Source organism: Aegilops tauschii, chromosome 6 (assembly GCF_002575655.3).
Source record: "Aegilops tauschii subsp. strangulata cultivar AL8/78 chromosome 6, Aet v6.0, whole genome shotgun sequence".
NCBI lineage: Eukaryota > Viridiplantae > Streptophyta > Magnoliopsida > Poales > Poaceae > Aegilops > Aegilops tauschii.
In genome coordinates this window covers 241,049,216-242,202,648 of record NC_053040.3, presented here as the reverse complement: position 1 = coordinate 242,202,648, position 1,153,433 = coordinate 241,049,216, and the positions used below count along the sequence as shown (strand labels likewise).

The window sequence follows — 1,153,433 nt, the reverse complement described above, 5'->3', positions numbered from 1 at the left end:
ACCTGTTCAGTCATCATTTGCTGAAACTTATCATGAAGCTCTTTGTTCGTTAAGTTCTCCCAGTCAATCTCGTCGGCTTGTGATCCTGGCATGGTTAGCAGCAATAGAAACACACAAGAATATGATCCTATAGACTACTAACAAGTGGTGGTGGTGGGTGTCACAAATCCGTCAAGAAAATCTCAAATTCTTACCAGTTCTTACCCAGCAGCAGGCGGTGATCGGCTACCGATGTAGTCAAAACTCTCAAAGCTTGGATAGAGCGATTACCAGGGAGAGTCAAACGCACGATGTAGATGTATGTGGAGCTGGGAAGGCTTATAATATGGTAGCAAAAAGGGTCAGCAATAATCAATTCAAAGATGCAAAGTTGAATAAACGCTCAACGCCGGTACGGTGATGGTCCTAGGCTAGACCGTACTAGAGACGCGACCCTAGAACACTAATAAAATCACGGCGCTGCACGTAAACAAGGGAGGAGCACACTCTGAATTTTTTTTCTTTTTTTCACTTTTTTTTGCTCCGCAACAATTTTTTTCGAAAAAGTCTACAAATGTCCTAAAAACTGCCTAGCCAGAATTTTTTTTTCACTTTTTTTTCTCTTTTTTTTGCTCCGCAACAATTTTTTTTCGAAAAAGTCTACAAATGTCCTAAAAACTGCCCAGCCAGAATTTCTTTTGAAACTGGAACTATTTTTCTTCTGCGGATGGCTCGGAAGTTGGGGAGTCCTATTCTGTCACGACTCGGAGTATCGCGTGATCTGGAAATCGAGAACAAAGCAATAATTACTGGACTCGGACTAGGACTGGTGGCGGAGATGAATCTGGTGGAAACTCGGACTGGTGGCGGATATTTGCAGGGCGATGGAACACGGACTGGTGGCGAATCTGTGATGGAGGTTGACTCGGATTAGCGTGATGGCGGTGGATATGTGGTATATGGTAGCAGCGATGTCGATGGTGGTTTATGGCAGCGGTGATGACGATGGTGGTATATGGCAGCGGTGATGACGATGGTGGTATATGGCAGCGGTGATGATGATGGTGGTATATGGCAACGGTGATGACCATGGTGGTATATGGCAGCGGTGATGACGATGGTGCGGCGGCGGCGTGACAACTTGTGAACAGAACTCGAAACTCTGAAGTACTAGATGCTAGGACCAGCAACTTGACACGACGACAACCTCAAATTCAACAAAGCAAATACAGAAAAGATTATGCAAAGGCTCAGATTGGTTCGGATAAGATGAACTAACCCTAATATTTTTTTTGGCTTTTTTCGTGGACTATAGATATGAAGAACAGACTCGATCTAAACTGCAAAAAACTGTAAAATCTCACCGAGCAACCTGGGAATCTGATACCACTTGATAGAGGCAAAATTGTCCTGATGTTTCGATGAGATAGCAATCGTTTTCTGTGGGAGTCGACTTTGACGATCCGACTACGAACGTGCGAACACATCGCGCCTTAGCAATCGGTAAACCAACTTCCGAGGGGTTATTGAACATGCCGGAGCACGATCAACCTGACCACGAGGGTCTATTTCCTGCGAGCAAACGAAGAACAAGCAAGAAACTGAGATCGCAATTTGGATATTGCGAATAAAAGAGGAAAGCTTTATTAATGAAGGTGGGGTTCTGTGACGCCTTTGTCTGGTCGTTGAACACAAACGAAGTACGCGAAGTTGCAACTATGGCGAACTTTTAATCTAAACAAAACCCAAAGTCTAAACGATGCCCTAGGGGCTGTATATATGGAGGAAGAGGGGGAATTTCGTGGCCCTTGGAGGAGGGGTCCGAAACCCCCCCCTATCTCTTGTTTCCCCACACATACGGATTCTAAAAACAGCCTATATTGATGTATTTCGAAATTACATGGGCCTGGCCCAAAAATAAGGTGACGCAACACCTAGAATATCCTCTGGATGAAAATTATGAAGTGGCATCTTGTATATTTCGTCCAAGGCTTCATGCACTCATTATGGTGGATTCAAAGTCCTGAAATCATCACTTGAAACTCTGTTTTTGTCTCCCTTGCGCATGCCATCAACTCCATGCTTGTTCTTGCTCCAATGTTCATCCTTCTCCAAGCTAGGCCCTTCATTTGTAAGCAAAACAAATGTATCCAATTTAGGCAGCATCATATTCTCATGAACATTAGAATCATTACCAAGAAACGAAAGTACCTGGTAATTTAATTGGCGTGCGCGAGCTCTAGTAATCGGTCCAGTATGTATAGTAGCAGGGGTTGTGGGTGTAACAATGGTATTGATGTCCTCATCATTTCCATATTGGTGCAACGAGACCAAGACCAGCAGGACGGCAGAATGGAGGTCACCATGGAGCCCAAGGCGGCGTCAATGCAGAGCCTTTTGCAGGCGAAGACTGCTTTTGTCAGGATAGCTTGTACTAGTTGTCCCCTTTCAAATTGGCCGTTGTTGGCTCCCTTCCCGCTCAATATTTGGGGAGAGGACCAGGGCCTCTATAAATAGGACTAGCCACCATAGTAGGAGGCATCTCAGCTTGAGTAATCCTCACCCACACAAGTTCACCAAGCACAAGAACACCTCGCCCCAGGAGGCTGTTCTTCCCCTTGTACTGTTCATCCTCAGCCCAAGAGGCAATCCACCGCCACACACTGGAGTAGGGTATTACACCACAATGGTGGCCCGAACCAGTATAAATCTTGTGTCTCTTGTGTTGCGAGTTCGCCAAGCTAGCCTTAGAGATCGTAGCGAGGTTAAGGGCGTGGTTCGGTAGGGGGAGATCTTCGTGCGCACCCCAGTGTTCAAACCTTGAGGGTTTTGCCAGAACCCGGGATCCAACATTTGGCGCGCCAGGTAGGGGTGCGCCGTAGCTTTCCTTCCGTCGATCTGCACTCCGCCACCACCGCGCTTCGCCCTCATGGCAGGCGTCTCGCTCCCGGCTCCGACGACTGATGCCGACGACGGGGTCAGGGGGCTCCGAGCCTTGGCCCTCGCCCTACAGCAGGTGCAGTGGCCGCCCAAGTTCAAGCCGGAGATGCCGGCGCGGCGGACCCGTCAGCTTTTCTACTGGCGTACGAGGAGGCCGTCCTCAAGGCTGGGGGCGACGACAAGGTCATGGCCAACTGGTTTCCCATGGCTCTCACTGGCGCACCGCGCGCTTAGCTGCTCAACCTCCCCGGATCCACGGTGGCATCTTGGGAGGAGCTGCACAGCCTCTTCACTGCGCGCTACGCGGCACCGGCGCATCACGCTGTCGCGGCCCTCCTAGGCGGCTCACAAGCATTGCCTTCAGATTGCCATATCAAGCCGTTCCTTCGCCAGATTGGCGCCGCTTCCAAGCGCTCGGGGGCTCCACCGGGCTGGGCCGCGCCCGAGGCCGACCTCACCTTCGACGCAGGGGATCACCCCGTCTCTACCGTCGGCTCAGGGACGCTCCCAATGCTTTGCACACCCACCAACTGCAACGTGTCCGTCACCAAGAGGCTCATCGCGGCGGCGCTGGCCTCAACGTGCTCTCAACTGAGGCCTTCAGCCTTCTTCACATACCACTCGAGCGGCTCCTCCCTAGCAAGCCTTTCTCAGGGGTTGGTGGAGGCTCCGCCCACTCCCTGGGGCGGATCCGCCTCCTCGTAACCTTCGGTACGCGCGACAATTACCGCACCGAGCTGGTCGACTTCGACATCACCCACATCGGCCTCCCGTACAACGCCATCCTCGGGTACTCGGCTCTAGCTCAGTTCATTGCGGCGACCCATCCGACCTACAACCTCATGAAGATGCCCGGGAGCAAGGGCGTCCTCACAGTAGTTGGGGACACCAAGGAAGCCTTGATGACGCTCAAGCTCGCCCTCAAGACCACCGCGACAGCACAGCCCACCGACGGGGATACCGCCAAGGCCAAGGGAGGCGCACCAACCAAGAAGAAGCAGTTTTTCACTCAAGACAAGGCGGAAACAAAGCAAGTGCCAGTCGAGGAGGACGGATCCTCGGGGGCAAGCTGATGAGGACATGGCTACCACAGTTACACCCATACCCCCTGCTGTTTTACCTCTTGGAACAGTTGCTAGAGATCAGATACACCAATTAGATTATCAGGTACTTTCGTTTCTTCGTAATGTTTCTAGTGTTCAGGAGAATATGATGCTGCCTAACTTAGATACATTTGTGTTGCTTGCAACTGAAGGGCCTAGCACGGATAAGAAGGTTGAGCATTGGAGCATGGTCAAGCACGGAGATGAAGGTGCGTGCGAAGAGAACAAGAACGGAGGTTCAAGTGGAGATTTCCGGACTTTGAAGCCACCATGATGACATACAAGAAGATGGACGAAATATACAAGATGGCCTTTTATAAATTTCGTCCATATCTTACTATTGGTGTTGCGCCACCTTATTTTGGGCCAGGCCCATGTAATCTATTTTTAGAGTCCATATTGTAGGGGAAACGACTTAGGAGGTGTTTTAGTCCCACCTTGCCAAGGGTGGACAAAATCCCCTCTCTTTTCCCTATAAATATAGCCCTTAAGGCATCGTTTAGACTTGGGATTTGTTTAGTTAAAAGAGCTATTGCAACTTCGTGTACTTCGTTTGTGTCCAACGACCAGACCAAGACCGCTTACGGATCCCCACCATTATCAATACTTCATATATATTTTCAATATTCAGATTGCTTTATCATATTCTTGCTTGTTCTTCGATTGCGTGCAGGAATAGACCTTCGTGGTCAGGTTGATCGTGCTCCGGCGTGGTCAATAACCTCTCGAAGTTGGTTTAGCGATTGCTAAGGCGCAATGTCATGCACGTTTGTAGTCGAATCGTCAAAGTCGACTCCACCAAATCGATAGTTATCATCTCATCGAAAGATCAGGACACCCTCGCCTCTAGCAAGTGGTATCAGTTTTCAGGTTACTCGGTGAGATTTTTAAGGTTTTCATAGTCTAGATTGCATATGTTCTTCATACCTAGAGTCCAAGAAAAGGCCACAAGAAAAAGTTAGATTAGTTCATCCGTGTCCCAGACAGTCTGAGCCTTTCGCTTTTATCACTTAGTTTTTGCATTGTTGAATTTTTGGTTGCATCGTGTGTCGAGTTGCTGGTTTAGGTCTAGTCTTTTAGAGTATCGAGTTCTGAGCACGTTTTGCTGACGCCGCATCCACATACACCATCATCCACTTCATTGTCATCATCCGCTGCCACTCTTTTGTTCACCGCCATCAACACCATCCAGTCACTTTTGTCATTTGTTGCCATCCTCGTCTTTTGGTTCATGATGGAGAGAGAGATAATGAAAATTTCCTAATCGGTTGTGCATGCATATTTGGAAGTTGAGATCGCAGTAGAAAAAGAGTAAAAAAAGGGGGTTTGGCCGAATCTGTGCTGGGTTTGTTTTTGTTGGAAACCGTGAGGTGTACTACTACCAGATTCGGTTTTGGCAAGTTTTGGTCAGACAAAAAAAAGTGCAGCTCCGAATCTGGTCTGTGAAAGGAAATAACGTTAGTTGTTACACGAGTAAAAATAAAAAGGAAGAGATCCCTTTGATGTTTGGAAAGAGGAGAAGAATATAGGGCGCTGATTTCGTTTCCTACAGATCTACGATTCTGTGATCCACCCCAGATTGGTTGTTTGACTTTGGAAGGGAATCAAAGGGAGAGATATAAAGGGGAACTCTGATCGGTCAGAAAAAGGGAAAGAAATTGCACGTGGATTTGTTGCCTTCGATCCTCACGTTGGAGATAAAAAAGGAAGTTACTTGGCTGATTCGGTTTGGGATTCTTTAAAAAAAATGACCGGTCATTGGTTTTGGAATTATCCGAATAGCATTAAACTGGTGCAATACTAGTTGTCTCGAAGTTGTGTCCTGTTTGACACGTTCGGTTTTGAAGAAAATAAAGTGCTGCCTAGATTTAAGTTGGATCTGAACCGAAATAGAAAGAAAAAAAGGCATAGGGCGTTTGGCAACTACCAGATTCGTGGCAAGATCTGATCGGCCAAAAAAACATGAAAAAAAATGTTGTCACGTGAGTACTAGTAGACCAGATCCAAGTTGTTTCCTTAATTTCATTTTCGTGCATATATGGTGCAGCAAGGAAACTACTAGTATTTGGTACTTTTGGAAGTAATCCCACGCTAGTTGTTTGCTTTTGGAAGGAGATAAACAGTTAGAAACAAATCTGCACGTCAATTAAGGATAGTTGGCTATTTCCACGTTTGGACTTCGGATAAAATAAAGAAATAGACATACAGTTTGGAAATAATCTTTAAGGAGAAAGAAAGGAAAGTGTTGATCTGTTGTTGGTTCCTACCACGTTTGGAGGCCGAGGGTTTTTGACAGCGTGTGGTCAGCAAAAAAAAGATTTGTTTCCCATGGATTGGAGCAGTATTTGATTCGGTTTCCAAGGCATATATATTATTTGATTCTTTCCTAGTCTGTCGCGTTGAACTTGGGATAGAGAAAAAAAGAGCAGGTGTTTGGAAGGGAACAGTGCTGATATTTTTGGTTCGGTTGGAGAGTGGAATTTGAGAAGAAAAAAAAGAACAAGTGGCTAATGGTGCTACTACTTGGATCGTTGTGAGGCAAAAAGGAGAGAGAGAAAAACAATTAAAGTGGCTTGCTAGCACTACTTGTTTGTATATCCTCTTTTGATCTAACACTCAGTATTTCCACTTTTGTTAGGGCCGTGAATTCGTCTGTGTTTTAGGCTCGTGTCTCTAATCTAGTCTAGCCTAGGACCAGCACTCGACTACTTTGAACAAATTTTCAGCTTGCATTAATTAACGTGGTTGTAGCATTTTTTTTCCACATATATAAAGCCAACCCAGCTCCACATATTTCTACATCGTGCATACATACGTTCACCTGGCAATCGCTTTACCCAACTCTTGGAGTTATTTGACACCGCTGGTTGCCGGTCACCACCTGCTGCATGGTAAGAACTTGTAAGATTTTGATTTGCTATACTGTGAGCGTTTTACCATCACTTCCCAGTAGTTCATAGGAACATTATTTTTGGATTTGTTTCTTGTTTCTTCTAATCATGACAGGATCTAGAGTCAATTCATGGGGTTTGTCGATCGTGGGAGACGTGCCATCACCTATGCAAATACCACAACTGTCACGGGAGGTGCACAAACATCCAAATGCACATGATCAGGTTAATGTTTCTATACCACCATTTAATGGCCGTTTTAGACCTGCTTTATATATTGAATGGGAGTTTGACATAAATAATATATTTGCTTCCAATAATTTTGATGAACGTAAAAAAATTAAGGTTGCGGTTGGTTCTTTAACTGGTTATGCTATAGTTTGGTGGAGTGAATATTGCCGGTTACACCCTAATGATATACCTACTACTTGGGATGATTTGAAACTTGCCATGCGACATACATTCGTTCCCGCTTATTATACTCGTGACATGATTAAAAAGTTGCAACATTTAAAACAAGGTAGTGACACCGTAACGACATATTATGATAGTTTACAAACTACTTTGCTGCATTCCTCTTTAGTAGAAAGTGAAGAAGATTTTATGGATAGATTTTGGGGAGGATTAAATCGTGACATTCAGGAGATACTAATTCATGAAGAGTGTTATCCTATGGACCATTTGTTTCATCTTGCTCGCAAAGCTGAACAGGAAATAAAATGACGTGTTGCCCACAAGGAGAACAAGCGCGAGATGCACATTCCAAGAGTTGATACGGTTGTCCCTTCAACTACTAGGCATACTATGACAACCACATCCGTTGTTGTGAGGACTACATCACCTCTACCATGTGACACATCATCACCGAGAGCGCCTACATCATCTGAGTTGATCATAAGAGGTAATGACAAAGGTACTAACCTTCCCCCTCCACATGAGTATGATGAATGTCTTGTCAATTTAAATGCACCATGCGGAGAGGTACCCACTACTTTGATCACACCAGCTATTTTAGAGGACTATGTAGATGATTTGACTTTGCCATGTGATCAAACAATTTTGAGTGAACCCATTGAATTAACTATTGATGCAAAAGAATCAAGTGAATCGGGGAATAAATCAGATTTGGATCAAATGCGTTTGAAAATAATTGTGCCAATGTTTGATCATTTTGATATGACCTCTAATCTTGGTGATGGTTCATCAATGTTGGGATGGTTTAATGATAAGCATTGTAAATCTTTTGATATGAATAAGAGCTTCACTTATATGTGCAAACTGAGTTGCAATATTTTCATGCCTTTGACTTCTTGTGATAATATATTGGATTTATATTTCACGACTTTTGAAGGGTGCTCTTGTATAACTGTGTCACATGTGCCCCAACTGGGATCAGTAAAAATGGATGATATATACATATACAACGTGTACACCATGTCTCTTCGGTTAGCCAGATTTCATATTAAGCAACGCCGAGGACGGCTTTGTTTTCAAGAAGGGGAGGATGATGAGGACATGGCTACCACAGTTACACCCAAACCCCCTGCTGTTTTACCTCTTGGAACAGTCGCTAGAGCTCAGATACGCCAATTAGATTATCAGGTACTTTCGTTTCTTGGTAATGTTTCTAGTGTTCATGAGAATATGATGCTGCCTAACTTAGATACATTTGTGTTGCTTGCAATTGAAGGGCCTAGCACGGATAAGAAGGTTGAGCATTGGAGCATGGTCAAGCACGGAGATGAAGGTGCGTGCGAAGAGAACAAGAACGGAGGTTCAAGTGGAGATTTCCGGACTTTGAAGCCACCATGATGACATACAAGAAGATGGACGAAATACACAAGATGGCCTTTTATAAATTTCGTCCATAGCTTATTATTGGTGTTGCGCCACCTTATTTTGGGCCAGACCATGTAATCTATTTTTAGAGTCCATATTGTAGGGGAAATGACTTAGGAGGTGTTTTAGTCCCACCTTGCCAAGGGTGGACAAAATCCCCTCTCTTTTCCCTATAAATATAGCCCTTAAGGCATCGTTTAGACTTGGGATTTGTTTAGTTAAAAGTTAGCTATTGCAACTTCGTGTACTTTGTTTGTGTCCAACGACCAGACCAAGACCGCTTACGGATCCCCACCGTTATCAATACTTCATATATATTCGCAATATTCAGATTGCTTTATCATATTCTTGCTTGTCTTCGATTGCGTGCAGGAATAGACCTTCGTGGTCAGGTTGATCGTGCTCCGGCGTGGTCAATAACCTCTCGAAGTTGGTTTAGCGATTGCTAAGGCGCAACGTTGTGCATGGTTGTAGTCGGATCGTCAAAGTCGACTCCACCAAATCGATAGTTATCATCTCATCGAAAGATCAGGACACCCTCGTCTCTAGCACAACCTTTTACCATAGGCGCCAACCTCGAGCCTGACCAGGAGGAGGCGCTGGTGAAGTTCCTGCGTGCAAACAAGGAGGTGTTCGCTTGGGAGCCCAACAAGCTAGTAGGGGTCCCGAGAGGGGTGATAGAGCACCATCTGAAGGTGTGCCCCAACGTACGCCCCGTGAAGCAGAGGGCGAGGCGGCAGTCCACGGAGAAGCAAGCTTTCATCGTCCAAGAAACCCGTAAGTTGGAGGCGGCAGGTGTCATTCGCGAGGTTCGATACCCCGAGTGGCTGGCAGACCCCGTCGCCATGCCCAAGAAAGGCGGAAAGGAGCGAATGTGCGTCGACTTCACCAACCTCAACAAGGCCTGCCCCCAAGATCCGTTCCCGCTTCCACGCATCGACCAGATCGTCGACTCCACCGCCGAGTGCGACCTGCTGTGCTTCCTGGATGCATTCTCAGGGTATCACCAGATCAAGATGGCGGTAGAAGATGTGGAGAAGGCAGCCTTCCTGACCCCGTGTGGGGTGTACTGCTACACTTGCATGCCTTTCGGCTGCGCAACGCAGGCGCAATCTTCCAGCGACTCATGCACATCGCCTTGGGCTGGCAGCTCGGGAGAAACGTTGAAGCCTACGTTGACGACATCGTGGTGAAGTCTCGAGAAGCGAGGACCTTAATCCAGGACCTGGAGGAAACCTTTGAAAGCCTCCGCCAGGTGGACGTGCGGCTCAACCCGGAGAAGTACGTGTTTGGCGTCCCTTCCGGCAAGCTGCTGGGCTTCCTTGCTCACAGGGGGATCGAGGCCAACCCAGAGAAGGTCAAGGCCATTGAAGACATGAGCCCACCGCAAACCCTCAGGGAAATGCAGAAGCTGGCTGGTCGGGTGACTGCATTGGGGCGCTTCATTTCCAAGCTGGGAGAGCGCGCCCTACCCTTCTTCAAGCTGATGAAGAAGAAGGGCCCATTCGAGTGGACCCAGGAGGCCGGCCGAGCATTTCAAGACCTCAAGAGATACCTGACCAGCCCTCCAGTGATGGTGGCGCCACGACCTCTTGAGCCCCTGGTGCTTTATCTTGCCGCCACCCCGTACTCCGCCAGCGCGGCTCTAGTGGCGGTTCGGGAAGAGCACCAAACCAAAGGAGCCTCGCGCCGAGCTATGCCACCAGCCGAGACGATGCAAGATCAGGAAGGTGCCGCAAGGGCCTTAGCAGCATCAGTAGAGGGTCAAGCTCAGCAGGACGACGCCGCCGAGACCCGACGAGCGATCAAGCGTTGGGGGTTCCACTACCTCAGGAGACGCCCCAACTTTCGCAAGACACGAGCCTCTTCAGCGCGCCAGCCGTCGTCGAGCACCCGGTGTATTTCGTCAGCACGGTGTTGCGGGATGCAAGGGCACGATATCCCATGCCTCAGAAGCTCTTGCTCGCGTTCTTGGTGGCCTCGCGTAAGTTTCGGCACTACTTCGAGGGCCACCCCATCAAGGTCGTCTCAGCCTACCCATTGAAGAGAGTGCTCAGGAGCCCCAACTCCGCCGGAAGGGTCGCTGAGTGGAACATCGAGCTGCAGGCATTCCAGTTGGAGTTCAGCACCACCAGGGTCAACAAGGGAGCCGCACTCGCTGATTTCATAGCAGAATGGACGGACGCCCCGGCGCTTCAAATAGGCAAGGATTAGTCCATCTCGCCGGGAGGTGAGGTGCCTGACGGCTGGGTCATGTATTTCGATGGTGCCTTCGCACACCAGGGCGTGGGGGCTGGAGCAGTGCTCATCTCGCCCACTCAGGACAAGCTCTACTACGCCGGGCAGCTCTGCTTTCAGCAGGGCGAGAAGGTCCCCAACAACATCGCAGAGTACGAAGGCCTCATAGCTGGCTTGAAAGCTGCGGCAGCCCTGGGGTTGAAGCGCCTCACCGTTAGGGGCGACTCGCAGCTCCTCATCAACTTTTCCAACAAGGTATACGAGCCGAAGGACGAGCACATGGAGGCATACATCACGGAGGTGCGCAAGATGGAGAAGCAGTTTCTGGGCCTGGAGTTGCAGCACGTGCCCCGTGGCACCAACAAGGAAGCTGACGACATCGCTAGAAGGGCATCCCAACGGCAGCCCCAAGAGCCTGGCGTCCTCGAGGAGTGGCTCTTCAAGCCATCGGCAACACCACCGCTTTCAAGGACAGCTCCGCCTCGAGAGGAACTCCCGCAGCCGCCCGCCAAAGGGGGCCCAACCTCGGGAGCGCGCCTACTCTTGGCGCTCGAGCCCCAGGATGATAGAGGCAAAGGTGTCCCGTCTTTCGATGAGAGGGTGGCTATCGTTTTCGAGGAAGTCGACTTTGACGATCCGACTACGAACGTGCGAGGACGTCGCGCCTTAGCAATCGCTAAACCAACTCCGAGAGGTTATTGACCACGCCGGAGCACGATCAACCTGACCACGAAGGTCTGTTTCCTGCAGGGAAACGAAGAACAAGCAAGAAAGTAAGATTGCAATCTGGATATTGCGAATATAAGAGGAAAGCTTTATTGATCAAGGTGGGGTTTTGTGACGCCTTTGTCTGGTCGTTGAACACAAACGAAGTACGCGAAGTTGCGGCTATGGTGAACTTTTAATCTAAACAAAACCCAAAGTCTAAACGATGCCCTAGGGGCTGTATATATGGAGGAAGAGGGGGGGAATTTCGTGGCCCTTGGAGGAGGGGTCCGAAACCCACCCTAACTCTTGTTTCCCCACACATACGGACTCTAAAAACAGCCTATATTGAAGTATTTCGAAATTACATGGGCCTGGCCCAAAATAAGGTGACGCAGCACCTAGAATAGCCTCTGGACGAAAATTATGAAGTGGCATCTTGTATATTTCGTCCAAGGCTTCATGCACTCATTATGGTGGCTTCAAAGTCCTGAAATCATCACTTGAAACTCTGTTCTTGTCTCCCTTGCGCATGCCATCAACTCCATGCTTGTTCTTGCTCCAATGTTCATCCTTCTCCAAGCTAGGCCCTTCATTTGTAAGCAAAACAAATGTATCCAATTCAGGCAGCATCATATTCTCATGAACATTAGAATCATTACCAAGAAACGAAAGTACCTGGTAATTTAATTGGCGTGCGCGAGCTCTAGTAATCGGTCCAGTATGTATAGTAGCAGGGGTTGTGGGTGTAACAATGGTATTGATGTCCTCATCACAGGAGGGATGCTGGACCAAGGAATTCAAGGAATACCTAATGCAAGGGACGCTGCCGGAGAAGGAGGAGGACGCGGAGCGTGTGGCCCGGCAAGCCACGGCATACTGCATCCGGGACGGTGAGTTATACAGGAAGCGACCAAATGACATTTCACTACGTTGTATCTCCAGAGAACAGGGGAAAGAGCTACTAGCCGACATACACGGCGAGGACTGCGGGCACCACTCGTCGTCGCGAACCCTCGTCGCCAAGGCATTCCGCAGCGGATTCTACTGGCCTACGGCGCTCAATGACGCAGCTGAGCTGGTGAGGTCATGCGAGGCCTACCAATTCCACGCCAAGCAAATCCATCAGCCAGCTCAGGGCCTCCAGACCATCCCACTCTCATGGCCGTTCGCAGTCTGGGGCGCTGGACATCCTGGGCCCGTTCCCTCGAGCGCCAAGGGGCTACCGATATCTCTACGTTGCCATCGACAAGATCACCAAGTGGGCGGAGGTGGAAGCCGTCCGCACCATCCCAGCCGGCTCTGCGGTCAAGGTCATCAAGGGTCTCGTGAGCCGTTTCGGGGTCCCCAACCGCATCATCACCGACAATGGCTCGCAGTTCACCAGTAATCTCTTCAAAACATATTGTGCTGACCTTGGAACGCAGATCTGCTACGCTTCGGTGGCGCACCCCCGGAGCAATGGTCAAGCTGAACGCGCCAACGCGGAGGTCCTGAGAGGCCTCAAGACCAGGACCTTCAAGAAGAAGCTCGAAGCCTGCAGCAGGGGCTGGCACGACGAGCTCCAGTCCGTGCTGTGGTCAATCTGCACCACCGCCACCAAGCCAACGGGCGAGACCCCGTTCTTTCTCGTCTACGGAGCGGAAGCGGTTCTCCCTCACGAGGTCAAGCATCGCTCTGCACGGGTCCTGGCGTTTGATGAGACGCAGCAGGACGCCACGCGGGGGATGGACCTCGTGCTGGGGGAGGAACGCCGCCGCGAAGCTGCACTACGGGCAGCAAGATACCAGCAGGCGCTACGGCGGTACCACTGTCGCAGCGTCCGCTCCAGGACTCTCAAGGTTGGTGACCTCGTCCTAAGGCGGGTGCTCTCCAGGGAAGGGCTGCATAAGCTCTCACCCATGTGGGAGGGCCCGTTCAAGGTCGCCCACGTCTCCAAGCCTGGCGCCGCGCGCCTGGAGACGCAGGACGGGGTACCCATCCAAAACGCCTGGAACATCCAGCACCTCCGGAAGTTCTACCCATGAAGAAAGGCCCACTGCTTGTGAAGAAGGCCCAGTGCCTGTGAAGGTCTCCGCTCGTGACACTCTCACGTAATAATGAGTGGGGCTGTACACGCCCCGGAGTCTCAGGAGTGCCGCCCTCGGGCCTCGAGGGCTCCCTCCCACGTCCAAGTGGCAGCACTTAGCTCCGCGCTGGTGAGAAGACTTGAAGACTAGACTAGGTGTCGGACGCAGCTTTTCATTTGCTTTCCGTAGTTGGCTCGCCCTCTTTCTATTGAAGTTTGCTTCTGGAGTTCTTTGCTGATTTGGTGATGTCGCCTTTTACCGCTGTTTCCAACTCCAGTTTAGCCTGCACTCTCTCTCGCATACCTCACGAGGGGGCTAGGCAGGCGCCCTTGTGAGCGTTTTTCCTTTCTCTGCCTTTCGTCTACTTTTTCGCGAGGCACCCTCGTTCGAGCCCACAAGCTGGTTCACCTCTCCTAATCCGTACCCCTCGGGTACCACGATATGAAGCGCTGGGTCAAGGCTCGGGTGAACGATAAGCCTCCTAGCGAGCCTCCTAACGAATTTCTTGCAGTTCCTAAGCGCCCATCAAGTCAAGGAAGGCCTTGACAGGCACCAGGAAACAAGTGCCTCGTGAAGAGCACAGTGATTGAGAAATCATAGTTCGATACACGCCCCTCCAGGGCCCATATTGGTTTCTTTCTCGATACAGGAAGGAAAGGGAGAACAACAAAAAAGCGGCGCCTGCCCCTACAGCGGTCCACGGGGGCGGGCTCTTGGCGCCGTCCTGAGCTTAGCCAGACCCCTCCTCGCACTTCACGGAGGCGCGGCGACGAGACGACCCGTTGCCGCCTTCGAAGCGGGCGCGGCGGCGTGGCGGCTCGTCGTCGCCACCACTACTGGAGCTGTCGCCGGGGGAAGAGCCGTCGTAGCTGGACGAGACGCGGTCGGCACCAAGGGCGGGTTCGCCCTCATCCTCGTCACAACCGTCGCCAAGGCTGAGCACCTCCTCGCCGTCGTTCACCTCGGGGTAGCACCCGGTGCGGCGACCATCTTCCCCAAACACCCTCATGTAGAGGGTCGCATCACCGTCATACTTGAAATGGAGGGCGCACCGCCTGCCCAGGCCGCGCGCGCGGGCGAACGTCTGCCAACCGCAGGCCAGAACTATGTTGCCCGCGGCGGAGACCTCGACCGCAACCCAAGAACCCTGCTGCAGCAACCGTCCGCCTGCAGCCAGAGCCCGCCTGGACAAGAGGCTGGCAGCTCGTCGGCGAAAAGCGCGGGAGCTGAAGCCAGTTGCCGTCCGGGTTCTCCAACCAGACGACGAACTCCGCCAGCACCTCCGCTGAGTGAAAACGCGGTCGAGGAGGCCGTGCAACCACAACACGTCTCCCTTCATCGACAGGGCTACCACGACCGGAGCGACCCCTTCCACGCGCAGCTGCGCCACTGTGGGAACGGGGGCCGCGGTGTGCTTGCGGGGACGGCCGCGTCCACGCTTGGGCGCCGGAGAGCAGGGCCCCTCGCGAGGGGCCTTCCCCTTCTCCGCGGCAGAGAACCTCCTCGATGACGCCATTAGCGTCGCTGCTGGCAATGGAGCAAGGAGGAAGAAGCAAGCGGAATGGGAAGAGATGGGCAATAGGGGCTCTGCCCCCTCCCCATTTATAGCAGGAGAAAGCCAACCAGTGCCCCCCACGACCACAGGTAATGATGGTTTTTCCTTGTGATAGAGGCAAAGGTGTCCCGTCTTTCGGTGAGATGATGAATATCGCTTTGATGGAAGTCGACTTTGACGATCCGACTACGAACGTGCGAGGACGTCGCGCCTTAGCAATCGCTAAACCAACTCCGAGAGGTTATCGACCACGCCGGAGCACGATCAACCTGACCACGAGGGTCTGTTTCCTGCGAGCAAACGAAGAACAGGCAAGAAACTGAGATTGCAATCTGGATATTGCGAATATAAGATGAAAGCTTTATTGATCAAGGTGGGGTTCTGTGACGCCTTTGTCTGGTCGCTGAACACAAACGAAGTACGCGAAGTTGCAGCTATGGCGAACTTTTAATCTAAACAAAACCCAAAGTCTAAACGACGCCCTAAGGGCTGTATATATGGAGGAAGAAGGGGGGAATTTCGTGGCCCTTGAGGAAGGGATCCGAAACCAACCCTATCTCTTGTTTCCCCACACATACGGACTCTAAAAACAGCCTATACTTATGTATTTCGAAATTACATGGGCCTGGCCCAATAATAAGGTGACGCAGCACCTAGAATAGCCTCTGGACGAAAGTTATGAAGTAGCATCTTGTATATTTCGTCCAAGGCTTCATGCACGCATTATGGTGGCTTCAACGTCCTGAAATCATCACTTGTAACTCCGTTCTTGTTCCCCATGCGCATGCCATCATCTCCATGCTTGTTCTTGCTCCAATGTTCATCCTTCTCAAAGCTAGGCCCTTCATTTGTAAGCAAAACAAATGTATCCAATTTAGGCAGCATCATATTCTCATGAACATTAGAATCATTAGCAAGAAACGAAAGTACCTGGTAATTTAATTGGCGTGCGCGAGCTCTAGTAATTGGTCCAGTATGTATAGCAGCAGGGCCTGTGGGTGTAATAATTGTAGTGATGTCCTCATCATCCTCCCCTTCTTGAAATGAAGTCGTCCTCGACGGAAGCTCATCTTCCTCACCCAAATAAGGCTTCAAATCTGCAATATTAAAAGTGGGACTAACCCCAAAATCTGCAGGCAGCTCAAGTTTATATGCATTATCATTTATTTTCTCTAACACCTTAAAAGGACCATCAGCACGTGGCATTAGCTTTGATTTGCGCAAATCAGGAAATCTATCCTTACGCAAATGTAACCAAACAAGATCTCCAGGTGCAAACACAACATGTTTTCTACCCTTATCTCCAGCAAGTTTATATTTAGCATTCATACGCTCAATGTTTTCCTTAGTTAACTCATGCATTTTTAAGATCAATTCAGCACGTTGTTTAGCATCAAAATTAACCTTCTCCGAAGATGGAAGAGGCAACAAATCAATAGGTGCACGAGGTAGGAAACCATACACAATTTCAAAAGGGCACATCTTAGTAGTAGAATGCAATGAACGATTATAAGCAAACTCAATATGAGGCAAGCATTCTTCCCACATTTTCTTATTATTCTTCAAAACAGCCCTAAGCATAGTAGACAATGTTCTATTGACTACTTCAGTTTGTCCATCAGTTTGGGGGTGACAAGTAGTACAAAAAAGCAGTTTAGTCCCCAACTTAGCCCATAAACATCTCCAAAAGTGGCTAAGAAATTTAGTATCACGATCTGAAACAATAGTATTTGGCACACCATGCAAGCGAATAATTTCACGAAAGAACAAATCAGCAACATTAACAGCATCATCGCTTTTATGACATGGTATAAAGTGCGCCATTTTCGAGAATCTATCCACGACAACAAATATGCTATCCCTCCCCTTCTTTGTTCGAGGTAAACCTAAAACAAAGTCCATAGATATATCCTCCCAAGGAACACTAGGTACAGGCAAAGGCATATATAAACCATGAGGATTGAGTCGTGACTTAGCTTTTTGACATGTAGTGCAGCGAGCAACAAAACGCTCAACATCCCGTCTCATCTTTGGCCAAAAGAAATGTGTAGCAAGTACGTCCTCCGTCTTCTTCACGCCAAAGTGTCCCATTAATCCTCCTCCATGCGCCTCCTGCAACAACAAAAGACGAAGAGAGCTAGCTGGAATGCATAGCTTGTGAGCACGGAACACAAATCCATCATTAACGACAAACTTGTTCCAGGTTCTTCCTTCTTTACAATTCTGCAATACATCTTTAAAATCAGCATCATGCACATATTGATCTTTGATGGTCTCCAAACCAAATATTTTGAAGTCAAGTTGTGAAAGCATAGTATAGCGACGAGACAATGCATCAGCAATAACATTTTCTTTACCCTTCTTGTGTTTAATGACATAAGGGAAAGTTTCAATGAATTCAACCCATTTAGCATGTCTACGATTCAGTTTAGCTTGACTTTTAATATGTTTCAAAGATTCATGATCAGAATGTATAACAAATTCTTGGGGCCATAAATAATGTTGCCATGTTTCTAAAGTCCGAACAAGAGCATATAGTTCTTTATCATAAGTAGAATAATTCAGACTAGGCCCACTCAATTTTTCAGAAAAGTATGCAACAGGTTTGCCATCTTGTAATAACACACCTCCTAATCCAATGCCACTAGCATCACATTCAAGCTCAAAAGTCTTATTAAAATCAGGAAGTTGGAGTAAAGGAGCATGTGTCAACTTATCTTTCAATACCGTGAAGGCTTCTTCCTGTGCGGTACCCCAAACAAAAGGCACATCCTTCTTTGTAAGCTCGTTGAGAGGTGCAGCAATGGTGCTAAAATCTCTCACAAAACGCCTATAGAAACCAGCGAGTCCAAGAAAACTCCGCACTTGTGTGACCGTTTTGGGCTGCGGCCAACTCTCAATAGCTTCAATCTTGGCTTTATCAACTTCAATTCCCTGTGGAGTAACAACATAGCCAAGAAAAGATACTCGGTCGGTGCAAAAGGTGCACTTCCCAAGGTTACCAAACAAACGTGCATCACGTAGAGCAATAAAAACAACACGTAAATGTTCCAAATGTTCTTCCAAAGATTTGCTATAAATTAGTATATCATCAAAATAGACCACCACAAATCGTCCAATGAAAGCACGTAAAACTTCGTTCATTAGTCTCATGAAAGTACTAGGTGCATTAGTTAACCCAAAAGGCATGACTAACCACTCATATAAACCAAACTCAGTTTTAAATGCAGTTTTCCATTCATCTCCCAATTTCATACGAATTTGATGGTATCCACTACGCAAATCAACTTTGGAGAATATTGTAGAGCCACTCAATTCATCAAGCATATCATCGAGCCTAGGAATAGGATGACGATAACGAATAGTAATATTATTAATGCCTCTACAATCAACACACATACGCGACGTACCATCCTTTTTAGGCACGAGTATAATAGGAACAGCACAAGGACTAAGAGATTCGCGTATATAACCTTTGTCGAGCAGCTCCTGTACTTGACGCATAATCTCCTTCGTCTCCTCTGGATTGGTACGGTATGGTGCACGGTTGGGTAGCGATGCACCGGGAATTAAGTCAATTTGATGCTCAATCCCTCGAATAGGTGGTAATCCCGGTGGCACGTCTTGTGGGAAGACGTCAGCAAACTCCTGCAAAATGTGAGTGACAGCAGGGGGCAAAGAGGAAGGCACGTCCTCGAATGAAAATAATGCCTCTTTGCACACAAAAGCATAGCAAACAGATTTGCTGAAATCTAGTTCATCAATATCAGATTTTGTGGCAAGTAAACATGCACTTTTCAATTTAATTTCAGAAACAACACTAGATGGTTTATTATTAGGTTTCATTTGTTGCTCAAATTCCTTTGCCACAATCTGATTTTCACTCTTATTTTTCTCCTGTTTTGCTTTATTAGCTCTATTAATGTCATCTTTCAAAATGGAATCAGGAGTCATAGGAAGCAAAGTAATATTTTTATCCTTATGAACAAGAGTATACTGATTGTTTCTACCATGGTGTACAGAATTTTTATCAAATTGCCATGGTCTACCTAGTAATAAGGAACATGCTTGCATGGGTACCACATCACAATCAACATAATCAGCATATGTAGAGATACTAAAATGCACACGAACAGTACGTGTTACCTTAACCTTGCCGCTGTTGTTGAACCATTGGATGTAGTAAGGATGTGGATGTGGTCTTGTGGTGAGAGATAGCTTCTCCACCATCTCCATGCTAGCCAAGTTGTTACAGCTCCCTCCATCTATGATGACGCGAACAGAACGTTCCTTCACAACTCCCTTTGTATGGAACAAATTATGCCTCTGATTTTGCTCTGCTTGTGTGACCTGCACACTCAAAACACGTTGAGCAACTAAACATTCATACCTGTCAGCGTCTTCAGGAGCCATGTATTGCGTCTCATTTTCAGAATCATCTCCACCATGTTCTTCACGTGTAATAAGAGCCAAAGTCTCCTCATCATAGTCACTAGCGGACTCATACCCACCATCCTCAGTAGCAATCATGACACGCTGAGATTTGCATTCTCTCGCAAAATGTCCTCTTCCCTTACAACGACGACAAATAATATCACTTGTGTGCCCTGTCGATGCCATGGAAGAAGAAGAGCTCTGCACAGGCCCGGCAGGTGTGCTCTTGGCAGAGAGTGGTGGTTGTGCCTGCTTTCTTGTATCACGGCTGGAGGTGGCACCTGATGGAGGTGATGGTGAAGTGGAAGTAGAAGATGCACGCGGTGTCCATGATGAAGGTCGACCTGCAGAAAAGTTAGTTCGCGCCAATGGCTGTCGATCCTGCACTTCACGTTCAGCTTTACAAGCAAGATGGAATAAACGAGTGATATTATTATAATCCTTATACTCTAGAATGGTCTGAATCTCTTTATTTAATCCACCCATAAAACGTGCAAGCATAGCTTCATTCTCCTCAACAATACCACATCTAATCATGCCAGTTTGTAATTCCTGATAATATTCTTCTACAGAATTTTTTCCTTGTCTTAAACGCTGCAATTTTTGAAGTAATTCACGTTGATAATATGGTGGAACCCAACGAGTACGCATAGCAGTTTTCAAAGCAGCCCAAGTAGCTGGAACAGGATATAATCTACAATGTTCAGACCACCAAACACATGCAAAGCTAGTGAAAGCACAAACAGCAGCAGGAACACGTCTCTCCTCAGGATATTGTAAACATGTAAATCGTTGTTCAGTTTCTAACTCCCAAGTAAGATATATATCAGGAACATATCTACCCTCAAATGGTGGAATATTCAATTTCAGTTTAGGGAGATGGTCATGATCTCGTACCTGAGGTGGTGGTGCCGGCCTACCGTTGCGAATATATACCTGAGGTCGACCTGCTGGTGGTGGTGCTGGTGGCTGCACGTAGTTCTGATTTTGATCAACCTCATCCTCATAATCGCCCGCATAATCGTCATCCTCCTCAGCCGCCGCAGGAGCAGGAGCCAAAGAAGCATCAACAGTAGGGACAGCAGCACCCGAATTTTGACCAATCTCAATTGGAACGCGCTGTGCCCGTCCCACTTGATTTGGAAGGCGGCGTTGGAGATGTGGTTGTTGTTGTTGTAGAGGTGCGACATGTGCAGCCGGTGGTGGTTGGGGAAGACGCTTTAGTAATTCAGTAAACTTGTTATCCAGCTTTGTCTCAAACGACTTCTCCACGGCATCTATCTTCTCCATAGCCTCTTCAAATCTGTTTAGCACATCTCCCACCTGGCCACTCATCATTTGCTGAAATTTATCATGCAACTCCTTGTTCGTCATGTTCGCCCAATCAGCCTCATCGGCTTGTGAACCTGCCATGGTTAGCAGCAATAGAAACACAAAAGAATATGATCCTGCAGACTACTAGAAGTGGTGGGATGGTGGTGTGTCACAAAACCTTCAGGCGAATCTCAAATTCTTACCAGTTCTTACCCAGCAGCAGGTGGTGATCGGCAACCGTTGTAGTCAAAAACTCTCAAAGCTTGGATATAGCGATTACCAGGGAGAGTCAAACGCACGATGTAGACTTATGTGGAGCTGGGAAGGCTTATAATATGGTAGCAAAATGGTAAGCAATAATCAATTCAGAGATGCAAAGTTGAATAAACGCTCAACGACGGTACTGTGCTGGTCCTAGGCTAGACCGTGCTAGAGACGCGAGCCTAGAACACTAACAAAATCACGGCGCTGCACGTAAACAAGGGAAAAGCACACTCAGGAATTTTTTTTTCGCTCTTTTTTTTTTTTTGCGCTCTTTTTTTTTTTTTGCGCTCCTCTTTTTTTTTTTTTTTTTTTTGCGAAAAAATCACTATAATGGCGAGTGTCTCAAAACTCTTCCCAGGTCAAACTGACAGGATGGGCACAAAATTTTTTGACTATTTTATTTTTTCGGAAATCAGGGCAGCGACGACGAAAAAGTGCGACAAAAAATCACTATGATGGCGAGTGTCTCAAAACACTACCCGGGGCCTAAAAATAGGATAGGGAAAAAAATATTTTTGGTTGCCGAAATTTTGGCCTAAAAACTGCCCGGGGGTCTCCAGACTCTTTTTTTTTTTTTTTTTTTTTCGAGACCTACTCAGGCAAGGAAACACGAAACGGAAAATATATGGATCTCTAAAACAAACCGACTATGAAAAGAACTCGGATTGGTGGTGGATATATGGCGGTAGTATATGGCAGCGGTGGTGGTATATGGATACGGATTCAAAGCGGTGGCGGATAAGCAATGGTGGTAGATGGCAAGGCGATGATGATGGTGCGGCGGCGGCGTGACAACTTATGACCAGAACTCGAAACTCTAAAAGACTAGACTCTAAGACCAGCAACTTGACACGACGATGCAACCGCAAATTCAACAAAGCAAAAACCCTAAAAAGATTATGCAAAGGCTCAGATTGGTTCGGATATGATGAACTAACCCTAATTTTTTTTTTGTGGCTGTTTCGTGGACTGTAGGTATGAAGAACAGACTCGATCTAAACTACGAAAAACTGTAAAATCTCACCGAGCAACCTGGAAATCTGATACCACTTGATAGAGGCAAAGGTGTCCCGTCTTTCGGTGAGATGATGAATATCGCTTTGATGGAAGTCGACTTTGACGATCCGACTACGAACGTGCGAGGACGTCGCGCCTTAGCAATCGCTAAACCAACTCCGAGAGGTTATCGACCACGCCGGAGCACGATCAACCTGACCACGAGGGTCTGTTTCCTGCGAGCAAACGAAGAACAGGCAAGAAACTGAGATTGCAATCTGGATATTGCGAATATAAGATGAAAGCTTTATTGATCAAGGTGGGGTTCTGTGACGCCTTTGTCTGGTCGCTGAACACAAACGAAGTACGCGAAGTTGCAGCTATGGCGAACTTTTAATCTAAACAAAACCCAAAGTCTAAACGACGCCCTAAGGGCTGTATATATGGAGGAAGAAGGGGGGAATTTCGTGGCCCTTGAGGAAGGGATCCGAAACCAACCCTATCTCTTGTTTCCCCACACATACGGACTCTAAAAACAGCCTATACTTATGTATTTCGAAATTACATGGGCCTGGCCCAATAATAAGGTGACGCAGCACCTAGAATAGCCTCTGGACGAAAGTTATGAAGTAGCATCTTGTATATTTCGTCCAAGGCTTCATGCACGCATTATGGTGGCTTCAACGTCCTGAAATCATCACTTGTAACTCCGTTCTTGTTCCCCATGCGCATGCCATCATCTCCATGCTTGTTCTTGCTCCAATGTTCATCCTTCTCAAAGCTAGGCCCTTCATTTGTAAGCAAAACAAATGTATCCAATTTAGGCAGCATCATATTCTCATGAACATTAGAATCATTAGCAAGAAACGAAAGTACCTGGTAATTTAATTGGCGTGCGCGAGCTCTAGTAATTGGTCCAGTATGTATAGCAGCAGGGCCTGTGGGTGTAATAATTGTAGTGATGTCCTCATCACCTTGCATGCAGCAGTGACTCGTCAAGTCGGGCAGTTGCCGAGGCAGCGTCGGGAAGCGGAGACGCCCACGTCCAATCAACCGCCACGTGTCGACCAAGGCCGCAGGCTATTGGGGCCCGCGATGCTCCGCACTTGACCTTTGGCTTCGCCTCGAAGCCAAGCCCGAGCGCGCCTTGGGCCCGGGGGCTACTGTCGGCGTTCTGGGAACGGGGGTCCCCAGACTTGCCTGCATGCGGCCAATGGCGTGGCTCTGCAAGTGGGCCCGTACGGCCCATCTTCACCAACAAGCACTCAAGACCCTCGCGAGGGGCCAAGCCTCGCGAGGCGGACGACGCAAGACCTCCTCGGGAGCGGCCTCACCAGGCTAGCTCGCGAGGGGCAGAGAGATCAAGGCAAGCCAAACCTCACGAGGTTCCAGTGACGTGAGCCGTGACGATCGAGACCAGGCGGGCACCAGCGTGCAGTGTCCTTGTTTCCTCTTTGGTGCTAAGGAGGCAAGCGCATGCGAGGAGTACCGAGGCGTCAAGCAAAGGTTTCCATATCGATGCAACGAGACCAATACCAGCAGGACGGCAGGACGGCAGGACGGAGGTCACCATGGAGCCCAAGGCGGCGTCACCGCCAAAGCCTTTTGCAGGTGAAGACTGCTTTTGTCAGGATAGCTTGTACTAGCTGTCCCCTTTCAAATTGGCCGTTGTTGGCTCCCTTCCCACTCAATATTTGGGGAGAGGACCAGGGCCTCTATTAATAGGACTAGCCACCATAGTAGGAGGCATCTCAGCTTGAGTAATCCTCACCCACACAAGTTCAGCAAGCACAAGAACGCCTCGCCCCAGGAGGCTGTTCTTCCCCTTGTACTGTTCATCGTCTGCCCAAGAGGCAATCCACCACCACCCATTGGAGTAGGGTATTACACCACAACGGTGGCCTGAACCAGTATAAATCTTGTGTCTCCTGTGTTGCGAGTTCGCCGAGCTAGCCTTAGAGATCGTAGCGAGATTAAGGGCGTGGTTCCGTAGGGGGAGATCTTCGTGCGCATGCCAGTGTTCGAACCTTGAGGGTTTTGCCGAAACCCGGGATCCAACACTTTTGCTGGAGTGCAGGTCCTGTGTGGTGGGGCTAGTGGTGTGGCCAGTGAAGTATGGGTACAGTCTGTTGGAGTCGGTCCTACATTTTGTGTCACTAGTTGTACAGCCAATATAAGTGGGGTGCTGTCTGATTTCTCCGGCACCAGCACGTTTTTCAAGGACTTTGCTGGTGCTCCTTCAGGTTCGGCAATCACCCTCTTCCTTTTTGATGTCTGATGCACAAGAATGACATTTGAGTGAAAAAACATGGTATGATGATAGATGGAATATGTATTGATAATGGATGGGCATGGAATCTCGACATATATGATGGGTAAACTAAGCAGATGGCGGTGCAACAAAGTAGAAGAAATGCAAGACAACATATGCAAGATACGCGCAATCAATAAAACCTTGCAAATTAGAACAGGCACCTTGATGGGTGAACAGGAGAGGCCATCTGCCTTTGACTCCTCGAGGTTAGAATAGTCATTAGGATCATATTCTGAACAAGAATCAACAGGTGGGGAGCGTATGAGTTTCATTGCATCCAGAATGGCACTCAATGCCTTGGTGCCAATTTTGTAAGTCATTGCGGTGTTTAGCTTCAAGAGTGGACTGCTGCTAGTGCGACACAAAGTAGCTACATAGATCATAGTGTAGATATAACGGGAAAACCGTAAGCATCAGAGTAAAATCAGCAAAGTGGAACTTGCTGGAATATATGTGCTAGTATTGCCGGTACGGCTAGAAAGGCTTCGGATACCAGCTCTCTTCAACTGAAGGTGCGGTACTGTTAATATCAGTGTAACTCTCAAAGGCGACACAGCTCCCCGCATTTCCTTACTATTCTTATAGGATTCAAGTGGGCAGGCCACTACAAATCCTATTCCCATGTTTACAAAATCCTATGAATCAAAGAGGCCCGAAGAGTTCAAAGTGTCCATCACAACCGTATAGACCTCTACACTGCAAATGTCCCTACTCATCTTGATGTAGGGCAGAACCCTAGGTGGCCGATCTTTCACGAAAGGAGCGGATCCCAAAGAGGAACTCGAAGAACATGAGGGGGAACACGAGGGAAAACACGAGAGAATCACTCTACCAACAAGAATAGATCACACATGCGCTAGATCGATGAACACAAAGGTAAGATACAAGATCCAAATCCAACAAAGGACGATACAAAGGTAACCGGTTCTTCTCCGTAAGGAGGTCTTGATGGGGGTCTTCTCCGTGAGGAGGTCTTGAATCCAAGGTGGATCTTCTCCATAGAGGGGCCGCGGTCTCTCTCGTGGAGTAGATCCGTAATGGATGAGCAAAGCTCTATCTCACATATGAGCTAATCCTTTGCTAACCCTAGAAAGAGGAAGGGGATGGAGTATATATAGTCTAGGGGCGAAGAGGTACATGGGCTTCGGCCCTTCACTGTGCGCAGACAGGCGGAGCCGGATGTCCGGGCGTCGGGCCGGATGTCCGGGCTAGGGGGCCGGATGTCCGGGCTGACGGTGAAAACTTCTGTAGGTTCTGGTGCGTGGCGCCGGATTTCCGGGCTTCTGGCCGGATTTCCGGGCTCGGGCCGGATGTCCGGGCTGGACGCCGGATGTCCGGACCCTGTAGACTTGGGCGGCTGGGCTTCGGCTGCTGTGGTTGCTCCAGGGGCCGGATTTCCGGGGCCTGGAAGGTGAACTTGCCCGTTTCCGTTGGTTCTCTTCATCCATGGACTTGGCGGCTTGTCCGTCTTCACGTGCATCCTCGGGAGGTTCCTCTTGACACCTAATCATGCATAGCATATCGGACTTAGGTAGTAGCCATGTCTCGAGTGGATCATATGTGATATCACTAAGGAAGGAAGTCACCTCGTTCTCGAGAGCTGTAGCTCGTGCTCGTGTCATAGGTCCTCTTGGCTCTTGATGAGACGATGGTAGGTCCATGTGGATGATCGTAGGATGCTCCGCATCATCTCCCCTCCCTTGGGAAAGATCCGACCTCGGATCAAAATCCTCATCACCATGGTACGGGGAGAGATCTTGATGAGGACATCAATACCATTGTTACACCCACAACCCCTGCTGCTATACATACTGGACCAATTACTAGAGCTCGCGCACGCCAATTAAATTACCAGGTACTTCCGTTTCTTGGTAATGATTCTAATGTTCATGAGAATATGATGCTGCCTAAATTGGATACATTTGTTTTGCTTACAAATGAAGGGCCTAGCTTTGAGAAGGATGAACATTGGAGCAAGAACAAGCATGGAGATGATGGCATGCGCATGGGGGACAAGAACGGAGTTACAAGTTATGATTTCAGGACATTGAAGCCACCATAATGCGTGCATGAAGCCTTGGACGAAATATACAAGATGCTACTTCATAACTTTCGTCCAGAGGCTATTCTAGGTGCTGCGTCACCTTATTATTGGGCCAGGCCCATGTAATTTCGAAATACTTGAGTATAGGCTATTTTTAGAGTCCGTATGTGTGGGGAAACAAGAGATAGGGTTCGTTTCTTGTGTGGAGGAAGAGGGGGGGATGTCGTGGCCCTTGGGGAAGGGGTCCGAGACCAACCCTATCTCTTGTTTCCCCACACATACGGACTCTAAAAATAGCCTATACTCAAGTATTTCGAAATTACATGGGCCTGGCCCAATAATAAGGTGACGCAGCACCTAGAATAGCCTCTGGACGAAAGTTATGAAGTAGCATCTTGTATATTTCGTCCAAGGCTTCATGCACGCATTATGGTGGCTTCAACGTCCTGAAATCATCACTTGTAACTCCGTTCTTGTTCCCCATGCGCATGCCAGATCTTTGATGTTGAAGATGTCGCTCACGGAGTACTTGTCGCATGGGATGTCGATCTTGTATGCGTTGTTGTTGTAGCGTGCAAGCACCTTGAAGGGTCCATCCGCTCGGGGTAGTAGCTTGGACTTGCGTTCATTGGGGAAGCGATCCTTGCGAAGGTGTAGCCACACAAGATCTCCAACATTGAACATCATGGGTTGCTTGTTGACGTTGAGCTTGGTCGCGAGTCGTTGTACTTGGTGCTCGATGGTGTTCCTTGTATCTTCATGCATCTTCTTAAGGAAGTTGACTCGGGCACTTGCGTCCATGTTTGTGCGCTCTTGTTGCGGTAGAGGTAGAATGTCCAGTGGTGACAATGGGTTGAAGCCATAGACGACCTCGAAGGGGGACTTGCCGGTAGTCGAATGTCTTGCACGGTTGTAGGCGTACTCGGCGATAGGTAGGCACTCCTCCCACTCCTTGATGTTCTTCTTTATCAACACGCGTAGTAGAGTGGAGAGCGTGCGGTTCGTCACCTCCGTTTGGCCGTCGGTTTGTGGATGGTATGCCGAAGAGAACAAAAGCTTGTTTCTGAGCTTGGCGCACAAGGTCTTCCAAAAGTAACTCAAGAACTTGATGTCGCGGTCCGAGACAATCGTCTTTGGCACTCCATGAAGTCGCAAGATTTCCCTACAAAACAAATTTGCAACATGTGAAGCATCGTCTAGCTTGTTGCAAGGAATGAAATGGGCCATTTTGGAGAATCGGTCCACAACAACAAAAACGGAATCCTTGCCATTTCTAGTTCTAGGCAAACCAAGCACAAAGTCCATGCTAATATCTTCCCATGGGTGATATGGAATTGGAAGTGGCATATAGAGGCCATGAGATTTGGCTTTAGACTTGGCTTTGCGACATGTAGAGCATCGGTTGGTGAAGCGATTGACGTCGCGAAACATCTTAGGCTAAAAGTAGTTCTTGGAGAGCGTAGCAAATGTCTTGTCGCGTCCAAAGTGTCCCATGAGTCCGCCTCCATGAGATTCCTGCAAAAGCAACAAGCGAAGAGAGGACTCGGGAATGCAAAGTTTGTTAGCTCTCATAAGATATCCATCTTTGATGTAGTATCAATCCCAAAAAGTATGCGTCAAACACTTGGCATAAGGAATAGCAAATGTAGGATCATGCTCATACAAGTCTTTTATATGCTCAAAGCCAATGACATTTAACTCGAGTTGAGTAACAAGCATGCAAATACGGGAAAGCGCATCCGCCACAACATTTTCCTTACCTTTAATATACTTGATGACATAAGGAAAAGACTCAATAAACTCACTCCACTTAGCATGACGCTTGTTCAACTTAGTTTGACCCCTAAGATATTTAAGCGTTTCATGGTCGGTATGGATGATGAACTCATGAGGGCGTAGGTAATGTTCCCATTCATGCAAAACTCGCACTAAAGCATATAGCTCTTTGTCATAGATGGGGTAATTGAGTTGCACTCCGGAGAGTTTCTCACTAAAGTATGCAATGGGGCGCTTCTCTTGTGTTAACACACCTCCTATGCCATTACCACTAGCATCGCAATGAATTTCAAAAGGTTTTTCAAAGTTGGGTAATGCAAGCACGGGGGCATGAGTAAGCAAATTCTTAAGCTCATTGAAAGCGATATCTTGGGATGGTCCCCAAACAAACGGTGCATTTTTCTTACTCAAAGCATGCAAAGGTGAAGCAATGGTGCTAAAATCCTTCACAAATCTACGGTAGAAACCGGCTAAACCTAGAAAACTACACACTTGTTGCAAATTGGTTGGTTGGGGCCAAGTTTTAATATCATTGATCTTAGATTCATCAACATGAACACCCTTAGAAGATACTACAAAACCCAAGAAAACAAGCTTATCAACACCAAAAAGGCATTTTTCCATATTAGCAAAGTTGCTCTTTTCGAAGAGTTTGTAGCACGGTGCGAAGGTGGGCGACATGTTCTTTGAGAGATTTGCTAAACACAAGGATATCATCAAAGTAGACAACAACAAATTCACCAATGTAAGGGCGAAACACATAATGCATAAGGCGCATGAAGGTACCGGGTGCTTCCGATAAACCCATAGGCATGACTAACCACTCATATAGACCAAACTTTGTTTTGAAAGCGGTTTTCCATTCATCACCCTCTTGTATGCGGATTTGATAGTAACCACTTTTAAGATCAATTTTGGAAAAAATAGTGGCACCGCTAAGTTCATCAAGCATATCATCAAGGCATGGAATGGGGTACCTATATCGAACGGTGATAGCATTGATAGGTCTACAATCAGAGCACATGCGAAAGCTACCGTCTCGTTTTGGCACAAGTATGACCGGTACGGCACAAGGACTCAAACTTTCACGCACATGTCCATGATCTATGAGATGCTTTACTTGCCTTTGTATTTCTTTGGTTTCTTCGGGGTTGACGCGGTAGGGAGCTTTGTTTGGAAGCGGCGCTACGGGGATGAGATCGATTCGGTGCTCAATGACTCGTATTGGAGGTAGACCCGGAGGTAGCTCATCGGGGAAAACATCTTGGAATTCCTGCAATAAAGAAGATAACACCACAGGTAGATTGTGAGAGTTGTTAGTTTTTGGTGCCTCGTCCTTGCACAATAGGACATAGTGTAGGACACTGGATGGGTTCTCACACACTTCTCTCATCTCACGTTTGGTGGCAAAGAGAACTAAGTTTTTCTTGTCGCTCATCGTGGAGGCACTCAATTTGGGCTTGTGGCGCTCACTCTCTTTTTGGTGGTTCGCTCTCTCACTATTCCCTCCATGATGGGTGTTTTGCTTGTCGGTGAGCACTTGGCTTGGAGACATAGGACGTAGCACAAACTCTTTCCCTTTCATCTTGAAGCTATAGTGATTTGTACGCCCATTGTGAATGACATCTCGGTCAAATTGCCATGGTTGTCCAAGAAGGAGGTGCCAAACGGTCATCGGAAGGACATCACACTCCAAAGTGTCTTCATAGGCGCCGATCTTGAAAGAGACTTGTACTCTATGCTCGACTTGTATGGTGCCGGTGTCGCTTAACCATTGAACCTTGTAGGGGTGCGGGTGCTTCATCTTGACCAATTGGAGTTTGGAGCATAGTTCTTCACTTGCTAAGTTATGGCAACTCCCTCCATCGATGATGACCTTGACGGACCGTCCATTGATGTCGGCCTTTGTGTGGAAGATATGGCATCTTTGATCTTCATCTTGTTGATGTTGAAGAGTCAAGACCTTGGAGACAACAAGAGCGGGACTTGAGTCTTCGTCACAAAAGATGTGATCATCTTCTTCTTCATTGTTCACTTGTCGGTGCATGGCCACTTGCTCAAGGGCTTCCATTTCTCCTTCACTCATGGAGTCATAGGTTCCGTCGTCGTTGAGGATCATGGTGCGCTTGTTTGTGCACTCGAAGGACTTGTGGCCTCGGCCTCCGCATGTGAAACATTTGATGGAACTTGTCTTGATGGTCTCATCGGTTGGAGTAGATGATGATGAAGCTTTCGGCTTGAAGTTGCTTGTAGTAGGAGGACGACTTGAGCTTGTCGAAGCTTTCTTGTAACTTGACTTGTCGCCGTTGCTCGTAGTGGGAGTCATCGAAGCTTGACTGTTGGAGAGGCCATAGGACTTGGATGAGAACTTGGCATACTTGAAGTCATCTTGTACTTGCCGTTCCGCTTTGGTAGCTTGATGCACTAGCTCGATGAGGTTCGAGTATGGTTGGAAGTCGGCAATCTTCTTGATAGGGTGATTGAGTCCATTCAAGAAACGCGCCATAGTTTGCTCATCATCTTCTTTGACATTGGCTCGTATCATGGCAATCTCCATTTCCTTGTAGTACTCTTCAACGCTCTTGGTTCCTTGCTTGAGTTGTTGGAGTTTCTTGAAGAGGTCGCGGTTGTAGTAGTTTGGCACGAATCGTGTTCTCATGACATCCTTCATTTGTGCCCAATTGGTGATGGGTGGTTCACCTCTTGCCGCTCGGCGCTCAATGACTTGTTCCCACCAAATGAGGACGTGGTCTTGGAATTCGAGGGATGCCATTGCGATCTTCTTCTCTTCTTCGTAATTGTGCAAGCGGAAGATTTTGTCAACCTTCAATGCCTATGATATGTACTCTTCGGGGTCATTGCTTCCGGTAAACTTGGGCATGGTGAACTTTAGCTTGCCATATCGTTGCTCTTCATTGTGTTGGGGTCGGGGATGATGACGCCCATGTCGTTGAGGATTGACAATCTCATGTTGCTCTTGGCGAGGAGGGTTGTCTTCCTCATGTTGCTCTTGGCGAGGAGGGTCGTCGACCTCATGTTGCTCTTGGCGAGGAGGGGGTCCATTGTCTTCTTGCTCTCGATGGACTTGACATTCTTGTCTCGCTTGAGGAGGAGCTTGTCGATCTTGACGAGGAACTTGTCGATCTTGTCGAGGAGCTTGTCGATCTTGTCAAGGAGCTTGTCGATGCACACGTGCTTTGTAAATCCTTTCTTGAGCTTCGTCGCGAAGTGCTTCTTGATGTAGTCGATCTTGTCGGCCTCGATTGGCTACGGCACGACTTGAATCTTGAAGGGCACATTGCGCCTCAAGTGCTTGAGCTTCACGTAGTTGTTGTTCTTGCCGTTGTGCCTCGGCGTCTTGTGCATCTTGATGTTGTCGCGCTCGCTCCTCTTGTTCTTGTTGGCGTTGGCGTTGCCGTTCTTGTGCTTGTGCGAAAGCAGCTTGGTTTTGACGATGTCGATGCTCTTGAGAGTCTGATGAGGACATCAATACCATTGTTACACCCACAGCCCCTGCTGCTATACATACTGGACCAATTACTAGAGCTCGCGCACGCCAATTAAATTATCAGGTACTTTCGTTTCTTGGTAATGATTCTAATGTTCATGAGAATATGATGCTGCCTAAATTGGATACATTTGTTTTGCTTACAAATGAAGGGCCTAGCTTTGAGAAGGATGAACATTGGAGCAAGAACAAGCATGGAGATGATGGCACGCGCATGGGGGACAAGAACGGAGTTACAAGTGATGATTTCAGGACATTGAAGCCACCATAATGCGTGCATGAAGCCTCGAACGAAATATACAAGATGCTACTTCATAACTTTCGTCCAGAGGCTATTCTAGGTGCAGCGTCACCTTATTATTGGGCCAGGCCCTTGTAATTTCGAAATACTTGAGTATAGGCTATTTTTAGAGTCCGTATGTGTGGGGAAACAAGAGATAGGGTTCGTTTCTTGTGTGGAGGAAGAGGGGGGAATTTCGTGGCCCTTGGGGAAGGGGTCCGAAACCAACCCTATCTCTTGTTTCCCCACACATACGGACTCTAAAAATAGCCTATACTCAAGTATTTCGAAATTACATGGGCCTGGCCCAATAATAAGGTGACGCAGCACCTAGAATAGCCTCTGGACGAAAGTTATGAAGTAGCATCTTGTATATTTCATCCAAGGCTTCATGCACGCATTATGGTGGCTTCAATGTCCTGAAATCATCACTTGTAACTCCGTTCTTGTCCCCCATGCGCATGCCATCATCTCCATGCTTGTTCTTGCTCCAATGTTCATCCTTCTCAAAGCTAGGCTGATAGAGGCAAAGGTGTCCCGTCTTTCGATGAGATGATGAATATCGCTTTGATGGAAGTCGACTTTGACGATCCGACTACGAACGTGCGAGGACGTCGCGCCTTAGCAATCGCTAAACCAACTCCGAGAGGTTATCAACCACGCCGGAGCACGATCAACCTGACCACGAGGGTCTGTTTCCTGCGAGAAAACGAAGAACAAGCAAGAAACTGAGATTGCAATCTGGATATTGCGAATATAAGATGAAAGCTTTATTGATCAAGGTGGAGTTCTGTGACGCCTTTGTCTGGTCGCTGAACACAAACGAAGTACGCGAAGTTGCAGCTATGGCGAACTTTTAATCTAATCAAAACCCAAAGTCTAAACGACGCCCTAAGGGCTGTATATATGAAGGAAGAGGGGGGAATTTCGTGGCCCTTGAGGAAGGGGTCCGAAACCAACCCTATCTCTTGTTTCCCCACACATACGGACTCTAAAAACAGCCTATACTTATGTATTTCGAAATTACATGGGCCTGGCCCAATAATAAGGTGACGCAGCACCTAGAATAGCCTCTGGACGAATGTTATGAAGTAGCATCTTGTATATTTCGTCCAAGGCGTCATGCACGCATTATGGTGGCTTCAACGTCCTGAAATCATCACTTGTAACTCCTTTCTTGTTCCCCATGCGCATGCCATCATCTCCATGCTTGTTCTTGCTCCAATGTTCATCCTTCTCAAAGCTAGGCCCTTCATTTGTAAGCAAAACAAATGTATCCAATTTAGGCAGCATCATATTCTCTTGAACATTAGAATCATTACCAAGAAACGAAAGTACCTGGTAATTTAATTGGCGTGCGCGAGCTCTAGTAATTGGTCCAGTATGTATAGCAGCAGGGGCTGTGGGTGTAACAATGGTATTGATGTCCTCATCATAGGCCCTTCATTTGTAAGCAAAACAAATGTATCCAGTTTAGGCAGCATCATATTCTCATGAACATTAGAATCATTACCAAGAAACGAAAGTACCTGGTAATTTAATTGGCGTGCGCGAGCTCTAGTAATTGGTCCAGTATGTATAGCAGCAGGGGCTGTGGGTGTAACAATGGTATTGATGTCCTCATCATCCTCCCCTTCTTGAAATGAAGTCGTCCTCGACGGAAGCTCATCTCCCTCACCCAAATAAGGCTTCAAATCTGCAATGTTAAAAGTGGGACTAACCCCAAAATCTGCAGGCAGCTCAAGTTTATATGCATTATATTTATTTTCTCTAACACCTTAAAAGGACCATCAGCACGTGGCATTAGCTTTGATTTGCGCAAATCAGGAAATCTATCCTTACGCAAATGTAACCAAACAAGATCTCCAGGTGCAAACACAACATGTTTTCTACCCTTATCTCCAGCAAGTTTATATTTAGCATTCATACGCTCAATGTTTTCCTTAGTTAACTCATGCATTTTTAAGATCAATTCAGCACGTTGTTTAGCATCAAAATTAACCTTCTCCGAAGATGGAAGAGGCAACAAATCAATAGGTGCACGAGGTAGGCAACCATACACAATTTCAAAAGGGCACATCTTAGTAGTAGAATGCAATGAACGATTATAAGCAAACTCAATATGAGGCAAGCATTCTTCCCACATTTTCTTATTATTCTTCAAAACAGCCCTAAGCATAGTAGACAATGTTCTATTGACTACTTCAGTTTGTCCATCAGTTTGGGGGTGACAAGTAGTACTAAAAAGCAGTTTAGTCCCCAACTTAGCCCATAAACATCTCCAAAAGTGGCTAAGAAATTTAGTATCACGATCTGAAACAATAGTATTTGGCACACCATGCAAACGAATAATTTCACGGAAGAACAAATCAGCAACATTAACAGCATCATCGCTTTTATGACATGGTATAAAGTGTGCCATTTTTGAGAATCTATCCACGACAACAAATATGCTATCCCTCCCCTTCTTTGTTCGAGGTAAACCTAAAACAAAGTCCATAGATATATCCTCCCAAGGAACACTAGGTACAGGCAAAGGCATATATAAACCATGAGGATTGAGTCGTGACTTAGCTTTTTGACATGTAGTGCAGCGAGCAACAAAACGCTCAACATCCCGTCTCATCTTTGGCCAAAAGAAATGTGTAGCAAGTACGTCCTCCGTCTTCTTCACGCCAAAGTGTCCCATTAATCCTCCTCCATGCGCCTTCTGCAACAACAAAAGACGAAGAGAGCTAGCTGGAATGCATAGCTTGTTAGCACGGAACACAAATCCATCATTAACGACAAACTTGTTCCAGGTTCTTCCTTCTTTACAATTCTGCAAAACATCTTTAAAATCAGCATCATGCACATATTGATCTTTGATGGTCTCCAAACCAAATATTTTGAAGTCAAGTTGTGAAAGCATAGTATAGCGACGAGACAATGCATCAGCAATAACATTTTCTTTACCCTTCTTGTGTTTAATGACATAAGGGAAAGTTTCAATGAATTCAACCCATTTAGCATGTCTACGATTCAGTTTAGCTTGACTTTTAATATGTTTCAAAGATTCATGATCAGAATGTATAACAAATTCTTCGGGCCATAAATAATGTTGCCATGTTTCTAAAGTCCGAACAAGAGCATATAGTTCTTTATCATAAGTAGAATAATTCAGACTAGGCCCACTCAATTTTTCAGAAAAGTATGCAACAGGTTTACCATCTTGTAATAACACACCTCCTAATCCAATTCCACTAGCATCACATTCAAGCTCAAAAGTCTTATTAAAATCAGGAAGTTGGAGTAAAGGAGCATGTGTCAACTTATCTTTCAATACCGTGAAGGCTTCTTCCTGTGCGGTACCCCAAACAAAAGGCACATCCTTCTTTGTAAGCTCGTTGAGAGGTGCAGCAATGGTGCTAAAATCTCTCACAAAACGCCTATAGAAACCAGCGAGTCCAAGAAAACTCCGCACTTGTGTGACCGTTTTGGGCTGCGGCCAACTCTCAATAGCTTCAATCTTGGCTTTATCAACTTCAATTCCCTGTGGAGTAACAACATAGCCAAGAAAAGATACTCGGTCGGTGCAAAAGGTGCACTTCCCAAGGTTACCAAACAAACATGCATCACAGGGAATTGGGAACAAGTCACGTGACTTTTGTCATTTAGGAACGGAGAGAGTACTTGTTAAAGAAGAACGGAAGAGGAAATAAGAACGGAAGAGGAACATGCTAAAGAAGAGCAAGCAGATTTTGGATAATAAAATGTTCGTTGCGTAGTGCCCACACATGATGAACCAGAGCGCATTAACAAAGCAACTCCCTGCTGTCTCTCTATATGTGGTGCACGTGCTTTTTCGAAAGTAAAGTAGGAACATTAGCTGACCAATTAAATGTTATCTGTTTTAGTAATATCAGCATCATATCTGATTCGTACTTGAGCAACAAGTTTGCAATTATGAGTGGCACGTTGTTTAGCTTGATGGATTCAGGAGCAGTGCTAAGCAGGTACGATGGTGGTACTGAATATAAAGGCATGTCTGCATGCAAGTCACGTGACTTTTGTCATTTGGGTCAGTCGACCATTTCAGGCGGTTGGATGAAGATCCTACGTTTCCTAACCCTTCTTCTTCCTCGTCTCCGATTCTTCCCATACAGAACACTGCACGGGCCGCCGGCCAGACCACCGGCCCCCACCGCCTGTGTTCCTGTGCCACCCCCACCCCCGCCCACCCGCGTCGAGTTTTCTTCGTTGGGCAAGGCTGATGCAGAGCATCCCAAGGTCATCCCCACGGACCTACCATCGTCTCACCAAGTGCCTAGTGGACCCATGACTCGATCACGTGTAAGAGCTCTCGAGACCGAGGTCACATCTCTCCTCTCACAATTCCACTTCGATGAACATGAGACATGGCAACTACCTCAAACGGAGACATTGTGCATACTCAGGTCTCAAGGAGTTAGCCATGGAGACGTCAAGGAGCAAGGAGAATCCGAAGACGAAGATGGACGTGAAGACGGAGAAGGAAAAGGGCTAAGTCAGCAGAAGCCCGGACGATCCGGCCCCAGCCTGGACGATCCGGACCCCGGCCCGGACGATCCGGCTACAAGGCCCAACGACACCCGAAGCTTCAACCTGAAGCCGGATCATCCGGACCCAGACCCGGATCATCCGGCCACACCCGGACGTTCGGACCAGGACCCGGACATCCGGACCTCCCACAGCTGCTCCAACACTGCCGGATCATCCGGACGCCGACCCGGATCATCCGGACCCCCGAAGCCCGGATCATCCGGCCACACCCGGACGTCCGGACCAGGACCCAGACATCTGGCCCTTCCGCAGCTGCTCCAACACTGTCGGATCATCCAGACGCCGACCCAGATCATCCGGACCCCCGAAGCCCGGATCATCCGGACTAACTCCCGGATCATCTGGCCACCGCCTACGTGCGTGACTTGGGCCGAGGCCCGTGTACCCGTTTCGTCCCCTCACTTACCCCTTCGCCCCTTGGGCTATAAATAGACCTCCTCCTCCCCATTTTTAGTGTTAGCAAAGTAGTAGCTCATATGTGAGGATAGCTTTTGGTCATCCATACGGATCATCTCCTCGAGAGTGACCGCGGCCCCTCTACGGAGAAGATCCCCTTGGATTCAAGACCCCCTCTTGGGTGGCCCCATCAAGACCTCCTTACGGAAAAGAACCGGTTACCGTTTGTATCGTCCGTTGTTGACTTTGGATCTTGTATCTTACCTTTGTGTTCATCGATCTAGCGCATGTGTGATCTATTCTTGTTGGTTGAGTGATTCTCTCGTGTTTCGTCTTGTGTTTTCCCTCGTTTACCCCTCGTGTTCTTCGTGTTCATCGTCGGGATCCGCTCCTTTCGTGAAAGATCGGCCATCTAGGGTTCCACCCTACATCATCTTGGTATCATGAGCCATGTTGATCACAATTTCGGAGCCTCCCCTCTTCGTTTTCTAGCTTGATTTTGTTGTTTTTCATCCTAATCCGAAAATCCCCACAAAAATAGCCCAAAAAAATTTCTTGTGATTTGTGAGTTTTGATGATATTTTGTTGGTTTTGATCCGTGAGTTTGTTGTGTTGCAAGTGGATCTAGCCTTCCCCCACCATCTCCACCTCGCAATCCCTCCAAAATCCGCGAAATAACCGAATTTGTGGCCGTTTTCAAGTTCATCCCGAGCCATCCCCGAGCGAGATTGACCCGCCCGGATCATCCGGCTGTTGACCCGGATCATCCGGATCCGCCCGGATCATCCGGCTCCTGGCCCGGATCATCCGGCTTCCCCTGACCAAACTGCATTTCCTGCAGTTTTTGACCACCGCCGCCTACGCCTCCGCATACCCACTTCGACCACCAACACCTAACTTCCGCAAACTCCTCCGCAAACCCTTCCAATACCCCAAACCATACCACCAATTGACCGCTAGCTACTCCGACACTTTTGTCGCGTTTGGTTTTGAGAATTTGAGTTGTGGCTCACCGTTTCCTATCGTGTTTCGGCTACCTAGGGACGGTTCGACATCAACATCACCACCGCTCATCTTCGCCAAGGACTACTACGAACGACTACACCCTTGTGGTATCAACTTCACATTGGTATCATCTTGGTATCGTGATCTCGTCATACTCTCTTGCATTTGCATTGATAACCCCATAGCCTTACTTTTGCGTAGCTTACCCATCGAGACTAGCCTTTGAGTATTGCCGGCAACGTGACTTGTGCACATTAGTGATCATACTTTCCATAGCATACATACTATCATCGTGTTGCATATCTTGGAATCATCTCTTGTGTCACAAAGTTGTCGTTGCATACACAATTGCTATCTTGGTTCGTGAAGCATTGCATGAGAAAAGAGCTCAAACAACAAAGCCAAACAAGCTTTTAAGCAAAAGGGAAAGATAAGCAACGAGCTTATAAGCAAGAACCATAGCATCATACAACATTAAGATTGTCATACTCGATCATCTTGGATCATATCTCCGGAACATCATACATAGAGCATACTTGGGATAGAAGTCGTTGCATTTTTGCTTAGTAGGTTGTGCACAAGTCCGTATCCGCCTATTGTGCAATCGTGCTAGCGTCTCTCTAGTGTTGTGCAACAAGAGCATTTTCGTGGATTCCACATTTTGGCTCACCCTTGGTTGCACGACCCCATTTATCTTTCCGTGTGTTTATGTTTCCGTGTACCATATCTTGCTATTGGTCTACTTGTTGCATTTACAAGTTGCGAATCTTCTCCAACATTATTGAATCTTGCTTACATTCACATCAAAAATTGTGCCACCATCCTAACCAAGCTCCACCATAAGCTTTTACTTGTGTAGGTGTGAGGAACCGACAAGAATTGGTACCAATTGTGCTATTTCCTTGTTACACATTGGAGTGATCTTTGATCCATCTTCAACATCGGTCAAGGTACATTTGGTATTGGTTCTTCCTTTTCTCCCACTCACATATCTTTGTTTGGAATGATGGATAGGCCAAGTACTTCTACCAACCCACTCTTATTGGAGCAAGACGACGACATGTCATCCTATGTCACCAAAACACAACTATTTGGCGCACACCGAGCTTTGCATCAAGAACAACTTGCTTTGGGCGACCGCATCGGCAACCTCGCCACCGACCTACGACAATCCGAGCAACGTACAAGAGACTACTTCGACACATCCATGAGTTCCCTCAAAGAAGATATCCGAACCATGATGGTCCGCTCTTCTACAACTTCGTTCTCTTCAAGACGGAGCCGCTCAAGTCGACACTCCGAGTACACCATCTCCGGTTCAAGTACACCGACATCGAACACTCTTCGTCGTGCCGCGCGTCAAGACCGTCAAGCTAACCGTAATCCTCTACACAACACCGACTCTCAAGAGCTTCCACATCGTCAAAACCAAGCTACATTCGCGGAAGCACAAGAACGGCAACGCCAATGACAACAAGAACAAGAGGAGTGAGCGCGACAACATCAAGATGCACAAGACGCCGAGGCGCAACGTCAAGAACAACAACTTCGTGAAGCTCAAGCACTTGAGGCGCAACGTTCCCTCCGAGATTCAAGTCGAGCCATAGCCAACCGAGGCCGACAAGCTCGTCTCCATCAAGAAGCACTTCGCGACGAAGCTCACGAAAGGATTTACCAAGCACGTGTGCATCGACAAGCTCCTCCTCAAGATCGACAAGCTCCTACTAAAGCTCGACAAGTTCCTCGACAAGCTCGCCAAGACCATAAGGTTCATCGAGAGCATGAAGACAATGGAAATCCTCCGCGCCAAGAGCAACATGAGGAAGACAACCCTCCTCGTCAAGATCAACATGAGGAAGACAACCCTCCTCGCCAAGAGCAACATGAGATCGTCAATCCTCAACGACATGGGCGTCATCATCCCCGACCCCAACACAATGAAGAGCAACGATACGGCAAGCTAAAGTTCACCATGCCCAAGTTCACCGGTAGCAACGACCCCAAAGAGTACATCTCATGGGCATTGAAGGTTGACAAAATCTTCCGCTTGCACAACTACGACGAAGAGAAGAAGATCGCAATGGCATCCTTTGAATTCCAAGACTACGTCCTCATTTGGTGGGAACAAGTCATTGAGCGCCAAGCGGCAAGAGGTGAACCACCCATCACTACTTGGGCGCAAATGAAGGATGTCATGAGAGCACGATTCGTGCCAAACTACTACAACCGCGACCTCTTCAAGAAACTCCAACAACTCAAGCAAGGAACCAAGAGCGTTGAAGAGTACTACAAGGAAATGGAGATTGCCATGATACGAGCCAATGTCAAAGAAGATGATGAGCAAACTATGGCACGTTTCTTGAATGGACTCAATCACCCTATCAAGAAGATTGCCGACTTCCAACCATACTCGAACCTCATCGAGCTAGTGCATCAAGCTACCAAAGCGGAACGCCAAGTGCAAGACGATTTCAAGTATGCCAAGTTCTCATCCAAGTCCTACGGCTTCTCCAACACCCAAGCTTCAACGACTCCAACACCTTCTACCTCAACCAAGCCATCTACAAGCAACGGCGACAAGTCAAATTACAAGAAAACTCCGACAAGCTCAAGTCGTCCTCCTACTAGAAGCAACTTCAAGAAAGCTTCATCATCATCTACCCCAACCGATGAGACCATCAAGACAAGTTCCTTCAAATGCTTCACATGCGGCGGCCGAGGCCACAAGTCTTTCGAGTGCACCAACAAGCGCACCATGATCCTCAACGACGACGGAACCTATGACTCCATAAGTGAAGGAGAAATGGAAGCCCTTGAGCAAGTGGCCATGCACCGACAAGTGAACAACGAAGATGAAGATGATCAAGTCTTTTGTGACGAAGATTCAAGCCCCGCTCTTGTTGTGTCCAAGGTCTTGACTCTTCAACATCAACAAGAAGAAGACCAAAGATGACATATCTTCCACACAAAGGCCGGAATCAATGGAAGGTCCGTCAAGGTCATCATCGATGGAGGGAGCTGCCATAACCTTGCAAGTGAAGAACTATGCTCCAAACTCCAATTGGTCAAGATGAAGCACCCGCACCCCTACAAGGTTCAATGGCTAAGCGACACCGGCACCATCCAAGTCGAGCATAGGGTACAAGTCTCTTTCAAGATCGGAGCTTACGAAGACACATTGGAGTGTGATGTCCTTCCGATGACCGTTTGCCATCTCCTTCTTGGACGGCCATGGCAATTTGACCGAAGTGTCAGCCACAATGGGCGTACAAACCACTATAGCTTCAAGATGAAAGGGAAGGAGTTTGTGCTACGACCTATGTCTCCAAGCCAAGTGCTCGCCGACAAGCAAAACACCCATCGTGGAGAGAATAGTGAGAGAGCGAACCACCAAAAAGAGAGTGAGCGCCACAAGCCCAAATTGAGTGCCTCCACGATGAGCGACAAGAAAAACTTAGTTCTCTTTGCCACCAAACGTGAGATGCGAGAAGTGTGTGAGAATTCATCAAGTGTCCTACACTACGTCCTATTGTGCAAGGACGAAGCACCAAAAACTAACACCTCTCACAATCTACCCTTGGTGTTATCTTCTTTATTGCTGGAATTCCAAGATGTTTTCCCCGATGAGCTACCTCCGGGTCTACCTGCACTATGAGGCATTGAGCACCGAGTCGACCTCATCCCCGGAGCACCTCTACCTAACAAAGCACCATACCGCGTCAACCCGAAGAAACCAAAGAAATACAAAGGCAAGTAAAGCATCTCATAGACCATGGACATGTGCGCGAAAGTTTGAGTCCTTGTGCCGTACCGGTCATCCTTGTACCAAAACGAGACAGTAGCTTTCGCATGTGTTCCGATTGTATACCCATCAATGCTATCACCGTTAGATATAGGTACCCCATTCCACGCCTTGATGATATGCTTGATGAACTTAGTTGTGCCACTATCTTTTCAAAAATTGATCTTAAAAGTGGTTACTATCAAATACGCATACAAGAGGGTGATGAATGGAAAACCGCTTTCAAAACAAAATTTGGGTTGTATGAGTGGTTAGTCATGCCTATGGGTTTATCGGAAGCACCTGGTACTTTCATGCGTCTCATGCATTATGTGTTTCGCCCTTACATTGGTGAATTTGTTGTTGTCTACTTTGATGATATCCTTGTTTTTAGCAAATCTCTCAAAGAGCATGTCACCCACCTTCGCACCGTGCTACAAACTCTTCGAAAAGAGCAAATTTATGCTAATATGGAAAAATGCCTCTTTGGTGTTGATAAGCTAGTTTTCTTGGGTTTCGTAGTATCTTCTAAGGGTGTTCATGTTGATGAATCTAAGATCAATGCTATTAAAACTTGGCCCCAACCAACCAATTTACAACAAGTGCGTAGTTTTCTTGGTTTAGCCGGTTTCTACCGTAGATTTGTGAAGGATTTTAGCACCATTGCTTCACCTTTACATGCTTTGAGTAAGAAAAATGCACCGTTTGTTTGGAGAACATCCCAAGATATCGCTTTCAATGAGCTTAAGAACTTGCTTACTCATGCTCTCGTACTTGCATAACCCAACTTTGACAAACCTTTTGAAATTCATTGCGATGCTAGTGGGAATGGCATAGGAGGTGTGTTAGCGCAAGGGAAGCGCCCCATCGCATATTTTAGTGACAAACTTTCCGGAGCGCAACTCAATTATCCCATCTATGACAAAGAGCTATATGCTTTAGTGCGAGTTTTGCGTGAATGGAAACATTACCTTCGCCCTCATGAGTTCATCATCCACACCGATCATGAAACACTTAAATACCTAAAGGGTCAAACTAAGTTGAACAAGCGTCATGCTTAGTGGAGTGAGTTTATTGAGTCTTTTCCTTATGTCATCAAGTATATTAAAGGTAAGGAAAATGTTGTGGCGGATGCACTTTCCCGTATATGCATGCTTGTTACTCAACTTGAATTAAATGTCATTGGCTTTGAGCACATAAAAGACTTGTATGAGCATGATCCTACTTTTGCCGTTCCTTATGCCAAATGTTTGACGCACACATCTTGTGAACGCTATTACATAAAAGATGGATATCTTATGAGAGCTAACAAACTTTGCATTCCCGAGTCTTCTCTTCGTTTGTTACTTTTGCAAGAATCTCATGGAGGAGGCCTAATGGGACATTTTGGACGCGACAAGACCCTTGCTACGCTCTCCAAGAACTACTTTTGGCCAAAGATGTTTCGTGACATCAACCGCTTCACCAACCGATGCTCTACATGTCGCAAAGCTAAGTCTAAAGCTCAATCTCATGGATTATATATGCCTCTTCCAATTCCATTCCAACCATGGGAAGATATTAGCATGGATTTTGTGCTTGGTTTGCCTAGAACTCGAAATGGCAAGGATTCCGTTTTTGTTGTTGTGGACCGATTCTCTAAAATGGCACATTTCATTCCTTGCAACAAGATAGACGATGCTTCACATGTTGCCAATCTCTTTTGTAGGGAAATCTTGCGACTTCATGGAGTGCCAAAGACGATTGTCTCAGACCGCTACATCAAGTTCTTGAGTTACTTTTGGAAGACCTTATGCGCCAAGCTAGGAATCAAGCTACTATTCTCCACGGCATATCATCCGCAAACCGACGGCCAAACGGAGGTGACAAACCGTATGCTCTCCACCCTTCTTGGCGTGCTAATCAAGAAGAACATCAAGGAGTGGGAGGAGTGCCTACCTATCGCCAAGTACGCCTACAACCGAGCAAGACACAAGACTACCGGCAAGTCCCCCTTCGAGGTCGTCTATGGTTTCAACCCGTTGTCCCCATTGGACATCCTACCCCTACCACTCCAAGAGCGCACAAACATGGACGCGAGTGCCCGAGTCAACCACCTCAAGACGATGCATGAAGATACAAGGAACACCATTGAGCGCTAAGTAAAATGACTCGCGACCAAGCTCAACATCAACAAGCAACCCATGATATTCAACATTGGAGATCTTGTGTGGCTACACCTTCGCAAGGAACGCTTCACCAACGAACGGAAGTCCAAGCTTCTACCACGAGCCGATGGACCATTCAAGGTGCTTGCATGCTACAACAACAATGCATACAAGATCGACATCCCACGTGACAAGTACTCCGTGAGCGACATCTTCAACGTCAAAGATCTCTCCCCATACCATGGTGATGAGGATTTTGATCCGAGGTTGGATCTTTCCCAAGGGAGGGGAGATGATGCAGAGCATCCCAAGGTCATCCCCATGGACCTACCATCGTCTCACCAAGTGCCTAGTGGACCCATGACTCAATCACGTGCAAGAGCTCTCGAGACCGAGGTGACATCTCTCCTCTCACAATTCCACTCCGATGGACATGAGACATGGCTACTACCTCAAACGGAGACATTGTGCATACTTAGGTATCAAGGAGTTAGCCATGGAGACGTCAAGGAGCAAGGAGAATCCGAAGACAAAGATGGACGTGAAGACGGAGAAGGAAAAGGGCTAAGTCAGCAGAAGCCCGGACGATCCGGCCCCAGCCCGGACGATCCGGCTACAAGGCCCAACGACACCCGAAGCTTCAACCTGAAGCCGGATCATCCGGACCCAGACCTGGATCATCCGGCCACACCCGGACGTCCGGACCAGGACCCGGACATCCAGCCCTTCCGCAGCTGCTCCAACACTGCCGGATCATCCGGACGCCGAGCCGGATCATCCGGACCCCCGAAGCCCGGATCATCCGGCCACCGCCTGCGTGCGTGACTTGGGCCGAGGCCCGTGTACCCGTTTCGTCCCCTCACTTACCCCTTCGCCCCTTGGGCTATAAATAGTCCTCCTCCTCCCCATTTTTAGGGTTAGCAAAGTAGTAGCTCATATGTGAGGATAGCTTTTGCTCATCCATACGGATCGTGTCCTCGAGAGTGACCGTGGCCCTCTACGGAGAAGATCCCCTTGGATTCAAGACCCCCTCTTGGGTGGCCCCATCAAGACCTCCTTACGGAGAAGAACAGGTTACCGTTTGTATCGTCCGTTGTTGACTTTGGATCTTGTATCTTACCTTTGTGTTCATCGATCTAGCGCATGTGTGATCTATTCTTGTAGGTTGAGTGATTCTCTCGTGTTTCCTCTTGTGTTTTCCCTCATTTACCCCTCGTGTTCTTCGTGTTCATCGTCGGGATCCGCTCCTTTCATGAAAGATTGGCCATCTAGGGTTCCACCCTAAATCAAAGGCCCCACCACCGCCCCCCACAACCACCGTCCCCACCCGAGCCCCTTCGTTTGCACCGGCGAACTCCGGCGAGCTCTGAAAAATCGACTGACCCAATTTTGAAATTTAGTCTACTGTGATTTAAGTAGTGTGGAATATAAAAGGGGAAAACCATAAGCATTGGGAGTATAGTGTTGAGCGTGCCATGGCGGATCTGAAGCTGCAAACCGGACAAAGGCAACTTCGCAACCAATGTTTGCTTTCAACTAGTAAGTAAGTGATGGAGAAGAAATCAGAGTAAAGCAGTGGCGATCTATTTTCTTGCTGCGATAAATAAGTTGAGCAGATACGAAAGAGTACCGCCTCTGGTGCGGCGCCGTGTATGCATCTGCTGAGAATTTGACGGTGCTGCGGTAGCGATGGCTGTCGGCGGCTTGGACACACTGTGTTTTGGCGCCCACCGTGTATGAATCGGGGAGGGAGTCGATTTCGACCTAGGACACACTGTGTTTTGGCGCCCACCGTGTATGAATCCGGGTGAGAGGCGGTTATGTCACGTTTGAGTGAAATTACAAACCTACCCATATCGAAACCTATAGAAATCGAGCAGATAGGCTTTGCGTGGCAGGGATAGGCAGTAGTAATTTCCATCTCGCAGATTTTGGTTTCGGGCGGTTACTGCGACTTTCCCCACTTCGTCAAAGTTTGCAGAGTGCACGTTTACCGTGCCAACTCAATTCGAATCCCGTTTGTCTTCTATTTTTTTCGGGCGGGATCCATTTTCGATTGGAATAAAATTCTATATACATCATTTTTTTTATATATACTTTCAAAAGCACAACAAAGAATTCTGCTCCTTTATATGTACAATATGATTTACAAATACAATGATCTCAAAATCATAAGGTTGAATTCAAAAAATTAAACCAAATTATGTTCTACTAAAATGTATGGATCAGTAATATCTACATATTAAATAACATAGATGCGCGTGAATTTATATGAGTATGCATGTTTGATAGATCAATTTTGGTTCGAGTATGGATTACATGTATCATCATCTCGAATTCAAATATTTGAATCCCTTTTATGTTCACTCCTTTCACGCCGATCTCTCTCGCATGCATGCTCCTTCATGTAGCTATCACTCTCTTTTCTCCAGCTCACCCGCATGCTCACTTCATGTTTCTCCTATCCTCGCAAACATGGTCTCTCGACGTCTCCCTTGAGAAGTGTAACACTCTCCCTATGATTATACATTACACGGTTTTCATTATCTCTCACGTCTCTACCGTTCTCTCGTATCATTAGGTACCTAAGCTTTCTTTTTCACCGCCACACACACAGTCTCCACTCGTCTTTCACTTTGTCTTTCTCTCTATGGGATTCTCTCACACACCCTATATGTCTCTAGATATGAATCATACCACTGAAATTACTCTCTCTCTCTCCTGTAGACACAACATTTGTTGCGGTCTCCTTTTCGTCTCCATCCCAGACTGACATTATTCATTTGTTTACCGATCAGACAAACTCCCCCCTCTCTCTCACACACGCACACAACTCCTACTTCAGCTCCCCTTCCCGACTACCATCTCTCTCTCACACACACAAAACTCTCGCTTTCGCACCCCCGACTCGTATTTCTCTCACAAACATTTATCGACTAGCCTCTAGATAGGTTTATACACCCGCACACTCGTGCTTACACTATCGCATACATGTCTCTCTCCCGCTCCTTGTATCTATGTAGATTTTTCTTCCCTTCTTGAGACACGCCCTCTCGATCGTGCACACACACACTATCGCCTCATTTTAAGCTGATACCTCTCGCACACACACTCTTTGTGTCTTTGTCACACACTCCGTCCTCCTCCTCTCTCCCTCTCTCTCTCACACACACACATGGGCTTTTTGCAACAACTAGCAAGATGCCCATGCGTTGCACGGAACATCAAGATGCATTTGTACGAGTAGTTTATCTTGTGGGAGAAAAGGATGAACAAGGGAAAGCCTTATTTGCAAGCGTGGAGAGAGGTGTGGGTATCTTTTTGCAAATTTGCCATAGTTTCCTTCCTATCCGTCAGATATAGATCGGACGGCCTATATTGCAGGATGGCAGGCACACGATCATCACCGACTATCCTTTTTATAAGAGTAGGGATAAAAAACAGAGTTGGTGATGATGGTGGGCCTGCCATCCTGCTATATAGGCCATCCGATTTATATCTGACGGATAGGAACGAAACTATGACAATTTACCCGCACTCCTCTCCACATTTGCAGATAAGGCCTTCCCTCATTCATCATTTTCTCCCACAAGATCTTGATGTTCGGTGCAACGCACGGGCATCTTGCTAGTAAGAGTAGAAATTAGGCATATACCACTTCTCGAATCTTGAAACCAACAACATTCCTCCCTTATCTGATCAAAACCGCCAAAGGAATATATTTTGAGTGAAACATAACATATTTTCAGTGATATACGTATTTCAAAACTAGACTTTTTTTCTATCAAATCGGTGAATATGTATTAATCTACTCTGATCGTGTGGCAACGCATTGGCACATTGCTAGTAGTTATTATAATTTTTTGGACACCAGACAAACGGTGGAGTACATATACGAAGAGAAGAGGCGCACGCACGTAGTCGGTCTCTCGCTGTCTCGCACACATGAGTGTTACATAAAGGCAACGTTAACAAATAAACCCTAAAACCCTAGGTGCACAATTGTTGCATTCGCGGGTACGGGGTACGTGGTGGAGCGCACCTTTGTAGGAATAGTCAGCTCGCGTGATAATTTGATCCGTAGGAGTTGATGGTCGGGACCACAGGTGAACGACTTGGAGGCGGTGGCTCGCCAGTTGCCACAGATCGAGTAGCCACGTTTAAAATATCATTTTTTAGCGGGGTTAAGAGTTCCAATTTTCAATGGCGCGTTATAAGTACTAAGTAGTTTTTAGAACGATTGGTATGGAGCGAAAATGGAATTCATAGTACTACGTACCTCCTTGGCGTATGGTTGTATGAGTTTATGTTGCGAGATGTTGAACCTGGTAGTTCTACGGAAAATACTATGGTTTCGATTTAGATGTTGGTTTTCAGTAATGAAAATCGGAAGGGGGAAACCCTTCTTTGATTAAAAAAACTACTACCTCCGTTCTGGTTTACTAGTCCCCATCGTATTTTGGGTCAAAGTTTGTCCATGAATTTTACTTGTAAAATGTGAATGGAAAACGAGATTTTGTTATACCCAAACAAAAAAGGACTGGAGGGAGTGATTGCTCTGACACGGACGCGACCTCTCATAGCGCAGGCATTGAACCGGCGCGCCGGCCAAGAGGGCCCCACTCGCTGCAGGCCCGGCTGTACACGCCTCCTCGCCGCATGCAACCGGCTTCAGACTGCCCCGCCTGCCTTCATTGAATCCGTGCGTGTGCCGGCAACACGTCCTTCCGCGAGCCGGCCGGCATTTTAGAACACAAAAAATGACCAAAATATAATTAATTACGCATGGTCTTGACTTGTTGTGCTCGCACTGGTAGCAGGAACTAGAGGTTTTTCTTTATTCATAACTCTCCTCATTTTTTGGCTTTGAAGTGAATCATGGTTGTGGACATTATGTATGAATGTGTAGATATTTGTGAACATGAGTTTGATGTGGAAGTTGAACTTGGAATGTCGGGCTTGCGCGTGAACTATACCATGTCCAATGCTTCGTTTGTTATTGTTTGGAAAGTAATTGCTGTTATTACATGACCGAAAAAATATATTTTGTGCCACATCAGTAGATGCACGAACATCACAACAGGCATGCTGACTGGATAAACATTTGAACCTAGCTACTATGAAGGAAATTTTGTATTGACAACAGTTTTAGATAGCAGGAGACGCCTAGCCTGCTCTGCCTCTGCTAGCTTATTTCCAGCTTCTTCCATCTCTTCTTTGGCATGGGTGAAGAGAGCATCTGATTGCTCTTTTCGCTTCTTCAGGAACTCAGCTACATTCTCAAGGGCTGCTGCACGCTTTCTTTCAGCCTTTACTAGAGCCACGAGGACACGAACAGCTGAGGACTCCACCTGGCTTGTGTGTAATCCAGCATCATCTGGGAATTTGCACCTTGTGTCTAATCAAGCATCATTAGGGAACTGGCACCTTGTGTGTAATCCAGCCTCATTTTGGAAACATGATCTCGAGGTTGACCATACTTCCCTCCTCGTAGGAACTGCATCCTGACATGAAGTTACTTCTTTTTTAGATCAATACTCAGAGCAACCCAGATCCATTTAGTAGAAGCCAGATAAACAGAACTGGGAGAAGTGAATTTAAAAGGAAAATAAAAATAAAAACAGACTACAAGGTGAGAACACCCACTTCCTACATCAAGCTAAAAACGAAAGCATTAGGGCGATTAAGACTCTTCTTATTACACATCGAAGAACACGAGGCTAAACGAAAGTAATTGAAAGGGTGTTACTTACCAAAGCTCGTTTTACAGGTTCGGTGCAGCTCCTCTTTAACTTGCCACGCTCCTTGAAGATGTCCCCAATATCCCGTGTTTGGTCTTCACTGCTCCTCTGCATGTTCGCACTCGTGGTTTTAAAATCTCAACATGGCAAGAAAAATATACTACTAGTAATACTCGCGCATCTTGTGGGCAACATTAAAGCACTCGTCTGCCATGTTAGAGCATCTCCAACAGAATCGCAACGCGCGGCGCTTTAAAAAGCGTTTACACTGCTGAGATCAAGAAGTAGAGATAGAGACTAGAGACTAGAGAGTAGAGGATAGTTCCTAGCATAGATAGATAAAAAATAGATTATTCAACTACTCCTCGTCGTCCGACTCCTCCTCGGTGATGTCCTCCTCCGATGTTTGACTATAGGCGTGAAGATACCAATCATCGTCAGATTCCCAGGGCGACGCTGCTCCTAGCCTCATGTTGAATTGAGCGTCCGCTTTTCGCCTACGCTTGTCCTCGCGATAGGCGGCTCGCTCCGCCCTCCTCTTATCCCTCTCCGCCGTCCTTTGCGCATAGAACTCGCGCTCATTGATGATGTCCTGCGGGAAGCGTTGGCGCCACAGCGCCATGGCTTCCTCGTCCATCTCGGCGATGCCGAGATGGTGCTCCCGCCTCCGGTTGTCCCGACGATCCTCATCGGTGATAAGCCGCGGCAGAGGCACGAGCTCCTATGCCCGCTCCAGCGTCGGCACGTTGGGGAAGTTCAATGTTCTATGAGGCCACCGGAGGCGCCACACCGCCGCGTCGTAAGCGCGGGCGGCCTCATTGGCGGTGTCGAAATTGCCGAGGCCGAGGCGCATCCCGTGGAACCTGATCTCGGCGAAGAAGCCGCCGGAGGGGCATGCGCGGACGCCGCGGCATCCCCAAGTTTTCCGGCGACGCGGCGGCATGGTGGCGCGGTGGCGGCGAGGCGAGAAAGAGCGGGGAGAGAGAGGTGGCGAGGCACAGAGCGGGAAGAGAGCGGTGGCAAGGCACAGAGCGGTGGGAGGGCGTTGGATTTTATAAAGCGCCGGACGCCGCGAGCCAAAACTAGCGCACGCCCGGCCGCTTTTTCCCGCGCGCGCAATGCTTTCCCGATGTCTCTACTAACTCTACTCTCTTCTCTACTGTTATATTTATTTAATATTTAATATTTATCTCTACTTCTCTACTCTCTACTTTTTTTCTCTACTTTTTTTCTACTCTTATAAAAGACCGAGTTGGTGATGATGGTGTGCCTGCCATCCTGCAATATAGGCCATCTGATTTATATCTAACAGATAGGAAGGAAACAATGGCAATTTTGCAAAAACATACCCACACCCCTCTCCAGATTTGCAAATAAGGCCTTCCCTCGTTCATCCTTTTCTCCGACAAGAAAAACTACTCATACAAATGCATCTTGATGCTTGCAATGCATGGGCATCCTGCTAGTTCTTAAAAACTTTCCATCATTTGCCACACTACTGGTTGCAGATGAAAAACCTACCCAAGCACAGCGCGATACAGGAGCGACGCACAATTACAAGCTGATATTCTATTGGACAATTGATACGGGGCTAACCCGGTGTAGGCCAATCTTTCACGATTGGAGTGGGTTCCCTCGAAGAACACGATGAACACGGGGAAGAACGGAGAGAAATCACAAGGGGAAACACTCAAGAACAAGTCCTGATGAGGACATCAATACCATTGTTACACCCACAACCCCTGCTACTATACATACTGGACCGATTACTAGAGCTCGCGCACGCCAATTAAATTACCAGGTACTTTCGTTTCTTGGTAATGATTCTAATGTTCATGAGAATATGATGCTGCCTAAATTGGATACATTTGTTTTGCTTACAAATGAAGGGCCTAGCTTGGAGAAGGATGAACATTGGAGCAAGAACAAGCATGGAGTTGATGGCATGCGCAAGGGAGACAAGAACAGAGTTTCAAGTGATGATTTCAGGACTTTGAAGCCACCATAATGAGTGCATGAAGCCTTGGACGAAATATACAAGATGCCACTTCATAATTTTCGTCCAGAGGCTATTCTAGGTGCTGCGTCACCTTATTTTGGGCCAGGCCCATACTATTCTAGGTGCTGCGTCACCTTATTTTGGGCCAGGCCCGTACTTCAATATAGGCTGTTTTTAGAGTCCGTATGTGTGGGGAAACAAGAGTTAGGGTGGGTTTCGGACCCCTCCTCCAAGGGCCACGAAATTCCCCCCTCTTCCTCCATATATACAGTCCCTAGGGCATCGTTTAGACTTTGGGTTTTGTTTAGATTAAAAGTTCGCCATAGCCGCAACTTCGCGTACTTCGTTTGTGTTCAACGACCAGACAAAGGCGTCACAGAACCCCACCTTGATCAATAAAGCTTTCCTCTTATATTCGCAAAATCCAGATTCCAATCTTAGTTTCTTGCTTGTTCTTCGTTTGCCTGCAGGAAACAGACCTTCGTGGTCAGGTTGATCGTGCTCCGGCGTGGTCAATAACCTCTCGGAGTTGGTTTAGCGATTGCTAAGGCGCGACGTCCTCGCACGTTCGTAGTCGGATCGTCAAAGTCGACTTCCTCCAAAACGATAGCCACCATCTCATCGAAAAACGGGACACCTTTGCCTCTATCAAGTGGTATCAGATTCCCAGGTTGCTCGGTGAGATTTTACAGTTTTTCGTAGTTTAGATCGAGTCTGTTCTTCATCCCTATAGTCCACGAAAAAGCCAAAAAAAATATTTTGGGTTAGTTCATCTTATCCGAACCAATCTGAGCCTTTGCATAATCTTTTGTGTATTTGCTTTGTTGAATTTGCAGTTGCATCGTCGTGTCAAGTTGCTGGTCCTAGCGTCTAGTACTTTAGAGTTTCGAGTTCTGTTCACAAGTTGTCACGCCGCCGCCGCACCATCGTCATCACCGCTGCCATATACCACCATTGTCATCACCGTTGCCATATACCACCATCATCATCACCGCTGCCATATACCACCATCGTCATCACCGCTGCCATATACCACCATCGTCATCGCCGCTACCATATACCACATATCCACTGCCATCACGCTAATCCGAGTCCACCTCCATCATAGATTCGCCACAAGTCCGTGTTCCATTGCCCTGCAAATATCCGCCACCAGTCCGAGTTTCCACCAGATTCATCTCCGCCACCAGTCCTATTCCGAGTCCAGTAATTATTGCTTTGTTCTCGATTTCCAGATCACGCGATACTCCGAGTCATGACAAAGTAGGACTCCCCAACTTCCGAGCCATCCGCAGAAGAAAAATAGTTCCAGTTTCAAAAAAAGAGGAAAAAAAGTGCAAAAAAATTCTGGATAGGCAGTTTTTAGGACATTTGTAGACTTTTTCGAAAAAAAATTGTTGCGGAGCAAAAAAAAAGAGGAAAAAAGTGCAAAACAATGTGAAAAAAGAAAAAAATTCAGAGTGTGCTCCTCCCTTGTTTACGTGCAGCGCCGTGATTTTGTTAGTGTTCTAGGCTCGCGTCTGTAGTACGGTCTAGCCTAGGACCAGCACAGTACCGTCATTGAGCGTTTATTCAACTTTGCATCTCTGAATTGATTATTGCTGACCCTTTTTGCTACCATATTATAAGCCTTCCCAGCTCCACATACATCTACATCGTGCGTTTGACTCTCCCTGGTAATCGCTCTATCCAAGCTTTGAGAGTTTTGACTACATCGATTGCCAATCACCGCCTGCTGCTGGGTAAGGACTGGTAAGAATTTGAGATTTGCTTGACGGATTTGTGACACCCACCACCGCCATTTTCTAGTAGTCTATAGGATCATATTCTTGTGTGTTTCTATTGCTGCTAACCATGCCAGGATCACAAGCCGACGAGATTGATTGGGAGAACTTAACAAACAAGGAGCTTCATGATAAGTTTCAGCAAATGATGACTGAACAGGTGCAAGATGTGCTGAACAATTTTGAAGAGGCCATGGAGAAGATAACTGGCCTTGAGAATACGTTCGAAACAAAGCTCGATAACAGATTTAATGAACTGCTTACGCGTCTTCCGCCACCGGCTGCACCTGCCGCACCTCTGCCACAACAACAACAACGACCTCCACGTCGCGAAACAGCCCTCCGCCGAGCGAGCCGTGTCCTTCTTCGGCCTGGCCAAACTGTTGGTGCTGCTGTTGATACTTCTGTGGCACCTACAGCTGATGCGGAGGATGATTATGCAGGAGATTACGAGGATGAGGTTGATCAAAATCAGAACTACGTGCAACCACCAGCACCACAACCACCAGGTCATCCACACGCAAATAATGGCAATGTTAGGGCTCCCCCTCAGGTACGAGATCATGACCATCTCCCTAAACTGAAATTGAATATTCCACCATTTGAGGGTAGATATGTTCCTGATATATATCTTACTTGGGAGTTAGAAACTGAACAACGATTTACATGTTTACAATATCCTGAGGAGAGACGTGTTCCTGCTCCTGTTTGTGCTTTCACTAGCTTTGCATGTGTTTGGTGGTCTAAACATTGTAGATTATATCCTGTTCCAGCTACTTGGGCTGCTTTGAAAACTGCTATGCGTACTCATTGCGTTCCACCACATTATCAACGTGAATTACTTCAAAAATTGCAGCGCTTAAGACAAGGAAAAAATTCTGTAGAAGAATATTATCAGGAATTACAAACTGGCTTGATTAGATGTGGTATTGTTGAGGAGAATGAAGCTATGCTTGCACGTTTTATGGGTGGATTAAATAGAGAGATTCAGACCATTCTAGAGTATAAGGATTATAATAATATCACTCGTTTATTCCATCTTGCTTGTAAAGCTGAACGTGAAGTGCAGGATCGACAGGCATTGGCGCGAACTAACTTTTCTGCAGGTCGACCTTCATCATGGACACCACGTGCATCATCTACTTCCACTGCACCATCACCTCCTTCAGGTGCCACCTCCAACCGTGATACAAGAAAGCAGGCACAACCACCACTATCTGCCAAGAGCACACCTCCGGGCCTGCATAGAGCTCTTCTTCTTCCATGGCGTCAACAGGGCACACAAGTGATATTATTTGTCGTCGTTGTAAGGGAAGATGACATTTTGCGAGAGAATGCAAATCTCAGCGTGTGATGATTGCTACTGAGGATGGTGGGTATGAGTCCGCTAGTGACTATGATGAGGAGACTTTGGCTCTTATTACACATGGAGAACACGGTGGAGATGATTCTGATCATGAGACGCAATACATGGCTCCTGAAGATGCTGACAGGTATGAATGTTTAGTTGCTCAACGTGTTTTGAGTGTGCAGGTTACACAAGCTGAGCAAAATCAGAGGCATAATTTGTTCCATAAAAAGGAGTTGTTTTGAGTGTGCAGGTTACACAAGCTGAGCAAAATCAGAGGCATAATTTGTTCCATAATCTCTCACCACAAGACCACATCCACATCCTTACTACATCCAATGGCTCAACAACAGCGGCAAGGTTAAGGTAACACGTATTATTCGGGTGCATTTTAGTATCTCTACATATGCTGATTATGTTGATTGTGATGTGGTACCTATGCAAGCATGTTCCTTATTACTTGGTAGACCATGGCAATTTGATAAAAATTCTGTACACCATGGTAGAAACAACCAGTATACTCTTGTTCATAAAAATACAAATATTACTTTGCTGCCTATGACTCCTGATTCCATTTTGAAAGATGATATTCATAGAGCTAATAAAGCAAAACAGGAGAAAAATAAGAGTGAAAATCAGATTGTGGCAAAAGAATTTGAGCAACAAATGAAGCCTAATAATAATCCATCTAGTGTTGCTTCTGAAATTAAATTGAAAAGTGCATGTTTACTTGCCACCAAATCTGATATTGATGAGCTAGTTTTTAGCAAATCTGTTTGCTATGCTTTTGTGTGCAAAGAGGCATTATTTTCATTCGAGGACGCGCCTTCCTCTTTTCCCCCTGCAGTCACTAACATTTTGCAGGAGTTCGCTGACGTCTTCCCACAAGACGTGCCACCGGGATTACCACCTATTCGAGGGATTGAGCATCAAATTGACTTAATTCCCGGTTCATCGCTACCCAACCGTGCACCATACCGTACCAATCCAGAGGAGACGAAGGAGATTATGCGTCAAGTACAGGAGCTGCTCGACAAAGGTTATATACGCGAATCTCTTAGTCCTTGTGCTGTTCCTATTATACTAGTGCCTAAAAAGGATGGTACGTCGCGTATGTGTGTTGATTGTAGAGGCATTAATAATATTACTATTCGTTATCGTCATCCTATTCCTAGGCTAGATGATATGCTTGATGAATTGAGTGGCTCTACAATATTCTCCAAAGTTGATTTGCGTAGTGGATACCATCAAATTCGTATGAAATTGGGAGATGAATGGAAAACTGCATTTAAAACTAAGTTTGGTTTATATGAGTGGTTAGTCATGCCTTTTGGGTTAACTAATGCACCTAGTACTTTCATGAGACTAATGAACGAAGTTTTACGTGCTTTCATTGGACGATTTGTGGTAGTCTATTTTGATGATATACTAATTTATAGCAAATCTTTGGAAGAACATTTGGAACATTTACGTGCTGTTTTTATTGCTCTACGTGATGCACGTTTGTTTGGTAACCTTGGGAAGTGCACCTTTTGCACCGACCGAGTATCTTTTCTTGGCTATGTTGTTATTCCACAGGGAATTGAAGTTGATAAAGCCAAGATTGAAGCTATTGAGAGCTGGCCGCAGCCCAAAACGGTCACACAAGTGCGGAGTTTTCTTGGACTCGCTGGTTTCTATAGGCGTTTTGTGAGAGATTTTAGCACCATTGCTGCACCTCTCAACGAGCTTACAAAGAAGGATGTGCCTTTTGTTTGGGGTACCGCACAGGAAGAAGCCTTCACGGTATTGAAAGATAAGTTGACACATGCTCCTTTACTCCAACTTCCTGATTTTAATAAGACTTTTGAGCTTGAATGTGATGCTAGTGGAATTGGATCAGGAGGTGTGTTATTACAAGATGGTAAACATGTTGCATACTTTTCTAAAAAATTGAGTGGGCCTAGTCTGAATTATTCTACTTATGATAAAGAACTATATGCTCTTGTTCGGACTTTAGAAACATGGCAACATTATTTATGACCCAAAGAATTTGTTATACATTCTGATCATGAATCTTTGAAACATATTAAAAGTCAAGCTAAACTGAATCGTAGACATGCTAAATGGGTTGAATTCATTGAAACTTTCCCTTATGTCATTAAACACAAGAAGGGTAAAGAAAATGTTATTGCTGATGCATTGTCTCGTCGCTATACTATGCTTTCACAACTTGACTTCAAAATATTTGGTTTGGAGACCATCAAAGATCAATATGTGCATGATGCTGATTTTAAAGATGTATTGCAGAATTGTAAAGAAGGAAGAACCTGGAACAAGTTTGTCGTTAATGATGGATTTGTGTTCCGTGCTAACAAGCTATGCATTCCAGCTAGCTCTCTTCGTCTTTTGTTGTTGCAGGAGGCGCATGGAGGAGGATTAATGGGACACTTTGGCGTGAAGAAGACGGAGGACGTACTTGCTACACATTTCTTTTGGCCAAAGATGAGACGGGATGTTGAGCGTTTTGTTGCTCGCTGCACTACATGTCAAAAAGCTAAGTCACGACTCAATCCTCATGGTTTATATATGCCTTTGCCTGTACCTAGTGTTCCTTGGGAGGATATATCTATGGACTTTGTTTCCGTCGAGGACGACTTCATTTCAAGAAGGGGAGGATGATGAGGACATCAATACCATTGTTACACCCACAGCCCCTGCTGCTATACATACTGGACCAATTACTAGAGCTCGCGCACGCCAATTAAATTACCAGGTACTTTCGTTTCTTGGTAATGATTCTAATGTTCATGAGAATATGATGCTGCCTCAATTGGATACATTTGTTTTGCTTACAAATGAAGGGCCTAGCTTTTAGAAGGATGAACATTGGAGCAAGAACAAGCATGGAGATGATGGCATGCGCATGGGGAACAAGAACGGAGTTACAAGTGATGATTTCAGGACGTTGAAGCCACCATAATGCGTGCATGAAGCCTTGGACGAAATATACAAGATGCTACTTCATAACTTTCGTCCAGAGGCTATTCTAGGTGCTGCGTCACCTTATTATTGGGCCAGGCCCATGTAATTTCGAAATACATAAGTATAGGCTGTTTTTAGAGTCCGTATGTGTGGGGAAACAAGAGATAGGGTTGGTTTCGGACCCCTTCCTCAAGGGCCACGAAATTCCCCCCCCCCCCCCCTCTTCCTCCATATATACAGCCCTTAGGGCGTCGTTTAGACTTTGGGTTTTGATTAGATTAAAAGTTCGCCATAGCCGCAACTTTGCGTACTTCGTTTGTGTTCAACAACCAGACAAAGGCGTCACACAACCCCACCTTGATCAATTATGCTTTCCTCTTATATTCGCAAAATCCAGATTGCAATCTTAGTTTCTTGCTTGTTCTTTGTTTGCCTGCAGAAAACAGACCTTCGTGGTCAGGTTGATCGTGCTCCGGCGTGGTCAATAACCTCTCGGAGTTGGTTTAGCGATTGCTAAGGCGCGACGTCCTCGCACGTTGATAGTCGGATCGTCAAAGTCGACTTCCTCCAAAACGATAGCCACCATCTCATCGAAAAACGGGACACCTTTGCCTCTATCAAGTCCAATCACACATCCACTAGACAATCAAACACACGAGATCCACTTGAAACCAAGCAAATCCATGGATCAAAATCAAGAAAACATCATCAAACTAACAAATCACAACAAAATTTGGGGGCTATTTTTGGTGGGGATTTTCGAATTTAGGACGAAATCAAACAAAACAAGGCTAGAAAACGGTGGGAGGGACTCCAAATACGTGATCAACGTGGCTCATGATACCATATGATACGGGGCTAACCCGGTGTAGGCCGATCTTTCACAATTGGAGTGGGTTCCCTCGAAGAACACGATGAACACGGGGAAGAACAGAGAGAAATCACAAGGGGAACACTCAAGAACAAGTCCAATCACACATCCACTAGACAATCAAACACACGAGATCCACAAGGTACATGAACAACAAAGGGAAAGATACAAGGTAAAGTTCATCTCCATGAGGTCTTGAAGGGGGGGCCTCCCAAGAGGGGGTCTTGATGATATATCCCGCAGGATCTTCTCCTAGATGGAGGTCTTGGCCTCCATAAGGAGTAGTAGTCTCTCTCTCTCTCAAGAGTAGAGTGGTACAAGGAGCAAAGCTCTCTATCAAATGAGCTATCACTTTGCTGACCCTAACTAGGAGGAGGGGGAGTAGTATATATAGTCTAAGCCACGAAGGGGTAAGTGGGAAAGAGAGATACATGGGCCTCTGGCCTGGGGCTGCGCGCAGGCGGGCGCCGGATGTCCGGGCTGTGGCCGGATGTCCGTCCGTTCGTGGGGCGCCGGATGTCCGGGGCTCACGCCGGATGTCCGGGCTGAAGTGGCCAAACTTCGGGTGCATTCTATCGTTCGATGCCGGATTTCCGGGAGAGGCGCCGGATGTCCGGGCTTTGGCGAGGCGCCGGATGTCCGGCCGCTGAAGCTTGTTCGGCCTTCTGTTGGTGCAGCTGTTGGGCGGCTGCACAGGTGCCAGATGTCCGGCCCTTGGCCCGGATGTCCGGCCGTTGTAGCTTTAGCAGCTCCGTCTTCTTCCGTCGTCGCTTCCAGGCTTCCCTCGCGGATGGTGTAGTTGTTCCTTGGCACTTGCACTCCTCCTCAACATCCGTGAAGCTCCGACAATACCTATGCATGCACACGGGAGAAGTGTCAAGTAGTATACCATCCTCGAAGGGGTCAAGTGAGCACGTGTAAAGGAGATGATTCACCTTTGTGTATGTGATGTAGATATCACACGTGTCACTTGCCAAACGAACTCTTGACATAGTGATGTCCATAGGATGCTCCGCATCATTTCCCCTCCCTTGGGAAAGATCCGACCTCGGATCGAAAACCAAATCCCCATGGGAAAGAGATGGCTTCGCCATGTAGAAGTGGACGTGATAGAGGCAAAGGTGTCCCGTCTTTTGATGAGATGATGGATATCGCTTTGATGGAAGTCGACTTTGACGATCCGACTATGAACGTGCGAGGACGTCGCGCCTTAGCAATCGCTAAACCAACTCCGAGAGGTTATTGACCACGCCGGAGCACGATCAACCTGACCACGAGGGTCTGTTTCCTGCGAGCAAACGATGAACAAGCAAGAAACCGAGATTGCAATCTGGATATTGCGAATATAAGATGAAAGCTTTATTGATCAAGGTGGGGTTCTGTGACGCCTTTGTCTGGTCGTTGAACACAAACGAAGTACGCGAAGTTGCAGCTATGGCGAACTTTTAATCTAAACAAAACCCAAAGTCTAAACGACGCCCTAAGGGCTGTATATATGGAGGAAGAGGGGGGAATTTCGTGGCCCTTGGGGAAGGGGTCTGAAACCAACCCTATCTCTTGTTACGGACTCTAAAATAGCCTATACTCATGTATTTCGAAATTACATGGGCCTGGCCCAATAATAAGGTGACGCAGCACCTAGAATAGCCTCTGGACGAAAGTTATGAAGTAGCATCTTGTATATTTCGTCCAAGGCTTCATGCACGCATTATGGTGGCTTCAACGTCCTGAAATCATCACTTGTAACTCCGTTCTTGTCCCCCATGCGCATGCCATCATCTCCATGCTTGTTCTTGCTCCAATGTTCATCCTTCTCAAAGCTAGGCCCTTCATTTGTAAGCAAAACAAATGTATCCAATTTAGGCAGCATCATATTCTCATGAGCATTAGAATCATTACCAAGAAACGAAAGTACCTGGTAATTTAATTGGCGTGCGCGAGCTCTAGTAATTGGTCCAGTATGTATAGCAGCAGGGACTGTGGGTGTAACAATGGTATTGATGTCCTCATCAGGACGTTCACCAAGTACTTGTCATGTTGAAGCTCAAAATGGGCACTCTCCAATGTCGCACCGTCTTGTGATTCCTTCAAAAGGAGTAAGGACAACAAACACTTGGAAAAACAAATGTGGTTAGCGTTAGTGCAAAACCAAGCATTCAAGAGGTGATTCACCAAACAAGTGTCGTCATCATGCAAAGCATATGGTTTGACAAAGGATTGTGACATGGCATGTAAGCATATCAATTGATCACAAGCAAAGATATCATGGGGACAAGCATGTAAATGGGAGGTAGATATGCAAATATGTGTGTCAAGAGAATAAGCATCTACCTCAAGTTCATAGCAAGCATTCACAAATTGCTCAATGAAAGGTCTATGGTAGGCATATGAATCATTCACAACACCTAAGAAGATGAGATGTCTAAACACATGGGTTAAGTGCAAGACAATCCAAGCATAATGTGCATAGGGTGTAGTGAACATAGTGTGGCACTCAACACAATAGAAAGAGCAATTATTCATCATGTGTGAGGCAATCAAGTCAATCATGTGACAAGCAATGGGACATGGCATATGTGAAGTGATGACATTGTTGCAACCAAACATATGAGAGGAGCAAATAATCCCAGAATTGGATGCAACACACAAGGCATATATATCATGATGCATGGAATGGTGAAAATGACAAGTTGAAGCAAGATCTCTAACATGTGTGCAATCAAGTGATCTAAGATAAACAATAAGTCTCATGGTGCAAGCAACACAAGTAGTATGATCCGTCATATCCATGCTCAAGAAAGATGTCACCTTGAAGGCGTGTCCTTGTGCGTCCTTCACAATGCTGAAGAACAAGCAAGTGCGATGTAGAATCGTCGTGGTTGAAGGTGGTTCGCTCTCAAGAGCTCGAATGGTCAACTCGCGTGAAGTGGAAGTCGACACAAGGTCCAAGTATCCTACACATGCACACAACAAAAGAAAGAATGTACGCGCATGGTAGATAAACACATCATCCCTCATGATGGTTCTCTTCTCTTGCACATAACCATTAGAAGCATAAGTGCGTGAATAATATGATGCAACAATGGCTATATTCATGGCACTAGGTATATGGTGCAAAGAGGTAAGACAAGCATGCTTCACAAGAAATATGTCAAAATCTCCAATCATATGTGAGAATGCTATGGTTATCCTCCGAAAGGCATAATTGCACTCAATACATGGCAAATCATCTAGCATGAGAGAGGCAACATATGAAGATATATGAGTAGAAGCAATAACATTCATGTGCAAAGCATGGTAATGGTTGTCATCAACCGCATGAAAGGAGCAAGTATGAATCATCGGTGATGCAACAAGGCAAGCAAGCATAGTAATCAAGTCGTGCAAGATAGTGGAGCGAAGATGCAACACACTAGAGTAAATCATGGCAAACATGTCATGTGAGCGAATAATAGGCATAGACAATGCACATGACATATCGCAAGCACGAACACAAAGCAAGATCATAGTATCATCATAGGAATGGGTCACAAAGCAAACATGGCAATAACAAGCACTATCTCCACCAAGCTTGCAAATACACATACAAGTATGAGAATCAATCATCATGTGTAAAGCAAAGCATGGGTCACAAATGCATGGCAAAAGCATAGGAATAAGCATATCATGCAAAGTGAACATGGCAAGATGGGCATATGATATGTAATGGACAATAACCCATAACCATGTGAGGGTCATGTAGAAGAAATGCGCGAAGTGAGCGGTGGGAAAGGCAATCCATGGGATCCCAAGTCATCATTGCTCTCTAGAGCTCGTTTTGTCAACTCATGGGATTGTGAGGTTGACAAGTATTCATGGGTACCTACACAAAAGAGACACAAACCGAAAAAATTGTGTGCGTGGTAAATGTACACATCATCCATCATGATGTGTATGTGCATATGTGAGTTAGCACAAGATAAGAAATGCTCGAAGAAATTTGATGCATGCTATAAGGACATGTCATCCATCATGAAAGAATAGTTGTTATGTATAACACGATGGGCATGCAAATTGAGCATACTAGTATATGGCACAACAATATCATTATGATTCATGGGGAGCATATTGTGCACACAATTAGTGGGATCATGCAATTGATGGGATGGAGCAAAATCTCCTAAAATGTATGAGGAAACTATGGTGGTCTCCTCATGAGCAATATTGGAAACATCATATGGAGAAAATGGACAACATCCAAAACAATGCATATCCGAAACTAGGTGTTCATGGCATGGCATATGAGATAAATGATGCAAAGGGAGCGTATCAATATCATCACAAGAAAAACAAATGCCAACAACCAAGGGCTTGTCATCTATGCCATAAGTGCAAATTGGGTTTATTTTAATGGCAGCATAGTCACTACGAAGAGATTGCAAATATGACATATGATTGATCTCATGCATAGCATATGACAAGTCAAGCGGGTTGTCAAACATGATGTGACCTAAAGAATTGTCACAAGAAATCCTATGTAACATGGCATCACAACTAAGAGACTCCACATGACAATCATCAAACTCATCATAAATGGGTAAATCATCGCATGGGGAAATCATACTAGCATGAAGCATGGTAATAGGTTGATCAACATCATGCAAGCAATCAATGTCAAGAATGTCCACTAGTGGGACTAGAGCATCACCGTCACCTATGTTACCTTTGTCATTCCACTCAAGTGGTGTAGGTGAGGTGGGAATGACCAAATGGTGGTCATCTTCATCTTGATGGAACCATGTGGGGGGTGCATCATATTCCACCATGGCCATCGTCTTGTCCAAAGGAAGGACGTGGTCATCGCGAATCGGCGCGTCATCATATAGACCTAGCACCAAATGAGAAGACATAATAGAGGTAGAGGTTAAGTCGTTAGAAATCATAGTGGCCTCACTCTCTCTTTGTGGTGGCTCACTCACTCCCTCAAGGTAGGTGCACTCAAACTCACATATGGTGGAGTCACTCATCTCACTCAAATGGTGGGGGTTGTGGCTCTCCTCACATGGGAATTGGGGCAACACATCGTATATGGGGCTAGTGGTGAAGACACTCTCACTCTCAATATGGTGGCACAAGTCACTCAAGTCATCATACGTCACCGTGGTCGAACGGAAAATCCCATGCTCAACCATCCCATCGTTGTCACCGTGGATGAAGGCCGAAGATGGCACATCATCACTCTCGCCTCCTAAGATGGAAGCATCATCCTTGCTCGTCACCAAGTCGCTCGCCTCCAAAGCTTGGTCCTTGAAGGTCTCCATAGTCGTACACGTCGCCGCACCATCTTGAAAAAGAGTCGTGGAGGACTCGGCATCATCAATGCCACAAAGAGGGATGGCGGTGAAGTTGAACTTGGGAGCATCGTCTTGGAGCTCATCGGGCTTGGACATCTTGGTGGTACTAGCCTCATGCTCATCGTCTTTGAGTTTGGTCTTCGAGAAGTGTGCTTGGGGTGGAGAAGCCTTGGCCTTCATGAGTTCTTGTTCCGCCTTGAGAGCACCAATGTAGTTGTCATCAAGGGACTTGTAGTTCTCGAGGAAGATAGTCTTGGAGATGTCGTTGTTCAATCCCATCATGAAGTGGAACTTCATTGACATGGGGTCGTCCACGCCGGCTCGTCGCAAGGCTTTCTTCATCTCCTTGAAGTACTCGTCGATGGACTTGGATCCTTGGATGGTGTTCTCCAATTGGCGTAGAAGTTGTTCCGTGTAGGTTGGTGGCACGGACTCTCGCCGCAAAGCTCTCTTCGTCTTGGGCCAACTCATGTCGTAGCTCTGCGAAGGTGTGTGAAACCACCATGTCAAGGCGTAGTCGTGGATGTTTCTTGTGGCGCACTTCACTTGATCTTCGGGAGGAACTTGATGTAGCTTGAGGTAGTCGTCCATTAGGTGCTCCCACTCGAGATACTCCTCGGGTTCTTGAGTCCCATAGAAAGGAATCTCATGGTCGGTGTCGAGGTCGTAGTAGCTCGTGGAAGTCGCAGACTTGAGCTTGGGGAGCTTCTCTTGAGGTGCTTGTTGGCGAAGATGCCCTATGTCCGTAGGCGAAGATGCCTTGAAGTCGCTTGGCGAAGATGCCAAGGGAGATGATGAGGTCGTTGAGCGGTTGTTGGTGTTGAGCTCTTGACCTTCACGTTCGTGGTGGTGATGGTGTCGATGCCCATGTGACCTTGCCGGAGATGGTAGCTCGGAGGCATGTTGATGAGGACATCAATACCATTGTTACACCCACAACCCCTGCTACTATACATACTGGACCGATTACTAGAGCTCGCGCACGCCAATTAAATTACCAGGTACTTTCGTTTCTTGGTAATGATTCTAATGTTCATGAGAATATGATGCTGCCTAAATTGGATACATTTGTTTTGCTTACAAATGAAGGGCCTAGCTTGGAGAAGGATGAACATTGGAGCAAGAACAAGCATGGAGTTGATGGCATGCGCAAGGGAGACAAGAACAGAGTTTCAAATGATGATTTCAGGACTTTGAAGCCACCATAATGAGTGCATGAAGCCTTGGACGAAATATACAAGATGCCACTTCATAATTTTCGTCCAGAGGCTATTCTAGGTGCCGCGTCACCTTATTTTTGGGCCAGGCCCATGTAATTTCGAAATACATCAATATAGGCTGTTTTTAGAGTCCGTATGTGTGGGGAAACAAGAGTTAGGGTGGGTTTCGGACCCCTCCTCCAAGGGGCACGAAATTCCCCCCCTCTTCCTCCATATATACAGCCCCTAGGGCATCGTTTAGACTTTGGGTTTTGTTTAGATTAAAAGTTCGCCATAGCAGCAACTTTGCGTACTTCGTTTGTGTTCAACGACCAGACAAAGGCGTCACAGAACCCCACCTTCATTAATAAAGCTTTCCTCTTTTATTCGCAATATCCAGATTGCAATCTCAGTTTCTTGCTTGTTCTTCATTTGCTCGCAGGAAATAGACCCTCGTGGTCGGCTTGATCGTGCTCCGGCGTGGTCAATAACCCCTCGGAAGTTGGTTTAGCGATTGCTAAGGCGCGACGTCTTCGCACGTTCGTAGTCGGATCATCAAAGTCGACTCCCACAGAAAACGGTTGCTATCTCGTCGAAACATCGGGACACCTTTGCCTCTATCAAGTGGTATCAGAGTTCCAGGTTGCTCGGTGAGATTTTACAGTTTTTCGTAGTTTAGATCGAGTCTGTTCTTCATACCTATAGTCCAAGAAAAAGCCAAAAAAAATATTAAGGTTAGTTCATCTTATCCGAACCAATCTGAGCCTTTGCATAATCTTTTCTGTATTTGCTTTGTTGAATTTGCGGTTGCATCGTCGTGTCAAGTTGCTGGTCCTAGCGTCTAGTACTTTAGAGTTTCGAGTTCTGTTCACAAGTTGTCACGCCGCCGCCGCACCATCGTCATCACCGCTGCCATATACCACCATTGTCATCACCGTTGCCATATACCACCATCATCATCACCGCCGCCATATACCACCATCGTCATCACCGCTGCCATATACCACCATCATCATCGCCGCTACCATATACCACATATCCACCGCCATCACGCTAAGCCGAGTCCACCTCCATCACAGATTCGCCACCAGTCCGTGTTCCATCGCCCTGCAAATATCCGCCACCAGTCCGAGTTTCCACCAGATTCATCTCCGCCACCAGTCCTAGTCCGTGTCCAGTAATTATTGCTTTGTTCTCGATTTCCAGATCACGCGATACTCCGAGTCGTGACAGAATAGGACTCCCCAACTTCCGAGCCATCCGCAAAAGAAAAATAGTTCCAATTTCAAATAAAAATCTGGCTAGGCAGTTTTTAGGACATTTGTAGACTTTTTGGAAAAAAAATTGTTGCGGACCAAAAAAAAAGAGGAAAAAAAGTGCAAAAAAAATTCTGGCTAGGCAGTTTTTAGGACATTTGTAGACTTTTTTGAAAAAAATTTGTTGCGGAGCAAAAAAAGGAAAAAAAGTGCAAAAAAAAGTGAAAAAAGAAAAAAAAATTAGAGTGTGCTCCTCCCTTGTTTACGTGCAGCGCCTTGATTTTGTTAGTGTTCTAGGCTCGCGTCTCTAGTACGGTCTAGCCTAGGACCAGCACAGTACCGTCGTTGAGCGTTTATTCAACTTTGCATCTCTGAATTGATTATTGCTGACCCTTTTTGCTACCATATTATAAGCCTTCCCAGCTCCACATACATCTACATCGTCTGTTTGACTCTCTCTGGTAATCGCTCTATCCATGCTTTGAGAGTTTTGACTACATTGGTTGCCGATCACCGCCTGCTGCTGGGTAAGAACTGGTAAGAATTTGAGATTTGCTTGACGGATTTGTGACACCCACCACCACCACTTGTTAGTAATCTATAGGATCATATTCTTGTGTGTTTCTATTGCTGCTAACCATGCCAGGATCACAAGCCGACGAGATTGACTGGGAGAACTTAACGAACAAGGAGCTTCATGATAAGTTTCAGCAAATGATGACTGAACAGGTGCAAGATGTGCTGAACAATTTTGAAGAGGCCATGGAGAAGATCACTGGCCTTGAGAAGACGTTCGAAACAAAGCTCAATAACAGATTTAATGAACTGCTTGCGCGTCTTCCACCACCGGCCGCACCTGCCGCACCTCTGCAACAACAACAACAACAACAACAACAACAACAACAACAACAACAACAACAACAACAATGACTACCTCCACGTCGGGAAACAGCCCTCTGCCGAGCGAGTCGTGTCCCTCTTCAGCCTCGCCAAACTGCTGGTGCTGCTGTTGATACTTCTGTGGCTCCTGCTGCTGATGTGGAGGAGGATGATTATGCGGGAGATTACGAGGATGAGGTTGATCAAAATCAGAACCACGTGCAACCACCAGCACCACAACCACCAGGTCGTCCACATGCAAATAATGGCAATGTTAGGGCTCCCCCTCAGGTACGAGATCATGACCATCTCCCTAAACTGAAATTGAATATTCCAACATTTGAGGGTAGACATGTTCCTGATATATATCTTACTTGGGAGTTAGAAACTGAACAACGATTTACATGTTTACAATATCCTGAGGAGAGACGGTGGTCTGAACATTGTAGATTATATCCTGTTCCAGCTACTTGGGCTGCTTTGAAAACTGCTATGCGTACTCGTTGGGTTCCACCATATTATCAACGTGAATTACTTCAAAAATTGCAGCGCTTAAGACAAGGAAAAAATTCTGTAGAAGAATATTATCAGGAATTACAAACAGGCTTGATTAGATGTGGTATTGTTGAGGAGAATGAAGCTATGCTTGCACGTTTTATGGGTGGATTATATAGAGAGATTCAGACCATTCTAGAGTATAAGGATTATAATAATATCACTCGTTTATTCCATCTTGCTTGTAAAGCTGAACGTGAAGTGCAGGATCGACAGGCATTGGCGCGAACTAACTTTTCTGCAGGTCGACCTTCATCATGGACACCACGTGCATCATCTACTTCCACTGCACCATCACCTCCTTCAGGTGCCACCTCCAACCGTGATACAAGAAAGCAGGCACAACCACCACTATCTGCCAAGAGCACACCTACCGGGCCTGCACAGAGCTCTTCTTCTTCCATGGTGTCAACAGGGCACACAAGTGATATTATTTGTCGTCGTTGTAAGGGAAGAGGACATTTTGCGAGAGAATGCAAATCTCAGCGTGTGATGATTGCTACTGAGGATGGTGGGTATGAGTCCGCTAGTGACTATGATGAGGAGACTTTGGCTCTTATTACACATGAAGAACACGGTGGAGATGATTCTGATCATGAGACGCAATACATGCCTGCTGAAGATGCTGACAGGTATGAATGTTTAGTTGCTCAACGTGTTTTGAGTGTGTAGGTTACACAAGCTGAGCAAAATCAGAGGCATAATTTGTTCCATACAAAGGGAGTTGTGAAGGAACATTCTATTCGCGTCATCATAGATGGAGGGAGTTGCAACAACTTGGCTAGCATGGAGATGGTGGAGAAGCCATCTCTCACCACAAGACCACATCCACATCCTTACTACATCCAATGGTTCAACAACAGCGGCAAGGTTAAGGTAACACGTACTGTTCGGATGCATTTTAGTGTCTCTACATATGCTGATTATGTTGATTGTGATGTGGTACCTATGCAAGCATGTTCCTTATTACTTGGTAGACCATGGCAATTTGATTAAAATTCTGTACGCCATGGTAGAAACAATCAGTATACTCTTGTTCATAAGGATACAAATATTAATTTGCTTCCTATGACTCCTGATTCCATTTTGAAAGATGATATTCATAGAGCTAATAAAGCAAAATAGGAGAAAAATAAGAGTGAAAATCAGATTGTGGCAAAGGAATTTGAGCGACAAATGAAGCCTAATAATAAACCATCTAGTGTTGCTTCTGAAATTAAATTGAAAAGTGCATGTTTACTTGCCACCAAATCTGATATTGATGAGCTAGTTTTTAGCAAATCTGTTTGCTATGCTTTTGTGTGCAAAGAGGCATTATTTTCATTCGAGGACGCGCCTTCCTCTTTTCCCCCTGCAGTCACTAACATTTTGCAGGAGTTCGCTGACGTCTTCCCACAAGACGTGCCACCGGGATTACCACCTATTCGAGGGATTGAGCATCAAATTGACTTAATTCCCGGTTCATCGCTACCCAACCGTGCACCATACCGTACCAATCCAGAGGAGACGAAGGAGATTATGCGTCAAGTACAGGAGCTGCTCGACAAAGGTTATATACGCGAATCTCTTAGTCCTTGTGCTGTTCCTATTATACTAGTGCCTAAAAAGGATGGTACGTCGCGTATGTGTGTTGATTGTAGAGGCATTAATAATATTACTATTCGTTATCGTCATCCTATTCCTAGGCTAGATGATATGCTTGATGAATTGAGTGGCTCTACAATATTCTCCAAAGTTGATTTGCGTAGTGGATACCATCAAATTCGTATGAAATTGGGAGATGAATGGAAAACTGCATTTAAAACTAAGTTTGGTTTATATGAGTGGTTAGTCATGCCTTTTGGGTTAACTAATGCACCTAGTACTTTCATGAGACTAATGAACGAAGTTTTACGTGCTTTCATTGGACGATTTGTGGTAGTCTATTTTGATGATATACTAATTTATAGCAAATCTTTGGAAGAACATTTGGAACATTTACGTGCTGTTTTTATTGCTCTACGTGATGCACGTTTGTTTGGTAACCTTGGGAAGTGCACCTTTTGCACCGACCGAGTATCTTTTCTTGGCTATGTTGTTACTCCACAGGGAATTGAAGTTGATAAAGCCAAGATTGAAGCTATTGAGAGTTGGCCGCAGCCCAAAACGGTCACACAAGTGAGGAGTTTTCTTGGACTCGCTGGTTTCTATAGGCGTTTTGTGCGAGATTTTAGCACCATAGCTGCACCTTTCAATGAGCTTACAAAGAAGGATGTGCCTTTTGTTTGGGGTACCGCACAGGAAGAAGCCTTCATGATATTGAAAGATAAGTTGACACATGCTCCTTTACTCCAACTTCCTGATTTTAATAAGACTTTTGAGCTTGAATGTGATGCTAGTGGAATTGGATTAGGAGGTGTGTTATTACAAGATGGCAAACCTGTTGAATACTTTTCTGAAAAATTGAGTGGGCCTAGTCTGAACTATTCTACTTATGATAAAGAATTATATGCTCTTGTTCGGACCTTAGAAACATGGCAACATTATTTGTGGCCCAAAGAATTTGTTATACATTCTGATCATGAATCTTTGAAACACATTAAAAGTCAAGCTAAACTGAACCGTAGACATGCTAAATGGGTTGAATTCATTGAGACTTTCCCTTATGTCATTAAACACAAGAAGGGTAAAGAAAATGTTATTGCTGACGCATTGTCTCGTCGTTATACTCTGCTTTCACAACTTGACTTTAAAATATTTGGTTTGGAGACCATCAAAGATCAATATGTGCATGATGCTGAATTTAAAGATATATTGCAGAATTGTAAAGAAGGTAGAACATGGAACAAGTTCATCGTTAACGATGGATTTGTATTTCGTGCTAACAAGCTATGCATTCCAGCTAGCTCCGTTCGTCTTTTGTTGTTGCAGGAGGCGCATGGAGGAGGACTAATGGGACAGTTTGGAGTGAAGAAGACAGAGGATATACTTGCTACACATTTCTTTTGGCCAAAGATGAGACGGGATGTTGAGTGTTTTGTTGCTCGCTGCACTACATGTCAAAAAGCTAAGTCACGACTCAATCCTCATGGTTTATATATGCCTTTGCCTGTACCTAGTGTTCCTTGGGAGGATATATCTATGGACTTTGTTTTAGGTTTACCTCGAACGAAGAAGGGGAGGGATAGCATATTTGTTGTCGTGGATAGGTTCTCGAAAATGGCACACTTTATACCATGTCATAAAAGGGATGATGCTGTTAATGTTGCTGATTTCTTCTTTCGTGAAATTATTCGCTTGCATGGTGTGCCAAATACTTTTGTTTCAGACCGTGATACTAAATTTCTTAGTCACTTTTGCAGATGTTTATGGGCTAAGTTGGGGACTAAACTGCTTCTTAGTACTACTTGTCACCCCCAAACTGATGGTCAAACTGAAGTAGTCAATAGAACATTGTCTACTATGCTTAGGGCTGTTTTGAAGAATAATAAGAAAATGTGGGAAGAATTCTTGCCTCATATTGAATTTGCTTATAATCGTTCGTTGCATTCTACTACTAAGATGTGCCCTGTTGAAATTGTGTATGGTTTCCTACCTCGTGCACCCATTGATTTGTTGCCTCTTCCATCTTCGGAGAACGTTAATTTTGATGCTAAACAACGTGCTGAATTGATCTTAAAAATGCATGAGTTAACTAAGGAAAACATTGAGCATATGAATGCTAAATATAAACTTGCTGGAGATAAGGGTAGAAAACATGTTGCTTTGCACCTGGAGATCTTGTTTGCTTACATTTGCGTAAGGAAAGGTTTCCTAATTTGCGCAAATCAAAGCTAATGCCACGTGCCGATGGTCCTTTTAAGGTGTTAGAGAAAATAAATGATAATGCATATAAACTTGAGCTGCCTGCAGATTTTGGGGTTAGTCCCACTTTTAACATTGCAAATTTGAAGCCTTATTTGGGTGAGGAAGATGAGCTTCCGTCGAGGACGACTTCATTTCAAGAAGGGGAGGATGATGAGGACATCAATACCATTGTTACACCCACAACCCCTGCTACTATACATAGTGGACCGATTACTAGAGCTCGCGCATGCCAATTAAATTACTAGGTACTTTCGTTTCTTGGTAATGATTCTAATGTTCATGAGAATATGATGCTGCCTAAATTGGATACATTTGTTTGGATTACAAATGAAGGGCCTAGCTTGGAGAAGGATGAACATTGGAGCAAGAACAAGCATGGAGTTGATGGCATGCGCAAGGGAGACAAGAACAGAGTTTCAAGTGATGATTTCAGGACTTTGAAGCCACCATAATGAGTGCATGAAGCCTTGGACGAAATATACAAGATGCCACTTCATAATTTTCGTCCAGAGGCTATTCTAGGTGCTGCGTCACCTTATTTTTGGGTCAGGCCCATGTAATTTCGAAATACTTCAATATAGGCTGTTTTTAGAGTCCGTATGTGTGGGGAAACAAGAGTTAGGGTGGGTTTCGGACCCCTCCTCCAAGGGGCACGAAATCCCCCCCCCCTCTTCCTCCATATATACAGCCCCTAGGGCATCGTTTAGACTTTGGGTTTTGTTTAGATTAAAAGTTCGCCATAGATGCAATTTCGCGTACTTCGTTTGTGTTCAACGACCAGACAAAGGCGTCACAGAACCCCACCTTCATTAATAAAGTTTTCCTCTTTTATTCGCAATATCCAGATTGCAATCTCAGTTTCTTGCTTGTTCTTCGTTTGCTCGCAGGAAATAGACCCTCGTGGTCAGGTTGATCGTGCTCCGGCGTGGTCAATAACCCCTCGGAAGTTGGTTTAGCGATTGCTAAGGCGCGACGTCTTCGCACGTTCGTAGTCCGATCGTCAAAGTCGACTCCCACAGAAAACGATTGCTATCTCATCGAAACATCGGGACACCTTTGCCTCTATCACATGTGCTCTTGAGCGTCTTCTCGAAGATGAGGAAGATTGCTTGTAGGACTTGATGAGGGCTTTGATCTCCTCCATTTGAGCTTGCATCTTGGCGTCGATGGAGTTTTTTGTGGCATCGAAATTGTCGTTGTTGTTGTAGACCGAAGGTGAAATGCCTTGCCTATCCATCACAAGACTCGAGTAGAGATGAGTAGGAAATGAGATAAACAATACCAAGTTACCTTTTCCCAAAGTTGAGGATGTATGTCGTTTCACTCAATGTGGGGTGAAAGAATAGTGGAATTGGTACCGGACTTGTTCACTCACACCTATCAAGTAAAGCTTATGGAGTGGCTCGGTGAGGATAGTGGCACAAAAATTTGATGCAAAATGTTAGCAAGAGTCAATAATGTTGAAAGAGATTCACAAATTTGCAAGCGAAACAAGTAGACCAATAGCAATGAATGGCACACGGAAACGCACACACGGATAGATAAATGGGGTCGTGCAGCCAAGGAATGAGCACAAAATGTGGAATCCACGGAAAACGCTCGTGTTGCACAACTCAAGAGAGACGCTAGCATGATTGCTCAATAGGCGGATACGACACTTGTGCACAACCTATAAGATGCAAAATGGATAAACTTTCTATCCCAAGTATGCTATGTATGTATGGTTCCCGGTGTTTCTCACACGATGATCCAAGATGATCAAGTATGATACCATATGATATATTGTGATGCTATGGCTATTGCTTACAAGCTCTTTGTTCACTCTTTTTCTTTGCTTAAAAGCTTATTCTTTTTTTTTTCTTTTTTTCTTTTGGATGGCCACTATGCGAAATGCACAAACCAAGGTAGCAATTGTGTATATGCGGGAACAATCTTGTGACAAAAGAGATGATATGATGATACCGATATGATATGGTATGTATGCAATGGAAGGTGTAGATCACTAATGTGCACAAGTAACGTTGCCGGCAATACTCAAATGGCTAGTCTCGATAGGCAAGTGACGCAAAATGGGCTAGGGGTTAACAATGTAATGGTAAGGGAGAATGTACAATGATGTCATCGAGGTTACCGTCCGTGTCGATCATGAGAGGCGGTGTTGTCGATGTGAACCCGTTCCTAATTAGCCGAAACACTTTAGGAAACGGAAAAACCACAACTCAAAATCTCAAGGACAAAAGTCAAATGGTGGTAGCGGGAATGCGGTGGTGGTTTTGCAGAAGCTCAATGGGATTGCGGAAATGCAATGATGGGTTTAGGAGTACGCAATGCGGAAGTCGAGGGTAAGGTTGATGGACTATACACGGTGTCGGAGTTGGAAGCACGGTCCCTAAATAGCCGAAACACCTTAGGAGACACAACTCACAACACAAACAAAATTGGGTTAAGTTGGGATGGCGGAAGTGTATGGTGGGCGATCCTATGCGGAAGTTATGGTGGTGGTTGATGAAGAAGCAACCGTCCCTAAGTAGCCGAAACACCTTAGGAGACTCGAATCGCAACTCAAACAACCACTAAAGCTATAAGGAACAAAATTGGTTAGGTTGCAGAAGGCTGTGGTGGTTTTGCGGAAGTTATGGTGGAAGCCCTAGGCAAAGATGCCAAAATGCCAAAATTTAGATGGAGTCAAATGGGGATGGAACCTATCTAGATGGATAGAGGATGTCAATAGCTACTCAACAAGCTAAAGAACGCGAAATCGGACTCCGGATGTGAAAGTTATGGACAAAACGGTGAAACACGGGAGGCTGAAATCTACAGGGGTCGGACATCCGGGGTTGGGTCTGGATTTCCGGGGGTCAATGTCCAGAACCGTGCAGATTTGGTTCTCGAGGAGCCGGATGTCCGGCTTGGGGCCCGGATGTCCGGCCCGATGGCCCGGATGTCCGGCCTGAGGCCCGGATGTCCGGCCCGACGATTCCAGATGGGGATTTGGACTTCGAAACTCGATTTGGGGCGGAAATGGATGATTTCGGGGGCAAAATTTGATGGATTTTGTGGATGGAAAGGGGGAAAAGATGGGGGAAAGCTAGATCCACTTGAAACCAAGCAAATCCATGGATAAAAATCAACAAAACATCATCAAACTAACAAATCACAACAAAATTTGGGGGCTATTTTTGGTGGGGATTTTCGAATTTAGGACGAAATCAAACAAAACAAGGCTAGAAAATGGTGGGAGGGACTCCAAATACGTGATCAACGTGGCTCATGATACCATATGATACGGGGCTAACCCGGTGTAGGCCGATCTTTCACAATTGGAGTGGGTTCCCTCGAAGAACACGATGAACACGGGGAAGAACAGAGAGAAATCACAAGGGGAACACTCAAGAACAAGTCCAATCACACATCCACTAGACAATCAAACACACAAGATCCACAAGGTACATGAACAACAAAGGGAAAGATACAAGGTAAAGTTCATCTCCATGAGGAGGTCTTGAAGGGGGGGCCGCCCAAGAGGGGGTCTTGATGATATATCCCGCAGGATCTTCTCCTAGATGGAGGTCTTGGCCTCCATAAGGAGTAGTAGTCTCTCTCTCTCAAGAGTAGAGTGGTACAAGGAGCAAAGCTCTCTATCAAATGAGCTATCACTTTGCTGACCCTAACTAGGAGGAGGGGGAGTAGTATATATAGTCTAAGCCACGAAGGGGTAAGTGGGACAGAGAGATACATAGGCCTCTGGCCCGGGGCTGCGCGCAGGCAGGCGCCGGATGTCCGGGCTGGGGGCCGGATGTCCGGCCATTCGTGGGGCGCTGGATGTCCGGACGTTCGTGGGGCGCCGGATGTCCGGACGTTCGTGGGGCGCCGGATGTCCGGGCTGAAGTGGCCAAACTTTGGGTGCATTCTGTCGTTCGATGCCGGATTTCCGGGAGAGACGCCGGATGTCCGGGCTTTGGCGAGGCGCCGGATGTCCGGGCTGGCGCCGGATGTCCGGCCGCTGAAGCTTGTTCGGCCTTCTGTTGGTGCAGCTGTTGGGCGGCTGCACAGGCGCCGGATGTCCGGCCGCTGTAGCTTCAGCAGCTCCGTCTTCTTCCGTCGTCGCTTCCAGGCTTCCCTCGCGGATGGTGTAGTTGTTCCTTGGCGCTTGCACTCCTCCTCAACATCCGTGAAGCTCCGACAATACCTATGCATGCACACGGGAGAAGTGTCAAGTAGTATACCATCCTCGAAGGGGTCAAGTGAGCACGTGTAAAGGAGATGATTCACCTTTGCGTATGTGAAGTAGATGTCGCACGTGTCACTTGCCAAACGAACTCTTGACATGGTGATGTCCATAAGATGCTCCGCATCAACAATGGAGGCTATAACCAATTACTTTTACGGGAACAATATGTAACACCCTGAGAATCATGCTACAGTAACCCCCTGTGATTAAGCTAGTCATGTTGCTAAACAGGGCTTGATCACATTTGAATCACACCCTTTTCAAGCTCCTAGTTCAAACTTCAAATATAATTAAAGTGGAAAATAAAAGTTTTCAAAAATTCAAACAGAAATGTTCAGTGGGTTCTAAATAATACACTGGTAATTATGGTGGAGAAAACACATTTTTATAAAATGTCTAAATACTTTTAAATGAAATAAAACAGAAAAGGAAATAAACAAATAAAAGAAAAGGCAAAACAAAACAGAAAACAGAACAAAAAAAAAGAACGAAAGCCCCCCCCCACTGGACCTGGCCCAACTGGGCCACCCCAGGCCCAGCCGGCCGGCCCAACCCCCCCTCACCTTATCCCCTGCCCCCCCCCCACCGACAGCCTCACCACCCACTCCTCCCGAAATATCTCCTCTGCCCCCCCGATCGGGATCGAGGAGGAGGAGCTCGACCCCGTCGCCGACCGCCTCGCCGGAGTACTGCCTCGCCGGCCTGCCTCCTCCTCCTCCTCGCCGGCCTGCGCCTCGACACGGCATCGCCGTCGCCCCCGTCTCCCCCTCGACCCCACTGCCGTGACCCTGCATCCCTCGGTGAGGCCACCGGCCTCCGTCGCCCGCCCCTCTCCTCTCGGTCACCGCCGCCCCGCTCGCGCTCCGACGCGCCCAGACGCGCCCCGCCGCGCCTGTCCACGCACGCGCGCCCGCACGGCCTTCGCCCGCGCGCGCCCCGACCGCGCGCCCGCGTCGGCCACGCCCCGCCTGCCCCCCCTCGTCCTCGCGCACCCCGAGCTCCTCCGCCCGCACCGATGGTCCCCGCGTGCTCCTGGCACTCCCAGGACCCCGTAGAGCCCCACGTCTGGCCTTCCCGTGCCTCCCATCGCCGTGCCCGTGCAACCCCGAACTCCGGCCGCCGCTAAGCTCACCGCCGATGCCGTTTCCGGCCATCTCCGGACGAACCACTACCACCATCCGGCGCGGATCGTCTTGGCCGTTCGAACGCGACCAAGCGCGCGTGAAACGGACCCCTGTGGCCGAATTCCGGCCACGGCCGAGGCTCGTCGCCGTGTACGGGCTCGCCGGAGTGCCCTCCCGCCGGCGTCCGACGTGGCACACCTGGGGCCACCCCCTGGGTCACTGCCAGTGGGCCCCCTAGTCACCTGTTGACCAGTTGACCTGGTCAACTGGGCTGACTGGGCAGCCCCAGCCACTGACGTGCGGACCCCACCCCTTAAAATAAATAATTAAAATGATTTTATAATTAAAAGTAATTAGTTTAACTAATTAGTCACTGACATGTGGGACCCAGCTGCTAATTAACCACGTTTAATTAAAATAACCCACTGTTAGCCCTCTCTCTATGACATGTAGGACCCACTGGTCAGTTTGACCTGGTCAGCGAGTCTGTTGACTGCTGACGTCATCAGCACGTCATGCTGACGTCATTTTATTATTTCTGTTAATTAAATAATTCCAGAAATTCAAATAAACTTTGAAAATTCATATCTTTTAAACCGTAACTCGGATGAAAATGATTTCTATATGAAAGTTGCTCAGAACGACGAGACGAATCCGAATACGCAGTCCGTTCATCCACCACACCTCCCTAACCTATCGAACTAGCAACTTTCCCCCTCCGGTCCGTCTGTCCGAAAACGCGAAACATCGGGAATACCTCCCGGATGTTTCCCCCCTTCACCGGTACCACCTACTGTCGCATTAGAACACCCCTAGCACCGCTCATTGTCATGTCACGCATCGTCATGCTTATGTTTGCATTGTATTTACTGTTTCTTCCCCCTCTTCTCTCCGGTAGACTACGAGACCGACACTGCTGCTGCCCAGTTCGACTACGGAGTTGACGACCCCTCCTACTTGCCAGAGCAACCAGGCAAGCCCCCCCCCCTTGATCACCAGATATCTCCTACTCTACTCTCTACTACTTGCATTAGAGTAGTGTAGCATGTTACTACTTTCGATATCCTATTCTGATGCGTAGCCTATCCTTGCTACTACTGTTGTTACCTTTACCTGCAATCCTATCTGCTTAGTCTAGGATGCTAGATTTCCATCAGTGGCCCTACATTCTTGTCCGTCTGCTGTGCTATACTACCGGGCCGTGATCACCTGGGCGGTGATCACGGGCATATACTTATATACTATATACATGACACATGTGATGACTAAAGTCGGGTCGGCTCGTAGGAGTACCCGCAAGTGGATCTTTGTGGCGGAGCGACAGGGCAGGTTGAGACCGCCTAGGTGAGAGGTGGGCCTGGCCCTGGTCGGCGTTCGCGGATACTTAACACGCTTAACGAGATCTTGGTATTTGATCTGAGTCTGGCCATTTGGTCTATACGCACTAACCATCTACGTGGGAGTAGTTATGGGTATCCCGACGTCGTGGTATCAGCCGAAGCTCTTTTGACATCAGCGACTGAGTGGCGCGCGCCATGTTGGACCGCTTTGACGTAACCGCCGTGATCGTGTGGGTTGCTAGGTCTGCTCACGGCCGCGTTCGCAACGTGCAGGTGTGCATAGGGCGATGGGCCCAGACCCCTGCGCGCATAGGTTTAGACCGGCGTGCTGACCTCTCTGTTGAGCCTAGGTGGGGCTGCGACGTGTTGATCTTACGAGGCCGGGCATGACCCAGAAAAGTGTGTCCGGCCAATTGGGATCGAGCGTGTTGGGTTATGTGGTGCACCCCTGCAGGGAAGTTTATCTATTCGAATAGCCGTGTCCCTCGGTAAAAGGACGACCCGGAGTTGTACCTTGAGCTTATGACAACTAGAACTGGATACTGGATAAAATACACCCTTCCAAGTGCCAGATACAACCCGGTGATCGTTCTCTAACAGGGTGACGAGGAGGGGATCGCCGGGTAGGATTATGCTATGCGATGCTACTTGGAGGACTTCAATCTATTCTCTTCTATATGCTGCAAGATGGAGATGACCAGAAGCGTAGTCTTCGACAGGACTAGCTATCCCCCTCTTATTCCGGCATTCTGCAGTTCAGTCCACTGATATGCCTCTTCACACATATACCCATGCATATGTAGTGTAGCTCCTTGCTTGCGAGTACTTTGGATGAGTACTCACGGTTGCTTTTCTCCCTCTTTTCCCCTTTCTATACCGGATTGTCGCAATCAGATGTCGGAGTTCAGGAGCCAGACGCCACCGTCGACGACGACACCTACGGCACTGGAGGTGCCTACTACTACGTGCAGGCCGCTGCCGACGACCAGGAGTAGTTAGGAGGTCCCAGGCAGGAGGCCTTGCCTTTTCGATCGTTGCTACTTTTGTGCTAGCCTTCTTAAGGCAAAACTTGTTTAACTTATGTCTGTACTCAGACATTGTTGCTTCCGCTGACTCGTCTGTGATCGAGCACTTGTATTCGAGCCCTCGAGGCCCCTGGCTTGTATTATGATGCTTGTATGACTTATTTATGTTTTAGAGTTGTGTTGTGATATCTTCCCGTGAGTCCCTGATCTTGGTCGTACACATTTGCGTGCATGATTAGTGTACGGTCAAATCGGGGGCGTCACAAGTTGGTATCAGAGCCGACTGCCTGTAGGAACCCCCCTTCCACACTCCTTGGCCGAAGTCGAGTCTAGTCATTGCAAAAACTTTTACTAACATGGCTGTGCGGCTTATGGGCCCACATCGCCATTGGGTGGTACTAGGATCTTTTACTCCTCGACCTTTACTCTGGGACTCTGAACTCTCTTCTACTCGGGTTAAACGAATTTACTAACTCTAACACTAGGATCCCGTGACCGCGTTCACCCCAAAGATGGATAAACCATAGATGTTTCTTAGAATAGTATTTTGAACCATTCACACACTGTCATTTGACTCCTTTGAAACGTCTTTGCTTTCAGATGGAACCCACGAGGCAGGTTGTTCGCCACACGATGGCCATTGGTGCCTCGGGATCACCTGCGGTGCTAGCTGAGATGATGACCTATCTGGGTTATCGCTGGCACCCTGAGTACACCGTCTACGAGGAGTACCAGGACTTTAACCAGGAGCAGTACCGTGCCATCGTCCACCTCTACTCTCGGGAGTACGACTCCACTACTGTGCTGCACACCGCACATGGTGTTGGTGTGACCATCGATATGGCTGTCCACGATGCAGCCTATGCTGCTCTGACACGTCTTCGTGGAGAGTATCAGGAGTTGGACACCTCCCCTTTCAGGCACATTGCTATCGCCTCTGATGTTGGTGCAGAGGGATACTATACTGCTGCCTACTCCACTGTCACCCGAGAGCCCTTCTACCATCAGCACCTGGTTCTGCATGCTGATGGGCTGGATCGAGCTAACCGAGCTCTTCGCCACGAGATGTACACCACCCGTCAGCACCTTTACCGTGCTCTGACGCTGCTGCACCCCTTTGTCCGGTCTGGACAGGTACCGCGCGCTGCGATCTACCCAGCCAGGACCGTGATGCCCCACGGTGTCGGTTGGCCAGAGGTGGGAGGCTACTCTCCCGCACTTGGTCCTCTTCTGCCACCTGAGCGTCGGGCTCTACACCTGAGTATCCGCGGCCCCCAGTCTGCTGACGTGGAGGGCTATCTGTTGCCTCACTACCAGCTGTCGGGCTACGATTACCTCCACAGTACCTCTTGGGACTGATGTAGGCTTGTTTGTAGTGTTAAAGGCATTCGCCGCGAGCCTGTGTGCCGCCTATGATGTTTTAGTCTATGTACTGAACCCTGTGTACTGAACTCTATGCATGACCCCTTTTGTAAGCTATGCCGACTACTATGTAGTAGCTATCGTGCTCCTTTCGTTATGCATGTTTCATCATGAATGATTCTTGTCATTGCAAATTTTCTAAATGCTGAACTACCCCTGTTATATATTAGCAGGATGGTTAGACCAGGTGGTCGTGGTCGTGGTGGCGATGCCCCACCACCACCTGAGTACATGGCTGGTATGATCCAACAGTTCGAACTGAACCGCCAATTCATGGAAAATATGATGGCTCAGTTTCCTCGCCCCAATATGAACCAGCAGCCAGCCCAAGTGACTCTTCAAGATTTCATACGCCTCAACCCAACCATCTACCGCAGCTCAACTCAGCCTTTGGATGCTGATGACTGGCTCCGTGACATCACCTATGAGATGGAGTCTGCTGATGTAGCCCCTGCCAGCTATGTCAATTTTGCTTCCTTCTTCTTGAAGGGACCCGCAGCTCAATGGTGGGACAGCCACAGGCGTACTCTGCCAGCTGGAACAATCATCACATGGCCAGACTTCCAAGCTGCTTTCCGTGCCCGCTTCATTCCTCAAGGAGTCATGGACCGGAAGAAGCGTGAGTTCCGCAACCTCACCCAAGGCAACAAAACTGTCGAAGCTTATCAGCGGGAGTTTCTGGACTTGTCCCGCTATGCTGAAGAAGACATTGCAACTGATGCACGCAGACAGGAGAAGTTCCGTGATGGCCTTCAAGCTGACATCAAGCTCGCACTTCTAGTGCATGACTTTGCCGATTTCGCCACCTTGGTGAATAAGGCCATCAATGTCGAGACTGGTCTGCAGGAATACCAGAGCTCTCAGAGGCGCAACCGTGACACGGGCTCATCTTCGGGCTCGCCCTCACAGAAGCGTAAGATATGGATCCCGAACAGCATGTATCGTCCAAATGCACCTGCTCCCAGGAAATCTTATGCTGCACCGCGTCTGCCTCCACCACCATCTAAGCAGTCAAAGCTACCAGCTCCCCCACCTGGGGCTCCTGTTCCCACTCCCGATAATGGTCTGTGCTTCAAGTGTGGTCAACCGGGCCACTTTGCCAGGAACTGCTATCAGAACCAGAATCAACTGGCCCTTCCAGCAGCTGGCCGTGGTAACAACCAGCCCCGCAACAACAATGCTAAGTTTCATGGTCGCGCTCATGCCAACCACGTTGATCTCAGCGAAGCTCAAGACCAGCCTGCTACTGTGATGGGTACACTCCTCGTAAATTCAGTACCAGCATCCGTTTTATTTGATACAGGAGCATCCCATTCATTCATTTCAGCAGAATTTGCATTCCTGCATGGTATTAATCACGAGGAGATAAACACTCCGCTAGTGGTACACACCCCTGCGGGCCAATGTCAAACCTCTATGGTTAGTCGCGATGTTACTGTTGAAATCGAAGGACTGGAATTTCTTGTCTCTCCCATCGTACTGAAGTCCTGTAGCATTGATCTCATTCTGGGAATGAATTGGTTAAAAGCGCATACTGCTTCAATAGTTTGCACCACTAAGACCGTCCATCTGCTGCACCCTTCAGATGAGATAGTTACTTACCAAGCCCATCTGGTGCAAAATGCCGAGGCAAGGCTCTATGCATTGAATGCATTGAACGCTGCACCACTCGAGGGCATTGAAAACATTCCCGTCGTGCGTGAATTCCTCGACGTCTTTCCTGAAGAACTTCCGGGGATTCCCCCTGCTAGAGCTGTCGAATTCATCATCGACTTGAAACCAGGCACCACTCCTATAGCCAAGCGACCTTACAAAATGCCGCCGCATGAACTCCTTGAGCTTAAGGAGGAAATCGACAAGTCTCTTCGCAAAGGATTCATTCGCCCAAGTTGCTCTCCTTGGGGAGCACCTTCTCTCTTTGTCAAGAAGAAGGATGGGACAAACCGATTAGTTCAAGACTACCGTCCTATAAACCAAGCTACCATTCAGAATAAATACCCTCTTCCTCGGATCAATGATCTGTATGATCAACTGGCGGGTTCGTCAGTGTTCTCTAAGCTCGACTTGAGGTTGGGCTACCACCAGATCCGTGTTCGCGAAGAGGATATCCCAAAGACCGCCTTCGTGACTCGCTATGGTTCATACGAGTACACCGTCATGTCTTTCGGTTTAACCAATGCTCCAGCCACCTTCTCTCGTCTGATGAACTACATATTCATGGATTACCTCGACAAGTTCGTCGTGGTTTATCTGGATGATATCCTGATATTTTCCAAGAACGAAGAAGAACATGCTGAACATCTTCGACTTGTGCTGGAGAAACTACGAGAACATCAACTATATGCCAAGTTCTCTAAATGTGAATTCTGGCTACCGGAAGTAACCTATCTGGGGCATGTCATCTCTAAGGATGGTATTGCCGTCAACCCCGAGCGAGTTCAGGCTATTCTTGATTGGACTCCTCCCAAGAACGTTAAGCAAGTCAGAAGTTTTCTCGGTCTCGCCAGCTATTGCCGGCGATTCGTCGAGAACTTCTCTAAGATCGCCAGGCCTCTGACTAACCTGTTACATAAGGGCGTCAAGTTCCAATGGACAGACAAATGTCAGGAAAGTTTCCAAGCACTCAAAGACAAGTTGACTTCTGCTCCAGTTCTAGCTCCACCTGATACTAAGAAGGACTTTGTCATTTACTGCGACGCTTCCCGTCAAGGATTAGGCTGTGTCCTAATGCAAGACCGCAGAGTGATTGCTTATGCCTCTCGACAATTGCGCCCTCACGAAGAGAACTACCCAGTTCACGACCTCGAACTTGCTGCCGTCATTCAGGCGCTGAAGCAGTGGCGACATTACCTTCTCGGTAATCGTTGCGAGATCTTCACTGACCACCAAAGTCTGAAGTATCTGTTTACTCAGCCAGATCTGAACCTCCGTCAACAGAGATGGATGGAGCTTGTTGCAGACTTTGACTTGGGTATCTCCTATACGCCAGGCAAGGCTAATGTAATGGCTGATGCCTTGGGCCGCAAGTCTTACTGCAACCACCTCCAGGTTCATAAAGTTCAGCCCTCGCTTGTTGAAGAATTCAGGAAGCTGAACCTCCATATTGTTCCTCCGGGTGCACTCGCTCCCCCTCCTAAACAATTTGGCAAGGTGAACCTCCACGTTGTTACCCAGGGTTCCCTCAATACCCTAGTTGCTAAACCAGATCTCGAGGACAGCATCAAAAGGCTACAGAAGTATGACTCTGAAGCCTACAAGATTAAGCGCTACCTCGCAGGAGGAAAGCCCTCATTCTTCACCATTTCTGAAGATGGCACCCTATACTTCAAGGGCCGCCTAGTGGTGCCATGTGCAGAGAAAAACCTGGATATGACACAGGAAGTTATGAAAGAAGCTCATGATACGCCTCTAAGTATCCATCCGGGTAGTACAAAGATGTACCAAGATATCCGCCAGAGATTCTGGTGGACTAATATGAAGCAAGACATTGCTCGTTATGTTGCTGAGTGTGACGTTTGCCGTCGCATCAAAGCAGAACATCAAAGGCCTGCTGGAACTCTGCAACCTATCTCTATTCCTGAATGGAAATGGGACCATGTTGAGATGGACTTCGTCACTGGATTTCCCAAATCGCAGAAAGGTAATGATGCTATTCTTGTCGTCATTGACCGGCTTTCCAAAGTTGCACATTTTCTGGCGGTCAAAGAAACGATCACTGCTAGCCAGTTGGCAACGCTCTATATGTCCAGGATTGTTTCACTCCACGGTATTCCATTGGTTATCAGCTCAGACCGTGGCAGCTTATTCACTTCAAGATTCTGGGCAAGTTTCCAAGAAGCAATGGGAACTCATCTGTCATTCAGTACTGCGTTTCATCCTCAATCGCAAGGACAAGTTGAACGCGTCAATCAAGTTCTCGAAGACATGCTTCGAGCTTGCGTTATTTCCTTCGGCAAGAAATGGGAGGAATCTCTCCCGTATGCTGAGTTCTCTTATAATAATAGCTATCAAGCTAGTCTGAAGATGGCCCCCTTCGAAGTGTTATATGGACGAAAGTGCCGAACCCCCCTGAACTGGTCAGAAACTGGGGAACGTCCACTCTTCGGTCCGGATATTATCCAAGATGCCGAAGAACAAGTCCGCATTATTCGCGAGAATCTCAAGACTGCTCAGTCACGTCAGAAGAGTCAGTATGACCGTCATCATAAAGACATGGTCTATCAACCTGGCGAAAAGGCTTATCTTCGAGTCACACCTATGAAGGGTGCTCACCGCTTCGGGATCAAGGGCAAACTAGCTCCTCGCTATATTGGCCCATTCACTATTCTCGAAAGGCGTGGAAAAGTGGCATACCAACTGGAACTACCGCCGAACCTTTCGCAGGTTCACGATGTGTTCCATGTGTCACAGCTCCGCCGTTGCTTCAAGGATCCAATCCGAGCTGTGGATCATGAAGTGCTCGAATTGCAGCAAGACCTCTCCTATAAGGAGCATCCGGTCCGCATTCTCGACCAAGCTGAACGCCGCACACGTCAGAAGGCGATCAAGTTTCTCAAAGTCCAGTGGTCGCACCATTCTGAAGATGAGGCCACTTGGGAACGAGAGGATCGTCTGCGCGAAGAATACCCCGCACTGTTTCCTTCTACCTCCTAAATCTCGGGACGAGATTTCTTGTAGTGGAGGAGATTTGTAACACCCTGAGAATCATGCTACAGTAACCCCCTGTGATTAAGCTAGTCATGTTGCTAAACAGGGCTTGATCACATTTGAATCACACCCTTTTCAAGCTCCTAGTTCAAACTTCAAATATAATTAAAGTGGAAAATAAAAGTTTTCAAAAATTCAAACAGAAATGTTCAGTGGGTTCTAAATAATACACTGGTAATTATGGTGGAGAAAACACATTTTTATAAAATGTCTAAATACTTTTAAATGAAATAAAACAGAAAAGGAAATAAACAAATAAAAGAAAAGGCAAAACAAAACAGAAAACAGAACAAAAAAAAAAGAACGAAAGCCCCCCCCCCACTGGACCTGGCCCAACTGGGCCACCCCAGGCCCAGCCGGCCGGCCCAACCCCCCCTCACCTTATCCCCTGCCCCCCCCACCGACAGCCTCACCACCCACTCCTCCCAAAATATCTCCTCTGCCCCCCCCGATCGGGATCGAGGAGGAGGAGCTCGACCCCGTCGCCGACCGCCTCGCCGGAGTACTGCCTCGCCGGCCTGCCTCCTCCTCCTCCTCGCCGGCCTGCGCCTCGACACGGCATCGCCGTCGCCCCCGTCTACCCCTCGACCCCACTGCCGTGACCCTGCATCCCTCGGTGAGGCCACCGGCCTCCGTCGCCCGCCCCTCTCCTCTCGGTCACCGCCGCCCCGCTCGCGCTCCGACGCGCCCAGACGCGCCCCGCCGCGCCTGTCCACGCACGCGCGCCCGCACGGCCTTCGCCCGCGCGCGCCCCGACCGCGCGCCCGCGTCGGCCACGCCCCGCCTGCCCCCCCCCTCGTCCTCGCGCACCCCGAGCTCCTCCGCCCGCACCGATGGTCCCCGCGTGCTCCTGGCACTCCCAGGACCCCGTAGAGCCCCACGTCTGGCCTTCCCGTGCCTCCCATCGCCGTGCCCGTGCAACCCCGAACTCCGGCCGCCGCTAAGCTCACCGCCGATGCCGTTTCCGGCCATCTCCGGACGAACCACTACCACCATCCGGCGCGGATCGTCTTGGCCGTTCGAACGCGACCAAGCGCGCGTGAAACGGACCCCTGTGGCCGAATTCCGGCCACGGCCGAGGCTCGTCGCCGTGTACGGGCTCGCCGGAGTGCCCTCCCGCCGGCGTCCGACGTGGCACACCTGGGGCCACCCCCTGGGTCACTGCCAGTGGGCCCCCTAGTCACCTGTTGACCAGTTGACCTGGTCAACTGGGCTGACTGGGCAGCCCCAGCCACTGACGTGCGGACCCCACCCCTTAAAATAAATAATTAAAATGATTTTATAATTAAAAGTAATTAGTTTAACTAATTAGTCACTGACATGTGGGACCCAGCTGCTAATTAACCACGTTTAATTAAAATAACCCACTGTTAGCCCTCTCTCTATGACATGTAGGACCCACTGGTCAGTTTGACCTGGTCAGCGAGTCTGTTGACTGCTGACGTCATCAGCACGTCATGCTGACGTCATTTTATTCTTTCTGTTAATTAAATAATTCCAGAAATTCAAATAAACTTTGAAAATTCATATCTTTTAAACCGTAACTCGGATGAAAATGATTTCTATATGAAAGTTGCTCAGAACGACGAGACGAATCCGAATACGCAGTCCGTTCATCCACCACACCTCCCTAACCTATCGAACTAGCAACTTTCCCCCTCCGTTCCGTCTGTCCGAAAACGCGAAACATCGGGAATACCTCCCGGATGTTTCCCCCCTTCACCGGTACCACCTACTGTCGCATTAGGACACCCCTAGCACCGCTCATTGTCATGTCACGCATCGTCATGCTTATGTTTGCATTGTATTTACTGTTTCTTCCCCCTCTTCTCTCCGGTAGACTACGAGACCGACACTGCTGCTGCCCAGTTCGACTACGGAGTTGACGACCCCTCCTACTTGCCAGAGCAACCAGGCAAGCCCCCCCCCCTTGATCACCAGATATCTCCTACTCTACTCTCTACTACTTGCATTAGAGTAGTGTAGCATGTTACTACTTTCGATATCCTATTCTGATGCGTAGCCTATCCTTGCTACTACTGTTGTTACCTTTACCTGCAATCCTATCTGCTTAGTCTAGGATGCTAGATTTCCATCAGTGGCCCTACATTCTTGTCCGTCTGCTGTGCTATACTACCGGGCCGTGATCACCTGGGCGGTGATCACGGGCATATACTTATATACTATATACATGACACATGTGATGACTAAAGTCGGGTCGGCTCGTAGGAGTACCCGCAAGTGGATCTTTGTGGCGGAGCGACAGGGCAGGTTGAGACCGCCTAGGTGAGAGGTGGGCCTGGCCCTGGTCGGCGTTCGCGGATACTTAACACGCTTAACGAGATCTTGGTATTTGATCTGAGTCTGGCCATTTGGTCTATACGCACTAACCATCTACGTGGGAGTAGTTATGGGTATCCCGACGTCGTGGTATCAGCCGAAGCTCTTTTGACGTCAGCGACTGAGTGGCGCGCGCCATGTTGGACCGCTTTGACGTAACCGCCGTGATCGTGTGGGTTGCTAGGTCTGCTCACGGCCGCGTTCGCAACGTGCAGGTGTGCATAGGGCGATGGGCCCAGACCCCTGCGCGCATAGGTTTAGACCGGCGTGCTGACCTCTCTGTTGAGCCTAGGTGGGGCTGCGACGTGTTGATCTTACGAGGCCGGGCATGACCCAGAAAAGTGTGTCCGGCCAATTGGGATCGAGCGTGTTGGGTTATGTGGTGCACCCCTGCAGGGAAGTTTATCTATTCGAATAGCCGTGTCCCTCGGTAAAAGGACGACCCGGAGTTGTACCTTGAGCTTATGACAACTAGAACTGGATACTGGATAAAATACACCCTTCCAAGTGCCAGATACAACCCGGTGATCGTTCTCTAACAGGGTGACGAGGAGGGGATCGCCGGGTAGGATTATGCTATGCGATGCTACTTGGAGGACTTCAATCTATTCTCTTCTATATGCTGCAAGATGGAGATGACCAGAAGCGTAGTCTTCGACAGGACTAGCTATCCCCCTCTTATTCCGGCATTCTGCAGTTCAGTCCACTGATATGCCTCTTCACACATATACCCATGCATATGTAGTGTAGCTCCTTGCTCGCGAGTACTTTGGATGAGTACTCACGGTTGCTTTTCTCCCTCTTTTCCCCTTTCTATACCGGATTGTCGCAATCAGATGTCGGAGTTCAGGAGCCAGACGCCACCGTCGACGACGACACCTACGGCACTGGAGGTGCCTACTACTACGTGCAGGCCGCTGCCGACGACCAGGAGTAGTTAGGAGGTCCCAGGCAGGAGGCCTTGCCTTTTCGATCGTTGCTACTTTTGTGCTAGCCTTCTTAAGGCAAAACTTGTTTAACTTATGTCTGTACTCAGACATTGTTGCTTCCGCTGACTCGTCTGTGATCGAGCACTTGTATTCGAGCCCTCGAGGCCCCTGGCTTGTATTATGATGCTTGTATGACTTATTTATGTTTTAGAGTTGTGTTGTGATATCTTCCCGTGAGTCCCTGATCTTGGTCGTACACATTTGCGTGCATGATTAGTGTACGGTCAAATCGGGGGCGTCACACAATAGCACCCAGGAAATTTGAAGGGTAGGTATGAACAAAATTGGAACCGCACATGTACTGCTAAGTGATTCAATACACACATTACCAATCGAGGAGGAGAACGATGGTCGCGGCGGCCTCTGTGAGTCATGGTCGGCAACGGGAGTCAGTTCATTGTCCATGACGGTGGTGCTTCTGCGCTTGGCATCGGCTTCCGGGAAGCAGATCCGAGACCGTGGAAGACGGTGCCGGGGAAGAGGCTCCGTGGACGACAACGACGATGGTGGACCGGCTCCAGTTCGGCGTACGAGGTCGTCGATGAGGCAGATGCGCTGCGGTGGACGAGTGCGCCGATGTAGAAGGGGAGGAGCACGAAGGCTGCGGTGCCGTGGAGAAGTGTATTTTGCGGTGGGGATAGAAAATGGGGAGTATTCATGTGTGCTACTCTGGGTGCCGGGGTTGGGTTGGCTGGGTAGGGTGAACCTGAAGTTACGTAAACAGCCCCATACCAACCGTCATCCGTAGGCCTGTTCCGAAGGCTATGATGGTAACTTCCCACTGCTCGAATCAGGGTCGCGGGAGATTTTTCCGCCGACCTAAAAAATTTGTGACAGTGAACTCCCCGTGTGGCGTGTTGGGTGATTCGGCTAAGAAACTAGCGAATAGTACTAGTAAACTCTGCATATAAGGTTTGACCGAAGTCAAACTTCCTAAAGTTTGACCAAGTTTATAGAAAAATATAAACATTTACCATAACAGATATGTATGATGTGAAAGTACATTCAATAATGAATCTAATGGTATTTATTTGTTATTGTATATGTTAATATTTTTTGTTATTAACTATCCGAGAGTTTACAAAACTTGACTTTGACCAATGCTAATACACGGACTTAAATAAAAACGGAGGGTGTACACATTTGTTTTCTTATATGTAGTGAATTAATCATTTGTTGAAATTGTGAAATAAATATATTAGGCTACTGACTTCGAATGTAATGGTCTATACAATTCAATAGTTATAATCATTGTCGAATTCCAAGATGTATACGAGATCTATAGTACTTCACAACATGCTCAAACTCACATAATCCCAGTCAAATGACAATCAAAATGCATTTCATAGTTATTACTTTGTAGGATGCAACAAAACCAACAATAACTCTACATCAGCCATTATAAAAACAACATTTTGAACATATCCCAATGTGTGAATGAAACGTGCAGAGAGAGCTTGTGAAGATGGAGCAGATAGGGCGGGAAAGATTGTATATATGTGGACGAGAGAGTAGGAGACAAACCTAACGAAACAGAGAGAGAGAGAGAGATAGAGAGAGAAAGAGACGGGAAGAAGTTAGTGTTGGGGAACTAGCAGAAATTCAAAATTTTCTACGCATCAGCAAGATCAATCTATGGAGTTTACTAGCAACGAGAGGGAAGGAGTGCATCTACATACCCTTGTAGATCGCGAGCGGAAGCGTTCAAGAGAACAGGGTTGATGGAGTCGTATTCGTCGTGATCCAAATCACCGATGATCCTAGCGCCGAACGGACGGCACCTCCGCGTTCAACACACGTACGGAGCAGCGACGTCTCCTCCTTCTTGATCCAGCAAGGGGGAGGAGAGGTTGATGGAGATCTAGCAGCACGACGACGTGGTGGTGGAAGTAGCGGGATTCCAACAGGGCTTCGCCAAGCGCTGCGGGAGGAGGGAGATGTGTCACGGGAGGGAGAGGGAGGCGCCAGGGCTTAGGTATTGCTGCCCTCCCTTCCTCCCACTATATATAGGGCCAAGGGAGAGGGGGGGCGCAGCCTTGGCCCTTCCTCCAAGGAAGGGTGCGGCCAGGGAGGAGTCCTTCCCCCCCAAGGCACCTCGGAGGTGCCTTCCCCCTTTAGGACTCTCCCTTTTCCTTATCTCTTGGCGCATGGGCCTCTTGGGGCTGGTGCCCTTGGCCCATATAGGCCAAGGCGCACCCCCTACAGCCCATGTTGGCCCCCCGGGCTGGTGGACCCCTTTGGTGGACCCCCGGACCCCTTTCGGCACTCCCGGTACAATACCGATAAAGTGCGAAACTTTTTCGGCGACCAAAATAAGACTTCCCATATATAAATCTTTACCTCCGGACCATTCCGGAACTCCTCGTGACGTCCGGGATCTCATCCGGGACTCCGAAAACCTTTCGGTTACCGCATACTAATATCTCTATAACCCTAGCGTCACCGAACCTTAAGTGTGTAGACCCTACGGGTTCGGGAGACATGCACACATGACCGAGACGACTCTCCGGTCAATAACCAACAGCGGGATCTGGATACCCATGTTGGCTCCCACATGCTCCTCGATGATCTCATCGGATGAACCACGATGTCGAGGATTCAATCAATCCCGTATACAATTCCCTTTGTCTATCGGTATGTTACTTGCCCGAGATTCGATCGTCGGTATCCCGATACCTTGTTCAATCTCGTTACCGGCAAGTCTCTTTACTCGTTCCGTAACACATCATCCCGTGATCAACTCCTTGGTCACATTGTGCACATAATGATGATGTCCTACCGAGTGGGCCCAGAGATACCTCTCCGTTTACATGGAGTGACAAATCCCAGTCTCGATTCGTGCCAACCCAACAGACACTTTCGGAGATACCTGTAGTGCACCTTTATAGCCACCCAGTTACGTTGTGACGTTTGGTACACCCAAAGCATTCCTACGGTATCCGAGAGTTGCACAATCTCATGGTCTAAGGAAATGATACTTGACATTAGAAAAGCTCGGAGCAAACGAACTACACGATCTTGTGCTAGGCTTAGGATTGGGTCTTGTCCATCACATCATTCTCCTAATGATGTGATCCCGTTATCAACGACATCCAATGTCCATGGTCAGGAAACCGTAACCATCTATTGATCAACGAGCTAGTCAACTAGAGGCTTACTAGGGACATGGTGTTGTCTATGTATCCACACATGTATTTGAGTTTCCTATCAATACAATTCTAGCATGGATAATAAACGATTATCATGAACAAGGAAATATAATAATAACCTATTTATTATTGCCTCTAGGGCATATTTCCAACAGTTAGGTCTGTGAGAAAGATGGAGACATGTAATATTCGGGGATTGTTTCACACGCACAAAAAGGTTCGGTGGATGTCCTTCGAGCGCCACACGATGACGCACCGTTCGATCGACCGCGCGGCCGCGGTTCACGCGCTTGCACAGGATTCCATATCGTGGCTGTGGTAACTAATAAAAGCGCTACCTAAGTCTAATGTTTAAGTGTACTAGTACGATTTTCTTTTAAGTTTGACCAGCCCTATATAAAACTAAACTAAGCTCCCATACGCGAACTCATCAATATGCCGCCGCCGCCGTTGCGCATGCCGGCACCTGCCTGCTCCGGCCAACAATTTCTCGCCCATCACCGCCGTGTTGCCGCCATCCCTGTGCCATGAAGCCGAAGGCTCGCCCGCTCACGTCGTCTGTAGTCCCACCTCGCGATGCCGCCGTGCTGGCAAGCACGCGAGCAGCTGGTGGAGCCGCGTCTATGCACGCAGCGTACGAAGAGGAGGACGAGCGCGTGCTCCAGCACGCCGGCGAGAAGGAACTAGCGTGTCATTGTCGTCTCCGCCCGCGTGGAGGAGGCGCGCATGGTGGCTGTCGCAGTGGAAGCCGGTCGCGCGCGCGTCGAGCCCGCAAACCGGGTGCGGACGCATAATCTACCTTCGAGACCTTGAATGCCACGTGGATCCTGCAATCTGAAGGAGCAATTTGGGTCAGTCGACTCTTGTGAGCCGTTTGATGCAACATGGATGGCTAGAAGGGCTTCTTCAACTTCCAAAATTGATGCACGGTTCATCTTCTCAGCCCGCCACACGCCTAACCGCCTGCCGCCGCCGCCGCGCCCTCCCCTAAACCGCCTGCCACCGCAATGCTCCCTCCCACCCCCGCCATCCGTTTAACCCCGTGATAGAGGCGAAGGTGTCCCGATGTTTCGATGAGATAGCAATCGTTTTCTGTGGGAGTCGACTTTGTCGATCCGACTACGAACGTGCGAAGACGTCGCGCCTTAGCAATCGCTAAACCAACTTCCGAGGGGTTATTGACCATGCCGGAGCACGATCAACCTGACCACGAGGGTCTATTTCCTGCGAGCAAACGAAGAACAAGGAAGAAACCGAGATTGCAATCTGGATATTGCGAATAAAAGAGGAAAGCTTTATTAATGAAGGTAGGGTTCTCTGACGCCTTTGTCTGGTCGTTGAACACAAACGAAGTACACAAAGTTGCAGCTATGACGAACTTTTAATCTAAACAAAACCCAAAGTCAAAACGACGCCCTAAGGGCTGTATATATGGAGGAAGAGGGGGAATTTCGTTGCCCTTGAGGGAGGGGTCCGAAACCAACCCTAACTCTTGTTTCGCCACACATACGGACTCTAAAAACAGCCTATACTCAAGTATTTCGAAATTACATGGGCCTGGCCCAATAATAAGGTGACGCAGCACCTAGAATAGCCTCTGGACAAAATTTATGAAGTGGCATCTTGTATATTTCGTCCAAGGCTTCATGCACTCCTTATGGTGGCTCCAAAGTCCCGAAATCATCACTTATAACTCCGCTCTTGTTCCCCTTGTGCATGCCATCATCTCCAGGCTTGGTCTTGCTCCAGTGTTCATCCCTATTCTCCATGCCAGGCCCTTCATTTGTAAGCAAAACAAATGTTTCCAATTTAGGTAGCATCATATTCTCATGAACATTAGAATCATTACCAAGAAACGAAAGTACCTGATAATTTAATTGGCGTGCGCGAGCTCTAGTAATTGGTCCAGTATATGTAGCAGTAGGGGTTGTGGGTGTAACAATGGTATTGATGTCCTCATCATCCTCCCCTTCTTGAAATGAACTCGTCCTCGACGGAAGCTCATCTTCCTCACCCAAATAAGGCTTCAAATATGCAATGTTAAAAGTGGGACTAACCCCAAAATCTGCAAGCAGCTCAAGTTTATATGCATTATCATTTATTTTCTCTAACACCTTAAAAGGACCATCAGCACGTGGCATTAGCTTTGATTTGCGCAAATTAGGAAATCTATCCTTACGCAAATGTAACCAAACAAGATCTCCAGGTGCAAACACAACATGTTTTCTACCCTTATCTCCAGCAAGTTTATATTTAGCATTCATACGCTCAATGTTTTCCTTAGTTAACTCATGAATTTTTAAAATCAATTCAGCACGTTCTTTAGCATCAAAATTAACCTTCTCCGAAGATGGAAGATGCAACAAATCAATAGGTGCACGAGGTAGGAAACCATACACAATTTCAAAAGGGCACATCTTAGTAATAGAATGCAATGAATGATTATAAGCAAATGCAATATGAGGCAAGCATTCTTCCCACATTTTCTTATTATTCTTCAAAACAGCCCTAAGCATAGTAGTCAATGTTCTATTGACTACTTCAGTTTGTCCATCAGTTTGGGGGTGACAAGTAGTACTAAAAAGTAGTTTAGTCCCCAACTTAGCACATAAACATCTCCAAAACTGGCTATGAAATTTAGTATCACGATCTGAAACAATAGTATTTGGCACACCATGCAAGCGAATAATTTCACGAAAGAACAAATCAGCAACATTAACAGCATCATCGCTTTTATGACATGGTATAAAGTGTGCCATTTTCGAGAACCTATCCACGACAACAAATATGCTATCCCTCCCCTTCTTTGTTCGAGGTAAACCTAAAACAAAGTCCATAGATATATCCTCCCAAGGAACCCTAGATACAGGCAAAGGCATATATAAACCATGAGGATTGAGTCGTGACTTAGCTTTTTGACATGTAGTGCAGCGAGCAAAAAAACGTTCAACATCCCGTCTCATCGTTGGCCAAAAGAAATGTGTAGCAAGTATAGCCTCTGTCTTCTTCACGCCAAAATGTCCCATTAATCCTCCTCCATGCGCCTCCTGCAACAACAAAAGACGAACGGAGCTAGCTGGAATGCATAGCTTGTTAGCACGAAACACAAATCCATCGTTAAGGACGAACTTGTTCCATGTTCTCCCTTCTTTACAATTCTGCAATACATCTTTAAATTTAGCATCATGCACATATTGATCTTTGATGGTCTCCAACCCAAATATTTTAAAGTCAAGTTGTGAAAGCATAGTATAACGATGAGACAAAGCATCAGCAATAACATTTTCTTTACCCTTCTTGTGTTTAATGACATAAGGGAAAGTCTCAACGAATTCAACCCATTTAGCATGTCTACGATTCAGTTTAGCTTGACTTTTAATATGTTTCAAAGATTCATGATAAGAATGTATAACAAATTCTTTGGGCCATAAATAATGTTGTCATGTCTCTAAAGTCCAAACAAGAGCATATAATTCTTTATCATAAGTAGAATAATTCAGACTAGGCCCACTCAGTTTTTCAGAAAAGTATGCAACGGTTTGCCATCTTGTAATAACACACCTCTTAATCCAATTCCACTAGCATCACATTGAAGCTCAAAAGTCTTATTAAAATTAGGAAGTTGGAGTAAAGGAGCATGTGTCAACTTATCTTTCAATACCGTGAAGGCTTCTTCCTGTGCGGTACCCCAAACAAAAGGCACATCCTTTGATGTAGAGTGGAACTCCGTACGGCCGATCTTTCATGTTTGGAGAGGATCCCTACGAGGAACACGAAGAACGCGCGGAAGAACACGAGGGAAATCACGGGGGAAAACAAGAGAAACACTCAACCAACAAGAATAGATCACACATGCGCTAGATCGATGAACACAAAGGTGAGATACAAGATCCAAGTCCAACAAAGGACGATACAAAGGTAACCGGTTCTTCTCCGTAAGGAGGTCTTGATGGGGGTCTTCTCCGTGAGGAGGTCTTGAATCCAAGGGGATCTTCTCCGTAGAGGGGCCGTGGTCTCTCTCGTGGAGTAGATCCGTAATGGATGAGCAATGCTTTATCTCAAGTATGAGCAATGCTTTATCTCAAGTATGAGCTAAACCAATGATAACGCTAACTAGGAGGAGGGGTGGTCTATTTATAGTCCAAGCCACGAAGGGGTAAGTGGGAAAGGGATACATGGGCTTCGGCCTGAGTCTTTGCACGCAGGCAGGCTGGAAGTTCCGGGCAGGGCCGGAAGTTCCGGGCTCCGGAAGTTCCGGGCTGGTTCCGGCCGGGTTCCGTGCTATCCAGAGAGGCGCGCTCGGGGCTGGTCTGGACTCCGGGGGCCGGAGGTTCCGGGCAGGCCGGAAGGTCCGGGGGCCGGAAGTTCCGGGCTTTCCAGAAGCTTGTCCTAGCTTCTTCTTCCTTCTCCTCTTCCATGCTTGGCCTTGGTCCTTGGATCCTCCATGGTCGTCTCGGTTGTACCTGAGTATATGCAGGGTCCATGCATGAGGTAGTAACCATGTCTCATATGTGGAAAGTGGTGGTTCGAAGAGGAGTGAGTTCACCTTGTGTCCAATGGCGTATGGTCGAGGTCTCATCGTATGTCCTCTTGGGGCTTGGGGAGTAGTCGAAGTGTACATGGGGATGACCGTAGGATGCTCTGCATCATCTCCCCTCCCTTGGGAAAGATCCGACCTCGGATCGTGATCCTCATCACCATGGAAACGGTTGTCGTGGACGGACTTGTAGTTGGACGGAGTTGAAGGCATGACGCAATCCAAGTACTCCAAGGTGTCTCCGGTATGTGGTACATGCAAAATGAGCAAACACAAGCGACACTCGGAAATACAATGGTTAGCGCACACAAAATGTCCATCAATTAAGCGTGAGTCCGTGCGAAGGGATAGTGCGTGACAAAGCGCATGAAGCTTATCAAGATGATATAGAATGATATGCAAAGCATTCATGGGAGCAAAATCATTCATTGCGCACGCAAATGTGTTGTGAATATGGTCAACGCAACCACGGTGCAAAATGATGTCATAGTGAGACGGTTTGTCGATAGCATGAATATGACAATGGATGCTCAATATGATTATGTTATCATGCAATTGATGATAGGCAATATGATCATGATGTATGAATATGCCATCAGGAAAGATCACAACAAATTTTCTAAGGAAGTGTACAAGCTCATATATCATGGATGACATGGGAATATAAGATGCAACAAGGCAATCATAATGTGAGTCAATCCATGCATAGGGTGCAAACTTGTGGTGAGTATGATATGTCCATCGAGCATGACATGTGTGAGCACAATCAACAAATATGGAGGTGTTGGTGCAATGTGTCAAAGGAGTGTTGATGTACCAATGCTCGATGTCGAGGCATGAGTGGAGTTCCGAAGGTGCATCCGATAAGTGCGAGCGCTCCTCAATGTGAAGGTCCATAGAGACAATCTCCAATGTCGCTCCTCCGTTCACGAGATGTATCATGTAGACAACAAGAAGGAAACAACAATGAAAGAATGACCCATCCAATATGCGTAAATGAGGATGGCTCAAAGGGAAGGAGTTCACCTTTATGAGGATGTCGAAAATGTTGGTGTCGCGCGTCATGTATGCCTTCACATAACCAAGTTGTCTCATGACGGTATCACCTTGTGAATCCTTCATAATGAAAGAACATGACAAACACTCGGAAAGACAAATGAGGTTAGCGAAAGTGCAAAACCTATCATTCGTGTGGTAAAATACCCAACAAGTGTATGCATCATGCTCATCATAAGAAAGGACAAGGGAGCATTTCATAGTATGGAGGCATACGATGCAAGAACAACGAAATACAAGAGGCTCAAGTAAACAAGCATGCATCACAAGTAAAGTGTCAAAGTCTCCAAGATCAATAAGCATAGTATGGTTGCACTCAATATAAGTGGATATGAGAGAGGCAACTAATGGACACAAGAGACAATGATCAAGATATATCATGTGAGAGGCATGAACATATATGTCATCAACCCAAGAAAGCGAGTAATAGTGGAACATGGGTGATGCAACATAGCAAGCAATCATAGCGATCAAGTCAAGCAAGCTAGTAGTGCGAAGATGCAACATACTAGAGGGAATCATGGCAATCATGTCATGTGTGCAAATAGTGGGCATGAGTAATTCACATGACATAGCACAAACATGAAAGCAAGATATGAGGACAATAGCATGAATGTATTGGTGAGAAGCCATATGTAGGTAGCAACGGGACATGATGACTCTCCCAACACAACAAGCATCAATAGCATGGGGCACAAAGAAATCATGGCAATAGCTACAAGGATCTCCACCAAGCATGCAAATACACATAGGAGTAGTAGAATGATGAATCATGCGTAAGTGCAAGCAAGGGTCACAATTGCATGGCAAAAGCATATAAGCAAGCATAATATGCAAAGTGAACACGGAAAAATGAGCATAAGGTAACAAGTGATATATAGCCCATAGCCGTGTGAGAGCGAAGTAGAAGAGATGCGCGGAGGGAATGGTGGTAAGGATAGTCCACGGGATCCCAAGTCATCGTTGCTCTCAAGAGCTCGTTTCGTCAACTCTTGGGATTGAGAGGTTGACGAGTATACATGAGTACCTACACAAGACAAAGACAAAGGAAAAATTGTGTGTGCGTGGTAGATGTACACATCATCCATCATGATGCGCACATGCATGTGTTGGTTAGCACAAAATAGCCAATGCTCAAATAAATGAGATGCATGATATAGAAACATGCCATCCATCATGAGAGGTTTGTTATTATGTATAGCATAATGGAGACTCAAATTATGTAATGCATCATGGGAAATATGTAGAGCATTGTTATGCGTGGAATGCATATGGTACAAGCAATCATGGGAATCATGTAAAGTATGGAATGCATCAAAATCTCCTAATATGTATGAGGAAACTATGGGGGTCTCCTCATGATCATTAGTAGAAACATCACATGGAGAATATTGACAACATCCAAAACAAAGCATATGCAATATCATCACATAAAAACAAAAGCCAATGACCATCATCTCGTCATCTATGCCATAAGTGCAAATGGAATTTATCTTAATGGGGCATGCATAGTTACTATGTTGAGATTGAAATGATGCAATATGGGAGATCTCACTCATAGCATATGACAAGTTCAAAGGATTGTCGAACATGATGTGACCAAAAGAATTTTCACATGATATCCTATGGAGCATAGCATCACGACTAGGCAATTCAACATGCTCGTCATCATATAAATCATAAATGGGTAAGTCATGACATGAGGAAGTCGCACTAGCATGAAGCATGGGAATAGGTGGATCAACATCATGCAAGCAATCATTGGTAAGATAGTCCACTAGTGGGACAAGAGAAGCACCATCACCTATGTTACCTTTGGAGCATCGCTCATTTGTTGTAGATGAGGTGTTGAAGACCAAGTCGTGGTCAACTTCATCTTGATGGAACCATGTGGGGGGTGCATCATCGTCCACCATGGCCATCGGTGTCTCCATCGGAGGTATGGACTCATCGAGTGTAGGCATGTCGTCATGTAGGAGACCTAGAACCAAAGAAAACACACTAGTAGTGGAGGGTAAGTCGTTAGAAATCATAGTGGTCTCACATGCCGTGTCAACTACCTCGCTCACTAAGTGTTGTGGCTCACTCACTCCCTCTTGGATGCTCTCACTCATATGGTTGGTGGAGTCACTCAAATGGCTCTCAACCTCACATAGGATGTGTGGCATGCTCTCATGTGTGGGGTTAGTGGTGGTCACACTCATCCTCTTATAGGAAATGCACTCAATGTCATATAGGGTGGAGTCACTCATCTCACTCATGGGTTCGTGGCTCTCCTCACATGGCAATTGGGTCATCTCATGATATGTGGGTGTCGGAGAGATGTTGGTGCAAATGTCTCCATGCTCAACTCCTATCGCCGCCTTGGTTGAAGGGATAATCCCATGCTCAACCTTCTTGTCGTCATCTTGTTGTTGGAGGCCCATATGATGTGGCACCTCGTAGCTCGTCTCCATGACCGAAGGGGATTTCCCATGCTCGGCCATCTTCCTTGAGGGGCTTCCAAAGATGGAAGTGTCGCCCTCGCTCGTAGGTGGTCGCCTTGTTGTTGAAGATGTCGATGTAGGCGAACTCGTGGGAAGTAGGGGAAGATGCCGTACGTCCAAAGGCAAAGATGCCTTGATAGCACTTGGCGAAGATGCCGAAGTGGTTGGTGTAGCCGTAGCTCCGTCGTGGTGGTGCTCGTCTCGCGGTCTTCTCTTTTGCTCATGAAGCTTGGACTTGGCGTGAAGTAGGGCTTGTTGGGACTTGTACGTTTGTGCTTGTGGAGCATCTTCATGATGATAGAGTTGTTGTCGCGCTTGAGCTCGTAGTAGATGTCGTTCGTCGTCGTCGTGCACATGATGCTTGGAGGTGACTTGCCCTTCATGACGATGTAGATCACGAACGTGATGGTGGTCGCCATGGAGATGTGGACGTGGACGACTTGCGCTTGCATCTTGTTTGCGCTCCGAAGATGATCGACTTGCTCGCCGCCGCCTTGAAGATGACGAAGGGGAAGTAGACTTGATCAAGGCCCGAATCTCCTCCATCCTTGCATCATTCTCCTCCTTTTGTGCGGACAGCTTATTGTCAAAGTAGTCTCGTGTACGTAGCTCGGAGTGTCCTATGTCGATGGTGAGGTTGTCGATGCGCTCTTGCAATCTTGATTGTGCACCTTGCATTTGTCGTTATAGATCGAAGATGGACGCTTTGGTGATGTAGTTGTTCACGCCGTCGGTGCTGTCGAAGACCAGAGATGAAATGCCTTGCCTATCCATCACAAGACTCAAGCAAATATGAGTGGGAGAAAGAGAAGAACTTATACCAAATGTACCTTGACCGATGTTGAAAATGGATCAATGATCACTCAATGTGTAACAAGGAAATAGCACAATTGGTACCAATTCTTGTCGGTTTCTCACACCTACACAAATAAGGCTTATGGTGGAGCTCGGTGAGGATAGTTGATGTGGAGCATCCTACGGACATCACCATGTCAGGAGTCCATTTGGCAAGTGACACGTGCGACATCTACTTCACATACACAAAGGTGAATCATCTCCTTTACACGTGCTCACTTGACCCTCTCGAGGATGGTATACTACTTGACACTCCTTCCGTGTGCATGCATAGGTATTATCAGAACATCACGGATGTCGAGGAGGAGTGCGAGCGCAAGTGTACATCTACACCATCCGCGAGGGAAGCATGGAGGAGAAGACGGAAGAAAGGAGAAGAAGACGGAGCGGCTGCTGAGCTAGAGCCGGACATCCGGACGCCGAGCCGGATCATCCGGGCCGACCCCCGGATTGTCCGGATAACTGCGCCGAAGACACCCGAAGGCTTCACCTGAAGCCGGATCATACGGGACTCCGTCCGGATCATCCGGATCCCCCACGCCCGGATCATCCGGGACCCCGTCCGGATCATCCGGCCTTGCCTGCGCGCATGACTCGGGCCGAGGTCCATGTAACCATTCCGCCCCCTCACTTACCCCTTCGTGGCTTAGACTATAAATAGACCTCCTCCACCTCCTTTCTACGGTTAACAAAGTGATAGCTCATTTGATAGAGAGCTTTGCTCCTTGTACCACTCTACTCTTGAGAGAGAGACCACCACTCCCATGGAGTTCAAGACCTCCATGTGAGAAGATCCTGCGGGATATATCGATCAAGACCCCCTCTTGGGCGGCCCCCTTCAAGACCTCCTCATGGAGATGAACCTTACCTTGTATCTTTCCCTTTGTTATTCATGTACCTTGTGGATCTTGTGTGTTTGATTGTCTAGTGGATGTGTGATTGGACTTGTTCTTGAGTGTTTCCCCTTGTGATTTCTCTCCGTTCTTCCCCGTGTTCTTCGTGTTCTTCGAGGGATCTCGCTCCTTTCATGAAAGATCGGCCATCTAGGGTTCCACCCTACATCATCTTGGTATCAGAGCCAGGTTGATCACGATTTCGGAGCCTCCCCCACCGTTTTCTAGCCTTCTTTTGCTTGATTTCATCCTAAATTCGAAAATCCCCACTAAAAATAGCCCCAATGTTTTTGCGATTTGTTGGTTTTATGATGTTTTGTTGATTTTGATCCATGGATTTGCTTGGTTTCGAGTGGATCTAGCATCTCCCCAAGTTTCCCCACCTTCCATCCACAAAATCTCCTCAATTTTGCCCCGAAAATCCCCCATTTCCGCCCAAAAATTCGTCCCCGACAGGAAATCCCGAGCAGTTTGACCTGCCCGGATCATCCGGACCTTCTCCCGGATCATCCGGACATCCCCCGGATCAGCTGGACGCCCCCCCGGACGTCCAGATAACCCACGCACCCGAATACCCGAACCGGAGCTGACGAACCCGGATCATCCGGACCATGCCCGGATCATCCGGACCTTCTCCCAGATGTCCGGTTAACCCTGACACTGACTCGGCTGAAATTTGTTTTGGCCATATCTAATTCATCCGAACTCCGTTTTTGACGTTCTTTAGCTCGTTTTGAAGCTATTGACATCCCCCTTCCCACAAAAATACCACCAACGTCATTTGAATCCATCAAATTTTCTGAATTTTGGCATCTTTGCCTAGGGCCACCACAATATCATCCGCATTACCACCATAGCCTTTCGCAACCTAACCCATTTTGATTCCCATCGCATACGTGGTTGCTTGAGTAGTGATTCGGGTCTCCTAAGGTGTTTCGGCTACTTAGGGACGGTTGCTTATTCATCAACCACCACCAATACTTCCGCATAGGCTTGCCCACCATATACTTCCACCACATCAACTTAACCCAATTTTGTTTGTGTTGTGAGTTGTGTCTCCTAAGGTGTTTCGGCTACTTAGGGACCGTGCTTTCAACTCCGACACCGTGTATAGTCCACCACCATAACCTCCACTTCCGCATTGCCTAGTGTAACACCACCGCTTTCCGCTACCACCATTTGACTTTTGTCTTTGAGATTTTGAGTTCGCGGTTTTTTTCGTTTCCTAAGGTGTTTCGGCTACTTAGGGACGAGTCTCCATCATCTTAGTATCTACATCAAGAACACCGCCACTCATCATCGCAAAGGACGGTAACATCGACAACACCATTGTATATTCCCCTTGCAATTGCATTGATAACCCCTAGCCCATTTTGCGTCACTTGCCTATCGAGACTAGCCATTTGAGTATTGCGTGACAACGTTACTTGTGCACATTAGTGATCCACCCTTCCATTGCATACATACCATATCATATTGGTATCATCATATCATCCCTTGCGTCACAAGATTGTTCCCACATATACACAATTGCTATCTTGGTTTGTGCATTTCGCAAAGTGCCATACAAAAAAAGAGAATAAGCTTTTAAGCAAAAGAAAAAGAGAGAGCAAAGAAGCTTGTAAGCAAGTGCCATAGTATCATACCGCATTGCACATAAGATTGTCATATCCGATCATCTTGGATCATCTTGAGAGAAACACCAGGAACCATACATATAGCATACTTGGGATAGAAAGTTGCTACATTTTGCATCTTAGGTTGTGCACAAGTGTCGTATCCGCCTATTGAGCAAGCGTGCTAGCGTCTCTCTTGAGTTGTGCAACACGAGCGTTTTCCGTGGATTCCACATTTTGTGCTCACTCTTTGGTTGCACGACCCCAATTGTCTATCCGCGTGTGCGTTTCCGTGTGCCATTCTTTGCTATTGGTCTACTTGTTTCACTTGCGAATTTGTGAATCTCTTTCAACATTATTGACTCTTGCTAACATTTTGCATTAAATTTTTGTGCCACTATCCTCACCGAGCTACACCATAAGCTTTACTTGATAGGTGTGAGTGAACAAGTCTGGTACCAATTCCACAATTCTTTCATCTCACATTGAGTGAAACGGGATACATCCTCAACATTGGGAAAAGGTAACTTGGTATTGTTTATCTCATTTCCTACTCACCTCTACTCGAGTCTTGTGATGGATAGGCAAGGCATTTCACCTTCGGTCCACAACAATGACGAGTTCGATGCCACGAACAACAACTTCGACGCCAAGATGCAAGCTCAAATGGAGGACATCAAAGCCCCCATCAAGTCCTACAAGCGATCTTCCTCATCTTCGAGAAGACGCTCAAGTGCACGTGCTTCCGAGCTACCATCTCCGGCAAGATCACATCGGCATCGACACCAACACCACCAAGAACGTGAAGGTCAAGAGCTCAACACCAACAACCGCTCAACGACTTCACCATCACCCTTGGCATCTTCGCCAAGCGACTTCAAGGCATCTTCGCCTACGGACATACGGCATCTTCGCCAACAAGCACCTCAAGACTACGCTCAAGAGAAGCTCCCCAAGCTCAAGTCCGCGACTTCCACGAGCTACTACGACCTCGACACCGACCACGAGATTCCTTTCTATGGGACTCTAGAACCCGAGGAGTATCTCGAATGGGAGCGCCTCATGGACGACTACCTCAAGCTACATCAAGTTCCTCCCGAAGATCAAGTGAAGTGCGCCTCAAGAAACTTCCACGACTATGCGTCGACATGGTGGCTTCACACACCTTTGGAGACCTCCGATATGAGTTGGCCCAAGACGAAGAGAGCTTTGCGGCGAGAGTTTGTGCCTCCAACCTATACGGAACAACTGCTACGCCAATTGGAGAACACCATCCAAGGATCCAAGTCCATCGACGAGTACTTCAAGGAGATGAAGATTACCTTGCGACGAGCAGGCGTGGACGACCCCATGTCGATGAAGTTCCACTTCATGATGGGATTGAACAACGACATCTCCAAGACGATCTTCCTCAAGAACTACAAGTCCCTCGACGACAACTACATTGGTGCTCTCAAGGCGGAACAAGAACTCATGAAGGCCAAGGCTTCTTCACCCCAAGCTCACTTCGCGACGACCAAGCTCCATCAGGACGAGCATGAGGCTAGTACCACCAAGATGTCCAAGCCCGACGAGCTCCAAGACGATGCTCCCAAGTTCGACTTCACCGCCATCCCTCTTTGTGGCATTGATGGTGCCGAGTCTACTTTGACTCTTTTTCAAGATGGTGCGGCGACGAGTACGACTACGGAGAACCTCAAGGACCAAGCTTTGGAGGCGAGCGACAAGGTGGCGAGCAAGGATGATGCTTCCATCTTAGGAGGCAAGAGTGATGATGTGCCATCTTCGGCCTTCATCCACGGCGATGATCACGAGATGGTTGAGTATTTCACCTCGACCACGGTGATGTATGATGACTTGAGTGAGTTGTGCCACCATATTGAGAGTGAGAGTGACTTCACCACTAGCCCCACATATGATGTGTTGTCCCAATTCCCATGTGAGGAGAGCCACAACCCCCACCACTTGAGTGAGATGAGTGACTCCACCATACGTGAGATTGAGTGCACCTACATTGAGGGAGTGAGTGAACCACCACATAGAGAGAGTGTGATAGTTGATAGGGCATGTGAGGCCACTTCGATTTCTAACGACTTAACCTCTACCTCTATTGTGTCTTCTCATTTGGTGCTAGGTCCCATATATGACGACGCGCCGTTTCGCAACGACTTCGTCCTTTCTTTGGACAAGACGATGGCCATGGTGGAATATGATGCACCCCCCACATGGTTCCATCAAGATGAAGATGACCACCATTTGGTCTTTCCCACCTCACCTACACCACTTGAGTGGAATGAACAAGGTAACATAGGTGAAGGTGATGCTCTAGTCCCACTAGTGGACATTCTTGACATTGATTGCTTGCATGATGTTGATCAACCTATTTCCATGCTTCATGCTAGTGCGACTTCCTCATTTGATGATTTCTTGCCCATTTACGATGAGTATGATGATTCTCATGTCGAGTCTATTAGTTGTGATGCCATGTTACATAGGATTTCTTGTGATAATTCTTTAGGTCATATCATGTTTGACAATCCGCTTGACTTGTCATATGCTACGCATGAGATCAATCATATGTCATATTTGCAATCTCATCGTAGTGACTATGCATATGCCATTAAAATAAACCCAATTTGCACATATGGCATAGATGACAAGCCCATGGTTATTGGCATTTGTTTTTCTTGTGATGATATTGATATGCTCCCTTTGCATCATTTATCTCATATGCCATGCCATGACCAACTAGCTTCGGATATGCATTGTTTTGCATGTTGTCCATTTTCTCCATATGATGTTTCCAATATTGCTCATGAGGAGACCCCCATAGTTTCCTCATACATTTTAGGAGATTTTGATTCATCCTGTCCATTGCATGATCCCAATACTTGTGTGCACAATATGCTTCCCATGAATGAAAATGCTATTGATGTGCCATATAATTGTATGCTCAATTTGCATCCCCATCGTGTTATACACAATAACTATTCTTTCATGATGGATGACATGTTCTTATACCATGCATCAAATTTCTTTGAGCGATGCTTATCTTGTGCTAACTCACACGTGCACATACACATCATGATGGATGATGTGTACATTTACCACGCGCACAATTTCTTTGGTTTGTGTCTCTTTTGTGTAGGTACCCATGATTACTTGTCAACCCCAGAATCCCACGAGTTGACAAAACGAGCTCTAGAGAGCAATGATGACTTGGGATCCCATGGATTGCCTTTCCCACCACTCTCTTCACGTGAAGTCTTCGCGCATTTCTTCTACATGTCCCTCACTTGGCTATGGGTTATTGTCTATTACATATTATATGCCCATCTTTCCATGTTCACTTTGCATGATATGCTCATTCCTATGCCTTTGAAATGCATTTGTGACCCATGCTTTGCATTACACATGATGATTGATTCTAGTACTTGTATGTGTATTTGCAAGCTTGGTGGAGACATCACTTGTTATTGCCATGTTTGCTTTGTGCCCCATGCCTATGATGATACTATGATCTTGCTTCGTGTTCGTGCTTGCGATATGTCATGTGCATTGCCTATGCCTATTATTTGCTCACATGACATGATTGCCATGATTTCACCTAGTGTGTTGCATCTTCGCTCTACTAGTTTGCACGACATGATTTCTATGATTGCTTGCCTTGTTGCATCACCAATGATTCATACTTGCTTATTTCATGTGGTTGATGACAACCACCTACATGCTTTGCACATGATTATTATTACTTGTCATATATCTCCATGTGTTGCCTCTCTCATGCTAGATGATTTGCCATGTATTGAGTGCAATTATGCCTTTCGTCTTGATAATGAGTTTGCACCCATAGCATTCTCGCATATGATTGGAGATTTTGACATATTCCTTGTGAAGCATGCTTGTCTTACCTCTTTGCACCATATACCTAGTGCCATGAATATAGCCATTATCGCATCATATTGTTCATGCACTTGTGCTTCTAATGGTTATGTGCAAGAGAAGAGAACCATCATGATGGATGATGTGTTTATCTACCATGCGCAGACGTTCTTTGTTTTATTGTGTGCATGTGTAGGATACTTGGACTTTGTGTCGACTTCCACTTCACGTGAGTTGACCATTCGAGCTCTTGAGAGCGAACCCATTGCGACCAAACCACTTCTACGTCGCACTTGCTTGTGCTTCGGCATTGTGAAGGACGCACAAGGACATGCTTTCAAGGTGATATCCTTCTCTTTTGAGAACCCCCAAACCATGATCATGGATATTATGGATCATACTACTTGTGTTGCTTGCCACATGAGACTTATTGTTCATCTTGGACCACTTGATTGCACACATGTTAGAGATCTTGCTTCGACTTGTCATTTTCACCATTCCATGCATCATGATATATATGCCTTGTGTCTTGCATCCAATTCTTGGATTACTTGTTCCTCTCACATGTTTGGTTGCAACAATGTCATCACTTCACATATGCCATGTCCCATTGAGTGCTTTATGCATGATTGCTATGACCATGAGGTAGATGCTTCTTCTCTTGTTACACATATTTGCATCACTACCTCACATTTACATGCTTGTTTCCATGAAGTCCTTCTTTGTGCTCAATTTATGTGCTTACATGCCATGTCACAATCCTTTGTCACACCATATGCTATGCTTGATGACGACACTTGTTTGGTGCATCACCTCTTGAATGCTTGGTTTTGCACTAACGCTAACCACATTTGTTTTTCCAAGTGTTTGTTGTCTTTGCTCCTTTGGAAGGAATCCCAAGACGGTGCGACATTGGAGAGTGCCCATTTGGAGCTTAAAGATGACGAGAACTTGGTGATCGACCACTTCTACACGGCGACGCCATCTCTTTCCCATGATGATTTGGATTTCGATCCGAGGACGGCTCTTTCCCAAGGGGGAGGGGATGATGCGGAGCATCCTACGGACATCACCATGTCAAGAGTCCATTTGGCAAGTGACACGTGCGACATCTACTTCACATACACAAAGGTGAATCATCTCCTTTCCACGTGCTCACTTGACCCTCTCGAGGATGGTATACTACTTGACACTCCTTCTGTGTGCATGCATAGGTATTGTCGGAACATCACGGATGTCGAGGAGGAGTGCGAGAGCAAGTGTACGTCTACACCATCCGCAAGGGAAGCATGGAAGAGAAGACGGAAGAAAGGAGAAGAAGACGGAGCGGCTGCTAAGCTGGAGCCGGACATCCGGACGCCGAGCCGGATCATCCCGGCTCAACCGGATCATCCGGGCCGACCCCCGGATCGTCCGGATAACTGCGCCGAAGACACCTGAAGCCGGATCATCCGGGACTCCGTCCGGATCATACGGATCCACGATGCCCGGATCATCTGGGACCCCGTTCGGATCATCCGGCCTTGCCTGCGCGCATGACTCGGGCCGAGGTCCATGTACCCATTCCGCCCCCTCACTTACCCCTTCGTGGCTTAGACTATAAATAGACCTCCTCCACCTCCTTTCTAGGGTTAGCAAAGTGATAGCTCATTTGATAGAGAGCTTTGCTCCTTGTACCACTCTACTCTTGAGAGAGAGACCACCACTCCCATGGAGTTCAAGACCTCCATGTGAGAAGATCCTGCGGGATATATCGATCAAGACCCCCTCTTGGGCGGCCCCCTTCAAGACCTCCTCATGGAGATGAACCTTACCTTATATCTTTCCCTTTGTTGTTCATGTACCTTGTGGATCTTGTGTGTTTGATTGTCTAGTGGATGTGTGATTGGACTTGTTCTTGAGTGTTTCCCCTTGTGATTTCTCTCCGTTCTTCCCCGTGTTCTTCGTGTTCTTCGAGGGATCTCGCTCCTTTCATGAAAGATCGGCCATCTAGGGTTCCACCCTACATCAATAGTGGCACAAAAATTTGATGCAAAAATGTTAGCAAGAGTCAATAATGTTGAAAGAGATTCACAAATTCGCAAATGTAACAAGTAGACCAATAGCAATATGTGGCACACGGAAACACACATACGGATAGATAAATGGGGTCGTGCAACCAAGGAATGAGCACAAAATGTGGAGTCCACGGAAAACGCTCATGTTGCACAACTCAAGAGAGACGCTAGCACGATTGCTCAATAGGCGGATACGACACTTGTGCACAACCTATAAGATGCAAAATGGATAAACTTTCTATCCCAAGTACGCTATGTATGTATGGTTTCCCGGTGTTTCTCAATATGATCCAAGATGATCGGATATGACAATCTTATGTGCAATGTGGTATGATGCTATGGCTATTGCTTACAAGCTTCTTTGCTCTCTCTTTTTTGCTTAAAAGCTTTTTTTTTGATATGGTCACTTTGCGAAATGCACAAACCAAGATAGTAATTGTGTATATGCGGGAACAATCTTGTGACACAAGGGATGATATGATGATACCAATATGATATGGTATGTATGCAATGGAAGGGTGGATCACTAATGTGCACAAGTAACGTTGCCGGCAATACTCAAATGGCTAGTCTCGATAGGCAAGTAACGCAAAATGGGCTAGGGGTTATCAATACAATTGCAAGGGAATATACAATGGAGGGATACCACTATAACAAGATGATATAGAGGTTACCGTCAATGGCGATGATGAGTGGTGGTGTTCTTCATGTAGATACCAAGATGATGGAGACTCGTCCCAAAGTAGCCGAAACACCTTAAGAAACGGAAAATCCACAACTCAAAATCTCAAGGACAAAAGTCAAATGGTGGTAGCGGAAAGCGGTGGTAGTGTGCACTTGGCGATGCGGAAGTGGAATGATGGGCTATACACGGTGTCGGAGTTGGTAGCACGGTCCCGAAGTAGCCGAAACACCTTAGGAGACACAACTCTCAACACAACAAGATTGGGTTAAGTTTGGGTGGCGGAAGTGTATGGTGGGCAAGCCTATGCGAAAGTTATGGTGGTGGTTGATGAAGAAGCAACCGTCCCTAAGTAGCCTAAACACCTTAGGAGACTCAGGTCACTACTCAAACAACCTCAAATGCTAAGGGGAACAAAAAGGGTTAGGTTGCGGAAGGCTTGTAGCGACCCGACCCGAACGGATCAAGTCTCTGTGCTTAAGTGTCATCCCTGGATCGGTATGCTGACACACACAGTACTCGAGGATTTATAACAGAGGTAAATCACATGTATAAAATAACGTAAATACTATTACCTCAATCCAAATAGCCGAAGTAACAAGGTTGTGGATTCCCATCAACACCAACGGCAAAGTTGAGTGTAGAAATCGTAACCCTAACGTATCACTTACTCGTCGTAAGATCCTGCAACATGAGACGTTGCAGCCACAAAGGGTCAGTACATTGAATGTACTGGCAAATTCACACCATAGAGAAATGATGAACAAAGGCTATCACTACATGCATATATGGCTGGTGGAAAAGCTCTATGGTTACAGTTTTGCGAAAAGCCAATTTTTCCCTACTGCAAAGGAATAAATTTTATTTGACTATCATGGTGGTTGTTAAACATTGAGATGGTTGACAACATCTCAATCCCAATTAAGAACGTGATTAAACCCAAATCAAATTTAAATTAAGTAACATGATGAGATACACATGATAATCCAGGAACTAGATACTCAAGATGTCCATAACCGGGGACACGACTAATCATGATTAGTTTGTACACTCTGCAGAGGTTTGCGCACTTTTCCCCACAAGACTCGATCTTCTCCGTTGGATTTCTCACACTACTTGGTGTTTGAGAAACGGATGATCGAGACACAGTCTTTCAGAAGCATTTACTCTCTACTCCGGGCAGACCGTTACACCTACAATCCCCCTACATCTGCTAGTCCACCTCTTCAAGAGCTCACACAACTTACTCCACTATGCCAGAGCCCATAATGGCTTGTGGCCGCACACGGAAGTTTCTAGCAAGAATAATCTTATGATCCCTTTGAGTCTGGGTGGCGGTCCATAGGATGATCACACGGGTACTCCGGGATATCCAAAAATACAGGCAACACTGGGTTCTCCAGGTGCCTCAATCCACCCAGATGTTTATTTAAGTACCCACCTGATGAGGACATCACTACAATTATTACACCCACAGGCCCTGCTGCTATACATACTGGACCAATTACTAGAGCTCGCGCACGCCAATTAAATTACCAGGTACTTTCGTTTCTTGCTAATGATTCTAATGTTGATGAGAATATGATGCTGCCTAAATTGGATACATTTGTTTTGCTTACAAATGAAGGGCCTAGCTTTGAGAAGGATGAACATTGGAGTAAGAACAAGCATGGAGATGATGGCATGCGCATGGGGAACAAGAACGGAGTTACAAGTGATGATTTCAGGACGTTGAAGCCACCATAATGCGTGCATGAAGCCTTGGACGAAATATACAAGATGCTACTTCATAACTTTCGTCCAGAGGCTATTCTAGGTGCTGCGTCACCTTATTATTGGGCCAGGCCCATGTAATTTCGAAATACATAAGTATAGGCTGTTTTTAGAGTCCGTATGTGTGGGGAAACAAGAGATAGGGTTGGTTTCGGACCCCTTCCTCAAGGGCCACGAAATTCCCCCTTCTTCCTCCATATATACAGCCCTTAGGGCGTCGTTTAGACTTTGGGTTTTGTTTAGATTAAAAGTTCGCCATAGCTGCAACTTCGCGTACTTCGTTTGTGTTCAGCGACCAGACAAAGGCGTCACAGAACCCCACCTTGATCAATAAAGCTTTCATCTTATATTCGCAATATCCAGATTGCAATCTCAGTTTCTTGCCTGTTCTTCGTTTGCTCGCAGGAAACAGACCCTCGTGGTCAGGTTGATCGTGCTCCGGCGTGGTCGATAACCTCTCGGAGTTGGTTTAGCGATTGCTAAGGCGCGACGTCCTCGCACGTTCGTAGTCGGATCGTCAAAGTCGACTTCCATCAAAGCGATATTCATCATCTCACCGAAAGACGGGACACCTTTGCCTCTATCACCACCTTAAGTTGAACCATTAATTAACAATCTCACATCTGTCATGGAAATTCACTCAAACCCAATCCACGTCTACGAGCATAGCATAGCAATATAAGCAAACGTAGAAGTAACTCCCAAAGGTTTGATAATAAACAGGGCAATAGGTACTACCTCATCTACTTCCCAGAACCCACAATTTAATTAGATCCTAATCATGCAATGTTTGAGGGTTGATCTAATGCAATAAAACTGGGTAGTCAAAGAGGTATGATCGAAGTGTGAACTTGCCTGCAATGTTGATGAAGATGATTCGCACTCATAACTCTTGATAGTTCTACTCGTCACACTCCGATCAATCTATCGTGAGCAAGCAATAGTAACCACACATAAGCAATCACTCAAAAGAATCAAAGAAAAGATCACGGAAAACTTCGAAAACAAGCAAATAACTCTTGCAACATAAAACAATTTCTAACAGTACCAAAATTAGGTGGATTTGGCCTTATCAGAAAGTTTAGGTCAAGAGCTTCGCTTTGCTAAAAGAATCAACTAAATCGGAGTTACAGAACTCAAGTTATGTTCAACAGAAGTTTCAAATTCAAATCTGATCTAATTCAAATTTTAAAATTTCAAAAACATGTTTGAGTTGGATTACTGGATAGAGGAGATCATAACGAAGAAGTGGGCGTTGGTTTCGTTGGATTTGGATAAACGAGTAAAAAGTTGTGACCGTTTGAAGAACAGGGACTAAACTATAAATAAAATCATCACAGATAGGTCCCTGGCAAAAACTAAAATAAAAGAAAAGGACTATATAGTGAACGTTCGCTACAGAAACTTACGCGACGAAAACCGTTCACTACAGAGGCTAAACCAGCAAACGTCCATTAAATAAAACAAAACGTTCAGAGAAAAAAAACACCTCGATCTGGACTGTTTGATCCAGATCGGACGGACGAGGGCAGGTGACGGTTACCGCGGTGGCTGACGACGTCGGCGGCGAGGAAAATGGCAGCGACGGCGGCTCGGCTCGAACGGGACGGCGGCTCCAGGGCTCGGCGGCGCCGGCGAAGTAGATGGGGAGGAGCGGCTCGGCGAGGCGAGTCCGAAGGGGGTGGTGGCGTCAGGCGTAGGCGGCGGTGGAGCGAGGTGCAACGGCGGCGGATCTCGCCGGAGCTCGCAACTCCGGCGGCAAAGTGCGGCGGCTAGGGAGGAGGAGAGAAAAGGGGGTCGGGGTCCCGGGGCCCGGCTTATAAAGGGGAGGGCCGGCGGCGGGGTGCGGTGTCCGCGAAGGACACGGCGGCGGCGGCGATGCCGTGCGGCGGCGGGAGTCCCGCGGGAGCTCGGAGACAGGCGCGAGCGCGCTGGGCTGGGCTGGCTTGGCCCGGTTGGAGCTGGGCCGGCCCAGTCGGCGGAAGTGAGATTTTTTTTTAAACACAGACAAACACAATAAAAACAAAGGAAAATTAAAGTAAAATATTATATAGGTATATAATATATCAAAATCTTCAGAAAAAGATTTTCTACAACGTGGACATTTTTGTGAAGTCAAATAAAATCGAGAAAAATTCAAATAATTCAAAGAGTGCTACTGCCCTACTAAAATCCAATAAAAATCATTTTAAAAAAATACCAAATTGATGTCAAATTTATTTATCTCTAATTTTCTATTGTAGGGAATCATGTTACCCTATTTTCCATATATTTTATTTTTGGAGAAAAATAATTTGAATAAAAATCAAATAAATCCAGATTGAAAATAATTTCAAAAGGATTTAAAATTTGATCCTTTTAAACGTCCAACTCATATTCATATGTTTTGAAGAAGTCATTTTATCTTCTCTCATGAAAATCATTGTGTTGCTTAAAGTTTTCTGAATTGAAAATATTTCCAAATAAAATTCAAATCCTTTCAAATCCCTTTTCATTTATTTAAATGGAAGAAGTCATGTCATCTTCTCTCTAGGGTTTTGTATTTGAAAAGAAGTTGAATTCACGAAGATCATAAATGCAAAATGAAAGTTTGGGAAAGTCCTTTTATTCCCTCTCATTTAACTTTCAGAAGTTTCGAATTTCACTCACTTTCAGTCAATCAATCACACAACAACCAAACAATAAATCAAATCTATCTATTTATTCTAACATTCCAAAGTTTAGAATTTTGGGATGTTACAAACCTACCACCCTTAAAATGAATCTCGTCCTCGAGATTCGGAGAGGCTAGAAAGAAATAGGTTAGGTTTGGGGTCTTCTCAAAATCCATCGTTCATCACGGGGGGGGGGGGTCTGGGGTGCTACCACCCTTAGAAACATCGTTACGGTCCCATCAATACTCATATACTCCATCCTTATTCTTGACAGGGCCGGTCTTCTCAGATTCTCGAGATAATTCCTTCTCTAGGCTCTTCCGGTAGTGGCATAACCTTTACCACAATTCTTCTGTCCTTTCATCTTGGTAAGGTTCTTCCATGACTGGGTCTTCTTAGCTGACGGGTCTGGCGCCAAAACTAAACAACTATCGATATCTCATGGTGGTTAACGATTTATGGTTTCTCCTGCAGGAAATGGGTATGGGTTGAACCTCACCGTATAACCTACGATTCACAATAGTTCTCTTGTATAAGGGAAAAATACTTATACCTTTCTAAGGTTAAAACAAGGTTTAATATCGTCGTCTCTCTACTATAGGTAAGTCACTCAGATTTACCCTCCCATATAGCAAGGTGAATAATAAGAGTAAGTCGGTATGGTGATCAATCCATCCCGCACCCAAATCATTACCCTGTATATGGTTTAGTGAATCTCGCATTCTAACACTCGGTCATCCTCACAAGCATTGCAGAATTTCTCTTGTCAACGAACCAAGTTCGGATAATACGTGAATTCTGCAAGCCAAACAAACATCTATTGTTCCTTCACAACTCTCAGGTTTTGCGTTACTCCTATGAAATCGTCTGCTGATAAAATCGTAACTTCTTCCAGGGTTTTTCCTTCAGCAAGAATGTGCTTGCTTCTTGGCAGGTCCTGGGGCCTGTGGGTTATGGCCCATCTCATCACTGGTAAACCATGAACTCATCATCGAGGAAACTGATCCTTAATCCAACATCCAACTTCCTAGTATTCTTAAATCCATCCAATTGTACTGTCTTCCTTCCTTCTATTGGCACCAAACTAGGACATGATTACTCAGACTCATCATGGAATTTCCATTGATACATATTTCCAACATCATACCTCCTTTATATCCAATAGTACTTCATCTCTTCATCCTCGGGGGATATCCCACATACCTAGATAAAAAACTTATACTTATGAAGTCCATACTCCACTTCGTGGAACATCATTATCCTTTCCAGGGTCAAGCGTCCTTACAGGGGAATATTGGCCATCTCTGCATGGCACTTCTTCAACTGGGAAACATGAAACACATCATGAACTCCTGACAGTCCTTCGGGTGACTCCAACTTGTAGGCCACTTCTCTCATACGCTCCAAAACTCGGTATGGTCCTACAAATTTCGGGGCTAACTTTCCCTTAACTCCATATCGTTTAACTCCTCGCAGAGGGAACACACGAAGACATGCTCTGTCTCCAATTTCATAGACTACCTCCTTGTGTTTTTAAGTCTGCATAACTCTTCTGCCAGGACTGAGCTACCTTCAATCTATCTCGAATCAACTTAACATTCTCTTCTGACTCCTTGATCACATTTGGTCCAAACAACTGACGGTCTCTAACTTCATCCCACATCAACTGTGTCTGGCTCCTTCTCCCATACAAAGCTTCAAAAGGGGCCATCTTCAAACTGGCTTGGTAACTGTTGTTGTATGAGAACTCCGCGTAAGGTAGATTATCATCCCTACTAGATCCATAATCTAGCGCACACGCTCTCAACATGTCCTCCAGAATCTGATTGACTCTCTCGGTCTATCCATCTGTCTGCGGATGAAAGGCTGCACTGAACTCTAGCCTAATACCCAAAGTGTGGTGCAGCTGATTCCAAAACTTTGAGGTAACCTATGTTCCTCTATCTGATACGATGGTCCTTGGAACTCCATGCAGACATACGATCCTGGTCGTAAATATCTTGGCCAACTTCGAACTTGTGTAGGTGGTTTTTTACTGGGATAAAGTGAGCCACTTTGCTCAAGCGAATCAATTACTATCCAGATAGAATCATATCCCGTTCGGGTTCTGGGAAATCAGATAATGAAATCCATGCCAAGCTTATCCTACTTCCATTCGGGTATCGGCATAGGCTGTAGTAACCCTGCTGGCTTCTGATGCTCTGCTTTTACTCTCTGGCATACATCACATACTGCTACGTACTCGGCAATATCCCTCTTCATACCTGTCCACCAGAAACACTCCTTCAATCTGAATACATCTTGTTGTTTCCGGGGTGAATCGAGTATGGCGAATCGTGGGCCTCCTGGAGTATTAACTTCCTGATCTCTGCATTATTGGGTATATGTACACTGTCCTCAAACCATAAGGTGTCGTGCTCACCTCACGAAAACCTTTGGCCTTTCCTTTGCTCATCCTCTCTTTTATCTCAGCAATCTCTTTGTCATCCTTCTGAGCTTCACGGATCCTTCCCAACAATGTAGACTGAACTTCCATTGCTGCAACAAAACCCTTGGGAACAATCTCCAACCGAAGTTCCCTGAGATCCTCGGCTCACTCCTTTGGCAATCCTCCGCTTATGAGGGTATTCGTCCTTGTTTTCTTTATGGTTGTGTCCTATTTCTCCACAAAGCTTGTATGCACAAGGTTTCTTCATATCCTTTCCATAAGGCCTCAATTTTTGGGACACAAGCCAAGACTTTGGCAAAGTCAACTTAAATTCTTTCCAAGTGGTTACTCCTTGCCATCCATTGATGGTTTGGTACATCCTCTACCAGGTAGTGGCACCTCTTTCAAAGCACTCAAGAGCATGCTGGGTCATATCCTTCCCGGCTATAGGGTTATTCTCCATGTGATCCACCATGTTCTGAATCCATCAGTCCGTCTCCAATTGAGTCATTGGTCCAGAAAATATAAGCTCATCTCCATTCATCCTCTATTGGGTCCCTGGGTTTGGGGTGGGATAAGAGAGATAGAGAGAGATACACACAATACAAACAATAGTTTTGAAAAGACAGGTTTTATTTGTGGCTGTCAGAAAAACATCAAACAAATGACAGCTCACAATCGTCGCATCTAACGTAGGTATATAACAGGGGTTTGGTCTTCTAAAGGTCAATAAATCTTCAAAATAATCAAACTCTTCAAGTCTTGTTCATGTCTCCGATGGCTTCTTCCGATCATGCTTGTCTTTCTCAAGTTCTTTTGCCAGATCATCTCTGTTGACGCGAAGTCTCTCGTGACGTCCTTTAATATTTTGGAGTTGCGTTCCAAACTTCCGGGTTTCAACATCCTTGGCATGAACCATGGTCCTACTGTCCTTCAGTTCCTGACGAATCTCCGGTATCTCGAAATTTTGCTCCTCCAGCTTGGCTACTTTCAGCTTCTAGGTCCTGAGTTCTTCATGAAATGCTTCCTTTCAAATACGGCTTCTTGTAGCTCCATCTTAACTTCTTGATGTAACACTCTAGATCCTGGTGATACACCGGCTAAGGTTAAAACTTCATCTTGCTGATAGGTGCTCCATCAGCCTTCTACCATCCAATCCTTCCATGCATATGCATGCTTAACTCAGCACGGTGACAATAGCATAAGCGGGTGATAACATCATGGATAGCCGTGTTTCTGCTCTTGTCATTTCCATGAGCTATCTCTCCATAGTTGATATCTCCTGCCTTAGGGTTTTCCTTGACAGAACTTTGAGTATTTTTAACTCTCCATGCTCCGGTCTTTCTCCGATACACCTTGATCTCGGGTATTGACAACTTCCATAGTCTGCCAAGTTCCATAAGGGTAGCCTTCCTAGGTCATAAAAAATCTGGGAATTCTTCAGAGCCTTCAAATTCTCCTAGTCTTCAGAGTCTTCAACCGTTGTAGTTTCCATTTACACGGTAAAATCTTCTTCATTCCAAAGTGGTCTTAGTTGTCCGATATCTTGTACTTCTTGAAGTGGTCTCATCCGTCGAATCTTCGAGTGGTCCAAAGGGAAAAAGGGGTATAGTCTCACTTAAAGGGAATGTTTGAATAAGCTCAGAAGAGAAAAGAGGTAAAAGATCTTTTTGAAAAAGAAGGTTTTAGAGAAAATCCTTCCTATGGGCTTGCCAGTTTCTAGGGTCACGTCCTACAGTCAACATGTGCTCTGATACCATCTTGTAGCGACCCGACCCGAATGGATCAAGTCTTTGCGCTTAAGTGTCATCCCTGGATCGGTATGCTGACACACATAGTACTCGAGGAATTATAACAGAGGTAAATCACATGTATAAAATAACGTAAATACTATTACCTCAATCCAAATAGCGGAAGTAACAAGGTTGTGGATTCCCATCAACACCAACGGCAAAGTTGAGTGTAGAAATCGTAACCCTAACGTATCACTTACTCGTCGTAAGATCCTGCAACATGAGACGTTGCAGCCACAAAGGGTCAGTACATTGAATGTACTGGCAAATTCACACCATAGAGAAATGATGAACAAAGGCTATCACTACATGCATATATGGCTGGTGGAAAAGCTCTATGGTTATAGTTTTGCGAAAAGCCAATTTTTCCCTATTGCAAAGGAATAAATTTTATTTGACTATCATGGTGGTTGTTAAACATTGAGATGGTTGACAGCATCTCAATCCCAATTAAGAACGTGATTAAACCCAAATCAAATTTAAATTAAGTAACATGATGAGATACACATGATAATCCAGGAACTAGATACTCAAGATGTCCATAACCGGGGACACGGCTAATCATGATTAGTTTGTACACTCTGCAGAGTTTTGCGCACTTTTCCCCACAAGACTCGATCTTCTCCGTTGGATTTCCCGCACTACTTGGTGTTTGAGAAACGGATGATCGAGACACAATCTTTCAGAAGCATTTACTCTCTACTCCGGGCAGACCGTTACACCTACAATCCCCCTACATCTGCTAGTCCACCTCTTCAAGAGCTCACACAACTTACTCCACTATGCCAGATCCCATAATGGCTTGTGGCTGCACACGGAAGTTTCTAGCATGAATAATCTTATGATCCCTTTGAGTCTGGGTGGCGGTCCATAGGATGATCACACGGGTACTCCGGGATATCCAAAAATACAGGCAACACTGGGTTCTCCAGGTGCCTCAATCCACCCAGATGTTTATTTAAGTAGCCACCTTAAGTTGAACCATTAATTAACAATCTCACATCTGTCATGGAAATTCACTCAAACCCAATCCACGTCTACGAGCATAGCATAGCAATATAAGCAAACGTAGAAGTAACTCCCAAAGGTTTGATAATAAACAGGGCAATAGGTACTACCTCATCTACTTCCCAGAACCCACAATTTAATTAGATCCTAGTCATGCAATGTTTGAGGGTTGATCTAATGCAATAAAACTGGGTAGTAAAAGAGGTATGATCAAAGTGTGAACTTGCCGGCAATGTTGATGAAGATGATTCACACTCATAACTCTTGATAGTTCTACTCATCACACTCCGTTCAATCTATCGTGAGCAAGCAATAGTAACCAAACATAAGCAATCACTCAAAAGATCGGGAAGAACGAAGAATACAGTTCAGAAAACATCAAAACCAAGCAAATAACTCTTGCAACATAAAACAATTTCTAACAGTACCAAAATTATATGAATTTGGCCTTATCAGAAAGTTTAGTTCAAGAGCTTCGATTTGCAAAAAGAATCAACTAAATCGGAGTTACGGAACTCAAGTTATGTTCAACAGAAGTTTCAAATTCAAATCTGATCTAATTCAAATTTTAAAATTTCAAAAACATGTTTGAGTTGGATTACTGGATAGAGGAGATCATAACGAAGAAGTGGGCGTTGGTTTCGTTGGATTTGGATAAACGAGTAAAAAGTTGTGACCGTTTGAAGAACAGGGACTAAACTATAAATAAAATCATCACAGATAGGTCCCTGGCGAAAAACTAAAATAAAAGAAAAAGACTAAATAGCGAACGTTCTCTACAGAAACTTACGCGACGAAAACCGTTCACTACAGGAGCGGCTCGGCGAGGCGAGTCCGAAGGGGGTGGTGGCGTCAGGCGTAGGCGGCGGTGGAGCGAGGCGCAACGACGGCGGATCTCGCCGGAGCTCGCAACTCCGGCGGCGAAGTGCGGCGGCTAGGGAGGAGGAGAGAAAAGGGGGTCGGGGTCCCGGGGCCCGGCTTATAAAGGGGAGGGCCGGCGGTGGCTTGGGCAAGGGGCAAGAGCAAGGCGGCGGGGTGCGGTGTCCGCGAAGGACATGGCGGCGGCGGCGATGTCATGCGGCGGCGGGAGTCTTGCGGGAGCTCGAAGACGGGCGCGAGCACGCTGGGCTGGGCTGGCTTGGCCCGGTAGGAGCTGGGCCGGCCCAGTCGGCGGAAGTGAGATATTTTTTTTAAACCACAGACAAACACAGTAAAAACAAAGGAAAATTAAAGTAAAATATTATATAGGTATATAATATATCAAAATCTTCAGAAAAAGATTTTCTACAATGTGGACATTTTTGTGAAGTCAAATAAAATCGAGAAAAATTCAAATAATTCAAAGAGTGCTACTGCCCTACTAAAATCCAGTAAATATCATTTTAAAAAAATACCAAAATAATGTCAAATTTATTTATCTCCAATTTTCTATTGTAGGGAATCATGTTACCCTATTTTCCATATATTTTATTTTTGGAGAAAAATAATTTGAATAAAAATGAAATAAATCCAGATTGAAAATAATTTCAAAAGGAATTAAAATTTGATCCTTTTAAACTTCCAACTCATATTTCATATGTTTTGAAGAAGTCATTTTATCTTCTCTCATGAAAATCATTGAGTTGCTTAAAGTTTTCTGAATTAAAAATATTTCCAAATAAAATTCAAATCCCTTTTCATTTATTTAAATGGAAGAAGTCATGTCATCTTCTCTCTAGGGTTTTGTATTTGAAAAGAAGTTGAATTCACGAAGATCATAAATGCAAAATGAAAGTTTGGGAAAGTCCTTTTATTCCTTCTCATTTAACTTTCAAAAGTTTTGAATTTCACTCACTTTCAGTCAATCAATCACACAACAACCAAACAATCAATCAAATCTATCTATTTATTCTAACATTCCAAAATTTAGAATTTTGGGATGTTACAAGGCTATGGTGGTATTGCGGATGATGTGGTGGAAGCCCTAGGCAAAGATGCCAAAGTACCAAAAAATTTATGATGGCAAAAGGTGGTGAAACCAAGGTGAGGACCTCGGGCACGTCGATAGCTTCAAAACGAGCCAAAGAACACTCAAATCGGAGTTCGGAGTGAAAAGTTGTGATGAAAACGGTGAAAGAGACTGATGCTGAAATTTCGGGGAAAGTTTCTGGTTAGGCCGGAAGTTCCGGGGTTAGGGCCGGAAGTTCCGGGCTCCGGAAGTTTTCGGGGGTGGCCGGAAGTTCCGGGGGTCGTGGAGAAAGTCTCGGGGAAGCCGGGGGATTTTGGGTAAACTCTCTGTTTAGCCCGGGAGTTCCGGGGTAAGGACGGAAGTTCCGGGGGACGGAAGTTCCGGGGGAGTCTGGAAGTTCCGGGGGTCGTGGAATTTCTTCCGGGACGAACCCTAAATTCCATATCTGAGAACGGGGGCGGAAAAACTCGATTTCCAAGGTCAAAATTAGGGAGATTTCGTGGATGGAAAGTGATAGAGGCGAGGGTGTCCCGATCTTTCGATGAGATGATAACTATCGATTTGGTGGAGCCGACTTTGACGATCCGACTACAAACGTGCATGACGTTGCGCCTTAGCAATCGCTAAACCAATCTCCCGAGGTTACTGACGATGCTGGAAGCACAATCAGCCTGACCACGAAGGTCTATTCCTGCACGCAATCGAAGAACAAGCAAGAATATGATAATGCAATCTGAATATTGTGAATATAGATGAAGTATTGATAAAGGTGGGGATCCGAAAGCGGTCTTGGTCTGGTCATTGGACACAAACTAAGTACACGAAGTTGCAATGGCTAACTTTTAACTAAACAAATCCCCAGCCAAAAGCTACTAGATGGATCTACTTATATAGGAGCAAGGGGTGGCGGCCAAGGAGGTGGGAGGACATCCCAAGGCAACCTAAAACCAACCCTAGGTCGTACAAGGCTCATGGGCCCAAGTGGAGGTGATGCAACACCTTTGGACTTGTTGTTTGACTCGGATTCTGCTGCAGCGTCAGATTGTTTCGTCCATATCTCAACGCTCCGGACGAATTTCAAGGTGAATCCAACTGGGTTGGAAAGAAGACGAAATCTACTTTCCAACAAAAAAAGAATCACCCAATTCGGAGTCCGTATGAAAAAGTTGTTGGCGTTTTGAGTCAGGTATGTCTGTGCAGTCCGAATCTGAATCCAGAACGTGAGAGACTTGGACTCTATCTTCTCTTGGCCCAAAAGTGACGTGAGAGGACTTTTTGAACAGAGCCTAAACTTCTCCTTTTCCCCTATCTTCATATGTGGATTGTACAAATGTCCCATACACCTATAATTAGACAAAACACAAAAGTGTGTGAAGTATTTTTTGTTCTGAATAACATAAATAGACTATTGAATAGTTTGCACTAGAAATCACCTGACAAATATGCATGTATGCAATATTTTTGGTCGTATCCAAGGTAGTCATGTCCTCATCATCCTCCCTTCTTGAAAATAAAGCCGTCCTCGGCGTTGCTTAATCTGAAATGTGGCTAACAAAAGAGACAAGGTGTACATGTTGTATATGTATATGTCATCCATTTTTACTTCCCGTGGATTTTGCACATATGACACATGTATACATGAGTAACTTTCATAGTTAATAAAATATAAAGCCAAAATATTATCACAAGAAGTAGAAGGCATGAAAGTATTGCAACTCAGTTTGCACATATAAGTGAAGCTCTTATTCGTATGAAAAGATTGACAATATTCATCATTAAACCATCCCAACATTGATGAACCATCACCAAGATTAGAGGTCATATCAAAATGTTTAAACATTGGCACAATTATTTTAAAATGTATTTGATCCAAATCTGATTTATTTCCTGATTCACATGGTTCTTTGACATCAACAGATTCAATGGGCGCACTCAAAATTGTTGGTATTTCAGTTGTTTGATCACATGATGCATTCATGACAGTAACAAGATTCTCTAAAATAGGTGGCGTGCTCAAATCAACAGGTAACTCAACACATGATGTATTTAAGTTAATTAGGCATGCATCATTGTCATGTGAAGTTATATTATCAATACCTTTACTATTACCTTGTCGCAAAGACGTAGCTGATGTAGGTATGAACGATGACAATGTACCATACTCTTGAGATGATGTCGCCGCGCTCATAATCTGAGGTGGGGCTGCTCTAGTAGGTGCAACGGTGGAGGAACCAACCGGTGGTGGTGAGCATGAACTGGAATAGTTGTTGTTGTAGTCACCCAATGCATCCTCCTGTATCTGTCTCTCAAAGGTACAAGCGCGAACATACATACCAGTAATGCAATGAGGAATATACAGAAATCTTGCACGAATATCATGGTTTAAACCACCAAAAAATCTATTCATTGTATCATCCTCGGATTCTTCTATGTCACACTGATGCATATAAAATTTGAACTCTTGGTAGTAAGCATGAACAGTGTTACCGCCTTGTTTTAATTGTTCCAATTTGCGAAGAAATTCACGACGATAGTAACCAGGAAAAAATTGTTGTCTCATTACAGCTTTCAAATCTTTCCAAGTTGTGGGTTGGTTACCAATGTTTTTCTTACAATGTACACTCCACCAAACAGAAGCAAAACCAGTAAATGTTCTAGTGGTAGCTTGTACTCTCTCAAGTTCAGAAAAATCATGGTGACTAAAAACTTGTTCTACTTCGAGCTCCCAAGCTAGATAAATAGCAGGATTAAATCTACCCTCAAATGACGGTAAAGAGATAACCTGACCATGTGCTTGTGTGTGTTGTCCCAACTCTCGTGATGGTGAAGATGTGTCCGTCGTCCAAGAACTTCTATCTCCGGAACCTGTCATGATTAGTAGAAACAAGAAACAAAATTCGAGAATAATGTTCCTATGAACTACTAGGATGTGGTTGTAAAGTGCTCATAGTAAAGCAAATATCAATATCTTACAAGTTCTTACCATGCGGCAGGTGGTGACAGGCAACCAACAGTGTCAAATAACTCCGAAGATTGTGTAAAGCGATTGCCGGGGGAACGTACGTATACACGGTGTAGAAATATGTGGAGCTGGGTTGGCTATATATGGTAGCAAAAGATTAGCAATAATCAATTCAGAGATGCAATGTTGAATAAACGCTCAACGACGGTACTTTGCTGGTCCTAGGCTAGACCGGACTAGAGACGCGAGCCTAGAACACTAATGAGGTCACGGCGTAGCACAACTAGCATCAATGAAGGATACTAAGTAGCTCTGGACAGCAAGATATAAGTGAAGATCACACCGGCAGTAAAGATAATGATGAAAAACAACTGCCAAGCAGGATATACAACAACTCTCTCTCCAACTTTCCTCTTGAAAAAGTTTGAGCCAATTGTCTGATAACTTTTTTTCAAAGAATGCTACTAACTCAAGCTTTCCAATGCAAAAAGAATCACTCAATTCCGAATTGATATGAGGAGTCAAAGAATTCTAAAACTGGCCTGAAAAACTAGAATAAGCTGTGTCCAAGAACTTCAGAGGGCAAAAAGACCTATTTAGAAGACGATTTTGAGGTGCCAAATATTGAACTAGCCTTTGCAACTATTTAGATGCGGCTCATCGCTAGCTTTCATTTGAGTACTCGCGGAGCCAAAACGGACTTCGTATGAGGAAGTTATGCATGTTCGACTGAACAGTGCAGAAAACAGATTCCAATCCAAATTCAACTACGAGATTGAGTCTAGATAGATCCGAATTTTGTTTTTTTCTTCTCTCTTTTTTTTCCTTGCACTTTTTTTCTTTTTCTTTCTCTCTTTTTTTTCTCTGACTTTTTCTTTTTTTCTCTTTTTTTTTTCTCTGTCATTTTTTCTCTCTCTCTTTCCAAGACAAACTAGATAAGATGCAAGTTGGATCAAGCGAAGATGTGAATGACCTCAACTATGGTTGTGACAATGAACTATGGGTAGCACGTGGTGGAAATTGATGAATGGGATGGTGGACAGCGGAAGGAATAATGATGCAGCGGCGGCGTGACTAATGTGAACAGAACTCCAAACTTTAAACGAACTAGACACTAAGATCTGCAACTCGACACGGCGATGCAACCGATAATTCAATAATGCAAACAATGAAAAAAAATTGCAAAGGCTCAGACTGGCTAGGATAAAGGATGAATAGATCTAACTTTTTTTGTGGCTTTCTTGGACAGTAGGTAAGATATAAATCTAATCTAGGGATAACTAGAAATTCTCACCGAGCAACCTGAAAACTGATACCACTTGATAGAGGCGAGGGTGTCCCGATCTTTCGATGAGATGATAACTATCGATTTGGTGGAGCCGACTTTGACGATCCGACTACAAACGTGCACGACGTTGCGCCTTAGCAATCGCTAAACCAATCTCCCGAGGTTACTGACGATGCTGGAAGCACAATCAGCCTGACCACGAAGGTCTATTCCTGCACGCAATCGAAGAACAAGCAAGAATATGATAATGCAATCTGAATATTGCGAATATAGATGAAGTATTGATAAAGGTGGGGATCCGAAAGCGGTCTTGGTCTGGTCGTTGGACACAAACGAAGTACACGAAGTTGCAATGGCTAACTTTTAACTAAACAAATCCCCAGCCAAAAGCTACTGGATGGACCTACTTATATAGGAGCAAGGGGTGGCGGCCAAGGAGGTGGGAGGACGTCCCAAGGCAGCCTAAAACCAACCCTAGGTCGTACAAGGCTCATGGGCCCAAGTGGAGGTGATGCAACACCTTTGGACTTGTTGTTTGACTCGGATTCTGCTGCAGCGTCAGATTGTTTCGTCCATATCTCAACGCTCCGGATGAATTTAAAGGCGAATCCAATTGGATTGGAAAGAGGACGAAATCTACTTTCCAACAAAAAAAGAATCACCCAATTCGGAGTCCGTATGAAAAAGTTGTTGGCGTTTTGAGTCAGGTATGTCTGTGTAGTCCGAATTTGAATCGAGAACGAGAGAGACTTGGACTCTATCTTCTCTTGGCCCAAAAGTGACGTGAGAGGACTTTTTGAACAGAGCCTAAACTTCTCCTTTTCCCCTATCTTCATATGTGGATTGTACAAATGTCCCATACACCTGCAATTAGACAAAACACAAAAGTGTGTGAAGTATTTTTTGTTCTGGATAACATAAATAGATTATTGAATAGTTTGCACTAGAAATCACCTAACAAATATGCATGTATGCAATATTTTTGGTCGTATCCAAGGTAGTCATGTCCTCATCAGAAAGGGGGAAAAGATGGGGAAGGCTAGATCCACTTGAAACACAACGAATCCATGGATCAAAATCAACAAAACATCATCAAAACCAACAAATCACAAAAAAAATTGGGGGCTATTTTTGGTGGGGATTTTCGGATTTAGGACGAAATCAACAAAATCAAGCTAGAAAACAAAGGGTAGGGGCTCCAAAAACGTGATCAACGTGGCTCATGATACCAAGATGATGTGGAGTGGAACTTCGTACGGCCGATCTTTCACGTTTGGAGAGGATCCCTACGAGGAACACGAAGAACGCGCGGAAGAACACGAGGGAAATCACGGGGGAAAACAAGAGAAACACTCAACCAACAAGAATAGATCACACATGCGCTAGATCGATGAACGCAAAGGTGAGATACGAGATCCAAGTCCAATAAAGGACGCTACAAAGGTAACCGGTTCTTCTCCGTAAGGAGGTCTTGATGGGGGTCTTCTCCGTGAGGAGGTCTTGAATCCAAGGGGATCTTCTCCGTAGAGGGGCCACGGTCTCTCTCGTGGAGTAGATCCGTAATGGATGAGCAATGCTCTATCTCAAGTATGACCTAAACCAATTCTAACCCTAACTAGGAGGAGGGGGTGGTCTATTTATAGTCCAAGCCACGAAGGGGTAAGTGGGAAAGGGATACATGGGCTTCGGCCCGAGTCTTTGCACGCAAGCAGGCCGGAAGTTCCGGGCAGGGCAGGAAGTTCCGGGCTCCAGAAGTTCCGGGCTGGTTCCGGCCGGGTTCCGTGCTATCCAGAGAGTTGGCGCGCTCGGGGCTGCTCTGGACTCCGGGGGCCGGAGGTTCCGGGCAGACCGGAAGGTCCGGGGGCTGGAAGTTCCGGGCAGAGGCCGGAAGTTCCAGGCTTTCCAGAAGCTTGTCCCAGCTTCTTCTTCCTTCTCCTCTTCCATGCTTGGCCTTGGTCCTTGGATCCTTCATGGTCGTCTCGGTTGTACCTGAGTATATGCAGGATCCATGCATGGAGGTAGTAACCATGTCTCATATGTGGAAAGTGGCGGTTCGAAGAGGAGTGAGTTCACCTTGTGTCCAATGGCGTATGGTCGAGGTCTCATCGTATGGCCTCTTGGGGCTTGGGGAGTAGTCGAAGTGTACATGGGGATGACCGTAGGATGCTCCGCATCATCGTTCTTTGTAAGCTCGTTGAGAGGTGCAGCAATGGTGCTAAAATCTCCCACAAAACGTCGATAGAAACCAGCGAGTCCAAGAAAACTCCTCACTTGTGTGACCATTTTGGGCTGCGGCCAACTCTCAATAGCTTCAATCTTGACTTTATCAACATCAATTCCCTGTGGAGTAACAACATAGCCAAGAAAAGATACTCCGTCGGTGCAAAAGGTGCACTTCCCAAGGTTACCAAACAAACGTGCATCACGTAGAGCAATAAAAACAACACGTAAATGTTCCAAATGTTCTTCCAAAGATTTGCTATAAATCAGTATATCATCAAAATAGACTACCACAAATCGTCCAATGAAAGCACGTAAAACTTTGTTCATTAGTCTCATGAAAGTACTAGGTGCATTAGTTAACCCAAAAGGCATGACTAACCACTCATATAAACCAAACTTAGTTTTAAATGCTGTTTTCCATTCATCTCCCAATTTCATACGAATTTGATGGTATCCACTACGCAAATCAACTTTGGAGAATATTGTAGAGCCACTCAATTCATCAAGCATATCATCTAGCCTAGGAATAGGATGACGATAACGAATAGTAATATTATTAATGCCTCTACAATCAACACACATACGCGACGTACCATCCTTTTTAGGCACTAGTATAATAGGAACAGCACAAGGACTAAGAGATTCGCGTAAACCTTTGTCGAGCAGCTCCTGTACTTGACGCATAATCTCCTTCGTCTCCTCTGGATTGGTACGGTATGGTGCACGGTTGGGTAGCGATGCACCAGGAATTAAGTCAATTTGATGCTCAATCCCTCGAATAGGTGGTAATCCCGGTGGCACGTCTTGTGGAAAGACGTCAGCGAACTCCTGCAAAATGTTAGTGACAACAGGGGGCAAAGAGGAAGGCACGTCCTCGAATGAAAATAATGCCTCTTTGCACACAAAAGCATAGCAAACAGATTTGCTAAAATCTAGCTCATCAATATCAGATTTGGTGGCAAGTAAACATGCACTTTTCAATTTAATTTCAGAAGCAACACTAGATGGTTTATTATTTGGCTTCATTTGTTGCTCAAATTCTTTTGCCACAATCTGATTTTCACTCTTATTTTTCTCCTGTTTGCTTTATTAGCTCTATTAATATCATCTTTCAAAATGGAATCAGGAGTCATAGGAAGCAAAGTAATATTTTTATCCTTATGAACAAGAGTATACTGATTGTTTCTACCATGGTGTACAGAAATTTTATCAAATTGCCATGGTCTACCAAGTAATAAGGAACATCCTTGCATAGGTACCACATCACAATCAACATAATCAACATATGTAGAGAAACTAAAATGCACACGAACAGTACGTGTTACCTTAACCTTGACGCTGTTGTTGAACCATTGGATGTAGTAAGGATGTGGATGTGGTCTTGTGGTGAGAGATAGCTTCTCCACCATCTCCATGCTAGCCAAGTTGTTGCAACTCCCTCCATCTATGATGACGCGAACAGAACGTTCCTTCACAACTCCCTTTGTATGGAACAAATTATGCCTCTGATTTTGCTCAGCTTGTGTAACCTGCACACTCAAAACACGTTGAGCAACTAAACATTCATACATGTCAGCATCTTCAGGAGCCATGTATTGCGTCTCATGATCAGAATCGTCTCCACCGTGTTCTTCACGTGTAATAAGAGCCAAAGTCTCCTCATCATAGTCACTAGCGGACTCATACCCACCATCCTCAGTAGCAATCGTCACACGCTGAGATTTGCATTCTCTCGCAAAATGTCCTCTTCCCTTACAACGACGACAAATAATATCACTTGTGTGCCCTCTTGATGCCATGGAAGAAGAAGAACTCTGTGCAGGCCTGATGATGTAGGGTGGAACCCTATATAGCCGATCTTTCACGAAAGGAGCGGATCCCAACTAAGAACACGAAGAACACGAGGGGAAACACGAGGGGAAGACACAAGAGAATCACTCAAACCAACAAGAACAATCACACATGTGCTAGATCCTCGAAACACAAAGAGATACACGATCCAAATCCAACAAGGGACGATACATAGGTAACCGGTTCTTCTCCGAAAGGAGGTCTTGAGGGGGGGCCACCCAAGAGGGGGTCTTGAATGCAACGTGGATCGTCTCCGAAGAGGGGCCGCAGTCTCTCTCGAGGAGGAGATCCGTATGGATGAGCAATGCTCTATCTCACATATGAGCTAAACCAATGCTAACCCTAGAAAGATGGAGGGGAAGAGTATATATAGTCTAGGGGGTCGAAGGGGGTACACGGGCCTCGGCCCTTACTGTGCGCAGACAGGGGTGGCCGGATGTCCGGGCTACGGGCCGGATGTCCGGGGCTTCAGGAGGGGCCGGATGTCCGGGCTGGGGGGCCGGATGTCCGGGCTGGAGGGCAAAACTTCTGGATGTTCTGTAGCGTGGCGCCAGATGTCCGGGCTTTTGGCCGGATTTCCGGGCTGGGGCCGGATGTCCGGGCTGGACTCCGAATGTCCGGGCCCTGTAGGCTTGGGCGTCTGGGCTGCTGCTGCTGTGGTTGCTCCAGGGGCCGGATGTCCGGGGACTTGGCCGGATGTCCGGGGCCTGGAAGGTGAACTTGCCCGTTTCCGTTGGTTCTCTTCATCCGTGAACTTGGCGGCTTGTCCGTCTTCACGTGCATTCTCGGGAGGCTCCTCTTGACACCTAATCATGCATAGCATATCGGACTTAGGTAGTAGCCATGTCTCGAGTGGATCATATGTGATATCACTAAGGAAGGAAGTCACCTCATTCTCGAGAGCTCTAGCTCGTGCTCGTGTCATAGGTCCTCTTGGCTCTTGATGAGATGATGGTAGGTCCATGGGGATGACCGTAGGATGCTCCGCATCATCTCCCCTCCCTTGGGAAAGATCCGACCTCGGATCGAAATCCTCATCACCATGGTAGGGGGATAGATCTTTGATGTTGAAGATGTCGCTCACGGAGTACTTGTCGCGTGGGATGTCGATCTTGTATGCGTTGTTGTTGTAGCGTGCAAGCACCTTGAAGGGTCCATCCGCTCGGGGTAGTAGCTTGGACTTGCGTTCCTTGGGGAAGCGATCCTTGCGAAGGTGTAGCCACACAAGATCTCGAACATTGAACATCATGGGTTGCTTGTTGATGCTGAGCTTGGTCGTGAGTCGTTGTACTTGGCGCTCGATGGTGTTTCTTGTATCTTCGTGCATCTTCTTGAGGAAGTTGACTCGGGCACTCGCGTCCATGTTTGTGCGCTCTTGTAGCGGTAGAGGTAGAATGTCCAATGGAGACAATGGGTTGAAGCCATAAACGACCTCGAAGGGGGACTTGCCGGTAGTCGAATGTCTTGCACGATTGTAGGCGTACTCGGCGATGGGTAGGCACTCCTCCCACTCCTTGATGTTCTTCTTTATCAACACGCATAGTAGAGTGGAGAGCGTGCGGTTGGTCACCTCCGTTTGGCCGTCGGTTTGTGGATGGTATGCCGAAGAGAACAAAAGCTTGATTCTGAGCTTGGCGCACAATGTCTTCCAAAAGTAACTCAAGAACTTGACGTCGCGGTCCGAGACAATCGTCCTTGGCACTCCATGAAGGCGCGAGATTTCCCTACAAAACAAATTTGCAACATGTGAAGCATCGTCTTTCTTGTTGCAAGGAATGAAATGTGCCATTTTGGAGAATCGGTCCACAACAACAAAAACGGAATCCTTGCCATTTCGAGTTCTAGGCAAACCAAGCACAAAGTCCATGCTAATGTCTTCCCATGGGTGATATGTAATTGGAAGTGGCATATAGAGGCCATGAGATTGAGCTTTGGACTTAGCTTTGCGACATGTAGAGCATCGATTGGTGAAGCGATTGACGTCGCGGAACATCTTGGGCCAAAAGTTGTTCTTGGAGAGCGTAGCAAATGTCTTGTCGCGTCCAAAGTGTCCCATGAGTCCGCCTCCATGAGATTCCTACAAAAGCAACAAGCGAAGAGAGGACTCGGGGATGCAAAGTTTGTTAGCTCTCATAAGATATCCATCTTTGATGTAGTATCGATCCCAAGAAGTATGCGTCAAACACTTGGCATAAGGAATAGAAAATGTAGGATCATGCTCATACAAGTCTTTTATATGCTCAAAGCCAATGACATTTAACTCAAGTTGATTAACAAGCATGCATATACGGGAAAGTGCATCCGCCACAACATTTTCCTTACCTTTAATATACTTGATGACATAAGGAAACGACTCAATGAACTCACTCCATTTAGCATGACGCTTGTTCAACTTAGTTTGACCCTTAAGGTATTTAAGCGTTTCATGGTCGGTATGGATGATGAACTCATGAGGGCGTAGGTAATGTTCCCATTCATGCAAAACTCGCACCAAAGCATATAGCTCTTTGTCATAGATAGGGTAATTGAGTTGCGCTCCGGAGAGTTTCTCACTAAAATAATCATTTGGGCGCTTCTCTTGCGTTAACACACCTCCTATGCCATTACCATTAGCATCGCAATGAATTTCGAAAGGTTTGTCAAAGTTGGGTAATGCAAGCACGGGAGCATGAGTAAGCAAATTCTTAAGCTCATTGAAAGCGATATCTTGAGATGTTCCCCAAACAAACGGTGCATTTTTCTTACTCAAAGCATGCAAAGGTGAAGCAATGGTGCTAAAATCCTTCACAAATCTGCGATAGAAACCGGCTAAACCAAGAAAACTATGCACTTGTTGCAAATTGGTTGGTTGGGGCCAAGTTTTAATAGCATTGATCTTAGATTCATCAACATGAACACCCTTAGAAGATACTACGAAACCCAAGAAAACAAGCTTATCAACACCAAATAGGCATTTTTCCAGATTAGCATAAAGTTGCTCTTTTCGAAGAGTTTGTAGCACGGTGCGAAGGTGGGTGACATGCTCTTTGAGAGATTTGCTAAACACAAGGATATCATCAAAGTAGACAACAACAAATTCACCAATGTAAGGGCAAAACACGTAATGCATAAGACGCATGAAAGTATTGGGTGCTTCCGGTAAACCCATAGGCATGACTAACCACTCATATAGACCAAACTTTGTTTTGAAAGCGGTTTTCCATTCATCACCCTCTTGTATGCGGATTTGATAGTAACCACTTTTAGGATCAATTTTGGAAAAGATAGTGGCACCGCAAAGTTCATCAAGCATATCATCAAGGCGTGGAATGGGATACCTATAACGAATGGTGATAGCATTGATAGGTCTACAATCGGAACACATGCGAAAGCTACTGTCTTGTTTTGGCACAAGAATGACCGGTACGGCACAAGGACTCAAACTTTCATGCACATGTCCATGGTCTATGAGATGCTTTACTTGACTTTGAATTTCTTTGGTTTCTTCGGGGTTGACGCGGTAGGGCGCTTTGTTTGGAAGTGGCGCTCCGGGGATGAGATTAATTCGGTGCTCAATGCCTCGTAGTGGAGGTAGACCCGGAGGTAGCTCATCGGGGAAAACATCTTGGAATTCCTGCAATAAAGAAGATAACACCAAAAGTAGATCGTGAGAGTTGTTAGTTTTCGGTGCCTCATCCTTGCACAATAGGACATAGTGTAGGACACTTGATGGGTTCTCACACACTTCTCTCATCTCACGTTGGTGGCAGATAGGACTAAGTTTTTCTTGTCGCTCATCGTGGAGGCACTCAATTTGGGCTTGTGACCCTCACTCTCTTTTTGGTGGTTCACTCTCTCACTATTCTCTCCACGATGGGTGTTTTGCTTGTCGGCGAGCACTTGGCTTGGAGACATAGGACGTAGCACAAACTCTTTCCCTTTCATCTTGAAGCTATAGTGATTTGTACGCCCATTGTGAATGACACCTCGGTCAAATTGCCATGGCCGTCCAAGAAGGAGGTGGCACACGGTCATCGGAAGGACATCACACTCCAAAGTGTCTTCATAGGCGCCGATCTTGAAAGAGACTCGTACTCTCTGCTCGACTTGTATGGTGCCGGTGTCGCTTAGCCATTGAACCTTGTAGGGGTGCGGGTGCTTCATCTTGACCAATTGGAGTTTGGAGCATAGTTCTTCACTTGCCAAGTTATGGCAACTCCCTCCATCGATGATGACCTTGACGGACCGTCCATTGATGCCGGCCTTTGTGTGGAAGATATGGCATCTTTGATCTTCGTCTTGTTGATGTTGAAGAGTTAAGACCTTGGAGACAACAAGAGCGGGACTTGAGTCTTCGTCACAAAAGATGTGATCATCTTCTTCGTCATTGTTCACTTGTCGGTGCATGGCCACTTGCTCAAGAGCTTCCATTTCTCCTTCACTCATGGAGTCGTAGGTGCCGTCGCCGTTGAGGATCATGGTGCGCTTGTTTGTGCACTCGAAGGACTTGTGGCCTCGGCCTCCGCATGTGAAACATTTGATGGAACTTGTCTTGATGGTCTCATCGTTTGGAGTAGATGATGATGAAGCTTTCGGCTTGAAGTTGCTTGTAGTAGGAGGACGACTTGAGCTTGTCGAAGCTTTCTTATAACTTGACTTGTCGCCATTGCTCGTGGTGGGAGTCGTCGAAGCTTGATTGTTGGAGAGGCCATAGGACTTGGATGAGAACTTGGCATACTTGAATTCGTCTTGTACTTGCCGTTCCGCTTTGGTAACTTGATGCACTAGCTCGATGAGGTTCGAGTATGGTTGGAAGTCGGCAATCTTCTTGATAGGGTGATTGAGTCCATTCAAGAAACGTGCCATAGTTTGCTCATCATCTTCTTTGACATTGGCTCATATCATGGCAATCTCCATTTCCTTGTAGTACTCTTCAACGCTCTTGGTTCCTTGCTTGAGTTGTTGGAGTTTCTTGAAGAGGTCGCGGTTGTAGTAGTTTGGCACGAATCGTGCTCTCATGACATCCTTCATTTGTGCCCAAGTGGTGATGGGTGGTTCACCTCTTGCCGCATGGCGCTCAATGACTTGTTCCCACCAAATGAGGACGTAGTCTTGGAATTCGAGGGATGCCATTGTGATCTTCTTCTCTTCTTCGTAGTTGTGCAAGCGGAAGATTTTGTCAACCTTCAATGCCCATGATATATACACTTCGGGGTCATTGCTTCCGGTAAACTTGGGCATGGTGAACTTTAGCTTGCCATATCGTTGCTCTTCATTGTGTTGGGGTCGGGGATGATGACGCCCATGTCGGTGAGGATTGGGCAATGTCATGTCGCTCTTGGCGAGGAGGGTTGTCTTCCTCATGTTGCTCTTGGTGAGGAGGGTTGTCTTCCTCATGATGCTCTTGGCGAGGAGGTGGTCCATTGTCTTCTTGCTCTCGATGGACTTGACGTTCTTGTCTCGCATGAGGAGGAGCTTGTCGATCTTGACGAGGAACTTGTCAATCATGTCGAGGAGCTTGTCGATGCACACGTGCTTCGAAAATCCTTTCTTGAGCTTCGTCGCGAAGTGCTTCTTGATGTAGTCGAGCTTGTCGGCCTCGATTGGCTATGGCACGACTTGAGTCTTGAAGAGCACGTTGCGCCTCAAGTGCTTGAGCTTCACGTAGTTGTCGTTCTTGACGTTGCGCCTCGGCGTCTTGTGCATCTTGATGTTGTCGCGCTCGCTCCTCTTGTTCTTGTTGTAGTTGGCGTTGCCGTTCTTGTGCTTGTGTGAAAGCAGCTTGGTTGTGACGATGTCGATGCTCTTGAGAGTCGGTGTCATGTAGAGGATTGCGGTTAGCTTGACGGTGTTGACGCGCGGCACGACGAAGAGTGTTCGATGTCGGTGTACTTGAACCAGAGATGGTGTCGTCGTAGTGTCGACTTGAGTGGCTCCGTCTTGACGAGGACGAAGTTGTAGAAGAGCAGACCATCATGGTTCGGATATCTTCTTTGAGGGAACTCATGGATGTGTCGAAGTAGTCTCTTGTACGTTGCTCAGATTGTCGTAGATCGGTGGCGAGGTTGTCGATGCGATCGCCCAAAGCAAGTTGTTCTTGATGCAAAGCTTGGTGTGCACCAAATAGTTGAGTCTTGGTGACGTAGGATGACATGTCGTCGTCTTGCTCCAAGAAGAGTGGATTGGTAGAAGTACTTGGCCTATCCATCATTCCAAACAAAGATATGTGAGTGGGAGAAAGAGAAGAAGCAATACCAAATGTACCTTGACCGATGTTGAAAATGGATCAAAGATCACTCCAATGTGTAGCAAGGAAATAGCACAATTGGTAACAATTCTTGTCGGTTCTCGCACCTACACAAGTAAAAGCTTATGGTGGAGCTTGGTTAGGATGGTGGCACAAAATTTGATGCAATTGTAAGTGAGACTCAATAATGTTGGAAAAGATTCACAAATTTGCAAATGCGATAAGTAGACCAATAGCAAGATATGGTACACGGAAACACACACGCAAATAGATAAGTGGGGTTGGGCAACCAAGGGTGAGCCAAAATGTGGAATCCACCAAGATGCTCATGTTGCACAACACTAGAGAGACGCTAGCACAATTGCACAATAGGCGGATACGAACTTGTGCGCAACCTACTAAGCAAAAATGCAACGACTTCTATCCCAAGTATGCTATATGTATGATGTTTCTATGCTTTGATCCAAGATGATCGAGTATGACAATCTTAATGTTGTATGATGCTATGGTTCTTGCTTAAGCTCTTTGCTTATCTTTCTCCTTTTTGCTTAAAAGCTTGTTTGGCTCCTTGTTGTTTGAGCTCTTTTCTCATGCAATGCTTCACGAACCAAGATAGCAATTGTGTATGCGAAGACAACTTTTGTGACACAAGAGATGATACCAAGATATGCAACTCAATGATGGTATGTATGCTATGTGAAGTATGAACACTAATGTGCACAAGTCACGTTGCCGGCAATACTCAAAGGCTAGTCTCGATGGGTAAGCTACGCAAAAGTAAGGCCATGGGTTTATCAATGCAAATGCAAGAGAGTATGATGATATCGCTATACCAAGATGATATGAAGGTGAAGGTGATACCAATGTAGCCGTTCGTAGTAGTCCTTGTCGAAGATGAGCGGTGGTGATGTTGTTGTCGAACCGTACCTAGATAGCCGAAACACAATAGGATACGGAAACCACAACTCAAATTCTCAAAACAAAATGGGTCAAAATTGTCGGAGTTGGTAGCGGGAAAGGCTATGGTGGTGCTATGCGGAAATGGTGGTGGTATTCGGAAGTGTATGTGGGCTCCTTAACAAAATTGGACGAAAGTTAGGCGGTAAACGGAGTGGAGGATGGAGTTGATGCTGTCAAGGGCCGGATGTCCGGGCTGATGGCCGGATGTCCGGGCCGGGCCGGATGTCCGGGCTCGGGATCCGTGGGTGAGCATCGCGTGGAGAGGTCAAATCCGGGGCAAAATTCAGAAGATTTTGTTGATGGAAATTGGGCAAAAGATGGGGAAAAGCTAGATCTACCAGCAACACACGAAATCCGCGGAGCAAATCCAACAAAACTTCATCACACCAACAAATCACAAAAAACAATTGGGGCTATTTTTGTGGGGCAATTTTCGGGTTAGGACAAAAACAACAAAATCAAGCTAGAAAACAAAGAGAGGGGGCTCCGAAATCGTGATCAACATGGCTCTGATACCAAGATGATGTAGGGTGGAACCCTATATAGCCGATCTTTCACGAAAGGAGCGGATCCCAACTAAGAACACGAAGAACACGAGGGAAAACACGAGCGGAAGACACGAGAGAATCACTCAAACCAATAAGAACAATCACACATGTGCTAGATCCTCGAAACACAAAGAGATACACGATCCAAATCCAACAAGGGACGATACATAGGTAACCGGTTCTTCTCCGAAAGGAGGTCTTGAGGGGGCCACCCAAGAGGGGGTCTTGAATCCAACGTGGATCGTCTCCGAAGAGGGGCCGCCGTCTCTCTCGAGGAGGAGATCCGTATGGATGAGCAATGCTCTATCTCACATATGAGCTAAACCAATGCTAACCCTAGAAAGATGGAGGAGAAAGAGTATATATAGTCTAGGGGGTCGAAGGGGGTACACGGGCCTCGGCCCTTACTGTGCGCAGACAGGGGTGGCCGGATGTCCGGGCGACGGGCCGGATGTCCGGGGCTTCAGGAGGGGCCGGATGTCCGGGCTGGGGGGCTGGATGTCCGGGCTGGAGGGCAAAACTTCTGGATGTTCTGTAGCGTGGCGCCGGATGTCCGGGCTTTTGGCCGGATTTCCGGGCTGGGGCCGGATGTCCGGGCTAGACTCCGGATGTCCAGGCCCTGTAGGCTTGGGCATCTAGGCTGCTGCTGCTGTGGTTGCTCCAGGGGCCGGATGTCCGGGGACTTGGCCGGATGTCCGGGGCCTCGAAGGTGAACTTGCCCGTTTCCGTTGGTTCTCTTCATCCGTGAACTGGGCGGCTTGTCCGTCTTCACGTGCATCCTCGGGAGGCTCCTCTTGACACCTAATCATCCATAGCATATCGGACTTAGGTAGTAGCCATGTCTCGAGTGGATCATATGTGATATCACTAATGAAGGAAGTCACCTCGTTCTCGAGAGCTCTAGCTCGTGCTCGTGTCATAGGTCCTCTTGGCTCTTGATGAGGCGATGGTAGGTCCATGGGGATGACCGTAGGATGCTCCGCATCACCCGATAGGTGTGCTCTTGGCAGATAATGGTGGTTGTGCCAGCTTCCTTGTATCACGGCTGGAGGTAACAGCTGATGGAGGTGTCGGTGCAGTAGAATGTGTGGAAGTAGAGGATGCACGCGGTGTCCATGATGAAGGTCGACCTGCAGAAAAGTTAGTCCGCGCCAATGCCTGTCGATCCTACACTTCACGTTCAGCTTTACAAGCAAGATGGAATAAACGAGTGATATTATTATAATCCTTATACTCTAGAATGGTCTGAATCTCTGATGAGGACATGACTACCTTGGATACGACCAAAAATATTGCATACATGCATATTTGTCAGGTGATTTCTAGTGCAAACTATTCAATAATCTATTTATGTTATCCAGAACAAAAATACTTCACACACTTTTGTGTTTTGTCTAATTGCAAGTGTATGGGACATTTGTACAATCCACATATGAAGATAGGGGAAAGGAGAACTTTAGGTTCTGTTCAAAAAGTCATCTCACGTCACTTTTGGGCCAAGAGAAGATAGAGTCCAAGTCTCTCACGTTCTGGATTCAGATTCGGACTGCACAGACATAGCTGACTCAAAACACCAACAACTTTTTCATACGGGCTCCGAATTGGGTGATTCTGTTTTTTGTTGGAAAGTAGATTTCGTCCTCTTTCCAACCCAATTGGATTCACCTTTAAATTCATCCGGAGCGTTGAGATATGGACGAAACAATTTGACGCTGCAGCAGAATCTGAGTCAAACAATAAGTCCAAAGGTGTTGCATCACCTCCACTTGGGCCCATGAGCCTTGTACGACCTAGGGTTGGTTTTAGGCTGCCTTGGGACGTCCTCCCACCTCCTTGGCCGCCAGCCCTTGCTCCTATATAAGTAGATCCATCTAGTTGCTTTTTCCTTGGGATTTGTTTAGTTAAAAGTTAGCCATTGCAACTTCGTGTATTTCATTTGTGTCCAACGACCAGACCAAGACCGCTTATGGATCCCCACCATTATCAATACTTCATATATATATATTCGCAATATTCAGATTGCTTTATCATATTCTTGCTTGTTCTTTGATTGCTTGCAGAAATAGACCTTCGTGGTCAGGTTGATCGTGCTCCGGCGTGGTCAATAACCTCTCGGAGTTGGTTTAGCGATTGCTAAGGCGTAACGTCGTGCACGTTTGTAGTCGGATCGTCAAAGTCGTCTCCACCAAATCAATAGTTATCATCTCATCGAAAGATCGGGACACCCTCGCCTCTATCAATCTCTCTATTTAATCCACCCATAAAATGTGCAAGCATAGCTTCATTCTCCTCAACAATACCACATCTAATCATGCCAGTTTGTAATTCCTGATAATATTCTTCTACAGAATTTTTTCCTTGTCTTAAGCGCTGCAATTTTTGAAGTAATTCACGTTGATAATATGGTGGAACCCAACGAGTACGCATAGCAGTTTTCAAAGCAGCCCAAGTAGCTGGAATAGGATATAATCTACAATGTTCAGACCACCATACACATGCAAAACTAGTGAAAGCACAAACAGCAGCAGGAACACGTCTCTCCTCGGGATATTGTAAACATGTAAAACGTTGTTCAGTTTCTAACTCCCAAGTAAGATATATATCAGGAACATATCTACCCTCAAATGGTGGAATATTCAATTTCAGTTTAGGAAGATTGATAGAGGCAAAGGTGTTCCGATGTTTCGATGAGATAGATACCGTTTTCTGTGGGAGTCGACTTTGACGATCCGACTACGAACGTGCGAAGACGTCGTGCCTTAGCAATCGCTAAACCAACTTCCGAGGGGTTATTGACCACGCCGGAGCACGATCAACCTGACCATGAAGGTCTATTTCCTGCGAGCAAACGAAGAACAAGCAAGAAACTGAGATTGCAATCTGGATATTGCGAGTAAAAGAGGAAAGCTTTATTAATGAAGGTGGGGTTCTGTGACGCCTTTGTCTGGTCGTTGAACACAAACGAAGTACGCGAAGTTGCAGCTATGGCGAACTTTTAATCCAAACAAAACCCAAAGTCTAACGATGCCCTAGGGGTTGTATATATGGAGGAAGAGGGGGGAATTTCGTGTCCCTTGGAGGAGGGGTCCGAAACCCACCCTAACTCTTGTTTCCCCACACATAGGGACTCTAAAAACAGCCTATATTGAAGTATTTCGAAAGTACATGGGCCTGACCCAAAAATAAGGTGACGCAGCACCTAGAATAGCCTCTGGACGAAAATTATGAAGTAGCATCTTGTATATTTCGTCCAAGGCTTCATGCACTGATTATGGTGGCTTCAAAGTCCTGCAATCATCACTTGAAACTCTGTTCTTGTCTCCCTTGCGCATGCCATCAACTCCATGCTTGTTCTTGCTCCAATGTTCATCCTTCTCCAAGCTAGGCCCTTCATTTGTAAGCAAAACAAATGTATCCAATTTAGGCAGTATCATATTCTCATGAACATTAGAATCATTACCAAGAAACGAAAGTACCTGGTAATTTAATTGGCGTGCGCGAGCTCTCTAGTAATCGGTCCAGTATGTATAGTAGCAGGTGTTGTGGGTGTAACAATGGTATTGATGTCCTCATCATCCTCCCCTTCTTGAAATGAAGTCGTCCTCGACGGAAGCTCATCTTCCTCACCCAAATAAGGCTTCAAATCTGCAATGTTAAAAGTGGGACTAACCCCAAAATCTGTAGGCAGCTCAAGTTTATATGCATTATCATTTACTTTCTCTAACACCTTAAAAGGACCATCAGCACGTGGCATTAGCTTTGATTTGCGCAAATTAGGAAACCTATCCTTACGCAATGTAACCAAACAAGATCTCCAGGTGCAAAGACAACATGTTTTCTACCATTATCTCCACCAAGTTTATATTTAGCATTCATACGCTCAATGTTTTCCTTAGTTAACTCATGCATTTTTAAGATCAATTCAGCACGTTGTTTAGCATCAAAATTAACCTTCTCCGAAGATGGAAGAGGCAACAAATCAATGGGTGCACGAGGTAGGAAACCATACACAATTTCAAAAGGGCACATCTTAGTAGTAGAATGCAACGAACGATTATAAGCAAATTCAATATGAGGCAAGCATTCTTCCCACATTTTCTTATTATTCTTCAAAACAGCCCTAAGCATAGTACACAATGTTCTATTGACTACTTCAGTTTGACCATCAGTTTGGGGGTGACAAGTAGTACTAAAAAGCAGTTTAGTCCCCAACTTAGCCCATAAACATCTCCAAAAGTGGCTAAGAAATTTAGTATCACGATATGAAACAATAGTATTTGGAACACCATGCAAGCGAATAATTTCACGAAAGAACAAATCAGCAACATTAACAACATCATCACTTTTATGACATGGTATAAAGTGTGCCATTGTCGAGAACCTATCCACGACAACAAATATGCTATCCCTCCCCTTCTTTGTTCGAGGTAAACCTAAAACGAAGTCCATAGATATATCCTCCCAAGGACCACTAGGTACAGGCAAAGGCATATATAAACCATGAGGATTGAGTCGTGACTTAGCTTTTTAACATGTAGTGCAGCGAGCAACAAAACGCTCAACATCCCGTCTCATCTTTGGCCAAAAGAAATGTGTAGCAAGTATATCCTCCGTCTTCTTCACGCCAAAGTGTCCCATTAGTCCTCCTCCATGCGCCTCCTGCAACAACAAAAGACGAACGGAGAATGCATAGCTTGTTAGCACGAAACACAAATCCATCATTAACGACGAACTTGTTCAATGTTCTACCTTCTTTACAATTCTGCAATACATCTTTAAATTCAGCATCATGCACATATTGATCTTTGATGGTCTCCAAACCAAATATTTTAAAGTCAAGTTGTGAAAGCATAGTATAACGACGAGACAATGCATCAGCAATAACATTTTCTTTACCCTTCTTGTGTTTAATGACATAAGGGAAAGTCTCAATGAATTCAACCCATTTAGCATGTCTACGGTTCAGTTTAGCTTGACTTTTAATGTGTTTCTGATGAGGACATCAATACCATTGTTACACCCACAGCCCCTGCTGCTATACATACTGGACCAATTACTAGAGCTCGCGCACGCCAATTAAATTACAAGGTACTTTTGTTTCTTGGTAATGATTCTAATGTTCATGAGAATATGATGCTGCCTAAATTGGATAGATTTGTTTTGCTTACAAATGAAGGGCCTAGCTTTGAGAAGGATGAACATTGGAGCAACAACAAGCATGGAGATGATGGCATGCGCATGGGGGACAAGAACGGAGTTACAAGTGATGATTTCAGGGCGTTGAAGCCACCATAATGCGTGCATGAAGCCTTGGACGAAATATACAAGATGCTACTTCATAACTTTCGTCCAGAGGCTATTTTAGGTGCTGCGTCACCTTATTATTGGGCCAGGCCCATGTAATTTCGAAATACTTGAGTATAGGCTATTTTTAGAGTCCGTATGTGTGGGGAAACAAGAGATAGGGTTGGTTTCGGACCCCTTCCCCAAGGGCCACGAAATTCCCCCTCTTCCTCCATATATACAGCCCTTAGGGCGTCATTTAGACTTTGGGTTTTGTTTAGATTAAAAGTTCGCCATAGCTGCAACTTCCCGTACTTCGTTTGTGTTCAACGACCAGACAAAGGCGTCACAGAACCCCACCTTGATCAATAAAGCTTTCATCTTATATTCGCAATATCCAGATTGCAATCTCAGTTTCTTGCTTGTTCTTCGTTTGCTCGCAGGAAACAGACCCTCGTGGTCAGGTTGATCGTGCTCCGGCGTGGTCAGCAACCTCTCAGAGTTGGTTTAGCGATTGCTAAGGCGCGACGTCATCGCACGTTCGTAGTCGGATCGTCAAAGTCGACTTCCACCAAAGCGATATCCATCATCTCATCGAAAGACGGGACACCTTTGCCTCTATCAAGTGGTATCAGATTTCCAGGTTGCTTGGTGAGATTTTACAGTTTTTCGTAGTTTAGATCGAGTCTGTTCTTCATACCTACAGTCCACGAAAAAGCCACACAAAAAAAATTAGGGGTAGTTCAATATATCCGAACCAATCTGAGCCTTTGCATAATCTTTTTAGGGTTTTTGCTTTGTTGAATTTGCGGTTGCATCGTCGTGTCAAGTTGCTAGTCTTAGAGTCTAGTCTTTTAGAGTTTCGAGTTCTGGTCATAAGTTGTCACGCCGCCGCCGCACCATCATCATCGCCTTGCCATCTACCACTATTGCTTATCCGCCACTGCTCTGAATCCGTATCCATATACCACCACCAATCCGTATCCATATACCACCACCGATCCGTATCCATATACCACCATCGCTGCCATATCCTACCACCATATATCCACCACCAATCCGAGTTCTTTTCATATTCGGTTTGTTTTAGAGATTCATCTATTTTCCGTTTCGTGTTTCCTTGCCTGAGTAGGTCTCGGAAAAAAAATTGTCGCACTTTTTCGGCAACCAAAAATATTTTTCCCTATCCTATTTTTAGGTCCCGGGGAGTGTTTTGAGACACTCGCCATCATAGTGCTTTTTTGTTGCACTTTTTCGTCGTCGCTGCCCTGATTTCCGAAAAAAAATAGTCAAAAAAATTTTGTGCCCATCCTGTCAGTTTGACCTGGGAAGAGTTTTGAGACACTCGCCATTATAGTGATTTTTCACAAAAAAAAGAGGAGCGCAAAAAAAAGAGAGCGAAAAAAAGAGAAAAAAAAAGAAAAAAAATCCAGAGTGTGCTTTTCCCTTGTTTACGTGCAGCGCCGTGATTTTGTTAGTGTTCTAGGCTCGCGTCTCTAGCACGGTCTAGCCTAGGACCAGCACAGTTCCGTCGTTGAGCGTTTATTCAACTTTGCATCTCTGAATTGATTATTGCTGACCCTTTTTGCTACCATATTATAAACCTTCCCAGCTCCACATACATCTAACATCGTGCGTTTGACTCTCCCTGGTAATCGCTCTATCCAAGCTTTGAGAGTTTTGACTACAACGGTTGCCGATCACCACCTGCTGCTGGGTAAGAACTGGTAAGAATTTGAGATTCACTTGAAGGTTTTGTGACACACCACCATCACCACCACTTCCTAGTAGTCTGCAGGATCATATTCTTTTGTGTTTCTATTGCTGCTAACTATGGCAGGATCACAAGCCGATGAGACTGATTGGGAGAACATGACGAACAAGGAGTTGCATGATAAATTTCAGCAAATGATGAGTGGCCAGGTGGGAGATGTGCCAAACAGATTTGAAGAGGCTATGGAGAAGATAGATGCCGTGGAGAAGTCGTTCGAGACAAAACTGGATAACAAGTTTACTGAATTACTCAAGCGTCTTCCCCAACCAGCACCGGCTGCACATGTCGCACCTCTACAACAACAACAACCACATCTCCAACGCCGCCTTCCAAATCAAGTGGGACGAGTACAGCGTGTTCCAATTGAGACTGGTCAAAATTCGGGTGCTGCTGGACCTACTGTTGATGCTTCTTTGGCTCCTGCTACTGCGGCGGCTGAGGAGGAGGACGATTATGCGGGCGATTATGAGGATGAGGTTGATCAAAATTAGAACTACGTGCAACCACCAGCACCACCACCAGCAGGTCGACCTCAGGTATATATTCGCAACGGTAGGCCGGCACCACCACCAATAGGCCGGCACCACCACCAGAGGAGACGAAGGAGATTATGCGTCAAGTACAGGAGCTGCTCGACAAAGGTTATATACGCGAATCTCTTAATCCTTGTGCTGTTCCTATTATACTAGTGCCTAAAAAGGATGGTACGTCGCGTATGTGTGTTGATTGTAGAGGCATTAATAATATTACTATTCGTTATCGTCATCCTATTCCTAGGCTAGATGATATGCTTGATGACTTGAGTGGCTCTACAATATTCTCCAAAGTTGATTTGCGTAGTGGATACCATCAAATTCGTATGAAATTGGGAGATGAATGGAAAACTGCATTTTAAACAAGTTTGGTTTATATAAGTGGTTAGTCATGCCTTTTGGGTTAACTAATGCACCTAATACTTTCATGAGACTAATGCTGCGTCACCTTATTATTGGGCCAGGCCCATGTAATTTTGAAATACTTGAATATAGGCTGTTTTTAGAGTCCGTATGTGTGGGGAAACAAGAGATAGGGTTGGTTTCGGACCCCTTCCCCAAGGGCCAGGAAATTCCCCCCTCTTCCTCCATATATACAGCCCTTAGGGCGTCGTTTAGACTTTGGGTTTTGTTTAGATTAAAAGTTCGCCATAGCTGCAACTTCGCGTACTTCGTTTGTGTTCAACGACCAGACAAAGGCGTCACAGAACCCCACCTTGATCAATAAAGCTTTCCTCTTATATTCGCAATATCCAGATTGCAATCTCAGTTTCTTGCTTGTTCTTCGTTTGCTCGCAGGAAACAGACCCTCATGGTCAGGTTGATTGTGCTCCGGCGTGGTCAATAACCTCTCGGAGTTGGTTTAGCGATTGCTAAGGCGCGACGTCATCGCACGTTCGTAGTCGGATCGTCAAAGTCGACTTCCACCAAAGCGATATCCATCATCTCATCGAAAGACGGGACACCTTTGCCTCTATCAAGTGCTATCAGATTTCCAGGTTGCTTGGTGAGATTTTACAGTTTTTAGTAGTTTAGATCGAGTTTGTTCTTCATACCTATAGTCCACGAAAAAGCCAAAAAAAATTAGGGTTAGTTCATCCTATCTGAACCAATCTGAGCCTTTGCATAATCTTTTCTGTGTTTGCTTTGTTGAATTTGTGGTTGCATCGTCGTGTCAAGTTGCTGGTCTTAGCGTCTAGTCCTTTAGAGTTTTGAGTTCTGTTCACAGGTTGTCACGTCGCCGCTGCCATATATCACCACCGCATCATCATCATCGCTGCTGCCATATACCACCACCGCACCAACTTCATCGCCGCTGCCATATACCACCACCACATATTCACCGCCAATCCGAGTCCATATACGCCACCACATATCCGCCGCCATCACGCCAATCCGAGTACACCTGCAACATATATCCGCCACCAGTCCGAGTTCCACCAGATTTTTCTTCGCCACCAGTCCGAGTTCCACCAGATTCATCTCCGCCACCAGTCCTAGTCCAAGTCCAGTATTTTGTTACTCTGTTTTGGATTTCCAGATCACGCCATACTCCGAGTCGTGACAGAGAAGGACTCCCAAACTTTTGTGTTACCCGCAGTAGAAAAATAGTTCCAGTTTAAAAAAAAAACTAAGTCTAAAAATTTTGGCTAGGCAGTTTTTAGACCATTTGTAGACTTTTTCGAAAAAAAATTGTTGCGGAGCAAAAAAAAAGTGCAAAAAAAAGTGCAAAAAAAGTGATTTTTTTTCAGAGTGTGCTCCTCCCTTGTTTAAGTGCAGCGCCGTGATTTTGTTAGTGTTCTAGGCTCGCGTCTCTAGCACGGTCTAGCCTAGGACCAGCACAGTACCGTCGTTGAGCGTTTATTCAACTTTGCATATCTGAATTTATTATTGCTGACCCTTTTTGCTACCATATTATAAGCCTTCCCAGCTCCACATACATCTACGTCGTGCGTTTGACTCTCCCTGGTAATCGCTCTATCCAAGCTTTGAGAGTTTTGACTACAACGGTTGCCGATCACCACCTGCTGCTGGGTAAGAACTGGTAAGAATTTGAGATTCGCTTGAAGGATTTGTGACACACCACCATCACCACCACTTCCTAGTAGTCTGTAGGATCATATTCTTTTGTGTTTCTATTGCTGCTAACCATGGCAGGATCACAAGCCGATGAGACTGATTGGGAGAACAAGGCGAACAAGGGGTTGCATGATAAATTTCAGCAAATGATGGTGGGTATGAGTCCGCTAGTGACTATGATGAGGAGACTTTGGCTCTTATTACACGTGAAGAACATGGTGGAGATGATTCTGAATATGAGACGCAATACATGGCTCCTGAAGACGCTGACAGGTATGAATGTTTAGTTGCTGGTGTTTTGAGTGTGCAGGTCACACAAGCAGAGCAAAATCAGAGGCATAATTTGTTCCATACAAAGGGAGTTGTGAAGGAACGTTCTGTTCGCGTCATCATAGATGGAGGGAGCTGTAACAACTTGGCTAGCATGGAGATGGTGGAGAAGCTATCTCTCACCATAAGACCACATCCACATCCTTACTACATCCAATGGTTCAACAACAGCGGCAAGGTTAAGGTAACACGTACTGTTCGTGTGCATTTTAGTATCTCTACATATGCTGATTATGTTGATTGTGATGTGGTACCCATGCAAGCATGTTCCTTATTACTAGGTAGACCATGGCAATTTGATAAAAATTCTGTACACCATGGTAGAAACAATCAGTATACTCTTGTTCATAAGGATAAAAATATTACTTTGCTTCCTATGACTCCTGATTCCATTTTGAAAGATGACATTAATAGAGCTAATAAAGCAAAACAGGAGAAAAATAAGAGTGAAAATCAGATTGTGGCAAATGAATTTGAGCAACAAATGAAACCTAATAATAAACCATCTAGTGTTGTTTCTGAAATTAAATTGAAAAGTGCATGTTTACTTGCCACAAAATCTGATATTGATGAGCTAGATTTCAGCAAAATCTATTTGCTATGCTTTTGTGTGCAAAGAGGCATTATTTTCATTCGGGGACGTGCCTTCCTCTTTGCCCCCTGCTGTCACTAACATTACCACCTATTCGAGGGATTGAGCATCAAATTGACTTAATTCCCGGTGCATCGCTACCCAACTGTGCACCATACCGTACCAATCCAGAGGAGACGAAGGAGATTATGCGTCAAGTACAGGAGCTGCTCGACAAAGGTTATATACGCGAATCTCTTAGTCCCTGTGCTGTTCCTACTATACTAGTGCCTAAAAAGGATGGTACGTCGCGTATGTGTGTTGATTGTAGAGGCATTAATAATATTACTATTCGTTATCGTCATCCTATTCCTAGGCTAGATGATATGCTTGATGAATTGAGTGGCTCTACAATATTCTCCAAAGTTGATTTGCGTAGTGGATACCATCAAATTCGTGTGAAATTGGGAGATGAATGGAAAACTGCATTTAAAACTAAGTTTGGTTTATATGAGTGGTTAGTCATGCCTTTTGGGTTAACTAATGCACCTAGTACTTTCATGAGACTAATGAACGAAGTTTTACGTGCTTTCATTGGACGATTTGTGGTAGTCTATTTTGATGATATACTGATTTATAGCAAATCTTTGAAGAACATTTGGAACATTTACGTGCTGTTTTTATTGCTCTACGTGATGCACGTTTGTTTGGTAACCTTGGGAAGTGCACCTTTTGCACCGACCGAGTATCTTTTCTTGGCTATGTTGTTACTCCACAGGGAATTGAAGTTGATAAAGCTAAGATTGAAGCTATTGAGAGTTGGCCGCAGCCCAAAACAGTCACACAAGTGCGGAGTTTTCTTGGACTCGCTGGTTTCTATAGGCGTTTTGTGAGAGATTTTAGCACCATTGCTGCACCTCTCAACGAGCTTACAAAGAAGGATGTGCCTTTTGTTTGGGGTACCGCACAGGAAGAAGCCTTCACGGTATTGAAAGATAAGTTGACACATGCTCCTTTACTCCAACTTCCTGATTTTAATAAGACTTTTGAGCTTGAATGTGATGCTAGTGGAATTGGATTAGGAGGTGTGTTATTACAAGATGGCAAACCTGTTGCATACTTTTCTGAAAAATTGAGTGGGCCTAGTCTGAATTATTCTACTTATGATAAAGAACTATATGCTCTTGTTCGGACTTTAGAAACATGGCAACATTATTTATGGCCCAAAGAATTTGTTATACATTCTGATCATGAAACTTTGAAACATATTAAAAGTCAAGCTAAACTGAATCGTAGACATGCTAAATGGGTTGAATTCATTGAAACTTTCCCTTATGTCATTAAACACAAGAAGGGTAAAGAAAATGTTATTGATGATGCATTGTCTCGTCGCTATACTATGCTTTCACAACTTGACTTCAAAATATTTGGTTTGGAGACCATCAAAGATCAATATGTGCATGATGCTGATTTTAAAGATGTATTGCAGAATTGTAAAGAAGGAAGAACCTGGAACAAGTTTGTCGTTAATGATGGATTTGTGTTCCGTGCTAACAAGCTATGCATTCCAGCTAGCTCTCTTCGTCTTTTGTTGTTGCAGGAGGCGCATGGAGGAGGATTAATGGGACACTTTGGCGTGAAGAAGACGGAGGACGTACTTGCTACACATTTCTTTTGGCCAAAGATGAGACGGGATGTTGAGCATTTTGTTGCTCGCTGCACTACATGTCAAAAAGCTAAGTCACGACTCAATCCTCATGGTTTATATATGCCTTTGCCTGTACCTAGTGTTCCTTGGGAGGATATTTCTATGGACTTTGTTTTAGGTTTACCTCGAACAAAGAAGGGGAGGGATAGCATATTTGTTGTCGTGGATAGATTCTCGAAAATGGCACACTTTATACCATGTCATAAAAGCGATGATGCTGTTAATGTTGCTGATTTGTTCTTTCGTGAAATTATTCGCTTGCATGGTGTGCCAAATACTATTGTTTCAGATCGTGATACTAAATTTCTTAGCCACTTTTGGAGATGTTTATGGGCTAAGTTGGGGACTAAACTTCTTTTTAGTACTACTTGTCACCCCCAAACTGATGGACAAACTGAAGTAGTCAATAGAACATTGTCTACTATGCTTAGGGCTGTTTTGAAGAATAATGAGAAAATGTGGGAAGAATGCTTGCCTCATATTGAGTTTGCTTATAATCGTTCATTGCATTCTACTACTAAGATGTGCCCTTTTGAAATTGTGTATGGTTTCCTACCTCGTGCACCTATTGATTTGTTGCCTCTTCCATCTTCGGAGAAGGTTAATTTTGATGCTAAACAACGTGCTGAATTGATCTTAAAAATGCATGAGTTAACTAAGGAAAACATTGAGCGTATGAATGCTAAATATAAACTTGCTGGAGAGAAGGGTAGAAAACATGTTGTGTTTGCACCTGGAGATCTTGTTTGGTTACATTTGCGTAAGGATAGGTTTCCTGATTTGCGCAAATCAAAGCTAATGCCACGTGCTGATGGTCCTTTTAAGGTGTTAGAGAAAATAAATGATAATGCATATAAACTTGAGCTGCCTGCAGATTTTGGGGTTAGTCCCACTTTTAACATTGCAGATTTGAAGCCTTATTTGGGTGAGGAAGATGAGCTTCCGTCGAGGACGACTTCATTTCAAGAAGGGGAGGATGATGAGGACATCAATACCATTGTTACACCCACAGGCCCTGCTGCTATACATACTGGACCAATTACTAGAGCTCGCGCACGCCAATTAAATTACCAGGTACTTTCGTTTCTTGGTAATGATTCTAATGTTCATGAGAATATGATGCTGCCTAAATTGGATAGATTTGTTTTGCTTACAAATGAAGGGCCTAGCTTGGAGAAGGATGAACATTGGAGCAAGAACAAGCATGGAGATGATGGCATGCGCATGGGGAACAAGAACGGAGTTACAAGTGATGATTTCAGGACGTTGAAGCCACCATAATGCATGCATGAAGCCTTGGACGAAATATACAAGATGCTACTTCATAACTTTCGTCCAGAGGCTATTCTAGGTGCTGCGTCACCTTATTATTGGGCCAGGCCCATGTAATTTCGAAATACATAAGTATAGGCTGTTTTTAGAGTCCGTATGTGTGGGGAAACAAGAGATAGGGTTGGTTTCGGACCCCTTCCTCAAGGGCCACGAAATTCCCCCCTCTTCCTCCATATATACAGCCCTTAGGGCGTCGTTTAGACTTTGGGTTTTGTTTAGATTAAAAGTTCGCCATAGCTGCAACTTCGCGTACTTCGTTTGTGTTCAGCGACCAGACAAAGGCGTCACAGAACTCCACCTTGATCAATAAAGCTTTCATCTTATATTCGCAATATCCAGATTGCAATCTCAGTTTCCTGCTTGTTCTTCATTTGCTCGCAGGAAACAGACCCTCGTGGTCAGGTTGATTGTGCTCCGGCGTGGTCGATAACCTGTCGGAGTTGGTTTAGCGATTGCTAAGGCGCGACGTCCTCGCACGTTCGTAGTCGGATTGTCAAAGTCGACTTCCATCAAAGCGATATTCATCATCTCATCGAAAGACGGGACACCTTTGCCTCTATCAAGTAGCTGGAATAGGATATAATCTACAATGTTCAGACCACCATACACATGCAAAACTAGTGAAAGCACAAACAGCAGCAGCAACCCGTCTCTCCTCGGGATATTGTAAACATGTAAAACGTTGTTCAGTTTCTAACTCCCAAGTAAGATATACATCAGGAATGTATCTACCCTGAAACGGTGGAATATTCAATTTCAGTTCAGGAACATGGTCATGATCTCGTACCTGAGGTGGTGGTGCAGGCCTACCGTTGCGAATATATACCTGAGGTCGACCTGCTGGAGGTGGTGCTGGTGGCTGCACGTAGTTTTGATTTTGATCAACCTCATCCTCATAATCGCCCGCATAATCGTCATCCTCCTCAGCCGCCGCAGTAGCAGGAGCCAAAGAAGAATCAACAGTAGGTGCAGCGGCACCCGAATTTTGACCAGTCTCAATTGGAACGCGCTGTGCTCGTCCCACTTGATTTGGAGGGCGGCGTTGGAGATGTGGTTGTTGTTGTTGTAGAGGTGCGACAGGTGCAGCCGGTGGTGGTTGGGGAAGACGCTTGAGCAATTCATTAAACCTGTTATCCAGCTTTGTCTCAAACGACTTCTCCACGGCATCTATCTTCTCCATAGCCTCTTCAAATCTGTTTAGCACATCTCCCACCTGGCCACTCATCATTTGCTGAAATTTATCATGCAACCCCTTGTTCGTCATATTCTCCCAATCAGTCTCATCGGCTTGTGATCCTGCCATGGTTAGCAGCAATAGAAACACAAAAGAATATGATCCTACAGATTACAAAGAAGTGGTGGTGATGGTGGTGTGTCACAAATCCTTCAAGCGAATCTCAAATTCTTACCAGTTTTTACCCAGCAGCAGGTGGTGATCGGCAACCGTTGTAGTCAAAACTCTCAAAGCTTGGATAGAGTGATTACCAGGGAGAGTCAAACGCACGACGTAGATGTATGTGGAGCTGGGAAGGCTTATAATATGGTAGCAAAAAGGGTCAGCAATAATCAATTCAGATATGCAAAGTTGAATAAACGCTCAACGACGGTACTGTGCTGGTCCTAGGCTAGACCGTGCTAGAGACGCGAGCCTAGAACACTAACAAAATCACGGCGCTGCACGTAAACAAGGGAGGAGGACACTCTGAATTTTTTTTCACTTTTTTTGCACTTTTTTTCCTCTTTATTTTTGCTCCGCAACAATTTTTTTTCGAAAAAGTCTACAAATGGTCTAAAAACTGCCTAGCCAGAATTTTCCAGACTTAGTTTTTTATTGAAACTGGAACTATTTTTCTACTGCGGGTAACACAAAAGTTTGGGAGTCCTTCTCTGTCACGACTCAGAGTATGGCGTGATCTGGAAATCCCAAACAGAGTAACAAAATACTGGACTTGGACTAGGATTGGTGGCGGAGATGAATCTGGTGGAACTCGGATTGGTGGCGGAGATGAATCTGGTGGAACTCGGACTGGTGGCGGATATATGTTGCGGGTGTACTCGGATTGGCGTGATGGCGGCGGATATGTGGTGGCGTATATGGACTCGGATTGGCGGTGAAGTTGGTGCGATGGTGGTATATGGCAGCAGCGATGATGATGATGCGGTGGTGATATATGGCAGCGGCGACGTGACAACCTGTGAACAGAACTCGAAACTTTAAAGGACTAGACGCTAAGACCATCAACTCGACACGACGATGCAACCGCAATTTCAACAAAGCAAACACAGAAAAGATTATGCAAAGGCTCAGATTGGTTCGGATAGGGTGAACTAACCCTAAATTTTTTTTTTGGCTTTTTCGTGGACTATAGGTATGAAGAACAGACTCGATCTAAACTACGAAAAACTGCAAAATCTCACCGAGCAACCTGGAAATCTGATACCACTTGATAGAGGCAAAGGTGTCCCGTCTTTCGATGAGATGATGGATATCGCTTTGGTGGAAGTCGACTTTGACGATCCGACTACGAACGTGCGATGACGTCGCGCCTTAGCAATCGCTAAACCAACTCCGAGAGGTTATTGACCACGCCGGAGCACGATCAACCTGACCACGAGGGTCTGTTTCCTGCGAGCAAACGAAGAACAAGCAAGAAACTGAGATTGCAATCTGGATATTGCGAATATAAGATGAAAGCTTTATTGATCAACGTGGGGTTCTGTGACGCCTTTGTCTGGTCGTTGAACACAAACGAAGTCCGCGAAGTTGCAGCTATGGCGAACTTTTAATCTAAACAAAACCCAAAGTCTAAACGACGCCCTATGGGCTGTATATATGGAGGAAGAGGGGGCAATTTCGTGGCCCTTGGGGAAGGGGTCCGAAACCAACCCTATCTCTTGTTTCCCCACACATACGGACTCTAAAAACAGCCTATACTCAAGTATTTCGAAATTACATGGGCCTGGCCCAATAATAAGGTGACGCAGCACCTAGAATAGCCTCTGGACGAAAGTTATGAAGTAGCATCTTGTATATTTCGTCCAAGGCTTCATGCACGCATTATGGTGGCTTCAACGTCCTGAAATCATCACTTGTAACTCCGTTCTTGTTCTCCATGCGCATGCCATCATCTCCATGCTTGTTCTTGCTCCAATGTTCATCCTTCTCAAAGCTAGGCCCTTCATTTGTAAGCAAAGCAAATGTATCCAATTTAGGCAGCATCATATTCTCATGAACATTAGAATAATTACCAAGAAACGAAAGTACCTGGTAATTTAATTGGGGTGCACGAGCTCTAGTAATTGGTCCAGTATGTATAGCAGCAGGGGCTGTGGGTGGAACAATGGTATTGATGTCCTCATCAAGGCGTGTATGTTTTTAATGACTTGAGACTATACCTAGCCCGGCATGCAAGATGACTTATTATGCACCGTTCCCCATACCTGTAGGAAGCCCGTTCGTCTCCAAATCTTTTCCTCTCCATGTGTGAAAACAATATGCCTGCTTGACTCTCCTTCTCCCTCCGGCGGTCCCACCACTCCACCCCATGTGGAAAAAATCTGCATGCATGACTCTCCTCCCCCCGCGCTCGTCCAATCTGTTGTGACCAGCAATATTTCCACCCCTTCCCTCCCCCGTAATTTACTCCAACAAATATGCCCACGTAGCTATTACGTTAATCACGCAACATATCTTACGGGACAGTGCTTCAGTTACTTAACTGCAGGTGCATTGGGTCACTAACATATGGGCCCAACAGGGGTCTGGCCCACATGTCAGTGACGCAACTGGACCTGCAGTTAAGTCAGTGCAGCTCAGTCCATATCTTACGTAGGTGTGCCATTGCTCGCTATAAATACTGCGCCTCCCATGAAATTCGGAAGAACGCTCACGTTCATCGCTATCTCCTCCCCCTCCCTCTCACGTCGACCAGCCTGGCATCGCCCCTCCCAAGCCCTTGGTGCCCCTCGCTGCACCGCGCAGACGGTCACGCGTCGCCTTCTGTTCCTCGCCGCCACTAGTCGAGGAGGACGCGTTGGTGATCCGCTCCTCGCCACGACGCGTCGAGGTGGACGCGTCGGCGTTCCCAATCTCGCCAGCACGCGCGTCGGACGACGCGTCGGCTCCTCGCTACGAGGAAAACGCCGCGCCGCCCGCCGAGCCCCCCCAGCCTTGAGGAGCTTTGGAAAGAAATGGATGACGCCTTGTGGGAGGCTTTGCCTCCAGCAGAGCGCGCCAAAATAGAGGCGGAGAAGAAGGCCGGGGAAGAGAAGCGCATCACGGGACAAGCTGCCTGGCACGCCTATGTCGCGTCCGAGAGAGTCAGGCAATTGGCTCTTTGGCAGAAGGCTCGTGCGAGGGCCGTGAGGGTGGCGGAGGACGCCCGTGCCAAAGCCCTGAGTGCAGTCGGGCCCAAGCGCCTCATCTACGCTTGGCGGTACGTGGACCGGGTGCACGCTTCCAGCGAGGAGGAGTACCTGTTGGCGCCGGATCACCACACCGGTGAGATCGCGCTCGCCCGCCCGCAAGCCGCCAATCAGCACCTCGCGAGTTGGGAGGCTGAGGAAGAGGCGTTGTGTCGGCGCGCTGGGAAACGGCCGCGCACCAGGGCACTCATGGCGCGCCGCAAGCGCTCCTGCGAGTGACGTGGCTTTTAGTAGGTGTATAATTTTTGTTTCGTAAGGCGATCTCATTAGTTTTGGGACGCAAATGATAAATCCCGAACGTTCATGAATTATTAGCGTCCTTAATTAAGTATGTAAAAGGGAAAGTTTGGAAATCTTGTGTATTCGTACGCATTTTGTAAGTACGTGCATATAGCACAAACTTTACTATATACTATCGCACTACACGTCTCTCTCTATATATGCTTGCAGACTGTGCTACTCCCTCCGTCCAGGTCAATAAGTCATCTTTGGTTGTGCACCGTGACCAAGAAGGAGGGAAGACTTATACACCTAGACGGAGGGAGTACTACTATTACTTATGTACGTGCAAATCCACGTTTTAACATTACGATGCGGTTTTTGTAAAAGTAGAAAAACAACACTAGTCAAGCTTGTGAAACGATTCAATGCAAAACAAATGCAAAATGCTCGTTTGATTGTTTACTTTTAGCTTCCTTCTCTGTGGTTATTTCTCTGTCGTACTTTGTACGGAGTATCTCACTGGTCGGAAAGGCATGCAAATTTCTGATGAGGACATCAATACCATTGTTACACCCACAACCCCTGCTACTATACATACTGGACCGATTACTAGAGCTCGCGCACGCCAATTAAATTACCAGGTACTTTCGTTTCTTGGTAATGATTCTAATGTTCATGAGAATATGATGCTGCCTAAATTGGATACATTTGTTTTCCTTACAAATGAAGGGCCTAGCTTGGAGAAGGATGAACATTCGAGCAAGAACAAGCATGGAGTTGATGGCATGCGCAAGGGAGACAAGAACAGAGTTTCAAGTGATGATTTCAGGACTTTGAAGCCACCATAATGAGTGCATGAAGCCTTGGACGAAATATACAAGATGCCACTTCATAATTTTCGTCCAGAGGCTATTCTAGGTGCTGCGACACCTTATTTTTGGGCCAGGCCCATGTAATTTCGAAATACTTCAATATAGGCTGTTTTTAGAGTCCGTATGTGTGGGGAAACAAGAGTTAGGGTGGGTTTCGGACCCCTCCTCCAAGGGCCACGAAATCCCCCCCTCTTCCTCCATATATACAGCCCCTAGGGCATCGTTTAGACTTTGGGTTTTGTTTAGATTAAAAGTTCGCCATAGCTGCAACTTCGCGTACTTCGTTTGTGTTCAACGACCAGACAAAGGCGTCACAGAACCCCACCTTCATTAATAAAGCTTTCCTCTTTTATTCGCAATATCCAGATTGCAATCTCAGTTTCTTGCTTGTTCTTCGTTTGCTCGCAGGAAATAGACCCTCGTGGTCAGGTTGATCGTGCTCCGGCGTGGTCAATAACCCCTTGGAAGTTGGTTTAGCGATTGCTAAGGTGCGACGTCTTCGCACGTTCGTAGTCGGATCGTCAAAGTCGACTCCCACAGAAAACGATTGCTATCTCATCGAAACATCGGGACACCTTTGCCTCTATCAAGTGGTATCAGATTTCCAGGTTGCTCGGTGAGATTTTACAGTTTTCGTAGTTTAGATTGAGTTTGTTCTTCATACCTATAGTCCACGAAAAAGCAAAAAAAAAAATAGGGTTAGTTAATCTTATCCGAACCAATCTGAGCCTTTGCATAATCTTTTCTGTATTTGCTTTGTTGAATTTGCGGTTGCATCGTCGTGTCAAGTTGCTGGTCCTAGCGTCTAGTACTTTAGAGTTTCGAGTTCTGTTCACAAGTTGTCACGCCGCCACCGCACCATCGTCATCACCGCTGCCATATACCACCATTGTCATCACCGTTCCCATATACCACCATCATCATCACCGCTGCCATATACCACCATCGTCATCACCGCTGCCATATACCACCATCGTCATCGCCGCTACCATATACCACATATCCACCGCCATCACGCAAATCCGAGTTCACCTCCATCACTGATTCGCCACCAGTCCGTGTTCCATCGCCCTGCAAATATCCACCACCAGTCCAAGTTTCCACCAGAATCATCTCCGCCACCAGTCCGAGTCCAGTAATTATTGCTTTGTTCTTGATTTCCAGATCACGCGATACTCCGAGTCGTGACAGAGTAGGACTCCCCAACTTCCGAGCCATCCGCAGAAGAAAAATAGTTCCAGTTTCAAAAAAAACGAAGACTGGGAAATTCTGGCTAGGCAGTTTTTAGGACATTTGTAGACTTTTTCGAAAAAAAATTGTTGCGGAGCGAAAAAAGAGAGGAAAAAAAGTGCAAAAAAACTGAAAAAAGAAAAAAGAAATTCAGAGTGTGCTCCTCCCTTGTTTACGTGGAGAGCCGTGATTTTGTTAGTGTTCTAGGCTCGCGTCTCTAGTACGGTCTAGCCGAGGACCAGCACAGTACCGTCGTTGAGCGTTTATTCAACTTTGCATCTCTGAATTGATTATTGCTGACCCTTTTTGCTACCATATTATAAGCCTTCTCAGCTCCACATACATCTACATCGTGCGTTTGACTCTCCCTGGTAATCGCTCTATCCAAGCTTTAAGAGTTTTGACTACATCGGTTGCCGATCACCGCCTGCTGCTGTGTAAGAACTGGTAGGAATTTGAGATTTGCTTGACGGATTTGTGACACCCACCACCACCACTATGTTTGCTGTTTAAGAGGACATCAATATCATTGTTACACCCACAACCCCTGCTACTATACATACTGGACCGATTACTAGAGCTCGCGCACGCCAATTAAATTACCAGGTACTTTCGTTTCTTGGTAATGATTCTAATGTTCATGAGAATATGATGCTGCCTAAATTGGATACATTTGTTTTGCTTACAAATGAAGGGCCTAGCTTGGAGAAAGATGAACATTGGAGCAAATACAAGCATGGAGTTGATGGCATGCACAAGGGAGACAAGAACAGAGTTTCAAGTGATGATTTCAGGACTTTGAAGCCACCATAATGAGTGCATGAAGCCTTGGACAAAATATACAAGATGCCACTTCCTAATTTACGTCCAGAGGCTATTCTAGGTGCTGCGTCACCTTATTTTTGGGCCAGGCCCATGTAATTTCGAAATACTTCAATATAGGTTGTTTTTAGAGTCCGTATGTGTGGGGAAACAAGATTAGGGTGGGTTTCGGACCCCTCCTCCAAGGGCCACGAAATCCTCCCCCTCTTCCTCCATATATATAGCCCCTAGGGCATCGTTTAGACTTTGGGTTCTATTTAGATTAAAAGTTCGCCATAGCTGCAACTTCTCGTACTTCGTTTGTGTTCAACGACCAGACAAAGGCGTCACAGAACCCCACCTTCATTAATAAAGCTTTCCTCTTTTATTCGCAATATCCAGATTGCAATCTCAGTTTCTTGCTTGTTCTTCGTTTGCTCGCAGGAAATAGACCCTCGTGGTCAGGTTGATCGTGCTCCGGCGTGGTCAATAACCCCTCGGAAGTTGGTTTAGCGATTGCTAAGGCGTCACGTCTTCGCACGTTCGTAGTCGGATCGTCAAAGTCGACTCCCACAGAAAACGATTGCTATCTCATCGAAACATCGGACACCTTTTCCTCTATCAAGTGGTATCAGATTTCCAGGTTGCTCGGTGAGATTTTACAGTTTTTCGTAGTTTAGATTGAGTCTGTTCTTCATACCTATAGTCCACGAAAAAGCCGAAAAAAATATATTAGGGTTAGTTAATCTTATCCGAACCAATCTGAGCCTTTGCATAATCTTTTTTGTATTTGCTTCGTTGAATTTGTGGTTGCATCGTCGTGTCAAGTTGCTGGTCCTAGCGTCTAGTACTTTAGAGTTTCGAGTTCTGTTCACAAGTTGTCACGCCGCCGCCACACCATCGTCATCACCGCTGCCATATTCCACCATTGTCATCACCGTTCCCATATACCACCATCATCATCACCGCTACCATATACCACCATCGTCATCGCCGCTACCATATACCACATATCCATCGCCATCACGCTAATCCGAGTCCACCTCCATCACAGATTCGCCACCAGTCTGTGTTCCATTGCCCTGCAAATATCCGCCACCAGTCCGAGTTTCCACCAGAATCATCTCCGCCACCAGTCCTAGTCCGAGTCCAGTAATTATTGCTTTGTTCTCGATTTCCAGATCACGCGATACTCCGAGTCATGACAGAGTAGGACTCCCCAACTTCCGAACCATCAGCAGAAGAAAAATAGTTCTAGTTTCAAAAAAAAAACTAAGTCTGGAAAATTCTGGCTAGGCAGTTTTTAGGACATTTGTAGACTTTTTCGAAAAAAATTGTTGCGGAGCAAAAAAGAGAGGAAAAAAGTGCAAAAAAAAGTGAAAAAAGAAAAAAAATCAGAGTGTGTTCCTCACTTGTTTACGTGCAGCACCGTGATTTGGTTAGTGTTCTAGGCTCGCGTCTCTAGTACGGTTTAGCCGAGGACCAACACAGTACCGTCGTTGTGCGTTTATTCAACTTTGCATCTCTGAATTGATTATTGCTGACCCTTTTTGCTACCATATTATAAGCTTTCCCAGCTCCACATACATTTACGTCGTGCGTTTGACTCTCCCTGGTAATCGCTCTATCCAAGCTTTGAGAGTTTTGACTACATCGGTTGCCGATCACCGCCTGCTGCTGGGTCAGAACTGGTAAGAATTTGAGATTTGCTTAACGGATTTGTGACACCCACCACCACCACTATGTTTGCTATTTAAGAGGACATCAATACCATTGTTACACCCACAACCCCTGCTACTATACATAATGGACCGATTACTACAGCTCGCGCACGCCAATTAAATTACCAGGTACTTTCGTTTCTTGTTAATGATTCTAATGTTCATGAGAATATGATGCTGCCTAAATTGGATACATTTGTTTTGCTTACAAATGAAGGGCCTAGCTTGGAGAAGGATGAACATTGGAGCAAGAACAAGCATGGAGTTGATGGCATGCGCAAGGGAGACAAGAACAGAGTTTCAAGTGATGATTTCAGGACTTTGAAGCCACCATAATGACTGCATGAAGCCTTGGACGAAATATACAAGATGCCACTTGATAATTTTCGTCCAGAGGCTATTCTAGGTGCTGCGTCACCTTATTTTTGAGCCAGGCCCATGTAATTTCGAAATACTGTATAGGTTGGTTTTAGAGTCCGTATGTGTGGGGAAACAAGAGTTAGGGTGGGTTTCGAAACCCTCCTCCAAGGGCCACGAAATCCCCCCCCCTCTTCCTCCATATATACAGCCCCTAGGGCATCGTTTAGACTTTGGGTTTTGTTTAGATTAAAAGTTCGCCATAGCTGCAACTTCGCGTACTTCGTTTGTGTTCAACGACCAGACAAAGGCGTCACAGAACCCCACCTTCATTAATAAAGCTTTCCTCTTTTATTCGCAATATCCAGATTGCAATCTCAGTTTCTTGCTTGTTCGTCGTTTGCTCGCAGGAAATAGACCCTCGTGGTCAGGTTGATCGTGCTCCGGCGTGGTCAATAACCCCTCGGAAGTTGGTTTAGCGATTGCTAAGGTGCGACGTCTTCGCACGTTCGTAGTCGGATCGTCAAAGTCGACTCCCACAGAAAACGATTGCTATCTCATCGAAACATCGGGACACCTTTGCCTCTATCAAGTGGTATCAGATATCCAGGTTGCTCGGTGAGATTTTACAGTTTTTCGTAGTTTAGATTGAGTTTGTTCTTCATACCTATAGTCCACGAAAAAGCCAAAAAAAATATTAGGGTTAGTTAATCTTATCCGAACCAATCTGAGCCTTTGCATAATCTTTTCTGTATTTGCTTTGTTGAATTTGCGGTTGCATCATCGTGTCAAGTTGCTGGTCCTAGCGTCTAGTACTTTAGAGTTTTGAGTTCTGTTCACAAGTTGTCACGCCGCCACCGCACCATCGTCATCACCGCTGCCATATACCACCATTGTCATCACCGTTCCCATATACCACCATCATCATCACCGCTGCCATATACCACCATCGTCATCACCGCTGCCATATACCACCATCGTCATCGCCGCTACCATATACCACATATCCACCGCCATCACGCAAATCCGAGTCCACCTCCATCACAGATTCGCCACCAGTCCGTGTTCCATCGCCCTGCAAATATCCGCCACCAGTCCAAGTTTCCACCAGAATCATCTCCGCCACCAGTCCTAGTCCGAGTCCAGTAATTATTGCTTTGTTCTTGATTTCCAGATCACGCGATACTCCGAGTCGTGACAGAGTAGGACTCCCCAACTTCCGAGCCATCCGCAGAAGAAAAATAGTTCCAGTTTAAAAAAAAAACGAAGACTGGGAAATTCTGGCTAGGCAGTTTTTAGGACATTTGTAGACTTTTTCGAAAAAAAATTGTTGCGGAGCGAAAAAAAGAGGAGAAAAAGTGCAAAAAAAAGTGCAAAAAGAAAAAAGAAATTCAGAGTGTGCTCCTCCCTTGTTTACGTGGAGAGCCGTGATTTTGTTAGTGTTCTAGGCTCGCGTCTCTAGTACGGTCTAGCCGAGGACCAGCACAGTACCGTCGTTGAGCGTTTATTCAACTTTGCATCTCTGAATTAATTATTGCTGACCCTTTTTGCTACCATATTATAAGCCTTCCCAGCTCCACATACATCTACATCGTGCGTTTGACTCTCCCTGGTAATCGCTCTATCCAAGCTTTAAGAGTTTTGACTACATCGGTTGCCGATCACCGCCTGCTGCTGTGTAAGAACTGGTAGGAATTTGAGATTTGCTTGACGGATTTGTGACACCCACTACCACCACTATGTTTTCTTTTTAAGAGGACATCAATACCATTGTTACACCCACAACCCCTGCTACTATACATACTGGACCGATTACTAGAGCTCGCGCACGCCAATTAAATTACCAGGTACTTTCGTTTCTTGGTAATGATTCTAATGTTCATGAGAATATGATGTTGCCTAAATTGGATACATTTGTTTTGCTTACAAATGAAGGGCCTAGCTTGGAGAAGGATGAACATTGGAGCAAGAACAAGCATGGAGTTGATGGCATGCACAAGGGAGACAAGAACAGAGTTTCAAGTGATGATTTCAGGACTTTGAAGCCACCATAATGAGTGCATGAAGCCTTGGACGAAATATACAAGATGCCACTTCATAATTTTCGTCCATAGGCTATTCTAGGTGCTGCGTCACCTTATTTTTGGGCCAGGCCCATGTAATTTCGAAATACTTCAATATAGGTTGTTTTTAGAGTCCGTATGTGTGGGGAAACAAGAGTTAGGGTGGGTTTCGGACCCCCCTCCAAGGCCACGAAATCCTCCCCCTCTTCCTCCATATATACAGCCCCTAGGGCATCGTTTAGACTTTGGGTTTTGTTTAGATTAAAAGTTCGCCATAGCTGCCACTTCGCGTACTTCGTTTGTGTTCAACGACCAGACAAAGGCGTCACAGAACCCCACCTTCATTAATAAAGCTTTCCTCTTTTATTCGCAATATCCAGATTGCAATCTCAGTTTCTTGCTTGTTCTTCGTTTGCTCGCAGGAAATAGACCCTCGTGGTCAGGTTGATCGTGCTCCGGCGTGGTCAATAACCCCTCGGAAGTTGGTTTAGCGATTGCTAAGGCGCGACGTCTTCGCACGTTCGTAGTCGGATCGTCAAAGTCGACTCCCACAGAAAACGATTGCTATCTCATCGAAACATCGGGACACCTTTGCCTCTATCAAGTGGTATCAGAGTTCCAGGTTGCTCGGTGAGATTTTATAGTTTTTCGTAGTTTAGATAGAGTCTGTTCTTCATACCTATAGTCCATGAAAAAGCCAAAAAAATATTAGGGTTAGTTCATATTATCCGATCCAATCTGAGCCTTTGCATAATCTTTTCTGTATTTGCTTTGTTGAATTTGCGGTTGCATCGTCGTGTCAAGTTGCTGGTCCTAGCGTCTAGTACTTTAGAGTTTCGAGTTCTGTTCACAAGTTGTCACGCCGCCGCCGCACCATCGTCATCACCGCTGCCTTATACCACCATTGTCATCACCGTTGCCATATACCATCATCATCATCAACGCTGCCATATACCACCATCATCATTACCGCTGCCATATACCACCATCGTTGTCGCCGCTACCATATACCACATATCCACCGCCATCACGCAAATCCGAGTGCACCTCCATCACAGATTCGCCACCAGTCCGTGTTCCATCGCCCTGCAAATATCCGCCACCGGTCCAAGTTTCCACCAGAATCATCTCCGCCACCAGTCCGAGTCCAGTAATTATTGCTTTGTTCTTGATTTCCAGATCACGCGATACTCCGAGTCGTGACAGAGTAGGACTCCCCAACTTCCGAGCCATCCGCAGAAGAAAAATAGTTCCAGTTTCAAAAAAAAACTAAGACTGGAAAATTCTGGCTAGGCAGTTTTGAGGACATTTGTAGACTTTTTTGAAAAAAAATTGTTGCGGAGCGAAAAAAATGAGGAAAAAAAGTGCAAAAAAAGTGAAAAAAGAAAAAAAAAATCAGAGTTTGCTCCTCCCTTGTTTACGTGGAGAGCCATGATTTTGTTAGTGTTCTAGGCTCGCGTCTCTAGTACGGTCTAGCCGAGGACCAGCACAGTACCGTCGTTGAGCGTTTATTCAACTTTTCATCTCTGAATTGATTATTGCTGACCCTTTTTGCTACCATATTATAAGCCTTCCCAGCTCACATACATCTACATCGTGCGTTTGACTCTCCCTGGTAATCGCTCTATCCATGCTTTGAGAGTTTTGACTACATCGGTTGCCGATCACCGCCTGCTGCTGGGTAAGAACTGGTAAGAATTTGAGATTTGCTTGACGGATTTGTGACACCCACCACCACCACTATGTTTGCTGTTTAAGAGGACATCAATACCATTGTTACACCCACAACCCCTGCTACTATACATACTGGACAGATTACTAGAGCTCGCGCACGCCAATTAGATTACCAAGTACTTTCGTTTCTTGGTAATGATTCTAATGTTCATGAGAATATGATGCTGCCTAAATTGGATACATTTGTTTTGCTTACAAATGAAGGGCCTAGCTTGGAGAAGGATGAACATTCGAGCAAGAACAAGCATGGAGTTGATGGCATGCGCAAGGGAGACAAGAACAGAGTTTCAAGTGATGATTTCAGGACTTTGAAGCCACCATAATGAGTGCATGAAGCCTTGGATGAAATATACAAGATGCCACTTCATAATTTTCGTCCAGAGGCTATTCTAGGTGCTGCGTCACCTTATTTTTGGGCCAGGCCCATGTAATTTCGAAATACTTCAATATAGGCTGTTTTTAGAGTCCGTATGTGTGGGGAAACAAGAGTTATGGTGGGTTTTGGACCCCTCCTCCAAGGGCCACGAAATCCCCCCCCCCTCTTCCTCCATATATACACCCCTAGGGCATCGTTTAGACTTTGGGTTTTGATTAGATTAAAAGTTCGCCATAGCTGCAACTTCGCGTACTTCGTTTGTGTTCAACAACCAGACAAAGGCGTCATAGAACCCCACCTTCATTAATAAAGCTTTCCTCTTTTATTCGCAATATCTAGATTGCAATATCAGTTTCTTGCTTGTTCTTCATTTGCTCGCAGGAAATAGACCCTCGTGGTCGGCTTGATCGTGCTCCGGCGTGGTCAATAACCCCTCGGAAGTTGGTTTAGCGATTGCTAAGGCGCGACGTCTTCGCACGTTCGTAGTCGGATCATCAAAGTCGACTCCCACTGAAAACGGTTGCTATCTCGTCGAAACATCGGGACACCTTTGCCTCTATCAAGTGGTATCAGAGTTCCAGGTTGCTCGGTGAGATTTTACAGTTTTTCGTAGTTTAGATCGAGTCTGTTCTTCATACCTATAGTCCAAGAAAAAGCCAAAAAAAATATTAAGGTTAGTTCATCTTATTCGAACCAATCTGAGCCTTTGCATAATCTTTTCTGTATTTGCTTTGTTGAATTTGCGGTTGCATCGTCGTGTCAAGTTGCTGGTCCTAGCGTCTAGTACTTTAGAGTTTCGAGTTCTGTTCACAAGTTGTCACGCCGCCGCCGCACCATCGTCATCTCCGCTGCCATATACCACCATTGTCATCACCGTTGCCATATACCACCATCATCATCACCGCCGCCATATACCACCATCGTCATCACCGCTGCCATATACCACCATCATCATCGCCGCTACCATATACCACATATCCACCGCCATCACGCTAATCCGAGTCCACCTCCATCACAGATTCGCCACCAGTACGTGTTCCATCGCCCTGCAAATATCCGCCACCAGTCCGAGTTTCCACCAGAATCAGCTCCGCCACCAGTCCGAGTCCAGTAATTATTGCTTTGTTCTCAATTTCCAGATCACGCGATACTCCGAGTCATGACAGAGTAGGATTTCCCAACTTCCGAGCCATCCGCAGAAGAAAAATAGTTCCAGTTTAAAAAAAACTAAGTCTGGAAAATTCTGGCTAAGCAGTTTTTAGGACATTTGTAGACTTTTTCGAAAAAAAATTGTTGCCGAGCAAAAAAAAAGAGGAAAAAAAGTGCAAAAAAAAGTGAAAAAAGAACAAAAATTCAGAGTGTGCTCCTCCCTTGTTTACATGCAATGCCGTGATTTTGTTAGTGTGCTAGGCTCGCGTCTCTAGTACGGTCTAGCCGAGGACCAGCACAGTACCGTCATTGAGCGTTTATTCACTTTGCATCTCTGAATTGATTATTGCTGACCGTTTTTGCTACCATATTATAAGCCTTCCCAGCTCCACATACATCTACATCGTGCGTTTGACTCTCCCTGGTAATCGCTCTATCCAAGCTTTGAGAGTTTTGACTACATCGGTTGCCGATCACCGCCTGCTGCTGGGTAAGAATTTGAGATTTGCTTGACGGATTTGTGACACCCACCACCACCACTTGTTAGTAGTCTATAGGATCATATTCTTGTGTGTTTGTATTGCTGCTAACCATGCCAGGATCACAAGCCGACGAGATTGACTGGGAGAACTTAACGAACAAGGAGCTTCATGATAAGTTTCAGCAAATGATGACTGAATAGGTGCAAGATGTGCTAAACAATTTTGCAGAGGCCATGGAGAAGATCACTAGCCTTGAGAAGACATTCGAAACAAAGCTCGATAACAGATTTAATGAACTACTTGCACGTCTTCCACCACCGGCTGCACCTGCCGCACCTCTGCAACAACAACAACAACAACAACAACAACAACGACTACCTCCACGTCGGGAAGCAGCCCTCCGCCGAGCGAGTCGTGTCCCTCTTCAGCCTGGCCAAACTGCTGGTGCTGCTGTTGATACTTCTGTGGCTCCTGCTGCTGATGTGGAGGAGGATGATTATGCAGGAGAATACGAGGATGAGGTTGATCAAAATCAGAACTACGTGCAACCACCAGCACCACAACCACCAGGTCGTCCACATGCAAATAATGGCAATGTTAGGGCTCCCCCTCAGGTACGAGATCATGACCATCTCCCTAAACTGAAATTGAATATTCCACCATTTGAGGGTAGATATGTTCCTGATATATATCTTACTTGGGAGTTAGAAATTGAACACCGATTTACATGTTTACAATATCCTGAGGAGAGACGTGTTCCAGCTGCTATTTGTGCTTTCACTAGCTTTGCATGTGTTTGGTGGTCTGAACATTGTAAATTATATCCTGTTCCAGCTACTTGGGCTGCTTTGAAAACTGCTATGCGTACTCGTTGGGTTCCACCATATTATCAACGTGAATTACTTCAAAAATTGCAGCGCTTGAGACAAGGAAAAAATTCTGTAGAAGAATATTATCAGGAATTACAAACTGGCTTGATTAGATGTGGTATTGTTAAGGAGAATGAAGCTATGCTTGCACGTTTTATGGGTGGATTAAATAGAGAGATTCAGACCATTCTAGAGTATAAGGATTATAATAATATCACTCGTTTATTCCATCTTGCTTGTAAAGCTGAACGTGAAGTGCAGGATCGACAGGCATTGGCGCGAACTAACTTTTCTGCAGGTCGACCTTCATCATGGACACCACGTGCATCATCTACTTCCACTGCACCATCACCTCCTTCAGGTGTCACCTCCAACCGTGATACAAGAAAGCAGGCACAACCACCACTATCTGCCAAGAGCACACCTGCCGGGCCTGCACAGAGCTCTTCTTCTTCCATGGCGTCAATAGGGCACACAAGTGATATTATTTGTCGTCGTTGTAAGGGAAGAGGACATTTTGCGAGAGAATGCAAATCTCAGCGTGTGATGATTGCTACTGAGGATGGTGGGTATGCGTCCGCTAGTGACTATGATGAGGAGACTTTGGCTCTTATTACACATGAAGAACACGGCGGAGATGATTCTGATCATGAGACGCTGATGAGGACATGGCTACCTTGGATACGACCAAAAATATTGCATACATGCATATTTATTAGGTGATTTCTAGTGCAAACTATTCAATAATCTATTTATGTTATCCAGAACAACAATACTTCACACACTTTTATGTTTTGTCTAATTGCAGGTGTATGGGACATTTGTACAATCCACATATGAAGATAGGGGAAAAGGAGAAGTTTAGGTTCTGTTCAAAAAGACCTCTCACGTCACTTTTGGGCCAAGAGAAGATAGAGTCCAAGTCTCTCACGTTCTGGATTCAGATTCGGGCTGCACAGACATACCTGACTCAAAATGCCAACAACTTTTTCATACGGACTCCGAATTGGGTGATTCTTTTTTTGTTGGAAAGTAGATTTCGTCCTCTTTCCAACCCAATTGGATTCATTTTTAAATTCATCCGGAGCGTTGAGATATGGACGAAACAATCTGACGCTGTAGCAGAATCTGAGTCAAACAACAAGTCCAAAGGTGTTGCATCACCTCCACTTGGGCCCATGAGCCTTGTACGACCTAGGGTTGGTTTAGGCTGCCTTGGGACGTCCTCCCACCTCCTTGGCCGCCACCCCTTGCTCCTATATAAGTAGATCCATCTAGTAGCTTTTTCCTTGGGATTTGTTTAGTTAAAAGTTAGCCATTGCAACTTCGTGTACTTCGTTTGTGTCCAACGACCAGACCAAGACCGCTTCCGGATCCCCACCTTTATCAATACTTCATCTATATTCGCAATATTCAGATTGCATTATCATATTATTGCTTGTTCTTCGACTGCGTGCAGGAATAGACCTTCGTGGTCAGGTTGATCGTGCTCCGGCGTGGTCAATAACCTCTCGGAGTTGGTTTAGCGATTGCTAAGGCGCAACGTCGTGCACGTTTGTAGTCGGATCGTCAAAGTCGTCTCCACCGAATCGATAGTTATCATCTCATCGAAAGATCGGGACACCCTCGCCTCTATCAAGTGGTATCAGTTTTCAGGTTGCTCGGTGAGAATTTCCAGTTTCCCCTAGATTAGATTTATTTTCTTACCTATTGTCCAAGAAAAAGCCACAAAAAAGTTAGATCTATTCATTTTTTGTCCAAGCCAGTCTAAGCCTTTGCAATTTTCTTTTCATTGTTTGCATTATTGAATTATCGGTTGCATCGTCGTGTCGAGTTGCTGGTCTTAGGGTCTAGTTCGTTTAGAGTTTAGAGTTTTGTTCACATTAGTCACGTCGCCGCTGCATCGTTATCCCTTCCGCTGTCCACCACACCATCCATCAATTTCCACCACGTGCTACCCATAGTTCATTGTCACAATCATAGTTGAGGTCGTTCACATCTTCGCTTGATCCAATCTGCATCTTATCTAGTTTGTCTTGGAAAAAGGGAGAGAAAAAAAGACAGAGAAAAAAAGAGAGAGAGAAAAAAGAAAAAGAAGTCAGAGAAAAAAAAGAGAGAAAGAAAAAGAAAAAAAAGTGTGAAGAAAAAAGAAAGAAAGAAAAAAAAACAAAATTTGGATCTATCTAGACTCAATCTCGTAGTTGAATTCGGATTGGAATGTGTTTTGTGCACTGTTCAGTAAAACAGGCATAACTTCCTTATACGAAGTCCGTTTTGGCTCCGCGAGTACTCAAATGAAAGCTAGCGACGAGCCGGATCTAAATAGTTGCAGAGACTAGGTCAATATTTGACACCTCAAAATCGTCTTCTAAATAGGTCTTTTTGCCCTCCGAAGTTCGCGGACACAGCTTATTCCAGTTTTTCAAGCCAGTTTCAAAAAATTTTGACTCCTCATATCAACTCGGAATTGAGTGATTCTTTTTGCATTAGAAAGCTTGAGTTAGTAGCATTCTTTGAAAAAAAGAATCAGAAAATTGGCTCAAACTTTTCAAGAGGAAAGTTGGAGAGAGAGTTGTTGTATATCCTGCTTGGCAGTTGTTTTTCATCATTATCTTTACTGTCGTTGTGATCTTCACTTATATCTTGCTGTCCGGAGCTACTTAGTATCCTTCATTGATGCTAGTTGTGCTACGCCGTGACCTCATTAGTGTTCTAGGCTCGCGTCTCTAGTCCGGTCTAGCCTAGGACCGGCACAGTACCGTCGTTGAACGTTTATTCAACATTGCATCTTTGAATTGATTATTGCTAATCTTTTGCTACCATATATAGCCAACCCAGCTCCACATATTTCTACACTGTGTATATGTACGTTCCCCTGACAATCGCTTTACACAATCTTCGGAGTTATTTGACACCGCTGGTTGCCTGTCACCACCTGCCGCATGATAAGAACTTGTAAGATATTGATATTTGCTTTACTGTGAGCACTTTACAACCACATCCTAGTAGTTCATAGGAACATTATTCTCGAATTTTGTTTCTTGTTTCTACTAATCATGATAGGTTTCGGAGATAGAAGTTCTTGGACGACAGACACATCATCACCATCACGAGAGTTAGGACAACACACACAAGCACATGGTCAGGTTATCTCTTTACCATCATTTGAGGGTAGATTTAATCCTGCTATTTATCTAGCTTGGGAGCTTGAAGTAGAACAAGTTTTTAGTCACCATGACTTTTCTGAACTTGAGCGAGTACGAGCTGCCACTAGAGCATTTACTGGTTTTGCTTCTGTTTGGTGGAGTGTGCATTGTAAGAAAAACATTGATAACCAACCCACAACTTGGAAAGATTTGAAAGCTGTAATGAGACAACAATTTTTTCCTCCTTACTATCGCAGTGAATTGCTTCGCAAATTTGAACAATTTAAACAAGGCAACAACACTGTTCATGCTTACTACCAAGAGTTCAAATCTTACATGCATCATTGTGACATAGAAGAATCTGAGGATGATACAATGAAAAGATTTTTTGGTGGTTTGAACCATGATATTCAGGCACGATTTCAGTATATTCCTCGTTGCATTACTGATATGTATGTTCGTGCTTGTACCTTTGAGAGACAGTTACAGGAGGAAGCATTGGGTGACTACAACAACTACTATTCTAGTTCATGCTCACCACCACCGCTTGGTTCCTCCACTGTTGCACCTACTAGAGCAGCCACACCTCAGATTGTGAGCGCGACATCATCTCAAGAGTATGGTACATTGCCATCATCCGTACCTACATCAGCTACATCTTTGCGACAAGGTAACTGTAAAGGTATTGATGATATAACTTCACATGGGAATGATGCATGCCTAGTTAACTTGAATACATCATGTGTTGAGTTACCTGTTGATTTGAGCGCATCACCTATTTTAGAGAATCATGTTACTGTCATGAATGCGTCATGTGATCAAACAACTGAAATACCAACAATTTTGAGTGCACCCTGATGAGGACATCAATACCATTGTTACACCCACAACCCCTGCTGCTATACATACTGGACCAATTACTAGAGCTCGCGCACGCCAATTAAATTACCAGGTACTTTCGTTTCTTGGTAATTATTCTAATGTTCATGAGAATATGATGCTGCCTAAATTGCATACATTTGTTTTGCTTACAAATGAAGGGCCTAGCTTTGAGAAGGATGAACATTGGAGTAAGAACAAGCATGGAGATGATGGCATGCGCATGGGGAACAAGAACGGAGTTACAAGTGATGATTTCAGGACGTTGAAGCCACCATAATGCGTGCATGAAGCCTTGGACGAAATATACAAGATGCTACTTCATAACTTTCGTCCAGAGGCTATTCTAGGTGCTGCGTCACCTTATTATTGGGCCAGGCCCATGTAATTTCGAAATACTTGAGTATAGGCTATTTTTAGAGTCCGTATGTGTGGGGAAACAAGAGATAGGGTTGGTTTCGGACCCCTTCCCCAAGGGCCACGAAATTCCCCCCTCTTCCTCCATATATACAACCCTTAGGGCATCGTTTAGACTTTGGGTTTTGTTTAGATTAAAAGTTCGCCATAGCTGCAACTTCGCGTACTTCGTTTGTGTTCAATGACCAGACAAAGGCGTCACAGAACCCCACCTTGATCAATAAAGCTTTCATCTTATATTCGCAATATCCAGATTGCAATATCAGTTTCTTGCTTGTTCTTCGTTTGCTCGCAGGAAACAGACCCTCGTGGTCAGGTTGATCGTGCTCCGGCGTGGTCAATAACCTCTCGGAGTTGGTTTAGCGATTGCTAAGGCGCGACGTCATCGCACGTTCATAGTCGGATCGTCAAAGTCGACTTCCACCAAAGCGATATCCATCATCTCATCGAAAGACGGGACACCTTTGCCTCTATCAAGTGGTATCAGATTTCCAGGTTGCTCGGTGAGATTTTACAGTTTTTCGTAGTTTAGATCGAGTTTGTTCTTCATACCTATAGTCCACGAAAAAGCCAAAAAAAATATTTAGGGTTAGTTCATCCTATCCGAACCAATCTGAGCCTTTGCATAATCTTTTCTGTGTTTGCTTTGTTGAATTTGCGGTTGCATCGTCGTGTCAAGTTGCTGGTCTTAGCGTCTAGTCCTTTAGAGTTTCGAGTTCTGTTCACAGGTTGTCACGTCGCCGCTGCCATATATCACCACCGCATCACCATCATCGCTGCTGCCATATACCACCACCGCACCAACTTCATCGCCGCTGCCATATACCACCACCACATATTCACCGCCAATCCGATTCCATATACGCCACCACATATCCGCCGCCATCACGCCAATCCGAGTACACCTGCAACATATATCCGCCACTAGTCCGAGTTCCACCAGATTCATCTCCGCCACTAGTCCGAGTTCCACCAGATTCATCTCCGCCACCAGTCCTAGTCCAAGTCCAGTATTTTGTTACTCTGTTTTGGATTTCCAGATCACGCCATACTGCGAGTCGTGACAGAGAAGGACTCCCAAACTTTTGTGTTACCCGCAGTAGAAAAATAGTTCCAGTTTAAAAAAAAACTAAGTCTAGAAAATTCTGACTAGGCAGTTTTTAGACAATTTGTAGACTTTTTCGAAAAAAAATTGTTGCGGAGGAAAAAAAAAAGAGGAAAAAAAGTGCAAAAAAAAGTGAAAAAAACATTCAGAGTGTGCTCCTCCCTTGTTTACGTGCAGCGCCGTGATTTTGTTAGTGTTCTAGGCTCGCGTCTCTAGCACGGTCTAGCCTAGGACCAGCACAGTATCGTCGTTGAGCGTTTATTCAACTTTGCATATCTGAATTGATTATTGCTAACCCTTTTTGCTACCATATTATAAGCCTTCCCAGCTCCACATACATCTACATCGTGCGTTTGACTCTCCCTAGTAATCGCTCTATCCAAGCTTTGAGAGTTTTGACTACAACGGTTGCCGATCACCACCTGCTGCTGGGTAAGAACTGGTAAGAATTTGAGATTCGCTTGAAGGATTTGTGACACACCACCATCACCACCACTTCCTAGTAGTCTGTAGGATCATATTCTTTTGTGTTTCTATTGCTGCTAACCATGGCAGGATCACAAGCCGATGAGACTGATTGGGAGAACATGACGAACAAGGGGTTGCATGATAAATTTCAGCAAATGATGAGTGGCCAGGTGGGAGATGTGCTAAACAGATTTGAAGAGGCTATGGAGAAGATAGATGCCGTGGAGAAGTCGTTTGAGACAAAGCTGGATAACAGGTTTAATGAATTGCTCAAGCGTCTTCCCCAACCACCACCGTCTGCACCTGTCGCACCTATACAACAACAACAACCACATCTCCAACGCCGCCTTCCAAATCAAGTGGGACGAGCACAGCGCGTTCCAATTGAGACTGGTCAAAATTCGGGTGCCGCTGCACCTACTGTTGATGCTTCTTTGGCTCCTGCTACTGCGGCGGCTGAGGAGGATGACGATTATGCGGGCGATTATGAGGATGAGGTTGATCAAAATCAGAACTACGTGCAGCCACCAGCACCACCTCCAGCAGGTCGACCTCAGGTATATATTCGCAACGGTAGGCCTGCACCACCACCTTAGGTACGAGACCATGACCATGTTTCTAAACTGAAATTGAATATTCCACCGTTTGAGGGTAGATACATTCCTGATGTATATCTTACTTGGGAGTTAGAAACTGAACAACGTTTTACATGCTTACAATATCCCGAGGAGAGACGGGTTGCTGCTGCTGTTTGTGCTTTCACTAGTTTTGCATGTGTATGGTGGTCTGAACATTGTAGATTATATCCTATTCCAGCTACTTGGGCTGCTTTGAAAACTGCTATGCGTACTCATTGGGTTCCACCATATTATCAACGTGAATTGCTTCAAAAACTGCAGCGTTTACGACAAGGGAAAAATTCTGTAGAAGAATATTATCAGGAATTACAAACTTGCATGATTAGATGTGGTATTGTTGAGGAGAATGAAGCTATGCTTGCACGTTTTATAGGTGGTTTAAATAGAGATATTCAGACCATTCTAGAGTATAAGGAGTATACTAATATCACTCATTTATTCCATCTTGCTTGTAAAGCTGAACGTGAAGTGCAGGATCGACAAGCATTGGCGCGAACTAACTTTTCTGCAGGTCGACCTTCATCATGGACACCGCGTGCATCTTCTACTTCCACTTCACCAGCACCTCCATCAGGTTCCACCTCCAGCCGTGATACAAGAAAGCAGGCACAACCACCACTATCTGCCAAGAGCGTACCTACCGGGCCTGCACAGAGCTCTTCTTCTTCCATGGCATCAACAGGGCACACAAGTGATATTATTTGTCGTCGTTGTAAGGGAAGAGCACATTATGCGCGAGAATGCAAATCTCAGCGTGTAATGATTGCTACTGAGGATGGTGGGTATGAGTCCGCTAGTGACTATGATGAGGAGACTTTGGCTCTTATTACACGTGAAGAACATGGTGGAGATGATTCTGAAAATGAGACGCAATACATGGCTCCTGAAGACGCTGACAGGTATGAATGTTTAGTTGCTCAATGTGTTTTGAGTGTGCAGGTCACACAAGCAGAGCAAAATCAGAGGCATAATTTGTTCCATACAAAGGGAGTTGTGAAGGAACGTTCTGTTCGCGTCATCATAGATGGAGGGAGCTGTAACAACTTGGCTAGCATGGAGATGGTGGAGAAACTATCTCTCACCACAAGACCACATCCACATCCTTACTACATCCAATGGTTCAACAACAGCGGCAAGGTTAAGGTAACACGTACTGTTCGTGTGCATTTTAGTATCTCTACATATGCTGATTATGTTGATTGTGATGTGGTACCCATGCAAGCATGTTCCTTATTACTTGGTAGACCAAGGCAATTTGATAAAAACTCTGTACACCATGGTAGAAACAATCAGTATACTCTTGTTCATAAGCATAAAAATATTACTTTGCTTCCTATGACTCCTGATTCCATTTTGAAAGATGACATTAATAGAGCTAATAAAGCAAAACAGGAGAAAAATAAGAAAGAAAATCAGATTGTGGCAAAATAATTTGAGCAACAAATGAAACCTAATAATAAACCAACTAGTGTTGTTTCTGAAATTAAATTGAAAAGTGCATGTTTACTTGCCACAAAATCTGATATTGATGAGCTAGATTTCAACAAATCTGTTTGCTATGCTTTTGTGTGCAAAGAGGCATTATTTTCATTCGAGGACGTGCCTTCCTCTTTGCCCCCTGCTGTCACTAACATTTTACAGGAGTTCGCTGACGTCTTTCCACAAGACGTGCCACCGGGATTATCACCTATTCGAGGGATTGAGCATCAAATTGACTTAATTCCCGGTGCATCGCTACCCAACCGTGCACCATACCATACCAATCTAGAGGAGACGAAGGAGATTATGCGTCAAGTACAGGAGCTGCTCGACAAAGGTTATATGCGCGAATCTCTTAGTCCTTGTGCTGTTCCTATTATACTTGTGCCTAAAAAGGATGGTACATCGCGTATGTGTGTTGATTGTAGAGGCATTAATAACATTACTATTCGTTATCGTCATCCTATTCCTAGGCTAGATGATATGCTTGATGAATTGAGTGGCTCTACAATATTTTCCAAAGTTGATTTGCGTAGTGGATACCATCAAATTCGTATGAAACTGGGAGATGAATGGAAAACAGCATTTAAAACTAAGTTTGGGTTAACTAATGCACCTAGTACTTTCATGAGACTAATGGACGAAGTTTTACCTGCTTTTATTGGACGATTTGTGGTAGTCTATTTTGATGATATACTGATTTTTAACAAATCTTTGGAAGAACATTTGGAACGTTATCGTGCTGTTTTTATTGCTCTACGTGATGCACGTTTGTTTGGTAACCTTCGGAAGTGCACCTTTTGCACCGACCGAGTATCTTTTCTTGGCTATGTTGTTACTCCACAGGGAATTGAAGTTGATAAAGCCAAGATTGAAGCTATTCAGAGTTGGCCGCAGCCCAAAACGGTCACACAAGTGAGGAGTTTCCTTGGCCTCGCTGGTTTCTATAGGCGTTTTGTGAGAGATTTCAGCACCATTGCTGCACCTCTCAACGAGCTTACAAAGAAGGATGTGCCTTTTGTTTGGGGTACCGCACAGGAAGAAGCCTTCACGGTATTGAAAGATAAGTTGACACATGCTCCTTTACTCCAACTTCTTGATTTTAATAAGACTTTTGAGCTTGAATGTGATGCTAGTGGAATTGGATTAGGAGGTGTGTTATTACAAGATGGTAAACCTGTTGCATACTTTTCTGGAAAAATTGAGTGGGCCTAGTCTAAATTATTCTACTTATGATAAAGAACTATATGCTCTTGTTCGGACATTAGAAACATGGCAACATTATTTATGGCCCAAAGAATTTGTTATACATTCTGATCATGAATCTTTGAAACATATTAAAAGTCAAGCTAAACTGAATCGTAGACATGCTAAATGGGTTGAATTCATTGAAACTTTCCCTTATGTCATTAAACACAGGAAGGGTAAAGAAAATGTTATTGCTGATGCATTGTCTCGTCGCTATACTATGCTGTCACAACTTGACTTCAAAATATTTGGTTTGGAGACCATCAAAGATCAATATGTGCATGATGTTGATTTTAAAGATGTTTTGCAGAATTGTAAAGAAGGAAGAACCTGGAACAAGTTTGTCGTTAATGATGGATTTGTGTTCCGTGCTAACAAGCTATGCATTCCAGCTAGCTCTCTTCGTCTTTTGTTGTTGCAGGAGGCGCATGGAGGAGGATTAATGGGTCACTTTGGCGTGAAGAAGACGGAGCACGTACTTGCTACACCTATTGATTTGTTGCCTCTTCCATCTTCGGAGAAGGTTAATTTTGATGCTAAACAACGTCCTGAATTGATCTTAAAAATGCATGAGTTAACTAAGGAAAACATTGAGCGTATGAATGCTAAATATAAACTTGCTGGAGATAAGGGTAGAAAACATGTTGTCTTTGCACCTGGAGATCTTGTTTGGTTACATTTGCGTAAGGATAGAGTTCCTGATTTGCGAAATCAAAGCTAATGCCACGTGCTGATGGTCCTTTTAAGGTGTTAGAGAAAATAAATGATAATGCATATAAACTTGAGCTGCCTGCAGATTTTGGGGTTAGTCCCACTTTTAACATTGCAGATTTGAAGCCTTATTTGGGTGAGGGAGATGAGCTTCCATCGAGGACGACTTCATTTCAAGAAGGGGAGGATGATGAGGACATCAATACCATTGTTACACCCACAGCCCCTGCTGCTATACATACTGGACCAATTACTAGAGCTCGCGCACGCCAATTAAATTACCAGGTACTTTCGTTTCTTGGTAATGATTCTAATGTTCATGAGAATATGATGCTGCCTAAATTGGATACATTTGTTTTGCTTACAAAGGAAGGGCCTAGCTTTGAGAAGGATGAACATTGGAGCAAGAACAGGCATGGAGATGATGGCATGCGCATGGGGAACAAGAACGGAGTTACAAGTGATGATCTCAGGACGTTGAAGCCACCATAATGCGTGCATGAAGCCTTGGACGAAATATACACGATGCCACTTCATAAATTTCGTCCAGAGGCTATTCTAGGTGCTGCGTCACCTTATTATTGGGCCAGGCCCATGTAATTTCGAAATACTCTAGTATAGGCTGTTTTTAGAGTCCGTATGTGTGGGGAAACAAGAGATAGGGTTGGTTTCGGACCCCTTCCCCAAGGGCCACGAAATTCCCCCCTCTTCCTCCATATATACAGCCCTTAGGGCGTCGTTTTGACTTCGGGTTTTGTTTAGACTAAAAGTTCGCCATAGCTGCAACTTCGCGTACTTCGTTTGTGTTCAACGACCAGACAAAGGCGTCATAGAACCCCACCTTGATCAATAAAGCTTTTATCTTATATTCGCAATATCCAGATTGCAATCTCAGTTTCTTGCTTGTTCTTCGTTTGCTCGCAGGAAACAGACCCTCGTGGTCAGGTTGATCGTGCTCCGGCGTGGTCAATAACCTCTCGAAGTTGGTTTAGCGATTGCTAAGGCGCGACGTCATCGCACGTTCGTAGTCGGATCGTCAAAGTCGTCTTCCACCAAAGCGATATCCATCATCTCATCGAAAGACGGGACACCTTTGCCTCTATCACACTCTCTGTCGAACACGCCCACCCCTTTAGTTCCGCCCACCCACAGCCACTAATGTCTCAAAGTATAATAATGTCTCTCACACATATGCCTAAGGTTAACTTGAGTTCCAGAACCATATGAATACATACAATGGGATTCCAACAGAGCACCTTTTGTTTTGAGATTTCGCTCTCTCTCTCTCTCTCCCTCTCTCTCTCTCACACACACACACGCGCGCGCGCACACACACACATTGTTTCTCGCTTCATTTTTTTGGCACTTGCATGCACACAATTTTGTTTATCTTCGTGATGCTTTAAGTATGCCCCGCACAAATGCTATCTACCTATCCCTTAATATAGCTAGATATGTGTCACACAAACTCCTTCTCCCTACTAGCAAGATGCCCATGCTTTGCACCGAACATCAAGATGCATTTGTATGAGTAGTTTATCTTGTGGGAGAAAATGATGAACGAGGGAATGCCTTATTTGCAAATGCGGAGAGGGGTGTGGGTATCTTTTTGCAAAATTGCCACAGTTTCCTTCCTATCCGTCGGGTATAAATCGGATGGCCTATATTGCAGGATGGCAGGAACACCATCATCACCAACTCAGTTTTTTATAAGAGTAGGGATATGTAAGTGTCACTGCCCCCCCCCCCCCCCCGACACACACACCCACACCCACACAACCACACACACACACTTCCCAACACCGAAGGAGTAGGGTGACACCTCGATCTTGATACTAATCTATCGACTGGATTCTCTCTCAAACACACACACACGGACACACACTACCCGACACGAAGGAGTAGGGCGGCACCTCGATCTTGATAGTAATCTATCTACTCCTCTTTCAAACACACACACACACATACACACACACTCGCTAGTTGTGCCTCTTTGCCTACCGCGCACACTCTCGATACGTCTTTCTCTCCCTCCCCCTCCCCCCCACCCCAACAATGATAGCAGAAGGGTGACAACTCAATCTGATCGTAATCTGTCAATTGGTTTCTCTCTCGAACATTGTGTCTCTGTGCCTCGCTTAGTAGCCCCCTCGATATGTAGACTTCTCACGCGCGCACAGCTGTAGTGACGATGACGCTGAACCTAGTGTGCCTCGTTTTTACCGGCCTCATGTGATAGTTTTCACCTTGTTTTCTTTTAGTTAACAAGGCAACCTTTTCTTTGTTACTACTAGTGAATCTGAAATCATTCGGGGCAAACATAAAAGATATCACTTCAACCCAATTATCGCAGTAACTATTTTAAAATAAACTAGCTAGATGCCCGTGCGTTGCACGGAACATCAAGATGCATTTGTATGAGTAGTTTAGCTTGTGAGAGAAAAGGATGAACGAGGGAAGGCCGTATTTGCGAACGTGGAGAGGGGTGTGGATATATTTTTGCAAAATTGCCATAGTTTTCTTCCTATCCGTTAGATATAAATCCGATGGCCTATATTGCAGGATGGCACGCACACCATCATCACCAACTCTATTTTCTACTCCCTCCGTTGCTAAATATTTGTCTTTTTAGAGATTTCAACAAGTGACTACATATGGAGCAAAATGAGTGAATCTACACTCTAAAATATGTCTACATACACATCCGTATGTGGTAGTCCATTTGAAATCTGAAAAAGACAAATATTTGGGAACGGATGGAGTATAAGAGTATACATGGAGATATATCTCCAGCATGGTCTACAACAAAAATGTGCTGGACTGGTTAGCGCCGGATGCTCGCAACGCGATGACATGAGTTCGAATTCTGTCTTTAACTTTAGATCTTTATATTATATATTACTTATTTAATATATACTTCTTTCGCTATTATACTGACAGTGGAACCCACAGAGTACTTAGAATACAAGATTAAGGATGGACTTATTTCTTTTTAACTTTCTGTACGAAGCTGTAGCCACCCTGCAAGTCACGTGTACACTGTACATGCAATTAACTTTTTATAGAGGGACAATCATACACGCAATTAACTCAAATGGATTGGATGTCACTCTATTATTTCCAGCATAAGAGCATCTCCAACGGCAGCCGGCAAATTTCCTCCCGCTTCCTTCCGCGGAGGACGACATCAAACGCCAGCGGCATACATTTTCACAACTCTAACCAACCAGATGAAATTCGTGCAAACACGGACTGATTTCATATAAGCATGAAGGATTTCGTATAAAAAAGCCGGATCTTCATATAAACATGGTGGATTTCATTACATTTACATGAACTAAGCGGTGCCAATCTGGCTCTCTTGGTATAATTAATACTCCCTCCTTCCGGAAATACTTGTCCTAGAAATGGATGTATCTAGACTTATTTTAGTTATAGATACATACAATTTATCCATTCTTAGAACAAAAATTTCCCGCCGGCTGGAGAGGGAGTACATAATCTAAATGGCCGCCCGCGGATCCCTTTGTCTTCCTCATGTCCGGCAGACACTTTGCGGGGTCGACGAAGGTCCTCGGAAGAGACGAAGAAGCAAAGAAACCACCTGAATGCGCAGTCGTCGCCTCGGCGGTGGCCTTCATGGGACCCAAGTGGCGGCGGCCTCCCGTGTTCTACTTCTCCTCGATGAAGGCGGCGGACACGGAGAAGCTGGCCACCGACTCGTCACTGTCCACGCACCTGTCCTCGTTCTCTGCCTGCATGGCGCTGCCGCAGGCACGGGAGGCACGCCCATAGACACGGGAGGCCCGGTACGACGCGGCAGCGACGACGCCCATACCGGTGTGCTCGCCGCCGTGCCGGCGTGGAGCAACTCGCCACTCCTCATATGAAGGCCACGCGGCGAGTTGCTGAACCACGCGCCTGCTTGGGGCGGCAACTGGCTCCATCGGGCCAAGCGAGGTTGGTGAAGCACCGAGCGGCCTCGCCCGTATCCGGAGGGCTCGGCGAGCCACCAAGCCGGGTAATATGCCGGAGAACGGCTCCTCGGAAGCCATCAGAAGAGTGGAGAAAATGGTGAAGGAGGAGATGGGGGAGCGGCGGAGGGGTGCGATTCTTGCCCGCTGTCCGTTTGGCCTCGTGTAAATAGAGGGCGGACGGTAGGAGCTTGGCCGGCGTCTGGCCTCGTTTAAACTGAGGGCGGACGGGAGGAGCTCGGCCGGTGTTGCGTTTAATTCCAGCCCGCTCATGAACAGACGTGTGGCTGGAGTAGGTTTCTCGGTTTGCATGCGGGTTTAACGGAGGGGTTTGATGGAGGCGAGGAGGCGTGTTCAGCCGGGCGTGCAGCGGGCGGCGCAGTTCTCGATACGGCTTTAATGCAGACGAGCGAGGGAGTAGCGATTCCCGAAATGTTGAACGGCCAATGCATCCTCCTTCAATCCATGCATGAGGGAAGTAATGGGAGGACGACCGAGAAAAGAGGCTGCACAATGTGAATGCAATGCAGTTTGCCCTCATATAAAGGCGCCCCTCCATTCCAATGCATCTACCACATCGTACGCACCTAAGCATTTGCCTAAGAACCTACACTAAGCGCAAAAGAGCTCACTCCAGACCCATGGCGGCGATGCGCGCGAGCGGCCAACGGCTATGCCAGATGGTCCACGACGTCGGCCTGCGGCATGGCGCCAAGGATCGTCTCCAGACGGTGTTGGAGACCGGCTGGTGGATGGCCGTCGTCGACGCCAACTACGACTCTCAGTTGGACCAGATGATCGTTGCCACCACCAACAAGTTCACCGTCCTCAAGAAGCTCGCGGACGACATAGCCGTACTCCTCCAGCCCGCGAGCCCGGGCTCCTCATTGCCTGGCACCCTAATCGGCCTCCATGGCCGGAACCTCTTTCAAGCACTTGTGGCCCTGCGACAGCCCGCCGACGCCACGAAGAATGTCCACCTGGAGGTCACGCTCGCCGCGAGGCGCCTCGCCCTGCAAGAATTCGTCGACCTACACATCCACGTGTACTAGCAAATCGTGTACATAGGTATCTACAAGGCCAGTGAGGACGCTACGACGTTGGCCTTCTTCAACCGGCCGGAATCCTTGGATGCCTTTGCTGAGAAGCACCTCGACCTCACCACAAAAGCCGCCGCTCCTTAGCCGCCGGTCGGTGGCCCGACGCACTAAGTTGAGGAGGAGGAGGTCGTACGTTGATGGATACATCTTTCTTCTTGCCTTCTGTAACCACCACTGCGATCGCATCATCATCATGGCCTTAATTCTTATTGTGCTGTTGCATTCTCGTTCCAATCAATACCGACATGTGCGATCCCTTTGCTTAATTATATGCATCACTGTAACTAGTACTCCATCCGTCAATTTATAAGTTGTGCTTACCTTTTCCATCAACTTCGTGCAACAGGCGGGCATCTTGCTAGAAACACTAGAAGATGTCGGACCGTGTGTGACCAAACCGACGATGCGCCAACCTAGCTACTACGTACCCTGTTTATCTGGCGGAAATAGCCCCGCCCTAGCATTTCCAATCATTATTTCTATCTATCGATCGTGCCGAGGAGCAGAACCAAAATGTTACAATTTATACATGTTTCTCTACTCCTACTCCTATAAAAGACTCAGTTGGTGATGGTGGTGTGTCTGCCATCCGTTGTTTCTGACCATTAGATCTGCATCTAACGGCTGTGAGGTAAGTTGTGGCATTTCTGCAACAATAGCCCACTTCTCTACTCCAATTTGCAAAAAAACCCTTATTATCTTGAAAGCAACCACATCCCTCCCTCACCTCATCAAAACAACCTGAGAAATATATAGTCCTATAAAAGACTGAGTTGGTGATGGTGGTGTGTCTGCCATCCGTCGTTTCTGACCATTAGATCTGCATCTAATGGCTGTGAGGTAAGTTGTGGCATTTTTGCAACAATAGCCCACTTCTCTGGTCCAATTTGCAGAAGACCCCTTATTAACTTGAAAGCAACCACATCCCTCCCTCACCTCATCAAAACAGCCTGAGAAATATATTTTTGAGTGAAAAGTACTCCCTCCGTTCCTAAATATTTGTCTTTCTAGAGATTTCAATAAGTGACTACATACGGAGCAAAATGAGTGAATCTACACTTCAAAATATGTCTATATAATTCCTATGTGATAGTCCATTTGAAATCTCTAAAAAGACAAATATTTAGGAACAGAGGGAGTAATATATTAGGAGTATATCAAAACAAGAGTGATTTCTTTCAAGTTTGTGAACAAGTACTACTATTCTACTACTTTGGATCCGTTGCAACGCACGGGCACATTGCTAGTAAAAGGAAAAGGCCTGTCGCGTTCGCGTCGCACTCCCCCCACACACGCCCGGGAATCGGGAGTACTCCACGGCCCGTCCGGCACGACACATAGCTTAGGGAAGGCGTGTTGCCTAGCATTTTCACTTTCATGTGGGACCGCCGTTGAGCAAACCGACTATTGGCAAACCGCACCCCGCCCGCCGCCAGGTTGGAAAACAGAAACGAGGGGAAGATCTAGCTGTAGCACGGAAGCCAAGAAATTTGGTGTCAGATGGGGCTCGTTGATAGAGTAGGAGCATTCTGTACTACTCTACTCCTACTAGAACCAAGTTTGTACTATACAACTAGTACTACCACTATTCAACTAGTAGGTACGTGCACGACACAACATCGTAGGAACAAAAAAGGGAAGATCTTGTTTTGGGTGATTTATCTTTTTTTCTGTCAACGTAGTATGAATAATATGATGTGGGGGGCACCCATGAAGCTTATGTGGCTTGTTTGCATGGCTACGAAAGGTTAGAGAAAAATAAATAGATAATGTGTTTAGAGTGCACTCCACTAAACAGATATACTTTGGATCCATTGCAACCGGCCGACACATCTATATCTATACCCCCTATATAGTGTGTGAATAACTTTGAAAGTTTGTCGTTGGATGAAGCCAATCTGACTGTACAAAGATGGCAAATCCGAGCACTACTGGTCGTTGGATATCATCTACATTCCACCAGATTCTGCCACATGTAGAATCTAGAAGACTCCATGGTTGAACTTCATTCATGACTAACTTTGCCACAACTAAGCTTAGGCAAAGTGTGTCTGAAACAAAAAATGTGGCTAACAAAATGGCCACCACAAGTGTGGCAAGATTTGGCAAGAAGTTGAGTCTATGACATGTGGACCATGTGGCTAGAAAAGTGTGGCAAGCCACAAGTGTAGTAATGAACCAAACACATGCCTGGTGTGTTTGGTAGGGTGTATGAAGGGTGCATGATCCCAAGAGTTCCCTTCTCGACCCATTTTTGGGTGTTTGGTAGAGTGTATGGAGGGTGCATGAGTCCACACTAGATTAGCACAAATACACTAGAAGCATGCATGAAGAGAGCATACATGAAGAGAGCATACATGAAGAGGGGTGTTGAGTTGAGCATGCATGAAGAGGGAACAACTATGCTGAGACGAGAACGCAACCAAACACACTTGTGGCACGCCTAAGCTTAGGCGTGGCAACCTTAGGCTGCAAACCAAACCATAACTTTGAAAGTTGGTCGTTGGATGAAGCCAATCCGACGGTACAAAGATGGCAAATCCGAGCACTACTGGCTGTTGGATATCATCTACATTCCACCAGATTCTGCCGCATGTAGAATCTAGAAGACTCCATGGTTGAACTTCATTCATGACTAACTTTGCCACAACTAAGCTTAGGCAAAGTGTGTCTGCCACAAAAAATGTGGCTAACAAAATGGCCACCACAAGTGTGGCAAGATTTGGCAAGAAGTTGAGTCTATGACATGTGGACCATGTAGCTAGAAAAGTGTGGCAAGCCACAAGTGTAGCGATGAACCAAACACATGCCGGCACGCCTAAGCTTAGGCGTGGCAACCTTAGGCTGCAAACCAAACCATAACTTTCAAAGTTGGTCGTTGGATGAAGCCAATCCGACGGTACAAAGATGGCAAATCCGAGCACTACTGGCTGTTGGATATCATCTACATTCCACCAGATTTTGCCACATGTAGAATCTAGAAGACTCCACATGTAGAAGCATAATGCACAAACCACTAGAATCTCATGCGTGCAATGCACGTGTACCTTACTAGTAGTTGGTAGTAGTAAGAAACAAATTCCGGGTTTGGCACGAGCTCGTACTGCGGGAGCACCACAAGGCCTGCCGCAGGAGTTACATTTCCCTCTCGGGGCCCACGGGAACGAACTTCAGTGGCTTAGTGCCCGGCCTATGAGTCAATGACATGCGGACCTTAAATGCGGCTGGCCCACATGTCATTCTCATGGTGGTGGTGTGGTTCACGACTCACTCGTTCGAGATGAACCGGCCGGTGGTGGCGTGGCCGTGGCGAGGGTGCCACAGCTGGGCGTCAGGGCGTTACGAGGCGTAGATGGCCACACCGGCGGGTACTACCTGTAGTAAAGAAGTACTCCAGCTGAGGATTGATGCCCGGGACGAAATGTGTCACAACCGCTGGATGAAAATTCGATGGTGCGGGACGTGTGGTGTCATGGGTTCGTGCGGCGTCATGGGAATCGCGTGTGGCTGTGGTAGAAACTTGATGCTCGCCGCATTTAAGGTGGCCCACATGTCATGCACACAAAGGCAGAGGGGCGGTGTGGCCGAGAGGGGTGAGGCGCACGTCGGGGGACGTGGTGTCGTGGGTTGGAGCGGCGTCGTGGGAATCGCGAGTGGCAGTGGATGAAACGTGATGGTCGCCGTAGTTGAACTTCCATGGACAAGCTGTCATGTCTACGGACACATGCATTGCATGCCGATCACTTGAAGGAGTAGTAGAGAAAGCTAGGCGGATAAATAGTTCCTTATAGTCAAGCGGACCCACGCTACTACTTGCTCCAAAGACATGCACACCATCGAAATAGTCCATCTATATCAATATACATAGAGAGGGAATATTTTTTTACAAGAGAGGAAATAGTTCATCCATCCATAATGCCCTGTTGCTGGTGCAGCATCTTCTTCTTGTTGTTCTCATTTTCTGTGGGAGACGGCTTCGCAACAAGCTCTCTGGACCTTGCAGCTATCTCAAAACTCACACGGGCATCAAGGGCAACATATTTTATCCGCTCGTACATCAAGGGATAATTTACCCATCCAGACGACCTTAATGCCAGCGTCTCGTCACCCTTCTGAAGATTTGTTCCTAGCACAAAATTTGCTACGTCGAATAGGGATGGTGTCGGTTTATCACAATCTTCTACAGGAATTTTTATTCTGGTTTGTAGGTCAGCGGTGCTTTTCAAATCAAGGTTGTACGGCTCCAACTTCTGTTTGTCCCCTGCGATGGCTGCCCCACAGAAGTATATGTCCTCCCGAGACAAGAAATCGTGAAGCTCACCTGGTATGGAGGGCGCATCTATGATCTGGTACACCAAAACATCATCTTCGAGGCACAACTGAAGGACAGCGGCACGTTGGATCTTCCCAGTGGCACGCTCCGTGTACTCTGTGTCGAGAGCGATGACATTCATCTCCACCTTTTGGAGGGAGTTGGATACATTGTTGATCCACTTCCGAACAACCCTTGGGTGGTCGGTGACTGTGGCAACTATGCTCAACGAGCCTTCGACGAGGACATGTTGGACGCTAAAAACCTGCATCTCGATCTCTTTCACCATTTGGAACCGCTAGACCGGAGGTCTATGGTTTGGAGAATTAGGATTAGATGGCTAGTCTAACTAAATAAGATGATTATTTATAGGGGCTTTGGAATTACTCCAGGAGGATGTGAAGAGGTTAAAACAATGTGAATGCAGTGTGGTTTGGATGCAAGTGAAGATCAAGGAGTAGTGAAAAAGCCGAGGAAAATCGGTTCCCGATGGAGAAGTAAATGGGAGCAGTTATGCGCATGCATGAGGAGAGGTGCGGTGGTTTGACTGCTGCATGCAATGGATTGGACGGGCTCTTCGGTTGCCTTTTCTCTCTCCCACGCGCACAGAGTGGCCCACTTGCATGCTGTAGTTTATTGGCTGGAGTCGGGCTGCAGCTGCTCATGCGTACGCTAATTAATGCTGTGAATGCGGGGCATGGAGGGAAATGGGCGCATGCAAAAGGGTATATACGCAGACTAATTAGAGAAATACTGAAAAAGTTATGCGCAGACAAAAGAGGACCGGAGGGAGTACTACTCATGTTCCTACTACGGTTAAGGAATATGCAGTTATCCTCAAAAAAGAAAAGTCCTTCTTCGCGCTTCTGCATGCACGAGAATTTGGTTCTGCTTGCAATATGGATGATAGCTGGAGGATGAAGTGAACCCAGAGACATGCTAGCACGGGAGTGTACTCATGTTCCTACTACTCCTACTAGTAGTAGTAGTACAACTGTGGTACACTTGATGGTCAAAATACTATTATTCATCCGGTCCTCACAGTGAAGTGACAAGACCCTGCGCCCGAGGTGACACCAGTCCACGCGGCGTTTCCGGGTTACCAAAGTCAGCCTCACCTTGTTCACTGTGCAGTCACTGTCACCGCCGTTGTATAGCATGCCTCGCCTCGTCTCCCTCTCCCCTAGCACCACCCCATCTCCATCTCCGTCTCGCCGGAGATCCTGAGGTCACTCTTCATTATCTCACTGTGCCCCCTCATACCCTCGCTCGCCTCCCCCAGTACCACTATTCCCTCGCTAGCCGCTCCAGCACCGACAACCTTCTCCCCCGTAAATCAAGCCCCCCAAAACCCCACCTTCCAAACTCCACCATGGACGAACGCGAACCGCGCAGGATCCATATGAGCCGCGATTGGAGCAATCTCCCCAGTGACGTCCTCGACCTCTGTTGTTCGTGTATGGATATGTTGAGTGCCCTGTGGCTGGCTGCATGCTCGAGGGGCATGCACACGGCCATCATCGAAGCGAGGCCAAAGCTTTTCAAGACACCCTGCTTGCTGCTATCTGGTCTTGCGAGATTGGCTCACCATGATACGGAGGCGTACATGATGCCCCTCGACTTCAATCCGATCTCCATTAGCCGAAACTTCTTTGCAGGTATGTAGTGGGTCGCCGTACATCATTTCCCTCGACTTTGATCCGATCACCATCGCCCGAAACTTCTTGGCAGGTATGTACTAGGTCGGCATGAACTCCCACTGGATGCCTGCCTTCAGAGAAGACGGTTAAAAGTTGGTGCTCGTGAACTTCCAGACCTCCCATGAGATTATCCTTCCTCCGTTGGATTATATAGAGTTTTACCATCGCGGTCCTAGTCATCTAGATTACCACGTCAGTTGGACGTACCTTGTTTTGTCGAAGATTGTAATCTGCCAAGTGCCCACATGACATGCAGATACGCATACTTCAAGCTAATTGCCTTGTTCGACCGCGGACTCGCCTATCTTTACGCCGGTGCCTTCTTTAGCTGGAGACAACTCAGCTCGCAGTGGATCATCGTCAAAGCTGATACACACTTCTGTGATGCTATTGAACACAATGGCATCATCTATGCGATCGACAAAGCAGATGGCACCACGTATTGCTGGGACGGCGCGTGTAAGCTGTTTCCATCTCATGTTAATGATGACGCCATGACACTGTTTGAACTTTTTGTGATGATTGGCATATCCCTGTTTGAGCAGAATTTGAGTAGAACTATGGCAATGTATTAGAGACGCCGTAAATCAGCTATATTTGGAATGAGTTAATTCATGCGATTGTGATCATGTCCTTACAGCCAATTTGTACCCCTAAATAATGAGTGTGTATCAATGGCCATGTTAGTTTCCTCATTTTCATGATGTAGAAACATGCGCCACACTGTTGGTTGCATCTAACCATACATTAGGGAAGTAAATGTGCATATGGAGAACTCTATATTTGGAAGTAGTGAAATCCTGTAATGCTTACCATGTGTACATACCTGTATTCGCCCGTCAGCAATCAATGGCTAGAATAATATCCTCACAAAAAATTTGCCCACAGAACACGAGTATATAACAATGCATGGTCTGTTAGTTACCTTGAAGAATTTGTTTGTGAGGACAGAACATGATTCCATAACATGCATGACATGGTAGTTTCCCGTGAAGAATCGATTGCGAGATAACATGAGTATAACCATGCATGGCACTTCTATATTTTCGAACCCAGTATACATTTCCCTGTATTTTCCTCCCAGTTCCACAGGGACATATCAATGCTGTTTCTTGCATTATCCTACTCATACTCTGAACAATGCTGATCTTATATTAACAATGCCTGTCCTTTTTTATATGATGCAGTGTCCCTACAGTTACTGCGCTTTGTAATCACACCACCTTTGCCAAAAACAGGGAAGCACAACAGGTTCCTCGCTCGATCAGACGACGGCAAAAGACTGATGATCATTCGGACACATGAGCCGGAAAAGTTATATTGCAAAAACCCACTGTATACAAGCACCGTGGAATACGTGAGTATCCGGACAGTGGCTGTTACGTCTATGAGCAGGATACCAGCTTGTTGGGGCCTTCAGAATTTTTTAGTTGGAGACGGGTGAACAGCCTTGGTTCACACTCTCTGTTTCTCGGATTCAATTATCCGATTAACCAGGAGATCATCGTCGGCAAGGACCTTGATGGCAGAGAGGCTCTGTTTGCTATGGAAAATGTGTCTACACGGCGAGCCCTAGGAGTTCGGGAGCAAACTCCCCTAATTGTCAACAATACAGCCTGCAGCCAAAAGAAGGTGAGAATGACAAAGGCATCCGGATTAACTTTGATCCTTGGATGTCTCAATTATGACAGGCAGTGATGTGGTTCAAGCCTTTAGGTTATTGGGCTGTTGCGTCGAAAGGGTGGAGTACTGGTGTCTCCGGATCATTGGTCGCTGAAGCGGGGCTGCAAATTATGATAGTGTTGGGTCATCTCTTCGAATGACTTTGTTGTCTTTGCTGCTTGTTCTGGATGGGTAGTTCTTTCTTTTGTTATGCATATTCCTTGTCATTTGGTCATCCTCGTCTATGTCACTCTTACAATGTAATAGTTGCCTCTGTTTAGAATGTCATTCTCGTCTGGATCACGAGAGTCTGAGCGCTGCAGATGGGTGCATTTTGGTGGTGTAGCAAGACTTCTTATGAACTATCATGTCTTGCTGTTTATGTCAGTAGTAGTCACTAGTCAGTGTTTGAATGTTGTATATATCGTTGTTTCGAACTGTTTATTGTCTCGAACTACTAGTGGGCTAAATGAGGGCATCACCATTCTCAAGTGTTCAGAGTGTATCTCCTTTTTTCAAGTTATATAATTTGAGGTCAGTGTCTTTTCGATGATGTACACTTGTTTGCCAGTGAGGTGTCGTTGAATATGGGCCGAGTAGTAACGCAATGCCAAACAGGTCAATTATGATTCTCAGGCCGGGCTCTCAAAAGATCCTCAAAAAAAAGGCCGGGCTCTCCAAAAAAGAAAGAATAAGGACTCTTAGGCCAACATGTGGGCGCCATCGGTGTTTTCGTGTGCTTGCACGCCGAGAGCATATTGGCGCGTGTTCGAAATTCAAGCTACCTTTTCATCCCCAATCTCACGCCCCTCCCCCACCTCTGGAATCTCGATTCCTACTCCAGTTCCCCCAAATCCCCCTCCTGTACTCCTTGTACTCAAGCTCACTATTGATGAGGACATCAATACAATTATTACACCCACAGTCCCTGCTGCTATACATACTGGACCAATTACTAGAGCTCGCGCACGCCAATTAAATTACCAGGTACTTTCGTTTCTTGCTAATGATTCTAATGTTCATGAGAATATGATGCTGCCTAAATTGGATACATTTGTTTTGCTTACAAATGAAGGGCCTAGCTTTGAGAAGGATGAACATTGGAGCAAGAACAAGCATGGAGATGATGGCATGCGCATGGGGAACAAGAACGGAGTTACAAGTGATGATTTCAGGACGTTGAAGCCACCATAATGCGTGCATGAAGCCTTGGACGAAATATACAAGATGCTACTTCATAACTTTCGTCCAGAGGCTATTCTAGGTGCTGCGTCACCTTATTATTGGGCCAGGCCCATGTAATTTCGAAATACATAAGTATAGGCTGTTTTTAGAGTCCGTATGTGTGGGGAAACAAGAGATAGGGTTGGTTTCGGACCCCTTCCTCAAGGGCCACGAAATTCCCCCCCTCTTCCTCCATATATACAGCCCTTAGGGCGTCGTTTAGACTTTGGGTTTTGTTTAGATTAAAAGTTCGCCATAGCTGCAACTTCGCGTACTTCGTTTGTGTTCAGCGACCAGACAAAGGCGTCACAGAACCCCACCTTGATCAATAAAGCTTTCATCTTATATTCGCAATATCCAGATTGCAATCTCAGTTTCTTGCCTGTTCTTCGTTTGCTCGCAGGAAACAGACCCTCGTGGTCAGGTTGATCGTGCTCCGGCGTGGTCGATAACCTCTCGGAGTTGGTTTAGCGATTGCTAAGGCGCGACGTCCTCGCACGTTCGTAGTCGGATCGTCAAAGTCGACTTCCATCAAAGCGATATTCATCATCTCATCGAAAGACGGGACACCTTTGCCTCTATCAAGTGGTATCAGATTTCCAGGTTGCTCGGTGAGATTTTACAGTTTTTCGTAGTTTAGATCGAGTCTGTTCTTCATACCTACAGTCCACGAAAAAGCCACAAAAAAAAAATTAGGGTTAGTTCATCATATCCGAACCAATCTGAGCCTTTGCATAATCTTTTTAGGGTTTTTGCTTTGTTGAATTTGCGGTTGCATCGTCGTGTCAAGTTGCTGGTCTTAGAGTCTAGTCTTTTAGAGTTTCGAGTTCTGGTCATAAGTTGTCACGCCGCCGCCGCACCATCATCATCGCCTTGCCATCTACCACCATTGCTTATCCGCCACCGCTTTGAATCCGTATCCATATACCACCACCGCTGCCATATACTACCGCCATATATCCACCACCAATCCGAGTTCTTTTCATAGTCGGTTTGTTTTAGAGATCCATATATTTTCCGTTTCGTGTTTCCTTGCCTGAGTAGGTCTCGAAAAAAAAAAAAAAAAAAAGAGTCTAGAGACCCCCGGGCAGTTTTTAGGCCAAAATTTCGGCAACCAAAAATATTTTTTTCCCTATCCTATTTTTAGGCCCCGGGTAGTGTTTTGAGACACTCGCCATCATAGTGATTTTTTGTCGCACTTTTTCGTCGTCGCTGCCCTGATTTCCGAAAAAAAAATAGTCAAAAAATTTTGTGCCCATCCTGTCAGTTTGACCTGGGAAGAGTTTTGAGACACTCGCCATTATAGTGATTTTTTCGCAAAAAAAAAAAAAAAAAAAGGAGGAGCGCAAAAAAAAAAAGAGCGCAAAAAAAAAAAAAAAAAAAGAGCGAAAAAAAAATTCCTGAGTGTGCTTTTCCCTTGTTTACGTGCAGCGCCGTGATTTTGTTAGTGTTCTAGGCTCGCGTCTCTAGCACGGTCTAGCCTAGGACCAGCACAGTACCGTCGTTGAGCGTTTATTCAACTTTGCATCTCTGAATTGATTATTGCTTACCATTTTGCTACCATATTATAAGCCTTCCCAGCTCCACATAAGTCTACATCGTGCGTTTGACTCTCCCTGGTAATCGCTATATCCAAGCTTTGAGAGTTTTTGACTACAACGGTTGCCGATCACCACCTGCTGCTGGGTAAGAACTGGTAAGAATTTGAGATTCGCTTGAAGGTTTTGTGACACACCACCATCCCACCACTTCTAGTAGTCTGCAGGATCATATTCTTTTGTGTTTCTATTGCTGCTAACCATGGCAGGTTCACAAGCCGATGAGACTGATTGGGCGAACATGACGAACAAGGAGTTGCATGATAAATTTCAGCAAATGATGAGTGGCCAGGTGGGAGATGTGCTAAACAGATTTGAAGAGGCTATGGAGAAGATAGATGCCGTGGAGAAGTCGTTTGAGACAAAGCTGGATAACAAGTTTACTGAATTACTAAAGCGTCTTCCCCAACTACCACCGGCTGCACATGTCGCACCTCTACAACAACAACAACCACATCTCCAACGCCGCCTTCCAAATCAAGTGGGACGGGCACAGCGCGTTCCAATTGAGATTGGTCAAAATTCGGGTGCTGCTGTCCCTACTGTTGATGCTTCTTTGGCTCCTGCTCCTGCGGCGGCTGAGGAGGATGACGATTATGCGGGCGATTATGAGGATGAGGTTGATCAAAATCAGAACTACGTGCAGCCACCAGCACCACCACCAGCAGGTCGACCTCAGGTATATATTCGCAACGGTAGGCCGGCACCACCACCTCAGGTACGAGATCATGACCATCTCCCTAAACTGAAATTGAATATTCCACCATTTGAGGGTAGATATGTTCCTGATATATATCTTACTTGGGAGTTAGAAACTGAACAACGATTTACATGTTTACAATATCCTGAGGAGAGACGTGTTCCTGCTGCTGTTTGTGCTTTCACTAGCTTTGCATGTGTTTGGTGGTCTGAACATTGTAGATTATATCCTGTTCCAGCTACTTGGGCTGCTTTGAAAACTGCTATGCGTACTCGTTGGGTTCCACCATATTATCAACGTGAATTACTTCAAAAATTGCAGCGTTTAAGACAAGGAAAAAATTCTGTAGAAGAATATTATCAGGAATTACAAACTGGCATGATTAGATGTGGTATTGTTGAGGAGAATGAAGCTATGCTTGCACGTTTTATGGGTGGATTAAATAAAGAGATTCAGACCATTCTAGAGTATAAGGATTATAATAATATCACTCGTTTATTCCATCTTGCTTGTAAAGCTGAACGTGAAGTGCAGGATCGACAGCCATTGGCGCGAACTAACTTTTCTGCAGGTCGACCTTCATCATGGACACCGCGTGCATCTTCTACTTCCACTTCACCATCACCTCCATCAGGTGCCACCTCCAGCCGTGATACAAGAAAGCAGGCACAACCACCACTCTCTGCCAAGAGCACACCTGCCGGGCCTGTGCAGAGCTCTTCTTCTTCCATGGCATCGACAGGGCACACAAGTGATATTATTTGTCGTCGTTGTAAGGGAAGAGGACATTTTGCGAGAGAATGCAAATCTCAGCGTGTCATGATTGCTACTGAGGATGGTGGGTATGAGTCCGCTAGTGACTATGATGAGGAGACTTTGGCTCTTATTACACGTGAAGAACATGGTGGAGATGATTCTGAAAATGAGACGCAATACATGGCTCCTGAAGACGCTGACAGGTATGAATGTTTAGTTGCTCAACGTGTTTTGAGTGTGCAGGTCACACAAGCAGAGCAAAATCAGAGGCATAATTTGTTCCATACAAAGGGAGTTGTGAAGGAACGTTCTGTTCGCGTCATCATAGATGGAGGGAACTGTAACAACTTGGCTAGCATGGAGATGGTGGAGAAGCTATCTCTCACCACAAGACCACATCCACATCCTTACTACATCCAATGGTTCAACAACAGCGGCAAGGTTAAGGTAACACGTACTGTTCGTGTGCATTTTAGTATCTCTACATATGCTGATTATGTTGATTGTGATGTGGTACCCATGCAAGCATGTTCCTTATTACTAGGTAGACCATGGCAATTTGATAAAAATTCTGTACACCATGGTAGAAACAATCAGTATACTCTTGTTCATAAGGATAAAAATATTACTTTGCTTCCTATGACTCCTGATTCCATTTTGAAAGATGACATTAATAGAGCTAATAAAGCAAAACAGGAGAAAAATAAGAGTGAAAATCAGATTGTGGCAAAGGAATTTGAGCAACAAATGAAACCTAATAATAAACCATCTAGTGTTGTTTCTGAAATTAAATTGAAAAGTGCATGTTTACTTGCCACAAAATCTGATATTGATGAACTAGATTTCAGCAAATCTGTTTGCTATGCTTTTGTGTGCAAAGAGGCATTATTTTCATTCGAGGACGTGCCTTCCTCTTTGCCCCCTGCTGTCACTCACATTTTGCAGGAGTTCGCTGACGTCTTCCCACAAGACGTGCCACCGGGATTACCACCTATTCGAGGGATTGAGCATCAAATTGACTTAATTCCCGGTGCATCGCTACCCAACCGTGCACCATACCGTACCAATCCAGAGGAGACGAAGGAGATTATGCGTCAAGTACAGGAGCTGCTCGACAAAGGTTATATACGCGAATCTCTTAGTCCTTGTGCTGTTCCTATTATACTCGTGCCTAAAAAGGATGGTACGTCGCGTATGTGTGTTGATTGTAGAGGCATTAATAATATTACTATTCGTTATCGTCATCCTATTCCTAGGCTCGATGATATGCTTGATGAATTGAGTGGCTCTACAATATTCTCCAAAGTTGATTTGCGTAGTGGATACCATCAAATTCGTATGAAATTGGGAGATGAATGGAAAACTGCATTTAAAACTAAGTTTGGTTTATATGAGTGGTTAGTCATGCCTTTTGGGTTAACTAATGCACCTAGTACTTTCATGAGACTAATGAACGAAGTTTTACGTGCTTTCATTGGACGATTTGTGGTGGTCTATTTTGATGATATACTGATTTATAGCAAATCTTTGGAAGAACATTTGGAACATTTACGTGCTGTTTTTATTGCTCTACGTGATGCACGTTTGTTTGGTAACCTTGGGAAGTGCACCTTTTGCACCGACCGAGTATCTTTTCTTGGCTATGTTGTTACTCCACAGGGAATTGAAGTTGATAAAGCCAAGATTGAAGCTATTGAGAGTTGGCCGCAGCCCAAAACGGTCACACAAGTGCGGAGTTTTCTTGGACTCGCTGGTTTCTATAGGCGTTTTGTGAGAGATTTTAGCACCATTGCTGCACCTCTCAACGAGCTTACAAAGAAGGATGTGCCTTTTGTTTGGGGTACCGCACAGGAAGAAGCCTTCACGGTATTGAAAGATAAGTTGACACATGCTCCTTTACTCCAACTTCCTGATTTTAATAAGACTTTTGAGCTTGAATGTGATGCTAGTGGCATTGGATTAGGAGGTGTGTTATTACAAGATGGCAAACCTGTTGCATACTTTTCTGAAAAATTGAGTGGGCCTAGTCTGAATTATTCTACTTATGATAAAGAACTATATGCTCTTGTTCGGACTTTAGAAACATGGCAACATTATTTATGGCCCAAAGAATTTGTTATACATTCTGATCATGAATCTTTGAAACATATTAAAAGTCAAGCTAAACTGAATCGTAGACATGCTAAATGGGTTGAATTCATTGAAACTTTCCCTTATGTCATTAAACACAAGAAGGGTAAAGAAAATGTTATTGCTGATGCATTGTCTCGTCGCTATACTATGCTTTCACAACTTGACTTCAAAATATTTGGTTTGGAGACCATCAAAGATCAATATGTGCATGATGCTGATTTTAAAGATGTATTGCAGAATTGTAAAGAAGGAAGAACCTGGAACAAGTTTGTCGTTAATGATGGATTTGTGTTCCGTGCTAACAAGCTATGCATTCCAGCTAGCTCTCTTCGTCTTTTGTTGTTGCAGGAGGCGCATGGAGGAGGATTAATGGGACACTTTGGCGTGAAGAAGACGGAGGACGTACTTGCTACACATTTCTTTTGGCCAAAGATGAGACGGGATGTTGAGCGTTTTGTTGCTCGCTGCACTACATGTCAAAAAGCTAAGTCACGACTCAATCCTCATGGTTTATATATGCCTTTGCCTGTACCTAGTGTTCCTTGGGAGGATATATCTATGGACTTTGTTTTAGGTTTACCTCGAACAAAGAAGGGGAGGGATAGCATATTTGTTGTCGTGGATAGATTCTCGAAAATGGCGCACTTTATACCATGTCATAAAAGCGATGATGCTGTTAATGTTGCTGATTTGTTCTTTCGTGAAATTATTCGCTTGCATGGTGTGCCAAATACTATTGTTTCAGATCGTGATACTAAATTTCTTAGCCACTTTTGGAGATGTTTATGGGCTAAGTTGGGGACTAAACTGCTTTTTAGTACTACTTGTCACCCCCAAACTGATGGACAAACTGAAGTAGTCAATAGAACATTGTCTACTATGCTTAGGGCTGTTTTGAAGAATAATAAGAAAATGTGGGAAGACTGCTTGCCTCATATTGAGTTTGCTTATAATCGTTCATTGCATTCTACTACTAAGATGTGCCCTTTTGAAATTGTGTATGGTTTCCTACCTCGTGCACCTATTGATTTGTTGCCTCTTCCATCTTCGGAGAAGGTTAATTTTGATGCTAAACAACGTGCTGAATTGATCTTAAAAATGCATGAGTTAACTAAGGAAAACATTGAGCGTATGAATGCTAAATATAAACTTGCTGGAGATAAGGGTAGAAAACATGTTGTGTTTGCACCTGGAGATCTTGTTTGGTTACATTTGCGTAAGGATAGATTTCCTGATTTGCGCAAATCAAAGCTAATGCCACGTGCTGATGGTCCTTTTAAGGTGTTAGAGAAAATAAATGATAATGCATATAAACTTGAGCTGCCTGCAGATTTTGGGGTTAGTCCCACTTTTAATATTGCAGATTTGAAGCCTTATTTGGGTGAGGAAGATGAGCTTCCGTCGAGGACGGCTTCATTTCAAGAAGGGGAGGATGATGAGGACATCAATACAATTATTACACCCACAGTCCCTGCTGCTATACATACTGGACCAATTACTAGAGCTCGCGCACGCCAATTAAATTACCAGGTACTTTCGTTTCTTGCTAATGATTCTAATGTTCATGAGAATATGATGCTGCCTAAATTGGATACATTTGTTTTGCTTACAAATGAAGGGCCTAGCTTTGAGAAGGATGAACATTGGAGCAAGAACAAGCATGGAGATGATGGCATGCGCATGGGGAACAAGAACGGAGTTACAAGTGATGATTTCAGGACGTTGAAGCCACCATAATGCGTGCATGAAGCCTTGGACGAAATATACAAGATGCTACTTCATAACTTTCGTCCAGAGGCTATTCTAGGTGCTGCGTCACCTTATTATTGGGCCAGGCCCATGTAATTTCGAAATACATAAGTATAGGCTGTTTTTAGAGTCCGTATGTGTGGGGAAACAAGAGATAGGGTTGGTTTCGGACCCCTTCCTCAAGGGCCACGAAATTCCCCCCCTCTTCCTCCATATATACAGCCCTTAGGGCGTCGTTTAGACTTTGGGTTTTGTTTAGATTAAAAGTTCGCCATAGCTGCAACTTCGCGTACTTCGTTTGTGTTCAGCGACCAGACAAAGGCGTCACAGAACCCCACCTTGATCAATAAAGCTTTCATCTTATATTCGCAATATCCAGATTGCAATCTCAGTTTCTTGCCTGTTCTTCGTTTGCTCGCAGGAAACAGACCCTCGTGGTCAGGTTGATCGTGCTCCGGCGTGGTCGATAACCTCTCGGAGTTGGTTTAGCGATTGCTAAGGCGCGACGTCCTCGCACGTTCGTAGTCGGATCGTCAAAGTCGACTTCCATCAAAGCGATATTCATCATCTCATCGAAAGACGGGACACCTTTGCCTCTATCAACTATCATGTCGCCGGTCAACGCGGATCTCCGAGCCGGAGATCCTGAGGTCCGTCCTGCCTTCGGTCGCTGCGTGCTGTCTGATAAAGGCAAAGGTGTCCCGATGTTTCGATGAGATAGCAATCGTTTTCTGTGGGAGTCGACTTTGACGATCCGACTACGAACGTGCGAAGACGTCGAGCCTTAGCAATCGCTAAACCAACTTCTGAGGGGATATTGACCACGCCGGAGCACGATCAACCTGACCACGAGGGTCTATTTCCTGCGAGCAAACAAAGAACAAGCAAGAAACTGAGATTGCAATCTGGATATTGCGAGTAAAAGAGGAAAGCTTTATTAATGAAGGTGGGGTTTTGTGACGCCTTTGTCTGGTCCTTGAACACAAACGAAGTACGCGAAGTTGCAGCTATGCTGAACTTTTAATCTAAACAAAACCCCCAAAGTCTAAACGATGCCCTAGGGGTTATATATATGGAGGAAGAGGGGGGTAATTTCGTGGCCCTTGAAGGAGGGGTCCGAAACCCACCCTAACTCTTGTTTCCCCACACATACGGACTCTAAAAACAACCTATATTTGAAGTATTTCGAAATTACATGGGCCTGACCCAAAAATAAGGTGACGCAGCACCTAGAATAGCCTCTGGACGAAAATTATGAAGTAGCATCTTGTATATTTCGTCCAAGGCTTCATGCACTCATTATGGTGGCTTCAAAGTACTGAAATCATCACTTGAAACCCTGTTCTTGTCTCCCTTGCGCATGCCATCAACTCCATGCTTGTTTTTGCTCCAATGTTCATCCTTCTCCAAGCTAGGCCCTTCATTTGTAAGCAAAACAAATGTATCCAATTTAGGCAGCATCATATTCTCATGAACATTAGAATCATTACGAAGAAACAAAAGTACTTGGTAATTTAATTGGCGTGCGCGAGCTCTAGTAATCGGTCCAGTATGTATAGTAGCAGGGGCTGTGGGTGTAACAATGGTATTGATGTCCTCATCATCCTCCCCTTCTTGAAATGAAGTCATCCTCGACGGAAGCTCATCTTCCTCACCCAAATAAGGCTTCAAATCTGCAATGTTAAAAGTGGGACTAACCCCAAAATCTGCAGGCAGCTCAAGTTTATATGCATTATCATTTATTTTCTCTAACACCTTGAAAGGACCATCAGCACGTCGTATTAGCTTTGATTTGCGCAAATTAGGAAACCTATCCTTATGCAAATGTAACCAAACAAGATCTCCAGGTGCAAAGACAACATGTTTTCTACCCTTATCTCCAGCAAGTTTTAATTTAGCATTCATACGTTCAATGTTTTCCTTAGTTAACTCATGCATTTTTAAGATCAATTCAGCACGTTGTTTAGCATCAAAATTAACCTTCTCCGAAAATGGAAGAGGCAACAAATCAATGGGTGCACGAGGTAGGAAGCCATACACAATTTCGAAAGGGCACATCTTAATAGTAGAATGCAACGAACGATTATAAGCAAATTCAATATGAGGCAAGCATTCTTCCCACATTTTCTTATTATTCTTCAAAACAGCCCTAAGCATAGTAGACAATGTTCTATTGACTACTTCAGTTTGATCATCAGTTTGGGGTGACAAGTAGTACTAAAAAGCAGTTTAGTCCCCAACTTAGCCCATAAACATCTCCAAAAGTGGCTAAGAAATTTAGTATCACGATCTGAAACAATAGTATTTGGCACACCATGCAAGCGAATAATGTCACGAAAGAACAAATCAGCAACATTAACAGCATCATCGCTTTTATGACATGGTATAAAATGTGCCATTTTTGAGAACCTATCCACGACAACAAATATGCTATCCCTTCCCTTCTTTGTTCGAGGTAAACCTAAAACAAAGTCCATAGATATATCCTCCCAAGGAACACTAGGTACAGGCAAAGGCATATATAAACCATGAGGATTGAGTCGTGACTTAGCTTTTTGACATGTAGTGCAGCGAGCAACAAAACGTTCAACATCCTGTCTCATCTTTGGCCAAAAGAAATGTTTAGCAAGTATATCCTCCGTCTTCTTCACGCCAAAGTGTCCCATTAGTCGTCCTCCATGCGCCTCCTGCAACAACAAAAGACGAACGGAGCTAGCTGGAATGCATAGCTTGTTAGCACGAAACACAAATCCATCGTTAACGACGAACTTGTTCCATGTTCTACCTTCTTTACAATTCTGCAATACATCTTTAAATTCAGCATCATGCACATATTGATCTTTGATGGTCTCCAAACCAAATATTTTAAAGTCAAGTTGTGAAAGCATAGTATAACGACGAGACAATGCATCAGCAATAACATTTTCTTTACCCTTCTTGTGTTTAATGACATAAGGGAAAGTCTCAATGAATTCAACCCATTTAGCATGTCTACGGTTCAGTTTAGCTTGACTTTTAATGTGTTACAAAGATTCATGATCAGAATGTATAACAAATTCTTTGGGCCATAAATAATGTTGCCATGTTTCTAAGGTCCGAACAAGAGCATATAATTCTTTATCATAAGTAGAATAGTTCAGACTAGGCCCACTCAATTTTTCAGAAAAGTATGCAACAGTTTTGCCATCTTGTAATGACACACCTCCTAATCCAATTCCACTAGCATCACATTCAAGCTCAAAGGTCTTATTAAAATCAGGAAGTTGGAGTAAAGGAGCATGTGTCAACTTATCTTTCAATATCGTGAAGGCTTCTTCCTGTGCTGTACCCCAAACAAAAGGCACATCCTTCTTTGTAAGCTCATTGAGAGGTGCAACAATGGTGCTAAAATCTCGCACAAAACGCCTATAGAAACCAGCGAGTCCAAGAAAACTCCTCACTTGTGTGACCGTTTTGGGCTGCGGCCAATTCTCAATAGCTTCAATCTTGGCTTTATCAACTTCAATTCCCTGTGAAGTAACGACATAGCCAAGAAAAGATACTCGGTCGGTACAAAAGGTGCACTTCCCAAGGTTACAAAACAAACGTGCATCACGTAGAGTAATAAAAACAACACGTAAATGTTCCAAATGTTCTTCCAAAGATTTGCTATAAATCAGTATATCATCAAAATAGACTACCACAAATCGTCCAATGAAAGCACGTAAAACTTCGTTCATTAGTCTCATGAAAGTACTAGGTGCATTAGTTAACCCAAAAGGCATGACTAACCACTCATATAAACCAAACTTAGTTTTAAAAGATGTTTTCCATTCATCTCCCAATTTCATACGAATTTGATGGTATCCACTACGCAAATCAACTTTGGAGAATATTGTAGAGCCACTCAATTCATCAAGCATATCATCTAGCCAAGGAATAGGATGACGATAACGAATAGTAATATTATTAATGCCTCTACAATCAACACACATACGCGACGTACCATCCTTTTTCGGCACTAGAAAAATAGGAACAACACAAGGAATAAGGGATTCGCGAATATAACCTTTGTCGAGCAGCTCCTGTACTTGACGCATAATCTCCTTCGTCTCCTCTGGATTGGTACGGTATGGTGCACGGTTGGGTAGCGATGCACCAGGAATAAAGTCAATTTGATGCTCAATCCCTCGAATAGGTGGTAATCCCGGTGGCACGTCTTGTGGGAAGACGTCAGCGAACTCCTGCAAAATGTTAGTGACTGCAGGGGGCAAAGAGGAAGGCACGTCCTCGAATGAAAATAATGCCTCTTTGCACACAAAAGCATAGCAAACATATTTGCTAAAAACTAGCTCATCAATATCAGATTTGGTGGCAAGTAAACATGCACTTTTCAATTTAATTTCAGAAGCAACACTAGATGGTTTATTATTAGGCTTCCTTTGTTGCTCAAATTCTTTTGCCACAATCTGATTTTCACTCTTATTTTTCTCCTATTTTGCTTTATTATCTCTATGAATATCGTCTTTCAAAATGGAATCAGGAGTCATAGGAAGCAAAGTAATATTTGTATCCTTATGAACAAGAGTATACTGATTGTTTCTACCATGGTGTACAGAATTTTTATCAAATTGCCATGGTCTACCAAGTAATAAGGAACATGCTTGCATAGGTACCACATCACAATCAACATAATCAACATATGTAGAGATACTAAAATGCACCAGAACAGTACGTGTTACCTTAACCTTGCCGCTGTTGTTGAACCATTGGATGTAGTAAGGATGTGGATGTGGTCTTGTGGTGAGAGATAGCTTCTCCACCATCTCCATGCAAGCCAAGTTGTTGCAGCTCCCTCCATCTATGATGATGCGAATAGAACGTTCCTTCACAACTCCCTTTGTATGGAACAAATTATGCCTCTGATTTTGCTCAGCTTGTGTAACCTGCACACTCAAAACACGTTGAGCAACTAAACATTCCTACATGTCAGCATCATCAGCAGCCATGTATTGCGTCTCATGATCAGAATCATCTCCACCGTGTTCTTCATTTGTAATAAGGGCCAAAGTCTCCTCATCATAGTCACTAGCGAACTCATACCCACCATCCTCAGTAGCAATCATCACACGCTGAGATTTGCATTCTCTCGCAAAATGTCCTCTTCCCTTACAACGACGACAAATAATATCACTTGTGTGCCCTGTTGACACCATGGAAGAAGAAAAGCTGTGTGCAGGCCCGGCAGGTGTGCTCTTGGCAGATAGTGGTGGTTGTGCCTGCTTTCTTGTATCACGGTTGGAGGTGGCACCTGAAGGAGGTGATGGTGTAGTGGAAGTAAGATGATGCACGTGGTGTCCATGATGAAGGTCGACCTGCAGAAAAGTTAGTTTGCGCCAATGCCTGTCGATCCTGCACTTCACGTTCAGCTTTACAAGCAAGATGGAATAAACGAGTGATATTATTATAATCCTTATACTCTAGAATGGTCTGAATCTCTCTATGTAATCCACCCATAAAACGTGCAAGCATAGCTTCATTCTCCTCAACAATACCACATCTAATCAAGCTAGTTTGTAATTCCTGATAATATTCTTCTACAGAATTTTTTCCTTGTCTTAAGCGCTGCAATTTTTGAAGTAATTCACGTTGATAATATGGTGGAACCCAACGAGTACGCATAGCAGTTTTCAAAGCAGCCCAAGTAGCTGGAACGGGATATAATCTACAATGTTCAGACCACCAAACACATGCAAAGCTAGTGAAAGCACAAACAGCAGCAGGAACACGTCTCTCCTCAGGATATTGTAAACATGTAAATCGTTGTTCAGTTTCTAATTCCCAAGTAAGATATATATCAGGAACATGTCTACCCTCAAATGGTGGAATATTCAATTTCAGTTTAGGGAGATGGTCATGATCTCGTACCTGAGGGGGAGCCCTAACATTGCCATTATTTGCATGTGGACGACCTGGTGGTTGTGGTGCTGGTGGTTGCACGTAGTTCTGTTTTTGATCAACCTCATCCCCGTAATCTCCCACATAATCATCCTCCTCCACATCAGCAGCAGGAGCCACAGAAGTATCAACAGCAACACCAGCAGTTTGGCCAAGTTGAAGAGGGACACGGCTCGCTCGGCGGAGGGCTGTTTCCCGACGTGGAGGTAGTCGTTGTTGTTGTTGTTGTTGTTGTGGCAGAGGTGCGGTAGGTGCAGCCGGTGGTGGAAGACGCGCAAGCAGTTCATTAAATCTGTTATCGAGCTTTGTTTTGAACGTCTTCTCAAGGCCAGTGATCTTCTCCATGGCCTCTTCAAAATTGTTCAGCACATCTTGCACCTGTTCAGTCATCATTTGCTGAAACTTATCATGAATCTCCTTGTTCGTTAAGTTCTCCCAGTCAATCTCGTCGGGTTGTGATCCTGACATGGTTAGCAGCAATAGAAACACACAAAAATATGATCCTATAGACTACTAACAAGTGGTGGTGGTGGTGGGTGTCACAAATCCGTTAAGCAAATCTCAAATTCTTACTAGTTCTTACCCAGCAGCAGGCGGTGATCGGCAACCGATGTAGTCAAAACTCTCAAAGCTTGGATAGAGCGATTACCAGGGAGAGTCAAACGCACGATGTAGATGTATGTGGAGCTGGGAAGGCTTATAATATGGTAGCAAAAATGGTCAGCAATAATCAATTCAGAGATGCAAAGTTGAATAAACGCTCAACGACGGTACTGTGCTGGTCCTAGGCTAGACCGTGCTAGAGATGCGAGCCTAGAACACTAACAAAATCACGGCGCTGCACGTAAACAAGGGAAAAGCACACTCTAGAATTTTTTTTGCGCTCTGTTTTTTTGCGCTCCTCTTTTTTTTGCGAAAAATCACTATAATGGCAAGTGTCTCAAAACTCTTCCCAGGTCAAACTAGGATGGGTACAAATTTTTTTTTGACTTTTTTTTCGGAAATCAGGGCAGCGACGACGAAAAAGTGCGACAAAAAATCACTATGATGGCGAGTGTCTCAAAACAGTCCCTGGGACCTAAAAATAGGATAGGGAAAGAATATTTTTGGTCGCCGATTTTTTTTTCCGAGACCTACTCAGGCAAGGAAACACGAAACAGAAAATAGATGGATCTTGAAAACAAACCTAATATGAAAAGAACTCGGATTGGTGGTGGATATATGGTGGTAGGATATGGCAGCGGTGGTGGTATATGGTAGCGGTGGTGGTATATGGATACGGATCGGTGGTGGTATATGGATACGGATTGGTGGTGGTATATGGATACGGATTCAAAGCGGTGGCGGATAAGCAATGGTGGTAGATGGCAAGGCGATGATGATGGTGCGGCGGCGGCGTGACAACTTATGACCAGAACTCGAAACTCTAAAAGACTAGACTCTAAGACGAGCAACTTGACACGACGATGCAACCGCAAATTCAACAAAGCAAAAACCCTAAAAAGATTATGCAAAGGCTCAGATTGGTTCGGACATGATGAACTAACCCTAATTTTTTTGTGGCTTTTTCATGGACTGTAGGTATGAAGAACAGACTCGATCTAAACTACGAAAAACTGTAAAATCTCATCGGGCAACCTGGAAATCTGATACCACTTGATAGAGGCAAAGGTGTCCCGATGTTTCGATGAGATAGCAATCGTTTTCTGTGGGAGTCGACTTTGACGATCCGACTACGAACGTGCGAAGACGTCGCGCCTTAGCAATTGCTAAATCAACTTCCGAGGGGTTATTGACCACGCCGGAGCACGATCAACCTGACCACGAGGGTCTATTTCCTGCGAGCAAACGAAGAACAAGCAAGAAACTGAGATTGCAATCTGGATATTGCGAGTAAAAGAGGAAAGCTTTATTAATGAAGGTGGGGTTCTGTGACGCCTTTGTCTGGTCGTTGAACACAAACGAAGTACGCGAAGTTGCAGCTATGGCGAACTTTTAATCTAAACAAAACCCCCAAAGTCTAAACGATGCCCTAGGGGCTGTATATATGGAGGAAGAGGGGGGGGGGGATTTCGTGGCCCTTGGAGGAGGGGTCCGAAACCCACCCTAACTCTTGTTTCCCCACACATACGGACTCTAAAAACAGCCTATAGTGAAGTATTTCGAAATTACATGGGCCTGACCCAAAAATAAGGTGACGCAGCACCTAGAATAGCCTCTGGACGAAAATTGTGAAGTAGCATCTTGTATATTTCGTCCAAGGCTTCATGCACTCATTATGGTGGCTTCAAAGTCCTGAAATCATCACTTGAAACTCTGTTCTTGTCTCCCTTGCGCATGCCATCAACTCCATGCTTGTTCTTGCTCCAATGTTCATCCTTCTCCAAGCTAGGCCCTTCATTTGTAAGCAAAACAAATGTATCCAATTTAGGCAGCATCATATTCTCATGAACATTAGAATCATTACCAAGAAACGAAAGTACCTGGTAATTTAATTGGCGTGCGCGAGCTCTAGTGATCGGTCCAGTATGTATAGTAGCAGGGGTTGTGGGTGTAACAATGGTATTGATTTCCTCATCACTGTCGCTCAACAGTGGCATGGCGGCGCTTGACGACCAGTTTGCCGGCAAAGTGCTGATGGAAACCATCAACGGCGACCGGCTTCCCGTCTCGCCGGACGACCTTGTCAAAGCTCTTGGCATTGCGCACGGCATCCAAATAAGTGACTTGCTCGTCGAAGTCTGTCCGCCACCGGCTGATTTCTTCGTCAGGTTCCGGACAACTTTCGACTACAGTCGTGTGTTCGAATCTTCCCGGCGTTTGTTCTGCGATGGCGCGCTGGTGAGCTTTGATCGGTGGCACCCAAGATGGGGCTCGGTGCCCTCTGAGCTTGAGTTTTTAACAAAGCTTACCTTCCACGGCATGCCTCGACGTGCTTGGAACAGCAAGTCCATGAATGAGCTGATCAACGACCTTGGAGGTGAGCTCGTAAGTATGTTCGTTCCTCCAGACAGCTGGGCTCTGACGGTTATGGCATGGATGAAGAAGCCGGTGTTGAGATACTGGTGCAGGAACCGGGGTTGTACTATTCGTCGCCACCAAGGCCGCCGCGGACCATGTTAGGGATGTACCTGTATCGAGTGTTCGTGCATGTCGAAGAAGTGGTCAATCCATCAATCGAAGTCCTGCCGCCGCCGCTGGTGCTAGGGTCCGTCGACGACGTCCATTACAGGAGTCAACGTCAGACTTTCCCCGTGTTGCTCGGAACGATGGATGGCACATGGCCTACTCCATCGCGCGGCGGAGGCCACTGCTTCTTTGGGAGAAGAGGCAGGGCTGGCTGCCTGGATGTGCTCTAATTTGAGGTAACAACTCAATCTTGTCATATACTAGTTAAATCCGAGCTATGGGTGTGAAGCACTGATGTGCGAGTACATTTGATTGTGACCTTTTCTAATTTTGTACCTGAACTTTTTTTAGAAAGGGCTGTACGTCAACTTAATGTGCTAGCAGAACTTATTGTGTTGTCTGTCTGTTTTCTTTGCACAACATTCAAGATATTTCCCTGTCATTGATAAAGACGATGAACCGTTATGTACGAGTTCGTTGGTTTCAACATAGCCCTACCCATAGCGATCCACTGCTTCCACCCTGATTGTGCCGCCTGCGTGAAATTTTTGTATGCAAGTTCAGTGTGCTATGATGTTCTATATGATTGTGTCAACTATATAAGTTTTTACTGAGCATCAGCAATGCATATGGCTGAAAGATGTATTTACGAGCATCGACCGATGGGTCTCTCTCTCTCTCTCTCTCTCTCTCACACACACACACACACACACACACACAAGCACACACGCACAACTGGGACCCGTTGAATTATTTCTTTGCTCGTGACAGCTTTTAATTAGGTTCCACTGTAATCTAACTTTTTGCTTAAGTTATTAATTGAGCTCAGTGACTTCAAAAAGTTGTATAGAAGCCTTGTTTGGGCCTTTCCGGCGTCGCTGAATGTGGGCTGAGTAGCCATGTTAGGTTGTACTGTACTACACAGGCCTTTTTTCAACATCAGCAATGCAACTGGGCCGACAGTTGTACACAATATCCGGGTCAACTTGTTATACTCCGCCCCGCTGGGCTGCAAACTTTCCTAGGAAGTATGCATTAGGCTTAACAAGAAAACGGACTTTAAGAAATAATAAATGGGATGTAATTATAATAACTGGGCAGTAACTATAAAAAATGCACCAAACGCGTAATTAGTTTAAAAAATATATTATTTTCGGAATTCAAAATTTTTAATTTCATTACTTGTTGCGCGCGCAATATTTCTTTGGATTTTAACATAATACAACTTTATTTTGAAATTATATTTAATCTGCCTAGAAATTTCGGATAAAAATATTTCGGATCTCATAAAAATGTGGGAATTTTTTTTGAATTCTGTTTTGAGCGGTTGGTTGAAATTATTAATCGTTGTCCTAGATAGAAAATGGGCTGTACTTTTAACAAACTGTAAATGGGATGTAGTAAATTCCATTAGAATAAAAAATGGGCTGTACATTCTTACAAATCGCAAATGGGCTATATGTTCTCTGCCACACACTTGTGGGCCTTCTAAGTTGACGCGTCCCCTAAAAAACTAACTTGACGCGTATGCAAGGCTTTGTCAACAACACACGGTTCTGGCAGCTGTGGCCGTTGGATGTCCATCCAACGGATATCGTGCTTCTTCTTCAATCTCGGATATTCTTGCTTCAGCCGCCCAAAAAATGGTTCCTCCCCCTGACATCTGGGGCGCACCGTTTCGGAGGCTGACCTGTGGGCCTACTAAGTTGACGCGTACCAAGGGCTTTGTCAACTTAGTCAATATAAACGATTCTAGCTGCAGTGACCGTACGATGTCCATCCAACGGCCGTAGTGCTTCTTCAACCTCCGGTCTTCTTGCTCCAGCCGCCCAAAGCAGCGTCGGTCGTGCCGCGTGCTCCTGCCTCCCGTGGCTAGCTGTGATGCCGCGAAGGCCTCACCGCCCCCTACTACTCCCATCGCTGGCCAGGCCATCCCTCTACTCACCCACACCCCCTGTTATTCCGCAGCGATGGCAGCCTCACACCGCAGCCGAACCAGTGAACCCTCGTACTCCTCTCCGTGCGGGCTTCCACTGCCTCGTCTTCCCCGGCTCCACGTCGTCCCCTTCCTAGGCCTTGCCGTCGTCCACCGCCCTGGTGTTCTCGGCGCGGCGTGGTCAACGTGGTCAAGGAACGGCTTCCATCGGACGTGGACTGTACGTGGAGAGGTTGACAGCTGGGTCCACGACGGCAGCAAGGAAGTGCCTCCTTATTACGCGGAAAATAATGATTCCTCCACCTGACAGCAGGGACCCACCGGACGGGCCACCGTATTTCGCGAAAAAACGTTTCCCCCTGACTGCTTGGACCCACCGGACGGGCCACCGTATTGCGCGAAAAAAACGTTCCCCCCGTTGTCAGCTCGGACCCACCGGAAGTGCTCCTTATTACGCACAAAAAAATGAATACTCCCCCTGCTGGTTGGAACCCATCTTGGTGGGAGGCTGACTTGTGGGCCTACTAAGTTGACGGGGACGGAGTGCTTTGTCAACTTAGTCAATATGAACGATTCTAGCTCCAGTGACCGTACGATGTCCATCCAACGGCCGTAGTGCTTCTTCAACCTCTGGTCTTGTTGCTCCGGCCGCCCAAAGCAGCGCCGGTTGTGCCGCATGCCCCTGCCTCCCGTGGACGGCTGTGCTGCCGCGGAAGCCTCACCGCCCCTACTATTCCCACCGTTGGCCAGGCCATCCCTCTACTCACCCACACCCCCTGTTATTCTGCGGTGACCGCAGCGAACCAGTGAACCCTCATACTCCTCTACGCGTGGGCATCCACTGCTGCGTCTTCCCTGGCTCCACGTCGTCCCCTTCCTAGGCCTCATCGTCGTCCACCGCCCTGGTGCTCTCGGCGCGGCGTGGTCAACGTGGTCAAGGAACGGCTTCCCTCGGACATGGACTGTACGTGGAGAGGCTGACAGCTGGGTCCACGGCCGCAGCAAGGAAGTGCCTTCTTATTACGCGCAAAATAATTATTCCTCCACCTGACAGCGGGGACCCACCGGACGGACCACCGTATTTCATGAAAAAAACGTTTCCCCCTGACTGCTGGGACCCACCAGCTACATCTTCGCACACAAGGAAGTGCGTCCGGGCAAAAAAAGAAAAAATGATTCGCCCCCCTAACTGCTGGGACCCACCAGCTACATCTTCGCAGGCAAGGAAGTGCCTGACAGTCGGGACCCACCTGGTCGAAGCGTACGTAGCGTTGTCATTCTGTTCGCGAACGTGTAAGTACATACTGGTCGATGTAGAGGCGCGCACGTGTCGTAGTAGAGGCGTGCACGTAGCATGTACATGTACGTACAACGACCAGGGTACAAGAAAGTAAATACGGCCACGTACGTACATACGGGCGGGGTCTCGAACGCCTACTCGCGCGTACGTACGGCCAGGGCTCGTGTACATGGCTGGGTCGGAACGGAGAAACTGCATCGTCGTCGTGTTCATGGGGAGGCAACGGAATGCGTCGTGTTCACCGGGAGGCAACGGAACGCGTGGGAGCCAACCGGCTTGGACGGAACAGCCGATGGAAACGAGGCCTGGCGTACCGCAGAACGGAGGAAACAGCCTTGTGTTCGACCGGCCACGTTCGAAACGGGATCCTGTTCATCAGGAGGGGTCTGGCGTACCGCAAAACGGAGCAAACGGACCTCCTACGGTCGAAACGGGGGTCCTGTTGACCGGGAGGGGTCTGGCGTACCGCAAAATGGAGGAAACGGACTTGTGTTGGAGCGCTACGGTCGAAACGGGGTCCTGTTCATCGGGAGGGGTGTGGCGTACCGCAAAACGGGACTCCACGGGATACTGTTCATCTCCACCGTCGACCCCCTCCAGCCTCCATGGGCTATAGGTCATCCACCGTCGACCTCCTCCAGCCTCCACCTGCGGCTGTTCATCCACGCGCTCCTGTTCATCCAGTCTCCACCGCGCGCTACTCCACCGGCTACTGTTCAACCAGCCCTCTCCACGGGCTCCTGTTCAACCACCCCTCTACGGGCTACTGTTCATCCAGCCCTCCACCGTCTACTGTTCATCCAGCCCTCCACGGGGTGGTCTTGTTCATCCTGCCCTCCACGGGGTCCTGTTCATCCAGCCCAACCGGCTCGACCGATCGGGGTCCTGTTCATCTAGAGGCAACACCACAAGGTCCTGTTCATCCTCCGCCACCGGGAACTGTTCATCCAAACCCCCCCAGCAACGCTCACTGTTCATCCAGAGGCAACATCGATCGGCTTCAGTTAGCAGCAGTAGCAAAGGAATCGCTCGATCGGGTTTAGTTAACAGCCATCGATCGATCGCTCGGGTTCAGTAACGCGTAGCCTGCAGTGCAATCGCTCGGGTTCAGTTAGAGCCCAACGCCTCGCTCGGGTTCAGTTAGAGCCCAACGCCTCGCACCCACGCGCGTTTGTGTACGAGAGAAACGCGCATCGCTCGGCCCCGACCACCCACCGTAACTGGGAACACCCCGATATTTTCCTCGCCCTCACTTCTACCATGGTTTTTTCCGTCATGGACGGCCCAAAGAATGTCATGCAGCTGCGTCTCCGGCCCGCCCAGGACGAAAAGCCCATTTTCTGTCATGCTTTTTTGTCATAGAAGTAGGACCCCACCACATCTATGATGATACCGGGTTTTGTCACAATTATCGTCATAGAAGTGTCATAAGTATGACAAAAAATTTCATTCGGCCCAAAATGTCACGGATGTGTCTTTTTTTGTAGTGACTACTCTTCTTTGTATTTTATAATATACTAGTTGTAGTTGTCAAATCGAATAGTACTGCACCGTCCACTGCACGCCCGGCTGAACACGCCTCCTCGCCTCCATCAAACCCCTCTGTTAAACCTGCATGCAAACCGAGAAACCTACTCCGGCCCGCGGGAGGAAATTTTCCGGTTGCCGTTGGAGAATAATAGAGTCACGTCCAATCCATTTGAGTTAATTGCGTGTATGATTCTCCCTCTATAAAAAGTTAATTGCATCCTTAATCTTGTATTCTAAGTACTCTGTGGGTTCCACTGTCAGTACAGTGTACATGACTTGTAGGCTGGCTACAGATTCGTACAGAAAGTTAAAAAGAAACAAATCCATCCTTAATCTTGTATTCTAAGTACTCTGTGGGTTCCACTGCCAGTACAGTAGCGAAAGAAGTATATATTAAAAAAATATAAAAAGCTAAAGTTTAGGACACAATTCGAACTCTGGTCATCGCGCTGCGAGCATCCGGCCCGGACTAGTACACTAGGTGTTGGTTGCGGAGAATGCAAGAGATAAACCTTTATAACAATGAGCCCGTCCGTTGCAATGGATCCAAAGTAGAATAACACATATTCACAAGTTTGAAAGAAAATAGTTTACTTTTGATATACATATCACTAAAAATATCTTATTTTCACTCCAAATATATTCTTTGGGCTGTTTTGATGAAGTAAGGGAGGAATGTGGTTGGTTTTAAGATATTAAGGGGTTTTGTGTAAACTGGAGCAGAGAAGTGGGAATTGTTGCAAAAGGCCACAACTTACATCACAGTCGTTGGATGCAGATCTAATGGTCAGAAATGGCGGATGGCAGACACACTATCATCACCAACTGAGTCTTTTATAGGAGTAGGAGTAGAGAAAAAACCGAGTTGGTGATGATGGTGTGCCTGCCATCTTATAATATAGACTGTCTGATCTATATCTGGCGGATAGAAAGCAAACTATGACAATTTTACAAAAGATACCCGCACCTCTCTCCACATTTATAGATAAGGGCTTGCCTCGTTCATCCTTATCTCCCACAACCTCATTGCTGAGCAATTACAAAAGGAAGTCTCTGGAACAATCTGGCATGGTGGCCACTGCCGGCGCCGTCCATCCCCATGCCTCCGCCCAGTCCGACCACCAGTCACCGCCACGCCCCACTCCTCCTCACCTCTATCATCTTTCTCGACATATCATTTTTTGATGAAATGGTCGACATACCATTTTCCGATAAAATTCTCAAGATATCATTAGTTTTTACACATGGGATTACTCCTGCATGGGTCAATCACAACAGGTGTTTTGTAAAAAAAATGCATCTTGATGTTCCATGCAATGCACGGGCATCTTGCTAATTTTTTGCATATAATTCCAAACACCACGTAGACACGGTCTTTGACCATTTTACAACTATGTTAGTATCATTGTTAGTGGTCAGCCGGCGCAAGTTATAGACCCGGGTGTTTTAACCTTTTTTAGTAATGATATCTGGCGATTGTTCGGCACGAGCTCAATCCTGGCGAATCCCACGTAACCGTCAGATTTCCATCCGACCGCGGCATGTTTTTAAGCCATAGTATTTGACAAAACCGCCACCCTTCCACACGTACTGTAACTGCGTCGCGGGCGTTTGCAACTGCCATGTCTCCCAGCGAACGTTTGCTGGGGATTGGAGTTAGAACCGATGGCGGTTCGTAGTCGTTCCACGCTCGGGCATTTAAGTTTGTAACTATTTTAGATTAGAATATACTACTCCGGTGCTAGTAGTAGAGCAGAGTCCGACTCCACTACTACTCTACTCAAGCACGTTAGGGCATAGTAGTAGGTACTGTAGGGAGTACCAGTACTGTGATCACTTGATGAGGACATCAATACCATTGTTACACCCACAGCCCCTGCTGCTATACATACTGGACCAATTACTAGAGCTCGCGCACGCCAATTAAATTACCAGGTACTTTCGTTTCTTGGTAATGATTCTAATGTTCATGAGAATATGATGCTGCCTAAATTGGATACATTTGTTTTGCTTACAAATGAAGGGCCTAGCTTTGAGAAGGATGAACATTGGAGCAAGAACAAGCATGGAGATGATGGCATGCGCATGGGGGACAAGAACGGAGTTACAAGTGATGATTTCAGGACATTGAAGCCACCATAATGCGTGCATGAAGCCTTGGACGAAATATACAAGATGCTACTTCATAACTTTCGTCCAGAGGCTATTCTAGGTGCTGCGTCACCTTATTATCGGGCCAGGCCCATGTAATTTCGAAATACTTGAGTATAGGCTGTTTCGAATTGATTATTGCTGACCATTTTTGCTACCATATTATAAGCCTTCCCAGCTCCACATACATCTACATCGTGCGTTTGACTCTCCCTGGTAATCGCTCTATCCAAGCTTTGAGAGTTTTGACTACAACGGTTGCCGATCACCACCTGCTGCTGGGTAAGAACTGGTAAGAATTTGAGATTCGCTTGAAGGTTTTGTGACACACCACCATCACCACCACTTCCTAGTAGTCTACAGGATCATATTCTTTTGTGTTTCTATTGCTGCTAACCATGGCAGGATCACAAGCCGATGAGACTGATTGGGAGAACATGACGAACAAGGAGTTGCATGATAAATTTCAGCAAATGATGAGTGGCCAGGTGGGAGATGTGCTAAACAGATTTGAAGAGGCTATGGAGAAGATAGATGCCGTGGAGAAGTCGTTCGAGACAAAGCTGGATAACAAGTTTACTGAATTACTCAAGCATCTTCCCCAACCACCACCGGCTGCATATGTCGCACCTCTACAACAACAACAACCACATCTCCAACGCCGCCTTCCAAATCAAGTGGGACGAGCACAGCGCGTTCCCATTGAGACTGGTCAAAATTCGGGTGCCGCTGCACCTACTGTTGATGCTTCTTTGGCTCCTGCTACTGCGGCGGCTGAGGAGGATGACGATTATGCGGGCGATTATGAGGATGAGGTTGATCAAAATCAGAACTACGTGCAGCCACCAGCACCACCACCAGCAGGTCGACCTCAGGTATATATTCGCAACGGTAGGCCGGCACCACCACCTCAGGTATGAGATCATGACCATCTCCCTAAACTGAAATTGAATATTCCACCATTTGAGGGTAGATATGTTCCTGATATATATCTTACTTGGGAGTTAGAAACTGAACAACGATTTACATGTTTACAATATCCTGAGGAGAGACGTGTTCCTGCTGCTGTTTGTGCTTTCACTAGCTTTGCATGTGTTTGGTGGTCTGAACATTGTAGATTATATCCTGTTCCAGCTACTTGGGCTGCTTTGAAAACTGCTATGCGTACTCGTTGGGTTCCACCATATTATCAACGTGAATTACTTCAAAAATTGCAGCGCTTAAGACAAGGGAAAAATTCTGTAGAAGAATATTATTATGAATTACAAACTGGCATGATTAGATGTGGTATTGTTGAGGAGAATGAAGCTATGCTTGCACGTTTTATGGGTGGATTAAATAAAGAGATTCAGACCATTCTAGAGTATAAGGATTATAATAATATCACTCGTTTATTCCATCTTGCTTGTAAAGCTGAACGTGAAGTGCAGGATCGACAGGCATTGGCGAGAACTAACTTTTCTGCAGGTCGACCTTCATCATGGACACCACGTGCATCCTCTACTTCCACTTCACCATCACCTCCATCAGGTGCCACCTCCAGCCGTGATACAAGAAAGCAGGCACAACCACCACTCTCTTCCAAGAGCACACCTGTCGGGCCTGCGCAGAGCTCTTCTTCTTCCATGGCGTCAACAGGGCACACAAGTGAAATTATTTGTCGTCGTTGTAAGGGAAGAGGACATTATGCGAGAGAATGCAAATCTCAGCGTGTGATGATTGCTACTGAGGATGGTGGGTATGAGTCCGCTAGTGACTATGATGAGGAGACTTTGGCTCTTATTACACGTGAAGAACATGGTGGAGATGATTCTGAAAATGAGACGCAATACATGGCTCCTGAAGACGCTGACAGGTATGAATGTTTAGTTGCTTAACGTGTTTTGAGTGTGCAGGTCACACAAGCAGAGCAAAATCAGAGGCATAATTTGTTCCATACAAAGGGAGTTGTGAAGGAACGTTCTGTTCGCGTCATCATAGATGGAGGGAGCTGTAACAACTTGGCTAGAATGGAGATGGTGGAGAAACTATCTCTCACCACAAGACCACATCCACATCCTTACTACATCCAATGGTTCAACAACAGCGGCAAGGTTAAGGTAACACGTACTGTTCGTGTGCATTTTAGTATCTCTGCATATGCTGATTATGTTGATTGTGATGTGGTACCCATGCAAGCATGTTCCTTATTACTTGGTAGACCATGGCAATTTGATAAAAATTCTGTACACCATGGTAGAAACAATCAGTATACTCTTGTTCATAAGGATAAAAATATTACTTTGCTTCCTATGACTCCTGATTCCATTTTGAAAGATGACATTAATAGAGCTAATAAAGCAAAACAGGAGAAAAATAAGAGTGAAAATCAGATTGTGGCAAAAGAATTTGAGCAACAAATGAAACATAATAATAAACCATCTAGTGTTGTTTCTGAAATTAAATTGAAAAGTGCATGTTTACTTGCCACAAAATCTGATATTGATGAGCTAGATTTCAACAAATCTATTTGCTATGCTTTTGTGTGCAAAGAGGCATTATTTTCATTCGAGGACGTGCCTTCCTCTTTGCCCCCTGCTGTCACTAACATTTTGCAGGAGTTCGCTGACGTCTTCCCACAAGACGTGCCACCGGGATTACCACCTATTCGAGGGATTGAGCATCAAATTGATTTAATTCCCGGTGCATCGCTACCCAACCGTGCACCATACCGTACCAATCCAGAGGAGACGAAGGAGATTATGCGTCAAGTACAGGAGCTGCTCGACAAAGGTTATATACGTGAATCTCTTAGTCCTTGTGCTGTTCCTATTATACTAGTGCCTAAATAGGATGGACGTCGCGTATGTGTGTTGATTGTAGAGGCATTAATAATATTACTATTCGTTATCGTCATCCTATTCCTAGGCTAGATGATATGCTTGATGAATTGAGTGGCTCTACAATATTCTCCAAAGTTGATTTGCGTAGTGGATACCATCAAATTCGTATGAAATTGGGAGATGAATGGAAAACTGCATTTAAAACTAAGTTTGGTTTATATGAGTGGTTAGTCATGCCTTTTGGGTTAACTAATGCACCTAGTACTTTCATGAGACTAATGAACGAAGTTTTACGTGCTTTCATTGGACGATTTGTGGTAGTCTATTTTGACGATATACTGATTTATAACAAATCTTTGGAAGAACATTTGGAACATTTACGTGTTGTTTTTATTGCTCTACGTGATGCACGTTTGTTTGGTAACCTTGGGAAGTGCACCTTTTGCACCGACCGAGTATCTTTTCTTGGCTATGTTGTTACTCCACAAGGAATTGAAGTTGATAAAGCCAAGATTGAAGCTATTGAGAGTTGGCCGCAGCCCAAAATGGTCACACAAGTGCGGAGTTTTCTTGGACTCGCTGGTTTCTATAGGCGTTTTGTGAGAGATTTTAGCACCATTGCTGCACCTCTCAACGAGCTTACAAAGAAGGATGTGCCTTTTTTGGGGTACCGCACAGGAAGAAGCCTTCGCGGTATTGAAAGATAAGTTGACACATGCTCCTTTACTCCAACTTCCTGATTTTAATAAGACTTTTGAGCTTGAATGTGATGCTAGTGGAATTGGATTAGGAGGTGTGTTATTACAAGATGGTAAACCTGTTGCATACTTTTCTGAAAAATTGAGTGGGCCTAGTCTGGATTATTCTACTTATGATAAAGAACTATATGCTCTTGTTCGGACTTTAGAAACATGGCAACATTATTTATGGCCAAAAGAATTTGTTATACCTTATGATCATGAATCTTTGAAACATATTAAAAGTCAAGCTAAACTGAATCGTAGACATGCTAAATGGGTTGAATTCATTGAAACTTTCCCTTATGTCATTAAACACAAGAAGGGTAAAGAAAATGTTATTGCTGATGCATTGTCTCGTCGCTATACTATGCTTTCACAACTTGACTTCAAAATATTTGGTTTGGAGACCATCAAAGATCAATATGTGCATGATGCTGATTTTAAAGATGTTTTGCAGAATTGTAAAGAAGGAAGAACCTGGAACAAGTTTGTCGTTAATGATGGATTTGTGTTCCGTGCTAACAAGCTATGCATTCCAGCTAGCTCTCTTCGTCTTTTGTTGTTGTAGGAGGCGCATGGAGGAGGATTAATGGGACACTTTGGCGTGAAGAAGACGGAGGACGTACTTGCTACACATTTCTTTTGGCCAAAGATGAGACAGGATGTTGAGCGTTTTGTTGCTCGCTGCACTACATGTCAAAAAGCTAAGTCACGACTCAATCCTCATGGTTTATATATGCCTTTGTCTGTACCTAGTGTTCCTCGGGAGGATATATCTATGGACTTTGTTTGAGGTTTACCTCGAACAAAGAAGGGGAGGGATAGCATATTTGTTGTCGTGGATAGATTCTCAAAAATGGCACACTTTATACCATGTCATAAAAGCGATGATGCTGTTAATGTTGCTGATTTGTTCTTCCGTGAAATTATTCGTTTGCATGGTGTGCCAAATACTATTGTTTCAGATCGTGATACTAAAGTTCTTAGCCACTTTTGGAGATGTTTATGGGCTAAGTTGGGGACTAAACTGCTTTTTAGTACTACTTGTCACCCCCAAACTGATGGACAAACTGAAGTAGTCAATAGAACATTGTCTACTATGCTTAGGGCTGTTTTGAAGAATAATAAGAAAATGTGGGAAGAATGCTTGCCTCATATTGAGTTTGCTTATAATCGTTCATTGCATTCTACTACTAAGATGTGCCCTTTTGAAATTGTGTATGGTTTCCTACCTCGTGCTCCTATTGATTTGTTGCCTCTTCCATCTTCGGAGAAGGTTAATTTTGATGCTAAACAACGTGCTGAATTGATCTTAAAAATGCATGAGTTAACTAAGGAAAACATTGAGCGTATGAATGCTAAATATAAACTTGCTGGAGATAAGGGTAGAAAACATGTTGTGTTTGCACCTAGAGATCTTGTTTGGTTACATTTGCGTAAGGATAGATTTCCTGATTTGCGCAAATCAAAGCTAATGCCAAGTGCTGATGGTCCTTTTAAGGTGTTAGAGAAAATAAATGATAATGCATATAAACTTGAGCTGCCTGCAGATTTTGGGGTTAGTCCCACTTTTAACATTGCAGATTTGAAGCCTTATTTGGGTGAGGGAGATGAGCTTCCGTCGAGGACGACTTCATTTCAAGAAGGGGAGGATGATGAGGACATCAATACCATTGTTACACCCACAGCCCCTGCTGCTATACATACTGGACCAATTACTAGAGCTCGCGCACGCCAAATAAATTACCAGGTACTTTCGTTTCTTGGTAATGATTATAATGTTCATGAGAATATGATGCTGCCTAAATTGGATACATTTGTTTGTCTTACAATGAAGGGCCTAGCTTTGAGAAGGATGAACATTGGAGCAAGAACAAGCATGGAGATGATGGCATGCGCATGGGGGACAAGAACGGAGTTACAAGTGATGATTTCAGGACATTGAAGCCACCATAATGCGTGCGTGAAGCCTTGGACGAAATATACAAGATGCTACTTCATAACTTTCGTCCAGAGGCTATTCTAGGTGCCGCGTCACCTTATTATTGGGCCAGGCCCATGTAATTTCGAAATACTTGAGTATAGGCTATTTTTAGAGTCCGTATGTGTGGGGAAACAAGAGATAGGGTTGGTTTCGGACCCCTTCCCCAAGGGCCACGAAATTCCCCCCTCTTCCTCCATATATACAGCCCTTAGGGCGTCGTTTAGACTTTGGGTTTTGTTTAGATTAAAAGTTCGCCATAGCTGCAACTTCGTGTACTTCGTTTGTGTTCAACGACCAGACAAAGGCGTCACAGAACCCCACCTTGATCAATAAAGCTTTCATCTTATATTCGCAATATCCAGATTGCAATCTCAGTTTCTTGCTTGTTCTTCGTTTGCTCGCAGGAAACAGACCCTCGTGGTCAGGTTGATCGTGCTCCGGCTTGGTCAATAATCTCTCGGAGTTGGTTTAGCGATTGCTAAGGCGCGACGGCATCGCACGTTCGTAGTCGGATCGTCAAAGTCGACTTCCACCAAAGCGATATCCATCATCTCATCGAAAGACGGGACACCTTTGCCTCTATCATCACTCAAGCAAGTTGTCTGACTTCGATATGACCCTACGCTGCTGGTATGTGTCTCGTAAGTCAAGCGGCGTGCTGTAGTCATCATCACCTGTCCACTTCCCGCAGCAAATATTCGCTTCTCCATCTTTGTCCGCTCTTCCATCCCCGCTAAGGCGCCTCCCCCCTCGTCCAATCTTCCATCCCCGCTAAGGCGCCTCCCCCCTCGTCCGAAACCCAAGCACTAACAATGGCAGAACCGAGTAGCTGTAATTCGCTCCCCACAGAGGTAATCAAGCTCATTGTTTCGCGTGTGGACAATCTCAGTACCATGCCGCTCGCCGCGTGCTCGTCGGGGCTGTACCGTTTACTCAAAGCCCTCAGGCTGGAGCTTTTTAAGCCAGCTCCTTGCTTGCTGATGCCGCCTGATCTTCAAAAACGGCGTGTCACGCAGCATAACGATCGTAGGGTGGTGAGCATCAACCCCCTTGACTGTGATCCGATCCCCGTAACCCTCAACTACATTAACGGTATGTACTGGGTCGGCATGAACACGTCTTGGATGGTGCTCGTCGACGGTCGCGGCAGCTGGATGCTCGTGGAGGTCTACACCCGGCGATTGATCCCCCTTCCTTCGATTAACACTGCACTGCTTTGGCACCGTGACCCAGAATACTCGGAATCTTACAGTAGCCAACATGATACCAAGTTTGATTTGCTCAAGGTTGTAATCCGCCAAGTGCCCACAAGATCTGCGAATTATAAAGACTTCAAGCTAATTGCGTTCTTCAACCGCGGTCTCGCCTATCTGACAGGTCACTGCGGTAAGTGGATAAATCTGCACGTCCATCGCAGGATCATACACCCTCCATGGTTCTCTGATGCCATTGAACACAAGGGCTTCATTTACGCTGTCGACTCCTTCTATGGTTGGACGTATTGCTGGCCTACTCCAGTCATCGCTACAAACGGCTGTTACAGCAGTATGTTACTTTCCTATGATATCATGATGGCTTGCTTATATTACTGTCAACATTTACTGAAAAAATATTCATGCTCATAACATGTTGTTCTTAAGATTGACTACATCAAGAGCCCTTTTTTATTTGACTCCAACTTTTTTTTGGGTTATTTGACTCCAACTTGATATGATGTTGTAGGCCACCTGGTGTCCCTGCCCTGCCTAATCCCAGAACCTTTCAAAGAAAAGCGGCATGGTAGTTGCAGGTGGTTCCTGGCTCGATCAGACGACGGCGAACAATTGATGATCGTTCGCACGTACCGGACGTGTTGTTTCGCGGAATACAATCACAGTCACTGCAAGGTCTTTGAGCAGGATCCCAGCTTCTCTGGGCCTTCAGGAATTTTTGACTGGAGGTTGGTAAGTAGCCTTGGTACACGCTCTCTGTTTGTCGGACTGAATTATCCAATTAACCAGGAGATAACCGACGGCAAGGATCATGATGGCAACGCGGTTTCGTTCATCAGGCAAAACTGTGTGTACACAGTGTACCATACGTCTCTGCATGCACCATACCCTGATATGTGCCGCCACGCTCTGCAGCCCAATGTAGGAGAGAGGGTCGCAAGTATCAGACTTCGACCTGCTGGCTGTAGTTTCCCCCGTAGGCACCCATCTGGTTCAAGCCGTCAGCCAATCTCCATAGCTTAATAAATAGTAACGTCTAACTGAGCCAGTTAGTTAGATGCGTACACTTGGTGTAGTAGGATCTTTATTTAGTTTGATGCATACACTTGTTCTTTTTTGGTAGCCCTTTTGTAATGATGGCTGATGTTTGGTTCGGAAGAGAGAGCTGCGTCTTCAGTCTTCTGGCCTGCTTACTGCTTCTGTTGCACCCCCAGCCCTGGTTGCTGTTGCTGTTGTTTTCAATGTACAATCAGTAGTATATTTGTCTGTTGGTTGAATAAATGTGTTGTTAGAACGACAAGCACAATGTTTTGGAAGTCGTTGCACGGTTCGATCCTTTAGTGCCCCGTACCGTACGTAGCGCATACTATTTTTCGTACGGAACACATTTTCCACTTGTTGATAACATGCAGCCAACTGATGAAGGCCGAATAGAGATGCCCATAATTAACTGGAAGGGAGGCTCTCACATGAATCCGGCCCAGGTACATGCTCATGGTCCCCTAAACATAAATAAGTAAATAAATAAAGCTAAATGCTCATGCACCAGTTCTTTAAATTCACGATTTAACACGAGGATATGATTTCCTATGATAGTGTCGTTACATTCAGTCGATATTATTCTTAGGCAAAGATAGCGACCAGTCTTCTTTCTCCCAGCATTTTCTTCCTGCAACCAGCAGACCCATGCAAATCGGGAGGGGTGTGGCGTACCGCAAAACGAGACTCCACGGGATACTGTTCATCTCCACCGTCGCCCCCCTCCAGCCTCCACGGGCTACTGTTGATCCACCGTCGACCTCCTCCAACCTCCACCTGCGACTGTTCATCCACGGGCTCCTGTTCATCCAGCCTCCACCGCGCGCTACTCCACCGGCTACTGTTCAACCAACCCTCTACACGGGCTCCTGTTCAACCACCCCTCCACGGGCTACTGTTCATCCAGCCCTCCACCGTCTACTGTTCATCCACCCCTCCACGGGCTACTGTTCATCCAGCCCTCCACCGTCTACTGTTCATCCAGCCCTCCACGGGGTGGTCCTGTTCATCCAGCCCTCCACGGGGTCCTGTTCATCCAGCCCCAAACGGCTCGATCGATTGGGGTGCTGTTCATCGAGAGGCAACACCACGGGGTCCTGTTCATCCACCCCCACCGGGAACTGTTCATCCAAACCCCCCCAGCAACGCTCACTGTTCATCCAGAGGCAGCATCGATCGGCTTCATTTAGAAGCAGTAGCGAAGGAATCGCTCGATCGGGTTCAGTTAACAGCCATCGATCGATCGCTCGGGTTCAGTAACGCGTTGCCTGCAGTGCAATCGCTCGGGTTCAGTAAGCGAACGCCTCGCTCGGGTTCAGTAGGCAAACGCCTCTCTCGGGTTCAGTTAGAACCCAACGCCTCGCACCCACGCCCGTGCGTGTACGAGAGAAACGCGCAAACCTCCATGCATCGCTCGGCCCCGACCACCCACCGTAACCGGAAACACCCCGATATTTTGCTCGCCGTCGCTTCTACCACGGTTTTTTCCATCATGGACGGCCCAAAGGATGTCATGCAGCTGCATCTCCGGCCCGCCCAGGACGAAAAGCTCATTTTCTATCATGATTTTTTTGTCATAGAAGTAGGATCCCACCACATTTATGATGATACCGAGTTTTGTCACAATTATCGTCATAGAAGTGTCATAAGTATGACAGAAAACATTTTCGTTCAGCCCAAAATGTCACAGATGTGTCTTTTTTTTGTAGTGCATGGTGCTTCCGCTGGTGCGTGGGTGGGGGCACCCCTCTGAGTGGAACCCCGGGGGCGTGTACAGCCCCGCCCTGACACGTGGCTTGCACGGCAGGGCTAGACGAGGTGTGTCTAGGCACTCGTGAGCCAACGCGGGACTCACGAGGCCCTATGATGAGGACATGGCTACCACAGTTACACCCATACCCCCTGCTGTTTTACCTATTGGAACAGTTGCTAGAGCTCAGATACGCCAATTAGATTATCAGGTACTTTCGTTTCTTGGTAATGTTTCTAGCGTTCATGAGAAATTGATGCTGCCTAACTTAGATACATTTGTGTTGCTTGCAATTGAAGGGCCTAGCACGGATAAGAAGGTTGAGCATTGGAGCATGGCCAAGCACGGAGATGAAGGTGCGTGCGAAGAGAACAAGAACGGAGGTTCAAGTGGAGATTTCCGGACTTTGAAGCCACCATGATGACATACAAGAAGATGGACGAAATATACAACATGGCCTTTTATAAATTTCGTCCATAGCTTATTATTTGTGTTGCGCCACCTTATTTTGGGCCAGGCCCATGTAATCTATTTTTAGAGTCCATATTGTAGGGGAGACGACTTAGGAGGTGTTTTAGTCCCACCTTGCCAAGGGTGGACAAAATCCCCTCTCTTTTCCCTATAAATATAGCCCTTAAGGCATCGTTTAGACTTGGGATTTGTTTAGTTAAAAGTTAGCCATTGCAACTTCGTGTACTTCGTTTGTGCCCAACGACCAGACCAAGACCGCTTACGGATCCCCACCATTATCAATACTTCATATATATTCGCAATATTCAGATTGCTTTATCATATTCTTGCTTGTTCTTTGATTGCGTGCAGGAATAGACCTTCGTGGTCAGGTTGATCGTGCTCCGGCGTGGTCAATAACCTCTCGAAGTTGGTTTAGCGATTGCTAAGGCACAACGTCGTGCACGTTTGTAGTCGGATCGTCAAAGTCGACTCCACCAAATCGATAGTTATCATCTGATCGAAAGATCAGGACACCCTCGCCTCTAGCAAGTGGTATCAGTTTTCAGGTTGCTCGGAGAGATTTTTAAGGTTTTCATAGTCTAGATTGCATATGTTCTTCATACCTAGAGTCCAAGAAAAAGCCACAAAAAAAGTTAGATTAGTTCATCCGTGTCCCAGACAGTCTGAGCCTTTCGCTTTTATCACTTAGTTTTTGCATTGTTGAATTTTCGGTTGCATCGTGTGTCGAGTTGCTGGTTTAGGTCTAGTCTTTTAGAGTTTCGAGTTCTGAGCACGTTTTGTTGACGCCGCATCCACATACACCATCATCCACTTCATTGTCATCATCTGCTGCCACTCTTTTGTTCATCACCATCCAGTCACTTTCGTCGTTTGTTGCCATCCTCGTCTTTTGGTTCATGATGGAGAGAGAGATAATGAAAATTTCCTAATCGGTTGTGCATGCATATTTGGAAGTTGAGATCGCAGTAGAAAAAGAGTAAAAAAAGGGGTTTGGCCGAATCTATGTTGGGTTTGTTTTTGTTGGAAACCGTGAGGTGTACTACTACCAGATTCGGTTTTGGCAAGTTTTGGTCAGCCAAAAAAAAGTGCAGCTCCGAATCTGGTCTGTGGAAGGAAATAACGTGAGTTGTTACACAAGTAAAAATAAAAAAGGAAGAGATCCCTTTGATGTTTAGAAAGAGGAGAAGAATATAGGGTGCTGATTTCGTTTCCTACCGATCCACGATTCTGTGATCCACCCTAGATTGGTTGTTTGACTTTGGAAGGGAATCAAAGGGAGAGATATAAAGGGGAACTCTGATCGGTCAGAAAAAAGGAAAGAAATTGAACGTGGATTTGTTGCCTTGGATCCTCACGTTGGAGATAAAAAAGGAAGTTACTTGGCTTATTCGGTTTGGGATTCTTAAAAAAAACTGATCAGTCATTGGTTTTGGAATTATCCGAATAGCATTGAACTGGTGCAATACTAGTTGTCTCGAAGTTGTGTCCTGTTTGACACGTTCGGTTTTGAAGAAAATAAAGTGCTGCCTAGATTTTAAGTTGGATCTGAACCGAATTAGAAAGAAAAAAAAGGCATAGGGCGTTTGGCAACTACCAGATTCGTGGCAAGATCTGATCGGCCAAAAAAACGTGAAAAAAATGTTGTCACGTGAGTACTAGTAGACCAGATCCAAGTTGTTTCCTTAATTTCATTTTCGTGCATCTATGGTGCAGCAAGGAACCTACTAGTATTTGGTACTTTTGGAAGTAATCCCACGCTAGTTGTTTGATTTTGGAAGGAGATAAACAGTTAGAAACAAGTCTACACGTCAATTAAGGATAGTTGGCTATTTCCACGTTTGGACTACGGATAAAATAAAGAAATAGACATACAGTTTGGAAATAATCTTTAAGGAGAAAGAAAGGAAAGTGTTGATCTGTTGTTGGTTCCTACCACGTTTGGAGGCCGAGGGTTTTTGACAGCGTGTGGTCAGCAAAAAAAAGATTTGTTTCCCACGGATTGGAGCAGTATTTGATTCGGTTTCCAAGGCATATATATTATTTGATTCTTTCCTAGTCTGCCACGTTGGACTTTGGATAGAGAAAAAAAGAGCAGGTGTTTGGAAGGGAACAGTGTTGATATTTTTGGTTCGGTTGGAGAGAGGAATTTGAGAAGAAAAAAAAAGAACAAGTGGCTAGTGGTGCTACTACTTGGATCGTTGTGAGGCAAAAAGGAGAGAGAGAAAAACAATTAAAGTGGCTTGCTAGCACTACTTGTTTGTATATCCTCTTTTGATCTAGCAGTCAGTATTTCCACTTTTGTTACGGCCGTGAATTCGTCTGTGTTTTAGGCTCGCGTCTCTAATCTAGTCTAGCCTAGGACCAGCACTCGACTACTTTGAACAAATTTGCAGCTTGCATTAATAAACGTGGTTGTAGTATTTTTTTCACATATATAAAGCCAACCCACCTCCAGATATTTCTACATCGTGCATACATACGTTCACCTGGCAATCGCTTTACCCAACTCTTGGAGTTATTTGACACCGTTGGTTGCCGGTCACCACCTGCTGCATGGTAAGAACTTGTAAGATTTTGATTTGCTATACTGTGAGCGTTTTACCATCACTTCCCAGTAGTTCATAGGAACATTATTTTTGGATTTTGTTTCTTGTTTCTACTAATCATGACAGGATCTAGAGTCAATTCATGGGGTTTGTCGATCGTGGGAGACGTGCCATCACCTATGCAAATACCACAACCGTCACGAGAGGTGCACAAACATCCAAATGCACATGATCAGGTTAATGTTTCTATACCACCATTTAATGGCCGTTTTAGACCTGCTTTATATATTGAATGGGAGTTTGACATAAATAATATATTTGCTTCCAATAATTTTGATGAACGTAAAAATGTTAAGGTTGTGGTTGGTTCTTTAACTGGTTATGCTATAGTTTGGTGGAGTGAATATTGCCGGTTACACCCTAATGATATACCTACTACTTGGGATGATTTGAAACTTGCCATGCGACATACATTCGTTCCCGCTTATTATACTCGTAACATGATTAAAAAGTTGCAACATTTAAAACAAGGTAGTGACACCGTAACGACATATTATGATACTTTACAAACTACCTTGCTGCATTCCTCTTTAGTAGAAAGTGAAGAAGATTTTATGGATAGATTTTGGGGAGGATTAAATCGTGACATTCAGGAGATACTAATTCATGAAGAGTGTTATCCTATGGACCATTTGTTTCATCTTGCTCGCAAAGTTGAACAGGAAATAAAACGACGTGTTGCCCACAAGGAGAACAAGCGCGAGATGCACATTCCAAGAGTTGATACGGTTGTCCCTTCAACTACTAGGCATACTATGACAACCACATCCGCTGTTGTGAGGACTACATCACCTCCACCATATGACACATCATCACCGGGAGCGCCGACATCATCTGAGCTGATCATAAGAGGTAATGAAAAAGGTACTAATCTTCCCCCTCCACATGAGTATGATGAATGTCTTGTCAATTTAAATGCACCATGCGGTGAGCTACCCACTACTTTGATCACACCAGCTATTTTAGAGGACTATGTTGATGATTTGACTTTGCCATGTGATCAAACATTTTTGAGTGAACCCATTGAATTAACTATTGATGCAAAAGAATCAAGTGAATCAGGGAATAAATCAGATTTGGATCAAATACGTTTGAAAATAATTGTGCCAATGTTTAATCATTTTGATATGACCTCTAATCTTGGTGATGGTTCATCAGTGTTGGGATGGTTTAATGATAAGCATTGTAAATCTTTTGATATGAATAAGAGCTTCACTTATATGTGCAAACTGAGTTGCAATATTTTCATGCCTTTGACTTCTTGTGATAATATATTGGATTTATATTTCACGACTTTTGAAGGGTGCTCTTGTATAACTGTGTCACATGTGCCCCAACTGAGATTAGTAAAAATGGATGATATATACATATACAACATGTACACCTTGTCTCTTTTGTTAGCCAGATTTCATATTAAGCAACGCCAAGGACGGCATTGTTTTCAAGAAGGGGAGGATGATGAGGACATGGTTACCACAGTTACACCCATACCCCCTGCTGTTTTACCTCTTGGAACAGTTGCTAGAGCTCAGATACGCCAAATAGATTATCAGGTACTTTCGTTTCTTGGTAATGTTTCTAGTGTTCATGAGAATATGATGCTGCCTAACTTAGATGCATTTGTGTTGCTTGCAATTGAAGGGCCTAGCACGGATAAGAAGGTTGAGCATTGGAGCATGGTCAAGCACGGAGATGAAGGTGCGTGCGAAGAGAACAAGAATGGAGGTTCAAGTGGAGATTTCCGGACTTTGAAGCCACCATGATGACATACAAGAAGATGGACGAAATATACAAGATGGCCTTTTATAAATTTCGTCCATAGCTTATTATTGGTGTTGCGCCACCTTATTTTGTGCCAGGCCCATGTAATCTATTTTTAGAGTCCATATTGTAGGGGAAACGACTTAGGAGGTGTTTTAGTCCCACCTTGCCAAGGGTGGACAAAATCCCCTCTCTTTTTCCTATAAATATAACCCATAAGGCATCGTTTAGACTTGAGATTTGTTTAGTTAAAAGTTAGCCATTGCAACTTCGTGTACTTCGTTTGTGTCCAACGACTAGACCAGGACCGCTTACGGACCCCTACTATTATCAATACTTCATATATATTCGCAATATTCAGATTGCTTTATCATATTCTTGCTTGTTCTTGGATTGCGTGCAGGAATAGACCTTCGTGGTCAGGTTGATCGTGCTCCGGCGTGGTCAATAACCTCTCGAAGTTGGTTTAGCGATTACTAAGGCGCAACGTCGTGCACGTTTGTAGTCGGATCGTCAAAGTCGACTCCACCAAATCGATAGTTATCATCTCATCGAAAGATCAGGACACCCTCGCCTCTAGCACCCTACCTCAAGGCAGGTTGATCCTGATTTTGATTCTTGATAGCTGAGGTGGCCCTGCGAGATGGTTAGACAACATGCGCCAAATGAATCTCCTGAGGTGACCACGTGAGAAGGCCAAACACCAATGACCCCAGGAGGTGACGTGAATGGGGCCGGCCCGCTAGATAGAGCTCAGTCGTTGGGTTTATCGACGCTGCAGGGACGGACCCGAGCATAGACGCCGTGCCCAGTCTTCTCATGTGAAAAATCCTAAAGAAAGACAACTGGCGTGCGGCTCTCGTGGTGGCGAGGCACTGGGTCGCGCACCCAAGCTCATCCGCCCACGATTAGCTCATGCGAGAACCAAGCACCAAGGACCGTGGGAGGTGACGTACACAGGAGCTTGCCCATGAACCAGAGCTCAGCCTCTTGGATTTAGCGACGCTGCAGGGACGGACCCGAGCACAGACGCCGTGCCGGCCCTTAATCATGAGGCGGTCGTGGGTGGGTTCGTGATGCGGAGCATCCCATGATCATCCCCATGGACCCACCATCGTCTCATCAAGAGCCAAGAGGACCTATGACACGAGCACGAGCTAGAGCTCTCGAGAACGAGGTGACTTCCTTCCTTAGTGATATCACATATGATCCACTCGAGACATGGCTACTACCTAAGTCCGATATGCTATGCATGATTAGGTGTCAAGAAGAACCTCCCGAGGATGCACGTGAAGACGGACAAGCCACCAAGTTCACGGATGAAGAGAACCGGCGGAAGGAGAAGAAGACAGCTCCAGGGCCTGGACATCCGGCCCCAGCCCCGGACATCCGGCCGCTGGAGACATCAACAACAGCAGCAGCCCAGCCAGCGAAGTACTACAGGGCCCGGACATCCGGCCCAATGCCCGGACATCCGGCTCCTCCCGAAAGCCCGGAAATCCGGCCTCTCGCCCGGACATCCGACCCCGCCTATCCAGAGAGCACATAACGCATCCACGCCAGCCCGGACATCCGGCCCGTCGTGAAGCCCCGAACATCCGGCCCGACGCCCGGACATCCGGCTCCGTCTGTCTGTGCACAGTAAAGGGCCGAAGCCCATGTACCTCTTCACCCCCCTAGACTATGTATACTCCATCCCCTTCCTCTTTCTAGGGTTAGCATTGGTTTAGCTCATATGTGAGATAGAGTATTGCTCATCCATTACGGATCTACTCCACGAGAGAGACCGCGGCCCCTCTACGGAGAAGATCACCTTGGATTCAAGACCCCCTCTTGGGTGGCCCCCATCAAGACCTCCTTACGGAGAAGAACCGATTACCCTTTGTATCATCCTTTGTTGGACTTGGATCTTGTATCTCACCTTTGTGTTCATCGATCTAGCGCATGTGTTGATAGAGGCGGGAATGTCCCGATCTTTCGATGAATTGATAACTATCATTTGGTGGAGTCGACTTTGATGATCCGACTACAAACGTGCACGACGTTGCACCTTAGCAATCGCTAAACCAATTTCCTGATGTTACTGACGATGCCGGAAGCACAATCAGCCTGACCACGAAGGTCTATTCCTGCAAGCAATCGAAGAATGAGCAAGAATATGATAAAGCAATCTGAATATTGCGAATATAAATTATGAAGTATTGATAATGGTGGGGATCCGTAAGCGGTCTTGGTCTGGTCGTTGGACACAAACGAAGTACACGAAGTTGCAATGGCTAACTTTTAACTAAACAAATCCCAAGGAAAAAGCTACTAGATGGATCTACTTATATAGGAGCAAGGGGTGGCGGCCAAGGAGGTGGGAGGACGTCCCAAGGCAGCCTAAAACCAACCCTAGGTCGTACAAGGCTCATGGGCCCAAGTGGAGGTGATCCTACACCTTTGAACTTGTTGTTTGACTCGGATTCTGCTGCCGCGTCAGATTGTTTCGTCCATATCTCAACGCTCCGGATGAATTTAAAGGTGAATCCAATTGTGTTGGAAAGAGGACGAAATCTACTTTCCAACAAAAAAAGAATCGCCCAATTCAGAGTCCGTATGAAAAAGTTGTTGGCGTTTTGAGTCAGGTATGTCTGTGCAGTCCGAATCTGAATCCAGAACGTGAGAGACTTGGACTCTATCTTCTCTTGGCCCAAAAGTGACATGAGAGGACTTTTTGAACAGAACCTAAACTTCTCCTTTTCCCCTATCTTCATATGTGGATTGTACAAATGTCCCATACACCTGCAATTAGACAAAACATAAAAGTGTGTGAAGTATTTTTGTTCTGGATAACATAAATAGATTATTGAATAATTTGCACTAGAAATCACCTGACAAATATGCATGTATGCAATATTTTTTGTCGTATCGAAGGTAGTCATGTCCTCATCATCCTCCCGTTCTTGAAAATAAAGCCGTCCTCGGCGTTGCTTAATCTGAAATGTGGCTAACAAAAGAGACAAGGTGTACATGTTGTATATGTATATGTCATCCGTTTTTACTTCCCGTGGATTATGCACATATGACACATGTATACATGAGTAACTTTCATAGTTAATAAAATATAAAGCCAAAATATTATCACAAGAAGTAGAAGGCATGAAAGTATTGCAACTCAGTTTGCACATATAAGTGAAGCTCTTACTCATATGAAAAGATTGACAATATTCATCATTAAACCATCCCAACATTGGTGAATAAACCTTACTTACATCAAATTTACACACTACAACATGCTTAAATAGGGAAACATGCAATAAGTCATTTGACACAGAATCATCACCAAGATTAGAGGTCATATCAAAATGATTAAACATTGGTTCTTTTGCATCAACAGTTAATTCATTGGGTGCACTCAAAATTGTTGGTATTTCAGTTGTTTGATCACATGACGCATTCATGACAGTAACATGATTCTCTAAAATAGGTGATGCACTCAAATCAACAGGTAACTCAACACATGATGTATTCAAGTTAACTAGGCATGTATCATTCTCATGTGAAGTTATATCATCAATACCTTTACAGTTTCCTTGTCGCATAGATGTAGCTGATGTAGGTACGGATGATGGCAATGTACCATACTCTTGAGATGATGTTGCGCTCACAAACTGAGGTGTGGCTGATCTAGTAGGTGCAACGGTGGAGGAACCAAGCGGTGGTGGTGAGCATGAACTAGAATTGTAGTTGTTGTAGTCACCCAATGCATCCTCCTGTAACTGTCTCTCAAAGGTACAAGCACGAACATACATACCAGTAATGCAACGAGGAATATACTGAAATCGTGCCTGAATATCATGGTTCAAACCACCAAAAAATCTATTCATTGTATCATTGACAGATTCTTCTATGTCACAATGATGCATATAAGATTTGAACTCTTGGTAGTAAGCATGAACAGTGTTACTGCCTTGTTTTAATTGTTCCAATTTGCGAAGCAATTCACGACGATAGTAAGGAGGAAAAAATTGTTGTCTCATTACAGCTTGCAAATCTTTCCAAGTTGTGGGTTGGTTATCAATGTTTTTCTTACAATGCACACTCCACCAAACAGAAGCAAAACCAGTAAATGCTCTAGTGGCAGCTCATACTCGCTCAAGTTCAGAAAATTCATGGTGTCTAAAACCTTGTTCTACTTCAAGCTCCCAAGCTAGATAAATAGCAGGATTAAATCTACCCTCAAATGACGGTAAAGAGATAACATGACCATGTGCTTGTGTTTGTTGTCCCAACTCTCGTGATGGTGAAGATGTGTCCGTCGTCCAAGAACGTCTATCTCCGGAACCTGTCATGATTAGTAGAAACAAGAAACAAAATTCGAGAATAATGTTCCTATGAACTACTAGGATGTGGTTGTAAAGTGCTCACAGTAAAGCAAATATCAATATCTTACAAGTTCTTACCAAGCAGCAGGTAGTGACAGGCAACCAGCGGTGTCAAATAACTCTGAAGGTTGTGTAAAGCGATTGCCAGGGGAACGTACGTATACACGGTGCAGAAATATGTGGAGCTGGGTTGGCTATATATGGTAGCAAAATATTAGCAATAATCAATTCAGAGATGCAATGTTGAATAAACGCTCAACGACGGTACTGTGCTGGTCCTAGGCTAGACCGGACTAGAGACGCGAGCCTAGAACACTAATGAGGTCACGGCGTAGCACAACTAGCATCAATGAAGGATACTAAGTAGCTCTGGACAGCAAGATATAAGTGAAGATCACAACGGCAGTAAAGATAATGACGAAAAATAACTGCCAAGCAGGATATACAACAACTCTCTCTCCAACTTTCCTCTTGAAAAGTTTGAGCCAATTTTCTAATAAATTTTTTCAAAGAATGCTACTAACTCAAGCTTTCCAATGCAAAAAGAATCACTCAATTCCGAGTTGATATGAGGAGTCAAAGAATTCTGAAACTAGCTTGAAAAACTGGAATAAGCTGTGTCCGCGAACTTCGGAAGGCAAAAAGACCTATTTAGAAGACGATTTTGAGGTGTCAAATATTGAACTTTTCTCTGCAACTATTTAGATGCGGCTTGTCGCTAGCTTTCATTTGAGTACTCGTGGAGCCAAAACGGACTTCGTATAAGGAAGTTATGCCTGTTTTACTGAACAGTGCACAAAACAGATTCCAATCCGAATTCAACTACGAGATTGAGTCTAGATAGATCCGAATTTTGTTTTTTTTTCTTTTTTTTTCTTCACACTTTTCTTTTTCTTTTTCTTTCTCTCTTTTTTTCTCTGACTTCTTTTTCTTTTCGTTTTCTCTCTTTTTTTCTCTGTCTTTTTTTCTCTCCCTTTTTCCAAGACAAACTAGATAAGATGCAGATTGGATCAAGCGAAGATGTGAACGACCTCAACTATGATTGTGACAATGAACTATGGGTAGCACGTGGTGGAAATTGATGGATGGTGTGGTGGACAGCGGAAGGGATAACGATGCAGCGGCGACGTGACTAATGTGAACAGAACTCGAAACTCTAAACGAACTAGACCCTAAGACCAGCAACTCGACACGACGATGCAACCGATAATTCAATAATGCAAACAATGAAAAGAAAATTGCAAAGGCTCAGACTGGCTTGGACAAAAGGATGAATAGATCTAACTTTTTGTGGCTTTTTCTTGGACAATAGGTAAGAAAATAAATCTAATCTAGGGGAAACTGGAAATTCTCACCGAAAAACCTGAAAACTGATACCACTTGATAGAGGCGGGAGTGTCCCGATCTTTCGATGAGATGATAACTATCGATTTGGTGGAGTCGACTTTGACGATCCGACTACAAACGTGATAGAGGCAAAGGTGTCCCGTCTTTCGATGAGATGATGGATATCGCTTTGGTGGAAGTCGACTTTGATGATCCGACTACGAACGTGCGATGACGTCGCGCCTTAGCAATCGCTAAACCAACTCCGAGAGGTTATTGACCACGCCGGAGCACGATCAACCTGACCACGAGGGTCTGTTTCCTGCGAGCAAACGAAGAACAAGCAAGAAACTGAGATTGCAATCTGGAGATTGCGAATATAAGATGAAAGCTTTATTGATCAAGGTGGGGTTCTGTGACGCCTTTGTCTGGTCGTTGAACACAAACGAAGTACGCGAAGTTGCAGCTATGGCAAACTTTTAATCTAAACAAAACCCAAAGTCTAAACGACGCCCTAAGGGCTGTATATATGGAGGAAGAGGGGGGAATTTCGTGGCCCTTGGGGAAGGGGTCCGAAACCAACCCTATCTCTTGTTTCCCCACACATACGGACTCTAAAAATAGCCTATACTCAAGTATTTCGAAATTACATGGGCCTGGCCCAATAATAAGGTGACGCAGCACCTAGAATAGCCTCTGGACGAAAGTTATGAAGTAGCATCTTGTATATTTCGTCCAAGGCTTCATGCACGCATTATGGTGGCTTCAATGTCCTGAAATCATCACTTGTAACTCCGTTCTTGTCCCCCATGCGCATGCCATCATCTCCATGCTTGTTCTTGCTCCAATGTTCATCCTTCTCAAAGCTAGGCCCTTCATTTGTAAGCAAAACAAATGTATCCAATTTAGGCAGCATCATATTCTCATGAACATTAGAATCATTACCAAGAAACGAAAGTACCTGGTAATTTAATTGGCGTGCGCCAGCTCTAGTAATTGGTCCAGTATGTATAGCAGCAGGGGCTGTGGGTGTAACAATGGTATTGATGTCCTCATCATCCTCCCCTTCTTGAAATGAAGTCGTCCTCGACGGAAGCTCATCTCCCTCACCCAAATAAGGCTTCAAATCTGCAATGTTAAAAGTGGGACTAACCCCAAAATCTGCAGGCAGCTCAAGTTTATATGCATTATCATTTATTTTCTCTAACATTTAAAAGGACCATCAGCACATGGCATTAGCTTTGATTTGCGCAAATCAGGAAATCTATCCTTACGCAAATGTAACCAAACAAGATCTCCAGGTGCAAACACGAACTGTTTTCTACCCTTATCTCCGGCAAGTTTATATTTAGCATTCATACACTCAATGTTTTCCTTAGTTAACTCATGCATTTTTAAGATCAATTCAGCACGTTGTTTAGCATCAAAATTAACCTTCTCCGAAGATGGAAGAGGCAACAAATCAATAGGTGCACGAGGTAGGAAACCATACATAATTTAAAAGGGCACATCTTAGTAGTAGAATGCAATGAACGATTATAAGCAAACTCAATATGAGGCAAGCATTCTTCCCACATTTTCTTATTATTCTTCAAAACAGCCCTAAGCATAGTAGACAATGTTCTATTGACTACTTCAGTTTGTCCATCAGTTTGGGGGTGACATGTAGTACTAAAAAGCAGTTTAGTCCCCAACTTAGCCCATAAACATCTCCAAAAGTGGCTAAGAAATTTAGCATCACGATCTGAAACAATAGTATTTGGCACACCATGCGAACGAATAATTTCACGGAAGAACAAATCAGCAACATTAACAGCATCGTCGCTTTTATGACATGGTATCCCTCCCCTTCTTTGTTCGAGGTAAACCTAAAACAAAGTCCATAGATATATCCTCCCAAGGAACACTAGGTACAGGCAAAGGCATATATAAACCATGAGGATTGAGTCGTGACTTAGCTTTTTGACATGTAGTGCAGCGAGCAACAAAACGCTCAACATCCCGTCTCATCTTTGGCCAAAAGAAATGTGTAGCAAGTACGTCCTCCGTCTTCTTCACGCCAAAGTGTCCCATTAATCCTCCTCCATGCGCCTCCTGCAACAACAAAAGACGAAGAGAGCTAGCTGGAATGCATAGCTTGTTAGCACGGAACACAAATCCATCATTAACGACAAACTTGTTCCAGGTTCTTCCTTCTTTACAATTCTGCAAAACATCTTTAAAATCAGCATCATGCACATATTGATCTTTGATGGTCTCCAAACCAAATATTTTGAAGTCAAGTTGTGAAAGCATAGTATAGCGACGAGACAATGCATCAGCAATAACATTTTCTTTACCCTTCTTGTGTTTAATGACATAAGGGAAAGTCTCAATGAATTCAACCCATTTAGCATGTCTACGATTCAGTTTAGCTTGACTTTTAATATGTTTCAAAGATTCATGATCAGAAAGTATAACAAATTCTTTGGGCCATAAATAATGTTGCCATGTTTCTAAAGTCCGAACAAGAGCATATAGTTCTTTATCATAAGTAGAATAATTCAGACTAGGCCCACTCAATTTTTCAGAAAAGTATGCAACAGGTTTACCATCTTGTAATAACACACCTCCTAATCCAATTCCACTAGCATCACATTCAAGCTCAAAAGTCTTATTAAAATCAGGAAGTTGGAGTAAAGGAGCATGTGTCAACTTATCTTTCAATACCGTGAAGGCTTCTTCCTGTGCGGTACCCCAAACGAAAGGCACATCCTTCTTTGTAAGCTCGTTGAGAGGTGCAGCAATGGTGCTAAAATCTCTCACAAAACGCCTATAGAAACCAGCGAGTCCAAGAAAACTCCACACTTGTGTGACCGTTTTGGGCTGCGGCCAACTCTCAATAGCTTCAATCTTGGCTTTATCAACTTCAATTCCCTATGGAGTAACAACATCGCCAAGAAAAGATACTCGGTCGGTGCAAAAGGTGCACTTCCCAAGGTTACCAAACAAACGTGCATGACGTAGAGCAATAAAAACAGCACGTAAATGTTCCAAATGTTCTTCCAAAGATTTGCTATAAATCAGTATATCATCAAAATAGACTACCACAAATCGTCCAATGAAAGCACGTAAAACTTCGTTCATTAGTCTCATGAAAGTACTAGGTGCATTAGTTAACCCAAAAGGCATGACTAACCACTCATATAAACCAAACTTAGTTTTAAATGCAGTTTTCCATTCATCTCCCAATTTCATACGAATTTGATGGTATCCACTACGCAAATCAACTTTGGAGAATATTGTAGAGCCACTCAATTCATCAAGCATATCATCTAGCCTAGGAATAGGATGACGATAACGAATAGTAATATTATTAATGCCTCTACAATCAACACACATACGCGACGTACCATCCTTTTTAGGCACTAGTATAATAGGAACAGCACAAGGACTAAGAGATTTGCGTATATAACCTTTGTCGAGCAGCTCCTGTACTTGACGCATAATCTCCTTCGTCTCCTCTGGATTGGTACGGTATGGTGCACGGTTGGGTAGCGATGCACCGGGAATTAAATCAATTTGATGCTCAATCCCTCGAATAGGTGGTAATCCTGGTGGCACGTCTTGTGGGAAGACGTCAGTGAACTCCTGCAAAATGTTAGTGACAGCAGGGGGCAAAGAGGAAGGCACGTCCTCGAATGAAAATAATGCCTCTTTGCACACAAAAGCATAGCAAACAGATTTGTTGAAATCTAGCTCATCAATATCAGATTTTGTGGCAAGTAAACATGCACTTTTCAATTTAATTTCAGAAACAACACTAGATGGTTTATTATTAGGTTTCATTTGTTGCTCAAATTCTTTTGCCACAATCTGATTTTCACTCTTATTTTTCTCCTGTTTTGCATTATGAGCTCTATTAATGTCATCTTTCAAAATGGAATCAGGAGTCATAGGAAGCAAAGTAATATTTTTATCCTTATGAACAAGAGTATACTGATTGTTTCTACCATGGTGTACAGAATTTTTATCAAATTGCCATGGTCTACCAAGTAATAAGGAACATGCTTGCATGGGTACCACATCACAATCAACATAATCAGCATATGTAGAGATACTAAAATGCACACGAACAGTACGTGTTACCTTAACCTTGCCGCTGTTGTTGAACCATTGGATGTAGTAAGGATGTGGATGTGGTCTTGTGGTGAGAGATAGTTTCTCCACCATCTCCATGCTAGCCAAGTTGTTACAGCTCCCTCCATCTATGATGACGCGAACAGAACGTTCCTTCACAACTCCCTTTGTATGGAACAAATTATGCCTCTGATTTTGCTCTGCTTGTGTGACCTGCACACTCAAAACACGTTGAGCAACTAAACATTCATACCTGCCAGCGTCTTCAGGAGCCATGTATTGCGTCTCATTTTCAGAATCATCTCCACCATGTTCTTCACGTGTAATAAGAGCCAAAGTCTCCTCATCATAGTCACTAGCGGACTCATACCCACCATCCTTAGTAGCAATCATCACACGCTGAGATTTGCATTCTCTCGCATAATGTCCTCTTCCCTTACAACGACAACAAATAATATCACTTGTGTGCCCTGTTGACGCCATGGAAGAAGAAGAGCTCTGCCCAGGCCCGGCAGGTGTGCTCTTGGCAGAGAGTGGTGGTTGTGCCTGCTTTCTTGTATCACGGTTGGAGGTGGCACCTGATGGAGGTGATGGTGAAGTGGAAGTAGAGGATGCACGTGGTGTCCATGATGAAGGTCGACCTACAGAAAAGTTAGTTCGCGCCAATGCCTGTCGATCCTGCACTTCACGTTCAGCTTTACAAGCAAGATGGAATATACAAGTGATATTATTATAATCCTTATACTCTAGAATGGTCTGAATCTCTTTATTTAATCCACCCATAAAACGTGCATGCATAGCTTCATTCTCCTCAACAATACCACATCTAATCATGCCAGTTTGTAATTCCTGATAATATTCTTCTACAGAATTTTTCCCTTGTCGTAAACGCTGCAGTTTTTGAAGCAATTCACGTTGATAATATGGTGGAACCCAACGAGTACGCATAGCAGTTTTCAAAGCAGCCCAAGTAGCTGGAACAGGATATAATCTACAATGTTCAGACCACCAAACACATGCAAAGCTAGTGAAAGCACAAACAGCAGCAGGAACACGTCTCTCCTCAGGATATTGTAAACATGTAAATCGTTGTTCAGTTTCTAACTCCCAAGTAAGATATATATCAGGAACATATCTACCCTCAAATGGTGGAATATTCAATTTCAATTTAGGGAGATGGTCATGATCTCGTACCTGAGGTGGTGGTGCTGGCCTACCGTTGCGAATATATACCTGAGGTCGACCTGCTGGTGGTGGTGCTGGTGGCTGCACGTAGTTCTGATTTTGATCAACCTCATCCTCATAATCGCCCGCATAATCGTCATCCTCCTCAGCCGCCGCAGTAGCAGGAGCCAAAGAAGCATCAACGGTAGGTGCAGCGGCACCCGAATTTTGACCAGTCTCAATTGGAACGCGCTGTGCTCGTCCCACTTGATTTGGAAGGCGGCGTTGGAGATGTGGTTGTTGTTGTTGTAGAGGAGCGACATATGCAGCCGGTGGTGGTTGGGGAAGACGCTTGAGTAATTCAGTAAACTTGTTATCCAGCTTTGTCTCGAACGACTTCTCCACGACATCTATCTTCTCCATAGCCTCTTCAAATCTGTTTAGCACATCTCCCACCTGGCCACTCATCATTTGCTGAAATTTATCATGCAACTCCTTGTTCGTCATGTTCTCCCAATCAGTCTCATCGGCTTGTGATCCTGCCATGGTTAGCAGCAATAGAAACACAAAAGAATATGATCCTACAGACTACTAGGAAGTGGTGGTGATGGTGGTGTGTCACAAATCCTTCAAGCGAATCTCAAATTCTTACCAGTTCTTACCCAGCAGCAGGTGGTGATAGGCAACCGTTGTAGTCAAAACTCTCAAAGCTTGGATAGAGCGATTACCAGGGAGAGTCAAACGCACGATGTAGATGTATGTGGAGCTGGGAAGGCTTATAATATGGTAGCAAAAATGGTCAGCAATAATCAATTCAGAGATGCAAAGTTGAATAAACGCTCAACGACGATACTATGCTGGTCCTAGGCTAGACCGTGCTAGAGACGCGAGCCTAGAACACTAACAAAATCACGGCGCTGCACGTAAACAAGGGAAAAGCACACTCTGGAATTTTTTTTTGCTCTCTTTTTTTTTTCGCGCTCTTTTTTTTGCGCTCCTCTTTTTTTTTGCGAAAAATCACTATAATGGCGAGTGTCTCAAAACTCTTCCCAGGTCAAACTGACAGGATAGGCACAAAATTTTTTTTGACTATTTTTTCTCGGAAATCAGGGCAGCGACGACGAAAAAGTGCGACAAAAAATCACTATGATGGCGAGTGTCTCAAAACACTCCCCGGGACCTAAAAATAGGATAGGGAAAAAATATTTTTGGTCGCCGAAATTTTGGCCTAAAAACTGCCCGGGGGTCTCCAGACTCTTTTTTTTCCCGAGACCTACTCAGGCAAGGAAACACGAAACGGAAAATAGATGGATCTCTAAAACAAACCGAATATGAAAAGAACTCGGATTGGTGGTGGATATATGGTGGTAGGATATGGCAGCGGTGGTGGTATATGGTAGCGGTGGTGGTATATGGATACGGATCGGTGGTGGTATATGGATACGGATTGGTGGTGGTATATGGATACGGATTCAGAGCGGTGGCGGATAAGCAATAGTGGTAGATGGCAAGGCGATGATGATGGTGCGGCGGCGGCGTGACAACTTATGACCAGAACTCGAAACTCTAAAAGACTAGACTCTAAGACCAGCAACTTGACACGACGATGCAACCGCAAATTCAACAAAGCAAAAACCCTAAAAAATTATGCAAAGGCTCAGATTGGTTCGGATATGATGAACTAACCCTAATTTTTTTGTGTGGCTTTTTCGTGGACTGTAGGTATGAAGAACAGACTCGATCTAAACGACGAAAAACTGTAAAATCTCACCGAGCAACCTGGAAATCTGATACCACTTGATAGAGGTAAAGGTGTCCCGTCTTTCGATGAGATGATGGATATCGCTTTGGTGGAAGTCGACTTTGACGATCCGACTACGAACATGCGATGACGTCGCGCCTTAGCAATCGCTAAACCAACTCCGAGAGGTTATTGACCACGCCGGAGCATGATCAACCTGACCACGAGGGTCTGTTTCCTGCGAGCAAACGAAGAACAAGCAAGAAACTGAGATTGCAATCTGGATATTGCGAATATAAGATGAAAGCTTTATTGATCAAGGTGGGGTTCTGTGACGCCTTTGTCTGGTCGTTGAACACAAACGAAGTACGCGAAGTTGCAGCTATGGCGAACTTTTAACCTAAACAAAACCCAAAGTCTAAACGACGCCCTAAGGGTTGTATATATGGAGGAAGAGGGGGGAATTTCGTGGCCCTTGGGGAAGGGGTCCGAAACCAACCCTATCTCTTGTTTCCCCACACATACGGACTCTAAAAATAGCCTATACTCAAGTATTTCGAAATTACATGGGCCTGGCCCAATAATAAGGTGACGCAACACCTAGAATAGCCTCTGGACGAAAGTTATGAAGTAGCATCTTGTATATTTCGTCCAAGGCTTCATGCACGCATTATGGTGGCTTCAATGTCCTGAAATCATCACTTGTAACTCCGTTCTTGTCCCCCATGCGCATGCCATCATCTCCATGCTTGTTCTTGCTCCAATGTTCATCCTTCTCAAAGCTAGGCCCTTCATTTGTAAGCAAAACAAATGTATCCAATTTAGGCAGCATCATATTCTCATGAACATTAGAATCATTACCAAGAAACAAAAGTACCTGGTAATTTAATTGGCGTGCGCGAGCTCTAGTAATTGGTCCAGTATGTATAGCAGCAGGGGCTGTGGGTGTAACAATGGTATTGATGTCCTCATCAAAACGTGCACGACGTTGCGCCTTAGCAATCGCTAAACCAATCTCCTGAGGTTACTGACGATGCCGGAAGCACGATCAGCCTGACCACGAAGGTCTATTCCTGCAAGCAATCGAAGAACGAGCAAGAATATGATAAAGCAATCTGAATATTACGAATATATATTATGAAGTATCGATAAAGGTGGGGATCCGGAAGCGGTCTTGGTCTGGTCGTTGGACACAAACGAAGTACACGAAGTTGCAGTGGCTAACTTTTAACTAAACAAATCCCAAGGAAAAAGCTACTAGATGGATCTACTTATATAGGAGCAAGGGGTGGCGGCCAAGGAGGTGGGAGGACGTCCCAAGGCAGCCTAAAACCAACCCTAGGTCGTACAAGGCTCATGGGCCCAAGTGGAGGTGATGCAACACCTTTGGACTTGTTGTTTGACTCGGATTCTGCTGCGGCGTCAGATTGTTTCGTCCATATCTCAACGCTCCGGATGAATTTAAAGGTGAATCCAATTGGGTTGGAAAGAGGACGAAATCTACTTTCCAACAAAAAAAGAATCACCCAATTCGGAGTCCGTATGAAAAAGTTGTTGGCGTTTTGAGTCAGATATGTTTGTGTAGTCCGAATCTGAATCCAGAACGTGAGAGACTTGGACTCTATCTTCTCTTGGCCCAAAAGTGACGTGAGAGGACTTTTTGAACAGAACCTAAACTCTAATTTTCCCCTATCTTCATATGTTGATTGTACAAATGTCCCATACACCTGCAATTAGACAAAACACAAAAGTGTGTGAAGTATTTTTGTTCTGAATAACATAAATAGATTATTGAATAATTTGCACTAGAAATCACCTGACAAATATGCATGTATGCAATATTTTTGGTCGTATCCAAGGTAGTCATGTCCTCATCATGTGTGATCTATTCTTGTTGGTTGAGTGATTTCTCTCGTGTTCCTCTCGTGTTTCCCTCGTGTTTCCCCTCGTGTTCATCACGTGCTTCGTAGGGATCCGCTCCTTTCGTGAAAGATCGGCCATCTACGGTTCCACCCTACATCATCTTGGTATCATGAGCCACGGTGATCATGATTTCGGAGCCCCCTCTCTTTGTTTTCTAGCTTGATTTTGTTGTTTTTCGTCCTAATCCGAAAATTACCCCACAAAAATAGCCCCAATTTTTTTTGTGATTTGTTGGTGTGATGAAGTTTTGTTGGATTTGATCCGCGGATTTCGTGTGTTGCAGGTAGATCTAGCTTTTCCCCATCTTTTCCCCAAATTCCATCCACAAAATCTTCCGAATTTTGCCCGGATTTGACCTCTCCACGCAGTGTTCTTCAAGTTCGTCCACGGATCCCGAGCCCGGACATCCGGCCTGACAGCCCGGACATCCGGCCCGGACATCCGGCCATCAGCCCGGACATCCGGCCCCTGACAACATCACTTCCATCCTCCACTCCGTTTACCACCTAACTTTTGTCCAATTTTGTCCCGGTGCCCACATACACTTCCGCATACCACCACCACTTCCGCATAGCACCACCATAGCCTTTCCCGCTACCAACTCCGACAATTTTGACCCGTTTTGCTTTGAGAAGTTGAGTTGTGGTTTCCGTGTCCTATTGTGTTTCGGCTATCTAGGTACGGTTCGGCATCAACATCACCACCGCTCATCTTCGCCAAGGACTACTACGAACGGCTACATCACTTTGGTATCACCTTCACCTTCATATCATCTTGGTATCGTGATATCATCATACTCTCTTGCATTTGCATTGATAACCCCATAGCCTTACTTTTGCATAGCTTACCCATCGAGACTAGCCTTTGAGTATTGCCGGCAATGTGACTTGTGCACATTAGTGTTCATATTTCCCATAGCATACATACCATCATTGAGTTGCATATCTTGGAAACATCTCTTGTGTCACAAAGTTGTCTTCGCATACACAATTGCTATCTTGGTTCGTGAAGCATTGCATGAGAAAAGAGCTCAGACAACAAAGAGCCAAACAAGCTTTTAAGCAAAAGGGAAAGATAAGCAAAGAGCTTATACGCAAGAACCATAGCATCATACAACATTAAGATTGTCATACTCGATCATCTTGGATCAAAGCATAGGAACATCATACATATAGCATACTTGGGATAGAAGTCGTTGCATTTTTGCTTAGTAGGTTGTGCACAAGTTCGTATCCGCCTATTGTGCAATCGTGCTAGCGTCTCCCTAGTGTTGTGCAACAAGAGCATCTTGGTGGATTCCACATTTTGGCTCACCCTTGGTTGCACAACCCCACATTATCTATTTGCGTGTGTGTTTCCGTGTACCATATCTTGCTATTGGTCTACTTGTTGCATTTGCAAATTTGTGAATCTTTTCCAACATTATTGAGTCTCACTTACAATTGCATCAAATTTTGTGCCACCATCCTAACCAAGCTCCACCATAAGCTTTTACTTGTGTAGGTGTGAGAACCGACAAGAATTGGTACCAATTGTGCTATTTCCTTGATACACATTGGAGTGGTCTTTGATCCATTTTCAACATCGGTCAAGGTACATTTGGTATTGGTTCTTCTCTTTCTCCCACTCACATATCTTTGTTTGGAATGATGGATAGGCCAAGTACTTCTACCAACCAACTCTTCTTGGAGCAAGACGATGACATGTCATCCTACGTCACCAAGACTCAACTATTTGGTGCACATCGGGCTTTGCATCAATAACAACTCGCTTTGGGCGACCGCATCGACAATCTCGCCACCGACCTATGACAATCCGAGCAACGTACATGATGAGGACATCAATACCATTGTTACACCCACAGCCCCTACTGTTACATATAATGGACCAATTACTAGAGCTCGCGCACGCCAATTAAATTACCAGGTACTTTCGTTTCTTGGTAATGATTCTAATGTTCATGGGAATATGATGCTGCCTAAATTGGATACTTTTGTTTTCCTTACAAATGAAGGGCCTAGCTTGGAGAAGGATGAACATTGGAGCAAGAACAAGCATGGAGTTGATGGCATGCGCAAGGGGAACAAGAACGGAGTTACAAGTGATGATTTCAGGACTTTGAAGCCACCATAAGGAGTGAATGAAGCCTTGGACGAAATATACAAGATGCCACTTCATAAATTTCGTCCAGAGGCTATTCTAGGTGCTGCATCACCTTATTATTGGGCCAGGCCCATGTAATTTCGAAATACATAAGTATAGGCTGTTTTTAGAGTCCGTATGTGTGGGGAAATAAGAGATAGGGTTGGTTTCGGACCCCTTCCCCAAGGGCCACGAAATTCCCCCCTCTTCCTCCATATATACAGCCCTTAGGGCACCGTTTAGACTTTGGGTTTTGTTTAGATTAAAAGTTCGCCATAGCTGCAACTTCGCATACTTCGTTTGTGTTCAACGACCAGACAAAGGCGTCACAGAACCCCACCTTGATCAATAAAGCTTTCCTCTTATATTCGCAATATCCAGATTGCAATTTTAGTTTCTTGCTTGTTCTTCGTTTGCCTGCAGGAAACAGACCTTCGTGGTCAGGTTGATCGTGCTCCGGCGTGGTCAATAACCTCTCGGAGTTGGATTAGCGATTGCTAAGGCGCGACGTCCTCGCACGTTCGTAGTCGGATCATCAAAGTCGACTTCCTCCAAAACGATAGCCACCATCTCATCGAAAGACGGGACACCTTTGCCTCTATCAGTACAAGAGACTACTTCGACACATCCATGAGTTCCCTCAAAGAAGATATCCGAACCATGATGGTCCGCTCTTCTACAACTTCGTCCTCGTCAAGACGGAGCCGCTCAAGTCGACACTCCGACGACACTATCTCCGGTTCAAGTACACCGACATCGAACACTCTTCGTCGTGCCGCGCGTCAAGACCGTCAAGCTAACCGCAATCCTCTACACGACACCGACTCTCAAGAGCATCGACATCGTCAAAACCAAGCTGCTTTCACACAAGCACAAGAACGGCAACACCAACGACAACAAGAACAAGAGGAGCGAGCGCGACAACATCAAGATGCACAAGACGCCGAGGCGCAACGTCAAGAACAACAACTACGTGAAGCTCAAGCACTTGAGGCGCAACGTGCCCTTCAAGATTCAAGTCGTGCTGTAGCCAATCGAGGCCGACAAGCTCGACTACATCAAGAAGCACTTCGCGACGAAGCCCAAGAAATAATTTACCAAGCACGTGTACATCGACAAGCTCCTCCTCAAGCGAGACAAGAACGTCAAGTCCATCGAGAGCAAGAAGACAATGGACACCGTCCTCGCCAAGAGCATCATGAGGTCAACAACCCTCCTCGCCAAGAGCAACATGAGGAAGCCAACCCTCCTCGCCAAGAGCAACATGAGATTGCCAATCCTCACCGACATGGGCGTCATCATCCCCGACCCCAACACAATGAAGAGCAACGATATGGCAAGCTAAAGTTCACCATGCCCAAGTTTACCTGAAGCAATGACCCCGAAGAGTACATATCATGGGCATTGAAGGTTGACAAAATCTTCCGCTTGCACAACTACGAAGAGAAGAAGATCGCAATGGCATCCCTTGAATTCCAAGACTACGTCCTCATTTGGTGGGAACAAGTCATTGAGCGCCGAACGGCAAGAGGTGAACCACCCATCACCCATTGGGCACAAATGAAGGATGTCATGAGAGCACGATTCGTGCCAAACTACTACAACCGCGACCTCTTCAAGAAACTCCAACAACTCAAGCAAGGAACCAAGAGCGTTGAAGAGTACTACAAGGAAATGGAGATTGCCATGATACGAGCCAATGTCAAAGAAGATGATGAGCAAACTATGGCACGTTTCTTGAATGGACTCAATCACCCTATCAAGAAGATCGCCGACTTCCAACCATACTCGAACCTCATCGAGCTAGTGCATCAAGCTACCAAAGCGGAACGGCAAGTACAAGACGACTTCAAGTATGCCAAGTTCTCATCCAAGTCCTATGGCCTCTCCAACAATCAAGCTTCGACGACTCCAACACCTTCTACCTCAACCCATCTACAAGCAACGGCGACAAGTCAAGTTACAAGAAAGCTTCGACAAACTCAAGTCGTCCTCCTACTACAAGCAACTTCAAGCCGAAAGCTTCATCATCATCTACTCCAACCGATGAGACCATCAAGACAAGTTCCATCAAATGTTTCACATGCGGAGGCCGAGGCCACAAGTCCTTCGAGTGCAAACAAGCGCACCATGATCCTCAACGACGACGGAACCTACGACTCCATGAGTGAAGGAGAAATGGAAGCCCTTGAGCAAGTGGCCATGCACCGACAAGTGAACAACGAAGACGGAGATGATCACATCTTTTGTGACGAAGACTCAAGTCCCGCTCTTGTTGTCTCCAAGGTCTTGACTCTTCAACATCAACAAGACGAGGATCAAAGATGCCATATCTTCCACACAAAGGTCGGCATCAATGGACGGTCCGTCAAGGTCATCATCGATGGAGGAAGTTGCCATAACTTAGCAAGTGAAGAACTATGCTCCAAACTCCAATTGGTCAAGATGAAGCACCCGCACCCCTACAAGGTTCAATGGCTAAGCGACACTGGCACCATCCAAGTCGAGCATAGGGTACAAGTCTCTTTCAAGATCGGCGCCTATGAAGACACTTTGGAGTGTGATGTCCTTCCGATGACCGTGTGCCACATCCTTCTTGCACGGCCATGGCAATTTGACCGAGGTGTCATTCACAATGGACGTACAAATCACTATAGCTTCAGGATGAAAGGGAAAGAGTTTGTGATACGTCCTATGTCTCCAAGCCAAGTGCTCGCCGACAAGCAAAACACCCATCATGGAGAGAATAGTGAGAGAGCGAACCACCAAAAAGAGAGTGAGCGCCACAAGCCCAAATTGAGTGCCTCCACGATGAGCGACAAGAAAAACTTAGTCCTATTTTCCACCAAACGTGAGACGAGAGAAGTGTGTGAGAACCCATCAAGTGTCCTACACTATGTCCTATTGTGCAAGGACGAGGCACCAAAAACTAACAACTCTCACGATCTTCCTTTGGTGTTATCTTCTTTATTGCAAGAATTCCAAGATGTTTTCCCCGATGAGCTACCTCCGGGTCTACCTCCACTACGAGGCATTGAGCACCGAATCGATCTCATCCCCGGAGCGCCGCTTCCAAACAAAGCTCCCTACCGCGTCAACCCCAAAGAAACCAAAGAAATACAAAGGCAAGTAAAGCATCTCATAGATCATGGACATGTGCGTGAAAGTTTGAGTTCTTGTGCCGTACCGGTCATTCTTGTGCCAAAACGAGATGGTAGTTTTCGCATGTGTTCTGATTGTAGACCTATCAATGCTATCACCGTTCGATATAGGTAGCCCATTCCACGCCTTGATGATATGCTTGATGAACTTAGCGGTGCCACTATCTTTTCCAAAATTGATCTTAAAAGTGGTTACTATCAAATCCGCATACAAGAGGGTGATGAATGGAAAACCGCTTTCAAAACCAAGTTTGGTCTATATGAGTGGTTAGTCATGCCTATGGGTTTATCGGAAGCACCCGGTACTTTCATGCGGTACTTTCATGCGTCTTATGCATTACGTGTTTCGCCCTTACATTGGTGAATTTGTTGTTGTCTACTTTGATGATATCCTTGTGTTTAGCAAATCTCTCAAAGAGCATGTCACCCACCTTCGCACCGTGCTACAAACTCTTCGAAAAGAGCAACTTTATGCTAATATGGAAAAATGCCTATTTGGTGTTGATAAGCTTGTTTTCTTGGGTTTCGTAGTATCTTCTAAGGGTGTTCATGTTGATGAATCTAAGATCAATGCTATTAAAACTTGGCCCCAACCAACCAATTTGCAACAAGTGTGTAGTTTTCTTGGTTTAGCCGGTTTCTACCGTAGATTTGTGAAGGATTTTAGCACCATTGCTTCACCTTTGCATGCTTTGAGTAAGAAAAATGCACCGTTTGTTTGGGGAACATCCCAAGATATCGCTTTCAATGAACTTAAGAATTTGCTTACTCATGCTCCCGTGCTTGCATTATCCAACTTTGACAAACCTTTTGAAATTCATTGCGATGCTAGTGGTAATGGCATAGGTGGTGTGTTAACGCAAGAGAAGCGCCCCATTGCATACTTTAGTGAGAAACTCTCCGGAGCGCAACTCAATTACCCCATCTATGACAAAGAGCTATATGCTTTAGTGCGAGTTTTACATGAATGGGAACATTACCTACGCCCTCATGAGTTCATCATCCATACCGACCATGAAACGCTTAAATACCTTAAGGGTCAAACTAAGTTGAACAAGCGTCATGCTAAGTGGAGTGAATTTATTGAGTCATTTCCTTATGTAATCAAGTACATTAAAGGTAAGGAAAATGTTGTGGCGGATGCACTTTCCCGTATATGCATGCTTGTTACTCAACTTGAGTTAAATGTCATTGGCTTTGAGCATATAAAAGACTTGTATGAGCATGATCCTACATTTGCTATTCCTTATGCCAAGTGTTTGACGCATACTTCTTGGGATTGATACTACATCAAAGATGGATATCTTATGAGAGCTAACAAACTTTGCATCCCCGAGTCCTCTCTTCGCTTGTTACTTTTGCAGGAATCTCATGGAGGCGGACTCATGGGACACTTTGGACGCGACAAGACGTTTGCTACGCTCTCCAAGAACTACTTTTGGCCCAAGATGTTTCGCGACGTCAATCGCTTCACCAACCGATGCTCTACATGTCGCAAAGCTAAGTCTAAAGCCCAATCTCATGGCCTCTATATGCCACTTCCAATTCCATATCAACCATGGGAAGATATTAGCATGGACTTTGTGCTTGGTTTGCCTAGAACCCGAAATGGCAAGGATTCCGTTTTTGTTGTTGTGGACCGATTTTCCAAAATGGCTCATTTCATTCCTTGCAACAAGATAGACGATGCTTCACATGTTGCAAATTTGTTTTGTAGGGAAATATTGCGCCTTCATGGAGTGCCAAAGACGATTGTCTCGGACCGCGACGTCAAGTTCTTGAGTTACTTTTGGAAGACCTTGTGCGCCAAGCTCGGAATCAAGCTTTTGTTCTCTTCGGCATACCATCCACAAACCGACGGCCAAACGGAGGTGACGAACCGCATGCTCTCCACTCTACTACGCGTGTTAATAAAGAAGAACATCAAGGAGTGGGAGGAGTGCCTACCCATCGCCGAGTACGCCTACAATCGTGCAAGACATTCGACTACCGGCAAGTCTCCCTTCGAGGTCGTCTATGGTTTCAACCCATTGTCACCTTTGGACATTCTACCTCTACCGCTACAAGAGCGCACAAACATGGACGCGAGTGCCCGAGTCAACTTCCTCAAGAAGATGCGTGAAGATACAAGGAACACCATCAAGCGCCAAGTACAACGACTCGCGACCAAGCTCAACGTCAACAAGCAACCCATGGTGTTCAATGTTGGATATCTTGTGTGGCTACACCTTCGCAAGGATCGCTTCCCCAAGGAACGCAAGTCCAAGCTACTACCCCGAGCAGATGGACCCTTCAAGGTGCTTGCACGCTACAACACCAACGCATACAAGATCGACATCCCACGCGACAAGTACTCTGTGAGCGACATCGTCAACATCAAAGATCTCTCCCCGTACCATGGTGATGAGGATTTCGATCCGAGGTCGGATCTTTCCCAAGGGAGAGGAGATGATGCGGAGCATCCCATGATCATCCCCATGGACCTACCATCGACTCATCAAGAGCCAAGAGGACCTATGACACGAGCACGAGCTAGAGCTCTCGAGAACGAGGTGACTTCCTTCCTTAGTGATATCACATATGATCCACTCGAGACATGGCTACTACCTAAGTCCGATATGCTATGCATGATTAGGTGTCAAGAAGAACCTCCCGAGGATGCACGTGAAGATGGACAAGCCACCAAGTTCACGGATGAAGAGAACCACCGGAAGGAGAAGAAGACAGCTCCAGGGCCCGGACATCCGGCCACAGCCCCGGACATCCGGCCGCTGGAGACATCAAAACAGCAGCAGCCCAGCCAGCGAAGTATTACAGGGCCCGGACATCCGGCCCCATGCCCGGACATCCGGCTCCTCCCGAAAGCCCAGAAATCCGGCCTCTCGCCCGGACATCCGACCCCGCCTATCCAGAGAGCACAGAACGCATCCACGCCAGCCCAGACATCCGGCCCGACGCCCGGACATCCGGCTCCATCTGTCTGCGCACAGTAAAGGGCCGAAGCCCATGTACCTCTTCGCCCCCTACACTATATATACTCCATCCCCTTCCTCTTTCTAGGGTTAGCATTGGTTTAGCTCATATGTGAGATAGAGCATTGCTCATCCATTACGGATCTACTCCACGAGAGAGACCGCGGCCCCTCTATGGAGAAGATCACCTTGGATTCAAGACCCCCTCTTGGGTGGCCCCCATCAAGACCTCCTTACGGAGAAGAACCGATTACCCTTTGTATCGTCCTTTGTTGGACTTGGATCTTGTATCTCACCTTTGTGTTCATCGATCTAGTGCATGTGTGATCTATTCTTGTTGGTTGAGTGATTTCTCTCGTGTTCCTCTCGTGTTTCCCCTCGTGTTCATCACGTTCTTCGTAGGGATCTGCTCCTTTCGTGAAAGATCGGCCATCTAGGGTTCCACCCTACATCAGTTCGCAAGGGCGCACGACGTTCATGGCATCGAAATGCCGGACTGGCAGGTGATAACAATCATAAAGTAATTCATGGGAGGAGGCAAGCTAGCTTGGATAAATGCAAGAACGATACATGGCACGGGGACGTACCCACGCGGCCTGGGGATGATGCAGCCCGAGGGGTGCCCCCAACAGAGTGAGTTAAAGATGCAAAAGGATACACGTCGCAGGGACAGGCCCGTGCGATTTGGGGATAATGCTGCCCGAGGGGCGCCCCCAACTGAATGAATCGAAAAGAGTCACCTGGCACCGTTGCTGGAGGGGTGTTGAAGCAGCTGAAGACGCATGTTGAAGAAGTTGCTCCTCACGATCCGCCTGCGTTCAGATCCTCGGGAGGCTTTGGGGGCCCGGGAGGCTCACGAAGAACCGTCACCATCTCCGCCAGGACTGCGTGATGCCTGCCCTCCTGAGCCACCAGAACGCTCCGCGAGTGGTGCTGGAAGGTGACAGCCGCGTTCGGCAGGCCGACTGACATGCGAACATAGCTGTGAGGTGGACCCTTGCACTGACCAACGCGCGAAGGCCAGAAACGCTCCTGGGATGCGGCCCTATTGAGCACTGGGATGTCGACGCAGACGCGCAGCTCGTCATCGTCACCACTGTTTAGAACTACCGTACGGTGCGTCGACTGCAAATTAAAAAAATTCCTACGCGCAGAACAACAAGAACATGTTACGGGAGATGGATCACATATTGTTACCACTAGACGCGCAGTGCCGTGCAGCGGAAGAAGAGTTGGGGCAGCGCGTCCGCGTGGATCGTATCCTCCTCGTCCGATCTCGCTCGAACAGCCGGTCGTCCGATCCCACGTACAAGTTCGCCGGAGCGGCGCCGGTGCACCGCCTCTAACGGTATCCGCGCTTGCAGGAGGAACACCGTGTGGTGGACTCCTAGGTCCGATCACACAGTCGGCGGCGTGTGGAGGTGTCTATTCGCCACACATGCAAACCCTAGTGACAGTGCTAAAGCGATCAACCGCATGAGTGTGCGGCACCTCCACTTTATATAGGCGTCCGTCGTGGGCTCAACACTTGGGCCTCGCACGGACCCTAAAGCCCATAAGTCTACTCGGCCACAATCCGAATACAGCTCGGATCACATCTGACCAGTGTCCTTGGATCCGACCTCGCAGGTTCCTTCCCTTAAGCGCGCGACCCCTTAGGTTCCAGCCGCCTTGGTCGCAGTTCGGATCGCCTCCAGACTACATGGCTGGTAGCGGCCTCTAGCAAGGCGTGCCGACCACCAAGCAAACGATGAACCTGGTTAGTCTGACCTATACATCACACTTCCATTCCTTTTGCCACACGATATATGTTGTCGGGCTCAAGGCGAGTCTATCATCCTTGTGCTAGCCTGACCTCTTTCTCGTTCCAGTGATGCCGACCACAAACCGGATTATCTCATAATCCTTGTCGTATGGCCATGCTTATCCCGGTCGGATCACACGAGGGGCCCAGAGTACATCTCTCCTGATCGGAGGGGCAAATCCCATCTTGCTCGACTATGTCTTCGCAGCATGGATCTGGACAAGCCCGAAACCTACCTTTGTAACTACCCAATCACGGATTAGCATTTGGTCGGCCCAAAGCAAGTCTGTCACCATCCGGAGTACATGTGCCAGCTCAGGTCTTAGGACATAGAACATATGTTGTACTAGAGACTCACAGATGACATATCGCTGCGTCTCATAGTTGGGTCTGTCCGACTCGGACCTTATCTCGACTCGGATCTGACTACGTCAAATCCGACCAGATCCTTCCAAGTCCATATTATTCGGTTAGCATCCAATGGTCCATGGCTAGTGAGACCAAGCCATCAACCGTGTCATATGCTAGTCTAGTTGGATGCGCGTCCACACAACCCTTTCGACTAGGGACCTTTTATGGCAGCCATCATACAATGCATAGTCCCTCAAACAAGTCACGTACTTGCTGATACACATCATTGATAATGTCCAAGGACTATCTTTATTCATAAACACATAGGAAATATCATCATACATGATTTCCTCTAGGGCATATCTCCAACAGTCTCCCGCTTGCACTAGAGTCAATCAAATAGACATCGAATGCCCATAGCTCTAACCTGCCCCTCATGCTTGGGTTGTGGAAGCGGCTTAGTCAACGGATCTGCAACATTTGCATCTGTGTGAATCTTGCATAACTCTACATCACCATTCTTTACGATCTTTCGTATCAGGTGATATTTCCGATCTATGTGTCTGACCTTGTGGTGATTCCTCGGCTCCTTGGCTTGTGCGATGGCACCATAATTATCGCAATAAAGGTCCAACGGTTTTACCGAGGCTGGGAAAATGCCAAGATCATGCAGAAAGTTTCGGACCCAAAAACCTTCCTTTGCAGCTTCATAAGCCGCAATGTATTCGGCTTTTGTGGTAGAATCAGCCACCATATCTTTCTTGGAACTCATCCCGCTCACTGCCGCTCCGTTCATGACATAGACGAACCCGGACTTTGATCGACAATCATCTATGTCGGTTTGGAAACTAGCATCGGCTTAACCCCTTACGACGAGCTCTTCGTCACCTCCATAAACTAGGAACATCTCTTTAGTCCTTTTCAGGTACTTCAAAATAGTCTTTACCGCTGCCCAGTGACTCTCACCTGGGTTGCCCTGGTATCTTCTTGTTAGGCTTATTGCAAAAGCAACATCAGGCCGTGTACATATCATGGCATACATGATGGATCCGATTGCCGAGGCATACGAAATCCTACTCATCATGCTTCGCTCATCAGATGTCGAAGGACTCGGAGTCTCGCTTAGCCTTATACCATGTGAGAGTGGCAAGAACCCTTTCTTCGCCTCACTCATGTTGAAACGCTTCAACACTTTATCTATGTACGTGCTCTGGCTTAAGCCGAGCAGCCTCCTCGATCTATCTCTATAGATCTTAATGCCTAAAATATACACTGGCTCACCAAGGTCCTTCATCGAAAACTTGCCATTCAATGACTCCTTGACCGAGTTCAGCATCGAAACATCGTTCCTGATCCACAATATGTCATCCACATACAAGATCAAACACTATCGAGATCCCACTTAACTTCTTGTATAAACAAGCGTCCTCTTCGATTTTGATGAAACCGAGACCAGTGACGACCTCGTCAAAATGAATATTCCAGCTCCGAGATGCTTGCCTCAACCCATAAATGGATCTCTTGAGCTTGCATAACCCTTACTAGTGCTAGTTGGATCGACAAAACCCTCGGGCTGTATCATATACACGTCCTCGGTTAAATTCCATGAAGGAAAGCTGTCTTGACATCCATCTGCCATATCTCGTAATTGAAATATGCAACTATAGCTAGTACGATCCTCACCGACTTCAGCATCGCTACCGGCGAGTAAGTCTCGTCGTAGTCAATTCCATGAACTTGTCCATAACCCTTAGTGACAAGACGAGCTTTGTGGATCTGAAAATTTCCATCCACATCGGTTTTCTTCTTAAAGACCCATTTGCAACCAATGGCTGTTACGCCAAGCGGCGGAATAACCAAGTCCCATACTTGATTCTCATCCATGGACTTTAACTCGGATCTCATGGCCTCCAGCCATGCCTCAGAATCTGGGCTCACCATTGCTTCCGCATACGTGGTCGGCTCGTCGCTTTCTAGCAACAATACATCACGCACTCTGCGCAATCTTTCTGACCTCCCTGGTTCCGGTGCCGCTTGCACTACGGGTTCGGTGACTGACTCCAGTATGATCACACCACCAACCGAGCCTTCCCCGAGTGGACCTCGAATTTCTTCGAGTCGAACCGTCCTCCCACTGGCCTCCCGACTGAGAAACTCTTTCTCAAGGAAAGCCCCGTTCCGAGCAACAAACACTTTGTTCTCTTCCCGGCTGTAGAAGCTATATCCCAACGTTTCCCTTGGATATCCCACGAATATGCATTTACCCGACTTGGGTGTAAGCTTGTGTGACATAAGTCGCTTGACAAATGCTTAACAACCCCAAATCTTTAGAAAAGACAAACTGGGACTCTTCCCAGTCCACATCTCATGCGGTGTCTTGTCTACGGATTTTGATGGTACCCTGTTAAGTGTGAAAGCTGCAGTTTCTAGAGCGTATCCCCAGAATGACAAGGGTAAATCCGATTTGCTCATTATTGACCGGACCATGTCCAACAAGGTCCTATTCCTCTGTTCCGACATGCCGTTTCTCTGTGGCGTACCCGGAGGTGTGAGCTGAGGTACTATACCTTGGCTTTTCAGATGATCATCAAACTCCTGGCTCATGTACTCACCCCCACGATCAGATCATAGAAGCTTTATAGTCTTGCCGAGCTGATTCTCAACCTCGTTCTGAAACTCTTGCGGAGCCTCATCAAATAGATATATCCATATCTACTCAAGTCGTCGGGAAAAGTCACGAAGTACTGATAGCCACCTCTGGCAGTTGTGCTCATTCGTCCAAACACATCACTGTGTATCAGTTCCAATAGCTCGGACGCCCTCCCACAACTCTTTGCGAAAGGAGACTTAGTAATCTTGCGGAGCAAGCATGATTTGCATGTCTCGAATGACCCGAAGTCGGACGAAGTTAGGAGCCCATCATCATGGAGCTTCTTCATGCGTTTCAGACTAATGTGTCCAAGCCGGCAATGCCAGAAGTATGTCAGATTTATCTCATTAGGCTTATGCCTCTTGACATTCACGTTATAGACCGATTCCTGTTCCAGATTCAATATAAATAGCCCATCAACAATGGGTGCATAGCTGTGGAACATACCATTCAAATAAAACAAACAACCATTGTCCTTCAAATTGAATTCATATCCCTGACTCATCAAACATGAGGCAGAAATAATGTTCGGACTAAGTGCAGGAATGTAATAAAAATTATTCAATTCCAAAATAAATCCAGAAGGAAGCTGGAGCTGCATCGTGCCGACCTCCAACGCAGCAACTCTTGCTTTGTTGCCGACCGTGATGTCGATCTCCACTTGTGCCACACACCTAGTTCTTACCAGCCCCTGCATCGAGTTGCAAATATGAACAACCGATCCGGTATCAAATACCCAAGAGCTACTAGGTATGTCAGCAAGGTAAATGTCTATAACATATGCAATAAGTGTACCTTTGCCTGAAGAAGCATTTCCGGCCTTCCTGCCATGCTCTGCAAGCCACTTGCTATAGTTCCTCTTCCAGTGACCGGTTTGCTTGCAATGGTAGAAAATGGTCTTTGAGTCCGGTCCAGACTTCGGCGCAGCGGCGGAGGTTACCATCTCCATGCCCTTTGCCTTAACCTTCTTCTTAGACCAACTCTTCTTGTACTTAGCCGAGTTCTGCACCATCAACACTTGATGCGTGCCTTCCTTAATATCCTGCTCTGCCAGCTTAAGCATCCCATGCAATTTAGTGAGCTACTTATCCGTGCATATGATAGTTTGAGATGAACGTCCCATAGCTAGGCGGAAGCGAACCCAGAACTGCATCTGTAGCCAGCTCATCCAAGAGCGGGAAGCCCAACCGATCCAAAGCTTGCACATATCCGATCATTTTGATCACATGCGGGATCAGTGGATCACCTTCCTTCAGCTTACAATCCATCAAGGATCGCTAGACGTTGAACCTTTCGGTCCTAGCATGCACCTGAAACATGCTCTTGAGACTCTCGATCATATCGAAAGCCCCAACATCTTCGAAATGCTGCTACAAATCGGGCTCCATACAAGCCAGCATGAGGCAGCTGATCTCGCTTGATTTATCAACGAGTTTCTGGCAGGCATTCTTGGTTGAGGTATTAGCATTATCGGCAGGTTCCTCTGGAAGTGGATCCTCTAGAACATGTTCCTTTTATCATGCTTGAGAACAATTCTCAGATTTCTATACCAGGTGGAAAAGTTTGTTCCATTCAGTTTATCCTTTTCCAGAATTGATTTCAATGCAAAGTTGGGTTGAGCAGGTGGTGCCATTGATCTACAATAGAAAATATGCAATCACTAAGCAATGTGTTTTTGTAGAGTAATTATAGCCTTAAACAGAAATACTCCCACTGAAGTCAGCATCCCTCCGCAAACTCTCAGTGATTCAGGATCCGACTAGCACATGCGACTAGTGAGCTTTAGCATCACTTCTAGACAACATGCCCATCCATTAAGCAACTCCTTGCTAATCATATCTCTATACGACTCATGTCGGTCGGGAAGGTATCTCATACCGCCGCTCCCAACCTTCTTTGCCACAAGGCCCAAAACCATTTTGATAGCCTTGTCAAGTTAACCTGATGTTGTGCATGTCCGTGTCCAATAGGAACCCTTCAGTTCAAGGACGCCTAGCAGCACCCCAATTTTATGAGCCCACTACTAGATGTACTTGACGTGCGAAGGTGCAACATCGGGGATGGCAATTCTCTTGATATTCATGAGGGATCTTTCTACCATTTTAACATGCATAGAAACAAAGAAGCATAACAATCACAAATAAACACATATTGTGAAATAGTATGGCTCCTTCTTGGACGTTCTTCCAGGTCGGCTCCGACTCCGATGACCATCTAGGAACTCCATCTTTGTTTGTCACGCCGCGACGCCAACCCACCAACCTGATCTCTATAATCCAACTACTACAACTATTAATGAATTTTACATAGAGTCACAAGTCGACACGTAGGTCGTTATACATTATAATGACATCACTTTGGCTCCTGCCGGCTGACAAACATGACACGCAGGCCATGTATAAATTACACACATGCATCACATACACATGAGCCATACTATTCACATCAAACTCGCAAAACAAAGTTACTCGCATTCTACCGGTTTGAGTGATCGTGTATGAAATACAAGGTGCTACGCACACGGTGGTCCCGATCATGTTTCCGGAAATCACAGATCTCATCTGAACTCCGATCACGCCGAATTTTCTGATCTGACCGATCTTATTGATCATCACGAGTCCAATTCGGATTTATGTTTCAGTGTTAACCCCGATGGCGGATACCGACCGGTAGGGGTAGGTTGTGTCACGACCTTAACGACCCCGATCATCAAAAAACATAGCCACATCATTCCCCATGTGCAGTTGATCTCATCGACCGTGCACATAGCCGATCTCATCAACGACAACAGATCTCATATGCCGCCTCCACATATCAAATATGCATACGATCTGAATCCAAATCCTATAGCAGAGGCTCTGATACCACTGTTGGGAACTACCGTAGGGTGCGTCGACTACAAATTAAAAAAATTCCTACGCGCAGAACAACAGGAACATGCTACGGGAGATGGATCACAAATTGTTACCACTAGACGCGCAGTGACGTGCAGTGGAAGAAGAGTTGGGGCAGCGCGTCCGCGTGGATCGTATCCTCATCGTCTGATCTCCCTCGAATAGCCGGTCATCCGATCCCACGTACAAGTTCGCCGGAGCGGCGCAGGTGCACCGCCTCTAACGGTATCCGCGCGTGCAGGAGGAACACCATGTGGCGGACTGCTAGGTACGATCACACAGTCGGCGGCGTGTGGAGGTGTCTATTCGCAACACATGTAAACCCTAGTGACAGCACCGAAGCGATCAACCGCATGAGTGTGCGGCCACCACTTTATATAGGCGTCCGTCACGGGCTCAACACTTGGGCCTCGCACGAACCCTAAAGCCCATAAGTCTACACGGCCACAATCCGAATACAGCTCGGATCACATCCGATCAGTGTCCTCAGATCTGACCTCGCAGGTTCCTTCCCATAAGCACGCGACCCCTTAGGTTCAAGCCGGATTGGTCGCAGTTCGAATCACCTCCGGACTACATGGCTGGTAGCGGCCTCTACCAAGGCGTGCCAACCACCAAGTAGACGATGAAGCTGGTTAGGCGAACCTGTACATCACACTTCCATTCCTTTTGCCACACGATATATGTTGTCGGGCTCAAGGCAAGTCTGTCATCCTTGTGCTAGCCCGACCTCTTTCTCGTTCAAGTGATGCCGACCACAAACCGGATTATCTCATAATCCTTGTCGCTTGGCCATGCTTATCCCGATCGGATCACACGAGGGGCCCAGAGTACATCTCTCCTGATCGGACGGGCAAATCCCATCTTGCTCGACCATGTCTTCGCAGCATGGGTCTAGACAAGCCCGAAACCTACCTTTGTAACTACCCACTCACGGAGTAGCGTTTGGTCGGCCCAAAGCAAGTCTGTGACCCTCCTGAGTACTTGTGCCAGGTCAGGTCTTAGGACATAGAACGTATGTTGTACTAGAGACTCACAGATGACATATCGCTGCGTCTCATAGTTGGGCCTGTCTGACTTGGACCTTATCTCGACTCGGATCCGACTACGTCGAATCCGACCAGATCCTTCCAAGTCCATATTATCCGGTTAGCATCTAATGCTCCATGGCTAGTGAGACCAAACCATCGACCGTGTCATATGCTAGTCTAGTTGGCTGCTCGTCCATATAGCCCTTTCGACTAGGGACCTTTTAGGACAGCCATGATACAATGCATAGTCCCACAAACAAGTCACGTACTTGTTGATACACATCATTGATAATGTCCAAGGACTATCTTTATTCATAAACACATAGGAAATATCATCATACATGATTGCCTCTAGGGCATATCTCCAACAGACAAGGAGCTGCGCCAGGTGGTGGGCGGCGGTCACCGCGTATGGTTCTCGCCTCCTGAAGCTCCTTGGTCGCCTTGGTGATGAACTCCTGAGAACTAGGCACTCCATGCCTTGTGCCCTCATGAGGGAAGCGTGCGGTGGAGCATGCCTCCACGTGGTGCTCGAGCGCCTCCCTCGTGACGTTGGCTAAGTCAGAGGCCCTTCGAAAGAGAGCCCCCGAGCCCAGCCTGAGGAGGGCACCGGGCGCGCCTTCCTATGCGATAGAGGGAGGCGCCCCAGCCATGGGCGCAGGTCCTGAGGTGGTGCCGCTGGAGATACCGCTCTCCTGAGGCTCTTGGAAGCACAGCTGCTTCTTCTTGTTGGGGACAACCTCAGGAGGGTAGGTGTCACCTTCGTCGTCTGGGTCTTCAGCCTCCGCAGCCTGGTGGGCACGCTCGAGAGAGCACACCGCATCCTTCTCCTCGCAAGCGACCGTGATGACGCGGCAGCTCCCTGGCATCTTGAGGACATTACAACCATGATGGGTCGCCGCCATGAACTTGGCCAGGGCCGGATACCCGAGGATGGCGTTATACGGAAGGCGTATGTGGGTGACATCGAAGTCGATGAGCTCAGTGCGGTAGTTGTCGCGCTTGTTGAAGGTGACATGGGGTGGATTTGCCCTATCGGGGTGGTGGAACCGTCGGTCACTCCTAAGAAGGGCTTGGTTGGCTGTAGGTGATCATATGGCACTTGGAGGCGATCGAAAGTCTCGACGGAGAGAACATTGAGCCCTGCTGAAAGCACAAGTGCTCCCTGGGTGGTTTTGCTAATTAATGTCAACATATCTCTTGTTGGACTAATGTTTTCATCTAGTGTATTTCAGACAAGTTCAACAGATGGAGTGGCGTGGACAAGAGGATGTGGAACCCCTTCAAGATGCTAAGGACAAAGGATTGGCTCAAGCTCAAAAGCTCAAGACTCTATATTTTACTTTTAGTGATCCAAGATCACATTGAGTCCATAGGAAAAGCCAATAAATAGGGGATGAGGTGTTTCTTAATGGCTTACTTGCTCAAAGTGCTTAGTGATATGCTCCAAAACCCTCAACCACTTTCTCATATCCACATATGTTCCAAACCAAAATTCAAACTCGGCCCCACCGAAACTTTCTATCCGGCGCAACCGAGTTCATCTCACATAGCCACTGCCACAAACCCTAATCAATTTGGTCTCACCGATGGGATCCCGGTCTCACCGAGATGGGCTTGCAAACTCTCTGGTACCTATTGCATTTATTTTGGTCCCACCGAGTTTGCTTGACCAACTCTCTGGTTAGCTCTTTACCAAAATCGATCCCACCGAGTTTGTGTAATCGGTCAAACCGAGATGAGGTTTTACCCTAACCCTAGCACATCGGTCCCACCGAGCTGATAATATTAGTCCCACTAAAATGCCTAACGGTGATGAGGACATCAATACCATTGTTACACCCACAACCCCTACTGTTACATATAATGGACCAATTACTAGAGCTCGCGCACGCGAATTAAATTACCAGGTACTTCCGTTTCTTGGTAATGATTCTAATGTTCATGAGAATATGATGCTGCCTAAATTGGATACTTTTGTTTTGCTTACAAATGAAGGGCCTAGCTTGGAGAAGGATGAACATTGGAGCAAGAACAAGCATGGAGTTGATGGCATGCGCAACGGGAACAAGAACGGAGTTACAAGTGATGATTTCAGGACTTTGAAGCCACAATAAGGAGTGAATGAAGCCTTGGACGAAATATACAAGATGCCACTTCATAAATTTCGTCTAGAGGCTGATGAGGACATCAATACCATTGTTACACCCACAGCCCCTGCTGCTATACATACTAGACCAATTACTAGAGCTCGCGCACGCCAATTAAATTACCAGGTACTTTCGTTTCTTGGTAATGATTCTAATGTTCATGAGAATATGATGCTGCCTAAATTGGATACATTTGTTTTGCTTACAAATGAAGGGCCTAGCTTTGAGAAGGATGAACATTGGAGCAAGAACAAGCATGGAGATGATGGCATGCGCATGGGGAACAAGAACGGAGTTACAAGTGATGATTTCAGGACGTTGAAGCCACCATAATGCGTGCATGAAGCCTTGGACGATGTAAGATGCTACTTAATAACTTTCGTCCAGAGGCTATTCTAGGTGCTGCGTCACCTTATTATTGGGCCAGGCCCATGTAATTTCGAAATACTTGAGTATAGGCTGTTTTTAGAGTCCGTATGTGTGGGGAAACAAGAGATAGGGTTGGTTTCGGACCCCTTCCCCAAGGGCCACGAAATTCCCCCCTCTTCCTCCATATATACAGCCCTTAGGGCGTCGTTTAGACTTTGGGTTTTGTTTAGATTAAAAGTTCGCCATAGCTGCAACTTCGCGTACTTCGTTTGTGTTCAACGACCAGACAAAGGTGTCACAGAACCCCACCTTGATCAATAAAGCTTTCATCTTATATTCGCAATATCCAGATTGCAATCTCAGTTTCTTGCTTGTTCTTCGTTTGCTCACAGGAAACAGACCCTCGTGGTCAGGTTGATCGTGCTCCGGCGTGGTCAATAACCTCTCGAAGTTGGTTTAGCGATTGCTAAGGCGCGACGTGATGAGGACATCACTACAATTATTACACCCACAGGCCCTGCTGCTATACATACTGGACCAATTACTAGAGCTCGCGCACGCCAATTAAATTACCAGGTACTTTCGTTTCTTGCTAATGATTCTAATGTTCATGAGAATATGATGCTGCCTAAATTGGATACATTTGTTTTGCTTACAAATGAAGGGCCTAGCTTTGAGAAGGATGAACATTGGAGCAAGAACAAGCATGGAGATGATGGCATGCGCATGGGGAACAAGAACGGAGTTACAAGTGATGATTTCAGGACGTTGAAGCCACCATAATGCGTGCATGAAGCCTTGGACGAAATATACAAGATGCTACTTCATAACTTTCGTCCAGAGGCTATTCTAGGTGCTGCGTCACCTTATTATTGGGCCAGGCCCATGTAATTTCGAAATACATAAGTATAGGCTGTTTTTAGAGTCCGTATGTGTGGGGAAACAAGAGATAGGGTTGGTTTCGGATCCCTTCCTCAAGGGCCACGAAATTCCCCCCTTCTTCCTCCATATATACAGCCCTTAGGGCGTCGTTTAGACTTTGGGTTTTGTTTAGATTAAAAGTTCGCCATAGCTGCAACTTCGCGTACTTCGTTTGTGTTCAGCGACCAGACAAAGGCGTCACAGAACCCCACCTTGATCAATAAAGCTTTCATCTTATATTCGCAATATCCAGATTGCAATCTCAGTTTCTTGCCTGTTCTTCGTTTGCTCGCAGGAAACAGACCCTCGTGGTCAGGTTGATCGTGCTCCGGCGTGGTCGATAACCTCTCGGAGTTGGTTTAGCGATTGCTAAGGCGCGACGTCCTCGCACGTTCGTAGTCGGATCGTCAAAGTCGACTTCCATCAAAGCGATATTCATCATCTCACCGAAAGACGGGACACCTTTGCCTCTATCACGACGTCATCGCACGTTCGTAGTCGGATCGTCAAAGTCGTCTTCCACCAAAGCGATATCCATCATCTCATCGAAAGACGGGACACCTTTGCCTCTATCAAGTGGTATCAGATTTCCAGGTTGCTCGGTGGTCAATAACCTCTCGGAGTTGGCTTGTTCTGATTTGATTTGACGATAGCCCATGCTCAAATCAAAGATCGGATAAGACAATAGCACTGACAATTGATCACGAGGATCAATCGATGAAGATATCATCTTTCTTGAACACACACAAACACACAAGAAAAGATATCCCTTTGAAATGAACTAGGCCAGACAAAGCTTTTATCTTCCAACTCTCCAAGTTGTTGTTTAGCTCAACCACCTAGTTCAGGCTATCCAACACAGAATCTTGGAGAATGGGTGGCTTACAAGAAACCAACTTGATCACGAACTCAACATAGCGGTCAGGTGACAACCTGGTAATACTTCCGAGAAGATATTCAGAAAATCACGAACCACCGATATGTTACTAAGCTCGATAACAATCTTGCTTTTCAGGGCAAGACGATATGATCAAAAGAGCAAGGAATTGACACAATCCTAACTCATTGATCGAAGAGTGCACCAGGGAAAAATGGACTAGGTAGCACGATTAATCTTAGAGTGGTGATTCATTAACCAACACGCTAAGGATGAGAATATTTTCCTTTAGCTACCAAGCAATGGAGTTGCTAGGAGTATTGATTTCACGCATCACGCTTCATTTGTCGGTATTCTGGTCGCAACGACGCGGGAACCGAGGAATGAATGACGATGGTGAGGAGTATCGGTACAACAAGAATTCATAAGAGTTGGTGCAGTTCTCATGACAATCATGACATAAAGGGGGTAATACTCCAGGGTAGAACAGAACAAAGGTTGGAGTGGCATTTTGATCTGCGGAATAAAACTACTTTGACCCAATCCTAGAAATGGATAAGGTAATGGAGTTTGTTTCTCCTAGTCATTCCGAAATAGAACGGCTTAATGGACCACAGGAATAATAGGCATCGATGAGTATGCACACATACTCTTGACTATCAACTGATAGACGGAGGTCAGAAGACAACTGAAGAGGGACAACTCAAGGAAAATATGATTTTCTGAGTTGCAAATGCATAGATTAGTATGTCGAGCAAAGCTTAACATTTCTTCCAGATAACCCGTGCAGAAAGGTAGAATTGGCAGAGTCACAATATAGAATGGAGAACTCATCGAGAGCACTCTCGTTCAAATCCTTTGGTTCAGGAGAACTTTTGCCATGATGGTTCATGGTATTGGAAGAATGATATACCACGGACCTTGAGGACTATCACAAAGGTTACTAATATCCTAAAGGAACGAGCAAACACTATCAACAGGAGGTAGGTGGAGTGAATCTTGGGTTCAAGGACCCAGAAATAGAATACCTACTAACTAAATAACATCACGAGATGCTTTCGAGAATGGTGGCCAGAATCATCACACTAGGACACAAAACATGGCTAGATTACTAGGTGGTCCTCTAAGACACCTAGGGTCATAATAATAGCTCCAACATATATGGAGAGGCAACAGAGTACCTCAACTCACCGGTTAGTATGGTTAAGCTGGCCCAAAAGGTCATCGGAAACAGAGGGAAAAGATTTTGCAAATGCATCAGACTATTTAGAAACCTGGGATGACTTGGACAACATAACGGCTGTAAATGCTCAAAATATTTGAGGCATCCTGCAAAATGGTAGCATAACCACTCAACATCACCACAACAAGGTTCTGGGTCCAACTAACAACACATGGTAGTAACAGGGACTGAACTGGGGCTTGAAACCAACAATCCTATAAGTCTACGGATTAGTAACAAATGATCCTGATAGAAAGATGAGAAGCCTAGTTCTTAATCCCCGCAGAAAAGAACAGGGTGACTCAGATCAGAAGGGCATAAGGTAAAGGAGTAAAAAGAGCCTTACGTTCCCTTCCACAATAATTCCCTTATATAACTAAAGCATTTCTAGACTCAACTTCGACCAGTTTGGCTTGGTAATCCTACAGGAAGTCAGGCTCTGATGCCAAAGCTGTTAGTGTCTCTGGGCTGGTTTGGGTGGATGATAGGTGGGACCAGTCAATGCAGACTTTGGCAAAGTCAAAGCTGACACGAGGGGTCCACAAGATTAGCACTAATCTAACAGGAAATTTAGACTAACCTGATTAGGCTGAGGGACTGTAACACCACAAAAAAATTTAATCAAATTTTATTAAAGTAAAATTTGGCCAGAAATTAAAGTTTGAGCTACTCCAGGTCATTTATTAATTCCAGATCCTTTTCCGGTCTGTTTTACAAAATTCTTCCCTCCATAGATGATTATTTTGTAAAATGTTGTGGTCCTTGGTTGTTTTGTGGATCATTTCATTTATATTGTAAATAACAGTAGGAAATATTTTCATAATAAAATTTGCCACAAAATAATTCTTTTACCAGCATTTTCAATCTTTGAAATGCTTTTGTTGCACTACAAATATTTTAAATAATTGTTTTAAAATCCCACAAAAATTATGAGAGGTCAGGTGATGCCTATAAATCACTTTTGTGCAAAAACCTAACTATATCTTTTGGAAATTTTGAGTGAAACATCCTCTTTTAATCTCGGCCCCATTCCTGAGTTATAACTTCAACACTACTTTTACTAGCCCCGTTAATTCTGAAACTCTGCCACCTTGTATTACTTCCAACCAAAACCTTAACTCCAGAAGATCAGCTCCATTAGAATCTTTTAAATCCACCAAATACTCCTCTGAAGTTTCTGTCCAGAACTGAATTCTGGTAAAACTTGCACTAGCAAGTTCCTCATCTTGCCAAACTAACTCCGCCAACATCTCTATCATCTGAAGAGACCCCATCCTGCCGAATTTCAGATCCAGAAGAATCTTCTAGCCAGCCCAAGCATTCTGTGAAACACCTCATGTGCATGACAGAATTATGCAAGTTCATAAACTTGCATTGGGCACCTGATCATCTGGCCAAACTACCATGTCTAATAGCTCTATCATACCCTAATTCAACTATCTGGAAAGTTTCATTAGCATCAGAGGCACCTAGAGCACCAAGGCATTTCATCGAGCACTTTGTGCACGTGCTCTGGGCACGGCCAGAGCGTGTGTTTTGCACGCGTCGGCACCGAGCTCCTGCCGTGTCTCTGCTGCCTCCCCCTCTCATCCTGATCCTCCTCTGGATCAGCCCGACCACCAGGAACCTCGCCGACACCCTCGATTGGCCCCTAGCGCCATCCATCCCTGTCCACGATGACCAAGACCCCCGCCCGACGAGTCCCGCACGGCCACGTCTCTGCCCGACCCGCGTGGCGCGTCCCGAGCAGCCCAGCTCCTCCCAGGAGTAACTGCGGGCGGCCACCGCCCTCACCGTCCACTCTGCCGACCTCAACGGCCTCACCTGCCGCCGTAATGATCGTCGCCGCGGTGCTTATCCTCGGGACACTACGGAGCCGACCCCCTCGCGCTATAAAAGCTCACCGCAAGCTCGCTAGTATCCTCACCACACTCCCCTCCCCCTCTTTGATCCTCCTGTAGCAGCAACATGACCAGAGCGGCCCGTCTTCCCCAACTCCGGCAGCTACAGCCGTCGCCATCTTCCGAATGATTCCGGCGCCACCAGGCCCCCCCTCCTCCACTCTCCTCACCTTCCATCCCCTCATCGCCCCACGACTCCACCCCCACCTCCAATTCGCCTCGGGAGCCGCCGTAGGCGGAGCACCCCTTTCACTCGACGCCGCCGTCCGCCGGAGAGCTCGCCGTCAGAGACTCCGTCCACCACCACGACCGCGAAGGGTACCCACGGGTCCGCCTCGACCCCCTGAACGCATCCAGGTGCTCAGATCCTCGCCGTTCACCCTCGTTCGCCGGCAAGGGCCGCCGGAACGGCGCCTCTGTTCTGCCACAGGACGGAGGGCGCGGTTGGACTGGTCAAACCTGATCGGTGGGCCAGGCGGGCCCACTATCAGTGATCCAGCGCGGTGCCAGCTCGTTTTAAGTGGAGACGTATTGCGCAAAGTACGTATATTCCTCTGGAAAGCGTATTCCCGAGAAGACGCATTCGACGTCGCAACCCTCCCACGCAGCCAAACGACTGGGCTCGGTCCAGTTGCGCTAGGTGGCTATACTGCGCCAGGGCCCGTTTCTGCTCACCCATCACAGGAATCTATGTTTCCTTTTTCTTTTCCAGCAGATTTCAAATAATTCCATAGCAGCTATTACACATCCAAATTTGATGATTCAAACTCCTACCTACTCCTAAAATCATGCTCTGTTAACCTAGCTTGGGTGAACCTTTTTACTCTTGATAGAGGCAAAGGTGTCCTGATGTTTCGATGAGATAGCAATCGTTTTCTGTGGGAGTCGACTTTGACGATCCGACTACGATCGTGCGAAGACGTCGCGCCTTAGCAATCGCTAAACCAACTTCCGAGGGGTTATTGACCACGCCGGAGCTTGATCAACCTGACCACGGGGGTCTATTTCCTGCGAGCAAACGAAGAACAAGCAAAAACTGAGATTGCAATCTGGATATTGCGAATAAAAGAGGAAAGCTTTATTAATGAAGGTGGGGTTCTGTGACGCCTTTGTCTGATTGTTGAACGCAAACGAAGTATGCGAAGTTGCAGCTATGGCAAACTTTTAATCTAAACAAAACCCAAAGTCTAAACGGTGCCCTAAGTGCTGTATATATGGAGGAAGAGGGGGGAATTTCGTGGCCCTTGGGGAAGGGGTCCGAAACCAACCCTATCTCTTGTTTCCCCACACATACGGACTGTAAAAACAGCCTATGTTTATGTATTTCGAAATTACATGGCCCTGGCCCAATAATAAGGTGACGCAGCACCTAGAATAGCTTCTGGACGAAGTTTATGAAGTGGCATCTTGTATATTTCGTCCAAGGCTTCATGCACTCATTATGGTGGCTTCAAAGTCCTGAAATCATCACTTGTAACTCCGTTCTTATTCCCCTTGCGCATGCCATCAACTCCATGCCTGTTCTTGCTCCAATGTTCATCCCTCTCCAAGCTAGGCCCTTCATTTGTAAGCAAAACAAATGTATCCAATTTAGGCAGCATCATATTCTCATGAACATTAGAATCATTACCAAGAAACGAAAGTACCTGGTAATTTAATTGGCGTGCGCGAGCTCTAGTAATCGGTCCAGTATGTATAGTAGCAGGGGTTGTGGGTGTAACAATGGTATTGATGTCCTCATCGTCCTCCCCTTCTTGAAATGAAGTCGTCCTCGATGGAAGCTCATCTTCCTCACCCAAATAAGGCTTCAAATCGTCAATGTTAAAAGTGGGACTAACCCCAAAATCTGCAGGCAGCTCAAGTTTATATGCATTATCATTTATTTTCTCTAACACCTTGAAAGGACCATCAGCACGTGGCATTAGCTTTGATTTGCGCAAATTAGGAAACCTATCCTTACGCAAATGTAACCAAACAAGATCTCCAGGTGCAAACACAACATGTTTTCTACCCTTATCTCCAGCAAGTTTATATTTAGCATTCAAACGCTCAATGTTTTCCTTAGTTAACTCATGCATTTTTAAGATCAATTCAGCATGTTGTTTAGCATCAAAATTAACCTTCTCCGAAGATGGAAGAGGCAACAAATCAATGGGTGCACGAGGTAGGAAACCATACACAATTTCAAAAGGGCACATCTTAGTAGTAGAATGCAACGAACGATTATAAGCAAATTCAATATGAGGCAAGCATTCTTCCCACATTTTCTTATTATTCTTCAAAACAGCCCTAAGCATAGTAGACAATGTTCTATTGACTACTTCAGTTTGACCATCAGTTTGGGGGTGACAAGTAGTACTAAAAAGCAGTTTAGTCCCCAACTTAGCCCATAAACATCTCCAAAAGTGGCTAAGAAATTTAGTATCACGATCTGAAACAATAGTATTTAGCACACCTTGCAAGCGAATAATTTCATGAAAGAACAAATCAGCAACATTAACAGCATCATCGCTTTTATGACATGGTATAAAGTGTGCCATTTTCGAGAACCTATCCACGACAACAAATATGCTATCCCTCCCCTTCTTTGTTCGAGGTAAACCTAAAACAAAGTCCATAGATATATCCCCCCAAGGAAACTAGGTACAGGCAAAGGCATATATAAACGATGAGGATTGAGTCGTGACTTAGCTTTTTGACATGTAGTGCAGCGAGCAACAAAACGCTCAACATCCCGTCTCATCTTTGGCCAAAAGAAATGTGTAGCAAGTATATCCTCCGTCTTCTTCACGCCAAAGTGTCCCATGAGTCCTCCTCCATGCGCCTCCTGCAACAACAAAAGACGAACGGAGCTAGCTGGAATGCATAGCTTGTTAGCACGAAACACAAATCCATAGTTAACGACGAACTTCTTCCATGTTCTGCCTTCTTTACAATTCTGCAATACATCTTTAAAATCAGCATCATGCACATATTGATCTTTGATGGTCTCCAAACCAAATATTTGTAAGTGAAGTTGTGAAAGCATAGTATAGCGACGAGACAATGCATCAGCAATAACATTTTCTTTACCCTTCTTGTGTTTAATGACATAAGGGAAAGTCTCAATGAATTCAACCCATTTAGCATGTCTACGATTCAGTTTAGCTTGACTTTTAATATGTTTCAAAGATTCATGATCAGAATGTATAACAAATTCTTTGGGCCATAAATAATCTTGCCATGTCTCTAAAGTCCGAACAAGAGCATATAATTCTTTATCATAAGTAGAATAATTCAGACTAGGCCCACTCAATTTTTCGGAAAAGTATGCAACAGGTTTGCCATCTTGTAATAACACACCTCCTAATCCAATTCCACTAGCATCACATTCAAGCTCAAAAGTCTTATTAAAATCAGGAAGTTGGAGTAAAGGAGCATGTGTCAACTTATCTTTCAATACCGTGAAGGCTTCTTCCTATGCGGTACCCCAAACAAAAGGCACATCCTTCTTTGTAAGCTCATTGAGAGGTGCAGCAATGGTGCTAAAATCTCTCACAAAACGCCTATAGAAACCAGCGAGTCCAAGAAAACTCCTCACTTGTGTGACCGTTTTGGGTTGCGGCCAACTCTCAATAGCTTCAATCTTGGCTTTATCAACTTCAATTCCCTGTGGAGTAACAACATAGTCAAGAAAAGATACTCGGTCGGTGCAAAAGGTGCACTTCCCAAGGTTACCAAACAAACGTGCATCACGTAGAGCAATAAAAACAGCACGTAAATGTTCCAAATGTCCTTCCAAAGATTTGCTTTAAATCAGTATATCATCAAAATAGACTACCACAAATCGTCCAATGAAAGCACGTAAAACTTCGTTCATTAGTCTCATGAAAGTACTAGGTGCATTAGTTAACCCAAAAGGCATGACTAACCACTCATATAAACCAAACTTAGTTTTAAATGTTGTTTTCCATTCATCTCCCAATTTCATACGAATTTGATGGTATCCACTACGCAAATCAACTTTGGAAAATATTGTCGAGCCACTCAATTCATCAAGCATATCATCTAGCCTAGGAATAGGATGACGATAACGAATAGTAATGTTATTAATGCCTCTACAATCAACACACATACGCGATGTACCATCCTTTTTAGGCACAAGTATAATAGGAACAGCACAAGGACTAAGAGATTCGCGTATATAACCTTTGTCGAGCAGCTCCTGTACTTGGCGCATAATCTCCTTCGTCTCCTCTGGATTGGTACGGTATGGTGCACGGTTGGGTAGCGATGCACCGGGAATTAAGTCAATTTGATGCTCAATCCCTCGAATAGGTGGTAATCCCGGTGGCACGTCTTGTGGAAAGACGTCAGCGAACTCGTGCAAAATGTTAGTGACAGCAGGGGCCAAAGAGGAAGGCACGTCCTCGAACGAAAATAATGCCTCTTTGCACACAAAAGTATAGCAAACGGATTTGTTGAAATCTAGCTCATCAATATCAGATTTTGTGGCAAGTAAGCATGCACTTTTCAATTTAATTTCAGAAACAACACTAGATGGTTTATTATTAGGTTTCATTTCTTGCTCAAATTCTTTTGCCACAATCTGATTTTCACTCTTATTTTTCTCCTGTTTTGCTTTATTAGCTCTATTAATGTCATCTTTCAAAATGGAATCAGGAGTCATAGGAAGCAAAGTAATATTTTTATCCTTATGAACAAGAGTATACTGATTGTTTCTACCATGGTGTACAGAATTTTTATCAAATTGCCATGGTCTAGCAAGTAATAAGGAACATGCTTGCATGGGTACCACATCACAATCAACATAATCAGCATATGTAGAGATACTAAAATGCACACGAACAGTATGTGTTACCTTAACCTTGCCGCTGTTGTTGAACCATTGGATGTAGTAAGGATGTGGATGTGGTCTTGTGGTGAGAGATAGTTTCTCCACCATCTCCATGCTAGCCAAGTTGTTACAGCTCCCTCCATATATGATGACGCGAACAGAATGTTCCTTCACAACTCCCTTTGTATGGAACAAATTATGCCTCTGATTTTGCTCTGCTTGTGTGACCTGCACACTCAAAACACGTTGAGCAACTAAACATTCATACCTGTCAGCGTCTTCAGGAGCCGTGTATTGCGTCTCATTTTCAGAATCATCTCCACCATGTTCTTCACGTGTAAGAAGAGCCAAAGTCTCCTCATCACAGTCACTAGTGGACTCATACCCACCATCCTCACTAGCAATCATGACACGCTGAGATTTGCATTCTCGCGCATAATGTCCTCTTCCCTTACAACGACGACAAATAATATCACTTGTGTGCCCTGTTGATGCCATGGAAGAAGAAGAGCTCTGTGCAGGCCCGGCAGGTGCGCTCTTGGCAGATAGTGGTGGTTGTGCCTGCTTTCTTGTATCACGGCTGGAGGTGGAACCTGATGGAGGTGCTGGTGCAGTGGAAGTAGAAGATGCACGCGGTGTCCATGATGAAGGTCGACCTGCAGAAAAGTTAGTTCGCGCCAATGCTTGTCGATCCTGCACTTCACGTTCAGCTTTACAAGCAAGATGGAATAAACGAGTGATATTAGTATACTCCTTATACTCTAGAATGGTCTGAATCTCTCTATTTAAACCACCCATAAAACGTGCAAGCATAGCTTTATTCTCCTCAACAATACCACATCTAATCATGCCAGTTTGTAATTCCTGATAATATTCTTCTACAGAATTTTTCCCTTGTCGTAAACGCTGCAGTTTTTGAAGCAATTCACGTTGATAATATGGTGGAACCCAACGAGTACGCATAGCAGTTTTCAAAGCAGCCCAAGTAGCTGGAATAGGATATAATCTACAATGTTCAGACCACCATACACATGCAAAACTAGTGAAAGCACAAACAGCAGCAGCAACCCGTCTCTCCTCGGGATATTGTAAACATGTAAAACGTGGTTCAGTTTCTAACTCCCAAGTAAGATATACATCAGGAATGTATCTACCCTCAAACGGTGGAATATTCAATTTCAGTTTAGGAACATGGTCATGATCTCATACCTGAGGTGGTGGTGCAGGCCTACCGTTGCGAATATATACCTAAGGTCGACCTGCTGGAGGTGGTGCTGGTGGCTGCACGTAGTTCTGATTTTGATCAACCTCATCCTCATAATCGCCCGCATAATCGTCAGCCTCCTCAGCCGCCGCAGTAGGAGGAGCCAAACAAGCATCAACAGTAGGTGCAGCGGCACCCGAATTTTGACCAGTCTCAATTGGAATGCGCTGTGCTCGTCCCACTTGATTTGGAAGGCGGCGTTGGAGATGTGGTTGTTGTTGTTGTAGAGGTGCGACAGGTGCAGCCGGTGGTGGTTGGGGAAGACGCTTGAGCAATTCATTAAACCTGTTATCCAGCTTTGTCTCAAACGACTTCTCCACGGCATGTATCTTCTCCATAGCCTCTTCAAATCTGTTTAGCACATCTCCCACCTGGCCACTCATCATTTGCTGAAATTTATCATGCAACCCCTTGTTCGTCATGTTCTCCCAATCAGTCTCATCGGCTTGTGATCTTGCCATGGTTAGCAGCAATAGAAACACAAAAGAATATGATCCTACAGACTACTAGGAAGTGGTGGTGATGGTGGTGTGTCACAAATCCTTCAAGCGAATCTCAAATTCTTACCAGTTCTTACCCAGCAGCAGGTGGTGATCGGCAACCGTTGTAGTCAAAACTCTCAAAGCTTGGATAGAGCGATTACCAGGGAGAGTCAAACGCATGACGTAGATGTATGTGGAGCTAGGAAGGCTTATAATATGGTAGCAAAAAGGGTCATTAATAATCTATTCAGATATGCAAAGTTGAATAAACGCTCAACGACGGTACTGTGATGGTCCTAGGCTAGACCATGCTAGAGACGCGAGTCTAGAACACTAACAAAATCACGACGCTGCACGTAAACAAGGGAGGAGCACACTCTGAATTTTTTTTCACTTTTTTTTGCACTTTTTTTCTTCTTCTTTTTTTGCTCCGCAACAATTTTTTTTCGAAAAAGTCTACAAATAGTCTAAAAACTGCCTAGCCAGAATTTTCCAGACTTAGTTTTTTTTTTGAAACTGGAACTATTTTTCTACTGCGGGTAACACAAAAGTTTGGGAGTCCTTCTCTGTCACGACTCGGAGTATGGCGTGATCTGGAAATCCAAAACAGAGTAACAAAATACTGGACTTGGACTAGGACTGGTGGCGGAGATGAATCTGGTGGAACTCGGACTGGTGGCGGAGATGAATCTGGTGGAACTCGGACTGGTGGCGGATATATGTTGCAGGTGTACTCGGATTGGCGTGATGGCGGCGGATATGTGGTGGCGTATATGGACTCGGATTGGAGGTGAATTGGCGCGGTGGTGGTATATGGCAGCAGCGATGATGATGATGCGGTGGTGATATATGGCAGCGGCGACGTGACAACCTGTGAACAGAACTCGAAACTCTAAAGGACTAGACGCTAAGACCAGCAACTTGACACGACGACGCAACCGCAAATTCAACAAAGCAAACACAGAAAAGATTATGCAAAGGCTCAGATTGGTTCGGATAGGATGAACTAACCCTAAATTTTTTTGGCTTTTTTGTGGACTATAGGTATGAAGAACAAGCTCGATCTAAACTACGAAAAACTGTAAAATCTCACCGAGCAACCTGGAAATCTGATACCACTTGATAGAGGCAAAGGTGTCCTGTCTTTCGATAAGATGATGGATATCGCTTTGGTGGAAGTCGACTTTGACGATCCGACTACGAACGTGCGATGACGTCGCGCCTTAGCAATCGCTAAACCAACTCCGAGAGGTTATTGACCACGCCGGAGCACGATCAACCTGACCACGAGGGTCTGTTTCCTGCGAGCAAACGAAGAACAAGCAAGAAACTGAGATTGCAATCTGGATATTGGGAATATAAGATGAAAGCTTTATTGATCAAGGTGGGGTTCTGTGACGCCTTTGTCTAGTCATTGAACACAAACGAAGTACGCGAAGTTGCAGCTATGGCGAACTTTTATTCTAAACAAAACCCAAAGTCTAAACGACGCCCTAAGGGCTGTATATATGGAGGAAGAGGGGGGAATTTCGTGGCCCTTGGGGAAGGGGTCCGAAACCAACCCTATCTCTTGTTTCCCCACACATACGGACTCTAAAAACAGCCTATACTCAAGTATTTCGAAATTACATGGGCCTGGCCTAATAATAAGGTGACGCAGCAGCTAGAATAGCCTCTGGACGAAAGTTATGAAGTAGCATCTTGTATATTTCGTCCAAGGCTTCATGCACGCATTATGGTGGCTTCAACATCCTGAAATCATCACTTGTAACTCCGTTCTTGTTCCCCATGCGCATGCCATCATCTCCATGCTTGTTCTTGCTCCAATGTTCATCCTTCTCAAAGCTAGGCCCTTCATTTGTAAGCAAAACAAATGTATCCAATTTAGGCAGCATCATATTCTCATGAACATTAGAATCATTACCAAGAAACGAAAGTACCTGGTAATTTAATTGGCGTGCGCGAGCTCTAGTAATTGGTCCAGTATGTATAGCAGCAGGGGATGTGGGTGTAACAATGGTATTGATGTCCTCATCAGGTGTGCTCTTGGCAGATAGTGGTGGTTGTGCCTGCTTTCTTGTATCACGGTTGGAGGTGGCACCTGAAGGAGGTTATGGTGCAGTGGAAGTTGATGATGCACGTGGTGTCCATGATGAAGGTCGACCTGCAGAAAAGTTAGTTCGCGCCAATGCCTGCCGATCCTGCACTTCACATTCAGCTTTACAAGCAAGATGGAATAAACGAGTGATATTATTATAATCCTTATACTCTAGAATGGTCTGAATCTCTCTATTTAATCCACCCAAAAAACGTGCAAGCATAGCTTCATTCTCCTCAACAATACCACATCTAATCAAGCCAGTTTGTAATTCCTGATAATATTCTTCTACAGAATTTTTTCCTTGTCTTAAGCGCTGCAATTTTTGAAGTAATTCACGTTGATAATATGGTGGAACCCAACGAGTACGCATAGCAGTTTTCAAAGCAGCCCAAGTAGCTGGAACATGATATAATCTACAATGTTCAGACCACCAAACGCATGCAAAGCTAGTGAAAGCACAAACAGCAGCAGGAACACGTCTCTCCTCAGGATATTGTAAACATGTAAATCGTTGTTCAGTTTCTAACTCCCAAGTAAGATATATATCAGGAACATATCTACCCTCAAATGGTGGAATATTCAATTTCAGTTTAGGGAGATGGTCATGATCTCGTACCTGAGGGGGAGCCCTAACATTGCCATTATTTGCATGTGGACGACCTGGTGGTTGTGGTGCTAGTGGTTGCACATAGTTCTTATTTTGATCAACCTCATCCTCGTAATCTCCCGCATAATCATCCTCCTCCATATCAGCACCAGGAGCCACGGAAGTATCAACAGCAGCAGCAGCAGTTTGGCCAGGCTGAAGAGGGACACGGCTCGCTCGGCGGAGGGCTGTTTCCCGACGTGGAGGTAGTCGTTGTTGTTGTTGTTGTAGAGGTGCGGCAGGTGCAGTCGGTGGTGGAAGACGCGCAAGCAGTTCATTAAATCTGTTATCGAGCTTTGTTTCGAACGTCTTCTCAAGGCCAGTGATCTTCTCCATGGCCTCTTCAAAATTGTTCAGCACATCTTGCACCTCTTCAGTCATCATTTGCTGAAACTTATCATGAAGCTCCTTGTTCGTTAAGTTCTCCCAGTCAATCTCGTCGGCTTGTGATCCTGGCATGGTTAGCAGCAATAGTAACACACAAAAATATGATCCTATAGACTACTAACAGGTGGTGGTGGTGGTGGGTGTCACAAATCCGTCAAGCAAATCTCAAATTCATACCTGTTCTTACCCATCAGCAGGCGGTGATCGGCAACCGATGTAGTCAAAACTCTCAAAGCTTGGATAGAGCGATTACCAGGGAGAGTCAAACGCACGATGTAGATGTATGTCGAGCTGGAAAGGCTTATAATATGGTAGCAAAAAGGGCCAGCAATAATCAATTCAGAGATGCAAAGTTGAATAAACGCTCAACGACGGTACTGTGCTGGTCCTAGGCTAGACCGTGCTAGAGACGCGAGCCTAGAACACTAACAAAATCACGGCGCTGCACGTAAACAAGGGAGGAGCACACTCTGAATTTTTTACTTTTTTTTCCTTTTTTGCACTTTTTCCTCTCTTTTTTTGCTCTGCAACAATTTTTTTTCGAAAAAGTCTACAAATGGCCTAAAAACTGCCTAGCAAGAATTTTCCAGACTTAGTTTTTTTTGAAACTGGAACTATTTTTCTACTACGGGTAACACGGAAGTTTGGGAGTCCTCCTCTATCACGACTCGGAGTATGGCGTGATCTGGAAATCCAAAACAGAGTAACAAAATACTAGACTCGGAATAGGACTGGTGGCGGAGATGAATCTGGTGGAACTCGGACTGGTGGCCGAGATGAATCTGGTGGGACTCGGACTGGCGTGATGGCGGCGGATATGTGGTGGCGTATATGGACTCGGATTGGCGGTGAAGATGTGGCGGTGGTATATGGCAGCGGTAATGAAGTTGGTGCGGTGGTTGTATATGGCAGCAGCGATGATGATGATGCGGTGGTGATATATGGCAGCGGCAATGTGACAACCTGTGAACAGAACTCGAAACTCTAAAGGACTAGACACTAAGACCAGCAACTTGACACGACGATGCAACCGCAAATTCAACAAAGCAAATACAGAAAAGATTATGCAAAGGCTCGGATTGGTTCGGATAGGATGAACTAACCCTAATTTTTTTGGCTTTTTCGTTGACTATAGGTATGAAGAATAGACCTGGTCTAAACTACAAAAAACTGTAAAATCTCACCGAGCAACCTGGAAATCTGATACCACTTGATAGAGGCAAAGGTGTCCCGATGTTTCGATGAGATAGCAATCGTTTTCTGTGGGAGTCGACTTTGACGATCCGACTACGAACGTGCGAAGACGTCGCGCCTTAGCAATCGCTAAACCAACTTCCGAGGGGTTATTGACCACGCCGGAGCACGATCAACCTGACCACGAGGGTCTATTTCCTGCGAGCAAACGAAGAACAAGCAAGAAACTGAGATTGCAATCTGGATATTGTGAATAAAAGAGGAAAGCTTTATTAATGAAGGTGGGGTTCTGTGACGCCTTTGTCTGGTCGTTGAACACAAACGAAGTACGCGAAGTTGCAACTATGGCGAACTTTTAATCTAAACAAAACCCAAAGTCTAAACGATGCCCTAGGGGTTGTATATATGGAGGAAGAGGGGGGGAAGTTCGTGGCCCTTGGAGGAGGGGTCCGAAACCCACCCTAACTCTTCTTTCCCCACACATACGGACTCTAAAAATAGCCTATATTGAAGTATTTCGAAATTACATGGGCCTGGCCCAAAAATAAGGTGACGCAGCACCTAGAATAGCCTCTGAACGAAAATTATGAAGTGGCATCTTGTATATTTCGTCCAAGGCTTCATGCACTCATTATGGTGGCTTCAAAGCCCTGAAATCATCACTTGAAACTCTGTTCTTGTCTCCCTTGCGCTTGCCATCAACTCCATGCTTGTTCTTGCTCCAATGTTCATCCTTCTCCAAGCTAGGCCCTTCATTTGTAAGCAAAATAAATGTATCCAATTTAGGCAGCATCATATTCTCATGAACATTAGAATCATTAGCAAGAAACGAAAGTACCTGGTAATTTAATTGGCGTGCGCGAGCTCTAGTAATCGGTCCAGTATGTATAGTAGCAGGGGTTGTTGGTGTAACAATGGTATTGATGTCCTCATCAGCTATGCTCTGTTTCTACTGGATCTATTTAATAGTCATATTCTTCATTTGTTCCAGCTTAGAAATCCCCTAGGATAATCATATGAACTCCAAATGACTTGATTCTTTTTCTGTTATTTCTCAACTTTTATCTAGTTTATTTTAGTATTTACTTCGCAAATTTCCAAAGAACTTTTATGTATTGTTTTGGAATTGTGTGGTAATTAAAATATTTTGAAAATAGGAAATGGAGGGGAGATATAATTTTCAAAGTTTTGGAGTGCACCTAATCTTTCTACATGCTCAAGACAAGCATCTTGAACACATGATATGGTGAATGCATAGTGTTTGTTTGCATGTAGAATTGAATTATGAATATGTTGAACTCATATGAAATTCGCATACTATTTGTCATACATGCATGATTCCCCTTTGATGATATTTTATCTTCACTTAAACATGAAGTATAAGTGAGTACGGTTATTTTCATGTGCCATATGTGGCTGTGTTGGTCCAGGCTATTTTGCAGGAAGAACCAGTCACGAGAAAAGTGACCGTGAGACTGAAATCTCGTTGTGACGAGAGTGATCGATGAGGGTATGTTGGAACATACCAGGTGGTGACCCTGTTGGGTACTGCCAAGGAATTATATTGTGCTAACCACTGCAGGCAAACTTAAACCTCCTGAGTTGACCGTAGATCAAGTCTTGTTCCAGTAACCCCCATACTGGTTTCGTGCTACCACTTGTCCCTGCCACAGGCTGGGTACGGTTCAGTAAGTTGTTAACCCCTTTCCCTGCACACACCGCACAAAGAGGCCACGATGAGGGTTTCCAGGTACCGGCTGCAATGCCAGTCATCGGGTCAGGGGGCATGGGTGTATCCGGCTGGGCCGAGAGGGGGGCACCCCTTGTAATCCGCGCGTGTTAATAGTGATCCCATGCTACTCAAGACGATGGTCTCCCTGCCTTAGAGTTTCTCTTGAACGATGCTTCGGGTGATTCCTGGCATCCGGAAAGTTACTCTGGTGTGTGCTGGTCAGGTGTGTTTTCAATCCAAAGGCCATAACAGGAATTAGTCAGCGTCTCGGTGCTGGCTAAAGAAATCCTTTACTTGTGGGTAAAGAGTACACCCTCTGCAGAGTTATATCTATTCGAATAGTCGTGTCCATGGTTAAGGATTACAATCTGGGTTGGTCAAGCGTCGGTCTTAGTGTCAGTCTCCGGAGGAAATATTTAAAGTGATCATGGTTCCTTTTGTAGGATAATGATTGTCACTACTGGTGCTATTATGAATATTATTGTTGATATGAATATTGTTGTGGACTAACCTTTTCCTCTTATGTTTAACCTTGAGTATCTCTTGGGATGGCTAGACTACCCGGGATACTCAAGTTTGTTTTCGTTTCTGAGTATCACTTGGGATGCCTAGTCCACCTGGATACTTGTGTTATTATTTCCTTATAAGCCCTTTTTGAGGCGTCGCTTCAGACACCCGACTGCGGCATGTATTTTCAAGACCTCTCGAGGCGTCGCTTTTAGACACCCGTTTGGCATTTCTTTTCAAGACCTCTCGTAACGTCGCTTGAGTTCTCGGGCGGTCCTGTCTCGCCTGAATCTCTTTTAGACACCCGTTTGGCATTTCTCTTGGAATTTCTCGGGCGGTCCAACGCCCAAAGTTCCATTTCATTTCTTGGATTTACTAATAACATGACTTATTTTCTGTATGAATATTTGTCATGCCATGCTTTAATTCTCAGTCAACACATGCATATAATTTAATTCATCATGAGCATATGCATCCGGTATATCTTTTGTTCTTGATGTTTGCGAGTACATTCAAACGTACTCATTGGCTTGTCCCTGGCTATTGTCTTGGCCAGATCAGACTCAGAGACGAGCACTACGAAGACACCCCGCAACCTAGGATTCGGAGATAGCAGCCACGCGAGATAGGAGTTATCCAGGTCAGCTGTTCCCGTGGGAATGGAGTCCCATCAACATTGAAGATCCACGAGTCACTTCCGTCATCCACACTAGAGACCCTTGTTATATCATTGGACCTTTGTGGTCTTGTATCCAATCTCTTGTAATTGCTTGGAATTCTATATCAATGAAATGTCCACCAGCAACAGTAATCCTGGGGCTGGTGATGACACAAGGGTCGTTTACTGGGATTTATGTCCCTGAAATCCGGCCCCTACAGGGACCCACACGTCAGTTGATGAGGACATCAATACCATGGTTACACCCACAGCCCCCGCCGCTATACATACTGGACCAATTACTAGAGCTCGCGCACGCCAATTAAATTACCAGGTACTTTCGTTTCTTGGTAATGATTCTAATGTTCATGAGAATATGATGCTGCCTAAATTGGATACATTTGTTTTGCTTACAAATGAAGGGCCTAGCTTTGAGAAGGATGAACATTGGAGCAAGAACAAGCATGGAGATGATGGCATGCGCATGGGGGACAAGAACGGAGTTACAAGTGATGATTTCAGGACATTGAAGCCAACATAATGCGTGCATGAAGCCTTGGACGAAATATACAAGATGCTACTTCATAACTTTCGTCCAGAGGCTATTCTAGGTGCTGCGTCACCTTATTATTGGGCCAGGCCCATGTAATTTCGAAATACTTGAGTATAGGCTATTTTTAGAGTCCGTATGTGTGGGGAAACAAGAGATAGGGTTGGTTTCGGACCCCTTCCCCAAGGGCCACGAAATTCCCCCCTCTTCCTCCATATATACAGCCCTTAGGGCATCGTTTAGACTTTGGGTTTTGTTTAGTTTAAAAGTTCGCCATAGCTGCAACTTCGCATACTTCGTTTGTGTTCAATGACCAGACAAAGGCGTCACAGAACCCCACCTTGATCAATAAAGCTTTCATCTTATATTCGCAATATCCAGCTTGCAATCTCAGTTTCTTGCTTGTTCTTCGTTTGCTCGCAGGAAACAGACCCTCGTGGTCAGGTTGATCGTGCTCCGGCGTGGTCAATAACCTCTCGGAGTTGGTTTAGCGATGGCTAAGGCGCGACGTCATCGCACGTTCGTAGTCGGATCGTCAAAGTCGACTTCCACCAAAGCGATATCCATCATCTCATCGAAAGACGGGACACCTTTGCCTCTATCAAGTGGTATCAGATTTCCAGGTTGCTCGGTGAGATTTTATAGTTTTTCGTAGTTTAGATCGAGTCTGTTCTTCATACCTACAGTCCACGAAAAAGCCACAAAAAAATTAGGGTTAGTTCATCATATCTGAACCAATCTGAGCCTTTGCATAATCTTTTTAGGGTTTTTGCTTTGTTGAATTTGTGGTTGCATCGTCGTGTCAAGTTGCCGGTCTTAGAGTCTAGTCTTTTAGAGTTTCAAGTTCTGGTCATAAGTTGTCACGCCGCCGCCGCACCATCATCATCGCCTTGCCATCTACCACCATTGCTTATCCGCCACCGCTCTGAATCCGTATCCATATACCACCACCAATCCGTATCCATATACCACCACCGATCCATATTCATATACCACCACCGCTACCATATACCACCACCGCTGCCATATCCTACCACCATATATCCACCACAAATCCGAGTTCTTGTCATATTCGGTTTGTTTTAGAGATCCATCTCTTTTCCGTTTCGTGTTTTCCTTGCCTGAGTAGGTCTCGGAAAAAAAAATCTGGAGACCCCGGGCAGTTTTTAGGCCAAAATTTCGGCGACCAAAAATATTTTTTCCCTATCCTATTTTTAGGTCACGGGGAGTGTTTTGAGACACTCGCCATCATAGTGATTTTTTTGACGCACTTTTTCGTCGTCGCTGCCTTGATTTCCGAAAAAAATAGTCAAAATTTTTTTATGCCTATCCTGTCAGTTTGACCTGGGAAGAGTTTTGAGACACTCGCCATTATAGTGATTTTTCGCAAAAAAAAAGTGGAGCGCAAAAAAAAAAAAGAGCGCGAAAAAAAAGAGCAAAAAAAATTCCAGAGTGTGCTTTTCCCTTGTTTACGTGCAGCGCCATGATTTTGTTAGTGTTCTAGGCTCGCGTCTCTAGCACGGTCTAGCCTAGGACCAGCACAGTACCATCGTTGAGCGTTTATTCAACTTTGCATCTCTGAATTGATTATTGCTGACCATTTTTGCTACCATATTATAAGCCTTCCCAGCTCCACATACATCTACATCATGCGCTTGACTCTCCCTGGTAATCGCTCTATCCAAGCTTTGAGAGTTTTGACTACAACGGTTGCCGATCACCACCTGCTGCTGGGTAAGAACTAGTAAGAATTTGAGATTCGCTTGAAGGATTTGTGACACACCACCATCACCACCACTTCCTAGTAGTCTGTAGGATCATATTCTTTTGTGTTTCTATTGCTGCTAACCATGGCAGGATCACAAGCCGATGAGACTGATTGGGAGAACATGACGAACAAGGAGTTGCATGATAAATTTCAGCAAATGATGAGTGGCCAGGTGGGAGATGTGCTAAACAGATTTGAAGAGGCTATGGAGAAGATAGATGCCGTGGAGAAGTCGTTCGAGACAAAGCTGGATAACAAGTTTACTGAATTACTCAAGCGTCTTCCCCAACCACCACCGGCTGCATATGTCGCACCTCTACAACAACAACAACCACATCTCCAATGCCGCCTTCCAAATCAAGTGGGACGAGCACAGTGCGTTCCAATTGAGACTGGTCAAAATTCGGGTGCCGCTGCACCTACTGTTGATGCTTCTTTGGCTCCTACTACTGCGGCGGCTGAGGAGGATGACGATTATGCGGGCGATTATGAGGATGAGGTTGATCAAAATCAGAACTACGTGCAGCCACCAGCACCACCACCAGCAGGTCGACCTCAGGTATATATTCGCAACGGTAGGCCGGCACCACCACCTCAGGTACGAGATCATGACCATCTCCCTAAACTGAAATTGAATATTCCACCATTTGAGGGTAGATATGTTCTTGATATATATCTTACTTGGGAGTTAGAAACTGAACAACGATTTACATGTTTACAATATCCTGAGGAGAGACGTGTTCCTGCTGTTGTTTGTGCTTTCACTAGCTTTGCATGTGTTTGGTGGTCTGAACATTGTAGATTATATCCTGTTCCAGCTACTTGGGCTGCTTTGAAAACTGCTATGCGTACTCGTTGGGTTCCACCATATTACCAACGTGAATTACTTCAAAAATTGCAGCGCTTAAGACAAGGGAAAAATTCTATAGAAGAATATTATCAGGAATTACAAACTGGCATGATTAGATGTGGTATTGCTGAGGAGAATGAAGCTATGCTTGCACCTTTTATGGGTGGATTAAATAAAGAGATTCAGACCATTCTAGAGTATAAGGATTATAATAATATCACTCGTTTATTCCATCTTGCTTGTAAAGCTGAACGTGAAGTGCAGGATCGACAGCCATTGGCGCGAACTAACTTTTCTGCAGGTCGACCTTCATCATGGACACCACGTGCATCCTCTACTTCCACTTCACCATCACCTCCATCAGGTGCCACCTCCAGCCGTGATACAAGAAAGCAGGCACAACCACCACTCTCTGCCAAGAGCACACCTGCCGGGCCTGCGCAGAGCTCTTCTTCTTCCATGGCGTCAACAGGGCACACAAGTGATATTATTTGTCGTCGTTGTAAGGGAAGAGGACATTATGCGAGAGAATGCAAATCTCAGCGTGTGATGATTGCTACTGAGGATGGTGGGTATGAGTCCGCTAGTGACTATGATGAGGAGACTTTGGCTCTTATTACACGTGAAGAACATGGTGGAGATGATTCTGAAAATGAGACGCAATACATGGCTCCTGAAGACGCTGACAGGTATGAATGTTTAGTTTCTCAACGTGTTTTGAGTGTGCAGGTCACACAAGCAGAGCAAAATCAGAGGCATAATTTGTTCCATACAAAGGGAGTTGTGAAGGAACGTTCTGTTCGCGTCATCATAGATGGAGGGAGCTGTAACAACTTGGCTAGCATGGAAATGGTGGAGAAGCTATCTCTCACCACAAGACCACATCCACATCCTTACTACATCCAACGGTTCAACAACAGCGGCAAGGTTAAGGTAACACGTACTGTTCGTGTGCATTTTAGTATCTCTACATATGCTGATTATGTTGATTGTGATGTGGTACCCATGCAAGCATGTTCCTTATTACTTGGTAGACCATGGCAATTTGATAAAAATTCTGTACACCATGGTAGAAACAATCAGTATACTCTTGTTCATAAGGATAAAAATATTACTTTGCTTCCTATGACTCCTGATTCCATTTTGAAAGATGACATTAATAGAGCTAATAAAGCAAAACAGGAGAAAAATAAGAGTGAAAATCAGATTGTGGCAAAAGAATTTGAGCAACAAATGAAACCTAATACTAAACCATCTAGTGTTGTTTCTGAAATTAAATTGAAAAGTGCATGTTTACTTGCCACAAAATCTGATATTGATGAGCTAGATTTCAACAAATCTGTTTTCTATGCTTTTGTGTGCAAAGAGGCATTATTTTCATTCGAGGACGTGCCTTCCTCTTTGCCCCCTGCTGTCACTAACATTTTGCAGGAGTTCGCTGACGTCTTCCCACAAGACGTGCCACCGGGATTACCACCTATTCGAGGGATTGAGCATCAAATTGATTTAATTCCCAGTGCATCGCTACCCAACCGTGCACCATACCGTACCAATCCAGAGGAGACGAAGGAGATTATGCGTCAAGTATAGGAGCTGCTCGACAAAGGTTATATACGCGAATCTCTTAGTCCTTGTGCCGTTCCTATTATACTAGTGCCTAAAAAGGATGGTACGTTGCGTATGTGTGTTGATTGTCGAGGCATTAATAATATTACTATTCGTTATCGTCATCCTATTCCTAGGCTAGATGATATGCTTGATGAATTGAGTGGCTCTACAATATTCTCCAAAGTTGATTTGCGTAGTGGATACCATCAAATTCGTATGAAATTGGGAGATGAATGGAAAACTGCATTTAAAACTAAGTTTGGTTTATATGAGTGGTTAGTCATGCCTTTTGGGTTAACTAATGCGCCTAGTACTTTCATGAGACTAATGAACGAAGTTTTACATGCTTTCATTGGACGATTTGTGGTAGTCTATTTTGATGATATACTGATTTATAGCAAATCTTTGGAAGAACATTTGGAGCATTTACGTGTTGTTTTTATTGCTCTACGTGATGCACGTTTGTTTGGTAACCTTGGGAAGTGCACCTTTTGCACCGACCGAGTATCTTTTCTTGGCTATGTTGTTACTCCACAGGGAATTGAAGTTGATAAAGCCAAGATTGAAGCTATTGAGAGTTGGCCGCAGCCCAAAACGGTCACACAAGTGCGGAGTTTTCTTGGACTCGCTGGTTTCTATAGGCGTTTTGTGAGAGATTTTAGCACCATTGCTGCACCTCTCAACGAGCTTACAAAGAAGGATGTGCCTTTTGTTTGGGGTACCGCACAGGAAGAAGCCTTCACGGTATTGAAATATAAGTTGACACATGCTCCTTTACTCCAACTTCCTGATTTTAATAAGACTTTTGAGCTTGAATGTGATGCTAGTGGAATTGGATTAGGAGGTGTGTTATTACAAGATGGCAAACCTGTTGCATACTTCTCTGAAAAATTGAGTGGGCCTAGTCTGAATTATTCTACTTATGATAAAGAACTATATGCTCTTGTTCGGACTTTAGAAACATGGCAACATTATTTATGGCCCAAAGAATTTGTTATACATTCTGATCATGAATCTTTGAAACATATTAAAAGTCAAGCTAAACTGAATCGTAGACATGCTAAATGGGTTGAATTCATTGAAACTTTCCCTTATGTCATTAAACACAAGAAGGGTAAAGAAAATGTTATTGCTGATGCATTGTCTCGTCGCTATACTATGCTTTCACAACTTGACTTCAAAATATTTGGTTTGGAGACCATCAAAGATCAATATGTGCATGATGCTGATTTTAAAGATGTTTTGCAGAATTGTAAAGAAGGAAGAACCTGGAACAAGTTTGTCGTTAATGATGGATTTGTGTTCCGTGCTAACAAGCTATGCATTCCAGCTAGCTCTCTTCGTCTTTTGTTGTTGTAGGAGGCGCATGGAGGAGGATTAATGGGACACTTTGGCGTGAAGAAGACGGAGGACGTACTTGCTACACATTTCTTTTGGCCAAAGATGAGACGGGATGTTGAGCGTTTTGTTGCTCGCTGCACTACATGTCAAAAAGCTAAGTCACGACTCAATCCTCATGGTTTATATATGCCTTTGCCTGTACCTAGTGTTCCTTGGGAGGATATATCTATGGACTTTGTTTTAGGTTTACCTCGAACAAAGAAGGGGAGGGATAGCATATTTGTTGTTGTGGATAGATTCTCAAAAATGGCACACTTTATACCATGTCATAAAAGCGATGATGCTGTTAATGTTGCTTATTTGTTCTTCCATGAAATTATTCGTTTGCATGGTGTGCCAAATACTATTGTTTCAGATCGTGATACTAAATTTCTTAGCCACTTTTGGAGATGTTTATGGGCTAAGTTGGGGACTATACTGCTTTTTAGTACTACTTGTCACCCCCAAACTGATGGACAAACTTAAGTAGTCAATAGAACATTGTCTACTATGCTTAGGGCTGTTTTGAAGAATAATAAGAAAATGTGGGAAGAATGCTTGCCTCATATTGAGTTTGCTTATAATCGTTCATTGCATTCTACTACTAAGATGTGCCCTTTTGAAATTGTGTATGGTTTCCTCCCGCGTGCACCTATTGATTTGTTGCCTCTTCCATCTTCGGAGAAGGTTAATTTTGATGCTAAACAACGTGCTGAATTGATCTTAAAAATGCATGAGTTAACTAAGGAAAACATTGAGCGTATGAATGCTAAATATAAACTTGCTGGAGATAAGGGTAGAAAACATGTTGTGTTTGCACCTGGAGATCTTGTTTGGTTACATTTGCGTAAGGATAGATTTCCTGATTTGCGCAAATCAAAGCTAATTCCACGTGCTGATGGTCCTTTTAAGGTGTTAAAGAAAATAAATGATAATGCATATAAACTTGAGCTGCCTGCAAATTTTGGGGTTAGTCCCACTTTTAACATTGCAGATTTGAAGCCTTATTTGGGTGAGGGAGATGAGCTTCCGTCGAGGACGACTTCATTTCAAGAAGGGGAGGATGATGAGGACATCAATACCATGGTTACACCCACAGCCCCTGCTGCTATACATACTGGACCAATTACTAGAGCTCGCGCACGCCAATTAAATTACCAGGTACTTTTGTTTCTTGGTAATGATTCTAATGTTCATGAGAATATGATGCTGCCTAAATTGGATACATTTGTTTTGCTTACAAATGAAGGGCCTAGCTTTGAGAAGGATGAACATTGGAGCAAGAACAAGCATGGAGATGATGGCATGCGCATGGGGGACAAGAACGGAGTTACAAGTGATGATTTCAGGACATTGAAGCCACCATAATGCGTGCATGAAGCCTTGGACGAAATATACAAGATGCTACTTCATAACTTTCGTCCAGAGGCTATTCTAGGTGTTGCGTCACCTTATTATTGGGCCAGGCCCATGTAATTTCGAAATACTTGAGTATAGGCTATTTTTAGAGTCCGTATGTGTGGGGAAACAAGAGATAGGGTTGGTTTCGGACCCCTTAGGGCGTCGTTTAGACTTTGGGTTTTGTTTAGATTAAAAGTTCGCCATAGCTGCAACTTCGCGTACTTCGTTTGTGTTCAACGACCAGACAAAGGCGTCACAGAACCCCACCTTGATCAATAAAGCTTTCATCTTATATTCGCAATATCCAGATTGCAATCTCAGTTTCTTGCTTGGTCTTCGTTTGCTCGCAGGAAACAGACCCTCGTGGTCAGGTTGATCGTGCTCCGGCGTGGTCAATAACCTCTCGGAGTTGGTTTAGCGATTGCTAAGGCGCAACGTCATCGCACGTTCGTAGTCGGATCGTCAAAGTCGACTTCCACCAAAGCGATATCCATCATCTCATTGAAAGACGGGACACCTTTGCCTCTATCATCAGTGGCTCTAGAGGGGTGATTAGCGGGCTTATTAGCAGCTAATGGCATTGCCACGTTAGCTCGCCGGTGACGGCGGTGACCTAAACGACGATGGCGAGCTTGGGGAAAAGGCTATGGGGCTTGGTTTTGAGCGCGGTTTGCGGCTACGGAAAGCTGGCAGTGCGCTGCATCCAGTGCGGCAAGCATCAGCAGCTGGGGTGGCCGGAATAATGGCCGCCGACGAGGTTTGGCGGCGTCCGGAGATCGGGCTAGGCCGGGTTCGATGCTAGGGTGCACGGGAGGAGGAGCTGGTGGGAGCTACGGCCTCCTGGGAACATGCGGAGCATGCAGGCGTTCTCGGACGAGAGCCACTATGGCTGTGGTCACGGCTATGCCATGGCCGGCGGCGAGAAGCTTTCGGCCTCGATGGTTAACCCAGCTACATCACACGAACGGCAAGGATAACAGGGGCAACGGGCATGAGCTCACTGCGGTTTTGGTGGTGTAGCTGGCGAGCTCGGGGACGGGCTTTGGATGATGAATCGGGGACGGCGATCGGCAGCGCCCGAGGTTGAAGACGATGGCGTGGAGGCGATGCAGAGCTTCCCGGCTCGCGTGGCTCGGCAAGAAGGACGGGGGCATCATGGTGGTTCTTCCGGATGCGTGGAGCAGTCGAGGGGGAGGCGTTGGCTACGCGAATGGCGGCGGCGGTCGGCGGCTGCGCTCGGATGCGAGCGAGGGAGCAGAGGAGGGGGGAAGCCAGAGAGCGAGGGTGATGTAGGGTGGAACCCTAGGTGGCCGATCTTTCACGAAAGGAGCGGATCCCGACGATGAACACGAAGGGTAAACGACAGAAAACACAAGAGGAAACACGAGAGTATCACTCAACCAACAAGAATAGATCACACATGCGCTAGATCGATGAACACAAAGGTAAGATACAAGATCCAAAGTCAACAACGGACGATACAAACGGTAACCGGTTATTCTCCGTAAGGAGGTCTTGATGGGGCCACCCAAGAGGGGGTCTTGAATCCAAGGGGATCTTCTCCGTAGAGGGGCCGCGGTCACTCTCGAGGAGACGATCCGTATGGATGAGCAAAAGCTATCCTCACATATGAGCTACTACTTTGCTAACCCTAAAAATGGGGAGGGGTAAGTGAGGGGACGAAACGGGTACATGGGCCTCGGCCCAGGTCACACACGCAGGCGGTGGCCGGATGATCCGGGAGTTGGTCCGGATGATCCGGGCTTCGGGGGTCCGGATGATCCGGGTCGGCGTCCGGATGATCCGGTTGTGTTGGAGCAGCTGCGGAAGGGCCGGAGGTCTGGATCCGGGTCCGGACGTCCGGATGTGGCCGGATGATCCGGGCCTGGGTCCGGATGATCCGGCTTCGTGTTGAAGCTCCGGGTGTCGTTGGGCATCTTAGCCGGATCGTCCGGGCCGGGGTCCGGATCATCCGGACGACTATCCGGATCGTCCGGGCTTCTGCTGACTTAGCCCTTTTTCTTCTCCGTCTTCATGTCCATCTTCCTCTTCGGATTCTCCTTGCTCCTTGGCGTCTCCATGGCTAACTCCTTGATACCTGAGTATGCACAATGTCTCCGTTTGAGGTAGTAGCCATGTCTCATGGTCATCGAAGTGGAATTGTGAGAGGAGAGATGTCACCTCGGTCTCGAGAGCTCTTGCACGTGATCGAGTCATGGGTCCACTAGGCACTTGATGAGACGATGGTAGGTCCATGGGGATGACCTTGGGATGCTCCGCATCATCTCCTCTCCCTTGGGAAAGATCCGTCCTCGGATCAAAATCCTCATCACCATGGTACGGGGAGAGATCTTTGACGTTGAAGATGTCGCTCACGGAGTACTTGTCACGTGGGATGTCGATCTTGTATGCGTTGTTGTTGTAGCGTGTAAGCACCTTGAATGGTCCATCGGCTCGTGGTAGAAGCTTGGACTTGCGTTCCTTGGGGAAGCGTTCCTTGCGAAGGTGTAGCCACACAAGATCTCCAATGTTGAATATCATGGGTTGCTTGTTGACGTTGATCTTGGTTGCGAGTCGTTGTACTTGGCGCTCAATGGTGTGTCGTGTATCTTCATGCATCTTCTTGAGGTGGTTGACTCGGGCACTCGCGTCCATGTTTGTGCGCTCTTGGAGTGTTAGGGGTAGGATGTCCAATGGGGACAACGGGTTGAAACCATAGACGACCTCGAAGGGGAACTTGCCGATAGTCTTGTGTCTTGCTCGGTTGTAGGAGTACTCGGTGATAGGTAGGCACTCCTCCCACTCCTTGATGTTCTTCTTGATTAGCACGCGAAGAAGGGTGGAGAGCGTATGGTTTGTCACCTCCGTTTGGCCGTCGGTTTGTGGATGATATGTCGTGGAGAATAGTAGCTTGATTCCGAGCTTGGCGCATAAGGTCTTCCAAAAGTAACTCAAGAACTTGACGTCGCGGTCCGAGACAATCATCTTTGGCACTCCATGAAGTCGCAAGATTTCCCTGCAAAAGAGATTGGCAACACGTGAAGCATCGTCTATCTTGTTGCAAGGAATGAAATGTGCCATTTTAGAGAATCGGTCCACAACAACAAAAACGGAATCCTTGCCATTTCGAGTTCTGATGAGGACATGACTACCTTGGATACGACCAAAAATATTGCATACATACATATTTATCAGGTGATTTCTAGTGCAAACTATTCAATAATCTATTTATGTTATCCAGAACAAAAATACTTCACACACTTTTGTGTTTTGTCTAATTGCAGGTGTATGAGACATTTGTACAATCCACATATGAAGATAAGGCAAAAGGAGAAGTTTAGGTTCTGTTCAAAAAGTCCTCTCACGTCACTTTTGGGCCAAGAGAAGATAGAGTCCAAGTCTCTCACGTTCTGGATTCAGATTCGGACTGCACAGACATACCTGACTCAAAATGCCAACAACTTTTTCATACGGACTCCGAATTGGGTGATTCTTTTTTTGTTGGAAACTAGATTTCGTGGTCTTTCCAACCCAATTGGATTCACCTTTAAATTCGTCCGGAGCATTGAGCTATGGTCGAAACAATCTGACGTTGCACTAGAATCCGAGTCAAACTACAAGTCCAAAGGTGTTGCATCACCTCCACTTGGGCCCATGAGCCTTGTACGACCTAGGGTTGGTTTTAGGCTGCCTTGGGACGTCCTCCCACCTCCTTGGTCGCCACCCCTTGCTCCTATATAAGTAGATCCATCTAGTAGCTTTTTCCTTGGAATTTGTTTAGTTAAAAGTTAGCCATTGCAACTTCGTGTACTTCGTTTGTGTCCAACGACCAGACCAAGACCGCTTACGGATTCCCACCATTATCAATACTTCATATATATTCGCAATATTCAGATTGCTTTATCATATTCTTGCTCGTTCTTCGATTGCTTGCAGGAATAGACCTTCGTGGTCAGGCTGATCGTGCTTCCGGCATCGTCAGTAACCTCAGGAGATTGGTTTAGCGATTGCTAAGGCGCAACGTCGTGCATGTTTGTAGTCGGATCGTCAAAGTCGACTCCACCAAATCGATAGTTATCATCTCATCGAAAGATCGGGACACCTTTGCCTCTATCAAGTGGTATCAGTTTTCAGGTTGCTCGGTGAGAATTTCCAGTTTCCCCTAGATTAGATTTATTTTCTTACCTATTGTCCAAGAAATAGCCACAAAAAAGTTAGATCTATTCATCCTTTTGTCCAAGCCAGTCTGAGCCTTTGCAATTTTCTATTCATTGTTTGCATTATTGAATTATCGGTTGCATCGTCGTGTCGAGTTGCTGGTCTTAGGGTCTAGTTCGTTTAGAGTTTCGAGTTCTGTTCACATTAGTCACGTCGCCGCTGCATCGTTATCCCTTCTGCTGTCCACCACACCATCCATCAAATTCCACCATGTGCTACCCATAGTTCATTGTCACAATCATAGTTGAGGTCGTTCACATCTTCGCTTGATCCAATCTGCATCTTATCTAGTTTGTCTTGGAAAGAGGGAGAGAAAAAAAAGACAGAGAAAAAAAAAGAGAAAAAAAAGTCAGAAAAAAAAGAGAAAGAAAAAAGTGTGAGGAAAAAAAAAGAGAAGAAAAAAAAACAAAATTCGGATCTATCTAGACTCGATCTCGTAGTTGAATTCGGATTGGAATCTGTTTTGTGCACTGTTTAGTAAAACAGGCATAACTTCCTCATACGAAGTCCGTTTTGACTCCGCGAGTACTCAAATGAAAGCTAGCGACGAGCCGCATCTAAATAGTTGCAGAGACTAGTTCAATATTTGACACCTCAAAATCGTCTTCTAAATAGGTCTTTTTGCCCTCCGAAGTTCGCGGACACAGCTTATTCCAGTTTTTCAAGCCAGTTTCAGAATTCTTTCACTCCTCATATCAACTCGGAATTGAGTGATTCTTTTTGCATTGGAAAGCTTGAGTTAGTAGCATTCTTTTGAAAAAAATTATCAGAAAATTGGCACAAACTTTTCAAGAGGAAAGTTGGAGAGAGTTGTTGTATATCCTGCTTGGCAGTTGTTTTTCATCATTATCTTTACTGCCGTTGTGATCTTCACTTATATCTTGCTGTCCAGAGCTACTTAGTATCCTTAATTGATGCTAGTTGTGCTACGCCGTGACCTCATTAGTGTTCTAGGCTCGCGTCTCTAGTCCGGTCTAGCCTAGGACCAGCACAGTACCGTCGTTGAGCGTTTATTCAACATTGCATCTCTGAATTGATTATTGCTAATATTTTGCTACCATATATAGCCAACCCAGCTCCACATATTTCTACACCGTGTATACGTACGTTCCCCTGGAAATCGCTTTACTCAATCTTTGGAGTTATTTGACACCGCTGGTTGCCTGTCACCACCTGCTGCTTGGTAAGAACTTGTAAGATATTGATATTTGCTTTACTGTGAGCGCTTTACCACCACATCCTAGTAGTTCATAGGAACATTATTCTTGAATTTTGTTTCTTGTTTCTACTAATCATGACAGGATCTAGAGTCAATTCATGGGGTTTGTCGATCGTGGGAGATGTGCCATCACCTATGCAAATACCACAACCGTCACGAGAGGTGCACAAACATCCAAATGCACATGATCAGGTTAATGTTTCTATACCACCATTTAATGGCCGTTTTAGACCTGCTTTATATATTGAATGGGAGTTTGACCTAAATAATATATTTGCTTCCAATAATTTTGATGTACGTAAAAAAGTGAAGGTTGCGGTTGGTTCTTTCACTGGTTATGCTGTAGTTTGGTGGAGTGAATATTGTCGGTTACACCCTAATGATATACCTACTACTTGGGATGATTTGAAACTTGCCATGCGACATACATTCGTTCCCGCTTATTATACTCGTGACATGATTACAAAGTTGCAACATTTAAAACAAGGTAGTGACACCGTAACGAAATATTATGATACTTTACAAACTACCTTGCTGCATTCCTCTTTAGAAGAAAGTGAAGAAGATTTTATGGATAGATTTTGGGGAGGATTAAATCGTGACATTCAGGAGATACTAATACATGAAGAGTGTTATCCTATGGACCATTTATTTCATCTTGCTTGCAAAGCTGAACAGGAAATAAAACGACGTGTTGCGCATAAGGAGAACAAGCGCGAGATGCACATTCCAAGAGTTGATATGGTTGTCCTTTCAACTACTAAGCATACTATGATGACCACATCCGTTGTTGTGAGGACTACATCACCTCCACCATGTGACACATCATCACCGAGAGTGCCTACCTCATCTGAGTTGATCATAAGAGGTAATGACAAAGGTACTAATCTTCCACTTCCACATGAGTATGATGAATGTCTTGTCAATTTAAGTGCACCATGCGGTGAGCTACCCACTACTTTGATCACACCAGCTACCTTAGAGGACTATGTTGATGATTTGACTTTGCCATGTGATCAAACAATTTTGAGTGAGCCCATTGAATTAACTATCGATGCAAAAGAATCAACTGAATCAGGGAATAAATCAGATTTGGATCAAATATGTTTGAAAATAATTGTGCCAATGTTTAATCATTTTGATATGACCTCTAATCTTGGTGATGGTTCATCAATGTTGGGATGGTTTAATGATGAATATTGTCAATCTTTTCGTATGAATAAGAGCTTCACTTATATGTGCAAACTGAGTTGCAATACTTTCATGCCTTCTACTTCTTGTGATAATATTTTGGCTTTAAATTTTATTAACTATGAAAGTTACTCATGTATACATTTGTCATATGTGCAAAATCCACGGGAAGTAAAAATGGATGACATATACATATACAACATGTACACCTTGTCTCTTTTGTTAGCCACATTTCAGATTAAGCAACGCCGAGGACGGCTTTGTTTTCAAGAAGGGGAGGATGATGAGGACATGACTACCTTGGATACGACCAAAAATATTGCATACATACATATTTATCAGGTGATTTCTAGTGCAAACTATTCAATAATCTATTTATGTTATCCAGAACAAAAATACTTCACACACTTTTGTGTTTTGTCTAATTGCAGGTGTATGAGACATTTGTACAATCCACATATGAAGATAAGGCAAAAGGAGAAGTTTAGGTTCTGTTCAAAAAGTCCTCTCACGTCACTTTTGGGCCAAGAGAAGATAGAGTCCAAGTCTCTCACGTTCTGGATTCAGATTCGGACTGCACAGACATACCTGACTCAAAATGCCAACAACTTTTTCATACGGACTCCGAATTGGGTGATTCTTTTTTTGTTGGAAACTAGATTTCGTGGTCTTTCCAACCCAATTGGATTCACCTTTAAATTCGTCCGGAGCATTGAGCTATGATCGAAACAATCTGACGTTGCACTAGAATCCGAGTCAAACTACAAGTCCAAAGGTGTTGCATCACCTCCACTTGGGCCCATGAGCCTTGTACGACCTAGGGTTGGTTTTAGGCTGCCTTGGGACGTCCTCCCACCTCCTTGGTCGCCACCCCTTGCTCCTATATAAGTAGATCCATCTAGTAGCTTTTTCCTTGGAATTTGTTTAGTTAAAAGTTAGCCATTGCAACTTCGTGTACTTCGTTTGTGTCCAACGACCAGACCAAGACCGCTTACGGATTCCCACCATTATCAATACTTCATATATATTCGCAATATTCAGATTGCTTTATCATATTCTTGCTCGTTCTTCGATTGCTTGCAGGAATAGACCTTCGTGGTCAGGCTGATCGTGCTTCCGGCATCGTCAGTAACCTCAGGAGATTGGTTTAGCGATTGCTAAGGCGCAACGTCGTGCACATTTGTAGTCGGATCGTCAAAGTCGACTCCACCAAATCGATAGTTATCATCTCATCGAAAGATCGGGACACCTTTGCCTCTATCAAGTTCGAGGCAAACCAAGCACAAAATCCATGCTAACATCTTCCCATGGTTGGAATGGAATTGGAAGAGGCATATATAATCCATGAGATTGAGCTTTAGACTTAGCTTTGCGACATGTAGAGCATCGGTTGGTGAAGCGGTTGACGTCACGAAACATCTTTGGCCAAAAGTAGTTCTTGGAGAGCGTAGCAAGGGTCTTGTCGCGTCCAAAATGTCCCATTAGTCCTCCTCCATGAGATTCTTGCAAAAGTAACAAACAAAGAGATGACTCGGGAATGCAAAGTTTGTTAGCTCTCATAAGATATCCATCTTTGATGTAGTATCTATCCCAAGAAGTATGCGTCAAACACTTGGCATAAGGAATAGCAAATGTAGGATCATGCTCGTACAAGTCTTTTATGTGCTCAAAACCAATGACATTTAACTCAAGTTGAGTGACAAGCATGCATATACGGGAAAGTGCATCCGCCACAACATTTTCCTTACCTTTAATATACTTGATGACATAAGGAAATGACTCAATAAATTCACTCCATTTAGCATAACGCTTGTTCAACTTAGTTTGACCCTTAAGGTATTTAAGCGTTTCATGGTCGGTATGGATGATGAACTCATGAGGGCGAAGGTAATGTTCCCATTCATGCAAAACTCGCACTAAAGCATATAGCTCTTTGTCATAGATGGGATAGTTGAGTTGCGCTCCGGAGAGTTTCTCACTAAAGTATGCAATGGGGCGCTTCTCTTGCGTTAACACACCTCCTATGCCATTACCACTAGCATCGCAATGAATTTCAAAAGGTTTGTCAAAATTGGGTAATGCAAGCACGGGAGCATGAGTAAGCAAATTCTTAAGCTCATTGAAAGCTATGTCTTGGGATGTTCCCCAAACAAACGGTGCATTTTTCTTACTCAAAGCATGCATAGGTGAAGCAATGGTGCTAAAATCCTTCACAAATCGACGGTAGAAACCGGCTAAACCAAGAAAACTACGCACTTGTTGCAAATTGGTTGGTTGGGGCCAAGTTTTAATAGCATTGATCTTAGATTCATCAACATGAACACCCTTAGAAGATACTACAAAACCCAAGAAAACAAGCTTATCAACACCAAAAAGGCATTTTTCCATATTAGCATAAAGTTGCTCTTTTCGAAGAGTTTGTAGCATGCTGCGAAGGTGGGTGACATGCTCTTTGAGAGATTTGCTAAAAACGAGGATGTCATCAAAGTAGACAACAACAAATTCACCAATGTAAGGGCGAAACACATAATGCATAAGACGCATGAAGGTACCGGGTGCTTCCGATAAACCCATAGGCATGACTAACCACTCATATAGACCAAACTTTGTTTTGAAAGCGGTTTTCCATTCATCACCCTCTTGTATGCGGATTTGATAGTAACCACTTTTAAGATCAATTTTGGAAAAGATAGTGGCACCGCAAAGTTCATCAAGCATATCATCAAGGCGTGGAATGGGGTACCTATAACGAACGGTGATAGCATTGATAGGTCTACAATCGGAACACATGCGAAAGCTACCATCTCGTTTTGGCACAAGAATGACCGGTACGGCACAAGGACTCAAACTTTCACGCACATGACCATGGTCTATGAGATGCTTTACTTTCCTTTGTATTTCTTTGGTTTCTTCGGGGTTGACGTGGTAGGGAGCTTTGTTTGGAAGCGGCACTCCGGGGATGAGATCGATTCGGTGCTCAATGCCTCGCAGTGGAGGTAGACCCGGAGGTAGCTCATCGGGGAAAACATCATGGAATTCCTGCAATGAAGAGGATAACACTAGAGGAAGATTGTGAGAGTTGTTAGTTGTTGGTTCGTCGTCCTTGCACAATAGGACATAGTGTAGGACACTTGATGGGTTCTCACACACTTCTCTCATCTCATGTTTGGTGGCAAAGAGAACTAAGGTTTCCTTGTCGCTCATCGTGGAGGCACTCAATTTGGGCTTGTGGCGCTCACTCTCTTTTTGGTGGTTCGCTCTCTCACTATTCTCTCCATGATGGGTGTTTTGCTTGTCGGTGAGCACTTGGCTTGGAGACATAGGACGTAGCACAAACTCTTTCCCTTTCATCTTGAAGCTATAGTGATTTGTACGCCCATTGTGAATGACACCTCGGTCAAATTGCCATGGCCGTCCAAGAAGGAGGTGGCACACGGTCATCGGAAGGACATCACACTCCAAAGTGTCTTCATAGGCACCGATCTTGAAAGAGACTTGTACTCTATACTCGACTTGGATGGTGCCGGTGTCGCTTAGCCATTGAACCTTGTAGGGGTGCGGGTGCTTCATCTTGACCAATTGGAGTTTGGAGCATAGTTCTTCACTTGCCAAGTTATGGCAACTCCCTCCATCGATGATGACCTTGACGGACCGTCCATTGATGTCGGCCTTTATGTGGAAGATGTGGCATCTTTGATCTTCGTCTTGTTGATGTTGAAGAGTCAAGACCTTGGAGACAACAAGAGCGGGACTTGAGTCTTCGACACAAAAGATGTGATCATCTTCTTCATCATTGTTCACTTGTCGGTGCATGGCCACTTGCTCATGGGCTTCCATTTCTCCTTCACTCATGGAGTCATAGGTTCCGTCGTCGTTGAGGATCATGGTGCGCTTGTTTGTGCACTCGAAGGACTTGTGGCCTCGACCTCCGCATGTGAAGCATTTGATGGAACTTGTCTTGATGGTCTCATCGGTTGGGGTAGATGATTATGAAGCTGTCTTGTTGTTGCTTGTAGTAGGAGGACGACTTGAGCTTGTCGAAGCTTTCTTGTAACTTGACTTGTCGCCGTTGCTTGTAGTGGGAGTTGTCGAAGCTTGACTGTTGGAGAAGCCGTAGGACTTGGATGAGAACTTGGCATACTTGAAGTCATCTTGGACTTGCCGTTCCGCTTTCGTAGCTTGATGCACTAGCTCGATGAGGTTCGAGTATGGTTGGAAGTCGGCAATCTTCTTGATGGGGTGATTGAGTCCATTCAAGAAACGCGCCATAGTTTGCTCATCATCTTCTTTGACATTGGCTCGTATCATGGCAATCTCCATTTCCCTGTAGTATTCTTCAACGCTCTTGGTTCCTTGCTTGAGATGTTGGAGTTTCTTGAAGAGGTCGCGGTTGTAGTAGTTTGGTACGAATCGTGCTCTCATGACATCCTTCATTTGTGCCCAAGTGGTGATGGGTGGTTCACCTCTTGCCGCTTGGCGCTCAATGACTTGTTCCCACGAAATGAGGACGTAGTCTTGGAATTCGAGGGATGCCATTGCGATCTTCTTCTCTTCTTCGTAGTTGTGCAAGCGGAAGATTTTGTCAACCTTCAATACCCATGATATGTATTCTTCGGGGTCATTGCTTCCGGTAAACTTGGGCATGGTGAACTTTAGCTTGCCATATAGTTGCTCTTCATTGTCTTGGGGTCGGGGATGATGACGCCCATGTCGGTGAGGATTGACAATCTCATGTTGCTCTTGGCGAGGAGGGTTGTCTTCCTCATGTTTCTCTTGGCGAGGAGGGGGTCCATTGTCTTCTTGCTCTCGATGGACTTGACGTTCTTGTCTCGCTTGAGTAGGAGCTTGTCTATCTTGACAAGGAGCTTGTCGATGCACACGTGCTTGGAAAATCCTTTCTTGAGCTTCGTCGCGAAGTGCTTCTTGATGTAGTCGAGCTTGTCGGCCTCGATTGGCTATGGCACGACTTGAATCGTGAAGGGCACGTTGCGCCTCAAGTGCTTGAGCTTCACATAGTTGTTGTTCTTGACGTTGCCGTTCTTGTGCTTGTGCGAAAGCAGCTTGGTTTTGACGATGTCGATGCTCTTGAGAGTCGGTGTCATGTAGAGGATTGCGGTTAGCTTGACGGTCTTGACGCGCGACACGACGAAGAGTGTTCGATGTCGGTGTACTTGAACCAGAGAGGGTGTCGTCGGAGTGTCGACTTGAGCGGCTCCGTCTTGAAGAGGACGAAGTTGTAGAAGAGCGGACCATCATGGTTCGGATATCTTCTTTGAGGGAACTCATGGATGTGTCGAAGTAGTCTCTTGTACGTTGCTCGGATTGTCGTAGGTCGGTGGCGAGATTGTCGATGCGGTCGCCCAAAGCAAGTTGTTCTTGATGCAAAGCCCGATGTGCACCAAATAGTTGAGTCTTGGTGACGTAGGATGACATGTCATTGTCTTGCTCCAATAAGAGTGGGTTGGTAGAAGTACTTGGCCTATCCATCATTCCAAACAAAGATATGTGAGTGGGAGAAAAGGAAGAACCAATACCAAATGTACCTTGACCGATGTTGAAGATGGATCAAAGATCACTCCAATGTGTAACAAGGAAATAGCACAATTGGTACCAATTCTTGTCGGTTCCTCACACCTACACAAGTAAAAGCTTATGGTGGAGCTTGGTTAGGATGGTGGCACAATTTTTGATGCGAATGTAAGCAAGATTCAATAATGTTGGAGAAGATTCGCGACTTGTAAATGCAACAAGTAGACCAATAGCAAGATATGGTACACGGAAACACAACACACGGAAAGATAAATGGGGTCGTGCAACCAAGGGTGAGCCAAAATGTGGAATCCACGAAAATGCTCTTGTTGCACAACACTAGAGAGACGCTAGCACGATTGCACAATAGGCGGATACGAACTTGTGCACAACCTACTAAGCAAAAATGCAACGACTTCTATCCCAAGTATGCTCTATGTATGATGTTCCGGAGATATGATCCAAGATGATCGAGTATGGCAATCTTAATGTTGTATGATGCTATGGTTCTTGCTTATAAGCTCGTTGCTTATCTTTCCCTTTTGCTTAAAAGCTTGTTTGGCTCTTTGTTGTTTGAGCTATTGTTTCATGCAATGACAACTTTGTGACACAAGAGATGATTCCAAGATATGCAACACGATGATAGTATGTATGCTATGGGAAGTATGATCACTAATGTGCACAAGTCACGTTGCCGGCAATACTCAAAGGCTAGTCTCGATGGGAAAGCTACGCAAAAGTAAGGCTATGGGGTTATCAATGCAAATGCAAGAGAGTATGATGAGATCACGATACCAAAATGATACCAATGTGAAGTTGATACCACAAGGGTGTAGTCGTTCGTAGTAGTCCTTGGCGAAGATGAGCGGTGGTGATGTTGATGTCGAACCGTCCCTATGTAGCCGAAACACGAGAGGAAACGGTGAGCCACAACTCAAATTCTCAAAACCAAACGTGACAAAAAGTGTCAAAATAGGTAGCGGTCAATTGGTGGTATGGTTTGGGGTATTGGAAGGGTTTGCGGAGGAGTTTGCGGAAGTTAGGTGGTGGTGGTCGAAGTGGGTATGCGGAGGCGTAGGTGGCGGTGGTCAAAAACTGCAGGAAATGCAGTTTCGACAGAAGAAGCCGGATGATCCGGGCCAGGAGCCGGATGATCCGGGCGGATCCGGATGATCCGAGAAAACAGCCGGATGATCCGGGCGGGTCAATCTCGCTCGGGGATGGCTCGGGATGAACTCGAAAACGGCCACAAATTCGGGGATTTCGCGGATTTTGGAGGATTGCGAGGTGGAGATGGTGAGGGAAGGCTAGATCCACTTGCAACACAACAAACTCACGGATCAAAACCAACAAAACGTCATCAAAACTCACAAATCACAAAAAAATGGGGCTATTTTTGTGGGGATTTTCGGATTAGGATGAAAAACAACAAAATCAAGCTAGAAAACGAAGAGGGGAGGCTCCGAAATCGTGATCAACGTGGCTCATGATACCAAGATGATGTAGGGTGGAACCCTAGATGGCCGATCTTTCACGAAAGGAGCGGATCCCGACGATGAACACGAAGAACACGAGGGGTAAACGAGGGAAAACACAAGAGAAAACACGAGAGAATCACTCAACCAACAAGAATAGATCACAGATGCGCTAGATCGATGAACACAATGGTAAGATACAAGATCCAAAGTCAACAATGGACGATACAAACGGTAACCGGTTCTTCTCCGTAAGGAGGTCTTGATGGGGCCACCCAAGAGGGGGTCTTGAATCCAAGGGGATCTTCTCCGTAGAGGGGCCGCGGTCACTCTCGAGGAGACGATCCGTATGGATGAGCAAAAACTATCCTCACATATGAGCTACTACTTTGCTAACCCTAAAAGTGGGGAGGAGAAGGTTTATTTATAGCCCAAGGGGCGAAGGGGTAAGTGAGGGGACGAAACGGGTACACGGGCCTCGACCCAGGTCACGCACGCAGGCGGTGGCCGGATGATCCGGGAGTTGGTCCGGATGATCCGGGCTTTGGGGGTCCGGATGATCCGGGTCGGCGTCCGGATGATCCGGTTGTGTTGGAGCAGCTGCGGAAGGGCCGGATGTCCGGGTCCGGGTCCGGACGTCCGGGTGTGGCCGGATGATCCGGGCCTGGGTCCGGATGATCCGGCTTCATGTTGAAGCTTCGGGTGTCGTTGGGCATCTTAGCCGGATCGTCCGGGCCGGGGTCCGGATCATCCGGGCTGAGGCCGGATCGTCCGGACGGCGGTCCGGATTGTCTGGGCTTCTGCTGACTTAGCCCTTTTTCTTCTCCGTCTTCACGCCATCTTCCTCTTCAGATTCTCCTTGCTCCTTGGCGTCTCCATGGCTAACTCCTTGATACCTGAGTATGCACAATGTCTCTGTTTGAGGTAGTAGCCATGTCTCATGGTCATCGAAGTGGAATTGTGAGAGAAGAGATGTCACCTCAGTCTCGAGAGCTCTTGCATGTGATCGAGTCATGGGTCCACTAGGCACTTGATGAGACGATGGTAGGTCCATGGGGATGACCTTGGGATGCTCCGCATCAAAGGGGAAAGTGACCAGGGGGTTGCGTGGCGCTCGTAGGCGCGTCGATGCAGCGGCGGCAAGCAGGAGGTGGAGGGCATGTGCCCGTGCACGTCGAACACGCGCCCTCCTACCCACTAGCAGGAGGTGGGAGACGATTGGCAGATGGGCCTGGTGGGCTGCTACTGTCGGATCACGGGTTCCGGCAAAACCCCAAAGGTTTGAACACTGGGGTGCGCGCGAAGCTTTCCTCCCTACCGATCCACTCCCTAGCTCGCTAAGATCTCGCGGACGAATTCCACGAACTCACGACACAAAAGACACAAGATTTATACTGGTTCGGGCCACCGTTGTGGTGTAATACCCTACTCTAGTGTGGCGGTGGTGGATTGCCTCTGGGGCTGATGATGAACAATACAAGGGGAAGAACAGCCTCCTGAGGTTGAGGTGTTCTTGTGCTCGGTGTGTGGCTAGGGGTTGGCTCTAGATCGATCCCCCCTCTACTGTGGTGGCTAGTTCTACTTATATAGGCCCCGGTCCTCTCCCGAATATTGAGCGGGAAAGGAGCCAACAATGGCCAATTTTGGAAGGGGACAGCTAGTACAACTTATCCTGACAAAAGCGGTCTTCGCCTGCAAAAGGCTTTGGCGGTGACGCCGTCTTGGGCTCCATGGCCTCCGTCTTGCTGTCCTGCTGGTCTTGGTCTCGTTGCATCGATATAGAAACCTTTGCTTGATGCCTCAGTACTCCGCGCATGTGCTTGCCTCCTTAGCACCAAAGGGGAAACAAGGACGCTGCGCGCGCTGGCGCCCGCCTGGTCTCGATCGTCATGGGTCACGTCACGAGGACCTCGCGAGGTTTGCCTTGCCTTGATCTCTCCGCTCCTCGCGAGGCAGCCCGGCGAGGCCGCTCACGAGGAGGTCTTGTGTCGTCCGCCTCGCGAGGCTTGGCCCCCTCGCGAGGGTGTTGAATGCCTTATCGATGAAGATGGGTCGTACAGGCCTGCTAGCTTAGCCACGTCGTGGGCCGCAGGCAGGCAATTCTAGGGATCCCCCTTTCCAGAACGCCGACAGTAGCCCCCGGGCCCAAGGTGCGCTCGGGCTTGGCTTCGAGGCGAAGCCAAAGGTCAAGTACGAAGCGCCGCGGGCACCAAAAGCCTGCGGCCTCGGTTGACGCGTGGCGGTTGATTGGACGTGGGCATCACCGCTTCCCCACGCTGCCTCGGCAACTGCCCGACTTGACAAGTCCCTGCGACATGCAAGGAAAACCATCATTACCTGTGATCGTGGGGGCGCTGCTTGGCCTTCTTCCGCTATAAATGGGGAGGGGGGCAGAGCCCCCGTCGCCCATCTCTTCCCGGTCCGCTTGCTTCTTCCTTCTCTGCTCCATCACCGGCTCCAATGGCACCGTCGATGAGGTTCTCCGCCGTAGAGAAAGGAAAGGCCCCTCGCGAGGGGCCCGGCTCCCCGACACCTAAGCGGGGACGCGGCCGTCCCCGCAAGCACACTGCGACTCCCACCGCGGCCCCCCGCTCCCGGGGTGGCCCCGCTGCGCGTGGCGGGGGTCGCTCTGGTCGCGGCAGCCCCGTCGATGAGGGGAGACGTGTCGTGGTTGCGTGGCCTCCACGGCCGCGCTTCCACTCGGCAGAGGTGCTGCCGGAGTTCGTTGTCTGGTCGGAGGATCCGGCCGGCAACTGGCTTCAGCTTCCGCGCTTCTTCGTCGACGAGCTGCCGGCCTCTGGTCCAGGCGGGCTTTGGTTGCAAGCGGACGGCTACTGCAGCAGGGCCTCCTGGGTCGCGGTTGAGGTCTCCGCCGCAGGCAACATAGCTCTGGCCCGCGGTTGGCAGACGTTCGCCCGCGCGCGCGGACTGGGCAGGCGGTGCACCCTCCATTTCAAGTACTACGGTGATGCGACCCTCTACGTGAGGGTGTTTGGGGAAGATGGTCGCCGTGCCGGGTGCTGCCCCGAGACGAACGACAGCGAGGAGGTGCTCGGTCTCGGCGATGGCCGCGACGAGGGCGAGGGTGAGCCCGCCGGCCGCGCCTCGTCCAGCTACGGTGGCTCTTCTCTTGGCGAAAGCTCCAGCAGCGGCGGCTATGACCAGCCGCCACGCTCGCTTCGAAGGTGGTAGCGGGTCGTCTCGTCGCCGCGCCTCCGTGAAGCGCGAGGAGGGATCCGGCTAAGCTCGGGAGGCCGCCAGGGGCCTGCCCCCGTGGATCACTGCAACGCCGCTTTTGTTTTGTTCTTCTTTTCTTTCCTGCATCAAAATGAAACCAGTATGGGCCCGAAGGGGCGTGTATCAAACTGTGGTTCCTCAATCATTACGCTATGGTTGTTATTTCCGTGCTGTGTCGTTATTTTGTGCAGAGATAACTTAGCCTGGCGCGTTCGGGGCAGCCTCCTCTTCACGAGGCACTTGTTTCCTCGTGCCCATGTTGGCTTAGTGGTTGCTCGGGAACTGCAAAAAATTCGTTAGGAAGCTCGCTGGGAGACCTATCGTTCACCCGAGCCTTGACCCAGTGCTTCATATCGCGGTACCCGAGGGGCACGGATTAGGAGAGATGCGCCAGCTTGTGGGCTCGAACAAGGGTGCCTCGCGAGAGAGCAGATCGAAGGCAGAGAGAAGGAGCAACACATAAGGAAAAAACGCTCGCGAGGGCACCTGCCTAGCCCCCTCGCGAGGTATGCGAGAGAGAGAACACAGATGAACTAAAGTCGGGAATAGCGGCAAATGGCAACGGAACCAAATCAGCAAGGAACACTGGAAGCAACTTCGACTAAAAGAAAACGAGCCAACTACGGAAAGCAAATGAAAAGCTGCGTCCAGCACCTAGTCTAGTCTTCAAGTCTTCTCACCAGCGCGGAGCTAAGTGCTGCCACTAGGCGTGGGAGGGAGCCCCCGAGGCCCGAGGGCGGCACTCCGGAGACTCCGGGGCGTGTACATCCCCACTCATTATTACGTGAGAGTGTCACGGGCGGCGATTCTTGACAGGCACCGGGCCTTCTTCACAGGCACTGGGCCTTGCTTCATGGGTAGAACTTCCGGAGGTGCTGGATGTTCCATGCGTTCTGGATGGGCACCCCGTCCTGTGTCTCCAGGCGCGCGGCGCCAGGCCTGGAGACATGGACGACCTTGAACGGGCCTCCCACATGGGTGAGAGCTTATGCAACCCTTCCCTGGAGAGGACCCGCCTCAGGACGAGGTCACCCGTGTCGAGCGTCCTAGAGCGGATGTTGCGGCAGTGGTATCGCCGTAGCGCCTGCTGGTACCTTGCCGCCCTCAGTGCAGCTTCGCGGCGACGTTCCTCCGCCAACACGAGGTCCTCCCCCGCGTGGCGTCCTACTGCGTTTCATCGAACGCCAAGACCCATGCGGAGCGATGCTTGACCTCATGAGGGAGGACCGCTTCAGCTCCGTAGACGAGGAAGAACGGGGTCTCGGCCGTCGGCTTGGTGGCGGTGGTGCGGATGGACCACAACACGGACTGGAGTTCGTCGTGCCAGCCCTTGCCGCAGGCCTCGAGCTTCTTCTTGAAGGTCCTGGTCTTGAGGCCCCTCAGGACCTCTGCGTTGGCGGCCTGGCCATTGCTCCTGGGGTGCGCCACCGAAGCGTAGCAGATCTGCGTTCCAAGGTTAGCACAGTATGTTTTGAAGAGGTTACTAGTGAACTGCGAGCCGTTGTCGGTGATGATGCGGTTGGGAACCCCGAAGCGGCTCACTAGACCCTTGATGAACTTGACTGCGGAGCCAGACGGGATAGTGCGGACGGCTTCCACTTCCGCCCACTTGGTGAACTTGTCAATGGCAACGTAGAGGTAGCGGTAGCCCCCAGGCGCTCGAGGGAACAGGCCAAAGATGTCCAGCCCCCAGACCACGAACGGCCATGTGAGCGGGATGGTCTGGAGGCCTTGAGCTGGCTGATGGATCTGCTTGGCGTGGAACTGGCAGGCTTCGCAGGACTTCACCAGCTCAGCTGGATCATTGAGCGTCGTGGGCCAGTAGAATCCACTGCGGAATACCTTGCCGACGAGGGTCCGCGATGACGAGTGGTGCCCGTAGTCCCCGCCATGTATGTCAATCAGCAACTCCTTCCCCTGGTCCCTGGAAATGCAACGCAACGAAACGTCATTTGGTCGCTTCCTGTACAACTCACCGTCCTGGATGCAGTATGCCGTGGCTTGCCGGGCCACGTGCTCTGCGTCCTCTTCCTTCTCCGGCAGCGCCCCTCGCATCAGATATTCCTTGAATTCCTTGGTCCAGCATTCCTCCTGGGGCTCGAGCGCCAAGAGCAGGCGAGCTCCTGAGGTCGGGCCACAGGCTGGGGCTCCCGTGGCAGGCGGCTGTGGGAGCTCCTCCCGAGGCTGAGCTGTGCTTGAAAGTGGTGGCGTTGCTGACAGCTTGAAGAGCCGCTCCTCGAAGACGCCGGGCTCTTGGGGCTGCCGCTTGGACGTCCTCCTGGCGATGTCGTCGGCCTCCTTGTTGGTGCCACGGGGCGCATGTTGCACCTCCAGGCCCAGGAACTGCTTTTCCATCTTACGCACTTCCGCGAGGTATGCCTCCATGTGCTCGTCCTTTGGCTCGTACACTTTGTTGGAGAAGTTGACGAGGAGCTATGAGTCGCCCCTAACGGTGAGGCGCTTCACCCCCAGAGCTGACGCGGCCTTCAGGCCGGCTATGAGGCCTTCATATTCTGTGATGTTGTTGGAGACCTTCTTGCCCCGCTGAAAGCAGAGCTGCACAGCATAGTAGAGCTTGTCCTGAGTGGGCGAGATGAGCACTGCTCCAGCCCCCGCGCCCTGATGCGCGAAGGCGCCATCGAAATACATGACCCAACCGTCTGGCGCCTCACTTCCTGGTGAGGTGGACCGGTCTTCGCCTACTTCAAGTGTCGGGGAGTCTGTCCATTCTACCACAAAATCAGCGAGCGCGACTCCCTTGATGACCCTGGTAGTGCTGAACTCCAACTGGAATGCCTGCAGCTCGATGTTCCACTCAGCGACCCTTCCAGCAGAGTTGGGGCTCCTGAGCACCCTCTCCAATGGGTAGGCTGAGACGACCTTGATGGGGTGGCCCTGGAAGTAGTGCCGCAACTTGCGCGAGGCCACCAGGAGCGCGAGCAGGAGCTTCTGAGGCATGGGATATCGTGCCCTCGCGTCCCGCAACACCGTGCTGATGAAATACACCGGGTGCTCAACGAGGACAGACGCGTTGGTGAGGCTCGCGTCTTGCGGAAGTTGGGGTGTCTCCTGAGGTGGTGGAGCTCCTGGCGCCTGATCGCTTGCGGGAATCTCTATAACGGCGTCCTGCCGAGCTCGGTCTTCTGTTGATGCCGCTAGGCTCTTGTTGCGCCTTCCTGATCTTGCGTCATCTCGGCTAACGGCACAGCTTGGCGCGGTGCACCCTTGGCTTGGTGTTCCTCCCGAACCGCCACTAGCGCAGCGCTGGCAGAGTATGGGGTGGCGGCAAGATAGAGTACTAGAGGCTCGAGAGGTCGTGGCGCCACCATCACCGGAGGGCTGGTCAGGTATCTCTTGAGGTCTTGAAAAGCTCCGTCGGCCTCCGGGGTCCCCTCGAATGGGCCTTTCTTCTTCATCAGCTTGAAGAAGGGTAAGGCGCGCTCTCCCAGCTTGGAGATGAAGCGCCCCAACACAGTCACCCGAACAGCCAGCTTCTGCATTTCCTTGAGGGTCTGCGGTGGGCTCATGTCCTCAATGGCCTTGATGTTCTCTGGGTTCGCCTCGATCCCTCTGTGGGACACGAGGAATCCCAGCAGCTTGCTGGAAGGGACACCGAACACACACTTCTCCTGGTTAAGCCGCAAGTTCACCTGGCGCAGGCTCGCGAAGGTCTCCTCCAGGTCTTGGATCAAGGATCTCACCTCCCGAGAATTCACCACAATTTCGTCGACGTAGGCCTCCGTGTTTGTCCCGAGCTGCCGCCCTAAGGCGATGTGCATTAGCCGCTGAAAGGTCGCCCGCGTTGCGCAGCCCGAAGGGCATGGAGGTGTAGCAGTACACCCCACACGGGGTCAGAAAGGCTGTCTTCTCTAGGTCCTCCACCGCCATCTTGATTTGGTGATACCCTGAGAACGCATCCAGGAAACACAGCAGGTCGCACTCGGCGGTGGAATCAACAATTTGGTCGATGCGCGGGAGAGGGAACGGATCTTGGGGGCAGGCCTTGTTGAGGTTGGTGAAGTCAACGCACATTCGCTCCTTTCCGCCTTTCTTTGGCACTACGACGGGGTTCGCCAGCCATTCGGGGTACCTAACCTCACGAATGGCACCTGCCACCTCCAACTTGCGGGTCTCTTGGACGATGAAAGCCTGCTTCTTTGTGGACTGCCGCCTCGCCCGCTGCTTCACAGGGCGCACATTGGGGCACACCCTTAAGTGATGCTGAATCACCTCTCTCGGGACTCCCACCAGCTGATTGGGCTCCCATGCGAATATATCCTTGTTTGCGCGCAAGAACTTCACCAATGCTTCCTCTTGGCTTGGGTCGAGGCCGGCACCTATGGTAAAGGTGGCTCCTGAGGGCCCGTCCTCGTTGACTGGCACCTGCTTGGTTTCCGCCTTGTCTTGTGTGAACAACTGCTTCTTCTTGGTTGGTGCGACTCCCTTGGGCTTGGCGGTGCCCGCGTCGGCAGGCTTCGCCGCCGCAGCGGTCTTAAGGGCGAGCTTGAGCGCCGCCAGGGCCTCCTTGGCGTCCCCTTGACGGTGAGGACGCCTTTGCTTCCAGGCATCTTCATGAGGTTGTAGGCCGGATGAGTCGCCGACATGAACTGGGCCAGAGCTGGGTACCCGAGAATGGCGTTGTATGGGAGGCCGATGCGGGCGATGTCGAAGTCGACCAGCTCAGTGCGGTAGTTGTCGCGCATGCCGAAGGTGACGGGGAGGCGGATCTGCCCCATGGAGCGGGCAGCGCCGCCACCAACTCCTGAGAAAGGCTTGCTGAGGCCAAGCCTCTCGAGTGGCACGTGAAGAAGGCTGAACGCCTCCACGGAGAGCAAGTTGAGGCCGGCGCCGCCGTCAATAAGGGTCTTGGTGACGGCCACGTTGCAGATGGTGGGCGTGCAGAGCATCGGAAGCATGCCCGAGCCGGCGGTGGTGACGGGGTGGTCTTCTGAGCTGAAGGTGAGGTCGGCCTCAGGCGCGGCCCAGCCGGGGGAAGCCCCCGAGCGCCTGGAAGCGGCACCAATCTGGCGGAGGAACGGCTTGATGTAGAGATCTGAAGGCGGCGCCTGAGAGCCGCCTAGCAGGGCCGCGACTGCGTGGGGCGTCGGTGCCGCGTAGCGCATAGTGAAGAGGTCGCGCAGCTCCTCCCAAGACGCCATCGTGGATCCGGGGAGGTTGAGCAGCCAGGCGCGCGGCTCACTGGCGAGGGCCATGGGAAGCCAGTTGGCCATGACCGTGTCATCACCTCCGGCCTCGAGGACGGCCTCCTCGTACGCCAGCAGGAAAGCCGACGGGTCCACCGCGCCGTCGCAGCATGGCGGTATCCCCGACTTGAACTTGGGTGGCCACTGCGCCCGCCGCAGGGCGGGGGCCAGGGCTCGGAGCCCCTTGGCCCCATCGTCAATGCCGGCCGTCGGAGTCGGTATTGGGGCGCCTGCCATGAGGGTGGTGTCGGCGTTCTGGGAACGGGGGTCCCCAGACTTGCCTGCCTGCGGCCCACGGCATGGCTATGCTAGCGGGCCTGTACGGCCCATCCTCATCAACAAGGCATTCAAGACCCTCGCGAGGGGCCAAGCCTCGCGAGGCGGACGACGCAAGACCTCCTCAGGAGCGGCCTCTCCAGGCAGGCTCGCGAGGAGCGGAGATATCAAGGCAGGGCAAACCTCGCGAGGCTCTTGTGACGTGAGCCATGACGATCGACACCAGGCGGGCGCCAGCGCGCGCAGCGTCCTTGTATCCTCTTTGGTGCTAAGAAGGCCAATGCAGGCGCGGAGTACCGAGGCATCAGGCAAAGGTTTCCATATCGGTGCAACGAGACCAAGACCAGCAGGACGGCAAGACGGAGGTCACCATGGAGCCCAAGACGGCGTCACCACCAGACGCTTTTGCAAGCGGAGACCACTTTTGTCAGGATAGCTTGTACTAGATGTCCCCTTTCAAATTAGCCCGCCGTTGTTGGCTCCCTTCCCGCTCAATATTTGGGGACAGGACCAGGGCCTATATAAGTAGAACTAGCCACCACAGTAGAGGGCATCTGATAACTCATTCAGAGGCATCTCACCCACACAAGTTAGTCGAGCACAAGAACACCTCAACCTCAGGAGACTGTTCTTCCCCTTGTACCATCCATCATCAGCCCAAGAGGCAATCGACCACCACACACTGGAGTAGGGTATTACACCACAATGGTGGCCTGAACCAGTATAAATCTCGTGTCTTTCTGTGTTGCTAGTTCGTCGAGTTCGTCCATGAGATCTTAGCGAGCTAGGGCGTGGATCGGTAGGAGGGAAAGAACTTCGCGCGCACCCCAGAGTTCGAACCTTAAGGGTTTTGCCGGAACCCCACATCCGACATTTGGCCGTGTATCCACAATGGGTTCACTCAAAACGTATTTTATCTCCTGTTCAGCTTTGCAAGCAAGACGAAACAAACGGTCCATAGGATAACATGTTTCATGAATTAATATATCCTGAATGTCACAGTTTAATCCGCCCCAAAATCTATCCATAAAATCTTCTTCACTTTCTTCTAAAGAGGAATGCAACAAGGTAGTTTGTAAATCATCGTAATATTTTGTTACGGTGTCACTACCTTGTTTTAAATGTTGCAGCACTTTCATCATGTCACGAGTATAGTAAGCGGGGACAAATGTATGTCGCATGGCAAGTTTCAAATCATCCCAAGTAGTAGGTATATAATCAGGGTGTAACCGACAATATTCACTCCACCAAACTAAAGCATAACCGGTGAAAGAACCAACCGCAACCTTAACTTTTTTATGTTCATCAAAATTATGGGAAGCAAATTTATTATTTATATCGAACTCCCATTCAATATATAAAGTAGGTCTAAAATGGCCATTAAATGGTAGTATAGAAACATTAACCTGATCATGTGCATCTAGATGTTTGTGCACCTCTCGTGACGGTTGTGATATTTGCATAGGTGGTGCACGTCTCCCGCGATCGACAAACCCCATGAATTGACTCTAGATCCTGTCATGATTAGTAGAAACAAGAAACAAAATCCAAAAATAGTACTCGTATAACTACTAGGATGTGGTAGTAAAACGCTCACAGTAAAGCAAATATCAATATCTTACAAGTTCTTACCATGCAGCAGGCGGTGATCGGCAACCAGCGGTGTCAAGTAACTCCAAAAGTTGGGTAAAGCGATTGCTAGGTGAACTTATGGATACACGGTGTAGAAATATGTGGAGTTGGGTTGGCTTTATTTATGTGGAAAAAAATGCTACAACCATGTTAATTAATGCAAGCTGAAAATTCGTTCAAAGTGGTCGAGTGCTGGTCCTAGGCTAGACCGTGCTAGAGACGCGAGCCTAAGACACAAATGAATTCACGCGATAGAATCAACTAGAGTAGCAAGTTTGTATGTGAGCAAAAGTCAGCAGACAGGAGAAATATAACATTTGCGAAACAAATCAATTGACACACCTTTTATTTCTGTTCGGTGAAATCCAATGTATCCAAAGGTACGGCACAGTGTACCAATCCAGAAGCTTAATTGTCCACAAGAAATAGTACTAGCCACGTAATCTTTTTTTTTTCTACCAGTTTCCTTTTTGATCGGTCCTTCTTCTCTTTCCTTCTATACAAAAAAAAAACCTTCAGGCAAAACACACGTTGGTGCAATCCTCGTACTATTTCCTTTTTTATTTGAAAAAAACTACAAGGATCTCTTTCCTCACGTGATCAATGGCTGGGTCCCGCAACAATAAATCTCAACCGAAATTATTCCATGCCAAAAACGAATCAAAGATTTAGGCAACCAGCGTGGACTTTCCTTGAGAGAAAAACAAGGCAAATTTTTTTTTATCCAAACCTGCCTTTCTTTTTACTGATCAATTCTTCTAAACGAAGCACCTTCTATTTTTTTCTCCCACAGACAAAACCTTCCAAACTCCTCACGTTATCTCCTTTTTTTTGGCTGATCCGACTTGCCTTCTTAATAGGACCGAACGTGGCCTTCCAAACAACCAGCAGCAAAAAAATCGGATCAATTAATGGCAGAAACTTTCTAGTTCTCTCTCAATTCGTTCCCCTTCCAACTTTTTTTTTCTTTGCGCTGAACACACTTTCCAAAGCAAGCTACGTCCCTCTTTAAATAGAGAGAAACCCAATGCTAGAATTCTCGTACGGGGTAGTACTAAACTTTCCAAACAGATCTGCCCCTAAAACTTGCAAACAATCAGATGGGCACTCCTTTTTTTTACTTCCCTTTCTTTCCTCCAAGAGAACTTTCAGAACGTGAAAAGAGACAACAAGAGAAAAACACAGCTTTCCCAACCGGTTGTACTTCCTTTTTTTTTCAAACGTGGAAACAACCACCTCTCCTTGATTTACGTCCAGATTTATTTCCTCCTTTCCAAATAAAACAACAGATCTCTTTCCCCCTTTAATCTTTCTTGACTTATTCGGATCACCGCTAACAATTCATCGGTCAGTTTTTTTTTACTTCCAACTCCAAACGTGGCAACTATTAGCTTTGTTTTCTTAATTTGTTTTCCTTGTTGGCAACGTCCCAAAAAAGTCAACCGATCTGCTATAATTTCTCTCTTTCTTTTTACCGATCCAAACCTGCTAATTGAAGGACTCGTATCTTTCCAAACGTGGACCTTTTCTTTCCTTCCAACCGTGAGCTTGCCAACTACTCCCTCTGTGTTTTCGGCCACACCAAAACTCGCCCTTATTATTCTGCTGATCCGAACTTACCAAACCAGGAGGATTCGACCTGATCTCTTTTTTTTATACCACGAAAAATGAGGGATTTATAGCAGATCAGCGCTTGCCTTTTCTGTTGCGTACATTCCTTGCTGGCCTTATATCCCTTTCTCTCTTCAAACGTTTTTCTCTCTTAAAAAAACAACTAGGATATGTACGGGGCTACGGGCGAGGGACCAGCAAAATCACGTGACCTACTTCCTTCCTTCGATCAACTCCAATGATCGCTGCTTCTTTCCAAACTTATGTAGTTTCCAACAAACTCTATCCCATATCCTCTCCTTTTTTTTCTTTTTTTTTCAGATTTCTTTCTCTCTCTCTCTGAGATGAGTCAAGCAACAAGATGAACCGAGCGACGAAAGTGGATGGATGGTGGTGACGGCGGTGAACAAAATAAGTGGAAGCGGATGATGACAATGAAGTGGATGATGGTGGTTGTGGAGACAGCGTGAACAAAACGTGACTAGAACCCGAAACTCTAAAAGTCTAGACACTAAAACCAGTAACTCGACACACGATGCAACCGAAAATTCAACAATGCAAAAACTAAGTGATAATAGCGAAAGGCTCACACAGTCTGGGACACGGATGAACTAATCTACAATTTTTTTGTGGCTTTTTCTTGAACTCTAGGTATGAAAAACAGATGCAATCTAGACTATGAAATACTGGAAAATCTCACCGAACAACCTGAAAACTGATACCACTTGATAGAGGCGAGGGTCCCGATCTTTCGATGAGATGATAACTATCGATTTGGTGGAAACGACTTTGACGATCCGACTACAAACGTGCAGGACGTTGCGCCTTAGCAATCGCTAAACCAACTCCGAGAGGTTATTGACCACGCCGGAGCACGATCAACCTGACCACGAAGGTCTATTCCTGCAAGCAATCGAAGAACAAGTAAGAATATGGTTAAGCAATCTGAATATTGCGAATATGGATGAAGTGTTGATAAAGGTGGGGTTTCATAAGCGGTCTTGGTCTGGTCGTTAGACACAAACGAAGTACACGAAGTTGCAGCGATGGCTAACTTTTAACTAAATAAAACCCAAGTCTAAACGATGCCTTAAGGGCTATATTTATAGAGAAAAGAGAGGGGATTTTGTCCACCATTGGCAAGGTGGGACTAAAACACCTCCTAAGTCGTTTCCCCTACAATATGGACTCTAAAAATAGATTACATTGGCCTGGCCCAAAATAAGGTCGCGCAACACCAATAATAAGCTATGGACGAAATTTATGAAAGGCCATCTTGTATATTTCGTCCATCTTCTTGTATGTCATCATGGTGGCTTCAAAGTCCGGAAATCTCCACTTGAACCTCCGTTCTTGTTCTCCTCGCACGCACCTTCATCTCTGTGCTTGACCATGCTCCAATGTTCAACCTTCTTGTCCGTGCTAGGCCCTTCAATTGCAAACAACACAAATGTATCTAAGTTAGGCAGCATCATATTCTCATGAACATTAGAAACATTACCAAGAAACGAAAGTACCTGATAATTTAATTGGCATATCTGAGCTCTAGCAACTGTTCTAAGAGGTAAAACAGCAGGGGATATGGGTGTAACTATGGTGGCCATGTCCTCATCAGCCATCGCCTGTAGAAGGTGCTCCTCCTTGGGTAACGACGTCTTCACCTGCAGCCGCAGGATCGGTGGCACCACCGGACAAGGGTGCGGAGGCAAAGCCATGGAACTTCTTCAGCAGGGCCTCCACCTGACCTTGCACGGCTGCGGAGGCGGCTGCGCAGTGATCATCAGCCACAGGCTCCAGCAGCTCGTCAAGACGAGCGTTGGGGTCGCGAAGGTGCAGATGGGTGAAGACACGGGTCAGTGCAGCTGAAGACAGGACGCGAGCTTCTGCCTCTACCATGGGACCGATACCATCCACGACTTCCTCAAGCGCCTTCACCAAGAGAGGAAGCAGCAGGGCGGGGCCGTCCTCATCAGTGGTCAGCGGCCTCTCCAAGCCGTGCTCGTAGAGCATCTTCAGTGCTGCGCGAGACCTCTTGTCGAGATCGGCAAAAGACACGCGGTCTTCGGCCAGGACCCGCGCCTTGGCATCAAGATCGGCCTCCCTCGCCTTCACCTTCCGCTCTAGCTCTTCCAGTCGGCTGCGCTCGGTGGCCTGCGTCTTCCCCAACTCCTCCAGCTCAGCGTCACGGTTCTTGACGGCGTCCTCCCGGGCCTTCATCTCCTCCTCCTTCACCAGGCGGCCGCATGCTTCTTCGGCGTGCTTGTCGTGCAGGCTCTTCAGCTCATCCTCCAGCTCTTGGCAGCGGTAGCGGGCGGCCTTGGCGTCTTTCAGTGCCGCCTCACGATCGGCTGCAACATTGGTGGCGCTCTGCTTCTCCTTCTCGGAAGACGCCGCGGCCTAGCTCAGTGTCGCGCGGACCGCCGAGTCAGAGTGAAGCCAGCCAGAGGCCAGCTCCAGGCACCCGGCGACAAGACGCGGGTCCGCGCTCAGGAGATCTGCCTACAGCTGGGTCATCTCCAAAAGAGCACGTTCTAGGACGGCAGCAGAGGCAGAAGAACCTGGGAGTGGAGGTCCAGCAGTGGGAGGAGGCGACGCCGTCACCAGGGCTTGGGAGACTGCGGGTTCCGGAGCAGTCGGGACCTCTCCAGCTGAGCCAGACGCCGACACTTCAGGAGCCAGAGGGGCCATGGGGGCTGACTCCTCCCAGTGATGCTCTTCTTGGCCTCGCGAGGGCGACCGGGCTGGGGAGGTGCGAGTGCTGCTGCCTCCTTTCTCTGCGGAGGGAGGCGCGGCCGCCGTATCCCCCTTCCTTTCTTCGCCGAAGGTGTCGGCCTGATCGATCAAGGGTGAACGTCAGGAAATAACAAGTACAGGCAGGGACAAGACGAAGCTCAAGGCACTTACCGATCCACCGCGACGTATTCCACCTTCCGCTTGGGGAGCTTGAAGCCCGAGAGTATCGGAGCCTGGGAGTAGGCGCGCCGGTTCCGGGGGCAGAAGACGGCGCAACAAGAGGGCTGGAGGCATCCCCGGGCAGCGTCAAGGCGGAGGCAGCATCCCGAGGGATCAGTGATGACCTACTCCTTGTCGGGACGACAGGCAGTTCTCCCTCCTCCGGGCGGGCATCGACCTCGGCGTCGTCAGGAAGGGCGCGGAGGATTTCAGCTCTGCTCAAGGGGGAGTTTTCCCCCATCTCTTCGACGGTCACCTCCGAGTCCCCCTCCTCTTCTTTCCCCCCGCGGGACTCGTCAAAAGATAGCTCCACCGGCTTCGGCGCCGCCGGGGCTCCGGAGAGCGCAGGCGGCACCAGCCCGCGTACGTCGAAGGTCGGCCTGGAAACCACAAGTGGCTCCCAGTCGTCGCGAAGGAACAAAGGAGTGAAGGCGCTCGGCGGGTGCTCCTGGTTATCCCCAACCAGGAGGCGCAGGACAACAGCCAGTTCGTCGTCAGGCAGGGCCCCCGGCCTCAGGCGGATCTTGTCTTCTCCATCTCCAAGCTTCCACAAGGGGCGCGATCGCGCCTGGAGCGGGGCGACGCGCAGCATCAAGAATTCCCTCAGGAGCATGGCTCCTGTGATCTTCGCCGCCTTCGCGTTGCCTGGCTTCAGGTCGGTCTGCATCTGCCCCAACACAGACGACGCCCGCTCATTAGCGAGCTTCGCGCAGGGCCACCCTTTGTTGAACTGGGGCGCCTCCATTGGCAAGGCGAAACGCGGATGGGCGCGCTTGGCGTCCATCATGACCCATTTGGCTCGGATATTGTCGGCCCTCTTCCCGGTGCTCGAGATTGAGTTGGCCTTGCCAGATGCGATAAAATTGGCGCACCCGGAGATGTGCCCATCGCTGACGCGAAGGAAGAAGAAGTGGCGTAGAAGCGCCACGGATGGCATCACACCCAGGTACGCCTCACAGTAGTAGGCGAAGATGGACAAGAGAAGGATACAGTTGGGGTGGAGGTGCAACGCCTGCAGCCCATAGTGGTCGAGGACCTCATAAAAGAAATCGGAGAAGGGGGGAACCAACCCGACGGCGATGCTGCTCGAGAAGAAGGGAAAGAAGGTGCTTCCCTCAGGCTCCGGCACATCGGAGGCGAGCCGGAGCTCCGTCTTGCCCCCTTCATTGCTCTCCCCCGCCGTCAGCAGGCGCGCGGAGGAAAGGCTCTTTTCTGTGACGGTGGATGCTTCGAGAGCTGGCTCGTACCAAGCCGGCGCCGAGGAGGACTTGGTCTTGCACGGCGCCATGGGTCGCAGATGCGGAGCAAGATTGGAGCAGATCTGGAGGTATCGATGGCGAGGAGCTAGAAAGGGGATCTGGAGCGAGGCGAGGAAGAAGCAATGAAGGCAAGCGCTGTCTGCGCCAGCCTTTTGTCACGTCAGACAGTTGCCGAGGCAGCGCGGGGAGTGGAGACGCCCACGTCCAATCAACCGCCACGCGTCGACCGAGGCCGCAGGCTTTTGGGGCTCGCGGCGCACCATACTTGACCTTTGGCTTCGTCTCAAAGCCAAGCCCGAGCGCGCCTTGGGCCCGGGGGCTACTGTCGGCGTTCTGGGAATGGAGGTCCCCAGACTTGCCTGCCTGCGGCCCACGGCATGGCTATGCTAACGGGCCTGTACGACCCATCCTCATCAACAAGGCATTCAAGACCCTCGCGAGGCGGCCAACACAAGACCTCCTCAGGAGGGGCCTCTCCAGGCAGGCTCATGAGGAGCGGAGATATCAAGGCGGGGCAAACCTCGCGAGGCTCTTGTGACGTGAGCCATGACAATCGACACCAGGCGGGCGCCAGCGCGCAGCGTCCTTGTTTCCTCTTTGGTGCTAAGAAGGCCAGCGTAGGCGCGGAGCTCTAAGTCATCAGGCAAAGGTTTCCATATCGGTGCAACGAGACCAAGACCAGCAGGACGCCAAGTTGGAGGTCACCGTGGAGCCCAAGACGGCGTCACCACCAGACCCTTTTGCAGGCGAAGACCACTTTTGTCTGGATAGCTTGTACTAGCTGTCCCCTTTCAAATTAGCCCGTTGTTGTTGGCTCCCTTCCCGCTCAATATTTGGGGAGAGGACCAGGGCCTATATAAGTAGAACTAGCCACCACAGTAGAGGGCATCTGATAACTCATTCAGAGGCATCTCACCCACACAAGTTAGTCGAGCACAAGAACACCTCAACCTCAGGAGGCTGTTCTTCCCCTTGTACTGTCCATCATCAGCCCAAGAGGCAATCCACCACCACACACTGGAGTAGGGTATTACACCACAACGGTGGCCCGAACCAGTATAAATCTCGTGTCTTTCTGTGTTTCTAGTTCGTCGAGTTCGTCCGTGAGATCTTATCGAGCTAGGGCGTGGATCGGTAGGAGGGAAAGAACTTCACGCGCACCCTAGAGTTCGAACCTTAAGGGTTTTGTCGGAACCCCACATTCGACAGGCGGGGCACGGTGGCGACGGAGCACATATCGACAGAAGAGAAGCTACGGCGCACCCCTACCTGGCACGCAAAATGTCGGATCACGGGTTCCGGCAAAACCCCCAAGGTTCGAACACTGGGGTGCGCGCAAAGCTTTCCTCCCTACCGATCCATGCCCTAGCTCGCTAAGATCTCGCGGACGAACTCGACGAACTCATGACACAAAAGACACAAGATTTATACTGGTTCGGGCCACCGTTGTGGTGTAATACCCTACTCAAGTGTGGCGGTAGTGGATTGCCTCTTGGGCTGATGATGAATAGTACAAGGGGAAGAACAGCCTCCTGAGGTTGAGGTGTTCTTGTGCTCGGTGTGTGGCTAGGGGTTGGCTCTGGATCGATCCCCCCTCTACTGTGGTGGCTAGTTCTACTTATATAGGTCCCGGTCCTCTCCCCAAACATTGAGCGGGAAGGGAGCCAACAACGGCCAATTTTGAAAGGGGACATCTAGTATAGCTTATCCTGACAAAACCGGTCTTCACGTGCAAAAGGCTCTCGCGGTGGCGCCGTCTTGGGCTCCATGGTGACCTCCGTCTTGCCGTCCTGCTGGTCTTGGTCTCGTTGCACCGATATAGAAACCTTTGCTTGATGCCTCGGTACTCTGCGCCTGCGCTTGCCTCCTTAGCACCAAAGGGGAAACAAGGACGCTGCGCGCGCTGGCGCCCGCTGGCGCCCGCCTGGTCTCGATCGTCATGGCTCACGTCATGAGGACCTCGCGAGGTTTGCCTTGCCTTGATCTCTCCGCTCCTGGCGAGGCAGCCTGGCGAGGCCGCTCCCGAGGAGGTCTTGTGTCGTCCGCCTCGCGAGGCTTGGCCCCCTCGCGAGGGTCTTGAATGCCTTGTCGATGAAGATGGGCCGTACAGGCCTGCTAGCTTAGCCACACCGTGGGCCGCAGGCAGGCAAGTCTGGGGACCCCCGTTCCCAGAACGCCGATAGCTACAGGGCCAGGCCGGCCAGGTAAGCGCCAGGTACAGTTTCTACTTTTACTTATTTTCTTTGTGTTTTCTGTTATTTATTTCTTTTGTCACTGTTTTCAAATAAAATAAATTCAAACCCAGTGACAAAATTCCCCTTAATACTTTTATGTTGCACAATGAAATTATCGAGAGGCACATATATTATTTCAGAGTTATTAGAAAATATATTCAATATATTATGAATATAATTCCAAATTCAAATACAATAATGATTTAAATTCAGTGCCAAAACTAATTCCTTAAAAATGTTCCAGAATTTTGGTTTGATATATAAATCTTGCCAAAATTCTTAAAACTATTTTTAGGGCATTTTGGATTAACTGAATGCAATTTTTAAGGGTGCTTGCCCTTCTTTTAAGATAATTCTTTTGAGGCTTTGGAAATTCCCTCACTTCCAATTTCATTGAAATTTAAACATGATGCATGGATGCTGATGCAACTAATTACAAACAATTCTGGGCTGTGACAGTAGGAAGATTGTTGATGTAGATCGCCGTCAAGATCCTAGCGCCGGCGGCACTCCGGCGCCACCGGGAGAGAGGGGGAGAGAGCCCCCTCCTCCTTCTTCTTCCTTGGCCTCCCCCCTAGATGGGAGGAGAGTCCCCCCTCTGGTACATGGCCTCCATGGTGGCGAAGGGGCGGGAGCCCCTCCGAGATTGGATCTCCCTGTCTGTTCTCTTCTGTTTCACGCTCCCCTGATCTGGCCGAAAACCGTTTCTTATATTCTGGGAGATCCGTAACTCCGATTGCGCTGAGATTTTCACACTTTTTTCCGAATATAAGCTTCCTTGTGCCTGAAGTAGAGCCCCAACCGATGGTCGAGGAGGGCACAACCCAGCACCACGCGCCAGGGGCCTCTGGCGCACCCTGGTGTCTTGTGGGCTGTGTGGGCCTCCGTTTGCGGTGATTCCAAGTCCCAAAAATCACATATATTCCAAAATATGTCTCCATAAAATTTAATTGCATTTGGACTTCGTTTGATATGGATACTCTGCGATAAAAAAAACATGCAGAGAACAGGAACTGGCACTGGGCACTGGATCAATAGGTTAGCCCAATAAATCATATAAAAAGTTGCCAAAAATATGTGAAAGTTGTATAATAATTGCATGAAACAATAAAAATTTATAGATACGATGGAGATGTATCACGCGCGTCACCGTCGAACGATGCCGCGACACCCACCGCCAGTCTGATAGGCGCAATGGCCCTGACATCGACGAGTGCACGCCCGGTGAAGGTGGGTACCTACCTTTCGAGGCTGGGTGCCCCGCCTTCACTCACGACTTGCAGCAACTCCGTTGGCAATCTACTCACACGTTCAAGCCGGAAATACCAGAGAAGTACGATGGGAGACTAAACCCGGCAGAGTTCTTGAGCATCTACACCATCGCTGTTCAAGCTGCCGGGGGAAGAGACGAGAAGGTGTTCTCCAACTACTTCCCTTTGGCACTCAAGGCAAATGTGAGGTCTTGGCTGATGCACCTGCCGGAGAACTCCATTTCGACCGGGGCTGACCTGTGTCGTGAGTTTGTTGGCGCCTTCACGGGCGGCCATCAAGAACAAGGGCATCCCATCGACTTGCAGCTCCTCCCACAGAAGGAAGGAGAAAGTTTGTGGAAGTACATGCAGAGGTTCAGCCGAGTGCATAGGAACATCCCTGACATCCACCCGGCAAGTGTGATAGCTGCATTCCTGTCCAACATGCGCAACCGCCGGATACATTCTAAGATGAATGTTCGGTTGCCCAAGACTATGAAAGAGTTGTACACTCTGGTGGACAAGTGTGCCCGAGTAGAAGAGGGGAGACGGCTCCCCAGTGAATAAGATGGCGTCGATATCGACTCAGAGGGCGACGATGACGCTACCAACTAGAAGAAGAAGAAGAACAACAAGAAGCGCAACAAGAAGCACAAGGATAAAGCAGTGATGACTGTTGAAGGATCGAGCGCACCTAGTACCGGCAAAAAGGCCAAAACCAAGGTTCCCGGCAAGGAAGTTGCCGCGTGCACTGATTGCCGGGAAGCCGCGGCTGCCGAGAAGGCTGGGAAGAGTGCTGGGTTGTACTACAAGATCCATCGGACCAAGGTCCACGATCTTCGGGAGTGTCATCAGGTTGAGCAACTCGTCAAGAAGCAGAGAGTTGTGTACGAGAAGCGTGATAGGGAGAAATACCAAGATGGCGTTAGCGGGAAGGGCTAAGGCGGCAGAGCAGTTCGCCCCAGCAAGGCTCCTCAGCATCAAGGGAAACCTGCCAAGGGTCGTGAGAAGAAGGATTGCAATGACGAGAGTGATGAAGGAGATGAAGAGGAAACCAGCGAGCAGGAGTTCCACAAAGCCACTGACGCCCTATGTTGTGGAGCCAGCGGCAGATTCTCAGAAGCCGCTCAAGTGGTCCCACACGCCCATCATCTTTGATGAAGAGGATCACCCTGACCGCACCTCTGCGGTAGGGTGCTTGCCGTTGTTGGTCTCACCAACAATCCACGATCTCAAAGTCACAAAGATGTTGGTTGACGGTGGGGCCGGGTTAAATTTGATTTCTCCAAAGGTTATCAGCAAACTCCAGATAGAAGAAGAAGAGCTCAAGGTTACCGGTACGTTTCAAGGAATCAACCCCTGCAGGAGTCGTCCTAAGGGGAAGATCACACTGCCGGTGACGTTTGGAGGGGAGTTAAACTACCAGACTGAGAATATCGTGTTTGATGTGGTTGACCTTCGCCTGCCATACAATGGAATCCTTGGTCGCCCAGCGCTGGCCAAATTCATGGCGGCATCCCACTATACCTACAACACTCTCAAGATGCCAGGACCAATATGCATCATTTCCATTCCATCGGACAAGAAAGACACAATCATATGCGTGGGCAAGATGTAACGGGAGGCAGTCGCTGCAGAGGCCACGGAAGGCACTACTCCCACCAAGGAAAGCAAGAAAAAGAAGAGATCTAACAAGGATGCCAACAAAGAATCTGGGAAGCATACCTCTTCGGAGTGCGCTACGCCTGTTGATGACTTGCTGGAGAGTTCCAATAGCAAGAGATTCAAAGCTGCTGCACCCACTGTGAAGAACATCCTGGCAGGGCTGGCTGGCGCTGATGGTACATTTACTATCAGTGCCACCCTCGACGATAAATAGTAAAGCGCGCTCGTTTCCTTTCCGCGGGCGAATATCGATGTGTTTGCTTGGCAACCATCTGACATCCTGGTGTTCCCAGGGAGGTAAACGAGCACCACCTTGCTGTCTACCCACATGCCTGACCCGTCAAGCAAAAGGTTCGGAAGCAAGCTTTAAGCGGCAGCAGTTCATTACCGAGGAGATCAAGAATCTCGAGGCAGCTGGTTTGGTCAGAGGGGTATTGCATCCAACATGGTTAGCAAATCTAGTGGTGGTCCACAAGGCTAATGGGAAATGGAGGTTTTGCATAGATTTCATAGACCTGAACAAAGCATGCCCGAAGGCCCCATTCCCCTTGCCACGCATCGACCTGATTGTGGATTCCACCTCCGGGTGTGACCTGCTTTCCTTCCTGGATGCCTACTCTGGATACCACCAGATCTTTATATCCAAGGAAGACGATGAGAAGACCGCATTCATAACCCCATGTGGCATGTACTGCTTTGTACGGATGCCCTTCGGGTTGAAGAGCGCCGGATCCACTTTCGCAAGAGCAGTACAGATTGGCTTTGAGTCCCAGCTACACCAAAATATTGAAGCTTACATGGATGATATAGTGGTCAAGACCAAGGACAGATCGACTCTTATTCAGGACTTGGAAGAGACCTTTGCAAATCTGCGCAAGATCAACTTGAAGCTGAACCCAGAGAAGTGTGTATTTGGCATTCCTTTTGGCAAGCTACTTGGCTTCTTTGTGTCCCACCGGGGAATAGAGGCCAACCCCGACAAGATCAAGGCTATCGAGCAGATTCAAGCACCCAAGACAGTTAAAGACGTGAGACGTTTGACTGGATGTGTTGCCGCGTTGAGTAGGTTCATTTCCAAGTCTGCCGAGCATGCCTTGCAGTTCTTCAAAATCTTGAAGAAGGCAGGACCCGTGGAGTGGACACCGGAGGTGGATGCTGCGGTACAAGATTTGAAGACCTACCTTTCCTCTGTTCCCACCTTAGTCGCTCCTAAACCACAAGAGCCGTTCCTGCTATACTTAGCAGCGACCAATCAAGTGGTTAGCTAGGCACTGGTGGCACAGCGGGAGGCAGATGAGGCAGTAGCCGACACCGCCAACCCCTCTGCAGAGGAAAGAGAACCCGTCTCGGAAAGGTCAGATGAAGTTCAAGACAAGGAAGAGCAGGGCAGCGGAGGCAGCCCCAAGATCGCGGCACGGACGAAGGTGGTGCAGCGCCGAGTGTACTTTGTCAGCTCCCTGTTGCAGGGGGCTAGGTCGAGGTACTCTGGCATGCAAAAGTTGATTTTTGGCCTCATCATGGCCTCAAGGAAACTGCGCCACTACTTCCAACCCCACGAGATCACGGTTGTCACCCGCTTCCCCTTGCAACACATACTCCGAAACCCCGAGGCCACTGGCAGAATTGTGGAATGGGCTTTGGAGTTATCTAGCTTTGGTTTGAAGTTTGAAAGTATGTCAACTATTCAGAGCAGAGCACTAGGAGAGTTCATTGCAGAGTGGACGCCTACCCCTGATGAAGAAGTGCTGGAGGCAGTCATCCCCAACAAGGAAGCGCCCCAAGAATGGATGATGTATTTTGATAGTGCCTTCTCCCTACAAGGTGCAGGAGCTGGCGTACTTCTCATTGCTCCCACTAGAGAGCACCTCAAGTACGTCGTTCAAATGCATTTTCCCGTGAGAGGGCTACCAACAATACTGCAGAGTATGAAGGGCTCCTTGCTGGGCTCAGAATTGCAACAGAACTTGGAATCAAGAAGTTGATCATCCGTGGAGATTCACAACTTGTGGTGAGACAAGTGAACAAGGATTACCAAAGCAGATTGAGGCATACGTCGAGGAAGTGAGAAAGTTGGAGGAGCACTTTGACGGATTGCAAACAGAGCACGTGCCATGTGCGGAAAACAACATTGTTGATCATCTGTCAAAGTGCGTTGCGCAAAAAGTCCCTGTTGAACCAGGGACTTTTGTTCTCCATCTGACTCAACACTCCGTATCTGTCGGATTTCGGGTTCGGGCAAAACCCTTGAGGTTCGAACACTGGGGTGCGCACGAAGATTTCCCCTACCTAATCACGCCCTCAGCCTCACCGCGATCTCAAAGCTTAGCTCGACAAACTCGCAACACAAGAGACACGAGATTTATACTGCTTCGGGCCACCGTTGTGGTGTAATACCCTACTCTAGTGTGGTGTGGTGGATTGCCACTTGGGCTGAGGATGAACAGTACAAGGGGAAGAACAGCCTCCTCAGGCGAGGTGTTCTTGTGCTTGGTGGGTGTGAGGGTGATCTCAATCAGTTCGAGATGAGTTCGAGACCAGTTCGAGACCAGTTGCCTCCTACTGTGGTGGCTAGTCCTATTTATTGTGGCCCTGGTCCTCTCCCCAAATATTGAGCGGGAAGGGAGCCAACAACGGCCAATTTGAAGGGGGACAGCTAGTACAAGCTATCCTGACTAAAGGTGGTCTTCGCCTGCCAAAGGCTCTGGTGGTGACGCCGTCTTGGGCTCCACAGAGACCTCTGTCTTGCCGTCCTGCTGGTCTTGGTCTCGTTGCACCGATATGGAAACCTTTGTGATAGAGGCAAGGGTCCCGACCTTTCGATGAGATGATAACTATCGATTTGGTGGAGACGACTTTGACGATCCGACTACAAACATGCACGATGTTGCGCCTTAGCAATCGCTAAACCAACTCCAAGAGGTTATTGACCATGCCGGAGCACGATCAACCTGACCACGAAGGTCTATTCCTGCAAGCAATCAAAGAACGAGCAAGAATATGATAAAGCAATCTGAATATTGCGAATATGGATGAAGTATTGATAAAAGTTGGGTTTCATAAGCGGTCTTGGTCTGGTCGTTGGACACAAACGAAGTACACGAAGTTGCAGCGATGGCTAACTTTTAACTAAATAAAACCCAAGTCTAAACGATGCCTTAAGGGCTATATTTATAGGGAAAAGAGAGGGGATTTTGTCCACCCTTGGCAAGGTGGGACTAAAACACCTCCTAAGTCGTTTCCCCTACAATATGGACTCTAAAAATAGATTACATGGGCCTGGCCCAAAATAAGGTCGCGCCACACCAATAATAAGCTATGGACGAAATTTATGAAAGGCCATCTTGTATATTTCGTCCATCTTCTTGTATGTCATCATGGTGGCTTCAAAGTCCGGAAACTTGAACCTCCGTTCTTGTTCTCCTCGCACGCACCTTCATCTCCGTGCTTGACCATGCTCCAATGTTCAACCTTCTTGTCCATGCTAGGCCCTTCAATTGCAAACAACACAAATATATCTAAGTTAGGCAGCATCATATTCTCATGAACACTAGAAACATTACCAAGAAACGAAAGTACCTGATAATTTAATTGGCATATCTGAGCTCTAGCAACTGTTCTAAGAGGTAAAACAGCAGGGGATATGGGTGTAACTATGGTGTCCATGTCCTCATCATCCTCCCCTTCTTGAAAACAAGGCCGTCCTCGGCATTGCTTAATCTGAAATCTGACTAACAAAAGAGACAAGGTGTACACGTTGTATATGTATATGTCATCCATTTTTACTGATCTCAGTTGGCGCACATGTGACACAGTTATACAAAAGCACCCTTCAAAAGTCGGGAAATATAAAGCCAATATATTATCACAAGAAGTCAAAGGCATGAAAATATTGCAACTTAGTTTGCACATATAAGTGAAGCTCTTATTCATATCAAAAGATTGACAATGCTTATCATTAAACCATCCTAACATTGATGAATCATCACCAAGATTAGAGGTCATATCAAAATGATTAAACATTGGCACAATTATTTTCGAACGTATTTGATCCAAATATGATTTATTCCCTGATTCACATGATTCTTTTGCGTCAATTGTTAATTCAATGGGTTCACTCAAAATTGTTTGATCACATGGCAAAGTCAAATCATGAACATAGTCCTCTAAAATAGCTGGTGTGACCAAAGTAGTGGGTAGCTCATCGCATGGTTCATTTAAATTAACAAGGCATTCATCATACTCATGTGGAGGTGGAAGATCGGTACCTTTGGCATTACCTCTTATGATCAACAAAGATGATGTAGGCACTCGAGGTGGCGACACGGCACATGCTGGAGGTGATGTAGTGCTCTCAACAATGGATGTTGTTTTCATAGGAGACGCAGTGGTGGAAGGAACAACCGTCGCCAACTCTTGGGATTTGCACCTTCCGCTTGTTTGTCTTGTGGGCAACACGTCTTGTTATCTCCTGTTCAGCTTTGCAAGCAAGACGAAACAAACGGTCCATAGGATAACATGTTTCATGAATTAGTATATCCTGAATGTCACGGTTTAATCCGCCCCAAAATCTATCCATAAAATCTTCTTCACTTTCTTCTAAAGAGGAATGCAACAAGGTAGTTTGTAAATCATCATAATATTTTGTTACGGTGTCACTACCTTGTTTTAAATGTTGCAACTTTTTCATCATGTCACGAGTATAATAAGCGGGGACAAATGTATGTCGCATGGCAAGTTTCAAATCATCCCAAGTAGTAGGTATATAATCAGGGTGTAACCGACAATATTCACTCCACCAAACTAAAGGATAACCGGTGAAAGAACCAACAACAACCTTAACTTTTTTATGTTCATCAAAATTATGGGAAGCAGATATATTATTTATGTCGAACTCCCATTCAATATATAAAGCGGGTCTAAAACGCCCATTAAATGGTGGTATAGAAACATTAACCTGAACATGTGCATCTGGATGTTTGTGCACCTCTCGTGACGGTTGTGATATTTGCATAGGTGGTGGCACGTCTCCCGCGATCGACAAAGCCCATGAATTGACTCTAGATCCTGTCATGATTAGTAGAAACAAGAAACAAAATCAAAAAATAATGCTCCTATAACGACTAGGATGTGGTGGTAAAACGCTCACAGTAAAGCAAATATCAATGTCTTACAAGTTCTTATCATGCAGCAGGCGGTGATCGGCGACCAGCAGTGTCAAGTAACTCCAAAAGTTGGGTAAAGCGATTGCCAGGTGATCTGTAGATACACAGTGTAGAAATATGTGGAGCTAGGTTGGCTTTATATATGTGGAAAAAAATGCTACAACCACGTTAATTAATGCAAGCTGAAAATTCGTTCAAAGTGGTCGAGTGCTGGTCCTAGGCTAGACAACTAGAGACGCGAGCCTATGACACAAATGAATTCACGATGCTTCACTGAAAAAAAGTGTTTACAATGGTAGACACGACGATATATGTGGCTGAAAATAAAGATCCTCAGAAATAGAGCAATCAAAAACGTGCCTAACGTGAAAAACCAAAGTGGCAGCAGAGAATCTTGTGGCCCTCTCCCTAATCCAAGTCAACTTTTAGGCACAAGTATACTAGTGACGTACCACTCCTTCAATAAGCTAGTCTCTTTTTTTTGGAAGCCAATACCACAAAGGGATAAAGTCAACCGCTGCACTTTTCTCTCTCTCCAAAGAAAAACTGCACGGGCTGTTTTCTTTTTTTTTCATGGGAAAGACAACCGAATCAGCCAAGAGAATTTTTGTTTATCGTGAGGCCCTAGGCAAAAGCACGTGCACTTCCCTTCTCTTACTTCTTCTTTTTTTTCCAGTCAAAACGCCCCAGCAACCGTCCCACAAAATCAGCTAGATGCCAAACGCCAATTGCCTGGTTTTTTTCGTCAAATGCTTCCTTCCAAATAGCACAAAATCCTACGTAAAAAAAACAGATCCGCAGCTTTCCTTATTTTCTTCTTCCAAACGTGGAAACAACCACCTCTCCTTGATTTACGTGCAGATTTATTTCCTCCTTTCCTTTTTTTCACAGAAATTGCCCAATAAAACGGCCACCAACCAAACCGATTAACATTTGCCTTTTTTTTCACTTGTTTCCTTGTGATACGTAACAAACTTTCCGCAACAAACACAAATTTTCGTCCAACTAGGAAGCAGATCAACGCTGGACTTTCCTTTTTTCCAATCTCCTTCCTTATTCTCCTCTACTCTTTCTTATAATTCTTCTTCTCTTTTTTTTCAATAAATGTGCCCGGATCTGATCCGACTTGCCTTTTTTTTCTCCAAGATGGCTGCTCTTTTTCTCCTTTATTTTCGCCAAGGAAATTCCAAAACTTGGAAACCACCAACCGAATCAGCCAACTATAGTACTACTTCCTCTTTTGTTTCCTTTCCTTCCCTTATTTTTTTACTTGGTTTCCAAAAACGTGAATGGCAAGGACTCCAAACCGAACAACTTTTTTTTAATTATCTCAACGTCACAAGTAGAAGGCCTTCCACGTGAAGGACTAGATCTTACTACCCAAGAGGAAAACAAGACACGCTTCACGTGGTTGCCTTAAAATATCTGCATGCGGCCACTCTTTTCTTTATTCCTTCAAAATCTTCTTCCTAAACAAGTCACGTGAGTCGCCTCCTCCTATCAAAAATATTCCGTCCTCAACCACTCAAACCGACAAGATCTGCACAACAGAATCAATATGACGTGATTGAACTATTGTGTTCCCCTCAAAACTACTAGTATATCATAACTTCCAGTAGTATCCGAAGGCTGACTTTCCTTGTAAGGTGAGAAACAAAATTTTATGTACTCCTCCCTTCTTTTTCTACGGAGGTTGATGCAACGGAAAATGATGACGGCAGCAAATGACTCATGATGGCAGCAGTGAGTGCGAAGCGCGAACAATACTGATGTAGGGCGGCAACAACTGAGGTGATGGAGATGACAACGACAACCTCAGTGAATGATGGATGTGGATGCAGTCGGTGCAAGTGGATGCAACATGAACAATGCGTGACTAGAACTCGAAACTCTAAATGACTAGACGCTAAGAAACCAGCAACTCGACACAGATGCAACCGAAAATTCAACAATGCAAAACTATGTGGCAATGGCGAAAAGGCTCGGACTGTCTTGGACATGGATGAACTAATCTAACTTTTTGTTGTGGCTTTTTCTGGGACTCTAGGTATGAAGAATAGATGCAATCTAGACTATGAAAAACTGGAAAATCTCACCGAGCAACCTGAAAACTGATACCACTTGATAGAGGCGAGGGTCCCGATCTTTCGATGAGATGATAACTATCGATTTGGTGGAGACGACTTTGACGATCCGACTACAAACGTGCATGACGTTGCGCCTTAGCAATCGCTAAACCAACTCCAAAAGGTTATTGACCATGCCGGAGCACGATCAACCTGACCACGAAGGTCTATTCCTGCAAGCAATCGAAGAACGAGCAAGAATATGATAAAGCAATCTGAATATGGCGAATATGGATGAAGTATTGATAAAAGTGGGGTTTCATAAGCGGCCTTGGTCTGGTCGTTGGACACAAACGAAGTACACGAAGTTGCAGCGATGGCTAACTTTTAACTAAATAAAACCCAAGTCTAAACGATGCCTTAAGGGCTATATTTATAGGGAAAAGAGAGGGGATTTTGTCCACCCTTGGCAAGGTGGGACTAAAACACCTCCTAAGTCGTTTCCCCTACAATATGGACTCTAAAAATAGATTACATGGGCCTGGCCCAAAATAAGGTCGCGCCACACCAATAATAAGCTATGGACAAAATTTATGAAAGGCCATCTTGTATATTTCGTCCATCTTCTTGTATGTCATCATGGTGGCTTCAAAGTCCGGAAATCTCCACTTGAACCTCCGTTCTTGTTCTCCTCGCACGCACCTTCATCTCCGTGCTTGACCATGCTCCAATGTTCAACCTTCTTGTCCGTGCTAGGCCCTTCAATTGCAAACAACACAAATGTATCTAAGTTAGGCAGCATCATATTCTCATGAACACTAGAAACATTACCAAGAAACGAAAGTACCTGATAATTTAATTGGCATATCTGAGCTCTAGCAACTGTTCTAAGAGGTAAAACAGCAAGGGATATGGGTGTAACTGTGGTGGCCATGTCCGCACCACTTTGCCTGATGCCTCGGTACTCCTCACCTGCGCTTGCCTCCTTAGCACCAAAGAGGAAACGAGGACACTGTGCGTGCTGGCGCCCGCCTGGGCTTGATCGTCATGGCTTACGTCATTACCACATCGCGAGGTTCGCCTTGCCTTGATCTCTCCGCCCCTCGCGAACCAGCCTGGTGAGGCCTTCCCCGAGGAGGTCTTGTGTCGTCCGCCTCGCGAGGGTCTTGAGTGATTGCTGGTGAAGACGGACCGTACTGGGCCGCGACTGGAGCCGCGCCGTGGGCCGCAGCCAGGCAAGTCTGGGGACCCCCGTTCCCAGAACGCCGACAGTAGCCCCCGGGCCCAAGGCGCGCTCGGACTTGGCTTCGAGGCAAAGCCAAAGGGCAAGTGCGGAGCACCGCGGCCCCCAACAGCCTGCGGCCTTAGTCGACGCGTGGCGGTTGATTGGACGTGGGCGTCTCCGCTTCCCCACGCTGCCTCGGCAACTGCCCGACTGACAAAAGGCTGGCGCGGGCTACGCTTGCCTTCATTGCTTTCTTCCGCCTTCGTCCAGATCCCCTTTCTCACCCCTTGCTTCCAAAATCTCCAGATCTGCTCCCATCCCCTTCCGCATCAGCGACCAATGGCGCCCTAGAATGTCAAGGTTTCTTCGCCGCCCGCCTGGTACGAGCCAGCTTTGGATGCGCCCAATGTCTCAGAGAAAAACCTTGCCGTCACGCGCCTACTGACGGCGGGAGAGAGCAACGAGAGGGGGAAGACCAAGCTCTGCGCCGGCTCTGCCGTGCCGGAGCCCGAGGGAAGCACCTTCTTCCCCTTCTTCATGAGCAGCATCGTCGCGGGGCTGGTTCCCCCCTTCTCCGACTTCTTCTATGAGGTCCTTGGCCATTACGGGTTGCAGGCGCTGCATCTTCATCCCAACCCTGTCCTTCTCTTGTCGATCTTCGCCTTCTACTGCGAGGCGTATCTCAGCGTGATGCCGTCTGTGGCTCTGCTACGCCACTTCTTCTTCCTCCGCATCAACGAGGGTCGTACCTCCGGGTGCGCCAACTTCATCGCGGCCGGCAAGGCCAATTCGATCTCGAAGGCCAGGAAGAAGGCCGACGGCTTCAAGAAGAAATGGATCATGATGGACGCCAAGTGCGTCCACCCACACTTGGTGCTGCCAACGGAGATGCCCCAGTCTGACGTGGGGTGGTCTCGTGCGAAGCTCACTGATGATCGGGCGACATCGGTGCTGGAGAAGATGAACGCCGACCTGAAGCCGGGAAACGCGAAGGCGGCGAAGGTGACAGGGGCCATGCTCCTGAGGGATTTCCTGATGCTGCGCGTGGCCCCGCTTCAGGCGCGTATGCGCCCCTTGTGGAGGCTTGGGGGCGAAGAAGCCAAGGTTCGCCTTAGCCCGGAAGCCTTGCCTGACAAAGAGCTGGCTGCGGCTCTCCGCCTACTGGTCGGGGACGACCAGGAATACCCGTCGAGCGCCTTCGTTCCCTTGTTCCGCCACAAGGACGGGGCGCAGGTCGTGGCTGCCAGGCCAACCTTTGATGGGCGCGGGCTGGTGCCGCCAGCGCCTCCTGCGGTCTCGGCTACGACGGTGCCGGTGGAAGTGTCTTCTGACGACTCTCGCAAGGAGGAGGAGGACGAGGACGAGGAGCGCGACTCGGAGGCGACCCCCGAGGGGATGGGGGAGACCTCCACTTGCACAAGGCTGACCTCCTTCGCACCATGCCTGACGACGACGATGAGACCGATGACCTCCGGAGGGGAGAGCCGCCCGTGATCCCGACGAGGGGCAGGTCGGCGTTGGTTTCCCGGGATGACGCTCCTGTTCTGACGCCGCCTGGGGCTGCTTCTTGATAGAGGCAAAGGTGTCACGTCTTTCGATGAGATGGTGGCTATCGTTTTGGAGGAAGTCGACTTTGACGATCCGACTACGAACGTGCGAGGACGTCGCGCCTTAGCAATCGCTAAACCAACTCCGAGAGGTTATTGACCACGCCGGAGCATAGTATAGTATAGCGACGAGACAATGCATCAGCAATAACATTTTCTTTACCCTTCTTGTGTTTAATGACATAAGGGAAAGTCTCAATGAATTCATCCCATTTAGCATGTCTACGATTCAGTTTAGCTTGACTTTTAATATGTTTCAGAGATTCATGATCAGAATGTATAACAAATTCTTTGGGCCATACATAATGTTGCCATGTTTCTAAAGTCCGAACAAGAGCATATAATTCTTTATCATAAGTAGAATAATTCAGACTAGGCCCACTCAATTTTTCAGAAAAGTATGCAACAGGTTTGCCATCTTGTAATAACACACCTCCTAATCCAATTCCACTAGCATCACATTCAAGCTCAAAAGTCTTATTAAAATCAGGAAGTTGGAGTAAAGGAGCATGTGTCAACTTATCTTTCAATACCGTGAAGGCTTCTTCCTGTGTAGTACCCCAAACAAAAGGCACATCCTTCTTTGTAAGCTCATTGAGAGGTGCAGCAATGGTGCTGAAATCTCTCACAAAACGCCTATAGAATCCAGCGAGGCCAAGAAAACTCCGCACTTGTGTGACCGTTTTGGGCTGCGGCCAACTCTCAATAGCTTCAATCTTGGCTTTACCAACTTCAATTCCCTGTGGAGTAACAACATAGCCAAGAAAAGATACTCGGTCGGTGCAAAAGGTGCACTTCCCAAGGTTACCAAACAAACGTGCATCACGTAGAGCAATAAAAATAGCACGTAAATGTTCCAAATGTTCTTCCAAAGATTTGCTATAAATCAGTATATCATCAAAATAGACTATCACAAATCGTCCAATGAAAGCACGTAAAACTTCGTTCATTAGTCTCATGAAAGTACTAGGTGCATTAGTTAACCCAAAAGGCATGACTAACCACTCATATAAACCAAACTTACTTTTAAATGTTGTTTTCCATTCATCTCCCAATTTCATACGAATTGGATGGTATACACTACGCAAATCAACTTTGGAGAATATTGTAGAGCCACTCAATTCATCAAGCATATCATCTAGCCTAGAAATAGGACGAAGATAACGAATAGTAATATTATCAATGCATCTACAATCAACACACATACGTGATGTACCATCCTTTTTAGGCACTAGTATAATAGGAACAACACAAGGACTAAGAGATTCGCGTATATAACCTTTGTCGAGCAGCTCCTGTACTTGACGCATAATCTCCTTCGTCTCCTCTGGATTGGTACGGTATGGTGCACGGTTGGGTAGCGATGCACCGGGAACTAAGTCAATTTGATGCTCAATCCCTCGAATAGGTGGTAATCCCGGTGGCACGTCTTGTGGGAAGACGTCAGCGAACTCCTGCAAAATGTTAGTGACAGCAGGGGGCAAAGAGGAAGGCACGTCCTCGAATGAAAATAATGCCTCTTTGCACACAAAAGCATAGCAAACAGATTTGCTAAAATCTAGCTCATCAATATCAGATTTTGTGGCAAGTAAACATGCACTTTTCAATTTAATTTCAGAAGCAACACTAGATGGTTTATTATTAGGTTTCATTTGTTGCTCAAATTCTTTTGCCACAATCTGATTTTCACTCTTATTTTTCTCCTGTTTTGCTTTATTAGCTCTATTAATATCATCTTTCAAAATGGATTCAGGAGTCATAGGAAGCAAAGTAATATGGCTATCCTTATGAACAAGAGTATACTGATTATTTCTACCATGGTGTACAGAATTTTTATCAAATTGCCATGGTCTACCAAGTAATAAGGAACATGCTTGCATGGGTACCACATCACAATCAACATAATCAGCATAGGTAGAGATACTGAAATGCACACGAACAGTACGTGTTACCTTAACCTTGCCGCTGTTGTTGAACCATTGGATGTAGTAAGGATGTGGATGTGGTCTTGTGGTGAGAGATAGCTTCTCCACCATCTCCATGCTAGCCAAGTTGTTGCAGCTCCCTCCATCTATGATGACACGAACAGAACGTTCCTTCACAAGTCCCTTTGTATGGAACAAATTATGCCTCTGATTTTGCTCAACTTGTGTGACCTGCACACTCAAAACACGTTGAGCAACTAAACATTCATACCTGTCAGCATCTTCAGGAGCCATGTATTGAGTCTCATGATCAGAATCATCTCCACCGTGTTCTTCATGTGTAATAAGAGCGAAAGTCTCCTCGTCATTGTCACTAGCGGACTCATACCCACCATCCTCGGTAGCAATCATCACACGCTGAGATTTGCATTCCCTCGCAAAATGTCCTCTTCCCTTACAACGATGACAAATAATATCACTTGTGTGCCCTGTTGATGCCATGGAAGAAGAAGAACTCTGTGCAGGCCCGGCAGGTGTGCTCTTGGCAGATAATGGTGGTTGTGCCTGCTTTCTTGGATCACGGTTGGAGGTGGCACCTGATGGAGGTGATGGTGCAGTGGAAGTAGAGGATGGACGTGGTGTCCATGATGAAGGTCGACCTGTAGAAAAGATAGTCCGCGCCAATGCCTGTCGATCATGCACTTCACGTTTAGCTTTACAAGCAAGATGGAATAAACGAGTGATATTATTATAATCCTTATACTCTAGAATGGTCTGAATCTCTCTATTTAATCCACCCATAATACGTGCAAGCATAGCTTCATTCTCCTCAACAATACCACATGTAATCATGCCAGTTTGTAATTCCTGATAATATTCTTCTACAGAATATTTTCCTTGTCTTAAACGCTGCAATTTTTGAATTAATTCACGTTGATAATATGGTGGAACCCAACGAGTACGCATAGCAGTTTTCAAAGCAGCCCAAGTAGCTGGAATAGGATATAATCTACAATGTTCAGACCACCAAACACATGCAAAACTAGTGAAAGCACAAACAGCAGCAGGAACACGTCTCTCCTCGGGATATTGTAAACATGTAAAACGTTGTTCAGTTTCTAACTCCCAAGTAAGATATATATCAGGAATATATCTACCCTCAAATGGTGGAATATTCAATTTCAGTTTAGGAAGATGGTCATGATCTCGTACCTCATGTGGTGGTGCATCCCTACCGTTGCGATGATATGCGTCAGGACGACCTGGTGGTGGTGGTGCTGGTGGTTGCACGTAGTTCTGATTTTGATCAACCTCATCCTCGTAATGGTCCTCCACCTCTGCAGTAGCAGCAGGAGCTACAGAAGCATCAACACCAGGTACAACAGCTCCAGAAGTTTGACCATCCTCAAGAGGAACACGCTTCGCTCGTCCGAACTGATTCGGAAGTGGGCGTTGTTGTTGTGTTGTAGAGGTGCGATAGGTGCAGCCGGCGGTGGTGGTGGAAAACGCGAAAGCAATTCAGCAAACTTGTTATCGAGCTTTGTTTTAAACGTCTTCTCCATGCCATCTATCTTCTCCATGGCCTCTTCAAATCTTTTTAGCACATCTTGCACCTGTCCACTCACCATTTGCTGAAACTTATCATGAAGCTCCTTGTTCGTCAAGTTCTCCCAGTCAGTCTCGTCGGCTTGTGATCCTGGCATGGTTAGCAGCAATAGAAACACACAAGAATATGATCCTATAGACTACTAACAAGTGGTGGTGGTGGCGGGTGTCACAAATCCGTCAAGCAAATCTCAAATTCTTACTAGTTCTTACCCAGCAGCAGGCGGTGATCGGCAACCGATGTAGTCAAAACTCTCAAAGCTTGGATAGAGCGATTACCAGGGAGAGACAAACGCATGATGTAGATGTATGTGGAGCCGGGAAGGCTTATAATATGGTAGCAAAAAGGTCAGCAATAATCAATTCAGAGATGCAAAGTTGAATAAACGCTCAACGACGGTACTGTGCTGGTCCTAGGCTAGACCGTGCTAGAGACGCGAGCCTAGAACACTAACAAAATCACGGCGCTGCAAGTAAACAAGGGAAAAGCACACTCTGGAATTTTTTTCGCTCTGTTTTTTTTGCGCTCTTTTTTTTTGCGCTTCTTTTTTTGCAAAAAATCACTATAATGGCGAGTGTCTCAAAACTCTTCCCAGGTCAAACTGACAGGATGGGTACGAATTTTTTTTGACTATTTTTTCGGAAATCAGGGAAAATATTTTTGGTTGCCGAAATTTTGGCCTAAAAACTGCCCGGGGGTCTCCAGACTTTTTTTTTCCGAGACCTACTCAGGCAAGGAAACACGAAACAGAAAATAGATGGATCTAGAAAACAAACCTAATATGAAAAGAACTCGGATTGGTGGTGGATATACGGTGGTAGGATATGGCAGCGGTGGTGGTATATGGTAGCGGTGGTGGTATATGGATACGGATCGGTGGTGGTATATTGATACAGATTGGTGGTGCTATATGGATACAGATTCAGAGCAGTGGTGGTAGATGGCAAGGCGATGATGATGGTGCGGCGGCGGCGTGACAACTTATGACCAGAACTCGAAACTCTAAAAGACTAGACTCTAAGAAAAAATCAAATATGTGTCCGGGGGTGCATGCTTATGTCCCATGCAAGAAATGGGAATGAATTTCAAACACCAGGGCACCGTTGATTGCCGGTAAAACATTGAGATGCCTGGTTTTTAAATTCTAGTAAATCCAAAACTCATCTGAAATTCATGAAACTTGGCATGCTATCATGGAGAGGCATCAACATGCCGTGGTACAAATTTTGTCCCATTTGGGGCAGGTTTGGGTATATGCTTCTCACAAACCAGAGCTTCTCACAACAAGCATGATGGTTTTCGGTAGGAAACGTCCCACCTTTGGGGATGAAACGATATCTGATGAGGACATACTATTGGGCCAGGCCCATGTAATGTCGAAATACTTGAGTATAGGCTATTTTTATGCACTAACTGAGTTTTCAATGCATTTATGTGCATAATTCAAATTTGAACTACATGCACATGCTCCAGTGCATATAAATTGGTCTAAAAATCAAATCTGTGTCCTTGGGTGCATGCTTAGTCCCATGCTAGAAATGGGGATGAAATTCAAACACCAGGGCACCATTGATTGCCAGCAAAACATTGAGATGCCTGGTTTTTAAATTATAGTAAATCCAAAACTCGTCTGAAATTCATTAAACTTGGCATGCTATCATGGAGTGGAATCAACATGTCATCGTACAAATTTTGTCCCATTTGTGGCAGGTTTGGGTATATGCTTCTCACAAACCCGAGCTTCTCACAACAAGCATGATGGTTTTCGGTAGGGAACGTCCCACCTTTGGGGATGAAACGATATCCATTGCCTCTTATTGCTTTCAATTTTTTTCTCGTGTCAACATAGAACAACAGGAGTGTTGTGTGATTTTTTGTGATTTTTCGGGGTTCGTTTGGACATTTTTATGCATTAACTGAGTTTTCAATGCATTTATGTGCATAATTCAAATTTGAACTACATGCACATGCTCCAGTGCATATAAATTGGTCAAAAAATCAAATGTGTCCGGGGGTGCATGCTTAGGTCCCATGCAAGAAATGGGAATGAATTTCAAACACCAGGGCACCGTTGATTGCCGGCAAAACATTGAGATGCCTGGGTTTTAAATTCTAGTAAATCCAAAACTCGTCTGAAATTCTTGAAACTTGGCATGCTATCATGGAGAGGCATCAACATGCTGTGGTACAAATTTTGTCCCATTTGGGGCAGGTTTGGGTATATGCTTCTCACAAACCGGAGCTTCTCACAACAAGCATGATGGTTTTCGGTAGGAAACGTCCCACCTTTGGGGATGAAACGATATCCATTGCCTCTTATTGCTTTCAATTTTTTTTCTTGTGTCAACATAGAACAACATGAGTGTTTTGTGAATTTTTGTGATTTTTCGATGTTTGTTTGGAAATTTTTATGCATTAACTGAGTTTTCAATGCATTTATGTGCATAATTCAAATTTGAACTACATGCACATGCTCCAGTGCATATAAATTGGTCTAAAAATCAAATCTGTGTCCTTGGGTGCATGCTTAGGTCCCATGCTAGAAATGGGGATGAAATTCAAACACCAGGGCACCGTTGATTGCCGGCAAAACATTGAGATGCCTGGTTTTTAAATTATAGTAAATCCAAAACTCGTCTGAAATTCATGAAACTTGGCATGTTATCATGGAGCGGCATCAACATGTCGTCGTACAAAATTTGTCCCATTTGTGGCAGCTTTGGGTATATGCTTCTCACAAACCGGAGCTTCTCACAACAAGCATGATGGTTTTCGGTAGGGAACGTCCCACCTTTGGGGATGAAACGATATCCATTGCCTCTTATTGCTTTCAAATTTTTTTCTCGTGTCAACATAGAACAACAGGAGTGTTGTGTGATTTTTTGTGATTTTTCGGGGTTCGTTTGGACATTTTTATGCATTAACTGAGTTTTCAATGCATTTATGTGCATAATTCGAATTTGAACTACATGCACATGCTCCAGTGCATATAAATTGGTCAAAAAATCAAATATGTGTCCGGGGGTGCATGCTTAGGTCCCATGCAAGAAATGGGAATGAATTTCAAACACCAGGGCACCGTTGATTGCCGGCAAAACATTGAGATGCCTGGTTTTTAAATTCTAGTAAATCCAAAACTCGTCTGAAATTCTTGAAACTTGGCATGCTATCATGGAGAGGCATCAACATGCCGTGGTACAAATTTTGTCCCATTTGGGGCAGGTTTGGGTCCCGTGCAATTGAGCCAGAAGTTTAAGATCATCAAGTTCCTTGCCTGAGGATCTCTAATTCATGAAGAGTCTGGTTTGTGGGAGCATGTCGCAGGAAAGTTTTGATAGAGGCAAAGGTATCCCGTCTTTCGATGAGATGATGAATATCGCTTTGATGGAAGTCGACTTTGACGATCCGACTACGAACGTGCGAGGACGTCGCGCCTTAGCAATCGCTAAACCAACTCCGAGAGGTTATCGACCACGCCGGAGCACGATCAACCTGACCACGAGGGTCTGTTTCCTGCGAGCAAACGAAGAACAGGCAAGAAACTGAGATTGCAATCTGGATATTGCGAATATAAGATGAAAGCTTTATTGATCAAGGTGGGGTTCTGTGACGCCTTTGTCTGGTCGCTGAACACAAACGAAGTACGCGAAGTTGCAGCTATGGCGAACTTTTAATCTAAACAAAACCCAAAGTCTAAACGACGCCCTAAGGGCTGTATATATGGAGGAAGAGGGGGGGGAATTTCGTGGCCCTTGAGGAAGGGGTCCGAAACCAACCCTATCTCTTGTTTCCCCACACATACGGACTCTAAAAACAGCCTATACTTATGTATTTCGAAATTACATGGGCCTGGCCCAATAATAAGGTGACGCAGCACCTAGAATAGCCTCTGGACGAAAGTTATGAAGTAGCATCTTGTATATTTCGTCCAAGGCTTCATGCACGCATTATGGTGGCTTCAACGTCCTGAAATCATCACTTGTAACTCCGTTCTTGTTCCCCATGCGCATGCCATCATCTCCATGCTTGTTCTTGCTCCAATGTTCATCCTTCTCAAAGCTAGGCCCTTCATTTGTAAGCAAAACAAATGTATCCAATTTAGGCAGCATCATATTCTCATGAACATTAGAATCATTAGCAAGAAACGAAAGTACCTGGTAATTTAATTGGCGTGCGCGAGCTCTAGTAATTGGTCCAGTATGTATAGCAGCAGGGACTGTGGGTGTAATAATTGTATTGATGTCCTCATCATCCTCCCCTTCTTGAAATGAAGTCGTCCTCGACGGAAGCTCATCTTCCTCACCCAAATAAAGCTTCAAATCTGCAATATTAAAAGTGGGACTAACCCCAAAATCTGCAGGCAGCTCAAGTTTATATGCATTATCATTTATTTTCTCTAACACCTTAAAAGGACCATCAGCACGTGGCATTAGCTTTGATTTGCGCAAATCAGGAAATCTATCCTTACGCAAATGTAACCAAACAAGATCTCCAGGTGCAAACACAACATGTTTTCTACCCTTATCTCCAGCAAGTTTATATTTAGCATTCATACGCTCAATGTTTTCCTTAGTTAACTCATGCATTTTTAAGATCAATTCAGCACGTTGTTTAGCATCAAAATTAACCTTCTCCGAAGATGGAAGAGGCAACAAATCAATAGGTGCACGAGGTAGGAAACCATACACAATTTCAAAAGGGCACATCTTAGTAGTAGAATGCAATGAACGATTATAAGCAAACTCAATATGAGGCAAGCAGTCTTCCCACATTTTCTTATTATTCTTCAAAACAGCCCTAAGCATAGTAGACAATGTTCTATTGACTACTTCAGTTTGTCCATCAGTTTGGGGGTGACAAGTAGTACTAAAAAGCAGTTTAGTCCCCAACTTAGCCCATAAACATCTCCAAAAGTGGCTAAGAAATTTAGTATCACGATCTGAAACAATAGTATTTGGCACACCATGCAAGCGAATAATTTCACGAAAGAACAAATCAGCAACATTAACAGCATCATCGCTTTTATGACATGGTATAAAGTGCGCCATTTTCGAGAATCTATCCACGACAACAAATATGCTATCCCTCCCCTTCTTTGTTCGAGGTAAACCTAAAACAAAGTCCATAGATATATCCTCCCAAGGAACACTAGGTACAGGCAAAGGCATATATAAACCATGAGGATTGAGTCGTGACTTAGCTTTTTGACATGTAGTGCAGCGAGCAACAAAACGCTCAACATCCCGTCTCATCTTTGGCCAAAAGAAATGTGTAGCAAGTACGTCCTCCGTCTTCTTCACGCCAAAGTGTCCCATTAATCCTCCTCCATGCGCCTCCTGCAACAACAAAAGACGAAGAGAGCTAGCTGGAATGCATAGCTTGTTAGCACGGAACACAAATCCATCATTAACGACAAACTTGTTCCAGGTTCTTCCTTCTTTACAATTCTGCAATACATCTTTAAAATCAGCATCATGCACATATTGATCTTTGATGGTCTCCAAACCAAATATTTTGAAGTCAAGTTGTGAAAGCATAGTATAGCGACGAGACAATGCATCAGCAATAACATTTTCTTTACCCTTCTTGTGTTTAATGACATAAGGGAAAGTTTCAATGAATTCAACCCATTTAGCATGTCTACGATTCAGTTTAGCTTGACTTTTAATATGTTTCAAAGATTCATGATCAGAATGTATAACAAATTCTTTGGGCCATAAATAATGTTGCCATGTTTCTAAAGTCCGAACAAGAGCATATAGTTCTTTATCATAAGTAGAATAATTCAGACTAGGCCCACTCAATTTTTCAGAAAAGTATGCAACAGGTTTGCCATCTTGTAATAACACACCTCCTAATCCAATGCCACTAGCATCACATTCAAGCTCAAAAGTCTTATTAAAATCAGGAAGTTGGAGTAAAGGAGCATGTGTCAACTTATCTTTCAATACCGTGAAGGCTTCTTCCTGTGCGGTACCCCAAACAAAAGGCACATCCTTCTTTGGAAGCTCGTTGAGAGGTGCAGCAATGGTGCTAAAATCTCTCACAAAACGCCTATAGAAACCAGCGAGTCCAAGAAAACTCCGCACTTGTGTGACCGTTTTGGGCTGCGGCCAACTCTCAATAGCTTCAATCTTGGCTTTATCAACTTCAATTCCCTGTGGAGTAACAACATAGCCAAGAAAAGATACTCGGTCGGTGCAAAAGGTGCACTTCCCAAGGTTACCAAACAAACGTGCATCACGTAGAGCAATAAAAACAGCACGTAAATGTTCCAAATGTTCTTCCAAAGATTTGCTATAAATCAGTATATCATCAAAATAGACCACCACAAATCGTCCAATGAAAGCACGTAAAACTTCGTTCATTAGTCTCATGAAAGTACTAGGTGCATTAGTTAACCCAAAAGGCATGACTAACCACTCATATAAACCAAACTTAGTTTTAAATGCAGTTTTCCATTCATCTCCCAATTTCATACGAATTTGATGGTATCCACTACGCAAATCAACTTTGGAGAATATTGTAGAGCCACTCAATTCATCAAGCATATCATCGAGCCTAGGAATAGGATGACGATAACGAATAGTAATATTATTAATGCCTCTACAATCAACACACATACGCGACGTACCATCCTTTTTAGGCACGAGTATAATAGGAACAGCACAAGGACTAAGAGATTCGCGTATATAACCTTTGTCGAGCAGCTCCTGTACTTGACGCATAATCTCCTTCGTCTCCTCTGGATTGGTACGGTATGGTGCACGGTTGGGTAGCGATGCACCGGGAATTAAGTCAATTTGATGCTCAATCCCTCGAATAGGTGGTAATCCCGGTGGCACGTCTTGTGGGAAGACGTCAGCGAACTCCTGCAAAATGTGAGTGACAGCAGGGGGCAAAGAGGAAGGCACGTCCTCGAATGAAAATAATGCCTCTTTGCACACAAAAGCATAGCAAACAGATTTGCTGAAATCTAGTTCATCAATATCAGATTTTGTGGCAAGTAAACATGCACTTTTCAATTTAATTTCAGAAACAACACTAGATGGTTTATTATTAGGTTTCATTTGTTGCTCAAATTCCTTTGCCACAATCTGATTTTCACTCTTATTTTTCTCCTGTTTTGCTTTATTAGCTCTATTAATGTCATCTTTCAAAATGGAATCAGGAGTCATAGGAAGCAAAGTAATATTTTTATCCTTATGAACAAGAGTATACTGATTGTTTCTACCATGGTGTACAGAATTTTTATCAAATTGCCATGGTCTACCTAGTAATAAGGAACATGCTTGCATGGGTACCACATCACAATCAACATAATCAGCATATGTAGAGATACTAAAATGCACACGAACAGTACGTGTTACCTTAACCTTGCCGCTGTTGTTGAACCATTGGATGTAGTAAGGATGTGGATGTGGTCTTGTGGTGAGAGATAGCTTCTCCACCATCTCCATGCTAGCCAAGTTGTTACAGCTCCCTCCATCTATGATGACGCGAACAGAACGTTCCTTCACAACTCCCTTTGTATGGAACAAATTATGCCTCTGATTTTGCTCTGCTTGTGTGACCTGCACACTCAAAACACGTTGAGCAACTAAACATTCATACCTGTCAGCGTCTTCAGGAGCCATGTATTGCGTCTCATTTTCAGAATCATCTCCACCATGTTCTTCACGTGTAATAAGAGCCAAAGTCTCCTCATCATAGTCACTAGCGGACTCATACCCACCATCCTCAGTAGCAATCATGACACGCTGAGATTTGCATTCTCTCGCAAAATGTCCTCTTCCCTTACAACGACGACAAATAATATCACTTGTGTGCCCTGTCGATGCCATGGAAGAAGAAGAGCTCTGCACAGGCCCGGCAGGTGTGCTCTTGGCAGAGAGTGGTGGTTGTGCCTGCTTTCTTGGATCACGGCTGGAGGTGGCACCTGATGGAGGTGATGGTGAAGTGGAAGTAGAAGATGCACGCGGTGTCCATGATGAAGGTCGACCTGCAGAAAAGTTAGTTCGCGCCAATGGCTGTCGATCCTGCACTTCACGTTCAGCTTTACAAGCAAGATGGAATAAACGAGTGATATTATTATAATCCTTATACTCTAGAATGGTCTGAATCTCTTTATTTAATCCACCCATAAAACGTGCAAGCATAGCTTCATTCTCCTCAACAATACCACATCTAATCATGCCAGTTTGTAATTCCTGATAATATTCTTCTACAGAATTTTTTCCTTGTCTTAAACGCTGCAATTTTTGAAGTAATTCACGTTGATAATATGGTGGAACCCAACGAGTACGCATAGCAGTTTTCAAAGCAGCCCAAGTAGCTGGAACAGGATATAATCTACAATGTTCAGACCACCAAACACATGCAAAGCTAGTGAAAGCACAAACAGCAGCAGGAACACGTCTCTCCTCAGGATATTGTAAACATGTAAATCGTTGTTCAGTTTCTAACTCCCAAGTAAGATATATATCAGGAACATATCTACCCTCAAATGGTGGAATATTCAATTTCAGTTTAGGGAGATGGTCATGATCTCGTACCTGAGGTGGTGGTGCCGGCCTACCGTTGCGAATATATACCTGAGGTCGACCTGCTGGTGGTGGTGCTGGTGGCTGCACGTAGTTCTGATTTTGATCAACCTCATCCTCATAATCGCCCGCATAATCGTCATCCTCCTCAGCCGCCGCAGGAGCAGGAGCCAAAGAAGCATCAACAGTAGGGACAGCAGCACCCGAATTTTGACCAATCTCAATTGGAACGCGCTGTGCCCGTCCCACTTGATTTGGAAGGCGGCGTTGGAGATGTGGTTGTTGTTGTTGTAGAGGTGCGACATGTGCAGCCGGTGGTGGTTGGGGAAGACGCTTTAGTAATTCAGTAAACTTGTTATCCAGCTTTGTCTCAAACGACTTCTCCACGGCATCTATCTTCTCCATAGCCTCTTCAAATCTGTTTAGCACATCTCCCACCTGGCCACTCATCATTTGCTGAAATTTATCATGCAACTCCTTGTTCGTCATGTTCGCCCAATCAGTCTCATCGGCTTGTGAACCTGCCATGGTTAGCAGCAATAGAAACACAAAAGAATATGATCCTGCAGACTACTAGAAGTGGTGGGATGGTGGTGTGTCACAAAACCTTCAAGCGAATCTCAAATTCTTACCAGTTCTTACCCAGCAGCAGGTGGTGATCGGCAACCGTTGTAGTCAAAAACTCTCAAAGCTTGGATATAGCGATTACCAGGGAGAGTCAAACGCACGATGTAGACTTATGTGGAGCTGGGAAGGCTTATAATATGGTAGCAAAATGGTAAGCAATAATCAATTCAGAGATGCAAAGTTGAATAAACGCTCAACGACGGTACTGTGCTGGTCCTAGGCTAGACCGTGCTAGAGACGCGAGCCTAGAACACTAACAAAATCACGGCGCTGCACGTAAACAAGGGAAAAGCACACTCAGGAAATTTTTTTTTTCGCTCTTTTTTTTTTTTTTTTTGCGCTCTTTTTTTTTTTGCGCTCCTCCTTTTTTTTTTTGCGAACAAATCACTATAATGGCGAGTGTCTCAAAACTCTTCCCAGGGCAAACTGACAGGATGGGCACAAAATTTTTTGACTATTTTTTTTTTCGGAAATCAGGGCAGCGACGACGAAAAAGTACGACAACAAATCACTATGATGGCGAGTGTCTAAAAACACTACCCGGGGCCTAAAAATAGGATAGGGAAAAAATATTTTGGGTTGCCGAAATTTTGGCCTAAAAACTGCCCGGGGGTCTCCAGACTTTTTTTTTTTTCCGAGACCTACTCAGGCAAGGAAACACGAAACGGAAAATATATGGATCTCTAAAACAAACCGACTATGAAAAGAACTCGGATTGGTGGTGGATATATGGCGGTAGTATATGGCAGCGGTGGTGGTATATGGATACGGATTCAAAGCGGTGGCGGATAAGCAATGGTGGTAGATGGCAAGGCGATGATGATGGTGCGGCGGCGGCGTGACACTTATGACCAGAACTCGAAACTCTAAAAGACTAGACTCTAAGACCAGCAACTTGACACGACGATGCAACCGCAAATTCAACAAAGCAAAAACCCTAAAAAGATTATGCAAAGGCTCAGATTGGTTCGGATATGATGAACTAACCCTAATTTTTTTTTTGTGGCTTTTTCGTGGACTGTAGGTATGAAGAACAGACTCGATCTAAACTACGAAAAACTGTAAAATCTCACCGAGCAACCTGGAAATCTGATACCACTTGATAGAGGCAAAGGTATCCCGTCTTTCGATGAGATGATGAATATCGCTTTGATGGAAGTCGACTTTGACGATCCGACTACGAACGTGCGAGGACGTCGCGCCTTAGCAATCGCTAAACCAACTCCGAGAGGTTATCGACCACGCCGGAGCACGATCAACCTGACCACGAGGGTCTGTTTCCTGCGAGCAAACGAAGAACAGGCAAGAAACTGAGATTGCAATCTGGATATTGCGAATATAAGATGAAAGCTTTATTGATCAAGGTGGGGTTCTGTGACGCCTTTGTCTGGTCGCTGAACACAAACGAAGTACGCGAAGTTGCAGCTATGGCGAACTTTTAATCTAAACAAAACCCAAAGTCTAAACGACGCCCTAAGGGCTGTATATATGGAGGAAGAGGGGGGGAATTTCGTGGCCCTTGAGGAAGGGGTCCGAAACCAACCCTATCTCTTGTTTCCCCACACATACGGACTCTAAAAACAGCCTATACTTATGTATTTCGAAATTACATGGGCCTGGCCCAATAATAAGGTGACGCAGCACCTAGAATAGCCTCTGGACGAAAGTTATGAAGTAGCATCTTGTATATTTCGTCCAAGGCTTCATGCACGCATTATGGTGGCTTCAACGTCCTGAAATCATCACTTGTAACTCCGTTCTTGTTCCCCATGCGCATGCCATCATCTCCATGCTTGTTCTTGCTCCAATGTTCATCCTTCTCAAAGCTAGGCCCTTCATTTGTAAGCAAAACAAATGTATCCAATTTAGGCAGCATCATATTCTCATGAACATTAGAATCATTAGCAAGAAACGAAAGTACCTGGTAATTTAATTGGCGTGCGCGAGCTCTAGTAATTGGTCCAGTATGTATAGCAGCAGGGACTGTGGGTGTAATAATTGTATTGATGTCCTCATCAAGTTTGCAGGAAAGTAAAAATAGGAAGGCCACCATCGTTCACCAGCGAGCCTCCTCTTCAGCCTTGGGCGCCGTCGTCTGGAAGCGCCCGCTCGTCGGCAGCGTTGCCGTCACCCGTGCCGTCGGCCTTGGTCGAGGGATCGGCGGCACCATCAGCTGGAGGCGCGGGGTCGATGGCAAGGAACTTCTTCAGCAAGGCCTCCACCTGGCCCTTCATGGCTTCTACAGCGGCTTCGTAGCGCCCCTCATCCACAGGCTCGAGCAGGACACCAAGGTCAGCGTTGGGGTCCCGAAGGTGAAGGTGGCTGAGGACGTGCGTCAGGGCTGATGAGAAAAGCGCGCGCGCTTCCCCCTCCACCATGGGGCCGATTCCGTCAACGACGTCCTCGAGCGCCGTGACAAGTTAAGGAAGTAGTTGGGTGGGGCCATCATCATCAGTCACCAAAGGCTTCTCCAAACCCTTATCGTAGAGCCCCCGCAGCGCCTTGTGGGACCTCTCATCAAGAGACTTGAAGGCCTCGCGATCCTCGGCAAGAACCTTCGCCTTAATTTCCAGCTGGGCCCTCTCCACTTCCACCTCCTTCTCCAGCTTCTTCAGGCAGTCGCCTTCCGCGGCCTGCGCCTGCACCAGCTGCTCCAGCTCAGCGTCATGGACGGCCACCGCTTCTTCTTGAGCATTCAGCTTCTCCTCCCGTGCCTCGAGCTGGTAAGCCGCGACAGCCCGTTCCTTGCGCAGGTTCTCCAGCTCAACCTCCGCTGCCCGGTACCGCTCCTTGGTGGCCTCGGCATCCTTCAGCGCCACCTCGCGGGCGGCCGCGGCCTGGTCGGCAGCCCGCTTGTCCTCCTCGGAAGCTGCCACGGCATGGCCCAGCGCCGCCCTGATAGACTCGTCGGAGTGCAGCCAACCTGAGATCAGCTCCAGGCACCCCGCCACCAGGCGATGGTCAGCGCCCTGAAGGTCATCCCGGAGCCATGTCAGCGCAGAAAGATCCCCCTCCAGAGCGTCGGGCGAAGCAGAAGGATCATGAGCCAGCGGTGCAACAGGAGGAGGAGGCAGCGTCGTCGCGAAGATCTGCGAATTGATTGCAGCAGAAGAAGAGGCCAGGAACCCCTGGGCCTGTGGGACCTCGGCCGGCGAGCTGAGAGCGCGCGCCTTCGGAGCCAGCTTGCCTGTGGAGGTCGCCTTCTCCTGGGGTTGGTCCTCCGGGCCTCGCGAGGATGACCGGGCCGGAGAAGCGCGCGGGCTGTTGCCGCCCTTCTGTGTCGGAAGAGGTGCGGCCAAGCCAGGCTGCTGGGCCCTCGAAGGAGTGGCCGCTCCCTCCCTCTTCTTCTTCGCCGCCAGCGTCGGCCTGGCGGTGCAAGAGGACAACGTCAGGAAGCAGCGACAGGAGCAGGAGCAAGAACAAAATCAGGACGAGGTGCTTACTGGTCCACGGCGGCGTAGTCCCGCGGCCTCTTCAAAAGCACAGAGCCCGGAGGCCTCCTAGCCTAGGGCACCGGCACACGAGTCCTAGTAGCGGACGAGGCCGCGGCAGCCGGCCCTGCGGCAGCACCGGTCGACGTCAGAACAGGGGCGCCACCTTCGGAGACCAGCGCCGACCTGCTCTTCGTTGGGACCCTGGCCCATGGCTTCTTCGGGGGGGGGGGGGTGCCCCTGGACCTCGTAGTGACTCCGGCGGGGGGCCTGGGACTCCCTCACCGGATGGTTGCCGGCCTCTTCATCGTCGGGGAGGGCGCGGAGGAGGTCCGCCGCAAGGGGAGAAGTCTCCCCTTCCCCCTCCAGGGTCGCCTCTGAGTCAGGCCTCTCCTCCTCGCCGGAATCGCCAGAAGACACCAGTACTAGGGCAACCACCTCCGTGGCCTCGGAAGGCGCTGGCGGCACGAGCCCATGCCCATCGAAGACAAGCATGGCGGCGGCTACATTCGCCCCATATGGGAGGCGGTACAGAGGAAGATGGGAGTCTGGCGGGTACCCCAGATCGTCCCTGACCAGGAGGCGGATGGCCGCGCGCAGCTCCTCTTCGGACAAGGCATCCAGGCGCAGACGGAGGTCGTCCCCCTCGTCCCCAAGCTTCCACAGGGGGTGAGCGCGCCTGGAGCGGGGCTACGCGCTACGCCAGGAACTCCTTCACGAGCACGGCCCCCATAAGCTTCTCTTCCCTCGGGTCATCAGGCTTCAGGTCGGCGGTCATCTTCTCGAGCACCTGCTTCGCCCGGGGGTCGTCGTCTGGAAAGTTTGGTGATGAAGAGCACGATCCGTGGATGGATCTCTCCCAAGGGGGGGAGATGATGCGGATCATCCCTCAACTACCCGCATCGACACTCCATCACCACCGCAAGCACCAAGAGGGCCAATGACAAGAGCACGTGCACGCAACATCGAGAACGAGGTGAACTCTTCCCTATTTGAGTCTCGTTTGGATTCCCATGAGAATTGGATTCTTCCTCAATCAGAAACATTGTTCATTCTTAGGTACGAGGAAGTCGATCGTGAGAAGGAGAAGATGAAGCTTCGAGCATCCATGGAGCAAGAGAAGGAAGGAGAGGTCGAGATGAGCGAAGAAGGAGGAGGGAGGGCGAAACCCCCTGGACACCCCGGGTGCCCGGCACCTGCAGCCCCAGGTGCCGGCCACCCCACCTGGGAGCTACCCCGACTTGGTCCGGGTGCTCGGCTCCTTGGCCCCCGGGTGCCCGGGCCCCTGCCAGCCTCCAGCCGCATCCCCCGGGTGCCCGGGCCTTGGTCGGCCGGGTGCCCGGCCTCCAGACCTCCAGCCGCTGGGCGCTGCACCGGGTGCCCGGGCTTGAGGCCCGGGGTGCCCGACCACTCCTCTGCTGGCCTCCAGCGCACCCCCGGGTGCCCGGGCCTTGGGCCCCCGGGTGCCCGGCCCCCTCCAGCCGCCCCTTGAGCAGGCCGGGTGCCCGGCCCATGGTGCTCGGGTGCCCGGATCCCTCTGGCCCAGCGACGTGTGTTTGGCCTTGTGGCCTTTGTACCCCCCTCTCTCAACTTGTTTCGTCCCCAAACTATATAAGGGCATTTCCTAGGTCATTTGTAAGGTTAGCAAAGTATTTTAGAACACCAAAGAGAGCTTTGATCCTTGTATCCTCCTCCTCTTGGAGATCAAGACCCCTCTTTGGGAAGAATCCTTGGGATTATCAAGCCCTCCTCTTGGAGGAGATCAAGATCAAGACCTCACCTAGTGGGAAGAACTTACCTAGTGCTATTTTCCTTCAATTGTTCATGTGGATCTCTTGTGTGCTACCCTAGTGGATGTGATATTGGGTTGGTTTGAGTGATTTGTGCCTTGTGTTCTTGAGTGTTCTTCCTCCTTTTCCCCCTCCGAGTGTGAAAAGATCCCCTCTAGGGTTTCACCCTACAACAAAAGGGCTCTCCTCCCGATGAGCACGCGCAAGGGTCTGATCGCACGCCTCCCGTACTCAAATAGCTACCCGGCACGACACATCCTAGCCAATAAAAAAGGGGACGCGTGGCGGCACGTAATTGGTAAGTAGAACACCCATGGTTTCAATAATACTTGTGTTTCCGATTTATAATGTTACAACACTTGTTCCAAAATGACTTTATTGATTGTTAATGTGTGCGCCTTCGCAAATCGGACAGAAAATTTACCACAGCATGTTGGTGCCATGTCATGACACCATGCCAAGTTTCATGATTTCCAGCTGTGTTTTAGATTTACAGGAATTAAAAAAGCAAGTTTCTCAATCTTTCCGGCCGAGCCACGACGCCCAGATGTTTGAATTTCATTCCCATTTCTTGCATGGGACCTAGAAATTCACCCAAGGACACACATGTGATTTTTCAACCAACTTTGGTGCACTGGAGCATGTGCTTGTAGTTCAAATTTGAATTATGCACATTAAATGCCCAGAAACTCAATTAATGTATAAAAAAGGCCAAACGAACCTGAAATAATTCCAAAATTTAGCACGATACTTCTATTTGGTCTAATCTGCCTGTGTACAAATTAAGGCGGGAGAAGGCAGTGTACGTATGTCGTTTCGCACACGGAGGTGACACGTTCCCTCTCGGAACCATGAGTCTTCTTGAGGGAAGCTCCGATTTGCAAGAAGCTCACACCAAAGCTTGTCCCAATTCGGCCAAAAAATTACCGCAGCATGTTGGTGCCATGTCATGACACCGTGCCAAGTTTCATGATTTTCAGGTGTGTTTTGGATTTACAGGAATTAAAAAACAAAGTTTCTCAATCTTTACGGCCGAGGCACGACGGCTAGATGTTTGAATTTCATTCCCATTTCTTGCATGGGACCTAGAAATTCATCCCAAGGACACACATGTGATTTTTCAACCAACTTTGGTGCACTGGAGCATGTGCTTGTTGTTCAAATTTGAATTATGCACATTAAATGCCCAGAAACTCAATTAACGCATAAAAAGGGCAAACGAACCCGGAATAATTCCAAAATTTAGCACGATACTTCTATTTGGTATAATCTGCGTGTGTAAAAAAATTAAGGCGGGAGAAGGCAGTGTATGTATGTCGTTTCGCACACGGAGGTGACACGTTCCCTCTCGGAACCATGAGTCTTCTTGAGGGAAGCTCCGATTTGCAAGAAGCTCACACCAAAGCTTGTCCCAATTCGGCCAAAAAATTACGGCAGCATGTTGGTGCCATGTCATGACACCGTGCCAAGTTTCATGATTTTCAGGTGTGTTTTGGATTTACAGGAATTAAAAAACAAAGTTTCTCAATCTTTACGGCCGAGGCACGACGGCTAGATGTTTGAATTTCATTCCCATTTCTTGCATGGGACCTAGAAATTCACCCCAAGGACACACCTGTGATTTTTCAACCAACTTTGGTGCAGTAGAGCATGTGCTTGTAGTTCAAATTTGAATTATGCACATTAAATGCCCAGAAACTCAATTAACGCATAAAAAAGGGCAAACGAACCCGGAATAATTCCAAAATTTAGCACGATACTTCTATTTGGTATAATCTGCGTGTGTGAAAAAATTAAGGCGGGAGAAGGCAGTGTATGTATGTCGTTTCGCACACGGAGGTGACACGTTCCCTCTCGGGACCATGAGTCTTCTTGAGGGAAGCTCCGATTTGCAAGAAGCTCACACCAAAGCTTGTCCCAATTCGGCCAAAAAATTACCGCAGCATGTTGGTGCCATGTCATGACACCGTGCCAAGTTTCATGATTTTCAGGTGTGTTTGGATTTACAGGAATTAAAAAACAAAGTTTCTCAATCTTTACGGCCAAGGCACGATGGCTAGATGTTTGAATTTCATTCCCATTTCTTGCATGGGACCTAGAAATTCATCCCAAGGACACACATGTGATTTTTCAACCAACTTTGGTGCACTGGAGCATGTGCTTGTTGTTCAAATTTGAATTATGCACATTAAATGCCCAGAAACTCAATTAACGCATAAAAAGGGCAAACGAACCCGAAATAATTCCAAAATTTAGCATGATACTTCTATTTGGTATAATCTGCGTGTGTAAAAAAATTAAGGCGGGAGAAGGCAGTGTATGTATGTCGTTTCGCACACGGAGGTGACACGTTCCCTCTCGGAACCATGAGTCTTCTTGAGGGAAGCTCCGATTTGCAAGAAGCTCACACCAAAGCTTGTCCCAATTCGGCCAAAAAATTACGGCAGCATGTTGGTGCCATGTCATGACACCGTGCCAAGTTTCATGATTTTCAGGTGTGTTTTGGATTTACAGGAATTAAAAAACAAAGTTTCTCAATCTTTACGGCCGAGGCACGACGGCTAGATGTTTGAATTTCATTCCCATTTCTTGCATGGGACCTAGAAATTCACCCCAAGGACACACATGTGATTTTTCAACCAACTTTGGTGCAGTAGAGCATGTGCTTGTAGTTCAAATTTGAATTATGCACATTAAATGCCCAGAAACTCAATTAACGCATAAAAAAGGGCAAACGAACCCGGAATAATTCCAAAATTTAGCACGATACTTCTATCTGGTATAATCTGCGTGTGTGAAAAAATTAAGGCGGGAGAAGGCAGTGTATGTATGTCGTTTCGCACACGGAGGTGACACGTTCCCTCTCGGAACCATGAGTCTTCTTGAGGGAAGCTCCGATTTGCAAGAAGCTCAGACCAAAGCTTGTCCCAATTCGGCCAAAAAATTACCGCAGCATGTTGGTGCCATGTCATGACACCGTGCCAAGTTTCATGATTTTCAGGTGTGTTTTGGATTTACAGGAATTAAAAAACAAAGTTTCTCAATCTTTACGGCCGAGGCACGACGGCTAGATGTTTGAATTTCATTCCCATTTCTTGCATGGGACCTAGAAATTCACCCTAAGGACACACATGTGATTTTTCAACCAACTTTGGTGCACTGGAGCATGTGCTTGTTGTTCAAATTTGAATTATGCACATTAAATGCCCAGAAACTCAATTAACACATAAAAAAGGGCAAACGAACCCGGAATAATTCCAAAATTTAGCACGATACTTCTATTTGGTATAATCTGCGTGTGTAAAAAAATTAAGGCGGGAGAAGGCAGTGTATGTATGTCGTTTCGCACACGGAGGTGACACGTTCCCTCTCGGAACCATGAGTCTTCTTGAGGGAAGCTCCGATTTGCAAGAAGCTCACACCAAAGCTTGTCCCAATTCGGCCAAAAAATTACGGCAGCATGTTGGTGCCATGTCATGACACCGTGCCAAGTTTCATGATTTTTAGGTGTGTTTTGGATTTACAGGAATTAAAAAACAAAGTTTCTCAATCTTTACGATCGAGGCACGACGGCTAGATGTTTGAATTTCATTCCCATTTCTTGCATGGGACCTAGAAATTCACCCCAAGGACACACATGTGATTTTTCAACCAACTTTGGTGCACTGGAGCATGTGCTTGTAGTTCAAATTTGAATCCCTATGCTAGTTCTTCCTCAGCCCGAGAGGCAATCCACCACACCACACTGGAGTAGGGTATTACACCACATCGGTGGCCCGAACCAGTATAAACTCCCGTGTCTCTTGTTCTTTGGGTTCGTCGAGCTAGGCCTTTAGATCGTTGCGAGAGCGAGCTAGGGAGAGAGAGATCTTCGTGCACACCCCAGTGTTCGAACCTCAAGGGTTTTGCCGGAACCCGTAATCCGACATTTGGCATGCCTGGTAGGGGTGCGCCGAAGCCTCTCTTCCATCAGCAGACCCGCCAACACTCTGCAGTGCCAATGTCCGGCCATCTGAGGGCTGACGCCAACCACTTGGCAGCTGGGCCAGCCCGGGCGGCGGCGTCCGCCCAAGAAGACCTCAACCCCGCGCTCCAGGCGGCACGCGCACCGCCAAACGCTACGGGGAGCGGGCGGCGCGGTCCGACGCCGTCCACCCTTACTCCGCAGCGCGTGCGGGTTGCCGCAAGGGCCTCAAGCTACGCTGCGACGACGGCGCCGGACACCCGATGGGAACAAGCGAACATGAGGGCTGCCCTCACGGTGGCGCGAAAGCTGCTGCGATGCCGACTGATGGAGAGCGGCTGAGATGCGTTCCTAGAGCGCGTTGCCGAGCTGTTGGACGCCGTGGCCAGGGGTACACCGCCTTTCTGCTTCTTGCATACGCCTCAGGTTGCGGCCGGATCGCACGGCGGGCCTCGTCGCGCCTGCGTGCTCTCGGGCGCACCAGGAGGTTCCGTCGGCATCGACGCGACCAGTGGCGCCGGACACCCAACCGCACATATGCCTTCCCCGATGGGCGCAAGCATGAGCATTGCCACCCACGGCCCCGGCAGGATGCCGCCCTACCATCCTCAGAGCGGTGCGCCGGGCCGGGCGACGTGGAGCGCGGGGCACTTCAGCGAGGTTTCCGGGGCAACGGCTCCAGAGGCCTATGTGCCCCGCATGATGGACCAGGAGTACACGCCGGAAGAGGACCCCGGCACGTTCCTCGAGCCAGGTTGGGAAGAGGAGACGTTGGAAGTTGAGGCCTTCCAGGAGCCACCCGAGAGCCTCGCCGACCATCCCGGCGACAACAGCTATAGGGTACCACTAATCTCTCAGAAGCAGGCTTACGCTAACCATGGGTCGCAAGTTAATTAGGTCACAACGGTGGACGACGACCCCAGCACGGCAGCCCCCCTTCCACTAGGGGAAGCGCACTGGGGGCTGCGTGGGAGGAGCCGGGAACAAGGCCCCTCCCCGCATCGCATGGAGCAAGGCGTCGCTTGGAGGTAGGCCCTCTGCCGGGGAGGCACTGGCGAGCCTTCCCCCCGGCAGAGGGCCCGTGGTCGCCGAGGGCGCCGCTAGCGTCCCCTTTGCCCCTTGGCGTCGTCCTGGTTTCCGGACGCCCCAACGGTGGTCGAGGGTGGCGCAAGGCGGGGCCCTCGTCTGGCGATATGAAGCAAGGCTCACGCCTGTGAAGGTCTCCGCTCGTGACACTCTCACGTAATAATGAGCGGGGCTGTAGACGCCCCGGAGTCTCCGGAGTGCCACCCTCGGGCCTCGGGGGCTCCCGCCCACGTCCTAGTGGAAGCACCATGCTCCGCGCTGGCCGTCGACACTGTCCCCCAATGACTATGCTCATGGCCTGTGAAAGCACTTAGCTCCGCGCTGGTGAGAAGACTCGAAGACAAGAAGACTAGTTAGGTGTCGGGCGCGGCTATTTGCTTCTGGCCTCTCTTTCTTTTTGAAGCTTGAATTTGCAGCCTCTGGTTTTGAATTTGAAGTTGTATTTCCATTGGCAATCATGGGGGCATCCTTTCTCGTTCGTATTGATTTCGTGAGTTTCTGGATTCATGCTTTGTTTTGAGATTTGCGTTCATTGTCTTTCCCCCCTCCAAGCGCCTCGCGAGTGGGGGCTGGCAGCGGCGTACGTGCGCCATGTGCGCGTCCCGCCATCGCGCGTCTCGCCATCATTGGAGTTCGCTTCTCGCGAGGCCCTCTCGGGTGGGCTAGCGGACCCCTCAAGAAAACCAAAACCTCACGAGCTCGCAAGGGGCTCCCCTCAGAAGAAATGCACATCCGCAACTGCCAAATCAGCTTGAAGCCGGCTGGACCAAACTTTTTGCGTGCAGGTTCAAAGTATAGGAGCGCGGGCTCAGTTGGACATGTCGCTCGCCCCATCTCCCGAGTCGCTCCCGGACAGGCTGCTGGCGCCGTTGCTGGAGCTACCTTCACCGTCATCAACCACGCTGCCCTCATCCGCCGCGACCACCACCGCGTTGTCGTCAGAAGCGAAGGCCCTAACCAGAGCATCCACATTGTGGTCCACCCAGCACGCTAGGTTGTCCCGGATGACCTCAGGCACTGGGGCAATGGCGGCGTCAAAATCAAATTCAGGATTGGTGTTCAGGAGATGGTTGTAGACGCGGGAGAATGCGCGCCCGAGGAGGCCTCGGCTCTTTTCATCCATGAGCTCGCGAGCCCTCTCAGCTCGGTCCTCTAGGCGCGTCACGACGTCGGTGAAGAAGCGAAGATGGCCGGCATAGTCTTCGGCGTGTGGGTGGGGAGCGTGCTCATCGCAGATGGTACCGAGTGCCTGGTTGGCCTTCGTCCTGAGGTCCCGGAGCATGGGAGTGTGCTCGCGCAGTAGCGTCTGTCGGCGAAGTGCCTCCTCCCTGCTCTGTTGCACGAAGGACTCGGTGCTGGCAACCCGCTGCTGAAGAGAGAGCAGCTCGGCACGAGCGGAGGCCAGCTCGGCCTGCACAAAGGTCAGGGCGGCCGAGGCAGCCTTCTCGCGCTGTTCCGCTCAGCCAGCGTTGACTTGAGGGCAGTGGTCCTACCTACAGCTTCGGCTTCCACGAGCGCCAGCTTCAGGTCGTACCTGCCCGCGAGGGCCGCGCGAGCCTCGGCCACCTGGCGGTCGACCTCCTCCTGAGCCTTAGCCTCACGCGTACCGACGACATCCTCTGCCTGGTCGACCTGGCGCTCCCTCGTCTCCAACCGCTCGAGCTCGAGGCTGCGCTCCGTGGCCTCGAGCAGCAGTGCTTCTTCGTGCCTCAAGATCTCCTCTTCATCGGACGGTGTGCCCTTCATCGACGCTAAGGCGGCTTGGCGCGCCTCCACCTGCTGCTCCAAGGAGGTGTTCAAGGCCAGGAGCTCCCGCCTGCGCTCCTCGGCGATCGCGCAGAGACAGTCTGCCTCCCTGGCCTCCTCTCAGGCTCGGGCGCTGGCCTCGCGCGAGGTTGCCAGGGATGCCTCGGCCTTCGCATTAGCATGCTCACGCTGAAGGCGCCCAAGGTTGATAGCCACCTTCAGTTGAAGCCACTCCTCCACCAGCCGGAGACCCTCAGCTTCATGGCGCGCGTCAACATCCACGAGTTCTTCGCCGAGCCGACTCATCGCGCCCATTGCCTCCTGAAAGAGTTCGTGGCGGACGACACTCCGCTCATGCGCGAACTTAAGCGCACGACCGGGTCCGTCCTCCACAGCCGGGGTTGCCGACGGGATCTGAAGCGGATCACCCCCTTTCAGCAGAGGGCTGGGGGTCGGCACCTCCCGGGTCATCGACCGGGCTTCGGCAGGGGCCCGGTTGGGTTGAGGCCCGTTGCTCGTAGAAGAAGCCAGGATCGAAGCCATCCAGCCGTCGTCCATAACCAGAGGAGGAGCTTTCAGCACGCTTGCCGCACCCCAGGCGAGGCCACGAAGGAGAGACGGCAAAGGCGCGGGCTCGAGGCGCCAGGCTAGCGAGTTTGCCTCTTCGGCCGACCACGTGCCGGGGGCGGCATGCTGGCGTGGGGCACTCAAGGCCAGCGGGGGATTCGAGGCAGGAGGAGGTTGCTTCCCCGGAGACTTCGCGGCCTTAGTAGAATGGACCCTGAGGAGCCACTGTCAGCAGGGGAAGCAACAGTCGAGAAATTACAAAGATAAGGTACTCACTCATCTATGGCGATACACTTCCTTTGCTTCAATGGCCGGAAGGCATCACTGCTGCCGCTTGGAGACCCTTTCCTCTTACGGAGCGCATCGAAGTCCAGGCGGAGCTGGCCGAAGCGTCGGACGCGGCAACCAGCGCGGGGCGCGGCTGGTGAGGCACCCGAGGAGACGACCTCGGGAGTGCTGAGCTGAGGAGAGCCCCCGGGCTCTGCCTCATGATGACCCACTGAGACCTCGGAGGCTTCGGCCTTAGGAGCAGCGGATTGCGTCGCCCCCTCAGCTGTCACCCCAAGGCAAGAGTCACGGGCTCCCAAGGATGGCACCTCAGGAGCCTCGGGCGGTGTCAACATCTCAGCACCCGCCCCTCCGGGCTCCAGCGGTGCTCGCCCCCTGCATCCACTCTTGGGGTAAGTTCGGCGCTGGCGGCAAGGAGGGGGACCACGGAGAGAGGCTTCTCACGGGGCCCTTCAAGGCCGACTGGACGCAGCCCCCATTCATCGAAGGGGGCATCTGCCTTGCGAACTCCACCCTGTTTGAGCAGCAGTACAAAAGACAGCCCTCCGGTGGCATATCGGCTGGCGAGGGGTCGCACGTCAGGACCTCGAGCACCGTTCTTCGTGCCTCGGGCGGAAGCCCCAACTCCTGAAGCCTCATGCGATCCTGGCCGCCGGACAAGGCCCACATCGGCCGGGAATGGCGCTGGAGCGGGGCGACGCGGCATCGGAGGAACACCTTCATCACCATGGGCGCAGTCACGCCGAGATCTTTCAGCCTCTTCAACCGGAGCCAGACGAAGGCAAGGCGGGGGTCCGCGAGCTTCTCGTGGCCCCAGCCGGAGCTGGGAACGGCGGGCGCCGAGGGAGGCAAGAGCAAGGGGCTGAGCACACCGTCCACAAACACCCACTGTGTCCGAAACTTGCTTGTAGATGCTGGAAGTTCAAAATCCCCGAGCCAGCCGTCGTAGCCACGGCCTGGAAGCTCAAGCATCCCGAGCACTGCCGAGGGCTAGTCAAGTGCAGCGAGAAGAAATGGGGCAATAGGGTCACGAAAGGGGGAATGCCCACCATGGCCTAGCAGACGAAAGCAAAGACGGCAAGAAGGGAGACTGATTGGGGATCCAGGTGCAATATATGGATCTGATAGTGGGAGAGCACGGTGTTGAAGAAGGCAGAGAAGGGAGGAACCAGGCCAGCCCACAGGGCATCGATGAAGAATTGGACCTCGGTGGCTGTCTTGTCAATGGAGGCGCGGGACGCGGGCCAGGCCATCGTGCTCCCCCATTCGTTGAAGTCAGCGGTGAGCACAGGGTGCACCTTGTCCATGGCTTCCTGGTTGAGCACTAACGACCGCCCTATGGCGGGTTCAACGGCCGGGGGTGGCCCGGCTGAAGACCGAGACTTCTTCTTCCCCTTCTCCGTTCGCCGGGGCGCCATGGCAACAATGAGGGCCGAGCTTGGGACATATTGGCAGAGGAGGTTATTGTTTTGGAAGTGCAGGAGAGTTGGAGGGGCACGTCACCAGCAATGGGGGGATAACAGTGTAAGTCACGGTGGCCGCCTAGCCAGGCGGATATCAAGTCTGCGTGGGGAATCGGAGACGCCCACGTCCAATCAATCGCCACGCCTCAGACGGGGCCACATGCTGTTGGGGCCCGCGGCGCTCCGCACTTGCCCCTTGGCTTCGCCTCAAAGCCAAGTCCGAGCGCGCCTTGGGCCCGGGGGCTACTGTCGGTGTCCTGGGAACGGGGGTCCCCAGACTTGCCTACCTGCGGCCCACGGCGTGTCTCCACCAGCGGCCCTGTACGGCCCATCTTCACCAGCAAACACTCAAGACCCTCGCGAGGGACCAAGCCTCGCGAGGCGGATGACGCAAGACCTCCTCAGGGGCGGCCTCACTAGGCAGGCTCGCGAGGGGCGGAGAGATCAAGGCAAGGGGCACCTCGTGAGGTTCCTATGACGCAAGCCATGATGACCGGGGCCAGGCGGGCGCCAGCGCACGCAGTATCCTCGTTTCCTCTTTGGTGCTAAAGAGGCGAGCACAGGCAAGGAGTCCCGAGGCATGAGGCAAAGGTTTCCATATTAGTGCAACGAGACCAAAACCAGCAGGACGGCAGGACGGAGGTCACCGTGGAGCCCAAGACGGCGTCACCACCAGAGCCTTTGGCAGGCGAAGACCACCTTTAGTCAGGATAACTTGTACTAGTTGTCTCCCTTCAAACTTGGCCGTTGTGGGATCCCTTCCCGCCTAACATTTGGGAAGAGGACCCGGGCGTCTATAAATAGGACTAGCCACCACAGTAGGAGGCAACTGATCCTGGGCCATCCAGATCATCCTCAATCACACAAGCTCACCAAGCACAAGAGCACCTCTCCTCAGGAGGCTGTTCTTCCCCTGTACTAGTTCTTCCTCAGCCCGAGAGGCAATCCACCACACCACACTGGAGTAGGTTATTACACCACATCGGTGGCCCGAACCAGTATAAACTCCTGTGTCTCTTGCTCTTTGGGTTCGTCGAGCTAGGCCTTGAGATCCTTGCGAGAGCGAGCTAGGGAGAGAGAGAGAAACTTCGTTCATTAGTCGCATGAAAGTACTAGGTGCATTAGTTAACCCAAGAGGCATGACTAACCACTCATATAAACCAAATTTAGTTTTAAATGCTGTTTTCCATTCATCTCCCAATTTCATACGAATTTGATGGTATCCACTACGCAAATCAACATTGGAGAATATTCTAGAGCCACTCAATTCATCAAGCATATCATCTAGCCTAGGAATAGGATGACGATAACAAATAGTAATATTATTAATGTACAATCAACACACATACGCGACGTACCATCCTTTTTAGGCACTAGTATAATAGGGACAACACAAGGACTAAGAGATTCGCGTATATAACCTTTGTCGAGCAGCTCCTGTACTTGACGCATAATCTCCTTCGTCTCCTCTGGATTGGTACGGTATGGTGCACGGTTGGGTAGCGATGCACCGGGAATTAAGTCAATTTGATGCTCAATCCCTCGAATAGGTGGTAACCCCGGTGGCACGTCTTGTGGGAAGACGTCAGCGAACTCCTGCAAAATGTTAGTGACAGCAGGGGGCAAAGAGCAAGGCACGTCCTCGAATGAAAATAATGCCTCTTTGCACACAAAAGCATAGCAAACAGATTTGCTAAAATCTAGCTCATCAATATCAGATTTTGTGGCAAGTAAACATGCACTTTTCAATTTAATTTCAGAAGCAACACTAGATGGTTTATTATTAGGTTTCATTTGTTGCTCAAATTCTTTTGCCACAATCTGATTTTCACTCTTATTTTTCTCCTGTTTTGCTTTATTAGCTCTATTAATATCATCATTCAAAATGGAATCAGGAGTCATAGGAAGCAAAGTAATATTTTTATCCATAACAAGAGTATACTGATTGTTTCTACCATGGTGTACAGAATTTTTAATCAAATTGCCATGGTCTACCAAGTAATAAGGAACATGCTTGCATAGGTACCACATCACAATCAACATAATCAGCATATGTAGACATACTAAAATGCACACTAACAGTACGTGTTACCTTAACCTTGCCGCTGTAGTTGAACCATTGGATGTAGTAAGGATGTGGATGTGGTCCTGTGGTGAGAGATAGCTTCTCCACCATCTCCATGCTAGCCAAGTTGTTGCAGCTCCCTCCATCTATGATGACGCGAATAGAACATTCCTTCACAACTCCCTTTGTATGGAACAAATTATGCCTCTGATTTTGCTCAGCTTGTGTAACCTGCACACTCAAAACACGTTGAGCAACTAAACATTCATACCTGTCAGCATCTTCAGCAGCCATGTATTGCGTCTCATGATCAGAATCATCTTCACTGTGTTCTTCATGTGTAATAAGAGCCAAAGTCTCCTCATCATAGTCAGTAGCGGACTCATACCCACCATCCTCAGTAACAATCATCACACGCTGAGATTTGCATTCTCTCGCAAAAAGTCCTCTTCCCTTACAACGACGACAAATAATATGACTTGTGTGCCCTGTTGATGCCATGGAAGAAGAAGACCTCTGTGCAGGCCCGGCAGGTGTGCTCTTGGCAGATAGTGGTGGTTGTGCCTGCTTTCTTGTGTCACGGTTGGAGGTGGCACCTGAAGGAGGTGATGGTGCAGTGGAAGTAGATGATGCACGTGGTGTCCATGATGAAGGTCGACGTGCAGAAAAGTTAGTTCGCGCCAATGCCTGTCGATCCTGCACTTCACGTTCAGCTTTATAAGCAAGATGGAATAAACGAGTGATATTATTATACTCCTTATACTCTAGAATGGTCTGAATCTCTCTATTTAATCCACCCATAAAACGTGCAAGCATAGCTTCATTCTCCTCAACAATACCACATCTAATCGTGCCAGTTTGTAATTCCTGATAATATTTTTCTATAGAATTTTTTCCTTGTCTTAAACGCTGCAATTTTTGAATTAATTCACGTTGATAATATGGTGGAACCCAACGAGTACGCATAGCAGTTTTCAAAGCAGCCCAAGTAGCTGGAATAGGATATAATCTACAATGTTCAGACCACCAAACACATGCAAAGCTAGTGAAAGCACAAACAGCAGCAAGAACACGTCTCTCCTCAGGATATTGTAAACATGTAAATCGTTGTTCAGTTTCTAACTCCCAAGTAAGATATATATCAGGAACATATCTACCCTCAAATGGTGGAATATTCAATTTCAGTTTAGGGAGATGGTCATGATCTCGTACCTGAGGGAGAGCCCTACCATTGCCATTATTTGCATGTGGACGACCTGGTGGTTGTGGTGCTAGTGGTTGCACGTAGTTCTGATTTTGATCAACCTCATCCTCGTAATCTCCTGCATAATCATCCTCCTCCCCATCAGCAGCAGGAGTCACAGAATTATCAACAGCAGCACCAACAGTTTGGCCAGGCTGAAGAGGGACACGGCTCGCTCGGCGGAGGGCTGTTTCGCGACGTGGAGGTAGTCGTTGTTGTTGTTGTTGCAGAGGTGCGGCAGGTGCAGCGGTGGTGGAAGACGCGCAAGCAGTTCATTAAATCGGTTATCGAGCTTTGTTTCGAACGTCTTCTCAAGGCCAGTGATCTTCTCCATGGCCTCTTCAAAATTGTTCAGCACATCTTGCACCTGTTCAGTCATCATTTGCTGAAACTTATCATGAAGCTCCTTGTTCGTTAAATTCTCCCAGTCAATCTCGTCGGCTTGTGATCCTGGCATGGTTAGCAGCAATAGAAACACACAAGAATATGATCCTACAGACTACTAACAAGTGGTGGTGGTGGGTGTCACAAATCCGTCAAGCAAATCTCAAATTCTTACCAGTTCTTACCAAGCAGCAGGTGGCGAACGGCAACCGTTGTAGTCAAAACTCTCAAAGCTTGGCTAGAGCGATTACCAGGGAGAGTCAAACGCACGACGTAGATGTATGTGAAGCTGGGAAGGCTTATAATATGGTAGCAAAAAGGGTCAGCAATAATCAATTCAGATATGCAAAGTTGAATAAACGCTCAACGACGGTACTGTGCTGGTCCTAGGCTAGACCGTACTAGAGACGCGAGCCTAGAACACTAACAAAATCACGGCGCTGCACGTAAACAAGGGAGGAGCACACTCTGAATTTTTTTCCTTTTTTTCACTTTTTTTGCACTTTTTTTCCTCTCTTTTTTTGCTCCGCAACAATTTTTTTGAAAAAGTCTACAAATGTCCTAAAAACTGCCTAGCCAGAATTTTCCAGACTTAGTTTTTTTTGAAACTGGAACTATTTTCTTCTGCGGATGGCTCGGAAGTTGGGGAGTCCTACTCTGTCACGACTCGGAGTATCGCGTGATCTGGAAATCGAGAACAAAGCAACAATTACTGGACTCTAACTAGGACTGATGGCGGAGATGAATCTGGTGGAAACTCGGACTGGTGGCGGATATATGCAGGGCAGTGGAACACGGACTGGTGGCGAATCCGTGATGGAGGTGGACTTGGATTAGCATGATGGCGGTGGATATGTGGTATATGGTAGCGGCGATGACGATGGTGGTATATGGCAGCGGTGATGACGATGGTGGTATATGGCAGCGGTGACGAGGATGGTGGTATATGGCAGCGGTGACGACGATGGTGGTATATGGCAGCGGTGATGATGATGGTGGTATATGGCAGCGGTGATGACTATGGTGGTATATGGCAGCGGTGATGACGATGGTGCGGCGGCGGCGTGACAACTTGTGAACAGAACTCGAAACTCTAAAGTACTAGACGGTAGGACCAGCAACTTGACACGACGATGCAACCGCAAATTCAACAAAGCAAATACAGAAAAGATTATGCAAAGGCTCAGATTGCTTCGGATAAGATGAACTAACCCTAATTTTTTTTGGCTTTTTCGTGGACTATAGGTATGAAGAACAAACTCGATCTAAACTACGAAAAACTGTAAAATCTCACCGAGCAACCTGGAAATCTGATACCACTTGATAGAGGCCAAGGTGTCCTGATGTTTCGATGAGATGATGACTATCGTTTTCTGTGGGAGTCGACTTTGACGATCCGACTACGAACGTGCGAGACGTCGTGCCTTAGCAATCGCTAAACCAACTTCCGAGGGGTTATTGACCATGCCGGAGCATGATCAACATGACCACGAGGGTCTGTTTCCTGCGAGCAAACAAAGAACAAGCAAGAAACTGAGATTGCACACCTGGAGATTAATTATCTGCAGCAAAATGATCAGTAGCATAGTAATATGATAGTTTGGCTAATAGTAGCAGCAGTAATGGTAACGGTAATAGTGATAGCAGTAATTTTGTAGCAAGTGTAATAGTGATGATAGCAGTAGTAACTTAGCAGAACAATATAAGATAAATTCATAGGCATTGGATCGGTGACTTGTTGGATGATATTCATCATGAGACAGTTATAACCTAGGGCTACTGTTAGCGTTGTGCTGAAGTCAGCATGCAACAATCTCTCTAATGTTATAATTCCTTTCACCGGTGAGAGCAGTGCGAATGAGGCTTAAGTTTGGAGCACAGAGTGTACTACAGTCTTGCTTGCCTACTATACATTTCCCATTAAATAATGCAAAGTACTGAATTGCAAGAAAAATGAATGCTCTTTATTCTACCTTGTGTCACTCCCCTCATCTCACCGCAGCAAAGACTAGTTAAGAATGTTTGATACTCAGCCCTTGGCAGTTCGTCAAGGAAACGCCAGAACGGGAGTTTGCAGTGGTAAGCAAAATTCTCTAGTGAGATGGTAAATGGATTATCATAAATCATAAACGACACCCTAGACTCACGGGGAAGGAATTTAAATCCTTTAACAAATGATTCAGTGAGAAGGTGGAGTTGTTCGCACTTATCTGAAAGGTAAGGACCGAGACCGGCATTGTGAACATATTGCTCAAATTCCTCTTTAATACCCACACGCATCATATACTCATCGCAAGGCCATAAGCATGTTTTGGTGGCGGCATCTCGAGTAGAACTTTCACTTAGTTCAACATATGACTGGCGAGCGGAGCTGTCACTAGAAGATGCCCCCGAAGATCGCCTCCTCGAAGAACTCCTTCCAAACAAGTTCATCATGTTCGCATACAATTTTCTGAAAATTTTGGGTGACAAAAATTTGTCAACAAAACTTTATGAAATTGATAGTAACTACTCATAGGGATACATAGAGGCCATAGCAAGCATTCAAACTACTTAGAACTCTAAGAATTCAACATGCAAGCTCATCTACAGCAGGTCCAAGAGTATCTAATTATTCAAAATATAAACCACTAAAACAAAAACTAATTGGGCAAATGGTGGAGTCACATACCAAGCAACAATCCCCCGAAACAGTTTCGGAAATGGAGCTTCGAGCAAAGAGATCGAAATCCGCGGGTTTGAGAGCAAGAACACGGGAGAGAGAGCAATGGAGATTTTTTTCTGGGGGTAAGTGATGATGTGGGACGAAGAGATAAGTGAGGGGGGCCACGTGGGGACCACAACCCACCATGGCACCTCACTCTGATATTATTTGCACCAGAAATTCAGAAATATTCAGAAAATTTTGAATTAAATTTTCAGGGCATTCTGAGAACTTTTATTTTTGGGTCATTTTTTTATTGCACTGGAAGTTCAGAAAACAGACAGAACATGGCATTTTATTTTATTTAACTAATAAAAACAGAAAACTAAAAGTAGGGACAGAAGGTAGTGCTTACTAAATTCATCAACTTCATACCGCTCAAAAATGATCCATTAATAAGATTTATCAAGTCTTATTAACAACCACTTTCGATTAGCATGAAGCCGAAGAACTTTCGTAATCACTAAGTTACCTCAATGGGGATATGATTGTCCCCAACAATAAGCATTTCATATTTCTTTTTAACAGTAGGTAGAGGTATTTGAAAACTTCCAATAGTGATTGTTGGAGATTTTTCAATAACATTGATACCATTCAATTGGAATTGTTTCTTCGGAAAGTGCACCGTATGCTCATTACCATTAATATGAAAAGTGACCTTGCTTTTATTGCAATCAATAACAGCCCCTGCAGTATTCAAGAAGGGTCTACCAAGGATAATCGACATGTTGTCGTCCTCGGGCATCTCAAGTATAACAAAGTCAAACAAAATAGTAACATTAGCAACAACAACGGGCACATCCTCACAAATACCAATAGGTATGGTAGTTGATTTGTCAGCCATTTGCAAAGATATTTCAGTAGGTGTGAGTTTATTCAAATAAAGTCTTTTATATAAAGAGAAAGGCATAACACTAACACCAGCTCCTAAATCACACAAAGCAGTTTTCACATAATTCTTTTTGATAGAGCAAGGTATAGTTTCCCGGATCTCCAAGTTTTTTAGGTACTCCATCTTTAAAAGTATAATTAGCATGCATAGTGGAGATTTCAACTTCCGGTATTTTTCTCTTATTTGTGGTGATGTCTTTATATACTTTGCATAAGGAGGCATTTTTAAGATATCAGTCAAGCGAGTACGCAAAAAGACTGGTCTCAGCATTTCAGCAAAGCGTTCAAATTCTTCATCATCTTTCTTTTTAGTTGACTTGGGTGGAAAAGGCATAGGTTTTTGAACCCACGGTTCTCTTCCGTTTGGCCATCCGTTTGAGGATGATACGCCGTGGAGAAGAGTAGCTTGATTCCGAGCTTCGCGCATAGCGTCTTCCAAAAGTAGCTTAAGAACTTGACGTCTCGATCCGACACAATTGTCTTTGGCACACCATGCAACCTCAAGATTTCCCTACAAAAGAGATTGACAACATGTGAAGCATCGTATATCTTATTGCATGGGATAAAATGAGCCATTTTAGAGAAACGGTCCACAACAACAAATATGGAGTCCTTGCCATTTTGAGCCTAGGTAATCCAAGCACAAAATCCATGCTAATATCTTCCCAAGGTTGATGTGGAATAGGTAAAGGCATATGTAAACCATGGGATTGAGATTGTGACTTAGCTTTGCAACATGTAGAGCACCGGTTGGTGAAGCGGGCGACATCGCGAAACATCTTGGGCCAAAAATAGTTCTTGGAGAGCGTGGCATAAGTCTTGTCGCGTCCAAAGTGTCCCATGAGTCCACCTCCATGAGCATCTTGCGAAAGTAACAAACGAAGAGAAGACTCGGGAATGCATAGTTTGTTAGCTCTCATAAGATAACCATCTTTGATATAGTATCGTTCCCAAGAAGTATGCGTCACACACTTAGCATAAGGAGTGGCGAAAGTCACATCATGCTCATATAAATCTTTGATATGATCAAGTCCAACAACATTCAATTCAAGTTGAGTAAGTAACATGCATTTGTGGGAAAGGGCATCCGCCACAACATTCTCTTTGCCCTTAATGTACTTGATCAGATAGGGGAAAGATTCAATAAATTCACTCCATTTAGCATGTCGTTTATTCAACTTGTTTTGGCCTTTAAGGTACTTAAGTGTCTCATGATCGGTATGTATGACAAACTCATGCGGTCTAAGATAATGTTCCCAAGTATGCAAAACACGCACTAAAGCATACAATTCTTTATCATAGATGGGGTAGTTAAGTTGAGCACCGGAGAGTTTTTCACTAAAATATGCAATAGCTCGCTTTTCTTGCATCAAAACTCCACCAATTCCATTACCACTAGCATCACAATGAACCTCAAAAGTTTTGTCAAAGTTGGGCAAAGCAAGAATCGGAGCATGAGTAAGCAAGGATTTGAGCTCATCAAAAGCGGTTGATTGCAAAGGTCCCCAAACAAAGGGTGCATTCTTCTTACTCAAGGCATGCAAAGGTGCGGCAATAGAGCTAAAATCTTTCACAAAGCGACGATAGAAACCCGCAAGGCCAAGAAAACTACGCACTTGTTGCAAATTGGTGGGTTGTGGCCAAGTTTTAATTGCTTCAATTTTAGACTCATCAACATGAACACCCTTTGAGGAAACAACGAAACCCAAGAAAACAAGCTTGTCAACTCCAAAAGTGCACCTTTTCATGTTCGCATAAAGACGTTCTTTGCGAAGAGTTTGCAAAACAGCCCTAACATGCTTTATATGATCTTTGATGGATTTGCTAAAAACAAGTATGTCATCGAAGTAGACCACAACAAACACTCCAATGTAAGGGCGAAGCACAAAATGCATAAGACGCATGAAAGTACCGGGAGCTTCCGATAAACACATAGGCATAACCAACCACTCGTACAAGCCAAATTTAGTTTTCAAAGCGGTTTTCCATTCATCACCTTCTTGTATGCGGATTTGATAGTAGCCACTGTTAAGATCAATTTTTGAGAAAATAGTAGCACCGCTAAGTTCATCTAGCATATCTTCAAGTCGAGGTATGGGATGCCTATAACGAACGGTGATAGCATTGATGGGTCTACAATCGGAGCACATGCGAAAACTACCATCTTGCTTGGGTACAAGTATAACCGGAACGACACAAGGGCTTAAGCTTTCACGTACATGGCCGTTGTCGATGAGTTGTTGGACTTGCCGTTGGATCTCCTTAGTTTCTTCAGGGTTGACGTGGTAGGGAGCCTTGTTCGGAAGAGGTGCTCCGGGGATGAGGTCGATCCTATGTTCAATGCCACGTAGAGGACGAAGACCGGGAGGTAGCTCATCGGGAAAGACATCCTCGAATTCCTGCAACAAGTTAGAAAACACTAGAGTAAGAGGATTAGGAGTGTTAGTTTTTGCCACCTCATCTTTGCATAGGAGAACAAAGTTGTTGACACTCGATGGGTTCTCACACACTTCTCTCATCTCTCTTTTTGTGGCTAGGAGGACTAAGTTTTTCTCTTTTGGCGAAGAGGCGCTCAATTTTGGCTTGTGGCTCTCACTTTCTTTTTGGTGGATCACTCTCTCACTAGGATCTCCACGATGGGTGGATGTTTGCTTATCGGCGATCACTTGGCTTGGTGACATTGGTCGAAGCACATATTCCTTGCCTTTCATCTTGAAGCTATAGTAGTTGGTACGTCCGTTGTGGATGACTCCCCGGTCAAATTGCCAAGGTCGCCCCAAGAGAAGGTGGCACACCGACATAGGAAGTACATCACACTCCAAGGTGTCCTCATAGGCGCCAATCTTGAAAGAAACTTGCACCGTATGCTCCACTTGAATAGTGCCGGAGTCGCTTAGCCATTGCACCTTGTAGGGACGAGGGTTCTTCTTCTTGACCAATTGGAGCTTGGAACATAGCTCTTCACTTGCCAAGTTGTGACAACTTCCTCCATCGATGATGACCTTCACGGAACACCCGTTGATGCCGGCCTTTGTGTGGAAGATGTGGCACCGTTGGTCTTCATCTTGATGGTGTTGGAGCGTCAAGACCTTGGAGACCACGAGAGAGGGACTTGAATCATTGTCACAAAACACTTGATCATCTTCATCTTCGTTGACGCGCCGGTGCATGGCCACGTGCTCAAGGGCTTCCATTTCTTCTTCACTCATCGAGTCATATGTGCCATCATCGTTGAAGATCATGGTTCGCTTGTTGGTGCACTTGCCAAGTTTTGACAACTTCCTCCATCGATGATGACCTTCACGGAACACCCGTTGATGCCGGCCTTTGTGTGGAAGATGTGGCACCGTTGGTCTTCATCTTGATGGTGTGGAGCGTCAAGACCTTGGAGACCACGAGAGAGGGACTTGAATCATTGTCACAAAACACTTGATCATCTTCATCTTCGTTGACGCGTCGGTGCATGGCCACGTGCTCAAGGGCTTCCATTTCTTCTTCACTCATCGAGTCATATGTGCCATCATCGTTGAAGATCATGGTTCGCTTGTTGGTGCACTCGAAGGACTTGTGTCCTCGGCCACCACATGTGAAGCACTTGAAAGAACTTGTCTTGACGGGGTCGTTTGGTGGCGCCAAAGAGGAAGGAGTCTTGGATTTGTAGGTGCTTGCCGGAGGACGAGTCGAGGAGGGCGTAGCTTGCTTGGAACTTGACTTGTCGCCGGTACTTGGTGATGCTCTAGTTGAGGTAGGAAGTGCTGAAGTCGCGGGAGCTTGAGAGTAGGAGCCGCAGGTCTTGGACGAGTACTTGGCGTATTTGAAGTCATCTTGGACTTGTCGCTCAGCCTTGGTCGCTGATGAACTAGCTCGAGAAGGTTTGAGTATGGTTGGAAGTCAGCAATCCGCTTGATTGGGTGGTTGAGGCCGTTCAAGAAGCGTGCCATTGTTTGCTCGTCGTCTTCTTTGACATTGGTTCATATCATGGCAATCTCCATTTCTTGGTAGTATTCTTCCACCGTCTTCGTGCCTTGTTTGAGGAGTTGAAACTTCTTGAAGAGATCACGGGTGTAGTGTGTAGGCATGAAGCGAGCTCTCATGACATCCTTCATTTCCGTCCAAGTTGTGATTGGTGGTTCGCCTCTTGTATGTCGTCGCTCGATCACTTGTTCCCACCAAATGCGACCTTGTAGTCTTGAAACTCGAGGGAGGCCATGGTGATTTTCTTCTCCTCGTCGTAGTTGTGAAGAAGGAATATCTTGTCCACCTTCAAGGCCCATGAGAGACACTCTTCGGGATCATTGCTTCCGGAGAACTTGGGCATGGTGAACTTGAGCTTGCCGTAGCGGAGTTCTTCATCGAAGTAGTGGTTTTGATGTCGCTCTTGCCGTGCAGGAAGGTCCTCAAATGCTCGTTCCTCGAGAAGTCGCTCTTGGCGTGGAGGAGGGTCTTGAAGCACTTGACTCTCTTGATGTCGTTCTTGCCGTGGGGGAGGACAAGGGATATGCGCTTGGTTGCGCCTTTCTTGTTGTTCTTCGCGATGCACGGCTTCTTCTTGTATCTCCCGACGAAGGGCTTCATCTTGCTCACGTGCTTCCCGACCGCGTTGGGCAATGGCCCGTGTGGAATCTCGGAGTGCGTCTAGGGCAGCTTGGGCTTGAACTTCTCGCCGTAGTTGTTGTTGTCGAAGTGCTTCGGCATCTTGCTCCTCTTGGTGTAGGCGCGCTCGTTCCTCTTGTTCTTGACGGATGGCGTGTTCGTCTTGAGGTTGTTGTCGTGGCACTTGTGGAGGCATTTGCTCTTGCTCCCTTGGTAGTTGCGCTTGTTGTCGCGCCCTTTCACATGCTCGAACTCGGTCTTGTAAGCCATTGCCATAGAATGGATTTTCTTGAGCTTGGCGATCTTGAGGTGCGTGACGTCGAGGGACTTGAGCTCGTGGAGGACTTGTATCATAAGATGAGTAGTCCGAAGAGTGTCGACTTGAGCGGTGGCTTGAGTGGCGCTGTCTTGTTGACGAGGATGAGGAAGACGGGCGTCGCACGATCATGTTGCGAAGTTCTTCCATTTGTGTAGTGAACTTGTCGTCGATCGATCGATGAAGGTCGGAGGCGAGTTGCTCCAAGCGTTCAACCAATGCTACGCTTTCTTGATGTAGAGCTCGTTGTGCGATGAAGAAGTGGTTCTTGGTGATGTAGCCGTTATCATCACCTTGCTCCTCGAAAAGTGGGTTCGCCGACGAACTTGGCCTATCCATCATAACCAAGTGGGGTGAGTAGGAAAGTGAGAGAACAATGCCGAAATTACCTTTTCCGAGGATTGAGGATGTAACAAGTGTGACTCAATGTAATGCCACAATAGTAGAATTGGAACCGGGTTTGTTTCTCACACCTACAAGGAAAAGGCTTATGGAGGAGCTCGGTTAGGATGGTGGCAAAAATTTCAAGCAAATGTTAGTCAAGATATCGATAAGGTTGAGAAGGTTCACAAAAATGCAAGTAAAGCAAATAGATCAAAGCCAAGAGTATCACTAGGAACACACACACGGAAGATAGATGGGATCCGCACAACCAAGGGGTGAGCTCAAAATGTGTGACCACGGAAAATGCTCTTGTTGTGCGAATGCTAGAGAGAAGCTAGCTCGATTGCTCAAATGGGCAAGATACGCTTGTGCACCAACCTATGAGAGAAACGTGTCGTCTTCAATCCCAACTATGCTATGTATGCGGTGACCAAGATGATATGCAAAATGGCTTAATGTTATAGCTTATAAGCTCTTTGTTTCTCCTCTTTTGCTTAAAAGCTTTTCTTTCTTTCTTTTTTCTATGCGTGATGCTCGAGCCAAATATGATATGAGACAAGTATGTAAGATATTCACGGGAGAGACTTATGGCACTAAAATGATAACACGATCACTACGGTGCACAATAGTGTGGCCCGGCAATTCTCAACTCGCTAGTCTCGATGGGTAAGCAATGCAAAAGGCTCGGGCTATCAATGCAAAAGCAAAGGTAAGTGTCGTCGAGGTTACCATCCTTTCTTACGGTTAGCGGTGAAGATGACTCCGAGGCGATGATGAATGGCGGTGATGTCGATGTCACACGCTCCTAAGTAGCCGAAACACCTTAGGAAACGGAAACCGCAACTCAAAACTCGGTCAAATGCGGAAGGTGGGTGTTTTTGGGATGATTTTTGGATGGAGGCTAATGGTGGTGGTAATGATATATGTGGATGGGGGTGTCAAGAGCTTCCAAACGAGCTAAAGAACACAAAAACGGACTTGGGAGGTGGAAGTTATGGTCAATTTGGTGTTGTTAGTTGGGCTAATTCGGGGGGGTGCGGGCACCCGGGGGTGGAGGGTGCGGGTGCCCGGGGTGGTCAGGGGAAAGTGGCCCGGGGGTGCGGGTGCCCGGTGGTTCGAGGTGCGGGCACCCGGTGGTCGTCGATTTGGGCGGAAATTTTGGGGGAAATGCAAGATTTCGTGGATTTCGTGGTGGGAAGGGTGGGGATTGTTGGGGAGGGGCTAGATCCACTTGCCAAACATCAAATCCATGGACCAAAACAACCAAATCTCACAAGATCCAACAAATTGCAAGAAAATTTTTTGGGGATATTTTTGTGGGGAATTTTTGAATTTGGACAAAAAACAACAAAATCAAGCCAGCAAATGGGGGGATGGGACTCCAAGATGTGAATCAACCTTGCTCATGATACCAAGATGTTGTAGGGTGAAACCCTAGAGGGGATCTTTTCACACTTGGAGGGGGAAAAGGAGGACGAACACTCAAGAACACAAGGCACAAATCACTCAAACAAACCCAATATCACATCCACTAGGGTAGCACACAAGAGATCCACAAGATTACATGAACAATTCAAGGAAAATAGCACTAGGTAAGTTCTTCCCACTAGGTGAGGTCGTGATCTTGATCTCCTCCAAGAGGAGGGCTTGATAATCCCAAGGATTCTTCCCAAAGAGGGGTCTTGATCTCCAAGAGGAGGAGGATACAAGGAGCAAAGTTCTCTTTGGTGTTCTAAAATAATTTGATAACCTTACAAATTGAAAGTGCGTTATATCGACTAGAGGGGGGGTGAATAGGCGATTTTTATGAATTCTTCACTGAGGAATTTGCGGGTGAGGAAATTCACTAGCGAAGAACTATTTGCAGCGGAATAAGTACTCAGAAGTAAACATAACATGATACAAGCATGGTCATCATGATGAAATGAAGACAGGCACAGAGTACAGAAAGCGTAAACACAGGGTAACACAGGATGAAGACAAACAGACTGAAGAAATTGAACTGAGGAAATTGAGAAAGTCTTCAGTCAAAGTCTTCAAACACAGATATGACAAGCACACAACACAGTGATGAGGACATGAAAGAGTTGAGGAAATAGAACCAGTTGGCTTGGTGAAGACAATGATTTGGTAGACTAGTTCCAACTGCTGTCTCAATTGTACATCTGGTTGGAGCGGCTAGGTATTTAAACCTGAGGACACACAGTCTCGGACACCCTGTCCTGAACACGCAGTCCAGGACACTTAGTCCTCACCATATTCCCCTTCAGCTAAGGTCACACGGACCTCGCCCAATCACTCGTGGTAAGTCTTCAGGTGACTTCCGAACCTTCACAAACTCGGTCACTCGGCGATCCACAATTTCCTCTTGGATGCTCTAGACCTTGACGCCTAACCGTCTGGAAGAAGCACAGTCTTCAAAGGTAACAAGCGTCGGATCCACGCAGGATCAATCTCTTCAGTGATGCTCAATCACTTTGGGTTTGTAGGTGTTTGGGTTTGGGTTTTCCTCACTTGATGATTTTCGCTCAAAGTCCTCGGAGGATGGGGTGCTCTCAAATGACAAATGTCAGTTTCTCTCGGAGCAGCCAACCAGCTAGTGGTTGTAGGGGGCGGCTATTTATAGCCTAGGGAGCAGCCCGACATGATAAGACATAAATGCCCTTCAATGATATGACCGTTAGGTGGGTAGATATTTTGGGACAGTTGGTGCATAGCACAGCAACGGTCGGAAATTTGAGTATCAAATTCCTCAGGGCTATCATGTTCCTCACTGTGTAGGCAATCCGCACTGGCGAATTCCTAACTCCTCAGTCAGAACAAATTCCTCAGAGAACAGAAGAACTTCGTCTCTGTCACTGAAGAATATGACTAAACTGTATGAGATTTCCAATGGCTTCACTCGAAGGGATTGGTAGGTGTAGGATTTTGAGTTGAGCATCACATGGAAATTTTTCCTTAGTATTTCCTCGACCCCCTTTAACAGTACGGTGTTTCCTATGACTCAAGAAAGAGAAAATGAAACTACGAAAACAAAAGTCTTCACGCTTCATGTTCCTCAAATGAATACCATGTCTTCAAGGTCACACCAATTTCTTCACTTTCAAAGTCTTCAGAAAGTCTTCAGAAATCCAAAGTCTTCAGTCGAAGAACTTCATTTTTAGGGGTCGACTTTCTCTGTAAATATCAAACTCCTCACAGACGTCAGAGATTCGATCCCAGATAAGCTTCGCATTGCAAAGATGCATAATGCGCCTGAATTCATCTCTGGATAGGCAGGAACGGATGATATCCTTCGCCATGATGTCAAGTCGAGTGTACTTGCGAATATCATCAGTGTCCGCCATCTTGCATAGATCGGCAAGACCAATCTCAGTGACGGTCCACAGCTCGCTGTTCAGTGCCATGACGCGCTTCCTCATCATGGCCTTCCACTTGGGATAATCATGACCGTCAAAGATGGGGCATGTCACTTTCTTCATACCTGCGGTCGACATAACTAAAACTCCAGGCGGTTAAACAAAAATCACACAGAACAAGGGAGTACCTTGCTCTGATACCAATTGAAAGTGCGTTATATCGACTAGAGGGGGTGAATAGGCGATTTTTATGAATTCTTCACTGAGGAATTTGCGGGTGAGGAAATTCACTAGCGAAGAACTATTTGCAGCGGAATAAGTACTCAGAAGTAAACATAACAGGATACAAGCATGGTCATCATGATGAAATGAAGACAGGCACAGAGTACAGAAAGCGTAAACACAGGGTAACACATGATGAAGACAAACAGACTGAAGAAATTGAACTGAGGAAATTGAGAAAGTCTTCAGTCAAAGTCTTCAAACACAGATATGACAAGCACACAACACAGTAATGAGGAAATGAAAGAGTTGAGGAAATAGAACCAGTTGGCTTGGTGAAGACAATGATTTGGTAGACCAGTTCCAACTGCTGTCTCAGTTGTACATCTGGTTGGAGCGGCTAGGTATTCAAACCTGAGGACACACAGTCCCGGACACACAGTCCTGAACACGCAGTCCAGGACACTTAGTCCTCACCGTATTCCCCTTGAGCTAAGGTCACACAGACCTCGCCCAATCACTCGTGGTAAGTCTTCAGGTGGCTTCCGAACCTTCACAAACTCGGTCATTGGGCGATCCACAATTTGCTCTTGGATGCTCTAGACCATGACGCCTAACCGTCTGGAAGAAGCATAGTCTTCAAAGGTAACAAGCGTCGGATCCACGCAGGATCAATCCCTTCAGTGATGCTCAATCACTTTGGGTTTGTAGGTGTTTGGGTTTGGGTTTTCCTCACTTGATAATTTTCGCTCAAAGTCCTCGGAGGATGGGATGCTCTCAAAGGACAAATGTCAGTTTCTCTCGGAGCAGCCAACCAGCTAGTGGTTGTAGGGGCGGCTATTTATAGCCTAGGGAGCAGCCCGACATGATAAGACATAAATGCCCTTCAATGATATGACCGTTAGGTGGGTAGATATTTTGGGACAGCTGGTGCATAGCACAGCAACGGTTGGAAATTTGAGTATCAAATTCCTCAGGGCTATCATGTTCCTCACTGTGTAGGCAATCCGCACTGGCGAATTCCTAACTCCTCGGTCAGAACAAATTCCTCAGAGACCAGAAGAACTTCGTCTCTGTCACTGAAGAATATGACTGAACTGTATGAGATTTCCAATGGCTTCACTCGAAGGGATTGGTAGGTGTAGGATTTTGAGTTGAGCATCACATGGAAATTTTTCCTTAGTATTTCCTCGACCCCCTTTAACAGTACGGTGTTTCCTATGACTCAAGAAAGATAAAATGAAACTACGAAAACAAAAGTCTTCACGCTTCATGTTCCTCAAATGAATACCAAGTCTTCAAGGTCACACCAATTTCTTCACTTTCAAAGTCTTCAGAAAGTCTTCAGAAATCCAAAGTCTTCAGTCGAAGAACTTCATTTTTAGGGGTCGACTTTCTCTGTAAATATCAAACTCCTCACAGACTTATACACCTGTGTACACTCATAAACACATTAGTCCCTTAACGTATAAGTCTTCAATACACCAAAATCACTAAGGGGCACTAGATGCACTTACAATCTCCCCCTTTTTGGTGATTGATGACAATATAGGTTAAGTTTTCAACGGGGATAAACATATGAAGTGTAAATACTGATATTGAGGAATTTGATTGGAAGATATAGAAGAACTCCCCCTGAAGATGTGCATAGTGAGGAATTTGCTTTTGAAGCAATGCACACTTGAAGAGTTGAATCATGGAGATCTTCCCCTATATCTTGTAATTCATACACGAATTTGACATAATATATGAAGAATTTGAAATGCATGATGAAATATGGTGACTGATGTAATTCAGCATGCGTGCAATAACATTAACGAGGAATAAGCATGCAGAAGAAACAGCAAAAGTATCAGGACACCATAGAGTTTTAAGTTTACAACTCGATCCAACAAAGTCATCAGAAGAACGAGAGTTGTAACATAGAAAGAAACGCCCATAAAAGATAGACCCGCTTGAAGACTAACTCAAATTTCTCCCCCTTTCTCATCGAATGACCAAAAGGTTCGAAAATGAGGACTAACGCCCCTGAAGAATATCAAGTTGATGAAGGAGCGCCAGCGTTGTTGGGGTCGTTAGTTGATGTAGGGCCTGCCGCAGTGTCGTCCAAGTCTTCATGCTCATCAGTGTCACGTGATGAAGAATAGGAGCTGGCCACCAAGGAAGGAACCTTGACCTTCTTGTACTTCTTCGGAGGAGGTGCAGCCCAGTCAAAATCTTCCTTGAGACCCATTTTCTTCAGATCCTTTTCACCATATATGTGTGATAGAATTGCCCATGTACGGTTGAAGGTTTCATGGAGGTAGTAATGGTTTTTCTTCACTGCATTGTGGGTAGCAGTCATGTTGTGAAGAATTGAACCAAACTGACGCTTGACCCATTTGTGATTGCGATTAACCTTCTGGTGAAGACCGAGGAGAAGCTCACGGTCAGTCATCACCCAGGGAGTTGTGCCTTGAGGATTTGGCTTGGTTGCGTTGGCGGCAGAGTCATGGGTGGCAGAGTCATCATTGGTGGAATAACATGCAGCTTTGCGAAATTGACCATGCAATGGACGAATGCCTTCATCAATAACAGCAGCGGCCTTGCCCTTGTCATCAGCTGAGGAAAATGTCCGTTTGAGGACTTCAATCGGGGGCAAGTAGCTGCAATGGTTCAGTGTATCAGCTTTGTAGTTGAGTGAAGACCTGATTCTGATGAATCTCATAATCCACGGAGCATAAGGCTTCAACTCAAACGGTGACATTGCGACATTGGCCAGAGTCCTCATGAAGAAATCATGGAAGTTGACGGGAACGCCATCAATGAGATTGGAAAGCAGATTCTTCATGATGCCAACGACTTCTTCTTCATTCGAGTCGTGGCCCTTGATAGGACTCAATGTCTTCGTCAGAATGCGATAGACAGTCCGAGGCACATATAACAATTCCTTCACAAGGAATTTAGTTCTTGGGGCCTGACCTGGCTTCAATGGCTTCATCAGCACTTGCATATAGTGATCTGTAAGCTCAGGTTCACTGTAGACGCAACGAGAAGCTTCAAGGGAGGACTGAGAGCAAAGCACGAAGCAATTCAGTAGCTGGTGCCTTGTAGTGAGTATTTTCAGACATCCAGTCCAACACCCATGAATTCACATCTTCAGTCTCCGGTGATGTGCAGAGTTGCATAAAATTGAAGAATGAGCTCTTCATTCCAATCACATATATCAGTGCAGAAATTTAACAGCCTAGCGTCGTGAAGAGCACTAAGGACTGGCACGAAGCACGGCAGAGATTCCATATCCACGTGAGGAATCTGCTCATGATCGAAGACTTTGTCTTTGTTGAACAGCACCGAGGAATAAAAATTTGCCTGGCTGGCAGTCCAAAAACGCCTCTTCCTAATGCGAGCAGAGTCATAGGGGTTGTAATCAGTGAAGAATACGTGCTCGCCGAAGAAATCATTAGCCTTGAATTTTTGCTTCCTTGAGAATGGATCCTTTGGTTTGGGCAGAGGAGTGTCAGTCAGTTGCATTACAACCTCAGGAATCGCAAGCTCAGGTTCTTCAGGCTGAGGAATTTCTGGTTCCTCTTCAGTGGCAGCCTGGGTCTTCAATTCTTCATTTTCATTTTCTTCAGCACTAGTGGCTGGAATTTCTTCATGAACAGATGCAGTGGGTTGATGTTCTTCAGAGCCCATTTGAACAGTTTGTGCTGGGGACTGAGGGATTTGTTGCAAGGGCGTGAACAGAGGGGAGTTGGGATGCTGACTATCATCATTCATCAATGGAGTAGTACTCCCAATGTCCACGTCAGAATTTTGATCATCTAATTCCTCAACACTGGCCTCTTCAGCAGTAAACTGAGGCATAGGCGAGGAAACAGCTGGAGTTGAAGGGATTTTCCACTTCAATTTCCTCATCCATCTGCTCTGACGAAGCAGCAGAAGGATTTTCTTCATTAGATCCGCTAGGGATCACATATTGTTCATCAAAAGGAACAAGGTCCTTTGATGGCATGGTTGAGATCGGAACAACATCAATGGGGTTTGCAACTGAGTTGGTCAATTTCTTCATCTTCTTCGGAGCTGAAGAATCTGATGAAGCTGATGCTTTCCTTTTCTTCACTGCTGCACGCTCTGCAGCCTTGGTCTTCTTCACATCTGATGCAGATGGAAGAATTGGAGTTGGGGTAGGCGCAAGAGGAGCAGAGGAATGTGGTTGATTTTCTTCAGGCACAACTGATGCAGTTGCCCTGACCTCTTCATTTTCTTCAGGTGCACCACTTGTGGATGCCCTGGCAATTTCATCAGCGGCTGGAATGCAGTCATCAGCCCTGGAACTCACATTTTCTTCAGCAGCCTGAAAGTCATCAGCGGTGCTGGCATGTTCTTCAGTCGGCTGAGCAGATGCTTCAGTCTGAGGAATTTCTTGTTGCGATGGGGCTGCAACATTGGAGGTGAACTTCTCAGTCAGTTTAACAAACCTGACCTTGGCTACTTGCCAATCAGCATAGTAAGCATTGAAATCATCGCTGAGGACTTTGATTTCATACTGGATCTTCACAAGATCATCAGTTGTCATAGAGACAACGTTGTTCTTCAGGAATTTCTCCTTCCTGTACTGCGCTTTCTTGATCTGCCTGGCCTTCTCAAATTTCCATTTCTCTTCTTGGATGAAGGCAGTCAGCATATGATTTTGGCCAGGAGTCAGCTTGAAGTCAGGCATAGGAGTGCTTGGGTCCTTGTGCCAGAGATCAATGTAATCGAGGATCAACTTTGGATCCAAAAGCAGAGGCACATTTGTGCCCTTGGCTCTAGCGGCCCTGACTTGCCTATCTCTGATGATTTCAGCAAGTTCTTCATCATTAGCTTCATCTTCTTCAGACGGCACTTGGAAGGCGACCTGCTTCTTGTGAGGACTTGGGCGAGAACCTCGTCCAGCAGTGGTCTTTGTCTTCAGCAAAGAGGGTCCTGTTGAAGAATTTGGAGCAGCTGAGGAACTAGCTGAAGCTCCTGAGGCAATAGAGTTGCCTGTAGTCCTTTGGCATGTGGCAAGATGCACATGTGCTGAGGATTTGGTCGGAGCAGCTGAGGACTTATGCGGAGGAGCTGAGGATTTTGGAGGAGCAGGAGCAGCGTGAGGAATTGGCCGCGAGGGCTTTGAGGATTCTGGCCGTGAGGGCATTGCTGAGGAACTTGGCCTTGAGGGCATTAAAGGTGAAGCACTTGGCTTACGCGCAGGCTTCTTTGCCATGGATTTCTTCGGCTTGACAGAGGCCTCAGCGGCAGCAGCAGCAGCAGAGTCTTCATTGAATTCCTCACTGCTTCTCTGGCTTGTCTAGCCAGCTTGGCCTGGCGCTTGGCCCATTCATCAGGATAATCCTCACCACGCTTGAGGCTGGTGAGATCAGCTTCATGTATGATGCGGAGCATCCTATGGACATCACCATGTCAAGAGTTCGTTTGGCAAGTGACACGTGCGACATCTACTTCACATACACAAAGGTGAATCATCTCCTTTACACGTGCTCACTTGACCCCTTCGAGGATGGTATACTACTTGACACTCCACTCGTGTGCATGCATAGGTATTGTCGGAACAATACGGACGACGAGGAGGAGTGCAAGCGCCAAGGAACAACTACACCATCCGCGAGGGAAGCCTGGAAGCGACGACGGAAGAAGACGGAGCTGCTGAAGCTACAGCGGCCGGACATCCGGGCCAAGGGCCGGACATCCGGCGCCTGTGCAGCCGCCAAGGAGCTGCACCAACAGACGGCCAACAGCATCAGCGGCCGGACATCCGGCGCCTCGCTAAAGCCCGGACATCCGGCCCTTCCCCCGGAAATCCGGCATCGACGACAGAACGCACCCGAAGTTTGGCCACTTCAGCCCGGACATCCGGCCGAGCCCCGGACATCCGGCGGCTCGCGAAGCCCCGGACATCCGGCCCCCAGCCCGGACATCCGGCGCCTGCCTGCGCGCAGCGACGGGCCAGAGGCCCATGTATCCCTTTCCCACTTACCCTTTCGTGACTTAGACTATAAATAGACCACCCCCTCCTCCATTCTAGGGTTAGCATTGGTTTAGCTCATAGTTGAGATAGAGCTTTGGTCATCCATATCGGATCTACTCCACGAGAGAGACCGCGACCCCTCTACGGAGAAGATCCCCCTTGGATTCAAGACCTCCTCACGGAGAAGACCCCCATCAAGACCTCCTCACGGAGAAGAACCGGTTACCCTTTGTATCGTCCCTTGTTGATCGTGGATCTTGTATCTCCTCTCGTGTTTCGAGGATCTAGCACATGTGTGATTGATCTTGTTGGTTGAGTGATTTCTCTCGTGTTTCCCCTCGTGTTTTCCCCCGTTTTCCCCTCGTGTTCTTCGTGTTCATCGCGGGATCCGCTCCGTTCGTGAAAGATCGGCCATCTAGGGTTCCACCCTACATCATCTTGGTATCATGAGCCAGGTTGATCACGATTTCGGAGCCTCCCCGTTGTGTTTTCTAGCCTAGTTTTGTTGATTTCTTCCCCAATTTCAAAAATCCCCACCAAAAATAGCCCCAATTTTTTTTGTGATTTGTTGGTGTGATGAAGTTTTGTTGGATTTGATCAGCGGATTTCGTGTGTTGCAGGTAGATCTAGCTTTTCCCCATCTTTTCCCCAATTTGCATCCACAAATCTTCTGAATTTTGCCCCGGATTTGACCTCTCCACGCGGTGTTCATCCACGGATCCCAAGCCCGGACATCCGGCCCGGCCCGGACATCCGGCCATCAGCCCGGACATCCGGCCCCTGACAGCATCACTCCATCCTCCACTCCGTTTACCGCCTAACTTTCGTCCAATTTTGTTCCGGAGCCCACATACACTTCCGCATACCACCACCATAACTTCCGCATAGGCTTACCCACAATACACTTCCGCCAACCCAACTTACCCAATTTTGTTTGTGTTGTGAGTTGTGTCTCCTAAGGTGTTTTGGCTACTTAGGGACGTGCTTCCAACCCCGACATCGTGTATAGTTCACCACCTTAGCCTCCATTTCCGCATTGCGTTTCAAAACCCCATCATTGCATTTCCGCAATCCATTGAGCTTCCGCAAAACCACCACCGCTTTCCACTACCACCGTGTGACTTTTGTCCTTGAGATTTTGAGTTGTGGTTTTTCCGTTTCCTAAGGTGTTTCGGCTACTTAGGGACGAGTCTCCATCATCTTGGTATCTACATCAAGAACACCGCCACTCATCATCACCAAGGACGGTAACCTCGACGACACCATTGTATATTCCCTTGCTTTGCATTGATAACCCCTAGCCCATTTTGCGTCACTTGCCTATCGAGACTAGCCATTTGAGTATTACCGGCAATGTCACTTGTGCACATTAGTGGTCATACTTCCCATAGCATACATACCATACCATATTGGTATCATATCATCTCTTGTGTCACAAGTTTGTTCCCGCATACACACTATTGCTATCTTGGTTTGTGCATTTTGCAAAGTGGCCATACAAAAAAAAGAATAAGCTTTTAAGCAAAAGAGAAGAGCAAATAACTTGTAAGCAAGTGCCATAGCATCATACCACATTGCATATAAGATTGTCATATCCGATCATCTTGGATCATCTTGAGAGAAACACCGGGAACCATACATACATAGCATACTTGGGATAGAAATTTTATCCATTTTGCATATCATAGGTTGTGCACAAGTGTCGTATCCGCCTATTGCGCAATCGTGCTAGCGTCTCTCTTGAGTTGTGCAACACGAGCGTTTTCCGTGGACTCCACATTTTGTGCTCATTCGTTGGTTGCACGACCCCATTTATCTATCCGTGTGTTGTTTCCGTGTGCCATTCTTTGCTATTGGTCTACTTGTTTCACTTGCGAATTTGTGAATCTTTTTCAACATTATTGACTCTTGCTAACATTTTGCATCAAATTTTTTTTGTGCCACTATCCTCACCGAGCTCCACTATAAGCCTTACTTGTGTAGGTGTGAGAAACCGACAAGAATTGGTACCAAATTGTGCTATTTCTTTGTTACACATTGAGTGATCATTGATCCATCTTCAACATCGGTCAAGGTACATTTGGTATCGTTCTTCTCTTTCTCCCACTAATATTTGCTCGAGTCTTGTGATGGATAGGCAAGGTATTTCACCTTCGATCTACAACAACGATGAGTTCGATGCCACGAACAACTCCAACGACGCCAAGATGCAAGCTCAAATGGAGGAGATCAAATCCCTCATCAAGTCATACAAGCGATCTTCCTCATCTTCGAGAAGACGCTCAAGAGCACATGCCTCCGAACTACCATCTTCGGCAAGGTCACATCGGCATCGACACCATCACCACCAAGAACGTGAAGGTCAAGAGCTCTACACCAACAACCACTCAATGACTTCACCATCTCCTTTGGCATCTTCGCCAAGCGACTTCAAGGCATCTTCGCCTTCGGATATACGGCATCTTCGCCAACAAGCACCTCAAGACTACGCTCAAGAGAAGCTCCCCGAGCTCAAGTCCGCGACTTCCACGAGCTACTACGACCTCGACACCGACCATGCGATTCCTTTCTATGGGACTCAAGAACCCGAGGAGTATCTCGAGTGGGAGCACCTAATGGATGACTACCTCAAGCTACATCAAGTTCCTCCCGAAGATCAAGTGAAGTGCGCCACAAGAAACTTCCACGACTACGCCTCAACATGGTGGCTTCACACACCTTCGGAGACCTACGACATGAGTTGGCCCAAGACGAAGAGAGCTTTACGGCGAGAATTTGTGCCTCCAACCTACACGGAACAACTTCTACACCAATTGGAGAACACCAACCAAGGATCCAAGTCCATCGACGCGTACTTCAAGGAGATGAAGATTGCCTTGCGACGAGCCGGCGTGGACGACCCCATGTCAATGAAGTTCCACTTCATGATGGGATTGAACAATGCCATCTCCAAGACTATCTTCCTAGAGAACTACAAGTCCCTCGACGACAACTACATTGGTGCTCTCAAGGCGGAACAACAACTCATGAAGGCCAAGGCTTCTCCACCCCAAGCACACTTCTCGAAGACCAAGCTCAAAGACGACGAGCATGAGGCTAGTACCACCAAGATGTCCAAGCCCGACGAGCTCCAAGACGATGCTCCCAAGTTCGACTTCACCGCCATCCCTCTTTGTGGCATTGATGATGCCGAGTCCTCCATGACTCTTTTTCAAGATGGTGCGGTGACGAGTACGACTACGGAGACCTTCAAGGACCAAGCTTTTGAGGCAAGCGACATGGTGACGAGCAAGGATGATGCTTCCATCTTAGGAGGCGAGAGTGATGATGTGCCATCTTCGGCCTTCATCCACGGCGACGGCGATGAGATGGTTGAGTATTTCACTTCGACCACGGCGACGTATGATGACTTGAGTGACTTGTGCCACCATATTGAGAGTGAGAGTGACTTCACCACTAGCCCCATATCCAATGTGTTGCCCCAATTCCCATGTGAGGAGAGCCACAACCCCCACCACTTGAGTGAGATGAGTGACTCCACCATACGTGCGATTGAGTGCACCTACTTTGAGGGAGTGAGTGAACCACCGCATAGAGAGAGTGAGGAGATTTTGAACTCTAACGACTTAACCTCTACCTCTATTGTGTCTTCTCATTTGGTGCTAGGTCTCATTTATGATGACGCGTCGATTCACGACGACTTCATCCTTCCTATGGACATGACGATGGCCATGGTGGAATATGATGCACCCCCCACATGGTTCCATCAAGATGAAGATGACCACAATTTGGTCTTTCCCACCTCACCTACACCACTTGAGTGGAATGACAAAGGTAACATAGGTGAAGGTGATGCTCTAGTCCCACTAGTGGACATTCTTGACATTGATTGCTTGCATGATGTTGATCAACCTATTACCATGCTTCATGCTAGTATGATTTCCCCATGCGATGATTTAGCCATTTATGATGAGTTTGATGATTTCCATGTGGAGTCTATTAGTTGTGATGCCATGTTACATAGGATTTCTTGTGACAATTCTCTAGGTCACATCATGTTTGACAACCCGCTTGACTTGTCATATGCTATGCATGAGATCAATCATATGTCACATTTTCAATCTCATCTTAGTGACTATGTATATGCCATTAAAATTAACCCAATTTGCACATATGTCATAGATGACAAGCCCATGGTTATTGGCATTTGTTTTTCTTGTGATGATATTGACATGCTCCCTTTGCATCATTTATCTCATATGCCATGCCATGACCACCTACCATCGGATATGCATTGTTTTGGATGTTGTCCATTTTCTCCATATGATGTTTCCAATATTGCTCATGAGGAGACCCCCATAGTTTCCTCATACATTTTAGGAGATTTTGATCCATCCCATCAATTGCATGATCCCAATACTTGTGTGCACAATATGCTCCCCATGAATAAACATGCTATTGATGTGCCATATAATTGTATGCTCAATTTGCATCCCCATCGTGTTATACATAACAACTATTCTTTCATGATGGATGACATGTTCTTATACCATGCATCAAATTTCTTCGAGCGTTGCTTATCTTGTGCTAACTCACACGTGCACATACACATCATGATGGATGATGTGTACATTTACCACACACACAATTTCTTTCGTTTGTGTATTTGTTGTGTAGGTACCCACGAATACTTGTCAACCTCACAATCCCATGAGTTGACAAAACGAGCTCTAGAGAGCAATGATGACTTGGGATACCATGGATTGCCTTTCCCACCTCTCACTTCGCGCAAAAACTTCGCGCATTTCTTCTACATGACCCTCACATGGTTATGGGTTATTGTCCATTACATATCATATGCCCATCTTGCCATGTTCACTTTGCATGATATGCTTATCCCTATGCTTTTGCCATGCATTTGTGACCCATGCTTTGCTTTACACATGATGATTGATTCTCATACTTGTATGTGTATTTGCAAGCTTGGTGGAGATAGTGCTTGTTATTGCCATGTTTGCTTTGTGACCCATGCCTATGATGATACTATGATCTTGATTTGTATTCGTGCTTGCGATATGTCATGTACATTGCCTATGCCTATTCTTTGCTCACATGACATGATTGCCATGATTTCCTCTAGTGTGTTGCATCTTCGCTCCACTAGTTTGCACGACTTGATTATTATTGCTTGCCTTGTTGCATCACCAATGATTTATACTTGCTCACTTCATGCGGTTGATGACAACTATCTACATGCTTTGCACATGATTGTTATTGCTTCTTGTCATATCTCTCCATATGTTGCCTCCCTCATGCTAGATGATTTGCCATGTATTGAGTGGTCTTGCTTATGAGTTTGCCCCCATAGCATTCTCACATATGATTGGAGATTTTGACATATTTCTTGTGAAGCATGCTTGTCTTACCTCTTTGCACCATATACCTCGTGCCATGAATATTGCCATTGTTGCATCATATTATTCATGCACTTGTGCTTCTAATGGTTATGCGCAAGAGAAGAGAACCATCATGATGGATGATGTGTTTATCTACCATGCGCATACGTTCTTTGTTTTGTTTTGTGCATGTGTAGGATTCTTGGACTTTGTGTCGACTTCTGCCTCACGTGAGTTGACCATTCGAGCTCTTGAGAGCGAGCCTCATACATTCTACCACAACTTGCTTCTACACCGCTTTTGCTTGCGTTTCAGCTTTGTGAAGGACGCACAAGGACGCGCCTTCAAGGTGACATCTTTCTTGAGCATGGATATTATGGATCATACTACTTGTGTTGCTTGCACCATGAAACTTATTGTTCATCTTGGACCACTTGATTGCACACATGTTAGGCATCTTGCTTCAACTTGTTATTTTCACGATTCCATGCATCATGATATATATGCCTTGTGTGTTGCATCCGATTCTTGGATTACATGCTTGATGAGGACATCAATACAATTATTACACCCACAGTCCCTGCTGCTATACATACTGGACCAATTACTAGAGCTCGCGCACGCCAATTAAATTACCAGGTACTTTCGTTTCTTGCTAATGATTCTAATGTTCATGAGAATATGATGCTGCCTAAATTGGATACATTTGTTTTGCTTACAAATGAAGGGCCTAGCTTTGAGAAGGATGAACATTGGAGCAAGAACAAGCATGGAGATGATGGCATGCGCATGGGGAACAAGAACGGAGTTACAAGTGATGATTTCAGGACGTTGAAGCCACCATAATGCGTGCATGAAGCCTTGGACGAAATATACAAGATGCTACTTCATAACTTTCGTCCAGAGGCTATTCTAGGTGCTGCGTCACCTTATTATTGGGCCAGGCCCATGTAATTTCGAAATACATAAGTATAGGCTGTTTTTAGAGTCCGTATGTGTGGGGAAACAAGAGATAGGGTTGGTTTCGGACCCCTTCCTCAAGGGCCACGAAATTCCCCCCCCCCTCTTCCTCCATATATACAGCCCTTAGGGCGTCGTTTAGACTTTGGGTTTTGTTTAGATTAAAAGTTCACCATAGCTGCAACTTCGCGTACTTCGTTTGTGTTCAGCGACCAGACAAAGGCGTCACAGAACCCCACCTTGATCAATAAAGCTTTCATCTTATATTCGCAATATCCAGATTGCAATCTCAGTTTCTTGCCTGTTCTTCGTTTGCTCGCAGGAAACAGACCCTCGTGGTCAGGTTGATCGTGCTCCGGCGTGGTCGATAACCTCTCGGAGTTGGTTTAGCGATTGCTAAGGCGCGACGTCCTCGCACGTTCGTAGTCGGATCGTCAAAGTCGACTTCCATCAAAGCGATATTCATCATCTCATCGAAAGACGGGACACCTTTGCCTCTATCAATGCTCCTATCACATGTTTGGTTGCAACAATGTCATCACTTCACATATGCCATGTCTCATTGATTGCTACATGCTTGACTTGATTGCCTCACACATGAGGAACAATTGCTCTTTCTACTGTGTTGAGTGCCACACAATATTCACCACACCCCATGCATGTTACGCTTGGATTGCCTTGCACTTGACCCATATGTTTAGACATCTCATCTTATTTGGTGTTGTGAATGATTCATATGCCTACCATAGACCTTTCATTGAGCAATTTGTGAATGCTTGCTATGAACTTGAGGTAGATGCTTATTCTCTTGACACACATATTTGCATCCCTACTTCCCATTTACATTCTTGTCCCCATGATATCTTTGCTTGTGATCAATTGATATGCTTACAGGCCATGTCACAATCCTTTGTCAAACCATATGCTTTGCATGATGACGACACTTGTTTGGTGAACCACCTCTTGAATGCTTGGTTTTGCACTAACGCTAACCACATTTGTTTTTCCTAGTGTTTGTTGTCCTTACTCCTTTTGAAGGAATCACAAGATGGTGCGACATTGGAGAGTGCTCATTTCGAGCTTCAAGATGACAAGTACTTGGTGAATGTCCACTTCTACATGACGAAGCCATCTCTTTCCCATGGTGATTTGGTTTTCGATCTGAGGTCGGATCTTTCCCAAGGGAGGGGAGATGATGCGGAGCATCCTATGGACATCACCATGTCAAGAGTTCGTTTGGCAAGTGACACGTGCGACATCTACTTCACATACACAAAGGTGAATCATCTCCTTTACACGTGCTCACTTGACCCCTTCGAGGATGGTATACTACTTGACACTCCACTCGTGTGCATGCATAGGTATTGTCGGAACACTACGGACGACGAGGAGGAGTGCAAGCGCCAAGGAACAACTACACCATCCGCGAGGGAAGCCTGGAAGCGACGACGGAAGAAGACGGAGCTGCTGAAGCTACAGCGGCCGGACATCCGGGCCAAGGGCCGGACATCCGGCGCCTGTGCAGCCGCCAAGGAGTTGCACCAACAGACGGCCAACAGCATCAGCGGCCGGACATCCGGCGCCAGCCCCGGACATCCGGCGCCTCGCCAAAGCCCGGACATCCGGCCCTTCCCCCGGAAATCCGGCATCGACGACAGAACGCACCCGAAGTTTGGCCACTTCAGCCCGGACATCCGGCCCGAGCCCCGGACATCCGGCCCCCAGCCCAGACATCCGGCGCCTGCCTACGCGCAGCCACGGGCCAGAGGCCCATGTATCCCTTTCCCACTTACCCTTTCGTGACTTAGACTATAAATACACCACCCCCTCCTCCATTCTAGGGTTAGCATTGGTTTAGCTCATAGTTGAGATAGAGCTTTGGTCATCCATATCAGATCTACTCCACGAGAGAGACCGCGGCCCCTCTACGGAGAAGATCCCCCTTGGATTCAAGACCTCCTCACGGAGAAGACCCCCATTGATGAGGACATCAATACCATTGTTACACCCACAGGCCCTGCTGCTATACATACTGGACCAATTACTAGAGCTCGCGCACGCCAATTAAATTACCAGGTACTTTCGTTTCTTGGTAATGATTCTAATGTTCATGAGAATATGATGCTGCCTAAATTGGATACATTTGTTTTGCTTACAAATGAAGGGCCTAGCTTGGAGAAGGATGAACATTGGAGCAAGAACAAGCATGGAGATGATGGCATGCGCATGGGGAACAAGAACGGAGTTACAAGTGATGATTTCAGGACGTTGAAGCCACCATAATGCGTGCATGAAGCCTTGGACGAAATATACAAGATGCTACTTCATAACTTTCGTCCAGAGGCTATTCTAGGTGCTGCGTCACCTTAATATTGGGCCAGGCCCATGTAATTTCGAAATACATAAGTATAGGCTGTTTTTAGAGTCCGTATGTGTGGAGAAACAAGAGATAGGGTTGGTTTCGGACCCCTTCCTCAAGGGCCACGAAATTCCCCCCTCTTCCTCCATATATACAGCCCTTAGGGCGTCGTTTAGACTTTGGGTTTTGTTTAGATTAAAAGTTCGCCATAGCTGCAACTTCGCGTACTTCGTTTGTGTTCAGCGACCAGACAAAGGCGTCACAGAACTCCACCTTGATCAATAAAGCGTTCATCTTATATTCGCAATATCCAGATTGCAATCTCAGTTTCTTGCTTGTTCTTCGTTTGCTCGCAGGAAACAGACCCTCGTGGTCAGGTTGATCATGCTCCGGCGTGGTTGATAACCTCTCGGAGTTGGTTTAGCGATTGCTAAGGCGCGACGTCCTCGCACGTTCGTAGTCGGATCGTCAAAGTCAACTTCCATCAAAGCGATATTCATTATCTCATCGAAAGACGGGACACCTTTGCCTCTATCAAGTGGTATCAGATTTCCAGGTTGCTCGGTGAGATTTTACAGTTTTTCGTAGTTTAGATCGAGTCTGTTCTTCATACCTACAGTCCACGAAAAAGTCACACAAAAAAATTAGGGTTAGTTCATCATATCCGAACCAATCTGAGCCTTTGCATAATCTTTTTAGGGTTTTTGCTTTGTTGAATTTGCGGTTGCATCGTCGTGTCAAGTTGCTGGTCTTAGAGTCAAGTCTTTTAGAGTTTCGAGTTCTGGTCATAAGTTGTCACGCCGCCGCCGCACCATCATCATCGCCTTGCCATCTACCACCATTGCTTATCCGCCACCGCTCTGAATCCGTATCTATATACCACCACCAATCCGTATCCATATACCACCGATCCGTATCCATATACCACTACCGCTACCATATACCACCACCGCTGCCATATCCTACCGCCATATATCCACCACCAATCCGAGTTCTTTTCATATTCGGTTGGTTTTAGAGATCCATATATTTTCCGTTTCGTGTTTCCTTGCCTGAGTAGGTCTCGGGAAAAAAAAGTCTGGAGACCCCCGGGCAGTTTTTAGGCCAAAATTTCGGCAACCAAAAATATTTTTTCCCTATCCTATTTTTGGGCCCCGGGTAGTGTTTTGAGACACTCGCCATCATAGTGATTTTTTGTCGCACTTTTTCGTCGTCGCTGCCCTGATTTTCGAAAAAAAATAGTCAAAAAATGTTGTGCCCATCCTGTCAGTTTGACCTGGGAAGAGTTTTGAGACACTCGCCATTATAGTGATATTTCGCAAAAAAAAAAGAGGAGCGCAAAAAAAAAGAGAGCGCAAAAAAAAAAGAGCGCAAATTTTTTTTCCAGAGTGTGCTTTTCCCTTGTTTACGTGCAGCGCCGTGATTTTGTTAGTGTTCTAGGCTCGCGTCTCTAGCACGGTCTAGCCTAGGACCAGCACAGTACCGTCGTTGAGCGTTTATTCAACTTTGCATCTCTGAATTGATTATTGCTTACCATTTTGCTACCATATTATAAGCCTTCCCAGCTCCACATAAGTCTACATCGTGCGTTTGACTCTCCCTGGTAATCGCTATATCCAAGCTTTGAGAGTTTTTGACTACAACGGTTGCCGATCACCACCTGCTGCTGGGTAAGAACTGGTAAGAATTTGAGATTCGCTTGAAGGTTTTGTGACACACCACCATCACCACCACTTCTAGTAGTCTGCAGGATTATATTCTTTTGTGTTTCTATTGCTGCTAACCATGGCAGGTTCACAAGCCGATGAGACTGATTGGGAGAACATGACGAACAAGGAGTTGCATGATAAATTTCAGCAAATGATGAGTGGCCAGGTGGGAGATGTGCTAAACAGATTTGAAGAGGCTATGGAGAAGATAGATGCCGTGGAGAAGTCGTTCGAGACAAAGCTGGATAACAAGTTTACTGAATTACTCAAGCGTCTTCCCCAACCACCACCGGCTGCACATGTCGCACCTCTACAACAACAACAACCACATCTCCAACGCCGCCTTCCAAATCAAGTGGGACGGGCACAGCGCGTTCCAATTGAGACTGGTCAAAATTCGGGTGCTGCTGCACCTACTGTTGATGCTTCTTTGGCTCCTGCTCCTGCGGCGGCTGAGGAGGATGACGATTATGCGGGCGATTATGAGGATGAGGTTGATCAAAATCAGAACTACGTGCAGCCACCAGCACCACCACCAGCAGGTCGACCTCAGGTATATATTCGCAACGGTAGGCCGGCACCACCACCTCAGGTACGAGATCATGACCATCTCCCTAAACTGAAATTGAATATTCCACCATTTGAGGGTAGATATGTTCCTGATATATATCTTACTTCGGAGTTAGAAACTGAACAACGATTTACGTGTTTACAATATCCTGAGGACAGACGTGTTCCTGCTGCTGTTTGTGCTTTCACTAGCTTTGCATGTGTTTGGTGGTCTGAACATTGTAGATTATATCCTGTTCCAGCTACTTGGGCTGCTTTGAAAACTGCTATGCGTACTCGTTGGGTTCCACCATATTATCAACGTGAATTACTTCAAAAATTGCAGCGTTTAAGACAAGGGAAAAAATCTGTAGAAGAATGTTATCAGGAATTACAAACTGGCATGATTAGATGTGGTATTGTTGAGGAGAATGAAGCTATGCTTGCACGTTTTATGGGTGGATTAAATAAAGAGATTCAGACCATTCTAGAGTATAAGGATTATAATAATATCACTCTTTTATTCCATCTTGCTTGTAAAGCTGAACGTGAAGTGCAGGATCGACAGCCATTGGCGCGAACTAACTTTTCTGCAGGTCGACCTTCATCATGGACACCGCGTGCATCTTCTACTTCCACTTCACCATCACCTCCATCAGGTGCCACCTCCAGCCGTGATACAAGAAAGCAGGCACAACCACCACTCTCTGCCAAGAGCACACCTGCCGGGCCTGCGCAGAGCTCTTCTTCTTCCATGGCATCGACAGGGCACACAAGTGATATTATTTGTCGTCGTTGTAAGGGAAGAGGACATTTTGCGAGAGAATGCAAATCTCAGCGTGTAATGATTGCTACTGAGGATGGTGGGTATGAGTCCGCTAGTGACTATGATGAGGAGACTTTGGCTCTTATTACCCGTGAAGAACATGGTGGAGATGATTCTGAAAATGAGACGCAATACATGGCTCCTGAAGACGCTGACAGGTATGAATGTTTAGTTGCTCAACGTGTTTTGAGTGTGCAGGTCACACAAGCAGAGCAAAATCAGAGGCATAATTTGTTCCATACAAAGGGAGTTGTGAAGGAACGTTCTGTTCGCGTCATCATAGATGGAGGGAGCTGTAACAACTTGGCTAGCATGGAGATGGTGGAGAAGCTATCTCTCACCACAAGACCACATCCACATCCTTACTACATCCAATGGTTCAACAACAGCGGCAAGGTTAAGGTAACACGTACTGTTCGTGTGCATTTTAGTATCTCTACATATGCTGATTATGTTGATTGTGATGTGGTACCCATGCGAGCATGTTCCTTATTACTAGGTAGACCATGGCAATTTGATAAAAATTCTGTACACCATGGTAGAAACAATCAACATACTCTTGTTCATAAGGATAAACATATTACTTTGCTTCCTATGACTCCTGATTCCATTTTGAAAGATGACATTAATAGAGCTAATAAAGCAAAACAGGAGAAAAATAAGAGTGAAAATCAGATTGTGGCAAATGAATTTGAGCAACAAATGAAACCTAATAATAAACCATCTAGTGTTGTTTCTGAAATTAAATTGAAAAGTGCATGTTTACTTGCCACAAAATCTGATATTGATGAGCTAGATTTCAGCAAATCTGTTTGCTATGCTTTTGTGTGCAAAGAGGCATTATTTTCATTCGAGGACGTGCCTTCCTCTTTGCCCCCTGCTGTCACTAACATTTTGCAGGAGTTCGCTGATGTCTTTCCACAAGACGTGCCACCGGGATTACCACCTATTCGAGGGATTGAGCATCAAATTGACTTAATTCCCGGTGCATCGCTACCCAACCGTGCACCATACCGTACCAATCCAGAGGAGACGAAGGAGATTATGCGTCAAGTACAGGAGCTGCTCGACAAAGGTTATATACGCGAATCTCTTAGTCCTTGTGCTGTTCCTATTATACTAGTGCCTAAAAAGGATGGTACGTCGCATATGTGTGTTGATTGTAGAGGCATTAATAATATTACTATTCGTTATCGTCATCCTATTCCTAGGCTAGATGATATGCTTGATGAATTGAGTGGCTCTACAATATTCTCCAAAGTTGATTTGCGTAGTGGATACCATCAAATTCGTATGAAATTGGGAGATGAATGGAAAACTGCATTTAAAACTAAGTTTGGTTTATATGAGTGGTTAGTCATGCCTTTTGGGTTAACTAATGCACCTAGTACTTTCATGAGACTAATGAACGAAGTTTTACGTGCTTTCATTGGACGATTTGTGGTAGTCTATTTTGATGATATACTGATTTATAGCAAATCTTTGGAAGAACATTTGGAACATTTACGTGTTGTTTTTATTGCTCTACGTGATGCACGTTTGTTTGGTAACCTTGGGAAGTGCACCTTTTGCACCGACCGAGTATCTTTTCTTGGCTATGTTGTTACTCCACAGGGAATTGAAGTTGATAAAGCCAAGATTGAAGCTATTGAGAGTTGGCCGCAGCCCAAAACAGTCACACAAGTGCGGAGTTTTCTTGGACTCGCTGGTTTCTATAGGCGTTTTGTGAGAGATTTTAGCACCATTGCTGCACCTCTCAACGAGCTTACAAAGAAGGATGTGCCTTTTGTTTGGGGTACCGCACAGGAAGAAGCCTTCACGGTATTGAAAGATAAGTTGACACATGCTCCTTTACTCCAACTTCCTGATTTTAATAAGACTTTTCAGCTTGAATGTGATGCTAGTGGAATTGGATTAGGAGGTGTGTTATTACAAGATGGCAAACCTGTTGCATACTTTTCTGAAAAATTGAGTGGGCCTAGTCTGAATTATCCTACTTATGATAAAGAACTATATGCTCTTGTTCGGACTTTAGAAACATGGCAACATTATTTATGGCCCAAAGAATTTGTTATACATTCTGATCATGAATCTTTGAAACATATTAAAAGTCAAGCTAAACTGAATAGTAGACATGCTAAATGGGTTGAATTCATTGAAACTTTCCCTTATGTCATTAAACACAAGAAGGGTAAAGAAAATGTTATTGCTGATGCATTGTCTCGTCGCTATACTATGCTTTCACAACTTGACTTCAAAATATTTGGTTTGGAGACCATCAAAGATCAATATGTGCATGATGCTGATTTTAAAGATGTATTGCAGAATTGTAAAGAAGGAAGAACCTGGAACAAGTTTGTCGTTAATGATGGATTTGTGTTCCGTGCTAACAAGCTATGCATTCCAGCTAGCTCTCTTCGTCTTTTGTTGTTGCAGGAGGCGCATGGACGAGGATTAATGGGACACTTTGGCGTGAAGAAGACGGAGGACGTACTTGCTACACATTTCTTTTGGCCAAAGATGAGACGGGATGTTGAGCGTTTTGTTGCTCGCTGCACTACATGTCAAAAAGCTAAGTCACGACTCAATCCTCATGGTTTATATATGCCTTTGCCTGTACCTAGTGTTCCTTGGGAGGATATATCTATGGACTTTGTTTTAGGTTTACCTCGAACAGGGGAGGGATAGCATATTTGTTGTCGTGGATAGATTCTCGAAAATGGCACACTTTATACCATGTCATAAAAGCGATGATGCTGTTAATGTTGCTGATTTGTTCTTTCGTGAAATTATTCGCTTGCATGGTGTGCCAAATACTATTGTTTCAGATCGTGATACTAAATTTCTTAGCCACTTTTGGAGATGTTTATGGGCTAAGTTGGGGACTAAACTGCTTTTTAGTACTACTTGTCACCCCCAAACTAATGGACAAACTGAAGTAGTCAATAGAACATTGTCTACTATGCTTAGGGCTGTTTTGAAGAATAATAAGAAAATGTGGGAAGAATGCTTGCCTCATATTGAGTTTGCTTATAATCGTTCATTGCATTCTACTACTAAGATGTGCCCTTTTGAAATTGTGTATGGTTTCCTACCTCGTGCACCTATTGATTTGTTGCCTCTTCCATCTTCGGAGAAGGTTAATTTTGATACTAAACAACGTGCTGAATTGATCTTAAAAATGCATGAGTTAACTAAGGAAAACATTGAGCGTATGAATGCTAAATATAAACTTGCTGGAGATAAGGGTAGAAAACATGTTGTGTTTGCACTTGGAGATCTTGTTTGGTTACATTTGCGTAAGGATAGATTTCCTGATTTGCGCAAATCAAAGCTAATGCCACGTGCTGATGGTCCTTTTAAGGTGTTAGAGAAAATAAGTGATAATGCATATAAACTTGAGTTGCCTGCAGATTTTGGGGTTAGTCCCACTTTTAACATTGCATATTTGAAGCCTTATTTGGGTGAGGAAGATGAGCTTCCGTCGAGGACGACTTCATTTCAAGAAGGGGAGGATGATGAGGACATCAATACCATTGTTACACCCACAGGCCCTGCTGCTATACATACTGGACCAATTACTAGAGCTCGCGCACGCCAATTAAATTACCAGGTACTTTCGTTTCTTGGTAATGATTCTAATGTTCATGAGAATATGATGCTGCCTAAATTGGATACATTTGTTTTGCTTACAAATGAAGGGCCTAGCTTGGAGAAGGATGAACATTGGAGCAAGAACAAGCATGGAGATGATGGCATGCGCATGGGGAACAAGAACGGAGTTACAAGTGATGATTTCAGGACGTTGAAGCCACCATAATGCGTGCATGAAGCCTTGGACGAAATATACAAGATGCTACTTCATAACTTTCGTCCAGAGGCTATTCTAGGTGCTGCGTCACCTTAATATTGGGCCAGGCCCATGTAATTTCGAAATACATAAGTATAGGCTGTTTTTAGAGTCCGTATGTGTGGGGAAACAAGAGATAGGGTTGGTTTCGAACCCCTTCCTCAAGGGCCACGAAATTCCCCCCTGTTCCTCCATATATACAGCCCTTAGGGCGTCGTTTAGACTTTGGGTTTTGTTTAGATTAAAAGTTCGCCATAGCTGCAACTTCGCGTACTTCGTTTGTGTTCAGCGACCAGACAAAGGCGTCACAGAACTCCACATTGATCAATAAAGCTTTCATCTTATATTCGCAATATCCAGATTGCAATCTCAGTTTCTTGCTTGTTCTTCGTTTGCTCGCAGGAAACAGACCCTCGTGGTCAGGTTGATCATGCTCCGGCGTGGTCGATAACCTCTCGGAGTTGGTTTAGCGATTGCTAAGGCGCGACGTCCTCGCACGTTCGTAGTCGGATCGTCAAAGTCGACTTCCATCAAAGCGATATTCATCATCTCATCGAAAGACGGGACACCTTTGCCTCTATCACCCATCAAGACCTCCTCACGGAGAAGAACCGGTTACCCTTTGTATCGTCATTTGTTGATCATGGATCTTGTATCTCCTCTCGTGTTTCGAGGATCTAGCGCATGTGTGATTGATCTTGTTGGTTGAGTGATTTCTCTCGTGTTTCCCCTCGTGTTTTCCCCCGTTTTCCCCTGGTGTTCTTCGTGTTCATCGCGGGATCCGCTCCGTTCGTGAAAGATCGGCCATCTAGGGTTCCACCCTACATCAATGTACTTGGGAGTCACATACCTGTACTCCCTCCACTCTCTTTCCCATCTCCTCTCTATCTTCTGAATGCGCACCTTGCGCTGATTTTTTATCTTCCTCAGGGGGTGTGCAGTACCCAGCATAGCTGTCCTCAGGGATTTCAAATGCAGTGTTGACCTCAGGCCTCTTTCCTCCTTTCTGTGGCTTCTTTCCATCAGCCATTTTCTTCAGATGAGGAATTTGAACAATTGAATTCTCTGAAGAAGTATGCAACTTTTCTTCGAGGAACGCTGCAAATGAGTTAAGTTGATGAGAACCTAGAGATTCAGCAGCGGACATGAGTACCTGTGAACAGAGTATAGTTGCGAGGAATTTGGAGAGGTCATATGCGTTCTCAGAAGGTTTTTCAAAAAGAACAAGTTTGAGGAATTTGACCAGATGAGTCTTGAAGAATTTCACTAAGCGTTCTTTGTCTTAGGTTCCAGAGCTGTATAGATCAAAGATCCTCACAATTGAGGAATCTTGAAGAAAAATTATTGCTTAGAGAAACGAATCAAGAATAGATGACATGTGAGGTGTTTAGTGTGTGAACAATTTGAAGAATAAACACCTTTGAAGATTTTGTAGAAATCATTTGAATCAAAGAGGGAAGTAAAAGTAACTTTTAATTACCCTGGACAAAGAACACGACGAACTGTGAGGTAGAGATGAGAAGTTCGTCTGTGCAGATCTTCCACGCCCTAACTCGGCGGAGGAAGACGGCTACGGCGGCGGTGGAGTGAAGATTTCCGCGGCCGGCGCGAGTACGGCGGCGACGAGGTCGAGGCAGTGAAGCTCTTCCTCACCGGCGACGATGAAGTAGCGGCGGCGCTAGGGTTTGAGAAGCTCGAGCTGGAGAGAGGTCAAGCGGAGTAAAGGAAGTGAGGAAGGGGAGAGGGGGTATTTATAGCCACGGTGAAAAATTGTTCGCCCGAAGATTTTGGACGAACGTGCCCCTGACCCTTCTCATTCGCTTGACATGTGTCACCCACGTACTGAGAAGTGGAGATCGTGTTAGATCATGGGTGAATAGATAAGTATTTCGTGGGATGCGGAACGGTTTGAGCGGCAAAGCCGAAAATTTGGATAAGATAAGTTAAAAGTTCCGTTCGCAAATTCTTCAGCTGACAAGGACACAGTGAAGATTTTGAACGAGTTTCAAATAGAACGCACATGAAGAATTTGTGAATAGATTGGGTTGAGTATAGCATAGAGGGGGAAGGGTCCGATCACATTCACTTATCAGAAAAACCAACTTGAAGAATTAGCCATAAGTGAATGCTGTAGAGGACATAAATATATATATAGCCAATGAAGAAAAACGACGGAAACGGTGAAGACAATGCAGAGTTGAAGAAAATGAACAACTGAGGAATTTCAAAAGCTGAGGAAAAACTCAAATTGAAGATTTTCAACTTTTGGGTGGTGGCGTGACCCACCGTATAAGAATGATGATTTCAGACACCGCGTACAATTGTCGTAGGGTTCTGAGAATCAAATTCTTCGTTATTTCTTCACACCTAGAGTGTTATTCTTCATTGATTGAAGAAAAACGTTTCTTCATGTGTTGCACATCTGAGTCATCAATTTTGCATAAGTGTTAGGATGAGTGTGCTTTTCAAAGAACATTCGAAGATTCTAAGATATTTAGCTCACACCGCAACTTGCTAAATCTCTTCTTATCCAAGGGCTTTGTGAAGATATCGGCTAACTGTTCTTCAGTCTTCACATGCTCAATAGAAATGTCGCCCTTCAACACATGATCGCGAAGAAAATGATGACGAATCTGAATGTGCTTTGTCTTCGAGTGCTGAACTGGGTTGTGAGCAATCTTGAGGGCACTCTCATTGTCACAGAAGAGTGGCACATTCTTCACGTTGACGCCATAGTCCTTGAGAGTTTGCTTCATCCACAGCAATTGAGCACAGCAAGAACCGGCAGCAATGTACTCAGCTTCAGCAGTAGACAGTGATACGCAGTTCTGTTTCTTCGAGGACCAACAGACCAAAGATCGTCCGAGGAAATGACATGTACCAGATGTTGACTTGCAGTCCACACGATCACCAGCATAGTCGGAGTCAGAATATCCAATGAGATCAAAAGCCGAGCCCTTGGGGTACCATAATCCAAGCGTTGGTGTGTGAGCTAGATATCGAAGAATATGCTTCACAACCTTATGGTGTGATTCCTTCGGTGTAGCTTGAAATCGGGCACACATGCAAACACTAAGCATAATATCTGGCCTAGATGCACATAAATACAATAAAGAACCAATCATGGAGCGGTATACCTTTTGATCGAAGTCAATACCATTTTCATCAGTGCACAGATGGCCATTTGTGGGCATAGGAATTTTGACGCCTTTGCAATCTTGCATGCCGAATTTCCTCAGTACATCCTTGAGATATTTCTCCTGAGATATGAATATGCCATTGTGTTGTTGACGAATTTGAAGACCTAAGAAGAATTTCAATTCTCCCATGATAGACATTTGATATTCTTCACTCATCATATTGGCAAATTCATCACTATAACGTTGGTCAGTACAGCCAAAGATAATATCATCAACATATATTTGGCACATAAACAATTCGCCAACATAAGATTTAGTGAAAAGAGTAGGGTCGAGTGAACCGGGTTTGAAGCCTTTCTTCATGAGGAATTCCTTCAAAGTATCATACCATGCCCGAGGGGCCTGCTTGAGGCCATAGGGCCTTATTGAGTCTGAAGACTTTGTCAGGATGCTTTGGATCTTCAAAACCTGGGGGTTGAGCAACATATACTTCTTCCTCAAGCTTACCATTGAGGAATGCACTTTTCACATCCATTTGATATAAAGTGGTATCATGATGTACGCATAAGCAAGTAATATGCGAATAGCTTCAAGTCTAGCAACAGGTGCAAAAGTTTCACCGAAATCAATTCCTTCAACCTGTGTGTAGCCTTTAGCTACAAGCCGTGCCTTATTCCTCACCACAAGGCCATTTTCATCTTGCTTGTTGCGGTAGATCCACTTTGTGCCAATGATATTGTGCCTGCGAGGATCTGGACGTTTAACCAGTTCCCAGACGTTGTTGAGTTCGAATTGATGTAATTCTTCTTTCATGGCCTGAATCCACTCAGGCTCCAGAAATGCTTCATCTACCTTAGTGGGCTCTGTGATAGAGACAAAAGCATAGTGCCCACAAAAGTTAGATAAATGTGAAGCTTTTGAGCATGTGAGAGGACTTGGTGCTTCAATGTCATCGATGATCTTTTCAACTTGCACTTCTTTCGCAACGCGAGGATGAGCTGCTTGTCGTCGAGGAATTTGATCAACATTTTCTTCAGGTACATTAGCTCGACGTTCTTCACGTTCTGGAATGAATTCTTCAGCAGATTCTTCGGTAGGAATGACATCCTCGGTAGCCTTGAACTTGATAGTTTCCTCAGGTGCTGGTTCATCTATCACAGAGGGTAGGTGCTCTCTTTGCGAGCCATTAGTTTTATCGAACCGCACATCTATAGTTTCAACAACCTTGTGAAGAACGTTGTTGAAGACTCTATAGGTGTGCGAGTCCTTTCCGTAACCAAGCATAAAACCTTCATGTGCTTTCGGTGCAAATTTAGCATTGTGATGAGGGTCTCTAATCCAACATTTAGCACCGAATGAAATAACTCACATTGGGTTTCTTGTCAGTGAGGAGTTCATAGGCAGTCTTCTTGAAAAATTTGTGAAGATATACCCTGTTGATGATGTGACACGCAGTATAAATTGCCTCAATCCAGAAGTGACGAGGCGTCTTGTACTCATCAAGCATAGTGCGAGCCATCTCAACAAGAGTTCTGTTCTTGCGCTCCATGATGCCATTTTGCTGAGGAGTATAAGGAGCAGATAACTCATGAGTAATACCAAGTTCATCAAGACCAGAATTCCTGAACTCAGTTCCATTGTCACTTCTGATGTGCTTGATCTTCACACCGAAGTTGGTTGAAGCCCTCGAGGAAAATCGTTTGAAGTCTTCCTGCACTTCATGTTTGTAAGTGACAATATGTACCCAAGTGTAACGAGAGTAATCATCAACAATAACAAAGCCATAGAGAGATGCATCATTTGTGACAGCTGAGTAATGATTAGGACCAAAGAGGTCCATGTGAAGCAATTCGAATGGTTGAGTAGTGGTCATGATAGTCTTTGCTCGATGCTTAGCCTTGGTCATCTTTCCAGCTTCACAGGCTCCACATAAGTGATCCTTTAGGAATTTGACATTCTCAATGCCAATGACGTGCTTCTTCTTCGCAAGCGTGTACAAATTCCTCATGCCTGCATGACCAAGTCGTCGATGCCATAGCCAGCCTTCTGAAGCTTTTGCAAGTAGGCACACGGCTGATTGTGGTCCTGTAGAGAAATCAACAATATACAAGTCTCCTCTCCTAAAGCCTTCGAAGACTTTGGAATTGTCAGCTTCCATAGCCACAACACAACGATACTTGCCAAAGACAACAACCATATCAAGATCACAAAGCATTGAGACAGACATAAGGTTGTATCCTAAGGACTCGACAAGCATGACTTTGTCCATGTGTCGATCTTTTGTGATCGCAACCTTACCTAGACCCAATACCCGGCTTTTGCCTTTGTCAGCGAAGATGATATGCTTCAGATGCGATGGTGATAAGGGAGCATCCATCAATAGATTCTTGTCACCAGTCATGTGATTTGTACATCCACTATCGAGGACCCACTCAGTGGCTTTAGGTTGATCATCCTGCAGATGAATTAGTGCAGCTTACGAACTTCATATACTTCATCAGTGAAGAATATGACATCACAATTCATCAGACCAATTTCATCAAGCAATGCAACAGTTAAAACAGTATGAGGACGTGAGAAATGAAAGTTCATTTCTTCATGATTAGCCTGCATCCTTTCACGCACTTTTCAGGTCTCCAGCAAATTCTTCAGACGTTTGAGCACGTCTGGAGACCTGACCCTGCATAAGAGATTAGTTCTTTTTCTTCACCACCCACATCTGAAGGGGTGGCAAAGAGTTCATCACTCTGCGAGCTCCATACGAGAAAGGTGGCATAGAAGCCAATCCATTTCGTTTCACATAAGAGGAGTTAGGGTAAGCATATGAATAAGCAGAGAAATTCTTCGAGGACTTATGAACATAATGATTAGAAGAATGATGCTCATATTCATAGCCCTTAGCTCTTCCCTGCGAAACAGAGTTGTTAGCACGACGATGTTCATATGAGGACTTTGATCCTTTTGAGGAATATGATCCACGTGAGGAATTCGATCCGTATGAGGACTTGGATCCATATGAACAATTTGGTCCATATGAATAATTTGATCTGGGGTTCCTATTCTTCACAGGTGGTGTCATGAGGACATTCACCTGAAGACTTTCAAGGCACCTTTTGGGAACCCAGATTTTCTTCATAGGAGAACCGTTCCTGCAGTTAGTGCCAACATATCTAGCAAATACTTCACCATTCTGATTTTTAAACAGTTTATAGTTGGAGTCAAATGACTCATCAGAAGAATGAGAAGATTCACATGTAAAGCCAGATAAATTAGATGGATCAACTGGAGGTCCCTTTGCAGCAACCCATGAGGTTTTGGGGTACTGCTCAGGCTTCCAATATGTACCATCAGCATTGAGTTTCCCCTCAAAGGCAATACCCTCTTTCCTAGGGTTCCTGTTGAGGATCTGCTTTTTAAGCACATCACAAAGAGTCTGATGCCCTTTGAGGCTTTTGTACATGCCTGTCATGTACAATTCCTTCAGCCCTGCATCGTCAGTGATACTTGCAATGTCCTCAGATGAGGAATTAGTGATAGCAGAGACAGTTGAAGAATTTGTAGCATTAGAAGCATTTGAACATTCAGGTGAAGAATTAGCAGATTCACGTTCAATGCATTTCAAACATGGAGGAACAAATTCTTCCTGAGCAGCGCTGATTTGTTGAGCAAGTAATGAATCGCGCTCCTTCTGAAGATCTTCATAACTCACTCTTAGCTTCTCTAGATCTTGCTTTCTTTGAAGAAATTCATAAGAAAGCTTCTCATGATCAGATAAGAGAGTGTTATGATGACCTTGAAGGTTGTCAAATCTAGACTGAAGTCTCTGAAGATTTTCAGTCAAGGTTTTAGTGCGATCCATTTTGATAGAGGCAAAGGTGTCCCGTTTTTCGATGAGATGATGGATATCGCTTTGGTGGAAGTCGACTTTGACGATCCGACTACGAACGTGCGATGACGTCGCGCCTTAGCAATCGCTAAACCAACTCCGAGAGGTTATTGACCACGCCGGAGCACGATCAACCTGACCACGAGGGTCTGTTTCCTGCGAGCAAACGAAGAACAAGCAAGAAACTGAGATTGCAATCTGGATATTGCGAATATAAGATGAAAGCTTTATTGATCAAGGTGGGGTTCTGTGACGCCTTTGTCTGGTCGTTGAACACAAACGAAGTACGCGAAGTTGCAGCTATGGCGAACTTTTAATCTAAACAAAACCCAAAGTCTAAACGACGCCCTAAGGGCTGTATATATGGAGGAAGAGGGGGGAATTTCGTGGCCCTTGGTGAAGGGTTCCAAAACCAACCCTATCTCTTGTTTCCCCACACATACGGACTCTAAAAATAGCCTATACTCAAGTATTTCGAAATTACATGGGCCTGGCCCAATAATAAGGTGACGCAGCACCTAGAATAGCCTCTGGACGAAAGTTATGAAGTAGCATCTTGTATATTTCGTCCAAGACTTCATGCACGCATTATGGTGGCTTCAACGTCCTGAAATCATCACTTGTAACTCCGTTCTTGTCCCCCATGCGCATGTCATCATCTCCATGCTTGTTCTTGCTCCAATGTTTATCCTTCTCAAAGCTAGGCCCTTCATTTGTAAGCAACACATATGTATCCAATTTAGGCAGCATCATATTCTCATGAACATTAGAATCATTACCAAGAAACGAAAGTACCTGGTAATTTAATTGGCGTGCGCGAGCTCTAGTAATTGGTCCAGTATGTATAGCAGCAGGGGCTGTGGGTGTAACAATGGTATTGATGTCCTCATCATCCTCCCCTTCTTGAAATGAAGTCGTCCTCGACGGAAGCTCATCTCCCTCACCCAAATAAGGCTTCAAATCTGCAATGTTAAAAGTGGGACTAACCCCAAAATCTGCAGGCAGCTCAAGTTTATATGCATTATCATTTATTTTCTCTAACACCTTAAAAGGACCATCAGCACGTGGCATTAGCTTTGATTTGCGCAAATCAGGAAATCTATCCTTACGCAAATGTAACCAAACAAGATCTCCAGGTGCAAACACAACATGTTTTCTACCCTTATCTCCAGCAAGTTTATATTTAGCATTCATACGCTCAATGTTTTCCTTAGTTAGCTCATGCATTTTTAAGATCAATTCAGCACGTTGTTTAGCATCAAAATTAACCTTCTCCGAAGATGGAAGAGGCAACAAATCAATAGGTGCACGAGGTAGGAAACCATACACAATTTCAAAAGGGCACATCTTAGTAGTAGAATGCAATGAACGATTATAAGCAAACTCAATATGAGGCAAGCATTCTTCCCACATTTTCTTATTATTCTTCAAAACAGCCCTAAGCATAGTAGACAATGTTCTATTAACTACTTCAGTTTGTCCATCAGTTTGGGGGTGACAAGTAGTACTAAAAAGCAGTTTAGTCCCCAACTTAGCCCATAAACATCTCCAAAAGTGGCTAAGAAATTTAGTATCACGATATGAAACAATAGTATTTGGCACACCATGCAAACGAATAATTTCACGGAAGAACAAATCAGCAACATTAACAGCATCATCGCTTTTATGACATGGTATAAAGTGTGCCATTTTTGAGAATCTATCCACGACAACAAATATGCTATCCCTCCCCTTCTTTGTTCGAGGTAAACCTAAAACAAAGTCCATAGATATATCCTCCCAAGGAACACTAGGTACAGGCAAAGGCATATATAAACCATGAGGATTGAGTCGTGACTTAGCTTTTTGACATGTAGTGCAGCGAGCAACAAAACGCTCAACATCCCGTCTCATCTTTGGCCAAAAGAAATGTGTAGCAAGTACGTCCTCCGTCTTCTTCACGCCAAAGTGTCCCATTAATCCTCCTCCATGCGCCTCCTGCAACAACAAAAGACGAAGAGAGCTAGCTGGAATGCATAGCTTGTTAGCACGGAACACAAATCCATCATTAACGACAAACTTGTTCCAGGTTCTTCCTTCTTTACAATTCTGCAAAACATCTTTAAAATCAGCATCATGCACATATTGATCTTTGATGGTCTCCAAACCAAATATTTTGAAGTCAAGTTGTGAAAGCATAGTATAGCGACGAGACAATGCATCAGCAATAACATTTTCTTTACCCTTCTTGTGTTTAATGACATAAGGGAAAGTTTCAATGAATTCAACCCATTTAGCATGTCTACGATTCAGTTTAGCTTGACTTTTAATATGTTTCAAAGATTCATGATCAGAATGTATAACAAATTCTTTGGGCCATAAATAATGTTGCCATGTTTCTAAAGTCCGAACAAGAGCATATAGTTCTTTATCATAAGTAGAATAATTCAGACTAGGCTCACTCAATTTTTCAGAAAAGTATGCAACAGGTTTACCATCTTGTAATAACACACCTCCTAATCCAATTCCACTAGCATCACATTCAAGCTCAAAAGTCTTATTAAAATCAGGAAGTTGGAGTAAAGGAGCATGTGTCAACTTATCTTTCAATACCGTGAAGGCTTCTTCCGGTGCGGTACCCCAAACAAAAGGCACATCCTTCTTTGTAAGCTCGTTGAGAGGTGCAGCAATGGTGCTAAAATCTCTCACAAAACGCCTATAGAAACCAGCGAGTCCAAGAAAACTCCGCACTTGTGTGACCGTTTTGGGCTGCGGCCAACTCTCAATAGCTTCAATCTTGGCTTTATCAACTTCAATTCCCTATGGAGTAACAACATAGCCAAGAAAAGATACTCGGTCGGTGCAAAAGGTGCAGTTCCCAAGGTTACCAAACAAACGTGCATCACGTAGAGCAATAAAAACAACACGTAAATGTTCCAAATGTTCTTCCAAAGATTTGCTATAAATCAGTATATCATCAAAATAGACTACCACAAATCGTCCAATGAAAGCACGTAAAACTTCGTTCATTAGTCTCATGAAAGTACTAGGTGCATTAGTTAACCCAAAAGGCATGACTAACCACTCATATAAACCAAACTTAGTTTTAAATGTTGTTTTCCATTCATCTCCCAATTTCATACGAATTTGATGGTATCCACTACGCAAATCAAATTTGGAGAATATTGTAGAGCCACTCAATTCATCAAGCATATCATCTAGCCTAGGAATAGGATGACGATAACGAATAGTAATATTATTAATGCCTCTACAATCAACACACATACGCGATGTACCATCCTTTTTAGGCACTAGTATAATAGGAACAGCACAAGGACTAAGAGATTCGCGTATATAACCTTTGTCGAGCAGCTCCTGTACTTGACGCATAATCTCCTTCGTCTCCTCTGGATTGGTACGGTATGTTGCACGGTTGGGTAGCGATGCACCGGGAATTAAGTCAATTTGATGCTCAATCCCTCGAATAGGTGGTAATCCCGGTGGCACGTCTTGTGGGAAGACATCAGCGAACTCCTGCAAAATGTTAGTGACAGCAGGGGGCAAAGAGGAAGGCATGTCCTTGAATGAAAATAATGCCTCTTTGCACACAAAAGCATAGCAAACAGATTTGTTGAAATCTAGCTCATCAATATCAGATTTTGTGGCAAGTAAACATGCACTTTTCAATTTAATTTCAGAAACAACACTAGATGGTTTATTATTAGGTTTCATTTGTTGCTCAAATTCTTGTGCCACAATCTGATTTTCACTCTTATTTTTCTCCTGTTTTGCTTTATTAGCTCTATTAATGTCATCTTTCAGAATGGAATCAGGAGTCATAGGAAGCAAAGTAATATTTTTATCCTTATGAACAAGAGTATACTGATTGTTTCTACCATGGTGTACATAATTTTTATCAAATTGCCATGGTCTACCAAGTAATAAGGAACATGCTTGCATGGGTACCACATCACAATCAACATAATCAGCATATGTAAAGATACTAAAATGCACACGAACAGTACGTGTTACCTTAACCTTGCCGCTGTTGTTGAACCATTGGATGTAGTAAGGATGTGGATGTGGTCTTGTGGTGAGAGATAGTTTCTCCACCATCTCCATGCTAGCCAAGTTGTTATAGCTCCCTCCATCTATGATGACGCGAATAGAACCTTCCTTCACAACTCCCTTTGTATGAAACAAATTATGCCTCTGATTTTGCTCTGCTTGTGTGACCTGCACACTCAAAACACGTTGAGCAACTAAACATTCATACCTGTCAGCGTCTTCAGGAGCCATGTATTGCGTCTCATTTTCAGAATCATCTCCACCATGTTCTTCACGTGTAATAAGAGCCAAAGTCTCCTCATCATAGTCACTAGCGGACTCATACCCACCATCCTCAGTAGCAATCATCACACGCTGAGATTTGCATTCTCTCGCATAATGTCCTCTTCCCTTACAACGACGACAAATAATATCACTTGTGTGCCCTGTTGACGCCATGGAAGAAGAAGAGCTCTGCGCAGGCCCGGCAGGTGTGCTCTTGGCAGAGAGTGGTGGTTGTGCCTGCTTTCTTGTATCACGGCTGGAGGTGGCACCTGATGGAGGTGATGGTGAAGTGGAAGTAGAGGATGCACGTGGTGTCCATGATGAAGGTCGACCTGCAGAAAAGTTAGTTCGCGCCAATGGCTGTCGATTCTGCACTTCACGTTCAGCTTTACAAGCAAGATGGAATAAACGAGTGATATTATTATAATCCTTATACTCTAGAATGGTCTGAATCTCTTTATTTAATCCACCCATAAAACATGCAAGCATAGTTTCATTCTCCTCAGCGATACCACATCTAATCATGCCAGTTTGTAATTCCTGATAATATTCTTCTACAGAATTTTTCCCTTGTCGTAAACGCTGCAGTTTTTGAAGCAATTCATGTTGATAATATGGTGGAACCCAACGAGTACGCATAGCAGTTTTCAAAGCAGCCCAAGTAGCTGGAACAGGATATAATCTACAATGTTCAGACCACCAAACACATGCAAAGCTAGTGAAAGCACAAACAGCAGCAGGAACACGTCTCTCCTCAGGATATTGTAAACAAGTAAATCGTTGTTCAGTTTCTAACTCCCAAGTAAGATATATATCAGGAACATATCTACCCTCAAATGGTGGAATATTCAATTTCAATTTAGGGAGATGGTCATGATCTCGTACCTGAGGTGGTGGTGCCGGCCTACCGTTGCGAATATATACCTGAGGTCGACCTGCTGCTGGTGGTGCTGGTGGCTACACGTAGTTCTGATTTTGATCAACCTCATCCTCATAATCGCCCGCATAATCGTCATCCTCCTCAGCCGCCGCAGTAGCAGGAGCCAAAGAAGCATCAACAGTAGGTGCAGCGGCACCCGAATTTTGACCAGTCTCAATTGGAACGCGTTGTGCTCGTCCCACTTGATTTGGAAGGCAGCGTTGGAGATGTGGTTGTTGTTGTTGTAGAGGTGCGACATATGCAGCCGGTGGTGGTTGGGGAAGACGCTTGAGTAATTCAGTAAACTTGTTATCCAGCTTTGTCTCGAACGACTTCTCCACGGCATCTATCTTCTCCATAGCCTCTTCAAATCTGTTTAGCACATCTCCCACCTGGCCACTCATCATTTGCTGAAATTTATCATGCAACTCCTTGTTCGTCATGTTCTCCCAATCAGTCTCATCGGCTTGTGATCCTGCCATGGTTAGCAGCAATAGAAACACAAAAGAATATGATCCTACAGACTACTAGGAAGTGGTGGTGATGGTGGCGTGTCACAAATCCTTCAAGCGAATCTCAAATTCTTACCAGTTCTTACCCAGCAGCAGGTGGTGATAGGCAACCGTTGTAGTCAAAACTCTCAAAGCGTGGATAGAGCGATTACCAGGGAGAGTCAAACGCACGATGTAGATGTATGTGGAGCTGGGAAGGCTTATAATATGGTAGCAAAAATGGTCAGCAATAATCAGTTCAGAGATGCAAAATTGAATAAACGCTCAACGACGGTACTGTGCTGGTCCTAGGCTAGACCGTGCTAGAGACGCGGGCCTAGAACACTAACAAAATCACGGCGCTGCACGGAAACAAGGGAAAAGCACACTCTGGAAAAAAATTGCTCTTTTTTTCGCGCTCTTTTTTTTCGCGCTCCTTTTTTTTTGCGAAAAATCACTATAATGGCGAGTGTCTCAAAACTCTTCCCAGGTCAAACTGACAGGATAGGCACAAAAAAATTTTGACTATTTTTTTTCAGAAATCAGGGCAGCGACGACGAAAAAGTGCGACAAAAAATCACTATGATGGCGAGTGTCTCAAAACACTCCCCGGGACCTAAAAATAGGATAGGGAAAAAATATTTTTGGTCGCCGAAATTTTGGCCTAAAAACTGCCCGGGGGTCTCCAGACTCTTTTTTCCGAGACCTACTCAGGCAAGGAAACACGAAACGGAAAATAGATGGATCTCTAAAACAAACCGAATATGAAAAGAACTCGGATTGGTGGTGGATATATGGTGGTAGGATATTGCAGCGGTGGTGGTATATGGTAGCGGTGGTGGTATATGGATACAGATCGGTGTTAGGATATGGATACGGATTGGTGTTGGTATATGGATACGGATTGGTGGTGGTATATGGATACGGATTCAGAGCGGTGGCGGATAAGCAATGGTGGTAGATGGCAAGGCGATGATGATGGTGCGGCGGCGGCGTGACAACTTATGACCAGAACTCGAAACTCTAAAAGACTAGACTCTAAGACCAACAACTTGACACGACGATGCAACCGCAAATTCAACAAAGCAAAAAACCCTAAAAAGATTATGTAAAGGCTCAGATTGGTTCGGATATGATGAACTAACCCTACTTTTTTGTGTGGCTTTTTCGTGGACTGTAGGTATGAAGAACAGACTCGATCTAAACTACGAAAAACTGTAAAATCTCACTGAGCAACCTGGAAATCTGATACCACTTGATAGAGGCAAAGGTGTCCCATTTTTCGATGAGATGATGGATATCGCTTTGGTGCAAGTCGACTTTGACGATCCGACTACGAACGTGCGAGGACGTCGCGCCTTAGCAATCGCTAAACCAACTCCGAGAGGTTATTGACCACGCCGGAGCACGATCAACCTGACCACGAGGGTCTGTTTCCTGCGAGCAAACGAAGAACAAGCAAGAAACTGAGATTGCAATCTGGATATTGCGAATATAAGATGAAAGCTTTATTGATCAAGGTGGGGTTCTGTGACGCCTTTGTCTGGTCGTTGAACACAAACGAAGTACGCGAAGTTGCAGCTATGGCGAACTTTTAATCTAAACAAAACCTAAAGTGTAAACGATGCCCTAAGGGCTGTATATATGGAGGAAGAGGGGGGAATTTCGTGGCCCTTGGGGAAGGGGTCTGAAACCAACCCTATCTCTTGTTTCCCCACACATACGGACTCTAAAAATAGCCTATACTCAAGTATTTCGAAATTACATGGGCCTGGCCAAATAATAAGGTGACACAGCACCTAGAATAGCCTCTGGACGAAAGTTATGAAGTAGCATCTTGTATATTTCGTCCAAGGCTTCATGCACGCATTATGGTGGCTTCAATGTCCTGAAATCATCACTTGTAACTCCGTTCTTGTCCCCCATGCGCATGCCATCATCTCCATGCTTGTTCGTGCTCCAATGTTCATCCTTCTCAAAGCTAGGCCCTTCATTTGTAAGCAAAACAAATGTATCCAATTTAGGCAGCATCATATTCTCATGAACATTAGAATCATTACCAAGAAACGAAAGTACCTGGTAATTTAATTGGCGTGCGCGAGCTCTAGTAATTGGTCTAGTATGTATAGCAGCAGGGGCTGTGGGTGTAACAATGGTATTGATGTCCTCATCACATTTCTTCACCCAACATATCATCACTTTTATCTAGCATGTTTTGAACCTTTTCCAAGGCCTTTTGTTGTTTAGTGGCAATACAAACAAGCTTGGTATAGCTAGGTCCAAAATCATCATCAGATTCATCATCACTAGACTCGTATGAGGAACATTCGGTTACTTTGGCACCTTTCGCCATGAGGCATGGTGCAGAAGATGATGGTTCAGGTTCAAAAGTCATCGTTTTGAGTGATTCCTTGAAATCCTCAAACCAGGGATCATGACAAGTTTGATGACCTTCATAGACGTCAGAGATTCGATCCCAGATAAGCTTCGCATTGCAAAGATGCATAATGCGCCTGAATTCATCTCTGGATAGGCAGGAACGGATGATATCCTTCGCCATGATGTCAAGTCGAGTGTACTTGCGAATATCATCAGTGTCCGCCATCTTGCATAGATCGGTAAGACCAATCTCAGTGACGGCCCACAGCTCGCTGTTCAGTGCCATGAGGCGCTTCCTCATCATGGCCTTCCACTTGGGATAATCATGACCGTCAAAGATGGGGCATGTCACTTTCTTCATACCTGCGGTCGACATAACTAAAACTCCGGGCGGTTAAACAAAAATCACACAGAACAAGGGAGTACCTTGCTCTGATACCAATTGAAAGTGCGTTATATCGACTAGAGGGGGGTGAATAGGCGATTTTTATGAATTCTTCACTGAGGAATTTGCGGGTGAGGAAATTCACTAGCGAAGAACTATTTGCAGCAGAATAAGTACTCAGAAGTAAACATAACAGGATACAAGCATGGTCATCATGATGAAATGAAGACAGGCACAGAGTACAGAAAGCGTAAACACAGGGTAACACATGATGAAGACAAACAGACTGAAGAAATTGAACTGAGGAAATTGAGAAAGTCTTCAGTCAAAGTCTTCAAACACAGATATGACAAGCACACAACACAGTAATGAGGAAATGAAAGAGTTGAGGAAATAGAACCAGTTGGCTTGGTGAAGACAATGATTTGGTAGACCAGTTCCAACTGCTGTCTCAGTTGTACATCTGGTTGGAGCGGCTAGGTATTTAAACCTGAGGACACACAGTCGCGGACACACAGTCCTGAACACGCAGTCCAGGACACTTAGTCCTCACCGTATTCCCCTTGAGCTAAGGTCACACAGACCTCGCCCAATCACTCGTGGTAAGTCTTCAGGTGACTTCCGAACCTTCACAAACTCGGTCATTGGGCGATCCATAATTTCCTCTTGGATGCTCTAGACCATGACGCCTAACCGTCTGGAAGAAGCATAGTCTTCAAAGGTAACAAGCGTCGGATCCACGCAGGATCAATCTCTTCAGTGATGCTCAATCACTTTGGGTTTGTAGGTGTTTGGGTTTGGGTTTTCCTCACTTGATAATTTTCGCTCAAAGTCCTCGGAGGATGGGATGCTCTCAAAGGACAAATGTCAGCTTCTCTCGGAACAGCCAACCAGCTAGTGGTTGTAGGGGCGGCTATTTATAGCCTAGGGAGCAGCCCGACATGATAAGACATAAATGCCCTTCAATGATATGACCGTTAGGTGGGTAGATATTTTGGGACAGCTGGTGCATAGCACAGCAACGGTTGGAAATTTGAGTATCAAATTCCTCAGGGCTATCATGTTCCTCACTGTGTAGGCAATCCGCACTGGCGAATTCCTAACTCCTCAGTCAGAACAAATTCCTCAGAGACCAGAAGAACTTCGTCTCTGTCACTGAAGAATATGACTGAACTGTATGAGATTTCCAATGGCTTCACTCGAAGGGATTGGTAGGTGTAGGATTTTGAGTTGAGCATCACATGGAAATTTTTCCTTAGTATTTCCTCGACCCCCTTTAACAGTACGGTGTTTCCTATGACTCAAGAAAGATAAAATGAAACTACGAAAACAAAAGTCTTCACGCTTCATGTTCCTCAAATGAATACCAAGTCTTCAAGGTCACACCAATTTCTTCACTTTCAAAGTCTTCAAAAAGTCTTCAGAAATCCAAAGTCTTCAGTCGGAGAACTTCATTTTTAGGGGTCGACTTTCTCTGTAAATATCAAACTCCTCACAGACTTATACACCTGTGTACACTCATAAACACATTAGTCCCTTAACCTATAAGTCTTCAATATACCAAAATCACTAAGGGGCACTAGATGCACTTACACAAATGACCTAGGAGACGCCCTTATATAGTTTGGGGACGAAACAAGTTGAGAGAGGGGGGGGGGTACAAAGGCCACAAGGCCAAACACACGTGGCTGGGCCGGAGGGATCCGGGCACCCGAGCACCATGGGCCGGGCACCCGGCCTGCTCAAGGAGCGGCTGGAGGGGTGGCCGGGCACCCGGGGGACCAAGGCCCGGGCACCCGGGGGTGCGCTGGATGCCAGCAGAGGAGTGGCCGGGTACCCGGGGCCTCAAGCCTGGGCACCCGGTGCAGCGCCCAACGGCTGGAGGTGTGGAGGCCAGGCACCCGGTCGGCCAAGGCCCGGGCACCCTGGGGGTGCGGCTGGAGGCTGGCAGGGGCCCGGGCACCTGGGGACCAAGGAGCCGGGCACCCGGACCAAGTCGGGGCAGCTTCCAGGTGGGGTGGCCGGGCACCCGGGGCTGCAGGTGCCGGGCACCCGGGGTGTCCAGGGGGTTTCGCCCTCCCTCCTCCTTCTTCGCTCATCTCGACCTCTCATTCCTTCTCTTGCTCCATGGATGCTCAAAGCTTCATCTTCTCCTTCTCACGATCAACTTCCTCGTACCTAAGAATGAACAATGTTTCCGATTGAGGTAGAATCCAATTCTCACGGGAATCCAAATGAGACTCAAATAAGAAAGAGTTCACCTTGTTCTCGATGTTGCGTGCACGTGCTCTTGTCATTGGCCCTCTTGGTGCTTGCGGTGGTGATGGAGTGTCGATGCGGGTAGTTGAGGGATGCTCCGCATCACCTTTGACCTCTACCCGCCACGCACCTCCCTCCCAACGTCTCCATTAATGGCGCCCGAGCCCCTGTTCTGCGGCGTGGCTATATGTCTCACTGCACTGAGATTTAAGAGAGAAAAATGAAAATCTGAAAAGAAAGTTTTGCATAGATCTTGATGTAAGATCTGACGGACCTATATAGCATCGACTGCGACTTATAGCAAGCATGATGAATATAAGGACGATGACGGTGGATAATAATTGTCTTACATATTTAGGAACATAATTAACAAAAGCCACATGCGGCAACGCCCGAAATACACAACGGCAAAAGAAGAAGGAAGAAAACGATCTGGCTTGCTAATCTCTACTTTCTTGATGCGTTGCTGCAGGTCGCGGGAACTAGTCTCCGTGGCGAGCGACAATGAGCTCGTTCTTGTCCTCAAGATGCTGCTTGAGAGCATCCACGGATTCCTCCACCAGCCTTCTGCGCTCGATGCGCAGCATGGCATTCTCGTCCATAAGTTTCTCGATGATGACGCCGGTCCTCTTCAACAAGGCAGTGGTTTCCTCCTTCTGCTTCGCACTTCCGACGATCTTCGCCCTCAGTACGTCGCTCTCGGCCAGGAGCTTCGCATTGCTCTCATTTAGTTACCGGATGACACCGGTAGCCTGTTCAAAAGAGGCTTTCATGTCGTCCTGCAACCTCGCCCAGCCAGAGATTTGATCCATCTGGCTATGTATGATTGCATGCATGCGCCTGTAAGAGTCCTCGCCTGCCCGCGAGACATTTTCCCGGGCCGCCGCGGCCCGGGAGGACATCTCTGCTGCATTCCCGGCGCGACAGGACATCTCTTCTGCTTCCGTGGCACGGCCGGACCAGTCTGCTGCATCGACGGCGCAGCGGGACCTCCGTGCTACTTCGGCAGCGCGGCGGGACCTCGGTGCTGCTACGGCCGCGCGGCAGGACATGCCGGCTGCGTTCGCGGCGAGGCGGGACATCTCTCGTGCTTCCGCTTCCATGCTCGCATCTCCCTGGTGGCAATCTCTTGACCCAGAACTCACGCTAGCCATGGCAGACGCAAGGGAACGATGATGAATAACTTGTTTGTTTTTGTGGATGAGGAGTTGAGGAGGAATGTGCAGTCATCTTGGGGTAGTAGTATTTATAACCGAGTACTAATATGCTCCTAAGTGGGAAACCGTTTAGGTTTTGATCAGTGTGAATAGGTTTGCAATTTGGAATGTGACAGGACGCAGGCTCAAAATTTATTGACGGTTATAAGTGCGGCACTATTCCTGGAAGGCGTAATGATAGAGGCAAAGGTGTCTCGTCTTTCGATGAGATGATGGATATCGCTTTGGTGGAAGTCGACTTTGACGATCCGACTACGAACGTGCGAGGACGTCGCGCCTTAGCAATCGCTAAACCAACTCCGAGAGGTTATCGACCACGCCGGAGCACGATCAACCTGACCACGAGGGTCTGTTTCCTGCGAGCAAACGAAGAACAAGCAAGAAACTGAGATTGCAATCTGGATATTGCGAATATAAGATGAAAGCTTTATTGATCAAGGTGGAGTTCTGTGACGCCTTTGTCTGGTCGTTGAACACAAACGAAGTACGTGAAGTTGCAGCTATGGCGAACTTTTAATCTAAACAAAACCCAAAGTCTAAACGACGCCCTAAGGGCTGTATATATGGAGGAAGAGGGGGGAATTTCGTGGCCCTTGAGGAAGGGGTCCGAAACCAACCCTATCTCTTGTTTCCCCACACATACGGACTCTAAAAACAGCCTATACTTATGTATTTCGAAATTACATGGGCCTGGCCCAATAATAAGGTGACGCAGCACCTAGAATAGCCTCTGGACGAAAGTTATGAAGTAGCATCTTGTATATTTCGTCCAAGGCTTCATGCACGCATTATGGTGGCTTCAACGTCCTGAAATCATCACTTGTAACTCCGTTCTTGTTCCCCATGCGCATGCCATCATCTCCATGCTTGTTCTTGTTCCAATGTTCATCCTTCTCAAAGCTAGGCCCTTCATTTGTAAGCAAAATAAATGTATCCAATTTAGGCAGCATCATATTCTCATGAACATTAGAATCATTACCAAGAAACGAAAGTACCTGGTAATTTAATTGGCGTGCGCGAGCTCTAGTAATTGGTCCAGTATGTATAGCAGCAGGGGCTGTGGGTGCAACAATGGTATTGATGTCCTCATCACGTAACATGGGCACGTTTGCACCATAGGGTGCACCGCAATAGGCAATGTCAGCACACATCGGGTTCCAACAACCGTGCGCGCTCGCTATTACCATCGCGCACGCTTCTTTTAATTAGAATGTGTGTGCCCGTCTAGCGCACACACGTTGATCTATCTAGCGCACACATGTTGATCTATCTAACTGGCAAGAGCCTTATGGTTGTCGCTTTATTGTATGAAATGCAATCGCCATGTAATTGCTTTACTTTATCACTAAGCGGTAGTGATAGTCGTGGAAGCAATAGTTGGCGAGACGACCACAATGCTACGATGGAGATCAAGGTGTCAAGCCGGTGACGATGGTGATTATGATGGTGCTTTGGAGATGGAGATCAAAGGCACAAGATGATGATGGCCATATCATATCACTTATTTTGATTGCATGTGATGTTTATCCTTTATGCATCTTATTTGCTTAGTACGGCGGTAGCATTATAGGATGATCCCTCACTAAATTTCAAGGTATAAGTGTTCTCCCTGAGTATGCACCGTTGCTACAGTTTGTCGTGCCGAGACACCACGTGATGAACGAGTGTGATAAGCTCTACGTACATATACAACGGGTGCAAGCCAGTTTTGCAGACGCAGAATACTCAGGTTAAACTTGACGAGCCTAGCACATGCAGATATGGCCTCGGAACACTGAGACCGAAAGGTCGAACATGAATCATATAGTAGATATGATCAACATAGTGATGTTTACCATTGAAAACTACTCCCTCTCACGTGATGATCGGACATGGTTTAGTTGATTTGGATCACGTGATCATTTAGATGACTAGAGGGATGTCTATCTAAGTGGGAGTTCTTAAGTAATATGATTAATTGTACTTTAATTTATCATGAACTTAGTACCTGATAGTATTTTGCATGTCTATGTTGTTGTAGATCAATGGCCCATGCTACCGTTCCTTTGAATTTTAATGCGTTCCTAGAGAAAGCTAAGTTGAAAGATGATGGTAGCAACTACACGGACTGGGTCCGTAACTTGAGGATTATCCTCATTGCTGCACAGAAGAATGACGTCCTAGAAGCACCGCTAGGTGCAAGACCCGCTGCAGGAGCTACTCCGGACGTTATGAACGTCTGGCAGAGCAAAGCTGATGACTACTCGATAGTTCAGTGTGCCATGCTTTACGGCTTAGAATCGGTGATGAGGACATCAATACAATTATTACACCCACAGTCCCTGCTGCTATACATACTGGACCAATTACTAGAGCTCGCGCACGCCAATTAAATTACCAGGTACTTTCGTTTCTTGCTAATGATTCTAATGTTCATGAGAATATGATGCTGCCTAAATTGGATACATTTGTTTTGCTTACAAATGAAGGGCCTAGCTTTGAGAAGGATGAACATTGGAGCAAGAACAAGCATGGAGATGATGGCATGCGCATGGGGAACAAGAACGGAGTTACAAGTGATGATTTCAGGACGTTGAAGCCACCATAATGCGTGCATGAAGCCTTGGACGAAATATACAAGATGCTACTTCATAACTTTCGTCCAGAGGCTATTCTAGGTGCTGCGTCACCTTATTATTGGGCCAGGCCCATGTAATTTCGAAATACATAAGTATAGGCTGTTTTTAGAGTCCGTATGTGTGGGGAAACAAGGGATAGGGTTGGTTTCGGACCCCTTCCTCAAGGGCCACGAAATTCCCCCCCTCTTCCTCCATATATACAGCCCTTAGGGCGTCGTTTAGACTTTGGGTTTTGTTTAGATTAAAAGTTCGCCATAGCTGCAACTTCGCGTACTTCGTTTGTGTTCAGCGACCAGACAAAGGCGTCACAGAACCCCACCTTGATCAATAAAGCTTTCATCTTATATTCGCAATATCCAGATTGCAATCTCAGTTTCTTGCCTGTTCTTCGTTTGCTCGCAGGAAACAGACCCTCGTGGTCAGGTTGATCGTGCTCCGGCGTGGTCGATAACCTCTCGGAGTTGGTTTAGCGATTGCTAAGGCGCGACGTCCTCGCACGTTCGTAGTCGGATCGTCAAAGTCGACTTCCATCAAAGCGATATTCATCATCTCATCGAAAGACGGGACACCTTTGCCTCTATCAATCGGGACTACAACGACGTTTTGAACGTCATGGAGCATATGAAATGTTCCAGGAGTTGAAGTTAATATTTCATGCAAATGCCCGAATTGAGAGATATGATGTCTCCAATAAGTTCTATAGTTGCAAGATGGAGGAGAATAGTTTTGTCAGTGAACATATACTCAGAATGTCTGGGTACCACAACCACTTGACTCAACTGGGACTTAATCTTCCTGATGATAGTGTCATTGACAGAGTTCTTCAATCACTGCCACCAAGCTACAAAAGCTTTGTGATGAACTATAATATGCAAGGGATGGATAAGACAATTCCCGAGCTCTTCGTGATGCTAAAGGCTGCGGAGGTAGAAATCATGAAGGAGCATCAAGTGTTGATGGTTAACAAGACCATTAGTTTCAAGAAGAAGGGCAAAGGAAGAAGGGCAAAGGGAAGAAGGGCAAAGGGAAGAAGGGGAACTTCAAGAAGAACGGCAAGCAAGTTGCTGCTCAAGTGAAGAAGCCCAAGTCTGGACCTAAGCCTGAGACGGAGTGCTTCTATGCAAAGGGACTGGTCACTGGAAGTGGAACTGCCCCAAGTATTTGGCGGATAAGAAGGATGGCAAAGTGAAATGTATATTTGATATACATGTTATTGATGTGTACCTTACTAATGCTCGTAGTAGCGCCTGGGTATTTGATACTGGTTCTGTTGCTCATATTTGCAACTCAAAATAGGGGCTACGGATTAAACGAAGATTGGCTAAGGACGAGGTGACGATGCACGTGGGAAATGGTTCCAAAGTCGATGTGATCGCAGTCGGCACGCTACCTCTACATCTACCGTCGGGGTTAGTTTTAGACATGAATAATTGTTATTTGGTGCCAGCGTTGAGCATGAACATTATATTTGGATCTTGTTTGATGCGAGATGATTATTCATTTAAATCAGAGAATAATGGTTGTTCTATTTATATGAGTAATATATTTTATGGTCATGCACCCTTGATGAGTGGTCTATTTTTGTTGAATCTCGATAGTAGTGATACACATATTCATAATATTGAAACCAAAAGATGCAAGGTTAATAATGATAGTTCAACTTATTTGTGGCACTGCTATTTGGGTCATATTGGTGTAAAGCGCATGACACTACTAGGGAAAAGCCTAGCAGCAGCAGGGGTTTTAGGTACATTAGTAGCGCGGGGACCGGCACTACTAATAAGGCGCTACAGCTAACACTTAGTAGCAGCGCGTGGGCGCCCGCGCTGCTGGTACACAAGTGTAGCAGCAGCGTGCTTCGTGCAAGCTCGCTACTCCTAATAGCTCTAGCGTGCTTGGGCTGGACGCGCTACTGCTACTGTCACGCTGCTGCTAACTTTCTCCACTCGCTACTGCTAATTTTAGTAGTTTTTGTTTTTTTCTGCATATTTGTTTTGTATTTGAACAAGCTTTATACAAGAATCTTTAGCAGATATAAATGTCATCATGACACACATTCAAATGGCTGCGAAGCCACAAATGTAATCATAGCATATACATACAAATAGTCTCATCATAATCATCATCCAACACAAAGTGGTATCTCGTCATCATCTCGAAAATAGCGATACAAGTCTCGATTACTTGCAACTACATCGTCATCCATCTAAACAATGATATACGCGAGAAGAGCTATCACTTTGAGTGAGAGCGGAACTATGCAGTACATGAGTTTGTATCCCTCTCTCGCATAGCGTCAACCTAAACTAAGTACTACTGCCTGTCGCTCGGAAACCGGAAACCAGTACACCTGGGCCTGACACTCCGGCCACTCGTCGTATATATACTCCTGGCGTAGCACTTCTTCGCCATCGATGATCTATGCACCTGCATCGTCACATGAGTCGATGATATGCAACCTATATAGTTGAGCAACAGAAAGAGACAGACTTGGCAAAAATAGAAGCAACATATCATAAGCATAAATAACAAAGTTGATCATACCCAAAATGCCCTAACTAGAGTGATCGTCGCTAGTCGAGGAGGACGGTTTAATTACATCACAAATAAAGTTTCGTCGTGCATAACTCAAAGTTTTGTCATACAGAAAGTATGGACTAAACAGACACATTGTCCAACATGTCGTGCCATCCATCCAAGTCAGGGAGATAGTCCCCGAGCCTAGTGAAAGGCTTCAGGTCGAGACGCTGAGAGGCTACCCGTGTTCGGACGTCTTCCCGCGACATTTGTCCTTCTTCGTAGAACATCCCTGTTTTTCCGATGACCTCCTTCATGATGATTTGGCCAAGTTCGCGCTGGATGTGATAGAACTCAGCTCGAAGTCGATGATCCTCGATATCTCCTACGTTCTTTGCCCATTGCAGAATATGGGCATCGCCGGATTTAGCTGACATGCGAAGGTTCTGGTGATCCCGTCTGTACTCCAGCATGTGGTGTAGGACATAGAATCCATCATTAAGAGAATCACTCGGTTGTTGGATGCAGCAGAAGTCGGTCTTATGGCCGAAGGCGGGCCTGTCGTCCCTTCTCTTCTTGTCCTTGACCTCTCCACACCGTACGCCGTAGTGATAGATAGCACTGTCGAGAATATCCTTGATGTGGGTGTAATCCTTTTTGTTAATGTTCTTCGACGAGTCCAAGTAAAGAGCGTGGGAGTATCGGGGGTAGAGGATGATGAGGACGGCGCGCCCGCCGCTGCGCAAAATAAGTGCACCTCAAATTAATTAGCCTCCACCGTGCAAATGAATGATTGAAATCGAAGGAAGGATATCTGCGCGGATGACTTACAGGGGATGGTAAGGCACGAGAATCGCCTCCTAGTCCTTATTGGCGAGCATGAAATTGACTATGTAGTCCCTCGCGTATTCACGGTGCTTTGCGCAAACTCCCAAGAAGCTCTCGTGCATGAAGTACGGGTCAGCGACACAGATATGAGGTATCTGCTCAACCCCGATGATGTAGTTCATGTGCAAGGCATAAAGGCGGACAAACGTAAAATCCAGCTTCTTCACATGAAACATGTCGAATATGTAATCGAATCGAAGGAAGAACTTATCCGCAGGGAAGAAGTCGACGTACGACAATTGCCGCGGAACGTTAACCACGTAGAGTGGGTATCCTGGATCTTTCGAGGCGATGAGGCCTTTCTCTATCCGCAGCACATCGTCATGAAAACTCCTTAGATCGCCGAATCTGGCCTTTAGCGCTGCTGCAAGTAGGATTGGTTGACCGGGGATATGCAATTTATCCGCACCGGTGATATCTATACGGTCTTGAACCCGAGGCTGCTGAGGCGGCTGGATCATAGAATCAGCTTTCTTGCCTTTCCTCGCTCTCTTCCTAGGCTTCTTTGCCGGAAGGTCGTCTATAATAAGTTGAGCCTCCGGAGGTGGCAATTCAGGCACCGACTCATGACGCTCAAACCCTGAGTAGGCGCCAGTATATGTTGAGTGCCATCGTCATCCTCATCCTCATCCATGGCGACGTCATCAACGACTAATGGAGCCTCTTCCTTACCCCGTCCGCCATCACCCAACCCGACACCCGACGCTAATTGGGTAGGTGGGGTGTTGATGTTCATACCTTGCTGAGGCTGCGTGCTCGTGGGTGTGCTCCCGGCCGCCTCCAGACGAAGCAGACTCTTTGGCCACAATAGGACCCACCCATTGCAACAATCACCAAGCCGCCGCGGGGTCTCGTCGTCATCCCCCCTAGTACCAGAGGAGGCAAATTCTTGTGGCCCGGTTTGACACTGGCCACGAAAACCTTGAAGACGTTCGGGGGGATCAGCCGGCTGTGGAACAATGGTTCCTTCGGCTTCATTATCGTCGCCTTCCCCACGTCCAGCTTCTGGTCGCCGATTGTGTACAATATGGTGCACGGGGTTTCGTCGGCCTGCAAAGAAAAGGCTGTGACGTGAGACATCCGAAAGGCAACGAAAACGGGAGATTATACATTTATTCAAGGGGCCGGTGTGACAGATACCGTGAGGGCGTCGAGCTCAGCCAAAGACGAAGCACCGCCGAGCACGTCCGGTGCGGGAGCCGATGCGGGAGCCGGTGCGGGAGCAGGTGCAGCTGCAGGTGTTGGTGCAACGCTAGTCGAGCTGCTCCCCAAGAAGTCAGCAAGGGGAAAGTCCGCTGCATTTTTTTTTGGATTTTGCCTGGTCCAACTGAAAACGGCCGGAACCAAGGAAGTTGACATATCTACAACCATCTGTTTTGCGGCAGCTACCGCTGTTGCGACTATCTGAGATGATTTCTTCTCAACCGCAATCTCAACCTTCTTGTCGATGTTTTCTTCGGTTAACCTCCGTCTTTCCTTTCTCTCCTCCTTGTTCTCACTGTAGTACTTCTTCCACGTGGCGCCGTCTCCGACACCGTGCACGCGTCCATACGACGGTCGAGTATCCACCGGGAATCGTTTCAATATGTTCAACGCCCGGTTGAATGGAGTGTCCCACTTGGGCCTCGCCAACGCCTCAGACGGGGAGTCGCTTTCGGCCGCAATCCTATGCTGCTCTCTCTGCAAAAGGCTCAAGGATCATTTACAAATATGACTAACGTACAGTCGAATTGATCAAAAACTAAAATTACCAGCAATCTGATGAACTCCGTCGTGACCTCGTTCGTCTTGAAAACCTTCTTCACTTGGTCCCAACGGTGCCGGGCCCTGAGGACGCCACGCTCCTGCGGAAGGGTGAACTCCGCCAAGGGGTCTGGTGATGAGGACATGACTACCTTGGATAGGACCAAAAATATTGCATGCATGCATATTTGTCAGGTGATTTCTAGTGCAAACTATTCAATAATCTATTTATGTTATCCAGAACAAAAATACTTCACACACTTTTGTGTTTTGTCTAATTGCAGGTGTATGGGACATTTGTACAATCCACATATGAAGATAAGGCAAAAGGAGAAGTTTAGGTTCTGTTCAAAAAGTCCTCTCACGTCACTTTTGGGCCAAGAGAAGATAGAGTCCAAGTCTCTCACGTTCTGGATTCAGATTCGGACTGCACAGACATACCTGACTCAAAACGCCAATAATTTTTTCATACGGACTCTGAATTGGGTGATTCTTTTTTTGTTGGAAAGTAGATTTCGTCCTCTTTCCAACCAAATTGGACTCACCTTTAAATTCGTCCGGAGCGTTGAGATATGGACGAAACAATCCGACGCTGCAGCAGAATCCGAGTCAAACAACAAGTCCAAAGGTGTTGTATCACCTCCACTTGGGCCCATGAGCCTTGTACGACCTAGGGTTGGTTTTAGGCTGCATTGGGACGTCCTCCCACCTCCTTGGCCGCCACCCCTTGCTCCTATATAAGTAGATCCATCTAGTAGCTTTTTCCTTGGGATTTGTTTAGTTAAAAGTTAGCCATTGCAACTTCGTGTGCTTCGTTTGTGTCCAACGACCAGACCAAGAACGCTTTTGGATCCCCACCTTTATCAATACTTCATCTATATTCGCAATATTCAGATTGCATTATCATATTCTTGCTTGTTCTTCGATTGCGTGCAGGAATAGACCTTCGTGGTCAGGCTGATCATGCTTCCAGCAACGTCAGTAACCTCGGGAGATTGGTTTAGCGATTGCTAAGGCGCAACGTCGTGCATGTTTGTAGTTGAATCGTCAAAGTCGGCTCCACCAAATCGATAGTTATCATCTCATCGAAAGATCGGGACACCCTCGCCTCTATCAAGTGGTATCAGTTTTCAGGTTGCTCGGTGAGAATTTCCAGTTTCCCCTAGATTAGATTTATTTTCTTACCTATTGTCCAAGAAAAAGCCATAAAAAAGTTAGATCTATTCATCCTTTTGTACAAGCCAGTCTGAGCCTTTGCAATTTTCTTTTCATTTTTTGCATTATTGAATTATCGGTTGCATCGTCGTGTCGAGTTGCTGGTCTTAGTGTCTAGTTCGTTTAGAGTTTCGAGTTCTGTTCACATCGTTATCCCTTCCGCTGTCCACCACACCATCCATCAGTTTCCACCACGTGCTACCCATAGTTCATTGTCACAATCATAGTTGAGCTCGTTCACATCTTCGCTTGATCCAATCTGCATCTTATCTAGTTTGTCTTGGAAAGAGGGAGAGAAAAAAGACAAAGAAAAAAAAAGAGAGAGAAAAAAAGAAAAAAAAGTCAGAAAAAAGAGAGAAAGAAAAAGAAAAAAAGTGTGAGGAAAAAAAGAGAGAAGAAAAAAACAAAATTCGAATCTATCTAGACTCAATCTCGTAGTTGAATTCGGATTGGAATCTGTTTTGTGCACTGATCAGTAAAACAGGCGTAACTTCTTCATACGAAGTCCGTTTTAGCTCCGCAAGTACTCAAATGAAAGCTAGCGACAAGCCGCATCTAAATAGTTGCAGAAGCTTGTTCAATATTTGACACCTCAAAATCGGCTTCTAAATAGGTGTTTTTGCCCTCCGAAGTTCGCGAACAAAGCTTGTTTCAGTTTTTCAAGCCAGTTTCAGAATTTTTTTGACTCCTCATATCAGCTCGGAATCGAGTGATTCTTTTTGCATTGGAAAGCTTGAGTTAGTAGCATTCTTTGAAAAAAGTTATCAAAAAATTGGCTCAAACTTTTCAAGAGGAAAGTTGGAGAGAGAGTTGTTGTATATCCTGCTTGGCAGTTGTTTTTCATCATTATCTTTACTGCCGTTGTGATCTTCACTTATATCTTGCTGTCCAGAGCTACTTAGTATCCTTCATTGATGCTAGTTGTGCTACGCCGTGACCTCATTAGCGTTCTAGGCTCGCATCTCTAGTCCGGTCTAGCCTAGGACCAGCACAGTACCGTCGTTGAGCGTTTATTCCACATTGCATCTCTGAATTGATTATTGCTAATCTTTTGCTACCATATATAGCCAACCCAGCTCCACATATTTCTACACCGTGTATACGTACGTTCCCCTGGCAATCGCTTTACACAATCTTCGGAGTTATTTGACACCGCTGGTTGCCTGTCACCACCTGCCGCATGGTAAAAACTTGTAAGATATTGATATTTGCTTTACTGTGAGCGCTTTACCACCACATCCTAGTAGTTCATAGGAACATTATTCTTGAATTTTGTTTCTTGTTTCTCCTAATCATGACAGGATCTAGAGTCAATTCATGGGGTTTGTCGATCGTGGGAGACGTGCCATCACCTATGCAAATACCACAACCGTCACGAGAGGTGCACAAACATCCAAATGCAAATGATCAGGTTAATGTTTCTATACCACCATTTAATGGCCGTTTCAGACCTGCTTTATATATTGAATGGGAGTTTGACATAAATAATATATTTGCTTCCAATAATTTTGATGTACGTAAAAAAGTTAAGGTTGCGGTTGGTTCTTTCACTGGTTATGCTGTAGTTTGGTGGAGTGAATATTGTCGGTTACACCCTAATGATATACCTACTACTTGGGATGATTTGAAACTTGCCATGCGACATACATTCGTTCCCGCTTATTATACTCGTGACATGATTACAAAGTTGCAACATTTAAAACAAGGTAGTGACACCGTAACGAAATATTATGATACTTTACAAACTACCTTGCTGCATTCCTCTTTAGAAGAAAGTGAAGAAGATTTTATGGATAGATTTTGGGGAGGATTAAATCATGACATTCAGGAGATACTAATTCATGAAGAGTGTTATCATATGGACCATTTGTTTCATCTTGCTTGCAAAGCTGAACAGGAAATAAAACGATGTGTTGCCCACAAGGAGAACAAGCGCGAGATGCACATTCCAAGAGTTGATACGGTTGTCCCTTCAACTACTAGGCATACTATGACAACCACATCCGTTGTTGTGAGGACTACATCACCTCCACCATGTGACACATCATCACCGAGAGTGCCTACATCATCTGAGTTGATCATAAGAGGTAATGATAAAGGTACTAATCTTCCACCTCCACATGAGTATGATGAATGTCTTGTCAATTTAAGTGCACCATGCGGTGAGCTACCCACTACTTTGATCACACCAGCTACTTTAGAGGACTACGTTGATGATTTGACTTTGCCATGTGATCAAACAATTTTGAGTGAACCCATTGAATTAACTACCGATGCAAAAGAATCAAGTGAATCAGGGAATAAATCAGATTTGGATCAAATATGTTTGAAAATAATTGTGCCAATGTTTAATCATTTTGATATGACCTCTAATCTTGGTGATGGTTCATCAATGTTGGGATGGTTTAATGATAAGCATTGTCAATCTTTTGATATGAATAAGAGCTTCACTTATATGTGCAAACTGACTTGCAATATTTTCATGCCTTTGACTTCTTGTGATAATATATTGGCTTTACATTTCACGACTTTTGAAGGGTGCTCTTGTATAACTGAGTCACATATGCACCAAACGAGATCAGTAAAAACAGATGACATATACATATACAACGTGTACACCTTGTCTCTTTTGTTAGCCAGATTTCAGATTAAGCAACGCCGAGGACGGCTTTGTTTTCAAGAAGGGGAGGATGATGAGGACATGACTACCTTGGATACGAACAAAAATATTGCATACATGCATATTTGTCAGGTGATTTCTAGTGCAAACTATTCAATAATCTATTTATGTTATCCAAAACAAAAATACTTCACACACTTTTGTGTTTTGTCTAATTGCAGGTGTATGGAACATTTGTACAATCCACATACGAAGATAAGGCAAAAGGAGAAGTTTAGGTTCTGTTCAAAAAGTCCACTCACGTCACTTTTGGGCCAAGAGAAGATAGAGTCCAAGTCTCTCACGTTCTGGATTCAGATTCGGACTGCACAGACATACCTGACTCAAAACGCCAACAACTTTTTCATAGGGACTCCGAATTGGGTGATTCTTTTTTTGTTGGAAAGTAGATTTCGTCCTCTTTCCAACCCAATTGGACTCACCTTTAAATTCGTCCGGAGCGTTGAGATATGGACGAAACAATCCGATGCTACAGTAGAATCCGAGTCAATCAACAAGTCCAAAGGTGTTGCATCACCTCCACTTGGGCCCATGAGCCTTGTACGACCTAGGGTTGGTTTTAGGCTGCCTTGGGACGTCCTCCCACCTCCTTGGCCGCCACCCCTTGCTCCTGTATAAGTAGATCCATCTAGTAGCTTTTTCCTTGGGATTTTTTAGTTAAAAGTTAGCCATTGCAACTTCGTGTACTTCGTTTGTGTCCAACGACCAGACCAAGACCACTTTTGGATCCCCACCTTTATCAATACTTCATCTATATTCGCAATATTCAGATTGCATTATCATATTCTTGTTTGTTCTTCGATTGCGTGCAGGAATAGACCTTCGTGGTCAGGGTGATCGTGCTTCCAGCAACGTCAGTAACCTCGGGAGATTGGTTTAGCGATTGCTAAGGCGCAACGTCGTGCACGTTTGTAGTCGGATCGTCAAAGTCGGCTCCACCAAATCGATAGTTATCATCTCATCGAAAGATCGGGACACCCTCGCCTCTATCTTCTGGGATGCCCAGACTCGCGGCTTTCGCGTCCTCCTTGGCCCATTTGGACCTCTTCCCGCCGTAACCACGACTTCCGAGGTGGTGGCTCCCAATGTTCCTCTGTTGAAGCCCCTTATAGACTTTTTTTGGCAGCTTCGGCCTCGCAAGCCGCCTTGAATATTTGAAACTGCTCTTCCGTGATTGTGGGATTATCCTTTACAATCTCGGAGTAGGGTTCCTTCTTGTCGATGATCCTTGCTTTCACCCTTGTTTTCCAGGCGGCCAACGCGTCGCTAAACTTGGTCATGGCGTGTTTGTTTATCTTCTTCATTGCCGGGTCCTTATCTGGATCTTTATAATCCTTTTCATTCCGGCCCGGGAACAAGAATATCTGGTGAAACTTCTTTAGGAGGGAGGTCCTCATATTATCTATCTTCTGTAGTATCTCATCGTTGATGGTGGCGGTTGTCCGTACGATGCAGCCTATTTGATTGCCGTAGCACGTGCGCGCTTCCTGGGGCGCTTTTGGCTCAAAATTGCCGTCGTCCACCTCCATGACCACCAGTCTAGTAGTCCTGAGCTTGTTAGGAAGCCGTTGCCTCTTTGCTTTCGGTTCTACACCGGCTCCGCTAGTCTCGGCGCCGGTCTCAGTCTGAGCGCCGGTCTCGATGCCGGTCTCAGTCTTAGCGCCGGTCTCAGTCTCAGCGCCGGTCTCAGTCTCGTCGGCAAGGCTCAAAAATTCGTTTGGCGCCCGGTAGATGTCGTCGCAATCACCAGAACCCTGTCCTTCATCGTTGCTAGCCATGTTTCCTACGATTAAATCTAGTCAATTCATTCTAGACTTAATAAAATGAATAATGACATAAAAAAGGCCTATTGTTTTGCAGGAACTTTGACTCCTTCTCGGTGCGGCAAATCCCGGGCACTCGATATGTCCTAGTTTGTAGCACAAGTCATGCCGAAATTCACGAAAAATTTCGGCATGACCTTTGCTAAAAAGTGGACAAATCGAGAACCTGAATTTTGCCGGAACGTCAATGGATCAACATTCCGGCAAAACATAGGCCACTCGGCTTCATTCCCTGGAAACAACAAAAGGCCACTTGGGCACAATCGAACCACTTCAATGTCGATTATGATCAATGAGCAAACACAATTGAGGATTTTTCATATATCATGACCACTTCAAATTTGCATCTCCTAGTGTTCGACACTTCAAGAAAATCTACACAAATCTCATGCTCTGTGAAACTCAATTCAAAAACCAAATATAGATGGAGGCAGATGTGGCGAGGGAGGCAGGGGCGTCTCTGTCAAAGCCCTAGTTAAGCATATACAATTTTTTCCTACGGCGAGGGAGGCAGATGTGGCGAGGGAGGCAGGGGCGTCTCTGTCAAAGCCCTATATCTAAACTCTTTTCCTAACTAAATTAACCTAACTAATTTAGAGAGAGAGAGAGGAGGGGTGGGGGCTTACAGAGGATGGCTCCGGTGGTGGCGCGGGAGGCAGTGGTGGCGAGGGAGGTAGGGGCGTCTTTGGTGACGGCGAGGGAGGCAGTTGTGGCGAGGGAGGATCCGGTGGCGTCGACTGCGGCTCCGGTGGCGTCGACGGCGCGCGGCTCTGGTGTCTCCGGGGGCGTCGATGTCGGCAGGAGACAGCGGCGAAGTGGGGCGACGGCGAAGTGGGGCGACGGCGAATCAGGCTGACGGCGGCAGGGTGGGTCGAGGGATTTGGGGGAGAAGTGGTGGCCGGGGGGAAACGGTATTTTGGTTAAGTCAAACTTAGCGGTAGCGCTTTTCGCGAAACGCGCTATAGCTAAGTTAGCTATAGCGATTTCACAAAACGCGCTACTGCTATAGCTATGTAATTTCCTTCATATTTCTTATTTCCTTTTCTGTTTCTACAGCGGGGGTCTAGGAAACGCACTGCAGCTACGTTAGCTATAGCGCCTCTTACGAACAAACGCTACTGCTACGCCTTTCTCCTTTTTTCGCTTTTTCATTTATTTTCCTCTACATTTTATTTTTTTTCCTTTCTCCTTTTTCTATTTCTTTCTTTTTCATTTACTTTTCCATTTGGTTTTTATTTTATTTTATTTCCATTAGCAGTAGCGCTCTCCGCGCGAAACGCGCTGCTACTTATGTCCTAGCAGTAGCGCGCTTCTCTCAAGACCGCTACTGCTATGCGTAGCCTATCGTTTTAGCAATGGGAATATTAGTGGTAGCGCTTTTTCATGTGCACACACTTCTCTCAAGACCGCTATGCGTAGCCTATCGTTTTAGCAATGGGAATATTAGTGGTAGTGCTTTTTCATGTGCACGCGCTACTGCTACTGTTGTATCTATAGCGCGGTTTCCGCACGCGCGCTTGTGCCATTTAGCACTAGCGCCCATTTTTGACACGCGCTACTGCTAAATTTCTGTGTATAAGGTTTTCCCTAGTAGTGTGAAGAAACTCCATGCTGATGGGCTTTTGGAATCACTTGATTATGAATCACTTGATGCTTGCGAGCCATGCCTCATGGGCAAGATGACTAAGACTCCGTTCTCCAGAACAATGGAGCGAGCAACTGACTTATTGGAAATATTACATACTGATGTATGCGGTCCGATCAGTGTTGAGGCTCGCGGCGGTATCTTTATTTTCTGACCTTCACAGAAGATTTGAGAAGATATGGGTATATCTACTTGATGAAACATAAGTCTGAAACATTTGAAAAGTTCAAAGAATTTCAGAGTGAAGTGGAAAATCATCGTAACAAGAAAATAAAGTTTCTATGATCTGATCGTGGAGGTGAATATTTGAGTTATGAGTTTGTTCTTCATTTGAAACAATGTGGAATATTTTCGCAACTCACGCCACCTGGAACACCACAGCGTAATGGTGTGTACGAACGTCGTAACCGCACTTTATTAGATATGGTGTGATCTATGATGTCTCTTACTGATTTACCGCTATCGTTTTGGGGTTATGTTTTAGAGACGGTTGCATTCACGTTAAATAGGGCACCATCTAAATCCGTTGAGATGACACCATATGAACTATGGTTTGGCAAGAAACCCAAGCTGTCGTTTCTTAAAGTTTGCGGCTGCGATGCTTATGTGAAAAAGCTTCAACCTGATAAGCTCGAACCCAAATCGGAGAAATGTTTCTTCATAGGATACCCAAAGGAAACTGTTGGGTACACCTTCTATCACAGATCCGAAGGCAAGATATTCGTTGCTAAGAATGGATCCTTTCTAGAGAAGGAGTTTCTCTCGAAAGAAGTGAGTGGGAGGAAAGTAGAAGTTGATGAGGTAATTGTACCTTCTCCCGAATTGGAAAGCAGTTCATCAAAGAAATTAGTTCCAGTGATTCCTACACCAATTAGTGAGGAAGCTAATGATGATGATCATGAAACTTCTGATCAAGTTACTACCGAACCTCGTAGGTCAACCAGAGTAAGATCCGCACTAGAGTGGTTTGGTAATCCTGTTCTGGAGGTCATGTTACTTGACCTTGACGAACCTACGAACTACGAGGTAGGGATGATGAGCCCAGATTCCGCTAAATGGCTTGAGGACATGAAATCTGAGATGGGATCCATGTATGAGAACAAAGTGTGGACTTTGGTTGACTTGCCCGATGATCGGCAAGCCATAGAAAATAAATGGATCTTCAAGAAGATGACTGACGCTGACGGTAATGTTACTGTCTACAAAGCTCGACTTGTTGCGAAAGGTTTTCGACAAGTTCAAGGAGTTGACTACGATGAGACCTTCTCACCCGTAGCGATGCTTAAGTCTGTCTGAATCATGTTAGCAATTGCCGCATTTTATGATTATGAAATTTGGCAAATGGATGTCAAAACTGCATTCCTTAATGGATATCTTAAAGAAGAGTTGTATATGATGCAACCAGAAGGTTTTGTCGATCCTAAAGGTGCTAACAAAGTGTGCAAGCTCCGGCGATCCATTTATGGACTGGTGCAAGCCTCTCGGAGTTGGAATATATGCTATGATAGTGTGATCAAAGCATATGGTTTTATACAGACTTTTGGAGAAGCCTGTATTTACAAGAAAGTGAGTGGGATCTCTGTAGCATTTCTAATATTATATGTGGATGACATATTGTTGTTTGGAAATAATACAAATTTTTTGGATAGCATAAAAGGATACTTGAATAAGAATTTTTCAATGAAAGACCTCGATGAAGCTGCTTATATATTGGGCATCAAGATCTATAGAGATAGATCAAGACGCTTAATTGGACTTTCACAAAGCACATAGCTTGATAAAGTCTTGAAGAAGTTCAAAATGGATCAGTCAAAGAAAGGGTTCTTGCCTGTGTTACAAGGTGTGTGATGAGGACATCAATACCATTGTTACACCCACAGCCCCTGCTGCTATACATACTAGACCAATTACTAGAGCTCGCGCACGCCAATTAAATTACCAGGTACTTTCGTTTCTTGGTAATGATTCTAATGTTCATGAGAATATGATGCTGCCTAAATTGGATACATTTGTTTTGCTTACAAATGAAGGGCCTAGCTTTGAGAAGGATGAACATTGGAGCAAGAACAAGCATGGAGATGATGGCATGCGCATGGGGAACAAGAACGGAGTTACAAGTGATGATTTCAGGACGTTGAAGCCACCATAATGCGTGCATGAAGCCTTGGACGAAATATACAAGATGCTACTTCATAACTTTCGTCCAGAGGCTATTCTAGGTGCTGCGTCACCTTATTATTGGGCCAGGCCCATGTAATTTCGAAATACATAAGTATAGGCTGTTTTTAGAGTCCGTATGTGTGGGGAAACAAGAGATAGGGTTGGTTTCGGACACCTTCCTCAAGGGACACGAAATTCCCCCCCTCTTCCTCCATATATACAGCCCTTAGGGCGTCGTTTAGACTTTGGGTTTTGTTTAGATTAAAAGTTCGCCATACTGCAACTTCGCGTACTTCGTTTGTGTTCAGCGACCAGACAAAGGCGTCACAGAACTCCACCTTGATCAATAAAGCTTTCATCTTATATTCGCAATATCCAGATTGCAATCTCAGTTTCTTGCTTGTTCTTCGTTTGCTCGCAGGAAACAGACCCTCGTGGTCAGGTTGATCGTGCTCCGGCGTGGTCGATAACCTCTCGGAGTTGGTTTAGCGATTGCTAAGGCGCGACGTCCTCGCACGTTCGTAGTCGGATCGTCAAAGTCGACTTCCATCAAAGCGATATTCATCATCTCATCGAAAGACGGGACACCTTTGCCTCTATCAAGTGGTATCAGATTTCCAGGTTGCTCGGTGAGATTTTACAGTTTTTCGTAGTTTAGATCGAGTCTGTTCTTCATACCTACAGTCCACGAAAAAGCCACAAAAAAAATTAGGGTTAGTTCATCATATCCGAACCAATCTGAGCCTTTGCATAATCTTTTTAGGGTTTTTGCTTTGTTGAATTTGCGGTTGCATCGTCGTGTCAAGTTGCTGGTCTTAGAGTCTAGTCTTTTAGAGTTTCGAGTTCTGGTCATAAGTTGTCACGCCGCCGCCGCACCATCATCATCGCCTTGCCATCTACCACCATTGCTCATCCGCCACCGCTCTGAATCCGTATCTATATACCACCACCAATCCGTATCCATATACCACCACCGATCCATATCCATATACCACTACCGCTACCATATACCACCACCGCTGCCATATCCTACCGCCATATATCCACCACCAATCCGAGTTCTTTTCATATTCGGTTGGTTTTAGAGATCCATATATTTTCCGTTTCGTGTTTCCTTGCCTGAGTAGGTCTCGGAAAAAAAAAAGAGTCTGGAGACCCCCGGGCAGTTTTTAGGCCAAAATTTCGGCAACCAAAAATATTTTTTCCCTATCCTATTTTTAGGCCCCGGGTAGTGTTTTGAGACACTCGCCATCATAGTGATTTTTTGTCGCACTTTTTCGTCGTCGCTGCCCTGATTTCCGAAAAAAAATAGTCAAAAATTTTGTGCCCGTCCTGTCAGTTTGACCTGGGAAGAGTTTTGAGACACTCGCCATTATAGTGATTTTTCGCAAAAAAAAAAAGAAAAGAGGAGCGCAAAAAAAAAAGAGAGCGCAAAAAAAAAGCGATTTTTTTTCCAGAGTGTGCTTTTCCCTTGTTTACGTGCAGCGCCGTGATTTTGTTAGTGTTCTAGGCTCGCGTCTCTAGCACGGTCTAGCCTAGGACCAGCACAGTACCGTCGTTGAGCGTTTATTCAACTTTGCATCTCTGAATTGATTATTGCTTACCATTTTGCTACCATATTATAAGCCTTCCCAGCTCCACATAAGTCTACATCGTGCGTTTGACTCTCCCTGGTAATCGCTATATCCAAGCTTTGAGAGTTTTTGACTACAACGGTTGCCGATCACCACCTGCTGCTGGGTAAGAACTGGTAAGAATTTGAGATTCGCTTGAAGGTTTTGTGACACACCACCATCACCACCACTTCTAGTAGTGTGCAGGATCATTTTCTTTTGTGTTTCTATTGTTGCTAACCATGGCAGGTTCACAAGCCGATGAGACTGATTGGGAGAACATGACGAACAAGGAGTTGCATGATAAATTTCAGCAAATGATGAGTGGCCAGGTGGGAGATGTGCTAAACAGATTTGAAGAGGCTATGGAGAAGATAGATGCCGTGGAGAAGTCGTTCGAGACAAAGCTGGATAACAAGTTTACTGAATTACTCAAGCGTCTTCCCCAACCACCACCGGCTGCACATGTCGCACCTCTACAACAACAACAACCACATCTCCAATGCCGCTTTCCAAATCAAGTGGGACGGGCACAGCGCGTTCCAATTGAGATTGGTCAAAATTCGGGTGCTGCTGCACCTACTGTTGATGCTTCTTTGGCTCCTGCTCCTGCGGCGGCTGAGGAGGATGACGATTATGCGGGCGATTATGAGGATGAGGTTGATCAAAATCAGAACTACGTGCAGCCACCAGCACCACCACCAGCAGGTCGACCTCAGGTATATATTCGCAACGGTAGGCCGGCACCACCACCTCAGGTACGAGATCATGACCATCTCCCTAAACTAAAATTGAATATTCCACCATTTGAGGGTAGATATGTTCCTGATATATATCTTACTTGGGAGTTAGAAACTGAACAACGATTTACATGTTTACAATATCCTGAGGAGAGACGTGTTCCTGCTGCTGTTTGTGCTTTCACTAGCTTTGCATGTGTTTGGTGGTCTGAACATTGTAGATTATATCCTGTTCCAGCTACTTGGGCTGCTTTGAAAACTGCTATGCGTACTCGTTGGGTTCCACCATATTGTCAACGTGAATTACTTCAAAAATTGCAGCGTTTAAGACAAGGGAAAAATTCTGTAGAAGAATATTATCAGGAATTACAAACTGGCATGATTAGATGTGGTATTGTTGAGGAGAATGAAGCTATGCTTGCACGTTTTATGGGTGGATTAAATAAAGAGATTCAGACCATTCTAGAGTATAAGGATTATAATAATATCACTCGTTTATTCCATCTTGCTTGTAAAGCTGAACGTGAAGTGCAGGATCGACAGCCATTGGCGCGAACTAACTTTTCTGCAGGTCGACCTTCATCATGGACACCGCGTGCATCTTCTACTTCACCTTCACCATCACCTCCATCAGGTGCCACCTCCAGCCGTGATACAAGAAAGCAGGCACAACCACCACTCTCTGCCAAGAGCACACCTGCCGGGCCTGCGCAGAGCTCTTCTTCTTCCATGGCATCGACAGGGCACACAAGTGATATTATTTGTCGTCGTTGTAAGGGAAGAGGACATTTTGCGAGAGAATGCAAATCTCAGCGTGTCATGATTGCTACTGAGGATGGTGGGTATGAGTCCGCTAGTGACTATGATGAGGAGACTTTGGCTCTTATTACACGTGAAGAACATGGTGGAGATGATTCTGAAAATGAGACGCAATACATGGCTCCTGAAGACGCTGACAGGTATGAATGTTTAGTTGCTCAACGTGTTTTGAGTGTGCAGGTCACACAAGCAGAGCAAAATCAGAGGCATAATTTGTTCCATACAAAGGGAGTTGTGAAGGAACGTTCTGTTCGCGTCATCATAGATGGAGGGAGCTGTAACAACTTGGCTAGCATGGAGATGGTGGAGAAGCTATCTCTCACCACAAGACCACATCCACATCCTTACTACATCCAATGCTTTAACAACAGCGGCAAGGTTAAGGTAACACGTACTGTTCGTGTGCATTTTAGTATCTCTACATATGCTGATTATGTTGATTGTGATGTGGTACCCATGCAAGCATGTTCCTTATTACTAGGTAGACCATGGCAATTTGATAAAAATTCTGTACACCATGGTAGAAACAATCAGTATACTCTTGTTCATAAGGATAAAAATATTACTTTGCTTCCTATGACTCCTGATTCCATTTTGAAAGATGACATTAATAGAGCTAATAAAGCAAAACAGGAGAAAAATAAGAGTGAAAATCAGATTGTGGCAAAGGAATTTGAGCAACAAATGAAACCTAATAATAAACCATCTAGTGTTGTTTCTAAAATTAAATTGAAAAGTGCATGTTTACTTGCCACAAAATCTGATATTGATGAACTAGATTTCAGCAAATCTGTTTGCTATGCTTTTGTGTGCAAAGAGGCATTATTTTCATTCGAGGACGTGCCTTCCTCTTTGCCCCCTGCTGTCACTAACATTTTGCAGGAGTTCGCTGACGTCTTCCCACAAGACGTGCCACCGGGATTACCACCTATTCGAGGGATTGAGCATCAAATTGACTTAATTCCCGGTGCATCGCTACCCAACCGTGCACCATACCGTACCAATCCAGAGGAGACGAAGGAGATTATGCGTCAAGTACAGGAGCTGCTCGACAAAGGTTATATACGCGAATCTCTTAGTCCTTGTGCTGTTCCTATTATACTAGTGCCTAAAAAGGATGGTACGTCGCGTATGTGTGTTGATTGTAGAGGCATTAATAATATTACTATTCGTTATCGTCATCCTATTCCTAGGCTAGATGATATGCTTGATGAATTGAGTGGCTCTACAATATTCTCCAAAGTTGATTTGCGTAGTGGATACCATCAAATTCGTATGAAATTGGGAGATGAATGGAAAACTGCATTTAAAACTAAGTTTGGTTTATATGAGTGGTTAGTCATGCCTTTTGGGTTAACTAATGCACCTAGTACTTTCATGAGACTAATGAACGAAGTTTTACGTGCTTTCATTGGACGATTTGTGGTAGTCTATTTTGATGATATACTGATTTATAGCAAATCTTTGGAAGAACATTTGGAACATTTACGTGCTGTTTTTATTGCTCTACGTGATGCACGTTTGTTTGGTAACCTTGGGAAGTGCACCTTTTGCACCAACCGAGTATCTTTTCTTGGCTATGTTGTTACTCCACAGGGAATTGAAGTTGATAAAGCCAAGATTGAAGCTATTGAGAGTTGGCCGCAGCCCAAAACGGTCACACAAGTGCGGAGTTTTCTTGGACTCGCTGGTTTCTATAGGCATTTTGTGAGAGATTTTAGCACCATTGCTGCACCTCTCAACGAGCTTACAAAGAAGGATGTGCCTTTTGTTTGGGGTACCGCACAGGAAGAAGCCTTCACGGTATTGAAAGATAAGTTGACACATGCTCCTTTACTCCTACTTCCTGATTTTAATAAGACTTTTGAGCTTGAATGTGATGCTAGTGGCATTGGATTAGGAGGTGTGTTATTACAAGATGGCAAACCTGTTGCATACTTTTCTGAAAAATTGAGTGGGCCTAGTCTGAATTATTCTACTTATGATAAAGAACTATATGCTCTTGTTCGGACTTTAGAAACATGGCAACATTATTTATGGCCCAAAGAATTTGTTATACATTCTGATCATGAATCTTTGAAACATATTAAAAGTCAAGCTAAACTGAATCGTAGACATGCTAAATGGGTTGAATTCATTGAAACTTTCCCTTATGTCATTAAACACAAGAAGGGTAAAGAAAATGTTATTGCTGATGCATTGTCTCGTCGCTATACTATGCTTTCACAACTTGACTTCAAAATATTTGGTTTGGAGACCATCAAAGATCAATATGTGCACGATGCTGATTTTAAAGATGTCTTGCAGAATTGTAAAGAAGGAAGAACCTGGAACAAGTTTGTCGTTAATGATGGATTTGTGTTCCGTGCTAACAAGCTATGCGTTCCAGCTAGCTCTCTTCGTCTTTTGTTGTTGCAGGAGGCGCATGGAGGAGGATTAATGGGACACTTTGGCGTGAAGAAGACGGAGGACGTACTTGCTACACATTTCTGTTGGCCAAAGATGAGACGGGATGTTGAGCGTTTTGTTGCTCGCTGCACTACATGTCAAAAAGCTAAGTCACGACTCAATCCTCATGGTTTATATATGCCTTTGCCTGTACCTAGTGTTCCTTGGGAGGATATATCTATGGACTTTGTTTTAGGTTTACCTCGAACAAAGAAGGGGAGGGATAGCATATTTGTTGTCGTGGATAGATTCTCAAAAATGGCACACTTTATACCATGTCATAAAAGCGATGATGTTGTTAATGTTGCTGATTTGTTCTTTCGTGAAATTATTCGCTTGCATGGTGTGCCAAATACTATTGTTTCCGATCGTGATACTAAATTTCTTAGCCACTTTTGGAGATGTTTATGGGCTAAGTTGGGGACTAAACTGCTTTTTAGTACTACTTGTCACCCCCAAACTGATGGACAAACTGAAGTAGTCAATAGAACATTGTCTACTATGCTTAGGGCTGTTTTGAAGAATAATAAGAAAATGTGGGAAGAATGCTTGCCTCATATTGAGTTTGCTTATAATCGTTCATTGCATTCTACTACTAAGATGTGCCCTTTTGAAATTGTGTATGGTTTCCTACCTCATGCACCTATTGATTTGTTGCCTCTTCCATCTTCGGAGAAGGTTAATTTTGATGCTAAACAACGTGCTGAATTGATCTTAAAAATGCATGAGTTAACTAAGGAAAACATTGAGCGTATGAATGCTAAATATAAACTTGCTGGAGATAAGGGTAGAAAACATGTTGTGTTTGCACCTGGAGATCTTGTTTGGTTACATTTGCGTAAGGATAGATTTCCTGATTTGCGCAAATCAAAGCTAATGCCACGTGCTGATGGTCCTTTTAAGGTGTTAGAGAAAATAAATGATAATGCATATAAACTTGAGCTGCCTGCAGATTTTGGGGTTAGTTCCACTTTTAACATTGCAGATTTGAAGCCTTATTTGGGTGAGGAAGATGGCTTCCGTCGAGGACGACTTCATTTCAAGAAGGGGAGGATGATGAGGACATCAATACCATTGTTACACCCACAGCCCCTGCTGCTATACATACTGGACCAATTACTAGAGCTCGCGCACGCCAATTAAATTACCAGGTACTTTCGTTTCTTGGTAATGATTCTAATGTTCATGAGAATATGATGCTGCCTAAATTGGATACATTTGTTTTGCTTACAAATGAAGGGCCTAGCTTTGAGAAGGATGAACATTGGAGCAAGAACAAGCATGGAGATGATGGCATGCGCATGGGGAACAAGAACGGAGTTACAAGTGATGATTTCAGGATGTTGAAGCCACCATAATGCGTGCATGAAGCCTTGGACGAAATATACAAGATGCTACTTCATAACTTTCGTCCAGAGGCTATTCTAGGTGCTGCGTCACCTTATTATTGGGCCAGGCCCATGTAATTTCGAAATACATAAGTATAGGCTGTTTTTAGAGTCCGTATGTGTGGGGAAACAAGAGATAGGGTTGGTTTCAGACCCCTTCCTCAAGGGCCACGAAATTCCCCCCCTCTTCCTCCATATATACAGCCCTTAGGGCGTCGTTTAGACTTTGGGTTTTGTTTAGATTAAAAGTTCGCCATAGCTGCAACTTCGCGTACTTCGTTTGTGTTCAGCGACCAGACAAAGGCGTCACAGAACTCCACCTTGATCAATAAAGCTTTCATCTTATATTCGCAATATCCAGATTGCAATCTCAGTTTCTTGCTTGTTCTTTGTTTGCTCGCAGGAAACAGACCCTCGTGGTCAGGTTGATCGTGCTCCGGCGTGGTCGATAACCTCTCGGAGTTGGTTTAGCGATTGCTAAGGCGCGGCGTCCTCGCACGTTCGTAGTCGGATCGTCAAAGTCGACTTCCATCAAAGCGATATTCATCATCTCATCGAAAGACGGGACACCTTTGCCTCTATCAGTGTGAAGTTGAGTCAGACTCAATGCCCGACCACTGCAGAAGATAGAGAGAAAATGAAAGTCATTCCCTATGCCTCAACCATAGGTTCTATCATGTATGCAATGCTGTGTACCAGACCTGATGTGTGCCTTGCTATTAGTCTAGTAGGGAGGTACCAAAGTAATCCAGGGGTGGATCACTGGACAGCGGTCAAGGACATCCTGAAATACCTGAAAAGGACTAAGGATATGTTTCTCGTTTATGGAGGTGACAAACAGCTCGTTGTAAACGGTTACGTCGATGCAAGCTTTGACACTGATCCAGATGACTCTAAGTCACAAACCGGATACGTATTTATATTGAATGGTGGAGCTGTCAGTTGGTGCAGTTCCAGGCAGAGCGTCGTGGCGGGGTCTACGTGTGAAGCGGAGTACATAGCTGCTTCGGAAGCAGCAAATGAAGGAGTCTGGATGAAGGAGTCATATCCCATCTAGGTGTCATACCTAGTGCATCGGGTCCAATGAAAATCTTTTGTGATAATACTGGAGCAATTGCCTTGGCGAAGGAATCCAGATTTCACAAGAGAACCAAGCACATCAAGAGACGATTCAATTCCATCCGCGATCAAGTAAAGGAGGGAGACATGGAGATTTGCAAGATGCATACAGATCTGAATGTTGCAGACGCATTGATGAAGCCTCTCTCACGAGCAAAACATGGTCAGCACCAAGACTCCATGGGTGTTAGAATCATTACTATGTAATCTAGATTATTGACTCTAGTGCAAGTGGGAGACTGAAGGAAATATGCCCTAGAGGCAATAATAAAGTTGTTATTTATATTTCCTTATATATGATAAATGTTTATTATTCATGCTAGAATTGTATTAACCGGAAACTTAGTACATGTGAGAATACATAGACAAATAGTGCGTCCCTAGTATGCCTCCACTTGACTAGCTCGTTAATCAAAGATGGTTAAGTTTCCTGACCATAGACATGTGTTGTCATTTGATGAACGGGATCACATCATTAGAGAATGATGTGATGGACAAGACCCATCTGTTAGCTTAGCATAATGATCGTTTAGTTTTATTGCTATTGCTTTCTTCATCACTTATACATATTCCTCTGACTACGAGATTATGCAACTCCCGAATACCGGAGGAACACCTTGTGTGCTATCAAACGTCACAACGTAACTGGGTGATTATAAAGATGCTCTACAGGTGTCTCCGATGGTGTTTGTTGAGTTGGCATAGATCAAGATTAGGATTTTTCACTCCGTGTATCGAAGAGGTATGTCTGGGCCCTCTCGGTAATGCACATCACTATGAGCCTTGCAAGCAATGTGACTAATGAGTTAGTCACGGGATGATGCATTACGGAACGAGTAAAGAGACTTTCCGGTAACGATATTGAACTAATTATGATGATACCGATGATCGAATCTCGGGCAAGTAACATACCGATGACAAAGGGAACAACGTATGTTGTTATGCAGTTAGACCGATAAAGATCTTCGTATAATATGTAGGAGCCAATATGAGCATCCAGGTTCCGCTATTGGTTATTGACCGGAGATGTGTCTCGGTCATGTCTACATAGTTCTCGAACCCGTAGGGTCCGCACGCTTAACGTTCAATGACGATTTGTATTATGAGTTATGTGATTTGATGACCGAAGTTTGTTCGGAGTCCCAGATGAGATCACGAACATGACGAGGAGTCTCGAAATGGTCGACTTTCTCTGTAAATATCAAACTCCTCATAGACTTATAGACCTGTGTACACTCAAAAACACATTAGTCCCTTAACCTATAAGTCTTCAATACACAAAAATCACTAAGGGGCACTAGATGCACTTACAATCTCCCCCTTTTTGGTGATTGATGACAATATAGGTTAAGTTTTCAACGGGGATAAACATATGAAGTGTAAAAACTGATATTGAGGAATTTGCTTGCAAGATATAGAAGAACTCCCCCTGAAGATGTGCATAGTGAGGAATTTGCTTTTGAAGCAATGCACACTTGAAGAGTAGAATCATGGAGATCTCCCCCTATATCTTGTAATTCATACACGCATTTGACATATAATATGAAGAATTTAAAATGCATGATGAAATATGGTGACTGATGTAATTCAGCATGCGTGCATTAACATTAACGAGGAATAAGCATGCAGAAGAACAGCAAAGGTATCAGGCCACCATAGAGTTTAAGTTTACAACTCGATCCAGCAAAGTCATCAGAAGAACGAGAGTTGTAACTTAGCAAAAAACGCCCATATAGGATAGACCCGCTTGAAGACTAACTCAAATTTCTCCCCCTTTGTTATCGAATGACCAAAAGGATCGAAAATGAGGACTAACACCCCTGAAGAATATCAAGTTGATGAAGGAGCGCCAACGTTGTTGGGGTCGTTTGTTGATGTAGGGCCTGCAGCGGTGTCGTCCAAGTCTTCATACTCATCCGTGTCGCGTGATGAAGAATACGAGCTGGCCACCAAGGAAGGAACCTTGACCTTCTTGTATTTCTTCGGTGGAGGAGTAGACCAGTCAAAATCTTCCTTGAGACCCATTTTCTTCATATCTTCTGTGCTATAAATATTAGACAGAACAGCCCAGGTACGGTTGAAGGTTTCATGAAGGTAGTAATGGTTTTTCTTCACTGCATTATGGGTAGCAGTCATGTTGTGAAGAATTGAACCAAACTGACGCTTGACCCATTTGTGATTGCGATCAACCTTCTGGTGAAGACTGAAGAGAAGCTCACGATCAGTCATCACCCTGGGAGCTGTGCCTTGAGGATTTTGCTTGGATGCGTTGGCGGCAGAATCATGAGTGGCAGAGTCATCATTGGTGGAGTATGATGCAGCTTTGCGAAACTGACCATCCAATGGACGAATGCTTTCATCTATAACAGCAGCGGCCTTGCCCTTGTCATCAGCTCAGGAATATGTCCGTTTGAGGACTTCAATAGGGGGCAAGTAGCTGCAATGGTTCAGTGTATCAGCTTTGTAGTTGAGTGAAGAACTTGTTCTGATGAATCTCATAATCCACGGAGCATAAGGCTTCAACTCAAACAGTGACATTGCGACATTGGCCAGAGTCCTCATGAAGAAATCATGGAAGTTGACGGGAACACCTTGCATGATATTGAAAAGCAGATTCTTCATGATGCCAACGACTTCTTCTTCATTCGAGTCGTGGCCTTTGATAGGACTCAATGTCTTCGTCAAAATGCGATAGACAGTCCGAGGCACATATAGCAGTTCCTTCACGAGGAATTTGGTTCTTGAGGCCTGACCTGGCTTCAATGGCTTCATCAACACTTGCATATAGTGATCTGTAAGCTCAGGCTCACTTTAGATGCAACGAGCAGCTTCATGGGGAGGACTGAGAGGCAAAGCACGAAGCAATTCAGTAGCTGGTGCCTTGTAGTGAGTGTTTCAGACATCCAGTCCAGCACCCAGGGGTTCACATCTTCAGAGTCTCCGGTGATGTGCAGCGTTGCATAAAATTGAAGAATGAGTTCTTCATTCCAATCACATATATCAGTGCAGAAATTTAACAGTCCAGCGTCGTGAAGAACACTGAGGACTGGCATGAAGCACGACAGAGATTCCATATCTACGTGAGGAATGTGCTCATGATCTAAGACTTTGTCTTTGTTGAACAGCACTTAGGAATAGAAATTTGCCTGGCTGGCAGTCCAGAAACGCCTCTTCCTAATGCGAGCAGAGTCATAGGGGTTGTAATCTGTGAAGAATACATGCTCGCCGAAGAAATCATCAGCCTTGAATTTTTGCTTCCTGGAGAATGGATCCTTTGGCTTGGGTTGAGGAGTGCCAGTCAGTTGCATCACAACCTCAGGAATCGCAATCTCAGGTTCTTCAGGCTGAGGAATTTCTGGTTCCTCTTCAGTGGCAGTCTGCGTCTTCAATGATTCAGCAGCAGCAGTTTCTTCAACACTAGTGGCTGGAATTTCTTCATGAACAGATGTAGTGGGGTGATTTTCTTTAGAGCCCATTGGAACAGTATGTGCTGGGGACTGAGGGATTTGCTGCAATGGCGTGAACAGTGGAGGGGTGCTGACTTTCCCAAAAGTCATCATTCATCAATGGAGTAGTACTCCCAATGTCCACGTCAGAGTTGTGTTCATCCAATTCCTCAACGCCGGCCTCTTCAGCAGTGAACTGAGGCATGGGCGAGGAGACAATTGGAGTTGAAGGGATTGCGTCCACTTCAATTTCTTCGTCCATCTGCTCTGAGGAAGCAGCAGAAGGATTCCCTTCATCGGATTCACTAGGAATCACATAATCTTCGTCAAAAGGAACAAGGTCCTTTGATGGCATGGTTGAGATAGGAACAACATCAATTGGGTTTGCAAATGAGCTGGTCAATTTCTTCATCTTCTTCGGAACTGAAGAATCTGATGAAGCTGATGCTTTCCTTTTCCTCACAGATGCACGCTCTGCAGCCTTGGTCTTCTTCACATCTGATGCAGATGGAAGGATCGGAGTTGGGGTAGGCGCAGGAGGAGCAGAGGAATTTGGTTGAATTTCTTCAGGCACAACTGATGCAGTTGCCCTGACTTCTTCATTTTCTTCAGGCGCACCACTAGTGGATGCCCTGGCAATTTCTTCAGCGGCTGGAATGCAGTCATCAGCCCTGGAACTCACATTTTCTTCAGCAGCCTGATTTTCATCAGCGGTGCTGGCGTGCTCTTCTGTCGGTTGAGCAGATGCTTCAGCTTGAGGAATTTCTGGTTGCGATGGAGCTGCAACCTTGGTGGTAAATTTCTCAGTCAGTTTTACAAATCTGACCTTGGCTCCTTGCCAATCAACATAGTAAGCATTGAAATCATCGTTAAGGCTTTTGATTTCAGCCGCGATCTTCACAAGTTCATCAGTGGTCATGGAGACAACATTTTTCTTCAGGAAGCGCTCCTTCCTGTACTGAGCTTTCTTCAGCTGCCTTGCCTTCTCAAACTTCCATTTTTCTTCAGCAATGAAAGCTGACAACATATGACTTTGACCAGGAAAGAGATTCAGTTCTGGCAAGGGAGTGTTGGGATCTTTGTGCCACAAATCAATGTAATCCAGGATCTTCTTCGGATCCAGCAAAAGGGGCACAGAACTACCCTTGGCACTAGCGGCCCTGTGTTGCCTGTCCCTGATGATTTCGGCTAGTTCTTCATCATCAGTCTCATCATCATCAGAGGGCACTTGGAAGGCGACCTGCTTCTTGTGAGGACTTGGTCGAGGATCTCGTCCAGCAGCAGCCTTTTTCTTCAGCACAAAGGGGCCAGCTGAGGAACTTGGAGCAGCCGAGGAACTTGCAGAGGCTCCTAAGGCAATAGATATGCCTGCTGTCCTTTGGCACGTGGCGAGATGCATAGGTGTAGAGGATTTGGTCGGAGCAGCCGAAGACTTTGGCGGAGGAGCTGAGGACTTTGGAGGAGCAGGAGCAGCTTGAGGAATTGGCCGTGAGGGCTTTGAGGAATCTGGCCATGAGGGCATTGCTGAGGAACTTGGCCGTGAGGGCATTGAAGGTGAAGCACTTGGCTTATGCGCAGGCTTCTTTGCCATGGCCTTCTTGGGCTTGCTAGCAGAGGCCTCAGCAGTGGCAGCAGCAGCAGAGTCTTTGTTGAATTTCCTCACTGCTTCTTTTGCCTGTCTGGCCAACTTGGCCTGGCACTTGGCCCATTCTTCAGGATAGTCCTCACCGCGCTTGAGGCTGGTGGGATCTACTTCTCAGCCAGGTGCCAACGGAGGTCTTGGGCATGGAGGATTTAGAGCAAATTTCTTCATGTACTTGGGAGTAACATACCTGTACTCCCTCCACTCTCTTGCCCATCTCCTCTCTATCCTCTGGATGCGCACCTTGCGCTGATTTTTGTCCTCTTTTTCCAAACTTGGCCTCATCAGGGGTGCAGTAATCCTTATATATGTCATCAGGATCTCAAAAGCAGTATTAACCTCAGGCCTCTTTCCTCCCTTTTGTGGCTTCTTTCCATCAGCCATTTTCTTCAGATGAGGAATTTGAACAATGGAATTCTCTAAAGATGTATGAAATTTTCTTCGAGGAACGCTGCAAATGAGTTAAGTTGATGAGAACCTAGTGATTCAGCAGCGGACATGTGTACCTGTGAAGAGAGTATAGTTGCGAGGAATGTGGAGAGGTCATATGCGTTCTCAGAAGGTTTTGCCAAAAAGAACAAGTTTGAGGAATTTGACCAGATTGAGTCTTGAAGAATTTCACTAAGCGTTCTTTGTCTTAGGTTCCAGAGTTGTGCAGATAAAAAATCCACACAATTGAGGAATCATGAAGAAAAACGTAGCTTAGAGAAATGAATCAAGAACAGATGACATGTGTGGTGTTTAGTGTGTGAAGATTTGAAGAGAAACACCTTTGAATATTTTGTAGTAATCACTTGAATCAAAGAGGGTAGTAAAAGTAGCTTTTAATTACCCTGGACGAAGAACACGACGAACTGGGAAGTGTAGATGTGAAGTTCGTGAGTTTAGATCTTCCACGCCCTAACTTGGCTGAGGAAGACAGCTACGGCGGCGGCGGAGGGAAGAAATCCGCGGCCGGCGTGAGTACGGCAACGACGAGGTCGAGGCAGTGAAGCTCTTCCTCACCGGCGACGATGAAGTAGCGGCGGCGCTAGGGTTTGAGAAGCTCGAGCTGGAGTGAGGTCGAGCGGAGTAAAGGAGAAGTGAGGAAGGGGAGGGGTATTTATAGCCAAGGTGAAAAACTGTTCGCCCGAAGAATTTGGACGAACGTGCCCCTGACCCTTCTCATTCGCTTGACATGTGTCGCCCACGTACTGAGAAGTGGAGATCGCGTGAGATCGTGGGTGAATAGATAAGTGTTTTCGTGGGATGCGGAACGGTTTGAGCAGCAAAACGAAAATTTTGGATAAGATAAGTTTTAACGTTGCGTTCGCAAATTCTTCAGCTGAAAGGGACACGGTGAAGATTTTGAACGAGTTTCAAATAGAACGCACATGAAGAATTTGTGAATAGATTTGGTTGAGTATAGCATAGAGGGGTAAGGGTCCGATCACATTCACTTAGCAGAAATAGCAACTTGAAGAAATAGCAATAAGTGAATGATGTAGAGGACATAAACTCATATATGTATAGCCAATGAAGAAAAACGACGGAAATAGTGAGGACAATGCAAAGTTGAAGAATATGAACAACTGAGGAATTTCAAAACTGAGGAAAAACTCAAATTGAAGATTTTCAACTTTTGGTGGTGGCGTGACCCACCGTATAAGAATGATGACTTCAGACACCGCGTACAATTGTCGTAGGGCTCTAAGAATCAAATACTTCGTTAATTTCTTCACATTTAGAGTGTTATTCTTCATTGATTGAAGAAAACTTTTCTTCATGTGTTGCACATCTAAGTCATCAATTTTTTGCAGAAGTTTTAGGATGAGTGTCCTTTTCAAAGAACATTCGAAGATTCTAGGATATTTAGCTCACAACGCAACATGCTAAATCTCTTATCATCCAAGGGCTTTGTGAAGATATCGGCTAGCTGTTCTTCAGTCTTCACATGTTCAATAGAAATGTCGCCCTTCAACACATGATCACGAAGAAAATGATGACGAATCTGAATGTGCTTTGTCTTCGAGTGCTGAACTGGGTTGTGAGCAATCTTGATGGCACTCTCATTGTCACAGAAGAGAGGCACATTCTTCACGTTGACGCCGTAGTCCTTGAGAGTTTGCTTCATCCACAACAATTGAGCACAGCAAGAACCAGCAGCAATGTACTCAGCTTCAGCAGTAGACAATGATACGCAGTTCTGTTTCTTCGAGGACCAACAGACCAAAGATCGTCCGAGGAAATGACATGTGCCAGATGTTGACTTGCGGTCCACATGATCAGCAGCATAGTCAGAGTCAGAATATCCAATGAGATCAAAAGCCGAGCCCTTGGGATACCATAATCCAAGTGTTGGTGTGTGAGCTACATATCGAAGAATATGCTTCACAACCTTATGGTGTGATTCCTTCGGTGTAGCTTGATATCGGGCACACATGCAAACACTAAGCATAATATCTGGCCTAGATGCACATAAGTACAATAAAGAACCAATCATGGAGCGGTATACCTTTTGATCGAAGTCAATACCATTTTCATCAGTGCACAAATGGCCATTTGTGGGCATAGGAATTTTGACGCCTTTGCAATCTTGCATGCCGAATTTCCTCAATACGTCCTTGAGGTATTTCTCCTGAGATATGAATATGCCATTGCGTTGTTGACGAATTTGAAGACCTAAGAAGAATTTCAATTCTCCCATCATAGACATTTGATATTCTTCACTCATCATATAGGCAAATTCATCACTGTAACGTTGCTCAGTACAGCCAAAGATAATATCATCAACATATATTTGGCACACAAACAGTTCACCATCATAAGATTTAGTGAAAAGAGTAGGGTCGAGTGAACCGGGTTTGAAGCCTTTCTTCATGAGGAATTCCTTCAAAGTATCATACCACGCTCGAGGGGCCTGCTTGAGGCCATAGAGTGCCTTATTGAGTCTGAAGACTTTGTCAGGATTCTTTGGACCTTCAAAACCTAGGGGTTGAGCAACATATACTTCTTCCTCAAGCTTACCATTGAGGAATGCACTTTTCACATCCATTTGATATAAAGTGATATCATGATGGTTAGCATAAGCAAGTAATATGCGAATAGCCTCAAATCTAGCCACAGGTTCAAAAGTTTCATCGAAATCAATTCCTTCAACCTGTGTGTAGCCTTGAGTTACAAGCCGAGCCTTATTCCTCACCACAAGGCCATTTTCATCTTGCTTGTTGTGGTAGATCCACTTTGTGCCAATGATATTGTGCTTGCGAGGATCTGGACGTTTGACCAGTTCCCAGACATTGTTGAGCTCAAACTGATGTAATTCTTCTTGCATTGCTTGAATCCACTCAGGCTCCAAAAATGCTTCATCTACCTTAGCGGGCTCTGTGATAGAGACAAAAGCAAACTGCCCACAAAAGTTAGATAAATGCGAAGCTTTTGAGCGTGTGAGAGGACCTGGTGCTTCAATGTCATCGATGATCTTCTCAATTTGCACTTCTCTTGCAACGCGAGGATGAGCTGGTTGTCGTCGAGGAATTTGATCAGCATTTTCTTCAGCACCATGTTCTTCAGGTGCATTAGCTCGACGTTCTTCACGTTCTGGAATGAATTCTCCAGCAGATAATTCGGTAGGAATGACATCCTCAGTAGCCTTGAACTTGATAGATTCCTCAGGTGCTGGTTCATCTATCACAGAAGGTAGGTGCTCTCTTTGCGAGCCATTAGTTTCACCGAACCGCACATCTACAGTTTCAACAACCTTATGAAGAACGGTGTTGAAGACTCTGTAGGTGTGCGAGTCCTTTCCGTAACCAAGCATAAAACCTTCATGTGCTTTCGGTGCAAATTTTGAGTTGTGATGAGGATCTCTAATCCAACATTTAGCACCGAAGACTTTGAAATAACTCACATTGGGTTTCATGTCAATGAGGAGTTCATAGGCAGTCTTCTTGAAGAATTTGTGAAGATATACTCTGTTGATGATGTGGCACGCAGTATCAATTGCATCAATCCAAAAATGACGAGGCGTTTTGTATTCATCAAGCATAATGCGAGCCATCTCAGTAAGAGTCCTGTTCTTGCGCTCCACGACGCCATTCTGCTGAGGAGTATAAGGAGCAGATAACTCATGAGTAATACCAAGTTCATCAAGATAGTCATCAAGACCAGAATTCTTGAACTCAGTTCCATTGTCACTTCTGATGTGCTTGATCTTCACACCAAAGTTGGTTGAAGCCCTCGAGGAGAATCGTTTGAAGACTTCCTGCACTTCATGTTTGTAAGCAACAATGTGTACCCATGTGTAACGAGAATAATCATCAACAGTAATAAAGCCATATTGAGATGCATCATTTGAAACTGCAGAATAATGGTTAGGACCGAAGAGATCCATATGAAGCAATTCAAATGGGCGAGTGGTAGTCATGATTGTCTTCGCTGGATGCTTAGCCTTGGTCATCTTTCCAGCTTCACAGGCTCCGCATAAGTGATCGTTGAGGAATTTGACATTCTCAATGCCAAAGACAACAACCATATCAAGATCACAAAGCATTGAGACACACATGAGGTTGTATCCTAAGGACTCGACAAGCATGACTTTGTCCATGTGTCGATCCTTTGAGATCGCAACCTTACCTAGACCCAATACCTGACTTTTGCCTTTGTCAGCGAAGATGATATGCTTCAGATGTGATGGAGATAAGGGAGCATCCATCAATAGGTTCTTGTCACCAGTCATGTGATTTGTACATCCACTATCGAGGACCCACTCAGTGGCTTTGGGTTGATCATCCTGCAGTTGAATTAGTGCAGCTTACGAACTCATATACTTCATCAGTGAAGAATATGACATCAATTCATCAGATCAATTTCATCAAGCAATAGAACAGATAAAACAGAGTGAGGACATGAGAAATGCAAGTTCATTTCTTCATGATTAGCCTGCGTCCTTTTAGGCAATTTTAGGTCTCCAGCAAATTCTTCAGACGTCTTAAGCACGTTTGGAGACCTGGCCCTGCATAAGAGATTAGTTATTTTTCTTCACCACCCACATCTGAAGGGGTGGCAAAGAGTTCATCACTCTCCGAGCTCCATACTAAAAAGGCGGCATAGGAGCCAGTTCATTTCGTTTCACATAAGAGGAGTTAGGATAGGCATATGAATAAGCAGAGAAATTCTTCGAGGACTTATGAACATAATGGTTTGAAGAATAATGCATATATTCATAGCCCTTAGCTCTTCCCTGCGAAACAGAGGGGTTAGCATGATGATATTCATATGAGGACTTGGATCCTTTTGAGGAATTTGATCCACGTGAGGAATTTGGTCCGTATGAGGACTTGGATCCATATGAAGAATTAGGTCCATATGAAGAATTTGATCTGGGTTCCTATTCTTCACAGGTGGTGTCATGAGGACATTCACCTGAAGACTTTCAAGGCACCTCTTGGGAACCCAGATTTTCTTCATAGGGGAACCGTTCCTGCAGTTAGTGCCAACATATCTAGCAAATACTTCACCATTCTGATTCTTGAACAGTTTATAGTTGGAGTCAAATGACTCATCAGAAGAATGAGGAGATTCACATGTAAAGCCAGATAAATTGGATGGATCAACTGGAGGTCCCTTTGCAGCAACCCATGAGGTTTTGGGGTACTGCTCAGGCTTCCAATATGTACCATCAGCATTGAGTTTCCTCTCAAAGGCAATACCCTCTTTCCTAGGGTTCCTGTTGAGGATCTGCTTTTTAAGCACAAAGAGTCTGATGCCCTTTGAGGCTTTTGTACATGCCTGTCATGTACAATTCCTTCAGCCCTGCATCATCAGTGATACTAGCAATGTCCTCAGATAAGGAATTAGTGATAGCAGAGACAGTTGAAGAATTTTTAGCATTAGCAGCATTTGAGCATTCAGGTGAAGAATTAGCAGATTCACGTTCAATGCACTTCAAGCATGGAGGAACAAATTCTTCCTGAGCGGCGCTGATTTGTTGAGCTAGCAATGAATCGCGCTCCTTCTGAAGATCTTCGTAACTCACTCTTAGCTTCTCAAGATCTTGCTTTCTTTGAAGAAATTCATAAGAAAGCTTCTCATGATCAGATAAGAGAGTGTTATGATGACCTTGAAGGGTGTCAAACCTAGTCTGAAGTCTCTGAAGACTTTCAGCCAAAGCTTTCGACTGATCCATTTCTTCACCCAACATATCATCGCTCTTATTTAGCATGTATTGAACTTTTTCCAAAGCTCTTAGTTGTTTAGTGGCAAGGGAGGCAAGTTTGACATAGCTGGGTCCAAATTCATCACCAGATTCATCATCACTGGATTCAAATAGATAGCATTCAGTTACCTTTGCATCTTTTGCCATAAGGCATGGTGTAGAAGATGATGATTCTGGTTCGAATGACATCGCTTTGAGAGATTCCTTGAAGTCCTCAAACCAAGGATCATGACGGGTTCGATGACCTTCATAGACCTCAGAGAGACGGTCCCAGATAAGCTTCGCATGATCGAGATGCATGATGTTCCTGAACTGATTTTGAGACAGACAGGAGCAGATGACGTCCTTTGCCGTGAGGTTGAGAAGAGTGTACTTGCGAATGTCATCAGCTTCCTCCATCTTGCATAGATCGTTTAGACCAATCTCAGTGACGGTCCACAGCTCGCTGTTCATCGCCATGAGGCGCTTCTTCATCATGGCCTTCCACTTGGGATACTCGTGACCATCAAAGATGGGGCATGACACGGTCTTCATTCCTGTGGTCGACATAACTAAAACTCCAAGCGGTTAAACCAAAATCACACAGAACAAGGGAGTACCTTGCTCTGATACCAATTGAAAGAGCGTTATATCGACTAAAGGGGGGTGAATAGGCGATTTTTATGAATTCTTCACTGAGGAATTTGCGGGTGAGGAAATTCCTTAGCGAAGAACTACTTGCAGCGGAATAAGTACTCAAAAGTAAACATAACAGAGCACAAGCATGGTCATCATGATGAAATGAAGACAAGCACAGAGTACAGAAAGCGTAAACACATGATAACACAGGATGAAGACAAACAGACTAAAGAAATTGAACAGAGGAAATTGAGAAAGTCTTCAGACAAAGTCTTCAAACATAGATATGAACAAGTGCACAACACAGTAATGAGGAAATGAAGAGTTGAGAAAATAGAACCAGTAAGCTTGGTGAAGATAATTATTTGGTAGACCAGTTCCAACTGCTATCTTAGTTGTACGTCTGGTTGGAGCGGCTAGGTATTTAAACCTGAGGACACACAGTCCTCACTGTATGCTCCTTGAGCTCAGGTCACACAGACCTCGCCCAATCACTCGTGATAAGTCTTCAGGTGACTTCCAAACCTTCACAAACTCGGTCACTCGGCGGTCCACAATTCCTCTTGGATGCTCTAGACCATGACGCCTAACCGTCTGGAAGAAGCACAGTCTTCAAAGGTACCAAGCGTCGGATCCACGCATGATCAATCTCTTCAGTGATGCTCAATCACTTTGGGTTTGTAGGTGTTTGGGTTTGGGTTTTCCTCACTCGATGATTTTCGCTCAAAGTCCTCGGAGGATGGGATGCTCTCAAATGACAAGTGTCAGTTTCTCTCGGAGCAGCCAACCAGCTAGTGGTTGTAGGGGGCGGCTATTTATAGCCTAGGGAGCAGCCCGACATGATAAGACATAAATGCCCTTCAATGATATGACCGTTAGGTGGGTAGATATTTTGGGACATCTGGCGCGTAGCACAGCAACGGTCGGAAATTTGAGTATCAAATTCCTCAGGGCTATCATGTTCCTCACTATGTAGGAAATCCGCACTAGCGAATTCCTAACTCTTCAGTCAGAACAAATTCCTCAGAGACCAGAAGAACTTCGTCTCTGTCACTGAAGAATATGACTGAACTGTATGAGATTTCCAATGGCTTCACTCGAAGGGATTGGTAGGTGTAGGATTTTGAGTTGAGCATCACATGGAAAATTTTCCTTAGTATTTCCTCGACCCCCTTTAACAGTACGGTGTTTCCTATGACTCAAGAAAGAGAAAATGAAACTACGAAAACAAAAGTCTTCACGCTTCATGTTCCTCGAATGAATGCCAAGTCTTCAAGGTCACACCAATTTCTTCACTTTCAAAGTCTTCAGAAAGTCTTCAGAAATCCAAAGTCTTCAGTTGAAGAACTTCATTTTTAGGGGTCGACTTTCTCTGTAAATATCAAACTCCTCATAGACTTATAGACCTGTGTACACTCAAAAACACATTAGTCCCTTAACCTATAAGTCTTCAATACACCAAAATCACTAAGGGGCACTAGATGCACTTACACATAGTAATGATTCTAACACCCATGGAGTCTTGGTGTTGATCATGTTTTTCTCGTGGAAGAGGCTTAGTCAACGGGCCTGCAACATTTAGATCTGTATGTGCAGTGACCCGACCTCAGACGGCCAAGCCTCTGTGTATCTGTGCCATCCCTAGATCGGTATGCTGGGACACACGGTACATCAATGTATATATCAAAGTGCAATCACATGTATAAATAACGTAAAACTGATATATACCTCATAAATCTCAGCGGAAACAATCAATCGGGTGTGGAGTCCCATCAACGCCATCGGCAGGTTGAGTGTAGACCATAACCATATGACATAACTCTTACTCGTCGGAGAAAAATCCTGCAACATGATATGTTGCAGCCGTGTAGGTCAGTACACTGAATGTACCGGCCAGATCACAATAAGAGAAAGCATATGATAAAACTATTCTATATGCAACATGGCTTTGTGGCTCTATGTCTGAGTTTTGTTTTGCATAAAAGCTGAATTTCATTTTCCCTACAACAAAGGATAGTCCAGGAAATCTCTACTACAAAGCAGATACCTATACCTGACATGGTTCTGCCAACCGATGTCTCATAACCCATATAATCATACGTTGCATACAATTAAGTTATCAGTCCGGTGTTGAGAGTTCCGAGATAGATCCAAGTCCAGAGGCTCAAATTGTCCATAACCGGGGACACGGCTAATTGATTAGGTTTTAACCCTCTATAGAGGTTTGTACACTTTACCTGCAAGATTTGATCACTCCCTTTTCGTCCTCACACTTCAAATCGTTTGAGAACATGACGATCAAAACATGGTCTTCCGAAGAGTTCCTCTGACCACTGTCCGGTGCTCATCCAATCCTACCGTAGTTCTACATCTGCTAGCACCGTCCTAGCCAGAGCCACCACAAAGTTCAACCAAGCCAGAGCCCATAGTGACTTGCGGTTGCACAGGTAAGCATCAGGGCATGAAGTATTCTTCCCTCTCTTTGAGCCTGGGTGGAGCTTTCCGCATGATATCACGGCGCTTCTCCGGAATCACTGAGTACTGGATGCACCATTGTACCCTTCTTAACCATTCTCCACCCAGAGGTATATTGAATCCTTGTCTCGAGTCTTGAAGTCTTGAGGTCTTGAAGATGCAGTCCTTGCAGATGCCATCATGGAGTTGTCATCATTGACGTAGAGTCCTCCTTCACACCACCCCCGAGCACTCATACCAAACCCCGTCTACAATAGCGCAACATTAAAACTATATACGCCCCGGGCTTAACAACAGGGAGATGGGTTCCTACCTCATGCATTCTACTCAACTACAAGAAGTCAATATAACTATTGGAGGGATTATGAATGGTGACACTAAATGCAGTAAAAACATAGGTATGAAAAGCATGGTCAAAGTGAACTTGCCTGGTAAGTTGATGAAGATAATAACGCTCTCGGAATTAAAGACTTGGTAGAACTATTCGTCACCCCGTTGAAAATCTATATTAAACAGATATAGCATTCACATAAGCAAACATCCTAGCAAAAAATTCTAGCACTCAAAATAACAAAGAAACTCAATAATAAAACTCAAACAAATTACAAAGAACCCTCGAATAAAACTACAAAGAAAACTACTATGGAAAGTCTAAGACTTTACTACAAATAACTAATATAGTTTTGCCCTAACTAAAGCTTAATAGCAATTAAAACACTCAACTAATTAACAGAAAAGAAATATAGTGTTTATTAAAATAACAGAAGGTATTTTCATAAACTCTTACTAGAAAAAAGAAACACATAAAAAGACTATTTTAAAACTCTAGTTATGATTAAAACAAAACTAGTACGAAACAGAAATAAACATTATATTTTTCTGTACATAAAAGTTCACCGTCTATAACTACAGATACTAAACATAAATAAAATAAAACAGAGGTGGAAATAATTTTTAAAGTAATTAAAACAACAGAAATAGCAGCTAGTTAAAATAAACTAAAACAAGATTGTTTTCGTGCTAAACTAATTTTAATAAAATCTATAAATGCCCAAATTAATCCTACTTCTAGGCACGGTCAAAACAAAGCAGTAGCAAAAAGAATCACTAAACAAAATTAATCCTGGCTCACTTTATAGCAGAAATACTAATCTGACTAAAACTTAAATAACATAATTTTTAAAACTACAAACATGGCCGAAATTATTTTATACAGAAACTAGAGGAAATTTTCAAACTAGGAAAAAAATAATCAACTAAAAATATTACGTATTATAGGGAGAATCGAATTTACAAAATCAGAACTTTTCTGTTTATAAAATAGACACGAAAATAAATAAATAAATAAAAACAACGGCGCTATTGGGCCGGAGGGTGCGACCTGAAACTAAACAACGCTCGGTCGTTAACTATCATCCCCGTATAGTGTATAACTAAAAGAAACCGGTGAACCGGTTTAGATCTAAAACCTAAAAACCGTACACTAAAACCAATAAAAACGCTTACTAAACCGATCTTATCTACATAACGGTTCGATCTAAAAGAACAAAACGCAAAGGGGAGCGCTCGCTCGTGCTTACAGAGAAGGAACGGCGTGGCAGGGAAGAAGAGGACAGTGGGCGGTGGGACTCTAGTCGTCGGCGACGTCGGCGAGGATGTCCAGGCGATTCGGAGGTTCGGGGGCGTCCGATTTTCTGTGGATGGTGAGACAAGAGCGCGTCGGGGACGGCGGAGACGACGAGGACGAGGCAGCAGAGCTCGGTGCTCTGATGGAGCGCGCGGAGTTGGGGGCGGCCTCTGTAGATGACGAAGGAGAGAAGCATCATGTCAAAACAGAACGTGGGGGTAGATTAGGCTGTTGGCCGGAGTTGGAGAAGCTCGGAGAGCTCACCGGAGTCAGGATAGGAGGCAGACAGTGGCGATTGTAGTGAGATCTGAACGACGATGGCGGCGGCTGTGGAGGGTTTTAGAGAGAGTTTTCGAAGGGGGTCGCGAGAGGAGGGGTAGGGGTATATATAGGACGTTTTCCTTGGGGAGGAGGTAGGCCATGGGCTAGGTTTTGGCGATCGCGTGCAGGGTAGCGGCGTCGTGCGGATGCTGAGCTCCTCTGTTTCGTGTAGAGGAAGATGAAGACGAGGTGGACCCAGCGATCAAAGGAAAAAAACTGAAAAGAGAAAAAAATGAGGGGGAGAGAGTTACGGAGAGAGAGAATGAGGGAAAGGGGAGGCGGCGGCTCCTAGGAGTTGGGAGCGCTCGCTAGGGCATCACTCGTCCGAGCCTGGGCGCTGACGCTGACTTGGCTCAGCCTGCTGGGCCGCTGGCCTGGCTGGTTGTTTTTTTCAAAAGCGTGAGAAAAAAACAAATAGACCGAATAAAAAATCATATAGGCATATTTTATATCAAAATTTTCAGAAAAAGAAATCCTAAATCATGAACATATTTTCATGTACAAATAAACTACACAAAAATTAAAACAAAGCAAATAGTGCTACTATTGCATTTTAGAATCAGATAAAAAATATATGTTAAAATACCAAAATAATTTCAAATTAATTTCTCTCCATTTTTCTATTGTAGGGAATCATTTTACCCTATTTTCCATATAGTTTATTTTTGGAGAAAAATAATTTGACGAAAAACCTAATAACTCAAAATTGAAAGTGGGTTTCAATATACTTCCAAATGACTTTCAATTTGATTTTTTGTACTTCCAACTCATATTTGACATAATTTGAAGAAGTCATTTTATCTTCTCTCATGAAAATCATTGAGTTGCATAAAGCTTCTGAATTTGAAATATTTCCAAATGGAAGTCAAATCTTTTCAAAACCCTTTTCATTTATTTAAATGGAAGCAGTCATATCATCTTCACTCTAGGGTTTTGTGATGAAATGAATTTGAATTCATGGAGATCAAAATGCAAAGATGAAAGTTTGGGAAAGTCATTTCATTCCCTCTCATTCAACTTTCAAAAAAATTCAGATTCCACTCAATTTCACACAAGCAACCACACCACAAACAAACAGTCAAAACTATTTATTTAATATAACATTCCAAAATTTAGAATTTTGGGATGTTAGAAACCTACCACAGTTAAAATGAATCTCGTCCTCGAGATTCGAAGAGGCTAGCAAGAAAAAGGTTAGGGTTTGGGGGTCTTCTAGCAAATCCATTGATCAGAAACCTCTAGTGTGCTACCACACTTAAAATTAGGGTTATGGTTCCGACCAAGTACTCCATTGCTTTGGTTTGACGGTGTCGGTCTTCAGAGAGCTTCGGGACAAATCCTACTCTGGGGCTGTTCTGGTAGAGGCATAACCTTTTCCTCAATACCCCGTGTCCTTTCATCATGGTAAGGTTCTTCCGAGACTCGGTCTTCTGAGCTGACAGGTCTGTCGCCAATACTAAACAACTATCGAAAATCTCATGGTGGTCAACAATTTATGGTTGCTCCTGCAGAGAATGAGTCTGGGTTGAATCTCACCGTATATCCTACGATTGGCAATGGTTGCCTGTACAGAGTTTCATCGTCCTGCCATTCTATGGTTTCTAGCTTATCGCGTGGACACTCTTCTAAGGTTTTCAAGGCTCTCTGATTTTACATCAACATATGATGGTTCATGATAGAAGTCTCCGGTATGGGGGCCAATCCATCCCGTACTTAAACCATTACAACATATGCAGACATCAAATCATGTATTCTAACACTTGGGCATACTCACAAGCATTGCAGAATTTCTCTTGTCGACGAACTTAGTTCGGATAATTCCATTGATTCTGCAAGCTGAACAAAACATCTATCGTTACTTCACAACTCTCAGGTTTTCGTATCCTCCTAAGAAATGTCTCCTGATTAAATCAGAGTTTTCTTCCAAAATATGTTCCTTCAACAAGAGTGTGCTTGCTTCTTATTAACTCCTGGGCCTGTGGGTTATGGGCCCACTTCAATGCGGATACAACTTCTATTCATCCTGGGAGTTATAATTGTTCCATATTCCAACTTTACACCTCCTTTAAATCCAATGGTACCCCATTCTTTCCTAGCCTTGGGGTAACCTTCATATTAAAATAAGACTTAAACTTATTTTGTCCAAACTCCACTTTGTGGAATACATTTTCCCTTCCATATATCAGGTGTTCTCACAAGATACAACCACCCTTAAAGTGAAATGCACAATTTTATCCATAGACCATATTTCTCATATCCTCGAAAATGGTCAAAATCTTTGTCATAGAGTAACAACTCAAAAAAAAAATCCACGTATGAAATCATGACACATTAACTTTATTGATTTCATGAATTCATTACAATATCCGAGACTTCTATTACATAAATTCAACTCCATATCCTTATGGAAACATTTGCTTCCTACTACAGTTATAACCAATATCAAAATTCCAACTACTCAGCTCCAGCTTTCATCTTGTCAGGATATTTAGTAGCATCATGTCCTGCTACCCTGCAACATAAACAAATAACTTTGGATAAGTCTTTGGGCTTCTTGGGATGGTGTCTGCTCTTCGGGTTCTTGGCTTCTTATCTGGACATTTATTGGCATAGTGTCCTAAGGTCTTGCACTTGAAACATGTGATATAACTCAGGTCCTTCTCTCTAGAAATTGAGTTGTTCTGGGGATGCCTTCGTTTTCTCTTCCTGTATTTCTCCGTAATGATCAGAGCTTCTATTTCCCGAGGGTCAAACTTCACTTCTGTTGTCGGGAAGTCTCTGAGATACTCTTGGCTTCCCTTTGTGTAATACTCTGAAAAATGTCCTTCTTCTCCACATGAATAGCAGGCTTGGGCGAAAAACCTGTTTAGGCCTTCACCATCAGGGTCTTCAATAACTTCCTTCATCACAGATTCTTCTGAATTTTCCCTGAGGGTTTCTTTCACGACTTCTTTTTGCTGCTTGGTAATTTCTTGTACCTTGGGGTAAATGTGACACTGACCAGGGTAGTGTGTAGTTCCTTCACACAGGAAACAAGTAACTTGCCTAGTCGGGCACTCTTCGGCTGGGTGATTCTCCTCACAATGAGGGCATCCATGCTTGTGTTCCTCCTGGGTGTGTCCTATTTCTCCGCATATCTTGCATGCACAAGTTTGCTTCATTTTACTGTCACCAGGCTTCTGCATAAAACGAGATCTCACTAGAATCGTCTTGAATTCTTCCCAAGCATTTGCTTCATTCCATCCTTGTATAGCTTGATGTATCTTTCGCCATATTGCAGCACCTTGTGTGATGCGCCGTAAGGTGTATGGAACCATATACTCTCCTTCAATACGGTGCTCCTTCATGTGATCTTCCATGTTCCGTATCCATTGTGCTACCTCTGTGTGTCATTGATCTCAAAAATACAACTCCATCTTCATTCATCATCTATTGGGTCCAAGTGTTTTGGGGTCAGAGATACAGAAGATAGAGGGAGATACACGCAATACAAACAATAGTTTTGAAGAAACGGGCTTTATTTTGTGGCTGTCGGAAAAACATCAAACAAATGAAAGCTCACAAATCATCGCATCTACGTAAGTATATAATAGGGTTTTTGGTCTTCTAAGGGTCAAATAAATCTTTGGAGTTTTCCAATTCTTCAAGTCTTCGGAGTCTTCTGTTGTTGCAGCTGCAATTCTTCTAATGCATGGTGAAATCCTCTTTACTCTAAAGTGGTCATTCGTTGTCCGATATCTTGTCCTTCTTGGAGTGGCTTCAGTTGATCTTCCATGTGGTCAAAAGGGAAAGGGGTATATTCTAACTATTTGAGATAAGAGGGACTATTAGATAAAATCCGAAAAGATGAGAGGTAAATGATGTTTTTGAGAATAAAGTTTTAGAGATTTTCCTGTCCTAGGGGCTTTCCGATTTCAAGGGTCACGTCCTACAGTCAACATATGCTCTGATACCATATCTGTAGCGACCCGACCTCAGACGGTCAAGCCTCTGTGTATCTGTGCCATCCCTTCATCGGTATGCTGGCACACACAGTACATCAATGTATATATCAAAGTGCAATCACATGTATAAATAACGTAAAATTTATATATACCTCATAAATCTCAGCGGAAACAATCAATCGGGTGTGGAGTCCCATCAACGCCATCGGCAGGTTGAGTGTAGACCATAACCCTATGACATAGCTCTTACTCGTCAAAGAAAAATCTTGCAACATGATACGTTGTAGCCGTGTAGGTCAGTACATTGAATGTACCGGCAAGATCACAATAAGAGAAAGCAGATGATAAAACTATTCTATATGCAATATGGCTTTGTGGCTCTGTTTCTGAGTTTTGTTTTGCATAAAAGTTGAATTTCATTTTTCCCTACAACAAATGATAGTCCAGGAAATCTCTACTACAAAGCAGATACCTATACCTGACATGATTCTGCCAACCGATGTCTCATAACCCATATCATCGTAAGTTGCCCACAATTAAATTATCGGTCCGGTGTTGAGAGTTCCGAGATAGATCCAAGTCTAGAGGCTGAAATTGTCCATAACCAGGGACACGACTAATCGATTAGGTTTTGACCCTCTATAGAGGTTTGGACACTTTACCCACAAGATTCGGTCACTCCCTTTTCGTCCTCGCACTTCAGATCATTTAAGAATAGGACGATCAAAACATGGCCTACCGAAGAGTTCCTCTGACCACTGTCCGGTGCTCATCCAATCCTACCATAGTTCTACATTCGCTAACACCGTCCCAGCCAGAGTCACCACAAAGGTCAACCAAGCCAGAGCCCATAGTGACTTGCAGTTGCACAGGTAAGCTTCCGGGCGTGAAGTATTCTTCCGTCTCTTTGAGCCTCGGTGGAGCTTTCCGCATGATATCATGGCGCTTCTCCGGAATCACTGAGTACTGGACGCACCATTGTATCCTTCTTAACCATTCTCCACCCAGAGGTATGTTGAATTCTTGTCTCGAGTCTTGAAGTCTTGAGGTCTTGAAGATGCAGTCCGTGCAGATGCCATCATGGAGTTGTCGTCATTGACGTAGAGTCCTCCTTCACACCACTCCCGAGCACTCATACCAAACCCCGTCTACAATAGCGCAGCATTAAAACTATATACGCCCCGGGCTTGATAACAGGGAGATGGGTTCCTACCTCATGCATTCTACTCAACTACAAGAAATCAATATAACTATTGGAGGGATTATGAATGGTGACACTAAATGAAGTAGAAACATAGGTATGAAAAGCATGGTCAAAGTGAACTTGCCTGGTAAGTTGATGAAGATAACAACGCTCTCAGAATTAAAGACTTGGTAGAACTATTCATCACTCCGTTGAAAATCTATATTAAACAGACATAGCATTCTTGTAAGCAAACATCCTAGCACTCAGAATAACAATCAAAACAACAAAGAAACTCAATAATAAAACTCAAACAAATTCCAAAGAACCCTTGAATAAAATTACAAAGAAAACTACTAGGGAAAGTCTAAGACTTTACTACAAATAACTAATATAGTTTTGCCCTAAGTAAAACTTAATAGCAATTAAAACACTAGACTAATTAACAGAAAAGAAATATAGTGTTTATTATAATAACATAAGGTATTTTTCATAAACTTTTACTAGCAAAAAGAAACACATAAAAAGACTATTTAAAAACTCTACTTATGATTAAAACAAAACTAGTAAGAAACAGAAATAAACATTATATTTTTCTGTAAATAAAAGTTCACCCTCTATAACTATGGAAACAAAACATAAATAAAATAAAACAGAGGTGGAAATAATTTTTAAAGTAATTAAAACAACAGAAACAACAGGTAGTTAAAATAAACTAAAACATGATTGCTTTCGTGCTAAACTAATTTTAATAAAATCTATAAATGCCCAAATTATCCTACTTTCGGGCAAGGTCAAAACAAAGAAGTAGCAAAAATAATCACAAAAAATTTAATCCTAGCTCACTTTATAGCACAAATACTAATCTGACTAAAACTTAAATAACAAATTTTTTAAAACTACAAGCATGGCCGAAATTATTTTATGCACAAACTAGAGGAAATTTTCAAACTAGGAAAAAATAATCAACTAAAAATATTACTTATTCTAGGGGGAATCAAATTTACAAAATCAGAACTTTTCTGTTTATAAAACAGACACGAAAATAAATAAATAAATAATAATAAAAACAACGGCGCTATTGGGCCTGAGGGTGCGATCTGAAACTAAACTACGCTCGGTCGTTAACTATCATCCGCGTACAGTGTATAACTAAAAAAACCGGTGAACTGGTTTAGATCTGAAACCTAAAAAAACCGTACACTAAAACCAGTAAAAACGCTTACTAAACCGATCTAATCTACATAAAGGTTCAATCTAAAAGAAAAAAATGCAAAGGAGAGTGCTTGCTCGTGCTTACAGAGGAGGAACGACATGGCAGGGAAGAAGAGGACCGTGGGCGGCGGGGCTCTGGTCGTCGGCGACGTCGGCGAGGATGTCCAGGCAATGCGGAGGTTCGGAGGCGTCCGATTTTCTGTGGATGGTGAGACGAGAGCGCGTCGGGGACGGCGGAGATGACGAGGATGTGGCAGCGGAGCTCGGTGCTCCGATGGAGCGCGCGGAGTTGGGGGTGGCCTCTGTAGATGACGAAGGAGAGAAACATCATCTCAAAACAGAACATGGGGGTAGATTAGGCTATTGGCCGGAGTTGGAGAAGCTAGGAGAGCTCACCGGAGTCAGGATAGGCGGCGGACAGTGGCAGCTGTAGTGAGATCTGACAACAATGGCGGCGGCTGTGGAGGGTTTTAGAGAGAGTTTTTGAAGGGGATCGCGAGAGGAGGGGTAGGGGTATATATAGGACGTTTTCCTAGGGGAGGAGGTAGGCCATGGGCTAGGTTTCGGCGATCGCGTGCGCGGTAGCGGCGTCATGCGCGTACTGAGCTCCTCTGTTTCGTGTAGAGGAAGACGAGGTGGACCTAGCGATCAAAGGAAAAAAATAGAAAAGAGAAAAAAAGAGGGGGAGAGGATTACGGAGAGAGAGAACAAGGGAAAGGGGAGGCAGGGGCTCCTGGGAGCTGGGAGCGCTCGCTACGGCAGCACTCGTGCGAGCCTGGGCGTTGACGCTGGCTTGGCTCGGCCTGCTGGGCCGGCTGGCGTGGCGGGTTGTTTTTTTTCAACAGCGTGAGAAAAAAACAAATAGACCGAATAAAAAAATCATATAGGCATATTTTATATCAAATTTTTCAGAAAACGAAATCCTAAATCATGAACATATTTTCATGTACAAATAAACTACACAAAAATTAAAACAAAGCAACGGTGCTACTGTTGCATTTTAAAATCAAATAAAAAATATATGTTAAAATACCAAAATAATTTCAAATTAATTTCTCTCCATTTTTCTATAGTAGGGAATCATTTTACCCTACATATAGATTATTTTTGGAGAAAAATAATTTGATTAAAAACCTAATAAATCAAAATTGAAAGTGGGTTTCAAAATACTTCCAAATGACTTTCAATTTGATTTTTTTACTTCCAACTCATATTTCACATAATTTGAAGAAGTCATTTTATCTTCTCTCATGAAAATCATTGAGTTGCATAAAGCTTCTGAATTTGAAATATTTCCAAATGGAATTCAAATCTTTTCAAAACCCTTTTCATTTATTTAAATGGAAGAAGTCATATCATGTTCACTCTAGGGTTTTGTGATGAAATGAATTTGAATTCATGTAGATCAAAAGGCAAAGATGAAAGTTTGGGAAAGTCATTTCATTCCCTCTAATTCAACTTCCAAAAAAAATTCAAATTCGACTCAATTTCACACAAGCAACCACACCACAATCAAACAAACAGTCAAAACTATTTATTTAATATAACATTCCAAAATTTAGAATTTTGGGATGTTACAGTATGTATCTTACAAATCTCTATGTCTCCCTCCTTGACTTGATCGCGGATGGATTTGAAGCGTCTCTTGATGTGTTTGGTTCTCTTGTGAAATCTGGATTCCTTCGCTAAGGCAATTGCTCCAGTATTGTCACGAAATATTTTCATTAGACCCGATGCACTAGATATTACACCTAGATCGGATATGAACTCCTTCATCCAGACTCCTTCATTTGCTGCTTCCGAAGCAGCTATGTGCTCCGCTTCACACGTAGATCCCGCCACGACGCTCTGCTTGAAACTGACAGCTCCACCATTCAATATAAATACGTATCCGTTTTGTGACTTAGAGTCATCCGGATCAGTGTCAAAGCTTCCATCGACATAACCATTTACGACAAGCTCTTTGTCACCTCCATAAACAAGAAACATATCCTTAGTCCTTTTCAGGTATTTCAGGATGTTCTTAACCGCTGTCTAGTGATCCACTCCTGGATTACTTTGGTACCTCCCTGCTAAACTTATAGCAAGGCACACATCAGGTCTGGTACACAGTATTGCATACATGATAGAACCTATGGCTGAGGCATAGGGAATGACTTGTATTTTCTCTCTATCTTCTAAAGTGGTCGGGCATTGAGTCTGACTCAACTTCACACCTTGTAACACAGGCAAGAACCCTTTCTTTGACTGATCCATTTTGAACTTCTTCAAAACTTTATCAAGGTATGTGCCTTTTGAAAGTCCAATTAAGCGTCTCGATCTATCTCTATAGATCTTGATGCCCAATACATAAGCAGCTTCACCGATGCTATCCAGATATTTTGTATTATCTCCAATCAACAATATGTCATCCACATATAATATTAGAAATGCTACAGAGCTCCCACTCACTTACTTGTAAATACAGGCTTCTCCAAAAGTCTGTATAAAACCATATGCTTTGATCACACTATCAAAGCGTATATTCCAACTCCGAGAGGCTTGCACCAATCCATAAATGGATCGTTGGAGCTTGCACACTTTGTTAGCACCTTTAGGACCGAAAAAACGTTCTGGTCGTATCATATACAACTCTTCTGTAAGAAATCCATTAAGGAATGCAATTTTGACATCCATTTGCAAAATTTCATAAACATAAAATGCGGCAAATGCTAACATGATTCGGACAGACTTAAGCATCGCTATGGGTGAGAAAGTCTCATCGTAGTCAACTCCTTGAACTTGTCGAAAACCTTTCGCAACAAGTCGAGCTTTGTAGACAGTAACATTACCGTCAGCGTCAGTCTTCTTCTTGAAGATCCATTTATTCTCTATGGCTTCCCGATCATCGGGCAAGTCAACCAAAGTCCACACTTTGTTCTCATACATGGATCCCATCTCAGATTTCATGGCTTCAAGCCCTTTTGCGGAATCTGGGCTCATCATCGCTTCCTCATAGTTCCTAGGTTCGTCATGGTCTAGTAACATGACTTCCAGAACAGTATTACCGTTCCACTCTGGTGCGGAACGTACTTTGGTTGACCTACGAGGTTCGGTAGTAACTTGATCTGAAGTTTCATGATCGTCATCATTAACTTCCTCACTAATTGGTGTAGGCTTCACTGGAACTAATTTTTGTGATGAACTACTTTCGAATTTGGGAGACGGTACTATTACCTCATCAAGTTCTACTTTCCTCCCACTCACTTCTTTCGAGAGAAACTCCTTCTCTAGAAAGGATCCATTCTTTGCAATGAATATCTTGCCCTCGGATGGTTGATAGAAGGTGTACCCAACAGTTTCCTTTGGATATCCTATGAAGACGCATTTCTCCGATTTGGGTTCGAGCTTGTCAGGTTGAAGCTTTTTCACAAAGCATCGCAGCCCCAAACTTTAAGAAACGACAGCTTAGGTTTCTTGCGAAACCACAGTTCATATGGTGTCGTCTCAACAGATTTAGATGGTGCCCTATTTTACGTGAATGTACTCGTCTCTAAAGCATAACCCCAAAACGATAGTGGTAAATGGGTAAGAGACATCATAGATCGCACCATATCTAATAAAGTACGGTTACGACATTCAGACACACCATTATGCTGTGGTGTTCCAGGTGGCGTGAGTTGCGAAACTATTCCACATTGTTTCAAATGAAGACCAAACTCGTAACTCAAATATTAACCTCCACGATCAGATCGTAGAAACATTATTTTCTTGTTACGATGATTTTCCACTTCACTCTGAAATTCTTTGAACTTTTCAAATGTTTCAGACTTATGTTTCATTAAGTAGATATACCCATATCTACTCAAATCATCCGTGAAGGTCAGAAAATAACGATACCCTCCGCGAGCCTCAACACTCATCGGACCGCATACATCAGTATGTATTATTTCCAACAAGTCAGTGGCTCGCTCCATTGTTCCGGAGAACAGAGTCTTAGTCATCTTGCCCATGAGGCATGGTTTGCAAGCATCAAATGATTCATAATCAAGTGATTCCAAAAACCCATCAGCATGGAGTTTCTTCATGCGCTTTACACCAATATGACCTAAACGATAGTGCCACAAATAAGTTGCACTATCATTATTAACTTTGCATCTTTTGGCTTCAATATTATGAATATGTGTATGACTACGATCGAGATTCAACAAAAATAGACCACTCATCAAGGGTGCATGACCATAAAAGATATTACGCATATAAATAGAACAACCATTATTCTCTGATTTAAATGAATAACCGTCTCACATCAAACAAGATCCAGATATAATGTTCATGCTCAACGCTGGCACCAAGTAACAATTATTCAGGTCTAAAACTAATCCCGAAGGTAGATGTAGAGGTAGCGTGCCAATGGTGATCACATCGACCTTGGAACCATTTCCGACGCGCATCGTCACCTCGTCCTTAGCCAATCTTCATTTAATCTGTAGCCCCTGTTTTGAGTTGCAAATATGAGCAACAGAACCAGTATCAAATACCCAGGCGCTACTAAGAGTAAGGTACACATCAATAACATGTATATCAAATGTACCTTTCACTTTGCCATCCTTCTTATCCGCCAAATACTTGGAGCAGTTCCGCTTTCAGTGACCAGTCCCTTCGCAGTAGAAGCACTCAGTTTCAGGCTTAGGTCCAGACTTGGGCTTCTTCCCGGGAGCAGCAACTTGCTTGCTATTCTTCTTGAAGTCCCCCTTCTTCCCTTTGCCCTTTTTCCTGAAACTAGTGGTCTTGTTAGCCATCAACACTTGACGCTCCTTCTTGATTTCTACCTCCGCAGCGTTTAGCATTGCGAAGAGCTCGGGAATTGTCTTTTCCATCCCTTGCATATTATAGTTCAGCACGAAGCCTTTATAGCTTGGTGGCAGTGATTGAAGAACTCAGTGACACTATCATCCGAGAGATTAACTCCTAGCTGAGTCAAGTGGTTATGGTACCCAGACATTCTAAGTATGTGTTCACTGACAGAACTGTTCTCCTCCATTTTGCAGCCATAGGACTTGTTGGAGACTTCATATCTCTCAACTCGGGCATTTGCTTGAAATATCAACTTCAACTCTTGGAACATCTCATATGCTCCATGACGTTCAAAACGTCTTTGAAGTCCCAATTCTAAGCCGTAAAGCATGGCACACTGAACTATCGAGTAGTCATCAGCTTTAGTCTGCCAGATGTTCATAACGTCCGGAGTTGCTCCTGCAGCGGGCCTAGCACCTAGCGGTGCTTCCATGACGTAATTCTTCTGTGCAACAATGATGATAATCCTCAAGTTACGGACCCAGTCTGTGTAGTTGCTACCATCATCTTTCAACTTAGCTTTCTCTAGGAACGCATTAAAATTCAAGGGAACGGTAGCACGAGCCATTGATCTACAGCAACATAGATATGCAAAAACTATCAGGACTATGTTCATGGTAAATTTAAGTTCAATTAATCATATTACTTAAGAACTCCCACTTAGATAGACATCCCTCTAGTCATCTAAATGATCACGTGGTCCATATCAACTAAACCATGTCCGATCATCACGTGAGATGGAGTAGTTTTCAATGGTGAACATCTCTATGTTGATCATATCTACTATATGATTCACGTTCGACCTTTCGGTCTCAGTGTTCCGAGGCCATATCTGCATATGCTAGGCTCGTCAAGTTTAACCCGAGTATTCTGCACGTGCAAAACTAGTTTGCACCTGTTGTATGTGAACGTAGAGCTTATCACACCCGATCATCATGTGGTGTCTCGGCACGACGAACTGTAGCAATGATGCATACTCAGGGAGAACACTTATACCTTGAAATTTAGTGAGGGATCATCTTATAATGCTACCGCCGTACTAAGCAAAATAAGATGCATAAAAGATAAACATCACATGCAATCAAAATATGTGACATGATATGGCCATCATCATCTTGTGCCTTTGATCTCCATATCCAAAGGAACGTCATGATCACCATCGTCACTGGCTTGACACCTTGATCTCCATCGTAGCGTCGTTGTCGCCTCGCCAACTATTGCTTCTACGACTATTGCTACCGCTTAGTGATAAAATAAAGCAATTACATGGTGATTGCATTTCATACAATAAAGCGACAACCATAGGGCTCCTGCCAGTTACCGATAACTTTTACAAAACATGATCATCTCATACAACAACTTATATCTCATCACGTCTTGACCATATCATATCACAACTTGCCCTGCAAAAACAAGTTAGACGTCCTCTACTTTGTTGTTGCATGTTTTACGTGGCTGCTACGGGCTTCTAGCAAGAACCATTCTAATCTACGCATCAGAACCACAACAATTTTTCATCAAGTGTGTTGTTTTAACCTTCAACAAGGACCGGCCGTAGTCAAATTCGATTCAACTAAAGTTGGAGAAACAGACACCCGCTAGCCACCTTTATGCAAAACAAGTTGCATGTCTGTCAGTGGAACCGGTCTCATGAACGTGGTCATGTAAGGTTGGTCCGGGCCGCTTCATCCAACAATACCGTCGAATCAAAATAAGACGTTGGTGGTAAGCAGTATGTCTATTATCGCCCACAACTCTTTGTGTTCTACTCGTGCATATCATCTACACATAGACCTTGCTCGGATGCCACTATTGGAGAACGTACCATGCAATTTAAAAAAAAATCCTACGATCACGCAAGATCTATCTAGGAGATGCATGACAACGAGAGGGGGAGAGTGTGTCCACGTACACTCGTAGACCGAAAGAGGAAGCGTTAGGTTAACGCGGGATGATGTAGTTGAACGTCTTCACGATCCAACCGATCTTGTACCGAACTTACGGCATCTCCGAGTTCAGCACACGTTCAGCTCGATGACGTCCTAGAACTCTTGATCCAGTAGAGGGTCGAGGGAGAGTTTCGTCAGCACGACGGCGTGGTGACGGTGATGGTGATGTGATCCGCAGGGCTTCACCTAAGCACTACGACGCTATGACCGGAGGAGTAAACTGTGGAGGGGGCACTGCACACGGCTAAAAGATCAACTGTTGTGCTATGGAGTGCCCCCTGCCCCCGTATATAAAGGAGGGAAGGAGGAGGCGGCCGGCCAGGAGGAGCGTGCCATGGGGAGTCCTACTAGGACTCCACTCCTAGTAGGATTGCCCCCCCCCCTTTTGTCCTTTCTTACCGGAGGGGAAAAGGAAGGAGAGGGACAGGGACAGGGAAAGGGGGGCCGCGCCCCCTCCTCCTTGTCCTATTCGGACTCCCTTGGAGGGGGCGCGCGCCACCCCTCGCGGGCTTCCATCTATCTCCCCTAAGGCCCATGTAGGCCCAATACTTCCCCGGGGGGTTTCGGTAACCCCACGGTACTCCAGTAAAATACCCGAACCACTCGAAACCATTCCGATGTCCGAATACTGCCTTCCAATATATGAATATTTACCGCTCAACCATTTGGAGACTGCTCATCATGTCAGTGATCTCATCCGGGACTCCGAATAAACTTCGGTCACCAAAACACATAACTCATAATACAAATCGTCATTGAACGTTAAGCGTGCGGACCTACGGGTTCGAGAACTATGTAGACATGACCGAGACACATCTCCGGCCAATAACCAATAGCAGAACCTGGATGCTTGTATTGGTTCCTACATATTCTACGAAGATCTTTATCGGTCAAACCGCAATAACAATATACGTTATTCCCTTTGTCATCGGTATGTTACTTGCCCGAGATTTGATCATCGGTATCATCATACCTAGTTCAATCTCGTTACCGGCAAGTCTCTTTACTTGTTCCGTAATGCATCATCCCGTAACTAACTCATTAGTCACATTGCTTGCAAGGCTTATAGTGATGTGCATTACCAAGAGGGCCCAGAGATACCTCTCCGATACTCGGAGTGACAAATCCTAATCTTGATCTATGCCAACCCAACAAACACCTTCGGAGACACCTGTAGAGCATCTTTATAATCACCCAGTTACGTTGTGACGTTTGATAGCACAAAAGGTGTTCCTCCGGTATTCTGGAGTTGCATAATCTCATATTCAGAGGAATATGTATAAGTCATGAAGAAAGCAATAGCAATAAAACTTAACGATCATTATGCTAAGCTAACGGATGGGTCTTGTCCATCACATCATTCTCAAATGATGTGATCCCGTTCATCAAATGACAACACATGTCTATGGTCAGGAAACTTAACCATCTTTGATTAACAAGCTAGTCAAGTAGAGGCATACTAGGGACACTCTGTTTTGCCTATGTATTCACACATGTACTAAGTTTCCGGTTAATACAATTCTAGCATGAATAATAAACATTTATCATGATATAAGGAAATATAAATATCATCTTTGTTATTGCCTCTAGGGCATATTTCCTTCAAACAGGACTGGTCAACTGTCTCTGAATCCTCCTCTGAGGAGCTATCCGTAACCAGGAAGACATGCGCTTCGTCAGGTAGCATTGTCTGCTCTGAAGACCTTGTTTCAACTCCAGATTTTTCCATGACCATGTCGAATGGCTGATGCACAAGAAGAGTAATTGAATGTACTAAAATTGTTGACAAATTTAATACATAATAAAAAATGATGGCATGATATAATTCACATGTAAGATGACCGGCTAACCAGGGTGGCACTGCAAAATTCACATATATGATGCCTGGCTAAACAAGATGGCATTGCATGATTCACATATATGATAAAGAAACTAAACAGATGGCATTCATACAAAGCATGTCTAAACTAAGCAGATGACATATTTGATGTATAAAGTAAGCAATGCAAGGCACCATATGCATGATATTACCAACATCAGCATGCCAAGTTAGAGCGAAGACCTCAGGGAGTAAATAGGAGTGGTCTTCTCCTTCTGAATCCCCCTCAGAACAGTTTTCTTCCTCTTGATTACAATCCGAAATGGGTGGAGGGGGGATGCCTTTGCGCCCACCATGGAGTGACGTCTGCATGAAATTTTATTGCCATGCAAGGCTCGTCTATTTTACTCTACATGTTCAGTTCCATTGTGTACAATAACTGACATGCATAGGAATAAAACATAGTGAGATTATGTAAGGAGTGCATGCACAAATCCAGAGAGAAGGTAGCAAACTGTGCATAGACCCAAAACCAATGATAGCAGGCAGATAATAGCTTAAGTTAAAAAATACAGATAATGGCTCCTTTAGTGTTTGTTTCCACCCAACATGAAACTCATAGTAGACACCCGAGATTAACCAGATAGTAGACAGATAGTATTGATTGCTGCCCCAATATGTACCCCACAACCATTTAAAAACTCAAGTTTGAGCATTAATTTGGACCTGTGATGAGGACATGACTACCTTGGATACGACCAAAAATATTGCATACAAGCATATTTGTCACGTGATTTCTAGCGCAAACTATTCAATAATGTATTTATGTTATCCAGAACAAAAATACTTCACACACTTTTGTGTTTTGTCTAATTACAGGTGTATGGGACATTTGTACAATCCACATATGAAGATAAGGCAACAGGAGAAGTTTAGGTTCTGTTCAAAAAGTCCTCTCACGTCACTTTTGGGCCAAGAGAAGATAGAGTCCAAGTCTCTCACGTTCTGGATTCAGATTCGGACTGCACAGACATACCTCACTCAAATTGGGTGATTCTTTTTTTGTTGGAAAGTAGATTTCGTCCTCTTTCCAACCCAACTGGATTCACCTTTAAATTCGTCCGTTGCGTTGAGATATCGACGAAACAATCTGACGCTACAGCAGAATCCGAGTCGAACAACAAGTCCAAAGGTGTTGCATCACCTCCACTTGGGCCCATGAGCCTTGTACGACCTAGGGTTGTTTTTAGGCTGCCTTGGGACATCCTCCCACCTCCTTGGCCGCCACCCCTTGCTCCTATATAAGTAGATCCATCTAGTAGCTTTTTCCTTGGGTTTTGTTTAGATTAAATGTTCACCATAGCTGCAACTTGCGTACTTCGTTTGTGTTCAACGACCAGACAAAGGCATCACAGAACCCCACCTTGATCAATAAAGCTTTCCTCTTATATTCGCAATATCCAGATTGCAATCTTAGTTTCTTGCTTGTTCTTCGTTTGCCTGCAGGAAATAGACCTTCGTGGTCAGGTTGATCGTGCTCCGGCGTGGTCAATAACCTCTCGGAGTTGGTTTAGCGATTGCTAAGGCGCGACGTCCTCGCACGTTCGTAGTCGGATCGTCAAAGTCGACTTCCTCCAAAACGATAGCCACCATCTCATTGAAAGACGGGACACCTTTGCCTCTATCAACCTGACTCGGTGCCTAATAGGTGAACAGGACGATAAAGTAGCATGTCATCATACTAAGCGATGCATAATGTAAGCAGGCACGGAAGAGTGTGACCTCTCTTGTGGACCCGTGCAGTCCTCAAGGTCATCTGCTCAGTTGATGATGGTAATGCAGTTGTCGTGGCTGCCGGCGGCGGGGAAGAAGATCTGAGGTGGCGAAAGACATTCTGGAGAGCGGACCCCTGCTGTGGTCAACCCTTCCGTCGTTGGAGCACCTGAGCTGGGGTGGAACACAGCGCAGCAGGAGTGGGACAAACAACACAAGGTTTTCTTTGACACATATATGTAACAGAAGTAATTGTGTAAGGGCTTGTTTGAATTTGAGGATTCTAACAATGCAGGGATAGGAAATACACAGGAATAGGATAGGAATGCACGTGCAAAACAGAGAATTTAAAAACACAGGATTTTTGCCAATCTGGGTGTTTGGTTCACAAGAATTGGAAGATCACAGGACGCAAAGAAGCATGGTGAGATTAAGTCAAACCACAAGAAAATGTATGGTTATAATGCTTTTATGCTACTATCTCTTAGTCTTGTGCTTCATGAATAGGAATTTGAAAAGGAGGACAAGTGGATATTAAAATTCCTACGGTTTTTCTTTCAAGGAGATACTAAAGGAACAAATCCTACAGTTTTCCTTTGCGCCATTCCTTTGAACCAAATGCATAAATAGTAGTACCATAGGAAACTTTCCAATTCCTATGTTTTCCTTCACTTTCCCTCTCAAGCACTGGCGATTCTAGTAGGCAGGCTTGATCAGGGAAAAGCCTACACTCAAAAAATGTTTTTGTGCTACTTCTACTACTTTGGACCCAGGCCACTACCCTAAAAGCTCAACTCCAAGGCCCATCTACAAATGCACAGCTCAAACGCACAGAGATAAATAATGATGGCATTCAAGAGAGTCCATCACAGATAGCTAAGTTGCCTGGTACCTCACTGCTTGTCATATAGTAGGAGAAACTAATCGTATTTCACGTTACTACGTGTGCTCAGTGGACAATATATATAACAAACCCTGGGTCCGTTGCCCAGACTGTGCACAGGCACAAGAGCAAGATTGAAGCACCAGCCCAAGCCAGAGTGCAAGAAACCAAGATTTGAAGAACCAACATGCGGCTCAAAGACACCAAGATCAAGCTAGCGAAGCAGAGTATCAGCAAGAGGAGGGCCTCCCTTGCCGGGCAGGCGAGCCTGGTAAGGGGCGAGGCCACCACCTGAAGCAGGCAACCAAGGTACCACGGCAAGGTCTGCCGGGGCTCGCAGAGGCAAAACCACCTCACCAACCACTCAAGTACGACCGACGTCATCAATCAATGCGGTGTCGAGCCACAAGGTGATTAAGTGGCAACCATTCGCCACATGGCAGCCATTTCCTACAGGAGAAACCCGTAGATGACACCCGTCCTACGACGTGTCAAGGGAACGGGCGTGAAGCTGGCAAAATAGTCCGGCAAGCCTTGCCGGGCAACCAATGATGTGACACTAAATGGTGCATTTAATGCACCCTGCCAGCCCGTAGAGTTAGGTATGATAGCACTGTTTGCTATCATATTAGTGGATAATGGCTACTTTGCCATTGTGGTGACACCTTGATCTATAAAAGGAGGCCCATGGCACCAGTAGGAAGGGTTGGAAAGTTGACGAACCCACACCCCATATGCGCGCAGTCGCTGCTGCCCCACGGCAACCCCTGGAGGGCAAGTGTACTGTGTTTCTCCATCCCCATTCCACTATAGATCCACCAAAGCAGGAGTAGGGTCTTACGCCTCGCGGCGGCCCGAACCTGGGTAAATTGCGTGTGTGCCCTCAGCTGTGCTACCGTGCGCTGGTTTGCTCTTTGTGCAACACGGCGTCCCCTTGCCAAACCAGCGAGGGCCCCCCTGGCCTCATAGGTGGCCGTGGATATCCCGCGACATCTTTGGCGTGCCAGGTAGGGGGATCGCTTGCACGAACCTGAAAGTGTGCGCAGTGCATCATGTTCATCACCATCTTCGTCTTTGACGACGCCATCGACCATGGCGCCCAAGAAGAAGAAACCCGGTCCATCGACCCATCCATCTACCTCAAAGGCTCCGCCGCCCGTGGCCTCTAGCGACGCGGGGGATGCGGGGGCAAGCGAGGACATGAACGCTGCTGGGGGTGTGATTGGAGCAAGTGACGCCATCACCACTCCGCCTGCGGCCGACACGGGAGCTGAAGGTACCGGAGGAGAAAAGCATCAACAGCGCCTCGACGGTCACGCCCCGCAAGGTGCGGGCGAGGGGGTCACTTCGTCTGCACCCTCTCCTCCCACCGACGGGCACAACCGCAGCAACGGTGCTCGGTCCGGGGTGAGCCATCATCCTCCGGCCGCCCCCACCAGGGGAGCCTCCGCGGCCAATGCGCCTCCTCCCGGACGAGCCAACCAGACTGCTGCGCTCGACGGAGCCGCTGACCCTCGAGCACCACCGCCCCGCAACCCCGCTGCCCAGGTGGTCATCCCACCGCTGCATGGACGCGGCACCACCGCCGTCGCCGCCGCTGGCACCATTAGGAGCCAGGCGACGGTGCGGTCGATGTCATCAACATTTATGCCAAGCACGGCCATGGAGGCTATGGCGCGAGATCAGTTGCTACTGAGGTTTCTGCCAGCCGCCGCGCAGATGGATGAATGGCGTGCCACCATCCAAAGCCTGCTCGGTTTCGCCGAAGCTGGGGGCTCACGACGAGCTGGCCCGCCACGACCTCCACAAGCGACAGCAACCGCCCGTACTGCTGGCCGAACGGAGGGGGCCGTCCCCACGGTGCAGTCCCCACCACGGCAGTCGATGCGGGCGCAACTGAATCAAGACCCCGACGATGTCTCGATGGCCTCTTCTGACCCTCGAGCGCGTCCAAGCCAACGTCGAGCCCCGGAGGATAGGTGGTGGGGAGACGTGCGCGTCGTCGTAGATCGGCGCCACGACGACCTCCGCCAGACCGACGGGTGCGATGGCCTCAACGTCGACGAGCCTGCGCTCGGTGTTGGCGGATGCCTACCTTACGAGGTCAGCTGCCCTGCCTTTACACGAGAGTTGCGGCAAGTCCGTTGGCCATCCATTCGCACGTTCAAGCCAGAGATACCTGAGAAGTACGATGGGAGGCTGAACCCGGCAGAGTTCTTGAGCATCTACACCATCGCTGTTCAGGCTGCCAGGGGAAGAGATGAGAAGGTGTTCGCCAACTACTTCCCTTCAGCCCTCAAGTCCAACGTGAGCTCTTGGCTGATGCACCTGCCGAAGAACTCCATTTCGTCATGGGCAGACCTATGCCACGAGTTCATCGGTGCCTTCACTGGTGGCCACCAAGGGCCCGGCAGGCCCAGCGACCTGCAACTTCTCCAGCAGAAAGAAGGGGAAACCCTCCGTAAGATTTATAGAGATTCAGCAAAGTTCATAGGATTATTCCAAATATCCAACCGGCAGCCGTTATAGCAGCCTTCCAGTCCAATGTACGCAACCGTCGCATTCGTTCTAAGATGAACGTGCGGTTGCCCAAGACTGTGAAGGAGCTATACACACTAGTGGATAAGTGTGCTCGGATGGAGGAAGGAAGGAAGTTGCCCGGAGAGGAAGATTGCATCAATGTTGATTCAGAGGATGAGGATGAATCAACCAGTCAGAGAAAGGGCAAGAAGCGTTGTAAGAAGCCGAGAGATAAGGCAATGATCACTGTAGAAGGTTCAGGCACACCGAGTACCGGCAAGAAGCCCAAGGCTGAGGCCCCCGGCAGGGAAGTTGCCGCTTGCATAGCCTGCCAGGAAGCCGCTGCCATCGAGAAAGCTGGGAAAGGCGATGGCCCGTACTGCAAGATCCATCGGAACAAGGGCCGTGACCTTCAGGAGTGTTACCAGGTTGAGCAGCTTGTCAAGAAACAGAGGAAAGAATATGATAAGCGTGACAAGGAAAAAGGTCAGAATGCCGCTGGCGGAAAGGGCCGAGGCGGTGAAGCAAATCGCCCCAGAAAACCCTTTTGGAACCAAGGGAAACCCGCTAGGGGTCAAGAGAAGGAAGCCTGTGATGATGTGAGTGATGGAGGGTATGAAGAGGAAACCAGTGAGCAGGAGTTTCGGAAGGCCACTGACGCCCTATGCATTGATGGGGGTGCATCTTTGCACGCCTCTCACCGCCAGCTCAAGCTGTGGGCATGAGAGATCAATGCCGTGGGGCCAGCGTCGGAGGCCCGGAAGCCGCTCAAATGGTCCTGCACGCCCATCATCTTTGATGAGGAGGATCACCCTGGCCGCACCACTGCGGTAGGATGTTTGCCATTGTTGGTCTCCCCGGCAATTCACAACCTCAAGGTCACAAAGATGTTAGTGGATGGCGGGGCCGGGTTGAATCTGATTTCCCCGGCACTTATCAGCAAGCTTCAGATAGGAGAAGAAGAGCTAGAGGTTACCGGCACGTTTCAAGGAGTTAACCCCGGCAGGAGCCATCCTAAAGGGAAGATTACGTTGCCGGTGACATTTCGGGGAGAACTGAACTACCAGACAGAGAAGATTGTGTTTGATGTGGTTGATCTCCCCTTACCGTACAATGGGATTCTTGGCTGCCCGGCCCTGGCCAAATTCATGGCAGCATCCAACTATGCTTACAACACTTTGAAGATGCCCGGGCCACTGGGAGTCATCACTATCCCATCAGATGAGAAGGATGCAATTATTTGCGTGGACAAGATGTACCAGGATGCAGTCGCAGCAGAGGCTGCGGTAGCAACAGCTCCCACCAAGGAAAGCAAAGGAAAGAAGAGGGATTGTAGGGCCTCCGGCAAGGAATCCAGGAAGCGCGGCCCCTGCAAGTGCATGGCACCTGTTGATGATGTGCCGGAGTGTTCCAACAGCAAGAGATCCAAGGTTGCTGCACCCAAGTGAAGAAGGTCCCGACAGGGCTTGCTGGCGTTGATGATACTTTCACCATCAGCGCGACCCTCGATGACAAATAGGAAAGCGCGCTCGTTGCCTTCCTGCGGGCGAATATCGATGTGTTTTCCTGGCAACCATCTAATATCCCCGGTGTTCCCAGGGAGGTAATCAAGCACCACCTTGTTGTCTGCCCACACGTCCGACCTGTCAAGCAAAAAGTCCGAAAGCAGGCCTTGGAGAGGCAGCAGTTCATTGCCGAGGAAATCAAGAAACTGGAGGCAGCTGGTTTGGTCAGAGGGGTACTGCATCCTACATGGTTAGCGAATCCAGTGGTAGTCCGGAAGGCTAACGGGAAATGGAGGCTTTGCATTGATTTCACAGATCTCAACAAGGCTTGCCCGAAGGACCCATTTCTCTTGCCGCGCATCGACCAAATTGCGGATTCCACTTCAGTTTGTGATTTGCTCTTCTTTTTGGACGCGTACTCCGGATATCACCAGATCTTCATGTCCAAAGAAGATGAAGAGAAGACATCATTTATCACTCCATGCGGTACGTACAGCTTTGTCCGCATGCCATTCAGACTAAAGAGTGTCGGGTCCACCTTTTCAAGGGCAGTTTAGATTGGTTTTGAGCCACAGTTACACAGAAATATAGAAGCCTATATGGATGATATCGTGGTCAAAACCAAGGATAAGGCCACCCTTATCCAAGATTTGGAGGAGATATTTGCTAATCTGCGCAAGATCAATTTGAAGCTTAATCCGGAGAAGTGTGTGTTTGGTGTCCCCTCCAGCAAGCTGCTTGGTTTCTTCGTGTCCCATCAGGGGATCGAAGCTAACCCCGACAAGATCAAAGCCATCGAGCAGACCTAGGCGCCGAGGACAGTTAAGGATGTGAGGCGCTTGACGGGGTGCGTTGCCGTGCTAAGTAGATTCATTCCAAGTCTGCCGAGCGTGCCCTAATGTTCTTTAAAATTTTGGAAGGCAGGGCCTATGAAGTGGACCTCAGAAGCAGATGCGGCTCTGCAGGAGTTGATGGCCTACCTATCGTATGTGCCTACCTTGGTTGCATCCAAACCTCAAGAACCATTGTTGCTATACCTGGCAGCAACCAACCAAGTGGTCAGTGCAGCCTTGGTTGCACAGCAAGAAGTGGAGGAGGCAGAAAGCGGGCAGATAATGGCAGATTCAGAAAAGGATCAGAACAGCAATGAGCACGGCAACGAGAGCAACCCCAATGATAGAGGCAAAGGTGTCCCGATGTTTCGATGAGATAGCAATCGTTTTCTGTGGGAGTCGACTTTGACGATCCGACTACGAACGTGCGAAGACGTCACTCCTTAGAAATCGCTAAACCAACTTACGAGGGGTTATTGACCACGCCGGAGCACGATCAACCTGACCACGAGGGTCTATTTCCTGCGAGCAAACGAAGAACAAGCAAGAAACTGAGATTGCAATCTGGATATTGCGAATAAAAGAGGAAAGCTTTATTAATGAAGGTGGGGTTCTGTGACGCCTTTGTCTGGTCGTTGAACACAAACGAAGTACGCGAAGTTGCAGCTATGGCGAACTTTTAATCTAAACAAAACCCAAAGTCTAAACGATGCCCTAGGGGCTGTATATATGGAGGAAGAGGGGGGGGGGATTTCGTGGCCCTTGGAGGAGGGACCCGAAACCCACCCTAACTCTTGTTTCCCCACACATACGGACTCTAAAAACAGCCTATATTGAAGTATTTCAAAATTACATGGGCCTGGCCCAATAATAAGGTGACGCAGCACCTAAAATAGTCTCTGGACGAAAATTATGAAGTGGCATCTTGTATATTTCGTCCAAGGCTTCATGCACTCATTATGGTGGCTTCAAAGTCCTGAAATCATCACTTGAAACTCTGTTCTTGTCTCCCTTGCGCATGCCATCAACTCCATGCTTGTTCTTGCTCTAATGTTCATCCTTCTCCAAGCTAGGCCCTTCATTTGTAAGCAAAACAAATGTATCCAATTTAGGCAGCATCATATTCTCATGAACATTAGAATCATTACCAAGAAATGAAAGTACCTGGTAATTTAATTGGCGTGCACGAGCTCTAGTAATCGGTCCAGTATGTATAGTAGCAGGGGTTGTGGGTGTAACAATGGTATTGATGTCCTCATCATCCTCCCCTTCTTGAAATGAAGTCGTCCTCGACGGAAGCTCATCTTCCTCACCCAAATAAGGCTTCAAATATGCAATGTTAAAAGTGGGACTAACCCCAAAATCTGCAGGCAGCTCAAGTTTATATGCGTTATCATTTATTTTCTCTAACACCTTAAAAGGACCATCAGCACGTGGCATTAGCTTTGATTTGCGCAAATTAGGAAACCTATCCTTACGCAAATGTAACCAAACAAGATCTCCAGGTGCAAAGACAACATGTTTTCTACCCTTATCTCCAGCAAGTTTATATTTAGCATTCATACGCTCAATGTTTTCCTTAGTTAACTCATGCATTTTAAAAATCAATTCAGCACGTTGTTTAGCATCAAAATTAACCTTCTCCGAAGATGGAAGAGGCAACAAATCAATGAGTGCACGAGGTAGGAAACCATACACAATTTCAAAAGGGCACATCTTAGTAGTAGAATGCAACGAACGATTATAAGCAAATTCAATATGAGGCAAGCATTCTTCCCACATTTTCTTATTATTCTTCAAAACAGCCCTAAGCATAGTAGACAATGTTCTATTGACAACTTCAGTTTGACCATCAGTTTGGGGGTGACAAGTAGTACTAAAAAGCAGTTTAGTCCCCAACTTAGCCCATAAACATCTCCAAAAGTGACTAAGAAATTTAGTATCACGATCTGAAACAATAGTATTTGGCACACCATGCAAGCGAATAATTTCACGAAAGAACAAATCAGCAACATTAACAGCATCATCGCTTTTATGACATGGTATAAAGTGTGCCATTTTCGAGAACCTATCCACGACAACAAATATGCTATCCCTCCCCTTCTTTGTTCGAGGTAAACCTAAAACAAAGTCCATAGATATATCCTCCCAAGGAACACTAGGTACAGGCAAAGGCATATATAAACCATGAGGATTGAGTCGTGACTTAGCTTTTTGACATGTAGTGCAGCGAGCAACAAAACGCTCAACATCCCGTCTCATCTTTGGCCAAAAGAAATGTGTAGCAAGTATATCCTCCGTCTTCTTCACGCCAAAGTGTCCCATTAGTCCTCCTCCATGCGCCTCCTGCAACAACAAAAGACGAACGGAGCTAGCTGGAATGCATAGCTTGTTAGCACGAAACACAAATCCATCGTTAACGACGAACTTGTTCCATGTTCTACCTTCTTTACAATTCTGCAATATATCTTTAAATTCAGCATCATGCACATATTGATCTTTGATGGTCTCCAAACCAAATATTTTAAAGTCAAGTTGTGAAAGCATAGTATAACGACGAGACAATGCATAAGCAATAACATTTTCCTTACCCTTCTTGTGTTTAATGACATAAGGGAAAGTCTCAATGAATTCAACCCATTTAGCATGTCTACGGTTCAGTTTAGCTTGAGTTTTAATGTGGTTAAAAGATTCATGATCAGAATGTATAACAAATTCTTTGGGCCACAAGTAATGTTGCCATGTTTCTAAGGTCTGAACAAGAGCATATAATTCTTTATCATAAGTAGAATAGTTCAGACTAGGCCCACTCAATTTTTCAGAAAAGTATGCAACAGGTTTGCCATCTTGTAATAACACACCTCCTAATCCAATTCCACTAGCATCACATTCAAGCTCGAAAGTCTTATTAAAATCAGGAAGTTGGAGTAAAGGAGCATGTGTCAGCTTATCTTTCAATATCATGAAGGCTTCTTCCTGTGTGGTACCCCAAACAAAAGGCACATCCTTCTTTGTAAGCTCATTGAGAGGTGCAGCTATGGTGCTAAAATCTCGCACAAAACGCCTATAGAAACCAGCGAGTCCAAGAAAACTCCTCACTTGTGTGACCGTTTTGGACTGTGGCCAACTCTCAATAGCTTCAATCTTGGCTTTATCAACTTCAATTCCCTGTGGAGTAACAACATAGCCAAGAAAAGATACTCGGTCGGTGCAAAAGGTGCACTTCCCAAGGTTACCAAACAAACGTGCATCACGTAGAGCAATAAAAACAACACATAAATGTTCCAAATATTCTTCCAAAGATTTGCTATAAATCAGTATATCATCAAAATAGACTACCACAAATCGTCCAATGAAAGCACGTAAGACTTCGTTCATTAGTCTCATGAAAGTACTAGGTGCATTAGTTAACCCAAAAGGCATGACTAACCACTCATATAAACCAAACTTAGTTTTAAAAGCTGTTTTCCATTCATCTCCCAATTTCATACGAATTTGATGGTATCCACTACGCAAATCAACTTTGGAGAATATTGTAGAGCCACTCAATTCATCAAGCATATCATCTAGCCTAGGAATAGGATGACGATAACGAATAATAATATTATTAATGCCTCTACAATCAACACACATACGCGACGTACCATCCTTTTTCGGCACTAGAATAATAGGAACGGCACAAGGACTAAGGGATTCGCGAATATAACCTTTGTCGAGCAGCTCTTGTACTTGACGCATAATCTCCTTCGTCTCCTCTGGATTGGTACGGTATGGTGCACGGTTGTGTAGCGATGCACCGGGAATTAAGTCAATTTGATGCTCAATCCCTCGAATAGGTGGTAATCCCGGTGGCACGTCTTGTGGGAAGACGTCAGCAAACTCCTGCAAAGTGTTAGTGGCTGCAGGGGGCAAAGAGGAAGGCACGTCCTCGAATGAAAATAATGCCTCTTTGCACACAAAAGCATAGCAAACAGATTTGCTAAAAACTAGCTCATCAATATCAGATTTGGTGGCAAGTAAACATGCACTTTTAAATTTAATTTCAGAAGCAACACTAGATGGTTTGTTATTAGGCTTCATTTGTTGCTCAAATTCTTTTGCCACAATCTGATTTTTCACTCTTATTTTTCTCCTGTTTTGCTTTAGTAGCTCTATGAATATCATCTTTCAAAATGGAATCAAGAGTCATAGGAAGCAAAGTAATATTTGTATCCTTATGAACAAGAGTATACTGATTGTTTCTACCATGGTGTACAGAATTTTTCTCAAATTGCCATGGTCTACCAAGTAATAAGGAACATGCTTGCATAGGTACCACATCACAATCAACATAATCAGCATATGTAGAGATACTAAAATGCACCCGAACAGTACGTGTTACCTTAACCTTGCCGCTGTTGTTGAACCATTGGATGTAGTACGGATGTGTATGTGGTCTTGTGGTGAGAGATAGCTTCTCCACCATCTCCATGCTAGCCAAGTTGTTGATAGAGGCAACGGTGTCCCGTCTTTCGATGAGATGATGGATATCGCTTTGGTGGAAGTCGACTTTGACGATCCGACTACGAACGTCGATGACGTCGCGCCTTAGCAATCGCTAAACCAACTCCGAGAGGTTATTGACCACGCCGGAGCACGATCAACCTGACCACGAGGGTCTGTTTCCTGCGAGCAAATGAAGAACAAGCAAGAAACTGAGATTGCAATCTGGATATTGCGAATATAACATGAAAGCTTTATTGATCAAGGTGGGGTTCTGTGACGCCTTTGTCTGGTCGTTGAACACAAACGAAGTACGCGAAGTTGCAGCTATGGCGAACTTTTAATCTAAACAAAACCCAAAGTCTAAAAGACGCTCTAAGGGCTGTATATATGGAGGAAGAGGGGGGAATTTCGTGGCCCTTGGGGAAGGGGTCCGAAACCAACCCTATCTCTTGTTTCCCCACACATACGGACCCTAAAAACAGCCTATACTCAAGTATTTCGAAATTACATGGGCCTGGCCCAATAATAAGGTGACGCAGCACCTAGAATAGCCTCTGGACGAAAGTTATGAAGTAGCATCTTGTATATTTGGTCCAAGGCTTCATGCACGCATTATGGTGGCTTCAACGTCCTGAAATCATCACTTGTAACTCCGTTCTTGTTCCCCATGTGCATGCCATCATCTCCATGCTTGTTCTTGCTCCAATGTTCATCCTTCTCAAAGCTAGGCCCTTCATTTGTAAGCAAAACAAATGTATCCAATTTAGGCAGCATCATATTCTCATGAACATTAGAATCATTACCAAGAAACGAAAGTACCTGGTAATTTAATTGGCGTGCGCGAGCTCTAATAATTGGTCCAGTATGTATAGCAGCAGGGGCTGTGGGTGTAACAATGGTATTGATGTCCTCATCAATTGTTGCAGCTCCCTCCATCTATGATGACGCGAATAGAACGTTCCTTCACAACTCCCTTTGTATGGAACAAATTATTCCTCTGATTTTGCTCAGCTTGTGTAACCTGCACACTCAAAACACGTTGAGCAACTAAACATTCATACCTGTCAGCATCTTCAGCAGCCATGTATTGCGTCTCATGATCAGAATCATCTCTACCGTGTTCTTCATGTGTAATAAGAGCCAAAGTCTCCTCATCATAGTCACTAGCGGACTCATACCCACCATCCTCAGTAGCAATCATCACACGCTGAGATTTGCATTCCCTCGCAAAATGTCATCTTCCCTTACAACGACGACAAATAATATCACTTGTGTGCCCTGTTGATGCCATGGAAGAAGAAGAGCTCACTGCAGGCCCGACAGGTGTGCTCTTGGCAGATAGTGGTGGTTGTGCCTGCTTTCTTGTATCACGGTTGGAAGTGGCACCTGAAGGAGGTGATGGTGCAGTGGAAGTAGATGATGCACGTGGTGTCCATGATGAAGGTCGACCTGCAGAAAAGTTAGTTCGCGCCAATGCCTGTCGATCCTACACTTCACGTTCAGCTTTACAAGCAAGATGGAATAAACGAGTGATATTATTAGAATCCTTATACTCTAGAATGGTCTGAATCTCTCTATTTAATCCACCCATAAAACGTGCAAGCATAGCTTCATTCTCCTCAACAATACCACATCTAATCAAGCCAGTTTGTAATTCCTGATAATATTCTTCTACAGAATTTTTTCCTTGTCTTAAGCGCTGCAATTTTTGAAGTAATTCACGTTGATAATATGGTGGAACCCAACGAGTACGCATAGCAGTTTTCAAAGCAGCCCAAGTAGCTGGAACAAGATATAATCTACAATGTTCAGACCACCAAACACATGCAAAGCTAGTGAAAGCACAAACAGCAGCAGGAACACGTCTCTCCTCAGGATATTGTAAACATGTAAATCGTTGTGCAGTTTCTAACTCCCAAGTAAGATATATATCAGGAACATATCTACCCTCAAATGGTGGAATATTCAATTTCAGTTTAGGGAGATGGTCATGATATCGTACCTGAGGGGGAGCCCTAACATTGCCATTATTTGCATGTGGACGACCTGGTGGTTGTGGTGCTGGTGGTTGCACGTAGTTTTGATTTTGATCAACCTCATCCTCATAATCTCCCACATAATCATCCTCCTCCACATCAGCAGCAGGAGCCACAGAAGTATCAACAGCAGCACCAGCAGTTTGGCCAGGCTAAAGAGGGACACGACTCGCTCGGCGGAGGGCTGTTTCCCGACGTGGAGGTAGCCGTTATTGTTGTTGTTGTTGCAGAGGTGCGGCAGGTGCAGCCGGTGGTGGAAGACGCGCAAGCAGTTCATTAAATATGTTATCGAGCTTTGTTTCGAACGTCTTCTCAAGGCCAGTGATCTTCTCCATGGCCTCTTCAAAATTGTTCAGCACATCTTGCACCTGTTCAGTCATCAATTGCTGAAACTTATCATGAAGTTCCTTGTTCGTTAAGTTCTCCCAGTCAATCTCGTCGGCTTGCGATCCTGGCATTGTTAGCAGCACTAGAAACACACAAAAATATGATCCTATCATGGTTAGCAGCAATAGAAACACACAAAAATATGATCCTATAGACTACTAACAAGTGGTGGTGGTGGTGGGTGTCACAAATCCGTCAAGCAAATCTCAAATTCTTACCAGTTCTTACCCAACAGCAGGCGGTGATCGGCAACCGATGTAGTCAAAACTCTAAAAGCTTGGATAGAGCGATTACCAGGGAGAGTCAAACGCACGATGTAGATGTATGTGGAGCTGGGAAGGCTTATAATATGGTAGCAAAAAGGGTCAGCAATAATCAATTCAGAGATGCAAAGTTGAATAAACGCTCAACGACGGTACTGTGCTGGTCCTAGGCTAGACCGTACTAGAGACGCGAGCCTAGAACACTAACAAAATCACGGCGCTGCATGTAAACAAGGGAAGATCACACTCTGATTTTTTTTCTTTTTTCACTTTTTTCCTCTTTTTTTTGCTCCGCAACAATTTTTTTCGAAAAAAGTCTACAAACGTCCTAAAAACTGCCTAGCCAGAATTTTCCAGACTTAGTTTTTTTTTTAAACTGGAACTATTTTTCTTCTGCGGATGGCTCCGAAGTTGGGGAGTCCTACTCTGTCACGACTCAGATTATCGCGTGACCTGGAAATCGAGAACAAAGCAATAATTACTGGATTCGGACTAGGACTGGTGGCGGAGATGAATCTGGTGGAAACTCGGACTGGTGGCGGATATTTGCAGGGCGATGGAACACGGACTGGTGGCGAATCTATGATGGAGGTGGACTCGGATTAGCGTGATGGCGGTGGATATGTGGTATATGGTAGCGGCGATGACGATGGTGGTATATGGCAGCGGTGATGACGATGGTGGTATATGGCAGCGGTGATGATGATGGTGGTATATGGCAACGGTGATGACAATGGTGGTATATGGCAGCGGTGATGACGATGGTGCGGCGGCGGCGTGACAACTTGTGAACAGAACTCGAAACTCTAAAGTACTAGACGCTAGGACCAGCAACTTGACACGACGATGCAACCACAAATCCAACAAAGCAAATACAAAAAAGATTATGCAAAGGCTCAGATTGGTTCGGATAAGATGAACTAACCCTAACATTTTTTTGGCTTTTTCGTGGACTATAGGTATGAAGAACAGACTCGATCTAAACTACGAAAAACTGTAAAATCTCACCGAGCAACCTGGAAATCTGATACCACTTGATAGAGGCAAAGGTGTCCCGATGTTTCGATGAGATAGCAATCGTTTTCTTTGGGAGTCGACTTTGACGATCCGACTACGAACGTGCGAAGACGTCGCGCTTTAGCAATCGCTAAACCAACTTCCGAGGGGTTATTGACCACGCCGGAGCACGATCAACCTGACCACGAGGGTCTATTTCCTGCGAGCAAACGAAGAACAAGCAAGAAACATAGATTACAATCTGGATATTGCGAATAAAAGAGGAAAGCTTTATTAATGAAGGTGGGGTTCTGTGACGCCTTTGTCTGGTCGTTGAACACAAACAAAGTACGCGAAGTTGCAGCTATGGCGAACTTTTAATCTAAACAAAACCCAAAGTCTAAACGATGCCCTAGGGGCTGTATATATGGAGGAAGAGGGGGGTGGATTTCGTGGCCCTTGGAGGAGGGGCCCGAAACCCACCCTAACTCTTGTTTCCCAACACATACGGACTCTAAAAACAGCCTATATTGAAGTATTTCGAAATTACATGGGCCTGGCCCAAAAATAAGGTGACGCAGCACCTAGAATAGCCTGACGAAAATTATGAAGTGGCATCTTGTATATTTCGTCCAAGGCTTCATGCACTCATTATGGTGGCTTTAAAGTCCTGAAATCATCACTTGAAACTCTGTTCTTGTCTCCCTTGCGCATGCCATCAACTCCATGCTTGTTCTTGCTCCAATGTTCATCCTTCTCCAAGCTAGGCCCTTCATTTGTAAGCAAAACAAATGTATCCAATTTAGGCAGCATCATATTCTCATGAACATTAGAATCATTACCAAGAAACGAAAGTACCTGGTAATTTAATTGGCGTGGGCGAGCTCTAGTAATCGGTCCAGTATGTATAGTAGCAGGGGTTGTGGGTGTAACAATGGTATTGATGTCCTCATCACCCAAGGACGCGGCTAGGAAGAAAGTGGTGCAGCGCCCAGTGTACTTCGTCAGTTCCCTGTTACAGGGGGCTAGATCAAGGTACTCTATCGGTGTACAAAAGTAGGGGTCCTTTTTGCACCCCTTTACTTGTGTGCGGGCAGTCGCAGCCACGCACCTGCAGCCGCGCTTGGTGGGACAGAAGAGGAAGCCAAGACACAAGACCACCAGAGCCGTGCTCAAGACCAGAAGCATGAAGAGCAGAGGGGTGAGGTGAAACTCCCTCGGCAAGGCCGTTGCCGGGGCGGCCTTCACAGCCCCGGCAAGAGCCTTGCCGGAGCAACTTACCCAACACCAACGAGCCTGCCACCCCTGAGTCTAAGAGTTCCGGCGCCGTCAACCACATTGGAACCAAGGCTCGGGAGGTGCCTCCATGGTGGCATGCAGATCTTTGTGAAGATAAAAGGCCTGCGAGGCCTAGATAGGAACCAGAGGACAAGACGACAGCGGGGCTCCTTGCCAAGGATACCCACGAGGCCCCGGCAAGGCTCCTGCCAAACATACCCGCGAGGCCCGGCAAGACTCTTGCCGAGGGCACCCACAAGGCCCCGGCAAGACCCTGGCCGGGGATATCAGCAAGGCCGTGGCAAGGCCTTGCCACCCCGTCGCCGCCCCAGCTCAGCTGCCGACCCACCAACTAAGCAGGTACCCATGCATATTTATCAGGTGATTTCTAGTGCAAACTATTCAATAATCTATTTATGTTATCCAGAACAAAAATACTTTACACACTTTTGTGTTTTGTCTAATTGCAGGTGTATGGGACATTTGTACAATCCACATATGAAGATAGGGGAAAAGGAGAAGTTTAGGTTCTGTTCAAAAAGACCTCTCACGTCACTTTTGGGCCAAGAGAAGATAGAGTCCAAGTCTCTCACGTTTTGAATCCAGATTCGGACTGCACAGACATACCTGACTCAAAACGCCAACAACTTTTTCATACGGACTCCGAATTGGGTGATTCTTTTTTTGTTGGAAAGTAGATTTCGTCCTCTTTCCAACCCAATTGGATTCACCTTTAAATTCGTCTGGAGCGTTGAGATATGGACGAAACAATCTGACGTTGCAGCAGAATCCGAGTCAAACAACAAGTCCAAAGGTGTTGCATCACCTCCACTTGGGCCCATGAGCCTTGTACGACCTAGGGTTGGTTTTAGGCTGCCTTGGGACGTCCTCCCACCTCCTTGGCCGCCACCCCTTGCTCCTATATAAGTAGATCCATCTAGTAGCTTTTTCCTTGGGATTTGTTTAGTTAAAAGTTAGCCATTGCAACTTCGTGTACTTCGTTTGTGTCCAACGACCAGACCAAGACCGCTTTCGGATCCCCACCTTTATCAATACTTCATCTATATTCGCAATATTCAGATTGCATTATCATATTCTTGCTTGTTCTTCGATTGCGTGCAGGAATAGACCTTCGTGGTCAGGCTGATTGTGCTTCCAGCATCGTCAGTAACCTCGGGAGATTGGTTTAGCGATTGCTAAGGCGCAACATCGTGCACGTTTGTAGTCGGATCGTCAAAGTCGGCTCCACCAAATCGATAGTTATCATCTCATCGAAAGATCGGGACACCCCGCCTCTATCAAGTGCTATCAGTTTTCAGGTTGCTCGGTGAGAATTTCCAGCTTTCCCTAGATCAGATTTATTTTCTTACCTACTGTCCAAGAAAAAGCCACAAAAAAGTTAGATCTATTCATCCTTTGTCCAAACCAGTCTGAGCCTTTGCAATTTTCTTTTCATTGTTTGCATTATTGAATTATCGGTTGTATCGTCGTGTCGAGTTGCTGGTCTTAGTGTCTAGTTCGTTTAGAGTTTCGAGTTCTGTTCACATTAGTCACGCCGCCGCTGCATCATTATCCTTTCCGCTTCCACCACCCATCCATCAGTTTCCACCACGTGCTACCCGCCATTAATTGTCATAATCATAGTTGAGATCGTTCACATCTTCGCTTGATCCAATCTGCATCTTATCTAGTTTGTTTTGGAAATAGGGAGAGAGAGAGAGAGAAAAAAGAGAATAAAAAAAAGAGAGAAAAAAGTAAAAAAAAAAGTCAAAGAAAAAAAGGAGAGAAAAAAAAGAAAAAGCAAAAGTGTGAGGAAAAAAAGAGAGCAGAAAAAAAACAAAATTCGGATCTATCTAGACTCAGTCTCGTAGTTGAATTCGGATTGGAATCTGTTTTGTGCACTGTTTAGTAAAACAGGCATAACTTCCTCGTACGAAGTCCGTTTTGGCTCCTCGAGTACTCAAACGAAATCTAGCGACGAGCCGCATCTAAATAGTTGCAAACGCTAGTTCAATATTTGGCACCTCAAAATCGGCTTCTAAATAGGTCTTTTTGGCTTCCGAAGTTCACGAACACAGCTTATTCCTGTTTTTCAAGCCAGTTTTAGATTTTTTTTGACTCCTCATATCAACTCGGAATTGAGTTATTCCTTTTGCGTTTGAAAGCTTGAGTCAGTGCCATTTTGAGAAAAATTATTAGAATATTAGCACAAACTTTTCCCGAGAAAAGTTGGGGAGACAGTTGTTGATATATCCTGCTTGGCAGTGGTTTCACATCATTATCTTTACTGCTATTGTGATCTTCACTTATATCTTGCTGTCCAGAGCTACTTCATATCCTTTATTGATGCTAGTTGTGCTACGCCGTGACCTTATTAGTGTTCTAGGCTCGCGTCTCTAGTTCCGGTCTAGCCTAGGACCAGCACAGTACCGTCGTTGAGCGTTTATTCAACATTGCATCTTTGAATTGATTATTGCTAATATTTTGCTACCATATATAGCCAACCCAGCTCCACATATTTCTACACCGTGTATGTGTACGTTCTCCTGGCAATCGCTTTACACAATCTTCGGAGTTATTTGACACCGCTGGTTGCCTGTCACCACCTGCCGCATGGTAAGAACTTGTAAGCTATTGATATTTGCTTTACTGTGAGCACTTTACAACTACATCCTAGTAGTTCATCGTAACATTATTCTCGAATTTTGTTTCTTGTTTCTACTAATCATGACAGGTTCCGGAGATAGAAATTCTTGGACGACGGACAAAGGCAGTTCTCCCCACGAAACTCATATACGGGTCACCTCGAGTGCTCGCTCATGATGAGCTTGAGCAAGAGCAGTTGCGCCAAGACGATGCAACGCTCCTTGAGGAAGAATGTCTTTGGGGCTGCCGTGCGAGCCGCTCGCTACCAGCAGGCCTTGCGCTGCTATCATAGCCGCAAGGTTCATGCCCGAAGCCTTGAAGAAGGCGACCTTGTTCTTTGTACAACGCGACGTCCCCCTGCCGAACCAACAAGGGGCCCCTGGCCCCATAGGTGGCCGTGGATATCCCGCGACAAGATGCAACAAGTGTACGACCTCTTTGGCGAAGCCATGTGGATCTCAGCGTGATTGGTTTGTTCGGTGAGGATGCTCCGGCTGATTTGGTTGTTGCAGGAGGGGAAGAAGATCTTAGGCGTCTAGAGATGGAGCCCGGTGTACTACTCCGCTGTGACGGAGGGTTTCGTTGTTGGAGCAGCTCCGGTGAGTTGTACGATGGTGAGGCTGAAGCGGGACAAGAGAGACAACGTGAACCTGAATGGAATTCTAATAGCATCTTCAATAGATGACGTAAAATACATAACCACAAAGTGCTAGATGTAAAATACATCAGCCGCTCATCTCTGAACTTAACTGTCAAAACTGAATTTAACTGTCGAAACTGAATTTAACTGTCGAAACTGAATTTTGCTGTTGAAACTGAATTTTACTGTCGAAACTGAACGCACTAGTAGCAGAAAAGCAGTAGCAGCAGCAGCGCCCAGAGCAACAGCGCCTAGAGCAGCAGCGCGTGTGAGAGCCGGGGCAGCTGGCCATGTAGCAGCATCTCGGGTAGCAGCTGTAGGGGCTCGAGCGAGAGCAGTATCTGACTTTTTCATCTTTGGTCAATTAATTTTCCAGTTGTTGGATACGAAGTCAAGGGCCTGCAGTTCATCTTCAACCTCCACCCCCCTGAGCCGCCAGCCACCACCGGCCAAACCGCCAGCCCTCGCCGCCCGCGGCCGGCAGCGCTCCCGCGCCGCCTCGTCGCCTCGCCCGCCCCGAAACCACTCCCCACTGTTGGTCCGCCGCCGCCCCGGCCATCCCTCTAGGCCCCCCCACGCCGAGCTTTTTCTCCGGCGATCCCCACGCCACCGCCCCACCATCGCCGGCGACCACCGCCCCCACACTAAACCCTAATATAGATAGTGGGGTACCTCTCCGCTGCGGCTGGTTCTTCCTTAACTCCGGCGAGCCCCCCCCACCCCCTGAAAATCGACTGACCAAAAAGTTGATTCAGTCGACTGAAGTGTAGCTAAATCGGACCAGCAGCACAAGCAAGAGCAAGAGCGAGAGCAGCAGCACGAGCAAGAGCAAGAGCAATAGCAAGAGCAGACCAGGCAGGGCACTGAGAGCAAGAGCAGAGCAGCAGTGAGAGCCAAAGCAGCAGCAACTCCTACTGATGTGGGCGTCGCCGTCGAGGGAGCGACGCCATGGAGGAGGTGGTCGGCAACGCCGCTGTGGATGGAGCCGTGCCATGTCGGCTCGGGACCGAGCGCGGGCGGCACCATGAGATCGAATCAAGAAGAAAATGCGGCGATTAGTGTAGAACCTCTTTGGTGGCGCCGATTAGGCCTCAGCTTCACCTGAGGAAACGACGATGATGATGCTCTTCCGGTGGTGCAGGTGAAGACGGCGGTGTGGGAATGGAGGTGTGTGAAAGACGAGGGGAACGTCAGGGCAGCTCCTTGGAGGTGGAGGACGGGGTGGCTGAACCGGCGGGACGACGAGATCGACGATGGATCCTCATCAGGTGCGGTGGATGAGGGACGTCGAGGTGTTGCTGTGGACGACGTCGTCGGGGAAGAGGCTCCGGCTGGGTGGCGGACGGAGGAGGGTGTGGGGCTTCGCGGGTTTTCGCGACCTCGATGTACGAATGGGTGGGTGGATGGGATGGGAGAGGGGAATCATGGCTTAGGGACGCGCTTGTCTGAAATGTGGGGTAAGTTACGAAAGTACCCCCATCGATTTGAGCTATGCGGTTCTTTCGGTTCAGGGGTATCACGGGCATTTTGGGTGTCGGGATTTCGCAGGAGTTGGGAGTTTTCTCGCGCATTATAATTTTGGGATAGCAAGGCGCTGGTTGAGATGGAGGGAGTTTTCAGAGCACAATGAGACAAAGATATATCTTAAATATTTCGTGTAACAAGGCGCGGGTTGAAGAGGTGGGAGTTTCGCAGCATGATAGACAGAGATGCTAGCTTCAAATTTCAGCATAACAAGGCGCGGCTTGAAATTTCGGGAGAACAAGCTTAACATGTACAAAAAAAGACAATTCGCACCTCATCACTAGAGAGAGCCATCTACCGTTTTACTATATTACTAGAAATGCATTCAAATACAACAACAAAACTAAAAAAATCGGGACAACAAACATAGCGTGTACAGTACCAAATCAATTTGCACTTCCCTCAACAATAAAAAACAATTCGTGTTGTCTAGCATATGGCTAAATTTGAGTACATTTTCCCTGTTTGAATGGGATTTTACTCGGGTTAGTTATACAACCATCTAAATATTATCTTCACAACACATGACATGAATATAGGAGTAGTAAATTCCTATATAAATGCGAACTACATGTACATACGATCTCAAATTCAAATATATGTATCCATTTTATGTTGAATTCAAATCATAGTACATGTATGCTCTAGCTGGATGTTCAGAATCTAAACCATGTATGATACTATGTACAATGTGTTTAACATGCACAAGACACACACAAACACCATTTAGACTAGTAAGGTACACGTGCATTGCACGCATGAGATTTGGCAACAAAATTATGAATAAATACCACATTATAGCATGTAAGCTTTGACTCATATATGGATGATGTAGATGTTCATTTAATTCTTATAGTTCATCTCATTCAAAATCATTAGTTTTTATAAAAAAAGCTCATCTATTTTAAGATTCATGGAATTGTGCGTTGTAAAGCAAAAAAAAAAACAAATAATGGCAGTTCATGTAGAATTTTTTTTGGGCAATTACGATATGGAAGATTCTAGAACAAAGAAGAAGTGCTTGTGTTTTGAGGTTTGTGCATTATGCTTAGGTTCAACCATGGAGTCTTCTAGATTGTACATGTGTCAAAATCTAGTGTGACGTAGATGATATCCAACGCCAGTAGTGCTCGGATTTGCCATCTCTGCACCGTCGGATTGGCTTCATCCAACGACCATCCTTCAAAGTTAAAGTTATTCGCGCACTATATAAAAAATATAAAATATAATATATATAGGGGTATAGATATAGATATGTGATGCGAAAGCCACCCATCGTCTCCAACTAGAATAGTATGTCCATGCACGGATGCAATGTGGCCAAACGACGTCTGCCATCGGTATCTCAAATTCATATCAGTCTGACCTTGTTCAATGTGTATACAGTATAGCATGCTCGTTTCCAAACCACACCGCGCATATCTCAGTTATGTTCATGCATGCATGGGTTTCAAACATCATGATCTCTTATTCAAATATTTGAATTCAACTTTACATTGATTATGACCTCACCTAGTCTTTTACACCCACATAGTCGTCTTCTCTATATAATTGTACCACTAACTTTCTCTTGTGCATGCATGCACACACTCTACCACTCGGCATTATCCATCGCATACATGCAATATTTTTCTTCGGGTCGGTCTCCCATGCATGCACACAGACACACCTCCCCCTCTTCATCATATCGGGCATTCTTTATCTCTCACGTGCATGCGCAACGATCGATGTTCCTCCATGTGTGTGTGTATATAGCTAGGTCTTTCCCAGTCAATCTATATATCTAGTGAGGTCTCACCCTCTTTCCCACGTACACATCGATCAATCTATACCTCTCTATATAGGATTACATAGCTAATACACCCACATTAATTATATATCCAACGCCCCCCTCTCATCAACCATGTCTTCCGCTTCATCTCTCAGACGCACGCACAGTGGCGAAGACAGGGGGCAGCAAGGGCCCTGCCCCCCTAATATCACTATATGTTGAGGCTAATATGAATGTGATCAGTAGATCAATTGCTGGTAAAATGGTTTAAGTCGATGAATTGGCCATCCTCGTAAAGGATTAGCAATGCTTGGCCCCCTAGCTTATTTATTTTTCATCATTCCGCCACTGCGCGCAACAACGCACGTGCTCGCCCCCTCTCTTTAAATATCGATCTCGCACTTGTGCTCTCCTTCATAGTCTCCCTCCACTTGGCCCCTCGCACCATCTTCCAGCCCCCCACCAGATTTTGCCACATGTATAATCTAGAAGACTCCATGGTTGAACTTAAGCATAATGCACAAACCTCAAAACACAAGTGCTTCTCCTTTGTTCTAGAATCTTCCGTATCATAACTGCCCAAACTTTTTTTCTAGTTGAATTGCCATTATTTGTTTTTACTTTATGCTTTACAACGAACAATTCCGTGAATCATAAAATAGATTAACTTTTTTTATTAAAACTAATTGATTTTGAATGAGATGAACTATAAGAATTAAACGAACGTCTACATCATGCATATATGACTCAAAGCTTACATGCTATAGTGTGGTATTTAATCATAATTTGGTTCCCAAATCTGATGCGTGCAATGCACGTGTACCTTACTAGTACTTCCAGTATGTGCAAAACACGTAAATTAGAATTCCAATGGCACGCTCACAGTGTCTCTCTTTCAGCTCATGAAGCCACGTGGCACATGGGGAGGTGTTGTCGCGACCTCCTTGTGTGGATTGATCACAGTGACGAGCTGCTGGTTCTAGAAGAATGTACTCGACCTCTCTCACGCACACTCGCAGCACATGCACGAAGCAAAGATGTGCAGGCACGCACTCATTCCCTCGCACGCACACGCGGGTACACGATGGGACACATTTTTGTACGAAGATCCACCCCATGTGATAATTTGACGCGTGTAAAGTCCTTCACTTCATTGATGGTCAATTAATACAGTGCATGCAAATTGAGTGGACGTGAGGGAGGAACTAGTTGAGAAAGACATTACTACTCCACTGCGTGCATGCGAGTAGTTAAATCATGGGTTGCTACTTCCATTGGTCTCCTTCGTATTTTGTGCCAATTTTTGACCATATTTTTAAGTAACATAATATTTATGCATGTCATAAAAAGTGGCACAACAAAGGGGCCAATAAACAAGGACACGGGCAGCATGATCAAGTTTTGCCAGGGCTACTATTGGTGGTCTCTGTATTTAAGTATGGACGGAGTGGAGTAGTACTATCTTTATCTTAGCCTCGTAGGGCTCTCCCAGCGCTTAGGCTCGCCTCCCCGCGTCACCCACCGGATCCCGCCATGGATAATCCCTTAGATCCCAGGATCCCGCGGGCTGCCCTCTCGCTGCGGCCCACGGCACTGCTGCCCTTGAGGGAAACTCACATGTGTTTTGGAGGGGATACAATGCTCTGGATTCACAGATCGGTGGCGCCGGAGGACATGCCAGGGCTGCATTTTGGGTGGTGGGCGGCAAGGGCAAATCGGATCGAGGAAGCGTCGCATCGGTTGGAGAGAAGTTCAAAGGAGTTGCGCCTGGCGCAACACAAGGCGGAGGCACAAGTCGATCTCAAGGGAGAGATGCTGAGGGATGTCAGCATCTGACAACGTCGCGTTGATTTCGAGCTAGCGCTAATGGCAGAGATCATATTCACGGAGTCAACTATGGAGGAAAGAATGTGCTTGCCTACGGAATGGCATGAGCAGCCGGTGCAACTATTCAAATGGGCGGTAGGAGAAGCCAAATTGCGGTACCAGCTGGGGCAGCGCCGCTGGGCATGCATCATAGGCGAGGTGAGCGGCCCTCCTTCCCCGCCAGCGATGCAGTGACCTACTCGGTTGCTGCTGCAGTGAACTTGCGGCGCCATGGCGGTTTGCAACCGTGACAATCACTCCATCTATATGTATTGTATTCCTGTGAAAATACTTGGTCGTCTGGAAAAAGATGGTAATTGATTTATCACTAGTTTTTGAATGCTTGGTCGTGACAATCACCCGAAGCCACAACCAGAAGTCTCCATCGCGTAATACTTATGGTCGGTCGCACCAATAGACGGTCGGTCGCACCCGCGACACGCATCGGCTTGGTCTGACATGTACGACCACTTACATCACTGACTTGTGCTACCATATTTGAGCAGTAGTATTTGAAATTTGTGTTCCAGGAAACTCATCGGGAGCCGTTTCGGGCCTCGAAACCAAAACCATAAATTAATCTTTAGCTTGCTCCCATCACATTCCAAAGTGTATGGTATAATTAAGTGCAAACCTGCTCACACCTAGTAGTACGTATCAAACCTGAACGTGTTCCCACTATGCAGGTTTTAGTACTAGTGCTAGTACTAGGTTATAAAAAGGGGAATTAGTACCTAACTGAAAATCACTCTACCTCTTCCTCCTCATAAGTCTTTCTTGTTCGTCCGTCGTTGCCATGGCCGGTGTGCAGAGCTCTAGGTCGATAATTATCCAAACTACTTGTAACAAGGGAGCGGCAACCAAGGCCGCGGAAAAAATGAGGGCTCGACGCCTCGCAGAGACCTCGAAAGATCTCTCACGGGCAGGCGAGGGCTCCCAGGAGCGCCCTAGCCATGGAGGTGAGTGCACCCAGGAGTGCCCTAGCCGTGGAGGCAAACATGCCGAGATGGCGGCACTGGAGTCGTTATCCCTCGACGACATGCCCGATCAGCTCCATAAGCAGGAGGAGTTCATCGACGGCTTGGTGGAGCTGCTGAAGGAGAGCCTCGACGATATGCCCACTGAGCTCAATGAGCAGGGGGGGTTGACCGCCGGCTTGGTGGTGCTACTGAAGAAGAGCATTGCCTCGGATAAGAAGGCGACCGGCGAAATCCTGCAACTTCAGGAGGACAAGGCGAAGCTCTGCCACGAGCTCGACCTGCTGAAGGAGGAGAACACCAGCTGGAAGAAGCTGCATGAGAAGAGTAGTTCCTCGATGAAGATGCTGCCGGTCCTCATCACGGAACAGAAGGAGGAGTTGGCGAAGCTCCGCATCGAGCACCCGGCTGCTGTCAAGGTACGTAATGCGGCCGTGGAAGATGAAGGCTCGCGTCGAGAAATCCCGCATCATGGACAGAATTAAGAAGATGGCGGAGGAGATGTGCAAGGAGATTGAGGTCGTGGAGGCGATGAAGAAGCAGTTACGACTCCGCGGCCAGCAACCCTTCATGTAGTAGAGAGCAGCGCCCCAGACTTGTGTGTGCGTCTTCCTTCCTTTTTTGGGGTGATAATCTTCCTTCTTCTTTTTCTCCTGTGTTTCTTCTTTTGCTTCAGGTTTTTCGCCGCGCATGTCACGTTCTGTGCGAGGCATGAATAGAACAATGCTAACGATGAGCGGCGCATGGGATCGATGACTAGCAAATTAGATCATTTTTTATCGCCATATCGCACTAGGTTGCCGTGTTTCGTGCTCCTCCATCGTACAAGTACTCCAATGGAAAACTTGATTATACCGCACGGTTCTTTGCCCCTCCGCGGGTCATCGATAACATTTATACGAGCAGTCAAATCACAAGGCCCCACCTTCCAGCAGTAATGAACCGTCAAATCAGAAAGGCCCTCGCCTCTCGTGAAACCGACCAAGCGAGACTGCCCCGCCCTCTAGCCTTTTAAATGTATACTTTTGTACAGTAGTAGTATCGATGGATTGCGCCATGGAGCAAAACTAACAAGATGTAAGTAAAGAAAAAATGTGGTACATATAGAGAGCGATCGTCGCCAAATATGCATATAGTACTATTAAAAAATCTAGTGCGTGCTTAAATGGGGTGCTAAATTCTATTATAGAAATTAGCATACCTATTTAATTCTTGGTTTCTTATTATTTATGCCACTAGTTGTGTATCACTACTCAGTTTTGCCATTAGAAGTTACAACTGCTCAAAAATGTCATCGATCCGCGAGATGCTTGCTCAAAAATGCAATTAGATATCTCAAAAATGCCATCATTCCGTTAGATGTTTGCTCAAAAATGCCATTAGACATTGTTATTTTCACGTCAAACCCGTTGACCATGTGATATGACAAAAATAAGTCGATTCTCACAATGATAAGTGTGGCCCCGCTTGTCAGGAGTAACCAGGCGAATTATTTTACAGGAAAATAAGAACACTATTGGGATCAAGTAGGCCCCACACTTCATTGTACTGTAGTGAGATAGAGGGAGAGCTGGCATGTTGGTCCATAGGTATTTATGTCATTATAACATGGCAAAAGAGATTGAGTCACAATAATGGTGTCTAGCACAACACGCCCCTCAAATAAAACTAAGCACCCTGAAATTCTTTGACAACTAAACTGCTGGCTATATGATGTTGACCATATATATTGTACGTATATAATGTGAATAAATGAGTGGTAGTACTACCAACTAAAAGATGAACTTAAGAAATACTAGTATGTACGTACTGAAGAGTTAAAGTAAAGAGAAGGAACATAACATTGTTCTACTGGGGGCTCATCACAACACACCCCTCAAATAAAACTAAGCACCCCTGAAATTAAACTAAGCAACTAATCCGGTAGACACTGCATTAGAACCACCATGAGCAACGACGCTGCCACATTACTCGGACTCCTCGTCCACATGCTCGACTTCATCCTTACCCCTCTTCCTCTTGGCCGATACTTCTTTGCTTGAACCGCATACTTGGCTCTTGCTCTTCATCCAACCCTTGTAGATATTGAAACAAAGGTAGGCATCCTTTGCAGCATACTGGATGTGGTCTATATCTAGTACATTCCACTGCCATGCATGACGATGAAACTTGGGCAGAGGTTTCTTCAGTTTATCGTACAAAGGATGAACCGTGGCTAATGCTAGGGTCAGCATTGAAGGCTGATCGCAAGAGGACACCAGCCCATTCTTCTGGGGGTCGAAGGGCTCGCCTACAACAAGGCCTATTCGATCCAAGACTGTTCTGTCGTTCGTAAAGTCTATAGTAACGAATTTGACTAGGCCGCCCGTGAGGAAGTTCTTAAATTCCTCGCACTCAATGTCGGCATGGCATATGTGGTAGACCAAGCACAAGTTATGCACGCAAACCTGGATCACGGCGGGCTTCATCTTCTCTTCCTCCTTTAGTTTCTTCTCTTTCTCCAGGGTTGTGGTGTACTCAACATCTAGCCCAGCGACCCACTCATCATTTGACTTTTCAAACATGCGTCTGAAGCGAGCAAGGCATCCTTTCACCGTCGTGGAAGAACGGGTGTACATGATGTCGAACTCATCACCGGTGATGGTTCTAACCTTGTACTCACCGCCAATCATGGAGATTTGGGACGCCATGGATTTGGAAGGAGAGTTAGTATTAGTGGAACTGCTGTAATGTGAAAGGACGGGGTGACTAGGAGCGAACTACTAGCGGTTTTTCGATTGTAAAAATGCTGAGTGAGGCGTGCGAACGGTAGGGTAGTGGCTTGCCTGGCGCATAAATGGATTCATGCAGAGTACTATGGGGGCCCAATTAGAAGTCATGTCTACTACACGCCCAAATAAATGGCTTCATGCATCTGTGTGTTTGCACGTCAAGCGTCTTGAAAATTACAGGTGATACGAAGCTGTCCATGCTCCCATGATACGGGCTTCCGAGAGCCCTTGGATCTGAGATTGAACGGTTGCATTGCGTGATTCTAGACCTATGGGTGAATATCCTATCCTGGAGGGTTATTATGCAAAGTTTTAGCAACTTAGCATGCGACCGTTCGATCTCAGATCCAAGGGCTGTCATCAGCCCGTATCATGGTCGCGCCTACCACGACGGTCGCGTCGCTCACGCGGTCGCGCCTTTGGAGATTTCAGACGGCTATGAATGAGCATTTTTATTGACTACTTCGCATGCATGAAACTACTTCCTCCGTCTAGGTGCGTTAGGCTATCTGGTGTTGGCATCTCATAAATAGTCATAACTTAGTCACTCATACAACAAGGTTAGCTATAAGGTTGGCTATAAGAGTATTTTTTTTAATTCACTCTATCTCTTTCTTCGTAGTATTTATTGCATTTGCCAAGGAGTGACCTCTTCCAATGAAATGGTGCTTTGACTAGCCACAATGGGGAGTAACTTAGACTAGTAACATGCATATGTTACTAGTCTATGTTACTCTAGTAACATGCATATGTTACTAGTCTATGTTACTACCTCCACAATGGGGAGTAACATATATGTGGTATCATGCAACACTTCATTTATTATGCTATAGACTCATCTTATCTTGGTATGTGTGATGTTACTCATACTAGTAGTAACTAGCTATGTTACCACATGTCTTTCTTTCTTCATTTATTACATGCCACATCATCTATTTTGTCTAGATATGTGTGATGCTACCACCTATGTTACTCCCATTGTGGGTAGTCTTAGATGAGGTGCTAAGGGCATTAAATGGCTTAGCAACTCAAGTCCCCAATGCATAGGTGATTAGTTTTTTGTTGCTGAGCTTGCTTCATTTAATTAGCTATAGACTCAAAATTGTCTTTTCACCTAGGTACACGCGCTTGGCACTGTTTCTTCCTAGGGTCACCAAACTAGTCTCTCTCTTCTTAATTAACTTGCCACATCAGACTTTATGCCTATGTGGCAGGCTTAGCACTTGTATGAGCAAGTACAATAGTGGGCTATAAGCTCGCTTACATGGCATTTTTGCATATGTGGAGGAGAGAAGCAAGGAAAAGTGGAGGAGTGGGCTCTCATGCAAGAGCCAGCCTCTACAGGTGTTCCTAGACAAAAGCATTTAATACAAGGAGAGAGATAGAGAGAAAGTGAGAAAAATTTGTATCCTTATAGCCAACCATATAGCCAACCCTATTGTATGACTAATAAATAATACTACTAACTTTTGATGACATGGCATGTTTATATAGCCAGCAGCTGGCTATACTATTAACCATGCTCTACATGGTGGAGCATTGGGAGAGGCACCTGTATACCATGGAGGTGGTCAGGAATAGGGAGACTCACGCCCGTCGTAGCGCCGCACTTAAAATGATAATGACAAGTCAAATCACAGGGCCCCACCTGTTCAGCAGTAACTCGCTGTCAAATCACACAGCCCTACGTTTGCAGCAGCCTACTCCCTCATCTTCTCGCGTCTCGGTCGAACCGACTAGGCAGAACTGCCCCGCCTACCGCACGGGAAAAGCCCCGCCCTCGACTTTTAAATATAATTTTGTATCCATTGATTGCGCCATGGAGCAAAGCCTCAAGAAAACAGAGGTACACATGTACGGAGTATATAACACGCTCGTCGTGTTCTCGTCGCACCCCAGATGGTCGGTCTTGCCACGCCGCTCTCCGAATGGAACGCTCGTCATATTGCGTTTGCACACACATGTGGGACCGCAAATGAGAACCGACCATAGGAACACTCCCCGGCCCCGCAAGTCGGGTGAGTTAATAGAAGAGAGAGACGAGCGATAGTACTGGAGCAGTGTTGTATAGACGTCGGTGCCTAGACGATCCCTGCATGACACGGAAGATCAGTTCGTCCATGCATGTGACCAGACTCCAGCAGACACGGCTGGATTGGCTATCGTCTACATATCGTGCAGGCTGTGTTGCACAGGGCTGTAGTTCTGATGAGAAATCTAAAAAAAGGTTTCTTGTCATCTCGCAATATTAGGTGTCATGTGCTTCGGATCACTGCGAGGGTTAAACAGCGACAATTGAGTTCCTCCAAGGCGCTGGTCATTGGGGGCACATGCACGAAGACTACTTGGCTGCCATCTAGGTCAAGTTGGCTATGTTAGTTAGGACATCTATTGATGGACCCCTTTTCTACGTGTTAATCTTTAATTTTAGCTTTGATCCTCATCTAGTTTGTCCGTCGGGATTCATGTTGTCTCCTTGGGGCACTGAGGTTATGGTTTCTTGTCATGTGGCATTTTTTTGTGTTATATGTTAATCCAGTGCTTCAGATCAAAATGATGACAACTGCACCTCCGGGGCACGTGCATGAAGACTTCTCGACAGTCATTGACGAGGCCAAGCCGGCTCTGGTAGATAAAAGAAAACTACTCCACTATATAGGCAGGAGCCTCCGCGCTTGCTTGCTAGTGTTGCTCTCTTCACACTATCTCCTCCTCTCCAGATCTCAACACGACAGCGGTGGCCCCACTCTCTCTCTGCTCACCGCTGGTCACAGATCCAGCCGGATCCTCTCCGCCGTGGAAGGTGAGAAGGTGCAACGTTCACGCGGTCGTCCTCGACGACGGCTCTTACCCACTGCTGGCGCGTCCCGATCAGCGTGCCTTACCGTTCTCTCCCACGCACCGCCGGCTAGGGAGGGCCTCCGACCCCTTCTTCCTCATTGCCGTAGTGTGGGCAGATCCGGCCTCCCGCCGCCCACCTAGCGACATCCCGGCGACCCTCAGGTATAACTTCCTTCGAAACCGACCTTGCTCTACTTCCCCAGCTCCTGTTGCATTTGTATCTTTTACTATTTCTCAGGCCCCCTCGTAGATAGGATCGATCACTGTTCGAAAGCCACCTAAATTTTTACTGTTAAGAGGTAAAACTAGTTCATGCACTCGAATCTAGTACTAATTGGTTCAAACAAGGAAGAAAAGGGGTGGGGGCGGGGGAAGATTTGTTACGTGAATCTAGGACCTGGTCGGAAGAGGAAATAATGGGGGCGAAAAGTAGCAGAGACTGGCTATCCAACTGGTCTCTTGGTCTAATAGGGAAATAAAGGGAAACGCAGTACAAACTCAATATAAACCGATCTATTGGTTGAAAAAGAAAAGAAAGTTGGGACTGGGGGACAAGTCAACAGAGTATGTCCAGCACTAGATTTGCTAGCCTCACACAGTATAAGGTGGCTATACCGAACAAAAATGGGACCAACCCAGATATCCTACTCTGATGTTTGTTGCCCCGGGCCCCTCTTATATAATGCTACTGGTAAAATGTAGCAGTCGCACTGTTAAAAGTAAGGACACGTTAAAACAATGTTGTTTTCAATGTAATGCCTCCAGTAATATGAATCAATGGCACTATTTTTCAAGTCCTGCTAAATTTCCCATTAAGATAAGTTGCTTCTTGTCATTAGAAATGCAACTATCCTGGTCCGCCTACTCTCCCGTGCCCAAATACTAACTCTGTAGCAGCTGTTAATGTAATGTTGCTGGTAAAATGAAGCAATGGCACCATTAAAGTAATGTCGTATTTAACGGTTGTCACAGTTAATCCTAATGCCCACACTAATATCTAGCAATGTTGCTACTTTAGAAATTGGTACTACCCTTGTAGGATTGCCATTCAGATAAGGAACATGCTTCTTTTCATTTGATGTATGTTTCATCACTTGTTAGTCACCCGCCTTTCCACCTTTTTGTGCAAACAGAGATATACATTTCACGCTTGATCTTAGTTGAACTACACAAATGATATCCAAATTATAGTTGAACATTCCATGAGCTTCACAACAAACCTTGATGTTGCTCAATTTTATTGCAACTAATGAAGAAGAAGCTGCTAGCTCGTGGGACATTGCTTCATTTTAGGTAAACTGCACAAAAAGGTCCCATGAATTGAATCATCCATGTTGGTGACTGGTGTCATCCCTTCTACGATGGCGTTGACTGCAGATATGGTTCCCATCATGAGGTACGTTCCTTTTTGGTCCGACCGTTGCCAAAGATCCTACATGTTGAGTCTGCTCTTGTGCTACTGTTTTGGCACTGCCATGATAAAGCAGTAATGTTATTATTTTGCACCTTACTCTAGTGGCACTATTAATTTGAGGCAATGTTTTGGCACCGCTAGTGCCACTGATCTTTTTTATATATCGAAAGAGGGGGTTTCCTTCGATTTCATTAAAGAAACCCAACCATAGAGAACCATTATCCAACAACATCTCAGTGTAAACGGGCAGTTATGCAACTACTACTAGAACGGACTGAGTACTAGCAGGAGACAAGTTCGCCACCTAAGCTAGGCTGGTAGGGGGACGCAGCACCAGCTCGACCAAGTTTGGCTTACAACCCAAATGCTACCACAGAAACATCAGGGGGGAGATATGGACTGAAAGAGCCAGCTTCAGCATCCCAGTCTAAGCACCCCCGGCCTCCATCCTTGCGACGCACAGTACACCTCGCTTGCCACCTGCTTGACCCTAGTGCCACTGATAAAATGAAGTAATAATACAGTTAAAATATAGCGAGTGTCCTCTCTATCATTTCATTTCCAATGTAGATAAAGAAAGTGCTTCTCTTTGTTAGTATATGTTTCATCAACTAGTCCCATTGTTAATGTTTAAGCGTTTCTGCAAACTGGGGTGCTTAATTTTAGTTGATCTGTACAAAAGTAGAGATTGGAATGTCTCAAGGCCCCTCCTTGTACTACCGCTCTACACTAATGTTCATCACTTGCAGAAGGTGTATCGGGGAGAATTGGGTCAATTTCCAGTATGAGGCCTGCCGTATGAGGCGTTGCAGGGCCCATCTCGCCCTCGCAGCATGGCATACCATGATACTATCGCAATATTTTCTTCTATTTATTTGTGTAGTTTCATCAACTAGTTTCACTATAATGTAATCACACTTTTTCATTATCTGTGCAAACCGGGTTATTCGGCTGCATTTTGGTGGAATTGCACAAATGTACAGATGGAACCGACATATATGCAGAGTGCGAGGTGTGCCAAGTGAACATTACCGACACCAACCATGCTCCATGCAATCATTGGCATCCAACACCACCAGTGGGATGTGTGGCGCTCTCTGTGGACGGATCTTTCTTGGCAGCAAATTCTCTAACCAAATACTAGTAGCTTATATTGGCAGTTTTCTAGGGAGTACTCTTTTCTGAAAGAAGCACCAATCTATTTTTCTTTATTTGTACACGGTGTCACAACTTTTTTTTGGGTCCAGAGCTATTTTAGGGTGATTGGCGTAGTACTCGGAGACTGATTGTAAGCATGATTTTCATTAGCCGTCACAATGATTGTAAGCATGAACAGATGGAAGATTAGGTTAGTGCGAAGCTTACCTTAAACCCTACCGCCGCCGTTGAAACGAGGCGAGCGTCGAGGGAACCGTGGAGAACGGCGGGGAAGCGACGTCGCGCCATCCGGCCTCCTCTTGCGGTGGGAGAACGAATACTCGTGTGGCTCCGGCTAGCTCTGCACCCTCACAAACGGCACACCGTACTCAATCGATTTGTTATCCTCTGGATGCTCGACCTTCGACCTGTACGCCCACCACCTCCGCCTAACTTTCACCTTGAGGGGGTGGTTTTGCAACGGAGAAGAGGGAGAGGCGAGACGGTGTTCTTGCAATGGAGAAGAGGGAGAGGCGAGACAGTGGTTTTTCAATGGAGAAGATGGAGAGGAGAGGGGGTGGTTTTGCAATGGCGAAGAGGGAGAGGCGACATGGTGGTTTTGGAATGGAGATGATGGAGAGGAGAGGAGGTGATTTTGCAATGGAGAAGAGGGAGAGGAGCATGCAACAGTGATTTAGGATTGGACGAGAGGGCCAGCGCGCTGTGACTGGATCAAAATCAACATCAATTTACCCTTCAATTAAGAAAGTGACCCCACATTAACTACTCTCCCTTATATTCTGGGTCATAATTGACCATGATTTTCACAAATAAAATATATGTTATACGTTGCAAAAATATTATAATTTGAAAGTACCTTCAGATACGAACCAAACGATACAATTTTTGGTGACATGCATTCACATTTTGCTTGTCAAATATAGTATGTGGTCAAACTTTGACCCAAAATACGCAAAACAAAAAAATACTTCCAAGACCAGCGCCGCTCCTCTCCTCTTAAACCACCGCCGCTCCTCTCCTGTTCCAATCTCAATCCAGCGCCGCTCCTTTCCTCTTCTATTTCAAAACCACCGCCCCTCCTCTCCTGTTCCAATCCAAAACCAGCGCCACTCCTCTCCCGTTCTAATCCAAAACCAGCACCGCTCCTCTCCTCTTCCATTCAAAAACCACCGCCGGCGAGTGAAGGTGCTGTGGAGAAGTAGATCGATGGAGGAGTACAACTAATAGGTGAGGATTGCAGATGGCGACCCTATGAAGCTAGCAAGGATGTTGGAGATACAGTCTTGGTTTGACAACAAGGACCAACTAGCGGCGACGGCTACATCCATGGTCAAATATCTGCAACAGAGCGAAAAGGCGGCGATACTCCCGAAGGGAGTGGTGCCGGAGTACATAGAGTTGATCCTCTGTGATGAGGACATGACTACCTTGGATACGACCAAAAATATTGCATACATGCATATTTGTCAGGTGATCTCTAGTGCAAACTATTCAATAATCTATTTATGTTATCCAAAACAAAAATACTTCACACACTTTTGTGTTTTGTCTAATTGCAGGTGTATGGGACATTTGTACAATCCACATATGAAGATAGGGGAAAAAGAGAAGTTTAGGTTCTGTTCAAAAAGTCCTCTCACGTCACTTTTGGGCCAAGAGAAGATAGAGTCCAAGTCTCTCACGTTCTGGATTCAGATTCGGACTGCACAGACATACCTGACTCAAAACGCCAATAACTTTTTCATACGGCCTCCGAGTTGGGTGATTCTTCTATTGTTAGAAAGTAGATTTTGTCTTCTTTCCAACCCAACTGGATTCACCTTTAAATTCGCCCGGAGTGTTGAGATATGGACGAAACAATCTGACGCTGCAGCAAAATTCGAGTCAAACAACAAGTCCAAAGGTGTTGCATCACCTCCACTTGGGCCCATGAGCCTTGTACGACCTAGGGTTGGTTTTAGGCTTCCTTGGGACGTCCTCCCACCTCCTTGGCCGCCACCCCTTGCTCCTATATAAGTAGATCCATCTAGTAGCTTTTTCCTTGGGATTTGTTTAGTTAAAAGTTAGCCATTGCAATTTCGTGTACTTTGTTTGTGTCCAACGACCAGACCAAGACCACTTTCGGATCCCCACCTTTATCAATACTTCATCTATATTCGCAATATTCAGATTGCATTATCATATTCTTGCTTGTTCATCGATTGCATGCAGGAATAGACCTTCATGGTCAGGCTGATTGTGCTTCCAGCATCGTCAGTAACCTCGGGAGATTGGTTTAGCGATCGCCAAGGCGGAACGTCGTGCACACGTTTGTAGTCGGATCGTCAAAGTCGGCTCCACCAAATCGATAGTTATCATCTCATCGAAAGATCGGGACACCCTCGCCTCTATCAAGTGGTATCAGAGCCAGTCTGAGCCTTTGCAATTTTCTTTTCATTGTTTGCATTATTGAATTATCGGTTGCATCGTCGTGTCGAGTTGCTGGTCTTAGTGTCTAGTTCGTTTAGAGTTTCGAGTTCTGTTCACATTAGTCACGTCGCCGCTGCATCGTTATCCCTTCCGCTGTCCACCACACCATCCATCAATTTCCACCACGTGCTACCCATAGTTCATTGTCACAATCATAGTTGAGGTCGTTCACATCTTCGCTTGATCCAATCTGCATCTTATCTAGTTTGTCTTGGAAAGAGGGAGAGAAAAAAAAGACAGAAAAAAAGAAAGAAAAAAGAAAAAAAAGTCAGAGAAAAAAAGAGAGAAAGAAAAAGAAAAAAATTGCGAGGAAAAAAAAGAGAAGAAATAAAAACAAAATTCGGATCTACCTAGACTCAATCTCGTAGTTGAATTCGGATTGGAATCTGTTTTGTGCACTGTTCAGTAAAACAGGCATAACTTCCTCATACGAAGTCCGTTTTGGCTCCGCGAGTACTCAAATGAAAGCTTGCGACGAGCCGCATCTATATAGTTGCAGAGGCTACTTCACTATTTGGCACCTCAAAATCGGCTTCTAAATAGGTCTTTTTGCCCTCCGAAGTTCGTGACACAGTTTATTCTAGTTTTTCAAGCCAGTTTTAGAATTTTTTGACTCCTCATATCAACTCGGAATTGAGGGATTCTTTTTGCGTTTGAAAGCTTGAGTCAGTGCCATTCTTGAGAAAAGTTATCAGAAAACTGGTTCAAACTTTTCAAAAGGTTAGTTGAAGAGAGAGTTGTTGTATATCCTGCTTGGCAGTTGTTTTTCATCATTATCTTTACTGCCATTGTGATCTTCACTTATATCTTGCTGTCCAGAGCTACTTAGTATCCTTCATTGATGCTAGTTGTGCTACGTCGTGACCTCATTATTCTTCTAGGCTCGCGTCTCTAGTCCAATCTAGCCTAGGACCAGCACAGTACCGCCGTTGAGCGTTTATTCAACATTGCATCTTTGAATTGATTATTGCTAATATTTTGCTACCATATATAGCCAACCCAGCTCCACATATTTCTGCACCGTGTATACATACGTTCCCCTGGCAATCGCTTTACACAATCTTCAGAGTTATTTGACACCGCTGGTTGCCTGTCACCACCTGCTGCTTGGTAAGAACTTGTAAGATATTGATATTTTCTTTACTTTGAGCACTTTACCACCACATCCTAGTAGTTCATAGGAACATTATTCTTGAATTTTGTTTCTTGTTTCTACTAATCATGACAGGATCTAGAGTCAATTCATGGGGTTTGTCGATTGTGGGAGACGTGCTATCACCTATGCAAATACCACAACCGTCACGAGAGGTGCACAAACATCCAAATGCACATGATCAGGTTAATGTTTCTATACCACCATTTAATGGCCGTTTTAGACCTGCTTTATATATTGAATGGGAGTTTGACATAAATAATATATTTGCTTCCAATAATTTTGATGTACGTAAAGAAGTTAAGGTTGCGGTTGGTTCTTTCACTGGTTATGCTGTAGTTTGGTGGAGTGAATATTGTCGGTTACACCCTAATGATATACCTACTACTTGGGATGATTTGAAACTTGCCATGCGACATACATTCGTTCCCGCTTATTATACTCGTGACATGATTACAAAGTTGCAACATTTAAAACAAGGTAGTGACACCGCAACGAAATATTATGATACTTTACAAACTACCTTGCTGCATTCCTCTTTAGAAGAAAGTGAAGAAGATTATATGGATAGATTTTGGGGAGGATTAAATCATGACATTCAGGAGATACTAATTCATGAAGAGTGTTATCCTATGGACCATTTGTTTCATCTTGCTTGCAAAGCTGAACAGGAAATAAAACGACGTGTTGCCCACAAGGAGAACAAGCGCGAGATGCACATTCCAAGAGTTGATACGGTTGTCCCTTTAAGTACTAGGCATACTATGACAACCACATCCGTTGTTGTGAGGACTACATCACCTCCACCATGTGACACATCATCGCCGAGAGTGCCTACATCATCTGAGTTGATCATAAGAGGTAATGACAAAGGTACTACTCTTCCACCTCCACATGAGTATGATGAATGTCTTGTCAATTTAAGTGCACCTTGCGGTGAGCTACCCACTACTTTGATCACACCGGCTACTTTAGAGGACTACGTTGATGATTTGACTTTGCCATGTGATCAAACAATTTTGAGTGAACCCATTGAATTAACTATCGATGCAAAAGAATGAAGTGAATCAGGGAATAAATCAGATTTGGATCAAATATGTTTGAAAATAATTGTGCCAATGTTTAATCATTTTGATATGACCTCTAATCTTGGTGATGGTTCATCAATGTTGGGATGGTTTAATGATAAGTATTGTCAATCTTTTGATATGAATAAGAGTTTCACTTATATGTGCAAACTGAGTTGCAATATTTTCATGCCTTTGACTTCTTGTGAAAATATATTGGCTTTACATTTCACGACTTTTGAAGGGTGCTCTTGTATAACTGTGTCACATGTGCACCAAATGAGATCAGTAAAAACGGATGACATATACATATACAACGTGTACACCTTGTCTATTTTGTTAGCTAGATTTCAGATTAAGTAACACCGAGGACGGCTTTGTTTTCAAGAAGGGAAGGATGATGAGGACATGACTACCTTGGATACGACCAAAAATATTGCATACATGCATATTTGTCAGGTGATCTCTAGTGCAAGCTATTCAATAATCTATTTATGTTATCCAAAACAAAAATACTTCAGACACTTTTGTGTTTTGTCTAATTACAGGTGTATGGGACATTTGTACAATCCACATATAAAGATAGGGGAAAAGGAGAAGTTTAGGTTCTGTTCAAAAAGTCCTCTCATGTCACTTTTGGGCCAAGAGAAGATAGAGTCCAAGTCTCTCACGTTCTGGATTCAGATTCGGACTGCACAGACATACCTGACTCAAAACGCCAATAACATTTTCATACGGCCTCCGAATTGGGTGATTCTTTTTTTGTTAGAAAGTAGATTTCGTCTTCTTTCCAACCCAATTAGACTCACCTTTAAATTCGTCCGGAGTGTTGAGATATGGACGAAACAATCTGACGCTGCAGCAGAATCCGAGTCAAACAACAAGTCCAAAGGTGTTGCATCACCTCCACTTGGGCCCATGAGCCTTGTACGACCTAGGGTTGGTTTTAGGCTGCCTTGGGACGTCCTCCCACCTCCTTGGCCGTCACCCCTTGCTCCTATATAAGTAGATCCATCTAGTAGCTTTTTCCTTGGGATTTGTTTAGTTAAAAGTTAGCCATTGCAACTTCGTGTACTTCGTTTGTGTCCAACGACCAGACCAAGACCAGTTTCGGATCCCCACCTCTATCAATACTTCATCTATATTCGCAATATTCAGATTGCATTATCATATTCTTGCTTGTTCTTCGATTGCGTGCAGGAATAGACCTTCGTGGTTAGGCTGATTGTGCTTCCAGCATCGTCAGTAACCTCGGGAGATTGGTTTAGCGATTGCCAAGGCGCAACATCGTGCACGTTTGTAGTCGGATCATCAAAGTCGGCTCCACCTAATCGATAGTTATCATCTCATCGAAAGATCGGGACACCCTCGCCTCTATCACTCTGGGCCATGGAGCAAACAGATTCACCGAATCCGATCGTGAGGCAGCGGTGGTGGGAGTATCGATCCCAGATGGAGCATTCACCAGAGATTGAAGGATCAAGCATCTACAGGGTGCCGTTTGTGAGGGTGTCGTGCTAGAGCGAGCCGATTGAGTCTTTGTCGACCGAACCCAACTGCAAGAGGAGAAAAGCAGTTGGCCTGACGACGCTTCCTCGCCATTCTCTCCCTCGCCGTTCACAGCGTCTCACGGGGCGGCTGTCTACCGCCGAGGAATAGGAGGGGACTGCCCCCAACCCAATAGTCGGGCAGGTTGTGAATTGTCAGGAGGAGCTTAGGGTAACAGTATTTGCAGGTTGTGAATTGTGTTTTGTGTTGTGTATTTTGAGAGTGCTTTCAAATATGAATGTCTTTTGAATTTCAGATTTGCAGTATTGAGCAATACAAAGTATTTTATGAATTCTAGAGATCTAATTTTGGCACTTAAAATGTAGTTTCATAGGAGTATAAAAGTGCAGATGATGTGATTCTCAGAAGAAACTGCAAGTTTCAGTTTCAGGTAAGAAACTGCAAGTTTCAGAGGCAGAGCATTTATATTAACACGCCCTTCTCAAACAGGGATAACATCATGTTAGGAAGTTTTATTGATGGTCAAAAATGGTACTACCAGCCAGTTAGCATCATGCTAATCAACATTCATGCATAGCACATCTTCATATGATGCACAATAAAAAATATATGCTATTTTCAAAATGCCCACACAATGTCGAGTGTGCGAAAAACAGAGAAAACGAGGGACGAAGTTTTGGCAAGTGTTGGAAGTGGTGTGCCTAGATGACAATGGGGACCCACATGTCAATAATGGCAGAGGCAAAATATGTGGAGATATTTTCTTTACATCAGGTAGAATCGAACCCGGGCGGAACAGCGCTCGGGTAGTGTCACTTGGCCACTGGGCTAGTTCAGTAGTTTGGGTAGAAATAAGATACTGTGTCCAGTATGCCTTCGCCAGCTTCGGTGGTTCGTGCTCGTCCTCCGCCTTTGTGCGCTCGCCGCGGCGCCGCTGTCTACCGTTGTGGACATGCCGAACAAATGAGAGGAATCTGGAGAGGACTGTACATGGAGAGGTGGACAGTCGGGACCCACCAGGTTTATGGCCGTACACAAGCAAGTGCCTCATTGAAAAAAAAACTTCATCCTAATGCTATACTGACGTTGGGGCCCACGGGTTTGTCAACATAGTTACATTTTTTAGGTGCTTCAACGTAGTTACTAAAGGAGATAAATTTACAACGAAGCCGGGGAGCTGGCAGGTATCATTTATTATCAGTGGGCCGGCAAGTATCAGCTGGGTTGTGGGCTGCCCCGTCCAGGCTTTGTTTTTTAACATGCGCAGCCCACGACATGCCGGTTTGTATTTTCTTAAGGGCCGTCATGTATCGACCGGCCTATGGATCTCCCATCCTAGGTTTTATTTTTCCTGAAACGTCGGCAGCCCAACTTATGTATTTTTTGAACAAAACGCTAAGTCCAACTTATGTTTCCCTTCTAACTATTATATATATATATATTATTTTATATATTATATATATATATTATTTTATATATTATATATATATATATTATTATACACTGGTATGCGTCGGTCCTAAACAAACGGTTTTTAACCCCTTTCCGCGACGGCATTTGGAACCGTCGCCAAGTGAGTGTGGGCGATAGGGCGGTCCTTCCCACACGACCTAGAAACCATTGGGGATATGCCCTCCTGGCACACACACTCAAATACGTACAGTAGTGCTAAAAAATACAATTATACAGGCGAAATCATTTTCGGTCGTAAGTACATCCCACACAGTCAGTCACCACTAAACGTTTTCGTTCGTATATACATCCCACACAGTCACTACAAGGAAAACGGTTGCGCAAGGTGGCGTAACGCAAACAGTTTTGAAGAGAATGTCGTGTGTGGTTGTTCATTGATCCAACACGGTTTATTCCTAGAAACTGTGTGCGCTGCCTGAGGTCATCGCCCACGGTGTTTACTCATTAACCGTTTGCAATAGGAAAAGCCAATTAGCAAGCTAATTGGCCAATTAGCGGGCTAATTGCCCTATTATTAATAATCCATTTACTAATCTAATTGGCATTCATATTAAGCACATAATATATTCCATTTCCATATTAAGGAAGCAGGATTTCATAATTGAAATACATCAGAGTACAACATGATATAGCTTCAGCACTCAGCTACCCCATTACACAACTGCACCAGCAACAAGTTTCACATGCAACATCTAGAACCTTTCGAAATTAGCTCTATATTGGAAACGGGGCAAACAGATTTAAAATTATCTTCTCTATATTGGAAACGGGGCAAAGGAATAAAAAAGGCAAGGTATAATAGTCAGTACCATCTTGTAAACCTCAGTGCTTCCCATTGTTTCCCTGCAACACATATAAGGTAGTTAGTCATCAGGTTAAGTAAGGGTTCGCATGCTATCAATAAAATATGTTGATGAAAAATAAGCACATTGCAGACTCATCAGATTAATTCAAGCCACATGGAAAACCCATTTATCCAACCCATTTATCCAAACCAAGCATGATTAAGAACTAGGAAATATAGCACTTGTATATGTTTCTCATGTATTAAGTGCCAAATTCGATTTATTCCTCACAAGGTATACAATAACAGAATGCAGCCACAACAATTGAACATCGCATTGCAGAATTGAACCAAGCAGTTAACTAAACACCACAACAAATGAACCAAACATTAAATGAGCACCACATTGCACAATATAACATACTCCTAATAGAAGATCAGACTATTAACCAAACCAAGCATGCTTAAAAACTTGGAAATATAGCAATTGTATTTGTTTCTCATGTATTTAGTACAGCCAAATTCGATTTATTCCTCACATGGTATACAATAACAAAGCCACAGCAATTGAACATCGCATTGCAGAATTGAACCAAGCAGTTAACTAAACACCACAACAAATGAACCAAACGTTAACTGAGCACCACATTGCACAATATAACATACTCCTAATAGAAGATTAGACAGTTAACCAAACCAAGCATGATTAACAACTTGGAAATATAGCAATTGTATTTGTTTCTCATGTATTTAGCACAGCCAAATTCGATTTATTCCTCACACGGTATACAATAACAGAATGCAGCCACAACAATTGAACATCACATTGCAGAATTGAACCAAGCAGGTAACTAAACACCACAACAAGTGAACCAAGCGACAACAAATGAACCAAGCAGTTAACTAAACACCAATTGAACAATATAACATACTCCTAATAGAAGATCAGACAGTTAACCAAACCAAGCATGCTTAACAACTTGGAAATATTGCACCATGAAGAATTGAACATCACATTTGCAGAATTGAACCAAGCAGTTAATTGAACACCACATTGCACGACATATAGAACATATACACTATAGCAGAAGATTGCATGGTAAAAGTAGATAGCACAATTCACTAGAATTTGTTAAGGAAAGGCAGTAGCTAGCAAACTGAACATGGGTCCTTACAGTGAGCTAATAAGACAAGCTACTCCTCATTGTCGGAGATATCGATGACGATTGGCTCCTCGGACATGGAAGAGGGCGAGGCCTCTGCATCGTCGGTGCCCTCGTTGTAGTGGTGAGTTGCCTGAGTCGCTCCGGGCACCAACCTGCTGGCTCTCGAGATGGGGTAAGCAGGTGCACGCTGAGAAAACACCTCGTAGTCTTTGTCGAAGGCACCGACGGTGGCCTCGAGAAAATGCCACGAACTAACGTTTAAAGCAGCCAACCGCGTCGCAGCGTCGGCGCGCGAGGCGTCAACGGTGGCCTCGACGGCGAGGTGCTCCTCCAAGATTTGGGGGTCGGCACAAATGGCAGCCATCGCGACCTCATCCGCACGTGCGGCCGCGATTTGCTTCTCCGCTGCCAAATGCTCCTTGAGGTCCTGGCTATACTGCGTGCACCTGGCTTAGGCCGACGCTTATTTGGTGGAGGGATCGGTGATTTGGGTGGAAGGTGTCGCGCTCGCGCCGGCGGTCGGGGCATGTGGGATGTGGAAGGAGGAGGAGGATAGGGGTCTGGTGTGGATTACCTGCCTGGATAGGCGAGGCCGAGCAGCGTGAAGGAAGGTCGCCGGCGAGGAGGTGCCAGCACTGCAAGCAAGGAGTGAAGGTTTCAACTTGGAAAGGAAGGCGGAAAGGGGGGAAATGTGGCTTTTGGTAAGGGGGAGGGGGCGGGGAGGTAGATATTTCCGCGGAAGCCGAAAATTTGGAATCGCTTAAGCCAAAAAACTAGCGCGCAAAGTGTCATCAGACACGGTCCCTTATTCAGAGCAGGCTGTGGACTGTAGCCGTCGCACCTTCTCACGGTGCTCGCAAGATATTTTGTGTTGCATCTCACACGGTTGGTTATAATAAACTGTGTGGGATCTACTGGATTGTTCGTCTTGATTTGAATTACATAATGGGGACACAGCGGCCATGGACGGTGTTTGAATTGCTAGACCTTTTATCTGCAGTGATCATAAAAGAATTGGAATTATCCAGGGTTCGTTTGGACATTTTTATACATTAAGTGAGTTTTCAATGCATTTATGTGCATGATTCAAATTTGAACTACATGCACATGCTCCAGTGCATATAAATTGGTTGAAAAATCAAATCTATGTCCTTGGTTGCATGCTTAGGTCCCATGCAAGAAATGGGAATGAATTTCAAACACCAGGGCACCGTTGATTGCCGGCAAAACATTGAGATGCCTGGTTTTTAAATTCTGGTAGATCCAAAACTCGTCTGAAATTCATGAAACTTGGCATGCTATCATGGAGCGGCATCAACATGCCGTGGTAAAATTTTTGTCCCATTTGGGGCAGGTTTGGGTATATGCTTCTCACAACAAGCATGTTGGTTTCGGTAGGGAATGCCCCACCTTTGGGGACGAAACGATATCCATTGCCTCTTACTGCTTACAAAATTTTCTCGTGTCAACATAGAACAACAGGAGTGTTGTGTTATTTTTTGTGATTTTTCGGGGTTCGTTTGGACATTTTTATACATTAAGTGAGTTCTCAATGCATTTATGTGCATAATTCAAATTTGAACTACATGCACATGCTCCAGTGCACATAAATTGGTTGAAACATCAAATATGTGACTTTGGGTGCATGCTTAGGTCCCATGCAAGAAATGGGAATGAATTTCAAACACCAGAGCACCGTTGCTTGCCGGCAAAACATTGAGATGCCTGGTTTTTAAATTCTAGTAAATCCAAAACTCGTCTGAAATTCATGAAACTTGGCATGCTATCGTGACGAGGACATCAATACCATTGTTACACCCACAGCCCCTACTACTACATATACTGGACCAATTACTAGAGCTCGCGCACGCCAATTAAATTATTAGGTACTGTCGTTTCTTGGTAATGATTCTAATGTTCATGAGAATATGATGCTGCCTAAATTGGATACATTTGTTTTGCTTACAAATGAAGGGCCTGGCATGGATAAGAGGGATGAACATTGGAGCAAGAACAAGCATGGAGTTGATGGCATGCGCAAGGGGAACAAGAACGGAGTTACAAGTGATGATTTCAGGACTTTGAAGCCACCATAATGAGTGCATGAAGCCTTGGACGAAATATACAAGATGCCACTTCATCAACTTCGTCCAGAGGCTATTCTAGGTGCTGCGTCACCTTATTATTGGGCCAGGCCCATGTAATTTCAAAATACATAAGTATAGGCTATTTTTAGAGTCCGTATGTGTGGGGAAACAAGAGATAGGGTTTGTTTCGGACCCCTTCCCCAAGGGCCACGAAATGCCCCCCTCTTCCTCCATATATACAGCCCTTAGGGCACCGTTTAGACTTTGGGTTTTGTTTAGATCAAAAGTTCGCCATAGTTGCAACTTCGCGTACTTCGTTTGTGTTCAACGACTAGACCAAGACGTCACAGAACGCCACCTTCATTAATAAAGCTTTCCTCTTATATTCGCAATATCCAGATTGCAATCTTAGTTTCTTGCTTGTTCTTTGTTTGCTCGCAGGAAACAGGCCCTCGTGGTCAGATTGATCGTGCTCCGGCGTGGTCAATAACCCTCGGAAGTTGGTTTAGCGATTGCTAAGGCGCGACGTCTCGCACGTTCGTAGTCGGATTGTCAAGCTGACTCCCACAGAAAACGATAGCCACCATCTCATCGAAACATCGGGACACCTTTGCCTCTATCATATCATGGAGCGGCATCAACATGCCGTGGTAAATTTTTTGTCCCATTTGGGGCAGGTTTGGGTATATGCTTCTCAAAAACTAGAGCTTCTCACAACAAGCATGATGGTTTCGGTAGGGAACGCCCCACCTTTGGGGACGAAACAATATCCATGCCACTTATTGCTTTCAAAAAAATTCTCGTGTCAACATAGAACAACAGGAGTGTTGTGTTATTTTTTGTGATTTTTCGAGGTTCGTTCGGACATTTTTATGCATTAACTAAGTTTTCAATGCATTTATGTGCATAATTCAAATTTGAACTACATGCACATGCTCCAGTGCATATAAATTGGTTGAAAAATCAAATCTGTGTCCTTGGGTGCATGCTTAGGTCCCATGCAAGAAATGGGAATGAATTTCAAACACCAGGGCACCGTTGATTGCCGGCAAAATATTGAGATGCCTGGTTTTTAAATTCTAGTAAATCCAGAACTCGTCTGAAATTCATGAAACTTGGCATGCTATCATGGAGCGGCATCAACATGCCGTTGTAAATTTTTTGTCCCATTTGGGGCAGGTTTGGGTATATGCTTCTGACAAACCAGAGCTTCTCACCACAAGCATGATGGTTTCGGTAGGGAACGCCCCACCTTTGGGGACGAAACGATATCCATTGCCTCTTATTGCTTTGAAAAAATTTCTTGTGTCAACATAGAACAACAGGAGTGTTGTGTTATTTTTTGTGATTTTTCGGGGTTCGTTTGGACATTTTTATGCATTAATTGAGTTTTCAATGCATTAATGTGCATAATTCAAATTTGAACTACATGCACATGCTCTAGTGCATATAAATTGGTCGAAAAATCAAATCTGTGTCCTTGGGTGCATGCTTAGGTCCCATGCAAGAAATGGGAATAAATTTCAAACACCAGGGCACCGTTGATTGCTGGCAAAACATTGAGATGCCTGGTTTTTAAATTCTAGTAAATCCAAAACTCGTCTGAAATTCATGAAACTTGGCATCCTATCATGGAAGGGCACCCGACATGCTGTGGTATTTTTCGTGTCCATTTTGAGAGAAGGGGCACTCGAATAATGACAGCCAACAAAGGCATTTTGAAAAAAATAGCTGCCACTTTAATATCTCAAACGTCCATTCACGTGACGCCACATGTCTTTGTTTTAATGGCTATAGGAGGTGCCGTGCGGACAGCTGCTTGACTGAACGGGAGGCGTGCGAGCACAGTCCGGTGCGCAGGCTCACCGGGAAGCGTACAAGCTGTTCAACGCAGGATCTGTGCATCTCATCAACGCAAACGGTTCAGATTACGGTATGCAAATTCAAGCCAGACTTCGGCGCTAAGCCAACAGACACTGCGATTTGTCAAAATATGCAGCTAAAAATCAATAGCACTATCTATATTTTGCAACTAAAATTCAGTAATTAAGCATAGATTTCATTCATACTAGAGATTAAGCAGTCGTCTCACCGGGAAGCGAGACAGCATTGGACCGCCGCCCGCCTCGCTCCCACTGGTCTATATTAATGGAGCCACCGAGCGGCCGCACCCCCCCATCCTCGACACACACACAATTCCTCTCTCTCTCTCCGCCCACATCCTCGACGCCGCTCTGAGTCCTCAAAGCCGTTAGTGTACGAGGATGCCGCCGAAGCGCCCCATCAGAGGGAGTGGCGACGCCGGGGCTGCTGAAGCACCGGAGCACGGCATGAATATGGAGATAGAGGTTTCCGTCCCCGCCGACGAGGTGGAGAACGAGGCTGCCAACAAGCGGAGGCGGGTCGAGAAAGAACCGCAAGCGACTCCAGCAGGCCTAGATTTCATCAACAACCTCCCCGATGATATGTTGATAGTCATCATATCCCTCCTCCCAATCAAATATCGGCGAGGACAGCTGCCATTTCCCGGCGGTGGCGCACCCTATGGCTCCGCACCCCTATGGATCTCCTCGACGCCCACAAGCTCTGCCATGGCTATCGCCAAAGCTTGGATGCGTTCTCCCAGATCCTCGGCAGTCACGATGGCCCAATCAAAGGCCTTATCACAGGCAAGTTCCGTTCCAATGGCAAGGACCGAGCCAAGCTTGACGAGTGGTTCCGATCCCGCGCCATAGATCAGCTCGAGAAGCTAAGTTATAATGATGGGCATATGCACTTGCTGCCAACGTCCATGCTCCGCTTCGCGCCCACGCTGCGCCTCGCCAAGTTCATGAACTGCCATCCCACCCCCTTAATGACGCACCCGCTCTTTTTCTACCACGACTGAAGCACCTCGAGCTCGTCACCGTCCGCATCCCAAAGGATGACATGGAGCGCCTACTCCGCGGCTGTACTGCACTCAAGTTCCTTCGTCTTCAGGCGATGAATTGGTCGAGTACCTTGCACATCACCTCCAGGACTCTCTGGACTATTTATGTGTGTTGCTGGGGCTACAACGAGAGATCGCAAAAGGTGTACCACAATATGGTCATCCAGGACACACCTTCACTTGAGAGATTACTTGTAGTTGATCAACAAGGTCCAACAAGAATCAATGTCATTTCTGCGCCGAAATTGAAAGTGGTGGGCTACTCTTCTGTCAAATACTTCAACTTTCAGGTACAACAGTCACCTTATATACCTCTCCTTCTTCATATCAATGTTATTTCTAGTTTTGAAGATGTATGTTCGTCTGTCATCCAGCGAAGCTTCACCCAGACTCTGGGCACAGTGAAGGTCTTGGCACTAGAATCTGTCGGCCCCAACCTGGACCAAGTTGTCAGTTGCCTGAGATGCTTTCCGTGCCTGAAGAAGCTGTATATCGAGGTGATGTGCCTTTCCTGTTAAATGTTAACCATAAGGGAGTTCAATTTTTTACACCTTTTCCCAAGTTTACAATGACAATGTACTACGATTTCTGAAGGAATTTTGGAGGATTTTAGGACATACACCCCCACCCCATATTGGTTGCTTCATTCATATGGTTACAATCGTCCATAAGCATTTCTCCTTTGGATTCATCTGTACTAGTTTTCTTAGGGAATTTTTCATCCAATCCAACCTCTTGTGAAGAAGGCTACATGTTTCTACCCCCTCCGTCCCATAATGTAAGACATTTTTTAACACTAGTGTAGTGTCAAAAAATGTCTTACATTATGGGACGGAGGGATTAGATTGTAATCAAATGCCCATGTTAAACATGTCAGATCGAAGATGGCACGTTGGTGCATTTTACAAATCCTGCAAACCAAATGGGCGTGTAGCAGTGTTCAAAACTGCATGTAGGCACTAACACGTTCTCTTCTTTTGCGGTGCATATTAGGCCCGGAGGTGGATGATGTTTATAACAACAATCTCAAATGCCTGGAACTGCAACTCTCAAATATTACTTTGAACTCCTACCGAGGGACCCCACCGGAGATTACACTCACCAGGTTCTTTCTTGCCAGAGCAAAGGTGTTGAGGGTACTGAGGTTGAAAATGCATTTAATTAGGAAAGATAAATGGTATGATTATCAGAGTCGGCTGGTACTGTGGAATGGAAGTGCCTCCAAAAATGCCAAACTTAGTATTGGAAGAGCATATGGCAAAGCAATTGGAAATCATTGTGTCAAGCCCATACATGACCTGTCAGCGGCTGATCCCTTTTCAGAATTGACGCGGTTTGCAATGTTTGAATTTGGGCGTTGTAATCTTTGAATTTGAACCTTGCAATATTTATGGTATTTGTTATATTGAACCGTTTCTGTTCTCTTGTCTTAACGCAAACAGTTCATCCGAATGAACCGCATGTCGTATATCGCACACACCTTGATCTGGCTGACAGTTTCTTTTGTGTTGCCTAATCACAAACAGTTCACCCGAGTGAACTGTATGCTGTACATTGCACACACCTTGATCTGGCTGACCGTTTCTTTTGGGTTTCCTAATCACAAACAGTTCATCCGAGTGAACCGTATGTTGTACATCGCACACCTTCATCTGGCTGCCCGTTTCTTTTGTTCCTCCTCATCAAAAACGGTTAATTGAACTGAACCGTATGCCCTGAATCGCACACGCAACTAAAATCTGAACCGTGTTTGATGCATCCGTCATCGCAAATGTTTTGCGCCTTTTTTGACGTTTTTTTACACCACCGTTTGCGATTATTGCATCGCACACAGTGTTGTCGAAGGGCCTCTGATTGTAGTGTCGCGTTAGCAGCATCCTGCAGTAGTGATATATTATTGTTATTGTCATCATATATTTAATAGATACTTACATATATAAGAAAACAATATCCCACGTCTTACTAACTTATAAAAATAATTTTTTAACAATAAAATCCTGGATTTTTTTTACATTAAGGCAACGAAAATCCTGGTGATTGTGTACAAAAGCTTGGTAAGATTAAAGGACCAATCTAATAATAAATCACTTATTATTTAAATATATTTATAACAAAATTCTCAGCCCCTGTTTATTTTTTTGATAACATTACTGCGCCCAACCCAACATTATAATTAGAACCAGCCCAGCAAAATCGTGTATTTCGAGAAAGTGCAAATGGGCTGCATTTTTTAGGAAAAAATAAATGGGCCGCATGGACGCTACATTATTTGTTCAGCCAGCCCAGCAAATTCGTGTATTTTGAGAAAGTGAAAATGGGCTGTAGCTTTAAAAAATGGGCCGCATGGATGCTACATTATTTGTTCACCCAGCCCAGCAAATGGACTGTAATTCTCAAAAAAAAGATCAAACGGACTGTAAATTCTGAAAAAATGGGTCGAATATGTGCCCCATTTTTGGAGCTGAAATGTGGGGCAATAGGTCGAAGCCAACGCAAGTCGTTGTCAACTTAGTCAATAAATGATTCTCACATCGATAGCCGTTGGATTTACATCCAACGACCGGCATCCATCTTCAATCTCTCGTCTTCTTCCTCCAGCGCCGCCGGGACCACCTTCTCCCGCCTACTGCTGCTAGCAGCTCTGCTTAGCACGCTTCGCTGTGAAGCGCTACCCCACCGCCGGTCAGGCCATCCGTCCACCCCTCCACACCTCCTGTTCTTCTCCACCGACTGCCGAACTACACCGCACTAGAACCAGTTAAGCCTCGTACACCTCTTCGTCTACGACTCCACTCCCGCGTCTTCCCATCTCCGACTCGTTGCTGTCTGGGGCCTCATCGTCGTCCACCACGTTGGATGCACTCAGCGGCAAGGTCAACACACAAAAAAATGAATACTCCCCCTGCTAGCTGGGACGCACCATTGTGGGAGGCTGACTTGTCGGCCTACTAAGTTAACGCAGACGGAGGGCTTTGTCAACTTAGTCAATATGAACGATTCTAGCTCCAGTGACCGTACGATGTCCATCCAACAGCCGTAGTGCTTCTTCAAGCTCTGGTCTTCTTGCTCCAGCCACCCAAACTAGCGCCGGTCGTGCCGCCTGCTCCTGCCTCCCGTGGCCGGCTGTGCTGCCGCGGAGGCCTCACCTCCCCCTACTACTCCCACCGCTGGCCAGGCCATCCCTCTACTCACCCACACCCCCTGTTATTCTGCGGTGACGGCAGCCTCACACCGCAGCCGAACCAGTGAATCCTCGTACTCCTCTCCGCGTGGGCATCCACTGCCGCGTCTTCCCCGGCTCTGCGTCGTCCCCTTCCTAGGCCTCGCTGTCGTCCACCGCCTTGGTGCTCTCGGCGTGGCGTGGTCAATGTGGTCAAGGAACGACTTCCATCGGAAGAGTACTGGATGTGGAGAGGTTGACAGCTGGGTCCATGGCCGCAGCAAGGAAGTGCCTCCTTATTACGCGCAAAATAATGATTCCTCCTCCTGACAGCAGGGACCCACCGGACGGGCCACCGTATTTCATGAAAAAATGTTTCCCCCCTGACTGCTGGGACCCACCAGCTACATCTTCGCACGCGAGGAAGTGCCTCCTAATCCTCCCTGACAGTCGGGAGCCACCCGGTCGAAGCGTACATAGCGTTATCATTCTGTCGTGAACGTGTACGTACATACTGGTCGATCGGTCTGTCTGCAGGCTGCAGCGATGAACCGTGGCCGAGTAAGGAAGGGCACGTGTCATAGTAGAGGCGCGCATGTAGCATGTACACGTACGTACAACGAGGGTGCAAGAAAGTAAATATAGCCACGTATGTACATACGGGCGGGGTCTCGAACGCCTACTCGCGCATACGTATGGCCAGGGCTCGTGTACATGGAGAGGCAGCGACGGCGTCCTGTTCATCGGCAGCCAACCGGCTGGGTCAGAACGAAGAAACTGCGTCGTCATGTTCATCGGGAGGCAACGGAATGCGTCGTGTTCATCGGGAGCAAACCGGCTTGGACGGAACAGCCGAAACGAGGCCTGGCGTACCGCGGAACGGAGGAAACGGCCTTGTGTTTGACCACCTACGGTCGAAACGGGATCATGTTCACCGGGAAGGGTGTGGCGTACCACAAAACGGAGGAAACGGACTTCTCTTCGACCTCCTATGGTCGAAACGGGGTCCTGTTGATCGAGAGGGGTGTGGCGTACGCAAAACGGAGGAAACAGACTTGTGTTGAAGAGCTACGGTTGAAACGGGGGTCCTGTTCATCGGGAGGGATGTGGCGTACCACAAAACGGGAATCCACGGGCTACTGTTCATCTCCACCGTCGACCTTGATGACCCACAAGTATAGGGGATCTATCGTAGTCCTTTCGATAAGTAAGAGTGTCGAACCCAACGAGGAGCAGAAGGAAATGACAAGCGGGTTTCAGTAAGGTATTCTCTGCAAGCACTGAAATTATCGGTAACAGATAGTTTTGTGATAAGGTAATTTGTAACGAGTAACAAGTAATTAAAGTAAATAAGGTGCAGCAAGATGGCCCAATCCTTTTTGTAGCAAAGGACAAGCCTGGACAAACTCTTATATGAAGGAAAACGCTCTCGAGGACACATGGGAATTATCGTCAAGCTAGTTTTCATCACGCTCATATGATTCGCGTTCATTACTTTGATAATTTGGTATGTGGGTGGACCGGTGCTTGGGTACTGCCCTTTCTTGGACAAGTATCCCACTTATGATTAACCCCTATTGCAAGCATCCGCAACTACAAAAGAAGTATTAAGGTAAACCTAACCATAGCATGAAACACATGGATCCAAATCAGCCCCTTACGAAGCAACTCATAAACTAGGGTTTAAGCTTCTGTCACTCTAGCAACCCATCATCTACTTATTACTTCCCAATGCTTTCCTCTAGGCCCAAACAATGGTGAAGTGTCATGTAGTCGACGTTCACATAACACCACTAGAGGAAAGACAACATACATCTCATCAAAATATCGAACGAATACCAAATTCACATGACTACTGATAGCAAGACTTCTCCCATGTCCTCGGGAGCAAATGTAACTACTCACAAATCATATTCATGTTCATAATCAGAGGGGTATTAGTATGCAGAAAGGATCTGAACATATGATCTTCCACCAAATAAACCAACTAGCATCAACTACAAGGAGTAATCAACACTACTAGCAACCCAGAGGTACCAATCTGAGGCTTTGGGACAAAGATTGGATACAAGAGATGAACTAGGGTTTTAGAGGAGATGGTGCTGGTGAAGATGTTGATGGAGATTAACCCCCTCCCGATGAGAGGATCGTTGGTGATGTCGACGGTGATGATTTCCCCCTCCCGGAGGGAAGTTTCCCCGGCAGAACAGCTCCGCCGGAGCCCTAGATTGGTTCCGCCAAGGTTCCGCCTCGTGGCGGCGGAATTTCTTCCCGAAAGCTTTCTTTTGATTTTTTCCAGGGTAAAAGACTTCATATAGCAGAAGATAGGCACCGGAGGCCTGCCAGGGGGCCCACGAAGCAGGGGGCGTGCCCCCCACCCTCGTGGATGGTGGGTGGCCCCCCTCTGGTACTTTCTTCACTCAGTATTTTATTAATTCCAAAAATAACTTCCGTCGAGTTTCAGGACTTTTGGAGTTGTGCAGAATAGGTCTCTAATATTTGCTCCTTTTCCAGCCCAGAATTCCAGCTGCCGGCATTCTCCCTCTTCATGTAAACCTTGTAAAATAAGAGAGAATATGCATAAGTATTGTGACATAACAGCCCATAATGCAATAAATATCGATATAAAAGCATGATGCAAATGGACGTATCAACTCCCCCAAGCTTACACCTCGCTTGTCCTCAAGCGGAAGCATCGAAAAATATGTCCACATGTTTAGAGATAGAGGTGTCGATAAAATAAAATACAGACATGAGGGCATCATGATCATTCTTATAACAGTAACATATATGGATATTGTCATATGATTTCTTATGCTCAAGTAATAATCTATTCACAATGTCAAGTATGAATCAGAAACTTCATTGAGAACTAACAAACCATGATGTCGGTCATTGAAGCAATTGCAATTTATCATAACATCAGAAAGAGTCAATGTAAGAGCTTTTCAGCAAGTCCACATACTCAACTATCATTTAGTTTTTCACAATTGCTAACACTCACGCAATACTTATGGGTATGGAGTTTTAATTGGACACAGAGAAAGATAGGGGCTTATAGTGTTGCCTCCCAAGTAATGTATATCTTTCCAACACTTACATCCAATTGGATATATATATATATATATATATATATATATATATATATATATATATATATATATATATATATATATATATATATATATATATATATATAAGGATCTTTCCAACACAATGTGCTTGCCAAAGGATAAAATGTAAAAAGGAAAGGTGAAGATCACCATGACTCTTGTACAAGGTAAAAGACAAAAGTAAAAGATAGGCCCTTCGCAGAGGGAAGCAGAGGTTGTCATGTGCTTTTATGGTTGGATGCACGAAATCTTAATGCAAAAGAACGTCACTCTATATTGCCACTTGTGATATGGACCTTTATTATGCAGTACATCGCTTTTATTGCTTCCATATCACAAGATCGTATAAAGTTTATTTTCTCCACACTAATAAATCATACATATTTAGAGAGCAATTTTTATTGCATGCAGCAAGGACAACTTACTTGAAGGATCTTACTCAATCCATAGGTAGATATGGTGGACTCTCATGGCAAAACTGGGTTTAAGGATATTCGGAAGCACAAGTAGTATCTCTACTTGGTGCAAAGAATTTGGCTAGCATGAGGGGGAAAGGCAAGCTGAACATGTTGGATGATCCATGACAATATACTTTATTTCAGATATAAGAAAACATAACCCATTACGTTGTCTTCCTTGTCCAACATCAACTCTTTAGCATGTCATATTTTAATGAGTGCTCACAATCATAAAAGATGTCCAAGATAGTATATTTATATGTGAAAACCTCTCTTTCTTTATTACTTCCTATTAATTGCAACGATGACCAAAACTATGTTTGTCAACTCTCAACAACTTTTATTCATCATACTCTTTATATGTGAAGTCATTACTCTCCATAAGATCAATATGATCTCTTTACTTCTTTTTATTCTTTCTCTTTCATAGCAAGATAATCAAGCCCTTGACTCAACACTAATATTTATTATATATAGCTCACGGACTCGATTACATAGAAGGATCATAAAGCAAAACTCAAAACTAAATCATACTAAAACTTTATTCTACTAGATCAAGATATTACCAAAAGGATCGAACTAAGAAAAACGGTAAAGATAGGAGTGTGATGGTGATACGATACCGGGGCACCTCCCCCAAGCTTGGCAGTTGCCAAGGGGAGTGCCCATACCCATGTGATTATATCTCTTTTGCTGGTGAAGGAGATGGTGGTGATGATGGATAGTCGCACATCGAGCGTAGGAGATCCTCCAATTTGCAAATAATGCCCTTGAGTGTGGTGATATGCTCCTTCAACAAAATATTTTCACGCGTGAGATACTTATTTTGTATGCGAGCTAACTCGATCATCTTGAAAGCTTCAATCTCTGTTGGGGTAAGAAGATTGTGATGAGGTTGGAGGATGTCTTCATCTTCTGCTGCCGGAACTAGGTCCTCCATGGCCTTCTTGATCCCATCATCCTTGTTGATCTCCCCGGGTTCTTCTCTCTTCAGCTCTATCTTCATTAACCAAGCATCGTTGTCACCATTGTTGGAGGAGGGGGACAACATGATGCCTGGCCTTGACAACTCTGGCAGAAAACAACTCGAAACGAAAACAGAGGATATTTGCGTGGTACGGTGGTCAAAACCTTCGGGAGATTATATAATGAATTTTCACCGACCAAAAGAAGTATCCTACAAGAAAACGGAGTACGGAGAGCACACGAGGTGTCCATGAGGCAGGGGGCGTGCCTAGGGGGGTAGGGCGCGCCCTCCACCCTCGTGGATGCCTCGTGTCCTTCCTAGACTACTTCTTATTTTCCTATTTTCTTAAATATTCCAAAACGGAGAAAAATTGCCACTAGAACTGTTTTGGAGTCGGTTTACTTACCGTACCACATACCTATTCCTTTCCGGAGTCTGAAACATTCTGGAAAGTGTCCCTTATGTATTCCTCCGGGGTTACTGTTTCAATAACATTAGTTTCAACATTTATAGGATTACCTGAGATATTGATTCTTTGACCCTTCACCACCTTCGGTTTTGTGCCTTCGAAGTTGTTGATTTTTATGGCACCGGAACGATAGACCTCCTCGATAACATAAGGACCTTACCATTTAGAGAGAAGTTTTCCTACAAAAAATCTTAAACGAGAGTTGAATATCAACACATAATCACCTACATTAAACTCACTCTTTTGTATCCTTTTGTCATGCCATCTTTTAACTTTTTCTTTAAATAGTTTGTCATTCTCATAGGCTTGAGTTCTCCATTCATCAAGTGAGCCAATGTCAAATAGCCTCTTCTCACCGGCAAGTTTGAAATCATAATTGAGCTCTTTAATGGCCCAATATGCCTTATGTTCTAGTTCGAGAGGTAAGTGACATGCTTTTCCAAAAACCATTTTATACGGAGACATACCCATAGGATTTTTATATGCAGTTCTATAGGCCCATAATGCATCATCAAGTTTCTTGGACCAATTCTTTCTAGATCTATTAACAGTCTTTTGCAAAATTAATTTGAGCTCTCTATTACTCAATTCTACTTGACCACTAGACTGCGGGTGATATGGAGATGCAATTCTATGATTAACATCATACTTAGCAAGCATTTAACAAAAAGCACCATGAATAAAATGTGAACCAGCATCAGTCATTAAATATCTAGGGACTCCAAACCTCGGAAAAATAACTTCTTTAAGCATCTTAATAGAGGTGTTATGATCAGCACTACTAGTTGGAATAGCTTCTACCCACTTAGTAACGTAGTCAACATCACCTAAAATATGTGTATACCCATTAGAAGAAGGAAACGGTCCCATATAATCAAAGCCCCAAACATCAAATGTTTCAATAACGAGTGAGTAATTCATAGGCGTTTCTTGACGTCTACTAATGTTACCAATTCTTTGACATTCATCACAAGACAAGACAAACTTACGGGCATCTTTGAAGAGAGTAGGCCAATAAAAACCGGATTGCAATACCTTATGTGCAGTTCTATCTCCAGCGTGGTGTCCTCCATAAGCTTCGGAGTGACTTGCGTAGGATCTGTTCCTGTTCATGCTCAGGTATACAACGTCTAATAACACCATCTACTCCTTTATAAAGGTGTGGGTCATCCCAGAAGTAATGTCTTAAATCATAGAAAAACCTTTTCTTTTGCTGGTATGTGAAACTAGGTTGTATAAATTTAGCAACAATATAATTAGCATAATCAGCATACCATGGAGCAGTGTGAGAAGCATTTATAACAGCTAATTGTTCATTAGGAAAGCTATCATCAGTAGGTAGTGGGTCATCAAGAACATTCTCTAACCTAGACAAGTTGTCTACAACAGGGTTCTCAGCTCCCTTTCTATCAATAATATGCAAATCAAATTCTTGTAGCAAGAGAACCCATCTAATAAGTCTAGGTTTAGCATCTTTCTTTTCCATAAGGTATTTAATAGCAGCATGATCAGTGTGAACAATTACTTTAGAATCAACAATATAAGGTCTGAACTTATCACAAGCAAATACAACTGCTAAAAATTCCTTTTCAGTAGTAGCATAATTTCTTTGGGCATTTTCTAGAGTTTTACTAGCATATTGGATAACATTTAATTTCTTATCAACTCTTTGTCCTAGAACAACACCTACAGCATAATCGCTAGCATCACACATAATTTCAAAGGGTAAAGTCCAATCAGGTGGCTGAACAATAGGTGCAGAAATCAAAGCTTTCTTAAGTACTTCAAATGCTTCTACACAATCATCATCAAAGATAAAAGGAATATCTTTTTGTAAAAGATTAGTCAGAGGCCTGGAGATTTTAGAGAAGTCCTTAATGAACCTCCTATAAAAACCGCATGACCAAGGAAACTTCTTATACCTTTAATGTCCTTGGGACACGACATCTTTTCAATAGCATCAACTTTAGCTTTGTCAACTTCAATACCTCTTTCAGAAATTTTATGCCCCAAGACAATACCTTCATTAACCATAAAGTGGCACTTCTCCCAATTCAAGACAAGGTTAGTTTCTTCACATCTCTGCAAAACTCAATTAAGGTTGCTCAAGCAATCATCAAAAGAAGTTCCGTAAACGGAGAAATCATCCATGAAAACCTCAACAATCTTTTCACAAAAATTAGAGAATATAGCCATCATGCATCTTTGAAAGGTAGCAGGTGCGTTACATAAACCAAAAGGCATACATCTATAAGCAAAGGTACCGAAAGGGCAAGTAAAAGTGGTCTTTTCTTGATCCTCTTTTGACACAGGTATTTGAGAGAAACCAGAATAACCATCTAGAAAGCAAAAACGCGTATGTTTGGATAATCTTTCTAGCATTTGATCAATAAAAGGTAAAGGGCAATGATCCTTTTTAGTAGCTTTATTTAATTTGCGGAAATCAATTACCATTCTATAACCTGTAATAATTCTTTGTGGGATCAATTCATCTTTATCATTAGGAACAACGGTAATACCTCCTTTCTTAGGGACACAATGGACAGGACTTAGCCACTGACTATCAGCAACGAGATAAATTATACCTGCCTCCAGAAGCTTTAGTATTTCTTTCCTTACCACTTCTTTCATCTTAGGATTTAATCGCCGTTGGTGATCAACAACTGGTTTAGCATCTTTATACAATTTTATTTTGTGTTGGCATAGAGTGGGACTAATGCCCTTAAGATCATCAAGAGTATATCCAATAGCAGCACGGTGCTTCTTCAAAGTTTTCAATAATTTCTTTTCTTCATGCTCTGAAAGGTTAGCACTAATAATAACAGGATATATCTTTTTCTCATCAAGATAAGCATATTTAAGAGTATCAGGCAATGGATTAAGCTCAAACACGGGATCACCCTTGGGTGGAGGAGGATCCCCTAGGATTTCAACAGGCAAGTTGTGTTTCAAAATAGGTCCCTGTTTAAAGAATACTTCATCTATTTCCCTTCTTTCATTCATAAACATATCATTTTCTTGGTCTAGCAAATACTGTTCTAAAGGATCATTAGGAGGCACGGCAATAGAAGCAAGACCAATAATTTCATCTTTACTAGGCAATTCCTCATCACGGGGTTGTCTACAAAATTTAGCAAAGTTAAACTCATGAGACATATCCCCCAAACCAATAGTAACAACATCCTTTTCGCAGTCTATCCTAGCATTAACTGTATTCAAGCAGGGTCTACCAAACATGATGGGACAGAAGTCATCTTGTGGGGAACCAAGAACAAGAAAATCAGCGGGATATTTAACTTTCCCACACAAGACTTCAACATCTCTAACAATCCCAACTGGTGAAATAGTGTCTCTATTGGCAAGCTTAATTGTAACATCAATTTCTTCTATCTCAGCAGGTGCAATATCATGCATAATTTCTTTGTATAAGGAATGAGGTATTGCACTTGCACTAGCACCTATATCACATAAGCCATGATAACAATGATCTCCTATTTTTACAGAAATAACAGGCATGCCTACAACAGGTCTGTGTTTATTTTTAGTATGAGGTCTAGCAATTCTAGCAGCTTCATTACAGAAGTAAATAACATGCACATCAATATTATCAGCAAAGAGATCTTTAACCATAGCAATACTAGGTTCAACTTTAATTTGCTTGGGGGGTTTGGGTGTCCTAATATTACTTTTGTTGACCACAGTTGAAGCTTTAGCATGATCCTTTATTGTAACAGGGAAAGGTGGTTTCTCAATATAAGCTATAGGAACGACAGGATCATTATAAGTGATAGTCTTTTCTTCAACTTTAATAGGTGCAACTACTTTTACTTCAATGGGAGGATTATATTTAAACCATTTCTCCTTAGGGAGATCAACATGAGTAGCAAAGGATTCACAAAAAGAAGCTACTATCTCAGAGTCAAGTCCATATTTAGTGCTAAATTCACGGAAAACATCGGTATCCATAAAAGATTTAACACAATCAAACTTAGGTGTTATACCTGACTCCTTACCTTCGTCAAGATCCCAATTTTCAGAGTTGCGTTTAATTCTTTCCAATAAATCCCATTTGAATTCAATAGTCTTCGTCATAAAAGAGCCAGTACAAGAAGTATCGAGCATGGAGCGATTATTGAGAGAAAGTCGAGCATAAAATTTTTGAATAATAATTTCTCTTGAGAGCTCATGATTGCGGCATGAATATAACATTGACTTAAGCCTCCCCCAAGCTTGAGCGATGCTTTCTCCTTCGCGAGGCCAAAAATTATATATATAATTACGATCACGATGAACAAGATGCATAGGATAAAACTTCTGATGAAATTCCAATTTCAATCGGTTGTAGTTCCATGATCCCATATCATCACATAGCCTAAACCATGTCAATGCCTTTCCCTTCAAAGATAAAGGGAATACCTTCTTCTTGATAACATCCTCGGGCATACCTGCAAGCTTAAATAATCCACAAACTTCATCCACATAGATTAGGTGCAAATCGAGATGTAATGTTCCATCACCTGTGAAAGGATTAGCTAGCAGTTTCTCTATCATACCCGAAGGAATTTCAAAGTAAACATTTTCAGTAGGTTCAGTAGGTTGAGGAGAAACTCTTTGCTCTACTGGTCGGGGTGAAGATACCCCGAACAAGCCCCTCAAAGGATTACTTTCCATAGTAACAAGTGACAGTAAATTTCAGCACACTATATAAATTTTTCCTTACCAAATTCCATCTACCAAAGGCGCTTCACTCCCCGGCAACGGCGCCAAAAAAGAGTCTTGATGACCCACAAGTATAGGGGATCTATCGTAGTCCTTTTGATAAGTAAGAGTGTCGAACCCAACGAGGAGCAGAAGGACATGACAAGCGGTTTTCAGTAAGGTATTCTCTGCAAGCACTGAAATTATCGGTAACAGATAGTTTTGTGATAAGGTGATTTGTAACGAGTAACAAGTAATGAAAGTAAATAAGGTGCAGCAAGATGGCCTAATCCTTTTTGTAGCAAAGGACAAGCTTGGACAAACTCTTATATGAAGGAAAATGCTCCCGAGGACACATGGGAATTATCGTCAAGCTAGTTTTCATCACGCTCATATGATTCGCGTTCGTTACTTTGATAATTTGTTATGTGGGTGGACCGGTGCTTGGGTACTTCCCTTTCTTGGACAAGTATCCCACTTATGATTAACCCCTATTGCAAGCATCCGCAACTACAAAAGAAGTATTAAGGTAAACCTAACCATAGCATGAAACATATGGATCCAAATCAGCCCCTTACGAAGCAACTCATAAACTAGGGTTTAAGCTTCTGTCACTCTAGCAACCCATCATCTACTTATTACTTCCCAATGCCTTCCTCTAGGCCGAGTGTCATGTAGTCGACGTTCACATACTAGAGGAAAGACAACATACATCTCATCAAAATATCGAACGAATACCAAATTCACATGACTACTGATAGCGAGACTTCTCCCATGTCCTCAGGAACAAACGTAACTACTCACAAATCATATTCATGTTCACAATCAGAGGGGTATTAATATGCATAAAGGATCTGAACATATGATCTTCCACCAAATAAACCAACTAGCATCAACTACAAGGAGTAATCAACACTACTAGCAACCCACAGGTACCAATCTGAGGCTTTGGGACAAAGATTGGATACAAGAGATGAACTAGGGTTTTAGAGGAGATGGTGCTGGTGAAGATGTTGATGGAGATTGACCCCCTCCCGATGAGAGGATCGTTGGTGATGACAATGGCGATGATTTCCCTCTCCCGAAGGGAAGTTTCCCCAGCAGAACAGCTCCGCCAGAGCCCTAGATTGGTTCCGCCAAGGTTCCGCCTCGTGGCGGCGGAGTTTCTTCCCGAAAGCTTGCTTATGATTTTTTCCAGGGTAAAAGACTTCATATAGCAGAAGATAGGTACCGGAGGCCTGCCTGGGGGCCCACGAGGCAGGGGGCGCGCCCAGGGGGGTAGGGCGCGCCCCCCACCCTCGTGGATGGTGGGTGGCCCCCCTCTGGTACTTTCTTCGCTCAGTATTTTTGATTAATTCCAAAAATAACTTCCGTGGTGTTTCAGGACTTTTGGAGTTGTGCAGAATATGTCTCTAATATTTGCTCCTTTTCCAGCCCAGAATTTCAGCTGCCGGCATTCTCCCTCTTCATGTAAACCTTGTAAAATAAGAGAGAATAGGCATAAGTATTGTGACATAACGTGTAATAACAGCCCATAATGCAATAAATATCGATATAAAAGCATGATGCAAAATGGACGTATCAGACCTCCTCCAGCCTCCTCCTGCGACTGTTCATCCACGGCGTCTCCCTCCTGCCTCCACCAGCTACTGTTCATCCATGGGCTCCTGTTCATCCAGCCTCCACCGCTCCTCCACCGGCTACTATTCAACCAACCCTCTCCACGGGGTCCTGTTCAACCACCCCTCCACGGGCTACTGTTCATCTAGCCCACCACCGGCTACAGTTCAACCAGCCCTCGACGGGGTCCTGTTCATCCAGCCCTCCACGCGGTCCTGTTCATCCACCCCCAACCGGCTCGATCGGGGTCCTGTTCATCCAGCGGCAACGGCCTCTACTACCATGGTGTCCTGTTCATCCAACCCCCACCGAGAACTGTTCATCCAACCCCCGAACAACGTTCACTGTTCATGAAGAGGCAGCAGGTTCGATCGGCTTCAGTTAGCAGCAGTAGCGAAGGAATCGCTCGATCGGGTGCAGTTAATAGCCAGATTGATCGATCGCTCGGGTTCAGTAACGCGTAGCATGTAGTGCAATCGCTCGGGTTCTATAGGCGAACGCCTCGCTCGGGTTTGGTTAGAGCCCAACGCCTCACACCCACGCGCGTACGTGTAGGAGAGAAACGTGCATCGCTCGGCCCCGACCAGCCATCGTGACCGGGAACTCCCCGATATTTTCCTCGCCCTCGCTTCTACCATGGTTTTTTCCGTCATGGATGGCCCAAAGAATGTCATGCAGCCGCGTCTCCGGCCCGCCCAGGACGAAAAGCCCATTTTCTATCATGATTTTTTGTCATAGAAGTAGGAGCCCACCACATCTATGATGATACCGGGTTTTGTCACAATTATCATCATAGAAGTGTCATAAGCATGACAGAACAAAATTCGTTCGGCCCAAAATGTCACGGATGTGTCTTTTTTTGTAGTGGCATTCAGTGACTTCAGACTACTTAGCATAACATGCATTTGTCAATTCTCTAAATGCAATGGTATTGATTGGCAAATACACATCAAGTTCTCTCTTTTCCCCTCCTAGGTCGTTGTACGGAAGGAGTAAGAAAAATGTTTCATATTTGGATGCTCCAACACGTGTGCGTAATTATCACATTGAGAACTGCACAACCCCGAGAATTTGGAGCGACTGGGTACAAATAATTGCGGTTGATTATATCAGTATTCTAACCGCCTGCTAAGCGGTTAGATAATACGTCAATCCCCCGCTTCAATTGACTATTCCTCTTCTCTACATACCCCGCTTAAGTATCCACCATCTTCATCGTCCCGACCGGCCGCGCTACACACTTGCACACACTCTGTAATCTCACTTTCTCTTGGTTTGTATACGTAACGCAGCCATGTCGAGCGACAGCGAGGACGGTAGTTCCACCAGCAGTCTGGCGCCCAATGATAGGTGAACGTCGGAATCATCCCGCTCATCTTCCATGAGTCTGGCGTCGAGCCCAGACCTCCATTTTATCCGGATCATGGAAGGGGCGCCGCCTCCCAAGTCGTCAGACGACAACCAGACAGATGAGGAGCCGTCGTAGGATGAAGAAGAGGATGACAATGATGATGAGGAGGAGGAATGGTCGAACGAGGACGACAACGACAACGACAGCAATGGCGACGACGATGGCGGCGATGATGAAAAGCCAACGGTCAGCGGAAAGAAGCATCCTCGCCAAGACGATGTCGCAAGGCCATCCACCAATAAGCGAGAAGAAGAAGGACTAAATTAAGCATACTGTATATATCTCTGTTTTCGTTCCCTCATATTAATTCAGTATCTCTGTTTCCTCTATCAATATCATCGCTGACGGTTGATACCTCTCCAATGTATCTATAATTTAAGAAGTATTCATGCCATGTTTACAAAAAAATTATATGATTTTGGTATGATTTGAATGTAACTAACCCGGGCTGACGTTGTTTTCAGCAGAACTACCGTGGTGCTTTTTTTGTGCAGAAATAGAAGTTCTCCAAATGTAGCGAAACTTTTTGATGATTTTTTTTGGAACAAAAGAGACACTAGAAGCTTTGTGGGAGTACGAGAAGGGGAAGGAGGTGGCCTGATGAGGACATCAATACCATTGTTACACCCACATCCCCTGCTGTTATACATACTGGACCAATTACTAGAGCTCGCGCACGCCAATTAAATTACCAGGTACTTTCGTTTCTTGGTAATGATTCTAATGTTCATGAGAATATGATGCTGCCTAAATTGGATACATTTGTTTTGCTTACAAATGAAGGGCCTAGCTTTGAGAAGGATGAACATTGGAGCAAGAACAAGCATGGAGATGATGGCATGCGCATGGGGGACAAGAACGGAGTTACAAGTGATGATTTCAGGACGTTGAAGCCACCATAATGCGTGCATGAGGCCTTGGACGAAATATACAAGATGCTACTTCATAACTTTCGTCCAGAGGCTATTCTAGGTGCTGCGTCACCTTATTATTGGGCCAGGCCCATGTAATTTCGAAATACTTGAGTATAGGCTATTTTTAGAGTCCGTATGTGTGGGGAAACAAGAGATAGGGTTGGTTTCGGACCCCTTCCCCAAGGGCCACGAAATTCCCCCCTCTTCCTCCATATATACAGCCCTTAGGGCGTCGTTTAGACTTTGAGTTTTGTTTAGATTAAAAGTTCGCCATAGCTGCAACTTCGCGTACTTCGTTTGTGTTCAACGACCAGACAAAGGCGTCACAGAACCCCACCTTGATCAATAAAGCTTTCATCTTATATTCGCAATATCCAGATTGCAATCTCAGTTTCTTGCTTGTTCTTCGTTTGCTCGCAGGAAACAGACCCTCGTGGTCAGGTTGATCGTGCTCCGGCGTGGTCAATAACCTCTCGGAGTTGGTTTAGCGATTGCTAAGGCGCGACGTCATCGCACGTTCGTAGTCGGATCGTCAAAGTCGACTTCCACCAAAGCGATATCCATCATCTCATCGAAAGACGGGACACCTTTGCCTCTATCAAGTGGTATCAGATTTCCAGGTTGCTCGGTGAGATTTTACAGTTTTTCGTAGTTTAGATCGAGTCTGTTCTTCATACCTACAGTCCACGAAAAAGCCACACAAAAAATTAGGGTTAGTTCAGTATATCCGAACCAATCTGAGCCTTTGCATAATCTTTTTAGGGTTTTTGCTTTGTTGAATTTGCGGTTGCTTCGCCGTGTCAAGTTGCTGGTCTTAGAGTCTAGTCTTTTAGAGTTTCGAGTTCTGGTCATAAGTTGTCACGCCGCCGCCGCACCATCATCATCGCCTTGCCATCTACCACTATTGCTTATCCGCCACCGCTCAGAATCCGTATCCATATACCACCACCGATCCGTATCCATATACCACCACCGCTACCATATACCACCACCGCTGCCATATCCTACCACCATATATCCACCACCAATCCGAGTTCTTTTCATATTCGGTTTGTTTTAGAGATCCATCTATTTTCCGTTTCGTGTTTCCTTGCCTGAGTAGGTCTCGGAAAAAAAAAGAGTCTGGAGACCCCCGGGCAGTTTTTAGGCCAAAATTTCGGCAACCAAAAATATTTTTTCCCTATCCTATTTTTAGGTCCCGGGGAGTGTTTTGAGACACTCGCCATCATAGTGATTTTTTGTCGCACTTTTTCGTCGTCGCTGCCCTGATTTCCGAAAAAAAATAGTCAAAAATTTTTTGTGCCCATCCTGTCAGTTTGACCTGGGAAGAGTTTTGAGACACTCGCCATTATAGTGATTTTTCGCAAAAAAAAAGAGGAGCGCAAAAAAAAAAGAGCGAAAAAAAGCAAAAAAAATCCAGAGTGTGCTTTTCCCTTGTTTACGTGCAGCGCCGTGATTTTGTTAGTGTTCTAGGCTCGCGTCTCTAGCACGGTCTAGCCTAGGACCAGCACAGTACCGTCGTTGAGCGTTTCTTCAACTTTGCATCTCTGAATTGATTATTGCTGACCATTTTTGCTACCATATTATAAGCCTTCCCAGCTCCACATACATCAACATCATGCGTTTGACTCTCCCTGGTAATCGCTCTATCCAAGCTTTGATAGTTTTGACTACAACGGTTGCCGATCACCACCTGCTGCTGGGTAAGAACTGGTAAGAATTTGAGATTCGCTTGAAGGTTTTGTGACACACCACCATCACCACCACTTCCTAGTACTCTGCAGGATCATATTCTTTTGTGTTTCTATTGCTGCTAACTATGGCAGGATCACAAGCCGATGAGACTGATTGGGAGAACATGACGAACAAGGAGTTACATGATAAATTTCAGCAAATGATGAGTGGCCAGGTGGGAGATGTGCTAAACAGATTTGAAGAGGCTATGGAGAAGATAGATGCCGTGGAGAAGTCGTTCGAGACAAAGCTGGATAACAAGTTTACTGAATTACTCAAGCGTCTTCCCCAACCACCACCGGCTGCACATGTCGCACCTCTACAACAACAACAACCACATCTCCCACGCCGCCTTCCAAATCAAGTGGGACGAGCACAGCGCGTTCCAATTGAGACTGGTCAAAATTCGGGTGCCGCTGCACCTACTGTTGATGCTTCTTTGGCTCCTGCTACTGCGGCGGCTGAGGAGGATGACGATTATGCGGGCGATTATGAGGATGAGGTTGATCAAAATCAGAACTACGTGCAGCCACCAGCACCACCACCAGCAGGTCGACCTCAGGTATATATTCGCAACGGTAGGCCGGCACCACCACCTCAGGTACAAGATCATGACCATCTCCCTAAACTGAAATTGAATATTCCACCATTTGAGGGTAGATATGTTCCTGATATATATCTTACTTGGGAGTTAGAAACTGAACAATGATTTACATGTTTACAATATCCTGAGGACAGACGTGTTCCTGCTGCTGTTTGTGCTTTCACTAGCTTTGCATGTGTTTGGTGGTCTGAACATTGTAGATTATATCCTGTTCCGGCTACTTGGGCTACTTTGAAAACTGCTATGCGTACTCGTTGGGTTCCACCATATTATCAACGCGAGTTACTTCAAAAATTGCAGCGCTTAAGACAAGGGAAAAATTCTGTAGAAGAATATTATCAGGAATTACAAACTGGCATGATTAGATGTGGTATTGTTGAGGAGAATGAAGCTATGCTTGCACGTTTTATGGGTGGATTAAATAAAGAGATTCAGACCATTCTAGAGTATAAGGATTATAATAATATCACTCGTTTATTCCATCTTGCTTGTAAAGCTGAACGTGAAGTGCAGGATCGACAGCCATTGGCGCGAACTAACTTTTCTGCAGGTCGACCTTCATCATGGACACCGCGTGCATCTTCTACTTCCACTGCACCAGCACCTCCATTAGGTTCCACCTCCAGCCGTGATACAAGAAAGCAGGCACAACCACCACTATCTGCCAAGAGCGCACCTGCCGGGCCTGCACAGAGCTCTTCTTCTTCCATGGCATCGACAGGGCACACAAGTGATATTATTTGTCGTCGTTGTAAGGGAAGAGGACATTATGCGAGAGAATGCAAATCTCAGCGTGTAATGATTGCTACTGAGGATGGTGGGTATGAGTCCGCTAGTGACTATGATGAGGAGACTTTGGCTCTTATTACACGTGAAGAACATGGTGGAGATGATTCTGAAAATGAGACGCAATACATGGCTCCTGAAGACGCTGACAGGTATGAATGTTTAGTTGCTCAACGTGTTTTGAGTGTGCAGGTCACACAAGCAGAGCAAAATCAGAGGCATAATTTGTTCCATACAAAGGGAGTTGTGAAGGAACGTTATGTTCGCGTCATCATAGATGGAGGGAGCTGTAACAACTTGGCTAGCATGGAGATGGTGGAGAAGCTATCTCTCACCACAAGACCACATCCACATCCTTACTACATCCAATGGTTCAACAACAGCGGCAAGGTTAAGGTAACACATACTGTTCGTGTGCATTTTAGTATCTCTACATATGCTGATTATGTTGATTGTGATGTGGTACCCATGCAAGCATGTTCCTTATTACTTGGTAGACCATGGCAATTTGATAAAAATTCTATACACCATGGTAGAAACAATCAGTATACTCTTGTTCATAAGGGTAAAAATATTACTTTGCTTCCTATGACTCCTGATTCCATTTTGAAAGATGACATTAGTAGAGCTAATAAAGCAAAACAAGAGAAAAATAAGAGTGAAAATCAGATTGTGGCAAAAGAATTTGAGCAACAAATGAAACCTAATAATAAACCATCTAGTGTTGTTTCTGAAATTAAATTGAAAAGTGCATGTTTACTTGCCACGAAATCTGATATTGATGAGCTAGATTTCAGCAAATCTGTTTGCTATGCTTTTGTGTGCAAAGAGGCATTATTTTCATTCGAGGACGTGCCTTCCTCTTTGCCCCCTGCTGTCACTAACATTTTGCAGGAGTTCGCTGACGTCTTCCCACAAGACGTGCCACCGGGATTACCACCTATTCGAGGGATTGAGCATCAAATTGACTTAATTCCCGGTGCATCGCTACCCAACCGTGCACCATACCGTACCAATCCAGAGGAGACGAAGGAGATTATGCGTCAAGTACAGGAGCTGCTCGACAAAGGTTATATACGCGAATCTCTTAGTCCTTGTGCTGTTCCTATTATACTAGTGCCTAAAAAGGATGGTACGTCGCGTATGTGTGTTGATTGTAGAGGCATTAATAATATTACTATTCGTTATCGTCATCCTATTCCTAGGCTAGATGATATGCTTGATGAATTGAGTGGCTCTACAATATTCTCCAAAGTTGATTTGCGTAGTGGATACCATCAAATTCGTATGAAATTGGGAGATGAATGGAAAACTGCATTTAAAACTAAGTTTGGTTTATATGACTGGTTAGTCATGCCTTTTGGGTTAACTAATGCACCTAGTACTTTCATGAGACAAATGAACGAAGTTTTACGTGCTTTCATTGGACGATTTGTGGTAGTCTATTTTGATGATATACTGATTTATAGCAAATCTTTGGAAGAACATTTGGAACATTTACGTGTTGTTTTTATTGCTCTACGTGATGCACGTTTGTTTGGTAACCTTGCGAAGTGCACCTTTTGCACCGACCGAGTATCTTTTCTTGGCTATATTGTTACTCCACAGGGAATTGAAGTTGATAAAGCCAAGATTGAAACTATTGAGAGTTGGCCGCAGCCCAAAACGGTCACACATGTGCGGAGTTTTCTTGGACTCGCTGGTTTCTATAGGCGTTTTGTGAGAGATTTTAGCACCATTGCTGCACCTCTCAACGAGCTTACAAAGAAGGATGTGCCTTTTGTTTGGGGTACCGCACAGGAAGAAGCCTTCACGGTATTGAAAGATAAGTTGACACATGCTCCTTTACTCCAACTTCCTGATTTTAATAAGACTTTTGAGCTTGAATGTGATGCTAGTGGAATTGGATTAGGAGGTGTGTTATTACAAGATGGTAAACCTGTTGCATACTTTTCTGGAAAATTGAGTGGGCCTAGTCTGAATTATTCTACTTATGATAAAGAACTATATGCTCTTGTTCGGACTTTAGAAACATGGCAACATTATTTATGGCCCAAAGAATTTGTTATACATTCTGATCATGAATCTTTGAAACATATTAAAAGTCAAGCTAAACTGAATCGTAGACATGCTAAATGGGTTGAATTCATTGAAACTTTCCCTTATGTCATTAAACACAAGAAGGGTAAAGAAAATGTTATTGCTGATGCATTGTCTCGTCGCTATACTATGCTTTCACAACTTGACTTCAAAATATTTGGTTTGGAGACCATCAAAGATCAATATGTGCATGATGCTGATTTTAAAGATGTTTTGCAGAATTGTAAACAAGGAAGAACCTGGAACAAGTTTGTCGTTAATGATGGATTTGTGTTCCGTGCTAACAAGCTATGCATTCCAGCTAGCTCTCTTCGTCTTTTGTTGTTGCAGGAGGCGCATGGAGGAGGATTAATGGGACACTTTGGCGTGAAGAAGACGGAGGATGTACTTGCTACACATTTCTTTTGGCCAAAGATGAGACGGGATGTTGAGCGTTTTGTTGCTCGCTGCACTACATGTCAAAAAGCTAAGTCACGAATCAATCCTCATGGTTTATATATGCCTTTGCCTGTACCTAGTGTTCCTTGGGAGGATATATCTATGGACTTTGTTTTAGGTTTACCTCGAACAAAGAAGGGGAGGGATAGCATATTTGTTGTCGTGGATTGATTCTCAAAAATGGCACACTTTATACCATGTCATAAAAGCGATGATGCTGTTAATGTTGCTGATTTGTTCTTCTGTGAAATTATTCGTTTGCATGGTGTGCCAAATACTATTGTTTCAGATCGTGATACTAAATTTCTTAGCCACTATTGGAGATGTTTATGGGCTAAGTTGGGGACTAAACTGCTTTTTAGTACTACTTGTCACCCCCAAACTGATGGACAAACTGAAGTAGTCAATAGAACATTGTCTACTATGCTTAGGGCTGTTTTGAAGAATAATAAGAAAATGTGGGAAGAATGCTTGCCTCATATTGAGTTTGCTTATAATCGTTCATTGCATTCTACTACTAAGATGTGCCCTTTTGAAATTGTGTATGGTTTCCTACCTCGTGCACCTATTGATTTGTTGCCTCTTCCATCTTCGGAGAAGGTTAATTTTGATGCTAAACAACGTGTTGAATTGATCTTAAAAATGCATGAGTTAACTAAGGAAAACATTGAGCGTATGAATGCTAAATATAAACTTACTGGAGATAAGGGTAGAAAACATGTTGTGTTTGCACCTGGAGATCTTGTTTGGTTACATTTGCCTAAGGATAGATTTCCTGATTTGCGCAAATCAAAGCTAATGCCACGTGTTGATGGTCCTTTTAAGGTGTTAGAGAAAATAAATGATAATGCATATAAACTTGAGCTGCCTGCAGATTTTGGGGTTAGTCCCACTTTTAACATTGCAGATTTGAAGCCTTATTTGGGTGAGGGAGATGAGCTTCCGTCGAGGACGACTTCATTTCAAGAAGGGGAGGATGATGAGGACATCAATACCATTGTTACACCCACAGCCCCTGCTGCTATACATACTGGACCAATGACTAGAGCTCGCGCACGCCAATTAAATTACCAGGTACTTTCGTTTCTTGGTAATGATTCTAATGTTCATGAGAATATGATGCTGCCTAAATTGGATACATTTGTTTTGCTTACAAATGAAGGGCCTAGCTTTGAGAAGGATGAACATTGGAGCAAGAACAAGCATGGAGATGATGGCATGCGCATGGGGGACAAGAACGGAGTTACAAGTGATGATTTCAGGACGTTGAAGCAACCATAATGCGTGCATGAGGCCTTGGACGAAATATACAAGATGCTACTTCATAACTTTCGTCCAGAGGCTATTCTAGGTGCTGCGTCACCTTATTATTGGGCCAGGCCCATGTAATTTCGAAATACTTGAGTATAGGCTATTTTTAGAGTCCGTATGTGTGGGGAAACAAGAGATAGGGTTGGTTTCGGACCCCTTCCCCAAGGGCCACGAAATTCCCCCCTCTTCCTCCATATATACAGCCCTTAGGGCGTCGTTTAGACTTTGGGTTTTGTTTAGATTAAAAGTTCGCCATAGCTGCAACTTCGCGTACTTCGTTTGTGTTCAACGACCAGACAAAGGCGTCATAGAACCCCACCTTGATCAATAAAGCTTTCATCTTATATTCACAATATCCAGATTGCAATCTCAGTTTCTTGCTTGTTCTTCGTTTGCTCGCAGGAAACAGACCCTCGTGGTCAGGTTGATCGTGCTCCGGCGTGGTCAATAACCTCTCGGAGTTGGTTTAGCGATTGCTAAGGCGCGACGTCATCGCACGTTCGTAGTCGGATCGTCAAAGTCGACTTCCACCAAAGCGATATCCATCATCTCATCGAAAGACGGGACACCTTTGGCTCTCTCATGGCCACTAGGCACCAGGGAACGCCACCCCCCTCTGGCGTGCCTTGGTGGGTAGTGGGACCCCTCAGGCCCATCTTCACGTGAAACCAACGCCAAAAAATCTTATAAATACAGAAACCCCTAGAAATAACCTTAGATCGAAAGTTCCACCATAGCAGGCCTCTGTATCCACGAAAAACAAACCTGGACCATGTTCCGGCACCCTGCCGGAGGGGTAAATCATCACCGGAGGCCATCTTCATCATCCTTGTGGCCACCATGATGTGGAGGGAGTTGTGACTCTTTGTGTTTAATCATCCCGGCAGCTATGTGTTTAATCTCTCTCTCTCGTGTTCTTGAGTTAGCACAATATTGATGTATCACGAGCTTTGTTAATATAGTTGGAACATATGGTGTTTGCCCCTCTCTTTCTTGTTGTGATGAATTGAATTTTCCCTTTGAGATTTCGTTATTATCGGATTGAATACTTTTATGGATTTGAGAACACTTGATGTATGTCTTGCTATGAATACCTGTGATGACAATGGGGTATCATATTGATCCACTTGATGTATGTTTTGGCACACAACTCGTGGATTCCCGAGGTGACATTGGGGTAATCTATGCATAGGGGTTGATGCCCGTTTTTGTATTTGTTTCTCCTGTAGAAATCTTGGGGCGCTCTTTGAAGTTCTTTGTGTTGGATTGAGTATTATGAATCTGAAGTTATTTTGGTGTTATTTTAGTACGAGCTCTAGGGTTGTTTGTGGCACTTATAGGAATAGCTCAATGGATTGATCAGAAAGAATAGCTTTGAGGTGGTTTTGTATCCTACAAACTATTTCATCTTATGTTCTCCGCTAGATAAGAACTTTGGAGTGACTCTTTGTCGCACGTTGAGGGAATTTTTATATGATCGAATTATGTTAGCATTGTTGAGAGAGTGCACTAGTGAAAGTATGAACACTAGGCCTTGTTTTCAAGCATTGCAATACCATTTGTGCTCTGTTTTATCATTTCTACCTTGCTGTTTTTATAATTTCATATTACAAAAACCTATATCTACTATCCATATTACACTTGTATCACCATCTCTTCACCGAACTAGTGCACCTATACAATTTACCATTGTATTTGGTGTGTTGGGGACACAAGAGACTCTTTGTTATTTGGTTGCAAGGTTGTTTGAGAGAGAATATCTTCATCCTATGCCTCCCACGAATTGATAAACCTTAGGTCATCCACTTGAGGGAAAATTTTCTACTTTCCTACAAAACTCTGTGATTGGAGGCCCAACATGAGTCTATAAGAATAAATTTGCATAGTAGACATCAAGCTCTTTTCTAGAGCCGTTGCCGGGGATGTGAGTGCTTGAAGGTATATCTTTAGATCTTGCATTTGAATCTTTTAGTTTCTTGTTTTATCATTAGTTTGGTCTATGAAAGAAAACTACAAAAAATGGAATTGAGGTTGCCTCATACTATTCGTCTTTATCATGTATTTATTGAAAATGATGGAAAGGAAAATTGTGCTCAATTGATAGAAGAAGAATTCAATAAAATGCTTGGCATAAAATCTTCGAACGATGAGCATGATTGCGATGTTGCTAGTATGAATTCTTTGAATATCCATGATGTTAATGATATGAAAAGCCATAAGCTCGGGGATGCTATGTTTGATGAAAATGATAGTTTTAGTCCCCCAAGTTTTGATGAGATAATTTATTATGATGATTGCATGCACTGGTACAGCGAGGCCCTATACAAACGGTTTTTAACCCCTTTCCGCGACGGCATTCTAAACCGGCGCCGAGTGAGTGTGTGCGATAGGGGGTGTCTTTCCCACACAACCCAGAAACCGTGCGGGATAGGCCCTCCTGGCACACACGCTCAGAAAAATGAGGTCGTTGCGACGGGCGAGGGATCAAATACGGTTATATGTACAGTTGTGCTAAAAAAATACAATTATATAGGCCAAATAATTTCCGGTCGTAAGTATATCCCACACAGTCAATCCCGGCTAAATGTTTCTGTTCGTATGTACATTCCACACTGTCAATCCAAGGAATACATTTCCATTAGTATGTACATCCCACACAGATAATCCAAGAAGTACGTTTCCATTCGTATATACATCCCACACAGTCACTCCAAGGAAAATGTTTCCGTTCGCAGGTACATCACACACAATTTTCCCCATTAAATTGTTTGTGATAGTGTTGCCATTGCAGACGATATTAACAATTTTATCGTTTGTGTTATTAAATACAGCAGACACGGTGCGTAGAAGAAACTGTGTGGCAAAGGCTGTCCATGACACACACTTTTTATGTGGTAAACGTTTGCGCAAGGTGGTCTAATGCAAACAGTTTTCAAGAGGATGTCGGGTGTGATTGTTCATTGATCCAACACGTTTTATTCCTACGAATTGTATGCGTTGCCTGAGGTCATCGCCCATGGTGTTTTATCAATAACCGTTTGCAATAGAAAACCCAATTAGCAGGCTAATTGTCCTATTATTAATAATACATTTATTAATATAATTGACATTTCATATTAAGCACACAATATATTTCAATTTCATATTAAGGAAGTAGGATTTCATAATTGGAATACATCAGAGTACAACATCGCACTCAGCTACCCCATTACACAATTGGACCAGCACCAAATTTCACATGCAACATCTATAAACTTTCAAAATTAGCATCATAGATAGTACATAGACAGATGAATCTCATCTAGAAAACTGCTGAAGCGGAAGGCAAATATTGAGCCTTCATTGATGTTGAAGGTCTTTGCAACTTTATGCCAGTGCCTGTGGATGATTGACCGTCCATCCTTCGTTCTCTTCAGGAACACTTCAATACTGAATCATGGGTGTTGTATGAATACCTTCCTCGCCTCCTGACCATACAGGTGGTTTGAGAGGTAATCATCAGTGAACTGCTTTGGAAAGGCGTGAAAACAAGGATGTGCATAAATATCTTCTCTATATTCGAAATGGGGCAAAGGAATAAAAAAAGCAAGGTATAATAGTTAGTACCATGCTGTAGTGAACTGATGTCTTCTTCATTGTGCAGACAAAGATCTTGTTGTTTTTTGTCACTAATTTCTTTATCCTAACAATCTTTCTGAGTTTCTTGACTTGACTGATAATCACGGACAACTCATTTCCCCATATGCAAAAGTGAGAATTCCTTATTTGGCCCTTTCTTAAAGTTTCGTTCCCTATTTGGCCCAAATAAACATTTCTTCCCTATTTGACTACAAAAGTAATTTTTGTTCCTTATATGACACTTTTGTCCATTTTAGACACTAACTGTGTTCAGTGTGAGGTGAAAAGACCATGTTGCCCCTAGTGCATTCTGTAACTATCCTGGATGTAATAAGAAAGCAAATAGTTCACTCATATTTTATGGATGTTGTGCATGTATATGTATGCTCCAGTATTTTGTTTCGTGCGTATCTAGTATGTGTGTGTGCAATATGCGCAATCGGAAACCACGCGCTTGCCCAGTCTAGGGCCGCCGGCTGCGGCGTCGTTCGGCCCTCACAACTAACCTCCGACTCCTCTCTCTAACTGTGCACGTCGACGCCTGCAGCCTGAGCCTCCTCTGTTGGAATTAAGCACGATGAAGAGTCTATGTCCGACCCGGACTGGAACAATGATAGATTCGTGTTATGGGAGGTGAGCTCTTATATATACTCGTGTATCTTGTAATATTTTTGTACCGGCAGGTATGTGGCTGTGGCCACTAGATCTCAGCGTGTTGTGTGACTCGTGTTCTCGCATGTGTTAGCCGGCGGCTTCATACGTAATTACTGTACCTGTGTACCGCAGATCATGTATACATCCATGTACTAGGTTCACGTGGAATCAATCCACATGGGTGTCTGCCTGCTTGGTGTGCAAGTGCACCTCAACTCCGGCGAAATCATCTAGCTCGTCTTGGCCGAACCAAGTTACGTACCTGTAGATGATGACGCCCATGGCCGCTCCGTCCAAGGCCTCGCCCGTGAGCTCGGGCATCACTGTGCTATGTCCGACTACCACAGGCGCATCTTTAATCGTGACCCAGGTGGGTTTAGGGTTAGTTTTGGGTTAGTCATTGTTGAGTATCATTGTTATTTAGGAAACGTAGGATAGCATAGGATTTATTCTACCTTAACTTATACTCCAAGATTACCATGTACTCCTATATATATGTCCACGAGGCTCAAGCAATACAATCATCTATTCCACCAATCTCTCTCTCTACCTTTTAACTGTCATGAGCTAGAAACTAACTCTAACCTCTAGCTAAGTTAGAGTATCCAAACAGTGTCATTGTTTAATCAAATGGAAAGGCGTGTTAAATACTCCCTCTGGTCCTTTTACCCTGCATATAAGAATTGTCTGAAGTCAAACTTCATAAAGTTTGACCTTATTTATATGAAAAAATATCAACATCTACCCTACTAAAGTTATACAATACGAAAATTTAAGTCATGAAACATCTACTCATATTGATTTCATATTGTGAATGTTAGTATTTTTTTCTATAAAGTTGGTCAAACTTTACGAGGCTTGACTTTAGACAAATCTTATATGCGAACTAAAAAGATTCGGAGGGAGTACAACATGCTTAACATCAACCAAATATAGTCATTCATAGAGCTATTATTAAAATTGGTATTGATGAAATTGAACTGCACAGTTCATACTAGCACATATAGAACATCACACTGTGAATAGCTGAAATAAATAAGGCATACTACGAACAACCAAAGATGGCAACTGAAACTGGACATATGCTAACTCAAACAACCGAACAACCATAACCCTAGAAATAAACAAGGCGTAATGCAAACAACCAGATATAGCAATAAATATTAGACAGGTTCTCGCTACAAAAGGGGCTCGAGAAAAGAAATCATGGGTTTCCTCACTTGTCACAGATTGGCTCCTCCTCATGGTCGTCGTCGATGAGGTCTGACTTGCCAGCTGAGGATCCCAAGCCAGCATCGCAGAACGTGTCCTTCAGAACTGAAAAAAGGGGCTCCATGGCGATGAAGGATGGCTAATTGTTCGTAACGAGCCACAGGAGATCAGTGGCAGGGCCATCGATGAGATCGACGGCTGTCGAACCCGAAGGGTTGGGGGTGCGCAACATAACCTGTGACATAGCTTGCGTCAAGCCATCGTTGTCAATGACCTCATGTCGTAGCCGGCGTCCGCGACATGCCAGAATACTCTAGCCCGCTGATAGAAAGGCTCAATCTAGGTCCAATCATCGTCGTCAGCTTCCTCGGAGGCCAACTCGCCGACGTCGGGCGAAGAGGCCGCGGTAAAGCTCTTCTGGGACATTCGCTCCTCGAGCTCCCCAGGAAGCATAGCCGGGCTTAGGTTGTAACGCTCTGGAGTGGGGGAGGGGTGGGGATGGGGATCTCTGGGAAAGGGAGCATTTTGCATGCGTCATCTAAGAAACTCAGGGTGGCGAGGGTATGTATACCGGTGGGTAAACTACATGGGCAGACTGGCAGAGGTTGACAATGGAGGCGGCACGGCGGCGGCGGTGGCGACCTAGATAGGTTTGGAGCGAGGGAGGGGTGGTGTGTATGTGTGTGAGCGGGGGATTTGGGGTGAGTGAAGGATTTGGGGTGTGTGTGTGATAGAGGCAAAGGTGTCCCGTCTTTCGATGACATGATGAATATCGCTTTGATGGAAGTCGACTTTGACGATCCGACTACGAACGTGCGAGGACGTCGCGCCTTAGCAATCGCTAAACCAACTCCGAGAGGTTATCGACCACGCCGGAGCACGATCAACCTAACCACGAGGGTCTGTTTCCTGCGAGCAAACGAAGAACAAGCAAGAAACTGAGATTGCAATCTGGATATTGCGAATATAAGATGAAAGCTTTATTGATCAAGGTGGAGTTCTGTGACGCCTTTGTCTGGTCGCTGAACACAAACGAAGTACGCGAAGTTGCAGCTATGGCAAACTTTGAATCTAAACTAAACCCAAAGTCTAAACGACGCCCTAAGGGCTGTATATATGGAGGAACAGGGGGGAATTTCGTGGCCCTTGAGGAAGGGGTCCGAAACCAACCCTATCTCTTGTTACCCCACACATACGGACTCTAAAAACAGCCTATACTTATGTATTTCCAAATTACATGGGCCTGGCCCAATAATAAGGTGACGCAGCACCTAGAATAGCCTCTGGACGAAAGTTATGAAGTAGCATCTTGTATATTTCGTCCAAGGCTTCATGCACGCATTATGGTGGCTTCAACGTCCTGAAATCATCACTTGTAACTCCGTTCTTGTTCCCCATGCGCATGCCATCATCTCCATGCTTGTTCTTGCTCCAATGTTCATCCTTCTCCAAGCTAGGCCCTTCATTTGTAAGCAAAACAAATGTATCCAATTTAGGCAGCATCATATTCTCATGAACATTAGAATCATTACCAAGAAACGAAAGTACCTGGTAATTTAATTGGCGTGCGCGAGCTCTAGTAATTGGTCCAGTATGTATAGCAGCAGGGCCTGTGGGTGTAACAATGGTATTGATGTCCTCATCATCCTCCCCTTCTTGAAATGAAGTCGTCCTCGACGGAAGCTCATCTTCCTCACCCAAATAAGGCTTCAAATCTGCAATGTTAAAAGTGGGACTAACCCCAAAATCTGCAGGCAGCTCAAGTTTATATGCATTATCATTTATTTTCTCTAACACCTTAAAAGGACCATCAGCACGTGGCATTAGCTTTGATTTGCGCAAATCAGGAAATCTATCCTTAGGCAAATGTAACCAAACAAGATCTCCAGGTGCAAACACAACATGTTTTCTACCCTTATCTCCAGCAAGTTTATATTTAGCATTCATACGCTCAATGTTTTCCTTAGTTAACTCATGCATTTTTAAGATCAATTCAGCACGTTGTTTAGCATCAAAATTAACCTTCTCCGAAGATGGAAGAGGCAACAAATCAATAGGTGCACGAGGTAGGAAACCATACACAATTTCAAAAGGGCACATCTTAGTAGTAGAATGCAATGAACGATTATAAGCAAACTCAATATGAGGCAAGCATTCTTCCCACATTTTCTTATTATTCTTCAAAACAGCCCTAAGCATAGTAGACAATGTTCTATTGACTACTTCAGTTTGGGGGTGACAAGTAGTACTAAAAAGCAGTTTAGTCCCCAACTTAGCCCATAAACATCTCCAAAAGTGGCTAAGAAATTTAGTATCACGATCGGAAACAATAGTATTTGGCACACCATGCAAGCGAATAATTTCACGAAAGAACAAATCAGCAACATTAACAGCATCATCACTTTTATGACATGGTATAAAGTGAGCCATTTTCGAGAATCTATCCACGACAACAAATATGCTATCCCTCCCCTTCTTTGTTCGAGGTAAACCTAAAACAAAGTCCATAGATATATCCTCCCAAGGAACACTAGGTACAGGCAAAGGCATATATAAACCATGAGGATTGAGTCGTGACTTAGCTTTTTGACATGTAGGGCAGCGAGCAACAAAACGCTCAACATCCCGTCTCATCTTTGGCCAAAAGAAATGTGTAGCAAGTACGTCCTCCGTCTTCTTCACGCCAAAGTGTCCCATTAATCCTCCTCCATGCGCCTCCTGCAACAACAAAAGACGAAGAGAGCTAGCTGGAATGCATAGCTTGTGAGCACGGAACACAATCCATCATTAACGACAAACTTGTTCCAGGTTCTTCCTTCTTTACAATTCTGCAATACATCTTTAAAATCAGCATCATGCACATATTGATCTTTGATGGTCTCCAAACCAAATATTTTGAAGTCAAGTTGTGAAAGCATAGTATAGCGACGAGACAATGCATCAGCAATAACATTTTCTTTACCCTTCTTGTGTTTAATGACATAAGGGAAAGTTTCAATGAATTCAACCCATTTAGCATGTCTACGATTCAGTTTAGCTTGACTTTTAATATGTTTCAAAGATTCATGATCAGAATGTATAACAAATTCTTTGGGCCATAAATAATGTTGCCATGTTTCTAAAGTCCGAACAAGAGCATATAGTTCTTTATCATAAGTAGAATAATTCAGACTAGGCCCACTCAATTTTTCAGAAAAGTATGCAACAGGTTTGCCATCTTGTAATAACACACCTCCTAATCCAATGCCACTAGCATCACATTCAAGCTCAAAAGTCTTATTAAAATCAGGAAGTTGGAGTAAAGGAGCATGTGTCAACTTATCTTTCAATACCGTGAAGGCTTCTTCCTGTGCGGTACCCCAAACAAAAGGCACGTCCTTCTTTGTAAGCTCGTTGAGAGGTGCAGCAATGGTGCTAAAATCTCTCACAAAACGCCTATAGAAACCAGCGAGTCCCAGAAAACTCCGCACTTGTGTGACCGTTTTGGGCTGCGGCCAACTCTCAATAGCTTCAATCTTGGCTTTATCAACTTCAATTCCCTGTGGAGTAACAACATAGCCAAGAAAAGATACTCGGTCGGTGCAAAAGGTGCACTTCCCAAGGTTACCAAACAAACGTTCATCACGTAGAGCAATAAAAACAGCACGTAAATGTTCCAAATGTTCTTCCAAAGATTTGCTATAAATCAGTATATCATCAAAATAGACTACCACAAATCGTCCAATGAAAGCACGTAAAACTTCGTTCATTAGTCTCATGAAAGTACTAGGTGCATTAGTTAACCCAAAAGGCATGACTAACCACTCATATAAACCAAACTTAGTTTTAAATGCAGTTTTCCATTCATCTCCCAATTTCATACGAATTTGATGGTATCCACTACGCAAATCAACTTTGGAGAATATTGTAGAGCCACTCAATTCATCAAGCATATCATCTAGCCTAGGAATAGGATGACGATAACGAATAGTAATATTATGAATGCCTCTACAATCAACACACATACGCGACGTACCATCCTTTTTAGGCACTAGTATAATAGGAACAACACAAGGACTAAGAGATTCGCGTATATAACCTTTGTCGAGCAGCTCCTGTACTTGACGCATAATCTCCTTCGTCTCCTCTGGATTGGTACGGTATGGTGCACGGTTGGGTAGCGATGCACCGGGAATTAAGTCAATTTGATGCTCAATCCCTCGAATAGGTGGTAATCCCGGTGGCATGTCTTGTGGAAAGACGTCAGCGAACTCCTGCAAAATGTTAGTGACAGCAGGGGGCAAAGAGGAAGGCACGTCCTCGAATGAAAATAATGCCTCTTTGCACACAAAAGCATAGCAAACAGATTTGCTAAAATCTAGCTCATCAATATCAGATTTTGTGGCAAGTAAACATGCACTTTTCAATTTAATTTCAGAAACAACACTAGATGGTTTATTATTAGGTTTCATTTGTTGCTCAAATTCATTTGCCACAATCTGATTTTCACTCTTATTTTTCTCCTGTTTTGCTTTATTAGCTCTATTAATGTCATCTTTCAAAATGGAATCAGGAGTCATAGGAAGCAAAGTAATATTTTTATCCTTATGAACAAGAGTATACTGATTGTTTCTACCATGGTGTACAGAATTTTTATCAAATTGCCATGGTCTACCTAGTAATAAGGAACATGCTTGCATGGGTACCACATCACAATCAACATAATCAGCATATGTAGAGATACTAAAATGCACACGAACAGTACGTGTTACCTTAACCTTGCCGCTGTTGTTGAACCATTGGATGTAGTAAGGATGTGGATGTGGTCTTGTGGTGAGAGATAGCTTCTCCACCATCTCCATGCTAGCCAAGTTGTTACAGCTCCCTCCATCTATGATGACGCGAACAGAACGTTCCTTCACAACTCCCTTTGTATGGAACAAATTATGCCTCTGATTTTGCTCTGCTTGTGTAACCTGCACACTCAAAACACGTTGAGCAACTAAACATTCATACCTGTCAGCGTCTTCAGGAGCCATGTATTGCGTCTCATTTTCAGAATCATCACCACCATGTTCTTCACGGGTAATAAGAGCCAAAGTCTCCTCATCATAGTCACTAGCGGACTCATACCCACCATCCTCAGTAGCAATCATTACACGCTGAGATTTGCATTCTCTCGCAAAATGTCCTCTTCCCTTACAACGACGACAAATAATATCACTTGTGTGCCCTGTCGATGCCATGGAAGAAGAAGAGCTCTGCGCAGGCCCGGCAGGTGTGCTCTTGGCAGAGAGTGGTGGTTGTGCCTGCTTTCTTGTATCACGGCTGGAGGTGGCACCTGATGGAGGTGATGGTGAAGTGGAAGTAGAAGATGCACGCGGTGTCCATGATGAAGGTCGACCTGCAGAAAAGTTAGTTCGCGCCAATGGCTGTCGATCCTGCACTTCACGTTCAACTTTACAAGCAAGATGGAATAAACGAGTGATATTATTATAATCCTTATACTCTAGAATGGTCTGAATCTCTTTATTTAATCCACCCATAAAACGTGCAAGCATAGCTTCATTCTCCTCAACAATACCACATCTAATCATGCCAGTTTGTAATTCCTGATAATATTCTTCTACAGAATTTTTCCCTTGTCTTAAACGCTTCAATTTTTGAAGTAATTCACGTTGATAATATGGTGGAACCCAACGAGTACGCATAGCAGTTTTCAAAGCAGCCCAAGTAGCTGGAACAGGATATAATCTACAATGTTCAGACCACCAAACACATGCAAAGCTAGTGAAAGCACAAACAGCAGCAGGAACACGTCTGTCCTCAGGATATTGTAAACATGTAAATCGTTGTTCAGTTTCTAACTCCCAAGTAAGATATATATCAGGAACATATCTACCCTCAAATGGTGGAATATTCAATTTCAGTTTAGGGAGATGGTCATGATCTTGTACCTGAGGTGGTGGTGCCGGCCTACCGTTGCGAATATATACCTGAGGTCGACCTGCTGGTGGTGGTGCTGGTGGCTGCACGTAGTTCTGATTTTGATCAACCTCATCCTCATAATCGCCCGCATAATCGTCATCCTCCTCAGCCGCCGCAGGAGCAGGAGCCAAAGAAGCATCAACAGTAGGTGCAGCAGCACCCGAATTTTGACCAGTCTCAATTGGAACGCGCTGTGCCCGTCCCACTTGATTTGGAAGGCGGCGTTGGAGATGTGGTTGTTGTTGTTGTAGAGGTGTGACATGTGCAGCCGGTGGTGGTTGGGGAAGACGCTTGAGTAATTCAGTAAACTTGTTATCCAGCTTTGTCTCGAACGACTTCTCCACGGCATCTATCTTCTCCATAGCCTCTTCAAATCTGTTTAGCACATCTCCCACCTGGCCACTCATCATTTGCTGAAATTTATCATGCAACTCCTTGTTCGTCATGTTCTCCCAATCAGTCTCATCGGCTTGTGAACCTGCCATGGTTAGCAGCAATAGAAACACAAAAGAATATGATCCTGCAGACTACTAGAAGTGGTGGTGATGGTGGTGTGTCACAAAAGTTTCAAGCGAATCTCAAATTCTTACCAGTTCGTACCCAGCAGCAGGTGGTGATCGGCAACCGTTGTAGTCAAAAACTCTCAAAGCTTGGATATAGCGATTACCAGGGAGAGTCAAACGCACGATGTAGACTTATGTGGAGCTGGGAAGGCTTATAATATGGTAGCAAAATGGTAAGCAATAATCAATTCAGAGATGCAAAGTTGAATAAACGCTCAACGACGGTACTGTGCTGGTCCTAGGCTAGACCGTGCTAGAGACGCGAGCCTAGAACACTAACAAAATCACGGCGCTGCACGTAAACAAGGGAAAAGCACACTCTGGAAAAAAAATCGCTCTTTTTTTTTGCGCTCTTTTTTTTGCGCTCCTTTTTTTTTGCGAAAAATCACTATAATGGCGAGTGTCTCAAAACTCTTCCCAGGTCAAACTGACAGGATGGGCACAAAAATTTTTGACTATTTTTTTTTCGGAAATCAGGGCAGCGACGACGAAAAAGTGCGACAAAAAATCACTATGATGGCGAGTGTCTCAAAACACTACCCGGGGCCTAAAAATAGGATAGGGAAAAAATATTTTTGGTTGCCGAAATTTTGGCCTAAAAACTGCCCGGGGGTCTCCAGACTCTTTTTTCCTGAGACCTACTCAGGCAAGGAAACACGAAACGGAAAATATATGGATCTCTAAAACCAACCGAATATGAAAAGAACTCTGATTGGTGGTGGATATATGGCGGTAGGATATGGCAGCGGTGGTGGTATATGGTAGCGGTAGTGGTATATGGATACGGATCGGTGGTGGTATATGGATACGGATTGGTGGTGGTATATGGATACGGATTCAGAGCGGTGGCGGATAAGCAATGGTGGTAGATGGCAAGGCGATGATGATGGTGCGGCGGCGGCGTGACAACTTATGACCAGAACTCGAAACTCTAAAAGACTAGACTCTAAGACCAGCAACTTGACACGACGATGCAACCGCAAATTCAACAAAGCAAAAACCCTAAAAAGATTATGCAAAGGCTCAGATTGGTTCGGATATGATGAACTAACCCTAATTTTTTTGTGTGGCTTTTTCGTGGACTGTAGGTATGAAGAACAGACTCGATCTAAACTACGAAAAACTGTAAAATCTCACCGAGCAACCTGGAAATCTGATACCACTTCATAGAGGCAAAGGTGTCCTGTCTTTCGATGAGATGATGAATATCGCTTTGATGGAAGTCGACTTTGACGATCCGACTACGAACGTGCGAGGACGTCGCGCCTTAGCAATCGCTAAACCAACTCCGAGAGGTTATCGACCACGCCGGAGCACGATCAACCTGACCACGAGGGTCTGTTTCCTGCGAGCAAACGAAGAACAAGCAAGAAACTGAGATTGCAATCTGGATATTGCGAATATAAGATGAAAGCTTTATTGATCAAGGTGGAGTTCTGTGACGCCTTTGTCTGGTCGCTGAACACAAACGAAGTACGCGAAGTTGCAGCTATGGCGAACTTTGAATCTAAACAAAACCCAAAGTCTAAACGACGCCCTAAGGGCTGTATATATGGAGGAAGAGGGGGGAATTTCGTGGCCCTTGAGGAAGGGGTCCGAAACCAACCCTATCTCTTGTTTCCCCACACATACGGACTCTAAAAACAGCCTATACTTATGTATTTCGAAATTACATGGGCCTGGCCCAATAATAAGGTGACGCAGCACCTAGAATAGCCTCTGGACGAAAGTTATGAAGTAGCATCTTGTATATTTCGTCCAAGGCTTCATGCACGCATTATGGTGGCTTCAACGTCCTGAAATCATCACTTGTAACTCCGTTCTTGTTCCCCATGCGCATGCCATCATCTCCATGCTTGTTCTTGCTCCAATGTTCATCCTTCTCCAAGCTAGGCCCTTCATTTGTAAGCAAAACAAATGTATCCAATTTAGGCAGCATCATATTCTCATGAACATTAGAATCATTACCAAGAAACGAAAGTACCTGGTAATTTAATTGGCATGCGCGAGCTCTAGTAATTGGTCCAGTATGTATAGCAGCAGGGCCTGTGGGTGTAACAATGGTATTGATGTCCTCATCAGTGTGTGTGGAGGGGGTCCAAGGTGGTGTTTGAGGAAATGCCGCGGGTACTGAAAATTTTACTAGGCGGGAGTAAAATTGTGGGGCTCCCGAAAATTTGGATCAAGGGATTGAACTAGAGTGGGGCGGGAGTAATGAACATCACCCACGGTTAAAACATAATAATCGTGTGCTATCAAACAGAAAAACACTTTAACCGAGCAGATATTTTTTAGATTGCGAGGGATGCAGGCGGGAATAAAATTCCGGGGCTACTGAAAATTTGGATCTACTGATTGAAGCAGAGCAGGAGTGGTAGACATCGCACACGGTCCACACATACTAATCGTGTGCTATCAAACAGAAAAACCATCTAGGCGGGTAGATATTTTCGAGATTGCGAGGGAGAGTACATATTTTTGAGAGGGGGAAAGCCTCGTGGAGCCCAATCTACTGTGATCATGTGGGTGACAGGGGCAGGGGCACGGCACACGGGTAGTCCTAGGGAACCGTGTCTATTTTGTACCCGATCATAGACGGTTGCTGTGTCCAACTTGTCTATTGTTTATAAATTTGGCGAAAAAATGCAGGAAAGGGTCAGAACACGAACACACTTGCATGTCGACCAAATATATGTGTGAAAAGGGTGGTTTGATGTTCAAATACCCAATGCACAACTTTGATGTAGCACCTTTCGCACAAAGCGCATGTTATTATTGCTAGCCCCCCTCCCCACACACAAACACACACACACACACACACACACTTCATGTTGCCGGGAGGGAATCCTAGCTATGAACGTGCATGCCCCCAAATAGCTAGGTCTGACATCATACCCTACCGTAACACAAAAACGAAATGAGTACATCGTGGTCAACCCCCCCTCCTTTGCTTCCGATTAAATGTGGACCATGTGCGGTCCCACAGGTTTGTTCTTCTCGTGTTAGATGGGTGAGACCACATACGAACCACACCTACGGGTGGCCCGATATGTGTCTGTGTGTGTGGTTTGATATTTAAATAACCAAATCACAAATTTGATGTGGCACATGTGCATTGCAAATTAACCGGACATCCCCGGCCCCATGGAGGTTCATCTAGTGCGAAGTAGTAAGTGCCCCCCCCCCCCACACACACTTTGGGTCGGTGGGAGGGGGCATCTCACCAAGGCGTACTGTAAGACTGACCAAGAATCACCATCTTGGTCGTATAACCTCTCTTGTTGTTGGGTCAAATTCATGCATGGACGTCCACAAATAGGCTAGCTTGTCACCGATAACCACGCGAGGGAGTGCCTGAAGACAACCACTGCGTGCATGTGGCCCAAACATATGTATGAAGTGTCATGTGATGTTTGAATATACCCAATGCACAACTTTGATGTGGCAGCGTGCCTTTAGAAGCGGAAAGTCCCCACACGGAGTGAGGGTTCACGTCCCGTATACTATATATATATATATATATATATATATATATGTATATATATATGTGTGTGTGTGTGTGTGTGTGTCTGTGTGAGCCCTCGAACTTAGGTCTCGAATCTCACCATGATCGACGTACGACTATACGGTAACGCGAACCAAGAGAAGAAGAATTTACCCTGGTAACCTCTCTCGCGTTGTTGGTCGAAGTGATGGACATCCACACGGGCCCACGAATATATAGGCCGTCGATGATAACTAACCGAGGGAGAGTGTCCAAAGACAACCACTGCATGTATGTGCCCCAAACATATGTATGGACATGCGTGATGCATGCATATATGTTTGAATACCAAAAGCACAACATTTTTTATGTGGCGCATGCATGCGTCAAAAATCGCACAGTCCCCACACAGATCCGGTTCATGACAGGTCGTGTGCTCCCCCCACTTCGACCCGGTGGGAGGGATTCGTGCATACACATGCGCTCAAAGTATAGTTGCATGTGCCGTACCGTATAAGACAAACCAAAATTTAATGCCCTCCTAATTATAGGTCAAATTAACCTATATCGCTGTTGGTCGAAGTGATTGACTAGGTTCATGACACGTAGTACATATATGTTGCCCCCTCCCCTCTTCGACACGTAATATAGACTCCTACGTACTGTAACACAACCCAAAAATAATCCTCCTTGTTCGTCAAATTACCTTTCTCATTGTGTCATATATTAGATGGACGACGACCTCGCGGGCCCATGGAGGGAAGAATCACAGGCGAATGAGTGACAACCATCGTCTCCACATGGCCCAGTGTGTTGGTGATACTTTTAATACCCAATATCCACAACTTCTTTGTGGCACCTGCCTCGGAAACCGAAAAGTCCCCACACGGAGCGAGATCGTTCATGACGTGTGTGTAGTATGTGTTGCCTCGGCCCCCTCGTCCCCTCTTAAACGCGTACTATACACTCCTACCGCAACACAACCCAAAAAGAAGCCTCCTTGTTGGGTCAAAGTGATGGAGGTACAAGCTCGCGGGCCCACGGATGGAAGCATCGCATGCGAGTGACTGTCCTATATCACGCGTAGTATTGCCCCGGCCACCCTCTTCAACGCGTACTATATATATACTCCTACCGTACGTAACAAAAACCAAAAAAAGAGCATCCTTGTTGGTCAAATTAACCTCTCTCATCGCATGTCATAATGCTGGACGGCGACCTCGCGGGCCCACGCGAGGGAGAGCCGTAGGACCACCACGTGCATGTGGCCCAAAGATGCATCACTACTAGAAAAAGGCTTACTAGTGGCGCACCAGTTTTGCCTACTAATGGCGCACTACTGGTGCGCCACTAGCACCACGCCACTAGTATTTTTTACTAATGGTGCACCACTAGTGCGCCATTAGTATCTGGTATACTAATGGCGCACCAGGCAGTGCGCCATTAGTATAGGCCACGGTGCGCCATTAGTATGCCTCCCAGGGGGCCATATTTACCCATGTGCCTAGCCATACTAATGGCGCACCACGTGGTGATGCACCATTAGTATCCTTTGGCATACTAATGGCGCACTGCGGTGTGATGCGCCATTAGTATGTATATTAGGGATTTTTTTTTCTTTTCTGATTTTTGCACAGATTACAAAATATATTATTGGACAGAATATAAGCAGCACCACACAGCAACAGCAGATTCATCGAATACAATAGAAGATTAGTCTCCGAATACAATTCATCATATTAGTCTCCGAATTCAAAAGACCGAACAAAGATAGAACATTACAAGTCTCGAGACCGCGAGTAGCGAGTTTGTCGAAAGTAATACTAATCCTAACAAGTCCTACTAATCATCATCATACAACTTCTACTCGTTATTAATAACAAGTCATACGATCATCATCCTGATAGTCATCCAACCAACCCTACTTAATTGTTCTTAGCACATGATCATCAATATTAGGCAGGACCTAAATACCCTATTTAAGGTAAAATAGCATAAAACAATATAGACCCTGACTCTCCATTATGGAGAATGGAGATCATCCTGTCTCCAATTCTTGCGCGGCGCTTCCTTTTGCTTCCAAGAACCTCCTTATGACTGTCCATACATTTTTTCCATTCTCTGATTAGCATGTCTCCACTTCTTCTAGAAATCCGGTATGGACAGTTGAGATTCGTAGGATGACCTGGATATAAGTTGAAAACCTGAAGGCTGCCATTCTGATACATCAAATGAGGCACACAATCCTCAGGGATTCTCTGTTGAAAAACATAGTAATAACTTCATAGTTAGCAATGATGTACTAGTTTTAGAAGTATGCAAAAGATGCACGGATGTCGTAATAGTAAAAAATCTTACCAGGGTATCTCCATGGTAGTTACCGTAGTTCAACACGTGCACTAGTGGCACGTATTGACCATAATGTTGAGGAGTTTGATTGTAGATATTGTAATTCTCAAGATCAGTACAAAATCCGACCAGATGATTTTTCTCCTGATAAGTTAACTCGGAGCCATCGGTGTAGTGGGTTTTGTCTACCATGTTCCGCACATTTTTTGAACAATCAAAATAAGCTGTCAATGGAAATAAGGTGTCAACTATTTTGAAATAAACAATATAAATTAGTTAATAATTAACTATGTTTGAGAAACTCACATAGCGGTAGAACTGGAGGCGTATCAACAAGGACCCAAATGTCCATATTGTCATGGTCGGTGTCAGGATCACCAAGATCCATGGTGATAAGCATACCCTCATCAAAACCATACATCTTGCAAAATGCTTCCCAATTTTTGCAACCAAAATGGGTTACGCTCTCAGCATTATACAAATTTACTTCAAAATCCACATCATGATGTGTCCTTAGGTGAATTTTCTTCGTTTCAAAATTTTCATGATCTTCAAAATCCATCCTCTCCAAGACATAGCGTCTTGCATGGCATGGGATAAACTATACTCGAATTGTAAAAGATGAAATTACACGTTGAAATAATTGAAGTCATGCTTAATTATGAAAAAAACACTTGTCGTCGTTGCGTACCGTTTCAACTTCGAAGGTCTCCTCGAGCTTAATGCTGAAGCGCCGATCATCGTCCAGGTGAGGCCTGTCGCACAGACCTCGACCGTCGTGGCACCAGTCGCACTCCCCCGGGAGACTTTCGTCATCCGTTGACGACATTTCCTATGTTCATAATTCAAAACTACATCATCTCTGTTGGGTCCAATAAGATAATCCACAGTGTGGTGAAAACATGCCCTTCGAACTGGTTTGAGCAATTGGTGAATGGAGATGGTCTAAGATTTTCAGTAGTAAGAAGTGAAGTGGTAATTTTGAGAGCAAATGGTTAGGATGAGTGGTTCCTACTTAATTAAGTACTAAGACCCCGGCCCATGAATTAGTCACAAGTACCCCATATGTCCTATTTCATGGAAAAGTCATGCTAAAATTCATGGAAAATTTCAGCATGACCTTTGCTGAAAATAGGACATATGGAGTACCCAAATTTGCCGGAACGGAAGTTAATCGACATTCCAGCAAACTCAAGGGCCTCTCGGGGTACAGCAGCAGCATCACAAGTTGACAAAATTTCAATATTACAGACTTGCTGTCAGCATCACAAGTAGTACCAATGGAAGTGGAGCATTACTACTCTACAAAAAGATAACGCAATGTAACAAAAGTGTAACTCTATCTATCTACAATGAGTGGAAATGGCCAAGCCTAAACAACTTACTACTCGATTGATTAAGCATGTGGATTTGTCAATGATTAATATGATATAAGTGTAACTCTGAAATGAAAGACCATATAGATAAAACAATGGAACATAAATGAAAGACCATGTGGATTTTCTCAGAACTTTAAGCGCAAATGTCAAGAGCACAGAGTACACATTCTCAAAGAGAAGTTCAGTTCTGCAATCGACAAACCAGACACTTTAATTTTTATCAAGGAAGGGTTTACCCCTCCGATTTCCATTAAGAGAAACCAACAGCAAACTACAAGAACAAGTTATCTTACAAAGATAAAACCAAAAGCTACTTACTACAGGAGCTTATGTCTGGACCTGATGACAACACTGCTTATGGACCCTTATAACTTGGTGCACTTGCATTCAGTCACCACCACCAAATCCTAGTGCAGCTGTGGTTCTAAAATCCTAGTGCACTTGCACTTGGTGCACTTGGAGAACATGATTGGGCATTCTGAAACATAATTGCTCTAGTGCAGCTGTGGTTCCAATGGAGGTGTGCCCTATGGTCTTATACATAAGCCAAACAAACTAATTAGGGTTCAGCAGCAAGCAGCTGCACAACTGCATCACTCCCTGTCTCCCTCCCTTCAGATACAGCGGCTCAAAAGTCAAGTAAACTGAAGATTAATCTAACAAGCCTGACAGTAGCTAACTGTACCTAACTGTACCTAACTGTACCTAACTGAATTTTTTGACAGTAGCTAACTGTATTTAGTAATTTTTCTGTAACAGTCTTGCCCCTATTTGAAGGACAAGCAAATAGATACCTAAAATCCACTAGTATTGCCTCTAAAAAAGCCTAACTGGATTTTTCTGTAACTGTACCTAACTGAATTTTTCTGTACCTAACTGAACTGTAAGGAGTTAACTGAAATTCACTAGTATTGCCTCTAAAAAAGCCTAAAGTCCACTATTATCTACTTTAGGCACAATCATACACAATTCTGACTTTACTGTAACAATTATACTCTATCAAAATGTTGAAATTTTGACATTCGGAGGGTCACCTGCGTGGTGGTGCCCTGCACAGCGGTCGTTGAGCTCGCGCGGTGTGGTGAGCTCGCCGGAGATGGACGGGCCCTGCACAGTGGTCGAGACTCAGAGCAGAGGTTGAGGGCAAGAGGAAGAAGAAGAAGAAGGAAGTGGAGGGGAGGGGCTCACCTGCAGTCGAGGGCGTACACGGCGCCGGCCGGCTGCTGTGGTGGGGGCGCGGGGGCGCGAGGGCGGCGGGGGTGGAGTCCGGCGGGGGAGAATCACGCCGGCGACGGGGTCGTTGCGGTCGCCACTCCTTGTCGCCGCCGAGCTCACGCTGGGGGGTGAAGAAGAGGAAGATGGCGGCGGTCCTCCTGGGTAGGCCGCGCGGTGTTGGACGGCGAGGGCGCGGGCGGAGGGGGCGGTTGGGCGGGAGGACGTCGAGGGCGCGGGCGCGGGCGGAGGGGGGACTGCGAGGGAGGCGGCGCTCGGCTCGGGGAGGGGGCGTTGGGGGCGGTGGTGGTCGGGTGCGGCGGGAGCAGCTTAGTGTGGGGAAAGCTTACTAATGGCGCACCACGAAGCGGTGCACCATTAGAATGTTTTTTTACATAGCAATGGCGCACCAGCCAGAGGTGCGCCATTAGTAATATTTTTTTTATTTTTTTTTGTTGCATCTAATAATTTTTTAGAAAATGAATATGAATATGAAACAGTAATATTTTTTTATAAAAACAGTAATAATATTTATGAATATGAAAAAAATCATCAAATTTATTATTTGAAAATATAATCAAATTTGTTTTTTTGCAATTTTAGTTGCATTCATTAGTAGTTTTGCAAAAAAAAAGACACTAATGGCGCACTGTTCTCCGGTGCGCCATTAGTAGTTTTGCAAAAAAATAAAAAATAAAAAAATATAGTAGTGGCGCACTATGTGGCTGGTGCGCCATTACTAGTTAGAACTAGTAATGGCGCACTGTGCCCTGGTGCGCCATTAGTATGTTTGGAAAAATAAAATAAATTGCTATATACCAATGGCGCACCACATGTCTGGTGCGCCATTAGTGGCCATTCCATCTATAGCCCTTTTCCTAGTAGTGCATGTCAAACTTTTTCTGCAGCAAACATGTGACCAAAGGAGTTTAGTGTTAAAAATTGAAAAAAAATAGATAACATTTGTCCATTTTTATACATTGATTGATTTTCTAGGGATTTAATGTGCAAAAATCAAATTTGATCTACATGAGACCCGTGATAGTGCATGAAAATTGATTGCAAATTCAAATGTGTACGTGTCCTTGGGTGCATGTTTAGTCCCCATGCAAGAAATTTCTAACATCGAGAATCTTGATTTTAAAATCCAGTAAATCAAAAACTATGTTGAAATTCATGCAACTTATCGTGGTGTCATATGGACACCAATAGACTGGTGATATTATTATTATTTTCAAATTTGAGACAAGTTTTGATATAATCTTCTTACATATTGGAAACTATAAATAATTATCAACCAATATCACAAACGACTCTTTATTCGAACCGTGTGCGTTAGACCAACAATGTACGTGTCGTGCTTCGGTTAAGCAATAAAGCAGCAGAATTAATCATCAAAAAGGAAAAATCAATATAATACGTGTCGGGCACGCGTCCCGTGTGCCGTACGAGCATGCGTGAGTTGATGAGACGCATGCTAGCAGGCAGACCGGGAGGCCGAGGCATGTGCGTGTTCGCTACGCACTCACCATGGGACGTGCTAGTAGCTGTGTGAAATGACGGTAGGCATGCCAGCAGTCCGCTATGGAGGCTCACCGCGAGGCAAGCCAGCCCTTTGACCGCCGCCCACCTCGCTCCCATTGCTCCATATTAATGGCGTGCCTGATCCGCTGGTCATAATAGGCCTCCGCACACCATCGGTGGGAGTGGTGACGCCGGGGCTTGTAAAGCACCCACGCAACACATGAAGCTGGGCACAGAGGTTGCTGTCGCCACCGATGAGGTCTCGCGCTGGCAGCAGCGTGACCTTGACTTCGTCGCCGTCCTTTGCCTCCCCAGCCGGAGTCGGAGGTCCCCGACTACTCCAGCAACGACTCCGACTCCGACGGAAAAATGCTTAGTCCCTCCCCCCCCGCCCCTTTTGTTGGGAACAGAAATCCTTGGTTATGTTCACCTAGTCCATGAAATCAGAGTAAGATTCGTTAGATCCGTGTAGTAAATTGATTGTTTGAATGGTATCTATGGTTAGTGATTAATTGTTTGTTATGTACAAATGATTTTTTTGCTAATAATCCGACTAGGGTTAGCGTGCTTGCTAATAATTCGTAGCCAGATCTTGGGAATTGATTTTGAATGTCCTACATATATGTTTGTGCCCTTTTTTCTTCCAGATCTTGAGAATTGATTTTGAATGTCCAACATGTATGTTTCTGCCTTTTTCCAGATTGCTAAGTACAGAGATGAGGCTCCGGCCAGCGGCACCGCCGGCTGTTGATCATGTACCCGACAGCGCGGGCAGAAGCGGCCACGCCCCCTGGATTTGAGGAACCCATAGACTATTGGGCGGACGGCATCAGCGGTCTCCCGGACGCCATCCTTGGGGAGATCATCTTCCTTCTCCCCACCAAGGATGGCTTCCACACACAGGTCCTCGCATCTTGGTGGCGCACTCTGTGGCGTCGCACCTCCTAATCTCGACTGTGGACGGCTATCTGTCGTTCATGATTTTGAACTCCACGGAGCCATCATCTCCTCCCACCAGGGCTCTGTTCAACACCTATGCATCTCGGCATTCTGCCTGCTGCACATACCCTTCACGGTCCACGCCTGGCTGACATCCTGTCAATTCAAAAAACTCCAACATCTTGAGTTCTACCATTACTATGCAAATAGATGTCCACCAAGCGTTGTAGCTGGGCCCTCACCACCAATGTCCATCTCATGGTTTTCCTCCTCTCTCCACACCACCACACTGGGCTGGTGTCATCTACCAGATAATCTGGTACAAAGGCTTCGACTCCCACTGCTAAAAAACTCGCGCTTGTGGTGGTCGATCTGTCATAGGCCTCACTGCACACCATCATCCACTCCTGCTGCCCTACCCTGGAGCACTTGCTGCTTGTTTTTGGAAAAGAAATTCATATCCGTTATCTCCAAATAAAGTCGCCTCACCTTGTAAGCATTGGAATTTTCTTTAAAGGAGAGGAGATCATCATCAAAGACGCCCCTTCACTCCAAGGGTTGCTCCTTGATTATTGTTATGCACCTTTCGCAAATAACTGTGGTCTCTGCGCCTAAACTGGAGACCTTGGGTGTAATTCCTGATCCGTTTGATGGTTACAAGTTGGTGGTTAGCTCCACAATTATTCGTGTGCTGTTTATTATCATCAACACTTTTGTAATCAGAAGCTGCATTTTTCATTTGTGTGCGTAAGTTTTATATCATCAACACTTTTGTAATCATAAGCTGCATTTTTCATTTGTGTGCGTAAGTTTTATATCATCAACACTTTTGTAATCATAAGCTGCATTTTTCATTTGTGTGCGTAAGTTTTATATCATCAACACTTTTGTAATCATAAGCTGCATTTTTCATTTGTGCACATAAGTTTTATATAATCTTGGAGTACGCTTTTGGTACTAATATTATGTTCAATGCTCAATGAAGAGTTTGTCCATGGGTACCCTATCAATGGTGCTCAATTTTGTCAATACCTTACATATCAGTACGTGGTGTTTTGGTCTGAACATGATTATCAGCTTGCTGTGATGCTTTCCATGTCTGGAGAATTTGTATATAGAGGTGATGATATCAAGCACATTGATATATTTTATTAGAACTAACCGTTCAGCTATACCATTTTTTTAGATATTAACTGCTTTCAGTCTTCATGTCTATTTAGGCTAAAGGACATGAACAAAAAGGTATAACCAATCGGTGGCATAAGAAGCACCGGGATTTTCTCAGTTCTCATGACATTCGTTTGATGACAATAATGCTAGAAGGATATGCATCCAACCATGCAAACACTAGCTTTGTCACATTCTTCCTATTGAATGCAAGAGTACTATTGTCCATGAGGATTAAGTTTTTAACAAAAGCTTTCTCACGGATGGACATGTTGAACAACATAAAAAGAAGTTTCGGGTGGATAAATGGGCTTCTGAACATGCTCGGCTTCTATTTACAACAACTTGTCTTCATGTACCAGTAGATTTTTTGGTCTAGGATCTTGATTATATGGATCAGGTCGATCCATTTGATTGTGACTGCCGAAAACTTTGGTTGAGTTAGTTGTTATTGTCCCGTTCAATCTGGATTTTGTGTAAACCTGCTGAAAATTAAGCATCGTGCTTTGTATCTTCTGTAAGATGGGGTTAGATATTGCTGCCCTTTTCAACTCGGCTTTGACCCATATTTTCTTTCGTACAAACTAGAGCATCTATCAAGAATCCTCATGGTTCCTAGAGGGAACTTGGTCACATGATCTGTGTGCAAATGACATACGCTATATCTTCCCGCCTTGATTTATTTTACAGAGGCAACATGCAACTCTACTAAACATATGAAATTATTCAGGGTTCGTTTCTCCTTTTTATACATTGATTTTCCTAGGGTTTTTAACAAACAGCCACCATGTTATTATCACAAACGGTCGTATTAGTCCAACCATGGGTGTTCAACTAACCATTTACTACCGCGGGCCGCTGTTTGATATGACGGGATGACTATGAGCAGTTCGCCGTGGACGATGCAATTTATTGCTGGTTTTGCTCTTTTGTTTCGGCCGCCTTGGGAAGGTACGTAGAACAGTCTTCCATTCTCATCTACAAGCACCACCGCCGAGGTTAGCCACCTGTTGCAAGATGGAGCACGAGCCGGCCAACAAGCGGGGGCTGGTCGAGCCAGAAGGCAAGAGCCTCCGGCGAATGTGGACTTCATCAGTAGCCTCCCCGACGAGATGTTGGTAACCATCATATCCACCTCCCCATCAAATATGGCATGCGGACCACTGTCCTCTCGCGACGGTGGCGCCCCCTCTGGCACTCCAGCCCCCTGGACCTCATGTCGACCACGAGTTCTGCAGTGGGGAGCAGGAACACTTGGACGGATTGTCCCATGTCCTCGCCACGCACCCTGGGTCGGCCAGACGCCTTGGTATCGGCGGGCTCAGTCCCCACAACAAGACCAAACCCAGGTTGCACTATTGGTTCCTATCTCCAGCCCTGGATCGGCTCGAGGAGCTCAGCCTTCATGCCAGATGTCCTTGCTCGCTGCCGCTGCCCGTACCCTGCCTCGCGCCCACGGTGGGCCGCGCTACATTCAGGCGGTGCATTTCCCTTGGATCGATGTCGCACGCACTCTTCATCTCCCTATACTTAAGCACCTCGAGCTCATTGTCGTCCTCATCTCGAAGGAGGATTTGGAGCGCCTGCTCATCGGCTGTACAGCGCTCGAGTACCTTCGTCTTCATGCGATGGATGGGTTCAGTAGCCTCCACGTCACCTTGATGAATGTCCGCGCGATTTAGGTGCATTGCTGGCGCCGCCCAAGGCTGTCAGTTGAGGTGTTTCACGATATTGTCATTGAGAATGCGCCTTTCCTCGAGAGATTGTATGTACTTAATAAATTATGTCCAGCAAGAATCAGGGTCAGTCACGCACCAAAATTGACAGTGTTGGGCTATTCGTGTGCTGAATTCAACGAACTTGTTACTGGATCATCATTCGTTCAAGTACAATAGTCTTCTTCTTATCCTTCTTATATATTATTGGACATCACATTTTATCTAATTGTTGTTGATCTATATGTTCACCTGCCATCCAGAAAATGATTCCCACAAGCTTGACCCGGCCTATGCGCACAGTCAAGATATTGACACTACAATCTGCCAGGCCCGATCTGGATGAGGTTGTTAGATTCCTTAGATGCTTTCCTTGCACGGAGAAGCTATACATCAAGGTGATGCTCGTTTCCTGTTAATTGTTAACCACAACGGAGCTCAATATTTCGTTACTTTTACCCATGATTACAATGACAAATGTAGAATGATTTCTAAAGGAAATTTGGAGGATCTGAATACATATATTTTTTGAGATGCTAGTGTTGTACGCGTTTTATTCCTTCGCCCGACATGCTTTCGTGATAAAAGTTTATCACGAAAGATTGAATGTGGCATTTCACTCTTTTCGTGTATTTTAGAAATCCTGCAAATCAAAGAGGCCCGAAGTGTTCAAGACTGCAGCTAGGCACTAATATGTTGTCTTCGTTTGCAGATACTAGCAGGACCGAAAGTAGAAAATGTTGGGGAATATAACAATCCCATTGAATGCCTTGAGCTTCATTTCATAGAAATTACTTTAATTGAGTACCGAGGCACCACACCAAAAAATAATTTCGCTAGGTTCTTTGTTCAGAAAGCAAGGTTGCTCAAGGTAATGAGGTTTGCCCTATATTTACTACGCAGAAGTGAATGGATTGATAAAGAGCGCATGCGTCTACAGCTAAATGGAAAAGGCTCTGCACAAGCTGAATTTCATTTTGTAACTTCATATGACAAATTATTCAGAAGACACTGTATCGAGCCGCTATATGACTTCTCGGTGGCTGATCCTTTCGCAGAAATAATGCATACAAAATATTCTGAAGAAGATGAATTTTATGTGTATGAATAGTTTGAACCTTGTAATATTTGAATTTGGGCCTTGTAATGCTGGAATTTGAACCTTGCAATATTTATGGTATTTGTTATATAACGTAATTGGATGTTTAATTAGGTTTTGCAATCATTTCCTGTTATAAGTATATATATATATATATATATATATATGTTGTTCTTCTGTACACATAGCATAGATGTTGTGCAGACAGAGCATATCATATCGCACACGGACCACACTAGGTAGGTGATGAATTCATCAATCGCAAATAGTTATATACGGGCAAGCGTTTGCCGACAACACACACGGCCTATTCCATCACAAACAGCTCGGATGGATCAATTGTATGCCACATATCGCACACGCAACTCTAATCTGATTCGTGTTTGATGTCTCCGCCATCGCTCGCACAGTTCATCTTATTTGCCACGTATCACTGTGTCGGCCTCGGCTCGTCGTTAGGCGCCGCGGCGCGCTCTGCTCGTTCCACACGCTCGGCTTGTGGACAGCTTTTCCTTGCGTGTTCAACTGCTATATGCGTATATATGGTTGCTCGCCATTGAATCGCCACGGAGCGCTTTGCTCGTGTCCCTGCACGCCAGCGGTTGGGGCCTGCGCATGATCACGTTGGGGGGCCCATATGCAGGCGGTTGCGTTGCGCGCGTGGCCATGATGCAGTTACGTGCGGCACGATGGAGTTACGCCCTGCAAATTAGAACTGCCATCCGGGCATGCGTATATTCCAGGCCGTCCGGCTTCCCCATTAATTCCCACGGTCATTATAACCTTAGTCTCTTCAACAGTTTGATCTTGCCCCACAAGCCACAACACAACAAGCACACCCACGACGACACATACACAGAGGATATCTAGCGGCGCTCCAATGAAGTTCGGCGAGCATAAAGTGGAGACCCACGCGAGGGAGACGGATCTCTGGGTGGTGTAGACCATCGACTTGGCCGTGGTGGAGGACTACATCAACACCGTGGAGCAGTTGTTTGCTCGAGACAAGTACATGGTGGTCGACATCGACCTCCAGTACACTGGCGGTTGTCCTGACAAAGATCAGAAGGTTGTCGTCGCCCAGTTGTGCGTGCGCCATCATGTCCTCATTTACCACTACTGCATGGCCACAAAGCCTTGCGACCATTTCGCCAGGTTTGTCAACAACACCGACTACAAGTTTGCTACAGTGGAAACCTTCGACGATGTAAAAGCACTCATGGTTACGGGCTTGGCCTCCAAGAACCTTGTTGAAATCCGTGACCACTACAGGGTCTGGGGCAGCATGAAGGACTCCCTGGTTGAACTCGCCTCGGCCATCATCGACCCCTACTACGAAAAGATGAAGCAAGATGCCAACAGAACAAGTCATGTATCCTGGCACGGGGCCTGGATGCGGCAACTGGATGAACCTCACCTTAGGTTCACGGCCAAGAGCGTGTACACGTGCTATGGGATGTATAGGCGGATCGTTGACATGAGGAAGTGCCTCGTTCCCAAAATCGACGCCGGCCGGATCGAGCCACAAGCAGAGCAATAGCGGCAAGCATCACATGGAGTAGATGATGATCAGATGATCATTTATCCTAGTTAAATATGCATGTAATATACATTTAACTTTGGTGTGTGGAAATGGCATGTGTGTAGTAGCCACCTATGTAATTATGCATGTAATAGTTTACTTTGGTGTGTGCAAATGTCATGTGTGTAGTAGCCACTTATGTAGTCCGATGTTTAATTTGGTTATGCAACCATGTACTCATAAGTGCATATATATATATATATATATATATATATATATATATATATATATATATATATATATATATATATATATATGTTGTTCTGTATGCAATCCCATCGCACAACACACACATCTTATTAGCAGCAATCGTCTGTGTTATTATCAGTCTTCGCACACATTTCTGACTACAGACCTGTTTGCCGCGTATCACACACATCTTGTTAAATTGAACTGTTTCTATTCTCTTCGCTCAACGCAAATAGTTCACACGAGTGGACTGTTTGCCCTCTATCGCACACCCCTTGGTATGGTTGACCATTTCTTTTGTTCCGCCTAATCACAAACAGTTCGTCTGAGTGAACTGTATGCCGTCAATCGCACAGACCTTGATCTGGCTGACTGTTTGTGTTCTGTTGCGTAATCACAAATGGTTCATCAGAGTGAACTGTATGTCGTACATCACACACACATTCATCTAGCTGCCCGTTTCTGTTGTTCTGCCTCATTGCAAACAGTTCATTGGAGTGAACCGTATGCCCCTCATCGCACACGTAAGTAGAATCTTTACCATGTTTGATGTATCCGGCATCGCAAACGTTTTGCATATTTTTTGACTTTTTTACATTACCGTTTGCGATTAATGCATTGGACACAGTTTCGTCGGAGGGTCTTTGATTGTAGTGTCTTGTTAGCAGCATCCTGCTGTAGTGATGCCTCCTATTTATGATGATTATATTGATGAAAGTGGGATTGGAAGAGTGTCAACTCTAGGTACTAATGATCCCACTATCTTGGAGGGTGTTGAATCTTATTGTAATAATTATGAAAGTGGATTTGGAGAGGTCATGACTTTATTTAATGATGAATCCACTATTTTGGAAGAGGTTTCAATTGATTATGACAACAAAGTTGCTATATATGATGATTATGGTGATGACATGCACTGGTACGCGTCAGTCCTAAACAAACGGTTTTTAACCCCTTTCCGCGACGGCATTTGGAACCGTCGCCAAGTGAGTTTGGGCGATAGGGGGGTCCTTCCCACACGACCGAGAAATTGTCGGGGATAGGCCCTCCTGGGACCCAGGCTGGGGCCGTGTGCGATCGGGCAAGGCATCGAAACCCAATCATTTCCGTAGGTACGTACATCCCACATGGTGAATCCCAGAAAATCATTTCCGTAGGTATGTACATCCCACACGGTGAATCCCAGAAAATCATTTCCATAGGTATGTACATCCCACACGGTAATCCGAAAAAACATTTCCGTAGGTATGTACATCCCACACGGTGAATCCCAGAAAAACATTTTCGTTTGTATGTATATCACACACAGTCAATCCAAGGAATATGTTTCCATTCTTATGTACATCCCACACAGTCAATACAGGGAAAACGTTTCTGTTCGGACGTACATCCCACACAGTTTATGTGTAGGCTCGTGTGTGAAAGGTGTAACTATCACACACGGTCTGCCTTGATTAACTGTTTGCTTTTATCAACTATATCACACACGATTTGATGAAGAAAACTGTGTGGCATTGGGCTATCCATCGCAAGCGCTTTTACTGCTAGAACCGTTTGCAAAGGTCCATGACACAATTAGCAGGTTTATTAGTTTACAATTAATAATTCCAGTATTACGCAAATTCACATTTCATATCGAACAGCTGTTTGCCAATTTCATATCAGGCACATAAATATATTATAACATCACAGTACGGTAGCTACATGAGAATAGCGCGGTACAACATATAGCTAGTTCAACTTCATAAGAACAATATATTCATTTCCCTAATCGAGATCATCCAGGCTCGTCTTATTCACCTCTACTTTCAGTTCAGTAAGAACCCGTTTTGCACGGGCCAACTGGGAAAGTGCCTCCTCCTTCGCCAACACCATCTTAGCAAAGTCTGATTTAAAAAATCTGAGCTCATTCTCCACCTTCAACTTTTTATCCTGCATCTTGAAATATGCTTCAGCATTGACAATAGTTTCTCTAAACCTACGTGTGTTCTCTTCCTCATACATGCTCCAGAGCTTCGCTAGGCACATCTTCAAAGACTGTGGCCTCTCTTGATCAACCCACTCCAAGTAAGAACACTTCTGTTCATCCTATAATATTTAAAACTAGATCAGTAACAATTGTAGGGGAAATGGGTTTATAGCAACATAGAAAATCCCCAATGCTTATTTTGAAAAACTAAAGAAACATGTTAATTATGACATATCTTCTCAAAAAGATCAATGTGCAAATGAAATAATTGGTACTAAGACAACAACCAAATTTTGGAACATCAGAAGCTATAATTAACTACAACGGCGCTACAAGTTCTTCCTCACGTACAATAAATAACAAATTGAACATTTTATGAGGAAGGTAAATATAACTGCAACAGCATAGCGATAGTGCTTGGATGACATCAAATTGGTACTAACAGGTGTGTACATGCACAAATTTAGTAACATAGAACTAATAGCACTAAGGTCGTCTACTATGTATGCCAAAACTGGGGTAAAGACAATAGTTGCTACATCTCGCACCGGTGCCCTGCATTGGCTAGCCGATGCAGCAGAAAAAAAATCAAGGACCCAGACTCCGGAGCACGTAGTTGCTCCGATGCCCAGTTCCTTCGTGCCATAAAGATTTAGTATTTTACTGCTTGGCTGCTCGGATGTGTGGACCAAAGTTGGCTGCACAAACTGCTGAAGCGGTGCCAAATAATTTTCTAATGGCACCGCCGATGAGATGGCAACAATTTAAGATACTAGGTACAAACTGTGACACTATCTTAGGACGCGTTTGGTTGAAGGTGTGGTATGAATGGGTCGGGACCGTGACAGTGTCTGAATCACATCTAACAAATGATTTGTAACAACGAAAGAGGGTCTAACCTTCTCTGCACATGGCAGAAACTTCCTCCCACTGTCCACAGAATCAAACGCAACTAGCTTCACGCATGGAGATTGATGGTGAAAACGAGCAGATAGATCTTTAGCCACCCCGCTCCATTCGTTCCCACTGATGGTGTTAGGGAGCTACAAGAGGAAGAAATGACTCAAATCGACCGCCGAGTAAAAATCCTTCATTCCAAGTCATAGCCCGGGAGAGAGAAGAGAGGCATACCCGGGTGGTGAAGGAGTAGTCGCCGAAGGAGGAACCGCTGGAGAGGTCTTTGAAGAAGACCATGGCGACCCCAACGGTAGGATGCGAGACGGCGAGAGCGAGGAAGCGGCTATAGCTTAGCAAGGAAGGAAGGAAGGAGGAAACAGGGGAAATGTGACTTGTGGTCGGGGAGAAAAGGGGGTGGGCAAGGGGGGAAGGGGTCGGGGGTAGATATTTTGGCGGTAGGCCAAAATTTTGGAAATGTGGAGGGAAACTTTGCGTGCGGTGCCGCCGGACCATTCACTTTGAATGATTGTGTGCATTGCAAACGATTCTTCTGCTTTACGCGCATGGGATGAGTTTGATAATTCAAATTTTGGTGGAAATTTCCCCGGGTACGTCATTGCATAATTTAACATCGCTTGTTAATTTGGGCACACAAAAGAGCGTACAGCAGACAGACCACACTTACTGAATCGAGCAATTTTAGTTAAACAGAGCTAGTTGACCTGAACATTGCTCTAACAAAGGACCAGCATTAAAAACAAAGCCTAAGTACGCATAATTTTAACAAGTCCGCCGCCGCGCCGGCCTATGCATCGCCGGTGTGAGATGAGACGTCGATGACTTGTCCCAGCGACATGCCGCCATTGGTGGACTCCGTGTCCCCCCTGCTGAAGTCGACCGCGTCCTCGTCCTCGTCCTCGCCCTCATCCTCGGCGCCGCCCTCAAGGTTGTAGTACTCGTAGTAGTGGCTGCGCCAGAGCTCGCGTTGGTACTCCACCGCCGATTCGTCGACGGACAGACTCTTCTCTACCTCGACCTCGGCCAAGCGCAACTCCTCCTCCCGGCGCTCCTCGATCTCCGCCGCCTCCTGCATCTCCAGCTCCCGCTAGGCGACCTCATGAGGAAGCAGGTTCTTCATGGCCACCGCCGCCTTTTCAGACATGGGTTGCATGCTGGAGTCCGAGGTGGCCTGGAATATCTTGGCGTGTGCATCCTTGATCTTGGCGTGGATGGCCTTGACCCGAACCAAGGCGACATCAGCGGCACGGACGGCAACTCGAGCCCTCTCGGCATTTGCAGCCGCCGTCGTAGCAGCAGCTGCAGCCGTCTCGGCTGCTGCAGCTTCCCTGTCGGCTGTCGTAGACGCCCTCTCGGCGGAAGCGACATGCTCAATGCAGATGCGGCGGCACTCTCGGCGTAGGCGGCCACGCTCTCGGCGCAGGAGGCCGCGCTCGGGGGGGACGTGGCCATCATACGGGCCTTCACGAAGCGTTTCCACGGCGCCATCTTTGCCAGAAGGGGGTGCGGGAAGGGGATCGGGATTCGTGGATTCGGGGGTTGCCTGCACTAGAGCATACGAGCCGGCGAAGCTTAAGGAGGGAGACTTAAATAGACCAAGATATTTTCATCATAAACGGTTCCTAGAAAACAACTGTGTCTGATGTTGTAGATATTTTTTATTAGCTAGCGAAAGACGAATTTGGAGTGAAGTGCCAACGGATGGCGTTTTAAATGAACGAGAAATTTTGTAGTACTAATACAAATGTCATGTCAAATTTTGGAATATTTCAGGGGTCATTTGACCTTTTAGGACATTTAAGTGATTTTCTAGCCATTTAATGACCGTAATTGAAATTTGAACTACATGTACATGCAACAACTAACCATAACGGTTTGAAAACTCATATTTCGTGTACTTGTGTGCGATTTAATTCCATGTGCAGTAAATTGGAAGGAATTGTCAAACATATTGGTCTAACGGCTATGAAACAATTAAGCATGGAGTGACATGGAATTTTAATTCCAAAAAATAAAAAAAATCATAAACACATGAAACCTTGGTTGATGTAATGTCATGCCACAAAGATGATGTGGTAAAAAAATTGGCATGTTTGACGAAAGTTTGGACACACACCCCTCACAAACCGGAGCAACTCACTAGAAGGCGCGTGGTTCCAAGAGGGAACAATGCATGTTTGATGACGAACGGGAGATAGCTTCCGCTTGTGGACTTCAATTTTTTTCTATGTCTAAATGCACTACTACAACTGTAATGTGAAAATTTGGAAAATTCTAGGGTTCATTTGACCTTTTAAAGACATTTAAGTGATTTTCTAGCCATTTAATGACCGTAATTCAAATTTGAACTACATCTACATGCAACGCCTAAGCAAAACGGTTTGAAAAATCATATTTGTGTACTTGTGTGCGAGTTAATTCCATGTGTAGTAAACTAGAAGGAATTTTCAAACATATTTGTCTCACGACATGGACACATGCATGCAGACGTATGCATGGATTGACATGGCATTTTAATTCCAAAAAAATCAGAAACACATGAAACCTTGGTTGATCTAATGTCATGCCACCAAGATGATGTGGTAAAGAAATTGGCATGTTTGACGAAAGTTTGGACACACAACCCTCACAAACCGGAGCAACTCACTAGAAGGCTCGTGGTTCCGAGAAGGAACAATGCATGTTTGATGACGAACGGGAGATAGCTTCCTCTTACGGCCTTCAATTTTTTTCTACGTCTAACGTGCACTACTACAACTGTAATGTGAAATTTTGGAAAATTCTAGGGGTCATTTGACCTTTTAAAGACATTTAAGTGATTTCCTAACCATTTAATGACCGTAATTAAAATTTGAACTACATCTACATGCAACGCCTAACCAAAATGATTTGAAAAAACATATATGTGTACTTCTGTGCGAGTTAATTTCATGTGCAGTAAATTGGAAGGAATTTTCAAACATATTGGTCTCACGACATGGAGACATGCATACGTATGCATGGAGTGACATGGCATTTTAATTCCAAAAAATAAAAAAATGATCAAAAAAACATGAAACCTTGGTTGGTGTAATATCATGCCACCAAGATGATGTGGTAAAGATATTGGCATGTTTGACGAACGTTTGGACACACGCGCCTCACAAACCGGAGCAACTCGCTAGAAGGTTCGTGGTTCCGAGAGGAAACAATGCATGTTTGATGATGAACGGGAGATAGCTTCCTCTGACGGCCATCAAATTTTTTCCTACGTTTAACGTGCACTAATACATCTGTCATGTGAAAATTTGGAAAATTTCAAGGGTCATTTGACCTTTTAAAGACATTTAAGTGATTTTTTAGCCATTTAATGACCGTAATTCAAATTTGAACTACATCTACATGCAAGGCCTAACCATAACAGTTTGAAAAATCATATTTTTGTGTACTTGTGTGCGAGTTAATTCCATATGCAGTATATTACAAGGAATTTTCAAACATATTGGTCTCAAGGCATGGGCACATGCATGGACTGCCATGGCATTTTAATTCCAAAAAATAAAAAATGATTACAAAAACATGAAACCTTGCTTGATTTAATGTCATGCCACCAAGATGATGTGGTAAAGAAATTGGCATGTTTGACGAACGTTTGGACACACATTCCTCACAAACCGGAGCAACTCGCTAGAAGGTTCGTGGTTCCGAGTGGGAACAACACATGTTTGATGACGAACGGGAGATAGCTTCCTCTTACGGCCTTCAAATTTTGTCCTACATTTAACGTGCACTAATACAACTGTCATGTGAAAATTTGGAAAATTTCAGGGGTCATTTGACCTTTCAAAGACATTTAAGTGATTTTCTAACCATTTAATGACCGTAATTCAAATTTGAACTACATCTACATGCAACGCCTAACCATAACGGTTTGAAAAATCATATTTTTGTGTACTTGTGTGCGAGTTAATTCCATGTGCAACAAATTAGAAGGAATTTTCAAACATATTGGTCTCAAGGCATGGGCACATGCATGGAGTGCATGCCATGGCATTTTAAGTCCAAAAAATTAAAAAATGATCAGAAAACATGAAACCTTGCTCGATGTAATGTCATGCCACCAAGATGATGTGGTAAAAAAAATTGGCCTGTTTAACGAAACTTTGGACACACACCCCTCACAAACCGGAGCAACTCGCAACAAGGTTCATGGTTCCGAGAGGGAACAATTCATGTTTGATGACGAACGGGAGATAGCATCGTCTTACGGCCTTTAAATTTTTTCCTACGTTTAACGTGCACTAATACAACTGTCATGTGAAAATTTGGAAAATTTCAGGGGTCATTTGACCTTTTAAAGACATTTAAGTGATTTTCTAACCATTTAATGACCGTAATTCAAATTTGAACTACATCTACATGCAACGCCTAACCAAAATAGTTTGAAAAATCATATTTTTGAGTACTTCTGTGCGAGTTAATTCCATGTGCAATAAATTACAAGGAATTTTCAAACATATTGGTCTCAAGGAATGGGCACATGCATGGAGTGCATGCCATGGCATTTTAAATCTAAAAAATTAGAAAATGATCAGAAAAACATGAAACCTTGCTTGATTTAATGTCATGCCACCAAGATGATGTGGTAAATAAATTGGCATGTTTGACGAAAGTTTGGACACACACCCCTCACAAACCGGAGCAACTCACTACAAGGTTCGTAGTTCTGAGTGGGAACAATGCATGTTTGATGACGAACGGGAGATAGCTTCCTCTTACGGCCTTCAAATTTTTTCCTACGTTTAACATGCACTAATACAACGGTCATGTGAAAATTTGGAAAATTTCAGGGGCCATTTGACCTTTTAAAGACATTTAAGTGATTTTCTAACCATTTAATGAGCGTAATTCAAATTTGAACTACATCTACATGCAACGCCTAACCAAAACGGTTTGAAAAATCATATTTTTGTGTACTTGTGTGCGAGTTAAAAAATCATCAGACGATGTAAATATCTGGTGTTCAAAAAATAAAATGTAAAGATCTGGCACGACAACCGACCCCCACACAATTGGCACTCTATCTCGCGGCTCGAGGTTTGGTAGGTGATTGGTGGGGATCATTAATCAGACACGGTTCTGTATTGGAAACCGTCAGCTATTATGTTCACACACGGATTTTGCTGCAGGAATCGTGTGTAATTCAAACTACAGTACTCTTAAATTCCGGCGACCAGCGTGTGTACTATCCCCGTCGATCTAGATTCCGACCGCCAATAAATACTACCTTGCTCACGTCGTCCCGCCTGCATTCTCATCTACATCCTCCCCTCGCTCTCTCTCTCTCTCTCTCTCTCAAATCTCTGCTATGGCACCGTCGGTCTGCCCATGCACGGACCAGGAGTCGCCGCCCCCCGAGGACGCTCACTCGATTAGCAACGACGAGGACCCCTACGCGCCGCCTGACGAGGTTGCGCCGGACCCCCCAACTTTGGATTGGTTTTGGGGCCAGTACAAACTTTGTTTGTGGAAGTCGCTACCGCCGGCTGAGAAAGCCAGGAAAGTGGCGTTCAAGAAGGAGATGGCGGAGGAGGAAGCCAGGTACCAGGCGGCCTGTGAAGCCCGTGATGCCGCTTGGAAAAAGGAGACGGCGGAGCTTTGGGGGCGGGCGCGTCGTCATGCCGAGGAGGTGTACGAAGACGGGTACTTTGCGAGGAAGGTCATAGGCGATGGGCGCCTCATCGTTGCGTGGAGGTGGGCCGATAAGCTCCAGCGTGCCACCGAGGAGGAGCTCCGGTGAGCGCCCAACGAAATGGCAAGATCAGTCGCGCGCGTCCGCCAGCAAGAGGCAGATCGGTACGTCAAGCGCTGCGAGGCAGAGAAGTCGAAGTACTACCTCCGCACTGGGAAGACGCCGCGCACCAGGGAGCTGCTGGCGAGGGGCTGCCGGAATACTGGCTCCAGTTGGGATTATTAGTTTTAGTATTGTTCGTTTTCAATTTTATGCATTGTACCTAGTAGTTAAGTATCATCACGTATATGTGATGATATATATATATATATTCTGTGATGAACTAATGAACAATTAATATATATATATATATTATGAATTCCATTTTCTATCTATTTTTGTATACTAATTTGAATCTAGCTGTTATCATCCACATATACAGAATGGAAAGCGCATATACACACATTGAAACAGAACATATAAGAATGGAATACTATGATTGAAATAGAGCAATAAATAGAGCAATACTATGATTGTTGTGAATACATAGCTATCCACGTCGAAACGACATTTCAAAATAAAACGCGTCCATGAGACCATGACCAGCAGCCCTTGCCTAGGGTAGCTCTTGGCTCTACCTGAACTCGTGTAGGCGTTCGACCAAGCGGTCGACATGCTCGCGGTACATCTCGAGCGCGATCTCGAGCTCCAAGTTGGCTATTTCATCGGAGATCACCAGCTCGAGGATGCGACGGCCATGTTCCTCTACTGCGCCCAGGTGGACACCTGGGCCAAGGAGGCAATCGAGCCTACGGACCAGCGCATTGGCATCCGGCGGGCTGCAGACAAGGCGAACGGAGGCACCCATGCGAACGGCGCGGCGGGCGTCCGATGCAAGTACGGCGCGGCCGGCCTCTGGTGCAAGTACGGCGTTGAGGGCCTCTGCCAACTCCTGGCGAGGAATGGGGGTACTGACGGGACGTGTACCCAGCTGCGATGCCGTGTCGACAGTAGGCAAGCGCCGATGTATCCGCTCTTGCTGTGTGGCGCGTCGCGCCTCTACCTCTGCGGTGCTCCAACGGTCTCGCCGTGCGGCGAGCCGCTGCTTATCTGCGCGGACGCACCTAGCTTGCTCTGCGGCGCGCCATCAATCATTTTGTGCGGCGAGCTGCAGCCTGTCGGCGCTGACATGCCTATCTCAATCCGCGGCGCTCAAGCGCCATGCGCCAAAGGTCTACTCAACCCTGGTGATGACGCGCATCACGGCGTCGTCCATCGCATTGCCGGGGAGCGCCTCGGCCTCGACGGGCCGTGGTGCCTGCTCATTTTCCTCATCAACGAGGTTGATGGCAGAGGTGGCGCTTTGGTCGGTTGGCATGCTTGGAAAAGTTGGATGTGCTATAGGTTGCGCTTGTCGCCTTCGTGCGTCGCGCGCCCCTTATGCGCAATATAGCAGGGTGGCGAGAAACAGGTGAGGAAATGGCAGGAAACGGTGGCGTGTTCATAAAACGCCATCAATTAATGGAAACTTAGCACAAGATGTAGATGATGATCAGATGAACACGGACCACACTAGGGAACCTGTCGGTGATGAATTCATCAATCCCAAATGGTTGAATACTAGCAAGCATTTGCCCACAACACACACGGCATATTCCATCAAAAACAGGTCGGATGGATCAACTGTATGCCACGTATCGCATATTGTCAAAAAGTAATGCGGTAGACCTTCTTTAACATGTGTTAAAAAATAAAAAATAAAAAAACAAGGACCTCGAGGTTAAATTAACTCATGGGATGGGTCTATCAGTCATTTAATTTGATAGATATGACTGATACGACCCATCCTACCAGTTAATTTAACATCAACACAACTTCCCATCCAGTCACCCATCTCATGGCTGCTCCAACCTGAGCACACTTAACTTGAGAGTTTTCTTACATGAGCTACTGGTGGAATAGTGATGAGGACATGACTACCTTGGATACGACCAAAAATATTGCATACATGCATATTTATCAGGTGATTTCTAGTGCAAACTATTCCATAATCTATTTATGTTATCCAGAACAAAAATACTTCACACACTTTTGTATTTTGTCTAATTGCAGGTGTATGGGACATTTGTACAATCCACATATGAAGATAGGGGAAAAGGAGAAGTTTGGGTTCTGTTCAAAAAGTCGTCTCACGTCACTTTTGGGTCAAGAGAAGATAGAGTCCAAGTCTCTCACGTTCTGGATTCAGATTCGGACTGCAGAGACATACCTGACTCAAAACGCCAACAACTTTTTCATACGGACTCCGAATTGGGTGATTCTTTTTTTGTTGGAAAGTAGATTTCGTCCTCTTTCCAACCCAATTGGACTCACCTATAAATTCGTCTGGAGCGTTGAGATATGGACGTAACAATCTGACGCTGCAGCAGAATCCGAGTCAAACAACAAGTCCAAAGGTGTTGCATCACCTCCACTTGGGCCCATGAGCCTTGTACGACCTAGGGTTGGTTTTAGGCTGCCTTGGGACGTCCTCCCACCTCCTTGGGCGCCACCCCTTGCTCCTATATAAGTAGATCCATCTAGTAGCTTTTTCCTTGGGATTTGTTTAGTTAAAAGTTAGCCATTGCAACTTCGTGTACTTCGTTTGTGTCCAACGACCAGACCAAGACCGCTTCCGGATCCCCACCTTTATCAATACTTCATCTATATTCGCAATATTCGGATTGCTTTATCATATTCTTGCTTGTTCTTCGATTGCTTGCAGGAATAGACCTTCGTGGTCAGGTTGATCGTGCTCCAGCGTGGTCAATAACCTCTCGGAGTTGGTTTAGCGATTGCTAAGGCGCAACGTGGTGCACGTTTGTAGTCGGATCGTCAAAGTCATCTCCACCAAATCGATAGTTATCATCTCATCGAAAGATCGGGACACCCTCGCCTCTATCAAGTGGTATCAGAGCCAGGTTGCTCGGTGAGAATTTCCAGTTTTTCTAGATTAGATTTATTTTCTTACCCATTGTCCAAGAAAAAGCCACAAAAAAAGTTAGATCTATTCATCCTTTGTCCAAGCCAGTCTGAGCCTTTGTAGTTTTCTTTTCATTGTTTGCATTATTGAATTATCGGTTGCATCGTCGTGTCGAGTTGCTGGGCTTAGTGTCTAGTTCGTTTAGAGTTTCGAGTTTTGTTCACATTAGTCACGTCGCCGCTGCATCGTTATCCCTTCCGCTCTCCACCACACCATCCATCAATTTCCACCACGTGCTACCCATAGTTCATTGTCACAATCATAGTTGAGGTCGTTCACATCTTCGCTTGATCCAATCTGCATCTTATCAAGTTTGTCTTGGAAAGAGGGAGAGAAAAAAAGACAGAGAAAAAAAAAAGAAAAAAAAAGAAAAAAAAGTCAGAGAAAACAAAGAGAGAAAGAAAAAGAAAAAAAGTGTGAGGAAAAAAAAGAGAGAAGAAAAATAAATTCGGATCTATCTAGACTCAATCTCGTAGTTGAATTCGGATTGGAATCTGTTTTGTGCATTGTTCAGTAAAACAGGCATAACTTCCTCATATGAAGTCCGTTTTGGCTCCGCCAGTACTCAAATGAAAGCTAGCGATGAGCCGCACCTAAATAGTTGCAGAGACTAGTTCAATATTTCACCTCATAATCGTCTTCTAAATAGGTCTTTTTGCCCTCCGAAGTTCGCGGACACAGCTTATTCCAGTTTTTCAAGCCAGTTTCAGAATTCTTTGACTCCTCATATCAACTCGGAATTGAGTGATTCTTTTTGCATTGGAAAGCTTGAGTTAGTAGCATTCTTTGAAAAAATTATCAGAAAATTGGCTCAAACTTTTCAAGAGGAAAGTTGGAGAGAGAGTTGTTGTATATCCTGCTTGGTAGTTGTTTTTCATCATTATCTTTACTGCCGTTGTGATCTTCACTTATATCTTGTTGTCCAGAGCTACTTAGTATCCTTCATTGATGCTAGTTGTGCTACGCTGTGACCTCATTAGTGTTCTAGGCTCGCGTCTCTAGTCCGGTCTAGCCTAGGACCAGCACAGTACCGTCGTTGAGCGTTTATTCAACATTGCATCTTTGAATTGATTATTGCTAATCTTTTGCTACCATATATAGCCAACCCAGCTCCACATATTTATACACCGTGTATACGTACGTTCCCCTAGCAATCGCTTTACACAATCTTCGGAGTTATTTGACACCGCTGTTTGCCTGTCACCACCTGCCGCATGGTAAGAACTTGTAAGATATTGATATTTGCTTTACTATGAGCACTTTACAACCACATCCTAGTAGTTCATAGGAACATTATTCTCGAATTTTGTTTCTTGTTTCTACTAATCATGACAGGTTCCGGAGATAGAAGTTCTTGGACGACGGACACATCATCACCATCACGAGAGTTGGGACAACACACACAAGCACATGGTCAGGTTATCTCTTTACCGTCATTTGAGGGTAGATTTAATCCTGCTATTTATCTAGCTTGGGAGCTTGAAGTAGAACAAGTTTTTAGTTACCATGACTTTTCTAAACTTGAGCGAGTACGAGCTGCCACTAGAGCATTTACTGGTTTTGCTTCTGTTTGATGGAGTGTGCATTGTAAGAAAAACATTGATAACCAACCCACAACTTGGAAAGATTTGAAAGATGTAATGAGACCACAATTTTTCCCTCCTTACTATCGCTGTGAATTGCTTCGCAAATTTGAACAATTTAAACAAGGCAACAACACTGTTCATGCTTACTACCAAGAGTTCAAATCTTATATGCATCATTGTGACATAGAAGAATCTGAGGATGATACAATGAATAGATTTTTTGGTGGTTTGAACCATGATATTCAGGCACGATTTCAGTATATTCCTCGTTGCATTACTGGTATGTATGTTCGTGCTTGTACCTTTGAGAGACAGTTACAGGAGGACGCATTGGGTGACTACAACAACAACTATTCCAGTTCATGCTCACCACCACCGGTTGGTTCCTCGACCGTTGCACCTACTAGAGCAGCCACACCTCAGATTGTGAGCGCGACATCATCCCAAGAGTATGGTGCATTGCCATCATCCGTACCTACATCAGCTACATCTTTGCGACAAGGTAACTGTAAAGGTATTGATGATATAACTTCACATGAGAATGATGCATGCCTAGTTAACTTGAATACATCATGTGTTGAGTTACCTGCTGATTTGAGCACATCACCTATTTTAGAGAATCGTGTTACTGTCATGAATGCGTCATATGATCAAACAGTTGAAGTACCAACAATTTTGAGTGCACCCATTGAATTAACTGTTGATGCAAAAGAACAATTGTTTAATCATTTTGATATGACCTCTAATCTTGGTGATGATTCTGTGTCCAATGACTTATTGAATGTTTGCTTATTTAAGCATGTTGTAGCATGTAAATTTGATGCAAGTAAGGTTTATTCACCAATGTTGGGATGGTTTAATGATGAACATTGTCAACCTTTTAAAATGAATAAGAGCTTCGCTTATATGTGCAAACTGAGTTGCAATATTTTCATGCCTTCTACTTCTTGTGATAATATTTTGGCTTTAGATTTTATCAACTATGAAGGTTACTCATGTATACATGTGCCATATGTGCAAAAACAAAGGGAAGTAAAAATGGATGACATATACATATACAACATGTACACCTTGTCTCTTTTGTTAGCCACATTTCAGACTAAGCAACGCCGAGGACGGCTTTGTTTTCAAGAAGGGGAGGATGATGAGGACATGACTACCTTGGATACGACCAAAAATATTGCATACATGCATATTTATTAGGTGATTTCTAGTGCAAACTATTCATTAATCTATTTATGTTATCCAGAACAAAAATACTTCACAATATTGCTCTGATACCACTTGATAGAGGCGAGGGTGTCCCGATCTTTCGATGAGATGATAACTATCGATTTGGTGGAGATGACTTTGACGATCCGACTACAAACGTGCACCACGTTGCGCCTTAGCAATCGCTAAATCAACTCCGAGAGGTTATTGACCACTCTGGAGCACGATCAACCTGACCATGAAGGTCTATTCCTGCAAGCAATCGAAGAACAAGCAAGAATATGATAAAGCAATCTGAATATTGTGAATATAGATGAAGTATTGATAAAGGTGGGGATCCGGAAGCGGTCTTGGTCTGGTCGTTGGACACAAACGAAGTACACAAAGTTGCAATGGCTAACTTTTAACTAAACAAATCCCAAGGAAAAAGCTACTAGATGGATCTACTTATATAGGAGCAAGGGGTGGCGGCCAAGGAGGTGGGAGGACGTCCCAAGGCAGCCTAAAACCAACCCTAGGTCGTACAAGGCTCATGGGCCCAAGTGGAGGTGATGCAACACCTTTGGACTTGTTGTTTGACTCGGATTCTGCTGCAGCGTCAGATTGTTTCATCCATATCTCAACGCTCCGGACGAATTTAAAGGTGAATCCAATTGGGTTGGAAAGAGGACGAAATCTACTTTCCAACAAAAAAAGAATCACCCAATTAGGAGTCCGTATGAAAAAGTTGTTAACGTTTTGAGTCAGGTATGTCTGTGCAGTCCGAATCTGAATCCAGAACGTGAGAGACTTGGACTCTATCTTCTCTTGGCCCAAAAGTGACGTGAGACGACTTTTTGAACAGAACCAAAACTTCTCCTTTTCCCCTATCTTCATATGTGGATTGTACAAATGTCCCATACACCTGCAATTAGACAAAATACAAAAGTGTGTGAAGTATTTTTGTTCTGGATAACATAAATAGATTATGGAATAGTTTGCACTAGAAATCACCTGATAAATATGCATGTATGCAATATTTTTGGTCGTATCCAAGGTAGTCATGTCCTCAGCAAATAGCTAGTCCTTGCTGATAGGATGCCTCTTTGCATCCTTATGGCGTATCCGGATGACCGCCCGTCCCCTAATGGCCAATAGATGTTGTGTAGACAGAGCATATCACATACGTCTTATTAGCCGCCACCATCTGTGTTATTATCGGTCTTCGCACATGTTTCTGATTATAGACCTGTTTGCCTCGTATCACACACATCTTGTTAAGTTGAACCGTTTCTGTTCTCATGTCTCAATGCAAACAGTTCACCCGAGTGAACCGCATGCCGTATATCGCACACACCTTCGTCTGGCTGACTGTTTCTTTTGTGTTGCCTAATCACAAATAGTTCATCCGAGTGAACCGTATGCTGTATATCGCACACACCTTCATCTGGCTGCCCGTTTCTTTTGTTCCTCCTCATTGCAAACAGTTAATTGAGCTGAACTGTCTGCCCTGCATCGCACATGCAACTAAAACTAAACCGTATTTGACGCATCCTCCATCGCAAATGTTTTGCACCTTTTTTACGATTATTTTACACCACCGTTTGCGATTATGGCATTGCACACAGTTTCGTCGAAGGGTCTCTGATCGTACCGTCGCGTTAGCAGCAACCTGCAGTAGTGATGTATGCTATAAAGGATAACAATAACTATGAAACTTGTCGTTGTGATTTTAATTTTCAATTTTATGGCAATCAAGTATCACATGATAGTTATTTTGTTGAGTTTGCTCCCACTACTATTCATGAGAATAAATGTTCTTATGTGGAGACTAATAAAATTTCTATGCTTGTGGATCATGAAAAGAATGCTTTATGTGATAGTTATACTATTGAATTCATTCATGCTGCTACTGAAAATTATTATGAGAGAGGAACACATGCTTTTACATATATCAATAATATCAAGTTTCCTCTCTATGTGTTGAAAATCTTGAAGTTTTGCTTGTTTTGCCTTCCTATGCTAGTTGATTATTGCTCCCATAAATTATTTACTCACAAAATCCCTATGCATAGGAAGTTGGTTAGGCTTAAATGTGCTAGTCATATGCTTCATGATGCTCTCTTTGTGTTTCAATTCTTATCTTTTAGGTGAGCATCATTGAAATCATCATGCCTAGCTAAAAACGCATTAAAGAAAAGAGCTTGTTGGGAGACAAGCCAACATTTACACCTACTGTTTTTGTGTGTTCACAAGATTAGGCTACTATAGTAATCGTGTTTTATAGCTTATATTTCAATAAAGTACCAAGTTAAATCCTTTGGGATAGTGTGGATGATAGTTGACTTGATTTTGTGCAAAAACAGAAACTTTTGCACCCAGTAACAGAATTGTTAAAAATCACAAGAGCGTCGAAAAATTCTGATTTTTTTTACATTACTGGTCTTCAAATTTCCTCTGTTTTCATAACTTTTCAGAAGGTTTGCAGTTACAGAAGCATAGTCATTATTTAGATCTTTACACACTATTCTGTTTTTTGACAGATTATGTTTGCAATGCATAGTTCGCTTGTTTTATGGTTTCTATGGCTTATATTGCTTAATATAAATTGTGGAAATTCTAGAGTACAGTAGGCATTATGTGGAACAATTATAAATCTTTTCTTTGATAGTACCCAAGTGAATTATTTGTTTTACTATGCTAACCCATCTCATGAAGTTCCGTGAAGTTTTGTGTGATTGAATTTTTCAAGTTTTGGGTGAGATATCGATATGATGAGAATAAGGAGTGACAAGACCCCTATCCTTGGGGATTCCCAAGGCAACCCAAGATAATATTCAAGGAATATCCAAGCAACTAATCTTGGGGATGCCCCGGAAGGCATCCCCTCTTTCGTCTCCAACATTATTGGTAACCTTACATGGGGCTATATTTTTATTCGTCACATGATGTGTGTTTTGCATGGAGCGTCATTTTCTTTTATTAGGATTTGCTTGCTTTTATTTAGAGTAATGTTTTCATCTTTTATTTCAATAAAAGTCTCAAGTATAGCCTTTACCATGCTCATTTTGCAAGACTACATGTTGCTATTTGAAAACAGAAATATTTTCTATCATTGTTTGAATTCTTATGAAAGTCAGAACGTGATAACATCTTGAAGCTTTTCCAAAATAAGCAGCAACAAATTTTATATAGTGTAGTAACTTTTCAGAATTTTTGGAGTTAGGGAAGTATGGATATTTATTCCGCCTTTACAGACTTTTCTGTTTAGACAGATTGTTGTTATGTTTCCATATGTTTGTTTGCTTAATGGTTCTATTTGAGGATAGGAGTATTAAATATGCAGAGGCATTTAGTATGCAATGTTAAATAATAATTTTAGTGATTTTCTACAGTAGAGAATGATAAAGTTATTGCATTGATTTATACTAACTTATCTCACGAGTTCTTGTTGAGTTTTTTGTGGATGAAGTTTTAAAGATTTAGGGAAACCGTGATATAAAAGGAATTAAGGAGACACAAAAGTGAAGGAAATATGCCCTAGAGGCAATAATAAAGTTGTTATTTTATATTTCCTTATTCATGATAAAGGTTTATTATTCATGCTAGAATTGTATTGATCGGAAACCTTAATACATGTGTGAATACATAAACAAACACCATGTCCCTAGTGAGCCTCTACTAGACTAGCTCATTGATAAAAGATGGCAAGGTTTCCTAACCATGGACATGAGTTGTCATTTGATAATGGGATCACATCAGTAGGAGAATGATGTGATGGACAAGACCCATCCGTTAGCTTAGCATAATGATCCTTCAGTTTCATTGCTATTTCTTTCTTCATGTCAAATACATATTTCTTCGACTATGAAATTATGCAACTCCCGGATACCGGAGGAATGCCTTATGTGCTATCAAACGTCACAACGTAATATGAAGATGCTCTATAGGTATCTCCGAAGGTGTTTGTTGAGTTGGCATATATCGAGATTAGGATTTGTCACTCCGAGTATCGGAGAGGTATCTTTGGGCCCTCTCGGTAATACACATCATAAGCTTGCAAGCAAACGACTGAGGAGTTAGTCACGAGGTGATGTATTACGGAACGAGTAAAGAGACTTGCCGGTAACGAGATTGAACTAGGTATGAAGATACCGACGATCGAATCTCGGGCAAGTAACATACCGATGGACAAAGGGAATTACGTGTGTTGTCATAACGGTTCGACCAAGAAAGATCTTCGTAGAATATATAGGAGCCAATATGGGCATCCAGGTTCCACTATTGGTTATTGACCAGAGAGGTGTCTCGGTCATGTCTACATAGTTCTCGAACCCGTAGGGTCCGCACGCTTAACGTTCGATGAAGATATAGTATTATATGAGTTATGTGATTTGGTGACCGAATGTTGTTCGGAGTCCCGGATCAGATCACGGACATGAAGACGAGTCTCAAAATGGTAGAGAGGTAAAGATTGATATATATAGGACGAGGGTATTCAGACACCGGAAGTGTTTCGGGGGGTATCGGGTACTTATCGGGTCACCGAAAGGGGTTCCGGGCACCCCCGGCAAAAGATATGGGCCTTATGGGCCAAGAGGGGAAACACACCAACCACAAGGGGCTAGTGCGCCCCCCATACGGGCCAGCCTAGGAGGAGAAGGAAAGACGGGAAGGGGAAGGAAAAGAGTGGAATAGGATTCCCCCTTCCTTCCCTCTCCCCCACTCTTTCCTTCCTCCTCCGACAAACATGGCAGGGGGCGCGGCCAAGGGCAGGAGCCCAAGTAAGATTCGGACCTACTTGGGGAGCCCCTTGGCCTCTCCCCTCTCTCTCCCACCTATATATATTAGGAGGGGGTGGCTAGCACACACCAGACAATTGCCTAGCCATGTGCGACGCCCCCCTCCACCGTTTACACCCCCGATCGTATTTTCGTAGTGCTTAGGCGTAGCCCTGCAGAGATAACTCAACCATCACCATCACCACACTGTCGTGCTGCCGGAACTCATCTACTACCTCGATGTCTTGCTGGATCAAGAAGGCCGAGGACGTCACGGAGCTGAACGTGTGCAAAACATGGAGGTGTCGTGCGTTCGGAACTAGATAGGTTGGAGCACGAAGAAAGTTCGACTACATCAACAGCGTTGTAAAATGCTTCCGCTTATCGTCTACAAGGGTACGTTGACACACTCTTCCCCTCTCTTTGCTATGAATCTCCTTGATAGATCTTGCGTGTGCGTAGAATTTTTTTTTGTTTTCATGCAACATTTCCCAAGAGTGCCGTCCGATCCAGGTTTATGCGTAGATGATATGCACGAGTATTACACAAAGAGTTGTGGGCGGTGATAGTCATGCTGCTTACCACCAACGTCTTATTTTGATTCGGCGGTATTGTGGGATGAAGCGGCCCGGACCAACCTTGCATGTCCAAGCACATGAGACCGGTTCCACCGACTGACATGCAACTAGTTTTGCATAAAGGTGGTTGGTGGGTGTCTGTTTCTCCTGCTTTAGTTGAATCGAGTTTGACTGCGGCCGGTCCTTGAAGAAGGCTAAAACAACAAACTTGACGAAGCACCATTGTGGTTTTGCCGTAGGTAAGAACGGTTCTTACTAGAAACCCGTAGCAACCACGTAAAACTTGCAACAACAAAGTAGAGGACGTCTAACTTGTTTTTGCAGGGTATGTTGTGATGTGATATGGTCAAGACATGATGAGATATACGTTATTCTATGAGATGATCATGTTTTGTAAGATATACGGCAACCGACAGGAGCCTTATGGTTGTCTCTTTATTGTATGAAATACAAACGCCATGTAATTACTTTATATATCACTATGTGTTAGCGATAGTTGTAGAAGCAATAGTTGGTGAGACGACCACGACGCTACGATGGAGATCAAGGTGTCGAGCCGGTGATGATGGAGATCATGATGATGCTTTGGAGATGGAGATCAAAAGCACGAGATGATGATGGCCATATCATGTCACATATTTTGGTTGCATGTGATGTTTATCTTTTATGCATCTTATTTTGCTTAGTACGGCGGTAGCATTATAAGATGATCTCTTCACTAAATTTCAAGGTAAAAGTGTTCTCCCTGAGTATGCACCGTTGCTACAGTTCATCGTGTTGAGACACCGCGTGATGATCGGGTGTGATAGACTCTACGTTCACATACAACGGGTGCAAGAAAGTTTTGCACATGCGGAATACTTGGGTTAAACTTGGCGAGCCTACCACGTACAGACATGGCCTCAGAACACTGGAGACCGAAAGGTCGAACATGAGTCATATAGTAGATATGATCAACATAGAGATGTTCACCATTGATGACTACCCCATCTCACGTGATGATCAGACATGGGTTAGTTGATTTGGATCATGTATCACTTAAATAACTTGAGGGATGTTAATTTAAGTGGGAGTTCATTAGTAATTTGATTAATTGAACTTAAATTTATCATGAACTTAGTCGTAATAGTTTTTGCATATCTATGTTGTAGATCAATAGCTCGCGTTGTATCTTCCCTATTTTTGATAGGGTTTTTTATTTCTGTGCCCCTGGTTCCTTAGTTCTACTCATTCATCCCAACGCTCTTAACTTTTGCTCACCTTTCCCCACACCCTTCCCCGAAACCCTCAGAACTGGTCACAGTGGACGTTGCCGTCGGGTCAATGGCTCGACCGTTAACTCTGACAATGGGGCCGCGTAGGGCGGAGTCCACATTTTGACCGTTACGTGTTAACCAGTGGGGCCACGAAACTGACACTCACTGTGACCTGAATCAGATCCATTCGCTTCTGTGCCGCCCCCTCCGCCGCCGTCCTGCCGCCTCCGCCGCATCTACCCTCTCTCCCCATCTAGGATTAGGAAGTGATGTCAGGGGGGCACCCCGTCCGGCCCATCGACCGTGGAGATGATTGGGTCGAATCAGAGGCTGATAATTCATGGATTCCACCTGGGTAAGCATCGTTTTCCTCTCAAATTGATCAGGAGATCAGTATCATCCGCCTCGCGAGGCTTGGCCCCTCGCGAGGGTCTTGAGTGTTTGCTGGTGAAGATGGGCCATACAGGGCCGCTAGTGGAGCCACCCCGTGGGCCGCAGGTAGGCAAGTCTGGGGACCCTCGTTCCCAGGATGCCGACAGGTGGCACCATTAGCCACCATATCCATCTAGAGAGCATGTCTAGGGCTCCGCTACGGCACCATATCCATCTACCGATATCTCACGTAGCAAGCATACATCCATAACATAGAAAGTAGCAACCATAGCATACTTCTTACATAAAACAGAGGGTGCCCTAAACCATAGCATAGGCCACAAACTATTCAAAAATTAGCTTGCTTTTGTTCATACAATATACGGAATAGGGCCACCAACAATTCAAAAAAATTTAGGTTTTCTTCTTCTTCTTTTGAACATCAACATGGCTCATTTTGTTAGCTTTAGTTTCCTTTTTGACACTTCAACTAGTCCATTATCCGCGCGTGCGAAAACTTGACCCTACTCTAAATGGGCCATTTAAACTTGACCTACACAAGTACACACCATGAATATAACAAGACGAATGGGCTACCCTCCAACCATTTTTACAAGGCTAACCCCAAAACTTGCTGGTTTTCATTGAGCGATAACCTTTCATTGATTGATTTAGCATAAGGGCTCGCGTACGACACCATATCCATCTAGCGATATCTCACGTCAAATAAGATAGAAATAGCAAGCAAAACACAGATAACCAACGACATATCAAATAAGGGTAGCAAGCATAACATAGTTCTTAGGGGATAACACGACACAGATAACAAGTTCACGGTACAACCGATGACATAATTAAGATAGAAATATATAAAAGATAAAAAGCCCTAACACCCTAGGGCAAGACAAGCTCACGAGACCGGGCCTTCACCACCATCTTCACTACGCCTCCTCTTCACTGCTCCTCCTCCCCATGCCGTCCTCGCCGATGTAGTAGGGGAGGCTGTGCATACCGTCGCGGGTGGGGAAGATGCAGTCGAAGTTTGTGAAGATGTTGTGGGTTGTGAATGCGATGAATTCGCATCCACACCAAAACCCCTTGTTGAGGAGGTAGCACGCATCAAATCTGTTGGTGAAGGTGACGGTGAGCCCTATCTGTGGAGTCCTGGAGTTTGGATGCACTTCCTCTAGTCAGAACATCACCGGCGAGCCCACTGGGAGGTGGGCGAAGCCCGCACCGAGGAACCACTGGGCAAACCCCCTTGCACCCCTCCAGCGTGAGAACGCCCACACGCAGAGCGTCCTCTCCACGACGACACTGGTCGGATACCGTCTCTCCGACATGGTTGGTGGGAGCTGGAAGCTGGGGCCGTTGTACTGCATCCTCGCCTCGCTTTGAGAGTGCTCTGGGTTTGGGTGAAGAAGAGAAGGGGCGGCGCAAATGGATGTGTGGAGAATAGGTGGAGGGGTGGTGTTTTAAATAGGGAAAGGGGAAGGGAAGGGGAGTGGCACCGGCCGTGCTTACGTTCAAACGAGCCGCGTCGATCGATCGATATGCCACTTTAATTGCCAACAGGTTTTAATTGGCACATTGAATAGATGCGGGTGGATCGAAAAGTGTGAAACAATGATCTACATCGAGGAGACACGCGTGGGAGATGAGAGGAACCAGCGGCAGCAACCGTCCTTGCGTCCGTGGCGGCTCCCGTGAAAAAGAGGCTGGTCAGCGCATCGTGGCGGCGGGCAGCGGTGCCTGCAGGTAGGCTAGCTACGTGCATGCACAGCAGGCTAGCTAGACATGTCGTGCATGCATAACAGGCTTCTGGCGTTGCGGCCCATGCACGGCCTGACAGTCTAACGACGGCCCAAGGGGCGAACAGCGGCACCGTCCGACGCGACCCCACTCATCAGGTCCAACGGGCGACACAATCAGCGCGGCCCCACTCGTCAGAGTTACCGGTCAAAGCACTGACCCGACGGCATCCACCGTTTGCGACCAGTTCTGAGGGTTTCAGGCAAGGGAGTGGGGAAAAGTGAGCAAAATTTAAGAGCGTGGTGATGAATGAGTATGGCTAAGGAACCAGGGGCATAGATGTGAAAATCCCTTTTTGATATGTTCATAGAGAAAAATAAGTTGAAAGATGGTAGTAGCAATGATGCGTACTGGGTCCGTGATCAGAGGATTATCCTCATTGCTGCACAGAAGAATCATGTCCTTGATGCATCGCTAGGTGACAGACCTATTGCAGGAGCGGATGCAGACGTTATGCACGTTTGGCAAGCTCGATATGATGGCTACTTAATAGTTTAGTGCGCCATGCTTTACGGCTTAGAACCGTGACTTCAAAAACGTTTTGAACGCCACAGAGCATATGAGATGTTCCAAGAGCAGAAACTGGTATTTCAGACTCAAGCCCGTGTCGGGAGGTATGAGACCTCTGACAAGTACTTTGCCTACAAGATGGAGGAGAATAGCTCAACCAGTGAGCATGTGCTCAGAATGTCTGGGTACTACAATCACTTGAATCAAGTGGGAGTTAATCTTCCAGATAAGATAGTGATTGACAAAATTCTCTAGTCACTATCACCAAGCTACTAGAACTTTGTGATAAACTATAATATGCAAGGGATGACGAAAATGATTCCCGAGCTTCTCGCGATGCTGAAATCGGCGAAGCTAGAAATCAAGAAAGAGCATCAAGTGTTGATGATTAAACAAGACCACTAGTTTCAAGAAAAAGGGCAAGGGAAAGAAAGGGAACTTCAAGAAGAATGGCAAGCAAGTTGCCGCTCCCATGAAGAAGCCCAAAGCTGGACCCAAGCCTAAAATTGAGTGCCTCTACTGCAAAGGAAATGGTCACTGGAAGCGGAACTGCCCCAAATACTTGGCGGATAAGAAGGGAACAAAGGTATATTTGATATACATGTTATTGATGTGTACCTTACTAGTGTCCATAGTAGCCCCTGGGTATTTGATACCGGTTCAGTTGCTAAGATTAGTAACTTGAAACAGGAGTTGCAGAATAAAGATAGACTAGTTTAGGGCGAGGTGACAATGTGTGTTGGAAGTGATTCCAAGGTTGATATGATCACCATCGCACACTCCCTCTACCTTCAGGATTAGTGTTGAACCTAAATAAATGTTATTTGGTGTTTGCATTGAACATGAATATGATTAGACATGTTTATTGCAATACGGTTATTCATTTAAGTCAGAGAATAATTGTTGTTCTGTTTACATGAATAAAACCTTCTATGGTCATACCCCATTGTGAATGGTTTATTGAACCTTGATCGTAGTGATACACATATTCATATAATCATAGTGCCACATACTTGTGGCACTGCCATTTAGGTCATATTGGTGTAAAGCGCGTGAAGAAACTCCATGCGGATGGACTTTTGGAGTCACTTGATTATAAATCATTTGATACTTGCGAACCATGCCTCATGGGCAAGATGACTAAAACTCCATTCTCCGGAACAATGGAGCGAGCTAATGACTTATTGGAAATAATACATACCGATGTATGCGGTCCGATGAGTGTTGAAGCACGCAGCTGGTATCGTTATTTTCTCACCTTCACTGATGATTTGAGTAGGTATGGGTATATCTACTTGATGAAACACAAGTCTAAAACATTAAAAAAGTTCAAAGAATTTCAGAGTGAAGTGGAGAATCATCGTAACAAGAAAATAAAGTTTCTACAATCTGATCACGAAGGCGAATATTTGAGTTACGAATTTGGCCTTCATTTAAAACAATGTGGAATAGTTTCACGACTCACGCCACCTGGAACACCACAGCAATGGTGTGTCCGAACATCATAACTGTACTTTATTAGATATAGTGCCATCCATGATGTCTCTTACCGATTTACCACTATCGTTTTGGGGTTATGCATTAGAGACAACTGCATTCACGTTAAATAGGGCACCGTCTAAATCAGTTGAGATGACACCGTATGAACTATGGTTTGGCAAGAAACATAAGCTGTCATTTCTTAAAGTTTGGGGTTGTGACACTTATGTCAAAAGGCTTCAGCCTGATAAGCTCGAACCCAAATCGGAGAAGTGTGTCTTCATAGGATACCCTAAGGAAACAATTGGGTACACCTTCTACCATAGATCCGAAGGCAAGATCTTTGTTGCCAAGAATGGAACCTTCCTAGAGAAGGAGTTTCTCTCAAAAGAAGTGAGTGGGAGGAAAGTAGAACTTGCTGAGATAATTGTACCTTCTCTCAATTTGGAAAGTGGCACATCAGCGAAATCCGTTCCCGTGATGCCTACACCAACTAGAGAGGAAGGTAATGATGATGATCATGAAACTTCAGATCAAGTTACTACTGGACCTCGTAGGTCGAACAGAGCACGCTCCGCACCAGAGTGGTATGGTAATCCTATCCTAGAAGTCATGTTACTAGACCATGGCGAACCTATGAATTATGAAGAAGCTATGATGAGCCCAGATTCCGACAAATGGCTTGAGGCCATGAAATCTGAGATAGGATCCATGTATGGGAACAAAGGGTGGACTTTGGTGGACTTGCCCGATGCTCGGCAAGCCATAGAGAATAAAATGGATCTTCAAGAAGAAGACTGGCATTGACGGTATTGTTATTGTCTAAAAAGCTCGACTTGTCGGAAAAGGTTTTCGACAAGTTCAAGGGGTTGACTACGATGAGACTTTATCACCCATAGCTATGCTTAAGTCCGTCCAAATCATGTTAGTAATTGCCACATTTTATGATTATGAAATCTGGCAAAAGGATGTCAAAACTACATTCCTTAAATGGATATCTCTGTCGGTGTCAAAACCAGCCGATCTCGGGTAGGGGGTCCCGAACTATGCGTTTGTGATAGAGGCAAAGGTGTCCCGATGTTTCGATGAGATAGCAATCATTTTCAGTGGGAGTCGACTTTGACGATCCGACTACGAACGTGCGAAGACGTCGCGCCTTAGCAATCGCTAAACCAACTTCCGAGGGGTTATTGACCACGCCGGAGCACGATCAACCTGACCACGAGGGTCTATTTCCTGCGAGCAAACGAAGAACAAGCAAGAAACTGAGATTGCAATCTGGATATTGCGAATAAAAGAGGAAAGCTTTATTAATGAAGGTGGGGTTCTGTGACGCCTTTGTCTGGTCGTTGAACACAAACGAAGTACGCGAAGTTGCAGCTATGGCGAACTTTTAATCTAAACAAAACCCAAAGTCTAAACGATGCCCTAGGGGCTGTATATATGGAGGAAGAGGGGGGGATTTCGTGGCCCTTGGAGGAGGGGTCCGAAACCACCCTAACTCTTGTTATCCCACACATACAGACTCTAAAAACAGCCTATATTGAAGTATTTCGAAATTACATGGGCCTGGTCCAAAAATAAGGTGACGCAGCACCTAGAATAGCCTCTGGACGAAAACTATGAAGTGGCATCTTGTATATTTCGTCCAAGGCTTCATGCACTCATTATGGTGGCTTCAAAGTCCTGAAATCATCACTTGAAACTCTGTTCTTGTCTCCCTTGCGCATGCCATCAACTCCATGCTTGTTCTTGCTCCAATGTTCATCCTTCTCCAAGCTAGGCCCTTCATTTGTAAGCAAAACAAATGTATCCAATTTAGGCAGCATCACTCATGAACATTAGAATCATTACCAAGAAACAAAAGTACCTGGTAATTTAATTGGCGTGCGCAAGCTCTAGTAATCGGTCCAGTATGTATAGTAGCAGGGGTTGTGGGTGTAACAATGGTATTGATGTCCTCATCATCCTCCCCTTCTTGAAATGAAGTCGTCCTCGACGGAAGCTCATCTTCCTCACCCAAATAAGGCTTCAAATCTGCAATGTTAAAAGTGGGACTAACCCCAAAATCTGCAGGCAGCTCAAGTTTATATGCATTATCATTTATTTTCTCTAACACCTTAAAAGGACCATCAGCACATGGCATTAGCTTTGATTTGCGCAAATTAGGAAGCCTATCCTTACGCAAATGTAACCAAACAAGATCTCCAGGTGCAAAGACAACATGTTTTCTACCCTTATCTCCAGCAAGTTTATATTAGCATTCATACGCTCAATGTTTTCCTTAGTTAACTCATGCATTTTTAAGATCAATTCAGCACGTTGTTTAGCATCAAAATTAACCTTCTCCGAAGATGGAAGAGGCAACAAATCAATGGGTGCACGAGGTAGGAAACCATACACAATTTCAAAAGGGCACATCTTAGTAGTAGAATGCAACGAACGATTATAAGCAAATTCAATATGAGGCAAGCATTCGTCCTACATTTTCTTATTATTCTTCAAAACAGCCCTAAGCATAGTAGACAATGTTCTATTGACTACTTCAGTTTGACCATCAGTTTGGGGTGACAAGTAGTACTAAAAAGCAGTTTAGTCCCCAACTTAGCCCATAAACATCTCCAAAAGTGACTAAGAAATTTAGTATCACGATCTGAAACAATAGTATTTGGCACACCATGCAAGCGAATAATTTTGCGAAATAACAAATCAGCAACATTAACAGCATCATCGCTTTTATGACATGGTATAAAGTGTGCCATTTTCGAGAACCTATCCACGACAACAAATATGTTATACCTCCCCTTCTTTGTTCGAGGTAAACCTAAAACAAAGTCCATAGATATATCCTCCCAAGGAACACTAGGTACAGGCAAAGGCATATATAAACCATGAGGATTGAGTCGTGACTTAGCTTTTTGACATGTAGTGCAGCGAGCAACAAAACGCTCAACATCCCGTCTCATCTTTGGCCAAAACAAATGTGTAGCAAGTATATCCTCCGTCTTCTTCACGCCAAAGTGTCCCATTAGTCCTTCTCCATGCGCCTCCTACAACAACAAAAGACGAACGGAGCTAGCTGGAATGCATAGCTTGTTAGCACGAAACACAAATCCATCGTTAACGACGAACTTGTTCCATGTTCTACCTTCTTTACAATTCTGCAATATATCTTTAAATTCAGCATCATGCACATATTGATCTTTGATGGTCTCCAAACCAAATATTTTAAAGTCAAGTTGTGAAAGCATAGTATAACGACGAGACAATGCATCAGCAATAACATTTTCTTTACCCTTCTTGTGTTTAATGACATAAGGGAAAGTCTCAATGAATTCAACCCATTTAGCATGTCTACGATTCAGTTTAGCTTGAATTTTAATGTGTTTCAAAGATTCATGATCAGAATGTATAACAAATTCTTTGGGCCACAAATAATGTTGCCATGTTTCTAAGGTTCGAACAACAGCATATAATTCTTTATCATAAGTAGAATAGTTCAGACTAGGCCCACTCAATTTTTTAGAAAAGTATGCAACAGGTTTGCCATCTTGTAATAACACACCTCCTAATCCAATTCCACTAGCATCACATTCAAGCTCAAAAGTCTTATTAAAATCAGGAAGTTGGAGTAAAGGAGCATGTGTCAACTTATCTTTCAATATCATGAAGGCTTCTTCCTGTGCGGTACCCCAAACAAAAGGCACATCCTTCTTTGTAAGCTCATTGAGAGGTGCAGCAATGGTGCTAAAATCTCGCACAAAACGCCTATAGAAACCAGCGAGTCCAAGAAAACTCCTCACTTGTGTGACCGTTTTGGGTTGCGGCCAACTCTCAATAGCTTCAATCTTGGCTTTATCAACTTCAATTCCCTGTGGAGTAACAACATAGCCAAGAAAAGATACTCGGTCGGTGCAAAAGGTGCACTTCCCAAGGTTACCAAACAAACGTGCATCACGTAGAGCAATAAAAACAGCACGTAAATGTTCCAAATGTTCTTCCAAAGATTTGTTATAAATCAGTATATCATCAAAATAGACTACCACAAATCGTCCAATGAAAGCACGTAAAACTTCGTTCATTAGTCTCATGAAAGTACTAGGTGCATTAGTTAACCCAAAAGGCATGACTAACCACTCATATAAACCAAACTTAGTTTTAAAAGCTGTTTTCCATTCATCTCCCAATTTCATACGAATTTGATGGTATCCACTACACAAATCAACTTTGGAGAATATTGTAGAGCCACTCAATTCATCAAGCATATCATCTAGCCTAGGAATAGGATGACGATAACGAATAGTAATATTATTAATGCCTCTACAATCAACACACATACGCGACGTACCATCCTTTTTCGGCACTAGAATAATAGGAACAGCACAAGGACTAAGGGATTCGCGAATATAACCTTTGTCGAGCAGCTCCTGTACTTGACGCATAATCTCCTTCGTCTCCTCTGGATTGGTACGGTATGGTGCACGGTTGGGTAGCGATGCACCGGAAATTAAGTCAATTTGATGCTCAATCCCTCGAATAGGTGGTAATCCCGGTGGCACGTCTTGTGGGAAGACGTCAGCGAACTCCTGCAAAATGTTAGTGACCGCAGGGGGCAAAGAGGAAGGCACGTCCTCGAATGAAAATAATGCCACTTTGCACACAAAAGCATAGCAAACAGATTTGCTAAAAACTAGCGCATCAATATCAGATTTGGTGGCAAGTAAACATGCACTTTTCAATTTAATTTCAGAAGCAACACTAGATTGTTTATTATTAGGCTTCATTTGTTGCTCAAATTCTTTTGCCACAATCTGATTTTCACTCTTATTTTTCTCCTGTTTTGCTTTATTAGCTCTATGAATATCATCTTTCAAAATGGAATCAGGAGTCATAGGAAGCAAAGTAATATTTGTATCCTTATGAACAAGAGTATACTGATTGTTTCTACCATGGTGTACAGAATTTTTATCAAATTGCCATGGTCTACCAAGTAATAAGGAACATGCTTGCATAGGTACCACATCACAATCAACATAATCAGCATATGTAGAGATACTAAAATGCACCCGAATAGTACGTGTTACCTTAACCTTGCCGCTGTTGTTGAACCATTGGATGTAGTAAGGATGTGGATGTGGTCTTGTGGTGAGAGATAGCTTCTCCACCATCTCCATGCTAGCCAAGTTGTTGCAGCTCCCTCCATCTATGATGACACGAATAGAGCGTTCCTTCACAACTCCCTTTGTATGGAAAAAATTATGCCTCTGATTTTGCTCAGCTTGTGTAACCTGCACACTCAAAACACGTTGAGCAACTAAACATTCATACCTGTCAGCATCTTCAGCAGCCATGTATTGCGTCTCATGATCAGAATCATCTCCACCGTGTTCTTCATGTGTAATAAGAGCCAAAGTCTCCTCATCATAGTCACTAGCGGACTCATACCCACCATCCTCAGTAGCAATCATCACACGCTGAGATTTGCATTCTCTCGCAAAATGTCCTCTTCCCTTACAACGACGACAAATAATATCACTTGTGTGCCCTGTTGACGCCATGGAAGAAGAAGAGCTTTGTGCAGGCCCGGCAGGTGTGCTCTTGGCAGATAGTGGTGGTTGTGCCTGCTTTCTTGTATCACGGTTGGAGGTGGCACCTGAAGGAGGTGATGGTGCAGTGGAAGTAGCTGATGCACGTGGTGTCCATGATGAAGGTCGACCTGCAGAAAAGTTAGTTCGCGCCAATGCCTGTCGATCATGCACTTCACGTTCAGCTTTTACAAGCAAGATGGAATAAACGAGTGATATTATTATAATCCTTATACTCTAGAATGGTCTGAATCTCTCTATTTAATCCACCCATAAAACGTGCAAGCATAGCTTCATTCTCCTCAACAATACCACATCTAATCAAGCCAGTTTGTAATTCCTGATAATATTCTTCTACAGAATTTTTTCCTTGTCTTAAGTGCTGCAATTTTTGAAGTAATTCACGTTGATAATATGGTGGAACCCAACTAGTACGCATAACAGTTTTCAAAGCAGCCCAAGTTGCTGGAACAGGATATAATCTACAATGTTCAGACCACCAAACACATGCAAAGCTAGTGAAAGCACAAGCAACAGCAGGAACACGTCTCTCCTCAGGATATTGTAAACATGTAAATTGTTGTTCAGTTTCTAACTCCCAAGTAAGATATATATCAGGAACATATCTACCCTCAAATGGTGGAATATTCAATTTCAGTTTAGGGAGATGGTCATGATCTCGTACATGAGGGGGAGCCCTAACATTGCCATTATTGGCATGTGGACGACTTGGTGGTTGTGGTGCTGGTGGTTGCACGTAGTTCTGATTTTGATCAACCTCATCCTCGTAATCTCCCGCATAATCATCCTCCTCCACATCAGCAGCAGGAGCCACAGAAGTATCAATAGCAGCACCAGCAGTTTGGCCAGGCTGAAGAGGGACACGGCTTGCTCGGCGGGGGGCTGTTTCGCGACGTGGAGGTAGTCGTCGTTGTTGTTGTTGTTGCAGAGGTGCGGCAGGTGCAGCCGGTGGTGGAAGACGCGCAAGCAGTTCATTAAATCTGTTATCGAGCTTTGTTTCGAACGTCTTCTCAAGGCCAGTGATCTTCTCCATGGCCTCTTCAAAATTGTTTAGCACATCTTGCACCTGTTCAGTCATCATTTGCTGAAACTTATCATGAAGCTCTTTGTTCGTTAAGTTCTCCCAGTCAATGTCGGCTTGTGATCCTGGCATGGTTAGCAGCAATAGAAACACGCAAGAATATGATCCTATAGACTACTAACAAGTGGTGGTGGTGGGTGTCACAAATCCGTCAAGCAAATCTCAAATTCTTACAAGTTCTTACCCAGCAGCAGGAGGTGATAGGCAACCGATGTAGTCAAGACTCTCAAAGCTTGGATAGAGCGATTACCAGGGAGAGTCAAACGCACGATGTAGATGTATGTGGAGCTGGGAAGGCTTATAATATGGTAGCAAAAAGGGTCAGCAATAATCAATTCAGAGATGCAAAGTTGAATAAACGCTCAACGACGGTACTGTGCTGGTCCTAGGCTAGACCGTACTAGAGACGCGAGCCTAGAACACTAACAAAATCACGGCGCTGCACGTAAACAAGGGAGGAGCACACTCTGATTTTTTTTCTTTTTTTCACTTTTTTTCCTCTTTTTTTTTGCTCCGCAACAATTTTTGTTCGAAAAATTCTACAAATGTCCTAAAAACTGCCTAGCCAGAATTTTCCAGACTTAGTTTTTTTAAACTGAAACTATTTTTCTTCTGCGGATGGCTCGGAAGTTGGGGAGTCCTACTCTGTCATGACTCGAAGTATCGCGTGATCTGGAAATCGAGAACAAAGCAATAATTACTGGACTCGGACTAGGACTAGTGGCGGAGATGAATCTGGTGGAAACTCAGACTGCTGGTGGATATTTGCAGGGCGATGGAACACGGACTGGTGGCGAATTTGTGATGGAGGTGGACTCGGATTAGCGTGATGGCAGTGGATATGTGTTATATGGTAGCGGCGATGACGATGGTGGTATATGGCAGCGGTGATGATGATGGTGGTATATGGCAGCGGTGATGATGATGGTGGTATATGGCAACGGTGATGACAATGGTGGTATATGGCAGCGGTGATGACGATGGTGCGGCGGCGGCGTGACAACTTGTGAACAGAACTTGAAACTCTAAAGTACTAGACGCTAGGACCAACAACTTGACACGACGATGCAACCGCAAATTCAACAAAGCAAATACAGAAAAGATTATGCAAAGGCTCAGATTGGTTCGGATAAGATGAACTAACCCAAAATTTTTTCGTGGACTATAGGTATGAAGAACAGACTCAATCTAAACTATGAAAAACTGTAAAATCTCACCGAGCAACCTGGAAATCTGATACCACTTGATAGAGGCAAAGGTGTCCCGATGTTTCGATGAGATAGCAATCGTTTTCTGTGGGAGTCGACTTTGACGATCTGACTACGAACGTGCGAAGACGTCGCGCCTTAGCAATCGCTAAACCAACTTCCGAGGGGTTATTGACCACGCCGGAGCACGATCAACCTGACCACGAGGGTCTATTTCCTGCGAGCAAACGAAGAACAAGCAAGAAACTGAGATTGCAATCTGGATATTGCGAATAAAAGAGGAAAGCTTTATTAATGAAGGTGGGGTTCTATGACGCCTTTGTCTGGTCGTTGAACACAAACGAAGTACGCGAAGTTGCAGCTATGGCAAACTTTTAATCTAAACAAAACCCAAAGTCTAAACGATGCCCTAGGGGCTGTATATATGGAGGAAGAGGGGGGGATTTCGTGGCCCTTGGAGGAGGGGTCCGAAACCCACCCTAAGTCTTGTTTCCCCACACATACGGACTCTAAAAACAACCTATATTGAAGTTTTCGAAATTACATGGGCCTGGCCCAAAAATAAGGTGACGCAGCACCTAGAATAGCCTCTGGACGAAAATTATGAAGTGACATCTTGTATATTTCGTCCAAGGCTTCATGCACTCATTATGGTGGCTTCAAAGTCCTGAAATCATCACTTGAAACTCTGTTCTTGTCTCCCTTGTGCATGCCATCAACTCCATGCTTGTTCTTGCTCCAATGTTCATCCTTCTCCAAGCTAGGCCCTTCATTTGTAAGCAAAACAAATGTATCCAATTTAGGCAGCATCATATTCTCATGAACATTAGAATCATTACCAAGAAACGAAAGTACCTGGTAATTTAATTGGCGTGCGCGAGCTCTAGTAATCGGTCCAGTATGTATAGTAGTAGGGGTTGTGGATGTAACAATGGTATTGATGTCCTCATCAGTCTGAGGATCGAAGGTAATAGGAGACAAACGGGACATGATGTTTACCAAGGTTCGGGCCCTCTTGATGGAGGTAATACCCTACTTGTTGCTTGATTGACTTTGATGAGTATATGGGTTACAAGAGTTGATCTACCTCGAGATCGTAATGGCTAAACCCTAGATGTCTAGCCAGTATGATTATGATGATCTCTACGGACTAAACCCTTCGGTTTATATAGACACCGGAGGGGCCTAGGGTTGTACAGAGTTGGTTTACAGAGAAAGGAAACTACACATCCAGACGCCAAGCTTGCCATCCATGCAAAGGAAAGTCCCATCTAGACACAGGGGAAGGCCTTCTATCTTGTATCTTCACGGCCCATCAGTCCGCCCCATGTCACATAGCCCGGACGCCTGGGGACCCCATAATCCAGGACTCCCTCAGTAGCCCCTGAACCAGGCTTCAATGACGATGTGTCCGGTGCGCAGATTGTCTTCGGCATTGCAAGGCGGGTTCCTCCTCTGAATAGACCAAAGCAGTCTTCTGAACAAGAGAACTGAATCCGGCTCTGTATAACAGTTACAACCCCCAACCACAGGGGAAAAATACTTAAACAAAATAAGTCATGTCCACTGACAGCTTTTTCGGTGAGACATTACGTATGGCCTTATTATTATTTTGAACCATTATTTGGCCTCCCGTTTCGCGTCTCGAGGCGCGGCCTCCATTGACACGTCTTGTCAAAGTAGAGATCGTTCCCTTTATTACAGGATTCTCATCAATACGGGTTTGGGTAATCCAACTGTGCCGTTCGCACGACCCCTTGGGAATAGGTGAGTTTTAAGGCTTGTGAGGGGGCGCTTGATATTCACTGCCTTTATAAGAGGATAAGGACCCATCTTTTTACCCCACGCCTTCTTCTTCCTCAGCCCTTCCATCCTCAAGCTCCAGCGCCCAAGTTTCGATCTTTTCCGTCACCACCAAACACTCCAGCCATGTCCGGATCCAGCTCGCAAGGCAAGTGGATAGCTTCCTCTGTCACGGAGAGGAACGTCAAGGAACTCCAGGAAGCGGGGTACTTGGCCGCGAACATCACGCTTCGGCTCCCTGCCAAAAAGCATATCATCCCTACTCCGGAGCCCAATGAGAGGGTGGTGTTTATCCCCCACTTTCTCCGCGGACTAGGGTTTCCCCTCCACCCTTTCGTCTGCGGCCTCAGGTTCTATTATGGGCTAGATTTCCACGATCTAGCCCCAAATTCCTTTCTCCACATTTTGGAGTTCATCATCGTGTGCGAGGTGCTCCTCTGCAACCCCCCCCCCCCACTTCGGCCTATGGCTTAAGGTCTTCAACGTGAAGCCGAAAGTGGTCGACGGGCAACATGCAGACTGCAGCGGCGCCATGGTGAGCAAGCTCCCCAACGTCACCTGGCCCAAGGGGGCCTTCGTGGAGACCCTGAAGGGATGGCAACGGGAGTGGTTCTACATCATGGAACCTCGCGGCACCACATGGGCCGCCACTCCTGAGTTTAAATCCAGACCTACAATGCGGCTTGCATCGTGGATTAACAAGGGCCTGGATTGGGGGTCATCCGACGAGTTGATGATGTTGTAGAAGTGCATCAAGAATATGATGGAGAAGAACACCAGTCTTGCTGATGTGATCTAGGTGATGCTTTTTCGTCGGATTCTCCCCTGCCAGCGTCGGCCTCTCCACATGTGGGAGTTCAAACCGGCTAGCCCTCGGACCCTGCAGCGATTCTTCGGCACGACACATGAAGAGATCTGGAAGCTGCTTTTCAAGGCCCAGAAGTCGTGGCCGGAGACGACCGAAGACATCGGCCTCGACTGCACTCATCCGGCCACTCCAGTAAGTTTTTCTGATTTCCGAACATAACTTCAACTTGTAAATCCAAGGGGTATGCTGAGCTTTCCATTCTTCCCTCAGGGCTGGACAAAGAAGGCGGAGCGGATCCGATGTCTGGCTCCGCTACCCGAAGACCCAGCCATTCCTCTTTTAACGAGGATGCTGATCCTGGTGCCGTACCAGGCGCCAGAGAAGAAGGCCAAGAAGAAGGGAAAGGAGGCTAAAAGTGGCCTTCGCCGTAAAGGTACTTCAGACGCTGCGTCCGGAGATACCGAAGCTCCCTCCTCCCATGGGGGAGATGAAGACGAAGAGGAAGAGGAGGAGAGCAAGTCTCCCCTTAAGGGGGGAGAAGAAAAGGGCGGCTTCCGTGGACCTAGAGGCGGAGGCATCCAAGAAGGGAAAGATCTCCCTTTCGGACGATTCGGACACGGACCCTGAAGCCATTCCCGAGTGGCACCCCAGGTCGAAGCCCCTAGCCGCATCGTAAGTGCCCAAAAATACCGTATACATATCCGGTTTTCATGATTGCAGTTTTAACACCTTTAAGTTTCATGCTGTAGTCCGGCTCGAGATCTCCCCCAACTATCATCGTCTTCTGGGAACTCGCTGGTGCCGGAGATGGTGGAGAGCGAGACGTCTCCACAAGCCTCCCCGCCAACTGTCACAGACATGATGAGGACATCAATACCATTGTTACACCCACAACCCCTACTGTTACATATAATGGACCAATTACTAGAGCTCGCGCACGCCAATTAAATTACCAGGTACTTTCGTTTCTTGGTAATGATTCTAATGTTCATGAGAATATGATGCTGCCTAAATTGGATACTTTTGTTTTGCTTACAAATGAAGGGCCTGGCTTGGAAAGGATGAACATTGGAGCAAGAACAAGCATGGAGTTGATGGCATGCGCAAGGGGAACAAGAACGGAGTTACCAGTGATGATTTCAGGACATTGAAGCCACCATAAGGAGTGAATGAAGCCTTGGACGAAATATACAAGATGCCACTTCATAAATTTTGTCCACAGGCTATTCTAGGTGCTGCGCCACCTTATTATTGGGCCTGGCCCATGTAATTTCGAAATACATAAGTATAGGCTGTTTTTAGAGTCCGTATGTGTGGGGAAACAAGAGATAGGGTTGGTTTCGGACCCCTTCTCCAAGGGCCACGAAATTCCCCCCTCTTCCTCCATATATACAGCCCTTAGGGCACCGTTTAGACTTTGGGTTTTGTTTAGATTAAAAGTTCGCCATAGCTGCAACTTCGCGTACTTCGTTTGTGTTCAACGACCAGACAAAGGCGTCACAGAACCCCACCTTGATCAATAAAGCTTTCATCTTATATTCGCAATATCCAGATTGCAATCTCAGTTTCTTGCTTGTTCTTCGTTTGCTCGCAGGAAACAGACCCTCGTGGTCAGGTTGATCGTGCTCCGGCGTGGTCAATACCTCTCGGAGTTGGTTTAGCGATTGCTAAGGCGCGACGTCATCGCACGTTCGTAGTCGGATCGTCAAAGTCGACTTCCACCAAAGCGATAGCCATCATCTCATCGAAAGACGGGACACCTTTGCCTCTATCAAGTGGTATCAGATTTCCAGGTTGCTCGGTGGGATTTTACAGTTTTTCGTAGTTTAGATCGAGTCTGTTCTTCATACCTACAGTCCACGAAAAAGCCACACACAAAAAATTAGGGTTCGTTCATCATATCCGAACCAATCTGAGCCTTTGCATAATCTTTTTCGGGGTTTTTGCTTTGTTGAATTTGTGGTTGCATCGCCGTGTCAAGTTGCTGGTCTTAGAGTCTAGTCTTTTAGAGTTTCGAGTTCTGGTCATAAGTTGTCACGCCGCCGCCGCACCATCATCATCGCCTTGCCATCTACCACCATTGCTTATCCGCCACCGCTCTGAATCCGTATCCATATACCACCACCAATCCGTATCCATATACCACCACCGATCCGTATCCATATACCACCACCGCTACCATATACCACCACCGCTGCCATATCCTACCACCATATATCCACCACCAATCCGAGTTCTTTTCATATTCGGTTTGTTTTAGAGATCCATCTATTTTCCATTTCGTGTTTCCTTGCCTGAGTAGGTCTCGAAAAAAAAAACGAGTCTGGAGACCCCCGGGCAGTTTTTAGGCCAAAATTTCAGCGACCAAAAATATTTTTTCCCTATCCTTTTTTTAGGTCCCGGGGAGTGTTTTGAGACACTCGCCATCATAGTGATTTTTTGTCGCACTTTTTCGTCGTCGCTGCCCTGATTTCCGAAAAAAAATAGTCAAAAAAATTTTGTGCCCATCCTGTCAGTTTGACCTGGGAAGAGTTTTGAGACACTCGCCATTATAGTGATTTTTCGCAAAAAAAAGAGGCGCAAAAAAAAAGAGCGCGGAAAAAAAAGAGCAATTTTTTTTCCAGAGTGTGCTTTTCCCTTGTTTACGTGCAGCGCCGTGATTTTGTTAGTGTTCTAGGCTCGCGTCTCTAGAACGATCTAGCCTAGGACCAGCACAGTACCGTCGTTGAGCGTTTATCCAACTTTGCATCTCTGAATTGATTATTGCTGACCATTTTTGCTACCATATTATAAGCCTTCCCAGCTCCACATACATCTACATTGTGTGTTTGACTCTCCCTGGTAATCGCTCTATCCAAGCTTTGAGAGTTTTGACTACAACGGTTGCCGATCACCACCTGCTGCTGGGTAAGAATTTGAGATTCGCTTGAAGGTTTTGTGACGCACCACCATCACCACCACTTCCTAGTAGTTTGCAGGATCATATTCTTTTGTGTTTCTATTGCTGCTAACTATGGCAGGATCACAAGCCGATGAGACTGATTGGGAGAACATGACGAACAAGGAGTTGCATGATAAATTTCAGCAAATGATGAGTGGCCAGGTGGGAGATGTGCTAAACAGATTTGAAGAGGCTATGGAGAAGATAGATGCCGTGGAGAAGTCGTTCGAGACAAAGCTGGATAACAAGTTTACTGAATTACTCAAGCGTCTTCCCCAACCACCACCGGCTGCACAAGTCGCACCTCTACAACAACAACAACAACCACATCTCCAACGCCGCCTTCCAAATCAAGTGGGACGAGCACAACGCGTTCCAATTGAGACTGGTCAAAATTCGGGTGCCGCTGCACCTACTGTTGATGCTTCTTTGGCTCCTGCTACTACGGCGGTTGAGGAGGATGACGATTATGCGGGCGATTATGAGGATGAGGTTGATCAAAATCAGAACTACGTGCAGCCACCAGCACCACCACCAGCAGGTCGACCTCAGGTATATATTCGCAACGGTAGGCCGGCACCACCACCTCAGGTACGAGATCATGACCATCTCCCTAAACTGAAATTGAATATTCCACCATTTGAGGGTAGATATGTTCCTGATATATATCTTACTTGGGAGTTAGAAACTGAACAACGATTTACATGTTTACAATATCCTGAGGAGAGACGTATTCCTGCTGCTGTTTGTGCTTTCACTAGCTTTGCATGTGTTTGGTGGTCTGAACATTGTAGATTATATCCTGTTCCAGCTACTTGGGCTGCTTTGAAAACTGCTATGCGTACTCGTTGGGTTCCACCATATTATCAACGTGAATTACTTCAAAAATTGCAGCGCTTAAGACAAGGGAAAAATTCTTTAGAAGAATATTATCAGGAATTACAAACTGGCATGATTAGATGTGGTATCGTTGAGGAGAATGAAGCTATGCTTGCACGTTTTATGGGTGGATTAAATAAAGAGATTCAGACCATTCTAGAGTATAAGGATTATAATAATATCACTCGTTTATTCCATCTTGCTTGTAAAGCTGAACGTGAAGTGCAGGATCGACAGCCATTGGCGCGAACTAACTTTTCTGCAGGTCGACCTTCATCATGGACACCGCGTGCATCTTCTACTTCCACTTCACCATCACCTCCATCAGGTGCCACCTCCAGCCGTGATACAAGAAAGCAGGCACAACCACCACTCTCTGCCAAGAGCACACCTGCCGGGCCTGCGCAGAGCTCTTCTTCTTCCATGGCATCGACAGGGCACACAAGTGATATTATTTGTCGTCGTTGTAAGGGAAGATGACATTTTGCGAGAGAATGCAAATCTCAGCGTGTAATGATTGCTACTGAGGATGGTGGGTATGAGTCCGCTAGTGACTATGATGAGGAGACTTTGGCTCTTATTACACGTGAAGAACATGGTGAAGATGATTCTGAAAATGAGACGCAATACATGGCTCCTGAAGACGCTGACAGGTATGAATGTTTAGTTGCTCAACGTGTTTTGAGTGTGCAGGTCACACAAGCAGAGCAAAATCAGAGGCATAATTTGTTCCATACAAAGGGAGTTGTGAAGGAACGTTCTGTTCGCGTCATCATAGATGGAGGGAGCTGTAACAACTTGGCTAGCATGGAGATGGTGGAGAAGCTATCTCTCACCAAAAGACCACATCCACATCCTTACTACATCCAATGGTTCAACAACAACGGCAAGGTTAAGGTAACACGTACTGTTCGTGTGCATTTTAGTATCTCTACATATGCTGATTATGTTGATTGTGATGTGGTACCCATGCAAGCATGTTCCTTATTACTTGGTAGACCATGGCAATTTGATAAAAATTCTGTACACCATGGTAGAAACAATCAGTATACTCTTGTTCATAAGGATAAAAATATTACTTTGCTTCCTATGACTCCTGATTCCATTTTGAAAGATGACATTAATAGAGCTAATAAAGCAAAACAAGAGAAAAATGAGAGTGAAAATCAGATTGTGGCAAAAGAATGTGAGCAACAAATGAAACCTAATAATAAACCATCTAGTGTTGTTTCTGAAATTAAATTGAAAAGTGCATGTTTACTTGCCACAAAATCGGATATTGATGAGCTAGATTTCAGCAAATCTGTTTGCTATGCTTTTTTGTGCAAAGAGGCATTATTTTCATTCGAGGACGTGCCTTCCTCTTTGCCCCCTACTGTCACTAACATTTTGCAGGAGTTCGCTGACGTCTTCCCACAAGACGTGCCACCGGGATTACCACCTATTCGAGGGATTGAGCATCAAATTGACTTAATTCCCAGTGCATCGCCACCCAATCATGCACCATACCGTACCAATCCAGAGGAGACGAAGGAGATTATGCGTCAAGTACAGGAGCTGCTTGACAAAGGTTATATACGCGAATCTCTTAGTCCTTGTGCTGTTCCTATTATACTAGTGCCTAAAAAGGATGGTACGTCGCGTATGTGTGTTGATTGTAGAGGCATTAATAATATTACTATTCGTTATCGTCATCCTATTCCTAGGCTAGATGATATGCTTGATGAATTGAGTGGCTCTACAATATTCTCCAAAGTTGATTTGCGTAGTGGATACCATCAAATTCGTACGAAATTGGGAGATGAATGGAAAACTGCATTTAAAACTAAGTTTGGTTTATATGAGTGGTTAGTCATGCCTTTTGGGTTAACTAATGCACCTAGTACTTTCATGAGACTAATGAACGAAGTTTTACGTGCTTTCATTGGACGATTTGTGGTAGTCTATTTTGATGATATACTGATTTATAGCAAATCTTTGGAAGAACATTTGGAACCTTTACGTGCTGTTTTTATTGCTCTACGTGATGCACGTTTGTTTGGTAACCTTGGGAAGTGCACCTTTTGCACCGACCGAGTATCTTTCCTTGGCTATGTTGTTACTCCACAGGGAATTGAAGTTGATAAAGCCAAGATTGAAGCTATTGAGAGTTGGCCGCAGCCCAAAACGGTCACACAAGTGCGGAGTTTTCTTGGACTCGCTGGTTTCTATAGGCGTTTTGTGAGAGATTTTAGCACCATTGCTGCACCTCTCAACGAGCTTACAAAGAAGGATGTGCCTTTTGTTTGGGGTACCGCACAGGAAGAAGCCTTCACGGTATTGAAAGATAAGTTGACACATGCTCCTTTACTCCAACTTCCTGATTTTAATAAGACTTTTGAGCTTGAATGTGATGCTAGTGGAATTGGATTAGGAGGTGTGTTATTACAAGATGGCAAACCTGTTGCATACTTTTCTGAAAAATTGAGTGGGCCTAGTCTGAATTATTCTACTAATGAAAATTAGCAGGTGTGTTCGGACTTTAGAAACATGTCAACATTATTTATGGCCCAAAGAATTTGTTATACATTCTGATCATGAATTTTTGAAACATATTAAAAGTCAGGCTAAACTGAATCGTAGACATGCTAAATGGGTTGAATTCATTGAAACTTTCCCTTATGTCATTAAACACAAGAAGGGTAAAGAAAATGTTATTGCTGATGCATTGTCTCGTCGCTATACTATGCTTTCACAACTTGACTTCAAAATATTTGGTTTGGAGACCATCAAAGATCAATATGTGCATGATGCTGATTTTAAAGATGTATTGCAAAATTGTAAAGAAGGAAGAACCTGGAACAAGTTTGTCGTTAATGATGGATTTGTGTTCTGTGCTAACAAGCTATGCATTCCAGCTAGCTCTCTTCGTCTTTTGTTGTTGCAGGAGGCGCATGGAGGAGGATTAATGGGACACTTTGGCGTGAAGAAGACGGAGGACGTACTTGCTACACATTTCTTTTGGCCAAAGATGAGACGGGATGTTGAGCGTTTTGTTGCTCGCTGCACTACTGTCAAAAAGCTAAGTCACGACTCAATCCTCATGGTTTATATATGCCTTTGCCTGTACCTAGTGTTCCTTGGGAGGATATATCTATGGACTTTGTTTTCGGTTTACCTCGAACAAAAAAGGGGAGGGATAGCATATTTGTTGTCGTGGAAAGATTCTCGAAAATGGCACACTTTATACCATGTCATAAAAGTGATGATGCTGTTAATGTTGCTGATTTGTTCTTTCGTGAAATTATTCGCTTGCATGGTGTGCCAAATACTATTGTTTCAGATCGTGATACTAAATTTCTTAGCCACTTTTGGAGATGTTTATGGGCTAAGTTGGGGACTAAACTGCTTTTTAGTACTACTTGTCACCCCCAAACTGAAGTAGTCAATAGAACATTGTCTACTATGCTTAGGGCTGTTTTGAAGAATAATAAGAAAATGTGGGAAGAATGCTTGCCTCATATTGAATTTGCTTATAATCGTTCATTGCATTCTACTACTAAGATGTGCCCTTTTGAAATTGTGTATGGTTTCCTACCTCGTGCACCAATTGATTTGTTGCCTCTTCCATCTTCGGAGAAGGTTAATTTTGATGCTAAAGAACGTGTTGAATTGATTTTAAAAATGCATGAGTTAACTAAGGACAACATTGAGCGCATGAATGCTAAATATAAACTTGCTGGAGATAAGGGTAGAAAACATGTTGTGTTTGCACCTGGAGATCTTGTTTGGTCACATTTGCGTAAGGATAGATTTCCTAATTTGCGCAAATCAAAGCTAATGCCACGTGCTGATGGTCCTTTTAAGGTGTTAGAGAAAATAAATGATAATGCATATAAACTTGAGCTACCTGCAGATTTTGGGGTTAGTCCCACTTTTAACATTGCAGATTTGAAGCCTTATTTGGGTGAGGAAGATGAGCTTCCGTCGAGGACGACTTCATTTCAAGAAGGGGAGGATGATGAGGACATCTATACCATTGTTACACCCACAACCCCTACTGTTACATATAATGGACCAATTACTAGAGCTCGCGCACGCCAATTAAATTACCAGGTACTTTCGTTTCTTGGTAATGATTCTAATGTTCATGAGAATATGATGCTGCCTAAATTGGATACTATTGTTTTGCTTACAAATGAAGGCCTGGCTTGGAGAAGGATGAACATTGGAGCAAGAACAAGCATGGAGCTGATGGCATGCGCAAGGGGAACAAGAACGGAGTTACCAGTGATGATTTCAGGACTTTGAAGCCACCATAAGGAGTGAATGAAGCCTTGGAAGAAATATACAAGATTCCACTTCATAAATTTTTTCCAGAGGCTATTCTAGGTGCTGCGTCACCTTATTATTGGGCCTGGCCCATGTAATTTCGAAATACATAAGTATAGGCTGTTTTTAGAGTCCGTATGTGTGGGGAAACAAGAGATAGGGTTGGTTTCGGACCCCTTCTCCAAGGGCCACGAAATTCCCTCCTCTTCCTCCATATATACAGCCCTTAGGGCACCGTTTAGACTTTGGGTTTTGTTTAGATTAAAAGTTCGCCATAGCTGCAACTTCGCGTACTTCGTTTGTGTCCAACGACCAGACAAAGGCGTCACAGAACTCCACCTTGATCAATAAAGCTTTCATCTTATATTCGCAATATCCAGATTGCAATCTCAGTTTCTTGCTTGTTCTTCGTTTGCTCGCAGGAAACAGACCCTCGTGGTCAGGTTGATCGTGCTCCGGCGTGGTCAATAACCTCTCGGAGTTGGTTTAGCGATTGCTAAGGCGCGACGTCATCGCACGTTCGTAGTCGGATCGTCAAAGTCGACTTCCACCAAAGCGATAGCCATCATCTCATCGAAAGACGGGACACCTTTGCCTCTATCAGGACAATACCGAAGTGTTGTCCCGAAGAGCCTGATGAGGACATCAATACCATTGTTACACCCACAGCCCCTGCTGCTATACATACTGGACCAATTACTAGAGCTCGCGCACGCCAATTAAATTACCAGGTACTTTCGTTTCTTGGTAATGATTCTAATGTTCATGAGAATATGATGCTGCCTAAATTGGATACATTTGTTTTGCTTACAAATGAAGGGCCTAGCTTTGAGAAGGATGAACATTGGAGCAAGAACAAGCATGGAGATGACGGCATGCGCATGGGGAACAAGAACGGAGTTACAAGTGATGATTTCAGGACGTTGAAGCCACCATAATGCGTGCATGAAGCCTTGGACGAAATATACAAGATGCTACTTCATAACTTTCGTCCAGAGGCTATTCTAGGTGCTGCGTCACCTTATTATTGGGCCAGGCCCATGTAATTTCGAAATACATAAGTATAGGTTGTTTTTAGAGTCCGTATGTGTGGGGAAACAAGAGATAGGGTTGGTTTCGGACCCCTTCCTCAAGGGCCACGAAATTCCCCCCTCTTCCTCCATATATACAGCCCTTAGGGCGTCGTTTAGACTTTGGGTTTTGTTTAGATTAAAAGTTCGCCATAGCTGCAACTTCGCGTACTTCATTTGTGTTCAGCGACCAGACAAAGGCGTCATAGAACTCCACCTTAATCAATAAAGCTTTCATCTTATATTCGCAATATCCAGATTGCAATCTCAGTTTCTTGCTTGTTCTTCGTTTGCTCGCAGGAAACAGACCCTCGTGGTCAGGTTGATCGTGCTCCGGCGTGGTCGATAACCTCTCGGAGTTGGTTTAGCGATTGCTAAGGCGCGACGTCCTCGCACGTTCGTAGTCGGATCGTCAAAGTCGACTTCCACCAAAGCGATATCCATCATCTCATCGAAAGACGGGACACCTTTGCCTCTATCAAGTGGTATCAGATTTCCAGGTTGCTCGGTGAGATTTTACAGTTTTTCGTAGTTTAGATCGAGTCTGTTCTTCATACCTACAGTCCACGAAAAAGCCACACAAAAAACTAGGGTTAGTTCATCATATCCGAACCAATCTGAGCCTTTGCATAATCTTTTTAGGGTTTTTGCTTTGTTGAATTTGCGGTTGCATCGTCGTGTCAAGTTGCTGGTCTTAGAGTCTAGTCTTTTAGAGTTTCGAGTTCTGGTCATAAGTTGTCACGCCGCCGCCGCACCATCATCATCGCCTTGCCATCTACCACCATTGATCATCCGCCACCGCTCTGAATCCGTATCTATATACCACCACCGATCTGTATCCATATACCACTACCGCTACCATATACCACCACCGCTGCCATATCCTACCGCCATATATCCACCACCAATCCGAGTTCTTTTCATATTCGGTTGGTTTTAGAGGTCCATATATTTTCCGTTTCGTGTTTCCTTGCCTGAGTAGGTCTCGGAAAAAAAAAAGTCTGGAGACCCCCGGGCAGTTTTTAGGCCAAAATTTCGGCAACCAAAAATATTTTTTCCCTATCCTATTTTTAGGCCCGGGTAGTGTTTTGAGACACTCGCCATCATAGTGATTTTTGGTCGCACTTTTTCGTCCTTGCTGCCCTGATTTCCGAAAAAAAAATAGTCAAAAAATTTGGTGCCCGTCCTGTCAGTTTGACCTGGGAAGAGTTTTGAGACACTCGCCATTATAGTGATTTTTCGCAAAAAAAAAGAGGAGCGCAAAAAAAAAGAGAGCGCAAAAAAAAAAAGAGCGAAAAAAAAACTTCCAGAGTGTGCTTTTCCCTTGTTTACGTGCAGCGTCGTGATTTTGTTAGTGTTCTAGGCTCGCGTCTCTAGCACGGTCTAGCCTAGGACCAGCACAGTACCGTCGTTGAGCGTTTATTCAACTTTGCATCTCTGAATTGATTATTGCTTACCATTTTGCTACCATATTATAAGCCTTCCCAGCTCCACATAAGTCTACATCGTGCGTTTGACTCTCCCTGGTAATCGCTATATCCAAGCATTGAGAGTTTTTGACTACAACGGTTGCCGATCACCACCTGCTGCTGGGTAAGAACTGGTAAGAATTTGAGATTCGCTTGAAGGTTTTGTGACACACCACCATCACCACCACTTCTAGTAGTCTGCAGGATCATATTCTTTTGTGTTTCTATTGCTGCTAACCATGGCAGGTTCACACGCCGATGAGACTGATTGGGAGAACATGACGAACAAGGAGTTGCATGATAAATTTCAGCAAATGATGAGTGGCCAGGTGGGAGATGTGCTAAACAGATTTGAAGAGGCTATGGAGAACATAGATGCCGTGGAGAAGTCGTTCGAGACAAAGCTGGATAACAAGTTTACTGAATTACTCAAGCGTCTTCCCCAACCACCACCGGCTGCACATGTCGCACCTCTACAACAACAACAACCACATCTCCAACGCCGCCTTCCAAATCAAGTGGGACGGGCACAGCGCGTTCCAATTGAGATTGGTCAAAATTCGGGTGCTGCTGCACCTACTGTTGATGCTTCTTTGGCTCCTGCTCCTGCGGCGGCTGAGGAGGATGACGATTATGCGGGCGATTATGAGGATGAGGTTGATCAAAATCAGAACTACGTGCAGCCACCAGCACCACCACCAGCAGGTCGACCTCAGGTATATATTCGCAACGGTAGGCCGGCACCACCACCTCAGGTACGAGATCATGACCATCTCCCTAAACTGAAATTGAATATTCCACCATTTGAGGGTAGATATGTGCCTGATATATATCTTACTTGGGAGTTAGAAACTGAACAACGATTTACATGTTTACAATATCCTGAGGAGAGACGTGTTCCTGCTGCTGTTTGTGCTTTCATTAGCTTTGCATGTGTTTGGTGGTCTGAACATTGTACATTATATCCTGTTCCAGCTACTTGGGCTGCTTTGAAAACTGCTATGCGTACTCGTTGGGTTCCACCATATTATCAACGTGAATTACTTCAAAAATTGCAGCGTTTAAGACAAGGGAAAAATTCTGTAGAAGAATATTATCAGGAATTACAAACTGGCATGATTAGATGTGGTATTGTTGAGGAGAATGAAGCTATGCTTGCACGTTTTATGGGTGGATTAAATAAAGAGATTCAGACCATTCTAGAGTATAAGGATTATAATAATATCACTCGTTTATTCCATCTTGCTTGTAAAGCTGAACGTGAAGTGCAGGATCGACAGCCATTGGCGCGAACTAACTTTTCTGCAGGTCGACCTTCATCATGGACACCGCGTGCATCTTCTACTTCCACTTCACCATCACCTCCATCAGGTGCCACCTCCAGCCGTGATACAAGAAAGCAGGCACAACCACCACTCTCTGCCAAGAGCACACCTGCCGGGCCTGCGCAGAGCTCTTCTTCTTCCATGGCATCGACAGGGCACACAAGTGATATTATTTGTCGTCGTTGTAAGGGAAGAGGACATTTTGCGAGAGAATGCAAATCTCAGCGTGTCATGATTGCTACTGAGGATGGTGGGTATGAGTCCGCTAGTGACTATGATGAGGAGACTTTGGCTCTTATTACACGTGAAGAACATGGTGGAGATGATTCTGAAAATGAGACGCAATACATGGCTCCTGAAGACGCTGACAGGTATGAATGTTTAGTTGCTCAACGTGTTTTGAGTTTGCAGGTCACACAAGCAGAGCAAAATCAGAGGCATAATTTGTTCCATACAATGGGAGTTGTGAAGGAACGTTCTGTTCACGTCATCATAGATGGAGGGAGTTGTAACAACTTGGCTAGCATGGAGATGGTGGAGAAGCTATCTCTCACCACAAGACCACATCCACATCCTTACTACATCCAATGGTTCAACAACAGCGGCAAGGTTAAGGTAACACGTACTGTTCGTGTGCATTTTAGTATCTCTACATATGCTGATTATGTTGATTGTGATGTGGTACCCATGCAAGCATGTTCCTTATTACTAGGTAGACCATGGCAATTTGATAAAAATTCTGTACACCATGGTAGAAACAATCAGTATACTCTTGTTCATAAGGATAAAAATATTACTTTGCTTCCTATGACTCCTGATTCCATTTTGAAAGATGACATTAATAGAGCTAATAAAGCAAAACAGGAGAAAAATAAGAGCGAAAATCGGATTGTGGCAAAGGAATTTGAGCAACAAATGAAACCTAATAATAAACCATCTAGTGTTGTTTCTGAAATTAAATTGAAAAGTGCATGTTTACTTGCCACAAAATCTGATATTGATGAGCTAGATTTCAGCAAATCTGTTGGCTATGCTTTTGTGTGCAAAGAGGCATTATTTTCATTCGAGGACGTGCCTTCCACTTTGCCCCCTGCTGTCACTAACATTTTGCAGGAGTTCGCTGATGTCTTCCCACAAGACGTGCCACCGGGATTACCACCTATTCGAGGGATTGAGCATCAAATTGACTTAATTCCCGGTGCATCGCTACCCAACCGTGCACCATACCGTACCAATCCAGAGGAGACGAAGGAGATTATGCGTCAAGTACAGGAGCTGCTCGACAAAGGTTATATACGCGAATCTCTTAGTCCTTGTGTTGTTCCTATTATACTAGTGCCTAAAAAGGATGGTACGTCGCGTATGTGTGTTGATTGTAGAGGCATTAATAATATTACTATTCGTTATCGTCATCCTATTCCTAGGCTAGATGATATGCTTGATGAATTGAGTGGCTCTACAATATTCTCCAAAGTTGATTTGCGTAGTGGATACCATCAAATTCGTATGAAATTGGGAGATGAATGGAAAACTACATTTAAAACTAAGTTTGGTTTATATGAGTGGTTAGTCATGCCTTTTGGGTTAACTAATGCACCTAGTACTTTCATGAGACTAATGAACGAAGTTTTACGTGCTTTCATTGGACGATTTGTGGTAGTCTATTTTGATGATATACTGATTTATAGCAAATCTTTGGAAGAACATTTGGAACATTTACGTGCTGTTTTTATTGCTCTACGTGATGAACGTTTGTTTGGTAACCTTGGGAAGTGCACCTTTTGCACCGACCGAGTATCTTTTCTTGGCTATGTTGTTACTCCACAGGGAATTGAAGTTGATAAAGCCAAGATTGAAGCTATTGAGAGTTGGCCGCAGCCCAAAACGGTCACACAAGTGCGGAGTTTTCTGGGACTCGCTGGTTTCTATAGGCGTTTTGTGAGAGATTTTAGCACCATTGCTGCACCTCTCAACGAGCTTACAAAGAAGGACGTGCCTTTTGTTTGGGGGTACCGCACAGGAAGAAGCCTTCACGGTATTGAAAGATAAGTTGACACATGCTCCTTTACTCCAACTTCCTGATTTTAATAAGACTTTTGAGCTTGAATGTGATGCTAGTGGCATTGGATTAGGAGGTGTGTTATTACAAGATGGCAAACCTGTTGCATACTTTTCTGAAAAATTGAGTGGGCCTAGTCTGAATTATTCTACTTATGATAAAGAACTATATGCTCTTGTTCGGACTTTAGAAACATGGCAACATTATTTATAGCCCAAAGAATTTGTTATACATTCTGATCATGAATCTTTGAAACATATTAAAAGTCAAGCTAAACTGAATCGTAGACATGCTAAATGGGTTGAATTCATTGAAACTTTCCCTTATGTCATTAAACACAAGAAGGGTAAAGAAAATGTTATTGCTGATGCATTGTCTCGTCGCTATACTATGCTTTCACAACTTGACTTCAAAATATTTGGTTTGGAGACCATCAAAGATCAATATGTGCATGATGCTGATTTTAAAGATGTATTGCAGAATTGTAAAGAAGGAAGAACCTGGAACAAGTTTGTCGTTAATGATGGATTGTGTTCCGTGCTAACAAGCTATGCATTCCAGCTAGCTCTCTTCGTCTTTTGTTGTTGCAGGAGGCGCATGGAGGAGGATTAATGGGACACTTTGGCGTGAAGAAGACGGAGGACGTACTTGCTACACATTTCTTTTGGCCAAAGATGAGACGGGATGTTGAGCGTTTTGTTGCTCGCTGCCCTACATGTCAAAAAGCTAAGTCACGACTCAATCCTCATGGTTTATATATGCCTTTGCCTGTACCTAGTGTTCCTTGGGAGGATATATCTATGGACTTTGTTTTAGGTTTACCTCGAACAAAGAAGGGGAGGGATAGCATATTTGTTGTCGTGGATAGATTCTCGAAAATGGCTCACTTTATACCATGTCATAAAAGTGATGATGCTGTTAATGTTGCTGATTTGTTCTTTCGTGAAATTATTCGCTTGCATGGTGTGCCAAATACTATTGTTTCCGATCGTGATACTAAATTTCTTAGCCACTTTTGGAGATGTTTATGGGCTAAGTTGGGGACTAAACTGCTTTTTAGTACTACTTGTCACCCCCAAACTGATGGACAAACTGAAGTAGTCAATAGAACATTGTCTACTATGCTTAGGGCTGTTTTGAAGAATAATAAGAAAATGTGGGAAGAATGCTTGCCTCATATTGAGTTTGCTTATAATCGTTCATTGCATTCTACTACTAAGATGTGCCCTTTTGAAATTGTGTATGGTTTCCTACCTCGTGCACCTATTGATTTGTTGCCTCTTCCATCTTCGGAGAAGGTTAATTTTGATGCTAAACAACGTGCTGAATTGATCTTAAAAATGCATGAGTTAACTAAGGAAAACATTGAGCGTATGAATGCTAAATATAAACTTGCTGGAGATAAGGGTAGAAAACATGTTGTGTTTGCACCTGGAGATCTTGTTTGGTTACATTTGCGTAAGGATAGATTTCCTGATTTTGCGCAAATCAAAGCTAATGCCACGTGCTGATGGTCCTTTTAAGGTGTTAGAGAAAATAAATGATAATGCATATAAACTTGAGCTGCCTGCAGATTTTGGGGTTAGTCCCACTTTTAACATTGCAGATTTGAAGCCTTATTTGGGTGAGGAAGATGAGCTTCCGTCGAGGACGACTTCATTTCAAGAAGGGGAGGATGATGAGGACATCAATACCATTGTTACACCCACAGCCCCTGCTGCTATACATACTGGACCAATTACTAGAGCTCGCGCACGCCAATTAAATTACCAGGTACTTTCGTTTCTTGGTAATGATTCTAATGTTCATGAGAATATGATGCTGCCTAAATTGGATACATTTGTTTTGCTTACAAATGAAGGGCCTAGCTTTGAGAAGGATGAACATTGGAGCAAGAACAAGCATGGAGATGATGGCATGCGCATGGGGAACAAGAACGGAGTTACAAGTGATGATTTCAGGACGTTGAAGCCAGCATAATGCGTGCATGAAGCCTTGGACGAAATATACAAGATGCTACTTCATAACTTTCGTCCAGAGGCTATTCTAGGTGCTGCGTCACCTTATTATTGGGCCAGGCCCATGTAATTTCGAAATACATAAGTATAGGCTGTTTTTAAAGTCCGTATGTGTGGGGAAACAAGAGATAGGGTTGGTTTCGGACCCCTTCCTCAAGGGCCACGAAATTCCCCCCTCTTCCTCCATATATACAGCCCTTAGGGCGTCGTTTAGACTTTGGGTTTTGTTTAGATTAAAAGTTCGCCATAGCTGCAACTTCGCGTACTTCGTTTGTGTTCAGCGACCAGACAAAGGCGTCACAGAACTCCACCTTGATCAATAAAGCTTTCATCTTATATTCGCAATATCCAGATTGCAATCTCAGTTTCTTGCTTGTTCTTCGTTTGCTCGCAGGAAACAGACCCTCGTGGTCAGGTTGATCGTGCTCCGGCGTGGTCGATAACCTCTCGGAGTTGGTTTAGCGATTGCTAAGGCGCGACGTCCTCGCACGTTCGTAGTCGGATCGTCAAAGTCGACTTCCACCAAAGTGATATCCATCATCTCATCGAAAGACGGGACACCTTTGCCTCTATCAAGTGGTATCAGATTTCCAGGTTGCTCGGTGAGATTTTACAGTTTTTCGTAGTTTAGATCGAGTCTGTTCTTCATACCTACAGTCCACGAAAAAACCACAAAAAAAATTAGGGTTAGTTCATCATATCCGAACCAATCTGAGCCTTTGCATAATCTTTTTAGGGTTTTTGCTTTGTTGAATTTGCGATTGCATCGTCGTGTCAAGTTGCTGGTCTTAGAGTCTAGTCTTTTAGAGTTTCGAGTTCTGGTCATAAGTTGTCACGCCGCCGCCGCACCATCATCATCGCCTTGCCATCTACCACCATTGATCATCCGCCACCGCTCTGAATCCGTATCTATATACCACCACCGATCCGTATCCATATACCACCGATCCGTATCCATATACCACTACCGCTACCATATACCACCACCGCTGCCATATCCTACCGCCATATATCCACCACCAATCCGAGTTCTTTTCATATTCGCTTGGTTTTAGAGATCCATATATTTTCCGTTTCGTGTTTCCTTGCCTGAGTAGGTCTCGAAAAAAAAAGTCTGGAGACCCCCGGGCAGTTTTTAGGCCAAAATTTCGGCAACCAAAAATATTTTTTCCCTATCCTATTTTTAGGCCCCGGGTAGTGTTTTGAGACACTCGCCATCATAGTGATTTTTTGTCGCACTTTTTCGTCGTCGCTGCCCTGATTTCCGAAAAAAAATAGTCAAAAAATTTTGTGCCCGTCCTGTCAGTTTGACCTGGGAAGAGTTTTGAGACACTCGCCATTATAGTGATTTTTCGCAAAAAAAAAGAGGAGCGAAAAAAAAAACTTCCAGAGTGTGCTTTTCCCTTGTTTACGTGCAGCGCCGTGATTTTGTTAGTGTTCTAGGCTCGCGTCTCTAGCACGGTCTAGCCTAGGACCAGCACAGTACCGTCGTTGAGCGTTTATTCAACTTTGCATCTCTGAATTGATTATTGCTTACCATTTTGCTACCATATTATAAGCCTTCCCAGCTCCACATAAGTCTACATCGTGCGTTTGACTCTCCCTGGTAATCGCTATATCCAAGCATTGAGAGTTTTTGACTACAACGGTTGCCGATCACCACCTGCTGCTGGGTAAGAACTGGTAAGAATTTGAGATTCGCTTGAAGGTTTTGTGACACACCACCATCACCACCACTTCTAGTAGTCTGCAGGATCATATTCTTTTGTGTTTCTATTGCTGCTAACCATGGCAGGTTCACACGCCGATGAGACTGATTGGGAGAACATGACGAACAAGGAGTTGCATGATAAATTTCAGCAAATGATGAGTGGCCAGGTGGGAGATGTGCTAAACAGATTTGAAGAGGCTATGGAGAACATAGATGCCGTGGAGAAGTCGTTCGAGACAAAGCTGGATAACAAGTTTACTGAATTACTCAAGCGTCTTCCCCAACCACCACCGGCTGCACATGTCGCACCTCTACAACAACAACAACCACATCTCCAACGCCGCCTTCCAAATCAAGTGGGACGGGCACAGCGCGTTCCAATTGAGATTGGTCAAAATTCGGGTGCTGCTGCACCTACTGTTGATGCTTCTTTGGCTCTCCTGCGGCGGCTGAGGAGGATGACGATTATGCGGGCGATTATGAGGATGAGGTTGATCAAAATCAGAACTACGTGCAGCCACCAGCACCACCACCAGCAGGTCGACCTCAGGTATATATTCGCAACGGTAGGCCGGCACCACCACCTCAGGTACGAGATCATGACCATCTCCCTAAACTGAAATTGAATATTCCAGCATTTGAGGGTAGATATGTTCCTGATATATATCTTACTTGGGAGTTAGAAACTGAACAACGATTTACATGTTTACAATATCCTGAGGAGAGACGTGTTCCTGCTGCTGTTTGTGCTTTCATTAGCTTTGCATGTGTTTGGTGGTCTGAACATTGTACATTATATCCTGTTCCAGCTACTTGGGCTGCTTTGAAAACTGCTATGCGTACTCGTTGGGTTCCACCATATTATCAACGTGAATTACTTCAAAAATTGCAGCATTTAAGACAAGGGAAAAATTCTGTAGAAGAATATTATCAGGAATTACAAACTGGCATGATTAGATGTGGTATTGTTGAGGAGAATGAAGCTATGCTTGCACGTTTTATGGGTGGATTAAATAAAGAGATTCAGACCATTCTAGAGTATAAGGATTATAATAATATCACTCGTTTATTCCATCTTGCTTGTAAAGCTGAACGTGAAGTGCAGGATCGACAGCCATTGGCGCGAACTAACTTTTCTGCAGGTCGACCTTCATCATGGACACCGCGTGCATCTTCTACTTCCACTTCACCATCACCTCCATCAGGTGCCACCTCCAGCCGTGATACAAGAAAGCAGGCACAACCACCACTCTCTGCCAAGAGCACACCTGCCGGGCCTGCGCAGAGCTCTTCTTCTTCCATGGCATCGACAGGGCACACAAGTGATATTATTTGTCGTCGTTGTAAGGGAAGAGGACATTTTGCGAGAGAATGCAAATCTCAGCGTGTCATGATTGCTACTGAGGATGGTGGGTATGAGTCCGCTAGTGACTATGATGAGGAGACTTTGGCTCTTATTACACGTGAAGAACATGGTGGAGATGATTCTGAAAATGAGACGCAATACATGGCTCCTGAAGACGCTGACAGGTATGAATGTTTAGTTGCTCAACGTGTTTTGAGTTTGCAGGTCACACAAGCAGAGCAAAATCAGAGGCATAATTTGTTCCATACAATGGGAGTTGTGAAGGAACGTTCTGTTCGCGTCATCATAGATGGAGGGAGCTGTAACAACTTGGCTAGCATGGAGATGGTGGAGAAGCTATCTCTCACCACAAGACCACATCCACATCCTTACTACATCCAATGGTTCAACAACAGCGGCAAGGTTAAGGTAACACGTACTGTTCGTGTGCATTTTAGTATCTCTACATATGCTGATTATGTTGATTGTGATGTGGTACCCATGCAAGCATGTTCCTTATTACTAGGTAGACCATGGCAATTTGATAAAAATTCTGTACACCATGGTAGAAACAATCAGTATACTCTTGTTCATAAGGATAAAAATATTACTTTGCTTCCTATGACTCCTGATTCCATTTTGAAAGATGACATTAATAGAGCTAATAAAGCAAAACAGGAGAAAAATAAGAGCGAAAATCAGATTGTGGCAAAGGAATTTGAGCAACAAATGAAACCTAATAATAAACCATCTAGTGTTGTTTCTGAAATTAAATTGAAAAGTGCATGTTTACTTGCCACAAAATCTGATATTGATGAGCTAGATTTCAGCAAATCTGTTTGCTATGCTTTTGTGTGCAAAGAGGCATTATTTTCATTCGAGGACGTGCCTTCCTCTTTGCCCCCTGCTGTCACTAACATTTTGCAGGAGTTCGCTGACGTCTTCCCACAAGACGTGCCACCGGGATTACCACCTATTCGAGGGATTGAGCATCAAATTGACTTAATTCCCGGTGCATCGCTACCCAACCGTGCACCATACCGTACCAATCCAGAGGAGACGAAGGAGATTATGCGTCAAGTACAGGAGCTGCTCGACAAAGGTTATATACGCGAATCTCTTAGTCCTTGTGTTGTTCCTATTATACTAGTGCCTAAAAAGGATGGTACGTCGCGTATGTGTGTTGATTGTAGAGGCATTAATAATATTACTATTCGTTATCGTCATCCTATTCCTAGGCTAGATGATATGCTTGATGAATTGAGTGGCTCTACAATATTCTCCAAAGTTGATTTGCGTAGTGGATACCATCAAATTCGTATGAAATTGGGAGATGAATGGAAAACTACATTTAAAACTAAGTTTGGTTTATATGAGTGGTTAGTCATGCCTTTTGGGTTAACTAATGCACCTAGTACTTTCATGAGACTAATGAACGAAGTTTTACGTGCTTTCATTGGACGATTTGTGGTAGTCTATTTTGATGATATACTGATTTATAGCAAATCTTTGGAAGAACATTTGGAACATTTACGTGCTGTTTTTATTGCTCTACGTGATGAACGTTTGTTTGGTAACCTTGGGAAGTGCACCTTTTGCACCGACCGAGTATCTTTTCTTGGCTATGTTGTTACTCCACAGGGAATTGAAGTTGATAAAGCCAAGATTGAAGCTATTGAGAGTTGGCCGCAACCCAAAACGGTCACACAAGTGCGGAGTTTTCTGGGACTCGCTGGTTTCTATAGGCGTTTTGTGAGAGATTTTAGCACCATTGCTGCACCTCTCAACGAGCTTACAAAGAAGGACGTGCCTTTTGTTTGGGGTACCGCACAGGAAGAAGCCTTCACGGTATTGAAAGATAAGTTGACACATGCTCCTTTACTCCAACTTCCTGATTTTAATAAGACTTTTGAGCTTGAATGTGATGCTAGTGGCATTGGATTAGGAGGTGTGTTATTACAAGATGGCAAACCTGTTGCATACTTTTCTGAAAAATTGAGTGGGCCTAGTCTGAATTATTCTACTTATGATAAAGAACTATATGCTCTTGTTCGGACTTTAGAAACATGGCAACATTATTTATGGCCCAAAGAATTTGTTATACATTCTGATCATGAATCTTTGAAACATATTAAAAGTCAAGCTAAACTGAATCATAGACATGCTAAATGGGTTGAATTCATTGAAACTTTCCCTTATGTCATTAAACACAAGAAGGGTAAAGAAAATGTTATTGCTGATGCATTGTCTCGTCGCTATACTATGCTTTCACAACTTGACTTCAAAATATTTGGTTTGGAGACCATCAAAGATCAATATGTGCATGATGCTGATTTTAAAGATGTATTGCAGAATTGTAAAGAAGGAAGAACCTGGAACAAGTTTGTCGTTAATGATGGATTGTGTTCCGTGCTAACAAGCTATGCATTCCAGCTAGCTCTCTTCGTCTTTTGTTGTTGCAGGAGGCGCATCGAGGAGGATTAATGGGACACTTTGGCGTGAAGAAGACGGAGGACGTACTTGCTACACATTTCTTTTGGCCAAAGATGAGACGGGATGTTGAGTGTTTTGTTGCTCGCTGCCCTACATGTCAAAAAGCTAAGTCACGACTCAATCCTCATGGTTTATATATGCCTTTGCCTGTACCTAGTGTTCCTTGGGAGGATATATCTATGGACTTTGTTTTAGGTTTACCTCGAACAAAGAAGGGGAGGGATAGCATATTTGTTGTCGTGGATAGATTCTCGAAAATGGCTCACTTTATACCATGTCATAAAAGTGATGATGCTGTTAATGTTGCTGATTTGTTCTTTCGTGAAATTATTCGCTTGCATGGTGTGCCAAATACTATTGTTTCCGATCATGATACTAAATTTCTTAGCCACTTTTGGAGATGTTTATGGGCTAAGTTGGGGACTAAACTGCTTGTTAGTACTACTTGTCACCTCCAAACTGAAGTAGTCAATAGAACATTGTCTACTATGCTTAGGGCTGTTTTGAAGAATAATAAGAAAATGTGGGAAGAATGCTTGCCTCATATTGAGTTTGCTTATAATCGATCATTGCATTCTACTACTAAGATGTGCCCTTTTGAAATTGTGTATGGTTTCCTACCTCGTGCACCTATTGATTTGTTGCCTCTTCCATCTTCGGAGAAGGTTAATTTTGATGCTAAACAACGTGCTGAATTGATCTTAAAAATGCATGAGTTAACTAAGGAAAACATTGAGCGTATGAATGCTAAATATAAACTTGCTGGAGATAAGGGTAGAAAACATGTTGTGTTTGCACCTGGAGATCTTGTTTGGTTACATTTGCGTAAGGATAGATTTCCTGATTTTGCGCAAATCAAAGCTAATGCCACGTGCTGATGGTCCTTTTAAGGTGTTAGAGAAAATAAATGATAATGCATATAAACTTGAGCTGCCTGCAGATTTTGGGGTTAGTCCCACTTTTAACATTGCAGATTTGAAGCCTTATTTGGGTGAGGAAGATGAGCTTCCGTCGAGGACGACTTCATTTCAAGAAGGGGAGGATGATGAGGACATCAATACCATTGTTACACCCACAGCCCCTGCTGCTATACATACTGGACCAATTACTAGAGCTCGCGCACGCCAATTAAATTACCAGGTACTTTCGTTTCTTGGTAATGATTCTAATGTTCATGAGAATATGATGCTGCCTAAATTGGATACATTTGTTTTGCTTACAAATGAAGGGCCTAGCTTTGAGAAGGATGAACATTGGAGCAAGAACAAGCATGGAGATGATGGCATGCGCATGGGGAACAAGAACGGAGTTACAAGTGATGATTTCAGGACGTTGAAGCCACCATAATGCGTGCATGAAGCCTTGGACGAAATATACAAGATGCTACTTCATAACTTTCGTCCAGAGGCTATTCTAGGTGCTGCGTCACCTTATTATTGGGCTAGGCCCATGTAATTTCGAAATACATAAGTATAGGCTGTTTTTAGAGTCTGTATGTGTGGGGAAACAAGAGATAGGGTTGGTTTCGGACCCTTCCTCAAGGGCCACGAAATTCCCCCCTCTTCCTCCATATATACAGCCCTTAGGGCGTCGTTTAGACTTTGGGTTTTGTTTAGATTAAAAGTTCGCCATAGCTGCAACTTCGCGTACTTCGTTTGTGTTCAGCGACCAGACAAAGGCGTCACAGAACTCCACCTTGATCAATAAAGCTTTCATCTTATATTCGCAATATCCAGATTGCAATCTCAGTTTCTTGCTTGTTCTTCGTTTGCTCGCAGGAAACAGACCCTCGTGGTCAGGTTGATCGTGCTCCGGCGTGGTCGATAACCTCTCGGAGTTGGTTTAGCGATTGCTAAGGCGCGATGTCCTCGCACGTTCGTAGTCGGATCGTCAAAGTCGACTTCCACCAAAGCGATATCCATCATCTCATCGAAAGACGGGACACCTTTGCCTCTATCAGAGCCTCTCCGGGCCATGGAGAGGTGCAGGAGGCCATCCAGACAGCACCAGAGGGTAACACCTCGGCTGCCGAAGACATGGGGGAACCGGGAGACTGGTGATGGGGGGCCACGACCAATCCGGCCCCCAGCCGAATATTATTCCGGAGACCAGCACGGTTCCGGAGTCTAGCGAGCAACCTCCTTTGAAAGAGGGGGGAGTGTCGACTGCACCGGCGACCTCTGTCAATCCAGTGGCGCCAGACACTCTGATGGAAAGGCTTCGGCGCGCTTCCATTGTGGAGGAGCACCGTACCCTTATGGGTGCGGTGGTTGAAAAGGTTCAGCCTGCCAAAAGCGGGCTGAACGAAGCCTTTTCCAGCCTATTGATAGGCTTTGAGGTATGCGATGTAATATTCTTAGCCGCTTTACTTGTGCAAAAAATGTGCCTGTGTATAGATAGTAGCCCCTGAGACTCTGTTCGGCTTTTTGAAAAAAGGTCGGACAGAGGATCAAATATTCGCCGGAGATAACATACTTGTCTATTTTGATAAACAGGCTTCACTGTTAGCGGCGAACGTCCAGGCCGCCGAAGTGTCCGAGCTTAAGCGGAAGTTGGAGCGGGCTGATGAAGAACTCGTCCGCACCAACAAGCTGTTTGAGGAAACGCAAGGTATGGTTGGAAAAATTATTGACACACTTAAAGGAATATGTCAATACGGAGTTTAATCTCCTGTGTTGCCGATCATATTTGCAGATAGGGCGAACGAGGTCGAGGACCTGAAGAGCGCCCTTGCCCAAGCCAAGGAGCAGGTGTGGGTGAGCCAAGCGGCCGCTGACAAAGCAGTTGTGGATTTAGAGGCCGAGTAGGTCACCCGCCATAAGTATGAGGAGCGGGTGACCGAAGTGGAGCAGGCGCTCCAGGATACCGCCAACAAGTGCGAGGCCTTTGAGGAGAGTAATAAGGCCCAGGCGGCCGAACTCATCAAGGCTCTTCAAGAAGCCAAGGAGGCGCATACCAAGTTTTGGGCGGCCCACGAGGAGATCAAGGAAGCCGGACAGATAGCGGCTGGTAAGCCTTTTCTTTTACAGAGTATATTTGGCGGTCGAAGATATGCTTTGCTAAATCGATTATGGGGTGCTCCAGATGCCTTTGCGGATCTCCCAAGGAGTGCTGCCAACGCCGCATAGTGTTTTCAGGCCCAAGAAGGGAACACGACGGAGAAGCTCTTCTGGTCATAGTACCTGGCGCCGAAGCGGCGAGTGCTGCTAAACAACCAGATGATGCAGCTGGCGTAGCTGCATAGGATGTCCGGTTTGGCCATGAAGGACATCATAGTCCGGCTATGGCCGGCTGGACCCCTTCCTGGCAGCTACTTCGGCCTGGCCAAGCGGCTCCGCGATGCCTTGCCCCGAGCTGAAGCTATGAAGCGCTCTGTGTGCATAGAGGGCGCGCGGATGGCCTTTGCCCGTGTCAAGATGCACTGGGCGAAGATGAAAGCCGCCGTCGTGGCAGTCGAGGGTCTGCCCGAAGGCAAGGACTACCGCAAGCCGGAGCGATACTTCGAGGATGTCCTGGAGGGTGCCCGTTTGATAGAGGGTCAATGCTCGAAGGATATTATGTTTGAATGAATGTATCCAAGCTACCCAGACTTTGTGTTATGAAACAAGTCCTTTGTAATGTACTTGTGCTTTTATCTAAAACATTTTCCTCCTGTGCGGCCGTATTTTATTTCTGAGAGTTTGCCAGTCGTCAGCTTCAGCCCCCACGTAGGTACTATGGGGGTGTTCAGGATAGCACATGACCACACTTGACCCAACGTCTTGGTCCATAAAGGAGGTGACCGTGCAGTGACCTAGGCCATCAGACTATGCGGCTTTATCACTCTCGCTTAGCCATAGGAGTTCTACAAGGGGACTATGATCTAGCCCCTGGTGCGCTTGCAGCTTTCCGGACTTGGATGCTTTAGGCGCGTAACCGGGTGGAGGCCCGTCCTTCGTGAAATACGGAAAAAATCTCAAAAGATTTAGTAAGCCACCGAACCGCTGACCAGCTCTCGCTATATCATGACAGTTAGTTTTTGGCTTTCTCTACTGAGGTGTTTGACTGGACGAGCCAGAAACACAATCGGAGTAGTTCTCCCTTTACTACCTTAGCCGAACAAGCATAACATAAGATGGTAACCACAGGAGCCGGGCAACCCAACTATTGACCAAAGACATGATTCGGAGCCGATGCATATAATGCGGTGTTCGGGATGCCGAAGTATACTATAAAAGTGTTCGGACTTTTTGTTTTTGAAGAAAAAGGCATGTATGTGGCCGAATAGAGCCCCTCGCAATTTGTGCCGGGGTGTATGTGTCAATCTATCAAGAAGACGGAGTGCAGACTATGAAATAAGCCAATACCGAATAAGGTTGGGCAACACTGATTCCACTATAGTCTGGTTGATATGTCAAACGTGCTCTTACAGAGAATGCCACAATGATCAAGGCTATTTTACATGCCAGGAATTTGAGAACAAGGGAAAGCTGCATACAGGTCCTAAAAAAGGTGGTCTTGAAGATCCTTTGAACACTCTGCCGCACGTCTGCGCTGCTTTTCGCCTTGGTGTATGATCCTTTGAGAGGATCAGCGATCGAGTATACATAAGGGGCCTGGGAAGGGCCCTCGGTACCATCGAAAAGTGATGTGGGTTGTAAAGAACCTGAATAAAAATAAGAAGAAAAAGGAAGAATATGAGGGTCCGGATAGGGTCGAGCCGTATTGTGGACTTTGTTTTTAGTGTGCCTCTGTCCTTGCCCATGGTATCTTTAGTGCGTAGTTATGTACGCGCGGTACGTATGCCGCAATCAGGTTGGGGTTTTGACGGAGGCCGAATTGCTAATCTAGCTCTGGATGAGCCGGACTGTCATTCTACAGGGTAGACCAGACTCGTTTGACAGTGTCCGGGGGCTTGACTGCCGATGTAGTATTCGGTTTGGTAAGGCCACCCTGTACTTCAGCTGCGAGGGACGCGGTATGCTCCTCGGTATGGAGGGAGCGCTCCATGTTTCCATTGACTGTTATAACGCCGCGTGGTCCGGGCATCTTGAGATATGCGTAGTGCGGGACTGCATTGAAACAGGCGAAAGCGGTTCGTCCGAGCAGCATAGTAACCACTGCGGAAGGGGACGATGTCGAAGATTAAATCTTTGTTTCGGAAGTTATCCGGTGAGCCGAAGACTACCTCCAGCGCTATTGACCCTGTGCAGCAGGCCTCTACGCCGGGTATTACTCCTTTAAAGGTGGTTTTAGTGGGCTTGATTCTTGACGGATCAATACCCATTTTACGGACGGTGTCATGATAAAGCAGGTTAAGACTGCTGCTGCCGTCCATGAGGACTCGTGTGAGGTGGAATCCGTCGATGATTGGGTCAAGGACCAATGCTGCCGAACCTCCATGACGGATATTGGTCTGATGGTCTCTACGGTCAAAAGTGATCGGGCAAGCCGACCATGGGTTGAATTTTGGGGCGACTGGCTCTATGCCGTAAACGTCCCTTAGTGTGCGCTTGGGCTCCCACTTGGGGATATGAGTGACGTAGATCATATTCACTGTTTTTACCTCGGGGGGAATTTCTTTTGCCCCCCTGTGTTTGATAGGCGAGGCTCATCATCATCCTCGCTAGGTGGCCCCTTCCCCTTATGTTCAGTGTTTGTTTTACCAGCCTGTTTAAAGACCCAACAATTTCTGTTGGTATGATTGGCAGGCTTGTCCGGGGTGCCATGGATCTGGCAAGGCCGATCTACTATTCGGTCAAAACTATATGGACCATCTTTGTTTCATTTGAATAGCTTCTTCTGCTGACCGGGTTTAGAGCCACTGAATCCGGCCTTGACCGTTGTGTCTTCGGTATCTTCATTGTTGCTTCGACGCTTGTATTTGTTGCGTCGTGGCCTGTCGTTGCCATCTCTGGCTTCGGAGGTGCCAGGGTCGCTGGTGCTGTTGCTTCTACGAGCTAGCCAGCTATCTTCTCCCGCGCAAAAGCGGGTCATAGGTATGGTAAGGGCTGCCATGGACTTCGGTTTTTATTGGCCGAGGTGTCGGGCAAGCCACTCGTCCCAGATGCTGTGTTTGAAGGCCGCGAGGGCTTCGGCGTCCGGACAATCGACAATTTGGTTCTTTTTAATTAAGAACCTGGTCCAGAGTTTCCGGGCTGACTCTCCGGGTTGCTGGACTATGTGACTGAGGTCGTAGGCGTCCGGAGGCCGGACATAGGTACCTTGGAAGTTTTCTCTAAAGGTGTCTTCCAGGTCTTCCCAGCTACCAATAGAGTTCTCTGGGAGGTTGTTTAGCCAGTGTCGGGCTGGTCCTTCCAGATTTAAGGGGAGATACTTGATGGCATGGAGATCGTCACCGCGGGCCATGTGGATATGGAGAAGGAAATCTTCGATCCATACCGCAGCATCGGTTGTGCCGTCGTATGATTCGATGTTCACGGGTTTATACCCTTCTGGGAACTAATGCTGCATTACCTCATCGGTAAAGCATAGGGGGTGTGCGGCGCCTCTGTGTCGAGCAACGTCGCGAAGGAGTTCGGATGACATCCGTATGCGTTTTGGACCCTGGTGAGATTATGCCTATCGCGCCAGGCGTGACGGTCATATTCTCAAGTTGGGGCGCGCCCCCTTGATCCATAGATTGATCTGGCTTGGCCTGCTCTATTGCTCAGGTCTTATCATAGGTCGTAGGTGTATCCTTGATCTGCTGTCTCCCTGTCCCTGCGACGGAGTGGTGCGGGTTGGTGTTCGGCGTAGGTGGTCCCTTTATCTCGCCCGCGTGGTGTCCGGTCTGGTTCATCAGCGCGGTCATGTTTTCACGATATTGGCTCGAAGGCCTCGTCGTCGAATTGTGGTAGTAGTCGACGCTTCGGATAGCTCTTTGTTGGGCGTTGTAGGCCATATTCTTCGGTAGCTAGGATCTGGGACCATCTGTCGTTGAGCGTATCCTGTTCGGCTTGGAGCCGTTGCTGCTTCTTTTTTAGGCTTTTTACAGTGGCAATTAGTTGGCGCTTAAAGCACTCCTGCTCGAGGGGTTCCTCTGGCACGATGAAATCTTCGTTGCCGAGGCTGACATCATCCTCGGAGAGCGGTAGATAATTACTGTCTTCCGAGTCCTCGTTCCCAACCGGATCCTTAGGATTAACTTGCCGCTCCTCCACATCATCTTTGTTCGGATGTGGGCTCAACGGGGGCTTCGGAGTCTTCGGCATCCTCTGGAGTGATAGAGGCAAAGGTGTCCCATCTTTCGATGAGATGATGAATATCGCTTTGATGGAAGTCGACTTTGACGATCCGACTACGAACGTGCGAGGACGTCGTGCCTTAGCAATCGCTAAACCAACTCCGAGAGGTTATCGACCACGCCGGAGCACGATCAACCTGACCACGAGGGTCTGTTTCCTACGAGCAAACGAAGAACAAGCAAGAAACTGAGATTGCAATCTGGATATTGCGAATATAAGATGAAAGCTTTATTGATCAAGGTGGAGTTCTGTGACGCCTTTGTCTGGTCGCTGAACACAAACGAAGTACGCGAAGTTGCAGCTATGGCGAACTTTTAATCTAAACAAAACCCAAAGTCTAAACGACGCCCTAAGGGCTGTATATATGGAGGAAGAGAGGGGAATTTCGTGGCCCTTGAGGAAGGGGTCCGAAACCAACCCTATCTCTTGTTTCCCCACACATACGGACTCTAAAAACAGCCTATACTTATGTATTTCGAAATTACATGGGCCTGGCCCAATAATAAGGTGACGCGGCACCTAGAATAGCCTCTGGACGAAAGTTATGAAGTAGCATCTTGTATATTTCGTCCAAAGCTTCATGCACGCATTATGGTGGCTTCAACGTCCTGAAATCATCACTTGTAACTCCGTTCTTGTTCCCCATGCACATGCCATCATCTCCATGCTTGTTCTTGCTCCAATGTTCATCCTTCTCCAAGCTAGGCCCTTCATTTGTAAGCAAAACAAATGTATCCAATTTAGGCAGCATCATATTCTCATGAACATTAGAATCATTACCAAGAAACGAAAGTACTTGGTAATTTAATTGGCGTGCGCGAACTCTAGTAATTGGTCCAGTATGTATAGCAGCAGGGCCTGTGGGTGTAACAATGGTATTGATGTCCTCATCATCCTCCCCTTCTTGAAATGAAGTCGTCCTCGACGGAAGCTCATCTTCCTCACCCAAATAAGGCTTCAAATCTGCAATGTTAAAAGTGGGACTAACCCCAAAATCTGCAGGCAGCTCAAGTTTATATGCATTATCATTTGTTTTCTCTAACACCTTAAAAGGGCCATCAGCACGTGGCATTAGCTTTGATTTGCGCAAATCAGGAAATCTATCCTTACGCAAATGTAACCAAACAAGATCTCCAGGTGCAAACACAACATGTTTTCTACCCTTATCTCCAGCAAGTTTATATTTAGCATTCATACGCTCAATGTTTTCCTTAGTTAACTCATGCATTTTTAAGATCAATTCAGCACGTTGTTTAGCATCAAAATTAACCTTCTCCGAAGATGGAAGAGGCAACAAATCAATAGGTGCACGACGTAGGAAACCATACACAATTTCAAAAGGGCACATCTTAGTAGTAGAATGCAATGAACGATTATAAGCAAACTCAATATGAGGCAAGCATTCTTCCCACATTTTCTTATTATTCTTCAAAACAGCCCTAAGCATAGTAGACAATGTTCTATTGACTACTTCAGTTTGTCCATCAGTTTGGGGGTGACAAGTAGTACTAAAAAGCAGTTTAGTCCCCAACTTAGCCCATAAACATCTCCAAAAGTGGCTAAGCAATTTAGTATCACGATCTGAAACAATAGTATTTGGCACACCATGCAAGCGAATAATTTCACGAAAGAACAAATCAGCAACATTAACAGCATCATCGCTTTTATGACATGGTATAAAGTGTGCCATTTTCGAGAATCTATCCACGACAACAAATATGCTATCCCTCCCCTTGTTTGTTCGAGGTAAACCTAAAACAAAGTCCATAGAAATATCCTCCCAAGGAACACTAGGTACAAGCAAAGGCATATATAAACCATGAGGATTGAGTCGTGACTTAGCTTTTTGACATGTAGTGCAGCGAGCAACAAAACGCTCAACATCCCGTCTCATCTTTGGCCAAAAGAAATGTGTAGCAAGTACGTCCTCCGTCTTCTTCACGCCAAAGTGTCCCATTAATCCTCCTCCATGCGCCTCCTGCAACAACAAAAGACGAAGAGAGCTAGCTGGAATGCATAGCTTGTTAGCACGGAACACAAATCCATCATTAACGACAAACTTGTTCCAGGTTCTTCCTTCTTTACAATTCTGCAATACATCTTTAAAATCAGCATCATGCACATATTGATCTTTGATGGTCTCCAAACCAAATATTTTGAAGTCAAGTTGTGAAAGGATAGTATAGCGATGAGACAATGCATCAGCAATAACATTTTCTTTACCCTTCTTGTGTTTAATGACATAAGGGAAAGTTTCAATGAATTCAACCCATTTAGCATGTCTACGATTCAGTTTAGCTTGACTTTTAATATGTTTCAAAGATTCATGATCAGAATGTATAACAAATTCTTTGGGCCATAAATAATGTTGCCATGTTTCTAAAGTCCGAACAAGAGCATATAGTTCTTTATCATAAGTAGAATAATTCAGACTAGGCCCACTCAATTTTTCAGAAAAGTATGCAACAGGTTTGCCATCTTGTAATAACACACCTCCTAATCCAATTCCACTAGCTTCACATTCAAGCTCAAAAGTCTTATTAAAATCAGGAAGTTGGAGTAAAGGAGCATGTGTCAACTTATCTTTCAATACCGTGAAGGCTTCTTCCTGTGCGGTACCCCAAACAAAAGGCACATCCTTCTTTGTAAGCTCGTTGAGAGGTGCAGCAATGGTGCTAAAATCTCTCACAAAACGCCAATAGAAACCAGCGAGTCCAAGAAAACTCCGCACTTGTGTGACTGTTTTGGGCTGCGGCCAACTCTCAATAGCTTCAATCTTAGCTTTATCAACTTCAATTCCCTGTGGAGTAACAACATAGCCAAGAAAAGATACTCGGTCACGTAGAGCAATAAAAACAGCACGTAAATGTTCCAAATGTTCTTCCAAAGATTTGCTATAAATCAGTATATCATCAAAATAGACTACCACAAATCGTCCAATGAAAGCACGTAAAACTTCGTTCATTAGTCTCATGAAAGTACTAGGTGCATTAGTTAACCCAAAAGGCATGACTAACCACTCATATAAACCAAACTTAGTTTTAAATGCAGTTTTCCATTCATCTCCCAATTTCATACGAATTTGATGGTATCCACTACGCAAATCAACTTTGGAGAATATTGTAGAGCCACTCAATTCATCAAGCATATCATCTAGCCTAGGAATAGGATGATGATAACGAATAGTAATATTATTAATGCCTCTACAATCAACACACATACGCGACGTACCATCCTTTTTAGGCACTAGTATAATAGGAACAGCACAAGGACTAAGAGATTCGCGTATATAACCTTTGTCGACCAGCTCCTGTACTTGACGCATAATCTCCTTCGTCTCCTCTGGATTGGTACGGTATGGTGCACGGTTGGGTAGCGATGCACCGGGAATTAAGTCAATTTGATGCTCAATCCCTCGAATAGGTGGTAATCCCGGTGGCACGTCTTGTGGAAAGACGTCAGCGAACTCCTGCAAAATGTTAGTGACAGCAGGGGCAAAGAGGAAGGCACGTCCTCGAATGAAAATAATGCCTCTTTGCACACAAAAGCATAGCAAACAGATTTGCTGAAATCTAGCTCATCAATATCAGATTTTGTGGCAAGTAAACATGCACTTTTCAATTTAATTTCAGAAACAACACTAGATGGTTTATTATTAGGTTTCATTTGTTGCTCAAATTCATTTGCCACAATCTGATTTTCACTCTTATTTTTCTCCTGTTTTGCTTTATTAGCTCTATTAATGTCATCTTTCAAAATGGAATCAGGAGTCATAGGAAGCAAAGTAATATTTTTATCCTTATAAACAAGAGTATACTGATTGTTTCTACCATGGTGTACAGAATTTTTATCAAATTGCCATGGTCTACCTAGTAATAAGGAACATGCTTGCATGGGTACCACATCACAATCAACATAATCAGCATATGTAGAGATACAAAAATGCACACAAACAGTACGTGTTACCTTAACCTTGCCGCTGTTGTTGAACCATTGGATGTAGTAAGGATGTGGATGTGGTCTTGTGGTGAGAGATAGCTTCTCCACCATCTCCATGCTAGCCAAGTTGTTACAGCTCCCTCCATCTATGATGACGCGAACAGAACGTTCCTTCACAACTCCCTTTGTATGGAACAAATTATGCCTCTGATTTTGCTCTGCTTGTGTGACCTGCACACTCAAAACACGTTGAGCAACTAAACATTCATACCTGTCAGCGTCTTCAGGAGCCATGTATTACGTCTCATTTTCAGAATCATCTCCACCATGTTCTTCACGGGTAATAAGAGCCAAAGTCTCCTCATCATAGTCACTAGCGGACTCATACCCACCATCCTCAGTAGCAATCATTACACGCTGAGATTTGCATTCTCTCGCAAAATGTCCTCTTCCCTTACAACGACGACAAATAATATCACTTGTGTGCCCTGTCGATGCCATGGAAGAAGAAGAGCTCTGCGCAGGCCCGGCAGGTGTGCTCTGGGCAGAGAGTGGTGGTTGTGCCTGCTTTCTTGTATCACGGCTGGAGGTGGCACCTGATGGAGGTGATGGTGAAGTGGAAGTAGAAGATGCACGCGGTGTCCATGATGAAGGTCGACCTGCAGAAAAGTTAGTTCGCGCCAATGGTTGTCGATCCTGCACTTCACGTTCAGCTTTACAAGCAAGATGGAATAAACGAGTGATATTATTATAATCCTTATACTCTAGAATGGTCTGAATCTCTTTATTTAATCCACCCATAAAACGTGCAAGCATAGCTTCATTCTCCTCAACAATACCACATCTAATCATGCCAGTTTGTAATTCCTGATAATATTCTTCTACAGAATTTTTCCCTTGTCTTAAACGCTGCAATTTTTGAAGTAATTCACGTTGATAATATGGTGGAACCCAACGAGTACGCATAGCAGTTTTCAAAGCAGCCCAAGTAGTTGGAACAGGATATAATCTACAATGTTCAGACCACCAAACACATGCAAAGCTAGTGAAAGCACAAACAGCAGCAGGAACACGTCTCTCCTCAGGATATTGTAAACATGTAAATCGTTGTTCAGTTTCTAACTCCCAAGTAAGATATATATCAGGAACATATCTACCCTCAAATGGTGGAATATTCAATTTCAGTTTAGGGAGATGGTCATGATCTCGTACCTGAGGTGGTGGTGCCGGCCTACAGTTGCGAATATATACCTGAGGTCGACCTGCTGGTGGTGCTGCTGGTGGCTGCACGTAGTTCTGATTTTGATCAACCTCATCCTCATAATCGCCCGCATAATCGTCATCCTCCTCAGCCGCCGCAGGAGCAGGAGCCAAAGAAGCATCAACAGTAGGTGCAGCAGCACCCGAATTTTGACCAATCTCAATTGGAACGCGCTGTGCCCGTCCCACTTGATTTGGAAGGTGGCGTTGGAGATGTGGTTGTTGTTGTTGTAGAGGTGCGACATGTGCAGCCGGTGGTGGTTGGGGAAGACGCTTGAGTAATTCAGTAAACTTGTTATCCAGCTTTGTCTCAAACGACTTCTCCACGGCATCTATCTTCTCCATAGCCTCTTCAAATCTGTTTAGCACATCTCCCACCTGGCCACTCATCATTTGCTGAAATTTATCATGCAACTCCTTGTTCGTCATGTTCTCCCAATCAGTCTCATCGGCTTGTGAACCTGCCATGGTTAGCAGCAAAAGAAACACAAAAGAATATGATCCTGCAGACTACTAGAAGTGGTGGTGATTGTGGTGTGTCACAAAACCTTCAAGCGAATCTCAAATTCTTACCAGTTCTTACCCAGCAGCAGGTGGTGATCGGCAACCGTTGTAGTCAAAAACTCTCAAAGCTTGGATATAGCGATTACCAGGGAGAGTCAAACGCACGATGTAGACTTATGTGGAGCTGGGAAGGCTTATAATATGGTAGCAAAATGGTAAGCAATAATCAATTCAGAGATGCAAAGTTGAATAAACGCTCAACGACGGTACTGTGCTGGTCCTAGGCTAGACCGTGCTAGAGACGCGAGCCTAGAACACTAACAAAATCACGGCGCTGCACGTAAACAAGGGAAAAGCACACTCTGGAATTTTTTTTTCGCTCTTTTTTTTTGCGCTCTTATTTTTGCGCTCCTTTTTTTTGGCGAAAAATCACTATAATGGCGAGTGTCTCAAAACTCTTCCCAGGTCAAACTGACAGGATGGGCACAAAATTTTTTGACTATTTTTTTTTCGGAAATCAGGGCAGCGACGACGAAAAAGTGCGACAAAAATTCACTATGATGGCGAGTGTCTCAAAACACTACCCGGGGCCTAAAAATAGGATAGGGAAAAAATATTTTTGGTTGCCGAAATTTTGGCCTAAAAACTGCCCGGGGGTCTCCAGACTCTTTTTTTTTCCGAGACCTACTCAGGCAAGGAAACACGAAACAGAAAATATATGGATCTCTAAAACCAACCGAATATGAAAAGAACTCGGATTGGTGGTGGATATATGGCGGTAGGATATGGCAGCGGTGGTGGTATATGGTAGCGGTAGTGGTATATGGATACGGATCGGTGGTATATGGATACGGATTGGTGGTGGTATATAGATACGGATTCAGAGCGGTGGCGGATAAGCAATGGTGGTAGATGGCAAGGCGATGATGATGGTGCGGCGGCGGCGTGACAACTTATGACCAGAACTCGAAACTCTAAAAGACTAGACTCTAAGACCAGCAACTTGACACGACGATGCAACCGCAAATTCAACAAAGCAAAAACCCTAAAAAGATTATGCAAAGGCTCAGATTGGTTCGGATATGATGAACTAACCCTATTTTTTTGTGGCTTTTTCGTGGACTGTCGGTATGAAGAACAGACTCGATCTAAACCACGAAAAACTGTAAAATCTCACCGAGCAACCTGGAAATCTGATACCACTTGATAGAGGCAAAGGTGTCCCGTCTTTCGATGAGATGATGAATATCGCTTTGATGGAAGTCGACTTTGACGATCCGACTACGAACGTGCGAGGACGTCGTGCCTTAGCAATCGCTAAACCAACTCCGAGAGGTTATCGACCACGCCGGAGCACGATCAACCTGACCACGAGGGTCTGTTTCCTGCGAGCAAACGAAGAACAAGCAAGAAACTGAGATTGCAATCTGGATATTGCGAATATAAGATGAAAGCTTTATTGATCAAGGTGGAGTTCTGTGACGCCTTTGTCTGGTCGCTGAACACAAACGAAGTACGCGAAGTTGCAGCTATGGCGAACTTTTAATCTAAACAAAACCCAAAGTCTAAACGACGCCCTAAGGGCTGTATATATGGAGGAAGAGAGGGGAATTTCGTGGCCCTTGAGGAAGGGGTCCGAAACCAACCCTATCTCTTGTTTCCCCACACATACGGACTCTAAAAACAGCCTATACTTATGTATTTCGAAATTACATGGGCCTGGCCCAATAATAAGGTGACGCAGCACCTAGAATAGCCTCTGGACGAAAGTTATGAAGTAGCATCTTGTATATTTCGTCCAAGGCTTCATGCACGCATTATGGTGGCTTCAACGTCCTGAAATCATCACTTGTAACTCCGTTCTTGTTCCCCATGCGCATGCCATCATCTCCATGCTTGTTCTTGCTCCAATGTTCATTCTTCTCCAAGCTAGGCCCTTCATTTGTAAGCAAAACAAATGTATCCAATTTAGGCAGCATCATATTCTCATGAACATTAGAATCATTACCAAGAAACGTAAGTACCTGGTAATTTAATTGGCGTGCGCGAGCTCTAGTAATTGGTCCAATATGTATAGCAGCAGGGCCTGTGGGTGTAACAATGGTATTGATGTCCTCATCATCCTCCCCTTCTTGAAATGAAGTCGTCCTCGACGGAAGCTCATCTTCCTCACCCAAATAAGGCTTCAAATCTGCAATGTTAAAAGTGGGACTAACCCCAAAATCTGCAGGCAGCTCAAGTTTATATGCATTATCATTTATTTTCTCTAACACCTTAAAAGGACCATCAGCACGTGGCATTAGCTTTGATTTGCGCAAATCAGGAAATCTATCCTTACGCAAATGTAACCAAACAAGATCTCCAGGTGCAAACACAACATGTTTTCTACCCTTATCTCCAGCAAGTTTATATTTAGCATTCATACGCTCAATGTTTTCCTTAGTTAACTCATGCATTTTTAAGATCAATTCAGCACGTTGTTTAGCATCAAAATTAACCTTGTCCGAAGATGGAAGAGGCAACAAATCAATAGGTGCACGAGGTAGGAAACCATACACAATTTCAAAAGGGCACATCTTAGTAGTAGAATGCAATGAACGATTATAAGCAAACTCAATATGAGGCAAGCATTCTTCCCACATTTTCTTATTATTCTTCAAAACAGCCCTAAGCATAGTAGACAATGTTCTATTGACTACTTCAGTTTGTCCATCAGTTTGGGGGTGACAAGTAGTACTAAAAAGCAGTTTAGTCCCCAACTTAGCCCATAAACATCTCCAAAAGTGGCTAAGAAATTTAGTATCACGATCTGAAACAATAGTATTTGGCACACCATGCAAGCGAATAATTTCACGAAAGAACAAATCAGCAACATTAACAGCATCATCGCTTTTATGACATGGATGATAAAATGAGCCATCGAGACTTCTGTCGATGGCACAGTGGAACTCTCAATGAAAGCACCAATGTCGGAGTCAAAACCGGCCGATCTCGAATAGGGGTCCCGAACTGTGGGTCTGAGGATCGAAGGTAATAGGAGACAAAGGGGACACGACGTTTACCCAGGTTCGGGCCCTCTTGATGGAGGTAATACCCTACTTCTTACTTGATTGACTTTGATGAGTATAGGGGTTACAAGAGTTGATCTACCTTGAGATCGTAATGGCTAAACCCTAGATGTCTAGCATGTATGATTATGATGATCTCTACGGACTAAACCCTGCGGCTTATATAGACACCGGAGGGGCCTAGGGTTGTACAAAGTCGGTTTACAGAGAAAGGAAACTACACATCCAGACGCGAAGCTTGCCATCCACGAAAAAGAAAAGTCCCATCCGGACATGGGGGAAGGCCTTCTATCTTGTATCTTCACGGCCCATCAGTCCGTCCCATGTCACATAGCCCGGACACCCGGGGACCCCATAATCCAGGACTCCCTCAATCTCAAAGATGAGTTGTATATGCTGCAACCAGAAGGTTTTTTCGATCCTAAAGGTGCTAACAAAGTGTGCAAGCTCCAGCGATCCATCTATGGACTGGTGCAAGAATCTCAGAGTTTGAATATACGCTTTGATGAGGTGATCAAAGCATACGGTTTTATACAGACTTACAGTGAAGCCTGTATTTACAAGAAAGTGAGTGGGAGCTCTGTAGCATTTCTGATATTATATGTGGATGACATATTGTTGATTGGAAATGATATAGAATTTCTGGATAGCATAAAAGGATACTTGAATAAGAATTTTTCAATGAAAGACCTCAGTGGAAGTTGCTTACATATTGGGCATCAAGATCTATAGAGATAGATCACGACGCTTGATAAGACTTTCAATGAGTACATACCTTGACAAGATTTTGAAGGAGTTCAAAATGGATCAGTCAAAGAAGGAGTTCTTGCCTATATTGTAAGGTGTGAAGTTGAGTTAGACTCAAACCCCGACCACAGAAGAAGATAGAGAGAGAATGAAAGTCATTCCCTATGCCTCAGCCATAGGTTCTATAAAACTATGCCATGCTGTGTACCAGACCTGTTGTGTGCCTTGCCATGAGTTTGGCAAGGGGGTACAATAGTGATCCAGAAGTAGATCACTAGATAGCGGTCAAAATTATCCTTAGTTACCTTAAAGAGGACTAAGGAAATTTTTCTCGGTTATGGAGGCGATAAAGAGTTCGTCGTAAAGAGTTACATCGATGCAAGCTTTGACACTGATCTAGATGACTCTAAATCTCAATCTGGATACGTATTGAACGTGGGAGAAATTAGCTGGAGTAGCTCCATGCAGAGCATTGTAGACATAGAAATTTGCAAAATACATACAGATCTAAATGTGGCAGACCCGTTGACTAAACTTCTCTCACAAGAAAACATTATCACACCTTAGTACTCTTTGGGTATTAATCACATGGCGATGTGAACTAGATTATGGACTCTAGTAAATTCTTTGGGTGTTAGTCACATGGCGATGTGAACTATGAGTGTTAATCACATGGCGATGTGAACTAGATTATTGACTCTAGTGCAAGTGGCAGACTGAAGGAAATATGCCCTAGAGGCAATAATAAAGTTGTTATTTTATATTTCCTTATTCATGATAAAGGTTTATTATTCATGCTAGAATTGTATTGATCGGAAACATTAATACATGTGTGAATACATAAACAAACACCGTGTCCCTAGTGAGCTTCTACTAGACTAGCTTGTTGATCAAAGATGGTTAAGGTTTCCTAACCATGGACATGAGTTGTCATTTGATAACGGGATCACGTCATTAGGAGAATGATGTGATGGACAACACCCATCTGTTAGCTTAGCATAATGATCATTCAATTTTATTGCTATTGCTTTGTTCATGTCAAATACATATTCCTTCGACTATGAGATTATGCAACTCCCAGATATTGGAGGAATGCCTTGTGTGCTATCAAACGTCACAACGTAACTGGGTGATTATAAAGATGCTCTACAGGTATCTCTGAAGGTGTTTGTTGAGTTGGCATAGATCGAGATTAGAATTTGTCATTCCGAGTATCGGAGAGGTATATCTGGGCCCTCTCGGTAATACACATCATAAGCTTGCAAGCAAACGACTAAGGAGTTAGTCACGAGGTGATGTATTATGGAACGAGTAAAGAGACTTGCCGGTAACGAGATTGAACTAGGTATGCAGATACCGACGATCGAATCTCGGGCAAGTAACATACCGATGGACAAAGGGAATTACATATGTTGTCATAACGGTACGACCGATAAAGATCTTCGTAGAATATGTAGGAGCCAATATGGGCATCCAGGTTCCGCTATTTGTTATTGACCGAAGAGGTGTCTCGGTCATGTCTACATAGTTCTCGAACCCGTAGGGTCCGCACGCTTAAAGTTCGATGACGATATAGTATTATATGAGTTATGTGATTTATTGAATCGAATGTTGTTCGGAGTCCCGGATGAGATCACGGACATGACAACGAGTCTCGAAATGGTCGAGAGGTAAAGATTGATATGTAGGACGAGGGTATTTGGACACCGGAAGTGTTTCGGGGGGTACCGGGTACTTATCGGGTCACCGGAAGGGGTTCCGGGCACCCCCGGCAAAAGATATCGGCCTTATGGGCCAAGAGGGTAAATGCACCAGCCACAAGGGGCTGGTGCGCCCCCCATATGGGCTGGCCTAGGAGGAGAAGGAAAGAGGGGGAGGGAAAGGAAAAGAGTGGACTAGGATTCCCCCTTCCTTCCCTCTCCCCCACTCTTCCTCCTTCAACAAACATGGCAGGGGCGCGGTCAAGCTCAGGAGCCCAAGTAAGATTCAGACCTACTTGGGGTGCCCGTTGGCCTCTCCCCTCTCCCTCCCACCTATATATATATATATATCAGGAGGGGCGCCTAGCACACACCAGACAATTGCCTAGCTGTGTGCGGCGCCCCCCTCCACCGTTTACACCCCCGGTCATATTTTCGTAGTGCTTAGGCGAAGCCCTGCGGAGATAACTTCACCATCACTGTCACCACGTGTCGTGCTGCCGGAACTCATCTACTACCTCGCTGTCTTGCCGGATCAAGAAGGCTGAGGACGTCATCGAGCCGAATGTGTGCAGAACGCGGAGGTGCCGTGCGTTCGGCACTAGATCGGTTGGAGCGCGAAGAAAGTTCGACTACGTCAACTGCGTTGAAAATGCTTCCGCTTATGGTCTATGAGGGTACGTAGACACACTCTCCCCCTTTTTTTGCTATGCATCTCCTTGATAGATCTTGCGTGTGCGTAGAATTTTTTTTGTTTTCCATGCAACGTTTCCTAACAAAAAGCTCAAGCTCCGGTATGCACAAGGCATGCCAAGATAATATTTCAAGAAGTCTCGAGCATCTAATCTTGGGGATGCCCCGGTAGGCATCCCACCTTTCTTCATGAACAATTATCGGTTAGTATCGGTTAAACCTAAGTTTTTGCTTCTTCACATGATGTGTGCTATTCTTGGAATGCCATTTTATTTTGTTTTGCTTGCTATTTTAATAAAATACTTAGATCTGAAAGTTTTAAATGAGAGAAAGTCCTCAAATTGCTACCCATTCACTTAACTACTCGCTTGACCTTCACTTATATCTTTTTGGAGTAGTTTGTCATTTACTCTTGTGCTTCACTTATATCCTATGAGTAAATTGTTGAATGAACTGAATATCATGAAGTTGAAATTATATGTTCATATCATGCCTAGTAGTACCTTCACGTTGGGTTTAGAAAGTGAAATCTATTGAAGCTTGACAGTCACAATATTGGTCATACAAGCAATTCATGAATGATTAGTATAAGGAAGAGAACTTCCACATACAAATATATTATCTTGGACATCTTTTATGATTGTGAATACCCATTAATTATTTTCAAGCTTGAGCAAATTAGTTGAAGTTGGACAAGGAAGACAACGCAATGAGTTATGGTTGTGTATATTTGCATAGAAGTTATATTGTTATGGATCCTCCAACATGTGGTTTTGCTTAGGATCCTTTGCTAGCCAAAAAATCGTACTAAGTAGAGATACTACTTGTGCATCCAAAAAACCATAAATCCAATTTCTTGCCATGAGTGTCCACCATACCTACCTACAGATGAATAAGTTTCTTCAAGTAAGTTGTCATCGGTGCATAAAGCAATAAAAATTTCTCCTAAATGTGTTTGATCTTTTATTGTGAGGGAAAATAAGCGTTGTACAAACTTGTGATGGCAAAGCAATAAAAGCGATGTACTACATAATAAAGGTTGCTATCATAAGGGGCAATATAACGTGACCTTCCTTTGCATTAAGAGCTTGCACATCCAAAAATAAAAAGTGCATGACAACCTGTGCTTCCCTCTACGAAGGGCCTGCCTTTTACTTTACGAATTTACTTTTGTGCAAGAGTCAATAGTATGCATTCTCATTTCAACCTCAATTTTTCTCTAGTTGGCAAGCATCATGTGGTGGGGAAAGATCTAGGCAGTGTGCCGGAAGCGCCTGCCGGGGGCTGGCCGCCTGCCGAGGACCTGGCCCTCTTCACCCTTCGGGCCAGCGTCTCCGCGTCCCTGCAAAGATGAAAACAAGTCAAGATAAACAGCACAGTTTGAGGAGACGGAGATGACAAAAAAGGAGCAAGACGCTTACTCATCCTCCACCTCCTCCTCTGCTGCCTTCCTCTTCCTCCTTGGGCTGAGGGACCCGAAGTCGAAGACGACCTTCGTGTCGACGTCTGCCGGAGGAGGGGAAGAAGGTGGAGTCTGAACGCGCTTGGACGAATAAGAGGCAGTTGCTTTCTTCTTCGCCACCGCGGCCTTCACCAACTTCTTCGCCGCCACGACCCTCGTTTGGCGCATGAACGCCTCCTGGGCTTGCCGCGGTTGCACGGCCCTGCCGGGCCGGACTGGCTCGCCAGAGCTGGCCCGCTGTAGGACTCGCCCTCTCCCCGTGGCCGGAGGATCGACAGTCTCGTCCTCCTCCTCCTTCGACGAGTCGTCGACCACATCCTCAATGAGAGGGGCCCCAGTGCCGGCGCTACTGGCCTCCCCAGTGGACTCCGCCCACTGGGCGAGCTCCCTCTCCTCTTCGGTCGTCGCAGCCTTGTCCTCCACCCCGCCGGCGCTGCCAGCCTCCTTGGCGAGCTCTGCCTCTGCCGCCCTGGCGGCGATGTAGTCCAACTCCGCCTGGGTGTGTCCTAAACAAGCAGCGGCTCGGCGCGGACGTACTTCTCCTCCAAGGTATCAAAAAACTCCTGCACTTGATCCTCCGACGGCTCGGCCCAATTTGGGACGAGGCCGTGCGTGTTGAACTCCGGCATCATGGCGATGATGTCGTTTCGGCGCGCGTTGTTGCTCAGCGGGCCCACCCCCGCTGGCAACCCAAACATGGGCCCCTTGGCAACCTTGCCGGTCTTGGCGGCCTTGCCGGACCGTACGACCTTGCCGTCGCGGTTCACGTCAAGCTGGAAGAGCCGCTGGCAGAAGTGGGCCGTGAGGTTGCGGTCCAGGCCTGGGTGAAGCCTCATGATGTCGGCCGCGTTCATGAAGAGCCAGGCCAGCCTCCCCTTGTTGTGCAGCGGAGCGATTCAGTGGCGGATGAAATCCGCCCCGATCATCTCGAGGGTGAGCCCGGCCTCGGTGAGGCGAAGAATTCTGGTGGTGGCGACCGTGAGCTTCGCGTCGTCGGCGTCAACATTGCTCCAGTCGCTTCTGCGGACCGGCGGCGCCTGGCGAACCTGGCAGAACTCCTGCGGGTCCTCTTCCTCAATCCAGCACCACCGGCCCTGCCACTCCTCCCACCTCTCCTTCTGAGTGCCCTCCGGCTATGTCCCCTTGGAACTTGGGATCCAGGCGACACCACCGGAAATGGCGCTCCCCTTTTGCATCCGAGGGAAGAAGTAGTGGCGGAAGAGCGCCGTGTTGAGATGCACCCCGGCGAAGCCCTCGCAGAGATGCGCAAAAAGAGCCATGCACACCACGGCATTTGGGGTAAAATCCAGAAGGTGAAAGCCGTAGGTATGCATGACATCGTTGAAGAAATCAAAGAAGGGGGGGGCAGAGGCCGCAGGAGAAGTAGTCGATGAAGAATGGCTACCGATCCGGGCTGGCCTTGGCGAAAGCAGCTGGGATGACGCGCGTGGCAGGATGCCCCGTCCCCCCCCCCCCCCCCCCGTCTTGCACCCCCACAGGTGCTTGAAGTAGTCCCGGAGATGGACCGCATCCACTGTCGTGGGGAAGTAGGCGGACTGCGTCCGCCGTACCGCCAACTCGCTCTCCAGCGGCTCCTCCGCCCCGGCGTCCTTGGCCACTCCCTTGTCTTTACTAGTTTTGGGTGCCACGGCAGCTGCAAGAGGCGAAGGGGGAAAGACGATGGGGGCGCGGCGGCAGCGAGCAAAGGTGAGAGCTTGAGAGGGAGGAAGAAGGGGACAGCGGTTCCGAGATTGGGGAAAGCACGGAGGGTAAATGAGCAGCGCGCCCACGGTTATTCCTTCGGGAACGTGATTTTCAGAACAAACGTGATCCACAGGACTTGGAGTCCACGTCAAGCAATCAACGAGGAGAGCACGAGGCAGGGGGCGCGCCTACCCCTCCCCCCCCCCCGGCGCGCCCTCCGCCCTCGTGGGGCCCACGTTGCTCCACCGACGTACTTCTTCCTCCTATATATACCTACGTACCCCCAAACCATCAGAGGCATCCACGAAAACCTAATTCCACCGCCGCAACCTTCTGTACCCATGAGATCCCATCTTGGGGCCTTTTCCGGCATCTGCCGGAGGGGGCATTGATCATGGAGGGCTTATACATCAACACCATAGCCTCTCCGATAATGTGTGAGTAGTTTACCTCAGACCTTCGGGTCCATAGTTATTAGCTAGATGGCTTCTTCTCTCTCTTTGGATCTCAATACAAAGTTCTCCACGATTCTCGTGGAGATCTATTCGATGTAATCTTCTTTTGCGGTGTGTTTGTCGGGACCGATGAATTGTGGGTTTATGATCAAGTTTATCTATGAACCATATTTGAATCTCCTCTGAATTCTTTTATGTATGATTGGTTATCTTTGCAAGTCTCTTCGAATTATCAGTTTGGCTAGGCCTACTAGATTGATCTTTCTTGCAATGGGAGAAGTGCTTAGCTTTGGGTTCAATCTTGCGGTGCTCGATCCCAGTGACAGAAAGGGAAACAACACGTATTGTATTGTTGCCATCGAGGATAAAAAGATGGGGTTTATATCATATTGCATGAGTTTATCCCTCTACATCATGTCATCTTACTTAAAGCGTTACTCCATTCTTATGAACTTAATACTCTAGATGCATGCTGGATAGCGGTCGATGTGTGGAGTAATAGTAGTAGATGCAGAATCGTTTCGGTCTACTTGTCACGGACGTGATGCCTATATACATGACCATACCTAGATATTCTCATAACTATGCTCAATTCTATCAATTGCTCGACAGTAATTTGTTCACCAACCGTAATACTTATGCTATCTTGAGAGAAGCCACCAGTGAAACCTATGGCCCCCCGGTCTATCTTCCATCATATTAATCTCCCGTCAACTAGCTATTTCTGGCGCCGTTTATTTTGCTTTCTTTACTTTTAGTCTTTATCATAAAAACACCAAAAATATTATCTTATCATATCTATCAGATCTCACTCTCTTAAGTGACCGTGAAGGGATTGACAACCCCTTTATCGCGTTGGTTGCGAGGTTCTTATTTGTTTGTGTAGGTGCGAGGGACTTGAGCGTGGTCTCCTACTGGATTGATACCTTGGTTCTCAAAAACTGAGGGAAATACTTACGCTACTTTATTGCATCACCCTTTCCTCTTCAAGGGAAAAACCAATGCAGTGCTCAAGATGTAGCACGCCCACGGCCACACTAAGCAGGGCAGAGGAGGGAAGCCGAAGGCACGAGGCGACAAGAGGCAACGCCAAGGCCCAGAGAACACAAAAGAGCAAGAGGACGAGGTGGACTCCCCCGGCAAGACTCCACGGGTTCCAACACCACCAACCAACTACATTGGAACCAAGGCTCGGGAGGCGCCTCTGAGGTGGCATGCAGATCTTTGTCAAGATCACAAACACACAAGATCAGATGAGGATCAGAAGACGACGATCCTCGGCGGGATCCCCACCAAGGAAATCCACAAGACCCCTGGCAAGACCCTTGTCGGGGCCACAGCAAGGCCCTTGCCGAGGACACTTACGGGGCCACGGACAAGCCTGCGTCTGCCAAGGCTCCACCGCCGTCCCCATGTAGTTGCCAGCTCGACCAGCTGAACAGGCACCTGCGTGGTGACGAGAGGCCTCCACGACCGACTCGACAAGCACCTGCGTGGTGGCATGCAGGTCTTTGTGAAGGCTCCACCACCACGCCAGCCCAACAGCCAGCCAACGTGGCGCCACGATGCCTCGTCAGCTCGGACGCGTGTCGAAGCCAGGCGAGGCGGCGATAGCTGGGACGTGCTTCCTTGACGTCCTCGATAAAGTGAGAGGGGCACATCGGCAGCGCATTAAATGCGTTTGTCCGACGATGCCAGAGGATAAACTCATCCACTGTAGACCTTTCCACCTCCTGTGTGCCACTGTGGCAACCCCTTTTTGCCTATAAAAGGAGGCCCGAGGCGACCAGGAGGAGGATTCGGATCTTTTGGGCAAGTTGCACCTCGTAGCTAGCTCAAGAACACAAGAACACTCAAATACATCCACCAAAGCAGGACTAGGGTATTACGCATCTCCGTGGCCCGAATCTGGGTAAACGATCCGTGTGCTTCCTGTCAGACCTGCTCTTTGCACAACCTCGCGCCCGCCAACCGTAGAAGGGATCCCAGTGATTCCATAGGTGTCGTGTCCACCGACACAGTCCTCGATAGATCTCGTATGACGCAATCATCCATAAATGCAAGTGAGTATGTGGGCCTCTGCATCACACACCACCCTAAACCTCCCCAGATAATCACCCTGGTATCACGCCAGGTACCTGAGTCAGTCCATACTCCCCTTTGGTGCAACCCACAAGTTTTATTAGAAGAGGTGATAGGATCAAGTTGATAATTCTCCAATGAGTTGCTCAAAAGTTGTCCATAACCGGGGACACAACTAATTCTGGTCAGTTTTATACACTCTGCAGAGGTTTGTGTACTTCACCTGCGATCCCCGATCACACCCTCCTGCTACTAAACTTCACTCATGAAGTAGATAGGTAGATCAAGACGAGAGTTTTTGGAAATAGTAGTCCTCTCCCAAAGGAAGAACCATCCGACCTACACACCTACATATGGTGGTCATGCCGGGGAGGATTCCCACAACTTACTTGGTCCAGACAGAGCCCATATTGTCTCACGGTTACACATCGAAGCTACTCAACTTTGAACTCGTACAATCATTGATGGCATTCCCCACCAAAGAGTACACTCCGATGACCCAATCAAAGCCAGTCCACCCAGATCAATTCATTAATTAAGTTGTAGTTAAGTAATCAATCATGAGGTTGTAACATAAGGAAATAATTGATGTTTCCCAATACATGTTATAGTAGCTAAGCATCTACTTGATGGTTACAAGGTCAGGGTAAGTTTGGACCTAAGTTGTCAACTACTGGGTTGTACAGAATTTAGCATCTTAAACTCACACACCTATCATGGCAAAACTATAATGCAAGAAAATACTGGGTAATATGGTCAAAGTAGAACTTGCCTTGGTTTTTGTTGACACTGGTGCACTCCTCATAGTCACAGGGGTTGCACCCCTCGTAATCTAACATTGATAGAAAAAGTAACACATAACAATCGTAAGCACACAATTTGTGCAAACTGAAAACTTGCATGAATGCAAAAGAACAAATTATCCATCAGAAGGTGTTGGATTGTTTGGTTTGATTTCATTCAATTTAATATTTTCAGTTTTGAGTTCACAATATGGTTTGTATTTGACTCAATAAAAAGTTCTTTAAAGTCAATTGTCTTGGTTTAGCTTCCTAACAGATTCAACTTGACAAAACCCAGTTCAATATTTAAGAACCCTAAATAAAATGAATATCTCAAATATTTATGCAATTTGAATTTGAGATATGGCTTGCACTATTTGCATTTTGTTTGACCTAAGTTTTACTTTCAATTTAGCTTTAATTCCCCTAGGTCAACATGATCCAATTATTAAGTGTAATTAACCGATTAATATTCTCCTAAAATTCTTTTATAAAAATAACTAAGGTTTCATCATTATTATACTAGCTTTCTACTATAGTTCAAACTATGATTCAAACTTATTTTCAAAATATTTTATTCAATGCCCTATTATATCTCAAACAATTCTAGGACTTATATACTAATTAAATTTGGTCATTCCATAATTTTTATTTCACTAAATAAATTAAAGTAAATGTGAAACTAGTGTTGCTAAGTTTCTATCCAGAAACTATTTATAAATTTTTATAAATTAACCAATAGTGGGCTAATTTAAACTACAATTCACTAGCTTCAAAATGCAAAAAGACTCATCTAATTTGGTTTTGTACTTCTAAAGTTATGCCCTATTTAAGATTGAAACTATTATGTTTGCAATTAAAATTATAATTTACTAAAATTATTTTGAAATTTCATCTCTTAAGGTTTCATTCGCAAAAATAATCACTCAGTTTGGACCTCTAGATAATTAGTTATGATATTTGAAGTTCTAGGGGCTTTTATACAAAACTCCCATTTTAATTAAATCAACTAAATTCATTCTAGATTATGTTGTACACGTGGAAGCATGTGATTGGCTGGTACCATTTCAGTATATAAATTAAATCGTGATATATCTTGCGCATTGGATCAAGATCGGACAACCAAGATTAGATGGGGGCTCACTGCGGCGGCTAGGTCACCGGAGACTCGCCGGAAAATGCGAACGCGGCGACACTGTGCTTGGGTGTCGACGGTGATGGCATTCCACGGGGTTTTCGGGGCGTCGAAGGGCATGTCTAGGCTCGTGTCGATGTCATAGGTCTTCTAGTGGTCCTGGTCGGCCTCGGGGATGACATAGGTCACAACAGCGAGCTCGCTAGAGACGACAGAGACAACGAGGTCCTTGGGTGCGGTTGCTGCACTAAAAAACAAGCATGTTTGGACGCACGCGTTGGTAAGTGATATGCACGCGACCAAAACAAGCACAATCGACAAAGTGCACATCCAAATGGACGATGGAGCTCAACAGAACCGCGATGATGGCGACACTGAGCTTCAGGCTCTGGTTGTCATGGTGTTCCAGCGGGCACGACGAGGATGTCCAGGAGGATCACCGTGGAGCAGCGGACCTCATGGTGGCGGTGGGTGGTCACGGCGGGCTCTGGCCTCGCCGCAATCAAGTCGACGACAACTAGGTCAATGTCAGACGGCGTGGGGTGCGTTGCCGGCAGGCTGGCGGCGCTTGGGCTCAATTGACTAGGGCAAAATGGAGAGGGGGTCTAACCCACAAATATAGGGGATCGCAACCGTTTTTGAGGGTAGAGTATTCAACCCAAATTTATTGATTCGACACAAGGGGAGCCAAATAATAATCGCAAGTATTAGCAGTTGAGTTGTCAATTCAACCACGCCTGAAAGACTTAATAATATCTGCAGTAAAGTATTTAGTAGCAAAGTAGTATGATAGTAATGGTAACAGTGGCAATAGTAACGCTAGCAGTTTGTAGTGATTATAACAGCAGTAGCAACGGAAGTAACTTAGCAAAGATCAATATGTGAAAAGCTCGTAGGCATTGGATCGGCAATGATAATTGTGTTGGATGATATTCATCATGTAGCAGTCATAAACTAGGGTGACACGGAACTAGCTCCAATTCATCAATATAATGTAGGCATGTATTCCGTATATAGTCATACGTGCTTATGGAAAAGAACTTGCATGACATCTTTTGTCCTACCCTCCCATGGCAGCGGGGTCCTAATGGAAACTAAGGGATATTATGGCCTCCTTTTAATAGAGAACTGGAACAAAGCACAAGTACTTAGTGAATACATGAACTGCTCAAACTACGGTAATCACCGGAAAGAATCCCAATTATTGTCACCTTAGGGTATGCAGATCATAACTCGTAATAGGTGTCTACAACTTGCAAGATAGGATCATTCATGAAAACATAATAGGTTCAGATCTGAAATCATGGCACTCGGGCCCTAGTGACAAGCATTAGGCATAGCAAAGTCATAAGAACATCAATCTCAAAACACAGTGGATACTAGGGACCAAACCCTAACAAAACTAACTCGATTACATGATAAATCTCATCCAACCCATCACCATCCAGCAAGCCAATGATGGAATTACTCACTCATGGCGGTGAGCATCATGGAATTGGTGATGGAGGAAGGTTGATGATGAGATGGTGCGGATTCCACCCTCTGGAGCCCCAAACGGAATCCAGATCAACCCTCCCGATGACGAACAGGAGGTGGGGCGGCTCCGTATCGTAAAATGCGATGAATCCTTCTCTTCGATTTTTTTTCTCCGCGAATAAGTATATATGGAGTTGGAGTCAGGGTTGTAGACGATCCAGGGGCCCCACAAGCCAGGGGCGTGCCCTGGGGGGTAGGAGCGCCCCCGGGCTTGTGGCTCCTGGGTGGCCCCCTCTGGTATCTTTTTCCGCCAGTATTTTTTATATATTCCAGAAATATTCTCCGTAAATTTCCAGGTCAATCCGAGACCTTTTATTTCTGCACAAAAATAACACCATGGCAATTCTGCTAAAAACTACATCAATTCGGGTTATTTCCATTCAAATCATGCAATTAGAGTCCAGAACAAGGGCAAAAGAGTTTGGAAAAGCAGATACGACGGAGACGTATCAGGGTTCGAGGGTATTTACCGGGCATGGCCGTGGGGTTGGGGAGCGGCCGAAGCACGTGGACGTGCATTCATGCGCGCGTGGAGCGGCGGTGGCTGTGCGAGGTTGGGGTGTGATAGAGGCAAAGGTGCCCGTCTTTCGATGAGATGGTGGCTATGGTTTATGATGGGGTAGACTTTGACGATCCGACTATGAACGTACGAGGACGTCGCGCCTTAGCAATCTCTAAACCAACTCTGAGAGGTTATTGACCATGCTGGAGCACGATCACTCTGACCACGAGGGTCTGTTTCCTGCGAGCAAATGAAGAACAAGCAAGAAACTGAGATTGCAATTTGGATATTGCGAATATAAGAGGAAAGCTTTATTAGTGAAGGTGCGGTTCTGTGACGCCTTTGTCTGGTCATTGAACACAAACGAAGTACGCGAAGTTGCAGCTATGGCGAACTTTTAATCTAAACAAAACCCAAAGTCTAAACGGTGCCCTAAGGGTTGTATATATGGAGGAAGAGGGGGTAATGTTGTGGCCCTTGGAGGAGGGGTCCGAAACGAACCCTATCTCTTGTTTCCCCACACATACGGACTCTAAAAACAGCCTTTACTTAAGTATTTCGAAATTACATGGGCCTGGCCCAATAATAAGGTGACGCAGCACCAATAATAGCCTCTCGGGGAAATTTATAAAGTGGCATCTTGTATATTTCGTCCAAGTTTCATGCACTCATCATTGTGGCTTCAAAGTCCTAAAATCATCACTTGTAACTCCGTTCTTGTCCCCCTTACGCATGTCATCATCTCCATGCTTGGTCTTGCTCCAGTGTTCATCTCTCTTATCCATGCCAGGCCCATTTGTAAGCAAAACAAATGTATCCAATTTAGGCAACTTCATATTCTCATGAAAATTAGAATCATTACCAAGAAACGAAAGTACATGATAATTTAATTGGCGTGCGCGAGCTCTAGTAATTGGTCCAGTATATGTAGTAGTAGGGGCTGTGGGTGTAACAATGGTATTGATGTCCTGATCATCCTCCCGTTCTTGAAATGAAGTCGTCCTCGACGGAAGCTCATCTTCCTCGCCCAAATAAGGCTTCAAATCTGCAGTGTTAAAAGTGGGACTAACCCCAAAAGGACCGTCGGCACGTGGCATTAGCTTTGATTTGTGCAAATCAGGAAATCTATCCTTACGCAAATGTAACCAAACAACATCTCCAGGTGCAAAGACAACATGTTTTCTACCCTTATCTCAAGCAAGTTTATATATAGCATTCATACGCTCAATATTTTCCTTAGTTAACTCATGCATTTTTAAGATCAATTCAACACATTGTTTAGCATCAAAATTAACCTTCTCCGAAGATGGAAGAGGCAACAAATCAATAGGTGCACGAGGTAGGAATCCATACATAATTTCAAAAGGGCACATCTTAGTAGTAGAATGAACGAACGGTTATAAGCAAATTCAATATGAGGCAAGCATTCTTCCCACATTTTCTTATTATTCTTCAAAACAGCCCTAAGCATAGTAGACAATGTTCTATTGGCTACTTCAGTTTGACCATCAGTTTGGGGGTGACAAGTAGTACTAAAAAGCAGTTTAGTCCCCAACTTAGCCCACAAACATCTTCAAAAGTGGCTAAGAATTTTAGTATCACGATCTGAAACAATAGTATTTGGTGCACCATGCAATTGAATAATTTCACGAAAGAACAAATCATCAACATTAACAACATCACCGCTTTTATGACACGGTATAAAGTGTGCCATTTTAGAGAACCTATCCACGACAACAAATATGTTATCCCTCCCCTTTTTTGTTCGAGGTAAACCTAAAACAAAGTCCATAGATATACCCTCCCAAGGAACACTAGGTACAGGCAAAGGCATATATAAACCATGAGGATTGAGTCGTGACTTAGCTTTTTGACATGTAGTGCAGCGAGCAACAAAACGCTCAACATCCCGTCTCATCTTTGGCCAAAAGAAATGTGTAGCAAGTATCCTCCGTCTTCTTCACGCCAAAGTGTCCCATTAAACCTCCTCCATGCGCCTCCTGCAACAACAAAAGACGAACGGAGCTAGCTGGAATGCATAGATTGTTAGCGCAAAACACAAATCCATCGTTAACGACGAACTTGTTCCATGTTCTCCCTTCCTTAGAATTCTGCAATACATCTTTAAATTCAGCATCATGCACATATTGATCTTTGATGGTCTCCAAACAAAATATTTTAAAGTCAAGTTATGAAAGCATAGTATAATGACGAGACAATGCATCAGCAATAACATTTTCTTTACCCTTCTTGTGTTTAATGACATAAGGGAAAGTCTCAATGAAATCAACCCATTTAGCATGTCTACGGTTTAGTTTTGCTTGACTTTTAATGTGTTTCAAAGATTCATGATCAGAATGTATAACAAATTCTTTGGGCCATAAATAATGTTGCCATGTTTCTAAGGTCCGAACAAGAGCAGATAATTCTTTATCATAAGTAGAATAGTTCAAATTAGGCCCACTCAATTTTTCAGAAAAGTATGCAACAGGTTTGCCATCTTGTAATAACACACCTCCTAATCCAATTCCACTAGCATCACATTCAAGCTCAAAAGTCTTATTAAAATCAGGAAGTTGGAGTAAAGGAGCATGTGTCAACTTATCTTTCAATACCGTGAAGGCTTCTTCCTGTGCGGTACCCCAAACAAAAGGCACATCCTTATTTGTAATCTCATTGAGAGCTGCAGCAATGGTGCTGAAATCTCTCACAAAACGCCTATAGAAACCAGCGAGTCCAAGAAAACTCCTTGCTTGTGTGACTGTTTTGGGTTGCGGCCAGCTCTCAATACCTTCAATCTTGGCTTTATCAACTTCAATTCCCTGTGGAGTAACAACATAGCCAAGAAAAGATACTCGGTCAGTGCAAAAGGTATACTTCCCAAGGGTACCAAACAAACGTGCATCACGTAAAGCAATAAAAACAACACGTAAATGTTCCAAATGTTCCTCCAAAGATTCGCTATAAATCAGTATATCATCAAAATAGACTACCACAAATCATCCAATGAAAGCACGTAAAACTTCGTTCATTAATATCATGAAAGTACTAGGTGCATTAGTTAACCCAAAAGGCATGACTAACCACTCGTATAATCCAGACTTAGTTTTAAATGTTGTTTTCCATTCATCCCCCAATTTCATAAGAATTTGATGGTATCCACTATGCAAATCAACTTTGGAGAATATTGTAGAGCCAGTCAATTCATCAAGCATATCATCTAGCCTAGGAATAGGATGATGATAACGAATAGTAATATTATTAATGCCTCTACAATCAACACACATACGCGATGTACCATCCTTTTTTGGGACTAGAATAATAGGAACGACACAAGGACTAAAGGATTCGCGTATATAATCTTTGTCGAGCAGCTCCTGGTGTCGGTGGGAACGACACCTATGAAATCACTGGGATCCCTTCTACGGTTGGCGGGCGCGAGGTTGTGCAAAGAGCGGGTCTGACAGGAAGCACACGGATCGTTTACCCAGGTTCGGGCCGCAAAGATGCGTAATACCCTAGTCCTGCTTTGGTGGATGTATTTGAGTTTTCTTGTGTTCTTGAGCTAGCTACGGGGTGCAACTCGCCCACAAGATCCGAATCCTCCTCCTGGTCGCCTCGGGCCTCCTTTTATAGGCAAAAAGGGGTTGCCACAGTGGCACACAGGAGGTGGAAAGGTCTACAGTCGATAAGCCTATCCTCTGGGACCGTCGGACAAACGCATTTAATGCGCTGCCGACGTGCCCCCCTTGCTTTATCAGGGACGGCAAGGAAGCATGTCCCAGCTGTCGCCGCCTCGCCTGGCTTCGACACGCGTCCGAGCTAACGAGGCATCGTGGCGCCACGTTGGCTGGCTGCTGGGCTGGCGCGGAGGTGGAGCCTTCACGAAGACTTGCATGCCACCACGCAGGTGCTTGCTGCGTCGGTCATGGAGGCCGCTCGTTGCCACGTAGGTGTCTGCTCAGCTGGTTGAGCTGGCAGCTACATGGGGGACGGCGGTGGAGCCTTGGCAGACGCGGGCCTGGCCACGGGCCCGTAAGTGTCTTTGGCAAGGGCCTTGCCGGGGCCTCGGCAAGGGTCTTGCCGCGGCACCGTGGTCGTCCCCGGCAAGGGTCTTGCCAGGGGTCTAGTGGATCTCCTCGGCAAGGATCTCGTCGAGGGTCGTCGTCTTCTGGTCCTCATCTGATCTTGTGTGTTCATGATCTTGACGAAGATCTGCATGCCACCACAAAGGTGCCTCCCGAGCCTTGGTTCCAATGTAGTTGGTTGGTGGTGTTGGAACCCATGGGCCCAAGGGTGGCTTGCTCTGCTGGCATCGGGCAAGTTGCCCCAGCAAGGCTCTTGCCGGGGCTGCGGAGGCTGCCCCGGCAAGGGTCTTGTCGGGGGAGCCCACCTCGCCCTCTTGCTCTTTTGTGTTTCTTGGTCTTGGCGTTGCCTTTGGTCGCCTCGCGCTTCAGCTTCCTTCCTCTGCCCTGCCTAGTGTGGCCGTGGGCGCGGCTCCGACTGCCCCTGTACAAGTAAAGGGGTAAAAAGGAGTGCCCCTACTTTTGTACACCGACACCTGGACTTGACGCAAAGTCTCCTTCGTCTCCTCTGGATTGGTACGGTATGGTGCATGGTTGGGTAGCGATGCACCCGGGAATTAAGTCAATCTGCTACTCAATCCCTCAAATAGGTGGTAATCTCGGTGGCACGTCTTGTGGAAACACGTCAACGAACTCCTGCAAAATGTTAGTAACATCAGGAGGCAAAGAGGAAGGCACGCCCTCGAATGAAAAAAATGCCTCTTCACACACAAAAGCATAGCAAACAGATTTGCTAAAATCTAGCTCATCAATATCGGATTTTGTGGCAAGTAAACATGCACTTTTCAATTGAATTTCAGAAACAACACTAGATGGTTTATTATTAGGCTTCATTTGTTGCTCAAATTCTTTTGCCACAATCTGATTTTCACTCTTATTTTTCACATGTTTTGCTTTATTAGCTCTATTAATATCATCTTTCAAAATGGAATCAAGAGACATAGGAAGCAAAGTAATATGTTTATCCTTATGAACAAGAGTATACTGATTGTTTCTACCATGGTGTACAGAATTTTTATCAAATTGCCATGGTCTACCAAGTAATAAGGAACATGCTTGCATGGGTACCACATCACAATCAACATAATCAGCATATGTAGAGATACTAAAATGCACACGAACAATACGTGTTACCTTAACCTTGCCGCTGTTATTGAACCATTGGATATAGTAAGGATGTGGATGTGGTCTTGTGGTAAGAGATAGCTTCTCCACCATCTCCATGCTAGCCAAGTTGTTGCAGCTCCCTCCATATATGATGACACGAACAGAACGTTCCTTCACAACTCCCTTTGTATGGAACAAATTATGCCTCTGATTTTGCTTTGCTTGTGTGACCTGCACACTCAAAACACGTTGAGCAACTAAACATTCATACCTGTCAGCGTCTTCAGGAGCCATGTATTGCTTCTCATGTTCAGAATCATCTCCACCGCGTTCTTCACGTGTAATAAGAGCCAAAGTCTCCTCATCATAGTCACTAGCGGACTCATACCCACCATCCTTAGTAGCAATCATCACACGCTGAGATTTGCATCCTCTCGCATAATGACCTCTTCCCTTACAACGATGACAAATAATATCACTTGTGTGACGTGTTGATGCCGTGGAAGAGGAAGAACTCTGTGCAGGCCGGATAGGTGTGCTCTTGGCAGATAGTGGTGGTTGTGCCTGCTTCCTTGTATCACGGCTAGAGGTGGCAGCTGATGAAGGTGTCGGTGTAGTAGAATGTGTGGAAGTAGAGCATGCACGCGTTGTCCATGATGAAGGTCGACCTGCAGAAAAGTTAGTCCACGCCAATGCCTGTCGATCCTGCACTTCATGTTCAGCTTTACAAGCAAGATGGAATAAATGAGTGATATTATTATACTCCTTATACTCTAGAATGGTCTGAATCTCTCTATTTAATCCACCCATAAAATGTGCAAGCATAGCTTCATTCTCCTCAACAATGCCACATCTAATCATGCCAGTTTGTAATTCCTAATAATATTCTTCTACAAAAAAATTCCTTGTCTTAAGCGCTGCAATTTTTGAAGTAATTCACATTGATAACAAGGTGGAACCCAATGAGTAGGCATAGCAGTTTTCAAAGCAGCCCAAGTAGCTGGAATATGATATAATCTACAATGTTCAGATCACTATACACATGCAAAACTAGTGAAAGCACAAACAGCAGTAGGAACACGTCTCTCCTCAGGATATTGTAAACATGTAAAATGTTGTTCAGTTTCTAACTCCCAAGTAAGATATATATCAGGAACATATCTACCCTCAAATGGTGGAATATTCAATTTTAGTTTAGGAAGATGGTCCTGATCTCGTACCTCAGGTGGTGGTGCAGCCCTACTGTTGCGATGATATGCATAAGGACGACCTGGTGGTGGTGGTGCTGGTGGTTGCACGTAGTTCTGATTTTGATCAACCTCATCCTCGTAATGGTCCTCCACCTCTGCAGTAGCAGCAGAAACTACAAAAGCATCGACAGTAGGTACAACAGCACCAGAAGTTTGACCAGGCTCAAGGGAAATGCGATGTGCTCGTCCCACTTGATTTGGAAGGCGATGTTGTTGTTGTTGTAGAGGTGCGACAGGTGCAGTGGGCGGTGGTTGTGGAAGACGCGCGAGCAATTCCTTAAACTTGTTATCGAGCTTTGTTTCGAACGCCTTCTCAGTGCCATCTATCTTCTCCATGGCCTCTTCAAATCTTTTTAGCACATCTTCCACCTGTCCACTCATCATTTGCTGAAACTTATCATGTAACTCTTTGTTCGCCATGTTCTCCCAGTCAGTCTCGTTGGCTTGTGATCCCGCCATGGTTAGCAGCAATAGAAACACACAAGAATATGATCCTACAGACTACTAGGAAGTGGTGCTGGTGTGTCACAAATCCGTCAAGCGAATCTCAAAATCTTACCAGTTCTTACCAAGCAGCAGGTGGTGATCAGCAACCGTTGTAGTCAAAACTCTCAAAAGCTTGGATAGAGCGATTGCCAGGGAGAGTCAAACGCACGACGTAGATGTATCTGGAGTTGGGAAGGCTTATAATATGGTAGCAAAAAGGTCAGCAATAATCAATTCAGAGATGCAAAGTTGAATAAACGCTCAACGACGGTACTGTGCTGGTCCTAGGCTACACCGTGCTAGAGACGCGAGCCTAGAACACTAACAAAATCACGACGCTGCACGTAAACAACGAAAAAGCACTCTCTAGGAAAAAATTCGCTCTTTTTTTCGCGCGCTCTTTTTTTGCGCTCCTCTTTTTTTTGCGAAAAATCACTATAATGGCGAGTGTCTCAAAATGTCGGGGTTCAAGAACGACACCTATGGGATCACAAGGGATCCCTACTATGGTTGCCCGGGCGCGGGGCTGTAAAAAGAGCGGGTTTAGAAGATCAACATGGGGGAATTTTATCCAGGTTCGGGCCGCAAGCGATGCGTAATACCCTAGTCCTGCTTTGGTGTATATTTGGTGTTCTTGAGATCTTGAACTAGCTGCGGTGCATGCCTAGCCCAAAAAGTCTGAATCCTCTCTCAGTACGCCTCGGGCCTCCTTTTATATGTCAAAGGGGCTGCCACAGCGGCACACGGGAGGTGGAAAGTGTCTACAGTGTACAAGTTTATCCCTGACATCATAGGACAAAACGCATTTAATGCACTGCCGACGTGTCCTCTTGCTTTATCGGGGACGGCAAGGAAGCTCGTCTCGTCTGTCGCCGCCTCGCCTCGCTTCAACACGCGTCCAAGCTGACGAGGCGTGCAGCGCCACGCTGGCTGGCTAGCTGCTACGCTGGTGCGGTGGCAGGGTCTTCGCGAAGATCTGCATGCCACCACGCAGGTGCTTGCTTGGTTGGCCTAGAAGCTGCATGCTGCCACATAGGTGCATGCCTAGTTGGCAGGCTGTCTGCTGCGACGGGATGGCTATGGGGCAGCGAAGCTTTGGTAATTGCGGGCCTGGTTGTGGCCCCGCAGATGTCCCCGGCAAGGGTCTTGTCGGGGTCTTGTGGGCGTCCCCGGCAAGGATCTTGCCGTGGGTCTTCATCTTCTGGTTCTTATCTGGTCTTGCAGGCCTTCAGTCTCCACAAAGATTTGCACGTCACCATGCAGGCGCCTCCCGAGCCTTGGTTCCAATGTTGTCTATGGTGTCGAAACTCTCAGGCTCAAGGGTGGCGGTCTTGCTGGTGTTTGGGTAAGTTGCCCTGGCAAGGCCCTTACCGGGGCAACGTCGGTCATCCCCGGCAAGGCTCTTGCTGGGGGAAACCCACCTTGCCCCTTCGCTCTTCGCGCCTCTGGTCTCAGCGCAGCTCTGGTAGTCTTGTTCCTTGCTTCCTTTGCCCCGCCAAGCGTGGCCGCAGGTGTGGCTACAACTTCCCATGCACAAGTAAAGGGGTACAGAAGGCCCCTACTTTTGACACCGACAGGAGCCCCCGGGCCTGGGCCACTCATAAGCGCAGAGCGTTGTTGGGCCGGGCCCAGAACGGTGCGCGGGCACGCGTGGCAGAGTTTTACTGCGGTAACTGCTTCTCCGGTTACGCTTCCCCATGACTCACGTTGAATGCGTGACGTGGGGGTCATGTGTGGTGCGGCTGCTGAACACTCGCGTCACGTCTTGGTAATGGTAAAGAGGCGGCCCGCATCTTCCCCATAAAAAGGAAAAACCGCAGGCGCGCTGCTCATTTACCCTCCGCGCCTTTTCCAATCTCGAAACCGCCGCTCCCCTCTTCTTCTTCCTCAAGCGCGAGCCAAAGCTCTTGCCTCTGTTTGCCGCCGCCGCACCCCCATTGCCCTCGATTCTTCGCCCTCCCCCCCTCCCAGTTGCCATGGCGCCCAAGACAGGCAAGGGCAAGGGAGTGGCCAAAGACGACAGAGGGAAGGAGGTGCCGGAGAGTGAGTTGGCGGCGCTTCGGACGCAGTGCGCCCTCTTCCCCTCGATGGTCGGCGCGGTCACCCTCAGGGACTACTTCAGGCCCCTGTGGGGAAGGGAGACGTCGGGGCACCCGGCCACGCGCATCATCCCCGCCGATTTCGCCGAGGCCGACCCAAATCGGTACCCCTTCTTCGTCGATTACTTCTCCTGCGGGCTCTTCCCCCCCTTCTCCGATTTCTTCAATGACGTCATGTACACCTACGGCTTCCACCTTCTAGATTTCACGCCGAACGCCATGGCGTGCATGGCTTTCTTCGCCCACCTCTGTGAGGGCTTCGCCGGAGTGCATCCCAGCACGGCGCTCTTCGGGCATTACTTCACCCCTCGCATCCAGCCAGGGGGCGCCATCTCCGGCTGCATCACCTGGATCCCGAGGAACTAGAACAGGGGCACATACCCGTAGGGTGCCCAGAAGGAGAGGTGGGAAGAGTGGCAGGGCCGGTGGTGCTGGATCGAGGAGGCAGACCCGCAAGAGTTCTGCCGGGTCCGTCGGAGGCCGCCGGTCCGCAGCAAGGACTGGAGCGACGTCGACGCTGATGACAAGAAGCTCACGGTCGCCACCACCAGCATCCACCGCCTCACCTCGGTTGGGCTCACTCTTGAGATGATTGGGGCGGACTTCATCCGCCGCCGGATCGCCCTGCTGCACAATAAGGGGAGGCCGGCCTAGGACTTTAGGAACGCAGCTGACATCATGAGGCTCCCTCTGGTTTGAAGCACAATTTCACGGTGCTAGGGCATGCCCATTTTTGCCAGAGGCTCTTTCAGCTCAAGGTGAATGAAGACGGCGGGGTCGAGAGGACCGGCAATGCCGAGAAGGCCGGCGGGACTGTGTTTGGGTTGCCAGCGGGGGTGGTCCCGTTGAGCAACAACTCTCGCCAGACCGACATCATCGCCATGATGCTGGACTTCAACGCGCACGGCCTGGATCCGAGCTGGGCCGAGCCAGAAGCGGAACGGGTGCAGGAGTTCTTCGACAACCTGTCGGAGAGGTACGTTCGTGACGAGCCGCTGCTCATCCGCGACACCACCAAGGCGGAGCTAGCATACATTGCCGCCAGGGCGGAGGAGGCGGCACTCGCCAAGGAGGCCGGCAGCATCGGCACCGTGGAGGACGAGGCCACCATGGCCGCAGAAGAGAAAGGGCTCGCCGAATGGGCGGGGTCTGCCGGGGAGGCCAGCAGCGCCGGTGCCAGGGCTCCCCTTGTCGAGGACATGGTCGCGGAGTCAACCGAAGAGGAGACCGAGGTGGACGACTCCTTGCCCTCGGCAAGAGGCGCGTCCTGCGGCGGGCTAGCTCCGGCGAGTCGGTCCGACTCGGTAGGACCGTGCAACGGCAACAGGCCCATGCGCAACCCGTGCGCCAGACGAGGGCCGCGACAGCGAAGAAGAAGGCAACGGCCGCCGCTTCTTCCTCGTCCAAGCGGCGCAGGACCCCATCCCCTTATCCTCCCCCTTCGGATAACGAACCCGAGGCCGACTTCGACCTCGGGTCCTTCAGCCCGAAGAGGAAGAGGAGGCCGGCGGAGGAGGAAGAGTAAGTGGCCCCCTTTATCATTTCTGACTCTCAGCCCGTGTTGTTTCCCCTGACTTGATCTTGTTTTTGTAGGAAGACGGAGATGCTGGCCCAGAGGGCGGCGAAGGGGGCCAAGGCCTCGGCGGGCGACAAGCCCCCAGCGCGTATGCCGGAGGTGGTGGATATCAGCCCAGATGCCAGCCCTCGACGCAGCCCCCGCCTCAGCCCCCAGCGTAAGTTCATTACTCGCTCACCATCGACGGGCGTTGGGGCACGGATCCTTGGTGCTGACCTTGCCGGGTTTGCAGGAGGAGAGCAGCAACAGGAGGAGCCCATAAGGGCCACTCCCAACACGTCGCCCCCATCGACTACGCCGCCTAAAGGGGCGTCCCCGGCAAGGGAAACCACCACCGAGCCCACGCATATGGAGGAGGAGGAGGCGGACTTGGGTGCTGGTGGCTCCGTCCCGGCAACAAATGTTGGCAGGGAGGGAATCGCTTCTCGGCTTGGCGCGGGTAAGCAGCCTGCCCTCCGTCCCTGTCTTCTTTTTTTCCTTCTCTCTTTTGTCCTGAACCTTGATCTTGGCCTTGTTTCGTTCGTCCTTTTTGGTTTTCAGACCCTCCCTCGATGGACCAGGAGGATATCGACATCGTCATCGGGGAGGTCGCCAAGGATGCCGAGGCCGAGGCCGTCAGGATCGCAGCTGAGGAAGCCGCCAAGTCCGCCGCCGGGGAGGCTGGCGAGGGGTCTGCCGAGGCCGCTGCCGAAGAGGCCGACACGGCCGCTGCCGAGGAGGCCGCCAAGAAGCCTGCCGAGGAGGAGGTGGCCAACGACCAGTGATAGAGGCGAGGGTGTCCCGATCTTTCGATGAGATGATAACTATCGATTTGGTGGAGACGACTTTGACGATCCGACTACAAACGTGCACGACGTTGCGCCTTATCAATCGCTAAACCAATCTCCTGAGGTTACTGACGATGCCGGAAGCACGATCAACCTGACCACGAAGGTCTATTCCTGCAAGCAATCGAAGAACGAGCAAGAATATGATAATGCAATCTGAATATTGCGAATATATATGAAGTATTGATAGTGGTGGGAATCCGTAAGCGGTCTTGGTCTGGTCGTTGGACACAAACGAAGTACACGAAGTTGCAATGGCTAACTTTTAACTAAACAAATTCCAAGGAAAAAACTACTAGATGGATCTACTTATATAGGAGCAAGGGGTGGCGGCCAAGGAGGTGGGAGGACGTCCCAAGGCAGCCTAAAACCAACCCTAGGTCGTACAAGGCTCATGGGCCCAAGTGGAGGTGATACAACACCTTTGGACTTGTTGTTTGACTCGGATTCTGGTGCAACGTCAGATTGTTTCGACCATAACTCAATGCTCCGGACGAATTTAAAGGTGAATCCAATTGGGTTGGAAAGAGCACGAAATCTAGTTTCCAACAAAAAAAGAATCACCCAATTCGGAGTCCGTATGAAAAATTTGTTGGCGTTTTGAGTCAGGTATGTCTGTGCAGTCCGAATCTGAATCCAGAACGTGAGACTTGGACTCTATCTTCTCTTGGCCCAAAAGTGACGTGAGAGGACTTTTTGAACAGAACCTAAACTTCTCCTTTTGCCTTATCTTCATATGTGGATTGTACAAATGTCCCATACACCTGCAATTAGACAAAACACAAAAGTGTGTGAAGTATTTTTGTTCTGGATAACATAAATAGATTATTGAATAGTTTGCACTAGAAATCACCTGACAAATATGCATGTATGCAATATTTTTGGTCGTATCCAAGGTAATCATGTCCTCATCATCCTCCCCTTCTTGAAAACAAAGCCGTCCTCGGCGTTGCTTAATCTGAAATGTGGCTAACAAAATAGACAAGGTGTACATGTTGTATATGTATATGTCATCCATTTTTACTTCCCGTGGATTTTGCACATATGACACATGTATACATGAGTAACTTTCATAGTTAATAAAATATAAAGCCAAAATATTATCACAAGAAGTAGAAGGCATGAAAGTATTGCAACTCAGTTTGCACATATAAGTGAAGCTCTTATTCATATGAAAAGATTGACAATATTCATCATTAAACCATCCCAACATTGATGAACCATCACCAAGATTAGAGGTCATATCAAAATGATTAAACATTGGCACAATTATTTTCAAACATATTTGATCCAAATCTGATTTATTCCCTGATTCACTTGATTCTTTTGCATCGATAGTTAATTCAATGGGCTCACTCAAAATTGTTTGATCACATGGCAAAGTCAAATCATCAACATAGTCCTCTAAGGTAGCTGGTGTGATCAAAGTAGTGGGTAGCTCACCGCATGGTGCACTTAAATTGACAAGACATTCATCATACTCATGTGGAAGTGGAAGATTAGTACCTTTGTCATTACCTCTTATGATCAACTCAGATGAGGTAGGCACTCTCGGTGATGATGTGTCACATGGTGGAGGTGATGTAGTCCTCACAACAACGGATGTGGTTGTCATAGTATGCTTAGTAGTTGAAGGGACAACCGTATCAACTCTTGGAATGTGCATCTCGCGCTTGTTCTCCTTGTGCGCAACACGTCGTTTTATTTCCTGTTCAGCTTTGCAAGCAAGATGAAACAAATGGTCCATAGGATAACACTCTTCATGTATTAGTATCTCCTGAATGTCACGATTTAATCCTCCCCAAAATCTATCCATAAAATCTTCTTCACTTTCTTCTAAAGAGGAATGCAGCAAGGTAGTTTGTAAAGTATCATAATATTTCGTTACGGTGTCACTACCTTGTTTTAAATGTTGCAACTTTGTAATCATGTCACGAGTATAATAAGCGGGAACGAATGTATGTCGCATGGCAAGTTTCAAATCATCCCAAGTAGTAGGTATATCATTAGGGTGTAACCGACAATATTCACTCCACCAAACTACAACATAACCAGTGAAAGAACCAACCGCAACCTTAACTTTTTTACGTACATCAAAATTATTGGAAGCAAATATATTATTTAGGTCAAACTCCCATTGAATATATAAAGCAGGTCTAAAACGGCCATTAAATGGTGGTATAGAAACATTAACCTGATCATGTGCATTTGGATGTTTGTGCACCTCTCGTGACGGTTGTGGTATTTGCATAGGTGATGGCACATCTCCCACGATCGACAAACCCCATGAATTGACTCTAGATCCTGTCATGATTAGTAGAAACAAGAAACAAAATTCAAGAATAATGTTCCTATGAACTACTAGGATGTGGTGGTAAAGCGCTCACAGTAAAGCAAATATCAATATCTTACAAGTTCTTACCAAGCAGCAGGTGGTGACAGGCAACCAGCGGTGTCAAATAACTCCAAAGATTGAGTAAAGCGATTGCCAGGGGAACGTACGTATACACGGTGTAGAAATATGTGGAGCTGGGTTGGCTATATATGGTAGCAAAATATTAGCAATAATCAATTCAGAGATGCAATGTTGAATAAACGCTCAACGACGGTACTGTGCTGGTCCTAGGCTAGACCGGACTAGAGACGCGAGCCTAGAACACTAATGAGGTCACGGCGTAGCACAACTAGCATCAATGAAGGATACTAAGTAGCTCTGGACAGCAAGATATAAGTGAAGATCACAACGGCAGTAAAGATAATGATGAAAAACAACTGCCAAGCAGGATATACAACAACTCTCTCCAACTTTCCTCTTGAAAAGTTTGTGCCAATTTTCTGATAATTTTTTTCAAAGAATGCTACTAACTCAAGCTTTCCAATGCAAAAAGAATCACTCAATTCCGAGTTGATATGAGGAGTGAAAGAATTCTGAAACTGGCTTGAAAAACTAGAATAAGCTGTGTCCGCGAACTTCGGAGGGCAAAAAGACCTATTTAGAAGACGATTTTGAGGTGTCAAATATTGAACTAGTCTCTGCAACTATTTAGATGCGGCTCGTCTCTAGCTTTCATTTGAGTACTCGCGGAGTCAAAACGGACTTCGTATGAGGAAGGTATGCATGTTTTACTAAACAGTGCACAAAACAGATTCCAATCCGAATTCAACTACGAGATTGAGTCTAGATAGATCCGAATTTTGTTTTTTTTCTTCTCTCTTTTTCTTTCCTCACACTTTTTTTTCTTTCTCTTTTTTCTTTTTTTCTCTTTTTTTCTCTGTCTTTTTTTTCTCTCCCTCTTTCCAAGACAAACTAGATAAGATGCAGATTGGATCAAGCGAAGATGTGAACGACCTCAACTATGATTGTGACAATGAACTATGGGTAGCACATGGTGGAATTTGATGGATGGTGTGGTGGACAGCAGAAGGGATAACGATGCAGCGGCGACGTGACTAATGTGAACAGAACTCGAAACTCTAAAGGAACTAGACCCTAAGACCAGCAACTCGACACGACGATGCAACCGATAATTCAATAATGCAAACAATGAATAGAAAATTGCAAAGGCTCAGACTGGCTTGGACAAAAGGATGAATAGATCTAACTTTTTTGTGGCTTTTGACAATAGGTAAGAAAATAAATCTAATCTAGGGGAAACTAGAAATTCTCACCGAGCAACCTGAAAACTGATACCACTTGATAGAGGCGAGGGTGTCCCGATCTTTCGATGAGATGATAACTATCGATTTGGTGGAGACGACTTTGACGATCCGACTACAAACGTGCACGACGTTGCGCCTTATCAATCGCTAAACCAATCTCCTGAGGTTACTGACGATGCCGGAAGCACGATCAGCCTGACCACGAAGGTCTATTCCTGCAAGCAATCGAAGAACGAGCAAGATTATGATAATGCAATCTGAATATTGCGAATATATATGAAGTATTGATAGTGGTGGGAATCCGTAAGCGGTCTTGGTCTGGTCGTTGGACACAAACGAAGTACACGAAGTTGCAATGGCTAACTTTTAACTAAACAAATTCCAAGGAAAAAGCTACTAGATGGATCTACTTATATAGGAGCAAGGGGTGGCGGCCAAGGAGGTGGGAGGACGTCCCAAGGCAGCCTAAAACCAACCCTAGGTCGTACAAGGCTCATGGGCCCAAGTGGAGGTGATGCAACACCTTTGGACTTGTTGTTTGACTCGGATTCTGGTGCAACGTCAGATTGTTTCGACCATAAATCAATGCTCCGGACGAATTTAAAGGTGAATCCAATTGGGTTGGAAAGAGCACGAAATCTAGTTTCCAACAAAAAAAAGAATCACCCAATTCGGAGTCCGTATGAAAAAGTTGTTGGCGTTTTGAGTCAGGTATGTCTGTGCAGTCCGAATCTGAATCCAGAACGTGAGAGACTTGGACTCTATCTTCTCTTGGCCCAAAAGTGACGTGAGAGGACTTTTTGAACAGAACCTAAACTTCTCCTTTTGCCTTATCTTCATATGTGGATTGTACAAATATCCCATACACCTGCAATTAGACAAAACACAAAAGTGTGTGAAGTATTTTTGTTCTGGATAACATAAATAGATTATTGAATAGTTTGCACTAGAAATCACCTGACAAATATGCATGTATGCAATATTTTTGGTCGTATCCAAGGTAATCATGTCCTCATCAACCAGCCTTCCTCCCCTGCAGCCCCCGCGCCTCCCAAGTACCTGAAGGTGGGCGATGACTTGTTCATCCGCCTCCCAGGGACGGCAGACACCAGAGCGCCTGCCGAGGGGGAGGTCTTTGATGATGAGGTGCTCGCCACCGCCGGGCTCCAGGTTGTCGACAAACCGAGCGCTGGTGGAGACGGTTCCAAGAGGAGCAGCTTCTCCGAGCCATGGGTGCCAACTTCTAGAAGCTCCAAGCACTCCACCGTGCCCGCCAAGACAAAGTGAGATCCAGGATGGCGGCGGTGGACAAGGCGGAGGCAGATTTGGAGGAGCGCGTCACTCAGGCGCAGGTCTGTTTGGCGAGGCCTGGGATGAATTGAAGGCTGCCCAGGGTGAGCTGGATGAGCGCCAGCGAGAGCTCATCCTGAAGTAGGCCGACATCGAAAAGCCCTGGAGGTGGCAAAGGAGCAGGCCGCCAAGGATGAGGCTACTCGGCAGCAGCACCAGCAGTGATAGAGGCAAAGGTGTCCCGATCTTTCGATGAGATGATAACTATCGATTTGGTGGAGACGACTTTGAAGATCCGACTACAAACGTGCACGACGTTGCGCCTTATCAATCGCTAAACCAATCTCCTGAGGTTACTGACGATGCCGGAAGCACGATCAGCCTGACCACGAAGGTCTTTTCCTGCAAGCAATCGAAGAACGAGCAAGAATATGATAATGCAATCTGAATATTGCGAATATATATGAAGTATTGATAGTGGTGGGAATCCGTAAGCGGTCTTGGTCTGGTCGTTGGACACAAACGAAGTACACGAAGTTGCAATGGCTAACTTTTAACTAAACAAATTCCAAGGAAAAAACTACTAGATGGATCTACTTATATAGGAGCAAGGGGTGGCGGCCAAGGAGGTGGGAGGACGTCCCAAGGCAGCCTAAAACCAACCCTAGGTCGTACAAGGCTCATGGGCCCAAGTGGAGGTGATGCAACACCTTTGGACTTGTAGTTTGACTCGAATTCTGGTGCAACGTCAGATTGTTTCGACCATAACTCAATGCTCCGGACGAATTTAAAGGTGAATCCAATTGGGTTGGAAAGAGCACGAAATCTAGTTTCCAACAAAAAACGAATCACCCAATTCGGAGTCCGTATGAAAACGTTGTTTGCGTTTTGAGTCAGGTATGTCTGTGCAATCCGAATCTGAATCCAGAACGTGAGAGACTTGGACTCTATCTTCTCTTGGCCCAAAAGTGACGTGAGAGGACTTTTTGAACAGAACCTAAACTTCTCCTTTTGCCTTATCTTCATATGTGGATTGTACAAATGTCCCATACACCTGCAATTAGACAAAACACAAAAGTGTGTGAAGTATTTTTGTTCTGGATAACATAAATAGATTATTGAATAGTTTGCACTAGAAATCACCTGACAAATATGCATGTATGCAATATTTTTGGTCGTATCCAAGGTAGTCATGTCCTCATCATCCTCCCCTTCTTGAAAACAAAGCCGTCCTCGGCGTTGCTTAATCTGAAATGTGGCTAACAAAATAGACAAGGTGTACATGTTGTATATGTATATGTCATCCATTTTTACTTCCCGTGGATTTTGCACATATGACACATGTATACATGAGTAACTTTCATAGTTAATAAAATATAAAGCCAAAATATTATCACAAGAAGTAGAAGGCATGAAAGTATTGCAACTCAGTTTGCACATATAAGTGAAGCTCTTATTCATATGAAAAGATTGACAATATTCATCATTAAACCATCCCAACATTGATGAACCATCACCAAGATTAGAGGTCATATCAAAATGATTAAACATTGGCACAATTATTTTCAAACATATTTGATCCAAATCTGATTTATTCCCTGATTCACTTGATTCTTTTGCATCGATAGTTAATTCAATGGGCTCACTCAAAATTGTTTGATCACATGGCAAAGTCAAATCATCAACATAGTCCTCTAAGGTAGCTGGTGTGATCAAAGTAGTGGGTAGCTCACCGCATGGTGCACTTAAATTGACAAGACATTCATCATACTCATGTGGAAGTGGAAGATTAGTACCTTTGTCATTACCTCTTATGATCAACTCAGATGAGGTAGGCACTCTCGGTGATGATGTGTCACATGGTGGAGGTGATGTAGTCCTCACAACAACGGATGTGGTTGTCATAGTATGCTTAGTAGTTGAAGGGACAACCGTATCAACTCTTGGAATGTGCATCTCGCGCTTGTTCTCCTTGTGCGCAACACGTCGTTTTATTTCCTGTTCAGCTTTGCAAGCAAGATGAAACAAATGGTCCATAGGATAACACTCTTCATGTATTAGTATCTCCTGAATGTCACGATTTAATCCTCCCCAAAATCTATCCATAAAATCTTCTTCACTTTCTTCTAAAGAGGAATGCAGCAAGGTAGTTTGTAAAGTATCATAATATTTCGTTACGGTGTCACTACCTTGTTTTAAATGTTGCAACTTTGTAATCATGTCACGAGTATAATAAGCGGGAACGAATGTATGTCGCATGGCAAGTTTCAAATCATCCCAAGTAGTAGGTATATCATTAGGGTGTAACCGACAATATTCACTCCACCAAACTACAACATAACCAGTGAAAGAACCAACCGCAACCTTAACTTTTTTACGTACATCAAAATTATTGGAAGCAAATATATTATTTAGGTCAAACTCCCATTGAATATATAAAGCAGGTCTAAAACGGCCATTAAATGGTGGTATAGAAACATTAACCTGATCATGTGCATTTGGATGTTTGTGCACCTCTCGTGACGGTTGTGGTATTTGCATAGGTGATGGCACATCTCCCATGATCGACAAACCCCATGAATTGACTCTAGATCCTGTCATGATTAGTAGAAACAAGAAACAAAATTCAAGAATAATGTTCCTATGAACTACTAGGATGTGGTGGTAAAGCGCTCATAGTAAAGCAAATATCAATATCTTACAAGTTCTTACCAAGCAGCAGGTGGTGACAGGCAACCAGCGGTGTCAAATAACTCCAAAGATTGAGTAAAGCGATTGCCAGGGGAACGTACGTATACACGGTGTAGAAATATGTGGAGCTGGGTTGGCTATATATGGTAGCAAAATATTAGCAATAATCAATTCAGAGATGCAATGTTGAATAAACGCTCAACGACGGTACTGTGCTGGTCCTAGGCTAGACCGGACTAGAGACGCAAGCCTAGAACACTAATGAGGTCAGGGCGTAGCACAACTAGCATCAATGAAGGATACTAAGTAGCTCTGGACAGCAAGATATAAGTGAAGATCACAACGGCAGTAAAGATAATGATGAAAAACAACTGCCAAGCAGGATATACAACAACTCTCTCCAACTTTCCTCTTGAAAAGTTTGTGCCAATTTTCTGATAATTTTTTTCAAAGAATGCTACTAACTCAAGCTTTCCAATGCAAAAAGAATCACTCAATTCCGAGTTGATATGAGGAGTGAAAGAATTCTGAAACTGGCTTGAAAAACTGGAATAAGCTGTGTCCGCGAACTTCAGAGGGCAAAAAGACCTAGAAGACGATTTTGAGGTGTCAAATATTGAACTAGTCTCTGCAACTATTTAGATGCGGCTCGTCGCTAGCTTTCATTTGAGTACTCGCGGAGTCAAAACGGACTTCGTATGAGGAAGGTATGCCTGTTTTACTAAACAGTGCACAAAACAGATTCCAATCCGAATTCAACTACGAGATTGAGTGTAGATAGATCCGAATTTTGTTTTTTTCTTCTCTCTTTTTTTTTCCTCACACTTTTTTTCTTTCTCTTTTTTTCGGACTTCTTTTTCTTTTTTTTTCTCTCTTTTTTTTCTCTGTCTTTTTTTTCTCTCCCTCTTTCCAAGACAAACTAGATAAGATGCAGATTGGATCAAGCGAAGATGTGAACGACCTCAACTATGATTGTGACAATGAACTATGGGTAGCACATGGTGGAATTTGATGGATGGTGTGGTGGACAGCAGAAGGGATAACGATGCAGCGGCGACGTGACTAATGTGAACAGAACTCGAAACTCTAAACCAACTCGACCCTAAGACCAGCAACTCGACACGACGATGCAACCGATAATTCAATAATGCAAACAATGAATAGAAAATTGCAAAGGCTCAGACTGGCTTGGACAAAAGGATGAATAGATCTAACTTTTTTGTGGCTTTTTCTTGGACAATAGGTAAGAAAATAAATCTAATCTAGGGGAAACTGGAAATTCTCACCGAGCAACCTGAAAACTGATACCACTTGATAGAGGCAAAGGTGTCCCGATCTTTCGATGAGATGATAACTATCGATTTGGTGGAGACGACTTTGACGATCCGACTACAAACGTGCACGACGTTGCGCCTTATCAATCGCTAAACCAATCTCCTGAGGTTACTGACGATGCCGGAAGCACGATCAGCCTGACCACGAAGGTCTTTTCCTGCAAGCAATCGAAGAACGAGCAAGAATATGATAATGCAATCTGAATATTGCGAATATATATGAAGTATGATAGTGGTGGGAATCCGTAAGCGGTCTTGGTCTGGTCGTTGGACACAAACGAGGTACACGAAGTTGCAATGGCTAACTTTTAACTAAACAAATTCCAAGGAAAAAGCTACTAGATGGATCTACTTATATAGGAGCAAGGGGTGGCGGCCAAGGAGGTGGGAGGACGTCCCAAGGCAGCCTAAAACCAACCCTAGGTCGTACAAGGCTCATGGGCCCAAGTGGAGGTGATGCAACACCTTTGGACTTGTAGTTTGACTCGAATTCTGGTGCAACGTCAGATTGTTTCGACCATAACTCAATGCTCCTGACGAATTTAAAGGTGAATCCAATTGGGTTGGAAAGAGCACGAAATCTAGTTTCCAACAAAAAAAGAATCACCCAATTCGGAATCCGTATGAAAACGTTGTTGGCGTTTTGAGTCAGGTATGTCTGTGCAGTCCGAATCTGAATCCAGAACGTGAGAGATTTGGACTCTATCTTCTCTTGGCCCAAAAGTGACGTGAGAGGACTTTTTGAACAGAACCTAAACTTCTCCTTTTGCCTTATCTTCATATGTGGATTGTACAAATGTCCCATACACCTGCAATTAGACAAAACACAAAAGTGTGTGAAGTATTTTTGTTCTGGATAACATAAATAGATTATTGAATAGTTTGCACTAGAAATCACCTGACAAATATGCATGTATGCAATATTTGTGGTCGTATCCAAGGTAGTCATGTCCTCATCAAGCAGGCTCTGCTGAACAGCCAGGAGGAAGACCTCGCTGCCCGTGAGGAGGCGCTCGCCGCCACACTCCGCGGCAAGGATGAAGAGATCGGGGAATCGTCGCGCAGCGGACCCAGAAGCTGCAGTAGAGGCACAAGGAGGCACTCGATGCTCAGGCCCTAGCCCATGCCGACAAGGTGAAGGAGCTGGAGCTGGAGGAGCTTAAAAAGGAAGTCTCGGCACTGATGGAGGAGAGGGACACGGCCAACTGTACTCTGGCGGATGCGCAGGTCGCCATCTCCGACAAGGCCAAGCTGCTCTCCGAGGCCAACGACTCCATCAACAATCTGAAGTTGAAGCTGGACGGCTTGGAGGGGAAGCTTTCGGAGGCCGGGGCTCGTGAGGAGACCCTGAATAAGGCCCTGGAGGACGAGAAGCGGCCGCTGAGGGATGACGCCACCGAGCACAAGGAGTACGCGAAGAGCGTAAACCTCTGGATCAGCCGCCTCGTCGACGTCGCCAGCAGGATCACCAGGAAGTTGGCCGCCATGGGCATGCCGAATGTCAGGTACTCCCAGGAGCCGAACGTGAGCCCCCACGCCAGGCTGAACCAGTTCTTCGAGGCCGTCCTCGATGCCCTGGAGCAGCTCCGCTCCAACCGAACAAGTTATCTGGCCAATGAGTCCCGGAGGCTCTGCCGGGGCTGTCGGCGCCCTGGGAACGGGGGTCCCCAGACTTGCCAACCTGCGGCCCACTGCGTGGCTCCACCAGCGACCCTGTACGGCCCATCTTCACCAGCAAACACTCAAGACCCTCGCGAGGGGCCAAGCCTCACGAGGCGGACGACACAAGACCTCCTCGGGAGCGACCTCACCAGGTTGGCTCGCGAGGGGCGGAGAGATCAAGGCAGGGGACACCTCGCGAGGTTCCTGTGACGCAAGCCATGACGACTGGAGCCAGGCGGGCGACAGCGCGCGCAGCGTCCTCGTTTCCTCATTGGTGCTAAAGAGGCAAGCGCAGACGAGGAGTCCCGAGGCATCAGGCACAGGTTTCCATATCGGTGCAACGAGACCAAGGCCAGCAGGACGGCAAGACGGAGGTCACCGTGGAGCCCAAGACGGCGTCACCACCAGAGCCTTTGGCAGGCGAAGACCACCTTTAGTCAGGATAACCTGTACTAGTTGTCTCCCTTCGAATTTGGCCGTTGTTGGCTCCCTTCCCGCTCAATATTTGGGGAGAGGACCAGGGCCTCTATAAATAGGACTAGCCACCACAGTAGGAGCCAACTCATCTTGGACTAGATCCATTCCATCCTCACACTCACCAAACACAAGAACACCTCTCCTCAGGAGGCTGTTCTTCCCTTGTAACTGTTCATCCTCAACCCAAGAGGCAATCCACCACACCACACTGGAGTAGGGTATTATACCACAACGGTGGCCCGAACCAGTATAAATCTCGTGTCTCTTGTGTTGCGGGTTCGTCGAGTTAGGCTTTGAGATCGTGGTGAGACTGAGGGCGTGATTAGATAGGGAGAGATCTTCGTGCGCACCCCAGTGTTTGAACCTCAAGGGTTTTGCCGGAACCCGAAATCCGACATTTGGCGCGCCAGATAGGGGTGTGCCGAAGCTTTCCCCCGTCGGTCCGCATCCCGTCACTTCGTCGCATCCATCGCGGACGCCTGCCGAGCCCATGCTGAGCGTCGGGCCGCCCTTGCCGCTCGCGTCGCTCTCATAGCACCTGTCGGCGGGCCTCCCCGTCGTTCTCCATCACCCGCCGCCAACGCCGCCACCGGCCCGGCGGGGAACGAGCAGCAAGCGTCCTCGCTGCACTCCTTGGTGCGGTGAGACGGCCGCACCGCCACTCCGTCGCTGACCCTGGCCGGCTCGACGTCTCACGCTCGTCGCGCTCCCACGGACGCGCAGGCCGCGCTGCTCATGGCTGATACATCTCCAACGTATCTATAATTTTTGATTGTTCCATGCTATATTATATTCTGTTTTGGATGTTTATTGGGCTTTATTATACACTTTAATATTAGTTTTGGGACTAACCTATTAACCGGAGGCCCAGCCCAAATTGCTGTTTTTTTTGCCTATTTCGGTGTTTCGCAGAAAAAGAAAATATCAAACGAAGTCCAAATGGAATGAAACCTTCGGGAACGTGATGTTCGGAACAAATGTGATCCAGAGGACTTGGAGTGGCCGTCAAGCAACAGACGAGGAAGCCACGAGGTAGGGGGCGCGCCTACCCCCCTTGGCGCGCCCTCCACCCTCGTGGTCCCCTCGTGGCTGCACCGACCTACTTCTTCCTCCTATATATATACCTACGTACCTCCAAACCATCAGAGGCATCCACGAAAACATAATTCCATCGCCGCAACCTTCTGTACCCGTGAGATCCCATCTTGGGGCCTTTTCCGGCGTCCTGCCGGAGGGGGCATTGATCATGGAGGGCTTCTACATCAACACCATAGCCTCTCCGATGATGTGTGAGTAGTTTACCTCGGACCTTCGGGTCCATAGTTATTAGCTAGATGGATTCTTCTCTCTCTTTGGATCTCAATACAAAGGTCTCCTCGATTCTCTTGGAGATCTATTTGATGTAACTCTTCTTTTGCGGTGTGTTTGTCGGGATCTATGAATTGTGGGTTTATGATCAAGTTTATCTATGAACAATATGAATCTCCTCTGAATTCTTTTATGTATGATTGGTTATCTTTGCAAGTCTCTTCGAATTATCAGTTTGGTTTGGCCTACTAGATTGATCTTTCTTGCAATGGGAGAAGTGCTTAGCTTTGGGTTCAATCTTGCGGTGTCCTTTCCCAGTGACAGCAGGGGCAGCAAGGCACGTATGGTATTGTTGCCATCGAGGATAAAAAGATGGGGTTTATATCATATTGCATGAGTTTATCCCTCTACATCATGTCATCTTGCTTAAAGCATTACTCTGTTCTTATGAACTTAATGCCCTAGATGCATGCTGGATGGCGGTCGATGTGTGGAGTAATAGTAGTAGATGCAGAATCGTTTCGGTCTACTTGTCGCGGACGTGATGCCTATATACATGATCATACCTAGATATTCTCATAACTATGCTCAATTCTATCAATTGCTCGACAGTAATTCGTTCATCCACCGTAATACTTATGCTCTTGAGAGAAGCCACTAGTGAAAGCTATGGCCCCCGGGTCTATTTTCCATCATATTATTCTTCCAACACTTAGCTATTTTTATTGCCATTTATTTTACTTTGCATCTTTATTTCTCTTAAAAATACCAAAAATATTATCTTATCATATCTATCAGATCTCACTCTCGTAAGTGACCGTGAAGGGATTGACAACCCCTTTATCATGTTGCTTGCGAGGTTCTTATTTGTTTGTGTAGGTGCATGGGACTCGAGCGTGGTCTCCTACTGGATTGATACCTTGGTTCTCAAAAACTGAGGGAAATACTTACGCTACTTTACTGCATCACCCTTTCCTCTTCAAGGGAAAACCAACGCAGTGCTCAAGAGGTAGCAAGAAGGATTTCTGGCGCCGCCGCTGGGGAGTCTACGCACAAGTCAAGACATACCAAGTACCCATCACAAACTCTTATCCCTCGCATTACATTATTTGCCAGTTGCCTCTCGTTTTCCTCTCCCCCACTTCACCCTTGCCGTTTTATTCGCCCTCTCTTTTCCGTTTGCCTCTTTTTCGCTCGCTTCTTGTTTGCTCGTGTGTTGGATTGCTTGCTTGTCACGATGGCTCAAGATAACACTAAATTGTGTGACTTTACCAATACCAACAACAATGATTTTCTTAGCACTCCGATTGCTCCTCTTACCGATGCTGAATCTTGTGAAATTAATGCTTTGTTGAATCTTGTCATGAAAGATCAATTCACCGGCCTTCCAAGTGAAGATGCCGGTACCCATCTAAATAGCTTCGTTGATTTGTGTGATATGCAAAAGAAGAAAAATGTGACAATGATATTGTTAAATTGAAGCTATTTCCTTTTTCGCTTAGAGATCGTGCTAAAGTTTGGTTTTCGTCTTTGCCTAAAAATAGTATTGATTCATGGAATAAGTGCAAAGATGCTTTTATCTCTAAGTATTTTCCTCCTACTAAAATCATCTCTCTTAGAAACGATATCATGAATTTTAAGCAACTTGATCATGAACATGTTGCACAAGCTTGGGAGAGGATAAAATTAATGATACATAATTTCCCTACACATGGTTTGAATCTTTGGATGATTATACAAAAAAATTATGCCGGATTGAATTTTGCCTCTAGAAATCTTTTAGATTCGGCTGCGGGAGGCACTTTTATGGAAATCACTTTAGGAGAAGCTACTAAACTCCTAGATAATATTATGGTTAACTATTCTCAATGGCACATCGAAAGATCTACTAATAAAAAAGTGCATGCGATAGAAGAAATTAATGTTTTGAGTGGAAAGATGGATGAACTTATGAAATTATTTGCTACTAAAAGTGTTTCTTCTGATCCTAATGATATGCCTTTGTCTACTTTGATTGAGAATAATAATGAATCTATGGATGTGAATTTTGTTGGTAAGAATAATTTTGGTAACAATGCGTATAGAGGAAACTTTAATCCTAGGTCGTTCCCTAATAATTCCTCTAATAATTATGGTAATTCCTACAACAATTCTTATGGAAATTTTAATAAGATGCCCTCTGAATTTGAGACTAATGTTAAGGAGTTTATGAATTCGCAAAAGAATTTCAACGCTTTGCTTGAAGAAAAATTGCTTAAGGTTGATGAATTGACTAGGAACATTGATAGAATTTCTCTTGATGTTGATTCTTTGAAACTTAGATCTATTCCACCTAAGCATGATATCAATGAGTCTCTCAAAGCCATGAGAATTTCCATTGATGAGTGCAAAGAAAGAACCGCTAGGATGCGTGCTAAGAAAGATTGCTTTGTGAAAGCATGTTCTTCTAGTTTCTATGAGAATAAAGATGAAGATCTAAAAGTTATTGATGTGTCTCCTATTAAATCTTTGTTTTGCAATATGAATCTTGATAATGATGGGACTGGAGATGAGTCAACTTTAGTTAGAAGGCATCCCAAAAATTCGGAGTTTTTTGATCTTGATGCAAAAATTGGTAAAAGTGGGATTGAAGAGGTCAAAACTTTAGATATCAATGAACCCACTATTTTGGATTTCAAGGAATTTAATTATGATAATTGCTCTTTGATAGATTGTATTTCCTTGTTGCAATCCGTGCTAAATTCTCCTCATGCTTATAGCAAAAATAAAGCTTTTACTAAACATATCGTTGATGCTTTGATGCAATCTTATGAAGAAAAACTTCAGTTGGAAGTTTCTATCCCTAGAAAACTTTATGAGTGGGAACCTACTATTAAAATTAAAATTAAAAATCATGAATGCTATGCTTTGTGTGATTTGGGTGCTAGTGTTTCCACAATTCCAAAAACTTTATGTGATTTATTAGGTTTCCGCGAATTTGATGATTGCTTTTTAAACTTACACCTTGCGGATTCCACTATCAAAAAACTTATGGGAAGAATTAATGATGTTCTTATTGTTGCAAATAGGAACTATGTGCCCGTAGATTTCATTGTTCTTGATATAGATTGCAATCCTTCATGTCCTATTATTCTTGGTAGACCTTTCCTTAGAACGATTGGTGCAATCATTGATATGAAGGAAGGGAATATTAGATTCCAATTTCCGTTAAGGAAAGGCATGGAACACTTCCCTAGAAAGAAAATTAAATTGCCATATGTATCTATTAGCCACTTATGGATTGCCTACTAAAGATGGCAAAACTTAGATCTATCCGTGTTTTTATGCCTAGCTAGGGGCGTTAAACGATAGCGCTTGTTGGGAGGCAACCCAATTTTATTATTAGTTTTTTTTTGCTTTTTGCTTCTGTTTAAGAATAAATATTTGATCTAGCCTCTGGTTAATTTGTTTTTGTGTTTTAATTAGTGTTTGTGCCAAGTTAAACCTATAGGATCTTCTTGGATTATAGTTATTTGATCTTGCTGAAAATTCCAGAAACTTTATGTTCACGAAAACAATTGTTAAAAATCACCAGAACGTGATAAAATATTGATTCCAATTGCAGAAGATCAATAAACAAATTATCTAGGCCGTCCTATTTTGGTAGAATTTTTAGAGATCCAGAAGTTTGCGTTAGTTACAGATTACTACAGACTCTTCTGTTTTTGACAGATTCTGTTTTTCGTGTGTTGTTTGCTTATTTTGATGAATCTATGGCTAGTAAAATAGTTTATAAACCATAGAGAAGTTGGAATACAGTAAGTTTAACACCAATATAAATAAAGAATGAGTTGAATACAGTACCTTGAAGTGGTGTTTTGTTTTCTTTCGCTAGCGGAGCTCACGAGATTTTCTGTTGAGTTTCGTGTTGTGAAGTTTTCAAGTTTTGGGTAAAGATTTGATGGATTATGGAACAAGGAGTGACAAGAGCCTAAGCTTGGGGATGCCCATGGCACCCCAAGGTAATCTAAGGACACGAAAAAGCCAAAGCTTGGGGATGCCCCGGAAGGCATCCCCTCTTTCGTCTTCGTCCATCGGTAACTTTACTTGGAGCTATATTTTTATTCACCACATGATATGTGTTTTGCTTGGAGCGTCTTGTATGATTTAAGTCTTTGTTTTTAGTTTACCACATTCATCCTTGCTGTACACACCTTTTGAGAGAGACACACATGATTCGGAATTTATTAGAATACTCTATGTGCTTCACTTATATCTTTTGAGCTATATAGTTTATGCTCTAGTGCTTCACTTATATCTTTTAGAGCACGGTGGTGGATTTGTTTTATAGAAACTATTGTTCTCTCATGCTTCACTTATATCATTTTGAGAGTCCCACAAAACAACATGGTAATTTGCTTTAATTGTGAAATTAATCCTAATATGCTAGGTATTCAAGATTAGTAAAAACTTTCTTATGAGTGCGTTGAATACTAAGAAAAGTTTGATGCTTGATAATTGTTTTGAGATATGGAGGTAGTGATATTAAAGTTGTGCTAGTTGAGTACTTGTGAATTTGAGAAATACTTGTGTTGAAGTTTGCAAATCCCGTAGCATGCACGTATGGTAAACGTTGTGCAAAAAATTTGAAACATGAGGTGTTCTTTGATTGTCCTCCTTATGAGTGGTGGTCGGGGACGAGCGATGGTCTTTTCCTACCAATCTATCCCCCTAGGAGCATGCGCGTAGTGCTTGGTTTTTGATGACTTGTAGATTTTTGCAATAAGTATGTGAGTTCTTTATGACTAATGTTGAGTCCATGGATTATACGCACTCTTACCCTTCCATCACTGCTAGCCTCTTCGCTACCGTGCATTGCCCTTTCTCACCTAGAGAGTTGGTGCAAACTTCGCCGGTGCATCCAAACCCCGTGATACGATACGCTCTATCGCACATAAACCTCCTTATATCTTCCTCAAAACAGCCACCATACCTACCTATTATGGCATTTCCATAGCCATTCCGAGATATATTGCCATGCAACTTTTCACCGTTCTGTTTATCATGACACATTCATCATTGTCATATTGCCTTGCATGATCATGTAGTTGACATCGTATTTGTGGCAAAGCCACCATGCATATTATTTCATACATGTCACTCTTGATTCATTGCCCATCCCGGTACACCGCCGGAGGCATTCATATAGAGTCATACTTTGTTCTAGTATCGAGTTGTAATCATTGAGTTGTAAATAAATAGAAGTGTGATGATCATCATTCATAGAGCATTGTCCCAAAAAAAAGAAAGGACAAAAGAAAAAAAAGGCCCAAAAAAAGAAAATAAAAAGGGGCAATGCTACTATCTTTTTTTTCATACTTGTGCTTCAAAGTAGCACCATGATCCTTATGATAGATAGTCTCTTGTTTTGTCACTTCCATATACTAGTGGGAATTTTCCGTTATAGAACTTGGCTTGTATATTCCAACAATGGGCTTCCTCAAATGCCCTAGGTCTTCGTGAGCAAGCAAGTTGGATGCACACCCACTTAGTTTCTTTTGTTGAGCTTTCATACATTTATAGCTCTAGTGCATCCGTTGCATGGCAATCCCTACTCCTCACATTAACATCAATTGATGGGCGTCTCCATAGCCCGTTGATTAGCCGCGTTGATGTAAGACTTTCTCCTTTTTTGTCTTCTCCACATAACCCCCATCATTATATTCTATTCCACCCATAGTGTTATATCCATGGCTCACGCTCATGTATTGCGTGAAAGTTGAAAAAAGTTTGAGATTACTAAAGTATGAAACAATTGCTTGGCTTTTCATGGGGTTGTGCATGATGAGAGCATTCTTGTGTGACGAAAATGGAGCATGACCAAACTATATGATTTTGTAGGGATGAACTTTCTTTGGCCATGTTATTTTGAGAAGACATAATTGCTTAGTTAGTATGCTTGAAGTATTATTACTTTTATGTCAATATTAAACTTTTATCTTGAATCTTTCGGATCTGAACATTCATACCACAATTAAGAGGGTTACATTGAAAATTATGCCAAGTAGCATTCCACATCAAAAATTCTATTTTTATCATTTACCTACTCGAGGACGAGCAGGAATTAAGCTTGGGGATGCTTGATACGTCTCCAACGTATCTATAATTTTTTATTGTTCCATGCTATATTATATTCTGTTTTGGATGTTTATTGGGCTTTATTATACACTTTTATATTATTTTTGGGACTAACCTATTAACTGGAGGCCCAGCCCAAATTGTTGTTTTTTGCCTATTTCAGTGTTTCGCAGAAAAAGAATATCAAACGGAGTCCAAACGGAATGAAACCCTCGGGAACGTGATTTTCGGAACAAACGTGATCCAGAGGACTTGGACTGGACGTCAAGCAACATACGAGGAAGCCACGAGGTAGGGGGGCGCGCCTACCCCCCTGGGCGCGCCCTCCACCCTTGTGGGCCCGTCGTGGCTCCACCGACCTACTTCTTCCTCCTATATATACCTACGTACCCCCAAACCATCAGAGGCATCCACGAAAACCTAATTCCACCGCCGCAACCTTCTGTACCCGTGAGATCCCATCTTGGGGCCTTTTCCGGCGTCCTGCCGGAGGGGGCATTGATCACGGAGGGCTTCTACATCAACACCATAGCCTCTCCGATGATGTGTGAGTAGTTTACCTTAGACCTTCGGGTCCATAGTTATTAGCTGGATGGCTTCTTCTCTCTCTTTGGATCTCAATACAAAGTTCTCCTCGATTCTCTTGGAGATGTATTTGATGTAACTCTTCTTTTGCGGTGTGTTTGTCGGGACTGATGAATTGTGGGTTTATGATCAAGTTTATCTATGAACAATATTTGAATCTCCTCTGAATTCTTTTATGTATGATTGGTTATCTTTGCAAGTCTCTTCGAATTATCAGTTTGGTTTGGCCTACTAGATTGATCTTTCTTGCAATGGGAGAAGTGCTTAGCTTTGGGTTCAATCTTGCGGTGTCGTTTCCCAGTGACAACAGGGGCAGCAAGGCACGTATTGTATTGTTGCCATCGAGGATAAAAAGATGGGGTTTATATCATATTGCATGAGTTTATCCCTCTACATCATGTCATCTTGCTTAAAGCATTACTCTGTTCTTATGAACTTAATACTCTAGATGCATGCTGGATAGCGGTCGATGTGTGGAGTAATAGTAGTAGATGCAGAATCGTTTCGGTCTACTTGTCGCGGACGTGATGCCTATATACATGATCATACCTAGATATTATCATAACTATGCTCAATATTATCAATTGCTCGACAGTAATTCGTTCACCCACCATAATACTTATGCTCTTGAGAGAAGCCACTAGTGAAACCTATGGCCCCCGGGTCTATTTTCCATCATATTATTCTTCCAACACTTAGCTATTTTTATTGCCATTTATCTTTCTTTGCATCTTTATTTCTCTTTATCATAAAAATACCAAAAATATTATCTTACCATATCTATCAGATCTCACTCTCGTAAGTGATCGTGAAGGGATTGACAACCCCTTTATCGCGTTGGTTGCAAGGTTCTTATTTGTTTGTGTAGGTGCGTGGGACTCAAGCATGGTCTCCTACTGGATTGATACCTTGGTTCTCAAAAACTGAGGAAAATACTTACGCTACTTTACTGCATCACCCTTTCCTCTTCAAGGAAAAACCAATGCAGTGCTCAAGAGGTAGCAATGACACGCGAGCTCCTGCGCTACCGCCCCGTTGACGACCTCTACGAGGACTGGCTGGACCGCATCGCCGAGCTCGTCAGCGCCGCAGGGGGCTCCCCTGCGCCGTCCCTCTTGCTGCCTCGCCCTCCGCCAGCTACGGGTGACGTGGCTCACGGAGCGCCTCCACCACCTCTGCACCAAGACAGCGTCCTGGCGCCAAGGCGCGCGGCCCCCCGGCGTGACCCACCGTGTCGGGTGCCCGCGCAAGAAGAAGGAAGCTGCCAAGAAGTTCCCCGACCGCAGGAGAATGCTCCCGCGCTCCCAGCGCCAGTGCGATAAGACCGTGCGCCGCCTGTGGCGGCGGTGCGCGGACACCAAGGGCAGGCTCCGCATCAGCAGAGGGTCCCGGTGGCCACGGCGGGCTGCTAGGCCTTCACTCTTGAGCTGCGTAGCGTCGCCTGGCCGGGCAAGTTCAAGCCAGACCTGCCTCCTCGCTACGACGGCACCCCCGACCCCACGGAGTTCCTGCAGCTCTACGAGCTGAGCATCGAGGCGGCCAACGGCGACGAAAAAGTCATGGCGAACTGGTTCCCCATGGCTCTCAAGGATGGTGCTCACTCGTGGCTCCTGAACCTGCCCCCGGGCTCGATCTCCTACTGGAACGGGATGCGCGACCATTTCGTCACCAACTTCCAGGGCACTCGCGACCACCCTCCGGCCGCGGGTGACCTGCGCCACATCAAGCAGCAGCCAGGAGAGACCCTGCAGAAGTACATCCAGCACTTCAACAATGTTCGCCTCAAGATCCCCAAGGTGACGGACGAGGCCATCATCTCCGTGTTTTCTGATGGCGTCCGCGATGTCAAGATGAAGGAGGAGCTCGCCATCCACGAGGATCCGTGCACGACCTTGGAGCTGTTCAACCTGGCGACCAAGTGCGCAAGAGCTGAGGAAGGGCGCCTTTCCCTCCTCGAGCTCCTGGCTGCTGACCCCGAGGAGAAGAAGGCCTAGGTCAAGGACGTGAAGCGCAAGGGAGTGGCCGTGCTTGCAGCCGAGCCGGATACGAAGCGCGGCCGGGACCTTCCCGAATCGTCCAAGAGCAGCCGTCCGTTCTGCGCCTTCCACAACGTACACAGCCACAACACTAACGACTGTCAAGAGCTCAGTGACATTCGAGATGGACGCCTCGGCTGACGACCCGAGCACAACGACCGGGGCTACGGCCGAGGAGGAGGACGTGGCGGAGGACACTGGGACGACCGTGGCCCCCACCAGGAGTGGCGCGACCAGCCTCGTGAGGACCGCTGGCAGGACCAGCCTCGCGAGGGCGCCTGGAGGGATCAGCCTCGCGAGGATCACCCTCAGGGCAATGCTGGACTTCCTCCGCTGCCGCCACCACCAAGAAGGAACGACGACCACCATTAGGACGAGGGGGCTGGGGGCTTCCAAGAGCCGCGTGCTATCGCCTGCATCTTGGGCGGAGCTCAAGCCCCAGCCTCTCAGCGCATCTTCAAGCAGTTTGCTCGCAAGGTGAATGCAGTCCTTCCCAGGCTCGAGGCCACGCGCCCGCTCAGGTGGTCCAAGTGCGCCATCACTTTCAGCTCAGCAGACCAACTCAAGTGCACGGCCACCGCTGGCGCCCTCCCGATGCTCTGCTCACCCGCCATCAGCAACGTGCATGTCACCAAGACCCTCATCGACGGCGGCGCAGGGCTCAACGTCCTGTCCATCAAAACGTTCGACAGCCTCCAAGTGCCATACGATCAGCTTCAGCCTACCAAGCCCTTCTCAGGAGTGACCGACGGCTCCACCACCCCGATAGCGCAGGTCCGCCTCCCTATCACCTTCGGACAGCGCGACAACTACCGCACCGAGCTCATCGACTTCGACGTCGCCCACATCCGTCTGCCGTACAACGCCATCCTCGGGTATCCGGCCCTGGCCAAGTTCATGGCAGTGACCCACCATGGCTACAACGTCCTCAAGATGCCAGGAAGCGGCGGGATCATCACCGTCCCCTGCGAAGAAAGAGATGCGGTGTGCTCCCTCGAGCGCGCCTTCCAAGCTGCATCCATCGAAGACCCCGACAACAACGCAGCGCAGTACCCTCCTGAGGTCGTCCCCAAGAAGAAGAAGCAGCTACACCGCACAGGGCCTCAGGGGAATGGCGCCTCAAGTGGTGCCACGTTAGGATCGGCGCCCGCGCCTGGGGCGCCTCCCTCCCTCGCATAGGAAGGCGTGCCCGGCGCCCTCCTCGGGCAGGGCTCGGGGGCTCTCTTCTGGAGGGCCTCAGACCTCGCCAACGTCACGAGGGAGGCGCTTGGGCACCACGTGGAGGCGTGCTTTGCGGCACGTTTCCCTTAGGAGGACACCGGATGAGGAGCATCCAGCGCTCAGGAGTTCATCACCAAGGTCACTCAGGAGCTGCAAGATGCAAGAGCCATGCGCGGCGACCGCCGCCCACCTGGCGCAGCTCCCCATTCGGGCGAGGATGGCGGGCTGCGCGTCTGCATCGACATCCCAGGGCTCAACAGGGCCGCATCTCAGGAGCTCTCTGGCCTTCGCGCGTGGGACGTTGCGAGGGCCCGCCTCACAGCTATGTTCGCATGCCATTCGACCTGCCGAGCGTGGCAGCCGCCTTCCAGCGCAACCTGCGGAGCATCCTGGCGGCTCAGGAGGCCAGGCATCACGCAGTCCTGACAGAGATGGAGACGGTCCTCAAGGAACCGCCCGGACCCCCAGAGCCTCCCGAGGCTCAGGGCCCCAGTGGTTCGTGAGGAACTACCCCTTCGCCATGCATCTTTAGCTGCCCCAACACCCCTTCGACAACGGAACCAGGTGACATTTTCCAAGTTTATTTAGCTGGGAGCGCCCCTCAGGCTGCATCATTCCCAGGCCGCATGGTCCTGTCCCTGCGGCATGTATCCTTTTATGCCTTTAGCTTACTCTGCTAGGGGCGCCCCTCGGGCTGCATCATCCCCAAGCCACTCGGGTCCAGCCCAGTGGCATGGATCGTTCCTGCGTTGACCTAAGCCCATTCGCTTTCCATGCATAATCTATCTATGGTTATCACCTACTTGATTGTCACCTACCACGGGAGCTACGCACTCTGGCACGGCGCCTGTGCTCGGGTCCGTCCCTGCAGCATTGACAAATCTGAGCGGTCGAGCTCTGGCTCGCGGCACGCCCCGCGCACGTCACCTCACTAGGCCCTTAGTGCCTTCGTCTTCTTCCAGAGCGACCTACGACAGACCGGCAATCATCGTGGCAATCTGTGTTTCTCCTCGTGCTGACCTGCAGGAACCTCCCGAGAACGATAGCGGGCGGTGCCACGGGCTCCTTCTTCTCCCATGCGATCTGCTTGCGCATTAAAAGGGGGGCTCCTGAGCATCGTGACTCAGGAGCTCTTACTGGCTCTCCAGCCCTCACCCCCTGGCCTTGACCATGGCATCGCGACCTGGCATACCAGTGGCGGCTGAGCTCGCTCGAGGGCCGGGACCTGAGGACGCAGAGCACACGGAAGAGCATGGAGAAGAGGGGAGGCTCGCACGGGCCTAACCTAGCTACCCTACAGAAGTCGACGCGCAAGTCTGGCGCGACACAAGGAGCCAGCTTAGGAATGCCAAGATAAGTCTCGTGCCTCGATCGACCCAACGCTACAACATAGGATTCTCACCTGTGGCAGCCTTGTTGCGGCAACGTCGCCACCCTTTCCTGCCTCTCGATGGTTGCTTGAGCGCTAAAGGGGACCTCTTGAGCATCGCGCCTCAGGAGCTCTTACTGGACCTCGGGCCGTTCACCTCCTGGCCTTGACCACGGCATCGCGACCTGGCATACCAGCGACGGCTGCAGCCCACCTGGGGACCGGGGCCTGTCGGCGTAGAGCACCAAGCTGCCGTGGGGTTGGAAAGGGGGGACCGAGCCGAAACAAGACATGCACTCGCAAATTTTCATAATAAGGATGATATGAACAAAAGACATTACAGGTCCTTTACACGCCCCCACAGGGTCCGTTTTGATTCCTCGCAGGGAACAAAAGAAGGGAGCTCCTAGGAGCCCTATCTACACGCGCCAGGGCAGCCGGCGCCATCATCAACAGTGGGCCATGGGAGGCCGGTGCCAACCTCATCCAGATCGGCGACGGCGATGGCCGCACGCTGCGGCCTTGCTCCGGGCCCGGCGAGAGCTCGGGGGCACGTAGCTGTCGTCGCTCGTCTCCGGGGTCTCGTAGGGCTCGGGAGAGTCGCTGGGCTCCCGAGCGCCACCGCTACTGCTGGAGGAGCCGCTGGAGAAGCCAGCGGCGAGCTCGGCTCTGGCTGCTGCGCTGTCCCGGCGACCCCCTCCAGGGCAGCACTCCAAGCGACGGCCTTCCTCGTCGAAGACCTTAAAGAACATCGTGGAGGCGCCGTCGTACTTGAAGTGGATGGCGAGGGCGCCTTCCGCGCGGCAAACCCGGGTAACCTCGCCCCAGCCGCGGGTCATGAAGATCTTTCCCGAGGAAATGGCTTCCACCTCCGCTCCAGTCGTCGGAGCGTCGCAGTCGCCGTGCTGCAGCCAAAGCTCAAGAGGGACCCTCGGCGGCATCTCGGCGGAGAAGAACTGCGGGAAGCGGACCCAGGTGCGCGGGGACATCACCGCCCACATCACGAGTTCGCGCGAGGAGTCCGCAGCGTGGACTCCTGGGGCGACGGCGTGCGTCACCGCGACGCGGCGACCACGGCACCAGCGCGGGCGGCGGCGCTCGTCGTCTCCTCCTCCGGAGCCCTCAGCCTGGGCGTACAGAGGCAGCGGGTACTCGGGAGGAGGCCACTCGTACCATGGCCTCGACAGCTTTGGCCTCACGACCATGTCGCGGTGGTGGCTCGGCCTCTTCTTCGGCGGAAGTGGCTCGGGCTCGTCGCGGGGGTTTTCCCGTTCTCTGCGGCCAAGAACCTTCGAATAGGCGCCATGGGGGTCGCTACTAGCAAGGGAGCGAGGAAGGAGAAGCGAGCGGAGCAGGAAGAGATGAGCAACGGGGGCTCCGCCCCCTCCTCATATATAGCAGGAGAAGGCCAACCGGCGATCCCCACGATCACAGGTAATGATGATATTTCTCTGCATTGCAGCAGGGACTCGTCAAGTCAGGCAGTTGCTGAGGCAGCCTGGGGAAGCGGAGATGCCCACGTCCAATCAATCGCCATGCGTCGACCAAGGCCACAAGCTGTTGGAGCCCGTGGCGCTCCGCACTTGCCCTTTGGCTTCGCCCCGAAGCCAAGTCCGAGCGCGCCTTGGGCCCCGGGGCTACTGTTGGTGTCTTGGGAACGGGGGTCCCCAGACTTGCCTGCCTGCGGCCCACGGCGTGGCTCCACCAGCGGCCCTGTACGGCCCATCTTCACCAGCAAACACTCAAGACCCTCACGAGGGGCCAAGCCTTGCGAGGCGGACGACACAAGACCTCCTCGGGAGCGACCTCACCAGGTTGGCTCGCGAGGGGCGGAGAGATAAGGGCAGGGGACACCTCGTGAGGTTCCTGTGATGCAAGCCATGACGACTGGAGCCAGGCGGGCGCCAGGCGGGTGACAGCACGCGCAGCGTCCTCGTTTCCTCTTTGGTGCTAAAGAGGGAAGCGCAGACGCGGAGTCCCGAGGCATCAGGCAAAGGTTTCCATATCAGTGCAACGAGACCAAGACCAGCAGGACGGCAAGGTGGAGGTCACCGTGGAGCCCAAGACAGCGTCACCACCAGAGCCTTTGGTAGGCGAAGACCACCTTTAGTCAGGATAACCTGTACTAGATGTCTCCCTTCGAATTTGGCCGTTGTTGGCTCCCTTCCCGCTCAATATTTGGGGAGAGGACCAGGGCCTCTATAAATAGGACTAGCCACCACAGTAGGAGCCAACTCATCTTGGACTAGATCCATTCCATCCTCACACTCACCAAACACAAGAACACCTCTCCTCAGGAGGCTATTCTTCCCTTGTAACTGTTCATCCTCAGCCCAAGAGGCAATCCACCACACCACATTGGAGTAGGGTATTATACCACAACGGTGGCCCGAACTAGTATAAATCTCGTGTCTCTTGTGTTGCGGGTTCGTCGAGCTAGGCTTTAGATCGCGGTGAGGCTGAGGGTGTGATTAGGTAGGGAGAGATCTTCGTGCGCACCCCAGTGTTCGAACCTCAAGGGTTTTGCCAGAACCCGAAATCCGACAGGGGCGCCCTGACCAAGGTGATTACCAAGGTGGCGTTCTGGAACCCCAACGTCGACTTCGCCGACGCGCTGGAGGGCTTGCGGGAGGGCACGGACCTCGTGGTGCTCGAGGAGCGTATCGAGCCCATCATCAGCTACGTCAACGGATTCAAGAGGGTGGAGGGCCAGCGCCAGGACTCGGCACCCCGTTTCTCCTTGCCGCCGCGGGTTCATGCCCAAGACAATTTATCTTAAGTTAGAACCGCGGCAATCATTTATGTAATATAACTCTGCAGTACTTTCAAAATGAAGCATGCTATCTTCCTGTTCGATCTATCCTTGTATGTACCCACCCCACGCCTAGTTGGATAGTTTGCCGGCGCGTAAGCCTATGCTATGGTGCTTTGAGGGACAGATCCTTAGCAGCCAGCCGGGGGGCGCTTGCTGCCGGGCAAGCCACCCTGCTGTTCTTAGCGCAGCCGCCTGAACTGTTGAGCAGACTCAAACAGAACAAGGGTGTTGCCAATAGCGGAAGGGTTCCATCGCCTACAGGTTTTCCATACAAGGGACAAGATTTTTCGAGGAAAATAAACTTATATTAAAAAGGAATTTGCTCAAGGTTCTGCACGACTTAGCTTTTTCGTTGCCATGCGGATGGCTGTTGAGGTTGCAGACAGCATCGCCTCGCCCGGCTGACGGTGCCAGAGCGTGGCTGATCGACGTCGCCTTCCTCTCCCGAGTCATCGCGACGAAGGAGTCGATGAACTGGCTCCAAAACCAGATTTTTCACAGCTTGCGCTCCCCTACCTGGTGCGCCAAAGATGTCGGTGTTCAAGAACGACACCTATGGGATCACAGGAGATCCCTACTACGGTTGCCGGGGCACGGGGCTGTAAAAAGAGCGGGTTTAGAAGATCAACACGGGGGAATTTTGTCCAGGTTCGGGCCGCAAGCGATGTGTAATACCCTAGTCCTACTTTTGTGTATATTTGGTGTTCTTGAGATCTTGAACTAGCTGCGGTGCATGCCTAGCCCAAAAAGTCCGAATCCTTCCTCAGTACGCCTTGGGCCTCCTTTTATATGTCGAAGGGGCTGCCACAGCGGCACACAGGAGGTGGAAAGTGTCTACAGTGTACAAGTTTATCCCCTGACATCATAGGACAAAACACATTTAATGCGCTGCCGACGTGTCCTCTTGCTTTATCGGGGACAGCAAGGAAGCTCGTCTCGTCTGTCGCCCCCTCGCCTCGCTTCAACGCGCGTCCAAGCTGACGAGGCGTGCAGCGCCACGCTGGCTGGCTGGCTGCTGCGCTGGTGCGGTGGCAGGGTCTTCACGAAGATCTGCATGCCACCACGCAGGTGCTTGCTTGGTTGGCCTAGAAGCTGCATGTTGCCACATAGGTGCGTGCCTAGTTGGCTGGCTGGCTGCTGTGTCGGGATGGCCTTGGGGCAGCAAAGCTTTGGTAAGTGCGGGCCTGGTTGTGGCCCCGCAGATGTCCCCGTCAAGGGTCTTGCCGGGGTCTTGTGGGTGTCCCCGGCAAGGGTCTTGTCGTGGGCCTTCGTCTTCTGGTTCTTCCCTGGTCTTGCAGGCCTTCAGTCTCCACAAAGATCTGCATGCCACCATGCAGGCGCCTCCCGAGCCTTGGTTCCAATGTTGTTGATGGTATCGGAACTCTCAGTCTCAAGGGTGGCGGTCTTGCTGGTGTTTGGGTAAGTTGCCCCGGCAAGGCCCTTGCCGGGCAGCGCAGGTCGTCCCCGGCAAGGCTCTTGCCGGGGGAAACCCACCTTGCCCCTTCGCTTTTGGCGCCTCTGGTCTCAGCGCAGCTCTGGTAGTCGTGTTCCTTGCTTCCTCTGCCCCGCCAAGCGTGGCCGCAGGTGTGGCTACAACTGCCTGTGCACAAGTAAAGGGGTACAGAAGGCCCCTACTTCTTTACACCAACACAGAACTCCTCCCAAGTCAAAATAACAGGATAGGCACGAAATTTTTTTTGACTATTTTTTCAGAAAACAGGGCAGCGGCAACAAAAAAGTGCGACAAAAGATCACTATGATGGCAAGTGTCTCAAAACGCTCCCTCGGACCTATAAACAGGATGGGAAAATCTATTTTCGATCGCCGAAATTTTGGCCTAAAAACTGCCGGGGGTCTCCAGACTCTTTTGTTACCTACTCGGGCAAGGAAACATGAATCTGAAAATAGATGGATCTAGAAAACAAACCTAATATGAAAAGAACTCGGATTGGTGGTGGATATATGCTGGTGGTATATGGCAGCGGTGGTGGTATATGGTAGCGGGGTGGTATATGGATACGGATCGGTGGTGGTATATGACGGCGGTGGTGGTATATGGTAGCGGGGTGGTATATGGATACACATCGGTGGTGGTATATGGATATGGATCGGTGGTGGTATATGGCAGCGGTGGTGGTAGATGGCTGGGGCGATGATGATGGTGTGGTGGCGGCGTGACAACTTATGACCCGAACTCGAAACACTAAAAGACTAGACGCTAAGACCAGCAACTCGACACAATGATGCAACCGCAAATTCAACAAAGAAAAATACTGAAAAGACTATGCAAAGGCTCAGACTGGTTCGGATATGATGAACTAACACTAATTTTTTTGGCTTTTTCATGGACTGTAGGTATGAAGAACAGACTCGATCTAAACTACGAAAAACTGTAAAATCTCACCAAGCAACCTGGAAATCTGATACCACTTGACAGAGGCAAAGGTGTCCCGTCTTTCGATGAGATGATGGCTATTGTTTATGGTGGAGTAGACTTTGACGATCTGACTATGAACGTATGAGGACGTCGCACCTTACCAATCGCTAAACCAACTCCGAGAGGTCATTAACCATGCCGGAGCACGACCAACCAAACCACGAGGGTCTGTTTCCTGCGAGCAAACAAAGAACAAGCAAGAAACTGAGATTGCGATATGGATATTGCGAATATAAGAGGAAAGCTTTATTAATGAAGTCAGGGTTCTGTGATGCCTTTGTCTGGTCGTTGAACACAAACGAAGTACGTGAAGTTGCAGCTGTGGCGAACTTTTAATCTAAACAAAACCCAAAGTCTAAACGGTGCCCTAAGGGCTGTATATATGGAGGAAGAGGGGGGGTTTCGTGGCCCTTGGAGGAGGGGTCCGAAACCAACCCTATCTCTTGTTTCCCCACACATATGGACTCTAAAAACAGCATATACTCAAGCATTTCAAAATTACATGGGCCTTGCCCTATAATAAGATGACGCAGCACCTATAATAGCCTTGTATATTTTGTCCAAGGCTTCATGCACTCATTATGGTGACTTCAAAGTCCTGAAATCATCACTTGTAACTCCGTTCTAGTTCCCCTTGCGCATGCCATCATCTCCATGCTTGGTCTTGCTCCAGTGTTCATCTCTCTTATCCAATTTAGGCCCTTCATTTGTAAGCAAAACAAATGTATCCAATTTAGGCAGCACCATATTCTCATGAACATTAGAATCATTACCAAGAAACGACAGTAGCTGATAATTTAATTGGTGTGCGCGAGCTCTAGTAATTGGTCCAGTATATGTAGCAGTAGGGGTTGTGGGTGTAATAATGGTATTGATGTCCTCATCAAGGTGAAGTTGACATGCGGGGCTCGCTCGTTAGTGAGAGGGAGAGAGAGAGAAAGAGAGAGAGAGCGCGTGCGGCTGGGCCAGCTGGCTGGCTGGCCGCACCTTTTTCTCTTTTTCTTTTTCTTGTTTTTTGTTCTGCTCTCTGTTTTAGAATTTAGAAGTTAAATTTAATTTCCTTCAAAAATAAAACTCCTCCTAAAATTCCTTTGAAATATTCCTGATTGCATGGACTTTTTCTCAAAGAATTTTGACAAACTAATTTTGTCAATAACTAATGGGCCTATTTGCAAGGTTATTTATTTTCTTATTTTCTTTTTTGTTTTTATTTCTTTTATCAGAGTTTTACCCATAGTTTAATTTCCTAAATTAAACTTTTTCCAAACCGGGATCCACACAAACAAAAGAGGGCAAATATTAACTTTAGGAAATTCCTTTTCTGCCCTTATGCATTTTAAGAAAATCATTTTTGGTGAAACTTTCATGGCCTCCAAATAAACTCAAAATTAAATTTGAATTCAAGAGTTGTTCATGTTAGTTTTAAAAACCCAAATATACAAGGTAAATCATGAGTGCACATGCTTGTAGGTTCACATCCAGAATTTAGGGAATTTTGGGTTGTGATAGTCGGGCTTTGCAAAGCCCGACCCCAAAATCTCAAGCGCGAGCCCGGCCCAGCCGACCCAAAACATATGAACTTTTTTGATTAGAATAATGGTCTAGGGATATTTAAAATATATATTATACCTATATATCTAATAAAATAATGATTTATGTCTCGTTCGGGCTTTCAAGCAGAAAAGTTGAGCCCATGTCTGGGTCTATTCACAGGGGTAGAGTGGGTGTGCGTGCGTTCATAGGATGAGTGTATGTGCGTGTGCATGGGCATCTGCTGTACTATGTTAAAAAAAGAGTATGATAAGTGGCACACGTGTGAGCTGAAGGAGGTGGGGCCGAACGCCCTTCTAGTCACCCATCGTGACACGTCAGCCTTTTTTATTTCTTTCACACCTACATGCAAATAGGTGCAAAAACAGATGATATCAGCAAGAATCTTTTGGAGTTTTAAAACTTTAAAATGTTTTATCTCTTAAATAAAAAATTGGATTGAAAATCTGTTTTCACCACTAAATTCGTCACGATGAGGACTTCAAAACTAGATCCCATATCAATACATATCAATATGTGAAAGTGCAACTATCCCTGGGTGGTTTTGGTAATGATTAACAACATATAGCTCATTGAACTAATGCCATTACAAGATAAATATTTCAGGAAAGTTCAATGATTGGCATGGATAAGGAATGTGGACCCCCTCAAAATGCTAAGGACAAAAGATTGGCTCAAGCTTCAAAGTCCAAGACTCTACATTCTATTTTTAGTGATCCAAGATCACATTGAGTCCATAGGAAAAGCCAATACTATCCAAAGGGGTGGGGTGTTGCTTAATGAGTTACTTGCTCAAAATGCTTTGTGATATGTTCCAAAACCCTCAACCACTTTCTCATATCCACATATGTCCCAAACCAAAAGTCAAACTCAGCCCCACCGAAACTTTCTATCCGGTGCCACTGAGTTCTCTTGACATAGCCACTGCCACAAACCCTAGTCACTTCGGTCTCACCGATAGGGATCTCGGTCTCATCGAGATGGGATTGCAACCTCTCTGTTTCCCTTGGTAATGTTTCAGTCCAACCGAGATGAGCGATCGGTCCCAACGAGATTGCAATGCAAACTCTCTGTTTCCCCTTCGTAACGTTTCGGTCTAACCGAGATGAGCGAATCAGTCCCACCGAGTTTGCCTGACCAACTCTCTGTTTGCTTATTACCAAAATCGGTCCCACCGAGTTTTAGTAATCGGTCCAACTGAGATTACGTTATGCCCTAACCCTAATGATATCGGTCCCACCGAGTTGACATGTCGGTCCCATCGAAAATCCTAACGTTCACATTTTGAACTAAATCGGTCTGACCGAGTTTTCTGATTCGGTCCCACCGAGTTTGGTGATTTGTGTGTAACGGTTAGATTTTGTGTGGAGGCTATATATACCCCTCCACCCACTCTTCATTCGCGGAGAGAGCCATCAGAACATGCCTAAACTTCCAACATACATTTTCTGAGAGAGAAGCACCTACACTTGTGTTGAGACCAAGATATTCCATTCCAACCACATAAATCTTGATCTCTAGCCTTCCCAAGTTGCTTTCCACTCAAATCATCTTTCTACCAAATCCAATCCTATGAGAGAGAGCTGAGTGTTGGGGAGACTATCATTTGAAGCACAAGAGCAAGGAGTTCATCATCAACACACCATCTATTACCTTTTGGAGAGTGGTGTCTCCTAGATTGGCTAGGTGTCACTTGGGAGCCTCCATCAAGATTGTGGAGTTGAACCAAGGAGTTTGTACGGGCAAGGAGATCGCCTACTTCGTGAAGATCTACCCTAGTGAGGCAAGTCCTTCGTGGGCGATGGCCATGGTGGGATAGACAAGGTTGCTTCTTCGTGGACGCTTCGTGGGTGGAGCCCTCCGTGGACTCGCGCAACCGTTACCCTTCGTGGGTTGAAGTCTCCATCAACGTTGAAGAGTTCAACAAAATCAGCCGAATTAAGAATGCAAAGGAAATTTGGGATATTTTGATTAACATGCACGAAGGTACCGACTCCGTCAAGGAATCCAAATTGGATGTGCTTCAAAGTCAACTTGACAAATTCAAAATGAAGGATGGTGAAGGTGTCGCTGAAATGTACTCTAGGCTTGCTCTCATCACAAATGAGATTGCCGGCTTAGGAAGTGAAGAGATGACCGATAGATTCATCATCAAGAAGATCCTACGAGCCTTGGATGGAAAATATGATAATGTGTGCACATTGATCCAAATGATGCCCAATTACAAAGATCTCAAGCCAACGGAAGTCATTGGAAGAATTGTCGCTCATGAGATGTCACTCAAGGATAAGGAAGAGCTTCACAACAAGTCAAGCGGTACTTACAAAGCCTCATGTGATGCTCCCACATCATCAAGTGAGAAACAAACCTTCAATGAAGAATTGAGCCGAATGGTGAAGACCTTCAACAAGTTCTACAAGAGTAGAAGCAAGGAAAGAAGCTCCAAGTCAAGGTCCTACAATGACAAAAGATCTTCTAGTCGTGAACGAAATTGCTACAATTGTGGAAGACCTGGACACTACTCAAATGAGTGTACGGCTCCCTACAAAAGAAGAGAAGATTCTCCCAAGAGAAGAAGTAGAAGAGAAGAATCACCACCAAGAGAGAGAAGGAGTAGAGATGATCGTTATGAACGAAGACCCTCTCGGAGAAGCAAGGATTCGGAGAGGAAGGACAAATCGTCAAAGAGCTACACAAAACGAAGACATCAAGCTCATGTTGGTGAATGGGTATCCGGCTCCGACTCCGACCACTACTCCGAAAGAAGTTGTCACTCCGACTCCGAATATACTCAAGATGAAGGTGTTGCCGGTCTAGCACTTGTATCAACCAACTCCTACGACATATTTGACTCACCAAATGAAGGAATTGGAAGATGCTTCATGGCCAAGGGTCCAAAGGTAACACACCCCGAGTATGTTGATTTTAATAGTGATGAAGATGACTTGCTAGGAGATGATGATTTACTTGTTGACAACTCTAGTGATGAATACTATGATGAAACGTCAATTAATCATGCTAATCAAGATAAAACGAATGACAATGATATGGAGAAGATTGAGCGTCTAACTAAAGAACTAAACACTCTTAAATTAGCTCATGAAACTACCTTGGAAGATCATCGAGAACTTTTAAAGATTCATGAGAAGCTACGCTTTGAAAAGCTCAACCTTGAGCAAGAGCATGAGTTTTTAAAGGCAATCAATGATGATCTTCGCAAGAAAAGTTCTTTTACATTGCTAAGCATTTACTCTTGTCTACTTACATGCCACAAGTTAAATCTAGCAATAAGAACAAGAAAGATTCTTCTTCTAGTAGTAACAACAATCATGCTAAATCCAATGTTGTTGCTTCTAGTAGTTCTCTTGATTCCACTAATGACTCTCTTAGCCAAGTTACACTTGAGCAAGAAAATAGCTTATTGAAGGGAATCATAGAGAAAGGTGTTTACAAGAGTCTTGCCGAAAGTAAGCAATTTGAGGAAATTGTACGCAAGCAAGGAAGACACCAGAAGAATCAAGGTGTTGGTTTTGAACGAAAGTTCAATGCCAATGGAGTGGAGTGGGAAGAAGATCAATATCCCAAGACGAAGTTTATTCCTCAACAAGAGAAGTATGATCCTACTTCTTTCCAAGAAACACAAGCTCAAGATGATCTTCCACCACAAGACCACAAGCTAAAAGGCAAGGACAAGCTTCAAGAAGAGATTGATGCATTTGAAGAAGCTCCTAAAGCCTTGGTCAAGTGGGTTCCCAAGACTACATCAAGTTCCACTTCATCAAGTACGACTACAACTCCAAGGATTCCCATCAAGATGGTGTGGATCCCTAAGAAGAAGAACTAGAGAGTTCTTGAGGGTGACTCCACCAACATACTTCACTGTTATCATTTTGGCAAGGACAAGTGCAAACAACTTCCATATCTTGCACTAGTTCAAGGAGTCACAAACCCTCTTGTTGGTAAGACAAGGGACAAGGTAACCTAATGCATTCATGGACATCATCTCATGTGAACATCACTCTATGTCTATGGATATCCTTGTTTGTTCCTTGTGGGACTAACCCGTGTACGTATTGAAAGTGCAACTCACTCCAAAGGATTGCTCCGAATGATCTACATCAACATTGAGCACCTACATCTTCAACACCTACACGAAGTCATCATCGACAAACCCAAGGTTAGTTCATCCCTCTTAGGGGGATATCACATCTAGGGGGAGCTTTACTCTAATCAATTGAGCTAAAGCAACTCTAATGATGTGAACACAACAATGCTTTATGTAAAAGTGGCAACCCCACTTGTAGTTAAACGATATGACTTATGATCAAATGTTCTCATTTGACTCCTAAGTTAATATACTCATATATAGATGACCTAGTCATCGCCAAAATGCTTGATAGATGCTAGAGTGATTGTGCATGCTTTGTCACATATTTCATTGTCATTTTATTGTGTGAGCATATTGGATGCATATTTTACTCATTCGAAGACATCCATTTGTTGTTTTGTTTGTTTGGTTTATCTTTTGCCAAATGGATGGACAAGAATGCCTAAGAACTCCCTCTAGCTATCTATGCTTTTCTCGTCTCGAACTCTATTCATGCTACATCACAAAGTTTGATCAAGTCAGATTCGAACCACTCTGTGTGAGCAGCACTCGGAGTCCCCGATTCGTCATAGACTTAAACATCCAAAACCTCTTTGTGCCTTTCGGTCTGACCGAGAAATCCATTTCGGTCAAACCGAGTTCACTAAGTTGATCTAGGTTTTCATCTCGGTGTAACTGATTTGAACAGTTCGGTCACACCGAGTTGCAGCAACCGCTTGCGATTCTGCAATCTCGGTGCCACCGAGTTGTTCCACTCGGTCACACCGATAGGGTCGGGATATAAATACCCACGGATGAGACTTTGAAAATTTCTTCAAATTCTCTCAGCCCACGTGTGTCCTTCTCTGCCTCCTCGGGTCTCCGGATCGTCTCCTTGCCACCAACGACCTCCCGCCGTTGGACTCTGCCGCCGTCGACGGAATCTGCTCTGCCGTCGCCGCCGTAGTGAACACCAGCTCTAGGGTAAGTGTTCGACCCCTTGTGCTGTCCTTTTCACTTTGATTCCTAGCACAAGGACAATGCCATGTTTCTTGCCACGTGATTAATCCATCCAGCTAAAACTTCCTTAGGTCTAGATTGACTCGAGAATTTTAGGGTTAGCTCTCCGCAGAACTCATCTCGGACCGACCAAAATGTAGAAATCGGTCTCACCGATTCGGCTTAGGCCATTGCACATGCTCTTTTCGGTCCGACCGAAACATGCAAATCGGTGTGACCGAGTTCAAGATTCTGTGAAACCCTAGCAATCTCGGTGCCACCGAACTGTGACTCGGCCCAACCGAGTTCACTAGTTTAGGTTCCAAGTGTTGCTTCGGTATCACCGAGTTTGTCAATTCGATAGCTCCGAGATCACTTCTGTAGAGACCTAAAACTAAGATTTTTGACTCAATTTGTTTTGCAAAACCTCTGTACTTTGTGATGCTCATCTACTCTACCTCATCTACAACCTATTCACAGGGTCTGCTGACAGTTTGCCTGCAAGATGTCTGATCAAAGTGACAGTCAGAACAGGTCAGAGGAACATGTGCAGATGAGTGAGGGTTCAGATCCTTCTACCACCTCTGATGATGGCAGTAGGAGCACTCCAAGCAACTTGCCAAAGGCAGCCACCAGATCTAGGAAGAAGAGAACCTCAGAATCTGAGGATGAGGACTATGTGGCCACTGAGGAGGAAGTAAGCTCCAAAAAGAAGGTTCTGAAGAAGGAGTATGGCACAGCTGCTGCAAGTAAGCCAGGGCTGAACAAGAAGGCACCTACAAGGAGGATGCCAATGTCAAAGCCAAGGAAAGTTGCCACAGGTGAAACTATGAAGTTCACCATTGAATCTGAAGAAGAAGCAGCTGGTGAGGACAACAAGAAGAAGAGGGCAAGAACTACAAAAGCTAAAGTTCTTGGAAAGTCCTCAGTGGTGAGATCAGATGATGAAGAGGAAGAGGATGCTGCTCCAGCACCTAAGGCACAGAAGCTCATGGGAGATGCTATAAAGTCAGGGGCTGCTGCTAAGCCCAAACCTGCTGCTCCAACTCCCAAGACTGCACCCAAGAGGAGTACCAGGAACATACCTGCTGAGGAGAAGAACAAGGCCCCAGTGTCTGAGACTGAAAAAGAGGAAGCTGAAGCCCAAGTGCTAAGGAAGCTAAAGCCAAAGATCCCTGACCATAATGATGCACATCCTGTTGCAGAAGATATGAGGATCAGGAAGGATGCAGCACTGAGACCGTGGAGAAAGGCTGGCCATATGCTGTGAGGAGGAGAACTGTTGTGGATTATAGGTTCCACACAAAGGAACAACAAGATTTCTATGAGACTATCCTGCTTGACAAGAAGCCCATAGTGTGTGACATGAGATGGGTGGACTGGACCTACATAAGAGAGAATGAAGATCACTTCCCAGGTGTTTATGACAGTTTCAAGGCATGTGAGGTTGACAAATTTGTTGGCCAAAAGCTCACCAAGTGGAATGATGAGCTGATCATGCAATTCTATTCTACTGCTCATTTCTATCCAGATGGCAGAATCGTATGGATGTCAGAGGGTACAAGGTACCAGTCTACAGTTGATGAGTGGGCTAGATTGATCAATGCTCCAGAAGCTCATGAAGATGACTTGGATGTCTATGCCAAGAAGAAGAAGAAGAAGGATCACAACTCAATGGCCAACATGTACAAGGAGATTCCTGATGCAGACCTAGAGACTCACAAGTTTGGCTCTGTGAAGCACTTACTGTCAGGCCTGCCTACAATCAATACCATTCTGAGGCACACTCTATTGCCAAAGTCAGGTGATCACAGAATGATCAGAGGACACTCCATCAACTTGCTGCATATATTTGATGTTCCTCAAAAGTTCAAAGTGACGAGTCTGATCGTGGAAACAATCAAGAGGACAGTTGCAGATCAGAAGAGATCTTGTGGGTATGCTCCACAAATTCAGGTGCTCATCAACTCCCAGATGGGCATAGGCACATATCTATTGGACAAAGAGCATTTACCCCTCAGGCCAGACTTTGAGGACAACATTGTTGTCATGACTGAGGAAGATCCATCATCAGTGCAAGCACATGAGAAGAGAGAGAAGGCAAGGGCAGAGAAAGCTGCAAGGATGCCAACTGTTGAAGAGGCATCTCAAGTGTTCTTGAAGAGCAAGCAAGATCAGCTTGGATATCTGATCCAATCCACCTTGAGGATTGAGAAGGGCTTGGCCACCCTGACACAAAACCAGGAGAGCTTGGAGAGGATCATTGAGCAGAAATTCTATGATCTTGATGCCAAGGTAACTGAGATTCAGTCAGTGGTTGAGCAACTTCAGGAGGAAGTGGAGGAGAAGAATGGAAAGTCTACTACAGATGCTTTTACTAGAGTACCCAGAAGCCAGAGGTCTGCTGTAGTGCATGTCCCAGACACAAGAGCTACTATATCTGCACCAGCAGCCGCAGCCTCAGTGCCATCAGCCACTCCACCAGCTCCAGCTACATCAACAGAAGCTTTCGTCCTTGGAGTCATCTCTACACCACCTCATGAAGACCAAGCTTGAGAGACGCATAGCACTATGCATACTTTTAACTTTTTGGTAATGTTGCCAAAGGGGGAGAAATATGTATAGATCATAGTCTTCGAGAGAGAGAGAGTGTTGTTTTGTCTCTCTTTTGTGAGATAGTTGGATGATCATGTGATTGATCATTTGCTACCTTAATGCTTGTTTGGATGATACTATCTTTTATATGTTATATATGATCATTCACTTTGCTTGGTGATGAGTACATGTTTTTTAATTATTATCATTTTGAGCGCTCCACCAAGATGTATGTGACATGGAAGAGTGACCCATGATCCTAACACATTGTGCATTTGCAGTCCAAAGCAAATTTTAAATAATGCACAAATTTAGGGGGAGCTCTTGTTTGTCACATACTTCTCAAAGCGACGATGTATTTCAATCTTATTATCATTTGTCGAAGCTTTGATCTATATGTTGTCATCAATTACCAAAAAGGGGGAGATTGAAAGTGCAACTATCCCTGGGTGGTTTTCGTAATGATTAACAACATATAGCTCATTGAACAAATGCCATTACAAGATAAATATTTCAGGAAAGTTCAATGATTGGCATGGCATGGATAAGGAATGTGGACCCCTCAAAATGCTAAGGACAAAAGATTGCTCAAGCTTCAAAGTCCAAGACTCTACATTTTTTTTAGTGATCCAAGATCACATTGATTCCATAGGAAAAGCCAATACTATCAAAAGGGGGTGAGGTGTTGCTTAATGAGTTACTTGCTCAAAATGCTTTGTGATATGCTCCAAAACCCTCAACCACTTTCTCATATCCACATATGTCCCAAACCAAAAGTCAAACTCGGCCCCACCGAAACTTTCTATCCGGCGCCACCGAGTTCTCTTGACATAGCCACTGCCACAAACCCTAGTCACTTCGGTCTCACCGATACGGATCTCGGTCTCACCGAGATGGGATTGCAACCTCTCTGTTTCCCTTCATAACGTTTTGGTCCAACCGAGATGAGCAATCGGTCCCACCAAGATTGCAATGCAAACTCTCTGTTTCCCCTTCGTAACGTTTCGGTCTAACCGAGATGAGCGAATCGGTCCCACCGAGTTTGCCTGACCAACTCTATGTTTGCTTATTACCAAAATTGGTCCCACCGAGTTTAAGTAATCGGTGCAACCGAGATTACGTTATGCCCTAACCCTAATGATATCGGTCCCACCAAGTTGACATGTCGGTCCCGCCGAAAATCCTAACGTTCACATTTTGAACTAAATCGGTCTGACCGAGTTTTCTGATTCGGTCCCACCGAGTTTGGTGATTTGTGTGTAATGGTTAGATTTTGTGTGGAGGCTATATATACCCCTCCACCCACTCTTCATTCATGGAGAGAGCCATCAGAACATGCCTAAACTTCCAACATACATTTTCTGAGAGAGAACCACCTACACTTGTGTTGAGACCAAGATATTCCATTCCAACCACATAAATCTTGATCTCTAGCCTTCCCAAGTTGCTTTCCACTCAAATCATCTTTCTACCAAATCCAATCCTATGAGAGAGAGCTGAGTGTTGGGGAGACTATCATTTGAAGCACAAGAGCAAGGAGTTCATCATCAACACACCATCTATTACCTTTTGGAGAGTGGTGTCTCCTAGATTGGCTAGGTGTCACTTGGGAGCCTCCGTCAAGATTGTGGAGTTGAACCAAGGAGTTTGTACGGGCAAGGAGATCGCCTACTTCGTGAAGATCTACCCTAGTTAGGCAAGTCCTTCGTGGGTGATGGCCATGGTGGGATAGACAAGGTTGCTTCTTCGTGAACGCTTCGTGGGTGGAGCCCTCCGTGGACTCGCGCAACCGTTACCCTTCGTGGGTTGAAGTCCATCAACGTGGATGTACGATAGCATCACCTATCGGAACCATGGATAAAAAATCTCCGTGTCTACATTGCGTTTGCTCCCTCCAAACTCCTCCCTTTACCTTCATATGCAATTGTTTTACATTCCGCTGCTATACTCTTAGAATTGCATGTGTAGGTTGATTACTTGATTTGTTCTAAGTTGCTAAAATCTGCCAAGACTTAAAATTGGGAAAAGGCTAGATTTTTATTTGGTCAAGTAGTCTAATCACCCCTCCCCCCTCTAGACATACTTTCGATCCTACAATATGTGGTCTAGTTTTGAAATTCTCGCCGAGACAGATTTAATGATGAAAACGGAATTTTAGTCAGTTTTTTATTTAGGAGATAAAACGTTTTTAAGTCCGAAAATCCAAATAGATTCTGCTGATGTCATCTGTTTGATGTGGCAAAATGGATGATAATGGAGGCGTTTGGATCCTGATAAGTGCCACACTTGTGGCGCGAATGTCGGGGTATTCTCGTGACAGATGCCAGGGGTGGCTTATCATGGATGGGACCAAGAGGACGTTGTCGGCCCTGGAAGCTGGAATGGGCGCGAGCTCGATTGCACACGAGACATACCCAGTTTTGGGGCTCTCCGGGGAGATAACACCCCTAGTCCTGCTCTGCGGGGTCTCCACATGATGACTATGATCAGATGGTGGCTACAAGGTTGCTCCTTGAGCTGTATTGCTAGAGGAGGAAGAAAGGCAAGGCTAGCTCTCTTGCTTCTCCTAGCTATGGTGTGTGTGTGACTGGTGTGTGTGCTGGACCCTTTGCATAGGTGAGCCTGGGGTTTTATATAGGCCTACCCCCAGGGGTACAATTGTAATACGGCCGGGTGTAGGACCCGGACGTCAGTGTCTAGGGTCACCGGGTTCACCGTCGGCTGTTGGGGCCCGCCGCCTGGTGGACCCTGCCGGCTGCTGAGAATCCGGTTGACACGTAGGGCCGATTGCCTTTTGTTGTAGCCTCGCCCTTGATGACGGAGGCCTTGTCAGGAGCCGCATGGCTACAGTCCCGCCGCCTAGTTTGCGCTTACTGTAGCCATGCTCCGTCTCGTTGGATTAATGGTGTGTGTACTCCGAGATGAGGGAAGGGCCGGCTACTGGAGGCCGGCCGCCTATCGGTGTCAAAACCGGCGGATCTCGGGTAGGGGGTCCCGAACTGTGCGACTAAGGTCGATGGTAACAGGAGACAGGGGACACGATGTTTACCCAGGTTCGGGCCCTCTCTATGGAGGTAATACCCTACTTCCTGCTTGATTGATCTTGATGAATATGAGTATTACAAGAGTTGATCTACCACGAGATCGTAGTGGCTAAAACCCTAGGAGTTTAGCCTGTATGATTGTGATTGCCCCTACGGACTAAACCCTTTGGTTTATATAGACACCGGAGGGGACTAGGGTTGTACAAAGTCGGTTACAGAGAAAGGAATCTTCATATCCGAACGCCAAGCTTGCCATCCACGCCAAGGAGAGTCCCATCCGAACACGGGTGATAGTCTTCGGTCTTGTATCTTCATAGCCCATCAGTCCGGCCCATGTCCAACAAGCCGGACGCCCGAGGACCCATTAATCCAGGACTCCCTCAGTAGCCCCTGAACCAGGCTTCAATGAAGAGGTGTCCGGCGCGTAGATTGTCTTCGACATTGCAAGGTGGGTTCCTTCTCCGAATACTCCAAAACATCCTTCGAACACAAAGAACGTGTCCGGCTCTGCAAAACAAGTACAACACACAACCGTAGAGAGTATAATATTTCACGAGTCCAATCCACTGACAACTTTTTGTAGCGTGACTTCACGTCACCACCCGCTCATTATTTCGAACCGTTTTTAGCCTGCCGCTCCACGTTTTGAGATGCGGTTTCATTGCCACGTCTTGTCAAAGCAGAGATCGTGTCCCCTCATTACGGGATTCTCATCAATACGGGCGTGGGTAATCCAACCGTGCCGTCTGCGCGGCCCTTGGGAAATAGGCGAGTTTTAAGGCGAGTGGGGAGGCGCTTGATATTCGCTGTCTTTATAAGGAGATAAGGATTTACCCTTTTCACTCATGCCTTCTCTCTCTGCCCATCCATTCTCGAGCTCCAGCGCCTAAGCTTCCATCCTTTCTACCTCAAAAAAGCACTCCAGCCATGTCCAGATCCGGAGCGCAAGGAAGGTGGATTGTTTCCTCCATCAAGGAGAAGGACATCACCAAGCTTCGGGAGGCTGGGTACTTAGCCCAGGAAATTGCCCACCGTCTTCCGGCAAAGGGGCATATCATCCCCACCCCGGAGCCCCATGAGAGGGTGGTATTCATCCCCCACTTTGTCCGCGAACTGGGATTCCCTCTCCACCCATTCGTCCGCGGACGTATGTTCTACTACGGGGTGGATTTCCATGATCTGGCCCCCAACTCCTTCCTCAACATCTCGGCATTCATTGTCGTGTGCGAGGCCTTCCTCCGCATCCCACCCCACTTCAGATTGTGGCTAAAGATCTTCAATGTGAAGCCGAAGGTGGTGTGTGGCCAACACGCAGAGTGTGGAGGCGCCATGATGAGCAAGATGCCCAACGTCACATGGCCCAAAGGTACCTTCGTGGAGACCGTCAAAGGGTGGCAACAGCAGTGGCTCTACGTCACAAAGCCTCACGGCGCCACCTGGGCCGCGGCTCCCGAATTCCAGTCCGGAGCCCCGACGCGGCTCACCTCCTGGCTAGAGAAGGGCCTGGACTGGTCTTCATCGGAAGAGCTGACAGCGCTTCAGGCGCGCATCAGGAGCATGGTCGACAAGAACATCAAGCTCGTCAACGTGATCCAGGTGATGCTGGTTCGCCGGATCCTTCCATGACAAAGCCGGACTTGCCATTTGTGGGAGTTCGATCCGGCCGAGCACCAGACTCTACACCAGTTCTTCGGAACTACGCACGAAGACATCTAGAAGGTGCTCTTTAAGGCCAACGAGAAGTGGCCGAAGACGACCGAGGACCGTGGGCATGACCTGGCCCATCCCGTTAGTCTGGTAAGTCTTTCGTATTTCAAGGTATATCCTTCACTTGCACACTCAAGGAAGATGCCTAAGCTTCCCGATTTGTTATTTCAGGGCTGGACAAAGAAGGCAGAGCGGATTTAGTGTCCGGCTCCGCTGCCCGAGGAACCAGCTATCCCGCGTCTGACAAAGATGCTGGTTCTGGCGCCCTACTAGGCACCGTAGAAGAAAGCCAAGAAGAAGGCCAAGGAGACTAGAAGTGGCCTTCACCGTAAGGGCACTTCGGACATGACGTCCGAAGACGCCGAGACCCACTCCTCCGTCGCCGAGGACGAGGAGGAGGAGGAGGAAGAAAGCAACTCTCCCCCCGAGGGGGGAAGGAACAAAAGGGCGGCCTCCACGCATCTGGAGGCAGAGGCGTCCAAGAAGGGGAAGGTTTCCCTCGCAGACAACTCCGCGTGGGACATCGACAGTAGCTCCGAGTGGCACCCCAGGGTTAAGCCCCTGGCCGAATCATAAGTACTCAAAGACGCACACATATATCCAGCTCCTTTACTTCATGGTCTTAACATGTTGTATCATGCGCTGCAGTCCGGCTCGTTCCGACCTCTGGCGATCCTCCTCTTCGGGGAATTCGCTGGACCCGAAGGTGATGGACAGTGGATCCCTTCCGGCGGCCTCTTCTCCCAAGGCCATGGATGACACCGAGGTGTTGTCCCGAAGGACCCCAGGCCAGGGGGAGACGCAGGAGGCCATCAGGGCGGCGCCAGAGGGTGAAACCTCGGCCGCCGGACACATGGGGGAGCAAATCCCCATGGAGACTAGCGATGGGGGCCATATCCAATTCGGCCCCCAGCCGAATACAATTCCGGAGACTTATACGGCTCCGGAATCAGGCAAGCAGCCTCCTTCAAAAGAAGGAGGTGTGCCTATTCCGCCGGTGACCTCAGTCCATCTAGAGGCACCGGACAATCTGCTGGAAGCGCTGCAAGGCGCCTCCATTATTGAGGAACACCGTATCCTTATGGGTATGGTGGTTGAGAGGGTTCAGTCCGTTAAAAGTGGACTAACCGAAGCCTGCACCAGCCTTCTGACAGGCTTTGAGGTATGTGACGCAATTATGTAAAGAGTATGCCATAGTATAGACAGTAGCCCCTAAGACTTTGTCCGGTGTTCGGAAAGAAAAGCCGGACAGAGGATCAAGTAATTTTCGCAGGAGACTAACCAAATATGTCTTATGTGAACAAGCAGGCGTCGTTGCTGGCTATGTTGCCGAAGTCTCCGGACTGAAGCAGAGGCTAGAGCGGGCTGAGGAGGAGCTCAGCCAAGTAAGAATGCTGCTGGAGGATAAGCAAGGTATATAATGACCTATTCAGATATAGAGAGATATGAATTGTATGTGCTGATCACAGGATAATTTGTAGGAGCGGCGTCCGAGGTGGAAACCCTCAAGGAAGCGCTGGCCGAAGCCCGGAAGAAAGCGGCGGAGGAACAAGCCGCCCGCGAAAAGCACGAGGCCAAGGTCGATGAGGTCCAGCAGGAACTCCAGGACGCCGTGAAGAAATGCGAGTCCTTGGAGCGCGATATTGCGGATCAAGACACTGAACTCGCCAAGGCTGGCCAAAGCGCACAAGATGCCCGGGTTGAAGCCCAGGGCGCCCTCCAGGAAATCCAAGAGGCCAGAAAAATCGCGGCGGGTAAGGCTTTCATTACGCAGAGCAAATATGTGAAGAATAGGTATCTCTTACTAACCCGGATTTGGAGTTCTCCAGGAGCGTTTGCAGATTTACCGCGTAGTGTTGCCGACGCTGCAGAGTTCTTTCGAGCCGAAGAGGGGAGCTCGATGAAGAAGCTGTTCTGGTCGCAATACCTTGCGCTAGAACATCCGGTGCCCTTTAGCAATCAGCTAAAACAACTGGTCGAACTGCATAGGGTGGCCGAACTAGCCATGAAGGATTTGATAATCCGACTGTGGCCTGCCGAAGGCATACCCAGCGGTTACTTCGGGCTCGTGAAGTGGCTGGTCAATGCCTGCCCCCGGCTTGATGTTATCAAGCGGTCGGTCTGCATCGAGGGTGCGCGGATGGCCTTCGCCCGCGTCAAGGTGCAGTGGGCGAAGATGAACGCCGTCAAGCTCGCGATCGAGGGACCGCCCACTGGCAAAGAGCACCGCACGCCCAAGCGGGATTTTGACAATGTCCTGGAGGGATCCCGTATTGTAGCGGAGCAATGTGCTAAGGATATCATTTTTGAATGAATACATTCATGGTATCCTGTCCTGTACGGTGAAACAAAGCTGATATGTAATATAATGCTTGTTATTATTTGTTATTATTTAAAATTTTACCTCCTGTGCGGCCGTTTTGTTAAATCTGAGAGTTGGCCGGTCGTCAGCTTCAGCCCCCACGTAGGTAGTATGGGGGTGTTCGGGATGGAATCGAAACACTCTTGATCCAAAAGTTTGGTCCTTGAAGGAGGTGTTTAGCGCAACGAACCAGGCAATCAGACTATTCGGCTTTATCACCCTCACTTAGCCATAGGAGTTTGTGATGTAGGGTGGAACCCTAGATGGACGATCTTTCACGAAAGGAGCGGATCCCTACGAAGAAGGCGATGAACACGAGGGGAAACACGAGGGGAACAAGAGAGAAATCACTCAACCAACAAGAATAGATCACACATGCGCTAGATCGATGAACACAAAGGTAAGATACAAGATCCAAGTCCAACAAAGGACGATACAAAGGTAACCGGTTCTTCTCCGTAAGGAGGTCCTGATGGGGGCCACCCAAGAGGGGGTCTTGAATCCAAGGTGATCTTCAACATAGAGGGGCCGCGGTCTCTCTCGTGGAGTAGATCCGTAATGGATGAGCAATGCTCTATCTCACATATGAGCTAAACCAATGCTAACCCTAGAAAGAGGAAGGGGATGAAGTATATATAGTCTAGGGGGCGAAAGGGTATATGGGGCTCGGCCCTTTACTGTGCGCAGACAGGCGGAGCCGGATGTCCGGGCGTCAGGCCGGATGTCTGGGGCTTCGGGAGGGGCCGGATGTCCGGGCTGACGGCGATAGCTTTTGTAGGTTCTGGTGCGTGGCGCTGAATTTCCGGGCTTCTGGCTGGATGTCCGGGCTCGGGCCGGATGTCCGGGCTGGACGCCGGATGTCCGGGCTGGACGCCGGATGTCCGGGCCCTGTAGACGTGGGCGGCAGGGCTCCTGCTGTTGTGGCCGCTCCAGGGGCCGGATGTCCGGGGCGTGGAAGGTGAACTTGCCCTCTTCCGTTGGTTCTCTTCATCCATGGACTTGGCGGCTTGTCCTTCTTCACGTGCATCTTCGGGAGAGTCCTCTTGACACCTGATCATGCATAGCATATCAGACTTAGGTAGTAGCCATGTCTCTAGTGGATCATATGTGATATCACTAAGGAAGGAAGTCACCTCGTTCTCGAGAGCTCTAGCTCGTGCTCGTGTCATGGGTCCTCTTGGCTCTTGATGAGACGATGGTAGGTCCATGGGGATGATCGTAGGATGCTCCGCATCATCTCCCCTCCCTTGGGAAAGATCCAACCTCGGATCAAAATCCTCATCACCATGGTACGGGGAGAGATCTTTGATGTTGAAGATGTCGCTCACGGAGTACTTGTCGTGTGGGATGTCGATCTTGTATGCGTTGTTGTTGTAGCATGTGATGAGGACATCAATACCATTGTTACACACACAGCCCCTGCTGCTATACATACAGGACCAATTACTAGAGCTCGCGCACGCCAATTAAATTACCAGGTACTTTCGTTTCTTGGTAATGATTCTAATGTTCATGAGACTATGATGCTGCCTAAATTGGATACATTTGTTTTGCTTACAAATGAAGGGCCTAGTGATGAGGACATCAATACCATTGTTACACGCACAGGCCCTGCTGCTATACATACTGGACCAATTACTAGAGCTCGCGCACGCCAATTAAATTACCAAGTACTTTCGTTTCTTGGTAATGATTCTAATGTTCATGAGAATATGATGCTGCCTAAATTGGATACATTTGTTTTGCTTACAAATGAAGGGCCTAGCTTGGAGAAGGATGAACATTGGAGCAAGAACAAGCATGGAGATGATGGCATGCGCATGGGGAACAAGAACGGAGTTACAAGTGATGATTTCAGGACGTTGAAGCCACCATAATGCGTGCATGAAGCCTTGGACGAAATATACAAGATGCTACTTCATAACTTTCGTCCAGAGGCTATTCTAGGTGCTGCGTCACCTTATTATTGGGCCAGGCCCATGTAATTTTGAAATACATAAGTATAGGCTGTTTTTAGAGTCCGTATATGTGGGGAAACAAGAGATAGGGTTGGTTTCGGACCCCTTCCTCAAGGGCCACGAAATTCCCCCCTCTTCCTCCATATATACAGCCCTTAGGGCGTCGTTTAGACTTTGGGTTTTGTTTAGATTAAAAGTTCGCCATAGCTGCAACTTCGCGTACTTCGTTTGTGTTCAGCGACCAGACAAAGGCGTCACAGAACTCCACCTTGATCAATAAAGCTTTCATCTTATATTCGCAATATCCAGATTGCAATCTCAGTTTCTTGCTTGTTCTTCGTTTGCTCGCAGGAAACAGACCCTCGTGGTCAGGTTGATCGTGCTCCGGCGTGGTCGATAACCTCTCGGAGTTGGTTTAGCGATTGCTAAGGCGCGACGTCCTCGCACGTTCGTAGTCGGATCGTCAAAGTCGACTTCCATCAAAGCGATATTCATCATCTCATCGAAAGACGGGACACCTTTGCCTCTATCACCTAGCTTTGAGAAGGATGAACATTGGAGCAAGAACAAGCATGGAGATGATGGCATGCGCATGGGGGACAAGAACTGATGAGGACATCAATACCATTGTTACACCCAGAGGCCCTGCTGCTATACATACTGGACCAATTACTAGAGCTCGCGCACGCCAATTAAATTACCAGGTACTTTCGTTTCTTGGTAATGATTCTAATGTTCATGAGAATATGATGCTGCCTAAATTGGATACATTTGTTTTGCTTACAAATGAAGGGCCTAGCTTTGAGAAGGATGAACATTGGAGCAAGAACAAGCATGGAGATGATGGCATGCGCATGGGGAACAAGAACGGAGTTACAAGTGATGATTTCAGGACGTTGAAGCCACCATAATGCGTGCATGAAGCCTTGGACGAAATATACAAGATGCTACTTTATAACTTTCGTCCAGAGGCTATTCTAGGTGCTGCGTCACCTTATTATTGGGCCAGGCCCATGTAATTTCGAAATACATAAGTATAGGCTGTTTTTAGAGTCCGTATGTGTGGGGAAACAAGAGATAGGGTTGGTTTCGGACCCCTTCCTCAAGGGCCACGAAATTCCCCCCTCTTCCTCCATATATACAGCCCTTAGGGCGTCGTTTAGACTTTGGGTTTTGTTTAGATTAAAAGTTCGCCATAGCTGCAACTTCGCGTACTTCGTTTGTGTTCAGCGACCAGACAAAGGCGTCACAGAACTCCACCTTGATCAATAAAGCTTTCATCTTATATTCGCAATATCCAGATTGCAATCTCAGTTTCTTGCTTGTTCTTCGTTTGCTCGCAGGAAACAGACCCTCGTGGTCAGGTTGATCGTGCTTCGGCGTGGTCGATAATCTCTCGGAGTTGGTTTAGCGATTGCTAAGGCGCGACGTCCTCGCACGATCGTAGTCGGATCGTCAAAGTCGACTTGCATCAAAGCGATATTCATCATCTCATCGAAAGACGGGACACCTTTGCCTCTATCAAGAACGGAGTTACAAGTGATGATTTCAGGACGTTGAAGCCACCATAATGCGTGCATGAAGCCTTGGACGAAATATACAAGATGCTACTTCATAACTTTCGTCCAGAGGCTATTCTAGGTGCTGCGTCACCTTATTATTCGGCCAGGCACATGTAATTTCGAAATACTTGAGTATAGGCTATTTTTAGAGTCCGTATGTTTGGGGAAACAAGAGATAGGGTTGGTTTCGGACCCCTTCCCCAAGGGCCACGAAATCCCCCCCTCTTCCTCCATATATACAGCCCTTAGGGCGTTGTTTAGACTTTGGGTTTTGTTTAGATTAAAAGTTCGCCATAGCTGCAACTTCGCGTACTTCGTTTGTGTTCAACGACCAGACAAAGGCGTCACAGAACCCCACCTTGATCAATAAAGCTTTCATCTTATATTCGCAATATCCATATTGCAATCTCAGTTTCTTGCTTGTTCTTCGTTTGCTCGCAGGAAACAGACCCTCGTGGTCAGGTTGATCATGTTCCGGCGTGGTCAATAACCTCTTGGAGTTGGTTTAGCGATTGCTAAGGCGCGACGTCCTCGCACGTTCGTAGTCGGATCGTCAAAGTCGACTTCCATCAAAGCGATATCCATCATCTCATCGAAAAACGGGACACCTTTGCCTCTATCAAGTGGTATCAGATTTCCAGGTTGCTCGGTGACGTTTTACAGTTTTTCGTAGTTTAGATCGAGTCTGTTCTTCATACCTACAGTCCACGAAAAAGCCACAAAAAAATTAGGGTTAGTTCAGTATATCCGAACCAATCTGAGCCTTTGCATAATCTTTTTAGGGTTTTTGCTTTGTTGAATTTGCGGTTGCATCGTCGTGTCAAGTTGCTGGTCTTAGAGTCTAGTCTTTTAGAGTTTCGAGTTCTGGCCATAAGTTGTCACGCCGCCGCCGCACCATCATCATCGCCTTGCCATCTACCACTATTGCTTATCCGCCACCGCTCTGAATCCGTATCCATATACCACCACCAATCCGTATCCATATACCACCACCGATCCATATCCATATACCACCACCGCTACCATATACCACCACCGCTGCCATATCCTACCACCATATATCCACCACCAATCCGAGTTCTTGTCATATTCGGTTTGTTTTAGAGATCCATCTATTTTCCGTTTCGTGTTTCCATGCCTGAGTAGGTCTCGGAAAAAAAAAAGTCTGGAGACCCCCGGGCAGTTTTTAGGCCAAAATTTCGGCAACCAAAAATATTTTTTCCCTATCCTATTTTTAGGTCCCGGGGAGTGTTTTGAGACACTCGCCATCATAGTGATTTTTTGTCGCACTTTTTCATCGTCGCTGCCCTGATTTCCGAAAAAAAATAGTCAAAAAAATTTTGTGCCCATCCTGTCAGTTTGACCTGGGAAGAGTTTTGAGACACTCGCCATTATAGTGATTTTTCGCAAAAAAAAGAGGCAAAAAAAAGAGCGAAAAAAAGAGCAAAAAAATAAATTCCAGAGTGTGCTTTTCCCTTGTTTACGTGCAGCGCCGTGATTTTGTTAGTGTTCTAGGCTCGCGTCTCTAGCACGGTCTAGCCTAGGACCAGCACAGTACCGTCGTTGAGCGTTTCTTCAACTTTGCATCTCTGAATTGATTATTGCTGACCATTTTTGCTACCATATTATAAGACTTCCCAGCTCCACATACATCTACATCGTGCGTTTGACTCTCCCTGGTAATCGCTCTATCCAAGCTTTGAGAGTTGACTACAACGGTTGCCGATCACCACCTGCTGCTGGGTAAGAACTGGTACGAATTTGAGATTCGCTTGAAAGTTTTGTGACACACCACCATCACCACCACTTCCTAGTAGTGATGAGGACATCAATACCATTGTTACACCCACAGCCCCTGCTGCTATACATACTGGACCAATTACTAGAGCTCGCGCACGCCAATTAAATTACCAAGTAATTTCGTTTCTTGGTAATGATTCTAATGTTCATGAGAATATGATGCTGCCTAAATTGGATACATTTGTTTTGCTTACAAATGAAGGGCCTAGCTTGGAGAAGGATGAACATTGGAGCAAGAACAAGCATGGAGATGATGGCATGCACATGGGGAACAAGAACGGAGTTACAAGTGATGATTTCAGGACGTTGAAGCCACCATAATGCGTGCATGAAGCCTTGGACGAAATATACAAGATGCTACTTCATAACTTTCGTCCAGAGGCTATTCTAGGTGCTGCGTCACCTTATTATTGGGCCAGGCCCATGTAATTTTGAAATACATAAGTATAGGCTGTTTTGAGAGTCCGTATATGTGGGGAAACAAGAGATAGGGTTGGTTTCGGACCCCTTCCTCAAGGGCCACGAAATTCCCCCCTCTTCCTCCATATATACAGCCCTTAGGGCGTCGTTTAGACTTTGGGTTTTGTTTAGATTAAAAGTTCGCCATAGCTGCAACTTCGCGTACTTCGTTTGTGTTCAGCGACCAGACAAAGGCGTCACAGAACTCCACCTTGATCAATAAAGCTTTCATCTTATATTCGCAATATCCAGATTGCAATCTCAGTTTCTTGCTTGTTCTTCGTTTGCTCGCAGGAAACAGACCCTCGTGGTCAGGTTGATCGTGCTCCGGCGTGGTCGATAACCTCTCGGAGTTGGTTTAGCGATTGCTAAGGTGCGACATCCTCGCACGTTCGTAGTCGGATCGTCAAAGTCGACTTCCATCAAAGCGATATTCATCATCTCATCGAAAGACGGGACACCTTTGCCTCTATCACCTAGCTTTGAGAAGGATGAACATTGGAGCAAGAACAAGCATGGAGATGATGGCATGCGCATGGGGGACAAGAACTGATGAGGACATCAATACCATTGTTACACCCAGAGGCCCTGCTGCTATACATACTGGACCAATTACTAGAGCTCGCGCACGCCAATTAAATTACCAGGTACTTTCGTTTCTTGGTAATGATTCTAATGTTCATGAGAATATGATGCTGCCTAAATTGGATACATTTGTTTTGCTTACAAATGAAGGGCCTAGCTTTGAGAAGGATGAACATTGGAGCAAGAACAAGCATGGAGATGATGGCATGCGCATGGGGAACAAGAACGGAGTTACAAGTGATGATTTCAGGACGTTGAAGCCACCATAATGCGTGCATGAAGCCTTGGACGAAATATACAAGATGCTACTTTATAACTTTCGTCCAGAGGCTATTCTAGGTGCTGCGTCACCTTATTATTGGGCCAGGCCCATGTAATTTCGAAATACATAAGTATAGGCTGTTTTAGAGTCCGTATGTGTGGGGAAACAAGAGATAGGGTTGGTTTCGGACCCCTTCCTCAAGGGCCACGAAATTCCCCCCTCTTCCTCCATATATACAGCCCTTAGGGCGTCGTTTAAACTTTGGGTTTTGTTTAGATTAAAAGTTCGCCATAGCTGCAACTTCGCGTACTTCGTTTGTGTTCAGCGACCAGACAAAGGCGTCACAGAACTCCACCTTGATCAATAAAGCTTTCATCTTATATTCGCAATATCCAGATTGCAATCTCAGTTTCTTGCTTGTTCTTCGTTTGCTCGCAGGAAACAGACCCTCGTGGTCAGGTTGATCGTGCTCCGGCGTGGTCGATAATCTCTCGGAGTTGGTTTAGCGATTGCTAAGGCGCGACGTCCTCGCACGATCGTAGTCGGATCGTCAAAGTCGACTTGCATCAAAGCGATATTCATCATCTCATCGTAAGACGGGACACCTTTGCCTCTATCAAGAACGGAGTTACAAGTGATGATTTCAGGACGTTGAAGCCACCATAATGCGTGCATGAAGCCTTGGACGAAATATACAAGATGCTACTTCATAACTTTCGTCCAGAGGCTATTCTAGGTGCTGCGTCACCTTATTATTGGGCCAGGCCCATGTAATTTCGAAATACTTGAGTATAGGCTATTTTTAGAGTCCGTATGTGTGGGGAAACAAGAGATAGGGTTGGTTTCGGACCCCTTCCCCAAGGGCCACGAAATCCCCCCCTCTTCCTCCATATATACAGCCCTTAGGGCGTCGTTTAGACTTTGGGTTTTGTTTAGATTAAAAGTTCGCCATAGCTGCAACTTCGCGTACTTCGTTTGTGTTCAACGACCAGACAAAGGCGTCACAGAACCCCACCTTGATCAATAAAGCTTTCATCTTATATTCGCAATATCCATATTGCAATCTCAGTTTCTTGCTTGTTCTTCGTTTGCTCGCAGGAAACAGACCCTCGTGGTCAGGTTGATCGTGCTCCGGCGTGGTCAATAACCTCTTGGAGTTGGTTTAGCGATTGCTAAGGCGCGACGTCCTCGCACGTTCGTAGTCGGATCGTCAAAGTCGACTTCCATCAAAGCGATATCCATCATCTCATCGAAAAACGGGACACCTTTGCCTCTATCAAGTGGTATCAGATTTCCAGGTTGCTCGGTGACGTTTTACAGTTTTTCGTAGTTTAGATCGAGTCTGTTCTTCATACCTACAGTCCACGAAAAAGCCACAAAAAAATTAGGGTTAGTTCAGTATATCCGAACCAATCTGAGCCTTTGTATAATCTTTTTAGGGTTTTTGCTTTGTTGAATTTGCGGTTGCATCGTCGTGTCAAGTTGCTGGTCTTAGAGTCTAGTCTTTTAGAGTTTCGAGTTCTGGTCATAAGTTGTCACGCCGCCGCCGCACCATCATCATCGCCTTGCCATCTACCACTATTGCTTATCCGCCACCGCTCTTAATCCGTATCCATATACCACCACCAATCCGTATCCATATACCACCACCGATCCGTATCCATATACCACCACCGCTACCATATACCACCACCGCTGCCATATCCTACCACCATATATCCACCACCAATCCGAGTTCTTTTCATATTCGGTTTGTTTTAGAGATCCATCTATTTTCCGTTTCGTGTTTCCATGCCTGAGTAGGTCTCGGAAAAAAAAAGTCTGGAGACCCCCGGGCAGTTTTTAGGCCAAAATTTCGGCAACCAAAAATATTTTTTCCCTATCCTATTTTTAGGTCCCGGGGAGTGTTTTGAGACACTCGCCATCATAGTGATTTTTTGTCGCACTTTTTCGTCGTCGCTGCCCTGATTTCCGAAAAAAATAGTCAAAAAAATATTTTGCCCATCCTGTCAGTTTGACCTGGGAAGAGTTTTGAGACACTCGCCATTATAGTGATTTTTCGCAAAAAAAGAGGCGCAAAAAAAAGAGCGAAAAAAAGAGCAAAAAAATAAATTCCAGAGTGTGCTTTTCCCTTGTTTACGTGCAGCGCTGTGATTTTGTTAGTGTTCTAGGCTCGCGTCTCTAGCACGGTCTAGCCTAGGACTAGCACAGTACCGTCGTTGAGCGTTTCTTCAACTTTGCATCTCTGAATTGATTATTGCTGACCATTTTTGCTACCATATTATAAGACTTCCCAGCTCCACATACATCTACATCGTGCGTTTGACTCTCCCTGGTAATCGCTCTATCCAAGCTTTGAGAGTTGACTACAACGGTTGCCGATCACCACCTGCTGCTGGGTAAGAACTGGTAAGAATTTGAGATTCGCTTGAAGGTTTTGTGACACACCACCATCACCACCACTTCCTAGTAGTGATGAGGACATCAATACCATTGTTACACCCACAGCCCCTGCTGCTATACATACTGGACCAATTACTAGAGCTCGCGCACGCCAATTAAATTACCAGGTATTTTCGTTTCTTGGTAATGATTCTAATGTTCATGAGAATATGATGCTGCCTATATTGGATACATTTGTTTTGCTTACAAATGAGGGGCCTAGCTTTGAGAAGGATGAACATTGGAGCAAGAACAAGCATGGAGATGATGGCATGCGCATGGGGGAGAAGAACGGAGTTACAAGTGATGACTTCAGGACATTGAAGCCACCATAATGCGTGCATGAAGCCTTGGACGAAATATACAAGATGCTACTTCATAACTTTCGTCCAGAGGCTCTTCTAGGTGCTGCGTCACCTTATTATTGGGCCAGGCCCATGTAATTTCGAAATACTTGAGTATAGGCTATTTTTAGAGTCCGTATGCGTGGGGAAACAAGAGATAGGGTTGGTTTCGGACCCCTTCCCCAAGGGCCACGAAATTCCCCCCTCTTCCTCCATATATACAGCCCTTAGGGTGTCGTTTAGACTTTGGGTTTTTGTTTAGATTAAAAGTTCGCCATAGCTGCAACTTCGCGTACTTCGTTTGTGTTCAACGACCAGACAAAGGCGTCACAGAACCCCACCTTGATCAATAAAGCTTTCATCTTATATTCGCAATATCCAGATTGCAATCTCAGTTTCTTGCTTGTTCTTCGTTTGCTCGCAGGAAACAGACCCTCGTGGTCAGGTTGATCGTGCTCCGGCGTGGTCAATAACCTCTCGGAGTTGGTTTAGTGATTGCTAAGGCGCGACGTCATCGCACGTTCGTAGTCGGATCGTCAAAGTCGACTTCCACCAAAGCGATATCCATCATCTCATCGAAAGACGGGACACCTTTGCCTCTATCAAGTGGTATCAGATTTCCAGGTTGCTCGGTGAGATTTTACAGTTTTTCGTAGTTTAGATCGAGTCTGTTCTTCATACCTACAGTCCACGAAAAAGCCACAAAAAATTAGGGTTAGTTCATCATATCCGAACCAATCTGAGCCTTTGCATAATCTTTTTAGGGTTTTTGCTTTGTTGAATTTGCGGTTGCATCGTCGTGTCAAGTTGCTGGTCTTAGAGTCTAGTCTTTTAGAGTTTCGAGTTCTGGTCATAAGTTGTCACGCCGCCGCCGCACCATCATCATCGCCTTGCCATCTACCACCATTGCTTATCCGCCACCGCTTTGAATCCGTATCCATATACCACCACCAATCCGTATCCATATACCACCACCGATCTGTATCCATATACCACCACCGCTACCATATACCACCACCACTGCCATATCCTACCACCATATATCCACAACCAATCCGAGTTCTTTTCATATTCGGTTTGTTTTAGAGATCCATCTATTTTCCGTTTCGTGTTTCCTTGCCTGAGTAGGTCTCGGAAAAAAAAAGAGTCTGGAGACCCCCGGGCAGTTTTTAGGCCAAAATTTCGGCGACCAAAAATATTTTTTCCCTATCCTATGTTTTGAGCCACTCGCCATCATAGTGATTTTTTGTCGCACTTTTTCGTCATCGCTGCCCTGATTTCCAAAAAAAATAGTCAAAAAATTTTGTGCCTATCCTGTCAGTTTGACCTGGGAAGAGTTTTGAGACACTCGCCATTATAGTGATTTTTCACAAAAAAAAGAGGAGCGCAAAAAAAGAGCGCGAAAAAAAAGAGCAAAAAAAAATTCCAGAGTGTGCTTTTCCCTTGTTTACGTGCAGCGCCGTGATTTTGTTAGTGTTCTAGGCTCGCGTCTCTAGCACGGTCTAGCCTAGGACCAGCACAGTACCGTCGTTGAGCGTTTATTCAACTTTGCATCTCTGAATTGATTATTGCTGACCATTTTTGCACCATATTATAAGCCTTCCCAGCTCCACATACATCTACATCGTGCGTTTGACTCTCCCTGATAATCGCTCTATCCAAGCTTTGAGAGTTTTGACTACAACGGTTGCCGATCACCACCTGCTGCTGGGTAAGAACTGGTAAGAATTTGAGATTCGCTTGCAGGATTTGTGACACACCACCATCACCACCACTTCCTAGTAGTCTGTAGGATCATATTCTTTTGTGTTTCTAGTGTTGCTAACCATGGCAGGATCACAAGCCGATGAGACTGATTGGGAGAACATGACGAACAAGGAGTTGCATGATAAATTTCAGCAAATGATGAGTGGCCAGGTGGGAGATGTGCTAAACAGGTTTGAAGAGGCTATGGAGAAGATAGATGCCGTGGAGAAGTCGTTCGAGACAAAGCTGGATAACAAGTTTACTGAATTACTCAAGCGTCTTCCCCAACCACCACCGGCTGCATATGTCGCACATCAACAACAACAACAACCACATCTCCAACGCCGCCTTCCAAATCAAGTGGGACGAGCACAGCGCGTTCCAATTGAGACTGGTCAAAATTCGGGTGCCGCTGCACCTACTGTTGATGCTTCTTTGGCTCCTGCTACTGCGGCGGCTGAGGAGGATGACGATTATGCGGGCGATTATGAGGATGAGGTTGATCAAAATCAGAACTACGTGCAGCCACCAGCACCACCACCAGCAGGTCGACCTCAGGTATATATTCGCAACGGTAGGCCGGCACCACCACCTCAGGTACGAGATCATGACCATCTCCCTAAACTGAAATTGAATATTCCACCATTTGAGGGTAGATATGTTCCTGATATATATCTTACTTGGGAGTTAGAAACTGAACAACGATTTCCATGTTTACAATATCCTGAGGAGAGACGTGTTCCTGCTGCTGTTTGTGCTTTCACTAGCTTTGCATGTGTTTGGTGGTCTGAACATTGTAGATTATATCCTGTTCCAGCTACTTGGGCAGCTTTGAAAACTGCTATGCGTACTCGTTGGGTTCCACCATATTATCAACGTGAATTACTTCAAAAATTGCAGCGCTTAAGACAAGGGAAAAATTCTGTAGAAGAATATTATCAGGAATTACAAACTGGCATGATTAGATGTGGTATTGTTGAGGAGAATGAAGCTATGCTTGCACGTTTTATGGGTGGATTAAATAAAGAGATTCAGACCATTCTAGAGTATAAGGATTATAATAATATCACTCGTTTATTCCATCTTGCTTGTAAAGCTGAACGTGAAGTGCAGGATCGACAGGCACTGGCGCGAACTAACTTTTCTGCAGGTCGACCTTCATCATGGACACCACGTGCATCCTCTACGTCCACTTCACCATCACCTCCATCAGGTGCCACCTCCAGCCGTGATACAAGAAAGCAGGCACAACCACCACTCTCTGCCAAGAGCACACCTGCCGGGCCTGCGCAGAGCTCTTCTTCTTCCATGGCGTCAACAGGGCACACAAGTGATATTATTTGTCGTCGTTGTAAGGGAAGAGGACATTATGCGAGAGAATGCAAATCTCAGCGTGTGATGATTGCTACTGAGGATGGTGGGTATGAGTCCGCTAGTGACTATGATGAGGAGACTTTGGCTCTTATTACACGTGAAGAACATGGTGGAGATGATTCTGAAAATGAGACGCAATACATGGCTCCTGAAGACGCTGACAGGTATGAATGTTTAGTTGCTCAACGTGTTTTGAGTGTGCAGGTCACACAAGCAGAGCAAAATCAGAGGCATAATTTGTTCCATACAAAGGGAGTTGTGAAGGAACGTTCTGTTCGCGTCATCATAGATGGAGGGAGCTGTAACAACTTGGCTAGCATGGAGATGGTGGAGAAACTATCTCTCACCACAAGACCACATCCACATCCTTACTACATCCAATGGTTCAACAACAGCGGCAAGGTTAAGGTAACACGTACTGTTCGTGTGCATTTTAGTATCTCTACATATGCTGATTATGTTGATTGTGATGTGGTACCCATGCAAGCATGTTCCTTATTACTTGGTAGACCATGGCAATTTGATAAAAATTCTGTACACCATGGTAGAAACAATCATTATACTCTTGTTCATAAGGATAAAAATATTACTTTGCTTCCTATGACTCCTGATTCCATTTTGAAAGATGACATTAATAGAGCTAATAAAGCAAAACAGGAGAAAAATAAGAGTGAAAATCAGATTGTGGCAAAAGAATTTGAGCAGCATATGAAACCTAATAATAAACCATCTAGTGTTGTTTCTGAAATTAAATTGAAAAGTGCATGTTTACTTGCCACAAAATCTGATATTGATGAGCTAGATTTCAGCAAATCTGTTTGCTATGCTTTTGTGTGCAAAGAGGCATTATTTTCATTCGAGGACGTGCCTTCCTCTTTGCCCCCTGCTGTCACTAACATTTTGTAGGAGTTCGCTGACGTCTTCCCACAAGACGTGCCACCGGGATTACCACCTATTCGAGGGATTGAGCATCAAATTGACTTAATTCCCGGTGCATCGCTACCCAACCGTGCACCATACCGTACCAATCCAGAGGAGACGAAGGAGATTATGCGTCAAGTACAGGAGCTGCTGGACAAAGGTTATATACGCGAATCTCTTAGTCCTTGTGCTGTTCCTATTATACTAGTGCCTAAAAAGGATGGTACGTCGCGTATGTGTGTTGATTGTAGAGGCATTAATAATATTACTATTCGTTATCGTCATCCTATTCCTAGGCTAGATGATATGCTTGATGAATTGAGTGGCTCTACAATATTCTCCAAAGTTGATTTGCGTAGTGGATACCATCAAATTCGTATGAAATTGGGAGATGAATGGAAAACTGCATTTAAAACTAAGTTTGGTTTATATGAGTGGTTAGTCATGCCTTTTGGGTTAACTAATGCACCTAGTACTTTCATGAGACTAATGAACGAAGTTTTACGTGCTTTCATTGGACGATTTGTGGTAGTCTATTTTGATGATATACTGATTTATAGCAAATCTTTGGAAGAACATTTGGAACATTTACGTGCTGTTTTTGTTGCTCTACGTGATGCACGTTTGTTTGGTAACCTTGGGAAGTGCACCTTTTGCACCGACCGAGTATCTTTTTTTGGCTATGTTGTTACTCCACAGGGAATTGAAGTTGATAAAGCCAAGATTGAAGCTATTGAGAGTTGGCCGCAGCCCAAAACGGTCACACAAGTGCGGAGTTTTCTTGGACTCGCTGGTTTCTATAGGTGTTTTGTGAGAGATTTTAGCACCATTGCTGCACCTCTCAACGAGCTTACAAAGAAGGATGTGCCTTTTGTTTGGGGTACTGCACAGGAAGAAGCCTTCACGGTATTGAAAGATAAGTTGACACATGCTCCTTTACTCCAACTTCCTGATTTTAATAAGACTTTTGAGCTTGAATGTGATGCTAGTGGAATTGGATTAGGAGGTGTGTTATTACAAGATGGTAAACCTGTTGCATACTTTTCTGAAAAATTGAGTGGGCCTAGTCTGAATTATTCTACTTATGATAAAAACTATATGCTCTTGTTCGGACTTTAGAAACATGGCAACATTATTTATGGCCCAAAGAATTTGTTATACATTCTGATCATGAATCTTTGAAACATATTAAAAGTCAAGCTAAACTGAATCGTAGACATGCTAAATGGGTTGGATTCATTGAAACTTTCCCTTATGTCATTAAACACAAGAAGGGTAAAGAAAATGTTATTGCTGATGCATTGTCTCGTCGCTATACTATGCTTTCACAACTTGACTTCAAAATATTTGGTTTGGAGACCATCAAAGATCAATATGTGCATGATGCTGATTTTAAAGATATTTTGCGGAATTGTAAAGAAGGAAGCACCTGGAACAAGTTTGTCGTTAATGATGGATTTGTGTTCTGTGCTAACAAGCTATGCATTCCAGCTAGCTATCTTCGTCTTTTGTTGTTGCAGGAGGCGCATGGAGGAGGATTAATGGGACACTTTGGTGTGAAGAAGACGGAGGACGTACTTGCTACACATTTCTTTTGGCCAAAGATGAGATGGGATGTTGAGCGTTTTGTTGCTCGCTGCACTACATGTCAAAAAGCTAGGTCACGACTCAATCCTCATGGTTTATATATGCCTTTGCCTGTACCTAGTGTTCCTTGGGAGGATATATCTATGGACTTTGTTTTAGGTTTACCTCGAACAAAGAAGGGGAGGGATAGCATATTTGTTGTTGTGGATAGATTCTCAAAAATGGCACACTTTATACCATGTCATAAAAGCGATGATGATGTTAATGTTGCTGATTTGTTCTTCCGTGAAATTATTCGTTTGCATGGTGTGCCAAATACTATTGTTTCAGATCGTGATACTAAATTTCTTAGCCACTTTTGGAGATGTTTATGGGCTATGTTTGGGGACTAAACTGCTTTTTAGTACTACTTGTCACCCCCAAACTGATGGACAAACTGAAGTAGTCAATAGAACATTGTCTACTATGCTTAGGGCTGTTTTGAAGAATAATAAGAAAATGTCGGAAGAATGCTTGCCTCATATTGAGTTTGCTTATAATCGTTCATTGCATTCTACTACTAAGATGTGCCCTTTTGAAATTGTGTATGGTTTCCTACCTCGTGCACCTATTGATTTGTTGCCTCTTCCATCTTCGGAGAAGGTTAATTTTGATGCTAAACAACGTGCTGAATTGATCTTAAAAATGCATGATTTAACTAAGGAAAACATTGAGCGTATGAATGCCAAATATAAACTTGCTGGGGATAAGGGTAGAAAACATGTTGTGTTTGCACCTGGAGATCTTGTTTGGTTACATTTCGTAAGGATAGATTTCCTGATTTGCGCAAATCAAAGCTAATGCCACGTGCTGATGGTCCTTTTAAGGTGTTAGAGAAAATAAATGATAATGCATATTAACTTGAGCTGCCTGCAGATTTTGGGGTTAGTCCCACTTTTAACATTGCAGATTTGAGGCCTTATTTGGGTGAGGGAGATGAGCTTCCGTCGAGGACGACTTCATTTCAAGAAGGGGAGGATGATGAGGACATCAATACCATTGTTACACCCACAGCCCCTGCTGCTATACATACTGGACCAATTACTAGAGCTCGCGCACGCCAATTAAATTACCAGGTACTTTCGTTTCTTGGTAATGATTCTAATGTTCATGAGAATATGATGCTGCCTAAATTGGATACATTTGTTTTGCTTACAAATGAAGGGCCTAGCTTTGAGAAGGATGAACATTGGAGCAAGAACAAGCATGGAGATGATGGCATGCGCATGGGGGACAAGAACGGAGTTACAAGTGATGATTTCAGGACGTTGAAGCCACCATAATGCGTGCATGAAGCCTTGGAAGAAATATACAAGATGCTACTTCATAACTTTCGTCCAGATGCTATTCTAGGTGCCGCGTCACCTTATTATTGGGCCAGGCCCATGTAATTTCGAAATACTTGAGTATAGGCTATTTTTAGAGTCCGTATGTGTGGGGAAACAACAGATAGGGTTGGTTTTGGACCCCTTCCCCAAGGGCCACGAAATTCCCCCCTCTTCCTCCATATATACAGCCCTTAGGGCGTCGTTTAGACTTTGGGTTTTGTTTAGATTAAAAGTTCGCCATAGCTGCAACTTCGCGTACTTCGTTTGTGTTCAACGACCAGACAAAGGTGTCACAGAACCCCACCTTGATCAATAAAGCTTTCATCTTATATTCGCAATATCCTGATTGCAATCTCAGTTTCTTGCTTGTTCTTCGTTTGCTCGCAGGAAACAGACCCTCGTGGTCAGGTTGATCGTGCTCCGGCGTGGTCAATAACCTCTCGGAGTTGGTTTAGCGATTGCTAAGGCGCGACGTCCTCGCACGTTCGTAGTCGGATCGTCAAAGTCGACTTCTATCAAAGCGATATCCATCGTCTCATCGAAAGACGGGACACCTTTGCCTCTATCAGCATGCAAGCACCTTGAAGGGTCCATCGGCTCGTGGTAGAAGTTTGGACTTGCGTTCATTGGGGAAGCGGTCCTTGCGAAGGTGTAGCCACACAAGATCTCCAACATTGAACATCATGGGTTGCTTGTTGACGTTGAGCTTGGTCGCGAGTCGTTGTACTTGGCGCTCGATGGTGTTCCTTGTATCTTCATGCATCTTCTTGAGGAAGTTGACTCGGGCACTTGCGTCCATGTTTGTGCGCTTTTGTAGCGGTAGAGGTAGAATGTCCAATGGTGACAATGGGTTGAAGCCATAGACGACCTCGAAGGGGGACTTGCCGATAGTCGAATGTCTTGCACGATTGTAGGCGTACTCGGCGAAAGGTAGGCACTCCTCCCACTCCTTGATGTTCTTCTTTATCAACACGCATAGTAGAGTGGAGAGTGTGCGGTTCATCACCTCCATTTGGCCGTCGGTTTGTGGATGGTATGCCGAAGAGAACAAAAGCTTGATTCCGAGCTTCGCGCACAAGGTCTTCCAAAAGTAACTCAAGAACTTGACGTCGCGGTCCGAGACAATCGTCTTTGGCACTCCATGAAGGTGCAATATTTCCCAACAAAACAAATTTGCAACATGTGAAGCATCGTCTATCTTGTTGCAAGGAATGAAATGTGCCATTTTGGAGAATCGGTCCACAACAACAAAAACGGAATCCTTGCCATTTCTAGTTCTAGGCAAACCAAGCACAAAATCCATGCTAATATCTTCCCATGGTTGATATGGAATTGGAAGTGGCATGTAAAGGCCATGAGATTGGGCTTTAGACTTAGCTTTGCGACATGTAGAGCATCGGTTGGTGAAGCGGTTGACATCGCGAAACATCTTAGGCCAAAAGTAGTTCTTGGAGAGCGTGGAGAATGTCTTATCGCGTCCAAAATGTCCCATTAGTCCTCCGCCATGAGATTCTTGCAAAAGCAACAAACGAAGAGAAGACTCGGGGATGCATAGTTTGTTAGCTCTCATAAGATAACCATCTTTGATGTAATAGCGTTCCCAAGATGTATGCGTCAAACATTTGGCATAAGGAATAGCAAAGGTAGGATCATGCTCATACAAGTCTTTTATGTGCTCAAAACCAATGACATTCAATTCAAGTTGAGTAACAAGCATGCATATACGGGAAAGCGCATCCGCCACAACATTTTCCTTACCTTTAATATACTTGATGACATAAGGAAAAGACTCAATAAACTCACTCCATTTAGCATGACGCTTGTTCAACTTAGTTTGACCCTTAAGGTATTTAAGCGTTTCATGGTCGGTATGGATGATGAACTCATCAGGGCGGAGGTAATGTTCCCATTCACGCAGAACTCGCACTAAAGCATATAGCTCTTTGTCATAGATGGGATAATTTAGTTGCGCTCCGGAAAGTTTCTCACTAAAATAAGCAATAGGGCGCTTCTCTTGTGTTAACACACCTCATATGCCATTACCACTAGCATCGCAATGAATTTCGAAAGGTTTGTCAAAGTTGGGTAATGCAAACACGGGGGCATGAGTAAGCAAATTCTTAAGCTCATTGAAAGCGATATCTTGGGATGTTCCCCAAACAAAAGGTGCATTTTTCTTACTCAAAGCATGCAAAGGTGAAGCAATGGTGCTAAAATCCTTCACAACTCGATGGTATAAACCGGCTAAACCAAGAAAACTATGCACTTGTTGCAAATTGGTTGGTTGGGGCCAAGTTTTAATAGCATTGATCTTAGATTCATCAACATGAACGACCTTAGAAGATACTACGAAACCCAAGAAAACAAGCTTATCAACACCAAAGAGGCATTTTTCCATATTAGCATAAAGTTGCTCTTTTCGAAGAGTTTGTAGCACGGTGCGAAGGTGGGTGACATGCTCTTTGAGAGATTTGCTAAACACAAGGATATCATCAAAGTAGACAACAACAAATTCACCAATGTAAGCGCGAAACACATAATGCATAAGACGCATGAAAGTATCGGGTGCTTCCGATAAACCCATAGGCATGACTAACCACTCATATAGACCAAACTTTGTTTTGAAAGCGGTTTTCCATTCATCACCCTCTTGTATGCGGATTTGATAGTAACCACTTTTAAGATCAATTTTGGAAAAGATAGTGGCACCGCTAAGTTCATCAAGCATATCATCAAGGCGTGGAATGGGGTACCTATATCGAACGGGGATAGCATTGATAGGTCTACAATCGGAACACATGCGAAAGCTACCGTCTCGTTTTGGCACAAGAATGACCGGTACGGCACAAGGACTCAAACTTTCATGCACATGTCCATGGTCTATGAGATGCTTTACTTGCCTTTGTATTTCTTTGGTTTCTTCGGAGTTGACGCGGTATGGGGCCTTGTTTGGAAGTGGCGCTCCGGGGATGAGGTCGATTCGGTGCTCAATGCCTCGTAGTGGAGGTAGACCCGGAGGTAGCTCATCGGGGAAAACATCTTGGAATTCCTGCAACAAAGAAGATGACACTAAAGGTAGATCGTGAGAGGTGTTAGTTTCTGGTGCCTCGTCCTTGCACAATAGGACATAGTGTAGGACACATGATGGGTTCTAACACACTTCTCTCATCTCACGTTTGGTGGCAAATAGGACTAAGTTCTTCTTGTCGCTCATCGTGGAGGCACTCAATTTGGGCTTGTGGCGCTCACTCTCTTTTGGATGGTTCGCTCTCTCACTATTCTCTCCATGATGGGTGGTTGCTTGTCGGCGAGCACTTGGCTTGGAGACATAGGTCGTAGCACAAACTCCTTCCCTTTCATCTTGAAGCTATAGTGGTTTGTACGCCCATTGTGGATGACACCTCGGTCAAATTGCCATGGCCGTCCAAGAAGGAGGTGGCAAACGGTCATCGGAAGGACATCACACTCCAAAGTGTCTTCATAGGCGCCGATCTTGAAAGAGACTTGTACTCTATGCTCGACTTGTATGGTGCCGGTGTCGCTTAGCCATTGAACCTTGTAGGGGTGCGGGTGCTTCATCTTGACCAATTGGAGTTTGGAGCATAGTTCTTCACTTGCTAAGTTATGGCAACTCCCTCCATCGATGATGACCTTGACGGAACTTCCATTGATGCCGGCCATTGTGTGGAAGATATGGCATCTTTGATCTTCGTCTTGTTGATGTTGAAGAGTCAAGACCTTAGAGACAACAAGAGCGGGACTTGAATCTTCATCGCAAAAGACTTGATCATCTTCATCGACGTTGTTCACTTGTTGGTGCATGGCCACTTGCTCAAGGGCTTCCATTTCTCCTTCACTCATTGAGTCGTAGGTTCCGTCTTCGTTGAGGATCATGGTGCGCTTGTTTGTGCACTCGAAAGACTTGTGGCCTCGGCCTCCGCATGTGAAGCATTTGATGGAACTTGTCTTGATGGTCTCATCGGTTGGAGTAGATGATGATGAAGCTTTCGGCTTGTAGTTGCTAGTAGTAGGAGGACGACTTGAGCTTGTCGAAGTCTTCTTGTAACTTGACTTGTCGCCATTGCTTGTAGATGGTTTGGTTGAGGTAGAAGGTGTGGGAGTCAATGAAACTTGGGTGTTGGATAAGCCGTAGGACTTGGATGAGAACTTGGCATACTTGAAGTCGTCTTGTACTTGCCGTTCTGCTTTGGTAGCTTGATGCACTAGCTCGATGAGGTTCGAGCATGGTTGGAAGTCGGCAATCTTCTTGATAGGGTGATTGAGTCCATTCAAGAAACGTGCCATAGTTTGCTCATCATCTTCTTTGACATTGGCTCGTATCATGGCAATCTCCATTTCCTTGTAGTACTCTTCAACGCTCTTGGTTCCTTGCTTGAGTTGTTGGAGTTTCTTGAAGAGGTCGCAGTTGTAGTAGTTTGGCACGAATTGTGCTCTCATGACATCCTTCATTTGTGCCCAAGTGGTGATGGGTGGTTCACCTCTTGACGCTCGACGCTCAATGACTTGTTCCCACCAAATGAGGACGTAGTCTTGGAATTCAAGGGATGCCATTGCGATCTTCTTCTCTTCTTCGTAGTTGTGCAAGCGGAAGATTTTGTCAACATTCAATGCCCATGATATGTACTCTTCGGGGTCATTGCTTCCGGTAAACTTGGGCATGGTGAACTTTAGCTTGCCATATCGTTGCTCTTCATTGTGTTGGGGTCGGGGATGATGACGCCCATGTCGTTGAGGATTGACAATCGCATGTTGCTCTTGGTGAGGAGGGTTGTCTTCCTCATGTTGCTCTTGGCGAGGAGGGTTGACGACCTCATGTTGCGCTTGGCGAGGAGGGGGTCCATTGTCTTCTTGCTCTCGATGGACTTGACGTTCTTGTCTCGCTTGAGGAGGAGCTTGTCAATCTTGACAAGGAGCTTGTCGATGCACACGTGCTTTGCAAATCCTTTCTTGAGCTTCGTCGCGAAGTGCTTCTTGATGTAGACGAGCTTGTCGGCCTCGATTGGCTATGGCACGACTTGAATCTTGAAGGGCACATTGCGCCTCAAGTGCTTGAGCTTCACGTAGTTGTTGTTCTTGACGTTGCGCCTCGGCATCTTGTGCATCTTGATGTTGTCGCGCTCGCTCCTCTTGTTCTTGTTGTCATTGGCGTTGCTGTTGCCGTTCTTGTGCTTGTGCGAATGCAGCTTGGTTTTGACGATGTCGATGCTCTTGAGAGTCGGTGTCGTGTAGAGGATTGCGGTTTGCTTGACGGTCTTGACGCGCGGCACGACGAAGAGTATTCGATGTCGGTGTACTTGAACCGGAGAGGGTGTCGTCGGAGTGACGACTTGAGCGGCTCCGTCTTGAAGAGGACGAAGTTGTAGAAGAGCGGACCATCATGGTTCGGATATCTTCTTTGAGGGAACTCATGGATGTGTCAAAGTAGTCTCTTGTACGTTGCTCGGATTGTCGTAGATCGGTGGCGAGATTGTCGATGCGGTCGCCCAAAGCACGTTGTTCTTGATGCAAAGCCCGATGTGCACCAAATAGTTGAGTCTTGGTGACGTAGGATGACATGTCATCATCTTGCTCCAAGAAGAGTGGGTTGGTAGAAGTACTTGGCCTATCCATCATTCCAAACAAAGATATGTGAGTGGGAGAAAAAGAAGAACCAATACCAAATGTACCTTGACCGATGTTGAAAATGGATCAAAGATCACTCCAATGTGTAGCAAGGAAATAGCACAATTGGTACCAATTCTTGTCGGTTTCTCACACCTACACAAGTAAAAGCTTATGGTGGAGCTTGGTTAGGATGGTGGCACAAAATTTGATGCAATTGTAAGTGAGACTCAATAATGTTGGAAAAGATTCGCAAATTTGCAAATGCAACAAGTAGACCAATAGCAAGATAAGGTACACGGAAACACACACGCAAATAGATAAGTGGGGTCGTGCAACCAAGGGTGAGCCAAAATGTGGAATCCACCAAGATGCTCTTGTTGCACAACACTAGAGAGACGCTAGCACGCTTGCACAATAGGCGGATACGAACTTGTGCACAACCTACTAAGCAAAAATGCAACGACTTCTATCCCAAGTATGCTATATGTATGATGTTCCTATGCTTTGATCCAAGATGATCGAGTATGACAATCTTAATGTTGTATGATGCTATGGTTCTTGCTTATAAGCTCGTTGCTTATCTTTCCTCTTTTGCTTAAAAGCTTGTTTGGCTCTTTGTTGTTTGAGCTCTTTTCTCATGCAATGCTTCACGAACCAAGATAGCAATTGTGTATGCGATGACAACTTTGTGACACAAGAGATGATACCAAGATATGCAACACGATGACGGTATGTATGCTATGGGAAGTATGATCACTAATGTGCACAAGTCACGTTGCCGGCAATACTCAAAGGCTAGTCTCGATGGGTAAGCTACGCAAAAGTAAGGCTATGGGGTTATCAATGCAAATGCAAGAGAGGATGATGATATCACGATACCAAAGTGATACCAAGGTGAGGTTGATACCACAATTGTGATGTAGCCGTTCGTAGTAGTACTTGGCGAAGATGAGCGGTGGTGATGTTGATGTCGAACCGTACCTAGATAGCCGAAACACAATAGGACACGAAAACCACAACTCAAATTCTCAAAGCAAAACGGGTCAAAATTGTCGAAGTTGGTAGTGGGAAGGGCTATGGTGGTGCTATGCGGAAGTGGTGGAGGTATGCGGAAGTGTATGTAGGCACCGGGACAAAATTTGGCGAGAGTTAGGCGGGAAACGGAGTGGAGGATGGAAGTGATGCTGTCAGGGGCCGGATGTCCGGGCTGGACGCCGGATGTCCGGGCTATCGGGCTGGATGTCCGGGCTCGGGATCCGTGGACGAACTCGAAGAACACCGCGTGGAGAGGTCAAATCCGGGGCAAACTTCGGAAGATTTTGTGGATGGAATTTGGGGAAAAGATGGGGAAAAGCTAGATCTACCTGCAACACACGAAATCCGCTGATCAAATCCAACAAAACTTCATCACACCAACAAATCACAAAAAAAAATTTGGGGCTATTTTTGTGGGGCAATTTTCGGATTAGGACGAAAAACAACAAAATCAAGCTAGAAAACAAAGAGAGGGGGCTCCGAAATCATGATCAACGTGGCTCATGATACCAAGATGATGTAGGGTGGAACCCTAGATGGACGATCTTTCACGAAAGGAGCGGATCCCTACGAAGAACGCGATGAACACGAGGGGAAACACGAGGGAAACACGAGGGGAACACGAGAGAAATCACTCAACCAACAAGAATAGATCACACATGCGCTAGATCGATGAACACAAAGGTAAGATACAAGATCCAAGTCCAACAAAGGACGATACAAAGGTAACCGGTTCTTCTCCGTAAGGAGGTCTTGATGGGGGCCACCCAAGAGGGGGTCTTGAATCCAAGGTGATCTTCTCCGTAGAGGGGCCGCGGTCTCTCTCGTGGAGTAGATCCGTAATGGGTGAGCAATGCTCTATCTCACATATGAGCTAAACCAATGCTAACCCTAGAAAGAGGAAGGGGATTAAGTATATATAGTCCAGGGGGTGAAAGGGTATATGGGGCTTGGCCCTTTACTATGCGCAGACAGGCGGAGCCGGATGTTCGGGCTAGGGGGGCGGATGTAGGTTCTGGTGCGTGGCGCCGGATTTCCGGGCTTCTGGCCGGATGTCCGGGCTCGGGCCGGATGTCCGGGCCCTGTAGACGTGGGCGGCAGGGCTCCTGCTGTTGTGGCCGCTCTAGGGGCCGGATGTCCGGGGCCTGGAAGGTGAACTTGCCCTCTTCCGTTGGTTCTCTTCATCCATGGACTTGGCGGCTTGTCCTTCTTCACGTGCATCTTCGGGAGAGTCCTCTTGACACCTGATCATGCATAGCATATCGGACTTAGGTAGTAGCCATGTCTCGAGTGGATATGTGATATCACTAAGGAAGGAAGTCACCTCGTTCTCGAGAGCTCTAGCTCGTGCTTGTGTCATGGGTCCTCTTGGCTCTTGATGAGACGATGGTAGGTCCATGGGGATGATCGTAAGATGCTCCGCATCACTCCTCCCACTCCTTGATGTTCTTCTTTATCAACACACGTAGTAGAGTGGAGAGTGTACGGTTCGTCACCTCCGTTTGGCCGTCGGTTTGTGGATGATATGCCGTGGAGAATAGTAGCTTGATTCCGAGCTTGGCGCAGAAGGTCTTCCAAAAGTAACTCAAGAACTTGACGTCGCGGTCGGAAACAATCGTCCTTGGCACACCATGTAGACGCAATATTTCCCTCCAAAAGAGATAGGCAACATGTGAAGCATCGTCTATCTTGTTGCAAGGAATGAAATGAGCCATTTTGGAGAATTGGTGCACAACAACAAAAACGGAATCCTTGCCATTTCTAGTTCGAGGAAAACCAAGCACAAAATCCATGCTAATATCTTCCCATGGTTGATACGGAATTGGAAGAGACATATATAGTCCATGAGATTGAGCTTTAGACTTAGCTTTGCGACATGTAGAGCATCGGTTGGTGAAGCGGTTGACGTCGCGGAACATCTTAGGCCAAAAGTAGTTCTTGGAGAGCGTAGCAAGGGTCTTGTCGCGTCCAAAATGTCCCATTAGTCCTCCATGAGATTCTTGCAAAAGCAACAAACGAAGAGAAGACTCGGGGATGCAAAGTTTGTTAGCTCTCATAAGATATCCATCTTTGATGTAATAGCGTTCCCAAGATGTATGCGTCAAACATTTGGCATAAGGAATGGCAAAAGTAGGATCATGCTCATACAAGTCTTGAATGTGCTCAAAGCCAATGACATTCAATTCAAGTTGAGTAACAAGCATGCATATACGGGAAAGCGCATCCGCCACAACAGTTTCCTTACCTTTAATATACTTGATGACATAAGGAAAAGACTCAATAAATTCACTCCACTTAGCATGACGCTTGTTCAACTTAGTTTGACCCTTAAGATATTTAAGTGTTTCAGGATCTGTGTGGATGATGAATTCATGAGGGCGGAGGTAATGTTCCCATTCACGCAAAACTCGCACTAAAGCATATAGCTCTTTGTCATAGATGGGGTAATTGAGTTGCGCACCGGAAAGTTTCTCACTAAAATATGCTATGGGGCGCTTCTCTTGCGTTAACACACCTCCTATGCCATTACCACTAGCATCGCAATGAATTTCAAAAGGTTTGTCAAAGTTGGGTAATGCAAGCACGGGAGCATGAGTAAGCAAATTCTTAAGCTCATTGAATGCGCTATCTTGAGATGGTCCCCAAACAAAGGGTGCATTTTTCTAGCTCAAAGCATGTAAAGGTGAAGCAATGGTGCTAAAATCCTTCACAAATCTACGGTAGAAACCGGCTAAACCAAGAAAACTACGCACTTGTTGCAAATTTGTTGGATGGGGCCAAGTTTTAGTAGCATTGATCTTAGATTCATCAATATGAACACCCTTAGAAGATACTACAAAACCCAAGAAAACAAGCTTATCAACACCAAAAAGGCATTTTTCCACATTAGCATAAAGTTGCTCTTTTCGAAGAGTTTGTAGCACGGTGCGAAGGTGGGTGACATGCTCTTTGAGAGATTTGCTAAAAACAAGGATATCATCGAAGTAGACAACAACAAATTCACCAATATAAGGGCGAAACACATAATGCATAAGACGCATGAAAGTACCGGGTGCTTCCGATAAACCCATAGGCATGACTAACCACTCATACAAACCAAACTTTGTTTTGAAAGCGGTTTTCCATTCATCACCCTCTTGTATGCGTATTTTATAGTAACCACTCTTAAGATCAATTTTGGAAAAGATAGTGGCACGCTAAGTTCATCAAGCATATCATCAAGGCGTGGAATGGGGTACCTATAGTGAACAGTGATAGCATTGATGGGTCTACAATCGGAACACATGCGAAAGCTACCGTCTCTTTTTGGCACAAGAATGACCGGTACGGCACAAGGACTCAAACTTTCACGCACATGTCCATGGTCTATGAGATGCTTTACTTGCCTTTGTATTTCTTTGGTTTCTTCGGGGTTGACTCGGTAGGGAGCCTTGTTTGGAAGTGGCGCTCCGGGGATGAGGTCGATGCGGTGCTCGATGCCTCGTAGTGGAGGTAGACCCGGAGGTAGCTCGGCGGGGAAAACATCTTGGAATTCCTGCAATAAAGAAGATAACACCAAACTAGATTGTGAGAGGTGTTAGTTTTTGGTTCCTCGTCCTTGCATAATAGGACATAGTGTAGGACACTTGATGGGTTCTCACACACTTCTCTCATCTCACGTTGGTGGCAAATAGAACTAAGTTTTTCTTGTCGCTCATCGTGGAGGCACTCAATTTGGGCTTGTGGCGCTCACTCTCTTTTTGGTGGTTTGCTCTCTCACTATTCTCTCCACGATGGGTTGCTTGCTTGTCGGCGATCACTTGGCTTGGAGACATAGGTCATAGCACATACTCCTCTCCTTTCATCTTGAAGCTATAGTGGTTTGTACGCCCATTGTGGATGACACCTCGGTCAAATTGCCATGGCCGTCCAAGAAGGAGGTGGCATACGGTCATCGGGATGACATCACACTCCAAAGTGTCTTCGTAAGCTCCAATCGATGATGACCTTGACGGAACTTCCATTGATGCCGGCCATTGTGTGGAAGATATGGCATCTTTGATCTTCGTCTTGTTGATGTTGAAGAGTCAAGACCTTGGAGACAACAAGAGCGGGGCTTGAATCTTCATCACAAAAGATTTGATCATCTTCATCTTCGTTGTTCACTTGCCGATGCATGGCCACTTGCTCAAGGGCTTCCATTTCTCCTTCACTCATTGAGTCATAGGTTCCGTCGTCGTTGAGGATCATGGTGCGCTTGTTTGTGCACTCGAAGGACTTGTGGCCTCGGCCGCCGCATGTGAAGCATTTGAAGGAACTTGTCTTGATGGTCTCATCGGTTGGGGTAGATGATGATGAAGCTCTCGGCTTGAAGTTGCTTGTAGTAGGAGGACGACTTGAGGTTGTCGAAGTTTTCTTGTAACTTGACTTGTCGCCGTTGCTTGTAGATGGCTTGGTTGAGGTAGAAGTTGTTGGAGTCATTGAAGCTTGGGTGTTGGAGAAGCCGTAGGACTTGGATGAGAACATGGCATACTTGAAGTCGTCTTGTACTTGTCGTTCCGCTTTTGTAGCTTGATGCACTAGCTCGATGAGGTTCGAGTATAGTTGGAAGTCGGCAATCTTCTTGATAGGGTGATTGAATCCATTCAAGAAACGTGCCATAGTTTGCTCATCATCTTCCATGACATTGGCTCGTATCATGGCAATCTCCATTTCCTTGTAGTACTCTTCAATGCTCTTGGTTCCTTGCTTGAGGAGTTGGAGTTTCTTGAAGAGGTCGCGGTTGTAGTAGTTTCGCACGAATCGTGCTCTCATGACATCCTTCATTTGCGCCCAAGTAGTGATGGGTGGTTCACCTCTTGCCTCTCGGCGCTTAATGACTTGTTCCCACCAAATGAGGACGTAGTCTTGGAACTCAAGGGATGGCATTGCGACCTTCTTCTCTTCTTCGTAGTTGTGCAAGCGGAAGATTTTGTCAACCTGCAATGCCCATGATATGTACTCTTCGGGGTCATTGCTTCCGGTGAACTTGGGCATGGTGAACTTTAGCTTGCCGTATTGTTGCTCTTCATTGTGTTGGGGTCAAGGATGATGACGCCCATGTCATTGAGGATTGACAAACTCATGTTGCTCTTGGCGAGGAGGGTTGTCGACCTCATGTTGCTCTTGTCTTGGAGGAGGGCCATTTTCTTCATGCTCTCGATGAACTTGATGTTCTTGTCTAGCTTGTGGAGGAGCTTGTCGAGCTTGAGGAGGAGCTTGTCGATGCACACGTGCTTGGAAAATCCTCTCTTGAGTTTCATCGCGAAGCGCTTCTTGGTGGAGACGAGCTTGTCGGCCTCGGTTGGCTACGGCATAACTTCAATCTCGAAGGGCACGTTGCGCCTCAAGTGCTTGAGCTTCATGGAGTTGTTGTTCTTGTCGTTGCGCCTCGGCATCTTGTGCATCTTGGTGTTGGCGCGCTCGTTCCTCTTGTTCTTGTTGTCGTTGGCGTTGCCGTTCTCGTGGCTGTGCGAATGTAGCTTGGTTTTGACGATGTCGGTGCTCTTGAGAGTCGGTGTCGTGTAGAGGATTGTGGTTGGCTTGATGATCTTGATGCGCGGCACGACGAAGAGTATTCGATGTCGGGGTACTTGCGCCGGAGATAGTGTCGTCGGAGTGTCGACTCGAGCGGCTGCTTCTTGAGTAGGATGCAGTGGTAGAAGAGCGGTTGACCAACAAGGCACGAATCTCATCCATTCTTGTGTCATTCTCGTGCTTGTGCTCGTCGAGCTTGTTGTCGAAGTAGTCTCTTGTGCGTTGCTTGGAGAGTGCAAGTCGGTGACGAGGTTGTCGATGCGGTCGCTCATTGCTAGTTGCTCTTCATGCAAAGCTCGTTGTGTACCAAAGAGGTGTAGCTTGGTGACATAGTTGTTCGGATCGTTGTCTTGCTCGAGGAAGAGTGGGTTGGTAGAAGTACTTGGCCTATCCATCAATGCAACAAAATATGTGAGTGGGAGAAAGAGAAGAACTTATACCAAATGTACCTTGACCGATGTTGAAGATGGATCAATGATCACTCAATGTGTAACAAGGAAATAGCACAATTGGTACCAATTCTTGTCGGTTTCTCACACCTACACAAGTAAAAGCTTATGGTGGAGCTTGGTTAGGATGGTGGCACAAATTTTTTGATGTGATAGTAAGCAAGACTCAATAATGTTGGAAAAGATTCGCAAGTTGTAAATGCAACAAGTAGACCAATAGCAAGATATGGTACACGGAAACACACACGCAAATAGATAAATGGGGTCATGCAACCAAGGTGAGCCAAAATGTGGAATCCACGAAAATGCTCTTGTTGCACAACACTAGAGAGGCGCTAGCACAATTGCACGATAGGCGGATACGAACTTGTGCACAACCTACTAAGAAAAAATGCAACGACTTCTATCCCAAGTATGCTCTATGTATGATGTTCCGATGATATGATCCAAGATGATCGAGTATGACAATCTCAATGTTGTATGATGCTATGGTTCTTGCTTATAAGCTCTTTGCTTATCTTTCCCTTTAACTTAAAAGCTTGTTTGGCTCTTTGTTGTTTGAGCTCTTTTCTCATGCAATGCTTGACGAACCAAGATAGCAATTGTGTATGCGACGACAACTTTGTGACACAAGAGATGATTCCAAGATATGCAACACGATGATATTGTATGTATGCTATGGGAAGTATGAACACTAATGTGCACAAGTCACGTTGCCGACAATACTCAAAGGCTAGTCTCGATGGGTAAGTGACGCGAAAGTAAGGCTATGGGGTTATCAATGCAAATGCAAGAATGTATGATGATATTACGATACCAAGATTATACCAATGTGAGGTTGATACCACAATGGTGTAGCCGTTCATAGTAGTCCTTGGCGAAGATGAGCGGTGGTGATGTTGATGTCAAACCGTCCCTAAGTAGCCGAAACACGTTAGGAAACGGTGAGCCACAACTCAAATTCTCAAAACCAAATGCGGCAAAATGTATCAGGGTTGGTAGGGGGTCAAGTGGTGGTATAGTGTGGTGTATTGAAAGGGTTTGGGGAAGTTAGGTGGTGGTGGTCGAATTGGGTATGTGGAGGCGTAGGTGGCGGAGGTCAAAACTGCAGAAAATGCAGTTTCGTGAGAGGTGGCCGGATGATCCGGGACTGGAGCCGGATGATCCGGGCGGATCCGGATGATCCGGGTCGGAAGCCGGATAATCCGGGCGGGTCAACTGCGCTCGGGGATGGCTCGGGATGAACTCGAAAACGGGGTCAAATTCGACGATTTCGCGGATTTTGGATGGATGGCGAGGTGGAGATGGTGGGGGAAGGTAAGATCCACTTGCAACACAACAAATTCACGGATCAAAACCAACAAAACTTCATGAAGACTCACAAATCACAAGAAAAAAATTGGAGCTATTTTTGTGGGGATTTTTGGATTAGGACGAAAAACAACAAAATCAAGCTAGAAAACGAAGAGGGGAGGCTCCGAAATCGTGGTCAACGTGGCTCATGATACCAAGAAGATGTAGGGTGAGACCCTAAACGGCCGATCTTTCACGAAAGGAGCGGATCCCGTCCAAGAACACGAGGGGGAAACGAGGGAAAACACAAGAGAAAATCACTAAACCAACAAGATATAGTCACACATATGTTAGATCCTCGAAACACAAGTGCAGATACACGATCCAAAGTCAACAACGGACGATACAAAGGGTAACCCGTTCTTCTCCTAGAGGAGGCTTGATGGGGCCACCCAAGAGGGGGTCTTGAATCCAAGGGGATCTTCTCCGTAGAGGGGCCGCGGTCTCTCTCGAGGAGATGATCCGTATGGATGAGCAAAAGCTATCCTCACATATGAGCTAAACCAATGCTAACTCTAGAAAGAGTTGGTGGAGTAGTATATATAGAAGTTGGGGGCGAAGGGGTACATGGGCCTCGGCCCAACATCATGCTCGCAGGCACGGTCCGGATGATCCGGGTGTTGGTCCGGATGATCCGGGCTTCGGGGGTCCGGATGATCCGGGTCGGCGTCCGGATGATCCGGGTCGGCGTCCGGATGATCCGGCCGGGTCATAGGCGCCGCGGGAGGTCCGGATGTCCGGGTCCTGGTCCGGACGTCCGGGTGTGGCCGGATGATCCGGGGCTCGGTCCGGATGATCCGGCTTCAGGGTGAAGCTTCGGGTGTCCTCGGGCTGTGTAGCCGGATCGTCCGGGCTGGGGCCGGATCGTCCGGACGGCGGTCTGGATCGTCCGGGCTTCTGCAGACTTAGCCCTTCTTCTTCTCCATCTTCATGTCCATCTTCCTCTTCGGATTCTCCTTGCTCCTTAGCGTCTCCATGGCTAACTCCTTGGTACCTGAGCATGCACAAAGTCTCCGTTTGAGGTAGTAGCCATGTCTCATGTTCATCGAAGTGGAATTGTGAGAGGAGAGATGTCACCTCGGTTTCGAGAGCTCTTGCACGTGCTCGAGTCATGGGTCCATTAGGCACTTGGTGAGACGATGGTAGGTCCATGGGGATGACCTTGGGATGCTCCGCATCACTATTTTTTGTGTAGTTGTGCCAGATTATATTAATCTTCTCACCATATTACAGCACACATGGGACTCTCTCATCAGAATCCAGTGATAGCACACAAGGGTTTACAGGGAGCCCCTATTATATTAGAATATCCTCTACATTACAAAGATAATCTCACTACTATTTATGTTTTCATGCTTCTCAGATATTGTACGTAATCACAATGAATATAAGAATCCACACATCCGAAGAATATTGCAGAAGAGTTCAATGGGTAATGTCGTGGATTTGTCACGGCAGATGTCCTTAGTGTCAGGACGTAGTCGCGAGGCCAACGCATCTATGTGGTAGCTTGAGAGGGGTTGAGTGGGACGAGAGACACAAGGTTTTACCCAGGTTCGGCCCCTCACGGTGGAGGTAAAAGCCTACATCCTGCTTCATTGATATTGATGATGATGATCACGATTACAAGGGTGCTCTATCTCGAGAGCTATTGACTTGTCTGTCTAAACCTAAATTGTGAAAACTCCTCCCTCTTGGGGTGCCCTGGCCCTCCTTATATAAGTTGGAGGGGTGGGTTACATGATTAGTCCTAGTAGGATTAGGATTATTCTATTACAAGTGGAGTCCTAGTCTTGCTTCCTTTGTAGGAGATTATTCCTTATGCCTTTCATCTTAAGCCGGCCTATCATAACGTAAGCCGACCTTCTGGGCCTCCGGGTCTTTTCGGTCCTCTGACCCGCCTGCCGGGTCACCAATGAGTCACCTGGCTCTGACGGGTCATCAGTGAGTGGAGAGATCCGGGCAGGTCATCAGTGAGTTGCCAATGCAGGGCGGGTCACAAGTGAATGGCCAAATCCGGCCGGGTCATACTTCCGGTCGGGTCACACCGCAGGGTATATCCCCGACAGGTAACAAACTTGGCATCAAGGGATTGAGGTCCATTGTGGATACAATGAAACCCACATGCTCGCAACCTATAGATTTGTACTAAGCAGATGGCCTATCATGTTCACCCAATAAGGTGCATGTTCTAATTTGGCAAGGGTTTATTGGTTGCATGTATCTTGCATAAGGTGTCTTGCATCTTTTGCTTCGTTGCACCGCCATCTGCTTAGTTTACTCATGATATATGTGAAGATGCCATGCCCATCCATTATCAATACCTATTCCATTTGTCGTCATACCATGTTTTAACATTCAAATGATGTGCTTGTGTTTCATACATCCAAAAGGAAGAGGGTGATTGCAGAACCTGAAGAGTACAAGCAAAGTCCTTGAAAAGGTGGTGGTACCGGAGAAATCATATAGCACCCCACTTATATTGACGATAGAACCAATGCCGCAAAACCTAGGATATCGCAACTATGTTGGTCGCTGCTTTGCTCTTATTAGTACCTATTGTCCTATCGCTGAACTTACATTCATACCTAGTGGATTATGTGACATCATTGTGCATTATAGCTTGCTTATCCACTGTTTCCTCCAAATTATCAGATCTATATTAATGCTTACATTAATGTAGAATAAACCCAATGCTTATGAAGAAATTTAGTTATGCATTGTTCTTGTAAGTATATGTTGTCCCTCATCACTGTACTTGTATTCTCAGCTAGTTCTTCATGTACACTTTACATCTTATTTTCCCTTGCCCTCCATTTTCTACACATCAGATCTATATTTACACTTGCCAAAATATTGCATAAAACCAATGCTACTGAAGAAGTTTAGCTCTGCATTTCTCTTATCAGTGCCTTTTGCTTGTATGTTGTATTTACATTTGTAATCTGCATCTTAGCTTAGATAATCGCCATTTGTTCCTATATTTTCGCATCTATATTTACTCTAAAGAAAATGTAGAATAAAGGCAATGCTCTTGAAGAAGAGTCCGCGGTAAACTTCTTGAATTGCCCCCCCCCCCCCCCCATCAATATGGACAAGGGATTTATAGAGCCGGTCTTCACTACTATTGTAAGTTTGTCCGCCTCGAGCCTTCAAACTTTGTTGTGTATATTTGGGTAGCTATGACTGCTAATGATGTTTATTTTTGTCGTCTGCATCAAATTGCTTATTCAAAGTTTATAGCAAAGAAGTACAGAAACATAAGTTTGTCCTTATCAATTCCAGTCTTTAGTTGTACAACCTAGTTCCTTATTCATACCATGTAAATTAAACTAAACATAGCAAGTTATCTTCTTTAGCACTGCATGTATGCTTGTTTTCTTGATCTGTAATCCACTGGTGTGGTGAAACTACCAACTCCAGCACAATGTCATATCCTGCTTTGTGTTAACTATGAACAAGGCCATATTATATTAATGTTATTTAAATCATGTCTCTTTATTTACCAATCTGAAATGCTATAAATTGATAGTACACTCACCATTGATGCTTATAGGTTGTTTAGCACTACATGTATGCTTGTGTTCTTAATCTGTAATCCAGTGGTATGGTGAAGTTGACCGCTCCTGCACAATGCCATTTCCTGCCATCTAACTATGAACAATGCCTATTATGTTAATGCTATTTTAAACTGTGTGTCTTTATTTCTGACAAAGAAATGAGATGAATTGACAGCGATGATGCTTATACGTGCGAAACATGTTATCTACCTACTTGTTTCTCTTTCAGGGTGACATTACTGATGCCGGGAAGAACTACCACAATGATAGTGAGACGAACCCATTGTTTGTCCCTCTAACATATATTCTAGAGAAGAAGGCAACACATCTTGAGGGTAGCGATACAACCCCAAAGTCATGTCTTGATGTAGTGTCGAACTTACTCAGTGACACGAGCTCAATGAACTCGCCGCCTGAATCTGTTCGACTTCTTCAGTTTGAAATTCAAGCAGAAAGACATGCTTCCGCTCAAATCCGACTGGGACTCCAATCTCTATGCAAGATTAACCATAAGTACATGACGTCTATTGATGTTATGCACCTTGAGTTGGTGGATATAAGCGTCAAAAAAGCACTGTCTCATCAAGTTGCTAAGCTGCTTGCGCTATAGCTCCTGGGCAGGGCTAACCTTTCTTGAACTGTGTTGAAGTGTTGTTGGTTCTGTCTATTATTTTGTCGGCGTGTTTACTTCCACTGGTGGCGACCTGCCCAGTGTATGGAATCTGCTGTCTGGTTGCCCTTTATTATCACTGGCGCCGAACTTTGATGCCCAGGGGATGTAATATGATGTAATTTCTTTGTTGTATAGTCTAGGTTTATTCTTCGTCACGTTGATGTAATTTATTTACTGTTCATGTTATCGTCGCTCTGAGAAAAGGTTGTAATCTTCGATCGGAGCGCAATGAGCCAATAGGTTAGGTTTATATAAATATAATTTCAATACTAAAACTGGTCAGTCGCTAGAATGGGCCGAACCTTGGGCCTACAATCATATTCGGCCATTAGTTAGGCTTAGACTTAATCTGGCCTACTATTAGTTTTGGGCCTTTCAAAGGCTGAGTATACCGCTTGCCTTAATTGGGCCATAAAATTAAATAGGCTTTTAACAGGCTGAGATCTAGGTTGAGCCTTAATTGTGGCGAACAAATCATGGGCCGACAGCAAGCTATAATATAAATCGACCCATTATTGGCCCATTGGTATGACGGGCCATTAACAGGCTGAAATGTTTTGGGGCCTTGGCTGACCCAATTACATGACGGGCTGGAAGCAGGCCGGATGTATAACGGGCCAAATTCAAGGGCCTTTAACGGGCCAATAGGTAGTTTGGGCTAGAATGTATCCACGAAGACTACGGGCCGTTAAGAGGCCGAAAGTCACTACGGACCAGAATTAGGCCCAGGTGCAACTCGGGCCTTCAAATGGCCGAAAGTGAAACCAGGCAGAAAGAGGCCCATATGTAGACAGGGCCGCTGACAAGCTGAAACTAATATCGGGTCGACCTGTTAAACGGGCCATTAAGAGGCCGAAGAGCAAATCAAGCCCCCAATGGGCCCAATGGCACAGTAGCGGTTAAAGGGTCGTATCTGTTATGGGCCGTAATCTGGCCCAAGATATGAAAGTCAGTTAATGGGCCGGATCAGACATGGACCGTAATTTGGCCCAAACTATTGCAGACTATTAACGGGCCGGATTTGATATGGGCCGTAAACTGGCCCGGAATATTGCAGTCCTTTAATGGGCCATATCTGAATTTGGCCATAATTTGGTCCAGAAAATGTTAGGCTATTAATGGGCCGGCCCATTAGATCTGACGAAACCTTGTGGCCTATTCATGGGCCGGATTTGAAACCTATATGGGCCTCTATTGGGCCGTCCCACGTGTCAACGTTTCATTGGCGACACCTGTCTAGTGGACGGTTGACATCTGTCCCAACGCTGAGCTGACACGTGGATCATCCGGCGATTGAGAATTTTACACGTGGAAAATTGCCATTGGTCTGGGCTGTTAACGGGTTATCAGATCCAAACCAGAACCCGGTAGCTTAACAGCGACCCGTTATAGTGTATGCCACGTGTCAGTTACCCTTGACGAAAGCACTTCCATGACGCGCCATTTATCATCATGGAAGTGGACACTTCCATGATGATAATTTCGGTATTGTCATGGAACACTTCAACGACAACACAGGTATGACTATCTTGATTCTGTCATAAAATTGTCATGGATGTACATGCATGATAGAAAACATGACCTACTATGACAAACATGTATCATTATGGAAGTGGTTTTTTTGTGGTCGCGGTCCTAGACGAGCTGGTCGGCGGCGGTCCGATGCAGGAGTGCTCGAGCTTGAAGAAGAAGAAGCGAGGGGGAAGAGGTAAAAGTGAAAATAAGGGCCCCCCATGTATATTTATAAGGCGAAGAGATAAGAATTAATCATGGGTGCAAAAATCGAGGAGGCACAGTAACATTTGCATTTGGTGACGCCTCAGTTTTCAGGATAGATGGATATGTGTAAAGATTCATTGTGATGTCATCATAGGTTTCCGGGGTTTCCGAGGATGACATCAACAATAAGAGGATATGAAAAACAACAAGTCTGGAAGTATCTTAAGTCGGAATTTTATGATCTGGAGAAGATGTAGGTATGACCAGAAGATAAGCCGCCAGATCATGAGGTTGGAGATTGACATGAATGAATTCAAATCAATCTGGGGGCTGATGTTGCCGATATAATCCCATGATATGACCTGCCATATTGGGCCAGGTCATCCAGGTGGCGGCTGATGAGCAAGACTCAAGACGGGTCATAGCGCTTAGGAGCTAGAGCAACAAGGTGGCTCACAGAGTGGGCCGGCTCAGGGCCCGACATTGAAAGATGGTGGCTCATGGCCCAGAGGTACAAGTCACCTGGAGTTTCCTTGCTTTGGGAACAAGATAAATCAAAGACATAATGGATCACGGATCATAGTACGACCCTGACTCTTGGAAGCCCAGGGCCTCAACCTGTATATAAAGGCAAGTCCCTGAGGCAGATAGGTTATGTTACAATTGATCAATAGCTACGTCAAGCGAATTCGTTCCCTTTTAATTGATCCTCGGGCAATAAGCAACAAGCAAGAAGTAGGCTATTACCTCGATCATGAGGGGCCGAACCTGGGTAAACTCGTGTCTCTCGATTTCGATCAACCCCGACAAGCTAACCGCCCTGTTGCTATGGCCTCACGACTAAGTCCTCACACTAGGACATCTGGCGTGACAAAATCACGATAGTGGGTAAACAAATTACTGTTGAGCAATTGATAGAAAAGCGAATAATTATGATGATATCTAAGGCAATGATCATGAATATAGGTATCACGTCCGTGACAAGTAGACCGACTCCTCCCTGCATCTACACTATTACTCAACACATCGACCGCTATCCAGCATGCCTCTAGTGTATTAAGTTAACAAGAATGGAGTAACGCCTTAAGCAAGATGACATGATGTAGAGGGATAGATCCAATCAATATGAACGAACCCCGTCTTTTTATCCTTAATGGCAACAATACAATATGTGTCATGTCCCTTTCTGTCACTGGGAATAAGCACCGCAAGATTGAACTCAATACAAAGCACCTCCCCCATTGCAAGAAAAATCAATCTAGTTAGCCAAACCAAATCAATAGATTAGAGAGAAATACAAAGCTATCTTAATCATGCATAAAAGAGTTCAGAGAAGACTCAAATATTACTCATAGATAATCTGATCATAACCCACAATTCATCGGATCTCAACAAACACACCGCAAAAGAAGATTACATTGAATAGATCTCCAAGAACATCAAGTGATAGAGGCAAAGGTGTCCCGTCTTTCGATGAGATGATGAATATCGCTTTGATGGAAGTCGACTTTGACGATCCGACTACGAACGTGCGAGGACGTCGCGCCTTAGCAATCGCTAAACCAACTCCGAGAGGTTATTGACCACGCCGGAGCACGATCAACCTGACCACGAGGGTCTGTTTCCTGCGAGCAAACGAAGAACAAGCAAGAAACTGAGATTGCAATCTGGATATTGCGAATATAAGATGAAAGCTTTATTGATCAAGGTGGAGTTCTGTGACGCCTTTGTCTGGTCGCTGAACACAAACGAAGTACGCGAAGTTGCAGCTATGGCGAACTTTTAATCTAAACAAAACCCAAAGTATAAACGACGCCCTAAGGGCTGTATATATGGAGGAAGAGGGGGGAATTTCGTGGCCCTTGAGGAAGGGGTCCGAAACCAACCCTATCTCTTGTTTCCCCACACATACGGACTCTAAAAACAGCCTATACTTATGTATTTCGAAATTACATGGGCCTGGCCCAATAATAAGGTGACGCAGCACCTAGAATAGCCTCTGGACGAAAGTTATGAAGTAGCATCTTGTATATTTCGTCCAAGGCTTCATGCACGCATTATGGTGGCTTCAACGTCCTGAAATCATCACTTGTAACTCCGTTCTTGTTCCCCATGCGCATGCCATCATCTCCATGCTTGTTCTTGCTCCAATGTTCATCCTTCTCAAAGCTAGGCCCTTCATTTGTAAGCAAAACAAATGTATCCAATTTAGGCAGCATCATATTCTCATGAACATTAGAATCATTACCAAGAAACGAAAGTACCTGGTAATTTAATTGACGTGCGCGAGCTCTAGTAATTGGTCCAGTATGTATAACAGCAGGGCCTGTGGGTGTAACAATGGTATTGATGTCCTCATCATCAAGGAGAACATTGTATTGAATATCAAAGAGAGAGAGAGAGAGAGAGAGAGAGAAGAAGCCATGTAGCTACTAGCTATGGACCCGTAGGTCTGTGGTAAACTACTCACACATCATCGGAAGGACAACAAGGTTGATGTAGAAGCCCTCTGTGGTCGAATCCCCCTCCGGCAAAGTACCGGAAAAGGCCTCCAGATGGGATCTTACGAGGACAGAAACTTGCAGCGGCGAAAAAGTAGCTTTGGTGTGCCCTCTGGTCTACATGGAATATTTAGGTATTTATAGAATAAGAATTAGGGTTAGAGGAGCCACGGGAGGCCCACAAGCTTGGGGGCGCCCCCCTAGGGCGCGCCCTGTGAGCTTGTCGTGGCCTCGTGGCCATTCTGGCCTCCTCCCAAAGCTTCTAGGGTGTCTTGTGGTCCAAGAAAAATCTTCAAAAAGTTTTGTTTCACTTGGACTCAGTTTGATAGTGATTTTCTGTAAAGGCAAAAACAAGGAAAAAACAGCAACTATCACTTGGCACTAGGTTAATAGGTTATCCCCAAAAGATGATATAAAGTAGCATAATAATGCATATAAACATCCAAGATTGATAATATAATAGCATGGAACGATAAAAAATTATAGATACGTTGGAGACGTATCACAAAGAAGCTCAATATTCCATGAGTTCTGCACCTTAATGCCATCCTCGGTCTCCAGACGAACTGCGCCAGGTCTGGTGACTTGTACCACCCGATAAGGGCCTTCCCACTTTGGCGTCAACTTGTTTGATCCTTTGGCGGATTGAATGCACCGAAGAAGAAGGTCGCCTTCCTCAAAGCTCCGGGCATGAACCTTGTGGCTATGATGGCGGCGCAAAGCTTGCTGGTAGCATGCAGCTTGCAAAGCCGCCCGAAGAAGATCTTCCTCAAGAAGCATTGCATCATCTTGCCGCAACTACTCTTGCTCTGCCTCATCATAGGCAAGCACTTGAGATGACCCGTATGTGAGTTCCATGGGGAGTATCGCCTCTGCATCATAGACTAGGGAGAAGGGTGTTTGGCCAGTAGCTCGATTTGGTGTCGTCCTGAGTGACCAAAGAACCACCGACCACTCATCAATCCAGCGTCTTTCACACTTGTGCAGCCTGTCAAAGGTTCTTGTCTTGATTACATGCGATAGTTCAGCATTTATCCTTTCTGCTTGTCCATTGCTTCTCGGGTGAGCAACAAAAGTGAAATAGACCTTGCTTCCAAGGCCTTGGACGTACTGCATGAAGGTGCGGCTCATGAACTGCATGCCGTTGTCGGTGATAATTCTGTTAGGAACCCCAAAACGGCAAACTAGTCCTTTGAAGAACTTGATGGGTGACTGCGTTGTTACCTTTCTTACTAGCTCTACTTCAGGACACTTTGTGAATTTGCCGATGGCAACGTAAAGAACTCAAAGTCCCTGGTAGTGCAGCGGAAGGGGCCCAAGATATTGAGCCCCTAGACCAAAATAGGCCAGGAGAGAGGAATTGTTTGCAAAGCTTGAGCTAGCTGATGTATATTCTTTGAATGGCACTGGCATGCTTCACATTTGGTTACTAGCTTAGTTGTATCCTGAAGAGCAGTGGGCCAATAGAAGCCTTGCCGGAAAGCTTTGCCGACAAGTGCTCTTGATCCTATGTGAGAGCCACATATGCCTCCATGTATCTCTACCAATAACCTTAGTCCATCTTCCTGGCAAATGCACTTCAATTTCACACCATTTGCTCTCTTTATGTGCAGAATGTTATCCACAAATTGATACATACTTGATTGACGGGCTACTTTCTTAGCTTCTTCTTGCTATTCACGAAGTTATCCTGTTTGAAGGAAATGAACTATGGGTTGTGCCAACGCCGAAGCTTGCCACTCGACGACAAGGACCAAAGGCAATCTCTTCGGCCATGGGAGCGCCTCCCTCGGCTGCAAGAACGTGAGGTTATGTGCGAAGCCGCTGCTCACCAACAGTCATGTTGTTGTTTCCCGCAACATTCTCGTCGGCGGCTTCGGGGAGCTCTGCCAGAAAATACTTGCCGAAATTCAATTTTCTCCTCTTACTAGCATGCGTTGACGGGGTGGCTGATGGTTGATTCAAATGGAGCACAAAAGTTCCTGGTTCCACATGGAGCTTTTGAGCAGCACATTTGACTGATGGTCAGCAACGTTGTTCTCCGCACGAGGGATGTGCTCTGTTTGTAATCTGTCATAATGTTCCTCCAATTTCCTCACTTCTTCCACATACGCTTCCATCAATGGGCTTTGGTAGTCTTTATTTACCTGCTTCACAACAAGCTGTGAATATTCTCGGATGATTAACTTTCTGATTCCCAACTCCACTACGATCCTAAGGCCGGCAAGGAGCCCTTCATACTCTGCAGTGTTGTTGGTCGCTTTCTCCCTGGGAAAGTGCATTTGAACCACATACTTGAGGTGCTCTCTGGTGGGTGTGACAAGCAGCACTCTGGCACCGGCGCCTTGTAGCAACACTTGCCGCTAATCTTGCCGCGTCTGCGGATATGAGGAGGCCATCGACATTTCGTCGGGCTATGTAGTTCGCTGGGTTTGCCGCGGTTGTTGGCATTGCTGCTACTGAAGCTATTGTCATGGAGGCGACTACACTGTTGGTGCACCACCTACAACATGGCCATCAGTTTGAGATGATGGTGTTGCTCGCAGACGCCATGAGGGCTTCACCTGATGTGACTTGCTTGCCTTTGTAAATCCAATCAAACTCTAGATAGTGGCTCTCCACTCATCCATCTTGTTTGTTGTCGGAGGGAAGTTCAACAGTATATGGGCTCGTGCCATTCCCTCCGTTGCCGTTGTCGGCATGGCCTATGGCGAAGAACGTGGCATCGCTCGACTCCTGGTGGAACCAACAGGAGTGCTATTGTGATCTTGCCCGCAGCTCAAGTGCAATAGTGGGTTGGCGTGGCGGGAGTGGAGCCTGGAGATCTTGGACTTGATCAATAGGCGTCTTGCTGTGCAGGTGCTGCTGTCTGTGATCAACAACACCGCTTGCAGTCATGTCGAGGCCATCTTGTGATGGCCATGACATGCATCCTCACATTGCATTCATGGATGCTACCGCAGGAGGATCTTGGCTTGCGCCGGACCGGACGTTGTCGCTCTGGTGGCTGCGTTCGCCGATGCGCCGAGGAGGTGGCAGTTATGTGTCCACACCGCCAGAGTTGTTATTACTATGCTCGCTAGAGGGTCGAGGAAGATGACCGCCTTCAGCGTCTCCACCTCCCGCTCTCGCCGTGGTAGGCATGACAATCACGCCGCCCGCGCCAGTCGCACCAGTTGTGGCGTCCGCGCCGCCCGCATTGGTGGCGCCGCCCGCGGACGCATGCGAGGGAGCTCTGGAAGCAGAGGGCTTTGCAGTCGTGGTGCCCTTCTTCTTGGGCACCATTGATGATGAAGATGGTGATGAAGTTCAATGAACTTGTTGACACTCAATTTTGGCATGGTCAAGAACTTAATTAAGATGGCTTCAAATGGAGAAGTGATCTACATGAAAAAGTTCCGTATTGTCGACATGTACATCTTTCAAGTTTGGGCCATCACCATTTGATCTCATCTCAAAGGCCGAAACTATGCTCAAAGTACTAAGATTTTGTATTCAGAGTATTTTTCGGCCAATTAATCCTCCAAGACGGCCTCATATGAGAAAAGTTTGTACACGGATTGTCTTCGTCTTGTCGAAACGATCCTTTCTTATATACAAAAACGTCTCAATCGGAGCTCGTATGCAAAAGTTAGAGCCAAAACGGTGTGTGCAGAAGTCTGCCCCAGAAGTTCCGCGCAAAACTTCCGGGGAGGTTCCGGGCTAAACCGAAAGTTTGCACACGGTGCGCCCCGAAAACTGGAGTTTTAACATTGTTTGTAGAATTGCGGGCATGAATTCAACATCAAGATCACATCAGATGAAAAGTGATCAACTGAAGAGTTTTTCTCCATTGCAAGATCTACAACTTTGCTTTTGGGACCATCGCGATTCGAAGCCATATGCGACCTGCAGGAGCTGTGAAAGAGGGCTACTTGATATAATTTTAGCCCGAAAGTTCCGAGCCGACCGGAAGTTCCGGCCCTCCTAGTCCGAGTTAGGTTAACTTTTGATGTTTTGGACTATATTTGAGTCCTTTTCTTGTATGGAAAGTCCATCTGCCTCATATATATGTAAGAGGTGACGGCCGATTGAACAACATACAATCGACAAATCAATCTATCATCTTTTACCTTTACTTTTATCTTCTCCCTTGTTCTTCTTCTTCCTCGTTCTTCGTTCATTCTTCTTCATTGCAGGGCGACGAACCTCGAGGCCCTAGGGGCGATCAGGTCGACCTAGGGCAGCAGCCCATAGCTGCCGTGCGCCCTGACGGGGTCCCTCCCGGGCGTGTAGGGTTTCGGGTCCTCAAAAGCACCCGCCGGATTGCTTGTGTACCGCGCTTCTGGACGGGTCTCCTTCGACGTTAGCTGCGGTGCATCACCCTTGGTGTTGGAGATACATGGTGACGTGTTCGTGTGCGAACACATGGCGACTCCGCTGGGGACGATGCTTCGAACGGTCTCCAGCCCGTTCTTGCTACGAAGAGATCGTTGTCTAGGGTTTGCAATCTACAAAGGTAATATGAATACTCAATCCCCATGTGTAGATGCAAATAATTTATATGGTGTTACTAGATAGTTCAATGAATATACTCTATCGGCCAGCCCTAGTTTTTTCAATCATGCATCTCGTGCAAGGGCCGATTCAATGTAATTTGCATGCTTCAACTTCTTATGATACTAGTAACATGCACTATATGTACTCCAACTCTCATGCATCGACAACCCTAGAAATCATTATGCCGATGAACAACATGATGAGTTTGGTCAATCAAGTTGAAACACCTCTTGTAGGAACTTCCAATAGCATGCGACAAAGTGTTTCACCTTTTTATTCATCGGCAACTAATTTGCAATATGTGAATCCAACCTTGCCAATGGATGGGAGAATTGGCCATGGTACTACTAGCTATTCGGCCAGTTACTCTCAACCATCATATGCTACACCTCATGTTAATAATTTTTCAGCACCATATGCAACTCTAGATATTCATAGTTCGGCCCCGCACCTTCATGGTCATAGCCGAATAAGTAAAAAAATTGCAGGAACACATGTGTCGCCATCTAATATTGTAGCATATAATGCATGCTCCACGCAATTCGAGAATTTCGGCAACACTCACGAATCATTGCTGAAAAAATCTAAAAGTACTATGGAGCAATCCCTTCCAGAAGCGGTTGTGGCTGCGTTAAAAAAGAGCTTGGCAGAAAATAAGAGGATTAGTGCTCTTTGCTTTGAACAATATGAAAAGGGGTTATTTCCTGTTATGCTGCAATAAAGGCTAGAGTGTTGCAAGAAGATGAAACTTCATCTATTGATAGAATTGGCGAGAGAGCATATGGTTATAGAGCAGTGCATACACCTCCACCTAGTTCCGCAACATATTATACACCCCCTACACAGTTGCAAATTTTTGGCAACACTAACAGTTCATTGCCGAAAGATCCTAAAAGCATTGGGGAACAAACTGATCTAGAGCGGGCTGGAATTGAGAGGGGAGTTAAAGCTTTGCGCGATAGGGTGCAAATACTTCACGAAGAGAGAATTGATAGGGAATTGGCTCAAAGAAAAGAAGCCTTGCCAATTGATATAACCGAAAAGAATGATGATTCGGAAACTAAAAGTGCTTCGGTTGAAAAAGCTGAATCAAGTAGTATATATTTCGAATCCATCAAATCCAAAGAGGAAAGCATTATTGAGGAAGGGCATGGCAAGCATAGCAAAACAACCATGCTTGATTTTTCTGAAGTTAATGGAACCTACTTCCTGCCATATGAGTTTCGTGCCATAGAAATTGATGAACTTCAAGGACAAGAACAAGTAGCCGAACAAAGTTCAACTGACAAAAACTTCAATGTAATGATGCATGGGATCAAGAAAAAGATGATGAAAAGGCGTTGGGGAGCCATCCAAAGGCGGAGCAAGATATTGTTCAAGTCACACCATCATCATGCTCTCCCAACATATTTGAAGAGGTATGTCTAGCAAGCAATTTACCTATTTTCATATTTGGTCACAACTTTATTGTTGATGCATCTATTAGAAAATTCCTCATAAGTAATTTTGAAAGACCAATGAAGAATGGTAATTTACTTGTTGGCAATAAAATTGTTATAGAATATATCGGTCAACTTATTGTGCCATTTATAATGACCGATTGTGACTTATTATTGCAGCCAAAGGTTTCCCCATTGCTTTACTTAATACTTATATCTAAGTGGTAGCTTTGCTTGTTTCATACTTGGCTTGCACTTGGTCTCAATTGAGACACGTGTGTTCTAACTATTTTCATTTCAGAAATTTAAAGCCAAGGTTAAATTCTATTGAGAAAACCGATGCTAATGTAATATCTTATCCAAAGACATCGGAAATAGAGTGCAAAACACAATGCATAGCCGAATGGGAAGGCTCCAAATCGGAACCATTCATGTGCTTAGTTACAAAACCGTTCTCACAACAAGATCGGCTTGAGAATAAGAAGTATACCTTCAATTCAAACATGTGTGATAAATTTTTGATTTGTTGTTGACAAATAGTTATATTAAAATTCTTGATCACCATGTTGAGCCACCTATGCAAGGACGAATGTATTGTAAGTTGCATGATTCGTTCAAGCATAAGTGTGAGGATTGCAACATGTTTCGTCAAATAGTTAAATCGGCCATTGAAAAAGGACGATTGAAGTTTGTTGAAACACCAAGAGATGACTAGTTTATTCTGATTGGTCCCGATGGCAAAAAGATTTTGCATCGGCTCCTTCAAGCCAATCCATTTAAAGAGAAGGTAAAAACTGTAGGTGATGGGAACAAGCTTTCAAGTAAAGAAGTTGTTGAAGAGCATAATGAACATAATCTTGAGGGCGAGAATTTCATCGAAGCTACAATGGAGACGCCAAGGACTGGGGGGGCAGCAAGCAAATCCAATGATTGGTGAAAGCAAACCAAAAGAAAACAAAGGCCGAAATAAGCGCAAGTGTAAGAGATCAAAATTCACCTTCGCTGAACTATTGGATAAATATCAAAAGAAGAGTGAAGAGAAGAATGCTTATCAGCCAAATCATTCAAAGAAACCAAGATCACCCCCAAGGCACAAATGTGAGGATCGGTATTGGCAAAGTGAGAATTTTAATACAACATATTCATATCCTTATTTTGGGCCGCCAATGGCAATGTCGTGGATGCATCCCTATGCTCATATAGATCCATATCCATCATGGGATAGGTATGATACAAGTGCACATTCTCCATTTATTTTAGACCATCTCACCAATATTATGCAGCTCTGGGAAGATCAACATTTGAACGATCACATGTTAAAGACCGTTTCAATCATAAGGAATCGGTCCGGAGCTCAAGGAAGAAGAAAGAGGTGGTCAAGCAAGTTTACCGTGTTAAAAGAGATGGTCATAAGAGTGCTACTTAAGATTTGATCTCAAATGAAAAAGAGCCAATTAAAATGTTGACATTTGCTACTAAAGGCAATGTGACGAAGCAACCAATTATTGGGAGTCATAATGTCAAATCTAAAGAAAAGAAGTTGAGAGTGCACAAGGCCAAACAAGAATTGTCATTGGTCAAAACAGAATCACAGCCGAGATGCTCACTCGGCTTATCATATTGGCAAAAGAAGGAATTACAAAATGTTAGTGCACAAGAGCTAAGAAAGAAGAACATGGCATGGGTTCGCAAGAGGATCAGTTCAAATAAAAATGATGTGCAACCTTCTATTGCAACAAGTACAACAAAATTGAAGAAGGAAAAGAATGAAAGCAGTAAACAATTCAGCCGAAGGTTTCCATCATCCCATCAAAACCTTTGGTTAGCACATCATCCATATTCTTCAACCATGTCATTGATGCATTAGCCATGAAATTCATCCATAGGTATGATCAATTACCCTCCATGGGTTTATTTGATCCCGGATGCAACATAATTTTCTATATCATGACAGGGTATTACCAATTGAGTATACATTTGGTTAGTTACATTTTTGTTGCTAATACAAAGGGGCGGAAATATTTTATTGCTATTCATTTGTTTATTTCGGCTATACATACTTTGGTGGGTGAATTCTACATGGACCTCATGGTAATGGCCGATATTTATCTATCGTCCTAAGAGTATGTCAATGCATGGCCGGTGTAGTATTCTAACATCATCCTTAGTTCGATTGGAGAGCGAGACAAGGTACGTGCTCATGGAAATTTATATGTATGCATGTATTATGATTGAACGAAGTTGAGACATCATGACCGATGTCATTGAATATATGTTGCATAGACCAATTCATAGTTGCAGAATTGGCTAGTGGGCTTATACTTTGTTTGGATATGATCTAGCTTATGCGTCTTTGAAATCTATAAGAGGCCAAATCATAGCTATTTTTATTAATGAACATCGGATTAATGACATGCATAATATTGATATTGCCTTGTCTCGCTAGTACTATGGAGATTATATTTTGATGGTTCAATTCGTAGCAATGGCCAAAGTGTTTGTGTTGTTTATATATCTCGTTATGGTACTATTTTGAAGCCTCGTGCTGCTTAGAATATTTTTTGCACAATTAATCAAAGCCGAATATGCATTGTTATTCGGATTGAATCATTTACTTGCCATATGTGTTATACATATTGAGGCTTTCGGGGATTCGTTATGAGTAGTAATGCAACAAATACCCAAGAGTTATCAATGTTTTGACGAATCACTTATAGTTTATCTTGGGGTATGTCTAGATGCAAAATTTACCTTGTGTTGCTTTAAAATTGTTCATATATCTAGACATGACAATTCGAAAGAGTTGGCACAGAAAGCATCCGGCTACTATTTTGATCATGGTGTATTGCATTTCTATCAATAGCCGATGTTTAGTCTCGTCAACATAGGTAAGGCCGAACCGAAGTCCACCGCTTCGGCCACTAATGAAATTTTTATGCAGGCGAAAGTAAGGATTGGAGAAAGTTTATTGTTGATTATCTGCAAAATCCTAGCGAAAGGGTGAACAATATGGTTCAGAGGATGACTTTGAGATACATATCTATGGAACTTTATCATCGGATTGTTAATGAAGTTGAGAAGGTTTCACCCAAGTTTGCATCAAAAAGTTCAAACAAGCAATGACCGATATATAACTATCGCCCTAAGCACAGACATGGCCGATATATAATTATCGCCCTAAGCACATATAAATGGCCAATGGAGTGTTGACATCATCCTAGAACAAGCTCCGTGCAAATTATTTTTCGGCACACTAGCTTTGCCGAAAAACAGGGGGGCATGTGTTGACACCCAATTTTGGCATGCTCAAGAATTTAATTAAGATGACCTCAAATGGAAAAGTGATCTACATGAAAAAGTTCCATCTTGTCAACATGGACATCTTTCAATTTTGGGCCATCACCATCCGATCTCATCTCGAGGGCCAAAACTATGCTCAAAGTACTAAGATTTTGTATTCAGAGTATTGTTCGGCCAATTAAGCCTCAAGACGGCCTCATATGAGAAAAGTTTCTACACGGATTGTCTTCGCCTCGTCGAAACGATCGATTTTGATATAAAAACGTCTCAATCGGAGCTCGTATGCAAAATTCAGAGCCAAAATGGTGTGATGCAGAAGTCTGCCCCAGAAGTTCCGGGCAAAACTTCCAGGCAGGTACCGGGGCTAAACCAAAATTTTGCACACGGTGCGCCCTGAAACTGGAGTTTTAACATTGTTTGCAGATTTGTGGGCCCGAATTCAACATCAAGATGACCTCAGACGAAAAAGTGATCAACTGAAGAGTTTTTCTCCATTGCAAGATCTACAACTTTGTTTTTGGGATCAATGTGATCCGAAGCCATATGCGACCTGCAGGTGCTATGCAAGAGGGATACTTGATGTAATTTTAGCCCAGAGGTTCCGGGCCGACCGGAAGTTCCGGCCCTCCTAGTCCGAGTTAGGTTAAAATTTGATGTTTTGAACGGTATTTGAGTCTTTTTATTGTACGGAAAGTCCATCCGCCTCATATATATGTCAGGGGTGACGACCGATTGAACAACACACAATCGGCAAATCAATCTATCATATTTTACCTTTACTTTTATCTTCTCCCTTGTTCTTCTTCTTCCTCGTTCATCATTCATTCTTCTTCCTTACAGGGCGGCGAACCTCGAGGCTCTAGGGGTGATCAGGTCGACCTAGGGCAGCCCATAGCCGCTGTGCGCCCTGATGGGATCCCTCCCGGGCATCTGGGGTTTCAAGTCCTCAAAAGCACCCGCCAGATTGCTTGCGTACCGCGCTTCCGGATGGGTCTCCTTTGACGTGAGCTACGGTGCATCACCCTCGGCGTTGGAGGTACACGCTGACGTGTTCATGTGCGAACAGAACTCAACGCGTAATCTGATGTCTCTGGTTCACGCCACTAATTCCCCCTACCTGGTGCGCCAAAGGTGTCGGTGTGTAAGGACCATCTATGGGGCCATCTATCCCCTTGTGGTTTGGCTAGGGAGATGCACAAAACACAAAGATCAGAAGCAACAGAGAACTCAGGGGTTTTACCCAGGTTTGGGGCACCTCGAGGTCTAAACCCCTACTCATGCTTTGTATATTGGGTGTATGTTGTGGGCACATGTACAAGGAGCGCTTCCCCGGCAAGTTGCGGGAGGAGAGTGGCTACGCATGTGTGTTGTGCAAAGGATTGATCATCCCCTATAAAAGTTGTCTTGGCCCTCCTTATATAGCTTAAGGGGTTACCAAAGTGGCAAAACAAATACTACATGTCGGTTAGATAGCAAACAGTGCTATCGTACCTAACTCTGTTGGACTAGGACAAAAGCATTAACTACTCTATTAGGTGTCGTGAGGAGCAGGAGCCCCAACAAGGTTGCTGCACCGCTTGTTCAGCCGCCTCCTGTTATCTTGACACGCCTCTTGGACGGGCGTCATTAACGATAAACCTCCTTCCAGCGTGTTGCCACGTGCCTGAAAATCCCCACCTAACCGTGATGAGGACATCAATACCATTGTTACACCCACAGCCCCTGCTGCTATACATACTGGACCAATTACTAGAGCTCGCGCACGCCAATTAAATTACCAGGTACTTTCGTTTCTTGGTAATGATTCTAATGTTCATGAGAATATGATGCTGCCTAAATTGGATACATTTGTTTTGCTTACAAATGAAGGGCCTAGCTTTGAGAAGGATGAACATTGGAGCAAGAACAAGCATGGAGATGATGGCATGCGCATGGGGGACAAGAACGGAGTTACAAGTGATGATTTCAGGACATTGAAGCCACCATAATGCGTGCATGAAGCCTTGGACGAAATATACAAGATGCTACTTCATAACTTTCGTCCAGAGGCTATTCTAGGTGCTGCGTATTATTGGGCCAGGCCCATGTAATTTCGAAATACTTGAGTATAGGCTAGTTTTAGAGTCCGTATGTGTGGGGAAACAAGAGATAGGGTTGGTTTCGGACCCCTTCCCCAAGGGCCACGAAATTCCCCCCTCTTCCTCCATATATACAGCCCTTAAGGCGTCGTTTAGACTTTGGGTTTTGTTTAGATTAAAAGTTCGCCATAGCTGCAACTTTGTGTACTTCGTTTGTGTTCAACGACCAGACAAAGGCGTCACAGAACCCCGCCTTGATCAATAAAGCTTTCATCTTATATTCGCAATATCCAGATTGCAATCTTAGTTTCTTGCTTGTTCTTCGTTTGCTCGCAGGAAACAGACCCTCGTGGTCAGATTGATCGTGCTCCGGCGTGGTCAATAACCTCTCGGAGTTGGTTTAGCGATTGCTAAGGCGCGACGTCATCGCACGTTCGTAGTCGGATCGTCAAAGTCGACTTCCACCAAAGCGATATCCATCATCTCATCGAAAGACGGGACACCTTTGCCTCTATCAAGTGGTATCAGATTTCCAGGTTGCTCGGTGAGATTTTACAGTTTATCGTAGTTTAGATCGAGTCTGTTCTTCATACCTACAGTCCATGAAAAAGCCACACACAAACAAATTAGGGTTAGTTCATCATATCCGAACCAATCTGAGCCTTTGCATAATCTTTTTAGGGTTTTTGCTTTGTTGAATTTGCGGTTGCATGGTCGTGTCAAGTTGCTGGTCTTAGAGTCTAGTCTTTTAGAGTTTCGAGTTCTGGTCATAAGTTGTCACGCCGCCGCCGCGCCATCATCGTCGCCTTGCCATCTACCACCATTGCTTATCTGCCACCGCTTTGAATCCGTATCCATATACCACCACCAATCCGTATCCATATACCACCACCGATCCGTATCCATATACCACCACCGCTACCATATACCACCACCGCTGCCATATCCTACCACCATATATCCACAACCAATCCGAGTTCTTTTCATATTCGGTTTGTTTTAGAGATCCATCTATTTTCCGTTTCGTATTTCCTTGCCTGAGTAGGTCTCGGAAAAAAAAAAGTCTGGAGACCCCGGGCAGTTTTTAGGCCAAAATTTCGGCGACCAAAAATATTTTTTCCCTATCCTATTTTTAGGTCCCGGGGAGTGTTTTGAGACACTTGCCATCATAGTGATTTTTTGTTGCACTTTTTCGTCGTCGCTGCCCTGATTTCCGAAAAAAAAATAGTCAAAAAAAATTTGTGCCTATCTTGTCAGTTTGACCTGGGAAGAGTTTCGAGACACTCGCCATTATAGTGATTTTTCGCAAAAAAAAAAGAGGAGCGCAAAAAAAAAGAGCGCAAAAAAAAGAGCGCGAAAAAAAAGAGCAAAAAAAAATTCCAGAGTGTGCTTTTCCCTTGTTTACGTGCAGCGCCGTGATTTTGTTAGTGTTCTAGGCTCGCGTCTCTAGCACGGTCTAGCCTAGGACCAGCACAGTACCGTCGTTGAGCGTTTATTCAACTTTGCATCTATGAATTGATTATTGCTGACCATTTTTGCTACCATATTATATGATAGAGGCAAAGGTGTCCCGTCTTTCGATGAGATGATGGATATCGCTTTGGTGGAAGTCGACTTTGACGATCCGACTACGAACGTGCGAGGACGTCGCGCCTTAGCAATCGCTAAACCAACTCCGAGAGGTTATCGACCACGCCGGAGCACGATCAACCTGACCACGAGGGTCTGTTTCCTGCGAGCAAACGAAGAACAAGAAAGAAACTGAGATTGCAATCTGGATATTGCGAATATAAGATGAAAGCTTTATTGATCAAGGTGGAGTTCTGTGACGCCTTTGTCTGGTCGCTGAACACAAACGAAGTACGCGAAGTTGCAGCTATGGCGAACTTTTAATCTAAACAAAACCCAAAGTCTAAACGACGCCCTAAGGGCTGTATATATGGAGGAAGAGGGGGGAATTTCGTGGCCCTTGAGGAAGGGGTCCGAAACCAACCCTATCTCTTGTTTCCCCACACATACGGACTCTAAAAACAGCCTATACTTATGTATTTCGAAATTACATGGGCCTGGCCCAATAATAAGGTGACGCAGCACCTAGAATAGCCTCTGGACGAAAGTTATGAAGTAGCATCTTGTATATTTCATCCAAGGCTTCATGCACGCAGTATGGTGGCTTCAACGTCCTGAAATCATCACTTGTAACTCCGTTCTTGTTCCCCATGCGCATGCCATCATCTCCATGCTTGTTCTTGCTCCAATGTTCATCCTTCTCAAAGCTAGGCCCTTCATTTGTAAGCAAAACAAATGTATCCAATTTAGGTAGCATCATATTCTCATGAACATTAGAATCATTACCAAGAAACGAAAGTACCTGGTAATTTAATTGGCGTGCGCGAGCTCTAGTAATTGTTCCAGTATGTATAGCAGCAGGGGCTGTGGGTGTAACAATGGTATTGATGTCCTCATCATTATAAGCCTTCCCAGCTCCACATACATCTACATCGTGCGTTTGACTCTCCCTGGTAATCGCTCTATCCAAGCTTTGAGAGTTTTGACTACAACGGTTGCCGATCACCACCTGCTACTGGGTAAGAACTGGTAAGAATTTGAGATTCGCTTGAAGGAATTGTGACACACCACCATCACCACCACTTCCTAGTAGTCTGTAGGATCATATTCTTTTGTGTTTCTATTGCTGCTAACCATGGCAGGATCACAAGCCGATGAGACTGATTGGGAGAACATGACGAACAAGGAGCTGCATGATAAATTTCAACAAATGATGAGTGGCCAGGTGGGAGATGTGCTAAACAGATTTGAAGAGGCTATGGAGAAGATAGATGCCGTGGAGAAGTCGTTCGAGACAAAGCTGGATAACAAGTTTACTGAATTACTCAAGCGTCTTCCCCAACCACCACCGGCTGCATATGTCGCACCTCTACAACAACAACAACAACCACATCTCCAACACCGCCTTCCAAATCAAGTGGGACGAGCACAGCGCGTTTCAATTGAGACTGGTCAAAATTCGGGTGCCGCTGCACCTACTGTTGATGCTTCTTTGGCTCCTGCTACTGCGGCGGCTGAGGAGGATGACGATTATGCGGGCGATTATGAGGATGAGGTTGATCAAAATCAGAACTACATGCAGCCACCAGCACCACCACCAGCAGGTCGACCTCAGGTATATATTCGCAACGGTAGGCCGGCACCACCACCTCAGGTACGAGATCATGACCATCTCCCTAAACTGAAATTGAATATTCCACCATTTGAGGGTAGATATGTTCCTGATATATATCTTACTTGGGAGTTAGAAACTGAACAACGATTTACATGTTTACAATATCCTGAGGAGAGACGTGTTCCTGCTGCTGTTTGTGCTTTCACTAGCTTTGCATGTGTTTGGTGGCCTGAACATTGTAGATTATATCCTGTTCCAGCTACTTGGGCTGCTTTGAAAACTGCTATGTGTACTCGTTGGGTTCCACCATATTATCAACGTGAATTACTTCAAAAATTGCAGCGCTTAAGACAAGGGAAAATTCTGTAGAAGAATATTATCAGGAATTACAAACTGGCATGATTAGATGTGGTATTGTTGAGGAGAATGAAGCTATGCTTGCACGTTTTATGGGTGGATTAAATAAAGAGATTCAGACCATTCTAGAGTATAAGGATTATAATAATATCACTCGTTTATTCCATCTTGCTTGTAAAGTTGAACGTGAAGTGCAGGATCGACAGCCATTGGCGCGAACTAACTTTTCTGCAGGTCGACCTTCATCATGGACACCACGTGCATCCTCTACTTCCACTTCACCATCACCTCCATCAGGTGCCACCTCCAGCCGTGATACAAGAAAGCAGGCACAACCACCACTCTCTGCCAAGAGCACACCTGCCGGGCCTGCGCAGAGCTCTTCTTCTTCCATGGCGTCAACAGGGCACACAAGTGATATTATTTGTCGTCGTTGTAAGGGAAGAGGACATTATGCGAGAGAATGCAAATCTCAGCGTGTGATGAATGCTACTGAGGATGGTGGGTATGAGTCCGCTAGTGACTATGATGAGGAGACTTTGGCTCTTATTACACGTGAAGAACATGGTGGAGATGATTCTGAAAATGAGACGCAATACATGGCTCCTGAAGACGCTGACAGGTATGAATGTTTAGTTGCTCAACGTGTTTTGAGTGTGCAGGTCACACAAGCAGAGCAAAATCAGAGGCATAATTTGTTCCATACAAAGGGAGTTGTGAAGGAACGTTCTGTTCGCGTCATCATAGATGGAGGGAGCTGTAACAACTTGGCTAGCATGGAGATGGTGGAGAAACTATCTCTCACCACAAGACCACATCCACATCCTTACTACATCCAATGGTTCAACAACAGCGGCAAGGTTAAGGTAACACGTACTGCTCGTGTGCATTTTAGTATCTCTACATATGCTGATTATGTTGATTGTGATGTGGTACCCATGCAAGCATGTTCCTTATTACTTGGTAGACCATGGCAATTTGATAAAAATTCTGTACACCATGGTAGAAACAATCAGTATACTCTTGTTCATAAGGATAAAAATATTACTTTGCTTCCTATGACTCCTGATTCCATTTTGAAAGATGACATTAATAGAGCTAATAAAGCAAAACAGGAGAAAAATAAGAGTGAAAATTAGATTGTGGCAAAAGACTTTGAGCAACAAATGAAACCTAATAATAAACCATCTAGTGTTGTTTCTGAAATTAAATTGAAAAGTGCATGTTTACTTGCCACAAAATCTGATATTGATGAGCTAGATTTCAACAAATCTGTTTGCTATGCTTTTGTGTGCAAAGAGGCATTATTTTCATTCGAGGACGTGCCTTCCTCTTTGCCCCCTGCTGTCACTAACATTTTGCAGGAGTTCGCTGACGTCTTCCCACAAGACGTGCCACCGGGATTACCACCTATTCGAGGGATTGAGCATCAAATTGATTTAATTCCCGGTGCATCGCTACCCAACCGTGCACCATACCGTACCAATCCAGAGGAGACGAAGGAGATTATGCGTCAAGTACAGGAGCTGCTCGACAAAGGTTATATACGCGAATCTCTTAGTCCTTGTGTTGTTCCTATTATACTAGTGCCTAAAAAGGATGGTACGTCACGTATGTGTGTTGATTGTAGAGGCATTAATAATATTACTATTCGTTATCGTCATCCTATTCCTAGGCTAGATGATATGCTTGATGAATTGAGTGGCTCTACAATATTCTCCAAAGTTGATTTGCGTAGTGGATACCATCAAATTCGTATGAAATTGGGAGATGAATGGAAAACTGCATTTAAAACTAAGTTTGGTTTATATGAGTGGTTAGTCATGCCTTTTGGGTTAACTAATGCACCTAGTACTTTCATGAGACTAATGAACGAAGTTTTACGTGCTTTCATTGGACGATTTGTGGTAGTCTATTTTGATGATATACTGATTTATAGCAAATCTTTGGAAGAACATTTGGAACATGTACGTGCTATTTTTATTGCTCTACGTGATGCACGTTTGTTTGGTAACCTTGGGAAGTGCACCTTTTGCACCGACCGAGTATCTTTTCTTGGCTATGTTGTTATTCCACAGGGAATTGAAGTTGATAAAGCCAAGATTGAAGCTATTGAGAGTTGGCCGCAGCCCAAAACGCTCACGCAAGTGCGGAGTTTTCTTGGACTCGCTGGTTTCTATAGGCGTTTTGTGAGAGATTTTAGCACCATTGCTGCACCTCTCAACGAGCTTACAAAGAAGGATGTGCCTTTTGTTTGGGGTACCGCACAGGAAGAAGCCTTCACGGTATTGAAAGATAAGTTGACACATGCTCCTTTACTCCAACTTCCTGATTTTAATAAGACTTTTGAGCTTGAATGTGATGCTAGTGGAATTGGATTAGGAGGTGTGTTATTACAAGATGGTAAACCTGTTGCATACTTTTCTGAAAAATTGAGTGGGCCTAGTCTGAATTATTCTACTTATGATAAAGAACTATATGCTCTTGTTCGGACTTTAGAAACATGGCAACATTATTTATGGCCCAAAGAATTTGTTATACATTCTGATCATGAATCTTTGAAACATATTAAAAGTCAAGCTAAACTGAATCGTAGACATGCTAAATGGGTTGAATTCATTGAAACTTTCCCTTATGTCATTAAACACAAGAAGGGTAAAGAAAATGTTATTGCTGATGCATTGTCTCGTCGCTATACTATGCTTTCACAACTTGACTTCAAAATATTTGGTTTGGAGACCATCAAAGATCAATATGTGCATGATGCTGATTTTAAAGATGTTTTGCAGAATTGTAAAGAAGGAAGAACCTGGAACAAGTTTGTCGTTAATGATGGATTTGTGTTCCGTGCTAACAAGCTATGTGTTCCAGCTAGCTCTCTTCGTCTTTTGTTGTTGCAGGAGGCGCATGGAGGAGGATTAATGGGACACTTTGGCGTGAAGAAGACGGAGGACGTACTTGCTACACATTTCTTTTGGCCAAAGATGAGACGGGATGTTGAGCGTTTTGTTGCTCGCTGCACTACATGTCAGAAAGCTAAGTCACGACTCAATCCTCATGGTTTATATATGCCTTTGCCTGTACCTAGTGTTCCTTGGGAGGATATATCTATGGACTTTGTTTTAGGTTTACCTCGAACAAAGAAGGGGAGGGATAGCATATTTGTTGTCGTGGATAGATTCTCAAAAATGGCACACTTTATACCATGTCATAAAAGCGATGATGCTGTTAATGTTGCTGATTTGTTCTTCCGTGAAATTATTCGTTTGCATGGTGTGCCAAATACTATTGTTTCAGATCGTGATACTAAATTTCTTAGCCACTTTTGGAGATGTTTATGGGCAAAGTTGGGGACTAAACTGCTTTTTAGTACTACTTGTCACCCCCAAACTGATGGACAAACTGAAGTAGTCAATAGAACATTGTCTACTATGCTTAGGGTTGTTTTGAAGAATAATAAGAAAATGTGGGAAGAATGCTTGCCTCATATTGAGTTTGCTTATAATCGTTCATTGCATTCTACTACTAAGATGTGCCCTTTTGAAATTGTGTATGGTTTCCTACCTCGTGCACCTATTGATTTGTTGCCTCTTCCATCTTTGGAGAAGGTTAATTTTGATGCTAAACAACGTGCTGAATTGATCTTAAAAATGCATGAGTTAACTAAGGAAAACATTGAGCGTATGAATGCTAAATATAAACTTGCTGGAGATAAGGGTAGAAAACATGTTGTGTTTGCACCTGGAGATCTTGTTTGGTTACATTTGCGTAAGGATAGATTTCCTGATTTGCGCAAATCAAAGCTAATGCCACGTGCTGATGGTCCTTTTAAGGTGTTAGAGAAAATAAATGATAATGCATATAAACTTGAGCTGCCTGCAGATTTTGGGGTTAGTCCCACTTTTAACATTGCAGATTTGAAGCCTTATTTGGGTGAGGGAGATGAGCTTCCGTCGAGGACGACTTCATTTCAAGAAGGGAAGGATGATGAGGACATCAATACCATTGTTACACCCACAGCCCCTGCTGCTATACATACTGGACCAATTACTAGAGCTCGCGCACGCCAATTAAATTACCAGGTACTTTCGTTTCTTGGTAATGATTCTAATGTTCATGAGAATATGATGCTGCCTAAATTGGATACATTTGTTTTGCTTACAAATGAAGGGCCTAGCTTTGAGAAGGATGAACATTGGAGCAAGAACAAGCATGGAGATAATGGCATGCGCATGGGGGACAAGAACGGAGTTACAAGTGATGATTTCAGGACATTGAAGCCACCATAATGCGTGCATGAAGCCTTGGACGAAATATACAAGATGCTACTTCATAACTTTCGTCCAGAGGCTGTTCTAGGTGCTGCGTCACCTTATTATTGGGCCAGGCCCATGTAATTTCGAAATACTTGAGTATAGGCTATTTTTAGAGTCCGTATGTGTGGGGAAACAAGAGATAGGGTTGGTTTCGGACCCCTTCCCAAGGGCCACGAAATTCCCCCCTCTTCCTCCATATATACAGCCCTTAGGGCGTCGTTTAGACTTTGGGTTTTGTTTAGATTAAAAGTTCGCCATAGCTGCAACTTCGGGTACTTCGTTTGTGTTCAACGACCAGACAAAGGCGTCACAGAACCCCACCTTGATCAATAAAGCTTTCATCTTATATTCGCAATATCCAGATTGCAATCTCAGTTTCTTGCTTGTTCTTCGTTTGCTCGCAGGAAACAGACCCTCGTGGTCAGGTTGATCGTGCTCCGGCATGGTCAATAACCTCTCGGAGTTGGTTTAGCGATTGCTAAGGCGCGACGTCATCGCACGTTCGTAGTCGGATCGTCAAAGTCGACTTCCACCAAAGGGATATCCATCATCTCATCGAAAGACGGGACACCTTTGCCTCTATCAAACCGCCTGCGGGCTCGACACCTCATCGATTAGTGACTAGCTGCTCGATGAGGTGGAGCACTGGTGGCTAGCGAGAGCTTACAGGCCATGGAGCTTGCCGGCAAGGGCTGCTTTTGTGTTAATCTTGATGCTTTGTATTGTTCTTCTCTCTAGTTAGGTTGAACAAATTTGTTTTGAATCTTCGCCTCATCAATCTTCGGCAAGTCTAGGCCAGCAGGGAAGCTGCTACTTGTCTGTGCATAAGTCAAGGTATAAAATACCCATGTTTTATACACCGAGAACTAGTCCTGTTGACATGGGTCCTTCGTCATAAGGATGCTAGCGACATAATCATATACGTGAGCCAAAAGGCGTAAAAGGTCCCGGGCACGGTAAGGCTATAGCCATAGGGGTATCGTGCGTGAGGTCGCAAAGTGATACGATGTGTTACATACTAGATCGGTGTGATTTAGGATCAGGGTCCCGACAGCTTTGGTATCAGAGCTTTACTGCGTATAGGATTACCAAGCCAAACTGGTCGAAGTCGAGTCTACAAATGCCTTATAAAATGGTTTATGGAAAAGCTTGTCATTTGCCTCTAGAGTTAGAACATAAAGCATATTGGGCAATCAAAGAACTCAGTTATGATTTCAAACTTGCTGGTGAAAAGAGGTTATTTGATATTAGCTCATTAGATGAATGGAGAACCCAAGCTTATGAGAATGCCAAGTTGTTTCAAGAAAAAGTCAAAAGATGGCATGATAAAAGAATCCAAAAGCGTGAGTTTAAAGTAGGAGAATATGTTCTTTTGTACAATCTCGTTTCAGATTCTTTGCAGGAAAACTCCTCTCAAAATGGGAAGGCCCCTATGTCATCGAGGAGGTTTATCGGTCTGGAGCCATCAAAATAAATAATGCCGACCGTACTAACCCGAAGGTTGTTAACGTGCAACGAATAAAACATTATATCTCAGGTACGCCCATTAATGTTGAAAGTAATATTATCCAAACTTTGACACCGGAAGAACACATAAAAGAGTCCTTCCGGAACACTCCAGAATCGTGAAAATAAGGAGGTACATGATACGGTAAGTAAACGGACTCCGAAAAATCCGCAAAAATATTTTTTGTTAGTTTTGGAATATTTAGAAAATTAGGAAAATAAGAAACTTCCTGGAATCCAAACTTTGCCAGGCGCGCCCAGGTGGGCACCCACCTGGGACTCCTTCCGGACTCCTTTTTCTACAGTTTGCTTGTCTCCCAAGATAAAAAAAATCTTTAGATACCCCCCGAACCTGTTGACCACTGTATCGCGGAGAAACCTTTTGTTCTCTTTTCTTGTTGTTTTTGGTCAGATCTGTTAAGCCAGGCATCGTGTCTTCTTCCTCCTCCAACAACGTAGAAGAGGATGCTTTGTTGATGAAGATCGAGTTGAAGAGAGAAGAGCGTGTAGAAGCCGTCAAGGGAGACGAGAGCAAGGAGGCTACCATAGATCAACCCTCGGTGTTCAAGCAAGCACTGCCAGCCGAGGAGGAAGAAGAAGATATCCTTAAACCTTACTATGCTCTTCTTACTCCTACTGAGATTGAAGTCTTTCACATCATTGAAACGGTTCGTGTGCAAAATAAGTATCTCACCCATGAAAATATTCTGCATCAAGAGCACATCATTCACCTCCGGAGTGTCATCCGTCAATTGGAGAATCTCTTGATCCTTAAGGACAGGATCGCTTCATCTCCACCTTCTTCATCACCAAAAGAAACTTGAGTATCGGGTATGGGCACTCCCCTTGGCTTCCGCCAAGCTTGGGGGAGGTGCCCCGGTATCATATCATCCCCACTATCTTTTGCCTTTACTTATTTTAGTTTGATCTTTTGCTTTAGATGAATGAAAGTTTAGTTTGATCCTTTCTTTTCGAGAGTTTGCTATCTATCCTTGTAATCGTGTGCGAGATATATAATAAATTTTAGTTTGAGTTTTGCTTTCTTTACTTTCATGTTGCAATTAAAAGAAAGGAAATAAATAAAAATAAAAGATATAAATGAAAAGAAAGGAAATAAATCAAGAAGATCATATACTAATCTTATGGTAGGTGATGGCACCACATAAGGAAAAGTATAAGTAGAAAATTTTATTAGAGATTGACAAACATAGCATTAGTCAATGATGCAACTCATGAAAGAATTAATAAGGGAAGAGAAGATTCACATATAAATATACTATCCTAGAAATCTTTTGTGATTGTGAGCCCTCATCAAAATATTATATGCCAAAATTGTTGACGTTGGACAAGGAAGACAACTTAATGATTTATGTTTGTTCATATTCACATAGAAGTCATCTTGTCATAGATCCTTTAACATGTGGTGCTTGCCCCCTATCTTTGCTAGCCAAAAATTCCGCACTAAGTAGAGATACTACATGTGCATCCAAAAAACCCTTAAACCCAAATCTTATTTTCAAGTGTCCACCATACCTGCTAGGGATTGAGCAAGATCCCTCAAGTAAGTTGTCATCGGCGCAAAAAAGGCAATAAAAATTGCTTCTAAATGTGTGAGATCATTTAGTGTAAGAGAAAATTGAGCGTTGCACGAACTTGTGATGGTGAAGAATAAAAGCGACAGTCTTCATAATAAAGGTCGCTATCACAAGGGCAATGCAACGTGATGTTCTTTTGTACTAAGGGTTGAGCATACAAACAAATAAGCGCATGGCAACCTCTGCTTCCCTCTGTGAAGGGCCTATCTTTTACTTTTATGTATTTACTCTTATGCAAAGAGTCAAAGTTTTCTCTTTTTGCTTTTTATTTTCTCTTTTGGCAAGCATCATGTGGTGAGGAAAGATCTAGGCACATATGTCTAGTTGAATATGGATATCATGAGTTATTATTGTTGACATCACCCTTGAGGCGAATACGTTGGGAGCCGAAACTATAAGCCCCTATCTTCTTATGTGTCCGGTTGAAACGTTTTTCTCATGTGTATGCGGTGAGTGTTAGAAATCATAGAAGACTATATGATGGTTGAGTATGTGAACTTGCCTAGAGGCTCCGATACGTGACCCTTCCTGAAAAGATGATGAATTGTAGTTGCAAAGTTGACTGAGAACATATTTTGTTGGTTTTTAATAGAGTTTTTGCTTTATACTTCGATTGTGTCATGAACTGTTACTTATTCATGAGAAGTCTATAATAAAAGTTCTATGATAAGAGTCTTATGTTTAAGTTTGTTTCTGTTATAATAATCTACATGGTGCTTCTATGTCCGTATTTTGTTTTTATCGACACCTCTCTCTCTAAGCATGTGGACATGTTTTTTGATTTCGATTTTCGCTTGAGGACAAGCGAGGTCTAAGTTTGGGGGAGTTGATACGTCCATTTTGCATCATGTTTTCCTACTATTATTTATGATGTTTTTATCCATCATAATGCTTTTTGGAGTAATTATAATGCCTTTTCTCTCATAATATGCAAGGTATACACAAAGAGGGAGGATTCCGGAGCTGGAAATCTGGACCTGGAAAAGCTACGTCAGGCTACCTATTCTGCACAACTCCAAACAAGCTGAAACTTTACGGAGAATTTTAATGGAATATATGAAGAATATTGGAGCAAATAAGTACCAGATGGGGCCCACCAGGTGGGCACAACCCACCTGGGCGCGCCGTGGTGGGTTGTGCTCACCCAGGCCCACCTCTGGTGCCCATCTTCTGGTATATAAGTCATTTTGACCTAGAAAAAATAAGGAGAGAAATTTCGGGACAGAGCGCCGCCATCTCGAGGCGGAACTTGGGCAGGAGCACTTTTGCCCTCCGGTGGAGCAATTCCGCCGGGGGAACTTCCCTCCCGAAGGGGGAAATCATCGTCATCATCATCACCAACAACTCTACCACCTTGGGGAGGGCAATCTCCATCAACATCTTCAACAACACCATCTCATCTCAAACCCTAGTTCATCTCTTGTGTTCAATCTTGTTACCGAAACTATAGATTGGTGCTTGTGGGTGACTAGTAGTGTTGATTACATCTTGTAGTTGATTACTATATGGTTTATTTGGTGGAAGGTTATATGTTCGGATCCAATATGCTATTTAATACCCCTCTGATCTTGAGCATGATTATCATTTGTGAGTAGTTACTTTTGTTCTTGAGGTCACAACAGAAATCGTGTTGCAAGTAATCATGTGAACTTGATATGTGTTCGATATTTTGATAGTATGTATGTTGTGATTCCCTTAGTGGTGTCATGTGAACGTCGACTACATGACACTTCACCATATTTGGGCCTAAGGGAATGCATTGTGGAGTAGCAATTAGATGATGGGTTGTGAGAGTGACAGAAGCTTAAACCCCAGTTTATGCGCTATTCCGTAAGGGACCGATTGGATCCAAAAGTTTAATGCTATGGTTAGATTTATTCTTAATACTTTTCTCGTAGTTGCGGATGCTTGCGGGAGGGTTAATCATAAGTAGGAGGTTTGTTCAAGTAAGAACAGCACCTAAGCACCGGTCCACCCACATATCAAATTATCAAAGTACCGAACACGAATCAAACCAACATGGTGAAAGTGACTAGATGAAAATCCCATGTACCCTCAAGAACGCTTTGCTTATCATAAGAGACCGTTTTGGCTTGTCCTTTGCCTCAAAAGGATTGGGCTACCTTGCTGCACTTTTGCTACTATTATCGTTACTTGGTCGTTACAAATTATCTTGCTATCAAACTACTCTGCTACTTACAATTTCAGCACTTGTAGACATTACCTTGCTGAAAACCACTTGTCATTTCCTTCTGCTCCTCGTTGGGTTCGACACTCTTACTTATCGAAAATATCTACAATTTATCCCCTATACTTGTGGGTCATCAAGGGGTTGAGGCAGATCGAACTTGACATGGGAGGAGTCTGTAAAGAGATATCTGAAGGACTGGAGTATCACCAAAGAACTAACCATGGACTGGGGGTGCATGGAAGCTTGTTATCCATGTGCCAGAACCATGAGTTGGTTGCGATATCTTATGGGTTTCACCTCTAGCCTACTACTTGTTTGTGACTAAAGGCTTTGTTGTTGTTGTTAGTTATGTGTGTGATCTCATATATTCATTGCGCCCACCTGATCTAAGAAGCTGTGCTTGACTCTTCATGAAAAATCGAGATGTGGAGGCTACCATGTTGGACATTGATGGCTTGCTGCTCTTCTTTTGTTTGCAAAGGCAAAAAAATATTAAATTGTGTGTAAACTTTGAATTGTAATGTCCTTTCATAAGATTGTGAACTGTTGTGTACTTGTGTAGGTGATAGAGGCAAAGGTGTCCCGTCTTTCGATGAGATGATGGATATCGCTTTGGTGGAAGTCGACTTTGACGATCCGACTACGAACGTGCGAGGACGTCGCGCCTTAGCAATCGCTAAACCAACTCCGAGAGGTTATCGACCACGCCGGAGCACGATCAACCTGACCACGAGGGTCTGTTTCCTGCGAGCAAACGAAGAACAAGCAAGAAACTGAGATTGCAATCTGGATATTGCGAATATAAGATGAAAGCTTTATTGATCAAGGTGGAGTTCTGTGACGCCTTTGTCTGGTCGCTGAACACAAACGAAGTACGCGAAGTTGCAGCTATGGCGAACTTTTAATTTAAACAAAACCCAAAGTCTAAACGACGCCCTAAGGGCTGTATATATGGAGGAAGAGGGGGGGAATTTCGTGGCCCTTGAGGAAGGGGTCCGAAACCAACCCTATCTCTTGTTTCCCCACACATACGGACTCTAAAAACAGCCTATACTGATGTATTTCGAAATTACATGGGCCTGGCCCAATAATAAGGTGACGCAGCACCTAGAATAGCCTCTGGACGAAAGTTATGAAGTAGCATCTTGTATATTTCGTCCAAGGCTTCATGCACGCATTATGGTGGCTTCAACGTCTTGAAATCATCACTTGTAACTCCGTTCTTGTTCCCCATGCGCATGCCATCATCTCCATGCTTGTTCTTGCTCCAATGTTCATCCTTCTCAAAGCTAGGCCCTTCATTTGTAAGCAAAACAAATGTATCCAATTTAGGCAGCATCATATTCTCATGAATATTAGAATCATTACCAAGAAACGAAAGTACCTGGTAATTTAATTGGCGTGCGCGAGCTCTAGTAATTGGTCCAGTATGTATAGCAGCAGGGGCTGTGGGTGTAACAATGGTATTGATGTCCTCATCATCCTCCCCTTCTTGAAATGAAGTCGTCCTCGACGGAAGCTCATCTTCCTCACCCAAATAAGGCTTCAAATCTGCAATGTTAAAAGTGGGACTAACCCCAAAATCTGCAGGCAGCTCAAGTTTATATGCATTATCATTTATTTTCTCTAACACCTTAAAAGGACCATCAGCACGTGGCATTAGCTTTGATTTGCGCAAATCAGGAAATCTATCCTTACGCAAATGTAACCAAACAAGATCTCCAGGTGCAAACACAACATGTTTTCTACCCTTATCTCCAGCAAGTTTATATTTAGCATTCATACGCTCAATGTTTTCCTTAGTTAACTCATGCATTTTTAAGATCAATTCAGCACGTTGTTTAGCATCAAAATTAACCTTCTCCGAAGATGGAAGAGGCAACAAATCAATAGGTGCACGAGGTAGGAAACCATACACAATTTCAAAAGGGCACATCTTAGTAGTAGAATGCAATGAACGATTATAAGCAAACTCAATATGAGGCAAGCATTCTTCCCACATTTTCTTATTATTCTTCAAAACAGCCCTAAGCATAGTAGACAATGTTCTATTGACTACTTCAGTTTGTCCATCAGTTTGGGGGTGACAAGTAGTACTAAAAAGCAGTTTAGTCCCCAACTTAGCCCATAAACATCTCCAAAAGTGGCTAAGAAATTTAGTATCACGATCGAAAACAATAGTATTTGGCACACCATGCAAGCGAATAATTTCACGAAAGAACAAATCAGCAACATTAACAGCATCATCGCTTTTATGACATGGTATAAAGTGTGCCATTTTCGAGAATCTATCCACGACAACAAATATGCTATCCCTCCCCTTCTTTGTTCGAGGTAAACCTAAAACAAAGTCCATAGATATATCCTCCCAAGGAACACTAGGTACAGGCAAAGGCATATATAAACCATGAGGATTGAGTCGTGACTTAGCTTTTTGACATGTAGTGCAGCGAGCAACAAAACGCTCAACATCCCGTCTCATCTTTGGCCAAAAGAAATGTGTAGCAAGTACGTCCTCCGTCTTCTTCACGCCAAAGTGTCCCATTAATCCTCCGCCATGCGCCTCCTACAACAACAAAAGACGAAGAGAGCTAGCTGGAACACATAGCTTGTTAGCACGGAACACAAATCCATCATTAACGACAAACTTGTTCCAGGTTCTTCCTTCTTTACAATTCTGCAATACATCTTTAAAATCAGCATCATGCACATATTGATCTTTGATGGTCTCCAAACCAAATATTTTGAAGTCAAGTTGTGAAAGCATAGTATAGCGACGAGACAATGCATCAGCAATAACATTTTCTTTACCCTTCTTGTGTTTAATGACATAAGGGAAAGTTTCAATGAATTCAACCCATTTAGCATGTCTACGATTCAGTTTAGCTTGACTTTTAATATGTTTCAAAGATTCATGATCAGAATGTATAACAAATTCTTTGGGCCATAAATAATGTTGCCATGTTTCTAAAGTCCGAACAAGAGCATATAGTTCTTTATCATAAGTAGAATAATTCAGACTAGGCCCACTCAATTTTTCAGAAAAGTATGCAACAGGTTTGCCATCTTGTAATAACACACCTCCTAATCCAATGCCACTAGCATCACATTCAAGCTCAAAAGTCTTATTAAAATCAGGAAGTTGGAGTAAAGGAGCATGTGTCAACTTATCTTTCAATACCGTGAAGGCTTCTTCCTGTGCGGTACCCCAAACAAAAGGCACATCCTTCTTTGTAAGCTCGTTGAGAGGTGCAGCAATGGTGCTAAAAGCTCTCACAAAACGCCTATAGAAACCAGCGAGTCCAAGAAAACTTCGCACTTGTGTGACCGTTTTGGGCTGCGGCCAACTCTCAATAGCTTCAATCTTGGCTTTATCAACTTCAATTCCCTGTGGAGTAACAACATAGCCAAGAAAAGATACTCGGTCGGTGCAAAAGGTGCACTTCCCAAGGTTACCAAACAAACGTGCATCACGTAGAGCAATAAAAACAGCACGTAAATGTTCCAAATGTTCTTCCAAAGATTTGCTATAAATCAGTATATCATCAAAATAGACTACCACAAATCGTCCAATGAAAGCACGTAAAACTTCGTTCATTAGTCTCATGAAAGTACTAGGTGCATTAGTTAACCCAAAAGGCATGACTAACCACTCATATAAACCAAACTTAGTTTTAAATGCAGTTTTCCATTCATCTCCCAATTTCATACGAATTTGATGGTATCCACTACGCAAATCAACTTTGGAGAATATTGTAGAGCCACTCAATTCATCAAGCATATCATCTAGCCGAGGAATAGGATGACGATAACGAATAGTAATATTATTAATGCCTCTACAATCAACACACATACGCGACGTACCATCCTTTTTAGGCACGAGTATAATAGGAACAGCACAAGGACTAAGAGATTCGCGTATATAACCTTCGTCGAGCAGCTCCTGTACTTGACGCATAATCTCCTTCGTCTCCTCTGGATTGGTACGGTATGGTGCACGGTTGGGTAGCGATGCACCGGGAATTAAGTCAATTTGATGCTCAATCCCTCGAATAGGTGGTAATCCCGGTGGCACGTCTTGTGGGAAGACGTCAGCGAACTCCTGCAAAATGTGAGTGACAGCAGGGGGCAAAGAGGAAGGCACGTCCTCGAATGAAAATAATGCCTCTTTGCACACAAAAGCATAGCAAACAGATTTGTGGAAATCTAGTTCATCAATATCAGATTTTGTGGCAAGTAAACATGCACTTTTCAATTTAATTTCAGAAACAACACTAGATGGTTTATTATTAGGTTTCATTTGTTGCTCAAATTCCTTTGCCACAATCTGATTTTCACTCTTATTTTTCTCCTGTTTTGCTTTATTAGCTCTATTAATGTCATCTTTCAAAATGGAATCAGGAGTCATAGGAAGCAAAGTAATATTTTTATCCTTATGAACAAGAGTATACTGATTGTTTCTACCATGGTGTACAGAATTTTTATCAAATTGCCATGGTCTACCTAGTAATAAGGAACATGCTTGCATGGGTACCACATCACAATCAACATAATCAGCATATGTAGAGATACTAAAATGCACACGAACGGTACGTGTTACCTTAACCTTGCCGCTGTTGTTGAACCATTGGATGTAGTAAGGATGTGGATGTGGTCTTGTGGTGAGAGATAGCTTCTCCACCATCTCCATGATAGCCAAGTTGTTACAGCTCCCTCCATCGATGATGACGCGAACAGAATGTTCCTTCACAACTCCCTTTGTATGGAACAAATTATGCCTCTGATTTTGCTCTGCTTGTGTGACCTGCACACTCAAAACACGTTGAGCAACTAAACATTCATACCTGTCAGCGTCTTCAGGAGCCATGTATTGCGTCTCATTTTCAGAATCATCTCCACCATGTTCTTCACGTGTAATAAGAGCCAAAGTCTCCTCATCATAGTCACTAGCGGACTCATACCCACCATCCTCAGTAGCAATCATGACACGCTGAGATTTGCATTCTCTCGCAAAATGTCCTCTTCCCTTACAACGACGACAAATAATATCACTTGTGTGCCCTGTCGATGCCATGGAAGAAGAAGAGCTCTGCGCAGGCCCGGCAGGTGTGCTCTTGGCAGAGAGTGGTGGTTGTGCCTGCTTTCTTGTATCACGGCTGGAGGTGGCACCTGATGGAGGTGATGGTGAAGTGGAAGTAGAAGATGCACGCGGTGTCCATGATGAAGGTCGACCTGCAGAAAAGTTAGTTCGCGCCAATGGCTGTCGATCCTGCACTTCACGTTCAGCTTTACAAGCAAGATGGAATAAACGAGTGATATTATTATAATCCTTATACTCTAGAATGGTCTGAATCTCTTTATTTAATCCACCCATAAAACGTGCAAGCATAGCTTCATTCTCCTCAACAATACCACATCTAATCATGCCAGTTTGTAATTCCTGATAATATTCTTCTACAGAATTTTTCCCTTGTCTTAAACGCTGCAATTTTTGAAGTAATTCACGTTGATAATATGGTGGAACCCAACGAGTACGCATAGCAGTTTTCAAAGCAGCCCAAGTAGTTGGAACAGGATATAATCTACAATGTTCAGACCACCAAACACATGCAAAGCTAGTGAAAGCACAAACAGCAGCAGGAACACGTCTCTCCTCAGGATATTGTAAACATGTAAATCGTTGTTCAGTTTCTAACTCCCAAGTAAGATATATATCAGGAACATATCTACCCTCAAATGGTGGAATATTCAATTTCAGTTTAGGGAGATGGTCATGATCTCGTACCTGAGGTGGTGGTGCCGGCCTACAGTTGCGAATATATACCTGAGGTCGACCTGCTGGTGGTGGTGCTGGTGGCTGCACGTAGTTCTGATTTTGATCAACCTCATCCTCATAATCGCCCGCATAATCGTCATCCTCCTCAGCCGCCGCAGGAGCAGGAGCCAAAGAAGCATCAACAGTAGGTGCAGCAGCACCCGAATTTTGACCAATCTCAATTGGAACGCGCTGTGCCCGTCCCACTTGATTTGGAAGGCGGCGTTGGAGATGTGGTTGTTGTTGTTGTAGAGGTGCGACATGTGCAGCCGGTGGTGGTTGGGGAAGACGCTTGAGTAATTCAGTAAACTTGTTATCCAGCTTTGTCTCAAACGACTTCTCCACGGCATCTATCTTCTCCATAGCCTCTTCAAATCTGTTTAGCACATCTCCCACCTGGCCACTCATCATTTGCTGAAATTTATCATGCAACTCCTTGTTCGTCATGTTCTCCCAATCAGTCTCATCGGCTTGTGAACCTGCCATGGTTAGCAGCAAAAGAAACACAAAAGAATATGATCCTGCAGACTACTAGAAGTGGTGGTGATGGTGGTGTGTCACAAAACCTTCAAGCGAATCTCAAATTCTTACCAGTTCTTACCCAGCAGCAGGTGGTGATCGGCAACCGTTGTAGTCAAAAACTCTCAAAGCTTGGATATAGCGATTACCAGGGAGAGTCAAACGCACGATGTAGACTTATGTGGAGCTGGGAAGGCTTATAATATGGTAGCAAAATGGTAAGCAATAATCAATTCAGAGATGCAAAGTTGAATAAACGCTCAACGACGGTACTGTGCTGGTCCTAGGCTAGACCGTGCTAGAGACGCGAGCCTAGAACACTAACAAAATCACGGCGCTGCACGTAAACAAGGGAAAAGCACACTCTGGAATTTTTTTTCGCTCTTTTTTTTTTTGCGCTCTTTTTTTTTGCGCTCTTTTTTTTTGCGAAAAATCACTATAATGGCGAGTGTCTCAAAACTCTTCCCAGGTCAAACTGACAGGATGGGCACAAAATTTTTTGACTATTTTTTTTTCGGAAATCAGGGCAGCGACGACGAAAAAGTGCGACAAAAAATCACTATGATGGCGAGTGTCTCAAAACACTACCCGGGGCCTAAAAATAGGATAGGGAAAAAATATTTTTGGTTGCCGAAATTTTGGCCTAAAAACTGCCCGGGGGTCTCCAGACTCTTTTTTTTTTTCGAGACCTACTCAGGCAAGGAAACACGAAACGGAAAATATATGGATCTCTAAAACCAACCGAATATGAAAAGAACTCGGATTGGTGGTGGATATATGGCGGTAGGATATGGCAGCGGTGGTGGTATATGGTAGCGGTAGTGGTATATGGATACGGATCGGTGGTGGTATATGGATACGGATTGGTGGTGGTATATGGATACGGATGCAAAGCGGTGGCGGATAAGCAATGGTGGTAGATGGCAAGGCGATGATGATGGTGCGGCGGCGGCGTGACAACTTATGACCAGAACTCGAAACTCTAAAAGACTAGACTCTAAGACCAGCAACTTGACACGACGATGCAACCGCAAATTCAACAAAGCAAAAACCCTAAAAAGATTATGCAAAGGCTCAGATTGGTTCGGATATGATGAACTAACCCTAATTTTTTTTGTGGCTTTTTCGTGGACTGTAGGTATGAAGAACAGACTCGATCTAAACTATGAAAAACTGTAAAATCTCACCGAGCAACCTGGCTCTGATACCACTTGATAGAGGCAAAGGTGTCCCGTCTTTCGATGAGATGATGGATATCACTTTGGTGGAAGTCGACTTTGACGATCCGACTACGAACGTGCGAGGACGTCGCGCCTTAGCAATCGCTAAACCAACTCCGAGAGGTTATCGACCACGCCGGAGCACGATCAACCTGACCACGAGGGTCTGTTTCCTGCGAGCAAACGAAGAACAAGCAAGAAACTGAGATTGCAATCTGGATATTGCGAATATAAGATGAAAGCTTTATTGATCAAGGTGGAGTTCTGTGACGCCTTTGTCTGGTCGCTGAACACAAACGAAGTACGCGAAGTTGCAGCTATGGCGAACTTTTAATTTAAACAAAACCCAAAGTCTAAACGACGCCCTAAGGGCTGTATATATGGAGGAAGAGGGGGGGAATTTCGTGGCCCTTGAGGAAGGGGTCCGAAACCAACCCTATCTCTTGTTTCCCCACACATACGGACTCTAAAAACAGCCTATACTGATGTATTTCGAAATTACATGGGCCTGGCCCAATAATAAGGTGACGCAGCACCTAGAATAGCCTCTGGACGAAAGTTATGAAGTAGCATCTTGTATATTTCGTCCAAGGCTTCATGCACGCATTATGGTGGCTTCAACGTCTTGAAATCATCACTTGTAACTCCGTTCTTGTTCCCCATGCGCATGCCATCATCTCCATGCTTGTTCTTGCTCCAATGTTCATCCTTCTCAAAGCTAGGCCCTTCATTTGTAAGCAAAACAAATGTATCCAATTTAGGCAGCATCATATTCTCATGAATATTAGAATCATTACCAAGAAACGAAAGTACCTGGTAATTTAATTGGCGTGCGCGAGCTCTAGTAATTGGCCCAGTATGTATAGCAGCAGGGGCTGTGGGTGTAACAATGGTATTGATGTCCTCATCAGTAGGTGGAACTTGAGATTTGGGAACTTTCTATGTGCTAAAATGATGTTGTTCATTTGCTGAAATGCTACTGTTTATTGTCCTGAAATGTTGCTTTTGTGATGAAATGCTACTGTTTTTTGGGCTAAAATGTTGCTATATTCTGGCCTGAATGCTGCTAAATTTCTAACAAATGCTTTTTGACACCTGAAACAGTAGGAGAGGCTCCTACTGTATATATTAATTAAAGTATCAAAAAGGTCTTACAGAGGCATAACCTTACATCCATCGCCATGAGAAAAGTTGGGGGTGGTGGGATTAAGATAAAAGAAAGAAAGGAGAACTAAGTTAGGAGATGCTAGTTACAAAAGAGTTCAAAAAGGGTTTGTGTTTTTCTCCCACCCTATAGCAAAGTAGGGAGGGATCTTCTTTCAACCGAGCTAGCCAAGAGGTTTTGAAGGTATGATCCCTCTGAAGTGCTTGTTGTTTCTCTCTTTCCATATGCTCCAAGCAGCCTGTAAGAAAATTTCCATGAACATGGGCCTTTTCCATGTGGATTTTGCTTTTTCTATCCATTATAGTCTTGTGTCTTGTGGTCTCCAGTTGATGCCAAGGTGCGACCAGCATTGTAGGCTGAATGGACATGTGAAGAAGAGGTGTTCTAGGGTTTCCTCGATTGGTGAGTCACATAGGAGGCAGTTGTAGTTATCTCCAATGTTGTAACGTCTTCTCTTCAGCATATTTCCTGTGTTGAGTCTGTCTGAGAGGAGAAGCCAACCAAAGACTTTGATCTTCATGGTCACTTTTGATTTCCAAAGCCATGTGTAAGATTGATGAGTGTTCTTATAGAAAGAATGTTGCTTGAAGGTGGGTTTCCCCACAGGGATGAAAAGCCTGTTTGGGACAGGGACGGAAGTTTTCTCTCCCCATGGGGATGGTGTCACAGAGACGGGGATGGGAGGGCAATACCTAACTGGGTATTCCAAACTCAACTTTAGGTTGTCTTGGGGTTCCTGATCTCAGAACCAAAACAAAACACTATTGACAAAGAACGTATTTAAGTTCTTTATCCAGCATGACATTCCCTGGGTTGATCTAATATGGAGAGCACATGGCAATGGCAATGTCTCCTCATTTCCTACTAATAGAGGATCCTTTTGGTGGAAGGGTTGTTGTTCTATCTTGGGACATTTAAAGATATGACTAAATGCAAGGTCTTCAAAGGGACGTTTGCTCTTCTATGGAATGATCTCTGGCAAGATAACAAACTCCAACGCATTTTTTTCTTCAACTTTATTCTTATTCTAGAGGAGGAGATTTGTGTCTTCGGAGCCCAAGAATATAAGCCCAGGAAAATATATATATGATATGTTCCATCTCCAAATGTCTACTTTGTTGTTCAACAATGTAATATAATTCATGCTCAATGACCTACTAAATGGCCTTATGAGCTATGATGACAAGGATCACGGGCGGCGCCAGCGTGGGGTCGTGTATGGGCGGCCGCCCCGGGTAAATTTTGAGGATCTAGGGTATCCCACCTACTGCTTTGGCGTGGCCACCATGGAAGGCGAGCAGATTCGCTCTGAGATGAGGTTGAGCGACGAGCGAGAGGAGAGGAAAGGAACGGTTCGCTAGGAGAGATACATGATAGGCCACGATTCACTAGGAGATGGGCCAGTCAAGTAAGGCCCAATGAAAGATGAGATTAGCCCATTACTTTTTATCCGCAACCTGGGCTTGATGTTTCCAATTGCAAGACATGGCGCTCCACTTCTGCCTTCCCGTGGCGTTGCCCAGGTTTGTCCAAGTACTGGATGGAGAAAGAGAATGGAGTCCCTTGTTTCTGGGGCCGTCGGCTCAAAACTACAATCGAGCAGCCAACATTGGCAACTTAGTGGCAAAAACATGTCTTATCTTTTGTTTGAACAAGTGTCATGTTGTGCTAAGATTTAAATTAATCTACTTTTTTACATCTTTAACATATTGCAATGGACTTGAAAATTAGACATTTTTTGGATAAATAATGGAAGATTCAACAAGCGGGAGTCCAAGTTAGACTTTACTAAAAAAATTGTGTTATGTTTCTTTCTCTAGTTCTTGAGAATGAAACTATTTTGAATAATTAATTGTGTTGATCATGTTGCCTGAATGCATAATTGACAATTTAATTTTATTGATTGTCTTACTTGATTATATCATGGCTTCGATTTTTTTGTTTCTTTTAAAAAGTCCGCCCCGAGTATCTTTAAATCCTGGATCCACCACCGACATGGATATATGGTTCTTTCAAGCTCATTCCACCAAAAAGGCATATTAAAAAAACAAAAAGGCATATAATGAGATGATTGGAGGCCCACCACCAGCCCCGGCTCCATTTAGATGGACATGGAAATCTTCATGTCTTTTAAATCAGAATTTTTCTTCTACCTCCTGATTTAGGACAAATTTAAACACGAGACCTTATAACCAGAAAAAAAAAACATACATATTGATGACAGTACGTGTGTGTACTTTAGAGACCAATGAAGATTTGCTTCATATCTTCTTCAGCTATGAATTCAGTCAAAACTTCTGGTTGTCCCTAAAGATTGAATGGAAACCGGAATTGGAACTGCTTAAGATGCTTACTGAAGCTAGAAACAGATTGGACATCATGTGTACTAGGAAGCTCTTATTGCTGGGTATTAGGCTTCAGTGACATTAGCTTCAATGAACATTTTGGTTTAATCATAAAGAGAGCTAAACATAGTTTGGTGGAGGGCATGCAATCTTGGTTAGATCATTTGTGACATGCCCTTGTCTCACCCAACTCCACTTGTATTACCCCTTTGTATAAACTCCATTTATATAATGAAAGAGTCACAACAGGGGACTTCCCTACTGTTTTTGCTCAAAAAGATTCGTATTAATTCCCAAGAGAGCTACAGAGCCACTATTGCCTTCCAAATATACTCAGTTAGAGATAAAATAAAGCAGACACCGAATGTGCATAGCAGCCCGAATTCAAGGTGCAATATGCACATGGGTGCCTTTTCAACTGAAGGACGGGTGCCAGAACAAACAAGGCAGCAGACTGATAAGTTAGTTGGCACCAATCGTCTCCATAACAAACAGCAATTTCAGAACGGTGATCAGTCTGAACTTGCTGCCCTGATCTTTCCGTTTTGAAATCAGTATTTCCTGAAACAGCACTCCAGGAATTCCATATGTCAAGTTTTCACCGCCATGACCTTATGGTTGATCCATGCTTGGAACCTGCATCCGCGGACTATGATGTGCATGTGGGGTGCTAACATCTTCAGGTAAAAACACAGCGGTGTCCCACTGCACTTCTGCTATTTTCCATGTTAAGAACTTCAAGTTGAAATAATCACTACTTAGCATGTATATATTTCAAACATTAGTGAATAGCCTAATAAGGTTTAATGAATGATCAAACAAAGGATACGTGCAGTTTCCCACATGTCAGTAATACTAACGTCACCCTCTGTTAGGAGCCAGTAATCAGCATCAGTCTGCAAAATTGTGTAGCATTATAGTTCCGTCATGACCATTTTCGATATCTTTGCACAAGAGGAATATTACTATAGAGAAAAACTTACTGTATGCTTCTGCAAACTTAATAGTTAGTTTTACACATAGGATTTGCATGTGAGAGTTCAAGGAACAAAAAAGGTTAACAGAAAGAGCAGAACAAAAGTTTGTACAGTCATGCATAATGTTGTAACATTTTATTTGAATTTTATGATACAGGGGAAATTTTCGAAAATAAACTTGAGAAAACCGGACTTACATTAACATCTGAAGGGATTATCCTTGTCATCCCTCCATAATCATTTGAAGAACTAGGATCTTGTGGAGTATTCTGCCTGTGCTGAATAGTATATTCCACATTGATTGATTTGCTGCTTTGTGTAGCGTTTGTTGCATGTAAGTCTTCACAAGGTCCAGGTTTTGGGACATTTGTATGCCTTGGAGGTGTTGCAGCACCACCCAAATTCTCAAATCCATCGTCAAATTGACTGAAAATACAACAGGTTCTGATCAGGTAAAATTCAGTACAAATATTTAGCTCCACTACAGGAATGCAGCATTACCTAACTAAGTAAACATCTATTGGACCCAGGGTACTTCTTAATACGATTCTGTATCTCCTCTGGAGATAATCACCAGCCTGTATAGGGAGCAGATACACAAGAAGTCATTAATCAGTTCACAAAACCATTTGTGTGTGCAAATCTCCACTAATTTTACTAATCCTACCTCGTCAGGATCAGGTACTTCAAGTGTAGTACCATGAGGAGCTTTTATTGCAATTAGAGTTTCATTCTGAAAAGCCCGAAATACATGTTAACATACAGAATCACTGCTGTAGAAATACTGTAAAGTCAACTGCAAATGATAACAACTAACGTGTGACATTGTTCACCCATGTAAGTAGAGTAGCAGACCTGAAAGCAGGGTAATCCCTTGATATCATCTTCCGTCACATAGAGCCATCTAATGGACAAATGAAAGTCAGGTTTTATACATCATTCAACATTGACGCGACACAAGAAATACAATTACCTTTGACTGTTCTCATCTTCCGTTAACCCCCTTAGCTTTTCGCGCATATCACTGCAAAAAAAAAACAAGATTCCAGGTTATATCATGCTCAGATTGTATGTTTTGTAGAGAAGCCCAGAATTTGAAGTTTGTTGTTTGCAACACTACCAACCTTATACGCTCATCTAAGGCTTGCTCCTGCAAATTAAGATTTTCAACTTCTGTCTGAAAGAATAGGTTATACAATACTGAGCTTTGATATCCTTATCATAATATATCTCAAACAAAGTATTCAGGTGCGCGTAGAATTAATATGTCAATTTCAGTAGGAATAATGAATTCACATGAACAGATACCTGCAAACCTGAAAGGCCATTATCTAATTCCACTCCTGAATCATCCAAGCCCCTGTAATGTTTTGTGAGATTAGCTTTATATAACACACCAAGTGGTAAAGAAATAAGACTAAATGAAGGAAGACAAGTTCAAGAAAGGAAAATAGCATTACTTCCAACGAATTCTGTTTTTAAGTGTCTTTTCTATAAGACCAATTCCTTCGAGGACATTTGTGATGTCATATATGCGTCGCTTTTGAACCTGAATAGTAGGAAAAATATGTGAAATTTGTACCAATTGGAAGCAATTAAGTATCAGCTGCAGTGATAACAGTGTGTAACCTCTAGTGTTTCTGCAGCATTATTCAAATCTAGAATGCCATCCTCAGCTTGCTTCAGCAAATTGATGAACTTCTTTGTCAGAAGTCCTGAAGATGGATCAGGGTAGATATAAGTAACAGTGCACAGTAACATGGAACACAAATTAAGATGTAACCAAATCCTGGAAGATCCAAGTCTGCAAGATACATATGAATGTGGGGTCAGACTTATAGCCGTAGGGCCCACAACAATACAGCAGAGGAGCCACCATAGGAAGCGTAAGTAGCAGGGAGACTCGGTTTCCCTTAGCCTTCAGTTTGAGACAATTTTAATTAGTTAAAAGCTTCAGAGTCCGTTTAGAGAGAGAGAGAGTCCAGATTGTAATCAGTTTGGTTTTGGCTTGATGGCCAAGTTAGTTCGCCTATAAGAAGGGACTTAATCCGGTGAATAAAGCAAGTCAATTCAGAGCATTTTCTTTACCATAGCTGCCTAGAGTAATTATAAATTTGATTTCTTCCAATTTTGGTATTAGATACATTTAAGGTGCCTGAGGACGAGGTCCTCAACACCGATGCTGTAGCCCAGATCACAGAAATCTCTGATCAACTCAAAGCTTTTGTGGCCCACGGCACGGAGGATCAAGCACTCGCTTTCCTCAGCTCTGGTGGCTACAGTGGATTCTTTTGGGCGCCCGTCCCTACCCCAGCGCAGGACCTGGCGATGGCAGGGTCTTCTCTGGCACACCCGCAGGCCAGACCAGCACGACTTCACTGCACGCTCTCAGCCCACCATGAGGCACGTCCTGCCCACCCACCACCTCCACCCAGATTGCTTCAATCCACCTCCCAGCCGCCCACCAGACCTCCTACCAGCCTGTGCCCCAACCCAAGCCACACCGCTTATCCTGCGTACCACCAGCTGCTGCCACCACAGTACCATGTTCCTCCCTCAACCTACCCAGCAGCAACCCCTTTAATGGCTGGAAGCCGCCCTCCACCCAGCCTACAAAACAATGCCCCGCCTCTAACTTCCGTCCCACCATACCCTTATACTCATGTTGGCTCTGGCTCTAGTTCGGTCCTCGCTTCCATGATGAGGACATGACTACCTTGGATACAACCAAAAATATTGCATACATGCATATTTGTCAGGTGATTTCTAGTGCAAACTATTCAATAATCTATTTATGTTATCCAGAACAAAAATACTTCACACACTTTTGTGTTTTGTCTAATTGCAGGTGTATGGGACATTTGTACAATCCACATATGAAGATAAGGAAAAAGGAGAAGTTTAGGTTCTATTCAAAAAGTCCTCTCACGTCACTTTTGGGCCAAGAGAAGACAGAGTCCAAGTCTCTCACGTTCTGGATTCCGATTCGGACTGCACAGACATACCTGACTCAAAACGCCAACTTTTTCATACGGACTCCGAATTGGGTGATTCTTTTTTTGTTGGAAAGTAGATTCCGTCTTCTTTCCAACCTAATTGGATTCACCTTTAAATTCGTCCGGAGCATCGAGATATGGACGAAACAATCTGACGCTGTAGCGAAATCCGAGTCAAACAACAAATCCAAAGGTGTTGCATCACCTCCACTTGGGCCCATGAGCCTTGTACGACCTAGGGTTGGTTTTAGGCTGCCTTGGGACGTCCTCCCACCTCCTTGGCCGCCACCCCTTGCTCCTATATAAGTAGATCCATCTAGTAGCTTTTTCCTTGGGATTTGTTTAGTGAAAAGTTAGCCATTGCAACTTCATGTACTTTGTTTGTGTCCAACGACCAGACCAAGACCGCTTCCGGATCCCCACCTTTATCAATACTTCATCTATATTCGCAATATTCAGATTGCTTTATCATATTCTTGCTTGTTCTTCGATTGCTTGCAGGTTCTTCGATTGCTTGCAGTAATTCAATTGGGTTGGAAAGAGGACAAAATCTACTTTCCAACAAAAAAATAATCACCCAATTCGGAGTCCGTATGAAAAAGTTGTTGGCGTTTTGAGTCAGGTATGTCTGTGCAGTCCGAATCGGAATCCAGAACATGAGAGACTTGGACTCTATCTTCTCTTGGCCCAAAAGTGACGTGAGAGGACTTTTTGAACAGAACCTAAACTTCTCCTTTTTCCTTATCTTCATATGTGGATTGTACAAATGTTCCATACACCTGCAATTAGACAAAACACAAAAGTGTGTGAAGTATTTCTGTTCTGGATAACATAAATAGATTATTGAATAGTTTGCACTAGAAATCACCTGACAAATATGCATGTATGCAATATTTTTGGTCGTATCCAAGGTAGTCATGTCCTCATCATTCCACAAACTGGATTTCCCCACGTATGATGGCTCCATCGACCCCCTCAGTTGGCTCAACCGGTGCGACCAACTTTTCCAGGGTTAGCGCACACACGAGGTTGACAAAGTTTGGACAGCAGGGCGACGCTAAATTTTGGTACTCGTAGTTGGAGCGTGACTATGGCATGCCAACATGGGAGCGGTTCAAGGAGGCTTGCCACCTCAAGTTCGGGCCATCTCTTCACACATTTGCCCGCCTATCATCACCCCCTCGGTTGTTGACTACAGCAGCAAGTTCATGGCACTTCTCTGCCGTAACAGTGAGCTTTTTTCGCCAGCCCAGCAGTAGTTCCAGCACACCACAAGGTTGCCTGAGGGCCTTTGCCAAGACGGCGAGCTTCAGCAGCCATTGACCTCCACTCCGCTATTGCCTTCGCCAAGGCGAATGAGCAGCACCATCGTGCGCCTTCTTCGGCGCCAGTGTCACAGCCTCCTTGGACTCGTGTAGCAGCGCCTTGCGCCTAGTGCCCGGTCTTCCACGCCTTGTATTGCCCCTGCCCCAACTCCGGCATCAGCTACCCCGTCACCACCAGCACTTCTCCATCTCACTCCAGCCGAGTTTGCGGAACGGTGTCGTGAGACATCTGCTACAACTGTGATGAGCCTTATGTCCCGGGCCACCGGTGCGCCAAGCTTTTCTTCATCGAGGTTGACGACTTTGCTCCACATGACCTTAGCGACAAGGATGGATCAAAGTCCCCCACCCCCCATTCTCGTGCCATCACCGGCCTTTGGAGCCTTCACACGATGGACATAATGCAGTTGCGTGTCTGCATCAAGGACACGACATTCACTGCCTTGCTAGATACAGGCTTGACACAACTTGATCGACTCTAGTGCTCTACTGCCTACCAGCCTTACTCCCGAGGCAGACCCCGTCCTCCGTATGATGGTGACCAACAGTGATCAGGTCGCCGGTTCAGGACTCTGCCTATGACATTCCACTGCATATTGAAGGCTTGACATTCCACAACGACTGTTTCACCATTCTGCTCGGCAGCTTCGACACCATTCTTGGTGTCGACTGGCTCCGGAAGTTTGGGCCCATTTTTTGGGACTTTCATCGCTTTCACGTATCCTTCCACCTCCACAGCACCCATGTCACATGGTCCCCCCCCCCCCGGTCGTGCATACACTTTTTGAGACAGGATTCGGGACCCATGGATGATATGCTCGACGAGTTCGCCGACCTCTACTACGACGCTCCCACCGGCCAGGACCAAAGACCACCGCATTCGTCTGCTTCCCAACGCCACCCATGTTGTCGTGTGCCCATACCGGTATGTGCGGTTGCACAAAGACGAGCTCAAGCGGCAATGTGCCAATATGCTTCACCAAGGCCTTATCCGCACCAGCGACTCCGTTTTTTCTTCATCGGTCCTTCTCGTCAAAAAACATGATGGCTCCTGGCAATTTTATGTCGACTACTAGGCTTTGAATGAGCAGACTGTCAGAGATAAACTTCCCATCCTGGTGGTTGTCGAGTTGCTCAATGAACTCCATGGTGCTAGGCTCTTCACCAAGCTTGATCTATGCTCGGGGTATCATTAGGTGCACATGCACCCAAATGATTTCGCCAAGACAGCCTTCCGCACTAATGATGGCCACTATGAATTGGTTATGCCTTTTGGCTTAACCAACGCACCAGAAACTTTCCAGGCTCTCACGAACGAGATCTTGCAACCCTTCATTTGTCACATCGTCCTCATTTTGTTATGACATACTGATTTATAGCTCATCACAGTGAAAGCACCTATGAGCACCTACGCCACCTTGGTGTTGTCTTTCAACTCTTGCGGCAAACGTGTCCTTTTCCTTAAGCAAAGCAAGTGCACATTCAGCACCACAAGTGTGGCTCACCTAGGCCATGTCATCTCTGCTGCGATGGACGTAGACAAGGTGTGTGCAATAGTTGGCCGACTCCACTTTCAGTTTGGGCCTTGTGCGGTTTTCTCAGCAACAAGTTCATCAAGGACGTTGGACTGATCATCGCACATCCCACGCACCTACTCACCAAGGACATCTTCCGCTAGTGTGTCAAAGCTGAGCCCACCTTTCAAGAGCTCAAGTGCGCCCTCAGCAAAGGTGCAGTGTTGCATATGTCCAACTTTAACAACCGCTTCATCGTTGAATGCAACACCTCAGGGACATGATTCGGTGTGGTCCTGCATCAAGGCGTTGGTCCCCTAGCCTTCTTCAGCCGCCACATTGCCCCTCGCCATGCTAAACTGACTAGATATGAGCAGGAGCTCATAAGCCTGGTTCAGATTGTCCGCCATTGGCACCCATACCTGTGGGGTCACGCTTTCACCGTTTGCACCGACCACTACAGCCTGAAGTTCCTCCTCGACCAGCGACTCTAGACGATTCCGCGGCACCAACAGGCCAGCAAGTTGTTCAGATTTTCGGCACGTTTGGTTGGATTGCTTGGGTAGGCTATAGCTAAGCTAGCCCAGCTAGCTCAACTCAGCTTTGCCAGCCTTGCCTTGGGTGCCCGTTTGGTTATTTGCTTTTGCTGGAGTATAAAAATAAAGGCGTATGTTCCAGTACAAAACTACTCGTGCCATACACTCCGTAATGCATTAACTCCTGCCATAATTCTCCGTAATTAAAGTTCCACGTGGATTATTTTAGCGCCATGTGATTTTGCCGTCGAGAGCGAGCCAAATTGGCTCTCCCGGGCGAGCAAGGATTTCCTCGCCAGGCTACCTGGCGCTCAAAAGCGAGCTTATTTTAGGGAAACCAAACGCATATCCTAGCCCAGCGAGGCTATAACCGTTTTTGCCGTGAAACCAAATACACCCTTTATTTCACTGGTCAATACCGGCCAGGCTGAACATCGTCGCTGACGCCTTGTCCAGCCGTGAAGCCAACACTCTCCAACAATTTGTGCTTTGTCACTGCCGCTGTTTTCTATCTTCGACGATCTACAGGACGAGATCAACATCGCCCTGAAGCTCTTAGCCATGCGTGACGGCTGTTAAGGAGTATTAGTATTGGTCTAGGAGTCCTTATTAATCTATGTTTAGTTTCCTTGCACCTCAAGTCATGTGTAATATATATATGCCCCTTGGGCCTTCAATAAAGATAAGTTGCTTTCCTAACATGGTATTAGAGCCTAGGTTATTTTTTCGCACGCGCAACTCGTGCTTCCCGATCCAATCTCGCGCGGTCGCTGCTTCTTCTATCGCCCGACCGTCGCTGCTTATCTCTGTCGCATGTTCGCGTGCTGATTCTCTTTGTCTGGTTAACCACCATGTCCGACGCCCGTGACGGCTGCCTCAAGTCCCTCGATCCATACCGCGCCGCAGCTATTCTCACTTCCAGTGTTTTGCCTCGGTTTGCCTCCGACTTTATGGGCCTCGCTACCGCGTTTGCAATGTGGACATGTTTTTGCCAGCGCTATCAACCATCCGGTGATGCCTTGTATCTATTTGTGGTTCGCCAGGAGCATGCTCTTCAGCAGGGTGACTTCACTGTTGATGATTTCTACGCACAGAGTTCTGTCATTTGGCGCCATCTTGACTCCCTTCGCACTGCTGGTTGTCGTACTTGTCAGTGTTGCCAAGCTGTGCGGGCCGACTTGGAGTTTCATCGCGTCTATGAGTTCTTGTCTCGACTTCGTCCAAAATTTGAGCCACGGCGCGCTCAGTTGTTTGCCCGTGGTCGTATTACTCTTATGGAGGCGCTTTCTGAGATTCGGGCTGAAGAGACTCACCTACGTGGTGCCGGTTTACTTGCGGTTCCCTCTGTGCTTGCTGCTCAAACTTCTACTACACCGCCTCTTTCACGCTCAAGTGCTCTGCCACTCCTGCCCACTTCTCCTAGTGGCGAGGGCCGCTCTCGTTCTCACTGCGGCTACTGCAATAAGGATGGTCATCCCGAGTCTGAATGCTTTCTGAAGAAGCGGCACATGTGCCAGGGGCGCATATCTTCTTCGGAGACTTGTGCTTCTATTCCGACCCCTTCAGCAGTGTCCTTAACTGAGCAGGATATTGTGCGACTTAAGCGTCTACTTGCAGCTTCGGGTTCTTCTTCACCAGGTTCTGCCGGTCTTGTTGTTGACTCTTCTAGCTTAGAGAGACCACCCTCTTCACAGTCAGGAGCACAACACGGGAGCTCAGCTTGGCCCTCTTCACAGCCAGGAGCACAACACGGGAGCTCTGCTTGGCCCTCTTCACAGCCAGGAGCACAACACGGGAGCTCTGCTTGGCCCTCTTCACAGTCAGGAGCGCAACACGGGAGCTCTGCTTGGTCTTGGCCCTCGCCACCATGATTTTTTCTTTCGATGCCATCGTATCTAGTTCATGTGTTTTTTTTAGCTTCCTAGTTTCTATAATTTCCGCTGCGTCCACCAAATCCGTTCATATTTTGTGTTTTCTCATGTCATGTGAGTCCACCATACCTATGTCCGTCAGCCTTTTTCTGGTCATTGTCCTGTTAGACCTTTCAGCCTGAGCATTTCATAGTTGTGGATGACACTAGGAGAGTTGGGACAATTTTCGTTGGTTTATTTCTCACACAAATGCCATTGCCAACCTGAGGGGTTGGGGATACATACTTATAGGCTGCTAGCCAGCCAAGCATATGCTAAGATGCTAGTCTAAGATGCTGCTAAGATGCCAGTCTAAGATGCTAGTCTAAGATGCTATCCTAACTGCCAGTCCTTGATGGTCAGGGATTCTATCCTAACTGCCACAAGGACCATGTGCTGCAGCCAAAGGACCATGTGCTGCAGCCCCACAAAGACCTTAGTACATAGACTTATCCATCATTCTCCCCCTAAGTCTTGTACGTCGTTTTGTGGGAGGGTTGAATCATCCGGATCCTGGAGCAGAGTTCGAGGAACTTGATCCTCCCAAGAGGCTTGGTGAGCAGGTCTGCGAGCTGGTCCGTGGTGTTGATGTAGCTTGCCTCGATGCTCCCTTCTTCCACACAGCTGCGGATGAAGTGGTACCTCAGTCGGATGTGCTTGCTCCGTTCGTGGAAAACAGGGTTCTTTGCCAGGGCCAGGGCGGACTTGCTGTCCACCAGGAGCTGCACCGTTCTGGTGTCTCGGACGAGGAGATCACCAAGCAGTCAAGCGAGCCAGAGCGCCTGAGTGCAGGTGGTGGAGGCCGCTATGTACTCAGCCTCACAGCTGGACAGGGCCACCACCTGCTGCTTGACTGATTGCCAGCTCACGAGACACTTGCCGAGGAAGAAGAGGATCCCGCTCGTGCTCTTGCTGGTGTCGATGTCGCCGGCGTGGTCGCTGTCGCTGTATCCGACAAAGTGTGCCGCCCCCGGACACCTAGGGTAGTGGAGGCCGTGGTCGAGGGTCCCTGCTACATAGCGGACGATCCTCTTCACTGTCTGCTGGTGCTCCGTCGTCGGTCGCTCCATGAACCGACTGACATAGCCGACGGAGAATGCCAAGTCCGGCCGTGTGTGGGCGAGGTAGCGAAGGCTCCCCACAAGGCGTCGGTACTGCGTAGCATCCACTTCCTCCGCCTTGCTGTCACGGCTCAGTTTCAGCCTCTCCTCCATCGGAGTGAGAGCTGGGTGATAGTCGGTGAGCCCAGCTAGCTCAACGATGCGCTTGGCGTAGGCGGACTGTCGAAGCGCGATCCCGGAGTGATCCTGGTGCACCTCAATCCCAAGATAGAAGGAGAGGAGCCCCAGATCACTCATCTGGAAGGTGGCCTTCATGTCTTCCTTGAACGCTGCCACCTCTACATCTTTGGTGCCGGTAATCACCAAGTCGTCAACATAGACGCCCACCAGCAGGGCGTTTCCTCCACTGCCCCGTCGGTAGACTTATTTAGAACTTCAAGCGTTCAAGGCAAGGTTGTGCAATCTCTCGTACGTGCGAGAAAAGGGCTTATTTACTACTTTTTATCGATCAATGGTCCACCGGTCCCATCCAATGAGTGGTATCTGAGTATCATAGTATCATAAGAAAGTTCATTTGTACACGCCGCCTCATGCGGGCTTTGCTCGAATCCCATCTTCTTTAGCGTGGAGTCCAGCTTGGCGTTCCACGCCCTAGGTGCCTGCCGTAGGCCATAGAGAGCCTTGCGCAGGCGGAGTACCTTGCCCTCCTGGCCAGGGATCGCAAATCCCGGTGGCTGATGCACGTAGACTTCCTCCTTCAAGTCGCCGTTGAGGAATGCCGACTTGACATCCATGTGATGGACATGCCAGCCCTCCTGGGCAGCTAGCGCGAGGAGAAGTCGCACAGACTCCATCCGTGCCACGGGAGCGAAGGCGTCGTCGAAGTCGACTCCTTCCTGCTGCAAGAAGCCTCGGGCCACCAAGCGAGCCTTGTGCTTGATGATGGCGCCGGCTCCATCCCTCTTCGGCTTGAACACCCACTTAAGGGTGATTGCGCGGTGACCATGAGGGAGGTCAGCGAGCTCCCAGGTGCGGTTTTGCTCGACCGCATCCATCTCCAACTGCATCGCGGCGCGCCATGCCGCGTCTCTCTCGGCCTCTGCAAAAGACCGTGGTTCGCCGTCTTCACACGCGAGTTGTAGCTGCGCCTCCAGGTCACGTGGCACCAGTCCCGGCACCGGCTGGTCGCCGAGTAGATCTTCCATCGTACGATACCGCAGCGGTTCGCCGCCATAATACGCGTCAATCCGCTCCTCGTCGTGAGTGAGCGGAGAAGCGAACTTCGTCGGGTTGTGCTCTGCGTGAGCTGGTGCTGATGAAGATGAGCCCGGGGTGGTGACTGCCGGGGCTGGAGTGTGCGGCCTCGCCGGTTGTGGTGCCGTCGGCGTAGCAGGCACCGGAGTCGATGTGGTTTTGGGGGCCGGGGTAGGCGTGCCCGGCGAAGAGGAGCTGGTTGCTCCCCCGGCTTCCTTGAAGTGGGCGTACTCGACAATGAAGTCGTCATACGTCGGCGTCGAGCCGTCATCCACCGCCTTGTCCCATTGCCACCCTCGCCCTTCATTGAACACGACGTCTCGCGCCGTGCGCACACGCTGTGTCTTTGGGAAGGATGCGGTAGGCCTTTGAGCCCTCCGCGTAGCCGATGAAGACTCCCGGAGTGCTCCTGTCGTCGAGCTTGCCGATGTGGCCGAGCTCCTTGGCGAACGCAAGGCAGCCAAAGACCCGCAAGTGGGAGACCGCCGGCTTCCGCCCATGCCAGGCCTCGTACGGTGTCCTGCCGTCGAGTGCCTTGGTAGGCGAGCGGTTGAGGATGTAGACGGCTGTTAGCACCGCCTCTCCCCAAAAGACAGCCGGCATCCCTCTCTGCTTGAGGAGAGCCCGAGCCATCCCCACAACCGTCTGGTTGCGCCGCTCGACGACGCCGTTTTGCTGCGGGCTGTACGGCGCGGAGTAGTGGCGCTGGATGCCCTCATCAGCGCAGTACGACGCGAGCGTGAATTCGCCGCCGTTGTCAGTGCGCAACACGCGCAATTTGCGGCCGCTCTCCGCCTCCACACCAACCTGCGCGCGCCTGATGGCGTCCGCCGCCTCTCCCTTACTGCCGAGGATCATCACCCACATGTAACGGGAGAGATCGTCGACGAGCAGCAGGAAGTAGCGTCGACCTCCTGGTGTGGCTGGCGTCACCGGGCCGCACAGGTCTCCGTGCACGAGCTCCAGCCTCTCCTTGGCCCGAAAACCCGCCTGTTGGGGAAAGGGGAGTCGTCTCTGCTTCGTCATCACGCAGATGTCGCAGAACTGCTCCACATGGTCGAGGCATGGCAGGCCTCGCACCATCTCCTTGGCACTTAGACGCTTCAGGGCCTCAAAATGAAGGTGCCCAAAGCGCTCATGCCATTGCCACGCCTCGTCGTCCCGACGGACAGCGAGACAGACCGGTTGTGCCACCTGCACATCAAGGACGTAAAGTCGATTTCCACCTCTGGGTACCTTGGCGAGAAGGCGACCCTGGCGATCCCAGATGCGTAGGACCCCATGCTCAATCAGCACGCGTGAGCCGTTCTCATCCAACTGTCCCAAGCTGATGATGGAGTTCCTTAGCGCGGGGATGTAGTAGACACCGGTGAGCAGCCGGTGCTCTCCCGTCTTGGTGGTGAAGATGACGGAGCCGACGCCCTTAATTTCCACGGCGGAGGCATCCCCAAACTTGACGGAGCCTCACGCGTCGGAGTCGAGCTCGGCGAAGAACTCCCTTCGACCGGTCATGTGGTGGGTGGCGCCAGTATCGAGGCACCACCCCTCAGTCTTGTCCTTCCCGGAGCCATCGCCGAGAAGAGCGTGTGCTTTTGGCTCGTCGAGGTGGAGGGGAGCCTTTGCGACTGGTGTCGCTGAAGATAGCTCGATGCTTGCATGCGCCATGAACAGAGCCGTCTCCTCCTCCTTCGCCTGTGCGACGTGAGCCTGGCCTTGTCGTGGTTGTCGACACTCATTGGCCCAATGGCCAAGCCGGCCACAGTTGTGACAACTGTTATCCTGTGCCGGCTTGGGCTTGCCAGCAGCGCCGTCCTTGGCGCCTCCGCGGGCGTCATCTTCGGCACGTCCTTGTGCCTTGCCCGGGGGGCCTCTTCGCGCCTTGCGCTGCTTGCCACGCTTGCGGCCGCCCGTCGTGGAAGAAGGCTCCCCCTTCTTCCTGTCACCAAGGCTGGGATCCCACTGCTCCCGAGTTAGGAGCAACTTCCCACCGGTGGTGATGGGCCCCGAGGGAGGCTGTGGCTCGTCGGTGTCGACGACCTTGAGACGGCCTATCGCCTCCTCGATCGTCATCGTGGAGAGGTCCAGCAACGACTCGATCGAGCGAGCCATCTGCTTGTACTTCTCGGGAATGCACCGAAAAAGCTTCTCGACAGCTCTCTCCTCGGTGTAGGTGGCATCGCCAAACTTCACCATCTTCTGCAGCAGAGTGTTGAGACGGAGAGCAAAGTCATCAACGTCCTCACCTGGCTTGAAGCCCAGGTTCTCCCACTCCTTACGAAGTGCCTGCAGGGTGGACTTGCGAGCACGGTCGCTGCCGATGCGTGCTGCGGCGATGGCGTCCCAAGCCTCCTTGGCAGTCCGCTTGTTGGAAAGCGAGAACTGCATCTCAGGCGGGACTGCGGCGATGAGGGCGTCCAGCGCCCGTCGATCCTCTAGGTGGTCGACGTTGCTGTCCTAGACTGCCTCCCACATGCGCCGCACCTGGAGCCTGACCTTCATGATCCCGGCCCACTCGACGTAGTTGGTTTTAGTGAGGGTAGGCCACCCAACACTGGGACCAACATCCCTGACCACAGTCCGGACCTCGTAGAGGCCGCGGTCCTGGTCGTTGCAACCGCCGTCGCGGTGCGCGCCTCCACCTGGAGCGCGGGCGTGCTCGGCTGCCCACTGCGCCGTCCGCTCCTGCGCCACTTTGGCGCGATCTACGTCGGCGCCGTCGTCCGCAGGCGCGGAGCTGCTGGAGCTGCCGGAGCCGCCGCGAAGTGCCTTGGCATCCGCCGTAGCCTCACGGGCTGCTTATGCTGCTGCTGCTGCTTCTACCTCCGCCCTGGCTGCTTCTACCTCCGCTCTGGCTGCTGCCAGCTCCGCTGCAGCCAGCCTCGACACCCTTGCCGCCGCAACAGCTGCTGCTACAGCCGCTCGCTCACGCTCCTCTGCCACGGCGCGCTCGGCCTCCTGCCGGCGCCGCATGCTCGAGGTAGCCGTGTGCTGAGAGCAACCTGCAGACATGGCTCCCCGCAGGGGGGCTGTTGCGTGAAGAGGAGGCTGCTGTTGCCGAGCCGCTGCTCGACAGTCCAGAGGGAGGGAGGTAACCAGAGGCAGACGGAGCAGCTGCTGCTACCGACTTGGGCTGCTCAGCTCCCGATGAGGGAGGTAAGCACGAAATGCTTAGGGTACAAGATAACCTGGCTCTGATACCACTTGTTAGACCTTTCAACCTGAGCATTTCATAGTTGTGGATGACACTAGGAGAGTTGGGACAATTTTCGTTGGTTTATTTCTCACACAAATGCCATTGCCAACCTGAGGGGTTGGGGATACATACTTATAGGCTGCTGGCCAGCCAAGCATATGCTAAGATGCTAGTCTAAGATGCTGCTAAGATGCCAGTCTAAGATGCCAGTCTAAGATGCTAGTCTAAGATGCTATCCTAACTGCCAGTCCTTGATGGTCAGGGATTCTATCCTAACTGCCACAAGGACCATGTGCTGCAGCCCCACAAAGACCTTAGTACATAGACTTATCCATCAATCCTCTGTATAGGATTTCTGTGGCCTCTCTTTGCATTGTTGATCTATGCCCATTCTCTTGCCGCCGAGCTTCTTTCGCCGTCGGTTTTCATAGGCCATGATTCTTTAAGCAATGCTTCATTCTTTTGATGTGCCATCTTCTTTCGACAACCCATCTTCTCTTGATACTTCTATTGTATCTTCTATCGATGCGGTGTCTTCCTCTGATGTGCCATCTCTTCGTTATCCCCTTTGGCGACTCGACAGGTTTTGAAGACTCTTCATGCTACAACGACACTCTCAAGACACGGATTTGGATTATCATTTATTTTTTAGTATTACACATCTTCAAATGCAATGCTATTGCATACGCTTTGCATTTGAGGGGGGGTGTTAAGGAGTATTAGTATTGGTCTAGGAGGCCTTATTAATCTATGTTTAGTTTCCTTGCACCTCAAGTCATGTGTAATATATATATGCCCCTTGGGCCTTCAATAAAGATAAGTTGCTTTCCTAACAACAGCATCTTAGCAGGCAAGCTAGCGGCCCAATGGAGTTGTGCGGACAACTTGATCCTCCATGGACGTCGAGTACATATTCTGGAGACGTCCCTGACATTGGTTGCAATCCTCAAGCACACCAGCGTGGCTCATGAGGGTGTGCAAAAGACACTACATCGCCTCTGCGCTGACTTCCATGTGTTGTGTGATCGTCACCTAGTAGCCGATCTGGTGCGTGTACTTGTTCCATGTACCAGCGCAACAAGACAGAGACCCTTCACCCTGTTGTCCTACTTGAGCCCTTGATGGTTCCCTCCTCTACATGAGAGGATATCTCTATGGATTTCTTGGAGGCCCTGCCGTGCATGCATGGCATGTCTGTGATTCTCTCCGTCATCGATCGCTCCTCCAAGTATGCACACTTCATCCCGCTGCAACATCCCTATACCGCTAGTTCATTGACACGCGTGTTCTTTGAGGGCATTGTACGCCTTCATGGTCTTCCACAGTCAATTATGAGCGACCAAGATCCTATGTTCACCCGCGCTTTTTGGCAGGAATTGTTGAAATTGTCCTGTGTTCGGCTACACATGAGTTCAGCTTTCCATCCGCAGTCCGATGAACAAACTGAGGTGGTCAACAAGGTCATTGCCATGTATCTCTGTTGCTTAACAGGAGATCAACCGCGTCGCAGGCTGAAGTAGTTTTCGTGGGCAGAATACTGCTATAATACATCACACAACTCCTCACAACGTGCTACATCTTTTGAAGTAGTTTATGGGCATTCTCCGCCTTGTCTTCGTGACTCTAGTCCTGACAATTCCCAAGTGGCAGCTGTTGACACAGCCCTTCAGGACCGTGATTCTTCCTCCACGATGTGTGTGAGCATCCACTTCAGACCCAACAACAGTCCAAAGGTCCAAGCACTACTATGGCAGTAGGCATCAAGAGCTCTCCTTTGACACCAGCGAGTGGACATGCCTTCTCCTTCAGCATCGGCCGGCAGCGTCTCTACCAGCAGGGCAAGTTGGCGCCGCGTTTCTACAGGCCATTTCAGGTACTTGAGCACATCGGCTCAGTCGGGTACAAACATGCCCTCCCTGTTGGTACACATTCACTAGAAGTGCACCATGTCAGCCTGTTCAAGAAGTTCCACAGGGATCCCCCCCTCTGCCACAACTCTTTGTGCTGCCTGAGATTGAGCATGGTCATGTCGCGCCTGCCCCTGCCAAAGTTCTTCGTGCAAGCCTACGTAGTGGTGTCAAGCAGGTCTTAGTCCAATGGTGGGTACTTCTGAAGATGACACAACCTGGGAGCCGTTTGACGAGTTCGCTACTCATTTTTCCCTCCTTCCAGCTCGAGGGCGAGCTATTTTTCAAGAAGGGGAGTGATGTTATGTGGGGCCAGACTTATAGCTGTAGGGTCAAATCTAATTAGCTAAAAACTTCATAGTCTGATTAGATAGAGAGAAAGAGTCCAGATTGTAATCAGTTTAGTTTTGCCTTGATGGGCAAGTTAGTTCTCCTATAAGAAGGGACTTAATCGCGATAAAAAAAGCAAGCCAATGCAGAGTATTTACTTTACCATAGCTGCCTAGAGTAACTAGAAATTCGAGTTTTTCCAGAATGCTGAATTGTAACATCTCATCCTAAAACAAAATCATATAGATGGAGAGTATTGTCATCACCTAACGAACTGTCATAGCGGCAAGTACCAGCAGGAGTTGATGGATTGAGTGGTGAGCCTGTACATGAAAAGATGTGCATGTTTAATCTTTTGCTGCCTGAATAAATAGGCAAAAAAGAGTTTGGACTTCAGAGCAAATGGCACTCAAGAAGTTTTCACTTACCAACATTTGGTGTAGGTGTCTGAGGCCCAGCTTTATTGTTCTTAGTCTTTGATTTAGAATTCTTAACAGCTTTTCCGGACACTGGGGTGAGTAGCGGATTGCCAGTAACTCCAGTAGTGACAATCATACAGTCACTCGACTCAGCCGCATTATTTTCTTCACGTGTGGCTTTTCTTTTTAGCTGCAGAAGAGGGGACTTGTTTTATATGATGGTAAGACAGACTAGCTGACGTCTGGCAAGGATGTCTATCATTAACTATTTCAGTTTTTGGAGAAAATGCATCAGCTCAATCACATACAAAATCCAATGACCTGACAGCAGAATTCCTGGATGTAACCTAGAAGACACACAAAGAACTAGGAGTAACTGGCATCTCCATAATGGTACTATATCATTTTATTGCACAATTGAACCTAATTTAATACACTTAGAATCCATTGTGCAGTGGTATTGCAATGACAGAAATCGCATGTGAAAACATAAGTGTATTGCGAAACGAGTAAACAGCTTGTATGTATTTGCAGCAAACAATTAGGATAAAAGATACCAGCATAAGAATTATTCAACAGCAATGACAGCCAAAATAGTTGCCTACGTTGTGTGATAATCCTACACCAAATTAGTTCATTAGATTCAGAGTATTTATAAAACATTGAAACAGTGTAGCCTATGACTAGTTGAAGCTTTGACCTAACTTTATTCAGTTGAGGGCAATAAAATGTACACCCTCCGTTGCACAATATAAGATCGTTTTTCAAGCTAACATAGCTTGAAGCTTGAAAACCGATCTTATATTGTACTACATGATAATTATCTCCCTTCAGAGCATTATGCATGTCTTCAACAGTTGCACTCATCTGGTAGTTCGAGCTTGCACAGAATCAGGTATAAGCGGCAAATGGAACTCAGCTGCTCCTCACTGTTACTTGCTGAAACTTGTTCAGTTGATGATATTATATTATTCTTAAACTGTTCAAGGTGCTAGACAGTAGACACACATGTTTCATCCACCATACAGGCTGCAGAGAAGGGTTGAACCCAAAACATACATACCAACATAAAGCGATGAATCATTTCTGTTCGAGCTCAAAGGAGTTTTTGCAGAGCAAGAATACATATAAATTGCGGTTCAACCAATTCTTACTGCCAGCCATGTCATGCGGAAGCAGTTGGCAAGTACGTATTAATGAGGCTATATATTATTACCATATGTTGCCTAAGTATCTGTTTATTCAGGACCTCGCTGCAGGCAACATGTACAGGTGACAGAACTCTTCCTCTTTGTACCATTGACGAATTGACATGAAACTTACCCAGCGTTCCAATTCTTGCTGTGGCACGACAACATGACATGAATATTTATTTTGTCGATCCACGTCACTCAATTAACATAGTCCATGTTTATCTAACATGTAAACAATTGTAGGCACTGGGCATTCAAGCTTCCGAAAACAGAGACAACTTTGGGGAGGACAAGAAATTGAGAAAAAAAATGAATCTGCAAGTGGATCCTTCAGATACACTCAAATCAGCACATACACCCAACAAAACCCGCAAGCTCAGAAACCATTTGGTGTCTACAAAAACAGCTCAAATCACACACAAGCTCAGCAACACCCGCAAAAAATTAGGAGAAACGAATAAATCGAGAGCTCCTTGTGGAGCAGAAGTATCTCACCTGCGTCCGGATAACAAGCCCCTCATCAATATCGCCGCCAACACCACCGGCGCCGATGCCGCCGGAGCCGGTGGCAGAAGGGGTAGTCGGCGCATGAAAGCGGTGGTAGTCGTCGGGTGAGGCGAAGGGAGGCCGCGACGGCGTGGAGAACACCGGGGGCGGGCGCAGCGACTGCAGGATTTTCTGCGCAGCCGGCGGCCTGCCGCCACCCGACATAAGCCCGATCTCGCGATCGCGCGCTGCGGGACCCCCGACTCCCGGGAGCGATGGGCGTCTTCGGCTTCAGAGAAGGCAGGAGGGCATCGGGGGGGCTCGCCGGAGATAGGGTTCCCGTGGCGGCGGCGGCGGCAGGAGGTAGGTGGGTGGGGTTAGGGAGGTGGGAAAGGAGGGGAATAGAGGGAGAGAGAAGGGGGGAAGGGGGGACGAAAGAGAAAGAGAGCAGAAAACGAGGGAAGGAGGGAGGGAAATTAAGGCGTTTGGGGGTATCGTCGGGGTTGGATATGGAGGGAACCCATTAAGCAGGCTGAATTTCGAATGGGCCACTTCCGTCCGCAACACCACCATCGGCACGATCTCCTTCTTCCTCAATTTTGCCCTTCCATGTTTACTACTCCCTCGTCTCAAAATTCTTGTCTTAAATTTATATAAATACGGATATATCAAGTCACATTTTAGTATTAGATACATCCATATCTAGACAAATGTAAGACAAAAATTTTGAGACGGAGGGAGTACTACTTAGGAATTACTTGTCGCATAAATCAATTTTGCCCTTCCATGTTTACTACTACTCCGGAATTACTTGTCGCATAAATGGATGAAAATAGATGTATCTAGAATTAAAATACATCTAGATGCATTCATTTCAACGACAAGTATTTTCGGACGGTGGGGGTATCTTTTTCTCAAATGATAAGTGACACACATGTGATATGAAATGGCATGGTCCAAACGCTTTCATTATCATTTATTTTCCCACGTCAAGCAGATCGACAGATCGTCAAACAGATGACATTGGTGGATTTTTTTTGGTTTGTCAGACATAAAAATATTTTATCTTTTAAATAAAAAAGTGATTAAAAATTATGTCAACTTTAGTTTATAAATCATGGCAATTTTAGTGTTTTGACCATGGCAATTCTAGTATTTTGACCATGAAAATTATTTTTTGTATGAACCATGGCAAAATTTATGCATGTATCATGGTAAATTTAAGTAATTCCTCATGGCAATTTTATTTTCTGGTTCATGGCAGATTTGAGCCATTGAATATGCATTTTTAAAGTAATTGATGACGGATTTCTTTTTAATTGTGAACCATGTCAAAATTATTTCATGGATCATGGCAAATTTTAGTAATTCTCCTTGGCAAGTATAGTTACTTAATCCTCTTTTTTATAACATGTCAAATTTAGTTTAAACGTTGAAGAAAAAGTAGTTAAAACATATCAAGGCAACTTCAGTATAAACACCATGGCAATTTATGTGCAATAGACATGGCAACTTTTGATCGCCAAAAAATATCATCGAAATATATCGACATGGGATATAGTTTTAAAGTCCTTGTCGCGACAGATTTAATAATGAAAACGGATTTTCAATCAGATTTTTCATTTAAGAGATAAAGTATTTTAAAGTTTGAAAAACCTAAAAGATTCCCGCTGACATCATCAGTTTTTATCCCTGTTTGCATGCATGTGTGAAAGAAACAAAAAGACTGATGTATCACAATGAGGGGCTAGAAGGGCGTTTGGCCCGACTTCTTCAGTCCACGCATGTAGGTGGAATTGCTTCGTTGTCGGAGGGATTGACCACGGGTAGCCTCATTCACTCCCCTTAGCATTTCAAGACATCGGGCTAGCAAATCCCCTCACACCTTCCAGACATGCGGCCGACTCCTTGGCCCGGCTGGGCCCAAGCGGCCGGCTCCCAGAAGACGGCGCACTCTTAAAAGGCGGCTTCAGGGGGCGGCTCCTAGAGGACGGCCCCTCCTCCCCTCGGAATTTGCACCCCATCACTACGACAAGATGGGGCATGGCTACAGGGCCTCCCACTCCCCCGGATTACGGAGGAGCATGGCTACAGTGCTAGCTGACCAAGCGGACACTTGCTTGCCCGGCTCGGCACTGTAGCCATGCGGCTCATGACACGGCCCTCGTCAGCAGGGGCCATGTTCCCATGACGAGCGGTCGGTACAACCCGCAGGCGGCGAGCCCTACCTGTCTGTGAGCTCCTAGAAGACGGCGCTCCCGCAGAAGGCAGCTTCGGAGGCAGCCGGCCTCCAGCAGCCGGCCCTTCCGTCCTCTCGGAGTCCACGCACCATTAATCCGACGAGACGGAGCATGGCTACAGTAAGCACAGACCAGGCGGCGGGACTGTAGCCATGCGGCTCCCGACAAGGCCTCCGTCATCAAGGGCGAGTGATAACCCACAAGTATAGGGGATCAATTGTAGCCTCTTTCGATAAGTAAGAGTGTCGAACCCAACGAGGAGCTAAAGGTAGAACAAATATTCCCTCAAGTTCTATCGACCACCGATACAACTCTACGCACGCTTAACGTTCGCTTTACCTAGAACAAGTATGAAACTAGAAGTGCTTTGTAGGTGTTTTTGGATAGGTTTGCAAGAATATAAAGAGCACGAAAATAAAAACTAGGGGCTGTTTAGATAAAGACACAATAAAGTTAGTATAGCGAGTCTGGAAAAGTGGTGGTAGGAGTTGTGAAATTGTCCCTAAGCAATTGACTACTTTACTAGACCGATAGCAATTTTATGTGGGAGAGGCCACTGCTAGCATGTCGTCCCTGACTTGGAATTCTATGCACTTATGATTGGAACTATTAGCAAGCATCCGCAACTACTAACGTTCATTACGGTAAAATCCAACCATAGCATTAAGATATATTGGTCCCCCTTCAATCCCGTATGCATCAATTTCTATGCTAGGTTGAAGCTTCTGTCACTCTTGCCCTCCAATACATAGTCCTATCAACATACAACTAACCCTATGGTGTGATCCACGCGCGCGCTCATATGATGGGCACCAAAGGACAGCAACATAACCACAAGCAAATTAAATCAATCATAGCAATTCATCAACCACCGATAGGACAACGGAAATCTACTCAGACATCATAGGATGGCAACACATCATTGGATAATAATATGAAGCATAAAGCACCATGTTCAAGTAGAGGGTACAGCGGGTTGTGGGAGAGTGGACCGCTGTAGATAGAGGGGGGAAGGTGATGGAGATGTTGGTGAAGATGGCGGAGGTGTTGGTGAAGATCATGGTGATGATGATGGTGGCCACGACAGCGTTCTGGCGCCACCGGAAGAGAGGGGGAGAGGGGCCCCCTTCTTCTTCTTCTTCTTCCTTGACCTCCTCCCTAGATGGGAGAAGGGTTTCCCCTCTGGTCCTTGGCCTCCATGGCATGGGAGGGGCGAGAGCCCCTCCGAGATTGGATCCGTCTCTCTGTCTCTCTCTGTTTCTGCGTTCTTGGTCCTCTGCCCTTTCACCGTTTTGTATATATATGGAGATCCGTAACTCCGATTGGATTGAAACCTTCGCCGAGATTTTTTTCTTCTGAAAATTAGCTTTCTTGCGGCCGAAGAAGAGCAGCAACCGCCTTACGAGGGGCCCACGAGGGTCAGGGGCGGCCCAGGGGGGCAGGCGCGCCCCCCTGCCTCATGGCCACCTCGGGCACCGTCTCGCGTTGATTCTTCTTCCCATATTCTCCAAATATTCCAAAAATATTCTCCGTCCGTTTTTATCCCGTCTGGATTCCGTTTGATATGGGTTTTCTACGAAACATAAAACATGCAACAAACAGGAACTGGCACTGGGCACTGGATCAATATGTTAGTCCCAAAAATAATATAAAAAGTTGCCAAAAGTATATGAAAGTTGTAGAATATTGGCATGGAACAATCAAAAATTATAGATATGACGGAGTCATATCAGCATCCCCAAGCTTAATTCATGCTCGTCCTCGAGTAGGTAAATGATAAAAAGGATAATTTTTGATGTGGAATGCTACCTAGCATAATCTTGATCATGTATCCAATCATGGCATGAATATTAAGACACGAGTGATTCAAAGCAATAGTCTATCATTTGACATAAAAACAATAATACTTCAAGCCTACTAATAAAGCAATCATGTCTTTTCAAAATAACAAGGCCAAAGAAAGTTATCCCTACAAAATCATATAGTCTGGCTATGCTCCATCTTCACCACACAAAATATTCACATCATGCACAACCCCGATGACAAGCCGAGCAATTGGTTCACACCTTTTAACGCGCTTCAACTTTTTCAACCCTCACGTAATACATGAGCGCAAGCCATGGACATAGCACTATAGGTGGAATATAATATGATGATGGGGGTTATGTGGAGAAGACAAAAAAGGAGAAAGTCTCACATCGACGCGTCTAATCAACGGGCTATGGAGATGCCCATCAATTGATGTCAATGTGAGGAGTAGGGATTGCCATGCAACAGATGCACTAAGAGCTATAAGTGTATGAAAGCTCAAACTGGAAACTAAGTGGGTGTGCATCCAACTTGCTTGCTCATGAAGACCTCGGGCATTTGAGGAAGCCCATCATCGGAATATACAAGCTAAGTTCTATAATGAAAATTCCCACTAGTATATAAAAGTGATAAGTCAAGAGACTCTCTATATGAAGAACATGGTGCTACTTTGAAGCACAAGTGTGGTAAAAGGATAGTAACATTGCCCCTTTTTCTTTTCTTTTTTCTTTTTTTTGCGGGCTTCTTTGGCCCCTTTTTTTATTTAGGCTTTTTTGGCCTCTTTTTTTTGGGGCAATGCTCTAATAATGATGATCATCACACTTTTATTTACTTACAACTCAATATTACAACTCGATACTAGAACAAAGATATGACTCTATATGAATGCCTCTGGCGGTGTACCGGGATATGCAATGATCTAGCGTAGCAATGACATCAAAAAATGGACAAGCCATGAAAACATCATGCTAGCTATCTTACGATCATGCAAAGCAATATGACAATAAATGCTCAAGTCATGTATATGATGATGATGGAAGTTGCATGGCAATATATCTCGGAATGGCTATGGAAATGCCATAATAGGCAGGTATGGTGGCTGTTTTGAGGAAGATATAACGAGGTTTATGTGTGATAGAGCGTATCGTATCGCGGGGTTTGGATGCACCGGCGAAGTTTGCACCAACTCTCGAGGTGAGAAAGGGCAATGCACGGTACCGAAGAGGCTAGCAATGGTGGAAGGGTGAGAGTGCGTATAATCCATGGACTCACATTAGTCATAAAGAACTCATATACTTATTGCAAAAGTTTATTAGCCCTCGAAGCAAAGTACTACTACGCATGCCCCTAGGGGGATAGATTGGTAGGAAAATACCATCGCTCGTCCCCGACCGCCACTCATAAGGAAGACAATCAATAAATACCTCATGCTCCAACTTCGTTACGTAACGGTTCACCATACGTGCATGCTACGAGAATCACAAACTTCAACACAAGTATTTCTACAATCCACAACTACCCACTAGCATGACTCTAATATCACCACCTTTATATCGCAAAAATATTGCAAGGAATCAAACATATCATATTCAGTGATCTATAAGTTTTATGTAGGATTTTATGACTAACCATGTGAATGACCAATTCTTGTCATCTCTCTAAATAGATATAAGTGAAGCAAGAGAGTTTAATTCTTTCTACAAAAGATATGCCCACGCTCTAACAAATATAAGTGAAGCAAAAGAGCATTCTACAAATGGTGGTTTTCTATGTGAAGAGAAACAGGCAATCCAAACTTCAAATGATATAAGTGAAGCGCATGAAGCATTATATAAAGCCATACTCAAAAGATTTAAGTGAAGTGCAATGAGCATTCTATAAATCAACCAAGGACTATCTCATACCAGCATGGTGCAAAAAAGAAAAGTGAAAACTAAATGCAAAAGACGCTCCAAGATTTGCACATATCACATGAATGAAACGAATCCGAAAACATACCGATATTTGTTGAAGAAAGAGGGGATGCCTTCCGGGGCATCCCCAAGCTTAGACGCTTGAGTCTCCTTGAATTTTTACTTGGGGTGCCTTGGTCATCACCAAGCTTGAGCTCTTGCCTCTCCTTCTTCTCCTCACATCGAGACCTTCTCGATCATCGAACACTTCATCCACACAAAACTTCAACAGAAAACTCGGTAAGATCCGTTAGTATAATAAAGCAAATCACTACTCTAAGTACTATTGCAAACCAATTCATATTTTGTTTTACATTATGGCTACTGTAATATAACTTTTTCATGGCTTAATCCACTAATATAAATCGATAGTTTCATCAAAACAAGCAAACTATGCATTAAAAACAGAATCTGTCTAAAACAGAACAGTCTGTAATAATCTAAACATTAACCATACCTCTGATACTCCAAAAATTCTACCAAAATTAGGAAAAATAAACAATTTGTACAGCAAGACAGTGCAAAAAGTTTCAGAACCATTTGACGTTCCAGTAAAAAATATAAAATCGCGCACTACAACCAAAGTTTCTGTCCTGCACCGTACAAACCAACAAGCATTGTAAACATCCTAAAGGCAAACCTTGGCACATTATTTTTATAATACAATGGAATTGTACAAGGGGATAAATATTTTTGTTGAAAAGTTTCTGTAATTAAGATTCATAAAGTTTCCATGGGCATGAACAAAGTTCAAGGACGTCCCCCACTTTCACAATGCTCGTCTATCTCACTTTCACTTTTCTTTTTGAAAAGTTTTGGGTTCCACTCTTTATTTTTTGTTTTTAAACTATATAAAAGCACACAACAGAAATGAATGACTCTCTAAAACTTTCGGGTTGTCTCCCTGGCAGCGCTTTTTTTAAAGACATTAAGCTAGGCATATAGTGCTCAAGTAGTGAATCCACCCGGATCCCAAGGTGTATCAAAGCCAATTTTAATTAGCAATGATTTGGCATTTAGTAGTGAGCACAAAGCAACATATATCAAGCAATGACGAAGTCTAACTCTCTTCCTATGCATCGGCATGTCATAAAAGAACAATTCATGCACACAAAGTAAAGGCCAATGCATAGTATAAACAGTTTCTTGCAATTTTATCATGTTGGAAACATAGAGAGGTGGAGATATAGTTCCTCTCTCATAATAATTGCAAGTAGGAGCAGCAAGCACATGCATATTATATTCATCAAAATCATCATGTGCAACGGTAAAAGGCAACCGATCGATATAATCCTTAATAAGAGCAAACTTCTCTGATATAGTGTAGTTTGGAGAATTCAAAAAGATAATAGGACTATCATGCGTGGGTGCCATAGCAACAATTTCATGTTTAACATAAGGAACTATAGCAAGTTCATCTCCATAAGCATCATTCATATTGGCATCTTGGCCACAAGCATAGCAAGCATCATCAAAAAGGGATATTTCAAGAGAATCAACCGGATCATAACAATCATCCTTCGGTAAGCATGAAGGGAAATTAAACAATGTATGAGTTGCAGAGTTACTCTCATCAGAAGGTGGGTACGGGTAGCTAATCCGCTCTTCCTCGTTTTGTTCTTCGCTCTCCTCCTCATATTTTTCATCTAATGAGCTCACAATTTCATCAATTTCTTCTTCCATAGATTCCTGCAAAATATTAGTCTCTTCTTGGACAGCGGAGACTTTCTCAATAAATGCATCAATATCGGAATTGAATTCATAATTGCATAGCAATATTTAAGGATAGCTAAATTTCCAGGTCTATAAATAGCATCATAAAGATTTTCAAACTCTTTGAACATAGATTCAATTTCATAAGCACCCATAAAAGCAACAAATTCTTCTATTTGTTCCACATCATAGTAATCATATATACCTCTAGCATAAGAAGCCAAGGTTTCATTATCATTAAATTTGCATGAAAAGGGAAGGTGTGGAGCCTTCATCCTAGAGCAACAAGTATAATCATATCTCAAGCATACTTGCCGAGCATACCACTTCAACATATAAATTTGATCCCATAATAGTTTCCCTTTTTGAGTCAAGCGATAATCCCTAATGTATTCACGTTGGTCCAACGTGTCTCCCATTACATAATTGATGAGGTTTTCTCAGGATTATCAAAGTGGTACAAAATATTTTTCACATAATGATCATCGAGGGTTTTAGGAGGTTCCCCATCTCCATGAGTAGTAGGTACACCTAATTTTTTTGGTATTTTGTGTTCCATATCCATAACTAAAGATAGAGAACAACTTAGAACAACAAATAAAAATTACTTAGTGATAAAGCAAACAAGCACACACGAGAATATTCACCCCACGCTATGACTCCCCGGCAACGGCGCCAGAAAAAGGTCTTGATAACCCACGAGTATAGGGGATCAATTGTAGCCTCTTTCGATAAGTAAGAGTGTTGAACCCAACGAGGAGCTAAAGGTAGAACAAATATTCCCTCAAGTTCTATCGACCACCGATACAACTCTACGCACGCTTAACGTTCGCTTTACCTAGAACAAGTATGAAACTAGAAGTACTTTGTAGGTGTTTTTGGATAGGTTTGCAAGAATATAAAGAGCATGAAAACAAAAACTAGGGGATGTTTAGATAAAGACACAATAAAGTTAGTATAGCGAGTGTGGAAAAGTGGTGGTAGGTGTTGCGAAATTGTCCCTAAGCAATTGACTACTTTACTAGACTGATAGCAAGTTTTATGTGGGAGAGGCCACTGCTAGCATGTCATCCCTGACTTGGAATTCTATGCACTTATGATTGGAACTATTAGCAAGCATCCGCAACTACTAACGTTCATTAAGGTAAAACCCAACCATAGCATTAAGATATATTGGTCCCCCTTCAATCCCGTATGCATCAATTTCTATGCTAGGTTGAAGCTTCTGTCACTCTTGCCCTCCAATACATAGTCCTATCAACATACAACTAACCCTATGGTGTGATCCACGTGCGCGCTCATATGATGGGCACCAAAGGACAGCAACATAACCACAAGCAAATTAAATCAATCATAGCAATTCATCAACCACCGATAGGACAACGAAAATCTACTCAGACATCATAGGATAGCAACACATCATTGGATAATAATATGAAGCATAAAGCACCATGTTCAAGTAGAGGGTACAGCGGGTTGCGGGAGAGTGGACCGCTGTAGATAGAGGGGGGAAGGTGATGGAGATGTTGGTGAAGATGGCGGAGGTGTTGGTGAAGATCGCGGTGATGATGATGGTGGCCACGGTAGTGTTCCAGCGCCACCGGAAGAGAGGGGGAGAGGGGCCCCCTTCTTCTTCTTCTTCCTTGACCTCCTCCCTAGATGGGAGAAGGGTTTCCCCTCTGGTCCTTGGCCTCCATGGCATGGGAGGGGCGAGAGCCCCTCCGAAATTGGATCTGTCTCTCTGTCTCTCTCTATTTCTGCGTTCTTGGTCCTTTGCCCTTTCACCGTTTCATATATATATGGAGATCCGTAACTCCGAATGGATTGAAACCTTCGCCGAGATTTTTTTTCCTAAAAATTAGCTTTCTTGCGGCCGAAGAAGAGCAGCAACGCCTTACGAGGGGCCCATGAGGGTCAGGGGCGCGCCCCCCTGCCTCGTGGCCACCTCGGGCACCGTCTCGCGTTGATTCTTCTTCCCATATTCTCCAAATATTCCAAAAATATTCTCCGTCTGTTTTTATCCCGTTTGGATTCCGTTTGATATGGGTTTTCTGCAAAACATAAAACATGCAACAAACAGGAACTGGCAATGGGCAGTGGATCAATATGTTAGTCCCAAAAATAATATAAAAAGTTGCCAAAAGTATATGAAAGTTGTAGAATATTGGCATGGAACAATCAAAAATTATAGATACGACGGAGTCGTATCAGCGAGGCTACAGCAAAAGGCAATCAGCGTGGCCATCGACCGGATTCTCGGCAGCCGGCGGGGTCCACTAGGCGGCGGGCCCCAGCAACCGGCGGAGAACCCGACGACCCTAGACACTGACGTCCGGGTCCTACACCCGGTCGTATTACCATTTTACCCCTAGGGGGTAGGCCTATATAAACCCCCCAGGCTCACCCATGCAAAGGGTTCATCACACACGCCACTCACACACACCATAGCTAGGAGAAGCAAGAGAGCTAGCCTTGCCCTTCTTCCTTCTCTAGCAATACAGCTCAAGGAGCAACCTTGTAGCCACCATCTGATCATAGTCATCATGCGAAGACCCAGCAGAGCAGGACTAGGGGTGTTATCTCCCCGGAGAGCCCCGAACCTGGGTACGTCTCGTGTGCGATCGAGCTCACGCCCATTCCCGCTTTCAGGGCCCGACGACGTTCTCTTGGCCCCATCCATGATAAGCCACCCCCTGGCATCTGCCACGAGAATACCCGACATTTGGCGCCCACCATGGGGCCTAACACAGCGTCAGCCGGAGACACGTTTCGGACGGGAACCCTCTTCCTCTCCGGCGAGCACGTCGCGGCCGACCTGAATAGCCAGCCCGGCACGCCCGCTTGCGCTTGCGCCAGCGCATCGCCCGACGCGGGAGCAACCTGCCCCACGAGCTGCCTCGTCGATCTCTTCGACAAGGCCAGCCTTTCCGATGAGCCCGCCTCCGACGCAGAGGCTCTCCGCTCCGTCGAGCCCCTCTCCGAGCTCTTCGAGAAGCTCACTGTCTCTGACGCGGCCACTACCGACGGGTTCCTCGCCGACATGGTGGTCGTTGAACGATCCGCTCCCCCTGTCGCTAGCAGCATGGGGACGCCCAGGACCCGTTGCGAGCGGCCATGCAGAACCTAGCCACTACCGTCGATGCTAACGCCGATGGGGCGACACTGGAGGCCTTCCGTGTCACGCTCCTTGACAGCGCCAACAAGATGGAGACCATGAAGCGTCGCGTCGAGGCCAACCAGCGCGAGATCGACCGCACCGCATGCGGCACGCCGGCTGCTGGTGAGCCTAGTCGAGCCGGCGCCGTTCGGCAATGCGGCGTGGCCATAGCCAGCATATTGGGGGTCGGACGCCCGATCTACGCCACCCCAACGCAGAACTTGCGCGCCGCCCAAGCAGTGGCAGAAGAATTGGAGCACCTGGAGGGCGACGAACTGCGCAGCCAGATGAACAACCTCTAGGAGCTCCTCGATGCTGCAAACACGCAACAAGACGCATGCAACCGCGAGGTGGAAGCCGGCAAGCAAGCCGAGAACAAAGCACCCCGCCGCGAGCATGGAGCGACCTCCCGGTCACCAACTGGCGGGGGCCACGGTCAGCGAAACCCGGGGCCGGCTACCAGCCGCAGCCGGCACACTCGCCAGATGGTCAAGCGCAGCCAGCGAGATCCTCCAAGAGCGGAGGACCGATGCCAGCAGGATGAGCGTCCGCCTCCCCCTCGCAGGGAGAGGTTGGCCTCTCCAGCACCGGTAGATCACCCGACTCTCGGGGGCCGGCTAGGCCCCCGCGAAGGAGTCGGCGAGAATGATGCCCCCCACCGGATCGAGCGGCTAGCTCGGTCCCTAGCAGTCGAGGAGGAAGACACTGTCAGCCCGGCCTGCTTCGCCCCCCACATCCGCGACGAGCCCTTCCCCAAGGGTTCTTGCTCCCTCGAGACACTCCCAAGTACACCGGCTTCGTGAAGCCGGAGGACTGGCTGACAGACTACACTACAGTAGTCAGCATAGCAAACGGCAACAAGCGCGTTGCCGTGAAGTATGTTCCGCTCATGCTCCAGGGCATGGCCCGGACATGGCTGAACAACCTCAAGCCCTACAACGTCAACAGCTGGTTGGATTTTGCCGATGTCTTCGTCCGCAACTTCACCAGCACCTACAAGCGGCCCCCAAGCCTCGCCAGCTCTCCATGTGCATTCAGGGGCCGATCGAGTCCACCCGTGACTATCTGACTCGCTGGGTCGAGCTGCACAACTCCTGCGAAGGGGTGCACGAGCTGCAGGCCGTCGAGTACTTCACCGCCGGGTGCAGAGAGGGCACTTTGCTCAAGCACAAGCTCATGTGCGACGAGCCGGCTACATTGGGCGAGCTTCTGGTCGTGGCGGACAAGTACGCCACCGCCGACTCCTCCATGAAGTCAGAGATCCGGATTGACGTGTCCGGGAAGGTGCTTCTGCCGGCTCCTCAAACGTCGGTTGGTGATTCCAACCGGCGCCAACAGCCGAACGACAACAAGTGCAAGGCCCAGCAGCCGGCTTCCAACAGCCGGCAAGTGGCCACTTTCGAGGATCAGCAGCCAGCCGGGCAACCCGGCCCCAAGCGCCAGAAGGGTGGCAAGGGTGTCTGGCTGCCTGCCTTCTCCTTCGAGCAAGCCCTCGATGCCCCATGCAAATTCCATAGCGGCGCGAAGCCATCTAACCACACCACCCGCCAGTGCAACTGGCTCGCCAGAATCGCCAAGTGTTGGGGAACGTAGTAATTTCAAAAAATGTCTACGCACACGCAAGATCATGGTATGCATAGCAACGAGAGGGGAGAGTGTTGTCCACGTACCCTCGTAGACCAAAGGCGGAAGTGTTAACACAACGCGGTTGATGTAGTCGTACGTCTTCACGATCCGACCGATCAAGTACCGAACGCACGGCACCTCCGAGTTCAGCACACGTTCAGCTCGATGACGTCCCTCGAACTCCGATCCAGCCGAGTGTTGAGGGAGAGTTTCGTCAGCACGACGGCGTGGTGACAATGATGATGTTCTACCGACGCAGGGCTTCGCCTAAGCACCGCTACGATATTATCGAGGTGTAATATGGTGGAGGGGGGCACCGCACACGGCTAAGAGATCAATGATCAATTGTGTGTCTATGGGGTGCCCCCTGCCCTCGTATATAAAGGAGCAAGGGGGAGGCCGCCGGCCAAGGAGGAGGGCGCGCCAAGGGGGGAGTCCTACTCCCACCGGGAGTAGGACTCCTCCTTTCCTTGTTGGAGTAGGAAAAGGGAAGGGATAAGGAGAAAGAAGGAAGGGGGCGCCCCCTCCCTAGTCCAATTCGGACTAGTCCATGGGGAGGGGTGCGGCCACCCTTTGGGGCCTTTCTCTCCATTCCCGTATGGCCCATTAAGGCCCAATACGAATTCCCGTAACTCTTCGGTACTCCGAAAAAATACCCGAATCACTCGGAACCTTTCCGATGTCCGAATATAGTCGTCCAATATATCGATCTTTACGTCTCGACCATTTCGAGACTCCTCGTCAAGTCCCTGATCTCATCCGGGACTCCGAACTCCTTCGGTACATCAAAACACATAAACTCATAATATAACCGTCATCTAACTTTAAGCATGCGGACCCTACGGGTTCGAGAACTATGTAGACATGACCGAGACACGTCTCCGGTCAATAACCAATAGCGGAACCTGGATGCTCATATTGGCTCCCACATATTCTACGAAGATCTTTATCGGTCAGACCGCATAACAACATACGTTGTTCCCTTTGTCATCGGTATGTTACTTGCCCAAGATTCGATCGTCGGTATCTCAATACCTAGTTCAATCTCGTTACCGGCAAGTCTCTTTACTCGTTCCGTAATACATCATCCCGCAACTAACTCATTAGTTACAATGCTTGCAAGGCTTATACTGATGTGCATTACTGAGTGGGCCCAGAGATACCTCTCCGACAATCGGAGTGACAAATCCTAATCTTGAAATACGCCAACCCAACAAGTACCTTCGTAGACACCTGTAGAGCACCTTTATAATCACCCAGTTACGTTGTGACGTTTGGTAGCACACAAAGTGTTCCTCCGGTAAACGGGAGTTGCATAATCTCATAGTCATAGGAAAATGTATAAGTCATGAAGAAAGCAATAGCAACATACTAAACGATCGAGTGCTAAGCTAACGGAATGGGTCAAGTCAATCACATCATTCTCCTAATGATGTGATCCCGTTAATCAAATGACAACTCATGTCAATGGCTAGGAAACATAACCATCTTTGATCAACGAGCTAGTCAAGTAGAGGCATACTAGTGACACTCTGTTTGTCTATGTATTCACACATGTATCATGTTTCCGGTTAATACAATTCTAGCATGAATAATAAACATTTATCATGATATAAGGAAATAAATAATAACTTTATTATTGCCTCTAGGGCATATTTCCTTCAGTCTCCCACTTGCACTAGAGTCAATAATCTAGTTCACATCGCCATGTGATTTAACATCAATAGTTCACATCACCATGTGATTAACACCCATAGTTCACATCGTCATGTGACCAACACCCAAAGGGTTTACTAGAGTCAATAATCTAGTTCACATCGCTATGTGATTAACACCCAAAGAGTACTAAGGTGTGATCATGTTTTGCTTGTGAGATAATTTTAGTCAACGGGTCTGTCACATTCAGATCCGTAAGTATTTTGCAAATTTCTATGTCTACAATGCTCTGCACGGAGCTACTCTAGCTAATTGCTCCCACTTTCAATATGTATCTAGATCGAGACTTAGAGTCATCTAGATTAGTGTCAAAACTTGCATCGACATAACCCTTTATGATAACCTTTTGTCACTTCCATAATCGAGAAACATATCCTTATTCGAGTAAGGATAATTTTGACCGCTATCCAGTGATCTACTCCTAGATCACTATTGTACTCCTTTGCCAAAATCAGTGTAGGGTATATACAATAGATCTGGTACACAACATGGCATACTTTATAGAACCTATGGCCGAGGCATAGGGAATGACTTTCATTCTTTTTCTATCTTCTGCCGTGGTCGGGCTTTGAGTCTTACTCAATTTCACACCTTGTAACACAAGCAAGAAACTCTTTCTTTGACTGTTCCATTTTGAACTACTTCAAAATCTTATTAAGGGTATGTACTCATTAAAAAAACTTATCAAGCGTCTTGATCTATCTCTATAGATCTTGATGCTCAATATGTAAGAAGCTTCACCGAGGTCTTTCTTTGAAAACTCCTTTCAAACACTCCTTTATGCTTTGCAGAATAATTCTACATTATTTCCGATCAACAATATGTCATTCACATATACTTATCAGAAATGCTGTAGTGCTCCCACTCACTTTCTTGTAAATACAGGCTTCACCGCAAGTCTGTATAAAACTATATGCTTGGATCAACTTATCAAAGCGTATATTCCAACTCCGAGAGGCTTGCACCAGTCCATAAATGGATCGCTGGAGCTTGCATATTTCGTTAGCACCTTTAGGATTGACAAAACCTTCTGGTTGCATCATATACAACTCTTCTTTAATAAATCCATTAAGGAATGCAGTTTTGTTTATCCATTTGCCAGATTTCATAAAATGCGGCAATTGCTAACATGATTCGGACAGACTTAAGCATAGATACGAGTGAGAAACTCTCATCGTAGTCAACACCTTAAACTTGTCGAAAACCTTTTGCGACAATTATAGCTTTGAAGATAGTAACACTACTATCAGCGCCCGTCTTCCTCTTGAAGATCCATTTAATCTCAATGGCTCGCCGATCATTTGGGCAAGTCAATCAAAGTCCATACTTTGTTCTCATACATGGATCCCATCTCAGATTTCATGGCCTCAAGCCATTTCGCGGAATCTGGGCTCACCATCGCTTCTTCATAGTTCGTAGGTTCGTCATGGTTTAGTAACATGACCTCCAGAATAGGATTACCGTACCACTCTGGTGCGGATCTGATGAGGACATCAATACCATTGTTACACCCACAACCCCTGCTGCTATACATACTGGACCAATTACTAGAGCTCGCGCACGCCAATTAAATTACCAGGTACTTTCGTTTCTTGGTAATGATTCTAATGTTCATGAGAATATGATGCTGCCTAAATTGGATACATTTGTTTTGCTTACAAATGAAGGGCCTAGCTTTGAGAAGGATGAACATTGGAGCAAGAACAAGCATGGAGATGATGGCATGCGCATGGGGGACAAGAACGGAGTTACAAGTGATGATTTCAGGACGTTGAAGCCACCATAATGCGTGCATGAAGCCTTGGACGAAATATACAAGATGCTACTTCATAACTTTCGTCCAGAGGCTATTCTAGGTGCTGCGTCACCTTATTATTGGGCCCGACCCATGTAATTTCGAAATACTTGAGTATAGGCTATTTTTAGAGTCCGTATGTGTGGGGAAACAAGAGATAGGGTTGGTTTCGGACCCCTTCCCCAAGGGCCACGAAATTCCCCCCTCTTCCTCCATATATACAGCCCTTAGGGCGTCGTTTAGACTTTGGCTTTTGTTTAGATTAAAAGTTCGCCATAGCTGCAACTTCGCGTACTTCGTTTGTGTTCAACGACCAGACAAAGGCGTCACAGAACCCCACCTTGATCAATAAAGCTTTCATCTTATATTCGCAATATCTAGATTGCAATCTCAGTTTCTTGCTTGTTCTTCGTTTGCTCGCAGGAAACAGACCCTCGTGGTCAGGTTAATCGTGCTCTGGCGTGGTCAATAACCTCTCGGAGTTGGTTTAGCGATTGCTAAGGCGCGACGTCCTCGCACGTTCGTAGTCGGATCGTCAAAGTCGACTTCCATCAAAGCGATATCCATCATCTCATCGAAAGACGGGACACCTTTGCCTCTATCAAGTGGTATCAGATTTCCAGGTTGCTCGGTGAGATTTTATAGTTTTTCGTAGTTTTGATCGTGTCTGTTCTTCATACCTACAGTCCACGAAAAAGCCACAAAAAAATTAGGGTTAGTTCAGTATATCCGAACCAATATGAGCCTTTGCATAATCTTTTTAGGGTTTTTGCTTTGTTGAATTTGCGGTTGCATCGTCGTGTCAATTTGCTGGTCTTAGAGTCTAGTCTTTTAGAGTTTCGAGTTCTGGTCATAAGTTGTCACGCCGCCTCCGCACCATCATCATCGCCTTGCCATCTACCACTATTGCTTATCCGCCACCGCTGTGAATCCGTATCCATATACCACCACCGCTGCCATATCCTACCACCATATATCCACCACAAATCCGAGTTCTTTTCATATTCGGTTTGTTTTAGAGATCCATCTATTTTCCGTTTCGTGTTTCCTTGCCTGAGTAGGTCTCGAAAAAAAAAGAGTATGGAGACCCCCGGGCAGTTTTTAGGCCAAAATTTCGGCAACCCCTGTCCTATTTTTAGGTCCCGGGGAGTGTTTTGAGACACTCGCCATCATAGTGATTTTTTGTCGCACTTTTTCGTCGTCGCTGCCCTGATTTCCGAAAAAAAAGTCAAAAAAAATTTGTGCCCATCCTGTCAGTTTGACCTGGGAAGAGTTTTGAGACGCTCGCCATTATAGTGATTTTTCGCAAAAAAAAGGAGCGCAAAAAAAAAGAGAGCGAAAAAAAGAGCAAAAAAAATGCAGAGTGTGCTTTTCCCTTGTTTACGTGCAGCGCCGTGATTTTGTTAGTGTTCTAGGCTCGCGTCTCTAGCACGGTCTAGCCTAGGACCAGCACAGTACCGTCGTTGAGCGTTTCTTCAACTTTGCATCTCTGAATTGATTATTGCAGACCATTTTTGCTACCATATTATAAGCCTTCCCAGCTCCACTTACATCTACATCGTGCCTTTGACTCTCCCTGGTAATCGCTCTATCCAAGCTTTGAGAGTTTTGACTACAACAGTTGCCGATCACCACCTGCTGCTGGGTAAGAACTGGTAAGAATTTGAGATTCGCTTGAAGGTTTTGTGACACACCACCATCACCACCACTTCCTAGTAGTCTGCAGGATCATATTCTTTTGTGTTTCTATTGCTGCTAACTATGGCAGGATCACAAGCCGATGAGACTGATTGGGAGAACATGACGAACAAGGAGTTGCATGATAAATTTCAGCAAATGATGAGTGGCCAGGTGGGAGATGTGCTAAACAGATTTGAAGAGGCTATGGAGAAGATAGATGCCGTGGAGAAGTCGTTTGAGACAAAGCTGGATAACAGGTTTAATGAATTGCTCAAGCGTCTTCCCCAACCACCACCGGCTGCACATGTCGCACCTCTACAACAACAACAACCACATCTCCAACCCCGCCTTCCAAATCAAGTGGGACGAGCACATCGCGTTCCAATTGAGACTGGTCAAAATTCGGGTGCCGTTGCACCTACTGTTGATGCTTTTTTGGCTCCTGCTACTGCGGCGGCTGAGGAGGATGACGATTATGCGGGCGATTATGAGGACGAGGTTGATCAAAATCAGAACTACGTGCAGCCACCAGCACCAGCACCAGCAGGTCGACCTCAGGTATATATTCGCAACGGTAGGCCGAGACCACCACCTCAGGTACGAGATCATGACCATCTCCCTAAACTGAAATTGAATATTCCACCATTTATGGGTAGATATGTTCCTGATATATATATCTTACTTGGGAGTTAGAAACTGAACAACGATTTACATGTTTACAAGATCCTGAGGAGAGACGTGTTCCTGCTGCTGTTTGTGCTTTCACTAGCTTTGCATGTGTTTGGTGGTCTGAACATTGTAGATTATATCCTGTTCCAGCTAGTTGGGCTGCTTTGAAAACTGCTATGCGTACTCGTTGGGTTCCACCATATTATCAACGTGAATTACTTCAAAAATTGCAGCGGATAAGGGAAAAATTATGTAGAAGAATATTATCAGGAATTACAAACTGGCATGATTAGATGTGGTATTCTTGAGGAGAATGAAGCTATGCTTGCACGTTTTATGGGTGGATTAAATAAAGAGATTCAGACCATTCTAGAGTATAAGGATTATAATAATATCACTCGTTTATTCCATCTTGCTTGTAAAGCTGAACATGAAGTGCAGGATCGACAGCCATTGGCACGAACTAACTTTTCTGCAGGTCGACCTTCATCATGGACACCGCGTGCATCTTCCACTTCCACTGCACCAGCACCTCCATCAGGTTCCACCTCCAGCCGTGATACAAGAAAGCAGGCATAACCACCACTATCTGCCAAGAGCGCACCTGCCGGGCCTGCACAGAGCTCTTCTTCTTCCATGGCATCGACAGGGCACACAAGTGATATTATTTGTCGTCGTTGTAAGGGAAGAGGACATTATGCGAGAGAATGCAAATCTCAGCGTGTAATGATTGCTACTGAGGATGGTGGGTATGAGTCCGCTAGTGACTATGATGAGGAGACTTTGGCTCTTATTACACGTGAAGAACATGGTGGAGATGATTCTGAAAATGAGACGCAATACATGGCTCCTGAAGACGCTGACAGGTATGAATGTTTAGTTGCTCAACGTGTTTTGAGTGTGCAGGTCACACAAGCAGAGCAAAATCAGAGGCATAATTTGTTCCATACAAAGGGAGTTGTGAAGGAACGTTCTGTTCGCGTCATCATAGATGGAGGGAGCTGTAACAACTTGGCTAGCATGGGGATGGTGGAGAAGCTATATCTCACCACAAGACCACATCCACATCCTTACTACATCCAATGGTTCAACAACAGCGGCAAGGTTAAGGTAACACGTACTGTTCGTGTGCATTTTAGTATCTCTACATATGCTGATTATGTTGATTGTGATGTGGTACCCATGCAAGCATGTTCCTTATTACTTGGTAGACCATGGTAATTTGATAAAAATTCTGTACACCATGGTAGAAACAATCAGTATACTCTTGTTCATAAGGATAAAAATATTACTTTGCTTCCTATGACTCCTGATTCCATTTTGAAAGATGACATTAATAGAGCTAATAAAGCAAAACAGGAGAAAAAGAAGAGTGAAAATCAGATTGTGGCAAAAGAATTTGAGCAACAAATGAAACCTAATAATAAACCATCTAGTGTTGTTTCTGAAATTAAATTGAAAAGTGCATGTTTACTTGCCACAAAATCTGATATTGATGAGCTAGATTTCAGCAAATCTGTTTGCTATGCTTTTGTGTGCAAAGAGGCATTATTTTCATTCGAGGACGTGCCTTCCTCTTTGCCCCCTGCTGTCACTCACATTTTGCGTAGTGGATACCATCAAATTCGTATGAAATTGGGAGATGAATGGAAAACTGCATTTAAAACTAAGTTTGGTTTATATGAGTGGTTAGTCATGCCTTTTGGGTTAACTAATGCACCTAGTACTTTCATGAGACTAATGAACGAAGTTTTACGTGCTTTCATTGGACGATTTGTGGTAGTCTATTTTGATGATATACTGATTTATAGCAAATCTTTGGAAGAACATTTGGAACATTTACGTGCTGTTTTTATTGCTCTACGTGATGCACGTTTGTTTGGTAACCTTGGGAAGTGCACCTTTTGCACCGACCGAGTATCTTTTCTTGGCTATGTTGTTACTCCACAGGGAATTGAAGTTGATAAAGCCAAGATTGAAGCTATTGAGAGTTGGCCGCAGCCCAAAACGGTCACACAAGTGCGGAGTTTTCTTGGACTCGCTGGTTTCTATAGGCGTTTTGTGAGAGATTTTAGCACCATTGCTGGACCTCTCAACGAGCTTACAAATAAGGATGTGCCTTTTGTTTGGGGTACCGCACAGGAAGAAGCCTTCACGGTATTGAAAGATAAGTTGACACATGCTCCTTTACTCCAACTTCCTGATTTTAATAAGACTTTTGAGCTTGAATGTGATGCTAGTGGAATTGGATTAGGAGGTGTGTTATTACAAGATGGTAAACCTGTTGCATACTTTTCTGAAAAATTGAGTGGGCCTAGTCTGAATTATTCTACTTATGATAAAGAACTATATGCTCTTGTTCGGACTTTAGAAACATGGCAACATTATTTATGGCCCAAAGAATTTGTTATACATTCTGATCATGAATCTTTGAAACATATTAAAAGTCAAGTTAAACTGAATCATAGACATGCTAAATGGGTTGAATTCATTGAAACTTTCCCTTATGTCATTAAACACAAGAAGGGTAAAGAAAATGTTATTGCTGATGCATTGTCTCGTCGCTATACTATGCTTTCACAACTTGACTTCAAAATATTTGGTTTGGAGACCATCAAAGATCAATATGTGCATGATGCTGATTTTCAAGATGTTTTGCAGAATTGTAAAGAAGGAAGAACCTGGAACAAGTTTGTCGTTAATGATGGATTTGTGTTCCGTGCTAACAAGCTATGCATTCCAGCTAGCTCTCTTCGTCTTTTGTTGTTGCAGGAGGCGCATGGAGGAGGATTAATGGGACACTTTGGCGTGAAGAAGACGGAGGACGTACTTGCTACACATTTCGTTTGGCCAAAGATGAGACGGGATGTTGAGCGTTTTGTTGCTCGCTGCACTACATGTCAAAAAGCTAAGTCACGAATCAATCCTTATGGTTTATATATGCCTTTGCCTGTACCTAGTGTTCCTTGGGAGGATATATCTATGGACTTTGTTTTAGGTTTACCTCGAACAAAGAAGGTAAGGGATAGCATATTTGTTGTCGTGGATAGATTCTCAAAAATGGCACACTTTATACCATGTCATAAAAGCGATGATGCTGTTAATGTTGCAGATTTGTTCTTCCGTGAAATTATTCGTTTGCATGGTGTGCCAAATACTATTGTTTCAGATCGTGATACTAAATTTCTTAGCCACTTTTGGAGATGTTTATGGGCTAAGTTGGGGACTAAACTGCTTTTTAGTACTACTTGTCACCCCCAAACTGATGGACAAACTGAAGTAGTCAATAGAACATTGTCTATTATGCTTAGGGCTGTTTTGAAGAATAATAAGAAAATGTGGGAAGAATGCTTGCCTCATATTGAGTTTGCTTATAATCGTTCATTGCATTCTACTACTAAGATGTGCCCTTTTGAAATTGTGTATGGTTTCCTACCTCGTGCACCTATTGATTTGTTGCCTCTTCCATCTTCGGAGAAGGTTAATTTTGATGCTAAACAACGTGCTGAATTGATCTTAAAAATGCATGAGTTAACTAAGGAAAACATTGAGCGTATGAATGCTAAATATAAACTTGCTGGAGATAAGGGTAGAAAACATGTTGTGTTTGCACCTGGAGATCTTGTTTGGTTACATTTGCGTAAGGATAGATTTCCTGATTTGCGCAAATCAAAGCTAATGCCACGTGCTGGTGGTCCTTTTAAGGTGTTAGAGAAAATAAATGATAATGCATATAAACTTGAGCTGCCTGCAGATTTTGGGGTTAGTGCCACTTTTAACATTGCATATTTGAAGCCTTATTTGGGTGAGGGAGATGAGCTTCCGTCGAGGACGACTTCATTTCAAGAAGGGGAGGATGATGAGGACATCAATACCATTGTTACACCCACAGCCCCTGCTGCTATACATACTGGACCAATTACTAGAGCTCGCGCACGCTAATTAAATTACCAGGTACTTTCGTTTCTTGGTAATGATTTTAATGTTCATGTGAATATGATGCTGCCTTAATTGGATACATTTGTTTTGCTTACAAATGAAGGGCCTAGCTTTGAGAAGGATGAACATTGGAGCAAGAACAAGCATGGAGATGATGGCATGCACATGGGGGACAAGAACGGAGTTACAAGTGATGATTTCAGGACGTTGAAGCCACCATAATGCGTGCATGAAGCCTTGGACGAAATATACAAGATGCTACTTCATAACTTTCGTCCAGAGGCTATTCTAGGTGCTGCGTCACCTTATTATTGGGCCCGGCCCATGTAATTTCGAAATACTTGAGTATAGGCTATTTTTAGAGTCCGTATGTGTGGGGAAACAAGAGATAGGGTTGGTTTCGGACCCCTTCCCCAAGGGCCACGAAATTCCCCCCTCTTCCTCCATATATACAGCCCTTAGGGCGTCGTTTAGACTTTGGGTTTTGTTTAGATTAAAAGTTCGCCATAGCTGCAACTTCGCGTACTTCGTTTGTGTTCAACGACCAGACAAAGGCGTCACAGAACCCCACCTTGATCAATAAAGCTTTCATCTTATATTCGCAATATCTAGATTGCAATCTCAGTTTCTTGATTGTTCTTCGTTTGCTCGCAGGAAACAGACCCTCGTGGTCAGGTTGATCGTGCTCCGGCGTGGTCAATAACCTCTCGGAGTTGGTTTAGCGATTGCTAAGGCGCGACGTCCTCGCACGTTCGTAGTCGGATCGTCAAAGTCGACTTCCATCAAAGCGATATCCATCATCTCATCGAAAGACGGGACACCTTTGCCTCTATCAGGATCTCACTCTGGTTTACCTACGAGGTTCGGTAGTAACTTGATCTGAAGTTACATGATCATCATCATTAGCTTCCTCACCTGTAGAGCACCTTTATAATCACCCAGTTACGTTGTGACGTTTGGTAGCACACAAAGTGTTCCTCCGGTAAACGGGAGTTGCATAATCTTATAGTCATAGGAACATGTATAAGTCATGAAGAAAGCAATAGCAACATACTAAACGATCGAGTGCTAAGCTAACGGAATGGGTCAAGTCAATCACATCATTCTCCTAATGATGTGATCACGTTAATCAAATGACAACTCATGTCAAGGGCTAGAAAACATAACCATCTTTGATCAACGAGCTAGTCAAGTAGAGGCATACTAGTGACACTCTGTTTGTCTATGTATTCACACATGTATCATGTTTCCGGTTAATACAATTCTAGCATGAATAATAAACATTTATCATGATATAAGGAAATAAATAATAACTTTATTATTGCCTCTAGGGCATATTTCCTTCACCAAGGGTGAGGGCCTGCCGCCTCCTCCTACCGGCGCGGCGGCTCTGCCTCCCCAGCAGCCGGCGCCCCGCCCAGTCGGCATGCTCCAAGACGAGTTCCCCGACACCAACGCCACCTATGTCATCTTCACCAGTGAAGCCGACAACAAGCACAGCCGGCGCCAGCAACACCGCGAGGTGAACGCTGTCGCCTCAGAGGTCCCCCAGTTTATGCACTGGCCCGAGAGACCCATCAGCTGGAGCCATGATGACCACCCGACCGTGATGCCTTCGCCGGGCGCATATGCAATGGTGCTGGACTCCACCTTCTCAACGAAGAGGCGGGCTTGCCGCTTCTCCCGGATCTTGATAGACGGCGGTAGCAGCATCAACATCCTCTACCGCGACACCATGGAGAAGCTGGGCATCAAGGAAAAGCAACTCCTGCCCAGCCGAACCGTGTTCCATGGCATCATCCCCGGACTTTCCTGCTCTCCAATAGGCAAGATCAAGATTGACGTCCTATTCGGTGACAAGCTCCACTTCCGCCGTGAGCCTATCTCGTTTGAGGTGGTTGACCTGGACAGCCCCTACCACGCGCTCTTGGGACGGCCTGCTTTGGCAAAATTCATGGTGGTACCGCACTATGCGTACCTGAAGATGAAGATGCCAGGTGCCAAGGGCATCATCACCATTGCCGCCGACTACCAGAAGTCGCTCACGTGCGCCGCTGCCAGTAGCCGGGTGGCGGAGTCCCTCGTCATCACTGAAGAGAAGCGCCTCCTTGACCGGGCGGTGGCCATGGCCAGCGAGCAGCCGGCCATACCATCCGACCCCAAGGACGCGGAGGCCCAGGGATCCTTCCAGCCGGCCAAGGAGACCAAGAAGACCGCCTTGGACCCGGCGCACCCGGAGAGATTTGCCGTCGTGGGGTCTTACCTCGAAAGCAAATAGGAAAGCGAGCTCGTCGACTTCCTCCATGAGAATTGGGACATCTTTGCGTGGTCCCCGAGGGACATGCCAGGTGTTCCGATGGATTTTGCCGAGCACAAGCTACATGTGAGATCGGATGCAAAACCGGTCAAGCAACCCCTCTGCCGCCTATCAGATGAGAAGAGAAGGATCGTTGGTGAAGAAATCGCCCGACTTCTAGCAGTCGGCTTCATCATGGAAGTGTTCTACCCGGACTGGCTTGCCAACCCAGTCCTAGTTTTGAAGGAAAACAACAAGTGGCATATGTGTATCGACTACACTAACCTCAACAAAGCCTGCCCTAAGGACCCTTTTGCCTTACCCCGGGTAGATCAAGTGATCGACTCCACGGCCGGCTGTGAGCTGCTGTCCTTCTTGGACGCCTACTCCGGCTACCACCAGATCAAGCTGGACCCGGCCGACCGCCTGAAGACTGCCTTCATCACACCATTCAGAGCCTTCTGCTACCTCACCATGACGTTCGGCTTGAGGAATGCCGGCGCCACCTTTCAGCGTTGCATGCAGAAGTGCCTCCTCAAGCAACTCGGCAGAAACGCCCATCTCTACGTGGACGATATTGTGGTGAAGACGGAGAAGCACGACACCCTTTTGGAGGATCTCAAGGAGACCTTCGACAACCTGCGCTGCTTTCAGATCAAGCTCGACCCGGAGAAGTGTGTCTTTGGAGTACCAGTCGGCCAACTCCTTGGTTTCCTTGTTTCCGAGCGTGGGATCGGGTGCAACCCCGTGAAGATCAAGGCCATCGAGCGGATGAAGAAGCCAACCCGACTGCGGGATGTCCAGAACTTCACCGGCTGCTTGGCATCACTCAGCCGGTTCATCAGTCGACTGGGCGAGAAGGCCCTCCCACTGTACCAGCTGATGAAGAAGACCACCTGCTTCGAGTGGACCGACCAGGCGGACGAGGCCTTCCTCCAGCTCAAGCGGATGCTATCCACGCCGCCTGTTCTGGCCGCTCCGGTTGCCAAAGTGCCCATGTTCCTCTACATCGCTGCTACCAGTCAGGTCGTCAGCACCGTGGTCGTGGTCGAGCGCCCAGAAGACGGCAAGGCCCAGCCGGTCCAAAGGCCGGTCTATTACCTGAGCGAGGTGTTGTTCGCCTCCAAGCAGAACTACCCCCACTACCAGAAGATGTGCTGCGGCGTGTACTTTGCCGCCAAGAAGCTCAAGCGATACTTCCAGGAGCACACCATCACGGTCGTCTGCACTGCCCCCTTGCCGAGATCATGGGCAACAGAGATGCATCAGGCCGGGTGGCAAAGTGGGCCATCGAGCTGGCTCCCCACACCATCTTCTACCGGCCCCGCACCGCCATCAAGTCCCAAGCGCTGGCCGACTTCCTAGTCGACTGGGCCGAGACCCAGTACTTGCTGCCAGCGCCGGATTCTACCCATTGGCGGATGCACTTCGACGACTCGAAGATGCGCACCGGTCTGGGAGCCGGCATCATCCTCACCTCTTCCAAAGGCGACAAGCTCAAGTACACGCTTCAGATCCACTTTGCCGCCTCCAACAACGTGGCCGAGTACGAGGCACTCGTCCACGGGCTCCGGCTAGCCAAGGAGATCAGCATCCGCCGGATTTTGTGCTATGGCCACTCGGACTTGGCGGTCCAATAGTCTTCCGTCTGGTGCGGCGCCATCGCCTTCCTCGCCCTCGCTCTCCTCCATGCCTTCGTCGCTGGAGGTGATCTCCTCCTCTGGGTCCTCCCCCTTGTTCAGATTCAGCCTGAACCAAGAGGGCGGCACCTCGGTGCTGTCTTCCGCCCGCTCTGGGATGAAGACGCCGACGCAGGCGTAGTCGGCAAGGGCGGTGGTGCGCTTGACGATCGCATCGCGCTCCGCCTCCAGCTCCGGCCTGGCTTCCTGGCGGAAAGTCGCCAGCTGAGCCAAACGCACGCCCGGGTACCACGCCTTGACGAACTCCAGCGTCGCCCTGGAGCCTGCCCGTGCCGCGTCACCTTTCCAAGCCTCAAGCCGCTCGGCCGCCACCTCCAACTAGTCGGCGGTCCGACTGGGAGTCCGAGGCAGTTGCACATTCGGCCAGAGCCCCTCCAGCACCTGGGACCTGGCGCGCTGAAAGCGGCAGAGCAGCCGGCGGATCGGCACAAGGCGGAGTTGGACGACCCAGAACTGCTCGCCTACAGTCCAAGGCCGGTCCGGCGCAATCTCGTCGCCCACCCGCCTCCGCTCCTCGCGACGTGCCTCAATCGCCTGGCCAATTGCGCCGGCGCGGTTCGGGAAGTACTCTGCACAAAGAAGAAGACAAAGAAATTAGAGGCCGACTACCAGCAAAAACCGGTGCCTCCAAGCAAGAAAGAAAAGCTACCTTCGAGCATGCCCTCGATCACCTCGTAGCCCTCCGTCAGCAGCTTCTACCTCTCGGCCCAATCCAAGCACCGAGTCTTGAACTCGGCCTTGAGGAGCACCTCCCCATCCTTCAGCTGCCGGACCTGCTCCTTGTGCTAGGCCGCCTGGTCCGCCAGCTCCTTCTCAAGCCGGTCGCGCTCCGCAGCCGCGTGGCTGCGCTCCTGCTCCTTGGGCTGGAGCTGGCTCTCGAGCTCGCACACGCTCGTCCGCAGCTGGGCGGCGGCCTCTGCAAAAACAAGAAAGAAACGTCAACATCGACAAAAGACAAGAAGTCACCGAAAGATCTGCCCCGACTGCTCAGCAGTCGGCCCGAATCTCGGGGGCTACATCCAGCGGATGCGCTTGCGCGCCCCCACTGAAAGACGGCCTACGTACCGTGGCTCATGTTCAGCTCGGCGGTTCGCTTGGCCAGCATCTGATTTTGGGAGTTGTAGGCGGCCGCACGCAGGTTGTGGTGGTCCTGCGATAAGAGCAACACTTCAGCATTTGGAAGCACGCCTTGAAGTTCCAACCCGCCTGCTCAGCAGCCGGCTCGGAACTCGGGGGCTACACCCAATGGGTGCGCTGGCCCGCCCCCACTGAAGATTGCAAGAATAAAAAAGCAAGATCGAGAACGTACCCGGACGGACGCCTGCATCGCCAACATCTCGTTCCTGGCGTGCAGAAGGGTGTCGCCGTGGACGTCGAACTTGTCCAGGACGTCCTGCACCGCAACGTTCAGGACGGCCCGGCTGGCTCCTAGCGCCCAGCCAGGCGGAGCGTAGCTCGAGGCTTCAGTGTTAGGCACTCGCGGGAAGGTGCGGGTCATCATTGCCCGGCTTGGCACTAGCTCAGTGCTGGCTGGCGGCACCTCTGGCCCCTCGGGATGGCTGCCTCCCCGTTCGCCAGCACCCGGCGCGTGCTGAGCATCCTTCGGGACAATGGGGTTGGTCGCCCCCAGCTCTGGGGCCGTCTAGTCAGCTCCGGCTCCTCCAGCCGGCGTCCGGTCCTCCACCACCAGCGGCTCCGGCTGCTACGGGTCGGTGGCCTCCGAAACCACGTTGCGGGCCGGCTCCTCCGCGACCTTGGCGTCGGCCTCCGCTTGCGCCGTGATGATCCACAAGTATATGGGATCAATTGTAGCTCTTTTCGATAAGTAAGAGTATCGAACCCAACAAGGAGAAGAAGGAAATGACCAGTGGTTTTCAGCAAGGTAATGTCCGCTAGTGCTAAAATTGTAAGTAACAGAGTAGTTTGATAGCAAGATAATTTGTAACGAGCAAGTAACGATAATAGTAGCAAAAGTGCAGCAAGGTAGCCCAATCCTTTTGAGGCAAAGGACAAGCCAAAACGGTCTCTTATGATAAGCAAAGCGTTCTTGAGGGTGCACGGGAATTTCATCTAGTCACTTTCACCATGTTGGTTCGATTCGTGTTTGCTACTTTGATAATTTGATATGTGGGTGGACTGGTGCTTAGGTGTTGTTCTTACTTGAACAAACCTCCTACTTATGATTAACCCTCCCGCAAGCATCCGCAACTACGAGAAAAGTATTAAGAATAAATTCTAACCATAGCATTAAACCTTTGGATCCAATCGGTCCCTTACGGAATAGCGCATAAACTGGGGTTTTAGCTTCTGTCACTCCCGCAACCCATCATCTAATTGCTACTCCACAATGCATTCCCTTAGGCCCAAATATGGTGAAGTGTCATCTAGTCGACGTTCACATGACACCACTAAGGGAATCACAACATACATACTATCAAAATATCGAACACATACCAAGTTCACATGATTACTTGCAACATGATTTCTCCCGTGACCTCAAGAACAAAAGTAACTACTCACAAATGATAATCATGCTCAAGATCAGAGGGGTTTTAAATAGCATATTTGATCTGAACATATAATCTTCCACCAAATAAACCATATAGTAATCAACTACAAGATGTAATCAACACTACTAGTCACCCAGAAGCACCAATCTATAGTTCCGGTAACAAGATTGAACACAAGAGATGACCTAGGGTTTGAGATGAGATGGTGCTGTTGAAGATGTTGATGGAGATTGCCCTCCCCAAGATGGGAGAGTTGTTGGTGATGATGACGACGATGATTTCCCCCTTCGAGAGGGAAGTTCCCCCGGCGAAATCGCTCCGCCAGAGGGCAAAAGTGCTCCTGCCCAAGTTCTGCCTCGAGACAGCGGTGCTCCGTCCCGAAAGTCCTCTCCTTATTTTTTCTAGGTCAAAATGACCTATATACCAGAAGATGGGCACCGGAGGTGGGCCTAGGTGAGCACAACCCACTAGGGCGCACCTGGGCTCCCTGACGTGCCCAAGTGGGTTGTGCCCACCTAGTGGGCCTCCTCTGGTACTGATTTGCTCCAATATTCATCATATATTCCATAAAAATTCTCCGTGTAGTTTCAGCCTGTTTGGAGTTGTGCAGAATAGGTAGCCTGACGTAGCTTTTCCAGGTCCAGATTTCCAGCTGCCCGAATTCTCCCTCTTTGTGTGTACCTTGCAAATTATGAGAGAAAAGGCATTAGAATTACTCCAAAAAGCATTATTATGCATAAAAACATCGTAAATAACAGTAGGAAAACATGATGCAAAATGGACGTATCAACTCCCCCAAGCTTAGACCTCGCTTGTCCTTAGGCGAAAACCGAAATCAAAAAACATGTCCACATGCTTAGAGAGAGAGGTGTTGATAAAAACAAAATACGGACATAGAAGCATCATGTTCATTATTATAACAACAACAAACTTAAACATAAGACTCTTATCATAGGACTTTTATCATAGACTTCTCATGAATAAGTGACAATTCATCACACTATTGAAGTACAAAGCAAAAACTCTATTAGAAACCAACAAACTATGTTCTCAGTCAACTTTGCAACTACAATTCATCATCTTTTCAGGAAGGGTCACGTATCGGAGCCACTAGGCAAGTCCACATAGTCAACCATCATATAGTCTTCTATGATTGCTAACACTCACCACATACACGTGAGCAAAACGTTTCAACTGGGCACATAGAAAGATGGGGGCTTACAGTTTCGCCTCCCAACGTATTCACCTCAAGGGTGATGCTAACAATAATAACTCATGCTACCCATATTCAACTGGACATATGTGCCTAGATCTTTCCTCACCACATGATGCTTGCCAAAGGAGAAAATAAAAAGGAATAGAGAGAAAACTTTGACTCTTTGCATAAAATTTAATACATAAAAGTAAAAGATAGGCCCTTCGCAGAGGGGAGCACAGGTTGCCATGCGCTTTTTGTTTGTATGCTCAACCCCTTAGTGCAAAAGAAAGTCACGTTATATTGCCCCTTGTGATAGCGACCTTTATTATGAAGTCTGTCGCTTTTATTCTTCACCATCATAAGTTCGTACAACGCTCAATTTTCTCTTACACTAAATGATCTCACACTTTTAGAAGCAATTTTTATTGCCTTATTGCACCGATGACAACTTACTTGAGAGATCTTTCTCAATCCCTAGGTAGGTATGGTGGTCTCTTAAAAATGAGATTTGGGTTTAAGGGTTTTTGGATGCACAAGTAGTATCTCTACTTAGTGCGGAATTTTTGGCTAGCAAAGATAGGGGCAAGCACCACATGTTAAAGGATCTATGACAATATGACTTCTATGTGAATATGAACAAACATAAATCATAAGGTTGTCTTCCTTGTCCAACGTCAACAATTTTGGCATATAATATTTTGATGGGGCTCACAATCACAAAAGATTTCTAGGATAGTATATTTATATGTGAATCTTCTCTTCCCTTATTAATTCTTTCATGAGTTGCATCATTGACCAATGCTATGCTTGTCAATCTCTAATAAAATTTCCTACTTATACTTTTCCTTATGTGGTGTCATCACCTACCATGATATTAGCATATGGTCTTTTTCATTTATTTTCCTTTCTTCTTATTTATTTACTTTCTTTTTATTGCAGCTTGAAAGTAAAGAAAGCAAAAACTCAAACTAAACTTTATTATATATCTCGCACACGATTACAAGGATAGATCACTAAGCAAACTCTCAAAAAGAAAGGATCGAACTAAACTTTTATTCATCTAAAGCAAAAGATCGAACTAAAATAAGTAAAGGCAAAAGATAGTGGGGATGATACGATACCAGGGCACCTCCCCCAAGCTTGGTGGAAGCCAAGGCGAGTGCCCATACTCGATACTCAATTTTCTTTTGGTGATGAAGAAGAAGGTGGTGGTGATGAATAGTATTCTCCAATATAACCATGAGTAGATCTTTCAGAACTTGAATCTCCCGAAGGGCTTGATGAAGTAATTCACTGTTTTTCTTCACCTCAGCCATTATGTGTTTATTTTCCGGGCCCCACGGGTTTGTTCCTGCACTGTTTTCTCTTGGGCGAGATATGTCCCAATTGGACGATATGTGCCTATGAGGAGTATTCTTGAACCCATAATTGTGAATCAAATTACGAAAATTGTTACGATGTAACCTGTGTAAAGGCCTTCGTGGTGGGGTTTCTTCTTGCACTCCGAGACTCTCTTGATTATTTGACAATATCATTGCTTGATGAGGATTCGGATGAGTAGAGATGCCAGCCAATGTGCCTCTCTCGGAAATCGAAGAGTGAACCCTGGAAGGATTTTCCACTTCTTCCTCCATAGCAACTTCTTCAGCTCCCTCTCTCCTTAGATCCACCTGAAACACCCCTACGTCTTCTTCTCTATTGTTGGAGGGTGAGGAAGACATGAATCCTGGCTCAACAGATGTGACCGAAAACTACAAGAAAAGAAAACAGAGGATTTCTCCGCGATACGGTGGTCAAAAAGTTCGGGGGGTATGTAAAGATTTTTTATCTTCGGAAACAAGCAAACTGTAGAAAAACGGAGTCCCGAAGGTACCCCAGGAGGGCACAACCGCCCTGGTGTCTTGTGCCCACCAGGGTACGCATCCTGGAAGTTTCTTATTTTCCAAATTTTCTAAATATTCCAAAACTGACAAAAAATATTTTTCGGAGTCCGTTTACTTACCGTATCACGTACCTCCTTATTTTCACGGTTCTGGAGTGTTCCGGAAGGACTTTTTCATGTGTTCTTCCGGTGTCAAAGTTTGGATAATATTACTTTCAACATTAATGGGCGTACCTGAGATATAATGTTTTATTAGTTGCCCCTTAACAACCTTCGGGTTAGTACCTTCGGCATTATTTATTTTGATGGCTCCAGACCAATAAACCTCCTCGATAACATAGGGTCCTTCCCATTTTGAGAGGAGTTTTCCTGCAAAGAATCTGAAACGAGAGTTGTACAAAAGAAAAAAATTCTCTGACTTTAAACTCACGCTTTTGGATTCTTTTATCATGCCATCTTTTAACTTTTTCTTTAAATAACTTGGCATTTTCATAAGCTTGGGTTCTCCATTCATCTAATGAGCTAATATCAAATAGCTACTTTTCACCGGCAAGTTTGAAATCATAGTTGAGTTCTTTGATTGCCCAATATGCTTTATGTTCTAACTCAAGAGGCAAATGACAAGCTTTTCCATAAACCATTTTATAAGGAGACATACCCATAGGGTTTTTATATGCTGTTCTATAAGCCCAAAGTGCATCATCTAATTTCTTAGACCAATTCTTCCGGGACCTATTGACAGTCTTTTGCAAGATTAATTTTATTTCTCTATTGCTAAGTACAACTTGACCACTAGACTGAGGATGATAAGGTGATGCAATTCTATGGTTAACATCATACTTGGCAAGCATTTTACGGAAGGCACCATGAATAAAGTGTAAACCACCATCAGTCATTAAATATCCAGGACTCCAAACCTTGGGAAAATAACTTGCTTAAGCATTTTAATAGAGGTGTTGTGATCAGCACTACTGGTTGGAATAGCTTCTACCCATTTAGTAACATAATCAACAAAACCAAAATATGTGTATACCCATTAGAGGAAGGAAAATGTCCCATGTAATCAAATCCCCAAACATCAAATGGCTCAACAGCAAGTGAATAATTCATAGGCATTTCTTGACGCTTACTGATATTACCTATTCTTTGACATTCATCACAAGATAAGACGAACTTATGGGCATCCTTGAAGAGAGTAGGCGAATAAAATCTGGATTGCAATACCTTGTGAGCAGTTCTATCTCCAGCATGATGTCCTCCATATGCTTCGGAGTGACATTTCCGTAGGATTTGTCCCTGTTCATGCTCAGGTACACAACATCTGATAATACCATCTACTCCTTTATAAAGATGTGGATCATCCCAAAAGTAATGTCTTAAATCATAGAAGAATTACTTCTTTTGTTGGTATGTAAAGCTAGGTGGTAGATATTTAGCAACAATGTAATTAGCATAGTCAGCATACCAAGGAGTGTTATGAGCAACATTTACTGCAGCTAACTGCTCATCAGGAAAACTATCATCAATAGGTAGTGGGTCATCAAGCACATTTTCAAGCCTAGACAAGTTATCGGCTACGGAGTTCTCAGCTCCTTTTCTATCAATGATATGTAAATCAAATTCTTGTAGCAATAGAACTGTAACGCCCCGGATGTAACTTGCCATATTTGTACTCCGACTCTTGCCATTTTCGGCTTTAAGTTATGAGATTCCCTTCGTGGTTGGGTTTTGTCTTCGTTTTGCATTTTGTTCATGTCATGCATTTCATTTCCATGTCATCAAGTGCATCGCATTTGCATACGTGTTCGTCTCATGCATCCGAGCATTCTCCCCGTTGTCCGTTTTGTAATCCGACACTCCCACATGCACCGGCGCACCCCTCTTGTCTCTTTTCGTGAGCGGGCGTTAGATGATCTCGGAATGGACCGAGATTTGCCAAGTGGCCTTGGTACACCATCGGTAGACCGCCTGTAAAATTTTGTTCCATTTGGAGGCCGTTTGATGCTCCAACGGTTAACCGGGTAACCGCAAAAGCCTCTTGTGTATTGCAGCCCAACACCCCTCCAAAACGGCCCAATAACCCTTCCAAACCACTCCCATGTCCTCCGTCGTCGGATCAGGATCGTGTGGTCGAAAACTACACTCCATTTGGACACTCCTACCTCCTCCTAGCTATAAATATGTGATCCCCTCCGAAAGTCTCGCAGTCTAACCCTAGCCCCTTCCCCACACCGCCGCCGGACACGTCCGGTCCGCACCGGACAGGAGCCCGCCGCCGCCCGCGGCCAATCGGGGCGCGCCACGTGGGGCCGCGCCCACTTCCCCACCGAAGCCCGCCGGGCCCGCCTCCGGCCCCCGCGGCCCGCACCGCGCTGCGCCGCCGCGCCCGTCCTCCGCATCCTCCCGTCTCGACGCCCGCGCCCCCGGTCGCCGCCGCCCACGCCCCGGTCGCCGCCCCCGCGCCCATCCTCGCCCGCGCCGCCGGCGAGCGCCGACCTCGCCGCCGTCCGCGCCGGAGACCGCCGCCCCGCCGCGCGCCCGCGACCCCGCCGCCCCGGATCCGCTCCTCCCTCGTCCTCTCCGGCGAGCTTCGTCGACTCCGGCCGCCGTCTCCCTCAACTCCGGCGAGATCTCGTCGGGTGGACGAGATCCACCCGCTCCTCGTACCAAACAGCCTCCCCGCGTCCCGATCCACTCCGTCTCGGAACCACCCCGTCCCGCGTTGACTTTCGCGGAGGTGAAATTCCACCAAGTCCCGGAGCTCTCTGTTATTTTTATGCCGTGTTCATCATGTCATATCTCCATGCTCGGTGCTCCGATTTGTGCATATAATATGTCAAAATGTTCATCATGAGATGCTCTTCATTTCGTTCCATTGTGCCATGCTTGTTTGAGTTCAGCTTGATGCCTAAATCATCGCTGTAAGAGTGCTATATGATGTTTACTGCTGTTACTTATCAGATTATGATGTTTTGTCATTTTTGTTGCATTTGATGTGTGCATATTATGAGAATGAGCTCTACATGTGTTTTGGGCTATGCCATGCCATATTTACAGGGGTGTGTGCCATGTATTTTTGTCATCAGTGTGGTGACTAGCACAAGCATGCAAAGTAGCTCTCGTGATATTGCTGATTTCAGGGACTCAGAAATTTCACCAAGTCATTGCTCTGCTGATATTTTTATGCCATGTATCCATGTTGCTACAGTGAGATCCATGCTTCTTTTGAGTATATTCAGTAAGGATGTTTTGGACATATAGATGCACTCTATCCATCCATGCCCCCGTTTGCAATTATGGAGTGCCCTAGCATGTCTCAATCTTGCTCTACTTTTGCTATAAAATGTTCCTGGCAGATTGTTTACATGTTAATCAATTTTGCCAAGGTTGTTGTAGTTGATCCTTGCATGCCATGAGCTTGCTCTTGCCCTGGTTAGTTTCATGAATATGTCTTCTTGCTGATTCAATGCTTATCTTGTCTTGCAATGGCTTGTGATGAGTGAATCGAGCTCGCAAAGATGCCTTCATAATTCTGCTAATGCCATGCTTTGTTTTCTGCAAAGTCTGAATCTGGTAATAAAACTTGCTATGTTTATAGAGGTGCCATCATATCTTCTGTGCCTTTTTGGCTCATTATCATTAAGGGACTTTTGTTCTATGCATTTATTAGATTCATGCCATGCCTTGATTTGCTGTGATATGTTCCTGTAGCATGTTGTTTGCTTGCTCTAGACATGTCTGTGGAGCTGATATCATTTGCACTTTTGTCATGCTTGTTTGAACCTGCTCTGGTGTGATTTAGCCGTAGCTCAGTGTTCATGTTTTGTCAAGCATCTTGAGTACATCACTGTCATATGCTTTGTTATTATGTTGGAGTGCAGTAGCTTAGTTTCTTGTGGCATGCTAAGTGGCATCATGCTGTTAATCGCAGAATTGTGCCATCCTTGTTTTGCTTGCCATTTGCAAACCGTGCATCCGATTCCGGTGATCTTTATATCGATTTCAACCGAAATCATCTCATCTTTCCAGCGGCATACTTGGTTTGCCAAGTTGATGCCTTGTTCATCTTTTCCCTTCCGGAGCACGCATATGCATTGCATATCACATCTCGCATATCATGCCATGTATTGCATCATGTTGCTTGTGCATTGCACCGTGATTTGATTGTTGGTCCTTTGCTTGTGTTCTTGCTTTGGGTAGAGCCGGGAGACGAGAATGCTTACGAGGAACCTGTTGAGAATGCTTACGAGGATCAAGCTTTCGTCAACTCTGAGAACTTTGCAGGCAAGATGACCATACCCTCGATATCACTTCTATCTTTGCTTGCTAGCTGTTCGCTCTATTGCTATGCTGCGCTACCTACCACTTGCCATATCATGCCTCCCATATGGCCATGTCAAGCCTCTAACCCACCTTTCCTAGCAAACCGTTGTTTGGCTATGTTACCGCTTTTGCTCAGCCCCTCTTATAGCGTTGCTAGTTGCAGGTGGAGATGAAGTTGGTTCCATGTTGGAACATGGATATTTTGGGATATCACAATATCTCTTATTTAATTAATGCATCTATATACTTGGTAAAGGGTGGAAGGCTCGGCCTTATGCCTGGTGTTTTGTTTCACTCTTGCCGCCTTAGTTTCCGTCATACCGGTGTTATGTTCCTTGATTTTGTGTTCCTTACGCGGTTGGGTGATAATGGGAACCCCTTGACAGTTCGCCTTGAATAAAACTCCTCCAGCAAGGACCAACCTTGGTTTTACCATTTGCCACCTAAGCCTTTTTCCCTTGGGTTTCGCGGACTCAAGGGTCATCTTTATTTTAACCCCCCCGGGCCAGCGCTCCTCTGAGTGTTGGTCCAAACCGAGCAGCCTGCGGGGCCACCTCGGGGAAACTCGAGGCCTGGTTTTACTCATAGCTTGACTTATCCGGTGTGCCCTGAGAACAAGATATGTGCAGCTCCTATCGGGATTTGTCGGCACATTCGGGCGGCTTTGCTGGTCTTATTTTACCATTGTCGAAATGTCTTGTAACCGGGATTCCGAGTCTGATCGGGTCTTCCCGGGAGAAGGAATATCCTTCGTTGACCGTGAGAGCTTGTGATGGGCTAAGTTGGGACACCCCTGCAGGGTATTATCTTTCGAAAGCTGTGCCCGCGGTTATGTGGCAGATGGGAATTTGTTAATATCCGGTTGTAGAGAACTTGACACTTGACACTTGACTTAATTAAAATACATCAACTGCGTGTGTAGCCGTGATGGTCTCTTTTCGGCGGAGCCTGGGAAGTGAACACGGTTCGGGTTATGTATGAACGTAAGTAGTTTCAGGACCACTTCTTGATCACTTCTAGCTTCGCGACCGTTGCGTTGCTCCTCTTCTCGCTCTTACTTGCGTATGTTAGCCACCATATTTGCTTAGTGCTTGCTGCAGCTCCACCTCATTACCCCATCCTTCCTATAAGCTTAAATACTCTTGATCCCGCGGGTGTGAGATTGCTGAGTCCTCGTGACTCACAGATTCTACCAAAACAGTTGCAGGTGCCGACGATACCAGTGCAGGTGACGCAATCGAGCTCAAGTGGGAGTTCGACGAGGAAATTGGTCGTTACTATGTTTCGTTTCCTGTTGATCAGTAGTGGAGCCCAGTTGGGACGATCCGGGATCTAGCAATTGGGTTTGTCTTCTTTTATTTCGGTTCCGTACTCGGACCTTGATTGTACTCTGTACTCTATATGTTTAATTTATATATTGTGTGAAGTGGCGACTGTAAGCCAACTCTTTATCCCATTCTTGTTCATTACATGGGATTGTGTGAAGATGACCCTTCTTGCGACAAAACCACCATGCGGTTATGCCTCCAAGTCGTGCCTCGACACGTGGGAGATATAGCCGCATCGTGGACGTTACAAGTTGGTAATCAGAGCCATCCCCGACTTAGGAGCCCCCTGCTTGATCGAATCGCTGGCGTTGTTGAGTCTAAAAAAAATATTTTGAGTCTTAGGATTATATATATCGGAGAGTAGGATTCTTTTTACTCCTCAGTCCCTTAGTCGCTCTAGTGAGGCCCCCTGACGTAGAAGTTTTGACTCTCCTCTCCTCAAATTTCACTAATTTTTTTTAGGATCACGCGGGTATCTTGGAATCGTTCCGATGGTTTTGTGACGAGAACATTGTTCTTGGTGCCTCCTGACATTTAGGGGTTGTGGCAGTGTCCCGGGGAGTTGAGCTCCGAGGTGTTGTCGTCACAATTTTATCGTTGCAGTTCTGGAATACCTGAGTTTCGCCGACATCAAAAATCTCTTTTATGCAGTTTTTTGGTGAGATCACCTCGACGCCAACCAGTACTGGGGCGGGAGTTCGGGAGTATTGCCATAACTCGTATAACGGATGCTTTTCGAAGGTTGAGGTAAATGATTTCCGAAGGTTTCTTGGTTATGTGTTGAAGGATGGATACAGCTGGATCTAGGTATTGTTAGTTTGGGTGAGATATATTGCGTCCCCTGTATCCCCAACACCTGATTGCATAACCAGAAAGTTTCGGGAGTTTATAAGTGGGAATTCAAGTAGCTCCTAGGATATCTTTCCGACAGATGCATGATATGAGATTGGGGTTCGACGTCTAGTGGTCCGCCTATCCACGGTTGGTTTTACAGTGGTCTTGTTGTGCCTTAAAGAGTCCTTGGCTATGCTGAGTCGGGGACGCTTCGTATGTCATGTGCACTGCCTTGTACATGATGGTGCTGTACGATCGAGGCCGTGTGGGCCCCACCACGAAAACTTCGGACGAAATCTCTATCATATGTTTGTTCCGGCTTATTCTGCAAGCCAATCCTTTGTTTTGTTTTGAGTTGTGGTATTCGAGTTGCTTCGAAGTCAAATGTTGATTCCTTACCTTTTTCTAAGTGGCTTCTCAACTTATGGAAGTGTGATGATTTACTATGGAATTCATTCGTTCATCCTCGTTCGAATGTTTATTGTGAAGACTATATGTTGCAATTTCTATCCGTTGATTCAACTTGCCTATCTGTCTATCAAGATGCTAACGGATGTCACCCTCTTCAGGATGGCTCCGCCAACGTGTCAGAATCCGGAACGCAATGATGGGAGTCAGGCGAACCCTCCGCCGCCTCCTCCGCCTCCGGAGGCATGGCAAGCTGTCATGGTAGCCACCAACGCCAATGCCCAGATGATTTTGCAACTCTTGCAAGAGCGCACCCAAGGGCAAGGCAACCAAGGAAATCAAGGCCAAGGCAACAATCAGCCTCACTTCGCTACCCTCAACCAGTTCCTTGCAAATCAGCCGAAGTCTTTCAGCTACTGTGCCGAGGCCACAGACGCCGATGATTGGCTCGTGGACATCAACAAGCATTTTGAATGTAGCAATGTCAGGCCTGAGGACTTTGTCAAGTTTGCTTCTTTTCAACTCAAGGATCAAGCCGAGTGGTATCAACAATACAAAGATTCCAGAGGAGGTCGTGTGATTACCTGGGATGATTTCCGCCGAGACTTCAAAGCTCACCACATTCCACAAAGTGTTGTTGAGAGCAAGCGTGAGGAGTTCCGCAATCTCAAGCAAGGCAGCATGTCCGTGTATCAATACAATACCCAGTTTCAGAAACTCGCTCGCTTCGCTAAGCAAGACGTCCCTGATGAAAAGAGCATGATTTATCAATTCAGAGGTGGCCTCAGAGAAGATCTGCAATTAGCTCTCGTGCTTTTTGAGCCGACCAAATATGATGAATTCTACAACATGGCACTGAAGCAAGAAGCCGCTCAGCTCAAGTGTGAGGCTTCTAAGAAGAGAGTCAGGGACGCAGTTCAGTCTTCTTCTTCCTCACTAGTGGCTGCTAAGCATCAGAAGTTCTGGTTGCCTCCTCCTCCTCCGTTTCGTCAGCCTTTCCAGTAGAAGAACAAAGGTGGCCATGGATCTTCCCACCCACCCAACCCTGGCTATCAGAACAAGTCTCAGAATCAAGCTCCAAGGTCGAATGCTCCTTATCATCGTCCGCTCTTAGAGGTGACTTACAACAAATGTCAGCAGAAAGGTCACTATGCTAACAAGTGCTTCAACCAAAGGCGCCTTCCGCCTCCTCCTCCTGTGAGATCTTCTAGCAATGCAGTGGTCAAGCATAATCCCAAGTCTGCAAAGGTGAACATGATGAATGCAGCTCAAGCGGAGGAATCTACTGATGTGATAATGGGTAATCTCTCTGTTAATGATATTCCTGCAAAAGTCTTATTTGATACTGGTGCTTCGCATTGTTTCATGTCAAGACCGTTTTTTGCCAAGCATGAATTCACTTATTCACATTTGGGTAAACCCATGGATATCGTTTCTCCGTGTAAACGTTTGAGCTCTAGTTTGGTGGTTCCGGATGTTTCCATCAAGATGGGAAACTATAAATTTCTGTCTTCTCCAATTGTTCTTGGTGACTCGGATATTGATCTAATTCTCGGCATGGACTGGCTTTCTAAGCACAAGGCTCAACTTTATTGTGCTGCCAGGGAAATTCAATTGACACACTCTTCTGAGGATGTGATTATCTATGCCGCTCGTGATGAGACCATTTGGTTATTCTCTCTCAATGAGAAGGGCGAGCTAGACGCAATCTCTCAGATTCCAGTCGTTTGTGAGTGCCAAGATGTCTTTCCAGAAGAGCTTCTGGGTATGCCTCCTCACTGGCCAGTCGAGTTCGTTATCGATCTTGAGCCCGTTACAGAACCCGTTTGCAAGCGTCCATACAAGCTTGGACCAAAGGAGCTGAAGGAATTGAAGAAACAACTCGATGAACAAGAGCGTCCGGGTCTGATCAGACCGAGTTCATCTCCATGGGTTTGTGGTGTTCTTTTTGTCCAGAAGAAGGATGGCACGGACCGACTTTGTGTCGACTACCGTCCATTGAACAAGAAGACAATAAAGAACAAGTATCCACTTCCCAACATCAATGAGCTTTTCGAGCAACTTAAAGGTGCTAAAGTATTCTCCAAGCTTGACCTCCGGATGGGTTATCATCAGATTCGCATTCGTGAAGAAGATATTCCCAAGACAGCATTCAGAACAAGCTTTGGTTCTTATGAATATACTGTCATGTCTTTCGGCCTTGTCAATGCTCCTCCAACATTCTCTCGAATGATGAACTTCATCTTCAACCCCTACACCAGTGAATTCGTCCTGGTGTATCTCGATGATATCTTGGTCTTCTCCAAGAATAAGAAGGATCATGCCAAACATTTGCGATTGGTGCTCGACAAGCTCAGAGAGTATCAATTCTATGCGAAGTTTTCCAAATGTGAGTTTTGGCTTGATGAAGTTCTTTACCTTGGTCATATCATCTCTGCTAAGGGCATCACTGTTAATCCCGAGAAGGTGTCTGCAGTTGTGAATTGGGAACCTCCTCAGAATGTCAAGCAGCTTCATAGTTTTCTTGGACTTGCAAGCTATTGCCGAAGATTCGTTGAGAATTTCTCTAAGATTGCAAACCCTCTTTCCAACCTCCTCCAGAAGCATGTGAAGTATGTCTGGACTCCTGAGTGTGACGTTGCTTTCAACACTCTCAAAGAGAAACTTGTCACAGCTCCTTTCTTAACTCCTCCTGCCGAATCCAAGCCATTCGAAGTTTTCTGTGATGATTCTCTTCAAGGTCTCGGTGCTGTGTTAATGCAAGAGAAGAAAGTTGTGGCCTATACCTCTCGTCAGTTGAAGCCCAACGAAAAAAACTACCCCACTCACGATCTTGAGTTGGCGGCAGTTGTCCATGCATTAATAACATGGAGACATCTCTTGTTGGGAAGGAAAGTGGACATTTTCACCGATCACAAGAGTCTCAAGTACATCTTCACTCAGCCCAACCTCAACCTCAGGCAAACTCGATGGGTCGAAATGATTCAAGAGTACAATCCAAGTATTGAATATACTCCTGGCAAGGCGAATGTGATTGCAGATGCTTTGAGCAGAAAGGCTTATTGCAACAGCTTAATTCTCAAGCCCTTCCAACCGGATCTTTGTGAAGCTTTCCGCAAACTCAATCTCCAAGTTGTTCCTCAAGGTTTTCTTGCCAACCTTCAAGTCACTCCAACTTTGGAAGACCAAATTCGTGAGGCACAACTCCTTGACTCCATGGTGAAGAAGGTAAAACATGGGATTGCCAAGGGTCTTTCCAAATACAAGTGCTATCGCATTGATGACCGAGACACTTTATTCTTCGAGGACCGGATTGTGGTTCCTAAAGGTGATCTAAGGAAGGTCATTATGAACGAAGCGCACAATTCTCTTCTTTCCATTCATTCTGGAAGTACGAAGACGTACCATGACCTCAAGCAGTCGTATTGGTGGACTCGAATGAAGCGAGAAATTGCTCAATTCGTGAATGAATGTGATGTCTGTAGAAGGGTGAAAGCAAAACACCAACGACCAGCTGGTCTCCTCCAACCTCTTGCTATTCCAGAATGGAAGTTTGATCATATCGAAATGGACTTCGTTACTGGATTTCCTAAGTCCAAGCGTGGGAATGATGCTATTTTCGTTGTCATTGACAAGCTTACAAAAGTGGCTCATTTCCTTCCAGTCAAAGAATCTATCACAGCAGCTCAGCTGGCAGAGTTATACACCTCCAGAATTGTCTCCTTGCACGGCATTCCGCAATTGATCTCTTCAGACCGCGGAAGCATTTTCACCTCTAAGTTCTGGGACTCCTTTCAGAAGGCCATGGGCACCAACATTCGCTTCAGCACAACCTTCCATCCTCAAACTAGTGGCCAAGTCGAGCGAGTCAATCAAATCCTTGAAGATATGCTCAGGGCTTGTGTCATCTCTTTCGGTATGAAGTGGGAAGATTGCCTCCCATATGCTGAGTTCTCCTACAACAACAGCTTCCAAGCGAGTTCGGGCAAGGCCCCATTCGAGATTCTATATGGCAGAAAGTGCCGTACTCCTCTCAATTGGTCAGACTGGTGAACGCCAACTTCTTGGCAATGACTTAATCACAGAAGCAGAAGAAATGTGTGAAGTCATCCGTGAAAATCTCAAAGCCGCGCAATCGCGTCAAAAGAGTTACTATGATAGCAAGCACCGTGATTTGGTTTTCGAGATCGGAGACCATGTCTACCTCCGCGTCTCTCCAATGAAAGGCACTCATCGCTTCGATATCAAAGGGAAGCTTGCCCCTAGATACGTGGGTCCTTTCAAGATCATTGGCAAAAGAGGCGACCTCGCCTATCAACTTGAGCTTCCGTCCAACTTCGCAAATGTGCACGATGTGTTTCACGTGTCACCGCTTCGCAAGTGCTTCAAGACTCCTGAGCGCACCATCAACTTCGAAGAGATTGATCTCCAAGAAGATCTGTCTTATCATGAGCATCCCGTTGCTATTCTTGAAGAAACCAAGCGCAAGACTCGCAACAAGTCTATCAAATTCCTGAAAGTGAAGTGGTCACACCATTCCGACCGAGAAGCCACCTGGGAGCGCGAGGATCACCTCCGTTCCGAATATCCAGAGTTCTTTCAGTCCTAGATCTCGGGATGAGATCCTCTCGTAGTGGTGGAGTGTTGTAATGCCCCGGATGTAACTTGCCATATTTGTACTCCGACTCTTGCCATTTTCGGCTTTAAGTTATGAGATTCCCTTCGTGGTTGGGTTTTGTCTTCGTTTTGCATTTTGTTCATGTCATGCATTTCATTTCCATGTCATCATGTGCATCGCATTTGCATACGTGTCCGTCTCATGCATCCGAGCATTCTCCCCGTTGTCCGTTTTGTAATCCGACACTCCCACATGCACCGACGCACCCCACTTGTCTCTTTTCGTGAGCGGGTGTTAAACGATCTCGGAATGGACCGAGATTTGCCAAGTGGCCTTGGTACACCATCGGTAGTGATGAGGACATCAATATCATTGTTACACCCACAACCCCTGCTGCTATACATACTGGACCAATTACTAGAGCTCGCGCACGCCAATTAAATTACCAGGTACTTTCGTTTCTTGGTAATGATTCTAATGTTCATGAGAATATGATGCTGCCTAAATTGGATACATTTGTTTTGCTTACAAATGAAGGGCCTAGCTTTGAGAAGGATGAACATTGGAGCAAGAACAAGCATGGAGATGATGGCATGCGCATGGGGGACAAGAACGGACTTACAAGTGATGATTTCAGGACGTTGAAGCCACCATAATGCGTGCATGAAGCCTTGGACGAAATATACAAGATGCTACTTCATAACTTTCGTCCAGAGGCTATTTTAGGTGCTGCGTCACCTTATTATTGGGCCAGGCCCATGTAATTTCGAAATACTTGAGTATAGGCTATTTTTAGAGTCCGTATGTGTGGGGAAACAAGAGATACGGTTGGTTTCGGACCCCTTCCCCAAGGGCCACGAAATTCCCCCCTCTTCCTCCATATATACAGCCCTTAGGGCGTCGTTTAGACTTTGGGTTTTGTTTAGATTAAAAGTTCGCCATAGCTGCAACTTCGCGTACTTCGTTTGTGTTCAACGACCAGACAAAGGCGTCACAGAACCCCACCTTGATCAATAAAGCTTTCATCTTATATTCGCAATATCTAGATTGCAATCTCAGTTTCTTGCTTGTTCTTCGTTTGCTCGCAGGAAACAGACCCTCGTGGTCAGGTTGATCGTGCTCCGGCGTGGTCAATAACCTCTCAGAGTTGGTTTAGCGATTGCTAAGGCGCGACGTCATCGCACGTTCGTAGTCGGATCGTCAAAGTCGACTTCCACCAAAGCGATATCCATCATCTCATCGAAAGACGTCACACCTTTGCCTCTATCAAGTGGTATCAGATTTCCAGGTTGCTCGGTGAGATTTTACAGTTTTTCGTAGTTTAGATCGAGTCTGTTCTTCATACCTACAGTCCACGAAAAAGCCACAAAAAAATAGGGTTAGTTCAGTATATCCGAACCAATCTGAGCCTTTGCAAAATCTTTTTAGGGTTTTTGCTTTGCTGAATTTGCGGTTGCATTGTCGTGTCAAGTTGCTGGTCTTAGAGTCTAGTCTTTTAGAGTTTCGAGTTCTGGTCATAAGTTGTCACGCCGCCGCCGCACCATCATCATCGCCTTGCCATCTACCACTATTGCTTATCCGCCACCGCTGTGAATCCGTATCCATATACCACCACCAATCCGTATCCATATACCACCACCGATCCGTATCCATATACCACCACCGCTGCGATATCCTACCACCATATATCCACCACCAATCCGAGTTCTTTTCATATTCGGTTTGTTTTAGAGATCCATCTATTTTCCGTTTCGTGTTTCCTTGCCTGAGTAGGTCTCGGAAAAAAAAGAGTCTGGAGACCCCCGGGCAGTTTTTAGGCCAAAATTTCGGCAACCAAAAATATTTTTTCCCTATCCTATTTTTAGGTCCCGGGGAGTGTTTTGAGACACTCGCCATCATAGTGATTTTTTGTCGCACTTTTTCGTCGTCGCTGCCCTGATTTTCGAAAAAATAGTCAAATTTTTTTTGTGCCCATCCTGTCAGTTTGACCTGGGAAGAGTTTTGAGACACTCGCCATTATAGCGATTTTTCGCAAAAAAAAGAAAAAGAGGAGCGCAAAAAAAAAGAGAGCGAAAAAAAGAGAAAAAAATCCAGAGTGTGCTTTTCCCTTGTTTACGTGCAGCGCCGTGATTTTGTTAGTGTTCTAGGCTCGCGTCTCTAGCACGGTCTAGCCTAGGACCAGCACAGTACCGTCGTTGAGCGTTTATTCAACTTTGCATCTCTGAATTGATTATTGCTGACCCTTTTTGCTACCATATTATAAGCCTTCCCAGCTCCACATACATCTACATCGTGCGTTTGACTCTCCCTGGTAATCGCTCTATTCAAGCTTTGAGAGTTTTGACTACAACGGTTGCCGATCACCACCTGCTGCTGGGTAAGAACTGGTAAGAATTTGAGATTCACTTGAAGGTTTTGTGACACACCACCATCACCACCACTTCCTAGTAGTCTGCAGGATCATATTCTTTTGTGTTTCTATTGCTGCTAACTATGGCAGGATCACAAGCCGATGAGACTGATTGGGAGAACATGACGAACAAGGAGACAGATTTGAAGAGGCTATGGAGAAGATAGATGCCGTGGAGAAGTCGTTCGAGACAAAGCTGGATAACAAGTTTACTGAATTACTCAAGCTTCTTCCCCAACCACCACCGGCTGCACATGTCGCACCTCTACAACAACAACAACCACATCTCCAACGCCGCCTTCCAAATCAAGTGGGACGAGCACAGCGCGTTCCAATTGAGACTGGTCAAAATTCGGGTGCTGCTGGACCTACTGTTGATGCTTCTTTGGCTCCTGCTACTGCGGCGGCTGAGGAGGATGACGATTATGCGGGCGATTATGAGGATGAGGTTGATCAAAATCAGAACTACGTGCAGCCACCAGCACCACCACCGGCAGGTCGACCTCAGGTATATATTCGCAACGGTAGGCCGGCACCACCACCTCAGGTACGAGATCATGACCATCTCCCTAAACTGAAATTAAATATTCCACCATTAGAGGGTAGATATGTTCCTGATATATATCTTACTTGGGAGTTAGAAACTGAACAACGATTTACATGTTTACAATATCCTGAGGAGAGATGTGTTCCTGCTGCTGTTTGTGCTTTCACTAGCTTTGCATGTGTTTGGTGGTCTGAACATTGTAGATTATATCCTGTTCAGCTACTTGGGCTGCTTTAAAAACTGCTATGCGTACTCGTTGGGTTCCACCATATTATCAACGTGAATTACTTCAAAAATTGCAGCGCTTACGACAAGGGAAAAATTCTGTAGAAGAATATTATCAGGAATTACAAACTGGCATGATTAGATGTGGTATTGTTGAGGAGAATGAAGCTATGCTTGCACGTTTTATGGGTGGATTAAATAAAGAGATTCAGACCATTCTAGAGTATAAGGATTATAATAATATCACTCGTTTATTCCATCATGCTTGTAAAGCTGAACGTGAAGTGCAGGATCGACAGCCATTGGCGCGAACTAACTTTTCTGCAGGTCGACCTTCATCATGGACACCGCGTGCATCTTCTACTTCCACTGCACCAGCACCTCCATCAGGTTCCACCTCCAGCCGTGATACAAGAAAGTAGGCACAACCACCACTATCTGTCAAGAGCGCACCTGCCGGGCCTGCACAGAGCTCTTCTTCTTCCATGGCATCGACAGGGCACACAAGTGATATTATTTGTCGTCGTTGTAAGGGAAGAGGACATTATGCGAGAGAATGCAAATCTCAGCGTGTAATGATTGCTACTGAGGATGGTGGGTATGAGTCCGCTAGTGACTATGATGAGGAGACTTTGGCTCTTATTACACGTGAAGAACATGGTGGAGATGATTCTGAAAATGAGACGCAATACATGGCTCCTGAAGACGCTGACAGGTATGAATGTTTAGTTGCTCAACGTGTTTTGAGTGTGCAGGTCACACAAGCAGAGCAAAATCAGAGGCATAATTTGTTCCATACAAAGGGAGTTGTGAAGGAACGTTCTGTTCGCGTCATCATAGATGGAGGGAGCTGTAACAACTTGGCTAGCATGGAGATGGTGGAGAAACTATCTCTCACCACAAGACCACATCCACATCCTTACTACATCCAATGGTTCAACAACAGCGGCAAGGTTAAGGTAACACGTACTGTTCGTGTGCATTTTAGTATCTCTACATATGCTGATTATGTTGATTGTGATGTGGTACCCATGCAAGCATGTTCCTTATTACTTGGTAGACCATGGCAATTTGATAAAAATTCTGTACACCATGGTAGAAACAATCAGTATACTCTTGTTCATAAGGATAAAAATATTACTTTGCTTCCTATGACTCCTGATTCCATTTTGAAAGATGACATTAATAGAGCTAATAAAGCAAAACAGGAGAAAAATAAGAGTGAAAATCAGATTGTGGCAAAGGAATTTGAGCAACAAATGAAACCTAATAATAAACCATCTAGTGTTGTTTCTGAAATTAAATTGAAAAGTGCATGTTTACTTGCCACAAAATCTGATATTGATGAACTAGATTTCAGCAAATCTGTTTGCTATGCTTTTGTGTGCAAAGAGGCATTATTTTCATTCGAGGACGTGCCTTCCTCTTTGCCCCCTGCTGTCACTAACATTTTGCAGGAGTTCGCTGACGTCTTCCCACAAGACGTGCCACCAGGATTACCACCTATTCGAGGGATTGAGCATCAAATTGACTTAATTCCCGGTGCATCGCTACCCAACCGTGCACCATACCGTACCAATCCAGAGGAGACGAAGGAGATTATGCGTCAAGTACAGGAGCTGCTCGACAAAGGTTATATACGCGAATCTCTTAGTCCTTGTGCTGTTCCTATTATACTAGTGCCTAAAAAGGATGGTACGTCGCGTATGTGTGTTGATTGTAGAGGCATTAATAATATTACTATTCGTTATCGTCATCCTATTCCTAGGCTAGATGATATGCTTGATGAATTGAGTGGCTCTACAATATTCTCCAAAGTTGATTTGCGTAGTGGATACCATCAAATTCGTATGAAATTGGGAGATGAATGGAAAACTGCATTTAAAACTAAGTTTGGTTTATATGAGTGGTTAGTCATGCCTTTTGGGTTAACTAATGCACCTAGTACTTTCATGAGACTAATGAACGAAGTTTTACGTGCTTTCATTGGACGATTTGTTGTAGTCTATTTTGATGATATACTGATTTATAGCAAATCTTTGGAAGAACATTTGGAACATTTACGTGCTGTTTTTATTGCTCTACGTGATGCACGTTTGTTTGGTAACCTTGGGAAGTGCACCTTTTGCACCGACCGAGTATCTTTTCTTGGCTATGTTGTTACTCCACAGGGAATTGAAGTTGATAAAGCCAAGATTGAAGCTATTGAGAGTTGGCCGTAGCCCAAAACGGTCACACAAGTGCGCAGTTTTCTTGGACTCGCTGGTTTCTATAGGCGTTTTGTGAGAGATTTTAGCACCATTGCTGCACCTCTCAACGAGCTTACAAAGAAGGATGTGCCTTTTGTTTGGGGTACCGCACAGGAAGAAGCCTTCACGGTATTGAAAGATAAGTTGACACATGCTCCTTTACTCCAACTTCCTGATTTTAATAAGACTTTTGAGCTTGAATGTGATGCTAGTGGCATTGGATTAGGAGGTGTGTTATTACAAGATGGCAAACCTGTTGCATACTTTTCTGAAAAATTGAGTGGGCCTAGTCTGAATTATTCTACTTATGATAAAGAACTATATGCTCTTGTTCGGACTTTAGAAACATGGCAACATTATTTATGGCCCAAAGAATTTGTTAAACAATCTGATCATGAATCTTTGAAACATATTAAAAGTCAAGCTAAACTGAATCGTAGACATGCTAAATGGGTTGAATTCATTGAAACTTTCCCTTATGTCATTAAACACAAGAAGGGTAAAGAAAATGTTATTGCTGATGCATTGTCTCGTCGCTATACTATGCTTTCACAACTTGACTTCAAAATATTTGGTTTGGAGACCATCAAAGATCAATATGTGCATGATGCTGCTTTTAAAGATGTTTAGCAGAATTGTGAAGAAGGAAGAACCTGGAACAAGTTTGTCATTAATGATGGATTTGTGTTCCGTGCTAACAAGCTATGCATTCCAGCTAGCTCTCTTCGTCTTTTGTTATTGCAGGAGGCGCATGGAGGAGGATTAATGGGACACTTTGGCGTGAAGAAGACGGAGGACATACTTGCTACACATTTCTTTCGGCCAAAGATGAGACGGGATGTTGAGCGTTTTGTTGCTCGCTGCACTACATGTCCAAAAGCTAAGTCACGACTCAATCCTCATGGTTTATATATGCCTTTGCCTGTACCTAGTGTTCCTTGGGTGGATATATCTATGGACTTTTTTTAGGTTTACCTCGAACATTGAAGGGGAGGGATAGCATATTTGTTGTCGTGGATAGATTCTCAAAAATGGCACACTTTATACCATGTCATAGAAGCGATGATGTTGTTAATGTTGCTGATTTGTTCTTCCATGAAATTATTCGTTTGCATGGTGTGCCAAATACTATTGTTTCAGATCGTGATACTAAATTTCTTAGCCACTTTTGGAGATGTTTATGGGCTAAGTTGGGGACTAAACTGCTTTTTAGTACTACTTGTCACCCCCAAACTGATGGACAAACTGAAGTAGTCAATAGAACATTGTCTACTATGCTTAGGGCTGTTTTGAAGAATAATAAGAAAATGTGGGAAGAATGCTTGCCTCATATTGAGTTTGCTTATAATCGTTCATTGCATTCTACTACTAAGATGTGCCCTTTTGAAATTGTGTATGGTTTCCTACCTCGTGCACCTATTGATTTGTTGCCTCTTCCATCTTCGGAGAAGGTTAATTTTGATGCTAAACAACGTGCTGAATTGATCTTAAAAATGCATGAGTTAACTAAGGAAAACATTGAGCGTATGAATGCTAAATATAAACTTGCTGGCGATAAGGGTAGAAAACATGTTGTGTTTGCACCTGGAGATCTTGTTTGGTTACATTTGCGTAAGGATAGATTTCCTGATTTGCGCAAATCAAAGCTCATGCCACGTGCTGATGGTCCTTTAAAGGTGTTAGAGAAAATAAATTATAATGCATATAAACTTGAGCTGCTTGCAGATTTGGGGGTTGGTCCCACTTTTAACATTGCAGATTTGAAGCCTTATTTGGGTGAGGGAGATGAGCTTCCGTCGAGGACGACTTCTTTTCAAGAAGGGGAGGATGATGAGGACATCAATACCATTGTTACACCCACAGCCCCTGCTGCTATACATACTGGACCAATTACTAGAGCTCGCGCACGCCAATTAAATTACCAGGTACTTTCGTTTCTTGGTAATGATTCTAATGTTCATGAGAATATGATGCTGCCTAAATTGGATACATTTGTTTTGCTTACAAATGAAGGGCCTAGCTTTGAGAAGGATGAACATTGGAACAAGAACAAGGATGGAGATGATGGCATGCGCATGGGGGACAAGAACGGAGTTACAAGTGATGATTTCAGGACGTTGAAGCCACCATAATGCGTGCATGAAGCCTTGGACGAAATATACAAGATGCTACTTCATAACTTTAGTCCAGAGGCTATTTTAGGTGCTGCGTCACCTTATTATTGGGCCAGGCCCATGTAATTTCGAAATACTTGAGTATAGGCTATTTTTAGAGTCCGTATGTGTGGGGAAACAAGAGATAGGGTTGGTTTCGGACCCCATTCCCCAAGGGCCACGAAATTCCCCCCTCTTCCTCCATATATACAGCCCTTAGGGCGTCGTTTAGACTTTGGGTTTTGTTTAGATTAAAAGTTCGCCATAGCTGCAACTTCGCGTACTTCGTTTGTGTTCAACGACCAGACAAAGGCGTCACAGAACCCCACCTTGATCAATAAAGCTTTCATCTTATATTCGCAATATCCAGATTGCAATCTCAGTTTCTTGCTTGTTCTTCGTTTGCTCGCAGGAAACAGACCCTCGTGGTCAGGTTGATCGTGCTCCGGCGTGGTCAATAACCTCTCAGAGTTGTTTAGCGATTGCTAAGGCGCGACGTCATCGCACGTTCATAGTCGGAGCGTCAAAGTCGACTTCTGCCAAAGCGATATCCATCATCTCATCGAAAGACGGGACACCTTTACCTCTATCAGGTAGACCGCCTGTCAAATTTCGTTCCATTTGGAGGCCGTTTGATGCTCCAACGGTTAACCGGGTAACCGCAAAAGCCTCTTGTGTATTGCAGCCCAACACCCCTCCAAAACGGCCCAATAACCCTTCCAAACCACTCCCATGTCCTCCGTCGTCGGATCAGGATCGTGTGGTCGAAAACTACACTCCATTTGGACACTCCTACCTCCTCCTAGCTATAAATATGTGATCCCCTCCGAAAGTCTCGCAGTCTAACCCTAGCCCCTTCCCCACACCGCCGCCGGACACGTCCGGTCCGCACCGGACAGGAGCCCGCCGCCGCCCGCGGCCAATCGGGGCGCGCCACGTGGGGCCGCGCCCACTTCCCCACCGAAGCCCGCCGGGCCCGCCTCCGGCCCCCGCGGCCCGCACCGCGCTGCGCCGCCGCGCCCGTCCTCCGCATCCTCCCGTCTCGACGCCCGCGCCCCCGGTCGCCGCCGCCCACGCCCCGGTCGCCGCCCCCGCGCCCATCCTCGCCCGCGCCGCCGGCGAGCGCCGACCTCGCCGCCGTCCGCGCCGGAGACCGCCGCCCCGCCGCGCGCCCGCGACCCCGCCGCCCCGGATCCGCTCCTCCCTCGTCCTCTCCGGCGAGCTTCGTCGACTCCGGCCGCCGTCTCCCTCAACTCCGGCGAGATCTCGTCGGGTGGACGAGATCCACCCGCTCCTCGTACCAAACAGCCTCCCCGCGTCCCGATCCACTCCGTCTCGGAACCACCCCGTCCCGCGTTGACTTTCGCGGAGGTGAAATTCCACCAAGTCCCGGAGCTCTCTGTTATTTTTATGCCGTGTTCATCATGTCATATCTCCATGCTCGGTGCTCCGATTTGTGCATATAATATGTCAAAATGTTCATCATGAGATGCTCTTCATTTCGTTCCATTGTGCCATGCTTGTTTGAGTTCAGCTTGATGCCTAAATCATCGCTGCAAGAGTGCTATATGATGTTTACTGCTGTTACTTATCAGATTATGATGTTTTGTCATTTTTGTTGCATTTGATGTGTGCATATTATGAGAATGAGCTCTACATGTGTTTTGGGCTATGCCATGCCATATTTACAGGGGTGTGTGCCATGTATTTTTGTCATCAATGTGGTGACTAGCACAAGCATGCAAAGTAGCTCTCGTGATATTGTTGATTTCAGGGACTCAGAAATTTCACCAAGTCATTGCTCTGCTGATATTTTTATGCCATGTATCCATGTTGCTACAGTGAGATCCATGCTTCTTTTGAGTATATTCAGTAAGGATGTTTTGGACATATAGATGCACTCTATCCATCCATGCCCCCGTTTGCAATTATGGAGTGCCCTAGCATGTCTCAATCTTGCTCTACTTTTGCTATAAAATGTTCCTGGCAGATTGTTTACATGTTAATCAATTTTGCCAAGGTTGTTGTAGTTGATCCTTGCATGCTATGAACTTGCTCTTGCCCTGGTTAGTTTCATGAATATGTCTTCTTGCTGATTCAATGCTTATCTTGTCTTGCAATGGCTTGTGATGAGTGAATCGAGCTCGCAAAGATGCCTTCATAATTCTGCTAATGCCATGCTTTGTTTTCTGCAAAGTCTGAATCTGGTAATAAAACTTGCTATGTTTATAGAGGTGCCATCATATCTTCTGTGCCTTTTTGGCTCATTATCATTAAGGGACTTTTGTTCTATGCATTTATTAGATTCATGCCATGCCTTGATTTGCTGTGATATGTTCCTGTAGCATGTTGTTTGCTTGCTCTAGACATGTCTGTGGAGCTGATATCTTTTGCACTTTTGTCATGCTTGTTTGAACCTGCTCTGTTGTGATTTAGCCGTAGCTCAGTGTTCATGTTTTGTCAAGCATCTTGAGTACATCACTGTCATATGCTTTGTTGTTATGTTGGAGTGCAGTAGCTTAGTTTCTTGTGGCATGCTAAGTGGCATCATGCTGTTAATCGCAGAATTGTGCCATCCTTGTTTTGCTTGCCATTTGCAAACCGTGCATCCGATTCCGGTGATCTTTATATCGATTTCAACCGAAATCATCTCATCTTTCCAGCGGCATACTTGGTTTGCCAAGTTGATGCCTTGTTCATCTTTTCCCTTCCGGAGCACGCCTATGCATTGCATATCACATCTCGCATATCATGCCATGTATTGCATCATGTTGCTTGTGCATTGCACCGTGATTTGATTGTTGGTCCTTTGCTTGTGTTCTTGCTTTGGGTAGAGCCGGGAGACGAGAACGCTTACGAGGAACCTGTTGAGAACGCTTACGAGGATCAAGCTTTCGTCAACTCTGAGAACTTTGCAGGCAAGATGACCATACCCTCGATATCACTTCTATCTTTGCTTGCTAGCTGTTCGCTCTATTGCTATGCTGCGCTACCTACCACTTGCTATATCATGCCTCCCATATGGCCATGTCAAGCCTCTAACCCACCTTTCCTAGCAAACCGTTGTTTGGCTATGTTACCGCTTTTGCTCAGCCCCTCTTATAGCGTTGCTAGTTGCAGGTGGAGATGAAGTTGGTTCCATGTTGGAACATGGATATTTTGGGATATCACAATATCTCTTATTTAATTAATGCATCTATATACTTGGTAAAGGGTGGAAGGCTCGGCCTTATGCCTGGTGTTTTGTTTCACTCTTGCCGCCTTAGTTTCCGTCATACCGGTGTTATGTTCCTTGATTTTGCGTTCCTTACGCGGTTGGGTGATAATGGGAACCCCCTTGACAGTTCGCCTTGAATAAAACTTCTGCAGCAAGGCCCAACCTTGGTTTTACCATTTGCCACCTAAGCCTTTTTCCCTTGGGTTTCGCGGACTCAAGGGTCATCTTTATTTTAACCCCCCCGGGCCAGCGCTCCTCTGAGTGTTGGTCCGAACCGAGCAGCCTGCGGGGCCACCTCGGGGAAACTCGAGGCCTGGTTTTACTCGTAGCTTGACTTATTCGGTGTGCCCTGAGAACGAGATATGTGCAGCTCCTATCGGGATTTGTCCGCACATTCGGGCGGCTTTGCTGGTCTTGTTTTACCATTGTCGAAATGTCTTGTAACCGGGATTCCGAGTCTGATTGGGTCTTCCCGGGAGAAGGAATATCCTTCGTTGACCATGAGAGCTTGTGATGGGCTAAGTTGGGACACCCCTGCAGGGTATTATCTTTTGAAAGCCTTGCCCGCGGTTATGTGACAGATGGGAATTTGTTAATATCCGGTTGTTGAGAACTTGCCATTTGACACTTGACTTAATTAAAATACATCAACCGCGTGTGTAGCCGTGAAGGTCTCTTTTCGGCGGAGCCCGGGAAGTGAACACGGTTCGGGTTATGTATGAACGTAAGTAGTTTCAGGATCACTTCTTGATCACTTCTAGCTTCGCGACCGTTGCGTTGCTCCTCTTCTCGCTCTTACTTGCGTATGTTAGCCACCATATTTGCTTAGTGCTTGCTGCAGCTCCACCTCATTACCCCATCCTTCCTATAAGCTTAAATAGTCTTGATCTCGCGGGTGTGAGATTGCTGAGTCCTCGTGACTCACAGATTCTACCAAAACAGTTGCAGGTGCCGATGATACCAGTGCAGGTGACGCAACCGAGCTCAAGTGGGAGTTCGACGAGGAACTTGGTCGTTACTATGTTTCGTTTCCTGATGATCAGTAGTGGAGCCCAGTTGGGACGATCGGGGATCTAGCAATTGGGGTTGTCTTCTTTTATTTCGGTTCCATACTCGGACCTTGATTGTACTCTGTATGATGTATGTTTAATTTATGTATTGTGTGAAGTGGCGACTGTAAGCCAACTCTTTATCCCATTCTTGTTCATTACATGGGATTGTGTGAAGATGACCCTTCTTGCGACAAAACCACCATGCGGTTATGCCTCCAAGTCGTGCCTCGACACGTGGGAGATATAGCCGCATCGTGGACGTTACAAGAACCCATAGAATAAGTCTAGGTTTAGCATCTTTCTTTTCCTTAAGATATTTAATAGCAGCATGGTCTGTGTGAACAGTTACTTTTGAATCAACAATGTACGATCTAAATTTATCACAAGCAAACACCACTGCTAAGAATTCTTTTTCAGTAGTTGCATAATTTCGTTGAGCACTGTCTAGAGTTTTACTAGCATAATGAATAACATGCAGCTTCTTATCAACTCTTTGCCCTAGAACAGCACCAACAACATAATCACTAGCATCACACATAATTTCAAAAGGCAAGTTCCAATCAGGTGGTTGAACAATAGGTGCAGAAATTAAGGCTTTCTTGAGTGTTTCGAAGGCTTCTAAACAATCATCATCAAAAACAAAAGGAACATCCTTTCGCAGAAGATTCGTAAGAGGCCTAGAAATTTTAGAAAAGTCTTTGATAAATCTCCTATAGAAACCAGCATGACCTAGGAAACTACGAATACCTTTGATATCTTTAGGACATGACATTTTTTCAATTGCATCAACCTTAGCTGTGTCCACTTCAATACCTCTTTCAGAAATTTTATGACCCAAGACAATGCCTTCATTAACCATAAAGTGTCACTTCTCCCAATTCAAGACAAGATTTGTTTGTTCACATCTCTACAAAACTCGATCAAGAGTGCTTAAACAATCATAAAAAGACTTCCCATAACAAGAGAAGTCATCCATGAAAACCTCAACAATCTTTTCACAAAAGTCAGAGAATATAGCAGTCATACATCTTTGAAAGGTAGCAGGTGCATTGCATAAACCGAAAGGCATACGTCTATAAGCATAAGTTCCAAAGGGACAAGTAAAAGTGGTCTTTTCTTGATCAGGTTGGGAAACATGTATATTTGTGAAAAAACAGAATATCCATCACGGAAGCAAAAATGTCTGTGCTTAGATAATCTTCCTAGCATTTGATCAATAAAAGGCAGAGGGTAATGATCTTTTCTAGTTGCTTTGTTTAATTTTCTAAAATCAATTACCATTCTATAACCTGTAACGATTATTTGTGGAATAAGTTCATTCTTATCATTAGGAACAATAGTAATACCTCCTTTATTAGAGATGAGGACATCAATACCATTGTTACAGCCACAACCCCTACTGCTACATATACTGGACCAATTACTAGAGCTCGCGCACGCCAATTAAATTATCAGGTACTTCCGTTTCTTGGTAATGATTCTAATGTTCATGAGAATATGATGCTGGCTAAATTGGATAATTTGTTTTGCTTACAATTGAAGGGCCTGGCATGGATAAGAGGGATGAACACTGAAGCAAGACCAAGCATGGAGATGATGGCATGCGCAAGGGGAACAAGAACGGAGTTACAAGTGATGATTTTAGGACTTTGAAGCCACCATAAGGAGTGCATGAAGCCTTGGACGAAATATACAAGATGCCACTTCATAAATTTCGTCCAGAGGCTATTCTAGGTGCCGCGTGACCTTATTATTGGGCCAGGCCCATCTAATTTCGAAATATTTAAGTATAGGCTGTTTTTAGAGTCCGTATGTGTGGGGAAACAAGAGTTAGGGTTGGTTTCGGACCCCTCCGCCAAGGGCCACGAAATTCCCCCCTCTTCCTCCATATATACAGCCCTTATGGAGTCGTTTAGACTTTGGGTTTTGTTTAGCTTAAAAGTTCGCCATAGCTGCAACTTCGCGTACTTCGTTTGTGTTCAACGACCAGACCAAGGCGCCACAGAACCCCACCTTGATCAATAAAGCTTTCATCTTATATTCGCAATATCCAAACTGCAATCTTAGTTTCTTGCTTGTTCTTCATTTGCTTACAGGAAATAGACCTTCGTGGTCAGGTTGATCGTGCTCCGACGTGGTCAATAACCTCTCGAAGTTGGTTTAGCGATTGCTAAGTCACGATGTCTTCACACATTCTTAGTCAGATCGTCAAAGTCTACTCCTCCGAAACGATAATCACCATCTCATTGAAAGACGGGACACCTTTGCCTCTATCAAGTGGTATCAGATTTCCAGGTTGCTCGGTGAGATTTTACAGTTTTTTGTAGTTTAGATCGAGTCTGTTCTTCATACCTATAGTCCACGAAAAAGCCAAAAAAATTAGGGTTAGTTCATCAGATCCGAACCAGTCTGAGCCTTTGCATAGTCTTTTCAATATTTTTGCTTTGTTGAATTTGCGGTTGCATCGTCGTGTCGAGTTGCTGGTCTTAGCGTTTATTCTTTTAGAGTTTCGAGTTCTGGTCATAAGTTGTCACACCGCTGCTGCACTATCATCATTGCCCCTGCCATCTATCGCCAGCGCTCTGTATCCATATATCACCACCGCGACCATATACCACCACCGCTGCCATATACCACCACCATATATCCACCACCAATCCGAGTTCTTTTCATATTAGGTTTGTTTTCGAGATCCATCTATTTTCTGATTCGTGTTTCCTTGCGTCAGTAGGTTTTGAAAAAAAAATCGGCAGTTGTTAGGCCAAAATTTCGGCAGTCGAAAATATTTTTTCCCTATCCTGTTTTCAGGATTTTCTGAGTCTTTTGAGACACTTGCCATCATAGTGATTTTTTCTCGCACTTTTTCGTCGTCGCTGCCCTGATTCCCGAAAAAAATTGTCAAAAAAAATTCGTGCCTATCCTGTTAGTTTGACTTTGGAAGAGTTTTGAGACACTCGCCATTATAGTGATTTTTCACAAAAAAAAAGAGGAGCGCAAAAAAAAGAGCGGAAAAAGAGTGATTTTTTTCAGAGTGTGCTTTTCCCTTGTTTATGTGCCGCGTCGTGATTTTGTTCATGTTCTAGGCTCTCATCTCTACTACGGTCTAGCCTAGGACCGGCACAGTACCGTCATTGAGCGTTTATTCAACTTTGCATCTCAGAATTGATTATTGCTTAACCTTTTTGCTACCATATTATAAGCCTTCCTAGCTCCACATACATCTACGTCGTGCGTTTGACTCTCCCTGGTAATCGCTCTATCCAAGCTTTGAGAGTTTTGACTACAATGGTTGTCGATGACCGCCTGCTGCTGGGTAAGAATTGGTAAGAATTTGAGATTTGCTTTGTGACACCCACCACCACCACTTGTTAGTAGTCTGTAGGATCATATTTTTGTGTGTTTCTATTGCTGCTAACCATGGCAGGATCACAAGCCGACGAGATTGACTGGGAGAACTTGACGAACAAGGAGCTTCATGATAAGTTTCAGCAAATGATGAGTGGACAGGTGGATGATGTGCTCAACAGATTTGAAGAGGCCACGGAGAAGATAGATGGCATTGAGAAGGCGTTCGAAACAAAGCTCGATAACAAGTTTAATGAATTTCTCGCACATCTTCCACAACCACCGCCAGCTGCACCTGTCGCATCTCTACAACAACTACAACAACAACATCGCCTGGTCAAACTTTTGGTGCAGCTGTACCTACTGTTGATGCTTCTGTAGCTCTAGCTAGTACTGCAGAGGTGGAGGACCATTATGAGGATGAGGTTGATCAAAATCAGAACTACGCGCAACCACCAGCACCACCACCACCAGGTCGTCCTCATCCATATCATCGCAATGGTAGGGCTGCACCACCACCTGAGGTACGAGATCATGACCAACTTCCTAAACTAAAATTGAATATTCCACCATTTGAGGGTAGATATGTTCCTGATATATATCTTACTTGGGAGTTAGAAACTGAACAACGTTGTACATGTTTACAATATCCTGAGGAGAGACGTGCCTGCTGCTCTTTGTGCTTTCATAAGTTTTGCTTGGTGGTCTGAACATTGTAGATTATATCCTATTCCAGCTACTTGGGCTTCTTTGAAAACTGCTATGCGTACTCATTGGGTTCCACCTTATTATCAACGTGAATTACTTCAAAAATTGCAGCGCTTAAGACAAGGAAAAAAATTCTGTAGAAGAATATTATCTGGAATTACAAACTGGCATGATTAGATGTGGTATTGTTGAGGAGAATGAAGCTATGCTTGCACGTTTTATGGGTGGATTAAATAGAAAGATTCATACCATTCTAGAGTATAAGGAGTACAATGATATCACTCGTTTAGTCCATCTTGCTTGTAAAGCTGAACGTGAAGTGTAGGATCGACATGCATTGGCGCGGACTAACTTTTCTGCAGGTTGACCTTCATCATGGACAACGCGTGCATGCTCTACTTCCACACATTCTACTACACCGACACCTTCATCAGCTGCCACCTCCAGCCGTGATACAAGGAAGCAAGCACAACCACCACTATCTGCCAAGAGCACAACTATCAGGCTTGCACAGAGTTCTTCCTCTTCCATGGCATCAACATGTCACACAAGTGATATTATTTGTCGTCGTTGTAAGGGAAGAGGTCATTATGCGAGAGAATGCATATCTCAGCGTGTGATGATTGCTACTGAGCATGGTGGGTATGAGTCCGCTACAGACTATGATGAGGAGACTTTGGCTCTTATCACACGTGAAAAACACAGCGGAGATGATTCTAAACATGAGAAGAAATACATGGCTCCTGAAGATGCTGACAGGTATGAATGTTTAGTTGCTCAATGTGTTTTGAGTGTGCAGGTCACACAAGCTGAGCAAAACCAGAGGCATAATTTGTTCCATACAAAGGGAGTTGTGAAGGAACGTTCTATTCGCGTCATCATAGATGGAGGGAGCTGCAACAACTTGGCTAGCATGGAGATGGTGGAGAAGCTATCTCTCACCACAAGACCACATCCACATCCTTACTATATCCAATGGTTCAATAACAGTGGCAATGTTAAGGTAACACGTATTGTTGGTGTGAATTTTAGTATCTCTACATATGCTGATTATGTTGATTGTGCTGTGGTACCCATACAAGCATGTTCCTTATTACTTGGTTGACCATGGCGATTTGATAAAAATTCTGTACACCATGTTAGAAACAATCAGTATACGCTTGTTCATAAGGATAAACATATTAATTTGCTTCCTATGTCTCCTGATTCCATTTTGAAAGATGATATTAATAGAGCTAATAAAGCAAAACAGCAGAAAATAAGAGTGAAAATCAGATTGTGGCAAAAGAATTTGAGCAACAAATGAAGCCTAATAATAAACCATCTAGTGTTGTTTCTAAAGTTCAATTGAAAAGTGCATGTTTACTTGACACCAAATATAATATTGATGAGCTAGATTTTAGCAAATCTGTTTGCTATGCTTTTATGTGCAAAAAGGCATTATTTTCATTCGAGCACGTGCCTTCCTCTTTGCCTCCTGCTGTTACTAACATTTCGCAGGAGTTCACTCACGTCTTTCCACAAGACGTGCCACCGGGATTACCACCTATTCGAGGGATTGAGCAGCAGATTGACTTAATTCCTGGTGCATCGCTACCCAACCATGCACCATACCGTACCAATACAGAGGAGATGAAGGAGACTATGCGTCAAGTCCAGAAGCTGCTCGACAAAGGTTATATATGCGAATCCCTTAGTCCATGTGATGTTCCTATTATTCTAGTGCTGAAAAAGGATGCTACATCGTGTATGTGTGTTGATTGTAGAGGCATTAATAATATAACTATTCGTTATCGTCATCCTATTCCTAGGCTAGATGATATGCTTGATGAATTGAGTGGCTCTACAATATTCTCCAAAGTTGATTTGCATAGTGGATACCATCAAATTCATATGAAATTGGGGGATGAATGGAAAGCAATATTTAAAACTAAGTCTGGATTATATGAGTGGTTAGTCATGCCTTTTGGGTTAACTAATGCACCTAGTACTTTCATGATATTAATGAACAAAGTTTTACGTGCTTTCATTGGATGATTTGTGGTAGTCTATTTTGATGATATACTGATTTATAGCAAATCTTTGGAGGAACATTTGGAACATCTACGTGCTATTTTTATTGCTTTACGTGATGCACGTTTGTTTGGTAACCTTGGGAAGTGCACATTTTGCACAGATCGAGTATCTTTTCTTGGCTATGTTGTTACTCCATAGGGAATTGAAGTTGATAAAGCCAAGATTGAAGCTAGTGAGGGTTGGCCGCAGCCCAAAACAGTCACACAAGTGAGGAGTTTTCTTGGAGTCGCTGGTTTCTATAGGCGTTTTGTGAGAGATTTCACCACCATTGCTGCACCTCTCAATGAGCTTACAAAGAAGGATGTGCCTTTTGTTTGGGGTACCGCACAGGAAGAAGCCTTCACAGTATTGAAAGATAAGTTGACACATGCTCCTTTACTCCAACTTCCTGATTTTAATAAGACTTTTGAGCTTGAATGTGATGCTAGTGGAATTGGATTAGGAGGTGTGTTATTACAAGATGGCAAACCTGTTGCATACTTTTCTGAAAAATTGAGTGGGCCTAGTTTGAACTATTCTACTTATGATAAAGAATTATATGCTCTTGTTCGGACCTTAGAAACATGGCAACATTATTATGGACCAAAGAATTTGTTAGACATTCTGATCATGAATCTTTGGAACACATTAAAAATCAAGAAAACTGAACTGTAGACATGCTAAATGGGTTGAATTCATTGGGACTTTCCCTTATGTCATTAAACACAAGAAGGGTAAAGAAAATGTTATTGTTGATGCATTGTCTCGTTGTTATACTATGCTTTCACAACTTGACTTTAAAATATTTGGTTTGGAGACCATCAAAGATCAATATGTTCATGATGCTGAATTTAAAGATGTATTGCAGAATTGTAAGGAAGGAAGAACATGGAACAAGTTCGTCGTTAATGATGGATTTGTGTTTCGTGCTAACAAGCTATGCATTCCAGCTAGCTCCATTCGTCTTTTGTTGTTGTAGGAGGCGCATGGAAGAGGATTAATGGGACACTTTGGCATGAAGAAGACGGATGATATACTTGCTACACGTTTCTTTTGGCCAAACATGAGACGGGATGTTGAGTGTTTTGTTGCTCGCTGCATTACATGTCAAAAAGCTAAGTCACGACTCAATCCTCATGGTTTATATGCCTTTGCCTGTACCTAGTGTTCCTTGGGAGGATATAACTATGGACTTTGTTTTAGGTTTACCTCGAACAAAGAAGGGGAGGGATAGCATATTTGTTGTTGTGGATAGGTTCTCGAAAATGGCACACTTTATACCATGTCATAAAAGCGATGATGCTGCTAATGTTGCTGATTTGTTCTTTCGCGAAATTATTCGCTTGCATGGTGTGCCAAATACTATTGTTTCAGATCGTGATACTAAATTTCTTAGCCACTTTTGGAGATGTTTATGGGCTAAGTTGGGGACTAAACTGCTTTTTAGTACTACTTGTCACCCCCAAACTGATGGACAAACTGAAGTAGTCAATAGAACATTGTCTACTATACTTAGGGCTATTTTGAAGAATAACAAGAAAATGTGGGAAGATGCTTGCCTCATATTGAATTTGCATATAATCGTTCATTGCATTCTACTACTGAGATGTGCCCTTTTGAAATTGTGTATGGTTTCCTTCCTCGTGCACCTATTGATTTGTTGCCTCTTCCATCTTCGGAGTAGGTTAATTTTGATGCTACACAACGTGCTGAATTGATCTTAAAAATGCATGAGCTAACTAAGGAGAACATTGAGCGTATGAATGCTAAATTTAAACTTGCTGGAGATAAGGGTAGTAAACGTGTTGTCTTTGCACCTGGAGATCTTGTTTGGTTACATTTGCGTAAGGATAGATTTCCTGATTTGCGCAAATCAAAGCTAATGCCATGTGCTGATGGTCCATTTAAGGTGTTAGAGAAAATAAATGATAATGCATATAAACTTGAGCTGCCTCCAGATTTTGGGGTTAGTCCCACTTTTAACATTGCAGATTTGAAGCCTTATTTGGGTGAGGAAGATGAGCTTCCCTAGAGGACAACTTCATTTTAAGAAGGGGAGGATAATGAGGATATCAATACCATTGTTACACCCACAGCCCCTACTGCTACATATACTGGACCAATTACTAGAGCTCGCGCACGCCAATTAAATTATCAGGTACTTTCGTTTCTTGGTAATGATTCTAATGTTCATGAGAATATGATGCTGCCTAAATTGGATACTTTTTTTTGCTTACAAATGAAGGGCCTAGCATGGATAAGAGGGATGAACACTGGAGCAAGACCAAGCATGGAGATGATGGCATGCGCAAGGGGAACAAGAACGGAGTTACAAGTGACGATTTCAGGACTTTGAAGCCACCATAAGGAGTGCATGAAGCCTTGGACGAAATATATAAGATGCCACTTCATAAATTTCGTCTAGAGGCTATTCTAGGTGCTGCATCACCTTATTATTGGGCCAGGCCCATGTAATTTCTAAATATTTAAGTATAGGATGTTTTTAGAGTCCATATGTGTGGGGAAACAAGGGTTAGGGTTGGTTTCGGACCCCTCCTCCAAGGGCCACGAAATCCCCCTCTTCCTCCATATATACAACCCTTAGGGCGTCGTTTAGACTTTGGGTTTTGTTGAGATTAAAAGTCCGACATAGCTACAACTTCGCGTACTTCATTTGTGTTCAATGACCAGACCAAGGCGTCACACAACCCCACCTTGATCAATAAAGCTTTCATCTTATACTCGCAATATCCAGATTGCAATCTTAGTTTCTTGCTTGTTCTTTGTTTGCTTGCAGGAAATAGACCTTGGTCAGGTTGATCATGCTCCGGCATGGTCAATAACCTCTCGGAGTTGGTTTAGCGATTGCTAAGGTGCGATGTCTTCGCACGTTCGTAGTCGGATCGTCAAAATCTACTCCTCCGAAACGATAATCACCATCTCATTGAAAGACGGGACAACTTTACCTCTATCACTTAGGGACACAATGAACATGACTTACCCATCTACTATCAGCTATAGGCCATATTATTCCTGCTTCCAGAAGTTTTAAGATTTTCGTTCTTACCACTTCCTTCATTTTTGGATTTAACCGATGTTGGTGATCAACAACCGATTTAGCATCAGGTTCCATATTAATCTTGTGCTGACATAGAGTGGGACTAATGCCCTTTAAATCATCAAGAGTGTATCCAATAGCAGCTCGGTGTTCCTTAGAACTTTCAATAATCTTTCTTCTTCATGTTCTGAAAGGTTAGCACTAATAATAACAGGATATATCTTCTTTTCATCAAGATAAGCATATTTCAGAGTGTCTGGCAATTGTTTTAATTCAAACACAGGATCACCTTTAGGTGGAGGAGGACCTCCTAGAGTTTCAATAGGCAAATTGTGTTTAAGCAGAGGACGTTGTTCAAAGAAAGTCTTATCTATTTCATTTCTTTCATGCATATGTAAATCATTTTCATGGTCTAGCAAATATTGTTCTAAAGGATCAATAGGTGGTACAACAAATAGAAGCTGATAGAGGCAAAGGTGTCCCGTCTTTCGATGAGATGATGAATATCGCTTTGATGGAAGTCGACTTTGACGATCCGACTACGAACGTGCGAGGACGTCGCGCCTTAGCAATCGCTAAACCAACTCCGAGAGGTTATCGACCACGCCGGAGCACGATCAACCTGACCACGAGGGTCTGTTTCCTGCGAGCAAACGAAGAACAGGCAAGAAACTGAGATTGCAATCTGGATATTGCGAATATAAGATGAAAGCTTTATTGATCAAGGTGGGGTTCTGTGACGCCTTTGTCTGGTCGCTGAACACAAACGAAGTACGCGAAGTTGCAGCTATGGCGAACTTTTAATCTAAACAAAACCCAAAGTCTAAACGACGCCCTAAGGGCTGTATATATGGAGGAAGAGGGGGGGAATTTCGTGGCCCTTGAGGAAGGGGTCCGAAACCAACCCTATCTCTTGTTTCCCCACACATACGGACTCTAAAAACAGCCTCTACTTATGTATTTCGAAATTACATGGGCCTGGCCCAATAATAAGGTGACGCAGCACCTAGAATAGCCTCTGGACGAAAGTTATGAAGTAGCATCTTGTATATTTCGTCCAAGGCTTCATGCACGCATTATGGTGGCTTCAACGTCCTGAAATCATCACTTGTAACTCCGTTCTTGTTCCCCATGCGCATGCCATCATCTCCATGCTTGTTCTTGCTCCAATGTTCATCCTTCTCAAAGCTAGGCCCTTCATTTGTAAGCAAAACAAATGTATCCAATTTAGGCAGCATCATATTCTCATGAACATTAGAATCATTAGCAAGAAACGAAAGTACCTGGTAATTTAATTGGCGTGCGCGAGCTCTAGTAATTGGTCCAGTATGTATAGCAGCAGGGACTGTGGGTGTAATAATTGTATTGATGTCCTCATCATCCTCCCCTTCTTGAAATGAAGTCGTCCTCGACGGAAGCTCATCTTCCTCACCCAAATAAGGCTTCAAATCTGCAATATTAAAAGTGGGACTAACCCCAAAATCTGCAGGCAGCTCAAGTTTATATGCATTATCATTTATTTTCTCTAACACCTTAAAAGGACCATCAGCACGTGGCATTAGCTTTGATTTGCGCAAATCAGGAAATCTATCCTTACGCAAATGTAACCAAACAAGATCTCCAGGTGCAAACACAACATGTTTTCTACCCTTATCTCCAGCAAGTTTATATTTAGCATTCATACGCTCAATGTTTTCCTTAGTTAACTCATGCATTTTTAAGATCAATTCAGCACGTTGTTTAGCATCAAAATTAACCTTCTCCGAAGATGGAAGAGGCAACAAATCAATAGGTGCACGAGGTAGGAAACCATACACAATTTCAAAAGGGCACATCTTAGTAGTAGAATGCAATGAACGATTATAAGCAAACTCAATATGAGGCAAGCAGTCTTCCCACATTTTCTTATTATTCTTCAAAACAGCCCTAAGCATAGTAGACAATGTTCTATTGACTACTTCAGTTTGTCCATCAGTTTGGGGGTGACAAGTAGTACTAAAAAGCAGTTTAGTCCCCAACTTAGCCCATAAACATCTCCAAAAGTGGCTAAGAAATTTAGTATCACGATCTGAAACAATAGTATTTGGCACACCATGCAAGCGAATAATTTCACGAAAGAACAAATCAGCAACATTAACAGCATCATCGCTTTTATGACATGGTATAAAGTGCGCCATTTTCGAGAATCTATCCACGACAACAAATATGCTATCCCTCCCCTTCTTTGTTCGAGGTAAACCTAAAACAAAGTCCATAGATATATCCTCCCAAGGAACACTAGGTACAGGCAAAGGCATATATAAACCATGAGGATTGAGTCGTGACTTAGCTTTTTGACATGTAGTGCAGCGAGCAACAAAACGCTCAACATCCCGTCTCATCTTTGGCCAAAAGAAATGTGTAGCAAGTACGTCCTCCGTCTTCTTCACGCCAAAGTGTCCCATTAATCCTCCTCCATGCGCCTCCTGCAACAACAAAAGACGAAGAGAGCTAGCTGGAATGCATAGCTTGTTAGCACGGAACACAAATCCATCATTAACGACAAACTTGTTCCAGGTTCTTCCTTCTTTACAATTCTGCAATACATCTTTAAAATCAGCATCATGCACATATTGATCTTTGATGGTCTCCAAACCAAATATTTTGAAGTCAAGTTGTGAAAGCATAGTATAGCGACGAGACAATGCATCAGCAATAACATTTTCTTTACCCTTCTTGTGTTTAATGACATAAGGGAAAGTTTCAATGAATTCAACCCATTTAGCATGTCTACGATTCAGTTTAGCTTGACTTTTAATATGTTTCAAAGATTCATGATCAGAATGTATAACAAATTCTTTGGGCCATAAATAATGTTGCCATGTTTCTAAAGTCCGAACAAGAGCATATAGTTCTTTATCATAAGTAGAATAATTCAGACTAGGCCCACTCAATTTTTCAGAAAAGTATGCAACAGGTTTGCCATCTTGTAATAACACACCTCCTAATCCAATGCCACTAGCATCACATTCAAGCTCAAAAGTCTTATTAAAATCAGGAAGTTGGAGTAAAGGAGCATGTGTCAACTTATCTTTCAATACCGTGAAGGCTTCTTCCTGTGCGGTACCCCAAACAAAAGGCACATCCTTCTTTGTAAGCTCGTTGAGAGGTGCAGCAATGGTGCTAAAATCTCTCACAAAACGCCTATAGAAACCAGCGAGTCCAAGAAAACTCCGCACTTGTGTGACCGTTTTGGGCTGCGGCCAACTCTCAATAGCTTCAATCTTGGCTTTATCAACTTCAATTCCCTGTGGAGTAACAACATAGCCAAGAAAAGATACTCGGTCGGTGCAAAAGGTGCACTTCCCAAGGTTACCAAACAAACGTGCATCACGTAGAGCAATAAAAACAGCACGTAAATGTTCCAAATGTTCTTCCAAAGATTTGCTATAAATCAGTATATCATCAAAATAGACCACCACAAATCGTCCAATGAAAGCACGTAAAACTTCGTTCATTAGTCTCATGAAAGTACTAGGTGCATTAGTTAACCCAAAAGGCATGACTAACCACTCATATAAACCAAACTTAGTTTTAAATGCAGTTTTCCATTCATCTCCCAATTTCATACGAATTTGATGGTATCCACTACGCAAATCAACTTTGGAGAATATTGTAGAGCCACTCAATTCATCAAGCATATCATCGAGCCTAGGAATAGGATGACGATAACGAATAGTAATATTATTAATGCCTCTACAATCAACACACATACGCGACGTACCATCCTTTTTAGGCACGAGTATAATAGGAACAGCACAAGGACTAAGAGATTCGCGTATATAACCTTTGTCGAGCAGCTCCTGTACTTGACGCATAATCTCCTTCGTCTCCTCTGGATTGGTACGGTATGGTGCACGGTTGGGTAGCGATGCACCGGGAATTAAGTCAATTTGATGCTCAATCCCTCGAATAGGTGGTAATCCCGGTGGCACGTCTTGTGGGAAGACGTCAGCGAACTCCTGCAAAATGTGAGTGACAGCAGGGGGCAAAGAGGAAGGCACGTCCTCGAATGAAAATAATGCCTCTTTGCACACAAAAGCATAGCAAACAGATTTGCTGAAATCTAGTTCATCAATATCAGATTTTGTGGCAAGTAAACATGCACTTTTCAATTTAATTTCAGAAACAACACTAGATGGTTTATTATTAGGTTTCATTTGTTGCTCAAATTCCTTTGCCACAATCTGATTTTCACTCTTATTTTTCTCCTGTTTTGCTTTATTAGCTCTATTAATGTCATCTTTCAAAATGGAATCAGGAGTCATAGGAAGCAAAGTAATATTTTTATCCTTATGAACAAGAGTATACTGATTGTTTCTACCATGGTGTACAGAATTTTTATCAAATTGCCATGGTCTACCTAGTAATAAGGAACATGCTTGCATGGGTACCACATCACAATCAACATAATCAGCATATGTAGAGATACTAAAATGCACACGAACAGTACGTGTTACCTTAACCTTGCCGCTGTTGTTGAACCATTGGATGTAGTAAGGATGTGGATGTGGTCTTGTGGTGAGAGATAGCTTCTCCACCATCTCCATGCTAGCCAAGTTGTTACAGCTCCCTCCATCTATGATGACGCGAACAGAACGTTCCTTCACAACTCCCTTTGTATGGAACAAATTATGCCTCTGATTTTGCTCTGCTTGTGTGACCTGCACACTCAAAACACGTTGAGCAACTAAACATTCATACCTGTCAGCGTCTTCAGGAGCCATGTATTGCGTCTCATTTTCAGAATCATCTCCACCATGTTCTTCACGTGTAATAAGAGCCAAAGTCTCCTCATCATAGTCACTAGCGGACTCATACCCACCATCCTCAGTAGCAATCATGACACGCTGAGATTTGCATTCTCTCGCAAAATGTCCTCTTCCCTTACAACGACGACAAATAATATCACTTGTGTGCCCTGTCGATGCCATGGAAGAAGAAGAGCTCTGCACAGGCCCGGCAGGTGTGCTCTTGGCAGAGAGTGGTGGTTGTGCCTGCTTTCTTGTATCACGGCTGGAGGTGGCACCTGATGGAGGTGATGGTGAAGTGGAAGTAGAAGATGCACGCGGTGTCCATGATGAAGGTCGACCTGCAGAAAAGTTAGTTCGCGCCAATGGCTGTCGATCCTGCACTTCACGTTCAGCTTTACAAGCAAGATGGAATAAACGAGTGATATTATTATAATCCTTATACTCTAGAATGGTCTGAATCTCTTTATTTAATCCACCCATAAAACGTGCAAGCATAGCTTCATTCTCCTCAACAATACCACATCTAATCATGCCAGTTTGTAATTCCTGATAATATTCTTCTACAGAATTTTTTCCTTGTCTTAAACGCTGCAATTTTTGAAGTAATTCACGTTGATAATATGGTGGAACCCAACGAGTACGCATAGCAGTTTTCAAAGCAGCCCAAGTAGCTGGAACAGGATATAATCTACAATGTTCAGACCACCAAACACATGCAAAGCTAGTGAAAGCACAAACAGCAGCAGGAACACGTCTCTCCTCAGGATATTGTAAACATGTAAATCGTTGTTCAGTTTCTAACTCCCAAGTAAGATATATATCAGGAACATATCTACCCTCAAATGGTGGAATATTCAATTTCAGTTTAGGGAGATGGTCATGATCTCGTACCTGAGGTGGTGGTGCCGGCCTACCGTTGCGAATATATACCTGAGGTCGACCTGCTGGTGGTGGTGCTGGTGGCTGCACGTAGTTCTGATTTTGATCAACCTCATCCTCATAATCGCCCGCATAATCGTCATCCTCCTCAGCCGCCGCAGGAGCAGGAGCCAAAGAAGCATCAACAGTAGGGACAGCAGCACCCGAATTTTGACCAATCTCAATTGGAACGCGCTGTGCCCGTCCCACTTGATTTGGAAGGCGGCGTTGGAGATGTGGTTGTTGTTGTTGTAGAGGTGCGACATGTGCAGCCGGTGGTGGTCGGGGAAGACGCTTTAGTAATTCAGTAAACTTGTTATCCAGCTTTGTCTCAAACGACTTCTCCACGGCATCTATCTTCTCCATAGCCTCTTCAAATCTGTTTAGCACATCTCCCACCTGGCCACTCATCATTTGCTGAAATTTATCATGCAACTCCTTGTTCGTCATGTTCGCCCAATCAGTCTCATCGGCTTGTGAACCTGCCATGGTTAGCAGCAATAGAAACACAAAAGAATATGATCCTGCAGACTACTAGAAGTGGTGGGATGGTGGTGTGTCACAAAACCTTCAAGCGAATCTCAAATTCTTACCAGTTCTTACCCAGCAGCAGGTGGTGATCGGCAACCGTTGTAGTCAAAAACTCTCAAAGCTTGGATATAGCGATTACCAGGGAGAGTCAAACGCACGATGTAGACTTATGTGGAGCTGGGAAGGCTTATAATATGGTAGCAAAATGGTAAGCAATAATCAATTCAGAGATGCAAAGTTGAATAAACGCTCAACGACGGTACTGTGCTGGTCCTAGGCTAGACCGTGCTAGAGACGCGAGCCTAGAACACTAACAAAATCACGGCGCTGCACGTAAACAAGGGAAAAGCACACTCAGGAATTTTTTTTTCGCTCTTTTTTTTTTTTTGCGCTCTTTTTTTTTTGCGCTCCTCCTTTTTTTCTTTTTTTTTTTGCGAAAAAATCACTATAATGGCGAGTGTCTCAAAACTCTTCCCAGGTCAAACTGACAGGATGGGCACAAAATTTTTTGACTATTTTTTTTTTCGGAAATCAGGGCAGCGACGACGAAAAAGTGCGACAAAAAATCACTATGATGGCGAGTGTCTCAAAACACTACCCGGGGCCTAAAAATAGGATAGGGAAAAAAATATTTTTGGTTGCCGAAATTTTGGCCTAAAAACTGCCCGGGGGTCTCCAGACTTTTTTTTTTCCGAGACCTACTCAGGCAAGGAAACACGAAACGGAAAATATATGGATCTCTAAAACAAACCGACTATGAAAAGAACTCGGATTGGTGGTGGATATATGGCGGTGGTATATGGCAGCGGTGGTGGTATATGGATACGGATTCAAAGCGGTGGCGGATAAGCAATGGTGGTAGATGGCAAGGCGATGATGATGGTGCGGCGGCGGCGTGACAACTTATGACCAGAACTCGAAACTCTAAAAGACTAGACTCTAAGACCAGCAACTTGACACGACGATGCAACCGCAAATTCAACAAAGCAAAAACCCTAAAAAGATTATGCAAAGGCTCAGATTGGTTCGGATATGATGAACTAACCCTAAATTTTTTTTGTGGCTTTTTCGTGGACTGTAGGTATGAAGAACAGACTCGATCTAAACTACGAAAAACTGTAAAATCTCACCGAGCAACCTGGAAATCTGATACCACTTGATAGAGGCAAAGGTGTCCCGTCTTTCGATGAGATGATGAATATCGCTTTGATGGAAGTCGACTTTGACGATCCGACTACGAACGTGCGAGGACGTCGCGCCTTAGCAATCGCTAAACCAACTCCGAGAGGTTATCGACCACGCCGGAGCACGATCAACCTGACCACGAGGGTCTGTTTCCTGCGAGCAAACGAAGAACAGGCAAGAAACTGAGATTGCAATCTGGATATTGCGAATATAAGATGAAAGCTTTATTGATCAAGGTGGGGTTCTGTGACGCCTTTGTCTGGTCGCTGAACACAAACGAAGTACGCGAAGTTGCAGCTATGGCGAACTTTTAATCTAAACAAAACCCAAAGTCTAAACAACGCCCTAAGGGCTGTATATATGGAGGAAGAGGGGGGGAATTTCGTGGCCCTTGAGGAAGGGGTCCGAAACCAACCCTATCTCTTGTTTCCCCACACATACGGACTCTAAAAACAGCCTCTACTTATGTATTTCGAAATTACATGGGCCTGGCCCAATAATAAGGTGACGCAGCACCTAGAATAGCCTCTGGACGAAAGTTATGAAGTAGCATCTTGTATATTTCGTCCAAGGCTTCATGCACGCATTATGGTGGCTTCAACGTCCTGAAATCATCACTTGTAACTCCGTTCTTGTTCCCCATGCGCATGCCATCATCTCCATGCTTGTTCTTGCTCCAATGTTCATCCTTCTCAAAGCTAGGCCCTTCATTTGTAAGCAAAACAAATGTATCCAATTTAGGCAGCATCATATTCTCATGAACATTAGAATCATTAGCAAGAAACGAAAGTACCTGGTAATTTAATTGGCGTGCGCGAGCTCTAGTAATTGGTCCAGTATGTATAGCAGCAGGGACTGTGGGTGTAATAATTGTATTGATGTCCTCATCAGAAGCAAGACCAATTATTTCATCCTCACTAGGCAATTCTTTTTCATGAAGCTTTCTACTAAACTTGAAAAAATTGAACTCATGAGATTCATCACCAAAACTAACACCGATAGTTTGTTTCTCACAATCTATCTTAGCATTAACAGTGTTCAAGAAAGGTCTACCGAAGATAATGGGACAAAAGTCATCTTGTGGGGAACCAAGAACAAGAAAATCAGTAGGGTATTTTATTTTCCCCAACAAGACTTCAACATCTCTAACAATCCCAAGTGGTGTGACAGTATTTCTATTAGCAAGTTTAATAGTGGCATTTATTTCTTCTATTTCAGCGGGTGCTATGTCATCCATAATTTCTTGATAAAGGGTAAAGGGGATAGCACTCACGCTAGCACCTATGTCACATAAACCATGATAACAGTGATCTCCTATTTTAACTGAGACAACGGGCATGCCAACAACGGGTCTATGTTTATCCTCTTTATCAGGTTTAGCAATTCTAGTAGCTTCATTACATAAGTAAATAACATGCCCATCTATATTTCCTTCCAGGAGATCCTTAACCATAGCAAAGCTAGGCTCTACTTTGATTTGTTCATCAGGTTTAGGTGTTCTAGTATAACTTTTGTTAACCACAGTTGAAACTCTAGCATGTTCCTTTATCCTAATAGGGAAAGGTGGTTTCTCAATACTTAGGAACAACTGGATCAACATTATAAAGTATAGTTTCTTCTTTAGCTAGTAACGGTTCCTTAATTTCTTCTTTAATAGGTGGGTGATATATCTCTTTAGGGAGATCAACATGAGTAGCAAATGATTCACAAAAGGAGGCTACTATCTCAGAGTCAAGTCCATATTTAGTGCTAAACTCTTGAAAAGCATTGGTATTCATAAAATATTTAACACAATCATACTTAAACTTAATACCTGACTCTTTACCTTCGTCGAGTTCCCAATCTTCAGAGTTGCGTTTAATTCTTTCCAAAAGATCCCACTGGAATTCAATAGTCTTCTTTATAAAAGAACCAGCACAAGAAGTATCGAGCATGGATCGATCATTATGAGAAAGCCGAGCATAAAAATTCTGGATAATAAGTTCTCTTGAGAGCTCATGATTGGGGCATGAATATAACATTGACTTAAGCCTCCCCCAAGCTAGAGCGATACTTTCTCCTTCCCGAGGCCAAAAATTATATATGTAATTCCGATCACGATGAACTTGATGCATAGGATAATTTTTTGGTGGAACTCCAATTTCAACCGATTCCAATTCCAAGATCCAATATCATCGCATAGCTTATACCATGCCAATGCTTTTCCCTTCAAAGATAAAGGGAAAACCTTCTTCATAACTTCATCTCCGGGTAAACCTGCAAGCTTAAACAATCCACAAATTTGTTCCACATATATCAAGTGCATATGAGGACGTTCGGTTCTATCCCCTGCATAAGGATTAGCTAGCAGTTGTTCTATCATACCCGAAGGAATTTCATATTCAATTATTTCTGTAGGTGCAGTGGGTAGAGGGGTAGCTAATTGTGGTTTTGTTCAAGGTGAAGATACCCCGAACAAACCCCTCAAAGGAATGTTTTCCATAGTAACAAGTGACAGTTAATTTCAGCACACTAGATAAATGTTTCCTTACCAGATTCCACTTACCAAAGGCGCTTCACTCCCCGGCAACGGCGCCAGAAAATAGCCTTGATGACCCACAAGTATATGGGACCAATTGTTGCTCTTTTCGATAAGTAAAAAAAGAGTGTCGAACCCAACGAGGAGCAAAAGGAAATGCAAGTGGTTTGATAGCAAGATAATTTGTAACGAGCAAGTAACGATAATAGTAGCAAAAGTGCAGCACGGTAGCCCAATACTTTTGAGGCAAAGGGAAGGCCAAAACGGTCTCTTATGATAAGCAAAGCATTCTTGAGGGTGCACGGGAATTTCATCTAGTCACTTTCACCATGTTGGTTCGATTCGTGTTCGCTACTTTCATAATTTGATATGTGGGTGGACCGGTGCTTAGGTGTTGTTCTTACTTGAACAAACCTCCTACTTATGATTAACCCTTCCGCAAGCATCCACAACTACGAGAAAAGTATTGAGAATAAATTCTAACCATAGCATTAAACTTTTGGATCCAATCGGCCCCTTACGAAATAACGCATAAACTGGGGTTTAAGCTTCTTTCACTCTCGCAACCCATCATCTAATTTCTACTCCACAATGCATTCCCTTAGTCCCAAATATGGTGAAGTTTCATGTAGTCGACGTTCAAATGACACCACTAAGGGAATCACAACATACATACTATCAAAATATCGAACACATATCAAGTTCACATGATTACTTGCAACATGATTTCTCCCGTGACCTCAAGAACAAAAGTAACTACTCACAAATGATAATCATGCTCAAGATCAGTGGGGTATTAAATAGCATATTGGATCTGAACATGTAATCTTGCACCAAATAAACCATATAGTAATCAACTACAAGATGTAATCAACACTACTAGTCACCCACAAGCACCAATCTATAGTTTTGGTAACAAGATTGAACACAAGAGATGAACTAGGGTTTGAGATGAGATGGTGCTGTTGAAGATGTTGATGGAGATTTCCCTCCCCAAGATGGGAGAGTTGTTGGTGATGATGATGATGATTTCCCCCTCCGGGAGGGAAGTCCCCCCGGCGGAATCGCTCCGCCGGAGGGCAAGAGTTGCCCAAGTTCCGCCTTGAGACGGCGTCGCTCCGTCCCGAAAGTCCTCTCCTTATTTTTTTCTTGGTCAAAATGACCTATATACCAGAAGATGTGCACCGGAGGTGGGCCTGGGTGAGCACAACCTACCAGGGCGCGCCTGGGCTCCCTGGCGTGCCCAGGTGGGTTGTGCCCACCTGGTGGGCCTCCTCTGGTACTTATTTGTTCTAATATTAATCATATATTCCATAAAAAATTTCCGTGAAGTTTCAGCCTGTTTGGAGTTGTGCAGAATAGGTAGCCTGACGTAGCTTTTCTAGGTCCAGATTTCCAGCTGCCGGAATTCTCCCTCTTTGTGTGTACCTTGCAAATTATGAGAGAAAAGGCATTAGAATTACTCTAAAAAGCATTATTATGCATAAAAACATCATAAATAACAGTAGGAAAACATGATGCAAAATGGACGTATCACGCCGCATCGGCCTCCCGTCATGCCGCGGCGTCCCGTTCCTCCTGCGTCTCCCGCGCGTTCCTCTCCGCCGCCTCCCGAAGGGCGGCGGCCGGGTCCATGCGGCGGGCCTCCTCAGAGCCGCCTGCTGCTCCAATCAGCGAGGCGGACGGAGCCCGCGATACGGAAAGGGGAGCCTTGCGCGACAGAACAAGTAAAAATGAAAAACTCGCAAGAGAAGAAAATCCAAGACGAAAACAATTAGATAAGAATAGTAAGAGCACTTACATGGACACCATCGGGCAATCCTTCGGGGTCCTCCGGACGACGGCCGCCTTCGCGGCCTCTTGCCGCTTGGTCGCAACAACCGTCGGCTTGGTCTTCTTGGTCGGCCGACTGCCGAACACCCCTTCCGAGCGGCGCTTCGACGTGCCGGGTGCACCAGTGGACCGTGCCGTCGAGGAGCCGGCCACCACCCTGTCGGCGCCTTTAGGGCGGCGCTGTCCATCGCCGTCTTCGTCATCATGCGGCCAGTCCCGGACGTCGCCGCCTCGTCCTGCGCCGCCTCCTGCGGCTCCGCCTCCTGCGGCTCCGCCTCCCCCGACGGCGTCGTCTTCCTCCAACGCGGCTGCCCCTAGTTTGGGGTCGCCCACGTCGCTCACCTCTTGGTCCGCCATCCATTGGTGGCCTGGTGCCGGCGCGGCGGCTGCCGCCTGGCCGGCAAAGCGCTGCGTCGAGTTTGGGTGGCCAGGGAAGATGAAGAGCACAACGCAAAGAAAGGGGACCAGATACTAAACACAGGCTGCTGGTTGGCGCTGCTGTACGGTGGCTTGCTGAAGTTCCTATCGGTCTCGCTCAGCTGGCTGTTGGAGAAGTAGTTTACATGCCGGACCACCTCAACAGTCGGCAGCTCCTTCGTCGACATCTGGCATGAATCACGGTGGCCGCTCATTTCGCAGATCAGATGCGGCCAGAATTGGAGGGGCGACACTCAGCAGTAGACGAAGGCCGCCAGCAGGTCCGCAGGCTGGAGCCCCTCCGAGTCCGTCATCTCCTGGAGGCGATTGAGGATGTTGGTGATGGCAGCCGACAACGGTTTGGGCTGCTGCCCCTAGTTGAGCCGCGGTTCAGCAGACGGGCCAGGCGGAAAGGCCTGCAGGTTGAAGTAGTCGTGAGTCGTGTGGATGTTGCGGACGTAGAAGTATGACTTCTACCACAACTTCGCCGACTCGTTCAAGACGACGGGGGAAATCGGGTCCTGGTGCCGGTGCGCCGTACGGTGACGCCAGCGCCGCACTGGGCCACCTCGCCCTTTGCTGTGGTGCCGAGCTTGAGGTAGAAGAACCTGCCCCATAGCTCGAGTGTGGGCAGGACGCTGAGGTAGCCCTCGCAGAAGGTGACGAAGGCGGAGAGGAGGACCACCGTGTTGGGCGTGAGGTGGTGAGGTTGCAGGCGGTAGAAGTCGAGGAACACGCGGAAGAAGCCGCTCGCCGGCAAGCCGAAGCCACGGAGGAAGTGGCTGCAGAAGACGACGAACTCACCGGCCTGTGGCACCTGCGAGATCTCCCGCTTGTCCGGAAGACGCATCCCCAAGCACGCCTCGTTGGGTATCTGTCGCGTCGCGCGGAGGAACTCGACGTGCCCGTCATGGACATTCGAGCCGTCCCATTTGCCTCGCGCCATGGATCGTGGCGGCTCGGCGGTGGCGCGGCGAGGTCTGGTAGGGGCGAGTCTGCGGTGGCGCGACGAAGCTAGGCGACGCAAGCTACGGCAGCGCTTCGGTGGCGGAGCGGCGCGGTAGCGCAGCGGCAGTAAGGAGCAGCAGGAGGAAGGAGAAGAAGAAGGGCGGAGGGGGGCGCGTGCGTTTGGCCGCTCCCCCTCCTACTACTTATACGGCAGTGGCGGCGGAGCCGAGGTGACAAATCATGGGGGCGTGGGGATTAACTGCACCCACGCCCCACACGTCCCCGTAAAAACTGTGGGCAACTGCCCCCCATGGCCGCAGTGGATCCGCGTGTGTGCCGATGCCTTGTAGTGGTAGGCCCGGGCCTGCGGCGATGTCCCGTTGCGCGCGTGGGCTGCTAGGACGACCTGGCCTGCTGGCGACGCGTGTCAAGCGAGCAACGGGCGGCAGGCGTGGCACCCGGTGGCGTCATCTCGGCGCCCGCCATGGCGATTCACATTCACCAGACGACCGACCCAGCCTTTGCCGGCTCCTGGGAAACGGCATCCACCAGCCGGACGAAGCAAGGGCACAAGATCTCTCGGAGGAGGAAACTGCTGAGGCACTCCGGCTTGAGCCGCGGCGCCTCACCAGCTTCGGGGACTACTGTCAGAGGGACTGACCACGGCTAGCCTCATCCACTCCCCTTAGCATTTCAAGACATCGGGGCTAGCAAAGCCCCTCACACCTTTCGGACATGCGGCCGGCTCCTTGGGCCGGCTCCCAGAAGACGGCGCACTCTTAGAAGGCGGCTTCAGGGGGGCCGACTCTTAGCGGACGACCTCTCCCCTCGAAATCTGCACCTCATCACTATGACAAGACGGGGCATGGCTACAGGTGAAGGAAATATGCCCTAGAGGCAATAATAAAGTTATTATTTATTTCCTTATATCATGATAAATGTTTATTCATGCTAGAATTGTATTAACCGGAAACATGATACATGTGTGAATACATAGACAAACAGAGTGTCACTAGTATGCCTCTACTTGACTAGCTCATTGATCAAAGATGGTTACGTTTCCTAGCCATAGACAAAGAGTTGCCATTTGATTAATGGGATCACATCATTAGGAGAATGATGTGATTCACTTGACCCATTCCGTTAGCTTAGCACTCGATCGTTTAGTATGTTGCTATTGCTTTCTTCATGACTTATACATGTTCCTATGACTATGAGATTATGCAACTCCCGTTTACCGGAGGAACACTTTGTGTGCTACCAAACGTCACAACGTAACTGGGTGATTATAAAGGTGCTCTACAGGTGTCTCCAAAGGTACTTGTTGGGTTGGCGTATTTCGAGATTAGGATTTGTCACTCCGATCGTCGGAGAGGTATCTCTGGGCCCACTCGGTAATGCACATCACTTAAGCCTTGCAAGCATTGCAACTAATGAGTTAGTTGCGGGATGATGTATTACGGAACGAGTAAAGAGACTTGCCGGTAACGAGATTGAACTAGGTATTGAGATACCGACGATCGAATCTCGGGCAAGTAACATACCGATGACAAAGGGAACAACATATGTTGTTATGCGGTCTGACCGATAAAGATCTTCGTAGAATATGTGGGAGCCAATATGAGCATCCAGGTTCCGCTATTGGTTATTGACCGGAGACGTGTCTCGGTCATGTCTACATAGTTCTCGAACCCGTAGGGTCCGCACGCTTAAAGTTTCGATGACGGTTATATTATGAGTTTATGAGTTTTGATGTACCGAAGGTTGTTCGGAGTTCCGGATGTGATCACGGACATGACGAGGAGTCTCGAAATGGTCGAGACATGACGATTGATATATTGGAAGCCTATATTTGGATATCGGAAATGTTCCGGGTGAAATCAGGATTTTACCGGAGTACCGAGGGGTTACCGGAACCCCCCGGGGCCTTAATGGGCCATAGTGGGCCTTAGTGGTGAAGAGGAGAGGCGGCTAGGGCAGGGCCGCGCGCCCATCCCCCTCTAGTCCGAATAGGACAAGGAGAGGGGGGCGGCGCCCCCCCTTTCTTTCCTCTCTCCCTCCTCTTTCCCCCTTCTCCTAATCCAACAAGGAAGGGAGGGAGTCCTACTCCCGGTGGGAGTAGGACTCCTCCTGGCGCGCCTCCTCCTGGCCGGCCGCACCTCCCCCCTTGCTCCTTTATATACGGGGGCAGGGGGCACCCCAAAGACACAACAATTGATTTGATCTTTTAGCCGTGTGCGGTGCCCCCCCTCCACCATAGTCCACCTCGATAATACTGTTGCAGTGCTTAGGCGAAGCCCTGCGTCGGTAGAACATCATCATCGTCACCACGCCGTCGTGCTGACGAAACTCTCCCTCAACACTCGGCTGGATCGGAGTTCGAGGGACGTCATCGGGCTGAACGTGTGCTGAACTCGGAGGTGCTGTGCGTTCGGTACTTGATCGATCGGATCGTGAAGACGTACGACTACATCAACCGCGTTGTGCTAACGCTTCCGCTTTCGGTCTACGAGGGTACGTGGACAACACTCTCCCTTCTCGTTGCTATGCATCACCATGATCTTGCGTGTGCGTAGGGAAATTTTTGAAATTACTACGTTACCCAACAACAGGGCCTACCACTCCCCCGGATCACGGAGGAGCGTGGCTACAGTGCGAGCTGACCAAGCGGACACTTGCTTGCTCGGCGCGGCACTATAGCCATGCGGCTAATGACACGGCCCTCGTCAGCAGGGGCCATGATCCCATGACGGGCGGTCGGTATGGCCCGCGGGCAGCGGGCCCTACCTGTTTGTGAGCTCCCAGAAGATGGCGCTCCCCCAGAAGGCGGCTTCGGAGGCGGTGAGGGAGTCCTGGATTAAGGGGTCCTCGGGCGTCCGGCCTGTTGGACATGGGCCGGACTGATGGGCTATGAAGATACAAGACCGAAGACTCTCACCCGTGTCCGGATGGGACTCTCCTTGGCATGGATGGCAAGCTTGGCGTTCGGATATGAAGATTCCTTTCTCTGTTACCGACTTTGTACAACCCTAGTCCCCTCTGGTGTCTATATAAACCGGAGGGTTTAGTCCGTAGGGGCAATCACAATCATACAGGCTAGACTCCTAGGTTTTAGCCATTACGATCTCGTGGTAGATCAACTCTTGTAATACTCATATTCATCAAGATCAATCAAGCAGGAAGTAGGGTATTACCTCCATAGAGAGGGCCCGAACCTGGGTAAACATCGTGTCCCCTGTCTCCTGTTACCATCGACCTTAGACGCACAGTTCGGGACCCCCTACCCGAGATCCGTCGGTTTTGACACCGATATTGGTGCTTTCATTGAGAGTTCCATTGCGTCGTCGTCAAGAGGTTCGATGGCTCCATCAATCATTTACAAATATGCTGTCCTGGGGGAAGTTTTCCTCCCCGGCCAGATCTTCATGTTCGGCGGCTTCGCACTGCAGGCCAACTCGCTTGGCCATCTAGAGCAAATCGACAGCTACGCCCCAGGTCACCAGATTAGTTTTGGAAACCTGGACTACGTCGCTGACGTCCGGGGAGACTTGATTTTCCAAGGATTCGCGACCCCAACTTCCGCTCTGGCCTTAGATCCGGAGCGCGTCGCCATGCCCGAAGATGGACTTCTTGAGCCCGCCGGACTGTCTGCGGCCACTAAACCCAGTACGGGAGAGCCGGATGAAGTAGCGTCGCTGACAACCATCACGAAGCCAGACCCTTCTCCGGACACTGGCTCCGAATCCTCGGAGTCAGCACCGTGTGAGTTCGGCAAAGGAATCTCCCTCCCGCCGTACTCCGCGGACTCTCTTCTCTCTGGACAAACCTCGCCTTTAAGCGAGGCTCTGGACTTAATGCGATCCCTTGTCATTATAGAGGAGCAACGTCTGAACTATGCCCAGCCCGGACTAGGGGCTGAGAGCAGGGAATTTTATGACCCACCCACCACCCACTTTATAGCCACTGTCGAGGACTTAACTGACATGCTCGATTACGGCTCCGAAGACATTGACGGTATGGACGACGATGCCGGAGAAGAGCAGGCCCAAAACCCGCCGTTCACCGGACGCTGGACGACCACCTCTTCGTATGACGTGTACATGGTGGATACACCCAAAGAGAACAGCGGCGATGACAAGGAAGATCCAGTCGAGGATAAACCTCCTAAGATACAGCCAAGGCGCTGACGTCAGCGGCGCCACCCTAAATCACGCCGTGGAACAGACAGCAATACCGGCACATGAGAAAACAATACTATGGACGATGTCGAAGACAATGAAGACCCCGTTGAGCCAACTCCCGAACAGGACGAACGGGAAGATGGGCGAGTCAGCCCTGATGAACAGGCCGTAAACGAAGACTCAGAGGACAGTAATTATCTTCCACTCTCCGAGGATGATGTGAGCCTCGGCAATGAGGATTTCATCATGCCTGAGGAACCTCTCGAGCAGGAGCACTTTAAGCGCCGACTAATTGCCACTGCAAGGAGCCTGAAAAAGAAGCAGCAGCAGCTTCAAGCTGATCAAGATCTACTCAATGACAGATGGACCAACGTCCTGGCAGCCAAGGAATACGACCTCGAGCGCCCAACTAAAATTTACCCGAAGCGGAAATTATTACCTCAATTTGTTGACGAGGCGCTGGAGCCCGTACCATCAGCGCGTAACGCGGCTGACCGACCACCACATGGCCGGGACAAAGCGGCAACTCAAGCCGAACACCAGCCCATACTACCTCGCCGTAAAGGCAGAGACATAACTGCTCGGGGTTATACATATGACCTGCGGCAGGACCTGGACAGTAGAGCAGGACAAACCAGATCGATCTATGGATCATGGGGCGTGCCCCTACACGCGACGACGGCTACCTAGCCGGACGCGACAAGCATAAACACGCCCGGGCCGAAAACCGCGGACGGACTCCATCCGAGCTACGTCGCGACGTGGCCCGATATAGAGGTGCCGCACACCCCCTTTGCTTCACCGATGAAGTAACGGAACACGAATTCCCAGAAGGGTTTAAACCCGTGAACATCGAATCATATGATGGGATAACAAACCCCGCGATATGGATCGAGGATTTTTTTTCTCCATATTCATATGGCCCGCGGTGATGATCTTCATGCCATCAAATACCTCCCACTAAAACTCAAGGGACCAGCTCGGCACTGGTTGAATAGTCTGCCTGAAAACTCCATTGGCGGCTGGGAGGACTTGTAAGACGCCTTCCTCGACAACTTCCATGGTACATATGTCCGACCTCCGGATGCCGACGACTTAAGTCACATAGTTCAATAGCCCGGAGAGTCAGCCAGGAAATTCTGGACTAGGTACTTAACTAAGAAGAACCAGATCGTCGACTGTCCGGATGCCTAAGCCCTAGCGGTCTTTAAGCATAGCATCCGGGACGGATGGCTCGCCCGACATCTCGGCCAAGAAAAATCGAAGTCGATGGCAGCCCTCACGGCTCTTATGACCCGCTTTTGTGCAGGCAAAGATAGCTGGCTAGCCCGTAGCAATAACAATGCAAGCAAACCTGGCACCTCTGAAGCCAGAAATAGCAACAGCAAGCCCCGATGCAACAGACACAAGTGTCGAAACAACGATAACAATACCGATGACACGGCGGTCAACGCCGGATTCAGTGGCTCCAAGTCCGGCCAGCGGAAGAAGCCATTTAAAAGGAACAATCCAGGCTCATCCAGGTTGGACCGCATACTCGATCGTCCGTGTCAGATACACGACACCCCCGATAAACCAACCAATCACACCAACAGAAGCTGTTGGGTTTTCAAACAGGCCTGCAAGTTAAATGCCGAGGACAAGGAGAAGGGGTCGCAAAGCGAGGACGATGACGAGGAGCAACGTCCACCGAACACAGGGGGACAGAAGAAGTTTCCCCCTCAGGTCAAAACAGTGAACATGATATATGCTACCCATATCCCCAAGAGGGAGCGCAAGCGCACGCTCAGGGACGTCTATGCGATAGAACCAGCCGCCCCAAAATTCAACCCATGGTCGTCCTGCCCGATCACTTTTGATCGCAGGGACCATCCGACCAGTATCCGCCACGGCGGTTCAGCCGCACTGGTCCTTGACCCAATAATCGATGGATTCCACCTCACGCGAGTCCTCATGGACGGGGGCAGCAGCCTCAACATGCTCTATCATGATACACTGCGCAAAATGGGCATCGATCCATCAAGGATCAAGCCCACCAAAACTACGTTTAAAGGGGTTATACTAGGTGTAGAGGCCCGGTGTACGGGCTCAATCACACTGGAAGTTATCTTCGGATCTCCGGACAACTTCAGAAGCAAGGAGTTGATCTTCGACATCATTCCCTTCCGAAGTGGCTATCACGCACTGCTCGGACGAACCGCATTCGCTCGATTTAATGCGGTGCCACACTATGCTTATCTCAAGCTCAAGATGCCCGGACCACGCGGCGTCATAACAGTCAATGGAAACACGGAGCGCTCCCTCCGTACCGAGGAGCACACCACGGCCCTGGCAGCGGAAGTACAGAGGGGCCTTTTAAGGTAGAATTTTAATTCAGCGGCCAAGCTCCCGGACACTGTCAAACGAGTCCGAACTACTCCGCAGCATGATAGTCCGGCTCGTCAGGAGTTAGACTAGCAATTCGGCCTCCATCTCAGTCCTGACCAAATGGCGGCATACATACCACGCGTACATAATTACGCACTCAAAATACCATGGGCAGAGATGGCGGCATAACAAGACTGTGGTCCATAATACGGCTTGACCTTCCCTGGACACACATACTTTCACTTTTTCTTTTACCCTTTTTAGGTTTCTTTTCTACAGGCCCCTCGCGGCGGCCTGATCATCGGTCCTTTCGAATGACGGATACACCAAGGCGGCAAGCAGCACAGACGTGTGGGGGAATCTCTAGACGTTCTCTCTGACGATCATCCTACCTGTTTTCAGGACCCGCACGCAGCTCCCCCTTGATCTCGGCATGTTAAATAGCCCGGTTGCTCATCGCATTATTTGTACAAATACGCTTTTACGTATTAATCAAATTATAATGAGAACTGTTTGCGGCCCAACTTATGTGGCACTAGCTTACAATTTCATTTTATTTCATTATTCTTATCGATTGCACACGTACACTCTGGTACGCTTTAATTCGCCAGGGGCTTCATTGCGCTCCATACTATGGTAACAAAGTCCGAACACTTTTACAGTACAGTTCGGCACCCTGAATTCAACATTATATGCGTTGGCTCCGAATCATGTCTTTGGTCAATAGTTGGGTTGCCCGGCTCCTGTGCTTACTACCTTACGTTCCGCTCTATCGGCTAGGGTAGTAAAGGGAGAACCACCGCGATTGTGTTTCTGGTTTATCCGAGCAAACACCTCATTAGAGAAAGCCGAAAACTGACTGTCATGATGTGGCGAGAGCTGGTCAGCTATTCGGAGGTTCAGAATCTTTTGCGATTTTCTCCGCCTTGTGCGACGGATCGGCCTTCACCCGATCAGGTGTCTACAACACCCTAGTCCGGATTAAATACCAACCAGGGGCTGCGCCTATATTTTTTATTTGTCAAACTGATGCGGAGCATCCTACGATCATCCCCATGGACCTACCATCGTCTCATCAAGAGCCAAGAGGACCCATGACACGAGCTAGAGCTAGAGCTCTCGAGAACGAGGTGACTTCCTTCCTTAGTGATATCACATATGATCCACTCGAGACATGGCTACTACCTAAGTCCGATATGCTATGCATGATCAGGTGTCAAGAGGACTCTTTCCGAAGATGCACGTGAAGAAGGACAAGCCGCCAAGTCCATGGATGAAGAGAACCAACGGAAGAGGGCAAGTTCACCTTCCAGGCCCCGGACATCCGGCCCCTGGAGCGGCCACATCAGCAGGAGCCCTGCCGCCCACGTCTATTGGGCCCGGACATCCAGCTCGAGCCCGGACATCCGGCTAGAAGCCCGGAAATCCGGCGTCACGCACCAGAACCTACAGAAGCTATCGCCGTCAGCCCGGGCATCCGCCCCCTAGCCCGGACATCCGGCCCCTCCCGAAGCCCCGGACATCCGGCCCGACGCCCGGACATCCGGCTCCGCCTGTCTGCGCACAGTAAAGGGCCGAGCCCCATATACCCTTTCGCCCCCTAGACTATATATACTTCATCCCCTTCCTCTTTCTAGGGTTAGCATTGGTTTAGCTCATATGTGAGATAGAGCATTGCTCATCCATTACGGATCTACTCCACGAGAGAGACCGCGGCCCCTCTACGGAGAAGATCACCTTGGATTCAAGACCCCCTCTTGGGTGTCCCCCATCAAGACCTCCTTACGGAGAAGAACCGGTTACGTTTGTATCGTCCTTTGTTGGACTTGGATCTTGTATCTTACCTTTGTGTTCATCGATCTAGCGCATGTGTGATCTATTCTTGTTGGTTGAGTGATTTCTCTCGTGTTTCCCCTCGTGTTCATCGCGTTCTTCGTAGGGATCCGCTCCTTTCATCAAAGATCGTCCATCTAGGGTTCCACCCTACATCATCTTGGTATCATGAGCCACGTTGATCACGATTTCGGAGCCCCCTCTCTTTGTTTTCTAGCTTGATTTTGTTGTTTTTCGTCCTAATCCGAAAATTGCCCCACAAAAATAGCCCCAATTTTTTTGTGACTTGTTGGTGTGATGAAGTTTTGTTGGATTTGATCCGCGGATTTCGTGTGTTGTAGGTAGATCTAGCTTTTCCCCAAATTCCATCCACAAAATCTTCCGAATTTTGCCCCGGATTTGACCTCTCCACGCAGTGTTCTTCGAGTTCGTCCACGGATCCCGAGCCCGGACATCCGGCCCGATAGCCCGGACATCCGGCGTCCAGCCCGGACATCCGGCCCCTGACAGCATCACTTCCATCCTCCACTCTGTTTCCCGCCTAACTCTCGCCAAATTTTGTCCCGGTGCCTACATACACTTCCGCATACCTCCACCATAGCCCTTCCTACCAACTTCAACAATTTTGACCCGTTTTGCTTTGAGAATTTGAGTTGTGGTTTCCGTGTCCTATTGTGTTTCGGCTATCTAGGTACGGTTCGACATCAACATCACCACCGCTCATCTTCGCCAAGGACTACTACGAACGGCTACATCACAATTGTGGTATCAACCTCACCTTGGTATCACTTTGGTATCGTGATATCATCATCCTCTCTTGCATTTGCATTGATAACCCCATAGCCTTACTTTTGCGTAGCTTACCCATCGAGACTAGCCTTTGAGTATTGCCGGCAACGTGACTTGTGCACATTAGTGATCATACTTCCCATAGCATACATACCATCATCATGTTGCATATCTTGGTATCATCTGTTGTGTCACAAAGTTGTCATCGCATACACAATTGCTATCTTGGTTCGTGAAGCATTGCATGAGAAAAGAGCTCAAACAACAAAGAGCCAAACAAGCTTTTAAGCAAAAGAGGAAACATAAGCAACGATCTTACAAGCAAGAACCATAACATCATACAACATTAAGATTGTCATACTCGATCATCTTGGATCAAAGCATAGCACATCATACATATAACATACTTGGGATAGAAGTCGTTGCATTTTTGCTTAGTAGGTTGTGCACAAGTTCGTATCCGCCTATTGTGCAATCGTGCTAGCGTCTCTCTAGTGTTGTGCAAAAAGAGCATCTTGGTGGATTCCACATTTTGGCTCACCCTTGGTTGCACGACCCCACTTATGTATTTGCGTGTGTGTTTCTGTGTACCTTATCTTGCTATTGGTCTACTTGTTGCATTTGCAAATTTGTGAATCTTTTCCAACATTATTGAGTCTCACTTACAATTGCATCAAATTTTGTGCCACCATCCTAACCAAGCTCCACCATAAGCTTTTACTTGTGTAGGTGTGAGAAACCGACAAGAATTGGTACCAATTGTGCTATTTCCTTGCTACACATTGGAGTGATCTTTGATCCATTTTCAACATCGGTCAAGGTACATTTGGTATTGGTTCTTCTTTTTCTCCCACTCACATATCTTTGTTTGGAATGATGGATAGGCCAAGTACTTCTACCAACCCACTCTTCTTGGAGCAAGACGACGACATGTCATCCTACGTCACCAAGACTCAACTATTTGGTGCACATTGGGCTTTGCATCAAGAATAACTTGCTTTGGGCGACTGCATCGACAATCTTGCCACCGACCTACGACAATCCGAGCAACGTACAAGAGACTACTTCGACACATCCATCAGTTCCCTCAAAGAAGATATCCAAACCATGATGGTCCGCTCTTCTACAAGTTCGTCCTCTTCAAGACGGAGCCGCTCAAGTCGTCACTCCGACAACACCCTCTCCGGTTCAAGTACACCGACATCGAATACTCTTCGTCGTGCCGCGCGTCAAGACCGTCAAGCAAACCGCAATCCTCTACACGACACCGACTCTCAAGAGCATCGACATTGTCAAAACCAAGCTGCATTCGCACAAGCACAAGAACGGCAACGCCAACGACAACAAGAACAAGAGGAGCGAGCGCGACAACATCAAGATGCACAAGATGCCGAGGCGCAACGTCAAGAACAACAACTATGTGAAGCTCAAGCACTTGAGGTGCAACATGCCCTTCAAGATTCAAGTCGTGCCGTAGCCAATCGAGGCCGACAAGCTCGTCTACATCAAGAAGCACTTCACGACGAAGCTCAAGAAAGGATTTACAAAGCACGTGTGCATCGACAAGCTCCTCGTCAAGATCGACAAGCTCCTCCTCAAGCGAGACAAGAACGTCAAGTCCATCGAGAGCAAGAAGACAATGCACCCCCTCCTCGCCAAGTGCAACATGAGGTCGACAACCCTCCTCGCCAAGAGCAACATGAGGAAGACAACCCTCCTCACCAAGAGCAACATGCGATTGTCAATCCTCAACGACATGGGCGTCATCATCCCCGACCCCAACACAATGAAGAGCAACGATATGGTAAGCTAAAGTTCACCATGCCCAAGTTTACCGGAAGCAATGACCCCGAAGAGTACATATCATGGGCATTGAAAGTTGACAAAATCTTCCGCTTGCACAACTACGAAGAAGAGAAGAAGATCGCAATGGCATCCCTTGAATTCCAAGACTACGTCCTCATTTGGTGGGAACAAGTCATTGAGCGCCAAGCGGCAAGAGGTGAACCACCCATCACCACTTGGGCACAAATGAAGGATGTCATGAGAGCACGATTCGTGCCAAACTACTACAACAGCGACCTCTTCAAGAAACTCCAACAACTCAAGCAAGGAACCAAGAGCGTTGAAGAGCACTACAATGAAATGGAGATTGCGATGATACGAGCCAATGTCAAAGAAGATGATGAGCAAACTATGGCACGTTTCTTGAATGGACTCAATCACCCTATCAAGAAGATTGCCGACTTCCAACCATACTCGAACCTCATCGAGCTAGTGCATCAAGCTACCAAAGCGGAACGGCAAGTACAAGACGACTTCAAGTATGCCAAGTTATCATCCAAGTCCTACGGCTTCTTCAACACCCAAGCTTCAACGACTCCCACACCTTCTACCTCAACCAAACCATCTACAAGCAATGGCGACAAGTCAAGTTACAAGAAGACTTCGACAAGCTCAAGTCGTCCTCCTACTACTAGCAACTACAAGCCGAAAGCTTAATCATCATCTACTCCAACCGATGAGACCATCAAGACAAGTTCCATCAAATGCTTGACATGCGGAGGCCGAGGCCACAAGTCTTTCGAGTGCACAAACAAGCGCACCATGATCCTCAACGACGCGGAACCTACGACTCAATGAGTGAAGGAGAAATGGAAGCCCTTGAGCAAGGGGCCATGCACCGACAAGCGAACAACGTCGATGAAGATGATTGATGAGGACATCAATACAATTATTACACCCACAGTCCCTGCTGCTATACATACTGGACCAATTACTAGAGCTCGCGCACGCCAATTAAATTACCAGGTACTTTCGTTTCTTGCTAATGATTCTAATGTTCATGAGAATATGATGCTGCCTAAATTGGATACATTTGTTTTGCTTACAAATGAAGGGCCTAGCTTTGAGAAGGATGAACATTGGAGCAAGAACAAGCATGGAGATGATGGCATGCGCATGGGGAACAAGAACGGAGTTACAAGTGATGATTTCAGGACGTTGAAGCCACCATAATGCGTGCATGAAGCCTTGGACGAAATATACAAGATGCTACTTCATAACTTTCGTCCAGAGGCTATTCTAGGTGCTGCGTCACCTTATTATTGGGCCAGGCCCATGTAATTTCGAAATACATAAGTATAGGCTGTTTTTAGAGTCCGTATGTGTGGGGAAACAAGAGATAGGGTTGCTTTCGGACCCCTTCCTCAAGGGCCACGAAATTCCCCCCCTCTTCCTCCATATATACAGCCCTTAGGGCGTCGTTTAGACTTTGGGTTTTGTTTAGATTAAAAGTTCGCCATAGCTGCAACTTCGCGTACTTCGTTTGTGTTCAGCGACCAGACAAAGGCGTCACAGAACCCCACCTTGATCAATAAAGCTTTCATCTTATATTCGCAATATCCAGATTGCAATCTCAGTTTCTTGCCTGTTCTTCGTTTGCTCGCAGGAAACAGACCCTCGTGGTCAGGTTGATCGTGCTCCGGCGTGGTCGATAACCTCTCGGAGTTGGTTTAGCGATTGCTAAGGCGCGACGTCCTCGCACGTTCGTAGTCGGATCGTCAAAGTCGACTTCCATCAAAGCGATATTCATCATCTCATCGAAAGACGGGACACCTTTGCCTCTATCAAGTGGTATCAGATTTCCAGGTTGCTCGGTGAGATTTTACAGTTTTTCGTAGTTTAGATCGAGTCTGTTCTTCATACCTACAGTCCACGAAAAAGCCACAAAAAAAAATTAGGGTTAGTTCATCATATCCGAACCAATCTGAGCCTTTGCATAATCTTTTTAGGGTTTTTGCTTTGTTGAATTTGCGGTTGCATCGTCGTGTCAAGTTGCTGGTCTTAGAGTCTAGTCTTTTAGAGTTTCGAGTTCTGGTCATAAGTTGTCACGCCGCCGCCGCACCATCATCATCGCCTTGCCATCTACCACCATTGCTTATCCGCCACCGCTTTGAATCAGTATCCATATACCACCACCGCTGCCATATACCACCGCCATATATCCACCACCAATCCGAGTTCTTTTCATAGTCGGTTTGTTTTAGAGATCCATATATTTTCCGTTTCGTGTTTCCTTGCCTGAGTAGGTCTCGGAAAAAAAAAAGAGTCTGGAGACCCCCGGGCAGTTTTTAGGCCAAAATTTCGGCAACCAAAAATATTTTTTTCCCTATCCTATTTTTAGGCCCCGGGTAGTGTTTTGAGACACTCGCCATCATAGTGATTTTTTGTCGCACTTTTTCGTCGTCGCTGCCCTGATTTCCGAAAAAAAAAATAGTCAAAACATTTTGTGCCCATCCTGTCAGTTTGACCTGGGAAGAGTTTTGAGACACTCGCCATTATAGTGATTTTTTCGCAAAAAAAAAAAAAAAAGGAGGAGCGCAAAAAAACAAAAAAAAAAAGAGCGAAAAAAAAATTCCTGAGTGTGCTTTTCCCTTGTTTACGTGCAGCGCCGTGATTTTGTTAGTGTTCTAGGCTCGCGTCTCTAGCACGGTCTAGCCTAGGACCAGCACAGTACCGTCGTTGAGCGTTTATTCAACTTTGCATCTCTGAATTGATTATTGCTTACCATTTTGCTACCATATTATAAGCCTTCCCAGCTCCACATAAGTCTACATCGTGCGTTTGACTCTCCCTGGTAATCGCTATATCCAAGCTTTGAGAGTTTTTGACTACAACGGTTGCCGATCACCACCTGCTGCTGGGTAAGAACTGGTAAGAATTTGAGATTCGCTTGAAGGTTTTGTGACACACCACCATCCCACCACTTCTAGTAGTCTGCAGGATCATATTCTTTTGTGTTTCTATTGCTGCTAACCATGGCAGGTTCACAAGCCGATGAGACTGATTGGGCGAACATGACGAACAAGGAGTTGCATGATAAATTTCAGCAAATGATGAGTGGCCAGGTGGGAGATGTGCTAAACAGATTTGAAGAGGCTATGGAGAAGATAGATGCCGTGGAGAAGTCGTTTGAGACAAAGCTGGATAACAAGTTTACTGAATTACTAAAGCGTCTTCCCCAACTACCACCGGCTGCACATGTCGCACCTCTACAACAACAACAACCACATCTCCAACGCCGCCTTCCAAATCAAGTGGGACGGGCACAGCGCGTTCCAATTGAGATTGGTCAAAATTCGGGTGCTGCTGTCCCTACTGTTGATGCTTCTTTGGCTCCTGCTCCTGCGGCGGCTGAGGAGGATGACGATTATGCGGGCGATTATGAGGATGAGGTTGATCAAAATCAGAACTACGTGCAGCCACCAGCACCACCACCAGCAGGTCGACCTCAGGTATATATTCGCAACGGTAGGCCGGCACCACCACCTCAGGTACGAGATCATGACCATCTCCCTAAACTGAAATTGAATATTCCACCATTTGAGGGTAGATATGTTCCTGATATATATCTTACTTGGGAGTTAGAAACTGAACAACGATTTACATGTTTACAATATCCTGAGGAGAGACGTGTTCCTGCTGCTGTTTGTGCTTTCACTAGCTTTGCATGTGTTTGGTGGTTTGAACATTGTAGATTATATCCTGTTCCAGCTACTTGGGCTGCTTTGAAAACTGCTATGCGTACTCGTTGGGTTCCACCATATTATCAACGTGAATTACTTCAAAAATTGCAGCGTTTAAGACAAGGAAAAAATTCTGTAGAAGAATATTATCAGGAATTACAAACTGGCATGATTAGATGTGGTATTGTTGAGGAGAATGAAGCTATGCTTGCACGTTTTATGGGTGGATTAAATAAAGAGATTCAGACCATTCTAGAGTATAAGGATTATAATAATATCACTCGTTTATTCCATCTTGCTTGTAAAGCTGAACGTGAAGTGCAGGATCGACAGCCATTGGCGCGAACTAACTTTTCTGCAGGTCGACCTTCATCATGGACACCGCGTGCATCTTCTACTTCCACTTCACCATCACCTCCATCAGGTGCCACCTCCAGCCGTGATACAAGAAAGCAGGCACAACCACCACTCTCTGCCAAGAGCACACCTGCCGGGCCTGTGCAGAGCTCTTCTTCTTCCATGGCATCGACAGGGCACACAAGTGATATTATTTGTCGTCGTTGTAAGGGAAGAGGACATTTTGCGAGAGAATGCAAATCTCAGCGTGTCATGATTGCTACTGAGGATGGTGGGTATGAGTCCGCTAGTGACTATGATGAGGAGACTTTGGCTCTTATTACACGTGAAGAACATGGTGGAGATGATTCTGAAAATGAGACGCAATACATGGCTCCTGAAGACGCTGACAGGTATGAATGTTTAGTTGCTCAACGTGTTTTGAGTGTGCAGGTCACACAAGCAGAGCAAAATCAGAGGCATAATTTGTTCCATACAAAGGGAGTTGTGAAGGAACGTTCTGTTCGCGTCATCATAGATGGAGGGAGCTGTAACAACTTGGCTAGCATGGAGATGGTGGAGAAGCTATCTCTCACCACAAGACCACATCCACATCCTTACTACATCCAATGGTTCAACAACAGCGGCAAGGTTAAGGTAACACGTACTGTTCGTGTGCATTTTAGTATCTCTACATATGCTGATTATGTTGATTGTGATGTGGTACCCATGCAAGCATGTTCCTTATTACTAGGTAGACCATGGCAATTTGATAAAAATTCTGTACACCATGGTAGAAACAATCAGTATACTCTTGTTCATAAGGATAAAAATATTACTTTGCTTCCTATGACTCCTGATTCCATTTTGAAAGATGACATTAATAGAGCTAATAAAGCAAAACAGGAGAAAAATAAGAGTGAAAATCAGATTGTGGCAAAGGAATTTGAGCAACAAATGAAACCTAATAATAAACCATCTAGTGTTGTTTCTGAAATTAAATTGAAAAGTGCATGTTTACTTGCCACAAAATCTGATATTGATGAACTAGATTTCAGCAAATCTGTTTGCTATGCTTTTGTGTGCAAAGAGGCATTATTTTCATTCGAGGACGTGCCTTCCTCTTTGCCCCCTGCTGTCACTCACATTTTGCAGGAGTTCGCTGACGTCTTCCCACACGACGTGCCACCGGGATTACCACCTATTCGAGGGATTGAGCATCAAATTGACTTAATTCCCGGTGCATCGCTACCCAACCGTGCACCATACCGTACCAATCCAGAGGAGACGAAGGAGATTATGCGTCAAGTACAGGAGCTGCTCGACAAAGGTTATATACGCGAATCTCTTAGTCCTTGTGCTGTTCCTATTATACTCGTGCCTAAAAAGGATGGTACGTCGCGTATGTGTGTTGATTGTAGAGGCATTAATAATATTACTATTCGTTATCGTCATCCTATTCCTAGGCTCGATGATATGCTTGATGAATTGAGTGGCTCTACAATATTCTCCAAAGTTGATTTGCGTAGTGGATACCATCAAATTCGTATGAAATTGGGAGATGAATGGAAAACTGCATTTAAAACTAAGTTTGGTTTATATGAGTGGTTAGTCATGCCTTTTGGGTTAACTAATGCACCTAGTACTTTCATGAGACTAATGAACGAAGTTTTACGTGCTTTCATTGGACGATTTGTGGTGGTCTATTTTGATGATATAGTGATTTATAGCAAATCTTTGGAAGAACATTTGGAACATTTACGTGCTGTTTTTATTGCTCTACGTGATGCACGTTTGTTTGGTAACCTTGGGAAGTGCACCTTTTGCACCGACCGAGTATCTTTTCTTGGCTATGTTGTTACTCCACAGGGAATTGAAGTTGATAAAGCCAAGATTGAAGCTATTGAGAGTTGGCCGCAGCCCAAAACGGTCACACAAGTGCGGAGTTTTCTTGGACTCGCTGGTTTCTATAGGCGTTTTGTGAGAGATTTTAGCACCATTGCTGCACCTCTCAACGAGCTTACAAAGAAGGATGTGCCTTTTGTTTGGGGTACCGCACAGGAAGAAGCCTTCACGGTATTGAAAGATAAGTTGACACATGCTCCTTTACTCCAACTTCCTGATTTTAATAAGACTTTTGAGCTTGAATGTGATGCTAGTGGCATTGGATTAGGAGGTGTGTTATTACAAGATGGCAAACCTGTTGCATACTTTTCTGAAAAATTGAGTGGGCCTAGTCTGAATTATTCTACTTATGATAAAGAACTATATGCTCTTGTTCGGACTTTAGAAACATGGCAACATTATTTATGGCCCAAAGAATTTGTTATACATTCTGATCATGAATCTTTGAAACATATTAAAAGTCAAGCTAAACTGAATCGTAGACATGCTAAATGGGTTGAATTCATTGAAACTTTCCCTTATGTCATTAAACACAAGAAGGGTAAAGAAAATGTTATTGCTGATGCATTGTCTCGTCGCTATACTATGCTTTCACAACTTGACTTCAAAATATTTGGTTTGGAGACCATCAAAGATCAATATGTGCATGATGCTGATTTTAAAGATGTATTGCAGAATTGTAAAGAAGGAAGAACCTGGAACAAGTTTGTCGTTAATGATGGATTTGTGTTCCGTGCTAACAAGCTATGCATTCCAGCTAGCTCTCTTCGTCTTTTGTTGTTGCAGGAGGCGCATGGAGGAGGATTAATGGGACACTTTGGCGTGAAGAAGACGGAGGACGTACTTGCTACACATTTCTTTTGGCCAAAGATGAGACGGGATGTTGAGCGTTTTGTTGCTCGCTGCACTACATGTCAAAAAGCTAAGTCACGACTCAATCCTCATGGTTTATATATGCCTTTGCCTGTACCTAGTGTTCCTTGGGAGGATATATCTATGGACTTTGTTTTAGGTTTACCTCGAACAAAGAAGGGGAGGGATAGCATATTTGTTGTCGTGGATAGATTCTCGAAAATGGCGCACTTTATACCATGTCATAAAAGCGAGGATGCTGTTAATGTTGCTGATTTGTTCTTTCGTGAAATTATTCGCTTGCATGGTGTGCCAAATACTATTGTTTCAGATCGTGATACTAAATTTCTTAGCCACTTTTGGAGATGTTTATGGGCTAAGTTGGGGACTAAACTGCTTTTTAGTACTACTTGTCACCCCCAAACTGATGGACAAACTGAAGTAGTCAATAGAACATTGTCTACTATGCTTAGGGCTGTTTTGAAGAATAATAAGAAAATGTGGGAAGACTGCTTGCCTCATATTGAGTTTGCTTATAATCGTTCATTGCATTCTACTACTAAGATGTGCCCTTTTGAAATTGTGTATGGTTTCCTACCTCGTGCACCTATTGATTTGTTGCCTCTTCCATCTTCGGAGAAGGTTAATTTTGATGCTAAACAACGTGCTGAATTGATCTTAAAAATGCATGAGTTAACTAAGGAAAACATTGAGCGTATGAATGCTAAATATAAACTTGCTGGAGATAAGGGTAGAAAACATGTTGTGTTTGCACCTGGAGATCTTGTTTGGTTACATTTGCGTAAGGATAGATTTCCTGATTTGCGCAAATCAAAGCTAATGCCACGTGCTGATGGTCCTTTTAAGGTGTTAGAGAAAATAAATGATAATGCATATAAACTTGAGCTGCCTGCAGATTTTGGGGTTAGTCCCACTTTTAATATTGCAGATTTGAAGCCTTATTTGGGTGAGGAAGATGAGCTTCCGTCGAGGACGACTTCATTTCAAGAAGGGGAGGATGATGAGGACATCAATACAATTATTACACCCACAGTCCCTGCTGCTATACATACTGGACCAATTACTAGAGCTCGCGCACGCCAATTAAATTACCAGGTACTTTCGTTTCTTGCTAATGATTCTAATGTTCATGAGAATATGATGCTGCCTAAATTGGATACATTTGTTTTGCTTACAAATGAAGGGCCTAGCTTTGAGAAGGATGAACATTGGAGCAAGAACAAGCATGGAGATGATGGCATGCGCATGGGGAACAAGAACGGAGTTACAAGTGATGATTTCAGGACGTTGAAGCCACCATAATGCGTGCATGAAGCCTTGGACGAAATATACAAGATGCTACTTCATAACGTTCGTCCAGAGGCTATTCTAGGTGCTGCGTCACCTTATTATTGGGCCAGGCCCATGTAATTTCGAAATACATAAGTATAGGCTGTTTTTAGAGTCCGTATGTGTGGGGAAACAAGAGATAGGGTTGGTTTCGGACCCCTTCCTCAAGGGCCACGAAATTCCCCCCCTCTTCCTCCATATATACAGCCCTTAGGGCGTCGTTTAGACTTTGGGTTTTGTTTAGATTAAAAGTTCGCCATAGCTGCAACTTCGCGTACTTCGTTTGTGTTCAGCGACCAGACAAAGGCGTCACAGAACCCCACCTTGATCAATAAAGCTTTCATCTTATATTCGCAATATCCAGATTGCAATCTCAGTTTCTTGCCTGTTCTTCGTTTGCTCGCAGGAAACAGACCCTCGTGGTCAGGTTGATCGTGCTCCGGCGTGGTCGATAACCTCTCGGAGTTGGTTTAGCGATTGCTAAGGCGCGACGTCCTCGCACGTTCGTAGTCGGATCGTCAAAGTCGACTTCCATCAAAGCGATATTCATCATCTCATCGAAAGACGGGACACCTTTGCCTCTATCAATGATCAAGTCTTTTGCGACGAAGATTCAAGTCCCGCTCTTGTTGTCTCTAAGGTCTTGACTCTTCAACATCAACAAGACGAAGATCAAAGATGCCATATCTTCCACACAAAGGCCGGCATCAATGGAAGGTTCGTCAAGGTCATCATATATAACGCCCACGATGCGGCTATATCTCCCACGTGTCGAGGCACGACTTAGAGGCATAACCGCATTGTGGTATTGTCGCAAGAAGGGTTATCTTCACACAATCCCATGTAATGAACAAGAAAGGGATAACGAGAGTTGGCTTACAATCGCCACTTCACACAATACAATAATTAATTCACACATCATCCAAAATCCACACATAGACCGGCTACGGTCAAAATCCAATTGAAAATAAGATAACCCCAAATGCTAGATCCCCGATCGTCCCAACTGGGCTCCACTACTGATCATCAGGAAAAGAAACATAGTAACAACCACGTTCCTCGTCGAACTCCCACTTGAGCTCGGTTGCGTCATCTGCACTGGCATCGTCGGCACCTGCAACTGTTTTGGTAGAATCTGTGAGTCACGAGGACTCAACAATCTCACACCCGCGAGATCAAGACTATTTAAGCTTATAGGAAAGGATGGTGTAATGAGGTGGAGCTACAACAGCACTAAGCATATATGGTGGCTAACATACGCAAATGAGAGCGAGAAGAGAAGCAACGCAACGGTCGCGAAGCTAGAAATGACCAAGAAGTGATCCTGAAACTACTTACGTTCATGCATAACTCAAATCGTGTTCTCTTCCCGGACTCCGCCGAAAATAGACCATCACGGCTACACACACGGTTGATGTATTTTAATTAAGTCGAGTGTCAAGTTCTCTACAACCGGACATTAACAAATTCCCATCTGCCTCATAACCGCGAGCACGGCTTTCGAAAGATAATACCCTGCAGGGGTGTCCCAACTTAGCCCATAATAAGCTCTCACGGTCAACGAAGGATAAACCTTCTCCCGGGAAGACCCGATCAGTCTCGGAATCCCGGTTTACAAGACATTTCGACAATGGTAAAACAAGACCAGCAAGACCACCCGCTGTGCCGACAAATCCCGATAGGAGCTGCACATATCTCGTTCTCAGGGCACACCGGATAAGCGAAGCGTACAGGTACCGACGTAACCCAAGTTGCCAAGGGACGGTCCCGCATGGTGCTCTAGTTTGGACCAGCACTCAGAGGAACACTAGCCCAGGGGTTTAAATAAAGATGACCCTCGGGTTCGCGAAAACCCAAGGGAAAAAGGCTTAGGTGGCAAATGGTAAACCCAAGGTTGGGCCGTGCTGGAAGAGTTTTATTCAAGGCGAACTGTCAAGGGGGTCCCATAAATCATCCAACCGCGTAAGGAACGCAAACTCAAGGAACATAATACCGGTATGACAGAAACTAGGGCGGCAAGAGTGGAACAAAACACCAGGCATAAGGCCGAGCTTTCCACCCTTTACCAAGTATATAGATGCATTAATTAAATAAGAGATATTGTGATATTCCAAAATATCCATGTTCCAACATGGAACCAACTTCAACTTCACCTGCAACTAGCAACGCTATAAGAAGGGCTGAGCAAAAGCGGTAACTTAGCCAAACAACGGTTTGCTAAGAAAGGATGGTTAGAGGCTTGACATGGCAATATGGGAGGCATGATATAGCAAGTGGTAGGTAGCGCAGCATAGCAATAGAACGAACAACTAGCAAAGCAAAGATAGAAGTGATTTCGAGGGTATGGTCATCTTGCCTGCAAGGTTCTCAGAGTTGCCGAAAGCTTGATCCTCGTAAGCGTACTCAACAGGTTCCTCGTTCACGAACTCGTCTCCCGGCTCTACCCACAGCAAGAACACAAGCAATGGAACCACAATCAATCACGGGAAATGCACAAACAACATGATGCAATACATGCATGATATGCGAGATATGATATGCGATGCATATGCATGCTCCGGAAGAAAAAAAGGATGAACAAGGCAGTAACTTGGCAAACCAAGTATGCCACTGGAAAGATGAGATGATTTCGGTCGAAATCGATATAAAGATCACCGGAAACGGATGCACGGTTTGCAAATGGCGAGCAAAACAAGAATGACACGATTCTGCGATTAACAGCATGATAGCACTTAGAATAAATCAAGTAACTATGCTACAGCACCCTAACATAGCAACAAAGCATATAAAAGTAATCTACAGGAGATGCTTGACAAAAGATGAACACTGAGCTACGTCTAGATCACAACACAACAGGTTCAAACAAGCATGGCAAAAGTGCAAAATATATCAGCTTAACAGACTTAGAGAAAATACTGGACATGGCTGAAACAGCATCAGGTAGCAATGTTCAGAGCAAGCAATCAACATGCTACAGGAAATGAACATAGCAAAACAAGGCATGACATGAATCTACTAAATGCATAGAACAAAAGTTCCTTACTGACCATGAGCCAAAAAGGATCATAAGATATGAAGGCACCCATGTAAACAGAGCAAGTTTCGTTAACAGGTTTCAGACTTGGCAGAAAACAGAACATGGCATTAACAGATTTATGAAGGCATCTTGGTGAGCTTGATTCACTAATCACAAAGCAATGCATGACAAAACAAGCATATCTACAGAAAGATGGCATGTTTATGAAGCTAACCATGGCAAGAGTAAGTTCATAGCATGTATGGATCAACTACAACAACCTTGACAAAATTGAATATCATGTTAACAATCTGCCAGGAATATTTTATAGCAAAGGTAGAGCAAGATTAAGACATTCTATGGCACTCCATAATTGCAAACAGGGGCATGGATGGATAGACCACAACTATATCTACAAAACATCCTTACTGAACATGCCCAAAAGAAGCATGGATCTCTCTGTAGCCACATGGATACATAGCAACAAAATAACAGCAGTAACAGACTTAGCAAAATTCCTAAGTCCCTGGAAACAGAAACATCACGAAGCCTAGTTTGCATGCTTGTGCTAGTCACCACATATATCACAAAAATACATGGCATACACCTCTATAAAGATGGCATGGCATAGATCATATCACCTGTAGAGCTCATGCCCATAAGATGCACAACTCAAATGCAACAAAAATAACAAAACATCAAGTTCTGATAAGTAACATCAGTAAACATCATATAGCACCGGAGCGGCGGGCGTCGGAGAGAGCTCGGGGGAGGCGCGGGGCACGGCGGAGGAGGCCGGAGAGGGGCACCGGAGCGGCGGGCGTCGGGCGGCGCCGGCGTTTGCCGGAGGCGACGACGGGGCGGCGAGGTCGGTGACCGGGCGCCGGGGGCGGCGGCTGGAGGAGGAGGACGGAGCGGCGGCGTCGGGCGGAGGCCGGGCTCGGGGGGGCCCGATCCGGGCCTCGGCGGGCCTGCGGTCGGCGGCGACGGCGGCTGCCACGTGGCGCCTAGTCACTGGCTGCGGGCGGCGGCGGAAAATCTGTCCGGCGCGCGGAGGAAGAAAGAGGCTAGGGTTAGGGTGGATTTGATCCGGAATTTGGAGGAGGGAGCACATATTTATAGGTAGAGGGAGCTAGGAGACTCCAAATGGAGTGCGGTTTTCGCCCACACGATCGTGATCCGACGACGGAGAGCATGGAGGGGACTTAGAGGGGTTATTGGACTGTTTGGAGGGGGTTTTGCTGCAACACACAAAAGGACTTTGCGGTTACCCGGTTAACCGTTGGAGTATCAAACGACCTCCAAATGGAACGAAACTTGACAGGTGGTCTACCGGTGGTATACCAAGGCCACTTGGCAAAACTCAGTCCATTCCAAGAACGTTTAACACCCGCTCACGAAAAGAAACAAGAGGGACGCGCCGGTGCATGTGGGAGTGTCGGATTGCAAAACGGGCAACGGGAAAAATGCTCGGATGCATGAGACGAACACGTATGCAAATGAGATGCACATGATGACATGATATGAGATGCATGACATGAACAAAATGCAAAACGAAAAACAAAACCCGACCACGAAGGGAATATCATAGCACATAGCCGAAAATGGCAAGAGTTGGAGTTACAAATATGGAAAGTTACATCCGGGGTGTTACAACACTCCACCACTACGAGAGGATCTCGTCCCGAGATCTAGGATGGCACCGGAGGGAAACGGAAGAGGAAAAGGTAAAACAAAGTTGCTTCTTTGACAAACGAGTGAATCCAAAGAACCTTGAGAGGTTAAACAATTTTTAGAAAAGAATACAACGGAGATGAACGAGATTACAAACACTCCGTTAGAAAAGGAGAACAAGGAACATTATGAGAACCTTGTGGGTTGAAAGACATGAAACAAGGGCTTAACGAACCAAAAGAATATGAAACCACACCGATATAACGAGATAGCCAAGGAACAAGAATGACATAATTTTGACAGCACTCCGGTTGAAAAAGAGAAGGAAACTTGATAAGATGAAAAGAAATTGAAGAGATGACACCACACTCCGGTTAAATGGATAAGCAAGGAAAGAAGATGATCTTGACAAAATGAGAAGATGGGTCGAAGAGAGCGATATCACAATGCCTCCGGTAGAAATGAAAGAATGCAATGAAAAGAACGGAGAAGAACGGAGTTGTTGAAAAATCAACAAAGAAAGGATATGATCTTCGTGGGCTTATGAAGATATCTCAAAACTTGAGGTGAAATTGTGCCACTAACGAAAACAATTGCTTGCTTGAGATCAACGAAGAGATGAAAACTTCTCTCGCCGAGAGGATAGGAGAAAACTTGGATCATTGATGAGCACCACAATAGCAACATTCCTTAGGGAAGGCTTTAGGTGAAATATAACCCAAGATAACTCCAATGAAGAAACGATGGGTTTAAATATCTCATTCTTGATAACTTATGAATCATGAAACATGAAGAAAATTATCAAGAATGACATAACACCACCTCAAAAGGTAAGAGAGAAAGAATTGCACTTTGGAATGCAGGAAGAAAAATATTTGAGCTCTTCCAACAAGAATCTTGAGAACACTTCGAGAATGAATTAAATTCTTGATGAACCACCATGAAAAAAAACTCCATGAAGAACCCGGGTAATAAAAGGATGATAGAAAGAATGAGAAGTTGAAAACACCAGGTGAAGCCTTGCAGTGATAAGATGAAGCTTTGAAATGATATAACCGAGAAAACTTGGAACTCCGGAAAGAAAGATGAACAAATGAAATCAAGAATTTTGATGAACCTCCGGAATAAGGAATTGAATTTACTCGATGAAACAAGAATACGGATTACATTATGCTCATCCTTCACCAATTAATTGATGACAAGCAATGGATTTGTCATAATACTTATTCTCGTAGAAAGGATTAAGATAGATATGGCGCAAACTTGGGAAGGTCTTGACGGAACCACCGGTAGGATTTGGAAACAACGAACGAATTGATATGATAACGAAGGAATAGAAATCTTGAACGAACCACCGTAAGAATTGAAAATGAACGAAGAAAAGATAAAGAAACATCGGGAAGAATTAGAAAATGAACGAAGATACTTGAGAGAATTTAGATACAAGTGAACGCAGAGATCCCGAGCTGACTAGATAATACTTGAATGATGCACTGGAAGAATTCGAGAACGAGAGCTGAAAGCTGAGAATGAATAATTCTGAGATGATGAGTTCCAGAGAATCAAACTGAAAAGACTCCTGAATTGCTCCGGATGGGTGAAAAGAATTCTCACACTCAAAACAATTATGAGAGGACGGCAACAAGTTAGAACCACGCATCTTTGAGAGAACGGATTAGATTGAAGAGGAACTCTTCTTCGGTCTTCAAATGTTGAGAATGATGACGAGAAACACCACCATGAATTGTTGAGATACTCCGGGATGAAAATAAGAAAGGTTGAACCAACAATGAAAAGAATTTGGAAGATCTTGGAAAAGACATCTGACTGATGATAACTCATTCTTACGTCAAACTTTGAAATGAATTTGGGAATAGCTCCGGGAAAATTAGAAGAGTCAGGTAAGATCCTGGGAAAAGACCTGTAGGTTAGGGCCCACTCAAAAGATACACCGTTGAACGATTTAAAAGAGAGATTGCGTCGGTTCAATTAAATGGCTTGAATAAGGTAAGACCTCGAAATAGCTAGAAAGGATTAAGAATAGAAATATGAATCCTCTGGGATACCTTCAGCACTCCAGATAAACATGAATAGCAAGAGGTGGATGATTAAGAGGTGCACCGGCATGAGAAAACATTTGAAACGATGAAAGGATACGATCAACACCGAAAGCTTGCATTGAAACCACCGAGGAAGATAAGAGAACAAAGAATGATAGCACATAGAATAAATCAAGTAACTATTCTACAGCACCCTAACATAGCAACAAAGCATATGAAAGTAATCTACAGGAGATGCTTGACAAAAGATGAACACTGAGCTACGGCTAGATCACACCACAACAGGTTCAAACAAGCATGGCAAAAGTGCAAAAGATATCAGCTTAACAGACTTGGAGAAAATACTGGACATGGCTGAAACAGCATCAGGTAGCAATGTTCAGAGCAAGCAACCAACATGCTACATGATGAGGACATCAATACCATTGTTACACCCACAGCCCCTGCTGCTATACATACTGGACCAATTACTAGAGCTCGCGCACGCCAATTAAATTACCAGGTACTTTCGTTTCTTGGTAATGATTCTAATGTTCATGAGAATATGATGCTGCCTAAATTGGATACATTTGTTTTGCTTACAAATGAAGGGCCTAGCTTTGAGAAGGATGAACATTGGAGCAAGAACAAGCATGGAGATGATGGCATGCGCATGGGGAACAAGAACGGAGTTACAAGTGATGATTTCAGGACGTTGAAGCCACCATAATGCGTGCATGAAGCCTTGGACGAAATATACAAGATGCTACTTCATAACTTTCGTCCAGAGGCTATTCTAGGTGCTGCGTCACCTTATTATTGGGCCAGGCCCATGTAATTTCGAAATACATAAGTATAGGCTGTTTTTAGAGTCCGTATGTGTGGGGAAACAAGAGATAGGGTTGGTTTCGGACCCCTTCCTCAAGGGCCACGAAATTCCCCCCCTCTTCCTCCATATATACAGCCCTTAGGGCGTCGTTTAGACTTTGGGTTTTGATTAGATTAAAAGTTCGCCATAGCTGCAACTTCGCGTACTTCGTTTGTGTTCAGCGACCAGACAAAGGCGTCACAGAACTCCACCTTGATCAATAAAGCTTTCATCTTATATTCGCAATATCCAGATTGCAATCTCAGTTTCTTGCTTGTTCTTCGTTTGCTCGCAGGAAACAGACCCTCGTGGTCAGGTTGATCGTGCTCCGGCGTGGTCGATAACCTCTCGGAGTTGGTTTAGCGATTGCTAAGGCGCGACGTCCTCGCACGTTCGTAGTCGGATCGTCAAAGTCGACTTCCATCAAAGCGATATTCATCATCTCATCGAAAGACGGGACACCTTTGCCTCTATCACTATAGGAACTTAACATACCAAAACAAGGCATGGCATGAATCTACTAAATGCATAGAACAAAAGTTCCTTACTGACCATGAGCCAAAAAGGATCATAAGATATGATGGCACCCATGTAAACATAGCAAGTTTCGTTAACAGGTTTCAGACTTGGCAGAAAACAGAACATGACATTAACAGATTTATGAAGGCATCTTGGTGAGCTTGATTCACTAATCACAAAGCAATGCATGACAAAACAAGCATATCTACAGAAAGATGGCATGTTTATGAAGCTAACCATGGCAAGAGTAAGTTCATAGCATGTATGGATCAACTACAACAACCTTGACAAAATTGAATATCATGTTAACAATCTGCCAGGAATATTTTATAGCAAAGGTAGAGCAAGATTAAGACATTCTATGGCACTCCATAATTGCAAACAGGGGCATGGATGGATAGACCACAACTATATCTACAAAACATCCTTACTGAACATGCCCAAAAGAAGCATGGATCTCTCTGTAGCCACATGGATACATAGCAACAAAATAACAGCAGTAACAGACTTAGCAAAATTCCTAAGTCCCTGGAAACAGAAACATCACGAAGCCTAGTTTGCATGCTTGTGCTAGTCACCACATATATCACAAAAATACATGGCATACACCTCTGTAAAGATGGCATGGCATAAATCATATCACCTGTAGAGCTCATGCCCATAAGATGCACAACTCAAATGCAACAAAAATAACAAAACATCAAGTTCTGATAAGTAACATCAGTAAACATCATATAGCACCGGAGCGGCGGGCGTCGGAGAGAGCTCGGGGGAGGCGCGGGGCACGGCGGAGGAGGCCGGACAGGGGCACCGGAGTGGCAGGCGTCGGGCGCGCTCGGGCGCGGGCGGCCGCGGGCGGCGCCGACGTTCGCCGGAGGCGACGACGGGGCGGCGAGGCCGGCGACCGGGCGGCGGGGGTGGCGGCTGGAGGAGGAGGACGGAGCGGCGCCGTCGGGCGGTGGCCGGGCTCGGGGGGCCCCGATCCGGGCCTCGGCGGGCCTGCGGTCGGCGGCGACGGCGGCTGCCACGTGGCGCCTAGCCACTGGCTGCGGGCGGCGGCGGAAAATCTGTCCGGCGCGCGGAGGAAGAAAGAGGCTAGGGTTAGGGTGGATTTGATCCGGAATTTGGAGGAGGGAGCACATATTTATAGGTAGAGGGAGCTAGGAGACTCCAAATGGAGTGCGGTTTTCGCCCACACGATCGTGATCCGACGATGGAGAGCATGGAGGGGACTTAGAGGGGTTATTGGACTGTTTGGAGAGGGGTTTTGCTGCAACACACAAAAGGACTTTGCGGTTACCCGGTTAACCGTTGGAGTATCAAACGACCTCCAAATGGAACGAACTTGACAGGTGGTCTACCGGTGGTATACCAAGGCCACTTGGCAAAAATCGGTCCATTCCGAGAACGTTTAACACCCGCTCACGAAAAGAAACAAGAGGGACGCGCCGGTGCATGTGGGAGTGTCGGATTGCAAAACGGGCAACGGGAAAAATGCTCGGATGCATGAGACGAACACGTATGCAAATGAGATGCACATGATGACATGACATGATATGAGATGCATGACATGAACAAAATGAAAAACAAAAAACAAAACCCGACCACGAAGGGAATATCATAACACATAGCCGAAAATGGCAAGAGTTGGAGTTACAAATATGGAAAGTTACATCCGGGGTGTTACATCATCGATGGAGGGAGTTGCCATAACTTAGCAAGTGAAGAACTATGCTCCAAACTCCAATTGGTCCAAGATGAAGCACCCGCACCCCTACAAGGTTCAATGGCTAAGCGGCACCGGCACCATACAAGTCGAGCATAGAGTACAAGTCTCTTTCAAGATCGGTGCCTATGAAGACACTTTGGAGTGTGATGTCCTTCCGATGACCGTTTGCCACCTCCTTCTTGGACGGCCATGGCAATTTGACCGAGGTGTCATCCACAATGGGCGTACAGACCACTATAGCTTCAAGATGAAAGGGAAGGAGTTTGTGCTACGACCTATGTCTCCAAGCCAAGTGCTCGCCGACAAGCAAGCCACCCATCGTGGAGAGAATAGTGAGAGAGCGAACCATCCAACAGAGAGTGAGCGCCACAAGCCCAAATTGAGTGCCTCCACGATGAGCGACAAGAAAAACTTAGTCCTATTTGCCACCAAACGTGAGATGAGAGAAGTGTGTGAGAACCCATCATGTGTCCTACACTATGTCCTATTGTGCAAGGACGAGGCACCAGAAACTAACACCTCTCACGATCTACCTTTAGTGTTATCTTCTTTATTGCAGAAATTCCAAGATGTTTTCCCCGATGAGCTACCTCCGGGTCTACTTCTACTACGAGGCATTGAGCACCGAATCGACCTCATCCCCGGAGCACCACTTCCAAACAAGGCCCCATACCGCGTCAACCCCGAAGAAACCAAAGAAATACAAAGGCAAGTAAAGCATCTCATAGACCATGGACATGTGCGTGAAAGTTTGAGTCCTTGTGCCGTACCGGTCATTCTTGTGCCAAAACGAGACGGTAGCTTTCGCATGTGTTCCGATTGTAGACCTATCAATGCTATCACCGTTCGATATAGGTACCCCATTCCACGCCTTGATGAGATGCTTGATGAACTTAGCGGTGCCACTATCTTTTCCAAAATTGATCTTAAAAGTGGTTACTATCAAATCCGCATACAAGAGGGTGATGAATGGAAAACCGCTTTCAAAAAAAAGTTTGGTCTTTATGAGTGGTTAGTCATGCCTATGGGTTTATCGAAAGCACCCGGTACTTTCATGCGTCTTATGCATTATGTGTTTCGCCCTTACATTGGTGAATTTGTTGTTGTCTACTTTGATGATATCCTTGTGTTTAGCAAATCTCTCAAAGAGCATGTCACCCACCTTCGCACCGTGCTACAAACTCTTCGAAAAGAGCAACTTTATGCTAATATGGAAAAATGCCTCTTTGGTGTTGATAAGCTTGTTTTCTTGGGTTTCGTAGTATCTTCTAAGGGTGTTCATGTTGATGAATCTAAGATCAATGCTATTAAAACTTGGCCCCAACCAACCAATTTGCAACAAGTGTGTAGTTTTCTTAGTTTAGCCGATTTCTACCGTCGATTTGTGAAGGATTTTAGCACCATTGCTTCACCTTTGCATGCTTTGAGTAAGAAAAATGCACCGTTTGTTTGGGGAACATCCCAAGATATCGCTTTCAATGGGCTTAAGAATTTGCTTACTCATGCCCCCGTGCTTGCATTACCCAACTTTGACAAACCTTTCGAAACTCATTGCGATGCTAGTGGTAATGGCATAGGAGGTGTGTTAACACAAGAGAAGCGCCCTATTGCTTATTTTAGTGAGAAACTTTCCGGAGCGCAACTAAATTATCCCATCTATGACAAAGAGCTATATGCTTTAGTGCGAGTTTTGCGTGAATGGGAACATTACCTCCGCCATCATGAGTTCATCATCCATACCGACCATGAAACGCTTAAATACCTTAAGGGTCAAACTAAGTTGAACAAGCGTCATGCTAAATGGAGTGAGTTTATGAGTCTTTTCCTTATGTCATCAAGTATATTAAAGGTAAGGAAAATGTTGTGGCGGATGCGCTTTCCTGTATATGCATGCTTGTTACTCAACTTGAATTGAATGTCATTGGTTTTGAGCACATAAAAGACTTGTATGAGCATGATCCTACCTTTGCTATTCCTTATGCCAAATGTTTGACGCATACATCTTGGGAATGCTATTACATCAAAGATGGTTATCTTATGAGAGCTAACAAACTATGCATCTCCGAGTCTTCTCTTCGTTTGTTGCTTTTGCAAGAATCTCATGGCGGAGAACTAATGGGACATTTAGGACGCGACAAGACATTCACCACGCTCTCCAAGAACTACTTTTGGCCTAAGATGTTTCGCGACGTCAACCGCTTCACCAACCGATGCTCTACATGTCGCAAAGCTAAGTCTAAAGCCCAATTTCATGGCCTTTACATGCCAATTCCAATTCCATATCAACCATGGGAAGATATTAGCATGGATTCTACTGATAGATGCACCCTTATCACCATCGCATCTGAAGCATATCATCTTCGCTAACAAAGGCAAAAGTCAGGTATTGGGTCTAGGTAAGGTTGCGGTCACAAAGGATCGACGCATGGACAAAGTCATGCTTGTCGAGTCCTTAGGATACAATCTCATGTCTGTCTCAGTGCTTTGTGATCTTGATATGGTAGTTGTCTTTGGCAAGTATCGTTGTGTTGTGGTTATGGAAGCTGACAATTCCAAAGTCTTCGAAGGCTTTAGGAGAGGAGACTTGTATATTGTTGATTTCTCTACAGGACCGCAACCAGCCATGTGCCTGCTTGCAAAAGCTTCAGAAGGTTGGCTATGGCATCGACGACTTGGTCATGCAGGCATGAAAAATTTGCACACGCTTGCGAAGAAGAAGCATGTCATTGGCATTGAGAATGTCAAATTCCTGAAGGATCACCTGTGTGGAGCTTGTGAAGCTGGAAAGATGACCAAGGCTAAGCATCCAGCGAAGACTATCATGACCACTACTCGACCATTCGAATTGCTTTACATGGACCTCTTTGGTCCTAACCATTACTCAGCTGTCGCAAATGACGCATCTCTCTATGGCCTTGTTATTGTTGATGATTACTCTCGTTACACATGGGTACACATTGTTACTTACAAACATGAAGTGCAGGAAGTCTTCAAACGATTTTCCTCGAGGGCTTCAACCAACTTTGGTGTGAAGATCAAGCACATCAGAAGTGACAATGGAACTGAGTTCAAGAATTCTGGTCTTGATGACTATCTTGATGAACTTGGTATTACTCATGAGTTATCTGCTCCTTACACTCCTCAGCAGAATGGCGTCGTGGAGCGCAAGAACAGGACTCTTGTTGAGATGGCTCGCACTATGCTTGATGAGTACAAGACGCCTCGTCACTTATGGATTGAGGCAATTTATACTGCGTGCCACATCATCAACAGGGTATATCTTCACAAATTCTTCAAGAAGACTGCCTATGAACTCCTCGCTGACAAGAAACCCAATGTGAGTTATTTCAAAGTCTTCGGTGCTAAATGTTGGATTAGAGATCCTCATCACAATGCTAAATTTGCACCGAAAGCACATGAAGGTTTTTTGCTTGGTTACGGAAAGGACTCGCACACCTACAGAGTCTTCAACAACGTTCTTCACAAGGTTGTTGAAACTGTAGATGTGCGGTTCGATGAAACTAATGGCTCGCAAAGAGAGCACCTACCCTCTGTGATAGATGAACCAGCACCTGAGGAAACTATCAAGTTCAAGGCTACTGAGGATGTCATTCCTACCGAAGAATCTGCTGAAGAATTCATTCCAGAACGTGAAGAATGTCGAGCTAATGCACCTGAAGAAAATGCTGAAGAAAATGGTGCTGAAGAAAATGCTGATCAAATTCCTCGACGACAGCCAACTGATCCTCGCGTTGCAAAAGAAGTGCAAGTTGAAAAGATCATCGATGACATTGAAGCACCAGGTCCTCTCACACGCTCAAAAGCTTCACATTTATCTAACTTTTGTGGGCACTATGATTTTGTCTCTATCACAGAGCCCACTAAGGTAGATGAAACATTTCTGGAGCCTGAGTGCATTCAGGCCATGCAAGAAGAATTACATCAGTTCGAGCTCAACAACGTCTGGGAACTGGTCAATCATCCAGATCCTCGCAAACACAATATCATTGGCACAAGGTGGATCTACCACAACAAGCAAGATGAAAATGGCCTTGTGGTGAGGAATAAGGCACGGCTAGTAGCTCAAGGCTACACACAGGTTGAAGGAATTGATTTCGATGAAACTTTTGCACCTGTTGCTAGACTTGAAGCTATTCACATATTACTTGCTTATGCTAACCATCATGATATCACTTTATATCAAATGGATGTGAAAAGTGCATTCCTCAGTGGTAAGCTTGAGGAAGAAGTATATGTTGCTCAACCCCCAGGTTTTGAAGATCCTAAGCATCCTGACAAAGTCTTCAGACTAAATAAGGCCCTCTATGGCCTCAAGCAGGCCCCTCAGGCGTGGTATGATACTTTGAAGGAATTCCTCATGAAGAAAGGCTTTAAACCCGGTTCACTCGACCCTACTCTTTTCACTAAATCATATGATGATGAATTGTTTGTGTGCCAAATATATGTTGATGATATCATCTTTGGCTGTACTGACCAACGTTATAGTGATGAATTTGCCTATATGATGAGTGAAGAATATCAAATGTCTATGATGGGAGAGTTGAAATTCTTCTTAGGTCTTCAAATTCGTCAACAGCGCAATGGCATATTCATATCTCAGGAGAAATACCTCAAGGATGTATTGAGGAAATTCGGCATGCAAGATTGCAAAGGCGTCAAAATTCCTATGCCCACAAATGGCCATCTGTGCACTGATGAAAATGGTATTGACTTCGATCAAAAGGTATACCGCTCCATGATTGGTTCTTTATTGTATTTATGTGCATCTAGGCCAGATATTATGCTTAGTGTTTGCATGTGTGCCCGATTTCAAGCTACACCGAAGGAATCACACCATAAGGCTGTGAAACATATTCTTCGATATCTAGCTCACACACCAACACTAGGATTATGGTACCCCAAGGGCTCGGCTTTTGATCTCATTGGATATTCTGACTCTGACTATGCTGGTGATCGTGTGGACCGCAAGTCAACATCTGGTACATGTCATTTCCTCGGACGATCTTTGGTCTGTTGGTCCTCAAAGAAACAGAACTGCGTATCACTGTCTACTGCTGAAGCTGAGTACATTGCTGCTGGTTCTTGCTGTGCTCAATTGCTGTGGATGAAGCAAACTCTCAAGGACTACGGCGTCAACGTGAAGAATGTGCCTCTCTTCTGTGACAATAAGAGTGCCATCAAGATTGCTCACAACCCAGTTCAGCACTCAAAGACAAAGCACATTCAGATTCGTCATCATTTTCTTCGCGATCATGTGTTGAAGGGCGACATTTCTATTGAGCATGTGAAGACTGAAGAACAGCTAGCCGATATCTTCACAAAGCCCTTGGATGAGAAGAGATTTAGCAAGTTGCGGTGTGAGCTAAATATCTTAGAATCTTCGAGTGTTCTTTGAAAAGGACACTCTTCCTAACATTTTTGCAAAATTGATGACTTAGATGTGCAACACATGAAGAAACGTTTTTCTTCAATCAATGAAGAATAACACTCTAAGTGTGAAGAAATTAATGAAGAATTTGATTCTCAGAACCCTACGACAATTGTACGCGGTGTCTGAAGTCATCATTCTTATACGGTGGGTCACGCCACCACAAAAGTTGAAAATCTTCAATTTGAGTTTTTCCTCAGTTTTTGAAATTCCTCAGTTGTTCATTTTCTTCAACTTTGCATTGTCTTCACTGTTTCCGTCATTTTTCTTCATTGGGTATATGAGTTTATGTCCGTTACAACATTCACTTATGGCTAATTCTTCAAGTTGGTTTTTCTGCTAAGTGAATGTGATCGGACCCTCCCCCCTCTATGCTATACTCAACCCAATCTATTCACAAATTCTTCATATGCGTTCTATTTGAAACCCGTTCAAAATCTTCACTGTGTTCTTGTCAGCTGAAGAATTTGCGAACGGAACTTTTAACTTATCTTCTCCAAAATTTTCGGCTTTGCCGCTCAAACCGTTCCGCATCCCACGATATACTTATCTATTTGCCCACGATCTAACACGATCTCCACTTCTCAGTACGTGGGTGACACATGTCAAGCGAATGAGAAGGGTCAGGGGCACGTTCGTCCAATTTCTTCGGGCGAACAGTTTTTCACCGTGGCTATAAATACCCCCTCTGCCCTTCCTCACTTCTTTTACTCCGCTCGACCTCTCTCCAGCTCAAGCTTCTCAAACCCTAGCGCCGCCGCTACTTCATGGTCGCCGGTGAGGAAGAGCTTCACTGCCTCGACCTCGTCACTGCCGTACTCGCGCCAACCGTGGAAATCTTCACTCTGCCGCCGCCGTAGCCGTCTTCCTCCGCCAAGTTAGGGCGTGGAAGGTCTGCACAGACGAACTTCACTTCTCCACCTCACAGTTCGTCGTGTTCTTCGTTCAGGGTAATTCAAAGTTACTTTTACTGCCCCTTTTGATTCAAATGATTCCTACAAAATCTTCAAAGGTGTTTATTCTCCAAATTTTTCACACACTAAACACCTCACATCTCATCTGTTCTTGATTCGTTTCCCTAAGCATCATTTTTCTTCAAGATTCCTCAATTGTGTGGATCTTCGATCTATACAACTCTGGAACCTAAGACAAAGAACGCTTAGTGAAATTCTTCAAGACTCAACTGGTCAAATTCCTCAAACTTGTTCTTTTTGAAAAACCTTCTGAGAACGCATATGACCTCTCCAAATTCCTCGCAACTATACTCTGTTCACAGGTACTCATGTCCGCTGCTGAATCACTAGGTTCTCATCAACTTAACTCATTTGCAGCGTTCCTCGAAGAAAAGTTGAATACTTCTTCAGAAAGTTCAATTCTTCAAATTCCTCAACTGAAGAAAATGGCTAATGGAAAGAAGCCACAGAAAGGAGGAAAGAGGCCTGAAATCAATACTGCCTTTGAAATCCCTGAGGACATTTATGCTGGGTACTGCACACCCCCTGAGGAAGATAAAAATCAGCGCAAGGTTCGCATTCAGAGGATAGAAAGGAGATGCGCAAAAGAGTGAAGGGAGTACATGTATGTGACTCCAAAATACATGAAGAAATTCGCTGTTACTCCTCCATGCTCAAGACCACCATTGGCACCTGGCCAAGAGGCAGATCCCACTAGCATCAAGCGCGGTGAGGATATTCCTGAAGAATGGGCCAAGCGCCAGGCTAAGCTGGCCAAACAGGCAAAAGATGCAGTGAAGAAATTTAACGAAGACTCCACTGCTGCTGCTGCTGAGGCCTCTGTAAGGCCGAAGAAATCCATGGCAAAGAAGCCTGCGCACAAGCCAAGTGCCTCTTCTTCAATGCCCTCACGGCCAATTTCCTCAGCTAAGCCCTCACGGCCAATTCCTCAAGCCGCTCCTGCTCCTCCAAAGTCCTCAGTTGCTCCGCCCAAATCCTCAGCACCTGTGCATCTTGCCACGTGCCAAAGGACTACAGGCATCTCCATTGCCTCAGGAGTTTCAGCTAGTTCCTCAGCTGCACCAAATTCTTCAACAGGACCATCTCTGCTGAAGACAAAGACCACTGTTGGACGAGGCTCTCGCCCAAGTCCTCACAAGAGGCAGGTCGCCTTCCAAGTACCGTCTGAAGAAGACGAAGCTGATGATGAAGAACTTGCTGAAATCATCAGAGATAGGCAAGTCAGGGCCGCTAGAGCCAAGGGCACAAATGTGCCACTGCTTTTGGATCCAAAGTTGATCCTCGACTATATTGATCTCTGGCACAAGGACCCGAACACTCCTATGCCTGACTTCAAGCTGACTCCTAGTCAAAGTCATATGCTCACTGCCTTCATCCAAGAAGAAAAATGGAAATTTGAGAAGGCCAGACAGCTCAAGAAAGCACAGTACAGGATGGAAAAATTCCTGAAGAACAACGTTGTCTCTATGATAACTGATGAACTTGTGAAGATCCAATCTGAAATCAAAGTCCTCAGCGATGATTTCAATGCTTACTATGCTGATTGGAAAGGAGCCAAAGTCAGGTTTGTTAAACTGACTAAGATGTTCACCTCAAATGTTGCAGCCCCATTGCAACAAGAAATTCCTCAGGCTGAAGCCTCTGCTCAGCCAACTAAAGAACATGCCAGCACCGCTGATGACAATCAGGCTGCTGAAGAAAATGTGAGTTCCAGGGCTGATGACTGCATTCCAGCCGCTGAAGAAATTGCCAGGGCACCCACTAGTGGTGCGCCTGAAGAAAATGAAGAGGTCAGGGCAACTGCATCAGTTGTGCCTGAAGAAAATCAACCACATTCCTCTGCTCCTCCTGCGCCTACCCCAACTCCAATCCTTCCATCTGCATCAGATGTGAAGAAGACCAAGGCTGCAGAGCGTGCAGCAGTGAAGAAAAGGAAATCATCAACTCCTTCAGATTCTTCAACACCAAAGAAGATGAAGAAATTGACAAGCTTATTTGCTCATCCAACTGATGTTGTTCCAGTTTCCTCCATGCCATCAAAGGAAATCATCCCTTTTGATGAAGAATATGTGATCCCTAGCGGATCTGGTGAAGAAAATCCTTCTGCTGCTTCGTCAGAGCAGATGGATGAAGAAATTGAAGTGGATAAAATCCCTTCAACCCCCACAGTTTCCTCGCCTATGCCTCAGTTTACTGCTGAAGAGGCTGGCGTTGAAGAAATTGAAGAAGAAGATGTGGACATTGGCTGTACCACACCAGTGATGAATGATGACTTTTGGGAAAGTCAGCACCCCAATTCTCCACTCTTCACTCCACTGCAGCAAATTCCTCAGTCCCCAGCCACTACAGTTCAAATGGGATCTGATGAAGCTCATGAAGACATTCCAGCCGCTAGTGCTGAAGAAAATGAAAATGAAGATTTGAAGAACGAGGCTGCCACTGAAGAGGAACCAGAAATTCCTCAGCCTGAAGAACCTGAGATTGCGATTCCTGAGGTCATCATGCAACTGACTAACACCCTCTGCCCAAGCCAAAGGATCCATTCTCAAGGAAGCAAAAATTCAAGGCTGATGCTTTCTTTGGCGAGCACGTATTCTTCACTGATTACAACCCTTATGACTCTGCTCGCATAAGGAAGAGGCGTTTCTGGACTGCCAGCCAGGCAAATTTCTATTCCTCAGTGCTGTTCAACAAAGACAAAGTCTTCGATCATGAGCACATTCCTCACGTGGATATGGAATCTCTGCCATGCTTCGGGCCAGTCCTTAGTGTTCTCTACGACGCTGGACTGTTAAATTTCTGCACTGACATATGTGATTGGAATGAAGAGCTAATTCTTCAATTTTATGCAACTCTGCACATCACCGGCAACTCTGAAGACGTGAATTCATGGGTGCTGGACTGGATGTCTGAAAACACTCACTACAAAGCACCAGCTACTGAATTGCTTCGTGCTTTGCCTCTCAGTCCACCCCTTGAAGGTGCTTGTTGCGTCTACAATGAACCTAAGCTTACCGATCACTATATGCAAGTGCTGATGAAGCCTTTGAAGTTAGGTCAGGCCCCAAGAACAAAATTCCTTGTGAAGGAATTGCTGTATGTACCTCGGAATGTCTATCGCATTCTGACGAAGACATTGAGTCCTATCAAGGGCCACGACTTGAATGAAGAAGAAGTCATTGGCATCATGAAGAATCTGCTTTTCAATATCATTCATGGCGTTCCCGTCAACTTCCATGATTTCTTCATGAGGACTCTGGCCAACGTCGCAATGTCACCATTTGAGTTGAAGCCTTATGCACCATGGATTATGAGATTCATCAGAACAAGGTCTTCACTCAACTACAAAGCTGATACTCTGAACCATTGCAGCTACTTGCCCCCGATTGAAGTCCTCAAACGGACATTTTCCTCAGCTGACGAAAAGGGCAAGGCTACGGCTGTAAGTGATGAAGGCATTCGTCCATTGGATGGTCAATTTCGCAAGGCTGCATCCTACTCCACCAATGATGACTCTGCCACCCATGACTCTGCCGCAAACGCACCCAAGCAAAATCCTCAAGGCACAACACCCAGGGTGATGACTGACCGTGAGCTTCTCCTCAGTTTTCACCAGAAGGTTGATCGCAATCACAAATGGGTCAAACGTCAGTTTGGTTCAATTCTTCACAACATGACTGCTACCCACAATGTAGTGAAGAAAAACCATTACTACCTTCATGAAACCCTCAACCGCACCTGGGCTGTTCTGTCGCACATATATGGTGAAGAAGATCTGAAGAAAATGGGTCTCAAGGAAGATCTTGACTGGGCTGCACCTCCTCCGAAGAAGTACAAGAAGGTCAAGGTTCCTTCCTTGGTGGCCAGCTCCTATTCTTCATCACGTGACACTGATGAACATGAAGACTTGGACGACACTGCGGCAGGCCCTACATCAACAAATGACCCCAACAACGCTGACGCTCCTTCATCACCTTGATATTCTTCAGGGGCGTTAGTCCTCATTTTCGACCCTTTTGGTCATTTGATGACAAAGGGGGAGAAATTTGAGTTAGTCTTCAAGCGGGTCTATCTTATGGGGCATTTTTTTCTAAAGTTACAACTCTCGATCTTCTGATGACTTTGTTGGATCGAGTTGTAAACATAAACTCTATGGTGGCCTGATACTTTTGTTGTTTCTTCTGCATGCTTATTCCTCATTAATGTTATTGCGCGCATGCTGAATTACATCAGTCACCATATTTCATCATGCATTTCAAATTCTTCATATATTATGTCAAATGCGTGTATGAATTACAAGATATAGGGGGAGATCTCCATGATTCAACTCTTCAAGTGTGCATTGCTTCAAAAGCAAATTCCTCACTATGCACATCTTCAGGGGGAGTTCTTCTATATCTTGCAATCAAATTCCTCAATATCAGTATTTACACTTCATATGTTTATCCCCGTTGAAAACTTAACCTATATTGTCATCAATCACCAAAAAGGGGGAGATTGTAAGTGCATCTAGTGCCCCTTAGTGATTTTGGTGTATTGAAGACTTATAGGTTAAGGGACTAATGTGTTTATGAGTGTACACAGGTCTATAAGTCTATTAGGAGTTTGATATTTACAGAGAAAGTCGACCCCTAAAAATGAAGTTCTTCGACTGATGACTTTGGATTTCTGAAGACTTTCTGAAGACTTTGAAAGTGAAGAAATTGGTGTGACCTTGAAGACTTGGTATTCATTTGAGGAACATGAAGCGTGAAGACTTTTGTTTTCGTAGTTCATTTTCTCTTTCTTGAGTCATAGGAAACACCGTACTGTTAAAGGGGGTCGAGGAAATACTAAGGAAAAATTTCCATGTGATGCTCAACTCAAAATCCTACACCTACCAATCCCTTCGAGTGAAGCCATTGGAAATCTCATACAGTTCAGTCATATTCTTCAGTGACAGAGACGAAGTTCTTCTGGTCTCTGAGGAATTTGTTCCGACTGAGGAGTTAGGAATTCGCCAGTGCGGATTGCCTACACAGTGAGGAACATGATAGCCCTGAGGAATTTGATACTCAAATTTCCGACCGTTGCCATGCTATGCGCTAGCTGTCCCAAAATATCTACCCACCTAGCGGTCATATCATTGAAGGGCATTTATGTCTTATCATGACGGGCTGCTCCCTAGGCTATAAATAGCCGCCCCCTACAACCACTAGCTGGTTGGCTGCTCCGAGAGAAACTGACACTTGTCAATTGAGAGCATCCCATCCTCCGAGGACTTTGAGCGAAAATCATCAAGTGAGGAAAACCCAAAACCCAAACCCAAACACCTACAAACCCAAAGTGATTGAGCATCACTGAAGAGATTGATCCTGCGTGGATCCGACGCTTGTTACCTTTGAAGACTGTGTTTCTTCCAGACGGTTAGGCGTCATGGTCTAGAGCATCCAAGAGGAAATTGTGGATCGCCGAGTGACCGAGTTTGTGAAGGTTTGGAAGTCACCTGAAGACTTACCACGAGTGATTGGGCGAGGTCTGTGTGACCTTAGCTCAAGGAGAATATGGTGAGGACTGTGTGTCCTCAGGTTTTAATACCTAACCGCTCCAACCAGACGTACAACTGAGACATCAGTTGGAACTGGTCTACCAAATCATTGTCTTCACCAAGCCAACTGGTTCTATTTCCTCAACTCTTTCATTTCCTCATTACTGTGTTGTATGCTTGTTCATATCTGTGTTTGAAGACTTTGACTGAAGACTTTCTCAATTTCCTCAGTTCAATTTCTTCAGTCTGTTTTGTCTTCATCCTGTGTTTACGCTTTCTGTACTCTGTGCTTGTCTTCATTTCATCATGATGACTATGCTTGTGTTCTGCTATGCATACTTTTGAGTACTTATTCCGCTGCAAGTAGTTCTTCGCTAAGGAATTTTCTCACCCACAAATTCCTCAGTGAAGAATTCATAAAAATTGCCTATTCATGATAGAGGCAAAGGTGTCCCGTCTTTCGATGAGATGATGGATATCGCTTTGGTGGAAGTCGACTTTGACGATCCGACTACGAACGTGCGATGACGTCGCGCCTTAGCAATCGCTAAACCAACTCCGAGAGGTTATTGACCACGCCGGGACGCGATCAACCTGACCACGAGGGTCTGTTTCCTGCGAGCAAACGAAGAACAAGCAAGAAACTGAGATTGCAATCTGGATATTGCGAATATAAGATGAAAGCTTTATTGATCAAGGTAGGGTTCTGTAACGCCTTTGTCTGGTCGTTGAACACAAACGAAGTACGCGAAGTTGCAGCTATGGCGAACTTTTAATCTAAACAAAACCCAAAGTCTAAACGACGCCCTAAGGGCTGTATATATGGAGGAGGAGGGGGGGAATTTCGTGGCCCTTGGGGAAGGAGTCCGAAACCAACCCTATCTCTTGTTTCCCCACACATACGGACTCTAAAAATAGCCTATACTCAAGTATTTCAAAATTACATGGGCCTGGCCCAATAATAAGGTGACGCAGCACCTAGAATAGCCTCTGGACGAAAGTTATGAAGTAGCATCTTGTATATTTCGTCCAAGGCTTCATGCACGCATTATGGTGGCTTCAATGTCCTGAAATCATCACTTGTAACTCCGTTCTTGTCCCCCATGCGCATGCCATCATCTCCATGCTTGTTCTTGCTCCAATGTTCATCCTTCTCAAAGCTAGGCCCTTCATTTGTAAGCAAAACAAATGTATCCAATTTAGGCAGCATCATATTCTCATGAACATTAGAATCATTACCAAGAAAGGAAAGTACCTGGTAATTTAATTGGCGTGCGCGAGCTCTAGTAATTGGTCCAGTATGTATAGCAGCAGGGGCTGTGGGTGTAACAATGGTATTGATGTCCTCATCATCCTCCCCTTCTTGAAATGAAGTCGTCCTCGACGGAAGCTCATCTCCCTCACCCAAATAAGGCTTCAAATCTGCAATGTTAAAAGTGGGACTAACCCCAAAATCTGCAGGCAGCTCAAGTTTATATGCATTATCATTTATTTTCTCTAACACCTTAAAAGGACCATAAGCACGTGGCATTAGCTTTGATTTGCGCAAATCAGGAAATCTATCCTTACGCAAATGTAACCAAACAAGATCTCCAGGTGCAAACACAACATGTTTTCTACCCTTATCTCCAGCAAGTTTATATTTAGCATTCATACGCTCCATGTTTTCCTTAGTTAACTCATGCATTTTTAAGATCAATTCAGCACGTTGTTTAGCATCAAAATTAACCTTCTCCGAAGATGGAAGAGGCAACAAATCAATAGGTGCACGAGGGAGGAAACCATACACAATTTCAAAAGGGCACATCTTAGTAGTAGAATGCAATGAACGATTATAAGCAAACTCAATATGAGGCAAGCATTCTTCCCACATTTTCTTATTATTCTTCAAAACAGCCCTAAGCATAGTAGACAATGTTCTATTGACTACTTCAGTTTGTCCATCAGTTTGGGGGTGACAAGTAGTACTAAAAAGCAGTTTAGTCCCCAACTTAGCCCATAAACATCTCCAAAAGTGGCTAAGAAATTTAGTATCACGATCTGAAACAATAGTATTTGGCACACCATGCAAACGAATAATTTCACGGAAGAACAAATCAGCAACATTAACAGCATCATCGCTTTTATGACATGGTATAAAGTGTGCCATTTTTGAGAATCTATCCACAATAACAAATATGCTATCCCTCCCCTTCTTTGTTCGAGGTAAACCTAAAACAAAGTCCATAGATATATCCTCCCAAGGAACACTAGGTACAGGCAAAGGCATATATAAACCATGAGGATTGAGTCGTGACTTAGCTTTTTGACATGTAGTGCAGCGAGCAACAAAACGCTCAACATCCCGTCTCATCTTTGGCCAAAAGAAATGTGTAGCAAGTACGTCCTCCGTCTTCTTCACGCCAAAGTGTCCCATTAATCCTCCTCCATGCGCCTCCTGCAACAACAAAAGACGAAGAGAGCTAGCTGGAATGCATAGCTTGTTAGCACAGAACACAAATCCATCATTAACGACAAACTTGTTCCAGGTTCTTCCTTCTTTACAATTCTGCAAAACATCTTTAAAATCAGCATCATGCACATATTGATCTTTGATGGTCTCCAAACCAAATATTTTGAAGTCAAGTTGTGAAAGCATAGTATAGCGACGAGACAATGCATCAGCAATAACATTTTCTTTACCCTTCTTGTGTTTAATGACATAAGGGAAAGTTTCAATGAATTCAACCCATTTAGCATGTCTACGATTCAGTTTAGCTTGACTTTTAATATGTTTCAAAGATTCATGATCAGAATGTATAACAAATTCTTTGGGCCATAAATAATGTTGCCATGTTTCTAAAGTCCGAACAAGAGCATATAGTTCTTTATCATAAGTAGAATAATTCAGACTAGGCCCACTCAATTTTTCAGAAAAGTATGCAACAGGTTTGCCATCTTGTAATAACACACCTCCTAATCCAATTCCACTAGCATCACATTCAAGCTCAAAAGTCTTATTAAAATCAGGAAGTTGGAGTAAAGGAGCATGTGTCAACTTATCTTTCAATACCGTGAAGGCTTCTTCCTGTGCGGTACCCCAAACAAAAGGCACATCCTTCTTTGTAAGCTCGTTGAGAGGTGCAGCAATGGTGCTAAAATCTCTCACAAAATGCCTATAGAAACCAGCGAGTCTAAGAAAACTCCGCACTTGTGTGACCGTTTTGGGCTGCGGCCAACTCTCAATAGCTTCAATCTTGGCTTTATCAACTTCAATTCCCTGTGGAGTAACAACATAGCCAAGAAAAGATACTCGGTCGGTGCAAAAGGTGCACTTCCCAAGGTTACCAAACAAACGTGCATCACGTAGAGCAATAAAAACAGCACGTAAATGCTCCAAATGTTCTTCCAAAGATTTGCTATAAATCAGTATATCATCAAAATAGACTACCACAAATCGTCCAATGAAAGCACGTAAAACTTCGTTCATTAGTCTCATGAAAGTACTAGGTGCATTAGTTAACCCAAAAGGCATGACTAACCACTCATATAAACCAAACTTAGTTTTAAATGCAGTTTTCCATTCATCTCCCAATTTCATACGAATTTGATGGTATCCACTACGCAAATCAACGTTGGAGAATATTGTAGAGCCACTCAATTCATCAAGCATATCATCTAGCCTAGGAATAGGATGACGATAACGAATAGTAATATTATTAATGCCTCTACAATCAACACACATACGCGACGTACCATCCTTTTTGGGCACTAGTATAATAGGAACAGCACAAGGACTAAGAGATTCGCGTATATAACCTTTGTCGAGCAGCTCCTGTACTTGACGCATAATCTCCTTCGTCTCCTCTGGATTGGTACGGTATGGTGCACGGTTGGGTAGCGATGCACCGGGAATTAAATCAATTTGATGTTCAATCCCTCGAATAGGTGGTAATCCCGGTGGCACGTCTTGTGGGAAGACGTCAGCGAACTCCCGCAAAATGTTAGTGACAGCAGGGGGCAAAGAGGAAGGCACGTCCTCGAATGAAAATAATGCCTCTTTGCACACAAAAGCATAGCAAACAGATTTGTTGAAATCTAGCTCATCAATATCAGATTTTGTGGCAAGTAAACATGCACTTTTCAATTTAATTTCAAAAACAACACTAGATGGTTTAGTATTAGGTTTCATTTGTTGCTCAAATTCTTTTGCCACAATCTGATTTTCACTCTTATTTTTCTCCTGTTTTGCTTTATTAGCTCTATTAATGTCATCTTTCAAAATGGAATCAGGAGTCATAGGAAGCAAAGTAATATTTTTATCCTTATGAACAAGAGTATACTGATTGTTTCTACCATGGTGTACAGAATTTTTATCAAATTGCCATGGTCTACCAAGTAATAAGGAACATGCTTGCATGGGTACCACATCACAATCAACATAATCAGCATATGTAGACATGTAAATCGTTGTTCAGTTTCTAACTCCCAAGTAAGATATATATCAGGAACATATCTACCCTCAAATGGTGGAATATTCAATTTCAGTTTAGGGAGATGGTCAGGATCTCGTACCTGAGGTGGTGGTGCCGGCCTACCGTTGCGAATATATACCTGAGGTCGACCTGCTGGTGGTGGTGCTGGTGGCTGCACGTAGTTCTGATTTTGTTCAACCTCATCCTCATAATCGCCCGCATAATCGTCATCCTCCTCAGCCGCCGCAGTAGCAGGAGCCAAAGAAGCATCAACAGTAGGTGCAGCGGCACCCGAATTTTGACCAGTCTCAATTGAAACGCGCTGTGCTCGTCCCACTTGATTTGGAAGGCGGCGTTGGAGATGTGGTTGTTGTTGTTGTAGAGGTGCGACATATGCAGCCGGTGGTGGTTGGGGAAGACGCTTGAGTAATTCAGTAAACTTGTTATCCAGCTTTGTCTCGAACAACTTCTCCACGGCATCTATCTTCTCCATAGCCTCTTCAAATCTGTTTAGCACATCTCCCACCTGGCCACTCATCATTTGCTGAAATTTATCATGCAACTCCTTGTTCGTCATGTTCTCGGTGGGCCCATAACCCACAGGTCCCAGGATCGTAACCTGGCTCTGATACCACTTGATAGAGGCAAAGGTGTCCCGTCTTTCGATGAGATGATGGATATCGCTTTGGTGGAAGTCGACTTTGACGATCCGACTACGAACGTGCGATGACGTCGCGCCTTAGCAATCGCTAAACCAACTCCGAGAGGTTATTGACCACGCCGGGACACAATCAACCTGACCACGAGGGTCTGTTTCCTGCGAGCAAACGAAGAACAAGCAAGAAACTGAGATTGCAATCTGGATATTGCGAATATAAGATGAAAGCTTTATTGATCAAGTTGGGGTTCTGTAACGCCTTTGTCTGGTCGTTGAACACAAACGAAGTACGCGAAGTTGCAGCTATGGCGAACTTTTAATCTAAACAAAACCCAAAGTCTAAACGACGCCCTAAGGGCTGTATATATGGAGGAAGAGGGGGGAATTTCGTGGCCCTTGGGGAAGGAGTCCGAAACCAACCCTATCTCTTGTTTCTCCACACATACGGACTCTAAAAATAGCCTATACTCAAGTATTTCGAAATTACATGGGCCTGGCCCAATAATAAGGTGACGCAGCACCTAGAATAGCCTCTGGATGAAAGTTATGAAGTAGCATCTTGTATATTTCATCCAAGGCTTCATGCACGCATTATGGTGGCTTCAATGTCCTGAAATCATCACTTGTAACTCCGTTCTTGTCCCCCATGCGCATGCCATCATCTCCATGCTTGTTCTTGCTCCAATGTTCATCCTTCTCAAAGCTAGGCCCTTCATTTGTAAGCAAAACAAATGTATCCAATTTAGGCAGCATCATATTCTCATGAACATTAGAATCATTACCAAGAAACGAAAGTACCTAGTAATTTAATTGGCGTGCGCGAGCTCTAGTAATTGGTCCAGTATGTATAGCAGCAGGGGCTGTGGGTGTAACCATGGTATTGATGTCCTCATCAATTCGCCCCCCCTCTAGTCGATATAACGCACTTTCAACATCCGGCTCCGCCTGTCTGCGCACAGTAAAGGGCCGAGCCCGATATACCCTTTCGCCCCCCTAGACTATATATACTTCATCCCCTTCCTCTTTCTAGGGTTAGCATTGGTTTAGCTCATATGTGAGATAGAGCATTGCTCATCCATTACGGATCTACTCTACGAGAGAGACCGCGGCCCCTCTACGGAGAAGGTCACCTTGGATTCAAGACCCCCTCTTGGGTGGCCCCCATCAAGACCTCCTTACGGAGAAGAACCGGTTACCTTTGTATCGTCCTTTGTTGGACTTGGATCTTGTATCTTACCTTTGTGTTCATCGATCTAGCGCATGTGTGATCTATTCTTGTTGGTTGAGTGATTTCTCTCATGTTCCCCTCGTGTTTCCCTCGTGTTTCCCCTCGTGTTCATTGCGTTCTTCGTAGGGATCCGCTCCTTTCGTGAAAGATCGTCCATCTAGGGTTCCACCCTACATCAAGAAGTGCCTACCTATCGCCGAGTACGCCTACAACCGTGCAAGACACAAGACTACCGGCAAGTCCCCCTTCGAGGTCGTCTATGGATTCAACCCGTTGTCCCCATTGGACATTCTACCTCTACCACTACAAGAGCGCACAAACATGGACGCGAGTGCCCGAGTCAACCACCTCAAGAAGATGCATGAAGATACAAGGCACACCATCGAGAGCCAAGTACAACGACTCGCGACCAAGCTCAACGTCAACAAGCGACCCATGATATTCAACAAGCGACTCGCTACACCTTCGCAAGGACCGCTTCCCCAACGAACGCAAGTCCGGACTTCTACCACGAGCCGATGGACCATTCAAGGTGCTTGCATGCTACAACAACAACGCCTACAAGATCGACATCCCACGCGACAAATACTCCGTGAGCGACATCTTCAATGTCAAAGATCTCTCGCCCTACCATGATGATGAGGATTTTGATCCAAGGTCGGATCTTTCCCAAGGGAGGGGAGATGATGCGGAGCATCCCAAGGTCATCCCCATGGACCCACCATCGTCTCACCAAGTGCCTAATGGACCCATGACTCGAGCACGTGCAAGAGCTCTTGAAACCGAGGTGACATCTCTCCTCTCACAATTCCACTTCGATGAACATGAGACATGGCTACTACCTCAAACGGAGACTTTGTGCATGCTCAGGAGTTAGCCATGGAGACGCTAAGGAGCAAGGAGAATCCGAAGAGGAAGATGGACGTGAAGATGGAGAAGAAGAAGGGCTAAGTCTGCAGAAGCCCGGACGATCCGGACCGCCGTCCGGACGATCCGGACCCCGGCCCGGACGATCTGGCTACACCAGCCCGAGGAAACCCGAAGCTTCACCCTGAAGCCGGATCATCCGGACCCAGCCCCGGATCATCCAGCCACACCCGGACGTCCGGAACAGGACCCGGACATCCGGACCTCCCGCGGCGCCTACGACCCGGCCGGATCATCCGGACGCCGACCCGAATCATCTGGACCCCCGAAGCCCGGATCATCCGGACCAACACCAGGATCATCCGGACCGTGCCTGCGAGCATGATGTTGGGCCGAGGCCCATGTACCCCTTCGCCCCCAACTTCTATATATACTACTCCACCACCTCTTTCTAGGGTTAGCATTGGTTTAGCTCATATGTGAGGATAGCTTTTGCTTATCCATACGGATCATCTCCTCGAGAGAGACCGCGGCCCCTCTACGGAGAAGATCCCCTTGGATTCAAGACCCCCTCTTGGGTGGCCCCATCAAGACCTCCTCTAGGAGAAGAACCGGTTACCCTTTGTATCGTCCGTTGTTGACTTTGGATCGTGTATCCGCCCTTGTGTTTCGAGGATCTAGCATATGTGTTACTATATCTTGTTGGTTTAGTGATTTTCTCTTGTGTTTTCCCTCATTTCCCCCTCGTGTTCTTCGTGTTCTTGGACGGGATCCGCTCCTTTCGTGAAAGATCGGACGTTTAGGGTCTCACCCTACATCAAATAGGCTCCCTGTTGGGAGCTCCAGATGTAAGGATAGTTGGCAGATGATAGGTTCATAATATATCGTATAGAAAGGTTTTTGCCAAACCATGATAACGAGGGTGCACAGCCACTAGGAAGATCGTAGTGTAGATAAAAGGGGTACACCATAACCACCATAAATAAATCGGGAAAGCGGAACTGGCTGGAAAATACAGGGTTGTATTGCCACTACTAATATGCAGCTTATCGATCACATACAGGCCAGCTCTATTCATCTGAAGGCGCACTCATGTTACTATCAGCCTAGTCTATCAAAGACCGCACGACTCCCACCATTTCCTGGATATTATGGCAGACCAACTCGAAGTGCTGAAATCATGTAGCAGAAGCGGCCCAATAGAGTTGTCGACTGCAAATGTCCCTGCTCCCCTTCCTAACAAGGAACATACTGTACGTACTAAAGAAGAACATAAGAGGAACATGTTAAAGAACAGAAGGGCAAGCATATTATTGAGATTCCGGTTCTTTCTATATAATGTTGGTTACCCACCCATGATGAATCAGAGCGCCCAAAGAAATGCCATTCCATGATGTCTCTCTATATGTGGCCACATGCATTTGGAAACTCAAGTGGGAGCATTAGCTAACCAATTAAATGTGTGTCTATTAGCTAATGTCAGTATCATATCACATTCGTATTTGAAGAAGCTTAGCACGTATGATTGGTGTATTATTTAGCTTTAAAGGGTGCATTGCTCCTAGTAGGACATAAAGCACCTACATAGAACATAGTGTAGATATAATGGGAAAACCCTAAGCATCAGAAGTAAAATCAGGAAAGTGGAACCTGCTGGAAAATATGTGCTAGTATTGCCGTTACGGCTAGAAAGGCTTCGGATACCAGCTCTCATAGAGGCAAAGGTTTCCCGATGTTTCGATGCGATAGTTATCATTTTTGTGGGAGTCGACCTTGACGATCCGACTATGAACGTGCGAAGATGTCGCGCCTTAGCAATTGCCAAACCAACTTCCGAGGGGTTATTGACCACGCCGGAGCACGATCAACCAGACCACGAGGGTCTATTTCCTGCGAGCAAACAAAGAACAAGCAAGAAACTAAGATGGCAATCTAGATATTGTGAATATAAGAGGAAAGCTATATTGATGACTGTGGGGTTGTGTGGTCATTGAACACAAATGAGGTACGCGAAGTTGCAGCTATGATGAACTTTAATCTAAACAAAACCCGAAGTCTAAAGGACGCCCTAAGGGCTGTATATATGGAGGAGTAGGGGGGAATTTTGTGACCCCTTGTAGGAGGGGTCCGAAACCAAACCTAACTTTGTTTCCCCACACATACAGACTCTAGAAACATCCTATACTTAAGTCTTTCAAAATTACATGGGCCTGGCCCAAAAATAAGGTGGCGCAACACCTAAAATAAGCTATGGACGAAATTTATGAAGGGCATCTTGTATATTTCGTCCATGTCCTTGTAGGTCATCACGGAGGCTTCAAAGTGCTCAAATATGCACTAGAAACGCCATTCTGGATCCCTTCGCGTGCGCCTTCATCTCCATGCTTGATCCTGCTCCGGTGTTCGTCCCTCTTGTCCATGCTAGGCTCTTCATTAGTAATCAACACAAATGTATCCAATTTAGGCAGCATCATATTCTCATGAACATTAGAATTGTCCCCAAGAAATGAAAGTACCTGGTAATTCAATTGGCATGTGCGAGCTCTAGTAATTGGTCCAGTATGTATAGCAGCATGAGTTTTGGGTGTAACAATGGTATTGATGTCCTCATCATCCTCCCCTTCTTGAAATGAAGTCGTCCTCGACGAAAGCTCATCTTCCTCACCCAAATAAGGCTTCAAATCTGCAATGTTATAAGTGCGACTAACCCCAAAATTTGCAAGCAGCTCAAGTTTATATGCATTATCATTTATTTTATCTAAAACCTTAAAAGGACCATCAGCACGTGGCATTAGCTTTGATTTGTGCAAATCAGGAAATCAATCCTTACGCAAATGTAACCAAACAAGATCGCCAGGTGCGAACACAACACGTTTTCTACCCTTATATCCAACAAGTTTATATTTAGCATTCATACGCTAAATGTTCTCCTTAGTTAACTCATGCATTTTTAAGATCAATTCAACACGTTGTTTAGCATCAAAATTAACCTTCTCCGAAGATGGAAGAGGCAACAAATCAATAGGTGCACGAGGTAGGAAACCATACACAATTTCAAAAGGGCACATCTTAGTAGTAGAATGCAGCGAACGATTCTAAGCAAATTCTATATGAGGCAAGCATTCTTCCCACATTTTCTTGTTATTCTTCAAAACAACCCTAAGCATAGTAGACAATGTTCTTTTGACTACTTCAGTTTGTCCATGAGTTTGGGGGTGACAAGTAGTACTAAAAAGCAGTTTATTCCCCTACTTAGCCCATAAATATCTCCCAAAGTGGCTAAGCAATTTAGTATCACAATCTGAAACAATAGTATTTGACACACCATGCAAGCGAATAATTTCACGAAAGAACGGATCGGCAACATTAGCAGCAGCATCGCTTTTATGACACGATATAAAGTGTGCCATTTTCGTGAACCTATCCACGACAACAAATATGCTATCCCTCCCCTAGTTTGTTTGAGGTAAGCCCAAAACAAAGTCCATATATACATCCTCCCAAGGAACACTAGGTACAGGCAAAGGCATATATAAACCATGAGGATTGAGTCGTGACTTAGATTTTTGACATGTAGTGAAGTGAGCAACAAAGGGCTCAAGATCTCGTCTCATCTTTGCAAGCAGACTAAGGCATAGCCTAGTGGTGGGAAGGGGCTGATGCCTTCCCACCCACCCAGGTTCAAGGCATGGTACTTGCAATTTGGGTTTGTTGCACCAATTATACTGTAGGGGGTTCCCTTACAGTCTTTCTATCAAAAAAGAAATGTGTAGCAAGTACATCCTCCATCTTTGTCGGGGCAACAAACCTTGGGTCTGTTGCCTAGATTGTGCACATGCACGAGAACAAGATCGAGGCACCAGCCTAAGTCAGAGTGCAAGAGATCAAGGAATTCGAAGGATCAACATGTAGATCAGAGGAGCCGAGATTGAGCCAGCGAAGCAAGATATACTCAAGGGAAAAGCCTCCCTTGCCGGCAGGAGAGCCTGGCAAGGGGCAAGGCCACCCCCAGAAGTAGACAACCAAAGCGCCCCGGCAGAGCCTGCTGGGACTCATGGAGGCAGAACCACCTCACCAACCACTCTACCACGACCCACGTCGTCGATCAGTGCGGTGTCAAGCCGCAAAGTGATTAAGTGGCAGCCATTCGCCACATGGCAGCCATTTTCTACAGGAGAAATGATGAGGACATCAATACAATTATTACACCCACAGTCCCTGCTGCTATACATACTGGACCAATTACTAGAGCTCGCGCACGCCAATTAAATTACCAGGTACTTTCGTTTCTTGCTAATGATTCTAATGTTCATGAGAATATGATGCTGCCTAAATTGGATACATTTGTTTTGCTTACAAATGAAGGGCCTAGCTTTGAGAAGGATGAACATTGGAGCAAGAACAAGCATGGAGATGATGGCATGCGCATGGGGAACAAGAACGGAGTTACAAGTGATGATTTCAGGACGTTGAAGCCACCATAATGCGTGCATGAAGCCTTGGACGAAATATACAAGATGCTACTTCATAACTTTCGTCCAGAGGCTATTCTAGGTGCTGCGTCACCTTATTATTGGGCCAGGCCCATGTAATTTCGAAATACATAAGTATAGGCTGTTTTTAGAGTCCGTATGTGTGGGGAAACAAGAGATAGGGTTGGTTTCGGACCCCTTCCTCAAGGGCCACGAAATTCCCCCCCTCTTCCTCCATATATACAGCCCTTAGGGCGTCGTTTAGACTTTGGGTTTTGTTTAGATTAAAAGTTCGCCATAGCTGCAACTTCGCGTACTTCGTTTGTGTTCAGCGACCAGACAAAGGCGTCACAGAACCCCACCTTGATCAATAAAGCTTTCATCTTATATTCGCAATATCCAGATTGCAATCTCAGTTTCTTGCCTGTTCTTCGTTTGCTCGCAGGAAACAGACCCTCGTGGTCAGGTTGATCGTGCTCCGGCGTGGTCGATAACCTCTCGGAGTTGGTTTAGCGATTGCTAAGGCGCGACGTCCTCGCACGTTCGTAGTCGGATCGTCAAAGTCGACTTCCATCAAAGCGATATTCATCATCTCACCGAAAGACGGGACACCTTTGCCTCTATCAAGTGGTATCAGATTTCCAGGTTGCTCGGTGAGATTTTACAGTTTTTCGTAGTTTAGATCGAGTCTGTTCTTCATACCTACAGTCCACGAAAAAGCCACAAAAAAAAATTAGGGTTAGTTCATCATATCCGAACCAATCTGAGCCTTTGCATAATCTTTTTAGGGTTTTTGCTTTGTTGAATTTGCGGTTGCATCGTCGTGTCAAGTTGCTGGTCTTAGAGTCTAGTCTTTTAGAGTTTCGAGTTCTGGTCATAAGTTGTCACGCCGCCGCCGCACCATCATCATCGCCTTGCCATCTACCACCATTGCTTATCCGCCACCGCTTTGAATCCGTATCCATATACCACCACCGCTGCCATATACCACCGCCATATATCCACCACCAATCCGAGTTCTTTTCATAGTCGGTTTGTTTTAGAGATCCATATATTTTCCGTTTCGTGTTTCCTTGCCTGAGTAGGTCTTGGAAAAAAAAAAAAGAGTCTGGAGACCCCCGGGCAGTTTTTAGGCCAAAATTTCGGCAACCAAAAATATTTTTTCCCTATCCTATTTTTAGGCCCCGGGAAGTGTTTTGAGACACTCGCCATCATAGTGATTTTTTTGTCGCACTTTTTCGTCGTCGCTGCCCTGATTTCCGAAAAAAAAAATTAGTCAAAAAATTTTGTGCCCATCCTGTCAGTTTGACCTGGGAAGAGTTTTGAGACACTCGCCATTATAGTGATTTTTTCGCAAAAAAAAAAAAAAAAAAAAAAGAGGAGCGCAAAAAAAAAAGAGCGCAAAAAAAAAAAAAAAAAAAAGAGCGAAAAAAATAATTCCTGAGTGTGCTTTTCCCTTGTTTACGTGCAGCGCCGTGATTTTGTTAGTGTTCTAGGCTCGCGTCTCTAGCACGGTCTAGCCTAGGACCAGCACAGTACCGTCGTTGAGCGTTTATTCAACTTTGCATCTCTGAATTGATTATTGCTTACCATTTTGCTACCATATTATAAGCCTTCCCAGCTCCACATAAGTCTACATCGTGCGTTTGACTCTCCCTGGTAATCGCTATATCCAAGCTTTGAGAGTTTTTGACTACAACGGTTGCCGATCACCACCTGCTGCTGGGTAAGAACTGGTAAGAATTTGAGATTCGCTTGAAGGTTTTGTGACACACCACCATCCCACCACTTCTAGTAGTCTGCAGGATCATATTCTTTTGTGTTTCTATTGCTGCTAACCATGGCAGGTTCACAAGCCGATGAGACTGATTGGGCGAACATGACGAACAAGGAGTTGCATGATAAATTTCAGCAAATGATGAGTGGCCAGGTGGGAGATGTGCTAAACAGATTTGAAGAGGCTATGGAGAAGATAGATGCCGTGGAGAAGTCGTTTGAGACAAAGCTGGATAACAAGTTTACTGAATTACTAAAGCGTCTTCCCCAACTACCACCGGCTGCACATGTCGCACCTCTACAACAACAACAACCACATCTCCAACGCCGCCTTCCAAATCAAGTGGGACGGGCACAGCGCGTTCCAATTGAGATTGGTCAAAATTCGGGTGCTGCTGTCCCTACTGTTGATGCTTCTTTGGCTCCTGCTCCTGCGGCGGCTGAGGAGGATGACGATTATGCGGGCGATTATGAGGATGAGGTTGATCAAAATCAGAACTACGTGCAGCCACCAGCACCACCACCAGCAGGTCGACCTCAGGTATATATTCGCAACGGTAGGCCGGCACCACCACCTCAGGTACGAGATCATGACCATCTCCCTAAACTGAAATTGAATATTCCACCATTTGAGGGTAGATATGTTCCTGATATATATCTTACTTGGGAGTTAGAAACTGAACAACGATTTACATGTTTACAATATCCTGAGGAGAGACGTGTTCCTGCTGCTGTTTGTGCTTTCACTAGCTTTGCATGTGTTTGGTGGTCTGAACATTGTAGATTATATCCTGTTCCAGCTACTTGGGCTGCTTTGAAAACTGCTATGCGTACTCGTTGGGTTCCACCATATTATCAACGTGAATTACTTCAAAAATTGCAGCGTTTAAGACAAGGAAAAAATTCTGTAGAAGAATATTATCAGGAATTACAAACTGGCATGATTAGATGTGGTATTGTTGAGGAGAATGAAGCTATGCTTGCACGTTTTATGGGTGGATTAAATAAAGAGATTCAGACCATTCTAGAGTATAAGGATTATAATAATATCACTCGTTTATTCCATCTTGCTTGTAAAGCTGAACGTGAAGTGCAGGATCGACAGCCATTGGCGCGAACTAACTTTTCTGCAGGTCGACCTTCATCATGGACACCGCGTGCATCTTCTACTTCCACTTCACCATCACCTCCATCAGGTGCCACCTCCAGCCGTGATACAAGAAAGCAGGAACAACCACCACTCTCTGGCAAGAGCACACCTGCCGGGCCTGTGCAGAGCTCTTCTTCTTCCATGGCATCGACAGGGCACACAAGTGATATTATTTGTCGTCGTTGTAAGGGAAGAGGACATTTTGCGAGAGAATGCAAATCTCAGCGTGTCATGATTGCTACTGAGGATGGTGGGTATGAGTCCGCTAGTGACTATGATGAGGAGACTTTGGCTCTTATTACACGTGAAGAACATGGTGGAGATGATTCTGAAAATGAGACGCAATACATGGCTCCTGAAGACGCTGACAGGTATGAATGTTTAGTTGCTCAACGTGTTTTGAGTGTGCAGGTCACACAAGCAGAGCAAAATCAGAGGCATAATTTGTTCCATACAAAGGGAGTTGTGAAGGAACGTTCTGTTCGCGTCATCATAGATGGAGGGAGCTGTAACAACTTGGCTAGCATGGAGATGGTGGAGAAGCTATCTCTCACCACAAGACCACATCCACATCCTTACTACATCCAATGGTTCAACAACAGCGGCAAGGTTAAGGTAACACGTACTGTTCGTGTGCATTTTAGTATCTCTACATATGCTGATTATGTTGATTGTGATGTGGTACCCATGCAAGCATGTTCCTTATTACTAGGTAGACCATGGCAATTTGATAAAAATTCTGTACACCATGGTAGAAACAATCCGTATACTCTTGTTCATAAGGATAAAAATATTACTTTGCTTCCTATGACTCCTGATTCCATTTTGAAAGATGACATTAATAGAGCTAATAAAGCAAAACAGGAGAAAAATAAGAGTGAAAATCAGATTGTGGCAAAGGAATTTGAGCAACAAATGAAACCTAATAATAAACCATCTAGTGTTGTTTCTGAAATTAAATTGAAAAATGCATGTTTACTTGCCACAAAATCTGATATTGATGAACTAGATTTCAGCAAATCTGTTTGCTATGCTTTTGTGTGCAAAGAGGCATTATTTTCATTCGAGGACGTGCCTTCCTCTTTGCCCCCTGCTGTCACTCACATTTTGCAGGAGTTCGCTGACGTCTTCCCACAAGACGTGCCATCGGGATTACCACCTATTCGAGGGATTGAGCATCAAATTGACTTAATTCCCGGTGCATCGCTACCCAACCGTGCACCATACCGTACCAATCCAGAGGAGACGAAGGAGATTATGCGTCAAGTACAGGAGCTGCTCGACAAAGGTTATATACGCGAATCTCTTAGTCCTTGTGCTGTTCCTATTATACTCGTGCCTAAAAAGGATGGTACGTCGCGTATGTGTGTTGATTGTAGAGGCATTAATAATATTACTATTCGTTATCGTCATCCTATTCCTAGGCTCGATGATATGCTTGATGAATTGAGTGGCTCTACAATATTCTCCAAAGTTGATTTGCGTAGTGGATACCATCAAATTCGTATGAAATTGGGAGATGAATGGAAAACTGCATTTAAAACTAAGTTTGGTTTATATGAGTGGTTAGTCATGCCTTTTGGGTTAACTAATGCACCTAGTACTTTCATGAGACTAATGAACGAAGTTTTACGTGCTTTCATTGGACGATTTGTGGTGGTCTATTTTGATGATATACTGATTTATAGCAAATCTTTGGAAGAACATTTGGAACATTTACGTGCTGTTTTTATTGCTCTACGTGATGCACGTTTGTTTGGTAACCTTGGGAAGTGCACCTTTTGCACCGACCGAGTATCTTTTCTTGGCTATGTTGTTACTCCCCAGGGAATTGAAGTTGATAAAGCCAAGATTGAAGCTATTGAGAGTTGGCCGCAGCCCAAAACGGTCACACAAGTGCGGAGTTTTCTTGGACTCGCTGGTTTCTATAGGCGTTTTGTGAGAGATTTTAGCACCATTGCTGCACCTCTCAACGAGCTTACAAAGAAGGATGTGCCTTTTGTTTGGGGTACCGCACAGGAAGAAGCCTTCACGGTATTGAAAGATAAGTTGACACATGCTCCTTTACTCCAACTTCCTGATTTTAATAAGACTTTTGAGCTTGAATGTGATGCTAGTGGCATTGGATTAGGAGGTGTGTTATTACAAGATGGCAAACCTGTTGCATACTTTTCTGAAAAATTGAGTGGGCCTAGTCTGAATTATTCTACTTATGATAAAGAACTATATGCTCTTGTTCGGACTTTAGAAACATGGCAACATTATTTATGGCCCAAAGAATTTGTTATACATTCTGATCATGAATCTTTGAAACATATTAAAAGTCAAGCTAAACTGAATCGTAGACATGCTAAATGGGTTGAATTCATTGAAACTTTCCCTTATGTCATTAAACACAAGAAGGGTAAAGAAAATGTTATTCTGATGCATTGTCTCGTCGCTATACTATGCTTTCACAACTTGACTTCAAAATATTTGGTTTGGAGACCATCAAAGATCAATATGTGCATGATGCTGATTTTAAAGATGTATTGCAGAATTGTAAAGAAGGAAGAACCTGGAACAAGTTTGTCGTTAATGATGGATTTGTGTTCCGTGCTAACAAGCTATGCATTCCAGCTAGCTCTCTTCGTCTTTTGTTGTTGCAGGAGGCGCATGGAGGAGGATTAATGGGACACTTTGGCGTGAAGAAGACGGAGGACGTACTTGCTACACATTTCTTTTGGCCAAAGATGAGACGGGATGTTGAGCGTTTTGTTGCTCGCTGCACTACATGTCAAAAAGCTAAGTCACGACTCAATCCTCATGGTTTATATATGCCTTTGCCTGTACCTAGTGTTCCTTGGGAGGATATATCTATGGACTTTGTTTTAGGTTTACCTCGAACAAAGAAGGGGAGGGATAGCATATTTGTTGTCGTGGATAGATTCTCGAAAATGGCGCACTTTATACCATGTCATAAAAGCGATGATGCTGTTAATGTTGCTGATTTGTTCTTTCGTGAAATTATTCGCTTGCATGGTGTGCCAAATACTATTGTTTCAGATCGTGATACTAAATTTCTTAGCCACTTTTGGAGATGTTTATGGGCTAAGTTGGGGACTAAACTGCTTTTTAGTACTACTTGTCACCCCCAAACTGATGGACAAACTGAAGTAGTCAATAGAACATTGTCTACTATGCTTAGGGCTGTTTTGAAGAATAATAAGAAAATGTGGGAAGACTGCTTGCCTCATATTGAGTTTGCTTATAATCGTTCATTGCATTCTACTACTAAGATGTGCCCTTTTGAAATTGTGTATGGTTTCCTACCTCGTGCACCTATTGATTTGTTGCCTCTTCCATCTTCGGAGAAGGTTAATTTTGATGCTAAACAACGTGCTGAATTGATCTTAAAAATGCATGAGTTAACTAAGGAAAACATTGAGCGTATGAATGCTAAATATAAACTTGCTGGAGATAAGGGTAGAAAACATGTTGTGTTTGCACCTGGAGATCTTGTTTGGTTACATTTGCGTAAGGATAGATTTCCTGATTTGCGCAAATCAAAGCTAATGCCACGTGCTGATGGTCCTTTTAAGGTGTTAGAGAAAATAAATGATAATGCATATAAACTTGAGCTGCCTGCAGCTTTTGGGGTTAGTCCCACTTTTAATATTGCAGATTTGAAGCCTTATTTGGGTGAGGAAGATGCGCTTCCGTCGAGGACGACTTCATTTCAAGAAGGGGAGGATGATGAGGACATCAATACAATTATTACACCCACAGTCCCTGCTGCTATACATACTGGACCAATTACTAGAGCTCGCGCACGCCAATTAAATTACCAGGTACTTTCGTTTCTTGCTAATGATTCTAATGTTCATGAGAATATGATGCTGCCTAAATTGGATACATTTGTTTTGCTTACAAATGAAGGGCCTAGCTTTGAGAAGGATGAACATTGGAGCAAGAACAAGCATGGAGATGATGGCATGCGCATGGGGAACAAGAACGGAGTTACAAGTGATGATTTCAGGACGTTGAAGCCACCATAATGCGTGCATGAAGCCTTGGACGAAATATACAAGATGCTACTTCATAACTTTCGTCCAGAGGCTATTCTAGGTGCTGCGTCACCTTATTATTGGGCCAGGCCCATGTAATTTCGAAATACATAAGTATAGGCTGTTTTTAGAGTCCGTATGTGTGGGGAAACAAGAGATAGGGTTGGTTTCGGACCCCTTCCTCAAGGGCCACGAAATTCCCCTCCTCTTCCTCCATATATACAGCCCTTAGGGCGTCGTTTAGACTTTGGGTTTTGTTTAGATTAAAAGTTCGCCATAGCTGCAACTTCGCGTACTTCGTTTGTGTTCAGCGACCAGACAAAGGCGTCACAGAACCCCACCTTGATCAATAAAGCTTTCATCTTATATTCGCAATATCCAGATTGCAATCTCAGTTTCTTGCCTGTTCTTCGTTTGCTCGCAGGAAACAGACCCTCGTGGTCAGGTTGATCGTGCTCCGGCGTGGTCGATAACCTCTCGGAGTTGGTTTAGCGATTGCTAAGGCGCGACGTCCTCGCACGTTCGTAGTCGGATCGTCAAAGTCGACTTCCATCAAAGCGATATTCATCATCTCACCGAAAGACGGGACACCTTTGCCTCTATCAAGAAACCCACAGATGACCCCCGTCCTGCGACGTGTCAAGCGAGCAGACGCAGAGCTGGCAAGATAGCCCGGCAAGCATTGCCAGGAAACCAGCGATGTGACATTGAGCGGTGCATTTAATGCGCCCTGTCAGCCCGCAGAGTTAGGTATGATACACTATTTGCTATCTTATCAGTGCGTAATGACTACTTTGCCACCATGGTAACCCCTTGATCTATAAAAGGAGGCCCATGGCAACTGTAGAAAGGGTTAGAAGGTTGGATAACTCACACCCCCATACGCGCGTAGTCGGTGCTGCCCCGAGGCAACCCCTGCCGGGCAAGTGTACTACGCTCCGCCACCACCTTTCCACCATCAATCCACCAAAGCAAGAGTAGGGTTTTACGCCTCGTGGCGGCCCGAACCTGGGTAAAGTTGCTTGTGTGATATCTGCCGTGCTGCCCCACGCTCGTATGCTCTTTGTGCAACGCGTCACCCCCCGAACCAGCAAGGGGCTTCTTGGTCCCATAGGTGGCCGTGGTTTCCCGTGACATCTTTGGCGCGCCAGGTAGGGGGCTCGCTTGCATGAACCTGAAGGCGTGCACAGCGCGTCGAATTCATCGCCATCTTCATCTTCGACAACGCCATCGACCATGGCGCCCAAGAAGAAGCCCGGTCCTTCGGCTCACCCATCCACCTTGAAGGCTCCGCCACCGGCGGCCTCTAACGCCGCGGGGGGTGCGGAGGCGCACGAGGACGCAGACGCTGCTAGGGAAGTGGTCGGAGCAGGCGGCGCCGTCACCACTTCTCCTGCGGCAGACGCAAGAGCAGGAGGCACCGGAGGAGAGCAGCATCAACAACATCCCGACGGCCACGCTCCCCAAGGTACGGGTGAAGGGGTTACTCCATCTGCGCCCCTTTCCCCTGCCGACGGGCACAACCACATCAACGGTGCCCGGACCGGGGTGAATCGCCGCCCTCCGGCCACTCCCACCATGGGTGCGGCCACCGCGCATGCACCCCCTCTGGGACGGGTCGACCAAGCCGCTGCGCCCAACGGAGCCGCTGGCCCTCGAGCGCCTTCGGCGCACCACGTCCAAGTGGTCGCCCCGCAATAGCAGTGGGGGCGCAGTGTCACCGCCGCTGGCACCGTCAGGAGCCGAGAGACGGTACGATCGACTTCATCATCATCCCTGCCAAGTACGGTTTTGGAGGCCATGGCGCGGGCTCAACTGTTGTTGAGGTTTCCACCAGCGGCCGAGCAGAAGGGCGAATGGTGTGCCACCATCCAGAGCCTGCTCGGTTTCGCCGAAGATGGGGGCTCGCAACGGGGGGCTCGCAGCGGGCCAGCCCGCCGCGACCTCCCCAAACGACAACAACAACTCATGTTGCTGACCGTACGGAAGGGGCCATCCCCATGGTGCAATCCCCGCCGCGGTAGCCAGCGCGAGCGCAGCAGAATCAAGATCTCGACGACGTCTTGATGGCCTTTTCTGACCCTCGAGCACGTCCAGGCCAACGACGAGTCCCGAAGGGTAGGCGGAGGGGAGACACGCGCGTCGCCGTCGAGCAACGCCGTGATGACCTCCACCGGACCGACGGGTGCTACGAACCTGACGTCGACGAGACCGCGCTCGGTGTTGGCGTGTGCCTACCTTTTGAGGTTGGCTGCCCTGCCTTTACTCGTGAGCCGCGGCAACTCCGTTGGCCGTCCGTTCGCACGTTCAAGACAGAAATACCCGAGAAGTACGATGGGAAACTAAACCCGGCAGAGTTCCTGAGCATCTACGCCATCGCTATTCAGGCTGCCGGGGGAAGAGATGAGAAGGTGTTTGCCAACTACTTCCCTTTGGCCCTCAAGTCCAATGTGAGGTTTTGGCTGATGCACCTACCGGAGAAGTCCACTTCGTCATGGGCTGCCGCGTGCCACGAGTTCATTGGAGCCTTCACTGGCGGCCATCAAGAACCTGGCAGGCCCAACGATTTGAAACTTCTCCAGCAGAAGGAAGGAGAAACCCTCCATAAGTATTTACAGAGATTCAGTGAAGTTCATAGAAATATCCCAAATATCCATCCAGCAGCCGTAATAGCTGCCTTCTAGTCCAATGTGCGCAACCGTCGTATTCGTTCCAGGATGAACGTACGGTTGCCCAAGACTGTGAAGGAGCTTTACACGCTGGTAGATAAGTGTGCTCGGATGGAGGAGGGAAGGAAGTTGCCCGGAGAGGAAGATTGCACTAATGTTGATTCAGATGATGAGGATGAATCAACTAGTCAAAAGCAGGGCAAGAAGCGTTGTAAGAAGCAGAGAGATAAGGCAGTGATGACTGTTGAAGGATCGGGTACGCCTAGTACCGGCAAGAAGGCCAAAGCTAAGGCCCCTGGCAAGGAAGCTGCCATGTGCACTGATTGTCGGGAAGCCGCTGCTGCCGAGAAAGCCGGGTAAGGTGATGGGTCGTACTGCAAGATTCATCGGACCAAGGGCCACGACCTTCAAGAGTATTATCAGGTTGAACAACTTGTCAAGAAACAGAGATCAGAGTATGAGAAGCGTGATAAGGAAAAATGTTAGAATGTTGCTGGCGGTAAGGGTCGAGGCAGCGAAGCAAATCGCCCTGTTAAACCCGTTCGGAACCAAGGAAAGCCCGCCAGAGGTCGAGAGAAGGAAACCTGTGATGATGAGAGTGATGGAGGGGATGAAGAGGAAACCAGTGAGCAGGAGTTTCAGAAGGCCACGGACGCCCTGTGCATTGACGGAGGTGCATCTCTGCACACTTCTCACTGCCAGCTCAAACAGTGGGCACGAGAAGTCAATGTCGTGGAACCAGCGCCAGAGGCTCGGAAGCCGCTCAAATGGTCCTGCACGCCCATCATCTTTGACGAGGAGGACCATCCTAGCCGTACCACTGCGGTAGGGTGTTTGCCATTGTTGGTCTCTCCAACAATTCGCAACCTCAAGGTCACAAAGATGCTGATGGACGGCTGGGCCGGGTTGAATCTGATTTCCCCGACAGTTATTAGCAAGCTTCAGATAGGAGAGGAAGAGCTAGAGGTTACCGGCACGTTTCAAGGAGTTAATCCCGGCAGGAGCCATCCTAAGGGAAAGATCACGTTGCCGGTAACGTTTGGGGAGAACTGAACTACCGAACTGAGAGGATTGTGTTTGATGTGGTTGATCTCCCCCTGCCGTATCATGGGATTCTTGGACGCCCGGCCCTGGCTAAGTTCATGGCGGCATCCCACTATGCGTACAACACCTTGAAGATGCCTGGGCCACTGGGAGTCATCACCATCCCATCAGATGAGAAGGATGATATCATTTGTGTGGACAAGATGTACCGGGATACGGTCACGGCAGAGGCAGCGGCAGCTCTCGCCAAGGAAAGTAAAGGAAAGAAGAGAGATTGTAGGGACTCCGGCAAAGAGTCCGGGAAGCGTGCCCCCACCGAGTGCACAACACCCATTGACGACGTGCCGGAGTGTTCTAACAGCAAGAGATCCAAGGTCGCTGCACCCCAAGTGAAGAAGGTCCCGACAGGGCTGGCTGGCGTTGATGGTACTTTCACTATCAGCGCCACCCTCGATGACAAATAGGAAAGCGCGCTTTTTGCCTTCCTGTGGGTGAATATCGATGTGTTTGCTTGGCAACCATCTGATATCCCCGGTGTTCCCAGGGAGGTAATCGAGCACCACTTTGCTGTCTGCCCACATGCCCGGCCTGTCAAGCAGAAAGTCCGGAAGCAGGCCTTGGAGAGGCAGCAGTTCATTGTAGAAGAGATCAAGAAACTTAAGCCAGCTAGTTTGGTCAGATGAGTACTGCACCCCACGTGGTTGGCGAATCCAGTGGTAGTTCGGAAGGCTAACGGGAAGCAGAGGCTTTGCATAGATTTCACAAATCTCAACAAGTCTTGCCCGAAAGACCCATTTCCCTTGCAGCGCATCGACCAGATGTTGATTCCACTTCAGGTTGTGATTTGCTCTCCTTTCTGGACGCATACTCTAGGTATCACCAAATCTTCATGTCCAAGGAAGATGAAGAGAAGACGTCGTTCATCACTCCATGTGGTACGTACTGCTTTGTCCGCATGCCATTTGGATTAAAGAGTGCTGGGTCCACTTTTGCAAGGGCAATCCAGATTGGTTTTGAGCCACAGTTGCACAGAAACATAGAAGCCTATATGGATGATATTGTGGTCAAGACCAAGGATAAGGCCACCCTTATTCAAGATTTGTAGGAGACATTTGCTAATCTGCACAAGATCAATCTGAAGCTTAACCCGGAGAAGTGTGTGTTTGGTGTTCTCTCCGGCAAGTTGCTTGGGTTCTTTGTATCCCATCGAGGGATCGAAGCCAACCCCAACAAGATCAAGGCCATCGAGCAAATCCAAGTGCCAAGGACAGTTAAGGATGTAAGGCGTCTGACATGATGTGTTGCCGCGCTAAGCAGATTCATCTCCAAGTCTGCCGAGCGCGCCCTGCCGTTCTTCAAAATTTTGAAGAAGGCCGACCCTATGAAGTGGACCCCAGAAGCAGATGCAGCTTTGCAAGAGTTGAAGGCTTACTTTTCCTCTGTGCCTACCTTGGTTGCTCCCAAACCCTAGGAACCGTTGTTGCTGTACTTGGCGGCAACTAACCAGGTGGTCAGTGCGGCCTTGGTAGCGCAGCGAGAAGTGGATGAGGCAGAAAGTGAGCAGAGACCGGCATAATCAGAGAAGGATCAAGACAGCAATGAGCACGGCAACGAGAGCAACCCCAAGGACGCGGCAAGGAAGAAAGTGGTGCATCGCCTAGTGTACTTCGTCAGCTCCTTGTTAAAGGGAGCTAGATCGAGGTACTCTGGCGTGCAGAAGTTGATCTTTGGTCTCATTATGGCCTCAAGGAAACTTCGCCACTACTTCCAAGCCCATGAGATCATGATTGTTACTCGTTATCCGTTGCAAAGGATACTCCGAAATCCTGAGGCTACCGGCAAAATAGTGGAGTGGGCTTTGAGTTATCCAGCTTTGGTTTGAAATTTCAGAGCACATCAACTATTCACAGCAGGGCGTTGGCAGAGTTTATTGCATAATGGACGCCAATCCCTGATGAGGAAGTGCCAGAAACAGTTATCCCCGGCAAGGAATCGCCCCAAGAATGGATTATGTATTTTGATGGTACCTTTTCCCTACAAGGTGCAGGAGCCGGCGTGCTTCTTGTTGCCCCCTCCGGGGAGCACTTGAAGTACATCCTCCAAATGCATTTTGCCCGGGAAGAAGCAACAAATAATACAACTGAGTATGAAGGGCTCCTTGCCGGGCTCAGGATTGCAGCTGAATTGGGAATTAAGAAGCTGATCATTCGAGGAGATTCATAGCTTGTGGTGAGACAAGTCAACAAGGATTATCAAAGTACATTGATGGGGGCATACGTCGAGGAAGTGAGGAGATTGGAGGAGCGCTTTGACGGATTGCAAACAGAGCACGTACCCCATGCGGAAAATAGCATAGCTGATCATCTGTCAAAGTGTGATGCGCAGAAGCTTCCTGTGGAACCAGGAACTTTTGCTCTCCATCTCACTCAGCCCTCCGTATCCCCAGCAATAATGGCCCAGAAGAGGAGAAAGTTGGACTACGGTAAACCTCTACAGGTAGAGCCGTCCGCTCCTAGCAGAGACCCTGCCAGAAACAACTCCACACAGCCTGCCAGACCACCCCCTCCAGCCAAGCCCATGGACCCCGCGAACGAGGCTGGTGCTCCCGCAGCAGAGGAGGTGCCGCTAGTCCTCGTTGCCGAGCCCTAGGCCCCAACTTGCGCAAGGCACATTATCCACTTCCTCCAAACCAGAGAGCTTCCCGGCGACTAAGATGAAGCTGAAAAAGTAGCCCGGAGGGCCAGTATGTATCAGTTTGTCGATGACACTCTGTACAGAAGGAGGCCCAATGGTGTGAAATTGAAGTGTGTCTGTCGGGAAGAAGGAAAGGAACTGCTGGCTGAGATTCACGGAGGAATGTGCGGCTTGATACGTCCATTTTGCATCATGCTTTTATATCGATATTTATTGCATTATGGGCTGTTATTACACATTATGTCACCATACTTATGCCTATTCTCTCTTATTTTACATGGTTTACAAAAAGAGGGAGAATGCCGGCAGCTGGAATTCTGGGCTGGAAACTGAGGAAATATTATAGACCTATTCTGCACAACTCCAAACGTCCTGAAACTCACGGAGGCACGTTTTGGAATTAATAAAAAATACTGGCGAAAGAATAAACCAGAGGGGGCCCACACCTTGGCCACGAGGGTGGGGGCGCGCCCTACCCCCTGGGCGCGCCCCCTGTCTCATGGGCCCCCTGGCAGGCCTCCGGTGCCCATCTTCTGCTATATGAAGTCTTTCATCCTGGAAAAAATCAGAAGGAAACTTTCGGGACGAAACACCGCCGCCACGAGGCGGAACCTTGGCGAAACCAATCTAGGGCTCCGGCGGAGCTGTTCTGTCGGGGAAACATCCCTTCGGGAGGGGGAAATCATCATCACCGTCATCACCATCGATCGTCTCAGCGGGAGGGGGTCAATCTCCATCAACATCTTCACCAACACCATCTCCTCTAAGACCCTAGTTCATCTCTTGTATCCAATCTTTGTCCCAAAACCTCAGATTGGTACCTGTGGGTTGCTAGTAGTGTTGATTACTCCTTGTAGTTGATGCTAGTTGGTTTATTTGGTGGAAGATCATATGTTCAGATCCTCTATGCATATTAATACCTCTCTGATTATGAACATGAATATGATTTGTGAGTAGTTACGTTTGTTCCTAAGGACATTGGAGAAGTCTTGCTATAGGTAGTCATGTGAATTTGGTATTCGTTCGATATTTTGATGAGATGTATGTTGTCTTTCCTCTAGTGGTGTTATGTGAACGTCGACTACATGACACTTCACCATTGTTTGGGCCTAGAGGAAGGCATTGGGAAGTAATAAGTAGATGATGGGTTGCTAGAGTGACAGAAGCTTAAACCCTAGTTTATGCGTTGCTTTGTAAGGGGCTGATTTGGATCCATATGTTTCATGCTATGGTTAGGTTTACCTTAATACTTCTTTTGTAGTTGCGGATGCTTGCAATAGGGGTTAATCATAAGTGGGATGCTTGTCCAAGGAAGGGCAGTACCCAAGCACTGGTCCACCCACATATCAAATTATCAAAGTAACGAACGCGAATCATATGAGCGTGATGAAAACTAGCTTGACGATAATTCCCATGTGTCCTCGGGAGCGCTTTCCTTCATATAAGAGTTTGTCCAGGCTTGTCCTTTGCTACAAAAAGGATTGGGCCATCTTGCTGCACCTTATTTACTTTTATTACTTGTTGCCCGTCACAAATTACCTTATCACAAAACTATCTGTTATCGATAATTTCAGTGCTTGCACAGAATATCTTACTGAAAACCGCTTGCCATTTCCTTCTACTCCTCGTTGGGTTCGACACTCTTACTTATCAAAAGGACTACGATAGATCCCCTACACTTGTGGGTCATCAAGACTCTTTTCTGGCGCCGTTGCCGGGGAGTGAAGAGCCTTTGGTAGGTGGAATTTGGTAAGGAAAAATTTATATAGTGTGCTGAAATTTACTGTCACTTGTTACTATGGAAAGTAATCCTTTGAGGGGCTTGTTCGGGGTATCTTCACCCCGACCAGTAGAGCAAAGAGTTGCTCCTCAACCTAATGAACCTACTGAAAATGTTTACTTTGAAATTCCTTCGGGTATGATAGAGAAACTGCTAGCTAATCCTTTTACAGGAGATGGAACATTACGTCCCGATTTGCACCTAATCTATGTGGATGAAGTTTGTGGATTATTTAAGCTTGCAGGTATGCCCGAAGATGTTATCAAGAAGAAGGTCTTCCCTTTATCTTTGAAGGGAAAGGCATGGACATGGTTTAGGCTATGTGATGATATGGGATCATGGAACTACAACCGATTGAAATTGGAATTTCATCAGAAGTTTTATCCTATGCATCTTGTTCATCGTGATCGTACTTATATATATATAATTTTTGGCCTCGCGAAGGAGAAAGCATCGCTCAAGCTTGGGGGAGGCTTAAGTCAATGTTATATTCATTCCCCAATCATGAGCTTTCAAGAGAAATTATTATTCAAAATTTTTATGCTCAGCTTTCTCTCAATAATCGCTCCATGCTCGATACTTCTTGTACTGGTTCTTTTATGATGAAGACTATTGAATTCAAATGGGATTTATTGGAAATAATTAAACGCAACTCTGAGGATTGGGATCTCGACGAAGGTAAGGAGTTAGGTATAACACCTAAGTTTGATTGTGTTAAATCTTTTATGGATACCGATGTTTTCCGTGAATTTAGCACTAAATATGGACTTGACTCTGAGATAGTAGCTTCTTTTTGTGAATCCTTTGCTACTCATGTTGATCTCCCTAAGGAGAAGTGGTTTAAATATAATCCTCCAATTGAAGTAAAAGTAGTTGCACCTATTAAAGTTGAAGAAAAGACTATCACTTGTAATGTTGATCCTGTTGTTCCTACCGCTTGTATTGAAAAACCACCTTTCCCTGTTAGAAAAAAGGATCATGCTAAAGCTTCAACTGTGGTTCGTAAGAGTAACACTAGAACACCTACACCCCCTGAGCAAATTAAAGTTGAACTAGTATAGCTATGGCTTAAGATCTCTTGGCCGATAATATTGATGGGCATGTTATTTACTTCTGTGATGAAGCTGCTAGAATTGCTAGACCTGATACTAAAAATAAACATAGACCTGTTGTAGGCATGCCTGTTATTTTTGTTAAAATAGGAGATCATTGTTATCATGGATTGTGTGATATGGGTGCTAGTGCAAGTGCAATACCTCATTCCTTATACAAAGAAATTATGCATGATATTGCACCTGCTGAGATAGAGGAAATAGAGACACTATTTCACCAGTTGGGATTGTTAGAGATGTTGAAGTCTTGTGTGGGAAAGTTAAATATCCTGATGATTTTCTTGTTCTTGGTTCCCCACAAGATAACTTCTGTCCCATTATATTTGGTAGACCCTTCTTGAATACTGTTAATGCTAGGATAAACTGCAAAAAGGATGTTGTCACTATTGGTTTGTGAAAGTGCGTTATATCGACTAGAGGGGGGGTGAATAATCGATTTTTATGAATTCTTCACTGAGGAATTTGCGGGTGAGGAAATTCCTTAGGGAAGAACTACTTGCAGCGGAATAAGTACTCAGAAGTAAACATAACAGGATACAAGCATGGTCATCATGATGAAATGAAGACAGGCACAGAGTACTGAAAGCGTAAACACAGGATAACACAGGATGAAGACAAACAGACTGAAGAAATTGAACTGAGGAAATTGAGAAAGCCTTTAGTCAAAGTCTTCAAACACAGATATGACAAGCACACAACACAGTAATGAGGAAATGAAAGAGTTGAGGAAATAGAACCAGTTGGCTTGGTGAAGACAATGATTTGGTAGACCAGTTCCAACTGCTGTCTCAGTTGTACATCTGGTTGGAGCGGCTAGGTATTTAAACCTGAGGACACACAGTCCCGGACACACAGTCCTCACCGTATTCTCCTTGAACTAAGGTCACACAGACCTCGTCCAATCACTTGTGGTAAGTCTTCAGGTGACTTCCGAACCTTCACAAACTCGGTCACTCGGTGATCCACAATTCCTCTTGGATGCTCTAGACCATGACGCCTAACCGTCTGGAAGAAGCACAGTCTTCAAAGGTAACAAGCGTTGGATCCACGCAGGATCAATCTCTTCAGTGATGCTCAATCACTTTGGGTTTATAGGTGTTTGGGTTTGGGTTTTTCCTCACTTGATGATTTTCGCTCAAAGTCCTCGGAGGATGGGATGCTCTCAAATGACAAATGTCAGTTTCTCTCGGAGCAGCCAACCAGCTAGTGGTTGTAGGGGGCGGCTATTTATAGCCTAGGGAGCAGCCCTACATGATAAGACATAAATGCCCTTCAATGATATGACCGTTAGGTGGGTAGATATTTTGGGACAGCTGGCACAAGGCACAGCAACGGTCGGAAATTTGAGGCTCAAATTCCTCAGGGCTATCATGTTCCTCACTGTGTAGGCAATCCGCACTGGCGAATTCCTAACTCCTCAGTCAGAACAAATTCCTCAGAGACCAGAAGAACTTTGTCTCTATCACTGAAGAATATGACTGAACTGTATGAGATTTCCAATGGCTTCACTCGAAGGGATTGGTAGGTGTAGGATTTTGAGTTGAGCATCACATGGAAATTTTTCCTTAGTATTTCCTCGACCCCCTTTAACAGTACGGTGTTTCCTATGACTCAAGAAAGATAAAATGAAACTACGAAAACAAAAGTCTTCACGCTTCATGTTCCTCAAATGAATACCAAGTCTTCAAGGTCACACCAATTTCTTCACTTTCAAAGTCTTCAGAAATCCAAAGTCTTCAGTCGAAGAACTTCATTTTTAGGGGTCGACTTTCTCTGTAAATATCAAACTCCTCATAGACTTATAGACCTGTGTACACTCATAAATTAGTCCCTTAACCTATAAGTCTTCAATACACCAAAATCACTAAGGGGCACTAGATGCACTTACAGTTTGGGGAATATGTCTCATGTCGGTGTACAAAAGTAGGGGCTCTCCTTTTGACCCCTTTACTTGTGCACGGGCAGTCAGAGCGACGCGCCGCGGCCACACTTAGCAGGGCAGAGGAGGGAAGCCGGAGAGAAGCCAAAGCACAAGACAACCAAGGCAACGCCAAGACCAGGAACACACGAGAGCAAGAGGGTGATGTAGGCTCCCTGGCAGGATCCTTGCCGAGGCAACCTCCGCAGCCCCGGCAAGAGCCATGCCGGGGCAACCTGCCCGATGCCAGCAGACCAAGCCACCCTTGAGCCCATGGGTCCCAACACCACCAACTACATTGGAACCAAGGCTCGGGAGGTGCCTCTGAGGTGGCATGCAAATCTTCGTCAAGATCATAAACATGTGAGATCAGATGAGGACCAGAAGACGGCGACCCTCGGCGGGATCCTAGCCGAGGAAATCCACAAGACCCTCGGCAAGCGCCTTGCCGGGGACGACTGCAACGCCACGGCGAGACCCTTGCCGGGCCCCCGGCAAGACCCTTGCTGAAGGCATCAGCGGGGCCACTGCTAGGCCCGCGCCAGCCAAGACTCCACCGCCGTCCCCAAGCAGCTGCTAGCTCAACCAGCTGGGCACGCACCTGCGTGGTGACGGGCGGTCTCTACACCAACTCAGCAAGCACCTGCACGGTGGCATGCAACCCTTCGTGAAGGCTGCACCACCGCGCCAGCCCAGCAGCCAGCCAACATGGCGCACCGACGCCTCGTCAGCTGGGACGCGTGTCAAGGCCAGGCGAGGCGGCGACAGCTGGGACGTGCTTCCTTGTCGTCCCCGATAAAGCAAGGGGGACATGTCGGCATCGCATTAAATGCGTTTGTCCGACGGACCCAGAGGATAGGCTTATGAACTGTAGACCTTTCCACCTCCTGTGTGCCATTGTGGCAACCCCTTTTTGCCTATAAAAGGAGGCCCGAGGCGACCAGGAGAGGGATTCGGCTCTTTTGGGCAAGTTGCACCCCGTAGCTAGCTCAAGAACACAAGAACACTCAATACATCCACCAAAGCAGGACTAGGGTATTACGCATCTTCGCGGCCCGAACCTGGGTAAACGACCCGTGTGCTTCGTGTCAGACCTGCTGTTTGCACAACCTCGCGCCCACCGACCATAGAAGGGATCCCAGTGACCCCATAGGTGTCGTTCCCACCGACATCTTTGGCGCGCCAGGTAGGGGGCGTAGTTGTGAAAATCTGGTCTGATCGAAGCAGCGGCTTCATCGTGGCCGTCGTTCTAAGGAAGAAGAGGACCAAGCATGACGTCGCCGTCAGCGGGTGCGGTGGGCGTCCTTACAACGACAGAAAAGCTAAGTCATGTGAAACTTTAAGCAATTTCCTTTTGATATATCAGGTTATTGTCCTCGAAGGTCCTACCCTATGTATGGAAACCTGCACACGAAGGGGCCCTTCCGCAATTGGCAACGCCCTTGTTCTGTTTCGAGTCCGCTCAACAGCTCAAGCGGCCGCGTCGAGAGCGGCAGGGTAGCCTTCCGCAATTGGCAATGCTCTCGATTCTGACTCGAGTCAAGCTCGACAGTTCGAGCGTCCGCGTTGAGAGTGGTAAGGTGGCTCGACAGTTCGTAGTCGGATCGTCAAAGTTGACTTCCACCAAAGCGATATCCATCATCTCATCGAAAGACGGGACACCTTTGCCTCTATCACTTGGTGAAGACAATGATTTGGTAGACCAGTTCCAACTGCTGTCTCAGTTGTACATCTGGTTGGAGCGGCTAGGTATTTAAACCTGAGGACACACAGTCCCGGACACACAGTCCTCACCGTATTCTCCTTGAACTAAGGTCACACAGACCTCGTCCAATCACTTGTGGTAAGTCTTCAGGTGACTTCCTAACCTTCACAAACTCGGTCACTCGGTGATCCACAATTCCTCTTGGATGCTCTAGACCATGACGCCTAACCGTCTGGAAGAAGCACAGTCTTCAAAGGTAACAAGCGTTGGATCCACGCAGGATCAATCTCTTCAGTGATGCTCAATCACTTTGGGTTTATAGGTGTTTGGGTTTGGGTTTTTCCTCACTTGATGATTTTCGCTCAAAGTCCTCGGAGGATGGGATGCTCTCAAATGACAAATGTCAGTTTCTCTCGGAGCAGCCAACCAGCTAGTGGTTGTAGGGGGCGGCTATTTATAGCCAAGGGAGCAGCCCTACATGATAAGACATAAATGCCCTTCAATGATATGACCGTTGGGTGGGTAGATATTTTGGGACAGCTGGCACAAGGCACAGCAAAGGTCGGAAATTTGAGGCTCAAATTCATCAGGGCTATCATGTTCCTCATTGTGTAGGCAATCTGCACCGGCGAATTCCTAACTCCTCAGTCAGAACAAATTCCTCATAGACCAGAAGAACTTCGTCTCTGTCACTGAAGAATATGACTAAACTGTATGAGATTTCCAGTGGCTTCACTCGAAGGGATTGGTAGGTGTAGGATTTTGAGTTGAGCATCACATGGAAATTTTTCCTTAGTATTTCCTCGACCCCCTTTAACAGTACGGTGTTTCCTATGACTCAAGAAAGAGAAAATGAAACTACGAAAACAAAAGTCTTCACGCTTCATGTTCCTCAAATGAATACCAAGTCTTCAAGGTCACACCAATTTCTTCACTTTCAAAGTCTTCAGATATCCAAAGTCTTTAGTCGAAGAACTTCATTTTTAGGGGTCGACTCTCTCTGTAAATATCAAACTCCTCATAGACTTATAGACCTGTGTACACTCATAAATTAGTCCCTTAACCTATAAGTCTTCAATACACCAAAATCACTAAGGGGCACTAGATGCACTTACAATCTCCCCCTTTTTGGTGATTGATGGCAATATAGGTCAAGTTTTCAACGGGGATAAACATATGAAGTGTAAATACTGATATTGAGGAATTTGATTGCAAGATATAGAAGAACTCCCCCTGAAGATGTGCATAGTGAGGAATTTGCTTTTGAAGCAATGCACACTTGAAGAGTTGAATCATGGAGATCTCCCCCTATATCTTGTAATTCATACACGCATTTGACATAATATATGAAGAATTTGAAATGCATGATGAAATATGGTGACTGATGTAATTCAGCATGCGTGCAATAACATTAACGAGGAATAAGCATGCAGAAGAAACAGCAAAAGTATCAGGCCACCATAGAGTTTTAAGTTTAGAACTCAATCCAACAAAGTCATCAGAAGAACGAGAGTTGTAACTTAGAAAAAAAAACGCCCATAAAAGATAGACCCGCTTGAAGACTAACTCAAATTTCTCCCCCTTTGTCATCGAATGACCAAAAGGTTTGAAAATGAGGACTAACACCCCTGAAGAATATCAAGTTGATGAAGGAGCGCCAACGTTGTTGGGGTCGTTTGTTGATGTAGGGCCTGCCGCAGTGTCGTCCAAGTCTTCATGCTCATCAGTTTCGCGCGATGAAGAATAGGAGCTGGCCACCAAGGAAGGAACCTTGGCCTTCTTGTATTTCTTCGGTGGAGGTGCAGACCAGTCGAAATCTTCCTTGAGACCCATTTTCTTCAGATCTTCTGCGCTATCAATGTGAGACAGAACAGCCAAGGTGCGGTTGAGGGTTTCATGAAGGTAGTAATGGTTTTTCTTCACTGCATTGTGGGTAGCAGTCATGTTGTGAAGAATTGAGCCAAACTGACGCTTGACCCATTTGTGATTGCGATCAACCTTCTGGTGAAGACTGAGGAGAAGCTCACGATCAGTCATCACCCTGGGAGCTGTGCCTTGAGGATTTGGCTTGGTTGCGTTGGCGGCAAAGTCATGGGTGGCAGAGTCATCATTGGTGGAATAAGTTGCAGCTATGCGAAATTGACCATCCAATGGACGAATGCCTTCATCATTAACAGCAGCGGCCTTGCCCTTGTCATCAGCTGAGGAAAATGTCCGTTTGAGGACTTCAATCGGGGGCAAGTAGCTGCAATGGTTCAGTGTATCAGCTTTGTAGTTGAGTGAAGACCTTGTTCTGATGAATCTCATAATCCATGGATGTAACGCCCACGATGCGGCTATATCTCCCACGTGTCGAGGCACGACTTAGAGGCATAACCGCATAGTGGTTTTGTCGCAAGAAGGGTCATCTTCACACAATCCCATGTAATGAACAAGAATGGGATAAAGAGTTGGCTTACAATCGCCACTTCACACAATACATAAATATAATTCATACATCATCCAAAATACAAACATATAGACCGACTACGGTCAAGATCCAGATGAAAATAAGACAACCCCAAATGCTAGATCCCCGATCGTCCCAACTGGGCTCCACTACTGATCATCAGGAAAAGACACATAGTAACGACCACGTTCCTCGTCGAACTCCCACTTGAGATCGACCCCATCATCTGCACTGGCATCGTCGGCACCGGCAACTGTTTTGGTAGAATCTGTGAGTCACGAGGACTCAGCAATCTCACACCCGCGAGATCAAGACTATTTAAGCTTATAGGTAAGGATGGTGTAATGAGGTGGAGCTGCAGCGGCAGTAAGCATATATGGTGGCTAACATACGCAAGAGAGAGCGAGAAGAGAAGCAACGGAACGGTCGTCATCTAGCAATGACCAAGAAGTGATCCTGAACTCCTACTTACGTCATACATAACTCAGACCGTGTTCACTTCCCGGACTCCGCCGAGAAGAGACCATCACGGCTACACACGCAGTTGATGTATTTTAATTGGGTCAAGTGACAAGTTCTCTACAATCGGACATTAACAAATTCCCATCTGCCTCGTAACCGCGGGCACGGCTTTCGAAAGATAATACCCTGCAGGGGTGTCCCAACTTAGCCCATCATAAGCTCTCACGGTCAATGAAGGATAAACCTTCTCCCGGGAAGACCCGATCAGTCTCGGAATCCCGGTTTACAAGACATTTCGACAATGGTAAAACAAGACCAGCAAAGCCCCCGAATGTGCCGACAAATCCTGATAGGAGCTGCACATATCTCGTTATCAGGGCACAACGGATGAGCCAGACGTCGGGTTGGCATAGACCCTGGTTGCCCAGGGGGCGCCGGACATCGCTCGATTTGGGCCTGCACTCGAAGGAGCACTGGTCCGGAGGTTAAAATAAAGATGACCCTCGGGCTCGCGAAAACCCGGGGGAAAAAGGCTTAGGTGGCAAATGGTAAAACCAAAGTTGGGCCTTGCTGGAGGAGTTTTATTCAAGGCGAACTGTCAAGGGGGTCCCATAAATCACTCGACCGCGTAAGGAACGCAAACTCAAGGAACATAATCCCGGTATAACAGAAACTAGGGCGGCAAGAGTGGAACAAAACACCAGCCATAAGGCCGAGCCTTCCACCCTTTACCAAATATATAGATGCATTAATTAAATAAGAGATATTGTGATATCCCAACATATCCATGTTCCAACATGGAACCAACTTCAACTTCACCTGCAACTAGCAACGCTATAAGAGGGGCTGAGCAAAAGCGGTAACTTAGCCAAACAACGGTTTGCTAGGAAAGGATGGTTAGGGGCTGACATGGCAAAATGGGAGACATGATATAGCAAGTGATAGGTAGCGTAGCATGGCAATAGAGCGAACAACTAGCAAAGAAAAGATAGAAGTGATTTCGAGGGGTGGTCATCTTGCCTGCAAGGTTCTCAGAGTTGTCGAAAGCTTGATCCTCGTAAGCGTACTCGACAGGTTCCTCGTTCACGAACTCGTCTCCCGGCTCTACCCAAGACAAGAACACAAACAAACGGAATCACAATCAACCACGAGAAATGCACAAGCAACATGATGCAAGACATGTATGATATGCAAGATATGATATGCGATGCATATGCATGCTCCGGAAGGAAATTGATGAACAAGGCAGTAACTTGGCAAACCAAGCATGCCACTGGAAAGATGAGATGATTTCGGTCGAAATCGATATAAAGATCACCGGAAACGGATGCACGGTTTGCAAATGGCAAGCAAAACAAGAATGACACAAATCTGCGATTAACAGCATGATAGCACTTAAAATGCAACAAGTAACAATGCTACGGCACCCCAACATAGCAACAAAGCATATGACAGTAATCTACAGGAGATGATTGACAAAAGATGAACACTGAGCTACGGCTAGATCACAACATATCAAGCTCAAACAAGCATGGCAAAAGTGCAAAAGATAACAGGACCACAGACTTAGTGAACAACTGGACATGGCAGAAAACACCATCAGGTAGCAATGTTCAGAGCACGAAATCAACATGCTACAGGAACTTGACATAGCAAAACAAGGCATGGCAGTGTTCTACTAAATGCATATGACAAAAGTCCCTTAATGACCATAAGCCAAAAAGGACCAAAAGATATGATGGCAAGCATGTAAACATAGCAAGTTTCGTTATCAGGTTTCAGACTTAGCAGAAAACAGTGCATGGCAGAAATAATAATATGTAGGCCTCTTTGTGAGCTTGACGCACTCACTACAGAGCAATGCATGACCAACCAAGCATACCTACAGCAAGATGGCATGTTTAAGAAGCTATCCATGGCAAGAACAAAAGCATAGCATGTATGGATCAACTACAATAAGCTTGGCAAAATTGCATATCATGTTAAGAATCTGCCAGAAATATTTTATAGCAAAAGTAGATCAAGATTGAGTCATGCTATGGTACTCCATAATTGCAAACAAGGGCAGTAATGGATCAATTACAACAATAGCTACAAAACATCCTTACTGAACATCTCCAAAATATGCATGGATCTCTCTGTAGTATCAAGTTTACATGGCAAGAAAATAACAGCAGGCAAAGACAGAAATTACTGTCCCTGAAATCAGAAACATTACGGGGCCTAGTTTGCATGCTTGTGCTAGTCACCACAGAGATCATAAAAATACATGGCATACACCAATGGAAAGATGGCATGGAATACAACAAAACACATGTAGAGCTCATGCCCATAAGATGCACAGAATAAATGATACAAAAATGACAATTCTCCAAGTTCTGCTAAGAACCAGAAGATAACAGCAACTAGCCCTCTTCCAACAGAGATTTGGGCATCAAGATGACCTCTAATGAACATGGTGCAATTGAACAAAATGTAGAACATCACGAGGCGAAAAATTTGACATATCATACGCGTGAATCGGAGCTACATGAAAGAAGTTAAGCATTGAGGAACATGAGCACTTATCATCAAAATCGAAAAAACTTAGGGAAAAAAAGGGGGCTCGGGTCAACCTTGCTACAGTGCCCGCACGGATCTGGATCGGGACTGCTCGAGGTGCTCGGGCTCGGCCTCGCCGGCGATGGCCGAAGGAGAGGGAGGAGAGGCCGGAGGGAGGAGGAGGGGAGGCGGACGGCGGCGGGGCACGGCGCGCTGGCGGATGGCGGCGCCGGCGGCGGAGAACGGGCCGTGCGGCGGCCGGCGGCGGCGGCAGCGGGCGAGCGGCGGCGGAGGCCGGCGGGCGAGCGCGGGCTCGGGCGGCGGCGGATGGGCTCGGGCGGGCCCTCCTCGGGCTCGCCGGGCCGGCGGCGGTGGGAGGCCGGAGGCGTGCCACGTGGCGGTGGCGGAGGAGATGGACGCGTCCGGCTCCGCCCGGACGTGTCCGGCGGCGGAGAGGGACGAGGGTTAGGGTTCGTCTGCGATTTGTTTACGGGAGGGCAAGGAGTTTTATAGGTAGAGGGAGCTAGGAGAGTCCAAATGAGGTGCGGTTTTCGCCCACACGATCGTGATCGAACGACCTAGAGCATGGAAGAGAGTTTGTTGGGTTTTGGGCTGGTTTTTAGGGGGGTTTTGCTGCACACACAAATGGACTTTGCGGATGCCCGGTTAACCGTTGGAGTACCAAACGACCTCCAAATGGAACGAAACTTGACCGGTAGTCTCCGGGTGGTATATTAAGGCCACTTGACAAGCCTCGGTCCATTCCGAGAAAGTTTGACACCCGCACACGAAAGAGAACAAGAGGGGTGCACCGGAGGAGATAGGAGCGCCGGATTGCAAAACGGACAACGGGGAAAAAGCTCGGATGCACGAGACGAACACGTATGCAAATGCAATGCACATGATGACATGATATGATATGCATGACATGAACAAAATACAAAATGAAAAACAAAACCCGACCACGAAGGGAATATCATAACACATAGCCGAAAATGGCAAGAGTCGGAGTTACAAATATGGAAAGTTACATGCGGGGTGTTACAACACTCCACCACTACGAGAGGATCTCGTCCCGAGATCTAGGACTGAAAGAACTCCGGATATTCAGAACGGAGATGGTCCTCGCGTTCCCAGGTGGCTTCCCGGTCGGAATGGTGCGACCACTTCACTTTCAGGAATTTGATTGACTTGTTGCGAGTCTTGCGCTCAGTTTCCTCAAGAATAGCAACGCGGTGCTCATGATATGACAAATCTCCTTGGAGGTCAATCTCTTCGAAGTTGATAGTGCGCTCAGGCGTCTTGAAGCACTTGCGGAGCTGTGACACGTGGAACACATCGTGCACGTTCGCGAAGTTGGAAGGAAGCTCAAGTTGATAGGCAAGGTCGCCTCTTTTGCCAATAATCTTGAAAGGACCCACGTATCTAGGGGCAAGCTTCCCTTTGATACCGAAGCGACGAGTGCCTTTCATTGGAGAGACGCGGAGGTAGACATGGTCTCCGATCTCGAAAGCCAAATCACGATGCTTACTATCATAGTAACTCTTCTGGCGCGATTGCGCGGCTTTGAGATTATCACGGATGACTTTACACATTTCTTCAGCTTCAGTGGTTAAGTCATTGCCAAGAAGTTGGCGTTCACCAGTCTCTGACCAATTGAGAGGAGTACGGCACTTTCTGCCATAGAGAATCTCGAATGGGGCCTTGCCCGAACTCGCTTGGAAGCTGTTGTTGTAGGAGAATTCAGCATATGGAAGACAATCTTCCCATTTCATGCCAAAGGAAATGACACAAGCCCTGAGCATATCTTCAAGAATTTGATTGACTCGCTCGACTTGGCCACTAGTTTGAGGATGGAAAGCTGTGCTGAAGCGAATGTTTGTGCCCATGGCCTTCTGGAAGGAGTCCCGGAACTTAGAAGTGAAGATGCTTCCACGATCTGAAGAAATCAATTGTGGAATGCCGTGCAAGGAGACAATTCTGGAGGTGTAAAGCTCTGCCAGCTGAGCTGCTGTGATGGATTCTTTGATTGGAAGGAAATGAGCCACTTTAGAAAGCTTGTCAATGACAACGAAGATAGCATCATTTCCGCGCTTGGACTTGGGAAATCCAGTCACGAAGTCCATTTCGATATGATCAAACTTCCATTCTGGGATAGCAAGAGGTTGGAGGAGACCAGCTGGTCGTTGGTGTTCTGCTTTCACTCTTCGACAGACATCACATTCATTTACGAATTGAGCAATTTCTCGCTTCATTCGAGTCCACCAATACGACTGCTTGAGGTCATGATACATCTTCGTACTTCCAGGATGAATGGAAAGGAGAGAATTGTGCGCCTCGTTCATTATGACTTTGATGAGGACATCAATACCATTGTTACACCCACAGGCCCTGCTGCTATACATACTGGACCAATTACTAGAGCTCGCGCACGCCAATTAAATTACCAGGTACTTTCGTTTCTTGGTAATGATTCTAATGTTCATGAGAATATGATGCTGCCTAAATTGGATACATTTGTTTTGCTTACAAATGAAGGGCCTAGCTTGGAGAAGGATGAACATTGGAGCAAGAACAAGCATGGAGATGATGGCATGCGCATGGGGAACAAGAACGGAGTTACAAGTGATGATTTCAGGACGTTGAAGCCACCATAATGCGTGCATGAAGCCTTGGACGAAATATACAAGATGCTACTTCATAACTTTCGTCCAGAGGCTATTCTAGGTGCTGCGTCACCTTATTATTGGGCCAGGCCCATGTAATTTCGAAATACATAAGTATAGGCTGTTTTTAGAGTCCGTATGTGTGGGGAAACAAGAGATAGGGTTGGTTTCGGACCCTTTCCTCAAGGGCCACGAAATTCCCCCCTCTTCCTCCATATATACAGCCCTTAGGGCGTCGTTTAGACTTTGGGTTTTGTTTAGATTAAAAGTTCGCCATAGCTGCAACTTCGCGTACTTCGTTTGTGTTCAGCGACCAGACAAAGGCGTCACAGAACTCCACCTTGATCAATAAAGCTTTCATGTTATATTCGCAATATCCAGATTGCAATCTCAGTTTCTTGCTTGTTCTTCGTTTGCTCGCAGGAAACAGACCCTCGTGGTCAGGTTGATCGTGCTCCGGCGTGGTCGATAACCTCTCGGAGTTGGTTTAGCGATTGCTGAGGCGCGACGTCCTCGCACGTTCGTAGTCGGATCGTCAAAGTCGACTTCCATCAAAGCGATATTCATCATCTCATCGAAAGACGGGACACCTTTGCCTCTATCAAGTGGTATCAGATTTCCAGGTTGCTCGGTGAGATTTTACAGTTTTTCGTAGTTTAGATCGAGTCTGTTCTTCATACCTACAGTCCACGAAAAAGCCACACAAAAAATTAGGGTTAGTTCATCATATCCGAACCAATCTGAGCCTTTGCATAATCTTTTTAGGGTTTTTGCTTTGTTGAATTTGCGGTTGCATCGTCGTGTCAAGTTGCTGGTCTTAGAGTCTAGTCTTTTAGAGTTTTGAGTTCTGGTCATAAGTTGTCACGCCGCCGCCGCACCATCATCATCGCCTTGCCATCTACCACCATTGCTTATCGGCCACCGCTCTGAATCCGTATCTATATACCACCACCAATCCGTATCCATATACCACCGATCCGTATCCATATACCACTACCGCTACCATATACCACCACCGCTGCCATATCCTACCGCCATATATCCACCACCAATCCGAGTTCTTTTCATATTTGGTTGGTTTTAGAGATCCATATATTTTCCGTTTCGTGTTTCCTTGCCTGAGTAGGTCTCGGAAAAAAAAAATTCGGCAACCAAAATTTCGGGCAACCAAAAATATTTTTTCCCTATCCTATTTTTAGGCCCCGGGTAGTGTTTTGAGACACTCGCCATCATAGTGATTTTTTGTCGCACTTTTTCGTCGTCGCTGCCCTGATTTCCGAAAAAAAAATAGTCAAAAAATTTTGTGCCCATCCTGTCAGTTTGACCTGGGAAGAGTTTTGAGACACTCGCCATTATAGTGATTTTCGCAAAAAAAAGGGCGCAAAAAAAAGAGCGAAAAAAAAATTCCAGAGTGTGCTTTTCCCTTGTTTACGTGCAGCGCCGTGATTTTGTTAGTGTTCTAGGCTCGCGTCTCTAGCACGGTCTAGCCTAGGACCAGCACAGTACCGTCGTTGAGCGTTTATTCAACTTTGCATCTCTGAATTGATTATTGCTTACCATTTTGCTACCATATTATAAGCCTTCCCAGCTCCACATAAGTCTACATCGTGCGTTTGACTCTCCCTGGTAATCGCTATATCCAAGCTTTGAGAGTTTTTGACTACAACGGTTGCCGATCACCACCTGCTGCTGGGTAAGAACTGGTAAGAATTTGAGATTCGCTTGAAGGTTTTGTGACACACCACCATCACCACCACTTCTAGTAGTCTGCAGGATCATATTCTTTTGTGTTTCTATTGCTGCTAACCATGGCAGGTTCACAAGCCGATGAGACTGATTGGGAGAACATGACGAACAAGGAGTTGCATGATAAATTTCAGCAAATGATGAGTGGCCAGGTGGGAGATGTGCTAAACAGATTTGAAGAGGCTATGGAGAAGATAGATGCCGTGGAGAAGTCGTTCGAGACAAAGCTGGATAACAAGTTTACTGAATTACTCAAGCGTCTTCCCCAACCACCACCGGCTGCACATGTCGCACCTCTACAACAACAACAACCACATCTCCAACCCCGCCTTCCAAATAAAGTGGGACGGGCACAGCGCGTTCCAATTGAGACTGGTCAAAATTCGGGTGCTGCTGCACCTACTGTTGATGCTTCTTTGGCTCCTGCTCCTGCGGCGGCTGAGGAGGATGACGATTATGCGGGCGATTATGAGGATGAGGTTGATCAAAATCAGAACTACGTGCAGCCACCAACACCACCACCAGCAGGTCGACCTCAGGTATATATTCGCAACGGTAGGCCGGCACCACCACCTCAGGTACGAGATCATGACCATCTACCTAAACTGAAATTGAATATTCCACCATTTGAGGGTAGATATGTTCCTGATATATATCTTACTTGGGAGTTAGAAACTGAACAACGATTTACATGTTTACAATATCCTGAGGACAGACGTGTTCCTGCTGCTGTTTGTGCTTTCACTAGCTTTGCATGTGTTTGGTGGTCTGAACATTGTAGATTATATCCTGTTCCAGCTACTTGGGCTGCTTTGAAAACTGCTATGCGTACTCGTTGGGTTCCACCATATTATCAACGTGAATTACTTCAAAAATTGCAGCGTTTAAGACAAGGGAAAAATTCTGTAGAAGAATATAATCAGGAATTACAAACTGGCATGATTAGATGTGGTATTGTTGAGGAGAATGAAGCTATGCTTGCACGTTTTATGGGTGGATTAAATAAAGAGATTCAGACCATTCTAGAGTATAAGGATTATAATAATATCACTCGTTTATTCCATCTTGCTTGTAAAGCTGAACGTGAAGTGCAGGATCGACAGCCATTGGCGCGAACTAACTTTTCTGTAGGTCGACCTTCATCATGGACACCGCGTGCATCTTCTACTTCCACTTCACCATCACCTCCATCAGGTGCCACCTCCAGCCGTGATACAAGAAAGCAGGCACAACCACCACTCTCTGCCAAGAGCACACCTGCCGGGCCTGCGCAGAGCTCTTCTTCTTCCATGGCATCGACAGGGCACACAAGTGATATTATTTGTCGTCGTTGTAAGGGAAGAGGACATTTTGCGAGAGAATGCAAATCTCAGCGTGTAATGATTGCTACTGAGGATGGTGGGTATGAGTCCGCTAGTGACTATGATGAGGAGACTTTGGCTCTTATTACCCGTGAAGAACATGGTGGAGATGATTCTGAAAATGAGACGCAATACATGGCTCCTGAAGACGCTGACAGGTATGAATGTTTAGTTGCTCAACGTGTTTTGAGTGTGCAGGTCACACAAGCAGAGCAAAATCAGAGGCATAATTTGTTCCATACAAAGGGAGTTGTGAAGGAACGTTCTGTTCGCGTCATCATAGATGGAGGGAGCTGTAACAACTTGGCTAGCATGGAGATGGCGGAGAAGCTATCTCTCACCACAAGACCACATCCACATCCTTACTACATCCAATGGTTCAACAACAGCGGCAAGGTTAAGGTAACACGTACTGTTCGTGTGCATTTTAGTATCTCTACATATGCTGATTATGTTGATTGTGATGTGGTACCCATGCAAGCATGTTCCTTATTACTAGGTAGACCATGGCAATTTGATAAAAATTCTGTACACCATGGTAGAAATAATCAGTATACTCTTGTTCATAAGGATAAAAATATTACTTTGCTTCCTATGACTCCTGATTCCATTTTGAAAGATGACATTAATAGAGCTAATAAAGCAAAACAGGAGAAAAATAAGAGTGAAAATCAGATTGTGGCAAATGAATTTGAGCAACAAATGAAACCTAATAATAAACCATCTAGTGTTGTTTCTGAAATTAAATTGAAAAGTGCATGTTTACTTGCCACAAAATCTGATATTGATGAGCTAGATTTCAGCAAATCTGTTTGCTATGCTTTTGTGTGCAAAGAGGCATTATTTTCATTCGCGGACGTGCCTTCCTCTTTGCCCCCTGCTGTCACTAACATTTTGCAGGAGTTCGCTGACGTCTTTCCACAAGACGTGCCACCGGGATTACCACCTATTCGAGGGATTGAGCATCAAATTGACTTAATTCCCGGTGCATCGCTACCCAACCGTGCACCATACCGTACCAATCCAGAGGAGACGAAGGAGATTATGCGTCAAGTACAGGAGCTGCTCGACAAAGGTTATATACGCGAATCTCTTAGTCCTTGTGCTGTTCCTATTATACTAGAGCCTAAAAAGGATGGTACGTCGCGTATGTGTGTTGATTGTAGAGGCATTAATAATATTACTATTCGTTATCGTCATCCTATTCCTAGGCTAGATGATATGCTTGATGAATTGAGTGGCTCTACAATATTCTCCAAAGTTGATTTGCGTAGTGGATACCATCAAATTCGTATGAAATTGGGAGATGAATGGAAAACTGCATTTAAAACTAAGTTTGGTTTATATGAGTGGTTAGTCATGCCTTTTGGGTTAACTAATGCACCTAGTACTTTCATGAGACTAATGAACGAAGTTTTACGTGCTTTCATTGGACGATTTGTGGTAGTCTATTTTGATGATATACTGATTTATAGCAAATCTTTGGAAGAACATTTGGAACATTTACGTGCTGTTTTTATTGCTCTACGTGATGCACGTTTGTTTGGTAACCTTGGGAAGTGCACCTTTTGCACCGACCGAGTATCTTTTCTTGGCTATGTTGTTACTCCACAGGGAATTGAAGTTGATAAAGCCAAGATTGAAGCTATTGAGAGTTGGCCGCAGCCCAAAACAGTCACACAAGTGCGGAGTCTTCTTGGACTCGCTGGTTTCTATAGGCGTTTTGTGAGAGATTTTAGCACCATTGCTGCACCTCTCAACGAGCTTACAAAGAAGGATGTGCCTTTTGTTTGGGGTACCGCACAGGAAGAAGCCTTCACGGTATTGAAAGATAAGTTGACACATGCTCCGTTACTCCAACTTCCTGATTTTAATAAGACTTTTGAGCTTGAATGTGATGCTAGTGGAATTGGATTAGGAGGTGTGTTATTACAAGATGGCAAACCTGTTGCATACTTTTCTGAAAAATTGAGTGGGCCTAGTCTGAATTATTCTACTTATGATAAAGAACTATATGCTCTTGTTCGGACTTTAGAAACATGGCAACATTATTTATGGCCCAAAGAATTTGTTATACATTCTGATCATGAATCTTTGAAACATATTAAAAGTCAAGCTAAACTGAATCGTAGACATGCTAAATGGGTTGAATTCATTGAAACTTTCCCTTATGTCATTAAACACAAGAAGGGTAAAGAAAATGTTATTGCTGATGCATTGTCTCGTCACTATACTATGCTTTCACAACTTGACTTCAAAATATTTGGTTTGGAGACCATCAAAGATCAATATGTGCATGATGTTGATTTTAAAGATGTATTGCAGAATTGTAAAGAAGGAAGAACCTGGAACAAGTTTGTCGTTAATGATGGATTTGTGTTCCGTGCTAACAAGCTATGCATTCCAGCTAGCTCTCTTCGTCTTTTGTTGTTGCAGGAGGCGCATGGAGGAGGATTAATGGGACACTTTGGCGTGAAGAAGACGGAGGACGTACTTGCTACACATTTCTTTTGGCCAAAGATGAGACGGGATGTTGAGCGTTTTGTTGCTTGCTGCACTACATGTCAAAAAGCTAAGTCACGACTCAATCCTCATGGTTTATATATGCCTTTGCCTGTACCTAGTGTTCCTTGGGAGGATATATCTATGGACTTTGTTTTAGGTTTACCTCGAACAAAGAAGGGGAGCGATAGCATATTTGTTGTTGTGGATAGGTTCTCGAAAATGGCACACCTTATACCATGTCATAAAAGCGATGATGCTATTAATGTTGCTGATTTGTTCTTTCGTGAAATTATTCGCTTGCATGGTGTGCCAAATACTATTGTTTTCGATCGTGATACTAAATTTCTTAGCCACTTTTGGAGATGTTTATGGGCTAAGTTGGGGACTAAACTGCTTTTTAGTACTACTTGTCACCCCCAAACTGATGGACAAACTGAAGTAGTCAATAGAACATTGTCTACTATGCTTAGGGCTGTTTATAAGAATAATAAGAAAATGTGGGAAGAATGCTTGCCTCATATTGAGTTTGCTTATAATCGTTCATTGCATTCTACTACTAAGATGTGCCCTTTTGAAATTGTGTATGGTTTCCTACCTCGTGCACCTATTGATTTGTAGCCTCTTCCATCTTCGGAGAAGGTTAATTTTGATGCTAAACAACGTGCTGAATTGATCTTAAAAATGCATGAGTTAACTAAGGAAAACATTGAGCGTATGAATGCTAAATATAAACTTGCTGGAGATAAGGGTAGAAAACATGTTGTGTTTGCACCTGGAGATCTTGTTTGGTTACATTTGCGTAAGGATAGATTTCCTGATTTGCGCAAATCAAATCTAATGCCACGTGCTGATGGTCCTTTTAAGGTGTTAGAGAAAATAAATGATAATGCATATAAACTTGAGCTGCCTGCAGATTTTGGGGTTAGTCCCACTTTTAACATTGCAGATTTGAAGCCTTATTTGGGTGAGGAAGATGAGCTTCCGTCGAGGACGACTTCATTTCAAGAAGGGGAGGATGATGAGGACATCAATACCATTGTTACACCCACAGCCCCTGCTGCTATACATACTGGACCAATTACTAGAGCTCGCGCACGCCAATTAAATTACCAGGTACTTTCGTTTCTTGGTAATGATTCTAATGTTCATGAGAATATGATGCTGCCTAAATTGGATACATTTGTTTTGCTTACAAATGAAGGGCCTAGCTTGGAGAAGGATGAACATTGGAGCAAGAACAAGCATGGAGATGATGGCATGCGCATGGGGAACAAGAACGGAGTTACAAGTGATGATTTCAGGACGTTGAAGCCACCATAATGCATGCATGAAGCCTTCGACGAAATATACAAGATGCTACTTCATAACTTTCGTCCAGAGGCTATTCTAGGTGCTGCGTCACCTTATTATTGGGCCAGGCCCATGTAATTTCGAAATACATAAGTATAGGCTGTTTTTAGAGTCCGTATGTGTGGGGAAACAAGAGATAGGGTTGGTTTCGGACCCCTTCCTCAAGGGCCACGAAATTCCCCCCTCTTCCTCCATATATACAGCCCTTAGGGCGTCGTTTAGACTTTGGGTTTTGTTTAGATTAAAAGTTCGCCATAGCTGCAACTTCGCGTACTTCGTTTGTGTTCAGGGACCAGACAAAGGCGTCACAGAACTCCACCTTGATCAATAAAGCTTTCATCTTATATTCGTAATATCCAGATTGCAATCTCAGTTTCTTGCTTGTTCTTCGTTTGCTCGCAGGAAACAGACCCTCGTGGTCAGGTTGATCGTGCTCCGGCGTGGTCGATAACCTCTCGGAGTTGGTTTAGCGATTGCTAAGGCGCGACGTCCTCGCACGTTCGTAGTCGGATCGTCAAAGTCGACTTCCATCAAAGCGATATTCATCATCTCATCGAAAGACGGGACACCTTTGCCTCTATCAGACTTTCCTTAGATCACCTTTAGGAACCACAATCCGGTCCTCGAAGAATAAAGTGTCTCTGTCATCAATGCGATAGCACTTGTATTTGGGAAGACCCTTGTCGATACCACATTTCACCTTCTTCACCATGGCATCAAGGAGTTGTGCCTCACGAATTTGATCTTCCAAAGTAGGAGAGACTATGAGGTTGGCAAGAAAGCCTTGAGGAACAACTTGGAGATTCAGCTTGCGAAAGGCTTCACAAAGATCCGGTTGGAAAGGCTTGAGAATTAAGCTGTTGCAATAAGCCTTCCTGCTTAAAGCATCTACAATGACATTGGCCTTGCCTGGAGTATATTCAATACTCGGATTGTACTCTTGAATCATTTCGACCCATCGAGTCTGCCTGAGGTTGAGGTTGGGCTGAGTGAAGATGTACTTGAGACTCTTGTGATCGGTGAAAATGTCCACTTGTCTTCCCAACAAGAGATGTCTCCACGTTATTAATGCATGGACAACTGCCGCCAACTCAAGATCGTGAGTGGGGTAGTTCTTCTCGTTGGGCGTCAACTGACGAGAGGTATAGGCCACAACTTTCTTCTCTTGCATTAACACAGCACCGAGACCTTGGAGAGAAGCATCACAGAAAACTTCAAAAGGCTTGGATTCATCAGGAGGAGTCAAGACAGGAGCTGTGACTAGTTTCTCTTTGAGAGTGTTGAAAGCAACGTCACACTCAGGAGACCAGACATACTTCACATGCTTCTAGAGGAGGTTGGAAAGAGGCTTTGCAATCTTGGAGAAATTCTCAACGAATCTTCGGCAATAGCTTGCAAGACCAAGAAAACCGCGGAGCTGCTTGACATTTTGAGGAGGTTCCCAATTCACAATTGCGGACACCTTCTCGGGGTTAACAGCGATGCCCTTGGCAGAGATGATGTGACCAAGGAAAAGAACTTCATCGAGCCAAAACTCACATTTGGAGAACTTCGCATAGAATTGATACTCTCTGAGCTTGTCGAGCACCAATCGCAAATGTTTGGCATGATCCTTCTTATTCTTGGAGAAGACCAAGATATCATCGAGATACACCAGGACGAATTCATTGGTATAGGGGTTGAAGATGAAATTCATCATCCGAGAGAATACTGGAGGAGCATTGACGAGGCCGAAAGACACGACAGTATATTCATAAGAACCAAAGCTTGTTCTGAATGCTGTCTTGGGAATATCTTCTTCACGAATGCGAATCTGATGATAACCCATGCGAAGGTCAAGCTTCGAGAATACTTTAGCACCTTTGAGTTGCTCAAATAGCTCATTGATGTTGGGAAGTGGATACTTGTTCTTGATTGTCTTCTTGTTCAATGGACAGTAGTCGACACAAAGTCGGTCCGTGCCATCCTTCTTCTTTACAAAAAGAACACCACAACCCCATGGAGAAGAACTCGGTCTGATCAAACCCAGACGCTCTTGTTCATCAAGCTGTTTCTTCAATTCCTTCAGCTCGTTGGGTCCAAGCTTGTATGGATGCTTGCAAACGGGTTCAGTGCCAGGCTCTAGTTCGATAACGAACTCAACTGGCCGATGAGGAGGCATACCCGGAAGCTCTTCTGGAAAGACATCTTGATACTCACAAACGACTGGAATTTGAGAGATGGCATTCAATTCGCCCTTCTCATTGAGAGAGAAAAACCGAATGGTTTCATCACGAGTGGCATAAATAATCACATCCTCAGAAGAGTGTGTCAATTGAATTTCCCTGGCAGCACAATCGAGTTGACCTTTGTGCTTAGAAAGCCAGTCCATCCCGAGAATTAGATCAATATCCGAGTCACCAAGAACAATTGGAGAAGACTGAAATTTATAGTTTCCCATCTTGATGGAAACATCCGGAACCATGGAGCTTGCATTCATGAATTTACCCGGAGAGACAACTGATAACGGTCTAGGTAAATCTTGATAAACCAACTCATGCTTAAATGCAAATGGTCTTGATATGAAAGAAAGTGATGCACCAGTATCAAAAAGAACTTTTGAAGGAATATCGTTAACAGGAAGATTACCCATTATCACATCAGTAGATTCCTCCGCTTGAGCTGCATTCATCATGTTCACCTTAGCAGACTTTGGATTATGCTTGACCACTGCATTGCTGGAAGATCTGACAGGAGGAGGAGGAGGCAGGCGCCTTTGGTTGAAGCACTTGTTAGCATAGTGACCTTTCTGCTGACATTTGTTGCAAGTCACCTCTGAGAGTGGACGGTGATAAGGAGCATTGGACTTTGGAGCTTGATTCTGAGACTTGTTCTGATAGCCAGAGTTGGAAGAACCATGGCCACCTTTGTTCTTCTGCTGATAAGGCTGGCGAAACGGAGGAGGAGGAGGCAACCAGAACTTCTGTTGCTTGGCAGTCACAAGTGAGGAAGAAGAAGACTGAACTGCGTCTCTGACTCTCTTCTTAGAAGCCTCACACTTGAGCTGAGCAGCCTCTTGCTTCAGTGCCATATTGTAGAATTGATCAAACTGAGTAGGCTCAACAAGAACGAGAGCTAACTGCAGATCCTCTTTAAGGCCACCTCTGAAATGATAGATCATGCTCTTTTCATCAGGAACGTCTTGTTTAGCGAAGCGAGCAAGTTTCTGAAACTGGATGTTGTATTGATACACAGACATGTTGCCTTGCTTGAGATTGCGGAACTCCTCACGCTTGCTCTCAACAACACTTTGTGGAATGTGGTGTGCTTTGAAGTCCCGACAGAAGTCAGTCCAAGTGATCACACGACCTCCTCTGGAATCTTTGTATTGTTGAAACCAATCAGCAGCTTGGTCCTTGAGCTGAAAAGAAGCAAACTTGACATAGTCCTCAGGCCTGACATTGCTACATTCAAAATGCTTGTTGATGTCCACGAGCCAATCATCGGCATCCGTGGCCTCGGCACAGTAGCTGAAAGACTTGGGCTGATTTGCGAGAAACTGGTTGAGAGTAGCAAAGTGAAACTGATTGTTGCCTTGACCTTGATTGCCTTGATTGCCTTGCCCTTGAGTACGTTCTTGCAAGAGTTGCAGAATCATCTGAGCATTGGCGTTGGTGGCTGCCATGATAGCTTGCCATGCCTCCGGAGGCGGAGGTGGTGGCGGAGGGTTCGCTTGACTCCCTTCATTGCGATCCGGATTCTGACGCGTTGGCGGAGCCATCCTGAAGAGGGTGACATCCGTTAGCATCTTGATAGACAAATAGATAAGTAGAATCAACTGATAGAAATTGCAACATATAGTCTTCACAATAAACATTCGAACGAAGATGAACGAATGAATTCCGTAGTAAATCATCACACTTCCATAAGTTGAGAAGCCACTTAGAAATAGATATGGAATCAACATATGACTTCGAAGCAACTCGAATGTCACAAAACAAAACAAAACAAGTATTGGCTTGTAGAATAAGCCGGAACAATATGATAGATATTTCGTCCGAAGTTTTCGTGGTGGGGCCCACACGGGCTCAATCGTACAGCACCATCATGTACAAGGCTGTGCACATGACATACGAAGCGTCCCCGAGTCGGCATAGCCATGGAATCTTTAAGACACTACGAGACCACTGTAAAATCAACCGTGTACAGGCGGACCACTAGACGTCGAACCCCAATCTCATATCATGCGTCTGTCGGAAGGATATCCTAAGGCTACTAGAATTCCCACTTATAAACTCCCGAAACTTTCTGGTTATGCAATCTGGTGTTGGGGATACAGGGGACACAAAATATATCACCCAAACTAGCAATCCCTAGATCCAGCTGTATCCATCCGTCAACACATAACCAAGAAACCTTCAAAAATTGTTTACCTCAACCTTCGAAAAACATCCGTTATACAAGTTATGGCAATACTCCCGAACTCCCGCCCCAGTACTGGGTGGCGTCGAGGTGATCTCACCAACAACTGCATAAAAGAGATTTCGATGTCGGCGAAACTCAGGTATTCCAGAACTGTAACGATAAAATTGTGACGACAACACCTTGGAGCTCAACTCCCCGGGACACTGCCACAACCCCTAAATGTCAGGAGGCACCAAGAACAATGTTCTCGTCACAAAACCATCGGAACGATTCCAAGATACCCCGTGATCCTAAATTTTTTTAGTGAAATTTGAGGAGAGAATAGTCAAAACTTCTACGTCAGGAGACCTCACCAGAGCGACGAAGGGACTGAGGAGTAAAAAGAATCCTACTCTCCGATATATATAATCCTAAGACTCAATACATTTTGTTCTAGACTCAACAACGCCAGCGATTCGATCAAGCAGGGGGCTCCTAAGTCGGGGATGGCTCTGATTACCAACTTGTAACGCCCACGATGCGGCTATATCTCCCACGTGTCGAGGCACGACTTAGAGGCATAACCGCATAGTGGTTTTGTCGCAAGAAGGGTCATGTTCACACAATCCCATGTAAAGAACAAGAATGGGATAAAGAGTTGGCTTACAATCGCCACTTCACACAATACATAAATATAATTCATACATCATCCAAAATACAAACATATAGACCGACTACGGTCAAGATCCAGATGAAAATAAGACAACCCCAAATGCTAGATCCCTGATCGTCCCAACTGGGCTCCACTACTGATCATCAAGAAAAGACACATAGTAACGACCACGTTCCTCGTCGAACTCCCACTTGAGATCGACCCCATCATCTGCACTGGCATCGTCGGCACTTGCAACTGTTTTGGTAGAATCTGTGAGTCACGAGGACTCAGCAATCTCACACCCGCGAGATCAAGACTATTTAAGCTTATAGGTAAGGATGGTGTAATGAGGTGGAGCTGCAGCGGCAGTAAGCATATATGGTGGCTAACATACGCAAGAGAGAGCGAGAAGAGAAGCAACAGAACGGTCGTCATCTAACAATGACCAAGAAGTGATCCTGAACTCCTACTTACGTCATAAATAACTCAGACCGTGTTCACTTCCCGGACTCCGCCGAGAAGAGACCATCACGGCTACACACGCAGTTGATGTATTTTAATTGGGTCAAGTGACAAGTTCTCTACAACCGGACATTAACAAATTCCCATCTGCCTCATAACCGCGGGCACGGCTTTCGAAAGATAATACCCTGCAGGGGTGTCCCAACTTAGCCCATCATAAGCTCTCACGGTCAACGAAGGATAAACCTTCTCCCGGGAAGACCCGATCAGTCTCGGAATCCCGGTTTACAAGACATTTCGACAATGGTAAAACAAGACCAGCAAAGCCCCCGAATGTGCCGACAAATCCCGATACGAGCTGCACATATCTCGTTATCAGGGCACAACGGATGAGCCAGACGTCGGGTTGGCATAGACCCTGGTTGCCCAGGGGGCGCCGGACATCGCTCGGTTTGGGCCAGCACTCGAAGGAGCACTGGTCCGGGGGTTAAAATAAAGATGACCCTCGGGCTCGCGAAAACCCGGGGGAAAAGGCTTAGGTGGCAAATGGTAAAACCAAAGTTGGGCCTTGCTGGAGGAGTTTTATTCAAGGCGAACTGTCAAGGGGGTCCCATAAATCACCCGACCGCGTAAGGAACGCAAACTCAAGGAACATAATCCCGGTATAACAGAAACTAGGGCGGCAAGAGTGGGACAAAACACCAGGCATAAGGCCGAGCCTTCCACCCTTTACCAAATATATAGATGCATTAATTAAATAAGAGATATTGTGATATCCCAACATATCCATGTTCCAACATGGAACCAACTTCAACTTCACCTGCAACTAGCAACGCTATAAGAGGGGCTGAGCAAAAGCGGTAACTTAGCCAAACAACGGTTTGCTAGGAAAGGATGGTTAGGGGCTGAGATGGCAAAATGGGAGACATGATATAGCAAGTGATAGGTAGCGTAGCATGGCAATAGAGCGAACAACTAGCAAAGCAAAGATAGAAGTGATTTCGAGGGGTGGTCATCTTGCCTGCAAGGTTCTCAGAGTTGTCGAAAGCTTGATCCTCGTAAGCGTACTCGACAGGTTCCTCGTTCACGAACTCGTCTCCCGGCTCTACCCAAGACAAGAACACAAACAAACGGAACCACAATCAACCACGAGAAATGCACAAGCAACATGATGCAAGACATGTATGATATGCAAGATATGATATGCGATGCATATGCGTGCTCCGGAAGGAAAATGATGAACAAGGCAGTAACTTGGCAAACCAAGCGTGCCACTGGAAAGATGAGATGATTTCGGTCGAAATCGATATAAAGATCACCGGAAACGGATGCACGGTTTGCAAATGGCAAGCAAAACAAGAATGACACGAATCTGCGATTAACAGCATAATAGCACTTAAAATGCAACAAGTAACAATACTACAGCACCCCAACATAGCAACAAAGCATATGAAAGTAATCTACAGGAGATGCTTGACAAAAGATGAACACTGAGCTACGGCTAGATCACAACATATCAAGCTCAAACAAGCATGGCAAAAGTGCAAAAGATAACAGGATCACAGACTTAGTGAACAACTGGACATGGCAGAAAACAGCATCAGGTAGCAATGTTCAGAGCACGAAATCAACATGCTACAGGAACTTGACATAGCAAAACAAGGCATGGCAGTGTTCTACTAAATGCATATGACAAAAGTCCCTTACTGACCATAAGCCTAAAAGGACCAGAAGATATGATGGCAAGCATGTAAACATAGCAAGTTTCGTTATCAGGTTTCAGACTTGGCAGAAAACAGAGCATGGCAGAAATAATAATATGTAGGCCTCTTTGTGAGCTTGATGCACTCACTATAGAGCAATGCATGACAAAACAAGCATACCTACAGCAAGATGGCATGTTTAATAAGCTATCCATGGCAAGAACAAAAGCATAGCATATATGGATCAACTACAATAAGCTTGGCAAAATTGCATATCATGTTAAGAATCTGCCAGAAATATTTTATAGCAAAAGTAGAGCAAGATTGATACCAACTTGTAACACCCACGATGCGGCTATATCTCCCACGTGTCGAGGCACGACTTAGAGGCATAACCGCATAGTGGTTTTGTCGCAAGAAGGGTCATCTTCACACAATCCCATGTAATGAACAAGAATGGGATAAAGAGTTGGCTTACAGTCGCCACTTCACACAATACATAAATATAATTCATACATCATCCAAAATACAAACATATAGACCGACTACGGTCAAGATCCAGATGAAAATAAGACAACCCCAAATGCTAGATCCCCGATCGTCCCAACTGGGCTCCACTACTGATCATCAGGAAAAGACACATAGTAACGACCACGTTCCTCGTCGAACTCCCACTTGAGATCGACCCCATCATCTGCACTGGCATCGTCGGCACCGGCAACTGTTTTGGTAGAATCTGTGAGTCACGAGGACTCAGCGATCTCACACCCGCGAGATCAAGACTATTTAAGCTTATAGGTAAGGATGGTGTAATGAGGTGGAGCTGCAGCGGCAGTAAGCATATATGGTGGCTAACATACGCAAGAGAGAGCAAGAAGAGAAGCAACGGAACGGTCGTCATCTAGCAATGACCAAGAAGTGATCCTGAGCTCCTACTTACGTCATACATAACTCAGACCGTGTTCACTTCCCGGACTCCGCCGAGAAGAGACCATCACGGCTACACATGCAGTTGATGTATTTTAATTGGGTCAAGTGACAAGTTCTCTACAACCGGACATTAACAAATTCCCATCTGCCTCATAACCGCGGGCACGGCTTTCGAAAGATAATACCCTGCAGGGGTGTCCCAACTTAGCCCATCATAAGCTCTCACGGTCAACGAAGGATAAACCTTCTCCCGGGAAGACCCGATCAGTCTCGGAATCCCGGTTTACAAGACATTTCGACAATGGTAAAACAAGACCAGCAAAGCCCCCGAATGTGCCGACAAATCCCGATAGGAGCTGCACATATCTCGTTCTCAGGGCACAACGGATGAGCCAGACGTCGGGTTGGCATAGACCCTGGTTGCCCAGGGGGCGCCGGACATCGCTCGGTTTGGGCCAGCACTCGAAGGAGCACTGGTCCGGGGGTTAAAATAAAGATGACCCTCGGGCTCGCGAAAACCCGGGTGTTGAGGATATAGACCTTAGAGTCACCCGCCAGGAGGGGCCGGGTTACTCATATGGTCATTGCCAGAAGCCCGGCGCCAAGCTTAAAGACGGTGGGCCAGAGATGGGCTTAAGACCCGGATATGGCTTAAAGCCCGTAGTTACAATCATTATTATGGTAGAACTTGTAGTGTAAGGCAAGAATAGTTGAGAGTCCGAGCCGGACACTCTTATGAGCCGGCCGGGACTCTGAGAGCTGTAGGGCGTCAGCCTCCCTATATAAAGGGACGACCCGGCAGCGGTTTAAGGGAGAGAACAATCTCATCGAGAACTGGGCATAGCAGTTTAGCTCCCTGGTGATCGTAACCCTAATCAATACCACCTCAAACTGGACGTAGGCTTTTACCTTCACCGTAAGGGGCCGAACCAATATAAACCCTCGTGTTCCTTGTCCCGCATTAACCCCTTCAAGCTTCCTAGTTGCGATGGCTCTACGACTAAGTCCTATCACGAGGACATCTGCCGTGACAATTCCACGACAGTTGGCGCCCACCGTGGGGCCAGCGCACGGTGGATTTGGGTTCTTGAAGGGCAGCTTCGAAGGGCTCAAGGGATACGCTGTGGGCCGGATGACCAAGAGTCGTCGTGGCAAGCTCTACATCGACGATGCAAACTGGGGCCCCGACGCCGGCTCAATTGAGTACGGATACCGGGTCCCCTTCGGCGGAATTCATGTTTTCATTGGCAAGATCGGTGAGCGGGGCCCTGAGCCGGATCTCTGCGCCGATCTCATCGAGACGGCTCAGCGTGCACGACCCGCCCGGGCCCGGCCTGCCTTGAGGCACGCTTTTGTGGGATGTATTCATGGAGGGCCTTCTGATCGATCTGGATCTGGTGATGAGGTGGCCGCCGGCTCTAACGGCGAGTCGTCCACCGACGAATCAAACTCGTTGTATCAACTTCAAGATGGCAGGCTCATGGGTTGTTCCGATGGTGACAGTATTCCGGACCCGTTTGAGCCGCCAAACCAGGTTGGAGTCTTTATGGCCGGTGCGCAGCCTGTTCAGAACCCCGCTGCTGGAGCGGGAAACCCGGTGCCTTCTCCGGCTCAGGTGCTAATGGATCTCACGGATAAGATGACGGCGCTGTTAACCGTTACGGTTGACCCAGCGGATCAAGCTCAGCATGATGCGGAGGTGGCACAGTTAAAATTGGATCTAGTGAAAGCTAAGGAGGATCTGGCAGCGGAAGGGATCAGGATGGCTGCGGAAAGGGCGGCTCTCGATGTCCAAACTCAGTTGATCCAGGCGCAGTCCTTCCGACTCACGATGGATCAGAACGCGTCCAATGAGGTCATGAGAAGGAGGCATCAAAAGACCCAATCTCGACTCCCTCCGGTCTACGATCCACGCAACCTCTTCAACACGCCAGGTGCAGGGTCTAGTAACCCGCCAGGGGTCATAGTGCCCGGGTCTGGAACCCCTATTCAGCTAATAGTGATGGGGCCTCCCCAGGTACCCCCTGCCCCGCCTCAGTACGTGCCAATACCCCCCGGGTCATTATAATAACCCGCTGGAGAACATGGTCGCCGCGGCAGCACGGCTGGCGGCTCTCCCAGTCGACGGCGACTCTCCGACGGCTATTGAAACCCGTCGGGTCAGGGAACTCCTTCAGTCAGCATTGGCGCAGCAAGAGGCGTACTCCTACAGCCGGGACAGGATCCACTCGACCCCTCGACCAGGCCAGCGCCCGAGTTACAGCAGACACATGGTCTCAGCGACCGGCTCAAGTAACGTCCGACGCCATGACCCGCCCCCTGGCCATGGCCCGGTTCATAACGGAGCCTTTCACGCAGCAGACCAGGACAGAGCGTGGCAAGAGGCGGAGCAGGTGCCTCAATTGACGGCTTACCAAACCCCCCCGGCTTATCCGACGACTTTCGTCGACGTGGGTATCCCTACCAGGACTGGGGGTGTCCCTTGTTTAGTGCCAGCTATCCGCAATGAGCGTCTACCCAAGGACTTCAAAGGCCCTAGGAAGGTGCCTAATTACACAGCAGACATACAACCCGCAGCCTGGATCGAGAGTTACGAGATGGCTATGGAGCTGCTGGAGGTCAGTGAGGCGGCCATGGCTAAGTACTTCACCATGATGTTGGATGGGACTGCCCGCACTTGGTTGAAAGGGCTACCACCGAATTCCATTGGGTCTTGGGCTGAGCTAAAAGCCCGGTTCATCCAAAACTTCAAAGATACCTGTAGGCAGTCTATGTCAATTGTGGATTTGACTAACTGTAAGCAGCAGGAGGGTGAATCCACGACTCACTGGGTTCGCCGGGTCAAGGAGATCATACATTCATCAGATAAGATGGATGCCGGCTCTGCAGTCTTAATGTTGGAACAGAATTGTCGTTTCGTACCCCTGAAGGTGAAACTCGGGCGGCTTAAGCGCGACTGCAGTGATATGGGTACGCTAATGGCGGCTCTTGTCAAGTACGCCGATTCCGATGGTACCAAGGACCCCCCTTCAGATGATGAAAGGGCAGGGAAGGGAAAGAAGAATGGCAATGGCAAGGGTCCTCAGCATAACCCGGGGAACCAAGGAGGAGGCAAGCGCAAGGCCGATGGCAGCCTCGAGTTTGTAGCCAACGCCAGCTCACAAGGTAATAACCAGCGACGCAAGGGGAGGCCCCCTCCCCAAGGCGGCGGGTCAGGCCCGACGCTGGAACAACTGTTGAATGAGCCTTGTCCAAGGCATGGCTCTAGAGAGAAGCCAGCAACTCATCTATGGAAGGATTGTGCAATCATGAAGGCCTTTAAGAGTTACAATGGCCCGGGCGGCGGCTCAGGCGCCGGCGGCTTTCATGGCCCGGGCGGCGGCTCAAATTCTAACCCTCAGAACGGTCAAGGGGGCTTTAATCAGCAGTCTGGCCAGGGTCATCAACAGCAGCAGGGGGGTTATCAGACCAATCCAAAGCAGCTTAGCGGTGGACAGTATCATGTGTTTACCACCAGTCTGTGTAAGCGAGATCAGAAGCTTCATAAGAGGGCTGTAAATGCTGTTGAGCCGGCGGTTCCACGCTACTTGCGGTGGTCTGAGCAGCCTATAGTGTGGAGTAGGGAGGATCACCCTCCCCGGGTGGATAACCCGGGCCACTTGGCCTTAGTGGTGGCTCCTCAAGTGGGAGGATATAAGTTCACTAAGGTGCTCATGGATGGAGGCAGCAGCATCAACATCCTCTATTATGAGACTTTTCGCCGTATGGGGTTGGTTGATAAGAACCTCAGCCAGTCAAATACTATCTTCCATGGTGTGGTACCTGGTAAGTCGGCTTATCCAGTCGGCAAGATCGAGTTGGAAGTGGCCTTTGGAGATGAGAACAACTACAGGGTGGAGAAATTGACCTTTGAGGTGGTCAAGATAAGAAGTCCGTACCATGCTATATTTGGGTGGCCGGCTTACGCCAAGTTCATGGCACGGCCGTGTTATGTTTACTTGCAGCTCAAGATGCCGGGTCATAATGGGACCATTACGGTTCACGGCAGCCGGAAGGTAGCCTTGGAATGTGAGGAAGGCGATGCGGCTTATGCAGAATCTGTTTGTGCAACAGAGGAGTTGAAGTTTTACAAAGACAACGTTGACCCAACAGATATGACCTCTCTGAAAAAGCCGACTACGGAGCATGAGCCGGCGATGAAATTTAAGTCGGCTGATGAGACTAAACTTGTTGATTTCATTCCAGGAGATTCATCTCAGCAGTTTAGCATCAGTGCCAACCTGGATTCAAAATAGGAAAGCGCGCTCATCGAGTTCATCCGTGAGAATAGGGACATCTTCGCGTGGAAACCTTCTGACATGCCAGGTGTACCTAGGGAACTCGCTGAGCACACTCTCAATGTTGATCCAAAATTTAAGCCGGTCAGGCAGTTCCTTCGGCGGTTCAATGAGGAGAGGAGAAAAGCTATTGGTGAAGAGGTGGCCCGGCTCTTGGCGGCCGGGTTTATTGTTGAAGTCTTTCACCCAGAGTGGTTAGCTAACCCGGTGCTCGTGCTCAAGAAGAACGGCACTTGGCGGATGTGTGTGGACTACACGGACTTAAACAAGGCGTGTCCGGCTGATCCTTTTGCCCTTCCCCGTATTGATAAAATTATTGATGCTACGGCCGGTTGTGCACGCTTAAGTTTCTTGGACGCTTACTCTGGATATCATCAGATTAAAATGGCAGTTAAGGACCAGGAGAAGACGGTGTTCATCACTCCCTTTGGAGCCTTCTGCTATGTGTCTATGCCCTTTGGACTCAAGTGTGCACAGGCGACTTACCAACGTTGCGTGCAGAACTGTCTTCATAAACAGATCGGGCGCAATGTTCATGCTTATGTGGACGATATTGTGGTTAAGTCCATAAAGGAGGAAACCCTGATAGATGATTTGAGAGAAACCTTTGATAATCTCCGGGTCTACAAGATGATGCTTAACCCGGCCAAGTGTGTCTTTGGTGTCCCTGCAGGCAAGCTCTTGGGTTTTTTGGTTTCTGACAGAGGCATTGAGGCTAACCCGGAGAAGATCAAGGCCATCACCTCCCTGGCTAAGCCGGCGTGTATAAATGACGTTCAGCGTTTGGCGGGTCGCATCGCTGCTTTAAGCCGGTTTATAAGCCGTTTGGGTGAGAAGGCCATGCCATTATATCAGTTGATGAAGAAAACTGATAACTTTGTCTGGAATGATGCAGCTAATACCGCTTTTGAGGATTTGAAGAAGCAGCTGGCAGAGCCCCCAGTCCTTGCTGCTCCGGTCGATAAGGAGCCCTTATTACTGTACGTGGCGGCAAACACACGAGCCGTCAGTGTGGCTGTGGTGGTGGAACGCAAGGAAGAGGGTAAGGAGCATCCGGTTCAGCGGCCGGTTTATTATGTCAGCGAAGTGCTTATCGAGTCCAAACAGCGGTATCCACATTGGCAAAAGCTTGTTTATGGTGTGTTCATGGCAAGCCGGAAGCTTAAGCATTATTTCCCACATCCGATAACCGTGGTCAGTTCTGCCCCCCTTGGTGATATCATTCAAAACAGAGAGGCCACAGGGAGAGTGGCTAAGTGGGCTATCGAGCTTGGACCTCATGATCTCAAATATGTGCCACGCACTGCTGTTAAATCTCAGGCCCTGGTGGATTTCATCAATGACTGGACAGAGTCACAAGTGCCCGAGCAAAAGCCGGATAACACATATTGGACTATTCACTTCGATGGGTCCAGGCAGTTGGAGGGCTCGGGGGCTGGAGTTGTATTGGCTTCCCCTAAGGGTGACAAGTTCCATTATGTGCTACAGTTGATGTTTCCTTGCACTAACAATGCGGCTGAGTACGAGGCCTTGCTCCACGGTCTTCGGATGGCTAAGGAGATGAGCTTGAGTCGGGTAAGGTGTTTCGGTGACTCAGACTTGGTGGCTCAACAAGTATCAGGCAAGTGGGACTGTAAGGACTCTCTCATGGCGGCTTATCGCCGCGAAGTTGATGCCATTGCTGGACACTTTCAGGGCTACCAAGTAGAACACATTGATCGCAGGAAGAACGAGGCGGCTGATGCTTTAAGCCGGTGCCGCCTAATACTTTCCTGGATGTCCTGTATAATCCTTCTGTTAAGTTGCCTACAGAGGAAAACTTGGCTGTCCCCGACCCGGAGGCACGGCTGGTGGCGGCTCTCCATATCATACCAGACTGGACAGTGCCCTATCTGGCTTACATGACCCGGGGCGAGTTGCCTGAGGATGAAACTTTGGCCAGGCAAATAACCCGGCGGGCTAAGTCAATGATTGTTGTCAATGGTGAGTTGCACCACCGCAGTGTTACGGGAGCGTTTCAGCGTTGTGTTTCCCCTGAGGAAGGGCAAGAGATCTTGCGTGAGATCCATGAAGGGGATTGTGGCCATCATGCCGGCTCAAAGTTCCTTGTGGCCAAGGCTTTTCGTCATGGTTTTTATTGGTTGACGGCTCATGCTAATGCAGAGGACTTGGTCAGTAAGTGTGATGGTTGCCAAAGGTTCTCGCGACGGGCTCATGTACCGGCTCAGGAGCTGAGGATGATCCCAATTACTTGGCCCTTTGCGGTCTGGGGGCTGGATATGGTTGGGCCTTTCAAAAGATCCAAGGATCAGAAGACCCACCTTTTGGTGGCGGTTGACAAGTTTACCAAGTGGGTTGAAGCGGAGCCAGTTAGCAAGTGCGATGCAGCCACGGCGGTTCAGTTTATGAAAAAGGTGATCTTTCGCTTTGGTTTTCCGCACAGCATTATCACTGACAATGGAACCAACCTCTCCAAAGGCGCCATGGAAGAGTTCTGTCAACGAGAGCATATCCGACTTGATGTTTCCTCAGTAGCTCATCCTCAATCCAATGGTCAAGCTGAGAGGGCTAATCAGGAGATTCTGAAGGGCATCAAGCCCCGGCTTTTGGTCCCTTTGCAATGGACGCCGGGTTGTTGGGTGGAGGAGTTGCCCTCCGTGTTATGGAGCATCAACACTACTCCTAACAGGTCTACAGGTTTTACGCCTTTCTTCATGGTTTATGGGGCAGAAGCAGTCCTCCCCAGCGACATCCGTCATGACTCACCTCGAGTGGCGGCTTATGTTGAGACGGATAATGAACAGGCGCGCCAAGATGCTCTTGACTTGTTGGACGAACAGCGTGATGTGGCAGCACCCCGTTCGGCAATTTACCAACAAGACCTGCGCCGTTATCATAGCCGCCGGCTTAAATCCCGGGTCTTCCAAGAAGGTGATCTCGTGCTCCGGCTCATCCAGGATCAAACAGATGCGCACAAGCTATCCCCGCCTTGGGAAGGGCCCTTTGTGGTCAGCAAGAATTTGCACAACGGGTCATATTACCTGATTGACATTCGGGAGCACAAAGATTCACGTAAATCGGAGGAAGAGACCCGTCGGCCGTGGAACATAGCTCAGCTTCGGCCTTACTACACTTGAGCCACCGGCTCTCGTGATGTACATACTTCTCTAAACCATGTACATATTATGATAAGTAATAAAGCAGGACCTCTGTCCTTTTTTCTCCTCCAAATGTGCACGTGTTGTTTTCATTGCCAGGTTACATGGTAACTTGAAGGAGGATCCGGCTTATGATCGTATTCGAATCTAGCCGTAGGCGATAAGGTCACTTGGGGGCTTCCTGTTCAAACATAGGTCGTATTCGAACCAAAGAGAACACAACTGTCGATACCCATTTGATTGGCAAAGTGCCGAGCTCATGGGGGAGTTTTCTTTGATCATATTTGAATCTTAGTTTAACCCCTTTGAGAACCGACGTGGATCGTATTCGAATCAGCGTCGTTAAACAATTCTTAAAGTCATTTGGGGGCTTCCTGTTCAAACATGGGTCGTATTCGAACCAAAGAGAACATAGCTGTCGATACCCTCTTGATTGGCATCGCCACACCCACTGGGGGCTATATGATCGTATTCGAATCCTAGCATAACCCCTTTGGGTCGGGTCTCTGGTCGTATTCGAACCGGAAGCCCCTAAAGTTCTCCTGTTTCATAGCAAGTTTCTTCTGATTATTTCAAAGTGTGTACGACCGGGTCTTACTTTGCCGGCTTAACTTTGTTTACAGTATTAGTTGAACACAATGGGAGTCATTAAGAGAAGTAAATCGGAATTAAGGTACCAACCTTATTACCCGGATTATCTAAACCGGAAGTATGCTTGCAGGCCGCCAAGTGTGTTATTACGGCTGTATTAAGGATATAATTGAGGACCAGTCTTTTTTGATTCATATTCCGGGTTATACATCTCAAATATATGATTCTCAGGGCGGTAAGCCGCCTGGAGACTTGTGATTCGTCTTTCTATGCAGGATAGTTAAAGACAATTATTTGAGACTCAGGAGAATGAATGACCCGGAGAAATATAAAGGAGACAACTTCGATAAAACTTCAAGCATTCAAGGCGTGCACGATGACACGGCAAAAATAAAGTGTTGGTCCTACTCTATTACAAGACTCGTTGAGTCCAAAAGGGTGAGGCATTGTTTGGTAAACCGCTAGCCGAGTCACGACGCCTGCTGAGTTGAAGTCTCCGGCTCGTTCCTATCTTCTCCTCCGGCTGATCCCAAGACCTGGAAAGTTGATGACTTCCAGTCGATGCCGCTGAGAGCTTCGAATTGGGCTTCCTCGTCAATTAACCCGGCCGGGTCAATCTCCGGGGCGAAAGTGTGCTGACGAGCCGGCGGGATCAAGTTGAGGGCTTCATAGCGAGGGGTCGGGATCCTCTGATTCTCCGCATTGTAACCCGGCTGGTACTTGGTCAGCTCTGTATCGTTGCCAATAAGAGTAGCCACTGGGCGTACGACCTTCACGCAAGCTGCGAAGTCCTTCTGGTCGAAAGCTGAGCCGTCTTCCTTCAGGCTTGGATAGCCAAGGGCGATGTCCGCCGGGTCTAACTCCGGCAGGAACGCCTTGGCCCGGCTCAGCGCGGCGATCGCTCCGGCTCTTGCAGAGGCCCGTCGTAGCTCTTGGATCCGTTGAGGCAGTACAGCGAGCCGGCGAAGGACTTCTGCCAGGTGAGTCGGCACCTCGTTGGATAGGGCCACCACAGCTAAGGCACGCTGTGACCCGGTGTAGAGCTGCTCCACCAGAGTATATACGGCCTTCAGCTTGGTCACCACACTCTGATTCAGATTGGCACTTCTGGGACCTATTTAACAGAGTCAGATAAGCCGCCGACAAGGAAGAATTATGAGCTATAAAGATTCTAAGTTTGATGAAAGCCGGTGAGACGACTTACCAAAGATTGCGGCCACCATCTGGGATACTTGGCGCTTTAGGCTGGAGAGCTCGGTGGTCTTCTCGGAGAGAGCCTTCTCCGCCTGTTCGGCCCGGTTCACCAATGCGGCCTTTTCTTCGGCCCACGCCTTCCGCTCAGCGTCAAATTCTGTTTTCAGCTTCTCTTGTGCGGCGATGCTGGATACAAACTTGGCGTTTGCCTTCCGGGTCTCCATCTCTTGCATCTGCAGCCGGTTCTTGAGATCCGCCATGTCCGCCTCTAGTTTCTTGCCGGCAGCCTGCATACATTTCCGGGTTATGACATGAACAGTTACTATATAAATTTTAAGTCCCAAGCACTTTCCAAGCAAAGACACTTGGCACTTGGGGCTAATGCATATTGAACGTTTTTATCTACAAATTGCTGGTTCAATTGAGTTAGCCGGAACTTAAGTCTACAACATATTCAAATCATAAGTCGTCGACTTGGGGGCTAGCATGATAAAGGTAACTATGCAGTAAGTAGGAGGATAGCAGACGGATACCTCAGATTTTTGCTGGATCTGGTTCACCATGGCAACCTCTGCGTCCCGGCTCTTGTGCACTTGGCTGATGTAGCCAGAGACGAGCTCTCCAATGCTCAGGTTGGTGTGGTCGGAGAGGTCCAGGTTCACCCGGTGGGGCTGCAGCAACTCCCCCTTAGCGGAGCACTTAGCCAGTGCGGTAGGTCTCCCCGGCTCAACAAATGCCGTCCGGGTGATTACCACGTCCGGGTCATTTGTTGGTTGAGCCGAGCCGGAGGCCTCCGGGTCAGCAGAAGCTTCTACAGGAGCTGTGTCCATTGGAGTGGTGGCTTCGGGGGCGGAGGCAGCTGGCGGTTCTTGGACCGACACCTCCGGCTCAGGCAAATCCGGCTCTCCGGCCGACTTGGTTTTCTTCGCCCTCTTGGTGAGCTTTGCCTGGGCACTGAAAGAACAACAAAGGTTAGTATAAAAAGTATGAGCAAGGACCAGAACAAATATAAGAGGGTTATCATTACCCGGGCACGGTCTTGAAAGTCGGAAGACTCGACTGCATAGAGTCGCCCGAAGAGGGGGAGGTCTCCTGATAATTGGAGTCAGAAGAATTGAGTGGCTGACGGATAACACCCGCCAACGGATGAAAAGGGTACAAGTGGGAAATAACCTCAGTTCGGCGCTTCCTTGTTGCGTCGGGTAACCCGGCTGAGAGGTCGGTGTCCTTGTTGGTCCGGGTGTGACGCCGGCTTTCATGAACCTGTCGCTTCAAAATAAATTGAGGGTCTTGATAAGCTAAAGGATGTGAAAAGCTTACTTTCCGGGTTACCCTTCGGACTTTCAGCTTTGGCAAGGGCTCCGAGTGAGAGGAAAGTGACATTACCTCTTCAACCACCGGGTTACTTGCGCCGGTGTCATCCTGTCAGTGAGCAAGTATTGATAAGGCGGACAGCAACAAACAACAAATACAGCAAGGACTTAAAGGCTCAGGGGTTACCTCTGACTCGGAGCTGTCGCTTAATTGCATCATCTCCGAAGCAGTTGGCCTACTTCCCTTCTTACGGGGAGCAGCCTTTTTGGCGGCTTTCTTCACTTTTCTAGCCTTCTTGGCCGCTTCATGGTCATATTTGACCCGCCAGAATTTGTCGTCAGCCTGAAAAATACAATGATGATTTCTTCAAACGATTTAGATGAAAGTTATATACAGAAGAAGATAGGATTTTCAGATTGGCGGCTTACCGTTGGGGCTGGGTTGGTCTTGCAGAAGGGGGCTAACCCGGTCCTTCCGCAGTCTGCCAGGCTCTCGTTTAAAAGAGCCTTGGTCATCTCCTCTGCAACATCTTCAGGAAGATCGTTGCGGCTGTGTCTCTGAGGGTCATCCTTTCGGCCCGTGTACTCGCACATTAAGCCGGGGCGGCGGCTCAATGGGATTACCTGCCAGGAAATCCAGACCCGGACCAAATCGATTCCATTCAGACCGTTTCCCAGGAGAGCTTTGATCTTGTTGATAGTGGGGAGCAGAGGCTGGCGCTCCGCCGGGGTCAGCTTGTCTGACAGTGGGTGTGTTGACTCCAGACGCGATGGGCGAAAGCCGGGCAGCGGACTTTCATCAGCCGGCGACGTGTCTTGGCAGTAAAACCACGTCAGATTCCAGTCCTTGGGGTGGCTGGGCGGCTCTGCGTAAGGGAAAAGGCAGTCCCTTCGCCGCTGAATGGAGATGCCACCTAGCTCTAGACTTGGCCCATTGGCGCACTCATTCTGATGGTTCAAATAAAAAGGCTCTCTGAAGAGCAGCAGACTAGGTTCTTCTCCAAGGTAAACCTCGCAGAACACTTGGAAGTTGCAGATGTTGGACACTGAGTTGGGTCCTATGTCCTGAGGCCGCAGGTCGAGGAAATTCAGGACGTCTCTGGAAAACTTTGAACCGGGCGGTGCGAAGCCCCGGTTCATATGATCCGCAAAAATCACTACCTCCCCATCCTTTGGCTGTGGTCTCTCTTCTGATGGGTCAGGGGCACGATAGGACATGACGTCCTTCTTGGGCAGATATCCAGACTTAACAAACTCTGCTAGGGTCTCATTGGTGACATTTGACCTCATCCAGTTGCAAGTAATGGAGGCTTTGGGAGCTTTGGGAGGCATGGTGAAAGTCGGCAGTCTATGATACAAGGTAAAATGTCCGGGTTAATTATGAGCCGGAAGACATCTACAGTTCAGTCAAGGTGGTGGCTTATGAAGGGGACTAATGGTATACATTTAAGTGCATCGGGCTATTTAAGCCGCCGAGGGATTGAGGGTAATTTAATTGTCTACAGGCTTTATCACAGCTAAGCCGGAAATTTTATGGTGCATGTTTTTCTTTAAGCCGGAAGGTTCTACGGCGCGTGGTTTCTTTAAACCGGAACTGTAAACCACCGAGATTCAATGATTGCAATTTTTACTAAGTGTGGTAAAATAGGTTTCACACATCGCAGTAAAAATTTTGGATCAAAACAGTCGGGCAAAAGAAAAGTTTCTAGACCTAGAAACAGACACTGGAGAAGCTCTTGGGCTCGAGCAAGGTTCTTATGCAGTAAAAAGAGAGCTGCTTGCATGTAAAATGGGTGCTAAACAGTCACCGCAACGATTCTATGCAAGTCTAAGATCAAAAGGAGGTAGTAAAAACCAAATCTACTGAGGCCCGTGATGAACTACGAAGAACACGGACGAACTACTTGAGCCCTAGTGCGGATCTGCCCTATGGAGTGGCGAGGACTCACCGGAGCTGAAGAGGAGCGGAGTTTGCCGCCGTTTGTCTGGACCGAGTCAGGGTGATGCAGCGGCCAAGGTTGACGAAGACCGGGCGCGCGACGGCGGCGGCAGCAGCAGAGCTCGGGCAGGGGAGCAGTGGCGCGAGGAAGAAGATGGAGAGAGAAGTGGCTGAGAGCCCGTCGGGCCGGCCTATTTATAAGGCGAACTCATAAAACGGGCGCGAGAATCAAGGAGACCACGGCGTGGTTATCTCCCCACGAAACGCCTCGATTTTCGGGATGACAGTAAAGAAAAAGATCTGTTGCGGATCTGGCGGAGTAAAAAACGGGCTTAATGGAAGATGACGTCACGGCGGATTATCCGGAGTCCAGAGGATGACGTCACGCCGGGTTATGGCCTTCACACAATTGTAAGCCGGAGGTTTTCTGTCGAAGGAATGGAAGATTGACATGAGCCGGCTCAAATCAATCTGGGGCCTAATGTTGAGGATATAGACCTTAGAGTCACCCGCCAGGAGGGGCCGGGTTACTCATATGGTCATTGCCAGAAGCCCGGCGCCAAGCTTAAAGACGGTGGGCCAAAGATGGGCTTAAGACCCGGATATGGCTTAAAGCCCGTAGTTACAATCATTATTATGGTAGAACTTGTAGTGTAAGGCAAGAATAGTTGAGAGTCCGAGCCGGACACTCTTATGAGCCGGCCGGGACTCTGAGAGCTGTAGGGCGTCAGCCTCCCTATATAAAGGGACGACCCGGCAGCGGTTTAAGGGAGAGAACAATCTCATCGAGAACCGGGCATAGCAGTTTAGCTCCCTGGTGATCGTAACCCTAATCAATACCACCTCAAACTGGACGTAGGCTTTTACCTTCACCGTAAGGGGCCGAACCAGTATAAACCCTCGTGTTCCTTGTCCCGCATTAACCCCTTCAAGCTTCCTAGTTGCGATGGCTCTACGACTAAGTCCTATCACGAGGACATCTGCCGTGACAATTCCACGACACCGGGGGAAAAAGGCTTAGGTGGCAAATGGTAAAACCAAAGTTGGGCCTTGCTGGAGGAGTTTTATTCAAGGCGAACTGTCAAGGGGGTCCCATAAATCACCCGACCGCGTAAGGAACGCAAACTCAAGGAACATAATCCCGGTATAACAGAAACTAGGGCGGCAAGAGTGGAACAAAACACCAGGCATAAGGCCGAGCCTTCCACCCTTTACCAAATATATAGATGCATTAATTAAATAAGAGATATTGTGATATCCCAACATATCCATGTTCCAACATGGAACCAACTTCAACTTCACCTGCAACTAGCAACAAGAGGGGCTGAGCAAAAGCGGTAACTTAGCCAAACAACGGTTTGCTAGGAAAGGATGGTTAGGGGCTGAGATGGCAAAATGGGAGACATGATATAGCAAGTGATAGGTAGCGTAGCATGGCAATAGAGCGAACAACTAGCAAAGCAAAGATAGAAGTGATTTCGAGGGGTGGTCATCTTGCCTGCAAGGTTCTCAGAGTTGTCGAAAGCTTGATCCTCGTAAGCGTACTCGACAGGTTCCTCGTTCACGAACTCGTCTCCCGGCTCTACCCAAGACAAGAACACAAACAAACGGAACCACAATCAACCACGAGAAATGCACAAGCAACATGATGCAAGACATGTATGATATGCAAGATATGATATGCGATGCATATGCGTGCTCCGGAAGGAAAATGATGAACAAGGCAGTAACATGGCAAACCAAGCGTGCCACTGGAAAGATGAGATGATTTCGGTCGAAATCGATATAAAGATCACCGGAAACGGATGCACGGTTTGCAAATGGCAAGCAAAACAAGAATGACACGAATCTGCGATTAACAGCATGATAGCACTTAAAATGCAACAAGTAACAATACTACGGCACCCCAACATAGCAACAAAGCATATGACAGTAATCTACAGGAGATGCTTGACAAAAGATGAACACTGAGCTATGGCTAGATCACAACATATCAAGCTCAAACAAGCATGGCAAAAGTGCAAAAGATAACAGGATCACAGACTTAGTGAACATCTGGACATGGCAGAAAACAGCATCAGGTAGCAATGTTCAGAGCACGAAACCAACATGCTACAGGAACTTGACATAGCAAAACAAGGCATGGCAGTGTTCTACTAAATGGATATGACAAAAGTCCCTTACTGACCATAAGCCAAAAAGGACCAGAAGCTATGATGGCAAGCATGTAAACATAGCAAGTTTCGTTATCAGGTTTCAGACTTAGCAGAAAACAGAGCATGGCAGAAATAATAATATGTAGGCCTCTTTGTGAGCTTGATGCACTCACTACAGAGCAATGCATGACAAAACAAGCATACCTACAGCAAGATGGCATGTTTAAGAAGCTATCCATAGCAAGAACAGAATCATAGCATGTATGGATCAACTACAATAAGCTTGGCAAAATTGCATATCATGTTAAGAATCTGCCAGAAATATTTTATAGCAAAAGTAGATCAAGATTGAGTCATGCTATGGTACTCCATAATTGCAAACAAGGGCAGGAATGGATCAATTACAACAATAGCTACAAAACGTCCTTACTGAACATCTCCAAAATATGTATCGATCTCTCTGTAGCATCAAGTTTACATGGCAACAAAATAACAGCAGGCAAAGACTTAGAGAAATTACTGTCCCTGAAATCAGAAACATTACAGGGCCTACTTTGCATGCTTGTGCTAGTCACCACAGAGATCACAAAAATACATGTCATACACCAATGGAAAGATGGCATGGCATACAACAAAACACATGTAGATCTCATGCCCATAAGATGCACAGAATAAATGATACAAAAATGACAAATCTCCAAGTTCTGCTAAGAACCAGAAGATAACAGCAACTAGCCCTCTTCCAACAGAGATTTGGGCATCAATATGACCTCTAATGAACATGGTGCAATTGAACAAAATGTAGAGCATCACGAGACGAACAATTTGACATATCGCACACGCGAATCGGAGCTACATGCAAGAAGTTACGCACTGAGGAACATGAGCACTTATCATCAAAATCGAAAAAACTTGGGGAAAAAAAGGGGCTCGGGTCAACCTTGCTACAGTGCCCGCACGGATTTGGATCGGGACTGCTCGAGGGGCTCGGGCTCGGCCTCGCCGGCGATGGCCGGAGGAGAGGGAGGAGAGGCCGGAGGGAGGAGGAGGCGAGGCGGACGGCGGCGGGGCACGGCGCGCCGGCGGCGGAGGGTGGCCGCGGCGGCGGATGGCGGCGCCGGCGCCGGAGAACGGGTCGTGCGGCGGCCGGCGGCGGCGGGCGAGCGCAGGCTCGGGCGGCGGCGGATGGGCTCGGGCGGGCCCTCCTCGGGCTCGCCGGGCCGGCGGCGGTGGGAGGCCGAAGGCGTGCCACGTGGCGGCGGCGGAGGAGATGGACGCGTCCGGCTCTGCCCGGACGTGTCCGGCGGCAGAGAGGGACGAGGGTTAGGGTTCGTCTGCGATTTGTTTACGGGAGGGCAAGGAGTTTTATAGGTAGAGGGAGCTAGGAGAGTCCAAATGAGGTGCGGTTTTCGCCCACACGATCGTGATCGAACGACCTAGAGCATGGAAGAGAGTTTGTTGGGTTTTGGGCTGGTTTTTAGGGGGGTTTTGCTGCACACACAAATGGACTTTGCGGATGCCCGGTTAACCGTTGGAGTACCAAACGACCTCCAAATGGAACGAAACTTGACCGGTAGTCTCCGGGTGGTATATTAAGGCCACTTGACAAGCCTCGGTCCATTCCGAGAAAGTTTGACACCCGCACACGAAAGAGAACAAGAGGGGTGCACCGGAGGAGATAGGAGCGCCGGATTGCAAAACGGACAACGGGGAAAAAGCTCGAATGCATGAGACGAACACGTATGCAAATGCAATGCACATGATGACATGATATGATATGCATGACATGAACAAAATACAAAACGAAAAACAAAACCCGACCACGAAGGGAATATCATAACACATAGCCGAAAATGGCAAGAGTCGGAGTTACAAATATGGAAAGTTACATGCGGGGTGTTACAATGGAGCATAAGGCCTCAACTCAAAAGGTGACATTGCGACATTGGCCAGAGTCCTTATGAAGAAATCATGGAAGTTGACGGGAACGCCATGAATGATATTGAAAAGCAGATTCTTCATGATGCCAACGACTTCTTCTTCATTCGAGTCGTGGCCCTTGATAGGACTCAATGTCTTCGTCAGAATGCGATAGACAGTCCGAGGCACATATAACAATTCCTTCATAAGGAATTTAGTTCTTGGGGCCTGACCTGGCTTCAATGGCTTCATCAGCACTTGCATATAGTGATCTGTAAGCTCAGGTTCACTGTAGACGCAACGAGCAGCTTCAAGGGGAGGACTGAGAGGCAAATCACGAAGCAATTCAGTAGCTGGTGCCTTGTAGTGAGTATTTTCAAACATCCAGTCCAGCACCCATGAATTCACATCTTCAGAGTCTCCGGTGATGTGCAGAGTTGCATAAAATTGAAGAATGAGCTCTTCATTCCAATCACATATATCAGTGCAGAAATTTAACAGCCCAGCGTCGTGAAGAACACTGAGGACTGGCACGAAGCACGGCAGAGATTCCATATCCACGTGAGGAATGTGCTCATGATCGAAGACTTTGTCTTTGTTGAACAACACTGAGGAATAAAAATTTGCCTGGCTGGCAGTCTAGAAACGCCTCTTCCTAATGCGAGCAGAGTCATAGGGGTTGTAATCAGTGAAGAATACGTGCTCGCCGAAGAAATCATTAGCCTTGAATTTTTGCTTCCTTGAGAATGGATCCTTTGGCTTGGGCAGAGGAGTGTCAGTCAGTTGCATTACAACCTCAGGAATCGCAATCTCAGGTTCTTCAGGCTGAGGAATTTCTGGTTCTTCAGTGGCAGTCTGTGTCTTCAATTCTTCATGTACATTTTCTTCAGCACTAGTGGCTGGAATTTCTTCATGGACAGATGGGGTTGCACGAGGTTCTTCAGATCCCATTTGTACTTCAGTAGCAACAGGGGGCTGAGGAATTTGTTGTAAAGGTGTGAAGAGTGGAGAGTTGGGGTGCTGACTTTCCCAAAAGTCATCATTCATCACTGGTGTGGTACAGCCAATGTCCACGTCTTCATCTTCTATTTCTTCAACGCCGGCCGCTTCAGCAGTAAACTAAGGCATAGGCGAGGAAACAGCTGGAGTTGAAGGGTTTCATCCACTTCAATTTCTTCATCCATCTGCTCTGACGAAGCAGCAGAAGGATTTTCTTCATCAGATCCGCAAGGGATCACATATTCTTCATCAAAAGGAACAAGGTCCTTTGATGGCATGGTTGAGATCGGAACAGCGTCAATGGGGTTTGCAACTGAGCTGGTCAATTTCTTCATCTTCTTCGGAGCGGAAGAATCTGATGAAGCTGATGCTTTCCTTTTCTTCACTGCTGCACGCTCTGCAGCCTTGGTCTTCTTCACATCTGATGCAGATGGAAGAATTGGAGTTGGGGTAGGCGCAGGAGGAGCAGAGGAATGTGGTTGCTTTTCTTCAGGCACAACTGATGCAGTTGCCCTGACCTCTTCATTTTTTTCAGGCGCACCACTAGTGGATGCCCTGGCAATTTCATCAGCGGCTGGAATGCAGTCATCAGCCCTGGAACTCACATTTTCTTCAGCAGCCTGAATGTCATCAGCGGTGCTGGCATGTTCTTCTGTTGGCTGAGCAGATGCTTCAGTCTGAGGAATTTCTTGTTGCGATGGGGCTGCAACATTGGAGGTGAACTTCTCAGCCAGTTTAACAAACCTGACCTTGGCTCCTTGCCAATCAGCATAGTAAGCATTGAAAGCATCGCTGAGGACTTTGATTTCAGACTGGATCTTCACAAGATCATCAGTTGTCATAGTGACAACGTTGTTCTTCAGGAATTTTTCTTTCCTGTACTGCGCTTTCTTGATCTGCCTGGCCTTCTCAAATTTCCATTTCTCTTCTTGGATGAAGGCAGTCAGCATATGACTTTGGCCATGAGTCAACTTGAAATCAGGCATAGGAGTGTTTGGGTCCTTGTGCCAGAGATCAATGTAATCGAGGATCAACTTTGGATCCAAAAGCAGAGGCACATTTGTGCCCTTGGCTCTAGCGGCCCTGACTTGCCTATCTCTGATGATTTCAACAAGTTCTTCATCATCAGCTTCGTCTTCTTCAGACGGCACTTGGAAGGCGACCTGCTTCTTGTGAGGACTTGGGCGAGAACCTCGTCCAGCAGTGGTCTTTGTCTTCAGCAGAGAGGGTCCTGTTGAAGAATTTGGAGCAGCTGAGGAACTAGCTGAAGCTCCAGAGGCAATAGAGATGCATGTAGTCCTTTGGCACGTGGCAAGATGCACAGGTGCTGAGGATTTGGTCGGAGCAGCTGAGGACTTATGCGGAGGTGCTGAGGATTTTGGAGGAGCAGGAGTAGCGTGAGGAATTGGCCGTGAGGGCTTTGAGGATTCTGGCCGTGAGGGCATTGCTGAGGAACTTGGCCTACGCGCAGGCTTCTTTGACATGGATTTCTTCGGCTTGAGAGAGGCCTCAGCAGCAGCAGCAGAGTCTTCATTGAATTTCCTCACTGCTTCTCTGGCTTGTCTAGCCAGCTTGGCCTGGCGCTTGGCCCATTCATCAGGATAATCCTCACCACGCTTGAGGCTGGTGAGATCAGCTTCTTGGCCAGGTGCCAACGGAGGTCTTGAGCAGGGAGGGGTAACAGCGAATTTCTTCATGTATTTTGGAGTAACATATCTGTACTCCCTCCACTCTCTTGCCCATCTCCTCTCTATCTTCTGAATGCGCACCTTGCGCTGATTTTTATCTTCCTCAGGGGGTGTGCAGTACCCAGCATAGATGTCATCAGGGATTTCAAATGCAGTGTTGACCTCAGGCCTCTTCCCTCCTTTCTGTGGCTTCTTTCCATCAGCCATTTTCTTCAGATGAGGAATTTGAACGATGGAATTTTCTGAAGAAGTATGCAACTTTTCTTCAAGGAACGCTGCAAATGAGTTAAGTTGATGAGAACCTAGTGATTCAGCAGCGGACATGAGTACCTGTGAACAGAGTATAGTTGCGAGGAATTTGGAGAGGTGTCGTGGAATTGTCACGGCAGATGTCCTCGGGTTAGGACTTAGTCGTGGAGCCATCGCAATTGGGAAGCTTGAAGGGGTTAAGTGGGACAAGAAACACGAGGGTTATACTGGTTCAGCCCCTTACGGTGAAGGTAAAAGCTTACGTCCAGTTCGAGGTGTTATTGATTAGGGTTACGATCGCCAGGGAGCTAAACAGCTATGCCCGGTTCTCGATAAGGTTGTTGTCGCCCTTAAACCGCTGCCGGGTCATCCCTTTATATAGGGAGGCTGACGCCCAGCAGCCCTTAGAGTCACGGCCGGCTCATAAGAGTGTCCGGCTCGGACTCTAAGCAATACTTGTCTTACACTACAAGTTCTATTATAACAATAAAGATTGTACTACGGGCTTTAAGCCATCGCCGGGTCTCAGCCCATCTCTGGCCCATTATCTTGAAACTTAGCCCCGGGCTTCTGGCAATGACCCTTAGTGTAACCCGGCCCTCCTGGCGGGTGACTCCCAGGTCTATATCCTCAACATTAGGCCCCAGATTGACTTGAGCCGGCTCGCGTCAATCTTCAACTCTGCCGACAGAAAAAATCTTCGGCTTACCGTTCGTGTGAAGGCCATAACCCGGCGTGACGTCATTCTCCGGACTCCGGATAATCCGCCGTGACGTCATCCTCCATTAAGTCCGTTTTTTACTCCGCCAGATCCGCAACGGATCTCTGCTGTTACTGTCTTTCCGAAAATCGAGGCGCCGTGAGGGGGAGATAACCACGCCGTGGTCTCCTTGAATATCGCGCCCACTTATGACTTGCCTTATAAATAGGCCGGCCCGGCACTCTCTTCTCACACTCTCCTTCTTCTTCCTCGCGCTGTCGTTCCTCTGCCCGAGCTTCTGCCGCCGCCGCCGCCGTCGCGCCCCTGATCTTCATCGACCCGGCCGCTGCATCGCCCTGACCCAGACCAGATAACGGCGGCGACCTTCGCTCTTCCTCAACTCCGGTGAGTCTTCCCTGCCTTGCTAGAACCAATCTGTGGTAGGGTTCATCTTGTGTTCTTCGCGTTCTTCACCATTGCCGCAAGTTTCAGTAACCCCTGTAGTCACTGCCCCCGTTGATCTTAACTCTTCGTAGAACCTTTGCGGTAAATGTTCGAGATCCATTCCATCTGCAAAAAATCCTCTTTTTACTGCTTAAAGACCATGTTCCACCTTAAGAACTTCTCCTGTTTCTGTTTCTTTAGGTCTAGAAAATTTTCATCTTGCCCGACCATTTTGATCCGAAAAAGTTACTGTAATATATGAAATCTGTTTTACCACACTTAGTAAAAACTGCAGCCCTTGAATCTTGGCGGCTTATGTTTCCGACTTAAAGAAAACACGCGCCGTAGAACTTTTCGGTTTAAAGAGAACCATGCTCTGTAGTATCTTCCGACTTAACCGCAGTAAGCCGTAGATGACCAACTCATCCTGAATGCCCCGACGGCTTAGATAACCCACCGTATCAAGACATACCATTAGTCCCCTTCATAAGCCGTCATTGTAGTTTGAATGATAAACTCCGGCTTATAATTAACCCGGACACCTTCTTCTTTATCATAGATCACCAACCGTCACCATGCCTCCCAAAGCTCCCATCACTTGCAACTGGATGAGATCCAACGTCACTGATGAGACCCTGGCCAACTTCGTTAAGTCCGGATATCTGCCCAGGAAGGAAGTGATGTCCTACCGTGCCCCTGATCCGTCCGAAGAAAGACCTCAGTCGAGGGACGGGGAGGTAGTGATCTTTGCAGACCATATGAGCCGGGGCTTCGCACCGCCCGGCTCAAAATTCTTCCGGGACGTGCTCAACTTCTTTGACCTTCGGCCTCAGGATATAGGACCCAATTCCATATCCAACATCTGCAACTTCCAAGTTTTTTGTGAAGTATATCTTGGAGAAGAGCCGAGTCTGCTGCTCTTCAGAGAGCTGTTTTATTTGAACCGCCAAACCGAGTGCGCAAACGGTCCAAGTCTAGAGTTAGGCGGCATCTCCATCCAACGGCGCAGGGACTGTCTATTTCCTTACGCAGAACCGCCAAGTCACCCTAAGGACTGGAACATGACTTGGTTCTACTGCCAAGACACGTCCCCGGCTGATGAGAGCCCGCTGCCCGGCTTTCGCCCAACGCGCCTGGAGCCGACTCATCCGCTATCCGACAAGCTGACTGCCGCGGAACGCCAGCCTCTACTTCCAACGATCAACAAGATCAAGGCCCTGCTAGGCAACGGTCTGAACGGAATAGACCTGGTCCGGGTCTGGATCTCATGGCGGGTGATCCCATTGAGCCGCCGCCCCGGCTTAATGTGTGAGTACACCGGGCGAAAGGATGACCCGCAGAGGCACAGTCGCAATGATCTTCCAGAAGACGTTGCGGAAGAAGAGACCAAGGCTCTGTTAAACGAGAGCCTGGCAGACTGTGGAAGAACCGGGCTAGCCCCGTTCTGCAAGACCAATCCAGCCCCAGCGGTAAGCCGCTGACTTTAACCTTTCCATTTTTTACCTGTCATCTTACTAAGAACTCATTACTGTATTTTTCAGGCTGATGATAAATTCTGGCGGGTCAAGTATGACCATGAGGCGGCCAAGAAGGCCAGGAAGGCGAAGAAAGCCGCCAAGAGAGCCGCCCCTCGCAAAAGGGAAACAGACCCACTGCTTTGGAGCTGCTGCAATTAAGCGATAGCTCCGAGTCAGAGGTAACCCTTAAACCTTTAAACTCTTGCCGTATTTACTGGTTGCTGCTGTCCACTTTACCATCATTTTGCTCATTGACAGGATGACACTGGCGCCAGTAACCCGGTGATTGAAGAGGTAACATTACTCCCCTCCGACTCGGAGCCTTTGCCACAGCTGAAAGTCCGAAGGGTAATCCGGAAAGTAAGCTTTTCTCATCCATTAGCTCATCAAGACCCTCAATTTCTTTTGAAGCAGCAGGTTCACGAAAGCCGGCGTCTCACCCGGGCCCGCAAGGATACCGACCTCTCCGCCGGGTTACCCGACGCGACAAGGAAGCGCCGCACTGAGGTTTTTTCTCACCTGTACCCTTTTCATCCGTTGGCGGGTGTCATCCGTCAGCCACTCAACTCTTCTGACTCCAATTACCAGGAGACCTCCCCCTCTTCGGGTGACTCCATGCAGTCAAGTCTGCCGGCCTTCAAGACTGCACCCGGGTAATAACAATATCCTTACATTATCTGTCTGTACTTACTTTTTGCATACCTAACACTTCTGTCTTTTCAGTGCCCAGGCAAAGCTCACCAAAAGAGCAAAGAAGACCAGGTCAGCCGGAGTGCCAGACGTGCCTGAGCCGGAGACGACGGCTCAAGAGCCGCCAGCCGCCTCCGCCCCCGAAGCCACCATTCCCATGGACACGGCGCCTGAAGCCCCTGCCCCGACCAGCAAGAGAACAACCGGAGCGTCAGCTAACCCGGAGGCCTCCAGCTCAGCCCCACCAGCTAACGACCCGGACGTGGTAATTACCCGGACGGAGTATGTTGAGCCGGGGAGGCCGACCGCACTGGCCAAATGCTCCGCGAAGGGGGAGTTGCTGCAACCCCATCGGGTGAATCTGGATCTCTCCAGCTACACCGATTTAAGCATTGGAGAGCTTGTCTCCGGCTACATCAGCCAAGTTCACAAGAGCCGGGACGCCGAGATCGCCATGGTCAACCAGATCCAACAAAAATCTGAGGTAACCTTCTGCTGTTTTCTTACTTTCTGCGTAGTGATCCTTGTCATTCTAGCCCCCAAGTCTAGGACTTATACTTGAATATGTTGTAGACTTAGATTCCGGCTTACTGAACTGAGCCGGCCGGCTCTTGTGGTGTATATATTTATCTCAGCCATGTATATATTATGATAAGCAATAAAGCAGGACCTCTGTCCTTTTTTCTCCTCCAAATATACGTGTCATACTAATTTGAAAGGAGGATCCGGCTTATGATCGCATTTGAGTCTAGCCGTAAGCAGTAAGATCACTTGGGGGCTTCCTGTTCAAACATGGGTCGTATTCGAACCAAAGAGAACATAGCTGTCGATACCCATTTGATTGGCAAAGTGCCGAGCTCATTGGGAGGTTGCCTTTGGTCATATTTGAATCATAGTGTAACCCCTTTGAGAACCGACGTGGATCGTATTCGAATCAGCGTCGTTAAACAATTTTCAGAATCACTTGGGGGCTTCCTGTTCAAACATGGGTCGTATTCGAACCCAAGAGAACATAGCTGTCGGTACCCTCTTGATTGGCATCGCCACACCCATTGGGGGCTGTATGATCGTATCCGAATCTTGGCTTAAACCCCTTTCGGGCCGGGTCTCTGGTCGTATTCGAACTGGAAGCCCCTAAGTTCCGATTTATCGCAAAGTCTACTCTGATTATGACAACGTGTGCATGGCCGGGTTTCACTTGCCGGCTTAATTTTGGTGTATCTTGTTAGTTGAGCATCATGGATGTCATCAAGACAAGTAAATTCGAGTTAAGATACCGACCATGCTACCCGGGTTATTTAACCCGGAAGTATGCTTACAGGCTGTTGAGTGTGTTATCACGACTGTGTTCAGAATATAGTTAAGGACCAGTCTTTTTGGTTTGTATTCCGGGTTATCCATCTCAGACACCTGATTCTCAGGGCGGTAAGCCGCCTTGCGACTTGTGATTTGCCTTTCTATGCAGATACTTCAAGGCACTTTTTAAGGTGGAGAAGGACAAAGGGATAATTACGACCCGGAGGAACACAAAGGATAATTTCAAGAGTTTCCAGCATTCATTACGTGCACGATGGCACGGCAGAGATAAAATGTTGCACCTAGTCTATTACAAAATTCCTCAAGTCTCAAGGTTGGAGCGTTGTTCGGTGAACCGCCAGCTGCTTTACGATGCCTGCTGGGTTGAAGTCCCCGGCTCGTCTTCTGCTCCGGTTGATCCCAAGGCCTCGAAGGTTGACGACTTCCAGTCGATGCCGCTGAGAGCTTCAAACTGGGCTTCTTCGTCAATTAACCCGGCCGGGTCAATCTCGGGGGCGAAGGTGTGCTGACGAGCTGGAGGAATCAGACTAAGAGCTTCATAGCGAGGGGTTGGAATCCTCTGATTCTCCGCGTTGTACCCCGGCTGATACTTGGTTAAGTCGGTGTCGTTCCTGATGATGGTGGCCACCGGGCGTACAGCCTTAACACATGCCGCGAAGTCCTTCTGGTCGAAGGTGGAGCCGTCTTCCTTCAAGCTCGGGTAACCCAGTGCGATGTCTGCCGGGTCTAACTCTGGCAGGAATGCTTTGGCCCGGCTCAGCGCGACAATTGCTCCGGATCTTGCGGAGGCTCGGCGTAGCTCCTGGATCCGCTGTGGCAGAACAGCGAGCCGGCGCAGGACTTCGGCCAGATGGGTGGGCACCTCATTGGATAGGGCCACCACAGCTAAAGCGCGTTGTGACCCGGTGTAGAGTTGTTCCACCAGGGTGTACACGGCCTTTAGCTTGGTGACCACGCTCTGGTTCAAATTGGCGCTTCTGGAACCTGTTTAACAACATCAGATGACCCGGTGACAAGGATGAATCAGGAGATGTAAACATTCTAACATGAATGAAAGCCGGTGAGGCGACTTACCGAAGATGGCAGCTACCATTTGGGACACTTGGCGCTTTAGGCTGGAGAGTTCGGCGGTTTTTTCAGAGAGTGCCTTCTCCGCCTGTTCCGCCCGGGTCATCAGTGCGGCTTTCTCCTCAGCCCAGGCCTTCCGCTCAGCGTCGAATTCAGTCTTCAATTTCTCCTGAGCGGCGATGCTGGAGACAAACTTGGCATTCGCCTTCCGGGTCTCCATCTCTTGAGTCTTTAACCGGCTCTTGAGATCCGCCAGGTCCGACTCTAATTTCTTGCCAACAGCCTGCATATATTTCCGGGTTATTAACAGTCATTCTATAAAGTTCCAAGCGCTTTCCAAGCAAAGACACTTGGCACTTGGGGGCTAATGTATATTTGATAAATCGGAACTTAGGGGCTTCCAGTTCGAATACGACCAGAGACCCGGCCCGAAAGGGGTTTAAGCCAAGATTCGGATACGATCATACAGCCCCCAATGGGTGTGGCGATGCCAATCAAGAGGGTACCGACAGCTATGTTCTCTTGGGTTCGAATACGACCCATGTTTGAACAGGAAGCCCCCAAGTGATTCTGAAAATTGTTTAACGACGCTGATTTGAATACGATCCACGTTGGTTCTCAAAGGGGTTACACTATGATTCAAATATGACCAAAGGCAACCTCCCAATGAGCTCGGCACTTTGCCAATCAAATGGGTATCGACAGCTATGTTCTCTTTGGTTCGAATACGACCCATGTTTGAACAGGAAGCCGCCAAGTGATCTTACTGCTTACGGCTAGACTCGAATGCGATCATAAGCCGGATCCTCCTTTCAAATTAGTATGACACGTATATTTGGAGGAGAAAAAAGGACAGAGGTCCTGCTTTATTGCTTATCATAATATATACATGGCTGAGATAAATATATACACCACAAGAGCCGGTAGCTCAAGTGTAGTAAGGCCGAAGCTGAGCTATGTTCCACGGGCGACGGGTCTCCTCCTCAGATTTACGCGAGTCTTTATGCTCCCAGATATCAATGAGGTAATATGACCCGTTGTGCAAGTTCTTACTGACCACAAAAGGCCCTTCCCAAGGTGGGGATAACTTGTGTGCATCTGTTTGATCCTGGATGAGCCGGAGCACAAGGTCGCCTTCCTGGAAGACCCGGGTTTTGACCCGGCGGCTATGATAACGGCGTAGATCTTGTTGGTAAATCGCTGAACGGGCTGCTGCCACATCACGCTGTTCATCCAACAAGTCCAGAGCAACTTGGCGCGCCTGTTCATTGTCCGTCTCAACATAAGCCGCCACACGAGGTGAATCATGACGGATGTCGCTGGGGAGAACCGCTTCTGCCCCATAAACCATGAAGAAAGGCGTGAAGCCAGTAGACCTGTTAGGAGTAGTGTTGATGCTCCATAAGACGGAGGGCAACTCCTCCACCCAACAACCCGGCGTCCGCTGCAAAGGGACCAAAAGCCGGGGTTTGATGCCCTTCAGAATCTCCTGGTTAGCTCTCTCAGCTTGGCCATTGGACTGGGGATGAGCCACTGAAGAAACATCAAGCCGGATATGCTCTCGTTGACAAAACTCCTCCATAGCGCCTTTGGACAGATTAGTGCCATTGTCTGTTATGATGCTGTGCGGAAAGCCGAAGCGGAAGATCACCTTTTTCATAAATTGAACCGCCGTGGCTGCATCACACTTGCTAACTGGCTCAGCTTCCACCCACTTCGTGAATTTGTCCACTGCCACCAAGAGATGGGTCTTCTTATCCTTGGACCGTTTAAAAGGCCCGACCATATCAAGCCCCCAGACCGCAAAGGGCCAAGTGATCGGGATCATCCTCAATTCCTGAGCCGGCACATGAGCCCGTCGGGAGAACCTCTGACAACCATCACACTTGCTGACCAAGTCCTCCGCATCAGCATGAGCCGTCAACCAATAAAAACCATGACGGAATGCCTTGGCCACAAGGGATTTTGAGCCGGCATGATGGCCGCAATCCCCCTCATGGATCTCGCGCAAGATCTCTTGACCTTCCTCAGGGGAAATACAACGCTGAAATACCCCTGAAACACTGCGATGATGCAACTCGCCGTTGATAACAATCATTGACTTGGCCCGCCGGATTATTTGCCTGGCCAAAGTTTCATCCTCAGGCAACTCTCCCCGGGTTATATAAACCAAGTACGGCATTGTCCAGTCTGGTATGACATGAAGAGCCGCCACCAGTCGTGCCTCCGGGTCAGGGATAGCCAAGTCCTCCTCTGTAGGCAACTTAACCGAAGGGTTATACAAGACATCCAGGAAAGTGTTAGGCGGCACCGGCTTTCGCTGAGAGCCGAGCCGGCTTAAAGCATCAGCCGCCTCGTTCTTCCTGCGATCAATGTGCTCCACTTGATATCCCTGAAAGTGCCCAGCAATGGCATCAACCTCGCGGCGATAAGCCGCCATGAGGGGATCCTTAGAATCCCAAGTGCCTGATACTTGTTGAACCACCAAATCTGAGTCCCCAAAGCACCGTACTCGGCTTAAGCTCATCTCCTTAGCCACCCGAAGACTGTGGAGTAAGGCCTCGTATTCAGCCGCATTGTTAGTGCAAGGAAACATTAATTGTAGCACATACTGGAACTTGTCACCCCTAGGGGAAGCCAATACAACACCAGCCCCCGAGCCCTCCAGCTGCCTGGACCCATCAAAGTGAATAGTCCAATAGGTGTTATCCGGCTTCTGCTCAGGCACTTGCGACTCTGTCCAATCATTAATAAAATCGACCAAAGCCTGAGACTTAACAGCAGTGCGTGGCACATATTTGAGGCCATGAGGCCCAAGCTCAATAGCCCACTTAGCAATTCTCCCCGTAGCCTCTCGGTTCTGGATAATATCCCCAAGAGGGGCAGAACTGACCACAGTGATGGGATGACCCCGAAAATAATGCTTGAGTTTCCGGCTCGCCATGAACACACCATATACAAGCTTCTGCCAGTGCGGGTACCGCTGCTTGGACTCAATAAGCACCTCACTGACATAATAGACCGGCCGCTGAACCGGATGCTCCTTACCCGTCTCCTTACGCTCCACCACCATAGCCACACTGACGGCTCGTGTGTTTGCCGCCACATACAGTAGCAAGGGCTCCTTATCAACCGGAGCAGCGAGGACGGGGGGCTCTGCCAGTTGCTTTTTCAAATCCTCGAAGGCGGTATTAGCTGCGTCATTCCAGACAAAGTTATCCGTTTTCTTCATTAACTGATATAAGGGCATAGCCTTCTCACCCAAGCGGCTTATGAACCGGCTTAAAGCAGCGATGCGACCTGCCAAACGCTGAACATCATTTATACATGCCGGCTTAGCTAGAGAAGTGATAGCTTTGATCTTCTCCGGGTTAGCTTCAATTCCTCTGTCAGAAACCAAGAAGCCCAATAGCTTGCCCGCAGGAACACCAAAAACACATTTGGCCGGGTTAAGCATCATCTTGTAGACCCGGAGATTATCGAAGGTTTCCCTTAAGTCATCTATCAGGGTTTCCTCCTTGATGGACTTAACCACAATATCGTCCACATAAGCGTGAACATTGCGCCCGATCTGTTTATGGAGACAATTCTGTACACAACGCTGGTAAGTCGCCTGCGCACACTTGAGCCCAAAGGGCATAGAGACATAGCAGAAGGCTCCAAAAGGAGTGATGAACGCCGTCTTCTCCTGGTCCTTAACTGCCATCTTAATCTGATGATACCCGGAATAGGCATCCAAGAAACTTAAGCGTGCACAACCTGCCGTAGCATCAATGATTTGATCAATACGGGGGAGAGCAAAAGGATCAGCCGGGCACGCCTTGTTCAAGTCCGTGTAGTCCACACACATCCGCCAGGTGCCGTTCTTCTTAAGTACGAGCACCGGGTTAGCCAACCACTCTGGGTGAAAAACCTCAACAATGAACCCGGCCGCCAAAAGCTGGGCCACTTCTTCACCAATAGCCTTCCGCCTTTCTTCGTTAAACCGTCGAAGGAACTGTCTGACCGGCTTAAATTTTGGATCAACATTGAGAGTGTGCTCAACGAGTTCTCTAGGTACACCTGGCATGTCAGAAGGTTTCCATGCGAAGATGTCCCTATTCTCACGGATGAACTCGATGAGCGCGCCTTCCTATTTCGGGTCCAGATTTGCACTGATGCTGAACTGCTGAGACGAGTCACCTGGATCAAAATCAACAAGTTTAGTCTCATCAGCTGATTTAAACTTCATTGCTGGTTCATTCTCCATGGTTGGCTTTTTCAGAGAGGTCATATCTGTTGGGTCGACATTGTCTTTATAAAATTTCAACTCTTCTGTGGCACAAACAGACTCTGCATAAGCCGCGTCACCTTCCTCACACTCCAGAGCCACTTTCCGGCTGCCGTGAACCGTAATGGTCCCGTTGTGACCCGGCATCTTGAGTTGTAAGTACACATAACACGGCCGTGCCATGAACTTGGCGTAAGCCGGCCGTCCAAATATGGCGTGGTAAGGACTTTTTATCTTGACCACCTCAAAGGTCAACTTCTCCACCCTGTAGTTGTTCTCATCACCGAAGGCCACTTCCAGTTCGATCTTGCCGACTGGATAAGCCGATTTACCGGGTACCACACCATGGAAGATAGTATTTGACTGGCTGAGGTTCTTATCAACTAGTCCCATACGACGGAAAGTCTCATAATAGAGGATGTTGATGCTGCTGCCTCCATCCATGAGTACCTTTGTGAACTTATAGCCTCCCACTTGAGGAGCCACCACTAAGGCCAGGTGGCCCGGGTTATCCACCCGGGGAGGGTGATCCTCCCTACTCCACACTATGGGCTGCTCCGACCACCGTAAGTAGCGTGGAACCGCTGGCTCAACAGCATTAACAGCCCTCTTGTGAAGCTTCTCGTCTCGTTTGCACAAACTAGTGGTGAACACGTGATACTGTCCACCGCTAAGCTGCTTTGGGTTGGTCTGATAGCCCCCCTGTTGCTGTTGATGACCCTGACCAGACTGTTGATTAAAGCCCCCTTGACCGTTCTGAGGACCGGAATTTGACCCGCCGCCCGGGCCATGGAAGCCGCCGGAGCCTGAGCCGCCACCCGGACCATTGTAGTTTTTAAAGGCCTTCATGATAGCACAATCCTTCCACAGATGAGTCGCTGGCTTCTCTCTAGAACCGTGTCTCGGACAAGGTTCATTCAACAGCTGTTCCAGAGAAGGTCCTGACCCGCCGCCTCGGGGAGGGGGCCTCCCCTTGCGTCGCTGGTTATTACCTTGAGAGTTGGTGTTGGCTACAAACTCTAGGCTGCCATCGGCCTTGCGCTTGCCTCCTCCTTGATTCCCCGGGTTAAACTGAGGACTCTTGCCATTGCCGTTCTTCTTTCCCTTCCCCGTCCTTTCATCATCTGAAGGGGGATCCTTGGTACCATCAGAATCGGCGTACTTGACAAGAGCCGCCATCAGTGTACCCATATCAGTACAGTCACGCTTAAGCCGCCCGAGTTTCATCTTTAGGGGCACAAAGCGACAGTTTTGTTCCAACATTAAGACTGCAGAGCCGGCATCCATCTTATCCGATGAATGTATGATCTCCTTGACCCGGCGAACCCAATGGGTCGTGGATTCACCCTCCTGCTGCTTACAGTTAGTCAGATCCACGATTGACATAGATTGCCTGCAGGTATCTTTGAAGTTTTGAATGAATCGGGCTTTCAGCTCAGCCCAAGACCCAATGGAGTTCGGCGGTAACCCTTTCAACCACGTGCGGGCAGTTCCATCTAACATCATGGTGAAATATTTGGCCATGGCCGCCTCACTGACTTCCAGTAATTCCATAGCCATCTCATAACTCTCAATCCAGGCTGCAGGCTGTAAGTCTGCTGTATAGTTAGGCACTTTCCTAGGTCCTTTGAAGTCCTTGGGTAGACGTTCATTACGGATAGCTGGCACCAAACAAGGGACACCCCCGGTTCTGGTAGGGATACCCGCATCAACGGACGTCGTCGGATAAGCCGGGGGGGTCTGGTAAGCCGTCAATTGAGGCGCCTGCTCCGCCTCCTGGCGTGCTTGGTCTGCTACGTAGAAGGCTCCATTATGAGCCGGGCCATGACCAGGGGGCGGGTCATGGCGTCGGACATTACTTGAGCCAGTCGCCGAGACCATGTGCCGGCTGTAACTCGGGCTCTGCCCTGGACGAGGGGTTGAATGGATCCTATCCCGGCTGTAGGAGTACGCCTCTTGCTGCGCCAGCGCTGTCTGGAGGAGTTCTCTGACCCGGCGGGTCTCAATAGCCGCCGGAGAGTCGCCATCAACGGGCAGAGCCGCCAGCCGTGCCGCTGCGGCGACCATGTTCTCCAGCGGGTTATTATAATGGCCCGGGGGTATTGGCACATACTGAGGCGGGGCGGGGGGCCCCTGGGGAGGCCCCATCACTCGTGTTTGAACAAGGGGTCCAGACCCGGGTGCTACGACCCCTGGCGGGTGACTGGACCCTGCACCTGGCGTGTTGAAGAGGTTGCGCGGATCGTAGACCGGCGGGAGTCGAGATTGAGCCTTTTGATGCCTCCTTCTCATGACCTCATTGGCCGCGTTCTGATCCATCGTGAGTTGGAAGGACTGCGCCTGAATCAGCTGAGTCTGGGCATCGAGAGCCGCCCGCTCCGCAGCCAGCCTGATTCCTTCTGCTGCAAGATCCTCTTTAGCTTTTATCAAATCCAGTTTCAACTGTGCCACCTCCGCATCATGCTGGGCTTGATCTGCCGGGTCAACCGTGGCGGTTAACAGGGCCGTCATCTTGTCCGTGAGATCCATCAGCACCTGAGCCGGAGAAGGCACCGGGTTTCCCGATCCAGCAGCGGGGTTCTGAACAGGCTGTGCACCAGCCATAAAAACTCCAACCTGACTTGGCGGCTCAAAAAGGTCCGGAATACTGTTGCCATCGGAATAACTCATGAGCCTGCCATCTTGAAGTTGGTACAACGAGTTTGACTCATCAGCGGCCGACTCGCCGTCAGAGCCGGCGGCCGCCTCATCCCCAGTCCCAGATGGATCAGAGGGCCCTCCGTGGATGCATCCTACAAAAGCGCGCCTTAAGGCAGGCCGGGCCCGGGCGGGTCGTGCGTGCTGAGCCGTTTCGATGAGATCGGCGCGAGGATCCGGCTCGGGGCCCGACTCACCAATCTTGCCGATGAAGACATGAATTCCACCGAAGGGGACCCGGTACCCGTACTCCACTGAGCCGGCGCCGGGGCCCCAGTCCGCATCGTCGACGTAGAGCTTGCCGCGACGACTCTTGGTCATCCGGCCCACAGCGTATCCCTTGAGCCCTTCGAAGCTGCCCTTCAAGAACTCAAATCCACCGTGCGCCTGCCCCACGGTGGGCGCCAACTGTCGTGGAATTGTCACGGCAGATGTCCTCGGGTTAGGACTTAGTCGTGGAGCCATCGCAATTGGGAAGCTTGAAGGGGTTAAGTGGGACAAGGAACACGAGGGTTATACTGGTTCAGCCCCTTACGGTGAAGGTAAAAGCTTACGTCCAGTTCGAGGTGTTATTGATTAGGGTTACGATCGCCAGGGAGCTAAACAGCTATGCCCGGTTCTCGATAAGGTTGTTGTCGCCCTTAAACCGCTGCCGGGTCATCCCTTTATATAGGGAGGCTGACGCCCAGCAGCCCTTAGAGTCACGGCCGGCTCATAAGAGTGTCCGGCTCGGACTCTAAGCAATACTTGTCTTACACTACAAGTTCTATTATAACAATAAAGATTGTACTACGGGCTTTAAGCCATCGCCGGGTCTCAGCCCATCTCTGGCCCATTATCTTGAAACTTAGCCCCGGGCTTCTGGCAATGACCCTTAGTGTAACCCGGCCCTCCTGGCGGGTGACTCCCAGGTCTATATCCTCAACAAGAGGTCATATGCGTTCTCAGAAGGTTTTGTAAAAAGAACAAGTTTGAGGAATTTGACCAGATGAGTCTTGAAGAATTTCACTAAGCGTTCTTTGTCTTAGGTTCCAGAGCTGTATAGATCGAAGATCCACACAATTGAGGAATCTTGAAGAAAAATTATTGCTTAGAGAAACGAATCAAGAACAGATGACATGTGAGGTGTTTAGTGTGTGAAGAATTTGAAAAATAAACACCTTTGAAGATTTTGTAGAAATCATTTGAATCAAAGAGGGCAGTAAAAGTAACTTTTAATTACCCTGAACGAAGAACACGACGAACTGGGATGTGGAGATGTGAAGTTCGTCAGTGCAGATCTTCCACGCCCTAACTTGACGGAGGAAGACGGCTACGGCGGCGGCGAAGTGAAAATTTCCGCGGCCGGCGCAAGTACGGCGGCGACGAGGTCGAGGCAGTGAAGCTCTTCCTCACCGGTGACAATGAAGTAGCGGCGGCGCTAGGGTTTGAGAAGCTCGAGCTGGAGAGAGGTCGAGCGGAGTAAAGGAAGTGTGGAAGGGGAGAGGGGGGTATTTATAGCCACGGTGAAAAACTGTTCGCCCGAAGATTTTGGACGAACGTGCCCCTGACCCTTCTCATTCGCTTGACATGTGTCACCCACGTACTGAGAAGTGGAGATCGTGTTAGATCGTGGGTGAATAGATAAGTATTTCGTGGGATGCGGAACGGTTTGAGCAGCAAAGCAGAAAATTTGGATAAGATAAGTTTTAACGTTCCGTTCGCAAATTCTTCAGCTGACAAGGACACGGTGAAGATTTTGAACGAGTTTCAAATAGAACGCACATGAAGAATTTGTGAATAGATTGGGTTGAGTTTAGCATAGAGGGGGTAGGGTCCGATCACATTCACTTAGCAGAAAAAGGAACTTGAAGAATTAGCCATAAGTGAGGACATAAACTCATATATATATATATATAGCCAATGAAGAAAAACGACGGAAACAGTGAAGACAATGAACAACTGAGGAATTTCAAAACTGAGAAAAAAACTCAAATTGAAGATTTTCAACTTTTGGTGGTGGCGTGACCCACCGTATAAGAATGATGATTTCAGACACCGCGTACAATTGTCGTAGGGTTCTGAGAATCAAATTCTTCGCTAATTTCTTCACACTTAGAGTGTTATTCTTCATTGATTGAAGAAAAACGTTTCTTCATGTGTTGCACATCTAAGTCATCAATTTTGCATAAGTGTTAGGATGAGTGTCCTTTTCAAAGAACATTCGAAGATTCTAAGATATTTAGCTCACACCGCAACTTGCTAAATCTCTTCTCGTCCAAGGGCTTTGTGAAGATATCAGCTAGCTGTTCTTCAGTCTTCACATGCTCAATAGAAATGTCGCCCTTCAACACATGATCGCGAAGAAAATGATGACGAATCTAAATGTGCTTTGTCTTCGAGTGCTGAACTGGGTTGTGAGCAATCTTGATGGCACTCTCATTGTCACAGAAGAGAGGCACATTCTTCACGTTGACACCGTAGTCCTTGAGAGTTTGCTTCATCCACAGCAATTGAGCATAGCAAGAACCAGCAGCAATGTACTCAGCTTCAGAAGTAGACAGTGATACGCTGTTCTGTTTCTTCGAGGACCAACAGACCAAAGATCGTCCGAGGAAATGACATGTACCAGATGTTGACTTGCGGTCCACACGATCACCAGCATAGTCAGAGTCAGAATATCCAATGAGATCAAAAGCCGAGCCCTTGGGGTACCATAATCCAAGTGTTGGTGTGTGAGCTAGATATCGAAGAATATGCTTCACAGCCTTATGGAGTTGATTCCTTCGGTGTAGCTTGAAATCGGGCACACATGCAAACACTAAGCATTATATCTGGCCTAGATGCACATAAATACAATAAAGAACCAATCATGAAGCGGTATACCTTTTGATCGAAGTCAATACCATTTTCATCAGTGCACAGATGACCATTTGTGGGCATCGGAATTTTGACGCTTTTGCAATCTTGCATGCCGAATTTCCTCAGTACATCCTTGAGGTATTTCTCCTGAGATATGAATATGCCATTGCGCTGTTGATGAATTTGAAGACCTAAGAAGAATTTCAATTCTCCCATCATAGACATTTGATATTATTCACTCATCATATAGGCAAATTCATCACTATAACGTTTGTCAGTACAGCCAAAGATAATATCATCAACATATATTTAACACACAAACAATTCACCATCATAAGATTTAGTGAAAAGAGTAGGGTCGAGTGAACCGGGTTTGAGGCCTTTCTTCATGAGGAATTCCTTCAAAGTATCATACCATGCCCGAGGGGCCTGCTTGAGGCCATAGCGGGGCCTTATTGAGTCTGAAGACTTTGTCAGGATGCTTTGGATCTTCAAAACCTGGGGGTTGAGCAACATATACTTCTTCCTCAGCTTACCATTGAGGAATGCACTTTTCACATCCATTTGATATAAAGTGATATCATGATGGTTAGCATAAGCATGTAATATGCGAATAGCTTCAAGTCTAGCAACAGGTGCAAAAGTTTCATCGAAATCAATTCCTTCAACCTGTGTGTAGCCTTGAGCTACAAGCCGTGCCTTATTCCTCACCACAAGGCCATTTTCATCTTGCTTGTTGCGGTAGATCCACTTTGTGCCAATGATATTGTCCTTGCGAGGATCTGGATGTTTAACCAGTTCCCAAACGTTGTTGAGCTCGAATTGATGTAATTCTTCTTGCATGGCCCGAATCCACTCAGGCTCCAGAAATGCTTCAGCTACCTTAGTGGGCTATGTGATAGAGACAAAAGCATAGTGCCCACAAAAGTTAGATAAATGTGAAGCTTTTGAGCGTGTGAGAGGACCTGGTGCTTCAATGTCATCGATGATCTTTTCAACTTGCACTTCTTTCGCAACGCGAGGATGAGCTGGTTGTCGCCGAGGAATTTGATCAGCATTTTCTTCAGCACCTTTTTCTTCAGCATTTTCTTCGGGTGCATTAGCTCGATGTTCTTCATGTTCTGGAATGAATTCTTTAGCAGATTCTTCGGTAGGAATGACATCCTCAGTAGCCTTGAACTTGATAGTTTCCTCAGGTGCTGGTTCATCTATCACAGAGGGTAGGTGCTCTCTTTGCGAGCCATTAGTTTCATCGAACCGCACATCTACATTTTCAACAACCTTGTGAAGAACGTTGTTGAAGACTTTGTAGGTGTGCGGGTCCTTTCCGTAACCAAGCATAAAACCTTCATGTGCTTTTGGTGCAAATTTAGCATTGTTATGAGGATCTCTAATCCAGCATTTAGCACCGAAGACTTTGAAATAACTCACATTGGGTTTCTTATCAGTGAGGAGTTCATAGGCAGTCTTCTTGAAGAATTTGTGAAGATATACCCTGTTGATGATGTGGCACGCAATATAAATTGCCTCAATCTAGAAGTGACGAGGCGTCTTGTACTCATCAAGCATAGTGCGAGCCATCTCAACAAGAGTTCTGTTCTTGCGCTCCACGACGCCATTCTACTGAGGAGTGTAAGGAGCAGATAACTCATGAGTAATACCAAGTTCATCAAGATAATCATCAAGACCAGAATTCTTGAACTCAGTTCCATTGTCACTTCAGATGTGCTTGATTTTCACACCGAAGTTGGTTGAAGCCCTCGAGGAAAATCGTTTGAAGACTTCCTGCACTTCATGTTTGTAAGTGACAATATGAATCGAAGTGTAACGAGAGTAATCATCAACAGTAACAAAGCCATAGAGAGATGCATCATTTGTGACTGCTGAGTAATGGTTAGGACCGAAGAGATCCATATGAAGCAATTCAAATGGTCGAGTAGTGGTCATGATAGTCTTTGCTGGATGCTTAGCCTTGGTCATCTTTCCAGCTTCACAAGCTCCGCATAAGTGATCCTTGAGGAATTTGACATTTTCAATGCCAATGACATGCTTCTTCTTCGCAAGCGTGTGCAAATTTCTCATGCCTGCATGACCAAGTCGTCGATGCCATAGCCAGCCTTCTGAAGCTTTTGCAAGTAGATACACGGCTGGTTGCGGTCCTGTAGAGAAATCAACAATATACAAGTTTCCTCTCCTAAAGCCTTCGAAGACTTTGGAATTGTCAGCTTCCATAACCACAACACAACGACACTTGCCAAAGACAACAACCATATCAAGATCACAAAGCATTGAGACAGACATAAGGTTGTATCCTAAGGACTCGACAAGCATGACTTTGTCCATGTGTCGATCCTTTGTGATCGCAACCTTACCTAGACCCAATACCTGACTTTTGCCTTTGTCAGAGAAGATGATATGCTTCAGATGCGATGGTGATAAGGGAGGATCCATCAACAGATTCTTGTCACCAGTCATGTGATTTGTACATCCACTATCGAGGACCCACTCAGTGGCTTTGGGTTGATCATCCTGCAGATGAATTAGTGCAGCTTACAAACTTCATATACTTCATCAGTGAAGAATATGACATCACAATTCATCAGACCAATTTCATCAAGCAATGCAACAGTTAAAACAGTATGAGGACGTGAGAAATGAAAGTTCATTTCTTCATGATTAGCCTACGTCCTTTTAGGCACTTTTCAGGTCTCCAGCAAATTCTTCAGACGTTTGAGCACGTCTGGAGACCTGACCCTGCATAAGAGATTAGTTCTTTTTCTTCACCACCCACATCTGAAGGGGTGGCAAAGAGTTCATCACTCTGCGAGCTCCATACGAGAAAGGTGGCATAGAAGCCAATCCATTTCGTTTCACATAAGAGGAGTTAGGGTAAGCATATGAATAAGCAGAGAAATTCTTCGAGGACTTATGAACATAATGATTAGAAGAATAATGCTCATATTCATAGCCCTTAGCTCTTCCCTGCGAAACAGAGTTGTTAGCACGATGATGTTCATATGAGGACTTTGATCCTTTTGAAGAAAGGATCCACGTGAGGAATTCGATCCGTATGAGGACTTGGATCCATAAGAAGAATTTGGTCCATATGAAGAATTTGATCTGGGGTTCCTATTCTTCACAGGTGGTGTCATGAGGACATTCACCTGAAGACTTTCAAGGCACCTTTTGGGAACCCAGATTTTCTTCATAGGAGAACCGTTCCTGTAGTTAGTGCCAACATGTCTAGCAAATACTTCACCATTCTGATTTTTAAACAGTTTATAGTTGGAGTCAAATGACTCATCAGAAGAATGAGAAGATTCACATGTAAAGCCAGATAAATTAGATGGATCAACTGGAGGTCCCTTTGCAGCAACCCATGAGGTTTTGGGGTACTTCTCAGGCTTCCAATATGTACCATCAGCATTGAGTTTCCTCTCAAAGGCAATACCCTCTTTCCTAGGGTTCCTGTTGAGGATCTGCTTTTTAAGCACATCACAAAGAGTCTGATGCCCTTTGAGGCTTTTGTACATGCCTGTCATGTACAATTCCTTCAGCCCTGCATCGTCAGTGATACTAGCAATGTTCTCAGATGAGGAATTAGTGATAGCAGAGACATTTGAAGAATTTGTAGCATTAGAAGCATTTGAACATTCAGGTGAAGAATTAGCAGATTCACGTTCAATGCATTTCAAACATGGAGGAACAAATTCTTCCTGAGCAGCGCTGATTTGTTGAGCAAGTAATGAATCGCGCTCCTTCTAAAGATCTTCATAACTCACTCTTAGCTTCTCAAGATCTTGCTTTCTTTGAAGAAATTCATAAGAAAGCTTCTCATGATCAGATAAGAGAGTGTTATGATGACCTTGAAGGTTGTCAAATCTAGACTGAAGTCTCTGAAGATTTTCAGTCAAGGTTTTAGTGCGATCCTTTTCTTCAGCCAACATATCATCACTTTTATCTAGCATGTTTGAACCTTTTCCAAGGCCTTTTGTTGTTTAGTGGCAATACAAACAAGCTTGGTATAGCTAGGTCCAAAATCATCATCAGATTCATCATCACTAGACTCGGCTGAGGAACATTCGGTTACCTTGGCACCATTTTCCATGAGGCATGGTGCAGAAGATGATGGTTCAGGTTCAAAAGTCATCGTTTTGAGTGATTCCTTGAAATCCTCAAACCAGGGATCATGAGAAGTTCGATGACCTTCATAGATGTCAGAGATTCGGTCCCAGATAAGCTTCGCATTGCAAAGATGCATAATGCGCCTGAATTCATCTCTGGATAGGCAGGAATAGATGATATCCTTCGTCATGATGTCAAGTCGAGTGTACTTGCGAATATCATCAGTGTCCGCCATCTTGCATAGATCGGTAAGACCAATCTCAGTGACGGTCCACAGCTCGCTGTTCAGTGCCATGAGGCGCTTCCTCATCATGGCCTTCCACTTGGGATAATCATGACCGTCAAAGATGGGGCATGTCACTTTCTTCCTACCTGCGGTCGACATAACTAAAACTCCAGGCGGTTAAACCAAAATCACACAGAACAAGGGAGTACCTTGCTCTGATACCAATTAAAAGTGCGTTATATCGACTAGAGGGGGGTGAATAGGTGATTTTTATGAATTCTTCACTGAGGAATTTGCGGGTGAGGAAATTCCTTAGCGAAGAACTACTTGCAGCGGAATAAGTACTCAGAAGTAAACATAACAGGATACAAGCATGATCATCATGATGAAATGAAGACAGGCATAGAGTACAGAAAGCGTAAATACAGGATAACACAGGATGAAGACAAACAGACTGAAGAAATTGAACTGAGGAAATTGAGAAAGTCTTCAGTCAAAGTCTTCAAACACCAATATGACAAGCACACAACACAGTAATGAGGAAATGAAAGAGTTGAGGAAATAGAACCAGTTGGCTTGGTGATGAGGACATCCATACCATTGTTACACCCACAGGCCCTGCTGCTATACATACTGGACCAATTACTAGAGCTCGCGCACGCCAATTAAATTACCAGGTACTTTCGTTTCTTGGTAATGATTCTAATGTTCATGAGAATATGATGCTGCCTAAATTGGATACATTTGTTTTGCTTACAAATGAAGGGCCTAGCTTTGAGAAGGATGAACATTGGAGCAAGAACAAGCATGGAGATGATGGCATGCGCATGGGGAACAAGAACGGAGTTACAAGTGATGATTTCAGGACGTTGAAGCCACCATAATGCGTGCATGAAGCCTTGGACGAAATATACAAGATGCTACTTCATAACTTTCGTCCAGAGGCTATTCTAGGTGCTGCGTCACCTTATTATTGGGCCAGGCCCATGTAATTTCGAAATACATAAGTATAGGCTGTTTTTAGAGTCCGTATGTGTGGGGAAACAAGAGATAGGGTTGGTTTCGGACCCCTTCCTCAAGGGCCACGAAATTCCCCCCTCTTCCTCCATATATACAGCCCTTAGGGCGTCGTTTAGACTGTGGGTTTTGTTTAGATTAAAAGTTCGCCATAGCTGCAACTTCGCGTACTTCGTTTGTGTTCAGCGACCAGACAAAGGCGTCACAGAACTCCACCTTGATCAATAAAGCTTTCATCTTATATTCGCAATATCCAGATTGCAATCTCAGTTTCTTACTTGTTCTTCGTTTGCTCGCAGGAAACAGACCCTCGTGGTCAGGTTGATCGTGCTCCGGCGTGTTCGATAACCTCTCGGAGTTGGTTTAGCGATTGCTAAGGCGCGACGTCCTCGCACGTTCGTAGTCGGATCGTCAAAGTCGACTTCCACCAAAGCGATATCCATCATCTCATCGAAAGACGGGACACCTTTGCCTCTATCAAGTGGTATCAGATTTCCAGGTTGCTCGGTGAGATTTTACAGTTTTTCGTAGTTTAGATCGAGTCTGTTCTTCATACCTACCGTCCACGAAAAAGCCACAAAAAAAATTTATGGTTAGTTCATCATATCCGAACCAATCTGAGCCTTTGCATAATCTTTTTAGGGTTTTTGCTTTGTTGAATTTGCGGTTGCATCGTCGTGTCAAGTTGCTGGTCTTCGAGTCTAGTCTTTTAGAGTTTCGAGTTCTGGTCATAAGTTGTCACGCCGCCGCCGCACCATCATCATCGCCTTGCCATCTACCACCATTGCTTCTCCGCCACCGCTTTGAATCCGTATCCATATACCACCACCAATCCGTATCCATATACCACCACCGATCCGTATCCATATACCACGACCGCTACCATATACCACCACCGCTGCCATATCCTACCGCCATATATCCACCACCAATCCGAGTTCTTTTCATATTCGGTTTGTTTTAGTGATTTTTTGTCGCACTTTTTCGTCGTCGCTGCCCTGATTTCCGGAAAAAAAATAGTCAAAAACTTTTGTGCCCATCCTGTCAGTTTGACCTGGGAAGAGTTTTGAGACACTCGCCATTATAGTGATTTTTCGCCAAAAAAAAAGAGGAGCGCAAAAAAAAGCGCCAAAAAAAAGAGCGAAAAAAAATTCCAGAGTGTGCTTTTCCCTTGTTTACGTGCAGCGCCGTGATTTTGTTAGTGTTCTAGGCTCGCGTCTCTAGCACGGTCTAGCCTAGGACCAGCACAGTACCGTCGTTGAGCGTTTATTCAACTTTGCATCTCTGAATTGAATATTGCTTACCATTTTTGCTACCATATTATAAGCCTTCCCAGCTCCACATACATCTACATCGTGCGTTTGACTCTCCCTGGTAATCGCTATATCCAAGCTTTGAGAGTTTTTGACTACAACGGTTGCCGATCACCACCTGCTGCTGGGTAAGAACTGGTAAGAATTTGAGATTCGCTTGAAGGTTTTGTGACACACCACCATCACCACCACTTCTAGTAGTCTGCAGGATCATATTCTTTTGTGTTTCTATTGCTGCTAACCATGGCAGGTTCACAAGCCGATGAGACTGATTGGGAGAACATGACGAACAAGGAGTTGCATGATAAATTTCAGCAAATGATGAGTGGCCAGGTGGGAGATGTGCTAAACAGATTTGAAGAGGCTATGGAGAAGATAGATGCCGTGGAGAAGTCGTTTGAGACAAAGCTGGATAACAAGTTTACTGAATTACTCAAGCGTCTTCCCCAACCACCACCGGCTGCACATGTCGCACCTCTACAACAACAACAACCACATCTCCAACGCCGCCTTCCAAATCAAGTGGGACGGGCACAGCGCGTTCCACTTGAGATTGGTCAAAATTCGGGTGCTGCTGCACCTACTGTTGATGCTTCTTTGGCTCCTGCTCCTGCGGCGGCTGAGGGGGATGACGATTATGCGGGCGATTATGAGGATGAGGTTGATCAAAATCAGAACTACGTGCAGCCACCAGCACCACCACCAACAGGTCGACCTCAGGTATATATTCGCAACGGTAGGCCGGCACCACCACCTCAGGTACGAGATCATGACCATCTCCCTAAACTGAAATTGAATATTCCACCATTTGAGGGTCGATATGTTCCTGATATATATCTTACTTGGGAGTTAGAAACTGAACAACGATTTACATGTTTACAATATCCTGAGGAGAGACGTGTTCCTGCTGCTGTTTGTGCTTTCACTAGCTTTGCATGTGTTTGGTGGTCTGAACATTGTAGATTATATCCTGTTCCAGCTACTTGGGCTGCTTTGAAAACTGCTATGCGTACTCGTTGGGTTCCCCCATATTATCAACGTGAATTACTTCAAAAACTGCAGCGTTTAAGACAAGGGAAAAATTCTGTAGAAGAATATTATCAGGAATTACAAACTGGCATGATTAGATGTGGTATTGTTGAGGAGAATGAAGCTATGCTTGCACGTTTTATGGGTGGATTAAATAAAGAGATTCAGACCATTCTAGAGTATAAGGATTATAATAATATCACTCGTTTATTCCATCTTGCTTGTAAAGCTGAACGTGAAGTGCAGGATCGACAGCCATTGGCACGAACTAACTTTTCCGCAGGTCGTCCTTCATCATGGACACCGCGTGCATCTTCTACTTCCACTTCACCATCACCTCCATCAGGTGCCACCTCCAGCCGTGATACAAGAAAGCAGGCACAACCACCACTCTCTGCCAAGAGCACACCTGCCGGGCCTGCGCAGAGTTCTTCTTCTTCCATGGCATCGACAGGGCACACAAGTGATATTATTTGTCGTCGTTGTAAGGGAAGAGGACATTTTGCGAGAGAATGCACATCTCAGCGTGTCATGATTGCTACTGAGGATGGTGGGTATGAGTCCGCTAGTGACTATGATGAGGAGACTTTGGCTCTTATTACACGTGAAGAACATGGTGGAGATGATTCTGAAAATGAGACGCAATACATGGCTCCTGAAGACGCTGACAGGTATGAATGTTTAGTTGCTCAACGTGTTTTGAGTGTGCAGGTCACACAAGCAGAGCAAAATCAGAGGCATAATTTGTTCCATACAAAGGGAGTTGTGAAGGAACGTTCTGTTCGCGTCATCATAGATGGAGGGAGCTGTAACAACTTGGCTAGCATGGAGATGGTGGAGAAGCTATCTCTCACCACAAGACCACATCCACATCCTTACTACATCCAATGGTTCAACAACAGCGGCAAGGTTAAGGTAACACGTACTGTTCGTGTGCATTTTAGTATCTCTACATATGCTGATTATGTTGATTGTGATGTGGTACCCATGCAAGCATGTTCCTTATTACTAGGTAGACCATGGCAATTTGATAAAAATTCTGTACACCATGGTAGAAACAATCAGTATACTCTTGTTCATAAGGATAAAAATATTACTTTGCTTCCTATGACTCCTGATTCCATTTTGAAAGATGACATAAATAGAGCTAATAAAGCAAAACAGGAGAAAAATAAGAGTGAAAATCAGATTGTGGCAAAGGAATTTGAGCAACAAATGAAACCTAATAATAAACCATCTAGTGTTGTTTCTGAAATTAAATTGAAAAGTGCATGTTTACTTGCCACAAAATCTGATATTGATGAACTAGATTTCAGCAAATCTGTTTGCTATGCTTTTGTGTGCAAAGAGGCATTATTTTCATTCGAGGACGTGCCTTCCTCTTTGCCCCCTGCTGTCACTAACATTTTGCAGGAGTTCGCTGACGTCTTCCCACAAGACGTGCCACCGGGATTACCACCTATTCGAGGGATTGAGCATCAAATTGACTTAATTCCCGGTGCATCGCTACCCAACCGTGCACCATACCGTACCAATCCAGAGGAGACGAAGGAGATTATGCGTCAAGTACAGGAGCTGCTCGACAAAGGTTATATACGCGAATCTCTTAGTCCTTGTGCTGTTCCTATTATACTCGTGCCTAAAAAGGATGGTACGTCGCGTATGTGTGTTGATTGTAGAGGCATTAATAATATTACTATTCGTTATCGTCATCCTATTCCTAGGCTAGATGATATGCTTGATGAATTAAGTGTCTCTACAATATTCTCCAAAGTTGATTTGCGTAGTGGATACCATCAAATTCGTATGAAATTGGGAGATGAATGGAAAACTGCATTTAAAACTAAGTTTGGTTTATATGAGTGGTTAGTCATGCCTTTTGGGTTAACTAATGCACCTAGTACTTTCATGAGACTAATGAACGAAGTTTTACGTGCTTTCATTGGACGATTTGTGGTAGTCTATTTTGATGATATACTGATTTATAGCAAATCTTTGGAAGAACATTTGGAACATTTATGTGCTGTTTTTATTGCTCTACGTGATGCACGTTTGTTTGGTAACCTTGGGAAGTGCACCTTTTGCACCGACCGAGTATCTTTTCTTGGCTATGTTGTTACTCCACAGGGAATTGAAGTTGATAAAGCCAAGATTGAAGCTATTGAGAGTTGGCCGCAGCCCAAAACGGTCACACAAGTGCGGAGTTTTCTTGGACTCGCTGGTTTCTATAGGCGTTTTGTGAGAGATTTTAGCACCATTGCTGCACCTCTCAACGAGCTTACAAAGAAGGATGTGCCTTTTGTTTGGGGTACCGCACAGGAAGAAGCCTTCACGGTATTGAAAGATAAGTTGACACATGCTCCTTTACTCCAACTTCCTGATTTTAATAAGACTTTTGAGCTTGAATGTGATGCTAGTGGCATTGGATTAGGAGGTGTGTTATTCCAAGATGGCAAACCTGTTGCATACTTTTCTGAAAAATTGATTGGGCCTAGTCTGAATTATTCTACTTATGATAAAGAACTATATGCTCTTGTTCGGACTTTAGAAACATGGCAACATTATTTATGGCCCAAAGAATTTGTTATACATTCTGATCATGAATCTTTGAAACATATTAAAAGTCAAGCTAAACTGAATCGTAGACATGCTAAATGGGTTGAATTCATTGAAACTTTCCCTTATGTCATTAAACACAAGAAGGGTAAAGAAAATGTTATTGCTGATGCATTGTCTCGTCGCTATACTATGCTTTCACAACTTGACTTCAAAATATTTGGTTTGGAGACCATCAAAGATCAATATGTGCATGATGCTGATTTTAAAGATGTATTGCAGAATTGTAAAGAAGGAAGAACCTGGAACAAGTTTGTCGTTAATGATGGATTTGTGTTCCGTGCTAACAAGCTATGCATTCCAGCTAGCTCTCTTCGTCTTTTGTTGTTGCAGGAGGCGCATGGAGGAGGATTAATGGGACACTTTGGCGTGAAGAAGACCGAGGACGTACTTGCTACACATTTCTTTTGGCCAAAGATGAGACGGGATGTTGAGCGTTTTGTTGCTCGCTGCACTACATGTCAAAAAGCTAAGTCACGACTCAATCCTCATGGTTTATATATGCCTTTGCCTGTACCTAGTGTTCCTTGGGAGGATATATCTATGGACTTTATTTTAGGTTTACCTCGAACAAAGAAGGGGAGGGATAGCATATTTGTTGTCGTGGATAGATTCTCGAAAATGGCACACTTTATACCATGTCATAAAAGCGATGATGCTGTTAATGTTGCTGATTTGTTCTTTCGTGAAATTATTCGCTTGCATGGTGTGCCAAATACTATTGTTTCAGATCGTGATACTAAATTTCTTAGCCACTTTTGGAGATGTTTATGGGCTAAGTTGGGGACCAAACTGCTTTTTAGTACTACTTGTCACCCCCAAACTGATGGACAAACTGAAGTAGTCAATAGAACATTGTCTACTATGCTTAGGGCTGTTTTGGAAGAATAATAAGAAAATGTGGGAAGAATGCTTGCCTCATATTGAGTTTGCTTATAATCGTTCATTGCATTCTACTACTAAGATGTGCCCTTTTGAAATTGTGTATGGTTTCCTACCTCGTGCACCTATTGATTTGTTGCCTCTTCCATCTTCGGAGAAGGTTAATTTTGATGCTAAACAACGTGCTGAATTGATCTTAAAAATGCATGAGTTAACTAAGGAAAACATTGAGCGTATGAATGCTAAATATAAACTTGCTGGAGATAAGGGTAGAAAACATGTTGTGTTTGCACCTGGAGATCTTGTTTGGTTACATTTGCATAAGGATAGATTTCCTGATTTGCGCAAATCAAAGCTAATGCCACGTGTTGATGGTCCTTTTAAGGTGTTAGAGAAAATAAATGATAATGCATATAAACTTGAGCTGCCTGCAGATTTTGGGGTTAGTCCCACTTTTAACATTGCAGATTTGAAGCCTTATTTGGGTGAGGAAGATGAGCTTCCGTCGAGGACGACTTCATTTCAAGAAGGGGAGGATGATGAGGACATCCATACCATTGTTACACCCACAGGCCCTGCTGCTATACATACTGGACCAATTACTAGAGCTCGCGCACGCCAATTAAATTACCAGGTACTTTCGTTTCTTGGCAATGATTCTAATGTTCATGAGAATATGATGCTGCCTAAATTGGATACATTTGTTTTGCTTACAAATGAAGGGCCTAGCTTTGAGAAGGATGAACATTGGAGCAAGAACAAGCATGGAGATGATGGCATGCGCATGGGGAACAAGAACGGAGTTACAAGTGATGATTTCAGGACGTTGAAGCCACCATAATGCGTGCATGAATCCTTGGACGAAATATACAAGATGCTACTTCATAACTTTCGTCCAGAGGCTATTCTAGGTGCTGCGTCACCTTATTATTGGGCCAGGCCCATGTAATTTCGAAATACATAAGTATAGGCTGTTTTTAGAGTCCGTATGTGTGGGGAAACAAGAGATAGGGTTGGTTTCGGACCCCTTCCTCAAGGGCCACGAAATTCCCCCCTCTTCCTCCATATATACAGCCCTTAGGGCGTCGTTTAGACTGTGGGTTTTGTTTAGATTAAAAGTTCGCCATAGCTGCAACTTCGCGTACTTCGTTTGTGTTCAGCGACCAGACAAAGGCGTCACAGAACTCCACCTTGATCAATAAAGCTTTCATCTTATATTCGCAATATCCAGATTGCAATCTCAGTTTCTTGCTTGTTCTTCGTTTGCTCGCAGGAAACAGACCCTCGTGGTCAGGTTGATCGTGCTCCGGCATGGTCGATAACCTCTCGGAGTTGGTTTAGCGATTGCTAAGGCGCGACGTCCTCGCACGTTCGTAGTCGGATCGTCAAAGTTGACTTCCACCAAAGCGATATCCATCATCTCATCGAAAGACGGGACACCTTTGCCTCTATCACTTGGTGAAGACAATGATTTGGTAGACCAGTTCCAACTGCTGTCTCAGTTGTACATCTGGTTGGAGCGGCTAGGTATTTAAACCTGAGGACACACAGTCCCGGACACACAGTCCTCACCGTATTCTCCTTGAACTAAGGTCAAACAGACCTCGTCCAATCACTCGTGGTAAGTCTTCAGGTGACTTCCGAACCTTCACAAACTCGGTCACTCGGCGATCCACAATTCCTCTTGGAGCTTTAGACCATGACGCCTAACCGTCTGGAAGAAGCACAGTCTTCAAAGGTAACAAGCGTCGGATCCACTCAGGATCAATCTCTTCAGTGATGCTCAATCACTTTGGGTTTATAAGTGTTTGGGTTTGGGTTTTTCCTCACTTGATGATTTTCGCTCAAAGTCCTCGGAGGATGGGATGCTCTCAAATGACAAATGTCAGTTTCTCTCGGAGCAGCCAACCAGCTAGTGGTTGTAGGGGGCGGCTATTTATAGCCTAGGGAGCAGCCCTACATGATAAGACATAAATGCCCTTCAATGATATGACCGTTAGGTGGGTAGATATTTTGGGACAGCTGGCACAAGGCACAGCAACGGTCGGAAATTTGAGGCTCAAATTCCTCAGGGCTATCATGTTCCTCACTGTGTAGGCAATCCGCACTGGCGAATTCCTAACTCCTCAGTCAGAACAAATTCCTCAGAGACCAGAAGAACTTTGTCTCTATCACTGAAGAATATGACTGAACTGTATGAGATTTCCAATGGCTTCACTCGAAGGGATTGGTAGGTGTAGGATTTTGAGTTGAGCATCACATGGAAATTTTTCCTTAGTATTTCCTCGACCCCCTTTAACAGTACGGTGTTTCCTATGACTCAAGAAAGATAAAATGAAACTACGAAAACAAAAGTCTTCACGCTTCATGTTCCTCAAATGAATACCAAGTCTTCAAGGTCACACCAATTTCTTCACTTTCAAAGTCTTCAGAAATCCAAAGTCTTCAGTCGAAGAACTTCATTTTTAGGGGTCGACTTTCTCTGTAAATATCAAACTCCTCATAGACTTATAGACCTGTGTACACTCATAAATTAGTCCCTTAACCTATAAGTCTTCAATACACCAAAATCACTAAGGGGCACTAGATGCACTTACAGTTTGGGGAATATGTCTCATGTCGGTGTACAAAAGTAGGGGCTCTCCTTTTGACCCCTTTACTTGTGCACGGGCAGTCAGAGCGACGCGCCGCGGCCACACTTAGCAGGGCAGAGGAGGGAAGCCGGAGAGAAGCCAAAGCACAAGACAACCAAGGCAACGCCAAGACCAGGAACACACGAGAGCAAGAGGGTGATGTAGGCTCCCTGGCAGGATCCTTGCCGAGGCAACCTCCGCAGCCCCGGCAAGAGCCATGCCGGGGCAACCTGCCCGATGCCAGCAGACCAAGCCACCCTTGAGCCCATGGGTCCCAACACCACCAACTACATTGGAACCAAGGCTCGGGAGGTGCCTCTGAGGTGGCATGCAAATCTTCGTCAAGATCATAAACATGTGAGATCAGATGAGGACCAGAAGACGGCGACCCTCGGCGGGATCCTAGCCGAGGAAATCCACAAGACCCTCGGCAAGCGCCTTGCCGGGGACGACTGCAACGCCACGGCGAGACCCTTGCCGGGCCCCCGGCAAGACCCTTGCTGAAGGCATCAGCGGGGCCACTGCTAGGCCCGCGCCAGCCAAGACTCCACCGCCGTCCCCAAGCAGCTGCTAGCTCAACCAGCTGGGCACGCACCTGCGTGGTGACGGGCGGTCTCTACACCAACTCAGCAAGCACCTGCACGGTGGCATGCAACCCTTCGTGAAGGCTGCACCACCGCGCCAGCCCAGCAGCCAGCCAACATGGCGCACCGACGCCTCGTCAGCTGGGACGCGTGTCAAGGCCAGGCGAGGCGGCGACAGCTGGGACGTGCTTCCTTGTCGTCCCCGATAAAGCAAGGGGGACATGTCGGCATCGCATTAAATGCGTTTGTCCGACGGACCCAGAGGATAGGCTTATGAACTGTAGACCTTTCCACCTCCTGTGTGCCATTGTGGCAACCCCTTTTTGCCTATAAAAGGAGGCCCGAGGCGACCAGGAGAGGGATTCGGCTCTTTTGGGCAAGTTGCACCCCGTAGCTAGCTCAAGAACACAAGAACACTCAATACATCCACCAAAGCAGGACTAGGGTATTACGCATCTTCGCGGCCCGAACCTGGGTAAACGACCCGTGTGCTTCGTGTCAGACCTGCTGTTTGCACAACCTCGCGCCCACCGACCATAGAAGGGATCCCAGTGACCCCATAGGTGTCGTTCCCACCGACATCTTTGGCGCGCCAGGTAGGGGGCGTAGTTGTGAAAATCTGGTCTGATCGAAGCAGCGGCTTCATCGTGGCCGTCGTTCTAAGGAAGAAGAGGACCAAGCATGACGTCGCCGTCAGCGGGTGTGGTGGGCGTCCTTACAACGACAGAAAAGCTAAGTCATGTGAAACTTTAAGCAATTTCCTTTTGATATATCAGGTTATTGTCCTCGAAGGTCCTACCCTATGTATGGAAACCTGCACACGAAGGGGCCCTTCCGCAATTGGCAACGCCCTTGTTCTGTTTCGAGTCCGCTCAACAGCTCAAGCGGCCGCGTCGAGAGCGGCAGGGTAGCCTTCCGCAATTGGCAATGCTCTCGATTCTGACTCGAGTCAAGCTCGACAGTTCGAGCGTCCGCGTTGAGAGTGGTAAGGTGGTTCGCTCGGCAGCAAGCACACTCGGCAGGCCATTGGGGATCCGTCCTCAAGGTGCCGCCCTGGATTTACGCGCCGGCGAGCCTACCCGGATAGCATAAGGTGAACGTACAAAGGAAGATCAAACAGGAAGATAACATGCGTCATATCAAAAGTGCTACAGAGTTATATTACATCAAGTGTTGTTGCAGTTCTAACTAAAGATAAAAATTGTCTTGGTCGTGAACCTGCAGAGGCAGTCAGAAACGGGTTGCCTAGTCCCGGCGCAGGCCCTCCACCCTCTGGATTCCGTCGATGCGTCTGATGATGGGCTTGATACGCTCCTTGAGCACCGTGAGGTCCGCATCCTCCGGCAAGCTCTCCAGCGCGGCTTTGAAGTCGAGGTTGGGGTTCCAGTGGGCCACCTTGGTGAGGACCTTGGTCATGGCACCCCGGCAAAGCCTCCGGGCCTCATCGGCTAGGGAGGCCGCCCGATTGGAGTGGAACTGCTCCAGGGCCCCGTGGACGCCCTCGAAGAAGATGGTCAGCTTGGCGTTGGGGCTCATGTTGCGCTCCGGGGTATACCTCACGTTTGGCATCCCCATGGTAGCCAGCTGCGTGGTGATCCTGCCGGCGACGCCTTCGAGGCGCCCGATCCAGCGATTCTCACCGTACACAAAGTCTTTGTGGTTGGCGGTCTCGCTCTTCTGCAGCTGCTTCTCGGCCTCCAGGTCCTTGGCCAGGGTCCCCTCCCGGGCCTGGGCCTCCGACAACATCCCCTCGAGACCCTCCAGCTTCAGCTTGAGATTTTTGATGGAGTTGTTGGCATCGGAAAGCTGCCCGGCCCTGCTGAGGGCCGCGCCCTGCGCCTCCATCAGGGCGCCCTTGAGCGTGTCCTTCTCCTTAGACAACTTCAGGACCTGGTCTTTCAGCCCATCCCGCTACACCTCCAGCTCCTTCACCTTGTCGGCGTGAAGCAGAGCCTGGGCATTGAGTGCCTCTCCGTGCCTCTGCTCCAGCTCCTGGGTCCGCTGCATGACGAGCTTCTCCACCTCCTCGTCCTTGCTGTGGAGAGTCGCAGCAAGCTCCTCCTTGCGAGCGGCAAGGTCCTCCTCCTGGGAGTTCAGCACGGCCTGGTGCTGGGTTCGAGCGGCCTCGGCTTCGGCGGCCAGGTTCTTTGCCATCTCCTGGGCCTTCTCGATGTCGGCCTGCTGCATGGTGAGCTCCACCTCGCGCTTGGCCAGCTTGCCCTGGGCGGCCTTCAGCTCCTCACAAGCTTGGCGGAACCAAGTTCGCGCCTTGGCGACGTGTCCCTTGAGGTTTGCCTCCGCCTTGTCCACCGTTGCAATCCGGGACTTGTCCTTGTCCAGGCGGGCGCGGTGGAGCGCCTGGAGCTTCTGAAAGCTGGCGCCCATGGCCTGGAGAAGCCGCTCCTCCTGAGAACCATCGCCACCAGCGCTCGGCTCGTCAACAACCTCGAGCCCGGCGGCGGCAAGCACCTCCTCGTCGAACACCTCCCCCTCGATGGGTGCCCTGGAGCTCGACGTCCTCGGAGGGTGGACGAAAAGGTCAAGGCTCACCTTCAGGTACCTGTCGGAGCCAGAGGCAGCAGGGAAGGAAGGCTGGTCATCAACCACCTCCTCCTCGGTAGCGGACTTGCCGGCCTCCCCGGCAGGCCCCTTGGCGGCGTCCTCAGTAGCGCCCTTGGCGGCCCCCTCGTTGGCGATCTTCTCGGCCTCCGCCTTGGCGGCCTTGGCGACATCCTTGATGACGGTGTCTATGTCCTCCTGATCCGCCGACGAAGGATCTGGATATCGAGAAGGGGATGAAGTGAAGCCAAGACCAAGACTCAAAGAGAAAAAGAAAAGACAGGGATGGAAGGCGAACGACGAACCAGTGCCGGGCTGGGAAGCAGAGGTCCCCTCCCCGCCAACATTTGGCGCCGAGGCGAAGCCACCAGCACCCAAGTTCTCCTCCTCCTCCTCCGTGTACATGGGCTCGGTGCTTGGAGCCCTTTCCAGGGACGCCCCTTGGGGCAGCATGGTCGATGGGGGCGGCGTGTTGGGGGTGGCCCTCAGTGGCTCCTCCTGCTGCTGTCCTCCTCCCGCGATTTCGGCAAGGTCAGCGCCAATGGATCATGCCCACCAACACACTCGACGAGGAGCGAGCGGCGAACTTACGCTGGGGCCTGCTCCGGGGGCTGCTGTCCGGGCTACTCACCACCACCAGTGGCGCCCTCGAGGTGCCCGCCGGGGGCTGCCCGCCCGCCGAGGACCTGGCCCTCATCACCCTCTGGGCCAGTGTCTCCACTTCCCTGCAAAAATGGAAGCAATCCAAGATAAGCGGCACAGTTTGAGGAGACGGAGATGACAAAAAGGGGGAGGGAACAAGAAGCTTACTCCTCCTCCTCCACCTCCTCCTCTGCTGCCTTCTTCTTCCTCCTTGGGCTGAGGGACCCAAAGTCAAAGACGACCTCCGCGCCGACATCTCCCGAAGGAGGGGAGGGAGGCGGAGGCTACACGCACTTGGACGAAGAAGAGGCAGATGCTTTCTTTTTCGCCACCGCGGCCTTCACCAACTTCTTCGCCGCCGCGGCCCTTGTTTGGCGCGCGGACCCCTCCTGGGCTTGCCGCGGTTGTACGGCCCTGCCGGGCCGGACCGGCTCGCCAGAGGTGGCCCGCCGCAGGACTCGCCCTCTCCCCGTGACCGGAGGGTCGACAGCCTCGTCCTCCTCCTCCTTCGACTCGTCGACCACATCTTCGACGAGAGGGCCCCCGATGCCGGTGCTGCTGGCTTCCCCAGTGGACTCCGCCCACCGAGCAAGCTCCTTCTCCTTCGCGGCCACCGCAACCTTATCCTCCACGTCGCCGGTGCTACCGGCCTCCTTGGCGAGCTCCGCATCTGCCGCCCGGGCGGCGATGTAGTCCAGCTCCGCCTGGTTGGTGTCCTGGACGAGCCGCGGCTCATCGCGGACATACTTCTCCTCCAGGGCGTCAAAAAACTCCTGCACCCGATCCTCCGGCGGCTCGGCCCAATTTGGGACGAGGCCGTGCGCGTTGAACTCCGGCATCATGGCGGTGATGTTGTTTCGACGCGAGTTGTTGCTCAGGGGGACCACCACCGTCGGCAACTTGAACAAAGGCCCCTTGGCGACCTTGCCGGCCTTCGCGGCCTTGCCGGACCGCTCGACCTTGCCATCGCTGTTCACGTCGAGCTGGAAGAGTCGCTGGCAAAAGTGGCGTGCCCCGTCACCGTGAGGTTGTGGTCGAGGCCGGGGCGAAGCCTCATGATGTCGGCCGCATTCGTGAAGAGCCAGGCCGGCCTCCCCTTGTTGTGCAGCGGGGCGATTCGGCGGCGGATGAAATCTGCCCCGATCATTTTGAGGGTAAGCCCGGCCTCGATGAGGCAAAGAATCCTGGTGGTGGCGACCGTGAGCTTCGTGTCGTCAGCATCAATGTCGCTCCAACCACTTTGGCGAACTGGCGGTGCCTGGCGAACCTCGCAGAATGCTGGTGGATCCTTCTCCTCAATCCAGCACCACCGGCCCCGCCATTCTTCCCACCTCTCCTTCTAAGCGCCGTCCGGGTATGTCCCCTTGGACGTTGGGATCCAGGTGACGCAACCGGAAATGGCGCCCCCTTCTGGATCTGAGGGAAGAAGTAGTGGCGGAAGAGCGCCGTGTTGGGATGCACCCCAACGAAGCCCTCACAGAGGGTGCGCAAAAAGAGCGATGTTGCCACGACATTTGGGGTAAAATCTAGAAGGTGGAAGCCGTAGGTGTGCATGATGTCGCTAAAGAAATCAGAGAAGGGGGGCCAAAGGCCGCAAGAAAAGTAGTCGACGAAGAACGGGTACCGATCCGGGCCGGCCTCTGCGAAGGCAGCAGGGATGATGCGCGTGGCCGGGTGCCCCGTCGTCTCCCCCCCGTCTTGCACCCCCACAAGTGCTTGAAGTAGTCCCGGAGGTGGACTGCGTCGACCGCCGCGGGGAAGTAGGCGGACTGCGTCCGCCGCACCGCCAAGTCGCTCTCCGGCGGCTCGTTCGCCCCAGCCTCCTTGGCCACTCCCTTGCCTCTACTGGTCTTGGGCGCCATGGCGGCTGCGGGAGGCGAGGAATGAAGGATGGCAAAGGCGTGTCGGCGGCGAGCGAAGGCAAGAGCTTGAGAGGGAGGAAGAAGGGGACGGCGGTTCCGAGATTGGGGAAAGCACGGAGGGTAAATGAGCAGCGCGCCCGCGATTATTCCTTTTTACGGGAAAGGCGCGGGCCACCTCTTTTCCCATTAACTGCGATATGACGCATGCGTGCAGGAACCGTCCCACGCATGACCCCCACATCACACATGACCCTCCACGTCGCGCGTTCAACGCGGGTCGTGGGGAAGCGCAGTGGACGAAACAGTTACTACGGTAAAAATCCACCCCACCCGCCCGCGCACCGTTCTGGGCCTGGCCCAACAACGCATCGCGCTTATGTGTTGCCCAGACCCGAGGGCTCCTGTCGGTGTACAAAAGTAGGGGCTCTCCTTTTGACCCCTTTACTTGTGCACGGGCAGTCAGAGTCACGCGCCGCGGCCACACTTAGCAGGGCAGAGGAGGGAAGCCGGAGAGAAGCCAAAGCACAAGACAACCAAGGCAACGCTATGACCAGGAACACACGAGAGCAAGAGGGCGAGGTAGGCTCCCTCGGCAGGATCCTTGCCGAGGTAGCCTCCGCAGCCCCGACAAGAGCCTTGCCGGGGCAACCTGCCCGATGCCAGCAGAGCAAGCCACCCTTGAGCCCATGGGTCCCAACACCACCAACTACATTGGAACCAAGGCTCAGGAGGCGCCTCTGAGGTGGCATGCAGATCTTCGTCAAGATCATAAACATGTGAGATCAGATGAGGACCAGAAGACGGCGACCCTCGGCGGGATCCTAGCCGAGGAAGTCCACAAGACCCCCGGCAAGCGCCTTGCCAGGGATGACTGCAACGCCACGGCGAGACCCTTGCCGGCCCCCGGCAAGACCCTTGCCGAAGGCATCAGCGGGGCCACTTCCAGGCCCACGCTAGCCAAGACTCCACTGCCGTCCCCAAGCAGCTGCTAGCTCAACAAGCTGAGCAGGCACCTGCATGGCGACGGGCGGTCTCTACACCGACTCAGCAAGCACCTGCGCGGTGGCATGCAACCCTTCGTGAAGGCTGCACCACCGCGCCAGCCCAGCAGCCAGCCAACGTGGCGCCCCGACGCCTCGTCAGCTCAGACGCGTGTCAAGGCCAGGCGAGGCGGCGACAGCTGGGACGTGCTTCCTTGCCGCCCCCGATAAAGCAAGGGGACACGTCGGCAGCGCATTAAATGCGTTTGTCCGACGGTCCCAGAGGATAGGCTTATCAACTGTAGACCTTTCCACCTCCTGTGTGCCACTGTGGCAACCCCTTTTTGCCTATAAAAGGAGGCCCGAGGCACCCAGGAGAGGGATTCGACTCTTTTGGGCAAGTTGCACCCCGTAGCTAGCTCAAGAACACAAGAACACTCAATACATCCACCAAAGCAGGACTAGGGTATTACGCATCTTCGCGGCCCGAACCTGGGTAAACGACCCGTGTGCTTCCTGTCAGACCCCTGCTCTTTGCACAACCTCGCGCCCACCGACCGTAGAAGGGATCCCAGTGACCCCATAGGTGGCGTACCCACCGACAATCTCATGAGTTTAATTTTGCTAAATTTCGTAGACAACCCCATGATAAAGAATTGCCTAGTAAAGATGAAATTATTGGTCTTGCTTCTATTGCTGTGCCTCCTAATGATCCGTTAGAACAATGTTTGTTCGACCATGAAAATGATATGTTTATGAAGGAAAGAAGGGAAATGGATCAAGTATTCTTTAAACAGGGACCTATTTTGAAACACAACTTGCCTATTGAAATCCGAGGGGATCCTCCTCCACCCAAGGGTGATCCCGTGTTTGAGCTTAAACCATTACCTGATACTCTTAAAATGCTTATCTTGATGAGAAAAAGATATATCCTGTTATTATTAGTGCTAACCTTTCAGAGCATGAAGAAAAGAAATTATTCAAAACTCTGAAGAAGCACCGTGCTGCTATTGGATATCCTCTTAATGATCTAAAGGGCATTAGTCCCACTCTATGTCAGCACAAAATAAAATTGGAGAAAGACGCTAAACCGGTTGTTGATCACCAAGGATGGTTAAATCCTAAGATGAAAGAAGTGGTAAGAAAAGAAATACTAAAGCTTCTGGAGGCAGGTATAATTTATCCCGTTGTTGATAGTCAGTGGGTAAGTCCTATCCATTGTGTCCCTAAGAAGGGAGGCATTACTGTTGTCCCTAATGATAAAGATGAATTGATCCCACAAAGAATCGTTACAGTTTATAGAATGGTAATTGATTTCCGCAAACTAAATAAAGCTACTAAAAAGGATCATTACCCTTTACCTTTTATTGATCAAATGCTAGAAAGATCATCAGTACATACGCATTTTTGCTTTCTAGATGGTTATTCTGGTTTCTCTCAAATACCTGTGTCAAAAGAGGATCAAGAAAAGACCACTTTTACTTGCCCTTTCGTTACCTTTTCTTATAGACGTATGCCTTTTGGTTTATGCAATGCACCTGCTAACTTTCAAAGATGCATGATGGCTATATTCTCTGATTTTTGTGAAAAGATTGTTGAGGTTTTCATGGATGATTTCTCTGTATATGGAACTTCTTTTGATGATTGCTTGACCAACCTTTGATCGAGTTTTGCAGAGATGTGAAGAAACTAATCTTGTCGTGAATTGGGAGAAGTGCCACTTTATGGTTAACGAAGGTATTGTCCTGGGGCACAAAATTTCTGAAAGAGGTATTGAAGTCGATAAAGCTAAAGATGATGTTATTGAAAAGATGCCGTGTCCTAAGGACATTAAAGGTATAAGAAGTTTCCTTGGTCATGCCAGTTTTTATAGGAGGTTCATTAAAGACTTCTCAAAAATTTCTAGGCCTCTGACTAATCTCTTACAAAAAGATGTCCCTTTTATCTTTGATGATGATTGTGTAGAAGCATTTGAAATACTTAAGAAAGCCTTGATTTTTAGTTCAGCCACCTGATTGGAATTTACCCTTTGAAATTATGTGTGATGCTAGTGATTATGCTGTAGGTGCTGTTCTAGGACAAAGAGTTGGTAAGAAATTAAATGTTATTCAATATGCCAGTAAAACTCTAGACAGTGCCGAGAAAAATTATGCTACTACTAAAAAAGAATTTTTAGCAGTTGTATTTGCTTGTGATAAGTTCCGACCTTATATTGTTGATTCTAAAGTAACTGTTCACACTGATCATGCTGCTATTAAATATCTTACAGAAAAGAAAGATGTTAAACCTAGACTTATTAGATGGGTTCTCTTGCTGCAAGAATTTGATTTGCATATTATTGATAGAAAGGGAGCTGAGAACCCGGTTGTAGACAACTTATCTAGGTTAGAGAATGTTCTTGATGACCCACTACCTATTGATGATAGCTTCCCTGATGAACAATTAGCTGTCATAAATGCTTCTCGTACTGCTCCATGGTATGCTGATTATGCTAATTACTATGTTACTAAATTTATACCACCTAGTTTCACATACCAGCAAAAGAAAAAGTTCTTCTATGATTTAAGACATTACTTCTGGGATGACCCACACCTTTATAAAGAAGGAGTAGATGGTTTTATTAGACGTTGTGTACCTGAGCATGAACATGAATAGATCCTACGCAAGTGTCACTCCGAGGCTTATGGAGGACACCACGCTGGAGATAGAACTGCACATAAGGTATTGCAATCCGGTTTTTATTGGCCTACTCTCTTCAAGGATGCCCGTAAGTTTGTCTTGTCTTGTGATGAATGTCAAAGAATTGGTAATATTAGTAGACGCCAAGAAATGCCTATGAACTATTCACTTGTTATTGAACCATTTGATGTTTGGGGCTTTGATTATATGGGACCGTTTCCTTCCTCTAATGGGTATACACATATTTTAGTTGTTGTTGATTACGTCACTAAGTGGGTAGAATCTATTCCAACTAGTACTGTTGATCATAACACCTCTATTAAGATGCTTAAAGAAGTTATTTTTCCGAGGTTTGGAGTCCCTAGATATTTAATGACTGATGGTGGTTCACATTTTATTCATGGTGCCTTTCGTAAAATGCTTGCTAAGCATGATGTTAATCATAGAATTGCATCTCCGTACCATCCACAATCTAGAAAGAATTGGTCCAAGAAATTGGTCCAAGAAACTTGATGATGCATTATGGGCCTATAGAACTGCAAAAGACTGTTAATAGATCTAGAAAGAATTGGTCCAAGAAACTTGATGATGCATTATGGGCCTATAGAACTGCATATAAAAATCCTATGGGTATGTCTCCGTATAAAATGGTTTATGGAAAAGCATGTCACTTACCTCTCGAACTGGAACATAAGGCATATTGGGCCATTAAAGAGCTCAATTATGATTTCAAACTTGCCGGTGAGAAGGGGCTATTTCACATTAGCTCACTTGATGAATGGAGAACCCAGGCCTATGAGAATGCCAAACTGTTTAAAGAAAAAGTTAACCAAACTGTTTAAAGAAAAAGTTAAAAGATGGCATGACAAAAGGATACAAAAGCGTGAGTTTAATGTAGGTGATTATGTTTTGCTATACTACTCCCGTTTAAGATTTTTTGCAGGAAAACTCCTCTCTAAATGGGAAGGGCCTTACGTTATCGAGGAGGTCTATCGTTCCGGTGCCATAAAAATCAACAACTTCGAAGGCACAAATCCGAAGGTGGTGAACGATCAAAGAATCAAACATTATATCTCAGGTAATCCTATAAATGTTGAAACTAATGTTATTGAAATCGTAACCCCGGAGGAATACATAAGGGACACCTTCGAGAACGTTTTAGACTCCGAAAAGGAATATTTATATGGTACGGTAAGTAAACCGACCCCAAAATAGTTCTAATGGCAATTTTTCTCCGTTTTGGAATATTTAAGAAAATAGGAAAATAATAAGTAGTCCGGGAAGGACACGAGGCGTCCATTAGGGTGGAGGGCGCGCCCTACCCCCTGGGTGCGCCCCCCTGCCTCGTGGGCACCTCGTGTGCTCTCCGGACACCGTTTTCTTGCACGATACTTCTTTTAGTCGGTAAAAATTCATTATATAATCTCCCGAAGGTTTTGACCACCGTACCAGGCAAATATCCTCTGCTTTTGTTTTGAGCTGTTTTTCTGACAGATCTAGATCACCATGACGTCTCCAAGTGCCCCCAAGGACAGGTTCTTCGAGAAGGTCATCAACCCCTACCTCGCGGAAGTGCTGCAACATCCTCAAACCATTGAGATGCGTGAGGGGTTGCTGCACATCAGCAATGTTGAGGGACCAAGGAGGATCGGAAGCGTGGAGACAAGGCTCGAGGCAATGGAGCAACAAGTTTTCAAGTGCCAGGAGATGATGGAACGTGGACTCGACGCCAATCATATAATAATCACAGAGTTCACCAACAACCACAAGCTGGATGCCAAGAACATTGGGGAGGCCATCTTCAAGCTTCACGAGAAAATTGAGCGCTCCAAGCCCAGATTTATGACCTGCAAAACCAAAACTGTGAGTATGAATATAGATTCAAGAGGATGAGTTTGGCTGCTGATGTAGGGCGGAACCCTAGATGGCCGATCTTTCACGAAAGGAGCGGATCCCTACGAAGAACGTGCTGAACACGAGGGGAAACACGAGGGAAACACGAGAGAATCACTCAACCAACAAGAATAGATCACACATGCGCTAGATCGATGAACACAAAGGTGAGATACAAGATCCAAAGTCAACAACGGACGATAGAAAGGTAACCGGTCTTCTCCGTAAGGAGGTCTTGATGGGGGCCACCCAAGAGGGGGTCTTGAATCCAAGGTGATCTTCTCTGTAGAGGGGCCGCGGTCTCTCTCGTGGAGTAGATCCGTATTGGATGAGCAATGCTCTATCTCACATATGAGCTAAACCAATGCTAACCCTAGAAAGAGGAAGGCGATGGAGTATATATAGTCTAGGGGGCGAAGAGGTACATGGGCTTCGGCCCTTTACTGTGCGCAAACAGACGGAGCCGGATGTCCGGGGCTTCAGGACGGGCCGGATGTCCGGGCTAGGGCCCGGATGTCCGGGCTGGCGTGGATGCGTTCTGTGCTGTCTGGATAGGCGGAGCCGGATGTCTAGGCGAGAGGCCAGATTTCTGGGGCTTCGGCAGGAGCCGGATGTCCGGGGTATGGGGCCGGATGTCCGGGCCCTGTAGTACTTCGCTGGCTGGGCTGCTGCTGTTGTTGATGTCTCGAGCGGCCGGATGTCCGGGACTGGGGCCGGATGTCCGGGTCCTGGAGCTGTCTTCTTCTCCTTCCGGCGGTTCTCTTCATCCGTGAACTTGGTGGCTTGTCCGTCTTCACGTGCATCCTCGGGAGGTTCCTCTTGACACCTAATCATGCATAGCTTATCGGACTTAGGTAGTAGCCATGTCTCGAGTGGATCATATGTGATATCACTAAGGACGGAAGACACCTCGTTCTCGAGAGCTCTAGCTCGTGCTCGTGTCATAGGTCCTCTTGGCTCTTGATGAGACGATGGTAGGTCCATGGGGATGATCGTAGGATGCTCCGCATCATCTGCCCTCCCTTGGGAAAGATCCGACCTCGGATCGAAATCCTCATCACCATGGTACGGGGAGAGATCTTTGATGTTGAAGATGTCGCTCACGGAGTACTTGTCGCATGGGATGTCGATCTTGTATGCGTTGGTGTTGTAGCGTGCAAGCACCTTGAAGGGTCCATCCGCTCGGGGTAGTAGCTTGGACTTGCGTTCCTTGGGGAAGCGATCCTTGCGAAGGTGTAGCCACACAAGATCTCCAAGATTGAACACCATTGGTTGCTTGTTGACGTTGAGCTTGGTCGCGAGTCGTTGTACTTGGCACTCGATGGTGTTCCTTGTATCTTCATGCATCTTCTTGAGGAAGTTGACTCGAGCACTCGCGTCCATGTTTGTGCGCTCTTGTAGCGGTAGATGTAGAATGTCCAAAGGTGACAATGGGTTGAAGCCATAGACGACCTCGAAGGGGGACTTGCCGGTAGTCGAATGTCTTGCACGATTGTAGGCGTACTCGGTGATGGGTAGGCACTCCTCCCACTCCTTGATGTTCTTCTTTATCAACACGCATAGTAGAGTGGAGAGCATGAGGTTCGTCACCTCCGTTTGGCCATCGGTTTGTGGATGGTATGCCGAAGAGAACAAAAGCTTGATTCCGAGCTTGGCGCACAAGGTCTTCCAAAAGTAACTCAAGAACTTGACGTCGCGGTCCGAGACAATTGTCTTTGGCACTCCATGAAGGCGCAATATTTCCCCACAAAACAAATTTGCAACATGTGAAGCATCGTCTATCTTGTTGCAAGGAATGAAATGAGCCATTTTGGAGAATCGGTCCACAACAACAAAAACGGAATCCTTGCCATTTCGGGTTCTAGGCAAACCAAGCACAAAGTCCATGCTAATATCTTCCCGTGGTTGATATGGAATTGGAAGTGGCATATAGAGGCCATGAGATTGGGCTTTAGACTTAGCTTTGCGACATGTAGAGCATCGGTTGGTGAAGTGATTGACGTCGCGAAACATCTTGGGCCAAAAGTAGTTCTTGGAGAGCGTAGCAAATGTCTTGTCGCGTCCAAAGTGTCCCATGAGTCCGCCTCCATGAGATTCCTGCAAAAGCAACAAGCGAAGAGAGGACTCGGGGATGCAAAGTTTGTTAGCTCTCATAAGATATCCATCTTTGATGTAGTATCGATCCCAAGAAGTATGCGTCAAACAGTTGGCATAAGGAATAGCAAATGTAGGATCATGCTCATACAAGTCTTTTATGTGCTCAAAGCCAATGACATTTAACTCAAGTTGAGTAACAAGCATGCATATACGGGAAAGCGCATCCGCCACAACATTTTCCTTACCTTTAATGTACTTGATGACATAAGGAAATGACTCAATAAATTCACTCCACTTAGCATGACGCTTGTTCAACTTAGTTTGACCCTTAAGGTATTTAAGCGTTTCATGGTCGGTATGGATGATGAACTCATGAGGGCGTAGGTAATGTTCCCATTCATGCAAAACTCGCACTAAAGCATATAGCTCTTTGTCATAGATGGGATAATTTAGTTGCGCTCCGGAAAGTTTCTCACTAAAATAAGCAATTGGGCGCTTCTCTTGTGTTAACACACCTCCTATGCCATTACCACTAGCATCGCAATGAATTTCAAAAGGTTTGTCAAAGTTGGGTAATGCCAGCACGGGAGCATGAGTAAGCAAATTCTTAAGCTCATTGAAAGCGATATCTTGGGATGTTCCCCAAACAAACGGTGCATTTTTCTTACTCAAAGCATGCAAAGGTGAAGCAATGGTGCTAAAATCCTTCACAAATCTACGGTAGAAACCGGCTAAACCAAGAAAACTACGCACTTTTTGCAAATTGGTTGGTTGGGGCCATGTTTTAATAGCATTGATCTTAGATTCATCAACATGAACACCCTTAGAAGATACTACGAAACCCAAGAAAACAAGCTTATCAACACCAAATAGGTATTTTTCCATATTAGCATAAAGTTGCTCTTTTCGAAGAGTTTGTAGCACGGTGCGAAGTTGGGTGACATGTTCTTTGAGAGATTTGCATAATGTAAGGGCGAAACACGTAATGCATAAGACGCATGAAAGTACCGGATGCTTCCGATAAACCCATAGGCATGACTAACCACTCATAGAGACCAAACTTGGTTTTGAAAGCGGTTTTCCATTCATCACCCTCTTGTATGCGGATTTGATAGTAACCACTTTTAAGATCAATTTTGGAAAAGATAGTGGCACCGCTAAGTTCATCAAGCATATCATCAAGGCGTGGAATGGGGTACCTATATCGAACGGTGATAGCATTGATAGGTCTACAATCGGAACACATGCGAAAACTACCATCTCGTTTTGGCACAAGAATGACCGGTACGGCACAAGGACTCAAACTTTCACGCACATATCCATGATCTATGAGATGCTTTACTTGCCTTTGTATTTCTTTGGTTTCTTCGGGGTTGACGCGGTAGGGAGCTTTGTTTGGAAGCGACGCTCCGGGGATGAGATCGATTCGGTGCTCAATGCCTCGTAGTGGAGGTAGACCCGGAGGTAGCTCATCGGGGAAAACATCTTGGAATTCCTACAATAAAGAAGATAACACCAAAGGTAGATCGCGAGAGTTGTTAGTTTTTGGTTCCTCGTCCTTGCACAATAGGACATAGTGTAGGACACTTGATGGGTTCTCACACACTTCTCTCATCTCACGTTTGGTGGCAAATAGGACTAAGTTTTTCTTGTCGCTCATCGTGGAGGCACTTAATTTGGGCTTGTGGCGCTCACTCTCTTTTTGGTGGTTCGCTCTCTCACTATTCTCTCCATGATGGGTGTTTTGCTTGTCGGCGAGCACTTGGCTTGGAGACATAGGATGTAGCACAAACTCTTTCCCTTTCATCTTGAAGCTATAGTGATTTTGGACGCCCATTGTGAATGACACCTCGGTCAAATTGCCATGGCCGTCCAAGGAGGATGTGGCACATGGTCATCGGAAGGACATCACACTCCAAAGTGTCTTCGTAGGCGCCGATGTTGAAAGAGACTTGTACCCTATGCTCAACTTGGATGGTGCCGGTGTCGCTTAGCCATTGAACCTTGTAGGGGTGCGGGTGCTTCATCTTGACCAATTGGAGTTTGCAGCATAGTTCTTCACTTGCTAAGTTATGGCAACTCCCTCCATCGATGATGACCTTGACGGACCGTCCATTGATGCCGGCCTTTGTGTGGAAGATATGGCATCGTTGATCTTCGTCTTGTTGATGTTGAAGAGTCAAGACCTTGGAGACAACAAGAGCGGGACTTGAATCTTCATCACAAAAGACTTGATCATCTTCGTCTTCGTTGTTCACTTGTCGGTGCATGGCCACTTGCTCAAGGGCTTCCATTTCTCCTTCACTCATGGAGTCATTGGTTCCGTCGTCGTTGAGGATCATGGTGCGCTTGTTTGTGCACTCAAAGGACTTGTGGCCTCGGCCTCCGCATGTGAAACACTTGATGGAACTTGTCTTGATGGTCTCATCGGTTGGAGTAGATGATGATGAAGCTTTCTTGAAGTTGCTTGTAGTAGGAGGACGACTTGAGCTTGTCGAAGTTTTCTTGTAACTTGACTTGTCGCCGTTGCTTGTAGATGGCTTGGTTGAAGGTGTTGGAGTCATCGAAGCTTGATTGTTGGAGAGGCCATAGGACTTGGATGAGAACTTGGCATACTTGAAGTCGTCTTGTACTTGCCGTTCTGCTTTGGTAGCTTGATGCACGAGCTCGATGAGGTTTGAGTATGGTTGGAAGTCGGCAATCTTCTTGATAGGGTGATTGAGTCCATTCAAGAAACGTGCCATAGTTTGCTCATCATCTTCTTTGACATTGGCTCGTATCATGGCAATCTCCATTTCCTTGTAGTACTCTTCAACGCTCTTGGTTCCTTGCTTGAGCTGTTGGAGTTTCTTGAAGAAGTCGCGGTTGTAGTAGTTTGGCACGAATCGTGCTCTCATGACATCCTTCATTTGTGCCCAATTGGTGATGGGTGGTTCACCTCTTGCCGCTCGGCGCTCAATGACTTGTTCCCACCAAATGAGGACGTAGTCTTGGAATTCAAGGGATGCCATTGCGATCTTCTTCTCTTCTTCGTAGTTGTGCAAACGGAAGATTTTTTCAACCTTCAATACCCATGATATGTACTCTTCGGGGTCATTGCTTCCAGTAAACTTGGGCATGGTGAACTTTAGCTTGCCATATCGGTGCTCTTCATTGTGTTGGGGTCGGGGATGATGACGCCCATGTCGGTGAGGATTGGCAATCTCATGTTTCTCTTGGCGAGGAGGGTTGTCTTTCTCATTTTGCTCTTGGCGAGGAGGGTTGTCGACCTCATGTTGCTCTTGGCAAGGACGGGGTCCATTGTCTTCTTGCTCTCGATGGACTTGACATTCTTGTCTCGCTTGAGGAGGAGCTTGTCTGTCTTGACGAGGAGCTTGACGATGCACACGTGCTTGGTAAATCCTTTCTTGAGCTTCGTCGCGAAGTGCTTCTTGATGTAGTCGAGCTTGTCGGCCTCGATTGGCTACGGCACGACTTGAATCTTGAAGGGCACGTTGCGCCTCAAGTGCTTGAGCTTCACGTAGTTGTTGTTCTTGACGTTGCGCCTCGGCGTCTTGTGCATCTTGATGTTGTCGCGCTCGCTCCTCTTGTTCTTGTTGTTGTTGGCGTTGCCGTTCTTGTGCTTGTGCGAAAGCAGCTTGGTTTTGACGATGTCGATGCTCTTGAGAGTCGGTGTCGTGTAGAGGATTGCGGTTAGCTTGACGGTCTTGACGCGCGGCACGACGAAGAGTGTTCGATGTCGGTGTACTTGGACCGGAGATAATGCCGTCGGAGTGTCGACTTGAGCGGCTCCGTCTTGATGAGGACGAAGTTGTAGAAGAGCGGACCATCATGGTTCGGATATCTTCTTTGAGGGAACTCATGGATGTGTCGAAGTAGTCTCTTGTACGTTGCTCGGATTGTCGTAGGTCGGTGGCGAGATTGTCGATGCGGTCGCCCAAAGCGAGTTGTTCTTGATGCAAAGCCCTATGTGCACCAAATAGTTGAGTCTTGGTGACGTAGGATGACATGTCGTCGTCTTGCTCCAAGAAGAGTGGGTTGGTAGAAGTACTTGGCCTATCCATCATTCCAAACAAATATATGTGAGTGGGAGAAAGAGAAGAACCAATACCAAATGTACCTTCACCGATGTTGAAAATGGATCAAAGATCACTCCAATGTGTATCAAGGAAATAGCACAATTGGTACCAATTTTTGTCGGTTCTCACACCTACACAAGTAAAAGCTTATGGTGGAGCTTGGTTAGGATGGTGGCACAAAATTTGATGCAATTGTAAGTGAGACTCAATAATGTTGGAAAAGATTCACAAATTTGCAAATGCAACAAGTAGACCAATAGCAACATGGAAACACACACGCAAATAGATAATGTGGGGTTGTGCAACCAAGGGTGAGCCAAAATGTGGAATCCACCAAGATGCTCTTGTTGCACAACACTAGAGAGACGCTAGCACGATTGCACAATAAGCGGATACGAACTTGTGCACAACCTACTAAGCAAAAATGCAACGACTTCTATCCCAAGTATGCTATATGTATGATGTTCCTATGCTTTGATCCAAGATGATCGAGTATGACAATCTTAATGTTGTATGATGCTATGGTTCTTGCGTATAAGCTCTTTGCTTATCTTTCCCTTTTGCTTAAAAGCATGTTTGGCTCTTTGTTGTTTGAGCTCTTTTCTCATGCAATGCTTCACGAACCAAGATAGCAATTGTGTATGCGAAGACAACTTTGTGACACAAGAGATGTTTCCAAGATATGCAACTCAATGATGTTATGTATGCTATGGGAAGTATGAACACTAATGTGCACAAGTCACGTTGCCGGCAATACTCAAAGGCTAGTCTCGATGGGTAAGGTACGCAAATGTAAGGCTATGGGGTTATCAATGCAAATGCAAGAGAGTATGATGATATCACGATACCAAGATGATATGAAGGTGAAGGTGATACCAAAGTGATGTAGCCGTTCGTAGTAGTCCTTGGCGAAGATGAGCGGTGGTGATGTTGATGCCGAACCGTACCTAGATAGCCGAAACACAATAGGACACGGAAACCACAACTCAAATTCTCAAAGCAGAAAATGGGTCAAAATTGTCGGAGTTGGTAGCGGGAAAGGCTATGGTGGTGCTATGCGGAAGTGGTGGTGGTATGCGGAAGTGTATGTGGGCACCGGGACAAAATTGGACGAAAGGTAGGCGGTAAACGGAGTGGAGGATAGAGTTGATGTTGTCAGGGGCCTGATGTCCGGGCTGAGGGCCGGATGTCTGGCTCGGGCCGGATGTCCGGGCTATCGGGCCGGATGTCCGGGCTCGGGATCCGTGGACGAACTCGAAAAACACCGCGTGGAGAGGTCAAATCTGGGTCAAAATTCGGAAGATTTTGTGGATGGAAATTGGGAAAAAGATGGGGAAAGCTAGATCTACCTGCAACACACGAAATCCGCAGGTCAAATCCAACAAAACTTCATCACACCAACAAATCACAAAAAAAATTGGGGCAATTTTCGGATTAGGATGAAAAACAACAAAATCAAGCTAGAAAACAAAGAGAGGGGGCTCCGAAATCGTGATCAACGTGGCTCATGATACCAAGATGATATCATGAGACAAGCTGGCTCTGATCCAAGATGATGTAGGGCGGAACCCTAGATGGCCGATCTTTCACGAAAGGAGCGGATCCCTACGAAGAACGTAATGAACACGAGGTGAAACACGAGGGAAACACGAGAGAATCACTCAACCAACAAGAATAGATCACACATGCGCTAGATCGATGAACACAAAGGTGAGATACAAGATCCAAAGTCAACAACGGACGATACAAAGGTAACCGGTTCTTCTCCGTAAGGAGGTCTTGATGGGGGCCACCCAAGAGGGGGTCTTAAATCCAAGGCGATCTTCTCCGTAGAGGGGCCGCGGTCCCTCTCGTGGAGTAGATCCGTAATGGATGAGCAATGCTCTATCTCACATATGAGCTAAACCAATGCTAACCCTAGAAAGAGGAAGGGGATGGAGTATATATAGTCTAGGGGGGCGAAGAGGTACATGGGCTTCGGCCCTTTACTGTGCGCAGACAGACGGAGCCGGATGTCCGGGCGTCGGGCCGGATGTCCGGGCTGGCGTGGATACGTTCTGTGCTCTCTGGATAGGCGGAGTCGGATGTCCGGGCGAGAGGCCGGATTTCCAGGGCTTCGGGAGGAGCCGGATGTCCGGGGCATGGGGCCGGATGTCCGGGCCCTGTAGTACTTCGCTGGCTGGGCTGCTGTTGTTGTTGATGTCTCCAGCGGCCGGATGTCCGGGACTGGGCCGGATGTCTGGGTCCTGGAGCTGTCTTCTTCTCCTTCCGGCGGTTCTCTTCATCCATGAACTTGGCGGCTTGTCCGTCTTCACGTGCATCCTCGGGAGGTTCCTCTTGACACCTAATCATGCATAGCATATCGGACTTAGGTAGTAGCCATGTCTCGAGTGGATCATATGTGATATCACTAAGGAAGGAAGTCACCTCGTTCTCGAGAGCTCTAGCTCATGCTCGTGTCATAGGTCCTCTTGGCTCTTGATGAGACGATGGTAGGTCCATGGGGATGATCGTAGGATGCTCCGCATTAGCTGCAGATTTGAGGATCCCGGAGACTCGATCATCCTTTTACGATGGTGAGCCTATGCCTTGGAAGATGGACGACAAGCCTACATCATCAACAACTCCACCATCACCACCCCCGAGGAAAGAGATATAAACACATGGGTATGGGCACTCCCCTTGGCAACTGCCAAGCTTGGGGGAGGTGCCCCGGTATCGTATCACCACCACACTCCTATCTTTACCGTTTTTCTTAGTTCGATCCTTTTGGTAATATCTTGATCTAGTAGAATAAAGTTTTAGTATGATTTAGTTTTGAGTTTTGCTTTATGATCCTTCTATGTAATCGAGTCCGTGAGCTATATATAATAGAGATTAGTTTTGAGTCAAGGGCTTTATTATCTTGCTATGATCGTGAGGGAATAAAAGGAAATGAAAGAATAAAAAGAAATAAAGAGATCATATTGATCTTATGGAGATTAATGACTTCACATTTAAAGAGTATGATGAATAAAAGTTGCTAAGAGTTGACGAACATAGTTTTGGTCATCGTTACAATTAATAGGAAGTAATAAAGAAAGAGAGGTTTTCACATACAAATATACTATCTTGGACATCTTTTATGATTGTGAGCACTCATTAAAATATGACATGCTAAAGAGTTGATGTTGGTCAAGGAAGACAACATAATGGGTTATGTTTTCTTATATCTGAAATAAAGTATATTGTCATGGGTCATCCAACATGTTGAGCTTGCCTTTCCCCCTCATGCTAGCCAAATTCTTTGCACCAAGTAGAGATACTACTTGTGCTTCCGAATATCCTTAAACCCAGTTTTGCCGTGAGAGTCCACCATATCTACCTATGGATTGAGTAAGATCCTTCAAGTAAGTTGTCATTGTTGCATGCAATAAAAATTGCTCTCTAAATATGTATGATTTATTAGTGTGGAGAAAATAAGCTTTATACGATCTTGTGATGTGGAAGCAATAAAAACGACGGACTGCATAATAAAGGTCCATATCACAAGTGGCAATACAAAGTGACATTCTTTTGCATTAAGATTTCGTGCATCCAACCATAAAAGCACATGACAACCTCTGCTTCCCTCTATGAAGGGCCTATCTTTTATTCTTGTCTTATACCCTGTACAAGAGTCATGGTGATCTTCACCTTTCCTTTTTATATTTTATCCTTTGGCAAGCACATGTGTTGTCCAATTGGATGTAAGTTAGCATGAAATATTATTGTTGACATTACCCTTGAGGTAAAAGGTTCGGAGGCAACACTATAAGCCCCTATCTTTCTCTGTGTCCAATTAAAACTCCATAACCATAAGTATTGCGTGAGTGTTAGCAATTGTGAAAGACTAAATGATAGTTGAGTATGTGGACTTGCTGAAAAGCTCTTATATTGACTCTTTCTGATGTTATGATAAATTGCAATTGCCTCATTGACCGAGATGATAGTTTGTTAGTTCTCAATGAAGTTTCTGATACATACTTGACATTGTGAATAGATTATTACTTGAGCATAAGAAATCATATGACAATATTTATATATGTTGCTGTTATAAGAATGACCATGATGCCCTCATGTCCGTATTTTATGTTATCGACACCTCTATCTCTAAACATGTGGACATATTTTTCGATATCGGTTTCCGCTTGAGGACAAGCGAGGTCTAAGCTTGGGGGAGTTGATACGTCCATTTTGCATCATGCTTTTATATCGATATTTATTGCATTATGGGCTGTTATTACACATTATGTCACCATACTTATGCCTATTCTCTCTTATTTTACAAGGTTTAGACGAAGAGGGAGAATGTCGGCAACTGGAATTCTGGGCTGGAAAAGGAGGAAATATGAGAGACCTATTCTGCACAACTCCAAAAGTCCTGAAACTTCACACAGGCACGTTTTGGAATTAATAAAAAATACTGGCGAAAGAATCAACCAGAGGGGGCCCACACCCTGGCCACGAGGGTGGGGGGCGCGCTCTACCCCCCTGGGCGCGCCCCCTGTCTCGTGGGCCCCCTAGCAGGCCTCCGGTGCCCATCTTCTGATATATGAAGTCTTTCATCCTGGAAAAAATTAGAAGGAAGCTTTCGAGATGAAACACCGCTGCCACGAGGCAGAACCTTGGCGGAACCAATCTACAGCTCCGGCGGAGCTGTTCTACCGGGGAAACTTCCCTCCGGGAGGGGGAAATCATCATCACCGTCATCACCATCGATCCTCTCAGCGGGAGGGGGTCAATCTCCATCAACATCTTCACCAGCACCATCTCCTCTAAAACCCTAGTTCATCTCTTGTATCCAATCTTTGTCCCAAAACCTCAGATTGGTACCTGTGGGTTGCTAGTAGTGTTGATTACTCCTTGTAGTTGATGCTAGTTGGTTTATTTGGTGGAAGATCATATGTTCAGATCCTCTATGCATATTAATACCTCTCTGATTATGAACATGAATATGATTTGTGAGTAGTTACGTTTGTTCCTGAGGACATGGGAGAACTCTTGCTATAAGTAGTCATGTGAATTTGGTATTCGTTCTATATTTTGATGAGATGTATGTTGTCTTTCCTCTAGTGGTGTTATGTGAACGTCGACTACATGACACTTCACCATTTTTTGGGCCTAGAGGAAGGCATTGGGAAGTAATAAGTAGATGATGGGTTGCTAGAGTGACAGAAGCTTAAACCCTAGTTTATGCGTTGCTTCGTAAGGGGCTGATTTGGATCCATATGTTTCATGCTATGGTTATGTTTACCTTAATACTTCTTTTGTAGTTGCGGATGCTTGCAATAGGGGTTAATCATAAGTGGGATGCTTGTCCAAGGAAGCACAGTACCCAAGCACTGGTCCACCCACATATCAAATTGTCAAATTAACGAACGCGAATCATATGAGCGTGATGAAAACTAGCTTGACGATAATTCCCATGTGTCCCCGGGAGCGTTTTCCTTCATATAAGAGTTTGTCCAGGCTTGTCCTTTGCTACAAAAAGGATTGGGCTATCTTGCTGCACCTTATTTACTTTCATTACTTGTTGCCCGTTATTACCTTATCACAAAACTATCTGTCACCGATAATTTCAGTGCTTGCAGAGAATATCTTACTGAAAACCGCTTGTCATTTCCTTCTGCTCCTCGTTGGGTTCGACACTCTTACTTATCGAAAGGACTACGATAGATCCCCTACACTTGTGGGTCATCACGGCTCCCACATTGGATCAAGGGCATTAGTTGGGAAAGCATTCCACCAAGGATTCTATTGGCCCACAGCCCTCCAAGATGTGGTTGAGCTCGTCACGACATGTGAAGCCTGCCAGTTCCATTCCAAGAAAACACACCTGCCTGCCCAAGCTCTTCAAGCAATCCCTCTATCTTGGCCATTTTCGGTTTGGGGGCTCGATATCCTCGGCCCCTTCCCCCGAGCAATCGGGGGCTTTGAATTCTTGTTCGTTGCCATCGACAAGTTTACAAAGTGGTTGGAAGTGACTGCCGTGAGAAAGGAGACTGCTTAGTCAGCTATCAAGTCTTGAAAGAATTGGTGTGTCGTTTTGGAGTTCCGGCAAGGATCTTCATCGATAACGGCACCCAGTTCATGAGCCACGCCTTCACGCAATATGTTCATGCCCTCGGATGCAAGATCTCATTTACCTCTGTGGCACACCCCTGGAGGAATGGACTGTTGGGGAACGTAGTAATTTCAAAAAAATTCCTACACACACGCAAGATCATGGTGATGCATAGCAACGAGAGGGGAGAGTGTCGTCCACGTACCCTCGTAGACCGTAAGCGGAAGCATTATGAGAACGCGGTTGATGTAGTCGTACGTCTTCACAATCCGACCGATCCAAGTACCGAACGCACGGCACCTCCGAGTTCACCACACGTTCAGCTCGGTGACGTCCCACGAACTCCGATCCAGCAGAGCTTCGAGGGAGAGTTCCGTCAGCACGACGGCGTGATGACGGTGATGATGATGCTACCGATGCAGGGCTTCGCCTAAGCACCGCTACAATATGACCGAGGTGGATTATGGTGGAGGGGGGCACCGCACACGGCTAAAAGATCAATGATCAATTGTTGTGTCTCCAAGGGGTGCCCCCTCCCCGTATATAAAGGAGTGGAGGAGGGGGAGGGGGCCGGCCTCCTATGGCGTGCCCCATGAGGAGTCCTCCCCCTTCCAAGTAGGAGTAGGAGAGGGGAAGGAAGGGAGAGAGGGAGAGAGGGAGAGAAGGAAAGGGGGGCGCCGCCCCCCCTCCTTGTCCAATTCGGACTAGAGGGGGAGGGGGCGCGCGGCTGCCCTGGCCACCCCTCCTCTTCTCCCACTAAGGCCCATTAGGCCCAATATACTCCCCGGGGGGTTCCGGTAACCCCCCGGTACTCCGGTATATGTACAAAACCTCCCGAAACACTTCCGGTGTCCGAACATAGTCGTCCAATATATTGATCTTTATGTCTCAACCATTTCGAGACTCCTCGTCATGTCCGTGATCATATCCGGGACTCCGAACTACCTTCGGTACATCAAAACACAAAAACTCATAATACCGATCGTCACCGAACATTAAGCGTGCGGACCCTACGGGTTCGAGAACTATGTAGACATGACCGAGACACGTCTCCGGTCAATAACCAATAGCGGAACCTGGATGTTCATATTGGTTCCTACATATTCTACGAAGATCTTTATCGGTCAATCTGCATAACAACATACGTTGTTCCCTTTGTCATCGGTATGTTACTTGCCCGAGATTCGGTCGTCGGTATCTCAATACCTAGTTCGATCTTGTTACCAGCAAGTCTCTTTACTCGTTTCGTAATACATCATTCTGCAACTAACTCATTAGTTGCATTGCTTGCAAGGCTTATAGTGATGTGTATTACCAAGAGGTCCCAGAGATACCTCTCCGACAATAGGAGTGACAAATCCTAATCTCGATCTATGCCAACCCAACAAGTACCTTCGGAGACACCTGTAGAGCACCTTTATAATCACCTAGTTACGTTGTGACGTTTAGTAGCACATAAAGTGTTCCTCCGGTATTCGGGAGTTGCATAATCTCATAGTCATAGGAACATGTATAAGTCATGAAGAAAGCAATAGCAATATACTAAACGATCAAATGCTAAGCTAACGGAATGGGTCAAGTCAATCACATCATTCTCTAATGATGTGATCCCGTTAATAAAATGACAACTCATGTCTATGGCTAGGAAACTTAACCATCTTTGATTCAACGAGCTAGTCAAGTAGAGGCATACTAGTGACACTTAGTTTGCCTATATATTCACACATGTACTAAGTTTCCGGTTAATACAATTCTAGCATGAATAATAAACATTTATCATGATATAAGGAAATATAAATAACAACTTTATTATTGCCTCTAGGGCATATTTCCTTCATGGACAAGCTGAGAGGGCAAACACTGAAGTGCTGCGTGGACTCAAGACAAGAACTTTCGATACGCTGCAGAAGCACGGCACGCGGTGGATCGAGGAGCTGCCAGTAGTTCTCTGGTCCCTCAGAACGTCACCAAACCGAGCTACCGGGCAGACTCCCTTCTCCCTGGTCTACGGGGCAGAAGCAGTTATCCCCACGGAACTCATTTACGGGTCGCCTCGAGTGCTTGCCTATGATGAAGTAGCACAAGATTAGCACCGGCGTGACGATGTTTTGCTACTCGAGGAGAACCGTCTCCAAGTTGCTACGCGTGCTGCATGCTACCAGCAAGCCTTGCGTCGCTATCATAGCCGCTGGGTTCACGCCCGATGTTTTGAGGAAGGTGACCTTGTTCTTAGGCGCGTTCAGTCCACCAAGGGTACAAACAAGTTGTCACCGAAGTGGGAAGGCCCTTACCGAGTAATATGAGTCACCAGACCTGGCGCAGTCCGTCTGGAGACCGGAGATGGCACTCAGTTGCAAAACTCATGGAATATTGAGCATCTTCGCAAGTTCTACCCGTAAGGCATGGTTGTCGGGCCCTGCCCGGCAGCCACCCTTTTGTACAGGCCTTGCCTCAGCTGCATGTAACCCCTTGTACATAGCCGGGGCGATGACCCCGTGCAAGAGCAAATAAAGAAGCGCTGTGGGGGGCCCCCAACCAAGATTGCATGCATGCATGAGCATTCCAAGATCACAGCATAAGCATTTCATGAGCATTTGCATATGCATATAGATAGGATCGCATCCTGCATTCATTCTCATCTGCATGAAGCTGCAGGTTCCTGCCGCGAACTCGGCTTCGACAAGGAGTTGAGAAGATTGCCCGACACAGCAACCCCCTGCGAGCCAAGCAGATAAGTTCTACCTCCTGTTTGTTAGTGTTATGTAAGCTATAACTTGTAAATTAGAGAGCCCCGCCACTCTTTTGAGACTTAGCTGCTCCCATCCATGACTCGAACGTTGCTTCGGTCAGGATGGTCGTAGTGGCCTTTGGTAAAAAGAAGTTGGCGGGGGGCTGGTCACTCTGCCTGTTCTCCGGCAGACGCAGCTCTTCGGCACACAAAAAGGGTACCGGCAGGGAAAAACTCAGTTATTTATATTAAAGAGGCATCTCACCTCTGCATGGACATACACATACACGGGTTCCCGGCATGGTTCATCTTTTTCATTAATATGCTAATACAAGTACAAGCATTACAGAACATAAATATGGACACGAGAGATTACATTATTTGAATTAAAATTTGGCAAGTACCGATAGGTTTAAGATTGAAAAAAAATAAGTGCCCCGTAATCCCCTCTTTTCGTTTTCCCTCCTTCAGGCACTGCGGCGGAAGGAGGAAAAGACGAGAAAAGGGGCACCCAAGCAGGAGCCCACCCCGGTCCCGTCAGGACCCGCTTGGCACGGCCTGATAAGACCGGGAGTGGCGAGGCTGCGAAGGAGGAGTACGGAGGACGGAGCGGCACCCTCTGGTCACCACCTCCAGAGCCAGCACGAAGCCCCGGCTTGAGCGCCCGTGGAGTCATCCACCAAAGCTCAGCCGGAAGACTGCTGGAGGGGAGTCGAAGGCGCCAAGAGAACATTCCTCCCCGGCTACCAGCCTAGGAGCCTGGTGATGATGATGCCGGGGAGGGAGGGGAAGAGCGGAAAGATGAGGTGGCAGGTCGCCGGTCGGAGGCGAAGGCATCCACGCCATCGTACTCCGACCTGACCCCCTGCCACCCGCCTTCTCCGTCTTCCCTCGCTTTCTCCTCACCACCGCTGCTCCCGAGAAGCGCCAAGACTCAAGTCCGGCACCTTCCCCGGAAAGATGGTGAGCGACCAAGATGGCCAGGGAGCTTGAGGCGCACCGCTCCCCACCTTGGCGGGCAGGAAGGCGCGCCTCTCGCTGACATCGGCCCCAAGACTTTCGGGAGGGGCAGTGCTGGGTTTACGAACAATCTCCAGCCCTGCCTCCCGGCCGAGCCTCGAAGAAACCAAGAGGTTCGCCACACCAGGGACTAGGCTCACTCCCCGAGCATCAGCACCAGCATGTGGCGATATTAGCCCCAACCAAGAGCCCGGGGGCTGGCTCCAGGCTCTTCCCTTCGACATAACCAATAGAACAGAAGATAAGAAGAGGAGGAATGCAAGGATGAGTGACTCTGCCCTCCTCTGCCCCTCCCTTTAATAGGCGGGGCGAGGAGGGGAGCTGCTCCATCAACGGGGGGCCACCGTCCTCCTCCGCCAATTCAAGACAACCGGGCCCTCACCATGATGCTCTCCCGCGCCACGCGCCTCCGTTACCTACCCCGCACGATGCATGCATCATACGTGGCCAAGGATAGGGGCGTGGTGGGAAGAGTGAATTGGCCGTTTCTACCCCGTGCGTTAAAGTCATTCACGGTCCATTACTGGAGCGGCCCCACCACTATTGGCTTTACACGATGCATGGGGAAACCGGAAACAGGCCTGGGATCAAGGCTAATGAAGAAGCAAAGAAGACCTCAAGACCAGTATAGAGGCAAAGGTGTCCCGTCTTTCGATGAGATGATGGATATCGCTTTGGTGGAAATCGACTTTGACGATCCGACTACGAACGTGCGATGACGTCGCGCCTTAGCAATCGCTAAACCAACTCCGAGAGGTTATTGACCACGCCGGAGCACGATCAACCTGACCACGAGGGTCTGTTTCCTGCGAGCAAACGAAGAACAAGCAAGAAACTGAGATTGCAATCTGGATATTGCGAATATAAGATGAAAGCTTTATTGATCAAGGTGGGGTTCTGTGACACCTTTGCCTCTATCAAGTGTGACGCCTTTGTCTGGTCGTTGAACACAAACGAAGTACGCGAAGTTGCAGCTATGGCGAACTTTTAATCTAAACAAAACCCAAAGTCTAAACGACGCCCTAAGGGCTGTATATATGGAGGAAGAGGGGGGAATTTCGTGGCCCTTGGGGAAGGGGTCCGAAACCAACCCTATCTCTTGTTTCCCCACACATACGGACTCTAAAAATAGCCTATACTCAAGTATTTCGAAATTACATGGGCCTGGCCCAATAATAAGGTGACGCAGCACCTAGAATAGCCTCTGGACGAAAGTTATGAAGTAGCATCTTGTATATTTCGTCCAAGGCTTCATGCACGCATTATGGTGGCTTCAATGTCCTGAAATCATCACTTGTAACTCCGTTCTTGTCCCCCATGCGCATGCCATCATCTCCATGCTTGTTCTTGCTCCAATGTTCAGCCTTCTCAAAGTTAGGCCCTTCATTTGTAAGCAAAACAAGTGTATCCAATTTAGGCAGCATCATATTATCATTAACATTAGAATCATTACCAAGAAACAAAAGTACCTGGTAATTTAATTGGCGTGCGCGAGCTCTAGTAATTGGTCCAGTATGTATAGCAGCAGGGGCTGTGGGTGTAACAATGGTATTGATGTCCTCATCATCCTCCCCTTCTTGAAATGAAGTCGTCCTCGACGGAAGCTCATCTCCCTCACCCAAATAAGGCTTCAAATCTGCAATGTTAAAAGTGGGACTAACCCCAAAATCTGCAGGCACCTCAAGTTTATATGCATTATCATTTATTTTCTCTAACACCTTAAAAGGACCATCAGCACGTGGCATTAGCTTTGATTTGCGCAAATCAGGAAATCTATCCTTACGCAAATGTAACCAAACAAGATCTCCAGGTGCAAACACAACATGTTTTCTACCCTTATCTCCAGCAAGTTTATATTTAGCATTCATACGCTCGATGTTTTCCTTAGTTAACTCATGCATTTTTAAGATCAATTCAGCACGTTGTTTAGTATCAAAATTAACCTTCTCCGAAGATGGAAGAGGCAACAAATCAATAGGTGCACGAGGTAGGAAACCATACACAATTTCAAAAGGGCACATCTTAGTAGTAGAATGCAATGAACGATTATAAGCAAACTCAATATGAGGCAAGCATTCTTCCCACATTTTCTTATTATTCTTCAAAACAGCCCTAAGCATAGTAGACAATGTTCTATTGACTACTTCAGTTTGTCCATCAGTTTGGGGGTGACAAGTAGTACTAAAAAGCAGTTTAGTCCCCAACTTAGCCCATAAACATCTCCAAAAGTGGCTAAGAAATTTAGTATCACGATCTGAAACAATAGTATTTGGCACACCATGCAAACGAATAATTTCACGGAAGAACAAATCAGCAACATTAACAGCATCATCGCTTTTATGACATGGTATAAAGTGTGCCATTTTTGAGAATCTATCCACGACAACAAATATGCTATCCCTCCCCTTCTTTGTTCGAGGTAAACCTAAAACAAAGTCCATAGATATATCCTCCCAAGGAACACTAGGTACAGGCAAAGGCATATATAAACCATGAGGATTGAGTCGTGACTTAGCTTTTTGACATGTAGTGCACCGAGCAACAAAACGCTCAACATCCCGTCTCATCTTTGGCCAAAAGAAATGTGTAGCAAGTACGTCCTCCGTCTTCTTCACGCCAAAGTGTCCCATTAATCCTCCTCCATGCGCCTCCTGCAACAACAAAAGATGAAGAGAGCTAGCTGGAATGCATAGCTTGTTAGCACGGAACACAAATCCATCATTAACGACAAACTTGTTCCAGTTTCTTCCTTCTTTACAATTCTGCAAAACATCTTTAAAATCAGCATCATGCACATATTGATCTTTGATGGTCTCCAGACCAAATATTTTGAAGTCAAGTTGTGAAAGCATAGTATAGCGACGAGACAATGCATCAGCAATAACATTTTCTTTACCCTTCTTGTGTTTAATGACATAAGGGAAAGTTTCAATGAATTCAACCCATTTAGCATGTCTACGATTCAGTTTAGCTTGACTTTTAATATGTTTCAAAGATTCATGATCAGAATGTATAACAAATTCTTTGGGCCATAAAAATGTTGCCATGTTTCTAAAGTCCGAACAAGAGCATATAGTTCTTTATCATAAGTAGAATAATTCAGACTAGGCCCACTCAATTTTTCAGAAAAGTATGCAACAGGTTTACCATCTTGTAATAACACACCTCCTAATCCAATTCCACTAGCATCACATTCAAGCTCAAAAGTCTTATTAAAATCAGGAAGTTGGAGTAAAGGAGCATGTGTCAACTTATCTTTCAATACCGTGAAGGCTTCTTCCTGTGTGGTACCCCAAACAAAAGGCACATCCTTCTTTGTAAGCTCGTTGAGAGGTGCAGCAATGGTGCTAAAATCTCTCACAAAACGCCTATAGAAACCAGCGAGTCCAAGAAAACTCCGCACTTGTGTGACCGTTTTGGGCTGCGGCTAACTCTCAATAGCTTCAATCTTGGCTTTATCAACTTCAATTCCCTGTGGAGTAACAACATAGCCAAGAAAAGATACTCGGTCGGTGCAAAAGGTGCACTTCCCAAGGTTACCAAACAAACGTGCATCACGTAGAGCAATAAAAACAACACGTAAATGTTCCAAATGTTCTTCCAAAGATTTGCTATAAATCAGTATATCATCAAAATAGACTACCACAAATCGTCCAATGAAAGCACGTAAAACTTCGTTCATTAGTCTCATGAAAGTACTAGGTGCATTAGTTAACCCAAAAGGCATGACTAACCACTCATATAAACCAAACTTAGTTTTAAATGCAGTTTTCCATTCATCTCCCAATTTCATACGAATTTGATGGTATCCACTACGCAAATCAACTTTGGAGAATATTGTAGAGCCACTCAATTCATCAAGCATATCATCTAGCCTAGGAATAGGATGACGATAACGAATAGTAATATTATTAATGCCTCTACAATCGACACACATACGCGACGTACCATCCTTTTTAGGCACTAGTATAATAGGAACAACACAAGGACTAAGAGATTCGCGTATATAACCTTTGTCGAGCAGCTCCTGTACTTGACGCATAATCTCCTTCGTCTCCTCTGGATTGGTACGGTATGGTGCACGGTTGGGTAGCGATGCACCGGGAATTAAATCAATTTGATGCTCAATCCCTCGAATAGGAGGTAATCCCGGTGGCACGTCTTGTGGGAAGACGTCAGCAAACTCCTGCAAAATGTTAGTGACAACAGGGGGCAAAGAGGAAGGCACGTCCTCGAATGAAAATAATGCCTCTTTGCACACAAAAGCATAGCAAACAGATTTGTTGAAATCTAGCTCATCAATATCAGATTTTGTGGCAAGTAAACATGCACTTTTAAATTTAATTTCAGAAACAACACTAGATGGTTTATTATTAGGTTTCATTTGTTGCTCAAATTCTTTTGCCACAATCTGATTTTCACTCTTATTTTTCTCCTGTTTTGCTTTATTAGCTCTATTAATGTCATCTTTCAAAATGGAATCAGGAGTCATAGGAAGCAAAGTAATATTTTTATCCTTATGAACAAGAGTATACTGATTGTTTCTACCATGGTGTACAGAATTTTTATCAAATTGCCATGGTCTACCAAGTAATAAGGAACATGCTTGCATGGGTACCACATCACAATCAACATAATCAGCATATGTAGAGATACTAAAATGCACACGAACAGTACGTGTTACCTTAACCTTGCCGCTGTTGTTGAACCATTGGATGTAGTAAGGATGTGGATGTGGTCTTGTGGTGAGAGATAGTTTCTCCACCATCTCCATGCTAGCCAAGTTGTTACAGCTCCCTCCATCTATGATGATGCGAACAGAACGTTCCTTCACAACTCCCTTTGTATGGAACAAATTATGCCTCTGATTTTGCTCTGCTTGTGTGATCTGCACACTCAAAACACGTTGAGCAACTAAACATTCATACCTGTCAGCGTCTTCAGGAGTCATGTATTGCGTCTCATTTTCAGAATCATCTCCACCTTGTTCTTCACGTGTAATAAGAGCCAAAGTCTCCTCATCATAGTCACTAGCGGACTCATACCCACCATCCTCAGTAGCAATCATCACACGCTGAGATTTGCATTCTCTCGCATAATGTCCTCTTCCCTTACAACGACGACAAATAATATCACTTGTGTGCCCTGTTGATGCCATGGAAGAAGAAGAGCTCTGCGCAGGCCCGGCAGGTGTGCTCTTGGCAGAGAGTGGTGGTTGTGCCTGCTTTCTTGTATCACGGCTGGAGGTGGCACCTGATGGAGGTGATGGTGAAGTGGAAGTAGAGGATGCACGTGGTGTCCATGATGGAAGTAGAGGATGCCTGTCGATCCTGCACTTCACGTTCAGCTTTACAAGCAAGATGGAATAAACGAGTGATATTATTATAATCCTTATACTCTAGAATGGTCTGAATCTCTTTATTTAATCCACCCATAAAACGTGCAAGCATAGCTTCATTCTCCTCAACAATACCACATCTAATCATGCCAGTTTGTAATTCCTGATAATATTCTTCTACAGAATTTTTCCCTTGTCTTAAGCGCTGCAATTTTTGAAGTAATTCACGTTGATAATATGGTGGAACCCAACGAGTACGCATAGCAGTTTTCAAAGCAGCCCAAGTAGCTGGAACAGGATATAATCTACAATGTTCAGACCACCAAACACATGCAAAGCTAGTGAAAGCACAAACAGCAGCAGGAACACGTCTCTCCTCGGGATATTGTAAACATGTAAATCGTTGTTCAGTTTCTAACTCCCAAGTAAGATATATATCAGGAACATATCTACCCTCAAATGGTGGAATATTCAATTTCAGTTTAGGGAGATGGTCATGATCTCGTACCTGAGGTGGTGGTGCCGGCCTACCGTTGCGAATATATACCTGAGGTCGACCTGCTGGTGGTGGTGCTGGTGGCTGCACGTAGTTCTGATTTTGATCAACCTCATCCTCATAATCGCCCGCATAATCGTCATCCTCCTCAGCCGCCGCAGTAGCAGGAGCCAAAGAAGCATCAACAGTAGGTGCAGCGGCACCCGAATTTTGACCAGTCTTAATTGGAACGCGCTGTGCTCGTCCCACTTGATTTGGAAGGCGGCGTTGGAGATGTGGTTCTTGTTGTTGTAGAGGTGCGACATATGCAGCCGGTGGTGGTTGGGGAAGACGCTTGAGTAATTCAGTAAACTTGTTATCCAGCTTTGTCTCGAACGACTTCTCCACGGCATCCATCTTCTCCATAGCCTCTTCAAATCTGTTTAGCACATCTCCCACCTGGCCACTCATCATTTGCTGAAATTTATCATGCAACTCCTTGTTCGTCATGTTCTCCCAATCAGTCTCATCGGCTTGTGATCCTGCCATGGTTAGCAGCAATAGAAACACAAAAGAATATGATCCTACAGACTACTAGGAAGTGGTGGTGATGGTGGTGTGTCACAAATCCTTCAAGCGAATCTCAAATTCTTACCAGTTCTTACCCAGCAGCAGGTGGTGATCGGCAACCGTTGTAGTCAAAACTCTCAAAGCTTGGATAGAGCGATTACCAGGGAGAGTCAAACGCACGATGTAGATGTATGTGGAGCTGGGAAGGCTTATAGTATGGTAGCAAAAATGGTCAGCAATAATCAATTCAGAGATGCAAAGTTGAATAAACGCTCAACAACGGTACTGTGCTGGTCCTAGGCTAGACCGTGCTAGAGACGCGAGCCTAGAACACTAACAAAATCACGGCGCTGCACGTAAACAAGGGAAAAGCACACTCTGGAATTTTTCTTTTTGCTCTTTTGTTTTCGCGCTCTTTTTTTTGCGCTCTTTTTTTTGCGAAAAATCACTATAATGGCGAGTGTCTCAAAACTCTTCCCAGGTCAAACTGACAGGATAGGCACAAATTTTTTTTGACTATTTTTTTTGGAAATCAGGGCAGCGACGACGAAAAAGTGCGAAAAAAATCACTATGATGGCGAGTGTCTCAAAACACTCCCCGGGACCTAAAAATAGGATAGGGAAAAAATATTTTTGGTCGCCGAAATTTTGGCCTAAAAACTGCCTGGGAGTCTCTAGACTCTTTTTTTTTTCCGAGACCTACTCAGGCAAGGAAACACGAAACGGAAAATAGATGGATCTCTAAAACAAACCGAATATGAAAAGAACTCGGATTGGTTGTGGATATATGGTGGTAGGATATGGCAGCGGTGGTGGTATATGGTAGCGGTGGTGGTATATGGATACGGATCGGTGGTGGTATATGGATACGGATTGGTGGTGGTATATGGATACGGATTCAAAGCGGTGGCGGATAAGCAATGGTGGTAGATGGCAAGGCGATGATGATGGTGCGGCGGCGGCGTGACAACTTATGACCAGAACTCGAAACTCTAAAAGACTAGACTCTAAGACCAGCAACTTGACACGACGACGCAACCGCAAATTCAACAAAGCAAAAACCCTAAAAAGATTATGCAAAGGCTCAGATTGGTTCGGATATGATGAACTAACCCTAATTTTTTTTGTGGCTTTTTCGTGGACTGTAGGTATGAAGAACAGACTCGATCTAAACTACGAAAAACTGTAAAATCTCACCGAGCAACCTGGAAATCTGATACCACTTCATAGAGGCAAAGGTGTCCCGTCTTTCGATGAGATGATGGATATCGCTTTGGTGGAAGTCGACTTTGACGATCCGACTACGAACGTGCGATGACGTCGCGCCTTAGCAATCGCTAAACCAACTCCGAGAGGTTATTGACCACGCCGGAGCACGATCAACCTGACCACGAGGGTCTGTTTCCTGCGAGCAAACGAAGAACAAGCAAGAAACTGAGATTGCAATCTGGATATTGCGAATATAAGATGAAAGCTTTATTGATCAAGGTGGGGTTCTGTGACGCCTTTGTCTGGTCGTTGAACACAAACGAAGTACGCGAAGTTGCAGCTATGGCGAACTTTTAATCTAAACAAAACCCAAAGTCTAAACGACGCCCTAAGGGCTGTATATATGGAGGAAGAGGGGGGAATTTCGTGGCCCTTGGGGAAGGGGTCCGAAACCAACCCTATCTCTTGTTTCCCCACACATACGGACTCTAAAAATAGCCTATACTCAAGTATTTCGAAATTACATGGGCCTGGCCCAATAATAAGGTGACGCAGCACCTAGAATAGCCTCTGGACGAAAGTTATGAAGTAGCATCTTGTATATTTCGTCCAAGGCTTCATGCACGCATTATGGTGGCTTCAATGTCCTGAAATCATCACTTGTAACTCCGTTCTTGTCCCCCATGCGCATGCCATCATCTCCATGCTTGTTCTTGCTCCAATGTTCTGCCTTCTCAAAGCTAGGCCCTTCATTTGTAAGCAAAACAAATGTATCCAATTTAGGCAGCATCATATTCTCATGAACATTAGAATCATTACTAAGAAACGAAAGTACCTGGTAATTTAATTGGCGTGCGCGAGCTCTAGTAATTGGTCCAGTATGTATAGCAGCAGGGGCTGTGGGTGTAACAATGGTATTGATGTCCTCATCAACCAGCCTCTTCAGCAACCCTCGCCTGCGCATTTATTGGGCCGTACCCCGACGACGCTCGGCAATGCGTTTGGGGCAGGCTCGGGGGCTTCTGTCGGTGCAACAAACCCTGGGTCTGTTGCCCAGATTGTGCACAGACACGAGAACAAGATCGAAGCACCAGCCAAGTCAGAGTGCAAGAGACCAAGGAATTCGAAGGATCAACATGCAGATAAGAGGAGCCAAGATCGAGCCAGAGAAGCAAGATATCTCCAAGGGAAAAGTGTCCCTTGCCGGGAAGGCGAGCCCGGCAAGGGGCAAGGCCATCCCAGAAGTAGACAACCAAAGCGCCCCGACAGAGCCTGCCGGGACTCATGGAGGCAGAACCACCTCACCAACCTCTCTACCACAACCCACGTCGTCGATCAGTGCGGTGTCAAGCTGCAAAGTGATTAAGTGGCAACCATTTTCTATAGGAGAAGCCCACAGATGACACCCGTCCTACGACGTGTCAAGCGAGCAGACGCGGAGCTGGCAAGATAGCCCGGCAAGCCTTGCCGGGCAACCAGCGATGTGACATTGAGCAGTGCATTTAATGCGCCCAGTCAGCCCGCAGAGTTAGGTATGATAGCACTGTTTGCTATCTTATCAGTGCGTAATGACTACTTTGCCATTGTGGTAACCCCTTGATCTATAAAAGGAGGCCCATTGCAACCGTAGAAAGGGTTAGAAGGTTGGGTAACTCACACCCCCATACGCGCGTAGTCGCTGCTGCCCCGAGGCAACCCCTGCCGGGCAAGTGTACTACGCTCCGCCACCACCTTTCCACCAACAATCCACCAATGCAGGAGTAGGGTTTTACGCCTCGCGGCGGCCCGAACCTGGGTAAAGTTGCTTGTGTGATCTCTGCAGTGGTCGGGCATTGAGTCTGACTCAACTTCACACCTTGTAACACAGGCAAGAACCCTTTGTTTGCTTGATCCATTTTGAACTTCTTCAAAACTTTATCACGGTATGTGTTTTGTGAAAGTCCAATTAGGCGTCTTGATCTATCTCTATAGATCTTAATGCCCAATATATAAGCAGCTTCACCGAGGTCTTTCATTGAAAAATTCTTATTCAAGTATCCTTTTATGCTATCAAGAAATTCTATATCATTTCCAATCAAGAATATGTCATCCACATATAATATTAGAAATGCTACAGAGCTCCCACTCACTTTCTTGTAAATACAGGCTTCTCCAAAAGTCTGTAGAAAACCATATGGTTTGATCACACTATCAAAACGTTTATTCCAACTCCGAGATGCTTGCACCAGTCCATAGATGGATCGCTGGAGCTTGCACACTTTGTTAGCATCCTTTGGAATGCATAGCTTGTTAGCACGAAACACAAATCCATCGTTAACGACGAACTTGGTCCATGTTCTACCTTCTTTACAATTCTGCAATATATCTTTAAATTCAGCATCATGCACATATTGATCTTTGATGGTCTCCAAACCAAATATTTTAAAGTCAAGTTGTGAAAGCATAGTATAACGACGAGACAATGCATCAGCAATAACATTTTCTTTACCATTCTTGTGTTTAATGACATAAGGGAAAGTCTCAATGAATTCAACCCATTTAGCATGTCTACGGTTCAGTTTAGCTTGACTTTTAATGTGTTTCAAAGATTCATGATCAGAATGTATAACAAATTCTTTGGGCCACAAATAATGTTGCCATGTTTCTAAGGTCCGAACAAGAGCATATAATTCTTTATCATAAGTAGAATAGTTCAGACTAGGCCCACTCAATTTTTCAGAAAAGTATGCAACAGGTTTGCCATCTTGTAATAACACACCTCCTAATCCAATTCCACTAGCATCACATTCAAGCTCAAAAGTCTTATTAAAATCAGGAAGTTGGAGTAAAGGAGCATGTGTCAACTTATCTTTCAATATCATGAAGGCTTCTTCCTGTGCGGTATCCCAAACAAAAGGCACATCCTTCTTTGTAAGCTCATTGAGAGGTGCAGCTATGGTGCTAAAATCTCGCACAAAACGCCTATAGAAACCAGCGAGTCCAAGAAAACTCCTCACTTGTGTGACCGTTTTGGGCTGCGGCCAACTCTCAATAGCTTCAATCTTGGCTTTATCAACTTCAATTCCCTGTGGAGTAACAACATAGCCAAGAAAAGATACTCGGTCGGTGCAAAAGGTGCACTTCCCAAGGTTACCAAACAAACGTGCATCACGTAGAGCAATAAAAACAACACGTAAATGTTCCAAATGTTCTTCCAAAGATTTGCTATAAATCAGTATATCATCAAAATAGACTACCACAAATCGTCCAATGAAAGCACGTAAAACTTCGTTCATTAGTCTCATGAAAGTACTAGGTGCATTAGTTAACCCAAAAGGCATGACTAACCACTCATATAAACCAAACTTAGTTTTAAAAGCTGTTTTCCATTCATCTCCCAATTTCATACGAATTTGATGGTATCCACTACGCAAATCAACTTTGGAGAATATTGTAGAGCCACTCAATTCATCAAGCATGTCATCTAGCCTAGGAATAGGATGACGATAACGAATAGTAATATTATTAATGCCTCTACAATCAACACACATACGCGACGTACCATCCTTTTTCGGCACTAGAATAATAGGAACAGCACAAGGACTAAGGGATTCGCGAATATAACATTTGTCGAGCAGCTCCTGTACTTGACGCATAATCTCCTTCGTCTCCTCTGGATTGGTACGGTATGGTGCACGGTTGGGTAGCGATACACCGAGAATTAAGTCAATTTGATGCTCAATCCCTCGAATAGGTGGTAATCCCGGTGGCACGTCTTGTGGGAAGACGTCAGCGAACTCCTGCAAAATGTTAGTGATAGCAGGGGGCAAAGAGGAAGGCACGTCCTCGAATGAAAATAATGCCTCTTTGCACACAAAAGCATAGCAAACAGATTTGCTAAAAACAAGCTCATCAATATTAGATTTGGTGGCAAGTAAACATGCACTTTTCAATTTAATTTATGAAGGAACACTAGATGGTTTATTATTAGGCTTCATTTGTTGCTCAAATTCTTTTGCCACAATCTGATTTTCACTCTTATTTTTCTCCTGTTTTGCTTTATTAGCTCTATGAATATCATCTTTCAAAATGGAATCAGGAGTCATAGGAAGCAAAGTAATATTTTTATCCTTATGAACAAGAGTATACTGATTGTTTCTACCATGGTGTATAGATTTTTCATCAAATTGCCATGTTCTACCAAGTAATAAGGAACATGCTTGCATAGGTACCACATCACAATCAACATAATCAGCCTATGTAGAGATACTAAAATGCACCCGAACAGTACGTGTTACCTTAACCTTGCCGCTGTTGTTGAACCATTGGATGTAGTAAGGATGTGGATGTGGTCTTGTGGTGAGACATAGCTTCTCCACCATCTCCATGCTAGCCAAGTTGTTGCAGCTCCCTCCATGTATGATGACACGAATAGAACGTTCCTTCACAACTCCCTTTGTATGGAACAAATTATGCCTCTGATTTTGCTCAGCTTGTGTAACCTGCACACTCAAAACACGTTGAGCAACTAAACATTCATACCTGTCAGCATCTTCAGCAGCCATGTATTGCGTCTCATGATCAGAATCATCTCCACCGTGTTCTTCATGTGTAATAAGAGCCAAAGTCTCCTCATCATAGTCACTAGCGGACTCATACCCACCATCCTCAGTAGCAATCATCACACGCTGAGATTTGCATTCTCTCGCAAAATGTCCTCTTCCCTTTCAACGACGACAAATAATATCACTTGTGTGCCCTGTTGACGCCATGGAAGAAGAAGAGCTCTGTGCAGGCCCAGCAGGTGTGCTATTGGCAAATAGTGGTGGTTGTGCCTGCTTTCTTGTATCACGGTTGGAGGTGGCACCTGAAGGAGGTGATGGTGCAGTGGAAGTAGATGATGCACGTGGTGTCCATGATGAAGGTCGACCTGCAGAAAAGTTAGTCGCGCCAATGCCTGTCGATCCTGCACTTCACGTTCAGCTTTACAAGCAAGATGGAATAAACGAGTGATATTATTATAATCCTTATACTCTAGAATGGTCTGAATCTCTCTATTTAGTCCACCCATAAAACGTGCAAGCATAGCTTCATTCTCCTCAACAATACCACATCTAATCAAGCCAGTTTGTAATTCCTGATAATATTCTTCTACATAATTTTTTCCTTGTCTTAAGCGCTGCAATTTTTGAAGTAATTCATGTTGATAATATGGTGGAACCCAACGAGTACGCATAGCAGTTTTCAAAGCAGCCCAAGTAGCTGGAACATGATATAATCTACAATGTTCAGACCACCAAACACATGCAAAGCTAGTGAAAGCACAAACAGCAACAGGAACACGTCTCTCCTCAGGATATTGTAAACATGTAAATCGTTGTTCATTTTCTAACTCCCAAGTAAGATATATATCAGGAACATATCTACCCTCAAATGGTGGAATATTCAATTTCAGTTTAGGGAGATGGTCATGATCTCGTACCTGAGGGGGAGCCCTAACACTGCCATTATTTGCATGTGGACGACCTGGTGGTTGTGGAGCTGGTGGTTGCACGTAGTTTTGATTTTGATCAACCTCATGCTCGTAATCTCCCGCATAATCATCCTCCTCCACATCAGCAGCAGGAGCCACAGAAGTATCAACAGAAGCACCAGCAGTTTGGCCAGGCTGAAGAGGGACACGACTCGCTCGGCGGAGGGCTGTTTCCCGACGTGGAGGTAGTCGTTGTTGTTGTTGTTGTTGTTGTTGTTGTTGTTGTTGTTGTTGTTGTTGTTGTTGTTGCAGAGGTGTGGCAGGTGCAGCCGGTGGTGGAACACGCGCAAGCAGTTCATTAAATATGTTATCGAGCTTTGTTTCGAACGTCTTCTCAAGGCCAGTGATCTTCTCCATGGCCTCTTCAAAATAGTTCAGCACATCTTGCACCTGTTCAGTCATCATTTGCTTAAACTTATCATGAAGCTCCTTGTTCGTTAAGTTCTCCCAGTCAATCTCGTCAGCTTGTGATCCTGGCATGGTTAGCAGCAATAGAAACACACAAGAATATGATCCTATAGACTACTAACAAGTGGTGGTGGTGGGTGTCACAAATCCGTCAAGCAAATCTCAAATTCTTACCCAGCAGCAGGCGGTGATCGGCAACTGATGTAGTCAAAACTCTCAAAGCTTGGATAGAGCGATTACCAGGGAGAGTCAAACGCACGATGTAGATGTATGTGGAGCTGGGAAGGCTTATAATATGGTAGCAAAAAGGGTTAGCAATAATCAATTCAGAGATGCAAAGTTGAATAAACGCTCAACGACGGTACTGTGCTGGTCCTAGGCTAGACCGTACTAGAGACGCGAGCCTAGAACACTAACAAAATCACGGCGCTGCACGTAAACAAGGGAGGAGCACACTCTGATTTTTTTTCTTTTTTCACTTTTTTTTGCACTTTTTTTTCCTCTTTTTTTTGCTCCGCAACAATTTTTTCCCGAAAAAGTCTACAAATGTCCTAAAAATTGCCTAGCCAGAATTTTCAAGACTTAGTTTTATTTTTTGAAACTGGAACTATTTTTCTTCTCCGGATGGCTCGGAAGTTGGGGAGTCCTATTCTGTCACGACTCGAAGTATCGCGTGATCTGGAAATCGAGAACAAAGCAATAACTACTGGACTCGGACTGGTGGCGGAGATGAATCTGGTGGAAACTCAGACTGGTGGCAGATATTTGCAGGGCGATGGAACACGGACTGGTGGCGAATCTGTGATGGAGGTAGACTCGGATTAGCGTGATGGCGGTGGATATGTGGTATATGGTAGCGGCGATGACGATGGTGGTATATGGCAGTGGTGATGACGATGGTGGTATATGGCAGCGGTGATGATGATGGTGGTATATGGCAACCGTGATGACAATGGTGGTATATGGCAGCGGTGATGACGATGGTGCGGCGGCGGCGTGACAACTTGTGAACAGAACTCGAAACTCTAAAGTACTAGACGCTAGGACCAGCAACTTGACACGACGATGCAACCGCAAATTCAACAAAGCAAATACAGAAAAGATTATGCAAAGGCTCAGATTGGTTCGGATAAAATGAACTAACCCTAATATTATTATTTTTGGCTTTTTCGTGGACTATAGGTATGAAGAACAGACTCGATCTAAACTACGAAAAACTGTAAAATCTCACCGAGCAACCTGGAAATCTGATACCACTTGATAGAGGCAAAGGTGTCCTGATGTTTCGATGCGATAGCAATCGTTTTCTGTGGGAGTCGACTTTGACGATCCGACTACGAACGTGCGAAGACGTCGCACCTTAGCAATCGCTAAACCAAATTCCGAGGGGTTATTGACCACGCCGGAGCACGATCAACCTGACCACGAGGGTCTTTCCTGCGAGCAAACGAAGAACAAGCAAGAAACTGAGATTGCAATCTGGATATTATGAATAAAAGAGGAAAGCTTTATTAATGAAGGTGGGGTTCCGTGACGCCTTTGTCTGGTCGTGATAGAGGCAAAGGTGTCCCGTCTTTCGATGAGATGATGAATATCGCTTTGATGGAAGTCGACTTTGACGATCCGACTACGAACGTGCGAGGACGTCGCGCCTTAGCAATCGCTAAACCAACTCCGAGAGGTTATCGACCACGCCGGAGCACGATCAACCTGACCACGAGGGTCTGTTTCCTGCGAGCAAACGAAGAACAGGCAAGAAACTGAGATTGCAATCTGGATATTGCGAATATAAGATGAAAGCTTTATTGATCAAGGTGGGGTTCTGTGACGCCTTAGTCTGGTCGCTGAACACAAACGAAGTACGCGAAGTTGCAGCTATGGCGAACTTTTAATCTAAACAAAACCCAAAGTCTAAACGACGCCCTAAGGGCTGTATATATGGAGGAAGAGGGGGGGAATTTCGTGGCCCTTGAGGAAGGGGTCCGAAACCAACCCTATCTCTTGTTTCCCCACACATACGGACTCTAAAAACAGCCTATACTTATGTATTTCGAAATTACATGGGCCTGGCCCAATAATAAGGTGACGCAGCACCTAGAATAGCCTCTGGACGAAAGTTATGAAGTAGCATCTGGTATATTTCGTCCAAGGCTTCATGCACGCATTATGGTGGCTTCAACGTCCTGAAATCATCACTTGTAACTCCGTTCTTGTTCCCCATGCGCATGCCATCATCTCCATGCTTGTTCTTGCTCCAATGTTCATCCTTCTCAAAGCTAGGCCCTTCATTTGTAAGCAAAACAAATGTATCCAATTTAGGCAGCATCATATTCTCATGAACATTAGAATCATTAGCAAGAAACGAAAGTACCTGGTAATTTAATTGGCGTGCGCGAGCTCTAGTAATTGGTCCAGTATGTATAGCAGCAGGGACTGTGGGTGTAATAATTGTATTGATGTCCTCATCATCCTCCCCTTCTTGAAATGAAGTCGTCCTCGACGGAAGCTCATCTTCCTCACCCAAATAAGGCTTCAAATCTGCAATATTAAAAGTGGGACTAACCCCAAAATCTGCAGGCAGCTCAAGTTTATATGCATTATCATTTATTTTCTCTAACACCTTAAAAGGACCATCAGCACGTGGCATTAGCTTTGATTTGCGCAAATCAGGAAATCTATCCTTACGCAAATGTAACCAAACAAGATCTCCAGGTGCAAACACAACATGTTTTCTACCCTTATCTCCAGCAAGTTTATATTTAGCATTCATACGCTCAATGTTTTCCTTAGTTAACTCATGCATTTTTAAGATCAATTCAGCACGTTGTTTAGCATCAAAATTAACCTTCTCCGAAGATGGAAGAGGCAACAAATCAATAGGTGCACGAGGTAGGAAACCATACACAATTTCAAAAGGGCACATCTTAGTAGTAGAATGCAATGAACGATTATAAGCAAACTCAATATGAGGCAAGCAGTCTTCCCACATTTTCTTATTATTCTTCAAAACAGCCCTAAGCATAGTAGACAATGTTCTATTGACTACTTCAGTTTGTCCATCAGTTTGGGGGTGACAAGTAGTACTAAAAAGCAGTTTAGTCCCCAACTTAGCCCATAAACATCTCCAAAAGTGGCTAAGAAATTTAGTATCACGATCTGAAACAATAGTATTTGGCACACCATGCAAGCGAATAATTTCACGAAAGAACAAATCAGCAACATTAACAGCATCATCGCTTTTATGACATGGTATAAAGTGCGCCATTTTCGAGAATCTATCCACGACAACAAATATGCTATCCCTCCCCTTCTTTGTTCGAGGTAAACCTAAAACAAAGTCCATAGATATATCCTCCCAAGGAACACTAGGTACAGGCAAAGGCATATATAAACCATGAGGATTGAGTCGTGACTTAGCTTTTTGACATGTAGTGCAGCGAGCAACAAAACGCTCAACATCCCGTCTCATCTTTGGCCAAAAGAAATGTGTAGCAAGTACGTCCTCCGTCTTCTTCACGCCAAAGTGTCCCATTAATCCTCCTCCATGCGCCTCCTGCAACAACAAAAGACGAAGAGAGCTAGCTGGAATGCATAGCTTGTTAGCACGGAACACAAATCCATCATTAACGACAAACTTGTTCCAGGTTCTTCCTTCTTTACAATTCTGCAATACATCTTTAAAATCAGCATCATGCACATATTGATCTTTGATGGTCTCCAAACCAAATATTTTGAAGTCAAGTTGTGAAAGCATAGTGATGAGGACATGACTACCTTGGATACGACCAAAAATATTGCATACATGCATATTTGTCAGGTGATTTCTAGTGCAAACTATTCAATAATCTATTTATGTTATCCAGAACAAAAATACTTCACACACTTTTGTGTTTTGTCTAATTGCAGGTGTATGGGACATTTGTACAATCCACATATGAAGATAAGGCAAAAGGAGAAGTTTAGGTTCTGTTCAAAAAGTCCTCTCACGTCACTTTTGGGCCAAGAGAAGATAGAGTCCAAGTCTCTCACGTTCTGGATTCAGATTCGGACTGCACAGACATACCTGACTCAAAACGCCAACAACTTTTTCATACGGACTCCGAATTGGGTGATTCTTTTTTTTGTTGGAAACTAGATTTCGTGCTCTTTCCAACCCAATTGGATTCACCTTTAAATTCGTCCGGAGCATTGAGTTATGGTCGAAACAATCTGACGTTGCACCAGAATCTGAGTCAAACTACAAGTCCAAAGGTGTTGCATCACCTCCACTTGGGCCCATGAGCCTTGTACGACCTAGGGTTGGTTTTAGGCTGCCTTGGGACGTCCTCCCACCTCCTTGGCCGCCACCACTTGCTCCTATATAAGTAGATCCATCTAGTAGCTTTTTCCTTGGGATTTGTTTAGTTAAAAGTTAGCCATTGCAACTTCGTGTACTTCGTTTGTGTCCAACGACCAGACCAAGACCGCTTACGGATCCCCACCACTATCAATACTTCATATATATTCGCAATATTCAGATTGCATTATCATATTCTTGCTCGTTCTTCGATTGCTTGCAGGAATAGACCTTCGTGGTCAGGCTGATCGTGCTTCCGGCATCGTCAGTAACCTCAGGAGATTGGTTTAGCGATTGATAAGGCGCAACGTCGTGCACGTTTGTAGTCGGATCGTCAAAGTCGTCTCCACCAAATCGATAGTTATCATCTCATCGAAAGATCGGGACACCCTCGCCTCTATCAAGTGGTATCAGTTTTCAGGTTGCTCGGTGAGAATTTCCAGTTTCCCCTAGATTAGATTTATTTTCTTACCTATTGTCCAAGAAAAAGCCACAAAAAAGTTAGATCTATTCATCCTTTTGTCCAAGCCAGTCTAAGCCTTTGCAATTTTCTAATCATTGTTTGCATTATTGAATTATCGGTTGCATCGTCGTGTCGAGTTGCTGGTCTTAGTGTCTAGTTCCTTTAGAGTTTCGAGTTCTGTTCACATTAGTCACGTCGCCGCTGCATCGTTATCCCTTCTGCTGTCCACCACACCATCCATCAAATTCCACCATGTGCTACTCATAGTTCATTGTCACAATCATAGTTGAGGTCGTTCACATCTTCGCTTGATCCAATCTGCATCTTATCTAGTTTGTCTTGGAAAGAGGGAGAGAAAAAAAAGATAGAGAAAAAAAAAGAAAAAGAAGTCAGAAAAAAAGAGAAAGAAAAAAAGTGTGAGGAAAAAAAAAGAGAGAAGAAAAAAAACAAAATTCGGATCTATCTAGACTCAATCTCGTAGTTGAATTCGGATTGGAATCTGTTTTGTGCACTGTTTAGTAAAACAGGCATACCTTCCTCATACGAAGTCCGTTTTGACTCCGCGAGTACTCAAATGAAAGCTAGCGACGAGCCGCATCTAAATAGTTGCAGAGACTAGTTCAATATTTGACACCTCAAAATCGTCTTCTAAATAGGTCTTTTTTCCCTCCGAAGTTCGCGGACACAGCTTATTCCAGTTTTTCAAGCCAGTTTCAGAATTCTTTCACTCCTCATATCAACTCGGAATTGAGTGATTCTTTTTGCATTGGAAAGCTTGAGTTAGTAGCATTCTTTGAAAAAAATTATCAGAAAATTGGCACAAACTTTTCAAGAGGAAAGTTGGAGAGAGTTGTTGTATATCCTGCTTGGCAGTTGTTTTTCATCATTATCTTTACTGCCGTTGTGATCTTCACTTATATCTTGCTGTCCAGAGCTACTTAGTATCCTTCATTGATGCTAGTTGTGCTACGCCGTGACCTCATTAGTGTTCTAGGCTCGCGTCTCTAGTCCGGTCTAGCCTAGGACCAGCACAGTACCGTCGTTGAGCGTTTATTCAACATTGCATCTCTGAATTGATTATTGCTAATATTTTGCTACCATATATAGCCAACCCAGCTCCACATATTTCTACACCGTGTATACGTACGTTCCCCTGGCAATCGCTTTACTCAATCTTTGGAGTTATTTGACACCGCTGGTTGCCTGTCACCACCTGCTGCTTGGTAAGAACTTGTAAGATATTGATATTTGCTTTACTGTGAGCGCTTTACCACCACATCCTAGTAGTTCATAGGAACATTATTCTTGAATTTTGTTTCTTGTTTCTACTAATCATGACAGGATCTAGAGTCAATTCATGGGGTTTGTCGATCGTGGGAGATGTGCCATCACCTATGCAAATACCACAACCGTCACGAGAGGTGCACAAACATCCAAATGCACATGATCAGGTTAATGTTTCTATACCACCATTTAATGGCCGTTTTAGACCTGCTTTATATATTGAATGGGAGTTTGACCTAAATAATATATTTGCTTCCAATAATTTTGATGTACGTAAAAAAGTTAAGGTTGCGGTTGGTTCTTTCACTGGTTATGCTGTAGTTTGGTGGAGTGAATATTGTCGGTTACACCCTAATGATATACCTACTACTTGGGATGATTTGAAACTTGCCATGCGACATACATTCGTTCCCGCTTATTATACTCGTGACATGATTACAAAGTTGCAACATTTAAAACAAGGTAGTGACACCGTAACGAAATATTATGATACTTTACAAACTACCTTGCTGCATTCCTCTTTAGAAGAAAGTGAAGAAGATTTTATGGATAGATTTTGGGGAGGATTAAATCGTGACATTCAGGAGATACTAATACATGAAGAGTGTTATCCTATGGACCATTTGTTTCATCTTGCTTGCAAAGCGGAACAGGAAATAAAACGACGTGTTGCGCACAAGGAGAACAAGCGCGAGATGCACATTCCAAGAGTTGATACGGTTGTCCCTTCAACTACTAAGCATACTATGACAACCACATCCGTTGTTGTGAGGACTACATCACCTCCACCATGTGACACATCATCACCGAGAGTGCCTACCTCATCTGAGTTGATCATAAGAGGTAATGACAAAGGTACTAATCTTCCACTTCCACATGAGTATGATGAATGTCTTGTCAATTTAAGTGCACCATGCGGTGAGCTACCCACTACTTTGATCACACCAGCTACCTTAGAGGACTATGTTGATGATTTGACTTTGCCATGTGATCAAACAATTTTGAGTGAGCCCATTGAATTAACTATCGATGCAAAAGAATCAAGTGAATCAGGGAATAAATCAGATTTGGATCAAATATGTTTGAAAATAATTGTGCCAATGTTTAATCATTTTGATATGACCTCTAATCTTGGTGATGGTTCATCAATGTTGGGATGGTTTAATGATGAATATTGTCAATCTTTTCATATGAATAAGAGCTTCACTTATATGTGCAAACTGAGTTGCAATACTTTCATGCCTTCTACTTCTTGTGATAATATTTTGGCTTTATATTTTATTAACTATGAAAGTTACTCATGTATACATGTGTCATATGTGCAAAATCCACGGGAAGTAAAAATGGATGACATATACATATACAACATGTACACCTTGTCTCTTTTGTTAGCCACATTTCAGATTAAGCAACGCCGAGGACGGCTTTGTTTTCAAGAAGGGGAGGATGATGAGGACATGACTACCTTGGATACGACCAAAAATATTGCATACATGCATATTTGTCAGGTGATTTCTAGTGCAAACTATTCAATAATCTATTTATGTTATCCAGAACAAAAATACTTCACACACTTTTGTGTTTTGTCTAATTGCAGGTGTATGGGACATTTGTACAATCCACATATGAAGATAAGGCAAAAGGAGAAGTTTAGGTTCTGTTCAAAAAGTCCTCTCACGTCACTTTTGGGCCAAGAGAAGATAGAGTCCAAGTCTCTCACGTTCTGGATTCAGATTCGGACTGCACAGACATACCTGACTCAAAACGCCAACAACTTTTTCATACGGACTCCGAATTGGGTGATTCTTTTTTTGTTGGAAACTAGATTTCGTGCTCTTTCCAACCCAATTGGATTCACCTTTAAATTCGTCCGGAGCATTGAGTTATGGTCGAAACAATCTGACGTTGCACCAGAATCTGAGTCAAACTACAAGTCCAAAGGTGTTGCATCACCTCCACTTGGGCCCATGAGCCTTGTACGACCTAGGGTTGGTTTTAGGCTGCCTTGGGACGTCCTCCCACCTCCTTGGCCGCCACCACTTGCTCCTATATAAGTAGATCCATCTAGTAGCTTTTTCCTTGGGATTTGTTTAGTTAAAAGTTAGCCATTGCAACTTCGTGTACTTCGTTTGTGTCCAACGACCAGACCAAGACCGCTTACGGATCCCCACCACTATCAATACTTCATATATATTCGCAATATTCAGATTGCATTATCATATTCTTGCTCGTTCTTCGATTGCTTGCAGGAATAGACCTTCGTGGTCAGGCTGATCGTGCTTCCGGCATCGTCAGTAACCTCAGGAGATTGGTTTAGCGATTGATAAGGCGCAACGTCGTGCACGTTTGTAGTCGGATCGTCAAAGTCGTCTCCACCAAATCGATAGTTATCATCTCATCGAAAGATCGGGACACCCTCGCCTCTATCACATAGTATAGCGACGAGACAATGCATCAGCAATAACATTTTCTTTACCCTTCTTGTGTTTAATGACATAAGGGAAAGTTTCAATGAATTCAACCCATTTAGCATGTCTACGATTCAGTTTAGCTTGACTTTTAATATGTTTCAAAGATTCATGATCAGAATGTATAACAAATTCTTTGGGCCATAAATAATGTTGCCATGTTTCTAAAGTCCGAACAAGAGCATATAGTTCTTTATCATAAGTAGAATAATTCAGACTAGGCCCACTCAATTTTTCAGAAAAGTATGCAACAGGTTTGCCATCTTGTAATAACACACCTCCTAATCCAATGCCACTAGCATCACATTCAAGCTCAAAAGTCTTATTAAAATCAGGAAGTTGGAGTAAAGGAGCATGTGTCAACTTATCTTTCAATACCGTGAAGGCTTCTTCCTGTGCGGTACCCCAAACAAAAGGCACATCCTTCTTTGTAAGCTCGTTGAGAGGTGCAGCAATGGTGCTAAAATCTCTCACAAAACGCCTATAGAAACCAGCGAGTCCAAGAAAACTCCGCACTTGTGTGACCGTTTTGGGCTGCGGCCAACTCTCAATAGCTTCAATCTTGGCTTTATCAACTTCAATTCCCTGTGGAGTAACAACATAGCCAAGAAAAGATACTCGGTCGGTGCAAAAGGTGCACTTCCCAAGGTTACCAAACAAACGTGCATCACGTAGAGCAATAAAAACAGCACGTAAATGTTCCAAATGTTCTTCCAAAGATTTGCTATAAATCAGTATATCATCAAAATAGACCACCACAAATCGTCCAATGAAAGCACGTAAAACTTCGTTCATTAGTCTCATGAAAGTACTAGGTGCATTAGTTAACCCAAAAGGCATGACTAACCACTCATATAAACCAAACTTAGTTTTAAATGCAGTTTTCCATTCATCTCCCAATTTCATACGAATTTGATGGTATCCACTACGCAAATCAACTTTGGAGAATATTGTAGAGCCACTCAATTCATCAAGCATATCATCGAGCCTAGGAATAGGATGACGATAACGAATAGTAATATTATTAATGCCTCTACAATCAACACACATACGCGACGTACCATCCTTTTTAGGCACGAGTATAATAGGAACAGCACAAGGACTAAGAGATTCGCGTATATAACCTTTGTCGAGCAGCTCCTGTACTTGACGCATAATCTCCTTCGTCTCCTCTGGATTGGTACGGTATGGTGCACGGTTGGGTAGCGATGCACCGGGAATTAAGTCAATTTGATGCTCAATCCCTCGAATAGGTGGTAATCCCGGTGGCACGTCTTGTGGGAAGACGTCAGCGAACTCCTGCAAAATGTGAGTGACAGCAGGGGGCAAAGAGGAAGGCACGTCCTCGAATGAAAATAATGCCTCTTTGCACACAAAAGCATAGCAAACAGATTTGCTGAAATCTAGTTCATCAATATCAGATTTTGTGGCAAGTAAACATGCACTTTTCAATTTAATTTCAGAAACAACACTAGATGGTTTATTATTAGGTTTCATTTGTTGCTCAAATTCCTTTGCCACAATCTGATTTTCACTCTTATTTTTCTCCTGTTTTGCTTTATTAGCTCTATTAATGTCATCTTTCAAAATGGAATCAGGAGTCATAGGAAGCAAAGTAATATTTTTATCCTTATGAACAAGAGTATACTGATTGTTTCTACCATGGTGTACAGAATTTTTATCAAATTGCCATGGTCTACCTAGTAATAAGGAACATGCTTGCATGGGTACCACATCACAATCAACATAATCAGCATATGTAGAGATACTAAAATGCACACGAACAGTACGTGTTACCTTAACCTTGCCGCTGTTGTTGAACCATTGGATGTAGTAAGGATGTGGATGTGGTCTTGTGGTGAGAGATAGCTTCTCCACCATCTCCATGCTAGCCAAGTTGTTACAGCTCCCTCCATCTATGATGACGCGAACAGAACGTTCCTTCACAACTCCCTTTGTATGGAACAAATTATGCCTCTGATTTTGCTCTGCTTGTGTGACCTGCACACTCAAAACACGTTGAGCAACTAAACATTCATACCTGTCAGCGTCTTCAGGAGCCATGTATTGCGTCTCATTTTCAGAATCATCTCCACCATGTTCTTCACGTGTAATAAGAGCCAAAGTCTCCTCATCATAGTCACTAGTGGACTCATACCCACCATCCTCAGTAGCAATCATGACACGCTGAGATTTGCATTCTCTCGCAAAATGTCCTCTTCCCTTACAACGACGACAAATAATATCACTTGTGTGCCCTGTCGATGCCATGGAAGAAGAAGAGCTCTGCACAGGCCCGGCAGGTGTGCTCTTGGCAGAGAGTGGTGGTTGTGCCTGCTTTCTTGTATCACGGCTGGAGGTGGCACCTGATGGAGGTGATGGTGAAGTGGAAGTAGAAGATGCACGCGGTGTCCATGATGAAGGTCGACCTGCAGAAAAGTTAGTTCGCGCCAATGGCTGTCGATCCTGCACTTCACGTTCAGCTTTACAAGCAAGATGGAATAAACGAGTGATATTATTATAATCCTTATACTCTAGAATGGTCTGAATCTCTTTATTTAATCCACCCATAAAACGTGCAAGCATAGCTTCATTCTCCTCAACAATACCACATCTAATCATGCCAGTTTGTAATTCCTGATAATATTCTTCTACAGAATTTTTTCCTTGTCTTAAACGCTGCAATTTTTGAAGTAATTCACGTTGATAATATGGTGGAACCCAACGAGTACGCATAGCAGTTTTCAAAGCAGCCCAAGTAGCTGGAACAGGATATAATCTACAATGTTCAGACCACCAAACACATGCAAAGCTAGTGAAAGCACAAACAGCAGCAGGAACACGTCTCTCCTCAGGATATTGTAAACATGTAAATCGTTGTTCAGTTTCTAACTCCCAAGTAAGATATATATCAGGAACATATCTACCCTCAAATGGTGGAATATTCAATTTCAGTTTAGGGAGATGGTCATGATCTCGTACCTGAGGTGGTGGTGCCGGCCTACCGTTGCGAATATATACCTGAGGTCGACCTGCTGGTGGTGGTGCTGGTGGCTGCACGTAGTTCTGATTTTGATCAACCTCATCCTCATAATCGCCCGCATAATAGTCATCCTCCTCAGCCGCCGCAGGAGCAGGAGCCAAAGAAGCATCAACAGTAGGGACAGCAGCACCCGAATTTTGACCAATCTCAATTGGAACGCGCTGTGCCCGTCCCACTTGATTTGGAAGGCGGCGTTGGAGATGTGGTTGTTGTTGTTGTAGAGGTGCGACATGTGCAGCCGGTGGTGGTTGGGGAAGACGCTTGAGTAATTCAGTAAACTTGTCATCCAGCTTTGTCTCAAACGACTTCTCCACGGCATCTATCTTCTCCATAGCCTCTTCAAATCTGTTTAGCACATCTCCCACCTGGCCACTCATCATTTGCTGAAATTTATCATGCAACTCCTTGTTCGTCATGTTCGCCCAATCAGTCTCATCGGCTTGTGAACCTGCCATGGTTAGCAGCAATAGAAACACAAAAGAATATGATCCTGCAGACTACTAGAAGTGGTGGGATGGTGGTGTGTCACAAAACCTTCAAGCGAATCTCAAATTCTTACCAGTTCTTACCCAGCAGCAGGTGGTGATCGGCAACCGTTGTAGTCAAAAACTCTCAAAGCTTGGATATAGCGATTACCAGGGAGAGTCAAACGCACGATGTAGACTTATGTGGAGCTGGGAAGGCTTATAATATGGTAGCAAAATGGTAAGCAATAATCAATTCAGAGATGCAAAGTTGAATAAACGCTCAACGACGGTACTGTGCTGGTCCTAGGCTAGACCGTGCTAGAGACGCGAGCCTAGAACACTAACAAAATCACGGCGCTGCACGTAAACAAGGGAAAAGCACACTCAGGAATTTTTTTTTTCGCTCTTTTTTTTTTTGCGCTCTTTTTTTTTTTTTGCGCTCCTCCTTTTTTTTTTTTTTTGCGAAAAAATCACTATAATGGCGAGTGTCTCAAAACTCTTCCCAGGTCAAACTGACAGGATGGGCACAAAATTTTTTGACTATTTTTTTTTTCGGAAATCAGGGCAGCGACGACGAAAAAGTGCGACAAAAAATCACTATGATGGCGAGTGTCTCAAAACACTACCCGGGGCCTAAAAATAGGATAGGGAAAAAATATTTTGGGTTGCCGAAATTTTGGCCTAAAAACTGCCCGGGGGTCTCCAGACTTTTTTTTTTTCCGAGACCTACTCAGGCAAGGAAACACGAAACGGAAAATATATGGATCTCTAAAACAAACCGACTATGAAAAGAACTCGGATTGGTGGTGGATATATGGCGGTAGTATATGGCAGCGGTGGTGGTATATGGATACGGATTCAAAGCGGTGGCGGATAAGCAATGGTGGTAGATGGCAAGGCGATGATGATGGTGCGGCGGCGGCGTGACAACTTATGACCAGAACTCGAAACTCTAAAAGACTAGACTCTAAGACCAGCAACTTGACACGACGATGCAACCGCAAATTCAACAAAGCAAAAACCCTAAAAAGATTATGCAAAGGCTCAGATTGGTTCGGATATGATGAACTAACCCTAATTTTTTTTTGTGGCTTTTTCGTGGACTGTAGGTATGAAGAACAGACTCGATCTAAACTACGAAAAACTGTAAAATCTCACCGAGCAACCTGGAAATTATATACCACTTGATAGAGGCAAAGGTGTCCCGTCTTTCGATGAGATGATGAATATCGCTTTGATGGAAGTCGACTTTGACGATCCGACTACGAACGTGCGAGGACGTCGCGCCTTAGCAATCGCTAAACCAACTCCGAGAGGTTATCGACCACGCCGGAGCACGATCAACCTGACCACGAGGGTCTGTTTCCTGCGAGCAAACGAAGAACAGGCAAGAAACTGAGATTGCAATCTGGATATTGCGAATATAAGATGAAAGCTTTATTGATCAAGGTGGGGTTCTGTGACGCCTTAGTCTGGTCGCTGAACACAAACGAAGTACGCGAAGTTGCAGCTATGGCGAACTTTTAATCTAAACAAAACCCAAAGTCTAAACGACGCCCTAAGGGCTGTATATATGGAGGAAGAGGGGGGGAATTTCGTGGCCCTTGAGGAAGGGGTCCGAAACCAACCCTATCTCTTGTTTCCCCACACATACGGACTCTAAAAACAGCCTATACTTATGTATTTCGAAATTACATGGGCCTGGCCCAATAATAAGGTGACGCAGCACCTAGAATAGCCTCTGGACGAAAGTTATGAAGTAGCATCTGGTATATTTCGTCCAAGGCTTCATGCACGCATTATGGTGGCTTCAACGTCCTGAAATCATCACTTGTAACTCCGTTCTTGTTCCCCATGCGCATGCCATCATCTCCATGCTTGTTCTTGCTCCAATGTTCATCCTTCTCAAAGCTAGGCCCTTCATTTGTAAGCAAAACAAATGTATCCAATTTAGGCAGCATCATATTCTCATGAACATTAGAATCATTAGCAAGAAACGAAAGTACCTGGTAATTTAATTGGCGTGCGCGAGCTCTAGTAATTGGTCCAGTATGTATAGCAGCAGGGACTGTGGGTGTAATAATTGTATTGATGTCCTCATCAGGTCGTTGAACACAAACGAAGTACGCGAAGTTGCAGCTATGGCGAACTTTTAATCTAAACAAAACCCAAAGTCTAAACGATGCCCTAGGGGCTGTATATATGGAGGAAGAGGGGGGAATTTCGTGGCCCTTGGAGGAGGGGTCCGAAACCCACCCTAACCCTTGTTTCCCCACACATACGGACTCTAAAAACAGCCTATATTGAAGTATTTCGAAATTACATGGGCCTGGCCCAAAAATAAGGTGACACAGCACCTAGAATAGCCTCTGGACGAAAATTATGAAGTGGCATCTTGTATATTTTGTCCAAGGCTTCATGCACTCATTATGGTGGCTTCAAAGTCCTGAAATCATCACTTGAAACTCTGTTCTTGTCTCCCTTGCGCATGCCATCAACTCCATGCTTGTTCTTGCTCCAATGTTCATCCTTCTCCAAGCTAGGCCCTTCATTTGTAAGCAAAACAAATGTATCCAGTTTAGGCAGCATCATATTCTCATGAACATTAGAACCATTACCAAGAAACGAAAGTACCTGGTAATTTAATTGGCGTGCGCGAGCTCTAGTAATCGGTCCAGTATGTATAGTAGCTGGGGTTGTGGGTGTAACAATGGTATTGATGTCCTCATCAGGCGAGCCATGCAGATAAGTTCTACCTCCTGTCTGTTAGTGTTCTGTAAGCTATAACTTGTAAACTAGAAAGCCCCGCCACTCTTTTGAGACTTAGGTGCTCCCATCCATGACTCGAACATTGCTTCGGTCAGGATGGTCGCAGTGGCCTTTGGTAAAAAGAAGTTGGCGGGGGGCTGGTCACTCTGCCTGTTCTCCGGCGGACGCAGCTCTTCGGCACACAAAAAGGGTACCGGCAGGTAAAAACTCGGTTATTTATATTAAAGAGGCATCTCACCTCTGCATGGACATACACATACACGGGTTCCCGGCAAGGTTCATCTTTTTCATTAATATGCTAATACAAGTACAAGCATTACAGAACATAAATATGGACACGAGAGATTACATTATTTGAATTAAAATTTGGCAAGTGCCGACAGGTTTAAGATTGAAAAAAGATAAGTGCCCCGTAATCCCCTCTTTTCGTTTTCCCTCCTTCAGGCACTGCGGCGGAAGGAGGAAAAGACGAGAAAAGGGGCACCCAAGCAGGAGCCCACCCCGGTCCCGTCAGGACCCGCTTGGCACGGCCTGATAAGACCGGGAGTGGCGAGGCTGCGAAGGAGGAGTACGGAGGACGGGGCGGCACCCTCTGGTCACCACCTCCAGAGCCAGCAAGAAGCCCGGGCTTGAGCGCCGGTGGAGTCATCCACCAAAGCTCAGCCGGAAGACTGCTCGAGGGGAGGCAAAGGCGCCAAGAGAACATCCCTCCCCGGCTACCACCCTAGGAGGCTGGTGATGATGATGTCGAGGAGGGAGGGGAAGAGCGGTAAGACGAGGCGGCAGGTCGTTGGTCGGTGGCGAAGGCATCCACGCCATCGTACTCCGACCTGACCCCTTGCCACCCGCCTTCTCCGTCTTCCCTCGCTTTCTCCTCACCACCGCTGCTCCCGAGAAGCGCCAAGACTCCAGTCCGGCACCTTCCCCAAAAATATGGCGAGCGACCAAGACGGCCAGGGAGCTTGAGGCGCACCGCTCCCCACCTTGGCGGGCAGGAAGGCGCGCTTCTCGTTGACATCGGCCCCAAGACTTTCGGGAGGGGCAGTGCTGGGTTTACCAACAATCTCCAGCCCCGCCTCCCGGCTGAGCCTCGAAGAAACCAAGAGGTTCACCACACCAGGGACTAGGCTCACTCCCCAAGGATCAACACCAGCATGTGGCGATATTAGCCCCAACCAAGAGCCCGGGGGCTGGCTCCAGGCTCTTCCCTTCGACATAACCGATTGAAGCAGAAGATAAGAAGAGGAGGAATGTAAGGATGAGTGACTCCGCCCTCCTCTGCCCCTCCCTTTTATAGGCGGGGCGAGGAGGGGAGCTGGTCCATCAACGGGCGGCCACCGTCCTCCTCTGCCAATTCAAGACAACCGGGCCCTCACCTTGATGCGCTCCCGCGCCACGCGCCTCCGTTACCTACCCCGCATGATGCATGCATCATACGTGGCCAAGGATAAGGGCGTGGTGGGAAGAGTGAATTGGCCGTTTCTACCCCGTGCGTTAAAGTCATTCACGGGCCATTACTGGAGCGGCCCACCACTATTGGGTTTACACGATGCATGGGGAAACCGGAAACTGGCCTGGGATCAAGGCTAATGAAGAAGCAAAGAAGACCTCAAGACCAGCCTCTTCAGCAACCCTCGCCTGCGCACTTATTGGGCCCTACCCCGACGACGCTCGGTAGTGCGTTCGGGGCAGGCTCGGGGGCTTCTGTCGGTGCAACAAACCCTGGGTCTGTTGCCCAGACTGTGCACAGACACGAGAACAAGATCGAAGCACCAGCCCAAGTCAGAGTGCAAGAGACCAAGGAATTCGAAGGATCAACATGCAGATAAGAGGAGCCAAGATCGAGCCAGAGAAGCAAGATATCTTCAAGGGAAAAGCGTCCCTTGCCGGGAAGGCGAGCCCGGCAAGGGGCAAGGCCACCCCCAGAAGTAGACAACCAAAGCACCCCGACAGAGCCTGCCGGGACTCATGGAGGCAGAACCACCTCACCAACCACTCTACCACGACCCACGTCGTCGATCAGTGCGGTGTCAAGCTGCAAAGTGATTAAGTGGCAGCCATTTTCTATAAGAGAAGCCCACAGATGACACCCGTCCTACGACGTGTCAAGCGAGCACACGCGGAGCTGGCAAGATAGCCCGGCAAGCCTTGCCGGGCAACCAGCGATGTGACATTGAGCGGTGCATTTAATGCGCCCAGTCAGCCCGCAGAGTTAGGTATGATAGCACTGTTTGCTGTCTTATCAGTGCGTAATGACTACTTTGCCATTGTGGTAACCCTTGATCTATAAAAGGTGGCCCATGGCAACCGTAGAAAGGGTTAGAAGGTTGGTTAACTCACACCCCCATACGCGCGTAGTCGCTGCTGCCCCAAGGCAACCCCTTTCGGGCAAGTGTACTACGCTCCGCCACCACATTTCCACCAACAATCCACCAAAGCAGGAGTAGGGTTTTACGCCTCGCAGCGGCCCGAACCTGGGTAAAGTTGCATGTGTGATCTCTGTCGTGCTGCCCCACACTCGTCTGCTCTTTGTGCAATGCATCGCCTCCCCACCGAACCAGCAAGGGGCCTCTTGGTCCCATAGGTGGTCGTGGTTTCCCGGGACAGTCTTCTTCACGCCAAAGTGCCCCATTAATCCTCCTCCATGCGCCTCCTGCAACAACAAAATACGAACAGAGCTAGCTTGAATGCATAGCTTGTTAGCACGAAACACAAATCCATCGTTAACGACAAACTTGTTCCATGTTCTCCCTTCTTTACAATTCTACAATACATCTTTAAATTCAGGATCATACACATATTGATCTTTGATGGTCTCCAAACCAAATATTTCTAAGTCAAGTTGTGAAAGCATAGTATAACAACGAGACAATGCATCAACAATACCATTTTCTTTACACTTCTTGTGTTTATGACATAAGGGAAAGTCCTAATGAATTCAACCCATTTAGCATGTCTACGGTTCAGTTTTGCTTGACTTTTAATATGTTTAAAAAATTCATGATCGGAGTGAATAACAAATTCTTCCAGCGATAAATAATGTTGCCATGTTTCCAATGTCCGAACAAGAGCATATAATTCCTTATCATAAGTAGAGTAATTGAAACTAGGCCCACTCAATTTTTCAGAAAAGTATGCAACAGGTTTACCATCTTGTAATAACACACCTCCTATTCTAATTCCACTAGCATCACATTCAAGCTCAAAAGTCTTATTAAAATTAGGAAGTTGGAGTAGAGGAGCACGTGTCAACTTATCTTTCAATACTGTTAAGGCTTCTTCCTGTGCGGTACCCCAAACAAAATGCACATCCTTGTTTCTAAGCTCATTGAAGGTGCGACAATGGTGCTAAAATCTCTCACAAAACACCTATAGAAACCAGTGAGGCCAAGGAAACTCGTCACTTTTGTGCCCGTTTTGGGCTGCGGCCAACTCTCAAAAGCTTCAATCTTGGCTTTATCAACTTCAATTCCCTGTGGAGTAACAACATAGCCAAGAAAAGATACTCGGTCGGTGCAAAAGGTGCATTTCCCTAAGTTACCAAACAAACGTGCATCACGTAGAGCAATAAAAACAACACGTAAATGTTCCCAATGCTCCTCCAAAGATCTGCTATAAATTAGTATATCATCAAAGTAAACTACCACAAATCGCACAATGAAAGCACGTAAACCTTCATTCATTAATCTCATGAAAGTACTAGGGCATGACTAACCACTCATATAACCCAAACTTAGTTTTAAATGCAGTTTTCTGTTCGTCCCCCAATTTCATATGAATTTGATGGTATCCACTATGCAAATCAACTTTGGAGAATATTGTAGAGCCACTCAATTCATCAAGCATCTCATCTAGCCTAGGAATAGGATGACGATAACGAATAGTGATATTATTAATGCCTCTACTATCAACACACATACGCGATGTACCAACCTTTTTGGGTACTAGTATAATTGGAACAACACAAGGACTAAGGGATTCGCGTATATAACCTTTATCGAGCAGCTCCTGTACTTGACGCATAATATCCTTCATCTCCTCTGGATTGGTACAGTATGGTGCACATTTAGGTAGTGATGCACCGGGAATTATGTCAATTTGATGCTCAATCCCTCGAATAGGTGGTAATCCCGGTGGCACGTCTTGTGCAAAGACGTCAGCGAACTCCTGCAAAATGTTAGTGACAACAGGAGGCAAAGAGGAAGGCACGTCCTCGAATGAAAATAATGCCTCTTTGCACACAAAAGCATAACAAACAGATTTGCTGAAATCTAGATCATCAATATCAGATTTGGTGGCAAGTAAACATGCACTTTTCAATTTAATTTCAGAAGCAACACTAGATGGTTTATTATTAGGCTTGATTTGTTGCTCAAATTCTTTTGCCACAATCTGATTTTCACTCTTATTTTTCTCCTGTTTTGCTTTATTAGCTCTATTAATATCATCTTTCAAAATGGAATCAGGTGTCATAGGAAGCAATGTAATATGTTTATCCTTATGAACAAGAGTATACTGATTGTTTCTACCATGCTGTACATAATTTTTATCAAATTCCCATGGTCTACCAAGTAATAAGGAACATGCTTGCATGGGTACCACAACATAATCAACATTTGTAGAGACACTAAAATGTAGATGAACAATACGTGTTACCTTAACCTTGCCGCTATTGTTGAACGATTGGATGTAGTAAGGATGTGGATGTGGTCTTGTGGTGAGAGATAGCTTCTCCACCATCTCCACGCTAGCCAAGTTGTTGCAGCTCCCTCCATCTATGATAATGCAAACAGAACGTTCCTTTACAACTCTTTGTATGGAACAAATTATGCCTCAGATTTTGCTCAGCTTTTATGACCTGCACACTCAAAACACGTTGAGCAACTAAACTTTCATACCTATCAGCATCTTCAGCAGCCATGTATTGCGTCTCATGATCAGAATCATCTCCACCGTGTTCTTCACTTGTAATAAGAGCCAGAGTCTCCTCCTCATAGTCACTAGCGGACTCATACCCACCATCCTCAGTAACAATCATCACACGCTTAGATGGGCATTCTCTCACATAATGACCTCCACACTTGCAACGATGACAAATAATATCATGTGTTTGCCCTGTTGATTCCATGGATGAAGAAGAGCTCTGTGCAGGCCTAGAAGGTGTGCTCTTGGCAGATAGTGGTGTTTGTGCCTGCTTCCTTGTATCACGGTTGGAGGTGGCAGCTGACAGAGGTGCCGGTGCAGCAGAACGTGTGGAAATAGAGGATGCACGCGGTGTCCATGATGAAGGTCGACCTGCAGAAAAGTTAGTTCGCGCCAATGCCTATCGATCCTGCACTTCACGTTCAGCTTTGCAAGCAAGATGGAATAAACGAGTGATATTATTATATTCCTTATACTCTAGAATGGTCTGAATCTCTTTATTTATTCCACCCATAAAACGTGCAAGCATAGCTTCATTATCCTCAACAATACCACATCTAATCATACCAGTTTGTAATTCCTGATAATACTGCTCTATAGAATTTTTTCCTTGTCTCAAACGCTGGAGTTTTTGAAGTAACTCACGTTGATAATATGGTGGAACTCAACGAGTACGCGTAGTAGTTTTCAAAGCATCCCAAGTAGTAGGGATATTATCATGATATAATCTACAATGTTCAGACCACCAAATAGAAGCAAAACTAGTGAATTCGAAAACAGCAGCAGCAACATGTCTATCCTTAGGATATTGTAAGCATGTGAAACATTGTTTAGTTTCTAACTTCCAAGTAAGATATACATCAAGAATGTATCTACCCTCAAATGATGGAATATTCAATTTCAGCTTAGGAATATGGTCATAATCTCGTACCTGAGGTGGTGCTGCAGCCCTACCCTTGCGATTATATGCATGAGGTCGACCTGGTGCTGGTGGTTGCACGTAGTTGTGATTTTGATCAACCTCATCCTCATAATAGTCCTTCACCTCTGCAGTAGCAACAGAAGCTACAGAAGCATCAACAGCAGTAGCAGCGGCACCGGAAGTTTGTCCTAGCTCAAGAGGAACAGACTACGCTCGCCCTGCTGGATCATGGCGTGGAGGTGGTTGTTGATGTTGTTGCAATGGTGTAGCAGATGCGGGTGGTGGCTGTGGTAGATGTGCGAGTACTTCATCAAACTTGGCATCCAACTTGGTGTCAATTGTCTTCTCAACGTCATCAATCCTCTCCAGTGCCTTTCCAAAGCTGGCCATCACGTCTTCCACCTGTTGACTCAACATTTGCTGAAATTGATCATGAAGCTCCTTCTTCATCATGTTCTCCCAGTCAATCTCGTCAGCTTGTGGTCCTGCCATGGTTAGCAGCAATAGAAACACACAATAATACGGTCCTACAGACTACTAAAAAGTGGTGGTGGTGGGGTGTCACAAATCCGTCAAGCAAATCTCAAATTCTTACCAGTTCTTACCTAGCAGCAGGTGGCGATCGGCAACGGTTGTAGTCAAAACTCTCAAAGCTTGGACAGAGCGATTGCCAGGTGGTTTCAAACACAAGATGTAGATGTATGTGGAGCTGGGAAGGCTTATGATCTGGTAACAAAAATGTCAGCAATAATCAATTCAGAGATGCAAAGTTGAATAAATGCTCAACGGCGGCACTGTGCTGGCCCTAGGCTAGACCGTGCTAGAGACGCGAGCCTAGAGCACTAACTAAATCACAGCGCTGCACGTAAACATGGAAGGAGCACACTCTAAATCTCCTTTTTTTCCCCACCTTTTTTGCACTTTTTTCCTCTCTTTTTTTGCTCCGCAACATTTTTTTTGAAAAAGTCTACAAATGGTCTAAAAATTGCCTAGCCAAGATTTTCCAGACTTAGTTTTTTTTAAACTAGAACTATTTTTCTTTTGCGGATAGCATGGAAGTCGGGGAATCTGACTTGGTCATGACTCGGAGTATGGCGTGATTTGGAAATCAAAAACAAAGAAACAAATACTGGACTCGGACTGGTGGCGGAGATGAATCGGGTGGAAACTCGGACTGGTGGTGGATATATGTAGGGCGATGCAACACGAACTAGTGGCGAATCTGTGATGGAGGTGGACTCGAATTAGCGTGATGGCGGTGGATATGTGGTATATGGCAGCGGTGATGACGATGGTGGTATATGGAAGTTGTGACGGGGATGGTGGTATATGGCAGCGACGATGACGATGGTGGTATATTGCAGCGGTGATGACGATGGTGGTATATGGCAGCGGTGATGACGATGGTGGTATATGGCAGCGGTGATGACGATGGTGGTATATGGCAGTGGTGACACCGATGGTGCGGCGGCGGCGTGACAACCTGTGGACAGAACTCGAAGCTCTAAGGGACTAGACGCTAAGACCAGCGACTTGACACGACAATATAACCGCAAATTCAACAAAGCAAATACAGAAAAGATTATGCAAAGGCTCAGACTGGTTCGGATATGATGAACTAACCCTATTTTTTTGGCTTTTTTGTTGACTATAGGTATGAAGAACAAACTCGATCTAAACTACGAAAAACAGTAAAATCTCACTGAGCAACCTGGAAATCTGATACCACTTGATAGAGGCGAAGGTGTCCTGATGTTTCGATGAGATAGTTATCGTTTCCTGTGGGAGTCGACCTTGACGATCCGACTACGAACGCACGAAGACGTCGCGCCTTAGAAATCCCTAAACCAACTTCCAAGGGGTTATTGACGACGTCGGAACACGATCAACCTGACCACGAGGGTTCTTTTTCCTGTGAGCAAACGAGAAACAAGCAAGAAACTGAGATGGCAATCTGGATATTGCGAATATAAGAGGAAAGCTTTATTGATGAAAGTGGGGTTCTGTGATGTCTTGGTCTGGTCGTTGAACACAAATGAAGTACGCGAAGTTGCACCTATGGCGAACTTAATCTAAATAAAACCCTAAGGGCTATATATATGGAGGAGTAGGGGGAATTTCGTGACCCTTGTAGGAGGGGTCCGAAACCAACCCTAACTTTGTTTCCCCACACATACGGACTCTAAAAACAGCCTATACTTAAGTATTGTGAAATTACATGGGCCTGGCCCAAAATTAAGGTGTTACGACACCTAAAATAAGCTATGGACAAAATTTATGAAGGGCATCTTGTATAATTTGTCCATGTCCTTGTAGGTCATCATAGAGGCTTCAAAGTGCTCAAATATGCACTAGAAACGCCATTCTGGATCCCTGCGCGTGCACCTTCATCTCCATGTTTGATCCTGCTCTAGTGTTCATCCCTCTTGTCCATGCTAGGCCCTTCATTAGTAATCAACAAAAATGTATCCAATTTAGGCAACATCATATTCTCATGAACATTAGAATTGTCCCCAAGAAACGAAAGTATCCTGGTAATTCAATTGGCGTTCGCGAGCTCTAGTAATTGGTCCAGTTTGTATAGCAACAGGGCCGTGGGTGTAACAATGGTATTGATGTACACATCAAGCTCTTACAACTTAAGGAACAGTACAATTACTATCAGTCTAACTCTCAAAGGCGACACATACGACCGAGTACGAAGATTTGTAAGTGTCCATGACAAGCGACATGAAGACCAACACGAAGAGTTGAAAGCGTCCATGACAAGCGACCGAATAGACCTGTACACTTCAAATGTCCCTGCTCCTCTTCACTACAAGGAACATATTGTACTACTATTATACTCCTTTTGTTCCTAAATACAAGTCTTTGTAGAGATTCCACTATGGATCACATACGGATGTATATAGATACATTTTAGAGTGTAGATTTTTGCTCCGTATGTAGTCCATGGAGGAATCTCCACAAAGGCTTATATTTAGGAACCGGGAGAGTACTTATAAAATAAGAATAGAAGAGGAGCATGCTAAAGAAGAGGAAGCAAATTTTGGATAATAAAATGTTGGTTGCCCACACATGACGAACCAGAGCGCATAAAGAATGCAAATCAATGTTGTCCCTCCATATGTGGCGCATGTGCTTTTGGAAAGTAAAGTAGGAACATTAGCTGACCAATTAAACATTCTCTGTTTTAGTACATGTCAGCATCATATCATATTCGTATTTGAGCAACTAAGTTTGTAATTATGAGTGGTGTGTTATTTAGCTTGATGGGTAGAGCAATGCTTACACGTACGTCTCAAAGCACCTATGATGATGGTGCTAAATATATGGGAATGTCTACACGCAAGTCGCCCGACTTTCGTCATTTGGATCAGTCGACCATTTCAGGCGGTTGGATGAAGATCCTATGTCTCAAAATCCAGTTCTTCCTCTCCTCTTATTCTTCCACCGCAAACCACCGCACGAGCCGCCGGCCGAACCACCGGCCCCGCCCTCCCCTGAACCGCCCACCACCTTCGATCATCCCGCCGCCCCCGGCCATCCCTCTAACTAACCCCACCCCACCCACGTCGAGTTTTGCCTCCGGCGAGGCCCCAACATAGCCTGACGACAGCCCCCCACAACCACTGTCCCCACCCGAAACCGTAAGATATATAATGATATAGACCGAGCCTCGATGGTGAGATCCTATCTGTTGTTGTGGCCCGATCTTTCACGACACACCACCACCAGCAGCAGTAAACTCTCACCCGCACACACGATGTACATGGAATAGAGGTTTTGAACCTTGTGGCTCGGCACGAGAAAACCAATCTCAACGACGGTACTCACGCGCAAAACAATTTCCTCGCAGAGAAATCGCAACACAGAGGTTTTCTAAAGCTTCCTCCAAAACTTAGGGATTTTTAGACAGCTTCCCCCAAAACTCGATACGGGTATTTACCCTAAAAACACATAGTGTTTATTATGAAAAATAACCTCCCTCTTACAAATAACTAGATTGGCTTTATATAATAGCCACACACCTAACTATCTTGGGAAGCAAGGCTTGTTACGTACACTTAAAAATCAAGGAAACATCGTAAGCATATGATAACCGACTTGTGATCTATTTAACTAGACAAAAACTACTAGATTTGTTACATGGCCGCCAGCTTTATTCTTCTGTTGGTGGACCCCATCCTATTTCTTTTAAGCATAGGGGAATCCACATGCAGCACGTCCTTCCACCTGCGTGGTATTCCTTGCGTGGAAGGAATAAAAACAGCAGGCAAAGCTTAATCCTGGACCTGAACTTTTTAAATGGATCTGATCTCTTCCTATAGTTCGAATCACCAACATTCTTCACATGCGCATGTGTACCAAGGCAGCCAAAATCAATGTACATGCTCATGCTCATTGCGTTCTTAGGTGCAACAAATAGCACTTCCTCTTTTGGCCGAACAACAACAATCTTTCTTGGCCGATCCGATGGATACATGTAATGATAACTAGTTCATTGCCAAAGCTCGATTCTAAATATGACGGTACAACGACATCGCCAACAGTGACTAATGGAGCTGCAAAAACATGATTCTGGTTGGCAGCTTGTACATAGTCATTGTCGTTGGTCCAACTGTAGTTGAAACTGGTTGTATCATATAATGGGGTAGCCCTCCGACGAGCCCCTTCCTACCCTCTGGCGAACTCCCAAAAAAGGACTGACCCCAAATTGAAATTCAGTCGTCTGTCATTTAAGCTAATGTGGAATATAAAACGGGAAAACCATAAGCATTGCGAGTATAGTTTTGAGCACGCCATGACGGATCTGAAGGTGCAAACCAGACAAAGGCAACTTCGCAACCAATGTTTGGTTTCAACTAACCAGTGATGGACAAGAAATCACAGTAAAGCAGTGGCGATCTATTTTCTTGTTGAGATAAATAACTTGAGCAGATACGAAAGAGTACCACCTCTGCTGTGGCACCGTGTAAGCATAAGCTGAGGCATTGAGGGTGCAGCAGTAGCGATGGCTGTCGGCGGCATGGAAGAATATCTTGGAGGGCAGACAGTGGCGGCGAGGGAAATATCCTGACGCGATGGACAAGACGGTCTTATGAGCGGCCCCGGAAGGTGGACGACTGCGCGGATGAAGCGAGAGGACGTGATGAAAGGATCCTGGTTCAAAGCCGTGGATGAGAGAGGTCGATCTCTTGTAATGGACGATGGCGTCGGGGTATCAGCTCCGGCATGGTGGAGGAGGACGGCGGTGGATTGGGTGGCAGACGGAGGAGACTGGGGTGGAGAGGGTGTTTTGGTGCCCACAGAGTACGAATCGGGAAATGGAGGGAGAGAGGTAGGGAGAACGATGTCTTCAGGGCGCACTTGTCTCAAATGTGAGGACATTTACAAACTTAGCCCCCGTTTAAAATTTCCTACATCACAGCAATAATAGTCGGTTGGGGATAGGATGATAATCTCGCACACACCAAATATTTGCCGATGGAGATTTTGGCCGAGGAGAGTTTGTTTTGGCGCCCACCGTGTATGAATCAGGGAGGTGAGAGGCAATTTCGGCCGAGGAGAAACTGTGTTTTGGCACCCACCATGTATGAATCTGGGGAGGTGAGAGGCGGAGGTGGTTATGTCATGTTGAGTGAAATTACAAGCCTACCCCTATCGAAACCTATAGAAATCGAGCCGATAGGCTTTACTTGTCACGGATAGGAAGTAATTTCCATCTCGCAGATTTTGGTTTCGGGCGGTTACTGCGAGTTTCCCCGCTTCTTTCAAATTTTTGCAGAAAAAGAGTGCACGTTTACCGTGCCAACTCAATTCGAATCCATTTTGTATAATTTATTTTTGGGCAGGATCCATTTTTTATTCGAATACAAATCTATATGCATCATTTTTAAATATACTTTCAACAGCACAAGACCCTTTATACATAAATATGGTTTACAAATGGCATGATCTCAGATTCATAAGGCTGGATCCATCTTAATTTGGATTTTCAAATATTTGAAACCGCTTTATGTTGAAATCAAGTGTATGCATTCCTCGCTAACTGTCTCCAGTTAATGTGTGTTTCATGCAGATTTTTTTTACTTCTCAAACACATATAATGTGCTTGACACACGCAACATATAGTGTAATCCTGTTTAGACATTAATTGCATATAAACCATGCATTGTCTCAGGTTGAAGAATCTATGGATCACTAATATTGATAAACTATATAACATTACAGGTGTCCCCAAATTCAAATGAATGTGCATGTTTGATAGTCCAATTTTCATTATGATGTTATCGATGTCGTGATCTCTAGTTTAAATATTTGAATCCCCTTTAATCCAGATATTCATCTCATATACCTATCACTCATGCTTATATCTCTCTCTACACCTATGTGCCTTCACCGCCTCTCGGGTATCTCTAGTGCTACTTGTATGTCGACAACAGTCTTTTATCTTCGTAACATACTGACGGTACTCTCTCCCTCGACCTTCACTCTATCTCTCTCCAAGTATATCTCGCTCCCTGCTATGTGTCTCTAACTATGATTCTCCCTGTGAAATCTCTTTCTCGCACACAAACACAAACTTCATCTCCTGGGGTCTCATTTCTCTCTACTATTCCCGTGTATGCCGCTCGCACACCCCCTCTCACACCGAGATGTCTCGCGCTCCTTAGGTCTGAGAAGCTACGACTCTCCCTCTTAAATATATCTTTCTCACACACAAACACAAACTCTGTCTCCCAGGGGCACATATCTCTCAACCATTCCCTTGTATGTCCCTCACACACACTCTCTCTCCCTAGGGATATCTCGCGTTCCCTGATATGTCTCTCTAGCTATGACTCTCCTTGTGAAATATCTTTCTCTCTCACAAACACAAAACTCCATCTCTCGGGATCTCATTTCTCTCAAATATTCGTTTGTATGTGACTCACATGCAGCCTCTCTCTATCTCTCTCACACCCACACACATAACTCAGCCTTCTTATCCACTCGACTCTTATCTCTAACACACACACTAGCCAATATCCCTCTAGCTAGCATCTCTATCTTTCTATTTATCTGTTTCTCCATCAACCTTCTTTCTCGCCCTCACTCTTGCTTCCTATCACGCACACTATATATGTTTCTCTCTACATATAGTCATGCCCCTCTTTTTATCTTTCTCTCACATACACATAACTCACCCCTCTGAACCACTCGGCGGTTATATCTAACACACAAACTAGCCGAGGTCCCTATGGCTAGCATCTATATCTCTATCTATCTGCAGTTTCTCCATCAACCTTTCTTTCTCGCACGCACTCTTGCTTCCTATCACGCACACGACAATTGTCTCTCTATACATGCATCTATAGGTCGATCAATTTTGCACAATCGTTGCGTCTCGGTCTCTCTGCTCACCATAGATGCATGCTCCAGCCGACGCCACTATCTCTTAAAGACAAAAACACATGCTCAATTATCGGGCCTTGTTCCCTCCACTCTTAAATGCATGCATATTGTCATACCGATCCGTCTCTCCCACGCCGACTTATGTATTCTTTCTTTTATCTCGGTCATGCGCACGCGCACACACAGACACATCCCATGTATACATGTATACCTCTCGCACATGGACGTTCAAGGTCTCCTATGTCTCCATACATAGTTAATTACCCTCAGCCCTCACCCCGCACCGAATCGTTCTCTTCTTTTGTGCACATGACTTCCGCCTGGATGGGTCTCTTCTCTAAAACACACACTCATACTTAACAATCTCCTTCTAGCTACCCCCTCTCTCACTCCTTCCCTATATCCCCGAAACCAATAAGACTATCCCTTCATTTAATTCCCGCCTACATGCACCATCGATATAAAGTAGTCTTCCATGGTGTCTCTCAAACAAACACGTTATCTCGATGTCCACTCCTCCCACGCGCACACGCCTTCTCTTCCCTCTTTACGGGCCTCTTCTCTGTCGTACCCCCCTCGTTGGAGGCCTCTGCCATACACATCACCTCTCTATGATGAAGCCACACACACTTAAATTACTTTCCCCACCGAAGACTCTGCTTCACTCTCTCTCTCTCTCTCTCTCTCTCTCTCTCTCTCTCTCTCTCTCTAAGACTCCATTTCACACACACATGCTCTAGGTGGAGCATTTTCTCCTACCACCCTTCATCCAACCTTACCCGTATGATAATCAATCAACTTAATTTATAACATGGACAAATTCCAATTTATTTTAGTAGTTAGGAAACTTCTCATAATTACATAATGCAAATCACGAGTGGGAAGTGACAGTTTTTTTACATGGCCACGTAAGTGTAATACCATTATACTTATATCCCGATGCAAAAGGTGGAGTACATGTCCGAAGAGTAGAGGTGCACACACACACACTCTGTCTCTCAGAATCTCACACACATACTAGTTACGTGACGCCCACTAAGCAGACCCGTATGTTACAATTTGTGCACCTGCGGGTACACGTGATGGTGCGCATTTATTTAAGCAGGACGATGAACCCAAACAATAGCTGCATTCATTCCCCTCCCGCCGCCTCTTCTCCGGTCACCATCGCCCGATAGCCATGGCCCAGCCGAAGGTAACGACATACGCCATGCTCCCACCGGAGCGGCGCTTTGAGCTGCTTCCGGAGATCTGGAGGCGGTGCGAAGCCCGGATCACAGCTACCGTGCCTCCGGAGTCTGGACTAGCGAAAGCCAGAGGAGGAGGAGGTGGAAGCGGAGCAGCACGCGGAGCCGGAGGAGGAGAACGATGATGCGGGCTATGCAGAGCCGGAAGAGGAGCACGACGACGTGGGCGAAGAGGAGCCGGAAGAGGACGACGATGACACGGGCGAGGTAGAGTCGGCGCCATCGGCTGCATCACTGGTACATCGAGGTGCTATACAAACAGTTTCTAACCCCTTTCCGTGATGGCATTTGGAACCGTCGCCAAGTGAGTGTGGGCGATAGGGGGGTCCTTCCCACACGACCCAGAAACCGTCGGGGATACGCCCTCCTGGCACACACGCTCGGCAAAATGAGCTTGTGTGCGCTCGAGCGAGGCATCGAAACCTAATCGTTTTCGTTCGTATGTACATCCCAAATAGTCAGTCCCAAACAAACGTTTCCGTTTGTTATGTACATTCCACACAGTCAATCCAAGGAATACGTTTTCGTTCTTATGTACATCCCACATAGTCAATCCAGGGAAAACGTTTCCGTTCATATGTACATCCCACACAGTCAATCCAGGGAAAACGTTTCCGTTCGTATGTACATCCCACATAGTTTTATGTATAGGCTCGTGTGTGATAGGTGTAACTATCACACACGCTCTGCCTTGGTTAACCATTTGCTTTTATTCAACTACATCACACACGATTTGATGAAGAAAACTGTGTGGCATTGGGCTATTCATCACAAGCGCTTTTACTGCTAGAACCGTTTGCAAAGTTCCATGACCCATTTAGCAGGTTTATTAGTTTACAATTAATAATTCCAGTATTATGCAAATTCACATTTCATATCGAACAATTGTTTGCCAATTTCATATCAGGCACATATTTTAACATCACAATATGATAGCTACCTGAAAATAGTTCAGCTTCATAAGAAAATATTAGAACAATATATTCATTTCCCTAATCGAGATCATCCAGGCTCGTCTTATCCACCTCTGCTTTTTTGTTTAGTAAGAACCTGTTCTGCACTTGCTAACTGGGAAAGTGCCTCCTCCTTCACCAACACCATCATAGCAAAGTCTGATTTAAAAATCTGAGCTCATTCTCCACCTTCCTCTTTTTATCTTGCATCTTCAAATATTCTTCAGCGTTGACAACACTTTCTCTAAGCCTGCGTCTGTTCTCTTCCTCATAGATGCTCCGGAGCTTTTCTAGGCACATCTTCAAAGACTGTGGCCACTCTTGATCAACCCCTCCAAGTAAGAACACTTCCATTCGTCCTATAATATTTAAAACTAGATCAGTAACAATTGTAGAGGAAATGGGTTTATAGCAACATAGGAAATCACCAATCCTTATTTTGAAAAACTGAAGAAACAGGTTAATTATGACATATCTTCCCAAAAAGATCAGGGAGCAAGTGAATTAATTGCTACTGAGACAACAACCAAATTCTGAAACATCAGAAGCTATAATTAACTACAAGAACGCTACAAGTTCTTACTCATGTACTATAAATAACAAATTGAACATTTTATGAGGAAGGTAAATATAACTGCAACAACATAGCGACCGTGTTTGGATGACATCAAATTGATACTAACAGATGTGTACATGCACAAATTTAGTAACATAGAACTAATAGCACTAAGGCCATCCACTATGTATGCCAAAACCGGTGTAAAGACAACTGTTGCTACATCTCGCACCGGTGCCGTGCACTCGCGAGCCGATGCAGCGAAACAAAAATCAGGGACCCAGACTCCGGAGCACCTAGTTGCTCCGGTGCCCAGTTCCTTCGTGCCAAAGATTTAGTATTTTACTGCTTGCTGCTCGGATGTGTGGACGAAAGTTGGCTGCACAAAATGTTGAAGCAGTGCCAAATAATTTTCTAATGGAACCGCTGATGAGATGGCAACATTTTTAGATACTAGGTACAAATTGTGACACTGTCTTAAGATGCGTTTGGTTGAAGGTGTGGTATGAATGGGTTGGGACCGTGACAGTGTCTGAATCACATCTAACAAATGATTTGTAACAACGAAAGAGGGTCAAACTTGTCTGCACATGCCCGAAACTTCCTCCCACTGTCCATAGATTCAAACGCAACTAGCTTCACACATGGAGATTGATGGTGACAATGAGCAGACAGATCTTCAGCCACCCCAGTCCATTCGTTGCAACTGATGGTCCTAGGGAGTTACAAGAGGAAGAAATGACTCAAATCGACCGCTGGGTTAAAATCTTTCATTCCAAGTCACATCCCGACGTAGAGAAGAGAGGCATACCCGGGTGGTGAAGGAGTCGTCGTCGGAGGAGGAACCGCTGGAGAGGTCATTGAAGAAGATCAAGGCGACCCCAGCGGTAGAATGCGAGACAGAGAGAGCGACGAATCAGCTATAGCTTAGGAAGGAAGGAAGGAGGAAACAGGTAAAATGTGACTTGTGGTCGGGGAGAAAAGGGGGTGGGGAAGGGGGGCAGGGTACATATTTTGGCGGTAGGCCAAAAATTTCGAAATGTGGAGGGAAACTTTGCGCACAGTGCCACCGGACACCATTCACTTTGAATGATGATGTGCGTCGCAAACGATTCTTCTGCTTTACACACATGGGATGAGTTTGATAATTCAAAATTTGGTGGAAATTTCCCCGGGTACGTCATTGCATAATTTAACATCGCTTGCTAATTTGGGCACACAAAAGAGCGTACAGCACACAGACCACACTTACCTAATCGAGCAATTTTAGTAATTAAACAGAGCCAGTTGACCTAAACATTGCTCTAACAAAAGACCAACATTAAAAACAAAGCTTAAGTACGCATAATTTTAACAAATCCGCCGCTGCGCCGGCCTATGCATCACCAGTGTGAGATGAGACATCGATGACTTGTCCTGGCGACATGCCGCCGTTGGTGGACTCCGCGTCCCCCCTGCTGAAGTCGACTGCGTCCTTGTCCTCGTCCTTGGCGCTGCCCTCAAGGTTGTAGTACTCGTAGTAGTGGCTGCGCCAGAGCTCGCATTGGTACTCCACCGCCGATTCCTCGATGGACAGACTCTTCTCTACCTCAACCTCAGCCACATGCAACTCCTCCTCCCGGCGCTCCTCGATCTCTACCGCCTCCAGCATCTCCAGCTCCCGCTCGACGATCTCATGAGGAAGCAGGTGGTCCATGGCCACCGCCGCCTTTTCAGACGTGGGGTGCATGCTGGATTTCATGGTGGCCTTGAATATCTTGGCGTGTGCGTCCTCGATCTTGTCGTGGATGGCCTCGACCCGGGCCAGGGCGACATCGGCGGCACGGACGGCATTTCGAGCGCTCTCGGCGTTTGGAGCCACCGTCGCAGCAGCAACTGCAGCCGTGTCGGCTGTTGCAGCTGCCCTGTCGGCTACCGCAGATGCCCTCTTGGTGGATGTGGTCACGCTCAACGCGGATGCGGCGACACTCTTGGCGTAGGCGGCCGCGCTCTTGGCGCAGGCGGTGGTGGTCGGGGAGGACGCGGCCATCGTACGGGCCTTCACGAAGCGTTTCCACAGTGTCATCTTTGCAAAAAGGGGTTGCGGAAATGGGGATCGGGATTCGTGTATTCGGGGGTTGCCAGCACTGGAGCAGACGAGCCGCGAAGCTTAAGGAGGAATACTTAAAAAGACCCAGGAATTTCATCGCAAACCGTTCCTACAAAAAACTATGTGTGCTGTTGTTGATATTTTTTATTAGCTGTGAAAGACGAATCTGGAGTAAAATGGCAACAGATGGTGTTTTAAATATACGAGAAAATTCGTAGTACTAATACAACTGTCATGTCAAATTTTGGAAAATTTTAGGAGTCATTTGACCTTTAAAGACATTTAAGTGATTTTCTAGCCATTTAATGACCATAATTCAAGTTTGAACTACATGTTCATGCAACAGCTAACCATAATGGTTTGAAAAGTCATATTTTGTGTACTTGTGTGCGATTTAATTCTGTGTGCAGTAAATTGGAAGGAATTCTCAAACATATTGGTCTAACGGCTGTGACACAATTAAGCATGGAGTGCCATGGCATTTAAATTCCAAAAAATTATAAAAAGATCAAAAACACATGAAACCTTGCTTGATGTAATGTCATGCCACCAAGATGATGTGGTAAAACATTTGGCATGTTTGACGAGAGTTTATACACACACCCCTCACAAACCGAAGCAACTCACTAGAAGGCTCGTGGTTCCGAGAGGGAACAATGCATGTTTGATCACGAACATGAGATAGCTTCCCCTTACGGCCTTCAATTTTTTTCTACATTTAACGTGCACTAATACAACTGTCATGTGAAAATTTGGAAAATTTTACGGGTCATTTGACCTTTTAAAGACATGTAAGTGATTTTCTAGCCATTTAATGACCGCAATTCAAATTTGAACTACATGTACATGCAACAGCTAACCATAACGGTTTGAAAAATCATATTTGTGTACTTGTGTGGGAGTTAATTCGATGTGTAGTAAATTGGAAGGAATTTTCAAACATAATGGTCTCACGGCATGGACACATGCATGGACTGCCATGGCATTTTAATTTAAAAAAATTAAAAATTGATTAGAAAAACATGAAACCTTGCTTGATGTAATGTGAAGCCACCAAGATGATGTGGGAAAAAAATTGGCCTGTTTGACGAAAGTTTTGACACACACCCCTCACAAATCGAAGCAACTCACTAGAAGGCTCGTGGTTCCGAGAGGGAATAATGCATGTTTAATGACGAACGGGAGATAGCTTCCTCTTACGGCCTTCAATTTTTTTCTATGTTTAACATGCACTAATACAACTGCCATGTGAAAATTTGGAAAATTTCAGGGGCCATTTGACCTTTTAAAGACATTTAAGTGATTTTCAAGCCATTTAATGACCGTAATTCAAATTTGAACTACATCTTCATGCAACAACTAACCATAACGGTTTGAAAAATCATATTTGTGTACTTGTGTGCGAGTAAATTCCATGTGCGGTAAATTAGAAGGAATTTTCAAACATATTGGTCTCACGGCATGGACACATGCATGGAGGTCCATGGCATTTTAATTCCTAAAAATTAGAAAATGATCAGAAAACATGAAACCTTTCTTAATGTAATGTCATGCCACCAAGATGATGTGGTAAAAAAATTGTCCTGTTTGACGAAAGTTTGTACACACACCCCTCACAAACCGGAGCAACTCACTAGAAGGCACATGGTTCCGAGAGGGAACAATGCATGTTTGATGAGGAATGGGAGATAGCTTCCTCTTACGACCTTCAAAAAAATTCTACGTTAACGTACACTAATACAACTGTCATGTGAAAATTCGAAAAATTCTAGGGGTCATTTAACCTTTTAAATACATTTAAGTGATTTTCTTTCCATTTAATGACCGTAATTTAAATTTGAACTACATCTACATGCAACGGCTAACCATAACGGTTTGAAAAATGATATTTCTGTGTACTTGTGTGCGAGTTAAAAAATCATCAAACAATGTAAATATCTGGTGTTCAAAAAAGAAAATGTAAAGATCTGGCAAGACGACCGGCCCCACACGATTGGAACTCTATTTCGCGGCTCGAGGTTTGGAAGGTGAGTGGCGGGGGTTATTAATCAGACACGGTTCTGTATTGGAAACCATCAACTATTAAGTTCACACATGGATTTTGCTGCGGGAATCGTGTGTAATTCAAACTACAGTACTCGTAAATTCCGGCGACCGGCGTGTGTACTGTTCCCGTCGATCTAGATTCTGGACGCCAATAAATACTACCTTGCTCATGTCGTCCCGCCTACATTCTCAAGTACATGCCCCCTTGCTCTCTCTCTCTCTCTCTCTCTCTTTCTCTCTCTCTCTCTCTCTCTCTCTCTCTCTCTCTCTCTCTTTCTCTCTCTCTCTCCCTATCCCTCTCTCTTCCTCTCTCTCTCTTCCTCTCTCTCTCTCTTCCTCTCTCTCAAATCTCTGCCATGGCGCCGCCGATCAGCCCACGCGCCGACGAGGAGTCGCCGCCCCCTGAGGACGCTCAGTCGAAGAGCAGCCACAAGGAGGACCCCTACGGGCCGCCGGACGAGGTTGCGCCGGACGCCCCAACTTTGGATTGGTTTTGGGGCCAGTACAATCTTTGTCTGTGGAAGTCGCTACCACCGGCTGAGAAAGCCAGGCAAGTGGCGTTCAAGAAGGAGATAGCGGAGGAGGAAGCCAGGTACCAGGCGGCCTGTGAAGCCCATGATGCCGCCTGGAAAAAGGAGGCGGTGGAGCTTTGGTGGCGGGCGCGTCGTTGTGCGGAGGAGGTGGACGAAGACGGGTACTTCGCGAGGAAGGTCAAAGGCGCTAGGCGCCTCATCGCTGGGTGGAGGTGGGCCGATAAGCTCCACCGTGCCACTGACGAGGAGCTCCGGTGGGCGCCCAATGAAATGGCAAGATTGTTCGCGCTCGGTCGACAGCAAGAGGAAGATCGGTACGTCAATCATTGTGAGGCGGAGGAGGCGGAGTACTGCCTCCACGCTGGGAAGACGCCACACACCAAGGAGCTGCTGGCGAGGGGCTGCCGTAATACTGCCCCCAGGAGGGATTATTAGTTTTAGTATTGTTCGTTTTCAATTTTATGCATTATACCAGTAGTTAAGTATCATCACGTATCTGTGATGATATTATATATATATTCTGTGATGAACTAATGAAAAATTAATATATATATTATGAATTCCATTTTCTATCTGTTTTTGTATACTAATTTGTATCTAGTTGTTATCATCATTCCGAATGGAACGCGTATATACACACACTGAAACAGAACATATAAGAACGGAAAACAGAGTACACACATTGAAACAGAGCTATAAACAAAGCAATATTATGATTGCTGTGAAAACATAGGGTCCACGTCGAAATGACTCAACAAAATAAAACACGTCCATGAGACCATGACCAGCAGCCCTTGCCTACGGTAGCTCTTGGCTCTGCCTGAACTCGTGCAGGCATTCGTCCAAGCGGTCGACACGCTCGCGGTACATCTGGAGCGCGATCTCGAGCTCCAAGTTGGCTATTTCATCGGAGATCACCAGCTTGAGGATGCGACGACCATGTTCCTCTACTGCGCCCAGGTGGACACCTGGGGCCAAGGAGGCGGTCGAGCCTACCGACCAGCGCATTGGCATCGAGCGGGCTGCGGACAAGGCGAACGGCGCGACCCATGCGAACAGCGCGGCGGGCTGTTGAGGACATCAATACCATTGTTACACCCACAACCCCTACTACTACATATACTGGACCAATTACTAGAGCTCACGCACGCCAATTAAATTATCAGGTACTTTCGTTTCTTGGTAATGATTCTAATGTTCATGAGAATATGATGCTGCCTAAATTGGATACATTTGTTTTGCTTACAGATGAAGGGCCTGGCATTGATAAGAGGGGTGAACATTGGAGCAAGAACAAGCATGGAGTTGATGGCATGCGCAAGGGGAACAAGAACGGAGTTACAAGTGATGATTTCAGGATTTTGAAGCCACCATAATGAGTGCATGAAGCCTTGGACGAAATATACAAGATGCCACTTCATAAACTTCGTCCAGAGGCTATTGTAGGTGCTGCGTCACCTTATTATTGGGCCAGGCCCATGTAATTTCGAAATACATATGTATAGGCTATTTTTAGAGTCCCTATGTGTGGGGAAACAAGAGATAGGGTTGGTTTCGGACCCCTTCCCCAAGGGCCACGAAATTCCCCCCTCTTCCTCCATATATAGAGCCCTTAGGGCACCGTTTAGACTTTGGGTTTTGTTTAGATTAAAAGTTCGCCATAGCTGCAACTTTGCGTACTTCGTTTGTGTTCAACGACCAGACCAAGACGTCACAGAACCCCACCTTCGTTAATAAAGCTTTCCTCTTATATTCGCAATATCCAGATTGCAATCTTAGTTTCTTGCTTGTTCTTCGTTTTCTCGCAGGAAACAGGCCCTCGTGGTCAGGTTGATCATGCTCCGGCGTGGTCATTAACCCTCGGAAGTTGGTTTAGCGATTGCTAAGGCGCGACGTCTCGCACGTTCGTAGTCGGATCGTCAAGGTCGACTCCCACAGAAAACGATAGCCACCATCTCGTCGAAACATCGGGACACCTTTGCCTCTATCAAGTGGTATCAGATTTCCAGGTTGCTCGGTGAGATTTTACAGTTTTTCATAGTTTAGATCTAGTCTGTTCTTCATACCTATAGTCCACGAAAAAGCCAAAAAAATTAGGGTTAGTTCATCTTATCCGAACCAATCTGAGCCTTTGCATAATCTTTTCTGTATTTGCTTTGTTGAATTTGCGGTTGCATCGTCGTCTCAAGTTGCTGGTCCTAGCTTCTAGTACTTTAGAGTTTCGAGTTCTGTTCACAAGTTGTCACGCCGCCGCCGCACCATCGTCATCACCGCTGCCATATACCACCATTGTCATCACCGCTGCCATATAACACCATCATCATCACCGCTGCCATATACCACCATTGTCATCACCGCTGCCATATACCACCATCATCATCACCGTTGCCATATACCACCATCATCATCACCGCTGCCATATACCACCATCGTCATCGCCGCTACCATATACCACATATCCACCGCCATCACCCTAATCCAAGTCCACCTCCATCACAGATTCGCCACCAGTCCGTGTTCCACCGCCCTGCATATATCTGCCACCAGTCCGAGTTTCCACCAGATTCATCTCCGCCACCAGTCCGAGTCCAGTAATTGTTGCTTTGTTCTCGATTTCCAGATCACGCGATACTCTGAGTCGTGATAGAGTAGGACTCCCCAACTTCTGAGCCATCCGCAGAAGAAAAATAGTTCCAGTTTAAAAAAAAACTAAGTCTGGAAAATTCTGGCTAAGCAGTTTTTAGGACATTTGTAGACTTTTTCGAAAAAAATTGTTGCGGAGGAAAAAAAAAGAGGAAAAAACAAAGTGCAAAAAAAAGTGAAAAAGGAAAAAAAAATTCAGAGTGTGCTCCTCCCTTGTTTACGTGCAGTGCCGTGATTTTGTTAGTGTTCTAGGCTCGCGTCTCTAGTACGGTCTAGCCTAGGACCAACACAGTACCGTCGTTGAGCGTTTATTCAACTTTGCATATCTGAATTGATTATTGCTGACCCTTTTTGCTACCATATTATAAGCCTTCCCAGCTCCACATACATCTACGTCGTGCGTTTGACTCTCCCTGGTAATCGCTTTATCCAAGCTTTGAGAGTTTTGACTACAACGGTTGCTGGTCACCACCTGCTGCTTGGTAAGAACTGGTAAGAATTGAGATTTGCTTGACGGATTTGTGACACCCACCACCACCACCAATTGTTAGTCATCTGTAGGATCATATTCTTGTGTGTTTCTATTGCTGCTAACCATGCCAGGATCACAAGCCGACGAGATTGACTAGGAGAATTTAACGAACAAGGAGCTTCATGATAAGTTTCAACAAATGATGACTGAACAGGTGCAAGATGTGCTGAACAATTTTGAAGAGGCCATGGAGAAGATAACTGGCCTTGAGAAGACGTTCGAAACAAAGCTCGATAATAGATTTAATGAACTGCTTGCGCGTCTTCCACCACCGGCTGCACCTGCCGCACCTATGCCACAACAACAACAACAACGACTACCTCCACGTCGCGAAACAGCCCTCCGCCGAGCGAGTCGTGTCCTTCTTCAGCCTGGCCAAACTGTTGGTGCTGCTGTTGATACTTCTGTGGCTCCTACAGCTGATGCGGAGGATGACTATGCGGGAGATTACGAGGATGAGGTTGATCAAAATCAGAACTACGTGCAACCACCAGCACCACAACCACCAGGTCGTCCACATGCAAATAATGGCAATGGTAGGGCTCTCCCTCAGGTACGAGATCATGACCATCTCCCTAAACTGAAATTGAATATTCCACCATTTAAGGGTAGATATGTTCCTGATATATATCTTACTTGGGAGTTAGAAACTGAACAACGATTTACATGTTTACAATATCCTGAGGAGAGACGTGTTCCTGCTGCTGTTTGTGCTTTCACTAGCTTTGCATGTGTTTGGTGGTCTGAACGTTGTAGATTATATCCTATTCCAGCTACTTGGGCTGCTTTGAAAACTGCTATGCGTACTCGTTGGGTTCCACCATATTATCAACGTGAATTAATTCAAAAATTGCAGCTTTTAAGACAAGGAAAAAATTATGTAGAAGAATATTATCAGGAATTACAAACTGGCATGATTAGATGTGGTATTGTTGAGGAGAATGAAGCTATGCTTGCACGTTTTATGGGTGGATTAAATAGAGAGATTCAGACCATTCTAGAGTATAAGGATTATAATAATATCACTCGTTTATTCCATCTTGCTTGTAAAGCTGAACGTGAAGTGCAGGATCCACAGGCATTGGCGCGAACTAACTTTTCTGCATGTCGACCTTCATCATGTGCATCCTCTACTTCCACCGCACCATCACCTCCATCAGGTGCCACCTCCAGCCGTGATACAAGAAAGCAGGCACAACCACCACTCTCTGCCAAGAGCACACCTGCCGGGCCTGCGCAGAGCTCTTCTTCTTCCATGGCGTCAACAAGGCACACAAGTGATATTATTTGTCGTCGTTGTAAGGGAAGATGACATTTTGCGAGAGAATGCAAATCTCAGCGTGTGATGATTGCTACTGAGGATGGTGGGTATGAGTCCGCTAGTGACTATGATGAGGAGACTTTGGCTCTTATTACACATGAAGAACACGGTGGAGATGATTCTGATCATGAGACGCAATACATGGCTGCTGAAGATGCTGACAGGTATGAATGTTTAGTTGCTCAACGTGTTTTGAGTGTGCAGGTTACACAAGCTGAGCAAAATCAAAGGCATAATTTGTTCCATACAAAGGGAGTTGTGAAGGAACATTCTATTCGCGTCATCATAGATGGAGGGAGCTGCAACAACTTGGCTAGCATGGAGATGGTGGAGAAGCTATCTCTCACCACAAGACCACATCCACATCCTTACTACATCCAATGGTTCAACAACAGCGGCAAGGTTTAGGTAACACGTACTGTTCGTGTGCATTTTAGTATCTCTACATATGCTGATAATGTTGATTGTGATGTGGTACCTATGCAAGCATGTTCCTTATTACTTGGTAGACCATGGTAATTTGATAAAAATTCTGTACACCATGGTAGAAACAATCAGTATACTCTTGTTCATAAGGATAAAAATATTACTTTGCTTCCTATGACTCCTGATTCCATTTTGAAAGATGATATTAATAGAGCTAATAAAGCAAAACAGGAGAAAACTAAGAGCGACAATCAGATTGTGGCAAAAGAATTTGAGCAACAAATGAAGCCTAATAATAAACCATCTAGTGTTGCTTCTGAAATTAAATTGAAAAGTGCATGTTTACTTGCCACCAAATCTGATATTGATGAGCTAGATTTTAGCAAATCTGTTTGCTATGCTTTTGTGTGCAAAGAGGCATTATTTTCATTCGAGGACGTGCCTTCCTCTTTGCCCCCTGCTGTCACTAACATTCTGCAGGAGTTCGCTGACGTCTTCCCAGAAGACGTGCCACCGGGATTACCACCTATTCGAGGGATTGAGCATAAAATTGACTTAATTCCCGGTGCATCGCTACCCAACCGTGCACCATACCGTACCAATCCAGAGGAGACGAAGGAGATTATGCGTCAAGTACAGGAGCTGCTCGACAAAGGTTATATACGCGAATCTCTTAGTCCTTGTGTTGTTCCTATTATACTAGTGCCTAAAAAGGATGGTTCGTCGCGTATGTGTGTTGGTTGTAGAGGCATCAATAATATTACTATTCGTTATCGTCATCCTATTCCTAGGCTAGATGATATGCTTGATGAATTGAGTGGCTCTACAATATTCTCCAAAGTTGATTTGCGTAGTGGATACCAGCAAATTCGTATGAAATTGGGAGATGAATGGAAAACAGCATTTAAAACTAAGTTTGGTTTATATGAGTTGTTAGTCATGCCTTTTGGGTTAACTAATGCACCTAGTACTTTCATGAGACTGATGAACGAAGTTTTACGTGCTTTCATTGGACGATTTGTGGTAGTCTATTTTGATGATATACTGATTTATAGCAAATCTTTGGAACATTTACGTGATGTTTTTATTGCTCTACGTGATGCACGTTCGTTTGGTAACCTTGGGAAGTGCACCTTTTGCACCAACCGAGTATCTTTTCTTTGCTATGTTGTTACTCCACAGGGAATTGAAGTTGATAAAGCCAAGATTGAAGCTATTGAGAGTTGGCCGCAGCCCAAAACGGTCACACAAATGAGGAGTTTTCTTGGACTCGCTGGTTTCTATAGGCGTTTTGTGAGAGATTTTAGCACCATAGCTGCACCTCTCAATGAGCTTGAATGTGATGCTAGTGGAATTGGATTAGGAGGTGTATTATTACAAGATGGCAAACCTGTTGCAAAAATTGAGTGGGCCTAGTCTGAACTATTCTACTTATGATAAAGAATTATATGCTCTTGTTCGGACTTTAGAGACATCGCAACATTATTTATGGCCCAAAGAATTTGTTATACATTCTGATCATGAATCTTTGAAACACATTAAAAGTCAAGCTAAACAGAACCGTAGACATGCTAAATGGGTTGAATTCATTGAGACGTTCCCTTATGTCATTAAACACAAGAAGGGTAAAGAAAATGTTATTGCTGATGCATTGTCTCGTCGTTATACTATGCTTTCACAACTTGACTTTAAAATATTTGGTTTGGAGACCATCAAAGATCAATATGTGCATGATGCTGAATTTAAAGATGTATTGCAGAATTGTAAAGAAGGTAGAACATGGAACAAGTTCGTCATTAACGATGGATTTGTGTTTCGTGCTAACAAGCTATGCATTCCAGCTAGCTCCGTTCGTCTTTTGTTGTTGCGGGAGGCGCATGGAGGAGGACTAATGGGACACTTTGGCGTGAAGAAGACGGAGGATATACTTGCTACACATTTCTTTTGGCCAAAGATGAGACGGGATGTTGAGCGTTTTGTTGCTCGCTGCACTACATGTCAAAAAGCTAAGTCACGACTCAATCCTCATGATTTATATATGCCTTTGCCTGTACCTAGTGTTCCTTGGGAGGATATATCTATGGACTTTGTTTTAGGTTTACCTCGAACAAAGAAGGGGAGGGATAGCATATTTGTTGTCGTGGATAGGTTCTCGAAAATGGCACACTTTATACCATGTCATAAAAGCGCTGATGCTGTTAATGTTGCTGATTTGTTCTTTCGTGAAATTATTCGCTTTCATGGTGTGCCAAATACTATTGTTTCAGATCATGATACTAAATTTCTTAGCCACTTTTGGAGATGTTTATGGGCTAAGTTGGGGACTAAACTGCTTTTTAGTACTACTTGTCACCCCCAAACTAATGGTCAAACTGAAGTAGTCAATAGAACATTGTCTACTATGCTTAGGGCTATTTTGAAGAATAATAAGAAAATGTGGGAAGAATGCTTGCCTCATATTGATTTGCTTATAATCGTTCATTGCATTCTACTACTAAGATGTGCCCTTTTGAAATTGTGTATGGTTTCCTACCTCGTGCACCCATTGATTTGTTGCCTCTTCCATCTTCGGAGAAGGTTAATTTTGATGCTAAACAACGTGCTAAATTGATCTTAAAAATGCATGAGTTAACTAAGGAAAACATTGAACGTATGAATGCTAAATATAAACTTGCTGGAGATAAGGGTAGAAAACATGTTGTCTTTGCACCTGGAGATCTTGTTTGGTTACATTTGCGTAAGGATAGGTTTCCTAATTTGCGCAAATCAAAGCTAATGCCACGTGCTGATGGTCCTTTTAAGGTGTTAGAGAAAATAAATGATAATGCATATAAACTTGAGCCGCCTGCAGGTTTTGGGGTTAGTCCCACTTTTAACATTGCAGATTTGAAGACTTATTTGGGTGAGGAAGATGAGCTTCCGTCGAGGACGACTTCATTTCAAGAAGGGGAGGATGATGAGGACATCAATACCATTGTTACACCCACAACCCCTACTACTATACATACTGGACCGATTACTAGAGCTCGCGCACGCCAATTAAATTATCAGGTACTTCATTTCTTGGTAATGATTCTAATGTTCATGAGAATATGATGCTGCCTAAATTGGATACATTTGTTTTGCTTACAAATGAAGGGCCTGGCATGGATAAGAGGGATGAACATTGGAGCAAGAACAAGCATGGAGTTAATGGCATGCGCAAGGGGAACAAGAACGGAGTTACAAGTGATGATTTCAGGACTTTGAAGCCACCATAATGAGTGCATGAAGCCTTGGACGAAATATACAAGATGCCACTTCATAAACTTCGTCCAGAGGCTATTCTAAGTGCTGCGTCACCTTATTATTGGGCCAGCCCCATGTAATTTCGAAATACATAAGTATAGGCTGTTGTTAGAGTCCGTATGTGTGGGGAAACAAGAGATAGGGTTGGTTTCGGACCCCTTCCCCAAGGGCCACGAAATTCCCCCCTCTTCCTCCATATATACAGCCCTTAGGGCACCGTTTAGACTTTGGGTTTTGTTTAGATTAAAAGTTCGCCATAGCTGCAACTTCGCGTACTTCGTTTGTGTTCAACGACCAGACCAAGACGTCACAGAACCCCACCTTCATTAATAAAGCTTTCCTCTTATATTCGCAATATCCAGATTGCAATCTTAGTTTCTTGCTTGTTCTTCATTTGCTCGCAGGAAATAGGCCCTCGTGGTCAGGTTGATCGTGCTCCGGCGTGGTCAATAACCCTCGGAAGTTGGTTTAGCGATTGCTAAGGCGCGACGTCTCACACGTTCGTAGTCGGATCGTCAAGGTCGACTCCCACAGAAAACGATAGCCACCATCTCATCGAAACATCGGGACACCTTTGCTTCTATCACGGGCGTTCGATGCAAGTACGGCACAGCCGGCCTCTGGTGCAAGTACGGCGCAGAGGGCCTCTGCCCACTCCTGGCGAGGAATTGGGGTACTGATGGGACGTGTACCCAGCTGCGATGCCCTGCCAATAGCAGGCAAGCGCCGATGGATCCGCTCTTGCTGTGCGGCGCGCTGCGCCTCTTGCTCTGCGGTGCTCCAACGGTCTCACCATGCGGCGAGCCGCAGCCTATCGGCATGGACACGCCTAGCTTGCTCTGCGACGCGCCATCGATCATGTTGTGCGGCGAGCTGCAGCCTCTCGGCGCTGACATGACTATCTTGATCCGCGGCGATGAAGCGCCATGTGCCAAGGGTCTCCTCAACCCTAGCGATGACGTGCATCACGGCGTCGTCCATCGCGTTGCCGGGGAGCGCCTCAGCCTTGACGGGTCGTGGCAACTTCTCGTTTTCCTCGTCGACGAGGTTGATGGCAGAGGCGACGCTTTGGTGTGTTGGCATGCTTGGAAAAGGTGGATGTGCTACAGGCTGCGCTTGTTGCCTCCGTGCGTCACGCGCCGCCTAGGTTTATGCGCAATATCGCTGGGTGGCAGGAAACATGTGAGGAAATGGCGGGAAACGGTGGCGTGTTCATAAAACGCCATCAATTAATGGAAACTTATCATAGAAGCAACATCGAGCTAGCAAAAGAAGTAGATGATGATCAGATGATTGTTTATCCTAGTTAATTATGCATGTAATAGTTTACTTTGGTGTGTGGAAATGTCATGTGTGTACTAGCCACCTATGTAATTGGATGTTTGCAGCGTATTTCACACATCTTGTTTATGTGAAACATTTCTGTTCTCTTGGCTCAACACAAACAGTTTATCGCAATGAACCGTATGCCGTATATCGCACACACCTTGATTTGACTGACCGTTTCTTTTGTGTTGCCTAATCACAAACAATTCATCCGAGTGAACTGTATGCCGTATATCACACACACCTTCATCTGGCTGCCCATTTCTGATGTTCCGCCTCATCACAAACAGTTCATCCGAGTGAACTGTATGCCATATATCGCACACGCCTTCATTTGGCTGACCGTTTCTGTTCTTCTTCCTCATCACAAATAGTTAATTGAACTAAACCGTATGCCCTGCATCGCACACATAACTAAAATCAGAACCGTGTTTGATGGCTCCGCCATCGCAAACGTTTTGCATCTTTTTTAACGGTTTTTTACATCACTATTCACTGGTACGCGTCGGTGCTATACAAATGGTTTTTAACCCCTTTCCGCGACGACATTTTGAACCATCACGTAGTGAGTGATGGCGATATGGGGGTCCTTCCCACACGACCCATAAACCATCGGGGGTATGCCCTCCTGGCACACACGCTTGGCAAAATGAGTTCATGTGCGACCGACGAGCGCTCAAATTCGGAAATACGTACAGTAGAGCTAAAAAAATATAATTATACAGGCGAAATTGTTTCCGGTCGCAAGTACATACCACACAGTCAGTCCCGGCTAACATTTCCGTTCGTATGTACATCCCACACAGTCGCTCCAAGGAAAACGTTTCCATTCACAGGTACATCACACACAATTTTCCCCGTTAAATCGTTTGTGATAGCATTGCCATTGCACATGATATTAAAAATTTATCGTTTGCGTTATTGAATGCATCACACGGTGCGTAGAAGAAACTGTGTGCCAAAGGCTGTCCATCACACATAGTTTTTATGTGGTAAACGTTTGCGCAAGGTGGCCTAACGCAAACAGTTTTCAAGAGGATGTTGTGTGTGCAGTGGAGATTGATCGCACACGTAGTGGATCCTAGAAACGTTTCTGGTCTCCACGTCTATTGCAGACGTTTCGCTTTCGCAAACCGTGTGCAGTGTAATCCCTAATTTAAAAATCACATGTTTTGAATTTGAAAGTAGGCAATCACTTGTTTCATATCCAACCTTGTTTATTACAAATATAGGTTCAACCACCAATGCACAAGTACATATACTGAAGAACTACAGAAGCACCAAGTAAAGAATGATGAATCATAGTTGTACTAAAGAATGTAAAGAGAGAGGTGAAAGACATTCTGGTTGCTGGAGAAGGTGAAGCGGAATGCCCATATTGTGCCCTCCTCCATGCGTAATGCGCGCACGACTCTAGGACAACCCCTTGTGATGGCTGCTCGTTGGTCCTTCACTGTCTTCGTTACAACTTCTCAATGCTCATTGTAGTCTGGATGAAATACTTTAACCTTCATTGTGTGTCCACCAATCATGTACTTTGCGAGGTAATATTGAGTGAACTGCTTCAGGAACCGCTGCGAACGAAAAAGAATCAGACATTGTTGTCTAACAACTCATTATGGGCAGTAAAAAGAGAGGGCTGCAGAGTTTGGAGTTACCATCTTACAGCTCACTGTTGTGTTGGATAGAGCATAAACAAATAATTTGCTTGCCACCATTCGTCTCTTTTGCTAATAATCCTTATCAGTTTCCTCACTTGATGCTTGTTCATGAATATCTCATTGCCCCATACGCAAAAAGGGTCGATGCGTGGATCCTTGACAAGGGCATATGTACCTACAAGCAACAAGTCAATTTTAGAAGCTAACAAGTGTCCAGGCGTGGATCTATATGCACTACATTATGAAACTACCGGGGGGGTACAAGCCGAGGGATGAAGCTAACCTCGGCGGAAAATGGTGGCCACTCCCGTTGTTGTCCTGCATAAGTAGCGGAAAGGCATGATAAGTACATCAACCTTAACATCAAACAAATATAGCAAAGGTAAACAACATCATCACTAAATGATAGCTTGAATGTGTTGGTTTCAGCATGCTGTTATAGCAGATATAAAATGGAAGGCAATGTTACCGACAACAGGCTTAACAACCATCAAATATTGCAATTCAAACTGGTATTGTTGAAAATGAATAGAACGTAGGTAATGCTTAAACATCACACTGGATAAATGTGTAAAACTGAAATAAAGGGCATGTGTTAACTACACCAGGAATAACTGGAACCAAATATAGTCGTTCAAACTGGTATTGATGTAGTCGAGTGGCACATTTCTGACTTGCACATAATGAACAACACATTGTGAATGACTGAAATAAACAAGGCATAAATGACTAGTATAACAACCAAATATAGCCATTGAAAACTGGACAGAGTCTCACTGCAACCGACCTAACAAGCAAATACAGATAAACATGGCATATGCTTGAAAACTGGACAAATGCTCACTGCAACCAACCTAACAAGAAGTTACAGATAAACAAGGCATCTGCTTGATAACTAGACAAATGCTAAAAAAGCAACCTAACAACCTAGTACAGATAAACAAGGCATCTGCTTGCTAACTGGACAAATGCTCACTGCAACAAAACTAAGAACCAAATACATGTAAACAAGCCATCTGCTCGATAACTGAAAAAATGCTCACTCCAACCAACCTAACAACCAAATACGGATAAACAAGGCATCTACTCACTATAAACAACCAAATATAGCCATTCATGAAACTGAAGTGGACAATTCATACTTAAACATCACATAGCCCTATTGAACAATACATTTTTGCATAACTGAAATAATTAAACACGGCACAGTTAAAGCACCGCACGACAAATGCTACTACAACAAATGGTACAGGTTGGCAAGCTAGAAAAGGTAAAATTTGCTGATAGAATGTTGCCTCACATTTCATGGACGGGATCCTTCCAGTTGGAAGAGCACAGACCCATGGTGCACTCTCTGATGTCACAGATGGACTGTTTCACCTTGGAAGAACCTTCGTGGGTGCCCTCCTCGTGGTCGTGGTCGATGAGATCTGACTTGCTAATTGAGGATCCCAAGCCGTCGCCGTAGAACGTGTCCTTCAGAAATGACAAAATGGGCTCGATGGCATATAAATCTCGCAAATCCTTGACCGCTTGGCGGAGGAGATCAACGGCAGGGCGTCGAAGAGATCGACGGAGGTTGAACCAGAGGGGTTGGGGATGGACCACTTAACCTATGACATGGCCCGCGTGAAGCCTCGCTGTGGACGAGCTTGATGTCGTAGCCAGCTTTCCCGAGATACAGTAATACGCTGGCCCGCTGACATGAAGCCTTCGGCATGGCAACTTAGTCAACGTCTTCGCCGGCTTCCACGACGACGTGTTGCTCCAGGAACAACAGGTCGGGGCGAATGGTGGCCACCTCGCCAACGTCCGCCGAAGAGGCCATGATAAACCTCTTCTTGGCCGAACGCTCGTCGTGCTCCCCGAGATACGTGGTCGAGCTTAGGCTGCGACATTCTGGAGCAGGGCATGTGGATTTGGCGGGAAGGGACACCGCAGGCCTCATCTAAAAACTTAGGGGAGTGGGGCGACGGTATGGGAATCGCTGGATAAGCTGAACTTTATTATCTAAGCTAGGAGGAACGGGCAGGCCGACAGGGGTTGGCAGCGGCCGTGAGCTAGGGTTCTAGGGGGTGGGGACTATGGAGGGGGGTGTTTGAGGATACGCCGCGGCTACTAAATTTTTTAGTAATGGTGGGTGGAGATGGTGGTGGACGAGGGAGGGCAACGGTTCAAATGCCTCGGCTACTGCAATTTTACTATAAGGTTGGTGCTGGAGGAGTGTGGGCGACGGTTGAAGTACGACGACTACTAAAATTTGGGTAAAGGAATTGATGCGGGGCGGGAGTGCCCAAGATTGCGCACGGTCCAATAACAATATGCGTGTATGATAATAAGGAAAAGTGGCGCGGAACCGCCGATTTTTGCAACGCTCAAGGCGGGTAGTTTGTTTTTATATTTCTAGCTGGCTGATCTATCACACACAGTACATCCTAATTTCCAAATAAACTTACCCGCCTTTAGCTTGCACAGGTGGTGGTTTTACAGCGCACTTGCATCGCACACGGTTAAGCCAGTACCTCCACCCTTTGCTCGCGCTTGCGCGGTCGTGGTGATTTTATAGCGCACTTGCATCACACACGGTTGAGCCAGCACCTCCACCTTAATTTGCTCACGCTTGCGCAGGTGTGGTGATTCACAACACTTGTATCGCAGACGGTTAAGATATTATACCCGTTTCCGTTGAGCGTCATCAGAGTCTTTGCAGCAAAAAATAACGTTAGAGAGGGTCAGAAGATAGCCACACCAGCATGTGGCCCAAATATATATGAGTGAAAAGGGTGGTCTGTGATGTTCAAAATTCCAATGCACAACTTTGACCGCGCGGGCCCACGGTTGGGCGCGTCGTCGAAGATCGATGAGAGGGGCCAGAAGTCAAGAACCATCTGGAAGTGGCCAAATATATGTAGGAATATTGGGGATGTTTAAAACTTTAAATACACAATGCATAACTTTGATGGCACCTGCCTCGCAAACCCGAAAGCACATATATATATACCTACCTAGGATGCTTGGCCCACCACCTCCCACTTCGTGTCAGCGGGGCGGATGCACGTAATGATCGATACTTTGGTCATACAAGCATGTCGCCATGACCTACGATAAGACGGACCAATGAATGTATCGTTTGGTCAAACGACAGCTGTTGTTGTCGATAAACCGCTTGGGCCAATAGATTCAACCATCATAAAAATTGCGTGAGAGGGACCACAAAACCAGCACCTCTTGCATGCGGCCCAAAATAATGTACGTTTGGAAGGGGTGATGTGTGTTTTGAATATAAAATAATGTACAATTTAGATGTGGTGCCTACCTCTCGATATAGACAACAACCATGAAGGCAAGGTAGTTAAGGACGAGATACGCAGGGTATGATGTAGGTCGAACCCAGCAATCCGAGCATGTGGGAAGGAATCCTGACAATGCATGAGCTCGAGCTTTGGTTGAGCGACATGTGACGGTGACCGGCCCTAACACGAACTTGGAGGAATCCATTCATGGCCAACACATACCCCTCATTTATCAGTCAAAGGGATGATATATATACACTCAGAGAGCCCACAGATATGCGTGTCGTCACAAAAAAACTGCACAAGGGAGACGTGGTCGATCAGAAGACCCCGTATACACTGCATGCGGCCCGAAATATGTATGGTTACAGTGGTGTGTGATGTGTTTAAATCCCAAATGCACAACTTCGATGGGCCACCAACTACATTACAAACCGAACACCGCACCCGACTCCAAGCCTGGTCCAATACGTATGATGTCTGTTTCCCAAATTCGAGGCGGCGGTGGCGGGGGGGGGGGGGTCGTCCCACGCATGCGCTCAAACTTTATTTGGTCTAGCATGGGACACATCTATATCTATACCCCTATACAGTGTGCGAATAACTTTGAAAGTTGGTCGTTGGATGAAGCCAATCCGACGGTACAGAGATGACAAATCCGAGCACTACTGGCTGTTGGATATCATCTACATTCCACCAGATTCTGCCACATGTACAATCTAGAAGACTCCATGGTTGAACTTAAGCATAATGCACAAACCTCAAAACACAAACACTTCTCCTTTGTTCCCTAGAATCTTCCATATATTAATTGCCCAAACTTTTTTTCTAAATGAATTGTCACTTTTTGTTTTTACTTTATGCTTTACAATGCACAATTCCATGAATATTAATTTTTTTATAAAACTAATTGATTTTGGATGAGGTGAACTATAAGAATTAAACGAACATCTACATCATGCATATATGACTAAAAGCTTACATGCTATAGTGTGGTATTTATTCATAATTTGGTTACCGAATCTCATGCGTGCAATGCACGTGTACCTTACTAGTATCAAAAGGAAACCATCATGGTCAAACCCTTCTCGTTGTTGGGTCAAAGGGATAGATTGTGTGGGCCCCCCTAATTGTCAGTAAAGGATAGTTTATATTGTCGGCATCCTGGGAACGGGGGTACGCACACTTGCCTGCCTGCGGCCTAGGGCGTGGCTCCACCAACGGCCTGGCACGGCCCACCTTCAGCAGCAACCACCCAAGACCCTCGCGAGGGGCCAAGCCTCGCGAGGCAGACGACACCAAGACCTCCTCAGGGGCGGCCTCGCTAGGCTGGCTCCCGAGGAGCGAAGATATCTATGCAGGGGGCACCTCGCGAGGTTCAAGTGACGTGAGCCATGACGTCCGAAGCCAGGCGAGCGCCAGCGGGCACGGAGTACCGGTTTCCTCTTTGGTGCTAAAGGAGCAAGCGCAGGCAAGGAGTCCCGAGGCATCAGGCAAAGGTTTACATATCGGTGCAACAAGACCAAGACCAGCAGGACGGCAGGACGGAGGTCACCGCGGAGCCCACATCGGCGTCACCACCAGAGCCTTTGGCAGGCGAAGACCACCTTTTGTCAGGATAGCTTGTACTAGTTGTCTCCCTTCAAAATTGGCCGTTGTGGGATCCCTTCCCGCCTAACTTTTGGGAAGAGGACCAGTGCCTCTATAAATAGGACTAGCCACCAGCGTAGCCAAGGATCGGCTGATAAGGGATCGGCTCATCTTGGATCGGATCCACTCCACAAAGGCCATCTCACCGGCTCATAGAGCGCAAGAACACCTCTCCTCAGGAGGCTATTCTTACCTTGTACTGTTCATCCTCAGCCTACAAGGGAATCCACCACACCACACTAGAGTAGGGTATTACACCACAACGATGGCCCGGACCAGTATAAACTCTCGTGTCTCTTGTCCTTGGGTTCAGCGAGCTAGGCCTTGAGATCGTTGCGAGAGCGAGCTAGGGAGAGAGAGATCTTCGTGCGCACCCCAGAGTTCAAACCTCAAGGGTATGCTGGAACCCGTAATCCGAAGCTTGGCGTGCCAGGTAGGGGTGCGCCGAAGCTTTCTTCCCTGTCGACCAACCCGCCATTGCCCCGCGACACCAATGTCTGACGGCCCGAGGACCCAAGCCGACCACTGGGCAGCCTGGCCTGCACAGGCGTCGCCATCCACTCCAGAAGACCTCAACTCCGCGCTCCAGGTGGCCCGCGCGCCACCCAACACCCGCGGACGCGGGTAGCGCGGGCCGGCGCCCGCCGCCCTCGCGCCGCGGCGCACGCGCGCAGCTGCGCGATCATCAGGTTACGCTGCGGCAACGACACCACACACCCGACGGGAGCATGCAAACATGCGAGCCGCGCTCATCGTGGCACGGGAGCTTCTGCGGTGCAGGCTGGCGGAGAGCGGCCGCGATGCACTACTAGAGCGAGTCGCCGAACTACTGGACGCCGCCTGCAGGGATACGCTGCCTTTCTGCTCCTTGACCACACCCCAGGTCATGGCCGAAGCGCGCGTGAGGCCCGGGCGAGCCCGCGCACCCCCTGGGGCGTCAGGGGGATCCGACGACGCCGGTGCGGGCCCCGACGCGGGCCGTCCTGCCACGACCACGCCATCGCTAGGAGGGACAAGCCAGCGGGAGGAGTGGTGCTCTTGGGGCTGCGCGGGAGAGGCTCGGAGCCAGTCCCTCCCCCGCGCCACATGGAGCAAGGTGCTTCACGGAGGTTGGCCCTCTTCCGGGGGAAGCGCCGGCGAGCCTTTCCCCCCGGCAAAGGACCCGTGGTCGCCGAGGGCGCAACCAGCGTCCTCTTTGCCCCTTGGTCTCGTCCTAGTTTCCGGACGCCCCAATGGTGATCGAGGGTGGCGTAGGGCGGGGCCCTTGCCTGGCGATATGAAGTAATGCTCGCGCCTGTGAAGGTCTCCGCTCGTGACACTCTCACGTAATAATGAGTGGGGTTGTACATGCCCCGGAGTCTCTGGAGTGCCGCCCTCGTGCCTCGGGAGCTCCCACCCACGTCCTAGTGGAAGCACCATGCTCCGCGCTGGCCGTCGACACTGTCCCCCAATGACTATGCTCACAGCCAGTAAAAGCACTTAGCTCCGCTCTGGTGGGAAGACAAGAAGAGTAGCTAGGTGCCGGATGCGGCCATTTGCTCTCAACCCCTTTCCTGTAGCTCGATTTGCCGCCTTTTGGATCTGAACTCGAAGTCGTATTTTCGTTGGCAAGTGCGGGGGGCGTCTTTTCTCGTTCGTGTTGATTTTCTGAGTTTTCTCGTTCAGTGCCTTGTCTCGAGGCCCGCGCCTGCTACCCCTCCCACTACGAGCACCTCGCGAGCGGGGGGTGGGCAGACTAGCTGGCTCCTTAGAAGCCCAAAACCTCGCGACCCGCGAAGGACTCCCCTCGGGAGCCCGCGGAGGACTACCTTCGGAAGAAACGGACATCGGCAAATACAAGGCCAGTTCGAGGCCTGCCTGGACTGAGGTAAGTTACAACAGCAAGCCCGTGGATGAGCTTGTGGGCTCGCAAAAGCATGTTTCAAGTCTGGCTTAAGGAATAAAACAGTAGACTGATTACATGAGGGGCTCCCCTCCCCAAAATGCTCTTACACCTTGAAGGGCCGTGCGCAAGCTTTTGCGTGCAGGTTCAAAGCAAAGGAGCGCGGGCTCAATCGGACATGTCGCTCGCAGCATCTTCCGAATCGCTCCCAGACACGCTGCTGGCACTGTCGCTGGCATCGTCTTCACCATCATCAACTGCGCCGCCTTCATCCGCCACGACCACCAGCGCGTCATCCTCGGAAGCGAAAGCCCTGACCAGAGCATCCACATTATCGTCCATCTAGCGCACCAGGTTGTCCCAGATGGCTCCGGGCACTGGAGCAATGTCGGCGCTGAAATCGAAGTGGGGATCGATGTTCTGGAGATGACTGAAAAGCGGGAAAACGCGCTCCCGAGGAGGCCTCGGCTCTGCTCTTCAACAAGCTCGCGAGCCCTCTCGGCCCGGTCCTCCAGGCATGTCATGACATCGGTAAAGAAGCGGACTGCCATAGTCTTCTGCGTGGGGATGAGGGGCGTGTTCGTCACAAATGGCGCCCAGCGCCTGATTGGCCCTCACCCTCAGGGCCCAGAGCATGGGAGTGTGCTCGCGCTGTAACGTCTGCCGGCGGAGCGCTTCCTCCCTGCTCTGTTGCGCGAGGGACTCAGCATCAATAACCCGCTGCTGAAGCGAGAGTAGTTCGGCCCAAGCGAAAGCCAACTCAGCCTGGACAGAGATCAGGGCCGCCGCAACGGCCTTCTCGCGCTGCTCCGCTTCATCCAGCCTTGACCTGAGCGCGGTGGTTCTGCCCTCAGCTTCGGCCTCCACGAGCTTCATCTTCAGGCCGTGTCTGTTGGCAAGATCTGCACGAGCCTCCGCCACCCTATGGTCAACTTCCTCCTGGATCCTGGCCTTGTTCGTCCTAGCGGCATCCTACGCCTGGGCAACCTGGCGCTCCCTCGTCTCCAGCCGTTCAAGCTCGAGGTTGCGCTCAGTGGCCTCCAGCATCAGCGCCTCCTCGCTCTTCAAGATCTCCTCCTCTTCGGAAGGCGACCCCTTCATCAACGCCAAGGCAGCCCTGCGTGCCTCAACCTGCTGCTCCAGGGAGGCGTTCAAAGCCCGGAGCTCCCCTTCGCGCTTCTCTGCGGCCTCGCGGCAGTGGTCAGCCTCCCGGGCCTCCTCCAAGGCTCGGGTGTCGGCCTCGCGTGAGGTGGCAAGGGTTGCCTCGTCCTTCGCGCTAGCGCGTTCGCGCTGGAGATGCTCGAAGTCAATGGCCACCTTCAGCTGATGCCATTCGTCCGCCAGCCGAAGGCCTTCGGTTTCAAGACGGGCGTCAACATCCACGAGCTCTTCCCCGAGCCGGCTCAGCGCGCCCATTGCCTCCTGTAAAAGCTCATGACGGACGGCGCCGCGCTTGCGTGCAAGCTCCAACACGCGGCCAGGTTCGTCCTCGCCGCGCTTGGTTGTTGGAGCAGTTCGAAGTAGCTCACTTGCTCCCAGCGGGGGGCTGGGAGCCGGCGCCTTTCCGGCCACCCTTCGGGCCTCGGCGGAGGCCCGGTGGGGCGGGGCCTTGTTGCTCGAAGGTGAGCCCAGCGCTGAGGTCGCCCAGCCGCGGGCAATAACCAGTGGTGGGGTCCTCGGCACACTCTCCGCACCCCGGGCAGGATCACGAAGGAGGAACGACAAGAGCACAGGGTCAATACGCCAGGTCAGCTCATCCACCTCCCCGGCAGGCCTCGCGCCATGCGCGGCGGACCGACATGAGGCGCTCAGGGTCAGCGGAGGGCCCGAAGCAGGCGGAGGTCGCTTCTCGGGAGATTTCGTCGCCTTAGCAGAATCGACCCTAAGGAACTGCGGTCAGGAGGAGAAGCAGCGCTCAAGAAATTACATAGATAAGGTACTCACTCGTCTATGGCAATGTACTTCCTTTGCTACAATGGCCGGAAGGCGTCGCTACTGCAGCTTGGAGGCACATTCCTCTTGCGGAGCGCTTCAAAGTTCGGTCGGAGCCGGCCGAAGCCCTGGGCACGGTCACCAATGCCGGGCGCGGCTGGCGTGGCCCCTGAGGAGGCAACCTAAGGGATGCTGGGCTGCGTGGAGTCCTCAGTCCCCGCCTCGTAGCGACTCGCTAGGGCCTTGGGGGCTTCAGCCTCAGTAGTATCGGACTGCGTCGTTCCCCCGGCCGCTTCCTCGGGGCGGCTCTCTCGAGCCCCAGGGGACGATGCTTCAGGAGCCCCGAGCGATGCCGGTTCCTCAGCAGCCGCGCCGCCAGCATTCGACAGCGACCGCCCCCCCTGCACCCACTTCTGGGGCGAGCACCACGCTAGCGGCGAGCAAGGGGGCCATGAAGATGGGGCTCTCACGAGGCCTTTTAAGGCCAACCGAGCGTAGTCCCCATTCGTCGAAGGGAGGCATCTGCCCCGCGAATTCCACCTTGTTTGAGCAGCAGTACAAGAGGTAGCCCTCCTCCGGCATATTGGCTGGCGACGGGTCACCCGCCACGAGCTCAAGCATAGTTTGTTGCGCCTCAAGAGGAAGCACGGGCTCGTGAAGCCTCATGCGGTCCTTGCTGCCAGAGAAGGTCCACATGGGACGAGAACGGCGCTGGAGTGGAGCAATGCGGCGCCGCATGAACTCCTTCACCAGCATGGGCGCCGTCACGCCGAGATCCTTCAGCCTAGTCAGCCGGCGCCAGACATGGGCAAGACGCGGATCAGCTCTCATGCCCCCAGCTGGATCTGGGAGCAGCTGGCGCCATCGGAAGCAAGAGCAGGGGGCTGAGCACGCCGGCGTCCACGAACACCCACCTCCTCCATCGCGGCCAAAGCTCGAAGCTCGAAGCCAATCCCCGCGCAGGCCGTCGCGGCCACGGCCTGGAAGCTCAAGCATCCAGAGCACTGCCGGGGGTCAGTCAGATGCAACGAGAAGAAGTGAAGAAGTAAGGCCACGGAGGGAGCAATGCCCACCATGGCCTCGCAGACAAAGGCGAAGACGGCAAGAAGGACGAGGGACTGAGGATCCAGGTGCAGCATATTGATTTGGTAGTGAGAAAAAACGGCGTTGAAGAAGGCAGAGAAAGGGGGAATCAGGCCAGCCCAGAGGGCGTGAAGATGAATGGGGATCTCGGTGGCTTTCCTGTCGACTACAGCGCAAGATGCGGGCCAAGCCACCGTCTTCCCCCACTCATTGAAGTCGGCGGCGATTGCTGGGCGAACCTTGTCCATCGCCTCCTAGTTGAGCATCACCGACCGCTCGACGGCGGGCTCGAAGGCCGGCGGTGCTTCGGCTGAAGCCTGGGGCTTCTTCTTTCCCTTCTTCTTCCGGCTCGGTGCCATGGCAGCGGAGAGGATTGGATCCTGGTCGGGTTGGAGGAGGAGACCATTGTTTTCAGGAAGATGGAGGAGTTGGGGAGTGAGATTCCAGCAATGAAGGTGGGATTGTGTAGACAACGGTGGCCGCGTTGCCAGGCGGATATCAAGGCAGCATGGGGAAGTGGAGACGCCCACGTCCCGTCGGTCCCCACGCGTCCATCAAGGCCGCAGGCTATTGGGGCCCGTGGCGCTCTGCACTTGCCCTTTGGCTTTGCCTCGAAGCCAAGTCCGAGCGCGCCTTGGGCCCGGGGGCTACTGTCGGCGTCCTGGGAACGGGGGTCCCAGACTTGCCTGCCTGTGGCCCAGGGCGTGGCTCCACCAACGGCCTGGTATGTCCCACCTTCAGCAACAACCACCCAAGACCCTCGCGAGGGGCCAAGCGTCGCGAGGCGGACGACACCAAGACCTCCTCAGGGGCGGCCTCGCTAGGCTGGCTCCCGAGGAGCGGAGATATCTAAGCAAGGGTCACCTCACGAGGTTCAAGTGACGTGAGCCATGACGACCGAAGCCAGGTGAGTGCTAGCAGGCGCAGAGTACTAGTTTCCTCTTTGGTGCTAAAGGAGCAAGCGCAGGCGAGGAGTCCCGAGGCATCAGGCAAATGTTTCCATATCGGTGCAACAAAGCCAAGACCAGCAGGATGGCAGGACGGAGGTCACCGCGGAGCCCACGGCGGCGTCACCACCAGAGCCTTTGGCAGGCGAGGCCACCTTTTGTCAGGATAGCTTGTACTAGTTGTCTCCCTTCAATATTGGCCGTTGCGGGATCCCTTCCCGCCTAACATTTGGGAAGAGGACCAGGGCCTCTATAAATAGGACTAGCCACCACCATAGTCAAGGATCGGCTGATAAGGGATCGGCTCATCTTGGATCGGATCCACTCCACCAAGGCCATCTCACCGGCTCATCGAGCGCAAGAACACCTCTTTTCAAGAGGCTGTTCTTACCTTGTACCGTTCATCCTCAGCCTACAAGGCAATCCACCACACCACACTGGAGTAGGGTATTACACCACAACGGTGGCCCGAACCAGTATAAACTCTCATGTCTCTTGTTCCTTGGGTTCGGCGAGCTAGGCCTTGAGATCGTTGCGAGAGTGAGCTAGGGAGAGAGAGATCTTCGTGCGCACCCCAGAGTTCGAACCTCAAGGGTTTGCCGGAACCCGTAATCCGACATATATACCTCGGGGAGCCCACGTATATGTGCTGTGTCTATAAGCCGCACAAGGGAGACATGCTCGAGAAGAACACCCTGCCCCCTATACCCTGCATGCAACCTGAAAAAGGTTTATATAATCGCCATGACATGTCAAGTCAATCATTCTTTAATTTTGAGAGCAAAAAATAACCCATAAAAACATAGTAGGTTTATATAATCGCCATGACATATCAAGTCAATCATTCTTTAATTTTTTAGAGCAAAAAATAACCCATGAAAACACAGTCTACAAATTAGCAAAACAAGGATCCCAAGGTTTATATAATTGCCATGATAGGTCACTATAGAGATATAATATATGTCTATAATGACCGTGTCATGGCATTTAAATGAAGCTTGAGATATGCAACTTCCCACCGGGTCACCCATCCTTGGACTACTCTAGCGCGAGCACGCTTAACTTCTGCGTTCTATTCGACTAGGGTAGCAGATGGGAAGCCGCCCCTTGCTGCTAAGAATTGCCTCCTTGCCATTAAGGCGTTTCACGCTGGTCACCCTATGGGACCCACTCCCTCTTATCACACACATTTGTGCTTATAGAAACTATGTGGGATATTTACATGGCCGGTGTGTTGCCACTAGCCTTCAATGAGCACTGACACTGGTAGCGGGAATACGATGGGAGAAGAGGCGGGAAACTGATGAGAGGAGTGGCGAGAAACGGCAGCCTGTTTAGAAAACCTTCTAGAGAAGGAAGCGTGAGTAGCACGACGCATGCACACAATGCTTACCCATGTACTGCATGTGCTGTCGAAAGGGCTCGGGGTTGCCGTTCAATCTAGGAGCATCCAACGGTGCACACATACGATCTGTGGGGTTTGGGTTCTGGCCAATCAAAACGCACGACTAAGATCGTGCGCGCAGCAGGGGGGAGGGGGGCATCGGCCACGGTTTGGTAGGCACATGGCTTTCGTGAGTGAACCGTGTGCTATTTGAAAACATTTGGTGAGAAGAATCTTGGTTTTTAAATCCCCATAAATCCAAAACTAACCCGAAAATCGTGAAACCTGGCATGCTCTCATGACATGGCACATATATGTCGAGGAATTTTTTTCGTCCATTTTGGCGCAAGTTTTATTAGAAGCCTCTTAGAAACCGGAGCTTCTCTCAAAGAAGCCTCTTGGTTCCAATAGGTAAACGTGTCTCCCTTGGGGGCGAAACATAATCACTGCCTCTTTTCGCCTTGTATTTTCTTCTACGGGCAACATGGAACGACATGATATCCGTTCTGAAATTTAAACTTATTCAAGGTTTTTTTGGCCTTTTTATATACTAACTGAGTTTCCAACGCATTTAATGTCCATAATTCAAATCTGAACTTCAAATACATGTTCCAGTTCACCAAAATGGCTAGAAAATTTATACATGTGTCCTTGGGTGCATGTTTAGTTCCCATGCCAGGAATGGGAACGAATTACAACCGTACCCGGGTCCTGGCTCGTCCTCAAACATTTGGAATCTCGATTTTTAAATCCCCGTAAATCCTAAACTCACCAGAAAGTCATCAAAGGTGGCATGGTGTCATGTCATGGCACATATATGTCATGGTAAAAACATTGTCCAATTTGGGCCAAGATTTATTACAAACCTCTTACAAACCGGAGCTTCTCTCAAAGAAACCTCGTGGTTCCGATAGGGAAACATGTTCCCCTTGTGGGTGAAACACGTAATCACTGCCTCTTTTTGCCTTGTATTTTCTTCCATGGGCAACATGGAATGAGATGATATCCGTGTTGAAATTGAAACTTATTCAGGGTTCGTCTGGCCTTTTTATACACCAATTGAGTTTCCTAGGCATTAAATGTCCATAATTCAAATCTAAACTACAAATACATGCTCCAGTTCACCAAAATGGCTAGAAAAATTATAGATGTGTCCTTGGGTGCATGTTTAGGTCGCATCCCAGGAATGGGAACGAATTACAACCGTACCAGTGTCCTGGCTCGTCCTCAAACATTTCGAATCTCGATTTTTAAATCCCCATAAATCCAAAACTCACCAGAAAGTCATCAAAGGTGGCATGGTGTCATGTCATCGCACATATTTGTCATGGTAAAAACATTGCCAATTATGGTCAAGCTTTATTACAAACCTCTTACAAACCGGAGCCTTTCGCAAGAACCCTCGTGGTTTTGATAGGGAAACGTGTCCCCTTGCGGGCCAAACGATAATCGCTCCCTCTTCTAGCCTCATATTTTCTTCTACATGCAACACGGAACAACGGGAGATTCGCGCTGAACTTTGAAATTATTCAGTGTTTGTTTGACCTTTTTTATTCATTAATTGAGTTTTCTAGGCATTTAATGTCCATAATTCAAATCCAAACTACAAATACATGCTCCAGTGCACCAAAATGGCTAGAAAAAATGTACATGTTTCCTTGGGGTGCATGTTTATGTCCCATGGAACGAATGGGAACGAATTCAACCATCTCGCCGTCCTGGCTTGGCCAAAAACATTGCGAATCTCGGTTTTTAAATCTCTGTAAATCCAAAACTCACCAGGAAATCATGAAACTTGGCATGGTGTCACTACATGGTACATATAATTGTCCAATTTGGGCGAAGCTATATTACAAGCCTCTTACAAACCGGAGCTTGTCGCAACCCTCGTGGTTCCGGTAGGGAAACATGCCCCTCTTGTGGGCGAAACGATAATCGCTGCCTCTTCTCGCCTTAAACTCTGTTTTCTACAGGCAACATAGAATAACAGGAGTGTCGGGCTGAAATTTGAAACTGTTCAGGGCTCGTTTGGCCATTGTATATATTACTAATTACTAAGTTTTCTACGCATTTAATGTAGTCCATAATTCAAATTTGAACTACAAGCACATGGTCCAGTGAAGCAAAATGGGTGGGAAATCGTACATGTGTCATTGGGTGCATGTTTAGGTCTCATTTAAGGAATGGGAATGAATTACAAACTTGTCGTCGTCCTGAAACATTGAGAATCTCGGGTTTTAGATCCCCGTAAATCAAAAAGTCACCCAAAAAACATGAAACTTGGCATGGTTTCATGACATGGCACATATATGCCGTGGTAAAAAAATCGTCCAGTTTGAGAACAGGCGCACACCTTAGTAGTCAAGGAAGTCCTTTTTGAAACAAAAAGCTGACACGTTAATATTGCAAACGGTTGTATTATATTAACCGTGTCGAAATTTAACCATACTCAGTGGCATGCGTGCAGCTGTTTGATTAGACGGGACGAGCGTGAGAAGTCCGCTGTGCAGGCTCGACGGGACGCGTGCGAGCAGTCCGCCGCGCAGGCTCGACGGGACGTGTGCATCCTATCCACCTCGCAGGCTCGACGGGACACGTGCGATCAGCAAGGCCGCCCATGCTCACCGGGAAGCGAGCCCTTTGACCTCCATGCACCAGCTGCTGCCAGCCTCGCTCACAACTTCTCCACTAATGGGTTAATTAAAGCACCTGGACGGAGGGTGTTTGCTTGTGATCCCATGGCAGCATTTGCTTTGTTCATGTTTTCAACTCGTATTCCGCCCTAATTTAAATTGCCACATAGGGCAACGGATAATACGACGACAAATTTACAATGGCATAGATAATAATTGTCTTACATATTCCGGATAATTTAAAATGCCACATGCGGCAAAGCCCGGAAGACACGGGGGCAAGAGAAGAAGGAAATTGCAGATAATGATCTGGGTCGCTACTGTCTCTACTCGTCGATGGATCGCCGGGCGACGAAATCCTCCAGCTCCTTCTTCAATTCCTCACGACTTTGCTTGAAAGCAGCCACAGATTCCTCGACCTCCTGCTTGCGCTCGATCCGGAGCTTCCTTAAGCCACCCATCAGTTCCTCGATGACCGCTTTTAGCGTCATCTCTGAGGCACTGCTTTGCTCATGCAGCATCTTCCAGCCGGCGGCCTCTTCCTTGTCGGCGAGCAACTTGAGGAGCTTCGCATTATCACCCATGAGTTGCTCGACAAGGCCGGTCGCCTTGTCAACCGAGGAATCGTTGATCTTGAGCAGCTTCATCAATCCGTCAACCAGCTCCTACTGCGTAGTGACTCCAGCGAGAATTTCGTCGTCGCTGGTGAAGGACTTCAGACCGGCTCATCGTGATGGCCGACGCCGCGAATGCGCTTGTGAGAGCCCTCATGTGCCCGTGAGAGTTCGTTCGAGGGCTCCGCGGTGCACCGGGACATCTCTACTGCGGCTGCGGCTTCGCGCAGGACCTCTCTAGTGCTTCCGCGGCCTTTGTCTTTGCTGCCTGGTTATATGTCCACCCTAAACTCCTCCTACCGGTCATGGCGGAATGACTTGACAGGAAAGACCAGTTTTGTGGGTGATGAGGAGAGGAACTGTGAAGTAATTTTCGAGTGGGTAGTTTTTATAGCCCGGTGCTAAGTGTGAACACATCTTAGTTTGATAGGTGTGAATAGATTTGCAATTACTTATTGCGTGTAATCTGCAGTGTGACGAGAAACAAGGTCAAAATTTATTGATGGCAGAAGGTTGACCACGTGGTTGCTCGCTGTTGAGGCGGCCGCGGCATGCTCTGCTCACGTCCGTCCGCGCGTTTTGCTTGGCATTGAGGTGGCCGCGGTGCGCTCCGCTCTGGCGTCCCTGCGCGCAGTCTGCTCTCCGTTGAGGCAAATTTACAATGGCAACGGTTAATAATTCTTAATAATTGTCTTACATATTCAGGATAATTTAAAATGTCACATGCGGCAAGGTCCAGAACACTCACGACTTACATATGCATACAATTATAATAAAATATAAGCTAAAAGACTGAGCTGGCGGCCTTCTGACGATGGTCTTCTCAGACTCCATGATCAGCATAGCACCCTTGCGGCCGTTCACTCCAAGTGTCCCGACCCGCCTCTGCCTACGGAGCTGCTGGCGCTGGGAGGCTCTTGGGGCTGCTGGGCCTCTTCCAGGAGAGCTTGACAGTGTGCAATCGCGCACATGACAACTCCGCAGAACCGCTCCACTTCCATGTCTCTGGCCTGATAGCAAATTCCGTCCATCACCTGCATCCTCAAGATATCACGTTGGCGATGTTCTACTTCGTCGGGGATGTCAACCCCGCCAAGGATGCGCTCGAGCCTGGCCACCACATCATCGGGATCGAGGTTGACACGACCGTCGGGGCAATGATGAAGCCGCAGGCTGCCTGTGTCTTGAGTGAATCGCAGAGGTCCTCTGCCCATTCCTTGCGGGGCATCAGGCTCTCGTTGAGCACTGGTGACGGCGGCTCTTCGGGTGGGTCGTCGATCATGCCGCCGAGCAGCTCTGGATCTTTTGCATGGTGGATGGCAAACTGCTCATCGCACCTCCTCTGCAATATGTCGATTGTGCACCCAAGGACTGTCACGCCGATATCGCTGCCGATGGGCGTGGTGCCTGCACCGGCCGATGAAGCTCTTGCTCCCCGACCTGCTCCGGCTCATTCTCCTCGCCGAAGATGTAACGAAGGTAGGCGTCGATGTCGAAGCTTTGGTCGTTTCCTGGCATGCTTGGAATAACTAATGGTAGATGGGTGAGGACTAGATCTGCGCAGAGTGTCGCGGTGGTGCGTTGCCGCCTGGGTTATATGCAGCAAGCCATTAGCTGGTGGCGGGAAACCGGTGAGGGAAGAGGCGTGGATTTTATAGTTCACCCATGTGGAGCGCGGGAAGCATTCGCTGGAGCGCGGGATGACTAAGTGGAGCACACACACAACCCGAATACCATATCCGGTGCCACGTGTTATTTATCACACAAGTGTTAACATAAGGAAACATATGTGTAACTTACTAATCATCCCACACGAGTACTCGCAAACGCATCGTGTGCGATACTCCTAGCCACCGCAAGCAACTAGTTTGCATTTTTCAAAGTTTTTTGTACACATAGAATCACACACGAACTAACTGTATTAACCGTCTGTGTTGTAATTTCTCATCACAAACAGTTCATCCGAGTCGGCTGTTTGCCACATATCACACACATCTTGTTAAGTTGAACCGTTTCTGTTGTGTTCGCTAATCAAAAACAGTTAGTCCGAGTGAACCGTATGCCCTATATCACACACACCTTGATCTGGCTAACCGTTTCTGTTGCACTCCCTAATAGCAAACAGTTCATCGGAGCGACTGTATGCCGTATATCACACACACATTGATATGGCTGCCCGTTTCTGTTAACCGTGTGCCCTGAATCGCACACGCAACTAAAATCTGAATCGTGTTTGATGGCTCCGCCATCGCAAACGTTTTGCACCTTTTTTGACGATTTTTTGACATCCCCGTTTGTGATTAATGCATCGCACACAGTTTCATCAAAGAGTCTCTAATCGTAGTGTCGCGTTAGCAGCATCCTGTAGTAGTATTTTGCGATTAATGCATCGCACAAAGTTTCGTCAAAGAGTCTCTGATCGTAGTGTCGCGTTAGCAGCTTCCTGCAGTAGTGCATGCTTCGCCATGGCGGAGTTGACCCAAGCGGAGGGGGCGGCGGAACAGCAGGCCATCCTCGAGTCAAATCCTGCCGGAGGCCGACGTGGAGGCCAACCGCCGCTTCCATCACCATCGGGAGTGGGGGATTAGCGAGATGTTTGCCAAATTGGAGGAGGAGCAGGAGGACCTGGAGTTGCAGCATGCGGCCGCTTACCCATCTCCAACGACGAGTAGTGTGGTCTAGCTTAGGTTATGTACTTACTACTATTTACTACTATTGCATGGTACTATGTAGAGATATCTAATACTCCCTCCAACGCTAATGTCATATTTAGGTTGTGCACCATGACCAAGGTGAAGGAAAAACGATAGAATTTAATGCTTATGTGCTAATTAATAACATTGCATGCAATGAACTGACCATTGCATGTCGTGTTTGAAAGTCTCAAGTCATACATGCCCCACATCTCTTCTTATTGGTTGATTCCTTTATTTATGTGAAGAAACAAGAAACGAGGTGAAAGTTAATGCATCGCATCTAAGTGTTTTGGGATTATTTGGTTTTAATAAGATGACTTATACAGTACTACTCCTCAATGTAAACTACTTTTAAGATGAATGAATGAAAGCTTGGTGAGCGCCTTTTGTTTGTTAAAAAGCATACTTCTAATACTCCCTCCTTTCTTGTTTAAAGGGCTCATCGAAAAACATAAATTTCCATTATACTCAGACTTAAAGGGCTTTGAGTTTCACGCTACATTTATTTCATAGAGATAAGAGAAAGGAAATTTTATTCGTCATGCATGCATCTTTTTGCGCTAGTACTCCTATATAAGGGTTGACCGGTCACTTCCCGCGGACATGCACGAGCGGTGGAAGAGGAAGGAGAAGGGAAGCGAGCTGTGGAGTACGCCAGTTGCAGCACGAGCTCCAAGGAACATTCATGCCAAATGATGAATAGTAGTACAGTGTAGTCCAGCGGAGTATGAATTGGCCTTTAGGTTGCGTGTGGATGACATAGCTGCAACATGCAGGTTGTAGTTCGAGAGCCTACCGCTCTGCCTCGCACGGTTTGGTCACACAAGATTTGCATGCACGCATGTCATGCACGTACTTGTCGAAGGCGTGCTCGAAAAAGGGCGACGAGGTCTCCTAGTCCGCGTTGGTCCATGCTCCCGGAAAACAACTAATCCCAATCGCTGTAAATATCATTCTTGCTTTAGACTAGCCACAATGGAGAGTAACATACACTAGTAACATACACATATCCCTAGACTATGTTACTACCTTCATAGTGGGTAGTAACATAAGTGTGGTTTCATGCAAAGCTTCATTTATTAAGTTATAGATCATATTACATTGGGGCATGTAATGTTACAGTAACTAGCTAAATTACTCAAACTATCTCTCTCCTCATTAACTCCTTGCCACATAAGCAAATTTTCTGAGTTGGACTCGATGTTACTACTGAAGTTACTCCCATTATGGCCAGTCTTAATTCCGGGCTAGTGGATGGACGCGAACATGCCGTACAACGAACCACCCGCCAGCTCCCTCGTCTCAAATATAAACTGCACTAGTGCACGCCCGCAGAACATCCTTTCTGAAGGGACGAAGCCCTGCTGTTACCATCTCCTCTCGTGTAAACCAGCTCCACAAGGGACAAGGCAGTTCGTCGCCATTGCCATGGATTCGCAAGGCGGTGGTGTTTCTCGTCCTCGCCGAGGTTGGGAGACCTTAGACGATGATCCTTTGGTAGAAATCATAAGTCGCTCCGACTTCCTCACATCCGCAAGACTTAGCGGCTATTGCACCAAATATTTTAAGAGGGTGTGTAAATATGCGTGGGAGAAGGCCATGTTAGTCGGCCTACCATGCGTCCTTGAGGATGAGGATGTTTCCTTGGGGGCCTCTCCAGCGAGTTGTGGCTGTAGTTGCAAGTTGATGCCCCTTGAGATGCCGACGTTGAGGGGCACTCAGATTTTCTCCGATGAGCAGGTACGTCGGTGCAAGAAACCCAGAGTCTGTTGCCCAGACTGTGCACAGGCACAAGAGCAAGATTGAAGCACCAGCCCAAGTCAGAGTTCAAAGAATCAAGAGATTTGAAGAACTAGCATGCAGCTCGGAGAGACTAAGGCCAAGCCAGAGGAGCAAGATATTGCCAAGAGAAGGGCCTTCCTTGCCGGACAAGCAAGTCCGGCAAGGGGCCAGGCCACCCCCAGAAGCAGGCGCCCGAGGCACCCCGGTAGGGCCTGCCGGGGCTCGCGGAGGCAAAACCACCTCACCAACCACTCCAGCACGACCCACGTCGTCGATCAATGCGGTGTCAAGCCGCAAGGTGACTAAGTGGCAGCCATTCGCCACATGGCAGCCATTTCCTGCAGAAGAAACCCGCAGGTGACACCCTTCCTGCGACGTGTCAAGAGAAGATGCGTGGAGCTGGCAAGATATCCCAGCAAGCCTTGCCGGACAGCCAGTGATGTGACACTAAGCGGTGCATTTAATGCGCCCTGTCAGCCGGCTGAGTTAAGTATGATAGCACTGTTTGCTATCATATGAGTGCATAATGACTACGTTGCCACTGTGGTAACCCCTCGATCTATAAAAGGAGGCCTATGGCAACCGTAGAAAGGGTTTGAAAGAGTATGAACCCGCACCCCCATACGCTCGTAGTCTCTACTACCATAAGGCAACCCTTGCCGGGCAAGTTTACTATGCTTCGCCACCTCCATTCCACCATCAGTCCACCAAAGCAGGAGTAGGGTTTTACGCCTCGCGGCGGCCCGAACCTGGGTAAATTGTTTGTGTGCTCTCTGTTGTGCTACTGTACGCTGGTCTGCTCTTTGTGCAACGCGACGTCCCCCTGCCGAACCAGCAAGGGGCCTCCTGGTCCCAAAGGTGGCCGCGGATATCCCGCGACATCTTTGGCGCGCCAGGTAGGGGGATCGCTTGCACGAACCTGAAAGCATGCGCAGTGCGTAATCTTCATCACCATCTTCATCTTCGACGACGCCATCGACCATGGCGCCCAACAAGAAGTCCGGTACTTCGGCCCATCCATCCACCTCAAAGGCTCCGCCGCCCGCAGCCTCTAATGCTGCAGGGGATGCGGAGACAAGCGAGGACTTGAGCGCTACTGGGGACGTGGTTGGAGCAGGTAGCGCCATCACCACTTCCCCCGCGGTCGGACGGGGGCTGGAGATATCGGAGGAGAAAAGCATCAGCAGCGCCTCGACGGTCACGCCCCGCAAGGTGCGGGCGAGGGGGTCACTCCATCCGCACCCCCTTCTCCCACCGATGAGCACAACCGCAGCAACGGTGCTCGGTCCGGGGTAAGCCATGGCCCTCCAGCCGCCCCCACCATGGGAGCGACCGCGGCGCATGCGACTCCTCCTGGATGAGCCAACCAGACCACCGCGCTCGACGGAACTGTTGTCCCTCGAGCACCACCGCCGTGCAACCCCACTGCCTAGTGAAGGAAATATGCCCTAGAGACAATAATAAAGTTGTTATTTTATATTTCCTTATATGATGATAAATGTTTATTATTCATGCTAGAATTGTATTAATCGGAAACTTGATACATGTGTGGATACATAGACAAAACACCGTGTCCCTTGTAAGCCTCTACTAGACTAGCTCATTAATCGAAGATGGTTAAGTTTCCTAACCATAGACAAGTGTTGTCATTTGATGAACGGGACCACATCATTAGGAGAATGATGTGATGGACGAGACCCATCCGTTAGCTTAGCATAATGATCGTTCAGTTTTATTGCTATAGCTTTCTTCATGACTTATACATATTCCTCTAACTATGAGATTATGCAACTCCCGAATACTGAAGGGACACCTTGTGTGCTATCAAACATCACAATGTAACTGGGTGATTATAAAGTTGCTCTACAGGTGTCTCCGAAGGTGTTTGTTGGGTTGGCATAGATCGAGATTAGGATTTGTCACTCCGAATATCAGAGAGGTATCTCTGGGCCCTCCCGGTAATGCACATCACTATAAGCCTTGCAAGCAATGTGACTAATGAGTTAGTTGCGGGATGATGCATTACGGAACGAGTAAAGAGACTTGTCGGTAACGAGATTGAACTAGGTATGATGATACCAACGACCGAATCTCGGGCAAGTAACATACCGATGACAAAGGGAATGACGTATGTTGTTATGCGGTTTGACCAATAAAGATCTTCGTAGAATATGTAGGAACCAATATCACCACTAGGGAAAACCCTAGTAGTAGCACGGGTTTTGATGCTATCAGCAGCGCGGGTAGCCGCGCTACTACGACGGCGCTACAGCTAACCGTTAGTAGTAGCGCGGCCTATACCCGCGCTACTACTTTTTATTATATCAGCAACGCTTTTCTGAAACGCGCTACTATTAAGTAGCTGTAGCGCCTTTCTATCCCCGCACTACTGCTGCATCTTTCATCATTTTTCCTACTTCCTACCCTATTTCAATAAACTACAATTTCACATATACTAGATAACAATATCATTAACCACAATACCATATAGTCATACAGTAGTCATACAATATCATAAAGCATTATAGGTACTAGGTAGTACTAGATAACAATTTCATATATAGTCAACATCCATCCTCACATAAATATAACATATATAGTCATACAACCACACACACATATGTAGTTCTAGATGATATCGGCGACGATCATCATCCTCAAGCCTGGGCAGTGGGTGTTCCTGATAGTAATTAGGATGGCCTATCCAACACGAAGATTCTTGCCAACGAGGAATCTCTTCCACCCAACCGAGCTTAAGTGTGTGCGACCGTCCGTGTCCACGCTGTAAGTACAGGTGGTGACGGAGCCCCTTGCGGTAAGGCGTATTCTAGCTGAGCCTTCTTCATCAGGCTTGATACCACAACTCACAATAGGCTCTTTGGCAATTTCTGAATAAGAAAAGCATATCAATTAATAAGTAGCCTCATACATACTCTTGCAAATATATTTCTACTAAGTATAGACTTCTACACTATCAAAAGACACAGTACTGCACATTTCTACTAAGCATAAATTCTACTAATAAGTATATGTGGATTATCTACACTATTAATAGTTCCTTGGATTCTACACTAATAAGCATGTGATCGAACTCTACACTAAAGCATATCATCGACTAGATTCCACACAACATATCATTGGACTCTACACTAAAGCATATCATCGACTAGATTCCACACAGCATATCATTGGACTCTACACTAAGCATATCATTGGACTCTACACTAAGCATATCATTGGATTAAGCATTTCATCGGATAAGTTGCATTTGTAAGAATAACAATAAAGCATATCATCGAATTCACTAAGCATATCAAATTACTACAGTTAGTATAACATACCATATCATGCCGATCGACCGTGGTACTTGTCAGGCGGGTCACGAATGGCACCCCGACAAAGTCATCACGTGGCGGAATTATGTCCCATAGGTTGCACACCTCCTCGCTCAGCCTCATTCTTTGAGCTACGATGGCTTCATGAAGTCGGTCCTCACCATCTTCATCATCTTACACCTTGTTGATATAAATGACAGCCAGCTTGGGTCTTTCTGCTCTGAAGGAGAAGCTGATCAACTCACCACCAGTAACACACATGCGGGCGAGGAAACGGGCTCATCCATCTCCACCAATCTGCGACATATTGTGTCCTTTCTCGACCTCCATAGTGTAGAGCCCCCAGGAGCCTCAAAGGTCACAGTGTCTCCTGCCAGCTTGTTGAATTTCAACCTCACATTGCATGGGACGATCTGTGTAAAAAAAGTAAAATGACACAATGCAGTAATGCCAACACTAAAAACAAAATCGTTGTTACATTTCATATAATTTCTTACCGCCGCATGATGAAAACTCGGCCGGAAGTAGATGTCGAACAGCTTGCTAGTTGCAAGGCTGCTGGCGCACCTTGACTTGCATAGTCGACATGGTGGTGGTGGTCGCGCCATTTTTCTAAAGCAATATGAGCAAAGATGAACGATCCACTTCACAGGAAAGGAAAACAATAACATAATGTGATACTAACAATAGGATCTAGAGATGCTGGAATTAACCCAATCAAAAAACAGTGGTACACCAACTTCAATATAGCATAAAAAAACAACTTAGCATGGGATGATCATCAAGCTCAACATGCAAACCAACATAGCAAACTAGCATCGACTATTCTAAACCCTAGAAACTATCCTATATCGGAGTGTTATATATCACCAGAGGCTTATATCAACTAAAAACTATCAACTATGTCTAAATTTTTACTAATCAGTTAATCATATCAACTAAAAACTATCAACTATCATATCTCTCTCTCTAAATGTTGCATACCAACTAGCCTACTAAATCAACTAGCCTACTAAATTAACTAGCCTACTAAATCAACTAAATCAAAATGTTCTAAATCAACTAGCCTACTAAATCAACTAGCCTACTAAATCAACTAAATCAAAATGTTCTAAATCAACTAGCCTACTAAATCAACTAAATCAAAATTTTCTAAATCAACTAGCCTACTAAATCAACTAAATGATATCAACTAAATCAAAATGTTGCTTTTGAACTAGCCTACTAAATCAAAATGTAGCAGGGAGGAGCGGTTGTCGATGGAGGAGGGAAGAGGGAGAAGGAGGGGCACCTGGAGGAGGGAGGAGGAAGTAGGACGGAGGAGGAAGGCAGAGTGAGGAGGGGTCGGTCGACGGCGAACGGAGGAGTGGAGGGAGGACGGAGGAGGAGGGGCGGGGAGGAGGGCGACCGGTGAAGGATTACCGAGTCCAGGGAGGAGGAGGAGGTGACGACGGTGCAGAGAGAGGAGGGGTAGGTGACGGCAGCCGGCGGGGGCGAGGGCGGCCGGCGGGGGAGGACCGGCGTGGGGGGATTGAGGGGGAGATCGAGTGAGTGTGAGTGGATCGGAGAGAGGAGAGTGAGGGGCGGCCGGTTGGGGAAGATAGAATGGCTTGGTAGTACCGCTATAGGGAAACGCGCTACTTCTAAATGACCTAGCAGTAGTGCCTTTCAGTCAAAACGCGCTACTGCTATGTGTAAACATGTAAAAATATACATCAAAAATACATTAATCATCATTGATCTTTTTGTGTACAATCTGAATTGTCAATATGAGTCCTCACTGGTTCAAAAACCGGAGAAGACTCCTATTGCGGCCACAAATTCTACACAGAGAAGAGTTCAATGAAGACCAAGTGGTTGTGATAGTTTGAGAAGTAACATATTTAAGGTGGTAAAAACCCTGTTCGTGGAGCGAGCTGAGACTAAATTTTGTAGTAAACTTAGCAGTAGCGGGTATTGTGAGAATGTGCTACTCTTATGATCTCTAGCAGGAGCGCTCTTTATATTAAGGCGTTGCTGCTATAGCTAGCTTGGCGGCGGGGTCATGTCAATTATAGCAGTAGCGTGGCTTATTACAGGCGCGCTACTGCTACATCTATTTCAGAAGTGTGTTTTTTTGCGCGCGCTACTGCTACGTAGCAGCAGCGCCTTGTTTTAAAGTACGCTGTTGGTAAGATTCTGTGTATAGGCTTTTCCCTAGTGGTGTATGAGCATCCAGGTTCCGCTATTGGTTATTGACCAGAGATGTCTCTCGGTCATGTCTACATAGTTCTCGAACCCGTGATCCGCACGCTTAATGTTCGATGACGATTTGTATTATGAGTTATGTGTTTTGGTGAACAAAGTTTGTTCGGAGTGCCGGATGAGATCATGGACATGACGAGGAATCTCAAAATGGTCAAGAGGTAAAGATTGATATATTGGAAGGTAGTATTCGGACACCGGAAGGGTTCCGGAGTGTATCGGGTACATACGGGAGTACCGGAGGGGTTACCGGAGCCCCCCGGGGAAAGATATGGGCCATATGGGCCATAGGAGGGACGCTAACCAGCCCACAAGGGGCTCGTGCGCCCCCCACAAGGGAGGAGGCCGAATTGGATTAGGGAAGGGGGCGCCACTCCCCTTTCACTCTCCTACTCCCTCTCCTTTCCCCCTCCATGAGAAGGAAAAGAAGGGGGGAATCCTACTAGGACTGGGAGTCCTAGTAGGACTCCCCCGTTATGGCGCGGCCCCTAGGGCCGGCCTCCTCCCTATCCCTCCTTTATATACGTGGGCAGGGCACCCCATGGAGACACACCAATTGTTCCAAGACGTGTGCGCCGTCTCCCACCACAGTTTACTCCTCCAATCATATTCAAGTAGTGCTTAGGCGAAGCCTTGCGCGGATCACATCACCATCACCGTCACCACGCCGTCGTTTTGACGAAACTCTCCCTCGACCCTCAGCTGGATTGATACGTCTCCAACGTATCTATAATTATATTATTTTTGGGACCAACCTATTAACCCAGAGCCCACTGCCAGTTTCTGTTTTTTCCCTTGTTTCAGTGTTTCGTAGAAAAGGAATATCAAACGGAGTCCAAGCGGAATGAAACCTTCGGGAGCGTGATTTTTGGAACGAACGTGATCCAGGAGACTTGGAGTTGAAGTCAAGGAAGCTTCGAGGTGGCCACGAGGCAGGGAGGCGCGCCTGCCCCCCTGGGCGCGCCCCCCACCCTCGTGGGCCCCTCCTGGCTCCCCTGATCGACTTCTTTCACCTATATATATCTATATACCCTAAAAACTTCGGAGGACAGAATAGATCGGGAGTTCCGCCACCGCAAGCCTCTGTAGCCACCAAAAACCAATCGGGACCCTGTCCCGGCACCCTGCCGGAGGGGGGGAACTTTCACCGGTGGCCATCTTCATCATCCCGGCGCTCTCCATGACGAGGAGGGAGTAGTTCACCCTCGGGGCTGAGGGTATGTACTAGTAGCTATGTGTTTGATCTCTCTCTCTCTCTCTCTCTCGTGTTCTTGAGGTGATACGATCTTGATGTATCGCGAGCTTTGCTATTATAGTTGGATCTTATGATGTTTCTCCCCCTCTACTCTCTTGTAATGGATTGAGTTTTCCCTTTGAAGTTATCTTATCGGATTGAGTCTTTAAGGATTTGAGAACACTTGATGTATGTCTTGCATGTGCGTATCTGTGGTGACAATGGGATATCACATGATTCACTTGATGTATGTTTTGGTGATCAACTTGCGGGTTCCGTGACCTTGGGAATCTATGCATAGGGGTTAGCACACGTTTTCGTCTTGACTCTCCGATAGAAACTTTGGGATACTCTTTGAAGTACTTTGTGTTGGTTGAATAGATGAATCTGAGATTGTGTGATGCATATCGTATAATCATACCCACGGATACTTGAGGTGACATTGGAGTATCTAGGTGACATTAGGGTTTTGGTTGATTTGTGTCTTAAGGTGTTATTCTAGTACGAACTCTAGGATAGATCGAACGAAAAGAATAGCTTCGTGCCATTTTACTACGGACTCTTGAATAGATCGATCCGAAAGGATAATTTTGAGGTGGTTTCGTACCCTACCATAATCTCTTTGTTTGTTCTCCGCTATTAGTGACTTTGGAGTGACTCTTTGTTGCATGTTGAGGGATAGTTATATGATCCAATTATGTTATTATTGTTGAGAGAACTTGCACTAGTGAAAGTATGAACCCTAGGCCTTGTTTCCTAGCATTGCAATACAGTTTACGCTCACTTCTATCATTAGTTACCTTGCTGTTTTTACATTTTCAGATTACAAAACCTATATCTACCATCCATATTGCACTTGTATCACCATCTCTTCGTCGAACTAGTGCACCTATACAATTTACCATTGTATTGGGTGTGTTGGGACACAAGAGACTCTTTGCTATTTGGTTGCAGGGTTGTTTGAGAGAGACCATGTTCAACCTACGCCGCCCACGGATCTATAAACCTTAGGTCATCCACTTCAGGGAAATTTGCTACTGTCCTACAAACCTCTGCACTTGGAGGCCCAACAACGTCTACAAGAAGAAGGTTGTGTAGTAGACATCGAGCTCTTTTCTAGCGCCCTTGCCGGGGAGGTTAGTGCTTGAAGGTATATCTTTAGATCTTGCAATCGAATCTTTTAGTTTCTTGTTTTATCACTAGTTTAATTTATAAAAGAAAACTACAAAAAAAGGAATTAAGGGTGCCTCCTATGCTTCATCTTTTTAATGTCTTTCGTGAAAATGATGAGAAGGAAAATTGTGCTCAAGTACTAGAAGAAGAATTACATACAATGCTTGGCATATAATATGTGAATGATGAGCATGATTGCAATGTTGTTAGTATGAATTCTTTGAATACCCATGATGCTAATGATATGCAAAGCCACAAGCTTGGGGATGCTATGTTTGATGAAGATGATATGTTTTGTCCCCCAAGTTTTGATGAGCACATTTTTTATGATGAAAGCATGCCTCCTATTTATGATGATTATATTGATGAAAGTGGGTTTGGAAGAGTGTCAACTTTAGGAAGTAATGACCCCACTATTTTGGAGGGTGTTGAATCTTATATTGATGAAAGTGTATTTGGAGAGGTCATGACTTTATTTAGTGATGAATCCACTATTTCGGAAGAGGTTTCAATTGATTATGATGAGAACAAAGTTGCTACTTATGAAGATTATTGTGATGAAACTTATGCTATATTTATGAAACTTGTCATGATTATGATTACCCTTTTTCTGAATATTACCCTTTTAATATGGAAACAATTTATAGTATTCGAGTCTCTTATGATACCCCCACTATTCTGAAAGAGAAGAATTTTGCTCATGTGGAGAGTAGTAAAATTTCTATGCAAGTAGATCATGAAAAGAATGCTTTATGTGATGGTTATATTGTTGAATTCATTTATGATGCTACTGAAAATTATTATGAGGGAGGAATATATGCTTGTAGGAATTGCAATAATATCAAGTTTCCTCTCTATGTGCTTAAAGTTTTGAAGTTATGCTTGTTTTGCCTTCCTATGCTAGTTGATTATTGTTCCCATAAGTTGTTTGCTCACAAAATCCCTATGCATAGGAAGTGGGTTAGATTTAAAAGTGCTAGTCATATTCTTCATGATTCTCTCTTTATGTTTCAATTCTTATCTTTTATGTGAGCATCATTGAAATCATCATGCCTAGCTAGGGGCGTTAAACGATAGCGCTTGTTGGGAGGCAACCCAATTTTATTTTAGTTTCTTGCTTTTTGGTTCTGTTTAGGAATAAATAATATATCTAGCCTCTGGTTAGATGTGGTTTTATGTTTTAATTAGTGTTTGTTCCAAGTAGAACCTTTGGGAGACTTGGGTGAAGTCTTTATGATCTTGCTGTAAAAACAGAAACTTTAGCGCTCACGAGATTAGCTAAAACTTTTTACTGGAGAGTGATATTTAGTTGATTCTTTTTGCAAATGATTACTAGAAAAATTTCTCAGGTCCACCAATTTATTTCCGAATTTTTGGAGTTCCATAAGTATACATTTGATAGAGATTACTACAGACTGTTCTGTTTTTGACAGATTCTGTTTTCTATGTGTTGTTTGCTTATTTTGATGAATCTATGAGTTGTATCGGAGGGTATGAACCATAGAGAAGTTGGAATATAGTAGATATTACACCAATATGAATAAATAATGAGCTCACAACAGTACCTAAGTGGTGGTTTTATTTTCTTATACTAACGGAGCTTACGAGTTCACAATAATGAGTTTTGTGTTGTGAAGTTTTCAAGTTTTGGGTAAAGATTCGGTGGACTATGGAATAAGGAGTGGCAAGAGCCTAAGCGTGGGGATGCCCAAGGCACCCAAGGTAATATTCAAGGACAAACAAGAGCCTAAGCTTGGGGATGCCCCGGAAGGCATCCCCTCTTTCGTCTTCGTTCATTAGTAACTTTACTTGGAGCTATATTTTTATTCACCACATGATATGTGTTTTGCTTGGAGCGTCATTTTATTTTCTTTTGTTTTGCTTGCTGTTTGAGTAAAATACCAAGATCTGAAATTTTTAAATGTTAGAGAGTCTTCACATAGTTGCATAATTATTCGACTACTCATTGATCTTCACTTATATCTTTCAGAGTAGTTTGTTGTTTGCTCTAGTGCTTCACTTATATCTTTTAGAGCACGGCGGTGGATTTATTTTGAAGAAATAGATGAACTCTCATGCTTCACTTATATTATTTTAAGAGTCCTAAACAGTATGGTAATTTGCTTTGGTTATTAATTTAGTCCTAATATGATGGGCATCCAAGAGGGATATAATAAAAACTTTCATATAAAGTGCATTGAATACTATGAGAAGTTTCATGCTTGATAATTGTTTTGAGATATGAAGATAGTGATATTAAAGTTGTGCTAGTTGAGTAGTTGTGAATTTGAGAAATACTTGTGTTGAAGTTTGCAAGTCCCGTAGCATGGACGTATAGTAAACGTGTGTGACAAATTTGAAACATGAGGTTTCTTTGATTGTCATCCTTATGAGTGGTGGTCGGGGACGAGCGATGGTCTTTTCCTACCAATCTATCCCCCTAGGAGCATGTGCGTAGTGCTTGGTTTTTGATGACTTGTAGATTTTTGCAATAAGTATGTGAGTTCTTTATGACTAATGTTGAGTCCATGGATTATACGCACTCTCAACCTTCCACCATTGCTAGCCTCTTCGGTACCGTGCATTGCCCTTTCTCACCTTGAGAGTTGGTGCAAACGTG

The 1,153,433-nt window shown here is 45.8% G+C and overlaps 1 protein-coding gene across 3 annotated transcripts; it reads right to left on the bottom strand.

Annotated features, from left to right (window-relative positions):
- Positions 1–794,406: 794,406 nt before the first annotated feature.
- Positions 794,407–813,760, bottom strand: LOC109768933 (transcription factor E2FA). 3 transcript variants are annotated; one of them, XM_020327662.4, is made up of 14 exons: positions 813,321–813,760; positions 811,642–811,822; positions 811,480–811,536; positions 796,817–796,902; positions 796,648–796,736; positions 796,496–796,547; positions 796,312–796,364; positions 796,161–796,211; positions 796,043–796,091; positions 795,855–795,920; positions 795,689–795,765; positions 795,385–795,613; positions 795,040–795,106; positions 794,407–794,926 (listed from the first exon to the last, which is right to left on the bottom strand). In XM_020327662.4, exons 1-14 carry the CDS (start codon positions 813,534–813,536, stop codon positions 794,823–794,825), a joined length of 1,377 nt encoding a protein of 458 aa, XP_020183251.1. In that variant the 5' UTR covers positions 813,537–813,760; the 3' UTR covers positions 794,407–794,822. The 3 variants fall into 3 exon arrangements, with proteins under 3 accessions (XP_020183251.1, XP_020183252.1, XP_040248409.1); XM_020327663.4 differs by having other exon boundaries at positions 794,407–794,923; XM_040392475.3 differs by having other exon boundaries at positions 796,312–796,337; positions 813,321–813,749.
- Between the last annotated feature and the right edge of the window lie 339,673 nt (positions 813,761–1,153,433).

Bases quoted from the DNA above. Each gene is read 5' to 3' on its own strand.
- LOC109768933 (XM_020327662.4), bottom strand. From the start codon at position 813,536: ATGTCGGGTGGCGGCAGGCCGCCGGCTGCGCAGAAAATCCTGCAGTCG. The intron at 796,212-796,311 runs GTTGGTAGTGTT...TTTTTTTTGCAG, and splicing joins GCCTTAGATGAGCGTATAAG to TGATATGCGCGAAAAGCTAA. The intron at 794,927-795,039 runs GTATCCTTTGTT...CATGGAAAATAG, and splicing joins TGACATGTGGGAAACTGCAC to CAGAAGTGCAGTGGGACACC.